A 1015000-nucleotide genomic window follows, 5' to 3' on the forward strand; every position below is an offset into this window, starting at 1 on the left:
ATATACACATACATATCACACACACACACATATATACACATACATATTCACACACACACACATATATACACATACATATTCACACACACACACATATATACACATACATATTCACACACACACATATATACACATACATATTCACACACACACACACATATATACACATACATATTCACACACACACACATATATACACATACATATTCACACACACACATATATACACATACATATTCACACACACACATATATACACATACATATTCACACACACACATATATACACATACATATTCACACACACACATATATACACATACATATTCACACACACACATATATACACATACATATTCACACACACACACACATACATATATACACATACATATTCACACACACACATATATACACATACATATTCACACACACACACACACATATATACACATACATATTCACACACACACACACACATATATACACATACATATTCACACACACACACACACATATATACACATACATATTCACACACACACAGCTATGCTTTTCTTACACTGTTAAGCCAGGTAAGAATGTTATCAATAATGTCTCTGGGTCCTCAGCCTTTGCCTTCAAGAGATGGCTGGGAAGAGCTTATGGAGTAATGAGGTCTCTGGAGAGAGGCGATTGGCAATGTCGATATTTTTGCAGGAAACCAAGGTCCTTGTCTTTAGTCTTAATGTTGGTCGTGAGAGTTGGACGCTAACCAGTGACTTAAGGCGGCAATTAGATGTCTTTGGTACTAGGTTTCTTTGGAGGATCCTCAGGTACCATTGGAATGACTGTGTTAAACAAGCGGTAACTTAAGGACAACTAGAAGCACTCAGAGTGCAAACCACCGTCAAGGCCATGGGGTCACTGACGCCATAACATCTACACGCCGTGGAATCATTGAACCTAAAAAAGTCTAACAATGATGTTTGCTCAGTAGTAAAAAAGTTTCATCTGCTGTGACTGGATAGCATGTATCCTTAGCGCTTGGCATCACAGTTTATTGCAACTTGCACCTTTCCCAGAAGCTACTGTCATCTGAGCACTGATATTGATATTGCATGTGCTTATAGACAAAAACAAATAAGAGACAAAATTCAATTTATTATTCAACTAAACTGCAAATATATGAATTTTTTTTTTAACATTTATGAAACACTTCTCTAAACAAGGCCATAGGGTCACTGACCTTGGCACAGTGATCTATTTCTTTTTGTCTCTTTCTCTAAAATTGTATATAATAATCACTAGATTATTAATATATAAACAAAAATAAATTTAAGAAATATTACAATTTGAAAACAAATGCACCCGAACGTGATGACAGCTGCAACTGCTTAATGCTAACTTAACATTGAAAATGCCATAGACATGCTAACGCGTTAGCATCGGGATCCGGATCACCACTAAAATTTAATGACTTGTTCCACTTGTCATTTCCAACCACTCCACAAAATTTCATCAAAATCCGTTCAAAACATTTTGAGTTATCCTGCTGACAGACAGACAAACAAACAAACGCGACCGAAAACATAACCTCCTTAGCGGAGGTAATAATGTGAGGAGTATCACTTGCACTATGAGGGAACTTTAACATTTTGGCCATGTGCATTTTTCTCTGTAGGACTAAGCACACAGGTGCCAGAGTGCTGAGGACCATAGTGGCTGGAGAAGACCAAAGGGACACACACATATCAGTTGCAAAGACTCCGGCCACTGTACTCACACTATGCACTGCCAAAAACGTTTTCTGCTGCCGCCCCCACCACCATCACCCAAGTAGAAGCATGTGAATATTTGTTTGGGAGATTTGTGATCCAAGGGTACAACTCCTTTGGCTCACCTGCTTTATCGTGATCACAATGTGCACTGCATGCAGATAAAAAAAAAAATTTAACATCCCACATCAGTGTGAAACATTGTGTCTCCCTGAAAGATGGGCCGACCACCTGCACTAATATGCACATAAGTAGGCCCACAGTGCATACAAATAAAATAGTATGTAAAACGTAAACAGACGAAAATTTAAAGCTGCATTTTAGAGCTGAGAACAAACAAAAGTGTGCACAAGCCTTAAGTGAGACATAGAATCATAATCAATAGTTTACCATTATTCTTTTGAAGCACAGATCTATGGCTGTCAAAGAATTACGTCATAACACCTTGACAACACAGTGACTCATTCCTGCCTGTGGCCATCAAACTGCATAACTCCTCCCTCTGAATGTCAGACAAGTTGGTTCTACAGACTGGAACTTATTTTCCCTTTCCACCGTCTGTGTATATTTAAACTGTTGTGCATTTTAAAATTCTATTTAACTTAAAGTTTTTTTTCTCTCCTACTTGCTATTTTCACCGATCACATGGAACAAATTACAATTTCCCCCTGGGGATTAATAAAGTATTCTGATTTTGACTGCTCCTTCAGGCCAGATCTGTTGTTTCTGTCTGAATACGAGGTCTGTGATGAAAAAAGCGGTCCTTTTTATTTTTTCAAAAAATAAATGGATTTGATTCATATGTTTTTACGTCAGACATGCTTGAACCCTCGTGTGCATGCCTGAGTTTTTTCACGCGTGTCGGTGACGTCATTCGCCTGTGGGCAGGCCTTGAGTGAGGAGTGCTCCACCCCGCCCGTCGGAATCTCTGTCTGAATAGCCGCTGCGGACGGCACGCGTTGCTTTATCAACATTTTTTCTGGACTTGTGAGGGATATCCGAGTGGACACTATTAGAGAAATTAAGCTGGTTTTCGGTGAAAAGTTTAACGGCTGATGAGAGATTATGGGGTGTTTCTGTCGCTGTAAGGACTTCCCACGGAGCGGGACGTCGCGCAGCGTTTCCAGGCGCCGTCGTCGGCCTGTTTCGACCTGAAAACATTCTAATTTAAGGCTTAATTCACCCAAGACGTCGTGAGAGAACAGAGAAGATTCATAAGAGGCCGGCATGAGGACTTTATGCGGACATTCCACTGTTTAAGGACATTTTGTAATGAAAGACGTGTGCGCAAATTCGTCGTTTCCGTGACGACTCGGCGAATCGGTGTGCGCTGCGACAGGAAAAACACCTCCGTGTTGAAAACCATTTGTAAAATTCAGGCGGCTTTTGATGGCTTTCAACAAGTGAGTAACTGAGAAATTGTTTAACAGCTTGGGCATGTTCCAACTTGCCCGTTAAGGTTTCCAACAGAGGTGCTTTTCCCTGTCGCGACCCCCCGCGGTCGGGTCCGGCCCGACATGCGACTCTGCCCACACGTTCTTTCATTACAAAATGTCCGTTAACAATGGAATGTCCGAATAAACTCCTCGTGTCGACTTCTTCTGCAAGTTCTCTGTTCTCTGACGACTTACTGGGTCAACAGAGCCTGAAATGTGGAAGTTTTCAACTTGAAACGGCAAGACGCTGCTGCCTCGAAGCACAGATCGCCGTCAGGCGCCGTGGGCCGTCCTTAAAGCAACACTACCAGACCAAAATCTCTCAGCCGTTAAAATTTTTACAGAAAACCAGCTGAATTTATCGAATGGTGTCCACTCAGTTGTGCCTTACAGTTTTGAAAAAATTTTGATCAAACAAAGCAGCAGTCTCTGAGCCATTCATAAACAATGAAAAAAACGACGAGAGGGTGGGCGACTCCTCACTCAAAGACTGCCCACAGGCGAATGACGTAACTGACAGGCGTGAAAAAACTCTTGCATGCCCACGAGGGTTCAAGCATGTCTGATGTAATTACACGTGATTCAAATCCATATGGTTTTTGAAAAAAATAAGGTCCGTTACTTTTATCACAGACCTCGTACATTGTCAGAATGTTCAAAACTTGATTGAATACTCATGTATCAGCTTCCACTGCTTCTGCTGAACAAATCCTCAGCACTGCAGGAAAGGTGCTCTGGATAAAAGGACCAGAATTACTGACTGGATTTCAGGATGTTAGTAAATTTTATAAGTAAATCCTACATAGGCCATGAGGCCCGCTGGTGCCGGTACTTATCTCAAGAATTCTATAGTGTGAAGGGAATGATAAGCCAAGGTATCCATTTACAGTTGGTCGGTATTCACACAATGTAGATGAAGTGTCTTGTTCAAGCACACAGTTTAATGATGATGTTTTTGCACATATTATGGAAAATGTGTTAACAATAATAATCATCATCATCAACTAAGATATCATTCCTCACTAAATTGGATGAACATATTTAAATATAATTTGCTAAATTGCAGACTGAATTATCCTGAATGCTGGCTGAGAACCATATGCTACAGTGACTCCACATGAGACGTACCCACATGTGGATTTGAAAAATGCCTGGCAGTGCCAGACTGTAGTGGTCTATGACCAAAACAACAATGCTAACATGCTCATTGGAGCCAATATAACACAGAGCACTCCTGTGTCAGAAGAAAAACATCAGTTACATATGCATTTTAAACATTGTGCTACATTATCTTTATAAACAAGTTTTCCTATGATAGTATTTTGACAGAAAATATCATTTACTGATATAAAAAAAAGTAAAAAAACTACAGTTGACACACCAGAAATAAGGTTTTTTCATTTCCATAACCCCCCCCAAAGACACCACGAGAAATTTGTGGATTAAGGCCTTACTCAAGAACACCTTAGGGAGTTAAAGTCTGTCAAGTCTAATGGGGAAATTAAAACCTCTGGTCACAAGCCCGCCACTCTAAATTTAAGGTCAACAAGTCCCCAAGGAATTAGAAAGTTTCTCTGGATCTACAGGGAATGTAAGGAAAAACTGTTTTTGTTTACTGGGTGTAGAGTAATGTGGCACAAAGTAGAGTGATGGCAAACACTTCTGAGCCTTGTGACCTAGCTTACATTAAATCAGTTTAAGGTAGTTATGCTAAACCATAATAAGTTTGGTTGTTTATCACCATGTGATTGTATAAATATACCCAGTGAGCTTTTTTACGTTGAAAAGACGTTTTAAAAAAAAACGTTCATGCCTATCGCTGAAAAGACGTTCAAAAGTGAAAAGTCAATGTCTATTTGTGGACGTTTAAGCAACATTTGGGTTTAGACAGTCTTCAACCGTGATTTTAAATTGTGGCATTTTTCAACCTGTACAAATAGTAAATTAGAATTTTTAGCCTAGCTATCAAAGAACATCCACATTTATCATTTAAAAGCTGGCAATGAAAACAGTGTTGAAAACTGGTCTAAATGAAAAGGTTTATCTACGTTGAATAAACTGACTTTTGAACCAGTTTTCAACATATCTATTCAATTTTAAAATTCTTTTTGGAAGTCTTAAATTAATGACCATAAAATATTTTGTTAAAATGAGCAGCACACAAATTACACTTTGAAACATCATGAGAGACAATTACACCATCAAATCACACATATAATCATAATAGTTTGCAGAAGGATACAAAAACAAACAAAAACAATACAGGATATAATAAAATTATTTAAGGAACAATTGAAGTACAACATGAATAATATCTTTGAACTGCCCCAATTCAGGAGAATTTTCTTGGTTCTTGAATATTTTCATAAAATTACTAAGAAATAAAATCAACAACAGTTTCAATATTTAAAAGAAAAAAAAATAAAGAAAAGGCAGTGCTACTTGTTTTTGTCAAAGCCACATACCAAATTCTGGTCAGTTTTCTTCAAAACCTCTAAATAATTAACATCAATGCAACATGCCCACATACACTGGAAGTTCAAATGTATGTGTGTATACACACACACACACACACACACACAAATTGTGACAATGTAATTTTGAAATAAAGATTTCCTTGATTATACCATAGTAAGCCCCTTCAGTTGCTCCCTTGTTTTTACTCAAGGTCGCCACAGCAGATTGAAGGTGCACCTGCATGGTGGACCTGCATATTGATTTGGCACTATTTTACACCGGATGCCCTTGCTGACGCAACTCCACATTACATGAAGAAATGTGGCAGGGGTGGGGTTTGAACCAGAAACCTTACACACTGAAACTAGCTGCTCTACCTGGTCACCACCCCTGCCGTTCTTGATTATACCATGATTGTTATGGCAATCAGGGAAACATTACACAAAATAATGTTGAGAAATAGGCTTTTTCAATACACAGTCAGTTCAATAAAAGCATCAACTTATTATATTATTTAATTATATATTTTGTAATAAAAAAAAATTAAGTGTATACTCACAACACCATGGTCTGTCAACAACTGTCAGCAGTTGATGGACAATATAAATTGACACTGAGGTTCATTTGTAACCATTTTTGGAAAAAATTATGCATCCTCAGATCAATGTACTTCATAGAGTTACATATATGAAAGCTAGAGTGCACACTCCCTATACCCCGAATGCAATGCTGCTGTGCCTACATGGGGGCATGGTAGCATTGCACAAAAGACACGAAGTACCCAGATGTGCAATATAGCCTGTGCGTTGAGTGAATGTGCAGGCCAGAAACAATACAAAAGAACAAAAAAATAAATAAAATACCAAGACAGACACAGCATGATCCTTGCCGGCACATGGCCAGGCACAGTGTTGTATAAAGTACCGGAAAATCACACTTAAGTAAAAGTACAGATACCCATTAAAAAAAATGACTGGTAGAAGTTCAAGTAACCGATTGACATGCTACTCAATAAAAGTCTTAAAGTATCTAGTATTTATTGTACTCAAGTATGACAAGTAATGTACAACTAAATGTACTCAAGTATTGAAAGTAAAAGTACATGTTAATCAAAAACGGGCTGATTTTTTTTTTTTTTTACGAGGTCTGTTAGAAAAGTATCTGACCTTTATTTTTTCAAAAACCATATGGATTTGAATCACGTGTGATTGCATCAGCCAAGCTTGAACCTTCGTCCGCATGCGTGAGTTTTTTCACGCCTGTCGGTTGCGTCATTCGCCCGTGAGCAGGCTTTGTGTGAGCAGTGGTCCACCCCTCTTGTCGGATTTTTATTGCGAATAAAATGTCTGAACGATTTGGAGCTTTGCTGCATCAATTTTTTTCCAGAAACTGTGAGAGACCTCCAGGTAGACACCATTCGGAAAATTCAGATGGCTTTCAGGGACGATTTTATGGGGATTACACAGATTAAGGAGTGCTCCAGCCGGTTTAAAGACCGCCCACAGCTGCTGAGAGCGCGTCGCGTTCCAAGCGCCGATCGACAGGCTGAATCAACTACATCATTTCCAACGTGAAGGCTTTGTTGATCCGGGACGTCATCTGACTTACACAAAAATGGCAGAAGACGTGGACATCAGTACTTTTTCGGCACATTCCACTGTTACAGGAGTTTTTTTCATGGAAAGAGAAGCAAAACAACCTCTGTGTTGGTCTCACAGGACGGCTTTCAGACGGCTTTTCAGTCATGTGACTATCCGAGAAATTGTGGATGAGCCTGGACATGCCAGAACATGTCCTGTGAGGCTTCATCATGGTGCTTTGCGCCATGCGAATTCCTCCACTCCTCTTTCCATGACAAAAACTCCTGTAACAGTGGAATGTGCCGTTCATTTCAAAACTGGACACTGTGTTGATCCGGGATGTCGTCTGACTAGCACAGGAATTCCGGAAGACGTGGACATCAGCACTTTTTCAGCACATTGAGACAGACGTGCGGAGGAATTCCACGCGTCGCGGTGGAGCCGCATGGCGCAAAGCACCATGATGAAGCCTCACAGGACATGTTCTGGCATGTCCAGGCTCATCCACAATTTCTCAGTTAGTCACACGACTGAAAAGCCACCAAAAGCCGTCTGAAAGCCGCCCTGTGAGACCAACACGGAGGTGGTTTTGTCCCGCGCCATGAACGGCTCCGTGGCGCATCCCTCCCATTCTCTTTCCATGAAAAAAACTCATGTAACAGTGGAATGTGCCGAAAAAGTACTGATGTCCACGTCTTCTGCCATTTTTGTGTAAGTCAGACGATGTCCCGGATCAACAAAGCCTTCACGTTGGAAATGATCTGGTTGATTCAGCCTGTCGATCGGCGCTCGGAGCGCTCTCAGCAGCTGTGGGTGGTCTTTAAACCGGCTGGAGCACTCCTTAATCTGTGTAATCCCCATAAAATCATCCCTGAAAGGCATCTGAATTTTCCGAATGGTGTCCACCTGGAGGTCTCTCACAGTTTCTGGAAAAAACTGATGCAGCAAAGCTCCAAATCGTTCATTTTATTCGCAATAAAAATCCGACGAGAGGGGTGGACCACTGCTCACACAAAGCCTGCTCACAGGCGAATGACGCAACCGACAGGCGTGAAAAAACTCACGCATGCGCACAAAGTTTCAAGCTTGGCTGATGCAATCACACGTGATTCAAATCCATATGGTTTTTGAAAAAAAATAAAAAAGGTCCGATACTTTTCTAACAGACCTCGTATATATTAAAGTTTATCTAGGCTTGTAAATGACTGGTAGTATTAGTCAAAATACTGAAAATTGTGCACATCACACAAAAACACTTCAGAAACGAGGTTTCAAAACCTAAATGAGAGTAGGCTACTCAGTAGGTGTTCACAGGAAACAGTTATTTCTATATGTATTTATTTATTTTCATTGTTACATGGTTTTATCTTTTCTGTTGCGTTTTGTTTCATTAGGTTCTTTTTGTCTCTTTCTCTAAAATTGTATTGTAACATTATTAGTCTATTATTACTGACTATTATTGTCTATTACGAGGTCTGTGAGAAAAGTAAGACCTTTTTATTTTTTTCAAAAACTATATGGATTTGATTCATATGTTTTTACATCAGCCAAGCTTGAACCTTCGTGCGCATGTGTGAGTTTTTCCACGCCTGTCGGTTGCGTCATTCGCTTGTGAGCACGCCTTGTGGGAGGAGTGGTCCAGCCCCCTCGTCGGATTTTCATTGTCAGGAAATGGCGGAATGATTTGGGCTTTTTTTCCCCATCAGAATTCTTTCAGAAACCGTTAGAGACAGGCAGCTGGAAACCATTCGAAAAATTTATCTGGCTTTCGGTGAAAATTTTACGGGCTTCACAGGGAATAAGGAATGTTACTACAGCTTTAAGGACGCCCCACAATGGCGCACGGCGCGCCGCGCTCCGAGCCACCATTGAGAGGCAGAAAACACCACATCATTTCTAAACGGATGGCTGTGTTGGAGCTGGGACCGTCGTGTGCAATTTCTCTGGTTATCACAAGAGCTGGACATCAGCCATTTTCCAGCAGATTTCACTTTTAACAAGAGATTTTGTCATGGAAAGCTGTGTGGAGGCTTTGCGCGTCACGACCGATTCGCTGATCGAGCGAGACAAAGGAACACCTCCGTTTCGGAGTGCCAGGGGACAAGTTGAGACATGCCTATCTCGGCTTTCAATGCTTACCAGCCCAGTGTGTATAACAGAAATTGTGGAGAGCTGGGCATGTCCCAACTTGTCCTTTAACACTCCGAAACGGAGGTGTTCCTTTGTCTCGCTCGATCAGCGAATCGGTCGTGACGCGCGACGCGCTTTCCATGACAAAATCTCAGCCATCCGTTTAGAAATGATGTGGTGGTTTCTGCCTCTCGATGGCGGCTCGGAGCGCCGTGCGCCATTGTGGGGCGTCCTTAAAGCTGTAGTAACACTCATTCTCTGTGAAGCCCGTAAAATTTTCACCGAAAGCCAGATAAATTTTTTGAATGGTTTCCAGCTGCTTGTCTCTAACAGTTTCTGAAAAAATTCTGATGGAAAAAAAGCCCAAACCATTCCGCCATTTCCTCGCAATGGGCCTCATGTATCAATGTTGCGCACTTGTGGTGTAAATTTACGGCGTAAACTTGAAATACACCAAAGTCGCCGTGACATGTATCAAGCAGTGCGCACCTGCCCATTTGTGCCGTACGCCTGACGTGATCTTGATAAATGTGGCGGGTGGAAATGATCGTAATAAACACGCCCATAAATATTCAGACTCCGCTTCAGACACACCGTCATTTTACGACATGGAAGATGGGAAGACGGCAAAGAAAAAGAACTCCACCAATCACGACGCATGCCAATAGAGCGTCAAAAGCGGCTGTCGTATCAATTGTGTTGTAGTATATAATCAATAAAGTGTTATAGTGGTCCCTCATTAATTGCTGGAGTTACGTTCTAAAAAAATAGCCCGTAATACGCGAAACCGCGACGTAGTCAGCGTTATTTTACAATTATTATAGATGTTTCAAAGCTGTAAAACCCCTCACTACACAGTTTATACACTTTCTCAATCAGGCATGAACATTTTCTCACTTTTCTCTTGTGTATAAACACTCAAAGTTCAAACCTTAGTACGAAAATAATACCAAACTGTTTTCAGGCCCAAACATTTGTTTGAGAAATAAAAATAGAACGTTTTCCTATAAATAATTATGATGGCATTTAGAACTAACAAATTAATTTTAACGATCAACGAACGAGGTCGGACACATAAGAAATTATTAATAGTGACTGACCAGTATGTCACAGATCGGGCCTCTGCGTCCTGACGCTGCGCCTTTTTCCACTCACACCTGGCTGCAGGTGTCTGTTTCTGAGTGACAAACACAGTTATGAGTAGTTGTTGGCGCTCTTTTCTCTTCTGGGCAACAAGATTCTTATAAACAGACACGCAGAACACTGTAAAAAAAAGGCATGCAAAATTGGACTAAATACTCCGCGAGACTCCGAGGCCACGACAGGTGAACGGCGTTATAGCGAGGGACCACTGTATTCTCTTTTCACATGTCAATTCTTGACGTGGATATTTGCTCGCTCAATTAATAAGACACGCCTAATCTGTCAGATTTCTTTGTTTTTTAAATGTATTTCTGTATTTATTTTATTGTGACAACCGAATGGAGACGACAAAACCTGGTTGCAGCACGGGCGAATTAAGGGAATGACGAAACTACAGTTATTATCAATTTCATAGTCTAAAACGATCACACCACATGAAGTTAAGCTCAGCGCTGCTCTGGCTCCAGGCTCGAAGTCTGGAGAAAAAGGCGAGCAGCGCTGTCTTTGCAGTCAGCGCTGTGACCACGGATCGTGCTCCATAATAATCCAGCAAAGGCGGGATTTGTATTGATTATTATGTAGTATAATCAGGAAAGTGCTATTTATGTAACATATGCACTGATTTGTATAATGGCACTGTTTATCATGTTGATCATCTTCATTTTTATGTGGATTCCTACGCTGGTTCATTTTGGTGTATAATTTACGCCACCTCTCGACCTGGTGTATATTTTCAGCGCAGCGTACATCAACGACCACATTGATAAATGCCAAGTAGCGCAGCCGTTTTGGCGTACACCCCATATACGCACAAATATTGCCGTACGCAACGTTGATACATGAGGCCCAATGAAACAACGACGAGAGGGGTGGACCAGTGCTCACTCAAAGCCTGCCCACAGGCGAATGATGCAACCGACAGGCGTGGAAAAACTCAAGCATGCGCACGAAGGTTCAAGCTTGGCTGACGTAAAAACATATGAATCAAATCCATATAGTTTTTTAAAAAAATGGTACGATACTTTTCTCACAGACCTCGTATGTAGACTATTATTGTTGTTGCTATAATATATGAATAAAAAAAAATACAATTTGACTCTTTTACAACAACGAACACAAATCAACAGAAACGTGCTGATGCGAACAGCTTAATGCTACCTTTAACATTGAAAATGCCATAGACATGCTAACGCGTTAGCATCGGTCCCGTTTTTAAGTTATAAAATACATCAACTGTTTCAGAAGACCATAACAAGTCGGTTTAACATAAAAATATTACTCACAGACATATGCTCTTCAGGGTTTTAGTGGGAAAAAAAAAATTAGGATAAAGCGAAATAAAATCCAGGAATCGTACATCGAAGCACTGCTTCGACCTGCGAATCACTGCTTCGATTGGTTCAAGGTTCAAAGCAAAGCCGCGCTGCAGAAAAGTTGATTACAGACCCACTGCAGGTCTGTAATCAATGCAGAGAAATGATCATTTTCCTGACAAACACGCCACAAGTGCAGAACTGCAAAAAAGCCCACCGGACATGCCTCATGACAAATTGGCCTGACTTTGTTGCAGTCACTAGTAATCAGTGGTGTCTCTGGGTGAAAACACGACTTTTTTCGTGTGTGTGGTTTTTTTTTTTTTTTTTTTGTAACGAGTAATGGCATGGCGCATAGAACATGTATCGGAGTAGAAGTATGCAATTAAGGTCGGAAATGTAGTGAAGCAAAAGTGAAAGTAAGCTGAATTAAAAAAACTCAAGTACAAAGTCTCCCAAAATGTACAGTAGTGAAGTATTTTTACTTTGTTACTATACAACACTGGCCAGACATGAGTCTGCCCTCCAGCCTTCATATATGTAACTCTATGATGTACATGCATACAGCAATATGCAACCAAAGAAAAGAGATCAACACCTCCACCTCTGCACACCTTACACCCCACACAGTCCAGACCAACTGATATAAAATATGATGCATATTTTGTGGTATATATGAAAGAGCTTAAGTTTTTTTTTTTTTTTTAAATATAAAAATGGATGTGTATCCTCTGTATATCCACTGGGATATGCTTCAGCACCTCACTACCCTGAACTGGAACATGTGAGTTTAGAAAATGGTTGGAAGACATCCTGTGTCCTGCAGTCTTAAGTTCATCAAGGGTTTTTAATTTTATCTTTGATGGAGCCCGGGGATGTTCCATTCTGTTGATGTCAAGCAATTTTCAGAGAATCACCTCCTGGGGAAGTAAGACATTCGGGCGGATATCACCCAGTTTTTAATCCAAAAATCAACACTGAAATGATGTCTTCTACTCACAAGGTAATGTTAGATGTCATCTAATGGTTTTTGGTGGATTTCGGTCTCTGATGGAACGAGTGGACAAACAGACTGCTGGTTTGCAGCGCTGCTGGATGCAGACAGATGTTCCATTGTTTGGCTGTGACCGCAGCAAGGACAAATGGGATGTTCCATTATTTTCAGTGAGGCTGATAGGAAAATTGCATGTCCTGTGGACATTGGATGTTGCTTTAAGGAGGAGGAAAAATGGACAGCAAGAAATGGATTATTAAGTGCAGAGAGTCGCCTGGTTTTAAACAGGTAGAAACTTTAAGCTGCCATCAGAGCCAGGGTTTCCTGTTTTACTATAACACCGTGCAAAACATTAAGTCAACTATTGACAGTGTCATTATCATTGAGAAATTATTGCCTCACATCACCTTTGACAGTCTGCTGCTGCAGACGGAATTCTGCTGCCAATAGGAGAAAGCAGTTTAACACTGACTGGCTGTAAACTGGCAACCCAGCAACAAGTACAGGACAAAACAAAAACGTGCAACCATTGGGAGAGTTTTCTGTGTTGTCTGCTCTGAGCATGGACACAACGTTCCAACAGACTTGCCAGACATGAGCTGACAATGAACATGTTTAATGAATGACAAAAGGATTTGAACATGATAAAAAACAGACGAACTGGTGAGTCATCTGATTTTTTTTTTTTTTTTTTTTTTTTTTTTTTTAAATTGTGATGAAATCAGACAATTTACTGAAATGGGTGGTCTAATGAATGTGGTATAGGCCGTGCACGTACATCAGCCCACCACCTCAGGCAGAATTTTGTGCGGAACACCCTGGGCACGCCACCGTGCAAGTACAGTATTCACGAAGAAAATTGGTTTATCTTACGTGCTGCATTAATTTGCAAGCAACGGCTTATACAGTCACTGGTTCAGATGGAATGACTTCCAAATAAACATTTGCATTTGAAATACAGGGAAAAAATACATATAAATGCAAGTGGTACAAAACGGGCATCCTGAAAGTACATAAATCTTAAAAATGTACTACTTTTCAATCTTAACCCAAACTGAATGTTTCACATAGAATTGTGATTACACTTTCTGTGTATTACCTACTGGGCCATGCCTCTACACACGTGACAGGACAAAACCACTTGGTGTTGTCTGTATTTTCATTACGGTTAACACTGGCTTCTCACTGACAGCATGGGAGCAAATGGAGATGACCACTGCTAACTGGGCCCCAGCTGCAGGCCACAGCCTGTTAACTGTGACAAAGTGAGCTTTGTGGAGAAGAGGCCCAGAGAGTACAGATGCCAAAGGATGACTGTTACCCAGTGCACTGGATGGAAATGAGGCATCTCACTCTCACATGAATGCCAGCAATCAGACACAGTATACTGCCGTAGACTGTGCACTCAAATACTCCAAAACAACATGCATGCATTCTACTACCATTTTATGCATTCTTCACAGGAACCCAGAAATTCTCACCACACTACACCTTGGACTGATGACAACAGCAACAATAAACCACTGAATACCCTCTATTGTAAATTGCAATGATTTGATTCATGTGAAGGCAGCACTGCAGCTTCACAGATAGCACTGCTGCCTCACAACAAGAAGGTTGTGGGCTCGCTTCCCACCTGAACCTGCTTGTGTGAAATTTACATTTTCTCCCTGTGTTTACGTAGGTTCCCTCAAGGTGCTCTGGCTTCCTCCCACTTCTAAAGACATGCAGGCTCGGTGAACTGGAAACTTTAAATTGGACTGTAGGTCTGCGCAAGAGTGTGAATGAGTTTGTTTGTCTATATGCGGACCAACAACAGACATGCTTCCTGTCCAGGGGGCACCCCACCTCTCACCCTATGAATGCTGGGATAAGCTCCACACTCCATCAACCTCAACTGGAGTAAGCGGGTATAGAGAATGAATGTTTAATGTGATGTCAACATTTAGAAAGGCAAATTTTGAGATTTGACGACCTGAATAAATTTGGAAATACTATCCATCAGGGCTCTCAAGTTTCATCAAACGTTTAAAGTGAGATTACATTTGTTTGGGGGAGAGCCAGTTAAAATTTGCCAGCAGCAACACCTCAGTCACACTCAATTCTCCAATTTATTTTTGCTACTTTAAAAAAAAAAGTTATATTTTACCTATTGTTTATAAATGACAAGCACAAAAAAGTAAAGTAAGTCCCTTTGGCTGCTCCCTTGTTTGCACTCGGGGTCGCCACAGCAAATCCAAGGTGGATCTGCATGTTGATTTGGCACAGGTTTACAAAATTACAAATTTTGCTGTAATTGATTTTGTATGTTTCACATTATGTTGCCAGTTACTTGATGTTTACATAGGACCTATTTCTATTATGATTTTTTTTTTTCTTCATTTCATTTGTTGTTGTTGGCAGTTTCCTCGCTTGCGAGGATAGTGGGAAGGCTTTTTTTTTTTTTTAAGTTTATTTTCTACAAGCCCTCTGGTGGCTGAAAAGTCCGATGCGGGATGCACAAGACCTGTTACACTTGGGGCAAATGAACACTTGAGTAGGCTGGGCTTGTGCTGCTGCCCGCTCTGTCTTTGACGCTTCTGGCGTGAGGCCTCACTTCTTTCTGCCTCAAACTTCAGGCTGGTGGATTTGATGCTGGAACGCCAGCTGAGTCTATCTGTAGCTAGATGCTGCCATGACTGATGCCGAATGCCTGCAAGGGAGAGCTGTTTCTTCAGCTGGTCCTTATAGCGCTTTTTGGGGGCCCCTTGGTTTCGTCTCCCTTTCTAGAGCTTGCCAAAGAGAATTAATTTCGGCATGCGTGTATCATCCATCCTGGCTACGTGACCTGCCCAACAAAGCTGTTGTTTGAGTATAATAGACTCCATGCTGGGCAATTTGGCTCTAGTAAGGATGTCCTCATTTGAGACGTAGTCCTGCCACTTGATCCCGAAGATGTTTCGGAGACAACGCTGATGAAAGCGTTCCAGTAATCTGATCTGCTGGCAATAAAGAACCCAGGTTTCAGCTCCATACAGGAGGGTAGGGACCACAATGGCTCTGTAGACCTGCACTTTTGTGGAAAGGCGCAGTGCATGATTCTGCCAGACTTTCTTTGAGAGTCGACCAAAAGAACTGCTGGCCTTGGCAAGGCGACTGTCTAGGTCCTTGGCAACAGATGCGTCATTTGAGATAACACTACCGAGATACGTGAAGTGCTCTACTGCATTCAGGCTGGTATCCTCGATGTTGATTTGGGGTGGGGTATATGCTGTATGGGGGACCGGTTGATATAGCACTTCTGTCTTTCTCAGGCTGATGGTGAGGCCGAAGGCTCTTGCTGCTTACCAAAACAGTTGACTGTGCTGCAAGGCTTGCTCCGTATGGGTGACGAGGGCGCAGTCATCTGCGAAGAGCAGCTCCATGATTAGCTGTTCTGTGATCTTAGTGTGGGACAGAAGGCGCCGCAAGTTAAACAGACTTCTGTCGGTTCTGAAGCGGATATAGATGCCGTCTGTCAAGTCTTCTTTGGCCTCACGCTGAAGAAGATGGAGAACAGAGTGGGCGCGAGGATGCAACCTTGTTTGACGCCATTTGAGATGGGAAGCTGCCAGACAGAGTCCCGTTGTACTTTACTTGTCCCATCTGGCCTTCATGCAGCTGGCGGATGATGGTGAGGAGCTTTGGAGGGCAGCCAAGGCGTGCAAGAATCTTCCACAAACCCTCACGACTGACCGTGTCAAAAGCCTTGGTAGGTCTATGAAGGCTGCATAAAGGGCCACGTTCTGTTCTCTGCACCTTCTCCTGGATCTGTCTCAGGATGAAGATCATGTCGGTGGTTCCCCTGTTGGCCCGAAATCCGCACTGACTCAGGAGTATTTTCATGCGCTATGGTAGGGGTAAGCCTGTTGAGCAGCACTCGAGCCAAAATCTTACCTGCTATTGAGAGGAGAGTGATGCCCCGGTAATTAGAACAGTCTGACTTGTCGCCCTTGTTCTTGTACAGGGAGACAATGACCGCATCCCGAAGGTCATGTGGAACCATTTCCTTTTCCCAGCAACTGGAGAAGAGAATCTGAAGCTTGTCGAGGACTGCCGCACCTCCATTTTGGTACACCTCTGCTGTCTGCCAACTATGCCAGGAGACTTCCCTGGATTCAGCTGCGTGGTGGCCTTTCGGATCTCTTCAAGTGTTGGGGGGTCATCAAGTTCCCATTTCACCTCCACCTGGGGAATCTTCTCGATTGATGATTCTTGCACAGTGCGCTTGTCACTGAAGAGGTTTTCAAAGTGTTTTTCAGTTAGCTTTATATACATTTAACTGTTTTATAGTCCCAAATCACAACAAAGTTGCCTCAAGGCACTTCACACAACTAAGGTCTAACCTTACCAACCTCCAGAGCAAGCACACATGCAACAGTGGTAAGGAAAAACTCCCTCTGATGATTTGAGGAAGAAACCTCAAGCAGACCAGACTCAGAGGGGTGACTCTCTATTGGACCACGCTACAGACAACTGACAAGAGAATTTCCATAAGGAATATACATGAAATTTTGCCGGTGCACAGGACGGGAGGGTTGCAGAGGTCGACACCACACCCATCTCTGGATGGAGCTGCACCTCAAACAGAGGGGAAAAAAAAAAAAAAAAAAACAGAATCAGCCATCGGAAAGACAACAAATACAGTATAATTTGTCAGCATTAAGCAACAAGAAAAACTAAGGTGATCACTGGCCACGAGGCCAAAGCCTCACTAAAAGACCCAGACTTTAGATAAAGTTGAGGCCGCTGTCGACTCAGTTTCCTAATAAAATGAATTTAAAAGGTTCAAAAGCATAGTAACATACTATGCCAGTATGCTAGCCATACGAAAGGGAAAATAAGTGCATCTCAAGTCTGGACTTGAAAGTCTCTACAGAATCTGACCATTTTATTGATGCAGGGAAATCATTCCATAGAACAGGGGCACGACAAGAGAAAGCTGTGACCCGCAGACTTTTTACTCACCTAGAAACACAAAGTAGTCCTGCATCCTGAACGTAGAGCCCAGGCCAGTACGTAGGGTTTAATTAGGTCAACTAAGTGGGGAGGTGCCAGTTCGTGAACAATTTTACAGGTTAGTAGCAGAACCTTAAAATCTGATCTCACAGTGAAGATATGCCAAAATGGGTGTAATGTGGAAAAACTTTCTGCTTCCTGTCAATAGTCTGGCAGCAGCATTTTGAACCAAGTGGAGACCTCCTATACTGGACTGCGGTAAACCAGGAAACAGAACATTGCAGTAGTCCAATATAGAAGAGACAAATGTATGAATCAGGGTCTCAGCATCAGCCACAGACAATGTATTTGATTTTGCTATACTGTAACTGTTTTCTATTATGTGCCTGTTTGGCTATGTCAACAGGCACCATAATTTCCTTGGTGCCTAGTTGCACAAGTTTTGATGATAGATACAGGTGTTCTGCATTTAGTCTAAGTGATGTACTCCCGGAGCTTTGTATTGCTGCACTCACTTGTTGCCCATTTATACCTGAACTTCTCTGACTGAAAGACTACTAGATTATTGTTCAGTGGCCATGCTGTACAATCTCTGAAAGCTGAGCCACAGGACAGCAAATATGTGATCAGTTCCCTGGAGACACTCTATGGGTCAACAGCAGACATCAGGAAGGCATTTGGTAAATTATAGGGATGCCACAACACCACTTTTATGTCCCATACAGAGCAGTGTTTCCCCTACAGGCTAAAGAGAACCTCTCTCAGGTCAGAAATATTTTGTTAATAAACCCATCAAAAAATACAGCCCAATAACCAATAATCTGGACGTCAATCATTGTGGCTCTGGCATTCTCTCTCACAAACAAACATCTACGGAGTAAATGTTCGTTAGTGATTAATCATCTAATTATTATTATTTTTAATCTGACTGGTGGTGACCTGACCACAATTTCAACATAAAGCTCCCACTGCGGTCAACATCAAATCAAATCAATTTTATTTATATAGCGCCAAATCACAACAAACAGTTGCCCCAAGGCGCTTTATATTGTAAGGCAAAGTCATACAACAATTACGGAAAAACCCCAACGGTCAAAACGACCCCCTGTGAGCAAACACTTGGCGACAGTGGGAAGGAAAAACTCCCTTTTAACAGGAAGAAACCTCCAGCAGAACCAGGCTCAGGGAGGGGCAGTCTTCTGCTGGGACTGGTTGGGGCTGAGGGAGAGAACCAGGAAAAAGACATGCTGTGGAGGGGAGCAGAGATCAATCACTAATGATTAAATGCAGAGTGGTGCATACAGAGCAAAAAGAGAAAGAAACACTCAGTGCATCATGGGAACCCCCCAGCAGTCTACGTCTATAGCAGCATAACTAAGGGATGGTTCAGGGTCACCTGATCCAGCCCTAACTATAAGCTTTAGCAAAAAGGAAAGTTTTAAGCCTAATCTTAAAAGTAGAGAGGGTGTCTGTCTCCCTGATCCAAATTGGGAGCTGGTTCCAGAGGAGAGGAGCCTGAAAGCTTAAGGCTCTGCCTCCCATTCTACTCTTACAAACCCTAGGAACTACAAGTAAGCCTGCAGTCTGAGAGCGAAGCGCTCTATTGGGGTGATATGGTACTATGAGGTCCCTAAGATGGGACCTGATTATTCAAAACCTTATAAGTAAGAAGAAGAATTTTAAATTCTATTCTAGAATTAACAGGAAGCCAATGAAAAGGGTGAGATATGCGCTCTCCTTCTAGTCCCTGTCAGTACTCTAGCTGCAGCATTTTGAATTAACTGAAGGCTTTTCAGGGAACTTTTAGGACAACCTGATAATAATGAATTACAATAGTCCAGCCTAGAGGAAATAAATGCATGAATTAGTTTTTCAGCATCACTCTGAGACAAGACCTTTCTAATTTTAGAGATATTGCGTAAATGCAAAAAAGCAGTCCTACATATTTGTTTAATATGCACTTTGAATGACATATCCTGATCAAAAATGACTCCAAGATTTCTCACAGTATTACTAGAGGTCAGGGTAATGCCATCCAGAGTAAGGATCTGGTTAGACACCATGTTTCTAAGATTTGTGGGGCCAAGTACAATAACTTCAGTTTTATCTGAGTTTAAAAGCAGGAAATTAGAGGTCATCCATGTCTTTATGTCTGTAAGACAATCCTGCAGTTTAGCTAATTGGTGTGTGTCCTCTGGCTTCATGGATAGATAAAGCTGGGTATCATCTGCGTAACAATGAAAATTTAAGCAATGCCGTCTAATAATACTGCCTAAGGGAAGCATGTATAAAGTGAATAAAATTGGTCCTAGCACAGAACCTTGTGGAACTCCATAATTAACCTTAGTCTGTGAAGAAGATTCCCCATTTACATGAACAAATTGTAATCTACTAGATAAATATGATTCAAACCACCGCAGCGCAGTGCCTTTAATACCTATGGCATGCTCTAATCCAGGGGTGGCAATTTTTACAAGGGGCCACATAGGGAACCTGAATTATGTCCAAGGGCCACACCATTGATAACTCAGCTGTCTCCCATTACAAATTTTACAAAAAATTACCTATTTAATAGCTTTTATAGGTCATTTTTATTATTGTAATAATATGTAAATATACCTAAATAAACCTCTCTAATGATTTGCGACACACAAGCTTGACATTTTTACTATATGTAATAATAATCACAGACCTCATGAGGGCCGGACAGAGACATGCAAAGGGCCGCATGTGGCCCCCGGGCCGCAGTTTGCCCAGGTCTGCTCTAATCTCTGTAATAACATTTTATGGTCAACAGTATCAAAAGCAGCACTGAGGTCTAACAGAACAAGCACAGAGATGAGTCCACTGTCTGAGGCCATAAGAAGATCATTTGTAACCTTCACTAATGCCGTTTCTGTACTATGAAGAATTCTAAAACCTGACTGAAACTCTTCAAATAGACCATTCCTCTGCAGATGATGAGTTAGCTGTTTTACAACTACCCTTTCAAGAATTTTTGAGAGAAAAGGAAGGTTGGAGATTGGCCTATAATTAGCTAAGATAGCTGGGTCAAGTGATGGCTTTTTAAGTAATGGTTTAATTACTGCCACCTTAAAAGCCTGTGGTACATAGCCAACTAATAAAGACAGATTGATCATATTTAAGATCGAAGCATTAATTAATGGTAGGGCTTCCTTGAGCAGCCTGGTAGGAATGGGGTCTAATAGACATGTTGATGGTTTGGAGGAAGTAACTAATGAAAATAACTCAGTGCAGTCAGAGCCTTCAACAGGTGTCAGGAATGCGATATCAACACCACAGATTTTTGATGAGTAAAATAATAATAATAAAAACTAGAACTGTAAGCAGTCATGGACGGGCCCTCGCATCCCTGTGCCAGCGCGATTTCTGTTCAGGGGCCGACCCTCATCACAAGTGGGATGTTAATAAATAGGGATGTTCAGGGCGGATCCCTCATGTCCAGCAGGTTTAAAGGATCTATGATTAGGTATGTGGGCATGACAATCGTTCGAAGTGAAGAGTGCAAGCCCTTCTCTACAAGAGTCAAGACAGAAGTCAGACTACCAGAGCAAGAATTTTAGCTGAGGAAGCTTCTGCAATTTGAAGAAAAATGTCCTCGCGTCAAGCAACCCAATCCAGTCGAAGATTCAAGCTTCTCTACTATGGAAACCACCTGGACAACTGAGAGCATACACAGAAACTCAAAATCAAAACTTCAAATAAAATTGGCCGACTTCCAGTCAACATGACAAGAGACTTTTTTGTGCATCCCAGCAAAGTAAGTGTGTACCAAATTTCGTAAGGCTACGACAAAAAAAAGGGAGGGTCTTCTGAAAATTTGTAGGCGGTGCCAATCTATATTTTAATATGTCATGTACTTCTGAGATGTGGCCATTAATGTGTTTTAGGTATTTGACCTCTAATTTCTCCCCCTCCCCCCTTCTTCTTCACCTGTCTCCACATATTCTGATTGTATATGCCAAAACACACACACACACACACATACATATCTCAGGGGTGACAGCCGAGTGGTTAGTGCACTAGTGCACTTTGTTTCAGTGCGGAAGGTTCCTGGTTCAAATCCCACCCCTGCTACATTTCTCCATGTAATGTGGAGTTGCGTCAGGAAGGGCATCCGGCATAAAACTTGTGCCAACTCAACATGCAGATCCACCTTGATGTGCTGTGGCGAGCCCGAGGGAAAACAAGGGAGCAGCCGAAGGGGCTTACTATACGAGGTCTGTTAGAAAAGTATCGGACCTTTTTATTTTTTGCAAAAACCATATGGATTTGAATCGCGTGTGATTGCGTCAGCCAAGCTTGAACCTTCGTGCGCATGCGTGAGTTTTTTCACACCTGTCGGTTGCGTCATTCACCTGTGAGCAGGCTTTGTGTGAGCAGTGGTCCAGCCCTCTCGTCAGATTTTTATTGCGAATAAAATGTCTGAACGATTTGGAGCTTTGCTGCATCAAATTTTTCCGGAAACTGTGAGACCTCTCCAGGTGCACACCATTCAGAAAATTCAGATGGCTTTCAGCGATGATTTTATGGGGATTACACAGATTAAGGAGTGCTCCAGCCGGTTTAAAGACCGCCCACAGCGTCTGAGAGCGCAGCGCACTCCGAGCGCCGATCGACAGGCTGAAACCCCACTCAAACAACCAGATCATTTCCAACGTGAAGCTTTGTTGATCTGGGACGTTGACTGACTTCCATAAAAAAGGCAGAAGGCGTGGACATCAGCACTTTTTCGGCACATTCCACTGTTACAGGAGTTTTTTTTTCATGGAAAGAGGAGCAGAGGAATGCGCCACCATGCCGCGGCACAAAACCACCTCCGTGCTGGTCTCTCAGGACGGCTTTCAGTAGCTTTTCAGTCGTGTGACTATCCGAGAAATTGTGGATGACCTGGACATGCCAGAACATGTCCTGTGAGGCTTCATCACAGCGTTGCTTTGCGCCATGTGGAAACGTCCCGACGCGCGGAATTCCTCCGCACGTCTGTCTCAAAGTGCTGATGTCCACAGCTTCCGCAATTTCTGTGTTAGTCAGACGACGTCCCGGATCAACACAGTGTCCAGTTTGGAAATGAACAGCACATTCCACTGTTACAGGAGTTTGTCATGGAAAGAAGAGCGGAGGAATTCCGCGCGTCGTGGCAGAGCCGCATGGCGCAAAGCAATGCCATGCCTCACAGGACATGTTCTGGCATGTCCAGGTCATCCACAATTTCTCGGATAGTCACACGACTGAAAAGCCACCGAAAGCCGTCCTGTGAGACCAACACGGAGGTAGTTTTGTGCCGCGCCATGAGCGGCACGGTGGCGCATTCCTCCGCTCCTCTTTCCATGAAAAAAAACTCCTGTAACAGTGGAATGTGCCAAAAAAAGTGCTGATGTCCACACCTTCTGCCTTTTTTGTGGAAGTCAGACGATGTCCCGGATCAACAAAGCTTCACGTTGGAAATGATGTGGTTGTTTGAGCGGGGTTTCACCCTGTCGATCGGCGCTCGGGTGCGCCGCGCGGTCTTTAAACCGGCTGGAGCACTCCTTAATCTGTGTAATCCCCATAAAATCGTCGCTGAAAGCCATCTGAATTTTCCGAATGGTGTCCACCTGGAGGTCTCTCACAGTTTCTGGAAAAATTTGATACAGCAAAGCTCCAAATCGTTCAGACATTTTATTCGCAAAAAAAAAAAAAAAAAAAAAAAAAATCCAACGAGAGGGGTGGACCACTGCTCACACAAAGCCTGCTCACAGGCGAATGACGCAACCGACAGGCGTGAAAAAACTCACGCATGCGCACGAAGGTTCAAGCTTGGCTGATGCAATCACACGTGATTCAAATCCATATGGTTTTCGCAAAAAATAAAAAAGGTCCGATACTTTTCTAACAGACCTCGTATTTTATATATATATTAGGGGTGCGGGGGAAATCGATTCACGTCTGAATCGCGATTCTTATTTATAACGATTCTGAATCGATCCAAAATGTCCAAGAATCGATTTTTAAAAAGCATTTTTTTTTTTAAACATTTTCTTGCTTACTCTCTGCTTGTACTATTTGTCAGGCAACGGCTTCCGTACTACAGCATTCCCTCGAGGGGAGGGTCCGGTGTGCTTCAAACATTCCTGAGCTGCAGCGTAGCATGGCAGACAAAGAGCTAATTCAGCCAGCACCGTCTTTGCTGAAGTCAAATGTTTGGGCGCATTTTGGATTTTATTATTTGTTCTGTAAGAAGGAGCTTGACATGACTTATGCAGTGTGCAAAAATCTGTAAAATGAAAGTCAAGCACTTCGGAAACACTTCAAATCCGCAAGCCCACCATCACCCGGAGCTAAAAGCAGCGGAGTAGCGGTATCTGCCAACTACTGACCAGCGCTTCGCTAAACTGCCAGCCAACTCTGAACGAGCAAAGCAGATAAGTAAATTTACATCTCGAATCACTTGATTAACCTTGTAAAGTTGCATTTTCTTAAACAAACATTTTTTAAGTAATATAACTATTTCTCAGAGCTCTTTGAATCGAAAATCGATTCTGAATCGAATCATCACCCCAAGAATTGGAATCGAATCGTGAGTTGTTGTAATATATATATATAATAATGGATGGTAATGAGTCCAACATAGAGAAATATTGGATGAAGATAAGTTATATTGGACGAGGCGTAGCCGACTTGCCATCCATCAATTATGTTCTCCACCCCCCTCCCAAATTAAGCAAAACAACAAAGAGTTAAGTAAATTAGATCAATTTATTTTGTTGTGAACAGCATATGAATGCTTCTAAAATGTCAGTAGCGTGCTTGTCTACCTTCTTAGTGTTTTTGGGATTCTTGGAGTTCAATATTTCCACCAGTTCCTCCTCTGTGAACTCAGCAAGCCTCCCTGGCAGACGATTTTCTGCTGTTGTTGACATGTTTGTTGCCATTTTTTCAACCAGCGTCTCTCAGCAAGTTCCTGACCTCCGCTACGTCATTAGTGATGTCATCTCATGAATAATTGTATGCCGCGCTCTGATTGGCTAGCTGTTGGCAGTAAGCTCTAACGCTATTGGTCAGTGGGAACCGATCCAATATAACTTTTGATCCTCACTTTTTTTAATCCCTCTGGATCCAACATAACTTTCTGACGCCAATCAGGCTTTTTAATTTGAACATTTTAACATCATCTTCCGTAAACTCAAACGGAAAGTAAATCTCTACAACTTGATATCAATTAATTAAAAGATATATAAAAGCAAAGATGATAGGTTGCATAAGTAATCAGCCCCTTTGGTATAATTCCTGTAGATAATCAGTTTAATTGCCAGTTTTCTTCAGACAAGTCAGGGGATGGATACATGAACATTTCCAAGTCACTGAATATGTCTTGAACTTTATTTACATTTAATTATAAAGAAATGCAAACAGTATGGTACTCTGTGGCAAATCAGTGTGGAGTAGACAGTTCTCAAAAACTGAGTGACTGTGCAAGAAGGAGAAGAGTGAGGAAAGCCATCAAGACACCCAAGGCAACCCAGAAGACATTACAGGCTTCTGTGGCTGCGATTGGAGAAATTAGTAAAGAAGCTTGAATCTTTGACTGGACTGGGTTGCTTGACGCGAGGACGTTTCGCTTCAAATCGCAGAAGCTTCCTCAGCTAAAATTCTTGCTCTGGTGGTCTGACTTTTGTCTTGACTCTTGTAGAGAAGAATAATCAAGAAGTCACAAAAGCTGGAGTCTTAAACCTAACCAGACCCCTCCTACCAAGTGGCAGACTGCTATAGCACCCTCCTAATGACAGGGCAGTTGTCCCTCCTAATGATGGGACGGACCCTCTCCTGATGGCTCCCTTGACGACTCTATGCATCTATGGACTGCCCAAAAGCCACAAACAGGACGTGCCACTCAGGCCTATTGTATGTAGCACAGATTCCATCACGTATAATTTGGCCAAGCACCTCAAGTGGATTTTGGCTCCTCTAGTGGGTAACTCAGACCACCATGTGGAGAATACACAAGATTTTGGGAACAAGATCAAGGACCTGCAGCAGGAGGCAGATGAAACAATCGTGTCATTTGATGTGACTTCGTTGTTCACCTGCATCCCCACCGCTGAGGCCGTCTCAGCTGTGAGGCAGAGACTGCTGGAGGATGTGTCTCAACTTGAAAAGGATCAAACTCACACCAGACCACATCTGCCAACTCTTGGAGATCTGTCTTAACACCATGTATTTCCCGTTTAGGGGGAATTACTACAGGCAGATTCATGGTTGTGCGATGAGGTCTCCGATATCCCCCATTGTGGCCAATCTGTACATGGAGCGAGTGGAGAAGACAGCCTTGATGTCTTTCACGGGCATCTCTCCCAGTCACTGGTTCAGATATGTTGATGACACATGGGTTAAAATCAAGCAACAGGAAGTTGAGGACTTTACAGAACACATCAACTCGGTGGACGCCAATATCAAGTGCACACGTGAGGATGCCAGAAACAACCATTTAGCCTTCTTGGACTGTGATGTTACGATTGGAGAGAACAGGCAGCTCCAGACAGGGGTTTACAGAAAACCAACTCACACTGACCAATATCTGCTCTTTGGCTCAAACCACCCCCTTGAACACATTCTCGGGGTGATCAGGACGCTTCAACACAGAGCCCTACAGGTGCCCACAACTGCAGAGGGAAGGGCAAAACAACAATAACTTGTCCGGAAAGCCCTTACAGTATGTGGGTACCCACGATGGTCCCTGGACAAAGTACAGAAGTCCCAGAGAACAAAGAGACCAGATAGACAGGAGACGGAGACAAGAAGAAGAGGAGTGTCTCTCCCTTATTTAGCAGGAGTAGGGGAAAAACTACAGAGGATCTTCAGACAGCACAAAATCCCAGTTTACTTTAAACTGGTTAACACCTTGAGACAGAAATTAGTTCACCCCAAGGACAGGATCCCTAGTTACAAACAGAGCAATGTAGTGTATTCTATCAGATGTCAGGAAAACTAACGAACACTACATAGGTGAGACTAAGCAACCTTTACACAAAAGGCTATACCAGCACCGCAGAGAGGGCGCCAGTGGACCTCAGTCTGCAGTTCATCTCCACCTTAAAGACACTAACCACACGTTTGAGGACAAGGAAGTTACAATATTAGCCAGAGAAGGAAATGGTTTGAGAGAGGGGTCAAGGAGGCATTCTTTGTGAAACGTTTGAAACCCAGCCTTAACCGGGGAGGGGGTCTGAGACACGCTTTAGCCCCCGTTTACAATGGGGTACTCAGGTCAAAGCAGTTTCAGTCTTTTGTTCATGGTAATGAGTCATTCACATCATCAGCAGAGTCATCAAGGGAGCCATCAGGAGAGGGTCTGTCCCATCATTAGAAGGGACAGCTGCCCTGTCATTAGGAGGGTGCTAACTCGAGCACAACAGGTGCTAATTAGAGCCATTGTTTAGTCACTAGCCTATAGCAGTCTGCCTCTCGGTAGGAGGGGTCTGGTTAGGTTTAAAACTCCAGCTTTTGTGACTTCTTTATTATTCTCTACAAGAGTCAAGACAGAAGTCAGACCACCAGAGCAAGAATTTTAGCTGAGGAAGCTTCTGCGATTTGAAGCGAAATGTCCTCGTGTCAAGCAACCCAGTCCAGTCGAAGATTCAAGCTTCTCTACTATGGAAACCACCTGGACAACTGAGAGCCTACACAGAGATTGGCGAAATTGTGCATAGTGCAAGTTTTGCATTTTGTATCCCCAGTTATACAGCTTCATGATGAAGTGGTACAGAGGAGGATCAAAACATTAAATCTAGGCTTGCATCTCAGATGTATCTTCTGGCAAATTGTAGGTGAAATTTCAAGTCTTCTTTTTAATAAAACCAGCCAATTTCCCCGATAATCTTTAAATCATTTCAGACCTCTAGATACTGCTGTCTGTAAAAGATACAAGGTTTGTTTTGTATTTTTCACTTGAAATGCATATTCCATTGATAACAGTATGAATGAAAGTAAAAATTTCATTATATTTGGAATATCTTCATTTTCTTTTGATGTGTGGTAATACGCTGACCCACTTATTTTAGCCATTTTTTCTTAATATCAAAATAGAAATTTTACACTTTTCTTTGATGCTCCCAAACATGTACTGGTCATTAAGAACATATTTAATACCTTGGAAAATCTATAGCTGCTGCTGTTTAGAAAATACATCTGTATTTGAAGTAACATTTGGGATGAAAAAGGGTGTGACCACTTTAGGGCTGTTTGTCCTGGATAGAGATTTTGGCACATATCTCAAGTTGTTCATTGGAACAGGTGAGTTAACCTCTCCTAAATGATGTGCACACATCTCAGCTAGGTCCTCCACCAAGTCCACCATTTCATCACCAATCACAGTGAGCCACCTGACCACCCACCCACCTGCCACATCTACACACTCAGAATAGTCAAAATAACAGTGGAAACTTTGACTACAGCCCACACAAGGTGTAGAAATTGAATATAAGAAACTGGCCCTGATGTTTAGTCTCTCCCATTTTTCCTGGAAGTATGTTACTGTGTTGACAAAAAGAGCTGGTAGTAATGCCAGTTAAAGAAGTAATGCCAAGCTTTGAATAAACGTTTTTAGCACTATGTTTTATTTTTAACCAGGTTGTTGTGGTCCTACCAGGTTTTTATTTTCTATATGTGCACAGAAGAAAGTTGCATATACTTTAATAAAAAAGGAGAAAATGTGTTTGTCAGATGTTTTTTATTATTATTTTGTTAATGGAGATGACCATTTCAGAGAGGAAAGTGATTGGATGTGTATTCCTTCAATACCATCCTTGTTCTGCTACCACCGGAATGGCTCTGCATCCAGACCTGTGGTCCAGGCTGAGGAAAGATGCCATCAAAGTGACCAGTGTTCTCCAACCATTTGCTGCTTGCATTGTTCCTCTCATTTTGACAGAAAGTATTATGTGCACAGCAGGTTGCTATTGCAGCTGGTGAAAAAGTGAAGTGAAAATCGCTTCTCCTCAGTAGCACCCTCCAGCTTGACTTCAAAATACCTAAAGTGTTTTCTACTGTTACAGAGTGGGCCGAGGTTCACATTAACAGATTTCTCCTCTGGGCTCAGACATACAATTTATGTAGCCTTTCAGCAACCAGTCAAGGAGTGGATATGCAGGGTCACCAATGATTTGTAGTCGTAGGTCTTCTCAGTGTTTTTCACACCCTAAAACAGAAAATGGTTGTTTTTTAAAATTCTGATGTTGAATGAAGTAAAAGGTGAGGACGAACAAATGTTTTGTATAAAACGTTTGTTCGTCCTCACCTTGAATATTGTGTGCAGGCATGGTCACCATATTTGCAGAAAGAGAAAAATATTTTAGAGAAAGTACAGAGAAGGACCACTAAGTTGGTTCCAGAATTAAAAAAATTTGCCTTATGAGGACAGGCTCTTGCAACTGGGTCACACAAGTCTTGAAGAGAGACGAACCCGAGGTGATTTGATTGAAATATATAAAATTTTGCATTGCTTTGAGAATGTTGACCCCACTGTATTTTTTGAAACGAGAAGGTATACTGGCCTTAGCGGCCATGAATTGTGCTTGGAAGTTAACAGATCTAGACTGAATGTGAGAAAAAAAAAATTCTTTAGTAACAGAGCAGTAAAGATTTGGCACAGTTTGCCACCTGAAGTGGTCTTATCCTCGAGTATAGATATTTTTTAAAGCAAATTATGATTTGTACTGTAGTATAATGAATGCCACCGGATTTTAAAATGTTAATAGCTGTTTTTATTGTTATGTTATGATGTGTCTTTATATACAATCTGCAAGCTGTCAGTTTACACTGTGAGGAACATAGTGAGGAAATGGAAGACCACAGGCACAGTACTAATTAAGGCCCAAAGTGGCAGGCCAAGAAAAATCTCATAAGCTGAAGCGAAGGATGGTGAGAACAGTCAAAGTCAACCCACAGAACTAGTCCAAAGAACTACAACCTGATCTTGCTGCAGATAGTGTCTCTGTGCATCGTTCAACTATACAGCGCACTTTGCAGAAGGAGATGCTGGAGGAGAGAGTAATGCAGAGAAAGCCTTTTCTGCATACATGCTACAAACAGAGTTGCTTGAGGTATGCTAAAGCACATTTGGACAAGCCAGCTTCATTTTGGAATAAGGTCACATGGATTCCAGTCAATATCAGCAGATTCTTGAGAACAATGTTGAAGAATCAGTGACAAAGATGAAGTTGCGCCGAGGCTGGACAACGACCCTAAACACTGCTCAAAAATCTGCTGCGGCATTCATGCAGAGGAACAAGTACAACGTTCTGGAATGGCCATCTCAGTCCCTAGACCTGAATATTACTAATAATCTGTGGTGTGATTTTAAGCGGGCTGTCCATGCACGGAAACCAACAAACCTGAAATGTTTTGTAAAGAATAACGTTCCAACATACCTTCAACCAGAATCTCAATGGAAGCATTTAGAGGCTTTTTGTGTTGGGGTGCCCAAATTTATGCATCTGCCTAGTTTTGTTTAGAGAATTATTGCACTTTTAAATCCTTGAAACTTCGTTTCACTTCTCAAATATCACCGCGTGTGTCTACTATACGACATATTTAACTGAAATTGCTTATCAAACAACCAATGATTTATTAAAGGAAAATCATGGAAATCATCAGGGGTGCCCAAACTTTTACATACCACTGTCTACAGTAATGGACTGGTAAAACAGTTGCATTTTTATTCCCTCTTATGAGTTAGATAATGTATCTTGCATTTTTATTGCCTCTTATGAGTTAGATAATGTATCTGTAAACTTATGTTTATTATAGATGTAACACGTCATCATAATCGTTCAGATGCCTTGCACTCACGTAGTTTATGAAATTAATGCTTGCCATAAGCCGCACACTGTTAACGAGGAGTTTACTCATTGGCATTCAAGATTGTGTGCTAGTGCGGAGATCAAATTTGTGCAAGTGTCAAGGTGCCTTTAGACCTAGGCTATGACTGACATTTGTGCTGCAAAAGAACAGCCCACCGAGTTTATCCGCTAAGTTTGACTGAAAGTGATCTTTACTTTCTGAAGGTATAACCATGGACAAACATGCCAACAGATGGACAATGGCCATCACAAGTCTTTTTCTATGGTTTACCCCACACAGATTTACCATACTGTTTGTATATCTTAATAATTGCTGTTAATAAAGACATATTCAGCAACTTGGAAACAGAGGTGTATAACTCCAGCTTCAGAAAGTAAAAGCCCTCCCATGTGTTGCTTCTACCTGTGCACCTAAAACAGGTGATCTCAATAATTAGCTCATCCACCTGCCTGAAGAGCTGAACTAATTACAACCAGCTGGTTTATTAGGACGATGGAACAAATATGTGGCTGGACTTTTTACTTTCTGAAGCTGGTGTTTTACACCTCTGCTTAGAAATGTTAATGCAACCATCCCCTGACTTGTCTGAAGAAAACTGATGAATTACATGTTTTATACCAAAAGGTGTTGTTACTTATGCAACCCATTGTCTCTTGGCTTTGGCATTTTTAAGTAATTTATATCAAGTTGTAGAGAATTGCTGTCAGTTGAATTGCTGAACTGCTTTTTGTGTTTGAAGTGGGATAAACAAATTAAAATGTGTACAGTCCCAAGGGGGTGAATACTTTGGCAAAGCACTCTATGGTCCTCTTTGAACATGAGCTCTCTCCTGAGCACAAGATCTATAACCCTTGAAATTGAATCCACTTTCCTTTGGCATATTAATGTGATGCCACACCCGATTACATGGCTTGTATCTCAAATAGCACAAAGGACGTTACACTTGACCGACTTATGATTAGCAATGGCAGTGTGTGAACGATAATTGTGGGCATGCACCACATGTAAATCTCTCTCACACATATACACACATATACATATACACACATATACACACACACACATACAGAGTGGTGGGGCACACTTCCGATAACAGATAATTATTTAAGATAATGTTTTCAGTATCGGATTATATTTTTAGATAACTTTAAAAACCATTATCGGACCAATTATCTTCCAATTAATTTTTGTCCGATAACTTTTAAACCGATAAACAAAGCTGAACAGCGACAACCATTTTTAAAATTTGTTCAGCAACCACCTTTTAAAAGTTTTGTAACAGATGCACAGTTTTACCCTCTCTAAATAGAAGAGAACTGCCTGTATGAAAAGCATCTCAATCCTCTGCAGAGAAAGGAGAACCAGCCCCAAAAAGAAAAAAAAAAAAAAACATTTCCTTTAACACCATACTGATATGCTGGCAATATGACCTAAGTCATCCAGAGGCATACATTTTTAACTTATGGTTCAAATTTTAACCAAACTAATTTTGGACAAGTTATTTAAAATTACTGTCATGTCTGAAGTTTTAAATTTTTAAGGTTTGTAAGCACATGCTCTGCCCCGCAGTGCATTTTGGGTAGGATGATGTAATCTCAGTACGTCACGACAGGACAAATGCATTTCAGACACTCTGTTCAGGCTCCACGGACAACAGCATTAAACTCTAGTGCCTAAAACGCTCTTGAATATGTTCTCTGCGTTTATAGATTTTTTTTATTTGCGTTTGTTAAATCCCACGCATTTTAAATGTGAGCAGACAGGGATTATCTAGAATTTTGTTTTGAAGGCCTCTACTGCCATCTAGCATCTACTGGCCAGTAGTGTTCATGGCAGCGTCTGAGAACCAGTAAATGGCAGTGTTCTATTTATTTTGACCCCGGTTATGTCAGATGATTGTCAAATCACCCTTCTGGCTTTGCAAATGACTTTTTTTACAAATGAAGTTTAAAAACAAAACAACTGCAAAATAATAATAATAACATTATTACAAGACAGCTCTGCAGTGTTTGCACAGGCACAGTGCAAACGGTTGGATGCTTGTAGCTTTTTCAGCAGCAGGAAACCCTCACGACAGCTGACCACAATAATATATCAAACAGGTTTGATTCTCATTCGACCATACGATCGGCGATCAGAAGGTGGTCGTCAGATGTTGACCGCAGCTTGATACTCCATGAACACTACATGATGCAGGACGCACGATTAACCTGAAACTTGGTCCAAAAAATTCCTGCATGAAAAATCATCTTGCACAGTGTAAAGCACGTTTTACATCATAAAACATGCGCACATTCTCTCCACATGCAAAACATTTTGCGATGACACTTCCAGGGCTCCGTAAAAAATGCCCGTTTTTACAAATAAAAAAATGGAATATTTTACAAAAGCAAATTTATCTTTAAACACCAACACACGTCACATTAACGTGTTGGTTTACATAATGAATGACTGAACCAATCAGTGTTTAGCAGAGGCACTTTTACCCAGAATCCTTTGCGATCTGTCTCTTTGTTACAAAACCTCAGAATTAGTGCATTATTCAACATTAAAAGATATGTTATATTTTAACTTTGTACAAATAACAGAATTGACATTAATGGAGTTATTCTATCAGTATTAATGCTACTTATAAATCAAAACCATAACTCAATATGACTATTTTTCAAGACCTCCGCCTGACCAGAGCATTGTAATTGATAGAGAGCTGGCTTTATGGCTGCTCTCAGGGTGCCTCTGTGCTAGGAGAACTGTAGTAAACAAGAGCTTCCAGCAGGGGCAGACTGTTGAAAAAAAAGTGTGGTCTTATTGTTTGGGTCTGTTGTTATTTTTAATATTATTAGAGCCTATTAAATTTGTTTTACTAGTAGTTGTAAATGTGCCAGGGATAATATTGGAATTGATCTGTTATCGGTTATCTGTAACTTCCGATACATTTTGGGTGGTTTATTGTTTTATCTTTATCGAAGATAACTTTTCAGTTATCTGATTAAGAATATGATTCTTTCTTTATGTATGACAGCCTCAACACTGCATTTAATCTATTATTAGACTCAATTGGCTTTGCTCAAAATGTAAATGAGTCCACCCACCACTTTAATCATATCTTAGATCCTGTTCTGACTTATGGTATGGAAATTGAAGACTTAACAGTATTCCCTGAAAACTCCCTTCTGTCTGATCATTTCTTAATAACATTTACATTTACTTTGATGGACTACCCAGCAGTGGGGAATAAGTTTCATTACACTAGAAGTCTTTCAGAAAGCGCTGTAACTAGATTTAAGGATATGATTCCTTCTTTATGTTCTCTAATGCCATATACCAACACAGTGCAGAGTAGCTACCTAAACTCTGTAAGTGAGATAGAGTATCTCGTCAATAGTTTTACATCCTCATTGAAGACAACTTTGGATGCTGTAGCTCCTCTGAAAAAGAGAGCTTTAAATCAAAAGTGCCTGACTCTGTGGTATAACTCACAAACTCGCAGCTTAAAGCAGATAACCTGTAAGTTGGAGAGAAAATGGCGTCTCACTAATTTAGAAGATCTTCACTTAGCCTGGAAAAAGAGTCTGTTGCTCTATAAAAAAAAGCCCTCCGTAAAGCTAGGACATCTTACTACTCATCACTAATTGAAAAAAATAAGAACAACCCCAGGTTTCTTTTCAGCACTGTAGCCAGGCTGACAAAGAGTCAGAGCTCTATTGAGCCGAGTATTCCTTTAACTTGAACTAGTAATGACTTCATGACTTTTTTGGCTAATAAAATTTTAACTATTAGAGAAAAAATTACTCATAACCATCCCAAAGACGTATCGTTATCTTTGGCTGCTTTCAGTGATGCCGGTATTTGGTTAGACTCTTTCAGATTGTTCTGTCTGAGTTATTTTCATTAGTTACTTCATCCAAACCATCAACATGTTTATTAGACCCCATTCCTACCAGGCTGCTCAAGGAAGCCCTACCATTATTTAATGCTTCAATCTTAAATATGATCAATCTATCTTTATTAGTTGGTTATGTACCACAGGCTTTTAAGGTGGCAGTAATTAAACCATTACTTAATAAGCCATCACTTGACCCAGCTATCTTAGCTAATTATAGGCCAATCTCCAACCTTCCTTTTCTCTCAAAAATTCTTGAAAGGGTAGTTGTAAAACAGCTAACTGATCATCTGCAGAGGACAGATGAGATGGACAACTGAGAGCCTACACAGAAACCTTTACTAAGAAGTGGCTTCTATCTGGCCACTCTACAATACGGGCTTGATTGGTGGATTGCTGCAGAGATAGTTATCTTTCTGGAACATTCTCCTTTCTCCACAGAACAATGCTGGAGCTCTGACAGAATGACCACTGGGTCTTGGTCACCTCCCAGACTAAGGCCCTTCTTCCCCGATCGCTCAGTTTAGACGTGCAGCCAACTCTGCACTGCAAACACTATTAAAATATAAGAGGAAAAAGTGCGCTGTCTGATTTAACAGGTGCATGTCAGGCTGCGGGTCCGAATCTGTGCATGGTTTGAAAAAAATAAACGGTTGGGCTTCTAATCAGGGAAATGGCTCCGACCCCACCTTCCTCAAATCTGTGAGTGTCAGAGCTTGAACTTTTTTGTACCTCTGTTACTGGGCACGTCTAGGCTGCTCTGTCCGGTACATGCAAGGGATTTTTAATGGAAATAGATTGCAATCGGACAGGACATTTTATCCAATGAGAGCGAATATCAGTTAGAAACACGGTGTTTATTACATGGAAAACCATACAGTTTATACTATAACTGTTTAGGTGAGTTTTACTGTGCATGGGACTAAACACTGAATTTACCTCTCAAAACTTTGAGGATGAAGTCTTTTTCCATCCCGCACAGCTGATTTTATTTTCCAGTGGGATAAATAAAAATAATTAAAAAAAAGCCTTATTTTCCTAAATTCTCAAGGGAATCTGTACATCTTGAATAGTGCTGGGTTGAAAAGATCGATTTACCGATTTTAAATCGATTCTCATTTTAACTCCCACAGATCGATTCATACATCCAAAAATTTTAAGAAATTGTGTGCTCCACCTGCAGCAGCTGCTAAGCACAGAGCAGATGGAGACATATATGGCAAGCCAAGAGTGCCACAAATACGCCACATTCAGTCACGTATCACCAAAAATACACCATAAAAATGCCATTTTGCTAGTTGTTATGCCACTTTTTCACCGTAATGAAAGACAACACCGTTAAATGCTCTGTAAATGTGTCATACATACGGCATTTTTCACACCACAATGGAGCCCTTAAAAAGTGGCATAAAAACGTTTACACAAAATATGCACATCTGTGCACATCACACAATACACGTAAAATACTGGAATACACGTATAATCTGGAATTTTGTTTTGGAAAGATTTTAAGGCCTCTACTGCCATCTACTGGCCAGTAGTGTTCATGGCAGTATTCGTCCTGAAGATGAGTTTTTTCAAACTTAATTTACAAAAACTCTCGATGGGAGACAAAGTTTAAAAACAAAATGACCAAAAAAAAAAAAAAAAAAAAAAAAAATTACAAGACAGGTCTGCGGTGTTTGCACATGCACAGTGCGTGCAGTAGGATGCTTGTTGCCCCTTAGCAACAGGAAACCCTCACGACGGCCGACCAGAATAATATCAAACAGGTGGTCGTGAGACTTGTTACTCCATGTACACTACATGATGCAGGACGCGCGATTAACCTGAAACTCGGTCCAAAAAATTCTCACATGAATAAAAAATATCATCTGAACATCCTCACATTCTCTCCACATGCAAAACATGTGAAGACACTTCCAGGGCTCCGTAAAAATGCCTGTTTTTACAAATAAAAAAATGGAATTTTACAAAAGCACATCTGTAAACGCCAACACATGACACACGTCACATTAATGTGTTGGTTTACATAGTGAATGACTGAACCAATCAGTGTTTAGCAGAGGTACATTTTACCCAGAATCCTTTGCGATCTGTCTGTGTTTGTTACAAAACCTCAGAATTAGTGCATTATTCAACATTAAAAGATATGTTATATTTTAACTTTGTACAAACGACAGAATTGACATTAATGGAGTTATTCTATCAGTATTCATTTTATTTATACACCAAACCATAAGTCAGTATGACTTTATTTTCCAAGACCTCCGCCTGACCGGAGCGTTGGGCTTGGTGACTGCTCTCAGTTTGCCTCTGCACTGTAAGCTGTGTAGTAAATAAGAGCTTCCAGCAGGAGGCAGGATGTTCAAACATAGATGTGTGGGCTCATTGTTTGGGTCTGCTGTCGCTTTGATGTTTCCAGAAGTGATCGTGGTGTTTAAACTCAAATTCAGTTTATTAATAGTTGCAAATATACTAAAAACAATACTGGAATTCATCGTGTATCGGTTATCTGTAACTTCCGATACATTTTTAGATAGAGAGATAGTCTTTATTGTCATTGTTACTTTTTACAAAGTCACAACGAAATTGAAAGTGCTTCGGCTCATGAGTTAAGAGTAATAGTTTAAAAACATATTGCACTGACTATTAAAAAAAAATTATATATATATATATATATATATATATATATATATATATATATATATATAAACAAATTGCACTGTTTATGGACAGGAATGATACGGTCACAGGTTGCACTGGGTGAAAAAGACTGCCACCAGATGTATTGCATACTGAACATACTATTTCACCTTGAAGAGTTAAGTGCCATGATTGCCTTTGGATAAAAAATATTTTTTAGACGGTTTGTAATATTCTGTAAGTCAAGTACTTCGGAAACACTTCAACTCCGCAAGCCCACATGCTGCGCTATGACCCGGAGCTAAAAGGAGCGGAGCAGCGGTATCTGCCGACGACTGACCAGCGCTTCGCTAAACTGCCAACCAACTCTGAACGAACAAAGCAGATAAGTAAATTTACATCTAGAATCACCTGATTAACCTTGTAAAGCTGCATTTTCTTAAGCATAAACATTTTTTAAGTAATATAACTTTCTCAGAGCTGTTTGAATCGAAAATCGATTCTGAATTGAATCGTCACCCCAAGAATCGGAATCGAATTGAATCGTGAGTTGTTGTACAATTCACATCCCTAAAGGATAGGTCCTTAGAAGTCAACACTCCTAGGTCTCTTTCTTCTGAAACCGCTTCTGTTTTTCATTCATAAAATAATCGTAACATGGATTTTTTTTCTACCAATGTGGAGATCTTTGCATTTTTCTTCATTAAGCCCAAGCAGCCATTCTTCAGACCAAGCCATGAGACTGTCTATGTCTGACTGGAGGTCTTCCCCATCAGCTAAAGAAAGGATGGGGTGATAAACCTTTGTGTCATCGGCGAAGATTTTACAATTTGACTTTACTGCATATGGCAAATCATTAATAAAGAGCAAGAACAGTATCAGCCCTATGACCGATCCCTGGGGGACGCCACTGGTGACCTTCATCCAAGAGGACTTCACACCATTTATACAAACTCTCTGTTCCCTGTCGCTTAAGAAATTTTCTATCCAATTACAAAGTCTTCCTTCTATACAATACTTTCGCAATTTATAAATTAATCTGGCACTCAGCACAGAGTCAAATGCTTTTCAAAAATTGAGATTAGGGATGGGTATTGATAAGATTTTATCGATATTGATGCCATTATCGATTCTGCTTATTGATCCAATTCCTTATCGATACCTCTTGTGAATTTTGTACTAAAAGTAGGCTTTACAGGTTTTCTATGTACCGTATTTTCCGGACTATAAGTCGCACCGGAGTATAAGTCGCACCAGCCACTTTATCCATTATAAAGAAAAATAAACCATAAATAAGTCGCACCGGAGTATAAGTCGCACCAGCCACTTTATCCATTATAAAGAAAAATAAACCATAAATAAGGTCCCCTGGACTATAAGTCCCATGGACATACAGGTATGTTAACATGAAAAGTTCAGATGATAATATTGTGACGGCTACCATTTTCGGATGCATATTTCACCAGTCGCAACTTGTAACCTGCAGAGTATGATTTTCTTTTTGGTGGCATTTTTTCGGGCCTTCTCCGTTGTCTTGTTATGTTATCAGTAACGTTAAAATTTTTATTTTTCTATGGTAGTCAGAAGTCGCAGGAACAGTCACACAAGCCTCGAGTGCCCTCTCGTGAGCTGCATTTTACCTACGGATGTTTGTATTTTGCGGACCACATTGCGAGCCGAACCATGCAGCGCCTACCTGCGCAGCTCATGAACTCCCAGCGGTGTCGCTCCAGCTCCTTCCAAGTGCAGACGCTAATCCTCCGCCGTCGCTCAGTGCTCCCATGCAGCTCTCAGCGTCAACTCTGCTCACACTGATATCCAAGGGTTGAAGCTGTCTTGTTAGCCGTCCCGGAATAAACACCATGTTCGTCTGCTTCAAACGCTTTTCACAATCATCGACGCCAGCTCCTTCCAAGTGCACACGCTAATCCTCCGCCGTCGCTCACCCAATGCTCCCACGCAGCTCTCAGCGTCAACTTAAACACTCTGCTCACATTGATATCCAAGGGTTGAAGCTGTTCTGTTCGCCATGCCGGAATAACAGCAAGCACCGTGTTCGTCAGCTTCACACGCTGTGGGTGAGGCGAGGAATACGCATCCAAAGTTCTGTTCTCTGATTGGTTATCGCGACCAGCGTGAACTATAGGATGGCCGTCATACTACAGTGCCCATGATGCATTGCATTTCCTTTTCCGGTGGCCATTTTAAAACATAGATCGACTCTGTCACGTAAAATTGTTTTGTTACAGTAAATTAATTGAGATCCTACCGGTATATTTTTCATTTATAAGTCGCACCGGAGTATAGGTCGCACCCCCGGCCAAAACATGTAAAAAAGTGCAACTTATAGTCCGGAAAATACGGTATTTCATTTGTTGTGTGGGCTGCTGAAGAGGTACTGCTGGCCCACCACCAGAGAGCGCCCTGCCTGTTGGCAGGTTTCAGGCACCAGAGGGCGCAGTGGCCTGGTTGGATCACCAGGTGCACCTTGTCGGCTGTCAGTCATCAACACCCATCACCTCAGCCATAAAAGCCTGGGAGAGACACCATAACTCTGCCGAGTTATCTGCTTACCTTTCAGGTAAACCTACTCAGCCGTTTTGTGCTGTACGCACATTCATTATAACTGAAGTCTTTGCAGTTGTGACTTATACTTGCAGCTTGTAGCCGAGTCCGTGGACGTCGGAGGAGTTGGCGTCTCCACTCCTCACTTATGACTTACTGAGTATAACATTTGACACTGCACGTCCTCCAGTTTTTCCTCTGCACTCTGGGAGTATCTGGATTTATTCCTCCAGGAGGATTTCTGTGAGTTGCTGTTTGCTGGGTGTACACACACCCACCTTAACCTGTGTTTGTTCCTGCCAGCAGTACCGGGTCTGACAGCTGGAGCAGTGGCCACCTGGGGATTCAGGACTTGGCGGCTCTGGTGTGTTGCAGGTCTCCATTGGCGGTGGAACTTCGTGGGTCCCGGCTATTCTCTGGATAGGCGTCTCCTACCCTCGGGCCTGCCCACGCGTCACAGTTTTTGGATTGACAGACTAAAGCATATTTGAGTGACTGTGCACATTTGCAAAATAAACTATTTATTTGGAAACTCTATTGACCGTTCATTTACGCCCCCTGGTGTGGGTCCGTGCATTCACTTTCCCCAACGTCATTAAGTCTTAAAGTAAATAAATATGAAATTGGTCACTGTATCCTTGATCTCTGGACATAAATAAAAATAAACAAAACTTTCGCTTTGAAGTTATTAATTCCGACTGGACTCTATCGTTCTAACCTGACTCGGCAGAGAGCCGCGCAGCGTTTGGAGCTGTGTGAACAGAACGGAGGACGATTCTCGTTTCTTTCTCGCAACAAGACAGGAGTCCCAGTTAGTAACTTTAATCCGCACAAAAGTGACTCACGATTGGCATATTCAGGGATGAAAGTGGTGAAAAACAAAAAAGCTGAAACCCAAAATTACCCCTCAACACGTGCATGAAAATATTTGAATTCTAGAAGCTCTGAAATGCAATCTGGGACTATTCCAGACAATAAACTGCAGTGAGTGCAGCATCCATTTTGGTGAGAAAAAAAAACAAACAACAACTTTCCATATTCAAATTAATTCCAGTAGTATTCTGCTCTTACTAGGATGCAGCAATTTTCTAGCTTGGCAGATAGTTCTGGAGGAAATCACTGAAGAAATTAACACATTGAAAATATGGTTTGACCGAAACAAACTGTCATTAAACTTAAATAAGACAGGGATGAAATGGAGGTGTAACAGTCACTAGGTGTTCACAGGAAACACATTTATTTCTGTATGTATGTATTTATTTATGTATGTTCATTGTTAGTTGGTTTTATATTTTCTGTTGTATTTCTATTCAGGCTCTTTTTGTCTCTTTCTCTAAAATTGTATATAGTAACTAATCATTAGATTATTAATATATAAACAAAAATAAATTTAAAAAATATTACAATTTATAATACATGTGACTCTTTTACGACAACAAATGATTATACAGAAAAATGCACCCGAACGTGATGACAGCTGCTTAATGCTAATTTTAACATTGAAAATGCCATAGACATGCTAATGCATTAGCATCGCTCTCGTTTTTAAGCTATAAAATACATTTATCAACTGTTTCAGAAGACCATAACAGGTCGGTTTAACATAAAAAAGGTAAATAATACTCACAGACATATGCTCTTTAGGGTTTTAGTGGGGGAAAATTAAGATACAGCGAAAGAAAAAAATGAATAAGCGAAGCAACAGATTGAAGCACTGTTTCAATCTACGAACCACTGCTTCGATTGGTTCAAGGTAAAGCTGCGCTGCAGAAAAGTTGATTAGGGACCCGCTGCAGGGTCTGTAATCAACGTAGAGAAATTGTTTTCCTGACAAACACCCCCAAAAACAACGGCCACTCTGAAGGACCGATAACGGAATCATTAAGCAAAAAGCTTATTGATGTCTGTGGATCGAATCATTTAACGATACCCGAAAGGAACCGGTTCTCGATAACCATCCCTAATCGAGATACAGGGCATCAAAGGGTAAGCCATCGTCATACATTTGTGTCCATTATTCAAGAGTAACAAGTAAATTGGTGAGACAGGATCTGCCCCATCAAAAACCATGCTGATCGTTCGAGACCACTTTTTCTATGAAGATTACAAGCTTATCTCAAATGATTTTTTCCACATAATTTGCAAACCTGTGATGGTCTTTTCACCTTTCTTGAAAATTGGGGTCACACTGGCCAGCTTCCAAGTGTCAGGGAGTCTACATTGAACAAGAGATTGTCTAAGAATGCAAAATAAGGGTAAATAGATGGCCTCGGCCGACTCTGTTCCAGCAGACAACCGCTGGAACAACCAGCAAATAAACAGTAATGATGATGATGATGATAATAATAATAATAAATCACTTACACCAAAGAAGCAACTGGTTGTTAAGCCAACAATAAATTACACGCTAGATGATTATTCAGTGAGCTATGCTCCAAGTCTGAACTCTGAGAAACAACACAATTTAAGTGTCATCATCTTGTGACTTGCATAAGACTTTGGCAAAAATAAGGAACACACTGTCAAATAGAAACCAGTTTTATAGCTTATTGTTCCTGCCGCATGAGCTCATAATTTTAAACATGACTAAGACCAAACTGGCTCAGAAAGCAGTAAAACTGGTTTAACTTCCTAGAAACATGTTTATGTGTTCACATGCATCACCTAAAGGCCCCTAACACTTGCACACATTTAACCCCCATACTGCCACGCAATTCCTCGCGCCAATTCCTCGCTTTGTCCTGCTGGATGCTGTGTTTTGTACCGCTGGACACTGTGTTACAGAAAATAATTATTTTGTGGCGGATTAATCATTTGCTCTCAGAACTTGGCTGATGAAACCACCTCTAATCACAGATGAATTTTCTACAGCTGCAGCTTTTCAGGTGCGCTTCATGACATGGAGAACACATTTGGAATCATCTCAAAGTTAATTATATACAATTATAGACTTTTGATTTCGGTGTACCCGTGATGGGGCTGGCCTCGGTGAACCCCATCCTGATCAGGTCTGCATAATCACGTGTACAGTGGTCCCTCGTTTATCGCGGGAGTTATGTTCCAAAAAATAGCTTGCAATAAGCGAAATCCGTGAAGTAGTCAGCGCTATTTTTTACAATTATTACAGACGTTTTAAAGCTGTGAAACCCCTCACTACACACTTTATACACTTTTCTCAAACAGGCATTAACATTTTCTCACTTTTCTCTCGTGTGTAAACACTCTCAAAGTTCAAACCTTAGTAGAAAAATAAGACCAACCTGTTTTCAGGCCCAAACATTTTTTTGAGAAATAAAAATAGAACGTTTTCCTACAAATAATTATGATGGCTTTTAGAACAAATTTATTTTTAACGATCAACCTACGAGGTTGGACACAAAAGAAATTATTAATAGTGACTGACCAGTATTTCACAGTTCCTCTGACCGCTCCTCTTCGTCCTGGCACCGCTCTTTTTCCACTGAGTCACACCTCAGTACAGGTGTCTTTTTCCGAGTGAAGAACACAATTATGGGTAGTTGTTGGCGCTCTTTTTTCTTCTGGGTGAGAAGATTCTTATAAACAGACACGCAGAACACAATGCGCGTGCTCTCTGTTCGCGGTGCTGCGACCGGCCTGCTTGATAAGGACGCAGAACACAATGCGCTGTAAAAAAAAAAAAAAAAAAAGCATACAAAATTGGACTAAAAAATCTGCGAAACTGCGAGGCCGCAAAAGGTGAACCGCGTTATAGCGAGGGACCACTGCACACAGAAACCAAAAGTCTATAACTGCTTTATTATATGGTAAACAAGAAAACTGGGAGTTTGTCAAACATACTAAAACTGAAAAATCAATCTCAAGTTTCAACTCTTTATTATTACTGTCATACTGCACCAACTGACATCCCATTGATCGACTGGAGATCCCTGTTAAGTCCATGACGAAGGGTCATCAGGCTTGTTTTCTTATAAAGTTCGCCATTCGCCTGTCTAGTTTCCACGTAAAATCGACCGAGTACTCCGTCAAGCATCCGTATGTCAGAAGTTTCAAAGTTGGGCGCATGTCCCTTTTCAGTGACGTACTTGCGAAACAGGCTGACTGCTGACTGTGTATTTCTGCGGGGGTTCTTCACATCTTTTTCGTGTAAAATTCTTTTTAAGTCAGTGTCACATGCATACCTGTCTTATGCCATCTTGTCAACAAACTGACAGCCAATGTAGGTATTGTGTTATCTGATTGGTCGTTATCAATAGAAGGCGTTGCTTGATTAGCTAGCGCTACACTGCATGCGAGGTGTACTACTACCTTCACTGAAAATTTAGAGGACATGGTGGTTGCTGGCAGACTGGGAATCATTTCTGCCAACTGATGGACAGTCTTAATTGTATTCCACGTCATGGGCACATGTTCTTTACTGCTTGACTCACTGGACACGTTAATATAAATTTGGGGTCCACTGAAGTGGATTTTTAAGGGCCGATACAGATCATCAGCAAGGCTTGGAGGCCGATACAAATATTTGCTTGCAGTAAAAAGTGTCAAAATTTAGTATAACACACTCTTAACACAAGGTTTTGCAGCATATATTTAACTGACAGAAGCTTTCAACATGACCTTCACACAAAAAGTGCAAGGAGCTATAAATAACATAATTATGACGTTGAACAAATGAGCAAAAAAATACTGCCAACACAGCTCCCGTCTGCACACTACGATCTTCTGCTATGCCAGTCTGTGGGACAGCAATGCATTGACAGCATTGACAGGCTGAACTTCTCTAACAAATCAAGTAGTGTTTGTTACAAACCAGAAAGTAGTAATTCATATTTTATTTTAACCAGGTTAGTCCCATTGAGATTGAGATCTCTTTTGCAAAGGAGACCCGGACAATTATGAAGTTTCCAATTAACCTAACTTGCATGTCTTTTAAAAGTGGGATGAAACCGGAGCACCCGAAGGAAACCGACGCAAACGCTACACAGGCGGGAATCGAATCCATGACTTTCTTGCTCTGTGGCAACGGTGCTAACTACCATGCCACCATTTTAAAACTAGAGCACCACACTTGTAGAGCGCAAATCTCCACCGACACTAGTTTCCAATTCCACAAATTTTTACCTTGGGAAAATTTTCGCAGTCAAGGTCCTGTTTGAAGTGGCTTTTCATAAGCTAAATAAATTAGATGAGATCAAATGTCAAGAGAATGTATTTAGTTCATGCACTAGAATCAAAGTTTTTTTGTGGTGTTGTCAGGGTTTTTTCCTCCTACTTTGACATCGTGTGTGAGTCTGTGTGAATGTGAGGCATAATTGTAAAAGCACTTATGAGCTTCTGATTCAGAGGGAAACGTGCTATATAAATGCAGTCCATTTACCATTGCAGAAACAGTCCAGAAGAGGAATATGGGGTTAACGAGGCTGAATTTTTTTTTTTTTTTTTTTTTTTTAATCCTTTATTTAACTAGGTTAGTCCCATTGAGATCAAGACTTCATTTGCAAGGGAGACCTGGACAATTATAAAGTTTCCAATTCTCCTAACCTGCATGTCTTTAAATGTGGGAGGAAACAGGAGCACCTGGAAGAAACCCACGCAAGCACGGGGAGAACATGCAGACTTCACACAGAAAGGCCACAGGTGGAAATCAAACCCATGACCTTCTTGCTGTGAGACAACAGTGCTAACCACTAAACCACCGTGCTGCTCTGGCCGAGCAAAGCACTCCACTGAGTGCCACTTTTAGCTTGTTCGCACACAATTTACCAGTTAATGCTCAGTTTTCTTCACATGCAGTGAAAAATACCCAAAATAAAATACAGTCACTTGCCCAGTTCCGGATCACTGCCGGTTCCGGATCACTGCTGTAGCATTTGCACCGCCGTTTCTCGTAACCAGCGCGAATAAGCTAATATTTGGTACCAATGGAAAGACTGGTGTTTTGTCTACGACCACAAGCTCAACCGGATCCAGCCATCCTTGTGATCAGCAGAGGAATCAAAACATCCCGGTCTCGGTGGTGTGCTCGCGTTTTCTGACTCACTCATTCCTGCAAGTTTGAAAGTAACGATCTCTAAGACGTAGCCAAGGTGAGTTAGCCATTCTGTGTTTTTGGTTCTAGAGTGGGAAAATACTTACTTACTTGGGTAGAAAATGTCAGTGAGTTATGTCTTGCTGTTTAATTAATTTAATTCATCTCTGACGTGTAAATTTGCGGGTTGTGGATCACTGAAGCAGCAGCTTCATGTCAGTACTTGTGAGCCATGTGTACTTTGGGGGTCATCTCAACATCACGAATGGGCATGAATTTGGGGGCTTTTACTTTTTAATTCGGGAGAAATCTCACCTTCACACTTCATTTTTTTGCTCGTAAAAACGTATAACAGTGCCTTTCGAAATTAAGTAAATTCTCATTTAATAAGTATAATTTATATAATTTTGTGTTCAAAACACATCCTTGGGCACAGTGTTCTGCATTAGAAGGGCTCCAGCCAGATGCCAGGAATGCCCCCAAAGTGACACAGAGTGTCGTGATCCAGAACCGGGCAAAGTGATCCATTTCCGGCAAATATTTGCACCAGACATAATGTGGCTTCACACATTAATTAGAAGGGCTACCACATCCTGACTTTTTCAGCTAAATAACATCCAAATACCCAATACAACCCAATAAAGGACATTCAGTTGCATTATGGCTCCGTATAGCGGGACTTTAAAAGATCCAGAACTGGGCAAATGTCTGTACTTTTTTACAACACATTCTCTCTTTCAGCTCCATATGGAAGCTGCTTACAATATGGAAAAAAATTCAAAACATCACCGGCTGGGAATAAAACCAGCTGAAGGCTTTCACAGAAAATATGAGTCAAACAAATTCTGGCCATGACTTGGATTTTGTTCTCCCTCTGGACGACTTTCGCTTCGCTGTTCTCCGGGATTTCACAGGACAGTTATTTAAATAAATAAATAAAAAAAAACTTTAGTGTTGTAACAGCAGCTCGAAACGACAGCATGCCACAGTGAAAACAGCCAAACTTGGTCTCAACCCAAAGACTGCAGCTGAAGAAGACACATTTTTGGCGTGTGTTTTACTTTTGGACTCACCGCGACCGTCCGACATGTGAAGAAAACGCGTCGACTGCGCTGCGTGGACCACAAAAGCCGCAGTTCGACAGCCCAGTTACGTTGTTTTGGGCAGGGCGGTTCGTCTCTACCCTCCTGTCTCCAAGCTGCTGCGTTTACTAACTAAATAACCCCCTCCCCCCACCCCCCGTCCCGCGAGCCAGTCGGAAGCGCTGCTCGCTGCTCACGTGGTCCGACAGCAACAGCAACACGGCACGCGCCCACTGAGACGAGTGGAATTTGGATTCTTGTTGTTTTCGTGGGCAAACGATGAACCAGCGTTTGTGGAAAATTGTTAAGGATTTTATATATATATATATATATATATGTTATCACTGTTAAACATTTGTACCTTTTGTCTTCTTTCTGATGAGAACGGTGTTGTGCTGTTTGCACTTAACCCCGAGAATGTACGTGTTATTCAACCTTGTTTTAGCATGCTGGGGTCAATCTGAACTGGGAATGAGAAGCTGGATGTACTTATTATTATTATTACACAACTTGTTTTCGTAGCCGCTAACAACTGGGAGTAAAAGAACTGAAGGTTGAATTTTGACTGATTGTGATGTGATGCTTAATGTTCCAGGCAGATGCAGAACAGCTGATAACTGCGAACGAGATGTGCTGACCTTCGACGATAAGAGTAAAAGAAAGAAACTGTTTTGCTTACAGCTTCACTTATTGACGTGTGTGTTTATGTTACGGGAAGAAACTTGTCTTGCGTCATTCCCCCCACCCTTAGGACAAGTTTTTGTTTATGTGATGAGGGATTCACTAATAAAAAGAGCGAAGCGCAGGCCAGACTTTAGTGTAGCTTTGGTGTACAGCCTGACTGCACTCCGCGCGTAAAATTTGACTTTCTGTCTCACTGGTGTTTCTTGACTCTGTTTGTCTTATCAAAGGTTTTAAAAATGTTTGGAGGAGAAAATACCCAACATTGACTGGGGGCTCGTCCGGGATCTCAACAATATCGGAGGTGTCCAGCGGAGGTCGCCAAGTCCAGACGAAAATCCTTGGCCAAGGTCCGATCGATTGATCGTGTCTGCAATTGTCGACCACCATTGGCATCGTCTGGTTGACGAGATTTTCCAGAAGAAGACAGACAGGAAGTCGAGTCAGTGAGTAGAATTTCTTTGTAAATAGTACTGAGTGAGTGGTGATCAGATCACATAAACAGTTAAATTCCGCAAGCGATGATACAGAATCGTCTGTTAATGCAAAGCAGTTAAACTCTGTAAGGAGGGTGCGGACTCCTCTGTTTATATACGCGTACCGGTAGGGGATAAAAGTGATCACATAAAACAGTTAAACTCCGTAAGCGATGATACAGAATCGTCTGTTAATGAAACACAGTTAAACTCTGTAAGGAGGGCGGACTCCTCTACGGTTGCGAGGGACGCACGTAGTTAAATTCCGGAAGGAGGATACGGACTCCTCTGTTTTAATACGTAAATGAAATCCCGGGTAGAAATACGTGCACTGTAAAAAAGCAGTTAAATTTGGCAGGGACGGCGGAGTCCCCTAATGCAGGACATTAGTTAAATTTCACGGGAGGGCGAGCTCCCCTGGCATAAGAATACGCGTACGATTATTAAAAGTGTTTCTATGTGTAAATAGTGTTTTGTGTAAGTGTAAATAACTGTGTGAAAGTGTAATACTTTGGACAACGTTAGTGACAACCATGCGTGTGGAAGCAGCAGGCAAGTGATTCCGCTTCCTACGGGGAGGTGAAAGGAATCAACCACACAACGGCAAATTAATTGTCACGTCCAAAGAAAGTGTGAAAACTTCAGATTTAGAACACCCTAGGTGTGCCCCCGTCTGAAGTCCAAATTATAACAAGGGATAATAAAAATGGGGGGTAAGACGTCTATAAATAAGGGAAATTTATCAACTGACGACTGGAAATTTATGGAAGCAAAAAATCCAAAAACAACAAAGAAATTGGAGACCTGGATAAATAAACATGACTTTGACGGACGACTGAACCTGATCAGTATACAGAAGCTGAAGAAGGAGTTAGAACAGCAACATAAAGGTGATGAGAAAAAGATGCAGAAAGTAGGGGCAGATTTAGTGGCATTTTGGGAGGAGGAAGCAGAGAACAGACAGAAGGGAGCAGAGAAGCGACGATTAGAGAAAGCAAGGAAAAAGAAAGCTGTAGGTAAGGCAGAAGAAGATGTGATAATTCAGCACAGAGAACCAGAACAACCTCAGCAACCACCGCCGGCTGGATCGTCGGTGACAACAACACCCTTATCTCCTCTACCGGAGGATGACGATGTACCGCCACCACAGTATGATTTGGCAGTAAAACCTAAGGTAAAAAGTGAAAAACCAGAAAAACCACAAACACGCAGTCAAGCAAAAGTGCCTACAGCCCCTCCCATGGTGGAACACAGTGACCAGGGAGGTGCCTATCCTATGATAGAAGTACCAAATCCTCGTGCAGGAACAGCAGGATATCGATCAACCATGCTCGTATATCGAACATGGAATGCTGATGATATCAAAGCAGCAGTCGACATGATACCATCGCCACATGTCGACATTGAGGGATTTATGCAGGATATAGAAAACATTAGAAGTTCTTACCACCTTAGTGGACCTGAAGTCCAACAGGTGTGGATGAAAGCATGTGGCCCTAAAATGGAGTCAGATACGCGGAGACTGGAATCCTGCAGACCAACAAGGCGTACCACTGACACATGATGATCTAGTCTTAGAAACAAGAGTGGAAGCTATGATTACACGGGCAAAAGGTGTGTTAGGACCAAAGATAAATTATACTGAAATTACCAGGACAACTCAGAAAGAAGGAGAGCCATGGATAGAGTTTAGATGCAGATTTGAGAGTGTATTTAGAGTCCATAGTGGCATATTGCCAGGAACACCAGTGTATGAAAACAAATTGAAAAATATTTCACCTGTGAAGCTGACAATGACCGATTTGATTCATGATGGCAACTCAACAGCTGTCATAACAGTAACAGGTGCCACTGAAGATGTTTTAAAATTGAGATTCACAGGTATGCCATTACATGTGTCACTTTGTAAACCATATTTGACAGAATGGCAAGAATTGGGACTGACAGTCATAACAGCCTTGTCAGCCACTGATTGGAGCAGAGTTGGACCACGAACGGAGTTCAGTCCATCAACTAAATTGTATAAAGTGCCAGTTAATGTCTCATTGGTGCTGACAGCTGGAACACACATTGATGTGTCCACTTCACAATCCTGAGTGTTTCAGTTGAGTCCTGAAGAGGATGATCTTCTCTCTTCTGTACCATCAGGATTGTGGACAACAGGTCCTTCAGACGTAGGACTGATAAAAAATGCACAACCTGTAGTTATAAGACCAAAAACAGAATACAGACCATGTGTAAGACAGTATCCATTGAAACCTGATGCAATTGAAGGAATCAGGCCAGTAATAGAGAATTTATTAACAGCAGGAGTAATAGTGCCATGTCCAGATTCACCATGTAGGACACCCATATTTCCTGTAAAAAAAGGCTCCGCCCTCAGTGGGGTGGAGAATGATTCAAGATCTGCAGGCAGTAAATGCTGCTGTGATTAAAAGAGCACCATGTGTCCCAGATCCACACACCTTGTTAAATTCGCTGAGACCAAATTCTAATAGTTTCTCAGTAATTGACATAAGTAATGCATTTTTTTTTTCTGTACCAGTACACCCAGATAGTCAATTCTGGTTTGCTTTTACCTTTAAAGGACAACGATATACATTTACCAGATTACCGCAGGGTTACGCAGAGAGCCCAACTATTTATTCTCAAGTCATGTCAGCATGTTTAGCTAATTTCGTTCCACCGGCAGATAGCCAACTATTAGTGTATGTCGATGACATTTGATTGCCTCTGACACACAAGAAAACTGCATAACTGACACAGTAGCATTATTATGTTTCTTATTTGATAATGGCCACAAAGTGAGTAAAAACAAAGTTCAGTTGTGTAGGGATAAAGTAAAATATTTAGGACATGAATTATCAGCCACAGGGCGTACTATCCTGTCTGACAGGAAGGAAGCAATTTTGCACGCTCCAAAACCACAAACCAAAAAGCAGATGATGTCATTTTTTGGACTGACTAATTACTGCAGGGCATGGATTCCCTGCTATGCAGAATTGACTAGTCCACTTTCTGATTTGATGTACAAGGATGATATTTCAATGTCAACCGTGTTGGAATGGAACAAAGATGCTGAGGAAGCTTTTGTAAAAGTAAAACAAACATTAGTGTCATCCACAGTTTTGGCACTACCAGATTATAGTAAACCATTCATTCAAACAGTTGATTGTAAGAATAAGTTCATGACTAGTGTTTTGGTTCAAGTGTATGGCTCAAAATTGAGGCCAGTTGCCTACTACTCATCTAAATTGGATGCAGTAGCAAGTGCTTTACCACCATGTGTACAGGCTGTTGTTGCAGCCTCTATGGCTGTTCAAAGTAGCAGTAATGTTGTTCTATTCCATCAGTTGACACTGAAAGTTCCACATGCAGTTTCTGCACTTCTGTTGCAGACAAACATGAGCCTTTTGTCCCCAGCAAGACATCTTTCGTGCATGTCCTTGCTATTATCACAACCACACCTTACGGTAGAGCGCTGTACAACATTGGATCCATCCACATTGATACCTTTACCTGAGGATGGTGAGCCGCACAATTGTCTAGATGTAGCTACGGTCTGTACGAAAGCACGCCCAGACCTCCAGGACACACCCATCCCAAACAGTACAATTGTGTATGTGGATGGTTCTTCCACTAAAAACGCTTATGGACAAACACAATCTGGATATGCTGTTGTCACAAATTCAGAAGTATTGGATTCTGCTTCATTGCCATCCTCATTTTCAGCACAAGCAGCTGAATTAGTTGCTTTAACTGCAGCTTGCTATCTGTTTAAAGGTACGGCTGTATCAATTTATACAGACAGCCAGTACGCTTTCAGCACAGTGCATGTGTTTGCAAAACTGTGGGAAGAGCGTGGAATGGTGACATCATCTGGAAAGCCAGTGACTCATGCCACTCTCTTAACTGCACTACTGAAAGCTGTGAAATTGCCTAACCAAATTGCTATATGCAAATGTGCGGCTCACACCAAAGGCTCTGACAGTGTTTCAAAAGGAAATGACGTTGCTGACAAAACCGCAAAGGCGGCAACAGCTCTTTCTATTTTTCTCCTATATGACACCCCTCCGGATATGACCACAAAAGAAACCCATATTGCCAAAAAATATGTTTAAATGGGCAGCTATTATGAGCCATGGCGTGACGCATGTCTCATCAGGGGGTATGATATCGCAATTGCAATCTATTTTTTGTCTTTATGGGTTCGATGCATATGCAAAACAGCATTGTAGAGCATGCATGACATGTGCAAAACACAACTCACAAGGCAATTTGAGACCCCAAAGAGGCAAATTTCCAACACCACAATATCCCTTTCAAGTGATTCATATGGATTATATACAGCTGAGTAAACATGAAGGGAAGGAATTTTGTTTAGTCATAATTGATGCCTTCTCAAAATGGGTAGAATTGTTCCCTACAAAACATGCAGATGCACTTACAGTGGCTAAGGCACTGTGCAAAGACATCATTCCACGATTTGGAATACCAGAAACAGTCTATTCAGATAATGGAGCGCATTTTGTTAATACAATAGTGCAATACGTAGGAGAAGCGCTACAGGTCAATCTCAAAAAATCATTGTGCTTATCAACCACACAGTGCCGGATTAGTGGAAAGGACAAAGGGCACAATAAAAATAAGATTAAGGAAATGTATAGAAGAGACAAAACGAACCTGGATTGAATGTTGGACCTAGTAAAATTGTATATGAGAATAACACCAACACCATCAGGGTTAACACCATTTGAGATACTTTATGGACGACCATATCGTCTACCAATTTTGACATGGATACTAAAACAGCAGATGAGGAACAAACATTAGCAAATTTTATGAAAAAGACATTAACACAGAAAGAGATAACTTAAACACATTTACTGCCGAATAATTTTGATCTTCCACAGGACGGCCTTCCAGTAGTCTAGCCAGGAGACTGGGTGTTCATCAGAGTCCAGTCCTCGTTGGGAAGGTCTATACCAAGTGCTGTTAACAACACCAACTGCAGTAAAGATAGCGGAGAGATCAACGTGGATACATCACTGTAAGATACAGCGTGTGTTGGTGGCCTCCACAGTGTAAGGGGAAGTCTGGCTACAAAGGGAGTCTATTTAATTAGCAATAGATTGTCTCAATGCCAGTGAAGCAGGGAGATCCTTGCACTATTAGGTGAGGTGGTTAACAACACTGTATCCTAGCAATCATGACTGAACTACAGCAGACCCCGGAGCGGCGTGCTCAGCGCCGCCGCTGCCGGACTGTTGGTAGGGCAGCCGGTTGCGTTGTGATCTTAGTGTGTTTCGTGCTCCTCGGATTCCTGGCCTGGTGGTTGACCCAAGAATTGCAGCTCACTGTGGACCAAGCCAGAGAACAACGCAAGCAACGTCAGAAGAGGTTTATTCATAATGTGAATGAGACAGATGGACACCCTCATATATACCATACTAATATGTGGTACAGATATGTTCATTTATTGGCTATGGAATTACGTTACTAATTGTTATGTTTGTTCGCAAATACCTATATCCTCAACACACCCAGCTCTGACGGCTAAACCGTACCCTGCTAGGGTGACAGAATGTCTTATCATACGGATGCATAATCAAACTGTATTTCGGGGGCAGCAGTTCTCAGCAAATCTGATAAGATGTAACACCACTTGCCTCAGTGCAACCACTTATATGATAGGGATTTCAACAGAGGACGTACAAGCGTGCCCAAGTGCTGCTCCATTGACTAGACTGAAGGGAAACGCAAAATATCATCACGTTAAATTGTCATCACAACGGCCATTCCCAATTTGCTTTTACGGGACAGGGAATAAAAATGTAGGTAAAATTAAGAAACGTCTGTGTACCCAAACGTATGTTTTATCAAATAATTTAAGCCTAGCCAAAACATAATATGTGGATGGTACTTATCTTCATCACATTGGACGGGGATGTAATTATACAGGCTCCTGTCCATGGGGAACGGATGAATCATGTGCTTATGTTAGTAAGTTTTTGCTACCACCTGTAAATGGTACTCCGGTGTATGATGACATCTATTGGCTTTGTGGTTCCAGACTGTACATGAGTCTCCCACCAAATTGGGGTGGTGTGTGTGCACCTACCCAGGTGACTGACCATACATATGTGGTAGGACCTCCACAGAGAAGAATGGCAGCACCAGACGGAGGAGATTGATATACTCAGATGTGTTACCACATAATCACATGTGGGGCTCGGATGTACCAAAGGACCAAAAAATTGTGGTCTGTAGGAGATAAAATAGCACATTCATTGTTCCCCTGGATAGGAGTGGGGAAAAAATTCATTAATGATTGAAACTCTGAATTATCGATTGGGTCTGTTCATGAATGTAACTAAAAAAAAAAAAAATAGTAGCAGCTCAAAACACTGAAATAGATGCTTTACGTACCATGGTGATGCAAAATCGCATGGTTTTAGACTTGCTTACTGGTTCACAGGGAGGAGTTTGTGTTCTGCTGAACACAACATGCTGTACTTTCATCCCAGACTCCATTCATTCAGTGGATATGCAGGACGCATTGGAAGAGCTGAATAAACTTCGTGATGCAATGCATAAAGACACCCTAGCCGTGAACCGGTGGAATCCCTGGTCCTGGTTGACTTCAGGACCATGTTGGCAGTTACTATTGAAAATGGTGTCAAATACATTTGTACAGTGTAATCTGGCCTTCCAACAAACTATGCCAAAATATCAAGCATTGAAACAGTCAGACCTTAGTGGAGAAAACTGTAATGACTGTACTGAGAATTATGATGATATTGAAAAGCTCACAACTCCAGTTCAAGCTTGAACTGTTGACGTGATGAGTTAACACACTCTCAGCCTATGAAGCTTTAGCTGAAAAAGTAATAAGACAAGTGGTGTAGTCGAATAATACAGAAAAACGGTTCATTTATACCAGTCGGTAGGAGTGATGTATGGTGGTGGTGTGGTGATAACAGAATCTTTGACAGACTGCCACGAAATGTGTCAGGTTATTGTGCATTAATATCATTATTGTTACCCATGACCCCTGAAGACGTTACGACATATGCAGCCTCTCTTATTCCTGAGGATTGGCAGAAAGGCATAGCCAGACATAGAGTAAAAAGAGATTGGAAAGGAGTAGGAAATCCAACATATATTGACGCAATAGGAGTCCCCAGAGGAGTGCCTGACAAGTATAAACTGGTTGATCAAATAGCAGCTGGATTCAAATCTTCCATCTGTTGGTGGTGTTCAATTAATAAAAACGTGGACAGAATAGATCAAGTTAATAAACTAACTAACTAAGCTGGGTGATGCCTACTGTATGTTTAACAGGTGATAAACAGGTGGGAAATGTTAAGGATTTTATATATATATATATGTTATCACTGTTAAACATTTGTACCTTTTGTCTTCTTTCTGATGAGAACGGTGTTGTGCTGTTTGCACTTAACCCCGAGAATGTACGTGTTATTCAACCTTGTTTTAGCATGCTGGGGTCAATCTGAACTGGGAATGAGAAGCTGGATGTACTTATTATTATTATTACACAACTTGTTTTCGTAGCCGCTAACGACTGGGAGTAAAAGAACTGAAGGTTGAATTTTGACTGATTGTGATGTGATGCTTAGTGTTCCAGGCAGATGCAGAACAGCTGATAACTGCGAACGAGATGTGCTGACCTTCGACGATAAGAGTAAAAGAAAGAAACTGTTTTGCTTACAGCTTCACTTATTGACGTGTGTGTTTATGTTACGGGAAGAAACTTGTCTTGCGTCATTCCCCCCACCCTTAGGACAAGTTTTTGTTTATGTGATGAGGGATTCACTAATAAAAAGAGCGAAGCGCAGGCCAGACTTTAGTGTAGCTTTGGTGTACAGCCTGACTGCACTCTGCGCGTAAAATTTGACTTTCTGTCTCACTGGTGTTTCTTGACTCTGTTTGTCTTATCAAAGGTTTTAAAAATGTTTGGAGGAGAAAATACCCAACAAAAATCTACAACGTATCTTTAACACAAGCCTTTCGTATGTCCGCACAAAGACGACTTTGTAATAAGAATGAACAAGCAAAAGAAGAAAAAAAAAAGCTTGCTTGTGGAGGTCATTCAACTATATGGACGAAGCCATGTTCAAAATACTGTATAAGACAATGATGAGATCTCACTTGGAGTATGCAGCACCTGTTTGGTCACCGCATACATGGAAGCTAGCTGACGAACTAAAGGGTGCAACTAAACTGAGCAACTAAAAGGGTGCCAGGACTCGGATCTCTCTTAGGAGCAGAGGTTAAGAAAGCTCAAACTTCCTACTCTTGTATACAGGAGACTGAGGGGAGACCTGATTAATACATACAAGTACCTCACAGGCAAATATGATGTGGACTCATGTTTACCACCATTGGAGGACGACAGAAGAACTAGAGGCCATGATAAGAAGCTGAGGAAGATGTACAGCCGAACAGATAAGAGACAGTACTTCTTCACTCAACGAGTAGGTGCCTGGTGGAATAGTCTTCCTCAAGAAGTGATAGATGCACCCACGACAAACTCATTTAAAAGCCGACTGGATGATTATTTCAAGGATCACCCTATGGTCTACAACTACAGGGCGCTCGACTGTCCAGTCAACCCACATATGACGGTGGACCAGGTCTAAGAAGAGCGGCTTTCCGATAGGAATCCTTGTTGATTCCTTCCAAGCCAAAGAGGATATGGATGTATGTATATGTATATTTCGAGTGTCTTTTTTTTGTAATTTTGCATTTGAACACCACCACAACAATTTCAACGAAACAGTGGAGAGGTTTCAATTTTTTAAACATTATCTCTCTTTTTTCATCAAAGGACAATACAAAAAACAGCATATGGAAATAAAGGTGCAATCAAAGTAGGTAACCCGAATCTTCACAAATATTCAACCTAGGCCCTCCAAAATGATAACAATTAAAATAAATAAATAAGAATTTTTTAAAACACGCCCATAACAATTTGCTCAAATATTTTTCAAGGCTCTAAGATAGGAAATACATGTTTGCCACACTTTTAGAAACCCATCAGCCCTCTAACTTGATTTTTTTTTTCAAGTTTTAAGAAAAACATGAACCGTCAACCGTAAACAAATAAATGGGGGAAGGGGCATGGAACTTTCCAGGATATTGTGCAACTAGCAATAAGACAAATTAAGGCAATTACATCCTCCTGCGAGTTAGTAAGGGACTAACTCCAGACTCCAGGAATTCCAACAAGAGCGATCGTTGGACAAGGCCCCAGCATGACACCAAGAACATGAGAGATAACACCAAAATAATACTCTGAACTTTGGGGCAAAGAAAAACATATGACTTCAATCTCAGGGAGCTGAGTTATATCTGTCATACAGATCAGAATCATTGCGGAAAATTTGGGATAATTTGGACTTTGACAAATGCAGCCTGCATTACTATACTCTAAATTGAATTAGGGAAAGTGCACAAGATGATAATGTATGAATTCTGTCAACTGCCTTATCCCAGAAAGCCGAATTCCAGACCCAGCTCTTGTTCCCAATTACAGATAGTTTTATTGACTGGAACTGTCCGTTGAAAGAACAAAATTACAGTTGTGATCAAAAGTTTACATACCCTGGTGACTTTATTATTTATTGCCATTTTTCAGAGAATGTGAATGATAACACAAAAAGTTTTTTTCAATCATGGTTAGTGGTTGTGTGAAACCATTTACTGTCAAACACCCGTGTTTAGTCTTTGTAAATCAAAGTGACAACAGAAACTACCCAAATGATTTTGTATTTTGCATCACCACTCTCTTCGTGGTGGAGTAGAGCAGAGAAGGATTTTCTTTCACCAAAACAAATCAAATCTAGACTTGCATCTCAGGTGAACCTGGTAATTTCTAGCTAAACTTTCAGGTCTTCCTTTTAAGAAAGTCCTATACCACTTCCTCAAGAAGCTGTATAATTGGCGATACAAAATGCAAAACATGCACTGTGCACAGTTTCTACAATCACAGCCACATAAGCCTATAACCTTCTGGGTTGTCTGAGTGTCTTGGTGGCTTTCTTCACTCTTCTACTTCTTGCACAGTCACTCAGTTTATTTAGAACTGTCTACTCCATGCAGATTTACCATAGTGTTCCATATTGTTTGTATTTCTTTGTAACTGATGTAAACAAATTCCAAGACATATTCAGTGGCAGCTTTACCATAAGAGAGAGTGTGTGATGCTGTCATGTCAATATGGTCCAACATCTCTGAGGAATGTTTCCAACACCTTGATGAATCTGTCAAGAAGAATTAAGGCAGTTCTGAAGGCAAAAGAGGGCCCAACCCAGTACTATCAAGGTGTACCTAATAAAGTGGCTGGTGAGTGTATATCCAGCATTGCCTTGCTAGGCCTTCACCAGAGCACATTAAGCTATTAACCACGAGGAAGGGAGTTGGCATTTTACATCCAACCCAACCTACCCACCAAATCCAGTGACTCCAGATTTGCTCTGGAGTCTCGTTCAAAATCAAAATGGGGAGACTGCATGACAATTACAGGGATTAAAGAAGAAAAAAAAATTCTGACTGAAAATTCTTTTCATGATTGATGAAAGTGGTGAAAGCCCCCCAGAAATTTTAGGTTTTTGATGACCAGGGAGGCATTCTGGAGGATTTTTTGATGACTATTGTATAACCCCTATCCCTCTTAATTTAGTTGTACTGCTTAATATGTGTTGTATTTGTATTTTGTACATTTTCACCTTTTCTTTGCCTTTAGCCAAAATTAATATCACAACTTACATGTTTGATAAGATTACTAACCACAAGAGCTGTAATCATTTTCTTATTTTTGGCTTCCCTCATCCTAACTGACCTGATTTTAAAGCGAGAACTCCAAACAGACCCAGTAATGCCTGAGCTTAGACATTACATTAAAAGATATTGCTTCACATCCCACTTTAGTTATGCAGCAAAGTTAAAGCAAATGAACTTATTTTTATATGGCTCATCAATTAAACTTAGTCCAGAACTACGTATAGTAAAACTTATTGATATAAACATATATTGATTTAAACATTTTAGTTGTTGAATTTTTTTTCATCATTAATTATTATTATTATTAGTAGTAGTAGTTGTCGTAGTAGTAAAATATTTTCAAAAGTGGACTTTTAATCAAGGGGTGTTGTGGAGGGCACGTCCCGCCCTACAACACCCTCTTTCCATCTGGATTCACCCCTGCTTTGCAGTGTCTGAACAGGAACAATTAAAAATTTGTGGTTTTATGTGGAAAGCACGACCTGAATGAGAGGTAAGAAGATTTTATGAGTGCATTTACATTATGCTGTCCTCAGAAAGAGATTGTAGGTGTATTTTGGGGGGAAAAACAAACAAAAATGTTTGTGTTTGTTGTTATGCACAGGTCTTCAACTGTGTTTTTAGTTCGGCTATACTAAAACACAAAATGGATGAAATGGGAACTGATAATTACAAAATGTAAGTAAATAATAATCATGAAACGGTGACAGTAAATGCTAATTTCATGAAATACATACCTTAATAGCCCACACAAACCCACGTCAGGCCATAAAACTGTCACCCTACAATACTCCTTAGGACACAAGTAAGTACTTGTTGTGTTTAACAGAATAGATTGTGAATCCTCCAGAAAAAAAGCTGCGTTTTAGAAAAGAATGCCATCTTACATTTACGTACAGCGAAACCGCCTGCTCTCTCATATCCCGTCACCAACAGCATCTGCTCCGCCAGAGGCGGATCCAGCCTTTTATAGGCCCGAGGCGCCATTTTGGTCCCTCCAGACACCACAGTACTGTCACCTGACATAAATAAGAGGGCACCCTGCATATCGTGGGCACCTTGCCACAATATGAGCATTCTATGATATAAAGTTTGTTTTGTCATAATTGAGTGGATGTAACAAAAGGTACTGTAACTTTAGGCCCCATTTCATTACATTTCTTATTTTAGTATGGTCCTTTTTAGTTTAACCACAAGGACACTCACAGAAACACTCAGAGCAGACGTTGAAGGAAAAGATTAAAATGTTTGTAAAACTCTGCTCTTTGCTCACTGTGCGCTGAATGACATCTACACTCGAGAGGAACAACAGCTTGACCCACTGCAGTTTGCATACAGAGCTGGCAGAGGTATAGAGGATGCAGTTGTAACATCGTTGCACTTTTTGTTCAGGCATCTTGAGGGACAGAAGACACATGCCAGACTCTTATTCATAGACTTTTCCTCCACATTCAATAACATCCAACCTTTTCTGCTTGCTGATAAGCTCCTCCATCATTTTAAACTTGATCCTCACCTGATTAGTTGGATAACTGACTTTTTAACTTACAGGTCAGAGTGTGTGAGAGTTAACGGTGTTCTTTCTCGTGTGCTCTGCTCTTCCGCTGGCTCTCCTCAGGATTGTTGCTCGTCAACCCTGCTCTTTATTTTGTACACTGATGAGTACCATAGCAGCTTCAGTAACAGACACATCTTAAAGTTTGCTGATGATACGGTTATTGTTAGTCTTCTTCAGGGAGATGAGCAGGAGCATGGGCCTGCTGTTGATGACTTTGCTTCCTGGTGTGATGAGTCTTTTCTGGAGTTGAATGTGTCAAAAACTAAAGATATGAATATTGATTTTAGGAAGTCTACCTCTTTCCCATCACCATCTGTTATCAAAGGTGCTGATGTTGAGATGGTGTAGAGCTACAAATATCTGGGTGTGGTCCTTGATAATAGACTTTGCTTTGAACCACATGTTGATGTTACCTCCAAAAAGGTTCAGCAAAGATTGTTCTTTTTGAGGAAGATGAGAACCTTCCATGTTTCTTCTGAGATGATGACTCTCTTTTATAGAAGTTTTATTGAATCTGTTTTTGAACTTTTTGTATTGTTGCATGGTTTGTAAACTTGAACTGTTCCAGTAAGAGTCGTCTTGGTAGTCTTGTTAAAACTGCTGGAAAAATTTCAGGAAGTCAGCAGGCCAGGGTAATGTCTTTCTATAACAGATAGGTCCTGAGAAAGGCTAATGCTATTCTGGATTGTCCTAATCACCCACTGAAAAAAAGAGTTTGAGCTTTTGCCCTCAGGCCGTCGTTTTAAGGCTCCTATGAGGAGGACTAAAAGATTTCAGGTCTCATTAATCCCCAGTGCAATTTTATTACTTAATGGCAATTAGCCTTTAGGTGCTCTTGTTTTTCTTGCACTGCTATTGCTTATTTGCACATCCACCCATTGCACTTTTGCAATACTTTGTAGCTTTTTGGCATGAATTCTGGATTGAACATTTGATAGTGATTTTGTGAATGTGTATGGTGCTTTTTAATATTGTATTGTTTTTATGTCTGATTTTAGACTTTTAATTGGGTCTTATTTGTCAATTAACCCATTTTAGACATCTTCAACAATATTACTTTTAATTATAACCAGAAATGTCATAAAATGCATTAATCTACATAATAAGTAATGTCTCTGGGTTTTGATTGATAGAAATGCATCGTAGCGACGGAGAACTTTAATCCCTGCAATTACTCTGCATTTTTTTTTTTTTGTCTTGTTTGGAGAGGTGATGGTCTAGTGGTTAAGTGTTGGGACCAGAGGATCCTCTGTTCAAAACCCAGGTTCTTAATCCCCTAGTTGCTCCCAGTGTGTAGTGAGCGCCTTGCATGGCAGCACACTAACATCGGTGTGTGAGTGTATCTGTGTGAATGTGAGGCATCATTGTAAAGCGCTTTGAGCGTCTGATGCAGATGGAAAAGCGTTATATAAATGCAGTCCATTTGTTTCAGTTCAACAAAACCTCAGGGTAGACAAAAGTACTTCCAAAAGTGCTTCTAGTTGAACGTAACTCTCAATACTTATGCTACACAACTATGGAAAAATGCGGGAGGAGTATGACCCTCTATAAGTCAAAATTCTGATTAAAATGTCAAAATTTGTACTTCTGAATGAGATTGACTTATTTCATAATTATAATTCAGAAAGTCATTTTTTCAATTTTAGATTAAAAAAAACATTCTTCCACTCCCACGTCCCGACAGCCAGAGGCTGTGAGCGCGGAAAGGGCCGCCGGGCCACTCGCCCTTGACCGCCACCCAATCCTCTCTGCATCCGACCCCCATGGCCCCCTCTGCAGGTGGTGAACCCACAGGAGGGTGGGCCCACATCACTCTTTCGGGCTGGGCCCGGCTGGGCCCCGTGGTCTAAGGCCCGACCACCAGGCGCTTGCGCATGAGCCCCAACCCCAGGCCTGGTTCCAGGGTGGAGCCCCGGCTCCGCCGTACCAGGCGACATCTTGGTCCTTGATATTATACTGGTCATGGAAGCTTCTGAACTGCCTTTAGTCTGACCTGTCCCCTAGGACCTGTTTGCCATGGGAGACCCTACCAGGGGCACAAAGCCCCTGACAACATAGCTCCTAGGATCATCCGGGTACGCAAACTCCACCACCACGATAAGGTGGCAGTTCGAGGGGAAGTGGCAGTTCAAGGGGGAGGGGAGGAAGCCAGTCAGACCTGGCAGGCCCAAACATATCGTGAGGGTCTACTGGGAATGACTGGCGGAACCCCCTGTCAGCGAGGGCTTCAATTCCCACCACCGGGAGAGCTTCTCCCAGATCCCGGGGGAGGTTGGAGACATGGAGTCCGAGTGGACCATGTTCTCCACCTCCACTGTCGATGCAGCCGCTCGCAGCTGTGGTCACAGGGTCTCTGGTGCCTGTCGTGGTGGCAGTCCCTGAACCCGGTGGTGGACACCGGAAGTAAGGGATACTGTCAAGCTGAAGAAGGAGTCCCACTTGTCTTTGTTGGCAGGTGGGACTCTGGAGGCAGCTGACAGGTACCGGCAGGCCAAGCGTGCTGCAGCCTGTGCGGTCGCAGAGGCAAAAACTCGTGTCTGGGAGGAGTTCGGGGAGGCCATGGAGGAGGACTATCGGTCGGCCTCAAAGAAATTCTGGCAAACCGCCCGACGCCTCTGGAGGCGGAAGCAGCTCTCCAACACCGTCTACAGTGTGGGTGGGGAGCTGTTGACCCTTACTGAGGATGCTGTCAGGCGGTGGAAGGAATACTTCAAGGATCTCCTCTATCCCATCGTCATGTCTTCCGAAGAGGAAGCAGAGACTGGGGACTCAGAGGCGGACTCATTTATCACCCAGGCCAAAGTCACTGTGGCAAGTGGCAAGGCTCCTGGGGTGGATGAAATCCGTCCGGAGTACCTTAAGTCTCTACATATTGTGTAACTGTCTTGGTTGACACGTCTCTGCAACATTGCGTGGCAGTCGGGGACAGTGTCTCTGGATTGGCAGACCGGGGTGGCAGACCCTCTGTTTAAGAAGGGGGACCGGAGCAGGTGTTCCAACTACAAGGGGATCACACTCCTCAGCCTCCCCGCTAAGGTCTATTCCAGAGTACTGGAGAGAATTCGGCCGATAGTCGAACCTCAGATTCAAGAGGAGCAGTGTGTTTTTCGTCCTGGTCGCAGCTCACTGGACCAGCTCTACACCCTCCATTGGGTGCTTGAGGGTTCATGGGAGTTCACCCAACCAGTCCACATGTATTTTGTGGAACTGGAGAAGGTGTTCGACCGTATCCCTCGAGGCACCCTGTGGGGGTGCTCTGGGAGTACGGGGTCTGGGGTCCTTTGTTAAGGGCTATCCGATCCCTGTACGACCGCAGCAGGAGCTTGGTTCGCATTGACGGTAGTAAGTCAAGCCTGTTTCCAGTGCATGTCGGCCTCTGCCAGGGCTCCCCTTTGTCACTGGTTCTGTTCATTACCTTTATGGACAGAATTTCTAGGTGCAGTCAGGGTGTAGAGGGGCTCCAGTTTGGGAACCACAGAATCTCATCTCTGCTGTTTGCAGACGATGTGGTTCTGTTGGCTTCATCAAATCAGGACCTTCAGCGTGCACTGGAGCGGTTTGCAGCCAGGTGTGAAGCATCCGGGATGAAGATCAGCACCTCCAAATCCGAGGCCATGGTTCTCAACTGGAAAAAAGGTGCTTTGCCCTCTTCAGGTCGGTGGAGTGTCCTTGCCTCAAGTGGAGGAGTTCAAGTATCTCGGGGTCTTGTTCACGAGAGAGGGACGGATGGAGCGTGAGCTCGACAGACGAATCGGTGCAGCATCTGCAGTGATGCAGTCGCTGTATCGGACCACCGTGGTGAAGAGAGAGCTGAACGGGGGGGGGGGGGGTCGTGATTTACCAATCGATCTACGTTCCAACCCTCACCTATGGTCATGAGATTTGGCTCATGACCGAAAGAACAAGATCGCGAGTACAAGCGACTAAGATGAGTTTCCTCCACAGGGTGGCTGGGTGCTCCCTTAGAGATAGGGTGAGGAGCTCGGTCACTCGGGAGGAGCTTGAAGTCGAGCCGCTGCTCCTCCACATCGAAAGGAGCCAGCTGAGGTGGCTCGGCATTTTTCCGGATGCCCCCTGGACGCCTGGCTGGAGAGGTGTTCTGGGCATGCCCCATCGGGAGGAGGCCCCAGGGAAGACCCAGGACACGCTGGAGGGACTACATCTCGCAGCTGGCTTGAGAACGCCTCGGGGTTCCCTCGGAGGAGCTGGGGGAGGTGTGTGTGGATCGGAAGGTCTGGGCGGCTTTGCTTGAAATGCTGCCCTGCGACCCGACCTCAGATGAAGCGGATGAAAATGGAAAGGGAAAAAAAAAAATTCTTCAATATTTGCCATCTTTCTTTTGCGATACAGAATTTGGTACCTAATCAGAAGGAAATATTCTAGTTTACGTCTGTATTTGTGGTCAGACATTTACATACACTCATCATGGCCATGAATGTCATGGTAATTTTGGGCTTTGAATGATGTCTTAGAACTGTTCCTTTGACTGGGTGGAATGAGATTATACAGCATTAAAAAGTAAGTCCCTTCAGCTTCTCCCTTGTTTCACTACAGCAGATCAGAGGTGGGTCTGCATATAGATCTTGCACAAGTTTTATGCCAGGTGCCCTTCTTGATGCAAAGTGGAGAAGGGGTAAAGTAGCCTTGAGCAGGGAACCTTCCACACGGGAAACAAACACACCACCCCTACACATCAACAACTTTAAAAAACAAGAATTGGGTGTATAAATTTGAATTTATTTGGAATCTTCTCTAATTTACAGAGGGTCAAAATTATTACATGGGTCAAACCATGCCAACTCATCTAGGAGTCCCCAGGTCAACCCAAAAATGATTTTGTTCTGAAAATTCCTAAATGTATGCCTATATGATATTACTCATCATGCAAAAGATTAGCTTTCATTTCCTCTTAGTTTATGGTTCTTTGATATTCTACCCTAAAAATGCCATATGTGGACAAAATAGCCTGTTCCCCAAATTCAGGGGCTTGTAATTTTATAATACAATAGAACCACCTAGGAAGCTCATATTGCATATATTTACTAAATGGTATCCATATTTTTCATTTCATGCATCAGATAACTTCTGGGATTAATACGTTTTGCACTGTATAAGGCTAAAAACGGCTTTTTGGCCAAAAAGGGGAAAATGCGGTGGATCTGTGGGAGCGCTCCTGAAACTATTAAACTTGGAACTTTCTCATATCTAGGCTGTTAGAGATATTACGTATTCACAGGTATACAGGTTGCTAGGGTAACAGTTTGGTAATGAAGTAAAGTTTTAAAGTAGCAGTAATATAAAGTAGTAATACCAACCGGTGATAATATTTAGCACCTGGTTATACCTTAATGTAGAATCCATATGAACATTCAGCGGCTTTATACTTTACATCTTTAAGGAAAATGAAGTGTTGCCAGTTTCATGAAACAAGGAAGGTGCAATATTCTCCTGGCTTCCAGAAAACTTCAGTGCTGGGTGCCATTACTTGAATATTCAAGATTATTATCATTACTACATTAATGCTCATAAGTATATGTCAACCTCTGACCGTAACTGTACATTTGACAGCTTAAAGTACTCTTTCAGATTTAACATAACATGGGATTACATGAGGCATGTTTAAAGATTAAATCTGGCATTATAAATGTGGCAATAGCTGCATCACAAACTCTAACAAAATCAATGAGTAATTTTAGTAAATAAAATGCCCATTTAATTTTAAACATACTTAATACGTACACTACCAGTCAAACTTTTGACTGGTAGTGTACATGGACTATTTGCATGTTTCATTGAGGACTTAGAATGGCCCACTTTTGGATCATTCAATGTTGAATTATGTGCTCACCTTTTGCAAAAAAATACAAGTAGCACACAACCCAGCAGTGCATCAGGTCAGTGACTTGTTCCTAAATATGGGAGTGACTTCTGAGAAAGCGTCCTCAAGGGTCTGTTACAGGAAGAAGGGTTGTTCTGAACAGCATAAGAAGAGCCTCTATTTTTTTTTTTTTAAGTGGCCACAGCAAAGAAACCCTTGTTTTTCACAGAACATAAAGCACAATGGCCGAGGCAGCAACAACACAAGCAAACTCAGGCAAGAGAATCTGAACAAACTGCGGGATTTTAAGTTACTTACACATAAACTCCAGACAGGCGAGACACTTCCCCAGAGCCAGCACAGACCCCTTCACGGACATTTGTCAAATCAGATCACGGATGGCTTTCAAAGGACCAAATCTAATGGAGTTTCTGCATGTTCAAACCTCTCATCCTGTCAGCAGCGCAATCCGCCTGCTAAGTCCTAGCAGCACAAGCTCATGTGATCCCAGAAAAGACAGCTTGAGTCTGTGAGGGATCCCCCCCACCCCAACAAAGTGGGACAGCACCACCAGTGCCAGCAAGCTTCTGCTAGGGTGGTACTGCCTGTGCTGCAATGGGATTGGTTCTTTTCTATGTTCTGTAAGAGGCGCAAGATACAAAACTTAATGGCATTGAAAAATGAATACACAAAAGGCATTATCTTTAATCAGTTCCTTTTATTGTTTAATGCATGGCCACACACATATACTGGTTCTTTTTTTGTTGCATTGTGCAAGATCGGACAGTCACGATGGAGATGGTGATTTCGATGATCTACATTTTAGGACTTCACAGGGGTCCAAGCAAAATTTGCACTGGCCTTCTCTCTTCTGAGCCTCGACAGCTACAACATGAGCTCATTAGCCCTCCTCCCCTCGCCCATCTGATGTGTTTCAATAAGTTCTGGGTTATAATTCTTGTTCTTTTTGAAAACTGCAGGGAATGTCCAGTGGATCACCACATAACCTTGTCCTTAAACATTCTTGCATATTTTAACTCAGTTTTATCTTACAAAAGCAAATGAACATCATTTGGGTATAAAAATAAAATCCAGATTAAAACTTTCAACAGGGCAGCACCTGTAAATGTTTTTTTTCTTAGAGATAGCACAATACATAAGTCACTGTTCACCAAAGTACACTGCAAATAAGAGGGGCGGGGGGAGACAAAAAAGCCACATAGGAAGGTAACCGATCTAGAAGTGCACATCTTTCACTGCAGAGGCCTGTGAGCTACGAGACCGTGGCTGTTCAGAATGCTGCAAGTTGTGGGTATCAGGTGCCCAGAACCTATTCTCTCCATACACCCTCGTCTTTACAAAAAGCTGCCCCTCGACACTCCAACATTCTTGTCCCTGTTCTCAAATACAGACGGAATGGGATGAGGGGACAGAAATTCAAACCACAGTTCTAAATATCTATATGGATTCATCTGCGCATGAGTGTGTTATGCATGAGCCTTCTCTCTCGACACGTATGTACTCGTTTGCTAACATATACAGTGTATTCCTGGTTAGGGTGTGAACCAGGGGCACTTAAATGTTGTGTAGGGTTACCCCACCATTGCCTCATCCCGACCACTAGAGGTCAATCTTTTTGTTTTATGGAATGGGAGGTGGGAGAGCTGTCGTTTCACTCGCATTTCTCTTTTACTTTTTTCGCCTCCAAAGTGTGAACATTTCTTCCCGCTATACTTTAACTCTTTGATCTGTCTTTCTTTTGAGTTTTTGTTTTTTTGTTTTTTTTTGTTGCCTTTTTAAGATGCAGATACACACAGAGCAAAAGAGTGGGAGAGAGAGAGGGAGCGAGTGTTGTGATCGATCAGCTGTTTGGAGCGCCGACAGCTACCCGTGTTAACCTCTCAGCCAATCTCTTTCCACTGACGGTAGAAATCCACAATGTTCTTCAACTCCATGCCTGCTGTGCTTGCTGCTTGGATGGCCGACTAATGAGGGATGACAAAATGCAAATAAAGACCTGTTACATGCCAGGTTTTTAGACAATGGTTTAAATTCAACTGTCTACCATTTTTCAGACTTTGCTAGGCAAATATCTTTGGCACATAAATAGAAACACATAAATATTTAGCATTTTGAAGATATCACAGTGGACAAACAGACAAAAAGAGACACGCACACTACAATGGCAACTTTCTGCTTCAAGCTTTCTTTTCTATCATTCACTTTGTTGAGAAAATACAGTGCATCCACATGCACTTCACTTTTTCCACATTTTGTTATGTTACAGCCTCATTCCAAAATGGATGAATATAAATTTTCCCCTCAAAAATTCTACACACAATACCCATAATGACAATGCAAAAAAGGTTGGAGATTTTTTGCAAATTTATTAAAATAGAAAAACAAACAAACAAAACAAAAAAACCCCAAAGTAATCACATGTACACATGTGATCACCATGAAGCTCAAAATTGAGCTCAGGTGCATCCTGTTTCCACTGATCATCCTTTAGATGTTTCCACAGCTTAATTGGAGTCCACCTGGGGTAAATTCAGTTGAATGGACATGATTTGGAAAGGCACACACCTGTTTACATATAAGGTCCCACAGTTGACAGTGACAACTTTATTAATCCACAATAGGCAATTCAGTTCATAGTCCCCCCCCCCCCCCCCCCCCCCCTTACTGAACTGTCTAAACAATTAGGGAATGAACAAAAATAAGTACAAGACTTCCACAACAGCATACCTATAATTACCCTCACCCGTCAGTACCCACAGATTAGCATGATAGCAATAAATACAAACAATACGTTTGCCTGTAAAACACTCCTTAGACGCAAATTCAGCACAGGCCACAATCAGCCTCAGCTTACTTCCCAGCATTTAACAGCCTGATAGCTGAAAGAATAAATGAGTTGGAGTATCTGTTCATTTTCCTTGGGGGTGCATAATATCGCCACTCAGAGGGCATGAGAGAAAAGTCAGAGGACAGAATGTGTCCAGGCTGATCAATGATTCCTCTGGCTTTCTGGACCACGTTTCTCCCAGAGAGAGCTCAAGTCCCTCAGCTGTACTCCAATAATCTTGGAGTAGATTTTTACAATCGAGTTCAGGCAATTTGTCCTTTATTGGGAATCCATGAAACCAGCAGATGAAAGAAAATGTTAACATACTTTCCAAAAAAAATTGTCTGGGAACCATCCAAGCTGTCTACAGTAAGGATGGGACTCTGTTGACCTCAACTGAGGATATAATCCGGCACTGGAAGGAACACTTTGAGGAACTCCTGCATCAAACCGGAGTGCCATCTACGAGGTCTGTTAGAAAAGTATCGGACCTTTTTATTTTTTTCAAAAACCTGATGGATTTGAATCACGTGTGCTTGCATGAGCCAACCTTGAACCTTCGTGCGCATGCATGATTTTTTTCACGCCTGTCGGTTGCGTCATTTGTTGTAAGCAGCCTTTGTGTGAGGATGGGTGGAGTCTCTCGTTTTTTCTTTGCAAGGAAATGGCGGAACGACTGGAGCAGCGCAACTGCATCAAATTTAGCCAGAAACTGGGCGACAGCCAGGTGGAAACCATTCGGAAGATTCAGACGGCTTTCGGTGACCATCGACAAGCTGAAACGACCAGATCATTTCCAAAGTGAACGCTGTGTTGATCCGGGACGTCATCTGACTACCAGAGAAATTGCAGAAGAGGTGGACATCAGCACTTTTTTGGCACATTCCACTGTTACAGGAGATTCTGTAATGAAAGCCGTGCGGAGGAATTCGCGCGTCGGGACGGAGCCGCTAATGGCGCAGAACAAAAAGTACCTCCGTGTTGGAAGTCTCACAGGACATGTTGTGATATGCCCAGCTCTTACAGAATTTCTCGGATACTCACTTGACTGAAAAGCTACCGAAAGCCGTCTGAATCTTCCAAATGGTTTCCAACACGGAGGTGCTTTCCTCCGCACGTTTTTCATTACAAAATCTCCTGTAACAGTGGAATGTGCCGAAAAAGTGCTGATGTCCACCTCTTCTGCAATTTCTCTGGTACTCAGACGACATCCCGGATCAACACAGCGTTCACTTTGGAAGTGATCTGGTCGTTTCAGCCTGTCGATGGCTGCTCGGAGCGCGGCCTCCGCCATTGTGCGCCGTCTTTAAACCGGTTGTAACACTCCTTAATCTGTGTGATGCCCATAGGATTGTCACCGAAAGCCGTCTGAATCTTCTGAATGGTTTCCACCTGGCTGTCTCTCACAGTTTCTGGAAAAATTTGATTCAGTGCTGGTCCAATCGTTCAGACATTTTCCTCGCAATGAAAATCTGAAGAGGGGGGAGGACTAGTGCTCACACAAAGCCTGCTCACAGGCGAATGACGCAACCGACGGGCGTGAAAAAAATCACGCATGCGCACGAAGGTTCAAGGTTGGCTCATGCACGTGATTCAAATCCATCAGGTTTTTGAAAAAAATAAAAAGGTCCTATACTTTTCTAACAGACCTCATATAGTAGGGGCAGAGCTGGAAGCTGATGGAAGATTTTCATCAGTGTCCCTGGTGGAAGTTACTGAGGTAGTCAAACAACTCTGCGGTGGCAAAACCCCGGGGGTTGACGAGATCCGTCCAGAGATGCTGAAGGCTCTGGGTGTGGAGGGACTGTCTTGGATGAGAGGTCTCTTCAACATTACGTTGAGATCTGGGACAGTGCCTAAGGAGTGGTGGTCCCCATATTTAAAAAAGGCAGACCAGTGAGTGTGTGCCAACGACAGGGGCATCACACTACTCAGCCTCCCTGGTAAAGTCTACTCCAGGGTGCTGGAAAGGAGGGTTCAGCCGATCGTCGAGCCTCTGATTGAAGAGGAATAATGCGGGTTTTGTCTTAGTTGTGGAACAACCGACGAGCTCTTCACTCTCACAAGGATCCTGGAGGGTGCCTGGTAGTATGCCCATCCAGTCTACATGTGTTTTGTGGACTTGGAGAAGGCATATGATCAGGTACCCCGGGAAATACTGTGGGAGCTGCGGCGGGACTATGGAGTGAGGAGATTCTCAGGGCCATCAATCTCTGTACTCACAAAGCAAGAGCTGTGTTTGGTTCTTGGCAATAAGTCGGACTCATTTCTGAAGGGGGTTGGCCTCCGCCAGGGCTTCGCTTTGTCACCAATCCTGTTTGTGATATTCATGGACAGGATATTGAGGCATAATTGGGGGGAGGAGGGTTTCCAGTTTGGTAGGCTCAGGGTCTCATCACTGCTTTTTGCAGATGATGTGGTCCTGTTTGCTTCATTGGCTTGTGACCTCCAACACTCACTGGGTCGGTTTGCAGCCGAGTGTGAAGTGGCTGGGATGAGAATCAGGACCTCTAAATCTGAGGCCATGGTTCTCAGCAGGAAACCAATGGATTGCCTACTACAGATAGGGAATAAAGTTTTGCCCCAAGTGAAGGAGTTCAAGTACCTTGGGGTCTTGTTCACAAGTGAGGGGACAATGGAGCGTGAGACTTGCCGGGGGAATCGGCGCAGCAGGGGTGGTGTTGCCTTCGCGCTACTGTACTGTTGTGACGAAAAGGGAGCTGAGCCAAAAGGCATAGCTCTCAATCTACTGGTTCGTTCCTACTCTCACCTATGGTCATGAGGGTTGGGTCATGACCGAAAGAACTAGATCGCGGGTACAACTGGCTGGTGGCTGGTGCCTCCTTAGAGATAGGGTGAGAAGTTTAGTCATCCGTGGGGAGCTCAGAGTAGAGCCACTGCTTCGTCGCGTTGAAAGGAGCCAGTTGAGGTGGTTCAGGCATCTGGTAAGGATGGCTCCCGGGCGCCTTCCAAGGGAGGTGTTCCAGGCACGTCCATCTGGGAGGAGACCCCGGGAAAGACCCAGGACAAGGTGGAGAGATTATATCTCCACACTGGCCTGGGAATGCCTCCGTATCCCCCAATCAGGGGTGGTTAACGTGGCCCGGGAAAGGGAAGTCTGGCGTCCTCTGCTAGAGCTGTTGCCCCCGCGACCCGATCCTGGATAAGCGGTTGAAGATGAGTGAGTTTGTTTATATATATATATATATATATATATATATATATATATATATATATAATACGCCTAAATGTGGTTAGTGGCACAGAAATACAGCACTCCTTGCATGTTTAACTAAATAAAGCTTGCATCCAAGAGCAAAGACATTTGTGTATGATGATGAACTGCACCCTGACAAAATAATAACCATTTCAAAACCTCCAAGAAGCCAGCAAATCTTCAAGCTTCCAGCACTATGAGAATGGTGTACCATGACTGCTTCCTTAGTCTGTCCATATGTATCATGTAAACACAATGTTTGACTGACCTTCATTGCTGCTGAGCGAGTGCAAAGCTCCTCCACTAGACGTCCAGTGAGAATAGTCACCATGCCGGATGTATCATCATCGCCATTGCTCTGAGACACTGTTAACTGACGACAGCTGTCAACCATCTTATACAGATGCCTACAATGAAGAAAAACGCTCAATCAAAATTTTATGTCACATAGAGTAAATGTGATGAGAATATTAATTTCTTTATAAATTACCAAGCCTCAATGTCCTGCCGTTTCAGTTTATCTCTTTCAAAACTTCGTCCCGTTTCTTTTTGGCAGCGAATGTACCTACAGTAAGTTAGAACAGTAAAGCTAAGGTAGTAGAAACATTTTGCAAATTTAAAGAACAAAAGATCCTTCAAAACACACACACACACACACACACACACACACACACACACACACACACACACACACACACACACACACACACACACACACACACACACACACACACACACACACACACACACACACACACCTAAAAGTGAGAAGCTTCATACTCCTAACTGACCTACCTGTTTCCCTTGCGAAATTCAGACTCCAGGAAGCGAATGCTATCTCTTGCACCAACATTTTCTTTTTTCAACCTGTCCAGTCCATCAATCACTGCAAAATAGATACGTGTTCCACACTGAGCATTTGAGGAAAAAGCTTAAACAACAAACAAGTGATGTTTAATTTTTTTTTTCCCATTGGTACCCTTCTTTTATTATTTTTTTTTTGGCTTATCACTTGAGTTGGGAGTTGCCACAGCAGATTTTTCTCCATCTTCTCATGCCTCTTTCTTGGTCAATGCAACCATATTCAAATAACTGTACACTGGATCCAAGCATTATATTTGCCTAAATACAACCCCAATTCCAATGAAGTTGGGACGTTGTGTGAAATGTAAATAAAAACAGAATACAATGATTTGCAAATCCCCTCCAACCTATATTCAATTGAATACACCACAAAGACAAGATATTTAATGTTCAAACTGATAAACTTTTTTGTTTTTGTGCAAATATTTGCTTATTTTGAAATGGATGCCTGCAACACATTTCAAAAAAAAAAAAAAAACTGGGACAGGGGCAACAAAAGACTGGGAAAGTTGATGAATGCTCAAAGAACACCTGTTTGCAACATTCCACAGGTGAACAGGTTAATTGGAAACAGGTGAGTGGCATGAATGGGTATAAAACGAGCATCCCCAAAAGGCTCAGCCGTTCACAAGCAAAGATGGGACAAGGATCACCACTTTGCGAACAACTGCATGAAAAAAAATAGTCCAACAGTTTGAGAATAATGTTTCTCAACATTCAATTGCAAGGAATTTAGGGATTCCATCATGTACAGTCCATAATATAATCAGAAGAGTCAGAGAATTTGGAGTACTTTCTACATCCAAGTGGCCAACATTGAATGCCCGTGACAGCCTTCTTTAAAAACCGACATCATTGTGTAAAGAATCTTACCACGTGGGCTCAGGAACAGTTCAGAAAATGATTGTCAGTTAACACAGTGCGCCACTACATCTACAAGTACAAGTTAAAACTCTACCATACAAAGTGAAAGCCATACATCAACAACATCCAGAAATGCCACCGCCTTCTCTGGGCCCGAGCTCATTTGAAATGGACAGACAAGTGGAAAAGTGTGCTGTGGTCTGATGAGTCCACATTTCAAATTGTTTTTGGAAATCATGGACACCGTGTCCTCCAGACAAAAGAGGAAAAAGACCACCCAGATTGTTACCAGCGCAAAGTTCAAAAGCCAGCATCTGTGATGGTATGGGGGTGTGTTAGTGTCCATGGCACGGGCAACTTACACATCTGTGATGGCACCATCAATGCTGAAAGGTACATCCAGGTTTTGGAGCAACACATGCAGCCATCTAAACGGCGTCTTTTTCAGGGATGTGCCTGCTTATTTCAGCAAGACAATGCCAAGCCACATTCTGCACGTATTACAACAGTGTGGCTTCGTAGTAAAAGAGTGTGGGTACTCGACTGGCCTGCCTGCATTCCAGACCTGTCGCTTACTGAAAATGTGTGGCGCATTATGAAGCGCAAAATACGACAACGGAGACAACAGACTGTTGAACAACTGAAGTCATACATCAAGCAAGAATGAGAAAGAATTCCACCTACAAAGCTTCAACAATTAGTGTCCTCGGTTCCCAAACACTTATTGAATGTTGTTAGAAGGAAAGGTGATGCAACACAGTGGTAAACATACCACTGTCCCAGCTTTTTTTGAAACGTGTTGCATGCACCCATTTCAAAATGAGCAAATATTTGCACAAAAACAATAAAGTCTATCAGTATGAACATTAAACATCTTGTCTTTGTGGTGTATTCAATTGAATATAGGTTGAACAGGATTTGCAAATCATTGTATTCTGTTTTTAATTTACAAATTACAAAACGTCCCAACTTCATTGGAATTGGGGTTGTATAAGACAATGTGGTTTTTGAATAACACATCTGTAAAATACAGGAATGGTCTTCCAAATGTGGACTAGACTTAAACATGTCACCCGTCCATAATAGCAGATGGCACCACCTGCTTCACTCAACATGTTATGGCTGTCGATAAAGTTACACACAATTATTTATCTACACAACTTTTAACAGATCACCACAAAACAAGCATAACATTGAGAAAGAATGCATTAAATCACATTATAATTATTTGAACATTCATCTCACTTTCTATACACTCGGTACAATATTAATGGATTATTAGCCAAGCATCTGATATTTTCCTGTATAGACTGAGCAAGCAAAGTTAATAATTTGTTTATTACAACCCGTGGCAAAAATTATGGAATCACCGGCCTCGGAGGATGTTCATTCAGTTGTTTAATTTTGTAGAAAAAAAGCAGATCACAGACATGACACAAAACTAAAGTCATTTCAAATGGCAACTTTCTGGCTTTAAGAAACACTATAAGAAATCAGGAAAAAAAATTGTGGCAGTCAGTAACGGTTACTTTTTTAGACCAAGCAGAGGGAAAAAAATATGGAATCACTCAATTCTGAGGAAAAAATTATGGCATCATGAAAAACAAAAGAACGCTCCAACACATCACTAGTATTTTGTTGCACCACCTCTGGCTTTTATAACAGCTTGCAGTCTCTGAGGCATGGACGTAATGAGTGACAAACAGTACTCTTCATCAATCTGGCTCCAACTTTCTCTGATTGCTGTTGCCAGATCAGCTTTGCAGGTTGGAGCCTTGTCATGGACCATTTTCTTCAACTTCCACCAAAGATTTTCAATTGGATTAAGATCCGCACTATTTGCAGGCCATGACATTGACCCTATGTGTCTTTTTGCAAGGAATGTTTTCACAGTTTTTGCTCTATGGCAAGATGCATTATCATCTTGAAAAATGATTTCATCATCCCCAAACATCCTTTCAATTGATGGGATAAGAAAAATGTCCAAAATATCAACGTAAAACTTGTGCATTTATTGATGATGTAATGACAGCCATCTCCCCAGCGCCTTTACCTGAAATGCAGCCCCATATCATCAATGACTGTGGAAATTTACATGTACACAAATATACCTGGATAACATTAAAGTTGTGCAGGCCACTTAGTGCTATCTTACAAGTCATATCTTAAACTACTATAACCATTACTTCAGCTTTGCACTGAAATAACAGTGAATATATAATGTAGTAGGCACATTTGTCCATTTGTTCTCACACAGTCCTCCTGCTGAAGACAACATACTGACCTGTCCGTGGGATGATAATGATGAAACAACCACTGCCAGCCAGCTGCCGGATGAGACTCAGATGCTGACAGAGAGCAGCCGTGTCTGGCACCAGGTAGGGTGACATTGATGACTGGGCCTTAGGTTGTTGAAGGCTGCCCTCTAGCTGTGACACCTCCAACTGCAAGGGCCAGACACAAAAAGACCACCTATGATAGGACAACTTAACTTCTCTTAACAAGCCGAGTCAATTTTAAATCCTTAATATAATCCTTTTATATACACACACCCATGCCTTAACTCAAAATTATATATTTTAGAAATTGTTTAATTTTTCCAAGTCCTTTATACCCCTGGTTCCTTCTTGTTTCATCCCAAATAGCAAATCAGAGTGCATTTTGAAGCATCACAGTAACTTCTTGATCCATCTTTTGTCAATCTTGAACAAACCTGGTATATGCAGTAGTTACGGCCATCACCAACACCAGTTTTGAAATTGGGGTGAAATTTTTAGAGCTGTTCAAAAATTTCATCCAAATCTGCATCACTTCCGCGTGTTCATAGTCTTAACAGATTCAATCATGTTCAGACATCTTTAAATGGGGGTAGTCATAGTGAGAACAGCTTGAAACCTATTTGATTGTGTTCCATCGGGGTAAAAATTTGAAGCAAAAGCAGAGTTTGTTGCAGTTCTGGCTGAAAATGCACCCAGGCGCAGCTTTACTTTCATTTCAGTGCGTTGCCAGGTCTGCACTCTGTAAGCCAGCCTGATAGGAGGCACGCTGGAGTAAGCAGTCTCATCCCGTTTTTGCATTTTTTTCTGGATAGTGGGGGATTGTAATAAAACAGTGTCCTGTGGAATAGTGGTGTCCGGTGAGATTGGTATGTTTACAATGACTAAAACAGATGGTGGCTGAATCTGATTTCAATATAACCATATCACTGTACCAAAGATGCATCTGATTTTTTTTCCTTTTTTCGTGAGGGGGTTGGGGAAGGAACAGTGCATATGTAACCATACAGTGAAGTAAACAAGCCACCATGCCACCCTGGTTAATTTTTTTAAAAATTCATTTTTAAAAGTTCCACATGGAAACAAGACTTTGCAAAATTGTGTAAAAACCTTACTACAGTAAATGGCAACATACAATCATATCTATTTTAAAATTATACAGAACTATAACAGCAAAACCTGCAGTCGGAGCTGGGCCATGTCCCTCATGAGGCGATTTCGACGAGCCTCCTCTTCAGCCTGGAGAAACAAAAGTAGTCAATAGTAGAACAGAATGTTTGTTGAGCACGTGGGTAAAACTTTCATTTCAAAATTGCAAGTTGAAAGACAAACATGTCTTAGTTACAGTGCCTGGGATGTTTAGTATGTTTAATCCTGTTATTCAATATTCTCTCATTTTGAACCTTCTGGCTTTAAGGGCACATGGTGATTTCATGATTAGCTATGGTTGCATCAATCAGTATGGAGAAAAAGAAGATATTTTGTCTTACAGACTGTCAGATCCAGAATGATGAGCAAAGTAATTATTAATAATATCCTACAAAAAACTAGGAGCAGTTTTCAACAGAGTGGTCATCCCAAGTTTGGGAAAATGAGGAGGGCAGATGCAGAAAGGGCATACACTGCAAGTGCGGCCAAATTTCAGCCACACTGCGTGCGTAATCTAGTGCATTCAGACCGCTGGTGCCAAGTCCTGATAAACGGGTACAGTTGCACCAGGAAGGGCATCCAGCATAAATTTTGCCAAACCAAACATGCAGATCACAGTGTCCTTGGGCTACAATGTTTGTAAATAACAAGGTGATTTGTAATGACAGTAGAGATCAGGTTGACACAAACATGGAGAGTTGGAGATACACTCTGGAGAGAAGAGGAATTAAAGTTAGTTGGAGCAAGACAGCTTTCATCTTTGAATGAGGGGGAGCACTGGGAGAACAGTACAATTGCAAGGAGTAGAGGTGGCAAAGGTAAATGAGTAGATGACTTGAGGTCAACTGTCTGAAGTAATAGAGAGCAGAGATGTGAAGAAGGAAGTGCAGACAGGGCGGAGTGGGTTAAGAAAAGTATCAGGAGTGAGTGATTGGCAACAGGAGGTTATCTGCAAGAGTGAAAGGGATTTTCCTCAGAAGTGACAGGGAAGGACAGGACTAGGAATGAGCACATGAGAGGGACAGCAAACGCAGGACTGGAGACAAAGTCACAGAGGTGAGTGCATTATTGGCCGCGTGCTCATCTCAATAATGCACGTTGTTTTGGATGCTATTCTGTTTTTTTCTATTTCTTCAGCCTGGTAAAACTTTGTAAAAACCTTGTAACTGTTAGAATGGCTTAAGCTGTGGATACGATATGATACGATACACTTTATTATCCCCTTAGGGAAATTTGTCTTGGACTCATGCTAAGTGCCTTTACAAAAGGAAAACAAACAGATACAAATAAAAACACAGCCACATCTATAACAAATTAACATGACAGGAAATCAAGAGAAACACCATAAGTGTTGCACAATTCCAGTTTTAGACATTATTGTTTAGCAATTTGATAGACATGGGGACGAATGAGTTTTTGAGTCTATTCAGTCTGCTCCAAGGGACTCTACATCTTCTCCCAGAGGGAAGGAGAGTGTACTCTGTATGGAGGACATGAGCTGTATCCATCAGTATCCTCTGAGCTGCTTTCAGAACAGACTCTTTATAGAGTGAACTGAGGGACTGATATTGTTTCTTTCCAATTATCTTCATTGCACTGTCAATTTGTTAAGTTTTAAGTTGTACAGAGAGGTTGCCGTACCAGGCAGTCATGCCATATCTGACTAGGCTCTCTAGAACTGCCTGGTAAAATAACAACATTATTTTTTGATTGACTCCATACAAACAAAGTCTGCGGAGGAAGTAGAGTCTCTGATGGAGTCGAGAACACAGACTATCCACATGTACAGTCCAGCTGAGAGTGTTGTCTATGTGCAGCCCCAAGTACACTCCGCTGTGTCTGGTCTGCTTGGAGTTTCTTCCTCAATATTATCAAAGGGAGTTTTTCCTTATCACTCTCACCTGTGTGCTTGCTCAGGGGGGTTGGTAAGGTTAGACCTTACTCATGTGAAGGGCACTGAGGCAGTTTTGTTGTAATTTGGCATAGTATCAATAAAATATGCATAAAATGCATTTTTGTTTTTTGTTTTAAATAAACAGAGCGGGGGAAACTTCGTAACAGGGCTCAGTTATTATCAGCATGGGTTCAAAACAGTCAGGACAAGCTTAAAGCATTATTTAATTTAATCTATATTTAACAAGGTTAGTCCCATTGAGATCAAGATCTCTTTTGCAAGGGAGACCTGGAAAATTATAAAGTTTCCAATTCACCTAACCTGCATATCTTTAAATGTCGGAGGAAACTGGAGTTCCCGGAAGAAACCCATGCAAACACAGGGAGAACATGCAAACTCCACACAGAAAGGCCACAGGTGGGAATCGATCCCATGCTGTGAGGCACCAGTGCTAACCACTAAGGCACCGTGCTGCCACATGAGCGAACATCATCACTACTTTAAGTTTTTCCTCATAAGCTCATTTCATGAAAACATGAATAAACACTTTCAAAACATGCCGAGGAAACAACAACTGAGTAACAACTGAATAAATGGTCATCTGTGCAGTGCTGTAACACCCAGTAGCAAAACGTAATGTAAACAATAAGCATAATGCTACAGGGAACTGGGTTTCCAGAAAATTCCCAAACAGCAGACTCCACGCTGTGTATAGAGACTAAAATAAAATCCAGTCTTTCATCCAATCATGAAAAGGAGTTGTCCCAAACACTTAGGCTAATATATTAATAGATGCTACCTTCTTTTTCTCCTTTTAAAGACATAGTGTGGAGGAAGAAGAAGAAGGAAAAAGAACATTCTTTGTTCTTAAAGGACATGTTGCACCAAAATCATAACAATTTAGATTTAGGCTGTTAGTGACCATCCGATGACCCACCGGATTACTTTGTGCACTTCCTTGGCCGGTTTCAAAGTATACGGCATTCGCAGCAAACAGCTACGGAGGGGTCCAAAAACAAAGTACTCATGAATACTCGGGTGTTTCCGACAATCAATGTCGCAACTAGAAGCATCCCAGCATGTGCTTCAATGGAATGTAGCTGATAACGTTATGAACAGAGGGACAGATTAATTCTAAAGTTTACGTAAGTGTGATGCCATGTTATGATGACTCGTTTTAAGTGAAAACTTTTAATTTTGATGCAGTCATAGTAGAAGCTGCAGCTCTGTGAAGGTTGATGTGCACCTGTACGGCCATGAGTCAGATACGTAGCCTGTCACTAATGATCTCTGCTCCAGGATCAGTTTTGTGCATGATTAATACAAATGATCACCTGGAATGTATTCATTGCGTTCTTTATGAGTGCTGTTATCAATAAAATCAAAAAAAAAATACACCTGTTGCTGGGGAAAAACCATCTTGGAGACATTCCTTTTCACAGTGAGCTGAGAGGGCCAACAAGCAGCAGCAGGACACACACACACACACAAGCTCCTCAAAGCAAATAAATAAATAAAATTCACAAAACACAACAAAAGGGGTAAAATGCTGAATATGCCAGATGCACTGTTATACTGTTTTCCAAATGTAAACGCCACATGAACAAAGAAGTGCGCGCGCACGAGAAGCTGGCTCCAGTCTCTCTCGTGACACATTAAATAATGGCCATTAATTCCTGGAAATGATGTATTCTGACTTTTTCCAATATACAAATCCATCTCTATGTCCAGGCAGTCTGTTAAAAACTGTCAGATGTCCTGACCTCCATGTACACAGCTTCAGTAAACAGCACGTCTCCGCACTTTAGGCACCAAAATCCAACACTCTAAAAACGTCAAGAGTTTCAAGGTGAAGCGTGTCGTCTCCTCTCTGTAAATCTGAGCCATCACTTTTGAACGGCAGCTCAGAAACTTCATTTTTGGATGGAGCAGGTTCGTTTGCCTGTCTGTCAGTCATTGAGAGGTTTCTGTTTTGCTAATTAGGATGCCACACACCGAAAAATGCAGAGAATTGCCGAGTGAAACGTTTTCTGGAAATGCACCTGCTAACGCTCAGAAAAAAAGGAATAAAATACATCAGAGATCACTAATTATTAGCACATATGTGCGGAGACACTTACAATCATGAGCACTTTTATGTTGTCTTACTACCTGGGACATTACAAAACGTGAGACATGTCTTTTAAGAAATAATGTTTTTGTAACTGAAAGAATACTTATATATATATATATATATATATTCAAAAAGCAACACGACTCCGACCAGACATGATCATTGTGTCAGATTCCACCAAGCAGGTGATCATGCTGGAGCTCACAGTGCCCTGGGAAGAGCGCATGGACGAGGCCAACAAGAGGAAGCGTGCCAAGTACCAGGAGCTTGTGGAAGAGTGCAGGAGGCAGGGCTGGATAACTCGCTATGAGCCTGTGGAGGTGGGCTGCCGAGGATTTGCAAGGCGATCACTCAGCAAAGTGTTCACTCTGCTGGGCCTCACCGGGGAGGCAAAGAAGAAGGCCATTAGATCCGCAACTGAAGCCACAGAGAAAGCCACAAGGTGGCTATGGATCAAGAGGGCAGATCTGTGGGTTAATGCTGCTGGGACACAGGCTGGGGTCTGATCAACCCCGGTCGGGTCGCCTGGGCGAGGGTGTCTGATGTTGAAAGACCCGAAACACCCAATGACCCCAGGTTACATCACTGATATATATATATATATATATATATATATATATATATATATATATATATATATACACACACACACACACACACACACACACACGCAAAATAGAAAACGTATTTGGACTATATGTAACAATAAGGACGGCTCTTTTAAGAGTTCTATGCAAAAACAACCACAAGAAGCAAATTAAAGGTGAGTTTTATCTTTTACAACTGTACTTCAAAAGAGTTGTCAAACGTTTAATTGCGTTGTATGTTCATCTCACATGACTGTGTGTGTGTTCAACAGCTTAAACCAGTATACTTTGCATTTACCAGGGCTGTGTAATGAAAATTGTAAAATTCCAGGAAAACGTACAGGAGGTCTGGAGCCATTTTCTATTTAATGCTACATTTTCAGCATCTCCTCGAAGAAAGTAATCTTATAAGAAGCGCATAAATGACCCTAGATTAAACCTTTCATTTGAACTGTCAATGATAATGTTGAAATAACAGAATATGACATGAATGACTAGTAAACCAAATTATGCATTAACTCAGAACAATTAAATTCATTTAGACTGAAAAGACTGTTAACACCTTAACACATTTCAAAAACAACAGCTTAAGCTTGTAGAATATTTTGAAAATCATGTAAAAAATATCAATAACATACCTTATAGTAACAAAAAAAATAAAATCTCATTCTTGTGTAAATCCATTAAAAGCCACAATGTCTTTTTTCAATGAAAGGAATTCTACATTAATAAAACAGTCACATATTCCTGTGTGAAATCCTGTTTGAACAACACAGTCTTTTTTCCAGTGAGAAAAATTCTTACCATGCTTAACAGGTTGATGGCACAAGACGCAGTACGCTTTTCCCGGTTCTTTTATCTTTTGGATGTGTTCATGAAGATGTTCATTGCTGAAATTTAAGCCAGTACCAATTCCACGGATTCTTGATTTCGTAATCATTAGCCAACATTTGATATAGTCTTTCTCGCCATCCTCCCTCTGTATGACGTTCCTCCTTGACACAGACGTACCGCAAAATTCTTCTTTTAAAAACTTGACAGCTGTAAAATTATGTGATGGCCACACACTACTTTTATCTTAAGAACAGCATCTTTAATTAGACGTAAAACAGAACACGGCAAAAAGGAGTGGACCGGAACAGAAGTAGCACATACAGCAGACATGAACAACACAGACACGACAGCCTCGCCATAGCAACCAACCAGTCCCGCTTTATGACGTGTTGTAAATAAAACTTGCACAATGTTGCACAAAAAGAGCGCTTTGCAATAGCATTTTCCTAACTCGGTGATGATCACGATTACATGAGTAGAGTACAACACTACTCCCCACCTACCAATGATGAAATCTGTGGAATTCTGCAGATTTTTCATGGCCCTGTTTACTTAAGTAGTTGCCTAGTATAGCGACATTAATTAGCTTGTTAACTGTGCTCCTTGACAAAGTGTGTGTGTTATAAATCAATAATGCGGCAATTAAATTAAATTCATTCCATTTCTACTTGCATGAAGTAGTGAACACAACAAATACTTTTGGCCAAATATGTTTTTCCCCCCTCTAAGAGAGGCATTTTTCAATAGGTGTGACTTGCATTTTGTTGTGACCAATACTCTAGAAAATATGATACCTTAAATAGCAAAGTTGAAACATGTTTTTCTTTCTCGATTAGGGCAACAGTCAAATAGGAATACAGTAGTTTAGTTCAAAAAAGATGCAAGTGACTTCCAGCATATTACAGTTTCTTTGTTTGCTCATCTGGTCATCGGTTACTCACCATTCGGAATTGGGCTTTAGCTTGCTGCACCAGATTATCTTGATTGGACTGGTTGATACTGGTGAAGATGCCTGCCTCTGGGTTAAAGTGCAGCACATTGCCCTGGAGATTTGTAAGGAAGTGGCCAAAACTGCGGATGCAACACACTCTGACCACACACTGAAATAAAGAAAGACCAGGGAAAGGTCTAATGTTGAAAAACATTTACCTTCTGTTTGCTGAGAACATTATGAAGGCATTATCTTATTCAAAAGATCAACTAAAAACAGTATATGAAAGAAATAAGAATGATCTAAGAATACACAAGTTTTGTAACCACCATTATCAGAATAAATTTAAGGCATTCATTCATCAGGAGGACACACTTTGTGGATCGACGTTAATTGAATTGATAATTCATGTCTATCAAGCATAATAACACTTTATACTGTATGTGAGAGTTTTGAAAAAACAATGCAACTGGTTGTTCAGGTGCACTGTATTACGAACTTTAATAAATAACTAGTTTTAAAGAAACGGCGGGAAAAAAGATAGGGATATCCTGATCTATCTGAAATGATCCAAATCAGGTCTGATCAAGGTATTTTTTTTGATCGATAGTAATGGATAAAATATACTTCAGTCACAAAATTAGCGTGCATTCCATCGTGTTTTGTTTCACATGTATTGTCCAGTGGGGCCAAGAGGCAGTCAGCGCTATAGCCGTTTTACCACAAAGCCAAAGTCCACGTTTTAAAGGCAACCGAACACTCTGCTTTAAATATGCAACAAGTTTATTTTATTCACAGAGATAATCAGCAATCGTAAAAATGGTAAATGGACTGCATTTATATACCACTTTTCCATCTGCATCAGATGCTCAAATCGCTTTACAATTATGCCTCACATTTACCCACTCACACAACGATGTCAGGGTGCTGCCATGCAAGGCACTCACTACACACCAGGAGCAACTTGGGGATTAAGGGTCCTTAGTGATTTTCCGGCCAGGCTGGGATTTGAACCGAAGATCCTGTGGTCTTAAGCCCAATGCTTAACCACTAGACCATCACTCCCAACAATGTGCATCAATCTCGCTCTGTATCATAAACTCAGTCAGTGCTGCCCTATGGTGCTGCCATGGTGTATGTTTTAAACACATATTTCACACATCATCATTTCAATTAAGCAACACACCAATTTCTGAGGGATAGACCATGGGCTGTGTAATCAAAAGCCCTTTGGATTTTTGAGACCATGACCTACATCTGGGCTGGGTGTGAAAATGTTGTCACATGAAAGCCTATGGTACCCCAAACAACATACTTTTTTCATAAATGTGAATTCTGAGCGCTAGTGAGAACCACTGGCCAAAAATGTCAACATGCATCAAGTATGCTATTTAAAAAAACAAAACAACAAAAAAACATTAAATCAAAATCAAAATGCCAACAGAGAAAGCATGCAATTGACTTTTAGAAATACTTAATCCCTAAATACTATGATCAGCATTTACGGATTTTATTATTCGATAAGCAAAGAAATGGTGATCAGTTACTCCATTCTGTTCTTCACTGTCATCGTTACCTGAAGTATTGCATCCAGTGATGTTATGACAATCATTTCTGACACGTTTCCACAGATCTGTGCATTGTTTTACAGACGTACAAATGTCTGTATCTCTGCATTTAGCTGATTTGGGACCGAACAGAACAAAGTCCTACGAGGACCCTATTGTAATTGCGCTGTTTATTATCATTATTCTTCATACTTTTCAAGCCCCAATTTCACCCCTTTCCCATGCTCAAAAACTCAAACTTTGCAAAGTCGTACGGCTGCAACGCACAAAAAAGTCTCTTAACACTGTGGTGAAATGTCGACAGGAAGTCGGTCATTTTGATTTTAAGTTTTGATTTTGAGGTAATTTTTTGGCTATTTTCACTACATATATTTGAATGAAGTCATCCTAGGGATTTCATCCAGTAGTCTTCAAATTTGGTACACATCATCATGACCCTATGCTGATCAAAAGTTCATTCATTCATTCATCTTCTACTGCTTAGTCCAATTAAGGGTCACGGGGTGATCAAAAGTTATCAAAAGAATTTCTGTAGGTCAAAAGGCATGGCTGCTACGGTTCATCAAACTTTGGCGAGTGTTTCGGAGCACGCCGTTTCACTTTGAAGGGCAGCACGCCCACATACTTCATCATAGATCCTTCAAACTTGAACATCTGCATATATTAACTTCCCACCTAACTCATAGTGCCTCCCGGTGGGAACATGAAATGTCCTATTTATACTTTAAAAGGTACTGATGTCACATAAGTAACCCCATCAACTTCATTCCACTTCTAAAACATGCAGAACAAGTTAGTGAATGTACATGATGATCGCCGTGAAGCTACGAGTAATGGCATCTGTGTGGCGGCAAGCCGAATATCGATCCTTCGCCATGAAATTAAGTTTTTCCTTTTGATGGCTTTAATTTTGTTATATCATCATGAAAATTGATACAAAGGTCAAGAATGACAACCTCTTACATGTCATGGGGCGTTACCCATGGGCAAGGTAAAATGCCTCTATAGCACCCCCTTGCAACTTTCAAAAACCCCTCTCCATAGGGGTTTTTTTAAAGTAGGGAGATGAAAACTGTTACACATGTGGGTGATTCTTTAACTACGGGCACTATTGGCCTTGTAAATGTAATTTCCACCACACCACTGCCTTACAATATAAAGCGCCTTGGGGCAACTGTTTGTTGTGATTTGGCGCTATATACATGTGCTCTGATGTCACTGTTTATCTCCATAGAAACTACCCAAACAATCTTTCATACAAACTGTTTAAAGGGACATTACAGTGTTGTGGTGGAAATTACGGCAATAGTGTGGGACAACTACATTTTGTTTAAAAAAAATCACAACAGTTGTATGACATTGAATACCCCAATTATGTTTTGATTATTTTACTGATATTTTATTCAGAGATATTTTAAAACATTAGAAAAAACGTTTCTTTACCATTCATTTTTTATCATTGAAGATCAAAAGTCTGGGTGTGGGACAAGCACAAAACGGCAATATTTGCATATAATGATGCTGAAAAAAGGTGAAAAAGTCATCATAGACTACTAGAACAAATTTCTTAACACACTTTCATTGTAAAGATAACTATAAAAGTGTGAAATTTCCCCTTTTTTCTGTTTTTCATACAATATGATCAAAGGACATAAGTGCCCGTAGTCTAAGAATCACCCATGTATGACATGCATAGATGTACAAACAAGTGTCTTGCACCATTGGTCTACTACAAACAGGAAGTCGGCCATTTTGAATTTTGGTGTCATTTTGGTGTGATTTCCACACGTTGTATTTGAACAAACTCCTAGGGATTTTGCCCAATGCACTTCAAATTTCTTTCACATCATCCAGGGACTATACTGATCAAAAGTTATCAAAAGCTTTTTTCTATGTCGAAGAGTGTGGCTGCTTTAACCTTTCACCATGGAACATCAAGTCATGATAACTCCTTCATGCTTGGTGTGAATGACTTGAAACTTCACATGTGTGATGAGGGTCGGCCCCTGAACAGAAATCTCGCTGGCCGGGGGAGACGGTGGTGTGGACACAAGGGTCCGTATATGACTGCTTGTAGTCCTAGTTATTACAAGTTACAAGTTCCATTACACAATCATGCAATCACATAAAATCAAAATGACCATGAAATCAATTAGCCATTAGATACGGTATTCCAATTATGCAATTGCTGACCAGTAAAAACAAAACAACAAAAATCTGGCTAGAGGTTTCCCATGTGGCAAAGCATCTAAAGTCACAATTACCATGAATCTGAATGGCCATAACATGTGGTATTCCAATCATGTGATTGCTGGAGAACAAGTAAATAAGCAACAAAACAAATGATTGGTAGGGCTGGTAAGGTTAGACTTTACTTGTGTGAAGCACCTTGAGGCAACTTTGTTGTGATATGACGCTATATAAATTAAAATAGAAAATATTAGAAATGATAAGGTTGTGTGTGATCGTGAGCATGTATTTCATGATGTTGATCAATGCATCAAGTATTGGTCTATTCTAATTTCTTTGGATATTAATGGGTTATACATAACCAACAAAAGAATTTACACAAAGAAAAACAGCATAATAATCTTCATTGTTTTGTATCATCATGACCAACACGTCATATTAATACTTCACAAACTTCAAAAACAGCCATGCGAGTAGACAGAGGCACAGTCAGTGAGTCATATAGTCATATTAAATCTAACATTAAATTAAATATTAAGCACCTATGTATAGAAGCTGCAGCCTGTGCTTTACATTTGATGCTCTTTGTAGTTATTTTAATCCAATTGAGTCAGTAAACCATGAATAGCATGTCTTGTGTCATCTACAATAACTGGGTATTGGAGGTTTACCATTATTATTACTGAAATCTGCCCACATGGCTCAGTGTTGAGTGTCATAACTCCTTGCAATTTCTGTTTGTGCCCCTTCCAAAGTGTCCCATTTCAGAACGGATTCTAAAAAAATATGCATGTCTTCTCTGAAAATGTTTGCACTTTTGCACTTTTGGATGGGAAGATACACACAGAATACACTTTTTTGTCATCCAAAGATTACACATCCTGTTCACTGTAGGCAGCCATGTTGTCACTGGCCAATTGCTAGTAATCAATGGAACGAGTGGTTAGTTCCATTCAAGGCTTAGTGGGGATTTTTAACACAAACAATTAATTAAAAATCAAAATTACTCATTAATGTACCCAGATAGTGTGTGAAAAGTAACTGAACATTTCCTTGTAAATTCTCTACCAAATATACAAAAATCATGCCTAGCCCTTTTATAAGTCACAATATATTGGGACAGCTGGGTATGTAGGAGGGTACATGCCAGATAACCGTCTTACCGACTAATCAAGTAGTGGTTTCCGCATAGACAAAGCTTTTCGCGTTGTGTCTGTTTTCTTCCTGCTCAGAGAGACTGTATAAATGTGTAGTGCCCCCCCACCCCCCACATAAAGGCCCCACTTTGAAGACGTTGCTTTAAAAAAACTAAAGTAATAATAAGAGGAGGAAAAATTAATGCATTTTAATGATTAGAAAGTTGTTCAATTACCACTACTCTGAAATGTCTGTGTTTTACTACTACAGTGCTGCAGGAACTGGAATTGATGAGTCATTAAGAAAAAATAAATTAAATAAAAAGCACGAAGAGACAGCTTGGATTTGAGATGTTTTCTTCTTAATGTATGTCAGAGCTGTTAAACTGTCAAGCATATACACTAAACTGACTTTAAAATGCTTGCAGTGTCTGTGAAAGTGTAATAGCTGAAAGTAGCCCTGTTTAAAAGCATACTGTACACCGCTTTATTGTGCCCATTTATGGTGAAGTTACAAGAAATCTAGCATTCAGAGGCTGAAAGTTGCATACAATGATGCTATGCGCATTCTTTTAAAAATACCCAGAGGGGGCAGTGCCAGCCAGATGTTTGTCACTGCAAGATTGAGCACATTCCCTGCACTCTTAAGACATTTAATGTTTAAATTTATGAACAGACTAGAGAAATCTAGGAATAGTATTATTATGGCCCTTGTAAATCCCACCCTGAGCTGCTCTCGCTATACCTCTAGCCTGAGGAAGCACTGGCTGAAATGTTTGCACATAGTCTGATCTTTTATAATGTATATTTTTACATTGTACTTGTCTTGTGCTATTTATGGACCTGTGTCTGAAATAAAGTTTTCAGTTCAATTCAAAATCTATATTTTTAAAATAAATAAAGCAAACATAATACTGTCATGTTCTATAATCACTGTGTAAAATTCCATGGTGAAATATTTTTTTCTTTGATTAAAACATAGTGAGGCTGTACTGTACAAATCAGACTCTTATTTGTGTACCTCCTGCAGGGGACTCAGTGAGTGACTGCGGCAACTGAAGTCCAGCCGGCGGTGAGCTACACTGAGAGCAGGCAGATGACGGAGAGCCAAATCCTCAGGCAGCAGCAGACTCTGAGCCAAACCAGGCTGCTCACACTCATTTAGCAGCTCAGTTACCTCTGCATTCAGACCAAGCTCTGCAAGGCACAAACGGATCAACGTCTGTAGTGACAGAATGCACATCCAATGTGTAAAAATTACTCAGAGGCCAGTAGTCAGTGTGTCCAGTTGAAAATTGAGTTTGCAAAATGAATGCACAGTACAGGGATGCAATTAGAGCCAAGTGATAAAGAATGGGAAAGTAAAAAGGTAAAAGTAAATCCTCAATTTAGCAACAATACAAGTATGTCTTTTACTGTAGTTTTTGAATATTTGTCACAATCATCATGGTGTGCTTAATATAAATATTGAATAACTGTTTATGAAGTATAAATCGTCATGTATTGCTCTGTAACTCACCAGCTTCGAGCATCTTGTTGCCATCTGGTAACAAGTTGAGCAGCACAGACAATCGATTCCACAGACTTTGAGAACTCTGTAAAGAATTTTGGATTATAATTCAACATGCAAAATAAAGACTCGGAAATTCCAGTGGCATATCAAAGCAGACCAACACACCTAAAATAAAGATCACATTCTCAAGTCAAAAAATTAAAGGAAAAAAGCTGAATAAATAGAGAAACATTTTTAGTGACAGCTAAGAAAATTATGTGTGTCAATGATATGGGTTTCACAGTCATGAGATCTAGGTTTATTTGAGCATGTACACTCAGGCCAATAAGAGTGACTCAGAATATACCAGCCCCACAACAACACAATTTTTTTAATTTTACCTCGGTACACCACAACACAGCTGATATAAAGCAATCAAGATGCGCGTGTTTAGTAGATTATTAGCTTGAATTCAAGAAGTTGAACAAAAATATCACATTAATCAATTAGAAAATATGAATATTTGTGGTCTCGTATGCCCTAAGTAATTAAGGCATTTTTCTTAAGCCCTGCACAGGGGTGACAGGCCGCCAATTTTTGTATTGTGACAACCCATGTAAGGTTGTCACAATACAAGAATTTCAAACTTGAACCCAATATCCAAGAAAATACTCCACACCATTTACCACAGATGGGACAAAAAAACAAACAAATTTGTTAATTTTTTATAAATAAAGATAAGAACAATACAAATAATATCATTGACAACATTTTTAAGTCAACTGACTATAGTAACTGTAAGGTATGTTACTTATTGTGCGGTATTTTTACAAAGTCTTGGCCACAATTACAGGCACCCCTATTTTTAAGTACACATTTTAAAATATATTGAGAAATAAATTAAAACAAACCAAATTTGGTTTAATATACCATATTCACATGCAACTTGGGCTTTTCGCATGAAATTATGACTGAACAGGGGGTTGGCCAATGCACGAACACTGCCAAATATTACCTTTTTGGTCGGATCACTCATTTTAATAAATGTCTAATTTCATCACAGATAAAAAAATAAATCACAAATAACTCTCAGACAGAGACGTATTTGTCTAACATTTGTGGTAGCCAGTACTGTGGTAACAGTACTCAAATCGGTATTTGTCCATAACAAAACATAGTACCAGGCCATGCCTACTTTACGGGCACTAATTCCACAAATAATGCTTATATAAAAGCAATGGAAAAAGGCTAGTAAAGCAGCTATAAATGGCTGTTTAAATACCACTGCATTAGCAAACCTGAAACAGTTCAACTCTCTGCAGCTTGAAGCTCTTTTTATTTTGGATCATGGTCAGCTGGATGACTATTTTAAGCAACAGATCTATATATGTGCATGTGTGTACATAAACAACAAGTGGCACACAGCTGTGAACATCATTGAGACTCGGTGCTCTCCATATTTAGAGTGTCTGGCAGTGATATGCAGGCCATTTTACCTGCCAAGGGGGTTTTATGCCGTTCTCATCGCAGCTGTTTACACCCCCCAACACGCTAACGCAAAGCTAGGCATAGAGGAGCTGCACAGCTACATGATCAGCTAGTTAGATGCTCATCCAGAGGGAGCTGTGATCACTGCAGGGGACTTTATTCATGCCAAGCTCAAGACGGTGCTGCCCAAGCTCCATAAACACATAAACATTCCCACAAGAGACAACATTTTGGACCAGATGTACACAAACATCAGGGGAGCTTACAAAGTTGCACCAGCTCCACACCTGGGCCTATCAGGCCACATCTCTCCAGCCTACAGACCAGTAGTGTGCTGAAGCAGACCCTCTATAAAGACTGTGCAGGTATGGAGCGAAGGGGCCATTGCAGCGATGCAGCACTGCTTTGACATCACGGACTGGGAGGTTTTCTCTGAGGGATCTGACCTGGAGGGTTACACCTCTGCTGCCCAGGACTAGATAAAGTTTGCACAGAGGAAGTACTACCTACTAAAATCATTAGGGTTTTTTCCAAGTCAGAAGCCCTGGTTTAATAGAAATATGTAGTCCCTGTTCAAAGCCAGAAACACAGCCGAAAGGTCAGTTTACCAGCTGGAATACAAAGCTGCTCAGAAAAACCTAGCAAAGGATATCAGAGAAGTTAAGGGTAGGTACTGGCAGCAAGTAGAAGGCCACTTTGAGAATCAGAACCCCCGCAGCATGTGGAGAAGAATTCAAACCCTGACTGACTATAAAAACAACACCACGCAGATCAGTAGGACAGAGATCTCCCCCTGAACCTCTTCTTTGCTCGCTTTGGTAAACAGCAGGGAAGAGCCCAGCCTGCTGAAAGAATCCAGCCTGAGGAGGAGCCGACACTCGTCCTCCAGCAGCAGCAGGTGAGAGCTACCTTGAAATGGATCGACACCACCAAAGCAGCTGGACCAGATGGGGTGACAGGCCGCCTACTGAAGACCTGCGCTAACCAGCTAGCTGGGCTGTGCACGGACATCTTTACCCTCTCCCTACAACAAGCTGCTGTACCCACCTGCCTCAAATGGACCACTATTGTACCTGTGCCCAAAAAGCCTGCTGTCACAACCCTCAATGACTATCGCCCAGATGCCCTCACCCTGGTCATTATGAAGTGGTTTGACAGGATGGTGTTAGCACACATCAAAAATAGCATCCCTGCAGACCTGGACAGCCATTAGCTTGCATACCGGGCGAACAGATCAGAGGATGCTGTCTTCATTGCACTTCACACAGTCCTGGCCCACCAGCAGTGCATTTAATACTGTATTCCCTCAAACATAAACTCACCAACCTCGGACTCTCCACCTCACTCTGTTCATGAATTATGGATTTCCTAATCAATAAACCTCAGAATGTCAGGATGGGGAACCTGACATCTGGCACCATAACCACGAACATCTGGCACCATAATCATGAACACAGGCACACCGCAGCAATGTGTGCTCAGTCTGGCACTCTACACTCTCCTTACCCAGGACTGTGTGCCCACTCACTCCTCCAACACCCTGATAAAGTTTGCTGATGACATTACGGTGGTAGGCCTTATCAGGGACAACAATGAGACCTGGTGCGGGGAAGAGGTCAAACACCTGACAGAGTGGTGTGCAGACGACCTGGTCCTCAATACCACCAAAACCAAGGAGGTCATTGTCGACTTCAGGAGGACCAGCAGTGTCCCACGGCCCTCACTACACATCAGCAGAGCAGAGGTGGAGAGGATGGACTCGATCAGGTTCCTTGGCACCCACATCACCAAGGATCTGACATGGACATTACACACCCACAACCAACTGAAAAAAGCCCAGCAGAGGATGTTCTTCTTGAAGAAGCTGAAGCAGGTTGGTTTGGCTCCACAGCTGCTCAGGAACTTCTACAGAAGCACCGTTGAGAGCATTCTCTGCCAGGGCTGTACAGTGTGGTACACCAGCTGCACGGCAGAGGACAGAAAAGATCTGTCCCGGGTGGTGAAGACAGCACAGAGGACTGTAGGAGCTGAATTCCTGGACTTAGACTCTGTGTTTGTTGAGTGTTGCACAGGAAAGCACGGGCCATCTGCAAGGAAAACAGCCACCAGGGACATTCCTTCATTCCTTGTTTGCTCCTCTACCACCGGAGCAGAGGTACTGCACTATAAGGACACAGACTAATGAGGCTAAGGAACAGCTTTTTCCCCAGAGCTGTAGCCTCCATCACCCCACCCAATTCCCCTCCCACAAGCAGACATTCAGTAACAGATATCAAAATGTGCAATAAATAATATAGTCTGTTTACATATTTGAGCTATACTACCTCACTAAGTATTAAGCACCTTAAGAATTTATTAAGCACCCTTTTTGTGTTTGTTTTTTAAGAAGGTCTTGCTGTCGTCTGCAGGACGGCAAGACCTGCACAGGACTGCTTTTTAAAGCTGCTGTTGTGTTGCTTTTTGTGTATAGCTGTTTGGAAAGTGCCAACAGAATTTCATTGCAGAATTGCAATGACAATAAACATCTATTTTGTTCTATATACACACACACACACACACACTGCATCAATGACAAATGTCTATTTCAAAGATCTGCTGGTGCCCCAGGAGAGTCTAACATCTCTGCAATCCAATTTCCAGGAAACATCCTTGAGAATGTAAAGCAAATGCAAAATACCTCAAAATGTCATTGAGCTTGAAGGTATACATTTGTATGCAAAAGTTTGGGCACCCCTGATAATTTTTCAATCATTAGTTGCCTGGATCAGAAATTTCAGTTAAATATATCATATAGCAGATGAACACGCTGATATTTGAGAAGTGAAATGAAGTATCTAGTATTTATAGAAAGTGTGCAATAATTATTTAAACAAAATTAGGCAGGTGCATAAATTTGGGCACCCTTGTCATTTTATTGATTTGAATACATTTAGCACTAACCACTGAAACACAAAATTGGTTTGGTAAGCTCACTGACCCTTGACCTCCTTACACAGGTGAATCCAATCAAGAGAAAGGGTATTTAAAGATGGCCATTTACAAATGTTTCCCCTCTTTGCATCTCTACTAATGAGTGGCAACATGGGACCCTCTAAACAACTCTCAAATGACCTGAAAACACAGACTGTTCAACATCATGGTTTAGGAGAAGGACACAAAAAGCTACCTCATATATTTCAGCTGTCAGTTTCCACTGTGAGGAACGTAGTGAGGAAATGGAAGACCACAGGCACAGTACTAGTTAAGGCCCAAAGTGGCAGGCAAAGAAAAAATCTCAGATAAGCTGAAGCGAAGGATGTGAGAACAGTCAGTCAACCCACAGACCTGCTCCAAAGACCTACAACATGATCTTGCTGCAGGTAGTGTCTCTGTGCAGCGTTCAACTGTACAGCGTGCTACTACATACAGCACAAAGAGATGTTGTATGATGCTGTAATGCAGAGGAAGCCTTTTCTTCATACACGCCACAAACAGAGTCACTTGAGGTATGCTAAAGCACATTTGGACAAGCCAGCCTCATTTTAGAATAAGGTGCTGTGGACTGATGAAACTAAAACTGAGTTATTTGGACATAACAAGGGACGGTATGCATGGCTGAAAAAGAACACAGCATTCCAAGAAAAACGCTTGCTACCTACAGTAAAATTTGGATGTGGTTCCATCATGCTGTGTGGCCATTGCAGGTACTGGGAATTTTGTTAAAGTTGAGGGTCACATGGATTCCAGTCAATATCAGCAGATTCTTGAGAACAATGTTCATGAATTAGTGACAAATTGAATTTGCACCGGGGCTAAATCTTTCAACAAGACAAAACCCTAAACACTGCTCAAAATCTACTAAGGCATTCATGCAGAGGAACAAGTACAATGTTCTGGAATGGCCATCTCAGTCCCCAGACCTGAATATTATTGAAAATCTGTGGTGTGATTTGAAGCAAACTGTCCATGCTCAGAAACCAACAAACCTGAGATGTCTTGTAAAGAAGAATGGTCCAAAATACCTTCAACCAGAATCCAGACTCTCACTGGTAGCTATAAGAAGCGTTTAGAGGCTATTTGTGCAAAAGGAGGCTCTACTAAATATTGATGTACAACCCCAATTCCAATGAAGTTGGGACATTGTGTAAAATGTAAATTAAAACACAATACAATGATTTGATAACCCTCTTCAACCTATATTCAATTGAATACACCACAAAGACAAGATATTTAATGTTCAAACTAATAAACTTTATTGTTTTTGTGCAAGTATTTGCTCATTTTGAAATGGATGCCTGCAACACATTTCAAAAACGCTGGGACAGTGGTATGTTTACCACTGTGTTACATCACCTTTCCTTCTAACAACAAGCGTTTGGGAACTGAGGACACTCATGATTGGGTAGAAAAGGAGCATACCCAAAAGGCTCAGCCATTCACAAGCAAAGATGGGGCGAGGATCACCACTTTGTGAACAACTGCATGAAACAAACAGTCCAACAGTTTAAGAACAATGTTTCTCAACGTTCAATTGCAAGAAATTTAGGGATCTGCAGTCCATAATATAATCAGAAGATTCAGAGAATCTGGAGAACTTTCTACATGTAAGCAGCAAGGCCGAAAACCAACAATGAATGTCTGTGACCTTTGATCCCTCAAGCGGCACTGCATTAAAAACCGACATCATTGTGTAAAGGATCTTACGGCGTGGGCTCAGGAACACTTCAGAAAACCATTGTCAGATAACACAGTTTCTCGCTACATCTATAAGTGCAAGTTAAAACTCTACCATGCAAAGCGAAAGCCATACATCAACAACATCCAGAAACACCGCCACCTTCTCTGGGCCCGAGCTCATTTGAAATGGACAGACACAAAGTGGAAAAGTGTGCTGTGGTCTGATGAGTCCACATTTCAAATTGTTTTTGGAAATCATGGACGTCGTGCCACATTCTGCAGATGTTACAACAGCGTGGCTTCTTAGTAAAAGAGTGCGGGTACTAGACTGGCCTGCCTGAAGTCCAGACCTGTCGCCCATTGAAAATGGCGCATTATGAAGCAGAAAATATGACAACAGAGACCCTAGACTGTTGAACAACTGAAGTCGTACATCAAGCAAGAATGGGAAAGAATTCCACCTACAAAGCTTCAACAATTAGTGTCCTCAGTTCCCAAATGCTTATTGAGTGCTGTTAGAAGCAAAGGTGATGTAACACAGTGGTAAACATGCCACTGTCCCAACTTTTTTGAAACTTGTTGCAGGCATCCATTTCAAAATGAGCAAATATTTGCACAAAAACAATAAAGTTTATCAGTTTGAACATTAAATATCTCGTCTTTGTGGTGTATTCAATTGAATATAGGTTGAAGAGGATTTGCAAATCATTGTATTCTGTTTTTATTTACATTTTACACAATGTCCCAACTTCATTGAAATTGGGGTTGTATTTTTTCGATTGGGGTGCCCAAATTTATGAACCTGCCTAATTTTGTTTAAAGAATTATTGCACACTTTCTGTAAATCCTATAAACTTCATTTCACTTCTCAAATATCACTGTGTTTGTCTGCTATATGATATATTTAACTGAAATTGCTGATCCAAACTACCAATGATTTATAAAGGAAAATCATGGAAATCATCAGGGGTGCCCAAACTTTTATATACCACTGTATTTAAATGAAAAGTAGGCCAAAAAGTCATAAGAACTACACCACTTAAGCAGGTGGTCCCATGCCATTTTTTATACGACCAAAAATAAACAGACACACAAAAACTAAATAAATAATATATTGCATTGTAATTATTTAATACTTGGCTGCCGTACCTGTGCACACATAAGGATAATATCAGTGTTTGTCCTCAGCCAATCAACAAAGACCTTCACCACCTGGATTAGTCCCTGATTTGTCAGGATGTCCAGTTTCTCTAAGAGAGTTTTTTCACTGGGCACTGACTGGCTGCTGTGCTGGCTGCCTTCTGAGTCAGAGTCCAAATCTGCAGAAGACGGAGAAGAATTAATGTTCAAACACATATGACATCCCACCACAGTATAACACACATTAAAAAAAATCACAGAGCTTAAAACACAAAAGCAGAGGACTTATTTCCATTATGGTCCTCTTAAAACAAAATACAGAATGCTTGCTGAACAAACAATTTGTAAAAAGGGAGAAAAGTAATAATTACCATTTTCATTGGTTCCATTGGCAGTGCCAGGATTCATTTCACAGAGTGATTCTACAGGTAGAGGAGGTGTCTCTTGGGAAGGTGGAGCAGAGGACTGCGTGGGGTTGGGGGTGGGACTCCCAGAGGAAGATGCACCCTGGGGCCTCAGTAGAACATTACTGAAGGTTGGTGCCAGGCGAAAGCAACGTTTGGACTGGAAGAGTTGTGAGGACATGGCTTGTAGGTTGCTGCTGATGCTGGGATCGTTGGGCATGAGCGGCCCATTGATGGCTGGTGGTGTGTCATCTTGCCCATCTTCCTTAGGCTGGTCTTCCTCTTCATTGTCCTGATGCTCTTGAGCCTGGGACTCCAAGTTGTCCGAGTTTTCTGTGTCCTCCATGTCTTCCAGGTCTGAACGAGACTCCTGGCTGTTCATGTCAGAGTCTGTCTCTACATCAAAGGCTGTTCCTCCTTCCTCTTCTTCTGAACCGCTTCCCCAATTTCCTTCCTCACCTAAATGGTCTCTTTTGCTCTCTTTCCTTAGAGAGGAAGGATTAACAGGGGTTCCGGATGGCGTGCCACCTGTTGAATCAACACGTGCATCCTGCTCTTCATAATCGTCTTCATCTTCTTCACTCTCAAAGCCTTCACTGAGGTCACTTTCATCCTCTGCCTGACCATCCTTACGGGCATAACGGCGTCTGCGGAGTCGAGAGAGACGGGTGTACTTCTTTTTCTGCCTCTGTTTCTCTTCTTCCAACGTGTGCTGCTCCTCCACACTGCCATTATTTTGGCCATCAACCAATTTGCAACCATTTTTTTCCTTTTCCTCTTCATCATCTTCTTGCTCCATTGAACCATTCTGCACAGGCCTCTCAGTGTGATCAGTCAGTGGAGCGGAGAAATCCTTCACTTCTAGGTCATCTACATGAGGCAGAGGAAAAACAGTTTCTTCCCTTTTTATGTGATCATTCTTGTGTGTAAAAACATTCTGAAGAAAATTTGTATTTATAACTTCATTTTGGCTTGAAAGAGTACATCATATAAGAATTAGAAAAATGTATTTTAAATTACTCTTGACTGCAAAATTATTAGTACAACCTCCACACACTGCTTTATGATAATGTTGATTTTTTTCAACACCAAAGACTGCTGCTTCAGTTCAAAACCACATTACTGATGAGGAAAAGCTGGTTTTGGCACATTGAGCTTTGCTAATGACAAGAGCAGGGCTATTTACTATATTGTGCTGACTCATGAGAATGACTTCAGTTGAAGCTGATGTTTTTGTGTGTTGAACACAGATAGTTCGTCTTACCTGTGGCATCAGTTTGCAGAGCAGGCACTTGACTCTCTGTTTCCTCTAGTTCAGCTTGCAGCCGGATGTTCACGTGGTTGACCAGATGGGAGAAAAGGGCCAAAGTAAAAGCTACTGACGCAGTGTACTGCTTTGATCCTACAGAAGAAACACACACACAGTGTTAGCATATATACATAAAAAAGCCACATGCAACATCTGAAATCTGTGATATTTAAAGGTTATGATACTGTATTCCATATAGGCCATAAAGCTCTGTCGGTACGTATCTCCAGATTCCATAGTATGAAACGGATAAGAGTCTATAACTCCACCTGATGAGACACCTGTCTGAGGCTGTATTTGCACTTATTTGCATTCTGCTCGTTTACATTTTTAAACTATGCTGCTTTAGTAACTTTGTTTTTTAAAGATTTGTTCAAGATCCACAGCATGGCATCAATAAAACCTTCTGTCTTAGTTTGAATGTAAATCATAAATCCCCCCCCATGCACATCTTGTTTTTTTGTAAACTGCCTGTTTATCTTTAACCACAGACTTGGCCACATGGAAGGCGGTTAGAATTTTTTATTTTATTTATTTTTTTTTTTTGGGGGGGGGGGGGGGGGTGTCTAATTAGCACATGGCTTTATCTTGGATGAATGTTACAACCCCTGGCAAAAATTATGGAATCACCGGCCTCGGAGGATGTTCATTCAGTTGTTTAATTTTGTACAAAAAAAGCAGATCACAGACATGACACAAAACTAAAGTCATTTCAAATGGCAACTTCCTGGCTTTAAGAAACACTATAAGAAATCAGGAAAAATAATTGTGGCAGTCACTAACGGTTACTTTTTTAGACCAAGAGAGGGAAAAAAAATATGGACTCACTCAATTCTGAGGAATAAATTAGGGAATCACCCTGTAAATTTTCATCCCCAAAACTAACACCTGCATCAAATCAGATCTGCTCGTTAGTCTGCATCTAAAAAGGAGTGATCACACCTTGGAGAGCTGTTGCACCAAGTGGACTGACATGAATCATGGCTCCAACATGAGAGATGTCAATTGTAACAAAGGAGAGGATTATCATACTCTTAAAAGAGGGTAAATCATCACGCAATGTTGCAAAAGATGTTGGTTGTGCACAGTCAGCTGTGTCTAAACTCTGGACCAAATACAAACAACATGGGAAGGTTGTTAAAGGCAAACATACTGGTAGACCAAGGAAGACATCAAAGCGTCAAGACAGAAAACTTAAAGCAATATGTCTCAAAAATCGAAAATGCACAACAAAACAAATGAGGAATGAATGGGAGGAAACTGGAAACTGTAAGAAACAGCCTCAAGGAAATGGGATTTACATACAGAAAAGCTAAACAAAAGCCATCATTAACACCTAAACAGAAAAAAACAAGGTTACAATGGGCTAAGGAAAAGCAATCGTGGACTGTGGATGACTGGATGAAAGTCATATTCAGTGATGAATCTCGAATCTGCATTGGGCAAGGTGATGATGCTGGAACTTTTGTTTGGTGCTGTTCCAATGAGATTTATAAAGATGACTGCCTGAAGAGAACATGTAAATTTCCACAGTCATTGATGATATGGGGCTGCATGTCAGGCAAAGGCACTGGGGAGATGGCTGTCATTACATCATCAATAAATGCACAAATTTACGTTGATATTTTGGACACTTTTCTTATTCCATCAATTGAAAGGATGTTTGGGGATGATTTTGTTTTAGCACTGTTGTCGTGCGTTACCTGTGCTGCTCCACAGCCTGTCTAGTGGATTTTTATTTTGTTTTAGCACTGTTGTCGTGCGTTGCCTGTGCTGCTCCACAGCCTGTCCAGTGGATTTTTATTTTATTTTATTTTTTAGCACTGTTGTTGTGCGTTACCTGTGCTGCTCCACAGCCTGTCTAGTGGATTTTTATTTTATTTTAGCATTGTTGTCGTGCGTTACCTGTGCTGCTCCACAGCCTGTCTAGTGGATTTTTATTTTGTTTTAGCACTGTTGTCGTGCGTTGCCTGTGCTGCTCCACAGCCTGTCCAGTGGATTTTTATTTTTATTTTATTTTATTTTTTAGCACTGTTGTTGTGCGTTACCTGTGCTGCTCCACAGCCTGTCTAGTGGATTTTTATTTTATTTTAGCACTGTTGTCGTGCGTTACCTGTGCTGCTCCACAGCCTGTCTAGTGTCGGATTCCCTGTTTGGGAATCCGCTAGCTTAGCGTAGCTACTAGCTCTTAGCCGTTTTAGCATGGCGGCTTCTCCTGTCTCTCCCGTACTTTTCTGCTCTGGGTGTGAAATGTTTAGTTATTCCTCGGCCTCTTTTAGCAGTAACGGTACATGTAATAAGTGCAGCTTATTCGTAGCTTTGGAGGCCAGGCTGGGCGAATTGGAGGCTCGGCTCCGCACCGTGGAAAATTCTACAGCTAGCCAGGCCCCTGTAGTCGGTGCGGACCAAGGTAGCTTAGCCGCCGTTAGTTCCCCCCTGGCAGACCCCGTGCAGTCGGGAAGGCAGGCTGACTGGGTGACTGTGAGGAGGAAGCGTAGCCCTAAACAGAAGCCCCGTGTACACTGTCAACCCGTTCACATCTCTAACCGTTTTTCCCCACTCGACGATACACTCGCCGAGGATCAAACTCTGGTTATTGGCGACTCTGTTTTGAGAAATGTGAAGTTAGCGACACCAGCAACCATTGTCAATTGTCTTCCGGGGGCCAGAGCAGGCGACATCGAAGGACATTTGAAATTGCTGGCTAAGGCTAAGCGTAAATTTGGTAAGATTGTAATTCACGTCGGCAGTAATGACACTCGGTTACGCCAATCGGAGGTCACTAAAATTAACATTGAATCGGTGTGTAACTTTGCAAAAACAATGTCGGACTCTGTTGTTTTCTCTGGGCCCCTCCCCAATCAGACCGGGAGTGACATGTTTAGCCGCATGTTCTCCTTGAATTGCTGGCTGTCTGAGTGGTGTCCAAAAAATGAGGTGGGCTTCATTGATAATTGGCAAAGCTTCTGGGGAAAACCTGGTCTTGTTAGGAGAGACGGCATCCATCCCACTTTAGAGGGAGCAGCTCTCATTTCTAGAAATCTGGCCAATTTTTTGGGATCCTCCAAACTGTGACTGTCTAGCGTTGGGACCAGGAGGCAGAGCTGTGGTCTTATACACCTCTCTGCAGCTTCTCTCCCCCTGCCATCCCCCTATTACCCCATCCCCGTAGAGACGGTGCCTGCTCCCAGACCACCAATAACTAGCAAAAATCTATTTAAGCATAAAAATTCAAAAAGAAAAAATAATATAGCACCTTCAATTGCACCACAGACTAAAACAGTTAAATGTGGTCTATTAAACATTAGGTCTCTTTCTTCTAAGTCCCTGTTGGTAAATGATATAATAATTGATCAACGTATTGATTTATTCTGCCTAACAGAAACTTGGTTACAGCAGGATGAATATGTTAGTTTAAATGAGTCAACACCCCCGAGTCACACTAACTGTCAGAATGCTCGTAGCACGGGCCGGGGCGGAGGATTAGCAGCAATCTTCCATTCCAGCTTATTAATTAATCAAAAACCTAGACAGAGCTTTAATTCATTTGAAAGCTTGTCTCTTAGTCTTGTCCATCCAAATTGGAAGTCCCAAAAACCAGTTTTATTTGTTATTATCTATCGTCCACCTGGTCGTTACTGTGAGTTTCTCTGTGAATTTTCAGACCTTTTGTCTGACTTAGTGCTTAGCTCAGATAAGATAATTATAGTGGCCGATTTTAACATCCACACAGATGCTGAAAATGACAGCCTCAACACTGCATTTAATCTATTATTAGACTCTATCGGCTTTGCTCAAAAAGTAAATGAGTCCACCCACCACTTTAATCATATTTTAGATCTTGTTCTGACTTATGGTATGGAAATAGAAGACTTAACAGTATTCCCTGAAAACTCCCTTTTGTCTGATCATTTTTTAATAACATTTACATTTACCCTGATGGACTACCCTGCAGTGGGGAATAAGTTTCATTACACTAGAAGTCTTTCAGAAAGCGCTGTAACTAGGTTTAAGGATATGATTCCTTCTTTATGTTCTCTAATGTCATATACCAACACAGAGCAGAGTAGCTACCTAAACTCTGTAAGGGAGTTAGAGTATCTTGTCAATAGTTTTACATCCTCATTGAAGACAACTTTGGATGCTGTAGCTCCTCTGAAAAAGAGAGCTTTAAATCAGAAGTGTCTGACTCCGTGGTATAACTCACAAACTCGTAGCTTAAAGCAGATAACCCGTAAGTTGGAGAGGAAATGGCGTCTCACTAATTTAGAAGATCTTCACTTAGCCTGGAAAAAGAGTTTGTTGCTCTATAAGAAAGCCCTTCGTGAAGCTAGGACATCTTTCTACTCATCACTAATTGAAGAAAATAAGAACAACCCCAGGTTTCTTTTCAGCACTGTAGCCAGGCTGACAAAGAGTCAGAGCTCTATTGAGCTGAGTATTCCATTAACTTTAACTAGTAATGACTTCATGACTTTCTTTGCTAACAAAATTTTGACTATTAGAGAAAAAATTACTCATAACCATCCCAAAGATGTATCGTTATCTTTGGCTGCTTTCAGTGATGCCGGTATTTGGTTAGACTCTTTCTCTCCGATTGTTCTGAGTTATTTTCATTAGTTACTTCATCCAAACCATCAACATGCTTATTAGACCCCATTCCTGCCAGGCTGCTCAAGGAAGTCCTACCATTATTTAATGCTTCAATCTTAAATATGATCAATCTATCTTTGTTAGTTGGTTATGTACCACAGGCCTTTAAGGTGGCAGTAATTAAACCATTACTTAAAAAGCCATCACTTGACCCAGCTATCTTAGCTAATTATAGGCCAATCTCCAACCTTCCTTTTCTCTCAAAGATTCTTGAGAGGGTAGTTGTAAAACAGCTAACTGATCACCTGCAGAGGAATGGTCTATTTGAAGAGTTTCAGTCAGGTTTTAGAATTCATCATAGTACAGAAACAGCATTAGTGAAGGTTACAAATGATCTTCTTATGGCTTTGGACAGTGGACTTATCTCTGTGCTTGTTCTGTTGGACCTCAGTGCTGCTTTTGATACTGTTGACCATAAAATTTTATTACAGAGATTAGAGCATGTCATAGGTATTAAAGGCATTGCGCTGCGGTGGTTTGAATCATATTTGTCTAATAGATTACAGTTTGTTCATGTAAATGGGGAATCTTCTTCACAGACTAAAGTTAATTATGGAGTTCCACAAGGTTCTGTGCTAGGACCAATTTTATTCACTTTATACATGCTTCCCTTGGGCAGTATTATTAGACGGTATTGCTTAAATTTTCATTGTTACGCAGATGATACCCAGCTTTATCTATCCATGAAGCCAGAGGATACGCACCAATTAGCTAAACTGCAGGATTGTCTTACAGACATAAAGACATGGATGACCTCTAATTTCCTGCTTTTAAACTCAGATAAAACTGAAGTTATTGTACTTGGCCCCACAAATCTTAGAAGCATGGTGTCTAACCAGATCGTTACTCTGGATGGCATTTCCCTGATCTCTAGTAATACTGTGAGAAATCTTGGAGTTATTTTTGATCAGGATATGTCATTCAAAGCGCATATTAAACAAATATGTAGGACTGCCTTTTTGCATTTACGCAATATCTCTAAAATCAGAAAGGTCTTGTCTCAGAGTGATGCTGAAAAACTAATTCATGCATTTGTTTCCTCTAGGCTGGACTATTGTAATTCATTATTATCAGGTTTTCCTAAAAGTTCCCTAAAAAGCCTTCAGTTGGTTCAGAATGCTGCAGCTAGAGTACTGACGGGGACTAGCAGGAGAGAGCATATCTCACCCGTGTTGGCCTCCCTTCATTGGCTTCCTGTTAATGCTAGAATAGAATTTAAAATTCTTCTTCTTACTTATAAGGTTTTGAATAATCAGGTCCCATCTTATCTTAGGGACCTCATAGTACCATATTACCTCATTAGAGCGCTTCGCTCTCAGACTGCGGGCTTACTTGTAGTTCCTAGGGTTTGTAAGAGTAGAATGGGAGGCAGAGCCTTCAGCTTTCAGGCTCCTCTCCTGTGGAACCAGCTCCCAATTCAGATCAGGGAGACAGATACCCTCTCTACTTTTAAGATTAGGCTTAAAACTTTCCTTTTCGCTAAGGCTTATAGTTAGGGCTGGATCGGGTGACCCTGGACCATCCCTTGGTTATGTTGCTTTAGACGTAGACTGTGTTTCATAATTATTGTATGGCCTTGCCTTGCAATGTGGAGCGCCTTGGGGCAACTGTTTGTTGTGATTTGGCGCTATACAAGAAAAAAGTTGATTGATTGATTGAGTTGATGATGAAATCATTTTTCAAGATGATAATGCATCTTGCCATAGAGCAAAAACTGTGAAAACGTTCCTTGCAAAAAGACACATAGGGTCAATGTCATGGCCTGCAAATAGTCCGGATCTTAATCCAATTGAAAATCTTTGGTGGAAGTTGAAGAAAATGGTCCATGACAAGGCTCCAACCTGCAAAGCTGATCTGGCAACAGCAATCAGAGAAAGATGGAGCCAGATTGATGAAGAGTACTGTTTGTCACTCAATAAGTCCATGCCTCAGACTGCAAGCTGTTATAAAAGCCAGAGGTGGTGCAACAAAATACTAGTGATGTGTTGGAGCGTTCTTTCGTTTTTCATGATTCCATAATTTTTTCCTCAGAATTGAGTGATTCCATGTTTTTTTCCCCTCTGCTTGGTCTAAAAAAGTAACCGTTACTGACTGCCACAATTTTTTTTCCTGATTTCTTATAGTGTTTCTTAAAGTCAGAAAGTTGCCATTTGAAATGACTTTAGTTTTGTGTCATGTCTGTGATCTGCTTTTTTCTACAAAATAAACAACTGAATAAACATCCTCCGAGGCCGGTGATTCCATAATTTTTGCCAGGGGTTGTATAGTCCCTGTTGAAAGCAGCGCCCCCCTCACAGCAGATTTGTCTTGAACAGTGCTGCACTGTGAGGCCCAGAGATGGCTTCACGGCTAATCTGACTCCCCACCTCGCACTTTTGGCTTGCAAGTGCTCTAGACAGCTCAATGATTTAAGGCACAAGTAAAAACTCTGTTTCAGCTTCAATTTCTGTGCTCTCTGGCTGGCACTGCTTTGAAATATTGATTTTTGGATGTTTTACATAAATTTCATATCATAAAATTAATCATCATGATATTGTGAGTATTGATCCCCCCCCCCCCCCAAACACACACACACACACACGCATTCCTACTACGCTGTAATCTGTAATGTACTGGAAATGCAGTGGAAATTTGGGAGTTATGTGGTCTGTGACATTTATTTATTTTTATTGGTGAAGTAGTCCTCGATCTGAAAAACCTTAAGAAACACCAGTATAGACTTTTAGCTTTAATTCAAGGAGTTTAACAAGCAAATCACATTAACCATTTAGCAGTTACATAAATGAAGACGTTCGGCACCACCTGGACTCTTCCTAGAACTGGCCGCCAGGCTAAACTGAGTGATAAGAGGAGAAGGGCCTTAGTCAGGGAGGTGACCAAGAACCTGATGGTCACTCTGTCAGAGCTGCAGCATTCCACTGTTGAGAGAGGAGAACCTTCCAGAATGACAACCATCTCTGCAGCAATCCACCAATCAGGCCTGTATGATAGAGTGGCCAGATGGAAGCCACTCCTTAGTAAAAGGCACATGGCAGCCCACCTAGAGTTTGCCAAAAGGCACCTGAAGGAGTCTCAGACAATGAGAAACAAAATTCTCTGGTCTGATGAGACAAAGATTGAACAGTTTGGTGTGAATTCCAGGCGTGCTGCCATGTGCCTTATACTAAGGAGTGTCTGCATTTTTCCCTTTCTGTGACCCTTATTACACCCTCATAACCCTATTCCACAAGCGCCATTCCTTCCTGAATAGCAAATTGGGGCGAGTTTTGAAGCATCACAGCAACTCCTTAATCCACCTTTTGTCAATCTTGAACAAACTTGGTATATGCAGTTAAGGCCATCATCGGCACCACTTTTGAAATCAGGGTGAAATTTTCAAGCTGTTCAAAAATTTCGTCCCGATTTGCCAAACTGCCATCATTACGCAGTGTTTCTGTGTAGGCTCTCAGTTGTCCAGGTGGTTTCCATAGTAGAGAAGCTTGAATCTTCGACTGGACTGGGTTGCTTGATGCGAGGACGTTTCGCTTCAAATCGCAGAACCTTTCTCAGCTAAAATTCTTGCTCTGGTAGTCTGACTTCTGTCTTGACTCTTGTAGAGAAGAAGAAAAAAAAAAAAAAGCTGAGGAAGCTTCTGCGATTTGAAGCGAAACGTCAAGCAACCCAGTCCAGTCAAAGATTCAAGCTTCTCTACTATCATTACGCAGCTACGAGGTCTATTAGAAAAGTATCTGACCTTATTATTTTTTGCAAAAACCATATGGATTTGAATCACGTGTGATTGCGTCAAACAAGCTTGAACCCTCGTGCGCATGCGTGAGTTTTTACACGCCTGTCGGTTGCGTCATTCGCCTGTGAGCAGGCTTTGAGTGAGGAGTGGTCCAGCCCCTCGTCGGATTTTCATTGTCAGGAAATGGCGGAATGATTTGGGCTTTTTTTCCATCTGAATTTTTTCAGAAACTGTTAGAGACTGGCAGCTGGAAACCATTAGAAAAATGTATCTGGCTTTTGGTGAAAATGTTACAGGCTTGGTAGAGAATAAGGAGTGTTACCATCGCTTTAAGGACGGCCCCCAGCGGCTGTCCGAAGCTGCCATCGACAGGCTGAACGACCATTTCATTTCTAAACGGATGGCTGTCTGGATCCGTGACCATCGTGTGCCATTTCTCTGGTTATCACAAGAGCTGGACATCAACCATTTTCCGGCAGATTTCACTTTTAACAAGAGATTTTGTCTTGGAAAGCCGAGCGGAGGCTTCGCGCATCACGATGGATTTGCTACTGGAGCGAGACAAAACCACCTCCGTTTTGGTCTCACAGGACGGCTTTGAGATGGCGTTCAGACAGCTGTCGGTGGTTTTTCCATCGAGTGATAATCCGAGAAATTGTGGATGTGCCTGGACATGCCAGAACATGTCCTGTGAGGCTTCATCACGGCGTTGCTGTGCGCCATGCGGCACCGCCGTGATGAAGCGGCACGTCTGTCTCAATGTCTCAAAACTCACGCATGCGCACGAGGGTTCAAGCTTGTCTGACGCAATCACACGTGATTCAAATCCATATGGTTTTTGAAAAAAATAATAAGGTCGGATACTTTTCTAATAGACCTCGTACTTCCAGGTGCTCGAAGTCTTAACAACTTCAGTCATGTTCAGACATCTTTAAGCGGGGTAGTCCCAGTGAGTACAGCTCGAAACTTGTTTGATTGTGCGCCACTGGCGTAAAAAATGTAATGCAAAAGCAGCCAGATGCAGTTTTACTTTCGTTTTTGATTGGGTTATTAGGCATGTGCTTTATAAGCCAGCCAGTTGCCAGTTCTGCACTTTTTAAGTCAACCTGATAGGAGGCATGCCTATGGAAAAGGCATGCCTAAGCAGCGACATCCTGTTGTTGCATTTTTTCTGGATAATTGGGGTTCGTAATAGAATGGTGCCTTATGCCCCTTATTTAAGGATGAAAGAAGCAAACGTTGCACATGCTGGTTGCAGTGCATTTCTCCCTGAAAAAGTGAGTAAAATGGGTTGTTTCAGATATTGTTCAGAAAAACAGCATACTTTGTTTGATTAAAAAGTTGATTGGAGAGGGAAAACATAAAGAAGTGGAGAAAATTATCTGAAATTATTTAAAATGGCAACCAAAACCAGAAAGACATGGAAGAAAAAAAAAATAACATTCAAATTAATAGAAGAATAGCTAGAATGGCGAGATTCAGCCAATGATCAGCTCCATGGTCATCAAAAGGTCTAAAGTTATGTGTAAGTACTGCAACAGGGTCATTCCATGTCAATTCAACGAATATTTGAGGGGCCTCACGAACTTTGTCTTAGATTTTCTTTAAATTTGAATCAAATATTTCCAGACTATTCAGAACAACAAATCTGAAGTTTGAGGCTTGTAGGCCAAGTAGTTTCTGAGATATGGCCAATTTAGTGTGCATGGGTCTGCCGTTTTTAGGCAAAAATTATGGCCGTCATTTCTGGAGCCATGTTCAAGGTAGAATATCTCAGCAAATAATGGACTTAGAGGCCTGAAATTTTCTGTGGCAGTTGTCATGGACACCAAGACTTGGAGTATAGTCAAACAACAGACATTGACACTAAACTGTGATGTTTATGTATGCTCAAACTATGGAAGATATGACATTGACTATTGTGAGCATCCATGTTTGAGACACTGAAGCATACCATTACACTCAAAGAAGCCTTTCCATTTCTTGGCTCCTTAATGCCAGCTATACTGGCTATGAAATATGTAAATTTGGCATATCTGTGGTAAACAGTTATTGTGGGAGAAACCTCTGTATTCTGAAAAAAACATTTTGTGGTCAAATTTTATTAGAAGAAAAGCTCATGTGAGTAGTAAATAAAACTCTTCAAACTGATTCCATTTTGAAGGTACTGATATCTACTTTATGTCATAAATATGGCCTTTTTTATGAAACTCCTTCCAGGTTAATTTAAGCATCCAATTATGGGTAATTTGTGCACTTGCGAATGCATTTCTAGTGCTGAAATGACAATTTCATTTAATTGTGTGCACACACTGCATTCATATGATTCATGGCACACCCCAGAATGCTTGCACATTGATCTGCCAGGGGGATTCCCCAAGGTTTCCACAGTTGCTATGCTTATATCCACCTGCATGATGAACAATGCAGTGAACGGGGTACTGCATGTCTGGACATGTTAAAGCTGCTGCTGTCAGTCTGGTTGGAGTAAGAATAGCTGCACATCTTCCTCCCTGTTCTTTTTGGTCTGATGAAAGTGAATGTCATCACACTTCTTTCTGCAGGTGAATATTTTGATGATCTACATTTCAAATTTCTTTAACCAGACCAATAAACACTGAATGCACTTTTTCTATTGGTATTGATGAGTCTTGTCAGAGTCATATAATGCTTTGGAATAACACTTTTCAATTTCATGGTTTCTTGTAGGAAACAAGGGGTCAAGCCCATCACAGACTTAGATGATGCAACAAGAGAACTTCTGTTTTGCAGAACAGGTACATCACACAGCACACTCATCATGACAGTGGACCAGACAGCTCATCCCACACTTCCCCATCTTCGGCCAAGTTCTCTAACTGTTTTTGGATCATGTGTGTCATACAAGGTCTGTGAGAAAAGTATCCGACCTTTTTATTTTTTTCAAAAAGTATATGGATTTGAATCATGTGCACTTGCATCAGACAAGCTTGAACCTTCGTGCGCATGCGTGAGTTTTTTCACGCCTGTCGGTTGCGTCATTCGCCTGTGGGCAGGCTTTGAGTGAGCACTGGTCCACACCCCTCGTCGGATTTTTATTGTCAGGGAAATGGCTGAGAGGCTGCCGCTTTGCTCCATGAAATTTTTTTCAGAAACTGTTAGAGACAGCCAGTTGAAAACCATTCAAAAGATTCAGATGGATTTCGGTGAAGATTCTATCGGTATCACACGGATTAAGGACCATTAAAACTGGATTAAAACGGCCCACGGCGGCGGAGTGCGCACCGCGCCCCGAGCGGCCATCAACAGGCTGGAACGAGATCACTTCCAAATTTAAGGCTCTGTTGATGCAGGATGTCATGTGACTAGCAGAGAAGTTTCAGAAGAGGTCAGGATCAGCACTTTATCGGCACATTCCACTGTTAAAGGAGATTTTGTAATGAAAGACATGCGGACGGATTCGCGCGTCGCGAAGCAGCCGCTCATGGCGCGGGACAAACAACACCTCCGTGTTGGAAGTCTCACAGGACAAGTTGGAACATGCCCAGCTGTTAAACAATTTCTCGGATACTCACTCGACTGAAAAGCCACTGAAAGCCGTCTGAATCTTACGAATGGTTTCCAACACGGAGGTGTTGTTTGTCCCACGCCATGAGCGGCTGCGTCGCGACGCGCAAATCCGTCCGCACGTCTTTCATTACAAAATCTCCTTTAACAGTGGAATGTGCTGATAAAGTGCTGATCCGACCTCTTCTGAAACTTCTCTGCTAGTCACACGACGTCCTGCATCAACAGAGCCTTAAATTTGGAAGTGAACTGCTCGTTCCAGCCTGTCGATGGCCGCTTGGGGCGCGGTGCGCCCTCCGCCGCCGTGGGCCGTTTTTAATCCAGTTTTAATGGTCCTTAATCCATGTGATACAGATAAAATCTTTACCAAAATCCATCTGAATCTTTCGAATGGTTTCCAACTGGCTGTCTCTAACAGTTTCTGAAAAAAATTTCATGGAGCAAAGCGGCGGCCTCTCAGCCATTTCCCTGACAATAAAAATCCGACGAGGGGGGTGGACCATTGCTCACTCAAAGCCTGCCCACAGGCGAATGACGCAACCGACAGGCGTGAAAAAACTCACGCATGCGCACGAAGGTTCAAGCTTGCCTGATGCAAGCGCACATGATTCAAATCCATATAGTTTTTGAAAAAATAAAAAGGTCGGATAGTTTTCTCACAGACCTCGTATTTGTGGAGCATCTGCTATTCTGGCTCTGCACAACAATGGTGTGCAGAGTGCAGGAAGGAAGCCGGAACATCAGCTGTCCAAATTGATTTTGTGCACCACCATTTGGGAGAAATTCTTTTTAAAACTTTCATATAAATCCATTAGAGATCTCAGAAGAGCCTAATTCACTATCCTGTTAAAAAAAAACAATAATGACACAAGCACTCACCTCCTCGCTTCAGGCTGTGCACCACCATTAGACAGGTGACCACCATCTTAAAAACTAAAGTGTCAGGTAGCACAGGACAGGAGCTATCAGAGTACTGCTGCTCCTCCTCCTCCTCCTCACTTGGGGACTGGTGAATACCGCTCTGGGTTGGTGGTGGTAGGTAGAACAACACCAGATTGAAGTCCTCCAGCACAGACTGACAAAGTGATGTAAGCTCAGTCTCCATCAGGCTGGACACAGAAAATCAAACACAACATGCTAAAAGGAAACCATGTTATATAATCCATTCAATCAAGTTGACTCCAATTTAACACCAAATGGCACATGGACTACGTTGTACTGGCTTACACAGCAACTGGTCTTCACAAGTTCAGTAATTTATCTTACAATTGCACAACATGGTTGTTGAACTTCGGGCTGTGTCTGGTGCTAAGCCCGTATCTGTGTCACTATCTCTAACCTCTGGAGCTAGTCTGAGTTTTGAACAGCAAAAGGAATTATTTTTTCTTGCAAATAAAACATGAAAAAATAAAATGAAATTTGGGAACTTGAAAGTACACTGGGTAAATTGAGCACATAAGGTATTTTAATCACATTTTGTAACAGAGACAGTTATGGTTGGTTCATAGTGTGAAACGCTATTTAAGCACTTGTTAAAGGCCAGATTTACTCTTGTGCTGCAGAATGTCTGCTGCTTCTGGCTGGTGTGAAGAAGAAGGGCCTATACTATCATATCAAGATGAATACATCAAATTAATTAATTGTATAATTGTAATAATAAATTAATTGTCCTCTTCATTTAAACCTTCCTAATTACAGTTAGACACAATCCAACCACTAAGAGCAGTAAGAAGCCATAGTCTGGTGCCTGGGAACCAACTCCAGATGTAGAGACACTGCCTTAGTCAGGGACAGAGAAAGGAGCAGACCCTAAATAAGCATGTTTTTGACAGTGGGAGGAATCCGGAGTACCCGGACGCAGACATGAACATGCAAACTCTACACAGAAAGGACCAGAGGGGAAGTGATCCCAGGCCCTTGCTGCTGTGAGGCAACAGTGCTAACCACTAAACCACCATGCCACTCAAGAGAATTACAGGTGCACAAAGTATGTATTCCCATAATAAAGTGAGCGCTTTGTTGAAGCTGGTGCGTGAGAACGTTCCACCTTGTGATAATAAAGCAAGACGTATCTGTGTGCAGGCATGTGAGGCAAATAAAGAAAAATGCTAAAAAGAGGGTCTTGGTTGGGTGGTCTGGGGGGCTGAAGCCCCCTAGAAGCTGAAGGGTTTTAGCCATGCAAATGTTCCCCAGAACCATTTTCTGCAGTGAATTTGCAAGGACAAATAGGGACGATAGAGGCAGCTGTTTATTCAACTCTTTACAAGCTGGACAAAATCCGTCTTCATATGCCAGCAACTTCTGTGCCATGTGAGAGGTTCTTTTCCAAAACTGAAGAGGAACAGACTCAAGCCCAACACCTCTGAAATGATCATGTTTTTAAATAAAACTTTTGAAGCCCGCAAATCCCCTTCATGTTGTACAACTATGGACATAACAGTCCCGAGTTGCAGAAGCATTTCACAATTTATACCTCTATTACAGACAGTATTTTCACATTATAGCACAAGTATGTGAATGTCTTTAAATGAAAATATAGTTGAAAATTTCAAGATGCACATAGAACCTTTATTATTAAACATACAGAACAGTTCCTGACTGTTTTATTCTTCCATGCAAGTGCTATGTTAAAGATTGGCCAGCAGATGTTGCAACATTTAATTGCATCAAATGCTTCAAAACACTGAACCATTTCAACACAGTTGCTTCACATTGATTCAGTGGTTCAAAATGCTTCAGTTTCTCTGTCACTAATAATTAGCAATAAAATGGGACCAGTAAATATTCTTGCATGTGCACGGATAGACTTACAAGCATGAATACTTGCTAATCAGGATGTTAAATAATTTGACATGTCCTTTAAACACTAACTTGCTGATGAAAGAAGCAGAGCAATTCACCTGGATCTCACACAATGTCCAATCCGACAGCTAGCTGATTCCTGCTTTTCTGTCAATGTTCCTGGCACCCCGATCACCAGTTTTGTCGCTTTCTATTGTCTTTCCACAGATTTTGACTCATTTTGTTTGGCTTGGTGTGATTACAAAGCAAGGTTTTTTTTTATTTTATTTTTTTTTTTAAGTTTGACCGCTTTACAGTAATTCACGCACATTTACAGTAGCACTGTATAAACATGCGATTGTCATAAAAATTTTATGACATCTAATGTGCACTTTCAAAACAGACATTTATATCTCACACAAAACACTTTAGCAGAAATAAAAAAATGCGTAACACAAAAATGTGCAGTTCTATCATGCCTGGTGTATGTGTCTGTGGCTCGCATATCTCTCAGTGACAGAAGAAATAAATTTATAAAAAATAATATGCAATTATTTATTTTATAAATTTATGTCTTCCGTCTCTCCCCCGTGAGTGCGTTACAGATAGGCATCTGTTTAAGGCAGAGAGTGACTCATCTTTGTCGAAGCCGGCGCGTGAGAACATTTCAACTTATGCCAATAATGATGATGACTTCAAAATAAAGATTTTGAAAATTAATCCCAAAAAGTTTCATAATAAAGGATGCACATCATCATGCCATGCGCAAGCCATATCCAAAAGCTGAGGCCAATCTGACAAACAGTCAGAGATATACGAGCCACATACACACACATCTTGCTTTATAGATTAATTTCAGCATAGTGAACCAGGATGCTATGCTAAAAAGCTGAAACTCCTATAAAACGTCTGAGCTTCTTCTACACTGCACTTCCTATACTGTATACCCTTACTCCCTGTAGCAAACAAAAGGTAAGACAAGATGCTGACAATGCAAAGCAGGATCGCTTCAAAAACCTGAAGAATGGACAATCTGAATGTTAAAATCAGTGTTATGTATATCATCAGATATGCAAAATGTACAGTGAAATAGATTTTTGGCTGTATCACCACTACTACATTTGTATTCATTTATATCTTAATGAGGGACATCTTGGATGCCCATTATTAACACAGAGTGCTTCTGGTTTATAATGTTTTTTTTACCAGTTTCTTGTTATAACCCTCATGGGCACTCACCTGTTTTTTGGCTGCAGCAGGCTTTGAAGGTACATGAAGCTGACCAGAAGACGCTTGATGTCTTTTAATCTGGAAATGGTCACAAAGCGAGTAAATATGCCCCATATTAAGAAATATCACCTGGTATCTACTGCCATACAACTTTCTTCAATTGTAGATTAAACTGGCTATGAAAATGTGTTTTCAGGGTTAAGAAATTATTTCCATTTATACCCCAGATTTTCACACATGGAGCAAAATCATGTGAATCCTTCTTACCTTTGCCGAGAAGGAGACAACTTCTTAATTTCTTGCTTCTTTACTTGATGGTACATCTTTGCAGCTTTGTCGAACAGACGCTTCAGATTGCCATAGGCACCATCAAATGGGGTCTCTGACTGGATACTAGCAAAGACGAAAGCAGTGTTAAAGTGTAGGTGACACGTAATGCCATGTTTTCATGAATATTTAAGACTAAATTTAAACAACAGTTTGAAATTTATCCTGTCCTGGTGCACAGTTCTTGAAGAGATAAATATTCAGATTTTGAACTGCGCACCACTAAAAAACCAGGAACTTCCCGGCGTGCCAACACTGGACAAGAAGAACGAGGAAGTGGCGTCAGCTCCAGAATCATTATCTTAAGTGCCCCATTAATTTATGGATTTTTACAGGCTACTGATATACCTGCTTCCATCAAGTGGATCGGGTTGGAGCTGCACTATGTTTTCTGTGTCAGAACGGTTATTCTCGCCGGCAGAAAAACTTTTTCGATTGGCAGGTGGAAACACTTATAATGACGAACGCGCACGCAGCCTGTAGTGCCGTTTCTCCACTCCACACAGAGGCAGAACTGACAATTTTCACTTTATTTTATACTTTTTGGATCATGGGAATTTCATCACGTGCAGACTAAAATGTTAGGAGCAGATGAGGCGCTATGAGTCTTTTAACTTGAAGCGCAAAGTGGCCCGCTGTGGAACAAGAGGATCCATTCACAGCAGAGACTCGAACCATTAGCTGCAGGCACAATGAACAGATTACACCTGCAGCAGACCACGTCGGTTGCAGATCAGTACAGCAGAGACGCGAACCATCACGGACTTTTCTTCTGCCAGGACAATGAATTAAATTATTTTCACATTTCCATCAAAATGAAGATGATCTCACTGAAACGGACAGGTGAGAAAAGTCTCACCTGTCCTTGTGCGAAAGGTTTTAATATTTAATAATAATATGTTACGCTATTCAAGAAGGAAACAATATTTATTTTAAAAATAGCTGATATTTTCAGTCCCTCGTGACATTTTTCAGATATGAATGTACCTTTTTCTCAGAAAAAAATCAGAAATGGAAAAAAAAAAAAAAATCCACACCATCACTAAAACTATTTTTAATGAGTTGATTAGACCAAAGTGCTGGCAAAAAAAGTATCATCTCCTGCCAAAATCACCTGCATTATTTATTTATTTTATAATGACCATTCTGTGTTCTGAACTCTGCCAATATCATCACTGCTGTCAGACTGAAGATTTTCCTCCATGTTTCATCTCTCTCATTGTCATCTAAATAAGGGTCAAACCCATAAGGCTGTGTCCCCCATAGCTTCTGCAGACACATGTTCAGACTGGATTAAAAAATAAAAAAGCTCCACAAAAAAAAAAAAAAAAAAAAATCTTCCAAAAGCAGCTTGAGCTCCGCTGTGTTTACAATTGATTTAGGCTTGAATCAGCAGGTGCTGCTTCGGTGATGACGTAGCAACAATATGGCCGCGGCTGAAGGCTTAAATAGGGCACAGGCTTCAGACAGCTGTAGTTTATCCTTCACATGAGCACTTATTGACTTTTATTGTTCAGGATTTTTTAAAATATCAACATTTCATCATTTTTAGTGATTATTTGTGCACATTTTTTGGTGTCACCTACACTTTAAGACTTAAAACTTACTGGATCTGGTTCAGTGACCATCATGACAATTAAAAGTAGATATTCACTACTCACCAACGCAAATAGTAGTAGGTTGCTTCAACATTGTAAAATTTGCTTCCTGCAAGTGTGCCGAGCTGATTAAAAGGCATGCCTGGAAATAAGTGAAGAAATAAGATCCAAAATAAATTCAAACTTTTGCATCCAATTCTTGTTTTTTAAGTGATGGGTGCATGTAAACATCTGCCTACAACTGTATGTAATTACCACGTTAAGCAATCAAAATTGAACTTAATTTTCCCTCATGATGAAATTTAACATTTCTATCATTGGTCTGTCCACCAAAACAATGAGAACAGCTATCATACTCAATCTCAAGAGAACTTTTATCCATGTTTTCCATGACCCTGAGAGCATTAGAGTACCATGTTAGGTCGATTTCTGCTATAGTCACTCACCTACGTGTGGCATGACAGAAAGGGCCTGATGGTAAAACCTTTCTGCAAGCTGCTCAGCCTCCACTCCAGCCAGCTCATTCTGATAACGTGCTGTTACAACATTTGAAAATCAAAGTAAAAATGTAAAAAAAAATTTATTGTAGCATTTCATATATTAAATACACTTTATTACTTAGCCAAAACATTTCCCACACTGTCTGAAATAAACAGGTTGTGTCACATAATTAAAATCTGAAAGAAGATGGCAATTAATTCCATATTCAACACTACTTTCCTGTTATTACCTAGATCTCCTAGATAGACGAGACAGCGATGGCAGGCCATTTGTGCCCACTCCATTTCCTTGGGGGAGGCTGATACTGGTTTCTTTTGGCCTGCCAAGAGCAAGACACAACTGAATTTCTTTTTAAAGTTTGAAGCATTTAGATGACATACTACAAAAATTATTAACATATATAATAATATATCATAATCAAAGTAAAGCAATGGTATTTGAGCATTTAGAGGGACGATATCTATAGTGCATCCGGAAAGTATTCAAGGCGCTTTACTTTTCCCACATTTTGTTATGTTACAGCCTTCATCGAAAATGGATTGCATTCATTTTTTCCCTTCAAAATTCTACACACAATACCCCATAATAACAGTGTAAAAAAAAAAAAGGGGGGGGCAGGATTTTGCAAATTAATTAAAAATAAAAAAACAAGAAATCACATGTACATAAGTGTTCACAACCTGTGCCATGAAACTCGGATTTGAGCTGAGGTGCACCCTGTTTCCACTGATCATCCTTGCGATGTTTCTACAACTTGATTTGGAAAGGCATACACCTGTCTGCATATAAAGTCCCACAGCTGACATTGCATGTTACAGCACAAGCCAAGCATGAAGTCAAGACAGTACTGTCTCAAGACACAAGGGGACAGGTACAGAAACATTCCTGCTACTTTGAAGGTCCCAATGAGCACAGTGGCCTCAATCACCCATAAATGGGAGAAGCTCGGATTCACCAGGACTCTTCTTACAGCTGGCTGCCCATCTAAACTGAACAATCGGAGGAGAAGGGCCTTAGTCAGGGAGGTGACCAAAAACCCAATGGTCACTCTGTCAGAGCTCCAGCATTCCTCTGTGGAGAGAGTTGAACCTTCCAGAAGGACAGTAATCTCTCCAGCAATCCACCAATCAGGAAGCCACTCCTTAGTATAAGGAACATGGCAGCATGCCTGGAGTTTGCCAAAAGGCACCAGACCATGAGAAACAAAATTCTCTGGTCTGATGAGACAATGATTGAATTCTTTGGCATGAATGCCAGGCGTCATGTTTGGAGAAAACCAGGCACCGTCCCTACAGTGAAGCATGGTGGCAGCAGCATCATGGTGTGGGGATGTTTTTCAGTGGTAGAAAGTGGGAGACGAGTCAGGATTGAGGGAAAGATGAATGCAGGAATGTACAGAGATATCCTGGATGAAAATCTGCTGCAGAGCGCTCTTGACCTCAGACTGGGGTGAAGATTCATCTTTCAGCAGGACAATGACCCTAAGCACACAGCCAAGATATCAAAGGAGTTGTTCCAGGACAACTCTGTGAATGTCCTTGAGTGGCCCAGCCAGAGCCCAGACGTGAATCCAATAGAACATCTCTGGAGAGATCTGAAAATGGCTGCGCACGGCTGTTCCCCATCCAACCTGATGGACCCTGAGAGGTGCTACAAAGAGGAATGGACAGAACTGCCCAAAGATAGGTGCATGAAGCTTGTGGCATCATATTCAAGAAGACTTGAGGCTGTAATTGCTGCGAAAGGTGCATCAGCAAAGTACTGAGCAAATGTACTTATCAAATGTACTAACGTACATATGATTTCTTAGTTTTTTAAATTTTTAATAAATTTGCAAAAAAATTTTAAAAACCTTTTTTCATGTTGTCATAATGGCGTGTTCTAAGTACAATTCTGAGGGGAAAATGAATTTACTCCATTTTGGAAATAGTCTGTACATATACAGCACCTTGCATGCACAATGAGTAGGAGATTGCGAACAATCCTATGTGTGTCTGAGTGAATAAATTAAGTAAAAACAACTGGATGGATTTTCACCAAACATGTTGGGAATATTACTTGGATTTGTGTCTCCAGGTAACTAACATTTGGAACCGATTAGTCAAAGGTCAAGGTGTGTCCCTGGACAAGACACTTAATCTGCATCATCTCAGTCAGCTGTAAAAATGTGTACTGGCCTTGGCTGGGGAAGTAACTGTGAGGCATCATTGTAAAGCCTTTGAGCATCTGCTAGATGGAAAAGCACTACAGAAATGCAGTCCTCCTCCATGCTAAACACAGCCCAAAAACACATTTAGCATAACAGCTCTGCTACCAATGTGTGTAGAGATTTGATCAAAAGCACACACTGATCAGTAGAATATTTGTAATTGACTGGTAAACCGGACTTCATGATAAAGGCCCAATATGATGTCATGTATACAACATAAAACCCATACAATCCAACGTGCAGGGAATGCATGAGCCCTCTGATGCTTTTCATTCCTGAATAATCTATAGAATTAATATTTAGGCTGCGAACTGCTTGGCGGGGGGGGGGGGGGGGGTATTACATCCATGGAGCTGTATATAAGAACTAGAGAGCGCAGTAGCAGTAGCACTGAGCCGTGTGCCGACAAGGAGGCGTGATTGCCATTTTAATTCCGGGCAAGTTAGTGATTTGCGTGCATAGACGTTCACTTAGTCTCGTCAAGAAACAGGTGGAATACGCCAGAAAGCTGCGCATGTTGGCAAAGCCACAAATGGAGGAACAAGAGAGGCAATATTTCCTTCCATAAGTAAGTGATTTTGGTTCTTCTTGTCACTTTGTCTGTGATATTTGGATGATAAACAGCTGTATGTCTCCTGCCGTACCTGTGTCGCCCGATATCCAGGTCAAAATGGCATTTTAACACATACTTTGCGAGCATTTTTCTGAGTGTGTTCAGTCGCAAATCTCCATTGAAAATGCATTAACATCTGGGTACTTCATCAATATTTTGCCCGTTTAGGAGACGCCATGTCGCTGTCCATGAAGGGACGTTTTCATTTAGTGTGCAGCACTGGGAGTGCGCTCTCTAGTAGAGCCTGACCGATATATCGGCCGGCCGATATTATCGGCTGATATAAGCCCTTTTCAAAGTACTCATTATCGGCCAAAACTTTGCCGATAGAACGTCGATAATTTCTCATAAACAGAACAGTTACTGAAATAATGTTTGTGTCGGCAATGTAAAATGTCCTTGCACTGTTTGTCCAGTAGATGGGGCTCTGACTCCATTCAACTGAGCTGCTTACACCCCTGCTTAAATGTGTTCATCACCACCCCATAGTTCGCGGTCACACAGCACTGATCGGCTGACAAAAGCATACAAGTAAGTTTATAAGGATGTTGTTTGTAATAACTTTGCGATTACATTCACCCCGCATTTCTCCCCTTTCAGTTCAACTCAGTTTGATTAACTCAGTTTATGTAGTAATGTGTCAAATGTGCTTCATTGCATTGGTCACAATTTTTTATTAAGCCCACGTTATGTAGAACTTATTTCTAGCATGAAAAACTTTCGTTTACTGCTAAGAGGTTGAAACATTCAGATTCACTGGTTGTCCGGAAGGGTTCTGGGAATTACTGCCATTTGCCATTAACCCTCTGGGGCCGATGCCGTCGTATATGACGACTGGGACCAAGCTTTACTAAATTGTAAATAACTTTTTAATGATATGAGATAAAAACTTGATTCTTTTTTTGCTGAAAAGTTAACTCCGTGGACTTCTGATCCACCGTTGGCCATCTTGGTCCTCCTCATAGCAGATGTTTGATGACGTGCGCAATGTGAGTGTCCAATCGGAATTGGTTCTCCGTCACATGGTTTTCCAAAATCCAATCGTAGGGCAGATTTACATCACGTGATATGGCAAAGATCGTTTTCAGGAGTGATATCTTACTAGTTGGCCCGTTTGAATAGCCCCCAAACTGCTCCAATTGCATTTTTGCATTTTTTGAACTTCATATTTTGAATTTCACAAAGGTTTAATTCTTGATTGCATTTTTTGAACTTGAAAATTCTTCTCTGTTATAAAGTTAATCAATATGAGGACAAAGCTTCAGCTTTTAGCTCATACCTTTTTTGTTAAGGGTCCAAAAATGAACATTTTATTCATTAAAAAAAAAAAAATATATATATAATAATAATATCGGCTGATTTATCGGGTATCGGCAAATCAGCCGATTTATCGATTATCAGCATTTTTTCATCCATATATCGTTATCGGCATCGGCCTCAAAAAAATCCATATCGGTCGGGCTCTACTCTCTAGTACTCATGTACAGCTCCATGATTACATCCCAGTGGCCAATGTGATGTCTTCAAAATGTTTATTTTGTCCAAATGACTAAAATGTCTAAAATCAAATGTTCAGTTTTACATTTAAAAATACAGAAAAGCAAACTGTCTCATGTATTCTTTCCATCATACCAGTTTGGATACTAATGTGATGCTTTCAGTGCATAAATTGAAGCTTGATCACTGAAATGCCCAACAAGATAATGTTCTCAAACACGCATCCACATTAAAGCTTGATTCAGTGTGATAAGTCTTAGAATCCCCATATGTGCTGACCTCAGTCCATAGATTTAAATCCTATTGTAATCTCTTGGGCAAGACTGAAGGAAAAGAGTATTATGACAAAAGATAAACATTATTAGTAATCTGTAAACTTCCCCAATATGAGGTATGTGGCAACATTTCAGGAAGGAGGCACCAGAGTGCTGCGAGCACTTATCACAAGTCCAACAATATCAAAAACAAATCAGCAGACTCAGCTGAAGTTTTATTAAGGTGTAAAACACATCTTTCCCCAAATTTTTCTTATTGATACTTTGTCTGAAATTTAATTTTAAAATTCTTCCTTTGATTTATATTGTCTTTATGTTAAAGTCACTGGTTTTGCATTGTGTTCCTCTCTGTTAAATTTGCTTTAAATTATATTTTCAATTATCTTTTCAACCGTAAAGCACTTTAATATTGTGATTTATAAGTCAATGTAATTTATTGGAAACAACAAAAGAATAAACTTGCTCCACAAAATACTGATAGTTTTACATCTGGACAAAATATGATTTTTCATTTGAAGTACTAGAAAGTTCAAATTTTGCTGTCAGAAATCGCTCCAATCTACATTAATAAAATAACTGTTTACTAGGGCCTTACTTGAAATGTTTTCATGAATTTGTGTTTTATGCATAGCATCTTATCTTGGTGTACTACAACAACAATTTATACAGTGTGTTTAGATAAATGAGGAAACATTAGACCTCAGAGTATTTCCGGAATATAAATCACGTTTTGTTTTGTTTTTTCCTTTACTAGTTTGTGTACTCTGGTATGACTTATATACAGAAAATTCACAAGTTTGTTATTAATAATAAATGATTATTTATATGGAACTTTCCCAAGAATCAAAGCACCAAACAAAATAAACTCCAATAAAAAAAGAATAAATGGCAGTAATACACTACAACAATGCACAAAAGTCCCAAATTAAAGCGCTCATAATACAGAAAAAGGTGCAATTTATATTCCAGTGCGACTTATACTACAGAAAATATAGTAGCACGATTGTCTTTGTTGAACCTAATTTGGTAGTTCCCTTGCTAGTTGAAAGGTTTGCACATTGCGGACAACACAAATATAGATTTGGACTCAATTCAGAAAATGTAACGGCATAATCACAATGTCACAGTGTTAGTATTTGTTGTTAATGCAGCTGTGTTTTTAATTTAAACAGTGAGGGCACTCACAGAGACACTCAGAGCAGACTTTGAAGAAAAGTTTCAAAATATGTTTGTAAAACTCTGCAGTCTGTGTCATCATCATGCTGTGTCACAAACACACAGCAGGCTATTAACCCCCAAAATGTGAATCAGCTGCAAATCATGAATTATCCACAAACCATGAATTGCAAAACGTGAATAGTGAAAAATATCTACTGAAACATGAACGCACATCTCGCAAAATGTGAATTTCTTTATGATTTGGTGTATGGGGCTGAGGAGCCAATGGTGTGACGCTACCATCTATGGCAGGGCTTTTCAAAGTGTGGGAGCCCCCCCTCAGAGAACAAATGAATAGCTGCATTCCCTGACATACACACAATTTCAATATCTTTGTGTGTTTCTTTTTATTCTTTTACACATCTTAAACACATTTTAAAAGTATTTGTGCGTTTTTAAGGAACTGTCTATGCATTTACACATATTACAGCATTTGTAAACATTTTAAACATGTTTTTAAAAAACTTTCTATTCTTCTATTTTATTTCTTTTATCATAGTTTTTTTTACATCTGTGTGTTTTTAAACGTCTTTGGCATAGCTAACACATTTTAACATAAATAATAAGGGATGGGTACTGATAAGATTTTATAGATAAATATGCCATTATCAATTCCACTTATCGATACGATTCCTTATCAATTCCCTTATCAATGTTGTTGTCCCTTCGGCTTCTCCCGTTTATGTTCGGGGTCGCCACAGCGGATACAGCCAGATCCGCACTGATAATTGGCACAAGTTTTATGCCAGATGCCCTTCCTGACGCAACTCCAGCGTTACCTGGAGAAACACACACAGCCGCTGATGTTCCAAAGAGGTCTCCCATCCAAGTACTAACCAGATCCTGCACTACTTAGCTTCTGAAATCTGACGGGATCAGGCTAACACAATACCTCCTGCGAATTTTCTGTGTACTAAAGGTAGGCTTTACACATTTTCAATGTCAACAACATTTTATTGAGTCTTAAAGTAAATAAATATGAAATTGGTCACTGGATCCTTGATCTCTGGACATAAATAAAAATAAACAAAATCTGTAGTTTGTCTCAAAAGTATTTTCTTTCAGACATTAATGGCACAAATAACTCCATACCCCTGAGCTGAGCTCTTTCAGCCAGCTGTGCTGCACGTCAACATCAATGTAGTTCATAAAGAACGCAGGACGTCTCATTTTAGGAGGAAAAAAACATTTTAGTCTGTTGTCTGTTACAACATTTGGAAAGAGGTGTCATTTGATTTAAATTGTGATTCACTTTGACGTTATTAAATTCAACCGGACTCTAACTTGATTCAGCAGAGAGCGGCGCAGTAGTTGGAGCTGTGCAAACTGAACAGAGGACAATCCTCGTTTCTTTCCGACAACAAAAGTCCCAGTTAGTGACTTTAATCCACACATAACTGACTCACGATTAACATTTTTAAATGGCTTTGAGAGGGGTTAAAAGGCGGGGCTCACAGTTTGATAACCACTGATCTATGGGATTATGACTGCATGCCTCTCACTTTCACTGCACCACAGGGCTTTGCGCCACCCTTGATTCGCACGTAGACTCTTTCACGTTCACTATTAGTGGGAGAACAATCCAATGCTTGGTGAATTCTGCTTCATGATCGTTGGAAGAATGAACATTCAGGGATCAAAAAGTAACGTCGCTATGAACGCTTGGCCACCAAAAGCCAGTAACTTTTCTGACACCTCCTACTTCAAACCCAAAAAGTCAACAGGATCGTGAGGCCCCCGCTTTCATAGTCTGTATTCAGACTGAAAATCAAGACCAAGCGAGCTTTTGCCCTTCTGCTCCATGGGAGGTTTCTGTCCTCCCTGAGTTTGCCTTGAGACACCTACGTTACCATTTGATAGACGTACCGTTCCGGGGTACCGAGATAGGGTTTGCGACTAAGATTTCCTGAAGTAACTGGTCCATACACGGAAATCCTACATAAACTACATAAACTGAAAGAAAATATATCATGAATGATATTCACGTTTTGCAACTTACATTTTGCGAGACCTGCATTCACGTTTTGTGGGATATTTTAAGGTTTGCAGCAAAATTATTAATGGTTCGCGGATATTCATGGTTTGCAACAGATTCACATTTTTGGGGTCAAAAAAGCTGACCCGCCGCCTCCTCTCCCCTCCATTGGAGTGCACACAGGACACAGAGAAACAGACATAGGGACTCAATGCAAGCAGCAGCAAAAAAAAGAAAGAAAAAAGACACTGTTCTAAAAATCACTTTCGGACATTTTGAACACAAGTGTCCCGGGGATCTTGCGTCCATCCTTGAGTTTGCGTCAAGATGGCTCAGTGTGAAGGCTGCCTTTTAGCAACTGAATTGACAGAAATCTATTGTAACAACGGGGAACTTCAAAGTGTAAGTGACACAATATGTATTTTTTTTTTTTTTGGAGTATTTAAGACTAAAATTAAACAACAGTTTGAAATTATAGCTTATATTTTCAGTCTCTTGTAGGTGCTGTCATTTTTCAGATTTGAAATGTATGTACCTGTTTCTAAGAAGACGAAGAAGAGAAAAAAAATCCACATTTCATCATTTTTTCTGATGTCAACGATAGTAAAACAAACTTTTTTTTTTTACGATTATGACCACAGAGCCTGGGGGGGGGGGGGGGTCAGTTTATCATCCCCACCCGCATGCTGAAATCGCCTGCATTATTTATTTTTTATAATCACCATTCTGTGTTATGAACTTTGCCAATATCATCACTGTTGTCAGACTGAAGATCTTCCTCCGAGGTTTTGTCTCTCTCATTGTGGTCTACCTAAGGGCCCGGTCACACGGCACGACAATGATAGCTAAAAGAAGGAAAAAAGTCACAAATTGTCGAGAAAAGGTGGACAAACGATCCTGCACTCCTCCCATCACTGAAAAACTTGTGAATCAAGAGAGCATAAAGGAATGAAACATAACTGAAACCAACAAAAGAAAAACAAAGCGAACGCCAACCTTGACACTTTAAACAAAATCAAAACGAAACATTCATGATGAACGTGCATGTGTGCGTGGCCGTTCCAGCTACAAACGGCTGGAACGTGTAAATGGTTAAAGTAGTTGATAAAATGTTCTTGTCACTATTGTTTCTGTATGACAACATTACTTTTTGTCCCACACATGAATGAGTCACGTTCAGCTCATCAGATCTTTAGTTACTGATCCATTCAGATATCATCAACGTTCGTGCAAGATGTCAGACTGGAGAGGTTGGACGACGTTGGATGACGGTCAAATGACAATATGGGAACTACACAAACGATGAGGAACCGTCAAGACAGAAAGCAAAACGAAATACACACAAACTGAAGTTGTCGTCGGCATTCGTTCACGTTTCTCAACAGTTTGAAAATTCTGATGAAGCTCCAGCTACAGAAACAAAGCTGGACGACGGTTAAACGATGTCTCCTTCTTCAGCTTCCTTCGTTAGCACCGTGTGACCGGGGCTTTAGGCTCAAAACCATAAGGCTTTGCCCCCCATAGCTTATTCAGAATCACCTTCAGACTGGACTTAAAAAAAAAAAAAAAAAAAAAAAAAAAAAAAAAAAAAAAAAAAAGAAATTTGTGTTTGCAATTGATGTGGGCTTGAATCAGCAGGTCCTGTTCTCATAGCAACAATATGGCCGTGGCTGAGGGCTGAAATAGAGCGCAGGCTTCAGACAGCTGTTGTTTATCCTTCACCCGCTGACTTATCATTGACTTTTATTGTTCAGGATTTTTTTTAATAAAGATTTCATAATTTTTAGTGATTATTTGTGCACTTTTTTGATGTCAATTATACTTTAATTCCTGACACAATGATTTTATCCCCAAAAGCCACCATTAAATCCACACTGTTCACCACTTTCAACATAAATATTTTAAAAATGTTTACTTGATATGCCCCTCTGCCTGTCTGACAACCACGGGGAGCAGAGCATTCAGCCGCTCTGCCCTCCGTCTCTGGAATTCATTACCATCCCAATTCAGAAACACTGATTTTCATCATTTTCCCCTTTTCAAACCACAACCCAAAACACATCTGTTTATCAATCAATCAATTCAATCAATTTTTTTTTTATATAGCGCCAAATCACAACAAACAGTTGCCCCAAGGCGCTTTATATTGTAAGGCAAGGCCATACAATAATTATGTAAAACCCCAACGGTCAAAACGACCCCCTGTGAGCAAGCACTTGGCTACAGTGGGAAGGAAAAACTCCCTTTTAACAGGAAGAAACCTCCAGCAGAACCAGGCTCAGGGAGGGGCAGTCTTCTGCTGGGACTGGTTGGGGCTGAGGGAGAGAACCAGGAAAAAGACATGCTGTGGAGGGGAGCAGAGATCGATCACTAATGATTAAATGCAGAGTAGTGCATACAGAGCAAAAAGAGAAAGAAACAGTGCATCATGGGAACCCCCCAGCAGTCTACGTCTATAGCAGCATAACTAAGGGATGGTTCAGGGTCACCTGATCCAGCCCTAACTATAAGCTTTAGCAAAAAGGAAAGTTTTAAGCCTAATCTTAAAAGTAGAGAGGGTGTCTGTCTCCCTGATCTGAATTGGGAGCTGGTTCCACAGGAGAGGAGCCTGAAAGCTGAAGGCTCTGCCTCCCATTCTACTCTTACAAACCCTAGGAACTACAAGTAAGCCTGCAGTCTGAGAGCGAAGCGCTCTATTGGGGTGATATGGTACTACGAGGTCCCTAAGATAAGATGGGACCTGATTATTCAAAACCTTATAAGTAAGAAGAAGAATTTTAAATTCTATTCTAGAATTAACAGGAAGCCAATGAAGAGAGGCCAATATGGGTGAGATATGCTCTCTCCTTCTAGTCCCCGTTAGTACTCTAGCTGCAGCATTTTGAATTAACTGAAGGCTTTTTAAGGAACTTTTAGGACAACCTGATAATAATGAATTACAATAGTCCAGCCTAGAGGAAATAAATGCATGAATTAGTTTTTCAGCATCACTCTGAGACAAGACCTTTCTAATTTTAGAGATATTGCGTAAATGCAAAAAAGCAGTCCTACATATTTGTTTAATATGCACTTTGAATGACATATCCTGATCAAAAATGACTCCAGGATTTCTCACAGTATTACTAGAGGTCAGGGTAATGCCATCCAGAGTAAGGATCTGGTTAGACACCATGTTCCTAAGATTTGTGGGGCCAAGTACAATAACTTCAGTTTTATCTGAGTTTAAAAGCAGGAAATTAGAGGTCATCCATGTCTTTATGTCTGTAAGACAATCCTGCAGTTTAGCTAATTGGTGTGTGTCCTCTGGCTTCATGGATAGATAAAGCTGGGTATCATCTGCGTAACAATGAAAATTTAAGCAATACCGTCTAATAATACTGCCTAAGGGAAGCATGTATAAAGTGAATAAAATTGGTCCTAGCACAGAACCTTGTGGAACTCCATAATTAACTTTAGTCTGTGAAGAAGATTCCCCATTTACATGAACAAATTGTAATCTATTAGACAAATATGATTCAAACCACCGCAGCGCAGTGCCTTTAATACCTATGGCATGCTCTAATCTCTGTAATAAAATGTTATGGTCAACAGTATCAAAAGCAGCACTGAGGTCTAACAGAACAAGCACAGAGATGAGTCCACTGTCCGAGGCCATAAGAAGATCATTTGCAACCTTCACTAATGCCGTTTCTGTACTATGATGAATTCTAAAACCTGACTGAAACTCTTCAAATAGACCATTCCTCTGCAGATGATCAGTTAGCTGTTTTACAACTACCCTTTCAAGACTTTTTGAGAGAAAAGGAAGGTTGGAGATTGGCCTATAATTAGCTAAGATAGCTGGGTCAAGTGATGGCTTTTTAAGTAATGGTTTAATTACTGCCACCTTAAAAGCCTGTGGTACATAGCCAACTAACAAAGATAGATTGATCATATTTAAGATCGAAGCATTAAATAATGGTAGGGCTTCCTTGAGCAGCCTGGTAGGAATGGGGTCTAATAAACATGTTGATGGTTTGGATGAAGTAACTAATGAATTTAGTTTATGACTGCTTATTCCACCTGATGTCTATTGCTCTGTCTAGTTTAGTGATTTTATTGATTTTTATTGCTTCTTTTTATTGGATTTTGAGTTTTACTGTACGGTGTCTTTGAGTGTCAAGAAAGGCACCTTCAAATAAAATGTATTATTATTATTATACTTGCTAACATAATATTCAATACAAATAAAAAATAAAATTACATTATAAACAGTGTTGCAAAGGTCTCTATAGACTGTACTTTCTTACAGTGTCAAGTGCATAGCATCCATGGATAAGCAGATGTGCTGTTTAATATTTGATTGAAAAATTTACAAAAAAGGTGCTTTGTGTATTTGTACCATACCAATCAATGGGTCTGTAACATGGGTCCAGTCAATGCAGTCTTGCAACTCCAGCTGGTAATGTGACTGGATGTAGAGCAATAGATGTTGGTAGAAACCAACACCAGCAATCAGGTGTGTTCGGTAAGCACACTCCAGAGCACTGCGACTGTGGATGTGCTATAGTGGAGGACAGAGAGCGCATATGTTTTACTTTTTACTTTTACTACTGCCTAAAACCTTTTATCTTTGCACTATGATGGAGGGAATTGCTATTAAAAAGTACAAACTTAGTGAAACTCCAGATAAACATTCAACTGGTGAACATATTGGGTCAAACATATATAAAGCCTCGGTCCCACCGAATAATGAAGGCTGAAGAAGGAGCCACGAATGGGTGTGGGGTGATTATTTGAAGAATGACCCACGTTTTGATCTATCACGTATCCACTATGAAGGTGCCACTATGTGCCTCTCTGTACCCCGCATGTGCCGCATAGAAGCCTCTAGTGAGCCACGACCGACCTGTCATTACAGCCTCGAATGGCTCGCATCAGCCACACTAATCCACGTAGTGCCACGATAGCGCCATGATAATGCCATGTTGGCGCGAGTTTGGTCCAAACCTCCAGCCCTCCCACACCTGGTCCCTTCAAAGCGTGGGTTTTCAATTCACAGATTCACAGCAGCATTTAAAGATGTCCCTTCTTTTTTTTTTTTTTTTTTTTTTTTTTTAAACACAGTCCAAAAATAGACACTCCAGCACAGTTCAGCAGTTGTGCGCTGTGCACCAGGCTGCTGTCCACCTGTAATGCACCAGACCAGCTAGACCCGAACCACGGGTTCCTGGAGAGCCGCCTCTGTGCTCCTCGCTGGCTCCGGGGCTCTCTGCGCTTTAAACACACAAAACTTTATGTTTGTCCGTTTATTTCTGCAAAACCGCTCCTCTGCGCGCGCGCTGCTGTTGTCCTTTCATGGACAGCCGCCTCTGTGCGCTTTCTAAGTGGCTTCCTTTCCATCCGTGGCTTGCTGGCTTTATTTTTTCCTTGGCTTTAAACACAATCATTTTTACAACATGAATCCACTTTTAACTTTGTGTTCGTCCGTTTATTTCTGCAAAAGCACTCTTTTGCGTGCAGTGCCGTTTTGCATACAGAATGAGGTGGCCGTTTTATTATATACACCTGTAGATCATTCTCAAAAAAAAAAATTATAATAATAATAATAATATATATATATATTTCTTTATTTCTTCCGCAGCTTACAAGTTATCATGATACAACTTTTAACTTTGTGTTATGTCTTCAAAATCGTTCTTTTACGCGCTCTCCACCTGTGTTGCCACACAGCTCCTCCTCTTAGCTGCTCCACTGGGGTTATCTTCCATGGCTTTAAAAACACATCCACTTTCACGCAGTCACCCAAATTTTAACTTTGTGTTCGTCCAATATTGACTGAAATATCATTCTTTTGTGAGCTGGCGTTCTGCCTAAATGCTCGTTTGAAGCATGATGATGAGTCACTGCGTCAGTGCGCACACACAGCGGAGCTCGTGATCCATTAACAAGATATTAAATCAACATACTTTTACATACAGACATATTTTTACAGCAAGGAACTGTTTTATCAAGCTATAAAAAACATTAAAAATAATTACCTTAAGCTGTTCAAAATACATCCTACATGGAGCAGGCAAGAGAGGAAAAAAAAAAAGCGTCCAGATGAAACAGTCCGCTGATTTTAGAAGAGGTGTTTTCAGCATCCACGGTTTGGCAGAAAATTATTAATCCGCTACAAAATAATTATTTTATATAGAGTCCAACGCAGAGCAGGTGGAATTGTGTGCGCAAGACAGCCGCTCCAAAAATAGCCTCTCAGGTCCTGCGTCATTGCGCACACACAGCGGAGCTCATGTGATCCATTAACAAGATATTAAATCAACATACATCAACATACAGACATACTTTTACAGCAAGGAACTGTTTTATCAAGCTATAAAAAACATTAAAAGTAATTACCTTAAGCTATTCAAAATACATCCCACATGGAGCAGGAAAGAGAGGGAAAAAAAAGCGTCCAGATGAAACAGTCCTCTGATTCTAGAAGAGGTGTTTTCAGCATCCAAGGTTTGACAGAAAATGATTAATCCACTACAAAATAATTATTTTATATAGAGTCCAGCGCACAGAGCAGGTGGAATTGTGTGCGCAAGAGGAGAGCTGTTCCAAAAATAGCCTCTCAGGTCCTGCGAAGGTGCCAGGCGCACGGATAACGGACTTTTTGCAGACTCGTAAGCACCACGCAAATGCCTCTAAGCCGTCGCAGTAACTTGAACACAAACTGCGCCACGCTGCTATTGCTAAATTTTGAACATCTTGAAATTAGCACCACGCTCAGAGAGGAGCCTCGTTAACTGAAGATAATGTCTCTAAGAGCCACTCTGAGCCACTATACTGCCGAAACACTCGAAACAAAAAAAAAAAACAGGGTGCGTGGCTGCTTCTTCATCCTTCATTATTCAGTGGGACCGCGGCTTAACAGATTTCCTCCATTGGTCCAACTGCAGACAAAGGCAGGAACACTGCCAGGTTTGCGGAATGAAGTGAAATGAAAAACCTAATACAATAACCCAAGTAATGCAGGTATTCTACAAAGTGTTTTACACAACAACGTCCACACAATGGTCAATGTTGTGATGACTTTCAAGTGGCAACCAGCTACCAACATATAACTTGGTAGGTGACAAGGTGAGATGAGATAGCCATTTATAAAACAATAAAACCTTACCTTCTTGTTGGTCTTGATAACCTGGATGACCTCATAGTAAACCTTCCTCCACAGTAGTTCCTCTGCCTTACGACCATAGTCAACGGGGTGGAGAAACATCAGTTTCACACAGAGCTCCCTCAACCTGAAATCATGTAAACAGTCATCGCTATGACACCAAGTGAGAAAATGAGTCAGCATAGTTTCAGTTTCATACAGAAAAGTACAGCTATGAAGGAACAATATCGCTTCTACCACTTTCAAATACAGATGATGTACTGGATTTGTACCATGATCAGACTACGTGACGAGAGGTCAAACGGTTTGTCATACAACTACTGCACAACTAACACTGTTGAAAGCATTGTTAAAGCTCGGAATAATCATGTTACAGGTTTAAGGCAGTGATTCTCAAACCGCTCCTTAAGGACCACCCAAACTACATATTTTCCATCTCTCCTTGCTCAACTGCAAGCTTATTACTTCAATCAGGTGTGCAGCCAATCAAGCCACCTCCCTGACTAAGGAGCTTCTTGGCCACAGCTGTGAATACTTATGTGATTACTTTTCATTTTAAATAAATTTGAAAAAAATCTCATAAAAACTTTTTTCACATTGTCATTATGGGGTATTGTGTGTAGAATTCTGAAAAAATGCATTTCATCTATTTTGAAATAAGGCTGTAACATTAAAAAAAAAATGTGGAAAAGTGCAGCGCTGTGAATACTTTCTGGATGCACTATATAAGTAAACAGGTGTGTGCCTTTCCAAATCATGTCTAATCAACTGAATTTACACCAAGTCAACTCCAATTAAGATGTACAAACCTCTCAAGGATTATCAGTGGAAACAGGATGCACCTGAGCTCAGTTTTAAGCTTCATGGCAAAGGCTGTGAATATTTATGTATACGCGTATGTGATTTCTTAGTTGTTTTGTTTTTTAATTTGCAAAAACCTAAAATAAATACAAAATAAAAACAACCATACTGTCATTATGGGTATGGTGTGTAGAGTTTTCAGGATGAATTTCATCCATTTTACAATAAGACTGGAATATAACAAAATGTGAAATGTAAAAAAACAATGGAGAAGCTGAAGGGACTTACTTTTTACCTTTACAACGTACACTGCAACTTTTAGAAAAAGCTGCCAAAACATCATAATGCACCAAACCATTGTGACAGCTTATTATAAAAATGTGAAAAACAAATCAATAATAAGTTGTGTATACCAAAGAGGAAAGCTGAATGGGCTGCATTCAATTTTACACAACATCAAAATTCACTGATTGAATGGGGATTCTATCAGATGACAAGTGAAGCCTGGGAGCATACACCAGATCACCGGATCCAGATCACCTCCAAAATTTAATGGAGTGTTCCATGACCTAACATGTATCTGTTTAAAAATTTCGTCAAAATCCAGGCAGTAGTTCTGACGTAATCCTGCAAACAGTAATCCTTCAAAGCCTATATAAAGTGAAAAGCATTTTTGCAGATATCGGTACTGACCATTTATAACAGCAAATATGACAACAAAGCTGCCTCAAGGTGTTTCAAACAAGTAATGTCTAACCTTAGCAAACCCTACAGCAAGCACACAGGTGACAGTGGTAAGGAAAAACTCCCTCTGATAATTTGAGGAAGAAACCACAAGCAGACCAGACTCAAAGGGGTGACCCTCTGTTTGGGCCATGCTACCGACACAGTTGACAATACAAATATACAGGAAATTTTGGAAGTCCATGCTTCTACACTGGACGGGAGGCTTGCTGAAGAAGATGCCCACTCCCACTTCTGGATGGAGCCGCACCTTAAACAGAGGGAAATAAAAACAGAATGAGGCGGCAGAAAGACAACAAATAAGGTATAATTTGTCAGCATTAAGCAACAAGAAAAACAGAAGCAATGCTAACATGATCACCGCCCACTAGTCCAAAGCTTCACTGTAAGACCCAGACTTTAGATAAAGCTGAGCCCATGACCCGCTCAGTTTACTAATAAAATCAATTTAAAAGGGTTGGAAGGACAGTACTACACTATGCCAGTATGCGAGCCATACAAAAGAGAAAATAAGTGCGTCTTAATTCTGGACTTGAAAGTCTCTACAGAATCTGACTGTTTTATTGGTGCAGGGAGATCATTCCACAGAACAGGGGCACGATAAGAGAAAGCTCTGTGACCCACAGACTTCTTATTCACCCTAGTGACACAAAGTAGTCCTGCGCCCTGAGAACACACAGCCCTGGCCAGTACGTATGGTTTAATTAGGTCAGCTACGTAGGGAGGTACTAGTCCGTGAATAATTTTATAGGTTAATAGCAGTTCCTTAAAATCTTATCTCACAGAGGCAGGAAGCCAGTGAAGAGACAACAAAATGGTTCCTGTCAAAAGTCTGGCAGCAGCTTTTTGAACCAATTGGAGACCCCTAATACTGGACTGTAGTAAACCAAAAAACAGAACACTGCAGTAGTCCAATCTGCAAGAAACAAATGCATGAATCAGGGTCTCAGCATCAGCCATAGACATGATGGGACAAATCTTCGCTATATTTTGCAGGTGGAAGAAAGCAGTCTTCGTAATATCTCTAATGTGGAGGTCAAAGGACAATGGAGGTCAAAGGACAAATTACACCACTTTGTCAGTGTGGTGTTATGTCACATGAGCCTAGGCTAATTGTTAGCTGGTCAAATTGATGCCGATAAAAACAGGAAATTGCTAGGCATCCACTTTGTCAGTGTGGTGTTATGTCACATGAGCCTAGGCTAATTGTTAGCTGGTCAAATTGATGCCGATAAAAACAGGAAATTGCTAGGCATCCAGCTTCTCACTGATGCAAGGCAATCTTCTAAGGTTTTTATGTGGATGAGATTACCAGCAGTTATCAGCATGTATAACCGAGTATCATCACCATAGCAATGAAAAGTCATCCCAAAATGCCACAATATGTGGCCAAGGGGAGCTATATAAAGGGAGAAAAGCAGGGGGCCTAAGATGAACCCCTGTGGAACCCCAAATTTCATGTCAATAAGGTTAGAGGTAGTGTTGTTGTACAAAATATAGTGAGAATGAGTGGTCAGGTATGATGTCAACCATGCAAGGGTAAATCCAGTAATCCCAAAATGATCCTCCAGTTAATCGAGTAGAATATGGTGATCCACAGTATCAAATACAGCACTGAGATCTAACAGCAGCAGAACCGTAGTGGTGCCCGTATCAACTGCAAGCAGAAGATCATTCACCACTTTAGTGAGAGCTGTCTCTGTGGAATGATATTTTCCAAAAGCTGACTGCAGTGGCTCAGAAAGATTATTCTCAGTAAGATAGTCCATGAGCTGCTGTGAAACCACCTTTAACAGAATTTTAGAGCAACATGATAGATTTGATATCAGCCTATAGTTTTTCCATATACTAGGGTCAAGATTAGATATATTAAGTAGTGGTTTAATCACTGCAGATTTGAAACATTCAGGAACAGATCCAGAAGTTAATGAGAGATTAATAATTTCTAGCACACTGGGCCCAAGAGTGGGCCAAAGGTCCTTAAACAGTTTTGCTGGAATAGGATCAAATAAACAGGTTGTGCTTTTAGTAGATGCTTCAAGTTTCATCAGCACACCTAGTGAGATACTATCAAATTCTGTAAATCTAGGTAATACCTCAGTGATGACACGCATCTTGATAGCAGGGTGTAGTGGCTTAGCTGAGGCATGGTGGGATATGTTTTACCTAATGTCCACTATCTTCTTCCCGAAATGATCTAAAGCTGGGCAGACACTGTACGATATTTTCAATCGTATTTGGCTCCAGCTCAAACTGTATGACAAAACTGCACGGTGTAAAAGTTCAGAGTGCATGATTTATGTTCTCACACTATACGGCCCGAGGCTCTGATGTGATCTGACTACTCACATTGTACGTTCAAAAACCACACATCGGACTCGTGTTTCCAGAAGCAAAACGTAAACAGAAGCTTTTTTTTTTTTTCTTCAAACTTTATTTACATTTCTTATTTTTACAAAAACTCTCGATGGGAGCCATCAAAGAAAAAAAAAAAATACAAGACTTTACATGAGTTGAAGAAAGGGGGGAAAAAAGAAACAGAAGCTGCTCTACCAAAGAGATGGTCACTGTTTATGCTCTCTCCAATTCTGCATTGGTGTTTGCACATGCACAGTGTGAGAGGTTGGACACTTGTAGCACTTCAGCAGCGGGATACCCTCACGACGGCCGACCAGAATATCAAACAGGTTTGATTTTCATCGGACCATATGACTGCCCATCGGGAGATGGTCATGAGATGTTAAACGCAGCTCGTTACTCCGTATATACTACACGATGCAGGACACGCGATTAAGCTGAAACTCTGCGCGATCCAAAAAATTCTCGCACTAGTGAAAAATCGGCTGAAAAAGGGCCAAAACTCGCACAGTGTAAGCCCATCTTAAAAAATCTTGTGCTGTAAAAGGAGAGCGAACTACAGGTGGTTGTCCATGAATAAGCATTGCCACCGTATCAAACAAAAACTTTTGAGTTATGCTTGTTTTTGCTTATCAAATCAGAGTAATAGGCCTGATTTGTAGCCAGTAGTGCATGCTTATAGACCAAGATAGCATCACACCACGCAAGGTGGAATACGTCAAATCTTGAACTACGCCATTTCCATTCTAGACCTCTTGCCTTATGCTTCGAGGTCACGCAAGTAATCATTGAACCAAGGTGACTGTGTTTGGGGGGTGGGGGGGGTGCGGTTTTAACAAAGATGGAACGATGTTGAGTGTAGTTTTGAGCGCTGAGTTTAACTGTCTACTGATTGGGCATTTTCCACATGTGAAACTAAGATATTAGCAGTCTTGCTTCGAGTTCAGCCATAGTTGAGGAGCTGATGTGTCGCCGCAATGATAAATAAGGTTGTTGTTCCACTAAACACATCAGTGAAACTGTAAACTTAATAAGTGAGTGATCAGAGACCACTGATGTAAGAGACAAGTTATTAGGCAGCGAGCTGTCCTGCCGTCATTTGGGTGGTCAATTTTCAAAAAAGATGGCTGAAAAAATAGTGAGTGGCTTGTTTAAAGCTGTCTAAAATTAGGACTGAGTCCGATCGCTGGAGCTGTCTGTGTGTTTGTGTGAGTCGGCTCGCTGCGAGGAGGGAGGGGTATGAACTGCTTCAGTCAGTGCATGGAGAGAGCGCACGTCGAGTAGAGTGGAGCAACACATTAATAAAAGCAACAAAACTGTGGCGCTGCCTTTATCACATCCTGGACGGTTCTGACAGTAGGTCATGTTCACACCATGTGCGCGTGTTGGTGACAGTTATACTGAAATTATGAGATGAAATAAATGGTCAAAATTCCTTAAACATGACAATATATGAATACACGTTATAAAAATCACAAATACGTGTATAAAAAAACCTGATGTGGAGAAACTCTGCAGTGATGTTCAGAAGCAGAAATCACAAAGCAGGTGAGAACTGTGAACTTTAATAAGCTATTTTCCAAAGATATTTATTTTAGATGGCTTAAAGCAGTTGTTTTACGTTCGAGCACAAAACGTGACTGAGGAGGAGGAAAGAAAGAGGAAATTAACTCTAGTCTGAACAAAAATACAAGCTGCTGATTTTTGTTGTTTTTCAAAGTTTTTAGGCTGCAGCTCTGCCTTTCATTTATTTCAGATTAAGTTACCTCTTATTATTTTCAAAAATCATGAGTCAAATCAGTCTGCATTGTTCAGTTTTTTCTTTCTTGATAAGAGCTTGGTGTTTGCTTTTGTTCTACACAGTTTTACAAAAACAATAAAATGTTAACACTTTTCTTTATAGCAGTTCTGTAATTACAGAAATGCAAAAGAAAATAACCACAAATCAGAAAAACTTGGGACTATATATAAAATGAAGATATAAATAAAAATGTTGCACTATTCCTAGTTTTTCCACTCACACCAACAGAAGCCAAAAAAAAAAAAAAAAAAAACTTCCAGAGTTGTGTCTTGATGGCTTCCCTCACTTGTCTTCTTCCAGCATGGACATTTAGTTTTTGAGAACTGCCTACCTGACACAGATTTACCATAAAGTACCGCACTGTTTTTATTTCTGAATGATTGATGTAAGTAAAATCTAAGAAACATTCAGTTAGTTGGAAATGCTCATGTATTCATCCCCTGACATTTCTCAAGAAACTGGCTGTAAAAATGATTAATTAATTCTTACATTTAGAGTAAAGTACCTTGTCCAAACCTTTTTCTTCTTGGAAAATGCTGCAGGCCTTAAATGTAGGAATGGATATACATTAAAACAAAATAAATAAAAATAAAGATGACCTCACAAAACATGAAATATGTTGGTTTCATACAGTCTGCAGTTACAGAAATAGAAGTCCAAGTAAATGTCAGGATCATTACGTGTCCTCCACTGCCACATTTTTCATATTCTCCAAACTTTTCTGATTTGGGTTTGTAAAAAAAAAAAAAACAAAACAAAAAGAACAATTAAAAATATACGTAGCTGAAGTGTATACAGAAAAAACATTATAAGATGTGTCATCTTTATTCGTTCATTTTAAAAGTCAAATATGTTTTGTGGCTCGAGAATAATTTTATTTGTGGAAGACGAGTGAAAAATGGCTCTTTTGACAGTAAAGGATGCAGACCCCTGAACCCGACTGACTCCAAATATTTATTTTTTTTTTTTTGTGGTTTTGTGATATTTTGGAAGTGCAGAAATCCGCTCCATCTTTAAAACTGTACATGTACGTGGGGGTACTCGAGGCACAATTTTTTTCAAAATTTTCATGGAGGAGGCCCCCCGGACCGCCCCCTCCCCCTGCGAGTTGGTTATGCGCAATGCTGGTGGGCACCTAAAATTTTGGACACCCTGATTTTTTTTTTTTTTTTTTGGGACTCCCAAAAGTTCAATTTCTGCCTACAACTATGGCAAGAGTCATAATGTCAATATCTGTGACAGCAATAAAGCTTGTGACAACCAAATCCAGGGTATTTCCACTAATGTGTGTCAAATTCTGAATGCATTGCTGGAATCCTAATACATCTATAATTTCCATAAATGATTTGCAGAGGGGACCAGAAGGCTTATTTATATGAATGTTTAAGTCACCAACAATCAGAATGTTATCTGCACTAGTTGACAAGTTAGAGATAAACTCACCAAATTCATCTAAGAATTCAGAGTATGGCCCAGGGGACCTATATACAGTGACAAAGTAATATGACTGATTTTTATTCTTGTGACCTTGGCTATATGTAGTATCGTGGGCAAAGCGGAGAATCAAATGTTGAAATGAACTACATTTATTTATGACCCCCAACAGCTGATAAACTAAACCGATATCAATAAATAAGAGCAACACCCCCACCTTGCTTCGCATCATGAGGGATGTGACTTGAATGTGTACATCAGTGGGCAGGCCTCATTTAAGTGGAGGACATCTGTAGGTTGAAGCCAGGTTTCACAAAGCTAACCCAATCATATCTAAGTGGTGATCCATAATTACATCATTAATCAACAATGATTTTGAGGACAGTGACCTTATGTTAATGAGACCCAGACTGAGGACCTCAGTGGGGTTGACAATGGACAATTTTCAATTTGCGCTTCCAAGACATCCGGTTAGTGAGCTTCTCGCTTGCGTGTTTGGCATCATTAGAAACAACAGCTTGTTATGATGCCTCACAGCTAACCGATCGGTTGTTATGGGCCAGTTACTGTGTTTGTGAAGCACTGTGTGTTCTCCAAAAAAAAAAGAAAATTAAAAAGCGAAACACTCAGTCTGCGAGTCTGCGGGAAAAAAACAGAAGAGTGACAGACGTCTGCTGAGGAGGTTCTTTCAGAGACTGTTCGTCAGTGTGGTCCTGGTGTGAGAGGAGTGCTGAACCCCTCACACCAGCCAGAGAGAGACAGCAGCTGGGTGAATGGTAAACTTTGACTGTGGGTGCCCAGCCACCAAGTCAATAGTCACTCCCGGTTGTCATGACGCCTCACGGAGCGGCTAACCGATCCGTTGTCATGACGCCTCACGGAGCGGCTAACCAATCCATTGTTATGATGCCTCACGGAGCGGCTAACTGATCCGTTGCTATGACACCTCACGGAGTGGCTAACCAATCTGTTGTTAGGATGCCTCATGGAGCGGCTGACTGATCGAAACTGGACACCGGTAAATGATGTCTTCGAAAGTCAACGCAAGCCCAGATTTCTTGTTTCGTTTTGGCTTTGGTGTCCTTCGTTAGTACCATGTGACCGGGGCTTTATATTCGTTGCTAGGAAAGTTCAATGGCCAAAATACCAACATTCTGGGCGCAATGAACATGTTTTCACTATTATTTGATGACTGACATCATTATTCAAGCATTCAAAAGGCTATTCCTACCCCCACACAACTCCAAATAGTGACCAGAAAGTTTCTCGACAGTTCTTGTTGTTGAATGAAACCGCGTGTCCCTAACCGGACAGAGTTGTGACATTATCACTCATGCGCGTAGGCACTGCTCTATCGCAACTTCAAAATCCCTCATTGGACTGTTTGGATTTAGGGGTGGTTCCAGAATAGCATATATAAGATGTCTAGAAGTAGGTTTAGCTTTGAGACTTTACATGCAGGCTGTAGGTAGCAGACACAAAATATTTGATATTACTGGAACAACTAGTAGGCCATCCTCAATTTTAATGCCATCCTATGTAGTAATGGGTGTTAAGCCCTCACATGTACATTTTTTAAAAAGACATCGCCAATCAGCAACTTTAGCATTCCGTGAGGCCAGAGCACTGTGCTTTGCAGCACAAAGAGAAAGAGTACAGCTGAAAGCAGCATCTCTTTCCGTCTGAGTGGAAAAAAACTCCATCAAAATCCTTCATTAAATAATCCAGAGTGCCTCCTGTGTCCGTAGCTGCCATTACATTCAGAAATTAACAACTGATTTTACAGTTTAAAGGCTTTGTGCTTCCAAAAAGCTCCTTGTTTGCTCAAAGGAGAAGAAAACTGCAAAGACAGTTTTTCCTGTGGGGAAGGGGGACAGAGGGAATTCACTCATTTTCACATGAAAACAAAAGTTAATAGTTTTCATGGAACTGTTTCCAAACTATGCAAACTATTTACTGATTACAAACAATCACATGATCATTTGTGTAAACAGCGGACTTTAGCACTAAATGCTCTTTAAAGCAGCAGAGCAACTTAACAACCTTAAACAATCAGTCTTCAGCACACAGCCTCACTTAGTTAAACAGTAAAGTGTGAAAAACTATGATTCAGAAAGTTTTTAATCCAGATTTCAACCTTTAAAGCGCAAATTTCACAATAAAATCCGTACGGGTTCAGCTCTTGTTCATATAAGGCCATTGTTAAAGGGGTTACATTGTAAAAAAAACTAAAATAAAATAATAATAATAATTCTATCCCACTCAAAAATGAAAGAAAAAAAAAACTGTGAAGATGACAGAAAAGCTGCCTGATACAACTCTCTGCTTCAATGGATTAAAGCTACTGTGTCATTTCTGAAGAAGAGAGGAAATGCTATGTCCATCAAATATCAATGTTTTTAACCTTTTAAACACTATTTACGATCTACACACAACATAAAATGATATGAACTACAAAAGAAACATAACCTATGTGACATATCTAAGTTAAATTACCTCATGTTCTGTCTTTGACAGTAGATTACAAAACATCACAAATCTTGAATTACTTTAGTTTATTTTGCCCACTGATGGGTGTGAAGGGCCCATCATATCAAGCCAATGGCCCCTAACTTCAGGCACTGCGGGGCTGTTAGCCCATACTACTCTTTAAATATGAATCACTGCTTTCTGGTTTGGAGAAAAGTCCCTCCGACATTACTAGTTGATTTGTTAGACATCAAAAATTCAACCTGTTAGTGCTGTTCCACAGACTGGCATAGAAAAAGACAGCAGTATGCAGACTGGAGCTGTGTCGGCTGTAATGATTTATTTGTTCATCTTCATAATAATGTTATTTGTAGGTCCTTGCACTTTTTGTATGAAGGTCATGTTGAAAGGTTCTGTCAAGTAAACATACGATGCAAAACATTTTAAAGGAAATTTTGTGTTAACAATATGTTATACTAATTTTTTATTGCAGGGAAATATCAGCCTCAAATATTGGTATCGCCTTCCAAACCTTGTCGATAAGCGGTATCAGCCCTTAAAAAGTGATATCAGTCAACCCCTACATTTTATGCAATGCAAGTTGTTCACAAATATAAGCAATTTCGTAGTTACCACTGTGCACGTACAAAGCTATCCCTTACACTTGTGGGTCACAGGTCATGCAATATAAACAAAACACCGAGCGCTTCCATTAAATTGAAAATTCAACAAATTTCTCTGCAAAATCACACCATTACATGGAACAAATTTCCTTGTTTCAACCCACTTACTGTTAAGCCGTCCTTTCAGATCAGAGGTGAGATGTTTATTTTGTCTTGTCAATCAGCTTTTTGAACATTTTCCTACACAGACAATAATTTACTTCCTTGAAAGATGCACTGTTTTGCACAACATTACATTAAAACAGTAATTGCTGGCTCTGATGTCAGCTTAAAAGTTAACTTTTTGTGAGGTACAGGATTAATTCCTCTGTTTATTTTACACAAATCTCTCATGTTACCTGATTAAAACTGGGTGACTCTTCACCATGTCCTGCTTATAGCTAATGTGAACGAAGCATGAATAGCATTTATATCAGTGTCTATCCTTTTAAAAATGTAGATTAAATAAGAAAAGAGCTTCCACCTGAATGGTATAGACTCTATGTTAAGTCTTTTTCACCTGTAGGTGGGGTCAGATTTTGCATAAGTCGTGCATATTTTTGCATGTCATTCTGTGCAAACTGGCTCTCATAAAGGTTCATGTTGGTACAGGTGACTAAAAACCCTAACCCGTGCAATTCCTCATTTTGCTGTTTTTAAGAGTCCATGCTCTTAAAAAGTCATTCAATGCATTATATAAACACTCCAACATTTCCCCTCATCGAGCATTGTGTCTACAAAGTTCTCTACCAGAATTCGAAAAGCCTGATAATAATAGATGCCAAATCAGAGAATAATGCGATCATCATACGTGTCAAATCTTTGTGTGCAGAATATTACAAAATTGCTTATTACAGACTGTGGTAAAGTTAATCCCTTACAAATAGAGCTTTAGCAATTTGTATCCACTGGTGAGGCTGTGTAGACAATTCGTAATTATGCGGACAGAGTCCATAATTGATCATGCCTTTCGTCTGACACAAGGACACAGCTGAACTTACTTGTTACGAAGGCTGATGTTCTCTGGCTTGAAGACCTCTCTGTAGGATGCTTTGCTACCGATGATGCCATCCAGCTTATGTACACACTCCACAACAGTTCTGGGCAGCAACAGAAAGCATCAGCACAGATACGACTGTGAGCTAAACATTACAAGATAAGAAATGTCATCTACATTGCACAAGTTAGCACTCTTTTTTGTTTCATTTAATAAGACAGCTGGCAAAGCACCTAGTTAATCTATGATGATTTGAAAAGCTCACGTTCCACTTGTTTAACCATTAATTCTCGGGAAAATCTGATTTTATAGAGGCAAGTTTATCGATAAACCCAAATTAGGTGAGAAGTGTCATCCACTGGTCGGTTAGCGTTAGCCAGCACAATAATGTTAGTTAGCTAGACAAAACAGCCTCATCATTTTACCTGTAAAGACGCTTTATGAGAAGGACTTTCGCCTCTGGTTCGCTGTCCTGTCCCGGACCGCTCATATTTTATTTGATCACACGCTCCAGCGTTTAGTCGTTTGCTCCAAACCTCCCGAGTTTCTCAGCTAATCGGGCTTCTGCTTCCCGGTGTCGTATTGACAGCTAGCGCTAGCTATCAAAATAGCCTTATCTTCCTTCTCCTTCACCCCGACTCTTTCGCTTCTCTTGTCCTTTGGCGTAACCCCCTCTACCCATTCGTTCTGAAAACCGGGTATGAGGGGGTGCCCGGTAATTAGCGGTCCTCACGGTCAGCTAAAACGCTCAGATATGCCTCTTGTGTTGTTTTCCGTTTGAGCCATTACTACGAAGGAGGCCATTATTCCTACCAGGCACTGACCGCCTGAATAACGCGAGAGTACAATGTACACTCACGAGACTACGTCAGTAGTTGCCAGATAAGATACAAATCCCTATTTTTTCTGTAAATTTTGCAATGGAAAATGGCTAGACTAAAAAAGTATTTATTTAATAATGAGAACAGGAAAGAAGACAAGGAAACTTGGTGGTGGAATGAGGAAGTATAGGAAATCATAAGGAGTAGAGAGCAATGACGCATGAAGATCGGGGATGCAGAGTGAATAAGAGAACACTAAGGTGGGAAGAAATGATAGACAGTAGAGATGGGGAATATTGGTATTGGTATTTTGGTATTGATCCGATACCAATTAAATACAAGTCCAGTATCACCAATATCGACACCAATACCGATACTTTTTCATATTTAAGCTTCATAGATCCAAAGGATCCAAAAGACCTAGGATAGAATTTCGCCAAAAATTGGACGTGACAACAAAATACTTTATTATCACAATCAACATTTTTGTTAAAAAAATCACTCAACACAACTTAAAACAAAATCTCCTGAGGTAGAGGGCTAACAAACCACAATACAACAAAATTAACACACCACAACAAAATTGGCTGGTGCCACTGAGCCACGTGACGGCGCAACAACAAAAGACCAGAGGGGGGAGGGTGCACTGCTCCATGTCATGTGACACAGCGCAGCGCTGCTCTTACAGAGAGTAGACTTTGATGAATCTGCGTGCGCAGCAGTCAGTGCGTGCGGGAGAGAAAAAAAAAAGCTTGAGTATCGATCTTTTTACACAAGGATCGTTCAATATCAATACCAGCATTGGTATCGATGTTATCAATATTAGGCTCGATCCGCCCACCTCTAATAGACAGAGGGACTGAGCTGGAAAGCATGTGCAGCAGGTCAAAATTAGAGGTGGGCAGATTGATCCTAATATCGATAATATCGATACCAACGCTGGTATTGATATTGAACGATCCTCGTGTAAAAAGATCGATACTCAAGCTTTTTTCTCTCCTGCACGCACTGATGGCTGCGCACGCAGAATCATCAAAGTTTACTCTCTGTCTGTAAGAGCAGCGCTCCGCTGTGTCACAGAACACGGAGCAGCGCACCCTCGTATTGTGGTGTGTCAGCCCTCTACCTCAGGAGATTTTAAATTGTGTTGAGTGATATTTTTTTAAACAAAAATGTTGATTGCGATAAAGTATTTTGTTGTCACGTACAATGTTTGGCGAAATTCTATCCTAGGTCTTTTGGATCCTTTGGATCTATGAAGCTTAAATATGAAAAAGTATCGGTATCAGTATTGATATCAGCGACACTGGGCCTGTATTTACTTGGTATCGGATCAATACCAAAATTCTCAGTATCGCCCACCTCTAGTCAAAATGATAAAAGATGACTCACGTGTTGACAAACTAGGAGTGTGTTGAGAAGGTGGAGGGAGTGTACTTTAAGCAGATGAATGAAGAAAATGAGAGAGACGGTTGGAAGGTGAATGATGAAGTGTGATGTGGTCGTAAGGATGATGTGAGGACAGCTATGAAGAGGATGAAGAATGGAAAGGCATTTGGTCAAGATGTTTGGTCAAGATGACCAACTTGTTTATAAGCTTTTGCTTAAGCCAGTACCATTTCGACCGCACAAAACTGGGAAATTGTTTATGAGTTTTTGTTTTCTTTTGTTTTGTACTATGAGAGATTCTTTTGTTAAGTGTGTGTGTGTGTGTGTGTGTGTGTGTGTGTGTGTGTGTGTGTGTGTGTGTGTGTGTGTGTGTGTGTGTGTGTGTGTGTGTGTGTGTGTGTGTGTGTGTGTGCGGGGCAAATAAAAATTAATGAATTCATTCAAACATGGAGATGTTTAGAAGAGATGAGACTGCATTTTGCTCACCTGGTTTTTGTTAGTATAGCCAAAGTAGCTGGTCACCCCTCTGAGTCTGGTCTGCTTTAGGTTTCTTCCTCAAAAACACTTAAGGGAGCTTTTCCTGACCACTGTTGCCTATATGCTTGCTTGAAGGGGTGGTAAGGTCAGGTTACCCTTCAATTCAATTCAATTTGGAGGACGATAGCAAACACCAATTCACTTTCAATTTATTTAATTTATATAATGCCAAATCACAACAAAGTTACCTCAAGGCGCTTCACACAAGTAAGGTCTAACCTTACCAACCCCCAGAACAAGCACACAGGCAACAGTGGTCAGGAAAAACTCCCTCTGATGATTTGAGGAAGAAACCTCAAGCAGACCAAACTCAAAGGGGTGACCCTCTGCTTAGGCCATGCTGTGACCCAAATTACAAAACAAATATACAGGAAATGTTGCCGGTGCACAGGACAGGACAGTTTCAGAAACTGACATGACTTGTGATTTACACCAATGTGTCAGCTAGCGTCTTGTCCAAAGTGTTTGCCCCAGGTGCACGATGTGAGTCCTGGTCAGGCAGCCCTGATCCCAGTTCATTGTCTGTTGATGAGCCCCTGGTCCTGACAGTGGATGAGAATACTGAACATGAGTGTGACAGCTTCAGGTCGAAAGGCTTCCATTTCACCCATTTTAATGCCTGTAGCCTTCTGCCCAAGGTGGATAAATTACGTGTCATTGCTTCTAAGTCCCGGGTTTGTGGTAATAGAGGCGACCGAAACATGGTTCAATCGTACAGTCACAAAATCTGAGGTGTCCATACCAGAATATCATCTTCTTTGTAAGCACTGGAATCATTTAGCAGGTGGTGTTCCATACGCTCACACGTGCCACTAGCTTAGCTTATGGTGAGCCAAAAGTGGACTCTCACGTTTTGGCCGAACAAATATCCAGTTTCTGGATATCCTGTATTTGTACGTACGGAAGTGTATTTACGGAAGAGTATTGCATTCACTAGATAAAAAAATTAAATTGACCGCTGATCTCCTAATTACAAGAAAAATCTCATAATTATGACATCAGAATCCCGTAATTACAAGAAAACATCTCATAATTATGAGAAAAGATCTCATAATTACGAGATCAGGCTATTTTTATTTATATTTATTTCTTGTGTGTGTGTGTGTGTGTGTGTAATCGCTTCCGTACAATGTGCTTCCGTACTTCCAGTCCCTCGGTAAAGACAAGCGTGAGAATTCCTGAGTCATAATCGAAAATCGGCCAATTTGTAACTTCCGACACTGCACTGTGATCCACACCACGGCACACTAAAAGTGTGGATTTCCCCCTAAGCTATTCTTGGATGAATGAAACTCCTAAAGCGAGGCGGGGCACGGGGCCCACAGACTGGCATGCGCCGGGGTGGGAGTCAGCCCCCCCAGTGGTCAGTGGGGCTGTATGAGTGAAAGCTGGAAGACGCCCCGTGGTCCTCCCTTGACATTCATCCGGGAGGACTTCAGGCGAAAATCCACACTTTGTGTTTGATTGCAGTGTGTTATCATTGGCTGAGCTCAGCCCGTTTCTTTACTGAGGGACTGGAAGTACGGAAGTATATGCATAAAATAATTTAGACACCTGATCTTTTCTCATAATTACGAGATCCTGATCTCGTAATTACAAGATCTTTTCCTGTAATTATGAGATCTTTTCTCGTAATTATGAGATCAGCTGTCAATTTTTTTTGTATCCAGTGAATGCAATACGCTTCCATAGATTACCATTTACAGTTGGCGATGAAAGACTTGGGTGTTAACTTTGTGTTAAAGTCAGAACAAGAAGCTGCACTGAAAGAGATCTATCTGGGAAGAGACACATTCTGTATGTTGTCGCTCCAACGAGAGCGGCACGCTGAGCAGGGTGGTGATGTGCTTATGTTCATGATGATATTGCATATAATCCACAAATAGTTCTCAATGGTGACCTTGAGGTATGATGGACTGAACTCTACCTGCCAAAGAGAAAGCTACTCCTGGTTGTTTTTTCTCTTTGTTTGAGGTGCGGCTCCATCCAGAGATGGGAGTGGTGTCTTCTTCTGCAGGCCTCCCATCCTGCACTGGCATGGACTCCCAAAATTTCCTGTATATTTGTTTTGTCAATTGTGTCTGTAGCGTGGCCCAAGCAGAGGGTCACCCCTTTGAGTCTGGTCTGCTTGAGGTTTCTTCCTTAAATCATCAGAGGGTGTTTATCCTTATCACTGTCGCCTGTGTGTTTGCTCTGGGGATTGGTAACGTTAGACCGTACTTGTGTGAAGCGCCTTGAGGCAACTTTGTTGTGATTTGGCGTTATATAAATGACATTAATTGAAATTGAATTGGTGTTTGCTATCGTCCTCCAAATGTCACTGATTTTTATAACAGGTTGGAACTTTGAAGCATTTAAGTGGGATAATCTGTCAGAGATCTAATTTTTCTCTTTCATGATTTTAACAATGAAAAAGGTAATAAAATGTACAGAAATCTGCTTAATTTTATGTCAGCATCCAACTTTCACCATCTAATAACTGACCCCACTAGCATTACAAATGGCTCTTCAACCATTGTTCATTTAATATTGGTATCTGATTTATCCTAGTTTAGCAACTGTGATCTTCTCAATATCGGAATAAATGATCATTTTGGGGTCGGGAAATTAAAACATTTTCCGCCAAAGCTCATAATACTGTCACCTTGTGTTCACTTCAGAATTATTCCAAAGAATCTTTTGAATCACTTCTTAAAATATTAACTGGCATGAAGTCATGAAGTCATCTCAAATACTACTGTAGAAGAGGCATGGATAAGATTTTAAAGATAGATTGTTATCACTTCTGGACAAAATCCCCCCAGAGACGATCCAAATTAAATGGGACACTGAACCCTTGATGACAGGGGAGATACTCTACCTTATTCAACCGAGAAATTATTCTCTCAAGCAATTTAAGATGACAAAAGATTCTAAGTGGTATCACAAGTATGCTTATTTTCGGAACTCTGTTCAGTCTAAGAAGGTTGAAGCTAAGTTATGCTTCTTTGTAAATAAGCTTGAGGAGAATAAAACTTGGCCTATAAAACTTTGGCAAACCTTAAAATCCATTGAACTGTCTTAAAAACTAAAGCTAATAAGAGTAATATCAGACTTAAAACTAACAACAAGATCTGTTTTGATTAATCCAAGAGCACTGAAACCATAAATCAGTATTTCCACTCCATTGCTTCTTTGCTACTCAAACACCTTCCCACTGGCTCTGGCAAGTTTGACTCTGAACATGTTAAAGATTTTTCTAATCACTTTAATCTTCCAAATTTGTCATTTGCATTTATAATTGAGGAAGCTGGTAATTATCAACCTGTGTGTTGTATACTTCAGTTTGCATGGGTTCCCTCCGGTTGCCAGACTAAAGTTTTTGGATAGACAGACCAGAGATTTTAACTTGGATCTGAAAAAATTGCTCATCTCATCTTTAATACAGTGTCATTCTAATTATGCCAGGGCTTCCCGGTGTTATGGGCTTACCAAGAAAAATCTAAATTGTTTGCAGACCCTACAAAACAAACAGTAGTTTCTTTTAAATTCCTTCCTAGATGGTGCTTTTGGCTATGTGTGTCTCCATCAGTGGTGGGCTCAGTTTTGCTAATCTGCTAATTATCAAAGCTAATGTTTTCATTACTGGATTAGTAGAGAAGCTTGAATCTTCAACTGGACTGGGTTGCTTGACGTGAGGACGTTTTGCTTCAAATCGCAGAAGCTTCCTCAGCTAAAATTCTTGCTCTAGTAGTCTGACTTCTGTCTTGACTCTTGTAGAGAAGAATAAACAGAAGCCACAAAAGCTGGAGTTTTAAACCTAACCAGACTCCTCCTACCGAGAGGCAGATTGCTTATTGGCTAGTGACTAAACAATTGCTTTAATCACCGCAATCCTGTGTTGTGCGCACTTATCTATCGCCCACCCAAGCACAACAAAGATTTTTTAAAGGATTTCTCTGACTTGCTTGCAGCTGTTATTCCACAGTATGATCAAATCTTACTTCTGGGTGATTTTAATGTTCATGTTTGCTGCCCGTCCAAGCCTTTGGCTACTGAGTTTTTAGAATTGATTGATACCTTTAATTTTATGCAACATGTTACTGAAGCAACGCACATATTTGGTCATAGGTTGGACTTGCTTTTAACTAATGGTTTTGATGTGAGTAATGTTCAGCTTTTGGATGCAGTGTTCTCTGATCACCGTCCGGTGTTATTTAATTTTATTTTGGACAGCAGTAATAAACCCAGTGTTTCTGCATGCTATCGGCAGCAGCTGAGGCCAGGAGCCGGAGATCATTTCTCCTCCCTTTTTGTGGCCTCAAAAAAACAATGTAGCTGTCACATGCCAAAATACAGAACAAATTGCATCTACTTTTCTTTTGGCATGCAATACCATTATGAACACTATTGCTCCACTCAAAGCTATGCGCCCTAAACCCAGGCAGGAGCCCTGGTTGAATGAAACTGTGCGACAGGCCAGACGTGAGTGTAGGAGGGCGGAGCGCAAATGAAAGAAAGATGGACTGACCGTCTCCTATCAAATTCTTTAAAAAAGTTGGAGAAAATTCCAAAATATGGTCAGGTCTGAAAAGGCAAAATACTTTTCCAATCTAATTTCTGATAACTGGGACAAACCTCGTGTGCTTTTTAAAACTATTGGATTTTTGTTAAACCCTGGCCAATCCACCACTTTGGAAGCAACTCAAGTTGTTTGTAATCGCTTTTTAAATTTCTTTTGTGATAAGGTCGCCAGTATTAGGGCTGGGATGACTGTCACTTCGGCCAGTTCAATCATGGCTCACACCTGTTCTGCTGTGTTAGACTGGTTTGAACCTGTGTTATTTTCAGATTTATTAAATATTGTTAAAAATCTCAAACCTTCATTTTGTCCCTCAGACTGTATCCCCCCATGACTCTTTAAAGAGGTCTGGGAAACTATCAGCCCTGATGTTGTTGTTTTGGTCAACAGCAGCCTTATGTCAGGAAAAGTTCCTGCATTTTGTAAGCAGGCTGTAGTTGAGCCTCTTTTAAAGAAAGCGAGTCTTGATAACTCTGTTATCTCTAATTATAGGCCCATATCTAAGCTTCCTTTTATTTCAAAGATTTTGGAAAAAGCTGTTCTTGTACAACTACAAGAGTTTTTAGAAACGAACAACATTTTAGACAGTTTTCAGTCAGGTTATAAATTATTTCACGGCACGGAGTCTGCACTTTTAAAGGTTTTTAATGACCTGTTTTTAATCACTGATTCTGGTGATTCCGCCATTCTGGTGCTTTTAGACATGACTGCTGCCTTCGACACAGTTGACCATGCAATGGCTTTTAGCTCTGCATGAGTTGTATGGTCCTCTGTTGTCTTTGGCCTAGTGTTTTATTTATTTAGTTTTATTGTTTTTATGTTTATTTATTTATTAATATCTGAGTGGGTTTATTGTTTTGTATAGTTGTATAATCATTTTTATGTGCAGCACTTTGGAAACTGTTCTGTTGTTTAAATGTGCTATATAAATAAAGTGGATTGGATTGGATTAATTAGCACTTATTGTGCTCTAGTTAGCACCCTCCTAATGACAGGGTAGCTGTCCCTCCTAACGATGGGACTGGTGCCTCCCCGCGTCTCCTGACAAATTGCTTTTTTTTTTTACATCAAATTAAAATGGCATATTTTACTAAAGCACATTAATGTGTTGGTTTTTACATAGAATGAATGAGTCAACCAATCAGTGTTAGTGGAGGCTCATTTAACCATAATCCCTTTGGCATCTGTCTGTGTTTGTTACAAAAAATCAGAATTAGTGCATTATTTAAAATTAAAAGATATGTGTTATATTTTAACTTTGTACAAATGACAGAATTGACATTAATGGATTTATTCTATCCATATTAATTGTATTTATAAATCAAACCATAAGTCAGCACTGCTTTATTTTCCAAGACCTCCGCCTCATGGTGACACTGCTATTGAGTAGAAAGTTGTGCTTTGCTGCTCCTCTCAACTGCTTTACTGCTACTAGCTATGTAGTAAATAGGAGCTTCCAGCAGGAGGCAGGGCGCACAGTGACAGATGTGCTGGCTCATTGTCTGGGTCTGTGGTTGCCTTTGATGCTATCAGAAGCGATCAAGGATTCAAGGAGTTTATTGTCATATGCACATAGGAACATGTTCCCTGCACAATGAAATGTGTTTACTGCATTTAACCCATCCTAATTGCCAGTTAGGAGCAGAGGTCGCCTTTACGACGCCCGGGGACCCAGCTCTAGATGTATGTCCCTGCCCTGAGTCACGAGCAGGGCTGAGCAAACCTTGACCGGCTTCATGACACACTTAACAAACAACAACACACATAAGCCGGTCCGGTACATAAACACACATAAAAGCACACACAAGGAAAGTATTGGGAAAGAAAAACCCTCCATTGCTGCTGTGTTGAACACACACAGCACCACTGAAGCAAAAAAAAAAAAAAAAACCCATAAGCACAGAAAACAGTCACAGAAAAGCAGTAAACAATCACAGTAGACAACAGATGACAGCTGAGACTTGAATGTGTCCAGTGTTCAGACAGACAGCCCGGAGGCCGCCCTTGGCACCATCAACAGGCCTTATCTGTCCATCCTGGGGGGATCCCAGTCCTGAATCAGTCCACCAGAGTCCAAGGTCCCACAGTCAACATCACAGGACTGGGAGGGGGGAAGACAAGAGAGGCGGGGTAAGACGAGGAGCGAGGCATCAGGAGTGTTCCTCAGGGGGAGGATTTTATCTCAGCGGCCTTGAAGGGCAGCTGGTGTTTGGAAACCAAATAGATATCCAGATTAACAGATACCTGAAAGATTCCACTGTCTGAAACTTCAGAGTGGCTCCCAAATACATCTGAATAGAGGAGAAGAGATGTGGTCATTACTGACGATCAAAGTGGTTTTCCAGTGCAGCCATTCTCCCCGAGATGGATTCCAACGTGCAAGTGGAATCGTGGTGTTAAAACTCAAAATCAGCTTGTTAGTAGTTACAAATGTACCGAAGACAATACTGAAAGTTATTGGTTAGCTTAGCTTTATAAAAGATAACTTTTCAGTTAGCTAATTATCTGTTATCGAAGCTAACCTTTTGGTTAGCTGTGCCCACCACTGGTCTGTTTCCATGTTGAACTGGAGATGCGACAGGAAGCGATCCAGCGGCAATTCCCAATGTAGCTCTGCGCTGGAACCCTGAACAACCAGGACGCAGAGAGAAGTCAAACAACATGAAGATTGTGCTTCATGTTTTTAGGGACATATGTAAGCACCCCCCCACCCCACTCCCTACCCACTGTCCATGGATTCTACTATAAGTACCTTTTAGGCATATCTGCAAAACAGGATGCCGACCAAGAAAGAAGCCCCAGAATTGACACCTTTTAAGCTAGACTGAAATTTGCAGCTGTTCACATGGACAAGCTAAATGCCTTATGGAAAAAAGTTATGGTCAGATGAGACAAAGACTGAGCTATTTGGCCACAGTGACAAGAGGTATGTTTGGAGGAGTAAAGATGAAGCCTTCAAACCTAAGATCATTGTACCAATTGTTAAGCATGTTGGTGGTGGCATCATGCTGTGGAGCTGTTTTGCTGCACCAGTACCACTATGGATGGAATAATATACCACAGTACCACAAAGTGGATGGAATAATGAAGGAGGACTGCCTCCAACATTACTTCTTCAACATCACTTCAAATCAACAGTTAGATGGTTGAAACTGTGCCACAATTGAGTGTCCTAACACGCCAGTGATCCCAAACACCCAACAAAACTGGCTGTGGGCCGAATAAAGCATGCTAACATTAAACTTCTGGAACGGCACTCCCAAAGCCTGGCCTCAACCCTATCGGAAATTTGTGGGCTACCCTTAAAAGCCAGGTCTGTCAGGAAACCAACCAGTTTAAATGAACTTTACCATTTCTGCCAAAAAGAGTGGTCAAATATACAGCCAGAATTCTGACAGAAGTTTGTTGATGGCTACCACAAACATCTGGTTGAGGTACAGCTTGCTAAGGGACATTTAACCAAATGTGTGGTGTGTGTGTGCGTATATGTATATATTTGAGCATGTATGTATCATTTTGACCCTGTGTGGATTAGAGAACATTCAAAATATATTCAAACTTGTGCACCCAATTCTTGTTTTTTGAAGTCATAAATGATGTACTATGCTGTAAAATCATTCCAAAAAGAACAGTTCAAAGACATCTTTAAAAGCCCAGAATCACCATGGCATTCATGCTCATAAGTGCATGGAAACATCTGACCACAACTGTATGTATAGACCCTTCTGCATACCAGCTTTCATTTTGTTTGAATAAGTCCAGATTGCCATTTTGCATGACATTATTGTGCAAAATGTAAACCCTAGCTTAGTATTGTCAGGATTTCCCCTGGGTCCTGGTTTTAACACAGTCTTTTAACCAGTGTCATGTTAGTTTCTCCACCAGATGGCACCCTCAGTTATTTTTCTCATCTGGATCAGATGAGTGATTGATTATTGACAGACTTTAAACCCTGACTTTCTGTTCAGTAGTTTCCAGATACTTGTGAGCATTGCCAGTCTGGCAATGCTCACAAGTATCTGCTCACAAGACCCTGCCTCCTGGTTCCTGGCTACCTGCACAGCTACATCACTTTGGAACTCCTTGGCTCTCTGCTCAGAGCGCGATCTGCTACATGCCAGTTAAATTCCTCCTCCTCTTAGTGGGATCCTGTTGTCACTCTTGCCTGTCTGTGACTGTGCTATGATAAAGAACTGTTCCAAGAACTCTTCCTAAGAACTGCATGAACTCTGATATCAAACAATTAAGAACCCAGCTGTATCAAGTCCTCATTAATTGGAACTGCCTCACAACGCGCAGCACTCGACCTCTTGATACAATTTATGAACTGTGAACAATTCATGAACAGTAACCATATTTTTTAAGAAGAGAACATTATTTCCTCACCTCCGAAGCAACCTGTTAAGTCTTTTGTGAACTGTGACTGTTTTGAGGCTCCAGCGTTACGAGTGCAGTCACTCACCGTGCGTCTTTATTCCCCACAGTTCCTGGTTTCGGAGGAGAGCATTCCATTGGTCCTTGGTCCTGGTCCTTGAACCTTAGTAATTGTTCTCCTTCAAGACTTGCTCGGGATACTGCAGCTCCCTATTTTCACAGCCAGGAGGCGGGCCATCTCTCCATACTGCAGGCACCCCAGTGCAGCACCTTTTATTTATTGTTTATAAATAATTATATTTTCCTTTGTACTTCTTCCCATGTCCAGCCCCCTGCATTTGGGTCCATTGCCTGAAGAGGTCCGGTTCCATCCGGGCCCCTAACCATGACAACTATGTTGCTATATCTATAATTCTGTTAATCTTAAGGTCTTTACCAATGTCGCCATAGGATATGACTTCTAAATGTACTTCTGCTGACCTGTCAAACCTATAGGTAGCTCATTGGGATAAGGTGCTGGCCAACTTGGGCTCAGACCAGAGGTTAGATTCCTTAATTACGCTAATCATCTGTGTCCTTGAACAAGACACTTCATCTGCATCATCATCCAGCTCTAAATAGGTATCTGCCTTAGCTAGGACAGTACCGTAAACTGCGATGGACTAACATCTTGTCCAGGTGTTGTTATAGACTCTCATCACTTCATGCTATGCAAACTAGCAATAATCACCTGCTTCATGAATGGTATAGCACTTCTATTATGTTGTGCAGTTTGACATTAAACACCATAATTTAAAAGCTGTCCAAAGAATCTTGATTTTTGCAATTATGGCTTGATGTCATAATAATGGGGTCGGCACTTCTTAATCTCACAGTGATGTTGTGGTGCTGCCTACACCTGTGTCTTGTTAAATTAGTTCCCAGATTTCAATAAACCATTGCGATCAGTGCTGCCACTTGTACTTACCTCTAGCATCCCATCTCCCAAAAACTGATTTAGATTACATTATGAGTAAAACAAATATAAATATACATAATTCATAGAACTTTTACTCCCCATCAAACAATGAGCAATTTGCAAATGGGAAAAAGGCTTCTATTTTTCTCATTTCATCATGCTTGATGATTTCAATAAAATCAAGTTAAACAATGAAGAAAAATATTGCTCATTAATGTAGAATTCACCATATCAACACAACAAGGCATCCATCAGACAGGTCTTTATTAATATCCTTCATTGCCTCTTAATTCACCTGCTCCACACAGAAAAATAAATATGGCAGCAGGGTTGTAACTAAAGATTATTTTCACAATTGATTAAACTGTTGGTTAGTTTTTAAATTAACTGATTGGTTGTTTGGTCCAGAAAATGCAAGAATATGATGCAAAATGTTTATTAGTGTGTCTTAAAGACTAAGAAGACATTCCCAATGTTTTTTCCTCAACCCAAAGATATTCAGTTTACCCTCAATGTAAAAACCCTGAAAAGATTCACTTTTTCAACAAGCTCATAAGGAGAGCTGGTTCTGTCCTGGGGGTTGAGCTAGAGTCTGTGGTGGAAGTGTCAGAGAGGAGGATGTTGAGGAAACTGCTTAGCATCTGGGACAACATCTCCCACCCCCTGCTTGCTACACTGGCATCCTATTAGAACACCTTCAGCCACAGAATGACACCACCGAGATGCACCACAGAACACCACAGGAGGCCTATGTTACTTGTGGCAATCAGACTGTATAATTCCTCCCCCCTCTGCAAGATGAATACATAATGAACAGAGTTATTCAGTTACTCAGAGTTATGAGCAATATTGTGGAACATCCTGTGCAAAAAACAAAACAAAACAAAAAAAAAACAAAAAAAAAACAAAACAAAACATTGTTCACCGTTTAAAGCCACTGTTTCAATACCCTGGAAAAATAATTTCCTTTGGGATAAATAAGGCTGATCTTTTTCTTATGTTGAGAAAACTATTCACCATCTGTGACAACACCTCTGCAACAGCTCTCCACCCTCTGCATGCCACACTGATGTCCTGACAGAGTACCTTCAGCAAAAGACTGAGGTCTACCTGTGGCAACCAGACTGTATAACTCCTCCCTTTTCTGCAGAATGAATACATAATGAGTTTTTCAGTTACTCGGCGCTATGTGCAATACTGTCAACATCTTGTGCAAGTGTCTACAGTCATTTTGCATAAACATGTTGTACTCACTGTTCTTACTGTAAAAAAAGAAAGAAAGAAAAAAGCAGTGTTACTGCTTCGGCACTCTGGCAAAACAATTTCCTTTGGGATTAATAAACTTCTTATTCTTATTTAAGAAAATGAAATCACATAATTTGCACATTAAAAATGGTCAAGATGATTATTATCAGGAAAAACTGACCATTAATTTAATCAATAAATTTTTAGACCTCTAATAAACAGTGACCCCCCATGAATCAGTTTACCAGTCAAACTTTCGTTCCACAACAGCACAGTGACGTCACTTCGAGAAAAACAGCCATTATTATTGCAAGTTCTACTTTTTACCAGTAGAGGTCAGTAGTTTCCTTTTATTAACTAGCGAAGAAAGTGACGTGAGACATGGTGGTAGAAGTGATTCTTCAAAATCTGACAAAGACACACACCAGTGAGAAAGACACAGCAAATTTAATTTGATAGGGCAAATTGATTTATTTATTTTCAGTTATTAGCATTACAATAAAAAAAAAAGATATGAAACTGTTCTAATAGTACTGAACTAATAGTAATGCAATTTTGGTGTAAATACACAGCAATATTTATTCTTTGTCAAACATTTCTTTCCATTTTGCATTCATGACAGAACTTCAGGTTTTGAGCAGCTCAGTTTGTTCTGCATACACAGCATGAGCATTCCATTGCTCTGGTACTGCACTCATTTTTCCTGCTAAGTCCAGCCAACCCACCAAGGAACTGCAGGTGATTAAGTGTAGGAGGATGAGGATAATTACAAGCATGCTATATTCAGGAGAGTCCCAATTCCCAGATCCTGACTGCCATCCCAGTTCTCAGCACCTCAGCCAGGGAGTGTGTGAGGAAATGATGTGCTGCATCCACCAAGAGAAGCATTACAGCATTAAGATGCAGGGGAAATGTAGTTGACCCAGATGAACAAGAATTATGCTGCAACCAAGTCACATAAACTTAACTAGGAGTTTTTCTTCCCGATGCAGAATTAGATTGAATGAGTTTAAAGCTGACACTTAAGTCACAAAAAGAATTTTCTTCAGCACCACTGTAATTTTATTTTTACCAATCAAATGAAGACTTCAGTTCTCTGTCACCAGTATTGTCAAAATTTGCAGTGTCTTCTTGATGTAATTTAAGATTTTCATTGACATGGGTCAAAATACAACACAAGAGACCGTGGAAATATCCCAGCGTGCTTTTTGAGGGTCAAACAGCACTGCTACACGACAAATACAAGTATTAGTATTACAGAGCTGAAGAACTGTGGTTGACCTTCGCCGGACTTTAGTGACAGGGGATTCTATCACGTTAAATGTATTCCTGGGGCCAGAGCTCCCGACACTGCTTCCCATCTTAGGGTGTTGACACTGCAGAAGGGAAGACAGACTAAGGAACATGACATGAGATATTATACAAATAATGAATGTTTATGCGTTCAATGGTACGAATATTTCATGAGGTGAAAGCTTCGCCTCGTTGAATGGTTTGTTCCAGCTTTCACTGAATTAAATATTCGTACCATTGAAAGAATGTAAAAACATTCATTATTTGTTTTATATAACAGCTAAAATAGATCATTGTCATTTGATATTTTATTAATTTATAAACAACAGAAAAGGGACTTACATTTTGGTGTTCCACTGTGACGTGTAGTCCAGTGATGCTGTGCACTGACTGTGGACTTCCATAAAAAAAAAGACTTTGTGTAGTTTCTCAGTCCAGCCAAAAATCACATCAGGGTTTTATGTGAGCAGCTCTTCATGCATCCAGACGGCTTACAGCAGAGTGGATTTTGTGTGTGTGTAGCAGCGTCATGTCGCTGCAACCGGCTCGGTCGAGCTGTGTACCTCCTCAGTGCAGCAAAAAAAAAAAAAAAAAAAAAAGTCATGTCAGAAATGAGTCCAGGTTTTCTTTCTCTTCCTGCTAACAGGCAGCACAGTGGATTTGTTTTGTGTGTGTATATCTCACAAGAATTAGCAGTGTCAGTTAGTTCAAATTATGTCTCAGGAGAGTCGTGTCCCCCGCACGCGCGCGCACACACACACACGAAACCTAATCGGCACTTGTGCGTGAGTGAACAACAAAAATAAAACTCTATACGTCCTCAGTGCAGCGAAAAAAAAACAAAAACATTACGTCAGAAATAAGTCCAGCTTTTGTTCTCTCTTCCTGCTAACAGCCTCCAGGCAGCACAGTGGATTGGTTTTGTGTGTGCATGCGCATGCATGCACATGTGTGGGTGCATGTACATGTGCGTGCCCGAGCATGCATGGGCACGCATATGCGTGCGCATGCACGAGTATGCGCATGCACGTTCATGCGTGATCACATGTGCGAGCATGCACGAGGACGTGTGCACGTGTATGTGTGTGCGTGCGCGCGTACACATGAGAGTGCAATGGTACCAAATGTATGGAACCAAATTTGCACTCAAAATGGAACCAAGCCGCACTCTGAATGCAATGCAACACAAATGGGATAAATTAATCCATGTCATGTGACATACAAAGCACCAATCAAATCACAAGGATCCACTCAGCCGTTATATAAAGTCACATAGTTATTGTAGCGCGATGGCCTCAATTAGACCTGATTAAATAAAATATATTAATCCTGTCTCAACCACAAAAATGCACTGGAGATAGACTGTGCTGTCCACTCTCAGTGGAGAAATTCCTAAGTCATCTGGAGATCTTCAGATAAGATTTGGAGACATCACCCCATGGTCTAACACTGCTTTCCAGAGAAAAACAAGGTTGTAATTCGTGAACTACATGACATGATAATGGCTTAACCCCTTAATGCCTGAATTTATATAGCTGTATATAAAAAAAATGTTTTGTGTGTGTTTTTGCCTTTAAGTAGATGGTAAATAATGTTGAGATTATTAATTTCACTTTTGCACAAATAGTAATTTTGGTATTAATTTATGTTATAATGTTATAATACTGGTATGTTGCAAATATGTGACAACAGGCATACTGGTCAATCTGATATGTTGCATATTTGAGTCAAATATTGTAGCATATATGCGACAATAGGCGTTAAGGGGTTAACATCAGAATCTGAGCTTTTCCAGGACAGAAGGACACCTAAAGTATGAGCCAACTAAGGCAAGCACCTCTCCAAAGTGCAAAACGTCCCCCACAACCAGATGGGCCATAAATCGTTGATTCTTCACCACTAACTTTTATCTTGAGTAAAGCAAATAAAAGGCCTTTGGTTTGAAATAAGAATTTATATCAGTATGTCTCTCATTTATATCTAAAGACTTATAATGTTGTTGCATTTATTATTCAAACGAAATGCTTTGCATGTAGTCATTCCATTTATTGATGTGCTCGTTAACTGATGTGTGTGACCTTTCTGCAGTATCTAAAATGCTGATGTTTAAGTACTCTGTTTATCCAAAGTATGTGTTTAAATGTCTAGAATGATGTGTCCATTTGAGTGTTTTTGAACAAATAGTATTTAAAATTAATTAATGTGTTTAGATAGTTGAATAATTTGAGTTTGAGTCTGAGGACATGAAGTTTCTGAGATTACACATACCCTCAATGGACGGAGTTGGCCTTTAAAAGTCAGAAGTCTCCTCTTCGGCTTCGCTCTTCCCCTTCCCTGCTAAGCTAAGCTACCACGTGGCATTCATTCATTCTTTACCTTTAGAGAACTTCCGAGCTGAGCTGTTCAAATTAAGAGCAAATTTACAGAAAAAGCGACTTTTCCTTTTTCATTCAATTTTCAACGCTCTTATTAAAATTTTACTTTTTCTCAAGTCACAAAGACTTTAATTTGGCTCCAACCATTTTTAAGCTACCAGACACCATTTTCAACAAACACTTTTCCACCCCTGGGTCACTGCAAGCTGACAACTGCGCTGATTCCACACCTGACTGCAGCAGCTGGTGAAACCAGCTGACACAAGCCCTGGGATCACCCTGGGACACCTGAGTGAACCCCTCCAACCCAGGTGAGCTCACGCTGCCTGATATCGACGACGGACGGACGGAACCAGCCCTCCATGAAGGAGGTTTGTTGTCAATGGATACAGATGGCTCCTCATCCTTTTTCTTTAAAGACATTCATGTAATATTTTTCCTTCATAATTGGCTTCAAAATTCATCACTAAATTTCAATCAGATTTATTTACTTAAAGTTTTAAGCTTCACCTCTTTCTCCCAATGTCTCATAAGCGAGTAAGAAAATTGTTTCCCTGAATGAACGTATTTTTCATCACTGTCTATAAAATGCCAGTCAAATGTTCATTTCTTGTATAAATTGTAAATAAATTATAAATATTTTCTGCTGTGGTTTATTTTGGGTTCAGAAGGAAACTCTTGGTCAACTGTATTGAAGAATTCATGATTTTCAGATCAGAGATTGATTAAACCAAATTGAAACTAATTAATTCATTTGAGACTGATGAATTAATGTTTAAATTATAGTACCTATGCTATATAAAATTAAAAATAGGTGGTGCCCCATTAATGCTTAAATAATAAGTATTAAACCCTAAATCAATTTTTTGGGGACCTGTTATTTTGGGGCCTAATCCAGTCTAATTCAATTTGGGAGTTTAATTACTTATTCACTACAACTAAATGCTACATATAATTGGTCCCCGTAGTGAGGCCTGAATATATGTAAAGTAAAGTGTCTCCACTCAAATCAATAAAATAATTCACTACATTTACACTATTGGTGCCCCGGTGTGAGCTGGTCGTGGTTTATACCACACCAATAATCACTACTTTCTACATTTATTGGTGCCCGCGTGGAGGCTTTATTATTAATATTGTTACATTTTATTGGTGCTCCGTGTGAGTGCGATTCAGTAAATTATTAATAAGTTTATTCCAATAAATTTATTAATATTCGTTACAGTTTTATTGGTGCATCCGTGTGAGGTTTAACCAATATTCATTACATTATTCACGTCGGCACCAGTGATGTCAGGATGAAGCACTCATCAAAAATGGACATAGAGAGGACTTGTGACCTTGCCAGAAAGATGTGTCGGCATCGATTAATAGTCTCTGGTCCCCTCCCATCCCGGGGTAATGATGAGGCGTTTAGCAGGCTGACATCGTTAAATAGGTGGCTTCTCCTCAAAATCACTGTTGATTAATGATCTAATGATTGATCACCACTTAAGCCCCTTTCACACCGGGGCTGCTCCCAGTTGCTCCCAGTTGCGTCGTCAGGGCGACGCCACGTGGAAGCAACTCGGTGCCGAGACTATGCAGCTCGACGCCACAACAGCGCAAGGGGTGCAAAGGAGGAAGCAAATCGGACACCAAAACTTAATTAAACATGTTTAATTTTGTTTGCATCCTGTGCTTGATGCAGAATTAAATGGTTTTAGTGCTAGTCAGAGCAACAGGATGGTACTCAGCGTGACTGGAAGCCACACCCTCACAAGACAACGTTACCCGATGCCAATTTATGATTCCTGCTGTGTTCCATTGTTCCCGCAGTATAAATCACGCAGGATTGTTTTTATACTGTGTACACAATGCAGTAAAAACTACACACGCAAAAAGCAGCACAGAAAAAAAAATGCGGATTGCAGCTGCAGCAGCTCCTCGCTTTTCTCTCACAAATATGCCTGTATAAAGTCCATAAAAGTCCTGCTCACAGACTGATTGCCAGAGACAGGACATGTCAACATCAAGTATAACTCCAGACATCTCCACATTTATTCATGGACAGTTTGTTCACACGCGCACATGTGAACAATAAAGAAAGGGAAAAAAAACTGTCTGGCTGCAGGCATTAGTTCCTTTCTCCCCTCAAACTCTCATCACTGTGTTTATAAAAGGACATACGTCCTGCTCACACACTGATTGCCAGAGACAGGACAACATCAAGTAAAACTCCAGACATCTCCACATTTGCTCACGGACGGTTCGTTTGAGAAGTCAGACTGCACAGTCTGTCTGCAGCCAAACTGTGCACTCTGACTTCTCTGTGCAGAGAACCTGTAGGCTGTGTCCTCACCTCCTCTGTGCCCCCCTGCTGCGCGCACCTGATGCAGAAATTCCTGCATCATCATGACGCAACAGGGAGCAACTGGGAGCAGCCCTGGTGTGAAAGGGTTTTAAGATATGATTGGGTTATGTGAAACCTGGCTTAAACCTACAGCTGTCCTCCCCTTAAATGAGGCCTGCCCACCAGCCTCCATCACGTCCCTCGTGATGCGAAGCAAGGCGGGGGTGTTGCTCTTATTTATAAATTTAGGTTTAGCTTATTAGCTGTTGGGGGTTATAAATATAACTCGTTTGAGCATCTGACTCTCCGCTCTACTCAAGATATTACACATTGCCAAGGTCAGAAGAATAAAAATCAGCTGCTAGTGGTTGGCGATCACCTTAGTATTTCCTGTTTTTCTTGTTGTTTAATGCTGACAAATTATACTGTATTTCTTGTCTTTCTGATGCCTGATTCTGTTTTTTTCTGTTTAAGGTGCAGCTCCATCCAGAGATAGGTGTGGTATTTGTGCACCAACAGCATTTCCTGTATATTCATTTTGTGAATTGTTCTGTAATTTATTTCTGTAGCATGGCCCAAGCAGAGGGTCACCCCTTTGAGTCTGGTCTGCTTGAGGTTTCTTCCTCAGAGGGAGTTTTTCCTTACCACTGCTGCTCTGGCGGTTGGTAAGGTTACTTGTGTGAAGCGCCCTGAGGCAACTCTGTTGTGATTTGGCGCTATATAAATGGAAAAAAAAAAATTGAAACTCGAATTGAAATTGTTGATCTTCAAGTGTGACTGAAAGTGCCAAAAAACAAAAACAAAAACAACAACAAAAAAATACATACTGACTAACAGATCTTACAAAACTTGGCAAGACAACATAACAGTAATACAGCATAGTCCACCAGAGATCCTGTTGGGAAGAACGAAGGATAAAATCTGGACAAATTTCACACATTTTGCAGGATATATGCTGGACACAGAGAAGACTATAGTCACACAGGTCTGCTGTGTTAATTGTCACAATGTTAGTTACATTTACATTGTTTTTAATTGCTTTAGTAAACTGAGTCACTGGCGCGAATAAGATTTTATCATAGTTTTATTAGATTATTTTTTCCTGCCAGCCAGTCCACTCTGTGTACACCTGATCCCATCTCAGACATTAAGGGCCCCTTCACACATAACATGATTCAAGTTGACTAGTGCACAAAACAAGGAATTGCACGTCAATTGTAAAAAAATCGGAGGTGCCTTCAACCCCTCGTACACCCGTTGCTACAACCATTTGCGCACACCAGTGGCTGAAAGACAAAGAGTGCTATGTGAGAGCCCATTCAATCCCCACTTAGAAACATCAGGGGCTGTGCATAATTTTCTTGTGCTAAATCTCAATATGGACCAAAAAGAGATCTCCTGGGGTGACCCTAAGCACAGCAAGGAAAGCAAGGGAATTTTTTTTCGAGATGGATGTCAAAATTTACAAGTTCCCATTCCGCATGGAATGCAACATGAACTTCAAACCTTCTGCATGCATTTTGTCCTTCACGAGCTGTCTGCAGTATATTTCACATAAAAAAATCCTCAAATTCCCACAATTATATCTGTGCATGTAGACCTTACACCCTGTGACAAGCAAAATTTTCACCTAATATTGCTCAATGAAGATTTGTGTGACATAGGTCGTGTGAGACCACAGCTGCATTATTGCTTGCTCTGTGAGACTGTAGCTGGTGTGGGAGGGTGTGGAGTGTTCAACCAGTTCATCGCTCCTGTTCCTCCATTCACAAGAAAGGTGTGGTCCACGGTAGCTCTTACTGTATGTGGTTAAAGTGTTGGGCATAGAAAGAGGCTGTTTCATCGAGAAGTGATTCATCCCCATCGCACAATGGATCACCTTAGTGCCTGTCTATTTAAAATCTGATTTGATAACACCCATGACATATTATTTTGATGAAAAGGAAGCACATACAACCCTTTTAAATAATCTATCAATTCAGGACACTATAATTAGTCTAAGATCACAAATGTACATCACAAAAAAAAAAAAAAATTCTTTACACATAAGGAAAAGTGTTGTGTTTTCATTAATGTGCTAAATCAGATGTTCCAAAAGTTGGGAAGCAGCACCACTTGGAGGGCCTGAAACCACTTCAGGATGAACATTACCCACTAGTAGGAGAAATGCAAAATTCAATGAAAATATAATTAGCATTATTCCTTTGGGGAAACTTAAAGAGTACAGTGCATCTGGAAAGCATTCACAGTGCTTCACCTTTTTCCACATTTTGTTATGTTACAGCCTTATTCCAACATGGAGTAAATTAATTTTTTCCCTCGAAATTCTTCTCACAACACCCCATAATGACAATATGAAAAAAAAATTTTTGAATTTTTTTTGCAAATTTATTAAAAATAAAAACAAAGAAATGACGTGTACGTAAGTATTCACACCCTTTGCTCAATACTTTGTTGATGTACTTTTGGCAGCAATTACAGCCTCATGGTCTGAGAGTCGAAATGGGTGGCTGGTGTCTCCCTTAGAGACAGGGTGAGAAGTTCAGTCATCCACAGGGAGCTTGGAGTAGAGTCACTGCTCCTTTGTGTTGAAAGGAGCCACCTGAGGTGGTTCGGGTATCTGGTAAGGATGTCTCCTGGGTGCCTCCCTAGGGAGGTGTTCCAGGCACGCCCATCTGGAAGTAGACCCCGCAGGAAGACCCAGGACAAGATGGTGAGATTATATCTCCACATTGGGCTGGGAACGCCTCGGGATCCCCCAGTCATAGGTGGTCAATAGGGCATGGGAAAGGGAAGTCTGAGGTCCCCTACTGGAGCTGTTGCCCCCGCAACCCGAACCCAGAAAAGCAGTTGAAGATGAGTGAGTGAGTGATGAGTGGTCTGAGAGTCCTTCAGGTGCCTTTTGGCAAACTCCAGGTGGACTGCCATGTGCCTTATACAAAGGAGTGGCTTCTGTCTGGCCATTCTACCATACAGGTCTGACTGGTGGATTATTCCTTCTGGAAGGTTCTCCTCTCTCCACAGAGGAATGCTCTGACAGAGTGACCATCTGATTCTTGGTCACCTCCCTGACCAAGGCCCTTCTACCCCGATCGCTCATTTTAGACAGGTGGCCAGCCCTAGGAAGAGTCCTGGTGGATCCGAAAGTCTTTCATTTCCGGATGATGGAAGCCACTGTGCTCATTGGGACCTTCAAAGCAGCAGAAATGTTCTCCAGATTTGTACCTCAAGACAATTCTGTCTCAGAGGTCGACAAACAATTCCTTTGACTTCATGTTTGGTTTTTGCTCTGACATGCACTGTTAAAAGTGGAATCTCATATGTAGACAGGTATGTGCCTTTTCAAATCATGTCCAATCAACTGAATTTACACCAGGACTCCAGTTAAGCTGTAAAAACATCTCAAGGATGATTAGTGGAAACAGGATGCACCTAAGCTCAATTTTGAACTTCATAGCAAAGGCTGTGAATACTTATGTAAATTTGATTTCTTAGTTGTATTTTTAATAAATTTGCATATATATATACTCAACAAAAATATAAACGCAACACTTTTGGTTTTGCTCCCATTTTGTATGAGATGAACTCAAAGATCTAAATCTTTTTCCACATACACAATATCACCATTTCTCTCAAATATTGTTCACAAACCAGTCTAAATCTGTGATAGTGAGCACTTCTCCTTTGCTGAGAAAATCCATCCCACCTCACAGGTGTGCCATACCAAGATGCTGATTAGACACCATGATTAGTGCACAGGTGTGCCTTAGACTGCCCACAATAAAAGGCCACTCTGAAAGGTGCAGTTTTATCACACAGCACAATGCCACAGATGTCGCAAGATTTGAGGGAGCGTGCAGTTGGCATGCTGACAGCAGGAATGTCAACCAGAGCTGTTGCTCGCGTATTGAATGTTCATTTCTCTACCATAAGCCGTCTCCAAAGGCGTTTCAGAGAATTTGGCAGTACATCCAACCAGCCTCACAACTGCAGACCATGTGTAACCACACCAGCCCAGGACCTCCACATCCAGCATGTTCACCTCCAAGATCGTCTGAGACCAGCCACTCGGGCAGCTGCTGGAACAATCGGTTTGCATAACCAAAGAATTTCTGCACAAACTGTCAGAAACCGTCTCAGGGAAGCTCATCTGCATGCTCGTCGTCCTCATCGGGGTCTGGACCTGACTCCAGTTCATCGTCGTAACCGACTTGAGTGGGCAAATGCTCACATTCGCTGGTGTTTGGCACGTTGGAGAGGTGTTCTCGTCACGGATGATGCGAAGGAGATGTGTTGCACTGCATGAGGCAAATGGTGGTCACACCAGATACTGACTGGTATCCCCCCCCAATAAAACAAAACTGCACTTTTCAGAGTGGCCTTTTATTGTGGGCAGTCTAAGGCACACCTGTGCACTAATCATGGTGTCTAATCAGCATCCTGATATGGCACACCTGTGAGGTGGGATGGATTATCTCAGCAAAGGAGAAGTGCTCACTATCACAGATTTAGACTTGTTTGTGAACAATATTTGAGGGAAATGGTGATATTGTGTATGTGGAAAAAGTTTTAGATCTTTGAGTTCATCTCATACAAAATGGGAGCAAAACCAAAAGTGTTGCGTTTATATTTTTGTTGAGTGTGTATATATATATATATATATATATATATATATATTACATTGTCATTATGGGCATTGTGTGTAGAATTTGAGGGGAAAAAAATAATTTCATCCATTTTGGATTTTATTTAGATTTTATTGTGTGTAGAATGTTGAGTAAAAAAAAGTTAATCTTTTGGAAAAAGCCCGTAACAAAAAAAAAAAAAAAAAAAAGTGGGAAAAAGTGAAACATTGTAAATGCTTTCTGGATGCACTGGCTCTGTTTAGCATTCTCAGTTTAGCAAATTTCTTCAGGCAGGAAAAACATGTATTTTAGAAGATTTGTACTCAAATTGTACTCATTTGTACCCATGTAACCTTTAAAACGCAATGAGTAAATTGATAAATGAATCCATGCCTACCAGGTGTTTACCATAATAACTCAGAAACAATAAATGCAACTCACCAGATTAAGAGGGCATAAAATGAAGAGAAACACCTTAAGATCTGGTGAACCTTGAAGCACCAAATGAATTAAAAAGGCATCTTTATTTTGTCCATTATATTTCCCATAGACGCGTCTGCCACCTGCTGGAGGGTTAGTGGATGGATGATGGAATTTAAGAGCAGGTGTGGTTGTCCTCTTCAGTTCTGTATCTCAAACAAGATCACAGCAGTTCATTTTAAAATATTGCATACCATTTACCCCTGTAACACCGTAATGTCTGAACATTTTGACATATGTAGATAATAAATAAACATTTTGCAACAATGAACCAGAAACAGTTACCCATTTTTTTTGTTATGGCTCCTCTTCATCTGTGTTTTGGAGTGGCATGAGAAAATTGTTCATGCCAAGACTGGAAATCTATAACAATCACACTTGCAGGCATTATAACTAAATTTGAATTTAATAATAATAATAATAAGCTTTTGACCTTCATTACAAATCTCATAATTATAACTGGTAAATCCACAAACATAAAACAAAGTTCTCCAAGTGTCTACCAAACCTTAAATTGTTTCTTTTTCATTTAATTTGCATATGAACACTTTACCTTTAATGACAAAAAAAAAAAAAAAAAGAGAATGAACCCTGTCATACTGCAGTTTTATTTAATGTAGCCCCTGATTACAGAATTATTTGCTCATTTATTTAAGTTGTATCTATTTGTTTTGATACATTTACAACTTGTATGTTTATATCTTTCTTCAATAAAGTTTAAAAAGTGAGAAAAACACAATTGTGGGCACAAATATACTGTTACATATGCAAACCACTGCTTTCTCGTTGTATCACGTTTTTGTTCAAAAAGTCAAATAATACAGACACACATCCTTACAACCCAGTGGAAAGAAATTTTTATGAATGTAGCTGAAGCAGATGCTTCTTGCTTTTTTCGCAACATATGAGTGTTTTTGAAGTTACGCATATCTTGAAATGAGTTTGCCAGTTTCTAGGTGGAGGTTTTTGGGGTTTAGCACTGTCCTAATTGGCCCCAGGGACAATATCAGACTTAGTTCTGTGGTGTGGTGGCCACCAAGGTCATCGCTGCTTGTTTGTCAAGTTAGATAGGAAAACAAAAGCAAATATTCATGAATTAAAAATCTGTCAAAACTAAAATATAATTAAGACAAGCTGACCTATAGTTTCCCTGGCAGTATGGTGAGAGCCATATGTAGTTGTTTTATGTCTACAATCCCAATTCCAATGAAGTTGGGATGTTGTGTAAAATGTAAATAAAAAACAGAATACAGTGATTTGTAAATCCTCTTCAACCTATATTCAATTGAATACATCACAAAGATAAGATATTTAATGTTTAAACTGATAAACGTTATTGTTTTTGTGCAAATGTTTGCTCATTTTGAAATGGATGCCTGCAACATGTTTCAAAAAAGCTGGGACAGTGTTATGTTTACCACTGTGTTACATCACCTTTCTTCTAACAACAGTCAATAAGCATTTGGGAACCGAGCAACCTAATTGTGAGTGTCATGATCGAGTATAAAATGAGCATCCCCAAAAGGCTCAGCCATTCACAAGCAAAGATGAGGCGTGGATCACCACTTTGTGAACAACTGAAAAAACAGTCCAGCAGTTTAAGAACAATGTTTCTCAGCATTCAATTGCAAGGAATTTGGGGATTCCATCATCTATAGTCCATAATATAATCAGAAGATTCAGAGACTCCGGAGAACTTTCTACATGTCAGCAGCAAGGCTAAAAACCAACACTGAATGCCCAGGACCTTCGATCCCTCAGGCAGCACTGCATTAAAAACCGACATCATTGTGTAAAGGATCTTACCACGTGGGCTCAGGAACACTTCAGAAAACCAATGTCATTTAACATAGTTAGTCGCTACATCTGCAAGTGCAAGTTAAAACTCCACCATGCAAAGTGAAAGCCATACATCAACAACATCCAGAAACGCCGCCACCTTCTCTGGGCCTGAGCTCATTTGAAATGGACAGACGCAAAGTGTGCTGTGGTCTGATGAGTGCACATTTCAAATTGTTTTTGGAATTCATGGGCATCGTGTCCTCCGGACAAAAGAGGAAAAAGACCATCCAGATTGTTACCAGCACAAAGTTCAAAAGCCAGCATCTGTGATGGTATGGGGGTGTGTTAGTGCCCATGGCATGGACAACTTACACATCTGTGATGGCACCATCAATGCTGAAAGGTACATCCAGGTTTTGGAGCAACACATGCTGCCATCCAAGCAACGTCTTTTTCAGGGATGTCCCTGCTTATTTCAGCAAGACAATGCCAAGCCACATTCTGCACGTGTTACAACAGCGTGGCTTCATAGTAAAAGAGTGCGGATACTAGACTGGCATGCCTGCAGTCCAGACCTGTCACCCATTGAAAATGTGTGGCACATTATGAAGCGCAAAATACGACAACGGAGATCCTGGACTGTTCAACAACTGAAGTCGTACATCAAGCAAGAAGGGGAAAGAATTCCACCTACAAAGCTTCAACAATTAGTGTCCTCAGTTACCAAACGCTTATTGAGTGTTGTTAGAAGGAAAGTTGATGTAACACAGTGGTAAACATATCACTGTCCCAGCTTTTTTGAAACATGTTGCCAGCATCCATTTCAAAATGAGCAAATATTTGCACAAAAACAACAAAGTGTATCAGTTTGAACATTAAATATCTTGTCTTTGTGTTGTATTCAATTGAATATAGGCTGAAGAGGATTTGCAAATCATTGTATTCCGTTTTTATTTACATTTTACACAATGTCCTAACTTCATTGGAATTGGGGTTGAATAAACTGTCACTGGGTGCAGATTATAACCTACATTGTTCATATGTTAAACAGTAATGTGTAAGAGTGAAAACAAGTGTACCTGTTAATGTTAGGGCCCCTTCACACATAGTATGAATAAGTACAAATCTGGGCGAATCATTGCGGAACAGCTTGTATAAGCGAACCACGAAAACATCGAGCCGACAGGCAGGCGTGAACGATGCTGCTGCGACGGTTTCGTGCATGTGACGGTGTCGTGCACGAGCATGCACAAAACTGTCACAGCGTGAACACACTGCGAGCAGCTGTAGCATGTGTAACCACATCACGCAGTTGCTGTGAAAAATAAAATAAAAAATACATGCGACCCACGGTATTCGAACCTGCAATTTACAAAAGCTCTGATTACCAGCCAGAAACTTTACCACTGCGCTACCATCTCCGGCCTGTAAATGGTGTGGAAAAATGCCTGAAATCAACAAGGACATGGACAAGGTGTGCTGTGTGCAGCTGCTGCAGCCTGGCACAAAGGCAAAAAGATTTGTTTTATATATTTCCACACGAGGACAGCAGACAGAGACACGCCTCACGGAGGAATGTTGTAAGTTCATGTTTGTCAAAACAAAACATGGTACGTGTTCTTCAGCTGGGACGTCCAGGAGCAGAGATCTTTACAGCAGTGGCTGTGGGCAGACACGCCCCCCGCCTGTTCAGTGCCCAGACCAATTTGTCACTCTGTGTTATGTGGTCATTAATTTTCTTTATTGGTTATGTAATTGTGTATGTAGGTATCATCATAATTATTTATATACCTGTCCTGGCATTGGTTTCTGTGTTTGTAATGTGTGCACTGAGCCGTCATCCAGCTGTCAGTGTGCTGCGGTCAGCTGACAGGCCCCTCACCGTGCTGTGTGCGCTCAGACCTTGCTGTCCGGCCCCCATGTGATCAGGTATATACATACATATAAGCATTTTATGCAAGTGTTCTCCCCCCCGGCATGACACATGTGCCCCCCCTGCTTCCCCCAGGACACATGTGCACACATGTGTGTTGCTTTTTGCAACTCCACAGTTGTGGGGGCACTTAGACAAATTTCACATCCAGCTCAAAAGTGATCGTCTGTTGATTTTATGCTAATAGCAGGAATGGCCACACATTTTCTAAGCGCCGAGTGGTTCTCGATGCGTATGTGTTTGACCTGGAATTTGGCTGACGCCTGCTGTGAGACAGATTGAATGGGCTCTCACATGGCACTCTGTCTTTCAGCCGCTGGTGTGCGCAAATAGTTGTAGCAACAGGTGTACGAGGTGTTAGAAGCAGGCTTGCTTTTACAATTCCTGCTTCATGTGCAATTCATGCGCAATTCGACCACATTCATACTATGTGTGAAGGGGCCTTTAATTCAACAAAACTCAACTTCGGTTATTATCTTTATTGTGTCTTTTCTGGTCAAATCAAATAAACCAGTTTACAGAGAGAATAAGGAGGGTTCTATGAACTAAAACACATGAATCCAATGTGTTGAGAAACATTTTCACACCAAGTTAAGAATGTAATTATTTATTAATTCATTAATTTATTTATGTATTTCTATCTCCAGATTCACCCACCTGAAAAATATAAATTCCGGTGTATTCAAAAAAGAAAGTGGGGTTGGGGGGGCTGAAGGGGGACAAGGAAATTTTCATCAACTGCATCAGAGTAATAGACAAAATCATGAGTGGCAATAATTAGCATAATTATTACAATAATAATGATCAAAATATCCACATTCATAACAAATCCATATACACTGCAATACACTCTTCAACATCACTCTTCCATTAATATACACAAAATCCCCAAATGTCTGTCCTGTTCAATAAAACACTAGAGCGGTATAGGTTTAGGAAGAGGTGGGTGTGACGGGGAGGGGGGGGGTATATGGCTTGTCCCAGGGTATGAAAATGAGTGAGTGCAGGAGTGAATGGGTCAAAGGTTAGTAAGAGGCTAAGTGAGAGGCACAGGTATTCAGTAAGGACCTATACAAAAAAAGAATAAGAAGAACAAGAAGAAAACAAAAAAGCAATGTTAAGTAATGACAGTCTACTTTCACGGAAGGATTTACCAATCTAACCAAATCTTTAAAAAAGGCTAGAAGGCTCCACGAGAGGCAGAATTTGGGGAACAAAATTTCAATTAATATATAAGGGTTGTCAGAATAAATATATAACTCTGAATGACAACCACTGCAAACATATACCATAGGAACCTAAAGTAAAAATTAGATATTCAAGAACTCAAAACAGGTCAACAATTTCAAATAAATGCAGATGGGGTTTTCTTGGGGGGGGGAGGGATTTTTTAATATCTTATTCTATATATGTACAAAGATAGCTTGGTCACCCAAATCTGCTTAGAAAAGTGTTTTAGTTGGTCAGAAAATGAGTGCAAGCTTAAGATTATGTCAGTTACTTCAAGAATGCAGCTATAAGTGACAGACCCGGCTGATATTGTTAGTCTGCACAGAAAGTGCCTCTATAAGCCGTCGGTACGTTTAAAAACCTTTCCATCCTGCAGTGTTGGCAACGTGAGAAGACCTAGTCATAGAAAGAGAGAGAAACATTAGAGGAAATAACTGTACACTCTGCATATACAAACAATCAGTATATACATATAGACATACCATATATACACATTTATCCAGTATATACACAAAGATTTACCCCGTACACACACTTATATACAAACACATTCACCCAATTCAGCAGAACCTCTAACATATCTCTCTCTGTCCTCTTTTCAGTGACAGGTGGAAATGGCAGGGATTTCAACTCAGACTGGTGTCAGTGGAGTCCATCCGAAGAAAGAAACAGGGGAGTTTTACAGCAATTTTGACTGATGAATTGTGCCAAACTCAGCCACCAACTCAGAAACCAAGAGTTCATCCTCTGCTCTGTTAAACCCGACAGACACATAGTTAAAGCAGAGTACAAAACATCATCGGTAAGAACGTCCTCCTCCGGCGACTTTCACATCGTCCACAAATGGAGAGCTCCATGGCGATTACGGGATGAGAACAATCCATCCACTTTTTTCCCCCTCCCGCTCTTAAAACGGTTATAGCCACGAAGGAAGGCGGGCACAGGTCGCAGCCATGTGCAAACTGTCATTGGGGAGTAGGTAAAACACAAGCTCGTCCTTTTTCATCGCAGTCTGAGGGCGGCGATTCTCTCCACAAGATTGTCTCAGTAAGAAAACTCTCTTCATATAAAATGAATTATTTATGAACTTTCATTAGATAGACATGTCTATCTATGTCAATAAATAAATATCTGATCCGGAAGATATCTGACAGTTTTTTTTTTTTTTTGCATTATTGTAAGAATAAGCAGTATTATAGAAATATAAATAGTAACATTCTGTCCATTATTTCAAAGTCTTCACTGAAGCAGGACTTGTGTTTTGAAGCAGTGTCACTTGTATAGGCTGTGCATATTTAGTTTCCCTTAAATCAAAGTCTGAAAGAGATTCATATGGACAAACTAAAATGAAGAAGTGAGAAATTGTTGAAATGTAAAAGAGATCAATAGGGTCTTAAAGTGGATTAAAATGATGCGGTTAAATAATCAGAGCGACGAGATGGTGATGAGTTAAAAAGGTAATTTGAAAAGACTATAAGAGAGAAAAAGTTAAATAAATGCTTTTAAGGTAAATCAGCTTTGACTGAAAATTCAAGAGAAGTCAAGCACCTTTGTAACTCATCTTACCCATAGTACACCTCTCTCTCATTTTCAGCCCTCCGTGGCCTTTGTGTTCTTCCATTCTGCTGTTTGATCAGACTGCATAGCTGTTCTTTGCATGCCTGGCAGGCCGACAAACACCAAAATATATGTTCAGCCCACCTTTAAAAAATAAAATAAATGATCCAACCTATGAGGCGCCAAACACATAAAAATCCTGTTATCAAATCAGAGAGAGAGACCCCAAGTAAAGTAAGAATCCCAGCATTTCCTTACATGGTCCGCTGGGGCTCTGCACCATCCTTTGAGAAAAGAGAATGGGACCAATGCCCCAAGTTCTCCCTTTGTCAGCCAATCGCATCACGAGAGAGTGCTCTGGACATTTGGCCGTACCACCCTGCGGACTGCCGACGGTGCATCAGCCAATTAGGTTCCACATTGTCCTCCATGAAGCTTTGAGAGTGGCTAGGGGGAGAAAAAAGGGAGACAGAGAGAGAACAAACGGGGGAGGTGCTTGATCAGGTGCTATTGAAGCATAGCTAGGCGGGAAGTTGAGTATGTGGCGGCAGTCTTTCCAAAGCTGGACTCTCTTTTTTTCATGTAGTTTTGTGTTCAGCTCTGAGGAAACTGCTCCTTTACCTGAGTCTCTCATTTAATGTCACTGAGGTATTTTCACAGCAGTATTAATTTATCAACCAGAAACTGATGTTCAAACTTGGCCCACTTTGAATCCAACATTCATCTTCGCATATGTGATTTCACACGAGAAAAAGTACTTACAAGCTGTGTGCAAAGGAGATTATCTCTCCCTGCCAACGTTATCAATATAAAATGCTCACAGCTAAGCCTATCCATCAATGACCATTTTGACTTCGGAAAGAGCAGTGAGCAATTTGTTTTAGGAAGAATTTAAAAATAGTAAGTAAACGGCCGACACAAAGCCGACGCAAAGCTCATCAATTCGTCTTGGTTTCACCTGCATGTTCAAATAAATAAATGCATAAATGAATAAAACCACTCTGAGTTACTGCAAAGCATCACTTAAGTGAGGCTACAGAGACAAAAAATAAATTTACATTCAGACAAACCTTACAACGGACAATTTGTTGACAAATATGAAGGAATATGGAACAACACATTACAGACATGACTGATATTCTGCATTTGACATGGAACAAACTGAAGACTGGTTTTAAGAATGTAATCCTTAAAGACTTACATCACCTTATTTTTTCTTAATGTGCTACTGAATATTTTTAGAAATCAAGGCCATTTTCCTGACATGATAAGTAATTCATTTTGAAATATTTGAAATTTCAAATATGAGATGAAGCATGCTTTTTTAAGCTCAGTGTTTTACACAAAGGTTTGTAAGATACATTTGGTTGGGAAATAGCCAGCCAACTGGCTTCAGGATGTTGATATTCTGTATATGCCAGGCACTTCGTGTCAAAACCCGAGTCAGAAATCAGACCAAAATTGACAACTGAAATAGATTACTTGTTGTTATATTTGTGACACTTTGCTTTTATAACAAAATGACTATTTAAAGAAAATGAAACTGCAATAAAATTGGCGCAAATAACTAAAATATTTACTAAAAATAGATAATGTGTATCTCTAGTTTTGGGTGGAATTATTTTACTTATGCATGAAAAATGACAGCCACATGGAAAATATTATTCCACAAATAAAACCCAAAACAAAACCATCATCAGCTGTATCTAAACAAAAATGGACCAACACTTTACAAAGAAAAGAAACCTTTAGAACGCAATTCATCTCTTTGAATTAAAGCTCCTTCATTCAAGTATGAAAACTGCAGTGTTTCTTGTAAAGTGTGTTTTGTATTTGGAGAAGTGGGCTGTGCAAATTCCGATATAACCCAGGTGATCCATTGATTTCAGCCACTCTATTGTTTTGGTGAAGTGCTTTTAATTACCTACAACTAAAACCAGAGATTGGAGGAAGGCGTTTCTGAAACACAGATATGGAAACCTCATTTAGACGTAAGAACATAAAAAAATACACAAAGAACACATACACATAAAACATATCAGGCAAAATGTCCCGTCAAACTGTCTAATAGAGTGAAAGACAGTGGGTGAATCTTGAAGGAGGCAGTGTTATGGTGGACAAAGACTTGAAAATGGCACCATTTGTTTGTGTTTAGCACCAGCTTATCACATGTCAGTTCTGAGATTGAGAAGAGAAAAAAATTGCACGAGCTCAGCCCAAAAAACAAAGAAGTCCTTTCGATTAAAAAAAGTTCCCCAAAAGTTTGCTCACCTTCCATCCATTTGTTTCATAAAACCCAGCAGGGAATGATTTCTTTCAGTCCGTTTTTCTGAGACTAGCGAAGCCCCGCTGTTACCTCTATAATCTATTAGAAAACCCTGTTAAACAACACTGAAAGGCACTAAAAAAAGCCAGACTACATTGCCGCATCTCTGTCTAAACACTTCACAGCCTGGCATATTCAGGTTAGGTATAATTAATGCACCTATATCCATGAGAGTCAAGCAATACTACAAGCTGTCTCATAGCACTTCTTTGCAATGGCTACTGTAAAGTCTTTGGAGTGAAAGTCATTCTATAGTTCTTCTCCTTTAGCCTGCATTTATGTTCCATGGAGCAACAGACAGGCAATGAGTTCACAAAGCAGGTGTTCATACATCGGCTTGGTGTGACAAGTATGCACTTGTGTGTCAAAAGCTCTGTTTGACAGATTCAAACAGCTTATGGTATGTGATAAAGTATCATTATCTTGTCCTGCAAGACTGATACTGACTGAAGCTCGACAAGAGCTTCAAGAGAACAAGTGTCCGTTGAAGAGCCCTTTGTGTTGTGTGTTTGTATGTAATGCACTGTGCAGTAGCTGTATGTTTACTCTTCCTCCTCTTTCTTCTCTCTCATGCCGGGGTAAAAGGAATACCTATGCCAAATTTTGTTCAAAGCATTATCTTCCTAAATAGGAAAAGACAAAGACAGTTTGATTTGGTTGTGTCATCTCTCTCTGATTTGGTCTATTGTTGTGTTTGACCTACTCCCCCTTCTTCTGCTATGCCTGCCGTTGCCACTGCTGTGGGTCTGGTTGTCTGTGATGTTGTCACGGGGGAGGATGTTTGGTTGCCACGGAGCTCTCCATTCTGACTAGGATGTTGATGTGGAGTGGGTAGAGAGGGAGGGCCTAGGCTTTGTGGGAGGACTCCATTGTGGGGTGAGCTGTCAGAGGAAATGCCAGTGGAAGAGAATCTGAGGTCCTGATCGTTGGTTACTGCTCCTCCTCTTCCTCCTCCACCACCTCCCACTCCACCTTCAGTTTTCACACCGGGGTCTGCAGAACCCAGGGAGGAAAGCTGGTCCTCCTAGCGAGATAGAGAGAGAGGGGAGGGGGAAGAGGAGTGGGTGCAGGGAGAGATGGTCGTAGAAGAGAGGCCATTCAGTGAGCGATGGGAAGAGTTGTAAAGGAGATGGCCAGAAGATAATGTGACATATAAAGGGAAAAGAAACAAATAGAAGAGGAGTGTGAGGAGTGTGAAGTAGGAGGAGCAGTGTCATGAAAAAGAAATTTCAGGGCGATAAGGGGAGGAGGTATCAGAAATGGGTGTGATTGAAATGTGGATGAAATGACCAAATGGGAAAATATTACGATGGAGTAACAGTCAGATATGACAAAATAAATACATGGAAAAGCCATGGCAGTAGAAAGATAAAGAGTATTAGCAAAGAAAAGAATAGTGACAAGGGAGTGGAAGAACAACAAAGAAAGGAGAAAGACAGAGGGAGAAAGCCAAATGAGTTACGAAGTTCATGCATGACGTACACCAATAGAAATGGCAGCACAGGAAAAGAAGGGATGGAGTGAATTAAAAACTCTTAACATCAAAGGGTCCTGATCCTCTCTGGAGGAGCAGCGAGGGCTGTTTGACGGGTGACATGAGCCAGGTGAGTCATTCTTTGCTAAGAAGTACTGCAAATTCATGTTCAAAAAATACTACATTTCTACAGTATGTCTGTGCTTAACTTAAAATACCTTAAGAGACTAAAGATATCTTAACAGCACATAGCAGCTTAGTACTAAAACATGCAGAAGACTTGAAGCCACACAGAGCTTACAGATATTACAGCGTGCCAGACTCTACAGCAAAGTGCACTGCGTGGCCTGGCACAAAATCCAAACCTCTGTCAAATTCACCAACCAAAATTTTGAACCCAAACCAATAGTTCACAAAGCAGAGAGCTGGTCTTACAAATGTGATGTTGGTTGTATGTATACCTTAGTTTGGAGCATTTGATTAGTGATTAAGTCAAAGTTTGGTTTTGCCATTTTTTCTTACAGACATTTACGCAGAATAACAGCAATGCAAATATTACTTCCATTATTTGTTTTAGTCAAGGGCTGTTTGCAATCCTTCACTCACAGTCATGTTCACTGTAGTCTGAGCAGTGGGAAGAGAAAAAAAAACTGGGTTATTGTGCCAGTAGACAACTACAGCCCCTTTTGCACTTACTATAAGTCATGAACCATCTTGGAATTTTACATTTAGGTGCCATGTAGGAATACAGAACTGTGTTATGCGTGTGCCTGTGCAGACAATAACTTGGACAAGGGTGAACAGATTTTGCCCAGTTTGGCTGGAAGGTTCCAAGGGAGAGTGTCTTCAGATGCTGTACTTTTGTATTGATTGCAATCTCTCTCAATCTATGTGGCAGTTTGACTTTTAAAATGAGAATTTCATGTTGGTGTCGCAAAAAGTCTCTTCAGTCCAAACAATGCCAAAGCCCTGTAAAAAATTACAGGTCAGGTCAGAGGGCATGCGATGATTCCTTGCATTGCTGCAAAATTACAGTAGCACACTATATTCTATCTCTGCCTCCTTGCGTGCTTCCATTAGTCCACAAGCTGGGGGTGGACCGTCGGTACAAATGAGGACAGCAATACTCATTGTAATTTTTGGCTATATATATATATATACAGTATATATATATATGCCTAGTTTATGAAAAAGTATGATAGCAATGTAGAGGTAGTACCCTTTTGTGAGTTATCATGTTTTTACACCCAAACCAAAATTTACATTTATCAATAGTGGTCATGTAAGCACTCGCTCCTTCAAATTAACCTATTTTGGAAACTAATCACGTTATGGAGTTAGTGCAATGTGTATTGTATACATACGGCTTCAGTTTCCTATGATTAACAATGTATAGTTGGTGAGTCAGTTTGCGAGGAACGCCCAAAGTGTAACCCCTATCTATAACTAATAATGTGCATTTTTGGTTGATAGTACTAAATTAGGTGCCACTAATATTTTGATCTGTGTTGTACTTATACAAATTTTAGCACATTTGAATATGATGTCTGTAAAATATAAAATATGTATATTCTATTTAGCTTTTCATTATGTTTAATCACTAATTTAGCTGAAAACGTCAATATAGCTGAAAAATTCAATATACAAGGTCTGTTAGAAAAGTATCTGACCTTTTTATTTTTTCAAAAACCTGATGGATTTGAATCACGTGTGCTTGCATGAGCCAACCTTGAACCTTCGTGTGCATGCGTGAGTTTTTTCACGCTTGTCGAATGCGTCATTTGCTTGTAAGCAGCCTTTGTGTGAGGATGGGTTGAGTCTCTCGTCGTCTCTCATCGTACCAAAAAGTGGTAACATTTTATTGGCCCACCCTGTACGTAATTGCCTCCCTGTATATCACTTTTCTTACTCGTTGCCATGACTGAGAAGTGTTACTGTGCACACTTTCATACTCCCAAGCATGTTATAACACAATTCATAACCTCATTTGTCACTGGAAATCTATATATCAAAGCTCTGCACACTTAAGGTTTGGTGGAACATAAATAATGTGAAGTAATTAGGCAATGTGACACAAAGAAATTGATTAGGAACCTTTTAGACCACTTTTTTCACCACTAGCAGTTTAAATTTTATCAAGTTATTTGGAAATACAAACAAAAATATTTAAGCCCTTTAACATTACCAGAGTCAGTACAAGATAAATCAAGCAAATGCAACTCAGTGATTAAAAACAGTCATTGTAGTTGTTGTGAAAGTGATATATACATGAACATAAAAAAAAAGAAAAAAAGAAGATAATTACTATTATTCATCTAAGAAAGTAATCACAAACAAACATGATAATTGATCATGGATGAACCAATAAAATATAAATCCCGTACCACACAATCACTAATACGAGGTCTGTTAGAAAAGTATCTGACCTTTGTATTTTTTTCAAAAACCTGATGGATTTGAATCACGTGTGCTTGCATGAGCCAACCTTGAACCTTCGTGCGCATGCATGAGTTTTTTCACGCCTGTCGATTGCGTCATTTGCTTGTAAGCAGCCTTTGTGTGAGGATGGGTGGAGTCTCTCATCGTTTTTTCTTTGCGAGGAAATGGCGGAACGACTGGAGCAGTGTGACTGCATCAAATTTTGCCAGAAACTGGGTGACAGCCAGGTGGAACCCATTTGGATTATTCAGACGGCTTTCGGTGACGATGCTATGAGCATCACACAGATTAAGGAGCGGTACAACCGGTTTAAAGACGGCCGCACAACGGTGGAGAGCGAGCCACGCTCCGGTTGGCCATCAACATGCTGAAATGACCAGATCATTTCCAAAGTGAACGCTGTGGTGATGTGGGACTGTCGTGTGACTATCCGAGAAATTGTGGAAGAGGTGGACATCAGCACTTTTCGGCACATTCCACTGTGACAGAAGATTTTGCCATGAAAAGAGTTGCAGCAAAATTCATCGGCACGAAGCTGATGGTGCGGCAAAAGCGCCTCCGTGTTGAAGCCTTACAGGACATGTTGTGACATGCTCACCTCGTCCACAATTTCTTGGATAGTAACACGACTGAAAAGCCACCGAAAGCCATCTGAATCTTCCGAATGACATGTCCTGTGAGGCTTCAACACGGTGGCGCTTTTGCTGCGCCATCAGCTTCGTGCCAAAGCCATCGGCAGGAGGCGCCCGTTGAGGGGGGGGGTCCTGTTGTGTGGGCCGCCCGAAGAGGAGGTACTGCTGGCCCAACGCCAGAGGGCTCCCTGCCTGTAGGCGGGCTTCAGGCACCAGAGGGCGCAGCCACCGCCAGGAACTTCAAGTTGACAGCTGTCACTTATCACCTCATCACACCTCACCCATAAAAGCCTGGAGAAGACACCACATCTTTGCCGAGAAATCGTCAAACCCTTCAGGTAGACACTCAGCCGTTGTGTGTAATTCAGCTAAGCTAAGTTGTGACGTATTTTGCATCTGAGCTGGTAGCTGTTGAACTGTGCTTTTGAGTTTGCAGCTCTATCCACTGTCTGCCGAGTTGGAGGGAGTTGGTAAGAGTTGGCGTTCCCGCTCTACAGTCTTACACTCGCTGAGTGGAGTCTGCACGTATAACTCAAGGAAGTAGTGAGATCAGGAGGTGGTGTTTTCTCCAAAAGGAATTACCTGCTGACTGTTTTACTGGGTGTGTACACATACAGCCACTATTAACTGTTTCTGTTTCCTGCCAGCAGTACCCGATCTGACAGCTGGAGACGGTGACCACCTGGGGACTCAGGACTTGGCGGCTCCGGGGTGTTCCAGATCCGTTGGCGGTGAAAGCTTTGTTGATCCGGAACCTCGTCTGACTTTCACAAAAAGGCAGAAGATGTGGACATCAGCACTTTTTCCGGCACATTCCACCGTTACAGGAGTTTTTTTTTCATGGAAAAAGAGCCACGGAGCCGTTCATTACGCGGGACAAAACCACCTCGGTGTTGGTCTCACAGGACGGCTTAAAGGTGGATTTCAGACGGATTCCTGTTGCTTTCCAGTCGTGTGAATATCAGATTGTGATTGTGGATGAGCTGGACATGCCAGAACATCACGGCGTTTCTTTTCGCCATGCAGCTCCGCCACGACGCGCGGAATTCCTCCGCCTTTGTTCCTCTTTCCATGGCACAAACTCCTGTAACAGTGAAATGTGCCGTTCATTTCTAAACTGGACGCTGTCTTGATCTGGTATGTCCTCTGACTAGCACAGGAATTGTGAAAAGACGTGGACATCAGCACTTTTTCGGCACATTAAGACAGACGTGCGGAGGAGTTCGGCGCGTCGTGGTGCAGCCGCTCGGTGCAAAGAAACGCCGTGATGAAGCCTCATAGGACATGTTGTTGCTTGTCCAGCTCAAGCTCAATTTCTCGGATATTCACACAACAGAAAAGCAACCGGAATCCGTCTGAAAGCTGTCCTGAGAGACCAACACCGAGGTGGTTTTGTGCCGCATCAAGAGCGGCACGGTGGCGCGTCCCTCGGCTTCTTTTTCCATGAAAAAAAACTCATGTAACGGTGGAATGTGCCAAAAAAGTGCTGATGTCCACGTCTTTTCACAATTCCTGTGCTAGTCAGAGGACATACCGGATCAAGACAGCGTCCAGTTTAGAAATGAACGGCACATTTCACTGTTACAGGAGTTTTTGTCATGGAAAGAGGAACAAAGGCGGAGGAATTCCGCGTGTCGCGGCGGAGCTGCATGGCGAAAAGAAACGCCATGATGAAGCCTCACAGGACATGTTCTGGCATGTTCAGCTCATGCACAATCACAATCGGATATTCACACTACTGGAAAGCAACCGGAATCCGTCTGAAATCCACCTTTAAGCCGTCCTGTGAGACCAACACCGAGGTGGTTTTGTCCCGCGTAATGAACGGCTCCGCGGCGCGTCCCTCGGCTTCTTTTTCCATGAAAAAAAACTCCTGTAACGGTGGAATGTGCCGGAAAAAGTGCTGATGTCCACATCTTCTGCCTTTTTGTGAAAGTCAGACGAGGTCCCGGATCAACGAAGCTTTCACGTTGGAAATGATCTAGTTGTTTGTGCAGGGTGTCAGCCTGTCCATCGGCGCTGGGAGCGCGCTGCGCTCTCAGCAGTTGTGGGCCATCCTTGAAGGGGCAGTAACACTCCTTAATCTGTTTAATCCCCATAAAATCGTCCCTGAAAGCCATATTAATTTTTCGAACGGTGTCCACCTGGAGGTCTCTTACAGTTTCTGGAAAAAAATTGATGCAGCAAAGATCCAAATCGTTCAGACATTTATTCGCAAGTGGTGAAAAAAGTGCTCTAAAAGGTTCCCAATATTCAATTTCTTTGTGTCGCATTGCCTAATTACTTCACATTATTTACGTTCCACCAAACCTTAAGTGTGCAGAGCTTTGATATACAGATTTCCAGTGACAAATGAGGTTATGGATTGTGTTATAGCATGCTTGGGAGTATTAAAGTGTGCACAGTAACACTTCTCAGTCATGGCAACGAGTAAGAAAAGTGATATACAGGGAGGCAATTACGTACAGGGTGGGCCAATAAAATGTTACCACTTTTTGATCGTACACAAGTTTTTGAAATGAGAACTTATTCTAAAATTTTATTTACAGACTTGTAACAGAAGCATAAAATTAACATTTGATACCAAAGGTTTCCCACTTTGTCTCTTGTTTTCCGCACAGTTCAATTGATGACATGTTCAATCCACGCGCCCCTTCTTTGGATTACAGCTGCAACACGCACATTGAAGTTTGTGATGACACTGCCACACATCTCAAGAGGGATTCTCCAAATTTCAGCTGTAATCCAAAGAAGAGGAGCGTGGATTTAACATATCATCAGTTATTGAACTGAGCAGAAAACAAGAGACAAAGTGAGAAACATTTGGTATCAAATGTTAATTTGATGCTCCTGTTACAAGTCTGTAAATATTTTTTTTGAATAAGTTCTCATTTCAAAAACATGTACAATCAAAAAGTGGTAACATTTTATTGGCCCACCCTGTATTTGATACCCTGTTGATTTTGAAAGTCTCCTACCTACAAAGAATGGAGGGGTATGTAATTGTTATTGTAGGTACACTTCAACTGTAAGAGACAGAATCTAAAAAAAAGAAAAATCCAGAAAACCACATTGTACCACAGTCGCAAATTACATTAGTAACACACTATGCCATCATGGTTTAAAATTCTGCAGGGCACACAAGGTCCCTGTGCTCAAGCCAGCACATGTCCAAGCCCGTGTGAAATTCACGAGTGACCATCTGGATGATCCAGAGGAGGCATGGGAGAAGGTCGTGTGGTCATATGAGACCAAAATAGAGCTTTTTGGTATCAACTCTACTCGCCGTGTTTGGAGGATGAAAACAACCCCAAGAACACCATCCCAACCATGAAGCATGGGGGTGGAAACATCATACTCTGGGGGTGCTTTGCTGCAAAGGGGACAAGACGACTGCACTGTATTGAAGGGAGGATGGATGGGGTCATGTAGCATGAGATTTTGGCAAACAACCTCCTTCCCTCAGTAAGAGCATTGAAGATGGGTCATGGCTGGGTCTTCCAGCATGACAATAATCCGAAGCACACAGCCAGGGCAACTAAGGAGTGGCTCCGTAAAAAGCATTTCAAGGTCCTGGAGTGGTCTAGCCAGTCTCCAGACCTGAACTCAACAGAAAGGTTTTGGAGGAAGCTGAAGCTTGAAATCTAAAAGATCTGGAGAAGATCTATATGGACAAGTGGACCAAAATCCCTGCTGCAGTGTGTGCAAACTTGGTCAGGAACTACAGTCTGACCACTGTAATTACAAACAAATGTTTCTGTACTAAATATTAAAGTCTGTTTTTCTATTGTATCAAAAACTTATTTCATGCAGTAACATGCAAATTAATTATTTAAAAATCATACAAAGTGATTTTTTGGATTTTTTTTTTAAGATTCTGTTTCTAGTCATTTTTATCATAGTGGACTTACGATAAAAATGACAGACGTCTCCATTTTTTGTAGGTGGGAAAATCATGATGCAAAATCAAGAGTGAGTGAAATACTTATTTGCCTCACTGTATGAGTTTCAAATAGGGTGAATTTATATATATACAGCTGTGCTCGAAAGTTTACATATTCCGGCAAACTTTTCGATTTTTTTTTGGCCATTTCTCTGAAAACATGAATGGCTTCACAAAAACTTTCTTTCACTAATGGTTAGTGGTTGTGTGAAGCCATTTATTGTCAAACAACTATGTTTACTCTTTTTAAAATCATAATGACAACTACCCAAAGACTCTGATCAAAAGTTTACATACCCCTGTTCTTAATACCGTGTATCGCCCCCTTTAACATCAATGACAGCTTGGAGTCTTTCGTGGTAGTTGTAGACGAGGCTCTCCGGTGGTAAAGCTGCAGCTGAATATGTCTTGAACTTTATTTACGTCAATTACAAAGAAATACAAACAGTATGGCACTCTATGGTAATTCTGCACGGAGTAGACAGTTCTCAAAAACTGAATGACTGTGGAAGAAGGAGAAGAGCGACGAAAGCCACCAAGACACCCAGACAACCCAGAAGAAGTTACTGCCTTCTGTGGCTGTGATTGTAGAAATTGTGCACAGTGCAAGGGGTATGTAAACTTTTGATCAGGGTCATTTGGGTAGTTTCTGTTGTCATTATAATTTAAAGAGTCAACACAGTTGTTTGACAATAAATGGCTTCACCCAACCACTAACCATGAGTGAAAAAAGTTCTTGTGTTATCATTCACATTGTGTTATATATAGTCAGATCGAAGGAGAATCTGCATGTTGAATTGGCACAAGCTTCATGCCTTCTGCCCTTCTGGATGCAACTCAACATTACATGGAGAAATGGACTGATTTGGGATGATGTTTGAACTGGGAACCTTCTACACTGAAACCAAACGTAAGAACCACTTGGCCACCACCCCTGCTGTCCCTCACAAAAAATCAAATATGGGAACGTCAAGTGTTTGTCATTGCTTGTTTTTATGAATGCAACCAATTCCTTGTGGGAAAGGGGAAAGCCTATGAAGACTTACAGATAGTATGTTTAATTCAATTCAGCACTTAGGACCTGATTTATTCAGACCCAGATAATGAGTGCTAAATGTGTGGGCAACCAATCTTCTGCACATTGGGGTGGAGACAGTTTTGCGGGTGATTTGATAGCGAGTCGTAACATGACATAGACAGCAGTATGCAAATGAGAATTGTGCACTTCTTAATGGCCGTAATTGCAAAATGAAATTCAAGTATCTGCCCTATGCTCTGTCTCTCCTTATACCCCCATCACACTAGAGGCTGAATGAGCCAGAATGCTGTCTGAATGAAAATTCAACCTCCATTCGGGCAAAGTCGGGGTGCATTCGAAAACCTCCGACAACATTCTGAGTGCACTCCAAACAGTCGGGCAAAGTTGTGTGGCCAGCCTGAATGTAGAGCACATGCTCTCTACTTTCAAGGTGCATTTGGGGCAGAGAAATATAGAATAGCAGTCGAGGTGGCCTCTAACTGCATTCTGGCTGCGTTGTAAATATTCTCACGTGTCAAAACAGCATTCGTAAGTCTGATTGTGCTCAAGAGACATTTCCACTGGTCAGGCACGTCAAATCCTGCTGGCATGTCCCGTACTGCACCCCCAGTGCACCCCATTCGGGATGTGCAAAGGAAATATTGTATTGTGCAAACTCTGTGGGTTGCATACATATTGTGAAGTAGATGTGAACATTGCGTAATCATACCAAAAACACCATGTGTCGCTGTGAGTCAAAACATCTGATAGCCGTGGGGCAGTGCGCACATCTGGATGGGGTGCTACATCCATAAGAATCATATTATCACAGATACACTGTCAGTCCCTCTCATGGGTAAGACAATGCATCTGTAATATTATGGTCATCGTAGCTGTAACAGCATAAGAAACATATGACAGATACACCATCTAACACATCAGCAGAAATGATGGTGCAAATGTTTCACCAAGCCATTACAGTATGAATAAAAAGAATAATCACCTTTGGAATGGCTCCAGATGTGCTTCCCACTGCTTGGCGTGCAGCCAGGCTGTAGCCTGTGTTATAATCCATGTGATCTTGGGGTGACGTAAGATAGTGACACTGGCCAAGTACTGAGGCCAAATGCGCCATCCACTACGACATAAATATTCCATATGATGCAACAACCAGCAGCATAATGCGTGGCATCCAGCCAGACAGCGGGACTCCACACTGTGCATCAGGGCATGTAACAGCCGTTTGCAAAGTTCAAGGAGTCCATTATGTGTAGCATTAAAGCGATTGCCAAGACACACACATGAACCATGGTGGGATCACTTCATGGAGCTAAGGTCCAGGAGAGAGAAAGGTCATGGAGGGAGGGGATGCGAGAATGGAAGAGAGAGAAAGCTCGAGCGAGGGAGGGGGCGGGCAGCCGCTGTGTAATGCTTTCATGTCAACACCTGCTTTGGCACTTTTCAGGTTTACGTATGATATGCAGTATATGGCCTGATACATGTAATCCAAGTTCTCATGCATATGGGTCTTCTGTGATGCATCTCGTGGTGTTGGCTACAACTGTCACACCGGTAATAAGTGTGCACGTCAGTCAAATGATGGCCCAAATGATCTGACCACATGTTTACATGCACTACAGTGATGCGATTGTCAGTGGACCCTGGGTTACTGTCATCAATTCATAGGTTGGATGTCATTTGAAATCCAGCAGGGAGACACAGCAGGTCTTCAAAAGATAGCAGAGCACAGCGCTCACTCTGCCACACTCCTCCCCTTTCCTGCCTTCCACCCAGACCTCGGGTGGTACTCGAACAGCACCCGTACAACAATCGATGTGTATTCTTCTTGTTCTTACTGCAATTTGATGGCAGTCTAAGTATTCATACTGTGTTCAAACTACATTTGGACTGCATTAGTGTGCATGACCCAATCGAGGCGGGTTCTGCCCACATTCTAAGTATTTGACCGCACACAGATAGCTGTGCATTCCACAGCTGTTGCATGCAGAGCTGTCTGGGTGCACAGTTGTCTGTGTGCAGTCCAGTGGCAGAATGGACAGGCAGCTGTGTATCATTCCAAACAAGTGTGCATGTGTCTGTTTGTTTGTATGGCACATTAGTGACAGATCATGAGTTGCACCAAAATGTACTACGATTCATGTGTTGCGTATGGAGACATTTATTCTTAAAGAAACAAGCACAAAGAAAACCATTAACTTTTTAAATATATCCAACATTTACAATGAATTATAGTGTTTTTATTTTCTGTATGGGGAGGTGGCAGCCTCTGTGCTGCTGGAACAGATGCCTGTTATGCACAATATGTTAATGCCAAAATAATGGCAAAATACAGACGATGTCACTAAATTTCCTTTTAACCTTGATAAATCACCGATTTGCATGTTCCCTCCCACAATTTTGTGCACTCAGGTGGACAAACCCCAAATTGCAAAAGATGCTATCTTCAGTCTGCTGGGTTCAGTCTGCTGGGTTAGTAAATCACATTTTTTGCAAGTGCTACACAGGCCCGGATCCAGACCGGTTTGGACTGATGCAGTTGCATCAGTCACAAAAAACAACACAAAAAACAATTGAATAATCCCGAATAATGCCGAATGTGTCCCCGTGGTGAACAAAGCTTTTGATTTGATCCCACAATGCACCATGCAGGTGGATCAAAACAAACATAGTGTCAGTCCAGTCCAGTCGATGATCATGGCATCCAGGAAAAAAGTTGCACAAGGAAAATTGGGCGCTTATTTCAGCAAGAAATGCTGAGTGGTTTATAAATAGTTTTCAGACAATAGTGTGTTTGAAAGGCATTCTATGATGACTGAAATTACATTTTCGGTGGTTTTCCGACCATACATGTCAACCTATACAGATTGTCCATAAATTATACGGATTTTTCTGAGTTTCAGAGTCATACGGACATACAAATAAAGTCAGATATTCAGGGTTTGGTCTGCAACAGGTCTGTAATCAACCGTTTCTGCAGCGTGACTCCACTTTGAAGCGTGAACCATTGAAGCAATGCTTCGACCCACTAGGTTCGTTTCGCTGCTCTTCAGAAACAGCAAGTCTGCTTCTTAACTCCTCTCAAAGCCATTAAAATACCGTGAGTCACTTTTGTGTGGATTAAAGTCACTAACTGGGACTCATGTCTTATTGCAGTCAAGAAACGAGAATCGTCCTCCTTGGGACATGCCTATCTCGGCTTTCAGTGCTTACCAGTCGAATGAGTATAAGAGAAATTGTGGAGAGCTGGGCATGTCCCAACTTGTCCTTTAACACTCCGAAACGGAGGTGTTCCTTTGTCTCGCTTCATCAGCGAATCGGTCGTGATGCGCGAAGCCTCTGCGCGGCTTTCCATGACAAAATCTCTTGTTAAAAGTGAAATCTGACGGAAAATGGCTGATGTCCAGCTCTTGTGATAACCAGACAAATTGCACACGACGGTCCCAGCTCCACACAGCCATCCGTTTAGAAATGATGTGGTGGCTTCTGCCTCTCGATGGCGGCTCGGAGCGCGGCGAGCTGTGCACCATTGTGGGCCATCCTTAAAGCTGTAGTAACACTCCTTATTCTCTGTGAAGCCCGTAAAATTTTCACCGAAAGCCAGATAAATTTTTCGAATGGTTTCCAGCTGCCTGTCTCTAACAGTTTCTGAAAAAATTCTGATGGAAAAAAAGCCCAAATCATTCCGCCATTTCCTCGCAATGAAACGACGATGAGAGGGGTGGACCAGTGCTCACTCAAAGCCTGCCCACAGGTGAATAAAGCAACCGACAGGCGTGGAAAAACTCACGCATGCGCACGAAGGTTCAAGCTTGGCTGACGTAAAAACATATGAATCAAATCCATATATTTTTTGCATAAAATAAAAAGGTTGGATACTTTTCTCACAGACCTCATATGAAAAGACATCCCAATAATGTCTGAAAGGAAAGGCTTTTGACAAAAACTACAGATTTTGTATATTCCTATTTATGTCCAGAGATCAAGGATCCACCATGTCAATTTTTGTTATAGTGTTGTTTTTTAGGACATCATATTTATACAAATAAGAAGTGTTCACTATGGTCCATGAAGTATAATAAATATATTAAAAGAAGTGTGACAGTACTTTGAACACAAATAAAAGAATGAAGATTACTGAATAACAAGACACGTACGATTTTTATCATTGGGCAAAAATGCATCTGTCAGATTTTCACTCTGGATCCAGCCCTGCTATGGTGTTTGCACACTTTTTAATACTAGATGATTTGAAGAGAGAAGTATTTTGAAAGCTGGAATTCACCGCTGTTCCAGCAGGCCTGGTTGAAAACCTCTTGACATAGTTGGATTTAATTTATCTTGCCTGGCACACTTTGTATCATGTCTAAACCTAATTGCATTGACTGTGTTTCACTAAACATGAAATATGAAAGCATAGCCATCTGACGTATCTTGAATCAAACTCTTCATCACACATTGGAAAATACTTGTGAAATTAATGTTTACACACAAAAAGTATGAAATACTGTACCATGAATGGAATGACGTGCTGGAGAGAAGAAAGATGGGAAGGAAGAGGGATCGTTTGGTGTGGATCCAGTCGAGAAAACCAACCAAAGGGACCAAAAGCAAAATAGCAGTGGATTTAGTGTGTTGGGTGTTTATGTCTACTGTGGGTGAAAGATGTTTCCATTTCATAAAAAAGTACAAATAAAAACAGTCCAAAATCTGATATGAATTAACAAGTCTTTTCTCTTCTCAATCAGAACCAAAGTGAATGAGAATCCAAACATATGCGGGTGCTAACTGGTGCTATGAACAGCCAGCTACCACAGTACAGACAGTTACAGGATGCCAGTAATCTGGTTTTATTGCAGTCCGCGTTTCCAGTCGCAACCAAAATTTTTATTTAATATCCATGTGTACACCAAATACACGTCTATTAAATATAGAAATGAAGCAGCTAACCAAAGACATGGCAAAATGTTTACTGACATCCTTTTAACTTACCGAACCTGCTTCACTCTCTGATGATTGGAGTGTTTGATTACTTGGTGCATTTCAATTACAAGCTTGGGGGAGAGTGTTTTCTATGCTAATGAATGCTGCAGTGCTGGAAACAGAAACACAACACACTCAGTGGAGTACTGTAATGTTACATGTAAAATAGATATACATGCAGATTCTTACCCATCCTCCAATCTCCAATCAATTTGAATCATTGAGTTCTACAGCAAACTGGATGATCTTACTCACACACATTTGGAATACAAAAATAAAATCCGTTGTAAGTGTTGGCTGCCTGGAAGAAGCGCGCTAACTGTGACGCAAAATAAAACAAATCTATGCACTATTCATGTCACACTTCATCAGACGCACAGTAACAATTTGCCTGCGCCAACATTCAAAGTATGAATGTGCTCAGGCATAAAAGACAAACACAGAATGGCAGAAAAACAGATCAAACACAGAAAACAGAGAAATATACACAAAAAAGGAAGAAAAAAGAGCACATTAACCAGTGTTCTTCGGGGGAGGATTGGGTCAGATACGGAGATTTCCCATAACTCCTGGTGTTTAGGATGGTGGGTTCAGAAGGGTGAAAAACTGAAATGTAATATAAGTTCATCTGTAGGACTCTGTGTAAAATGTGACATATTTCCTACACTATGTGACCTCAGGAAAAAGATGACAAAAGAGAATTCACACAATCACCTGCTAGGTTTCAAACAGTCCAATGAAACATCAGCTTTTAAAAATTTATCTGTGGTTGATATTTATATTATTAGTACTTTTATGTCGACCCGGGTTGCAACTAATCAATATTCTTGAAATTGATTAATCTGCCAATAATATTTTATTAATCCAGTGATTATTTTTAAAATATGCTACTGATTATTTTCTAATTAGTTCATTATCCTTTGGTTAATTTACCAGAAAATCACAACCATAAATTCCACCAACTTTCAACTGTGCATTGAAATATTTTGTCACAAAAATGGGTTATTTCACATATATAAATGAATCACAACTTAAGGATACTAATTTCCTAAACTTAAAAAGGCAATCATGGAAAAACAATACAGAAGAAAATCTTGCACATAGCTTTGTGTCTTCTAGAGACACAAAAAGACAGAAAATAAAATCCTAACATATTTCACAGGTCTGCAAATAAATATTTTCATTATCAATTAATCTGCTGATGATTACTGAATTAATCCATTAGTTGCTTGGTCTATCATATCAAAAAAAAATTGAGAAAAATATTCATTAGTGTTTTACAAATCCCAAGATGATATCCTCAAATGGGTTGATGACATTTTACAGTTAACAGTTTATTGTCAGAGGAGTAAAGAAACCAGATATTAATCGCTTTTAAAATGCTGAAAGGAGATAATATGGATATTAAAAACAGACTTGAAATGATTAATCAATTATCAAAATAACTGCCAATTAATTTAACCCCTTGTAGTCAATGGATGTGTGTAATGCTTCTATTAATAGATCAGCAACGTAATGTCAGAGACTTCATCTGACCACTTTCTGAAACTATAGAGTGTTACGTCTATTTTCAATCCCTGTTGTACATGATCTTTGCCTCATAACCAATCGTAGGACACAGAGAATGTCACATGGGTCTCTCTTTTGCTCACTCTCTCTCTGCCTGCCACTTCAACAGGCTCATTCAGAGTGCACCGTTGATCAGTTTAAGACTCAAACTGATTCACATTGCCACTAATCCCAGATACTTTAAAAGGTCCTGTCAACCCGAAGACACTTTTTACATTTTATTTAGTATGACAGACGTAGCCTCCTGTCACAACCCCCCCCCCCCCCCCAAAAAAAAAACACGTGGATGGACTATTTTCCTTTACCATGACCTACAACCCTGCCCCCTTTTCCCAGAACTCAACAGTGCAAATGGGTATTTCAATGCCACATACAGTTTCAGAAACTGTAATGTGGAGGTAAACCCCAGAAGAATATGTTTGTTAGCACAGCATCATTTCTGTATTCTAAAATTCCTCTGGTTTCCTGATGTCCAATATAAACTTTGAACTCCTCGTTTTTTTCCATTATTTTCTCATGGTTCATGATACAGATACAATGGGCCTCATTTATCAACACTGCGTAAAAACAGGCACAGATCTGAGCGCATAACTGGTCTGACGACAAGACACACGTGTAATTTATGAAACATTCGTATTTGACCAATCCCAGCATACGAATGATTGGCTCTTGATAAATGCAGCAGCTGAATTTAATCGTCATTAGCATGTTACACCTTTAAATATTCATGGTTCGGAAGCCTCGTCCACTGAGCTCAACATGGAGAGAAGAAGCACTGGGAAGAAGAAAAAAATCGGCATCCTAACACTGGAGGTGGAGAAAAACAAACTTGTACTTTTTGGCAGTCTGAAAAGTGGAGTCAAAGGCGCTCATAAAAATGTCATGTGGAAGAGTGTAACAGAGGCGGTCAACAGCGTTGCCGCAGAGGAACGGACTCTGGCTGAGGTCTGAAGAATTCTTTGACTTAACCTATGCCTAATCATTTTGAATCAATCTTTTATGCACCCACAGTTAAAAGCTTATGCCTGCAATTGATTAAGAATTCTTTGCATTTAGGTCAAGGAAAAGTGGTCTGATTTAAAGCTGGCCACCAAAAATGTGTTGCGGCACTTATGCGCAGCATTAGGCAGACTGGGGGAGGCCAACGAGACCCCAGCCTGACCCTTACAGAGACAGAGGAAAAAATAGCTGTATGGGCTTTTTTTAAATTAATGTTGTTTAATGCATTTTAAGAATCCGTTTTGAACTGTTCTGAACATGTGTCTGCTTATGCTTGGATGACAGCTGAGGTTTGTTTCATAATTATTTTCAGACTCAGACAGATTTTGTAGTGCTGCGCTGCAGATCCACAGACTTCAGATTTGCGTACACGAGCTCAGACCAGACGTGAGCTCTGTCGTGAGATTCGTCTTAGCCTCCGCTCACGTTCAAATTGATAAATACCAAAGTTTGCGTAAAAATGGTCGAATGCACGTTTTCTGACGTACGTTCGTTTGATAAATGAGGCCCAATGTGCTCTTACATGTTTACATCAGCACATCAAAAATCTCTCTCATTTGATCACCTGTCATTTCTACAGAAGAGATGCAGACATGCATTAGCACAAGAGAAAAAACTGTCAATTAAGCTGATCTCCCATTACAGAATTTTGACTGATTGGCGATGTTTGTGGTGCAAAAACCCCAATCAGGGTATTATTAGGGGTGTAACAGGTGGTAAAAGCTCATTTTGAGTTATCGGGAAAGTTTTAATTATGCTAAAAAATTTTTGATCAAGCATTGATAGAGTGCAACGTACATTGTACAACGACTGTCATCTTATCTGTTGGTCCGTCTGGCTCCACTGTTGTATACTAGACCATTACTGGACTGCACACCATGCATCTGCCTTTATTTTTACAGATACTCGTAATTTTGTTTTTTCATCAGTGCCTCTTGAAATGAATAATTTCTGCATGAATGTGTATTTTTCTGCTAGGTTATTTTGATGATAGGCTATATTGAAAACTAAAATTAAATTACAACACAGATTATATTATTTTCGGGGTAGTGAGTTGTGGCTGATCTCATATTGTAGTGAGGTAAACTTCAACAGACCAGGCAGTAAAGGTGTGTGTGAGCAGTGGTGCATTCAGGGACTCACCTTCCACTGACCTCTTTAAAACTCCTCTAGAAATATCATATACATCCATAATCTCTTCAAACGCATGTATGTATTTGATGGTACAGTTGTCAGATGTTTACAGATAAATTTATCTTTGTGTAAAAGTGCTGGCATAACCAAAGACATTGGCGCATAGACTGTACCGAGTATTGTTGTGTGCATGCCTGGAAGCTCATGTCTAGGGCTGCATTCAAAATTGTTTGTGGTATGCCCTAACCTGCTGTATAATAATATGACACACAACTTTAAGGCCCGGTCCCACTGGCATTTAGGAAGATTTGCGTATGAATTGCACACAAACTTGGTTTATATTCGCTAAACATCTGTAATATCCATGAAACATGCATGTATGAGTCGGCCGACATCCGCACACGTCCGCAATTATTCACAGAGGCATGTTTTTCCGTTGCCAGGATTTTTGAGCTGCACAAAATTTTGGTTGTGGATGACATCCACCCTACATACGTAATACATAATCTATGTGCCGTATATCCGCCGTTATCTGCTGACATCCACAACTGATGGGGTATTGCGGCTTGGCAGTGGACTGGGACAGTGTGTAAAATGGATATATAGCGTGCCTATCGCGTCCACATCACAAACTAAAATAAGTTGTAGCGAATGCACATAGAGTGGCCACAAATAAAGCGTTTGTATTACGTCTGCTTTGCATCTGATTTGCGGACAATTTGGGCGACAGCCAGGTGGAAACCATTCGGATGATTCAGACAGCTTTCGGTGACGATGCTTTGGGCATCACACAGATTAAGGAGTGGTACAACCGGTTTAAAGACATCCGCACAACGGTGGAGAGCGAGCCACACTCCGGTCGGCCATCTACATGCTGAAATGACCAGATCATTTCCAAAGTGAACGCTGTGGTGATGCTGGACTGTCGTGTGACTATCCGAGAAATTGCGGAAGAGGTGGGCATCAGCACTTTTTTGGCACATTCCACTGTGACAGAAGATTTGGCCATGAAAAGAGTGGTGGTGAAATTCATGCTGCTGCTGACGGCGGAGCAAAAGCACCTCCGTGTTGAAGTCTCACAGGACATGCTGTGACATGCCCACCTCTTCCACAATTTCTCAGATAGTCACACGACTGAAAAGTCACCGAAAGCCGTCTGAATCATCCGAATGGTTTCCACCTGGCTGTCGCCCAGTTTCTGGCAAAATTTGATGTGGCACTGCTCCAGTCGTTCCGTCTTTTTCCTTGCAATGAAAATTCGCTGAGTGCACTACACATGTCCTCACACAAAGGCTGCTTACCAGCAAATGACGCAATTGACAGGCGTGAAAAAGTTCACGCATGCGCACGAAGGTTCAAGGTTGGCTGATGCAAGCACGCGTGATTCAAATCCATCAGGTTTTTGCAAAAAATAAAAAGGTCCGATACTTTTCTAACAGACCTCATATACTCATAATTTCCATCCACCTAGAGTTGTGTTACTTGTGTCACATGACAGCCAAAAGTAGCCAAAGCTCCTGTTGATGTGGTGCAAACATGACTGCCAGTGTTGCACTGGCTGCTTAGCCATGGTAACAAACACAAGCTTCTCAGAACATAAATGGTCCTTTGGATTAACATTTTTCCAAATGTGAGTTTCCTTTCAAGATGAAGTTCAATATAATAATCACATTGAGTAGATGTTTATAAAAATGTCAAACATATAAATTTTGTTTTCAAAAATTCAGCTGTATATATATATATATATTTTTTTTTTTACAACACATCTAGGCAATGCCACAAAAACAGAAATGTTTTGTATTTGAAGTCATCATTCGGACCTGCTATGTTAAATATTGTTAACCTGTTGTTTATAACTTACATTAAGTGTTGGCCAACACAGCTAGACACAGTAGCTGCATACTCTCGCCTACACAACCACCTCAACATGTTTGAGCTCCGGGTCATAAGCAAACCGCAACACATGTCCACTTATTGCTGCATTTACACATAACGACGACAAGTCACGAATTCCATGAAGTATACATTCTTGGCCGCTGATCACGAATGTGATGATTTGAGGCACAGGCATCAGCTGTCCTCAGGAACTGCTTCAACCTGTTATCACGCGTTATGATTAATGGCACACGTTGCTGGCGAATTATCAGAAACCATTACGCACAGTCAAGAATAATGTTTCGCGCTATTGTGCGTAACAGCGCATCGTTACATTCTGTCACGTTGTGAATGAGGCAAATTGTCTCCACACACACACACACACCCATATTCATCCATCAGCTGCTGAACAATTGAGATTGCTCCAGTTTGCTCCTCAAAATCCACAGCAGAAGAACTTTGCGCCATGGAGTGCTTCAGAGAGGAGGAGGAGACAGAGAGAGCCAGATGTGTGGCTCCACGCTGCTCTTGTCTTGCTCATTTTCCCAAACATCAGGCACATGCAGCAGGTGAACACCTGCAGGAGCGCTGGTGAGCACTGCAACAAAACTTTTAGCTGACTTGGCGTCACTGTCCTTCAGCATACTGTAGCAATGAAACTGAATGCTGTGCAGCAGGTTTTAATTGTGCGCATGTCAGAGAAGAATGCTGTCACGCTCCATTCTGGATCACCACTAATCAAGATGGATCAACACGCTGAGTTGCGACCTCCACGACATGAGACGAAATGAGGGTGGTGCGTGACATTCGTGGAAGATTTTTTGACAGCCAAAAAAAACATGCTCCATGAAAATCACGAATATCACACATCAACACACACTATTAAGAAACCTACTCAGATGTGTTAAGTCACGTTAAGAATGTCAGGAATGTGCCAAGAATGACACAAATATATAAACGCAACACTTTTGGTTTTGCTCCCATTTTGTATGAGATGAACTCAAAGATCTAAAACTTTTTCCACATACACAATATCACCATTTCCCTCAAATATTGTTCACAAACCAGTCGAAATCTGTGATAGTGAGCACATCTCCTTTGCTGAGATAATCCATCCCACCTCACAGGTGTGCCATACCAAGATGCTGATTAGACACCATGATTAGTGCACAGGTGTGCCTTAGACTGCCCACAATAAAAGGCCACTCTGAAAGGTGCAGTTTTGTTTTATTGGGGGGGGGGATACCAGTCAGTATCTGGTGTGACCACCATTTGCCTCATGCAGTGCAACACATCTCCTTCGCATCATCCGTGAAGAGAACACCTCGCCAACGTGCCAAACGGCAGCGAATGTGAGCATTTGCCCACTCAAGTCGGTTATGACGACGAACTGGAGTCAGGTCGAGACCCTGATGAGGACGATGAGCATGCAGATGAGCTTCCCTGAGACCGTTTCTGACAGTTTGTGCAGAAATTCTTTGGTTATGCAAACCAATTGTTTCTGCAGCTGTCCGAGTGGCTGGTCTCAGACGATCTTGGAGGTGAACATGCTGGATGTGGAGGTCCTGGGCTGGTGTGGTTACACGTGGTCTGCAGTTGTGAGGCTGGTTGGATGTACTGCCAAATTCTCTGAAACGCCTTTGGAGACGGCTTATGGTAGAGAAATGAACATTCAATACACGAGCAACAGCTCTGGTTGACATTCCTGCTGTCAGCATGCCAATTGCACGCTCCCTCAAATCTTGCGACATCTGTGGCATTGTGCTGTGTGATAAAACTGCACCTTTCAGAGTGGCCTTTTATTGTGGGCAGTCTAAGGCACACCTGTGCACTAATCATGGTGTCTAATCAGCATCTTGATATGGCACACCTGTGAGGTGGGATGGATTATCTCAGCAAAGGAGAAGTGCTCACTATCACAGATTTAGACTGGTTTGTGAACAATATTTGAGAGAAATGGTGATATTGTATATGTGGAAAAAGTTTTAGATCTTTGAGTTCATCTCATACAAAATGGGAGCAAAACCAAAAGTGTTGCGTTTATATTTTTGTTGAGTGTATGACATTCGTAATGCGTTCTACCTATGTGTAAACGCAGCATTTCATTGCATCATCACTTTTTATTTGCATTTTCACTTTGTTTGCCGTGTAATTTGCCCAAAAACACAGAGAAAGTGCCATGTTTCTGATGGGGACAGAGGAGGGCTGTCCCCGGATGTTGAAAAATTGTGTCATATGTGTCACATTTTACCCCTTTAGCGCCCACCCTCAAAGGAGACTGCGGTGCCCAGTTCCTCAAAGAGTGTGGAAAACACTGTTAAAAATCTACATGTCCTCTGTATGTTGATGTTTACAGGTATTTTTTGTTTTGCAGGTGTCTGCAGTGTTACTGTTCTGGACATTTATAACTATTTGCTGTCTGGGAGGACATAGACTGTTTTCATGGTCTATGCAGATGTTTATTAGTCCGGAAAACAGTCATCCAGTTTGAGTGGTGAAATATTTTGAGAATTAAGAGCAAGTCCAGCTATTTTTGACTAACCCTCTAGAGGTCTTCCTATAATGCAGAGGTCTCAGAATCCTTTAATTTATTATGAAGAACAGCCTGAATCACAAATCTGCTCTGTGCTTATACAGCGTACACATTATTACGATGAACTGTGGTGCATTTTTGTAAATATTACTTTAAAGTTAGAATTAATGTGGGCAGAACATCATGACAGGTATTACCAGAGCCTTTGGAGTCAGCATAGTTTTCAAATACAGATCAAATTTTGAATGTAACGTATTGTTGGGTGCTACTCACACAGCAAAAAAAAAGAGCAAATGGAGAAACTGACACAAAAGGATGCAACATGAAACACAGGAGGGGATTTGTTAAGTTACATAACTGATTCAAGAGTGAGTTTCACAAGTAAAACAAACATCGAAAAGAAGAATAACATTTAAAAAGAAAGACAGGCATGCTGAAGATGGAATACACAAATGGATGTGAATGAACTTGACAAATCAGGTGATTTTATGATGTGGAGTTTTTCTTAATAAAGGATCAATTTACAAAAGGCTGTGACTCATTTGAGAACAATTAAGTGAGGTTTACTTTTATATTCTGATGTTTTTAATTTGTAGTTGTCACAGGGAAGCAAATAGTTGCACAGGAATTGCATGGTTTTTTTTCTGTTTTTCCCTGCAGTAATGATTTAGGGACAACGGTGCTGGTTTACAGATAGATGTCCTTTAACTCACAATGAAAAGTGACGACAACTTTTGTATGTTGACTAGCTACTCATAACTTCATAGTGGAGTGAATTTGAGAAGGATTTTCATCCAAACATATCGAAACGTAAGTTTCCCACGTGTATTCTGGCAAAGTGCTGTTGAAATTTCATTTCTCAGTTCACAGCCAGAGAAGCTGATAACTCCTTCAGAGTTGTTTATGTGCCTTGATGGTTGCAATCACAAGCTGCTGCTGGCCTTCAATCACTCCTCGGTGGAGAGCACACTAACATACTGTCTGGGTGTGTGGTACAAAGGCTCCTCAGCCGAGGACAGGAAGGCAGTGCAGAGGGTCATAAACACTGCCCAAGAGATCATCGGCTGCCCTCTGCCCAGCCTGGAAACCATCACCATATCCTGCTGCCTGAGGAGAACCAAGGCCTTCACAGGAGACCCCACACACCTGTTGCCCTCCGGGAGACGCTACAGGTCAATAAAGTCCCACACCAGCAGGCTGCGATTACATCAGCCAACCTTGAACCCTCGTGCGCATGCGTGAGTTTTTTCACGCCTGTCGGTTACGTCATTCGCCTGTGGGCAGGCTTTGATTTTTTCAGAACCTGTGAGGCACATTGAAGTGGAAACCATTCGAGAAATTCAGCTGGTTTTCGGTGAAAATTTTAACATCTGATGAGAGATTATGGAGTGTTACTGTCGCCTTAAGGACTTCCCATGGAGCGGGACGTCGCGCCGCGCTAGGAGGCGCCGTCGTCAGCCTGTTTCGAGCTGAAAACCTCCAAATTTAAGCCCCTGTTGACCCAGGACGTCGTGAGAGAACAGAGAACTTTCAAAAGAGGTCGGGATCAGCAGTTTATCCGGACATTCCACTGTTAAAGGAGATTTTGTAATGAAGGACGTGCGGACGGATTGGTGTGTCGGCAGGCAGCCAGCGTGGCACGCCGCCACAGGAAAAACATCTGAAAAAATTTTGATCAAGCAAAGCGCCAGTCTCTCAGGAAGAAGTCAGACAAAGGAATTCCGATGAGGGGCGTGGACCACTCCTCACTCAAAGCCTGCCCACAGGCGAATGACGTAACCGACAGGCGTGAAAAAACTCACGCATGCGCACGAGGGTTCAAGGTTGGCTGATGTAATCGCACGTGATTCAAATCCAAATATTTTTATAAAAAAATAAAAAGGTCGGTTTCATTTCTAATAGACCTCGTATATATATATATATATATATATATATATATATATATATATATATATATATATATATATATATATATATATATATATATAGCGAGTATTTGTATTTGAGTATTTGAGTAAGTATTTGAACACTCTGCGATTTTGCAAGTTAGAAACTTAGAAATCATGGAGGGGTCTGAAATTTTCATCTTAGGTGCATGTCCACTGTGAGAGACATAATAAAAAAAAATCACAATGTATGATTTTTTTTTTATAATTTATTTGAATGTTACTGCTGCAAATAAGTATTTCAACACCTGTGAATATCAATGTTAATATTTGATACAGTAGCCTTTGTTTGCAATTACAGAGGTCAAACGTTTCCTGTAGTTTTTCACCAGGTTTGCACACACTGCAGCAGGGATTTTGGTCCACTCCCCCATACAGATCTTCTCTAGATCTTTCAGGTTTGGAGTTTCAGCTCCCTCCAAAGATTTTCTATTGAGTTTAGGTCTGGAGACTGGCCAGGCCACTCCAGGACCTTGAAATGCTTGTTACGGAGCCCCTCCTTAGTTGCCCTGGCTGTGTGTTTGGGGTCATTGTCATGCTGGAAGACCCAGCCATGACCCATCTTCAATGCTCTTATTAAGGGAAGGAGGTTGTTTGCCAAAATCTCGCAATACATGACCCCATCCATCCTCCCTTCAATACGGTGCAGTCGTCCTGTCCCATTTGCAGAAGAGCACCCCCAGAGTATGATGTTTCCACCCCCACGCTTCACGGTTAGGATGGTTTTCTTGGGGTTGTTCTCATTTTCTAAACATGGTAACTGGAGTTGATTCCAAAAAGCTCTATTCTGGTCTCATGTGACCACATGACCTTCTCCCATGCCTCCTCTGGATCATCCAGATGGTCACTGGTGAACTTCAAACGAGCCTGGACATGTGCTGGCTTGAGCAGGTGGTCCTTGCTGCCCTGCAGGACTTTAAACCATGACAGCATCATGTGTTACTAATGTAATCTTTGTGACTGTGGTCCCAGCTCTCTTCAGATCATTGACCAGGTCCTCCTGTGTAGTTCTGAGCTTTCTCAGAATCATCCTTACCCCACAAAGTGAGATCTTGCATGGAATCCCAGACTGAAAAAGATTGACAGTCATCTTGTGTTTCTTCCACTTTGTAATAAATAATCAGAACAGTTGTTGTCTTCTACCAAGCTGCTTGCCTGTTGTCCTGTAGTCCATCTCAGCCTTGTGCAGGTCTGCAGTTTTGTTCCTGGTGTCCTTAGACAGCTCTCTAGTCTTGGCTATGGTGGACAGGCTGGAGTGTGATTGATTGAGTGTGTGAACAGGTGTCTTTTATACAGGTAACAAGTTCAAACAGGTGCAATTAATACAGGTAAAGAGCGCAGAATAAGAGGGCTTCTTAAAGAAAAATTAACAGGTCTGTGTGAGCCAGAATTCTTGCTGGTTGGTAGGTAATCAAATACCTATTTGCAGCAGTAACATACAAATAAATTATTAAAAAAATCATACATTGTGATTTCCGGATTTTTTTTTTATTTTTAGATTATGTCTGTGGCTCCATCCTCAGCATCGTTCTCCTTATATACCCTGGGTCCCTCCTCTGCACATGTCCAAACAATCTCAATCTCACCTCCCTAACTTTGTCTCCAAACCATCTCAGATGAGCTGTTCCTCTTATATGTTCATTCCCAATACTATCAATTCTTGTCACTACCAAAGAGAATCGTAACATCTTCAGCTCTGGCTCCTGTCTTTTGTAAATGCCACCGTCTCTAAGCCATACAACATGGCTGTCTCTCTACTTATTGACTTTCCCCTTCAGTCTTGCCAATATTCTTTTGTCACAAATCACTCCTGCCACCTTTCTCCACCCACTGCCTGCCTGCAGTCTCTTCTTCACCTCTCTACTATACTCTCCATTACTTTGAACAGTTGACCCCAAGTATTTAAACTCCTCTACCTTCACCACTTTAACTCCTTGTAACCACATTATTCCACTGTGTGCCCCCTCATTCACACATGTACTCAGTCTTGCTCCTTCAGACTTTCATTCCCCTTCTCTCCAGAGCATATTTCCACCTCTCCAGGCTAGACTCAACCTGCTCTCTACTCTCACTACAGATCACAATGTTATCTGCAAAAATCACTGTCCATGGAGATTCCTGTCTGATGTCATCTGTCAACCTGTCCATCACCACTGCAAACAAGAAAGGACTCAGAGCTGATCCTTGGTGTAATCCAACCTCCACCTTGAATGAGTTTGTTATTCCTACTACGCATCTCACCGCTGTCACACTATCCTTGTACATGTCCTGCACTACCCTTACATGCTTCTCTGCCACTCCAGACTTTCTCATACAATACCACAAGTTTTCTCTTGGCAGTCTGTCATAAGCTTTCTCTAAATCCACAAACACACAATGTAACTCTTTCTGGCCTTCTCTATACTTCTCCAACAGCATTCTCAGATCAAACATAGCATCTGTAGTGCTCTTTCTCTGCACGAAACCATATTGCTGCTCACAGATCTTCACCTGTTTTCTAAGCCTAGCTTCTACTACTCTTTCCCATAACTTCATGCTGTGGCTGATCAACTTTATGCAGATGTAGTTACTGCAGCTCTGCACATCACCCTTGTTCTTAAAATTAGGAACCAGCACACTTTGTCTCCACTCCTCTCACTTTCCAAGATTTTATTAAACAATATGGTTAAAAATTCCACTGCCATCTCTCCTAGACATTTCAATGCCTCCACTGGAATATCATCTGGACCAACTGCCTTTCTACTCTTCACTGTCTTCACAGCTGCCCTCACTTCATCCTTACTAATATTACTAATATTCCCTCCATCTAACCAAATCCACACTCCTCGCTTGTCAGCACATTACCATCTGCATCTTTTACCTCCCTAACCTGTTGCACATCCTTTCCAGCTCTGTCCCTTTGTCTGGCCATTTGGTACAAGTCCTTTTCTCCTTCCTTACTATTCAACTTCTTGCACAGCTTGCAACATGCCTGTTCCTTAGCTTTTGCCACATCTCTTTTTACTTTACGCCGTCATCCTACAAACCACCATCCTATGCTGTCTAGCTACACTCTCCTGCCACTACCTTACAGTCTCCAATTTCTTTTAGCTTGGATCTCCTACAAAGAATGTAGTCCACCTGTGTGCACCTTCCTTCACTCTTATATGTTATCCTGTGCTCCTCCCTTTTCCAAGAGAGGGTATTCAGCACAGCCATTTCCATCCTTTTTGCAAAATCAACTGCTATCTGCCCTTTCCACATTCCTGTCCTTGATTACACCTTCACCAACATGCCCATTAAATGCCACTTCTATCACCACTCTTTTATGCTTGAGCAAACTCTCCACCACCTCATCCATCACACTCCACAAATCTTTCTCCTTCATCTTGCAACCTACCTGTGGGGCATATGCACTGATGATATTCATCATCAACCTTTCAATTTCCAACTTCACACTCATTACCTTGTCGGGCGCTCGTTTAACCTCCAACACACTCTTAAGGGCCCCTTCACACATAAGACAACTGAAGCCGACTAGCACACAAAAGAGGAACTGCATGCTAGTCATGAAAAACTGGAGCCAGTGGCTGAAAGACAGACAGTGCCCTGTGAGAGCCCATTCGATCCCTCTCGCAGCAGGTGTTGGGCAAATTCCAGACGACACACACGAACATCCAACACCGCTCACTGGACACTTATAAAATGTAGTACCATTCACACTGTCAGCACAAAAATAGTGAGCGTGCGACCACTTTCAAGCTGGCTGTGGAATTTATCTAAGTGCCACCATGACTGTGGAGTTGCCAAGCAACACACATGGCATACCAGTGTGCTCTACCCCCTCAACACGTGCCGTGTCTGTGTATCACGTGTGTGCCTCCCCACTCCCCTCTACAACACATGTGGTGTGTGTGTGTGTGTTTGTGCGCCCCCGTTTTCCCTAAAACATGTGGTGTACGGGGGGGGGGGGTACACTTGCATGAAATGAAATTCTGATATGTACACTCAACAAAAATATAAATGCAACACTTTTGGTTTTGCTCCCATTTTGTATGACATGAACTCAAAGATCTAAAACTTTTTCCACATACACAATATCACCATTTCCCTCAAATATTGTTCACAAACCAGTCTAAATCTGCGATAGTGAGCACTTCTCCTTTGCTGAGATAATCCATCCCACCTCACAGGTATGCCATACCAAGATGCTGATTAGACACCATGATTAGTGCACAGGTGTGCCTTAGACTGCCCACAATAAAAGGCCACTCTGAAAGGTGCAGTTTTATCACACAGCACAATGCCACAGATGTCGCAAGATTTGAGGGAGCGTGCAATTGGCATGCTGACAGCAGGAATGTCAACCAGAGCTGTTGCTCGTGTATTGAATGTTCATTTCTCTACCATAAGCCATCTCCAAAGGCGTTTCAGAGAATTTGGCAGTACATCCAACCAGCCTCACAACTGCAGACCACGTGTAACCACACCAGCCCAGGACCTCCACATCCAGCATGTTCACCTCCAAGATCGTCTGAGACCAGCCACTCGGACAGCTGCTGAAACAATCGGTTTGCATAACCAAAGAATTTCTGCACAAACTGTCAGAAACCGTCTCAGGGAAGCTCATCTGCATGCTCGTCGTCCTAATCGGGGTCTCGACCTGACTCCAGTTCGTCATCGTAACTGACTTGAGTGGGCAAAGGCTCACATTCGCTGGCGTTTGGCACGTTGGAGAGGTGTTCTCTTCACGGATGATGCAAAGGAGATGTGTTGCACTCCATGAGGCAAATAGTGGTCACACCAGATACTGACTGGTATCCCCCCCCCCAATAAAACAAAACTGCACCTTTCAGAGTGGCCTTTTATTGTGGGCAGTCTAAGGCACACCTGTGCACTAATCATGGTGTCTAATCAGCATCTTGGTATGGCACACCTGTGAGGTGGGATGGATTATCTCAGCAAAGGAGAAGTGCTCACTACCACAGATTTAGACTGGTTTGTGAACAATATTTGAGGGAAATGGTGATATTGTGTATGTGGAAAAAGTTTTAGATCTTTGACTCATCTCGTACAAAATGGGAGCAAAACCTAAAGTGTTGCGTTTATATTTTTGTTGAGTATATGTACAGATGGGGAGTGGCCAGCTAGAGTGCACACAGCACAGTGAGGCGCCTGTCAGCCGATTGTTGGCCAAAGACTCACTGACAGCTGCAAATGACAGCTCAGTGCACATGATGTATCACATTAAAAACACAGAGACCACAGCCAGGACAGGTATAGAAATAATTACTACAATAACTACATACACAATGACATGCCAAAATAACTACGGACTGTCAGATCACATGGACATGCAGCAGGTGATCAGAATGTCATGTCTGTGTCATGTCCTGTGAGCGGTGCAACGCACGACTATGACAAGCCAACAGTGCAATAAATATGCCACTTTCAGTCATGTATCACCAAAAATACGCTGTAACAAATGCCATTTTGCCAGCTATTACGGCGCTTTTTTCGCCGTAATTAAAGACGACAAAAACCTCCTCTTCATCTACATCTTCAAATTTCTCTTTAAAAAATATGTTCATCTCCTTGTTGATTTTTAGGCATTTTATGCTGCTGTTATAAGACAGTGATTGTAGTGCAGTGGTAAAGTTTCTGTCTGTTAATCAGAACTTTTGTAAATTACAGGTTTGAATCCTGTGAGTGCATTTATTTTTTTATGTAACCAGGGTCATTTAACTGCAGGTTTCTGTATTGGGTCCCTTTTTATTTATTATTTATATCAACCCAGTGATTTTCACTAATTATACACCATTGTCTCATCTATAAGCATCTGATGATTGTAGTAATTATTTATATACCTGGCTGGACATAATAAGACATAATGAGAGTGCACTGCTTCATTCATGTCATTTCATGACTGTACATCTGTGACCATGGGTCATATACAGAGGCACAGAGGGATCATACTTGTATTGCCTGCTCAATAAGAGGGATTAAATATTGGAAATTGTTTTCTATATTGTTTTATATGGTGTGTGGTTTTCATTTTGTTTCTCCAGAAGCAGCAGCGCAATGCAGTGCAACACGCTCCAGCTGCTTGCACTGTGTTTGTGTACATGCATGAGTGTACACAAAACCGTCACAGCGGGATCATTCACGCCTGCCCAACCATGTGTCCCTCCTGACGTCGGATCGATGTTTTCGTGGTTCACTCATGCGGGCTGTTTCGCAGTGATTCGCCCTGATTTGTACTTATTCATACTATGTGTAAAGGGGCCCTAACATAGTCTTCCTTTAAAGTGACCTCAACACTATCTTATCCTATCCTCACCATGATACAACAACTTGAACCCACCACTTATGCTCCTGCTCATACACAGTAAATTTTGCCGAGTAAAATATACTCTGCCGGGATAACATTTGGTCCCAATCTAAATAAAAAGTAAAATACACTTTATTATTATCACCTTACCGGTGCATTGCTAGGCAGGTATCATAGATTTACGTCGACGGTATCTGGCTATACCCGCCCGCTGTGCGTAAACAAATGATGTCATAGCGCGCGTGCAGCCCAAGAACTGTCCGCAGAGGGGGGGAAAAAAAACTGTCCGCAGAGGAAAAGATTAAAAGGCGAGAAGTGTGTTTTGGTCCCAATATGGACATTCCGGATGATTTTCTCATGGATAGGTCGACAATGAACAGCAGCTAAAGCAGCCAGCTTGATGAGGACGCACTGCTGAATTTCAACAGCAGCGCGCGCGCCAGGCGGCAGAAGTTAAGTGAGCCAACTTTTTATGTACGCGTTACGTGTTATGTATCTCAGGAAAAAGTGATAATAATGCAAATAACATGCTGTTGTCGTGCGGCATGCATTTTCTGCATCCCTCCGTTCACTGCCAGTCACCCAAAATGACAGATATTCGCCCTCGTATAACTCGGGCAAATAGCCCGAGTTATACAATAGGTATTCGGGCGAATACCGCCAAAAAGCATGTTATTGTATTATTATAGAGTCAAGTCAGCTCTAAGGCCTTCTCAAATCAAATGTTTCTACTCCAATAAGAGTTGATTTTACACTGTGATAGAGTTGATTTAGCATGGTGACAGAGTATATTTAACTCTATTTGGACTAGGACCAAATGTTATCCCAGTAGAGTAAATTTTACTCTGCAAAATCTCTTAAACACAATATTTCTATCTTTCTGCTCTCCATTACATCAGCCAGCTCTCTTCCTTTACCAGTCATACTGATAACATTCAAAGTCCCGACTCTCACTTCCAACCTTCTAGTTGTCCTCATCTCCCACTGTGTGTGTGTGTGTATATATATATATATATATATATATATATATACATATATGTATATCAGTATACAGTACATATTTCATATTTTTGTGGTGTACAGTAGCGGGAGCACCCCCAATTTTGTTGTACCACTCCCTCCGCCCCGTACAATGATAATAAAGAATACTCTAATCTATTCTTCTGTTCTATTCTATTGTATTATATTTCTGTGTAGGCTCTCAGTTGTCCAGGTGGTTTCTATAGTAGAGAAGCTTGAATCTTCGATTGGACTGGGTTGCTTGACGCGAGGACGTTTCGCTTCTGTCTTGACAAGACAGAAGTCAGACTACCAGAGCAAGAATTTTAGCTAAGGAAGCTTCTGCGATTTGAAGCGAAACGTCCTTGCATCAAGCAACCCAGTCCAGTCGAAGATTCAAGCTTCTCTATTGTATTATACTTAAAGGTGGCCATACTTATGGACACCATTGTCTTGTCTTTTAATTTTTTATTCATTTTGTGTCATGTTGTGCAGATTAGTTTTGACTGCGACTTTAAAGGGCGTCATTTTAGAATTTTTTATGTAAAGAAGCCGGACTGTTTTTTCTTTCATGAAAAAATGTAATATAAAAATGTAAAGCGCATCAAAGTTCATCAAGTTTGTGGACGACACCACCCTCATCTGACTCATTTCAGATGGGGATGAGTCTGCCTACAGGAGGGAGGTGGACCGGCTGGTGACCTGGTGCAGCAGCAACAACTTGGAGCTCAACGCCCAGAAAACAGTGGAGATGATCGTGGACTTCAGGAAAGCCACAGCCCCCCCGCCCTCACCAACAGCCCCATCACCACTGTGGTCTGTCACCGCTTCCTCGGCACAGGAAAGCCACAGCCCCCCCGCCCTCACCAACAGCCCCATCACCACTGTGGTCTGTCACCACTTCCTCGGCACCACCATCACCCAGGACCTCAAGTGGGAGTCAACCATCAGCTCCCTCATCAAGAAGGCCCAGCAGAGGATGTACTTCCTGCGGCAGCTGAAGAAGGCCAAGCTGCCTGTCCAGCTGATGGTGCAGTTCTACACGGCCATCATCGAGTCCATCCTCTGCTCCTCCATCACGGTGTGGTACGCCGGGGCCCAGCCAGGGACAGACACAGACTGCAGCGCATTGTGGCCTCTGCTGAGAAGGTGATCGGCTGTAGCCTTCCATCTCTGCACGACCTGCACGTCTCCAGGACTCTGGGCCGAGCAGGTCGGATCACAGCTGACCCTTCTCACCCTGCACACGGTCTGTTCAAACCACTCCCCTCGGGCAGGAGGCTACGGTCCATCCGGACCAGAACCTCCCGCCATAAGAACAGTTTCTTCCCCTCTGCCGTTAGAGTCATGAACTCCTCATAACTCAGTCACCTTAAGCTTAACTCTGTCACTTTATCATTTTATCACGGGTCACTTTAGACAGTGTACTTTGGTTTTTAATTGCACTCCTCCCACTGCACTGTTTTTTCTGTTTCTCTGTTTTTCTGTTGCACACAGCCATTCATATTTCATATTTCTTTTTTTTATCTTATATTTTATCTTATTTTGACACATATGTTATATTTTATCTTAGCATTTTATCTCTTCTTAATGTTGCACCATTGTACCAAAGCAAATTCCTAGTCTGTGAATCCTGTTCACTGGCAATGGCAATAAACTACTTCTGATTCTGATTCTGAAATTCAAACATATAAAAGCTCAAAGGTGCACAAACCTTTTGGCAATACTGCTGTTTGAGGATTGTTTTCAACTTTTTTGTGTGTGCCTGAGATATTCTTTATTATGTAGTGCTGAAACCAAATCTGATTCTTATTACAAAAAAATCTATGCTTTCAGTTTTTTCCAATTGAAAATGTTGCATAACACTCTCATAAAGGTCAAATAAAATAAGAGAACATATATTAAAGTAGCTGCACAAGCATTTCTAAAATAATTGATATGTTTCAGTTACCTTACAAATGCTTGTAAAACCCCCTGGATTAGACCTAATACTAATATTCTGGAGTATCTTAAAATGTGGTGAGTTCTTCTTCATAAAAACAAAGTTCATTAGTACATTCATGTAATCATAACATTTCCTTGTAAATAGCGTATTATCAAATTTTCCCCAACTAACAGAATTTTTTTCATGTCAATACATTCACATCTATACTTTGAAAATATAATAATAATTGCACAAAACAAAGTTTTCATTATAAACAGAAATGTGCACTGAAAAAAGGTTGAAAATGGTAATATTCCAGTGGCTGGGGTGGCATAAAATTCTGTAAATAATGGAAAAATAGCTATCACATAAAACCTATTGTTATTGTTATTTTACCTTAGACACGTGAGCTTACAATCTATTTTTGTTATTTTATTGATACTCCATTTTAAAATACAGGAAAAAATCTGTAAACTAAAGGACATTTTTAAGTGTGCTGCATTAAAATTTGGTTAAAAAAAAAATAAGAAATGCAACAAAAGTGCACACTAATATCAGGAGGCTGAAAAAGGTCTGATTCTGGTTTGTAATAATCACAAGAAAAGTATGTCTTTATAACATGAAATTATCTTCATGTTAATGTTCAGTCACACTATCAGGTCAACTGGCTCAGTAATGGCAGTAATAACGGTCAGCCGTTCATGTGCTCTGGTGGAGCAATAGGAGGCTACAGCATCACCAGATTGTTCTTATTTCTGTGTCTATTCATACTGTCATAATGTAAAATGCCTTTCTACTTTTTTTTTTGCAGATGTAAGCTGACATATACTGTAGATTTTGAAAATAAATAAATAAATAAAGAAACTCCAGTGGAGTGTTACTGCTCCACATCTTTCAAATTTCAAAGTCCATCATCATCAGATTTTACTGTCTGACACTGTTTTGCTTCAAGATGGATTTCCTTAAAATTAAAATTAAATGAGGAAAAAGACAATTATCCGTTGGTGACATGTGAAAAAAGATAATTTATCATCATAATTTATCAGAGAAAACAAAATAAATGAATTTCAATTTCAATTTCAATTTATTTCCATTTATATAGCGCCAAATCACAACAGAGTTGCCTCAAAGTGCTTCACACAGGTAAGGTCTAACCTTACCAACCCCCAGAGCAACAGTGGTAAGGAAAAACTCCCTCTGAGGAAGAAACCTCAAGCAGACCAGACTCAAAGGGGTGACCCTCTGCTTGGGCCATGCTACAAACATAAATTACAGAACAATTCACGGACGAATATACAAGAAATGCTATTGGTGCACAAGACAGGAGGATCGCCAACACAAATACAACTCCCATCTCTGGATGGAGCTGCACCTTAAACAGAGAGAAAAAAACAGAATCAGGCATCAGAAAGACAAAAAATACTGTATAATTTGCCAGCATTAAACAACAAGAAAAACAGAGAAATACTAAGGTGATCAGCGGCCACTAGCCCTAAACTTGACTAAAAAACCCAGAATTTAGGTAAAGTTGAGGCTGCGGCCTGCTCCAATTACTAATAAATGAATTAAAAGAGTAAAAAGCGTAAAACAAAACTGTACCAGTGTGCTAGTCATATGAAAGGGAAAATAAGTGCGTCTTAAGTCTGGACTTGAAAGTCTCCACAGAATCTGACTGTTTTATTGACACAGGGAGATCATTCCACAGAACAGGGGCACGATAAGAGAAAGCTCTGTGACCCGCAGACTTCTTATTCATCTTTGGGACACAAAGTAGTCCTGCACCCTGAGAACGTAAAGCCCGGGCCAGTACGTAAGGATTAATTAGGTCAGCTAGGTAGGGAGGTCCCAGTCCATGAATAATTTTATAGGTTTATAGAACCTTAAAATCTGATCTCACTGGGACAGGAAGCCAATGAAGGGATGCCAAAATGGGTGTAATGTGGTCGAACTTTCTGCTTCGTGTCAAAAGTCTGGCTGCAGCATTTTGAACCAAGTGGAGACCCCTAATGCTAGACTGCGGTAAACCAGAAAATAGAACATTGCAGTAGTCCAATCTAGGTGAGATAAATGCATGGATCAGGGTCTCAGCATCAGCCATAGACAGGATGGGACGAATCTTCACTATATTTTGCAGGTGGAAGAAAGCAGTCCTAGTAATATTTCTAATGTGGAGGCCAAAGGATAACGAAGGATCAAAAATTACCCCAAGGTTCCTCACTTTGTCAGTGTGATGTATGACACACGAGCCGAGGCTGAGCGTTAACTGGTCAAATTGATGCCGATGTCTCACTGGACCAAGAACCATCATTTCAGTCTTATCGGAGTTTAAAAGTAGGAAGTTCCTAGACATCCAACTTCTCACTGCTGCAAGGCAATCTTCTAAGGATTTTATGTGAACGAGATTACCAGCAGTTATTGGCATGTATAATTGAGTATCATCTGCATAGCAGTGAAAGGTAATCCCAAAACACTGCAATATGTGCCCAAGGGGTGCTATATAAAGGGAGAAAAGCAGGTGGCCAAAGACAGACCCCCGTGGAACACCAAATTTCATGTCACTAAGGTTAGAGGTAGTGTTACTGTACAAAACACAGTGAGAACGACTGGTCAAGTATGACGTCAGCCATGCAAGGGCACTCCCAGTAATCCCAAAATGATTTTCCAGCCTATCAAGTAGAATATGATGATACACTGTATCAAATGCAGCACTGAGATCTAACAGCAACAGAATCATAGTGGTGTCCGAATCCATTGTAAGCAGAAGATCATTCACCACTTTAGTGAGAGTGGGCCACAGGTCCTTAAACAGTTTTGTTGGTATAGGATCAAATAAACAGGTTGTGCTTTTTGTTGACATTATGAGTTTTGTCAGCATGTCTAGTGAGATACTGTCAAATTGTGTAAATCTAGGTAATACCTCAGTAGTGGTGCCCACATCAATAGCTGGGTGTAGTGGCTGGATTAAGGCATGCCGGGATATGTTTAACCTGATGTCTTCTATTTTCTTCCCAAAGTAATCCAGGAAATCTTGTGCTGCAAAAGGAGAGCGAACTACAGGTGGTTGTCCATGCAAAAGTGCTGCCACCATGTCGAACAAGAACTTTCAGTTATGCTTGTTTTTGTTGATCAAATCAGAGTAGTAAGTCTGCTTTGTAGCCAATAATGCATGCTTATAGTCTAAGATAGCATCACGCCACACAAGGTGAAATACTTCTAATTTTGAACAACGTCATTTCCGTTCTAGACCTCTTGCTTTATGCTTGAGGTCACGCAGATAATCATTGAACCAAGGTGACTGTGATTTGGGGGAGCGCGGTTTTAACACAGGTGGTGCAATCACGTCGAGTGTAGTTTTGAGCACTGAGTTTAAACTATCCACAAGTCTGTTTACTGACTGGGTATTTGTCAAATGTGAAGCTAAGACATCAGACAGTCTAGCTTCGAGTTCAGTCTTAGTTGAGGAGTTGATGCATCGCCGTAATGATATATAAGGTTGTTGTTCCACTAAACATGGCAGCGAAACTGTAAACATAATAAGTGAGTGATCAGACACCACTGATGTAAGAGGCATGATGTCAATATTTGTGACAGCAATACCACGTGCGAGAACCAGATCCAGGGTATTTCCACTAATGTGCGTCGAATCCCGAATGCATTGCCGAAATCCTAATGCATCCACAATTTCTTCTTCTTCAATTGATTTGCAGAGGGGATCAGAAGGCTTATTTATATGAATGTTAAAGTCACCAATGATCAGAATGTTATCTACACTAGCTGAAAAGTTAGAGATGAACGCACCAAAATTCATCTAAGAATTCAGAATATGGGCCAGGAGGCCTATATACAGAGACAAAGTAATATGACTGATTTTTATTCTTCTGACCTTGGCAATGTGTAATATCCTGAGCAGAGCGGAGAATCAGATGCTCAAACGAGTGATATTTGTAACCCCCAACAGCTAATAAGCTAAACCTAGATTTATAAATAAGAGCAACACCCCTGCCTTGCTTCACATCATGAGGGACGTGGCTAAATGTATATGCTGGTAGGCAGGCCTCATTTAAGGGGAGGACAGCTGTAGGTTTAAGCCAGGTTTCATAGCCCAATCATATCTAAGTGATGATCAATAATTAGATCATTGATCAACAATGATTTTGAGGACAATGATCTTATGTTAATGAGACTCAGTCTAAGGACCTCAGTGGGGTTGACAGTTGAACTGTTTGGGTTTAGGGGTGGTTCCAGAGTAGCATATATAAGATGCCTAGAAGTAGGTTTAGGTTTAAGACATTCCACGCGCATTGTAGGTAGCAGACAAGAAATCTTTGCTATTGCTGGAACAACCACTGGGCCATCCTCAATTTCAACATCATACAATATAGTAATGGTATTAAGTTTGGAAAGCATATCCCTCTATGATTTTTATGGACATGACTACGGAAGCAGGCCACAGTCTGAACTTGTTGAAATTCCCTCCCTGGCAAATAAACTGCACTATCACCATAGTGGATTTTCTGCACTAAATTCCCCACTAAGCTAATGGATTCCAGACCCACATTTGTCATAAGCCTTGCAGGGTCTCTAATCACCTGCTCCGTGGCCTGCTGTAGATTCCTAATGTTACTCTCCCTGTAGAGCTCTATCTATGTTGGCAGGCAAGATGGCGGCACCTTCCACAGTAGGGTGGAGGCCGTCCAGCATCAGCAAGCCTCGACGGCCCCAGAACAAAGGCCAGTTATCAATAAAGCTAAAGCCTTGCTGTCTACAAAACTGCGCCAGCCACCTATTTAACGATGTCAGCCTGCTAAACGCCTCATCAGTATCCCGGGAGGGGAGGGGACCAGAGACTATTAATCGATGCTGACACATCTTTCTGGCAAGGTCACAAGTCCTCTCTATGTCCATTTTTGTGACCTCTGAGTGCTTCATTCTGATATCATTGGTGGCAACGTGAATAACTATGTGACTATATCTCATGTCATTTTCCTTCGTCTGTCTTCCCTTCTGCAGCGTCAGCACCCTAAGATGAGATGCAATGTCGGGAGCTCTGGCCACAGGAATACATTTAATGTCAGCCGGCGTCTGTAACCTGACTTTGCAGGTGATAGAATCCCCTATCACTAAAGTCCTGTGTTTCGGCCTGGAGACAGGAGTGGAAGTCACTTGTGGGCTCAGAGAATTCACATCTGGCAAATCCAAGGGGGAGAACCGATTCACAGTTTGCACTGGCGAGTGTGATCGGGGTGCCACAACCGGGCACCAAGCCCTACGGGGCTTCCTCCGCCTAGCCAACGCCATCCTCCACAGCCGGCATTTCTAAGCTGATGCTAATGGGCTCGCTAGCCGGCCCAACACTAACCTCATCTGGAGTGCCCGTAACATCTAACTCCACTGCGCTAAGAAGCTGCTCTAACTTACGGACACGGCTCTCTAAGAGAACCACCCTATCTTCCAACATTATGCAAGATTTATGGAGGGTGTAAAGTAGAATTAGTAGTGTACTTTGTGTACTAAGAAATTTAAGAATGTAGCCAAGCAAACACGAGCTAACCAATAATGGATAAGCTAACCACTCCTAAGGCTCACACAGACGCAAATAAATTTATTAAAATTCACAGCAGTTACACTGAAAAACTAACAGAAGTATTAAACAGATAAAAAAGCAGAAACTATAAAATACACTAAACAGTTAATTAACTAACAGGAGTGTAAAAAAATGAAATGAAAAAATGATGACGGGGGTCCGAAATAGCTAACGCAAGCTAACCGCTAGCGAAAATGCTAACTGCTCCTAAGATTTTACACAGGAGTAAAATAATTACTTAAAATCCACAGCAGTTCAACTGAAAAATGAACAGAAGTATTAAACGGGTAGAAAAGAAGCAGCTAGAAAAAGTAACAACGGAGAGGGGAGGGGTCGACCTAGCTAGCGAATGTTAACCGCTAGCGAATGCTAACTACTAGCGATTCACAACAGGACTGTTGTTAAATAACGTTCAGAGTAGATACAATTAATAACCAGAAGAGTGCTAAACAGAAATAAAAGAAGTGTATACAACCGTGTGAAGTTCAGAGTGGCGTCACAGCAACAAACAATCCGTCAGAATCCGTCAAAATAAATGACTGAAATCACACTTGGGGGAGGGGGGGGGAACCTCACATAGCATTTCATTTGTTGCTCATAAATATGGACTGAAAACCATTAGAGCCACAGATATTGTGTGCATTCTCTTTAAAAAAATGTGGCTATTTGTTTTTATTTGGGTGGTAGAATGTACTGGTATTTTTTTTAAAGAGTGCTGATTTTTCCTGATGTAGCACAAAGACATAAACAAAAATAACAAGTGTAAAAACGTGATATTGCTGATGATTGTTCCTGTAGATGATCCAGACAGAATCTACACATACAAATATAAACGCAACACTTTTGGTTTTGCTCCCATTTTGTACAAGATGAACTCAAAGATCTAAAACTTTTTCCAGATACACAATATCACCATTTCCCTCAAATATCGTTCACAAACCAGTCTAAATCTGTGATAGTAAGCACATCTCCTTTGCTGAGATAATCCATCCCACCTCACAGGTGTGCCATATCAAGATGCTGATTAGACACCATGATTAGTGCACAGGTGTGCCTTAGACTGCCCACAATAAAAGGCCATTCTGAAAGGTGCAGTTTTATCACAGAGCACAATGCCACATATGTCGCAAGATTTGAGGGAGCGTGCAGTTGGCATGCTGACAGCAGGAATGTCAACCAGAGCTGTTGCTCGTGTATTGAATGTCCATGTCTCTACCATTAGCCGTCTCCAAAGGCGTTTCAGAGAATTTGGCAGTACATCCAACCAGCCTCACAACCGCAGACCACATGTAACCACACCAGCCCAGGACCTCCACATCCAGCATGTTCACCTCCAAGATCGTCTGAGACCAGCCACTCGGACAGCTGCTGAAACAATCGGTTTGCATAACCAAAGAATTTCTGCACAAACTGTCAGAAACCGTCTCAGGGAAGCTCATCTGCATGCTCGTCGTCCTCATTGGGGTCTCGACCTGACTCCAGTTCATCGTCGTAACCGACTTCAGTGGGCAAATGCTCACATTCCCTGGCATTTGGCACGTTGGAGAGGTGTTCTCTTCATGGATGATGCGAAGGAGATGTGTTGCACTGCATGAGGCAAATGGTGGTCACACCAGATACTGACTGGTATCCCCCCCCCCCAATAAAACAAAACTGCACCTTTCAGAGTGGCCTTTTATTGTGGGCAGTCTAAGGCACACATGTGCACTAATCATGGTGTCTAATCAGCATCCTGATATGGCACACCTGTGAGGTGGGATGGATTATCTCAGCAAAGGAGAAGTGCTCACTATCACAGATTTAGACTGGTTTGTGAACAATATTTGAGGGAAATGGTGATATTGTGTATGTGGAAAAAGTTTTAGATCTTTGAGTTCATCTCATACAAAATGGGAGCAAAACCAAAAGTGTTGCGTTTATATTTTTGTTGAGTATATGTCATATTTATAATGTAAAACTAATATTGGGTTTATTTATTTATTTATTAAAAATACTCTAATTACTACTTTTATTAAGATTATAACGTGAAGAATTGTCAAACTTAGATAAGAGAGAGAATAAAGATGAAGGTCCCACAAAATATGATGAATAGTTCAATATTTACAAATGCCAAGATCTGCAAACAGCACAGCTTATGAGTCTTTGCATCCATCAATTAGTAGGATTTCTCAGCATTACAATAAATTACCCAATGCAAATAGCCACAGAAAGGTCTCTGTATACAACTTGGAACACAGTAAATAACAATGTTGGCATATATTTACCGTATGTGGTTTTTAATTTTAATGTGTCTGTAAAGGGCCCCAAAATGCATATGCAAAATATTTGATGTTTTGGACTACTGAAAAGCTCTGTAGCTATTGGAGCATTTGCTCAGTGATCAAAATAAAGATTAAAAACAGCATGATTTAAAAAATAAATAAATAAATTGAACTCCCATCTTGAGATTTGTCACAGAACATTTCAAGAGGAACCAGTGAAAGCATAACATCAATGGGGTTAGAAAAATGTACTTTTTTTTAAAGCTCTACACAAATTTCAGACTTAATTAAGCAAGATCTTTGTATGAAATCACTTTTTTTTTCCAAAAACAACAACAACAACCTACATCTTAAACAAGCACAGAAGCAATTTCTAGCATCTAGGCCAAGTCTGCATTACCTCATTTTCATACAGAGTTCCACCCACATTTCTAATGCTATAAATACTTCTAAAAGTTTGCCGTTTACTAGTTCTTGTATAGGAGAAACAACCTGAGCCAATCAAAGCCTTTGTAGGTGGCACAAAAATCTAACATAATGAGTCTTTTTTTAACAGAAAGAAGAATAATTTGTTTTGGAAGAATGTTGGAGACAATGGCACTTGATAAGCTAATACAGCTTTGGGCAATCAAGTGTGGTTAATGCATTTAAAACATTTGCAACACAAATATGCAGCATGCACTTTGAATGTTTCAGTTGTTGCACCCCTTATCAACTTAAAGGTGTTAATGACCTGTGCCGTAACACCATACAAGCAATTACAGAAATGCTTTGACGTTTATAGCTATCATAGTGACTACAAATGTACTGTGTCAAAATGTTAACTGTGTTTCTTTTCATAGCCAAATAAATATAAATATCATGTATAATATATATCTGTCAGCTTCTTGCTTGTTTTTAGTCAGGGTCACCACAGCACATTCGAGGTGGATCTGCATGTTGAATTGGCACAAGTTCTACACCGGATGCCCTTCTTGACGCAACTCCCCATTACATGGAGAATGGTCAAAGGGGGACCCTGAACAGCGAACTTTCTGCTCTGGAAACAAATACACTTAACCGCTTTTCCAGTGGTTAATGAATAAATGTTTAAAACAAAATAAACATTCAGAGGCAGAACTTGTTCATTAAGCATTGTTAGCAAGATACATAAGTTGACTTATCTAAAGTTCTAGGTTCCAGAGTTTTGATATATCATACAAGTGATTTAACATTTAACTCATAAATTATTTAACATTTATTTATGACCTAGTGGTACATTTCATCTAATAGCACTACCATTTAACGAGGAATACAAACAATAAACAAACATACAGTTCATCTTTTGGGTCATATGATATTAACACCAAGAACATGTCTTTTGTCCATATTCCATTTATATCTCTATCTATTTATTTATTTATCTCTTTATATCATAGTAAAACACAGTTTTGTGAAAAGTAACTTTGACAAGTTACTACAAGTTAGTAGGTGATTACTACCTCACTCAAGGACTGTTTTGAACCTTGCTTGTTTGTCTGTTCATTACTTCAAAAACACTAACAGGTTTTGTCAGTGTTCCATGATGCATACCACAAAATGGCTGACGCACGCCCAAAAGTCCCAAAATGGCAGACACACATCCAAAATGTCCAAAATTTGGTGCTACTATCTGATCTTAACCTAACTGCTTTTTATAGCTGTCTAATTGATCAAACCAAAGTATTCGCATCTATTTTGTACAGAATGGGAACGGCATGATGGAACACTGGATGGAACACTGGAACACTGGATTTGTTGCTTAAGCCCCTTTCACACCAGGGCTGCTTCCAGTTGCACCGTGCATCGTCATGCCGCCGCCGCGTGGAAGCAACTCAGTGCCGAGACGATGCAGCTCGACGCCACAACAGCGCGAGGGGCGCAAAGGACGAAGTAAATCGGACGCCAAAAATTAAACGTTTAATTTTTTCAAGACTCTTTTGGCAAAAGGCCGACCCTATTCAAACGGCGGCCGTGTCCATAACTCTCATTTAATGCAGTATGTTTGTTTATAAAAGTAGTTTCAAGTTTTGCCACGAGTCTTGTCGTGCAAATAGCCAAATGAGAGTTATGGACATGGCGGCCATGTGAATAGCCACTTCCAAAAAAAATGCTGATTGCAGCTGCTGCTCCTCTCTCTTCTCTCACAAAAGTGTTTAAATAAAACCCATAAAAGTCCTGCTCACAGCCTGATTGCCAGAGACAGGACATGTCCACATCCAGTAAAAAGTCCAGACATCTCCAGTCCACTCATGGACGATTCGTTCACGTGCGCACATGTGAACAATTAAAAGAAAGGAAAAAAAACTGACTGGCTGCAGGCAGTTAGTTCCTTGTTCTCCCCTCAAACTCTCTCATCACTGTGTTAAAAAAGGACATAAGTCCTGCTCACAGACTGATTGCCAGAGACAGGACATGTCCACATCAAGTATCCAGACATCTCCACATTTACACATGGATGGTTCGTTCGCGTGCACGCGCATCTCGTGGTCAAACGCAGGAAAGACAAACTATAACAGAACTCAGAGCACAGACCTGCAGCCCTGCACAAGAACAAATATAAATAAACTAGAAGAGAAATCAAAGTGCACAGTCTGGCTGCAGCCAAACTGTGCACTTTGATTTCTCTGCAGAGAACCTGCAGGCTGCGTTCTCACCTCCTCTCTGCCCCATGCTGCGTGCACCTGACGCAGATATTCCTGCGACGTCATGACGCCACAGGAAGCAACTCGAAGCAGGTCCAGTGTGAAAGGGGTTTTAGCACACCATAAAATTTATACATACTGCTTTGAACCCAACGTAAGCACGACACCCACTTATACCAGCCTACCTCACTTTTCAGCCAATCACAGATTCATAACAGGGGGCCATCTTTGACTCAGGAATAAAAGTTAGCACAGGGAGAAATCGGGGCTCTTTTGTTCAAATGGTGCATGTGACATTTCAAAGACCTCAGCGCTGCTTTAGATGACTCTGTTATCAGTGTAGGCACCTTTCAATATAACATCTAAACTTTGAAGTCTGTTTCCTGTCCAATTCTTTTTGAGATCACTCACCACATAAAAGAACCCTAACAGTTTAAAGACATTTGGTGGAGACATAGGCATTGGATCAAGGAAAGCCTGACAATATTTTGAGCCAGATCCAGTAGAATTTTTCCTGAAAGTTTTCATAATGTCTCCCACTGTCTTCCATGGTTTTTGTGTTTTAATAAAGACAACTTGCTTATGGCAGACGTCTGAGTATCCACTCAATTACACTGAGTCCATGGGCATTTAACCGCTTGGATATTTATTGCTTCTTGTACTGTTTGTTTTTTTTTTTTTTATTAAAAACAAACAAAACCTGCTCCCAGTTTGATCATCACCATCTAACAATTGACTGTTACTATATTATACAGCTTATACAGGTTAAAACATTTCAAATAATTTCCTTTCACTGACCAATTTGTTAATGCAAACACAAAATTAAGAAAAATAATTTGATTTCCATCTTCCATCACCCCAAAAACCACAGATTACCTCAGTAACATTCTGTGACAAGTCTTGTTTCTGAAAAGTAAATGAAGAGGACCTTGTCCCATCAGGGTGTTGGTTTTGAGTGAGTTGACAGGGTGCAGCGTATGGACATGGACGCACAGAGAAAACAGCAGAAGTGAAGATAGGCAGCAGGTGGTGGATGGAGAGTGAGAGTTTGCCGGCTTGTTTATTACCTGGGTATTCGGGGTGGGACAGGCGCAAGACGGGGCTGCACTAGGATGGACTGACGCCTCCCCTAAGAGAAATCACCGTATCTCATCAACACAGGAGGAGAGGAGAGGAGAGGAGGAGGAAGCTGACAGTAAAAGAAAGGTTTGAGTGCACTGGGGAAGAGTCAGAAGGGCAGTGAGGGTTGAGGAAATAACGGCCACACAAACAGTGCACAACACAAAGTGAACAGAAAACAAGGACAGAAATATAAAAAGGCTTACTAACACACATTTATATACACATACATCAGGGCAACTAACCACGCATGACATTATCATTTACCCGACAGCCTGAAAGCACCAGAGCAGCATGCCATGCAGTATACTGGCAGCAACAATCATGCTTTGTACAGGAAAGAAAGAATGTTAAATTGTGCACTTTGCATCTGAAACAGCTTTTTAAACCATTAGTCTTTGGAAACTGTCGCTGCATGACCCCTGTACCAGAAAGGTGAGAAGAAAACATGCTAATATTGAACATGAAGCCATCTATTCTATGAAGTGGGAACACATAGTCACACTTGAAAAACCCAGTCACATTTATATTAGCACCATATTCAAAAAAGGTAGAAAGAGCAGAGGAAAGGACTTGTGAATTAAAACAGAAATTCTCAGAAAATGGCCCAGGCAACATTTAAGTGGTTGGATGATCAAAGACTGTACACATTTTTTATGAATGAAACATGGGTACTACGTCACTAGAATCTAATGAGGCGTTGCCCATTAAATTCTCCTCCGTGAGAATCTGGGAGGAAAATGGAAAAAAAAAATAGATGAAAAGGAGTAACGTTACCCAAATAAACTGCAGTATAGGTCAGATTAGGTTTAGGAGCATGCACTGGTGTCACACACTGCCACATCCAACATACAGCAGAACCACCTTCAACCTGTACGGCAGCCAACCAGTCTGTCCCAACCGCTTAAAATTAGCTACGTATCTACCAGATGAAATGTGGCCACCCACTTGGCATTTTCCATTTAGTGGAGTCCTCAATCCTGACACACTTGCCATGCCTGGAGAAGTGTGCCACATAGCCAAAATTTGTAGCTAATGTTCCCTCACAATGCAAGTGTTACACCTCATCTGAGTCTCCCTAAATAAATGTTCATTTGACGCAGAGTACCCGAGGACAAGGATCCTTCAAAGAGAAGTAGTACCAAAGACATCCAGTCCTTGCCATAGACCACTGATTAGCATCCAAGCTTTACAACCACACAAGACAAACAGCACCAGGACCCAAAAGATTCTCCTGCAAAGTTATTGGCATCTCCAAACACTTCTGTCCATAAACCTCCTGTTTATATCAACTCATCCCAGACATCTCTCAATGTCAAAGGCAGAGGAACACGAAACATGAAAGTCACTTCCAATAGAAGGGATTCTCTCTACAAGTTTGGCATTTTCATCGCACATTTTTATGTACTTCTGATGGCCAAGTCCAGGAAGTTATTGAAAACCTGAATCTTAGGCTTTACAAAGGACAATTCCAATTACATTGACTCCACACTCAACTTAAATGCTTAAATCAGGGCATCTCATGACTTCACAAAAATCCCAACATATTCCGTGAAGTCAAGGTTGGTGAACCTTTCCTCATTCAGAGAGGCACCTAAGCCACTGTTCTTCACAAGTGTACTGCACAAAAAAATACCAGACTTTACCAGGAAAATGTCAGAGATGATGTCCCTGCTCTACATGGCAGTCACAGTACCTATTTATAGGTTGGTTATGATGTCCAGACATGGTTTGAGGGAACGTGAATGCTGCATAGGGAACTGAGAAAGCAGGCTAAAATAAGCCTGAGGGCAGACAAAGAGGTGTTTGTTAGAAGACTCTATGATGAACTGGCTCACCATCTGTAGGCTTGTTTCATGGGATTGACAACTTTGAGCACTTGGTAAAACCCTAGTCTTCCTGTCAGGATATTAAACATCTCCACTACCAGCATCCTGGTTGCTGACCCTCTTGTGAACTGTGAAATGTTAGTGAAATCACAAAGGCAGTGGTCCAGCTGATGGTGGGTAAAACTCTGGTGATCTGTGGTTCTGGAGGTGCAAGAACTCCTGCAGTTGGGTGTAGGTGCTGTTCTCCTGCCATTGAAAACGATCTTTATTTCACACTGGAGGACACATATCCTTCCTTTGACATCACAGCTAATGCAATGATCTTGTAGTTATTGCATCATCAGCTACCGAGTTGTACGCATATAGTCAACACAAAGGCATTCATGTCTTTGAAACCCTGACACCGAATGATGAACATTTTTACTGGAAGGTATTTTGCATCTACTGTCTTTTTTGTTGGTATTAGCTTATTGTTGAAGGGTTGTGGTGTTCTGCATCTGTGGTATATAGTGCAATCTAATTAATTATATTTAATTAATTTAATTTAATTTAATTAGCTTATAATGTGCCAAATCACAGCAAAAGCTGTCTCAAGGCGCCGTACATTATATGATGCTTTTAAAGTGCTATGAGCATCTGAAAAGGGCTTTGAGCATCTGATACAGATGGAAAAGTGTTATATAAATCCAGTCCATGTATGACTTTGTTTTGTTGAGTGCAATAGCCCAAGGGGGAAAAATTGTACAATATCTCTGTCAACTCTTTATTGATTCCAATTAAGCTATTGAGCTATATTGCACCTGAGCTCAATTTCGAGCTTCATGGCAAAGGCTGTGAATAGGTAGTACATGTGATTTCTTAGTTGTTGTTTTTTTAATTTTAATAAATTTGCAACACAAAAAAAAACTTTTTCACATTGTCATTATGGGGTATTGTGCATAGAATTGAAGAGAAAAAATATTTTAATCCATTTTGGAATAAGGCTGTAACAAAGCAAAATGTGGGAAAAGTGAAGTGCTGCGAATACTTTCCAGATGCAATATATGACATTATGAGTCACTGAATCACAAATAATAAAATAATAATAACAAATAATAATAAATAACATGCATGACTCTGTTGAACATAATGTGCGGGCATAGCAGTCTCTGACTGCTGCTAGTCATTATTAACCTGTAATTACGAATGTTATTTTTAAAATTCTAAATCTACAGCCTTGTGGCAGTTTCATGATATTATCCCTATGCTCTTTTAACAGGGACTGCACTGCTTTTACCAAAATTCATGCTGAAATGGCTTGCTTTAGATTTCGGTGACATATGTAACCGGCCTATTGCCAGCTCTGTGAGATGCTCAAATGTGAAAGAATAATCAAGAAATTTCTTAAAAAACAACGCATGAAAGAAGTTCATGTTGTTGTTTTGTGCAGCATTCTGATCAGTGTGAAAATGAAATTAGCAATAAGCTCAGAAGGATAGATTATGTCAAAACCTGTGGAAAAACCTGTGGCAGGTGTGCAAAATTACTGTGCACAAAGAATGCAATGTGTTTCAGGACTGTAACCATGAGTAAGAGCTAAACCTTTATCTTTTAAATTCAACCTGACTTACAACACACAGCTCACCAAATTGTATCAGTTGTGATTTTAATCATAGATCATACTAAAAAAAAAAAAATCAATGACAGCCTTCTGTGTGTATTCCAACACAACTCACTGTGCCTGGTATTTAGAGAGCTCATTTCCAAATGTAGATAAGTGTAACTCTTAAATAAGAAATTAAAATATGAACACAAATCAATCAATCAATCAATCAATCAATTAATCAATCAATCGTGAAGGTGTTTTAATTTTGCAGTTCACCATACTTTACAACATGCTGCTTATTTTTTATCCATATTTACAAATGAGCTCTTTCGTAGTGTCTCCAAGTTCCCATCAGCCTACATACAGCTATTTCATGATTTGTCCAAAGACTAAAAACCAACCATTAATCCTATGGTTGAATAATATTACCCAAATCTTTGTGTGTAATATAAATGGAATTAAAACATTATTTATCATATAGTTCTGAATATGAGGCAGTGCTTTTTTCTCCATGGACATACATCTGAAAAAAGGGGTTGTCCTGTGTTCAAGGTTTAGACCTTTTCATGTCATATCCATCAGAAGGTGCCACGGAATACCCACAAATCGACAGTGCCTTTCAGGATTGAAGTGACCCACCCCCTACCAAGCTTACAATGATGCATGACAAAGAGATAATGATTACCCTAAAAACAGAGTACCTCAAAGCTGGGTAAGTAATCCAGCAACAGAGTGGATGTTATGATACAAACAAAAGCTGTCATCAAACAACTGTCAAGCAGCCAAGATCCTGGAAAGTATTCACAGTGCATCACTTTTTCCAGATTTTGTTATGTTACAGCCTTATTCCAAAATGGATGAAATTAATTTTTCCCCTCAAAATTGTACACACAATGCCCATAATGACAATGTGAAAAAAGTATATATATATATATATATATATATATATATATATATATATATATATATATATATATATATATATATATATATATATATATTTTTTTTTTTAGATTTTTGCAAATTTATTAAAAAAAACAACAACTAAGAAATCACATGCACATACAGAGAGGAAAATAAGTATTTGAACACCCTGCGATTTTGCTAGTTCTCCCACTTAGAAATCATGGAGGGGTCTGAAATTTTCATCTTAGGTGCATGTCCACTGTGAGAGAAATAATCTAAAAAAAAGGCCAGAAATCACAATGTATGATTTTTTTTAATAATATATTTGTATGTTACTGCTGCAAATAAGTATTTGACCCCCCACCAACCAGCAAGAATTCTGTCTCACACAGACCTGTTAATTTTTCTTTAACAAGCCCTCTTATTCTGCACTCTTTACCTGTATTAACTGCACCTGTTTGAACTTGTTACCTGTATAAAAGATACCTGTTCACACACTCAATCAATCACACTCCAACCTGTCCACCATAGCCAAGACAAAAGAGCTGTCTAAGGACACCAGGGACAAAACTGTAGACCTGCACAAGGCTGGGATGGACTACAGGACAACAGGCAAGCTGCTTGGTAGAAGACAACAACTGTTATGATTATTTATTAGCAAGTCGAAGAAGCACAAGATGACTGTCAATCTCCCTCAGTCTGGGATTCCATGCAAGATCTCACTTTGTGGGGTAAGGATGATTCTGAGAAAGCTCAGAACTACACAGGAGGACCTGGTCAATGACCTAAAGAGAGCTGGGACCACAGTCACAAAGATTACATTAGTAACACATGATGCTGTCATGGTTTAAAATCCTGCAGGGCAGCACGGTCCCCCTGCTCAAGCCAGTACATGTCCAGGCCCGTTTGAAGTTCACCAGTGACCATCTGGATGATCCAGAGGAGGCATGGGAGAAGGTCATGTGGTCAGATGAGACCAGAATAGAGTTTTTTAGAATCAACTCCACTTACCATGTTTAGAGGATGAGAACAACCCAAAGAAAACCATCCCAACCGTGAAGCATGGGGGTGGAAACATCATACTCTGAGGGTGCTCTTCTGCAAAGGGGACAGGATGACTGCACTGTATTGAAGGGAGGATGGATGGGGCCATGTATTGCAAGATTTTGGCAAACAACCTCCTTCCCTCAGTAAGAGCATTGAAGATGGGTCATGGCTGGGTCTTCCAGCATGACAATGACCCCAAACACACAGCCAGGGCAACTAAGGAGGGGCTCTGTAAGAAGCATTTCAAGGTCCTGGAGTGGCCTGGCCAGTCTCCAGACCTGAACTCAATATAAAATATTTGGAGGGAGCTGAAACTCCAAACCTGAAAGATTTGGAGAAGATCTGTATGGAGGACTGGACCAAAATCCCTGCTGCAGTGTGTGCAAACCTGGCCAAGAACTACAGGAAACGTCTGACCTCTGTAGTTGCAAACAAAGGCTACTGTACCAAATATTAACATTGATTTTCACAGGTGTTGAAATACTTATTTGCAGCAGTAACATACAAATAAATTATTAAAAAATCATACATTGTGATTTCCGGATTTTTTTTAGGTTATGTCTCTTACAGCGGACATTCACCTAAGATGAAAATTTCTGACTCCTCCATGATTTCTAAGTGGGAGAACTTCAAAACAAAATAAAAAACAACAAAAAAAAACAACAAAAAAAACAAAAAACAAAATCGCAGGGTGTTCAAATACTTATTTTCCTCACTGTAAGTATTCACAGCCTTTGCCATGAAATCAAATCATCAAAATTGAACTCAGGTGCATCCAGTTTCCACTGATCATCCTTGAGATGTTTCTACAGCTTAACTGGAGTCCACCTGGGGTAAATTCATGTGAATGGACATGAAATGGAAAGGCACACACCTGTCTACATGTAAGGTCCCACAGCTGACAGGGCATGTCAAAGCACAAACCAAGCATGAAGTCAAAGGAATTGTCTGTAGACCTCCAAGACAAGACTGTCTTGAGGCACAAATCTGGAGAAGGGTACAAAAACATTTCTGCTGCTTCGAAGGTCCCAATGAGCACAGTGGCCGCCATCATCCATAAATGGAAGAAGTTCAGATCCAGCAGCACTTTTTCTAGAGCTGGCCGCCCGCCTGAAGTGAGTGATCAGGGTAGAAGCGCCTTAGTCAGGGAGGTGACTAAGAACCTGATGGTCACTCCAGCATTCCTTTGTGGAGAGAACCTTCCAGAAGGACAACCAGCTTTGCAGCAATCCACCAATCAGGCCTGTACGGTAGAGTGGCCAGACGGAAGCCACTCCTTAGTCCACTCCTTGGCTAAATACTAATCTCAATTTATTGACAAACAACATCTGAACCAATGTGTTGTGTGGGCCGCTGAAGAGGAGGTACTGCTGGCCCAACACCACCAGAGGGCGCCCTGTCTGGAGTGCGGGCTCCAGGCACCAGAGGGCGCTGCCGCCTCACAGGAGCAGCCAGGGTGACAGCTGTCACTTCTCGCCTACGACAGCTGTCACCAATCATCTGATCAGCAGTGGTATATCAGCAAGACGACATCTCCACCTCTTTGCCGAGATATCGCTCTACCTAGGAGGTACAGTACTCAGCCGACTGTGTTGTCTTTTTGACATTAACACTTTGTTACTTTTGTGCGTTAAATAGCAGACATTCTTCCGACGAGAGGTGGAGGTGGTTTTCCCGCCATACGGGTTGCTGGGTGCAAACGCACCCACATTTAACTGTTTTTGTTCCTCGCCAGCAGTACCAGATCCGACACGCGGAGGCAGTGGCCACCTGGGAGTTCGGGACTTGGCGGCTCCAGTATTCCCGGGGTTCGGTGGCGGAGGAATTCGTGTGGTTCCGGTTCTGCTTTGGACAGACGTCTCTTATCTTCGAGCCTGCCCACGTGACACATTTTGTGAATTGACTTCTTTGTCTATTGTTGTAATCTGTTGTGTTTGTTGTGCTTATTCACAACAGTAAAGTGTTGTTATTTGACTTCCTCCATTGTCCGTTCATTTGCGCCCCCTGTTGTGGGTCCGTGTTCCTACACTTTCCCAACACAATCTGCTTTATAGGAGTGAGCTAAAGGTTAAGATTGCTGCCTGCCTTCAATTTCCTTTATTACAATCATCTCTCCTTCAACACAAATGCATCATGTTCAGACCTTACATATGCAGTATACAAAGGTGAGTCTGACAGAGGAACAGAGGTAGGGCCGAAAAAATGGAATGAAAACAATGACAAAAGATGGCGAAGACACATTGCAAGCAGCCCACAGTAAGATTTGGGGCTCAGCTGTTCAATAACCTGAGTGGACTCCTGCTACATCATGTGTGAAACATGTTTTAACCCCGACATGCTCAACTGAAACAGTTCACAGAAACATCCACAGAACTGTCACCATCATCATCACAGGTGCAGATGTGCTCACAGCAGCGTGAGAGTCAAGATCAGCACAAACACAAAACTCTTTGGTTAAAGTTCGGTTGGCAGACAGAAGGCAGTCAAGGCCAAAGACGAGACGGGTCAGGGATGATGCATGACTATCAGAGAGACCACACACACAGCAGACACGGTAACAGCAGCAGAAATAAAGAAAGGTAAGGGGAAGAAAGAGAACGCGGCCCACTGACTCGACAAGAGAAGAAGCATTCTCACAGACCTGATCTGGGAAGATCCTGGTTTTTGGCTCAATCATGGGTCCTCCTCTTAGCTCATCCTCCACGGCCATGAGTCTTGGAAACAGAGAGAGGGATAAGGAGAAAGCATTATCAATTCAAGACGATACTTAACAGGGTGAAAGCTTTAAGAGATTAGACTTGCAACACCACCGTGATATGATGCTACTTCATTCTACAGGAACTGTGAGTGGTCTTAGTACGCTGCTCAATCTTTTAAGTCATGACAAATTTTTAGCAGTCCATGATTTCTGAGGCACTGTTTTTTGTTTTTTTTTTCTTGGGCCCTTTTGGGATTCATCAAAGTGTTGCCTTGTCCATGGTGTTTTCAAAGTAGAGCCAACTTCTGGACAATTCTGCTCCGGTATTTGAAGGGAATGGTTCAATCCAAGATCCTGAGCATCCTCTGGGAAGTGCTCATCTTATATAACATGATGGCTGGACCAAGGTACAGGGGGAAAACCAAGCAAGCTTTCTGCTGCAGTACAGGTGTCCCAACTCTCATGATAATCCAAATGCAAGGGATTTAGTTCAGGTAGGGTCATTCGGGACATTCCTTACACTGGGTTCTTGTTGTGCTTAGTGCACATTGACCATTGGATGTATGATGACAAACACCAGCCAGAAACTGCTTCTCAATAATGGGTAAATTAAAGTACAAACATGATACCCCATTATTTGACCAATGTTTATATCATTGCTGTCTTCTTCCATTTCTTTATTCTATTTACACTGATGATGTCTTTTGGACAGTAGATAGCTGTTGACAAGGAGACAGTCATCTCTGTATTATAGGAACACAAAGAGCTTGCTTGGATACTGTACATTTCTAAAACAGCACAAAGAATTTCAGAACACAAAGTCAATCAAACAACAACATTTCAACGCAACCACAAATCCAATGTAGGATAAATGTACCATCAATCAAACAATGAGATTTCTAATTTCCTGCACATTCATTTTTTAAAAATTACAGTACAGGGGCACATCTCTGACAATAAAGAATGAAGATCCACAGGTGTCATTTCAAACACTTTTGTATGTTTTATTCCATAAATAATATACAGGCTCAAGTTGTTCTAAAAAAGAAAAACAGGAAAAAAATTCCATCAAGAGCAAAGACAGGGACATTAGCATCATCAAAAAAAAAAAAAAAATAGAATGAAGTCATCCACATCATTAAGGGTTTGACATGATTTCAAAAAGCAGAATATGATTCATGTAGGTGATATTTTACAATAAATTTCAGATTTGATATTAAGTTGCACTTCAAGAATCATGCTGTTCAGGTCACATCCAGTGATGCTGGTAATCTAACCACTTTTTTAATGAGTAATCTAACGCGTTAATCTTTCCAAATCAGTAATCAGATTAAAGTTACTTCTCCAAGTCACTGTGCGTTACTATTATTTTTGCATTGTGGGTCAATAGCAGCATTAAACTTGGTCTGTGGGCAGGGGGTCGGGGTTCGACTGAACTGCCCACTTTAAGCAAGCTGTGAGCTTTTCATCCGCGGTTTTCTGCAGCAGCTCGTCCTCACCTCTTAAAGCACGGTGACAGCAGCACACCTGCACTGAGCTTTACAAAGACATTTTTATGTTTTTTCCTCCTTTATTTAGAATTCTGAGCTGAGCTGCTCCGTATCTGGTCGTTAAAAACAGCTGATCCTCTGTGATGCGTCAACAACTAACACTATTTTCCACTCAAATGCACCTAAACTCTCTTTCTGAGGACCACATGATGTGAAAACGCAATAGAACTTTCTTACCTGTAAATCTGGTCATGTTTTCTGCATAAATAAATGTTATCCATTCTTTGTGCTCAACCACCAAAGCAGGGGTGAATCCAGATGGAATGGGGGCGTGGGGCAAGGATGTGCCCCCCCACAACACCCCTAGATTAAAGATCCAGTTTTGAAGCCTTTTTTTACTACAACTACTAATACTACTATAATAATAATTTCGACAAGTAAAATGTTTAGAGAGAATTTAAATGTTAGAAAGAATTTAATAGTTACCTTTATAAACAATGTAGGCTAGAAATGGCAAGTTTTACTGTTACAGTGCTGTCAACAGTTAAATATGAGATCAAGAAAGAGGTCTTTATTTTACTTTTTATAAAACAAGTATTTATTTTCATTGAAGTCAAGAAAGGGTGACTATAAAGTGAGTTTTGGCTAAACAAGTATTGTCATGTTGAGGTGGCAGAGGGTTGTTGTCGACAGCTGGGGAAAGTAACTAAAAAAGTAACTAGTAATCTAACTTAGTTACTTTTACAACTGAGTAATCAGTAAAGTAACTAAGTTACTTTTTCAAGGAGTAATCAGTAATTGGATTACTTTTTCAAAGTAACTGTGGCAACACTGGTCACATCATACATGTAGTCAAACTGCTTGTGAGGTTAGAACATGTAATTATTCCCCTACAGAGAAAAACAGCAACAGGCAGGAGTTGAGAACAGATGAAACTGAATGGTATAACAGACGTGGATCAAACTGCAGCTGCAAATCATTTCTGTTTACACCAACGTGGATAAGAAATACATCTCTTAAATCTCAATATCCCATCCAATTTAAACTGTCTGAAGTATTATTTGCAGCTATTTAATAACGTCTGTAAAAATATATAACCTTTGCTGATGCTACCAGCCATACATCACAGAGAAAAATACTGTTCACACACACACACACACACACACACACACACACACACACACACACACACACACACACACACACACACACACACACACACACACACACACACACACACACACACATGCACACATCAAACGAAACTCATCACCACTATGAGTCATTTGAGCTCAATGTAATTAATGCCAACACACCCTATCAATATATTCTTGCTATAAAATTAAAGCAAATATACAGAGACTTGAATTTTATAAATACTGCTGGAGTAATAAAATAGCAATCTGTTTAATAATTACACTATAACTGCATAAGTTCATTTACGGCACTGTTTCCTTTTCTCAAACAACTACTTCATCACCATGTCCCAACACACCACCAGTGATAGACAGCAAAGTCAAAAGGCATACCAAGAATATAAAGTAAAAAACAAACAAACATACAGATCATTTACTAAAGTATTTTCACTGGAGTGAAAAATGTCAATACCTTGACAGTCTTCCATTTAAAATGTAAATAAATTCACAAACACAATACAGAGAATTCCAAAATAGGCTGAGAAATTAAGAACATACCATATTTTCCGGACTATAAGTCGCACTTTTGTTTTGGCCGGGGGTGCAACCTATACTCCGGTGCGACTTATAAATGAAAAATATACCGGTAGGATCTCAATTAATTTACAGTAACAAAACAATTTTACGTGACAGAGTCGATCTATGTTTTAAAATGGCCACCGGAAAAGGAAATGCAATGCATCATGGGCACTGTAGTATGGCGGCCGTCCTATAGGTCACGCTGGTCGCGATAACCAATCAGAGAACAGAACGTTGGACGCGTATTCCTCACCTCACCCACAGGGTGTGAAGCTGACGAACACTGTGCTTGCTGTTATTCTGGCATGGCGAACAGAACAGCTTCAATCTATCTATCTATCATGATTATGGGTCTGGTGTCACAGGCACAAAGTGGATTAGCCATTACTTGCGCTAACATTTTTTGTTTTAGCTGTACCCACCACTGGTCAAATGGCACATACTGGATTTACTCTTCACTCAAAGCCAACAGAAAACATTGAGGCATTTCAGAAAGAAAGAAAGAAAAAGAATCAGAGGGCTTGAGATTAAATCCTGCAGCCATGAACTCAAGAACAAATGCACCATTTTTTGCAGATTTCATTTGAAATATGTAACATTAAAATGGGAAATTCATTTAAGCAAACAACAAATAAAGAAAACATTGTTGGGGAGGTGTCGTAGCACGGACCCGCAACAGGGGGCGCAAATGAACGGACAATGGATAGGACAAAGAGTAACAATTTAATGTTGTGAAACGCACAACTGGATACAGACAATGATAATGCCAATTAAACACAAGGTGACGTGCGGGCAGGCTCGAAGATAGGAGACCTCTGGCGATCGGAGAGCCGGGACCCACACAGCTTCCACCACCAACGGCCTGAAGAACACCGGAGCCGCCAAGTCCTGAGTCCCCAGGTGGTCACCGTCTTCTGTTGCAGACCCTGGTACTGCTGGCAGAAGATGAAAAATCAGTTAATGGTGAGTGTGTATCCACACACCCAGTAATCCTTCTTCTACAGATCTTCGAGGAGGGAAAACCTCCACCTCCGATACAAAATCACCCGTGCAGCTCCTGACAGTGGCTCCTTGGATGGAGTGAGAGGCGAAGACGTCGCAGACTCTCGCTGCACGCCAATCCAAAAACACTGACTCCTCAGGAATACGGCTGCACACAGAACAATTAGTTAATACTCGAACACAGCAGAGAATTACCTTACACGGTAGTTGATTTCTCGGCGAGGAGGTGGAGTAATGATCCGGCTTTTGTAGGGATGCAGGTGATTGGTGACAGCTGGTGTTAATGAATGACAGCTGTCACTCTCTGTCTCGGCGCCCTCTCATGCTTGAAGCCCGCACTCCAAGCAGGGCGCCGACTGGTGGTGGTGGGCCAGCAGTACCTCCTCTTCAGCGGCCCACACAACAAACATAAGGCTGTGCTTGTACTTTTTATTTCAGTAAGATAAAAATAATTCCAGAAGGATCCACATGATCATATTTCTTGGCATCTGCACGCTTCACTCTGTATTATTTATATGTGAATTATAAATCAAATGTGTGCAGATGATGCACAGTTCTCTTCAGACTCACTGGGTAGTGAGCAAAATCCGATTCTGCAGCATCCAGACCTGCCACTTAATTCATCCTTGTGGGGCCAGATTATAAAAGTCACACAAATAAGAAGTGTAAGCCTTGAAAACCCTTTTAGCGTGCACTACATGCACTCTGTGCAGAAGGTTTGATTTATACTCCAGGGGGAACAATAATCAGAGGTTTTGCATTAAGTGAGTATCTGTGCTTCATTAGGCACATTTATGCCTGGATCTTCATCATTCACTGACCGCTTCACGTCTCTGAGTTTCTCCCCTCGTCATCGCACCAAAGCTCCTGATCTTGGAGTTCTCTGTGGAGCATTTTCAGTTTGATGACTTTGATCTGCAATAGTTAACAAGTTCTTCCACAGTCTCTGGAGTTCCCACATGATTCAAATATTCAATCCATTTGTGGTTTAAGGGCACTCAGCTGAAAATGGATTCAAATCATACAGTGCTCCAGTTCAAATAAAATGGCTCATGAGAAGTGCAACGAGACAGGAAGATGTTCTTATACGGTAATATATGCAAGGATAGGAAATTCAAGATGTTTTTCCATTAAAGATGAGCAGGACTGTCTCTGTCTTCATTCTAAGTCTTCTTTCCTGGAGTGGAGTAGAAGTGGCAATAATCTCCGTCACAGAAATCTACCACGTAGGCGTACACCACAGACCATTATCAGATGTGAACAAACAGATGATGGCACTCTCTTGTTTACAGGGGCCCTTAAATGAAGTGTCTTCACAATCACAATAAAGCTAAACTGTTCAGCATTACTAAAGTGCAGTCACATTTAAAAAGAACCAGGAATCCTTAGAAGACAACAAACATGAGATAAACACTGGGTTTTAGTCCCAGTGTACAAGTGAAGAGCAATCAATATTTCACTCTTTTCCACACAACTACTTAATGTTGCAGCTGATCAATAAAAACTAAAGGCTGCGCTGAAAAACTGCTCGGTTACATTTTCACACAAGCACTAAAATAAAGTGTGATTCAGCGACAGCTCGTCCCAGTTATCCAAATACGATGCTCATAAATATCACATAAAACAGCAGATCCACTGCAAGAACAGTTTAGAAGACAATCTTCAAACCAGGCAAACGCGTCCTGTAAGTTGGGCACCACTGGCTATATTAAAGGGGAAATCTGGCATTTTTCAACCTAGGCTGTATTTTTTTAGTTGTTTTTTTGGTTCATCTTTTTAATTGCTACAAAATTATTTGAATTGGTGCACGGATTAAAACTTCCCCATCACTATTTCCGTTAAATGGACTGCCAAGAAGCAGGGTTCAGACTGACACAAAATCAAGGATGGACGCAAGATATAAAATTTACGGCATCCTGGACTGAACACCCCCCCCCCCCCCAAAAAAAACGACTGGTCCGCCCTGCCTTCACACATCATTTGGGACCACAGAAGCTCGTCTGAGATTGACTCTTTACAAAGTGATCAAAGGGAATAATGTGATTATTAACCATCAGATGACAAAGTAAAACCTCTTAATTCATTCTAAAGGCAGTTTTAAGCAGAAACCAATAATCGGTGAGTCACTACTTTGAAACACACTTTGAAATTGTGCTTTGACGCAGTGAAAGCAACAGCAGCAGCTTGTCTTGCTGTGGCGCTCTGATTGCTTCCTCCGTCTATATTATGATGAAATAACGCTGAATTCATGTGGAAATGATTGTTGTACAAAAGCTTCAGAAATCTGTCACTGAGGTAGATGATGAATGGAGTGCAGTCTGAAGCAGAAACGAGGTGATAATCTGTGAATCGCTGCTGATGCACAGAAATGACGCATGCGCAGTGAAGGCAGGGCAGACTGATTTTAGGAGGGCCGTTCGGTTGCCGAGACTGGGACACATGCATGCTGCATTTAAAATGTTCTAAAACTGATTTTTGGAATAAGGTTTCTGTTTTGTTGTTTGTTTTGTTTGTTGCTCGCACTGACTCCTGAGTCCTTACGTCTGTTCCTCTGCATCCTGTGTGCACTCTTTCAAACTCTGCTCTAAGTGTCCCTGTGAGTGTCCTCGCTGTGGTTCAAACACAGCTGCAGAACCCATGAAGCGTTAAACACTAACTCTCCTCTCAAAATACACCTAAAATCTCTTCCTGCATAATGTAAAATACACTCATAAAACCTTCTTACCACTCAATCAGGTCGCGTTTTCCACATAAATAAACACATTCGTGATTGTTCCTGCTCAGAGACTGCAAGCCAGAGGCGAATCCAAATGGAAAGATTAAACCTTGATTAAAGGTTCATTACTACTTATAATAATAATAATAATAATAATAATAATTTAACAACTAAACTGTTTAAATCACTGTTACTCAGCCTAAGTTTTATTTTTTTTATGTAATGTCTAAGCTCACGTATTACTGGTCTGTTCAGGTTCCAGCTTTAAAATCAGGTCAGTTAGGATGTTATGAAAATAATTACAGCTCCTGTGGTTAGTGGTCTTATCAAGCAAACATATAGGTTGTGATATTAATTTTGGTTAAAGGCAAAGTAAAGGTGAAAATGTGCAAAAGAAAAGACAAATACAACACACATTAAGCAGTAAAACTAAAAAACACCTCTAACATAACCATCTATCTGCAGCAGACAGGTGAAACGTGGGCATCCCCTTGGCTTTCTCCAGCAACTGTGACCCTCAACACTCAGTGACCTGTGTGCTGGATCATGCAAAGCGAAATGTCCCACATGGCCAAAACACTGAAGCTGATGCTCCCTCACAGTGAGCCAAAAGCTCGAGCAATTTATTGATCTCAGCTATGTATGGACTGACTGGAGTGCTGCAATCATTAATCAAGTGCAGAAATTCCGCCACCCCACACACAGCCACAAACATGCTGCTGTTTATTCCTACTGCTCTGGAATATTTAAAAAAGAACAAAAACATAACAAACAAACAAGTAAATTGCATTGTGTTTTAATATTAGCTGAAATTGTAGCCACATCAAAAGATCTGAGCAGCCAAATACGGGTGAGGGTGTGGATTAGTCCATGTGCACATGTAACATGCAGCTAACAGTAAAATGGGCATTTTATCATCAAAGCCAATATTAAATAATTAACACATTTTACTGGACTTTCTATGACTGGGAAAGAGTTTACACATGAGCAAAAATATACATAAAAACAAAAAACACTTCAGCAATTGAAGAAAAGTCACTGCTCTCAGGATAGAAAATCACTTTTCACCCAGGATGTTTAGCTGAACTCACTCGGAGCTCTGTGTATCTGGATAATACCAAAGAAAAAACTGATGGAAGCATTCTTAAGTTTCTATATAATGAAATATTTGACAGCAGCTGTGCAGAGAGGTACACCTAGTGAGTCAAATCAGTACATAAATATAACGTGTTCAGTGCTCGTGTATGCCTAAAGATCAAGCAGTAAGTTTTGATGGTCTCAGATGAAGCCCACTTGGAAGACAAAAATGGTTGCAGTTCTTTGATTGGCTACTTGAGGCCGGCTCCAAAAGCGAGCAGATTCACATTCAAGTCCATGTTAAACTGTCCAACCTAATGGGCCTACCACACCTTGACGATTAAGCCAGCGTATGCCGATTTATGAAAAAGTTGGTGAATACAGTGGCTATGTCGAATAAGTTATGTGGCTGTCACACCATGACGATTTAGCCAGCGTATGCCGACAGACCCCTTTCCGTTGGATGGTCTGGGTTGGTACGGCACGGTATGGTACGGGTTTGAAGAGTTAAGTCTGGCTTGGTTTGTGTTTCCACCATCATTGTTAACATGCACGTCATCGAGGGCGCATATGCTGTCCCGTGGCCTCGCCCCTCCACACGGAGGCCAAACAGAGGAATTTTACTTTTTTTTTTTTTTATTCAATTTTATTTTTGTCTTGGTGGATCATGGGATTTATTTTCATTGCATGCAGAATGCTGAAGAGTCAACTGATGTCTGTGGTAATCGCTGACCTGAATGAATGAGGTGAATCAGTGACTCTTTCAACCTTTTTAAAATAAGTTAATTTTCTTATTGTGTGGTAAAGCGCTGGCGTCCTCTGGTTCTGGCTGAAAAACACATCAGGAGCAGACAAACACAGAGGGAGTTCTTTCAAAATGCTACATTTCTTCGGCCACGACAAGGAACTAAAGTATTTTCAGAAGTTGTTTTCCAAAATCAAGACCCATTATGTGGATATGTTTTCATCAGGCTGTGATGATGAATCCAACTGAAACGACGTAACAGATAAGATTAAGGCTGAATCTCAATTCTACCCCTTGGCCCTTCCCCTTCCCCCTTCCCCTCCGTTTTGCGCAGGCACGAGAGACAGATGGGTGTCTCAATTCTCTTTTTGGAGCGAGGCGGAGGGGAAGGCGGAGGGCTTCAAACCCCTCCAAACCAAGTGAATCTGGATGCACACTCCGTTTGGAGGGGTAGGAGGAGCTTACCGCTGTCTCCACAGAAACAAACATGGCGTCGAAAGAGCCGCACAAATAAAGCAGCTTTCATTATAAATTATGCTGTTTAGTTATAACTTGCCAAAAAACTTTACAGGCAGTTGTCTATGACAGCAGCGTGTATGCTGCTGGATGCATGTTGTGTATATTGTCGTTCTGAGGAATATCGTAACGTCGCTTGTGCTGAGGCGTTAATGCATATACACACGAATGCTACGATAAGTCACTTTTATTTCTCACAATGGAGAAAATCATGATAAAGGATAAGCACGTTAATTTGTATGTTCATAAATCTTTGGATAATATCGATCCCTGCTGTTGGATTTCAAGGTCTGTAACGCGTGTGTATTTTGTAAACAAACAGGGAGCCCTGAGCACACTCGTCTCCTAATAAGCTTTCAGCCAGGAAATGAGAAGTTTCATCAATGGGAATAAGTTGGAAAATATATACAGACGCACATGTATATGTGTAACACATTACCTGACGTCCTGCTATTATTTGTCAAGGAAATGTCTAAAGGAATTAGGGCTGGATGCAAAAAATGGGAGAATTTGAAAAAGAAATATAAGGTTAACAGAACTAGGTGCAGCCCATAACATACATACAGGTGCTGGTCATATAATTAGAATATCATGAAAAAGTTGATTTATTTCAGTAATTCCATTCAAAAAGTGAAACTTGTATACATTCATTGCACACAGACTGATATATTTCAAGTGTTTATGTATTTTAATTACTAATTAATTAATTAATTTATTTATTTATTTATTAATTACTAATCAATCAATTAATGATTAATCAAACAATTGTTACAATTATTGAGTAATTATTAGTACTATTATTAACATTGATTAATTACAAATTAATTAATTAATTATTAATACTATTAATTATTATTATTATTATTATAAATTACAAATTAATTACATTAATTAACATGACATGCTTGTGATGCGTCGAAGAAATCTGCGACTTCTATTTCTTTGCATTTACACAGAAAGGCGAGAAAATAAAAAGAGCAAACAGGCTACTGTAACAAGTTGCATTTCGGTTGCCATATGTTAACAAACAGTGAAGAAGGCAGTTTGACACGGGCAGTTTTTTTTTTCTTCTAAGGCGGAGGGGTGTCTCAATTCATAGGGCTAGAGGCATACCCCTTCACCTTACCCCTTGTTTTAAAGGGGTAGGCGTAGGGGTAGATGTAGGGCCAAGGGGAAGGGGTACAAAAGAGAACTGAGATTGGGGGTAAGACTTTATGTTGTGTGTGAATGCTTTTAATATTTGAAACAGTCTGAACTGTTCGCATGAGGACTGCAGCTTTCAGTTGTTGAGGTACCTGTTGTGGAAACACACAATATGGCATTATATGGTAGCTGGAACATGTCACTATGAGATGGAGATAAGTTACATGTAGGTTCAAAGCAAGTTACTCGTATATGTTGTGTATGCTAGACATTATCTAGATGTATTTCGACTTATGAGTAACTTACAAGTAACGTGTCAACAATCGCATAACTTACCTACAACTTATAGCCCGTGTATGCGTGATGTATGAGCCATATGCTGGCATACATCGAAAATATTGTGCATGCGCAACATTTTTTGACGACCTCACCATACCACAACGTATATCAGGATGATTCATCATGCTCTTAACTTACACAAAACTTAACATTAGACATACGCCATGTAGCATACCCCCCGTCGTGTTGAAGGACGAGACTTTACTGATGAATTATCAGGTTTAATGGCAGTAAACCCTTAATTTCACCGTAAGAGCTTGTTCCTCTAACAAGGGGCAGCTAAGAATTAAATACATTTTCATTTCGCTCTGTCACTTTTCTTTCACCGTCTCTTAATGCTGTTAAGCTAACTCGCGCCAACAGTTAAAAACAGGAAGTACTCTCTGCAAAATAAAAGCAGTGAATCTCAAACAGGAAGTTAACCGTAGCTGATAGTAAATAAAGGCAATAAGCGCCAAATTAAAATACAAGCAAAGACATAAATGCACTTAGGGTTATTTACACTCCCACCAAAATTATGAGTGTTGGGTTTTATGAAGACAACAACAAATGATTTTCTCTGGCAAAATAACCCTTATTAAGAACTTTCTAACAGCAACACCAGTTTCTGTACTGGACGCTCTACAACTGATAGCTTACTGGAGCGTTGACCTTTGTTATTTAGTCCCTTTTCTCCAAGTGAGATCTTTACTCTTCGCACAAGTCCATCCTTTCCACTGACAGTCTCTATAACTCTTGCAAGTCTCCATTCGCCTCTGGGCACTGATTCATCCATGTCCAACACAACATCACCTACTTTTAGATTCCTTTTTGGTGAGTGCCACTTTTGCCTTGAAATGATGCTGTGAACATATTCCTTTCTCCAGCAGCTCCAAAACTGCTCTGCCAGGTATTGCACATGGCGCCACCTCTTTTTGCCATATAGGTCCTCCTTTTGAAAAGTGCCAGGTGGGGGCAGCGGTGCACTGGATTTCATGTGGAGCAGATGATTGGGAGTAAGCGGTTCCAAGCTGTCAGGGCTGTTCAAGTTATCTACAGTCAAGGGTCTGCTGTTGACTATAGCCATGGCTTCATAGAATAAAGTCCTTAATAAAGCATCATTGAGTCTGCCATGAGCAAGCGACAGAGTGGTATTCAGCATGCTTCTGACAGTTTTTATCTGACGCTCCCACCCTCCCCCTGCGTGACTGGAGTGGGGTGCATTCATCACAAAGTCACATTGTCTTTCGGATAAATAAGTGCTTAGTTTCTGAGTGTCTAGTTCATTTAAGGCTGCTTTAAACTCATTTTGAGCACCAACAAAGTTTGTTCCATCGTCACACTGGATTTGTCGGACTGCACCTCTGATTGAAATGAAACACCTTAATGCATTAATAAATGCATCAGTGGACAAGTCCTCTAATAACTCGATGTGAATCGCACGAGAACAAAAGCAAGTAAACAAGAGTCCATACCGTTTGTGCTGTTTCCTTCCTTCTGTTGTCACAAATGGACCAAAACAGTCCATGCCACAGTGTGTGAAGGGAGGAGAGGGCTCTAAGCGTTGCGGAGGTAGGTCACTCATCCTCTGTCCTTCTGATGCTTGGCGGAGTCTCCGGCAGATCACACACTGATGGATGAATGAAGCAACTGTTTTACTCATTCCAGGAATAGCCATTGGATCTGATTTCATTTGTGGTGAATCCCTTTCCTTGGTGTTTGTCTCTGTTATGGCAGTGAGATATTATGAGCTTGGCTGCATAATGATCTTTTGGGATCAAGATTGGGTGTTTGAAAGCATCACTTGTTGGTGAATGTTGAAGTCTCCCTCCCACCTTGAGGAGACCATCTGTGTCCACGAAAATGTCCAGTTTAAACAGTTTGTTGTGATGTGGAAGCTGTTTTCCTTTGTTTACCAGTTTTATTTCCTGTCCGTATGTTTGACTCTGCACATCACGAATGATCGCGAGTTCAGCATTTTCCTGTTCCCTCACCGTAGCTGGTGCATTTGACTTGATATGTTTAGCTCTTCTTATGAGACGTGCTACAGCTCTCATTACTTTGGACCATGACGAGAACTTACTTAGACGTTCAGCAAGACTCGCAGTGTCTGTGACTTTGGTTAACATTGTCTGTACTTTTTTGACTTCTGGATCTCCCAGGATCAGGTCCAGCTCAACAGTTTGTGGTGTGAACACTTCATTTTCCCAGAAAAAGGCAGGGCCAGTGAGCCAGCTAGACTTAATCAACTCATCGACAGTTACACCCCTTGAAGCACTGTCAGCTGGGTTCACTTCTGATGGCACATGAAACCATTGCTGAGGGCTTGTACTTTGTCTGATCTTTTGGACCCTGTTGGCTACAAAAGTATGGAAATGACGTGCATCATTGTTTATGTAGCCTAGTACCACCTTTGAGTCAGTCCAGAAATATTCTTTTACATCATAACACAATTCTTCCTGCAACATGTTGCTGACTGAGACTGAAACTACAGCTGCTGTTAGTTCAAGTCTGGGGATTGTGGTCTGTTTGGCTGGAGAGACTCGAGCTTTTGCCATTACCAGAGAGCAGTGAATCTCATCGTTTGCGTTTTTAGCTCTCAGATAGCTGCATTGTCCATAACCACTCAAGCTCGCATCTGAAAAGTTGGTGCAACTCTATTTCTTTAGGCTCGCCAAAACTAGCAGGTAGATAACAGCGAGGTATGTTTATCTTTTCCAGATTTGCAAAGTCATTTTGCCAACTCTCCCACCTTGGCTTGAGTGTGCTTGGTAGGGCGTCATCCCATCCAATACCATGTCGGCACATTTCTTGCAAGATTCTCTTTCCATTTGAATCCAGTCGGGTCAAAGACTGATGCAACAGTGGATAGGATGCCTCTGCGTGTGGCTGGCTGGATTTTTAGCATGTTTTCAAATCTGAAACAGTCCTTTTCAATGTTCCATTGGATGCCTAATGATCTTTCTTGGGGCATCTCTTTAAAAGTTAAGTCCTTTGTGTTTGTGTTTACAGCACATTCTGATGGAGGGATGCTTTGCAAAACAGTGTGATCATTAAAAATGAACTTGTGGAGATGGAGGCTGCCTTTGCTACAAATTTCTCTGGCCTCCTGTGCCAACTGTGTTGCTTCTTCCACTGTGCTTGCGCTTGTAACTCCATCATCAACATAAAAGTCTTTCTCCATGAACTGTGAACCTACTGGGTGTAAGTGGCAATGCTCTTTGGCCAAGTATTTCAGTCCGGAATTTGCACAGCCTGGAGATGATGTCGCACCAAAAAGGTGTACCTTCATTCTGTAGGTCTGAGGTTGTGTGTTTGTGTCACCATTTTTCCACCAGAGGAAACGTAGATAGTCCCTGTCTCTTTTGTCGACGTGAAACTGATGGAACATCTTTTCTATGTCGCACATTAAAGCAACAGGATGTTGCCTGAACCTTAAGAGAATTCCAGTCAGATTGTTTATTAAGTCTGGCCCTTGGAGGAGATGATCGTTGAGACTTGTTCCGCTGTGTTTGGCTGAACAGTCGAATACGACATGCAGTTTTGTGGGCTTTTTGGGGTGGTAAATCCCATGGTGGGGGATGTACCACTGCTCACCTTGTATTCCTTCGTTGTGTACCTCTTTAATGTCTCCTCTTTCAATTATGTCATTCATGTATGCAACATAGTCTTTTTTGTATTTCTCATCCTTGTTGAACTTTCGCTTTCGAGTCTGATTTCTGCAAGCCTTTTATTGTCTGGTAAGTGTGGCCTTTGTTTGAATGGAAGAGGCATCTCACAGTGTCCTTGTTCGTTTTTCTTTACTCCTTCCTTGAGTTTGTCCAGAAAAATGAGATCCTCTTGCGAGACTTTTTTGTCACTTGTCTTTGTATCCTTAAAGTCTGACTCAAGAACACTGATCACGTCCATTGGCGTTACAGGAGGCAGTTCTTTTACTGTAACTCTGTGGCACACACTTGTTTCATTTTCATATGACTCTGATGTGGAGCCACCAACAATGCTCCACCCTAGATCTGTCTGGATTGCAAATGGCTCCTTGTCCTTTCCGAGTAGAACCTGTTTTGGAGCTAGAGTTCTGGGACAGTAAAATCCAATGAGTAGTCCAACATCACAGCTCAGGAGAGGTGGCATTTTATCAATAATCTCTGACAGATGGGGCCATTGCTTTGCTGTTTCGTTCGTGGGTATGTTATCATAGTTAAATGGGATATAATCCTTTGTGTAAGAGGGCAGAAGGTCAATGTGAACATCTGAGTTATAACCTCTCACACGCAACCCTGATACTCTCTGACTCTTGACAGTCATGTGAACTCCCAGCATTGTGGTTTTAGCTTAACTGGATGGGAGTCTGCTTGTAACTGGTTAGTTACCTCTTCCCTGACAAATGTGTTGTCACTTTGTGTGTCTAATAAAGCATACACTAATTGCTCTTTAGATGGACTCTGGGCGGTAGAGACCCACACAGGGACAATCATGGAGGTACTACCTGATTGTCCCACTTTTGTAACGTTCAGAGCCGTGACTGCCGTAGTATCATTTTCTCTGGGTGGAGTCACGTTTGTAGGAGTCTGCCTTTCATTTATCCTGTAATTCTCATTGTGCAAACAAGTGGGGTGTCGTCCTTTGCAAGTATCACATGTGTGGCAATGATGACACTCTTTGGCATTGTGACCCACCTTTAGTATTTTCTTTTACAAATGTTTGTTTGTCGTCAAGTGACTTTTCTGAAAAGCTTCGGCACTTTGACAACTGATGCTTCTCATCTTTGCAGAACATGCAGGGTACTTTTATGTTACATGACTTTTCCTTTTCTGCATGTACTGTGGCTAGTGTTGTGAAGACTTGGGTCATAGATCTGTTTGGTTTCATCTCTTTTGCGTGTCTTTTTTCCAGAGATGAGTTGCATGAATGGAGTGCATATGAGGAAGTCACGGGATTACATGCAATTTCCGCCTCAAGTGCTACAAACTCTGCAAAATCCTTGAAAGAGGGGAAATCGTTGCCTTCCATGAGAGTGACTGTGACCTGACGATTCCAACGTGATGCAAGCCATTATGGGGCCTTTTGTAATAACTTTTGGTTCTCCTCACAATCACTTAGTATCTCCAAGCCCTTTACGTGTGGTGTTGCTTGAAGACATGCTGTGAGAAAGTCAGATAATGTCCGTAAACCTTCTGCATCCTTTGAGTGGATTTTAGGCCACTTTGACAGTTTGTCTCTGAATGCCTTTTGAACAACAAAAGGCTGACCGTAGCGTTGGTCAAGCCTTTTCCATGCATCTTTTGATGCCTCTTCATCACTGCGATAAAATATGCCCTCAAGTCATTTAAGTGGTTGACCAGTGATGTACCTTTTTAACAAGTGCAGTTTATCAGCAGGAGATATATCTTTACAGTCCACCAGAGAGATGAATGAAGCCTTCCATTCTACGAGAGTAGGCTGAAAAGTTCTAAGGCTCACTATAATGCAGTTAATGCATTACTCCATCATGGGGAGCCTTAGAACTTTTCAGCCTACCCTCGTATGTAGGTGATGGGATCTCCACTGAACACAATGGGCACTGGCACTGGGATTCTGTTTACAGCTATACTATCTTGGATAGCTTTAGCCAGCTGGGAAATGTCTGTGGGAGATGATGGAGTGACAACTTGAGACTGTGGTTGTTGTACAGGATTGTTGACAAGAATGGGTGCATATTGTTGCATGAGCGGGTGATATGACCCTGTATAGAGTGCTGGGGCTGGTTGTGCAAAGCTTTGGTTGACAGAAGTCCCATTGTTCTGTAACATGAACTGACTGTCCATATCAATTTTCAATTGCTTGTCGTAAATGTCTCGTAAATGCACGTGCAGCTTGCCTTTCCTTTTCTGCTTGTAAACGCTTCAGACCTTTGTGCATCCAATTCCCTCCTGTGTTGCGCTTCCATTTCTCTTATTTTTTCCCTTTGATTTCCTCGTGATTTTATACTGAGCTTCCTTTGCAGCTAATTCTGCGGCTGCATCAATTCTTTTGCCGGCAATGCTTGCTTCAGAGTGGTAACTTGTCTGTGATGCAGTACCAAAGATGGACTTAGCATGTTCATGAGCTAAGAGCTGATGGAGGCGGTGCCTTTCTCGATCTGTATCATACTCATCTATGGCTGCTAAATGCTCAGAAATGTTTTTCATAATGTCCTTTGGCACTGATTCACAGGAGTCCATTTTGCGCCTTATGACATGGGACGGTGCATTACGCTCTCTCAGTTCACTGTATACTTTTGTCATGTCATTTACTGTTTTTTCAATATCATCGGCCATTTCTGCTAATTGCGAATCTGATAGATCACTTTTCAAGTCTTCTCTGCATAGTCTGACCTGGCCTTTCCAATGTTCATAAATGGTTAACAGTTTTTTCTCTCTTTTGGTCTGTTCATCCCTTTGATATGAGAGAATTTTCTCTGTGGGGACACTAGGCCGTTCTGATCGTCTTGGTAACGTCTCATTAACAGTTTCATTCATTTCGCATTGCAACTCCTCTTGTTCCTTCTCAATATTACATTCATCTTCTATATTTTCCATTTTGAGAGCAATTGCTTGTCACAAATATCCTTAAACCGTTGCTGCAGCTCGCTGCTCTGCTCCGTTGCCGTGCCGTTCCTTGAGATTGCAGGCAGCTTGTTGTAGCTCGATTAGGCCTCGTGCTTCTCCTGGGCGACAGGTTCTTTGCTCCTCCAGGAGAGGCAAGCTCTTACTGTAGCATATCCCCCGTCGTGTTGAAGGATGAGACTTTACTGATACAAGTAACGTGTCAACAATCGCATAACTTACCTACAACTTATAGCCCGTGTATGCGTGATGTATGAGCCATATGCTGGCATACATCGAAAATATTGTGCATGCGCAACATTTTTTGACGACCTCACCATACCACAACGTATATCAGGATGATTCATCATGCTCTTAACTTACACAAAACTTAACATTAGACATACGCCATGTAGCATACCCCCCGTCGTGTTGAAGGACGAGACTTTACTGATGAATTATCAGGTTTAATGGCAGTAAACCCTTAATTTCACCGTAAGAGCTTGTTCCTCTAACAAGGGGCAGCAAAGAATTAAATACATTTTCATTTCGCTCCATCACTTTTCTTTCACCGTCTCTTAATGCTGTTAAGCTAACTCACGCCAACAGTTAAAAACAGGAAGTACTCTCTGCAAAATAAAAGAATTGAATCTCAAACAGGAAGTTAACTGTAGCTGATAGTAAATAAAGGCAATAAGCGGCAAATTAAAATACAAGCAAAGACATAAATGCACTTAGGGTTATTTACACGCCATCTTATTCAGCATATTTTAATACGTCAGCATACACAGGCTAAATCGTCAAGGTGTGACAGAGCACAAAAAATAGTTTTCATCACAAAATATATTATTCTCCTTCGTGACAGTGACATGGGGGTGAATGTTTTTTATAACTTCTTAATTTGTTTTAAGCCATAAAGTTATGTAAATTTAGTGGCATGGTCACTTTGAATGATAGTGGCTGAGCCCAGTGTCTTCACCTCTTGGAACATCAGTAAGTTGTTGTCCAGTGGCAGTGGCTGCTGTCTGTTGTGGACAGCTGTATGTCAGTTTGAGCATTTTATGACAAACGTCCGAAATAATTTAGATTGTTGTGCGGTGAAACACCCTAAAGGAGTATCCCAGCAACCCTACTTCTCACAGCTTGTTTAGAATGCTAACACCATCATAGGATAAACAGCTACTTGTTGTTATGGTACAGGACAAGCCAAAAATACACACAGAAAATCGCTTATTGTCACCACTGAACAAATGAAAATGTGAAAATGTCATTAGAAATGTTTGGAAGCATGGAGAGATCTCTTTGGAGGTAAATGTGTGGATGTTTCCTGCACTAATTGTAAAGAAACCTATTTCAATGAATGGTTATGCAATAAGACACTTTCTTTGGCTTCCTGCTCTTACCGCAGTGCCACTCTCCACTGAATCATTACAAGTCAGTTGTGGATGAGGGACTTGATCTTATGCTTCTGTTTACAACAGGAATGAGCCCCTCATTGACAATCCACTTACAGTGACATAGTGGAGAGATGCACCAGCAAATGTGCAGGAACCTAAGGTAAGTGGCTAACTGTATACTAAGTCCCTTTGGCTTCTCCCTTGTTTTCACTCGGGTTCGACCACAGCAGATCCAAAGTGGGTCTGAATGTTGATTTGCACCATTTTTTATGCCCTTCCAGACCCAACTCCACATTACATGTCGAAATGTGGCAGGGGTGGGGTTTGAACTGGGAAGCTTCCACACTGAAACCAAGCGCACTAACCACTTGACCACCACCCCTGCAATTGGATAGCTGTATATTCAATCATTTAAAAAGGTTTCCTTACATTTACACATATTTACCTCCCTAGGGACCCCCTCCATGTTACCAAACAATTTTAATGACATGTTTTGCTTGTTGACAATGAACAAGCAGTTTACTGTGAGTGACCCCCCACATCTACACTATGTAGCTGTTCAGTACGCTATAACTCATTACTGCAAGAATTAATCTGTTTCTGCCCCAACTGAAAAGGTGACCCCCCCCCCCCCCACACACACACACACTGACCCCCAGGTTGAAAAATTCTGGCGTTTCACTTTCAATATGTAGCTCTTTGTCTTTTTTCCAGGGCTGCAGTACTTAATGAATCTGAAACACTCTGATGTCCTCCAGTATCTTTGCAACATAATAACAACATTAAGTAGTCCTTCTCGGTAGTGCAATATATCTAAATAGGGAGAAAAATATTATTTCTGCATTACTGCCACAAGACCATTTTTCCATATTTTGGAACAAAAATTCCTGCTTGTAGTCTGTTGTTTTAAATACAGAACCCATCTGTGCTGGACAAAGGCCTGTTACCACTTATTGAAGGTATTGATCTACTCATGCTGATTAACTGACAGAAATTCTCACTTTGATTTTTTCACATTATTTGGAAGAAAACACTCTAAAAACATACATTTATTCAATGTAACGTCCTCCCTATGAAAAAAACCATCTATGTTTTACCCTCCACCCCAGCAACAGCCTCCATTTACCTGCTAATTATTCCTTTAATTTGGGAGTCTTTCTCCACTTGTTGTTGCCGGAGCCTTCTCTCACTGTCCTCAAGCCGATTCTGGTACTGCAGAAGGATCTTATTGGTCTGCTGCTCCTGAGTGAGGAGCCTCCTCTCATACTCCTCCAGCTTTTTGTGGGACATCATCAGGCGCTCCTTCAGGGAGTTGATCTCCTCCTCATACTCCCGTACCTGAGGCGCCAATGCCCGTTACAGAGAGAATACAAAAATCAGAGATGCTTACACCGGGTTTGTGATTATATGTCGTCACATCTGAGAGGAATTAGCAACTACAGCAGCTCCTGGGTGTTAAAATTTTTTTACACTCATTCATGAATTCACCAGACATACTGCAAAGTTGAGAATTACTTCCAAATACTCCAAATGAAGGAGGCTGTCTTCTATATAACAGTAAAATATGTGAACACTGCAACGACCATTTATTATTTTCTAACAGTGTGTGAGACCTCTGGTTTGTTTAAGAGCAGAATCCGGGTTCTTCAAAGATTCAAGGTTCTGAACCCAGTCATACGTTATGGTTTTCTCTACATGCTGGTTCCGTTCATGGGCAACAACTGCTGTCATTTGCTTGATTGTTCTCTGTTTTTGATAGAATGAGCCTACTGAGTAATTCCTTTGTGACACTGTGAAACAGATGTATTTGTTGATTTGTTTGCAGAACTCTTGATAGACAGAGGGCAATTGTTGTTACTCTTGTCTGAGTTCATTTTGCCCCCCAAAAAACCAACACCTGGTCTCGAGTCATGAAAGTAGAAAGGTAGACACCACCACTTAAGCTGCATAATGGGTGATTCCAGAGGTATTGTCGGTAGCATTTGGAAAACAAAGATGTTTGCTGTTGAGATTGTATGTGGTTTGAATAGTCCAATATAAGCCCAGAGGGCCACTGGTGCCAATGCGTATGCCCAAATACTGTAGTGTGAAGGGTATGAGAGTCAAAGATTGCCCTGGATTTGGTGTCAGTGCATCACAGGTTACCCAGGGTGGTACCCATTTAGAAGTGAGTGCACTGGGACAATGCAGATGAACTTTCTTGTCCATTCGTGAACAGGGTCCAGTTTCAGAAAGCAGCCTAATCTTGTTGACATTAGTCGTTGCACAAAGCGCTTAGTCGGCTAAAGTTTTGCGCGACCTGACTAAAGTTTTTAGCCTGCTACGGAGGAGGCTAATCTTATTTTAGCTGGCAAAGCTTCAGTGTCCCATGTCAAAAAAGGCAGCTATCATGTACCACCACTTGATTGGGATGGAAAGGAAGAGACTTGTGGTGGAAGCAGGTGTTCCGGAGCTGGAATAATCCATTGGAGATGTTTATGGGACGCCGAGGTCGGGAGCGCTTCTCCTTTGCTGTGGTGGACTTGGCCATGTTTGTAGCAGAGGGACCAACCCGGACATAAACACAACCATGGCGTATTAGAGGCATTTCTTGGCGACGGCACTCACGAGGCTGTTACAACCATGAAAATTGTTGACTATAGTAAAATCTAATCTACAAGTTTAGCCGTCAATGTGAAATGGAGATTAGATGGATCGTGTTGGGCAACTAACTTTACTCGACTCAGTAAGCTTAGTAGACTAAAAAATTAGACTGCTTTGTGAAACCGATCGCAGGTATCAAACAAAGGTCTACATATTGGTTGCCAAACTCCTGAACTACCTGCTCTAATTTAAGTAAGATATTTACATTATGAAGTCTTAGAAACACTCATGAGGCACTCAGAGCATAAAAAGCAGTGTGCTAAACAAATAAAACACATTAAAATAAATGAAAGAAAGCATTCAATCTGATCCCCTCCTAAGGCTAAGATAAAGTGAGGCCTATTATCACTCTATGAGTTATACGACCATCTCAGCCTTAAGATGCTTTATGGAGACAGTGCCCAGATTTGCCATCTGTTCTGTAAGTACAGAAATGACTCAGTGTTCCTCAGGATTAAAAAAAAAGTATATTAATGAGAGTTTTGAAAATGACACCTACCCTCTCCATGCGTGACTCATCCATGCTCTTTGAGTACTCCTTAAGTTTGAAATCTTCACGGTCAATCCGTGAACTTTCAATGTCAGCAGACAGATGAGGCATGTTGGAGACCCAGGCCACTGTTCGCTCATTTGCTTGAGTCGGAGGATTGAGGGTAGATGGAGACTGAGAACCCTAAGCGGGGGGGGCGGGAGAAAAAAAGACCAAAACACTGAGTATCAGAATATTCTTCATGGGATAAAAGTCATTTTCATAACACAAGCCATTTGGGGGAGTCTTTAATCCTGAGTGCTTTAGAGTTACATGGGTTCATACATTTTGAGCATGGATGGCCCCTGGTGGGTCTCTAGCTCTTAATCCTAACAGTATTCCATGCTGCACTAACTGAACTGTATGAGCACACACTTAAAAACCATATAATTGACAACTTGCAGACACTGTACAGAAAGAGCCCTGAGGACAGTAGATACAGAAAAGACTCTGGGGGTGAAAAAGAATAAAGTAAATTGAGAGCATATAGGCATTACCTGTTTGCTCATGGTGGGTTTGAGCAGGTGTTGTTGCTGTGGCTGTTGCTGTGGTGACTGTTGTGTACTTGGACTGGTGGTTCCCTGTGGACTTTGGCTTTCCCTGACAGAAGACTGCTGGTGGGGAAGGCCCGGGGCAGTGTTATCTTTGACAGACAGCTGCCGGGACCCATGTTGCCTGCCGCCGTAGCCAGACTCAGGTGACTGGAGGAGATTCCCACTCTGCGGCCGTGTTTTAGCCTGACCAGCAGGTGCAGCAGCTGCACTAACGGATAGCTGATGGGAGGTCTGTGATTTGACGCGCTGGGTAGGAGGTGGGACAACAGAACTCTGGCGCACAGGTTGGACTGTGGAGGGGGGCGTGGTGGCCAGAGAAGAGTGTGAGGTTCCTGGTTGGGAGGTCATGCCCATCATTTGTTGTTGCTGTTGAAGATTATCCTTAGAGGGTGAAACAAGTAAAGATTTGTTTATTGTTTATTCCTGAAACTTAAAAAAAATGAACTTTGTCAGGTTCATTCCACTATCCCAAACATCATAGCAGCAAAACCAATGGTATATTATTATTCTGCTCTAAATCAGTATTCAAATATTAAGTACAGCAATAAATCCATTTTTTATCGACACACTGCACTGATAAAAATGTTAAGGTGAAATGAAAAGACAGAGGCCTGAAATTGACTCTCTTGTTGTAGGTAAGGTAGGAGGCAGGACTTGCGGTGCAGTCACAGTTCCACGAGGATCACTAATAGTGTATTTTCCCAGATGAGGGTATTTTCATGAGGCTTTCTGTAAATATGTTACTGGGGGTTTCAATCATATTCTATAATAATTTAATCCAGACAACAGTATTAATTCATGAAAACAAACAAACAAAAATATATTATCATTTTTTTGCCAACAAAAAATATGATTAATATGTTATTTATCAATAAGGGTGGTCTCCCATTGACAATTTTTGATCCCCAATTGCCTGCATTGTTACTGCCAAAAACAACCAGATACCCAGTCGGAGCCTGAAACAGTGAAGCAGTGTTCTACAGTGGTAAAAGTATCACTGTAGAACACTGAGCAATCAGGAAAGTTTTAAACATGTTTTTAAAAAAGTGATGTCAGGGTAAACTGTCATCCACAAAACATGAATCACTGGATTTAGGTAATAGTGGGCACTCAGGTAGAATATGCAGCAATCCAGACTTGCGTTCTCTGAGTAGAAGCCTCCTTATCCTTCCCCACAGGAAACCCATGAACAGTATGTTGCACTCTTCAGCAGAAGACAGTAGTTAGATATTAACAGACACATTTTAGCTTTCAAGAAAGACAAGTCTGGAAGCATGCACTGATGCTGTACTCCACTGCATCCACAACACCATGGAACCACCTTGGGTCCTGGATGGCAACCACCCAGGCAGACAACTGGTCCATTTCTACATCTTCAAAATAACCATCTATCTGCAACAGCCAGGTGAAATGTGGGCATCCCCTTGGCCTTCTCCAGCCACTTGGGTCTTCAGAACTCAGGCACCTGCATGCTGGATCATGCACAGAAAAACATGCCACATGACCAAAATGTAGAAGCTGACACTCCATCACAAGGCAAGTGATACTCCTCATCTCAGTCTCCCTCAGTAACTGCTCGTTTGATATACAAAGTCATTCCAGTGGTATCTATGGATCCTCCAAAGAGACCTAGTACAAAAGACCTCCAGTCCTCATCTAACAGGTTAGTGTCTAGCATTCACAACAGTACAGCAAGACAGGTAGGACCGCAAAGATTTCATTCTCCTGCAGAGGAGATGGCATGGCCAAACACCTCTGTCCAAAGGCCTCATTGTTGCATGAGCTCTTCCCAGGCAACTCTGGATCTCAAAGACTAAGGACTCATAGACATGTATGTCACTGTCTGTATGTGAATACAGATGGCTGAGTCCAGGAAGTCATTAAAAGTCTGAATCTTAGTTTTGGTTCAGAACAATCACAAACCCAGACACTCCAATTTCTCACTCAGCCTCTCAAGTGGAGAAGAGTATACACTGATTCTGCAAAGATCACAGCATCATCTGCAAAGACAATGTTAGTAAACCTTTCTTCGCCAACAAAAGCACCCAATTCACAGGTCTCCACAACCCTACTGAACACCCAGTCCATGCAAGCATTGAACAGTGTCGGAGGACAGAACACATCACCGATGAACACCAGTTTTCACTGGGAAAAGTGTCTGTGCATAGGCTGGCTATGATGTATAGTAACTTCTTGGGGATCCCACAAATTCTCACAATGTCCCAGACAGCAGTCCAATCATCTAAATCAAACAGCTGCGTATTCTATGAGTATTCACAGGGCTAGAATGCAGTTGATGGTTGACTTTTTGGGCATGAAACCAGACTGTTCCAATCGCTGAGCTGCAGTAGCTGAAACGGAATCCTATTATACACTCAACAAAAATATAAACGCAACACTTTTGGTTTTGCTCCCAGTTTGTATGAGATGAACTCAAAGATCTAAAACTTTTTTCACATACACAATATCACCATTTCCCTCAAATATTGTTCACAAACCAGTCTAAATCTGTGATAGTGAGCACTTCTCCTTTGCTGAGATAATCCATCCCACCTCACAGGTGTGCCATATCAAGATGCTGATTAGACACCATGATTAGTGCACAGGTGTGCCTTAGACTGCCCACAATAAAAGGCCACTCTGAAAGGTGCAGTTTTATCACACAGCACAATGCCACAGATGTCGCAAGATTTGAGGGAGCGTGCAATTGGCATGCTGACAGCAGGAATGTCAACCAGAGCTGTTGCTCGTGTATTGAATGTTCATTTCTCTACCATAAGCCGTCTCCAAAGGCGTTTCAGAGAATTTGGCAGTACATCCAACCAGTCTCACAACCGCAGACCACGTGTAACCACACCAGCCCAGGACCTCCACATCCAGCATGTTCACCTCCAAGATCGTCTGAGACCAGCCACTCGGACAGCTGCTGAAACAATCGGTTTGCATAACCAAAGAATTTCTGCACAAACTGTCAGAAACCCTCTCAGGGAAGCTCGTCTGCATGCTTGTCGTCCTCATCGGGGTCTCGACCTGACTCCAGTTCATCGTCGTAACCGACTTGAGTGGGCAAATGCTCACATTCGCTGGCTTTTGGCACATTGGAGAGGTGTTCTCTTCACGGATGAATCCCGGTTCACACTGTCCAGGGCAGATGGCAGACAGTGTGTGTGGTGTCGTGTGGGTGAGCGGTTTTCTGATGTCAATGTTGTGGATCGAGTGGCCCATGGTGGCGGTGGGGTTATGGTATGGGCAGGCGTCTGTTATGGATGAAGAACACAGGTGCATTTTATTGATGGCATTTTGAATGCACAGAGATACCGTGACGAGATCCTGAGGCCCATTGTTGTGCCATACATCCAAGAACATCACCTTATGTTGCAGCAGGATAATGCACGGCCCCATGATGCAAGGATCTGTACACAATTATTGGAAGCTGAAAATGTCCCAGTTCTTGCATGGCCGGCATACTCACCGGACATGTCACCCATTGAGCATGTTTGGGATGCTCTGGACCGGCGTATACGACAGCGTGTACCAGTTCCTCCCAATATCCAGCAACTTCGCACAGCCATTGAAGAGGAGTGGACCAACATTCCTCAGGCCACAATTGACAACCTGATCAACTCTATGCGAAGGAGATGTGTTGCACTGCATGAGGCAAATGGTGGTCACACACCAGATACTGACTGGTACCCCCCCCCAATAAAAGAAAACTGCACCTTTCAGAGTGGCCTTTTATTGTGGACAGTCTAAGGCACACCTGTGCACTAATCATGGTGTCTAATCAGCATCTTGGTATGGCACACCTGTGAGGTGGGATGAATTATCTCAGCAAAGGAGAAGTGCTCACTATCACAGATTTAGACTGGTTTGTGAACAATATTTGAGGGAAATGGTGATATTGTGTATGTGGAAAAAGTTTTAGATCTTTGAGTTCATCTCATACAAAATGGGAGCAAAACCAAAAGTGTTGCGTTTATGTAAGCAGAGACAATGAAGTAGGTAAATGTACTTTTCCAACTACGCATTAAAAAAAATAATAATCATGCCTGATTTCTTCCATTTTGAAATTGGGGTGGAAAATTTGGGGCCAAAAATCGGCAATGGGAGACCATTGCAACTGCAGCAACCATATTGTTTGGCAGTTCAGTCAATGCTTGTTTTCTAGCATTTTATTACATTCGTTTTTTCTTTTTATATGACATACATTTGGATTGTTTGGATGCGTGCTTTGGTAGAATGCATAGATGCTTTAACATATTTATTATTTTAATCAGAAACAACATTGAAAGCAAATGTATGATTAAGTACATTGAGTTATAGATGCTACTAGAAGATAAGGCAGCTAAAGGCACCTTGACACTTGCACAAATTTGATCCCTGCACTGCTGCGCAATTCGTCGTGTCAATGCATCTCACTTTCCCCCACTGGTCATCACAGTTTGTCCCACTTGACGCCACGCTATATAAAATAACAATTTCGTAACCGATGATGCATTTGCTCTCAGAACTTAGCTGGTTAAAGCATTTTCTCATCGCTCCCAGAATCGCAGAGAAATTATCTACATTTATAGGTTGTCTCGTGCTGGTCCTGTGGTGGAGAGCGCATGTGGAATCTTGTCTCAAAGGTACTTATTTATAATATATATATATATATATATATATATATATATATATATATATATATATATATATATATATATATATATATATATATATATATATATATATATATATATATATATATATTTATATATATATATATTTATATATATTTATATTTATATATATATTTTTTTTTTCATGGCTTGATAAAACAGTTGCATTTTCATTCCTTCTTATGAGTTAGATAATGTATCTGTAAAGTTATGTTTATTACAGATGTAACATCTCATCATAATCGTTCAGATGCCCTGTGTGCAATGACACGCATTTACGTGCAGTGCTTTCGAACAGGTTGCGCAATGTTCATGACTACTTCTCGCAAGTGACATGAAATTAATGCGTGTCAGAACCTTTGAACATATCAAAGTTTTCTTTGCACAGTGGCACTCAGCCGTGCACAGTTCATACACAGTTCACAAAAAGTTTATGATGTGTTTACTCACTAGCACACAAGATTGCATGCCAGTGTGGGGATCAAATTCATGCAAGTGTCAAGGTGCCTTAAGAGATGAAGCAGGACTTAAGTATTTACACAATAAGGACACATGTACCTGCACATGCATGGACATCTGCCTCCGTCCATAGTCAGCCCTGCTGTAGTCATCACTGTAGCTGTGTGAATGGATGATGCTGGGTTGGCCCAGGTGACCATCCCTGGTCCTGAGGGTGGACAGGTCTTCACTGCGGGAGAACCCCCCGTGGGCAAATTGTGGGATGTAGGTGTGGTGAGAGGGCTCAGGCTCTGGGGCTAGAAGCAGGGGTGCAGCTCGGCTGTGCTGATGATGGAGCTGTTGCTGTTGTGGCCCATCAGCAGTCGCCAGATGAAAGAGGGGATTCTGGAAGGAAAGCGGGTAGCGCATGGCGGCGGCCTGCTGTTGCTGCTGCTGGGATAGCGAGTCGGTGGTGGTGCCCATCTGGCTCAGCTGGCTCAGCCGAAGGCCGCCGGACATGCTGGAGCCGGCAGAGCCAGCTGACAACCTCCCACCGGCCCGCAGCTGGCTGCTCAGGCCTGACCCCAGGCCGCCACCGCCTCCGCTGCTCAGCCCTCCGAAGCTGCCCATGCCGGCGATGGAGGCCTGGGAGGAGTTGAGCATGTCCACCGACTGCAGGTTAGACACGCTGTTCATTCGGGAATCCTGGAGGTCCATCATAAATATGCTATTATTGACAATGAGCACCTAGATAATAAGGGATATAAGAGGCTAATGGGCCCTCTTATTCGGTCATGTTAGGTGGCCACGGATGACATGGGTGAGGGTGGTGCGGGTGTTTTTACCGAGAGGCCTGGATATCGGAATGCCTCAAAGTATTTCCCAGGAAATACCGCTATGATGAGTTTCGTGGTGAATCGGTGGAAAAAGAACAGATGTCATGATATACTGCAACCCCGGTCACATGATGGTCGTTTATATTACGTATGACTAGCATGCAGGTCATGCTAACCTCACTTTAAGAACTTTTAACTAATGGATGGGATGATGATTCCCTAAGTCATTATGACAAAACTCACCTTGGGATCTGGTTCCGTGATGTCAGAGCTGCTCGTGCAGTAGGCTGGGCTTGATCGTGCCAGAGGAGGGCGTGATACGTAAAACATGTCTTTGGAAGATGTTCGATGAGGGTGGTCACGATCCTGAAAACTCATCTGGGAGCGTGATGGCATGACCCCTCCAGTGGAGGTAGGGGAAGGCAAGTGAGTGATATCTATAGAACTGAAGAACAATGATGAGTGAGGACAGCAGTATGAACGATCATACAGGCGTTTTTACACTAAAGAGCCTTTCACACCGAATGCGCAAAGCATAGTGCTTGCTGCTGAGTTTGCCACAAGCAAACACAGACACCTCCATATCGGATGTGACACTTGCTGAGGTGGAGTTTTCTACGTCACTGTCACTTTCTATTCTGGCTGCCAGGAACAAGTCTGAAAAGTTGCCATGTTTGTTGAAGACACATCTATCCCTTAAAAAACGTTTTAGCACTCGCCCTGTGAGGAATAAAGAAAAGATGTGCCATTTTGGGCACTTTTGTTGTGACTGTGATGGAGCTCCATTTTCACAGTGACTGGGCTCATTCGGTAACAGTTTGTCTGCTGAGACGAGACGGACTGACAGATGGAATTTTTTTGCAATGTGTTGCAGGTCTTAAATGCAGGATCTATATTAACAAATGAAATACGAGGGCTGTCAATAAAGTATAGGTCCTTTTTATTTTTTTCAAAAACTATATGGATTTCATTCATGTGTTTTTACATCAGACATGCTTGAACCCTCGTGCGCATGCGTGAGTTTTTCCACGCCTGTCGGTGACGTCATTCGCCTGTGAGCACTCCTTGTGGGAGGAGTCGTCCAGCCCCTCATCGGAATTCCTTTGTCTGAGAAGTTTCTGAGAGACTGGCGCTTTGTTTGATGAAAATTTTTTCTAAACCTGTGAGACACATCGAAGTGGACACGGTTCAAAAAATTAAGCTGGTTTTCCGTGAAAATTTTAACGGCTGATGAGAGATTTTGAGGTGATACTGTCGCTTTAAGAACTTCCCACGGTGCGAGACGTCGCGCAGCGCTCTCAGGCGCATCGTCAGCCTGTTTCAAGCTGAAAACCTCCACATTTCAGGCTCTATTGATCCAGGACGTCGTGAGAGAACAGAGAAGTCTCAGAAGAAGTCGGTTTCAGCATTTTATCCGGATATTCCACTGTTAAAGGAGATTTTTTTAATGAAAGACGTGCGGACGGGTCCGCGCGTCTGGACGCAGCCAGCGCGGTGCGGCGGCACAGGAAAAACACCTCCGTGTTGATAACCATTTGTAAAATCCAGGCGGCTTTTGATGGCTTTCAGTGGAGTGAGTATATGAGAAATTGTTTAACAGCTGGACATGTTCCAACTTGTCCTTAAGGCTTCCAACGGAGGTGTTTTTCCTGTGGCGGAGCGTCGCAGCGGCTGCGAGCAGACGCTGCAATCCGTCCGCACGTGTTGCATTAAAAAAATCTCCTTTAACAGTGGAATATCCGGATAAAATGCTGAAACCGACTTCTTCTGAAACTTCTCTGTTCTCTCACGACGTCCTGGATCAATAGAGCCTGAAATGTGGAGGTTTTCAGCTTGAAACAGGTTGACGACGGCGCCTGAGAGTGCTGCAAGACGTCTCGCTCCGTGGGAAGTCCTTAAAGCGACAGTATCACCTCAAAATCTCTCATCAACCGTTAAAATTTTCACGGAAAACCAGCTTAATTTTTCGAACCGTGTCCACTTCGATGTGTCTCACAGGTTTAGAAAAAATTTTGATCAAACAAAGCGCCAGTCTCTCAGCAACTTGTCAGACAAAGGAATTCCGACGAGGGGCTGGACGACTCCTCCCACAAGGAGTGCTCACAGGCGAATGACATCACCGACAGGCGTGGAAAAACTCACACATGCGCACGAGGTTTCATGCATGTCTGACGTAAAAACATATGAATGAAATCCATATAGTTTTTGAAAAAAATAAGAAGGACCTATACTTTATTGACAGACCTCGTAAAGTTGACCACACAAAACATGAAAAATGTTGCCTTTGTACTGTCAACAGTGAAACAGCAATCAAGGTAAACATCAGGATCACTGAATTTTTTTTCTTATTTATTCATTCATTCATTCATTTTATATATCCACTTATTCCAATCAAGGGTCACGGGGGGGTGGAGCTGGAGCCTATCCCAGCAGTCACAGGGCATGAGGCTTGGTACACCTTGGAAAGGACGCCTGTCTATCACGGGGCCACATATAGACAAGCAAACATATTCTCACGCACATGCACACCTACGGCCAATTTTGGAGTCACCAAGTCATCTAACCTGCCTGTCTATGGAAGTAGGAGAAAGCCAGTGCACCCGAAGGGAACCCACATGTACACAACGACAACATGCAAACTTCACACGATCCCATGACCTTCTTGCTGTGAGGCAAGAGTCTTAACCACTAAGCTGTCGTTATCATTATTATTATTATTATTATTATTGTTGTTATTACTTTTGCGTTTCCCATGCTGGCCCACTTTTTCACATTTGGGGTGGTATTTCATCTGGGAGTTTATCACCATATAGTGACAAATAACCACAAAGAGCAAATTAAATGTGACCCTACTAAATGTACCTTAATCTTTAACATAGGAGCTGCAGTAATCGCCACATCAATTCCTGCTGCCTTTGTCTTCATAACAAACATTTATCTTTATTCACTGTGTATCTTCTGGATAAAATGAAGAAAGCCCTATATAGGCCCTAAGGCCCGTTGGGTATCTCCGGATTATGTACGGTGAAGCAGATGAGAATCTACCACCAGCCTGGCGCAAGTTACTTCCCCAGACAAAGCCAGTACCCATTTACAACTTGGTGGATTGAGACAATGAAGAGTAAGTGTCTTGTCCAAGGACACAGACAGGTATTGGCATATAGTTTTTGAAAAAAATAAAAAGGACTGTTACTTTATTGACAGCCCTCGTATGTATGTTTAGTGTATTTTTATTATTGGAATGTTTTCTTTTATTATTGGAGTTCATTTTGTTTAGTGCTTTGATTCCCGGGAAAGCCCTAGTAGGTATTATTATTATTGTTATTATTATTGTTAATGAGCATGTGATTTTTCCAGTATATACGGTAAGTCACACCTGAAAATAATGGGTTTCAGAGTGGCACACTGTTTTGCACTTTTGGTGTGATAGGCCGTTATAATACGCTAAAGGCACCAGGATACTTCAAAAGACAAAAATAAAACTGTCTGTTGAACACTCCATGCCATATAAAATGAGGCCATATGTTTATATACACCTTGGCCAAAAACACTCACATTGTGCCTCCAACCTTCACCAGAACAAAGGCCGTGACTTCTACAAGAATGTTCTTTGTCTAGATGAGACAAAAACTGAACTGTTCGACCACATTAATCAACAATGGATAGAGGAAAAAGAGTTACACGCTTATTCCAAGGAACACCATCCCAACAATCAAGCACAGGGGTGGAGGGTGTGTGTTGTACTGTGGGGCAATTTTATTGGGAAAAGCACTGGTGAACTCCCTAACATACATTGCATCTCCAACAAGGACCACTATCAGCCATACAACTAAAGCTTAGGGCCCATCACACTATAACACGAATGCCGTACAAATCGCATGAATTGGAAAAAAAAAAAAACGGAATTTGTATGGAACAGACATTCGTACAGCCCTGTACGGATGACATTCAAATACCCAGAATGTGGTTCGAAGCCAACTTGAATGATTCGTGCAAATTCGGAGAGCAACAGCTCCTAAATCCAGGTGGACTACCCACAGTGCAGGTCGAATGCCAACACAACACAGCGTGTAACATGAAAAAATGAAAACAGAATAAAATAAAAAAGAAAGAATGAAAAGAACACAGCACGAAACCCCACAATGCCAGCAGAATGCCCCTCCAATGCCATACATGCCACCAAAGGTCTAGGTGGAAAGCAGGCAGGGGGCATGGCAGGGCCAGTGCTGTGGTCTGACGCTGGCGCATCACACTGCTGGGTGTTGAGTGACATCCAACCCATGGGCCGATTAAATGTAAACCAGGGTCCCCTGACCAGTTAATCACTGGAGTGCATGTGTGATCGGATTATTACGGACATCTGATCACCAATGTGCACACCCACAGCCGTTATTACCAACAGGGGTGTGCACATGCCTTGCAGGAACTGTGCTACCCAAAATACTTTTTTGCTTGCGTGCTTTGTGCTTGCATCATATTAACGATATTAAAGACTGCTCTTAACCCACCTCTGACATTGAGCAGAAATGCTCAACAGGGTAAGACAATTATTATCAGCTTTAGGGTGCAGAAGATTACTTTGCCCAACAGCTTCCAGCTGAGCTGCAATCATGAGCCAGATGGATGTGTCAACATAATCCGTGCTTCAGAGGGTTTTCCAAGAAGAGATGAAGAAAGGCAACACCAAGGAGGTGCACTTGTTGCACTCGTGCAACTCCTTCGGCTCAAAAGGACAGACGGCGCTCCAAAAGTCCATCACTGATGGGAACCTGGAGCTGGTAAAACTGCTGGTGAAATTTGGCGCAGATATCCGACTGGCCAACAGGAAAGTGTGGAGAACAGTCATTTATAGCTATAAAGCTATAAAGGCCAATCAAAGGCTCTGTGCGGCATGACACTTACATAATGTGCATGATATTACAGATCCATTGTCAGTCCACTTCATATGTCAGAGGATGTGTCTGTTTTATGTTATCATGGCTGTTCGACCCCGTCCAGATGGCTGCAGTGCACATCGCTGTGACACACAGTGTATTCGGTGTGATTGCCCAATGCTCACGTATAGGCTGCATAATGACTGCGTGCCACAGACTTTGCACATTACAATATTTCCTAGGGGAGGTGATGGTCTGGTTAGGCATTGGGTTTCAGACCAGAGGATCCTCAGTTCAAACCCCAGCCTGTGAAAATCACTAAGGGCCCTTCACTAAGTTCACCAAGTTGCTCTTGGTGTGTAGTGAGCACCTCGCATGGCAGCACCCTGACAATGGTGTGTGAGTGTGTTTGTGTGAATGGCTGAATGTGAGGCATAAAGCACTTGTAAAGCACTTTGAGCATCTGATACAGATGGAAATGTGCTATATAAATGCAGTACATTCCCTTTGCGCGCCCCAAACAGGATGCACAGGGGTGTTTCTGGCTCATCTGGGGCACAATCGGGAAGTGCCAGCAGGATTTGGCATGCCTGATCCATTTCGAGGTTCCTTCAACCACGATTAGAATGCTCCAAATGCAGCATGAATGCGATACGACTGTCCTTCGAATACTCCCCAGTTCGAATGCAGTACAACAGTGTGTATGTTCTCTACATGCACAACACTGTCAAGGATGAATCAGGAGTAAAACCACAGATTGCATAGTTATGTTCGGGACTGCTTAAAAGAACAGCAAATGAACATAAACTACAACAGCTGGAGCTGTGAAAGCTGTCCTCTTGCAATGAACGTTCTACTTCTTTTGAAGTATGCAGGCACCTTCATGAGTATTCTTAAAAAATTCTTAAAATGTCAAATAACAGCAGGTCAAAAAGTACACAGAAAAACAAAGTCTCCAAAGTCTTTGTATTTCATATGAAAGTTAAGTTAAGCAGGAGACGTGATGATAAAATGTAACTGCTGTTGAGTGGAATGCTTTGTGATGCCAACGCAGGTGCTGCCTACCTATTGAGATCCCTCATTATGAGATTTTGGAACTCGGATGAGATCCCCCTGTTAAAGCTGGAGTGTGACAGCAGCCTGTCGGCCTGTCTGTCATGGACCCTGTCCGTCTGATGGCTCGGCTGTCTCTGGAGATGTGGGTTACGCAAGGCCATACTAATGTCGTTCAGGAGGCGAGGTAAAGGACCCAGTTTGATGATGGCATCCTGTGGTTAAAGGAAATAGAAACTGACTTCTTCTGCTGATACATAAGACTATTACATTATTTTGAAATGTAGTTAAAAAATTTTAATAAAATCCATTAACGGCATTTACACTTGACTACCATTAGTGACAGCGTGAGACAGATTAATAACCTACTGGTTAGATATGAAAACAGTGACACATATTCCTAGGCTTTGGAAAAGCCTCAGCATGTCCCCTGTAAAAATGCAATGAGTAGCTAGCTAGCTAGCTAGAAAGGATTTGATAACATGATAACCCCAAAACAATGAAATCTGGAGAAACTGATGCAACACATCACTCAAGAAACCAACTTTACTTTGCTTATGTAATATTCCACAGACCTGCTTGCCACCTGCTGCACGATTAGTGTATGCTTGATGGGTGATGGAAAATTAGGAGCAGGTGCAGTTGTCAGTATTAGAGATACTGTTTTTCCACAGAAATGTACTAAATCAGAAAAGTAAACCATAATTTTCAAATTGTTTCACACTGGTTACATTCTAAAACTCAAATAAGACAGCCAGAATGCCACACACCTCCATGGATTCTGTATGGATTTGCTGTGAATGAAAAAGAAAGCAAGATGGCTGAGAAAGTTAAGGAGTGATTGTGGTGATTGAGAGAAACTGTTTCTGCAAAGAAATAAAGTAAATAAGAGGGGAAAAATGTTGTTTTTTGGGTTAGATATGAAAACAGTGACACATATTCCTAGGCTTTGGAAAAGCCTCAGCATGTCCCCTGTAAAAATGCAATGAGTAGCTAGCTAGCTAGCTAGAAAGGATTTGATAACATGATAACCCCAAAACAATGAAATCTGGAGAAACTGATGCAACACATCGCTCAAAAACCCAACTTTACTTTGCTTATGTAATATTCCACAGACCTGCTTGCCACCTGCTGCATGATTAGTGTATGTTTGATGGGTGATGGAAAATTAGGAGCAGGTGCAGTTGTCAGTAACAGAGACACTGTTTTTCCACAGAAATGTACTAAATCAGAAAAGTAAACCATCATTTTTGAGTTGTTTTACGCCCGCTACATTCTAAAACTCAAATAACACAGTCAGAATGCCACACAACCCCATAGATTCTGTATGAATTTAGCTGTGAAAGAAAACGAAAGATGGCTGGGAAAGTTAAGGAGTGATTGTGGTGATTGAGAGAAACTGTTTCTGCAAAGAAATAAAATAAATAAAAGGGGGAAAAGGTTGTTTTTGGGTTGTTTCATTGCTGTTACATATTGCAACCCAAATAACTTTGGTCACAAGTCTTGACAACCCTGTGAAAGGATTTTGTATGAAGCAAATTTCATTTATACTGGCTCCATCATAGGCATCATCATGAGTCCCCCTGAGTCTGATAGCTTGAGAGCCAGTCCCATACCTGAGCTAGATCACTTTCAAATATCAGCCTAGTCACGACGAGGTTAGATCTCCTTGTTGCTGTGGGGTCTCAGACTGAATATGTTAAAATGACTCAAGGGATGAGAGTGCACTCTCTGTCAGCAATACCCACAGGAGAAAGTGCAATTAAGTGTAGGATTGTGGAAGAGAAATTAAAAAGAACAAAAGGGAAATGTGACAGCGAGCAGAAGAGCTGTGTCAGTAATCATGGATTTGGATGACAGGGCATGGAACAAGCTGTATCAATTACACACAAAGCTTGACTCTCTTTCTCTCACTCCTCTTTCCCTCCCTCCTTTCACAATGTCCACAGATTGTGATATGCGCATACAATTGTCACTGTGAAATAGGCTATTCAACCCATTAATCAGAGAATATCTGAATTATTTGCAAGGATTTGTATGTCTGTGTTACATCATAGGATTACTGTGAATGAACTCCACTGAGAAAAGGGAAAGATACATTTTTTGTACCAAAGGTGCTCATCCTTTGATAGATTACTGACTTCTTCATATGTGATCATTTGCATTTTCTACAATATTTCCTCAAGATGAGAACTTAAGAGTCAGAATCAGTATCACGTCACACTGTCTACTGCTGCTCTCTTTATGTCCACTATTCTTTAAGAAACAGTACATTATGGGACAGTGAGCAAATTTCAAACGGATGCTAATAATATTGGGTTACTTTCGGATAAAGTCAAAAATTTTAAAAAATTTGTCTTTCCACATTCAATTTCAGACTGGAGTCGCACATCCCCATTCAGATTTTTGGACCATGTAAAAGCACCACAACAATAATGAGCCACAATAACATTAACACCAAGATAATGGAAAACATTTCATTGCCCCAGCCCTGCAATTTGGATGATGTGGTTGGTGTGTTTTCACTTACTTTGCTGAGCTGAGCTATCACCTCCCAAAGGAGGCTGTGCAGGATAGACAGCTCCCTGCCCAAATCGATGTAGCCTTCAAATCCACCTGCATTGCTCACACTGTCCAGGTTGGAGATCTCATACAGGAATTGCTGCATGGAGCCCCACTCCATCTCTAAAAACTCATTCATGAAACACATGTACTCCTCTTTACTGCCAAACCTGCAGATTTAAATGAGAACAAGAAAAAGTCCACAAAGGAGATTAGTAGGTGGATGGTGGTGGTGCATGTGAGAAAAATTTAAAAAACAAAGAGATATGGAAATTTGAGTAAACTAAATGCTGAATGCACAACAGTGGTTAAATTACGGACTAAGTGACACATTATTTTTCTTTTATATAGGTGTCACTCATTCCCATCATGATGTAGCTACAGTATGGCTAAAATGTTTAGTGCAAATAGTAACACTGTAACGTTGTAAAGTCTCAAACAGATTAGAAGTTAGAAACAGGCGTTGCGCAAAAGAACCTCATTCACAATATCGTAAAATAGACCTGAAGGTGTTCAAAGAAGTTCATATCACTAAGCACAAACTAAATCAGCTTGTAATTAAATTTAAAACTTTAAAGTAATCTATCAACAAAAATTCTGAGTTTAAGCAAATTATTAACATCTCAAATGATAGAGCGGCACTTCATGCACAGTGCAGAGTACATACTTTAAATTTAGAAACAACCTAAATATTTGCCACTGCATAAAAATTGGGAGAAAAAAAAAGAACGCCATTTTACATCACTGTAAAAATATACTTTGTGTCATTGTAACTTCCACCCATACCAAATAACTGTGAGCATTCCTGTATTGCACATCACTTTATGAGTAAATGCTGTTTTGGCGGGTCAGAATAAATTCATGCATCATCTCTTAATGGTACAAGATCATTTTACACTATGCATAGTATCTCCTGCGATCAGATCATTTCTGGCAAAACATTCCGAATTATGGACTTCACATCTCTTATTCACCTGGTCAGAAGAAGTCATGCTTAAATTTCTGGACCCATGTCAGTATATATTAAACTGACTAGTTTTATGAAAATGAGTTCAGTTATGTTATTGTTAGTGAAGTTGACTGTTTAAAGCCCATGGAATATTTCTCTACATGTCTGATCCTTTGAAATGTGGGTGATCCCTGGGGACTTTTGATCTAGTTTTGTTTTTTAAACCTGAATCCAAACATTCATTCATTCATTCATCTTCTACCACTTAGTCCAACTAAGGGTCGCGGGGGGCTGGAGCCTATCCCAGCAGCCATAGAGCGCGAGGCGGGGTACACCCAGGACAGGACACCAGTCTGTCACAGGGCCACAAACAGACAAACAAACACAGACACACTCACACACACACACCTACGGACAATTCAAAGATTCCAATCCACCTAACCCGCATGTCTCTGGAAGTGGGAGGAAACCGGAGCACCCGGAGGAAACCCACACAAACACGGGGAGAACATGCAAACTCCACACAGAAAGACCACGGAAACTGAACCCACGACCTTCTCGCTGTGAGGCAACAGTGCTAACGAACCACTAAGCCACCGTGCTGCCCCTGAATCCAAACATTCCAAACATTATTTTGAAATGTGTTAGAGACCGAACGGTCCCCCTAAAAATCGGTCCCCCCGATGACGCGATTCACGGATTAACACCCCGTTTCTGCTTCAAACTGCACACCAGTTATCATCTATCTCAGCGCCAGATATCTGAAGCTTTTGTACAACAATCATTTCCACATAAATTCAGCATTATCTCATCATAAAAGGTGGCGGAAGCAATCAGAGCACTGCGGCTAAACAATCTGCTAGCTGATGCGTTCACTGCGCGTCTGACTTTTCAAAGCGTCACGGAATTTCGCCTCGTTTCTGCTTAAAATTGCCTTGTTTCTGCTTGAAACTGACTTTAGAATAATTTAAGAGGTTTTACCTTTATCACCTGATGGTTAATAATCCCATTAATCCATTTGATTGCTTTGGGTGAAGAGACTCTGTCTCAGACATGCTGCTGTGGTCCGAAATGACGCATGCGCAGATGCAAAAGACGGACCAATTTGTAGGGGCGGACCGTTCGGTCTGCAACATCGGTACTGATCACAATTACTTTCTATGGCTTTTGAGAGCAACAAACACCTGGGATAAGCTTATGGAGTCATGGGTCACTGGACAGAGGTGTTCGCTGATGCCAATACCTTTGCAGAAGAATGAAGGTCTTTAGGATCCTGGTGCTTCTTGTCTTACTGTGTAGTTGTGAGAGTTGGATGCAAAGCACTGACTTCAGCAGACAAATGGATGTCTTTGGTAGTATGTTTCTTCAGAGGATGCTTGGATATCGCTGGACATGACTTTGTGTTAACCTTCTGGGGTCCATGGACAGGCCACCATGTCCAAGTGTACTTTTTCTCATATTTCTATTAATAGATCAGTGACGGAATGCAGGGACGGAGATGTCATTCGACCACTTCCTAATTTCCTTCTCCCCTTGGCTGTGCCCAAATTCAACGATTGCACGCTTCAAAGATTGTAATTGTTGACTGTTTACTTCAGAAGTGGCATGACTAGGCTGTCCCATTTCAAAAGCTGCTTGGGAAATGGCCAGTGTTCACAGCCTAATTTACCCCACAAATAAAGGATACATCAGGTGGATCCTTCACAGCCCAAACAATCCCATAAGTCATTGCGCAATTTTTTTCCAAGACAAATTGGTTTGTAAATTTTTTTTAAAAGGGACACTCTTAGGCTCCGTATGTACAATGGTAAATAAGTAATATTTGTAAATAAAGCAAATAAGTAAGCAATATAGGCAATGAAGTAAATGAGTATTGAAAAATGATCACTAAAAGTACAGGTTATGCCCACTATGCTATATTGGCATGTGCAGCTCTCAAGGTTGCCAGGTGACAGCAGGGATCAGCAAAAGTAATTACACAACAGCAAAATGCTCCATAGGCTAGACAGACTCATTTCAGAATGGTTGGTTCCAGCCTTCCAGCCTGTTTCTGAAGGGCTGGAGCCTGAAGAATTTCACGCTATACAGCCCTTAGACAGGTGCAGATGCTGATGTGGGACATAGTCACTGAGACAATCTTTGACTCACAGCCAATCCTAGAGGCCAGAGAAGATCACATCGGTCTGTCTCCTTTCTCACACTGTGAGATATTGCACTCGGTGTGTGCAATGGACATTTTTTTTTTTACATCAGTTTTCATCACTGATGGACTTTATTCATCCAAAAAATTATTATTTGAAAAGAGAAGACATCCAGCAGTGACATGATTTCAAAAATATGCTGTTGTGGAATGTTCCAGGTCTCTGCCATGTAGTTCCCAAGCTGAAATTGTGCTGAACATTTTGATATGCAACACATGGGCATTACACTAACTGTATATGCAAGTTCATTAAATGGGAAATTTTCGAAAGTGTGGCAAAATTGAGAACATGTCCTTGAACCTCAGAGAATTAAACAAAATATACTCAGCTGTGATATACTGGAGGCCTGTCCAGTGAGTACCCCTGCCTCTTGTGCAATGAATGCTTAGATAGAGCACTGCCCAACCCTCTGTGACCCTTAAGTGGAATAAGCTGGTGCAGAAAAATGGATGGATGGATGGATGGATGGATGGAACATCCTGCACTGGAAACAAGTGCACTTAACTGCTTGGTCACCTCCCCGCAAAAAAAAAAAAAAATCTAAATGCAGTAAATTATGGATTAATTAAATAAGACTCACTTGGAAAAGTTAGCCAGGTTTTGCACTACTTTGGCGATGAGGGTAAGAGTCCTTGATGTCTGTTCGTCAGGATATTCTTGGGTTAGATTGAAGAGTGATGGGGACATGATGGCAGGACACAGGAAGCGCAAGAATAGGGACCCACTGATGAGACGGTCTGCAATGTCTTCACGCCCCCTCTCAGCACATCGTACTCTCCAAGAGGCAAAGACTTCCTTCAGCTCTCGGGGAAACACACTGTGATAAAACTGCATGTTAGAATGAGACACACTGCTTGCTGCAACAGGATCTCAAGTCTTGCATAAGTTACTTGCACAGAAAAGCAAATATGTACACTTAACAAAAGAAATCTGATTTTAGATGATCAAACTACTAACCAATGGGAGTTAACAATCTTGCAGAGGGCCAGTTCACAGCACATTCGCAGATTGGCTTGGTGGTCTGGGAGTACAGATGGTGGGATCCTCATGGGGTCCACTTCACAATTTTCCTCCGACTCGTACAAGGCCCTTATGAACTCGCCTAAGGATGCATGAAATTCAGTGACAGCAAAACTCTGGAAAGTAGCATATAGTAATAGAGAACATAAATAGTTAAAAGCAGTAGGTTGCTGTTTTATTGACAGATGTCTTTTTTTCCTCCAGTTGGTGCACATTTTATTACACCTGTGCACAGTGGTAGTGCCGGCGGAGGTATTGTTTTCAGTCTTGTGTGTCCATCCTTCTGTGGGTTTATTTCTGAGCAAAATAACCCATGTAGTTCTGAACTGAATTGGATCAAACTTGGAATGTTGGAATCAGCCAAGGACAAAGTTGAGTTTGAGGAAAAAGTGGTTAAAAATAAAAGCCAAGGTCACCATTTGGGTTCAATGTTTAGATATAGAATGCCTGCTTCAAGGAATTTGTTAAAGATGCACGCATAGTTAAAATTAAACACTAAATTAAAGTCATATATCCTCTTGCTATGAATCACATGACTTTTGACTTTGGGTGACCTTGAATAAGTCAGGGAAACTTTCAGTTGCTAGTAATCAAGAGACCCCTCAGCCATATTCAGGATTTTATTCATTTATCAGTTGATTTTTGAGGCCTCTGTCAAGGATGGCATGCGACTTCCAGTGTTTACCAGTAGATTATCTCATTAACACAAGAACAAACTTCACTGAAGTTTGGTGGAAAAGTCAGGCTTGGGTCAGTGAATATTTTTTATGAGTATTTGTGTGCTGTCTCTGATGGGCATGGTGATGCAGCAGTCCTGTGGATTCCTCTTTCGATCTTTAGATCTGGACCCCTGTTAAAATTGTGCCAAATCAACATTGGGATCCATGTGTTGTCTGCTATAGTGATCCCAACCAAAATCAGCAGCAAGCAAATAAATAAATAAATAAAAATCTGTGATTTTGCTGGTGGATCTGCGCCAACATTTAATGGGTTCTTCTTCCACCCTTCCACCAACATTCATGAAAATGTACATACATTTATGCCCAAGCTCAGTGTCAATCATACAATCCAACATCCACCATACGGGGCTGAAACCATAAAGGTTTCGGAGAAGGTCAGTAACTTGTGCACATGATGGCTTGTGTTGATAGAGAAACCTAAAATTCAAGTTGTGTTGTGTTTTTGCTTACCTATAGCATCCTTGAGGTACTTGTGTCCGATCAGTTTGAGGTACTCTTCTATGGCTTTGGTGGCCAGAGTGTTCTCTCTGAAGATAAGGTGTTCTCGGTCAATGAATCTGTCGACCTCACACATCGCCATGTCTGACAGGAAATCCTGCACAGAACGTGGACTGAATTTTTGACTTTTCAACAATCAGATCTGCTTTGTGATCTTAAAGACAGAGCAAAAGCTGATGTCACACATGTGATATACAGTGGTGGGCACAGCTAGCCTAAAAATTAGCTTCAATAAGTGCTATTTCACTAACTGAAACACTTAACTGTGATAATGCTAAACCGATAAACCACTAAACCATTTAGCTGAAGCTACCAATAACCACAAAGTGCTAATTTTGTTATATGAATTTAAGCTGTGTTTTGATATAAAACAAATTGGAATGAAAACCCTGAAAAACTGACCAAAAAGCTCAAATTTTAATATGTTGTAGCGTAAACATGGAAATTCTCAAAAAGGTTTAGCATGCAAGATCAGATGATGATCAAGATGTACACAAATTTGGGGGTGATGACAACCCTCACCCCAGTGGGCCTTCCTGGATGGGGCATTGGCCTGCCCTCCTGGGTTACTGTGCCCTCTCTGATGGGGATGGTGATCCTATCCCTATGCATGTCTCTCACTGGGGTAGGGCGCTGTGTGCCCTGTGGTTTTGCCATGGCTCCAGATATCCCTACATGTCCATGGGGTCACGGCTGTAGTTTTGGGGCTATGTGGCACAGAAGCAACTCCTCATAATCATTTGTGACTCATGATATCACACACCTCATTATGCCTCATAAATTCATGCAACTCACATTTATTCACTGTACTTCTAAACTTGTGGAATTCTGTACATGCCTCCTTTTTTCTATGATTCTTTTGGGATCAGGTGGCACATCATTTGTGGTCTAGTAACCATCAACTTCATTACAAAGGAATCAAGGCACTTTGTTCCTCCAAATACACACATAGTCCCAATGAAGTTATTGGTGGAAGATGTTTCAGTCCAGACAAATACCCCTGCTGAACTGTCAGACTGGTCCATCTTCGTTGAGCAGTTGTATAGGGCTGATCCTCCTGCTGGGATATTAGATATCTCCAGTGCCATGGTTCTTGTGGCTGAATCTCCAGTGAACTGTGGGCCACTAAATGTTGCTAAGATTGTAAATACTGTGAAACAGCTGAGGGCAGGGAAATCTCTAGGGATGTGCACCATCACAGCTGAGGTCCTCCAGGCAGGTGGAGATGATCCTTTCCTGGCATTCCAACAAATATTTGTTTCAATCTGGGAGACTGGTAAGATTGCTACTTAGTGGAAGAAAGAACTTGTTGTCCCAGTCTGGAAAGGAAAGTGTGATTGCACGGACTGCAACAACAACTGGGGGATTACACTGCTCTCTGTACAAGGGAAGGTAATTACAAGGATTATTCTTAATAGGACTCAGTTCCAGCTACTACCTGCTCAACAACTGGAACAGTTTGGCTTCAAGGCCAAGAAGTCAACCATCAACCGCATTTCAGCACTGCGAGTACTCAGAGCGTAAGCATGAATACTGCCGGTGCTTCATTACAGCCTATGCTGATTTTCACATCAATTCAGTTGAATGGACTGCTCTCTGGGACATCCTGAGAATTCATGGGAACCCCCAAAAAGCTGCTGGACATCATTACCAGCCTATACACATATACTGTGAGTGCCGTACAGAGCAGAGGCAGAGAATCTGTTTTTCCCAGTGAAAACCGGCATTGGTCAGGGATGTGTTCTGGCTCCTACACTGTTCAATGCTTGCATAGACTTGGGTGTTCGGTAAAGTTGTGGAAATCAGGTGGAATCAATGGATGCCCTGACTGCAGCACAAGCTGAATGAGGTATCAGAGTGTCTGGGTTTGTGTCTGTTCTGGATCAAGATTAAGATCCAGGCTTGTAATGACTTCCTACAGGTCACTCCAGGGTCAACATTGATGGACTGGTAACACTGTAACCCAGTACAACATGCCACATGGACAGGTGGTCTGCGTCTAAACCAGCTTTCCGACTAGCACTTGGGTGGCATGACACCCAGCAGGAAAAAAAAAAAAAACCTGTCAAAAGGCACATGAACTCCTTGTGAGTCAACAGCCAACATGATTTTCTTGCTAGGCCATGGCAGAGGAACCCCGAGTGTAAAGGGTGGGGCCAGTTCAGTGCACACTGTGTTTCACCTAAAAATTCACTGTGTAGACTTGAAGGATATGTCCATGTCTGTGACTCTTTCAATCCCTGTAGGCAAAAACGACAAGTGGAAGATGGCACTGGAAGCCGCAGTCCTACACCTGCATGTAAGTGGTTGAGGATATGGGTCATCTGATGTAGACCTCACTCAACAGTACTCTGAACAACCAAGCATCCTTCTCCAGGGTCAGCACTACTTGCTCCACATGGAGAGGGGCCTAGAAAATGTGACGTAAACAAAGGTCGTCTCCTGCACCAGTTGGCTAGCCACAGTCAATGGGCATCTTCTAAAGTGGTCAAACAACACCAAAGAAGAAATGGTATGCACTCACCTGGAAGAGTGCAGAAGTACTAAAACTCGAATGCTGGAACATTAGAACTATGCTTGACACAAGTGACAGCAGTCACCCAAAATTTTGCTCTGCTCTCATTGCACACAAGCTGTCCAGACTGAACATCAACATATCTGCCCACAGCGAAGTTCACTTCCTAGAGGAAAGCAGCCTCAAAGAACACAGTGCTGAATACGTCCTCCACTGGTCAGGCGACAGTGACCTTTCAGAGCCCTTTCCAATCATCATCAGTGTAAAACAGGGTTGTGTTCTGGCACTGACTCTCTTCACTTTCTTCTTCAGCATGATGCTCAAGCAGGTCACTGAAGATCTAGATGACAAGGATGGAGTTTACATCAGATACCGTCTAGATGGCCGTCCGTTTAACCTCAGGCAACAACATGCCCACATGAAGACTCTGGAGCAACTGATCTGGGACCTCCTCTTTGCCGTTGTCGCCCACACAGAAAGAACCTTACAGCTCATCACTTCCTGCTTCACAGAGGGTGCCCAGGTCTTTGGGTTGAAAGACAGCTTGAAGAAGACGGAGGTGCTCCATCAGCCTGCACCCCAGCAGGGATACCACCCTCCCCACATCACTATTAGTGAGACTGAACTAAAACCAGTCCAGCAGTTCCCCTAACTGGGGTGCATCATCTCATCAGATGCCAAGATTTATAGAGAAATTGATAATAGACTCACCAAAAGTGAATAGTGAATTTGGCAGACTGTATAAACAAGTGAAAAACAACAAACACCTTTAAAAAAGCACCAAGATCAGTGTGTACTAAGCCATTGTTCTTACCACCCTCCTTTATGGCTCGGAGTCATGAGTTACCCACTGTTAAGCCCCTTTCATACCGGGCCAACTGAGAGTTGCATAATGCTGTGTACTGACGATGCAGCCCTATGCCAGGTTTTTTGCAGCCCTAATACGCTGAGGGGACATTGAGGGATGCAAAGGAGTCCGTGAAATGGACGCAAAAAATTAAACGTTTAATTTTTTTCGCAGACTGTCTGCATAGAGCACAGACGCAGTGTTCCACTCTGCTACTGTGTGTAAATCTACACACCACTGCACTACTCTACACCAAGCCTCTGCAAATGTACACAATCCTACGCCAGGGCGAAAAATCCTTTTCATTTTTTATCAGTACATACCTGCATTGATAGACTTTATTTATCCCACTGGACTTTGCTGACAGTGAAGCTTCAAAATCACAGAACAACAAGAGGTGGGCTGCCAAGGTTCCATATCCACTAACTCCTCATGGACACATCGCCAGATAGAGGACATGTCCACGTCTACTCCTCACGGTCAGATCAGTGGCACTTTCAGCTTCTTAAGTTCTCAAAAGTGTGGCACGTTAAATAAAGTCCATTAACTCCTAGAAATAATGTATTCTACCTTTTTCCAATGTATCAAATCCATCTGTGTGTCCAGGCAGTTTGTTAAAATGGCGTCATGGAGCCAAGCTTATCCCACCCTGCCCACAAGGTTTTTTGGAATGGCTGAACAACTTACGCAGCCATTCCAGCGTACTTGATTCGCCGCACAATGTTACTCCACGTAAGCCTAGTGTGAAAGGGGCATTACCACCAACAACATGTCAAGCGCTTCCACCATTGCTGCCTCTGTACCATCCTCAACATCAAATGGAGTGTCTTCATCACCAACGCTGAAATCCTCAAACATGTGGAGGTCACCAGCATTGAGGCCATATTGCTGAAGACACAGCTGTGTTAGGCAGGGCATGTCTCAAGGATGGAGGATTATCACATATCCAACATTGCTCTATATAGCGAGGTGGCCACTGCCCATCAAGAAATGGGAGCACTGTAGAAACGATACAAAGACTGCTTGAAGAAATCCTTCAGTCCTTGTCACATCGACCATTGCCAGTGGTCTACTCTAGCTGCAAGCTCCGATGCTTAGTGTCACACCATCAACCATGCTGTCTCCTCCTTTGAAAACTCCTGCAGAGCCACCCTTAAGGAGAAAAGATGCATCAGAGATTCTGTGACATCGAATCCTGACCGGACCTTTGTCTGCAGCCGCTGCAACCAGACCTGTTGTTCCTGAATTGGCCTCGTCAGCCACGAATGCACCTGCAGTCGACGTGGGCCACCAACTCCAAAGTCTTTGAACTGTTGGTCCAGGTTATGGAAGCATTGAATAAACTAACTGACTTGGACCACTACCATCATAATTTTCATTCGCAAAGTATTGCCATATATAGTATATAGACTTGGCCATCAGAGGTGTACCTGTATGTGGTGAAAGTGTTTGACATTCACTTATCTCAGCAGTGATATTCATGTCACTGGGTCCTCTGCCTATGAGATCGAGGTACAGAGGTATTTGGGGATGATGATACCTTTACAGGTGAATAAAAGTCCAAGTCTTTAGGGTCCTGTTGCTACCTGTTTTACTACTGTTTGTGAGACCTGCAAACTAACCAGTGACCTAAGGTGATGTCAAGAAGTCTTTCATACTAGGTCTCTTTGGAGGACCCTTGGGTACTGCTGGACTGATTTTCTATCAAGTGAGCAGTTACTTATGGAGAATAAGATGAGGAATATCACTTGCATTGTGATGGGATGTCAACGTTGAGATTTTGGTCATGTGGCATGTTTCTCACACTCAATACTCAATCACCAAGGTGCCTGAGTGTTGAGGTTCCCAGTGGCTGAAGAAAGACACAAGGATGTCCAAGTTTCACCTGGCTGGGGCAGATAGAACATTACTTTAGAGATAGGGGGATTAGTTGCTGCCTGAGTGGTTGCCATCCACCAAAGGCAGTTCCATGGTGTTGTGGATGTGGAGCACGGTAGACCTGACTTACTGTGTTTCCTGTTATATATGTGCACACCTTCCCGGTCAAATATTATCTACTTAGTTCTGTTTTGTTTTGCTTTGTTAATAATTTCTGTTTGTGTTTGTGGATCGGGAGGTCTGGGCGGCTTTGCTTGAGCTGCTGCCCCCACGACCCGACTCCGGATAAAGCAGAAGAAAATGGATGGATGGATGGATGTTTCCGCATTATCTGTACTGTTGTCCATGTTCTCAGTTCAGACACTGTTTTTGTCATAATTTGTTACAAACACCATCACTGTCACTTATTTTCACTGTCATTGTTTCTCTTATGGATTTTGTGTTTTGTGTATGGAGAAAATCGCTGCAGCAAATTTATATATTCCAAATGGTATGAGCCCACTAACTCATAATGAAGTGATATATACAGAAAAAGGGGACAAAGGTGTACATAAATAATAAAGATACATATGGAAAATAATTTTAATGATCTCATTTATGCATACTGTGACTTGACAAACTGATGCGCTAGCAAACAGGTGGTTTTACAAAATACCTGATCACTGATTAGCTAAACTGTGCCCACCACTGGTGATACGTGAAGTACTTAGCGTGCCGTACCTTAGCTTTCCCTGTGCTCTGCAGTATGTGTACCAGAGCACAGGCCACTTCCTCTTTGCTCTTGACACTCAGCACAGGTTCCAGCACAGCACACAGAGTACGGTAGTTATTGGTCACATACTCAGCAAACTCCTTGTACAGCTCCATGGGCAGGATGTTCATGGTCTGGAAGCGTGATTTGAGGCGTAGGGATGCGTTGATGATCTTCCCCCCTCCTACACCGGCTCCCTTGGTGAGGACGCTGGGTTGGATGACTGGGTACCACTGCTCGACAAACTGCCGTCCAGTGATGCTTGAGATGGGGATGCTTACCAATCCTAAATAAGTGCTCTTTTCCTTGAAGAGAAAAAACAATGTTTTTAAATGTGTTAAGCACAAACTTTTACTTTCTTATTCTTAATGCGCTTTCTACTAAAAGAACAGAATGTTTTCTTCAAGGAAGGCATTACCACGGAATAAATGAAGGGCAGGCTTAACAAGCCCATCTCTAGGGCTTCACCTGAAGTTGAGAATATGTTGTTTCCTGTGCGGTGTTACTCTTGTACCACATTTAGAATATGACTAAGCATTGTTTGTGACTTATTAGTGGTACTGATTGCTTCAAAAATGTCACTTTACTCACTCCACAAAAATTTAAAGAAGACAGAATCAGACTCTGCAGGGGGCTGACTGTTTTCATTGCAATGCCTGTGATTGCTTCATCAGTTATAAATTTTAATTTTGTTTTATGTTTCTTGCTCTTTTTAGCTTAAGGCTTTTGTTTGGGCCCTGTCATACTTTGATGATTTAGCTAATGTATGCTAACATATGAAAAATGGACAGAATACGCTGGATACGTCAAATAAGTTATGCAACTGTCACACCATGATGATTTAGACAGCGTATGCTGACAGCCTTGTTTCCATGGAGCAGTTCGGGTCAAGATTCAAGATTCAAACAACTTTATTGATCCCTAAAAGGGCAATTAATCTTCACACCCAATTACCTCAAACAAAAACACAGCAATTAATCCACAATTATTACTAGTTGAACGTAATAATGGCACATGTCAGAATTAAAACAACTGCACATATACATTTGATTTGTTTATGTACGCTAAGCATTGAAACAGTCTGTCATCCGAATTGAGGCAATGCATTTGTGTGGGCTGCAGCAGCATTTCCACCGTGTGGTTGATCTTGTGGGGAGTAGCAGAGTGGAGTGTTGTGGCCGGGGTGTCTGGCGTGCCTGGCTGGCTTTTGTTTGTCTTCTGTTTCTGTCTTTTGTTTTTCCTTCCAGGTGGCACGCGTTTAGGACTGAGTGGCTGTGTGGCTGAGTTATCAGGACCTCATCCTGATCACCTGAGGCTGATCATGTGCAGCTCGTCAGGACTCACAGCTGTGGTGCATCTACACGGATTGGAGCATGGTGGCATTTAAGTCTGGAGTACACAGTGTGTATTTGCCAGAGGACTTGACCTTTGACCAGACGGGTGAGATCGTCGTCTTGAGAGCCATCTCATCATTATGGATGCAGAGAAGTCCAGGTTGATGCCATGGTCTGTGAAAGAGGAGGGGGGTGAGGTCCTCACGCTCGGTCAGCACACTTCCTGAGGTACGTTAGGTTTTGTGACTAACATTTGTACAGTCAGTAATGTGGTGTCCCTCACACCTTATTATATTGAGCTGTTATGTTAGTCGTTTATTTCAGCTTCCACTGCAGTGATAATGTGAACTGGGTGTTCCATGCCTGCAGGGTGGGAGGCTGATTAAGTGATTAAGCCAGGAAGGTGTTTGCTGTTTGTGTACACCTTTGAGTGGTCTCTCTGTGTGTGGAGTGTGGACTCACATGATGGTTTCTTTTTCACAGACTCGGTTTGTCGCGGCCCACCTGGGGGGTGTCGGCGGGGTCCTTGGGTCCGAACTGTTTCTGGCTCCGGACCGTTAGTGCTGCTGGGAGCACACCGTCACTCCACCTCGCAGACCGCGCACTAATTGTTGTATTTAGCACGTCACTGTTATGTCATTAAATTTTGTTATCCTTTGTACCGTGCTCTGCTTATTTCATACTGGGTCCTTCAAACGCTGGTCGGTTCTCCGTCCTGCGTCCGACACATAACAGTAGTCTCTGGCCAAACATCACGGACCCAGTGGTAGCAGAGACGGTACCCGCGCCGGGAAGGCGGCAACAGACGTTCAGAAGTTATCAGGATCAGTTGCGGGTGCTCTCCGCCCGGATGGTGCGTGTTTGAGAACCCATTACTGAATACTGATTTGTGCTCTCTTGCAGCCGTGTTCCTGTGTTGTGCCTTATCCGAGGGTCGTGGTGGAGTGTGACTAGCGACGGCTTCGCGTCACACTTCGACCGGATAAGAGGTTTAAACGGGAGTGGGTCTGTAATGGGTCAACGCGCATGGCGGAGCTCTGTGACACGGGTCGCTGTGCTTCCTGTGTTACAGTCGTAGCCCCGTTTCCCCGGGTAAAGATAGCTACTGCGTCTGTTGTCAGCTCCGGCGTAATTTAGTTGAAGCACCTTTTGGTTGTGTGTTTACACATAGCTGCGCACAAGAAAAGCAGCAGGAGTTTGTTTTCTCGGTTACCAAAGGGGTTTTTATTTTCAGCACTTTGGCTCCCTCTGAGTGACTGAGTGACTGAGTCACATTACCGTTAATGCTCTTAAGGTGGAACAGGTGTGTTCCATTTGTTTGAGCTTAACGGTATATGTCACTTATTAGTTTTGTGTTGGTTCATTTTTTGTGGGTGTTTTTTGAGTTGGTTTTTGTGTGGGATTTTTTAGACTATTTAGTGTTCTGGGGTCGTGACCCAGCAGTCTGTCTGGAGCATAAAAGGACCCAGTTAACTTTATGTTAGTCTGTTAGTCTTTTTTTTAATTTCTTTTGGTTTCACCTCCCAGGGTTTGATGGGACGGTCCCCTGGGGGGTGATGGGGGGGGTGGGTAATTGGGTTGTTTTTTCTTTTTTGTTTTTCTTTTGTTTGTTTTTGTTGTGCCCTCTCTTCTCCTCTGGCTCCAGCCGTGTGAGCCGTACGTGTCAGCGTTGCTGGAGTGGTGCAGTTTGGTTATGCTGGGCATTTCCCAGGTAACCTCTGCACCCGGGAGGGGGGGGGGGGGGTTTGGGGTATTTTTTTTTATTCCCTCTCTTCTCCTCTGGCTCCAGCCGTGTGAGCCGTAGGTTGTCGGCGTTGCTGGAGTGGTGCAGTTCGGTTATGCTGGGCGTTTCCCAGGTAACCTCTGCACCTGGGGGGGGGGGGGGGGGGGGGGTCGTGGTGTTGTTTTTTTTTTGTTGATTCCCTGTTCCACCTCCGGCTTCAGCGCGCCTTTGAGCCGTCTGCCATCGGCGTGGCTGAGGTTTTGGGGCAGTGGAATATACCCGCAGCTGGTGGCTGGTTTGGAAAGTCGGAGGGGTGGCGCCGTTTTGTGCCGTCTGCCATAACCGCTGTTCCACTCCTCCCGGTTGACTTCTGGGGTATAGTCATGGTTGGTGACGCTGGACGTGCTTCCAGTTTCCACTGCGCCGAGGGGGTGGGGTTGGGGTTGTTTATTTGTATGTTTTTTTTTCCTTTTGTTTTTCCCCCCAGTTTCCGCCCTCAGGGTGTGACTGTGGTGTCCTCTGGGGGGGAAAGGGCTGTGGGTCCATCTAGCCATAGACGGCCGGGGCTGGGTCCGTTGGTCATGAACGGGGGCGTCTCCTGGGGTTGATGGAACGGTCCTCTGGGAGGCGCTGGGAGTCCCTGTGGGTGACTTTGGATCCCAGAGGGACCTCGGCTGTGGTTATTACTCCTGGAGCTGGCAGGATGTCCTCTGGGGGGGTGTTGGTCCCTACATGTCGTCGGGGGGGGGGGGTGTTAGCATTTTTGTTTGCAAGCTTGGGTTTGGGTTTTTCTTTTCTCCCTTTCCCGGGGTTTGATGGGACGGTCCTCCGGGGAGGGGGGGGGGGTGTTAGCGTTTTTATTTGCAAGCTTAAGTTTCGGTTGTTTTTCTTTTCTCCCCTTCCCGAGGTTTGATGGGACGGTCCTCTGGGGAGGGGGGGGGGGGGTGGTTTGGTTGTTTGTGTTTGTCTTTTTTGTTTTATGACTACAGACTTTACACATGGTTGGACAAAGGCTGACCACACAGGTTTAAGAACTCCTGGCCATACCTATGCAAATCGATTGACAGAAACAAAGGCAAAGATGCAGCCAGAGGAGAAGACGTCAACCGTTCTGTTAGAAGATTCTGTTGGAAGATGAATGCAGATACGGTTTCCAGCCATGGTCCCTGGAGGGGGGTGTTTCTCCTGGGCCAGGTTTGTGTGGTCGCCGGGAGGCTTCCCGTGAGGGTGGGGTGCTGTTGTGGCTGGGGTGTCTGGTGTGCCTGGCTGGCTTTTGTTTGTCTTCTGTTTCTGTCTTTTGTTTTTCCTTCCAGGTGGCACGCGTTTAGGACTGAGTGGCTGTGTGGCTGAGTTATCAGGACCTCACCCTGATCACCTGAGGCTGATCATGTGCAGCTCGTCAGGACTCACAGCTGTGGTGCATCTACACGGATTGGAGCATGGTGGCATTTAAGTCTGGAGTACACAGTGTGTATTGCCAGAGACTCGACCTTGTGACCAGACGGGTGAGATCGTCGTCTTGAGAGCCATCTCATCATTATGGATGCAGAGAACGTCCAGGTTTGATGCCATGGTCTGTGAAAGAGGAGGGGGTGAGGTCTCACGCTCGTCAGCACACTTCCTGAGGTACGTTAGGTTTTGTGACTAACATTTGTACAGTCAGTAAATGTGGTGTCCCTCACACCTTATTATATTGAGCTGTTATGTTAGTCGTTTATTCAGCTTCCACTGCAGTGATAATGTGAACTGGGTGTTCCATGCCTGCAGGGTGGGAGGCTGATTAAGTGATTAAGCCAGGAAGTGTTTGCTGTTTGTGTACACCTTTGAGTGGTCTCTCTGTGTGTGGAGTGTGGACTCACATGATGGTTTCTTCTTTCACAGACTCGGTTTGTCGCGGCCACCTGGGGGGTGTCGGCGGGGTCCTTGGGTCCGAACTGTTTCTGGCTCCGGACCGTTAGTGCTGCTGGGAGCACACCGTCATCTCCACCTCGCAGACCGCGCACTCATTTGTTGTATTTAGCACGTCACTGTTATGTCATTAAATTTTGTTATCCTTTGTACCGTGTTCTGCTTATTTCATACTGGGTCCTTCAAACGCTGGTCGGTTCTCCGTCCTGCGTCCGACACATAACAGTGGAGGCTGGGTTGGGGGGGTGGGGGGTGGGGACAGAAACACAAGGGAGTGGGTAGGGGTGAGGGGGGCATGCGTCATGTGTGCAGATGAGTTCATATCAGTCTCTGTCTGTGTATGCATAGAGTCTGGAGTGGCCTGGATGACCGCAGACTGTAGAGGAGGGCAAATGAAAAGGAACCAGATGCTTCACCAAGGCCGTTGAAATCCTTCTGGAGGAAAACAAAAGGGGCATTTTAACCTTTGGTAGCTGATAAGGCTGCCATGTTTGGGTTAGGCAGAGAAGCACAGAGTTCCAATATGGCCTCTCTTTAACTGTCCAGATCCAGTTGTGAATATTCACTAGTCTCCAACATCAATTCCTTTGCAAGGCAGACATTTGCTCCGAGATTATTTCCAATTTGCGTTTAAGTTCAAGAGTTAACGCAGTCTGAGATTGTACCACCTTGCCCACCTCATTAATCGTGATGGACAGGTGTGGGGTTGTGGTTTTGGTAGCAGCCGTCTTGGCAATTTTCCTGTAGGTCAGGGCAGCGCCTAATCAAAGCAGCAAAAGCCCTCCTGCCATAAAAGCAAATAAGAATAAATCCTCAACGTCTTCCATGGAGAGTGGTGCCAAGCATGCGAAGCGCCACTACTCCCAGGCGTTGTGAACATAGCCTGCAGCATAGGTTCCATCTGGGTATGCAGGGTCCCCCAGCCCTGATTTCCTTGTTGAAAAGATGGTGTCAATAGCGTTGAGAGACCAGCTGATCAATTTCATGGTTATTCCAAATATAGTTCGAAGAATTTACAGTCTTGTGAAGTTGGGAATTTTGAAGGCTGGGGCAGAGATAGAGAAACACAGAAAGAGAGAAGAGAGGAGGAGATGCGACCGCCCTCGCCGGAGTCCCAACCGAGAACCGGGTCGGTACTGTATGGTATGATACGGGTCGGAATGGTTAAGTCTGGTTTGATTTGCATTTCCAACACTGGTGGAATCCTTTTTTTTGGCAGTCGGACCATGTACAGTAGTGTTCAGAATAATAGTAGTGCTATGTGACTAAAAACATTAATCCAAGTTTTGAGTATATTTCTTATTGTTACATAGGAAACAAGGTACCAGTAGATTCAGTAGATTCATCTGCGAGGCATTAATTTTGTGGGTTTGGAACCAAGATTTTGCTCATTTACTAGTGTGCTTGGGGTCATTGTCTTGTTGAAACACCCATTTCAAGGGCATGTCCTCTTCAGCATAAGGCAACATGGCCTCTTCAAGTATTTTGACATATCCAAACTGATCCATGATACCTGGTATGCGATATACGAGGTCTGTGAGAAAAGAAACGGACCTTTTTATTTCAAAAACTATATGGATTTGAATCACGTGCGATTACATCAGAACCCTCGTGCGCATGCGTGGGTTTTTTCATGCCTGTCGGTTGCGTCATTCACCTGTGGGCAGGCTTTGAGTGAGCACTGGTCCACCCCTCCAGTCGGAATTCCTTTGTCTGACAACTTGCTGAGAGAATGGCGCTTTGCTTTATCAAAATTTTTTCAGAAACTGTGAGGCAGATCCAAGCGGACACCATTCGAGAAATTCAGACGGTTTTCGGTGAAAATTTTAAGGGCTGATGAGAGATTATGGAGTGTTACTGTCGCTTTAAGGACTGCCCACAGAGCTGGACGGCGCATGAGGGTTCAAGCTTGGCTGATGTAATCGCACGTGATTCAAATCCATATAAAATATATGAAAATATTGTACACGCCCACAATTTTTCAACATACTTGCTGTATTACAATGTACTTCAATGTGCTTTTAACTTACACAAAACTTATCCGTAGCTTATTAGATGTACACCTGCGTATGCCAACAGTTTTAATATGGTCAGCATATGCTGGCTAAATCATCAAGGTGTAAAAGGGGTGTTTGAGAACACGTGCCCATACTACACACAGTGTGTAACAGTGTCACAAACTGTTGCAGCGTTATTAAAGACAGTGTTATGAAAGAAAAAGGTCATAAAAAGGTTTCTCATAAAAATGTTTTTGAGTTTCTGTATAACTTAAACTGCTTTAATGAAATTACTTTTGAAAGCTTTGGTTGGTCAAAGGTGACAGGTAGCAGCTAAACTGACATTTAGTGTGAACAACACAATTTTTCTGCAGTAGCAGTATGTATCTCAAGCAAATATGAATGTCATATGATGTTTATACTGGACTACAACTGTCGAACGATTTGTCAGGTATAAGACAAACGTTTGTAGAAAAGCAAGCATACCTGTGTTAGATCTTCTTGAGTTTGCTGTACCAACACATGGCATCATTTCATTCAACCAAGGATAAGGTATTTTGCAGTTTTTATTATACTCGTATATATATATATATATATATATATATATATATATATATATATATATATATACACACACACACAGCTCAAAAAAATTAAAGGAACACTTTGAAAACATATCAGATTTCAATGGGAAAAAATCATGCTGGATATCTTTCCTGATATGGACTGGGTCATGTGTTAGGAATGAAAGGATGATACATCGGTTGATAGAAATGACAACTGTCAAACTACAGAGTGCTGAATTCAAAGACACCCTGAAAATCAAAGTGAAAAAGTGATGTGGCAGGCTTGTCCATTTTGCCACAATTTCACTGCAGCATCTCAGAATTGTACTCAGTTGTTTGTATGGCCCTGTGTGTTTGTATGCATGCCTGACAACGTTGGTGGCATGCTCCCAATGAGACGATGGATGGTGTCCTGGGGGATCTCCTCCCAGATCTGGACCAAGACATCACTTAGTTCCTGGGCAGTCTGAGGTGAAACCCGGTGGCATTGAATTGACTGAAACATAATCTCCCAAAGTGTTCTATTGGATTAAGGTCAGGTGGGCATGAGAGCCAATCAATGGTAACAGTCCTTCATCCACTAGGAACTTCCTGCTTACTCTCACCACGAGGTCGGGCATTGTTGTGCACCAGGAGGAACCAGGCCCACTGCACCAGTGTAGGCCCAAAAGGTTTCATCCTAATACGTAACAACAGTCAGAGTGTGTTGTCTAGCCTGCAGAGGTTTGTTGCATCCTTCCAGGATATGCCTCCCACAGACCCACCACCAACCGGTTATGCTGAATGATGTTGCAGGCAGCATAACAATCTCCATGGAATTTTTTACTTGTCACATGTGTCATGTGTGAAAGCACAGGGTGCCAGTGGCAGACCTGCCAATTCTGGTGTTCTATGGCAAATGCCAACTGAGCTCAACAGTGCCGGACAGGGCCCACTACAGGATGTCAGACCCGCAGGTCACCCTCATGAAGTCTGTTTGAGATTGTTTGGTTAGAAACATTCAGACCACTGGCCTGCTAAAGGTCATTCTGTAAGGTTCTGGCAGTGCCCATCCTGTTTCTCCTCACACATAAGAGCAGGCTCCAGTCCTGCTTATGGGTTTAGGACCTTCTACGGCCCTGTCTAGCTCTCCTAAAGCAACTGCCTGTCTCCTGGAATCTCCTCCATGCTCTTAAAATGTGCTGGGAGACACTGGCAACGGCACATATTGATGCACCATCCTGGAGGAGTTGGACTACGTGTGGAATCTCTGTAGGGTCCAGGTACCACACCATGCTACCGGTGACAAATGCAAAACAAGTAAAAAAAATCAGTCAAAAAAGATGAGGAGGGAAAAAATGTTAGTGGCCTCCACCTGTACAACCATTCCTGTGTTGGGGTCGTCTCACTGAAACTGATTAACAGCGCCCTCTGCTACTTAAAATGACCAGATCAATATTCTAGAAGTTGAACTGGCTTGACTTGATGCAATACTGTGATTAAAAAATGTTCCTTAAATTTTTTTGAGTAGTATATATATATATATATATATATATATATATATATATATATATATATATATATATATATATATATATATATATATTTATATATATATATATTTCACACCACCCTGCTACCCACAGCTGTCTGCTTCACCTTGCGTCTCTTCTTGTCTGTCTCCTTGTATAGATGAAGGCGTAGGTTGCGGACAGCTGGCAGGTTGTTGAATTCAAAGTGCTCGCCCCAGAACACGGTGTCGGTGCGCGGCTTGCTGGTGGTGCGTGCATACAACATATCGTCCAGACAAAGTTCGCAGTAATAGCGTTTCTTGGCTGGAAGCTCACGAGCCTCAATGATCCACAGTTTGAGCACATTGTCCACCCTCCGGCTATTATCCTGCGTTGAGATCATGCAAAGGTCAAATAACTCACAATCTGAAGTGACTGGATAGAAATAATGTCATCACAAACCTTGTAATAGGACAAATTGTACAGATGAAAACATGAGAAAGAGGCAACAGTGGAAAAAAGTTCTAAGATATGGAAAGCTGCGATTGTGCATTAATAATAGACAACAGCAGGTCAGCCTACAAGAGAACAAAGCAGATGACAGCAAACAAATGACAGCGTTGTTGTTGTGGATTCTAAGGTTTTCTGGAGAAACTGCTTGTACTGTAAGTCTGAAGTGGATAACAGAGACAGAGGACAGCATGACAGACACACAAAAGAAAGGACTAGAGGTGGAGAGTGGGTAACAGTGAGAAAGTAAAAAGACAAATGACACAATAACGCACATGTGCTGCATAGACAAAAGACAAACAATGACGGTTATGTTGCTGTCGACAGCTACACTTCCTAATCATGATCACAAAGTCGCAGCTATATTTAACATCCCCCATGGGAGGAGAGAGAGCACTGTGCTGACTGCGGAGCGATGTTTCAGCAGTGGGAGTCATTTCAGTTGGGCTGAAATGCCAAAGTTATTAGCCCCCCGTTTGGTTCAGACTGTTTCAGTCCTAATTTAGACCACTTAATGTGTGAACATCACCAAGATGCAATCTTCTTAAGTTCTTCATTCCTCTGCTCTTTGATAACCAGTGCCCGACACAACACATAATGAATTTCAAACACTGTGAATGCGCCGGGCATCTGGTAGCTCTGTCTGTTCAAAAACCTTACAAAGCACCAGAGGAAGGTAGAGTGAGGGAATTTAGAGGCTTCAGAGAGAAAAGAAGTCTCTGCAGTGTCTTATCTCTGTTGATGCATCTGGTCTGTCACACACACACACACACACACACACACACACACACACACACACACACACACACACACACACACACACACACACACACACACACACACACACACACACACACACACACACACACACACAGTGTGTGTTGTTTAGGGGTAGGAGAGAGCGATTTCATCAAGAGCCCCCGTGCAGAATCCTTGGAGCTTCATGACTCAGCCAGGACCCCTGCGGCCCGAGCATCTGGATGAGGCATTCAGTTCGGGTGATGTTTCATTTCAGACTGGTTTAATAATAACTCAATGTCCCCGGTTGCCATCAAAGCTGCATATCTCACATGTCCGTTCACTTTTTAATAACAGAAAGTAGCAATACGGGGCCATTTTTACAGAACTGTTTGATGAACATTTGGATTATTGGTTTTACGTGGAGCTAGTGTGAAGTGCTCAGATTTCTTTTTTTTTTACAAGCTGTGAAGATGATAATAAAACCGCAGTACCTTAAAGCTGCATGAGGAAAGATGTTTAATTCCACACATGCCATCAGATTTCACACAGCAATGCAACACAAATCTTTTAAGTCCATTAATTTGCTGTAATTGGCCATTGGTTACTGTTAAAGCAATGAGAACAGTACAAAAACCTGGATGCACCAATATTCAGTCTTTGATTCTTGAGGTTTTTTGTTTTTTTAGTCTAAAGCTGCACATTGGCAAGCATAATCCCACTGTGTTAAATTTAATGACCTCGCATTACAAAATCTGCGGCTATTAAAATTTGTGAAGCAGCAATTTGGAGCCTTGACAAAGTTTCCTCGTGCAGCTTTAATATTTGCTCAGAGAAACTACGGAGTTGTTCAACACAGACACACACTCACACACAGAAACACGAAAATGGAGTTCATACAAAGAAATGAAGCGGTGCGCTCTTATTGAAAACAGATAACGGGGAGACGGGGAGGAGAGAGAGAGACACACAGACAGAGGGATCATCCTCTTCCTCTACCGCATCCCTTTCTCTCCCCTCACCTTGTTGGGCTTGACAGCTCTCTGCAGGTTCTCGATCCATTTGTCTCTCTCTGCGGCTGAGCGACACGCAAAGCACTTGGTTCCCGATGCTGTAGTCACCTGAGGTTAGCCAATGGTAAATTCAACAACCACAGCCATTAGTAACTATGGAAACTGTAACTAAGGGCCCAAAATAATGTCTTGTATTCACTGTCAACCTCATTTCCTAATGGAAAGGTGCTAGAAAGGCTGACAGGGACAAGGGCTTATTTTCACTGTCCTTGCTTTTTTATTCTAACGTGCATAACAAAACAGCACTTTCAATTCATAGTCCTGTTCACATCTCTGCCACTTGTCAGGATGGAACATTCGTATACGAGCATGCTGCTGTTGGTCTACAACTTGCAGCTCGGTTCTCACCTCGAAGCAGTACTCCTGTCCAAGGATGCTGGAGTGGACAGGTTTGATGATCGCATCCTCGTCCAGAGTGAGATCCAGCGCCTCTGCAGCACTGCTGGGAGACAGCAAGGACTCATGGGAGTGGGACTCTTTGAAGCTCTGCATCAAACGGGTCCTGGCAGTTGTGGTTAAAGGACAGATAAAGGACAGTTAAAGATCTGCTCTAAGTCCAGGAGGCATAATGATTTTGTGCTGCACACAAGAAACTATAAGGAGGTTGGCTGTGATTCGGAAATTTAAAAATTTTGTGCACTTCATGCACAGTGCTCCTGGAAAAGTGAGATATTGGATTAATTACCAGATTACTAAGAGTGAAAAACAGATGGCTTTGAGAATCTCAGATTACAAGGACATATCAGATAAACTCATTCAAATGTGGTACGCTTTGAGGCACCAGATCAATCAAAAAGGCAAATTCGCTTTACTTTGTAATATCACAGAGATATATCTGCCACCTGCTGATCATTTCACAAGGGTTACATCTTAAAACTCAAATAACAGTAATATCTCAACACAACTCCACAGAAAGGGCTTTTTATGGATTTAAACCGCAAAAGAAAAAGAATGTGAGGGACAAAGTTAAGCAAAGCACAGAGTGAATAGCGCCTGTGTGTGAGTGAGAGAGTTCATTTCAGCACAAAAATGTAGTAAATCAGAGAATGAAACTAATTTTATGACTCTTTAACAGCTGTTACATTCCAAATCTTCTTAGATCTCAGAAGCGAAGCAGAACAAGTCCTGGTTAGTACTTGGATGGAGGACCTCTTATGAAGAACAGGGGCTGTGCATGTTTCTCTGGGGATAAACTGGAGTTGGGTCAAGAAGGGCTTCAATGTAAAACTTGCACCAAATCCCAATGCAGGTCTGTACTAGATCAGCGTTATTATCTGCTGAACAAATGGGGATAACCAAAAGACAAACAACATTTTTCTCTCAAAAATTCTTGAAAAGGTAGTTGTAAAACAGCTAACTGATCATCTACAGAGGAATGGTCTATTTGAAGAGTTTCAGTCAGGTTTTAGAATTCATCATAGTACAGAAACAGCATTACTGAAGGTTACAAATGACCTTCTTAAGGCCTCAGACAGTGGACTCATCTCTGTGCTTGTCCTGTTAGACCTCAGTGCTACTTTTGATACTGTTGACCATAAAATTTTATTACAGAGATTAGAGCTTGCCATAGGTATTAAAGGCACTGCGCTGCGGTGGTTTGAATCATATTTATCTAATAGATTACAATTTGTTCATGTAAATGGGGAGTCTTCTTCACAGACTAAGGTTAATTATGGAGTTCCACAAGGTTCTGTGCTAGGACCAATTTTATTCACTTTATACATGCTTCCCTTGTGCAGTATTATTAGAAAGTATTGCTTAAATTTTCATTGTTACGCAGATGATACCCGGCTTTATCTATCCATGAAGCCAGAGGACACACACTAATTAGTTAAACTGTAGGAATGTCTTTCAGACATAAAGACATGGATCAATCAATCAATCAATCAATCAATCAATCAATCAATTTTTTATATAGCGCCAAATCACAACAAACAGTTGCCCCAAGGCGCTTTATATTGTAAGGCAGTAGTGGCCAACCCGCGGCTCACGAGCCGCATGCGGCTCTTTGCCTGGTGTCATGCGGCTCTTACGTTCATGTCCAAGTTTGTGTTTGTGTGTGTATTTATGTGCGTGTTCGCTTCGCTTAAGTTCAATACGGTAATTTTGTTGAATGTGCTTCACTTGGGTTCATTACGGTATTTCGAGATCATGGCAAATGCGCAGGTGCAAAAAGAAAAATTGCAAGAAGAAGAAGAAGAAGGTCAGGGGGTCGATCTTCTGTCAGATCTCAAAATGGCAGGGAAAAAATGTACTGCAAAAAGAAAATATGAAGATGAAAACAGGACGTTTCTAACAGAGTGGGAGAATTTATATTTTTTCGTCGAACGTAATGGCAAGCCATTCTGCCTTATATGTCAGTCGTCATTGGTGCATTTCAAGGCTTCAAATCTTCAGCGTCACTTCAGCTCACTCCACGCTAACATTGACCAGGAATTTCCAAAAGGGACTGAACTTCGCAAGCACAAGCTGACCACTTTGAAAAGTCAGGCAGAAAAGCAGGTACAGGTTTTCAAAAAATTTACGAAGCAGTCAGAGACAGTAACACTTGCATCGTATAAACTGGCTTGGAACATTGCACGGGCTAAAAAGCCATACAACGAAGGGGAGTTCGTTAAAAAATGCATAATTGACGCTGTTGAAATCTTGTCTCCTGAAAACGACAAACTAAAACGCATGGCATCAGACCTCCAACTGTCCCGCCACACTGTTGAACACAGAATATCAGACATTAACACAGTTATTGAATCACAGTTGCACTCTGACCTTCAAGCATGCGAGTATTTCAGTGTCGCATTGGATGAGAGTTGTGACATACAAGACAAGCCTCAGTTGGCAATATTTGCACGCTTTGTGTCAAAGGAATGTGTGATCAAAGAAGAACTCCTGGATATTGTGCCACTGAAAGAACGAACCCGTGGCATAGATGTGAAAGAAACAATGATGGCTACATTTGAGAAAGCAAAACTGCCCCTACAGAAGCTAACCGCAATAGCCACGGATGGTGCACCATCCATGATCGGATCTGTAAACGGGCTCGTGGGGCTGTGCAAAGCCGACAAAACATTTCCCGACTTTTGGAATTTCCACTGCATCATCCATAGGGAGCAACTCGTGTCTAAATCGTTGAATTTAGACAACATCATGAAACCTGTGATGGAAATCGTCAACTACATCCGTACACATGCTCTTAATCACAGGCAATTCAAGAATTTCATCGCTGAGCTGGACGAAGAGCTTCCAGGTGACCTGCCACTACACTGCACTGTGAGGTGGCTGTCAAGGGGAAAGGTACTCTCTCACTTCTTTGAACTTTTGGATGCTGTGAAACTCTTCATGGAAGAGAAGAACAAGGACTATCCCCAGCTCTCGGACGCCAAATGGATTTTGGATTTGGCCTTTTTGGTCGACATGTTGGGCCACTTGGATAGACTGAACCTTACCCTGCAGGGTAAAATGAAAGTGCTGCCTGATCTGGTGCAAAGTGTGTTTGCGTTTGTCATCAAACTGAAGCTGTTCAAGGCGCATATTCAAAAGGGAGATTTAACGCATTTCTCCACTCTGCTAAAAGTTAGCGGGCAAGTCACCAGTGCCACCCTGAATAAGCAAGGAGCCAGATATGCAACTCTGGTTGAAAACCTGCACGAAACCTTTGTGATCCGGTTCTGCGATCTACAACTGAAAAGGCCACAGATCACGTTCCTCGTCGACCCATTTAATGCGGATACGGACTGTTTGAAAGCCCCTTTAGTCGCAGATGAGGCAGCCGCTGAGTTGGAGATGATTGATCTCGCTGAGGAGGACCAACTGAAACCTGCTTTAAGGGAAGGGACCACTGAGTTCTGGAAAAGTGTGTCAATGGAAAAATACCCCAATGTCAAAAGGGCTGCACTTAAAATACTGTCAATGTTTGGCTCAACGTACGTCTGTGAGTCTGTGTTTTCTACCATGAAATATGTCAAATCAAAACACCGCTCTGTTATGACTGACACCCATGTGAAAGAATTGCTTCGAGTGGCAACAACGGAGTACGAGCCAGATTTGAGGAGGATTGTTCAAGGGAAGGAATGCCAGAAGTCCCACTAAGCAACATGTATAGTAAGTGCACACTATATTGATTATTGAAAAATGACTGGCCTGTGGTCTTGGTACTGTAGTAAATATGTCATTATCATGTTGGTTTGGGGCATTTGTTATTTGTTATCATGTTGGAGTGACATCAATCTGGCTGAGCCTGTGTGTGTGTGTGTGTGAGAGAGAGAGAGTGAGGGAGAGGAAGAGATGGTTGGGGGGGTGTGCCGATGTGTATGATGTTGCTGGCCTGTCGTCTTACTATTGTAGGGGTATTTACAATTAATCTGACTGAGCAGAGGTGTGTGTGTGTGTGTGTTTGTGTGCCCATGTTCATGTGCCCGTGTGCTGAAGTGGCTCTTTGCTGTAACCCAGTAAGAAATGTGGCTCTTGGTCTCCGACTGGTTGGCCACCCCTGTTGTAAGGCAAGGCCATACAATAATTATATAAAACCCCAACGGTCAAAACGACCCCCTGTGAGCAAGCACTTGGCTACAGTGGGAAGGAAAAGCTCCCTTTTAACAGGAAGAAACCTCCAGCAGAACCAGGCTCAGGGAGGGGCAGTCTTCTGCTGGGACTGGTTTGGGCTGAGGGAGAGAACCAGGAAAAAGACATGCTGTGGAGGGGAGCAGAGATCGATCACTAATGATTAAATGCAGAGTGGTGCATACAGAGCAAAAAGAGAAAGAAACAGTGCATCATGGGAACCCCCCAGCAGTATACGTCTATAGCAGCATAACTAAGGGATGGTTAAGGGTCACCTGATCCAGCCCTAACTATAAGTTTTAGCAAAAAGGAAAGTTTTAAGCCTAATCTTAAAAGTAGAGAGGGTGTCTGTCTCCCTGATCTGAATTGGGAGCTGGTTCCACAGGAGAGGAGCCTGAAAGCTGAAGGCTCTGCCTCCCATTCTACTCTTACAAACCCTAGGAACTACAAGTAAGCCTGCAGTCTGAGAGTGAAGCGCTCTATTGGGGTGATATGGTACTACGAGGTCCCTAAGATAGATGGGACCTGATTATTCAAAACCTTATAAGTAAGAAGAAGAATTTTAAATTCTATTCTAGAATTAACAGGAAGCCAATGAAGAGAGGCCAATATGGGTGAGATATGCTCTCTCCTTCTAGTCCCCGTTAGTACTCTAGCTGCAGCATTTTGAATTAACTGAAGGCTTTTTAGGGAACTTTTAGGACAACCTGATAATAATGAATTACAATAGTCCAGCCTAGAGGAAATAAATGCATGAATTAGTTTTTCAGCATCACTCTGAGACAAGACCTTTCTGATTTTAGAGATATTGCGTAAATGCAAAAAAGCAGTCCTACATATTTGTTTAATATGCGCTTTGAATGACATATCCTGATCAAAAATGACTCCAAGATTTCTCATAGTATTACTAGAGGTCAGGGTAATGCCACCCAGAGTAAGGATCTGGTTAGACACCATGTTTCTAAGATTTGTGGGGCCAAGTACAATAACTTCAGTTTTATCTGAGTTTTAAAAGCAGGAAATTAGAGGTCATCCATGTCTTTATGTCTGTAAGACAATCCTGCAGTTTAGCTAATTGGTGTGTGTCCTCTGGCTTCATGAATAGATAAAGCTGGGTATCATCTGCGTAACAATGAAAATTTAAGCAATACCGTCTAATAATACTGCCTAAGGGAAGCATGTATAAAGTGAATAAAATTGGTCCTAGCACAGAACCTTGTGGAACTCCATAATTAACTTTAGTCTGTGAAGAAGATTCCCCATTTACATGAACAAATTGTAATCTATTAGACAAATATGATTCAAACCACCGCAGCGCAGTGCCTTTAATACCTATGGCATGCTCTAATCTCTGTAATAAAATTGTATGGTCAACAGTATCAAAAGCAGCACTGAGGTCTAACAGAACAAGCACAGAGATGAGTCCACTGTCCGAGGCCATAAGAAGATCATTTGTAACCTTCACTAATGCTGTTTCTGTACTATGATCAATTCTAAAACCTGACTGAAACTCTTCAAATAGACCATTCCTCTGCAGATGATCAGTTAGCTGTTTTACAACTACCCTTTCAAGAATTTTTGAGAGAAAAGGAAGGTTGGAGATTGGCCTATAATTAGCTAAGATAGCTGGGTCAAGTGATGGCTTTTTAACTAATGGTTTAATTACTGCCACCTTAAAAGCCTGTGGTACATAGCCAACTAACAAAGATAGATTGATCATATTTAAGATCGAAGCATTAATAATGGTAGGGCTTCCTTGAGCAGCCTGGTAGGAATGGGGTCTAATAAACATGTTGATGGTTTGGATGAAGTAACTAATGAAAATAACTCAGACAGAACAATCGGAGAGAAAGAGTCTAACCAAATACCAGCATCACTGAAAGCAGCCAAAGATAACGATACGTCTTTGGGATGGTTATGAGTACTTTTTTCTCTAATAGTTAAAATTTTGTTAGCAAAGAAAGTCATGAAGTCATTTCTAGTTAAAGTTAAAGGAATACTCAGCTCAATAGAGCTCTGACTCTTTGTCAGCCTGGCTACAGTGCTGAAAAGAAACCTGGGTTGTTCTTATTTTCTTCAATTAGTGATGAGTAGAAAGATGTCCTAGCTTTACGGAGGGCTTTTTTATAGAGCAACAGACTTTTTTTCCAGGCTAAGTGAAGATCTTCTAAATTAGTGAGACGCCATTTCCTCTCCAACTTACGGGGTATCTGCTTTAAGCTACGAGTTTGTGAGTTATACCACGGAGTCAGGTCACTTCTGATTTAAAGCTCTCTTTTTCAGAGGAGCTACAGCATCCAAAGTTGTCTTCAATGAGGATGTAAAACTATTGACGAGATACTCTATCTCACTTACAGAGTTTAGGTAGCTACTCTGCACTGTGTTGGTATATGGCATTAGAGAACATAAAGAAGGAATCATATCCTTAAACGTAGTTACAGCGCTTTCTGAAAGACTTCGAGTGTAATGAAACTTATTCCCCACTGCTGGGTAGTCCATCAGAGTAAATGTAAATGTTATTAAGAAATGATCAGACAGAAGGGAGTTTTCAGGGAATACTGTTAAGTCTTCTATTTCCATACCATAAGTCAGAACAAGATCTAAGATATGATTAAAGTGGTGGGTGGACTCATTTACTTTTTGAGCAAAGCCAATAGAGTCTAATAATAGATTAAATGCAGTGTTGAGGCTGTCATTCTCAGCATCTGTGTGGATGTTAAAATCGCCCACTATAATTATCTATAATTATAATTATCCACTATAACATGGATGACCTCTAATTTCCTGCTTTTAAATTCAGATAAAACTGAAGTTATTGTACTTGGCCCCACAAATCTTAGAAACATGGTGTCTAACCAGATCCTTACTCTGGATGGCATTACCCTGACCTCTAGTAGTACTGTGAGAAATCTTGGAGTCATTTTTGATCAGGATATGTCCTTCAATGTGCATATTAAGCAAATATGTAGGACTGCTTTTTTGCATTTGCGCAATATCTCTAAAATTAGAAAGGTCTTGTCTCAGAGTGATGCTGAAAAACTAATTCATGCATTTATTTCCTCTAGGCTGGACTATTGTAATTCATTGTTATCAGGTTGTCCTAAAAGTTCCATGAAAAGCCTTCAGTTAATTCAAAATGCTGCAGCTAGAGTACTGACGGGGACTAGAAGGAGAGAGCATATTTCACCCATATTGGCCTCTCTTCATTGGCTTCTTGTTAATTCTAGAATAGAATTTAAAATTCTTCTTCTTACTTATAAGGTTTTGAATAATCAGGTCCCATCTTATCTTAGGGACCTCATAGCACCATATCACCCCAATAAAGCGCTTCGCTCTCAGACTGCAGGCTTACTTGTAGTTCCTAGGGTTTTTAAGAGTAGAATGGGAGGCAGAGCCTTCAGCTTTCAGGCTCCTCTCCTGTGGAACCAGCTCCCAATTCGGATCAGGGAGACAGACACCCTCTCTACTTTTAAGATTAGTCTTAAAACTTTCCTTTTTGCTAAAGCTTATAGTTGGGGCTGGATCAGGTGACCCTGAACCATCCCTTAGTTATGCTGCTATAGACTTAGACTGCTGGGGGGTTCCCATGATGCACTGAGTGTTTCTTTCTCTTTTTGCTCTGTATGCACCACTCCGCATTTAATTAGTGATTGATCTCTGCTCTCTTCCACAGCATGTCTTTTTCCTGATTCTCTCCACTCAGCCCCAACCAGTCCCAGCAGAAGATTGCCCCTCCCTGAGCCTGGTTCTGCTGGAGGTTTCTTCCTGTTAAAAGGGAGTTTTTCCTTCCTACTGTCGCCAAGTGCTTGCTCACAGGAGGTCGTTTTGACCGCTGGGGTTTTTCTGTAATTATTGTATGGCTTTTGCCTTACAATATAAAGCGCCTTGGTGCAACTGTTTGTTGTGATTTGGCACTATATAAATAATAATGATTTGATTTGAACATTTCAAAACTGAAATAACATGGTCAGAAGTCCCCACAACACTGTAGAAAGGATTTTGTATGAATGTAGATGAAGCAGATTTTCCCGATTTCAATTTATGCATGGTTCTGAAGCTACACATAGCTCCAAATGAGCTTTATTTCATTTCCAAAGCCTAAGTGTGGTGGCCACCAGGGCCCCCATGGCAGAAAATTTAAGTTGAAATGTTGCTATGCATCTCTCTCCCCCACCACCGACAAATAAACATATTTTTAAACAAATAAAACATGTATAGATGAATGCAGAAGTTTGCATCCTCTTACTTTGAAATGTGAAAAAGCATAAACTAAATGTTTCATCAACATATTTAATGCCCATTCAACATGTCCCTTCATCATCAAAAGGAACACAAATATACAAAGAGCATACAAAAAGAAAGCTTTAGTGAAATAATGAAAAGCCTATTAATCTAAACTACACTACACTGCGAGTCAATTGAATTGCTGTAAAACAAGCCAAAAGAGTGGAAATGACAGGACAGAAACAGCTGCTTCTGGAAGTGGCCAAACTGCTGTCTTTATGGCCGTTTATGCAGTTGCAGCAGACTTCAGGCCCTGATTTCATAAATTTAGTCAACTAAGGTTAGTCACTCAACATTAACCATCTAATCACCATTTCACATAGATGGCTAAAATTGCAGATTGGCTGTCTAATGTTAGTCAATGTTTTCACGGGTTTAAGTGGCCTCATGAGTGCCATTGCCAAGAAACGCCTCCATTGTGCGAGAGTTTTGTTTACTTCCAGTTTGGTCGTCTGCAAGAGGAGAAGCACTCCCAGCCTCAGTGTTTGTAAACATCTCCAATGGATTATTCCGGTCCCGGAACACCTGCTCCCGCCAGAAGGCTCTCCTTCCTACCTGCTCCATCAACTGGTGGTACATGATAGCTGCCATTTTTGAGATAAGACACTGAAGCTTTGTTGTGTTGCTAAAATAAGATTAGCCTCCTCTATAGCAGGCTAAACACTTTAGTCGGCTAATGTGAAACTTTAGCCGACTAAGCATTTGTTCAACAACTAATGTCAAAAGATTAGTTGACTAAGTGAGTTTAGTTGATTAAACAGGATTAGACCGCTTTATGAAACTGGGACCAGGTGTCCCCCCCCCCCCCCCCCCAGACCCTCTGCCTCTCTCTCTCTCACTCTCTCTCTGAGGATGTGTGGCAGAGTTATTTGATCTTTCCGCTGATAAAAGTGCACAAACAGTGATGAAATATGAAATCATGCTGTCATTCGATGGCAAAATCCATTCAAATCTGCCTTCCTCCAGCGCATATGTGTCTTTAAACTGGGAAAATCCTTCTGCTAAATGCAGTTATCTGTGCTGCCGTGGAAATGTGATGTCATCTGTCCACCAGAGCCAAAACGCAGGAGGACAGAGTAGGAGGATGTCACGTGCAAGCCAAACTAGATCAACATGCAGAGCCACCTCAGATCTGCTATGGAGATCCCAAGTGAAAAAAGGGAACAGCTGAATGGACTGACTGTTATTGCTGAGGAAATCAAATCAAAGGATACACACCCCCAAAGCACTGCTGGACATTGCAGCATCACAGAGAGGAGGCTGGTCCACCTGTGGATGAGTGATGTATGTGGATCGCTGAGTCGAGGACAAAAAGACTGTATAAGAGGGGGATTGGATACTGGACATTTACAGGTGGAGAGTAGATCCAGCAGGGACATAATTCTACAAGCCGGTGACTGTGCTGTCCACACTTGTTCCCATTTCCCCCCTTGTCCAATGAGCTATGCTTGGCTTTTTATTATTATAATTCTTATTTATTTATTCTCTATTATTTTATTTTATTATTATTTACAGGGTCTTCCTGGCTACATCTTTTAATGTACAGTAATAGCAGGATAACATCAGCTGAACACTTTGTGTGCAAACATGTCATCATTTCAGCCGCGAGTGGCTTTAGACATCTTTGAGAGTGCCAGGCAGCATTCGAGTGAACAAGAAAGGACTCAGAGCCCATCCGTGATGTAATCCCACCTCCACCTTTAATGAATCTGTCATTCCTATCATGTAATTTGTTCCTCTGGCATAATTCTGTATAATATTTTTGTGCTGACAGCAGAGACTCCAGCCAGTACCCACTACCAGAGACACCCCACAAACGGATTACAGCTGCAGCAACTGCAGCAGACCGTGCCAGTCCCATATCGGAAGGTAAGCCACATCAGACGCTACAACTCAACAACCTGATGGATGACCTCCGGCGGAGAAACCATGAACTTACAGGATCGACAGAGCCAACAAAGTTATATCTGAATATGTGTGTGACTATCATTAAACATACACCCAGTATTCTCAACTTCACTTCTAGCCTTTCGCTTCCACACAAGTTGTATAAAATCCATCCTTTTGGTGATGCTTACATCACACTTCCTACATCCTTAGTACTTTCAGGAACACACACAGCCAGGCACACATGTAAGCACACAAAGTCACACAGCAGATCAGCCAACAGGCAAACAGTTGTAAAGACAGATGGAATGCATCTAACCAGAGAGCGAGGAGGCACGGCTGGGTGGGATGAGACCCTCAGAGAGAAAAAGAAAGGGCAATGAAAATGATTTAAAGGAAAGACAGAAAAGATACCCTGCACTGGTGCTGCCTTTGTCTACATTCACTCGTAACGTACATCAACAGAGCAATGATTACATGGAAGGGACTGCAGGGAGAGTAACAGAGAGGAAAAGAGAGAGATAAAAATAGACCCAAAGGAATGAGTCAGATTGAGGGGAACACAGGGATGAAGAGAGAGAACTTGGAAAAGCCAAGCAAAAGCAGAGAAAGGGGTGAGGGCTGGGAGATCGGGTAAGAAGACCTTTCAGAGGAAATCATGTTGATTATGTAAAATGTGGATCCTTTGAGGAATAGAGCGAGAGAGCAGATGAGAGGAACACCAGGGGGCGGCAGGGTGAAGGATAAGTGACAGACAACATGAGAACAGTACAGAAAGATGACTGAATGAGATGTTAAAGGGTTATGAATGAAGACCCAAGAAGTCAACCATGCACATTTTAACCCCATCACAAGCAATGAACCGAACATTTAACAACCTCAGTACCGATGACACAATAAAACCGGTAAAACACTCCGCTGAAACGGAACAGCTCACACAATTAAGAATTCTTTACTCATGTTGATGAAAGACGAATTTTGGGTTAATTATTCAAATCTTTATAGAATGAACAACTGACAGATGATACAATATACTTGATTCCAGTGTGATGACAAGTTTCTTTCCTTCATAAAAAATGTTTTATTCAAGTTTAATGCAGTATCTATGCAGTCCTTCTTCTTATCTTGAAGTTTAACTGAAAGTGAATAGGCTTCTTGTTTCATCTTCATAAAGACTTCTTCATAATTGTCCAGTAACTTCAGAGTAAACGTCCAGACATCTCCTCAGTGGGTGAGAACATTGACAAATTTTCATGCAGTAGTGATGGCACAATGGGGATCTGCATGAGCACTTCATGTACGAGCATGTGCAGCACAACACGGCCTCACACCTGTTTGTGATGACATAACGAAAAGCGATTTATTCTATTAGTTCGTGATACCATCATGAAATGTCTAACACTTTTGCAACAGTATCACAAACTAGTAGATTAGACGGGGCGGGGGTTATGGTTAAAAATAGTGAACTAAGCTTGACCGTGTCACAAAAATGTGATGCATTTCATGAGGGTGTCAAGATAAAAGTGTAGGACTGGGCTGGTGCAGCAGAAGGTCAGACAAGGTGGGTGTAAAAAAAAATACTGAGTGGGATACTGCATTTAGAAAGCTGTTGACTTTTAACGATAACTTATGCAGTGTGCCATGGGGAACAGGTAACATTGCTGTTATAGAGTCTAATAGCCACATTTTCAAGTCTGGTCTCTGGCTGGGCCACCCAAGGACATTCACAGAGTTGTCCTGAAGTCACTCCTTTGATAGCTTGGCTGTGTGCTTAGGGTCATTGTCCTGCTGAAAGATGAACTGTCATCCCAGTCTGAGGTCAAGAGTGCTCTGGAGCAGGTTTTCACCCAGGATGTCTCAATACATTGCTGCATTCATCTTTCTCTCAATCCTGACTAGTCTCCCAGTTCCTGCTGCTGAAAAACATTCCTATAGCATGCGTGAGAATTCGATCTTTGTCTCATCAGACAAGAGAATTTTGTTTCTCATGGGCTGAAAACCCTTCTGGTGCATTTTGGGGGAGGTGATGGTCTAGTGGTTAAGGTGTTGGGCTTGAGTCCAGAAGATCATGGGTTCAAATCCCTGCCTGACTGGAAAATCACTCAGGGCCCTTGGGCAAGGCCTTTAATCCCCTATTGCTCCCGGTGTGTAGTGAGCGCCTTGTATGGCAGCACCCTGACATTGGGGTGAATGTGAGGCATAATTGTAAAGCGCTTTGAGCATCTGATGCAGATGGAAAAGCGCTATATAAATGCAGTCCATTTACCATTTACCATTTTGGCAAACTCTGGGCAGGCTACCGTGTGGAGGACTGGCTTCTGTCTGGCCACTCTACCATACAGGCTTGATTGGTGGATTTCTGCAGAGATGGTTGTCCTTCTGGAAGGCTCTCCTCTCTCCACAGAGGAATAGTGGAGCTTAGAGTGACCATCGGGTTCTTGGTCACCTCCCTGACTAAGGCCCTTCTCCACTGATCACTCAGTTTAGACGGTTGGCCAGCTCTAGAAAGAATCATGGTTGATCTGAACTTCTTCCATTTAAGGATGAAGGAGGCCACTGTGCTCATTTGGGACCTTCGAAGCAGCAGAAATGTTTCTATACCCTTCCCCAGATTTGTGCCCCAAGACAATCCTGTCTCAGAGGTCTACAGACAATTCCTTTGGCTACATGCTTGGTTTGTGCTCTGACATGCAGTGTCAACTGTGAGACCTCATATGTAGACAGGTGTGTGCCTTTCCAAATCATGTTCAGTCAACTGAATTTAGCCTAGGTGGACTACAATTATGCAGTAAAATCATCTCAAAGATGATCAGTGGGAACAGGATGCACCTGAGCTCAGTTTTTGAACTTCATGACAAAGTTGTGAATACTTGTAAACATGTGGTTTCTTAGTTTTTAAAATAAATCTACAAAAATCTAAAAAAAAACTTTTTTCACATTGTCATTATGGGGGTTTGTGTGTAGAATTTTGACGTAAAATTTTTTTTTATCCATTTTGGAATAAGGCTGTAACATATTTATATAACACAATGCTAAGATACCATCGGCCGTATGAGCATTGTCTTCTTTATACCAAACATCGCCCATTAAAAAAGAAATCCAATAGGCCATTAGCCCGCTATGAGGACCCCTAAGAACCCATGGTCATTGGTCACATATGCCATCCGCTTCATCTGCCACGAGGACCCGATTTGGGCAGCGTCACTTCTGGTTTGTTTCTCTGCCTCATCCACCTTAAAGACCCCTAGAAGCAAAGGTTACATGATGTGATCTAAAATAGCATGGGGGCAGAATTGATTTGGCAGCAGAAAAAAATAAGAAAAATTGGCCGTGGAACATCACTTCCGGTTTTATTCCGCACCAAGTTAGTGTCCTCATCATCCATCTAAAGCACCCCTAGAACCGAAGGTCATGTGATGTGATTTGAAATAGTGTGGGAGAAGAATTGATTTGGCAGCGACAAAAAAAAAAAAAAAAAAAAAATTGTTTGCGACATTGTTTGCTTCAGTATCCGCGATGAAGACCCTGTCATGGCTACATCATTTCCGGTTGCTTCTGCGTTAGATCAATCTCCGGCATTGCTAAAACCTCACAGACGGAGTGCTGGATGTGCGACTGAGTCAACAGACTGAAAACGTGTCTCGGATTTCAAAGTAATAGTGTGTAGTGCCCAAACAATTTATTTTATTTTATTTTATTTTTTTTCTCCCCTGTCTGTAATGGTAATGGTAAGTGCCACACTGGCAGAACCATTTATGAACATTAATACACATATATGCAATTTATTCTTGCAAGACAGAAAGTATGTAGTTTGTGAGTGAACGTGGTGTGTTTGTGTGTGTGTGTGTGAGACCCCCATCCACCCTTCCCAATCAGCCTTCAACATCCTACACAAAGCCAACCCACAACTTCTATCAGGAAGGGCCAACCACCAAAACAACACAAAGACAGACAAGAACGAACAAGTGGTGAAGGCCATACCCAAGAAGCACACAGGGCGCCGGCAGAGCCCACCAATAGGGGGGACCCCAGAACCACACCACCAGGGCCATGGCCCCGGAAGGCGTGAGTGAGTGGCGGCAAGGACGGGGGACAAAGGAGCCACCGCAACCAAATCCAAAACACAGACAGGGACCACTGAGCCATACAAGGGCGGGGCCTGGCCCCCAGACAAGAGGTGAGGCCCAACCCCCGGGGCCAGGAAGCACAAGGCCCCCACAACACCCAAGCCCCCCCCAGCGCAACCAGCAGGACCTCTCCAAACTCCCCCCAGCCCCCAACCAACTCCCCAACCCGGGCCCCACCCCAAACACCAAAGCCCAAGACCATGAGACCACCCAAGCGAGAGGGGCACCATCCCACGGAGACCACGGCCCCCAACCCCCCAGCAGCCGTCGTCCCCCAGCTCATTTTTTAATAATTTATTTGTATGTTACTGCTGCAAATAAGCATTTGACCCCCTCCCAACCAGCAAGAATTCTGGCTCATACAGACCTGTTAATTTTTCTTTAAGAAACCCTCTTATTCTGCACTCTTTACCTGTATTAATTGTACCTGTTTGAACTTGTTACCTGTATAAAAGACACATGTTCACACACTCAATCAATCACACTCCAACCTGTCCACCATAGCCAAGACCAAAGAGCTGTCTAAGGACACCAGGGACAAAACTGTAGACCTGCACAAGGCTGGGATGGACTAGAGGACAACAGGCAAGCAGCTTGGTAGAAGACAACAACTGCTATGATAGAAAGTGGAAGAAACACAAGATGACTGTCAATCTCCCTTGGTCTGGGATTCCATTCAAGATCTCACTCTGTGGGGTAAGGATGATTCTGAGAAAGCTCAGAACTACACAGGAGGACCTGGTCAATGACCTGAAGAGAGCTGGGACCACAGTCACAAAGATTACATTAGTAACACATGATGCTGTCATGGTTTAAAATCCTGCAGGGCAGCAAGGTCCCCCTGCTCAAGCCAGCACATGTCCAGGCCCATTTGAAGTTCGCCAGTGACCATCTGGATGATCCAGAGGAGGCATGGGAGACGGTCATGTGGTCAGATAAGACTAGAAAGAACTTTTTGGAATCAACTCCACTTACCATGTTTAGAGGATGAGAACAACCCAAAGAAAACCATCCCAACCGTGAAGCATGGGGGTGGAAACATCATACTCTGGTTGTGCTCTTCTGCAAATGGGACAGGACAACTGCACCGTATTGAAGGGAGGATGGATGGGGTCATGTATTGCGAGATTTTGGCAAACAACCTCCTTCCCTCAGTAAGAGCATTGAAGATGGGTCATGGCTGGGTCTTCCAGCATGACAATGACCCCAAACACACAGCCAGGGCAACTAAGGAGGGGCTCTGTAAGAAGCATTTCAAGGTCCTGGAGTGGCCTGGTCAGTCTCCAGACCTGAACTCAATAGAAAATTTTTGGAGGGAGCTGAAACTCCAAACCTGAAAGATCTAGAGAAGATCTGTATGGAGGAGTGGACCAAAATCCCTGCTGCAGTGTGTGAAAACTTGGTCAAGAACTACAGGAAACATCTGACCTCTGTAATTGCAAACAAAGGCTACTGTACCAAATATTAACATTGATTTTCACAGGTGTTCAAATACTTATTTGCAGCAGTAACATACAAATAAATTATTACAAAATCATACATTGTGATTTCTGGATTTTTTTTAGATTATGTCTCTCACAGTGGACATACAACTAAGATGAAAATTTCAGACCCCTCCATGATTTCTAAGTGGGAGAACTTGCAAAACCGCAGGGTGTTCAAATACTTATTTTCCTCACTGTATATATAAATATGACTGTCAACACACTGATTTAGATTCATCAATTAAAGTGCTTATAATGTGTCAATTTTTAAAATCTAAATGAATCACCCTTTGACCAGTTTTGTTTTGACATCACTGACTTTGTTGGCAAATAAAGAGTGTTCCTGAAGAAGCAACAAAATCTAGCATAATTCGACATTCTTGTTTGACACGGTTGCAACACTTATTCAAGGGCAACCACCTGTAAATTGCTTTCCATTTAATCCAGATAATCCTTAGATTACTTTGAAAAGAAAATAGATGACATTGGATCTAATATCCCAGCATGCCTCAGTTCCGCCACTGCACCCTGTTACTAATGTGGATGCCATTGCTGACACGTCACCTAGACTTACTGAATTTGATATCATCTCACTGGGTGTGCTGACAAAACTTGTAATTTCAGTTAAATGCACATGCCTTTTTGAGCCCATACCAACGAAACTAAGGACCGGTGACCTACACTTGGGCCTACAATATTGGAAATTATTAATGTGTCACTACCCTCAGGATCTCTTCCCAAATTCTTTAAATCCACAGTGATGAAACCAATACCAATACTCGCTGCAATAACACATTGTTCTGACCTTTTACGTGTCCAAAAGCCACATCGACACATTAACTTAGAATCGGTCCTCGATAGTTTTCCACAGTGAGAACTGCAGAATTAATTGCAAAAATTACAAAATTGCAATTTTGTGTCACGATGACTTGATTTTAAAATTGTCAAAAAAATCATGGTCTGTTCGAAAGAAATGCCTCAGCGCTGCAGGAGATTTGTTTGTTCACGAGATTGTTTACAATACAAGTATAAAACTTTGGTCCTGGTCCATAAATTTTCATTAAAAAGTCAATCCCATCAATTCCCCAAAACAACTGTTGTTATTTAAACTTTTGAATATAATCATTATTTTTTACAGGCAACCCTTCAAACCATGTTTTTTTCAACCGACCCATGCCCTCGAGTCCCAGAAAATTCATAAACCAATAAATTCAATAACTATGGCTTTATTTGTTAACATTTACAAATACAAAACCTTTGGAAGTGCTGTATGTTTGTCCTAAAATTAGCAATACTATGCTGTTTCCTAATAATATTAAGATGTTTTAATACATTTTGATTATTTTATTTTTCATTTTATTGTTTCATGTTCTGTATTATATTATTCATGTGTCTTGAAAATGATGTCATCTTTTAGAGGTCGCAAGTCTTGCATAACATGAGGCAAATGCTAATGTTAGCATAAGTGATTGCCTATTTTCTGAGCATTTTATTAAAAACATCTGTAATAATACAGCTTGTGCAGTTAATTATCCTAATGGATCATCTAAGAAGAATTTACTTTGAGTATAATTGTCATGTTAGCAATGTTAACATGTTAGCAGGTATCTTAGCTTAGCTGACGTTAGCTCCACTCCACACGAACCGTAACAGTCCACCATTCATGAGCCAATAATTGTTAATACCCCAACAAATACACTTATCAAGACGCCCTCCACTCACCCCACCAAAATACGAGGTCTGTTAGAAAACTATCCAACCTTTTATTTTTTGCAAAAACTATATGGATTTGAATCATGTGCGCTTGCATCAGCCAAGCTTGAACCTTCGTGCGCATGCGTGAGTTTTTTCATGACTGTTGGTTGCGTCATTCGCCTGTGAGCACGCTTTGAGTGAGCAGTGGTCCACCCCCTCGTCGGATTTTCATTGCGAGGAAAATGTCTGAACGATTTGGAGCTTTGCTGCATCAAATTTTTCCAGAAACTGTGAGAGACAGCCATGTGGAAACCATTCGGAAGATTCAGATGGTTTTCAGGGACGATTCTATGGGGATCACACAGATTAAGGAGTGTTACAGCCGGAGCGGCGATCAACAGGCTGAAACGACCAGATCATTTCCAATGTGAATCAAATCAAATCAAATCAATTTTATTTATATAGCGCCAAATCACAAGAAACAGTTGCCCCAAGGCGCTTTATATTGTAAGGCAAAGCCATACAATAATTACGGCAAAAACCCCAACGGTCAAAACAACCCCCTGTGAGCAAGCACTTGGCGACAGTGGGAAGGAAAATCTCCCTTTTAACAGGAAGAAACCTCCAGCAGAACCAGGCTCAGGGAGGGGCAGTCTTCTGCTGGGACTGGTTGGGGTTGAGGGAGAGAATCAGGAAAAAGACATGCTGTGGAAGGGAGCAGAGATCAATCACTAATGATTAAACACAGCCTTCACTAAAAAGTGAAGGCTGTGTTGATCCGGGACATCATCTGACTACCAGAGAAATGGCAGAAGATGTGGACATAGCACTTTTTCGGCACATTCCACTGTTACAGGAGTTTTTGTCATGGAAAGAGGAGCAGAGGAATTCGCCACGGAGCCGCTAATGGCGCGGGACAAAAAGCAACGCCGTAATGAAGCCTCACAGGACATGTTGTGGCATGTCCAGCTCATCCACAATTTCTCGGATAGTCACACGACTGAAAAGTACTGACGGGGACTAGAAGGAGAGAGCATATCTCACCCATATTGGCCTCTCTTCAGCATGTCTTTTTCCTGGTTCTCTCCCTCAGCCCCAACCAGTCCCAGCAGAAGACTGCCCCTCCCTGAGCCTGGTTCTGCTGGAGGTTTCTTCCTGTTAAAAGGGAGTTTTTCCTTCCCACTGTAGCCAAGTGCTTGCTCACAGGGGGTCGTTTTGACCGTTGGGGTTTTACATAATTATTGTATGGCCTTGCCTTACAATATAAAGCGCCTTGGGGCAACTGTTTGTTGTGATTTGGCGCTATATAAAAAAATTGATTGATTGATTGATTGAAAAGCCACCGAAAGCCGTCTGAATCTTTTGAATGGTGCAAGAGTTGGGCATGTTACAACATGTCCTGTGAGACCAACATGGAAGTGCTTTTGTCCCGCGCCATTAGCGGCTCCGTGGTGAATTCCTCCGCTCCTCTTTCCATGACAATCGCCGCTCGGAGCGCGGCGCGCCCTCTGCCATTGTGCATCATCTTTAAACAGGCTGTAACACTCCTTAATCTGTGTGATCCCCATAGAATCGTCCCTGAAAGCCGTCTGAATCTTTCGAATGGTTTCCACCTGGCTGTCTCTCACAGTTTCTGGAAAAAATTTGATGCAGCAAAGCTCCAAATCGTTCAGACATTTTCCTCGCAATGAAAATCCAACGAGGGGGATGGACCGCTGCTCACAGGCGAATGACGCAACCGACAGGCGTGAAAAAAACTCACGCATGCGCATGAAGGTTCAAGCTTGGCTGATGCAAGCGCACATGATTCAAATCCATATAGTTTTTGCAAAAAATAAAAGGTTGGATAGTTTTCTAACAGACCTTGTATGCTTTAATAAAGCAGTGCCCCGAACCAATGCTAGCCTTTTAACATTGTTCAGTAACTCCAAGATGGGCATGTTCATCCCACTCAAGTCACATGGGGTCTTATTCATGCTAATCTATGTACACATTTATGGGTTGGCTTGTTACCCATTTATAGCCATGGCAAGGGTGACTTAGATTAAAACAATTGTGAATATTTTGTTGAACGCACAATCTAATATATAAAGCTGACCGTGTGTGCCTGTGTGTTCGCAATGCACAGCCACAGTAATTAAGCAATCAACATCAAACTTGCTGTTGTGACTGGGGGCACCAAGGGGAGTTCATTGGGACCCTTAGGTTGAAAGCCTACGTGCACTAACACACACACACACACACACACACACACACACACACACACACACACACACACACACACACACACACACACACACACACACACACACACACACAAATAAGATCATGACCCGCTCACTGGAGCCCCTATTTTGCAGTTCACGTGGTACTCTGGTCAAATAGCATGCATCACACTTTACTTACTACGTAGTAGTGGCTGGCTAGGATGCACTTACAATTACAATCAGAAGAGGCCAGCACGCACCACATGCAAGTTAAAGCATGCATTTTTTCAATTAAAATGTACCTCCTGTGTATGGCACGCCAGAGCATTGCAGTAATATGACATGCTATCACCTTTTAACATCGTTCACTTAACCCTCTGGGGTCCGAGGGCATCTTTTGGACAGTTTACTCGCCTGGCATAAATGTATTATTATTGCTGTTAACAGCTCTCCTTGCATCCCAAAATCAAGTTTTATGTCTCTTTTTTTCAGGACAGCCTGTTCTTTCATAATATATATGCTTTTGTTGTGTTTTATAAGCATAATAAAGGTTTACAATCAAACACACAGCAAACTATAATAAAGAACTGTTTTGACACTTTATAAAGGTAATTTGAGGCCTTGTGTGAAAGACTGTACAACAAAAAAGTTCAAACAATAAACACAAATGCACATTTGGAACAATATATACAAAATGGTCTATGCGTTTATGCTCCAGTCTGAGGAGCGGCCCCTCTCTCTCACCTCATTGTTATGGTAAACACTGCTTTACGCCAGAGGGAGAGAGCCACAGAGTAATCCAGTAACATTCAAATGCAAACTAGTGGAGCAATCCTGATAGTTACACACTCTTTGTTTGAGCACGTGAGATTGTCATGTGAGGGCCCCGTCTGCTTTCACTGATCGTTGTGCGTAATGGCGCACGGCACATTGGAGGAGTTAGGGGGCTATTCAAATGGGCCAACTAGTAAAATATCACTCCTGAAAATGATCTTTGGATTATCACGTGAGGTAAATCTGCCCTACGATTGGATTTTGGAAAACCATGTGACGGTGAACCAATTCCGATTGGACACTCACATTGCGCACGTCATCACACAGCTTCTATGAGGAGTACAAAGATGGCCGACGGTGGATTGAAAGTCCATGGAGTTAACTTTTCAGCAAAAAAAAAAAAGAAATAAGTTTCTATCTCATGTCATTAAAAACTTATTTATAATTTAGTAAAGCTTGGTCCCAGCCATCGTACACGACGGCATCGGTCCCAGAGGGTTAAGTTTCATGAATGTCACAAATTGGTATATGATAAATTATTGATGACAACATACACACAATGTAATGCAACTTACTGCAACTTAACTAAAGTGACATGAAATATACAATGGCATAGCTAAAATTGTTCTCTATTTCCTGTGTGCAGACCGGGTAACACAGCTAGTAAAACATATTTAAAGTATGTCCATTCACAGTTTTAGAGTATCCCAGAATCCTTTGCGTGCTGGGAAGGGAGGCTTGATAATGCAATGCCTCAGCTTAATGCTAACTTTAACATTGAAAATGCCATAGACATGCTAACATGTTAGCATCTGTCCTGTTTTTAAGTTATAAAATACATCTAGACCATAACAGGTCAGTTTAACATAAAAAGGTAAATATTACTCACAGGCATATGCTCTTTAGGGTTTTAGCAGGGAAAAATTAAGATAAAGCGAAATAAAACAAAGAACCAACAAAGCAGCAGATCGAAGATCGAAGCACTGCATCATTGGTTCAAGGTTCAAAGCAAAGCCGCACAGCAGAAACGGTTGATTATACAGACCCGCCGCAGGGTCTGTAATCAATGTAGAGAAATGATCATTTTCCTGACACACCCCCAAAAACAACGGCCACTCTGAAGGACTGATATGGGAATCGTTAAGCAAAAATACTATTGATGTCGATGAATCGAATCATTTCTTAAGGATACTCGAAAAGAACTGGTTCCCAACCCTAACAGCAACACACTTTTTATTTTTTATAAAACATAAAAGACTCACGATTATCTTAAACACCTAAATACATATTTTGGTTGAACTCACCTCCATAGCAATGCAATGTTGCAAACAAGTTGCCGCAAACGCTTGTTTACACTGACAACGAAATCTCGGCCTCCCCAGCGAGAACATGATTACGCATGAGATTTGACACCATAAAGGCGTCTACATGGAGCCCAGTGACCCAAGCCATCAGCACAACAAATTTCGTGATTAGATCAAAACTGTAGATTTCTATGTCTCACACACACACACACACACACACACACACACACACACCACACACACACACACACACACACACACACACACACACACACACACACACACACACACACACACACACACACACACACACACACACACGCACATCTATCTATCTATCTATCTATCTATCTATCTATCTATCTATCTATCTATCTATCTATCTATCTATCTATCTATCTATCTATCTATCTATCTATCTATCTATCTATCTATCTATCTATCTATCTATCTATCTATCTAATTTGGGATCTAAGGTCTGACTTAAAGACATTTTAGGTTACTGTGTAAAAGCAAATACAAGAAGCAGGTCAAACGCATGTTCACATCTGTGAAAATTTCAAAGCCTTTTGTTGAAGAAAAGAGCATGTATTCTCTACAAAACCTCCCAGGTTAAAGAATGATAAAAAGAGGGAGAATCAAAATGAACAAAGCTGCAGATGTACTATACACCAGCATCTCTGACAGAACACAGCCTGAGTAAAAGAGGTGCTGTGAAAATGTATATCAGCCATGGGGGCCTTGGCAAACATCCTCAACTACAGAAAGGCTTTTAACTTTTTGTGTGTTGGGTCTCCACAGACCAACTGGAGATAACAGACATCCACGAGCTTCCCAAATGAATAAATCATGTGGCGGTGCACCTCAGCAGACAGCTGGCTTGGGGGGAAGCTTCAACGCTCTCCTGTGCGCACTTTTGCCCCGTCTTTAGATTAATGAAGTTGACCTTGTTCATGTTTGAAGTTTGTGTTAGTGTTAGTTCTTACGCCCCAGTCTGTGATGTAGACACACTAATTGGACACAGTCTGAGGCACAAATTCACATTGTTCATCATCAAAGAAATTCATTGCAATTTACAAAACACAGATCTGAACATATAATCTTAAATAAAGTAAAAAATAAGTGATTTTCAACAGTTTTATTTCAACAATAGTATAATTACTTGTATAAAAAAGAAAAAAGCTGCAATTTAATAAAAAATATCAAAGAAAATTATTTTGACAAAAACTGCTGTTGAACCTGTAATTTCATGTAGATTTTAGTCAAACAAAACTTTCTATTTACAATTCTTCAGTTCTATACAAATTACCCCTTCTTTAAAAAGAAATTAAAGTTTTTCTGCAATGTTCTGTCAAATACAAAATAGTACTCTGAAGACCTTGACTGTTGTGGATCCTGCTGCAAAGTACAGCTATGTACACATCAGAGAGAAAGGTGCAATTAAACAAATCTCCCACTGACTCATTATGGTCTGTTCAGCCTACATATGGCTGAACAGACTGCTGCTGTTACCATGGAGAGTGCAGCATGTTTTTTTTCCATTTCCCCGGTTGAGAACGAGTGCTGAGTGAGTTATTGTAAGAAGCACTGCACCGGGATATGCAAACATAAAATAAACAGCAATTTATAACTAACTGACAGATTCTGTAGGTAAGTGGGTGGCAAGATTGATATCGAGTCTCCTCTGTCAAAGATTTTCGCTTGGCTGGTTCACAGATCTGCCAACTTGCTTCCGACGGATTGTTGCTGTTGTGACGCTCTTCTGAACTTTACACGTTGTATACGTTTCTTTTATTTCTGTTTAGCACTCTTCTGGTTGTTAAGTGTATCTACTCTGAACCTTATTTAGCAACAGTCCTGTTGTGAATCGCTAGCGGATAGCATTCGCTAATGGGTAGCATTCGCTAGCGGTTAGCTTTTGCTAGCTAGGTCGACTCCCCCCGCGGTTACTTTTATAGCTGTTTCTTTTTTTTTACTTGTTTAATACTTCTGTTACTTTTTCAGTGTAACTGCTATGAATTTTAGGTCATTATTTTACTCCTGTGTAAATCTTAGGAGCGGTGAGCATTTTTTTGAGCGGTTAGCTTGCATTAGCTAGTTCGACCCCCACCCCGTTTTTTAAAAATACTTCTGTTAAGTTTTTTAGTGTAACTGTTGTGAATTTTAGCTTAGTACCTTTACTCTTGTGTTAATCTTAGGAGTAGTTTACTTGTAGGAGTTTTTTTTCTTCCCTGTTCCTACAAGTCTAATACTTCTACTACTCTTTCAGTGTAACTGCTATTAATTTTAATTAATTTATTTATGTCTGTGTGAATCCTGTATGAGCCTTAGGAGTGGTTAGCTTATCCATTATTGGTTAGCTCGTGCTTGCTTGGCGATACTCTTGAATTTCTTAGTCCACAAAGTACACTACTTTACCTACTTTACACCCTCCGTAAATCTTGCATAATGTTGGAAGATAGGGTGGCTCTCTTAGAGAGCCATGTCCGTAAGTTAGAGCAGCTTCTTAGCTCAGTGGAGTTAGATGTTACGGGCACTCCAGATGAGGTTAGTGTTGGGCCGACTAGGCAGCCCATTAGCATTAGCCTAGACATGTCGTCTGTGAAGGACGGCTTTCGTGCTGCTGGTTACGTGCTGCTAGGCGGAGGAAGCCCCATAGGGCTTGGTGCCCGGTTGTGGTACCCCGATCATACTCACCACTGCGAACTGTGAATCAGTTCTCCCCCTTGGAATTGCCTGATGTGAATTCTCTGAGCCCACAAGTGACTTCCACTCCTGTCTCCAGGCTGAAACACCGGACTTTAGTGATAGGGGATTCGATCACCCGCAAAGTCAGGTTACAGACGCCAGATGATGTTAAATGTATTCCTGGGGCCAGAACTCCCGACACTGCATCCCATCTTAGGGTGCTGACGCTGCAGAAGGGAAGACAGACTAAGGAACATGACATGAGATATAGTCTCACAGTTATTCACATCGGCACCAATGATGTCAGGATGAAGCACTCAGAGGTCACAAAAATGGACATAGAGAGGACTTGTGACCTTGCCAGAAAGATGTGTTGGCATTGAATAATAGTCTCTGGTCTGCTCCCCTCCCGGGGTAATGAGGTGTTTAGCAGGCTGACATCGTTAAATAGGTGGCTGGTGCAATTTTGTAGACAGCAAGGCTTTAGCTTTATTGATAACTGGCCTTCTTTCTGGGGCCACCATGGCTTGCTGATGCCGGACGGCCTCCACCCTACTGGGGAAGACACCACCATCTTGTCTGTGAAAACAGACAGAGCTCTACAGGGAGGGTAACATTAGGAATCTACAGCAGGCCACGGAGCAGGTGATTAGAGACCCTGCAAGGCTTATGACAAAAGTGGGTGTGGAATCCATTAGCTTAGCGGGGAAATTAGTGCAGAAAATCCACTATGGTGATAGTGCAGTTTATCTGCCAGGGAGGGAAATTCAACAAGTTGAGACTGTGGCCTGCTTCCATAGACGTGTCCATAAAAATCATAGTGGGATATGCTTTGCAAACTTAATACCCATTACTACACTGGATGATGTTGAAATTGAGGATGGCCCAGTGGTTGTTCCAGCAATAGCAAAGATTTCATGTCTGCTACCTACAACGCACGTGGAATGTCCCAAACCTAAACCTACTTCTAGGCATCTTATATATGCTACTCTGGAACCACCCCTAAATCCAAACAGTTCAAATGTCAACCCTACTGAGGTCCTTAGTCTGGGTCTCATTAACATAAGATCACTGTCCTCAAATCATTGTTGATTAATATCTAATTATTGATCATCACTTAGATATGACTGGGTTATGTGAAACCTGGCTTAAACCTACAGCTGTCCTCCCCTTAAATGAGGCCTGCCCACCAGCATATACATTTAGTCATGTCTCTCGTGATGTGAAGCAAGGCAGGGGTGTTGCTCTTATTTATAAATCTAGGTTTAGCTTATTAGCTGTTGGGGTCACAAATATAACTCGTTTGAGCATCTGTTTCTCTCCGCTCTGCTCAGAATATTACGCATTGCCAAGGTCAGAAGTACAAAAATCAGCCTATTACTTTGTCACTGTATATAGGCCTCCTGGCCCGTATTCTGAATTCTTAGAGGAATTTGGTGCGTTCATCTCTAACTTGTCAATAGTGCAGATAACATTCTGATCAATTGGTGACTTTAACCTTCATATAAATAGGCCTTCTGATTGCCCTCTGCAAATCATTTATGGAAATTGTGGATGCATTAGGATTTCGGCAATGCATTCGGGACTTGATATACATGAGTGGAAATACCCTGGATCTGGTTCTTGCACGTGGTATTGCTGTCATGAATACTGACATCATGCCTCTTACATCAGTGGTCTCTGATCACTCACTTATTAAGTTTACAGTTTCGCGGCTGTGTTTAGTGGAACAACAACCTTATACATCACTACGGCGATGCATCAACTCCTCAAGTAAGACTAAACTCGAAGCTAGACTGCCTGATGTCTTAGCTTCACATTTGGCAAATACCCAGTCAGTACGCAGTCTTGTGGATAGTTTAAATTCAGTGCTCAAAACTACACTCAACATGATTGCGCCACCTGTGTTACAATCGCGCTCCCCCAAATCACAGTCACCTTGGTTCAATGATTACCTGCGTGACCTCAAGCATAAGGCAAGAGGTTTAGAATGGAATAAGCATGCATTATTGGCTACAAAGCGGACCTATTACTCTGATTTGATCAACACAAACAAGCATAACTCAAAGTTGTTGTTCGGCACGGTGGCATCACTTATTCATGGACAACCACCTGTAATTCGCTCTCCTTTTACAGCACAAGAGTTCCTGGATTACTTTGAGAAAGAAATAGAGCAGCATGCCTTAACCCAGCCACTACACCCTGCTATGGAGGTGGGCTCCATTACTGAGGTATTACCTAGATTTACAGAATTTGATAGTATCTCATGAGGCATGCTGATGAAACTTGTAATGTCAACAAAAAGCACAACCTGTTTATTTGATCCTATACCAACAAAACTGTTTAAGGACCTGTGACCCACTCTTGGGCCGACTGTGTTGGAAATGATTAATCTTTCTTTAACTTCTGAATCTGTTCCGAAATGTTTCAAATCTGCAGTGATTAAACCTTTATTTAAGAAACCTAATCTTGACCCAAGGGTACTGAAAAACTATCGGCCACTATCAAATCTATCATTTTGCTCTAAAATTCTGGAAAAAGTGGTGTCACGGCAGCTTGTGGACTATTTTACTGAGAATAATCTCTTTGAGGAGTGGCACCTCCCTACCTAGCTAACCTAATTAAACCTTACGTACCGGCCCAGGCTTTGCATTCTCAGGGTGCAGGACTACTTTGTGTCCCTAGGGTGAATAAGAAGTCTGCAGGTCATAGAGCTTTCTCTTATCGTGCCCCTGCTCTGTGGAATGATCTCCCTGTGTCAATTAAACAGTCAGATTCTGTGGAGACTTTCAAGTCCAGACTTAAGATGCACTTATTTTCCCTTTCGTATGGCTAGCATACTGGTATAGTTTTGTTTTACGCTTTTTACTCTTTTAATTCATTTATTCATTCATTTAATTCGTTTATTAGGAAACGGAGCGTGCCGCGGCCTCAACTTTACCTAAATTGTTTTAGTGAAGCTTAGGGCTAGTGCCTGGCGATCACCTTAGTATTTCTTCTGTTTTCTTGTTGTTTTACAGTATTTCTTGTCTTTCTGATGCCTGATTTTGTTTGTTTTTTCTCTCTGTTTAAGGTGCAGCTCCATCCAGAGATGGGAGTTCTATTTGTGCTGAATTGTTCTGTAATTTATGTTTGTAGCATGGCCCAAGCAGAGGGTCACCCATTTGAGTCTGGTCTGCTTGAGGTTTCTTCCTCAGAGGGAGTTTTTCCTTACCACTGTTACTCTGGGGGTTGGTAAGGTTAGACCTTACTTGTGTGAAGCGCCTTGAGGCAACTCTGTTGTAATTTGGCGCTATATAAATCAAATTAAATTGAATTTGAATTGAAACTGACACCTCTGCCAATGGAAAAGAATAAGCGTAAAGTTTCCAGAAACACACTTTTCATCGAAGACAGCACACACTGGTAGTTAATCAAGTATAAAAAAAACGGTACTGACATCACAGCAGCTGAAGCGGTGACCGCAGGATACACATCGCAAGTGGGGCAACGACTGTTGGAGTTTATATTGTTTGATTCTCTTTTTTATTCGCTCTCTGGTGCTGCACACAGAGCACTTGCTCAATGCTTTTCCATCTATCATTGCGTCTAACTACTAATTTTATAAGCTTGTTGAACAGCAAAATAAAATGACACAAGGTTTACCTGTGTGATGCACAGGCCATAAACTGAATCAGATTTTGTTTACACCGGTGTCCAAAAAAATGAAGAAAAAAAATACAACATCCGTCTACATGCAAAGGAAAGAATGTGTGCATACATATACAGTAAGTCCTGTACAGACCCCGAGGCCCATTGGTGTTGGTCTCTAGATTTTGTAGCAACAAATAAATAAGAGTTTACTGCAGGGGAACAGTGCAAAAGGAGGTTACTTCCCCAGCCAAGGCCAGCACCCATTTACAGCTAGGTGGACTGAGACTGTAGATTAGTGTCCTGTCCAAAGACAGACAATTAGCGTGAGTAGGATTCAAACCAGGTCAGCATATTAGCAGGCCTTCTCCGCTTCCATCCATGGTCTTGAGTTTGTTACATGAAGACATTTTTTTCAGTTTATACATCTAAAAACATTGGCATACATCATAAATTTTGCATTTGCATCACCACTTTTAGCTTCATAGTGGAGTACAGTGGAGAAGGACATTCTTTCACCACAACACATCAAATGTAGGCTTGCATCTCAGACGTACATTCTGGTAATTTGTAGCTAAACTCTCGGGTCTTCTTTTTAACAAAATCCTTTCTATACCACTTCATCAACTTCAACTGGGGATACAAAATGCAAAGCTTGCACTGTGCACAATTTCTCCAAAAACAGCCACGTAAACCTATAACTTCTGGGTTGTCTGTGTATCTTGGTGACTTTCTTCACTCTTCTCCTTCTTGCACAGTCACTCAGTTTTTGAGAAATGTCTACACTCCATGCAGATTTACCACAGAGTGCCATACTGTTTGTATTTCTTCGTAATTGATGGAAATAAAGTCAAAGACATATTCAGTGGCAGCTTTACCATCAGAGAGCCTCATCCACAACTACCACAAAAGACAACAAGCTTTCATTGATGTTAAGGGGAGCAATACATAATGATCAGGATGTACCAGCCATTGACAAACTCCAGGTTGTCCAACTACGGCACTTCCTTACCGTCATTTCTCCAGTGGTAATACATGGTAATAAGAGCAGAGGTATGTAAACTTTTGATCAGTCATTTGGGTAGTTTATGTTGTCATTATGATTTAAAAAGAGTAACCACAGTTGCTGGACAATAAATGACTTCACCCAACCACTAACCATGAGTGAAAAAAAGTTTTGCGTTATTTATATTCTCTGAAAAATGGACAAAAAAACTAAAATTCTTCCAGGGTATGTGGTAAAGCTTTGGGTACCCCTGGTAATTTTCATGATTTTCCTATAAATCATTGGTTGTCTGGATCAGAAATTTCAACATATCAAATAGCAGATGAACACACTGATATTTGAGAAGTGAAATGAAGTTTCTAGTATTTACAGAAAGTGTGGAATAATTATTTAAACAAAATTGGGCAGGTGCATAAATTTGGGGACCCTTGTCATTTTATTGATTTGAATACATTTAGCACTAATTATTGGAACACAAAATAGGTTTGGTGAGCTCACTTAACCTTGACCTCCTTACACAGCTGAATCCAATCATGAGAAAGGGTATTTAAGGTGGCCATTTGCAAACGTTTCCCCTCTTTGCATCTCTTCTAATAAGTGGCAACATGGGAGCCTCTAAACAACTCTCAAATGACCTGAAAAAAAAGACTGTTCAATATCATGGTTTAGGGGAAGGATGCAAAAATCTCACAGATTTCAGCTGTCAGTTTCCACTGTGAGGAACATAGTGAGGAAATGGAAGACCGCAGGCACAGTACTAGTTAAGGCCCGAAGTGGCCACGGAAAATCTCAGATAAGCTGAAGCAAAACATGGTGAGAACAATCATAGTCAACCCACAGACCTGCTCCAAAGACCTTTGCACAAGGAGAAGCTGTATGATGCTATAATGCAGAGGAAGCCATTTCTACATACACACCACAAACAGAGTCACCTGAGGTATGCTAAAGCACATTTGGACAAGCCAGCTTCATTTTGGATTAAGGTGCTGTGGACTGATGAAACTAAAATTGAGTTATTTGGACATAACAAGGGACGATATGCATGGCTGCAAAAGCAGCGTTCCAAGAAAAACACTTGCTACCTACAGTAAAATTTGGAGGTAGTTCCATAATGCTGTGGGGCTGTGTGGCCAGTGCAGGTACTGGGAATCTTGTTAAAGCTGAGGGTCACATGGATTCCAGTCAATATCAGCAGATTCTTGAGAACAGTGTTCATGAATCAGTCACAACGACCCTAAACACTGCTCAAAATCTACTAAGGCATTCATGCAGAGGAACAAGTATAACATTCTGGAATGGCCATCTCAGTCCCCAGACCTGAATATTATTGAAAATCTGTGGCGTGATTTTAAGCGGGCTGTCCATGCTCGGAAACCAACAAATCTGACTGAACTGGAGGTGTTTTGTAAAGAAGAATGGTCCAAAATACCTTCAACCAGAATCCAGACTCTCATTGGAAGCTATAGGAAGCGTTCAGAGACTGTTATTTCTGCAAAAGTAGGATCTACTAAATATTGATTTTTTTTTCTGTTGGGGTGCCCAAATTTATGCACCTGCCTAATTTTGTTTAAAGAATTATTGCACACTTTCTGTAAATCCTATAAACTTAATTTTTCACTTCTCAAATATCACTGTGTTTGTCTGCTATATGATATATTTAACTGAAATTGCTGATCCAAACAACCAATGATTTATAAAGGAAAATCATGGAAATCATCAGGGGTGCCCAAACTTTTACATACAACTGTATACTGTCATTGTCAGCATTCACTGTTTACCTGTTTTCTGTGTTGTCTGCTCCTTTGGTTTTACGGCATCCGTTTGTCTGCTTGTTATGGGTCACATTTTCTGGTGTTTTATTGTGGTCTCTAGGTTTTGCTATGTCCTACATATTATTCCATATTTCTATATTGCTCTTTACTGATATTTTCCTCCTTCTTAGGTATTCCTCATGATCTCTGTGGACTGAACCTTTGCCTGCATTTTTGGATAACTCTTCTGCTGCTCCCTTTTAGGACATGGTTTTGGGACTGATTTCCTGTGTACTTGACCTCTGCTTGATTAAGATACCAATCTTCTCATCTACTAGAGGTGGGCGGATTGATCCTAATATCGATAATATCAATACCGACGCTGGTATTGATATTGAACGATCCTAAAAAGATCAATACTCAAGCTTTTTTTCTCTCCCATATGCACTGACTGCTGCGCACGCAGATTAATCAAAGTCCACTCTCTGTCTGTAAGCACAGCACTGCACTGTGTCACACAACAAGGAGCAGTGCACCCTTGTATTGTGGTTTGTCAGCCCTCTACCTCAGGAGATTTTGTTTTAAGTTTTGTTGAGTAATATTTTTTTAAACAAAAATGTTGATTGTGATAATAAAGTATCTTGTACAATGTTTGGTGAAATTCTATTCTAGGTCTTTTGGATCCTTTGGATCTACTGCTATTGTGTGCTCTTGCACAGCCTGCTGGAACTAGTTACAATAATCCATCTTTTTACCAATCATCATTGTCGTTCTTTGCGATGGGGTCTCCTTTGGTGACATCTTGTGCAATAAAATGGTCCAATACACTGCTTTATTTCCGAATCACTAATTTGTGTTTGTTTGAGTGGGTGTGAGTGGGCGTGTCACTTCACTCTTCTATTTCTGTTCACACACCAGTTGTCACTCAGTAATCACACACCTGTCTTGGATTTCCTCATCTCACACACACATACACACAGGATGTATATCAGTCCCAAGCTTCCTCTCTGTCTTTATTGGTTTGTTACTGGGTTTCACACCCCAGCACTTCCTGTATACAGTTAACCCAATTTGGTCTGTCTGTTTTCCAGCCTTGCTCCTGAACTTAACACCTGCACTGTAACCACAATATTTTCATTAGAGGCATAACGATACATTATGAATCATGATAATCATATTAAGCCTGTATTGAATCACACTGTTTTTTGAAGTGAGAATCTTGATACCATGAAAAGTGACCTCCTGCATGGACGAAATAATGACCTCTTGCAGAATAATCATCAATGATTTATAAAACATACACTCACCAGCCACTTTATTAGGTATACTTGTTCAATCGCTTGTTAACACAAGTCGCTAATCAGCCAATCACATGGTAGCAACTACATGCAATTAAGGACTCAAAATGTCGTGAATGCAACTTGTTGAAGTTCAAACCGAGCATCAGAATGGGGAAGAAAAGGTATTTAACTGACTTTGAACGTGGCATAGATGTTGGTGCTAGACGGGCTGGTCTGAGTTATTTCAGAATCTGATGATCTGCTGGGGATTTTCACACACAACCATCTCTAGGATTTATATAGAATGGCCTGAAAAAGAGAAGATATCCAGTGAGTGGCAGGTGAGTGGACAGAAATGCCTTGTTGATGTCAGGGGAGTTTCCAACACCTTGTTGAATCTATGCCACGAAGAATGAAGACCATGAAGAATTATGGCAGTTCTGAAGGCAAAGGGAGGTCCAACCTGGTACTAGCAAGATGTACCTAATAAAGTGGCCAGTGGATATACAAATAGGAAACAGATAACAATAAGGTTTACAATATATATTCCTCAGATTTTTTTTTTTTACATTCACAACAGGTTACTTTCTACATAATTTGTGTGAACTGTGATCTAATTATACACCATATACGCACTGAATCATGATGGTGTATCATGACGTGGAGCTATTTACACCCCTAATTGTCACTGGCAAGAAATCTGTGCCTCCTCCACCTGGCCTGAAATACATTTTAAAACTGACAGCCAAGAAATAGGCTTTTCGATTTTTACCATGGTAACCAAGAAAAACATTGCAAGAAATTAATTCTTATATTCATGTTCTATACTCGCTTATTCTGATTAAGCAACATGCAGGAGCTAGAGATTGTTCTCGTGCTCATTGGGCGTGAGGTGGGGTACAACCTAGATGCCAGTCTATCGCACACTCCCACTCACACATATGGTCAATTTATGCAAGAAACTGCCTTTTGAAAAAAAAAAAAGGCACAAAAAATTAGGACAAATAAAAGGTCATTCAACAGCTTGTGAAGATGATAATAATATTAATAATTGTTACTGACATTTCCCCAAAAAATAAAAGGAAGGATTATTGTGTCTGACTCTTCCATTTTAAAGGGACACATTTCTGTGGATGACATCATTTTCACAATGTGGCCTGGCAGAAACTCTCTGTAGTTAATGTACAACATAAAATGACCTCATAACTAACAATTTCAGGAAGAATTGGATGTCATCTGATAGATGGGCATACCTAGAACAGTATGAAACACAGGAGGCAGGTCAGTACATCCATTAATGGGAGGAACTCTTTGCAAACCTAACACAAGCATTACTGCACTATATACATTCTATGTACAGTGCATCCAGAATATAGACACAGTGCTTTGCTTTTTCCATATTTTGTTATGCTACAGTCTTATTCCAAAATGGAATAAATTAATTATTTCCCCCCAAAATTCTACTCATAACACCCCATAATGACAACATGAAAAAGGTTTTTTTTTTTAATTAAATATAAAAAAATAAGAAATCAGGTGTACATAAATATTCACACCCTTTGTGCAATACTTTGTTGATACACCTTTGGCAGCAATTACAACCTCAGATTTTCTTGAATATGATGCCAGAAGCTTAGTGCACCTACAGTAGTGTTCAGAATAATAGTAGTGCTATGTGACTAAAAAGATTAATCCAGCTTTTGAGTATATTTCTTATTGTTACATGGGAAACAAGGTACCGGTAGATTCAGTAGATTCTCACAAATCCAAGACCAAGCATTCATGATAAGCACACTCTTAAGGCTATGAAATTGGGCTATTAGTAAAAAAAAGTAGAAAAGGGGGTGTTCACAATAATAGTAGCATCTGCTGTTGATGCTACAAACTCAAAACTATTACGTTCAAACTGCTTTTTTAGCAATCCTGTGAATACTAAACTAGTATTTAGTTGTATAAACACAGTTTTTCATGATTTCTTCACATCTGCGAGGCATTAATTTTGTTGGTTGGAACCAAGATTTTGCTCGTTTACTAGTGTGCTTGGGGTAATTGTCTTGTTGAAACACCCATTTCAAGGGCATGTCCCTCTTCAGCATAAGGCAACATGACCTCTTCAAGTATTTTGACATATCCAACTGATCCATGATACCTGGTATGTGATATATAGGCCCAACACCATAGTAGGAGAAACATGCCCATATCATGATGCTTGCACCACCATGCTTCACTGTCTTCACTGTGAACTGTGGCTTGAATTCAGAGTTTGGGGGTCATCTCACAAACTGTCTGCGGCCCTTGGACCCAAAAAGAACAATTTTACTCTCATCAGTCCACAAAATATTCCTCCATTTCTCTTTAGGCCAGTTGATGTGTTCTTTGGCAAAATGTAACCTCTTCTGCACGTCTTTTATTTAACAGAGGGACTTTGCATGGATTCTTGCAAATAAATTAGCTTCACGCAGGCGTCTTCTAACTGTCACAGCACTTACAGGTAACTCCAGACTGTCTTTGATCATCCTGGAGCTGATCAACGGGTGAGCCTTTGCCATTCTGGTTATTCTTCTATCCATTTTGATGGTTGTTTTCCATTTTCTTCCATGCGTCTCTGTTTTTTTTTTTTTTTCCATTTAAAGCATTGGAGATCATTGTAGATGAACAGCCTATAATTTTTTGCATCTGTATATAAGTTTTCCCCTCTCCAATCAACTTTTTAATCAAACTACGCTGTTCTTCTGAACAATGTCTTGAACGTCCCATTTTCCTCAGGCTTTCAAAGAGAAAAGCATGTTCAACAGGTGCTGGCTTCATCCTTAAATAGGGGACACCTGATTCACACCTGTTTGTTCCACAAAACTGACAAACTCACTGACTGAATGCCACACTACTATTATTGTGAACACCCCCTTTTCTACCTTTTTTTTTTACTAATAGCCCAATTTCATAGCCTTAAGAGTGTGCATATCATGAATGCTTGGTCTTGTTGGATTTGTGAGAATCTACTGAATCTACTGGTACCTTGTTTCCCATGTAACAATAAGAAATATACTCAAAACCTGGATTCATCTTTTTAGTCACACAGCACTACTATTATTCTGAACACTACTGTATCTTTGGGCAGTTTTGTCCATTCCTCTTTGCAACACCTCTCAAGCTCCATCAGCTTGGATGAGGAGCGTCGGTGCACAGCCATTTTGAGATCTCTCCAGAGATGTTTAATTGGATTCAGGTTTGGGCTCTGGCTGGGCCACTCAAGGACATTCACAGAGTTGTCACTCCTTTGATATCTTGGCTGTGTGCTTAGGGTCATTGTCCTGGTGAAAGATGAACCATCCCCCAGTCTGAGGTCAAGAGCGCTCTGGAGCAGGTTTTCATCCAGGATGTTTCTGTACATTGCTGTATTCATCTTTCCCTCATTCCTGACTAGTTTCTCAGTTCCTGATGCATGATCCTGCCACCACCATGCTGGATGCTCCACTGTTTTCAGTCAGAGGCTGACGGGATAATTATGGCTGTTTTATCTTAACGAGCAGGAATCACAGAAAGTAACAAATGGATTATTTAAACAACAAATGGATTATTTAACTGCAGAGTCGCCTGGATTTAAATAGGAAGGAAGTTTTGTAACTTCCATGAGAGCCAGAGTTTTCTGCTTGAATATAAATGCTGTAGCAAATATGGCCACAGATATATCTTTACAGAATCAAACATTTCCTTAATTTTCCACTTTTAACAAAGCACTGACTCTCCAGACAATATTAAGGTTGGAATGTGTGACACTGGACTGACTTGAGCGCTATCACCCTGCACCAAAATCCTCCCTTCTCCCAAAGTCTTCCAGACATTTCCTGGTTAAATTTACGACGCCTCCAGAAAGCTTCAACAAACGGTCCCTATGGGTCAAAGACACCTGAATTCAACCTGAATTTATTAGACAGTTTAACGAAACCTGTCCAATTCAGAGAACACCCAGACACCAAGAGGACACTCCTCCAGAACTATAATCCCAACCGGTCAGATGGCAAAGATCAAAGGTCATAAAAATGACTAATATTGGATGGATCCACAGTGCCACCTTGATGAAGGACACAGACCCTTCAGTACGTGAATATATTTTCATTTAACAAACAAGAATAATTGCAATTTATTTTCCTGTTGTTCGAGTTAACCAAATACAAAATTCCTATTCCAATTTAACCTGTTACACATTTCTTTCATGTGACATTATGAGTATTCCGTTTATAACTCTTGGCGCATGTTTAAATGTTATTTGTTGAATTATTAATGAATTGTCATGGTGAAAAGAGGGTTTCTGTTAATCACTTTCCTAATCTAGGATGGCCTTAGGAGACTTGGTCACCTTATATTTTGTTAGCCAAAGAAAAAAAAAGTATATGTTCATTATTGTATCTGTTGTGTTTTTCAAATAACTTTCTTTGGGAGACACCTGAGGCCAAGTGGGCAGAGCTTATGACCATGTGCTTAGCCTCTTTAAAGTGACCCTGAAACAAAGGAACCTTCTATTCTTGGACTCTTTTTCGGCTCTTCCACTCCACCCCTCTCAGTCCTTAGTCTTTGCTTTTGTTTCATCGTTTCTTTTGTTTCATTATTTTGTTGTGTTTCATTGTGTTTCTTTCTGGTCTGTAATTTTCATTGTTTGATGCACCAGTTTTGTCATAAATTTTAAGGCATGAGTCAAGTCCTGTCATTCTGAAGATAACTTCCTAGCCAGGTTTTTCAAATTAAGAGCGAATGTGCAAGTTCTCCAAATACTTCATTTTCTGCTCAATGCCAAAAGTGTTTTTGTGAACTTTAATTTTTCTTCATAACTTCCTTTAACAAGCTTTGAACTTTTTCTAAATTTTTACAAAGACTTTAAATTGATTTCCCACACATTTTGGTAGCTGCCACAGCATTTTTGACAGCAAAACCGAAACCTTCCTCCTTGGTTGGCCAGTGAACCAAACTTCTACGGAGCCACTGAACTATCACGTTCGGTCCTGCTAGGACTATGGTCCCTGCCTGATGACTACAGGTGGTACACGCCTGTAGTCATCTGGGAAACCCAGCATTGTTTACCTTGACACAGTTCAATTAAAAAGGGCCCAAAAACAAGAACCAGACTGAACTTCATCATCCCGCCCGATCTGAAGGACCCAGTTAAGTGAATCTTCAACAGTTCAGATGGTCTTTGCTGTCAGTGATGCAGAGTGGCTTTCTTTGGCTAATTTTCTTAATATTATTATTATTATTATTATTATTATTATTATTATTATTAATAATAATAATAATAATAACAGCAATAACAATAACAATAACAATAATAATAATAATAATAATAATTTGTGAACCTGAAATTCACCATTAAATTCCAACCAGTTTTATTCTTATTAATTTCTACAACCCCAATTCCAATGAAGTTGGGATGTTGTGTAAAATGTAAATGAAAACAGAATACAATGATTTGCAAATCCTCTTCAAACTATATTCAATTTAATACACCACAAAGACAACATATTTAATGTTCAAACTGATAAACTTTATTGTTTTTGTGCAAATGTTTGCTCATTTTGAAATGGATGCCTGCCACATGTTTCAAAAAAGTTGGGATGGGGCAACAAAAGACTGGAAAAGTTGATGAATGCTCAAAGAACACCGAATTGGAAACAGGTGAGTGTCATGAATGGGTATAAAAGGAGCATCCACAAAAGGTTCAGCCATTCACAAGCAAAGATGGGGCAAGGATCACCACTTTGTGAAGAACTACGTGAAAAAACAATAGCCCAGCAGTTTAAGAACAATGTTTCTCAACATTCAATTACAAGGAATTTAGGGATTCCATCATCTACAGTCCATAATATAATCAGAAGATTCAGAGAATCTGGAGAACTTTCTACACGTAAGCGGCAAGACTGGAAACCAACATTGAATGCCTGTGACCTTCGATCCCTCAGGCGGTACTGCCTTAAAAACTGACAGCATTGTGTAAAGGATCTTACCGCGCGGGCTCAGGAACACTTCAGAAAACCATTGTCAGTTAACACAGTTCATCGCTACATCTACCAGTGCAAGTTAAAACTCTACCATGTAAAGCAAAAGCCATACATCAACAACATCCTGGAACGTCACCACCTTCTCTGGGCCCAAGCTCATTTGAAATGGACAGACACAAAGTGGAAAAGTGTGCTGTGTTCTGATGAGTCCACATTTCAAATTGTTTTGAGAAATCATGGACGTCATGTCCTCTGGACAAAAGAGGAAAAAGACCATCCAGATTGTTACCAGCGCAAAGTTCAAAAGCCAGCATCTGTGATGGTATGGGGGTGTGTTAGTGTCCCCTGAAAATGTCTTTTTCAGGGATGTCCCTGCTTATTTCAGCAAGACAATGCCAAGCCACATTCTGCACATGTTACAACAGCGTGGCTTCATAGTAAAAGAGTGCAGGTATTAGACTGGTCTGCCTGCAGTCCAGACCTGTCGCCCATTGAAAATGTGTGGTGCATTATGAAGTGCAAAATATGATAACGAAGACCCCGGACTGTTGAACAACTGCAGTCGTACATCAAGCAAGAATGGGAAAGAATTCCACCTACAAAGCTTCAACAATTAGTGTCCTCAGTTCCCAAACACTTATTGAGTGTTGTTAGAAGGAAAGGTGATGTAACACAGTTGTAAACACACCACTGTCCCAGCTTTTTTGAAATGTGTTGCAGGCATCCATTTCAAAATGAGCAAATATTTGCACATAAACAATAAAGTTTATCAGTTTGAACATTAAATAACTTGTCTTTGTGGTGTATTCAATGAAATAGGTTGAAGAAGAATTGCAAATCATTGTATTCTGTTTTTATTTATATGTTACACAACGTACCAACTTCACTGGAATTGGGGTTGTATTTACAGAAAGAGTGCAATAATTATTTAAACAAAATTGGGCAGGTGGATAAATTTTGTCACCCTTGTCATTTTATTGATTTTAATACATTTAGCACTAATTCTTGGAACACAAAATTGGTTTTGGTAAGGTCATTGACCCTTGAACTCCTTACACAGGTGAATCCAATCATGAGAAAAGGTATTTAAGGTGGCCATTTACAATTGTTTCTCCTCTTTGCATCTCTTCTAATGAGTGGCAACACGGGACCCTCTAAACAACTCTCAAATGACGTGAAAACAAAGATTGTTCAACATCATGGTTTAGGGGAAGGATACAAAACGCTATCTCAGAGATTTCAGCTGTCAGTTTCCACTGTGAGAAACCTAGTGAGGAAATGGAAGACCACAGGCACAGTAATATAATAAAAGCGAAGGATGGTGAGAACAGTCATATGGGCGCAATTTGGTGGGGGAAGGGGGGACATGTCCCCCCACCTTTTCAACCAGGGGGGACAGAATATGGTATGTCCCCCCCACCTATGCCAGTTTTATGTGCAAACCATGCAAAACCATGTCAGAATAGTATCTTTGTTTCTGCAAGTTTGTATTTTTAGCAGCATTGACTTGTTTACAACACCTGTTTCTTGTTTGTCACATTCGGAATTTTCTGGGACTGCATTTGACCAGATTTGAAACCAAAAATAGTTGCCTCTAGGGACTAGTGTCTACACATAAGTATCAATGGACCATATCCTAATTTACTAAATTCTGAAAGTTAGAAAAGGAAATCAGAAAAGCTATCTGGGACCTCAGAAAGCCCATCTGCAATTATTGCTTGATCTCCAAAATCAGTCTATGCAAGCGAAATTATGTTCAGTATGAGTGTTGTCATTAGTGCCACTTCGAAAATTAAATTCATGATAAGTAATTGATCCTAAACTTATGATCTGTTGTTTTTCAAACTTATGCAAAAACAAATCTTGAGAAAAAAAATGCAGCATGTGATAGTTAATAATTATTAAGAGCCTGGTCTTTCATATTTATGAATATATTATAATTAAATATTATAAATATATTATAATATATTATAATATTATAAATATTATAATATCTCCCCCTCTGGCTGCCACCTTATCGTGGTGGGGGAGTTTGCATACCCGGATGATCCTAGGAGCTATGTTGTCGGGGGCTTTGTGCTCCCTGTAGGGTCTCCCAAGGCAAACAGGTCCTAGGTGACGGGTCAGACTAAGGGCAGCTCAGAACCTCCATGACCAGTGAAAGATCAAGGACCAAGACGTCGCCCGGTATGGCGGAGCTGGGGTCCCACCCTGGAGCCAGGCCTGGGGTTGGGGCTCGCGCGCGAGTGCCAGGTGGTCGGGCCTTAGCTCATGGGGCCCGGCCGGGCTCAGCCCGAAGGAGCAACGTGGGCCACCTGCAGAGGGGGCCATGGGGGTCGGGTGCAGAGAGGACTGGGTGGCGGTCGAGGGCGGGTGGCCCGGCGGCCCAGTCCATGCTCACAGCCCCTGGCTGTTGGGACGTGGAATGTCACCTCGCTGGGGGGCAAGGTGCCTGAGATTGTGCGGGAGGTTGAGAGATACCGACTAGAGATAGTCGGGCTCACCTCCACGCACAGCATGGGCTCTGGTACCCAACTCCTGGAGAGGGGCTGGACGCTTCATTTTTCTGGCGTTGCCCACGGGGAGAGGCGGAGAGCTGGGGTTGCATTGCTTATTGCTCCCCAGCTCAGTCGCCATGTGTTGGAGTTCACTCCGGTGAACGAGAGGGTCGTGTCCCTACGCCTTCAGGTCGGGGACAGGTCTCTCACCGTTGTCTCGGCCTACAGGCCGAGCAGCAGTGCAGAGTACCCGACCTTCCTGGAGTCCCTGGGAGGGGTACTAGATAGCGCTCCGACTGGGGACTCCATTGTTCTCCTGGGGGATTTCAATGCCCACGTGGGCGGCGACAGTGAGACCTGGAGAGGGGTGATCAGGAAGCACGGCCTCCCTGATCTGAACCCGAGTGGTGTTCAGTTGTTGGACTTCTGTGCTAGTCACAGTTTGTCCATCACGAACACCATGTTCGAGCACAAGGGTGTCCATAAGTGCACGTGGCACCAGGACACCCTGAGCCGGAGGTCAATGATCGACTTTGTAGTCGTATCATCTGACCTTCGGCCACGTGTCTCAGACACTCGAGTAGAGAGAGAGAGGCAGAGCTGTCGACCGATCACCACCTGGTGGTGAGTTGGATCCGCTGGGAGGGGAGGAAGCCAGTCAGACCTGGCAGGCCCAAACGTATCGTGAGGGTCTGCTGGGAACGACTGGCGGAACCCTCTGTCAAGGAGGTCTTCAACTCCCACCTCCGGGAGAGCTTCTCCCAGATCCTGGGGGAGGTTGGAGACATGGAGTCCGAGTGGACCATGTTCTCCACCTCCATTGCTGATGCAGCCGCTCGTAGCTGTGGTCGCAAGGTCTCTGGTGCCTGTCGCGGTGGCAATCCCCGAACCCGGTGGTGGACACCGGAAGAAAGGGATGCCGTCAAGCTGAAGAAGGAGTCCTACTTATCTTGTTGGTAGGTGGGACCCCAGAGGCAGCTGACAGGTACCGGCAGGCCAAGTGTGCCGCAGCCCGTGCGGTCGCATAGACTAAAACTCGGGTCTGGGAGGAGTTCGGGGAGGCTATGGAAGAGGACTATCGGTCGGCCTCGAAGAGATTCTGGCAAACCGTCCAACACCTCAGGAGGCGGAAGCAGCTCTCCACTGGCACTGTTTACGGTGCGGGTGGGGAGCTGTTGACTCTGACTGGGGATGTTGTTGGGCGGTGGAAGGAGTACTTCGAGGAGCTCCTCAATCCCATCGTCACATCTTCCGAAGAAGAGGCAGAGACTGGGGACCCAGAGGCGGACTCATCCATTACCCAGGCAGAAGTCACTGAGGTGGTTGGAAAGCTCCTCGGTGGCAAGGTTCCTGGGGTGGATGAAATCCGTCCTGAGTACTGCCTTGGCTGACACGCCTCTGCAACATCGCGTAGCGATCGGGGACAGTGCCTCTGGATTGGCAGACCGGGGTGGTGGTCCCTCTGTTTAAGAAGGGGGACCAGAGGGTGTGTTCCAACTATAGGGGGATCACACTCCTCAGCCTCCCCGGTAAGGTCTATTCCAGAGTACTGGAGAGGAGAATTCGACCGATGGTCGAACCTCGGATTCAGGAGGAGCAGTGTGGTTTTCGTCCTGGTCGCAGCACACTGGACCAGCTCTACATGCTCCATCGGGTGCTCGAGGGTTCATGGGAGTTCACCCCAACCAGTCCACATGTGTTTGTGGATCTGGAGAAGGCATTCAACCGTGTCCCTCGGGGCACCCTGTGGAGAGTGCTCCGGGAGTACGGGGTCCGGGGTCCTTTGCTAAGGGCTATCCGGTCCCTGTACGACCGCAGCAGGAGCTTGGTTCGCATTGCCGGTAGTAAGTCAAACCTGTTTCCAGTGCACGTTGGCCTCCGCCAGGGCTGCCCTTTGTCACCGATTCTGTTCATTATTTTTATGGACAGAATTTCTAGGCGCAGCCAGGGTGTAGAGGGGGTCTGGTTTGGGAACCACAGAATCTCGTCTCTGCTGTTTGAGGACGATGTGGTTCTGTTGGCTTCGTGAAATCAGGACCTTCAGCGTGCACTGGGGCGGTTTGCAGCCGAGTGTGAGGCGTCCAGGATGAAAATCAGCACCTCCAAATCCGAGGCCATGGTTCTCGACCGGAAAAAGGTGCTTTGCCCTCTTCAGGTCGGTGGAGTGTCCTTGCCTCAAGTGGAGGAGTTTAAGTATCTCGGGGTCTTATTCACGAGTGAGGGATGGATGGAGCGTGAGATCGATAGACGGATCGGTGCAGCATCTGCAGTGATGCGGTTGCTGTATCGGACCGTCGTGGTGAAGAGAGGGCTGAGTAGGGGGGCAAAGCTCTCAATTTACCGATCGATCTACGTTCTGATCCTCACCTATGAACGAGAACGAGATTGCGGGTACAAGCGGACAAGCGGCCGAGATGAGTTTCCTCTGCAGCGTGGCTGGGCGCTCCCTTAGACATAGGATGAGGAGCTCGGTCACTCGGGAGGAGCTCGGAGTCGAGCCGCTGCTCCTCCATGTCGAAAGGAGTCAGTTGAGGTGGCTCGGGCATCTTTTCCGGATGCCCCCTGGACGCCTCGCTGGAGTGGTGTTCCGGGCACGTCCCATTTGGAGGATGCCCCGGGGAAGACCCAGGACATGTTGGAAGGATTACATTTCTCGGCTGGCTTGGGAACGCCTTGGGGTTCCCCTGGAGGAGCTGGGGGAGATGTGTGTGAATCGGGAGGTCTGGGCAGCTTTGCTTGAGCTGCTGCCCCCGCGACCCGACTCCGGATAAAGCGGAAGAAAATGGATGGATGGATGGATGGATATTTTACCACATTGCAGTTGTTTTTTTTAATGAAAACTCAACCTATCATTCTTTTTGAGTTCTACACATGTCGTGATACCTTATTTACACCAGGTTGTTAATAAAATCAATGCTGGCTATTCTCAGAATAAAGTACTTATATCCAGTTTCAAACTGCATAAGTCAAATGGTGTTCACTTTATGGTCTTCTCAAAACATTAAAATTACAGAATGCATCTGAGCTTATCTAGAAACTGTTGGCCGGCCTATGGGCTTCGGCCCTGCGGGCCTCGCACTTTGTCCCCCAACAATTTCTAGTTCTAAATTCCGCCCTTAGTCATAATCAACCCACAGACCTGCTCGAAAGACCTACAACATGATCTTGCTGCAGACACTGTCTCTGTGCATCATTCAACTACACAGCACACTTTGCACAAGGAGATGCTGGATGAGAGAGTAATGCAGAGGAAGCCTTTTCTGCATACACGCCACAAACAGAGTCGCTTGAGTTATGCTAAACCACATGTGGACAAGCCAGCTTCATTTTAGAATAAGGTGCTGTGGACTGATGAAACTAAAATTGAGTTATTTGGACATAACACGGAGTGGTATGCATGGCTGAAAACGAACACAGGATTCCAAGAAAAACACTTGCTACCTACAGTAAAATTTGAAGGTGGTTCCATCATGCTGTGGGGCTGTGTGGCCAGTGCAGGTACTGGGAATCTTGCTAAAGTTGAGGGTCACATGGATTCCAGTCAATATCAGCAGATTCTTGAGAACAATGTTCATGAATTAGTGACAAAGTTGAAGTTGCACTGGGGCTGGATCTTTCAACAAGACAATGACCCTAAACACTGCTCAAAATCTACTAAGACATTCATGCAGAGGAACAAGTACAACATTCTGGAATGGCCATCTCAGTGCCCAGACGTGAATATTATTGAAAATCTGTGGTTTGATTTTAAGCACGCTGTCCATGCTTGGAAACCAACAAACCTGACTGAACTAGAGATGTTTTGTAAAGAAGAATGGTCCAAAATACCTTCACCCAGAATCCAGACTCTCATTGGAAGCTATAGGAAGCATTTAGAGACTGTTATTTCTGCAAAGGAGGATCTACTAAATATTGATGTATATTTTCTGTTGTGGTGCCTAAATTTATGCACCTGCCTAATTTTGTTTAAAGAATTATTGCACACTTTCTGTAAATCCTATAAACTTCATTTCACTTCTCAAATATCAGTGTGTTTGTCTGCTATGTGATAAATTTAACTGAAATTTCTGATCCAAACAATCAATGATTTATTAAAGGAAAATCATGGAAATCATCAGGGGTGCCCTAACGTTTGCATACAACTGTATATATATATATATATATATATATATATATATATATATATATATATATATATATATATATATATATATATATATATGTTTATACCATGGTCAGTGAGAATTCCATGTCTAACTGGCGTGCTTCGCATTGTGGTGTTTTAGACGAAGTCTCACAGGACATGTTGTAACATGCCCTGACATGTCCAGCTTGTCCACAATTTCTCGGATAGTCACACAACTGAAAAGCCACTGAAAGCCGTCTGAATCTTCCAAATGGTTGACGAGCTGGGCGTGTTACAACATGTCCTGTGAGACTTCATCACGGAGGCGCTGTTGCTGCGCCATCAGCTTCGTGCTGATGAATTTCGCCGCCACTCTTTTCATGGCAAAATCTTTTGTCACAGTGGAATGTGCCGAAAAAGTGCTGATGTCCACCTCTTCTGCAATTTCTCGGATAATCACACGACGGTCCCACATCACCACAGCGTTCACTTTGGAAATGATCCGGTCGTTTCAGCGTGTTGATGCCGATCGGAGCGCGGCGCGCTCTCCACCGTTGTGCGGCCGTTTTTAAACCGGTTGTACCACTCCTTAATCTGTGTGATGCCCAGAGGATCGTCACCGAAAGCCATCTGAATAATCCGAAGGGTTTCCACCTGGCTATTGCCCAGTTTCTGGCAAAATTTGATGCAGTCGCGCTGCTCCAGTCGTTCCGCCATTTCCTTGCAAAGAAAAAACGAGAGACTACACCCATCCTCACACAAAGGCTGCTTACAAGCAAATGATGCAACCAACATGCGTGAAAAAAATTACGCATGCGCACGAAGGTTCAAGGCTGGCTCATGCAAGCACACGTGATTCAAATCCATCAGGTTTTTGAAAAAAATAAAAAGGTTGGATACTTTTCTAACAGACCTCGTATACTAGTATTCTATTATTGTCTATGAATAAAATACTTCCGTAACGGAGGCCAGCAGGTATCGCTGTGCAGATGTAGTTAGTAAATCTCACTCCCAACAGCTCTCTGGTCACAAGGCCAGAGCCCTGGGTTTTAGCCTTCTGGTTAGAGAGTCCGACTCCCATGCCGGAGCTCGTGAATTCGCGTCCCGAGGGGAGCGAATGGGCGGAGTCATAACAACACAACGCAGAGTGCAGCCGCTACACTTCATCACTTGTTTATCTTTTAACCATGTTGTTGATGCTTCAGGTACCTTGACACATGCACGAATTTGATCCCTGCACTGGCACACAATCTGCCAGAAAGTAAACTTGTAAACTCGTAAACTGTTGTAAACTGTGCGTGAGCTTGGTGCGGCTGCATGAAAGTGCACAAAGAAAATTTTTTAATGTTCAAAATCTATAGCATGCATTAATTTTGTGAACTACACATGAACATTGCACAACCCATTCAAAAACACTGGGGGTCACTGTGAATCAATGGATCAGCGCATCACAGCTCATCGGAACGATTATGACGAGATGCTAAATCTGTTTTACTAAGTCATTACTATAAAAATATTATAAATTACCTTTGACATGATTCCAAATGTGTTCTCCACATCATGAAGCACATGAGAAAAGCTGCAGCTGTAGAAAATTCCTGTGTGATTCCAGGAGGGATTGGAGATGGTTTCATCAGGCAAGTTCTAAGAGCAAATGATTAATCCGCTATGAAATAATTTATATTAAATTATATAATGCAGTGTCCAGCGGCTCAAAGCACAGCATCCAGCAGAACAAAGCGGGTCGCACTGGCATGGCAAATTTCGTGGCAGTACGGGGGTTAAATGCATGTCAAGGTACCTTTAGTTGTACTTATAGAAAATACGTTAAGTTCTTAATTAAACACTATTTAACCAACACATAAAGCCCCAAAGTCTCCCTTGGAAACATTTTGAATGTGTTCAAACACATTAGGATTATACTCATACTCATCTTCAACCACTTATCTGGGATCGGGTTGCGGGGCCACCAGCTCCAGTAGGGGACCCTAAACGTCCCTTTCACGAGAAAAGATTATATTAATTAAAAAAATCCAGGCTCCAGTTGGGCTGGAATGTCTAAGGCCAGAGTGCATGGTTAATGTCTGATTGATTAACACTTAAATTACCATTAACTGTGTGAAACACAGCTGCCCACTACACTGCACATATAACAGTTCTGACACAGACACACACTCTCATGCACTGACCTGTCTTGGTCTGCACTGCGGAAGCGGGGGAGGATCATGTGTCGGAAACTGCTGGTTCGGTCCAGTTTCGGCTGACTCTTAGCCCTCTTGATCGAGCCTTTCAACCTTCTACTGAGGAAACTCTGGAGCGGGTGAACGAGATCAGCAACAAGGGCAAACCAATGGAGGTGGGGGGGGGGGGGGGGGCATGGCACCAAGTCACAGAGGCGGAGAAGTGATCGGTGTGATTCGGATAGCGATGGGTTTTTAATGATTCAGGAGTCAGTTATGATTAAGATGCGACAGATTGATTGGAAAATAAAAGTGTTTTCCAAAAAAAAAAGAAAAAAGAAAGGTGTATAAGGGGTGATGTCATGAAATGAAATCCCAACAACACCCCACCACCCCACCCCACCCAGCCCCGCCCACCCCACAGGAACACAAAACCAGATGAACGAACAGAAACAAAACATATGATGCATGATGGGAGAAAGCACACAGGTAAGTTTTATTATCAACAGGACATCGTATACAACTATTCATTTGGAGCTGTAGTAACAGAGCATAGCCTGTAGTAGGCAGTGGTGTGATGTGTGGCATCCACACAGTGGCAGGTCGACCTGAACACTGACCTCAAGTTAAACAAGACAGCTAATGGTTTTAATTCCAAGAGAAAAAATGTCTTCAACTTACACTTCTGATGAAGATGAAATAAAATCTACACATACCTATTTTCTACCCAGAAAGGAATGTCTTCATTTTTATAACATGAACAGAAATTATTATTTCAATAACCTGCACTCCATTTTTGGTAAACAATAGGTTGGAAGAAAATTAAACTAGAATGACAAAAAGTGATGTCTCAATATCCATACATCAAATTTCACAGATGTCTTCATTTACTGGGAGCCAAAAACAGGCATCTCTGCTCATCTTTTTCAAAATCTGCATGTGATTTTTTTTTTTTTTGGTATATTTGTTTTTTCCCCCATCTTAGTCACCACCTGTAACTTCAGAAAGCCTGCAGCGACACCTTCTACGTATAAACGTACATCATATCGTCTGCATTACTTGGAGGGAGAAAGACTCGGGGAAAAGGACTCCTCATCATCTGGGATGTATCAAACAGCTCTGAAGCCTGTCTTGAGGATATGACTAAAGACGTGGCTCCATCTGGTGGTTCCACACTAATAGTCTGCATGACAAAATCTGATTTGATTTGCGCTTTGTCTGACACGTTAAGCCTCAGAACTCAGAGTGTGCAATGAAGAAAGAGAAAAGCTTGAATGAAAATGAACCTTCATAAAGTGAGGCAGTGTTGAAAGCAGGGACATCTTCACTGGCTATGTTTACATGCACATAATGCACCGGTACGCTTTTGGATCATTTCCAGTCAAAGATAAAGTCTCATGGCACTTACTGTTAGAACCCACTTGTTGGTCTTCACATTGAGCCAGCCATCTGTTGTTATCAGACATAATTTAGATATTGTGTGAAATACATTTCCTGACTATCCTAAAAAGAGTATTTTTTTAGAGATTATTTCTTCCATTTCTTCCACTGGGAATCATACTATTAATTTGAGAAACATTTATGTGTTTGTTTGCTCCTCAAAGGTGCTCACACCAGTTTTATACCAAACTAGTTACTGTGCGCAAGGCTGAACATGGAATTTCCATCAAGGGGTTTGTTTTGGCAAAGGTCAAGGTCATTGGGGTAAAAGGTCAAAATCAGGATTTTTTTCCCCCACGATGATGTACAGCAAACAAGGCACACATATGTAAGTTGGTTCAGGAATTGCCTAGCGAGGTCAAATTTGCCAAAGGTCAACCATTAGAATGAAGTTCATTTAGGGTCAAAGGCAAAAATTATGATCTTTGATGTCCAATAAACTTGGCACACATATTCTGGGTGGGTTCTGGAATTGCCCAGCAATTACAATTTTGCCAAAGGTCAATTATTAGGATCAGCGTCACTGAGATCAAAGGTATAAATGTAAGGGCCACTTCACACTTAACACAAATGAAGCCAACTATTGCACGAAGGAGCAATTGCACGCCATTTATGAAAAATGGGAGCCACCTCAAATGCTTCGTACACTTGTCGCTACAACCATTCGCGCATACAAGTGGCCGAAAGACAGTGAATGCTATGCGCATGCTCATTCAATCCCCCTCTCGGTGGGTGTTGGCCAAATTACAGGTGTTGCACACGAACATCTAACACTGTTCCCTGCACACTTAGAAAAGGCGGGTCTATTCGCGCATCTGGGACGATAGTAGAGAGCAGGCGATCACATTCGACCTGTCTGTGAAAATTGTCAAAGTGCAACACGTGTGGCGTCACCTAGAAACACACATGGTTGTAACTGTGCCCCCCCCCCCACACACACACACAAATGATGTGTGGAGTGTGTCGTCGTCGTCTGCCCCCCCAACACAAATGGCTTGTGGAGTGTGTGTCCCCCCTAACCCTAACCCCACCAACACACACACACACACACACACACACACACACACACACACACACACACACACACACACACACACACACACACACACACACACACACACACACACACACACACACACACACACACACACACACCATGAATCCAACAATGTCAGCTGTGGCTGAAGGTCCTGAAGTCCAGTCGCTTTGCTCATATGCTTTGCTGTGGACATACAGCGCTTGTCAGCTGACAGCAGACTGTCAGCTGGATGTGACTGTGCAAGCAAGTTGTCAAATTAAAAATATACATCAGACAGATGTTAGCTCCTTGTTGATTTTAGGAATTTTATGCTCCTGTTATACAACCCCAATTCCAATGAAGTTGGGACATTGTGTGAAATGTAAATAAAATCAGAATACAATGATTTGCAAATCCTCTTCAACCAATATTCAATTGAATACACCACAAAGACAAGATATTTAATGTTCAAACTGTTAAGCTTTATTGTTTTTGTGCAAATATTTGCTCATTTTGAAATGGATGCCTGAAACACATTTCAAAAAAGCTGGGACAGTGGTATGTTTACCGCTGTGTTACATTACCTTTCCTTCTAACAACACTCAATAAGCTTCCCAACTTCACTGGAATTGGGGTTGTAAGACAGTGATGGTAGCTCAGTGGTAAAGTTTCCATCTGTTGATCAGAGCTTTTGTAAATTGGAGGTTCTAATCCTGCAGGTGGAATGTATTTTTTATTTTTTGTTTCTCCATAGCAGTGCGTCATGTGGTTCCACACGTTGCAGCTGCTCGCAAAGTGTTTGTGCACCAGTGTGCACGAAACCGTCGCCGGTGTGTTGTGCACGCCTGTGCAACCATGTGTCCCTCACGACAGCAGATGGAATGTTTCGTGGTTCCCCATTTCGTGTTTGGTTCACTCAAAGGTTTGCTGACTGTGATGACTTGTCTGTGAAAGCTGCATTTCAAACTGAAAAAGTGACTGGTCTGCTGTTTACTGAACTGAGAGTGCACAAACCCAAACAAAAAAATAACAGAAAGGAGATAGGCATCACAGACGATTGGCAGAGTCAGCAACAAAGGTAATCATCTATCCTTTAAACCTTTTATGTGCACATTTGGTTCTTTGATATTGAATTTCTGTCTACATGAATAAAACAGATTATTTCTGTCCGTACATACAATGTGTCTCGTTGCCAGATTGAGGTTGTCTTCAATGCCGCACAGAGACGTGATAATCCATAGAGTAACACTGACAGCACTTTTTATGTGTTTCTTGTCTTTTGTTGCCAAAGGGCCACATTTTAGCTTATTTAATGCAAGTCACAAATGCTTTACGTCATCGACTGAGCAGTCTGCAAACCCATTCTGCTGTGAGTTAGAAATGAATTATTCAACCATTGCAGGGATGTTTTTTTCCCCGCCCATATCTATTTAGTCCTTTTGAAAACTCATGAAACTTTAGCATTCAATACATTCCAGGAAGCATCATTGTGTTTCCAGGTTTATAAGTCCAATTCTGGTGTAATTCACAGCAAACATTTTCACTCAATCTGCAATTAAACTGCATTAGTGCACAATAGTAAAGTTACTTCAACAAAAAGTTGTACAGCATTCCATTCAGCGTTTTGGATAAGCCACCAACAAATATCTAGCGTCTACTAACTGCGTGGAAACAAAAGAAAGTATTGACTAAGCCTCTTTATTCAGATCCTCATATCATACTTCATACAAAATACCCAACAAGGACGAGTAAAAGCATAAAGTCCTACTGGCTATAAAATTCTAACTGCACAGTGTGCATTTGTAAAAGACAATGAAAGTACCAAATATTGTCACTGTTTTGCCTTACTGTCTCATCCGTTTCACTTTCTTGTTAACCCCCAAAACATGAATCAGCTGCAAATTGTGAATTATCCGCAAACCATTAATTGCAAAACATTAATACTGAAAAAATATCTCAGAAAACGTGAACGCGGGTCTCACAAAACATGAACGCAGGTCTCGCAAAACTTGAATATCAGTCATGCAGGACACACCAGCGGGACCAGGCGCTTGACTCCAGAAGCGACAGGTGCTCAGATCACCTCCTCAGGCTGTAGTGACTCCCGCCAAAAAAAAAAAAAAAAAAAATTTGTGGAGATCGGGTTTGTGATCAAGATTTCCTGCAGTAATTGACCCGTAAACTGAAATCCATAAACTACTTAAGCTGAAAACACACACACACACACACATACATATACAACCCCTGGCAAAAATTATGGAATCACCGGCCTCGGAGGATGTTCATTCAGTTGTTTAATTTTGTAGAAAAAAAACAGCTCACAGACATGACACAAAACTAAAGTCATTTCAAATGGCAACTTTCTGGCTTTAAGAAACACTATAAGAAATCAGGAAAAAAATTGTGGCAGTCAGTAACGGTTACTTTTTTAGACCAAGCAGAGGGAAAGAAATATGGAATCACTCAATTCTGAGGAAAAAATTATGGAATCATGAAAAGCAAAAGAACGCTCCAACACATCACTAGTATTTTGTTGCACCACCTCTGGCTTTTATAACAGCTTGCAGTCTCTAAGGCATGGACTTAATGAGTGACAAACAGTACTCTTCATCAATCTGGCTCCAACTTTCTCTGATTGCTGTTGCCAGATCAGCTTTGCAGGTTGGAGCCTTGTCATGGACCATTTTCTTCAACTTCCACCAAAGAGTTTCAATTGGATTAAGATCCGGACTATTTGCAGGCCATGACATTGACCCTATGTGTCTTTTTGCAAGGAATGTTTTCACAGTTTTTGCTCTATGGCAAGATGCATTATCATCTTGAAAAATGATTTCATCATCCCCAAACATCCTTTCAATTGATGGGATAAGAAAAGTGTCCAAAATATCAATGTAAACTTGTGCATTTATTGATGATGTAATGACAGCCATCTCTCCAGTGCCTTTACCTGACATGCAGCCACATATCATCAATGACTGTGGAAATTTACATGTTCTCTTCAGGCAGTCATCTTTATAAATCTCATTGGAACGGCACCAGACAAGTTCCAGCATCATCACCTTGCCCAATGCAGATTCAAGATTCATCACTGAATATGACTTTCATCCAGTCATCCACAGTCCACGATTGCTTTTCCTTAGCCCATTGTAACCTTGTTTTTTTCTGTTTAGGTGTTAATGATGGCTTTCGTTTAGCTTTTCTGTATGTAAATCCCATTTCCTTTAGGCGGTTTCTTACAGTTCGGTCACAGACATTGACTCCAGTTTCCTCCCATTCGTTCCTCATTTGTTTTGTTGTGCATTTTCGATTTTTGAGACATACTGCTTTAAGTTTTCTGTCTTGATGCTTTGATGTCTTCCTTGGTCTACCAGTATGTTTGCCTTTAACAACCTTCCCATGTTGTTTGTATTTGGTCCAGAGTTTAGACACAGCTGACTGTGAACAACCAACATCTTTTGCAAGATTGCGTGATGATTTACCCTCTTTTAAGAGTTTGATAATCCTCTCCTTTGTTTCAATTGACATCTCTCGTGTTGGAGCCATGATTCATGTCAGTCCACTTGGTGCAACAGCTCTCCAAGGTGTGATCACTCCTTTTTAGATGCAGACTAACAAGCAGATCTGATTTGATGCAGGTGTTAGTTTTGGGGATGAAAATTTACAGGGTGATTCCATAATTTATTCCTCAGAATTGAGTGAGTCCATATTTTTTTTCCCTCTGCTTGGTCTAAAAAAGTAACCGTTACTGACTGCCACAATCATTTTTCCTGATTTCTTATAGTGTTTCTTAAAGCCAGGAAGTTGCCATTTGAAATGACTTTAGTTTTGTGTCATGTCTGTGATCTGCTTTTTTTCTACAAAATTAAACAACTGAATGAACATCCTCCGAGGCCGGTGATTCCATAATTATTGCCAGTATATATATATATATATATATATATGTATATATCATGAATGATATTCACATTTTGTGAGACCCACGCTCACGTTTTGGAAGATATTTTTTCAGTATTCACGTTTTGCAATTTACAGTTTGTGGATAATTCACAATTTGAGGCTGATTCACGTTTTGGGGGTTACAATATAATATAATATAATATAATATAAAGTAAGTCCCTTCGGCTTCTCCCTTGTTTGCACTCGGGGTCGCCACAGCAAATCCAAGGTGGATCTGCATGTTGATTTGGCACAGGTTTTACGTCGGATTTCCTTCCTGACGCAACTCCACATTACATGGAGAAATGTGGCAGGGGTGGGATTTGAACCCAGAACCTTCCGAACTGAAACCAAGCGCATTAACCACTTGGCCACCACCCCTGCTCATAATATAATATAATAATAAATTATTATTATTACATAATATCATAAGTTACTATTATATAAAAGCTTCATATTGGCAAATAACTGAAAAAGCTATGTAATCACTACCCTATCATTAAACAGCTTAAAGAAATACAGTTTAAATTCAGTGTCCACACATTAAGGACAGCAGTGACGATAACTACCCACATTTTAAAAAATCAAAATGATCCTATCGTTCTATATTATTTACTTTATGGTATTAAATAAATATCTTTGTATGTTATTATTTAAAAATTTGTCTTTTACCCTGTAAATTATCTTTATAAATAGCAAATTAGACATATCATCAACAGTAAAGAATATCCTACGGTAATGTTTCCAAGTTAATACATACTGGCTCAATTTAAAATGCACTATCCCATTGGCCTTATTTAAGAAGTCTAATAATAATGCAGACAGGTGGGTTGTGAATGAACATCTGCGGTATCTATAAACTTATTTTAAACTGTACCGTAACCTAACATCCTGTGCACTTCATTGAGAGAAATGTTTGAAACCCAACCTGAAGGGAGCCAGATGTCTCCGTGCTCCTCTTCTGTGCCATTAAAGACTGTTGAACCAAAATTCACATTTGTGGTGCACAAAGTCACATTTGTGGTGCACAAAGTCACATTTGTGGTGCATATAAACATAGCCAGTGTTTCTGCTTAAGCCATGTTTGTGTCACATACCTCAGCAGGGGGTATTGGAGCAATATACGGTCCTCCCACCACAGGACTTGAACCAGCAGCCCACCGGTCTCCGCCCCAGTGTGAGAAGGGGGAGGAGGAGGCGGCGGCAGGCGAGTGGGGCAAGGTGTATGGCAGGGAGGGTGAGAGAGGCAGCGAGCGAGGCACAGGGGGCGTGCTGTGCCCCTTCCTGGGACATTTTTGGTGCTGTTGCTGGTACAAGGTTTGGGAGGGGGAGACAGCCAGGGAGAGGGGGTAAGGGTGAGGCGGGATGCCGCCAGCCCAGGAACTGCAAATGTGCTGTAGGCCTGAGGTGGCAGGGGGGAAGAGGGACAGGGAGAGGGTTGGAGGCAGCGAGCAAGGCCGGGAACAGGAGGATTTACTCACGGATTGTCTGAAGGGTTGAATGGGGGCAGAGGGAGGGACCTCCATGCTGGGCTGCTTCCCGGTGGCTATGCTCTTCCGCCGGTTGCGATGATCTGAGAAGAGGAGAGACAAGTGCATAGGTAAGGAGGTAGTACACATCCGCGGTTGGGAAACATCAAGAAGTATAGGTATGATGAGGACAGGAGAAACAACAGTCTCTGTGACAGGGTAGAGAGAGAGAAAGACGAGGAATTATGGAAATAAACAGCTGGACGGACGTTACTGACAGTCTGGCTGGAGGAATATAAAGAGCAGCGTGAGAGATGAGAGTGAGATAGAGGTCAGGGGTTAGCGAGGAAGAAATAAAACCATGCAAAGCAGCAACAGTTACAGAAATACACCTTCACTGGAAAAGGAAGAAGAGATGGAGGAGAGAGAGAGGGGAATGATGGATTGTCTGTCTGCACATCACATGAGACAAATGTTAACAGTCTGTATGATGAGGGGAGGTGCTGGGAAGTGCATGACTAGAGAAGAGTAGACTAAACATTTCAACAAAAGAAGTGCTGACTGACATCTGTCAATCAGATACTGCCTATTAAACTAACTTGGTTTTTGATTGATGAGCAACAGATCGAAGGAAAAAGCACGAGAGGCTAAGTTGATGTGGTTGTTCTGGTACCCACAGCACAGTACCAAACACAATATTTCAACAGTAAAAACAAAAAAGTGATATAAAAAAATTGTACATATTTTTTAGCCAAATTGGTATATACCATGTATTCCTCCGCTGTGAGGTATTAACATTGTCAGATGATATCAACCAAGTGACAAAAACAAACACACACACACACACACACACAAAACAGGAGCAAGTGGTCTTATACTTAGTTATTCTAATCCTAAACCCAAACAATAACCGTAACCTTAACCAAAGTGCAAACGCACATTTTATTCTTCTATTCTTTCATTTTCTATACCAGTGTACTCCAATCAAGAGTCATGGGGGGAGGGGGTGGCTGGAACCTCACCCAGCTGTGATGGGGTGAGAGACAGGGTAAACCCTGGACAAGAGGCCCGCCAGTCATGAGGCAAACATGCATTTCTTTCATGTTAAATGCGAAACACATGCTGCACATAGGAATATGCATGATATATCGTGCACCTTTAACATGACATCATAACAAACAAGTCATGTGAATATGTTAATGTGTGAAATAATAGAAAGAAAATAAGCACAGACCCATTCAACATATTCTCATGGCATATTTCGTATATGACATAGATATTTGTTAATTGTTAAGCACTAATTTTTATGCTTATTTCTATGAATTTCCACATGCATGCACATAAATGTTAACAGGCTGTATGATGAGGGGAGGTGCTGTGAAGTGCATAAAACATTCAGAAACGTGCGCTTGCATTTTGGTTAAGGTTAGGGTTAAGGTTAGGTTTCGGGTTAGAATAACCATAATAATAAGGAAAAGACGACTTACCACTTTTTATTTTCACCCATATAATCTTATATCTTGGTTTTGGTGATGTCATCACTGCCTCCCAGCAGAAAATATGTGGGATATGAGTGAAGTTCAAACAAAAAATACATATCAGTATGTATGAATTGTTGTTCACCATTTTTTTGCAGGTGGTGCAACAATTTTTTTTTGTGAGATTTGATGTCTATGCCTCAGACTGCTCACTTTCTGGCCCTTCATCCAAAGTCAGCATCTACATAGTGGTCTCAAACTTGGTGCAGAGTGCAAACAGACTCCACCAACCAGTTTCTCCAGCTTATCAGCATAAACACTGAAATCCTGCACTAAAAGACATAATATATGACCACTTCCTCTCGCCATGCTGTCACATCCAGTTCCCCTGGAGCATGATTATGAAGTCAGCATTCTAGAGAGTGTAGTTTTCAAAACCAGTTGTCTTGCTGTTGGCATCTGAAGCTAAAATAGCAACAATGACAAGGGGCCCATGTCCAGTTCTTCAGGCCATGCATCATTAGCTTCCAGTGTGTTTGGGTTTTGGACCGGACCTATACTGTCAATGTACAGATATACAATGAAATCTGTCCAATGCATTTAACTCATCCTAATTACAGTTAGACACAATCCAACCACTAGGAGCAGTGGGCTACCACAGTCCAGAATAAGGTTAGGTTAAGCCTCGGTCCCACCAAATAATAAAGCCATGAATAATGAGCCACGTATGGATTTGTCAGTGATTTTTCGAATAATGATCCATGTAAATCTATCACGTATCTGCTATGAAGAAGCCTCTATGTGCCTCTAAGTACCTCACATGTGGCAGGTATCAGCCTCTAGTGAGCCATGTCATTTGAGCCCCATCCGGCCTCAAATGGCTCGTGTCGCCACGTATGATCCATGTAGCACCATATAATGGGTTTGGTCCAAACCTCCAGCCCTCCCACACTTGGTCCGTTTAAAGTGTGTGTTTTCAATTCACAGCATCCATTCAAGATGTTGTCACATTTTTTTAAATGCAGTCCAAAAAAAAAAAAAAAACACTTATGCACAGAAAAAAAGCTTCAAATGAAACAGTCCTTTGTGAATTCAGAAGGGATCTGAAGTGTTTTCAACATCCAAACTCAGACAAGACAAAATAATCATTTTATATACAGTGTCCGGTGCACAAAGCAGGTGGGATTGTAGTGCGCAAGAGGACTGAGCCAAAATAGCCTATCCTGTCATCGTAGCCGCCAGGTGCTTGGATAATGGGCTTTTAACAGCCTCGTCCTCACCACAAACATGCCTGTAAAAGCCTTGTTTGTCCTCATAGTAACTCGTACACAAACTGCCCCATGCTGTTGATGTTAAATTTTGAACTTCTTAAAATCAGTGCCACGTTCAGAGAAGAGCCTCGTTAGCCGAATATTCTGACTCACTATTCTCCCACGTTTGTTGAATAACTGGACTCGTACCAAAAAAAAAAAAAAAAAAAAAAAAAAACATGCTACGTGGCTCATTATTCATCCTTCATTATTCGGTGGGACCAGGGTTTTAGGGAAGAGGGGCTGGACTCTCAGCCCAGCAGAGCGTAAGCCACAAAAGGACCCATTGCTCCCCCCTGAATGAGCCTACGTAGTTAAACTTTTTGGTACCTTTGATAAAGGACACCAGGTTTCTTAACTTTAGTTTCCTAATCTGGTCAGGTTCCAAAATAAAGGAACCCAAAAACCTCTGCCTGGTGTATAAGAAACACTTTTGCTACGAGTATCTACAAAAACATACGGTTTGGCCAACCAATACATCAACACATAAGCACATTTATAAACCAAAATAAACCCTCATATCACACAATCTTGTAAATAATCCAGGCTCTGAGCCACTCGGTAGAGCTCTGTGACCCCCCAGCACAAGAAAAATCACATGAAAGTAAGAATTACCAGCAGAAAACATGAGTTGTTGGCTTCATACTCATGAAGGAGCGCATTTAAGTGTGAAATCCAGCAGTGTAAAGGTTGTGGGAAATTACATTTACGGCGAAAAACAAGATTTCTAGGTGAAGTTTCTTCATCTACAACTTTTGTCCCTCATGTTCTGAAAACCATACATAAAATTATGTGCTTTATATAAAGCAACCTAAGAAATCCTCTGCACAGCCGCCCTCCATATATAGTGTTTTTGCACTTATTTTACATATTTATCTTGCCTCTTACTAAAATACATGCAGTTTCAGAGCAATAACATAATCAAAAAATAAAAATAGGATGATCAAGAAAAGAAACCTGGATTTGCATGAACTGCACAGGATGCCACACACACTCTTGAATAAAGTAAGAGGATTTTTCTTCCTGGGAAAAGCAGTCAATCATTGATCACTTAAGAATGACAGCTTCATTGAGTGGATTTGGTTTTCAGTTTATTTTCAGTATATGGGTCAGAAAAGGATACTTTGTTAATCTGGCCAACATTTTGGTTATACTCCAAACATCTTTTGAATTTGCACACAAGGGTGAGGGTATCGACCACATCATGAATATTATATCTTACTGTTAATGTCAAACAAATGTGAAATGGCACAACAAGACCCTTTGCCCTGCTACCACAGAATGCAACAAGTTTTTAACATGCAGAAATGACACACAAAAGTGAATCTCTTGGGCAATGTGAGGTGTACTGTGTGAATGTGAAGCCAAATGAGTTCACTAAAGCTATTCACAATATCTTCAATGTTTTGTGTTCATGCACTGAAAGGCTATTGTCCCCCAGAATAGTTGCTGAGTGAAGAGTGCATTCTCAGTTGGGGCATATCATCGCATTCAGTTGGCAACAAACATGGACTTGATTTGATTTGTTTATTTAGCACAAAATAAAATACATATAAAATAATGTATATACATAAAACAACCAAAGAGAGAGGGAGAGAGGAAAAAAAAATACAATATAAATAAAGTGCAAGGGAGTGGTGGAAGCCAAAAGGCTTATAAAGAGTCCACTCCCAAACAAAGCAAACATAACAGAATACAAAGGAATCACACCATTTTTTCCTGATTAAAATAAATCATTGTATATACTCCTGCAGGATCTTTGCTTTTAGACCACTTTTATACGTATATAAGGTGATAGATGGATTCACAAGATGTACATTATCATTCCAAGATTTAACGCCATGATATCTGATGTGATGCTGATAACGAGTCACTCTATGCAAAGGTAAATGCAAATGTGCAGCCCGCCTGGTCGGATAATTATGAATTTAATGGCTATGCACAAAATAATATTTAATGAAGGAAGGCCAAATATTATAGAGAGCTCTGAAAACAAATGTACAAGTCAAGAAAATATTTATATGGAAAATATTTAAGAGCTGCAATTTAAAAAACAGAGGTGCACTTGGAGCACAAGGTTTCGAACGAGTAGCTATTCGAGCAAATTTTTTCTATAGAAAAAATATTTTGTTTATATAAGTTGCAAAGGTACTTCCCCATACAATATTACAATAACTTAAATATGGATAAATTAAACTATAATATAATGTTAAAAGACATTTGTGATGTATTAAATATCTTATTTTGCTTATGATTCCTACTGTCCTGGTATTTTTTTTACAAACATGATCAATATGTTCTCTCCAAGACAGTTTCTCAAAGTCTCTCAAGACTTTTTGGGGTTTGTTTGATCGGTTCATTTGCACGGGCAAAAACAACTTTAGCATGAGATGCAGTTATTTTAACGCCCTGGACAATGGTGCTAGATATGATTTTCAGCAACAATAGACAGTCAGTTTTGAGTTATGACCCTACAAACAGTCAGCAAATCTCCAAAAGTGAAATATACAACATACTGTACTGTGCAACTACACTGCAAGCCCTGGTAAGGAAGAAATTGTGTTGTGCTGTGAGCACATGAATGTGACTTTCATGGTATTTACAACAAAATTAAATATGATATATCATGAGAGCAATTACACTTACACTTGCTATGTGGTTACTCTATGCAAGGATTTTCCAATCCAAACAGATCCAGCGCTAACGACATCCACTGGTCATATAGTTTCACAACCATACAGCAAGACAGGAAGCCCATCCATCCATTTTCTATTCCTGCTTACTTCAAGTAAGGGTCACAGGGGGCGGGGGGATGGAGCCTATCCCAGCAGTCATAGGGCGAGTAAGAAGCAGGGTACACCCTGGACAAGACGGCAGTCTGTCACAGGCCCACATAAAGACAGACAAACTCATTCATGCACTCCTATGGTCAACTTAAAGTTTCCAATTTACTTAACCTGCATGTATTTGGATGTGGGAGGAAGCCAGAGCACCTGGAGAGAACTGACACCAACACAAGGAGAACATACAAACTCCACACAGAAAGGGCACAACCTTGCTGTGAGGCATCAGTGCTAATCACTAAGCCACGGTGCTGTTGCAGGAAGACCTAGCACCCTAAAGTCTGTGTTTGCCAAAGCATTTTTGAATAGCGACCTCATGACTTGATAAGCTCTTCCCAGGTGTCTCTCAGTCTCCAAGGCTGAGGACCCAGAGACATAAATGTCACTGGAGCGATACGTTTATCTCTCTACAAGTGCAGCACTGTCACTGCATACTGATACACGTCTGATGGCTGGTTCCAGGAAATCTGAATTTTTAGACTTGATTCATCACTACATATCACTGAAGAAGGTCTGTCAGGGGGCATTTTGTGATGCGTATCTTAAGTTTCATTACAAAGGTGGATAATACAGCTGTCTTCAACTCAATTTTCCAAAGCACCTTGCATGCACTTTCTGTCAGGATGTCTTTCTTTTGAAATATTCATTCATTCATTCATCTTCTACCGCCTAGTCCAATTAAGGGCCGCGGGGGGCTGGAGCCTATCCCAGCAGTCATAGAGCGTGAGGCGGGGTACACCCAGGACAGGACGCCAGTCTGTCACAGGGCCACAAACAGACAAACAAACACAGACACACCCACACACACACCCGTAGGACAATTTAGAGATTCCAATCCACCTAACCCGCATGTCTTTGGACGTGGGAGGAAACCGGAGCCAGTGTTGCCCCAGTTACTTTGATAAAGTAATCCAATTACTGATTACTCCTTGAAAGAGTAACTTAGTTACTTTACTGATTAGTCAATTGTAAAAGTAACTAAGTTAGATTACTAGTTACTTTTTTATAGTTACTTTCCCCAGCTGCTGACAACAACCCTCTGCCACCTCAACATGACAATGATACCTGTTTTGCCAAAACTCACTTTATAGTCACCCTTTCTTGACTTCAATGAAAATAAATACTTGTTTTATAAAAAGTAAAATAATCTTTCTTGACCTCATATTTAACTGCTGACAGCACTGTAACAGTAAAACTTGCAATTTCTAACCTACATTGTTTATAAATGTAACTATTAAATTCTAACATTTTTCTAACATTTAAATTCTCTATAAACATTTTACTTGTCAAAATTATTATTATTTTAAGTAGTATTCGTAGTTGTAGTAAAAAAAAACGGCTTCAAAACTGGACCTTTAATCTAGGGGTGTTGTGGGGGAGGGGGGCAAATCCCTGCCCCACGCCCCCATTCCATCTGGATTCGCCCCTGCTTTGGCATTTGAGCGCAAAGAATGGATAACATTTATTTATGCAGAAAACATGACCAGATTTACAGGTAAGAAATTTTTATTGTGTTTTCACATCATGTGGTCCTCAGAAAGAGTTTAGGTGCATTTGAGTGGAAAATAGTGTTAGTTGTTGCGTCGCGGAGGATCAGCTGTTTTTAACAAGACGATACGGAGCGGCTCAGCTCAGAATTCTAAATAAAGGAGAAAAATAAAGCATAAAAATGACTTTGTAAAGCTCAGTGCACGTGTGCTGTTTTCACCGCGCTTTAAGAGGTGAGGATGAGTCGTAGCTGATGAAAAGCTCACAGCTCGCTTAAAGTGGGCAGTTCAGTCGAACCCCGACCTCCTGCCCACAGACCAAGTTTAATGCTGCTGTCGACCCACAATGAAAAAATAATAGTAACGCACAGTGACTTGGAGAAGCAACTTACAAAAAAAGTGGTTAGAGTAACGCGTTACTAAGTAATGCGTTACCGGCATCACTGACCGGAGCACCAAGAGGAAAGCCACGCACACACGGGGAGGACATGCAAACTCCACACAGAAAGGCCACGGGAAATGAACCCACAACCTTCTCGCTGTGAGGCAACAGTGCTAACCACTAAGCCACCGTGCTGCCCTTCTTTTGATATATGTTATGGGAAAATAAACATATGGATGTTTTATCATCTCTGCAAGCTGCACATTAATGAAATACCACAAGGCGATTACTGTAAAATATTATTATATAGAAATTTAATTTTAGATTTCAAATGTTAATTTTGTACAAAATATAATGTACTGTACTTTGATGTAATACTAAATATATACATTTTTGTCCCGTGGCCCTCCACCCAGGTTCAAAATTTGGCACTTTATAGGAAAGAATGTGGCCACTCCTGATATAGATGCTCACCTTGGATTTATAATACAGGACAATCATCCTGCTCTTTACTTTTATAATCATTATTAATGTCTCTAAAGGACAGCGAGCTGATGTGAAAGACTCCTTGATCTTGTCTTGTTTTTTTTGTGCAGTGCAGCTTTGTCAAAAGGAACTCTTCGCTGACGCAAACATGTCATTAAGACGTTTGCATTTCTTACATTTGTCTATTTTTATACATTTCAGCCTAACTCACTCCCGCTCTTCATGTCTGCTTTTTCTTTGCTCTCTCCATCTCTCAGCTTTGCACTCAAACACACACACACACACACACACACACACACACACACACACACACACACACACACACACACACACACACACACACACACACACACACACACACACACACACACACACACACCCCTTTTTGCTCCCACGCAGATATTTTACATAATTCAAATAGTGCATTTATCCTTCTACCTTCCTCTAACGCCTCATAGCTTTCTCATTTTCTTTTTCATTCTTGCATCTTCTTGTTTTGATGTCATCCTCTCTTTTGCGCTCGTCACATACATATAGCATCCATCAACCTCAATTTTCCTCATTCTTACCTTTATCTTTATTCCTCTTTCATCTTCATCTGCCCTCTCCATTCACTCCTTCATTTACCTGTCCAAATGGCAATCTCTTCTCTGTGAGCCTGACTGTCTTTCTGTCTGCAATCCTAACATTTTCTCCAGCCCACACAAGAGAGGAAAGAGATGGTCACGGAGGTGATTGTCAGTGAGCCGGACATCAATCCACACAGCTCTAGTCTCAAATCCAAAGCTTCAGAACACTCTGCAGGATGAATGACTGCTGGAGGAGTCTTCCAAATTAAATCGGAGAAGAGAAGATCTCTGTGAAAAGGTAGTGCCAACTCAAAGCAGAGGGATGACAAAGACGTACATGTAGCTCTTTTTAAATGGTATGGTGAGGAAGTTAATTTCGACCTGATCAAAATGTGTTGTGTAACAGTGTTGCATAATGGCAATGTAATTTATGACAAGTGAAAACCACTTCGTCTGCAGGCTGACTGACACAAAAAGAAAGTAGATGACAGAGAGTACATTTTCATTTTCATTCTCAATCCTTGATCGAGTCAAAAAATATAACAATATATACACTAATTTGGCAGCACGGTTAGTGGTTAGCACTATTGCCTCATAGCGAGAAGGTCATGGGTTCAATTCCCGCCTGTGGCCTTTCTGTGCAGAGTTTGCATGTTCTCCCCGTGTTTGCATGGGTTTCCTCCTGGTGCTCCGGTTTCCTCCGGTTAGGTGGATTGGAATCTTTAAATTGTCTGTGGGTGTGTGAGTGGGTGTGAATGTGCTTGTTTGTCTGTTTATGGCCCTGTGACAGACTGGCCTCCTGTCTTGGGTGTACCCCAACTCGCGCTCTATGACTGCTGGGATAGGCTTCAGGACCCTGTGACCCTTAATTGGACTAAGCGGTTTAAGATGGGTGTGTGTGTATACACTAATTTATGAAGATCAGGGAAGCATTTGTAATTATTTCCACAGACCAAACAGTGGCTCTGGAGGTGACCATTTGTCTGACTGTACAACTGAAGGCAAGATATGTCAAAAACAGGTAAAAAGAAATATTTGAATGCTGTGGATAGATTTTTCTTGGGTTAAAGCATGGCTGACTACATTTAATTGGGATCCGGATCCAATTTTTTTTTCTCTTTCTTTAGTGTTCTTTCCTTAGTGCCCCTTCACACATAGTATGAATGTGGTTGATCTGCGCATGAAGTGCACATGAAGCAGGAATTGTATGCAATATGTGTAAAATCGTAGCTGCCTCCAATGCCTCGCACACCTGTTGCTACAACTATCCGCGCACACCAGCAGCTGAAAGACAAATTGTGCACTGTGAGAGCCCATCGAACCCTCTCGCTGCAGGTGTTGGCCAAATTCCAGCTGACACACACGAGCATCTAACACCGCTCCCTTGGCACTTACAAAATGTGTGGCCATTCGCACAGTTAGCACGACAACAGTCAGCACAACAACAGTCAGCAGACAATCACTTTCCAGTTGGATGTGAAATCTGTCCAAGTGCCCCCACGAGTGTGGCTTTGCAAACAGACACAGTAACACATTGGTGTGTGTGCTGAACTGACAGGGGGTGTGTCCGCCAAGAGGAGCAACTGTGGAGATCTGTGGTTCTGGACCTCCCAGCCAGGTAACACGTATCATGTTTGGATGGACATGAACTTACAACTGCCCACTGTGACATGTGTGTCTGATTCTGTCCACACGTGGACATACATACAGTGAGGAAAATAAGTATTTGAACACCCTGCGATTTTGCAAGTTCTCCCACTTAAAAATCATGGAGGGGTCTGAAATTTTCATCTTAGGTGCATGTCCACTGTGAGAGACATAATCTAAAAAAAAAATCTGGAACTCACAATGTATTATTTTTTTAATAATTTATTTGTATGTTACTGCTGCAAATAAGTATTTGATCCCCTATCAATCAGCAAGAATTCTGGCTCACACAGACATGTTAATTTTTCTTTAAGAAGCCCTCTTATTCTGCACTCTTTACCTGTATTAATTGCACCTGTTTGAACTTGTTATCTGTATAAAAAACACCTGTTCACACACTCAATCAATCACACTCCAACCTGTCCACCATAGCCAAGACCAAAAAGCTGTCTAAGGACACCAGAGACAAAACTGTAGACCTGCACAAGGCTGGGATGGACTACAGGACAACAGGCAAGCAGCTTGGTAGAAGATAACAACTGTTATGATTATTTATTAGAAAGTGCAAGAAACACAAGATGACTGTCAATCTCTCCCTTGGTCTGGGATTCCATGCAAGATCTCACTTTGTGGGGTAAGGATGATTCTGAGAAAGCTCAGAACTACACAGGAGGACCTGGTCAATGACCTGAATAGAGCTGGGACCACAGTCACAAAGATTACATTAGTAACACATGATGCTGTCATGGTTTAAAATCCTGCAGGGCAGCAAGGTCCCCCTGCTCAAGCCAGCACATGTCCAGGCCCGTTTGAAATTCACCAGTGACCATCTGGATGATCCAGAGGAGGCATGGGAGAAGGTCATGTGGTCAGATGAGACCAGAATAGAGCTTTTTGGAATCAACTCCACTTACCATGTTTAGAGGATGAGAACAACCCCAAGAAAACCATCCCAACCGTGAAGCATGGGGGTGGAAACATCATACTCTGGGGGTGCTCTTCTGCAAAGGGGACAGGACGACTGCACCATGTTGAAGGGAGGATGGATGGGGTGATGTATTGTGAGATTTTGGCAAACAACCTCCTTCCCTCAGTAAGAGCATTGAAGCTGGGTCATGGCTGGGTCTTCCAGCATGACAATGACCCCAAGCACACAGCCAGGGCAACTAAGGAGGGGCTCCGTAAGAAGCATTTTAAGGTTCTGGAGTGCCCTGGCCAGTCTCCAGACCTAAACTCAATAGAAAATCTTTGGAGGGAGCTGAAACTCCAAACCTGAAAGATTTGGAGAAGATCTGTATGGAGGAGTGGACCAAAATCCCTGCTGCAGTGTGTGCAAACCTGGTGAAAAACTACAGGAAATGTTTGACCTCTGTAATTGCAAACAAAGGCTACTGTACCAAATATTAACATTGATTTTCGCAGGTGTTCAAATACTTATTTGCAGCAGTAACATACAAATAAATTATTTAAAAAAAATCATACATTGTGATTTCCGGATTTTTTTTTTTTTTTTAGATAATGTGTTGTGAAAGTGTAGTGACACGGACCCACAACAGGGGGCGCAAATGAACGGACAATAGAAGAAGTCAAATATGAACACTTTACTGTTGTGAATGCCACAACTACACACAGCAGATTATAGAACGAATACAGAATCAATCAATCAAGGTGTCGTGTGGGCAGGCTCAACGATAGGAGACGTCCGTCTGGAGAAGAACCGGAACCACACGATTTCCTCCGCCACCGAACCAGGAGAATACTGGAGCCGCCAAGTTCCGAGTCCCCAGGTGGCCACCGTCTCCGCGTGTCGGATCTGGTACTGCTGGCGAAGAGCAAAAACAGTCAGGTGTGGGAGTGTGTACACCCCGTAACAAGTATGGTGGTTATTCCACCTCCACCTCTCATCCACACTCGTGTAGCTACTGTCAATCACTTAACTGGCGGGATGCAGAGCGAAGCAGTCGCGGCATACGCCGGTTCCTCAGGAAAACAGCTGCAACAACGTATTCACTGAAACAACGTTAGCAGTGATAACACTCAGGCTGAGAACGTTACCTCCTTGGTAGAACGATATCTCGGCGATGTGGTGGAGGTGTCGTCCTGCTTTTATTAGGGGTGAGGAGCAGATGATTGGTGACAACTGTCATAGCCGATGAGTGACAGCTGTCACCCCGGACGCTCTTCTGGGGCGGCAGCGCCCTCTCGTGCCTGAAGCCCGCACTTCAGGCAGGGCGCCCTCTGGTGGTGGGCCAGCAGTACCTTCTCTTCTGGCGGCCCACACAACATAATGTCTCTCACAGTGGACATGCACCTAAGATGAAAATTTCAGACCCCTCCATGATTTCTAAGTGGGAGAACTTGCAAAATCGCAGGGTGTTCAAATACTTATTTTTCTCACTGTAAAAACATGTCACTGTTGCAATGGGCTGCAGAAAGTGCGCACATGCTGCGCACATTGACAGGCTACCCCAGGTGAAATGGACCATCAGATCATAACATGCAGATCTGAATGTCATGTCACCCATGTGAGCTCTGTTCCACATGATGCGGTGTCTGTCCTGCGGTGCGCTGTCCACAAGACATGCGTGTCAGGCACAACACACCGCCAGCAGATGTGGACATGATAAGAGTGTCCTGCTTCTCATCAATGTCATTTCCTGACTGTACGTCTGTGACCATGGGTCATCTATGGAGGAACAGATAGATCATACTTGTATTACCCACTTGATAAGAGGGATTCAATAAAATGTGGTGTTTTTATATGATGTGTGGTGTTATTTTTTCTTTTTAAAATATGTCCATGTCCTTCTTCATATCAGACATTTTCCCGCACCTGTTACAGGACAGTAATGGTAGCTCAGTGCTAACGTTTCTGGCTGGCAATCAGAGCTTTTGGAAAGTGCAGGTTTGAATCATGTGGGTGGCATTTTTTTTTTTCCACATCAGTTGCGCAATGTGGATTGTGCATTGTGCAGCTGCTCACACTGTGTTCCTGCATGCACAAAACCGGTGTAGCGACATTGTTCACGTCTGCCCGTCAGCTCAATGTTTTCGTGGTTCCCCTGAGATTTGCCCCAATTTGTACTTATTGGTACTATGTGTGAAGGTGCCCTTATGACGGCACAAAGATCTGATCGGGAAAAATAATATTTTGTCAATTGGTTAAGAATAGTACTTTAGAGGAGGCACACAGTCTTTGGCATGATGGTGTAAATTTTCCTTGAATGGGTTGTGCCATCTAACCCCTCGCTCACACTGCCTCCGGTGTTACCGTTGCGGGGTACGGATGCGGGACCTGCAGAGAATCCAAGTCATTAAAAAGATACAAACCTCTCTCAGTGGCCACGGAGCTCTGTGGCTGCGGTTACCGAGACCCTGCGGCGCCGTGGATTTTTCTTCAAGAAGTCTATCCTTGCGGGCTGCTGGAGCGCTCCGCATCAAAACAGCGAGCGTAGTCTCTGGACCATACAGCTCCATACAGCAGACAGGGAGGTGGTGTGAGTGGCCCACTGCAGCGTTTACCAAGCCCGCATCGGAGGCAGTGAGAGCAAGGCCTAAGTCTTGCCAACGGGATCTCATTAGATTATAGCACCCGCTCCACACGCTCAGAAAAAGGCCTTTTGAGGATGCGCCTGGGTTTTGAGGATGCGCCTGGGACACAATACCTTCAAGTTGACTTCAAGTGACTATTTTTGGTTTTACACTCTTTGGGTCTGTGTTTTAACCTGTGCACACAACACACCAAAAAGCCCACTGTTACATAAACTCTGACAACACTAGCTTTAAGATTGCTTATATAGTGCCACATATTTCAGAGTTAAATCCACACTGTTTAAAGACATAAACACTTATCTCTGCCAGAGTTCAAAATATTAACTCCCAACAGTGAAACTGTCAACATTATAGAAATTACTTTCACCTTTACAGCTCTAAAGACATTTTCTTGATTTTACCATACCATAGAAAATTTAACTTTTAAGGTAATTGTACATGGTATAATGCTCATGTCTTGCATAAGGCTGAGAACAGTCTCAGTTTTCTTAATGTGATACACATACGAGGTCTACTAGAAAAATATCCGACCTTATTATTTTTTAAAAAACCATATGGATTTGAATCACGTGTGATTACATCAGCCAAGCTTGAACCCTCATGGGCATGCGAGAATTCTTTCATGCCTGTCGGTGACGTCATTCGCCTGTGAGCACGCCTTGTGGGAGGAGTGGTCCAGCCCCCTCGTCGGAATTCCTTTGTCTGAGAAGTTTCTGAGAGACTGGCGCTGTGCTTCATCAAAATTTTTTCAAAAACTGTGAGGCACATCCGAGTGGACACCATTCGACAAATTAAGCTGGTTTTCGGTGAAAATTTTAACGGCTGATGAGAGATTTTGGATTGTTTCTATTGCTGTAAGGACTTCCCACGGAGCGGGACGTTGCGCAGCACTCCGAGGCGACGTCATCATCCTGTTTCAAGCTGAAAACCTCCAAATTTAAGCCTCTGTTGACCCAGGACGTCGTGAGAGAACAGAGAACTTTCAGAAGAGGTCGGAATCAGCAGTTTATCCGGACATTCCACTGTTAAAGGAGATTTTTTTAATGAAAGACGTGCGGACGGATTGGCAGGTCGGCTCGCAGCTGGCACGGCGCGCCCGCCACAGGAAAAACACCTCCGTTGCAAGCCTTAAGGACAAGTTGGAACATGCCCTGCTGTTAAACAATTTCTCAGATACTCACTCAACTGAAAGCCACCAAAAGCCGCCTGGATTTTACAAATGGTTATCAACACAGAGGTGTTTTTCTTGTGGCGGGTGTGCCGCGCCGGCTGCGAGCCGACGCACCAATCCGTCCGCACGTCTTTCATTATTCATTATCTTTCATTATTCATTATGATGAAGCACAGCGCCAGTCTCTCAGCAACTTCTCAGACAATGAAAATCCGACGAGGGGGCTGGACCACTCCTCCCACAAGGCGTGCTCACAGGCGAATGACGTCACGACAGGCGTGGAAAAACTCACGCATGCGCACGAAGGTTCAAGCTTGGCTGACGTAAAAACATATGAATCAAACCCATATAGTTTTAAAAAAAAATAAAACGGTTGGTTTCTTTTCTAATAGACCTCATATTTGATTAAAACACTGTTTAAAGATATATTTTGTTTCTAAACCTGAAAACATGAAATGTGTTTTTTGAGGTTCTGCAAATCATTAGTGAAAATACACCTTTATTCATATGGCCACAAAAGTAGTGTAACATATGAAAAAAACTTAGATCTGTGTATATTAAATGTCCCAAATGAAAATATGTAATCTCGCATATTGAGTAAAAATGCTGTCCACCACTGTATATTACCAAACATTTGAGTGATTTAGATAAAATGACACTATATAAAGACTGCATACTACATATCAAGCTTCATTCATTCATCTTTCACTTATTCATTTATTCCATTTACTCTACCTTACATTTTTTGTTTGAGCTGGCCCTGGCCAAAAGAAACCTGTTCTTATCCATCACTGATGTTCACATTTCTACCACAAATAATGAATGGTGAGGGATTTATAGTCATTTTGAAATAGTAAGAGTAATGTACAGTTACTTTTGTCAAACACAGAAACAAACAAACAGAAGAGAACTGATGAAAACAGATCTGTTGTGCCATGCACTGCACATCTGGAGCAAATATTCTGAGAAACTGTACTTTCAGGAAGTGGTTGAACATAGTGTCTGTGACATTCCATTGCTGATCTGTTAACAGAAATATGACAAAAACTTGACCAGGACATGGGGACACTTCCTTCCTCATTTAAGGGTTAATACTATTTTGATTTATAATGTAATTATACTATAACGTAAATATACTATACTATAACGAACCCAGAAAAGGAGTTGAAGATGATGAGTGATGAGTGTAATTATTTGAGCAATGACTCCAGAAACATCAGGTACAATTCATCAACAAATAATTTTTGAAACATCGGGTTGAGTTACAACCCACAACCTCGTGGGTAAATCTCCATTAAACAAGGACAGAGTCCTTGTGCGGTCACGAAATCATGGAGAAGCCCGCAGGGCATGAAAGAGCAGCACAGCTGCTGCCAGAACCTTACAAGGCCTGCTCGGTATCTGCCCATAACCTGCCATGATCACCATGGATGCCATGAACTATGACAGTGATTTTCAACCTTTTTTGAGCCGCGGCACCCTTTTTATATTTACAAAATCCTGCAGCACACCACTGTCATGTGTCACGTGTCACGCACCACTAACTCGACTGTCTCTACACGGTGCGTTAGCACATTAGCAACATGTGCGGTACAGATATAACGTAACATTGTATACTATAGTCATGGAGCTGTATATAAGAACTAGAGAGCGCAGTCCCAATGCTGCACACTAAACGAAAACGTCCCTTCATGAACAGCGACATGACGTCTCCTAACCGGGCAAAATATTGACGAAGTACCCGGATGTTAATGCATTTTCAATGGAAATTCGTGACTGAACACACGCAGAAAAATGCTCGCAAAATACGTGTTAAAATGCCATTTTGTCCTGGATATCGAGCCAGTAAAATTAAATTACATTAAATTATGTCAGGAAAGTATTAAACTTACTCTGACACACACACATTCACAAATATTAGTGTTGAAAGTTACACGGATCTGCGCTGATAAGCTACGCTGCTCGGCTGAGCTGCTGCTGTTCAACGCAGCGCGGCTCCTAAAACCATCACAATACATTTATATATATTATATTTTTACACAATTATCCTTTATTGACCGAGTTTCATTCATGAAGTCAGTGGTGTGTGTGTGCACATCTCTGTGTGTGTGGCAGCACAGCGCATCATTAATCTCATTATTTTAAGGTGCAAAAAAAAAAAAAAACTCCCCAGTCTTGTCGAACAATTTTTAGTCACTAACGACAAGAATTTTAACTAGACATTGGTCTAGCAGTGGAAAATATCAACTAGACATAAGTGAAAATAATGATCCTTGTCATCGGGCGACACAGGTACGGCAGGAGACATACAGCTGTTTATCATCCAAATATCACAGACAAAGTGACAACAATAACTAAAACCACTTACTTATGGAAGGAAATATTGTCTCCCTTGTTCCTCCATTTGTGACTTTGCCAACATGCGCAGCTTTCCGGCATATTCCACCTGTTTCTTGACGAGACTAAGTGAACTTCTATGCACGCAAATCACTAACTTGCCCGGAATTAAAATGGCGATCACGCCTCCTTGTCGGCACACGGCTCAGCGCTACTGCGCGCTTTGCTGCCATCTACTGGAATAAAAGAGCATTACACCATCTGCCACACTATTACAGCACATACACCCGATAATGGTGATATTTGATAATTGCCCACGGCACCCCTGACGATCAATCACGGCACCCTAGGGTGCCGCGGCACCCCGGTTGAGAATCACTGAACTATGAAACTGTACCTGACGACAGCAGTCAGAGTCAAGAGTCACCAAGGACAGAGGACATTAAAATACTACAGTGGCCCACCCACAAACGCCATACAAAGCACCCCATGACCACCCAACGGCACGCAATAATAAGGACTGTCTGCCATGATTTTTATGAATAAAGTTAATTTTATAAGGTGCTGCTATAAAGTGCAAAATGAGTTCCTTGTCAGCTGATGTCCACCGAGTTCGTCAGAAAGTTTTCTGCATGTTCAAAACTGAGCGGGGATCAAGCTGAGAGCTTTGTCTTCTACTCTTCCTGCAGCTGATGGTTCATTCTGGGCTTCTGTTCTGGTGTCAATTCAGCACAAGCAGACATGCAGCTCAGCTGATACCAAAAGCACATCAGACACGTCAGACAAGTAATCTGCGTCCTGATTACCGTTATGATGACAACCCATCCATCCATTTTCTATACCTGCTTACTCCAATTAAGGGTCATGGGGGGGGGGGGGGGCTGGAGCCTATCCCAGCAGTCATAGGGCATGAGCCAGGGTACACCCTGGACAGGACGCCAGTCTGTCACCTGGCCACATACAGACAATCACTTTCACACCTGCACACACATGCCTACATTGAATTTAAAGTTTCCAATCGAACTAACCTGCATATTGTTGGAAGCGGGAGGAAGGTGGAGCACCCAGAGGAAACCCACGCAAACATGTAGAGAACATGAAAATGTAAAGCAGAAAGGCCCTATGTGGGAGGAGATCCCATGACCTTCTTACTGTGAGGCATCAGTGCTAACCACTAAGCCACCGTGCTGCCACCATGGCAGACAAAACAAGCTAAATATTAAATGAATCCTTATTCCACATTTCTGTACAGTGTGCATTCAGTTTAGATTTTGTGTCCATGTCCCCCCCCCACTGTCGTGTGCCTGAGAGCACCTGCATGAAAACACCTTGCCGCCCACTTGAATGACGGAGAGATGCACGCACACAAGATAAATCCAAACTGAAGACTGTGGAAAATGAACCATTATATACTTAGCTTGTTTTGACCACCATCTATCTCTCTCTCCCTCTCTCTCTTTCTCTCTCTCTCTGAGTGCACAGGAACAGTGAGGAAATATGACACCATGCTTTTAGACCACAGCAAATCGTTGAAATACAGCATATACATCAAAAAAGCAGCAGATCTCCATGGAAATGTGAAATGTGACCCCACAGGTAGAACACCAACTCCACAGGAGTCAACACCACCACACAAGGGCCGCTGAAGCGGTTACACAGAAAGGTGTTTTCGCATCCCTTCTGTGGATCGAGCACATTTGAACATGCTCAACATCCTCACAACTGTCATTGTCCTATGTAACAGGGCCCTTATGAGGCAACAGCACTGTCATAGCACAGAGACTGACAACTCACTACAATCAATCAATCAATCAATCAATCAATTTTTTTATATAGCGCCAAATCACAACAAACAGTTGCCCCAAGGCGCTTTATTATTGTTTTTATTATTATTTTTTATTATTTTATTATTTATTGTAAGGCAAGGCCATACAATAATTATGTAAAACCCCAACGGTCAAAACGACCCCCTGTGAGCAAGCACTTGGCTACAGTGGGAAGGAAAAACTCCCTTGTAACAGGAAGAAACCTCCAGCAGAACCAGGCTCAGGGAGGGGCAGTCTTCTGCTGGGACTGGTTGGGGCTGAGGGAGAGAACCAGGAAAAAGACATGCTGTGGAGGGGAGCAGAGATCGATCACTAATGATTAAATGCAGAGTGGTGCATACAGAGCAAAAAGAGAAAGAAACAGTGCATCATGGGAACCCCCCAGCAGTCTACGTCTATAGCAGCATAACTAAGGGATGGTTCAGGGTCACCTGATCCAGCCCTAACTATAAGCTTTAGCAAAAAGGAAAGTTTTAAGCCTAATCTTAAAAGTAGAGAGGGTGTCTGTCTCCCTGATCTGAATTGGGAGCTGGTTCCACAGGAGAGGAGCCTGAAAGCTGAAGGCTCTGCCTCCCATTCTACTCTTACAAACCCTAGGAACTACAAGTAAGCCTGCAGTCTGAGAGCGAAGCGCTCTATTGGGGTGATATGGTACTACGAGGTCCCTAAGATAAGATGGGACCTGATTATTCAAAACCTTATAAGTAAGAAGAAGAATTTTAAATTCTATTCTAGAATTAACAGGAAGCCAATGAAGAGAGGCCAATATGGGTGAGATATGCTCTCTCCTTCTAGTCCCTGTCAGTACTCTAGCTGCAGCATTTTGAATTAACAGAAGGCTTTTTAGGGAACTTTTAGGACAACCTGATAATAATGAATTACAATAGTCCAGCCTAGAGGAAATAAATGCATGAATTAGTTTTTCAGCATCACTCTGAGACAAGACCTTTCTGATTTTAGAGATATTGCGTAAATGCAAAAAAGCAGTCCTACATATTTGTTTAATATGCGCTTTGAATGACATATCCTGATCAAAAATGACTCCAAGATTTCTCACAGTATTACTAGAGGTCAGGGTAATGCCATCCAGAGTAAGGATCTGGTTAGACACCATGTTTCTAAGATTTGTGGGGCCAAGTACAATAACTTCAGTTTTATCTGAGTTTAAAAGCAGGAAATTAGAGGTCATCCATGTCTTTATGTCTGTTAAACAATCCTGCAGTTTAGCTAATTGGTGTGTGTCCTCTGGCTTCATGGATAGATAAAGCTGGGTATCATCTGCGTAACAATGAAAATTTAAGCAATACCGTCTAATAATACTGCCTAAGGGAAGCATGTATAAAGTGAATAAAATTGGTCCTAGCACAGAACCTTGTGGAACTCCATAATTAACTTTAGTCTGTGAAGAAGATTCCCCATTTACATGAACAAATTGTAATCTATTAGACAAAAATGATTCAAACCACCGCAGCGCAGTGCCTTTAATTCCTATGGCATGCTCTCATCTCTGTAATAAAATTTTATGGTCAACAGTATCAAAAGCAGCACTGAGGTCTAACAGAACAAGCACAGAGATGAGTCCACTGTCCGAGGCCATAAGAAGATCATTTGTAACCTTCACTAATGCTGTTTCTGTACTATGATGAATTCTAAAACCTGACTGAAACTCTTCAAATAGACCATTCCTCTGCAGATGATCAGTTAGCTGTTTTACAACTACCCTTTCAAGAATTTTTGAGAGAAAAGGAAGGTTGGAGATTGGCCTATAATAGCTAAGATAGCTGGGTCAAGTGATGGCTTTTTAAGTAATGGTTTAATTACTGCCACCTTAAAAGCCTGTGGTACATAGCCAACTAACAAAGATAGATTGATCATATTTAAGATCGAAGCATTAAATAATGGTAGGGCTTCCTTGAGCAGCCTGGTAGGAATGGGGTCTAATAAACATGTTGATGGTTTGGATGAAGTAACTAATGAAAATAACTCAGACAGAACAATCGGAGAGAAAGAGTCTAACCAAATACCGGCATCACTGAAAGCAGCCAAAGATAACGATACGTCTTTGGGATGGTTATGAGTAATTTTTTCTCTAATAGTTAAAATTTTGTTAGCAAAGAAAGTCATGAAGTCATTACTAGTTAAAGTTAATGGAATACTCAGCTCAATAGAGCTCTGACTCTTTGTCAGCCTGGCTACAGTGCTGAAAAGAAACCTGGGGTTGTTCTTATTTTCTTCAATTAGTGATGAGTAGAAAGATGTCCTAGCTTTACGGAGGGCTTTTTTATAGAGCAACAGACTCTTTTTTCAGGCTAAGTGAAGATCTTCTAAATTAGTGAGACGCCATTTCCTCTCCAACTTACGGGTTATCTGCTTTAAGCTACGAGTTTGTGAGTTATACCACGGAGTCAGACACTTCTGATTTAAAGCTCTCTTTTTCAGAGGAGCTACAGCATCCAAAGTTGTCTTCAATGAGGATGTAAAACTATTGACGAGATACTCTATCTCCCTTACAGAGTTTAGGTAGCTACTCTGCACTGTGTTGGTATATGGCATTAGAGAACATAAAGAAGGAATCATATCCTTAAACCTAGTTACAGCGCTTTCTGAAAGACTTCTAGTGTAATGAAACTTATTCCCCACTGCTGGGTAGTCCATCAGAGTAAATGTAAATGTTATTAAGAAATGATCAGACAGAAGGGAGTTTTCAGGGAATACTGTTAAGTCTTCTATTTCCATACCATAAGTCAGAACAAGATCTAAGATATGATTAAAGTGGTGGGTGGACTCATTTACTTTTTGAGCAAAGCCAATAGAGTCTAATAATAGATTAAATGCAGTGTTGAGGCTGTCATTCTCAGCATCTGTGTGGATGTTAAAATCGCCCACTATAATTATCTTATCTGAGCTAAGCACTAAGTCAGACAAAAGGTCTGAAAATTCACAGAGAAACTCACAGTAACGACCAGGTGGACGATAGATAATAACAAATAAAACTGGTTTTTGGGACTTCCAATTTGGATGGACAAGACTAAGAGACAAGCTTTCAAATGAATTAAAGCTCTGTCTGGGTTTTTGATTAATTAATAAGCTGGAATGGAAGATTGCTGCTAATCCTCCGCCCCGGCCCGTGCTACGAGCATTCTGACAGTTAGTGTGACTCGGGGGTGTTGACTCATTTAAACTAACATATTCATCCTGCTGTAACCAGGTTTCTGTTAGGCAGAATAAATCAATATGTTGATCAATTATTATATCATTTACCAACAGGGACTTAGAAGAGAGAGACCTAATGTTTAATAGACCACATTTAACTGTTTTAGTCTGTGGTGCAGTTGAAGGTGCTATATTATTTTTTCTTTTTGAATTTTTATGCTTAAATAGATTTTTGCTGGTTATTGGTGGTCTGGGAGCAGGCACCGTCTCTACGGGGATGGGGTAATGAGGGGATGGCAGGGGGAGAGAAGCTGCAGAGAGGTGTGTAAGACTACAACTCTGCTTCCTGGTCCCAACCCTGGATAGTCACGGTTTGGAGGATTTAAGAAAATTGGCCAGATTTCTAGAAATGAGAGCTGCTCCATCCAAAGTGGGATGGATGCCGTCTCTCCTAACAAGACCAGGTTTTCCCCAAAAGCTTTGCCAATTATCTATGAAGCCCACCACATGTACAACAACTCCCTTTCACATTTCTCACTCAACTCCTGGACAGAGTTAAACAACATCAGAAGAGAACTGAATCAACAGTGCCATGCACAACTCTAAGAACAACTCCAACACTTTGCAATGCTCAACACCTCGTGTTAAAATAACACTTTCAGAGTCAGAACCAATTCTGAACATGATGAAGCTAAAATTTTAACACTTGTTTTTGTAAATTGTTTTATTTTGTTTTTTGTTTATTTGAATCCCCATTAGCTGCAGCTATTCATCCTGGGGTCCACACAAGTCCACAAACACAATACACATAAATCAAAAATGCATTCAAAAAACAAAAAATATAAAAAAAATTCCAATCAAATTAATTATCACACATGGTCAGTCTTTATAAATAAATAAAAAACTTGTCTATATATGTTTAAAGGTTTAACCCAGATTGCTCATTATGTCAACAAATGCAGTTTTAGAAGTAAAAAAAAAAACATTCATTTGAAGTGAGCTTAATGTAATCAGGTAATAAATTCCATTCCTTCATACCCATAAATATGAGTGTTCTTCGTGGCATTAGTTCTAGCTACAGGTAGTGTAAAGTTTCCCACCACAGCATGTCTAGTTATGTATGTATGATTTTCTAAACTAAAAGAAAAAATCCTAAACAAAATACAAGGTAACTTAGTGACAATAATCTTTCTAGTAAAAAGATCAGTGAATATAAAAGTGTGTCTCTGACTAACAGCCACTGTAAATTTTTATGCATTGTGATGAGATTTGTCCTATAACTGCACTTAAGTGCTACATGAGCAGCCCCATTTTGAATAATCTGTAATTTCTTTATCATTTCTCCAGCAGCATTTGACCAAACTGCTGGGCTAGTCCAGGTATACTAATAGTAATGCTTTAGTAGCATAATTCACTGTAGTACAACTTAGAAACCTTGCATGTCTTCTCTAAATTGATATACCTCTGCCCATTTTTACAAAAATATTATTTATATGTCTTTTCCATGATAATTTTGAATCTACCATTACACCCAGCAGCTTGGTCTGATGTACTTGATTTATTATCACATTATACGGGGGTTTTCATAACACAGCTGGAGCCAATAATCATACAGTTAGTCTTTTCTGTACACTAGCTTGTTAAATGTGAACAATTGTGAATTGTATTGTGGGTAAAAGTTATTCAACACACATAAATAGAAACTCCTTATAATATACCTTTACGGCTTCTTGTCATGGTACATGCTCTGATGTTAGTTTGCAGATTTCTGTGTTTCTCTCCCTGCTAGTGTTATCTCCAACATGTTATATTTGGATTACACACACTGAACAATCACAATTCCTTCACTCCAGTGCTAGGTTGTAACGTCTGTGTGCCAGCTTTCTCATGTTCTGTTTCTAGTTTTCTGATCTCCAAGTACAGACCCTGCGCCTGCTTTTTTTTTTAAGTTTGGCAGGTCACTGATTGGACTTTCTGTGTCATATGTTTGGTTCCTCTGTATTGATCTGCCGCTCAGCCCAGTTTTTTTTTTCTCTGAATATATGAAGTGTTTTTTTTTAGGTTATGTTCCAGACCTTAGCCGCAGAAAGCTGGTATGACTCTGCCACCCTCTGCCACTTCTTTGTTGATAGGCTGGCCAAGCCAAGAAAAGATCATCCCTCACCACTGGTTCTACTCACAGACTTTGAGCAACTTGTTGGTTTTGGCACCAAGATTGATCAAAGGATATATGATTGAAAGGTGGAAAACCTGTAATCAACTCTGGACCATTGGTGGTAGTATCCCTCCAGCATCATCTACTCCACTGATCACCACATCACCCACAAGGATATCCACACTGGATCAAGAAGAACCAATGCAGATCAATTGGTCCCCCTGTGCAACCCCTGTGAGAGCCCATCAGGGCAAATGCTCAGGGTGGATGGCTACACATAATTGACTATCCACTAAACCTGTTAATACTGGGCTGTCTTTGGTTAAACACCAGTAAACCTCTAACTAAATCGTCTACAGGTCAAATCATAAACTGGTCTACCTGTTGCAAATCAACCTACTAGGGGTAGCCGGTATAAACGATATATTCGTTCACGGTATAAATTTGGCCAACAGTGGAGAATTAGACTCCATTGGCCAATCGCGGTAATGTTTGTTGATGACGTTACCTTCCTCGGTGACTGAATGACTGGAATAGGCTGCAGTCAGTGCTTTGGTCACAGGCTTGATCTCCACCTCAGCAGATTAAAACTTCTCCTTGTAAGAGCGGAAAAGTTATTTTAACCCACTGAAGTCGCCTGACTGAAAAGCAATTGTCTCATTAAATTCACCAGACTCTGTCTCTGTTACAATGCATTTTAAAAGTGCACACTTCAAGCTTTATACAAGTTTTTAAATTTTGTTAATAGGCCTACTATAACGTGAATTATGATTAATAATTTCCACAATGTTTTTTGTAAATGTTATGGTCATATTTGGTGCCACAGTAAACAGTCTCACATTTCCAAATTCAACTGAGCTGAGAGCTCCATCCCGGGACAGGAGGGCAGAGAGGAAAAAAAAATAGAGACATTCGTCACGAAATGCCCCACACGCAGTACTATTTTCCATGTAAAGTGCAGTAATTCAGTTGTTTAATTTTGTAGAAAAAAAGCAGATCACAGACATGACACAAAACTAAAGTCATTTCAAATGGCAACTTTCTGGCTTTAAGAAACACTATAAGAAATCAAGAAAAAAAGATTGTGGCAGTCAGTAACGGTTACTTTTTTAGACCAAGCAGAGGAAAAAAAATATGGAATCACTCAATTCTGAGGAAAAAATTATGGAATCACCCTGTAAATTTTCATCCCCCAAATTAACACCTGCATCAAATCAGATCTGCTCATTGACATTGACCCTATGCCATGACATTGACCCTATGTGTCTTTTTGCAAGGAATGTTTTTGCAGTTTTTGCTCTATGGCAAGATGCATTATCATCTTGAAAAATGATTTCATCATCCCCAAACATCCTTTCAATTGTCCAAAATATCAACATAAACTTGTGCATTTATTGATGATGTAATGACAGCCATCTCCCCAGTGCCTTTACCTGACATGCAGCCCCATATCATCAATGACTGTGGAAATTTACATGTTCTCTTCAGGCAGTCATCTTTATAAATCTCATTGGAAAGGCACCAAACAAACGTTCCAGCATCATCACCTTGCCCAATGCAGATTCGAGATTCATCACTGAATATGACTTTCATCCAGTCATCCACAGTCCACAATTGCTTTTCCTTAGCCCATTGTAACCTTGTTTTTTTCTGTTTAGGTGTTAATGATGCCTTTCGTTTAGCTTTTCTGTATGTAAATCCCATTTCCTTTAGGCAGTTTCTTACAGTTCGGTCACAGACATTGACTCCAGTTTCCTCCCATTCGTTCCTCATTTGTTTTGTTGTACATTTTTCGATTTTTGAGACATATTGCTTTAAGTTTTCTGTCTTGACGCTTTGTCTTCCTTGGTCTACCAGTATGTTTGCCTTTAACAACCTTCCCATGTTGTTTGTATTTGGTCCAGAGTTTAGACACAGCTGACTGTGAACAACCAACATCTTTTGCAACATTGCGTGATGATTTACTCTCTTTTAAGAGTTTGATAATCCTCTCCTTTGTTTCAATTGACATCTCTCGTGTTGGAGCCATGATTCATGTCAGTCCACTTGGTGCAACAGCTCTCCAAGGTGTGTTCACTCCTTTTTAGATGCAGACTAACGAGCAGATCTGATATGATGCAGGTGTTAGTTTTGGGGATGAAAATTTACAGGGTGATTCCATAATTTTTCCTCAGAATTGAGTGATTCCATATTTTTTTTTCCTCTGCTTGGTCTAAAAAAGTAACAGTTACTGACTGCCACAATCTTTTTTTCTTGATTTCGTATAGTGTTTCTTAAAGCCAGAAAGTTGCCACTTGAAATTACTTTAGTTTTGTGTCATGTCTGTGATCTTCTTTTTTTCTACAAAATTAAACAACTGAATGAACATCCTCAGAGGCCGGTGAGTCCATAATTTTTGCCAGGGGTTGTATGTACATGTGTGGGGTAGGTATTTGGTTGAATCCTCATGTGTTTGAAGTAAACTGGGATACACAGTGGAAAAATTGGAGCTTGACATTATATTTATTTAGAGGATGTAACCAACAGTGACCAGAAAAAGTCAGTAGCCTTCTAACAAATGCAACTACTGGTAAGTTTTTAAAAGTAGATCAAGGTCACCAGCCTTCGAACCCATGCGAAGTACTTCTCCAAGGCATGTACCCACCAAATATGAAGTTTTTGCAAGCAATAGGTGCTGAGGTACATTGCGGCGAACAAATTGCAGGCGAAGTGTTTGAAAGTTGTGACCACTGGTGACCTTGAAAAGTAGGTCAAGGCCACTGACCTTCGAACCCATGCAACGTACTCCTCCAAGGCATGTACCCACCAAATATGAAGTTTTTGCGAGCAATAGGTCCCGAGCTACGTTGCGGCAAACAAATTGCAGCCAGACAGACGGACGGATGGACAGACAGACAAACAAACAGACAGATTGAAGGACGGACACACAGACAACCCGGATGCTATATGCCCCGCCTCACGGTGCAAGTGCCGCGCAGGGCATAGAAAACACACCTTCCTCTTTATCATTGGTAGAACCCCACGACATGAGCTAATCAGGATCATCAACCCATGTGGTGGTGTCTCTGAGGTCTTTCTGGACAAAATGCCAACAAAAGCAGATAAACTATCACTGCCTCCTGCTGGACAGAAGCAGGAATGGTGAAATGAGATTATTCCAATGCACAAAAAATACATGTCTAACAAGTCAGAGAATCAGGCACTCAAAATGAATTATATCTGTTTATGTTTTTTGTTGTTTTTTTGTTTATTTTAATCAATATAGCTTTGCAAAGGGACTATATGACCCATTCAGAAACACTTCCATTTTAACTTTTACACTTACGTTTATATTGTGATATATATCGTTACTGTGAAGGGATTCAATTTATATTCTGATATGAATTTTAAGTCATATCGCCCAGCTCTACAACTTACATTTTAACATCACCTAGTTCAAGTTCCCAACAGGTAGCAGTTGCACCACCTGACCTTACTGAACCAGCAGTAGACAAGGATCATCCTAAGGTAAGAAGTAGCAGTAAGAAGTTAGTTGGTGTATCACAACCATACAGTCAAACAAGAAATACCAAGCCCCAATAGACTTGCCTTTATTCTCCTGAAAATGTATCAGCAGCATAAAACACCTCTGACCAGCGACCTCATGACTCCAAGGCATCTCCCAGTTGCAACAGCCAAGGATGCAGAGTAGAGCTGCCACAAACGACTATTTTGATAGTCAACTATTCAACGACTATTTTTGCGATTAGTCGACAAGTCGGATCAAACGTAAATTGCAGCTTATCGCATTTTATTGATATTGATACCATTATCAATTCTGCTTATCAAGCTGATTCCTTATAGATTCCCTTATCGATACCTCCTGTGAATTTTCTACGTGCCTTAAGTAGGTTTTATAGGATTTCTATGTCAACAATATTTTATTGCGTCTTCAAGTAAATAAATATGAAATTGGTCACTGGATCCTTGATCTCTGGACATAGAAAAAAATCTGTAGTTTTTGTCAAAAGCATTTCCTTTCAGACATTAACAGCATGATTGTTGTGTGGGCCGCCCGAAGAGGAGGTACTGCTGGCCAACGCCAGAGGGCGCCCTGCCTCTTGTCAGGTTTCAGGCACCAGAGGGCGCAGTCACCACCCAGGAGCCAGGACTAACAGCTGTCAGAAATCATCTCATCACCATCCCATCCCATAAAAGACTGGAGGAGACACCACATCTCTGCCGAGATATCAGTTTACCACTCAGGTAAAACTCTCAGCCGTGTCTGTGCTCTACGCACTTCTCATTGTCTTTCTTTGAAACCTTTGCAGATGGACCTGTTATCTTCAAATCAGCTGGGAGCTGGGTTTTGGACGTCTGAAGAGTGACGGACTTCACTCCTCTTTCCAAAACCAGAGAAGTAACAGTCGGTCTCTGCACGTTTCTGTGTTTTTGTGTGATTCTCCCACAAAAGGAATTGAACTGAGTTGCTGATTGTTCTGCTGGGTGTGCACACACCCACCATTAACCTGTTTTCTGTTCCTGCCAGCAGTACCGGATCTGACAGCTGAAGTAGAGGCCACCTGGGGACTCGGGACTTGGCGGCTTCAGTATACTGCAGGCCTTCGTTGGCGGCGGAACCTTGTGGGCCCAGGCTCTTCTCTGGTTAGGCGTCTCCTACCCTCGGACCTGCCCACACGTCACCTGTTGTATTTTGTAATTGACTGTCTAAAAGCAGTATTCGACCTGTTGTGCACATTTGCCACAATAAATTGTATTTATTTGACTATCTATTGACCGTTCATTTGCGCCCCCTGTTGTGGGTCCGTGTCATTACACTTTCCCAACAGGATATCTCGGCCAACGTCATGGATCCTGAGGGGCGTCAACCATCTGTTGAACAGCCAATGGAAGAGCAGGGTGCACAGGCGTCTGCAGGAGGCGTGATTGGTGAGTTGCAGCAAATCCTCACCGCCTTTACTGCTCGGTTGGATCTAATGACCGAGCAGAACGTCATCCTCAATCGTAGGATGGAGGCTCTCACCGCGCAGGTGGAAGCGCGCGTTCAGGGTGCTGCTGCAGCTCCTCCTCCTGCTGACCCGGTGCCGAATATAGACATTCCACTGGTCATTCAACGACCCCCCCCACCATCCCCTGAAGCATACATAAGTCCCCCAGAGCCGTATGGGGGTTGTGTGGAGACGTGCGCGGATTTTTTAATGCAGTGTTCGCTCGTCTTTTCACAGCGTCCCGTGATGTACGAGTCGGACGCCAGCAGGGTGGCTTATGTAATTAATTTGCTTCGAGGCGAGGCACGCGCCTGGGCTACGGCGCTCTGGGAGCAGAATTCACGGCTCCTTACCTCTTATACTGGGTTTGTGAGGGAGTTCAGAACAGTATTTGATCACCCAAACAGAGGCGAGACTGCTTCTACGGCGCTGCTGTCAATGAGACAGGGGCGTCGGAGTGCAGCTGAGTATGCGGTCGACTTCCGCATTGCGGCTGCGAGGTCCGGCTGGAATACCGCTGCACTCCGCGCCACCTTCGTAAACGGACTGTCGTCAGTCCTGAAGTAGCATCTGGTGGCTAAGGATGAGCCGCGGGATTTAGATGGGCTTATTGATCTGGTCATACGATTAGACAACCGATTGGAAGAACGTCGACGGGAGCGAGATGAAGGACGTGGCCGGGCACGCGCCGCCCCTCTCCCTTCCTGGTCCGAAGCAGCCTCGTCTTCCCCACGCTCCAGAGCCAGAATGCTCCGTGTGACAACAGCTCCCTCTGCTGACGATGCTATGGACACGAGCAGGGCCAAAAAATTCTGTGACTAAATGGTACACACTAATCCTTTCTCTTGAAATTAAAAAGTATGACCACAGAGGGTGATTACTGCTGATAAACAAAAAACAACAAATGATCTCAGCAGTTTAAATGCACAAAGGCCTGCAGCTCATGGACATACTGACAGGACAAGCTGTTTTGCTGTGTTACATGTGAAAGCGTCCGCCCCCTCATACATTTTAGCCAGCATCCATTCTGTGTGTAAATCATCATTTCCTGAAAGTACTGCAAACATTTTGAAGAGCTACTGTAGCAACTGAAGGCAACTCCACCAGCTGCAGTAAAATAGAATTTGTAAAGATTTGCAAAAGATATGTCACAGAAACTTCTCAGAAAAATCTGCAGCATCAATGTTGCATAATGCATACTTCATTAGGCACACCCGTTCAACTACTCTTTAAAGCCAATATCTAATCAGCCAATCACATGGTTAAAAACACATTGCAATTGCACATGTAGACATTGTCAATAGAATCTAATGAAATTCAAATCAAGCATCAAAATGGCAAAAAAACTGATTTAAGTGACTCTGAACATGACGTGGTGGTTGGCACCAGACAGGTTCTTAGAGCATTTCAAACTCATGATCTACTGCAATTTCTACACACAACCATCTTTAGTGTCGTGTCAAACAAACGGTTGCTTAGGGATACTCAGATGAGGAGTATCAGTTGCGCTGTGAGGGAATGTCAGCTACAACATTTTGTCCATGTTGCATGTCTCTCTGTTTAATGAATGAATGAATGAATTTATTTGGCATACACAAATTCAGCACAAAAACCTCCTTGTCAAAAAATATTTTTTCAATTAACACATGACAAATACCAAAGGAACAAAGCACAGACAATTGAGCTTAATTAATAAACTGAAATTTCTCATTACAACAAAACAAACAGTAGTGCACAACGCACAATCCAAGAGCAATAATACAAAATTGGTAAACTTAACTGCTCATACCGTAACAAGAAATTATAATAATTTTAGAAAATCCAAAAGCCAACCAGAGTACCATGAAATTTAATGTTGTCAGGACAGTTATTCCAAATGTTTTCACCATTTACAGAAACACAGTGATTTTTTTTTTACAGTACTTTGAGTCTTTAATTTATTAAATAATAATGTTCCTCTCAAATTATAACTGGAGTCGTTCATTTTAAACAGATTTTGGACATGTTGAGGTAAAAGTTTGGTTTTTGCTTTATTCATGGATTGTATTGTAATATAATCAACTAAGTCCTTGAATTTCAGAATATTTAAACAAATAAATAGTGAGTTGGTTGGCTCATGGTAAGGTTTAATACTGATAATTCTTATGGCTTTCTTTTGCAATAAAAATATTGAATTAGTGTTTGTTTTATAAGTCTTTCCCCAAACCTCAATGCAATATGTCATACTGTATATGGAGCTAAATATAAATATAAATGAAGCTGAATAATATAAAGCAGAGGTCTCAAACCGGTTCCAGAAAGGGCCGAGAGGGTGCAGGCTTTCTGTGCAACCACCCACTCCAGCAGGTGATTTCACTGATTAACTGATTTCACCTGCTCAAAGTGATGTTAATCAGTGAAATCACCTGCTGGAGTGGGTGGTTGCACAGAAAGCCTGCACCCTCTCGGCCCTTTCTGGAACCGGTTTGAGACCTCCGATATAAAGTGATGAGAGAATACTGAGGAAGGAAATATTGTGTTTTATACAGAATTGCAATGGCTGACATGACCATGACCTGCCTGATCTACATGGCACTCACAGCACCTATGTAACGGCAAGGTATGATGTCCAGCAAATTGTTGGCAGTCCCAGGTAGTTTCAAGATGTCACATTTCAACTGAATCGAACACTTTGTGAAAGTCAATAGCCTTCAAAGAAGCACTGCTGATATTTGCGCTTGTGTTCGCTGAACACTCAGAGCTACAATATGTTCAGTCCTTGACTGCTTTGCTGTGAACCCACACTGCTCTGTTTGCTGACCTGTAGCCCATCTGGATACCATTCCAAAGGAGGCCTTCCAGAAATGCTTCCAGCAGTGACAGAACTGCTGGGAGAAGTATGTGTCATTCCAAAAAGACTACTTTGAAGGATATTAGAATTTCAGACCTCCCCTAGTTAGTGTATGTTTGTGGCCAAAGGTTGGATATTTTTTAATGCACCTCATATAGGAGTAAACACCTGGCTGTGACAGAATGATTGATTGTCTGCCAGATTGAAAAATAAGATTGTTTGCAAAGCCAGGAGAACAGCATCTTCACCACCCTGGAGTAGTTCAGCTCCAATACTGCAGATCCCTGGAGATTTTCCATGCCCTCAGCTGTTTCACTGTCTTCACGATCTCATTAGCATTTGATGGTTTGCAACTGACTCAAGAATCAGCTGCAAGGATCCTGGCACTGAAGATGCCTAACATCCTTTGAGAAGAATCCGTCTTATACAACTGCCCAAAGTTGCTGGACCAAGCAGGACTGAAATTCCGGCACGTGTTTTTCTGTCAACTTTTCAACTGAGTTGAGACACCTCTTTTTGGGTCACTGCGTACCATCAAGGCACTGGCTGTACTAGTGTAATCACTTATTGCACCAGTGTGTTCCTTTAACGAATTGTGAGATACAGAAATACTCCAGTTCAGTGACTAATTATCTCAGCATTCAGCTTGAGGCCCATTCTACCTGGAGCTGGGAGGTTGTGGCCAAGAACGTTAGACATGGTAAACAGCACATTTCTACTGGGAATATGCATTTATTTCTTCAACATCTAAGACCTAATAGCCTTCCTAGCCTTCAGACTTTCACATATAAAATGTCTTGCAAGAAATTACTCCAGAAATGAAAGTAAAACATGCACACACCCGTATTTCACATGCTGCTATTTGGTAAAAGTGGATACCAGGAGATATTGCTTTTTACAAAACAGAAATCTTCAACCTGTCATGAACACAAACCAAAATTCACTTCTAAAACGTGGCACATAGTACCTGCCACTTTTACCCTTTAGATGTCGGTGGGAGAAATCCAGATGACTTGCGTGCATTTGGGTGATTGTATGGTAACGGAATTACAATGACGGAAAAATCTGGCCATATTTTAGCTCCCCATTAAAAATGTGCTCCGATTGTAATTCCGTTACCATAGAATCGCCCATTTAGAACCAGCGAATAAATCCTGTGATCCACAATGATTATCAGAGAGGGCTACAGGAAGGCTGGAGCTGGCTTGATGATAAGCAGACACCAAATAAAAAAAGAAAAGATGCGGCAATGTTGTCATTTTGTTACTTCATTAATGGTAGTCTAAATTAATCACAACAATTTGTTAACAAGCACATGACCCTGGAGAGAAATAATTCTGGATAGGTCCCTTAAATCCATTTAATTCTATTTCTTACACACTCTCTCTTTGATCCCAACAGAGGCTCTATGTTTTGTTGCCATGGAAACATTTTTTTTTTGCCTTACATTTGAGTTTCAAACATACTATGTAACAGTACAGAAGGTGTGCAAGCATTTCTGCTCACATCAGTCTATATTTTATGTGCGTTGTTTGCACATGATCAGAATGTGTCCAACTGACAATTTTCCTGTGTATGATATTGACATACATAAGAAAATGATGTTATTTGAACACATACTGATGATCATGTGCTACCGGTAATGCTTCCTTTTATTTCCCAGTGCATGGCAGATTACTGTAAATCATTTAAAAGCTTCATTTGTCTTGGGATCAGTAGTGATGACTGACACGATGTGCTAATGAGCTTCATTATGAGCACCATTGAAAAGGAAAAGTGTGAAGGCATCTGGAGACCCGTTTTGATTTCCTGGTTGCACCTACTTTAAACATTATTTAATTACTAACTCACATGAGATGATGTAAATGCTTGAAAAGCAGACCTATAATGGGGGTGCAGCTAAGGCGTGAACTCGTGGCAGGATGCGATTCATTCTGGCTGGAATCACACTGCAGGTCGACACGCTTGTCTCCATTATTTAGCTGCTTAATAAATCAATCTGTGGGCTGCAACAACCGCACTCATTCATGGTGCTCGTTTTTACGATCGCCATGTTGAAATATTAACCTGGCTTTTGTGAAGATGGCCGTGTGCATGACAATTCAGAATTAATCAAATTGAGTTTAATGTGAAAAGGAGAGTCTTGTGGCCGATCCTACAGAAGCACATCAACACTGTGTAATTACATACGCCAACATATGCTTTTGCATGGGCGCACATGATGGCAGGTGCACACGTGCGACCGTTTTCATGCTTGGGTGTGCACCCATGTGTTTTACAACATGTGAAATGTTGTGCTTGATCATTGTAAATGTAAATGTGATGTCAGGCTGAAATCTGAAGAGGGAATGTGTGGGTGGCAATCGCTTCCAGCTTAGACCCTCTGTGAGAACGCACACAGAGAGAGAGAGAGAGAGAGAGAGAGAGAGAGAGAGAGAGAGAGAGAGAGAGAGAGAGAGAGAGTTAAAAGAGTGGGAGGGAAAGGATGTAGACACACGAGTGAGAGGTTGGTGGAAAAACAGAAAAGGAACATTGTGCGTTGGGGTGGTGGGTATAAGTGTGTGTAGGAGTAAAAGGGACCGAACAAGAACAAGACTGTATGAAGTAAAGACAAAAGAGAGAAGGATGATGGGCGCAAAACCAAAAGGAGTGAAAAAGGAAGAGAATGAACTGCACTGTAGCGAGGAATGGGGGACAGTGAAAGGGAAAGAGAGAGAGAGCAGTTAGAGAGAGGACAGGGAGTTGGATGGTGAGAGGGAGGGAGAACAAGAGCTAGAGATGGAGGCTGGAGAGGGAGTAGGTGTCTTCATCGCGCTGAAACGCTCAGGGCTTGTTGTATGTTTGTCTTTGTGACCATAGAGCACCATTTGGTCCCCTGTTTGCTTTCTGATCCAAGAACTGTGACTGCAAATGTAGAATAGACTCTTCTGTGCTCAAAGTGCAATGCAACGGCAACATCTGGGACTCCTGATACACATTTTAATGCAGAAACATATAAAGCCCAGTGAGTCGCTAACACTGCCACAGGTTGGTTGTAGTTTCATTCCCCACATGAGACACGTGTACAGCAAAAATTTAAGAGCCAAATTTAGGTAGTTAATTGTTTTTCACTGACACAGCTGGTACGTTCTGCTAGGCTGCACAAATGGGTGATTCTTAGACTACAGGCACTTATTATGTCCTTTGATCATATTGTATGAAAAACAGAAAAAAGGGGAAATTTCACACTTTTATAGTTATCTTTACAATGAAAGTGTGTTAAGAAATTTGTTCTAGTAGTCTATGATGACTTTTTCACCTTTTTTTCAGCATCATTATATGCAAATATTGCCGTTTTGTGCTTGTCCCACACCCAGACTTTTGATCTTCAATGATAAAAATGAACGGTAAAGAAACGTTTTTTCTAATGTTTTAAAATATCTCTGAATAAAATATCAGTAAAATAATCAAAACATAATTGGGGTATTCAATGTCATACAACTGTTGTGATTTTTTTAAAACAAAATGTAGTTGTCCCACACTATTGCCGTAATTTCCACCACAACACTGTAATGTCCCTTTAAATAGTTTGTATGAAAGATTGTTTGGGTAGTTTCTATGGAGATAAACAGTGACATCAGAGCACATGTATATAGCGCCATATCACAACAAACAGTTGCCCCAAGGCGCTTTATATTGTAAGGCAATGGTGTGGTGGAAATTACATTTACAAGGCCAATAGTGCCCGTAGTTAAAGAATCACCCAAATATGTGTAGAAGCTGAGAACACTGCTATAGAGCTGATTTTTAAACAGACAATGTGCAATATTTAAATCCACCAAACAGCAACAACAGATCTGCATCTGAATACCTTACAAATTAATAGAGATAACAGTTACCTTCTTTAACTGTATTTGCCGTTTACAAATGACCAGTACCAGCTAACCATCACCTTTTACGATGACCATATTTCCTTGACTAAAAGACTTATTTTTTCAAACCATGTGAAGACTCGACGCCTAAATGAGGCAGGCTTTTATTCAAGGTTGCCGATGACTAACAAAATGCTGCTTGCTGCTTGCACTGTAAAATTATGTTAAGTTTTTGATCCTACATTGTCCTTTGACCTCCACATTAAAGACGTCATGAGGACTGCTTTTTTTCCATCGGCGAAATATAGTGAAGATCCATCCTATCCTGTCTATAGCTAATGCTGAGACCCTGATACATACATTTGTTTCTTCTAGATTGGATTATTGCAGTGTTTTATTTTCTGGGTTGCCGCAGTCCAGAATCAGGGGTCTTCAATTGGTTCAAAACGCTGCTGCCAGACTCTTGACACGAAGCAGAATGTTTGACCACATTACTCCCATTTTGGCATCTCTTCACTGGCTTCCTGTCTCTGCAAGATCAGTTTTTAAGGTTCGGCTACTGGCCTATAAAATTGTTCACGGACTGGCGCCGCTCTACTTTGCGGATCTAATTAAGCCCTACGTACCGGCCCGGGCTCTGCGCTCACAGGACGCAGGATTGCTCTGTGTCCCTGGGGTGAATAAAAAGTCTGTGGAACATAGAGCCTTTTCTTATCGTGCCCAGATCTTGTGGAATGATCTCCCTGTGCTAGTGAGGCAGTCAGATTCTGTGGATACTTTTAAGTCCTGTCTGAAGACGCATTTGTTTTCTATTTTATATGATTAATATATTATTTACCATTCTTTTATTTTTTTTACTTTTGTAACTTTTTGCTCTTTGTTTTTTTTAATTTAATTTGTTTTGAGTTTTATGTTGAGTTGTTTTATGTGAAGCGCCTTGAAACGACACTGCCGTGATTTGGGGCTCTATAAGTTTAATAAATTGAATTGAATTTCACATATATCATTGGGTGTCACAAACCAAAGACAGCCACTTTAGATCTGCCATGCAGCGTCTAGCTAGATGTTCTAAATTTCTTATAGGAAGATGGTAAGAAATCAATACAAATCAAAAATCAAAACCCTACTAGTGCGCCACCTGCTGTCATTCCTCTGCAACTGATACTGTGGCATGCCATTTCATCTCAGGATTTTAACGTAACACTCCACAGCAGACTTAGAAAAAATTAATTGTAAACTGTACCTACCTTGCTGTGTTTTTTTTCCCGGCAAATGCAATAGCTTACAGCTTTGTCTCCATGGTGTAGGAATTGTTCCTCCTTTCCTAACAGAAGGAGTCGCTTCCTCAGGAGTCAAATTACTGGTATAGTGTACGTCAGCATATACACTGGAGCAGGAGGCCACCATTTGGACACTTGTCACGTATCCACACGCACTTGGACAATCAGCCAGGCAGAGATGTCTGGTGGCTAACATGAGGGACCCGGCCTTTAAAAAAACACTACTTATTTAAAGCAGACGTTTACTTTCTTCAAGTGAAGTTTTGACCCAGCAATTAAATGAGCCAGGTCCCTGTTTAACGCCAGGCATTTAATCGAGGAAATGCAGTATCAGATAAATGCACTTTTGCAGAGACCTGCCATGTGATGTATCTAGTGTTTCCACCATAAAACTGACAATTTTTGAAACAAACCTGTGCCATAGTTCCCCTCAATATTCACATTCAGGTGTTAAAAGTGTTTTCTTGGAACATTTTAATGAAAACAACTACTTTGTTTCTTGTTTTTTTTTCTTCATGCACAGTTATTAGCAGCTGTCCGTGGTGCTGAAAGCACTGACTACATCGTAAAGGTAATCTGGTGAATATCAATGATGCCCATGTGGTATATTTTAAAACTTTCTGAGCACAACTGAATCCTTAAGTGGGAATACTTCTTTGTTTCAACAGTTCATCTGTCCTTGACCTTGGATTGTCATGTCAGTCAGTTCTACATAGACAGAACGTTCTGCACATGTTGAGCTTTTCAGAAAGGTAAAACTTCAAAAGATCCTCAGATATTACCATAAAGGAATGATGAAAGCAGCTCTGAAGAATTTAAAAGAATACTGTCACTGGTAAACGAAAATGTCTCATGGGCAAAGTCACATCAATCAAGCCTCTAAAGTAATGACACATTTCACAAGTTCCTTCATGTATACAGTGTGGACCAGGGTGTGCAAAATTCTCAACAAAATGTTGTAATTTAAAAGCTGAGTCAGTTACAAAGTTGTAGAATGAATAGAATAGATGCTCTGATTGCAGCACTTGAGAAGCTGAGTGAGGAATCAGAATGTCTAGGTTTGTGACTGTCCTAGGGAATGACCAACATCAGGCTAGATGGAGATAGCTTTGCAGGAGAACAAAGGTCCAAGACTTTATGGTCCAAGTGCTTCCTGTCTTACTATATGGTTGTGAGACTTTGATCTTAACCAATGGCCTAAGGCCATGAATAGACATCTTTGGTACTCAGGAGAATCCTTTTGTACAGCTGGAATAACTGAGTCAAACAAGCAGTTACTTTGGGAGACTGAAATGAGGAGTATTACTTGCTATGTGACATTTTGGATATGTGGCATGTTTCTCTGGGCATGATCCACCATGCAGGTACCTCATTGTTGAGGCTCCCAGAAGCTGGAGAAAGCCAAGGGGATGTCCACATTTCACCAAACCTAGGCACTTGCACCAGTGATGTACATCGCTGCTTTGACCACACCACTCGCTAGATACTTTTGAGACGTGGTGAAGGACTGGTTGTTTACCTGGGTGGCTGCAATTCAAGACCTAGGTTGGTTCCGTAGTGCGTTGGATGCAGCAATGCACAGCACCAGCATACGTTCCCAGACTGCTCAGTTATGTCACTTTTCAAAAAACACTATTTTCTGACCTGGCTAATGGCTACTTGGAATGTTTGTTTGATTTGTGTGTTTTCCAAAACTGTCATACATAGATGTTTGACATTTTGACTGAATAAAGTAAAAATAATACTCATGATGGGTTAAAAGAAACATGTAAGATAATGTCAAGTCCTGGTAATATTGACGGTGCCTTTCAGAGTTGTTTGCTTTTATCGTTAATGCTGCGTGTTGGCCATCTGAGGTAAAATGTGGTGCAGCAATGCTTCATTTTGAACTGTCAATCATCTGCTTGCTGAATGCTTTTTCTCAGCTAGAAGCGGAGCGATGGTACAGTGTATGTCTTTCTGCTTCGCTGAAAACCTATCCACTTCAGCTTCAAAGCAAATAAAGATCTAATTTTGTATCAAGCTACACTTGTGTGCCACATTCATATTTCTTGATTTTTTGAGCAAGTGACGCAAGTTTACAGCAAACACTATACATCTGATTTTGTAAATTCATGTCAGACCACTTTATATATTTTTGGGCTCAAATAGGTTTTTTCAACATAAGGGGCTGGGTCAATAATGATGAACATGGACAAAAGACACACAAATTCAAAGAAAATTATGTTTACAGGGGAAGAATGTGTTGAAGAACACGTCCTTAATCTACCTTTGGCATATGAATGCCTCTGGCAGCTCCAATAATTTCTCAATGAAATGCGCCATTTGCACAAGGTCCTTCATAATGCCACAATGGTGATCCTTACTCAGAACTGTAGCGTTTTCAGTTATCCAATAATGAATCAATCATAAAGGTAACTATGATTTGCAGGTTGAACAGCACCAGAGCAGTGATCCTCAATCCCATAACAGACAACTCTATCTATTTCTACTCTAGTCAATCAATCAATCAATCAATTTTTTTTATATAGCGCCAAATCACAACAAACAGTTGCCCCAAGGCGCTTTATATTGTAAGGCAAGGCCATACAATAATTATGTAAAACCCCAACGGTCAAAACGACCCCCTGTGAGCAAGCACTTGGCTACAGTGGGAAGGAAAAACTCCCTTTTAACAGGAAGAAACCTCCAGCAGAACCAGGCTCAGGGAGGGGCAGTCTTCTGCTGGGACTGGTTGGGGCTGAGGGAGAGAACCAGGAAAAAGACATGCTGTGGAGGGGAGCAGAGATCGATCACTAATGATTAAATGCAGAGTGGTGCATACAGAGCAAAAAGAGAAAGAAACAGTGCATCATGGGAACCCCCCAGCAGTCTACGTCTATAGCAGCATAACTAAGGGATGGTTCAGGGTCACCTGATCCAGCCCTAACTATAAGCTTTAGCAAAAAGGAAAGTTTTAAGCCTAATCTTAAAAGTAGAGAGGGTGTCTGTCTCCCTGATCTGAATTGGGAGCTGGTTCCACAGGAGAGGAGCCTGAAAGCTGAAGGCTCTGCCTCCCATTCTACTCTTACAAACCCTAGGAACTACAAGTAAGCCTGCAGTCTGAGAGCGAAGCGCTCTATTGGGGTGATATGGTACTACGAGGTCCCTAAGATAAGATGGGACCTGATTATTCAAAACCTTATAAGTAAGAAGAAGAATTTTAAATTCTATTCTAGAATTAACAGGAAGCCAATGAAGAGAGGCCAATATGGGTGAGATATGCTCTCTCCTTCCAGTCCCCGTCAGTACTCTAGCTGCAGCATTTTGAATTAACTGAAGGCTTTTTAGGGAACTTTTAGGACAACCTGATAATAATGAATTACAATAGTCCAGCCTAGAGGAAATAAATGCATGAATTAGTTTTTCAGCATCACTCTGAGACAAGACCTTTCTAATTTTAGAGATATTGCGTAAATGCAAAAAAGCAGTCCTACATATTTGTTTAATATGCGCTTTGAATGACATATCCTGATCAAAATGACTCCAAGATTTCTCACAGTATTACTAGAGGTCAGGGTAATGCCATCCAGAGTAATGATCTGGTTAGACACCATGTTTCTAAGATTTGTGGGGCCAAGTACAATAACTTCAGTTTTATCTGAGTTTAAAAGCAGGAAATTAGAGGTCATCCATGTCTTTATGTCTGTAAGACAATCCTGCAGTTTAGCTAATTGGTGTGTGTCCTCTGGCTTCATGGATAGATAAAGCTGGGTATCATCTGCGTAACAATGAAAATTTAAGCAATACCGTCTAATAATACTGCCTAAGGGAAGCATATATAAAGTGAATAAAATTGGTCCTAGCACAGAACCTTGTGGAACTCCATAATTAACTTTAGTCTGTGAAGAAGATTCCCCATTTACATGAACAAATTGTAATCTATTAGACAAATATGATTCAAACCACCGCAGCGCAGTGCCTTTAATACCTATGGCATGCTCTAATCTCTGTAATAAAATTTTATGGTCAACAGTATCAAAAGCAGCACTGAGGTCTAACAGAACAAGCACAGAGATGAGTCCACTGTCCGAGGCCATAAGAAGATCATTTGTAACCTTCACTAATGCTGTTTCTGTACTATGATGAATTCTAAAACCTGACTGAAACTCTTCAAATAGACCATTCCTCTGCAGATGATCAGTTAGCTGTTTTACAACTACCCTTTCAAGAATTTTTGAGAGAAAAGGAAGGTTGGAGATTGGCCTATAATTAGCTAAGATAGCTGGGTCAAGTGATGGCTTTTTAAGTAATGGTTTAATTACTGCCACCTTAAAAGCCTGTGGTACATAGCCAACTAACAAAGATAGATTGATCATATTTAAGATCGAAGCATTAATAATGGTAGGGCTTCCTTGAGCAGCCTGGTAGGAATGGGGTCTAATAAACATGTTGATGGTTTGGATGAAGTAACTAATGAAAATAACTCAGACAGAACAATCGGAGAGAAAGAGTCTAACCAAATACCGGCATCACTGAAAGCAGCCAAAGATAACGATACGTCTTTGGGATGGTTATGAGTAATTTTTTCTCTGATAGTTAAAATTGTGTTAGCAAAGAAAGTCATGAAGTCATTACTAGTTAAAGTTAATGGAATACTCAGCTCAATAGAGCTCTGACTCTTTGTCAGCCTGGCTACAGTGCTGAAAAGAAACCTGGGGTTGTTCTTATTTTCTTCAATTAGTGATGAGTAGAAAGATGTCCTAGCTTTACGGAGGGCTTTTTTTATAGAGCAACAGACTCTTTTTCCAGGCTAAGTGAAGATCTTCTAAATTAGTGAGACGCCATTTCCTCTCCAACTTACGGGTTATCTGCTTTAAGCTACGAGTTTGTGAGTTATACCACGGAGTCAGACACTTCTGATTTAAAGCTCTCTTTTTCAGAGGAGCTACAGCATCCAAAGTTGTCTTCAATGAGGATGTAAAACTATTGACGAGATACTCTATCTCCCTTACAGAGTTTAGGTAGCTACTCTGCACTGTGTTGTTATATGGCATTAGAGAACATAAAGAAGGAATCATATCCTTAAACCTAGTTACAGCGCTTTCTGAAAGACTTCTAGTGTAATGAAACTTATTCCCCACTGCTGGGTAGTCCATCAGAGTAAATGTAAATGTTATTAAGAAATGATCAGACAGAAGGGAGTTTTCAGGGAATACTGTTAAGTCTTCTATTTCCATACCATAAGTCAGAACAAGATCTAAGATATGATTAAAGTGGTGGGTGGACTCATTTACTTTTTGAGCAAAGCCAATAGAGTCTAATAATAGATTAAATGCAGTGTTGAGGCTGTCATTCTCAGCATCTGTGTGGATGTTAAAATCGCCCACTATAATTATCTTATCTGAGCTAAGCACTAAGTCAGACAAAAGATCTGAAAATTCACAGAGAAACTCACAGTAACGACCAGGTGGATGATAGATAATAACAAATAAAACTGGTTTTTGGGACTTCCAATTTGGATGGACAAGACTAAGAGACAAGCTTTCAAATGAATTAAAGCTCTGTCTGGGTTTTTGATTAATTAATAAGCTGGAATGGAAGATTGCTGCTAATCCTCCGCCCCGGCCCGTGCTACGAGCATTCTGACAGTTAGTGTGACTCGGGGTGTTGACTCATTTAACTAACATATTCATCCTGCTGTAACCAGGTTTCTGTTAGGCAGAATAAATCAATATGTTGATCAATTATTATATCATTTACCAACAGGGACTTAGAAGAGAGAGACCTAATGTTTAATAGACCACATTTAACTGTTTTAGTCTGTGGTGCAGTTGAAGGTGCTATATTATTTTTTCTTTTTGAATTGTTATGCTTAAATAGATTTTTGCTGGTTGTTGGTGGTCTGGGAGCAGGCACCGTCTCTACGGGGATGGGGTAATGAGGGGATGGCAGGTGGAGAGAAGCTGCAGAGAGGTGTGTAAGACTACAACTCTGCTTCCTGGTCCCAACCCTGGATAGTCACTGTTTGGAGGATTTAAGAAAATTGGCCAGATTTCTAGAAATGAGAGCTGCTCCATCCAAAGTGGGATGGATGCCGTCTCTCCTAACAAGACCAGGTTTTCCCCAGAAGCTTTGCCAATTATCTATGAAGCCCACCTCATTTTTTGGACACCACTCAGACAGCCAGCAATTCAAGGAGAACATGCGGCTAAACATGTCCCATAGTACCCATAGTTACCAATCAATTGGAGGGCTTTATGTTATTTTGCAAAACCCAATACGATAAGAATCATTAGACATCTGATACTTGATATGTATGATGATATCAATACATTTATGTATTTAATACCGCTTATATAAATTTTAAATAAATGCATGCATAAATTGTACAGTGTGGTGTTGGTGTGCAACCCAGCCTTTTAGTTACAGTATACTGTTGAATGTGTATTGTTTTAGTTTTTTTTGTTTGTTTGTTTTTTTTTGCATATTTTCAACTTTTCTTTGTCTTTACCCTATAACAAACCAACTTCAGAACCTACATATTTGTTTGATAAGGTTACTAACCCCAGTACCTTCAGTCATTTTCATATTTATGGATTCCCTAAGTCTAACTAACATGATTTTAAAGCTAGAACCCCAAACACATCTACAGTGATGTGAAAAAGTTTATGCACCCTTGACTTTTTTCTTTTGAATTTTTAATGACATAAAAAAACCTAGTTTTTTACATTAAAATTTCTAAAATGATGCCCTTTAAACTCACAGTGAAAAATAATCTCTGCATCATGAATTAAAAGAAATAAAAATATTAGGGATGTCCCGATCCGATCACGTGATCGGAAATCAGGCCCGATCACGTGTTTTCAGACTTGATCGAAATCGGATGTTGCATCCCGATCAGGTATCCGATTTTGTCCTCATTGTTTTGATCAGCGCTATTTCAAGCTCATTATTGCAGATTAATGGGCCTTTCATGCATCGGAAGCATCAGAGGCATCAAGAATCAGTCTAAAAAGCATTATTTTCACTGAGACACATTGCTTTTTAGAGGGGTCAGAAGCGTCGTGTCAAAAGCTGAGCTAAAGCAACGCTTCTGACGGGAGCGCGCATTGCCACTTGTCGGCAGGCTGACACGGTCAAAGTTCAACCCTGTCTTCTTTTTCTTTTTTTATTGAACAAAAGAAAAACATAAGTTCAACCCAATCCAACTTTCGACGCTCTGAGCTGTGACGTAGCTTCGCGCTGTCTAATAGGAACAATGCGTCGGGCCAAAACACGGAAGACTAGTGGCAGAAACCACTGATCTGTACAAAACAGATCTGTGCAGAAACCACTGATCTGTACAAAACACAAATGTGTCACAGGACTGCTCATTTATAGCGCAGTTTTCTGAAGAAAAATCCTTGGAAATGTTTTTTGTTGTTGTTGTTGTTTGTCACCTCAAAATTTCTGATTACTGTTTAAAAAGAGTTTAGAACACTTATAATTAAAATAGCTAAATCAATAAATGGTTCTTTAGAAACCAACCTGCCAAAGTCTGCACTTCACACTGTAGTTGTGTGACTTCATGTCCTACAAACCATTACAGGTGTTGCCCAACTGTGACTTGTGAGCACAGATATCTGAACAGCTGCACATCACAGGGGAACACACCCACCTCTGTCAGCGGACCTCGGCAGCTCACAGAAAAAGAGGTTCACTCTCTGTTCTTTCATTCTGTGATTTTTTTTTTATTTTATGTATGTATTATTATGTGTTTGTCCTGCATCTGTCTGATGTCTATGTTTGTAATGTAACACCTTGGTGCACGTTCACGCCCAGCTGACAGGTGCTGTATGTTCACAGCAAAGCGTAGGAGCAAAGCAATCACAAATGAATGAGTTCATGCCTTTACCCTAATTTGTTTTATTTGATCTCCACTCTTTCCTTCTGTCATGTAAGCTACAATTTATGTGGTGGAAGTGACATCAGCCTGCTCGGCCTGCTTCACACTGTGCTGCACGCTCAGACGCTGGCCGGTCCTCATGAGATCATGTTGGTAAGTAATTATCAGCATGTGATGAGGGCATGAGCGCCCACCCACACATTTGCATTGCATGTTCATCAGCTGAGATGCAGTACACAGCGGTCAGCTGTTCCAGCAACGCGCTGCGCTGGACAGCAACCGGACTCCAGGGCCCTCAGCTGACAATGTTGGATTCATGGTGTGTGTAAGTGTGTGTGTGTGTGTGGGGGGGCACTCCCCAAGCCATGTGTGTGTGTGGGGGTGAGGAGCTGTCAGCACAGTCACGCCCATGTGTGTTGCTTGGTTACGCCACACTCGTGAGGTACTTAGACCGTTTTCACAGACAGATCACCTGCTGTCTACTCTCGTGCTGGAAGCGTGAATAGCCCCGCCTTTTCTAAGTGTCCAGCGAGCAGTGTTAGATGTCGTGTGTGATATTTGGAATTTAGTCTACATCTGCCAAGAGTGGAGTCAAATAGGCACTGGCAGAGCACTCGCTGTCCTTAGGTCGAAGGTGTGTGTGTATGGTTGTCACAATAGCTGTACGAGGTGTTTGAGGCAGCTCTGATTTTTCATGAGTGGCATTTGAGTCCTCCTTCGTGTGCCATTCTGCCTCAATCATGTTATGTGTGAATGGGCCCTTAAGGAAAACTCATCTGTGACCTCTCTGTTACTTCTTTAACTATGGCTTACATATGCTATTACACATGATGCAGAATAAACACAATAGCTTTTATCTTGAAAACAAGCTTCTTGATAATACATGTGCACAACTAAATAAAGGAAATATGTGCATATCAGCCAGTACTTGTAAAGTGCGTTGCACAGTGACATGAGTAAAGAGTAACATAGAGACACATCAATACCTGCTTTGATTTGATTGGGGAACTGGTATTCACCCATGTCATTTTGAAAGCATGATCCAGCACAATTACAAAGCTCAGTGCAGGAGGAGTGATGCTAAACATATCTTTCTACAGAAATACAGATGTAGTGGATTTTTGTCTCAAAGTGAAAACAATTCATATAAGTTATCCATTGTATGTGGTGGTTAGTGCGCTTGGTGTAGTGCAGAAGGTTCCTGGTTCAAATCCTGCCACATTTCTCCATGTAATGTGGAGTTGCTTCAGGAAGGTCATCCAGTGTACAACTTGCCAAATGAACATGCAGATCCTCATTGGATCTGCTGTGACAACACCGAGTGAAAACAAGGGCACAGTCAAAGGGACTTACTTGTACTATTGTATAAATGCATTTTTGCTCTATGAAAACTGCTTTGTTGTACTTCCAAGTTAATTGCAATAAGATTCCATCAGTAACTCCATGGTGACTGTAACAGACAAATGGTTTACAAATGCTTCTTGTTGGTCTCCAATACCTGATACTGTTTTGATAACAATGTTGAACTTCAAACAGATTGCTAAATATCATATGTGCATAATTTGCCATTATAATACATACAAATAGTTTCTTATCATAGTCCTAGCTAGAGCTGCGCGGTATATCCAGTTTAACTGTTGGTGTAATTTTGGCCTACGTCAGAGATTTGGACTCCACCAACTAATCGCGATAACACCCGTGATCCAGGGAAACTCCTCTATGAAGCGTCTGTGTGTGAATCGCACTTAGCAGTTCTGTCTCTGATATTTGCAAAGCTGTTGTTTATTTCAGCGGATGCTCAGGGTGGAGGCGGGAGCTCCGTCGTGACCTGAATCAAACATTTGAGAAAGCGCCACAATAAATAATTCAAAGATTTTTTTTAACCGGATTACGAAAACAAAATCAGCCAGGTAATGACAAGTTACCCTGACTGACTTCAAATATGAGTAAATTAAGTATTTTTATGAATTTCTTTGGTTTCATGTTGAGTTTTGTAAATGAGGAAATGTTCTCTGACCATCCTGAAAACGGTTCATGTATTCAGAGCTGGTATGCCATCTAGTGTTCAAGAGAACCACTGACCCAACAATAAAGGCACAAATCTGGAGAAGGGTACAGAAACATTACTGCTGCTTTGAAGGTCCCAATGAGCACAGTGGCCTCCATCATCTGTAAATGGAAGATGTTTAGATCCAGTAAGACTCAAAGAATTAAATTAAACTACTCGTATAAGAAGGGCCTCAGTCAGGGAGGTGACAAACAACCTGAGTTTCACGCCAGCATTCCTCTGTGGAGAGAGGAGAACCTTCCAGAAGGACAACCATCTCACCCTTAGTAGAAGGCACATGGCAGCCCACCTGGAGTTTACCAAAAGGCACCTGAAGGATTCTCAGACCATGAGAAACAAAATTCGCTGGTCTGATGAGACAAAGATTGAACTCTCTGGCGTGAACCCCAGGTATCTTGTTTGGAGGAAACCAGTCACCATCCCTACAGTGAAGCATGTTGGTGGCAACATCATGCTGTGCGGATGTTTTTCAGCAGCAGGAACTGGGAGACTAGTCAGGATTGAGGGAAAGATGAATGCAGCAATGTACAGAGACATCCTGGATGAAAACCTGCTCCAGAGCGCTCTTGACCTCAGACTGGGGTGACGGATCATCTTTCAGCAGGACAATGACCCTAAGCACACAGCCAAGATATCAAAGGAGTGGCTTTAGGACAACTCTGTGAATGTCTGTGAGTGGTTCAGCCAGAGTCCAGACAAACACATTCTGGCGCATCTTTCAAAATGTGAACAAATTTTCCCTAATCTACTAGAGTAATTTATCTAATGACTTTTCTCCTGTTCAGTGCTGACAAGAAGCATTTTGCTCTGAGTGTTTTAGCTTGACTCACACAATTACTTTATGTAGCTGTTTAGCCTGTGAAGGTGTTTGTGTTGTAATTCAAAACTGCACCAACTCAATTTTTATCCCAATTGAAAAATGAATCCAAAAACATCTAAAATTAGAACTCAGGCTGAGAAAGGCCAAAGTTCCCCTTTAAATTTTGAAAGCAGAATTATTCTATTTACCCAAATCCCAAAGCGATGCATGTTTAGGTCAGCAACACAGGTGACTGATTTTATTTCCAATTGCAAATTGAAAGCGTAAATGAACACGCTTCTTTGAATATCATATAAATTATCTAACCAAAGCAGCCAGTTCAATGCCATGGTAAGATTTGTGGCGATGGATGCTAAGTGCACAAATGTGCATTCACACCTGGAAGTGATCCTGTACAACTGCTGTGATCTTTTGGCCAAAGAGCAGCTCCACTGGAGCTGTGGGAGTTTTTAGGATCCGGCCAGGGGGCGCCTCCTGTAGAGTCACTGGGGAAGAACAAATGGTGTTCTTTCAACAACTAAATATGGTTCATACACAAAATCATCTTTCCACTTCCTATAGGCTATCACTGCACCCAAAATGTCAGAAATGTTTACAGCACATAAAATTTACACAGTGTTTCCATAAAAGAAGATTCAAATGGAAAACCAAAAGCAGAACTCAAGCAGATGTTTCCAGAATAAAGGTTCAAAACAATGGATAGCAGTTTCAGCTCAGGTCTGCGGGTATGCATTGGTGCTGCATGTTGCCACATCCATCACTCCACGGAATCACCATGGGTCCTGGACGACAACGATTCAGGCAGACAGGGATTTGGGAAAACAGAGTATTAGCCGTTCTGCTTTTAAAATACCTCCAATAAAAAAAAAAACTTCTCCATGTTTTATAGTAACACATTATGATGTAAATAGGGCTGAAACAATTCATTGAGTAATTGAATAATTCCATTACAAAAAATATTTGAGGCAAATTCTGTGCCTTGAAGTTCGTTTAACGTTGAAGTACATATGCCAGGCCTGTGTGTGGCGCTGCAAAGTCCCCAGTAACAAACAAACAAACAAAAAAAACAGAAGAAGACTAGAGCATAACAGCTAATCAAATTAGCAACGATAGCTACTGCTTTTCACCATGACACACAGAGTAAAATAAAGCCTTTTAAGAGAAAGTCGGTCCACGCTGATCATCTGAAATAGACTTACTGCGCATTTAAAGCGAAGCAGTGTGTTTGTCTATTTTTAAAAACACACGGTCCGCTCTATGTGGGGGGGTGACCCGGCGGCTGGCTGCTGTCTCTCTGTCCACTCTTTCTTCTGTGTTTTCCTCAGACTCGCAGCGTTTCGCTTTTTAATTTTTGCATTTTGTTGGGCGACACACAACACTTCAAAAACACGGTAACTTAAATAATGTAACAAAAAAAAAAAAAAAACTGCGATGCTTGCATGTTCAACCTCCAGCTGAAATGCATCTGCTGAATCGCAGAAAAAGAGGGATAAAATAAAATAAAAAATGGACCCAGGGTTGGTAGACTGGGTCCACCAACCCTTAAAAAAAAAATAATAATAAAAATATTTCAATTTTACAAGTTGGAGAAAATAAAACAGAAAGCCAAATCCCATCACCATTTCAGCAAAATGTCAACACTTTGGTGCAGCGACATTGTGCCACTGGTTATGTTTAAAAAATGCAAAAGTACTTTTTTATCCGATTACTCGATTAATTGCCAGAATAATCAATAGAATACTCGATTACTAAAATAATCGATAGCTGCAGCCCTAGATGTAAAATGGCATGTGCATGTTTTTTCAAAGTATACATTTGTACACCTGCCCACTGCTCTGGACATTTGATAGCAGACGTCTGTAAGCACTCGGCACTTGTAATACATTATTAAATACAATCTGCAAGCTGCTTGTTTGTATGATGTCCTGTACTCTGCAGCAAAGTGTTTTCTGAAGAGGTTCTTGAGTAGAGACATCAGTGTGTTTGTGGAAAGCAGACTGATTTTTATGAACTGAATAAAGTGGGCAACATTTTGACTATTTTTGATCTGTATGAGACACACCGTCATGATGACACCTTCAGACTGTTTTATGAGGGTGACCCCAGACTGAATATATCAGAGGGCTGAATGATGTTTGAAGGTGGCAACCCACAGTTAAATGTTATGGCTTAATAAATGCTGCCAGGTATTGTTTTTAGATTTTAAAAACAGATGGCGTGCCACAGGACAGACACCACGTCATGTGGAACAAAGCTCACATGGGTGACGTGACATTCAGATCGCCCACTGTGTGTTATGATCTGATGGTCTGTTTCACCTGGGACAGGTTGTCCATGTGCGTGCCGTGCGCTCGCTCGCTGCAGCCGGTCGCAACAGCGATATATGTTTTTATGTATGTCCACATGAGGACAGCAAGCAGACACACGCGCGTCACAGTAGACAGTTGTTAGGTCATGTCCATCAACACACGGTATGTGTTCCCAAGCTGGGACGTCCAGAGCCAGAGATCTCAACAGCTGCTGCTGTTGACACGCCGCCTGTCAGTTCAGGCCACACACCAACGTGTCAGTCTCTGTTATGTGATCATTATTTCTTTTAGTTATTTGTTATGTAATTGTGTATGTAGGTCAAGATCACTCTGGAGCAGGTTTTCATCCAGGAGGTCTCTGTACATACTGTACACTCTGTGCTGCATTCATCTTTCCCTCAATCCTGACTAGTCTCCCAGTATAGTGTAGTACTTATTAATATACCTGTCCTGGCTGTGGTCTCTGTGTTTGTAATGTGACACGCTGTGTGCACTGAGCTGTCATTCATTTGTAGCTGTCTAAGTCTCTGGTCAGCAGCTGGGAGCCGATTCACATGCATGGCACATGCGTTGGGGAGGGGGGAGCCGACACACTGGCACGCCATGTGTTGCTTTTTTTGCAACACCACACTTGTGGGGGCACTTAGACAAATTTCACATCCAGCTCAAAAGTGATCATCTGCTGACTGTTTTCATGCTAACAGCGCGAATGGCCACACATTTTCTAAGTGTCAAGTGAGCGGCATTGGATGTTCATGTGTATCACCTGGAATTTGGCCGACACCTGCCACTAGAAGTATCGAATGGGCTCTCACAGGGCACTCTCTGTCTTTCAGCCGCTGGTATGCACAAATAATTGTAGCGACAGGTGTACGAGGTGTTAGAGGCAGCTCCGATTTTTCACGAATGGCATGCAATTCCTCCTTCGTGTGCTAGTCGGCTTCAATCGTGTTATGTGTGAAGGGGCCCTTAGGAACGTCATGATTTGATTACGATTCAGAGGGCTGCAATTCAATGATAAAATTATTATCAGTGCATATTGTGGCATCCTTTATGTCTATACAGGGTTTCTATTTTCTTAATGTGTGACTACTTGGTTCTTTTCAAATTAAAATATTTATAATGACCCATAATGAATTTTTTTTCCAATACATTCTTTCACAGCTCAGCCGTATGTGGATCTGATCTAACCTGTGTGGATCTGATTCACTGATTCTAAATTCTAAAATCCGGGGGGGGGGGGCTGTTGACCCTCCTCCCACCTGCTAAAACTGCTGACATAAGTGTGACTTCATTCTGCACTAACGCACTTTGTAGTTTTGTCAAAATAATAAAAACATGAACATGCGCACATTTACTTCACCGCTTGTTTTTTTTTAGATTTTGAAGTTAAAAACTGTGATCACAGGTAGCCAGAATTTGTTGGTACATGCTTCTTGTCCTGTGGTGTGTTGCATATAGTCCAAAAACAGGTGTTTTTTTTCTGTTTTTGTTGTTATGTACACAGCAAGCTGCAGCTGTTCTGTGAGTCATCTCAGTTTTAGCAGCTCAAAAGCAGGGAAACATACTACATGGCCATAGTCTGGTAGGTGATGTTCCCACATGATGCAAGTAACATGCCTCATATGAATTTCCCCAAGCCCCTACTCATCTGACAAGAAGTCATTCAAGTGGTACCCACAGTACCCATAATATGCAAGAACTCTAGACTAATAAGGTAAAAAAACAGGTAATTTTTTTATCCTTGCTGTCTTTTGAGCTGCAGATTAGATATATTAAAAAAGTTGCTTTCTTTCTTCTATTGCAAGGATTTGGCTGATAAGGTCAACAGAGGATGCAGAGATTCATGCTTCATGCTTTTGTTTCTTCTAAGGTTGATGATTGTATTGTTTTGTTTTCTGGTTTGTCTCGTTCAAACATCAAGTGCTGCAGCAAGAATCTGAACTAAAGAAACTTTGATCACATTACACCAGCCCTATTTTCTCTTCAGTGGCATCCTATTCATTCATGATCTGACTTAAAAGTTTTATTATCAGCATATAAAATTGTTAATAGACCAGCACCCTCATATTTGGTTGACTTACTTACGGTGCATCCAGAAAGTATTCACACCACTTCACTTTTTTTTATGTTACAGCCTTATTCATAAATGGATGAAATTCATTTTTCCCCTCAAAATTCTACACACAGTACCTCAAATGGCAATGTGAAATCACATGTATGTAAGTATTCATAGCCTTTGCCATGAAGCTCAAAACTGACCTCAGGTGCATCCTGTTTCCACTGATCATCTTTGAGATGTTTCAACACCTTAATTGGAGTTCACCTGGAGTAAATTCAGTTGATTGGACTTAATTTGGAAAGGCATACACCTGTCTACATATAAGGTCCCACAGTTGACAGTGCATGTCAGAGCACAAACCAAGCATGAAGTCAAAGGAATTGTCTGTAGACCTCTGAGACAAGATTGTCTCAAGGCACAAATGTGGAGATGGGTACAGAAACATTTCTGCTGCTTTGAAGGTCCCAACGAGCACAGTGGCCGCCATCATCCATAAATGGAAGCAGTGCGGATCCACCAGGACTCTTCCAAGAGCTGGCCGCCCGTCTAAACTGAGCGATTGGGGAAGACGTGCCTTAGTCAGGGAGGTGACCAAGAACACGATGGTCACTCTGTCAGAGCTCCAGCATCCCTCTGTGGAGAACCTTCCAGAAGGACAACCATCTTTGCAGCAATCCATCAATCAGGCCTGTAAACAAAATTCTCTGGTCTGATGAGACAAAGATTGAACTCTCTGGTGTGAATTCCAGGGGTCATGTTTGGAGGAAACCAGGCCTCATCCCTACAGTGAAACATGGTGGTGGCAGCAAAACTGCCCAAAGATAGGTGTGACAAGCTTGTGGCATCATATTCAATAAGACTTGAGGCTGTAACTGCTGCCAAAGGTGCATCAACAAAGTATTGAGCAACGGGTGTGAATACTTATGTGCATGTGATTTCTTATTTTTTTTTATTTTTAATAAATTTGCAAAAATTTCAAAAACCTTTTTCATGTTGTCATTATGGGATGTTGTGAGTACAATTTTGAGGGAAAAATAAATCGATTCCATTTTGGAATAAGGCTGTAACACAGTGGTGTCCAAACTACTACAGCAGGTGATTTCACTGATGAACTCATCCCACCTGCTCAAAGGGATGTTAATCAGTGAAATCACCTGCTGGAGTCAGTGGCTGCAAAGAAAACCTGTACCCTCTCGGCCCTTTCTGGAATAGTTTGGACACCACTGCATCACAAAATGTGGAAAAAGCGTATAGTGCTGTGAATATGTTCCAGATGCACTGTACATAGTACTATGTTCCAACCCGTTCTGCTTGTTCTCCAGTTCTAGTTTTGTTGTGTGTTGCAAGGGTTAAGAAGAAGTCAGTTGGTTATAGGGCCTTGTCTTATAGGGCAATTTTTTATGCAACGTTTACTAATTGTGATATGACAGTCCGATTCTGTGGACTTACTGAAGTCTAGGTCAAAAATGTGTTTTCTGTTTCTTATAACTGACACTGATTTAATGGTATTGAATTGCACTTTTACTCCTTGTTTTAATCGTTACTGAATTTTATTGGTTGTTTTATCAGTTACTTTCATTGCTGTTGCATTTTGTATTGTTTTTTGTTGATGTGTTACTTTGTTGTGGTTGCCGGAATGGATGGTCACCTAACTAATGTGGGTCTACTTTTATTTGTATCCTACTCTTGTGAAATGCCTTAAGATGACTTGTGTTGTGATTTGGCACTATACAAATGAATTAAAATGATCATCAGTTTAGGTGAGGTCTAGGCATATGCACCGATGCTGAATCATCCAGCACAACACAATACCACACCAGGTCCTGGATCGCAACCACCTAGACAGACAACCGATCCATCCTCACTTCTTGAAAGGAGCCATTTATCTGTCAAAGCCAAATAAATCATGGGTGCCCCCTTGGTCTTTTCCAGTTGTTGAGATCCTCCACACTAAGGCACATGTATGCTGGATCATGGCCAGAGAACAGCACCACATGGCTAAAATGTCATACCTAACATTTCCTCATGATGCATTTAATATTCCTCATCATGAAAGCACTGCCAACACAAGTGCAAATCTAGATGGTTTTACACTCAACCACATTCAGAGATATTCCTGATGGCTGACTCCAGGATATCAATCATAGCCTGGATATTAATCTTGATCCTGTTGTGGTCTGCCTTGGTCCTTTGCACTGTCTGTTCTTTTGTGTGTGTTCATCTGTTTCCCCTCCAGGTGGCATGCTGCAGAGCCGAGGAACACCTGTGATTCATCACCTCCTTGCACCTGACGCTCATGAGCTCCTGATCATGAATGGGCTACTTAAACCCCAGCTCTGAGCTCAGTCTTTGCCAGAGTCTTCCATGACCTTGACCTTGCCAGATTCTACATTGACTTTCCATGAGAAATCCATGACCTTGTCTACGCTGACACTTCCATGCACCCTGATGTCTGAGCTTCCCGCAGCTCATCTCAAGGTAACCTGGCCTCCTCTATTTTCCGCAATAGAGCTCGTTGACCTTTTGGTGTTTCCAGACGCCTTCCTGCACAGCTTCCACACTGCACTGCTCCTGGCTTCCACGGCAACTACTCTTCACTTTGGAACTTGCTGTTGCTCTCAGCCTCAGAGCGTGCCACTCTGCCTCGTTCAGCTAACTTCCCGCATGACTAGGGCTGGGTATCGAGAACCGGTTCTTTTCGGGTATCATTAAGAAATGATTCGATCCACCAATATCAATAGTCTTTTTTCTTAAGATTCCCTTAGCAGTCCTTCAGAGCGGCTGTTGTTTTTGTGGGTGTTTGTCGGGAAAGTGATCATTTCTCTACATTGATTACAGACCCTGCAGCGGGTCCCTAATCAACAGCTTCTGCAGCGCGATCCACTCTGGAGCTTCAACCAATGAAGCAATGTTTCTATCCGCTGGCTCTGTGGTTCTTTGATTTGCTGCTCTTCAGAAGCTGCAAGTCTGCTTCTTAACCCCTCTCAAAGCCATTAAAATATGTCAATCGTGAGCCACTTTTGTGTGGATTAAAGTCACTAACTGGGACTATTGTCTTGTTGCAGTCAAGAAACGAGAATCGTCCTCCGTTCCGTTGACACAGCTTCAAACGCTGCGCCACTCTCTGCCGAGACAGAGTCCGATCGGAATTAATAACTTCAAACCGAACTGCCGCTTTAAATCAAATGGCACCTCTTTACAAACGCTGTAATACAAACTACACTCCACTAAAACATTTTTTTCATCCCAAAATGAGAAGTCCTGCATTCTTTATGAATTACCTGACATGTAGCGCAGCACAGCTGCAAGAGCTCATCTCAGATGTATGGGAAGATATGCATGCCAATAATGTCTGAAAGGAAAAGCTTTTGACAATAACTACAGATTTTGTTTATTTCGATTTATGTCCAGAGATCAAGGATCCACCAAGTAGAGTTTATTATGTCCAGAATTTAAGGATCCAGTGACCACTAGGGATGGGTATTGATAAGATTTTATCGATATCGATGCCATTATCGATTCTGCTTATCGATCCAATTCCTTATTGAGTCCCTTATCAATACATCGTGAATTTTATACTAAAAGTAGGCTTTACAAGTTTTCTATGTATTTCATTGAGTCTTAAAGTAAATAAATATGAAATTGGTCACTGTATCCTTGATCTCTGGACATAAATAAAAATAAACAAAATGGTGTTTCGCTTTGAAGTTATTAATTCAGATTGGATTCTATCGTTCTAACTTGACTCGTCAGAGAGCCGCACAACGTTTGGAGCTGTGTGAACAGAACGGAGGACGATTCTCATTTCTTTCTCACAACAAGACAGAAGTCCCAATTAGTAACTTTAATCTGCAAAAAACGTGACTCACGATTGACATATTCAGGGATGAAAGTGGTGAAAAAGAAAAAAAGATGAAACCCAAAATTACCCCCCAACACCACCCGCATGAAAATGTTTGAATTCTAGAAGCTCTGAAATGCAATCTGGGACTATTCCAGATGATAAACTGTAGTGAGTGCAGCATCCATTTAGGTGAGAAAAGCAATGGCACAATGTCCCTGTGCCAAAATCTTGACATTTTGCTGAAATGGTGATGGGATGTGGATTTCTGTTCTGTGTTTGTTTCCCCAACGTGTAAAATGTAACCATTTTGAGTTGTTTTTTTAAGGACATGATTTTTTGATTTATTTTTTTATCCCTGTTTCTCTGCAATTCAGGAGATGCATTTCAGCAGGAGTTTGAACATGCAAGCCTCGCAGTTAGTTTTTTTTTAAGTTACCATGTTTGTGAAGCATTGTGTGTTGCCCAGAAAAACCGAAACACTTAGTCTGAGTCTGAACAGCAGCCGGCTTCGACTGTGGGTACCCGGCCGTCGGGTCAATAGTCACTCACCACGTCGAGCAGACTGTGTGTTTTTTAATAATAGACAAACACACTGCTTCACTTTAAATGCACAGTAAGTCTATTTCAGATGATCAGTGTGGACCCTCTTTCTCTTAAAAGGCTTTATTTTACTCTGTGTCGCATTGGAAAGCGGTAGCTTTAAGGGCTAAATTATTAGCTGTTACAAAGCCTGAGTGCATGCTCTAGTCTTCTTCTGTTGTTTTTCTGGGGACATTACAGTGCCACACACAGGCCTGACATATGTACTACAATGTTTAAATGAAACATTGAGGCACAGAATTTGCCTCAATCATTTTTAGTTATTCAAGTAATCATTTCAGCCCTAAACAATTCCTAAACAGTGAACTTTATTTAATTTAATTTAATTTAATTAGCTTATAATGTGCCAAATCACAGCAAAGCCGTCTCAAGGCACTATTATTTCCTGAACTGTGAACATTCCTGCTTGAAGCCTACAGTGAACTGTTTGTTGTTAAAGGCTTCCAGCGTTACGAGTGCATTTACTCACTTTCTGTTCTCCTCATCCTCCTATAATGTTCCTCGTCCTCGGCTCTGTGCGTTCCACCTGGCTCCGGTTCCAGTCCCATATATCCAGGGTTCCAGCTCATTCTCAAACTCCCAAGCCTGGCTCGGTGTGCACTGCAGCTCCTGAACTTCCACCACTACATGTGGGCCCTGTCTTGGCTCTGCAGGCATCCTCCAGCTCAGCACTTTCAGTTATTTATTCTTGTAAATAAATCTCTTTTCATTCACAACCGGTTCTCATCCTTGCTCCCAGCATGTGAGTCCATTGCCTGAACGGTCTGATTCCTATCCGGACCTCTAACCATAACAGATCCAGGACAATCACAAATTGTGATATCATGACTTCTCAATGAGCCAGCTTGTCAAGTGCTGCAATCAAATCAAATAAAATAAATTTTATTTATATAGTGCCAAATCACAACAACAGTTGCCCCAAGGCGCTTTATACTGCAAGGCAAAAGCCATACAATAATCACAGAAAAACCCCAACGGTCAAAACGACCCCCTATGAGCAAGCACTTGGCGACAGTGGGAAGGAAAAACTCCCTTTTAACAGGAAGAAACCTCCAGCAGAACCAGGCTCAGGGAGGGGCAGTCTTCTGCTGGGACTGGTTGGGGCTGAGGGGAGAGTATCAGGAAAAAGACATGCTGTGGAAGACAGCAGAGATCAATCACTAATGATTAAATGCAGAGTGGTGCATACAGAGCAAAAAGAGAAAGAAACAGTGCATCATGAGAACCCCCCAGCAATCTAAGTCTATAGCAGCATAACTAAGGGATGGTTCAGGGTCACCTGATCCAGCCCTAACTATAAGCTTTAGCAAAAAGGAGAGTTTTAAAGTAGACCTGCATTGAAATAAATGCAGTCAGATCTTTGGACCAAAAAATGACTTATATTTACACATAAGATCCTTCTGAATGTAGTAAAGTAAATCTGCAAGCCTAGGTCTGTCATTCAACGGAGAAATCTTCATTTAAAAATGACAAATTTACAGCTAAAATTTAGCCCTCCGCAAAACTGTCATCTCATCATGGACGCTGCCGAGACGTCAGGGAGAAGACCCTCTCCCAGCATGCATTGCGCGCGCCAACTGTAATTTGTGGATTTACGTCAGTTTGCATCTGCACCTTTTTCTAGTCTTACGGAAGGATCGAATTTTTTAAAACTTCATATTGTCTTGCGGTATGCTTGGTGAGTACACATTTCTTTTATTTGTGCTTGAAAATTATTTTGGGGGACTTTTTCATACGCCCGTTCGATTGAGTGGTGTCGCATTGAAAAACTACTGTCTTTCGCCTCCGGTGTACCGTCGCGGGCTACGGAGGCGAGACCCGCAAAGAATTCAAGTCATTAAAAATATATAAACCTCTCTCAGCGGCCATGGAGCTCTGCGGCTCCGATTACCGAGACGTGCGGCGCTGCGGATTTTGCCGCAAGAAGTCTGTCCTTGCGAGCAACAGGTGTCACCGCGCGCTCTGCATTAAAACGAGTGTAGTCTCTGGACTTGTGCCAAGTTGGCTGCACCTCCATTCAGTAGTAAGAGAGGTGGTGCTGGCTGCACAGCAGACATGGGGGTGTGAGTGGCCCGTGGCGGCATTTAACGAGCGCATGCACTCGGTAAGCACATCGGGGGCAGTGAGAGCGAGGCGTCGGGGAAGAACGGTGCCCACTGTCGATGCCGCCGCTGATCTGAGCATGCAGAGCTGTATCTCACATTCATTGCAGCTTACTTTTGGATGTTGAAACCATGATGTGTATAACAGTAACATTACTAGTTAAAATCAATTTCAATGCGGGATCGGACTGAAGGCGGGAACGCGTCGTCTCGTCCCTGACGTCATGGAAATGATCCGGATGTACAAACAGTTTTTGCGGCGGGCTAAATTTTAGTTGCAAATTTGGCATTTTTAAACGAAGATTTCTCCGCTGAATTACAAATTTGGGCTTACAGATTTACTTTACTGCATTCACAAGGGTCTTATAAATACATATCAACTATTTCTTTCTGAAATCTGACCACATTTATTTCAATGCAGGTCTACTTTAAGCCTAATCTTAAAAGTAGAGAGGGTGTCTGTCTCCCTGATCCGAATTGGGAACTGGTTCCACAGGAGAGGAGACTGAAAGCTGAAGGCTCTGCCTCCCATTCTACTCTTAAAAACCCTAGGAACTACAAGTAAGCCTGCAGTCTGAGAGCGAAGCACTCTATTGGGGTGATATGGTACTAAGAGGTCCCTAAGATAAGATGGGACCTGTTTATTCAAAACCTTATAAGTAAGAAGAAGAATTTTAAATTCTATTCTAGAATTAACAGGAAGCCAATGAAGAGAGGCCAATATTGGTGAAATATGCTCTCTCCTTCTCGTCCCCGTCAGTACTCTAGCTGCAGCATTTTGAATTAACTGAAGGCTTTTCAGGGAACTTTTAGGACAACCTGATAATAATGAATTACAATAGTCCAGCCTAGAAGAAATAAATGCATGAATTAGTTTTTCAGCATCACTCTGAGATAAGACCTTTCTAATTTTAGAGATATTGCGCAAATGTAAAAAAAGCAGTCCTACATATTTGCTTAATATGCGCATTGAAGGACATATCCTGATCAAAAATGACTCCAAGATTTCTCACAGTATTACTAGAGGTCAGGGTAATGCCATCCAGAGTAAGGATCTGGTTAGACACCATGTTTCTAAGATTTGTGGGGCCAAGTACAATAACTTCAGTAACTTCTGTAAGACATTCCTGCAGTTTAACTAATTGGTGTGTGTCCTCTGGCTTCATGGATAGATAAAGCTGGGTATCATTTGCGTAACAAAGAAAATTTAAGCTATGCTTTCTAATAATACTGCCTAAGGGAAGCATGTATAAAGTGAATAAAATTGGTCCTAGCACAGAACCTTGTGGAACTCCATAATTAACCTTAGTCTGTGAAGAAGACTCCTCATTTACATGAACAAATTGTAATCTATTAGATAAATATGATTCAAACCACCGCAGCGCAGTGCCTTTAATACCTATGGCATGCTCTAATCTCTGTAATAAAATTTTATGGTCAACAGTATCAAAAGCAGCACTGAGGTCTAACAGGACAAGCACAGAGATGAGTCCACTGTCTGAGGCCATAAGAAGATCATTTGTAACCTTCACTAATGCTGTTTCTGTACTATGAAGAATTCTAAAACCTGACTGAAACTCTTCAAATAGACCATTCCTCTGCAGATGATCAGTTAGCTGTTTTACAACTACCCTTTCAAGAATTTTTGAGAGAAAAGGAAGGTTGGAGATTGGCCTATAATTAGCTAAGATAGCTGGGTCAAGTGATGGCTTTTTAAGTAAAGGTTTAATTACTGCCACCTTAAAAGCCTGTGGTACATAGCCAACTAATAAAGATAGATTGATCATATTTAAGATCGAAGCATTAATTAATGGTAGGGCTTCCTTGAGCAGCCTGGTAGGAATGGGGTCTAATAGACATGTTGATGGTTTGGAGGAAGTGACTAATGAAAATAACTCAGACAGAACAATCGGAGAGAAAGAGTCTAACCGAATACCAGCATTACTGAAAGAAGCCAAAGATAACGATATGTCTTTGGGATGGTTATGAGTAATTTTTTCTCTAATAGTTAAAATTTTATTAACAAAGAAAGTCATGAAGTCATTACTAGTTAAAGTTAAAGGAATACTTGGCTCAATAGAGCTCTGACTCTTTGTCAGCCTGGCTACAGTGCTGAAAAGAAACCTGGGGTTGTTCTTATTTTCTTCAATTAATGATGAGTAGTAAGATGTCCTAGCTTTACAGAGGGCTTTTTTATAGAGCAACAGACTCTTTTTCCAGGCTAAGTGAAGATCTTCTAAATTAGTGAGACGCCATTTCCTCTCCAACTTATGGGTTATTTGCATTAAGCTGCGAGTTTGTGAGTTATACCATGGAGTCAGGCACTTCTGATTTAAGGCTCTCTTTTTCAGAGGAGCTACAGCATCCAAGGTTGTGCTCAATGAGGATGTAAAACTATTGACGAGATAATCTATCTCACTCACAGAGTTTAGGTAGCTACTCTGCACTGTGTTGGTATATGGCATTGGAGAACATAACAAAGAAGGAATCATATCCTTAAACCTAGTTACAGCGCTTTATGAAAGACTTCTACTGTAATGAAACTTATTCCCCACTGCTGGGTAGTCCATTAAAGTAAATGTAAATGTTATTAAGAAATGATCAGACATAAGGGGGTTTTCAGGGAATACTGTTAAGTCTTCAATTTCCATACCATAAGTCAAAACAAGATCTAAAGTATGATTAAAGTGGTGGGTGGACTCATTTACATTTTGAGCAAAGCCAGTTGAGTCTAATAATAGATTAAATGCAGTGTTGAGGCTGTCATTCTCAGCATCTATGTGGATGTTAAAATCGCCAACTATAATTATCTTATCTGAGCTAAGCACTAAGTCAGACAAAAGGTCTGAAAATTCACAGAGAAACTCACAGTAACAACCAGGTGGACGATAGATAACTTCAAATAAAACTGTTTTTTGGGACTTCCAATTTGGATGCACAAGAGTAAGAGTCAAGCTTTCAAATGAATTAAAGCTCTGTCTGGGTTTTTGATTAATTAATAAGCTGGAGTGGAAGATTGCTACTAATCCTCCGCCTCGGCCCGTGCTACGAGCATTCTGACAGTTAGTGTGACTCATGGGTGTTGACTCATTTAAACTAACATATTCATCCTGCTGTAACCAGGTTTCTGTAAGGCAGAATAAATCAATATGTTGATCAATTATTATATCATTTACTAACAGGGAATTAGAAGAGAGAGACCTAATGTTTAATAGACCACATTTAACTGTTTTAGTCTGTGGTGCAGTTGAAGGTGCTTTATTATTTTTTCTTTTTGAATTTTTATGCTTAAATAGATTTTTACTGGTTGTTGGTGGTCTGGGAGCAGGCACTGTCTCTACGGGGATGGGATATTGGGGGGATGGCAGGGGGAGACAAGCTGCAGAGAGGTGTGTAAGACTACAACTCTGTTTCCTGGTCCCAAACCTGGATAGTCACGGTTTGGAGGGTTTAATAAAATTGGCCAGATTTCTAGAAATGAGCTGCTCCATCCAAAGTGGGATGGATGCCGTCTCTCCTAACAAGACCAGGTTTTCCCCAGAAGCTTTGCCAATTATCTATGAAGCCCACCTCATTTTTTGGACACCACTCAGACAGCCAGCAATTCAAGGAGAACATGCGGCTAAACATGTCACTCCCGGTCCGTTTGGAAAGTCAAGATCAGTGAACCTTGCCTCACCAACAAGGTCAGGCAAATTGCTGGACCTTACAATCTTACTCAACATCCATTTCATGAAAGCGCTGGCCAGGGCAGCAGCCAAAACATATACCTGATGAATGCCACAATTCACTGGTAAAAAAACAGAGAGACTCTGCCTCCATTCTGCACAGCATGAACAGTACCTGTGTACACATCAGCAATCATGTCCCACCATTGGATTTGTCAATGGGGTGCACATGAGGTTTTCCTATATGTCATCCAAAAAGGCCAATCATTAGGCAGATACTTTTAACACACTGTGGTGAAGCAGCAGCAGCACTGATGAGCTGCTGTCTTCACTGGCACAGTGCATGTAAAACGAAGAGACAGGGAGCATGCACAGATTTGGTGATTGTGGCTTAATTTATTTGATACTGATAATTAAAGAATGCCTCGACTGAAGCCAATTCTGATGAAAGATCAGGACATCCCTAATCTACAAGATTAAGTCAATGCAAGTTTGTCCATAATCTACTGCTGGATATGAACCTTTTCTCTATTTTTAGACTTTCTGAAAGCCAGTTTTAGGTGACCTGTTAGTAATGCTATTAATGTGCCTACAAAGACAGATAGACTCAACAGACTGGGTTTGATACCCTCTCAGGATCAGACCCCTTCTTGATTGTTGCCTGATTCCAGCCACGTCATTGATTGATTCTCTGAGGAGGCTCAGTTGGATTCACAGATGACAATTACAATGACCATCAGCTGTAAAAGGATAAGACTTATTGTTTGAGTGATATGGCATCTGAAGTGTTTACTGAAGTCAGCTCAGCTCACCACTCCGTTCTGTATCAGGTACGCAAGTGCAAGAAGGAAAAACAATGAAGACTGTAGTTTCATAACAGATCAATATGACTTGCAGGCACCTGGAAGGTACAAATAGATTCTCCTTAAGTCATTGTAGATCATTATCTGGGACCAGCATATGGATAGCAGCCTAGATAGTACAGCACAGTGTGCACGTGGCTAAAAAATTAGATTGTTGTGGTTGTTTGTGAGAAAATAATGCAGTTAACCAATAAGTATTTGTCTTGTAATTTTAAGTGTCCCCTCAGCTAATGATTTCAATTTCAATGAATTAGTTTTAGTAACATTTCCCCTTTCCACAATCAGGTGTGCTAAGTTATATATGCATGATGTGTGCCAGATTGTTGCAAACAGTTTGATGTTGGACAGTATTTGGTATGTTAGCTTAAAGCTAAAACTAACTGCCCCCCCCCCCCCCCCCCCAAAAAAAAAAAAAAAAAAATATGTGCAGATATCCTTTGTCTAGCAATTTTTTTTTTTTAATTTTATTACTCTATTTTGAGGTGAAGTCAGCAAAAGCACGATCTTGCCACACCTTTCACTGCACCTGCTGCCACCTACTCATTTAAAAGTACTGCATGTTATTTCAGTTGTGGAACACCCTGACATTGCAAGCCATAGTATCACAGATGTTGCAGTTACATGCTTAGAAAAGACAAAGTTGAGATGCACGTCACATGACAGTTGAGCCCACAACTAGTGGCTCCCTGCTAGCAGACATTGTTAGCTCTGCCCACCTGGACCCAGCACACACTAGCCCTCACTCAAAGTGACTGTGCGCCTCACCTAGGACAGTTGTCAGTAACGGGAAAACTAGCTACACTAAATTGTTTAGGCTTCTCATTTTTCACTTGGGGTCACCACAGTAGATTTGCATGCTGATTTGGCACAAGGTTTATGCTGGATGTCTTTACTGAGGCAACTCCACATGACACGGAAAATGGGCAAGGGTAGTCTTGAACCAGGAACCTTCTTCTTCTGGTAACAGAGAAACTAGCTATATAGTCCTAAAAAAAATTGTACCAGGCTGTAAAGATGGATATTTGTGCTATAAAGTTGGGCATTTTAATATGGGCATATATGGGGATAAACTAAATTCTGGAGACTGCCCTCAAGGGGCCAATCAAGGCACTGCAGGTTCACTTTTCATCACCGTAGTCACTCCTTGATAACCGATCACCAGCGTCAACACAGCATATATGGAGATGCAGAGAAACAAGTAAGTCCGATATGAACTCTTAGGTAGGACGATATGACTTAAAATTCATTTCACAATATAAATTGAATCCCTTCATGGTAATGGTATACGAGGGCTGTCAATAAAGTATAGGTCCTTTTTATTTTTTTCAAAAACTATATGGATTTCATTCATATGTTTTTACGTCAGACATGCTTGAACCCTCGTGCGCATGCGTGACTTTTTCCACGCCTGTCGGTGACATCATTCGCCTGTGAGCACTCCTTGTGGGAGGAGTCGTCCAGCCCCTCGTCGGAATTCCTTTGTCTGAGAAGTTGCTGAGAGACTGGCGCTTTGTTTGATCAAAATTTTTTCTAAACCTGTGAGACACATCGAAGTGGACACGTTTCGAAAAATTAAGCTGGTTTTCGGTGATAATTTTAACGGTTGATGAGAGATTTTGAGGTGATACTGTCGCTTTAAGGACTTCCCACGGAGCGAGACGTCGTGCAGCACTCCCAGGCGCCGTCGTCAGCCTGTTTCAAGCTGAAAACCTCCACATTTCAGGCTCTATTGATCCAGGACGTCATGAGAGAACAGAGACGTTTCAGAAGAAGTCGGTTTCAGCATTTTATCCGGATATTCCACTGTTAAAGGAGATTTTTTTAATGAAAGATGTGTGGACGGGTCCGCGCGTCGGGACGCAGCCGGCACGGTGCGGCGGCACAGGAAAAACACCTCCGCGTTGATAACCATTTGTAAAATCCAGGCAGCTTTTGATGGCTTTCAGTGGAGTGAGTATATGAGAAATTGTTTAACTGCTGGACATGTTCCAACTTGTCCTTAAGGCTTCCAACAGAGGTGTTTTTCCTGTGGCAGAGCGTCGCAGCGGCTGCGAGCCGACGCTGCAATCCGCCCGCACGTCTTTCATTAAAAAAATCTCCTTTAACAGTGGAATGCTGAAACCGACTTCTTCTGAAACTTCTCTGTTCTCTCACGACGTCCTGGATCAATAGAGCCTGAAATGTGGAGGTTTTCAGCTTGAAACAGGCTGACGACGGCGCCTGGGAGTTCTGCTTGGGACTCCGACGAGGGCGGTCGCATCTCCCTCCCTGCGACAGGCCTCGTCCTCTCTCAAGCTTGCCTGGCGGTGCGACTTATAGTTGCAGCGGCCTTCACCCACTTTGCCTCCATTCGGATGACGGACTGCTTCAAGTTTAGTGCACATAAACAATGTCAAATGTATATGTGTTGTCTTTAATTTTGATGTGTGCCATTATTACGGTAAACAAGTAATAATTGTGGATTAATTGCTGTATCTTGTCTGAGGTAATTGGAGTGTAAACATAATTGCCCTTTTTTGGGATCAATAAAGTTGTCTGAAGTCTGCACGACGTCTCGCTCCGTGGGAAGTCCTTAAAGCGACAGTATCACCTCAAAATCTCTCATCAGCCGTTAAAATTTTCACCGAAAACCAGCTTAATTTTTCAAACCGTGTCCACTTCGATGTGTCTCACAGGTTTAGAAAAAATTTTGATCAAACAAAGCGCCAGTCTCTCAGCAACTTCTCAGACAAAGGAATTCCGACGAGGGGCTGGACGACTCCTCACACAAGGAGTGCTCACAGGCGAATGACGTCACCGACAGGCGTGGAAAAAGTCACGCATGCGCACGAGGGTTCAAGCATGTCTGACGTAAAAACATATGAATGAAATCCATATAGTTTTTGGAAAAAATAAAAAGGACCTATACTTTATTGACAGACCTCGTATATCGCAATGAAAGTGCAAAAGTTATAATGCAAGTGTTTCTGAATGGGTCATATAGTCCCTTTGCAAAGCTAAATTGGAAAACAACAAAAAACATAAACAGATATAATTAATTTTGAGCACCTGATTCTCTTACTTGTTAGACATATTTTTGTGCATTGGAATAATCTCATTTCACCATTCCTGCTTCTGTCCAGCAGGAGGCAGTGATAGTTTGCCTGCTTTTGGTGGTGTTTTTTTGTCCAGAAAGGTTGATGATCCTGATTGGCTCATGTTGTGCGGTTCCACCAATGATAAAGTGGAAGGCGTGTTTTTTTTTCTCCGCTCCCTTGCCCCAAGACAGACCTGTCAGCGCAGTTGAATGAGAACATGTGAGACTGTTTACTGCGGCTTTCTACAAGTACGCTCACCTAACCCTAACCCATGACCATAAAATTCACAAAAAAACATTTTGGAAATTATTAATCATAATTCAGGTTATAGTAGGCCTATTAACATAATTTAAAAACTCGTATAAAGCTTGAAGCGTGCACTTTTAAAATGCATTGAAACAGATACTGTGTCTGGTGAATTTAATGAGACAATGACTTAATTCTGTCATGTGACTTTTACGTAACCGAATTCAGTCAGGCGACTCCAGAGGGTTAAAATAACTTATACCGTATTTTCTGGACTATAGAGCACACCGCAGTATAAGCCGCACCCACAAAGTTAAAAAAAAAAGGAAATGTACATATATAAGCTGCACCGGGCTAAAAGCCGCTGATATCTACTGAACTGATTACGGCATTTAACTGAACATAACTGAACTGCTTACGTAGTTTAACTGAACATAACTGAACTGATTACGTACTTTAACTGAACATAACTGAACTGATTACATACTTTAACTGAACATAACTGAACTGATTAGTTTCCAAACGGTGCCTGTAGCATAAAAGTGCTGATCAAACAAAACAGAAAAATTATTGATTGGTTTATTCGTCGTCCTCCTGCGCACTGAAACCACTGAAGTCATCTTCTTCAGTGTCGGAGTTGAACAGCCTCAGAAGAGCTTCATCACATACCTTTTCTGTGTCGATGTCAGTGTTGCTCTCCGTGTCACTGTCATCCCAGGGTGAAGCTGGCTCTGAAGCTGTGTGCAGTCTTCACGCAGCAGTCCAGCCTTTCGGAACCCATTGGTGATGGTAGATTCCTTCATGCTGCTCCACGCTGTTACGATCCAATGACAGACATCAGAAAATGGTGCTCTTCGCATGTGGCCAGTTTTTGTGAAGGATTTATCGCCGCAAGTCATCCAAGCCTCCCATTCACCCCGGAGTGCTGCTTTAAATGCTCAATTCACACTGATGTCCAGGGGTTGCAAAAACTTTGTTGTACCTCCTGGAATCACAGCAGGAATTGAGTTGGTTCTCTTGATGACTGCTTTCACTGAATCAGTGACGTGAGCCCTCATACTGTCCAAAACAAGCAGCGCGTTTTTCCGGTGAAAAAATCCTCCTGGGCGCTTTCCGTAGCACTCCGTTAACCAGTCCTTCATTAGACTTTCTAGCATCCATCCTTTCTGGTTGACTTTAACCACAATGTCCTTCGGGAGTTGGTCTTTCGGCAGAGTTTTGCGCTTAAACATTACCATTGGGGAAAGCTTCTTTACAGATGCGGTGCAGCCCAGGACACAGGTGAAATGTGTCCTCTCGTGTCCGGTGGTTTTCACCATAATGGATGATGCACCTGTCTTGTTTACAGTCCTGGTCAGAGGCAGATCAAATGTCAATGGCACTTCATCCATATTTATAATGTTGTCTGGTTCTATGGCATTCTCCACGATCTTTGTTTCAACAAACTGTTGGAAATTTTGAACTTTTTCCTGGTAGTCCGGAGGGAGTTGCTGACAGAGAGTTGTCCGCGCCCTGATGGACAGGCTCTTTCTTCTCATGAATCTGAAACACCAGGACGGTCCTCTGTTAAAATCGTCAATACTCATTTCGCGGGCGATTGATTTGGCTTTCAGCCGGATTTGCACGGTGGATACACCTCGGCAACCTGCTCTCTGAGTGTTAACCCAGTCGTCAAGAACATTTTCAAGTTCAGGCCACCTGCTTTTATGTCCTCTGAAAGCCTTTCTTGTCTTCTGGCATTGAATGAGTTCTTCCCGCTGCTGTCTCCAGCGCCGAACCATGGATTCATTCATGCCAAGCTTACGTGCAGCAGCTCTATTTCCTTCCTGTACTGCCAGATCGATGGCCTTCAACTTAAATGCAGCATCATATGAACTTCTTCGTGTGGTTTCCATGATGAGGGAGTGTGGGTTTGAAAAAAATTCTCCGTCGTGCCTGCTGCTTGCATGTGCTAAATGAAAATTAGCGCTTTCTTCTTTGATTTCCAACTTTGACTTCCACCTCTCGTTTTTTTCACTTTCTGCTAAAGCGCCCCCTGGCGGGTGAAGAAAAAAACACAAAAGCCGCACCTCATTATAAGCCGCATGGTTCAAAGTGTGGGAAAAAAGTAGCGGCTTATAGTCCGGAAAATACGGTAATTTTACATTCTTACAAGGAGAAGTTTTAATCTGCCGAGGTGGAGATGGAGCCTGTGACCAAAACACTGACTGGAGCCTTTTCCAGTCGTTCAGAATCACTGAGGAAGATACAATGACGTCATCAACAAACATTACCGCAATTGTTCAGTGGAGTCTAAATCTCTACTGTCAGCCAATTTTATACCGTGAACCGATGATATCGTTTATACAGCCCACACCTAATCTTAGGCCCCTTGGTTGTTATCTCTGGAGTCGTGATGCAGAAGATAGTTTACAACACTCCCTGGATAGGATGCTAGTCAAACTCTGGTTACTTCCCCAACTAAGGCTGTTACCCATTTACAGCTGGGTGGACTAAGACAATGCAGATTTTTTGGTCCAGGTACATAGACCATGAGGGGATTTCAAACCCAGGTCTACATATTGGCAGCCCAGCTCTTTATCCACTGAGCTAGATAGCTTATTTACAGGGAAGTGGTGGTCTGAAGGTTAAAACAGTGGGCTTTAGACCAGCAGATCATAATTTCAAATAATTGTCAGATTGGAAAATCACTGAGGGTCCTTGGGCAAGGTCCTTTATCTCCAAGTTGCTCCTGGTGTGCCTTGCAAGGCAACATGTTGACATTGGTGTGTGTCTGTGAATGTGAGATACCATTGTAAAGCACACTCAGCATCACTCTTAGATGGAAAAGCACTACAGAAATGCAGTCCATTTGCTGTTATCATCATACAACCAAATGCTTTATAATAAAAGAGCATTTGATTGTATGATGATGATCAATGTCATTTCCTATCCCAGCTCTAAGGTGTTGAGAGAATTTTAAACTCCACAAGTATTTAATTAAGTTTTTAGGTGAGAGGCTTTTTTCCCTCCCAGTTCCAAACTGTACAGCATTACAAAGGCAGCAGAAATTCTGTCTTATCCAGTTTTTCTTTGAAGATCACATTGCATGGCACTGTGAGAAAATAGCAGATGGGAAGCAGTGGACCATTTGTGCATCAAGCTTGTCGACAAAATCCACGGCAACATGCAGGGAAAAGAAAGTGATGTAATCAGACATGATAAAAATGGATGGAAACAACCAAACATGCAATTGGACACCTTATCATTTAACATGCACTTTAGGAAAACACAGACAGTTAAAAAGACAAAACAGAAGATCCTACCTAGGTCAGGTGGGGTTCTTGCAGTTTTTGCCAACACAGCGTTTCTGGGTATCCAGTATGTGACCCCACAGTAACCTTGTGTCGGACACCAGCCAAAACTCAAGGCTTGTTGACCAACTTCAGTCTGTATTCCATTGAGTCTCTGAATGTGTTTGGAACTGCAGCTTCTCCATCGTTTGTGTTACATTCCTGTTCGCCGAGACAGTTGTCCCAAACTGATACTGTCACGAGTTAGTGTGAGGATGTACCTGCAAACGGCATCTGCCAAAAAGCATCAAAAATCCCGTATATGCGTTTGTCTGATAAGCAGATGACCATCATCTGATGGGTTTAAGGCCGTGTGCACGTTCCAGACAGAAAATTATTGCTCATATAGCAGAGTGCTCAACTCAGCTGAGAAATACCATCAAAGAATTAAGATGACAACCTAAAGCCTAAAGATGAAAGCTGTGAACAGCGGTGTCAACGAGGAGCTTACATCGATCTTCAGATTCTGACAAATAGGTTTATGAACAGATCATAAATTGCCAAGGCAGCTGGAAACACAGCTGCTGCAGTGTATCAGGATAAATCTCAGTAAATTCTTAACACATACAAAAACAGCTATTGTGATCTTATAATAAATTGAAGTCCAACATTATAACAATAACACAGAAAATACATCAACAACATTCTAAAAGTTGTACAACCTATCACAAAATTTTAAAAAGTGCAATAGACTTACTGAGCACCAAAAACACACCACAAGTTCCTACTCTAGAAATATTACTCGAGTTTAAGCTCTGAATCTTCAACTAGGACCATGTTAAGAGAAATCTACATAAAGTTAAAGTGTGTGGTGATGATGATCATGATGATGATATGCCCTTTGTGGGAGATGCTGTACAGGTACATTTGAAACGGCAGCTTTTTGTAGTTCTGCAAAGTGCTAAATTTACCTTTAAGGCGACCCAAAAGTGCCACATTGATAAGCGTACACATGCGACAGTTAGTAAGTAGGCCAGTGTTCGTTATGTCGCATCTTCGGACTAATTAGCGAGAGGAAAAAGCGGTGTTAGAATCCCACTACGAGGCAGCGGCAGCAGCAGCAGCAGCGTCCGTCCTCCCTCCGCCTCCTCGGCGGCTGGTGCGCGGCGGGCAGCCCGGCTGACAGCTCCTCCTCCCCGGCCTCTCCCTGTCCTCTCTCCCCGGCGGCCTCCGCTCCCTCCTCGCAATCGCAGTTGCAGTAACCGACCGAAGATCTGCCGTGTCCAGTTTCTCTCATCTTTTAGACGTGAATGTATCTAAGAGAGCGCGTCCTTAGAGGGTGCCCGCCTTCTGCATGTCAAACTTGTCAGCTGATGGACTGGTGGGTTAAAACAAATCAAACCAAATAAAGCAATCGAGCTTATTAAAACTTACATGTGTAACGAGGTGAGGATCAGTGGAAAAAAAAAAAAAAAAAATTCTACGCGAGTGCGTGTCCGTGATCGCGTGACAGCGCGGTGCGCAATTGGTGCGTAAATGTCGGGTGAAGAAGCGCGCGCTGGTCTTTGAGCTTCCAGCAGGACAAAACTGCAGGTTTGATCTCCAGTGCTGAGAAAATGTGATGGAAAAAAAAGTAGAAAAACCCAGAAGATGGTTGCAAAGCAACAAGCCAGAGAATAAAGTAGAAACTGCACGGTGATCGTGCACACGCAGGGAGCAACAGCAGCGCACTCATGCCCTGCGTTTCATCTCTCTCTCTCTCTCTCTCTCTCTCTCTCTCTCACTCTCTCTCTCTCTCAGGAGGGGTGGGGCTGGTTGGATCCCTTCTGGGACCTGGAGTGATTTTATTTTAAGATCTGCAAGAAATCCGTGTCACTTTTTTATTTTTATTTTTTATTCACCCTTTTCCGCCCAGTGCTGACGCACGCACAGTGTGAGGTCCACAGCGACAGGGGCAAATGTGTGGGAAGCATGCAAACTACAACCCAAGTTCCAATGAAGTTGAGATGTGTAAAATGTAAATAAAAACAGAATACAATGATTTGCAAATCCTCTTCAACCTATATTCAACTGAATACACCACAAAGACAAGATATTTAATGTTCAAACTGATAGACTTTTTTTGTTTTAGTGCAAATATTTGCTCATTTTGAAATGGATGCCTGCAACACGTTTCAAAAAAGTCGGGTCGGGACAACAAATGACTGGGAACGTTGATGAATGCTCAAAGAACACCTAATTGGAAAAAGGTGAGTGTCATGATTGGGTATAAAAGGAGCATCCCCAAAAGGCTCAGCCGTTCACAAGCAAAGATGGGGTGAGGATCACCACTTTGTGAACAACTGTGTGAAAAAATAGTCCAACAGTTTAAGAACAATGTTTCTCAATGTTCAATTACAAGGAATTTAGGGATTCTATCACCTACAGTCCATAATATAATCAGAAGATTCACAGAATCTGCTAAACTTTCTACACGTAAGCGATAAGGCCGAAAACCAACATTGAATGCTTCTGTGTAGGCTCTCAGTTGTCCAGGTGGTTTCCATAGTAGAGAAGCTTGAATCTTCGACTGGACTGGGTTGCATGACGTGAGGACATTTTGCTTCAAATCACAGAAGCTTCCTCAGCTAAAATTCTTGCTCTGGTAGTCTGACTTCTGTCTTGACTCTTGTAGAGAAGAATAATGAAGAGTAAAACATTGAATGCCCGTGACCTTAAAGGATCTTACTGCGTGGGCTCAGGAACACTTCAGAAAACCATTGTCAGTTAACACAGTTCGTCTCTACATCTACAAGTGCGAGTTAAAAATCTACCATGCAAAGCGAAAGCCATACATCAACAACATTTAGAAACGCTGTCGCCTTCTCTGGGCCCGAGCTCATTTGAAATGGACAGACGCAAAGTGGAAAAGTGTGCTGTGGTCTGATGAGTCCACATTTCACATTGTTTTTGTAAATCATGGACGTTGTGTCCTCCGGAAAAAAAGAGGAAAAGACCATCCAGATTGTTACCAGCGCAAAGTTCAAAAGCCAGCATCTGTGATGGTATGGGGGTGTGTTAGTGCCCATGGCATGGACAACTTACACATCTGTAATCATCATTACCATCAATGCTGAAAGGTACATCCAGGTTTTGGAGCAACACATGCTGCCATCCAAGCAACATCTTTTTCAGGGACGTCCCTGCTTATTTCAGCAAGACAATGCCAAACCACATTCTGCACGTTACAACAGCGTGGCTTCGTAGTAAAACAGTGCGGATACTAGACTGGCCTGCCTGCAGTCCAGACCTGTCGCCCATTGAAAATGTGTGGATGAAGAGCAATGAAGAGCAAAATACGACAACGGAGACCCCAGAATATTGAACAACTGAAGTCGTACATCAAGCAAGAATGGGGAAGAATTCCACCTACAAAGCTTCAACAATTAGTGTCCTCAGTTCCCAAATGCTTACTGAGTGTTGTTAGAAGGAAAGGTGATGTAACACAGTGGTAAACATACCACTGTCCCAACTTTTTTGAAACGTGTTGCAGGTATCCATTTCAAAATGAGCAAATATTGTATTTCGATCAACAAATGTGTAACCTACGGAGTCTGCCTAGGGACATGGTGGTTCATTTTTTTTTGGCCCAGATTATTCCGTTCCCTTGCAATATTATTGCATTCCCTCGCAATTGTTTTTGCGTTCCCTCGCAATAACTTAATATCATATTAAAAGTCATGCCTATCAGAGCACACAGTGAGTGGAATCAGGTGGGGGGAGACTGAACGCATATGTGCACACACACACACACACACACACACACACACACACACACACACACACACACACACACACACACACACACACACACACACACACACACACACACAGAGCAGACAGCAACAGGAGTCACGAGAGAATGGGATCCCGTGAGATGAGGGAGTAAGTTGCTACAACTTGCACATCTGTTAGACTCCGTATGAAATATAGTTTATTTATACAACAGTGGATCCATTGTGCACAGTATGATCCTGACATTCTCCTTCCTGATGGACATACCTTTTCTAGGCATCTGGCATGTATAACCCGGTAGCCATGCAGACTTCCAGAGCCTCAGCATTCCCCCCGAATTACCATTTTTATTCTTGTCTTTATTTAAAATGAAAAGACGCAAGAAGATCCATTCATGTTCCTGGACTCAGAAACACAGGAAAAACAAAAAAACGAAACACGCCCTCAAAGATGTTGTCCGAGGGCTCAACCAGGCTTAACGCAGTAGTGGTGGTTAGTCTCCACACAAGTACAAATCGCTGCATGCATTTGTGGATCTTGCACGGCATAAGTGTAGCAAAAGTCAAGTGTAAGAACACATCCAATCGAGTGGCCCAATTTTCACAGACACACGGTTATACAAGTACTGATTTTTTTTTTTACACATTTGTGGATCTGATTACATATTTGTGGATCTGGTTACACATTCGTAGAATGAAATACACAATTGTGGATGTGACTGCACATTTGTGGATCTGGTTACATATTTGTGGATTGAAATACACATTTGCAAATACTTTGCTACAATGATGGCCCCATAGCAAACAGGTTATTAGTCAAACCACATACAAAACTCTGGAAACCAGCTCCCTGTGGACACATCCACAGCAAAACTGGACTATGACTAAAAACAAACAAATGCACTAATTAAGACTGCAGCAAGTGCATATGATCTCATTCAAAATCATGTTAAATCAGTCTATTGCGGTGTTAAATTAACTCTATTAGAATGTTAAATAAAGTTGATTAAAAATAACAGAGTTGATTTAACACTGTTTTGTATAGGTGCATATATACTTGCTTCAGTGTAAATTTAACATAGAAAAATTTACTGTGAAGCTATCGTCCAAACTTTCCACATGGCTACACAATCTCAAATTTGGTGGTAGGTGTGATTTCAGTTTTCTAAATATCGTCAACTGGACTCTCAATGATAACAATCAGCGTTTTTGGAAGTCTTTGATCTGTTTCCATGACAACTGTTGAAGCAACTTTTTCTCACCGTCTCTGTACAACACTGTGCTGTTGCTCTACTCACTAAACCGCAGCTACATATCATTGTATTTCTAGTGAAATGTGGATAATTATAATTTACACTCCACGGGTAGCATAATTCACGCTTGTCTCCGAACATATCTGAGAAATTTCAAATAAAAATATTCACATAGGCTAAAAAAATGGACTGTATACTGCATTTCAGGAAAAAAAGATCCCCCGCAGCCCGTCATCTTCACAAACCCTCAGTCATCACAGAGGCAGGGTTTAAGGAACTCAGCCAACATTTCGGCTACTTTACCCCAACAGTATTCTCTCCTCATCTCCTGTTAGCTTTGACACTCTCTCTCTCTCTCTCTGCTCTATAATTATTTCCATGGTTACCAATAAAGATGTGATGCTAAGCTGGTGTACTGTGGTCATAATCTTTTCCTCTCCTCCGCCTTTTCCCTGTCCTCTCCTCTCCTCTCATCTGTCGCTTCTTCTTATGCTGTGTTACTATATGAATCTCTCCCACTTTTTTTTATCCTGTACTATTTTCCAGTAATTTTCAGTTGCTGAATGCATTGTGCTCGTACCCAGTATTTAATGTGGAATGTACAGTGCCAGTATTAATATAAAAAAAAGACTAGGACTTTGTTCTGGTCAACCATTTTTGGGGTAAGGGCTTCCTCATTGGTCGACAGCCTTTTAGGTCAAGGTGATGGAGCACTCTCACAACAGTAGATGATGTCACATTTGCATCTGATGCCTGTAACTCCATCAGCTCCTTAGTGGTGATCTTGGAGCTCTGTTAGACCTTTTACATCAAATTTCATTCATTCTTAGGTGTTACTTTGGGCCTCCTTCTTAAAAGTAATGTCAAGTCTGTAAGGTCCCAAACTTTTTATATATTTTCCTACTATAGAATGTGCAGTTGCTTATGGTACCTTTAACTTTTGGAGATGGCTCCTGCAGATTCAGTACAATGTGAAGCAAAAGTAAAGTAGATTCCCATACTCATTAGTGACTGTCGGGGATCTGATATTTAGAGTGACACACGTGCCGAGCCGAGGCATGGTGTGGTAGGGTGGCCAGTTCCTTTCCTCACCACCTTATACCCTCCCCAACTATTAATAAGTTACCCCTTTTGCTGTTGGAAGAGTAGGAAGGAGGGTGACATGTATATTTGTATTGTCAATTGTATCGGTAGCATGGCCCAAGCAGAGGATCACTGCTTTGAGTCTGGTCTGCTTGAGGTTTCTTCCTCAAATCATAAGAGGCCGTTTTTCCTTACCACTGTTGCCTGTGTGCTTGCTCTTGGGGTTGGTAAGGTTAGACCTCACTTGTGTGAAACACCTTGAGGCAACTTTGTTGTGATTTGGCGCTATATATAGGGTGTCCCAAAAAAATATACAACATTTAAAACACTCGGTTTGCCCCTTAAATGCTACAAACGTAATCACTTATGTTTCTTTTTACTTGCAGAGACCCTGAAGTTTATGTTGATGCCAAGCATCAATGCATTGAAGGAAAACATCTGCAGAGAAATCCGAAACATTCCTCAGGACACTTTCCCCCAAGCGTTTGCAGGCCATAATTGGCCAATGCGGGGCCTACATTGAACATGTTGTCTAAGAGACTGACAAAATGCAGGGCCAATATTGACACTGGTATGAAAAACTTCAACCTTTCAGCTTTCTATCCAGCCATAAATTTATTTCCTTGACATATGCTTTGATCATTTTCTTTACTGATAAAATGTTGCATTTTTGTGCCAGTGTGTGGGTCTGTTGTTACTTTTAATATCAGATGTTATTGTGGCATTAAAACTTAAATTCGTTTAAATGTACTAGAGACAATATTGGAATTTATCGGTTATCTGTAACTTCCAATACATTTTTGGGTGGTTTATTGTTTTATCTTAATCGAAGATAACTTTTCAGTTATCTGATTATCTGTTATCGAAGTTAATTTTTTGGTTATCTGTGCCCACCACTGCACTGGTCCAATTGCTACTCCTTAAACATTAGCAAAATGATGTGATCTGCACCTCCTATGTTCACTAGCATTGCCCATCACCCCTCAGTGTCTCTGTCCTTCCACAGTTAACTAAACACCATCACTAACAACACCAATAGGAAAACTGCAGACACCAAGGTGTGCCAGCCTTCACAGTTCAGACAAATAGATAAATGAGGGCTGGTGCTGAAAAGAGGAAGAAACCAGCAGAGTTCCTACAGGAAACACACTGTGATAGTGAGACGACCCCCTATGAGATGGAGGAGAAAATTGAAACATTGAAATGATGTGGTGCATAATAAATAATCCCACTTAAAAAGTCTTGTATTCTGTCACTAGATGATGGATGATTGAAGAAAGTCAACAGGACCAGACATGTGTGCAGTGCCCCGCGGGTTAGCTTTGTGACAAGGCAGGATGCCGATGACGTGTAGAGGCAGCTAATGTGAGATCGTCTGACATGTTAAATTTACTTCCTTTTAACTATTTTCCAAAATTGTTTTTGATTGAGGACTCAAAGAGACTCAGAATGGCACTGTAGGCTGTGGCAGGACTGAAGCTGTGCAGACAGCGCAGGATGGTATGGTGTTAGCTAAATATACTGAGGATTTTGACTGTTCCTAATTGAAAGGAGGTTTTTGAATGATTTACTTGAATACGATAACATGACAAAATCATATTTGGAGAAGCTATCACTTGTGTTAGCATGTTGTTATTTCAGGCTGTGTGTGCAGTGCAGCCTCTGGTGTCTGGGAACATGACTGATCCTCATTTAATAATTCTGATGATGGACAAAGACAAGTGGATCAGACAAAACACATATGCCTGCATTGTTATCTAAGGTGGGGTATGGAGCTGGTTGCAGGTTCGAACATCACCCAAAGAGAATTTCAGTGGGAGAAGAAAATGGTGAATACAGTGCAATACATGCTTTCCACGACATTTAAGCAACTGCCAACTAACAATTCAGACCAGACCAAATGCCATAGGTTAAAAAAAAACAAAATCAAAACAGCAGTTTAATACTGCATATTTTGTTCAAGTCAGTTATGGGAGCATGCGCTGGTGATGTGCAACCATCAGGCAACCGGTCCACTCCCACATCTCTAAAATAACCATATATCTGCCACAGCCAGGTGTACCACCGCTGTACTGAAAACATACTGAACTATGAGAACCATGAACTCAAACTCACAATATGTACCAAACTGTGTTTTTTTGTGTACTGTTACACTTCTAGTTAATAGTGTTATATGGCTGGGGGGGCCTGGCTGCCGGTTTGTTTGTCTTTTGGTTTCCTCCCAGGTGGCTTGCGTTTGGGACTGAGTGGCTGTGTTGCTGAGGCTGTCAGGACCTCACCCTGATCACCTGCGACTCGTCAGGACTCACAGCTGTGGTGCATCTGGATGGATTGGAGCATGTTGGCATTTAAGACTGGAGTGCACAGTGTGTATTTGCCAGAGACTCGACCTTGTGACCAGACGGGTGAGATCGTCGTCTCGGGAGCCATCTCATCAACAGCGGATGCTGAGAACGTCCAGGTTTGATGCACAGTCTGTGAAAGAGGAGGGGGTGAGGTCTCACGCTCGTCAGCACACTTCCTGAGGTACGTTAGATTTTGTGACTAACAGTTATACAGTCAGTAAATGTGGTGTCCCTCACACCTTATTGTATTGAGCTGTTTGTTAGTCATGTATCAGCTTCCACTGCAGTGGAGTTTTGTGAACGGGATGTTCCATGCCTGCAGGTTGGGAAGCTGATCAGTAATCAAGCCAGGAAGTGTTTGCTGTTTGTACACCTTTAAGTGTTCTGTGTGTAGAGTGTGGACTCACATAATGGTTCCTTCTTTCACAGACTCGGTTGTTGCGGCCACCTGGGGGGTGTCGGCGGGGTCCTTGGGTCCGAAACAGCTTCTGGCTCCGGACCGTTAGCGCTGCTGGGAGCGCACCACGCCAGGCCGCACCTTTTTGTTATATTATCACTGTTATGTATTAAATTCAGTTAGCCTTTGAACCGTGCTCTGCTTATTTCATACTGGGTCCTTCAAACGCTGGTCGGTTCTCCGAGCGGCGTCCGACACATAACAAATAGTGCTTTTTGTGGTGTGTATGATACATAATGGCATTCTTTAGTCAAGGGTAATGTGGGTGAATTTGTATTAACTGTTAATTTATTGTAATGTATGCATGTAATTACCTGGTTATACTGTAAATCCTGCGATATTTAAACTATATATACATATATATTAATAAAAAACATATATTACAGTACCATAGAAGTGCATGTGTATCATGTGCCTGAAGTTCTTGGAAGTATGCTCGTGTGTTGCCAAGGTGAAGGGTGAAATTGCATCATCACCATCATGGCAGAGGTAAAGGCTTCTGCACAGTTTCTTAAGTTGAAGTTTCTGTAAAATATGATTAGTTCTATAAACCAATCAATTTCAATTTATTTTGATTTATAGAGCGCCAAAACTGTGGTGGGCACAGTTCCAATAATCCGATAACCATTGAAGATAATGTTTTCATTATCGGATTATCTTTTTAGATAACTTTAAAAACAATTATTGAATTAATTATCTTGCGATAAATTTTTGTCCGATAATTTTTAGACCGATAACGTGGTAAATAAAGCTGAACAGCTACAAATATTTATAAAACTTAAAATAAGTTGAGCACCTACCTGTTAAATGTTTCATAGCTGATGTGTAGTTCTACCCTCTGTAAAACAGAGAAGAGCTGCTTCAAGAAGAAACCACTCTATCCTCTGTAGACAAAGGAGAACTGGTCCCCAAAAAAATAAAAACTCAGTTGTCTTAACCTCATAACGATACGCGGGCAATATCACCCAAGTCATCCAGAGGCATACATTTTTAACTTATGGTTCAACTTTTAACCAAACTAATGTCTAACAAGTTATTTAAATTAATGTCATGTCTGAAGTTTTATAAAGTGAAAATATCAGATATATGTTTTAGTTTTAAAGTAATGCGCTAATTTTTAAAGTTTTAGTGTGGATATATGATGTGTCCAGCAGTGCATTATGGGTAGGATAGGGTAATCTCAGTACGTTCACGACATGAGAAATGCATTTGAAACACTGATCAGGATCTACGGACAACAGCATTAAACTCTAGTGCCTAAAACTTTCGTGAATATATTCTCTGGGTTTATAGATGTTCTTACTGTGTCTGCATTTATTAAATTCCACGCATCTTAAATGTAGCAGACACGGATTATCTGGAATTTTGTTTTGGCAAGTTTTCAAGGTCTCTACTGCCATCTACTGGCCAGTAGTGTTCATTCGCTCTATTGACATTTCCCATAATCCCTTGCGTGCCAGAGAGTCGCTGCAGTCAACAACATATAGAGAATCAACACGATGACAGTTGTAAATTAATATTATACTACAAAAATGTATTTTTTTTATGCTTTTCGTCATGTTAATAAGAGACTGCATGCATGATACCCTGAAAACTTGCTAAAACAATTATAACAAATAATCCGTGTCTGTTACGTTTAATCTGTGTGGAATTTAATAATAAACTGCTTTTTTAGTAATCCTGTGAATCATTAAACTAGTATTTAGTTGTATAACCACAGTTTTTCATGATTTCTTCACATCTGCGAGGCATTAATTTTGTTGGTTTGGAACCAAGATTTTGCTTGTTTACTAGTGTGCTTGGGGTCACTGTCTTGTTGAAACACCCATTTCAAGGGCATGTCCTCTTGAGCATAAGGCAACATGACCTCTTCAAGTATTCTGACATATCCAAACTGATCCATGATACCTGGTATGCGATATATAGGCCCAACACCACAGTAGGAGAAACATGCCCATATCATGATGCTTGCACCACCATGCTTCACTGTCTTCATTGTGAACTGTGGCTTGAATTCAGAGTTTGGGGGTCATCTCACAAACTGTCTGTGGCCCTTGGACCCAACAAGAACAATTTTACTCACATCTGTCCACAAAATATTCCTCCATTTCTCTTTAGGCCAGTTGATGTGTTCTTTGGTAAATTGTAACCTCTTCTGCACGTCTTTTATTTAACAGAGGGACTTTGATGGGGATTCTTGCAAATAAATTAGCTTCACACAGGCGTCTTTTAACTCTCATAGCACTTACAGTTAACTCCAGACTGTCTTCGATCATCCTGGAGCTGATCAATGGGTGAGCCTTTGCCATTCTGGTTATTCTTCTATCCATTTTGATGGTTGTTTTCCGTTACCCCAAAGTTCCTCACTTTGTCAATGTGATGTATGACACACGAGCCTAGGTTAAGCGTTAGCTGGTCAAATTGATGCTGATGTCTCACTGGACCAAGAACCATCATTTCAGTCTTATCAGAGTTTAAAAGTAGGAAGTTTCTGGACATCCAACTTCTCACTGCCGCAAGACAATCTTCTAAGGATTTTATGTGAATGAGATTACCAGGAGTTATCGGCATGTATAACTGAGTATCATCAGCATAGCAGTGAAAGGTAATCCCAAAATGCTGCAGTATGTGCCCAAAGGGCGCTATATAAAGGGAGAAAAGCAGGGGGCCTAAGACAGACCCCTGTGGAACCCCAAATTTCATGTCACTAAGGTTAGAGGTAGTGTTACTGTACAAAACACAGTGAGAACAACTGGTCAAGTATGACGTCAGCCATGCAAGGGCACTCCCAGTAATCCTAAAATGATTTTCCAGCCTATCAAGTAGAATATGATGATCCATGGTATCAAATGCAGCACTGAGATCTAACAGCACCATAACTGTAGTGGTGTCTGAATCCATCGTAAGCAGAAGATCATTCACCACTTTAGTGAGAGCAGTCTCTGTTAAATGATATTTTGTAAAAGCAGACTGCAGTGGCTCAGAGAGGTTATTCTCAGTAAGATAGTCCAATCAGTGATTAATAACAAAACCTATCAATTCTAATGACCTTCAACTTGTGAATGGTTTTTAGCAGTGACAACCTGCACATTTCCACATTTCTACCTCCTACGAAAGAGAAAATGCTCCTCCTCCTGAGAGTTACACACATTTTCATAGCCATTTAGCAGATCAGAGCCAGAGATTCTTCTAAATAAAAAAAATATCACATTTTTAACCTTTAAAATACTGCCACCTGCCAACAGTGCATCAGCCACCCGCGCAAGCATACCTTTACAGATCATGTTTTCTGACCTTCAGTTAATGCAAAGACATTTCTGAATCATCAATAGTTTGCAAACTGCTGCTCTGTGGTGGTATATGCAATGGTGACAATCAAATCAAAGCATGTCAAGCTGATGCTTTCAGGAAGTACTTGCGAGAAGCATTTTGGCCAAGTGTCCTTGCAAAATCCTCTAACTTAGGAAAAAATCATCTCAGAGAGCAAAGGCTTTATTTCCTGCAGTTTGAGGCATACTGCTGAAGGGCAACATTCCAAATACACATAATTTCAATTCCTTTTCTGTATAATTTGACAATGGACCATATATGTGCTGCTTGGTGCATGTTGTATGGTCTAGTTTCACAATAAACCTGGAAGTGTCTTCTGGGCACATCATTGCATGCTTTCTTCTCCATTTGGTTTCCTCCACTTTACATAAATCGAGAGTTACTACAGCAATCGGCAATAAGTCACGTTACCTTACATTCGCCAATGTATATATTCAGAATAATCCACTTCCTGATGTAAAATTGCCAATGTCCTGAATCCTGGTTAAAATTAAAGTATACATTGTTTGAAACCAACACTTCAAACCACCCCCCCCCCCCCAAGTTGTCTTCTTTAAATTGATAGTGTGTATGATTCAGGGCCTGATTTACTAAAGATTTGTGTGTGTAAAAACGTGCACAAACACCAAAGGTCCTGCAAAAACATGCACGTTGATTTACTAATGACGGAATCTTCCAAATGTGCGAAATATAATATAAAACATGAACACATTGCTCATTTAACACTTTTGCCTTCATGTATATGCAATTTTGGGGTGTGACAACCCGAGTGTGCAAAATTGTGGGTGCTGAACATGCAAATAGGCGAGGTTTACACATGTATCATGATTTATCAAGGCTTATAAGTAATTGCAGGGCTGAGATTGTGTCTGTAATTTAGCACATTTGAAAAATCCCAGTGTTGCGTGGTCAATGCACATAAATCTAATCTAATTCAAAGTCATTCCCTGTGAGCTGTTTGGGTATGCATTTCTTTATTTAAACAGACTGCTTTTGCAAAGAAAACACCAATATTAAACAACTTATAGTGTTCACACGTGGGAACTGACAGCAATCATCATCACACAACAGCACCGTGCCAGTACCATGGACAGCGCTCGTGGGAATCAACAGCTACAGTTATACAAAAAGGACTCTAATTCTATATCATGTAATCTCCAGTTACGTGAAAGTGAAGTGTATCTATTTGAGAATATATTAACAGTGGAGTCACATTCATGTGCTATTATTAAAAACAAATGTGTGATTTTTGATATATAAGTCGCACCAGAGTGTAAGTCAGAAGACCTCCCAAACTAGTAAAAAACACACTACTTGTACTCCAGAAAATGTTGTATGGCAGGTACGAATGAGTGCTGCACGCTTAAAATAACTCAGTCACTGTGGTAGACTTTCAGCCTGCTTTTAGGTCACCTAAAACACACATGCTTTCTTTGTGCTCAACTACACTTATTTTTTTGAATAAACAGGCCCATGCATGCACAGATGGGCGCAACTCCACTTAGTATCAAAGGAAAGTGGAGTTTGGGCATAAAAATGACAACAACATCAGGTGGAAACAAGGACACATGTTGTGTCATGTGTCGCTTTGTGTGGGTAATGAACTCGGTCCCCAAATATCACAGTTATATCACAGTAATATCTTGTCATTTCAGAAACGGTAATTCCTCCTCCATTAAGTGTTCAAAGTTTGCTGATGTTCAGACTCACTTGCCTTACCTTTTCTGACCCTAACCCTACTGAAACACCCGTTTCCTCTTCACTATTATTCCCAATTTATTTAATAAAATCTAATTTGTCTCATTGCTGTTGTTTTGTGATAATTTTGCCAGGCAACATCACATTATTCCTCTTTGATATTTTCCAACCCCTGTCCCATTCATGGATTCTTCATTCCAAATCTCTAAATTGTATCAATATTATCCTCACCTGTGATTTGCATCTTAGCATCTCTGACTTAAAACTTGTGAAAAATATTCAAGGAGTCGACACAAGGAGATAGGAATTGAGCACAGGAATCATCATCTCAAGCAATATCCATTTTGGAATTTTCTCTGGATCAGATGATTGATTCTGGGACAGCTGATACAGGTGATCATATCGCGCAACAATGCCTTTGAGTTTGAAGACAGACTAAAGTGATATACAATCCAAATGTTTAGGGGACACGGGTATTACTGCAGCATTTTTAATCTTGCTGGTGTCATTCTGCATGATAAAACAGAAAATCCAATATATATATGTAAATGGTCAGCACACTGTCCCATTGACATGAACAATTTGGTCAGACATTCACACTTTTTTTTATACTTTATAACACCATTTCCTTACCTGTTGTATGGTATACAGTACATCTGGAAAGTATTAACAGCGCTTCACTTTTTCCACATCTTGTTATGTTACAGCCTTATTTCAATATGGAATAATTTATTTTTCTCTCAAAATTCTACTCACAACACCCTATAATGACAACATGAAAACGTTGGTAAATTTATTAAAAATAAAAAACTAAGAAATCACATGTATATATATATAGCCCTCAATTCTCCCCCCCCCCCCCCAAAAAAATCTATTTATTGTTTTTGTTCCTCACTGGAAAATGGCTAAGAAGGGGAAGAAAAGCAACTAATGTAAAACAAAGATCAAGGTGCTTGTGTGTGGTCACAACAGTTAAAAATATGAACGATAAATAAAATAAATGTGCTGCTAGGTGACGACACCCCTTGGGTTGTCCCCTTTGCTGGACAGTTCCGGGCAGTCCCATTGTCGCAGACCGAATGGTCCACCCCTAAAAATCAATCCGCCTTTCGCATCTGTGCATGTGTCATTTCGGACCACAGGAGCATGTCTGAGACTGAGTCTCTTCACCCAAAGCAATCAAATGGATTAATGGGATTATTAACCATCAGATGATAAAGGTAAAACCTATTAAATCATTCTAAAGTCAGTTTTAAGCAGAAACGAGGCAGTTTTAAGCAGAAACTCAATGAAATTCTGTGATGCTTTGAAATGACTGACGCGCAGTGAACGCATCAGCTAGCAGCTTGTTTAGCTGCGGTGCTCTGATCACTTCCACTGCCTTTTAGGATGAAACAATGCTGAATTTATGCAGAAATGATTGTTGTACAAAAGCTTCAGATATCTGTCGTTTAGACAGATAATGACTGGTGTGCAGTTTGAAGCAGAAACAAGGTGTTAATCCGTGAACCACGTCATCAGAGAGGACCAATTTTTAGGGGGACCATTCGGTCGGTGACACCAGGTGGGGCATTGGCTCCATGGATTGCTGAACCTTTGTCTTTTTGGTTTAGTTCAAAGCACACTGTGATTACGCTCAGTTTTGCCCCAGTGTGTGGAGTTTAGGTGCCTTCTTTCATTGAGTGGCTGCAGGACCTGTGCCAACTTCTCAATTTCAGGTGGGGTGGGGTAACGGCCATTTTTCCAGACATGCCATGTCTTCCATGTGTACTTTGGGTTCTCTGGTGCTTGCTGTGGCTGTGGGGCTCCGGGTGACCATAGGGCTATGTGTGGGTTTTGGGAATATGTGGCTTTGGCGCGGCACCCTGCAGTCAGTAGTATATCGTACATCATAGACAGTATATACGTTCTTGTCCATCACAAACTAGCAACAAAAAAAAAAGGAAAAAAATTAGACTTATTCTCCAAAAAATATGGCTTTGAGGAGACATGTTATATGTTGCTTATGATCTTAGTCCTTTGCAGTTGATGCATGGAGCTGACCAGGTTTACCAACACCCACCATCTGGGTCTATCCTGTGCCAGCTGCTGAGTGTAGTCTCATGTGACATTACATGTCCTGAGGTCCTGGGTTACGACATCCAGCCAGTGGGTGTGAGGGCCCCCTTTTGGTTGTTTCCAGCCATCATGAGGATCAAAGTGTAATGTTTGGATGTTCAGGAGGGAAGCACAGGATGTTGCTGCATCATCGGTCTCTTCACATTGCTGTGAGGTGGGATGTGGGAGGCTGTTGGGTCTGTGCTCATCATTAGTTGTGTGATGGAACCACTGAATGCGTGCAATCCTTCTGAAGTCTCTGTTGTCAAAGCTGTCAAACTCTGTCACCAAGGCACTGTTGAACAGCCAGATGTCAGATCTATAGAGGAAGGCTGACATCACTGAAGCACTGTAAATGGAAGGGTTTGTCCTTTGAGACATTGGCCAATGTCTCTGCAGGGGTCTCCACAGTGACTGCATGACTGCAGATGCCAGTTTTTGCTGCTCTTTGTTATGATGTGGTGCTGCATAAATAAACTGAATTGAATTCAACTGAGTGTTGCAGCATCATGACCTAATATGTTCACAGGAGGCATGGATGTAGGCTGCAGCTGCTGACATGTAAAACTGTGCACACTGGATGCACATCAATTAACACTGCTGGATACTGAGCCATGAGAAATTATTAGCAGGTAAAGCTGAGGTTCACTGTGGTTTCAGTAACATTTGTTGGACTGTAGCTACTCAGTTGAAACAGACACCAAAACAAAGGCTCGGGCATCTTAAACAATCACATTACATCACTCACACAATCAAATTTAAACTGTAAGAATGCTAAGATTGTAATGAAGGTTTTCTTTCTGAGAACTTGTGAAAAATGTTCTTTGCAAGGAGTTGAAGATTATTAACACGTTCTTGGATTTGAGAGAAAAACACATGCACATACACACCTTTTAAACACTGACATATGTCGAACATGAACAATTACATGAACGTACCGCTTGCTTTGTCATATCCGCACACACAAATACAATATACAGTATGTACATGGAGAGAAATTACTGTAGAAATACTGTACTGCATGTAAGACAGGAAGGTACTCTTTTGTGTATTTCATCATGAGAGTATAGTTGACTACACAGAAACTTTTGCTGAGTAAAATTTACTGTGCTGAGATAACATTTGGTCCCAGTCTCAATAGAGTTAAATATACTCTACCACAGAGCTAAATCAACTCAACATAGTGTAAAATCACCTCTTATTGCAGTACAACCACTTGCGTAGATGGTGTCGAAGACTGAGCGGTCCCCCTTAAAAATCGGTCCGCCCTGCCTTCACTGCGCAAGCGTCATTATCACCTCGATTATCACCTCATTTCCACATAAATTCAGGATTATTTCATCATAAAAGATGGAAGAAGTGATCAGAGTCGCCGCAGCTACTTGAGCTGCTAGCTGATGCGTTCACTGCGCTTTGGTCATTTTAAAGTGTCACAGATTATCGCCTTGTTTCTGCTTAAAACGGCCTTTAGAATGATTTAAGAGGTATTACTTTGTCATCTGATGGTTAAAAATCCCATTAATCCATTTGATTGCTTTGGGTGAAGAGAACTCCAAAATCACACATGCGCAGTGAAGGCAGGGCAGGCCAATTTTTAGGGGGGGACCATTCAGTTGGCGACAACGCAGAGCTGATTTTATTCTATAATAGAGTGTTTTTTACTCTATTTACACTGGGATCAAACGTTATCCCAGCAGAGTAAATTTTACTCAGCAAAATTTATTGTGTACATAACACTCCCCAATAAGAAAAAAAAATATAATGCAATGCAAAAATACTCTCAGCCGTATGAGCATGTACCTTTAAACGGTGTATGCAGGAGTTCGTGCGTGTGTGCATATATGAGCTTTTCAAAAGACCAATCAATCAATCAACATTTATTTATAAAGCGCTTTACAGCACCGACTGGTGTCCAAAGTGCTTAACATTAAAAACACAAATTTACAAAATAAAACACATATAAAATAAAATTTTAAAACAACACATAAAAAAAAAAAAAACATAAAAATAACAGAACATGTCACCTCCCCACTAAGTGTTAAAAGCCAGTTTAAATAAATAAGTCTTTAACTTAGATTTAAAAAGTGCTAGGTCAGGAATAGTACGTAACTCAAGAGGTAGCTCATTCCACAGTCTGGGGCCAGCTACCGCGAAAGCATGATCACCCCAGCGTTTATATCTTGACCTTGGAACATCTAAGTAAAGCTGGCCAGACGCCCTTAACGTCCTACTGTAGGTGCGCAAAGTTAAAATTTCAGACAAGTAGGGAGGTGCAAGGCCATAAATAGCTTTAAAAACAAACATTAAAATTTTAAAATCAATTCTAAAACGAACTGGAAGCCAGTGGAGTGAGTATAGGATGGGCGCAATATGCTCATGTCTAGAAGTGTTTGTCAAAAGACGAGCAGCAGCATTCTGCACCAACTGGAGACGCGCAAGAGACGACTGATTAATGCCCGCATAAAGTGCATTACAATAATCAAGTCTGGAGCTGATGAAAGCATGAATGGCCGTCTCAAGATCACGTCTACTGAGAAAGTGCTTTATTTTAGCCAAGAGGCGAAGTTGGAAAAAACTAGCTTTAACAACAGAATTTATCTGTTGATCAAACCTCAAACAGCTGTCAAATATCACTCCCAAATTCTTGACAGCTGGTTTTACATAGTTAGCCAAAGCACCAAAATTTGGTGTTACCACATTTGGTATGCCAGTGCGCTCAAACACCATGATCTCAGTTTTACCATCATTCAGGTAAAGGAAGTTTCGGGACAGCCACTGCTTCACATCACGAATACTATTAAATAATGATGACAAAGCATCACTCCCATTAGTCCTCACAGGCAGATAGATTTGCAGATCATCTGCATAACAATGAAAGGACAAATTGTGCTGGGTTATAATTGACCCCAATGGCAGAATGTACAAAGAAAATAGAATCGGCCCAAGGACAGATCCCTGCGGCACTCCACAGCACAGAGGAGCAGTTGATGAGGAAAGGTCCCCAATCATGACAGAAAAGCTCCTTTCAGCCAAATATGATCTAAACCACTCAAGTGCAATACCATGAATGCCAATAAAATGTTCCAACCGGGAAACAAGTACTGTGTGATCCACAGTATCAAAGGCTGCTGTGAGGTCCAACAGAACCAGCACAGCAGGATTCCCTGCATCCACCGACAAAGTAATATCATTATGAACTTTTAAAAGTGCTGACTCAGTGCTGTGTCGCGATCTAAACCCAGACTGGAATTTTTCAAGGATGAGATTGTCTTCTAAAAATGATTGTAACTGTAAAAAGACAACCTTTTCTAAAACCTTAGATAGAAATGGCAGATGAGAGACAGGTCTAAAATTGGATAAAACTGATGAGTCCAGGTGAGGTTTTTTAAGAAGAGGTCGAACCACAGCATGTTTAAAAGCAGCTGGAACAGACCCTGATCTAAGACAAGCATTGATAAAAGTTAGGAGACCCGCCCCAACGTATTAAAAGCCTCCTTCAGCACCTTAGCTGGAACAACATCAAAAGGACAACTTGTAGATTTTATGTTTTACAACATCAGCGAGACATGCAAAAGAAATGGGCTCAAACTGTTCGAGCACAGCAGAATGTGCACGAGGAGCAGACAACTCAACATTACAGTTCTGATCAGCGTTCTGTCTGACTGATGAAACCTTATCAATAAAAAACTGAAGAAACTCCTCACAGGTTGTGGTTGTAGCGTCCAACAAAACAGAGGTGTGTGGATTTACAACTGAGTTTATAGTCTGAAATAACACACTGGGACGATGACAACTGCTCGAAATAATATGAGACAGATATTGTGCTTTTGCCTCCTTCACAGCCTTCTGATAGTCAGTCAGACTGTCCCTCAGAAAACCCAGAGACACCTGCAGTTTGTCCTTTTCCATTTTCTCTCCGCCCGTCTGCAGCGTTGCCTGAGGGCACGGGTCGTGGCATTTAACCAGGGGTCGGATTTTGATTTCCTGGATTTCCAGCGCATCGGTGCAACAGAGTCCAAAATGACTGTGCATGTAGAGTGGAAAGAAGAGAGGATGTTATCTGGGAGTAATGGAGAAACCAGTCCATTCATGGCATAAAACTGAGAGTCCATGAAGGCAGCAGCAAAGTCCCCCGCTGTCGAGGAGGTGACCAAACGGTGGCGAGAGACAGGAACAAGTGGCTTACTAGCAGATGGAGGAGCAATAAATTCAAAAATAACAGGAAAGTGATCTGAAATAGCAATGTCTGATATGTCCTTAAGTGAAACTGAGAGCCCAAAAGAAATAACCAGGTCCAAGGTGTGTCCAAGATTATGTGTTGGTCCATCCACAACTTGTGTTAGACCAAAAGAGTTCAGGAGGCTTTTAAAATCATCAGCCAGCTGATTAGAAGGACAACAGATATGAATATTAAAATCACCACAGACCAAAAATTTGTCATATTTTGGGATAAAATCTGCCAGAAACTCAGAAAACTCCTGAATAAAATCCTTATTAAATTTTGGTGGACGATAAACAACAGCACAGAGCACAGGACAGTCGAACTCCATCACAAACAACTGAAGTTCAAAAGTGGAGTAGACATTAGAAGATAAAAATCGGCATTTAAAACTGTCTTTAAAAATCGTGGCCACACCCCCGCCTCGACCTGATGCTCGCGGGGAGCTGAAAAACGAGCAGCCGGGGGGGAGGAGCTGAGAAAAGGCGCTATTTTCACCTGGTTTCAACCAGGTCTCCGTTAACAGGAGAAAGTCCAGATCACGACTGGAGAAAAAGTCATTCAAAATGAAAGTCTTACTTGTGAGTGACCTTGTGTTGACGAGCGCCACACGGACTGAGCGCACGTCAGTCTGCTGGGAGACACGACTGAGGGGGCGCAGGTTCTCCTGCACGCAGCCACGACTGCAGCTCCTCACAGGACGGCGACGCGGAAGTGGAGACCCGGCACCCCGGACAACCGGCCGGAGCCACCGATAGCGAAAAGTCAGAGAACGCCGCACGTCGTAGCCGTCATATGGTGTGAAGAATCCGGCTATGAATTGTCGTGGAGCATGTTTGCAGGAAACAGCCAGGCACACTCTGAGCCGAACACGGACTCCTCCTCTCTTCCCACGTCCTCTGCGACGCAGACGCCGAGGCAACACGCCAAGCGGCCGGCGTAGAAAGTCTGGTACGGACGCTAAGACAGGCGGCGGGGGCAGCCGCGTCCCTGGCCGTCCGCCCGAGCCAGAAACAGCGAAATTCTCCAGCGAAGCCCGAACGCTGATAAGAGTCTGGCGATCATACACCAGGAGCGGTGACTCAGACACAGACGTTACTTTCAACTGTGTGTGATGTGCGTGCACGCTGACGTCCACGAGATGTCTTTTAAATCACTCCAGAGGTGTTATCAGGTTACAGAAACAGTGTTTTCAGTTTTAGCTAGCTTTTACATAATATAGGAAAAACATGTTAAAATTACACAGAAATAAAGCGTTTTGGGAGCGGATTATGCCATGCTGTTGAATTAGCAGCCAGAGGGAGACCACCCAGTGATGTCACAGTGCTTCTCTACGCTGATTGGCTGTCATCAGTACAGCTTGGGACTCTGGCGAGGGCGGTTGCATCTCCTCCTCTCTCCTCTATCTCTGCTCCAACTTTCAAGTCCCTACTTCACCAGACTGTGAATTCTTCAAACTATATTGGATTAACCATGGAATTGATCAGCTGGTCTCTGAACGCTATTGACACCATTTTTTCAACAAGGAGATCAGGGCTGGGGGACCCTGCGTGCCCAGATGGAACCTACCCTGCAGGCTATGTTCTTGATGCCTGGGAGACATGGCGGGTCACATGCTTTGCGCCATTCTCTGTGGAGGACGTCGATGATTTATTTATATTTGGTTTCATTGTAGGAGGGCTGGTACTTATTGGTTTATGTGCTGCCTTGACTTACCTGAAAATTGGCAAGACAGCTGCCACCAGAACCACAACCCCTCACCTATCCGTCATGATTAATGAGTTGAGCAAGGCGATACATTCTCAGACTGCATTAAACCCTTGAACTCAGGCGCAAAGTGGATAACATCTCGGAGCAATGCACACCTTGCAAAGGAAGATGTCGGAGACCAGGGAATATTCATAATTGGATTTGGTTGTTCATGTGAAGCTGTAAAAGTGTTTTTCACTGCTCAACCATAAACATGGCAGGCTTATCAGCCTCTGAAGGACAAAACACCCTGTTGTTTTCCTTCAGAAGAAATTCTACGGCCTTGGTGAACATTTGGCTGCCTCCTTATCTTCTCCAACTCCAGTACACACGGACAGAAACTGACTCACACATGGACAGAGACTGAAAGCATGCTCCACCTCCTCCCTACCCCCCTCCTGTCCCCATCCACCACCCCATCCAGGCCCCCGCTCACACCACTCCTTTCCCCCTCTGGGGGCTGTGCAGTTTTAACTGCGGTAGGTCCCCGTTCCCCCCAACCTGGTGGCGGCGCGACTACATGTTGCTGCGGCTACCACACACTTACATCACCTCAATTCGGAAAACAGACTGTTTTAAGTTTAGTGCACATAAACAATATCAAATGTATATGTGTTGTCTTAATTCTGATATGTGCCATTATCATGGTAAACAAGTAATAATTGTGGATTAATTGCTGTATCTTGTCTGTGGCAATTTGTGTGTGGATGTAATCTCATTATTGCTACACTTGTAATGACAATGACAGTAACTCTCATCCATCCATCCATCCATCTCCTCCACCCTTCAAAAAAGCAGAGTCACATGATTAATAGCACTCAAGGTCTGTGTCCCAAGAATGTTCCCTGTGAATTTGAAGACTTTGAAAGTAATAGGACTGGGCTTAGACACAAATCCTTTCCAATACTCGATGGCTATATTTTGCTAGCCTTGAGTAAAAATCGAAACAGGTAATATGCACAGAAATAGTTGACATCAAGCAGTTGAAACTTTAAAATGGAGAGACATATTTTTCAATTTCCACTTTTATTAAACAGTATAAGAGCTCCAAAATACAAAGTGATTAAGTTGGCTTTGCACCCTCTACTGACTCAACATGGAATGGCGCAAAGTCCACGGGCAGCATGGTGCCACAGAGAATCAATTAACAGGAGTATCAATAGTGTACACACACACACACACACACACACACACACACACACACACACACACACACACACACACACACACACACACACACACACACACACACACACACCTTCAACTGCTTATTCAATTAAGGGTTGCTGGGGGCTGGAGCCTATCCCAGCAGTCAGAGCGTGAGGCGGGGTACACCCTGGACAGGACGCTAGTCTGTCACAGGAGTATCAATAGTAATACAATGTAAATGCATGAATTAGATATATAGCATGCATGTGTCAACGTTTTAGACTAATGTAAGAGTTTTTGTCTTTGAAAATGAGAGATCAGAGTCAGTAATCCCCACAGCAAGGCTCAGTGATGTTCCAGTAATTTCCTGGGTTGAACAGTTATGCGCTACAATGGACACGCACAAACTATCACACACTGCAGTGTAAGGAAGACTGTGTGCATCAACAGCAGCCTTAAGGTGATTTCAGCGCACTGAGCTGCCGTTTTCCTCACAACACCATCCTCCTCTCTTACATTCTGTTTTATAATCTCCTGCTCTCTGTTATGGATATCCAGAAAAAAATAGCTACAAGGCAATTAAACATGCTAAATTAAATTTATAACCATTTGTAATAATGAATAGATTAACCATCAATTTATAAAAATCCAATTAAAAAAAGCACATCAATTAGAAGAATGTGGTCTGGGACTCAAACTGCCACCAATGCTGAACAATCTGTCGCTATTTCCATTTCACTATGTTCTACCCTGTACAAAGCAGCGCAGAGCACGGCCTAAGGGTCATTGCAGGTTTCCAACTGATGCAGTTATCAATTTCATGCCCAGTCGCCACATTTTTTAAACAGCAGGTGCATCTCTGCTAATCTGTGCACCCACAAGTGTGTTTATCTTAAAATGAGTTGTGATCAGGTGCAGTGTTGGTGTATTGGTATCAATAGGAAATAGAAAACAGTTGGATTATAGACTACCAAAATCTCAGTGTCATGTCAAATGTTTCTATTTACAGAATACAGCACAATATCCAGATACGCCCTACAGAGACGGGTTCATGACACATGCGCAATCTGCTTCTACAAATAAAGAAACTCAATTGGAAACCAACTATTAAACAAAATAAACTAAATTCTCACACAAAAATACTCACCCTGTGGAAAGGTTTCAAGGCTGCTCTTCACTGGAATGATTTCATGAGTAGCACACAGACCCATTTGCTTGCCAGAAAACCTCTCAGTTTTGCTCACCCTCTAAATAGCAATGTGCCAGGTTCCAGCACACCCACCAAATACATGACTATCTAATTAGTTTAACTGATTATTTCATTCATTACACCAAACTAACCAAGAGTTGTTGACAGAAACATAATCACTATGGTGAGATAAATGAGTAGAATTTCAAAATAAAGTGTTAGCTACTGTTTTAAACAATACACAACTTGCTAAAATGTAATGATGCACACCTTTCACTTGTTTTAAATAAGAAATGCACCCACAAGAATGCGTGCTTCCATCAAGTCCCAAAACATTCTGTCTCACAATGTTTCTAGATTAGGCACTTTATTCTGTTGGACTCTATATACAGATGCTGTTCTGCTGGCATTGCAAGCACTCTTTATTTCAATCTGGGAGACATGTATCATATCTCCAGGCTGGAAGAAAGTACTTATAAGCATCTGGACAGAACAGGGTGTTTGCATAGATTATAACAAATTCAGGCATTTAATGACTTCCTGGACTCTGCTGGTTGAGTTTCTGAGTGTGGTGAAAGTGTTGAACCTGTAAAGATATTCACTTATCTCCACAGTGACAATCCTGTGTCTGGGTCCTCTGCCTTTGAGATCGAGAGGCACCTGGGAAGAACTTATGGAGTATTGAGGTTGCTGGACAGAGGTGTTTGGAGGTGACAATATCTTTGCATGAGAACACAGGTCCAAGTGTTTAGGGTCCAAGTCCTTACTGCATGACTGAGACAGTTGTATGCTAACCGGTGACCTTAGACAACTATTGGATGTCTTTGGTGCTAGGTCTCTTTGGAGCATCCTTGGGTGCCATTGATGTGACTTTGTATCAAACAAGTTACTTCAGGAGACTCAAATGAAGTATCACTTGTATTGCGAGGGAGCATCAGCGTTGACATTTCAGCCATGTGTTGCAGTCTCTGTGCATGATGAGTGCTGAGGACTCCAGTGACTAGAGAAGTCTAAGGGAACACCCAAGCTTCACCTGGCTGCCAGAGCGTTTGGGATGAACTGGTCGTTTGCCTGGGTGATTGACATCCAAGACCCAAGGCAATTCCGTGGTGTCCTGGATGTGGTGATATGTGGCACCAGCGCATGATCCCACACTTAATTTGACTTTACCCTTTATTCTCAGCCCTAAAATTGAATGCTACTAAACCAGGCTCAGCACAAACATGAAGTTTTTGCTTCATTAGTTGATGAGCAATCATGCCCTTTGCAGAAGTCATTAGATTTCATGTTATTTTTTTTTAATTTAGCGGTCATTCTTTCCTTCTTTACTTCTTTTCTCTAAATGTTTGTCTTTATAATTTACCAAACCTTAAATTGAAAGACTACGTGCTGATCTATTCAACACCCAATGTATTAATTAATACTTTTGCGTTATAGATAAAACCAGTTTTAAAAAATCTCATATGGTTTAGTGTATTAATTTGAAGCAGCTCTCATTAATTCCACTTTTTATTGTGGAGCGAAATATGAAGAAATTAACTGCACATTAACCCCTTAATAACACCCTGGTCCTTAGAAATCTCTTGTCTTTAATTTATTGTCTGTTCGTTCACCTCTCTCACGTACTACCTCATGGATCTCTCCAGGTGCATTGTAGCGCTGCATGCAGATATTTAATTAAACATACAACTGGAGCAGCATTACACAGACTAACACATACAAGCCAAACACAGATGCAGATTAATATCACAGAACAGCAGGAGCAAAGGGTTGGGGAGATCTTCAGATACTTGTTATTGAGTTACGGTTGGATTTATGTGATAACTGTACAGGCTTGCAGATCTTATCGAGCTCAGAGTTTTCTTATTTTTAATCTGTCCTGCGAACACAAAGATTTCCGGTTGAAAAATGATGCTATTATTTTCTCTTGTTGTACTGTATCAGATTAGGGTTTTTTTTTTTTTGTGATAAAGCATGCATATTTGCAATAATTTCCATAGATATACTGCAGCTGAGAATGTTATGTTTACTATGGCTCCTGATTTATAACAGAATCAAGAATAAACTTGAGGAATATTTTTCTTATTGTGCAGGAACTATGGGAGCTGAGCCACATATGTTCTTCAGGGAGTCTGAGACCTACTTGTGCCACTGAGAGGTGTACATATTTTTGGGGCATGTCCAAGTTCTGCTTGCAATTGAAAGGACACATAAACTGAACACATATCTGGGCACTCTGGGAAAATGTGATTATTTACCATTTTCATGAAGTATGGATATGTTGTGTGCTAAAATAAATTGGGCAGCATGGTTCACCCATATCTCACCCCATATTGGCCTCTCTTCATTGGCTTCCTGTTAATTCTAGAATAGAATTTAAATTCTTCTTCTTACTAATAAGGTTTTGAATAATCAGGTCCCATCTTATCTTAGGGACCTCGTAGTACCATATCACCCCAATAGAGCGCTTCGCTCCCAGACTGCAGGCTTACTTGTAGTTCCTAGGGTTTGTAAGAGTAGAATGGGAGGCAGAGCCTTCAGCTTTCAGGCTCCTCTCCTGTGGAACCAGCTCCCAATTCAGATCAGGGAGACAGACACCCTCTCTACTTTTAAGATTAGGCTTAAAACTTTCCTTTTTGCTAAAGCTTATAGTTAGGGCTGGATCAGGTGACCCTGAACCATCCCTTAGTTATGCTGCTATAGACGTAGACTGCTGGGGGGTTTCCCATGATGCACTGTTTCTTTCTCTTTTTGCTCTGTATGCACCACTCTGCATTTAATCATTAGTGATCGATCTCTGCTCCCCTTCACAGCATGTCTTTTTCCTGGTTCTCTCCCTCAGCCCCAACCAGTCCCAGCAGAAGACTGCCCCTCCCTGAGCCTGGTTCTGCTGGAGGTTTCTTCCTGTTAAAAGGGAGTTTTTCCTTCCCACTGTAGCCAAGTGCTTGCTCACAGGGGGTCGTTTTGACCGTTGGGGTTTTACATAATTATTGTATGGCCTTGCCTTACAATATAAAGCGCCTTGGGGCAACTGTTTGTTGTGATTTGGCGCTATATAAAAAAATTGATTGATTGATTGATTGATGGTTGCCTAATGGTTAGTACTGTTGCCTCACAGCCAAGAAGGTCATGGGATTGCTTCTCACCTGGTCTTTCCTGTGTAGAGTTTGCATGTTCTCAACGTACTTGTGTGGGTTCCCTCCGGGTGTGTCAGCTTCCTCCCACATCCAAAGACATCCAAGGTTAGGTGAATTGATAACTTCAAGTTGCCCATAGGTGTGTGCATGTGTCTGAGACAGACTGGCGTCCTGTCCAGGGTGTGCCCTGCCTCACACCCTATTACTGCTGGGATAGGCTTCAGCCCCCTGTGACCCTTAACTGGAGTAAGTGAGTACGGAAAATAGATGGATGGATGGATAAAATAAATTCACAGAATCAGAGTGACACCTGTCAATTGAAATACGCTAGGTGCACAGCACCATGGAAGTGAGAAAGTAGACACAATTGAAAGACTTTTTGGTGAGTTAATGATTACTGCCAACAGGGAAAGAGGTTGGTGCATTTGTTTCCAGACAGGTAGGTTCCCCTTAAAGACCACCCCTGCCCATTCTCCATGCAATATGAAGTGCCAGGATGGGCACCTGGTGTTAAACTTGTGCCAAATCAAAATGCAGATCCATACTGGCTGTGGTGGCCCCAAGTGGAAAAAGGGGAAGTTGAAAGAACTTACTTTAATGGATTACTGCCAACCTGTGCTCCAGCAGATAGGGGTCACCAAAGCTCCCTGAGGTGAAGAAATAAGGTGAAGCTTTTTTCCATCACTGTTCCATCCTTTTATTTCTTTTAATGATTGCTTTCAATTCCCTTTCATTCTGTATGCTGTATGGTATGTTGTTGTGTGGGCCGCCAGAAGAGGAGGTACTGCTGGCCCACCACCAGAGGGCGCCCTGTCTGGAGTGCGGGCTCCAGGCACCAGAGGGCGCAGCCGCCTCACAGGAGCAGCCAGGGTGACAGCTGTCACGCATCACCTGCAACAGCTGTTACCAATCACCTGATCAGCAGGGGTACATCAGCAGGACGACGTCTCCACCTCTTTGCCGAGATATCGTTCTACCTGGAAGGTAACGTTCTCAGCTGACCGTGAGATCTTTTCGACAGTAACCTTTTGTGACTTTTGTGCATTATATAGCAGACTCTTTCCAACGAGAGGTGGAGGTAGTTTTCCTGCCGTGTGGATTGCTGGGTGCAAACGCACCCACATTTAATTGTTTTTTTGTTCCTCGCCAGCAGTACCAGGTCCGACACGCGGAGGCAGTGGCCACCTGGGAGTTCGGGACTTGGCGGCTCCAGTATTCCCGGGGTCTGGTGGCGGAGGAAATCGTGTGGTTCCGGTTCTGCTTTGGACAGACGTCTTCTATCTTCGAGCCTGCCCACACGACACCTTTTGTGATTTGGCTTGTTGTCTATTGTTGTAATCTGTTGTGTTTGTTGTGCCCATTCACAACAGTAAAGTGTTGTTATTTGACTTCCTCCATTGTCCGTTCATTTGCGCCCCCTGTTGTGGGTCCGTGTACCTACACTTTCCCAACAGGATATCTCGGCCAACGTCATGGACCCCGAGGGGCGTCGACCGGCCTTTGAACGGCCAATGGAAGAGCAGGGCGCACAGGCGTCTGCAGGAGGAATGATCGGTGAGTTGCAGCGAATCCTCACCGCTTTTACGGCTCGGCTGGATCTGATGACCGAGCAGAACGTCCTCCTTAACCGCAGGGTGGAGGCTCTCGCCGCGCAGGTGGAAGCGCGCCCTCAGGGCGCTGCTGCAGCTCCCCCTCCTGTCGATCCTGTGCGCAATAGTGACGTTCCACAGGTCGTTCAACGACCCCTCCCACCTTCCCCTGAAGCATACATAAGCCCTCCAGAACCGTACGGGGGTTGTGTGGAGACATGCGCGGACTTTCTTATGCAGTGTTCGCTCGTCTTCGCACAACATCCTGTCATGTACGCGACTGATGCTAGTAAGATAGCTTATGTGATTAATCTGCTTCGCGGCAAGGCACGCGCTTGGGCTACAGCGCTCTGGGAGCAAAATTCACGGCTCCTTCTGACATATGATGGGTTTGTGAGGGAGTTCAGAACAGTGTTCGATCACCCAAATAGAGGAGAGACCGCTTCAGCCGTGCTGCTGTCAATGAGACAGGGGCGCCGGAGCGCAGCTGCGGCTGCGAGGTCCGGCTGGAATAGCACTGCCCTCCGCGCCGCCTTCGTAAATGGACTATTGTTGGTCCTGAAGGAGCACCTGGTGGCCAAGGACGAACCGCGGGATTTAAACGGGCTTATTGATCTCGTTATACGATTAGACAATCGGTTAGAAGAACGCCGTCGGGAACGAGACGAAGGGCGTGGCCTTTCACGCGCCGTCCCTCTCCCTTCCGGTTCCGACCGAGTTCCGCCCTCCCCACGCTCCACGGCCTCTACGCTCCGTGTGGTGACAGCTCCCCCTGCTGACGAAGCTATGGACACGAGCAGGGCCACATTTAGGGCACCAGATAGACAGAGGAGGCTGGCCCGCGGAGCGTGCTTTGTTTGTGGCTCAATAGAGCATCAAGTGAGGGACTGCCCCGAGCGGTTAAACACCAAACGCCCGCCCCTAGACACTGGGTTAGGGGTGGGCCAAAACATTCACGTGGGACATACCCATATTGCCACACGACTCCCAGTGACAATCCTTTATGAGGATTTAACCCTGAAGGCCCCAGCACTGGTGGACATGGGCTCTGAAGGGAATCTGTTAGACAGCAGATGGGCCAGGGAGATAGGGCTCCCTCTGGTGGTGCATACCTCGCCTGTGCAGGTGCGGGCACTAGATGGCTCCCTACTCCCTCCAATCACACATAAGCCACCACCAGTAACTCTGGTGGTGTCAGGAAATCACCGGGAGGAGATCGAGTTTTTTGTGACTCCTGCCACCTCCCGTGTGATTCTAGGGTTCCCCTGGATGTTAAAACACAATCCCCGGATCGATTGGCCGTATGGGTATGTTTAGGTTCCTCGGTTCCTCCCGGTTCCCAGGCTAAGGAGGAGGTCAGAGTCCCGCCCAATCTAGGGACGGTGCCGGTGGAGTACCATGACCTTGTGGATGTCTTCAGTAAGGATCTGGCGCTCACCCTTCCCCCCCACCGTCCGTACGATTGTGCCATTGATTTGGTTCCAGGCGTTGAGTTCCCGTCCAGCAGGCTGTACAACCTCTCACGACCTGAGCGCGAATCAATGGAGACCTACATCCGGGACTCTTTAGCCGCCGGGTTGATCCGGAATTCCACCTCCCCGATGGGTGCAGGTTTCTTTTTTGTGGGTGAAAAAGACGGCGGACTTCGTCCATGCATTGATTATAGGGGGCTGAACGAAATCACGGTTCGTAATCGATACCCGTTGCCCCTGTTGGATTCAGTGTTCACGCCCCTGCATGGAGCCCAAATATTCACTAAGCTAGATCTTAGAAATGCGTATCACCTGGTTCGGATCCGGAAGGGAGACGAGTGGAAGACGGCATTTAACACCACCTTAGGTCACTTTGAGTACCTGGTCATGCCGTTCGGCCTCACAAACGCCCCTGCGACGTTCCAAGCATTAGTTAATGATGTCTTGCGGGATTTCCTGCACCGATTCGTCTTCGTATATCTAGACGATATACTCATCTTTTCTCCGGATCCTGAGACTCATGTCCGGCATGTACGTCAGGTCCTGCAGCGGTTGTTGGAGAACCGGCTGTTTGTGAAAGGCGAGAAGTGTGAGTTTCACCGCACATCTTTGTCCTTCCTGGGGTTTATCATCTCCCCCAACTCGGTCGCTCCTGATCCAGCCAAGGTTGCGGCGGTGAGAGACTGGCCCCAACCCACTAGCCGTAGGAAGCTGCAACAGTTCCTCGGCTTTGCAAATTTCTACAGGAGGTTCATTAAGGGCTACAGTCAGGTAGTTAGCCCCCTGATAGCCCTGACCTCACCAAAAGTCCCCTTCACCTGGTCGGATCGTTGCGATGCCGCGTTCAAGGAGTTGAAACGGCGCTTCTCGTCTGCACCCGTTCTGGTGCAGCCCGATCCTAGTTGCCAGTTAGTGGTTGAAGTGGACGCCTCGGACTCAGGGATAGGAGCTGTGCTTTCCAGAGCGGGAAGACCGATAAGGTCCTTCACCCGTGTGCCTATTTTTCCCACAGGTTGACCCCGGCCGAACGGAACTATGACGTCGGCAATCGAGAACTCCTTGCGGTGAAAGAGGCTCTTGAAGAGTGGAGACATCTGTTGGAGGGAACGTCCGTGCCATTCACGGTTTTCACTGACCACCGGAACCTGGAGTATATCAGGACCGCCAAGCGGCTGAACCCCAGGCAAGCCCGCTGGTCACTGTTCTTTGGCCGTTTTGACTTCCGGATCACCTACCGTCCCGGGACCAAAAACCAGAGATCGGATGCCTTGTCCCGGGTACATGAAGATGAAGTCAAAGCGGAGTTGTCGGATCCACCGGAACCCATCATCCCGGAGTCCACTATCGTGGCCACCCTCACCTGGGACGTAGAGAGAACCATCCGGGAGGCCCTGGCACGAAGCCCGGACCCTGGAACTGGGCCGAAGAACAAACTATACGTCCCCACCAGAAGCTAGGGCTGCAGTCCTGGACTTCTGTCACGGCTCCAAGCTCTCCTGTCATCCAGGGGTGCGAAGAACCGTGGCAGTTGTCCGGCAGCGCTTCTGTGGGCGTCCCTAGAGGCCGACGTCCGGGATTATATCCAGGCCTGCACCACCTGCGCCAGGGGCAAGGCTGACCATCGCAGGGCATCAGGACTACTCCAGCCGCTGCCTGTGCCTCATCGCCCCTGGTCCCACATCGGCCTGGATTTTGTCACGGGCCTCCCGCCATCCCAGGGTAACACCACCATCCTCACGATAGTGGACCGATTCTCCAAGGCGGCCACTTCGTGGCCCTCCCGAAGCTCCCAACAGCCCAGGAGACAGCGGACCTCCTGGTCCACCACGTCGTCCGGCTGCATGGGATTCCAACAGACATCGTCTCCGATCGCGGTCCCCAGTTCTCCTCGCAAGTCTGGAGGAGCTTCTGCCGGGAACTGGGGGCCACGGTGAGCCTCTCATCCAGGTACCACCCTCAGACCAACGGGCAAGCAGAACGGGTAAACCAGGAGGTGGAACAGGCCTTGCGCTGCGTGACTGCCGCGCACCCGGCGGCCTGGAGTACCCATTTGGCCTGGATCGAGTATGCCCATAACAGCCAGGTGTCTTCAGCCACCGGCCTCTCCCCTTTTGAGGTGTGTCTGGGGTATCAGCCCCCGTTGTTGTACCGGTGGTGAGGGAGAGGTCGGTGTGCCCTCGGTCCAGGCCCACCTACGGAAGTGCAGTCGGGTGTTGGGGGTGCGCCCGTTCTGCTTTGCTAACGACCCGGACGAGGGCAAAAGCCCATGCAGACCGTCGGCGGACCCCGGCCCCTGCGTATCGGCCAGGGCAGGAGGTGTGGTTATCCACAAAGGACATTCCCCTCAAGTGGACTCCCCCAAGTACAGGACCGTTATATCGGCCCATTTAAGATCATTAAGGTCATCAGTCCAGCCGCAGTGAGGCTTCAGCTTCCAGGCCTCGCTGCGGATCCATCCTGTGTTCATGTATACCGTGTTAAACCGCATCACACCTCACCCCTCTGTACTCCGGGTTCCGGCACCGCCTCCTGCCCGGATCATCGATGGCGAGCCGGCTTGGACTGTACGCCGGTCTCTTGGATTGTCCGTAGGATGGGCCGGGGCTTCCAGTAATTTGGTGGACTGGGAGGGGTACGGTCCCGAAGAACACTCCTGGGTGAAGAGGAGCTTCATCCTGGACCCGGCCCTCCTGGCCGATTTCTACCGCCGCCACCCGAACAAGCTGGTCGGGCGCCAGGAGGCGCCCGTTGAGGGGGGGGGTCCTGTTGTGTGGGCCGCCAGAAGAGGAGGTACTGCTGGCCCACCACCAGAGGGCGCCCTGTCTGGAGTGCGGGCTCCAGGCACCAGAGGGCGCAGCCGCCTCACAGGAGCAGCCAGGGTGACAGCTGTCACGCATCACCTGCAACAGCTGTTACCAATCACCTGATCAGCAGGGGTACATCAGCAGGGACGATGTCTCCACCTCTTACCGAGATATCGTTCTACCTGGAAGGTAACGTTTCTCAGCTGACCGTGAGATCTTTTCGACAGTAACCTTTTGTGACTTTTGTGCATTATATAGCAGACTCTTTCCAACGAGAGGTGGAGGTAGTTTTCCTGCCGTGTGGATTGCTGGGTGCAAACGCGCCCACATTTAATTGTTTTTTTGTTCCTCGCCAGCAGTACCAGGTCCCGACACGCGAAGGCAGAGGGCCACCTGGGAGTTCGGGACTTGGTGGCTCCAGTATTCCCGGGGTCTGGTGGCGGAGGAAAATCGTGTGGTTCCGGTTCTGCTTTGGGACAGACGTCTTCTATCTTCGAGCCTGCCCACACGACACCTTTTGTGATTTGGCTTGTTGTCTATTGTTGTAATCTGTTGTGTTTGCTGTGCCCATTCACAACAGTAAAGTGTTGTTATTTGACTTCCTCCATTGTCCGTTCATTTGCGCCCCCTGTTGTGGGTCCGTGTACCTACACTTTCCCAACAGCATGTAATGTCATGTACTTTTTGTCACCTGCACCAAACGTGTGGCAGAAGTGTCACTACATGCATTCAATTATGCCAGTAACAATATATATCATGTCAGTGAAGACAGCAAAAGCCGTGTGCCAAAGACGAGGCTGGGATGATAATGGGATGTTTCTCCAGTCACTGAACAATATTGCTTCAGTTTGCTACTTCACATAACAGATGCTGCATGCCAAAAGTGCATGTTAGTGAGGCGCAATAGCTTTGAACACTGCTGAATATTAAAATCATCATATTTATCATATTATGTCTTACCTGAATGAGTAATGTATATGAGCATATCTGGGTGCGGCGTTGTTATGTAGTGGACGCTGGCTGTAAATTTGAGAACTGCGAAACTTGCAATGACATTAGTACAGTGTTGTGTGCTGCTTTGAGCCGCGTGGAACATTCAGCTTTTTATTTTTTAATCTGGATTGTTTGTTCATTCAGTACAATTACTCCAAAAGTAATAAACCAGATTGTTTAAAAACTAAATTAAAAAATAAGAGCAAATATTATTGCAGGCCTGTAATAGACTGACATCCAGTCCAGGGTGTACCCTGCATCTCTCCCTATAATTGCTGGAATTGGCTCCAGTCCCCCCAGTGACCCTTGATTAGAGTAAGTGGGTGTAGAAAATGAATGAATGAAAAAATATTGCCTTAGTCTCCTTCCTGCACAAAGGAGCAAAAAGCACAAGAAGTATTATTACTCACTTCCACCTGAAGCCCGACAGTTTAACAAAGTGAATTGCTCCCACTTTGCAATCTTTTGTCGAAAAATGAGGTTGTGTTGCTGATTTCATCTCTAACCAGAATATGTTTCAAGTTTGCTTGAAGAAAACCTGGTCCAAAGTCAAGTGCTGTATATCTGTTGTATTTAAAGAGTGTAATAATCAGAATGCCGCACATGGTGTGTCCATGATACGTATAGAATCTGTGAAACACCACTTAATCAGACCATAAAACTAAACAGAATATTAATAATCAAGATGTAATAATAACAAATGAAAAAAAACACAACTTTAAGAACTGTTTTTGTTTGCTTGTTTGGCCATATTTTAGTTTTTTTTATTCCTTCTCTAAAGCAGGTGAGTGAAAGAGTGGAAGAGACCATTTTCACAGGTTTCGGGATTTAAATACTGGTTTGAAACAAAATGTAGGCTGCTGATAATGCATCTTATTATGGGTAATCCAAATCCAGCCATCTAAATGATGGCACCCCCGAAAGAAGAAACGTTCAGTTTCCTTGAATGGCCACTTGATGCTGGATCCAAAAGGCTCCATGGAAGGCCATGTTAAAATGTCCAATTTTCAGAGACAGAAATAAATACGTTACAGCCTGGTACCTATAGGGGTGTGTGTGAACTGCTTAGTTAATAATGTTTGTAAAACCATAAAGTTACGCATAATTAGGGCATGATCACTTTGAATTGCAGCTAGTATGTGCTGCTGAGCTGAGCTCAGACACAGAGCTGTGGTTGCACAGAGGCTGCATGCTAATACTGCTAGCCTTTTAGCAGCTATCGGTAGCGTGATGATATGAGGTCCAGTTAAATGACAATTCCTGAGGAAATAATCGGGTCATAATTTTTAATGCCCACACCAAAGCAAACCATACTGAAAAAATAAATAAATAAATAAATAAAACTACTCCCTTGTCCCTAAAAGCATCAATTAATAAACAACATGACCAAGGGTCAAGCAAGCAAGCTAGGCCTATTAGCCAGTTGAGAGAGAGAGACACAGAGAAAAAGTTATGGGTCAGATAGGTCTGGTGTACCATTATATCTCCCCCCGGATATCTCCCACGGGGGGGGGGGGGGGGGGGGACTGTTACAGTGGTTCCACTCGGACTCTGCCCGTACTAGTCCAGGGCCATCTGCCCCATGCTCTGCTGAGTCTCCCCGCTCCGGCTCACCAGCAACCCCTGCCGACGAGCCTATGGAGCTTGGCAGGGTGAAACTGACCCCTGATCAGCGAGCTCGGATACTGACAGCCAGAGAGTGTCTCTATTGCGGTACTAAGGGACATGTCTGCATCATTGCCCAGTTCAGCCAAAGGGAAGGCTCCACCCATAGATGCCGGGTGGTATGGGTCAGTCAAGCTAAATTCATGGGTGGGTTATCTGGTCGCACCCAACTCCCAGCGATCCTGTTCAGGACCTTGTCAGTCTCTTTTCCAACACTGGTGGACACCGGGGCTGAGGGTAACTTCCTTAGTGATAAGGTTGTTGCTAAGGCCCGCATTCCTACACTTCCTCTGCCCGAACCTTTATCTGTCTCGTCTGTAGACAGAACCCCGCTTCCACTGATCATGCATCAGACTAAACCGGTGACACTTATATTAGGCATTCATCGAGAAACAATCCAGTTCTTTGTAATTCCTTCCATCTCACCTGTCGTTCTGGGACACCCCTGGATAGTTGAGCACAATCCCTGAACTGATTGACTGTCCAGGTCACTTACTCAGTGGAGCGAAGCGTGCTACCACGGATGCCAGCTTTTCCACCTGTGGGGTGGTCCATTCTCCTCCAGACCTGCCTTTGCTACCGCCTGAGTACCACAATCTAGCTGAAGTGTTCAGCAAAAATCGTGCTCTCTCGCTTCCTCCTCACCGTCCGTATGACTGTGTCATAGATAGGGTTGGGTATCGAGAACCGGTTCTATTCAGGTATCGTTAAGAAATGATTTGATCCACCGATATCAATAGTCTTTTAGCTTAACGATTCCCTTATTGGACCTTCAGAGCAGCCATTGTTTTTGGGGGTGTTTGTCAGAAAATGATCATTCCTCTACTTGATTACACACTGGCTGCTGGGTTATCCCATTGCCGGTGCCCAAGGGGGACCTTGTCGTCCCCCTTGGGCACCGGCTACTTTTTCGCGGGGAAAAAAAGATGGCACTTTGCGCCCCTGCAATGATTTCCGTGGACTAAACGTAATCACGGTCCGTAATCATTATCCGCTTCCCCTCCTCGATTAGATGTTCAGTTCCTTGCATGGGGCCACTAAATTCATCAAATTGGATTTACGGAACGCCTACCATCTGGTCCGAGTGCAGGAGGGGGATGAGTGGAAAACGGCATTCAATACTCCTATCGGCCATTTTGAATATCTCATTATGCCATTCGGTCTGATAAATGCCTCCGCTACATTCCAGGTCTTCGTCAACAATGTCCTTTGGGATTTCTTAAACCGGTTTGTGTTCATCTACCTAGATGACATACTGATTTTCTCGCCTGATTCCAAGTCACATGTCCGCCCTGTACACCTAGTCCTCCACTGACTCAATTTTCAATTTCAATTTATTTCCATTTATATAGCGTGAAATCACAACAGAGCCTCAAGGCTCTCCACACAAGTAAGGTCTAACCTTGCTAACCCCCAGAGCAGCAGTGGTAAGGAAAAACTCCCTCTGAGGAAGAAACCTCAAGCAGACCAGACTCAAAGGGGTGACCTTTACAGAACAATTCACACAACAAATATACAGGAAAAGGACAGGAGGTTCTCCAGCACAATTACCACACACATCTCTGGATGGAGCTGCACCTTAAACAGAGAGAAAAAAAAAACAGAATCAAGCATCAGAAAGACAAGAAATACAGTATAATTTGTTAGCATTAAACAAATACAAGTAAAACAGGAACTCCTTGAGAACCGCCTTTTCGTGAAGGCAGAAAAATGTGAATTCAATTGGGAAACTGTTTCCTTCCTCTGGTTTATCATCTCGGCAAACTACATTGAACCCGACCCGGCCAAGGTAACTGCTGTCACTGAGTGGCCCGTGCCGTAAGCCCGCAAGCAGTTGTAGCAATTTTGGGGGTTTGCCAATTTTCATTGATGGTTTATCCACGGGTATAGCCAGGTCGCAGCTCCACTCACTGCCTTAACCTCCCCAAAAGTCTCCTTCCACTGGACACCTGCAGCAGACAACGCATTCCATACACTCAAACACCACTTCCCCACAGCACCTATACTCACTCAACCTGACCATGAGAAACTATTTTTTGTTGAAGTTCATGCCTCAGAGCTAGGGGTGGGTGCAGTGTTGCCCCAGAGGACTGTGGCGGACAATTGGATGCACCCATGTGCCTTTTTCTCCCGGCGCCTAACGTCGGCCGAGAAAAATTACGATGTAGGCAATCGGGAATCGTTAGCTGTTAAAGAAGCCCTGTCAGTATGGAGACACTGGCTGGAGGCAGATGCAGTCACATTCATTGTATCGACGGAGCATAAGAACCTGGAATACATCAGAACAACAAAATGCTTAAACCCCCAACAGGCCAGGTGGGCGCTGTTTTTCGCCCGGTTTCATTTCACAATTACCTTCCATCCAGGCAAAAGAAATGGCAAACCAGGCGCCCTGTCCCAGATTTACCTGCCCACTACCTCCACAACTTCAGAAACTCCAGGCTCCATTGTCCCGTAATCTACGGTTAAGGGGGCCCTGACATGGGAGGTGGACAAAGTGGTTCAACAGGCTCTGTCTTGCCATCCTGACCCTGGCGGGGGACCTCCTGGCCACTTAGCTGTAACCCAGTTCTTTCACACCTCCAAGTTGGCATGCCACCCAGGGATTATACAAGACTGTAAACTTTATCTGCCACCTGCTATTGGTGGGCACTTGACCTCTGACCTCTGGATACAATTTATGAACTGTGAACAATTCCTGAACAGTAAACCTTATTTCTTAAGAACAGAACATTATTTCCTCACCTCTGAAGCATCCTGTATTAAGGCTTTTGTGAACTGTGACTGTTTTAAAAGTGCATTCACTCACCCAGTGTGTCTTTATTCCCTATAGTTCCTGGTTTTGGAGGCGAGCGTTTCACCTGGTCCTGGTCCTTGAACCTTAGTAATCATTCTCCGTCAAGACTGGCTCAGGATACTGCAGCTTCCTGTTTTCACCACCAGGAGGCGGGCCATCTCTCTGTACTGCAGGCACCCCAGCACAGGTCCTTTTATATATATATATATATATATATATATATATATATATATATATATATATATATAGTATATATATATATATATACATATATATACATACATACGAGGGTAGGCTGAAATGTTCTAGAGGCTCACTATGATACAGTTAATGCATTAACCTGTATCAACTGCATCATAGTGAACCTTAGAACTTTTCAGCTACCCTCGTATATATATATTAGTACTTTGTACTCCTTCCCGTGTCCAGCTCCCTGCATTTGGGTCCATTGCCTGAAACGGTCTGGTTCCGTCCGGACCCTTAACCGTAACACCCAGAGCAGCTCTTTTGAACCTCACAATGGCTCTTCTAGGTTTCTAGAGAAAACCTTTGGGTGATGTCTTGCAGGGCTTGTCCAGTATGTATGTATATACAACCTCTGGCAAAAATTATGGAATCACTGACCTCAGAGGATGTTCATTCAGTTGTTTGTAGAACAATTTTGTAGAAAAAAAGCAGATCACAGACATGACACAAAACTAAAGTCATTTCAAATGGCAACTTTCTGGCTTCTTTCTTACAGTTTCTTACAGAAACACTGTAAGAAATCATAAAAAAAATTGTGGCAGTCAGTAACGGTTACTTTTTTAGACCAAGCAGAGGGAAAAAAAATATGGAATCACTCAATTCTGAGGAAAAAATTATGGAATCATGAAAAACAAAAGAACGCTCCAACACATCACTAGTATTTTGTTGCACCACCTCTGGCTTTTATAACAGCTTGCAGTCTCTGAGGCATGGACTTAATGAGTGACAAACAGTACTCTTCATCAATCTGGCTCCAACTTTCTCTGACTGCTGTTGCCAGATCAGCTTTGCAGGTTGGAGCCTTGTCATGGACCATTTTCTTCAACTTCCACCAAAGATTTTCAATTGGATTAAGATCTGGACTATTTGCAGGCCATGACATTGACCCTATGTGTCTTTTTGCAAGGAATGTTTTCACAGTTTTTGCTCTATGGCAAGATGCATTATCATCTTGAAAAATGATTTCATCATCCCCAAACATCCTTTCAATTGATGGGATAAGAAAAGTGTCCAAAATATCAATGTAAACTTGTGCATTTATTGATGATGTAATGACAGCCATCTCCCCAGTGCCTTTACCTGACATGCAGCACCATATCATCAATGACTGTGGAAATTTACATGTTCTCTTCAGGCAGTCATCTTTATAAATCTCATTGGAACAGCACCAAACAAAAGTTCCAGCATCATCACCTTGCCCAATGCAGATTCAAGATTCATCACTGAATATGACTTTCACCCAGTCATCCACAGTCCACGATTGCTTTTCCTTAGCCCATTGTAACCTTGTTTTTTTCTGTTTAGGTGTTAATGATGGCTTTTGTTTAGCTTTTCTGTATGTAAATCCCATTTCCTTTAGGCAGTTTCTAACAGTTCGGTCACAGACGTTGACTCCAGTTTCCTCCCATTCGTTCCTCATTTGTTTTGTTGTGCATTTTCGATTTTTGAGACATATTGCTTTAAGTTTTCTGTCTTGACACTTTGATGTCTTCCTTGGTCTACCAGTATGTTTGCCTTTAACAACCTTCCCATGTTGTTTGTATTTGGTCCAGAGTTTAGACACAGCTGACTGTGAACAACCAACATCTTTTGCAACATTGCGTGATGATTTACCCTCTTTTAAGAGTCTGATAATCCTCTCCTTTGTTTCAATTGACATCTCTCGTGTTGGAGCCATGATTCATGTCAGTTCACTTGGTGCAACAGCTCTCCAAGGTGTGATCACTCCTTTTTGATGCAGACTAACGAGCAGATCTGATTTGATGCAGGTGTTAGTTTTGGGGATGAAAATTTACAGGGTGATTCCATAATTTTTTCCTCAGAATTGAGTGATTCCATATTTTTTTCCCTCTGCTTGGTCTAAAAAAGTAACCGTTACTGACTGCCACAATTTTTTTTTCCTGATTTCTTATAGTGTTTCTTAAAGCCAGAAAGTTGCCATTTGAAATGACTTTAGTTTTGTGTCATGTCTGTGATCTGCTTTTTTTCTACAAAATTAAACAACTGAATGAACATCCTCCGAGGCCGGTGATTCCGTAATTATTGCCAGGGGTTGTATATAGTCTATGGTAACAACCTGTACTTTGACACAAAAACACAAAACACGAATTATACAAAAAGCAGATTTCAACAAGCCCACCGGACAGCATGCATGACAGTCCAGTTAAGGACAGACTGAACATAAAAAATAAAAAATTTGTGTGGAGCTCCAAACTCAGCTGCACTTTGGCCAGTGATCAGCTTGTGTGTTCTGCACTCAAATGTGCTACCTCACCAAAGATCCACTCACCTCTGCGTTCATTCTCTGAATAGTAATGCACCAGGATCCAGCACATCCCAACCATTAGTGCGAATGGCAGATAACATTGTAATTGATTGATAGTGTATGTTCAGGCCAAACACACATGAATAATGTGGAGCATTAGTCCATCCCCATTAGTCCATTCCCTAGTTTGTTCTGATATTTCCCATTGCTTAAATAGTGTACAAGTCCATTTTGGGCAGACAAACCCTAGATGGACTTGTAATTTGTATGCTAGAATGTAGGTTGTCAACAGAGGGCCCTAGTTGTTTTAGGAGGACCCCATTAAAATGTTTTTAAGCGAATAATGGTATTCATCGTGGATGTATTCTGGCTCCTACACTGTTCACTGTTTGCAGGAAATGGGTGTTACTAACGGGAATGAACCAGTGGCTTAGGCCCCTTTATTGCTGAGGAAAGCCTTACTGACCTTAACTTCACAGATGATGGTGAAATATTGGCATAATCAAAAGATGCCCTGACTTCAGCAATTGAGAAGCTGACGGAAAAACTATAACATCTGGGTTTGCAGTTGTCCTGGATTAAGACTAAAATCCAGGCTTTCAGTGACTTCCTGGATCCAGCCATCTAAAGTATATTTCTGTGATGAAAGTGTTGAACTTCGTGACAGTGACATTCATGTCTTTATATTGCTGACCTTTGAGATAGAGACCTTGGAAAGAGCTTATGGAGTTATGAGATTGCTGGACAGAGGTGTTTGATAACGCTGATATCTTGAAGGTCAGAGTTTTTAGTGTTTTGATGCTTCCTGTCTTACTGTATGATTGTGAGACTTGAGACCTAAGGCAATGACTAGATGACTTTGGTATGACATTGTGACAAACAAAGTAATGGATACTTTCATTTCATTTATTTATTTCATTTACATAGCGCCAAATCACAACAAAGCTGCCTCAAGGCACTTCACACAAGGAAGGTCTAACCTTACCAACCCCTAGAACAAGGACACAGGTGACAGTGGTAAGGAAAAACTTGCTCTGATGATTTGATGAAGAAACCTCAAGCAGACCAGACTCAAAGGGGTGACCCGCTGTTTGGGCCATTCTACTGACACAGTTGACTATGCAACTCAGATTGGACTTACTACACTGTTCATTGTTGAGAACACACAAAATGCTGCACAAAACACCTACTTTCAAGAGGTGGGAATGGACTGGTCTGCCTGGGAAGTTGCCAGCCAGGACCTGTGGTGATTCTGTGGTGTAGTAGATGTAGTGGTGCCAGTACGTGCTACCAGACCTGACCTGACATATACACTGAATTTTTGGCACAATGATATGGATCTAAAATTAAAGTATGTCTTTATTTTATATTGCTAGAAAGCATACACTTGATACATTTAATGAATAGCTCCAAAACTACTGTACACATCTTGATTATAATCAGACGCGCTGTGTGTTGCACCGCTAATTTCCTACAAATGCTATCTGGCATGATCTAGATAAAGATCCACATCTGGATCTACATCTGTGTATTTTGGAACACGTCACATATAATACATAATAAAGACAGAAACATGTATCTAGAACCAGCATGTTACTGAAATTATGCCAATAGAAAAAGGCTGGAGAAACATATGGCACTCTCTGCTATTTTTCATGAGTTGAATAGTCTGTTGCCATTTTATATCAACTGAGTGCTTTTCTCATTCTTCTGTTCTCATAAGCCTACAAACACTTTCTTCCTATATGATTTCCCCTATTTGTAAAGAAAAAAAACCCCACCACCCATCCTTTCTTTGAAATATATATATTTTTTTCTGCATAGGGGAGACATTCTCTGTACAAAACTCTAAAAAGCATTTTTCCACCACAGCCTACAGCTTTAACTATGTTAAGAGAGAAACATTTCTTGGCTTTAGAAGCAGCAGCTTGCTTATTTTTTCTGGCAGACTGCACTAATATTGACAGACACTCAGTCTGTTCATTAGGCACAGTTAGGTAACTGTCTAAGGCAGCAAATGCCAAGTATGTTGTATCAGCGGTGAACTCTAACCTCAGTGACATCAGTGAGATACTTCATAGGACCAGTTTAACTCACAACCCCGTGCAACTTGTAAATCTCTTTGGGGAAATGCATTTTAGCACAATCATCTGCGTCAATGTACAAAATTAAAAAAGGTGGCTTGTCCAGCATTTTGTGTTTCTCAACAATGAACAGTGTAGTACGTACTATTTTATAAAACTGGAATAATACTACTTCTACTAATAATAATAGTTTTCTAAAAATATTTTATGGTTGGCATATTCAATTATCTTTAAATTCAAATTCAAAGTGCACATGCACACATAATGAGGCAGACACTCGGATGCATTAAATATGAAAATGTGACTTTTAATGGCATATTGAAAACCACATTCAAAGCCTAAATTGCCTTATCGTCTTCACATGCGGGTGTTTATCCTTTAAAATGAAATGAGGAGACTTAAATGTTGGTAAAAATGTTATTGCAATATTCTCTGGGACAACTGGTGGCAGATGTGAGAAAATGTCTCTGTGAAAGCAGATTGCAGTGGATAAAAATAAGCAACTGTTATTTTAAATGGTACTGTCACAATAAATCTTAATGGTCAAAAAATAGCAAAAGCTGTCACATAGATGTTTTGTAAAGGGTGGAAATACAGCACAGTTTGTTGTGCTTTAGTATGATATTTTGCTCATGTGGCACATTTCTCTGGGGATGATCTCCTACGACAGGTGCCGCAGTGCTGAGGCCAAGGGTGCCCACATTTCACCTGGATGCAACAAATACATGGCTACTTTATGGATTTGGGGATTGGACTGGCTGTTCTATGTTGTGGTTCAAAATATTTGGACAAAGACACAGTCCACACCCCTGCATATTACCACAATGGATTTGAAATAACACAACAAGCTGTGGACAGGACGTCATTGCAGAACAAGGCCGGTACCCATTTATAGCTGAGTGAACAGAGACATGCAGATAAAGACCTTTGCCCAAGGACAAAGACGGGTAGCAATGAGCAGGAATTTTGGTCATACAACTTCAGGATTATACGTGCTGAAAAAATTTTATAAACATTTGGAAGCCGTAAGTAAGCCCTTATTCTAGTTTACGACAATAGACACCTTCCTGGGTTTCTATTTACCACTGTTACTAAAGGTAATTTCACACAGCCCAGTAAACCCCTTCATTTTTCATATCTCTGGGTTTATTCCACAATAAAGTAGCTGTATTTGACCCTGAATACACATCAACAACAGGTATAACTGCCTGATTGCATATTTAGCTAGGTTATCTGAGTCATGTTGTGCTGTTAATAATTTACTTGACCTTATGCCTAACTCACAACCCACCATACGTGCTACTACGGGCAGTCTACGAGGAAAAAGTTGGCTAAACCATGCTTGAGGCTTGTGTATCACTTGTGTGGGTTGAGAATTGCAGAAAGTCGCAGACTGGCCATGGAGACTTTTGGTCCTGCACATGCAAATTTTACAGGTCTTGCAAAGAAATCAAGAAAGCATACGGTACGTACGGAACCCGTACTGTTTTTGTACACCTGAACAAAGTCAGGAGCATGGCTAGTAGGGGCTTTGCAATGACAGCAAGATGCACAAGTGATGGACAGTCATTGTACAAGTGACGTGCTTCAGAAGTACTCCACACTTACTATTTGTGTGGCCTGCAAGACAGAAGTACATCTCACTTAGTACCACTATGTGTTGTAGGGATACACCAATACCACTTTTTTTCCAGACTAAGTACGAGTACATACATTTTGGTACTCGTCAACACGAATACTTAATGATACCATTACAGTTTTATGATAACATTGAAAACATGTTTTATTCATCAGTTGTTCCTTACTTTTTGACTGTAACTGATACCAATACCATTTGCTTAGTTTTTATTGACAAATATTTCACTTAAATCATGTAACATGACTTTTTGACTACAACAAATTGTCCTTTAACATTAACTGTGCGTTTCTTAAACATGACACTACCAGACATCTCACTGAAATGTAACCTGTGGACGTCAGCACTACAAAATTATATACAACACCAATAACTGAACTGAAACTGTTCATAACTAACTCTTTATGTCTATGTGAGCACTAAACCTTTTTTTTGAAAATGTGATGGCAGATTTTTTTTTTTAATGAAAAGAAGCTTCTCTGTGTTATCAGTTGTGAGCCTGTTTCTGTTTTATCTACAGTGTGTGACACTGAGTTAAACAGGCTTTCACTCTCCACACTAATTTTGAACTTTTAATTAAATATGTACCGGTAACATACACAAATACAAACTGTAAATGTTTTTTTCCCCAAAGGTGGAACATGTAAATATTGGAGGAGCACTGTGTGTATTCACACGCACACACGCACACACACACACACACACACACACACACACACACACACACACACACACACACACACACACGGCATTGTGCAGATTTTCTGCAACACACGGAGGCAAAACAGAGTAATTTTAACATTATTTTATTTTTCTTTTCTGTGGTAAATGAGTCGTTAATGACTGAGGAACGCAGTGACTTAACTTCTGGCACAAAGTGCAGCTCATGGAGGCGAACGGCCGGTCCGAACACAGTGCCACGGACATTCCGCAAATGGACTACACCTGTTGTGGACCAAGCCAGTCTCCCATTGGCCTGAATACCGACACCAGGGGTTGAAACTCACCAACACAATGGACAACTTCTGCCGCTGAAACCCTGATTGGAGGTCTGACGGAGGAACTTCGGCACAAAGTGGCGAACTCACAAAGGAACTTTTTTCAGCCACACAAGGAATTAAAGTATTTTCAGATGTTGTGTTCCAAATTCAGGAGGCTTTGTGTAGATTATTTTCTTCAGGATTGTATGATCATGAATTCCACTGAAATAGGTAAGACTTTTTATTTACTATGTGTGTGTGAATGTAGTCCACATGATGGACTGCAGCTTTCAGCCAGTTAATGGATAGCACTGACTTTGACAAAAACTTTGGTAAAACAAACAAACAAAAAACAAGTCTGGTTTGGTGATTCAAGAGACACATTCACACATGATAAAACTTATTCTGACTAAAGTTTTATATTTTGGACCAACACAATCCTTCCTAGCATATTGCTGTGGACAAGAACTGCTTGCACTGCTTGCTTGTATAGCCGCATTCACACCGGGCGTGACCAGACACCACCAGTAGAGGCAGACCAGAAAATGCCTCTACTGGTGATTGGCTCTCACTGCGGTATTGTATCACTTCCTGTTCCGGAGCACAGCGGTGTTTTGCTGTATCTGTTAGCTGTTTAATCTGCGTAGTTAGATTGATCTAGATAACTAGATAACGATTTGTTTCACAGTGTAATCTTCACGTGCCTTAACTAAAGCACTCCCTCTGCTGAATCACCTCTAAATTATTTACACATTATTCACTTTGTGTGTTTTTAGGAATCCGCTAGCTTAGCGCAGCTACTAGCTCTTAGCCGGTTTAGCATGGTGGCTTCTCCTGTCTCTCCCGCACTTTTCTGCTCTGGGTGTGAAATGTTTAGTTATTCCTCAGCCTCCTTTAGCAGTAATGGTACTTGTAATAAGTGTAGCTTATTCGTAGCTTTGGAGGCCAGGCTGGGCGAATTGGAGACTCGGCTTCGCACCTTGGAAAATCCTACAGCAAGCCAGGCCCCTATAGTTGGTGCGGACCAAGGTAGCTTAGCCGCTGTTAGCTGTCCCCCAGCAGATCCCGAGCAGCTGGGAAAGCAGGCCGGCTGGGTGACTGTGAGGAGGAAGCATAGTCCTAAACAGAAGCCCCCTGTACACCACCATCCCGTTCATATTTCTAACCGTTTTTCCCCACTCGGCGACACACCCGCCGAGGAACAAACTCTGGTTATTGGCAACTCTGTTTTGAGAAATGTGAGGTTAGCGACACCAGCAATCATAGTCAAATGTCTTCCGGGGGCCAGAGCAGGCGACACTGAAGGAAATTTGAAACTGCTGGCTAAGGCTAAGCGTAAATTTGGGAAGATTGTAATTCACGTCGGCAGTAATGACACCCAGTTACGCCAATCGGAGGTCACTAAAATTAACATTGAATTGCTGTGTAACTTTGCAAAAACAATGTCGGACTCTGTAGTTTTCTCTGGGCCCCTCTCCAATCGGACCGGGAGTGACATGTTTAGCCGCATGTTCTCCTTGAATTGCTGGCTGTCTGAGTGGTGTCCAAAAATGAGGTGGGCTTCACAGATAATTGGCAAAGCTTCTGGGGAAAACCTGGTCTTGTTAGGAGAGACGGCATCCATCCCACTTTGGATGGAGCAGCTCTCATTTCTAGAAATCTGGCCAATTTTATTAAACCCTCCAAACCGTCACTATCCAGGGTTGGGACTAGGAAGCAGAGTTGTAGTCTTACACACCTCTCTGCAGCTTCTCTCCCCCTGCCATCCCCCCAGTACCCCATCCCCGTAGAGATGGTGCCTGCTCCCAGACCACCAACAACCAAAAAAAATCTATTTAAACATAAAAATTCAAAAAGAAAAAATAATATAGCACCTTCAACTGCACCACAGACTAAAACAGTTAAATGTGGTCTATTAAACATTAGGTCTCTCTCTTCTAAGTCCCTGTTAGCAGTGCTGTGTTCAAAAGATCGATCCACGATCCGATATCGATTCACGCTCAAAAAATAAGATATCGATCCAAAAATATGTGGATCGATCTTTTCCAGGTGGCTATTAGGGACTATTTTCTTTGACGCGGAAGGAGCAAAATAAAAAGCGGGTGCCGGCTAAACGAAACCGAAACTTAAGAAAGCAAGATGGCAGAAGCTGCAGAGATAAAATCACCGCCTGGAATGAAAGCTGATGTTTGGCAATACTTCGGATTCAAACGTTACGAGGACAAAGACGAACTAGACAGAACAAAAGCAGTGTGCAAACTGTGCCAAATAGAGGTAAAATATAGTGGCAATACCACCAATCTCCGCAACCACTTATCCAGGCACCACGCCGCAACAGCTAAACCTGTCGCTAACCAAACAGCGCTGGAAAAGGCATTTGGTGTTAAATTTCCCTCGAATTCTAAGCGTGCCTTGAGCATAACTGAGGGTCTCGGAATATTTATTAGTAAAGACCTACGACCCTACAGTGTGGTAGAAAATGCTGGATTCAAACTACTGATCAAGAGACTAGAACCACGCTATGTCCTGCGCAGTCGCAAACATCTGAGCGAAACGGTAATTCCACAAATGTATGCGAAATCAAAAGATACCCTTGCACATTTGCTGAAATCTGCCGAGAGAGTGGCACTGACCTGCGACTGCTGGACCTCCAGAAATACCGTGTCTTATCTGACTATTACATGCCATCACATTGACGAGGAATGGAGGCTAGCTTCTAGTGTTCTACAGACCAGAGAAGTTGAAACGAGCCACACTGCAAGTAATCTCGCTGATCTGCTCACCAAAGCCATACAGGAGTGGGGAATCACTGACAAAAACCCCGCAATTGTTACGGATAATGCAGCCAACATCGTGAGAGCGGTGCAATTAATGGGCCATTTTCACATGGGCTGTTTTGCGCATCTCATCAACTTGGCATCCCAAGCAGGACTAAAAACTCCTGCTATCGCATGCTTACTGGGGCGGGTAAGGCGAATTGTGGCGTTTTTTCACCGAAGCCCCACTGCGAGCCACACATTAAAAGAGAAGCAGCAGCTCCTTCAATTGCCACAACACAAGCTCATTGTGGACGTCACGACCAGGTGGAACAGCTCCCTGGATATGCTGGGACGTTTCCTCGAGCAGCAGCCAGCCATCTCTGCAGCGCTGCTGTCACCTGACGTCCGCAGGAGGGAAAGCGATATATGCACTTTAATGGAGACAGACATCACCACCGCAGAGGACGTGGTTAAATGCCTAGGGCCAATGAAGACGGCCACGCTCGCCATCTCCGAGGAGGCATCTCCAACTATGTCCATGGTTGCACCACTGCAGTTTCAGCTTCTGAGTCAGATGACATGTACTACTGAAGACTCTTCTGTGATTAAGGAGCTCAAAACAGCAGTTCATAACAACTTGAACTCAAGGTATGTTCATTTAACATGGCTGTGTAGTAGTAGCATTGAAATGCATTAGTCTATAGTTTTTTAATATACTTGTCTGATTTTATTCACATTTTCTTACTTAGAATAGAGCAGTGATTTTAGACTGTACAATTCATACTAGTGTGTTTGCATGACTGTTCCATCTGTATGCATTTACTGTAGGCCTACCCTGCTATATACAATGGATGCATGTTTAATCTATCTATCTATCTATCTATCTATCTATCTATCTATCTATCTATCTATCTATCTATCTATCTATCTATCTATCTATCTATCTATCTATCTATCTATCTATCTATCTATCTATCTATCTATCTATCTATCTATCTATCTATCTATCTATCTATCTATCTATCTATCTATCTATCTATCTATCTATCTATCTATCTATCTATCTATCTATCTATCTATCTATTTGTTCCTCTATATAGATATGAAGCCCTGATGGAGACCTTGTGTGTAGCATCATCATTGGATCCACGTTTCAAGACCCTACCATTCCTGTCTGGTGAGGCACGTGATGCTGTCTTCTTGAAATTGACCTCTGAAGCTGCTCATCTGAACCCATCAACTGATGTAAGTTAAGTTTGTAGATTATATAGTGTGCACATTTGAATATATTTAGACTAGTTTTTTTAATTGGGCAGCAAAAGACTGAATTCAGGTTAATTTGTGTATTATTTTGTAATATTTTTCTGCATCAGGAAACTACACCAGAGCAAGAAGACACCTCCCATGGTTCAACTGATGTGGCTGTGCCTGCACCAACTCAACCAAAGAGGCAAAAAGACTCATCTGCTCTGATGGCTTTACTGGGGTCAGCCTACACACCACCAGAAACTCCACTACAAAGGAAAACTACTCCCACTGAAAGGGCTGAGGAAGAGGTCACCACCTACAGGAAAGTACCATGTATTCCTCTTTCTCAAAATCCACTGACATGGTGGCAGGTGCATGCAGGGGATTTTCCTCTTCTGGCAGGCCTAGCAAAGCAGTACCTTTGCATACCTGGGACCAGTGTCCCATCTGAGCGAGTCTTCTCAACCGCTGGAGACATTGTTAGTGCTCAAAGGAGCTGCCTCACTCCACAGCACGTAGACCAGCTCCTTTTTCTCCAGAAAAATTACACAATTCCTGAAGACTAGGACTCTTATCAGTCTCTTGGTGGCACCAACTGTCAAGGTTACACTCAGACTTATCAGTCAAGCATCATTTCTTACACAATTGCTGTGGCTGCTGAACTACTTTTTTTTTTCTTTGTGGTCAGAAACCCTGCCATGGGTATGTTATTCAACTAAAAGAGGGCCACCAAATGTCATGGTTTTGATTTAAATTTCAAATAAAACTTGGATTTTTTTTCATTCCAAAATAATTACTTTAAATTCTTGACTCTTCTCTCTGTGTGTCCCTCTTACACATACACAGATACAATCACAAAAACACATGGGGCTGTTTTGTCTATGAGACAGTTTTTATTTTAAAGTGACAATCCAGCAATATGTAAATAGATCGAATCGGATCGAATCGGATCGTGACCTTATGAATCGGAATCGAATCGATCCTGGAAATTCGGATCGATTCCCAGCCCTACCTGTTAGTAAATGATATAATAATTGATCAACATATTGATTTATTCTGCCTTACAGAAACCTGGTTACAGCAGGATGAATATGTTAGTTTAAATGAATCAACACCCCCGAGTCACACAAACTGTCAGAATGCTCGTAGCACGGGCCGAGGGGGAGGATTAGCAGTAATCTTCCACTCCAGCTTATTAATTAATCAAAAACCCAGACAGAGCTTTAATTCATTTGAAAGCGTGTCTCTCCAAATTGGAAGTCCCAAAAACCAGTTTTATTTGTTGTTATCTATCGTCCACCCGGTCGTTACTGTGAGTTTCTTTGTGAATTTTCAGACCTTTTGTCTGACTTAGCGCTTAGCTCAGATAAGATAATTATAGTGGGTAATTTTAACATCCACATAGATGCGGAGAATGACAGCCTCAACACTGCATTTAATCTATTATTAGACTCAATTGGCTTCGCTCAAAATGTAAATGAGTCCACTCACCACTTTAACCATACTTTAGATCTTGTTCTGACTTATGGTATGGAAATTAAAGACTTAACAGTATTCCCTGAAAACCCCCTTCTGTCAGATCATTTCTTAACATTTACATTTACTTTAATGGACTACCCAGCAGTGGGGAATAAGTTTCATTACAGTAGAAGTCTTTCGGAAAGTGCTGTAACTAGGTTTAAGGATATGATTCCTTCTTTGTTATGTTCTCCAATGCCATATACGAACACAGTGCAGAGCAGCTACCTAAACTCTGTGAGTGAGATAGATTATCTCGTCAATAGTTTTACATCCTCATTGAGCACAACTTTGGATGCTGTAGCTCCTCTGAAAAAGAGAGCCTTAAATCAGAAGTGCCTGACTCCGTGGTATAACTCACAAACTCGCAGCTTAAAGCAGATGACCTGTAAGTTGGAGAGGAAATGGCGTCTCACTAATTTAGAAGATCTTCACTTAGCCTGGAAAAAGAGTCCGTTGCTCTATAAAAAAAAAGCCTTCCGTAAAGCTAGGACATCTTACTACTCATCACTAATTGAAGAAAATAAGAACAACCCCAGGTTTCTTTTCAGCACTGTCGCCAGGCTGACAAAGAGTCAGAGCTCTATTGAGCCGAGTATTCCTTTAACTTTACTAGTAATGACTTCATGACTTTCTTTGCTAATACAATTTTAACTATTAGAGAAAAAATTACTCATAACCATCCCAAAGACATATCGTTATCTTTGGCTGCTTTCAGTAATGCTGGTATTTGGTTAGACTCTTTCTCTCCGATTGTTCTGTCTGAGTTATTTTCATTAGTTACTTCCTCCAAACCATCAACATGTCTATTAGACCCCATTCCTACCAGGCTGCTCAAGGAAGCCCTACCATTAATTAATGCTTCGATCTTAAATATGATCAGTCTATCTTTATTAGTTGGCTATGTACCACAGGCTTTTAAGGTGGCAGTAATTAAACCATTACTTAAAAAGCCATCACTTGACCCAGCTATCTTAGCTAATTATAGGCCAATCTCCAACCTTCCTTTTCTCTCAAAAATTCTTGAAAGGGTAGTTGTAAAACAGCTAACTGATCATCTGCAGAGGAATGGTCTATTTGAAGAGTTTCAGTCAGGTTTTAGAATTCATCATAGTACAGAAACAGCATTAGTGAAGGTTACAAATGATCTTCTTATGGCCTCAGACAGTGGACTCATCTCTGTGCTTGTCCTGTTAGACCTCAGTGCTGCTTTTGATACTGTTGACCATAAAATTTTATTACAGAGATTAGAGCATGCCATAGGTATTAAAGACACTGCGCTGTGGTGGTTTGAATCATATTTATCTAATAGATTACAATTTATTCACGTAAATGGGGAGTCTTCTTCACAGACTAAGCTTAATTATGGAGTTCCACAAGGTTCTGTGCTAGGACCAATTTTATTCACTTTATACATGCTTCCCTTAGGCAGTATTATTAGAAAGCATTGCTTAAATTTTCATTGTTACGCAGATGATACCCAGCTTTATCTATCCATGAAGCCAGAGGACACACACCAATTAGTTAAACTGCAGGAATGTCTTACAGTCATAAAGACATGGATTACCTCTAATTTCCTGCTTTTAAATTCAGATAAAACTGAAGTTATTGTACTTGGCCCCACAAATCTTAGAAACATGGTGTCTAACCAGATCCTTACTCTGGATGGCATTACCCTGACCTCCAGTAATATTGTGAGAAATCTTGGAGTCATTTTTGATCAGGATATGTCCTTCAATGCGCATATTAAGCAAATATGTAGGACTGCTTTTTTACATTTGCGCAATATCTCTAAAATTAGAAAGGTCTTGTCTCAGAGTGATGCTGAAAAACTAATTCATGCATTTATTTCCTCTAGGCTGGACTATTGTAATTCATTATTATCAGGTTGTCCTAAAAGTTCCCTGAAAAAGCCTTCAGTTAATTCAAAATGCTGCAGCTAGAGTACTGACGGGGACTAGAAGGAGAGAGCATATTTCACCCATATTGGCCTCTTTTCATTGGCTTCTTGTTAACTCTAGAATAGAATTTAAAATTCTTCTTCTTACTTATAAGGTTTTGAATAATCAGGTCCCATCTTATCTTAGGGACCTCATAGTACCATATCACCCCAATAGAGCGCTTCGCTCTGAGACTGCAGGCTTACTTGTAGTTCCTAGGGTTTTTAAGAGTAGAATGGGAGGCAGAGCCTTCAGCTTTCAGGCTCCTCTCTTGTGGAACCAGCTCCCAATACGGATCAGGGAGACAGGCACCCTCTCTACTTTTAAGATTAGGCTTAAAACTTTCCTTTTTGCTAAAGCTTATAGTTAGGGCTGGATCAGGTGACCCTGAACCATCCCTTAGTTATGCTGCTATAGATTTAGACTGCTGGGGGTTTCCCATGATGCACTGAGTGTTTCTTTCTCTTTTTGCTCTGTATGCACCACTCTGCATTTAATCATTAGTGATTGATCTCTGCTCTCTTCCACAGCATGTCTTTTTCCTGATTCTCTCCCCTCAGCCGCAACCAGTCCCAGCAGAAGACTGCCCCTCCCTGAGCCTGGTTCTGCTGGAGGTTTCTTCCTGTTAAAAGGGAGTTTTTCCTTCCCACTGTCGCCAAGTGCTTGCTCACAGGGGGTCGTTTTGACCATTGGGGTTTTTCTGTAATTATTGTATGACTTTTGCCTTACAATATAAAGCACCTTGGGGCAACTGTTTGTTGTGATTTGGCGCTATTTAAATAAAATTGATTTGATTTGATTTGAAATTTGAGTCGGCTAGGTGGTGACGGACACACCACCATTGCCCGGTGTGTCGCTCTGCTTTGGCTGCGAAAATTTGCCCCAGTGCGTCATCAAATAGGAGGAGCTTCCATTACGCTCACTGGCTCCTGTTGTCAGTCAAGTTAACATGACGGAGCTTGATCACACGGAGCGAGTTGTTGGGGAAAGCTGACAAACATCATGAGACGTTCCCAATTCGGGGAGTATCATTATTTGCTGCAGGAGCTGCGTCTGGATGACGGCCGCTTACGGCAGTTCTTCCACCTCTGCAGGACCCAGTTTGAGGACCTCCTGTCCCTTTCACGCGCGCACATGTAAACAATAAAAAAAAAAAACCTCCGCTGCTTGCTGTGGTGCTGCTCCTCATTCTTCCCCAAAAAACTCTGTCATAATTGTGTTTAGAAACCAGACACCATTTGCTTTATTATACATCTGTGTAGTTAATAAATAATCTTCACGGATGATTCGCTCGCGCGCGCACGTGCAGGAAAAAAAACCTCCGCTCCCCCTGCTGTGGGGCTGCTGCTTTCTGCAAAAACTCTGTCATAATTGTGTTTATAAACCAGACACCATTTGCTTTATTATACATCTGTGTAGTTAATAAATAATCTTCACGGATGATTCGCTCGCGCGCGCACGTGCAGGAAAAAAAAACCTCCGCTCCCCCTGCTGTGGGGCTGCTGCTTTCTGCAAAAACTCTGTCATAATTGTGTTTATAAACCAGTTACCATTTGCTTTATTATACATCTGTGTAGTTAATAAATAAAATAACCTTCGGACGATTCGCTCGCGTGCGCACGTCTCCTCCCAAACTCTGTCATATTTGTGAAATAAAGGACAAAAGGAACATAAGTCCTGCTCACAGGCTGCTACCAGAGACAGGACATGTTCACATCTTCAGTCAAAGTCCAGACATCCACGTCACTACATATCCAGTCCCTGATTGGTCATCGCGGCGCAACAAGACGAAAAAGTTCAGATTTTTTAACTTGAGGAGGAGGGCAATGTGATGTGACGCGACGCAATATCGCAATATTGCTTCATTCGCGTCCATCGTGTTGCGCTGCGTGGCTTGGCGCCACAACGCTTCCTTCCATAGGGATTACATGGCAAACTGTCGCTGTGGTCGCTCGTGTCGCGACCAGTGTGAATGCGGCATAAGAGTTTGTAGACGAAAATGAAGAGATTTTAGCCTGGACTTTTTTCATCAATATAAAGCATGACTAATATAGCCTTTGTCAGTGTTTTAGAAACACTGGCACAGTCTTTGCCATCGTCTTGTCTTAGCCATGAAAAAAATGGTCCTTGGTGAATATATTTCTTCTCGTCTCGCCTGATGCAATTAACACCAGACAAGTGAAGTGGGAAGACTCTAGGTATATATTGTGAAGATCGTGTAGCATGTAGCATTGTAGAAGGGAAGAAGATGGCTGCTGCCATACTGCTGCAATGACTGAGGGTGTTTCTGTGTAGGCTCTCAGTTGTCCAGGTGGTTTCCATAGTAGAGAAGCTCGAATCTTTGACTGGACTGGGTTGCTTGACGCGAGGACGTTTCGCTCCAAATCGCAGAAGCTTCCTCAGCTAAAATTCTTGCTCTGGAAGTCTGACTTCTGTAGAGATGAATGAACAAAAGCCAACAAAAGCTGGAGTTTTAAACCTAACCAGACCCCTCCTACTGAGAGGCAGACTGCTATAGGCTAGTGACTAAACAATAGCTCTAATTAGCAACTATCATGCTCTAGTTAGCACTCTCCTAATGACAGGGCAGCTGTCCCTCCTAATGATGGGATGGATGCCTTTCTTGATGGCTCCCTTGATGACTCTCCTGATGACGTGAATGACTCATTACCATGAACAAAAGACTGAAACTCCTTTGACCTGAGTACCCCATTGTAAACAGGGGATGAAGCGTGTCTCAGACCCCCTCCCCAGTTAAGGCTTGGTTTCAAACGTTTCACAAAGAATGCCTCATTGACCCCTCTCTCAAACCATTTCTTCTCTCTGGCTAATATTTTAACTTCCTTGTCCTCAAACGTATGGTTAGTGTCTTTAAGGTGGAGATGAACTGCAGACTGAGGTCCACTGGCGCCCTCTCTGCGGTGCTGGTATAGTCTTTTGTGTAAAGGTTGCTTAGTCTCACCTATGTAGTGTTCGTTACAGTTTTCCTGACATCTGATAGAATACACTACATTGCTCTGTTTGTAGCTAGGGCTCATGTCCTTAGGGTGAACTAATTTCTGTCTCAAGGTGTTAATCAGTTTAAAGTAAACTGGGATTTTGTGCTGTCTGAAGATCCTCTGTAGTTTTTCCCCTACTCCTGCTAAATAAGGGAGAGACACTCCTCTTCTTCTTGTCTCCATCTCCTGTCTATCTGGTGTCTTTGTTCTCTGAGACTTCTGCACTTTGTCCAGGGACCATCGTGGGTACCCACATACTGTGAGGGCTTTCCGGACACGTTGTTGCTCTTTAGCCCTTCCCTCTGCAGTTGTGGGCACCTGTAGGGCTCTGTGTTGAAGCGTCCTGATAACCCGAACTTGTGTTCAAGGGGGTGGTTTGAGCCAAAGAGCAGATATTGGTCAGTGTGAGTTGGTTTTCTGTAAACCCCTGTCTGGAGCTGCCTGTTCTCTCCAATCATAACATCACAGTCCAAGAAGGCTAAATGGTTGTTTCTGGCATCCTCACGTGTGAACTTGATGTTGGCGTCCACCGAGTTGATGTGTTCTGTAAAGTCTTCAACTTCCTGTTGCTTGAGTTTAACCCATGTGTCATCAACATATCTGAACCAGTGACTGGGAGAAATGCCCGTGAAAGATGTCAAGGCTGTCTTCTCCACTCGCTCCATGTACAGATTGGCCACAATGGGGGATACCGGAGACCCCATCGCACAACCATGAATCTGCCTGTAGTAATTGTAGTAGTAATTATTTGCCTGTAATCTGCCTGTAGTAATTACTACAGGCAGATTACTGGCAGATAATAAGTTGAAGACTTTACAGAACACATCAACTCGGTGGATGCCAACATCAAGTTCACACGTGAGGATGCCAGAAACAACCATTTAGCCTTCTTGGACTGTGATGTTACGACTGGAGAGAACAGGCAGCTCCAGACAGGGGTTTACAGAAAACCAACTCACACTGACCAATATCTGCTCTTTGGCTCAAACCACCCCCTTGAACACAAGCTCGGGGTGATCAGGACGCTTCAACACAGAGCCCTACAGGTGCCCACAACTGCAGAGGGAAGGGCTAAAGAACAACAATGTGTCCGGAAAGCCCTCACAGTATGTGGGTACCCACGATGGTCCCTGGACAAAGTGCAGAAGTCCCAGAGAACAAAGAGACCAGATAGACAGGAGAGGGAGACAAGAAGAAGAGGAGTGTCTCTCCCTTATTTAGCAGGAGTAGGGGAAAAACTACAGAGGATCTTCAGACAGCACAAAATCCCAGTTTACTTTAAACCGATTAACACCTTGAGACAGAAATTAGTTCACCCTAAGGACATGATCCCTAGCTACAAACAGAGCAATGTAGTGTATTCTATCAGATGTCAGGAAAACTGTAACGAACACTACATAGGTGAGACTAAGCAACCTTTACACAAAAGACTATACCAGCACCGCAGAGGGGGCGCCAGTGGACCTCAGTCTGCAGTTCATCTCCACCTTAAAGACACTAACCACACCTTTGAGGACAAGGAAGTTAAAATATTAGCCAGAGAGAAGAAATGGTTTGAGAGAGAGGTCAAGGAGGCATTCTTTGTGAAACGTTTGAACCCAGCCTTAACCGGGGAGGGGGTCTGAGACACACTTTATCCCCTGTTTACAATGGGGTACTCAGGTCAAAGCAGTTTCAGTCTTTTGTTCATGGTAATGAGTCATTCACATCATCAGGAGAGTCATCAAGGGAGCCATCAAGAAAGGCATCCATCCCATCATTAGGAGGGACAGCTGCCCTGTCATTAGGAGGGTGCTAACTAGAGCACAATAGTTGCTAATTAGAGCTATTGTTTAGTCACTAGCCAAGACAGCAGTCTGCCTCTCAGTAGGAGGGGTCTGGTTAGGTTTAAAACTCCAGCTTTTGTTGGCTTCTGTTCATTCATCTCTACAAGAGTCAGACAGAAGTCAGACTTCCAGAGCAAGAATTTTAGCTGAGGAAGCTTCTGCGATTTGAAGCGAAACGTCCTCGCGTCAAGCAACCCAGTCCAGTCGAAGATTCAAGCTTCTCTACTATCGACTGAGGGTGTTGGAACTCTACAGGCAGATGATAGAAGCTGAAGAGAGGATTTACTTCCCATTGATTGAAAGCCTCTTTGTTTGCAGTCATTCATTGTTTGATTGTCAGATGTTAATCTTTCTTCTGGTTTTACTGGCTGGGATGTTTGAATAAAATTTTATTTGAATGGAATTAGCAATAAGCAAATTATCTTAGAGGAAGTGTAGTCATAATGGATGCTTAGTGGTAAAAAAGTAAAAGTTTTGTCTTTTGCCATGACAACAGCTGTTCATGTCACTTTCTGCAGAGACTAAATATTTGTTTTGACAAAAAATGGTTCACAGTCATGTGTTCGCAAACAAACATAAAATTATAACATATACAGTAACACAACGTTATTCTTTGGCTTCTTTTTCCGTATCTTGTCTAGAATGACATTTTTGTTCATAATCACTTCGAAAGTGCCACAGATAGCATCTTGAACTGTGATGCTGTTAATTAATGTTACAAACTGCAATGTCAATATAATACTCGGATAAGCATTCTAAATTATTAAATAAACAAACAAACCAAAATAAGAATATGTAAAAAAATAAAAACAATGGTATGTAATTGGAGAAAAGTCCCATTCCAGCAGTCACATGGCTGTTTTGGCTTTGGTACTTTGCCTGAGGAGTCACTTTGGTAAGTACAGTGTCAAGATATAATTTGCAGAAAGCATTTATCTTTCAAGCTACTGTAGTCTCTGTGCTGTCTTATTCTTTGTAATAAAATACATCAGTACATCTCTTCAGGAAGCAGACGGCTTTTTCTTTGAATGTGAATGCATTTGTGTTTCTTTGACTTTCAATCACACCCCCAAATCACTGTCAGATTACAAAACAGTCTCACACCAAAACTGCTTTATAAGGCTTTCAGCCAAACAGCATTTTATCTACATCACTTTATAGCACTGGAATTAAAACAGCAAAACTGCCTTTGGTCACTGGCCAACATGTTTTCTCCTTGGCTTCGGACAAGCCCAGGCACCTACCCTGAAACATGCAGTGAGAAGGGAGGTAGGTAGGAAGGGTAGGTAGGAAGAGAGAGAGAGAGAGAGAGAGAGAGAGAGAGAGAGAGAGAGAGAGAGAGAGAGAGAGAGAGCTCATCAAGTGAAAAGGGCATACAATGAGGATAAAATCTTTCAAATTTCATAAACTTTCATGCACCAGATCAGTTGAAAGAACAAATTTGCTTTGACTACGTCAAATCTGACATGTATCTGCAGCCTTCAACCCTGCGGACCTGGAGTCAGCAGCCGCAGCTGGCTGGTCTGCGGCCATTATTAGGGAAGCGGAAGAGAGGAGAGAGGCCCGGGGGGGGGGGGAGGCTCCGCCGACAGCAGAGACACCAGCCAGCACCCAACCGACAGATTACACCTGCAGCATCTGTAGCAGACTGTGCCGGTCCGGTATTGGCCTGTACAGCCACACCAGGCACTGCAACTCAACAACTTAATGGACGACCTCAGGCCTTGAAACCATGATTTTACAGGATTGACAGAGCCAACTAATCTGCAACGTGGTCAAAGTTTAGTGAATGCTTTACTACATTAGAGAGTGAAACCATTATTGTCTGATTGTTTCACAGATTAGATTGTTTTCTGATTGTTTTATGTTTTAAAACTAACTGACGGTGCCTCACAAGTGACAAATGTCATAAAGACACTGAATATGAAATTTAAAATATGAAGAAAACAAAGGAGAGTGCTGTATTGGGTCATGCAGTGTATGATAAGTGCAACAGTCTCTTCAGAAATGTCAAAATATCTTTTTAGAGTACAAACTAATGTGCTTCACCTCAGTCTTCATCAGGGCACACATAGAATAAATATGGAACTGACAGAGAAAAACATTAAATCTATCTTGTGTCTGTCATTTTAAATTTTATATGGAAGTAAACCAGGCATTATATCAGACTTCACACACATTTTGATTGATAACGTAAAATATATGCAGATGGAGAAAACTGTGCTTTAATGTTTTAAGCCAAGGTGAATACAAATGCATTCAATCATATTAGTGGTGCACATGCGTTACCACTGCATATAGTCTTCGTCAAAGAACCATCAAAACCTTTGTTTTGCATGACCCCTGCCATTTAACAGTGTAATTGTTCATGGAATAAAAGATTGCTTATTATTTTCCTTTGCAGAATCCTCCCTTGCCCCAATAACTTAGTTAGATGCTATTGTGTAGAGTGTGGGTGGAGTCACTGACAATGTGGCCATCTTAAAGCTCTGCATCTATTGTGAGATTACAGCACTCTTGTTTTCACTCGGGGTTGCCACAGCAGATCCGCGGTGGATATGCATGTTGATTTGGCATGTTTTATGCCAAATGGCCTTCCTGAGAAAACTCCATATTGCAGAACGGGCAGGGGTAGGGTTTGAACTGGTAGCCTTCCATACTGGAAACAAGCACATTTAACCACTTGTACACCACTCCTGCACTATTTAATCAACTTAAGTAAGACTCCAAATTTGATGTGTGAAGACTGAATGTAACAGAATTAGTGCAACAGATAAGCAGAAAAATACTTCAGTTTGTTAAAGAATCATAAAATTTGGTACAATTGCTCATTAAGTCCCACTCTTTTGAAAAGTTTGGATAGCCACACAAAAGTTCAATATGGCCACCATTTTTCAAGATGGCTGCCGACTGTACCAATTTTGGTAAATTTTCGTGTTTACATGTGAAAAAAAATAATTAAGCATTCAAACCCTGTCCTACCTGTGTTAATAAAGAGCATACCAGCAAATCACAATAATTAAGTATAAAAACAAAGTATCAAATTGGTATTTGAATGCTTTCACACAGTGTTGCCTTATTTTTAGAACCTATTCTTAATGCAAGAGTTTTGAGATAACTATAGTAATCTTTGCATGTAGCCCCTTTTACCCTTGGCTCGGCTCTCCCGCGCTGGCACATCCTATCAATTCAGGTGAGGCTGTCTAACTAAATCTACCAACTACTTTCTACCAGCTAATTGATATGGGGCTATAGAAAAGCATTTGGGAAACTAAACTAAGCTAAACTACACTAAAACTAGTAATATTCTATCATATTGGAGTTAGTAAAGCTAGGTAAAGCATTAGCAAAGCAGGATTAGCTGACACTGAACCCCATGCTGAGTTTCACAGCAGTGAAGTCACCAGTGTGCCCTGGTTATGAGCTGAAATTCACTCCTTCAAAGTAAATATATCACTAACACCACCATCTAAATTGTACATAGACATGAATTTATAGCCACAAAGGTATGTGTTACAATGACTTACAGAGAGCATTCTCACATTTAACAAACTTTTATGAAAAGAGTATTTTTTGTTTCGACTGAAATATGAGAAACGACAAAGGATTTTGGCTGCCATATTGGCTGCCATCTTTGTTTATATATGCTAAATCAAATCTTTAGCAAAAATACATAATGCTCATGTCCATAGACATTGCATAGGCTATATACAACCAACAAAAATTCATGAACACATGACCAGAAGCACATAACCTGTGTGATTAAAAACTTGATTGGTGGCCATCTTGGAATTTTGAGTGGCAATCCAGTAAATATGTAGACTTAGCCTGAGGAGATGTGCAAAACATTCCATGCTTCTTTGTCTAACTGAAGTATTCTCCTGATAAAATGGATTTATCTGATGCACTATATGGGAAACACTTCAAAAGAAACGTTGTCTTGTTTCTGGTGAGGGCAATGTCTTTTTTCAGCTACTGAAAAACAAACTCTGTGCTTGCAATAAATTTTAATTTATAAATAAATAAATAAAGTTTCCACTCTGCATCAAGCCTGCCCTTTTTGTTGCCAGAAAAAAACAAACAAAAAACAAACAAACAAAAAAAACAAAACTATGGACACAGGCTATATTGCATCATTTCATGGTACATTTCTGGCCGTAGGTCATAGAATTTCAAATGTAGAATGATATTTTTGTCCCATCCTGTCTTTGGTTGTAAAAAATGTGACAACAGCTGTCCTTGAACCTGTCACACAGTGCAATGTGAGACCACGTTTCAGATCGACAACCAAAGATACCACCACATTTCCTCCATGGTGCTAATATTGAATGTGGGACTGCTGGGACTGCCCCCCCACCCGAAAAAAATCACAGTGTATACTGGGCTTTAGTCAGAGTGAGATCTTTCCACAACTGAGCAGCTGTGGAAATTCACACATAGTAACTCTGCCTGCCATATTAGTATTATTATTGGCCATACATACATACATTGAAATCATAAGCAATGAATACATGAAAATTCAGTAAGGTATATCTTATATATTATATTCCAATTCTAAGGTGGAACTATGCTAGTATATAAAGGTATATCTAAATATCTAAAAGGGATGCTCTGCAACTTAAGCAGGACATTAAGTACTGATGCTAAAAAAAAAACCTAGACTTCATAGATCATTATTAAGAAATGTACACAAGATATTGTACACAGTAGATAAGTTTTTATACTTCCTTTTTGTGATAATCAAACAGTGCGGTGCGGTGACTTAGTGGTTATCACTGTTGCCGCACAGCGAGAAGGTCCCAGGTATGCTTCCGACCTGGGACCTTCTGTGTGGAGTTTGCATGTCCTCTCTGTGTTCGTGCAGGTTCCTCCAGGTGCTCCAGTTTCCTCCTACTTCCAATGACACACAAGTTTGATGAAGTGGTGACTTTAAACTGATCATAGGTGAGAGTGAGAGTGTGAATGTGTTGGTCTATTTGCATTGATCCTGTGATAGTCTGGCAGCCTGTCCAGGGTGTACTCCGGTTCTCACTCAATGATTGCTGGGATAGGCTTCTGCACCCCATGACCTTCCACTGGAATAAGGTTTAGAAAATAGGTGTAAAGGCAACAAATTTACAGTTTTAGCAGATTCATGTTCTTTCCTGTGTTAGACCATTTTCTTGCCATTTTAAAAACTTAGAACACATTTGACACTTTTCTCCTCACATTTGTTTGTGTACAAGTTATCTCAAAATGTTATTGGCAGGTTTTTATGCAGGTCTTTGAAGGGGCAGGATTGGACTTTGTTCTGGGTCTATTCTAGATCTACTTTCTCTTTATCAGGGATCATGAGCCGTACTCCTGGAGATGACTAATCAGATGTGGCTTCAGCATGTACAAAATGGAAAACATGCAGAGTAGATGATGAAGCAAGATCAGGGATTACTATATATTTACGTCACAGGAGAAACTCCAGGGTTTGGGTTAAAGTGCAACTGAATTGATGATTGATGGTAAGGTTGAATACAGAGAATTGACCGTTTCCTTTGCTTTCTCTATTTTTAATCCTACCCTCTCATTGAAATGGTGCCATTTTTATTAATGTTTGTTCTTGCCACTCTGAAATCCTTTTCTTTGTCTGATACCAGATTGATAGAATCAAGATGAAATAAGGACAGTGTGCTATGGTGCTTAGATTGTTAAGATGTATGCTCATAGTGACGTTTGAAGAATCCTTCAGTAGTTGCAAGGATCAATTTTGTGCAAATGCTGTTATTTATAGTGGATTAGGCACAAATACGAGTACAATGAGACACACGCAAAACAATACGGTTAGAACTATCATATCTTATGGCATGTCGTGATTCAGCAGCACAAAATATACATGAATCTGTTGGTTTGTGATATTGTCACGAAAAGCACCACATTTTTGTAACAGGAGCAGAAATTCATTCTAATACATTCTGTGATGGCTGCACGAAATTAAAAGTGAAGCGGGGGGTGGGGTGGTTATGGTTAGGGCTGGGGTAGGAGTGGGGTTAGCAATAGTGAGTTCAAAAAAACCTGTGTCACAAACATTTGAATCATTTCGTGATGGGAGCACGAAAAAAATGTGAGACTGGGCTGGGTTAGAAACATGAGAGATGCTCACGCTTCACTGCACTGAGAACATTTAGCATCTGATTGCAAAAGTGCATCACTCAGACATCATGTCAACAAGTCTGTTGTAGCAGTCACTGATGTAATGTTCGAGTTACAATAGTTTAAATATCATAGATGGCTTACTAATACAATTGTTTTAGCATGAACAAAATGGAAATTTTGCAACACAAGCTTTTTCACAATGGGTCCAGCAAATCACCCTTGTGGGTTTTTCAAGATAGCGTACAAAACTGCTGCCATTTCACTTATTTTTACTTCTGGAAAGGTTAAAAAAAAATGTAATTAAAGTGTCTAAATGTATGTATGTATTAAGAAATAGGACACTTTTTACAAAGATTATCTAGAGGTTTTGAGTCCTGGCCAAGGACTCAAAACCTTTGCAACACTAGAAATTCTGATGGACAACATTAGTTTCTCACAAGAGTTCATGAGGACAGACATTAGGTGATGGACCTGTAGTCATTTAATGCTGAGTTTGAGGATTTATTTGCCATGGCTGTTATTATGGAGCATTTGATTAAGACATGCGGGTACTTCACACAGCTCCAAAGATTTATTGAAGATCTGTGTGACGTTGGGTGTCAGTTGGCCAGCACAGATTTTCAGACAGGTTGGTGACACACCATCTGGTCCTGTGGCCTGTCTAATCTTTCATTTCCCGAGGAGCCGACACACATCCTGTTCACAGGTCTTGAGTGTTGGTGGGGGGGACTGTGGAGAAGGGTGGGTGGTGCAGGGGGTGTGGATGGTTGATGTGTGGACCAGGGAGGGTGGTGAGTGTTGGTGGTGGCTGTTCAAACCTGTCCAATATTTGACAGCAATTGAGATTTTCTTGGATTTATTTTGTTCATTAATCATGGCCATTTTGGATGCCAAACATAAATCCAAACATTCTGAGCGATACCTGTTATTCCCTTGAAACCAAAATGTGCCATGGTGAAAGTACTAAGAAATGTTTTAATGGATTTGTGTCAACATGTGAGAGGACATCAGAGGTCAAGGACAAGTGAAGTAGTAATGTAAAGTTTGGTATTTTTCCATGAGGGGAGTTCTGGCACAGTTTCACCTGCAGGAGTTCCTCAAGGTTAAAGGAGGACTTTGAGCATTTAAAGAAGGAGCTGGAAACAGTGAGGAACACAATCAAAGAGCGGGCAGACTTTGAGAAGGACCTGCAGGCCAAAGAGGCAAACAATCAGAAAAAACTGGAAACTCGCAAGGCCGACTACAGAAAGAGCTCAAACAGTAAGATACCCAATTCTGGGAACAGCTGGGAGCCCAGAAGGCCTGCTTTAAAAAGGAAAGAGAATCCAAGATTTATATTTTTAGTGGTGTTTGTTTTGTCAGTGGTTTCTTGTCAGCAAAGTTTGACAAACTGACACACAGATTTGAGCAAAGAGAGGGAGCACCTACCCAAAACCTGGTCCTGCGACCATGTATAATGTATTAACCTTTACATGGCATGTTGTTGTCAAAGAGCTGGAACTGATGCTGGCATTCATAAAATAGAAAGTAGGCAGCTGATGTCATGCTGGTCCCCTAGCCCTTACAACTTCTTCACAGCTTCCTCGTGTCTATTTTTACCTCTGTTGTCAGTGTGGCTATATTAAAGATTCAGCGACAGCATTTTCAAGGTTGTGGCTCTTTCACATCTTTCTACCCCCTCAATACCAACATTTCAGTTTTTAGAAATCTAATGACGATTCAGAGCTGGTTTGCTGCTGTATCCCTGTGAGTTTCTGATACTGACTAGTTTGGATAGTTTAAATAAGTGTGTTTTTTTTGTTTGTTTGTTTTTTAATTTACCACAGTAATGTGCTACTGTGCTCATGTCAAGGGAAATTCACAAATGAGTTGATGTATTTTAAAGTTGCACATGTACATAAATAACCATCTGTGTATTTGTATTTGTGTGTTGGACAATTTTGATTTAGATGTACTTTGTGTGACTACAATTGCTATCAAGACTTTAATCCTTATGGGTCCAGAAACAAAGAGACATCGAGGTGGACCCTTAAGGACTAAGCCAATTTAATTCAAAGTGGAACAGATTATCACATTAAACTGTAAAAATGCAAGACAAATAACAATGCAAAAATAACAATGCAGCAGTGGCATATTAAGTTTAATATTTGGTTTGAATGCAGAAACATGAAAAATATACATGTATGCTGGTGGAGTTTAAGAACCTCTTCCATTTCCTCTTCCAGAAATGCTCAAGACCTATACCCTCTGTGGTCTATGGATTTTCTCAATTTTATGATAACTTTAATTTTACAATAATTTTACGTGATTCTCACGTGCATATCAAAATATTCAGAAAAGTCTAAGCTTTCTGATTGTGAGGCAAGAATTTGGCCTTGAACACTGTAAAAATATATTTGGCTCTTATTATAACAATATGAAATGAGTTTTTAGAAATTCTTCAGATGTAGTGAAAATACATCTTTAATGATGTGGGCAAACTGTTTTGGTGTTTGATATGTAACAAAGCTTCGGGTCACAAAAGCAGTGGAATACATCACTGTGTCTTGAGTAACAACATTACTTCATATCTTGTTCAGGTAAAATATGGGGTACCGCAGGGGTGTGCACTAGACCCTCTGTTCTCTCTCTTTCTATAGCACCTCTTGGTCAACTACTGTGACATTAAATAATTACTTTTCATTGCTATACTGATGACACTCAGCTGTACATGACAATACGACTACTACTACTACTACTAATAATAATATCTGCAACACATAACCTGGCTCACACTAGGAATTTAGAGAATTGCCTGGCTTCAGTGAAAAACTGGATGTCTAACAATTTCTTTCTCTTAATCCAAATCCATGACACTTTGCCTTTTTCAACTATGTCCAAGTCAATACTTGAGTCCAATAAAAACTCAGTATTATACAAAACATAGCTTCACAAAGCTAACATTCAAACTCGTGCATTCAGTGGACACAAACTGACTGAAATAATCAGTTTTAAACACATTAGTGACCAGTTAGTGCACTTGTTTCCATAGCTGTAGGTTTCTGGTTCAAGACCGCCCGTGCACATTCTCCGTGTAATGTGGAGTTGCTTCGGGAAGGATATCCAGCGTAAAACGTGTCAAATCAACATGCAGACCCATCCCGGATCTGTTGCGGTGACCCAGAGTGCTAATAAAGAGAGAAGCAGGACGGTCTTACTGTCAACATGGTAGTGAGAAGCATCTGCTGTCTGTATCTTTCACAGAGGCGTAAAATCCTCGTGAAGGTGAGAAGGTGCTTCAGTCTGAGAGATCTGAAGACACCAATGCAGACTGAGCTGGTGGCCAACTGCCACTAAGACATGAGACTGAGCGGCTGAAATTATTTAATATCATACATGTTGTTAAATTATGATAATGCAGCTGTCCATTATCACACCAACCCACAGGGAGTATCACTCAAAAAGACATTCCACGTTATATAATCAGTGAATTTGCATACTGTTTTGCATAAAAATCCACGTTCAGTACCACGTTCAGCTACTAAATACGCATTTCAAAACAACTTAAGAAGATCCACTTATCAAACAGATCACCTCTTTCCGACACGGGTTTCCCAAAACTATCAATAATGCACAGCCTTGATAGCACTCAATCTGACCAACTTTAATCACACACTCTGGATAACAGGCAAACAATTACTTGAAGATAAATATTTGTCTTATGTACACTCATCTGGAGGTGATGGTCTCGTGGTTAAGCTTTGGGCTCGAGACCAGAGGATCCTCGGTTCAAACCCCAGCGTGACTGGAAAATCAGTAAGGGTCCTTAGGCAAGGTCCTTAATCCCCAAGTTGCTCCCGGTGTGTAGTGAGCACCTTGCATGGCAGCACGCTGACCTTCAACCTATATTCAATTGAATACACCACGAAGACAAGATATTTAATGTTCAAACTGATAAACTTTATTGTTTTTGTGCAAATATTTGCTCATTTTGAAATGGATGCCTGCAACACGTTTCAAAAAAGCTGGGACAGTGGTATGTTTCCCACTGTGTTACATCACCTTTCCTTCTAACAACACTCAATAAGCATTTGGGAACTGAGGACACTAATTGTTGATGCTTTGTAGGTGGAATTATTTCCCACTCTTGCTTGATGTACGACTTTAGTTGTTCAACAGTCCGGAGTCTCTGTTGTCGTAATTTGCGCTTCATAATGCGTCACACATTTTCAATGGGCGACAGGTCTGGACTCCAGGCAGGCCAGTATAGTATCTGCACTCTTTTACTACGAAGCCATGCTGTTGTAACACATGCAGAATGTGGCTTGGCATTGTCTTGCTGAAATAAGCAGGGATGTCCCTGAAAAACACGTTGCTTGTATGGCAACATGTGTTGCTGCAAAACCTGGATGTACCTTTTAGCATTGATGGTGCCATCACGGATGTGTAAGTTGCCCATGCCATGGGAACTAACACACCCCCATACCATCACAGATGCTGGCTTTTGAACTTTGCGCTGGTAACAATCTGGATGGTCTTTTTCCTCTTTTGTCCGGAGAACACAACGTCCATGATTTCCAAAAACAATTTGAAATGTGGACTCATCAGACCACAGCACACTTTTCCACTTTGCATCTGTCCATTTCAAATGAGCTCGGACCCAGAGAAAGCAGTGGCTTTTCTGGATGTTGTTGATGTATGGGTTTTGCTTTGCATGATAGAGTTTTAACTTGCACTTGTAGATGAAGCGACGAACTGTGTTAACTGACAATGGTTTTCTGAAGTGTTCCTCCACCCACGCAGTACGATCCTTTACACAATAACGTTGGTTTTTAATTCAGTGCCGCAGGTCACGGGCATTCAATGTTGGTTTTCGGCCTTGCCGCTTACTTGTAGAAAGTTCTCCAGATTCTCTGAATTTTCTGATTATATTATGGACTGTAGATGATGGAATCCCTAAATTCCTTGCAATAGAACATTGAGAAACATTGGTCTTAAACTGTTGGACGATTTTTTCATGTAGTTGTTCACAAAGTGGTGATCCTCGCACCATCTTTGCTTGTGAACGGCTGAGACTCTTGGGGATGCTCCTTTTATACCCAATCATGAGTGTGCTCAGTTCCCAAATGCTTATTGAGTGTTGTTAGAAGGAAAGGTGATGTAACACAGTGGGAAACATACCACTGTCCCAGCTTTTTTGAAACATGTTGCAGGCATCCATTTCAAAATGAGCAAATATTTGTACAAAAACAATACATTTTATCAGTTTGAGCATTAAATATCTTGTCTTTGTGGTGTATTCAATTGAATATAGGTTGAAGAGGATTTGCAAATCATTGTATTCTGTTTGTATTTACATTTTACACAACGTCCCAACTTCATTGGAACTGTGGTTGTACCTTTTACCATTTGTCTGACAAAATGCTAAAAACTATTATACTTTCTTTTGAGTATAAATTCCACTCCAGCAATACAATAAAGCAATGGATTAAATATTCATCCATCCATCCATCCATCCATTTTCTTCCACTTTATCCGGAGTCGGGTCGCGGGGGCAGCAGCTCAAGCAAAGCCGCCCAGACCTCCCGATCCACACACACCTCCCCCAGCTCCTCCGGGGGAATCCCAAGGCATTCCCAAGCCAGCCAAGAGATGTAGTCCTTCCAGCGTGTCCTGGGTCTTCCCTGGGGCCTCCTCCCGATGGGACGTGCCCGGAACACCTCTCCAGCGAGGCGTCCAGAGGGCATCCGGAAAAGATGCCCGAGCCACCTCAACTGACTCCTTTCGACGTGGAGGAGCAGCGGCTCGACTCCGAGCTCCTCCCGAGTGGCCGAGCTCCTCACCCTATCTCTAAGGGAGCGCCCAGCCACCCTGCGGAGGAAACTCATCTCGGCCGCTTGTACTCGCGATCTCATTCTTTCGGTCATGAGCCAAATCTCATGACCATAGGTGAGGATCGGAACGTAGATCAATTGGTAAATCAAGAGCTTTGCCCCCCTACTCAGCTCTCTCTTCACCACGACGGTCCGATACACTGACCGCATCACTGCAGATGCTGCACCGATCCGTCTATCGATCTCACGCTCCATCCGTCCCTCACTCTTGAACAAGACCCCGAGATACTTAAACTCCTCCACTTGAGGCAAGGACACTCCACCGACCTGAAGACGGCAAAGCACCTTTTTCCGGTCAAGAACCATGGCCTCGGATTTAGAGGTGCTGATTTTCATCCCGGACGCTTCACACTCAGCTGCAAACCGCCACAGTGCATGCTGAAGGTCCTGATTTGACGAAGCCAACAGAACCACATCGTCCGCAAACAGCAGAGACAAGATTCTGTGGTTCCCAAACCAGACCCCCTCTACACCCTGTCTGCGCCTAGAAATTCTGTCCATAAAAATAATGAACAGAACCGGTGACAAAGGGCAGCCCTGGCGGAGGCCAACGTGCACTGGAAACAGGTTTGACTTACTACCCGCAATGCGAACCAAGCTCCTGCTGCGGTCGTACAGGGACCGGATAGCCTAACCCCGTAATCTCTGAGCACTCCCCACAGGGTGCCCCGAGGGACACGGTCGAACGCCTTCTCCAGATCCACAAAACACATGTGGACTGGTTGGGCAAACTCCTATGAACCCTCGAGCACCCGATGGAGTGTGTAGAGCTGGTCCAGTGTGCCGCGACCAGGATGAAAACCACACTGCTCCTCCTGAATCCGATGTTCGACCATTGGTCAAATTCTCCTCTCCAGTACTCTGGAATAGACCTTACCGGGGAGGCTGAGGAGTGTGATCCCCTATAGTTGGAACACACCCTCCGGTCCCCCTTCTTAAACAGAGGGACCACCACCCCGGTCTGCCAATCCAGAGGCACTGTCCACGATCGCCACGCGATGTTGCAGAGGCGCGTCAGCCAAAACAGTCCCACAACATCCAGAGACTTAAGGCACTCAGGACGGATTTCATCCACCCCAGGAGCCTTGCCACTGAGGAGCTTTCTAACCACCTCGGTGACTTCGGCCTGGGTAATGGATGAGTCCGCCTCTGAGTCCCCAGTCTCTGCTTCCTCTTCGGAAGACGTGACGATGGGATTGAGGAGATCCGCGTTGGGACGTGGATTAAATATGAAATAATATAACAGGCTAATGTGCAAGCCACCTTGTTGACAATGTTAGTGTTTGCTAACTCAAAGGTTGCCAGTATGAACTGAGATTTTTTTGAAAGTATGAAAGTATGGCAGATTTTTAAATAATTATGACATTACATTTTGGTACAAAATAAAATTTATGGATATGAGGAAGAAGGGCTTTATTATCATTGTATATACATACATACATACATACAGTGAAATATGTCTTCTGCATGTAACCAATCCTATTACAGTTAGACACAATCACACCACTAGCAGCAGTGGGCAGTCACAGTCCAGCGCCCGGGGACCAACTCCAGATATAGAGACGCTGCCTTGGTCAGGGCAGAGCAAGGAGCAAAACCCTAAATAAACATGTTTTTGATTGTGGGAGAAAGCCAGAGTGCCTGGAAATCCACACAGACACGGGGAGAACATGCAAACTTCATACAAAAAGGACCAGGTGGGATGCGATCCCAGGACCTTAGTACTTAGTACTTTAGTACTACCCACTAAGCCACTGTATGGCTCAGCCCTTACTGTGTTGTCAATATATATCATATAAATAATGGATTCCATGTTAGGTAACATTACACTGAAGCACACTCACACAGCCAACTGAGTATTTTATGTCTGTTTTGTGAATTATGTGCTCCAGAGCTCTTGGGGGAGCTCCGTAGAGAAGATTGTGACCAAAAATCAGACGAAAAAGCAAACAACTGACCAAATGTAAGGTAAGGTTAATGTATGATAATGTAAGGTTAGACTTTATCAACCTTGAGGCAGCAGTGTTGTGATTTGGCGCTATATAAATAAAATAAATTGAACTGAACTACAAGAAATGTTGTCATGTATATTGTCCTCTTCAAACCCCAACAGTCTTGACCAGTTTGCAATCTGGGGCACAGCAAAAGACAAACAACTGAAATCTACACATTTACAAGATGTTTCATAAATCAAAGAAACTTATTCTGTTTTAAAAACAAATTCCACATGGTGCAATAATACTGTGCTGCAACTATGTTAACCTCATGACACTGTAGCTGTTGTTTAACACTATGAGGGGACACCAAAAATAATTGGTCTATAGGGAGCAGACACAAATGGATCACGTTCAGTACATGTGTGAAGCCTCACAGGTTGTAAAACAGTGTGCCAATTTTCACATATTTAAAGTTTCCTCATTTTTATTCTGACTTTTTTTTGTGTGTATGTCTTCAGAAGTAAAAAAAAAAAAAAAAAAAAGCAGTGATAGATCAAACATTATTCTGCGCCTTTTTGTGTGTGTCTACCTGTTACATACTTCACCCTCAAACCACAACTGCACACTCACGGGATTATATGATAACGAAGAAACTCACAATTCTACCCCAAAATTTATCAAAGTTTAACACACTTACGAAAAAGATGAAGAAGAAAACTACCAGAAAATCATTTCTGTAACATAGAAAGAAAGAAAATTTAGATGTTCACAGAATGTGTGACTTGAGGTGAGGGCTGGGCGATACACTCACCTCCCAATTCAACAAGATCACCAATTTAAATTCTGGAAGTGTTACCATTCATATCGCCATTAAAAAAGATTTATTACAATTTTTGTTTACTTATTCAAATATTAGAGCATGAGAAAAAGTTGAATAATACACTTTTAGGGGAAGTCTTTTTTTTATTTGAGTTTTATTTCAGAAGAATCATACTATATATTTGGTAAGGTGCTGTAAAACTGTCTTTTCAAAATGCAGTACTTGACTGTATGCAAAGGCTGTGAATAGAATGAGTAAAAATTATATCTTTACTGTTTATTCACTTGGACAGCAGAAATGTATGCAAATGAGTCTGGTGGGTCAATCCATCCTAGCCAGACTGTGAAGACAGCACCTCAAAAACAATAATTGCTACTCTCTAATAAATCACAAACTTAGAAAGAGTACATTGTGAGGATGAACTGATTAGTTTGTGGTAAACCTTAATGGACCACATCAATCCCAAAAGTAACTGTTTTGCCGATGTAATATCACATAGACATGTCTGTCACCTGCTGGATGGTCCTGGATATGGGATAGATTATAGAAAATTACAAATAGCTATGGTACCTACATACTGGTTGTCTACCACCTGCTGAAACATCAGTAATGTCATGTGATCATCAGTGTGAGCCACCCTTCATGTCAGTGTCAGCGGACATATTATGCTAGCAACAGAATTAAGAAATATGATGCCAACTATACGTGCAAATACGTGAAGAAATATTCAACACAACAGGAGACTAAACCTACAAATAAAGAGCAGTTAGATGATGTGGCCTGGAATGGTAACAAAAGGTTATGTCAGTACTGCAAATTAATTATGCATAACTTGATAAACTGCTATGTAATGTTTTGAAACCACTGAAACGGCCGAGTTTTGAACATTGTTTTACAGTCTGCATGAAAGGCACCACAACATGATATGGATTGAAATATTCAACAGAAAGTTAAACCAGAATTATTTTTTTAAATGAATTTACAGTTACAAGGTTCAACAACCCACAAAAACCACACAACCTGAACTTAATGTTACATGAGTCATAAGACACTTTTCCGGCCTTCAGCTTGCTTGTCCAGCTCAGAAATTCTTTTGTCAGCCATTTGTTGATGAGCAGGTCGGACGTAGCGTGTTTGGAGCTCAAAGAATTGGACTGATGAAATAAAAAAGTACCTCTGTCCTTCATAAAACAGTCTAAAAGAAGCTAAAAGGGTTGCTGAGACTTGAGCTTGAGCAATAGTTCTATCTATCTATCTATCTATCTATCTATCTATCTATCTATCTATCTATCTATCTATCTATCTATCTATCTATCTATCTATCTATCTATCTATCTATCTATCTATCTATCTATCTATCTATCTATCTATCTATCTATCTATCTATCTATCTATCTATCTATCTATCTATCTATCTATCAGATGGAAAGACAAAAGAGTTTTGTGGGTGTGCATGTGTGAAACATGCACAGATACATGGGCTGTGATTTGTTTCAGGAATGATACTTTTTATTATGGAACAATTAATGTGCTCTGATTTGGTGCAGTATAATCAATCCAATACAATTATTTGTTTTATGTAAAATAAATTTCCCATATTGAATTAGAAAAAGCCAAAAGTGGCATTGCTTACTTTTAAATAAGTACTCCTTGAAATACCATGGACCTCCTTACCCCCATCACACTAGAGCATGAATGCTGTACGAACTGACATTTGAATGATATTAGTGCAACTCATGCTGCATTTGAACGCCTCGTGCAGCATTCCTACAGTAGTCGGCACATTCGTGTGTCATGCTGGAAAACATCCCAAACACACAACTGTATAGTTACAAATGACTGTTCTCCACCCTTCCCTGTTGGCCAGTCAGATATCTGCACCAAATATCACCAGCAGTTTTGCCAGCTCCAGGTTCTGGTCAATGACATACTGGTGGAGTGCCATCTGTCCTTCTGAGCCAAAGGAGTTAATGTTGAATTCACAGTTTGTCATGTTCTGCAGCAACGAGTGCAGCTTCTTGCTGTTGCCTTTCTTCACCGCTTCCTGGAAAACCCTCTGCGGCGTGGAACATGTCAACACATCTGCCTGACTCATGACTGCAGCTCAGCTGGAAGGTGTTGGACAAAGTAATCCTGCCTGCACCCTAAAGCTGATAATAATCGTCTTCCCCTGTTGAGTGTCTCTGCTTAATACCACATGTCGGCTAAGGGCAGTCTTTAATATCTTTAATATGATGCGAGCGCGACACGGCAGGTCTTCAAAACAGAGGACCACAGCGCTCACCCTGCCCCCCCCCCCAGACCTCGGGTGCTGACATTGTGGGGTTTCATGCTGTGTTGTTTTTATTCCTTGTCTTTTTTATTTTATTCTGTTTTTATTTTTTGGCGAGGAAGGTTTATGGCTGCATTCAACCTGCACTCTGTGTACTCGACCTGGTGCACTGCTGCACTCCGAATTGCGCAAACTATTTGAGCCAGCTTCATACCACATTGTGGGTATTCGTACAGCATTCGGACACGGCTGTATGAATGTCTGTCCCATCCGAATGCAGCTTGAATTCTGTTTGGTTTTCCAATTTGGGTGATTCGTACAGCATTCGTGCTCTAGTGTAACGGGGCCCTTAGGTTTTTGCAACTGCGCAGCAGCTCACTGGTGCTGCCTCTGCTTGCTTTTTGTTTACCACTGGGGGCAGCACCACATAGCGGAAAGGGCAACGCAGATGAAGCCCAAAGAAGCCAGCCATTGTTAGTGTAGATAGTGTAACTTTTCCATTCTGACAGTGTTCACAAACTGTGAACCAAAGAAAATGTTCAAATGGGTTTATTTATCATTATACTGCCTATCATCCAGCTTATCTTACTCACAACTAATTCACAAAATCAAAGTCAGTCATCCACTGGTTCATAGTACATTCATATTGATTCAGGAGGCCATGAATTGACGCACTGTAAAAAGCATCTGAACAGAGGAATAATTCCATTGTACAAGGACAAATGGGAAAAAGTCATGTTTAAACTTGTCGACAAAAAAAAAAACTATTCAGCCAAAGTTAACAACCATTCAGCTTTATAGTTACCATCCCCATTCCCCTAAAGCCATTCAGATAATAAGGTTTCTCTCAATAACAGAGAACAGAGCAGATTTAGATGAAGTCAATTTACAATTCAAACACAAAACATTACAGGGCAAATTCATTAATGTGGATTATTACACTGCATTTTGGAGAGGTTAATGAAAGAGAAAGGGGGGGATTAAAGTTTTGTTTTTCCCCACTAAGCCTCTAAAAAATTATCACTTAAAATGAGGTATGGAAAATTATTCATTTCATAATGCTAACTCCTGAATCTAAAGTGTTTGTGTTTATTATCTAATTAGTTAAAGATACACTGTCCTGAACTCAATCTAACAATCCTGATGAAATACAGATAAAAATGAATTCAACTATTTGTTCCATAATATTTAATGGTCGGGGCAGGCATGTGCTGGTGCTGATCATCACTGTATCTAGCATATGCGATGGAAGGGCACTGGGTCCTGATTGGGAACCACCCAGGCAGAACACCAGTCCAATTCCACCTCATCTCCTGCAGCCAGGTGATACATAGGTAGTGGTGGGCACAGCTAACCAAAAGGTTAGCTTCGGTAACCATTAATCAGATAACTGAAAAGTTATCTTTTATGACGGTAAACCGATCAACTGCTAAAAAAATCTATCTTTATTACAGAAACCGATAACTATTCGGATTGATTTGGATGCGGCCACATCAGATTACACTGTCGGCTTTTGATAAATCAGTTTCACTTTAAGCGCCGCAGGGACTACTGGGTAAATTCAAGGATCACAAGAACACAAAGAACACATGAAAAATTAGTAAATAAAAAATAAAACCCCAAACACTGTCATCATCTTTCAAAAGCAGTAAAACACATTATTAGAAGTCACAGTTTATCTCGGTATTAGATACACCGTCATTTACGAGCTAAAAGCTGCCACTTTTTTAGCATGCTTTGAACTCTGCCGCTTAAACAACCGAAATACATCCATTAATGCATTGATTGGCAGAATAAAATACACATAGTAAAATATAAATTCTTACCTGTAAGTTTCAGTGGGATTCATCTGAATACAGTAAATAATCCACATAAAGCGCCCTTTTTTAAATCCAAAACAGTGTCTAAACGTGAAGAAAAGTCCCTCCCTCTATACAAATAGCTGCACCATGAGAGCTCCTCTCCCCCACCGAGTCTTGGCGATTAAATTACAGCCACAAAGAAATAAAATAAAATAATGTTAAAATAAGTCTGTTTTGTTTTTGTGTCGAGTGGACAAACCACAGTTAACGTGCAAAGTGAACCTGAACTACACTACCCACAATGCTCCCTGCGTCGACCAGCCAAATACGTTTTGCACTTAATGATGACATCATCAGCAAGCAACAGGCAACCAGTCTGCTCAGTGGCTACAAACACACAACAAACGGACTAAAATGTTTGATTTTAGGCTTTACAAACATTTTTGAAACTTTACCAGCAAAGAAAATGTTATTGGACTGAAAGTTATCGGAAGATAATTGGTGCGATGATGGTTTTAAAACTTATCTGAAAAACTACTCTGATAGCAAAAACATTAGCTTCGATAATTATCTGCTATCAGATTATCTGAACTGTGCCCACCACTGTACACTGTAGGCAGGTATCCCCTTTTGACAAGATCAGGTCAGCTAGTTACATGACCATAGTGTCACAGCTAATGTGCTATCACAATGCAATCTCTTATCTAAATCTCACTCAGTGACTGCTAATTTGACACAAAACCATAGTGATAATCAAGGATTATCCAGAGAAACCTGGAGCCAAAGACATCCAGCCACTGCATTATGTCACTGGTTAGCATTGTTCTGATCCCATAAGCTCTTCTCAGGTGTCTCTCAAACTCATAGGGAAAGCTCCCAGAGGCATGAAGGTCATTGCCAAAATAAGTGAATCTAATTATACAAAACAGAAAAAAAAAAGGTGAGCTTTAAGTTTTGGTTTAAAATATTCAGTGGAATGGGATTGTTGGGAGGCAGTTTCTTCCACAACATATGAGTGTGAAAGCAAAAGCTTTACATCCTTATCACAATCAGAACACAGAGTAAACCTGCATCCAGATACTTCAAGGCACATGATGGCATATAAGGTTTAAAAAGCTCCGCAAGGCAAGTGTAATATCTCACTGGGCTGCGACTGTTGCAGAGTAGGTGGAGATGTGAATTTGTGACAAAACACGCAAATCAGCACAATATTCTCAGTTGGTATCTTACTGAAATGACTCCTTTGCGAACAAAGTGCTCAGGATGGCTGTATGCTGCTAATATACTACTATAACATGCTGCTATTATTATGTGAAAAGAGGCTGTGGAAATACCCCAGACTATAGGCATGGTAAAAAAGTACCGTAAATAATAATAAAATGATATAAAATAAATAATAATGTCAATAAGAAAAACTGGTTTGCATGGTGGCAACGCACTCAACACAACAGATATATCCAGCGGAGTTTGCCCAACACCTCCGGCCCTCCCCCTGGTCCCTCCCACCCACACTTAGTATTGTCAGTAAATCCTCTCTCCTGTCCTCTGGCATTGAAGAAGTAGATACAGCATGTGCTTTTCTCAGTGCGTGGGCTGAGGGACTTCTCTGGATGACCAGCTCTGAGGATAAAACAAAGTATTGAACTTATTCCCATAGAGCTCTTCAGTACAAAAGAAATTAAAAGCATAAGTCCAGATCCCACAGCAGAGGGGCTGCGGCCACTTCCAGAAGCCCTGTTCCTCTCCAATCATCTCCACTAGTTTGGTGCGCTCCCAGGGCAGCTCCTGCGTGTCTCCTATGTGGAATGTCGGATTGTCAATTTTTTTCTCCAGTCACTCACAATGTAGTTTCATCTGTTGTAAACCCCTCACAAAGTTCTGTAACGATTCTCACACGGTATACGTCACAGAGATTGCATTCCTCTGAATGTAGTGCCTGGGCTGGCTCTGTGAGTGTGTGGTCAGGACCCTTGTCGCCTCGCCAACTTGAATTATTCAAACTTTGGTTTGATGCATGTAACGCCCAAGCAACTCATGTGAGGGACTAGCGCCACCCAGTGAATGTCATGCAAATTCACCAGAATTCCCTTGTAAATGCCATTCCTAAGCTGTCGCATCCCGGTGAGATAGTACCCTAAGCAAGCAAACACGCATTCAGTATTTTATCTGTCATGAACAAAACCTTATCATCCTCTCCTGCATTTACAGGAAGTCGATGTTCAGTCATAAAATAGAAATACTAATGCAGTCCTTTGATAACTGATTTGACTGACATTACTTTTAGTTATTTGAAGAAATTATAACAAAGAGATGGCAACCTGTTTTAACTTTTGTTGTCAAGTTAAAATCATTTTCTGCAATCATAATCATGAAATGTTAATTCAGCTCATTACTTGCATAAAATGCTTATGCTGCACTGTAATTATCTGTCAGAATTAATGTCTTCATTACATGTTAATTACTTTCTCAACTATAAAATGTTTTCCAGAAGCTAAAAGGTACAAGAAAATGAGTGAAAGATGGAGAGACTGAAAAAGACAGAGAAATTAATGCATCTACACAGATAAAGGAGTGCTGGAAAAAACAAAGAAACCCCAAAAGAAAAATCTATTGAGATGTGTTTGACGAATTGCAGATAGCCCAATATCTTCCATCTGACTGTACATCAATCCACCTGGAATTGGGGGCAAATGTCTCCATTGTTGTGCAGAGCAGGTCTGACTATTAGCATAATATTAATAGTTTGCAATAGTAACTAATATTAAAGAACTTTATTTATTTATTAATGGGAGTTAATGGTTAAGCGTTGGGCTTGAGACCAGAGGATCCTCGGTTCAAACCGCAGGCTGACTGGAAAATCACTAAGGACCCTTGAGCAAGGCCCTTAATCCACAAATTACTCCTTGTGTGCAGTGAGCACCTTGCACGGCAGCACCCTGACATCGGTGTGTGAATGTGTCTGTATGAATGGGTGAATGTGAGGCATCATTGTAAAGTGCTTTGAGCTTCTGATTCAGATGGAAATGTGCTATATAAATACAGTCAATTTACCAATAATAAATAAACTGGATTCATTCATTAATTATGGGGCACCCCCATGGTAGAGAACAATAACTGAGCTTTGTAAAATCGGTCTCAAAATATTATTTACCTGGAAGCATTAATATGTTGATATATTGCCACTTAAAGCTCAACAGTGAAGGAGTTGAAGTTCAAATACTGAATGTCACCACCAGCTGCTGTTACGTTTAACAGATTTACTAACAGATTTATTAACAATATCAATTGACATGAACATTACATTCATTAATAAGATTTAAAGCTACTATTTAAATGTTAGACTACCAATGAATGGGGGGGGGAGTCATGTTGGCGCCAAGCTAAACACACAATTTTGTGTTTATCAAGTTTTAAATGTGTGTTCGTATGGACGATGTTGAAGACAGACACAGAGCAAACAAAGGGAAGCAAGTGTTCATGGAGCAGTGCTGCACTTGAGCTGATTTTAACTTTAGCTGATTTTAACGTCAAAGACTGGCAGCATTCGCATTAATGTAGAAATGCTAGCAGCCAGTGTTGTTTTCCTTAAATGTCCACAGTTCAAAAGGTACAGTTCACTTCCAAAAGTTTCCACTTCGTGCTCGAAGGTTAATATTTTGCCTCTTGCCCAGATATAATTCAATTCAATTCAATTCAATTCAGTTTTATTTATATAGTGCCAAATCACAACAAACAGTTGCCCCAAGGCGCTTTATATTGTAAGGCAAGGCCATACAATAATTACGTAAAACCCCAACGGTCAAAACGACCCCCTGTGAGCAAGCACTTGGCTACAGTGGGAAGGAAAAACTCCCTTTTAACAGGAAGAAACCTCCAGCAAAACCAGGCTCAGGGAGGGGCAGTCTTCTGCTGGGACTGGTTGGGGCTGAGGGAGAGAACCAGGAAAAAGACATGCTGTGGAGGGGAGCAGAGATCAATCACTAATGATTAAATGCAGAGTGGTGCATACAGAGCAAAAAGAGAAAGAAACACTCAGTGCATCATGGGAACCCCCCAGCAGTCTAAGACTATAGCAGCATAACTAAGGGATGGTTCAGGATCACCTGATCCAGCCCTAACTATAAGCTTTAGCAAAAAGGAAGGTTTTAAGCCTAATCTTAAAAGTAGAGAGGGTGTCTGTCTCCCTGATCTGAATTGGGAGCTGGTTCCAGAGGAGAGGAGCCTGAAAGCTGAAGGTTCTGCCTCCCATTCTACTCTTACAAACCCTAGGAACTACAAGTAAGCCTGCATTCTGAGAGCGAAGCGTTCTATTGGGGTGATATGGTACTACGAGGTCCCTAAGATAAGATGGGACCTGATTATTCAAAACCTTATAAGTAAGAAGAAGAATTTTAAATTCTATTCTAGAATTAACAGGAAGCCAATGAAGAGAGGCCAATATGGGTGAGATATGCTCTCTCCTTCTAGTCCCCGTTAGTACTCTGGCTGCAGCATTTTGAATTAACTGAAGGCTTTTCAGGGAACTTTTAGGACAACCTGATAATAATGAATTACAATACAATATTGTACTTGGCCCCACAAATCTTAGAAACATGGTGTCTAACCAGATCCTTACTCTGGATGGCATTACCCTGACCTCTAGTAATACTGTGAGAAATCTTGGAGTCATTTTTGATCAGGATATGTCATTCAAAGCGCATATTAAACAAATATGTAGGACTGCTTTTTTGCATTTACGCAATATCTCTAAAATCAGAAAGGTCTTGTCTCAGAGTGATGCTGAAAAACTAATTCATGCATTTATTTCCTCTAGGCTGGACTATTGTAATTCATTATTATCAGGTTGTCCTAAAAGTTCCCTAAAAAGCCTTCAGTTAATTCAAAATGCTGCAGCTAGAGTGCTGACGGGGACTAGAAGGAGAGCGCATATCTCACCCATATTGGCCTCTCTTCATTGGCTTCCTGTTAATTCTAGAATAGAATTTAAAATTCTTCTTCTTACTTATAAGGTTTTGAATAATCAGGTCCCATCTTATCTTAGGGACCTCGTAGTACCATATCACCCCAATAGAGCGCTTCGCTCTCAGACTGCAGGCTTACTTGTAGTTCCTAGGGTTTGTAAGAGTAGAATGGGAGGCAGAGCCTTCAGCTTTCAGGCTCCTCTCCTGTGGAACCAGCTCCCAATTCAGATCAGGGAGACAGACACCCTCTCTACTTTTAAGATTAGGCTTAAAACTTTCCTTTTTGCTAAAGCTTATAGTTAGGGCTGGATCAGGTGACCCTGAACCATCCCTTAGTTATGCTGCTATAGACGTAGACTGCTGGGGGGTTCCCATGATGCACTGTTTCTTTCTCTTTTTGCTCTGTATGCACCACTCTGCATTTAATCATTAGTGATCGATCTCTGCTCCCCTCCACAGCATATCTTTTTCCTGGTTCTCTCCCTCAGCCCCAACCAGTCCCAGCAGAAGACTGCCCCTCCCTGAGCCTGGTTCTGCTGGAGGTTTCTTCCTGTTAAAAGGGAGTTTTTCCTTCCCACTGTAGCCAAGTGCTTGCTCACAGGGGGTCGTTTTGACCGTTGGGGTTTTACATCATTATTGTATGGCCTTGCCTTACAATATAAAGCGCCTTGGGGCAACTGTTTGTTGTGATTTGGCGCTATATAAAAAAAAATTGATTGATTGATTGAATAGTCCAGCCTAGAGGAAATAAATGCATGAATTAGTTTTTCACCATCACTCTGAGACAAGACCTTTCTAATTTTAGAGATATTGCGTAAATGCAAAAAAGCAGTCCTACATATTTGTTTAATATGCGCTTTGAATGACATATCCTGATCAAAAATGACTCCAAGATTTCTCACAGTATTACTAGAGGTCAGGGTAATGCCATCCAGAGTAAGGATCTGGTTAGACACCATGTTTCTAAGATTTGTGGGGCCAAGTACAATAACTTCAGTTTTATCTGAGTTTAAAAGCAGGAAATTAGAGGTCATCCATGTCTTTATGTCTGTAAGACAATCCTGCAGTTTAGCTAATTGGTGTGTGTCCTCTGGCTTCATGGATAGATAAAGCTGGGTATCATCTGCGTAACAATGAAAATTTAAGCAATGCCGTCTAATAATACTGCCTAAGGGAAGCATGTATAAAGTGAATAAAATTGGTCCTAGCACAGAACCTTGTGGAACTCCATAATTAAGCTTAGTCTGTGAAGAAGATTCCCCATTTACATGAACAAATTGTAATCTATTAGATAAATATGATTCAAACCACCGCAGCGCAGTCCCTTTAATACCTATGGCATGCTCTAATCTCTGTAATAAAGTTTTATGATCAACAGTATCAAAAGCAGCACTGAGGTCTAACAGAACAAGCACAGAGATGAGTCCACTGTCTGAGGCCATAAGAAGATCATTTGTAAGCCCTCGCTGTGTTTTGTTGTTGTTGTTTGTTTGTTTGTTTGTTTCTATTCTTTCACACATTTTACACCCTTTTCAAACATTTTAAATGTGTTTTTAAAAACCTTTCTATTCTTCTATTTTTACCTTTTGTCATATTTTAAACAGTTTTTTTTTAACATTTAGACATTTCTGCGTGTTTTTGAATGTCTTTGACACTAACACATTTTCACATACGAGGTCTGTTAGAAAAGTATCCGACCTTTTTATTTTTTGCAAAAACCATATGGATTTGAATCACGTGTGATTGCGTCAGCCAAGTTTGAACCTTTGTGCGCATGCGTGAGTTTTTTCACGCCTGTCGGTTGCGTCATTCGCCTGTGAGCAGGCTTTGTGTGAGCAGTGGTCCACCCCTCTCGTCGTTTTTTATTGCGAATAAATGTCTGAACGATTTGGAGCTTTGCTGCATCAAATTTTTCCAGAAACTGTGAGAGACCTCCAGGTGGACATCATTCAGAAAATTCAGATGGCTTTCAGGGACGATTTTATGGGGATTACACAGATTAAGGAGTGCTCCAGCCGGTTTAAAGACCGCCCACAGCTCCTGAGAGCGCGGCGCACTGCAAGCGCCGATCGACAGGCTCAAACCCCGCTCAAACAACCAGATCATTTCCAACGTGAAGGCTTTGTTGATCCGGAACGTCGTCTGACTTCCACAAAAATGGCAGAAGATGTGGACATCAGCACTTTTTCGGCACATTCTACTGTTACAGGAGTTTTTTTCATGGAAAGAGAAGCGGAGGGATGCGCCACCGTGCCGCTCATGGCGCGGGACAAAACCACCTCCGTGTTGGTCTCACAGGACGGCTTTCAGATGGCTTTCAGACGGCTTTCGCTGTCTTTTCAGTCGTGTGACTATCCGAGAAATTGTGGATGAGCTGGACATGCCCCAACATGTCCTGTGAGGCTTCATCACAGCATTGCTTTGCGCCATGTGGCTCCACCACGACGCGCGGAATTCCTCCGCACGTCTGTCTCAATGTGCCGAAAAAGTGCAGATGTCCACGTCTTCCGCAATTCCTGTGGAAGTCAGACGACGTCCCAGATCAACACAGCGTCCAGTATGGAAATGAACGGCACATTTCACTGTTACAGGAGTTTTTGTCATGGAAAGCGGAGGAGAAGCGGAGGAAAAGGAGCGGAGGAATTCCACTTGTCGCGGTGGAGCCGCATAGCGCAAAGCAATGCCGTGATGAAGCCTCACAGGACATGTTCTGGCATGTCCAGCTCATCCACAATTTCTCGGTTAGTCACACGACTGAAAACCCACCGACAGCCGTCTGAAAGCCATCTGAAAGCCGTCCTGTGAGACCAACACGGAAGTGGTTTTGTCCCGTGCCATTAGCGGCACGGTGGCGCATCCCTCCGCTTCTCTTTCCATGAAAAAAACTCCTGTAACAGTGGAATGTGCCGAAAAAGTCTTGATGTCCACGTCTTCTGCCATTTTTGTGGAAGTCAGACGACGTCCCGGATCAACAAAGCCTTCACGCTGGATTTACGCTGTAGATTTACGCACTAAAAATGTATCCATTTTGCTCCTGGCATGTTAGCAAACAATGTTTTCTTTTTACTTTTTTCCAACTTCTTTTTTTGTTGGTTAACAGTGTTTACAATTATTTTTTTAACTCCCCCCACCCCTGAAGAACTCTGGCGCTCCCCCGGGGGGGCACTCCCCACAGTTTGAAAACCATTGCTTTAAAACACAGCCTTTTTCTCAGCATGAATAATGGGTCAAGACTGATGTATCAGTATTGTCACGTAATCAGATGGGTGGGTGGCAGTTGCAGCAGCAGAAGCATCTGCCATTTAATCTTCTCTCAGCATGTGGCAGCACCTGTTCTGAACCACTGATGAAGGAAAGGCCATGACAGCAACATTTCCAAAAGAAAGACTTTTTCAAGAGGAAGGAATTGTTCTAAATGTATTCTAAACATGGTAATACACTAACTGGCCACTTCATTAGGTATGTCTGTTCAGCTGCTCTTTAAATCAAATAAATGAAAGATGTGCAGCGGTGGAGCCAAACGTTTAGATGTGCTAGCTTTCAGTTAGTTTGATGCTTCCCAGATCAAAACCCCTGCCCATTCTCCATGTAATAAGGAGTTGGATCAGGAAGGACATCCGGTGTAAAACTTGTGCCAAATCAACAAGTTAAAGCCGAGCATCAAAATGAGAAAGATAAGTAAGTGTGAATATGGCATGGTGCCAGATGGCTGGTTTCAGTATGTAAAAAAATGGTGCTCTACTGGGGGGGCAGCACGGTGGCTTAGTGGTCAGCAATGTTGCCTCAGAGCAAGACGGTCATGGGATCGATTCCCACCTCTCGTCTTTCTATGTGTGGACTTTGCATGTTCTCCCCGGGTGCTCCGGTTTCCACACACATCCAAAGACATGCAGGTTAGGCGGATTGGAAACTAGATTGTCCGTAGGTGTGCGTGCGGGTGTGACCGTTTGTCTACATGTGGCCCTGCAACAGACTGGTGTCCAGTCCAGGGTGTACCCTGCCTCACGCCCTGTGACTGCTGGGATAGGCTCCCGTCCCCCATGACCCAAACTTGGATAAGCAGTTGAAGATGAGTGTGTGTGTTCTACTGGGATTTTCACATAGAACAATTTCTAGGATCTATAAGGACTATAAAAAAGAAATCATCAAGAGAATGGTGGGTTGGGTTTTTTTCTTTGTTTGGCACCAGTATAATTTTATTCCTTAGCCCATAAATAAAGGATTCAAAATATGACACTGCCAATATGATCAAGATTAACGCTGTCTGGAAAAAAAAAATTAATAAGTAAGTCCACTGAAGGGGAAAAAATTTAAATGAACAGATGGCCATGAACTGTATTCTGTATCGATCATAACGACATCATTGATCATGTGGGGGGGGGCTTCCCCCAACTTGAGCGAGGGATGCTGGGAAGCACATGACGACAGCCAATTACAGTACAGAAAGGCAACGTGATGTCAACTGGCTGCTCACTCGAACAAAATAAACCAAGATGGCGAAAAATGCTCCGAAACAGCTTATTTCAATAGAAATCTAATATGTTTATCATATACAACCCCTGGCAAAAATTATGGAATCACCGACCTCGGAGGATGTTCATTCAGTTGTTTAATTTTGTAGAAAAAAAGCAGATCACAGACATGACACAAAACTAAAGTCATTTCAAATGGCAACTTTCTGGCTTTAAGAAACACTATAAGAAATCAGGAAAAAAAAATTGTGGCAGTCAGTAACGGTTACTTTTTTAGACCAAGCAGAGGGAAAAAAATATGGAATCACTCAATTCTGAGGAAAAAATTATGGAATCATGAAAAACAAAAGAACGCTCCAACACATCACTAGTATTTTGTTGCACCACCTCTGGCTTTTATAACAGCTTGCAGTCTCTGAGGCATGGACTTAATGAGTGACAAACAGTACTCTTCATCAATCTGGCTCCAACTTCTCTGATTGCTGTTGCCAGATCAGCTTTGCAGGTTGGAGCCTTGTCATGGACCATTTTCTTCAACTTCCACCAAAGATTTTCAATTAGATTAAGATCCGGACTATTTGCAGGCCATGACATTGACCCCATGTGTCTTTTTGCAAAGAATGTTTTCACAGTTTTTGCTCTATGGCAAGATGCATTATCATCTTGAAAAATGATTTCATCATCCCCAAACATCCTTTCAATTGATGGGATAAGAAAAGTGTCCAAAATATCAACGTAAACTTGTGCATTTATTGATGATGTAATGACAGTCATCTCCCCAGTGCCTTTACCTGACATGCAGCCCCATATCATCAATGAAATGATGGAAATTTACATGTTCCCTTCAGGCAGTCATCTTTATAAATCTCATTGGAACGGCACCAAACAAAAGTTCCAGCATCATCATCTTGCCCAATGCAGATTCCAGATTCATCACTGAATATGACTTTCATCCAGTCATCCACAGTCCACGATTGCTTTTCCTTAGCCCATTGTAACCTTGTTTTTTTTCTGTTTAGGTGTTAATGATGGCTTTCGTTTAGCTTTTCTGTATGTAAATCCCATTTCCTTTAGGTGGTTTCTTACAGTTCGGTCACAGACGTTGACTCCAGTTTCCTCCCATTCGTTCCTCATTTGTTTTGTTGTGCATTTTCGAGTTTTGAGACATATTGCTTTAAGTTTTCTGTCTTGATGCTTTGATGTCTTCCTTGGTCTACCAGTATGTTTGCCTTTAACAACCTTCCCATGTTGTTTGTATTTGGTCCAGAGTTTAGACACAGCTGACTGTGAACAACCAACATCTTTTGCAACATTGCGTGATGATTTACCCTCTTTTAAGAGTTTGATAATCCTCTCCTTTGTTTCAATTGACATCTCTCGTGTTGGAGCCATGATTCATGGCAGTCCACTTGGTGCAACAGCTCTCCAAGGTGTGATCACTCCTTTTTAGATGCAGACTAATGAGCAGATCTGATTTGATGCAGGTGTTAGTTTTGAGGATGAAAATTTAGAGGGTGATTCCATAATTTTTTCCTCAGAATTGAGTGATTCCATATTTTTTTTCCCTCTGCTTGGTCTAAAAAAGTAACCGTTACTGACTGCCACAATTTTTTTTTTCCTGATTTCTTATAGTGTTTCTTAAAGCCAGAAAGTTGCCATTTGAAATGACTAGTTTTGTGTCATGTCTGTGATCTGCTTTTTTTCTACAAAATTAAACAACTGAATGAACATCCTCCGAGGCCGGTGATTCCATAATTTTTGCCAGGGGTTGTATTTGTAACAGTTAGTGAGAAATAAACACGTCTACGTCTAAAAACACTGTTTTTGCAACCAGATAACATCTCTGAAGTGAGTTACAAGACATCTTACTGATGTCACCGTGTACACCCAGGGAACAAGCATGACCTCATGCATGGACACAGGTGCTTCCTCCTGTAGATACCATTAAAAGGCAAATAAAATATTTGCAATGGTATGCCCACCAGGTAAATATGTTCTCCTCATTAAAATTAGCGGATATTTTAAATATAAATAAATAAAACTGGACACTACACCATCGACTCCTGCGGACAAACAAATGTCAAGAAGGAATATATATATATATATATATATATATATATATATATATATATTGCCAAACAACCTGGGTCTAAACCTCCTCCTTTCACCTCACCTTTTCCCTCACGAGTGTCTAGTTTCATGTTGTGGTTCAGTGTTTTAAGCTGCCAGAAAAGCAGTTTATGTGAACATAAATGCACAAAGAAGATGTGAGTCTGACTTTTTTTTTTTTTTGCTGGAGTGGTAAAAGTCCAAACACGAGTCAGTCTGAACCCACACGTACACAGGTGGTTGTGGAATTTAGAATCATTGAATGAGGCCGCACAGGTGCAAACATGACTGAACTGTTAAAGAATGTTTTGGTAATAAATTATCGATCATTACAACTGCCTCTATGGAAACACAATGATGCATCAAGATGCATAGATAATCATTTTATAATCAAATCACAGCCCTCTGAATATAACAAATTTAAAAAATATATAGTCACATTTCAGTGAGCTTATGACCTTGACTTCAGTGAATGTGTCTTGAAAGTGTTGTTAAGTGAAAGAATATTGGACACATCTTGGTTTGAATTATATCTGAGACAAAACAACCTTTTTGACTCAAGATTTTGAAGCTGCTGTGCCATTTGTAAAAGATGTAACACGTCCTAATAATTGTAGCTCAAAATCACTTTTTTCACCTAATTTGAAGAATTTGGGGCTTTCACTAGTTGTATTGGTCATTTTTTTTAAACTTGTTAAAAGTCAAAAGAAATTTGTTTTCATGTTAAATACATCTGTATTATCTCAAAACTAGTCCTTATATCCTACAGCCAGTGGTGGGCACAGCTAACCAAAAAGTTAACTTCAGTAACCTTTAATACACTAACTGAAAAGTTAACTTTTATGAAGCTAAACTGATAAACTCCTAAAAACTTTAGCAGAAGTTATAGCTAAAAGATAAACCGAGTCATGCACAGCAAGAAAGTTTTGACTTCTGGTTAGAATTTCAAACAAACTAATTCCGGACAAGTTATTGAAATTAACGTCACCTCTGTCATTTTACAAAGTGAAAATATCAACTATACGAGGTCTATTAGAAAAGTATCCGACCTTATTATTTTTTCAAAAACCATATGGATTTGAATCACGTGTGATTACATCAGACATGCTTGAACCCTCGTGGGCATGCGAGAGTTTTTCCACGCCTGTCGGTTACGTCATTCGCTTGTGGGCAGTCTTTGAGTGAGGAGTCGTCCACCCGCTCGTCGATTTTTTTCATTGTTTAGGAATGGCTCAGAGACTGTTGCTTTGTTTGATAAAAATTATTTCAAAACTGTAAGGCACAACTGAGTGGACACCATTCAATAAATTCAGCTGGTTTTCGGTAAAAAATTTTAACGGCTGATGAGAGATTTTGGTCTGGTAGTGTCGGTAGAGTGTCTGGTAGTGTCGGTAGAGGCGGCAGCGTCTCGCCGTTTCAAGTTGAAAACTTCCACATTTCAGGCTCTGTTGACGCAGTAAGTCGTCAGAGAACAGAGAACTTTCAGAAGAAGTCGGCATGAGGAGTTTATTCGGACATTCCATTGTTAACGGTCATTTTGTAATGAAAGAACGTGCGGGCAGAGTCGCATGTCGGGCTGGACCCGACCGCGGGGGGTCGCGGCAGGAAAAACACCTCCGTTGGAAATCTTAACGGGCAAGTTGGAACATGCCCAAGCTGTTAAACAATTTCTCAGTTACTCACTTGTTGAAAGCCATTAAAAGCCGCCTGAATTCTACAAATGGTTTTCAACACGGAGGTGTTTTTCCTGTCGCGGCGCACACAGATTTGCCGAGTCGTCACGGAAACGACTCGGCGAATTTGCGCGTACGTCTTTCATTAAAAAAATGTCCTTAAACAGTGGAATGTCCGCATAAATTCCTCATGCCGGCCTCTTCTGAATCTTCTCTGTTCTCTCACAATGTCCTGGGTGAATTAAGCCTTAAATTAGGATGTTTTAAGCTCGAAACAGGCCGACGACAGCGCCTGGAAGCGCTGCAGGACGTCCCGCTCCGTGGGAAGTCCTTACACCGACAGAAACACCCCATAATCTCTCATCAGCCGTTAAACTTTTCACAGAAAACCATCTTAATTTCTCGAATAGTGTCCACTCGGATATTCCTCACAGGTCCAGAAAAATTTTTGATAAAGCAACGCGCGCCGTCTCGAGCAGCGTGTGAAACAAAGGAATTCAGCCGAGAGGGCGGGACCACATCTCACTCAAGGCCTGCCCACAGGGAAATGACGTCACCGACACGCGTGAAAAAACTCACGCATGCGCACGAGGGTTCAAGCATGATTGGTGTAATCGCATGTCATTCAAATCCATATAGTTAAAAAAAAAAATAAAAGGGTCGGTTTATTATCTAAGAGACCTCGTATGTTTTAGTTTTAAAGTAATGCACTAATTTTGAAGGTTTCAGCATTTTATAGACACACAAGCCGAAAAGCATTATAGGAAAATTCATACTGCCACTGGTATTCACACTGCCATGAACACTGCCATCCAGTAGATGGCAGTGTTCATGGCAGTGTGAATATTAATTACCACACATTCGCTAAAAGTGCTGAATCACTTAACACAATTTTAAGTTTTCCAATTGGCTTTTCTTTTTTTAACAAATGAAAAGTGACATATTTACAAATATAGATTTATTTGTAAAAACCAACACACATGTTACAGTAAATTGTGTGTTGTTTTTCTTACATATACTGACCAACCACTGATGACAGGAAACAAATTTTCCCATAATGCTTTTCAGCATGTGTGTCTGTAAAACGCTAAATCCTTCAAAATTTGTGCATTACTTTAAAACTAATTTTGTAAAACTTTGTAAAATGACAGAGGTGATGTTAATTTCAATAACTTGTACAGAATTAGTTTGTTTAAAATTTCAACCATAAGTCAAAACTGTCTTGCTGTGAATGATTCCTGTGATACATCTACAAGTTTGTATGGTGTGAAAATAAATTATTTTTGTTTTCCTTCTCCTCTTCCTTTCTCTCTGGTAGCCAGCTCTCCTCTGCTGTCACAGGATTGCGCTCTACCTCTCATAACTGTCTGTCTGCTACAAAACATGTAATAAGCAGGCACTAAAATGCATGCTTTACAAATGTGTTTAACTGTTAAGCTTTGTTCACTATAGCCCCTTTCACACTGGCGTATTTGTAGAGCTGTGTATTGCGGCGTTGTGTTTCATTTAAATACGCCCAAAATGCGTGCATACTCAGCCTTTTTCCGTGTTCCTAGATCTGCTTGCAGCTGCGTGTGTTCGCTTTTTAATGTGTGCACACAGTCACATGTAGCCTTTGCCGCTATTTAAAACCAGTTCACTCCTGCCGGTTGTGCAGAACACATCGTTGCGCTTGGAAAACAGTGGACTGTATCATGAGGGTTTTACAGTTGCATTACTGCCACGTATGTAGCCAAGGCTGCTATTTACTGCCTCTGTAGAAATGCGCTCTGTTCTCTACTGCACCGTGTGGTGCAGCTCAGAAACAGTCATTTAACGTTATTACTATTATTATTATTTTTCATTTTTTGTTCTGATGGATCATTTTCATTGTTTACAGATGCTGCTGTGTCTTGCTGTGGCAAAGGCTGCCGTGCATGAAGCGCTGTGACTCGTTAAACTTTTAAAGCTCCGGTTGCTCCAATCAGGTCCACTGATTTGATCAAACCTGATCGATCAGGATGTCTGATGATCAAACTGATATGCTGCGACCAGGGTTTTATTTTAAAGAGTCACAGCGCTTATTGTTTGATCAGACACAAGAAAGAGAGAGTGAGGGAGAGAGTGACTGAGAGAGCGAGCGAGCGAGCGACCTGCTGTTTCTGCATTTCTGGGTTGAGGTTTGATTCCCTGTTCTGAGCACACACACACACATCCATCAGTTACATCAGCTGTTCTGAACACACACAGGCACTGTGGGCTGTGTGATCATGTTCTCATGTTTTCCAGCAGATTTCTCTGGATGCACGCACTCAGTTTTTCATTGTGTACAGGAGCACCGTGTTGCACAGACTTGCTTGCAGTAACGCTCTTCTGCACAGACCTGCTTAAAACTGTGTCCAGTGCTCTACGCTGAAGAAAATGAAACGTTTATTTTTCCGTCCTATGCGCGTAGCCCTCAACGTACTGCGGTGTATGGAGTAAAAACTCGACGTAGAGCTGCTAAAAGTGGGCATAGAGCTGCTCAACTCGGTGTAGATGATACGCCAGTGTGAAAGGGGCTTAAGCCTGCAAAAATATGTTAGCGGTCTAAAAGTTATCGGAACTAAATTTAGCGGATGTTAATTGGTCAGCTGATGGTTTTCAAAGTTAGCTGAAAAGCTTATCAGCTAACAAAAAAGTTAGCTTCACTAATTAGCGGTTAGGGGATTAACGGAACTGTGCCCACCACTGCTTACAGCTATTTTACTCATTAAGTGACTGTGTTTTATATTATCGTATTTTCCTGGGTATAAGTTTTTTAAGAAAAAACAAACAAACAAACAAAAAACAAGAAAAATGTAATGAGATAATTAATATCCACTAAACCAGATGCAAAATGTGAGAAACCTGCTTCTTTAAGCCACTGAACAGATGAGCATATGTGAGGTGAATGTGCAATGCAATTAAATGTTTGAAAACTCTTTTGCTATAGAGCAGTCCTTCAGATAGTCCAAATAAGCTTTCTTCCAAATGGAATAAAATATTATATTCCATCATTTTATTCAAGAGTGTGGCCTTCCATTTATATATTATATAAAGATTATTGCTTCAGAACAAGGAATGATGTTTTTCTTCTTCTGTTTCATACTTGTACTACTTCTTTAGAAGACGTTGTATGCCCAAAAACATTGGAACTCTCTCGTGTATATTTCAAGATCTGTGGACACATTTAAAAAGCAGCTCAAGACTGACTTATTTAAGCTGGCCTTTGTATCACTCATTTTATTTGATCTCTTTTCCAGTTTTTATTATGTATGTATTTCTTTCCTCATTGTGACATATTATTCATGTATCTATTCTTGGAATTTTCTATATGAATAAATAACTTCCGGACTTACAATGTGCAAAGGCATGTGCAAAATGAAAGAGCATTGCATCAGCATTTGTCAAACTGTGTCTGACTGATGTGTCAAGTGCTGTACGACTCCGATGTCAAACAGCCAGCCACACACAAGTGACAACTAAAGGCAAATATTTATCCCGTTGAATCAGCACAACCATTAGGGAGCAAAAGGCAGCATCCAAGGCAGAACATGGACAGGGGACACCGCAAGGGAGCTTCTTAAAATAGCTGAGTGAGACAAAAAGGTGGAAGGATAGAAAAAAAACTGAGCAGGACAATCATAAACAGCCTGAAGAGACTTAAGGGGAAACATCACACTCAGCAGGTCAGATATACACAGAGGAAGGAGAGACAAAAGCAGACAGGAAAAGAAAAGCAAGATGAATACGTTTTTAAATATTTTTTAATGATGAAGAAAAGTAAAGGTGACTCTAAGTGTGAACATTAAAAACTCTTGACTGAATGGACAGTAAAAAAAAAAATAAAGCAATGATCAATATCAAACTTAAAGCACTTGCAGATTAATCAACGCATGTGACTTTCAAAGAAAATTAACTGATAAATTACCCAATCTCACAAGATTAAAAACAGAAAAAACCAAAGGAAAGGGAAAAAAACACAGCATCTTTAATTGATGATCACATGGGCAGCATGAATCTCCACTCAAATGCAGCGTGTTCTGGAAGTACTGATGGTAACACGCAACGAAAGTTTTAACAATAGTTGATGGCACAACAATGGTAAGATATGGCAGTTATACACAGATACACACAGTTATCAGACTTGTCAGCCAAGTTGTGAACGTTTTGGAACAAACTGGTGGAGTGAAACTTTTGTCTGCTCACCCATCTCGGGATGGTGTCTTCCCTCTACAGGAACGCTGACTGTCCGCCTCAGCAGCTTGTTCCTGTGAGACTCTGAGCGCCTTTCGCGCATCAGCAAAGGGTGTACCTGCAAAGAGAGCACACACGGGTGTTACATATGCACAACACACTTAAATATGTGCAAAGGGGAGTGGAACAGAGATTTTCTTCAAAGACAAAAATGAAGATTCAGCTCACCAGAAGGCACTTTGTAGATTCGAGCCCAGATTTTATGTGTTTTCTTCAAGTCTTGATGTGTGCTACTATACCATGAAGATGTGATTGGTGATGCAATAGTACAGAAGGCTATAGCACCTTCAAAGGTGTCATGGGTGTCTTGATGCCATATTCCTTGCTAGTCACCTTGCACTGTCACTCAGTTTTTGAGAACGGCATATTCCAGACATATTTACTGTCAGGTGTAACAACAAGTATTGTATTTATAGAGTACATTCAGGTGAGAAACTTTCTAAGTGACCTGCATAATAAAACAAATCACAACAATTTTTTTAAAAAATATGAATGTAATTTCTATGATGTGTACATGTATTCACTGTCTTGATTGTTAATCTAACAAAATTGAATAAAAATAAATCAAAACCACATACTAATTGTAAGCAGTATAAGACAGGCAAGACTTAAAGCCACTTTTATTTAACAGAACCGAATTTTAAACAGCCACCAGCCGATTATTTCACAAAGTAGGAGCATGAAAACGAAAAGTTCTACATCCTGCCAACCAGTGGTGGGCAAAGTTCTGCTAACCGCTAATTAGCGAAGCAAACGTTTTGATTAGCTTATTATCTTTTCAGCTAATTTTGAAAACCGTCAGAGGATTAATTAGCTTCCACTAAATTTAGTTCTGCTAACTTTCGGTCTGCTAACATTTCTTTGCTGACATAGTGAGTAAGACCGAATGGTCAAAAATGTTTGCAAACCCTAAAACCAAATGGTAATTCTAGTCTGTTAGGTATTATGGAACAGCCAGGCTGCCGTAAGCATTTGCAAAACTGAAAATTTTGTTTGTGAAGTGTAACTCAGCATGCTGGCTGCTTTTTTCACACTCCCATCCAGTAGATAGCAGTGTTCTAGACATTTTGACAGGGGGTGATAGCACGAGTCTGATTTCCCATAATGCTTTTTGGCGCTCAAACCTTCTTTATTCTTTCTTCTTCATTACGTTAAAAGTGCAATATTTTCACTTTGTAAACATGAAAATTCAGTAGGTATATCTTATATATTATATTCCAATTCAAAGGTGGAACTATGCTAGTATACTAAGGAATATCTAAATATCTAAAAAGGAAGAGTAAAATTGAAGAGTAGAAAAGAGTAGAGTAGAGCCACTTAGGTGCCTGGTCTGACATGACAGAGTTGCTGTTAATGTGTTGATAAACTGTCCAGAATTAGTCTGTTTATAAATGAAACCATGAGTGAAAGTGCCTTGCGTTTTATCTACACTGCCACCGTGAAAGGTTGGCAAGATGTTTTGGCTACAGCTGACAATGTTGTTTGGGCCGCCTGAAGAGGAGGTACTGCTGGCCAACACCAGAGGGCGCTCTGCCTGTAGACGGGCTTCAGGCACCAGAGGGTGCAGTTCGCCGCCAGGAGCTACAGGGACCCTGACAGCTGTCACTCATCATTTCATCTAGCCATCCATAAAAACCTGGAGAAGACACCACACCCCTGCCGAGAAATCATCTGAGGTACTCAGGTAAAACTCTCAGCCGTCGTTGTGTCTTGTTCAGCTAAGCTTATCGTCGCAACGTACTTTGCTGCTAAGCTCGAAAAGCTGTAATCTATATTCTGAGTTTGCAGACGTATCTCAGTACACTTGCAGCTGGTCAGGAGGAGTTGGCGTTCCCGCTCCTCAGCTGTTAAGTGTGATTTGGGATCTGCACGACTGTGGATATTGTGAGAGTGGGAGGTGGTGTTTTTCTCCCTTTATCATCAGAACTCTGCTGACTGTTTGCTGGGTGTGTGCACACACCCACCCTTGATTGTTTCTGCTTCCTGCCAGCAGTACCCGATCTGACAGCTGGAGACGGTGGCCACCTGGTGACTCGGGACTTGGCGGCTCTGGTGTGTTCCAGATCCGTTGGCGGTGGAAATCGTGTGGGTCCCGACTCCTATCTGGACAGGTGTCTCCTATCCTCGAGCCTGCCCACACGACACCAACTGTATAAATTGACTGTAGTATTGAATTGTATCTGTATCTGTTGTGCACATTTCACAACATTAAAAGTGTTCTCTTTATTTCCATTGACCGTTCATTTACGCCCCCTGTTGTGGGTCTGTGTCATTACACTTTCACACAACAGGATTTCTCGGCCAACGTCATGGATCCTGAGGGGCGTCAACCATCGAGTGAACCACCAATGGAAACGCAGGAGGCACAGGGGCCAGCAGGAGGCGTACTAGGTGAGCTGCAGCAAATCCTAACTGCCTTCACTGCTCGGTTGGACTTGGTAACCCGAGCAGAACGTTATCCTCAATTGGAGGATGGAGGCTCTCACTGCTCAGGTGGAAGCGCACGTGCAGGGCGCTGCTGCGGCACCTCCTCCTGCTGCCCAAGTGCCAGATACAGATATTCCAGTAGCCGTTCAACGAACCCCCCCCGTCCCCTGAAGCATACATAAGTCCTCCTGAGCCGTATGGAGGCTGTGTCAAGACGTACGCTGACTTTTTAATGCCGTGTTCGCTCGTCTTTTCACAGCGTCCGGTCATGTACGCGTCTGACGCTAGCAAGGTGGCTTATGTGGTGAATCTGCTTCGTGGAGAGGCACGCGCCTGGGCTACGGCGCTTTGGGAGCAGAACTCACGGCTCCTTACTACATACACTGGGTTTGTGCGGGAGTTCAAACAAGTGTTTGATCACCCCAATAGAGGCGAGACCGCTTCGAATGTGCTGCTGTCAATGAGACAGGGGCGTTGGAGCGCAGCCGAATATGCAGTCGACTTCCGCATCTCGCTAGCGAGGTCCGGCTGGAATAACGTTGCGCTCCGCGCCGCCTTCGTAAGTGGACTGTCTCCGGTCCTGAAGGAGCATTTGCTGGTGAAGGATGAGCCGCGGGATTTAGATGTGCTTATCGATCTCGTTATATGGCTAGACAACCGACTAGAAGAACATCGCCGGGAGCGAGGCGAGGGGCGTGGCCGGGCACGAGCCGTCCCTCTTCCTTCTGGGTCCAAACGGATGTCGTCGTCCCCCCGCCCCATGCCAGAGCCCTCCATGAGGTGACAGCTCCTCCTGCTGATGAAGCTATGGACACGAGCAGGGCTAAAGTAAAATCAGAAGACAGACAACGGAGGCTGGCCCGTGGGGAGTGTTTTTTCTGCGGCTCGAGTGAGCACATACAGAGAAATTGCCCCAAACGGTCAAACTACAACGCCCGCCCTTAGAGACTGGGCTAAGGGTGGGCCATAACACACACGAGGGGAAATCCTGCAAATCCGCACGAATTCCAGTTACGATCCTAAGTGGGGATCTAACCCTTCATGCCCCAGCACTGGTGGACACGGGGTCGGAGGGGAATCTGCTGGATAGCAGATGGGCAAAGGAGGTTGGGCTCCCTCTAGTGGCCTTACCGTCACCATTGTCGGTACGGGCACTAGATGGCACCCTACTTCCACTAATTACACATCAGACACAGCCAGTGACAATGGTTGTGTCTGGAAATCACAGGGAGGAGATTGTGTTTTATGTAACACCTTCTACCACCCAAGTGATTCTGGGTTTTCCATGGGTGTTTAAACACAATCCCCGGATTGACTGGCCGTCTGGGGTTGTGGCTCAGTGGAGTGAAACCTGCCACCGGGAATGTCTCGGATCCTCGGTTCCGCCTGGTGTGACAGCTAGTGAGGAGGTTAAAGTCCACCCCAATCTGGCGGCGGTGCCAGCTGAGTACCATGATCTTGCTGACATCTTCAGCAAAGATCTGGCACTCACGTTGCCCCCGCACCGTCCGTACGATTGTGCCCTTGATTTGATACCGGGCGCTGAGTCCAGCAGGCTGTACAACCTCTCACGTCCGGAACGCGAATCAATGGAGACCTACATCCGGGACTCGTTAGCTGCCGGGTTGATCCGGAACTCCACCTCCCCGATGGGTGCTGGTTTCTTTTTTGTGGGCAAGAAGGACGGCGGACTCCGTCCATGCACTAATTAAAGAGGGCTGAACGAGATCACGGTTCGCAACCGATACCCGTTACCCCTACTGGATTCGGTGTTCACGCCCCTGCATGGAGCCCAAATTTTCACAAAGTTGGATCTTAGAAATGCGTATCACCTGGTTCGGATCCGGAAGGGAGACGAGTGGAAGACGGCGTTTAACACCCCGTTAGGTCATTTTGAGTACCTGGTCATGCTGTTCGGTCTCACCAATGTGCCCGCGACGTTCCAAGCCTTGGTTAATGACGTCTTGCGGGAGTTCCTGCATCGGTTCGTCTTCGTGTATCTGGACGATATTCTCATCTTCTCCCCGGATCCTGAGACCCATGCCAAGCATGTACGTCAGGTCCTGCAGCGGTTGTTGGAGAACCGGCTGTTTGTGAAGGGCGAGAAGTGTGAGTTCCACCGCACTTCTTTGTCCTTCCTGGGGTTTATAATCTCCTCCAACTCCGTCGCCCCTGATCCAGCCAAGGATGCGGCGGTGAGAGATTGGCCCCAACCAACAAGCCGTAGGAAGCTGCAACAGTTCCTCGGTTTTGCAAACTTCTATCGGAGGTTCATTATGGGCTACAGTCAGGTTGTTGGCCCCCTGACAGCCCTGACCTCCACTAAAGTCCCCTTCACCTGGTCGGATCGGTGCGAAGCTGCGTTCAAGGAGTTGAAACATCGGTTCTCGACTGCACCAGTTCTGGTGCAGCCTAACCCTGATCGCCAGTTTATTGTTGAAGTGGATGCCTCTGACTCAGGGACAGGAGCCGTGCTGTCCCAGAGTGGGAGTCCGATAAGGTACTCCATCCTTGTGCCTACTATTCCCGCAGGTTGACCCCGGCTGAAAGGAACTATGACGTTGGCAATCGGGAACTTCTGGCGGTGAAAGAGGCTCTTGAGGAGTGGAGACACCTTCTGGAGGGAGCTACGGTTCCCTTCACGGTTTTCACGGACCATCGGAACCTGGAATACATCCGGACTGCCAAGCGTCTGAACTCCAGGCAAGCCCGTTGGTCACTGTTTTTTGGTCGGTTTCACTTCCAGATCACGTATCGCCCCGGGACTAAAAACCAACGGTCCGATACACTGTCCCGGGTGCATGAAGAGGAAGTCAGGCCAGAGCTGTCGGATCCACCGGACACCATCATCCCCGAGTCCACTGTCGTCGCAACCCTCACCTGGGACGTGGAGAAGACTGTCCGGGAGGCCCTGACACGACACCCGGACCCCGGAGATGGACCTAAGAACCGGCTGTACATCCCACCAGAGGCCAGGGCTGCGGTCTTGGACTTCTGTCATGGTTCGAAGCTCTCCTGTCACCCAGGGGTGCGAAGAACCGTGGCAGTGGTCCGGCAGCGCTTCTGGTGGGCTTCGATGAAGACCGACGTCCGGGAGTACGTCCAGGCCTGCACCACCTGTGCCAGGGGCAAGGCTGATCATTAGAAGGCCCAAGGACTCCTCCAGCCGCTGCCGGTGCCTCGTCGCCCCTGGTCACACATAGGCCTGGACTTCGTCACGGGTCTCCCTGCGTCCCAGGGTATGACGACCATCCTGACGATAGTGGACCGGTTCTCCAAGGCGGCCCACTTTGTGGCCCTCCCGAAGCTCCCGACGGCCCAGGAGACTGCAGACCTCCTGGTCCACCATGTCGTGCGTCTGCATGGTATCCCCACGAACGTAGTCTCGGATCGTGGTCCGCAGTTCTCCTCACAAGTCTGGAGGAGTTTCTGTAGGGAACTGGGGGCCACCGTGAGCCTCTCGTCCGGGTACCACCCTCAAACCAATGGACAGGCAGAGCGGACGAACCAAGACCTGGCGCAGACTCTGCGGTGTGTCACCTCCGCACATCCAACGGACTGGAGTCAACACCTGGCCTGGATCAAGTACGCCCATAACAGTCAGGTCTCGTCTGCCACCGGCCTCTCCCCCTTTGAGGCGTGTTTGGGGTACCAGCCCCCATTGTTTCCAGCCGTGGGGGGAGAGGTTGAGGTCCCCTCGGTCCAGGCCCACCTCAGGAGATGCCGTCGGCTATGGTGCACTGTCCGCTCTGCCCTTCTGACAGCCCGGACGAGGGCTAAGGACCATGCAGACCGCCGGCGTTCTCCGGCCCCTGCATACCAGCCCGGGCAGAAGATTTGGCTGTCAACTAAGGACATCCCTCTGCAGGTGGACTCCCATAAACTGAAGGACAGATACATCAGACCTTTGCCTATCATCAAAGTCCTCAGTCCAGCCACAGTGAAGCTGCGGCTGCCAGCTTCACTGCGGATTCATCCAGTCTTTCACGTGTCCCGGATTAAACCGTATCACACCTCCACCCTCTGCACTCCCGGACCAGCGCCGCCTTCTGCCCGGATCATCGATGGTGAGCCTGCGTGGACCATCTGCAGGCTTCTGGACGTCCGTCGACGGGGCCGGGGGTTCCAGTATCTGGTGGACTGGGAGGGGTACAGACCCGAAGAACGCTCCTGGGTGAAGCGGAGCTTCATTGTTCCTGTTGTGTGGGCCGCCCGAAGAGCAGGTACTGCTGGCCAACACCAGAGGGCGCTCTGTCTGTAGACGGGCTTCAGGCACCAGAGGGCGCAGTTCGCCGCCAGGAGCTACAGGGACCCTGACAGCTGTCACTCATCATCTCATCTAGCCATCCATAAAAACCTGGAGAAGACACCACACCCCTGCCGAGAAATCATCTGAGGTACTCAGGTAAAACTCTCAGCCGTCTTTGTGTCTTGTTCAGCTAAGCTTATCGTCACAACGTACTTTGCTGCTAAGCTCGAAAAGCTGTAATCTATATTCTGAGTTTGCAGACGTATCTCAGTACACTTGCAGCTGGTCAGGAGGAGTTGGCGTTCCTGCTCCTCAGCTGTTAAGTGTGATTTGGGATCTGCATGACTGTGGATATTGTGAGAGTGGGAGGTGGTGTTTTTCTCCCTTTATCATCAGAACTCTGCTGACTGTTTGCTGGGTGTGTGCACACACCCACCCTGGACTGTTTCTGCTTCCTGCCAGCAGTACCCGATCTGACAGCTGGAGACGGTGGCCACCTGGTGACTCGGGACTTGGCGGCTCCGGTGTGTTCCAGATCCGTTGGCGGTGGAAATCGTGTGGGTCCCGACTCCTATCTGGACAGGTGTCTCCTATCCTCGAGCCTGCCCACACGACACCAACTGTATAAAGGGACTGTAGTATTGAATTGTATCTGTATCCGTTGTGCACATTTCACAACATTAAAAGTGTTACTCTTTATTTCCATTGACCGTTCATTTACGCCCCCTGTTGTGGGTCCATGTCATTACACTTTCACACAACAGACAGGGTGTTTAAAGACACAAGTGCTGCACTGAATTTACTCAGAACTCTCTGTGCCACTAAAAGTTGCTGACAGTGTGCCAAGTCAATACTGAAAGTTAGCTGTTTGTAGCATGGCCCAAGCAGAAGGTCACCCCTTTGAGTCTGGTCTGCTTGAGGTTTCTTCCTCAGAGGGAGTTTTTCCTTACCACTGTTGCTCTGGGGGATTGGTAAGGTTAGACCTTACCTGTGTGAAGTGCTTTGAGGTAACTCTGTTGTGATTTGGTGCTAAAAAAATGAAAATAAAATTGAAATTGAAATTGAGCAGTTAGCGGTCAGATGTAATTTCCACTAATTTTTTTTTTTGGAGTTTATTGGTTTAGCGTTATGAAAGTTAGCTTTTCAATTAGTGGATTAGTGGTTATCGAGGCTAACCTTCTGGTTAGCTGTGCCCACCACTGCTGCCAACTTCTTCTCAACCTTAGGAAGACGCAGTACTGCTGCATCCTGACAATGCAGGATACAAAGTGTTACATAAGCCTCGATAAGAGGGTGTACATTCATTCAGAATTTTATGTCAACAACAAAACCTTGTTATCAGTGCTGTTCTACAGAGGAAGCCAGACATGGGAGGCCAGTTTTTTTCTTTGGTTGCTGCCAGTTTCTCAGGGTCACCACAGCAGATCTGGAACTGATTTGGCAAATGTTATGCTGGATGCCCTTCCTGATGCAACTCTAGTTCTAAATGTTGAAACACGCTCACAGCTCCTGGTGCTCCCAAATGATCTCCCAGCTAAATATTAATCAGGATCTAAACCACTACACTTCTGAGGCCTGACAGCATCAGCTGTGCTCAGAGTAGCATGTAGGATGAGCCGCTAATACACTGGTTTGCTCAAATCTGTTATTTCTGCTTAACACAGGCAGCCACATTATGAATCATGGCTGCTACTGTGGGGCTTCTCTCATGGACATCCTCAGAATATACAGAATAACTAGCCTGTACACAGGTACTGTGAGTGTTGTGTGGAGCAGAATATGTGACATTTTCCCAGAGAATACTAACAGTCAGGGGTGTGTTCCAGATCCTACACTTTTCACTGCTTGTAAGGACTGGGTTCTTGGTAGGGTTCTGCAAATCAGTAGCTTCAGTGCCTTTAACAAAGAACGTTTTACTGATCTCAACTCTGCAGATGATGCTGTAATATTTGCAGAATCAATGGATACCTTAATTGTCACTTTTGAGAAATTGAATGAAGAATTGGAGTGTCTGAGTTTGTAACAGGCCTTGATAAAGACAAAGATTCAGGCATTCAATGACTTCCTGAACTCTGCCAGCAGAAGTGTATCTGCAAGCAGTGAAAGTGCCAAACTTGTAGAGAAATTCACTTCTCTCGCCACTTGACATTTATGTCTCTGGGTGCTCAACCTTTGAGATCAAGAGACACCTGGGAAGAGTTTACAGACTCATAAAGCCTGGTTCACATGGCAGGATTTTAAAAAATTATCTGCAGGTTTCCAAAACCTGAGAGATAAAAAAAAAAAAAAAAAATCATAGATCTAACAGTGTTGGTCATCCAGTGTGTGTGCTCAGCCACACAGTGAAGACAACAACACCACACACAAACAGATTTCACACACAAACATTCCCAGGTCAGACAGGAAATCTTGCAAAATCCCTAGAGATTAAACGTGACTTCAGAGTAAACAAACGGAGATAGTTTGTGGACTATTTATAACGGAGGAAAAAGAAAAAGAAAAGGAGTGGAGACAGCGCGACCATTGGACTTCTGATAAGCCATAACAGCTGTTTTGATTTTAGATTTCACTCTGTGCGTCCATCACCTTGCTTTCTGATTGGCTGCACGTTGCATTCAACAGGCTGCGTGCTCATTTGTGGTCGGAAGACACCACACACACTGCGATATTGGGCCAAGACAATCCAACATGTTGAATATCCCCGATTTGCGATCAGAGCGCTCCTGATGTCCTTCTGAGCAGATCAGAGCGCTGTTAACGCAACACACATGGCAGGAATATCTGATAAGATTATCTTTAGCGTCACCACGATTGACAGGGCATCCTTAAGATTCTCGTAAGTTGAAGATTGGGTCCAATATCGGCCTAATTATCTTGCCGTGTGAACCAAGTTTAAGGTTGCTTGACAGAGGTTTTAATGATGATACCATCATAGAAGGAGAAAGGTCCAAATCTTTAGGACCCTAGTGCTTCTTGTTTCACAGTATAGTTGTGATACTACCCACTGACCTCAGGTGGCAGCTGTTTGTCTTTGGTACTAGATCTGGAGGATTCCTTGGTATCACTGGGTCCCACCGAATAATGAAGGATGAATAATGAACCACACAGCATGTTTTCTTTTCTATGAGTGGGTTTCTTCAACTATCATGGGAGAATAGTGGCTCTGAGTGGCTCTTAGAGGCATTATCTTCAGTTAACAAGGCTCATCTCTGACCATGGCGCTAATTTCAAAAAGTTCAAAATTTAGCAACAACAGCATGGGGCAGTTTATGTACGAGTTACTATGACGACTTAGAGGCATTTGCGTGGTGCAGACGAGGCTGCTAAAAGCGTATTATCCGTGCACCTGGCAGCTACGCAGGACCTGAGAGGCTATTTTTGGAGCGGCTGCCCTCTTGCACACACAATTCCACCTGCTCTGTGCGCTGGATGCTGTATATAAAATAATTATTTTGTAGCAGATTAATCATTTTCTGCCAAACCTTGGATGCTGAAAACACCTCTAATCGCTTCTGGAATCACAGATGACTGTTTCATCTGGACGCTTTTTCCTCTCTTTCCTGCTCCATGTGGAATGTATTTTGAACAGCTTAAGGTAACTATTTTTAATGTTTTTATAGATTGATAAAACAGTTCCTGGCTGTAAAAGTATGTCTATGGTTGATTTAAAATCTTGTTAATTGATCACATGAGCTCTGCTGTGTGTGTGTGTGTGTGTGCGTGTGTGTGTGTGTGTGTGTGTGTGTGTGTGTGTGTGTGTGTGTGTGTGTGTGTGTGCACTGCGCAGTGACGCAGTGACTCATCATGCTCCAAACGAGCATTTAGGCAGAATGCCGAAATGAACGCCTAAAAAGAGTGATTTTTCAGTAAATAATGGACAAACACAAAGTTAAAATTTAGACGACTGTGTAAAAGTGACTGTGTTTAAAGCCGCTGAAGAAATAACTCCAGTGAAGCAGCGCAGAGCTGCAAAGCAACACAGAACGACAGCACGCAAAAGACAGATTTTGAAGACATAACACAAAGTTAAAAGTTGTATCACAGTGACTTGTAAGCTGTGGAAGAAATATAGATTTTTTTTTTAAAGTGATCCACATGAGTTGCAGCAGCAGGTGTATACGAGGTCTATTAGAAAAGTATCCGACCTTATTTTTTTTTTCAAAAACCATATGGATTTGAATCACGTGTGATTGCGTCAGACAAGCTTGAACCCTCGTGCGCATGTGTGAGTTTTTCCATGCCTGTTGGTTGCGTCATTCGCCTGTGAGCAGGCTTTGAGTGAGGAGTGGTCCAGCCCCCTCGGCGGATTTTCATTGTCAGGACATGGCGGAATGATTTGGGCTTTTTTTCCATCAGAATTTTTTCAGAAACTGTTAGAGACTGGCAGCTGGAAACCATTCGAAAAATTTATCTGGCTTTCGGTGAAAATTTTACGGGCTTCACAGAGAATAAGGACTGTTACTACAGCTTTAAGGACGCTCGGCGCCGCGCTCCATGCCGCCATCGAGAGCCACAAACCACCGGATCATTTCTAAATGGATGGCTCTGTGGATCCGAGACCATCGTGTGCACTTTCTCTGGTTATCACAAGAGCTGGACATCAGCCATTTTCCGGCAGATTTCACTTTTAACAAGAGATTTTGTCATGGAAATTTTGTCATGGAGCGAGACAAATGAACACCTCCGTTTTGGTCTCACAGGACGGCTTTGAGATGGCGTTCAGACAGCTGTCGGTGGTTTTTCCATCGAGTGATTATCCGAGAAATTGTGGATGTGCCTGGACATGCCAGAACATGTCCCGTGAGGCTTCATCACGGAGTTGCTTTGCGCCATGTGGCACCGCCATTTCCTGACAATGAAAATCCGCCGAGGGGGTGGACCACTCCTCACTCAAAGCCTGCTCACAGGCGAATGACGCAACCGACAGGCGTGGAAAAACTCACGCATGCGCACGAGGGTTCAAGCTTGTCTGACGCAATCACACGTGATTCAAATCCATATGGTTTTTGAAAAAAATAATAAGGTCGGATACTTTTCTAATAGACCTCGTATAATTAAAGTGGCCACCTCATTGCGCGCAAAAGAGTGATTCTGCAGAAATAAGCTGACAAACACAAAGCTAGTGGGATCACAGTGTGGAAATGACTGTGTTTAAAGCCAGGGAAAAAATAAAGCCGGCAAGCCATGGATGGAAAGGAAGCCAGTGAGAAGGAGCACAGAGGCAGCTGTCCATGGATGGAGAACAGCAGCGTGCACAAAAGAGCGATTTTACATAAATAAACGGATGAACACAAAGTTAAAAGTGGGATCATGATGTGTGTGTTTAAAGCCACAGAAGAAATAAAGCCAGCGAGCCACGGAGCCAGCGAGTAACACAGAGGTGGCTGTCCAGGACCCCTTGGTTCGGTTCTAGCTGGTCTGGTACATTACAGGTGGACAGCAACCTGGCACACAGCGCACAACTGCGGGTCTGTACTGGAATGTCTATTTTTGGACTGCATTTAAAAAATGTGACATCTTTAAATGCTGCTGTGAATTGAAAACCCACAATTTAAAGGGACCAGGTGTGGGAGGGCTGGAGGTTTGGACCACACTCATGTCTAAACGTGCACCAAGATTGCGTTATCATGGCACTATCACGGCACTACGTGGCTTAGTGTGGCTGATGCAAGCCATTTCTTGGATCTAATGACAGGTCGGTCGTGGCTCACTAGAGGCTGCTACGTGGCACATGTGGGGTACAGAGAGGCACATAGAGGCACCTTAGTAGCGAATATGTGATAGATGAAAACGTGGGTCATTCTTCGAATAATCGCTGACACACCCATGCGTGGCTCATTATTCATGTCTTATTATTCAGTTGGACCCAGGCTTTAGGGAGACAAAGATAAGAAGTATTTGCATCATGTGTAGTGCGGTGTATGGGATGACATGCAGCACCAGCGTGTGCACAGTTCACACTCCCACTCACATCTAAAATTCACCTAACCTGCATGTCTTTGGAAATGAGAGGAAGCCAGAGCACTCAAAGGAAAAGACACACAGAATAAACAGGGAGACGCAATAGCTGGCTTCATGATTAAGTTGTATAGAGGATTTTCTCAACAACAACAACAAAAAAACACTTGAATGTTCAGCTACAGTTTGCCAAAAGTCACATGACAGGTGTAGCCTAGAAATAACCAGATTTGTTCAATGAAAACTCGTCTCCGCTCCACTACAAAGCTGCGAGCGGTGGTGCGAGAAGCTTATAAATTCTTCAGGGTTGTGTGGGTGTCTTGGTGGCTTTTCTCACTAGTCTCCTTCTTGCATACAGTAAAATAATTTTTGAGAACTGCCTCCTTCAGACAGATTTACCATAGAGTACCATACTGGTTGTGTTTCTTCATAATTGATGTAAATGAAGACCGTAACATGTTGAGCGACTTGGAAATGTTCATGCAACCATCTTCGCTTGCCACTACTTATGTAACCAGTCATGTTGTCTTTTATACTTTTATTTATTTTTATTTAAGTCATGTTGTAGAGACCAGTTTTTGCTGTGACTTTAGCATAATTTGAGAAATTTTGTTTATTTATTTATTTTAATTTGATGCAGTTCCAGTATTCAGATGTGTAACAGCACAAGTGTTCAAAAAATTTCAGGCATCTGAATATAAACTTGGAGTGAAGCAACATTTGGAGCCAAATTTCAAGTCTCTAGGTGCAGCGGTTCTCAAGATATGACATTTTCGTCGATATTTTTGGCGATTTGTGAACCCGATTGTTGTGTGGGCTGCTGAAGAGGAGGTACTGCTGGCCCACCACCACCAGATGGCGCCCTGCTTGAAGTGCGGGCTTCAAGCACAAGAGGGCGTCATAGCAACCGGGAGTGACAGCTGTCACTCGTCATCAGCACCAGCTGTCACTCATCCACATCACCACCACCATAAAGGCCGGACTGCAACTCCACCTCCCCGCCGAGAAATCAGCTACCAGAAGAGGTAATTTCTCTGCTGAACTCAACACTGACTTATAGTCTGAACTTCTTTGCAGCCGTTTTCCTGTGGTGTTGCCTTATCTGTGGGATTGGCGTTTGGTGTGATCAGCGACGGCTTCGCTTCACACACCAACCAGATAAGTGGTTAGACAGGAGCTGCATGAGTGTGTGATTGGAGGTGGAGGTGCTCCCTCCCAAAAGAACACAGACTGTGGGATTACTGTGTGTGCGAACTCACACTCATATATACTGTTTCTGTTCTCTGCCAGCAGTACCAGGTCTGACAGCTGGAGACGGTGGCCACCTGGGGATCCAGGACTTGGCGGCTCCGGTATTCTTCAGATCCGTTGGCGGTGAGGGCTGTGTGGGATCCGGCTCGGTTCTGGACGGACATCTCCTATCCTCAAGCCTGCCCACACGTCACTCAAGATATAATTGTTTGTAGTACCAAAACTGTATTTGTCTGTATTCCGTTGTGCACTTCACAACATTAAATTGTTAGTGTTTGGCTTATCCATTGCCAGTTCATTTAACGCCCCCTGTTGTGGGTCCGTGTTCCTACATCTTCACAACAGGATTTCTTGGCCAGCGTCATGGATCCCGAGGGGCGTCAACCATCGCTTGAACAGCCAATGGAAGAATGAGGTGCACAGGCGTCAGCAGGAGGCGTGTTAGGTGAGCTGCAGCAAATCTTAACCGCTTTCACTGCTCGGTTGGACTTAGTCACCGAGCAGAGTGTTATTCTCAATCGGAGGATGGAGGCTCTCACTGCCCAGGTGGAAGCGCATGCTCAGGGCGCTGCTGCAGCACCTCCTCCTGCTGACCGAATGCCAGAAACAGACGTTTCACTGGTCGTTCAACGAACCCCCCCACCTTCCCCTGAAGCATACATAAGCCCTCCGAGCCGTACGGAGGCTGTGTTGAGACGTGCGCGGACTTCTTGATGCAGTACTCGCTCGTCTTTTCACAGCGTCCCGTCATGTACGCGTCAGACGCTAGCCGGGTGGCTTACGTTATAAATTTGCTTCGAGGAGAGGCACGCGCCTGGGCTACGGCGCTCTGGGAGCAGAATTCCCGGCTCCTAACGACATATACTGGGTTTGTGAGGGAGTTCCGACAGGTGTTCGACCACCCTCATAGAGGCGAGACCGCTTCAAGCGTGCTGCTGTCGATAAGACAGGGGTGTCGGAGCGCAGCTAAGTATGCAGTCGACTTCCGCATTGCGGCAGCGCGAGCCGGCTGGAATGCTGTTGCGCTCCGCGCCGCCTTTGTAAACGGACTGTCTCTGGTCCTTAAGGAGCACCTGGTGGTGAAGGACGAGCCGCGGGATTTAGACAGGCTTATTGACCTGGTTATACGGTTAGACAACCGATTAACAGAACACCGATGGGAGCGAGACGAAGGGCATGGTCAGGCACAAGCCGTCCCTCTTCCTCCCGGGTCCGAAAAGGAGCCGTCTTCCCCACGCTCCACAGCCAGGGTACTCCACATGACGACAGCTCCCCCTGCTGACATTGCTATGGAAACGAGCAGGGCCAAAAGGCGATCAGATCAGAGACAAAGGAGGCTGGTCTGTGGGGAGTGTTTTCGCTGCAGCTCAACCGAGCACACACAGAAAAAATGCACCAAACGGTCAATACAGCAGCACTCGTCCTTAGAGACTGGGCTAAGGTGGGTCACAATACCCATGCGGGGAGACCCCGATGTACGCATCCCAGTCACGATCCTGAGTGGGGATCTAACCCTTCCCGCCCCAGCACTGGTGGACATGGGGTCGGAGGGGAATCTGCTGGACAGCAGATGGGCAAGGGAAGTCGGGCTCCCTCTAGTGGCTCTACCATCACCTTTGAAGGTACGGGCACTAGATGACACCCTTCTTCCATTAATCACACACCAGACACAGCCAGTGACATTGGTGGTGTCTGGTAATCACAGGGAGGAGATTGTGTTTTATGTAACACCTTCTACCTCCCGTGTGATATTGGGTTATCCTTGGATGATAAAACACAATCCCCGGATTGATTGGCCGTCTGGGGTTGTGGCTCAGTGGAGTGAAATCTGCCACCGGGAATGTCTCGGATCCTCGGTTCCGCCTGGTGTGACAGCTAGTGAGGAGGTTAAAGTCCCCCCCAATCTGACGGCGGTGCCAAGTGAGTACCACGATCTTGCTAACGTTTTCAGCAAAGATCTGGCGCTCACCCTTCCCCCGCACCGTCTGTACGATTGTGCCATTGATTTGATCCTGGGTGTTGAGTACCCGTCCAGCAGGCTGTACAACCTCTCACGTCCTGAGCGAGAATCAATGGAGACCTACATCCGGGACTCGTTAGCTGCCGGGCTGATCCGGAACTCCACCTCCCCGATGGGTGCAGGTTTCTTTTTCGTGGGCAAAAAGGACGGTGGACTCCGTCCATGCATTGATTACAGGGGGCTGAATGAGATCATGGTTCGCAACCGATACCCTCTGCCCCTGTTAGATTCAGTGTTCACGCCCCTGCATGGAGCCAAAATTTTCACAAAACTGGATCTTAGGAATGCGTACCACCTGGTTCGGATCTGGAAGGGAGACGAATGGAAGACGGCATTTAACACCCCGTTAGGTCACTTTGAGTATCTGGTCATGCCGTTCGGCCTCACTAACGCCCCCACGACGTTCCAAGCTTTGGTTAATGATGTCTTGCGGGACTTCCTGCATCGGTTTGTCTTCGTATATCTAGACGATATACTCATCTTTTCCCCGGATCCTGAGACTCATGTTACGCATGTACGTCAGGTACTGCAGCGGTTGTTGGAGAACCGGCTGTTTGTGAAGGGCGAGAAGTGCGAGTTCCACCATACTTCTTTGTCCTTCCTGGGGTTCATCATCTCCTTGAACTCCGTCGCACCCGATCCGGCCAAGGTTGCGGCGGTGAGAGATTGGCCCCAACCAACAAACCGTAGGAAACTACAACAGTTCCTCGGTTTTGCTAATTTTTACCGGAGGTTTATCAAGGGCTGTAGTCAGGTGGTTAGCCCCCTGACAGCCCTGACCTCCACTAAAGTCCCCTTCACCTGGTTGGATCAGTGCGAAGCTGCGTTTAGGGAGTTGAAACGCCGGTTTTCGACTGCACCAGTTCTGGTGCAGCCCGATCCAAATCGCCAGTTTATAGTTGAAGTGGATGCCTCTGACTCAGGGATAGGAGCCGTGCTATCCCAGAGCAGGGAGTCCGACAAGGGTCTCCACCCATGTGCCTATTTTTCCCGCAGGTTGACCCCGGCTGAAAGGAATTATGACGTCGGCAATCGGGAACTTCTTGCGGTGAAGGAGGCTCTGGAGGAGTGGAGACACCTGTTGGAAGGAGCTTCGGTACCATTCACGGTTTTCACAGACCATTGGAACCTGGAGTACATCCGGACCGCCAAGCGTCTGAACCCCAGGCAAGCCAGCTGGTCACTGTTCTTCGGGCGTTTTGACTTTTGGATCACATACCGCCCCGGGACGAAGAACCAACGGTCTGACGCCATGTCCCGGGTGCACGAGGAGGAAGTCAGGACCGAGCTGTCAGACCCAACAGAAACCATCATCCCCGAGTCCACTGTTGTGGCCACCCTCACCTGGGACGTGGAGAAGACCGTCCGGGAGGCCCTGACATGGAACCCGGGCCCAGGGACTGGACCGAAGAGCAAAATGTACGTCCCACCAGAGGCCAGGGCTGCAGTCCTGGACTTCTGTCACGGTTCCAAGCTGCCACCCAGGGGTGCGAAGAACCGTGGCAGTTGTCCGGCAGCGCTTCTGGTGGGCGTCTCTGGAAGCCAATGTCCCTGAGTATGTCCAGGCCTGCACCACCTGCGCCAGGGGCAAAGCGGACCACCAAAAGACCCAAGGCCTCCTCCAGCCTCTGCCAGTGCCTCATCACCCCTGGTCTCACATCGTCCTGGACTTCGTCACGGGCCTCCCGCCGTCCCAGGGCAAGACTACCATCCTCACGATAGTGGACCGGTTCTCCAAGGCGGGCCACTTCGTGGCCCTCCCACAGCTCCCGACGGCCCAGGAGACTGCAGACCTCCTGGTCCACCATGTTTTGCGTCTGCATGGGATTCCATCAGACATTGTCTCAGATCGTGGTCCTCAGTTCTCCTCCCAGGTCTGGAGGAGTTTCTGCAGCGAACTGGGGACCACCATAAGTCTCTCGTCCGGGTACCACCCCCAGACGAACGGGCAGGCAGAGAGGACGAATCAGGAATTGGAGCAGGCCCTCCGCTGCGTGACCTCTGCGCACCCGACGGCCTGGAGTGACCATCTGGCCTGGATCGAGTATGCTCATAATAGACTAGTGTCCTCTGCCACCGGCCTCTCCCCATTCGAGATATGTTTGGGGTACCAGCCCCCATTATTTCCGCTAGTGGAGGGAGAGGTCGGGGTGCCCTCGGTCCAGGCCCATCTGAGGAGGTGCCGTCAGGTGTGGCGTACTGCCCGCTCTGCCCTGCTCAAAGCCTGGACGAGGGCTAAGGCCCATGCAGACCGCCGGCGTGCCCCGGCCCCTACATATCAGCCCGGTCAGGCAGTCTGGCTATGTACAAAGGACATCCCCCTGCAGGTGGAATCCCAAAAACTTAAGGACAGATTCATAGGACCCTTCACCATCCTAAAAGTCCTCAGTCCTGCCGCAGTGAAGCTGGTAGCTTTAGCTACACCCGGTTTTTCACGTGTCACGACTCAAACCCTGCCACACCTCTCCCCTCTGTGCCGCTGGACCGGCGCCACCGCCTGCCCGGATCATTGACGGGGAGCCGGCTTGGACTGTGCGCCGGCTCTTGGACGTCCATCGGAAGGGCCGGGGGTTCCAGTATTTGGTGGACTGGGAGGGGTATGGACCCGAAGAACGCTCCTGGGTGAAGAGGAGCTTCATCCTGGACCCGGCCCTCCTGGCTGACTTCTACCGGCGGCACCCGGACAAGCCTGGTCGGGTGCCAGGAGGCGCCCATTGGGGGGGGGGGGTCCTGTTGTGTGGGCCGCTGAAGCGGAGGTACTGCTGGCCCACCACCACCAGATAGCGCCCTGCTTGAAGTGCGGGCTTCAAGCATGAGAGGGCGTCATAGCAACCGGGAGTGACAGCTGTCACTCGTCATCAGCACCAGCTGTCACTCATCCACATCACCACCACCATAAAGGCCGGACTGCAACTCCACCTCCCCGCCGAGAAATCAGCTACCAGAAGAGGTAATTTCTCTGCTGAACTCAACACTGACTTATAGTCTGAACTTCTTTGCAGCCGTTTTCCTGTGGTGGTGCCTTATCTGTGGGATTGGCGTTTGGTGTGATCAGCAATGGCTTCGCTTCACACCCCAACCAGATAAGTGGTTAGACAGGAGCTGCACGAGTGTGTGATTGGAGGTGGAGGTGCTCCCTCCAAAAAGAACACAGACTGTGGGATTACTGTGTGTGCGAACTCACACTCATATATACTGTTTCTGTTCTCTGCCAGCAGTACCAGGTCTGACAGCTGGAGATGGTGGCCACCTGGGGATCCAGGACTTGGCGGCTCCGGTGTTCTTCAGATCCGTTGGCGGTGAGGGCCGTGTGGGATCCGGCTCAGTTCTGGACGGACATCTCCTATCCTCAAGCCTGCCCACACGTCACTCAGCATATAATTGTTTGTAGTACCAAAACTGTATTTGTCTGTATTCCGTTGTGCACTTCACAACATTAAATTGTTACTGTTTGGCTTATCCATTGCCCGTTCATTTAACGCCCCCTGTTGTGGGTCCGTGTTCCTACATCTTCACAACACCGATATCTTCACTGGCTCCGTCCATATGGGTTTTTGGAACCAAATGAGCCAAAATTTATCCTGCTATGGTTTATTCCGTGTATATTTCCATATTCCATGCAAACATTTATAGATTTCCAAATTTTTTTAAATAACACCCCTCCCTACCTTCAGGCCCACACATATCAGTAGATTAGTAAATCAGCCAATCAATTCAACCAGCACAGGTCACTAATCCTCTGACTAAGAAAGCCAAGCTCCATAAAGGTTCCAATTTGCTGTTGTGTCACTTCAAATCAGACACTTTGACTCATCTGGATGATCCTGTTGCTTACCACTCTGGCAGTTTACTGGATGTCATCCAACTGGCAGGATCTCAGAGCTGATATAATAAGTAATACGCTAAAATTCATGAGCATCATACATTACAGAAGAACACCTACTCACCAATGGAACATTATTTTGCTGTCACAGCCATGGCTTATTACCAGTATATTTAGTGCAACTGCTATGTCACTTTATCTATGTATAATACATTTTATAGGACAGTATATTTTTTACACTGAAAGCACAGTTATTACTATTATTTCAATCCCACATCTCCTCTTTACACATTCATTTACTGGAAAATATTGTTAACTGTATGTACATCTTAATTTTTATTTTTGCTCAATGTAACACTTGCTGTGACAATGTAAATGTATGTTTGCCATGTCAATAAAGCTCCACTGAAATGAGAGAGAGAGAGAGAGAGAGAGAGAGAGAGAGAGAGAGAGAGAGAGAGAGAGAGAGAGAGAGAGAGAGAGAGAGACAGAGAGAGAGAGAGAGAGAGAGAAAGCACTTCATAGACCCATATAGCCCCACCACTTTTGGCTTCACAATCCCTGAATTCAAAAAAGTGAGATTTAAGGGACAATAAATGGTAGAATGCACCACACTAATCACAAGCTCCTTTTCATCATTTCAAAAAAGAGAAGGCATAGTGTCATATACAGACCTACGAGGTCTGTCCAAAAAGTAACGGTCCTTTTTATTTTTTTTCAAAAACTATATGGATTTGAATCATGTGTGATTGCATCAGCCAAGCTTGAACCTTTGTGCGCATGCGTGAGTTTTTTCACGCCTGTTGGTTGCGTCATTCGCCTGTGGGCAGGCTTTGAGTCCACCCCCCTCGTCAGATTTCTTTTGTCTGGGAAATGGCTGAGAGACTGCCGCTTTGCTCCATGAAATTTTTTTCAGAAACTGTTAGAGACAGGCAGTTGGAAACGGAACTGCTCATGGCGCACAAAAAAAAACCCACTGTGTTGGAAACCATTCAGAAGATTCAGACGGCTTTCGATGGCTTTCAGTCGAGTGAGTATCTGAGAAATTGTGTAACAGCTGGACATGCCACAACATGTCCTGTGAGACTTCCAACACGGAGGTGTTTTTTTGTTGTGCGCCATGAGCGGCTCCGTGCCGACATGCAAAATCCTCCGCACGTCTTTCATTACAAAATGTCCTGTAACAGTGGAATGTGCCGCAGAAGTGCTATGTCCAGCTCTGTTGCCATTTCTGTGGTAGTCACACGATGTCCCGGATCAACACAGCGTTCAGTTTAGAAATGATCTGGTCCTTCCAGCCTGTCGATGGCCCCTCGGTGCGCCGCGTGCCCTCCGCCGCTGTGGGCCGTCTTTAAAAAGGTTTCAACACTCCTTAATCCGCGTGACGCCGACAGAATCTTCACCGATATCCATCTGAATCTTTCGAATGGTTTCCAACTGCCTGTCTCTAACAGTTTCTGAAAAAAATTTCATGGAGCAAAGCGGCAGTCTCTCAGCCATTTCCCTGACAATAAAAATCCGCCGAGGGGGTGACCAGTGCTCACTCAAAGCCTGCCCACAGGCGAATGACGCAACCGACAGGCGTGAAAAAACTCACGCATGCACACGAAGGTTCAAGCTTGGCTGATGCAATCACACGTGATTCAAATCCATATTTTTTTTTTTTAAATAAAAAGGTCTGTTACTTTTTGGACAGACCTCGTATACATCTTAAATCAAGACAATCATTACTACTCTGGTAAGCCCCAGAACATCAAGACTGACATGAAGAAATAAAGTGGTGTCTTTACCTCAACTTTCTTTTCAAAATAAAACATAGTCGCACATACCATATCGATTGATTTTCTCTGCTGCTAATTATTATTGAATTATGACTGATAAATTTTACTTTTTCTTCATCCTGTTTGGACAGGTGCAGTCTTCTAAAGGTAGATTGTTCCCATTGTCCTCTGTGGATCCTCATCCACAAGGAGTCTGGATATGATAGCAGCCTTGTTTGTCTTCTGATACAACACTGCTGTGCTTCAGAGTTTGTGCTACTGGGACTGAAAATTTACACAAACACAGTGCCTGAACATAAAAGAACTGGAGTGAACACAAGCATCAGTATCAGAAGGTGGCACTAACTCCAGAGACCGGTCTAAGATAGTGTGGCCTGGGGGCTGTGGGATGAAGCCCACAACAATGAAGGACACCAGCAGGTCACTGTGAGCCATATGTCCCACAAGACAGCAGAGCAGCAGTCACTCACACAGAGCTCTGCTAACATGGAAGTGTGTGTAGCCTGCATCTGTTAGTGCTTACACAAAAAGTACATGTTATGTTTGTCAAAGAAAAAGTACATAAAAACTGAATGCAGCCCTGGTTGCATTTAAAGGTTCCAACATTGTTTGTGCTGATGTTACCTCTGGGTCACATCACAAACATACAAGCACACATACCTACTTCAGTAATTAAGTTCATCTGATGATGTTTCATATCTCTTGTGCTTTTCCAAATGTCTTTATCCAAGTGAGTCTGGGACAACGTTCACATATCATCTGCCTCCTATGTGATTATGATGTGCTGTCCAGTTTGCAATAAAGTACTTTCTAGGGACAAACATATTGCTTCTTGTGATGAAATTACAGGACATTCTTGTGTGTGTGTGTCACACACACACATACATACATATATACATACACAGTAAAAGTCACCTAAACAGTCATTGTATAAACCGGAGATTCTCATTCACTGGACAAAAGCAAGAGTCCCAATGCTTTTGGATAGTTTTCCATGTAATAAACACCGTAATGAATGGATTTTGTCCAACAGATTTTCGCTCACATTGGACAAAATGTCCTGTCCAACCATAATGCATTCCCATTAAAAACCCCTCTCATGTACCGGACAGAGCAGTGTGGACGTGCCCAGTAACAGAGGTACGAAATTAGTGTTCAGCACTGACACTCACGGATTATTTTTTTTCCAAATTGACGAGACCCGCAGTCTGTGCACCTGCTACATCAGACACCACCAAAGGCTTTGATCACTTTTACATTTCACTATATTTTTGCAGTGCACAGCTGATTACACCCACAATTCATTTCCTAGAGGAAATTGTACACCTTACCTTTGATTTGAAGGTTGTAGAAAGAAGAGCTCATCGATGGACAAATTCTCCAGAAAATCCAGGAAAAAAAATCCAGAAAAAGCATAATCCAGAAAAATTGTATAATAGACCTGTTCAAAATGTCAAATGTTACAAAATCTTTTGGGCCACATGTTGTTCTTGTTCCACTAATAAAATAAAAGATCTGTGCCAAATTTTATTGTAATTGGACATTGTTTAGGGGTCCCCCACAAAGCAGCAATTTTCCCCAAACAAGCAATGTAGTAATCCAGTAATTCCAGTAATGTTCTCCTCTGGGTGACCAATCAACCACCACTTTTTGCGATTAGAAGCCATCACATGTACATGTAAAAGAAAAATAATGGCATCAGAGTCTTCTCCCATTAGGGTGACGTTGCCTTGCCAGCGGAGGGAGAGGAAAATGCGTCACACTGGGGGACCTCAAAATCTTATCTGATTGAGTTCAAATTTGGTCTGCACCTAAAAAAAACCCCAAGTGGAACAAAAACAACATGTGGCCCGAAGTCTCTCACAACTTTTATTTTTTCACGATATAACATGAACAGCCAGCCCTACTGCATAAGACCCAACGGAGAACTTTAAAACTGTCACGCACGTTGACATCATTGCATGGCACGAAGTTACAGAGCTGCAGAAGCATGAATCAGGGTTTAGGATTTTAAGGTACCACTGTGCAGTGGACCTAGAAGAAAAGAGTGACCCGACCAAATGTAATCTTTTTAATGCACATAATGTCCACCACTTATTTAAGGCAGGTGTTTATTTATTTATTTATTTATTTTCCAGAAGAATTTTTGACCTGGTCATTAAATGAGGCAGGTCCCGATTTAGGATTCCCCGTAGATCGATCAGCGCCTCCTGACTGTAACTAATCCGTGACATACATAGAACGTGTTTCGTCTGTTTTATACATAATTGACTTGTCGGAGTATGTTAGTGAAGCTTAGTGCTACTGGCTGGCGATCACCTTAGTAATTTCTCTGTTTTCCTGTTGATTTACAACTGAAAAGTTATACCTTTCCAGGAGACTAATTCTGCTCTTTTTCTCTCTGTCCGAAGTACGGATAGTGGGATGGCCACTGAACACAGGATGCCGGACTGACAGACTGCACACTGCACTTTGCCATGGGAACAGGCCCACTGAAGTTATGAAGACTGTTGGATGACCCCTGCCTGTGGCATAACTGCTTGCATCAAATACATATTCTTTTGTTATTATGACATGTTTTGATTTCCTGTTTTCTGTTTCTTTACCTTTGTAAAACTTTGCAAAAACCTTGTAACTGTTAGAATGGCCTAAGTAGTGGGTCACCCCTCTGTGTGTGGTCTTCTTGAAGTTTCTTCCTCAATATCATCAGAGGGAATTTTTCCTTACCACTGTCACCTATGTGCTTGCTCTTGGGGTTGATAAGGTTAGACCTTGCTTGTGTGAAGCACCTTGAGGCAGCGTTATTGTGATTTGGCACTATATAAATTAAATAAATTGAATTGAGCAGAGGTCCAAGTGTGCACACCGATATACGCCATAGGCCCGGAGGCAGAACAGGTGTTTAAACTGTTTGGCCTGAAGGACAAAGAGGAAGCTAATGACTGTGACAGTGTACTGAGCCTGCTTGGTGCTCATTTTGTAATGAAGCATAATGCTATTTTCAAGCAGGATTGTTTCCACTCATGAACACAAGACGTCAATGAGTCTGTGGTACAATACATATGGCAAAAGCATAAACTTCCGTCAAGTGTGACTTTTTTGCAAAAGAAGGACAGGGGATAGAGGTATTACAGCAGATGCAAGTACATTCATAAGAAAGATGAAGGCCCTGCAACGGATAAAGAGTGTAACAAATGCCACAAAATTGGCCATTTCATTCAAATGTGTAAAACTAGACACATTCATGAAGTGACAGAGGAGGTGGACAGTTTGTTCCTTGGTGAGATGTAACAATTTATTAAGCAGGTCAGTTGGAGGGTGTCTAGGTTTGATCAAACATATCAGTGAAGTGAATGTGTATGTGCACTTAGGGTTGCTAAAAGGGGATCCTGTAAAAATAGTTCTCAAAGAAAATGCAAAACCCCTTGATGCAGCCTAAGGCTGAAGAGGAATGAAGGCAAATGGAAGAGGATGGCAAAATGAAGTGTGTGACAGAACCCACAGAATGGGTGGCGCCTACGAAGCCAGTAATTAAGCCTTCAGCGAAAGTAAGGATCTGTGTTGGCCTCCCTAAACTGAATGAGAACACACAGAGACAGACGTTCATACTGCCCACAGCTGGCAGCATTCTATATACGTTAGGGCCCTTCACACATAGTGCAAAAATGTACAACTCAGGATGGCTCACGGCGAAACAGCTCGTATGAGCGAACCACAAAACATCACGCCGATGGGCGACGGTGCGTGCACGCAACAGTGTCTTTCAAGCAGGAACACAGCTGTATAATTAGTGAATATCACTGGGTTCATATAAATAATACATAAAAGGGGATGCAATACAGAAGCCTGTGGTTAAATAAGCTTGGTTAAATAAAAAGAAAAAAATGCCACAGGATTCAAACCTGCACGCTCCAATTACCAGACAGAAACTTTACCACTGTCTTGTAACAGAAGCATGAAATGGCTAAAACCACACGCACAAACGTGTTGGGGGGGGGGGGGGTTTACGAAACACACACACACGTGTTGTGGGGGGAGCCGACACTCTGGCACACCACATGTGCACTCGGCACCTCCACAGTCGTGGGTCACTTAGACAAATTTCACATCCACCTTGACAGTGACTGTCTGCAGACTGTTGTTATGTTAACAGTGAGAATGGCTACACATTTTCTAAGTGCCAAGTCAGGGGTGTTAGATGTCCGTGCGCGTCACCTGGAATTTGGCTGACACCTGCCGTTAGAGGGTTTGATGGGCTCGACCAGTGCACACTCTGTCTTTCAGCTGGTGTGCGCAAATAAATATAGCAACAGGTGTATGAGGCGTTGGAAGCAGCTATGATTTTACATATTTTGCATACGATTTGTTGTGTGCTGGGGTGTTTGGCTGGCTGGGTTTTGTTTTTCTGTTTCTCCCACCAGGTGGTATGCATTCAGGACTGAGTGGCAGAGTATTAGGACCTCACCCTGAACACCTGAGGATTGTTATCACGTGCAGGTCATCAGGACTCACAGCTGTGGTGTATCTGTCTTGATCAGAGATTGCTGCACTTAAACCTTGAATGCACAGTGTGTGATCGCCAGAGACTCGACCTTGTGAGCAGACGTGTGAGATCGGTGTCAGGAGAACAATCTCACCATTACGGACGCAGAGACCGCTCCAGGTTTGACGCCACAGTCTGTGAAGGAGGATTGGGTGAGGTCTCACGCTCTTCAGCACACTTCATGAGGTAATTTGGTTTTGGTGACTTTTATGAAGTAATGACAGTGGATTTGGTGTTCCTCACACCTTGTTGTATTGAGCTGTCATGTTATGCTAATTGTCTAATCAGCTTCTGCTGCAGTGGAGATTTGAACTGAGTTGTTCCGTGCCTGCAGGGTGAGAAGCTGATATATATTTAAGCCAGGAAGTGTTTGCTGATTGTGTGCACCTTTGAGCTGTGTCTCTCTGGGTGGAGAGTGTTGGACTCACCTCATGTTTTCTTTCTTCACAGACTCGGTTTGTCGCGGCCACCTGGGGGGTGTCGGCGGGGTCCCTGGGTCCGAACTGCTGTGGCTCCGGACCGTTTGCACTGCTGAGAGCGCGCCGTGTTTTCACCTCACCAGACCGCGGACATTTTTGGTTGTTTATCACTAAACTCACTATAATTATTAAATTCTGTTATCTTTTGAACCGTGCTCTGCTTATTTTATGCTGGGTCCTGTCAAACGCTGGGTCGGTGCTCCGACTGCGTCCAACACATAACACGATTCCTGCTTCATGCACACTTTATGCGCAAATCAATCAAATTTGCACTATGTGTGAAGGGGCCCTTAGTTGGGAGCTCAATGCGCACAACTTTGAATGCAGCTAGTGGGTTCCGGCAAACAGACTCAGATGAAGAAAGCTCAACGCTGACATCATTCATAACTCCAAAAGGCAGATATTGCTTCAAAAGACCCATTTTGAATTACATCCACACCAGAGATATTCTAGAGAAAGATGCAGGCACTCCTGCAGGGCCCTAAAGGCACAAATGTCTACATGAATGACATCTTTGTGTTTGGAGCTGCGATGGAAGACCATAACTGTCATTTGGAAGAGGTAATGGCAATCATTAATCCTGTTGCAAAGTACATTCTGGGTAATAATGTGATTGTGCCTGATGTGCTATCTGGACATCCAGAGCCCGGGGTGGACATCACTGGACTGAGTGAATAATTCCAGACATATGTAGATGCCACTGATGAGAGCATGAGTGGCATAAAACAGTACTCCACAGGATTAAAGCAGACTCCAAAGGATGATTCCCTGCAGCTGATCAGATACTACAATAGGACCGGCTGGGCCAGCAATGGAGTACTTCACTGAGAAAGATAGTCGAAGTGAACAAAATGGACTGTTAAAAAGAGCAAACCAAATAATGATTCCACAAACAATAAGATCAGAGTTGCTGGAGAGGGACTGCTATGAGCACCAGGGCTTAAACAAATGCAGACAAAGATACAAAGATGCCATCTGGTGGCCAAAGATCAATAAAGTGGTTAAAGACTAGCCAACACAGGGAGCCGCTTATCATTAGAACCTTTTCTACATCATTATGGCGGCACGGTGGAATAGTGGTTAGCAGTGGTGCCTCACAGCAAGAAGGCCCTGGGATTGATTCCTGGCCTTTCTGTGTGGAGTTTGCATGTTCATGTCTGCGTGGGTTTTGTTCAAGCACTCCGGTTTCCTCTCACAATCAAAAATGTGCTTATTTAAGGGTCTGATCATCAAAAAGGAATATCAACAGCTTCCATCACAGAGAATCTTCACGCCAGCTGACCTCAGTGTTGTCACTCAAGATCCTCAGGCCCTGTGATAGATTGGCATCCTGCCCAGGGTGTACCCTGCCTCATACCCTATGACTGCTGGGATAGGCTCCAGCACCCTCCCCCGTGACCAGTAATTGGACTAAGCAGGTATAGAAAATGAATGTTACAGTGATATTTCTGTTGAGTTGATGGGGAGAAAGAAAAGAAAAAGAAAGTGAAGTGCACTTTCATTTGTTGGACAATTTATGGAAAAAAGAACATCAAGTTCACGAACCAAAGATGTATTAGCTTTAGCTTTCACACAACACCTGAGTTAAATTATTCATGCAATTTGGATATATCGTAGACTGTATTTTGATACTGCAAGGTGCAACACCCAACTTAAAGGGGGAGATGTGACAAAAGCTGTTTTGCTCTTTACATCAGTGAGTGCACTTTACGACAAGCTGTAAGTTGTGACCGGAGTTTCTTCTTCATTTCATTTATTTGTGCAAGGACAGCATACAATTACATTATGCTCATTGAGCAGAGATGTTTGTACCAGATTATAGCTGCAACAGCTAATTTCCATCTGTAGACCTTGAGGGTCAGGGGGATACACATAGGGCTATTAAATACAACACAAACAACACCTACAAATTATGTAATACTAAATTCATAAAATATGTAATACTAAATTCATTCATATGTCATTCATCTCTAAAAAAAACTGTGCCATATCAGAGCATTTAAAACAATCATTCATAATTCATCCATGTCACTCATGTCATGTAATATCAAAACATCAAAATTATCAAAACATTTATAAATTCATCTAGGTCATGCTCTCAATTACTGTACAATATCAAAACATTTATAAAAGATATTCACCATTCATGCATTTCATTCATCTCTCAATTACTAAGCAAAGTCAGAACACTTATTACATATGTTCAGTGTTACCTTTAGCAGTGCTATATATTTAGTGCCTGCATCTTTGGTTTTGGAGGAGCCATGATTTTACCTCTACAGAAAATGTCTTAAAGTCTAGTTGTGTTTTTATTTCTTCTGGTAGTATGTTCCAATTCTTTGTGGCTCTGTAAGAAAACGCTGATTGTGCAAATGCAGTCTTACATTTGGGAATAGTGCACTGCCTCCGAGTGGTTGCTCTTGTTACCCATGTTATTTTCAAAGCTGAGTATGGCGTATTTGCTCAATATATGACAATGGTGATATTGGATGCTTTTTTGATCGAGGATTTTAAGACTCCAAGGGTCTTAACGTTGTTGGATATGCTTGGGCCCAGCTAGTTATACAATAAGTGAAATGAGGTGTTATCATTGCATTTAGAAAGCATTTTGCAGCCTCTGTTGTTAATGTATTTCTAATGCTTTTAAAAGTAGCTAAATTAAATTTCAAAGTGTTTGAGATCTTTTTTTTATATGCTTCTTAAAGCTGAGGGTTGAATCTAATGTAAGCCCTAAATATTTAAATTCAGTTACATTTTTTACAATTTGATCATTGATAATAATATTTGGATATACTGTTGTTTTATTCTTAATAGTGAAGTAGATAGCTGCTGTTTTTTCTAAGTTTAGTGTTAGACAGGATTCCTGAAGCCAGGTAGAGACTCTTCCCATGGCTATAGTTAGTTTATTCGCAACCTCTGTCATATTTGTTCCGTGTGTGTGTATATTATTGAGTCGTCTGCATACATTTGTATGCTCACATTGTCACATGCTAAAGGTAAATCATCTAGATACAAAGAAAATAGTGCCGGGCCCAAAATTGATCCTTGTGGTAGACCTATATTACACAGTTTTGTCTCAGATATTGCGTTATTAATTCTGACACATTGATTTCGCCATGATAAATAGGATTTTAACCAATTTATTGTATTTTCTGATAGTTTGAATCTTTGTAATTTTGAATAGAGAAGTTCGTGATTTACGGTATCGAACGCTCTACATAGGTCTAAGAAAATTGCTCCAACAACTCCTCCTTTGTCTATATTTGATTTTATGTTTTCCAAGAGATAGCTACAGCCTGTATCTGTAGAGTGGTGCTTTCTAAAACCAAACTGCATGGGATGTAAAAGTGCATTTGATTCTAGATGATCAATTATTTGTCTGGACACTACCTTTTCTATGATTTTAGAGAATATTGGAAGGATGCTGATCGGTCTATAATTTTCCATTTCTTGTTTATTACCAGATTTGTGTATAGGAATTATCGCTGCAATTTTCATTTTATCTGGGAAAGGATTTTGTTCAATTGAAAGATTCGTCAACCTTGTTAGTGGTTTGATTAGGTGTTCATAATTTTTTAATGAGCGCAGAGTCTATTCCATAGATGGCTTTGCTTTTTGAATTTGTCAGAGAAACCAAAGTTTGTTTGTTTTTTACCTGAAATTCATTTGTTAGGCATAAGTCCAGTTTTGGGCTATCTGTTATTAAACTTTTTTTGGGATACACTGGAGTGAGTTTTTGGCTGAGTTCATATATAGAATTGATAAAATATGTATTAAAATTGTTTGCAATACTTAAGTTATCGTTAAAAATTTCATTACAACATTTAATTTGTGTAATTTCACGTTTCTGATGATCTTTGCCCATCAATTTATTGAGTGTTTCCCATAAGACTTTATTATTGCCTTTTGCTTCTTTTATTGTATTTAGGAAAAAATTTGCTTTGGCTTTCCTGAGTTCTGATATTACTTTGTTCCTCATCCCTTTAAATACTATGTGATCTGTATTCCGGTCTGATTTTAAACATTTGTTTAACTCCATATCTCTAATTTTCATCATTTACCTCAAGGTCTCATTTAACCAAGGTATATTTTGCTTTTTATTTTTTATTGGTATTGTCTTCCTGTATTTAGACAGTATTTATTGGGTTGTGCTTATTATTTGATTTGCCACATCTTCGCAATCAAGTCCTGCAATTTTTCCATCCCAGTTAATCAGCCCAAGATCATTTTCCAGAGGTTCTAAATTTCTTTTAGGAATAATATCTACACATTTTACCTTTATTTCTCTATTTTGGTTTTTAGTCCTAAGTTGGGATAATTTACGTGCAACTAATGTAAGACTGTGATCAGACATTCCAGTTATTAAATTATACGTTTTAGAGATACGGTCTACCTTATTACTAAGAATTAAGTCCAGTAGCGTTTGTGATTTATTGGTGATTCAAGTAGGCTTATTGATTAATTGTGACAGTTGATATTTAATACACGTCACTCAATTTTTTTCTTGTTTTTTTGTCCATCCAATTTAAGTTGAAATCCCCCAAGAGGATTATTTCTTTTGCACTGTAGATTTTTAACAAATTGCCCAGGTCATCATAAAAATTTTCCTTAGCGGATGGTGGTCTGTAGAGGACAAATACAAGAAAGGACATTTCAGGTGATAATGTAAATTTTACACCGATACACTCTAAGTTGTTACTGGGTAAGTCCAGTTGTTCACATTGCAAATGTTCTTTGACATATATCATAACCCCTCCACCTTTGCGATTTAATCTATCATTTCTATATATTTTGTATCCAGGTACTGTTATATGGCTTAAGGGGGAATGTGGTTTTAACCAGGTCTCCGAGAAACACAGATAGTCTAAATTTGAGTCCAACAGAAGATGTTGAAGCTGTTCCGCTTTTGAAAATATGCATGATTAACAGTTTGAAATAACTTTGTTCCTTTCTGTTTCATACTCGCTATATGCATATTTTTTGCGTCCTGATTTATTTTCTTACTGGCCTGAATCAGTATATGCAGTCCACTGTTGACGATGGGGTGTTCATCGTCAGCCGCTGGTGGTGTTAGCTCCCCTGCTAGCACCGCCGATGAAGTTGAAGGCCTCACGACTACTAGGCTGTTATTAGCCATAGGCGGGGTTCTGCCACAGGTCGCTGGCGGCATTAGCTCCCCTGCTAGCACCACCGATGAAGTTGAAGGCCTCGCAACTGCTGGGCTGTTGTTAGCCGCGGGCAGGGTCCCGTCACGGGCCGCTGGTGGCGTCAGCTCCCCTGCTGGCGCCACTGGAGTGGTTGAAGGCCTTGCGACTGCTGGGCTGTTGTACAGCCCCACCTGGAGCCGCTGGTCCGCTACAAGTTGATGTTAGCGCTGGTAATAAAACCCACTCGAGCGCTTGGTATGTCCCGGGAGCTGCTAGTCCGCTGCTACAAGCTAAGTGTGTGTCGACACAATGACTGATCCCATGCTTAATCAGGTCCGCTGCTTCATCAGTGTGATGGGATGGACCAGGACACCGATGAACGTCCCCAGATAGCAGGAGGAACATGACTGCTAGAAATGCATAGCTCCACTGTGACTTGGATGTAATCCTGGAGCGCTTTGTTGTTCGACTACTGAGTTGCGACTGAACAAGAATGGTAGTTAGGACAAATCTCCCGAATCCAAAGTGTTTGCTTGGCTGAGTTTCCGGGTTCCTGCTTAAATCATGTCCATTTAAGATCAAGCTAGTGTCGGTATAATAAAAAACGTTTGTCAGTAGTGCAAAACTAAAAAGAGCTGCTGCTATACCTGCCACACCTGGTATCGCCATCATTCACCTTCAGTAGTTCAGTTGCTTGTAAATAAAGGCACGAAGATACCACTAACACACTGTCCCCGGAATGTATCTTCAAACTCCCCTTTATGAGAAAAAGCCATGTTACAAGTGGCGAGTTGGGTGGCAAGTGGAACACCTGCCTCTAAAGGCCACATGCACGCCTTCTGTGTCAGAGGGCCAACTCCAGATGTAGAGGTGCTGCCTTGGTCAGGGGCAGAAAAAGGTGCTGACCCTAATGTGCATGTTTTAACGGTGGGAGGAAGCCAGAGTGTCTGCAGGAAACCCCCACAAACACAGGGAGAACATGCAAACTCCACACAGAAAGGAACTCGGCATAACATGAAAGACCTTCTTGTTGTGAGGTAAGAGTGCCAACCCTGCTGGTTCATTGTAAAAGTATTTTTAGTATTTTTAGGTTTGAAATCATAATCAAAACTACCAATATATATATTGGAAAGAAGACGATCACTGCTACAAGCTTCTCCAAGGTGAAAGTTGTAAATAACATCAGAGGTGAGGGCAGCAAGCGGTGGCTTAACAGAGAACGACATGGCGACATGTCAAGTTGAAAAAAACTGGTCACATGACTCATGGTGCCATCTTGGGTTCAAAATAGCGTTCGCTGTTAATCTGTCTGCATGGAAATCCAGCTATTTTATTTATTTATTCATTGAAAATGTCAGGTTCTTGTGCATTTGGATGCACAAATAGATAAAACAAGGGCTTCAAGATGTACAGAGTCTCTTCAGATCTAAACAAAAGAAAAATATTGGAAAATAAAGTTAGCTGTGTGGGATGGAAGCCGACATCATCGTCAAAGTTTTGAGAGGTAAATTTATTGTTCAGTCCCATGTATATGTAAAACTCAACTGTCATCGTATAAACTAGATATTCACAGTCACCGGACAAAAAAAAAGTCCAAAGTTTCTGTATTGTTTTCCATGTAGTTGTACAATGGATTTTTTGCTCACATCGGATAAAATGTCCCGTCCAATCGCAATGCATTTCCATTAAAAACCCCTCGCATGTGGGACCGGAGTCATTTCCGTGATTAAAAGCCAGACTGTTTATTTTTTCACACCATGCTCAGACTTGGGCCCACAGCCTGATGTACACCTGTTAAATCAGACAGTGCAAAAGGCTGTGATTTGACACTTTTCTGCTTTAACTCTTTCATATTTTAATAGTGTTTGCAGTGCGCACGCCGATTACAAATGGATCAGAAAAGTCTGCACATTTACAACACACAGTCGGAAAAAGATGAAGTTCTACACCTTGCCTTTGAATTGGAGGTGACGATTGTAGAAAGAAAAACTTGTTGAAGCACAAATTATTTCAGAATAAAGCATAATCCAGAGACGGAGATCTTTAAAACTGTCACGCACGTCATTGTATGACACAGAGTTACAGAGCTGCAGATGCATAAAGCAGGCTTTAGATTAATTAAATAAATCATCAAAAAATTGTAAATTTATGTAAAAGTTGATAGCTTAACTATTTTTATATTTATTTTGCTAGCACCTGTACCTGGATGTATTGCTGTATGTGGTTAAATGATTTTTAAAAAATGTTGAAAACATAAAAAGTTCATTCAGTAGTTCAGCGCAGATAGAACCAAAACGGCGCCATGTTCTGAGTTGAAGCCACTCAATTAAGACACTCCAACCTTGACCTAATTTAAGAGGTATTTTTAGAACTTAAAACATCACATCCTGTTTCAGTCTGTTCAGTTTTGTTTTTGAGTGGCTGGGGCAGGGATGGGCATCGATAAGATTTTATTGATATTGGTACCATTATTGATTCCGCTTATCAATCCGATTCCTTATCGATTCCCTTACCGATACCTCTTGTGAATTTTTTTGTGTACTAAAAGTAGACTTAGGCCCTTAGTGATTTTCCAGTCAGGCGGGGATTTGAACCCATGATCTTCTGGACTCAAGCCCAACACCTTAACCACTAGACCATCACCTCCCCAAGGCCAAGGGTACTTTAGCATTGCGTTATATTATAATACTACTACCACTTCTACTTTGTTCACAGAAACATAGAACATATCGGCTCATCTAGGTGGACCCATAATCTTTGTTTTGTGTTTAGTTATGAACTGAACCTCATATGACATATTTAGTATAACTGTCACAATCTTGTACCAGTTCATGTGAAGCTGCTCTGCTCGTCAACAGAAACCTCCTCTGTTTTACTGCTCATCTCTAAACCCTACACATATATACATAGATTCAATTCAGTTTACATAGCTAGTGCCAAATTCAACAAAATCTGCCCCAATGCACTACATAAGCAAATTTTAAACTTTACACACACACACACACACACACACACACACACACACACACACACACACACACACACACACACACACACACACACACACACACACACACACACACACACACACACACACACACACACTCTGTTTTTGTGATTACAGAAAGAAACTTCATGCTGGCCAAACTCAGTTGGATGACAACTGCATCTGCTTTGGTCATACTAACAAAAGAGAACAAATGCACAACAAAGAATTGTCAGAACATGCAGCAACAAAAATGTTTCAGTCGAACAACCATATGCAGTCCAGTGTTCACAATAACAGCTGGTTGAAAAACACAACCAGGAGGTGAAGATTAGCATCCCAGTAAAACAGACTGCAATTTGTAAGACAGACTGCATTAATGCCAGATCAGTCATTGAAATAAGACACTGCCCAGTTGTCAGGGGAGACGCGATCCCATGAGCTTCTTGCTGTGAGGCAACAGCACTAACCACTTATCCACTGTACCGTCTGGACCAGTTACAGTCAAGTCAAACAACCTTGGGGCAAAAGACATCCCACCAAACTCCTGAGGTACACTGATGGCTGAAATAGAATGCAATTTGTAAGACAGACTGCATTAATGCCAGATCAGTCGCTGAAATAAGACACTGCCCAGTTGTCACCCCCAACTCTGCTGCAATTTACTCAGATTTTTCAGAGAGAAATGCACTACAACCAGCATGGACAACATTTTCTGCCTTTGTTCATAAATAAGTGCCAGCTGTTTGACACCTGTTTCTTCAGAGAAAGAAAAAATCCAGACATTGCTATTTTTTTGAACAGCTGAATATTCCTTTTTCATCACTTTCTGTAACGTAATAACAAATTTGAGAAATTTTCTTCATGTTTTCATTTGGAATAGAATGTGCAATGTTCTCAATGAAGTGTAGGACAATATCTGTGACAACTTCCCCCTTACAAAATTCCAAGTAAGACAAGGACTATGATCTTCACTTTATCACCAGTCATTCTGTTATAGTTCTTTTTATCTCTTCTTGTACAGCGCAGACACAAGCTGAGAAGGGTAATGATGCAGCACAGGGCCAGTTACATTCATTCATTCATTCATTTTCTATATGAGTGTTGCCAACCAAACAGTCCCCCCTGCCTTAACTGTGCATGCGTCTTTCAGAGCATTAGCAGCAATTCCATGATTATCGCCTCATTTCTGCTTAAAACTGCACTTCAGTCATCATCTATCTCAGAGACAGATATCTGATGCTTTTGTGCAAGAACCGTTTCCACATAAATTCTGCATTATTTCATAATAAAAGATGGAGCAGCACCACAGCAGCACGTCTGAGTCTGACTCTCTGAGTCTGACTCTCTACCCCCAAAGCGATCAAAGGGAATAATATGATTATTAGCCATCAGATGACAAAGTAAAACCTCTTCAATCATTCTAAAGTCATTTTAAGCAGAAACATGGCAGTAATCTGTGAAGTGCTGCTGACGCTCTGAAATGATGCATGCACAGAGAAGGCAGGGGAGACCGATTTTTAGGGGGGACCGTTCATTCGGTGACACCGGCTTAAAATTTCCAATTACAACCTGCAGGTCTTTACAAGTGGGAGGAAGCTGGAGCACCCGGAAGGGAACCCATGCAAGCACAAGGAGAACATTCACACACCCTACAGAAAAGATCAGGTGAGACGCGATCCCAGGAACTTCTTGCTGTGAGGCAACAGCACTAACCACTCATCCACTGTACCGTCTGGACCAGTTACAGTCAAGTCAAACAACCTTGGGGCAAAAGACATCCCACCAAACTCCTGAGGTACACTGATGGCTGAAATAGAATGTTATCTGAGAATGTATTATCTGAAAACACACTGAAATTATAGTTGTGAGATATGAGAGGTTGAGCCAAGGTATTAATGCAACTGGGCTGGATATCCTATAGGTGTACCGCTGATATCCCACAAATGCCCCGCTTACTTTAGAAAAATGACCTGAATCTGGAAAAAAAACAAACAAACAACTACAGGGTCAGTATGTGCAAGGACGCTCCTACATATGTTCTCTCATACACTGAAGTGCCAATAACACCAACCTTCTCATGACACCTGTTTCTTCAGTGTTTGCTACATCTTGGTGTGGAAAAATAATAAGATCTTCACATTGGGACCCACAACAGGGGGCGTAAATGAACGGACAATGAAAGAGTCGAATATGAACACTTTACTGTTGTGAATGAGCACAACCACAACACAGAGGAATGTGAAATTTTGCAAACAGTCAATCACAAGGGTGACGTGTGGGCAGGCTCGAGGATAGAAGACGTCTGTCCTGAGAAGAACCGGAACCACACGATCTCCTCCGCCACCGAACCTGGAGAATACTGGAGCCGCCAAATCCCGAGTCCCCAGGTGGCCACCGTCTCCGAATGTCGGATCTGGTACTGCTGGCAAGGAGCAGAGACAATAAGATATGGGTGTGTGCACACCCAGTAACAACAACGATGGAGAGTCCACCTCCACCTCTAACACACACTCGTGCAGCTCCTGTCTCAACACTTATCTGGTGGGGGTGTAAAGGGAAGCTGTCGCCGGTCGCGCCAATCTCCAGATAAACACTCCGCAGGAAAACAGCTGCAAAAACGAGTTCACTAAACAAAGTCAGTACGGCACAGATCAAGGCTGAGAATGTTACCTTAACAGGTCGACGATATCTCGGCAATGAGGTGGAGATGACGTCCGGGTTTTATGGAGTGAGATGATGAAGTGTAGATGGGTGACAGCTGTCAAGAGATAATGAGTGACAGCTGTCACCCCCGGCTGTGTCCGTGGCGGCAGCGCCCTCTTGTGCCTGAAGCCCGCACTTCAGGCAGGGTGCCCTCTGGTGGTGGGCCAGCAGTACCTCCTCGTCTGGCGGCCCACACAACAGGACCCCCCCCCTCAACGGGCACCTCCTGGCGCCCGACCAGGTTTATCGGAGTGTCGGCGGTAGAAATCGGCCAGGAGGGCCGGATCCAGGATGAAGCTCCTCTTCACCCAGGAGCGTTCTTCGGGTCCATACCCCTCCCAGTCCACCAGATATTGGAACCCCCGGCCCATTCGACGGACGTCCAGGAGCCAGCGCACTGTCCAGGCCGGCTCCCCGTCAATGATCCGGGCAGGAGGTGGTGCCGGACCGGGAGCACAGAGGGGTGAGGTGTGGTGTGGTTTGATCCTGGAGACGTGGAATACCGGGTGGATCCGCAGTGAAGCTGGGAGTTGGAGCTTCACTGGGGCAGGGCTGAGGACCTTGAGGATTCTGAATGGTCCGATGAACCTGTCCATCAGTTTCAGGGATTTCACTTGAAGCGGGATGTCCTTCGTCGACAACCACACCTCCTGCCCGGGCTGGTATGCAGGGGCCGGGGACCGCCGGCGGTCTGCATGGGCCTTGGCCCTCGTCCGGGCCTTCAACAAGGCAGAACAGGCAGTGCGCCACACCCGACGGCACCTCCAAAGGTGGGCCCGGACCAAGGGCACACCGACCTCTCCCTCCACCACGGGAAATAATGGGGGCTGGTACCCCAAACACACCTCAAATGGGGAGAGGCCGGTGGCAGAAGACACCGATCCAGGCCAGGTGGTTGCTCCAGGCCGTCGGGTGCGCGGATGTCACGCAGCGGAGGGTCTGTTCCAACTCCTGGTTGGCCCGTTCTGCCTGTCCATTCGTCTGTGGGTGGTACCCAGACGAGAGGCTCACGGTGGCCCCCAGTTCTCTGCAGAAACTCCTCCAGACTTGAGAGGAAAACTGGGGACCACGATCCGAGACAACGTCAGTAGGTATCCCATGCAGACGGACGACGTGGTGAACCAGGAGGTCCGCTGTCTCCTGGGCCGTAGGGAGCTTCGGGAGGGCCACGAAGTGGGCCGCCTTGGAGAAGCGGTCCACTATCGTGAGGATGGTGGTGTTGCCCTGGGACGGTGGGAGGCACGTGACAAAATCCAGGCCAATGTGGGACCAGGGGTGATGAGGCACAGGAAGCGGTTGGAGCAGTCCTTGGGACCTCCTGTGGTCAGCCTTGCCCCTGGCGCAGGTGGTGCAGGCCTGGATGTACTCCCGGACGTCGGCCTCCATAGACTCCCACCAGAAGCGCTGCCGGACAACTGCCACGGTCCTTCGCACCCCTGGATGACAGGAGAGCTTGGAACCGTGACAGAATCCCTGATTGGCTGCCAGCTTAGGAGAAGGACAACTAATATGCATTTGTCGTGGACATGAACGAGCGAAGCGCATCAGCATCTCACCATGTCATTTAGGCCCTTCAGTCTTTACTTTGAGTAAATGCTTCAGGGGAGCATTAGCATGGCAAAAACCTTTCAGCTTCTGGAGGAACTCCACCCCCCAGATCCCCCGCCTTTTTAAACATTTTTCTTTATTTGCCTCTCACATGCCTGGAAAAGCTCCTCACCATCTAACCATGTCCTTTAGGTCCTTCAGACTTTTTTCAGTAAAATGGTTCTTGGGAGCATGAGCATGACTAAAACCTTTGAGCTTCTGACCCCCCGCCTTTTTAAGCATTTTCCTTATTTTGCCTTTCATCTTCTGGACAGGCTCTGCCCACCATACCCCCCACATTTTTAAGCTTTTTTTTTTTTGCTTTTCAGCTGGCACCCCCCCCCCCCCCCAAAAAAAATTATAGCCCTCTTAACCCCCTGCCACTTTAAGCATTTTTTAATGTAGATGTAAAGTAACATTCAAAGTTTTCAGCTAGTTGACAGTAGGGCTGTATAATATGGCCAAATTATCATATCCCCATATTGTCATATAAGTTGTCATGTAAATATCACTTATATACATGCCATCCATATTCTTGAGCCGCTAAGGTGGGTAGGGATTTAGCTGTACCTTAGTAAACACTAGTAGAGTTCCACCTTAGATTTGGAATGTATAATAGAAAATATACCTTACTGAATTTTCATATCAATATGATATACGATATGACTATGATTTGACACAAAGTGCAGCAACAGTGACAAACATTGTTAAACAAAATGGTAATAATACCACACTCATTTTGCACTCATCATAAGGTTAGGATGCTGTGCCCTCCAAAAGTATGGAACACTTGGAATTTCACACATTTTAATTTGTTTATGCCATTTTAAATACAAAAAATACAAAAAAATAAAGAATATATTTTTTTTTAATTTTCTTCCTCAATCTCAAACTGAAAGCAAATCTCTAAAACTTGATAAAACTGTAAATAATAATCAGTTTTATTGCCAGTTTTCTTCAGACAAGTCAGGGGATGGAAACATCAACATTTCCAAGTCACTGAATATGTCTTGGACTTTATTTACATCAATTATGAAGAAATACAAAAGTTTCTTTCACCAAAACATCAAATGTAGGCTTTCATCTCAAATGCGCTCTCTGTCAAATTGTAGCTGAACCTTCAGGTCTTCTTTATAAGAAAATCCTCCTCTACACCACTTCATCAGGAAGCTGGATTTTATATTTTTAATTAATTTATACCAAGTTGTAGAGATTTGCTTTTAGTTTGAGTTAAGGAAGATAATTTTAGAAAAAAAAATGTATTTGAAATGGAATAAACAGATTAAAATGTGTGAAATACCAAGTGCTCCAATACTTTTGAGAGCAATTGAGAAACACTGAGGAGCAGCATCTTACATCTCATATATAGTGCAGCAGATAAGAGAATATTTAGAGTGAAATCCTGCAAATGGTGATACAAGCATCAAATTCAGCACAAATAATCCATAGACATGAACTCTTTTGAAAAAACTGATTGGCTGCTTGAATTTTCAATAGGCAGCCATGTAGGGGTCAACTGAAGAATTACACAGGGGTCAAAATTAAAAGATGCTCCAATCATATAGAAAACTACGCCACATTATTTGCTTATCATAAAGATTCCAAAAAGGTATAATTTGGACAATCTGTGACTGAATGTTACGGAGTGATGATGTAAAAGCAGCAAGAATAGTGATAAAGGTCAGTTTCAGTTTGAAGAGGGGTCAAAAGTTAAAGTTGCTCCATTAATTTTGTTCCAGCTGTATTTGTGCTGAATTTGATGCTTGTATCACCATTTGAAGGATTGTTTCAGTTATCTGCTGCATTAATAAGCCAACAGAGCATGAACCAGCTACTGTCTGTTAGCTTAAACGTGTATATAAGGCAACTTGAATTAAAAGGAGAAATGCTGCTTTTAACAACCTGGACCTCATTTCTGGCATAAAATATGGTCATATGGTCACCAATATAAGTTTGGTGTGATTAGAAGTCCATAGTTCAATCGACGTGTTCAGTTCAAATCTGAAGCAAACATTTTTCTTCTTCTACTAAGGTGGATTAGAACTACTTGTGGTACACAGCACCAACTACTACAGGAGGAACCTAGCAGTCAATGTGACTCACTAATTTCAAAATGCAGCACTTTCAACCAGACGTGTGGTGCCGTGACATGTCAATCATCTGTGTCCTATCACATTTCAGGAGAGTCCAGTGAAACCCCGGCCTCCGCTCTAGCTCCACCCATGCCAGGAAGTGTTCAACATTTGACATTTCCTGTTTCACTGTGACTGAAAATTTGGCACTTCCTGTTTGAGTGTGAGCTTGCCAATGAGTTCCCGTGAGATTCCATGGGATCTCGTTTGTCAATCCAGGAAGTGGCTGACATTTGAACATTTCCTGTTTTACTGTGGATTTGAAATTTGGCACTTCCTGTTTAGGTCGCCCTGTAGCAGGAGCAAGCTTCGCACTGCTGCACGATGCTTCGCTCGTATAATTTCAAATCTGGAGAGACAGAACTTTTTGGCATGGTACACTGGTCTAACACTTACAGCCACACCACAAATATCTAAGCCTTTTACCACCCCTGGCAAAAATTATGGAATCACCGGCCTCGGAGGATGTTCATTCAGTTGTTTAATTTTGTAGAAAAAAAGCAGATCACAGACATGATGTTGGGAAAGTGTAGTGACACGGACCCACAACAGGGGGCGTAAATGAACGGACAATGAAAGAGTCGAATATGAACACTTTACTGTTGTGAATGAGCACAACCACAATACAGAGGAATGTGAAATTTTGCAAACAGTCAATCACAAGGGTGACGTGTGGGCAGGCTCGAGGATAGAAGACGTCTGTCCTGAGAAGAACCGGAACCACACGATTTCCTCCGCCACCGAACCCGGAGAATACTGGAGCCGCCAAGTCCCGAGTCCCCAGGTGGCCACCGTCTCCGAATGTCGGATCTGGTACTGCTGGCAAGGAGCAGAAACAATAAGATGTGGGTGTGTGCACACCCAGTTACAACAATGGTGGAGATTCCACCTCCACCTCTCATCCACACTCGTGCAGCTCCTGTCACACAGCACTTATCTGGTGGGGTGTAAAGCGAAGCTGTCGCCGGTCACGCCAATCTCCAGATAATGCTCTCCACAGGAAAAACAGCTGCAAAAATGAGTTTACTAAACACAGTTAGTTATACGGCTGAGATTATTACCTTCACAGGTCGATGATATCTCGGCAATGAGGTGGAGATGACGTCCGGGTTTTATGGAGTGAGATGATGTAGTGTAGATGGGTGACAGCTGTCACTCATTATCTCTAGACAGCTGTCACCCCCGGCTGTGTCCGTGGCGGCAGCGCCCTCTCGTGCCTCAAGCCCGCACTTCAGGCAGGGCGCCCTCTGGTGGTGGGCCAGCAGTACCTCCTCTTCTGGCGGCCCACACAACACATGACACAAAACTAAAGTCATTTCAAATGGCAACTTTCTGGCTTTAAGAAACACTATAAGAAATCAGAAAAAAAAATTGTGGCAGTCAGTAACGGTTACTTTTTTAGACCAAGCAGAGGGAAAAAAATATGGACTCACTCAATTCTGAGGAAAAAATTATGGAATCACGAAAAACAAAAGAATGCTCCAACACATCACTAGTATTTTGTTGCACCACCTCTGGCTTTTATAACAGCTTGCAGTCTCTGAGGCATGGACTTAATGAGTGACAAACAGTACTCTTCATCAATCTGGCTCCAACTTGCTCTGATTGCTGTTTCCAGATCAGCTTTGCAGGTTGGAGCCTTGTCATGGACCATTTTCTTCAACTTCCACCAAAGATTTCAATTGGATTAAGATCCAGACTATTTGCAGGCCATGACATTGACCCTATGTGTCTTTTTGCAAGGAATGTTTTCACAGTTTTTGCTCTATGGCAAGATGCATTATCATCTTGAAAAATGATTTCATCATCCCCAAACATCCTTTCAATTGATGGGATAAGAAAAGTGTCCGAAATATCAACATAAACTTGTGCATTTATTGATGATGTAATGACAGCCATCTCCCCAGTGCCTTTACCTGACATGCAGCCCCATATCATCAATGACTGTGGAAATTTACATGTTCTCTTCAGGCAGTCATCTTTATAAATCTCATTGGAATGGCACCAAACAAAAGTTCCAGCATCATGACCTTGCCCAATGCAGATTCGAGATTCATCACTGCTGAATATGACTTTCATTCAGTCACCCACAGTCCATGATTGTTTTCCTTAGCCCATTGTAACCTTGTTTTTTTCTGTTTAGGTGTTGATGGCTTTCGTTTAGCTTTTCTGTATGTAAATCCCATTTCCTTTAGGCGGTTTCTTACAGTTCAGTCACAGACGTTGACTCCAGTTTCCTCCCATTCGTTCCTCATTTGTTTTGTTGTGCATTTTCGATTTTTGAGACATATTGCTTTAAGTTTTCTGTCTTGACGCTTTGATGTCTTCCTTGGTCTACCAGTATGTTTGCCTTTAACAACCTTCCCATGTTGTTTGTATTTGGTCCAGAGTTTAGACACAGCTGACTGTGAACAACCAACATCTTTTTCAAGATTGCATGATAATTTACCCTCTTTTAAGAGTTTGATAATCCTCTCCTTTGTTTCAATTCACATTTCTCGTGTTGGAGCCATGATTCATGTCAGTCCACTTGGCGCAACAGCTCTCCAAGGTGTGATCACTCTTTTTTAGATGCAGACTAAAGAGCAGATCTGATTTGATGCAGGTGTTAGTTTTGGGGATGAAAATTTACAGGGTGATTCCATAATTTATTCCTCAGAATTGAGTGAGTCCATATTTTTTTCCCCTCTGCTTGGTCTAAAAAAGTAACTGTTACTGACTGCCACAATTATTTTTCCTGATTTCTTATAGTGTTTCTTAAAGCCAGGAAGTTGCCATTTGAAATGACTTTAGTTTTGTGTCATGTCTGTGATCTGCTTTTTTTCTACAAAATTAAACAACTGAATGAACATCCTCCAAGGCCGGTGATTCCATCATTATTGCCAGGGGATGTATGGTTGTCCATTACCCTAAAGAGTCTATTGAACAAAATTAATCACTTAGCATAGGTGGGAAGAACCTCCCCTTCAGCCTTAGAAGCAAGTAATCTCTCATGTGCTACCATCACTAAGACAACCATCAACACCTCCAGGTTTCTAGGTACCAAATACAAATCACCAACTGTATGAACTTTTTACTGTTAAAGAAGTGAGATACAGTGTGAACAATTAATGCCATGGGAATATGTTGTAGCATCTACTGGATATGAGTTACAAGTGTTTTGGAATTGAACCTTCCACTGTGAAGCACTTGTAAGACCCCAACGTTGAGGATGAAAATTTATGCAAACATCACAGCAACACTCATTCTTGAACATTTTGTTGTGTGGGCCGCCAGAAGAGGAGGTACTGCTGGCCCACCACCAGAGGGCGCCCTGCCTGAAGTGCGGGCTTCAATCAATCAATCAATCAATCAATTTTTTTATATAGCGCCAAATCACAACAAACAGTTGCCCCAAGGCGCTTTATATTGTAAGGCAAGGCCATACAATAATTATGTAAAACCCCAACGGTCAAAACGACCCCCTGTGAGCAAGCACTTGGCTACAGTGGGAAGGAAAAACTCCCTTTTAAACAGGAAGAAACCTCCGCAGAACTAGGCTCAGGGAGGGGCAGTCTTCTGCTGGGACTGTTGGGGCTGAGGGAGAGAACCAGGAAAAGACATGCTGTGGAGGGGAGGCAGAGATCGATCACTAATGATTAAATGCAGAGTGGTGCATACAGAGCAAAAAGAGAAAGAAACAGTGCATCATGGGAACCCCCCAGCAGTCTACGTCGATAGCAGCATAACTAAGGGATGGTTCAGGGTCACCTGATCCAGCCCTAACTATAAGCTTTAGCAAAAAGGAAAGTTTTAAGCCTAATCTAAAAGTAGAGAGGGGTCTGTCTCCCTGATCTGAATTGGGAGCTGGTTCCACAGGAGAGGAGCCTGAAAGCTGAAGGCTCTGCCTCCCATTCTACTCTACAAACCCTAGGAACTACAAGTAAGCCTGCAGTCTGAGAGCGAAGCGCTCTATTGGGGTGATATGGTACTTACGAGGTCCCTAAGATAAGATGGGACCTGATTATTCAAAACCTTATAAGTAAGAAGAAGAATTTTAAATTCTATTCTAGAATTAACAGGAAGCCAATGAAGAGAGGCCAATATGGGTGAGATATGCTCTCTCCTTCCAGTCCCCGTCAGTACTCTAGCTGCAGCATTTTGAATTAACTGAAGGCTTTTTAGGGAACGTTTAGGACAACCTGATAATAATGAATTACAATAGTCCAGCCTAGAGGAAATAATGCATGAATTAGTTTTTCAGCATCACTCTGAGACAGACCTTTCTGATTTTAGAGATATTGCGTAAATACAAAAAGCAGTCCTACATATTTGTTTAATATGCGCTTTGAATGACATATCCTGATCAAAAATGACTCCAAGATTTCTCACAGTATTACTAGAGGTCAGGTAATGCCATCCAGAGTAAGGATCTGGTTAGACACCATGTTTCTAAGATTTGTGGGGCCAAGTACAATAATTTCAGTTTTATCTGAGTTTAAAAGCAGGAAATTAGAGGTCATCCATGTCTTATGTCTGTAAGACAATCCTGCAGTTTAGCTAATTGGTGTGGTGTCCTCTGGCTTCATGGATAGATAAAGCTGGGTATCATCTGCGTAACAATGAAAATTTAAGCAATACCGTCTAATAATACTGCCTAAGGGAAGCATGTATAAAGTGATAAAATTGGTCCTAGCACAGAACCTTGTGGAACTCCATAATTAACTTTAGTCCTGTGACGAAGATTCCCCATTTACATGAACAAATTGTAATCTATTAGACAAATATGATTCAAACCACCGCAGCGCAGTGCCTTTAATACCTATGGCATTGCTCTAATCTCTGTAATAAAATTTTATGGTCAACAGTATCAAAAGCAGCACTGAGGTCTAACAGAACAAGCACAGAGATGAGTCCACTGTCCGAGGCCATAAGAAGATCATTTGTAACCTTCACTAATGCTGTTTCTGTACAATGATGAATTCTAAAACCTGACTGAAACTCTTCAAATAGACCATTCCTCTGCAGATGATCAGTTAGCTGTTTTACAACTACCCTTCAAGAATTTTTGGGAGAAAAGGCACGAGAGGGCGCTGCCACCACGGACACAGCCGGGGGTGACAGCTGTCAGTCATTATCTCATGACAGCTGTCACCCATCTACACTTCATCATACTACTCCATAAAACCCGGACGTCATCTCCATCTCATTGCCGAGATATCATCTACCTGTGAAGGTAATTCTCTGCTAAACTGAAAACACTGACTAATAGTCTGAACTTCTTTGCAGCTGTTTTCCTGTAAGTGTTTCCTTATCTGTGGGATTGGCGTTTGGTGTGATCAGCGACGGCTTCGCTTCACACTCCAAGCAGATAAGTGGTTAACAGGAGCTGCACGAGTGTGTGATTAGAGGTGGAGGTGACTTTCCACCTTCTGACTGTTTTTGTTACTGGGTGTGCACACACCCACATCTCACTGTTTGTGCTCCTCACCAGCAGTACCAGATCCGACAGTTGGGGACGGTGATCACCTGGGAATTCGGGACTTGGCGGCTCCAGTATTCACCAGGTTCGGTGGCGGCAGAAATCGTGTGGTTCCGGCTCTTCTCAGGACAGACGTCTTCTATCCTCGAGCCTGCCCACATGACACCTTTGTGTATTGACTGCTATCATATTCTGAGATTGTCTGTATAGTCGTTGTGCACATTTACAACATTAATTGTTACCTTTTGGCTCATCTGACCGTTCATTTGCGCCCCCTGTTGTGGGTCCATGTCACTACACTTTCCCCAACACATTTACTCCATATAAGGTGCCCATTGTGAATAAAACTATCTACCACTAAGGACTAGTGAGATTAATACAGAACTCAAAAATTTATGTACTTTCATTAATACAGTGATGCAATTATCAGAGTAATACTCTTGCAATGCCTAATGCACATGATGTACCTATGATAGCATGAAGTTACCATTTTTCAAAAAGATCATGCTGTATTCTTCAACTTATGAGCTTATGTCTTTCATCTCCTAAGGACTACCTAGGATATAAATGTGTTTAGTATGTACTGATTTTGAATTATCATCACAAGAATATGTCTAAACACACATATAGACTGAACTGCTGATGAAGACTGGGCAGCAAGCTGTAGAACATATGATCTACAGTGGCAGGTCATAAAAACACTGATCAAGGTGGTGTTTATTCCCAGATACCTCAGCAAGAAGTGAATGAGTCTCCACAATGCCACTTGGATGGGATGCCACTCCATCACACGTTAGTTCCTAGCCAAAGCTGTTTTCCATTTAGTGTGTCTTGTCAAGGACAAGTGTCTTGTCAAGGACACAGACAAATAAGCTGAAGCACTCATGTTGAATCGAACCCCACTCTACAGTTTGGTTGACCAACTCCTACGCCACTGAGCCATCTGCTTGGCGCTGGGCTCCTCTGCAATCCAATAAGAATATAATAAATTTATAAAAGCATTATCAGTCATTTATTAAGGATATTACTCCACATGAGTGACAACTATTAAGCCAGAAAGAAAATTTAAAAGGGAACCCATCCACCAAGTAAATTCAAATCTTGTCATTCTACCATGTTTCAATTTAACCGCGAGTCTTGTGAGTTCACGCAGCTTTTCTTTTGCCCTTGACTTCTCTGCTACCCTCTCTTAATTCTCTATGACAGATTACTGCTGGAAAAAGCAGTGGTGAGTGCTCGAGCACTCTGTCTGCTCAACTAATTGAATATGTTTACTTCCAAAGCGTACCAGCAAACTCAAATTATCCCAACATTCTACCAACGCTTCATTCATCAAATGCACAAAATGCTTCAGACTGCACCATTATGCTGGGCCATGATGCTTTATAGCATTTCTCAATACATTTAATAAGAAAATTGGTTGCATAATGATGACGAATACTGTGAATCAAGCGGGCAGTATGAAGCCGGAACAAACTCAGGCTACAGGTTATCTCGCTGAATGGTTGTGCTGTCACTGAAGGGATAGTCGTGATCTTCAGCAGGATTAATGTGACGCTTCTCTCTGTCCAGTTCTTCAACTGTTGCCATGGGAATCCAGAGACACAAATGAGCTACATTCTCTTTTTATGAGCTGCACAAGATGCGAGAAGGTTACTAAAGTCCACAGTTTTGAAAGGCATAGGTTTATATCTCTTCCGTACAGGCGAATGCCTTAATTTCTTTCTTTGTGTGCTGGAATCTAAGAGGCAACAAGATAAAATACATCATGATCTGCACAATATATCTGAACTAAATTTAGAATCACAACTAAAATTAATTAAGTAATGTAAATTCTTTATTGGCCACCGCAATGTCATGTTAACCAATTACAGGAGCTAAATAAAGTAATTTCACATCCATCACATCTACTTGAACAAGAACAAGCCCACTCACTCCCTCGCCCACTGCTGGCAGGTACAGAGCAATTCATCACTGACAACACCACTTATAGAAAACACACAGAGTACCTTTCTTCCCATCCCTGACATGTCAGCACACCAATAAGCATTCCACTGCAGCTTCCTGATGGGGATAACACCTGGAAGCTATTTTTACACTGCAAAAGCCTGTATTTGATTGCTCAAAAGACCAAGTAGGTGTGCACATAGACCAACCACTGGTACTTGTATTGCCGTGAACGGTCACAGAAAATAATCAAATTATGAAAATAATTTTATCAGAAAAAAATCACAATATCAGTATTTTCTATACATTATTTCAGTGATGTGGATAATCTTATAATTTCAGGTAAAATACAAAAGGGACTCCTACGCTTTAATTATATCATGCTAGATCCCCAAAGGGAGCATCATGCTGAAACCAGAGCATTTCTTTGCATAGTTGTGTTGTAAGTGTGAAATAGAGCACTTAACTACTTAACTACTCCTGACACCTAGTGGAATCATCAACATTGTCAAGGAGAAGAATCAATTAAATACTAGTATCGAGCCAGCTCTTGAATTTGAGATGCAGTATTTTTTTTCTATTATTTCAATCAATGTTTGTTAATAGCAATAAACACATGAACGGTCTAATGTCACACCACTGATTTACACTTGGTGGCACAGTGGCTTAGTGGTTAACACTGTTGCCTCACAGCCAGAAGATCATTTAATCCCTTCCAGTCTGGTCCTTTCTGTGTAATTTGCATGTTTCCCTGTTCTTTCTTCTGGGTGCCTCTCTGCTTCTAAAGACATGAGGTTAGGTGAATTGGAAACTTTAAACTGAGTACAGATGTCATGTTTAGAGTTTGTCTGTCTATATGTGTGGGTATATACATATATGGCTATGTGATAGACTGGCAATCATCCAGGTTGTGCCTGGCCTCTCACCCTCTGACTGCTGGAATAAGCTCCATGACCCTATTGGAGTAAGTGGGTACAGAGAATGAATGATGATTTACACATTGTATTTTTCACATCTAGGACAGTATGTCAATCATACCAGTGCAGTTACATATACAGTATTTTGCAGAATTATAAGAGACATTAAGAAAAAGTAATTGTTAAAATACTCTATGTGTACCATGCACATCAGCAACACATTGATGAGCAATTAACACACACCCATGAGTTTGTAATTATATGGGTGAGATAAAAGCACGTGCAAAGTTATCCATAAAATGGCATTAACAATGGGCTGCGCTAGCATTGTTACAGGATCTTGCAAATGGTGAAATCCGATGGGAGTGTGTATTCAGGTAACGCGAGGATTTAGTTACAGTGATGACAGGTTGACTCATAAAACTGACGTTGATTAACAAGGCCATCGTTGCTGAAGTTGTGCGCAGAACTGCAGCAGGCCACAATATGGGAGGAGCCAGGAGTTGGTCTGTGCCCACACAAGGTGCTGACCACGCTGGTGCTTCCTGGCAACACGGGCATTCCAGCGGTCAGGAATGTCAACCATTGTGCCAAGCCATGCCATCTGTGTGGACACAATCATCTGAATGTCGTCCAGGTACATCAAATTTCCCAACTTAAAAAGTGCAATCTGCAGCGAAAGGCCGGTTTCCCTAATGTAATCAGAGCTATTGACTGCACACATAAAGGTGCCATCACATGATGAATTTGTTTTTGTTAATAGGAAGCAATTTTAGTCCATCAATGTTCAAATCATATGTGATGTGCAAATGCGCATCAGGCTGGAGGCTGACACGGTGGGCACGGTAACAGTGGTTACTTGCTGTGTAAATAGTGTATTCATGTAATTCAGAACAAAAACTAGCACTGGCACATTTGGGCATGTACACATTTAAATATGTTTTTGTTATTATTATTAATGTGTTTTCTTCTTGTTGATGGTAAGACTGGAGTAGCAGAGCTTCTTAACAGATTGTGTGTGTGCGCTGTTCTGAGCCGGCAGCGTTTATGGCCTTACACACACTCCCACAAACATTTTTCCAGTTTCATGAATATTCCATACAACATGGTACAAATAAACTATCCCTGCATGTCTCCATGTAATTTCCAGTCATCCGTAGCTCACAGTCAGTATAAATTATTTTCTTTGTTCATGTTGTCTGATGTGATGGCGTGGGGAATCCTAGCTCCATGGCCTATTTATATATATTTGCATATTTAAATAGGGACATGGGCAGGGCGGAGTTTGGTGCCTGTGCATGTGTGTTCAATTTCAGAGGTGAAAAACTCCAGCTTCATAAAGTAAAAGTCCAACCACATATTTGTTCCATCTTCCTAATAAACCAGCTGATTGTAATTAGTTCACCTCTTCAGGCAGGTGGATGAGCTAATTATTGAGATCACCTGTTTTAGGTGCACAGGTAGAAGCACCACATGGTAGGGCTTCTGACTTTCTGAAGCCGAAGTTTTCCACTTCTGCTCAATTCCACGTTCAGTGGAATGTACAAATGGAACGTGCTCGGATCCATGCTTACGGACACTTTGATGTTCATTTGGCTGCTCCCATTTTGTGTTCGAGGTCACCACAGCGGATACAACCAGATCCGCATTGGTAGCTGGCACAAGTTTTATGCCGGATGCCCTTCCTGACGCAACTCCAGTTTTACCTGAAGAAACACACGCAGCCGCTGGTGTTCCAAAGAGGTCTCCTATCCAAGTACTAACCAGGTTCCGCACTGCCTAGCTTCAGAGATCTGACGGGATCAGGCTGACACAGGCGTATGCCATGAAAATTCAGAAAGGTTCTTCTATTATACATACCATTTCTAAGGTAGAACTCTATTAGTGTATACTAAAGTATCTAAAAAAGAAAGAAGAGTAGAACCACTTAGGTGCCTAGTCTTGAGAACCAGGGATGATTCAGTACCATGATTCAGTAGGAAATCCACCCAAGTCTTTGTACGTGAGGCCCCTGGATTTGTTATACTGAAATAAACATACAGGTTGATGTTAAAAAAAGTTGGTATATTGGGGAGTTGAAATATTTAATTAGTAGAAATATTTAATTATGTTGTTAATTCTGGTGTTGCTGACCGAACGATCCCCCCTAAAAATCAGCCCTCCCTGCCTTCACTGCACATATTCCTAGCTATATACACTCAACAAAAATATAAATGCAACACTTTTGGTTTTGCTCCATTTTGTATGAGATCACTCAAAGATCTAAAACTTTTTCCACATACACAATATCACCATTTCCCTCAAATATTGTTCACAAACCAGTCTAAATCTGTGATAGTGAGCACTTCTCCTTTGCTGAGATAATCCATCCCACCTCACAGGTGTGCCATATCACATGCTGATTAGACACCATGATTAGTGCACAGGTGTGCCTTAGACTGCCCACAATAAAAGGCCACTCTGAAAGGTGCAGTTTTGTTTTATTGGGGGGGGATACCAGTCAGTATCTGGTGTGACCACCATTTGCCTCATGCAGTGCAACACATATCCTTCGCATAGAGTTGATCAGGTTGTCAATTGTGGCCTGTGGAATGTTGGTCCACTCCTCTTCAATGGCTGTGCGAAGTGCTGATATTGGCAGGAACTCGGTACACGCTGTCGTATACGCCGGTCCAGAGCATCCCAAACAGCTCAATGGGTGACATGTCCGGTGAGTATGCCGCCATGCAAGAACTGGGACATTTTCAGCTTCCAAGAATTGTGTACAGATCCTTGCAACATGGGGCCGTGCATTATCCTGCTGCAACATGAGGTGATGTTCTTGGATGTATGGCACAACAATGGGCCTCAGGATCTCGTCACGGTATCTCTGTGCATTCAAAATGCCATCAATAAAATGCACCTGTGTTCCTCATCCATAACAGACGCCTGCCCATACCATAACCCCACTGCCACCATGGGCCACTCGATCCACAACACTGACATCAGAAAACTGCTCACCCACATGACACCACACACGCTGTCTGCCATCTGCCCTGAACAGTGTGAACCGGGATTCATCCGGGAAGAGAACACCTCTCCAACGTGCCAAACGCCAGGGAATGTGAGCATTTGCCCACTCAAGTCGGTTACGACGATGAACTGGAGTCAGGTTGAGACCCCGATGAGGACGACGAGCATGCAGATGAGCTTCCCTGAGATGGTTTCTGACAGTTTGTGCAGAAATTCTTTGGTTATGCAAACCGATTGTTTCAGCAGCTGTCCGAGTGGCTGGTCTCAGACGATCTTGGAGGTGAACATGCTGGATGTGGAGGTCCTGGGCTGGTGTGGTTACACGTGGTCTGCGGTTGTGAGGCTGGTTGGATGTACTGCCAAATTCTCTGAAACGCCTTTGGAGACGGCTTATGGTAGAGAATGAACATCAATACACAAGCAACAGCTCTGGTTGACATTCCTGCTGTCAGCATGCCAATTGCACGCTCCCTCAAATCTTGCGACATCTGTGGCATTGTGCTGTGTGATAAAACTGCACCTTTCAGAGTGGCCTTTTATTGTGGGCAGTCTAAGGCACACCTGTGCACTAATCAGTGGTGTCTAATCAGCATCTTGATATGGCACACCTGTGAGGTGGGATGGATTATCTCAGCAAAGGAGAAGTGCTCACTATCACAGATTTAGACTGGTTTGTGAACAATATTTGAGGGAAATGGTGATATTGTGTATGTGGAAAAAGTTTTAGATCTTTGAGTTCATCTCTTACAAAATGGGAGCAAAACCAAAAGTGTTGCGTTTATATTTTTGTTGAGTGTATCTTTATATACTAGCATAATTCCACCTTAGAATTGGAATATAATATATAACATATACCTTACTGAATTTTCATGCGTCATTTTGGACCACACAGTGTTATTTCTGAGCATCACTAGCAATTCACTGATTGTCACCTCTTTTCTGCTGAAAACTGCACTCTAGACATCATCTATCTCAGCAACAGATATCTGAAGCTTTTGTACAACAATCATTACCTCCGCCAAGGAGGTTATGTTTTCGGTCGCGTTTGTTTGTTTGTCTGTCTGTCTGTTTGTCAGCAGGATAACTCAAAACGTTTTGAACGGATTTTGATGAAATTTTGTGGAGTGGTTGGAAATGACAAGAGGAACAAGTGATTAAATTTTAGTGGTGATCTGGATCACAATCCAGATCCAGGAATTTTTTAAAGGATTCTTCACCATTGCGGGATAGGGGGAATTTTGACATTCTAGTTTCTAACTCCACAAAAACAAGGCAGAAAGGCTTGAAAAGATTAGGGTGTAACATAGTCAAATGTTCTATCAAACAACAAAGTTTGGTGATGATCGGATCGGGATTCCGGATCTGGTGATCCAGAATTTGCAAAAATATAGGGAAAATAGAAAATGTGTCAGTGTGAGGTGACAAATGAAGCTAGAGATGCACAACTAACACCAAACTGTAGCTGAATCTGTACTGATTCAGTAAGGTGTCATCAGATTTGATGTAGCTTCAAATGTTATGGAGCTAGATCCAGAAGAAAACTGCCATTACCGAAAAATCGTTTTTATACAATAATTTTTGAACTAATAAAGACATCAAAGTGATTCTAAGTTCTAGTGGTATGTTTTCATGGTCAAGGATGTCAAATATAAAGGAAAGAAAAGTGTATGTAGCATAGTTTTGGTTGTAACACTGAATTGTTGAATAGATCACTGTGCCAAGGAGGGAATCTCTTTAGGGTCAGTGACCCTATGGCCTTGTTACCTCCACCAAGGAGGTTATGTTTTCGGTCATGTTTGTTTGTTTGTTTGTCTGTCTGTTTGTCAACAGGATAACTCAAAAGGTTTTGAACGGATTTTGATAAAATTTTGTGGAGTGGTTGGAAATGACAAGAGGAACAAGTGATTAAATGTTAGTTGTGATCCGGATCACAATCCGGATCCCAATGCTAATGCGTTAGCATGTCTATGGCATTTTCAATGTTAAAAGTTAGCATTAAGCAGTTGCAGCTGTCATCACGTTCGGGTGCATTTGTTTTCAAATTGTAATATTTCTTAAATGTATTTTTACCTCTGCCAACGAGGTTTGAAATGACAAGAGGAACAAGTGATTAAATTTTAGTGGTGATCTGGCTCACGATCCGTATCCCAATGCTAACGTGTTAGCATGTCTATGGCATTTTCAATGTTAAAAGTTAGCATTAAGCAGTTGCGGCTGTCATCACGTTCGGGTGCATTTGTTTTCAAATTGTAATATTTCTTAAATTTATTGTTGTTTATATATTAATAATCTAATGATTATTATACACAATTTTAGAGAAAGAGACAAAAAGAAATAGATCACTGTGCCAAGGAGAGAATCTCTTTAGGGTCAGTGACCCTATGGCCTTGTTTAGAGAAGTGTTTCATAAATGTTAAAAAATTCATATATTTGCAGTTTAGTTGAATAATAAATTGAATTTTGTCTCTTATTTGTTTTTGTCTATAAGCACATGCATTATCAGTATCAGTGCTCAGATGACAGTAGCTTCTGGGAAAGCTGCAAGTTGTAACAAACTGTGATGCCAAGCGCTAAGGATACATGCTATCCAGTCACAGCAGATGAAACTTTTTTTTACTACTGAGCAGACATCATTGTTACACTTTTTTAGGTTCAATGATTCCACGGCGTGTAGATGTTATGGCATCAGTGACCACATGGCCTTGGCGGAGGTTTGCACTCTTTGAGTGCTTCTAGTTTCCACATGAATTCAGCATTATTTCATAATAAAAGAACTCGCCAATTACTGCCTCGTTTTCTGCTTAAGACAGCCTTGTTTCTGTTTAAAACTGACTTTAGAATTATTTAAGAGGTTTTACCTTGTCATCTGATGGTTAAAAAAACCATTAATCCATTTGATCGCTTTGGGTGCAGAGAGTCTGTCTCAGACGTGCTGCTGTGGTCCGAAATGATGCATGCGCAGTGAAGGCAGGGCGGACCAATTTTTAGGGGGGACCGTTCGGTCTGCAACACCAGTGCTCAATTCTAGGATGCTTGGCCTTGATGGAAGAATTGCCTGTGTGTGTGCCTTGGTGTTTCAATTAAAAAAAAAAAAAAAAAAAAAAACAGCCCATTTATGCTGAACATTCTAAATTACTTGTTTTTCTGCCTTTGTAAAATAAAGTGAAAAGAAATGAAATAACTTTATTAGTCTTGCAACCTCAACAGCTGCAGTGATTAAAACTCAGTTAAATTAATCCCAGTCGTGAAAGATGATGAAATAATGTGGGTTCAAACAGTTCTTGCAGAAGCATGAAATCTGATGAACAAATGAACTTTAGGATCACAATCTTATACACAAGCTGAAATTTGAGTCAGTTTATAGTACTGCAAGACAGGGCCCAATGGCGTGCAGCGTGTTCTGTTCTTGTGTCAAACTGTATTATATAATAATAAAAATAATAATATAATGTATGTATATGTTATCCTGCAACAACTGGAGAAGCTCCCTGAGGTCCACTCAAAGTTTTGAGGATGCACAAAACTTTCTGATGGACTCATCAGACATCAGCTGACAAAGAACACATTTAATGAAAATCAAATGGATTTGTACAGGAAACAGGAGAAAACAGATATGAATGGATATCAAAATTTCATATTTGCTTCTAATACTTTTCCTCAAAACTTCACAGTGTGACAGCAGCATAAGTATGTAAATTTTGTGGTGATATCTAATGATACTGTCAAGACTGTAACTGTTCGATGCTGCCCCCAGTTCCTCGTTGGCCCTGGTTCCAATTATCAGTCAATTTTGTAATTGACTGATAATTGGAACCAATGAGCTGAAAGGTTTGCTTCAGACAACAGAAGAGCCACTCTTTTCAAACGGAGCGGGACACACTAAAGTCTGGCTGTGTGGGCATCCAGCAAGGAACTGCCTTTTTCTGCTTTTCCTGTCTTATCTTGTCAACTTGTGACAATGTATGAACTCAGATGGGATATTGTGACCTGAAGAATTTGCAAAGAAGTGTCATCACAGTTTAGCGGTCGACCACTCACATTCAAAGCCAGAAAAGGCTGAAAACATACATTGGGAACACGGCTGATGAAGGACGACTTTCTTCCCTGGCAGTGATCTCCACTGAGACAGAGAGACTTTTAAAACTGAAGGTAGATAAGGAAAACTTCCACAAACAAGTCATTGATGCTTCTATTCAGAAGGAGCAGTACATGGACTTCATTTATAAGTAAAGGTAAGACCATAATAAGTTTTTTTAATAAAATGTGCTTTTGTGTGGGCTACAGTTTGTATGTGTCAAGAATGGATGGACTGGGACTTATTCAAACATAAGGAACTGGAGACATTCACGGGAAACATACTGGACGATATGCAGTTCTGTGTCAGGAATGTGACTGTGAGCAAAGCATCCGGGTCTTCCCAAACCAGAAACCCTGGATGACCAGCCAAGTCAGCGCACTCCTCAGGGCTCGCGACGCAGCTTTCAGGTCTGGCGACAGAGCTCTGTACAGCACTCCTCGAGCTAACCTCAAAAGAGGAGTGAGAAGGGCCAAAGAAGACCACAGGTTGCGCATAGAGGCCCATCTGGCCAGCAACAACACACGAGAGGTGTGGCAGGGCATAAAAGACATCACAAACTTCACGGGCTGTGCTGTGCCATCAGGAGACCTGAGTGCGCCACTGGTAGAGGAGCTAAACTGCTCCTTTGCCCATTTTGATACATCCCAGCAGCACTCATCTGCTAAAGCTCTGCCCCCACCCCCACCGCTTTCCTGCTCCACTCCACTCACTGTACAGGAGCATGAGGTCAGATGGGTGCTCCTGGCAGTGAATCCTAAGAAAGCCGCCGTCCCAGACGGAGTACCTGGCAAGGTGCTCAGAGCGTGCACCTACCAGCTTGCCCCCACCTTCACCAGGATCTTCAACTTCTCTCTGGACCAGGCAGTTATCCCTTCCTGCCTCAAAGCAACCACAATAATACCTGTGCTGACGAAGTCTCCCATTACCAGCCTGAATGACTACCGTCCGGTGGCCTTTACTCCGGTAGTCATGAAGTGCTTTGAGAGACTAGTTCTCCAGCACATCAAGGTCTATCTTCCTCCAGACTTTGACCCTCACCAGTTCACATACCGTGCGAACAGATCCATGGAGGATGCCATCGCCGTAGTTCTCCACTCTGCGCTGAGCCACCTGGAGCAGCAGCAGAGCTACGTTCGGATGCTCCTTGTGGATTACAGTTCAGCATTCAATACAATAATCTCGGACATTCTCACTACAAAACTGGCCATTCTCGGCCTCCCCCTTCTCACATGTGCCTGGATCAAGGACTTTCTGACCAACCGGCCCCAGACTGTGAGACTTGGCCCCCACCTCTCCTCCACCTGCATGCTGAGCATCGGCTCCCCACAGGGCTGTGTGCTGAGCCCCCTCCTATACTGCCTCTACACCTATGACTGCAGTTTGGCCCACCAAAACAATGTGGTCGTCAAGTTTGCTGATGACACCACTGTGATCGGACTCATCTCTAAGGGTGATGAGACAGCTAATAGAGAGGATCGGTCCTGAAGCTGGCAGCCTGGTGTTCAGAGAATAACCTCGCACTGAACACCAAGAAAACCAAGGAAATCATCATTGACTACAGGAAGCACAGTATCGACCCAGCCCCCCTTTTCATCAATGGCGAGCGTGTGGAGAAGGTTCACACCTTCAAGTTTCTCGGTGTCCTCATGTCCGATGATATCTCCTGGTCTATGAACATCACAGCAGTCACCAAGAAGGCTCAGCAGTGGCTACACTTCCTGAGAGTCCTCAGAAAGCACAAGCTAGACTCCAACCTGCTGCTGACCTTCTATCGAGCATCCATTCAGAGCCTGCTGACATACTGCATCACAGTATGGTACGGCAGCTGTACTGCTGCAGACAGGGAGAAGCTCCAGAGAGTTGCAAAGACAGCCCAAAAGATCATTGGCTGCCCTCTCCCCTGCCTGATGGACATTTACAGCTCCCGCTGACTTAGCAGAGCCCCAAACATCACTAAAGACAGCTCCCACCTTGGCTTTGAACTGTTTGACCTGATGCCCTCATGGAAGTGCTACAGGTGTATTAAGACCAGATCCAAACCAATCTCGTTGTACACTGTATAATGACAATAAAAGGCATTCTATTTTATTCTGTTCTATTCTAAGAATGCTGATATGAGATTTTAAACATAACCCGTTAACTGTTGCCAATCAAACGGTGAATAAGCTACTCTGTGAGCTTTATATTTATTTAAATCTGCTTGTGATGAAGTCAGTGTCTCACCAGCCATCAACTTCACAGCATGTCACTGGCTGATGCACAAAATGTCCTTTATTTGGTAAATCTATCTGATATTTTTACAGGTGTCTAATTGATAAAACCATCTGATATTTTTATAGATGTCTATGTTATGTGTCGGACGCAGCTCGGAGAACCGACCAGCGTTTGAAGGACCCAGTATGAAATAAGCAGAGCACGGTACAAAGGCTAACAGAATTTAATACATAACAGTGATGTGATACAAAACAACAAAAGAGTGTGCGGTCTGGCGTGGTGGTGATACGGTGCGCTCCCAGCAGCGCTAACGGTCCGGAGCCAGAAGCCGTTCGGACCCAAGGACCCCGCCGACACCCCCCAGGTGGCCGCAACAAACCGAGTCTGTGAAAGAAGGAACCATTATGTGAGTCCACACTCTACACACAGAGAGACCACTCAAAGGTGTACATAAACAGCAAACACTTCCTGGCTTAATTACTAATCAGCTTCCCAACCTGCAGGCATGGAACATCCAGTTCACAAAACTCCACTGCAGTGGAAGCCGATACATGACTAACGTACAGCTCAATATAATAAGGTGTGAGGGACACCACATTTACTGACTGTATAAACGTTAGTCACAAAATCTAACGTACCTCAGGAAGTGTGCTGACGAGCGTGAGACCTCACCCCCTCCTCTTTCACAGACCGTGCATCAAACCCTGGACGTTCTCTGCATCCACTGATGATGAGATGGCTCCCGAGACGACGATCTCACCCGTCTGGTCACAAGGTCGAGTCTCTGGCAAATACACACTGTATACTCCAGTCTTAAATGCCACCATGTTCCAATCCATATAGATGCACCACAGCTGTGAGTCCTGACGAGCCGCAGGTGATCAGGGTGAGGTCCTGATAACCTCAGCTACACAGCCACTCAGTCCCAAATGCAAGCCACCTGGAAGGAAAACCAGGCCAGGCCCCCCCAGCCAGGCCCCCCCAGCCATACAACAGTCTAATTGATAAAACCAAAGTATTCACGTCTATTTGGAAAAGAGTCAGCATGATGTAACACTGATTTATTGCATGACATGCAGACACACACTATAAGACAACGTTGAATGCAACGTGAGCAGACACCTGCGTACGTCACTTTTGCAGCCAATCACATCGACGCTGATCCATGACAGGCTAAGAGCAGCCCACATGGGACTGGCTGGAGGAACAAAAGTTAGCATAGTGGGGAAAATCTGGGCTCTTTGTTCCAGATGTAGCATGTGATCTGGTCCAAGATCCAAGCGCTGCAGATGACTCTCTGTAGCAGTGTTTGAACTTTTTCAATACAACATCTAAACTTTGAAGTCTGTTTCCTGTTCATTTCTTTTTGAGATCACTCACCACATTAAAGAACCTAACAGGGGGGACATTCTAATCACAGTAGACCATTTGATCCAAAATGTTTCACTTTATGCCCTTGCCTTTATGTCTTCTACCTACATGGATTCCCTCAGGACAAGGTGTCTGATTCAAGTCTTCAGTTTGTTTCAAGGTTTAGAAGGACGTTCTGTTGGCGGACTGCAGCCACAGATGGTCAGACAGAGCATAATTATAATCAGGAACTGGAGATAGTCCAGTGGTGCCTCGTCACCAATCAGCCCTCCTTGTGGGCTGACAATTTGGTTTTGGTCAGATACCCCCACAATTCTGCTGTACATATGGCCATCAACCATCTCTCTTCCAAGAGCTGAAGGATAAGGTGGTAGTACCCTCAGCCCATGTATACAACTCTGTTGTGTACTTTGCCAGGACACCAGTATTCAACCAACAGGCATCACTCGATCGCTCCCCATTATGGGGCTGGAAAGGGCCGCCAGTTTCTTGTTGACTGAGAAGGTTATGGCATTGAAGAGCACTCCTGGGAGCTGGCAGTAATATTTTTGCCCTTTCTCTTATTTGTGAGTTTTATCGTACCCATCCTGACTTTCCTGGGAAGTGGGGTGCATGGTTATGTCATGGTTTGTGTTTTGGTTATGTCCCTGGTGTTAATTTTCTACTCTCTTGGGTACTGTTTTGTCTCATCTACTATTATTTTATGTTTTTTTTTCTGATGTTTACCTGGTTCCCCTAGTGAATTCTCCTCTGTGATGCTATTATTCTGATATGTCTGTCCCTTGTGTTTTTAGATCAGCCTGTTTCCACACAGATGTTATTGCTGAACGGACACAGCCTGTGCTGTTTGACTGTCACTGTTCCATTGCCTGCTCCAAGGTTCTCTGTTTGATCACAATTGTTACAGCAGGGAGAGAAAGAAAGCAAGCGGGGCAGGAAACCACTGTTTTAGACCCGGGCAGATCTATGAGGTAAACTAAAATGATCAGAAATCACAAGATCTGAAATATCAAATAAAGATATTTAAAGTGCAGCCTTTAGTTGTGCAGATACTTTGTCAGTACAATAATTTGGAGGGGAAGATGGATGGAATGGGTTCTGCTGATTGCAGAACCATAAGAGATTATTTTAGGTGTTAAAATCATTTATGTTTATCCTTACATTACACTTACACTCAACCCTGCCAGTCTCACTACATGCTGGAGTTGAACTGACACTGCTTTCTGGCTATGTGGCAGTTACATGGTTTGTCTTGACTATTATCACACAGTGTATTGGCAATCCCTAGCACTCAATGGAAATAAAACATCCTCTAATACTATATGATTAAATCCACTGTACAAAAATCAGGAAACCAAAAGAGGGCAGCAGCCTCAATATACCAGAATAGTGTGAACCTCCCAAGGCATAGTTTCACTCAAAAGCAAAGCTTACATCAAATGAAAAAAATAGACAGTATATTGCTTTCTTGGTCTAAAGTTTGACTTTGCTCTCTTTATTTCCTTTTCTGACATACAGCTGAATGGCAACTCTTTTTTTTTTTTTTATTGAGTTTTTTCACAGTGGAAGCCCTAAATTAAGAAAATCACAGTTCTACTCCAGGGTTAAAGTTAGGGTTGGAGTTAAACTATGATTGAAATGTTATTTGAATATGTCTGAATAAAGAGATTTAGCCATACACCTAGATTGGTGTTTCCACCTGTGACATATATGTACATAAAAAGTATAACACCATCGCACAAAAAAAAACCCTGAAATGGTATCATGCACAGTGAAATTTCACTTGTAAATTGTACTTATGATGGATTTAAGCATCAACAGTTGCTGCTGAAATAAGCAGGATGAAATCAAAGCATTTTCTGTTCAAATTTGAACAATCAGGCAATTAAACATGCTTGCCAAATGTCAGTGACGATCTAACCATTGCTCTAACATACAGGAGAGAGTTCTGGCACAGAGTGATAGAGAGATGGAGACTGGGAGGGACTGGGTGGGGGAAAGATGGCAAAGGCAGAGGCGGAAGGAGGTACAATTTATCTAAGAGGAAAGAGGGGTGTTTGCTCGGCCTGTCAGGGTGAGTTGAATGATGCTGCAGGCTGGTGAGCTCATATGTCAGTACTGCTTCCCCAGGCCAAGCTGTGAGGTGGATGCAGTGAATAAGAAGGCTGAGGTGTTTTGAGGAAATGTTTGTATTAGGGTGTACCAAAAAATGTGCAAGACAGAAAACATTTCAAATTCACCATTTCTTAACTTGGCAGCCCTGCTGCTCTGTGCACACTTAACCCCATCAGATCTCAGACATGAAACAGTGTCGGTCCTTATTAGTACTTGGCTGGGAGACTGCTCGAGAAGACCAGGGGCTGTTTATGTTTTTCCATGAACAACTGGCGTTGTGTCAGGCAGGGCATCGTGCCAAATCCCAAAGCAGATCTGTACTGGATCAGTTGTGGCGACCCTGGGAAACTGGGAACAGCTGAAATATGAACAACATGATTTCTTAACACAGATAAAAACAAACAATGATCTGTGTCGCCTCAGTCCCAAACGCAACACATTGTCGAGACATGAACCCACTGGGATCTAAGCAAGCAATAAAAACAAATCAAACAAATTTCACCTCAGCATAGTGAGAGAAACACACACACACACACACACACACACACACACACACACACACACACACACACACACACACACACACACACACACACACGTGTCCATGGCTGAGCTTGTCAAAAGAATCATTTGTCCTACAGACCATCAGTAATGTCTTTTCACGGACAGATGTTCCTGCTCCTCCTGACTCCAGGCACTCGCCATTTTGTTCACAGTTATCCAACTCACAGTTACACCAACACAGGCCAACGGGGTGACATCTGTAGTTTGTCCTTGAGATAGAAAACAAAATGGCGGGATTTTGCTATTTGGGAGCATTCGGTGTTTCACAGTTGTGAATCTCACACCTTCTGGTGGTCCGTGACTCACGCGAGAGGTCGGTTTCAGCAGAGTTCCGGTGTCAGGAGCTCAGCACTCACAGTGTAAACACACCTCATGAAGTATGGACAATAAGACAACATCAGGGCACAGCAGAAGTCCATCACAGGCGTTACACCTCCTCTAGATAACCCTCTCAACTTGGGGGAGCGTATAATCATCTTAATCACCCGTGAACTTGCTAAATTAACGCCATCCACATGTTTACATGTGCTGTGAGACAGCGGAACTCTGCTGGCACCACGGTGCATTCTGGGAAATGCAGGCAGCCACCAGGGGCATTATGGGAAACACAGAAACACCGAATTACAATGTGGAGTACAATAATATTGTAGTGTATACTGTGATATAAAAACCTGGTCAAAGAAAAAATGGCAGTTGGCTGTTTACAAGCTGGAACAGGGACATGATGAGATGCACAACAGCATTAGAACCCATATTATATAGTGGGGTAAAAAAGTATTTAGTCAGTTACTGATTGTGAAAGATGAGAGAGGTCTGTAATTTTCATCATAGGTACACTTCAACTACAAAAGACAAAATGAAAAAAATAATTCCAGGAAATCACATTGTAGGATTTTTAAAGAATTTATTCACAAATTTTGGTGGAAAATAAGTATTTGGTCAATAACAAAAGTTCAACTCAATACTTTGTAATATAATCTTTGTTGGCAATGACAGAGGTCAAACCTTTCCTGTAAGTCTTCACCAGGTTTGCACACACTGTAGCAGGTATTTTGGCCCATTCCTCCATGCAGATCTCCTCTAGAGCAGTGATTTTTTGGGGCTGTCGCTGGACAACACAGACTTTCAACTCCCTTCACAAATTTTCTATGGGGTTGAGGTCTGGAGACTGGCTTGGCCTCTCCAGGACCTTGAAATGCTTTTTACGGAGCCACTCCTTCGCTGCCGGAGCGGTGTGTTTGGGATCATTGTCATGCTGGAAGACCCAGCCACATTGTATCTTCAATGCTCTCACTGATGGAAGGAGGTTTTGGCTTAAAATCGGATGATACATGGCCCTGTTCATTCTTCCCTTAACACAGATCAGTCATCCTGTCCCCTTTGCAGAAAAACAGCCCCAAAGCACAATGTTTCCACCCCCAAGCTTCACAGTAGATATGGTGTTCTTGGGATGCAACTCAGCATTCTTCATCCTCCAAACATGACTAGTTGAGTTTTTACCAAAATGTTCTATTTTGGTTTCATCTGACCACATGATATTCTCCCAATCCTCTTCCTGATCATCCATATGCTCTCTGTCAAACTTCAGACGGGCCTGGACATGTACTGGCTTAAGCAGGGGGACACGCCTGGCACTGCAGGGTTTGAGTCCCTCTCTGTATAGTGCGTAGCCTTTGTTACTTTGGTCCCAGCTCTCTGCAGGTCCTTCAACAGGTCCCTCCGTGTAGTTCTGGCATTTTTGTTCACCGTTCATGATCATTTTGACAACACAGGATGAGATCTTGCGTGGAGCCCCATTTCGAGGTGGATTATCAATGGTCTTGTATGTCTTCCATTTTCTTACAACTGCTCCCACAGTTGATTTATTCACACCAACCTGTTTGACTATTGTAGATTCACTCTTCCCAGCCTAGTGCACATCTACAATTTTCTTCCTGGTGTCCGACAGCTCTTTGGTCTTGGCCATGGTTAAGTTTGGAGTCTGACTGTTTGAGGCTGTGGATAGGTGTCTTTTATACAGATAACGAGTTCCAAAAGATGCCATTAATACAGGTAACAGGTGGAGAACAGAAGAGTTTCTTAAAGAAGAAGTTACAGGTCTGTGAGAGCCAGAAATCTTGCTTGTTTGTGGGTGACCAAATACTTATTTTCCACCATAATTTACAAATAAATTCTTTAAAAATCCTACAATGTGATTTCCAGGATTTTTCCCCTCATTTTGTCTCTCATAGTTGAAGTGTACCTATGATGAAAATTACAGACATCTCTCATCTTTCTAAGTAGGAGAACTTGCACAATTAGGGACTGACTAAATACTTTTTTACCCCAATGTACTAGTCTGTATTTTCCGAAGTTGGCCGACCAAGGATTTTCTGGCTCTGATTCCTTTGTAAACTGCACTGTATTCAGAAAGCTAGCACTAACATCCATCCATTTTCTATACCTGCTTCCTCCAATTAAGGGTCATGGATGGCTGGAGCCTTCATTCATAGATAATTGGCAAAGTTTCTGGGGAAAACCTGGTCTTGTTAGGAGAGACGGCATCCATCCCACTTTGGATGGAGCAGCTCTCATTTCTAGAAATCTGGCCAATTTTCTTAAATCCTCCAAACCGTGACTATCCAGGGTTGGGACCAGGAAGCAGAGTTGTAGTCTTACACACCTCTCTGCAGCTTCTCTCCCCCTGCCATCCCCTCATTACCCCATCCCCGTAGAGACGGTGCCTGCTCCCAGACCACCAATAACCAGTAAAAATCTATTTAAGCATAAAAATTCAAAAAGAAAAAATAATATAGCACCTTCAACTGTACCACAGACTAAAACAGTTAAATGTGGTCTATTAAACATTAGGTCTCTCTCTTCTAAGTCCCTGTTAGTAAATGATATAATAATTGATCAACATATTGATTTATTCTGCCTTACAGAAACCTGGTTACAGCAGGATGAATATGTTAGTTTAAATGAGTCAACACCCATGAGTCACACTAACTGTCACAATGCTCGTAGCACGGGCTGAGGCGGAGGATTAGCAGCAATCTTCCATTCCAGCTTATTAATTAATCAAAAACCCAGACAGAGCTTTAATTCATTTGAAAGCTTGACTCTTAGTCTTGTCCATCCAAATTGGAAGTCCCAAAAACCAGTTTTATTTGTTATTATCTATCGTCCACCTGGTCGTTACTGTGAGTTTCTCTGTGAATTTTCAGACCTTTTGTCTGACTAAGTGCTTAGCTCAGATAAGATAATTATAGTGGGCAATTTTAACATCCACACAGATGCTGAGAATGACAGCCTCAACACTGCATTTAATCTATTATTAGACTCAACTGGCTTTGCTCAAAATGTAAATGAGTCCACCCACCACTTTAATCATATCTTAGATCTTGTTCTGACTTATGGTATGGTAATTGAAGACTTAACAGTATTCCCTGAAAACTCCCTTCTGTCTGATCATTTCTTAATAACATTTACATTTACTCTGATGGACTACCCAGTAGTGGGGAATAAGTTTCATTACACTAGAAGTCTTTCAGAAAGCGCTGTAACTAGGTTTAATATGATTCCTTCTTTGTTATGTTCTCCAATGCCATATACCAACACAGTGCAGAGTAGCTACCTAAACTCTGTAAGTGAGATAGAGTATCTCGTCAATAGTTTTACATCCTCATTGAAGACAACTTTGGATGCTGTAGCTCCTCTGAAAAAGAGAGCTTTAAATCAGAAGTGCCTGACTCCGTGGTATAACTCACAAACTCGCAGATTAAAGCAGATAACCCGTAAGTTGGAGAGGAAATGGCGTCTCACTAATTTAGAAGATTTTCATTTAGCCTGGAAAAAGAGTCTGTTGCTCTATAAAAAAAGCCCTCAGTAAAGCTAGGACATCTTACTACTCATCACTAATTGAAGAAAATAAGAACAACCCCAGGTTTCTTTTCAGCACTGTAGCCAGGCTGACAAAGAGTCAGAGCTCTATTGAGCCGAGTATTCCTTTAACTTTAACTAGTAATGACTTCATGACTTTCTTTGCTAATCAAATTTTAACTATTAGAGAAAAAATTACTCATAACCATCCCAAAGACGTATCGTTATCTTTGGCTGCTTTCAGTGATGCCGGTATTTGGTTAGACTCTTTCTCTCCGATTGTTCTGTCTGAGTTATTTTCATTAGTTACTTCCTCCAAACCATCAACATGTCTGTTATACCCCATTCCTACCAGGCTGCTCAAGGAAGCCCTACCATTAATTAATGCTTCGATCTTAAATATGATCAGTCTATCTTTATTAGTTGGCTATGTACCACAGGCTTTTAAGGTGGCAGTAATTAAACCATTACTTAAAAAGCCATCACTTGACCCAGCTATCTTAGCTAATTATAGGCCAATCTCCAACCTTCCTTTTCTCTCAAAAATTCTTGAAAGGGTAGTTGTAAAACAGCTAACTGATCATCTGCAGAGGAATGGTCTATTTGAAGAGTTTCAGTCAGGTTTTAGAATTCATCATAGTACAGAAACAGCATTAGTGAAGGTTACAAATGATCTTCTTATGGCCTCAGACAGTGGACTCATCTCTGTGCTTGTTCTGTTAGACCTCAGTGCTGCTTTTGATACTGTTGACCATAAAATTTTATTACAGAGATTAGAGCATGCCATAGGTATTAAAGGCACTGCGCTGCGGTGGTTTGAATCATATTTATCTAATAGTGTTGTGGGCTGGGGTGTTGGGCTGGCTTGGTTTTTGTTTTCTGTTTCTCCCACCAGGTGGTATGCATTCAGGACTGAGTGGCTGAGCATTAGGACCTCACCCTGAACACCTGAGGCTTGTTTTCACGTGCAGGTCATCAGGACTCACAGCTGTGGTGTATTTTGTCTTGATCAGAGATTGCTGCATTTAAACCTTGAATGCACAGTGTGTGATTGCCAGAGACTCGACCTTGTGAGCAGACGTGTGAGATCGACGTCAGGAGAACAATCTCACCATCACGGACGCAGAGACCGCTCCAGGTTTGACGCCACAGTCTGTGAAGGAGGATTGGGTGAGGTCTCACGCTCTTCAGCACACTTCCTGAGGTAATTTGTTTTTTGGTGACTTTTATGAAGTAATGACAGTGGATTTGGTGTCCCTCACACCTTGTGTTAGTGAGCTGTCACGTTATGCTAATTGTCTAATCAGCTTCTGCTGCAGTGGAGATTTGAACTGAATTGTTCCGTGCCTGCAGGGTGAGAAGCTGATGTATAGATTTAAGCCAGGAAGTGTTTGATGATTGCGTGCACCTTTGAGTTGTGTCTCTCTGTGTGGAGTTGGACTCACCTCATGTTTTCTTTCTTCACAGACTCGGTTTGTCGCGGCCACCTCGGGGGTGTCGGCGGGGTCCTTGGGTCCGAACTGCTGTGGCTCCGGACCGTTTGCGCTTATGAGAGCGCGCCGTGTTTCCACCTCACCAGACCACGGACTTTTTAGTTGTTTAGCACTGCACCCACTGTCCTTTCAAACGCTGGGTCGGTGCTCCGACCGCATCCGAAACATAACAAATAGATTACAATTTGTTCATGTAAATGGGGAATCTTCTTCACAGACTAAGGTTAATTATGGAGTTCCACAAGGTTCTGTGCTAGGACCAATTTTATTCACTTTATACGTTTCCCTTAGGCAGTATTATTAGACGGCATTGCTTAAATTTTCATTGTTACGCAGATGATACCCAGCTTTATCTATCCGTGAAGCCAGAGGACACACACCAATTAGCTAAACTGCAGGATTGTCTTACAGACATAAAGACATGGATGACCTCTAATTTCCTGCTTTTAAACTCAGATAAAACTGAAGTTATTGTACTTGGCCCCACAAATCTTAGAAACATGATGTCTAACCAGATCCTTACTCTGGATGGCATTACCCTGACCTCTAGTAATACTGTGAGAAATCTTGGAGTCATTTTTGATCAGGATATGTCATTCAATGTGCATATTAAACAAATATGTAGGACTGCTTTTTTGCATTTGCGCAATATCTCTAAAATTAGAAAGGTCTTGTCTCAGAGTGATGCTGAAAAACTGATTCATGCATTTATTTCCTCTAGGCTGGACTATTGTAATTCATTATTATCAGGTTGTCCTAAAAGTTCCCTGAAAAGCCTTCAGTTAATTCAAAATGCTGCAGCTAGAGTGCTAACAGGGACTAGAAGGAGAGAGCATATCTCACCCACATTGGCCTCTCTTCATTGGCTTCCTGTTAATTCTAGAATAGAATTTAAAATTCTTCTTCTTACTTATAAGGTTTTGAATAATCAGGTCCCATCTTATCTTAGGGACCTCATAGTACCATATCACCCCAATAGAGCGCTTCGCTCTCAGACTGCAGGCTTACTTGTAGTTCCTAGGGTTTTTAAGAGTAGAATGGGAGGCAGAGCCTTCAGCTTTCAGGCTCCTCTCCTGTGGAACCAGCTCCCAATTCAGATCAGGGAGACAGACACCCTCTCTACTTTTAAGATTAGGCTTAAAACTTTCCTTTTTGCTAAAGTTTATAGTTAGGGCTGGATCAGGTGATCCTGAACCATCCCTTAGTTATGCTGCTATAGACTTAGACTGCTGGGGGGTTCCCATGATGCACTCAGTGTTTCTTTCTCTTTTTGCTCTGTATGCACCACTCTGCATTTAATCATTAGTGACTGATCTCTGCTCCCCTCCACAGCATGTCTTTTCCTGGTTCTCTCCCTCAGCCCCAACCAGTCCCAGCAGAAGACTGCCCCTCCCTGAGCCTGGTTCTGCTGGAGGTTTCTTCCTGTTAAAAGGGAGTTTTTCCTTCCCACTGTTGCCAAGTGCTTGCTCACAGGGGGTCGTTTTGACCGTTGGGGTTTTTCCGTAATTATTGTATGGCCTTGCCTTACAATATAAGGCCCCTTGGGGCAACTGTTTGTTGTGATTTGGCGCTATATAAATAAAATTGATTTGATCTGATTTGATTTATTAGCACCACATATCTTCAAAAAAAAAACAAAAAAAAAAAACACAAATATCCAAATAAGACTGGATAAACAGAAGCAAAGCAGTAATAAATACAAGTCCTGAAACAAGCAATTTTACTTTTCTTGTGTTCACACACAGCAGTTATGTACAAAAATCATTCTACTGTCTAACGCTGCTCCGGTCTCACACAGCTTTGTATTTAAACATACATGTTGTCTCCTTTGATGCTCTCAAGATCTACAAGTTTCACATAATGGTCAGTAAACATCCGACAGCCATCATCATGTTTGTGTTGCTTAATTCCTTCCTTCATTTGTCCAACCACAGCTAATAAATAGGTAACATTGGTAACACGAACGGCTGGTAGCCATTTCAAGTCCTGTGACCATGTCACAGCTCTCCCACTAAGAACACGAACAGGACTATCTGCTCTCGTCACCCACCATCGCTTTCTCTCCAACTCTTTGAGGTTGCACTCCTCCAAAATCAGATACACTTGTGTGGATTTCTCTGCAAGACTCATATATGTATGTGCACAAGAAGGTCTCAGGCTCCCTGAAAAAACATAATATGTGGTTCAGCTCATTGACCTCAGCTGACACAGTTGTTACACAAAAAGAAAAACTAGATTGCAGAGTATTAGAAACCCACCTATTGAGTCCAAAATGGCAGGCAAAAGACAGAAAACCTGAATGGCAGCAGAGGTGTGTAACCTGGAGTCAAATAGCATAGTGACATGGAATGGTGAGGCAAGCAGCGTGGAACCCAATACAAACTAGTGACTAGGAGAGATAGAGCAAATACTCCTTTATTCTCTTTAGATAAACTCAGAGTTCTAAAGGTGTTCAAAAAGGTCTCAGAAGTATTAATCCTGGAAGTGTGGAAACACGCAAACGTGGAAGTCAAAAACTTGGTAGTTGAACTAATCAGTCTGAACACAGGGGAAAGCCACAATAAGAGCACAACTAGGAAACAACACAAGAAGAAACTACTAAATAACACAGATGGAAAAATGACCACATTTAACTCTAAATGACTTAAAATATTTGACCAAAACAGCAAAACAGAACTAAAGCCAAAATATGACCCATGACACTCAGTACATGCCAAGTACAAATGAAATGACTTCACCAATTCATCCAACAATTTCACATACGAGGTCTATTAGAAAAGTATCCGACCTTATTATTTTTTTCAAAAACCATATGGATTTGAATCACGTGTGATTGTGTCAGACAAGCTTGAACCCTCGTGCACATGTGTGAGTTTTTCCACGCCTGTCGGTTGCGTCATTCGCCTGTGAGCAGGCTTTCAGTGAGGAGTGGTCCAGCCCCCTCATCGGATTTTCATTGTCAGGAAATAGCGGAATGATTTGGGCTTTTTTTCCATCAGAATTTTTTCAGAAACTGTTAGAGACTGGCAGCTGGAAACCATTAGAAAAATTTATCTGGCTTTCGGTGAAAATGTTACGGGCTTGGTAGAGAATAAGGAGTGTTACTGTCGCTTTAAGGACAGCCCCCAGCGGCTGTGGGGTGCGCCGCGCTCCGAAGCCGCCATAAACAGGCTGAACGACCATTTCATTTCTAAACGGATGGCTGTCTCGATCCGTGACCATCGTGTGCCATTTCTCTGGTTATCACAAGAGCTGGACATCAACCATTTTCCGTCAGATTTCACTTTTAACAAGAGATTTTGTCATGGAAAGCAGAGCGGAGGCTTCGCGCATCACGATGGATTCGCTACTGGAGCGAGACAAAACCACCTCCGTTTTGGTCTCACAGGACGGCTTTGAGATGGCGTTCAGACAGCTGTCGGTGGTTTTTCCATCGAGTGATTATCCGAGAAATTGTGGATGTGCCTGGACATGCCAGAACATGTCCCGTGAGGCTTCATCACGGCGTTGCTGAGCACCATGCGGCACCGCCGCGACGAGCGGAATTCCTCCGCACATCTGTCTCAATGTGCTGAAAAAGTACTGATGTCCACGTCTTTTCACAATTCCTGTACTAGTCAGATGACGTCCCAGATAAAACACAGCGTCCAGTTTGGAAATGAACGGCACATTCCACTGTTACAGGAGTTTTTGTCATGGAAAGATGAGCGGAGGCTTCGCGCGTTGCGGCGGTGCCGCATGGCGCACAGCAACACCGTGATGAAGCCTCACGGGACATGTTCTGGCATGTCCAGGCACATCCACAATTTCTCGGATAATCACTCTGTGGAAAAACCATCAACAGCTGTCTGAACGCCATCTCAAAGCCGTCCTGTGAGACCAAAACGGAGGTGGTTTTGTCTCGCTCCAGTAGCGAATCCATCGTGACGCGCGAAGCCTCTGCTCGGCTTTCCATGACAAAATCTCTTGTTAAAAGTGAAATCTGCCAGAAAATGGTTGATGTCCAGCTGTTGTGATAACCAGAGAAATGGCACACGATGGTCACGGATCGAGACAGCCATCCGTTTAGAAATGAAATGGTCGTTCAGCCTGTCGATGGCGGCTTCAAAGCGCGGCGCGCCCCACAGCCGCTGGGGGCCATCCTTAAAGCGACAATAACACTCCTTATTCTCTACCAAGCCCGTAACATTTTCACCGAAAGCCAGATAAATTTTTCTAATGGTTTCCAGCTGCCAGTCTCTAACAGTTTCTGAAAAAATTCTGATGGAAAAAAAGCCCAAATCATTCCGCCATTACCTGACAATGAAAATCCGACGATGGGGCTGGACCACTCCTCACTCAAAGCCTGCTCACAGGTGAACGACGCAACCGACAGGCATGGAAAAACTCACACATGCACACGAGGGTTCAAGCTTGTCTGACGCAATCACATGTGATTCAAATCCATATGGTTTTTGAAAAAAATAATAAGGTCGGATACTTTTCTAATAGACCTCGTATAGCTCAGGAGGTCTGCATAACACTACAAGCCAAAATGATGCAAACTTCACCAGTTTGAACTTTGCCACTTTTATCCAGGTTTAAAAAATAAACCAATCTTAAACGAGTACCTCAACTGAGCTGAATTTATAACCCAGCTCAATTGGAGTGAGACAAAAACATGGCATGTAAATGACCATATTTATGCAATTACCCAATCAGAAGGTTCTGAACGTAATTACACCATCTTCTCAAATCTTCCACACGAAGGCATTCACTTGGTGTATGTATTTGCTGATACAGTGTCCTAAGTACTATTTTTGTAACTATTTAATAATTTGGTAAGTAGACATGCTCAGTTTTTTAACATACATATTGTTTGGTAACATGAAAGGTTTGGAGCGCTGAAAAACTGTGGCCCCAGCTGTAAGTGATGGTTAGATTAATTCACTGCATGCGCATGTCAATAGTAAGTGCATGCAGCTCAAACCACCTGTCAGCTGCCACTGAGTCCACACAGACAGACCTTAAAGTGGATATAACACCTACAAAATTAGGTAAAACTGATATAAATATCAAAATATACATACAGTATAGTAAGTTGAAAGTGGTTTTAATTATTATCACTGAGAAATAAAGTTTGTATTGTTTCTCAAAAGTGTGTTACTTGGAAAGCGCGCTGGTAACATTCCATCAGCAATCACGTGATGCCATGATGTCACAGCGTGTAGAGTCCCATCTTTGTCTGTTAGATTGACAACAGGAACAGATAGACCTCAGCATGGACAGTGACGAGATCAAGAACTTTTCTGACTCCTCTTCAAGTGTGGATTATTTCTGACTCGGATCCTGAGGATGTTGCAGCAGTGATTAGACCGTACAGATTGGAGCTGTATCTTTCGGACGAACATTCAAACCAGGAGCATTCTGGCAGCGAAAATAATGCCGACGATGTTTATGGCGGAGCCGAAGTAGAGGCAAGAGACGTGCCAATTCTGATGGATTTTGAAAGGCTAGAGAATATGGAATGGTAAGGTAGGCTTAGATTTTTGTTGCTGCTGTTTATATCACTCTAATTACAGTGGTCCCTCTTTTATCGCGGGAGTTACGTTCTAAAAATAACCCGCGATAAGCGAAATCCGCAAAGTAGTCAGCGCTATTTTTTGCAATTATTATAGATGTTTTAAGGCTGTAAAACCCCTCACTACACACTTTATACGCCAGATTTGGTGCAGCTCCACACAGCAGACAGGAGGGGGGTGTGAGTGGCCCGGAGGCATCGGAGGCAGTGAGAGCAATCGCGGTGATGCCGACCGGTGCCGCGACTGGTGCCGCAACCGGCCCACCTGATAAGGACGCAGAACACAATGCGCTGCAAAAAAAAAAAAAAAAAGCATGCAAAATTGCACTAAACAAAATCTGCGAAACTGCGAGGCCGCGAAAGGTGAACCGCGTTATAGCGAGGGACCACTGTATAGCATTTTCGATTCGAGTGTCTGTTTACTGCCTTTGTTATTGTTCCGGAGCCATGATAGTGTAGCTATTACTTGCGGACCACCATCATTACCTTCGGGTTTTTGCCGTTTTCGAGTGCCTGGCATTGCATTCATCCGTGTTTAGTTACGTTATTTTCACGAAAGAATAGGAAATAAACGGAGAAAGTTTCAAAAAAGATCGCCGAAAACAACAGTGAACATGCCGCCGCCGTGTTTACATGCCGCCACCGTGTTTACTACGTAAGTTCCATGACCATTTCAAGATTATTGTGAACATATTATTTGGAGTTGACATTTTAGGTGTTCCGGTGAGCGGTGCGAGAACATGGAGACGGTAGAGGAAACTGTCTGCTGTCGGAAGCAAATGTGGGTGTGCGGGCAGCCTGACATTTTGTGCATCACACAACACCGCAGCTTTCGATCAATCTGCCTGGACTTGAAAAGGCTTAAACCTTTCGCCCTTGTGTTTGTGCAATATGCTGCGTCACGCTGGTCAGGCATATCGACAAACAAGTCCCTGAGAGCTGTGTTTAATCAAAGTTTCTGCCGCTAAAAAAAGTGTAAACAACGGCCGCCAGGCGTGCAAGCCGATACGGTCTACACGTAGTGACGTATTTTAGGCTTGGTGCTCAGCGGGAAGCTGGTCATGGGGCGTGCACATTTTTCAGTGGCGGGACGTTCAAATGTTATATATAATGGGAGAATCGTGTCCATTTTCCCAAAACGCTTAGGTTGACTGAATTATATAACCTTTGTTACATGTAATAAGACTATGTTGTCTTTAAGTGTCATATCCACTTTAACCAAAGATGATTCTTCTTAAAGTAAAGAGGATCGCTTTTAAGGTCATCTAGATTTGGCTGTAGTTCTCTGTAAGATGGCAGGAGACAAATTAGGCCAGGTTTTCCTCTTTAACTCTGCACCTCCAAGGTATTGAAGAAAAGAAATTGGACACTATCCAAAGAGAGAGGCATATTAATCAAAACGGTGAGATAAGAACCTTTTAAACCCTTGTATGTACAGGATGACCTTTTGAAAAATGTGTTATTTCTGAGGGAGTTACGATGTGTATTTAAATGGCATGTAATAGTTATTCAAATAGCACCACGTTGTATTGACTCAGGGGGGATAAGTGGGCCAGCTTGCTAAAACAGTCAACCTTTCTCTTCTCCTCAGCATGTCACAGCCTAACTACATTTATGACATAATTTATCCCTCCACCTTCCACCTTTTTCAATGAATGTCTTCTTCAGGGTCAAAAGCAAACACGGACTACCCACCACGGAGTCACTATTCATGTGCTGTGACAACAGTAGTTATGAGGTAAAACCAACAAAGTGCGCTTGCTTGCTAACAAGCATTAATGCCTTTAGTATCAAAGCTGCAACTGCATCAAATATAGTGGAGCAGATAACTGTAAAAATTGTTCATTTCTGGAAAGAAGCACCAAAGTTGGCACAAATACTCCTTAGACATTACTCGTTCGAAAAAACTGAGTAGCCACTTGAATTTTCAGTAGGCGGCCAGGTAGGGGTCAATTGAAGAATTACACAGGGGTCAAATTTAAAAATGCTCCAATCATATTGAAAGCTATACCTCATTATTTGTCTGATCACAACAATACCAAAAAGGTATAGTTTGGAGTTATGGGGTAAAACCAACAAGAATGGTGACAAAGGTCAATTTCAGTTTGTACAGGGGTCAAAAGTTAAAGTTGCTCCAATTTTGGTAAAAAGTGGTGCAAATTATTGGTTGAACTAATAGGATTAGTAAATGAAATAGTTTTGACTGTGTTGAATGCTTGGTCTGCAAGGTAAAGGTAGAGCAATGTCGACGTCCATTGGATTCTACTATGACATGTGACGTATGTTACCCTGTAACATGATAACTAAGCATGCCACATAGTGCAAACTATTCCTTTTTAAAACCCTATTAACTCAACCAATAATTTGCATCACATTTTACAATATTTAGAGCAACTTTAACATCTGACCCCTGTACAAACTAATGCTGACCTTTGTTACCATTCTTGCTGTTTTTACCCTGTAACGCCATAACATTCAGTCATAGATAGTCCAAACTATACCTTTTTGGTATCGTTGTGATCAGACAAATAATGTGGTATAGCTTTCAATATGATTGAAACATTTTTAAATTTTGACCCCTGTGTAATTCTTCAATTGACCCCTACCTGGCCGCCTACTGAAAATTCAAGTGGCTACTCAGTTTTTTCAAAAGAGTAATGTCTAAGGAGTATTTGTGCCAACTTTGGTGCTTCTTTCCAGATTTGAAGTATTCCTCTGTAAATATTCTGTTATCTGCTGCACTAATAAATGCAATCAAGGGAGACAACCTCTTCAGGGACATTAATTCAACAAGACAAGTGCACATGCTGCATACTGAAGTGGCAAAGCAGGTATAAAAAAAAGTGCATGCATTTGTCTTTTTGTTATATCCCAAACTCCTGCTTGGCTAAATAAGGCTTCTTGTTGTCCTCAGTCTGTTCTTAACAATGAGAGTGCACAGCCCAGACACATGACTTGGATGACCGGTCACTGGTGCATGGCACTGGTATATGAAACTCTGTCACGTCAGATTAATGTGAGATGAAACGAAGAGGAAAGCATGGCAAGAAGCCATCACTGTCAGCCCTCTATGTTCCCCTATAGGCCCCAGAAAAGCAGGGCAGTGCATGGAGAGATGGAGAATTGAAAAATTCAGAAGAGCAGTTAGTGTACACTCAGATCTCAGAGATTATGAAAGTAAAATAAATGGAGACCACACAGACTAAATGTACAGTGGTCCTGAAAGGGTTAAGCACCCTAGTGTTTCTCTAAAAAATATTTTATTGATGGTTTTTAATCCATTAGTACATAGGAACAGTAGTAGATCTATTTACAAATGTTTATTTTTAAAAGAAATAAACATCAAATGCCAAACCCCTGTCACACCTTGACGATTTAGCCAGTGAATGCTGAGCATATTAAAAACACTGACATATGCTAGTGTACATCTAATAAGTTACGGGTAAGTTTTGTAAAAGCACGTTGAAGCACACAGATATACAATGTAATACAGCGAGTATGTCAAAAAATTTTGGGCATGCACAATATTTTTGATGTATGCCAGCGTATGGCTCATACGTCCAGCATACATGGACCATAAGCTGTAGGTACGTTATGAGATTGTTGACACACGTTTCTTGTAAGTAACTCAAGTCAAACAACGTCCACTGATACTGTCCAACTGAATAATGGAAAGCTGCAGTCCTCATGCGAACAGTTCAAACTGTTTCAAATATTAAAACCTTTCACACACGGCGTCAATATAAAGTCTTAATCTTGCCTGTTCACTTCAGTCGGATTCATCATCACAGCCTGACAAAAACATATCCACATAAAACGTCCTGATTTTGGAAAGCAACATCTGAAAATACTTTAATTCCTTGTTGTGCCTAGACAAATGTAGCATTTTTAAAGAAGTCCTTATGTGTTTTGCGTGTTTCTCAGCCTGAACCAGTGAAAGACAGCACTTTGTGCCACAACAAGAAAATCAATTCATTTTACAAGTTGAAAGAGTCACAGCGCCTCATTCATTCACGTCAGTGTTTAGCAATTCTTCAGCATTCTGCATGCGATGAAAATAAGTCCCATGATCCACAAACACAAAAATAAAGTAAAATTTAATTTAAAAATGTTAAATTGCTGTTTGGCCTCCGTGTGGAGATGAGAGGCCGCATGACAGCATATGCACACTCGATGATGTACATGTCAACATCTACATGCCCCGCCTGCAGTGGTGGGTACGGGTCTGCTAATCCGCTAACCGCTAATTATCGAAGCTAATGTTTTCATTGGCAGATTAGCTTTTCAGATAACTTTGAAAACCATCAGCGGACCATCAGCGGACGTTAATTTAAACAACTTATCGGTAATTAGTTTGTTTAACCGTAAGTCAAAACTGTCTGCCTGTGCATGACTTGGGTGATATGATGGCAAGTCTGTATGGTGTGAAGAGAAACTGTCTTTATTTTCCCCTCCCTCTTCCTTTTGCTTTTCTCTTAACTTTCTCTCTGGTCACCAGGTCTCTTTTGCTGAGAGAAGGCTGATCTGACACAGAAGCATTGGCATGTTGTGTCAGTAGCTGCTAGTGTACTGAAGTCAATACTGAAAGTTTTTTAGCTTTTATCTGGAACTTCCGCTAATTTTTTTTTAGGGGTTTATCAGTTTAGTTTTATAAAAGTTAACTTTTCAGTTAGTGGATTAACTGTTATCAAAGCTAACTTTTTGGTTAGCTGCGCCCACCACTGTCCACCTGCCAAACAAAAGAGTTCGGCCGGTAGTGGAAACGCAAACCAAACCAGACTCAAATTATTTTGCACTTTTAAATTTATTCAAAGTCACAATGGAAATCAGGCCTGGATTCTGAAGAACCTGTCTCATGCAGGAGATCCAGCCATTCAGAACCCACAACAATGAACACAAGCAGTTTTTATAAAGCACAACATGGGCGTAACAAAGGCGGACCTTATTTTGCTAAATACTTCCGTTACTGGTCCCTGTGAGCATTCAAAGAAGGTCCCACCACCCCTGCACATCACCCGCGCGACAACGGAACATATGATTTATATTGTAACCTGAATCTTTGTTTTGAGTGGTAAAACCAGTTCAACCCAATTCGACATGCACATTCCAACAAATAACAGACTAAAATTATATCAAACTCAGAATATAATCCTTAAGTAAAATAATTACTTAATACCTAAACAAATAAACAAAATAAAACAATAGTTAAACACACAAATATATCTAACAATACCATGAAGTACCGACCCGGACTGCTCGGTGGAAACAGGGTTGTCAGCATATGCTTGCTGAATCATCAAGGTGTGACAGCTGCATAACGTATTCGACGTATCCAGAGTATTCGCCGCATTTTTCATATGTCGGCATATGCTGGCTAAATCGTCAAGGTGTGATAGGGCCCTTAGTTTTGAAATGTTACACAGGAATTTTTCTATTACGTATAAAGTCAAGTAGAGCAGATGCTAGTGCAGCACACTCTAGCATCTACCACCTGGTCCCAGATGGCAACCACCCAGGCAGACAACCAATCCATCCACACCTTTTGAAACAAGCCTTCTATCTGGCAGGTGAAACGCGGACGTCCCCTTTGTCTTCTCCAGCTACTTAGGGGACACAAAACTGAGACATGTGTGTTGGATTATGCACAAAGAAATGTGCCACATGTCCAGCTGATGGTCCCTCACAATGCAAGTTGAAATTCTGAAAGTCTCCGTATGAAACCTCTGGACCTCTGGGTTGACAGTCATTCCAGCAGCATCCGAGGATCCTTTACTGTCAAGGGCATTTTGTCCTGGATACACATAGTAAAACTATGCTATTGGACAATATAATTTGTTATCATAGCAACTATCCCTGGCAATTAAATCATGTCAAGGATGTTGACGTGTCAGTGAGGTTGTATTTCTAATCTGACCCTGCAACGTGGCTGCAGTCCATCACGGAGAAACAGTGCAATCAGCAGTCAAAAGCTACATGATTCATTTCTTACAGACACACACACACACACACACACATACACACACTTTCATAGTGACACACTGTAGACACAACAAAGGAGTTTTGTTTCCTGAATCGACACCTCATTTCTCCGGGAGGGTGTCCCTTCTGTGTGTGTCTGTTGTCATTCACCAAAAAAAAGAGTTGCACATGAATGGAGCTATGAGAAGAACAGAGACAGGTGGTCTGTGGGAGAGCCAAAGAGTCCTGCCAGTCACCCCAGAGAGAAGGGGGGGGGGGGGGGGGGGGGGGGGGGAGATGGCAGAGAGACAACCAACAGTACAGAGAGAAATGGGGGAGAGAAAGAGCTGCAGCAATGGATCTGGAGAGAGAACAATGAAGGAAGAGATGGAAAGTCAGAGAGAGTACTGGGCAGTGTAAGAGAGAAGACAAGAACTGGAACAACAGAGTAGATAAAATAAGGAGTAACACAGGTAGGAGTGACGATTCAATGGAGGGCATTAAAACAGAGCTGGAACCTGGAGAATGGACAGATGTGAACGAGCAGGGGCTTGAACAGTGGATGGTCAGCTTAGACAGCAAACACAAAGGCAAACAGAAAATCAGAGGGGTGAAAGGTTTGTGCTTAAGACGACTGATATGAAAATTTGTTGCAAATCGGGCTGAGAAATGGAGTGGATCTTTGCTGATCCATCGCATTTCTGCAATGGAATCATACACAGCAATTGTTTTTTTGTTTAATCAGGACTGAAGTCATCAAAAACAAATGGGAAGAAATTGTTGGGAGTGTATGTGTGGGTATGTGTGTGTGTGTGTTGGAGAAAGAATGAGAGAGGGGGAGGAAAAGAGAGGAAAAAAGAGAAACCCACTCTGCATGAGGTGAGTGACAGGCATGAATATTTAATGAGCTTCACCATCGCAGAGGTGACGGCTATCAGCACGTCAGTCCTGCCTCCGATTCATTCACAGCTGCTGCCTTATTGGCACAATTAGACAGGGATAAGGCTTTGATTAATTGAACTGGTCTCCATGTTCAGTCCCATCCAACCAGTGCACTCAAGCTCATGGAGGGCTCGACTCCTCTGAGTGATGACTTCTTAAAATCCAGCTGACAGCCGTGCACTCCCAAGACTGTGAGCTCAGAAATGTTTGCTTTGACTTTACTGCCACCAGGCATTAGGAAGACTGGAATTTGTACCCGTCCTTAATTACAGACTAGGGATGGGGCCGATCTGATCCAGTATCGTATCGGGTTGCGATATCAAAGTAATTCACGGATCGGAAATTTCCAATAAAACCTAAGTGTTTCTACTGAAATGTCTTGCTGGCTGCTGGCTGTGGGGGGACGAGGAGGAGGTCCCCTTAGGCTGGGCTTACACTATGAGAGTTTTGGCCCTTTTTCAGCCTATTTTTCACTCATGCGAGAATTTTTTGGATCGCGCCGAGTTTCAGCTTAATTGTGCGTCCTGCATCGTGCAGTCTACATGGAGTAACAAGCTGCGTTTAACATCTCACGACCACCTCCCGATCGGGAATCATATGGTCGGATGAAAATCAAAAGTGTTTGATATTTTGGTCGGCTGTCGTGACTCATGAGGGTTACGCGCTGTTAAAACAGCACTACAAGCGTCTATGCACTGATTACCTCATGCACGGTCCATGAGCAAACACCGGAGAGAGCAAACAGTGATCTCATGTAAAGTCTTGTGTTTTGTTTTGTTTTTTTGCGTTCCCTCGCAATAACCTAATATCATATTAAAGTTCATGCCTATCAGCGTGCACAGTGAGTGGAATCAGGTGGGGGGAGACTGAAAGTATATGCACGCGTGCACATACACAGCAGACAACAACAGGATTTATGACAGATGAGGGAGTAAGTTGCTACACCTTGCACAGCTGTAAGACTCTGTATGAAATATAGTTTACGAGGTCTGTTAGAAAAGTATCCGACCTTTTTATTTTTTGCAAAAACCTTATGGATTTGAATCACGTGTGCTTGCATCAGCCAAGCTTGAACCTTCGTGCACATGACTGAGTTTTTTCCCGCCTGTCGGTTGCGTCATTTCCTTGTAAGCAGCCTTTGTGTCAGAACGTGTGCTGTGCGCTCCGCGGATTTTTATTGTGAGGAAAATGTCTGAATGACTGGAGCAGCGCTATTGCATCAAATTTTGCCAAAAACTGGGTGACAGCCAGGTGGAAACCATTCGGAAGATTCTGACGGCTTTCGGTGATGATGCTATGGGCGTCACACAGATTAAGGAGTGGTTCAACCGGTTTAAAGACGGATGCACAGTGGTGGAGAGCGCGCCGTGCTCTGGGTGGCCATCGACATGCCGAAATTACGAGAACATTTCCAAAGTGAACGCTGTAGTGATGCGGGACTGTCGAGTGACCATCAGAGAAATTGCAGAAGAGGTGGACATTAGCACTTTTTCAGGACATTCCATTATGACAAAAGATTTGGGCATGAAGAGAGTGGCTGCAAAGTTCGTGCCAAAGTTACTGACGGCGGAGCAAAAGCACCTCTGTGTTGAAGTCTCACAGGACATGCTGGACTCCATACAAAGTGATCCCAGCTTTATGGACACCATAATCACCGGTGATGAGTCCTGGGTGTACAGGTACGACCCAGAACCAAATTCCAGTTGTCACAATGGAAGCATTCCACGTCGCCACGACCAAAGAAGGCGCGCCAAGTGCGCAGCAACATTAAGGTCATGCTGACTGTTTTTTTTTTTTTACTCCTGTGGTGTGGTACACCACAAGTATACACCACAGGGTCAAACAATAACGAAGGAGTACTACAGGGATGTCCTCCGTCGCCTCTGTGATGCTGTACGGCACAAGAGACTGGAGTTGTGGGCCACAGGAAAATAGCGCATTCATCACGACAATGCTCCAGCACATTCCTCTAACTTATTTTGGACTTTTTTGACTAAAAACCAAACTCCTGTGGTTCAACAGGCTCCTTACTCTCCTGATATGGCCCTTTGCGACTTCTGGCTGTTCCCAAAACTCAAGAGGCCATTGAAAGGAACGCGTTTTGAGACGAGAGAGGACATTATGGCTGCAACTATGGCGGAGGTGCACTCCATTCAGAAAGAGGCTTTTTTGGAATGCTTCCAACAGTGGCGACACTGCTGGGAGAAGTGTGTGGAGTCCCAAGGAGACTACTTTGAGGGTGATTAGGTTTCCAATGCTCCAGGTAAGCCAGTTTTTTCCCCCGGCCAAAGGTCGGATACTTTTCTAACAGACCTCGTATTTATACAACAGTGTAAGTAGCAACACCTGTTAAGAATGTTTATGTTTTCTTTTTTACCATCCAGTCGTGAATCATGTTGCTGTCTGCTGTGTGTGAGCGCATATGCGTTCAGTCTCCCCCCACCTGATTTCACTCACTGTGCATGCTGATAGGCATGAAATAAATTTTTTTTAAAGAAAAAAGCTTCTGTTACGTTTTGCTTCTGGAAACATGAGCCCGACGTGTGGTTTTTGAACGTACAATGTGAGCAGTCAGATCGCATCAGAGCATCGGATAGATCGTACGCTTTGAACTTTTAAACCCTGCGGTTTTGTCGCACAGTCTGAGCTGGAGCCAAGTACAACGATGGAAAATATCGTACAGTGTATGCCCAGTCGTACGCAGCTTGCGGCCAGCAGAACAGGCAAGCATTAAGCCGACAAACTTTTCAATACAACATGTCCGCTGGTTGCAAATACTTTATACTAAAACCACCGCAAAGCAAGACAGCAATGTGCAATGTTTGCAAAGAGAGAGAGAGAGAGAGAGCACTTTTTCTTTATAAAGTTTGCATTTTTTTCCAACACCTGCCATTTCTCATCAATCAAGATTTCATTGATTTGATTTTTTTTTAACACAGGGGTGCCCCAAAAATTGAGTAGATGTACTGTTTTGATGAAGACGTGCATATCCGCATTTCCAACATACCACAAGAAACCACCAAAATAAATAAATAAATAAATGGTACTTAATTCTTTCCCCAAAACATCAAATCTAGGCTTGCATCTTACATGTACATTGTAGCTGAACTTCCAGGTCTTCTTTTTAAGAAAATCCTCCTCTATACCACTTCATAACGAAACTGTATAACTGGAGATACAAAATATCCTCATATAAAATTAACAATTATGATAATAATAAAATTAAAGCAAACAAAGCTCTAGTATCAATAGTATCGCATCAGCAGATATCCAAATTCAGGTATCAGGATCGGAAGTGAAAAAATGTGGATTGTGCATATGCATGCCACCTGGATTTTGAACAGTTTAAAGTCAGTGAGGTGACAAGTGTCTTTGCCACTCAGTCCCACACACTTCCAGAGCCATCGTGGGCATCAAGAAGCCTTCTGAATGTCATCACCTCAACTCATAATGTGCAAGAATCATGAGAGACTTTTGTGAGGGGTTGACAACAGATGGCACTACATTGTGAGTGATTGGAGACAAAAATGAGGATCTGAAATTCCCTGTGGGAGAAACACAGGAGTTGCCTTAGGTGCATGGCAAAATATGTCTGTGGCACCTGGGATTCTCTCTCTTTTTTTTTTTTTTTTTTTTAATAATTCTAATTTCAAACCATCTCATACTGGCGGCTGTGAGTCACCCTGTGTGCACAGAGGTGGGCTTTGGCACACCAGAACCAGAGGACGTCATGCACCATCCATGTGTGATGACACCAGCCAGGACATGTAAATGGCATGGACATTAAATATTTTATCCTCCAGCTGGTGATTGCATGTCATCAGTGTGTGATGGTGCCACCCAGGACCGCTTTGATGGCATGGACCGCTGGATATTATGTATTCAATTTTGCGGGAAATCATTCTAAAAGTGTGTGAGGGCCCTGTTCGCAGTTTTCTTTTATATTTTTTCTCCTCAGTGGAGCCACACTAGGCTTTATTATTACTATTATTATTTTATCATTTATTTTATGTTAATTATTATTATTATTATCATTTTATGTTGTTATTATTACGGTGTACTTACAGAGCTGTTTGTTAGTGGGTACAGTCGGGGGCATTTCTACAGCCTCTATTCAGACAGATAAGAAGCAGGAAATACCAGCTCAGCACTTTGCGCTGAAACGTGTCATCATTTCAGCATCAAGTGGTGTTAGACATCTGTGAGAGTGTCTCATGCCATTCTTGCACAAATCAGCAGATCCTTGCATCTACAAAGGCTGCGCTGGACATTTGCGTGAGTGGTGCGTGACAGAGCCACACTCACACTACATGTATGTGAACATCTTCACCGCAGGCCTGTGCGAAAAATGCCGGACATTCGGAAGACACATGCTGACATGTCGTTTATACCAACTTACTTAATTTACTGTCTCAGTGTATTTATAAATTGTCTAGGTTCTTGTTATTATATACACACTATTAATATTACCATTATTTTTCTATTATTATTGGTATTATAAGTATTGTTATTTTCTTTTATTGTTACTTCTATTTTGTCATTTGATTCTTAAATGGACCACAATGGAAATAAGTGTGCTTGCTTTATTGTGTCATGCATGTGTTTTTTTTATTACCTATTTACAATTATATTATGTACTTACAATGAACTTCCTAAATAAACTCTCTCACGCATGTTTTTAATATGAAGCCGGCCTGCTCTGTGCCAACCTGATCTCATCAGACCTCAGAAGCTAAGCAGCACGGCATCTGGTTAGTACTTGGATGGGAGACGTCTTTGGAACACTGGCGGCTGTATGTGTTTCTCCAAGTAAAACTGGAGTTGCGTCAGGAAGGGCATCTGGCATAAAACTTGTGCCAAATACCAATGCGGATCTGGCTGTATCCACTGTGGCGACCCCAACCCACAAACGGGAGCAGTCGAAATGACAACACACACACGCAAGTTTTTAATATATAGATATTTGCCAATTCATTTAATTTTGCTGAGTTTCAGGAAAATTCACAGATCGCCCGCAGCATGTTCACATGATCTGACGGTCAGTTACACCTGGGAAAGCCTGTCAATGTGTGTGCTGTGTGTTCGCTCGCTGCAGCCCATCTCAAAAGCAATATGTTTTATGTATTTCCAAGTGAGGACAGCAAGCAGACACATGCACTTCACAGTGGACAGTTGTAAGGTCATGTCCTTCAAAACACAGTATGTGTTCACCAGCTGTGACATCCGTGACCAGAGATCTCAACAGCTGCTGCTGTTGGCAGCCACACATACTGTCCATTCAGCATATAGACTAAAGTGTCACTCTCTGTTTCTGTGTTATATAATCATTTTTTTTTAGTTTTTTTCTGTAATTGTTATGTAGTTATTGTAGTACTTATTTATATACCTGTCCTGGCTGTGATTTCTGTGTTTTTAATGTGAGACGTTATGTGCACTGAGCCGTAATTTGCAGCTGTCAGCAAGTCTCTGGCCGGCGATCAGCAGAGAGGCACCTCGCCATGCTGTGTGCGCTCAGACGTCGCTGGCCTTTCCCCATCTGTACATACATATGCCATCTGTACATACATACAAAACACACACGCCCCATGTGTTGGCGGAACGGGGGGGGTGCGACACACTGACACGCCATGTGTGTTGCTTTGCAACACCACACTCATGGCAGCACTTAGACAAATTTCACAGCCAGCTACAAAGTGGTCATCTGCTCACGAATGGCACCACATTTTCTAAGTATCCAGGGACTGGTGTTGGATGTTCATGTGTGTCACCTGGAATTTGGTGGACACCTGCCGAGAGAGGGATCAAATGGGCTCTCACAGGGCACTCTCTGTCTTTCGGCCACTGGTGAGCGTGGATAGTTGTAGCAACAGGTGTATGAGCATTAGAGGCGGCTCTGCTTTTTCACGAACAGCATGCAATTCCTCCTTCTCCTCCCCCTTCCATGACAACCAATCACAGCTCTTAGAGGACTGCGTCATACCTAGCAATGGAGTCAACCCCGCCTCCTCTCAAAGATAGGAGTTTCTCTCCACTCCTTTCCCAGATCCACTCTCAGACACCTGCTGGCTCACTCTTAGGCTGAGATTCCTTGCCAGGAAATTTTAGGCTAAGTTAGGAGCTCTTTGAGAGGGCTTTGAGTTGCTTCGCGGATACCGGCCCAGGTGTTTGTATTCAGGGGAGAAACTCATCAGCAAACCACCTGCTGAGGTGATTGGCTGCAAGGTCATGCAGTGTCTCAGCCCTCGTTGCCCACCCCTGCACTAGACCATCACCTCCCCATTGGCTGGAGAAGGTTAAGAGGATGCCCATGTTTCATCTGGATGCAGTAGATAAATAGTTACTTTTGAGTGATGAAGATGGATTGGTTTACTGCCAGAGTGGTACCATCCAAGGTCTCCGGATGTTTCTGTGGTGTGGTGGATGCAGTGATGCGCCTGGAGCACCCCAGCTTGACACTGTCCTCCACAAACATGTCACAACTTGTCACAAACTGATCACACAAAGCCACAGTTTCACAGGTTTTGTTTCACAGTTTAACAGTTTTTGTGGTGTGCGTTTTCATCATGTCACTTGTCACTCAACATCAATTTTTGTGCAGGACAAAGGACAAAGTAAAAGAAGGAACAAACGGTATACAAATCAAAAACATGGAGGACCTTACGAAATACAGACCTGAATAGACAATCAAATATGACGTCTGTTGGTAATTGGACCAACAAAAAAAAAATCTGATCAAACATGGAAATAGATGATAAAATATATGACATAGACACTAATATTGATGAAAGTATATTTGACTTAAAAACGATTGGTTGTGAGTATTATACGGTAGAACAGCTAAATAGTGAAAAAATTGCAGAAGATACCCTGTCACTCTTACATATAAACAGTCGAAGCTTGTACTGTAAAATGTCGCAAATAAAAGATTATTTAAATCAGTTTAAAAATAGATTTAGTATTGTTGCAATCACTGAATCTTGGCTTAATGATGATCTCATGGCTGATGTTCAAATAGAGGGATATGAGCTGTATTTTGTGAACAGAAGAGATAAAAGGGGTCGTGGTGTTGCTCTGTACATAAAGGCAGATCTGATATGTACAATTGTAGAAGAAATGACAACTGTGGATGACATCATAGAACTTGTAACAGTGGAACTTGTACATGAAACATCTAAAAATATTTTAATCAGTTGTGTATACAGAGCACCAGACACTTGTGTTGTGAAATTTACAGATAGAATAATAGAGCTATTCCATCAAATTAAAAACAAAACACTTTTTATATGTGGAGACTTTAACATTAACATAGAGAGCTCCAGTTGCCAAAGAATAAGTGATTTTGTGAATTCAATGTATAGTTTGGGGTTATTCCACTTGATAACAAAACCAACCAGAATCACATCGCAAAGTGCAACGGTAATCGACAATATATTTACAAACAGAACAGATGAAATTATCAGGAATGGGATCTTGATGACAGATGTTAGTGATCATTTACCAGTCTTTTCAATATTTAAATATAAAAATAGGTACAAGAAAAAAACTGTTATAAACTTTAAAAGAGATAAGTCAGTAAAAGCCTTAGAGGCATTAAAATATGATCTTAAAAATCAAAATTGGGAAGAAGTTTATCAATCAATCAATCAATCAACTTTTTTCTTATATAAGTTTATGTCAGTGATGTTAATGTAGCATATAACTCATTTATGAAAATATTAATGAAATCATATAATAAAAACTGTAAATTAATAGAAATTAGTAAGAAAAGAGTAAATAAACCATGGCTGACAAAGGGAATAAAAAATGCTTGTGCAAAGGAAAACTATTTATACAGGTGCTTTTTAAAAATGCAAACAAAGGAAACAGAACACAGATACAAAAATATAAAAATAAACTATTGACAATAATTAGGAAACAAAAAAAAAGATTATTATAGTGAACAATTAAATAAGAGTAAAGATAATATGAGGGCAACATGGGGAATTATAAAAAGTGTGATTGAAAGTGATGGAATGAAAGCAACTTTTCCAAATTACTTTGTCAAAGAAAATAAAGAGATATATGACATAAAAGAAGTGGCAAATGGGTTTAATGATTATTTTTCAAATGTAGGATCAAGTCTGGTGGGAAATAAACCAATAGTAGAAGATACATTACATACACTTGTAAATACGGTCAATAGTATTTTCCTGGACAATGTGGAAAAAGATGAAATAAGAAATATTGTAAAAAACTGTGTAAGCAAAAGATCAACTGACCATGAAGATTTAGACATGATGACTGTAAAAAGTATAATAGAAACTGTTATTGAACCATTTACAATTTGCCATTTGCAATCTGTCTCTGTCAACAGGGATTTTTCCAGATAAAATGAAAATTGCCAAGGTAGTCCCATTATATAAAAATGGAGACAAACATAAATTCTCTAATTAAAGGCCAGTATCATTGCTTCCACAGTTTTCTAAAATTATGGAAAAAGTTTTTGTGACAAGGTTGGATAAATTTACTGAGAAACATCATATTTTAAATAGTGCTCAGTATGGATTCAGAACAAAACATTCGACAGCTATGGCAATTATGGAATTAATAGAGAAAATATCAACAACAATAGAAAATAAGGATTATTTTGTAAGTATTTTTATTGACTTGAAAAAAAGCTTTTGATGTTATTGACCACTCAAGATTGCTTCACAAGTTACAACAATATGGAATAAGAGGTATTGCACATCAGTGGGTAAAAAGCTACTTAGAAAACAGAAAACAGTTTGTTCAGATAAATAATATCAAATCAGAATTGTGTAATATTGTTTATGGAGTACCACAAGGATCAGTACTTGGACCCAAACTGTTTATTTTGTATATCAATGATTTTGTGAATGTATCTAATGTGCTTGGTAGCATTTTATTTGCTGGTGATACAACGCTGTTTTACTCTGGATCAGATATACAGGAAGTAGCACAAGTGATAAAAACAGAATTGGAAAAGGTTAAGCATTGGTTTGATATAAACAGACTGTCACTATATATTAATAAGACAAATTTCATATTGTTTAATGACAGAGCAAAAAAAAAAAAAAAAAAAACGTGTCATTACAAATAGATGGAATGGATATACAAAGGGTAAAAGAAATGAAATTTTTAGGAGTCATAATTGATGAAGATCTTACATGGAAGTCACACATAAATTACATAAAAGGAAAAATAGCGAAAGCCATTGCTGTTTTGCATAAAGTAAAATATTCATTAAATAGTTATGGTTTATTAACATTGTACAATTCATTGATTTTCCCATATTTAACTTATTGTGTAGAAATCTGGGGATCAACATATACAACTTATATACAACCTTTGTTTATTCTGCAGAAAAGGGCTTTAAGGGTGATTAGCAACAGTGGTTTTAGAGATCCATCTAATCCATTGTTCATTAAGTACAGGGTACTTAAATTTCGTGATTTGGTCGATTTGAAAATATTACAAACAATGTACAAAGCTAATAAAAATGCTTTACCAACAAACATTCAAAATATGTTTGAGAAAAGAGTAAGTAGTTATAAACTGAAAGGAATAGAAGTCTTTAGAAAACCAAGATACAGAACCAGAGTAAAAGAACGGAGTATTGCGGTAAATGGTGTAAAATTATGGAACAATCTCAGCAAAGAAATTAAAGAATTAAGGTCGCTTAAATTATTTAAAAAACGTATTAAACTAGATGTATTAAGTAAGTATGAAACTATAAAATAAGTTAGTGGGCTGTAAGGAAGTAAAAAAAAAAAAAAATGTAATTTGTTAATAATGTATAAAATGTTTTAAGTTTAAAAATGTAACCTGTCAGAGATGTAATCTATTTAATAATGGTCATAATTATGAAATAAGTCAGTGGTATGTGACAAGTTTAAAGAAATACAATCTGTTAAATAATGTTGAAAAATGACGCTGGATATTGAAAGATTGTATTGTAAAAAGGGGCAGAAAATATAAGACTTGTTCTTCTCTCTGCTCCTTTTCATTCTGGTAATGGAGATGCTTTATTTCTGCTTTTCTGTTTTTTTTTTTTCTTTTAAATGAATGAAATAAATAAATAAATGAAATGAAATGAAAGATGACGCAGACCACGCTCAGGTTTTGCACGCTATGTTAAACGCCACTGAACACTGTGCCCATGAACTTGTGCACACTCCTGCAGTCACCATTACTGGAGACAAGTGAGAATACCTTGCCAATGATTGCCACCAACACGCGATGCACACACCTTCTGTGTGAGAGGGGCTTCAATGCATAATACTGCATGTAAATCAGTGAAATGGGTACAAATGAAATGCAAATAAAAATCACACCATAAAAACTAAAATAACACTACAACACCAAATTAATATGTTGCCACATGCATGCAAAAGAAGACTATAAAAATGACAGTTGTATCACACTTCAAGCCTTTTATCTCTCTAAATAAATCTAATCTAAATAAATAAATCTGTTTCTTCTGTGTCATGACAGAAATTCTTTTGCTGTAAAGCAGATGTAGAAAGCTGAGGAACACTACCCTCTCCTGGCCTGGACAGTACACCACTCTGGAGCATCAAAAGTTCAGTCTTCTGCTGGTTTAAATCTCTCCTCTGTCAGTAAAAGAGCAGAAAAACCATGTAAATCTTTTTTTAGATAATAAAAGTTGAACAGAAAAGCACTTTTAATAGACCGGATAGGTACAGAAGCCACATATATTATAGCATATGTTGACCTTAAACTAGAACAATCATGTCCTATTAATTAGTTATCTAGTAAAAACAGCAGGAACTGATTAACCTGAAGGTTTTAAAATGGTAAATGGACTGCATTTATATAGCGCTTTTCCATCTGCATCAGACGCTCAAAGCACTTTACAATAATGCCTCACATTCACCCCGATGTCAGGGTGCTGCCATACAAGGCGCTCACTACACACTGGGAGCAATGGGGGATTAAAGGCCTTGCCCAAGGGCCCTTAGTGATTTTCCAGTCAGGCGGGGATTTGAACCCATGATCTTCTGGACTCAAGCCCAACACCTTAACCACTAGACCATCACCTCCCCCAGAAAATCAAGTTGGCACATGGATTTTTTAATTAATATTTACCTAAAGCATTAAAGCATCCTAATTAGTTGTGTGGTATGTGAGAGAAGCTTAAAATGGGGCAAGAAATAAAAATTTCATTCACTTCCAGTAACAGTGAAGTATGTTTTCATCTATTGTGCAGGTCTACATTGTGCTTCATTAGAAGCAGCATTGGGTGAAAGGAGTGGTACCCCCTGGGCAAGCCACTAACCTATCTATCGGGCTAAAACACAGACAAACTCATTCACACAGCATCAGAATGGGGACGAAACGGGATGTAAGTGATTTTGAACGTGGCATCGTTGTCAGTGTCAGACGGACTGGTCTGAGTATTTCAGAAACTACTGATCTCCTGGGATTTTCACACACAACCCTCCAAGGGTTTACAGGGAATGATGTGGACAAGAGAAGATATGCAGTGAGCAGCGGTTGTGTGGACGAAAATGCCTTGTTGATGTCAGAGGCCAGAGTGGAATGGGCAGACTGGTTGAATGGGCGACTGCGTGATGATATCATGTCAATATGGACCAACATCTCTGAGGAATGTTTCCAACATCTTGTTGAATCTATGCCACAAAGAATTAAGGCAGTTTTGAAGGTAAAAAGGGGTCCAACCTGGTAGTAGCAAGGTGTACCTAATAAAGTGTCTGGTAAGTGTATATATTGCATTGTTGAAAGATTTTTTTTTTTTTTTTTTGAAAACTGGATAATCAAGAACATACACACATAAACTGGGAGTATGGAGTAAAATATTATTCATAGGATGTACAAGCTCTATTATAAAGCAACATTTTTTGTCATTGTAGAATCAGCACCACAGCAGATTTGCAACAAGCACTGGAACCACAAAGTGAATCTGCTGTGAAACTGCATGATTTTAATTCCAAGATTATTGAGATACAAGACTGGACAAGATGTGAGCTGCACAATATGATATCACTATTTCTGTTTATACTTGCTCCTTTCTAAGTGTGTATCACTAGTAAATAAAATATCAAATGAGTTGACTATTCTAAAAAATTAAAATTGTGAAAATACTGATAGATATTGATTATTTTTGGAGTCACATGCGCTGAGAAATTAAGTCATAAACATAGAGAAATTAGCTTAATTTCACCTGTTTCTGATAAACACTCAGAAATGCCAAGCTTTGAGGAATGTGGACTTTGATGACATCATGTACGGTTAAGCCCCCTCAAGACCTTCTCCTGAAATGAATGGGAAAAAAACTGATTTTTTTTTACAGTGTGAAGTCAGTGTGATTTGTGTATTCTGACAGTGAACACGTCAAAATAGTTAAAATGTGTATTTTCCATGGATGTACAACCTCAAATCCAATGAAGTTGGGACGTTGTGTAAAATGTAAATAAAAACATAATACAATGATTTCCTAATCCTCTTCAACGTATATTCAGTTGAATAGGCCACAAAGACAAGATATTTCACGTTCAAACTGACAAACTTTGTTGTTTTGTGCAAATATTTGCTCATTTTGAAATGGATGCCTGCAACACATTTCAAAAAAGTTGGGACAGGGCAACAAAAGACTGGGAAAGTTGATGAATGTTCAAAGAACACCTAATTGGAAACACGTGAGTGTCATGATTGGGTATAAAAGGAGCATCCCCAAAAATCTCAGTCATTCACAAGCAAAGATGGCGCGAGGATCACCACTTTGTGAACAACTGCATGAAAAAAATAGTCCAACAGTTTAAGAACAATGTTTCTCAAGTTCAGTTGCAAGGAATTTAGGGATTCCATCATCTACAGTCCAAAATATAATCAGAAAATTCAGAGATTCTGGAGAACTTTCTACATGTAAGCGGTAAGGCCAAAAACCAACATTGAATGCCCGTGACCTTCGACCCCTCAGGCGGCACTGCATTAAAAACCAACATCAATGTGTAAAGATCTTACCGCATGGGCTCAGGAACACTTCAGAAAACCATTGTCAGTTAAGACAGTTCGTCACTACATGTCCAAGTGCAAGTTAAACTCCACCATAGTGAAAGCAAAGTGAAAGCCATACATCAACAACATCCAGAAACGCCACCGCCTTCTCTGGGCCTGAGCTCATTTGAAATGGACAGACGCAAAGTGGAAAAGTGTGCTGTGGTCTGATGAGTCCACATTTCAAATTCTTTTTGGAAATCATGGACGTCATGTCCTCCAGACAAAAGAGGAAAAAGACCATCCAGATTGTTACCAGTGCAAAGTTCAAAAGCCAACATCTGTGATGGTATGGGGGTGTATTAGTGCCCATGACATGGGCAACTTACACGTATGTGATGGTACCAACAATTCTGAAAGATACATCCAGGTTTTGAAGCAACACATGCTGCCATCCAAGCAACATCTTTTTCAGGGACATCTCTGCTTATTTCATCAAGACAATGCCAAACCACATTCTGCATGTGTTACAACACCGTGCCTTCATAGTAAAAGAGTGCGGTTACTAGACTGGCCTGCCTGCAGTCCAGATCTGTCACCCACTGAAAATGTGTGGCGCATTACGAGGTGCAAAATAGCGGAGACCCCGGACTGTTGTTAGAAGGAAAGGTGACGTAACACAGTGGTAAACATACCACTGTCCCAGCTTTTTTGAAACGTGTTGCAGGCATCCATTTCAAAATGAGCAAATATTTGCACAAAAACAATAAAGTTTATCAGTGTGAAGATTAAATATCTTGTCTTTGTGGTGTATTCATTTGAATATAGGTTGAAGAGGATTTGCAAATCATTGTATTCTGTTTTTATTTACATTTTACACAACGTCCCAACTTCATTGGAATAGGGGTTGTAGTCACATGACTAGTGTTGCTTATTAGGTGGACAGATTTTCCAAAGATAATAATTTGAGGAGGAAAGTCAGAGGTTTTTTTTTATATTGCATCTGTGAAAAACGGCACAAGTGAAGCCCAACACAGTGTGAGAATGGTCAACAAAACATGGATCTAACCATTGATTTTAACTTTTCCTTTCCTGTGGCCATGAGAATATTCTTAACAAAGCATATATCCCCTCCTGAAAGTGTAGAACCGGCCAGGTTTGTAGTCTGTGCCACGGCCTCGCGCCATGCTAAGCTAAGCCAAGATGCTACACGTGGGACACCAGGAAGTCTTGCTGAGGAAGCTGCTTCTGTGATCATGGAGTCGGACAGAACATGACAAGGAGTGACCACCTTTAACAGGACAGCTGGAACTTAGACCAGCTTCAGTATGTGTGTTATTGGCAAAGCTTAGCTAAATGGTAGTCCTAAGCTACCAGGAGCCTCAGCAAACTTGTCAAGTCTGAAGAAGGCTGGCAGAGGAGCACTGTTTTTCTGTGGACAAATGACAGCGCTACAGTGGAACAATAATTCTACATGACTGTGTGTGAACACAGCAGGAGTGAAATCAAAGACACCACTTTCATGCGTGTAATCATTATTATTCAGTCTTTTTGAGACATTTGAGATGTTGTTTTGTTTTTTCTGAGTTCATCGTGGTTTACAGAGAGGTGGAGACAGATAAAAAAATACAATGATTTCATTTGAAAGCCAAATTAAAGCCATATTACATTTGGAGACAAACACGGCCCAGATTGACTGTGTGTACTGGAGTAAGTCATGACATGGACACAGGTGGAGTGACCTTCAGGCAGCACCTGAGGTTACATCACTTTCATGGCTAAAAATAGCTCTGAATCTGTGTGCATTTTTCAGACGCAGTATAGCTAATTTTATTTTTATGCGTTACATCAGGACTTGCACAACTAAGAGTTGAAAGTAATGATTCATAATCTGGTATATAATTTTTTTAAAAGATAGTGTGGAGTGAGATACGTCCTTTAAAACATTTTCAACAGCACGAGTGATTTGTAAGGCAGGAAGAATGTACTGAGCAAAAGTTAAGGAATTCAAAGACATATAGGATCTGACTTGTCTGCTGTATTTCCCATCCATGTGAGTGCAGGGCGTGGCTGACCTTTGAACATCTCACACCAGCAATCAATTATCCACTCCTCAGCAGTTTAAAGACCATTCATTCTCCTAATCCTCGCCAGTTTGTTGACTGTCATCCTGTGGTACACTTGGCGTTTGTTCATAGATTGAGCTATTTTTGTGTGAACCTTTTCAGGACTGGTTTTTAAACTTTGTCTCCTGTGTTTCTCTCAGCCGGCCCAGCCTCATCTCCTGTTTACCCGCACTGAGCCTCCTAGGACCATTCAACTCACCATTCTGACCTTTTCTGTAAAATAAATCACTTATTTTTTCAAAGCTGTGCCTGTTGTCTGCATATTGGGGTCCAATTCTTATATCTGCATCACAGTTCTTGTTTATGCACATGTATCCTGTGCCAAGTAATCACAGCATCTGCACGGGCATGGCAGCTATAAACACCTCTTCAATTAAAAATGGAAAAAAAAAAGACAAGAAGGGCACTTAAAGAGTGCATACCTCCACCAAGGCCCAAGTGTCTCCCTTAATTTAAATTCAGGATAAAACTGCCATGGGTCACGTTTTGGTGTTTAAGTTTGGCCTCGATGCAATTCTGCTTCTGGTATTATTCTCTGTGTTTTCCTCTCTCTGTCATTATTCTCTCTGTGTGATTATTACGTCCACCAAGGATGTAATAAAATCATCTGTGTTTATTTATTTATTTATTTGTCTGTCTTTTATCAGGATTATGTCAAAACTGCTGCACAGATTTTGAGAAACTTTTCACCACAGATACATATTAAGCCATGGAAGACTCCATTAAATTTTGGAAGTGATCTGGATGCGGATTATGGATCAAGATTTCACTTTATCAGCTTTTAAGGATTACATCAAAACTACTTCACAGATTCTCACCAAATTTACACCACAGATAGATATTAGACCATGGAAGACTCCACTGAATTTTGGGGGTGATTCGGATCTGGATTCCGCCTCAGGAATTCACTATGTAGGCTTTAAAGGACCCTGCCAAAACTACTTCATGGATTCTCACCAAATTTACAAACAGGTCGATATTAGGGTATGGAAGACTCCACTCAATTTTGGAGGTGATCCAGATCCAGATTGGCAAATCTCTAATTGCTCTTGTTCTATGTGTTATTTGGTTAATTCTCTGCCGTGGTAAATATTCTCTGCAGCTTTTACTTTGATGCTTCTTCCATATTCATTTTATGTAGCTTAACTTCCTGTTTCACGTATCTCCACACTTCTGTGTTTGATTGTTTGCCTTTATAACCACAGTTAGAATGTTCCTTCATTGCCATAGGTTCATCCAGCTCTCTTACATTACTTCAGTGCTTTTGCCTTTCAGTTCCAGACTTTTGCTGCATTATAAGTTCCTAAGTTTTTGCCCATCATCTTGGATTTTCTTCACTTGGTATGAGAAGTTTGTGCACTGATCTACTGCCTGTATTCTAGACAATTCCCTGCTGCTGTCCTAGAAAGACTATAGCCAGTTGGTACTGATCACCCGTGCCCATAACCATGCCTGTTTTCCTGTTATTTTTAGATTCCGATTCTCACCTGTGGGACAATAAACCTACATTTATCTTCCATCGTTGTGGTTCAATGCATTGGAGTCCTCACCACAGCTGTTTGGCAAAGCATTACACAAACCAAGACCCATTCTTTAGTCCAATCATAGTTCACAGTCCCCCCCCCCCCCGACCCCCACCCCCACCACCACCACCACCACAAAAATCTTAATCATTATCTGAAACAAAATCATTAACTGGATCTGGTCCAGTATACTATGCACATATGAAGAGACATTCATGGGATCCTCAACATTCGCTGTTAATTCTTATTGTTGGTCCACACTTCTGATGGCTGACGTGATCTTGATCTTTGTTCCTAATTTTGAGCTCATCATTGAGCTTTATTCCTTCTTTCTGACCTTTGCTTTTGCTCAGACAACTCAGATTGTGATCATTGAGCTTTGATACTGATTGATGATTGCTTTGATTCCTTGATGGACATCATGTTTTTGCTGTCATTTATTGTCTATCTTGTTTGGATCCTGTAGTCAGGATTAAAAGGAATGAGGATTAAAGATCAGAATCAGGAACAAACACCAAAGCTCAAGATGAATGCCTCCTTCTTTCCAGATTTGCAAATATAAGACACACAAAACACAAAGAAAACATAACCTTCTTGATGGAGCTAATGAAGTCGCCTGAACATGCTTCAGGAGGACCACCCCAATAATGTGCCACAACCACACTGTGCCATTGACATTCTGCTGATAAGATCCAGACTGCACAATCCCTTCAAGTGCAACTGAACACTGAATGCACTGAAGATGGATCCAGGCTAGAGTATGGTCATTAACCTGGGTCACCTGGCCTTCGCAAATCCTATCAGGAACACATTTAATCCACATCGACACATCAGTCTGAAATAAGTTGTGAATAGAACTTGTTGAATTCATAATATATCATAAAAAAGTGAGGATGTCATAGTTTGCAGCAGATTAAAAGATATGAAATCCAAAGGACTTTTCTTTGATTAACAAAATCTCACAATACTGGAAATATCCCTCTCCATTAAATACAAAAAACAACAACAACAACAAAAAAGTAATGCCTTGTTTGTGACAGTTTGAGGGTTAATTCTCTAAGAGCTGTCATGTTTGCAAATTATAAATACATTAAAATTCAAATTCATCAGCAGTGAAGCAGACTTGGAGGACGGTTGTGAACATGTGTTGAAAATTTCAGTATACACCTATAAAAAAGGGCCTTTCATTTTTAGCATTTCATTAATTCAAACAAAAACAAATTCAGGATTCTTCATGTAAACACTTTTTTACATCATACTCTTTAATGTCAAAGTAAAACTAAATCATCACCTTTACAGTCAGTTGGCTTCACACAAGCCTGTAGATGGATATGAGAACATTTTGAAGTCACTAAATAGCCCTCTGAGTTAAATTAAAAGATTACAAAATATGTATGTATAACTCCGCCAAGGCACAGCATGAAGAGTCGAGTACGGGAAGTCACAAAGACACTACGGCAAGCTTCAGGGGACAGACAGTGCATATAACAATTTGTGTTGCTTCACCCATTATAGATTTATGGTAGAGCAACACAGAGGAAGTCAACTCTGTCTTTTGTCCATCTATATTGGTCCATAAATAAGTGGAAATTATTCCTTTTAAAAACTGTTTTGATAAAGAAAAAAATCTCAAGATTTATATGAGGAACAGTGTGGGAGAAGGTGCAATAAAGCATGTTTATTCTGCATAAACGCCTGGAGCAGTGTGCATTATTATATATATATATATATATATATATATATATATATATATATATATATATAAATTGAGATGCTAATGCTTACCATTAAATTCACACACTATGCGAAAATGTTAATTTCAGAGCAGTGGTTACTTTGGCTTTTTTTCATATTTGAGGACAGTCATTTCAATTCAGAAGACTCGTACTTATAAAGCCTTGATACTTGATACTTTTTTGGTTTATTTGACACTTTAAAGTGTTGCTTCTACATATCCAAGCACTGCTTGCATTGTATCTTATTGCTGTCGCCTTCTCTGTTCTGAATCCTAATCAGTGTCAGTGCAATCGAGATGTGTGGAGTACGATACCTCTTCCTGGTCCAACATGTAGAACTGATTTCTGGTGCTCACACGGAGACGGGGGTTCCAATGATCCTGAGGTGGATGATCGTGTGAGGGGCGGTCGTAGATGTGGCGCTCGTGCAAGGGGCGAGTGTAGGATGGACGGTCGTAAGAGGCGCGTTCGTGAACAGGTCGGTCGTAGGAGGGAGTGTGGAAGGAGTGGACGTGGGCACGATGATGATGATGATGATAGGATGGGGGGACGGCATACCTTGCATCTGCACATGAAAGAAACAGCAGAGAGGTCGGGGAGGGGAAGAGAGACAAGACAGACGGAGGAGGTTAGTTACGGTCATCGTGACTCATAAAATCACTGTCAGGTGTTATTAAGGTATGACATGTCTGCTGGAAGGAGGTTGTAAGACATGACATAATTAGATTTCATACAGCAGGTCACTGATCAGAAAATGTTAAAACAGGAGCTACTGAAGAAGAGTGTTTGTAGTCACCAAATTCCAGTATTTCAGTATTCCAAAATTAGCTTATCCAACAAATACAACAGATAAAACAGTGAAAAAATAAATAAATAAAAAATGATGAAGTTCTTCAACTCCAGTTGTTTGATGAAACTCTGACTTAAATGTTACCTGGATAATTCAAGCACAACAAATTGTTTTAATATAATCAAAATTTATTTATGTAACATTAACTCATTTTTTCACTTATTCAGAAAATATTAATATCTCACACAGTCAGGTTTATAAGTATTTGGACAGCAACGCAATTTTGTTTTTTGTTGTTTTTTTTTTGTACACCAACACAATAGAGCTGAAATGGAAAATACAGTATGTACTTGTAGTGTAGCCTGTTTAATACAAAGGGTCGAAGAAAAATGTTAAACATTCATAAATGATGTTCATTTGTATAGGTAAATACACTTAACCTAGGCTCGTGTGTCATACATCACACTGTCAAAGTAATGAACCTTGAGGTGCTTTTGATTCCTACATTGTCCTTTGACCTACACATTAGGGATATTACGAGGACTGCTTTATTCCACCTACGAAATATAGCAAAGATTTGTCCCTGATGCATGGTTGATGCTAAGTCACCGATTCATGCATTTGTTTCTTCTAGACTGGACTACTGCAATGTTCTATTTTCTGGTTTAGCCAAGTCCAGAATTAGGGGTCTACAATTGGTTCAAAACGATGCTGCCAGATTCTTGACAGGAAGAAGAATGTTACACCCATTTTGGCGTCTCTTCAATGGCTTCTCTGTGAGATCAGATTTTAAGATTCTGCTATTAACCTAAAATTATTTATGGACTAGCACCTCCCTACTTAGCTGACCTAATTAACCTTTATGTACCGGCCCGGAGTCTGTGTTCTCAGTGTGCAGGACTACTTTGTGTCCCTAGGGTGAATAAAATGTCTGCAGGTCACAGAGCTTTCTCTTATCGTGCACCTGCTTTGTAGAATGATCTCTCTGCATCAATAAAACAGTCAGATTCTGTAGAGACTTTCAGGTCCAGACTTTCATATGGCTAGCATACTGGCATAGTATGGTACTATGCTTTCTACCCTTTTAAATTAATTTTATTAGGAAACAGAGCGGGCCGTGGCTTCAACTTTATCTACCATCTGGGTCTGTTAGTGAAGCTTATGGCTAGTGACCGGCGACCAGCTTAGTATTTCTTCTGCTTTCCTGCTGCTTGATGCTGACGAATTATACCATAAGTGCAGTTTTTCTGGCCAACTGATTCCAATTTCAATTCAATATCAATTTATTTTCATTTATATAGCGCCAAATCACAACAGAGTTTCCTCAAGGCGCTTCACACAAGTAAGGTCTAAATTTACTAACCCCCAGAGCAACAGTGGTAAGGAGAAACTCCTTCTGAGGAAGAAACCTCAAGCAGACCAGACTCAAAGGGGTGACCCTCTGCTTGGGCCATGCTACAGACATAAATTACAGAACAACTGATGCCGATGGACTAAGAACCATCATTTCAGTCTTATCAGAGTTTAAAAATAGGACATTTCTTGACATCCAACTTCTCACTGATGCAAGGCAATCTTCTAAGGATTTTATGTGAATGAGATTACCAGCAGTTGTCGGCATGTATAACTGAGTATCATCAGCATAGCAGTGAAAGGTAATCCCAAAACACTGCAATATGTGCCCAAGGGGTACTATATAAAGGGAGAAAAGCAGGGGGCCTAAGACAGACCCCTGTAGAACCCCAAATTTCATGTCACTAAGGTTAGAGGTAGTGTTACTGTAAAAAACACAGTGAGAATGACTGGTCAAGTATAACATCAGCCATGCAAGGGCACTCAAAGCAATCCCAAAATGATTTTCCAGCCTATCAAGTAGAATATGATGATCCACGGTATCAAATGCAGCACTGAGATCTAACAGGACCAGAACCGTAGTGGTGTCTGAATCCATTGTAAGCAGAAGATCATTCACCACTTTAGTGAGAGTTGTCTCTGTGGAATGATATTTTCTAAAAGCAGACTGCAGTGGCTCAAAGACATTATTCTCAGTAAGATAGTCCACGAGCTGCCGTGACACCACTTTTTCCAGAATTTTAGCGCAAAATGATAGATTTGATATTGGCCTATTAAATTCTGTAAATCTAGGTAATACCTCAGTAATGGTGCCCACCTCAATAGCAGGGTGTAATGGCTGGGTTAAGGCATGCTGGGATATGTTTAACCTAATGTCTTCTATTTTCTTCTCAAAGTAATCCAGGAAATCTTGTGCTGTAAAAGGAGAGCGAACAACAGGTGGTTGTCCATGAATAAGTGTTGCCACCGTGTTGAACAAGAACTTCGAGTTATGCTTGTTTTTGTTGATCAAATTAGAGTAATAGTTCCTCTTTGTAGCCAGTAATGCATGCTTATCGTCTAAGTTAGCATCATGCCACGCAAGGTGGAATACTTCTAATTTTGAATGACGCCATTTCCATTCTAGACCTCTTTCCTTATGCTTGAGGTCACGCAGGTAATCATTGAACCAAGGTGACTGTGATTTGGGGGAGCGCAGTTTTAACACAGGTGGGGCAATCATGTCGAGTGTAATTTTGAGCACTGAGTTTAAACTATCCACAAGTCTGTCTACTGATTGGGTATTTGCCAAATGTGAAGCTAAGACATCAGGCAGTCTAGCTTTGAGTTCAGTCTTAGTTGAGGAGTTCATGCATCGCCGTAGTGATATAAAGGTTGTTGTTCCATTAAACACATCAGCGAAACTGTAAACTTAATAAGTGAGTGATCAGAGACCACTGATGTAAGAGGCATGATGTCAATGTTCATGACAGCAATACCACTTGTGAGAACCAGATCCAGGGTATTTACACTAATGTGCGTCGAGTCCCAAATGCATTGCCGAAATCCTAATGCATCCACGATTCCATAAATGATTTGCAGAGGGGATCAGAAGGCTTATTTATATGAATGTTAAAGTCACCAATGATCAGAATGTTATCTGCACTAGTTGACAAGTTAGAGATGAATGCACCAAATTCATCTAAGAATTCAGAATATGGGCGAGGAGGTCTATATACAGTGTCAAAGTAATACGGCTGATTTTATTCTTCTGACCTTGGCAATGCATAATATCCTGATCAGAGCCGGAGAATCAGATGCTCATACGAGTTATATTTGTGACCCCCAAGAGCTAATAAGCTAAACCTAGATTTATAAATAAGAGCAACACCACCACCTTGCTTCGCATCATGAGGGACGTGACTGGTGGTGTGCAGGCATCATTTAAGGGGAGGATAGCTGTAGGATTAAGCCAGGTTTCACATAACACAATCATATCTAAGTGATGATCAATAATTAGATCATTAATCAACAATGATTTTGAGGACAGTGATGTTATGTTAATGAGACCCAGTCTAAGGACCTCAGTGGGGTTGACAGTTGAACTGTTTGGATTTCGGGGTGGTTCTTGAGTAGTATATATAAGATGACTAGAATTAGGTTTAGGTTTGAGACATTCCACGCGCGTTGTAGGTAGCAGACACGAAATCTTTGCTATTGCTGGAATAACCACTGGGCCATCCTCAGTTTCAATGCCTCATCAGTACACTCATCAAATCCGAGTGGCTCGATGACCCCGCCCCCGGCATTGGACTGGACGCCTGCATGGACTCTCATCAATTGTTGTTGTGTTGTGTATTGTAAACCTATTTGGTAGAATGGCCTAAGCAGAGGGTCACCCCTTTGAGTCTGGTCTGCTTGAGGGTTCTTCCTCAATATCATCAGAGGGAGTTTTTCCTTACCACTGTCACCTGTGTGCTTGCTCTAGGGGTTGGTAAGGTTAGACCTTACTTGTGTGAAGCACCTTGAGGCAGCTTTGTGTGAATTGGCACTATATAAACTAAATAATTGAAATTGAAATAGATGGTAATTCCATTTCAGAGCATACAAGTAATTTGCACACAAAAAGATGATTTTTAACCACAATCATCACTTTTCATGCCAGTTTCTTTCAGCAAGTCAGTGGATGGATACATGAACAATTTCAAGGACACCCAAATATGTCTTAGATTTCTTTTACATTAATCACCAAGAAGTGCAAACAGTATGGTGACAGTAAATGTATGTTAAATCTGTCTGGAGCAGGCAGTTTTCAAGTTCTCAGGACTGGGAAACCCTGATCAAAAAAAGTTCATTTAATTATTTATTTAAAAGGGACAACACATTAATGAACACATAAAGTGTAAATATGTCAGATTATAGCCATGGGCTAATTTCTCATCTGTAGTCCCTGACAGACTATAAGAATAAACAATGTACAGTAACAACCTGCCTATTTGATCCTATACAACAAAATTGTTTAAGGTCCTGTGGCCCATTCTTGGGCCGACTGTGCTGGAAATTGTTAATCTTTCATTAAGCTCTGGTTCTGTGCCTGGGTGTTTTAAATCTGCAGTGATTAAACCATTGCTTAAGAAATCTGGTCTTGACCCTGGTCTATTGAGTAATTACAGGCCAATATCAAATCTGTCATTCTGTTCTAAAATTCTGGAAAAAGTGGTCTCACGGCAGCTTGTAGACCATCTTACTGAGAACGCTCTTTTTGAGCCACTTCAGTCTGCTTTCAGAAAACATCACTCCACAGAGACAGCGCTTACCAGAGTGGTGAATGATTTTCTGTGTGCAATGGATTCGGACACCACGATGGTCTTAGTGCTCTTGAATCTTAGTGCTGCGTTTGATACTGTGGATCATCGTGTTTTACTTGATAGGCTGGAAAATTACTTTGGGATTACTGAAAGTGTTCTTGCTTGGCTGATGTCATACTTGTCCAGTCATTCTTGTTGTGTTGTGTATTATAACACTACTTCTGGCCTTGGTAAAATGAAATTTGGGGTTCCACAGGGGTCTGTGTTAGGCCCCTTGCTTTTCTCACTTTATATAGCACCCCTTGGGCATATTCTACGGCATTACAGGATTGCCGTTCATTGTTATGCTGATGATACTCAATTGTACATGCCAGTAACTGCCGGTAATCTTGCCCATATAAAAGCCTTGGAGGATTTCCTTATATCTGTGAGAAGTTGGTTGTCTAGTAATTTCCTACTCTTGAATTCTGATAAGACTGAAATGATGGTTCTTGGTCCAGCCAGACATCGGCATCATTTTGACCAGTTGGTGCTTAATTTTGGTTCGTGTGTTGTGCATCATACGGACAAAGTGAGAAATCTTGGAGTACTTTTCGATCCTACATTGTCTTTTGGCTCCCACATTAGAGACATTACAAGGCTTGCCTTCTTTCATCTGCGAAATGTGGTGAGGATTCGTCCCATCCTGCCTATGGCTGATGCTGAGACTTTGATACATGTGTTTATTTCTTCCAGACTGGATTATTGTAATGCTTTATTTTCTGGCCTGCCGCAGTCTAGCATTCGAGGACTTCAGTTGGTACAGAATGCTGCTGGCAGACTTTTGACACAAAGTATAAGGTTTGACCACATTACTCCCATTCTGGCATCCTTTCATTGGCTACCGGTTTCTGTCAGATCGGATTTTAAAGTTTTATTGTTGGTTTATAAAATTGTTCATGGACTGGCACCTTTCTACCTGGCGGACTTGGTTAAGCCCTACGTACCTGCGAGGCCCTTGCGTTCGCAGGGCGCAGGACTTCTGTGTGTTCCGAGGATGAACAAGATGTTTGTGGGGTATAGAGCCTTCTCCTACCGTGGTCCGACTCTTTGGAATGATCTATCTGCTGTTATTAGGCAGTCTGACATGGTGGAGACTTTTAAATCAAGGCTGAAGACCCACTTTTTTAGACTGTCTTATCATTAATTTAATCTGTTTGTGTTTGCTTTGTAATTTGTTTTTATTCTACTGTGTTTTATCTTTTTATTGTGCTTTTCTTGCTTTTAATTTAGATTTTAGATTAATTTGTGTTGTGAATTGTGTGAAGCGCCTTGGGGTGACTTTGTCATGAGTTGGCGCTACATAAATTAATAAATTGAAATTGAAATTGTAAAAACACACAAACATCACAGGAGCTTACAATACAACAGACTACATTACAAAGGGGTCACCAACTACTACAACAAGACACAGACTAGACAAAAGACAGGAAACAAAAGGACACTGACATGATCTGAGCATGAAGGTTAGCTTACACAAATTCAGTCAAAGGAGGACACAGTTAAAAACAAAAAAACTACATGTACAATTCAATTAGAATAACTTAATTAAAACTGCAAGTCTAATTTCATACATTTCTATATTTTAAAACCATAACTTTAAGAACAATAATTTATAAAGTGCTGTAGTGCATTGCACATTCCCTACATTCCACATTCCCCTTAGTTTCTACAAATGAGTTCATAATACTCACATTTTTGATTTGATTTGAGCCACTCCTTTAAGTGACTTTTGAAGGCTTTAAAGCTTGGAGCCTCTCTCACTGTAGTTGGCAAAGCGTTCCATTGGACACTGCCTTTGTAGGACAGAACATTTTGTGCAAAAGCTGTTTTTCGCGCAGACACTTCACAGTCCCCTCTATTCATAGCCCTGGTGACCCTCGGACCAACTGTTCTATATTTAATATAATTTGCAAGAGGTGGAGGAGCCAACCCATGTAAAATTTTATATATTAGATAAGCATTTTTAAATTTTATAAAATTTTCAAAACTAAATAAGTTATACTTTGTTAAAATTTTGCAGTGATGATATGAAAATGGTCTTTTATCTAAAATTTTCAGTGCTCTTTTACAACCCCTGGCAAAAATTATGGAATCACCGGCCTCAGAGGATGTTCATTCAGTTGTTTAATTTTGTAGAAAAAAAGCAGATCACAGACATGACACAAAACTAAAGTCATTTCAAATGGCAACTTTCTGGCTTTAAGAAACACTATAAGAAATCAAGAAAAAAAGATTGTGGCAGTCAGTAACGGTTACTTTTTTAGACCAAGCAGAGGAAAAAAATATGGAATCACTCAATTCTGAGGAAAAAATTATGGAATCACCCTGTAAATTTTCATCCCCCAAATTAACACCTGCATCATATCAGATCTGCTCATTGACACTGACCCTATGCCATGACATTGACCCTATGTGTCTTTTTGCAAGGAATGTTTTTGCAGTTTTTCCTCTATGGCAAGATGCATTATCATCTTGAAAAATGCCCAAACATCCTTTCAATTGTCCAAAATATCAACATAAACTGCATTTATTGATGATGTAATGACAGCCATCTCCCCAGTGCCTTTACCTGACATGCAGCCCCATATCATCAGTGACTGTGGAAATTTACATGTTCTCTTCAGGCAGTCATCTTTATAAATCTCATTGGAAAGGCACCAAACAAAAGTTCCAGCATCATCACCTTGCCCAATACAGATTCGAGATTCATCACTGAATATGACTTTCATCCAGTCATCCACAGTCCACAATTGCTTTTCCTTAGCCCATTGTAACCTTGTTTTTTTCTGTTTAGGTGTTAATGATGCCTTTCGTTTAGCTTTTCTGTATGTAAATCCCATTTCCTTTAGGCGGTTTCTTACAGTTCGGTCACAGACGTTGACTCCAGTCTCCTCCCATTCGTTCCTCATTTGTTTTGTTGTACATTTTTCGATTTTTGAGACATATTGCTTTAGGTTTTCTGTCTTGACGCTTTGATGTCTTCCTTGGTCTACCAGTATGTTTGCCTTTAACAACCTTCCCATGTTGTTTGTATTTGGTCCAGAGTTTAGACACAGCTGACTGTGAACAACCAACATCTTTTGCAACATTGTGTGATGATTTACTCTCTTTTAAGAGTTTGATAATCCTCTCCTTTGTTTCAATTGACATCTCTCGTGTTGGAGCCATGATTCATGTCAGTCCACTTGGTGCAACAGCTCTCCAAGGTGTGTTCACTCCTTTTTAGATGCAGACTAACGAGCAGATCTGATATGATGCAGGTGTTAATTTGGGGGATGAAAATTTACAGGGTGATTCCATAATTTTTTCCTCAGAATTGAGTGATTCCATATTTTTTCCTCTGCTTGGTATAAAAAAGTAACCGTTACTGACTGCCACAATCTTTTTTTCTTGATTTCTTATAGTGTTTCTTAAAGCCAGAAAGTTGCCATTTGAAATGACTTTAGTTTTGTGTCATGTCTGTGATCTGCTTTTTTTTCTACAAAATTAAACAACTGAATGAACATCCTCTGAGGCCGGTGATTCCATAATTTTTGCCAGGGGTTGTATAAAGCCTTTCAATCGGTACAGTGCAAGAACATCATAGCCACTTGATCTGTCATTGACCTCCTTGTCATTGAAGTTAAACACATTGTATTTGATTATTTTAGTTATTTAATATGGTTTTTAAAGGAGAGTACCGAGTCCAGCAACACTCACAAATATTTGAATTCTTTAACTAACTGCAGTTTATCATCTCCAATGTACACATTGGAGCACTCAATAATGGAAGCCTTATTTGAAAAATACATACAGACAGGCTTCTGTATGTTTAATTTCAGACATGATCCATTAAGCCAATTTGAAATATACTTTAGGGCTGATGTAAGAGTTTGAGCTGCTGCCTCAGGTGATCTTGCATTTGTGTAGATTACCGCATCATCAGTGTAAAGTTGTATGTCCACATCCTCACAAACACTTGGTAGGTCATTAATGAATAATGAAAATAAAATGGGCCCCAAGATAGATCCTTGGGGGACTCCTAGTGCACAATCTAAGTAAGGGGATTTAATACCATTAACCACGGTGGCTTGTTTTCTATTTGATAAATAAGATGCCATCCATTTTATGGCATGTTCAGAAAAATTAAAAGATTTCAACTTTAATAATAAAATATTATGATTCTCTAGATCAAATGCTTTATGCAAATCTAAGAAAACTGCTCCTACACAATTGTTTTTATCCAAATGACTTTTCACTTTTTCCATGAACATTGTTATGGAAGTCTCAGTTGAATAATAGGTATGAAAACCAAATTGCATGGGATGCAGAGTAGTTTGGCCACTTTGTAGATGTTGAATCAATTGCTTGGCAACCCACTTTTCAAGGACTTTAAAAAAGACTGACAGTATGCTAATTGGTCTGTAGTTATTAATATTATTTTTGTCACCCGCCTTAAAAATTGGGGTAACTGTGGCCATCTTCCATATCTGTGGTACAATGGAATGCTCAACTGACAAATTTATTAAATGCGTAACTGGATGTGCTTAGAGCCATTTTATGTGTTTTTAGGAATCCAACATCAAAACATCAAAGCCATGATGGTCTTTAGCTTTGGACTCCTTCATGGCATTTATAATCTTTAAAGTTTCAACCTCTGATATTGGTTCTATATTAAACGTTTGAATGTGTACTGGAATGTTGTAGGTTATTTCAGACGATTTGAAACTTGCTGCCATCTCTTCAACAGAGCGTAGAAATGATAAATTCAGCTCTTTTACTAAGATCGTAGGATCATTCACAAGCTGGTTATTAATTTTCAATTCCAAATCATTTGCATCTTTCTTTTTCTGCCTCACTAAAAGTTTGTTAATATTTTGCCATATTTGATTTCCATTTCCGTTTGCGTTTTGCATTGCAAGTTAAAGAAGAGAAACAAGGAGGTGAAACAAGGATGGCCTTAAGTTTGACAGGAACACAATCACATCATCTGCTAACAGCCCACTGGCACATTTAGATGTGCCACACCTTGTTCCTGTTGTTTGAGAACTGGCTCAGACACAGGAAAGACAGCAACCTTGTCTGGTTTCACAATGAAGCAAACTGTTTTCTTTTTTGTTCCTTTCTGCAAAAAGACTCCTAAAACACCCCACTCACACCTAATGTACTGTGGTGGCAGCAGATCTCAACTGGCGTTAATTGAGAAAACATTTTATAATTTGAGGGAATAGACCCATTAATGCTCACACTGTTAATGGTTGATTATGGACAGGTCACACATTTCTTCACCCATCACAACACAATGCAACCCATTAAACAGCCAAAACAACACTTAGATCAATTACTGTCAGAAAGAAATGGTCAGGAGTGATGCCCATAAATGTACCGTAGGCAGCACTAAATACGGTTCAGAGCCATTTTGCTGCTTCATGACCCACACCTGCAAGATCTGAATAACAGAATAAAGTCACAGTTCATTATTAACTTCGCCAAGGAGGTTATGTTTTCAGTGCTGTTTACCTGTTACCAGGATTACACAAAGACTACTGGACAGTTTTCTGGAAACATGGTAGGAGAGTGGCGTATAGGCCAAGAACTTTTTCTTTAAACTCTGATTACAAAATTCATTTAAAAATATGCAAAGATAAAGAATGTTAAATCATATCTGAAAAGTCTGCTATGGATAATTAAAGAAATTGATCACACAGCATTGGAGGCATTAAAATAGATTTTTCACAATTGCAGTATGACTCCACCTTAAGAGAAAAATGTGTGGATCAGGACCTTTTATTAAATGAGGCAATTTGTCTTTCCTCTATTCACCACTTTCCAACTACACCTTTTGCTTTCTTTTTCTGGCTTATTGCATTTGTGTAATTTAGGAAAAAACATCACAAGTGCAGAATAATGCTGTCCATAAACACATCAGCAGAGCCACTGAATTCCATTTTTAAAGCTAACATTTCAGAACCATTTACGTTATTTTTAGTTAACAATTGTTTGTAAAAGGGCAAACTGCTATTGTTTTGAATGACCCATTTTGTCCTGCTGCATGCATCTCTCTCTGTCTCTTTTGCTCACCCTCTCTCCTCTGCATCTAAAAGGCCTCTCCTCATGCAACTGTTGTTCTCTTATTGACCTTGATTTTCCTCTTCTTCCTCCTTAAAGCCCCTGTCACACATAGCAAGAATGTGCAGGAACCATACCTGACACGGCAAATATTGACATAATATGACATAGTCGGGAGGAAAAGAGGCGTGGTTAGCTGTGTTGGAACGCATCTGGAGTGCCTCGTCCACACCTGCAAGATGGCATCTAAAGCACATGTGGGTAACAGGTAGATTATACAGACTGGAGCACTGTGTTCCTCACGTGCACATGCGCTCTGCGCACACGCATGGAGGTCACAATTATCACTTAGCCGCATGTCTGTGTATGTATGTGTGTGTGTGTGTGCATATATGAGCTACTAGTGCTAATGGACAGCTTCACTGAAAGTTTGCTGGTAGTGTGCTGTTCCACGCATCAGACGGAGCCTTTCCAGCGAACTTTAATTTCTTTTTTCTTTTTTGCTCACTTCAGGAGCACAACGCAACTCTGGACACCGAGATGGTTGGATTATCACATGAGAATAAATTTTTATTTTGGGTGAGAGGATTTTAACCACAGGCTGCCAATTTCAGCTAAACGTCTGCGATGTGAAACACTCCTGGACCAGTGTTGGAGGTGAGATTCATGTTTATTAATGGTGTAACGACCTGGCACAACAGTTCCATGCCATATTTCCTGCAGAGTTAGAAGCTGATCATATATTACAGCGTGAGATCTGTTCAGCTCTGAGCCTGACATGTGCAATGATGTGTTACTGCGCATGAGCCCATGGAAAGGTGCAGCTGCCTGTGTTATGATCGAGACAATAGTTCACATTATTTACGTCACCCGTGGGAAGGAATGGACAAATATCTGTACTGTAAGGTACAGCCTGTTCAGATTTGCAGCAGCGTGCGTGCAGTAGCGCACAGAGCTTTCGGCTTGATAGCCGCTGTTCACATTCACTGTACATGATAATAATTATGAATTATTATCATGATGAAGTGTGCCACATACATTTCAACAGTTCCTTTGTGCTCCAGGGAAGGTGGGGGGGCATTATTGTACATGGCACATGTAGGTCATACCGGCAGACATACCGTGCCAGATCCATCTCGAGGTTCCCTCGTATGCGCTCAAATCATTTTGGATCCCGGTTTGCTGCCATCAGAATATGTAAATTGCAGTCAGATGGTCCTCAGATTGCACATGGATCACTGTCGGACAGGTGTGCCATCTCGATGGCACCCGGAGGGTTTTGAACATGTGCATCACACTCAGGGCTGCCGGCCAATTTTGACCAACTGTGTGGACTTGGGCAGATACAGAATGTTCTGGAACTGAAATCCAACACTTTTCGGATGTGCGCCGATTCATAATTCTGACGCCATTCTGTGTGATTCTGGCTTCATGTGACGGGGGTATAAGACTTCGTTCATGATCATTTACTCTCTTACTGTCATTTCAATACTTTCTCAATACTTTCTCTAGCGTCTGATTACAACAAGCATCTCAATCATGGACATGTGCAATCTGATGATGAAACTCAAATATTCAAATATATTCTGAGATAACATAGGTTAAAGAAGGTAAACCAAATTAACACACACACACACATATTCTAGTGGTTTTTGCAGCAATGTTCAGTTGCAGCACAAGACTTGAGCACACAGTCGAAGATGAGGTATGACATGGGTAGGGTGTATTTGGCATGACATTCAATCGGGTATGTTGTGACTGACTTACCGTGTTTACAGAATCACCTCTGACCATTCATGACTGCTAATATGCTGACTGTAGCCTTTAAATGTATAATTCACAAACAATGCCATCCTCATTAATTTACTTGAGTTTCAAAATGCTTCAACACCAGAGGGCGCAAATCAATTGGACCATTTGGAGATACTTGTTTTGAGACAGTTGAGGTCATATTAACACCCCATTGAAATGGCTCCCAATGTCTTCCCTTCAATCCAGACACTGGAACAATGTTCTAAACACATGTTTCAAAGGTTTTGAAAACTTGTGAGCAGTGTTTTGAGTTTGCATTACTAATTTGCAGTACTGACAAAGTGTTTTGACACTATAAGTTCTATCTCTTCTTTAATTGCGGCTTTACATTCCCATTTTTTGTATAGTTTTTTCCATATTTGGGCATCATGCTTCTTCTAGTGGTTGCTAATCCATTAGCTGGTGTAAGCGTATCACGTTTGTGCCACTATGAGCACATGTCCAGTATTAAGGAAGCAGACCAGCAGCATCAGAGTTCACAGTTTAATTTTTCCTAATTAAAAAACATCTGCTAACCATCTAGCTGGTGGCAGACAGCGATGTGATATTACATTAGCAAAACAAAGTTATTAATTTGATTGATGTGGTGCATCAAAGTTCAAGAGATGCAATAGTTTGTTATGTTCTTTAAAGTTAAAAGATGACAGTATTTGTCATTATCGTCTAGGAGTGGTTGGTCACCAGAGGTCACTAGGGCATTGTCTCTTTCAAAACACTGAGAAAAGAAAATCTACTACAGTATAATTAATTAATAACAAATAAGTATGGTTTGCTCATAGTCAGACTCTGCCTGTGTCAGTCAGTATCCATTTAATAGTGTTCCAACACTTCATTTCAGTTTGTGATAATAAAACCGACGTCCTGGTTGTTGTTGGTCGCCGGCTAAATGAGAGTCTATGAAACGTCTCAAGTTTTCACAATGCTTTTTTTAACTTGAACAATGAATTTTCCCTCTGGGATGCATCTCTGTGCGTTCAGATCAATTTGTTCAATTTGTTTTTTAATCTAATTTGATTGGACAATAGATAAATCACTTGCACCCATGATTAATGTTGCATTAACAAACAACAGAGAGGTTTTATGACAATGGCAATCGCAAATGCTATTGCAACAGTGAAGGGAAACTCTTTTGTGTTTGTATGTGTTGTGTCTCTACAGCAACATCCATTTATGACATGATCAGCAGATGAAAACAGGAAGAAAAACCTTGGACCAGACCATACAAAATTATACATTCAGCAGCAGGCCAAGGATCACTGTAGTGCTTATACCTGAAGCTGAAGAGTGGAGTTATTTCAAAGCCCTGTCGCTAAAACGTTGTGGACAGCTATGGGCGTATGGGAGTTAAATCCATAAAACACCGCTTTCAGTCCAGCGGCCTATGAATGGATTGCTACAGAGGTGAGTTTATGCTGTAAAAAATTAGTCACTGTTCATGTTAGACTGCAGTGTCATATTTTTACAATCCATCTCCTGATAGGGATACTCCAAATGTTGTGAGAAAGTTTTAAAAAAGAATTCAAAGTTTCAATGACTTATTTGAATAGGCACTGACCCCTTTCCTCTGTCACTCTGAGGAAAATGTTATATCCATACATTAAGCACTAAGTTTGGGTTCCATGAACTTTGGTCCTCTAACCCCAGAGTGTGACCTCTATTATTATTATTATTATTATTATTATTATTATTATTATTATTATTATTATCATCATCAGAGGAGGAGGAGGAGGAGGAGGGTTGCTGGATTTTGTAATATATTTAGTTTATATGTTTATTGAAAATGTTCAATAAAAAAGATTTCAAAATAAACTGAAGAGACACTGCCATCTACTGGGCTAGGCTAGAAGTGAAGGGACCTTTTTGAGCTTGAATTTGCACAGCTGCTTTTTTGGTCGCTCAAATTGTCTAGTTTGTATTATTGTACTGTTTTTACGCTGTTTAATAGTTGCATTTCACTTACTTTATTTATTCTATTTTGCATGCCCTTAGACTCTCATAGATCTTTACATTTTCATTACCTTGTATTATTATTATCACTTACACCGTGGGCCTCAGAGAGTACTGCAGTTTCAGTCCTGTGTATGTCTGGTACATACAGCATTGACAGTAAAGCTGACTTTCAATTTATCTTTGACCCCGTCTTAAAAAAATACTTAAAACTAACTCACTCACTTACTCGCCCACTCATCTATGTTTTTGCTGACCAATCCGTATGTTGTTCCCAGTATTGCACATTATGTTTTCAAAAGACAGGATTAACTCATTCTTGTCCTTTCCACTAACATGCCAAGTTCTGGCTGAAAGTTTGAACTAACAACAATGCCACCAACATTACTGATGACTGGCTTTGGTGTGGATACAATCTGCCTTAAGAGTATGAGTATTTTTGGGTTGTGTGTGATGTGTGTAGATTTACATGGGGCAGATTAGTGCTGTCTCGTCTCTGGCATCATGTCTTTCAGGTGAGTTGACTCCAGTTGTTTGAACATACAATCTTGTGCCTGTATTCATATAGATTCTAAGTATCCCCTCATACAACTTCTAACTTAAAGCTGTGTGTGTAAAACAACTGAAAGGAATGCTTTTAATTATATTTCTTAACACAGTTGATATTGTTATTTCTATGATTAATATTAGTATTTTCTTTATCTGAACCAATATCTGCCTGTACATGAAGTTTCCTCATTCATGAAGAATTCCACAAACTGCAGGTGTCATATACTATGAACAGTGTAAAACCCACTGAGGAATTTTGTGCTTTTCAGCTTTAAAAATAAAACTGAATTGGAAATTTGTTTGGATGTACATGTTTTCATGTGTGCAGTTGTGATCACACAGTAAATAAAAAGTATGTTTGTGCCCTCACACCTCTGCCTGTGGGACAGGATGTACTGTAATCTGTCTTATTTCTGTTGAGATAAGAGAAAAATGTGTCAGAAGGGAAGCTGAACAGCAAGAGTTTATATGATCCATGCTCCTACCCAGCATGCTGCAGTGGCACTGATAGAACATGTGCCCTGTGGTCTGCTCAGAGTTCACGGTTACCTACTGATCTAAATACATCTGCACAGATGTATGGTGAGAGCAGTTATTTATAGCAATAAAAAGCTATTGATACAGTTTCAGGAGATTCTGTATTTGTTTGTATTTTTTGATGGCTTTTTAAATAAATATTACTGTAAATCCTACAGATGGCAGTGCTAAGCTACTATTTTACATTCTGGATTACGTCACACCATCTCAATATGTGGGATGTAGCAGAGGCCTCGAACCGCATGGAACACATTGGATCTAATCACTTGAAGATATCAGAACATTTCTGAATATTTCTGAAGTTGTGCTGAGTGATGTTCCTCATTCTGATCATAACTGTGTTTCTTTCTCAATGAATCTTAACAGACATTAATGCTTTAATGGAAGCAATCAATAAGCACAGATTCAGTGAAAATGCCGGTTCATTATTTAAATAGTCTTTTTACCCACAATTTCCCTTTTTTCATTCCTTATTAATGATCTTGAATGTAATTTAAATTCTAAAGTTCTAAACTATCATTGATGTTATGTCCCTCACAATGATTTAAATTGTCAAATAATTTCAATCAATGATTTAAACTGTCAATACAATACACACACACACACACACACACACACACACACACACACACACACACACACACACACACACACACACACACACACACACACACACACACACACACACACACACACACACACACACACCTCTTCTGGTTCTTTCCTGTTTGCACATGGTTCTGCACCAGTGGTCTCATAGTCTAATTAATTAAGTGTGATAAGTGAACCAAACTCAGTTTTCATCAACCTGTCATGAACGCTCATTTTAAATAAGTAAGTAGTAATTTGAGATTGGAAGACATGCTTTACTTGATGTATCCCATTTAACCCAAATTAGAAAAAAAAAAAAAACATTTTCGTACCCAGTGTCCTTTGGACATTCTTTCAGACATGTGCAGATCTGCCTCATTTACTTTGCGCATTCCCGCCCGCACACGTCCATGGTGAGCCCATGGACTTCCAGTGCTCTCTCCAATCTGTTTTTCATTCATTGTCAGTGCTGTGAGATTGCTTGTGCTTGCCACCCTTATTTAATAAGTAAATATTTTTCTATTTGGCAGACTGCATAGAACACTGCCATCTGCAGGATGGGAGTGTGAATAACGTCCAACACATGGTCACTATTTGTTGCATTCAATCACACTTAAACAGAATTTTCAGTTTTGGAAATGCCTTTTTTACAAGTACAAAAAATGACATATTTCCAAACATAAATTTATTTGTAAAAAACACACATGTTACAGTAACTTGTGTGTTGGTTTTTACAAATAAATAAACCAACCAACCAGTGATGAGTGGAGGCTCAATTTCCCATAATGCCTTTTGGCATCTGTGTGTGTTAAGGCTCAAACATTCAGCATTTGCACATTACTTTAAAACTAAAACATATATGTGATATTTTTCACTTTGCAAAAATGACAGAGTTGATGTTAATTTGATAAACTGTCCGGAATTAGTTGGATTGTAAATCAAAACCATAAGTCAAAACTGCTTTGCTTTTAATCTGTTCTATGACACGTCTATACTGTTCCATGTTGAAAATAAATTACTCTTCCTTACAGCAGTAGGCAGGGTGCTCAAAGAGATAAGTTATGACTCGTTTGTGTTGGGTTTGTGATCACCTTTGTTTTCACTCAGAAGCGCTGGTGGTGCTTAAAATTCGTTTATGTCAAGAAAATTAAATTGGCCTGAATATGATGGATGAGCAAAACTAAAGAGAATTACGCTGTCACTTGAATACTGGATGCTTACAATAAATAAGATACTGTAATCTCATTTATTTGAGTACTGCAACCTCAGAATAAACAAATTACTATAATCTAGTTATTTAAGTTTATTTGCGTACTGCTAAATCAAAATGAACAAGTTACTATAATCCAATTATTTAAATTAATTTGAGTACTGCACACTCACAATAATTAAGTTCATCAAATCTGATTCATTTAAGTCAACATAAATTACTTTTTTAAGGCAGCAAGTTGCATATGTTTTTTAGTAAAGTCAACTTATATTTTACAGTGTACACAGATTGTCATTGTAACAAGTACAATGAAAGGTAAGGTACAAGCCTTTCAGTGCAAATATAAAAAGGGCCTTAAAACTTTTCTTTTTTATGTTTTAATAGATTTTGCTTCCCCAATTGTTTTAATAATCTGCCTACTTTTGTTTCTGTTTTTAGCAGTCTTTTCTTTTAACTGCTGTAGCACTTTGAGATTTATTGTAAATGTAAAGTGCATTATAAATTCAATTTATTATTAATATAAACCTGAGTAAACCACACACAGATTGGGCAAGAAAGAAAATAAGCATAAAATTTAACAGAATGGTAAATGTTGGGAAAGTGTAGGAACACGGACCCACAACAGGGGGCGCAAATGAACGGACAATGGAGTAAGTCAAAATAACAACGCTTTACTGTTGTGAATGTGCACAACGAATACAACCAATTACAGAAATGGACAACAGTCAATACACAAAAGTGTCGTGTGGGCAGGCTCGAAGATAGGAGACGCCTCTCCAAGGTAAGACCGGAACCACACGGCTTCCTCCGCCACAGGACCCCGGGAATACTGGAGCCGCCAAGTCCCGAACTCCCAGGTGGCCACTGCCTCCGCGTGTCGGACCTGGTACTGCTGGCGAGGGAAAAAGAACAGTTAGATGGGGGCGCGTTTGCACCCAGAACTCCGAACGGCAGGAAAGGTACCTCCACCTCTCGTTGGAACAGTAATCCAATAAACTAGCTCAGTCAAGAATATGTACTCTGTATGCTTCGATAAGTTACCTCTCCGGTAGAAACGATATCTCGGCGATGAGGTGGAGATGCCGTCCTGCTGATATACCCCAGTGATAATTGCCGTCAGCTGTCTCAGGTGATGGGTGACAGCTGTTACCGAGGCTGCTCCTGTGGGGCGGCGGCGCCCTCTGGTGCCTGGAGCCCGCACTCCAGGCAGGGCGCCCTCTGGTGGTGGTGGGCCAGCAGTACCTCCTCTTCAGCGGCCCACACAACAGGTAAAGGTGTGTTCAAAGCGCAAATTTTAAAAAATCAAAAAATATAAGTACATTGGAGCAAAAATGAGATTAGAAAAAAGTATAATAGAAATAAATTGTATATATAAAAATAAAATGTGTTTGTGGGTATACACATACACACTAGCAGCCTGAATTTACGACGGTGTTCAGTGTTTTTATTTATTTATTTATTTATTTTTCTGATAAACACATCTGACAAAAAAATCTGGTGTTTTAAGCCAGGCTCACTACACGATGATAATTGTACATGAGCAGGACGTGTGCAGTGGGCGCAGCGCTGCACAGATTTCCAGTCTGTGGTTGACGCGGAACTGTCCTGGGAGCAAAATAAAAAAGATATTTCAGAGGTGTGTGCAAAAGGTACAATTATTTCCCATGTTTGATTAGTTCATACGCACAGTAACAAACTATGTCATATGAGCCACATTGTCCTTTCCAATGGCCATGCGCTACCACAAACACAATCTTCAACCGCTTAGTCCAATTAAGGATCTTGATGGCTAGAGCCTATCCCAGCAGTCATAGAGTGCAAGGAGGGGTACACCCTGGACAAAACGCCAGTCTGTCGCAGGGCCACATACAAACAAACACATTCACTCTCGCATGCACACCTTATGGACAATTTAAAGTTTCAAATCCATGTCTTTGGATGTGGGAGGAAGCCAGAGCGAACCCACACAAACATGAGGAGAACATGTAAATTCCACAGGCGGGGATCGAACCAATGACCTTCTTGCTGGGAGGCAACAGTGCTAACCACTAAGTCACTGTGCTGCCCCATGCACTACCAAAATTATTTAAGTATTTACTTCATGCACAAAAATTAATCAAACTGCAGGAAGAAATTATGTCACATGCATGAAATAAGATTTTTGACGGCCCCCAACACTCAGTGAACACCATGTGCACCTTGGAATTTGGGTCTTTTAAAGGAGCACAACTGAGGATTCTTGTTTGTTTCCTTTAAACATTCTGTAGGTTATGTGTGAGCATGAATCATTTTAAAGCACTATATGAATACAGTCCATTTATACTTTTTTAAACATATACATCCACAACTACAGTAGGTGGTGCCAAACACGTGAAATGTATACACCCCGCTTAACAAAAGGTGAAAGTCATGCTCGTGGGTAAAGTTTACAATTACACTGGACGTGGAAGTATTCACAGCGCTTCACTTTTTCCACATTGTGTAATGTTACAGCCTTAATTATTTTTTCCCTTCAAAATTCAACTCACAACATCCCAAAATGACAAAATAAAAAAGTTTTTTGTTTAATTTTGCAAATTAACTAAGAAATAAACTTAAACTTAAGAAATAAACCAAATTTTCATGTTGTCATTATGGGGTGTTGTGAGTGGAATTTTAAGGGGGGAAAAAAAATTACTCCATTTTGGAATAAGGCTGTAACAAAATGTGGAAAAAGTGTAGCACTGGGAATACTTTCCAGATGCACTGTATGATGCCAAATGGCATGTCTCACAACTTTAACAAGACTCCCACAAGAACAAGCATAGAATATTCACAACTAACACAATAATCAGAAATATTGTTTTACCAAGTATTCTTGGATCCTGCTTCTGTGTCAGAGTGATGTCCGCCCCTGACCACTAGAATATGGCTGTTTTGAAATGCACACAAAGCCACTTCTTTAGACCTCCTGTAATTTGATTTAAACAATGCAGCAATGTAAGGCAAGAAAAATGAAAAAACAAAAAAAGAGAGAGTTTAATTGCATTTTCTGATGTTCTTTGACCTGGACATTGTTCCGTCCATTGTACTTTTGCAAACATTAGTACAAGGCCAGAAATATATATTTTTTAATAGTACCAAAGGCATATACACCAAATTTACTTTAATTTGCGAATCAGCCATTTGTTGCAGCTGCAGTGCTTGAATCAGCTTTTGTGTTATCACACGCACACACACACACACACACACACACACACACACACACACACACACACACAAAATGGGCTACAAGTACTGCTGTATGCCAAAATCCTACACAGTAAAATCACCAGTGTTAAGTTAACACTGCCAGTGCACATATAATCCCACTCTGACCAGAGTAGGACCGTATGCACACTGGCAGTGTTATTTTTACACTGTTGATTTTACTGTGTAGAAAAACAATGATATGCAAAGTGAAAAATTAAGTTTTTCCCCCCTTCAAAATTTATATCTGCAATTAACTTAATTAACAAATTAATTTGCCAAGATTGTAATTAATTAGATTAAAATTTTTCATTGCCCTAATTTTTACACATTTCTACTTAACTATAAAACAGTAAATGTCATTTTTAAATCAAACTGAGTAGTTGTTTAGCAAAGTAATAATTTTCCTCATCCATAATCTTAAAATGAAGGCTGGTGTGTCTGATCAGACCACAGGACCCATACTTTAGACTGCACCTTTTAATTATATTATTATTAAGAATAGCCCACATGATTATTTTATACCCTTTTTTCTGGGGATGATCCAGCACATTTTAAGGGCCTCAGCAACTGGAAAAAGAAAAAAGGCTGCTCACTTGTCACCTGGCTGGAACAGATGATTACTTTGAGGAGATTTGGTTTGACCAGTTGTGCGCCTGCGCGGGGCTGCTGTCTGTGAGTTAGAGCTGTTCTACGGTGTGGTGGATGCACCAGTGCATGCTCCCAAAGGTGATCTTGATATTATGGGTCATCACTGCAATCCCTGTCAAAACCTCGGGCACATTTTTTCAAAGACTATGACACTTGCAACATCTTTTTGACTGTCTTTTTTTTCCAGCAATAAATGGTACACAGTACTTGTAATCACTTCAGTTTTCTGCCTTGTGCCGTGGCCCAAATCTCACAAGTGCCTAACTGGTAATGTTACTGAGGTCTGATGAGGACTTCCTTTATTGTGCCTCATGCAAGCGTTCTCACACAACACTATGCGTTCAAGAGCGGAAAGATTTCCTCTTTAAATCACATGGAAGAAGGTGCTTTACAGCTGCAGCATTGCTTATTTAACCCTGAAATACAGTGAAATATTGATGCTTAACAGTAGCTATACTGTCACGGCCTCCAGCACAAATCTATTTATTTTGGTGAGTGTGGAAGTTGCCAGATGGTACAAATAATATACCATAGAACATGTGTGTGTGTGTGTGTGTGTGTGTGTGTGTGTGTGTGTGTGTGTGTGTGTGTGTGTGTGTGTGTGTGTGTGTGTGTGTGTGTGTGTGTGTGTGTGTGTGTGTGTGTGTGTGTGTGTGTGTGTGTGTGTGTGCAGAGGCACTGCTTGCCAAAAAGCCAATCAGGCAACTGCTTGGGGCCCCAGGCCAGTAGGAAGCCCACTCAAGACCTGACAAACTTTAAACTACAGCCAGAGTTGCCTGTCACTTAAAGCAGTATAAACAAATGCTCATGATGACAATGATGTATAGAGGCACCCTACATAAAATAACTTTTTAAACTAATGCTATTTTGATAGTATTACTGGGGCATTTAACCCTCCGAGCTATAATGATACGCCTCCACATAGGACTGGGTACCGAACTTCGGTTCTTCTATGACACAGACTGAAATGCTTCGGTAGTACCAAGTATCAAAACATGCCTCGTCTTTCTGTGCCACATTTCAGTACCCAGAGGTTAATCACGTGCAAGAAGAGCGGTCTCCTCCTCTCAGCATTCAAGTCCACCTGTGGATGTTACAGAGCACAAGTAGCCTGATTCAAAAACTCCACCACCGCACTCCGCTTCATCTGAGAGTACCAATGATGGCGCTATGTTTGGGACAGCAACAGACACGTGCATCGCTTTGAAGGATGAAGCAATGAAGCACGAAGCAGTGCTTCATTGAATCTTTGCTTTGCTGCTTTTCAGAAGCGAAAAATCTGCTTCTTAACCCCTCTCAGAGCCATTAAAATATGTCAATCGTGAGTGACTTTTGTGCGGATTAAAGTCACTAACTTGGGACTCCTGTCTTGTTGCAAGAAAGAAACGAGAATCATCCTCCGTTCCATTCTCACAGCTTCAAACGCTGTGCAGCTCTCTGCCGAGTCAAAGATAGAGTCTGGTCGAAATTAATAACTTCAAAGCAAATCGTCGTTTCAATCAAATGACACCTCTTTCCAAACACTGTAAAACAAACAACAAACTGCAATCGATCAAAACGTTTTTTTTTTCCTATCAAAATGAGACACCCTGCGCTGACGTGCAGCAGCTGAGCTCAGCTCAGACGTATGGAGAGACATTCATGCCAAAATGTGCAATATGTGCAAAAAGTGCCAAAAATGCCAGACTACAATGGAAATAAGCATTTGTTGCTTTCTTGTGCTATCTGTGTATTTTAATGGGCAAATACATATGTATTTTGTGCATTATTGTACAAAATAAATTCAATCAATCAATCATGTCTGAAAAAAAATGCTTTTGACAAAACCTACAGAGTGTTTTCAAGTGTTCTTTTGCACTGGAAATTATTTTTTTGTTTATTTTTTCTGTAAGAAAACTGCTTGGAGTGGAAAATCACCAAAGCTGAAAATAAAACTCAAGATTTGTACTATTTGTAATGTAATTTTCTTTTTGTTAGAACTGATCTTATAAAATTGGTATTGAAAAAAGTATCATTCAGGAACCAGTATTGAAGTGAAGGTATTGGTATTGGTATTGGTACCGGTTTCGAAAACGTTTGATTGATACCCAGCCCTACCCCCACATCATGATCCATTTTTCTTCATGTTTCTATTAATAGATCTTGCGACAGAATTTCACAGAGACTTCACCGAGTGTGCATCTTGGTTAGAGATGATCCTTCACTCACAGCCAATCCCTGAGGCTGAAGAATCTCACATGGCCAAAGCTTCTGTGCTCCAGCAGAGTATCAGGGTCACGCCAGATCTCACCTCTGCCATATTTGGGTGGTACTTTGCGCGCGCAACAGTCCAAATCTCACACATGCACAATAATACAAGTATAATATGGGTGGGACAGATGTGTCAATTTACAGTATAAGTATTGCCAAATGTACGTGTAGTGTGTCAGATTTGGCACGGTGACTAATCAACTGGTTGCCTCCGTGGAGGCAGCGTAGTCAGTAAACAAAGTGTTTGACCAAACTGGATCTACAATCTTGCAGCTAGTGGCATTTCCTGCAAACTGCACATTTTAAACATTGTGAATTCTCAAGAAATATTAAAGTTAGGAAGTCATTTTTTTCATGTTATAGATATTTCAAACACAATTGGTATGATAATTTGTGTCTATAAGATTGTGCGAGGTATGTGTAGCAAAACAGATTTGGCACTGTGACTAATAGCGCAGCTGCCGTGCGATATTTGTCCCTGCTGTCGCACGATCGCAACATGTGACAAATATCGCAGATGATAGAGATTTTGCATGACACCGGCGGAGTTGAGATATGTGTGTCTGTGTGATGCAACAAGTGTTCGTCTGAGTTTCTCTGTGACTGAAGTCACAAATAAACCCTCAGAAACTGAAAAACTAAAGAGCAAATCGTCAACAACTGGAAAACATGTTAAATCACACAAACACTATGGGCCTGAATTACTAAAACTTGGCGTGTAAAAAAATGTGTGCAAATACGATTGCCCTCACAAATACACCTACATGTGCACCAGGCCCTTTGCAACAAGGCAACCAAACCAATCAATTGCCTCGGGCCTTGACCTGGCCTGGGGCCCCCAGACAACAACAGGTTATGAATTTTATGCAACAACAAACTGTGTGAACGCCCCTTTAAATTCTGAGACAGTCAATGCAGGAAAGTGCAGCGACTCTGTTATCGGAATCCCCCTCAACGGGGCCCCTCCCACAGTCACCACCCATGTGATGTAGCTCAACTCAACGGGTGAGGTGCAAAGTCCAGAGTAGAGAGATGTGCGTGCGCAGCGCAGTTGCACGGTGGAGTTCATCTCAACGGGTACGAGCTCATTTCGATGAGATTTAGGACACCTGCAAAATATAAAACTTCAGAAATCATGAAGCAGAGCGATCTGCGAGGAAGCCAGAAAAGAAAGAAGAGAAAGGAAAGAAAAAAAAACAGGACAGTGGTAAGTGATAATTTACACTGGATAAATTGGGCCACCGTGTCAACAAAATATAATGTTTATGTTAGCTACCTGCCTTACTGTGTTTTAGTAACAGTGTTGCATCTGAACTGAGTTTCCCAAAAAGTAACCTACTGAACCACACTCAGACAACTTCCTTGGTCTCACATCGCCCTCTACTGGACTCTTATGAGCATAACACCCAAGGACTCATATGTAGACATACAAACAAAATATCTACAATACCACATCTCCTTCCCCTTAAGTTAACAAGTTATAGCTGTCCACATTTAAATATTACTTTTGCTAATACAACCCCAATTCCAGTGGAGTTGGGATGTTGTGTAAAATGGAAATAAAAACAGAATACAATGATTTGCAAATCCTCTTCAACCTATATTGAATTGAATACACCACAAAGACAAGATTTAATGTTCAAACTGATAAACTTTATTGTTTTTGTGCAAATATTTGCTCATTTTGAAATTGATGCATGCAACACATTTGCACAAAAGTACAAAAGTTGGGACAGTGGTATGTTTACCACTGTGTTACATCACCTTTCTTTCTAACAACACTCAGTAAGCGTTTGGGAACTGAGGACACTCATGACTTGGTATAAATGAGCATCCCCAAAAGTCTCAGCCGTTCACAAGCAAAGGTGGGGCGAGGATCACCACTTTGTGAACAACTGGATGAAAAAATAGTCCAACAGTTTAAGAACAATGTTTCTCAACATTCAATTGCATGGAATTTATGGATTCCATCATCTACAGTTCATAATATAATCAGAAATTTCAGAGAATCTGGAGAACTTTCTACATGTAAGTGGCAAGGCCGAAAACCAACATTGAATGCCCGTGACCTTCGTTCCCTCAGGCGGCACTGCATTAAAAACATCATTGTGTAAAGGATCTTACTGCATGGGCTCAGGAACACTTCAGAAAACCATTGTCAGTTAACACAGTTTGCCACTACAGCTACAAGTGCAAGTTAAAACTCTACCATGCAAAGCGAAAGCCATACATCAACAACATCCAGAAATGCCGCCGCCCTCTCTGGGCCCGAGGTCACTTGAAATGGACAGACACAATGTAGAAAAGTGTGCTGTGGTCTGATGAGTCCACATTTCAAATTGTTTTTGGAAATCATGGACGCTGTGTCCTCTGGACAAAAGAGAAAAAAGACCATCCAAATTGTTACCAGCGCTAAGTTCAAAAGCCAGCATCTGTGATGGTATGGGGGTGTGTTAGTGCCCATCGCATGGGCAACTTACACATCTGTGATGGTACCATCAATGCTGAAAGGTACATCCAGGTTTTGGAGCAACACATGCTGCCATCCAAGCAACGTCTTTTTCAGGGACGTCCCTGCTTATTTCAGCAAGACAATGCCAAGCCACATTCTGCACGTGTTACAACAGCATGGTTTCGTAACAAAAGAGTGCAGATACTAGACTGGCCTGCCTGCAGTCCAGACCTGTCGCCCATTGAAAATGTGGTGGATTATGAAGTGCAAAATACGACAATGGAGACCCCGGACTGCTGAACAACTGAAGTCATATATCAAGCAAGAATGGGAAAAAATTCCACCTACAAAGTTTCAACAATTAGTGTCCCCAGTTCCCAAATGCATATTGAGTGTTGTTAGAAGGAAAGGTGATGTAACACAGTGGTAAACATACCACTGTCCCAACTTTTTTGAAACGTGTTGCAGGCATCCATTTTAAAATGAGCAAATATTTGCACAAAAACAATAAAGTTTATCAGTTTGAACATTAAAAATCTTGTCTTTGTGGTGTATTCCACTGAATATAGGTTGAAGAGGATTTGCAAATCATTGTATTCTGTTTTTATTTACATTTTACACAACGTCCAACTTCATTGTAATTGGGGTTGTAACTTATTTTTAATAACATTTTTAAAGTATGCTTGATTTAGTTACTGTGCACATTTTTTGAAGTATTTTGGATTTTGTAGTTTCTACATAATTTGTACTGTTTATATGCTGGTTATTATGGGTGGTGGGATTTTTGCAAATGTTCAAATGCACTGTCAAAGAAATATTTTACTGGGGACAACAGATGAAAATGAGCTTGTAGCTAAATCTGGTCTGTGCAACACATTTGTTGTGCAATGTCCCTGTCAAATAAATAAATAAATAGCTATAAAGTGCAACCTTAAACGGTGTGCCTATGCTGTGGTTCGTATAGGCTATGGGTAGACGGGGTGGGGTGGTGAGGCGTAGGGGGTCCATTTTGCTTGGGGCCCCTAAATGGCTTGAAATGGCCTTGACGTGCACACTGAGGATTGTGCCTTTCAAATGCACAAAAATAGTGCATATGCTCCTGTTTTTGCCTTTATGAATATGCAATTTAGGTTTTGTCCACAATCACTGAGCAGAATTCTAGGAGACGTTTCCACACACAACATGATTTATGAAGGTTAAAAGAAAACTTAGCAAGATTTGATTGAATGTGTATTTTGTGAGTTTGAAGCCTTGGCATTCATTTCTTGCACTTGACAGACTGCTGTTCCAGCAGCACAGACACCGTGGCCTCCTGGTACACAGAATAAAGAGTAATCATTCATTGTAAATGTCTGCATACCATGGCTGTCTATGTGGGATGATGCATGCATGTCTGTACGTGCTGCATGTGCGTTCTGCATGAGCATCAATAATAAAATGATAAAATCTACTGCTGTTCAAGTGCTGAGTTGTCATCCATGTATGTTAGACCTGGATGAAGAGCTGCCTTACACCTGCATTCAGTAATTTAACTTAAGTGGCTGATTTCATTACATCCTTGGAGGACATAATGAAATCACCACCGTTTATTTATTTATTTCTCTCTCTGTTACCAGGATTACGTCAAAACTACTACACAGATTTTGACGAAATTTTCACCACTGATAGATATTAGGCCGATGTAGACTCCATTAAATTTTTTTATATAGGCTTTTAAGGATTACGTCAAAACTCCTTCACGGATTCTCCCCAGAGTTAAACCACAGATAGATATTAGGCCATGGAAGACTCCACTGAATTTTGGAGGTGATCCAGATTGGGATTCTGGATCAAGATTTCTAGTTGTACGCTTCACTTGGTTGGGATTTTGAGGATTACATCAAAAGTACTTAATGGATTTTCACCAAATTTTCACCACACATTGATGTTAGGCCTTGGAAGACGCCATTAAATCTTGGAGGTGATCTGGATCCAGATTCTAGATCAGGATTTCACTTTGTAGACTTAAGGATTACAGCAAACGACTTCATGGATATGACATCATGATGTAAAACCAAGATTAGGAAGAAACTATTTTGTTTCAGCTTATTAAATATTACATTGCAAAATCTTGATCAGTTGGACCATTCTGGATCCGTATGCAATTATTGCATTGTGTTGTGGAATCTGGATCCAGGTAAAGTCCGGGTCACCATATGAATCACATATCTGTTATTTTGAGTACTTGTCAATCCTTGGTGGACGTCAGAAATCTCAGATTACTCTTGTTTCCTTTTGCGCTTACACCCATTAACACACAAAATCCTCATTTACTTACTGCTGTCTGCATAACATTACCACCCGCTTCACAGCAAGAAGGTCATGGGATTGATTCCCACCTGTGACCTTTCTGTGTGGAGTTTGCATGTTCTCCTCATGCTTGCGTGGGTTTCCTCTGGGTGCTCCGGTTTCCTCCCACATTTAAAGACATGCAGGTTAAGTGAATTGGAAACTTCACAATTGTCCAGATCTCCCTTGCAAAAAGATCTTGCTCTCAATGGGACTAATCTGGTAAAATAAAGGTTAAATTGAAATTAAATATGCCATGTCACAACTTAATATTTTGTTGCATTACATTATCATCCTGTCGTGATGCGAGACTGCTGAAGGCTATGGTTCCTCTCTGTTCCCAGCAAGAGCAGAAAAGCACAAAAGACAATTGACTCATTTTGGCAAAATAACAATTCAGTTCATCTTTCAATTTCCTGTTTAATTATGTATCACACTGCTGGAACACTGAAACATAAATGAGCTCCTGAACAAGCAAGGTAATTAATAAGGGTAAATCTAGGAATGAGAGAAATATAATAGTACATGGAGATTTTTTTTTTTTTTGACAATTCACATTGATTTAGTAAATTTTTGGTTTTCAAGTAATTTATGAGGATATATAGTCTTATTTGAGGGGACTTTAAATTGGATATTTCAAAATAAAATCTGCAAACTCTTCTGAGTCATGAACTTATGAAACATATCATATTTGTTACATAAAAACTACATTATAAAAATGTCTAAATAAATAATATGTCAAAGGGTCCTGTAGCAGCATATTTGCCAAACAGTTTGTGCACTTGTTACTAGATCAGATGTTTCCCCGTTCAAGATGACCCCTGCTCATTTTCCATGTCATGTGGCGTTACAACAGGAAGGGCATCTGGCGTAAAACTTGTGCCAAATCAACATGCAGATCCATCTCTGAGATGCTGTGAGCACGACTGATGAAAGGGATAGGGGAGGTGATGGTCTAGTGGTTAAGCGTTGGGCTTCAGACCAGAGGATCCTTGGTTCAAATCCCAGTCTGACCAGAAAATCACTAAAAGCCCTTGGGCAAAGTCCTTAATCCCCTAGTTGCTCCCAATGTGTAGTGGGCACCTTGCACAGTAGCAGCCTGACATCAGGGTGAATGTGAGGCATTTGATGAGTAAAGCGCATTGAGTGTCTGATGCAGATAGAAAAGCGCTATATAAATGCAGTCCATTTACTATTTACCATTTAAGCCAAAGGAACTTAATATTTAGATCATTACTAAATGTGTATTATTAAACCATTACTTAAGAAACCTAACCTTGATCAGTGGCGGATGCTGGTCTTTCAAGGAGGGGAAGCTCAATTTCGGCCTACATCATAAAATGTGTCGGTTTATTTATACGTAAATTCTACCCTCCGTTCCTTTTCAAGAAAATGATCTGTGACCCTGTCGTACCAACAAGGCGTCTTTTCCAGGGACTTGACTAGTGTCCTCTCAATGGCCAGCAGAAGTAGGCTGCTTAAATGGCCTTGGCCCATGGTGTTGCGGGTGTAAGACTTGAGCCGCTTTAAACAGGAGAAGAGAAGCTCCTCTCTACACCTGTAGATGTAGCTCCAATCCTTGCCACTAATAACAATAGTTTGTACACCTGAGGCATTGCACTGTCCAACTCCATGTCTTTCAGAAACAGCAAGAAATCACATAGCTTTCCCCTGTTGCCCTGCAAGTCCTGGTTTGAATATAGGACTTGAAGTTCAGACCTCAGTCTCCCTGAATCAAAGAACTGTCCAAAACTTTTCAGGACAGTCTGAAATGCCTCCTCTGGAAACACTTGTCTCATCTCATCAAATTTCCCTGGATTGACCAATTCCAAGAAGCGCAGACTTTCCAAATTTGCTAAACGCAGAGGTAGCTGCTCTGTGAGATTGTCTAGGATGGCCATGTACAGATTTCTGTAGTGCTCCTTAGGATCCTGTAGTTGTGACAGACAGCGTTTTCTCATGGGCTCAGTTTGTGGGTCTGATGTGAGATCTGCTGCTTTGGCATAAACAGCTTGGAAAGCCCCCTCTGACCTCTTCTCTTTGACAAAAGCAAGAAGAGACTCAATTCTTTTCATGCAGTACAGAACATCCATAGCTCTCTGCTGGACAATGTCAAACACGACATCAGTCTCAGAGAAGATTTGTTCATATGTGTACAACATGAACACAAACTCAAAATCCTCCAGTTTCATCAGAAGGCTTTTGGCACAGTCTAATGTGTCATCATCCATGGACTTATCTGCAATGATCATCTCAAAAGTTTGCAGGAGGGCATCATAATTGTTTGCCACAGTGCTCACTATCCGTGATGTGAAATTCCATCGAGTAGGAGCATTTCTGGGCAACCTTGAGCAGCCTGCAGACTCAAGAAAAGACATCCTCTTTGTGGATTTTGAGAAAAATGTGGCAAACCCAGAGAGTGATGCAAAAAATATTCTGCACTCAGATAAGCATTTAGCCCCCTGAGACAGAACCAGATTCAGTCTGTGTGCATAGCAATGCACAAACATTGCACTGGGGGCTATTGCTTTAACTTTGAGCTGCAAACCATTGAGAGCTGAAGCCATGACAGCAGCCCCATCATAGGTTTGCGCCACAAGTTTCTCCCTGAAATTGTAGCCCTGCATGTTCTCATTCAAGACTTCAAAAACAGACTGAGCATCTCTTCCCCCAGAAACATCAAAAAATCCAATAAAGTGCTCCTGAATTTTACCTGCCATATCCACATAGCGAACAATGACAGAGAGTTGAGCATGGCAAGCTATATCAGTTGTTTCATCCACCTGCCATGCAAAAAATGGAGCAGCCTGGATTTCATCCTTGATCTCATCAGAAACAGTGGCTGAAAGAGCAGAGATCAAGTCATTTTGGATTGCATGGGACATACCAGAAAACACAGCTGATGACTGGAATTGTGTGGCCAGGACAGAGTCATATTTAGCTCATGTTTCATTAAACTCCCTGTAATTCCCCTTGTTGGATGATTCAACACTCTCATCATGCCCCCTAAATGACAGCTCCTGATGGCCAAGCAAGGAAGTCACATCAGTAAGGCGGTTTAGGAAAGCTCTGTTTTGTTTAACTGCTTCATTATGTTTTGCCACTTGAATGCGAGCGCCTTCATTGATTGCATGCTCAACCCTGACTCTGCCCAGGCAACTTAACCTTGCACATGCACTCACATGTTCATTGCTTTTTCATGCCTTCTGTATGCCCTGTCAAAGTTGGACAGATCCCCAAAACCCACTTTTGACCAGACAACACAACCCTGAGATGGTTTCATCAAGAGGCATGGCCAACAGTACATTTTATTTGTTACAGCACTTCCATTCAGCTGCCATTATGTGCAGCTTGCTACCTAGCAAACTCACTAACTGGGACTGGCACGAGGCTAGTGTGAAGTTTGTCCACCTGTGAGTGCTTTGTGACGGTGGAGGAGCTCAGCAGCACCTGCTGCTCGGTAGGAACAGAAACTGCAATAGAAGTCAGAAAGAGTGATAGAAGTCAGTCTCCAAACACAAGCAGCTACAAAAAAAAAAAAACACTAGAAGTAGAAGCTCGATTTGTCACTCGTCGTTTTTAAACAAAGAAAATGCCACTAAGAAGATTAGGAAAGTCTCTGGTTCAACTCAGAACAGAATGAAAATTTAAAAATGCACCCACGGATGTTTACACCAAAAGATCGCTGATTCGCTCATGTCGCTGTCAATCAAAAAAGGATTCAGCCTCAGACAGATCATCCAATCATCATGCAGAAGCTGAGCGTCCGGGCCAGCCGAGGCCAGCCCACTGCGTCCGATGGGCGGGACAAAGCCCAGCATTTATCCAATGACTCGTCTCGTTTCACTGCACTCTTTGCTTCGCTATTGAACTCTGTTGACGCTCAGCATCCACACTGTTTAAAGCACTGTGAAGCTGCGGGAATGAGTGAGAGGAAAGCCACGTCATTACCAGTGATAAGAAGCTGATTCTGAACAAAAGTTGAGCGCGTTGTAGTGCATATTTAGTCAATGACGTACACACAACAGTATATATTTGATCACTTATTTTTTGACATTTTAGGGGAAGTTGAGTTTCCCTTGCAGTCTTAGAGCAATCGCCTCTGACCTTGACCCTAGTCTACTGAAAAATTAACATTGTTAACATTTAATATTTGTATGGTATGGTAAATGATCTTCTGCTTGCAATGGATTGAGACACCACTACGGTTCTGTTTATATTAGATCTTAGCACCACATTTGATATGGTGGATCACTGTATTCTACTTGATAGACTGGAGAATCATTTTGGGATTACTGGGGATTTTGTTGCATGGTTGACACTTTACCTAACCAGTCACTCTCACTGTGTTCTATACAACAACACTGCCTCGATATGAAATACAGGGTTCCACAGGGGTCTGTCTTAGATCCCCTGCTTTTTTTTTAATATAGCACCCCTTGGGCACATATTGCGGCGTTATGATATTACTTTTTATTGCTACGCTGATGACACTCAATTGTACATGCCAATAACTGCTGGTAATCTTTTTAGAGGATTGCCTTGCATCAGTGAAAAGCTGGATGACTAAAAATTTTACTCACTCACTCACTCACTCACTCACTCCAATTAAGGGTTGCTGGGGCTGGAGCCTATCCCAGCAGTCATAGAACATGAGGTGGGGTAGACCCTGGACAGGATGCCAGTCTGTCACAGGGCCACATATGGACAAACAAACACACACGTACGCTCACCTGCAGACAATTTGAAAGTATCCAATCGACCTAACCTGCATGTTTTTGGATGTGGGAGGAAGCCAGAGCACCCGGATATAACCCACGCAGACACAGAGGGAACATGCAAACTCCACACAGCAAGGCCACAGGCAGGAATCAAACCTATGACCTTCTTGCTGCGAGGCAACAGTGCTAGCCACTAATCCACTGTGCTGCCCTGTCTAACAATTTCTTACATTTAAACTCAGTCAAGACCGAAATGATGGTCCTTGGTCCAACGAGACATCAATATCAGTTTGACCAGCTAATACTTAACCTAGGTTTGTGTGTCATACATCACACTGACAAAGTGAGGAACCTAGGAGTGTTTTTTGATCCCACACTGTACTTTGGTCTACACATTAGAGATGTCATGAAGACTGCTTTCTTCCACCTGCAAAACATAGCAAAGATTTGTCCCATTCTGTCTATGGCTGATGCAGAGACTCAGATTCATCCATCTGTCTCTTCTAGACTGGACTACTGCAATGTTCTATTTTCTGGTTTACCACAGTCCAGGATTAAGGGTCTCCAATTGGTTCAAAATGCTGCTGCCACAGTTTTGCAGAAAGCAGAAAGTTCGACCACATTACACCAATTTTGGCTTCCTGTCTATGTGAGGTCAGATTTTACTAACTTATAAAGTTATTCGCAGACTAGCACCTCCCTACTTAGCTGACCTAATTACACCCTACCCTACCCTGTGCTTTGTGGACTACTTTGTCTCTCTAGGGTGAATAAAAAGTTTGCAGGCCATGTGTGAGATTTGTTTGTGTAATGATCTCCCTACGGAGATAAAACAGTCAGATTCTATAGAGACTTTCAAGTCCAGACTTGAGACATATCTATTCTCCTCTCGTATGGCTAGCATACTGGCATAGTATGGTACTATGCTTGTTATCCCTTTAACTCATCTTATTCGCAATGGAACAGGTCTCGGCCTCACTAAATTCTGGGTCTGTTAGTGAAGCTCAGGGCTAGCGGCTGGCAATCACCTAATTATTCTCTCTGCTTACCTGTCGATTTACTGCTGTGAACTCATACCTTAGGTGCAGTTATTTCTGGCTGACTGATTGTGCCTGTTTTCTCTCTGTCTGGGGCACTGATGACATTGCGCAAGGCTAACAACTGTGCACCACAAGGTGCTGGACTGACCACGAGATGTCCTGACTGAAGCTGACACAGCAGTCTGCTTTTGGAATGTACTCCTCCATGATGAGAACAGCTTGTGCTGTGCCCCACTGATGATGTAATGGATGGATGGTGGCCCTGCATCCCAGGGCATTGGATGACCCCGTCTGTGGTGCCAATGACTCAATAATGCATTTTGTTTTTAATGCTATTCTGGTTTTTCTGTTTCCCATTTCTTCAGCTTGGTAAAAACTTTGTAACTGCTGGAATGGCCTAAGCAGTGGGTCACCCCTCTGTGTCTGGTCTACTTGAGGTTTCTTCCTCAGTATCATCAGAGGGAGTTTTTTTCTTACCACTGTCGCCTGTGTGCTTACTCTATGGGTTGGTAAAGTTAGACTTTACTCGTGTGAAGTGCCTTGAGGCAGTGTTGTTGTGATGTGGTGCTGTATAAATGACAATAAATTCAACTGAAATTAAAGCTGAAGCTGAAGTGCCCACACAATAAAAAGTGATACTCCTCATCTGACTCTGCCAAAGTAACCGTTCGTTTGACAAAAAATAATTCCAATGGTACCCAAGGATCCTTCAAAGAGACCTGGTACAAAAAACATTCAGTTATTGCCGAAGTCAGTGATTAGCTTCCAAGTTTCACAAACAGTGAGACAGAAAGCACCATGACCGTAAGGCCTTGGTACTGTCATTTCACTGCAAATGTATTGGCATCGCCAAACACCTCCATCAGTTTACTTCATGATTAGGGATGGGAATTCTCCCTGGGCATATAGTTACATCCAAACCACCACAGAACACGCATTATCATTATTTGCCTCATTTTGAACAGATTTACAGTCAGTCGTTTCACTGGCTACACTGTAACTGGTGCAGCCAGCATTAAAAACACATCCAGACTGAACATGGAAACCAGACTGAACATACAAAGAAATAAGTGCATCCCACTAACTCCTTAAGTGGCACACAGCAGTCAAAGAATATCATCATGCTGTCTGACGCTGCCTCGGACAGCACACCGCTTCATAAGTTTCAATATTTCCAAGTTCGACATAACAGTCATTAAACATCCGAATTCCATTGTGACATTTGTTTTCCTTGATTCTTTCATTTCTCCACCACAGTCAATAAGCCAATAAGCATTGGCATTGCTAATAGCACTAACTGCTTCAAAGTCCCGTGAGATAACTTTACAGTGCATATAGATAGAAAATAAAAATGTCAAATGAGCTGATTATTTGAAATAAAAAAAGAATTATGAAAATATTGATAGTATTGCATTTTATTTTTGGCACCATATGCCCTGAGAAATTAAACTGGGGAATTTTAGCCTGATTTCAGGTGCTGCTAATAAACACTCAAACATGAACCTCTCAGAATACTTGACTTTGGCAACATCATCTCAGGCCATGCCTGCCCAGACACTGTATTGAAATTAATGGTGAAAACAGATTTTTCTTTTCTTTTTTCTTTCTTTTTTTTTTTACAGTGTGAAATCAGTGTTTTGTTTTGTTTTTTCTGGACTTTGACAGTGAATATGTCAAAATTTTTAAAATCTGTGTTTTATGAGGATGCACTAAAATAACTAGTTTTGCTTATCAGATGGACAAGTTTTCCAAAGATAATATTTTGAGGAAGAAAGTGAGAGGGTGTTTTTTTAAGGGTGCAGAAGTGAAGCCGACCACAGCGTGAGAATGGTCTTCAAAACATGGATCTAACCACAGATTTTATACTTTCCATTTGTGTGGCCAGGAGAACTTTAACGAACCATGTTTCCTCTCTCAAAAGCGTGGAGTCAGCCATGTTTTTGATATATGCCACCATGTCTCATCGCACTAAGCTAAACGAAACTGCTATGCGCGGGAGACCAGCGAGTCTCACTGAGGAAGACGGTTCTGTGATCACGGAGTCGGACAGAAAGGCGAGGATGAGTGGCTGTTGTTAACAGGACAGCCACGATGTGGGCCAGCTCCCGGTCATTCGAGTTATTAGCTAAGCTGAGCTAAACCAATGGCTAAGCTAAGCTAAGAGACCGGGAGCCCCAGCAAGTCTGGAAAAGGCTGACGGAGGAACGCTGTTTTTCTGTGGACAACAGACAGCACCACACAGTGGAACAATAATTCTACATGGCTCGGTGTGTGAACACAGAAGGAGTGAAATCAGAGACACCACTTTCACTGTGTGTAATCATCATCATTATTATTCAGTCTTATTGAGGCGTATGTGATGTTTTTTTTCCTGAATACACTTCAGGTTACAAAAAGGCAGAGACGGACATAGACGGACACATCAGAATAATAGTTGTGCTATGTGACTAAAAAGTTTAATCCAGGTTTTGAGTATATTTCTTATTGTTACATGGGAAACAAGGTACCAATAGATTCAGTAGATTCTCACAAATCCAAGACCAAGCATTCATGATATGCACACTCTTAAGGCTATGAAATTGGGCTATTAGTAAAAAAAAAGTAGAAAAGGGGGTGTTCACAATAATAGTAGCATCTGCTGTTGATGCTACAAACTCAAACCTATTATGTTCAAACTGCTTTTTTAGCAATCCTGTGAATCACTAAACTAGTATTTAGTTGTATAACCTCAGTTTTTAATGATTTCTTCACATCTGTGAGGCATTAATTTTGTTGGTTTGGAACCAAGATTTTGCTCGTTTACTAGTGTGCTTGGGGTCATTGTCTTGTTGAAACACCCATTTCAAGGGCATGTCTCCTTCAGCATAAACATGACCTCTTCAAGTATTTTGACATATCCAAACTGATCCATAATACCTGGTATGCGATATATAGGCTCAACACCATAGGAGGTGAAACATGCCCATATCATGATGCTTGCACCACCATGCTTCACTGTCTTCAGTGTGAACTATGGCTTGAATTCAGAGTTTGGGGGTCATCTCACAAACTGTGTGTGGCCCTTGGACCCAAAAAGAACAATTTTACTCTCATCTGTCCACAAAATATTCCTCCATTTCTCTTTATGCCAGTTGATGTGTTCTTTGGCAAATTGTAACCTCTTCTGCAAATGTCTTTTATTTAACAGAGGGACTTTGCGGGGGATTCTTGCAAATAAATTAGCTTCACACAGGCGTCTTCTAACTGTCACAGCACTTACAGGTAACTCCAGACTGTCTTTGATTATCCTGGAGCTGATCAATGGGTGAGCCTTTGCCATTCTGGTTATTCTTCTATCCATTTTGATGGTTGTTTTCCATTTTCTTCTATGCTTCTCTGTTTTTTTTTTTTGTCCATTTTAAAGCATTGGAGATCATTGTATAATTTTTTGCACCTGCGTATAAGTTTTCCCCTCTCCAATCAACTTTTTAATCAAACTCTGCTGTTCTTCTGAACAATGTCTTGAACGTCCCATTTTCCTCAGGCTTTCAAAGAGAAAAGCATGTTCAACAGGTGCTGACTTCATCCTTAAATAGGGGACACCTGATTCACACCTGTTTGTTACACAAAATTGACAAACTCACTGACTGAATGCCACACTACTATTATTGTGAACACCCCCTTTTCTACCTTTTTTTTACTAATAGCCCAATTTCATAGCCTTAAGAGTGTGCATATCATGAATGTTTGGTCTTGTTGGATTTGTGAGAAATTACTGAATCTACTGGTACCTTGTTTCCCATGTAACAATACGAAATATACTCAAAACCTGGATTAATCTTTTTAGTCACATAGCACTACTATTATTCTGAACACTACTGTATGTTGATTGCAAAATACCAGAATTTGACTCGAAAGGCAAACTGAAGCCATATTACATTGGTGTACTGGTGTGTCATGAAGTGGACACAGGTGGAGTGACCTTCAGACAGGTAACAGTCAGCACCTGAGGTCATGTCACTTTTATGGCTAAAAATAACTGAATCTGTGCAATTTTTTCAGATGCTGTATGGCTACTTTTATTTTTTTAAAATACATCAGGGCCTGCAGAAGTTAAAAAGTTGGAAGTAATGATTCATAACCTGGTATATAATTTGTTAAAAGACAGTGTTGATTGAAGTGAGATATGCCCTTTAACGGTCACACTCTTGCACAATTGGATAAACCTGCACAGCGTTCTTGTAGACACATGTAAATACAAAATGTTTACATCAAACACTGCAAACAATGGGACCGGTGTTGCCAACCGAACGGTACCCCCTTAAAATTGGCTTGCCCTGCCTTCATTGTGCATGTGTCATATCTGAGCGTCAGCAGTGATTCACCGATTATCGCCTCGTTTCTGCTTAAAACTGCACTCCAGTTGTGGCCCTGCGACAGACTAGCGTCCTGTCCTGGGTGTACCCCGCCTCACGCCCTATGACTGCTGGGATAGGCTCCAGCTCCCCGCGACCCTTAATTGGACTATGCGGTAGAAGATGAATGAATGAATATCTGAAAGATTTTGTACAACAATCACTTCCACATAAATTCAGCATTATTTCAGAATAAAAGATGGGGGAGCGATCAGAGCATGACAGCAACGCGTCTGAGTCTGATGTGCTGCTGCATCTGAGCGTCAGCCGCGATTCACCGATTATCATCTTGTTTCTGCTTAAAACTGACTTCAGAATGACTTAAGAGGTTTTACTTTGTCATCTGATGGTTAATAATAACATTCTGTTTGATCACTTTGGGTGTAGAGAGTCAGACTCACAGGGTCAGACTCAGACGTGCTGCTGTTGCGCTCTGATCACTCCCCTGTCTTTTACTATGAAATAATGCTGAATTTATGTGGAAATGATTGTTGTACAAAAACGTCAGATATCTGTCACTGAGATAGATGATGACTGGAGTGGAGTTTTAAGCAGAAACAAGGCAATAATCTGAATTGCTGATGATGGAAATAGAGTGCATTTCAAACTCAAGCATCAATGTTACGAGTATGTGAATAATAATTTTTGTTTGAAAGAAGTAATCACTGTCTGTGATGCCACAAAAGGATGTGTGCCTAATTTACTCAAATGTCTTTAATATTGGGGTGTAACTGTCCATCTGTAAAAAACTGTCCTCTTCGGAAATGCTTATAGTCCATCACTATTTGAGAATGCAGAAACATAATAGCAGTTGTGTACTCTGAGAACATACTTACCATCAACTGTTTTTAGTAGATATTACAATGAGGTAAATGGTGACTGACTGGGGACTGGGGACACCAAGGGGGAGGTCACTGGGGCCCTTAGGTTGAAAGCCTACGTGTGCGAGCACACACACATGCAGTGAGGAAAATAAGTATTTGAACACCTTGTGGTTTTGCAAGTTCTCCCACTTAGAAATCATGGAGGGGTCTGAAATTTTCATCTTAGGTGCATGTCCACTGTAAGAGACATAACCTAAAAAAAAAAAAAAAAAATCCAGAAATCACATTGTATGATTTTTTTAAACATAATTTATTTGTATGTTAATGCTGCAAATAAGTATATGAACACCTACCAACCAGCAAGAATTCTGTCTCTCACAGACCTGTTAATTTTTCTTTAAGAAGCCCTCTTATTCTGCATTCTTTACCTGTATTAATTGCACCTGTTTGAACTTGTTACCTGTATAAAAGACACCTGTTCACACACTCAATCAATCATACTCCAACCTGTCCACCATAGCCAAAACCAAAGAGCTGTCTAAGGACACCAGGGACAAAACTGTAGACCTGCACAAGGCTGGGATGGACTACAGGACAACAGGCCAGCAGCTTGGTAGAAGACAACTGTTATGATTATTAATTAGAAAGTGGAAGAAACACAAGATGACTGTCAATCTCCCTCGGTCTGGGATTCCATGCAAGATCTCACTTTGTGGGGTAAGGATGATTCTGAGAAAGCTCAGAACTACACAGGAGGACCTGGTCAATGACCTGAAAAGAGCTGGGATCACAGTCACAAAGATTACATCAGTAACACATGATGCTGTCATGGTTTAAAATCCTGCAGGGCAGCAAGGTCCCCACTGCTCAAGCCAGCACATGTCCAGGTCTGTTTGAAGTTCACCAGTGACCATCTGGATGATCCAGAGGAGGCATGGGAGAAGGTCATGTGGTCAGATGATATGTCTCTCACAGTGGACATGCACCTAAGATGAAAATTTCAGACCCCTCCAAGATTTCTAAGTGGGAGAATTTGCAAAATCGCAGGGTGTTCAAATACTTATTTTCCTCACTGTATACGAGGTCTGTTAGAAAAGTATCCGACCTTTTTATTTTTTGCAAAAACCTGATGGATTTGAATCACGTGTGCTTGCATGAGCCAACCTTGAACCTTCGTGCGCATGCGTAAATTTTTTTCACGCCTGTCGATTGCGTCATTTGCTGGCAAGCAGCCTTTGTATGAGGACGTGTGTAGTGCTCTCGTCGGATTTTCATTGCAAGGAAAATGGCAGAACGACTGCAGCAGCGCTACTGCCCACCTCTTCCACCATTCGGAAGATTCAGACGGCTTTCGGTGCCTTTTTAGTCGTGTGACTATCCGAGAAATTGTGGAAGAGGTGGGCATCATTTTTCGGAGTCCAGCATGTCCTGTGAGACTTCAACACGGAGGTGCTTTTGCTCCGCTGTCAGCAGCTTCGTGCCGAAGCCTTCGGCATGAATTTCACTGTGACTCTTTTCATGGCCAAATCTTCTGTCACAGTGGAATGTGCCGAAAAAGTGCTGATGCCCACCTCTTCCGCAATTTCTCGGACAGTCACACGATGGTCCCACATCACTACAGCGTTCACTTTGGAAATGATCTGGTCATTTCAGCGTGTTGATGGCCAACCGGAGCGTGGCTCACTCTCCACCATTGTGCAGATGTCTTTAAACCGGTTGTACCGCTCCTTAATCTGTGTGATGCCCATAGGATCATCACCGAAAGCCATCTGAATAATCCGAATGGTTTCCACCTGGCTGTCGCCCAGTTTCTGGCAAAATTTGATGCAGTAGCGCTGCTCCAGTTGTTCCGCCATTTTCCTACGCACTACACACGTCCTCACACAAAGGCTGCTTGCCAGCAAATGACGCAATCGACAGGCGTGAAAAAATTCACTCATGCGCACGAAGGTTCAAGGTTGGCTCATGCAAAGCACACGTGATTCAAATCCATCAGGTTTTTGCAAAAATAAAAAGGTTGGATACTTTTCTAACAGACCTTGTATATGGGTAGATTGCACTAATCTTAGTTTAATTTACACAACAATTATCTTAGTGAAAAAAAAGTCCTATCTGGAAAGTATAGCAGAAAATATCTATGATCTCATATATGCAAACATCTGACAGGTCTGAAACTTTGGGCATTTAAGTGCCCCAGTCAGCAGTTAGATATGGATTAACAACTTGACCAAAGTAATCACTTTGATTTTTTTGGTGCCAGTGACACATACTTGTGTACCCTGACTTTGAAACAACCCAGCTATTTGCAATGTCTCAGACATGATCAGTCCCTCTTATCAGTACTGCCATGTTTTTCTGACAGTTTGGTGTTGCAAGAACATGTGTGCCATGACACCAAACTATCAATTTAGCAACATGAGAGCACAAGCTGTGTTGATGTTTAAAACCTGCAATCAGAATTAATAAGGGAATAGAAGATAATTCTTATCATTCCCATCCCTAATCATGAGTCTCTCCACATCTCGAAGGCGTAAAGTCCAGAGACATGAAAGAGATGTCTAGATAACTGAATCTCTCAAGTTTGACAGGTATACTACATGCAGCTTCATTTCTAATAGTCAAGTCCAGGAAATCATTGAAAGCCTATATCATAATCTCGATGTAGTACAAATGCAAACCCAGCCACTCCAAGGCCTCAGTCAGCTTCTCAAGTCCTGCTGATTGTTTCCTCAAAGATCACAGCATTGTCAACGAAGTCAATGTCTGTAACCTTTTCTCACCAACAAAGGCACCTAAGTCTACAGTTTCAACAACCCAAACCAACACCCAGTTCATCCAAGGATGGACTTTAGTTGTCATAATACATCCTTAGGATTAAGCAGTGTCAACTTAACTGATATATCACAATGTTTGCCTGACGTATCAGGCAGGAGAACTCCGCTTGCTAGTTTTGATACATTTTTTTGTCCTCAGTAAGAAAACCAGGTGCCCTGCAGTTTGCTGCTGTGAGCTGAGCCCCCGAGTGTCCAGCTGGGCCTCTGCAATCTTGGCCCAGTACAAGTGTGGCTCAGGAACAATTGTCGTATCTCAACCAATAAACATCCTGGATTTGTGCACTCTCTGACTAAGTTCATCACTTCTCAACCTGATCTGTGTAAATGGAGGTTTCAACACATAATGCTCAGAGGAGGTCAACAACAAATAACATTTTGCTCTCTGCTGAATAAAACTACACTACTCAATATTCTCATCACACCTCTTTTATACAGTAGGGCAAAAAAGCATTTAGTCAGTCCCTGATTGTGCAAGTTCTCCTACTTAGAAAGTTGAGAGAGGTCTGTAATTTTCATCATAGGTACACTTCAACTATGAGAGACAAAATGAGGGGAAAAAAATCCAGGAAATGACATTGTAGGATTTTTAAAGAATTTATTTGTAAATTATGGTGGAAAATAAGTATTTGGCCAATAACAAAAGTTCAACTCAATACTTTGTAACATAATCTTTGTTGGTAATGACAGAGATCAAACATTTCCTGTAAGTCTTCACCAGGTTTCACCAGCTGGTATATTGGCCCATTCCTCCATGCAGATCTCCATTCAGTGATGTTTTGGGGCTGTCGCTGGGCAACATGGACTTTCAACTCCCTCCACAAATTTTCTATGGGTTGAGGTCTGGAGACTGGCTTGGCCACTCCAGGACCTTGAAATGCTTTTCAGGGAGCCACTGCTTTGTTGCCTGAGCAGTGTGTTTGTAATTATTGCCATGCGGAAGACCCTAGCCACATTGCATCTTTAATGCTCTCACTGAAGGAAGGAGTTTGGCTTAAAATCTTATGATACATGGCCCAGTTCATTCTCTCCTTAACACGGATCAGTCGTCCCTGTCCCTTTGCAGAAAAACAGCACCAAAGCATGATGGTTTCCACCCCCATGCTTCACAGTAGATATGGTGTTAGATGTAACTCAACTTTCTTCTTGCTCCAAATAGACTAGTTGAGTTTTTACCAAATTGTTCTATTTTGGTTTCATCAGACCACATGATATGTTCCCAGTCCCTCTCTGGATTGTCCATATGTTCTCTGCAAACTTCAGACGGGCCTGGACATGTACCTGCTTAAGCAGGGGGACACACCTGGCCTGCAGGATTTGAGTCCCTCTCTGGCTAGTGTGTAGCCTTTGTTACTTTGGTCCCAGCTCTCTGCAGGTCATTCATCAGGTCCCTCTTGTAGTTTCTGGGATTTCTGTTCACCGTTTTCATGATTATTTTGACTCCACAGATGACATCTGCGTGCAGCCCCAGATCAAGGGGAGATTATCATGGTCTGTATTTCTTCCATTTTCTTACAATGGCTTCCACATTTATTTATTCACACCAACGTGCTTGACTATTGTAGATTCATTCTTCCCAGCCTGGTGCAGGTCTACAATTTTTCTTCCTGGTGTCCAACAGCTCTTTGATCTTGGCCATGTTTTGAGTTTGGAGGTCTGACTGTTTTGAGGCTGTGGATAGGTGCTTTTATACAGATAACCACATTCCAGCAGGTGCCAGTAATACAGGTTACAGGTGAAGGACAGAAAAGCTTCTTAAAGAAGAAGTTACAGGTCTATGAGAGCCAGAAATCTTGCTTGTTTGTGGGTGACCAAATCCTTATTTTTCACCACAATTACAAATAAATTCTTTAAAAATCCTACAATGTGATTTCCTGGATTTTTTTTTCTCATTTTGTCTGTCTAGTTGATGTTACCTATGATGAAAATTACAGACCTCTCTCATCTTTCTAAGTAGGAGAACTTGCACAATCAGGGACTGACTAAATACTTTTTTAACCCCCCTGTAATCATGGAATTTTGAAGTATATCAACTTTAAAAATTGAAATAATATTGAGATATCTATCAATGTTGCCCCTTCCCAGTATTGCCCATACAGGGTATTAGTACGAGGGAAGGCATTGAGAAGTGAACTACCATTGTCGGACTTATACTGTTTTTCTGTACTGTTCTTCATCTTACCCCCTATCACCACCTCATTTTGGCTTGTCAGTATCTCATAAAGAAAAGTGAAATTCCCATCGTTGGGATAGTACTGGCTTAGAAGGGGTTTTAAATGGCATGTCAAATAAAAGCCAGAATGTAAATGCAAAAGTAGTATATTTGTTGGCCATGATAAAGGCAGCACAGTATGGATGCTCTCTTTTTCCTTCAAACTCATCGAAAACGCTTGAATCGAACTTTGCAACTGCACAGAGTAAGCCATGATGCTGAGATAGTCCTGGGGGAAGCATCATGAGTCATCCCGCAGCCCAATCTGCAATACTCCACTGTAGGCCTACCTCTCCATCCCGAGGCTGCCTATTAAGGGTCTGTGAAGCGCAGTGGACAGAATTTCAATGAGCAGACTCCTTCTTCTGTCTGTCCATTCCTTCGTACGTACAGGGTGCACAGGCGTGGCTCCACGTTGCATGAATATATTGTCACAATTTGGCACAAGCAGAAATGCTGAGGTGCCTCTTTTCTCTACTCATCTTCCGCTATCTCACTCCATCTTTCATTCCCTCAGTACAGTCTGCTCTCTGTATTTGCTTTCCTCTGCCTTTGTTCATCTCTCCTTCCCTCTCTGTGGCTCTTTTCCCTTTCTGCTATCCTTAGCAGTTTACAAAGAACAGTGCCAAGCACTAGTTGGATGACTGGTCAGGCTTTCAGTCAACGTTGTCATTACTGAAACTTGACAGGCCTAATGTTGATTTATTCACATCACTGAGCTCCAAAACAACACTAAAAATAAAGCTAGCAATATCCCCGGGCCGCTCGGGGCAGATAGTGCACTCCTGCAAGCATGGCAAACCAAGCATCTGAGCTTCCTTTCAAGAATGCACCACGCAGTACAGATGTTATTACTAGGACTGGGCAATAAACACATTAAAATATAACTTGATCACAATGGTAAGCTTTCAACGTTTATGATATATGGATAGATGCAACCGTTAATTGCACAGCAGAACAAAACTTAAGAACATTTCCATTTTTTTGCTTGTACATCAAAGTTCACTTCCTACAGCAAAGTGTTGTGTCAGCTATTGAAGAAAGTGGGGTGGTATAACAAAAGAGGGAGAATGGAGTCAGCGAGGGGCCGAAAATGCGACTGTGAAAGAGAACTCACTGTCATCTCTAAAGCTGAGGCAACTGTTCACAAACATGACGAACCAAGAGTTGTAGTTGTGCTATCACCTATAGCAGAATAATAAAATGAAGACGCAATCACCCACTGTGTCAACAGAGAACTTTTCCGCACTGAAGATACCATCAAGCAAAACAAGAAGAAACAGATACACCTCCAGCCCTGACCTCTGACAAAAAAGCAATGCACAGGAACTACTATTACACCAGCAACAATAAAGGATTATTAACCGAGCGAGAGGTCTGTATGGGGAAATATCAGACCGAGGTGTCAGTACGGACAGAGCACAGCAACGTTAATAATTCATTTATTATAGGGCTGTTATACATATAAACACGCAAACTTACAGTATCGCCCAAATACGTTGTTGATGGCGTTGAGCTCATTTGCTTTCTTCACCTCCATGAAGAAATTGCTAACAGGTGGTCCTGTCATTAGCTGGTAAGCCTTCAATCTGTGTGTTTTTTCAGATGTTGTTTAGATATTTATGGAGTACCTTCATGTCCGACTTGCTTTTCTAACTGTGTTTTTAGCTTCCTGGTTTGTAAAGAAAATACGCGTTGTGGACCAATTATCATGGGAACCAGTCTGATATGGGAAAATATCAGACCGGTAATCAGCCAGAGCATGGGTAGTGTCGCAGCCATATAATACTAATATTTATTTGCATTCCATTTTTTTAACATTATATGCAGTATGCTTTTCATTCTCCATGTAATGTGGAGTTGTATCAGGAACGACATCCAGCATAAAAATCAGATCTGCTGCGGCAACCCTGAGTGAAACAAGGGAGAAGCCAAAGTGACTTACTATATTCAAAATGCTTTCCAAAATAATAATAATAAAAAAAAGACAAATATGAAATCTGAACACAAAGTTTCATTCATTTGCAGGATAGTCTTCAAACTGGTAGCAATATTAAATAATATACGAGGTCTGTCCAAAAAGTAACGGACCTTTTTATTTTTTTCAAAAACTATATGGATTTGAATCATGTGTGATTGCATCAGCCAAGCTTGAACCTTCGTATGCATGCGTGAGTTTTTTCACACCTGTCGGTTGCGTCATTCGCCTGTGGGCAGGCTTTGAGTGAGCACTGGTCCACCCCCATGGTCGGATTTTCATTGTCAGAGAAATGTCTGAATGATTTGGAGCTTTGCTGCATCAAATTTTTCCAGAAACTGTGAGAGACAGCCAGGTGGACACCATTCGCTAAATTCAGATGGCTTTCAGGGACGATTTTATGGGGATCACACAGATTGAGGAGTGTTACAGCCGGTTTAAAGACCGCCCACAGCGGCTGAGAGCGCGTCGGACTCCGAGCGGCGATTGACAGGCTGAAACACCCAGATCATTTCCAAACTGAACACTGTGTTGATCCGGGACGTTGTCTGAAATGGCAGAAGATGTGGACATCAAGACTTTTTCGGCACATTCCACTGTTACAGGAGTTTTTGTCATGGAAAGAGGAGTGGAGGAATGTGCCACCGTGCCGCGAATGGCGCGGCACAAAACCACCTCCGTGTTGGTTTCACAGGTCGGCTTTCAGACGGCTTTCGGTGGCTTTTCAGTCGTGTGACTATCCGAGAAATTGTGGATTAGCTGGACATGCCAGAACATGTCCTGTGAGGCTTCATCACGGCGTTGCTTTGCGCCATGCGGCTCCGTCCCGACGCGTGAATTCCTGTGGTTTTGTCCCGCGCCATTCGCGGCTCTGTGGCGCATTCCTCCAAACCAAACCAAACCAAAATCACCAAAATAAAACAGGAAATCTTCACTACAACACAAAATAGAAATATAACCATAATAAAATAACCAAGAGTAAATTAGTACAGCCAGACTACAGGAAACAAAACTGCAAACAATAAAAATAAGCAAAGACAGGTGAGGGTAAAACAGTCAAACAGATATGAGGGTTCACAGACATGAATCAATGCAGACAAACCCACAGATGCAAAAACCAAGATGCCAGAGAACAACCCACAAGGAGGACAACCTGACAGAGGACACAGAAGGACCCACGGAGAATACAGAAAGAGATGTGTACAGCAGACATATGAACACAATGAACTCACAGGAACCAACAGAACTAATACAATCCCACAAACATAACATGCAAACAAGGACGGCACAGTGCACAACCACAACAAAAATAATATTTTTGGCACCACAATAATTTTATTCCTTAGCATTTAAATAAGGGATTTATAGTATGATATTGCCAACATAATAAATTTGTGCTGTCTGGAAGCAATTTAAAACTTCTCCCCCTGAAAGGGAGAATATCAGTGATCAGACGCCATGACCTACATGTGGTAGAGGCATCAGTTCATGTGGGGGTCCTCCCAAAACGTGCACAGAAATGGTAGGAAACAACAAGAGAAATAACAAGAGGCAGAAAAATGCTCCAAACAGCTTATTTATGTATAATCTAAATGTTTCTCATAATTTGGAAAAACTTACAGAGAAATAAACACTTCTAAATCTAAAACCCTGCTATTGAAACCAGGTAGCACCTCTGAAGTGATTTACAAGACATCTTATGGATGTTAGCATAGACGACCCAGAAACGTGCATACAGCAAGTGGCTGTTCTGTGTGTGGGGGTTTGGCTGGACAAGGTTGGGTTTGTTTTGTTTATTTCCTTCCCAGGTGATTTGGGGCTGTTCTCTGAGGAAAATGTGCTGGCAGAAGAGTCTCTCTCCTCTGTTACGATGATTGGCTGCACCTGTTGCATTCTCGTGAGGCTCTCTATTAGGACAATCCACGACACCTGTGATGTTCACTGTGCAGATCTGAGGACTTCCAGCTGGTACCAATGTAGTGATGAAGAACACATTTAAACCAGCAGTGAGTTGGATAAGATTGCCGAGAATACGACCTTGTGACGACTGTGTGGGGACGCTGAGGGCCGTTTCAGAGTCTGACATCGCGCCTGTGAAGGGAGGACGAGGGTGAGAGGCAAACGTTGTCAGCACACGACAGAGGTGAATATTCTGAAAGGTTTATCCGTGAATGTAAATTGGCGTTTATACGCAGCTATAAGTAATTATTGGTGGAAATTGTGTGTTGTGCTCCTCACAGCAGTGGCGTGCGGATTAATGATCCTCCACTGGCTGTGAGCAGCAGCCTCTTTGAACTAAGTTTTGAAACCAGACCTAAACGTGTAGCTGATAAGTTTGCCTCTAAACAATATTTCGTAGTAATAAGTGTTGAATAATCTCCTTCGCAGAGTACAGTCTGGGAAAGTCACCTGGGGGGGGGGGTGTTGGCGGAACTCCTGAGTCCTGAACGTTCGGACTCCGACTGTTGAGAGGCTGAGAGAGCGCGCTGCCTTTTCACCTCACCAGAACTATAATTATTTAGTATTTCATGTATAGCACAAAGGGAGAAAAATAAATGTGTTTTCTTTTTGGAACTGCTTCTGATTATTTCATGCTGGGTTCAGTCAGATACTGGACCGCTCCTCAATCCGCGTCTAATCCATAACAGAATTCTCCGGCCAAACCAATATGGACCCAGCGGCAGAAGCAGTTCCATTTCAGGAGAAAGTCCAGAGGCACCTGGAGATGAAAACAAATGCCGTGGTTCAGCGATTGCTGAACCTCCGACAGGGGCGACGAAGCGCAGCTGATTATCCTGTGGATTTTCGAATCTTTTCTGCTCAGTCTGGTTGGAACGCTGCTGCTTTGAGGGGGGTGTTTGTAGACGGGTTGAATGACTCCCTGAAAGATGAGCTAGCCGTCCGTGATGAACCGAAGGATTTAGATGAGTTAATATCCTTGGTTATTCGTCTAGACGATCGGATTAAGGAGCGTGGACGAGAGAGAGGGCGAGTGTCCGAGCGGGGTGTTTTGTCTCGGGGTTTTCCCCGACATACGTCCGGACCGCCTCTTCTTTGTTCCTCTGAGACTCCTCCGACGGAACCTCTAGCTCCTCTAGTGGACGAGCCAATGCAACTTGGAAGGGTCAGAACAGCCATATTGCCCCGGTCAAACGAGCGTCAGGAGACAGCATCATAACATGGCTCCAGGTGTTTTATGGACATTTTTGTGGGATATAAATGGGAGTTTTTGTAAACCAGGTTTTGTGTATAGCACTTGAGGTAGTTCTGGTGGGGTGAACAGGCTGGCTGGTCGGAGTTCGTTTGGACTCAGGTAAGCGTGTGGTTTTTTTTATTGTTTATAGGTTATTTAATTTTTGTTGGCGGAAAGGGTCGTTTATTTTGTTGGTTTTATTTCCCTGTCCCCTAACCCCAGCCTCACACACTTCTGGCCGTTCGTCTTGGTGTTGTGGGGTGGTGCAGGTTGGTTGCTGGGCATTCCCATGAGGACCTCTGCACCTGGGGGGGGGTCCAGGGCTCTTTTCTTAGATTTAGTTGTTTCCCGGTTCCCTCTCCAGCCTCAGCGTTGCCTCTGACCGTTCGCCATTAGGCATTGCTGAGGTGTCAGGCAGTGGGGATATACTCCAGTCGGAGCGGTGGGGCCGATCAGTGCCGTACGCCTTTTCCAATGCCACCCCTCACGAGGAGGCGAGAGAGCACGCCGCCTTTTCACCTCACCAGAACTATAATTATTAGTATTTCATGTATAGCACAAAGGGAGAAAAATAAATGTGTTTTCTTTTGGAACTGCTTCTGATTATTTCATGCTGGGTTCAGTCAGATACTGGACCGCTCCTCATCCGCGTCTAATCCATAACAAGTGCGTCAAGGTCAAAGGTAATCTCAAAGCCTCACCTAGATGCGTACAAACACTTCCTCCTGTAGATGTCATTAGAAGGAAAATATTCTATATGGAATTCCTCCAGGGAAATATGTTCTCTTCGTTAGAATGGGCTGTAATTTTGTAGAAATTACAAAAAAAAAAAAAAAAAAAACCTACATTATAATGTTTGGACTAAATTTTGTTAGTTTTATCAAATTTGAAAGGCTGCACAGCTTTTATGAAGATTATAATCAGATAAATAAGGAAATATGTATTTTCATATATCACAATAATTCCATGCAAAAATACATTGGTTCACTGGGGATCAGAAGAATAAGGTGTCTCACACATTGGTCGTGGCCTCGACCTGTGCTGTAGGGTGGCAAAGAAAAATTAGTCTTGGCTAAGGCAGTGGATTGGCGTGACTATACAGCACAAACTAAAACAAAAATCTATGCTGGAAGATCAGCTTCTGCTTCATTAAAATATATTATAATTTTACTGCTCAATAGCACAAAATGACCGAAATATATCTGTGAGAGGTTGATCTCTTCATGGATCAATACCAATTATTCAACTATTACCTCACCGGGTGATGAGACCCCTGGCTTGAAAAGCTCAATATTCAGCCACTTCAGCCCATCACTCCCACCACAACACCCTCAGTTTCTGTGCATAGCACTCAAAAATACAGTGTGGTGTGTGCAGCACTCTGACACCAACCAATTGTCAGTTATGAAAATGAAGCAAACAACACTCTTACAGCATTTTGCATCATGATGCCACCTCTGCACCAGACATTTCTGTTGGATCTCTCACTTCATTAAGTGGCTCTGTTGTGAGATTGTGACTGTATTTGCGCCAGCTACACAAACTATCACTCATTTGTACAGGCAAAGTTGGTTGTGGTGTCAAGCTTGAACAGGAGATAAGATTTATCTGTTTCCATATTTAGAACTAATTACTTATGCCGTTTTAATGATCTTATTATGAAGACTATCCTATTCTTACAAATGACTACAACACCGATTTATTTCAAACATGTGTTTAATAACACACCTACGACCTATGAAAATTGAAATAAAATAACACATTAAGATGCTTTCTGTTTTGCAGTTTCACAGTCACCAAAGACAACAAAGCATCATTTGTATTTAATTGATACAGTTGAACATTTTGCTCATTTTCACCATGTTTTCTAGACAACTCTTTTTACTAGTTTGACTGGTCCTGCAACTTATATTTCAAAGAGACATATTTGACAAAGAAATACTGCATCATCCTCTATGGCCACAAGTTGGGATCATCTACATGTGTGACAAGCTGCTCCTGTATACCGCCGTGAATGAGGAACTGTCTGATCCACACTCTGGAGCAGAAGGTGACAGTAATGCACCATTAAGCTGGATGCCAACTGCCATAAAACAGAAAGAATACGAGGTCTGTCAATAAAGTAACGGTCCTTTTTATTTTTTTCAAAAACTATATGGATTTCATTCATATGTTTTTACGTCAGACAAGCTTGAACCCTCGTGCGCATGCGTGAGTTTTTCCACGCCTGTCGGTGACGTCATTCGCCTGTGAGTATAAAACAGGAAAGGGATATAAAAAGATGTCCAAGGGACTGAGAATGCCAATCATCAGTGGTCAAACTCTAATTAAGAAGTAGAAAATGAGGGATTCTGTTGGAACCAAACCATGGTCAGGTAAACCAAAAAATATTTCAGCAACAACTGCAGGGAAAATTGTTCAGGATGCAAACCCACAAATAACTTCAGCTGAAATACAGGACTCTAAAAAAAAGTGGTGTGGCTATTTCAAAATGCACAATAAGGAGGCACTTGAAGAAAAATGGGCTGCATGGTTAACCCAGTCTCATGGCATGTCGTGATTCAGCAGCACAAATATACATTAATCTACTGGTTCGTGATATTGTCAAGAAAACACCCCATTTTCATCATGGCAGCACAAATTCATTCTAATACATTCTGTGATGGCTGCACGAAATTAAAAGTGAAGTGGGGGGTTGGGGTGGTTATGGTTAGGGTTGGGGGAAGGAGTAGGGTTAGGTTATGGTTAACGTTAGGGTTGGGGGTAGGAGTAGGGTTAGTAAACGAAAATTTGAATAATTTTGTGGCGGGAGCACAAAAAAAAAACCAACAAAAAAAATGTGAGACTGGGCTGGCATGGTCGAGTCGCCAGAAGAAAGCCATTACTATGCAAAATGTCACAAAGTGTCCCGTTTACAATACGCCAAACAGCACAGAGAACAAAGCCATTTGGAGTGATGAAACCAACATTAAAATTTTTGGCCACAACCATAAATGCTACATTTGGAGAGGAGTCAACGAGGCCTATGATGAAAGGTATACCCTTCTTTCTGTGAAGCATGGACGTGGATAGCTGATGTTTTGGGGATATGTGAGCGACTAAGGCACAGGAAACCTGGTTAAAATTGATGGCAGGATGAATACAGCATGTTATCATAAAATACTGGAGGAAAATTTTCAGTCATCAGCCTGGAAGCTGCACATGGGACATACTCGATCCAAAACACAAGACCAAGTTGACCTGTCATTACAGCAGAATAAAATGAAGGTTCTGGAGTGGTCGTCTTAGTCTCCTGACCTCAATATCATTGAGCCACTCTGGAGAGATCTCAAATGTGCAGTTTATGCAAGACAGCCCTGAAATTTACAGGAACTGGAGGATTTCTCATCAGAGAAAGTAAAGAGCCTTGTCCATAACTACCACAAAAGACTTCAAGCTGTCATTACGAAAGGGGGCAATGCACGATATTAAGAACTTGGTTTGTAAGCTATTGATCAGGGTCATTTGGGTAGTTTCTGTTGTCATTATGATTTGAAAAGAGTAAACACATTTGTTTGAAAATAAATGAGTTCACATAACCACTAACTATGAGCGAAAAAAAGTTTTTTGTGTTATCATTCATATTCTCTGAAAAATGGCCAAAAAAATCAAAAATTCTGCCGGGGTATGTAAACGTTTGAGTAAAACTCTACATCTAATGGCCAAGTCCAAGAAATCATTAAAAGACTACAGGACAATCGTAAACCCAGACTCTCCAATTCTTCACTGAGCTTCTCAAGTGCTGCAATCAGGGCATCCATTGATTCTGCAAAGATTACAGCATCCTCCATTAAGTCAAGGTCAGTAAACCTTTCCTCACCAACAAAAGCACCTAACCCTCTAGTTTCCCCAACCCTACCCAACACCCAGTCCATGCATTATTGAGCAGTGTAGAAGCCAGAACACATCCCTATGGAACAGTCTTCACTGGGAAAAACTCTCAGTCTCTGCCTCCACACAGCACTCAGAGAATCTGTGTATAGGCTGGCTATGATGCCCAGTAGCTTCTTGGGGATCCCACAAATTTTCAGGATATTCCAAAGGGCAGTCCAATCAATCAACTGTGAAAAGCAACACAGGCTTGGAAGAAGCACTATCAATGTTCACGTTTGTGTTCTATGAATACTCATGGAGGTAGATTGTAGTCGATGTTTGACTTCAGCATGCAGACTGAAAAGTGGATGCAGACCATTCCAAACACAGACTGCATTCCAAATGCAGGCTGTAGTGTGCTGGAATGGACTCTGCCGTGGGAACAGGCCCACTGATGTCATAAGACATGCTGAATGATCCCTGCCTGTGTGAATAAGTGCCTGTGTGGACTTATCAAATGCATCTTCTTTATTTATGTTATGTTGTTTTTAATTTTGTGTTTTCTGTTTCTTCAGCTATGTAAAACTTTCCAAAAAGCTTCTGTTATAATGGTCTAAGCAAAGGGTCACCCCTTTGAGTCTGGTCTGCTGGAGGTTTCTTCCTCAAATCATCAGAGGGAGTTTTTCCTTACCGCTGTCACCTGTGTGTTTTCTCTAGGGGTTGGTAAGGTTAGACCTTACTTGTGTAAAGCACCTTGAGGCAGCTTTGTTGTGATTTGGTGCTATATAAATGAAATAAATTTAAACTAAAGCTGACTTCTTGGCGTGAAGCTAGACTGTTCCAATTGTTGAGCAGAAATTACTTGCAAATGAGTCTTGTTAAGATCAGTGTAATATCCCGATAGTTGTTACAATCTATGCGATCACTCTTCTAGACTTCTAGACTGGGATAATATGTCCTTCCTGGTAGTCTGTAGGGATGATGCCAGCCTAGACTGAAACAAAGAATGTTTCCAATGACAGGAAAACAGCATCTCCACCCACCTGGAGGAGCTCAGCTCCAATGCAGATCCCTGGAGCATTCCCTGCCCTCAGCTGTTTCACGGCTTTTCACAGCTCACCAACATTTGACCCTGACCCTGGAACTCTGACCCTGAAGATGTCTAACATCCCAACAGGGCAATCAACCCTATGCAACTGTTCATAATAGTTGGCCCAAAGTGATAGTATAGCAGCAGGATGAAATCATCTCCCACCATAACTGCAGTGGGATGAGGTGTGCGTTTTGCAGGAACAAAGTGCTTAAATTCTTCTGTAAGCAGGTCCAGGGTCACTGGACCTCAGATGGTGTGTCACTTTATCACAAATTCCTCTAACAAATGTCTCCTTGTCCACTCACAGGCCCATAACAACCTGCTTTCTAAGGGCCCTGTCTCACTGGCGTTTAGGAGGATTTGCATATGGATTGAGCACAAAATTGGCCCATATTCGCCAAACATCCGCAATATCCGTGTAACATGCCTGTATGAGTCGGCCGTCATCTGAACACGCCCATGATCATCCGCAGAGGCACGCGTGTCCGCAGCCAGGATTTTTGAGCTGTTCAAAAATCTGAATGCGGATGACATCCGCCTTACATACTCCAAATATACTCAATTCATACACAATACATACTCACTCTATGTGCTGTATATCTGCCGTCAACCACAACTGACGGGGATTTGCGGCTTGGCAGCGGACAGGAACAGTGTGTAAAACAGATATATATCGTGCCCATCATGTCCACATCACAAACTAAAATATGATGTAGCAAATGCATACAGATTGGCCACGAACAAAGTGTTTTTATTACATCTGCTTTGCAGCTGATTTGCGGACAATCTGTGAATGCATAACAAACACATCACATAAACCCAAAGTACTATATGTGGCAGAAAGCGACATACCTGCCAGTCAGTGCCGGTCCGGCTGTGTAGATCCACAAAGACGTAATAGCTGCTGCAATCCAGGACTTTTATTTAACACCAACAAAAGGAAGAGTTGCTGTTTACCCACAACTCACTCAAAAAAAAAAAAAACACTGTCTCACACCCCTAGCGGCTTCCCCCTCCCGCTCCCCAAACTCATGAACAGTTAACCCTCGCATGACAAAATGAACACTGACTCTGTGATCAACTTGTCCAAGTCCAGCAAATGCTCCAGAGGCTGTATTTTTGTGTGAAAAGTGATGCCGAAAGGAGCAAGTGCGCTTCTTTTATGACCGCCATGCAGATGCCGTGCACACGCAACACGTGCGCGATGCATTCATAATACACCCGTAATACTGCCGTGATAATCTCAATGTGCTGGATCAGTTTCCTCACTACATGTGTTATATAACCGTGATTATTCATCATATATTCGCTATATATTATTAATATATCCGTAATTCATACTGGGACATTTGTCATTTTTGGCCATTTTTGTTGAGGACGACAACGAATGCCCACAATTTGTATACTCAATTCATGCGCAATTAATCCTCTCCCCAGAGTGACAGGGCCCTTAGTTCCCTGTAGAGCCTAAAATTTCCAACAAGCTGTGCACTATGACTCCTCTGGATGATATTTAGAGTGCAAAAGTGTAAAACGGATGGAAGAAAAATGCACGGACTGTACCTTAAATCCACTCTAGTGTTAATAGCCATGCAATGAGACAAATAATGAATGTCACATGACAAAGAACCCACCAATCAAATAGCAAGGATCTATTCAGGTCATCTAATACTGTGTAGGGAGATGCACAGTGTTAGCTAAACCATTTCCTACATGCTGTTGAGATTGTAACACTGAAACACCACTTCAAATGTACCAAATTAGTGAGTGTAAACCTATTCTTCTGCCCATATTTCAAAAACACATAAAGTGACATAGTGAACTGTGACCAGGATAGGCGTTGTGTTTTAATAAAGTGCAATGTTTTGAAATCATCAATTGGCAATATTGCTTCAGAAATACCCAAATAAAGTGAAAGATGCCTGTCTTGGTGTATGTTTATGACCTTATCTGTTTTATTTAGATCTGCTCTGTGTTTACACCATTTTTTTTATAGAGAAAGAATATCTCCTCTTCCCTTTCAGTGAACCTACTACGTGACTCCTATCAAAGGCCTTAATCCCTTAATTTCACAGACTAAAATGAATCCACTTCAGCCGTGAAGGAGATGTGTAAGATGAGAGGAGGGGAAGACAGAGAACAAAGTGTGTGTGTTTGTGTGTGAGGAATAGAGGGGAAGAGATGGAGGAGAGAGAGAGAGAAGAGCGAGAGTATTCTCACCTATCAGATCATTCACCCAGCCCTCGCACGGCACGTCCTAGGATCCCCATTGCTCACCCAAAGTGTCCACACGGCGTCACTGTTGCTGCACTGCTAGGGCCTTGAATCCGCCCCCAACTCCACCACACAGGAAACAAGGTTACTGCCCAAGAGATGTCACTTCCGAAACACCCACTCCCGCTCGCTTGCTCGCACTCTCACGCCCCCAGCCTATTGCCATGACAACCGAGAAAAGAATAGAATATAAGTGAGTGTTAAAGAGACAGAGGGATCAGAGAGGCAGGGAAAAACGAGAGACAGAGAGTTGGGTTGGGGGACAGAGAGGGGAAGTGGGGAAGCATGAAGAAGAGGAGAGGGAGGAGAGGATAGACAGAGAGAGGGCTGAATGAGTGGGTGGGGAAAGAATGGACGACAGAGGAGGAGATGAGAGAGTGAGAGAGGAGGCATGCAGTGGGTGTGATTGGAGGGAAAGGAAGCGAAGAGAAGTTGATGCTGTGAACGCTATGAAAAGGGAAAGAGAGGAATGAAGTGATGAGAGTGGGAAGGAGGAAAGGAAAGAAGGAAGGAAAGAGGACACTTTTTTGGGAATACGGAGCCCACATCTTGTTCCCATAGCAACACAGCCATCCATGAAATACTGACTTGAACTCCCTCCTCTCTTTCTCTTACTCTCTCTCTCTCTCTCTCTCTCTCTCTCTCTCTCTCTGTTTGTCTCTCCATCCCTCCCTCTCATCTTTTCTCTTTCCATCTCAAACTATATATACGCACACTGTGAGCACAAGTTGACACTGAGTGTGGATGCAGCAATCCGGGCTCTGCATCAATGTCAGACCTGTCACAAGGTACTAGATAGACCATATACCACCAGATATACCATATATCATGCTACTCCACAGGTATTAATCTGTGTTTGGGAAATTATCTTACTCAGAAAGAGGAAATCAGCGTGCCCAGCTATCGATGTCAGCGCTTAACATGAGCCGATTTCATAGATAAAATCAAAATGTGATGACCCTAAAGTGGGTGGGACAGGTTGATGTGGCTAACATCTCGCCATGAATTCAAATGAAGTCCAACTTTCTGCACTAACTCCTGGCAGCCTCTTCTTGTAACCCCCTTCAGGCTCCCCACCCATCTTTCCCCTCCTCCTTCTGCCCATCTGTTTCTCATCCCCTCTTCCACCTCTCTCTGGCTCCCTCTCTGGCTCCCTCTTTCGTCCTCTCTCTCTGGCTCCTCTTCCTAAACGTGGCCTCTAGTCTTGACCTCACTGTAAGCTTTCATCTCAGTCACCGCTGATTCTGTCCATCCTGTCACTCTAAAAAACATCCACATGATCATCTCCTTCTTTAAACACATTTTGACAAAAGCAAGAGCTGAAGTAAAACAATTGCTAAAATCCAATCAGGTCCATAAGTAGCTGAACAATGACATCATTTGTGTGATTTTTGCCTCTGTACACCACCACAATGGTGAAAATGAAAGAATCAATATATGATTATAGCGTAGTCTTTCAGCTTTAATTCAAGGGGTGTAGCAAAAACATTGTATTAACCTTTAAGGATTCTAACCAGTTTTATGTATTGAAAAAGTACTAAAATTTTCCATTAAGTAATTGGACAAACTAAATATAATAAGTAATAAGATCCACACAGGCAATGAGGCCCATTTGTACTTGTGCTTGTTCCTGGATTTCTTAGCATGAAGCAGATGGGGTTATTCATATAAATCATCACTTTTACATGCTGTTTTCTTTAAACAAGTCAGAGGATGGAGACAAGAGCATTTCCAAGTCACTGAATATCTCTTGGGCTTCATTTACATCAATCTTTAAGAAATACAAACAGTAGTGTTAATATGGCAGGTGCAGGTAGTTCTTAAAAACTGAGTGACTGCACAAGAACAAGACAAGTAAGGGAAGCCACCAAGACACCCATGATAACTCTGAAGGACTTGTGGCTATGACTGTAGAAACTGTACATTATACAAGTTTTGTCTACCAAGCATTATTATAACAAGCATTATGATAGACTATTTGTATATTTTAAAATAGCTTGTATGTATTAATACTTCCAAATCTGAAGTACATGTCAAATTGTAGTGTTGTTTGTTTGCCATCCTGGTGTTTTAAATGCACTGTATCATTTTTACTTGAGGCCATCAAATATGGTATTGCAAAGGCGTTGCGTCCGTCTGTCTGTCTGTCTGTGCTCAGCGTAAGTCCAGTCCTATTACTGCCAGAGTCTTCAAATTCACAGGGAACATTCTTGGGACAAAGACCTTGGACAAGTTTAAAGATGGGTAATCTTGAACTATTTTAAGAGGCTAAAAAGTCACATTCTGTTTCATATTTTTATGCAATGAATCATGCAAAACTGTTTTGTTGTTGTTGTTGTTGTTGTTTTTTGAGGTGCAGGGGTGACAGCCAATCAGAGTAGAGCGGCACCATGACATCACTCTCTGGGGCTCCAAAATTGCTTAATTTAATATAACATGTACATATATTATGTACAAGCTACCGACAAATAAACACTTCTAAAACTGAAAATGCTGCTTTTGAAACAGTTGACACCTCTGAAGTGATTTACAAGACATTTCGCGGACATTAGCATGGTGATGTCACTGGCTGGTCTAGCTAGCTGCTAACTACAGTTCGTCTGTCATATATTATGTAAAACCGAAAACACCGTTTTTATAACCTGATAACACTTCTGGAGTGACTTACAAAACATCTCTCGGACGTCAGCGTGCACGCTAACTTCCGCCCTAATGAAAAGCTCAAGTATGCGCACACGCACACCCTGCTGTAGACATTGTTAAAACATGAATAAAATATTGTTTATGATTGACTGATTGATTGATAGATTGCTTGAGTTTATTCTGCAACATCAATAGGGCACTGCAGTCTCATTTGAACCCTGAGGGATTTCACGGGATTTGACCATTTATGGGGACAGCCCCTGCCGTTGTGCAATGTGCTGTGCTGCATTCTCTCCCCTGCCAACTGCCTTGACATCTTTGTGTTTTCCTTTGTCACAGACCGAACAGTCCCCCCTAAAAATCGGCCCTCCCTGCCTTCACTGTGCATGCGTCATTTCGGTGCGTTGGCAGTATTTCACCGGTTATCACCTCGTTTCTGCTTAAAACTGTACTCCAGTCATCATCTATCTCAGCAACAGATATCTGAAGCTTTTGTACAACAATCATTTCCACATAAATTCAGCATTATTTCATGATAAAAGATGGAGGGAGCGAATAGAGCGCAGAAGCAATAACGAGCTGCTCCTCCTGCATTCACTGCACCTCCACCATTTCAAAGCATCACCGATTATTGTAGTAGAGAAGCTTGACTCTCTCGCGAGGACGTTTCGCTTCAAATCGCAGAAGCTTCATCAGTTAAAATTCTTGCTCTGGTAGTCTGACTTCTGTCTTGACTCTTGCAGAGAAGAATAAAACAGAAGCCACAAAAGCTGGAGTTTTAAACCTAACCCGTCCTCTCCTACCGAGAGGCTGACTGCTATAGGCTGGTGACTAAACAATAGCTCTAATTAGCACCTATTGTGTCAGTTTTCCTGACATCTGATAGAATACACTACATTGCTCTGTTTGTAACTAGGGATCCTGTCCTTAGGGTGAACTAATTTCTGTCTCAAGGTGTTAACCGGTTTAAAGTAAACTGGGATTTTGTGCTGTCTGAAGATCCTCTGTAGGTTTTCCCCTACTCCTGCTAAATAAGGGAGAGACACTCCTCTTCTTCTTGTCTCTGTCTCCTGTCTATCTGGTCTCTTTGTTTTCTGGGACTTCTGCACTTTGTCCAGGGACCATCATGGGTACCCACCCACGATGTCAGGAAAACTGTAATGAACACTACATAGGTGAGACTAAGCAACCCTTGCACAAAAGGCTATACCAGCACCGCAGAGAGGGCGCAAATGGACCTCAGTCTGCAGTTCATCTCCACCTTAAAGACACTAACCACATGTTTGAGGACAAGAAAGTTAAAATCTTAGCCAGAGAGAAGAAATGGTTTGAGAGAGGGGTCAAAGAGGCATTCTATGTGAAACGGTTGAAACCCAGCCTTAACCGGGGAGGGGGTCTGAGACACGATTTGTCCCCTGTTTACAATGGGGTACTCAGGTCAAAGCAGTTTCAGTCTTTTGTTCATGTTAATGAGTCATTCACGTCATCAGGAGAGTCGTCAAGGGAGCCATCAGGAGAGGCTTCCGTCCCATCATTAGGAGGGACAGCTGCCCTGTCATTAGGAGGGTGCTTACTAGAGCACAATAGGTGCTAATTAGAGCTATTGTTTAGTCACCAGCCTATAGCAGTCGGCCTCTCGGTAGGAGGGGACGGGTTAGGTTTAAAACTCCAGCTTTTGTGGCTTCTGTTTTATTCTTCTCTACAAGCGTCAAGACAGAAGTCAGACTACCAGAGCAAGAATTTTAGCTGAGGAAGCTTCTGCGATTTGAAGTGAAACGTCCTCGCGTCAAGTAACCCAGTCCAGTTGAAGATTCAAGCTTCTCTACTATGGAAACCACCTGGACAACTGAGAGCCTACACAGAAACATCACCGATTATTGCCTCATTTCTGCTTAAAACTGACTTTAGAATGATTTAAGAGGTTTTACTTTGTCATCTGATGGTTAATAATCACATTATTCCCGTTGATCGCTTTGGGTGAAGAAAATCCATCTCAGACGAGCTGCTATGGTCCCAAATGACGCATGTGCAGTGGAGATAGGGCGGACCAATTTTTAGGGGGAGGGGGGGACTGTTCAGTCTGCGACACCGGGTCATAAACAAACCACAACACATCCACTTTCCTATCGCATCATCCCTTTTTCTTTGCATTTTCACTTTGTTTCCATGTGATTTGCCCAAAAACTCAGAGAAAATGGTGTGTTTTGTCCCGGAAGTACAGAAATTACGTCATATTTTACCCCTTTGGCGCCCGCTGTCAAACAAGACTGTGCTGCCCAATATAAACATACAGAGGTGAGTGTATCAATGATACATGGATAACACAATAAAGCATAAACGCTTATTTCCATTGTGGTCCTTGTGAAAATATCATGTGACCAAAGATATATATATATAAAGCTGACCTCGTGTGCATGCATGTGTGCATGTCTGTTCGCTATGCACGGCCACAGAAATTAAGCAGTCGACACCAAACTTGGTGACTGGGGACACCAAGGGGGAGGTCACTGGGGCCCTTATGTTGAAAGCCTACGTGTGCGAGCACACACACATACAGTGAGGAAAATAAGTATTTGAATACCCTGCGGTTTTGCAAGTTCTCCCACTTAGAAATCATGGAGGGGTCTGAAATTTTCATCTTAGGTGCACGTCCACTGTGAGAGACATAATCTAAAAAAAAATTCCGGAAATCACAATGTATGATTTTTTAATGATTTAATAATAATGTATTTGTATGTTACTGCTGCAAATAAGTATTTGAACACTTGTGAAAATCAATGTTAATATTTGGTACAGTAGCCTTTGTTTGCAATTACAGAGGTCAAACGTTTCCTGTAGTTTCTCACCAGGTTTGCACACACTGCAGCAGGGATTTTGGTCCACTCCTCCATACAGATCTTCTCCAAATCTTTCAGGTTTGGAGTTTCAGCTCCCTTCAAAGATTTTCTATTGAGTTCAAGTCTGGAGACTGGCCAGGCCACTCCAGGACCTTGAAATGCTTCTTTCGGAGCCCCTACTTAGTTGCCCTGGCTGTGTGTTTGGGGTCATTGTTATGCTGGAAGACCCAGCCATGACCCATCTTCAGTGCTCTTACTGAGGGAAGGAGGTTCTTTGCCAAAATCTCGCAATACATGACCCCATCCATCCTCCCTTCAATACGGTGCAGTCATCCTGTCCCCTTTGCAGAAGAGCACCCCCAGAGCATGATGTTTCCACCCCCATGCTTCACGGTTGGGATGGTTTTCTTGGGGTTGTTCTCATCCTTTAAACATGGTAAGTGGAGTTGATTCCAAAAAGCTCTATTTTGGTCTCATCTGACCACATGACCTTCTCCCATGTCTCCTCTGGATCATCCAGATGGTCAGTGGTGAACTTCAAACGGGCCTGAACATGTGCTGGCTTGAGCAGGGGGACCTTGCTGCCCTGCAGGATTTTAAACCATGACAGCATCATGTGTTATTAATGTAATCTTTGTGACTGTGGTCCCAGGTCTCTTCAGGTCATTGACCAGGTCTTCCTGTGTAGTTCTGAGCTTTCTCAGAATCATCCTTACCCCACAAAGTGAGATCTTGCATGGAATCCCAGACCGAGGGAGACTGACAGTCATCTTGTGTTTCTTCCACTTTCTAATAAATAATCATAACAGTTGTTGTCTTCTACCAAGCTGCTTGCCTGTTGTCCTGTAGTCCATCCCAGCCTTGTGCAGGGTTACAGTTTTGTCCCTGGTGTCCTTAGACAGCTCTTTGGTCTTGGCTATGGTGGACAGATTGGAGTGTGATTGATTGAGTGTGTGAACAGGTGTCTTTTATACAGGTAACAAGTTCAAACAGGTGCAATTAATACATGTAAAGAATGCAGAATAAGAGGGCTTCTTAAAGAAAAATTAACAGGTCTGTGTGAGCCAGAATTCTTGCTGGATGGTAGGTGTTCAAAAACGTATTGCAGCAGTAACATACAAATTAATTATTTAAAAAAATCATACATTGTAATTTCTGGATTTTTTTTTTTTTTTAAGATTATGTCTCTCACAGTGGACGTGCACCTAAGATAAAAATTTCAGACCCCTCCATGATTTCTAAGTGGGAGAACGTGCAAAACCGCAGGGTGTTCAAATACTTATTTTCCTCATTGTACACGCACACACAGTCAGCCTTACTTATTAGATCACGACCCATTCACTGGCGCTCTTATTTCCGCCGTTCATGTCGTACTCAGATCAGATAGCAAGCCTCACACTTTACTTACTACATAGTAGCAGCTGGCTAGGGTGTACATTATTTACAATCCGCCTGGCGCATGCCACTTATGAGTTGAGGTGCGCATTTTTCAATTAAAATGTACCTGCTGTCTACGGCATGCAAGAGTATTGCAGTGATATGACATGCTATCACTTTTTATCATCATTCACTTGAGTCTCATGAATGTCACAAATTGCTCTATGAAAATGAATGATGACAACATACACACAATACAATGCAACCTATTATACCTTAACTAAAGTGACATGAAATATACAATGACATGGCTCAAAACTCTTCACTATTACCAGTACACAGAACGGACAACTCAGCAAGCATACTGTATATACAACCCCAATTCCAGTGAAGTTGGGATGTTGTGAAAAATGTAAATAAAAACAGAATACAATGATTTGCAAATCCTCTTCAAACTATATTCAGTTGAATACACCACAAAGACAAGATATTTAATGTTCAAACTGTTAAACTTCATTGTTTTTGTGCAAATATTTGCTCATTTTGAAATGGATGTCTGCAACACGTTTCAAAAAAGCTGGGACAGACCCAACCTGGTCTCACGGCAAGTCGTGATTCAGCAGCAAGAAGTATACATTAATCTATTGGTTCATGATATCGTGACGAAACGCACCTCATTTTCGTCACGGCAGCACGAATTCATTCTACTTCATTCCATGATGGCTGCATCAAATTAAAAGTGATGCGGGGGGGGGGGGTTTATGGTTAGGGTGGGGGGAAAGAGTAAGATTAGGTTATGGTTAAGGTTAGGTTCGGGGTAGGAGTAGGGTTAGGAATAGTGAGTTAAAAAAAAAAGTCACAAAAATTTGACTCGTTTCATCACGGGAGCACCAAAAAAAACATGACTAGGCTGGTTTACCACTGTGTTACATCACCTTTCCTTCTAACAACACTCAATAAGCATTTGGGAACTGAGGACACTAATTATTGAATCTTTGTAGGTGGAATTCTTTCCCATTCTTGCTTGATGTACGACTTCAGTTGTTCAACAGTCTGGGGTTTCCATTGTCATATTTTGCGCTTAATAATGCACCACACATTTTCAGTGGGTGACAGGTCTGGACTGCAGGCAGGCCAGTCTAGTACCCACACTCTTTTACTATGTAGCCACGCTGTTGTAACACGTGCAGAATGTGGCTTGGCATTGTCTTGCTGAAATAAGCAGGGATGTCTCTGAAAAAGACGTTGCTTGGATGGCAGCATGTGTTGCTCCAAAACCTGGATGTACCTTTCAGAATTGTTGGTGCCATCACAGATGTGTAAGGTGCCCATGCCATGGGCACTAACACACCCTCATACCATCACAGATGCTGGCTTTTGAACTTTGCGCTGGTAACAAGGAAAGATGACTTTAAGCTTGCTTTCAGCTTGTTTTCATCTTGGAATATAGTACGTGCCATGGGATTAATATACATGCTGTTGGATTAAACTGGACAGTGTTTGGTACTTTCCCGGAGTAAGTGAGGTCATACCGGACTTTTCCATTACAAATGGGGAGGCCCACGGAATGAACTCAGTGGTGAAGACGATGGAATATGTCTAAGAATGATTCTAACATGACAAGTATGATCAAATGAACTATTAATAAAATTGTAATAAAATTAAGAGTTGATTAGAAAAAGTATTAGAAAAAGTATGTTACAAATAAGTGAAATGAATGATTATATGAGTTGTTTTTCATAAAGAGTGCAGAGTCAGAGAAGAAAGGGGAAGTGATGTTGCAACAAGCTGATGATAAACAACTGATCAAATGATTAAGATGTGGTAAAATATGAAATGAACAATAAGGAATGAAAATGTTTGTATATGATCATATGAATTATTTTTATGTGAAAGAGAGTTGTAATGAAATGATTGAATATGATTGATGTGATTCTAAAGAAATGATTTAAAAAGAATGAATTCTCAGAAAAGCTGAAGTGTTAACAGAAAAGAGGAACTTGAGAAATAAGTTACTGGCAAAGGGCCGCAGATGGCTTCCAGTAAGGGAAGGAGAAGGGAGGAGGTTTTGAGTCACCAGCGTCCCCATAGTAACCAAGATCATCTGAGAACAACAAAGAGTCAAGCACATATATAAACTGTGAAACACCAGGAAATGGGGTTATTCTTCCAGGGAGAGGTGCTGTTGTCACTTCTCCCCTACTACGAGGAGATCACAAGACTTGACCATCTTGTGAGCAGCAATTGGAATCGTGGAGTGATAGGATTGGAGCCATAAGAGATCATTTGAGAGAGTTTTCAGCTCCCACTCAGGCCGTCCAGTCACGGAGTAGCAGAGCATTGGAGAATAATCACTGGCCTTAAGTCTGAGTGGGGAAGGTTCAACGTTTTCTCTCTCAAGGAACATCACAGCATACCAGAATGGATTAGATCAACTTTTGGTTGATTGAAGAAGGAATAAACTCTTATGTTGATTAATTTCCTAAAGGATTACAACATTACACAAGGATCGTGGTCAGCTAACAACTAATAGCTGATGAAGAGGAAATCAAGTTCATCGAGCTGGGGACTTTAACCTCAAAAACCTCCTTCCCTCACTCCTAGAAAAATTGTTAAGAAGTCAATCCAGTCCAGTCAAAGTAAGATCAGACAGTATTATTGAATCAAAAACAAAAATCTCTGCCAATCATTATTCTAATTATACTTGAATTACTGTTGTGAAATTATCATCATATAACCTATTTTGATTATGTTGTCGGCACTTGCAAAACCTGCAATACATTTCCAAGCATGCAGTTAAAGTGTTAAGGCTCGGACATTGGATTTATTGATGCTTCCTAAGGTGTAAAAGTTAAAGTTTATTGGGTGTACAACATCAAAAAGTGCTCTAAAAGGTTAGTCTGGTTTTTAATGAAATTAACACATCCTGGGGACTCGCTGTACGAGTCACTAAATTCAAAATCTAGCAACATTCCAAGAGCCCTGATCCATAAGAGGAGAGCTGCCGTTAACGGGCGTGGCCGGTTCGTATCCTGGTTCCAGAGAAGGCTATTTGACCGGGGTGCGAGATCAGCGTCAGCGGGGTGGACGTCCGGATGGAGGCAGTGAGCGGCTAGACGGATCTCCTCGTCACCAGCTTGAACAGCCTTGGTGCAGCCCTGCCGGGTAATACCCGTGGAGACACGAAGGTCGGACCCCAGAGACGGAGAGCTGGTTTAGTACACAAACACACTCATCGGAGGGTGAGCATGTGCCGTGAGTGTATCTAAAAAAATAACGGGATCTGACACGTGGCGCCCGAACAGGGACCTGACGGAGTGTAGTCGGGTCCGAGGAAGAATCCTGGCCAAAGGAGAGTCTTTGCCATTGGGTAGGTGGAAAGCCTCTGAGTAGATCACCAAAGGAGACAGGGTTGTGGAGAGTGTCGACTGATGGCCTGTATAGGTCCAGTAACGGCTTGAAACATATCTGTTTTCCAGAGGTGTGACAATTTGGAGACGACCACCAGAAGGACAAAGTAAAGACAACAGGAGTAAGTATCCCAGGGAGCTGGGATCAAGGACGAGAAGCAGACGTGTCACTGCTGGATCGTCTGGACTGGGACGAGAAGCAGACGTGGATAGCCTGCTGGATCGTCACGAAACAACAAGGAAGGGAAGCAGGCGAGGGAGCCTGCTGGATCGGATCGTCAAGAAAGCAGGTATGAGAGTATACCGTGCAAAATGGTGATCTACAAGAGAGAATAGGATCATCAACCCGTGAGGTTCCTGAGGGGAGAAGCGGGAAAAGGAGCAGCTGATTTGGAGTTAACCTCTGGAATTAGCGTTGAATAGCCAAGTAGTCTGTCACTCATCCCTGACTCAAGGCGCCAAGAGAGGCTTTGAGAGGCAGACGACTCGAGACGACAAGGACCATAGCTGAAGTCAAGGAGACGACAGTGGTGGAATCGACAATCTCAGCAACCGAGAGAATAAAGGGAGGATAATCATTACGGAACAGTAAGGTTAGTGTTAAAAACAAGCAGTGAGAATATGGCTGAAGAAGAGTCAGGACCCGTAGCAACCCCTGAATCCGAACATGACGAGGGAAAAGAAGTGGGTATTTGGCCACACAGAGTGGTATTGTATGGACGAGGATATGATTCTTGGGCAGAAACAGTTCAAAAATATGTCAGAGATCAAAGTGTAGAAACTAATGAAGAAAGTTTCAAAGAAGCTATGGCAGGAACTATACACACATTAGGGATATATTATCCAGGTAAGCATAAGGAGGGGCAGATCCTGGCCGTTTTGGAAAGCCCACCAGTCCCAAAGGACAAGACGGGGACCAGAGAGTGGCTTGAGTGGTGGTGTAAACTTCTTGGAGAAGAGTGGAAAAGAGGACAAATCACCACTTTAATAAGCCCTGAGAAAAGTTATGACTCCATAGTAAAAATGACAGCTGGGTTGTTGGGAATAGAGACGGACCTGGTAGATGTCAAAGCAAAATCAGCGTCCGTATATGCTGAGTTTAAGTCCATGGCAGAACGGCTAAAGGGGTTAGGAAGAATACTTAAGGAACAATATCCTATAATGGAAGATATGAGTGGAAGTCAGATCCTCGACAATGAAGACGAGGGCAAGATAGATTTCCAGGCCAAACCCGAACAAAGTGATGAGGAAAACAAGCCAGAGGGAAGTGGAGATGAATTGACATCCCCGGGAGGTCCTAATTCTGGAGGAAATGGTCAAGAATATAAAAGCCCGGACCAGCTCCACACAAGCTTTGACCCAGTGTGGCCAAATCTGCCCCTAGGAAGTGTGAGAGGAACAACCTCAACAGTTAAGAAACAGACAGAATTCCTGGTTGAGCAGGAGAAAAGACGAAGAAGCCTTCAGGGAGTATATGGACAGATATTCCATCAATCGCCGGAATGTGGGCCCAGAAGCTTGGGACAGCTTAAAGCTGAAGAATGTGTTGCCGGACCGAGTTACCATATTAAAGAGGAAGGGCGTTCGCAGGAAATCTTTAGAAAATCTAAAGCAAAAACCCACCATGTATACACTGAATCTGACTACATGGAGGACTTGAACCCTATGCCCGAAGGAACCAAAAAAATGGTGACCCAAGATGGAAGACGGGCATATCATTATTTTGGCAGTCCTTGGGATAAAAATCACAGACTGAAAATTGCCAACCGAAAATTCCGAGCAAAGCTCAAGGAGCGGGCAGGCAAAGAATACCAAGAAGAGCTTAAGAACATAAAGGGGAGAAGTCTGGACGGAAAATCGATGGTGATAACAAGCGCACCACGAATGGATTATCATGCACTCATACATGTGCCCTTTGAAAGCTACCCAGGGAGAGAAAATTCAATCGAATACACGGTGAAAATGTTGAAAACTCTGGGAACAGCTATTGATTTGGCCAAAGAACGCCAGCATCGGTGAGTGGTAATATGTGTGGACGGATTATGATCTGGACATATGACATGGGAAGAGGCAGAAAAGGTTGCCATGGCAGCCATGAACCTACACATGCGTACCCCAGGAGTATGGGGATCAATGAGAGAAATAGTGGTGGTCACTAGCGATGAGCAGGAGCAAGATCGAGTGAGAAGGGCACTTGAAGCGGTGAACCTAGGACCAAATAGAGTAGGTCCAAAGAAGGGTGCAGTTGGAGCAAGTGGAGTGGCAACTAGTCCCCCGTTAGTGATGCAGCCCATTCCCATGGCGACAAGTGAGAAAAGATCAGTGCATGCTGTGGGAGTGCAGCGATTAAGGATTAAAACCCCACGACCAACATTAAAACAAGTTGCAAGTGGGCTCCAGACTATCATACACCCGACAGGCTCCCAATCACGGATGAGAGAGTCTTTCCAGGCTCTTCCACCGGATAATGGAGAAGAGGATCCTATATTCATTCCTCTACCTGTCGGAAATACCGAAGCAACCGGGTCACCCCGAAAGTCAGAACAAAACGGGGACCCACAACCTCAAGACCCATGTCCTCCACATGAATCTGATATGGATGAGGACCAGGAAAGAGAGTCTGAAGAGGAGATCAATCCACAAGACTCAGAAGAGGATGAACCGCTATCTGTGGTAGGGGAAAGAGAAGTCTCACGCCCAGAACTATGAACTGGACGTTACAGAGGACGAAAGAAAGAAGTTGGGGTGTATAATGTGCGTGTAGCCTCAGAGAGAATTGCAAGAGATGTCAGGGTCAACCCAGTGGAGACCCGAGATAAGCGACAAACCTATGCTCCAGAAGTTGGACAAACTGGGTATGACATCCCAGAAGAGTGGATTGAGCGACAAAATGAAAAGAAAACTCTCGAGGTAACAGCTACTGTTGGAGAGTGGGCTAATATACTAATGTGGCCCTTCTATCCTACACTAACGGCCTGTAAAGAGTTAACAAATAACTTCAGAGTCGCCTATTTAGGCGTTGCCCATGATGTAGATGGAGAACCGTACCTGGTGGACACGGGAGCAGAGGTGTCCATGACCCGCAGAAACCTCGAGACCAAAGGATACCTATTGATCCAGTATGCAAATGCGGCAACGGAGACAAGACCATTTGGAATATGGAAAGGGGTAGTTTGGATAAAAGGCCCCTTTAATTTGATAACAGTCAAGGATTTGAGAGAATTGCATCGGCCCAAAAGGCTTCGGACTCTAATAAGACGACGAGTGAAAACATTACAAGCAAGAGTTGTACGTATGGATATGACTCCAACTGGAAAGAGTCCGGTAAGCTGGTACAAAGAAGTGGATGTACCGGCTGTCACAGAAGAAAAGATTGAAGAAAGTGATTTCTCGGAAGCAGGGAAAGAAAAATTGAGGGAAATTATCTCCAAAGCTAAAGTAGCATGATTTAAAAATGATTGTGGAGATTTGGGGGCTAAACACATTCATGTCATCGAAGGAGGAGTACATCCACCAGTGCGACAATATCCCTTGAACCCTGGAGCGGTTGAGGAAATGGATAAAATAGTAAAAGAATTGGAAGCTTTGGGGATCATTCGAGTGGAATTGAATCCGATCACTAACAGCCCCATTCAAGCAGTTAAGAAGCCAGAGTCGGCAGGAGGAGGCTGGAGACCAGTAATCAACTTCAAGGCTCTCAATCGATGAACAATAGCCAATAGAGCGAGTTTGATAAATCCCCAAGGAGCACTGAAAACGCTCCAAATTAAGAAACACAAATCATGCATTGATCTGGCAAATGGATTCTTTTCCCTGCGATTAGCAAAACAGTCACAAGGGAAAACAGCATTCACACATAAGGGGAAAAGTTATGTGTGGCAGCAACTCCCGCAGGGATACAGAAATTCACCAAATGTGTTCCAAGCAGCAGTAATGGAAATATTGAAAGATCTGGGAGTAACAGTCTACATCGATGATGTGTTTATCGCAGATGATGATGAAAATGAACACCTAATGCGGCTGCAAAAGGTGATACAGAAGCTCACAGAAGCTGGATTAAAACTCAACCTGAAGAAATGTCAGTTTGGACAATTCAAGGTTAACTATTTGGGATTCCAGGTATCATCAGACCTGGGACTCTCAGAAGTATACCGAGAAAAATTGAGTCAGATTAAACCACCCCAATCTGAGAATGACCTACAGAAAATATTGGGATTGTGTAACTATGTGAGAGATCACGTTCCACACTATCAGAGATACGCAAAGCCCCTTTATGCTCGTCTTAAGAAGAAACCTAATGGACAAGAGCAAAAGCAATGGATTTGGACAGCTACAGATCAGGATTGCTTGGAAAAGCTAAAGAAAGCCATTCAAGACACAGTTAGCCTGGAGCCGCGTAGTCTGACTGCACGTCTGCTAGCCGAAATAAGCTGTGAAGAAGAGGATTCGGTGGTAAAAGTGAGCAATGAAGGAGGGGGTATGGTAACATTGTGGAGCTAAACTCTGTCTTCGATTGAGAGAAAATATCCACCGGAAGAAAAAGAACTGGCAGTCCTGGCTAGATATTGGAGCGCATTAAAAGAACTTGCACAAGGTCAGGGAATAAAAGTTATCACTCAAAGCCAAGTCCACCGGTTCCTAAGAAAAGGAACAATTGAGAGTACTAAAGCCACAAATGCCAGATGGGGAAGGTGGGAGGACATCCTGCTAGACCCTGAGCAGGAAATTGGGCCAAAACAGTCGGCGACAAAAAAGTTACCAAAGGAGAGGCAACTCCCTATGGAGCCATATGACTGGACTATGTACACTGATGGGTCGAAGAAAGGTACAGACAATATAGCTTATTGGGGCTATATTTTGAAGTATCAAGATAAGGAGAAATATCGTCGGAAAGGTCAAACGCCAGGGAGTGCCCAAGCTGGAGAAGTTACAGCAATACTGGAAGGACTCTTGGAGTTAAACAAGAGGAAAGTAAAAAGGGCTAAGGTGGTTACAGACAGTCATTACTGCGCACAAGCCCTGAAAGAGGACTTATCCATTTGGGAAGAAAATGGATTCGAGGGCGCTAAGGGGAAGCCTGTAGCTCATATGGATTTGTGGAGGAAAATAGCCGAGTTGAGGCTAACAATGGACTTAGATGTGGTACATCAGAAGGCCCATGTAAAAGAAGGAGCGCACTGGAGCAGGAACGAAGAAGTGGACCGCTATGTGCAGCTGAGAAAAGTCGTCGTTGTCGGGATCGAGAAGTGGGAACAGACACCCAAGGGAAGGGTAGTTCCAAAAGAGTCCGTGAAAGAAATGGTGCTGGCCGTACATGAAGCGCTTGGCCATGCAGGCACCATTCCCACACGGAAGGAGCTGGAGAAGCTGCAACTTTGGATTCCGAGAAACCAAGTCTGCCGAGTCCTCAAAGACTGTGAGGTATGTGGTCGATACAATGCAGGACGACGAGGACAAAGGGTGGATGGTTTCACCATAAAGAGTACTGTTCCATGGGGATCAGTATGCATGGATGTTGCCGGGCCCATGGGGGTGACCGGTAAGAAAGGAGAGAAGTATCTGTTGGTGCTTGTGGACTCTATGTCAGGCTATGTGACTGTTAAGCCTGTGAGAAAAGCCAACGGCAGCAGTGTGATCAGCATGTTGGATCAAGTATGTTCAAATCTGGGGATACCTAAGGAGCTGAGAACGGACAATGGGACACATTTCCGTAATGCTCAGGTCGACCAGTGGTGCCAGAAAAATGGAGTAATGAGAATTTACTCGCCCCCATACACTCCACAAGCAAATGGAGTTGTGGAAAGGGCTATTGGACTGGTGAAAAACTGGATTGGGAAAAATGCTAACACGAAGGAATGGAGTACTAAGGCCCTGGAAATTGGACAGGCCCTGAATGACCGCCAACGTGCCGGCAGGCCCACCCCTTCGCAAGAACTGAACCAACGCCCATTTTCGACACCGGAAGTGGGGCGGAGTCAGACTAAAAGGGACAGAGAACCAGAACCAAAGATCCCATTTAAGGTTGGGCAGAAGGTGTGGGTGAGAGCTCGAGATCACCCAACCAACACTGCTGTTAAACCTAAGTATGAGACCACAGATACAGTAGTGAAGATACTGGACAGTAACACAGTAGAGTTGAAGAGGAAGGGAAGCCAAGGAGTGGAGCAGCTGAAGCCAACTCCTAACTAGATGAAACCAGGAGCTAAACATGGCCAAAAACACCCAAGATCTTCCACCCTTCATCAGAATGGCCACTGTTAATGGGGTGGTTGCCTTAAGAAGAACAAGAGATGGCCTCTGGGCAGGCAGAGCCCTGAGGATACTATATCATGCAAAGAAAGGATTTTTATCTAATGAAAAGGAGTTATTACAATGGAAAAAAGTTGAGAATCACTGTGTGATTTGCCGCAAAGAAGTACCGCTGACGGTCCAATGGTCGGGACCTGGGGTTAGAAAAACCCCAATTCCAAATGGGGCAAAAAATGAATTCAAGCAATTACTTCACAAGCCGGTGAAGGTTTTGGATGCACTTGTATGTGGGTTATGCTGACTAACCCACTTGCCAAGAATGGTCTTTTACATCCAGTGGGACATACGTGGAGACAATGTGGATATGCAGGTGTGTTCATGCTATTGGAATGGATGTGCGATCGAGTATTGCCTGGTGTGTAAAGCAAGAACTCATATGGGAAGACTACTGCATGTGGTAAAAGCAGACGGATGGCAAGTGAGAAGGTTCTTGGACCCCCTGAGGACCTTTCACACCGATGAAACCTGTTGGGCTAATCCTGCAGCAACAACTGCGCTTGATCAAGCTGAAGGGAATCAAGGCAGCAGTGACGTGAGTCCAACGGCACCAAGTGTCTATCTGATGTTGGACACAACTAGAGCAGGAAGAAGTGATCAAGCTGCAGGAGGTAGTGAGCGAAAGCCGTCTCTGCTGCATGAAGCTATACATCAAAATTGGTCCCATGGGCCAGAGTATGGGCAAACTTATGACCCTCCAATAGACGCAGTGCAAATTCCACTGGTGTTCAGAGTGTATAGAGATCCTGAGCGACCCGGATATACAGACATGATGGGAGGACTGACAGATGATCAACAGCAAAAAGCCCAAGAAGAAGGATGGAATGGCCCTTGGGAATTGACAACTTGGGCAAAATTGATAGAAGAAGTTCTAAAAAACCCAGAAGTTTTACTGGAAGATGCAGAAGAGGTGCCACAAGAAAAAGGGGGCAGATAAACCCTCATGCATTATTTTACCACTGGATTAGACGCCTGGGGAAATAAAGCAGCAAAACCGAAGAAGAAGTCAGCCGAGTACCACGTGACACCCGAAGAATGGGTGAGAAAAAGGAGGATACAATCTAGGGGGGGAGTGGCTAGTAGAGCAGACACTCCTAGTAGGCCGGACCAAACAATTAAGGTGCGGCTCACAGTGCTGATGGTGTTGGTTCCCTATGTGGGGGTTTATTCTGTCAGAGCACACGTTGACCTCCTGGAGGAACAGCAGCAGTCATTAAACCAACCGACTCAAGGTGAGGAAAAATCAAGAAAGTCTCGGAGTCGCTGGATATTTCCCTCCATTTTCCGCGGGACAAGGAAGAAGTAAAAAGAAGCGGCTGTTTGCAAAATGTCGCAAGGACCAAATGTATATAGAGTACCCATTATTAATAATCGAGGAAGACTTGGACCCTACATACAAAGTGTCCTCGGTGCTGAGAAACTATACTTAAATTGGCCAGAAAAAGATTTTGAAGAAGAAGACTGGGAACTAGCATCTAAAGGATATTATGTCTCAAATTATGAATATAAAAGAGATGCCGAATTAACAGAGACAACATGACAAAAATTACTCGCTGAACGAGTGCTGAGCGATGCAAGTCTGCGGCATTGGTACATGAAAGGACACCGAAGAATGCCCCAATCGGTTCCAAGATGTCCAGACACCTACCCATGGATATTAAATGTGACTTACCTACAACTCAAAGACCTAAGATTCACATTGAGATGGGGGATTAATTACGTTGAGCCACTCCAAGGAATCTATGTTGAAATATACCTTAACCAGTGCTTGATCTGGACGACAAGCCCCAACATGCAACGTCAATTGCACAAACGACTGCAAGACCCAAGATATCCCGTATTAGATAACCAGACATTAAATTTGAGAGTTATCGATCAACCCCTGGCCTGTATGACCTGCCTACCCCCAACCATACCACCAATTTTTGAAAATCAAAACTTCGGCTACCTGTACAAAAGAGGAGTCTGGAACTGTAGTCAGGCAAGGAAGATTCAGCTTCAAATTGAGCCTAAGGATCAAGAAGACAAGCCTATAGTTCCCCTTTATCTAGCCCTATCACAAACCAGGTATTCCGGATACCGGTTTTGGCAGCATTGGCAAGATCTATGGGACTATGTACCCCTACATCAAGTACAGAGGATCCCTGAGGGACCCCTCCCTAAACCTGACAGAATGATTGTTACGATGTGGAAGTGGGTGTGGAAAGGAATGGATTCAGAACTTAAGCACCCATCTCCCATCTACACTCATCTCTCTAAGAGACAACATCTGTTCCCTATGGTGGTGCATCTTGGCAGAAAGAGAAGGAGACCGATGGCGGAGTAACAACTCACTCTGAATCATGCTGCGGACCTTCAAACTGGATGAAAATAATGTAAATAGTCTACGCTCCGGGCCGGGAGGACTTACACCATATTTGGAAAAGCGGCTAGACGAATCTCCTCGCCACCAGCTTGAACAGCCTTTGTGCAGCCCTGCTGGGTAATACCCGTGGAGACACGAAGGTCGGACCCCAGAGACGGAGAGCTGGTTTAGTACACAAACACACTCATCGGAGGGTGAGCGTGTGCCGTGTATCTAAAAAAATAACGGGATCTGACAATGGTCTTTTTCCTCTTTTGTCCAGAGGACACAACGTCCATGATTTCTGCATTTCTGGATGTTGTTGATGTATGGCTTTCACTTTGTATGGTAGTGTTTTAACTTGCACTTGTAGATGTAGCGACAAACTGTGTTAACTGACAATGGTTTTCTGAAGTTTTCCTGAGCCCACGTAGTACGATCCTTTACACAATGATGTTGGTTTTTAATGTAGTGCTGCCTGAGGGATCAAAAGTCATAGGCATTCAGTGTTGGCTTTTGGCCTTGTCGCTTATGTGTAGAAAGTTCTCCAGATTCTCTGAATCTTCTGATTACATTATGGACTGTAGACAATGGAATCCCTAAATTCCTTGCAGTTGAATGTTGAGAACATTGTTCTTTAAACTGTTGGACTATTTTTTCATGCAGTTGTTCACAAAGTGGTGATCCTTGCCCCATCTTTGCTTAAGAACGGCTGAGCCTTTTGGGGATGCTCTTGTTATAACCAATCATGACACTCACCTGTTTCCAATTAGGTGTTCTTTGAGCATTCATCAACTTTCCCAGTCTTTTGTTGCCCCATCCCAACTTTTTTGAAATGTGTTGCAGGCATCCATTTCAAAATTAGCAAATATTTGCACAAATACAACAAAGTTTATCAGTTTGAACATTAAATATCTTGTCTTTGTGGTGTATTCAATTGAATATAGGTTGAAGAGGATTTGCAAATCATTGTCTTCTGTTTTTATTTACATTTTACACAACATCCCAACTTCATTGGAATTGAGGTTGTACTTTGCAATGGGATACCAATTAAGCAACTGCAAATTATAAAGAAGACAATTATGAAGAAGAAGACAATTAAGAAGTCAATTATGGAGAGTAAAATCTTGAAATCTTGTCTGTTGCATGACCATTTATAACTGTTACCCATTTCATGATGGAATGGAACAGAGAAGAATTTTGTGAAGAAGAAGAGTTTACCAGAGGCAAATGAGTGACTCAAGCCTAGATTCTGTCTGTTTTGTGGTTACAAAGTTCTCTGCTACAGGTGGAACAAAACAGCCAAAAAAGCGCTATCCCCAACATTCTTATATTTATTTTGTCCAATTACGTATGACCTTTGTGTCAAGATTGTATCTAAAAATGGCTGTAATTCATAAATGATTCATGTTATTTTTATTAAACATCGTGAATCAGTGATCAAAATGGGTTAAAAAACAAAAAAACGTGAGCTTTTTTGTGGTGAATAGGTGGGACCAAACAGAATTTTGAAATTCTACATCCTGGTGCACTCCAACAGTCAAATCTAAACAGAAAGATAGAAATCATAGCAAAAATAATTCATATGAAAAATTTGATTGGAATATTTGCATTGATTGCATATTTGCACTCCGGGTCACCACAGCAAATCTGGGGTGGATCTGCATGTTGAATTGGCACGTTTTAAGCCAGATGCCCTTCCTGACACAACTCTACATTAAATCGAGAAATGTGGCAAGAGTGGGGGGTTTGAACAGGGAGCCTTCTGCACTGGAATTAAGTGCATTAATCATTTGACCACCACCTCCAGCCCATCCACACCCATCATGACACTCTTTTGGTTATTCCACTTGTCGGCTACTTATTATCTAGCAATTATTGTTACTTTGAATTGTAAATATTTGTATGTGTATTTTGTTTTAATTGTTTTTCTGTCATGATTAATTTACTTTGGTATATTGTGTGGACTTAGTCTGTTTTTATGTTCCTGGGACTACAGATGGAAATTAGCATCTTGCTATAATCTGGCATATTTACATGTAACTATGTTCATTAATAGACACTGTCCCATTTCAAATAAACAAACATACATACAACCACTAAGCCACGTAGGTCCTAGAATAGACTTGTGTCCTGTCCAGGATGTACCCCTCCTCACACCCTATGACTGCTAGGATAATGAACTGGGCCTGGGGCTGAACCTAACTGGGGCCGAGTTCTCTTGTTATTGGCTCCGCCTCCTGCTCCCCAATGACCCATGCTTGAAGTAAGGTAGCATAGAAAATCACTGGATGACTCCATTTTCTGTCTGAAGTGACTGGACTACAAACTTCCTGTAGCTACACAGCCATCTGGTACTGCTTCCTGCACATCTGCACATGCACGCCAGGAAGATAAAACATGAGCATGTGTTTCGTTTGAAGAAGTAAACATGTTCACTGGACTGCCTTCTATTTTTCAGAAAGTTATATTGGTTCAACCAAAAGAAGAAGAAGAAAAAAAACCCAACTTGAAATCCAGGAATACCTGGAAAGTCTAGAATACATAGCTCATATTGACTGTTTCATTCCAACCCCATTCTGTCACTGTCCAAATACTCATGGACTTGACTGTACGCACACAATAACACACACACACGAGTTTGATAAGTTGTTGTTTAAAACCGGTAAGATTGACAACTGTGACCAGCAGTTGCATAAATGTCCTTATAATCGTCTGTCACTCTTCTGAATTGATTGTCATAAAATTCACTGAAGCAGAAACCACACAATTGAGTGCTACATTTTTCCAAGACAAACATAAATAATCAAAAATGAAAGACATTTGAATGTCTTTTTCTCCCAATGAAACAGATTTCAAGCATTCTGAATAAACTGGACACAGACTTCACTTGCAAGTAAATACAGATGAATCAATCAATCAATCAATTTTTTTTATATAGCGCCAAATCACAACAAACAGTTGCCCCAAGGCGCTTTATATGAATGAATGAATGAATGAATGAATGAATGAATGAATGAATGAATGAATGAAAACTGTTTATTTCGAACATTTGATACAACAACAATTACAAGATAGATCAGTAAAGACAACAACAAAAAAGTTCCTACTGTGTACCCAACATGTCCGAAAAGGGGTAGGGTGAAGCATCAGCTTATTTATCCCTACCCCTTCTTCCCCACAACCAGTAATACCCTTTGCCACATATACACATAGATTCCTACACACCTAAACCGATATCAATATATATATATATATACACATATATATACATACACACATCAACATACATACACATATACATACACATATATACACATATACACACATATACATATATACATATATATACACACATATATACACAAACATAAATATACACCTACACATACCTACTTACATACAAAATACTATATATTTACAAGCCGAAGCAAAAAACAAAAACACCCTAACCCTCATTACCCTTCCTCCTCCCTATACCTAGAAAAAAACATATTTTTGTACCGCTGTTTGAACTGGTTCATGCTTGGACATTGCTTGAGCCCCACTCCCAATCTGTTCCACATCCTCACCCCACAGACAGAAATACAGAAACCTTTTAATGTTGTTCGTGCCCACTGATGCTTTAAATTAAATTTCCCCCTCAGACTGTAATCCCCTGATCTGTTAAAAAACATATTTTTAATATTTGCTGGAAGTAAATTGTTTATTGCTTTATACACAATTTGTACTGTTTGAAAATGAACCAAGTCTGTGAATTTTAAGAATTTGGATTGTAAAAATAGTGGATTTGTATGATCTCTATAGCCAGTATTATGAATAATTCTTATAGCTCTTTTCTGCATTACTGATAGTGATTGTGTTGTACCTTTATAAGTATTACCCCATACCTCTGCACAGTACTATAAATATGGTAAAACCAGTGAGCAGTAAAGAATGCGGAGTGAGTTGTGGTCCAGAATATGTTTCGCTTTGTTTAGAACTGAAATGCTTCTTGACAGTTTACTTTGTATATGTTTTATATGAGTCTTCCAGTTTATCTTATCATCTATTATCACCCCCAGAAACTTATTTTCATGTACCCTTTCAATATCTACCCCCTCGACTTGTAACTGAACCTGTATGTCTGTATTACAATAGCCAAATAACATGTATTTTGTTTTACTTAAGCTTAATGATAATTTGTTTCTGTCAAACCATATTTTCAATTTTCCCATTTCTATACTGATCCTCCTCAGTAACTCCTGCAAATCCCCCCCTGAACAAAAAATGCTTGTGTCATCTGCAAATAATACTAATTTTAATATTTTGTAAACATTGACAATATCATTTATATAAATTAGAAACAGTTTTGGACCCAATACTGACCCCTGTGGGACGCCACAAGCATTGTCCAAGCATGATGATGTATATTCCCCCAACTTCACAAACTGTTTTCTGTTACTTAAGTAGCTTCTCACCCAGTGCAACACCAACCCCCTAATCCCATACTGTTCAAGTTTATTGATTAATATGTCATGATTGATTGTATCAAAAGCCTTTTTAAGGTCTATAAATATTCCAACTGAATGTAATTTGTGGTCTATGGCGTTTGTAATCTCCTCAACTGATTCTATTAATGCAAGTGATGAACTATGTGCTCTGAATCCATATTGACTATCAGTAAGTAATTTATGTTTATTTATGAATTTGTCTAATCTATTATTGAATAACTTTTCTAATAATTTGGAAAATTGTGGAAGCAAAGAAACAGGTCTATAATTTGTGAAGTGGTGTCTATCCCCAGTCTTATACAGCGGCACAACCTTAGCTATTTTCATTTGATTGGGAAATTTACCGGTTTGAAATGATAAGTTACAGATGTATGTTAATGGTTCTACAATCCATTCAATGACCTGTTTTACCACCACCATGTCAATTTCATTTAAATCGGTAGATGTTTTATATTTACAATTATTCACAATGTCTATAATTTCTTTTCCATCCACTGCTGTGAGGAACATTGAACAGGGATTTCTTTCTATGAGATTATTATCCCAATCCTCAGGTTGGGAATCGGGAATTTTTTCTGCCAAGCTTGGTCCAATATTTACAAAAAAATTATTAAAACCGTTGACTACCTCATCCTTATTTTCCTTCTTGACATTATTATCAATGAAATACTGAGGGTAACTCTGTTTTTTATTACCATTTTTGATAATGCTATTTAATATATCCCATATTCCTTTAATATTGTTTTTGTTATTATATAATATGTTACTATAATATTCCTTCCTATATACCCGTATAATATTAGTTAATCTATTTTTGTATTTCTTATATCTATTTTCTGCCTCCTTAGTCTTTAGTTTTATGAATTCTCTATACAGTGTATTTTTCTTATTACATGCATTTTGTAACCCTTTCGTCATCCATGGTCGAGCTTGGATTTTTTGTTTTCTGTAGTCTTGTTTAATTGGACAATTTTTATCATATAATGATGTAAATATTTGTAAAAAGTTTCATATGCACTATCAACATCACTTTCACTGTATACCTTTTCCCAGTTTTGCTCCTGTAAATCCTTCTTTAGTGTGTTCATGTTTTCCTCTGTCCGCACTCGCCTGTATTTTATTTTCTCCTCTGGCTGATTCCGCCGATGGTTTCTATTATAAACGATGAAAACTGGTAGATGATCACTAATGTCATTGATTAATAATCCACTCACAGTATTATTCTCAATATCATTGCTGAATATATTATCAATTAAGGTAGCACTATGGGATGTAATTCTGCTTGGCCTGGTGATTTTTGGATATAAACTCATACTGTACATTATACTGATAAATTCATCTGTTATTTTATGCTTATTTGGATTGAGCAGATCAATATTTAAGTCACCACAAATGAACACAGTTTTTTGATTAGTTTTTGAGAACATTTTTCCCATACAGTCAGTGAATGTTTCAATACAAGATCCTGGTGCTCTATATATACAGCTGACTAATACATTTTTGCTTTTTTCTTCACATATTTCAATAGTTATACATTCTAATAAGTTATCAATCACAGTTGTCATATTGTCTACTATTTTATAATCCATGTTCTTATCCACATACACAGCCACTCCTCCTCCACTCTTATTCTTTCTGTTTACACAATTAAATTCATATCCATCCAGTTCAAAATCCATTCCTTTATCTTCATTGATCCATGTTTCTGATATAGCAATTATGTTAAATATTTTTTTTAAACTGACTTAAATATTCTTTAATGTTGTTAAAGTTTGCATATAGACTTCTGCTGTTGAAATGGATTATTGATAATTTGTTATCCGTTCTAATGATCCGATTAAACTGTTCATCTGTATAATAGCAACAACTGTCATTGATATTTGAGAAGAAATTATTGTCCGGGTCTATATCGTGCTCCAAGTCCAGTACATTGTGGTCTGTGTATTTAAATGTTCTCAGTTCTACTTTTCCATGATCAGCAATCCTTTGAGTTATATCCTTCTTGTCTCCAGATGTAGATGATGTAGTAGATGAATAGGTTCCTCTGGTCTGTGTCATGGTGTTGTGATGTGTTTGTGTCCTCATACCTTATTGGTCATATTTGTCCAGATCCTCAATGTTCCTGATTACCATAACCTTCACTTGTTCTGGTGTTCCATTCAATTTGATAAATGTTTTGCAGTTGGATGTCCATGTCTGTTGAATTTTTCCCTGCTTTTTTAAGAAACAAGCTTTCCTGGCGATGTCTGCGTTTCTTTTGGTCAGATGTTCATTGATGAATACGTTTGTTCCTTTGAGTTTCCATCCCTGTTTTAACAATGCCATTTTATGTTTTCTGTTGACAAACCTCATTATAACTGCTCGCTTGTCTCCATCCTCTCTCCTGGGCAGGGGGTGGCACGCTTCAGTGTTATTACAGTCCATTTGAATACCTTTAGATTGCAGGAAGTCAGCCACCTGTTGTTCCACTGAGCTGGCCTCCCCTCCGCTGTCTTCTGACACCGCCTGTGCGTAGGATCGAGGTTTAATATGAATTCCTGTAATAATAACGTTGTTCATCCTTGTGTACTGTTCCAACTCCGCAACACGGTTCTCCAGGTACACCAGACGCCGGTCTTTCTCAGCATTCTGGATCCGGAGAGCCTTCACTTCTTCCACCAGCTCCATAATGGATTTCTGCTGCATTTTAACCACAGAGATTTCCTCAGACAAAAAGTCCAGGGACTTCTTGATATCGTCTCCCTCCTCCGCCGTCAGTGCCTTCTTCGGACCCATGGTCAGATAACTCCGCGCTGGCACCTCGGGCTTCAGGTGGAGCCGCGCCGGTGGATGTGCGCTGGCGCCTCGGGCTTCAGGTGGAGCCGCGCCGGTGGATGTGCGCTGACGCCTCGGGCCTCGGTAAAGCCGCGCCGGTGGAACTGCGCTGACGCCTCGGGCGTCAGGTGGAGCCGCGCCGGTGGATGTGCGCTGACACCTCGGGAGACAGTCCAGGGTCCGGTACACAGAAAGGCAGGCCGCGTAGTAAAGGTACGTGTGTAGGTGCGTGTGTATGGCTTTGATCCATATTGTAAGGCAAGGCCATACAATAATTATGTAAAACCCCAACGGTCAAAACGACCCCCTGTGAGCAAGCACTTGGCTACAGTGGGAAGGAAAAACTCCCTTTTAACAGGAAGAAACCTCCAGCAGAACCAGGCTCAGGGAGGGGCAGTCTTCTGCTGGGACTGGTTGGGGCTGAGGGAGAGAACCAGGAAAAAGACATGCTGTGGAGGGGAGCAGAGATCGATCACTAATGATTAAATGCAGAGTGGTGCATACAGAGCAAAAAGAGAAAGAAACAGTGAGTGCATCATGGGAACCCCCCAGCAGTCTACGTCTATAGCAACATAACTAAGGGATGGTTCAGGGTCACCTGATCCAGCCCTAACTATAAGCTTTAGCAAAAAGGAAAGTTTTAAGCCTAATCTTAAAAGTAGAGAGGGTGTCTGTCTCCCTGATCTGAATTGGGAGCTGGTTCCACAGGAGAGGAGCCTGAAAGCTGAAGGCTCTGCCTCCCATTCTACTCTTACAAACCCTAGGAACTACAAGTAAGCCTGCAGTCTGAGAGCGAAGCGCTCTATTTGGGTGATATGGTACTACGAGGTCCCTAAGATAAGATGGGACCTGATTATTCAAAACCTTATAAGTAAGAAGAAGAATTTTAAATTCTATTCTAGAATTAACAGGAAGCCAATGAAGAGAGGCCAATATGGGTGAGATATGCTCTCTCCTTCTAGTCCCTGTCAGTACTCTAGCTGCAGCATTTTGAATTAACTGAAGGCTTTTTAGGGAACTTTTAGGACAACCTGATAATAATGAATTACAATAGTCCAGCCTAGAGGAAATAAATGCATGAATTAGTTTTTCAGCATCACTCTGAGACAAGACCTTTCTGATTTTAGAGATATTGCGTAAATGCAAAAAAGCAGTCCTACATATTTGTTTAATATGTGCTTTGAATGACATATCCTGATCAAAAATGACTCCAAGATTTCTCACAGTATTACTAGAGGTCAGGGTAATGCCATCCAGAGTAAGGATCTGGTTAGACACCATGTTTCTAAGATTTGTGGGGCCAAGTACAATAACTTCAGTTTTATCTGAGTTTAAAAGCAGGAAATTAGAGGTCATCCATGTCTTTATGTCTGTAAGACAATCCTGCAGTTTAGCTAATTGGTGTGTGTCCTCTGGCTTCATGGATAGATAAAGCTGGGTATCATCTGCGTAACAATGAAAATTTAAGCAATACCGTCTAATAATACTGCCTAAGGGAAGCATATATAAAGTGAATAAAATTGGTCCTAGCACAGAACCTTGTGGAACTCCATAATTAACTTTAGTCTGTGAAGAAGATTCCCCATTTACATGAACAAATTGTAATCTATTAGACAAATATGATTCAAACCACCGCAGCGCAGTGCCTTTAATACCTATGGCATGCTCTAATCTCTGTAATAAAATTTTATGGTCAACAGTATCAAAAGCAGCACTGAGGTCTAACAGAACAAGCACAGAGATGAGTCCACTGTCCGAGGCCATAAGAAGATCATTTGTAACCTTCACTAATGCTGTTTCTGTACTATGATTAATTCTAAAACCTGACTGAAACTCTTCAAATAGACCATTCCTCTGCAGATGATCATTTAGCTGTTTTACAACTACCCTTTCAAGAATTTTTGAGAGAAAAGGAAGGTTGGAGATTGGCCTATAATTAGCTAAGATAGCTGGGTCAAGTGATGGCTTTTTAAGTAATGGTTTAATTACTGCCATGAATGACACCAAGCGCTTGAGGCCATTCAGGCTTTATAGCAAAGTTGAATTTGGCTGTTGTAGCTGTACAGTATGCTTCGATCACTGTTTCCCACTCTGCTGCTCTCTCACTTTCTCCCACTCACATGTGCTCACTCCCACAACTCTCTGCTCCTGCATTCTCTGCTCCTGTCCCTCTTTCATGCACCTCATATCTTTTACTGATACAGTCCCTCATTCTACTGGTGTTTCAGTCAAAAACTGCATGTATTTAACATAGTTTCAAACAAGCATTTGCAATGTGCATATGGCCAGATTTTTGCTTTCACAATGATCTTTCTTTTCTGATCATGTGTGCAACTGCTGGCATTGGCAGTCGTTACAAAGACAGTGGTAGTCCCCATGGATCTGGTGACCATGGTGAAAGTGGTTCAGTGTTCCATGACTGCATAACTGTCACAGTTATGACTTCTATCTTACACCTGGCGCAAAGTGGTGTGGAGCAGAGTGCAAATATCCTTCCAACCAATGCCCAATGCTGATGTCCTCTAAATCATGATGCCATTAGTGACATGTTTGTCTACAAAAGAGGTGTGTTCATGTGAAAGTGTTTATGCCTTGGACCACTAAAATCCTGGTCCAAAGGCCAGGGTTATTTATATCTTCATTTAAAGACAGCAACACTCAGATGCACCTTACATAATTGGGTTCACAATACATGTCACTGACCAGCTGCTTGCTGATCAAACATTGACTGCATTTTAGCTCTGTGAGTATTCACTGCATGCAAGGATGAATATTTGCATGGCCCCTGCTTTGTCATAAGGAGCCTAAACAGGCACTATGAATGCAATATGGAATGGAGGCCTGAATGGCTTCTCTGACAGCTTCCTAATGAATTCTGGCATTCATTGATTCCTAGTTTGTTCAGTGCTTGCATAGACTGGCTGTTGAATAACTTGGGTGGCTTGAGAAGAAAGGTCACTGACCATAGTTTTGCAGATGATAGTACAATTTTTGTGGAATCATTGAATGTTCTGGTTCCCATATATTATAAAATAAGTAAGGAATCAGCGCGTCTGAGTTTGTGATTGTCTTGGATCATGACTAAGATACAAGGTTTCAATGACTTCATGAACTCAGCCAACAGGAGTGTGTTTGCATGTAGGACAGGTGTCAAACTTGTTGACTCACTTATCTTAATAGTGACATTCATGTCTCTGGGAACTCAGCTTCTGAGGTTGACTGACATCTGGGAAGATCTTATAGAGTCATGGTGTTACTGGACAGAGGTGTAGTTTTTATCATTGCAGGAGAATGAAGGTCCAAGTCTTTTGAATCCTGTTGCTTCCACTCTTACTGCATGGTGGCGACACTGAATAATCTTTGGTCCAAAGTCTTTCTGGATAATCTTTGGTTACCAGTGGAGTGACTTTGTGTCAAATGAGAATCACAGCGGTGAGAAGGAGGCATACTATTCGCATTGTAAGGGATCTCAGATACAACACCACAGCTATGTGGGCTATTGACATTGACTTTGCAAATGATGCTGTCATCCTCATGGAATCAATGAAACCCTGATTACTGCACTTCAGAAGCTGAATGAAGAGTAAGAGTTTCTGAGTTTGTGAACATCTTGGATCATAACTAAGACCCAGGCTTTGAATGACTTCTGTGGAAAAGGTTAAGAGATGCACAAAGATCACGTGGACGCGTTAGACAGATGCCTACTTTTGGAAAATGGGGATGAGGGTTGGGGCGTTGCCAATTTGTGCACATTTAGGAAAATTAAATACGACACCCATCTGTTGCATTTTTTCAGCTTACATTATCCACGAGCATGCACACAAAAATTCAAGCCTTTCTTGTTGCTTTTCTGTGACACGCTGCTGTAAAATATACTGTTTCATATTTAATGTACAGAAAGTACTATCTTGCCTGATTTTGCAAGATTTTTTTTATTAGCCTTTGCACAGTTTATGTTCTATACAGCCAGGTGTTGGCGCATTCACTGATGTGTGTTACTGTATTCACCACCGTATAAAGCTTCTCAAGGTCCTAAATGGCATCATCTCAGTTTGACCTACGACCAAAGACATCTAGTTGTTACCCTTAATAACAGGTTGTCCACCATTTTAACATGATTTTTAAATTAAAATGCAGAATGGCGATATTACTACATCACTGAGATGCATAATAACCCGTTGTTTGATACAAAAAGAATGCACAGCATTTTCAGCTGGCATCTGACTCATTTGCATCCTATCATTAAAAGTGTTGTAGGTGATGTATTTCAGTGTAGGATCTCAGGAGGACCATATACTACCTTTATTAAGACATATGCATGTGAGGTCTGTTTCAAAGGCCGGCAGAACCAGATGCACCTTAAGTGTCCGCATAGGACTGGATGCACAAATGTTAATTACACCAAATTAATTCAGGTTTTATGGCAATTACTACACTTGCCGTTGCTTCCACCATTTTGTGATACTTTGACAGGAGTTTTTATTTTCCATCTTTGCTGGCTGTGGCTGTGTTGTGGCCTTTTTTTAAAATTTCCTTATCAGATATCCTTTCACTTTTGTGTTGACCCTCTGAATACCAATGCAGAGGGTGACTTTTATCATAAAGGAAATGACAAATGTATAGTCTGATGAATTTATTTTATGCTATCCCCAAAACACATTTGTGACTAATTAGGTGACTGGACACAACCCCTTTGTGCCTCCTTCCTCCTCTTTTGCCTGCCATGTGCAAAGCAACGTCACAGTGGACATGCCCCAATGCACCTGCACCATGCACTCTAGACCGTGCACCAGAGATTGTCCAGATAAGACCTACAACCATACAGTAAGACTGAACACAGCAAGGCCCTCATGTATCAAACTGTATACGAGTCTAAATTCTGTCATAGGAACAAAATTTAGTATGTGTGTAAGTGCAAAAAAAAAAAATAAGCGGCTGCCAGTCGTACACAAAACAGCAATGAGATGACAATTTAAATTTTCAATTTCAATTTTTTAATTTATTTTCATTTATATAGCACCAAATCACAACAAAGGTGCCTCAAAGTGCTTCACACAAGTAAGGTTTAACCTTACCAACCCCCAGAGCAAGCACACATGTGACAGTGGCAAGGAAAAACTCAAGCAGAGCAGATTCAAAGGGGTGACCCTCTGCTTGGGCCATGTTACCAACACAAATTACAAAACAATTCACAAAACAAATATACAGGAAATGTTGCTGGTGCACAGGACAGAAGGGTTTCAGGAACAGATACCATGCCCATCTCTGGATGGAGTCGCACCTCAAACAGAGAGAAAAGAAAAAAGCCAAATCAGACATCAGAAAGACACAAATAAAGTATAATTTGTCAACATTAAGCAACAAGAAAAACAAAAGAAATACTAAGGTGATCGCTGGCCACTAGCCCTAAGTTTCACTAAAAGACCCAGTTTAGATCAAGTTGACTCCACGGCACACTCCGTTTCCTAAGAGAATGAATTTAAAAGAGTAAAAAGCATAGTAACATACTATGCCAGTATGCTAGCCATATGAAAGGGAAAATAAGTGTGTCTTAAGTCTGGACTTAAGTCTTAAGTCTCTACAGAATCTGACTGTTTTATTGATGCAGGGAGATCATTCCACAGAACAGGGGCATGATAACAGGGGCATGACCCGCAGACTTTTTATTCACCTTGGGGACACAAAGTCGTCCTGCACCCTGAGAACGCAAAGCCTGGGCCAGTACATAGGGTTTAATTTGGTCAGCTAAGTAGGGAGGTGCTAGTCCGTGAACAAATTTATAGGCTACTAGCAGAACCTTAAAATCTGATCTCACAGAGACAGGAAGCCAGTGAAGAGATACCAAAATGGGTGTAATGTGGTAGAACTTTCTGCTTTGTGTCAAAAGTCTGGTTGCAGCATTTTGAACCAACTGGAGACCCCAGTGCTGTACTGCAGTAAACCAGAAAATAGAACACTGCAGTAGTCCAATCTAGAAGAGATAAATGCATGGATCAGGGTCTCAGCATCAGCCATAGACAGGATGGGACAAATCTTTGCTATATTTCTCAGGTGGAAGAAAGCAGTCCTCGTAATACCTTTAATGTGGAGGTCAAAGGGCAATGTAGGATCAAAAATTTCCCCAAGGTTCCTCACTTTGTCAGTGTGATGTATGACAAAAATAAATGCAGTGAATGGCAACATTAGGTAGTGATGGTGAGTCCACAGGTAGTTTAGAACCCAATCACTCATAATCATTCATGTGGTGTCACATGTCTCTTAATTAAGACATCACAAGGCCATAACTTTAGAATAGAATAGAATAGAATAGAATAGAATAGAATGCTTTTTATTGTCATTATACACAAGGTGCAACAAAATTAAAATTGAATTTAATAAGTTAATAGAAATTTAATACGCTCATTACAAGAACCAGCATAAAACGTTCCAGTTAACAGAATAAGTTGATAATTATTTATCATTACAGTTGTTTCAGAACCCTTTGTGCTCATGAGACATCACCACATTAAGATAAATTCTCTCTTCATAAAATTTGAGCGGTGAAAATAATGTAGGCCTGTTTTTTTTAAAGATGAAATTGCAGGAGGAAAACTATTTTCTTCATGGTTGAAGCCAAAAGTTGCTGTTTAGTTCACATAGGTGTCTTTGGTAGGTTTTGACACCAGTGAGGCTGCACATGTGTTCCTCACAAGACATACATAATTATTAACTGTGTACTTATTAATTCAAAGAAATAATGAACATATGGATGAGGTTGCATCCAGTAACAGCAGTGATGGTTTCTGTTTGCGGGTTCCTTGTTCTACCACTAAATGCACTGTATCCGCACAGTCAGAGCTGTGTAGATTTCCACCCATTCCTCTGTATAATTACAATACATGTTCCACACTATAAGTACAAGTTCCACACTTAATGGAGAAATATTCCTACGCAAGCTTAACCACAAATTTGTGCATACAAATGGTTGATAAATGACAGCCAGGACTCTAAAGACTTGGACCTTTGTCTTCTTAAAAAGACGTCCACATCACTATATACATCTGCAGTGACCTCAAGACTCCATAAGCTGTTCTCGAACTTGTTTTGACCTCACCGGCTGAGCTCACATAGGCATCAACTTTAAAAGTTTTGTGTTGTGCTTGAAATGTGCACTGTGTATTGTGTAAATGGTAAAAACACCTTTTTGACTCATATTTTATTATCTCTCTCTCTCTTCTCTTTATGAATCCTGTCATCATTATCACTGATTTAAAAACATTTTGTGTAATGTGGCAATCAGCAGACCTCCCTCCTCATATAAAATTAAATGTGTATGCCCTTAGTTGTATCAACACACAGAGCAAATGCATCATATTTCTCACTATAAGTCACTTTTTTAACAAACTTGTTTGGCTGGTCCTGCATTTTATGTTTCCAAGTGACACACACACACACATATATATATATATATATATATATATATATATATATATATATATATATATATATATATATATATATATATATATATATATATAACACTGTAATATCTACACAAGACAAGCTGCTCCTGTGATTTGAATGAGGTACAGTCTATTCTACACTCCAGAGCAAAAAAAAATTTCAATTTTAATTTTATAATTTATTCTTTATTCAAATAAAATTTTGAATAAAGAATAAAGAGAATAAAGAGTATAAATACACTTCTCACTACACAACCCTCCACTTGTTTGCACTTTGTGGAACAGTCAGAACAGCAACAAGGAGGACAGCTAGGCTATGGTAAGGCTAACTATAATGAGTGATTGAAAATGAGTGATTCATTAAAAAGTTTATTTACACTTTGTGAAGTAAAAATGCACATATTTAACTTCTTTATGTCTTCATCTGTTCAGTGATGAGAAGAAACATTTACGCTTGAGATCTTTGTGCCTCATACAATAACAATTATTTCATTACCTTCTGCTCCCTAAAACGGCGTTTGTATTATAAATACAAACGCCGCTGTAAATAACTGATGCACCAATTAAACTGATTTTGCTTCTTGATGCAGGACACGACACCACACATATAAAATAAATGCAACTTATCGATCATTGTGATCTATGTATATTTTTTCGTCTTGATGCATTCTACAGTTATGACTCATGGAAGGACTGCATTTCTATTGTGCTTTCCCATGTAGCAGATGCTCAAAGCACTTTATAGCGAGTACAAAAGTGATTGTCTGCAGTCTGTTATCATCTCAAGAGTGCGACTGGCCACACATTTTCTAAGTGCCATGCGAGCGGTGTTAGAGGTTCCTGCGTGTCACCTGGAATTTGGCCGACACCTGCTGCAAGAGGGTGCAATGGGTTCGCACAGCACACACTTTGTCTTTCAGGCACTTGTGTGCGCAAATAGTTGTAGCAACAGGTGTACAAGGCGTTGGAGGCAGGGACAACATTACAAGGTTTGCACGATTCCTGCATCATGCGCACTAAGTGTGCACTTCGTCCAAACTTTGCACTATGTGTGAAGGGGCCTTAAGTATTTGGAATGTGAGACAGTTTTTGTAATTTTACAACTGCAAACCACCACAATGGTGTTTAAATAAAACAATCAAGATGTGCTGAGAATGTAGACTGTTTATGAAACATCACCAAGATATGCAGACAACGCTGAAGGAATTATAGGGTTCTGGGCCTGTGCCTGAAGAAACTGCATGGTATATCTTTTGTCTGTGTATCACCACTGATCAAACTTCTTGGTGAAGTGGCGTAAGGAAGGATTTTCTGGAAAACAGGACTTGAAATTTCACCTGTAGTTTGACAGAAGGCACAGGGAAGACTCAAGTCTAGATCTGGTCTTTTTCTTGTATGAAAACTGTTCTTGGTTCCATTCCACCATGAAGGTGTGACTTATGGTGCAACAGACAAAATTTGCATGATGTACAGTTTCTTCACTCCCGGCCATAAAAGCCTGAAACTCCTTCAGCAGTGCAGTCTTACACCCATCACATTTTGATGCAAAAGGTTGATTTTGACTGAATGCTAATAGGTGATGAGTTGGCATGATGGGAAATGCTAACCATCACCATAACCTTAACTGTGACCAAAACCAAAATATAGATGAATGTTCCCCTGCTTCACTGATGTAAATGAAGTCTAAGACATATTCAGCAACATGGAAATGTTGCTGTAAGCACTTGTCTTAACAAAACTGGCTGTAAAAGTGGTGATTTGTATTGGTGATATTTTTTAACCAACTGTTTATAAACTGTGAAATTTTAGGCATTTTATATACAAATACCTATAATTCATTTGTGGCTAAAGTGCATGCTATTTTTGTTAAAACCCTCTTGTTAAAGATGAAAGGCCACACTTCATGCACATCATGCTTCATTTCAACACCACTGCGGTAGTGTACAGAGGCAAGAGTACAAAAAGTGTGCCACTGTTCAAATACGTATGGGGCTGAGTGTATATTGCACATAAAAGGTAAAACAATGCTTAAAAACAATTAGGTGACAATCACCACGCACAATGGAAATAACATACAGATCAATGGGAGCTTTTTGTATTTGCACACAATATACATTTTCTGTGTTTTAAACTCAATGTTCTGGGTTCATGGGAAATCATAAAAGTGTTACACTGTCTAGCTCATTTCAATTATTTATAGCAGTAATGTTACCACTGAAACACAAAACATGGATTTATATTGCTGTGAATTTCAGTTTTGCACCTCAAATTTAAGCTATAGCACCCAAGTCTGAAAATGCATAAATGTGTAGTTTTAGTTATATCAGCTTTTCTTAGATAAAGTGCTGCACATGATAAAGCATAGAGCAAGAAAACAGAAAATAGTACTCACAAAATATAATGCAAATGTATTATAGGCGGGGGTAAAGTTATTTCATGTCACTGCTGAAATGTGTTTCCCAAGAATATCACATTTATGTCCACACTGCACAATAAATACAACTTCAGACACCACAGTGCAGTGCAATGTTAAAAACAAAATGCAAAGCCACAACAACAATAATAACACTAATAATATTCAAATTATGTGTGAGAGATTACTTGGCAATAAATTTGATTCTGATTCTGAATAACAACAATTATTATGATTTTGCTTGTTTTATGGTTTTAATTGCTTTTACTCTGTGATATGGGAATTTTTGTAAATGTTCTGGGGGTTTGTTCAGCACATTGTTGATTTTTTTTTTCATTTAAAGTGTTTTAACCATTATAAATTTATTTATATTATTATTATTATTATTGTCATTATTTATTCTTAAACAGACAGTCAGACAGACAGTCTAAAAAAATCAACAATTTTATACCCCATATGTTGGTTCAGTTCAATGATTAAAGTAATTTTCAAGATATTGTACCAAAGTTAGAAATTTTAGTTTTGTGACAGTACCAAAGTATTTTATGCAACATTTGATTATTCAGTTTTTTTTCTTTCCAGTCATAACTGTCTAATGCCATAATCTCTTCATACTAGAACAGTGACAAATGGAACCAGACATATAGCTATTGTTATATTTATTCTATGTTGTTTAAAGGGTGTTTTAATCATTAAGTCATAAAACAAACTTTGCTCTTGGATTTTTTTTTTCCTTTTACAAACACAAAAAGACTCTGTGGGACTCAGAGCACATACGCAGCCTGACAGTGTCGACGTTAGCTGAGCTGTGTTGGTTTTACTCCCTGAGAATGACGGCAGTGATCCATAACTTCGTTGTTTGCTGCCTGTCACAGAGCAGTGAAGAAGAAATGTCTCCAGTCCACGGGACATTTTGAATATGTTAGTGGAGACACATGCCACTTTCACCTGTGTTCCAGCTTCACAGTGATGTAGCCACAGTTTTACAGCTGTCCAAGGTAAGTGAGTAGTCTGCTTAAAATACAAAACTGTGAATGTTACAAGAAAGTACTGAAAAATTCCTTCTTTCAATTTTGCCTGCTAGGCTCGATTTGGCCTGCAACACCTCGACAGGGGAGCTGCAATGTCATCGGTTCCTCTGCCAACTGATGGAGGAGGGCAGAGGTGTAACCTTCACAAATGATGGAGGAGGAGGAGGAGGAGGTGAGATTTTCACCACTACCTGTCTGCCTATTTCTGTCCAGCGCCTCTCTATGTAACGCACAGATTTCAACAACATATTTATGGAGAGATGGTCCAGAAAGATGGGAAAAGCTGATAACATTTTGTGGTAATTTGCTGCTGCTGCAATTTTACTTTTCACAGTTATTACAAATCAGATGTAAAGACTAAAAGATGAATGTAATGGAAAGTGTATTCAACTACAATCTAGCGAGTCAGTAGCAAGTAATACGAGGGAGAACTAAAATGATTTAGCCATTGTCTACTAAGTGTTTACTCACTTTAGCTCACCGGGTTCTTTAGCAAACCCACGCATCAGGTGTGAGAAAATTCTTTCTTTTATTTGCATCTTATTCTATCCCACAATTATCACTACAAATACCAATTCATGTTATCCAGAAATTGTTCACAGTTTATTATCAGTCGATCTTAAATGTGGGCTTTCATGCCACAGATGTCAAGTCTGAGAGCATGCACTGGTGCTGCTTCACTGCACCCGTGACACCATGGAACCACCTTAGGTCCTGGATGATAATCACCCAGTCAGACAACCGGTCCATTCTGACATCTCTAAAATAACCATGTATCTGTTGCAGCCAGATGAAATGCCAAGGGAACACCCACGTGCCACAAATGTGACAAGACTAAATAGCTCTTTTTCATTATGAGCATTGGGATGAGGAGTTGGACTGTAAATATGTAGACCTGGTTTGATTCCCAGTTACTCTACCTGTCTGCATTCTTGGACAAGACACTTCAACTACACTGTCCCAGCCCTCTTAGGTGTAACTGGGTACTGGCCTTAACCTGCATCAGTGCAGCATCCCATCCAACGGCAGTCATAGTCTCTCATTTACTTCATGCTACCGAATCCAGAGACAAGCACCCACCTGCACCAGTGGGTCTCAGGACCTGTACAGGACTTGTCTTGCTATGTCTTTGATGATAATACTGGGGATTCGTAGACCTTGATATAAGCCCTGAGGCTCTGTATGGTGTTGGGCATTAAACATCAAATTAAACTGATATGTAATGTTTTCCAAATATTCCTAAATGTAGATACTTGTCCACATACAATGTTGATAATCTTTCACTTTTACTTGATGGTTTTAGGATAGCTCTGTGTTACTGGATTTGATTCTACGCCTGGTTTGGTGTGCAATTTCAAAATTAAGTACAACATCATGAATTGTGTCTCTTTTTACCTGTTACATAAAGAGAATTTCTTTTGCACACTGCCATGTTTTTGTGACATTCTTTCATCTCGTTTAAGGTTGAGGTTTTTGTTCTACAGCCCCTAAATCCTAATTTAATCCTAGGAATAAACTAGCATATGTTGAATACCTGCCCCAGTCAGGGCTTCCTGTGATTGCACAGAGATAGGTACTTTATCTGTGATGGTTGATAATCAAAGGTTATAACTTTAATCTAACAATTCCTGAAAATTAATCCAATGAAGACTGTACATATGCTTTAGTTGCATCAACCATTTTTCATGCATCTGGCACACAGCCAAAATGCCTGTATTCCCAAATTTTATAACACTTGAGTATGAGTGACCAACTGTCTATGGGTAAAATCAATGATAAAATATTAGAGCAACTACCTAATTTATAATTTGCTTGACAAACCCACAGATGTGTTCTGAGCAGAATATTATCACATATTTAATGTTTCTTTCAAGTCCACAGCAAATAGCAAAATATCAGTTTGGGGCCAAAAATGAATGATTCCAGATCTAACCAGACTGAATCATGAATATCATTAAATCTTTCAGTCATGACAGTCTCTGAGGCGGCAGAAGGACGGCATGGTTCTGACAGTTGGTTCTCAACAACAACGGGGCTGAAGGTCAGTGAGACTGTTCTGTCACTGCTCCAGAGTCTGAGGTGATGACAATACCAAATGGCAATCTTCTACTTGTGTGGTCTTCAGACTACTCTCCAAATGACAACTTGGCAATGCTTTGGTCTCCCAGCCACCCTCCTGACACCTCTGCCCTCTTTTAGAGGAATTCTATACTTAGCAAAAATAAGGAGGATGATGATTGCTGTTTGACTTTTTCTCAAACGGGCTGCTGGAGACTCGGATGAGAATGACTTGCATTGTGAGGGAACTTCAGCTATGACATTTTGAGCGTATGTCTCATTTTTCTAGGCATGATCCAGCGCAGATGTGCCTCAGTGTTGAGGACCCCAACAGCTGGAGAAGGCCAAGAGGACATTTCACCTGACTGTGACAGACAGATGGTTCCTTTTGAGAGGTGAGGTTTGTGCCTGGGTGGTTACCATGCAGGACCCGGGCTGTTAGTACAATAAGAGCTTCCTATCCTACAGAAATCCTATGGCTCTTAATGTGGAAAACAGGACAATAACCATGGCTCCAACACATTTTAAAACTTTGCCTTAATCTTCCTTTGATCAAACAATGTGCATTGTGCCAGCTCACAAACAACATAACAGGAACAGCATAACACATGGCGCTGGCTCATTACAGAGGCTCATTTCACTCCTTAAAAAACAAAAACCAGGGAGGATAAACCATCGAAGATTACTGTAAATAGGGCAGTGCAGTCTCATTTGAACCCCTGCATGATATCGCAGGATTTGTCCACTTCCAGGGACAGCCTGCCATTGCGCAACATATCCACAGCATCACTTCTAACAGAAAAATGGTGTACTGCAGTTTTTTCCAGTTACCAGTGAAGAAGTGAAGACAAGGCAAATGGGAGAGGTCGTGTCGGTAAGTTCTAGCCTACACACCTTGACAGAGTAGCTGCGGTCTTTCGCCTGCGCAACCGCCTCAACATATTTGAGCTCCGGGTCATAAACACACCACAACACATGTCCACTTTCCACCGCATCGTCAGTACTTCTTTGTATTTTCACTTTGTTTGCTGTGTAATTTTCCCAAAAACTCAAAGAAAGTGCCATGTTTCTGGCGGGGACATATGAGGGCTGTTCCCGGATGCAGTATTACTGCATCATATGTGTCATATTTTAACCCTTTAGCGCCTGCCCTCAAACAAGACTCTGCTGTCCATTTGTAAGTGTTTCAGGTAGGTAGACTTTGACGTAAAGCACTCAGGAACCACCTAATTTTCAGGTGAGAGGATCAAGATAGAGACTTGCTTGAGAGAGTTGAATACTTTGGTGCCATATTTCACCATGATCCAAAATGAGGCCAGGCAGATAACTGCATAATGTGCTCACCTTCTTATACTCACATCACCTCCTCAGCATGCCTAGAAAAGGTGAATCCTCAATCGGTCATTTCTGCTCATGGAATCCTTTGGGCTCATTCCAGTCTGCTTTGGTTTCCAGGTAAAGAACCCAAGGAACTCCATGAACAAAGGAGGCACAACACTTACTATCTTCTCCATTCCACCTATGATCCACAGATTTTTGGTTCTAGTTCTTCATGTTCAATGTGTTCACAGGCTGTATTCTAATTTTTCCAGGATAAGCTGCTGCCGATCAACATTTATCAAGGCCTCCTCTGCTTCTGCAATTCTCTGCTGTACCGCATCTACTGAGTCATTAACTTTTTTAAGCCCAGAGAAATGGTTTTGTTGACAATGGCTGGCATTTTTACAAGCTTTTCATCCATCACTGAGGACATATTTTCCATTACAAGCTCAAGTGCTTTGCACACGCCAGGAGAAAGGTCCGGATTATCTTCAGATGGGGAATTGCCATGTTGAGGCGACATAACTGGCACATTGTTGTTGTTTTGTTTTCATTTGCTTGGAATAAGTCCATTTTGATCATGGAATTGTATTCCATGCAGTAAATACTCCACTAACCATAAGTCTGTATCACCTAAACTTACAGGATAACAAAATTAATTTAATAAAGTGTCACAGCTCTAAACAAAATTGGCTACTCAAGCACCTCCCTAATTGGAATTTAATAAAAGTATCAGGATGATACACCTTTTGTACATCTTTAAAGTGTGTATCACTATTAAAAAAAAAGTGAAAGGAGATGACTATTCTAAATAAAGAAAGAACTATGAAAATATACGAGGTCTGTCCATAAAGTATAGGTCCTTTTTATTTTTTTCAAAAACTATATGGATTTCATTCATGTTTTTACGTCAGACATGCTTGAACCCTCGTGCGCATGCGTGAGTTTTTCCACGCCTGTCGGTGACATCATTCGCCTGTGAGCACTCCTTGTGGGAGGAGTCGTCCAGCCCCTCGTCGGAATTCCTTTGTCTGAGAAGTTGCTGAGAGACTGGCGCTTTGTTTGATCAAAATTTTTTCTAAACCTGTGAGACACATTGAAGTGGACATGGTTCGAAAAATTAAGATGGTTTTCAGTGAAAATTTTAACGGCTGATGAGACATTTTGAGGTGACACTGTCGCTTTAAGGACTTCCCACAGTGCGAGACGTCGCACAGCGCTCTCAGGCGTCGTCATCAGCCTGTTTCAAGCTGAAAACCTCCACATTTCAGGCTCTATTGATCCAGGACGTCGTGAGAGAACAGAGAAGTTTCAGAAGAAGTCGGTTTCAGCATTTTATCCGGATATTCCACTGTTAAAGGAGATTTTTTTAATGAAAGACGTGCGGACGGGTCCGCGCGTTGGCTCGCAGTCGCCGCGACGCTCCGCCACAAGAAAAACACCTCTGTTGGAAGCCTTAAGGACAAGTTGGAACATGTCCAGCTGTTAAACAATTTCTCATATACTCACTCCACTGAAAGCCATCAAAAGCCGCCTGGATTTTACAAATGGTTATCAACACGGAGGTGTTTTTCCTGTGCCGCCGCTCCGCGCCGGCTGCGTCCCGACGCGCGGACCCGTCCGCACGTCTTTCATTAAAAAAATCTCCTTTAACAGTGGAATATCCGGATAAAATGCTGAAACCGACTTCTTCTGAAACTTCTCTGTTCTCTCACGACGTCCTGGATCAATAGAGCCTGAAATGTGGAGGTTTTCAGCTTGAAACAGGCTGATGACGCCGCCTGAGAGCGCAGCGCGACGTCTCGCACCGTGGGAAGTCCTTAAAGCGACAGTGTCACCTCAAAATCTCTCATCAGCCGTTAAAATTTTCACTGAAAACCATCTTAATTTTTCGAACCATGTCCACTTCGATGTGTCTCACAGGTTTAGAAAAAATTTTGATCAAACAAAGCGCCAGTCTCTCAGCAACTTCTCAGACAAAGGAATTCCGACGAGGGGCTGGACGACTCCTCCCACAAGGAGTGCTCACAGGCGAATGACGTCACCGACAGGCATGCAAAAACTCACGCATGCGCACGAGGGTTCATGCATGTCTGACGTAAAAACATATGAATGAAATCCATATAGTTTTTGAAAAAAATAAAAAGGACCTATACTTTATGGACAGCCCTCGTAAATGTATTTAATTTTATTTTTGGTGCCATATGTGCTGAGAAATTGTCATAAATATTAAGAAATTAGCCTGATTTCACCTGCCTCTGATAAACGCTTAGAAACCTCAAGCTGTGAGGAATATGAATTTTGGTGACATCATCTCAGGTCATGCCCCGAAAAAGAATGGGGGGAAACATGTTTTGCCGTGTAAAATCAGTTTCACTGTGAATACATCAAAATGGTTAAAATGTGTATTTTACAAGAATGTAATCACACAACTGTCATTGCTGACCCTTAATTGGACTAAGTGGTTGAAGATGAGTGATATATACGAGGTCTGTTAGAAAAGTATCGGACCTTTTTACTTTTTTCAAAAACCACATGGATTTGAATCACGTATGATTGCATCAGCCAAGCTTGAACCTTCGTGCGCATGCGTGAGTTTTTACACTCCTGTCGGTAGCGTCATTCGCCTGTGAGCAGGCTTTGTGTGAGCAGTGGTCCACCCCTCTCATCAGATTTTTATTGCGAATAAATGTCTGAACGATTTGGAGCTTTGCTGCATCAATTTTTTTCCAGAAACTGTGCGAGACCTCCAGGTGGACACCGTTCGGAAAATTAATATGGCTTTCAGGGATGATTTTATGGGGATTATTCAGATTAAGGAGTGTTACTGCCGCTTTAAGGATGGACCACAACTGCTGAGAGCGCGGTGCGCTCCCAGCGCCGATCGACATGCTCAGACCCCGCTGAAACAACCAGATCATTTCCAACGTGAAGGCTTTGTTGATCCGGGACGTCGTCTGACTTTCACAAAAAGTCAGGAGACGTGGACATCAGCACTTTTTCGGCACATTCCACTGTTACAGGAGTTTTTTTCATGGAAAGAAAAGCGGAGGGACGCGCCACGGAGCCGTTGACTACACGGGACAAAACCACCTCGGTGTTGGTCTCACAGGACAGATTTCAGGTGGGTTTCAGATGGATTCCGGTTGCTTTTCAGTCGTGTGATTATCCGATTGTGATTGTGCATGAGCTGGACATGCCCCAACATGTCCTGGAATGCTTCATCACGGCATTGCTTTGCGCCATGCGGCTCCACTGCGACGCGCAACTCCTCCGCACGTCTGTCTTAATGTGCTGAAAAAGTGCTGATGTCCACGTCTTTTCACAATTCCTGTGCTAGTCAGACGACATACCGGATCAAGACAGTGTCCAGTTTAGAAATGAACGGCACATTCCACTGTTACAGGAGTTTTTGTCATGCAGAGAGGAGCGGCTCCACCGCGCGTCGTGGTGGAGCCGCATGGCGCAAAGCAACGCCGTGATGAAGCCTTCCAGGACATGTTGGGGCATGTCCAGCTCATGCACAATCACAATCGGATAATCACACGACTGAAAAGCAACCGGAATCCATCTGAAATCCACCCGAAAGCCGTCCTGTGAGACCAACACCGAGGTGGTTTTGTCCCGCGTAATCAACGGCTCCGTGGCGCGTCCCTCCGCTTTTCTTTCCATGAAAAAAACTCCTGTAACAGTGGAATGTGCCGAAAAAGTGCTGATGTCCATGTCTCCTGCCATTTTTGTGAAAGTCAGACGACGTCCCGGATCAACAAAGCCTTCACGTTGGAAATGATCTGGTTGTTTCAGCGGGGTCTGAGCATGTCGATCGGCGCTGGTAGCGCACCGCGCTCTCAGCAGTTGTGGGCCGTCCTTAAAGCGGCAGTAACACTCCTTAATCTGTATAATCCCCATAAAATCGTCCCTGAAAGCCATATTAATTTTCCGAACGCTGTCCACCTGGAGGTCTCGCACAGTTTCTGGAAAAAAATTGATGCAGCAAAGCTCCAAATCGTTCAGACATTTGCTCGCAATAAAAATCCGACGAGAGGGGTGGACCACTGCTCACACAAAGCCTGCTCACAGGCGACTGACGCAACCGACAGGCGTGAAAAAAGCTCACGCATGCGCAAGAAGGTTCAAGCTTGGCTGATGCAATCACACGTGATTCAAATCCATATGGTTTTTGCAAAAACTAAAAAGGTCCGATACTTTTCTAACAGACCTTGTATATATATGAATATTTTGAGGAGGAAAGTGAGAGCTTTTTTAAGGGGTCCCTCTGGGACAGAGCAGAATTGAAGCTGACCACAGCATGAGAACAGTCTTAAATAAAAGATCTAACCATTTCATCCTTTCCCTTTGTGAACACTAACAAAGCCTTTTTTCTCTCCCAAAAGAGTGGATGGCCGTGTCTGTGGTTTGTGCCGTCACTTTAAGCTAAGGTAAGCTACGCTAAAGTGCTACATGCGTGACACCGGCGAGTCTCGCTGATGAACCCGTTTCTATGATCACAAGTCAGACAGTCGTACTGTGACATGGATCAGTTTTCAGATGCTTTGTGTTATTGGCTAAGCTGAACTAAACTGATGGCTAAGCAAAGCTACCGATAGGCACCCAAAGAAGGCCATAGGAAAAAAAACAAAAAACAAAAAAACCCCGACTAGGGTTGCCACCTTTCAGAAATGAAAAAAAGGATGCCCACCACAGCTTCTCAGGGACACTACCACTACCACCCAAGGACTGATATATTTAATTTTGAAAAAAACATTTAGTCATACTTAAAGGTTTATTAACACGAAACTGTTAATGATAAACTGTGCAGACACTGAAGTGTGCAATAATAAACATAAATATTAAGGAAAACAGACCAACAATTTGAATCTTTAAAGTGAGGACATTTTTACTTTAAGAGGAAATAAAAAATAGAGGCAAGGGGTGTTAGATGTTTGTGTGTGCGGACTTCTGGTCTGGTGGGCCAAGTGAAGGCAGCATAGAGTGCACGCTCCCGACTGAGTAATTTATTTACCCTATTTTTCTAACTCGAAAATTGGAAAATATTGGTTCTACAGAAGCGGGTACTATTCTAAAGAAGAAAAATGCCGACAAAACATCCCTTACCAAAAAGTAGTACATGCAAGTATGTTTCAAGTATACTTCCAGTTTACTTTTTATATACTTATCAGTACTACTTTTTGGTAAGGGATAACAAAAATGCAGCACGTGAACACAGTGAGGCGAGTGAAGATACTCTGTCGCAAGCCAGCAACAACATGGAGGATGAGCCACAAGGTAGCGCTGACGAGAAAGACCGCCCTGCTAATATGGACATGATACTAAGAGAGTTATTTCAGATTTCAGAAAAGACACGAATGAGCAGTTTAATGCAATGAGAGAAGAAGTAAATGGCTTCGGCAAAAGGCTGGACGAAGCAGAGGACCGCTTAAATGAAGTGGAGTCTCGGGTGCAACATTCGGAAGAGCTGCTAAGGGAGCTAGCTAAACAACAAATGCGGTATGAAACAAAGATGCTGGACCTCGAGAGCCGCTCACGGTGGGAGAACATCAGGATATACGGAGTGAAGGAGGGAGAAGAGGACTCATTTCCATCTGTGATTAACTTTGTGGAGATGTTGTTTGAAAAAGCTTTGGGTCTCTCATCTCCTTCCACATTGGGGATTGAAAGAGCGCACCGTGCTATTGCCGAAAAACCACCTGAAGGAGCCGCGCCTCGCTCATTTATTGTCAAATTTGCAAGTTATCGCACCAAAGAGGATATACTCAAACGAGCTTGGCAAGCGAAAGGATTTGACTTCAAGGGGAAAAAAGTGCACGTGGACAATGACTATGCCCCAGAAATACAACGAAGAAGGAAAGCGTATATGGCGGCCAAGGCTGTACTTAAGGAGAACAATATTAGATTCCAGTCGCCCTTCCCAACCAGGCTGAGAGTGTATTATAGTGACGGCACAGTGACGTACAACAAGGCGCATGAAGCTGCGGCGGATATGGTGACAAGGGGACTGTCGGTGAAAGTGGTGAAGGATCGATCTACACTTCTGGACCAAATCAATCAGCAGTCATGGCAAACAAAGAGTAAGAAGATGAAGCAAGGTAGCACGGCACAAAAGCAGGGCTTCAGAGAGCGGCTCCAGGAGTTCAGGCATAGAGATGACGCAAACTAACAAAAGTGCGGCTTACACAGAGACATTATACATGAGGTAATATGTTCTGTCTTATTTATCCATTTTATTTTTTATTTCATTTGTTAAATTGTTTCACTGTTTTGTTATACTAATTTGCTGGGGATTGAGGGCATTTATAAGTTGATTATGTCGGGTTAGTGAAAGATATAGGGACACCACGGACCTACGCATTGTCAGTCAGCGGGCTGCAGGGGGCACTCTTCCACAGGTTGGCAGAAGAGTCTTTCCCTCACCACTCTCAGCTTATACGGTAGCTATTTTTTTTGGAAGTCAAGGTAGTATGTTTTTTATTTTTCACTGTTCTTTCTATCAAATACTACCTTCTTTTTTTTGGGTTGTTGTTTACCAGGGGTGTACGTTTTATTTTATCAAAGATATTGAGGTTCAAATTTAAATGTCTATATGATGCAGAGTAATAAAACTACTAAGATTGTATCTTATAATGTAAACGGGTTGGGTAATCCTATTAAGAGGGGTAAGATTATGTCTAAGTTGAAAAAAGAAGAAATAGAAGTGGCTCTCTTGCAGGAAACTCATTTGTCACAGCCAGAACATGAAAAACTCATAAAATGGAAATTTAACCAATTCTCATCTGCTTGTTCTCAGGGCTCTAAAAGAGGAATGGTAATCCTAATTTCAAAGAGGCTTAATTTTGAGTGTATTCAAGAGACAAGACATAAGGAGGGGAGATTTGTAATGGTGAAGGGATACTTGGAAGGTATTTTGACTACTTTTTTGAACATATATGCTCCCCCGGGGTCAGAGTTGAAATTTTATAAAAATATTTTTGAATTAATTACAGTAGAGGTACAGGGCACTCTGATTTTGGGAGGGGACTTAAACATTCGACTCAATCCAGTGCTGGATTCGTCTAACCCTCACTGCTCGGAGCCAAATAAAATAACTAAGTCTATTAAATTATTTCTTAAAGAATTGGGCCTTCTGGACGTGTGGAGGGAGTTGAACCCAACTAGAAAAGATTACACTTTTTACTCCCACCCGCACTCTTTCTACTGTAGGCTGGAGTATTTCTTAATGTTCCAAAAAGATTTTAATAGAGTGGTTAGTTGTGAGATAGGAGTATTGGACTTATCGGACCACACCCCAGAGTATTTGGAAGTAACATTTGGGAATAAAAAGAGAGACACACTTTGGAGATTAAACACAGGTATTCTACCCCCATTTAGAGAACAGATCAGGGAAGATATTACGAATTATCTGATCGAGAATGATAATGAGGAAGTTTCACCAATTATCTTATGGGATGCTTTAAAAGCTGTCCTGAGGGGGAAACTTATAGGCTATAGCTCCAATCTAAAAAAGACAAGAAATGAGACATTGAAAAAACTCCAATCACAATTAAAAATAATGGAAAATGACCATAAAAATACTATGAATAAAAATTTGTCCTTAGAAATACAAAAAAAGAAAAACAAAATTAATGACATTCTCTCAAGTGAAATAAAGAAAAATATGGTATTTTTACAACAAAGATATTACGAGGTAGGGGATAAATCAGCAAAACTGTTAGCCTATAAATTGAAAAAAACAACAATTACAAAATACAATTCATAAAATTAAAGATCCTCAAACAGAGTTAATTTATAAATGGAAAGATATTCAACATACTTTTTTAACTTTCTATAAAGAACTATACACACAATCAAAAACTGATGAAAAAAAACATGTCTTTCCTGAATACACTAATTCTACCGAAAGTGAGCGAAAATCAAAATAAAAACTTGATGACTGAAATAACTGAACTTGAAATTAAGAAGGTCATTTCCAATTTGAAACCAAATAAAGCTCCGGGACCAGACGGTTTCCCCTCAGAGTGGTACAAAGAGATGAAAGACCTCTTGGTGCCTTTAATGAAAACCACATTTAATTTTATTTTACAGACAGGTGTAACTCCCTCATCATGGAACGAGGCTACTATCTCCTTAATAGCCAAAGAGGGAAAGGACAAGCTTGATTGTGGAAATTATCGTCCAATTAGTGTACTTAATCAAGATTACAAGATATTCACACACATTCTTGCCAAAAGAATGGAGAATATTCTCACTGAGATAATTAGCCTGGACCAGACGGGCTTTATTAAGCAGAGACAGACACAGGACAATATCCGACGAACACTACATATAATTGATCACGTAACAGAAGAAAATATTGAAATGATCCTCATTGGTCTTGATGCTGAAAAAGCCTTTGATCGGGTAAACTGGGAATTTTTATATAAAATTTTGGGACAATTTGGTTTTCATCGGTCGTTTATTGTAGTCATCCAAGCATTATACAGGTGTCCGAAAGCAAGAACTAAAATTAACAGAGCACTCTCAAAATCCTTTGACCTGAGAAGAGGGACACGTCAGGGGTGCCCTCTGAGTCCAGTACTCTTCATTCTCTTCAATGAGGCCCTGAGTCGAGGCATCAAGCAGGACAGTGGTATTTCTGGAGTCAAAATGGTGGGCCAAGAACACAAAATTTCCCTGTTCGCAGACAACGTTTAGATTTACTTAACAAATCCAAACTTGTCTTTCCCAAAACTGCTATCTTTCCTGGAGGACTTCAGTTCAATATCTGGCTATAAACTTAACATTCCAAAAACACAGATATTAACCTTTAATTACGAGCCCAGTCAAGAAATAGGAACAAGTGTTAAATTGAAATGGGATTTGGAGCAGATGAAGTACCTGGGTGTGAACATACCTAAAAAACTTATAAATTTACATGATGTGAACTATAAGCCATTGAGTCATAAAATTAATGAAGATATTAAAAGATGGAACATGCTACCAATTTTAAGTTTTGAGTCACGTATTGATGTAGTTAAGATGAATATTCTGCCCAGACTGCTTTATCTGTTCCAAACTCTCCCAATTGAAATATCTGATAAACAGTTTAATGAATGGGACAAACTAATCTATAGATTTATCTGGCAGGGGAAAAGACCAAGATTAAAATACAAATATTTACAGCTGGCAAAGGACAAAGGGGGATTAGCTCTACCGTGCATGAGGTACTATTATTTATCAGCACAACTCCGGACGTTAGTGTGTTGGTGTAATTCAGACTATAAAGCAAGATGGAAAGAACTAGAGATGGCTGAGTCCGAAAATTATCCAATTCAGGCAAAGTTAGGCGACAAAAGACTGATAAAAGAGCAGATAGAACAAGGTAATCAATGGATTAAACTTCCGCTGAAACTTTGGTTAAATTGTCTTAATAAGAATGGTTGGCATGAGAAAGCTAGGATTTTAAGATGGTGTGCTTATGACTTGGACTTCACTTCTAATAAACTAGATACAACATATAAAAGTTGGGCCGGTCTAGGCTTAGGAGCTTATTGTATGTTGTATGATAAGGAAATTTTGAGGGAATGTCAATCAGTAAGGGAGCAATATCAACTAAGTAATTCAGATTTTTACAGGTTCCTCCAAATGTGTCATCATCTACAAAAAACTTTGCTTAGAAATAAGGATATTTTTGAAACTCCAATACTTAGAATTTTTATTAAGGCATATCGCACAGACTCAAATTTTAAACTAATCTCGAAATTATACAAGGACATACAGGCAGCCAAGGATTTAAATACACCATATATTAAACAAAAATGGGAAAGGGAATCAAAGGTGGTGATTTCTGATGTTACTTGGTCTAAATATTGTGCATTTCAATGGAAAATATCCAGCTCTAATGTTTGGAGATGTTTTGGTTGGAAAAGCTTGTGTAGATATTTTATCACTCCAGCACAAACCAAGTATTATTCAAGCTCCTCCAGTTGTTGGAGAAACTGCGGAGCCCAAAGTGCAAAACACTTCCATTTGTTTTGGTCATGTCCACTGGTCAATAGCTTTTGGATTTGCATTCAATCTGAAATGGAAAAAAGTCTGGGTCTGAAGTTCCCTTTTAATTGGGACGAACTTCTTTTTGGACTTTTACATTCAGTGGACACAGACAAAGAAACCAGATGTCTATACGGGATGTTAAGTACGGCAGCCCGTAAAGCAATCACCAAAAAGTGGATGAGCTCCCACGCTCCATCTTTAGAGGACTGGCACAGGATTGTTTACGGACTATTCATTCATATTGTCATTCGTTCCATTGTGAAATGGAACGAATGACATTTTCCAGATTACAATCGGACAAATTCGAAGAGGTTTGGAGCAAATGGAGGAGTTACATTTCTGCCAGGCATCCTGAATTTGTATGACACTCTGTATTCTCATTTTTAATTGAATGTTTTGAATGTTTTTTTTTTTAAGTACACCCCTGAATGTTCTTTGCTCTATGTTCTAAATTTTTTGTGTGTGTGTATCTCTGTAAAAATATTTTGTTAAACTTAAAAAAAAAATAAATAAAAAAATAATAATAAGAGGAAATAAAAAATAAAAAAATAGTTGTTTGCCTACAGTTTGCCTTGTACCCATTGCCACAAACGCTGTCAAGCCAGGGGTTCGACTCTTCCCAATTAATTGTCAATTACACCATGGTCAGTGAGAATTCCATGTCTAACTGGCGTGCATTATTTTCGTATATACGCACACGTAGTTCGGTGAGTTAACTCACTGTTATAATCACTCCGCTCTGGTCGTCACCATAGCAACGCGCAATTCAGTTGGCGCAGATCAGCTGTGTTTTGACAGGTGAATGACAAACGCGATAAAACATGGATTTCCAAGTGAATTTTAATATTTTTGACCAAAATAAAACGTTTGAGGAATGGAAAGAGGAGGAGAGCAAACGAGAAGAACAGCAAAAGCAATGGCATAAAGATTTAACAGCGGACGAACTGGACAAGATTGAAGACGGGAAAGAAGAAGAGAATGGTGTTATCCTTGCGGGCTGCAGAGCGCTCCGCATCAAAACAGCGAGCGTACTTTCTGGACCTGTTGCCAGAGTTGGTCGCAGCTCCACAAAGCAGAGAAGGGGGCAGTGTGCATGGCCCACTGTGGCGCTTACCAAGCCTGCAGACTCGGTAAGCGCATCGGAGGCAAAATGTCTTGAGACTGGCATAAAATAGTCCCAAATACTTACGCATTTTTATCAAGTTCTGTTAACTTAAATATTTGTGTGTTAGCTCATGTGTGGGACCATGGTATAAGCGGATTAAACAACGAGAAGCCATGCATTATACGGTTTGAATGCACTCCGTGGAGTAACACCACTCCACTTCGCGTCGTGGTGTTTTAGACTCTGCGTCATGCATTCAAACCGTAAAATGCATGACTTCTCATTATTTAATCCTTGCATAAAGGACAATTCTGTATTTCAAGGGACAGGTGGCAACCCTAACCGAGACTGAATGTGTCAACGGGAGTAAGTCGTGAAGTGGACACAATTGCCATGACCTTCAGATGGCACCTGAGGTAACATCAATTTTATGTCTAAAATTACCTGAATCTGTGCTTTTTTCAAATCCTGTATGACTAATTTTATTTTTATACGATCCGCCGATATCTATAGCCTTTTTGCTTAACGATTCCGTTATCGGTCCGTCAGAGCGATCATTTCTCTACGTTGATTACAGACCCAGCAGTGAATCTGTAATCAACCGCTTCTGCAGCGCGGCTTTGCTTTGAACCTTGAAGCAATGACGCAGTGCGCCGACCCGCTGCTTCGTTGGTTCTTTGCTTCGTTGCTATGTTGCTTTTCAGAAGCGGCAAATCCGCTTCTTAACCCCTCTCAAAGCCATTGAAAAATGTCAATCATGAGTCACTTTTATGTCGATTAAAGTCACTATCTGGGACGCCTGTCTTGTTGCGAGAAAGAAATGAGAATCTTCCTCCATTTCGTTGCTCCAAACGCTGTGCGGCCCAGTCAAGTTAGAATGATAGAGTCCGGTCGGAATGAATAACTTCAAAGTGAGTCGCCGTTAAAATCAAATGACACCTCTTTCCAAATGTTGTAATACAAACAATAAACTGCAATCAATCAAAAGTTTTTTTTCCTCCCAAAATAAGATGTTCAGCTCAGAGGTATGGAGTGACATTCATGCCAAAATGTCTGAAAGGAAATGCTTTTGACAAGAACTACCAATTTTGTTTATTTTTATTTATGTCCGGAGTTTAAGGATCCAGTGACCAATTTCATATTTATTTACTTTAAGACTCAATAAAATGTAGTTGACATAGAAAACCTGTAAAGCCTACCTGTAGTACACAGAAAATTCACAAGAGGTATCAATAAGGGAATCGATAAGGAATCGGATCAATAAGCAGAATCGATAATGGTATCGATATCGATAGAATCTTAGCAATACCCATCCCTTATTAAAGAGTTGGAAGGACTATAAGTTTTTTTAAAATAGAATTTTTTAAAAGATAGTGTTGATTGGAGTGAGATATGCCCTTTAAATACATCTTGTCCAGACATGAATGGTTGAAGTAACAATTTCTATAATAGTCAATTAAACACAGTTGTACTTAACTATCCAGACTTATCAGGAGTATCAACTGCAATGTGAGGGAGCGTGCAGCTATGACATTTTGTTCAGGACCCCAGAAGCTGGAGAAGGCCAACAGGATGCCTTTGATTTACCTGACTGAGGTAAATAGGAGGTTCCTATCGAGAGGTGGGGATAGATCAAGTTGTGTAACTGGGTGGCTACAATCCTGGACCTGGGGTGGTTCCATGATCTGATGGATGCAGAGATGTGCAGTAACAGCTTATGCTCCCATACCTCGCATGACTTGTAATTCCTGCAGTAATTACAATTTCTAAAGCAGACTATTAAACAGAGTTCAGCATAACTACAATTCTTGTACTTGCAAGTCTTGCTCCTTGGTATCTGACCCATGTGTTTTCATTATTTAGCTCATATAAGCAAACTGACTGAAAGCAGGTTGAGCCAACTTCTCCCTAAGAGATAAAGAACAATTATAGTCTGCCCTCAATCCAGAGATAGACAAAGAACTGTGTCATTGTCTTATTACCCAAAGGATTTGCACTGAAACCTCTCAGTCATGACACACCTTAACTCAGCATCACCTGACAGACATCTGACAGAGCAGTCTAAGTCTATAGCAGCATAACTAAGGGATGGTTCAGGGTCACCTGATCCAGCCCTAACTATAACCTTTAGCAAAAAGGAAAGTTTTAAGCCTAATCTTCAAAGTAGAGAGGGTGTCTGTCTCCCTGATCTGAATTGGGAGCTGGTACCAGAGGAGAGGAGCCTGAAAGCTGAAGGCTCTGCCTCCCATTCTACTCTTACAAACCCTAGGAACTACAAGTAAGCCTGCAGTCTGAGAGCGAAGTGCTCTATTGGGGTGATATGGTACTATGAGGTCCCTAAGATAAGATGGGACCTGATTATTCAAAACCTTATAAGTAAGAAGAAGAATTTTAAATTCTATTCTAGAATTAACAGGAAGCCAATGAAGAGAGGCCAATATGGGTGAGATATGCTCTCTCCTTCTAGTCCCTGTCAGTACTCTAGCTGCAGCATTTTGAATTAACTGAAGGCTTTTCAGGGAACTTTTAGGACAACCTGATAATAATGAATTACAATAGTCCAGCCTAGAGGAAATAAATGCATGAATTAGTTTTTCAGCATCACTCTGAGACAAGACCTTTCTAATTTTAGAGATATTGCGCAAATGCAAAAAAGCAGTCCTACATATTTGTTTAATATGCGCATTGAATGACATATCCTGATCAAAAATGACTCCAAGATTTCTCACAGTATTACTAGAGGTCAGGGTAATGCCATCCAGACTAAGGATCTGGTTAGACACCATGTTTCTAAGATTTGTGGGGCCAAGTACAATAACTTCAGTTTTATCTGAGTTTAAAAGCAGGAAATTAGAGGTCATCCATGTCTTTATGTCTGTAAGACAATCCTGCAGTTTAGCTAATTGGTGTGTGTCCTGTTGGGGAAAGTGTAGTGACACGGACCCACAACAGGGGGCGCAAATGAACGGTCAATAGATGAGCCAAAAGGTAACAATTTAATGTTGTGAATGTGCACAACGATTATACAGACAATCACAGAATCTGATAGCAGTCAATACACGAAGGTGACGTGTGGGCAGGCTAGAGGATAGAAGACGTCTGTTCCGAGAAGAGCCGTAACCACACGATTTCCACCGCCACCGAACCTGGTGAATACTGGAGCCGCCAAGTCCCGAATTCCCAGGTGATCACCGTCCCCGACTGTCGGATCTGGTACTGCTGGCGAGGAGCACAAACAGTGAGATGTGGGTGTGTGCACACCCAGTAACAAAAACAGTCAGAAGGTGGAAAGTCACCTCCACCTCTAATCACACACTCGTGCAGCTCCTGTTAAAGCCCAAAATCACACGGGAGGTAGAAGGAGTCACAAAAAACTCAATCTCCTCCCGGTGATTCCCAGACACTACCAGGGTTACAGGTAGTGTCTTGTGTGTGTGATAAAAGGGAGAATAGTGCCATCTAGTGCTCGGACCTTCACTGGCGAAGAAAGCACCACCAGAGGGAGCCCTACCTCCCTTGCCCATCTGCTGTCCAGCAGATTCCCTTCTGACCCCGTGTCCACCAGTGCTGGGGCTTGAAGGGTTAAATCCCCGCTCAGAAGGTGGAAAGTCACCTCCACCTCTAATCACACACTCGTGCAGCTCCTGTTAAATCACTTATCTGGTTGGAGTGTGAAGCGAAGCCGTCGCTGATCAAACTTTACGCCAATCCACAGATAATGAAACGCCACAGGAATACGGCTGCAAAGAAGTTCAGGTTATTACTCAATAATTTAAGTCAGCAGAGAAAAGTACCTTCACAGGTAGATGATATCTCGGCAGCGAGGTGGAGATGACGTCCGGCTTTTATGGAGTGGATTGATGAAGTGGAGATGGGTGACAGCTGTCATGTGTTGATGAGTGACAGCTGTCACCCCCGGCTGTGTCCATGGCGGCAGCGCCCTCTCGTGCCTGAAGCCCGCACTTCAGGCAGGGTGCCCTCTGGTGGTGGGCCAGCAGTACCTCCTCTTCTGGCGGCCCACACAACAGGACCCCCCCCCCCCCTCAACGGGCGCCCCCTGGCGCCAGACCAGGCTTGTTCGGGTGACGGTGGTAGAAGTCGGCCAGGAGGGCCGGGTCCAGGATGAAGCTCCTCTTCACCCAGGAGCGTTCCTCTGGTCCATACCCCTCCCAGTCCACCAAATACTGAAACCCCCGGCCCTTACAACGGACGTCCAGCAGCCTGCGCACTGTCCATGCAGGCTCCCCGTCGATGATCCGGGCAGGAGGCGGCGCCGGTCCAGGAGTGCAGAGGGTGGAGGTGTGGTATGGCTTGACACATGAGATGTGAAAGACCGGGTGGATCCGCATTGAAGCTGAAGCTACCAGCTTCACTGCGGCCGGACTGAGGACTTTGAGGATCTGGAATGGTCCAATGTAACGTTCCTTTAGCTTAGGGGAATCCACTTGTAAGGGGATGTCCTTCGTTGATAGCCATACCTCCTGCCCGGGCTGGTAAGCAGGGGCCGGGGAACGCCGGCGGTCTGCATGGGCCTTAGCCTTCAACAAGGCAGAGCAGGCGGTGCGCCACACCCATCGGCATCTTCGCAGGTGGGCCTGGACCGAGGGCACACCGACCTCTCCCTCCACCACGGGGAACAGTGGGGGCTGATACCCCAGACACACTTCGAACGGGGAGAGGCCGGTGGCAGAGGATACCTGGCTGTTATGGGCGTACTCGATCCAGGCCAGATGGTCACTCCAGGCCGACGGGTGCGCAGACGTGACGCAGCGGAGGGCAAAGAGGTGCGGTGGAACTCACACTTCTCGCCCTTCACAAACAGCCGGTTCTCCAACAACCGCTGCTTCAGGACCTGACGTACATGCTGGACATGAGTCTCAGGGTCCGGGAAAAAGATGAGTATGTCATCCAGATACACGAAGACGAATCGGTGCAGGAAGTCCCGCAAGACATCGTTTACCAAAGCTTGGAACGTCGCGGGGGCGTTAGTGAGGCCGAACGGCATGACCAGGTACTCAAAATGACCTAATGGGGTGTTAAATGCCGTCTTCCATTCGTCTCCCTTCCGGATCCGAACCAGGTGATACGCATTCCTAAGGTCCAATTTGGTGAAAATTTGGGCTCCATGCAGGGGCGTGAACACTGAATCCAACAGGGGTAAAGGGTATCGATTACGAACCGTTATGTCGTTCAGCCCCCTGTAATCAATGCATGGACGGAGTCCGCCATCTTTCTTGCCCACAAAAAAGAAACCTGCACCCATCGGGGAGATGGAATTCCGGATCAGCCCGGCAGCTAATGAGTCCCGGATGTAGGTCTCCATTGATTCGCACTCAGGACGTGAGAGATTGTACAGCCTGCTGGACGGGAACTCAACGCCCGGGACCAAATCAATGGCACAATCGTACGGACGGTGCGGGGGAAGGGTGAGCGCCAGATCTTTGCTGAAGACGTCAGCAAGATCGTGGTACTCAACCGGCACCCCCGTCAGATTGGGAGGGACTTTAACCTCCTCATTAGCGTTTACACCGGGAGGAACCGAGGATCCTAAACAATTCCGGTGGCAGGTTTCGCTCCACTGAGCCACAACCCCAGACGGCCAATCAATCCGGGGATTGTGTTTAATCATCCATGGGAAGCCCAAAATCACACGGGAGGTAGAAGGAGTCACAAAAAACTCAATCTCCTCCCGGTGATTCCCAGACACTACCAGGGTTACAGGTAGTGTCTTGTGTGTGTGATAAAAGGGAGAATAGTGCCATCTAGTGCTCGGACCTTCACTGGCGAAGAAAGCACCACCAGAGGGAGCCCTACCTCCCTTGCCCATCTGCTGTCCAGCAGATTCCCTTCTGACCCCGTGTCCACCAGTGCTGGGGCTTGAAGGGTTAAATCCCCGCTCAGGATTGTAACTGGGAGTCGTGTTGAAAGATGTGTATGACCCACGTGAATGTTTTGACCCCCCCTCAGCCCAGTCTCTAAGGGCGGGCGTTTGTGTTTTGACCGTTTGAGGCAGTCTCTCTGCTGATGCTCACTCGAGCCGCAGACAAAGCACTCCCTGCGGACCAGCCTCCTCTGTCTGAATGTGGCCCTGCTCGTGTCCCTAGCATCGTCAGCAGGGGGAGCTGTAGCCACACGGAGCGCTGTGGCTGTGGAGCGTGGGGAAGATGGCTCCCTTTCGGACCCGGGAGGAAGAGGGACGGCTTGTGCCTGACCACGCCCTTCGCCTCGCTCCCGTCGGCGTTCTTCTAACCGATTGTCTAATCGTATAACCAAATCGATAAGCTCAGCCAAATCCCGCGGTTCCTCCTTAGCCACCAGGTGCTCCTTCAGGACCGACGACAGTCCGTTTATGAAGGCGGCGCGGAGCGCAGTCATATTCCAGCCAGATCTCGCAGCCGTGATGCGGAAGTCGACTGCATATTCGGCTGCGCTCCGGCGCCCCTGTCTCATTGACAGCAGCACGGTAGACGCGGTTTCGCCTCTGTTAGGGTGATCAAAAACAGTTCTGAGCTCCCTCACAAACCCAGTATAAGAGGCAAGGAGCCGTGAACTTTGCTCCCAAAGCGCTGTAGCCCAAGCGCATGCCTTACCTCCAAGCAAATTAATCACGTAAGCCACCTTACTGGCGTCAGACGTGTACATCATGGGACGCTGTGCAAAGACGAGCGAACACTGCATAAGAAAGTCCGCGCACGTCTCCACACAACCTCTGTACGGCTCTGGGGGGCTTATGTATGCTTCAGGGGATGGTGGGGGGGTTGTTGAATGACCAGTGGAATGTCTGTATTCGGCACCGGGTCGGCAGGAGGAGGAGCTGCAGCAGCGCCCTGAGCGCGCGCTTCCACCTGCGCGGTGATAGCCTCCATCCTGCGAATTAAGGATGATGTTTTGCTCGGTCATTAGGTTCATCCGAGCGGTAAAGGCGGTGAGGATGTGCTGCAACTCACCAATCACGCCTCCAGCCGACACCTGTGCACCCTGCTCTTCCACTGGCTGTCCAACAGATGGTTGACGCCCCTCGGGATCCATGACAATGGCCGAGATATCCTGTTGGGGAAAGTGTAGTGACACGGACCCACAACAGGGGGCGCAAATGAACGGTCAATAGATGAGCCAAAAGGTAACAATTTAATGTTGTGAATGTGCACAACGATTATACAGTCAATCACAGAATCTGATAGCAGTCAATACACAAAGGTGACGTGTGGGCAGGCTCGAGGATAGAAGACGTCTGTTCCGAGAAGAGCCGTAACCACACGATTTCCACCGCCACCGAACCTGGTGAATACTGGAGCCGCCAAGTCCCGAATTCCCACAGATAATGAAACGCCACAGGAATACTGCTGCAAAGAAGTTCAGGTTATTACTCAATAATTTAAGTTAGCAGAGAAAAGTACCTTCACAGGTAGATGATATCTCGGCAGCGAGGTGGAGATGACGTCCGGCTTTTATGGAGTGGATTGATGAAGTGGAGATGGGTGACAGCTGTCATGAGTTGATGAGTGACAGCTGTCACCCCCGGCTGTGTCCGTGGCGGCAGCGCCCTCTCGTGCCTGAAGCCCGCACTTCAGGCAGGACGCCCTCTGGTGGTGGGCCAGCAGTACCGCCTCTTCTGGCGGCCCACACAACATGTCCTCTGGCTTCATGGATAGATAAAGCTGGGTATCATCTGCGTAACAATGAAAATTTAAGCAATGCTGTCTAATAATACTGCCTAAGAGAAGCATGTGTAAAGTGAATAAAATTGGTCCTAGCACAGAACCTTGTGGAACTCCATAATTAACCTTAGTCTGTGAAGAAGATTCCCCATTTACATGAACAAATTGTAATCTATTAGATAAATATGATTCAAACCACCCGCAATGCCTTTAATACCTATGGCATGCTGTAATCTCTGTAATAAAATTTTATGGTCAACAGTATCAAAAGCAGCACTGAGGTCTAACAGAACAAGCACAGAGATGAGTCCACTATCTGAGGCCATAAGAAGATCATTTGTAACCTTCACTAATGCTGTTTCTGTACTATGATGAATTCTAAACCTTGACTGAAACTCTTCAAATAAACCATTCCTCTGCAGATGATCAGTTAGCTGTTTTACAACTACCCTTTCAAGAATTTTTGAGAGAAAAGGAAGGTTGGAGATTGGCCTATAATTAGCTAAGATAGCTGGATCAAGTGATGGCTTTTTAAGTAATGGTTTAATTACTGCCACCTTAAAAGCCTGTGGTACATAGCCAACTAATAAAGACAGATTGATCATATTTAAGATCAAAGCATTAATTAATGGTAGGGCTTCCTTGAGCAGCCTGGTAGGAATGGGGTCTAATAGACATGTTGATGGTTTGGAGGAAGTAACTAATGAAAATAACTCAGACAAAACAATCGGAGAGAAAGAGTCTAACCAAATACCGGCATCACTGAAAGCAGCCAAAGAGAATGATATGTCTTTGGGATGGTTATGAGTAATTTTTTCTCTAATAGTTAAAATTTTATTAGCAAAGAAAGTCATGAAGTCATTACTAGTTAAAGTTAAAGGAATACTCAGCTCAATAGAGCTCTGACTCTTTGTCAGCCTGGCTACAGTGCTGAAAAGAAACCTGGGGTTGTTCTTATTTTCTTCAATTAGTGATGAGTAGTAAGATGTCCTAGCTTTACGGAGGGCTTTTTTATAGAGCAACAGACTCTTTTTCCAGGCTACGTGAAGATCTTCTAAATTAGTGAGACGCCATTTCCTCTCCAACTTACGGGTTATCTGCTTTAAGCTGTGAGTTTGTGAGTTATACCATGGAGTCAGGCACTTCTGATTTAAGGCTCTCTTTTTCAGAGGAGCTACAGCATCCAAAGTTGTCCTCAATGAGGATATACAACTATTGACGAGATAATCTATCTCACTCACAGAGTTTAGGTAGCTACTCTGCCCTGTGTTGGTATATGGCATTGGAGAACATAAAGAAGGAATCATATCCTTAAACCTAGTTACAGTGCTTTCTGAAAGACTTCAACTGTAATGAAACTTATTCCCCACTGCTGGGTAGTCCATCAGAGTAAATGTAAATGTTATTAAGAAATGATCAGACAGAAGGGGGTTTTCAGGGAATACTGTTAAGTCTTCAATTTCCATACCATAAGTCAGAACAAGATCTAAGGTATGATTAAAGTGGTGGGTGGACTCATTCACATTTTGAGCAAAGCCAATCGAGTCTAACAATAGATTAAATGCAGTGTTGAGGCTGTCATTCTCAGCATCTGTGTGGATGTTAAAATCGCCCACTATAATTATCTTATCTGAGCTAAGCACTAAGTCAGACAAAAGGTTCAAAAATTCACAGAGAAACTCACAGTAACGACCAGGTGGACGATAGATAACAACAAATAATACTGGTTTTTTGGACTTCCAATTTGGATGGACAAGACTAAGAGACAAGCTTTCAAATGAATTAAAGCTCTGTCTGGGTTTTTGATTAATTAATAAGCTGGAGTGGAAGATTGCTGCTAATCGTCCGCCTCGGCCCGTGCTACGAGCATTCTAGCAGTTAGTGTGACTCGGGGGTGTTGACTCATTTAAACTAACATTCATCCTGCTGTAACCAGGTTTCTGTAAGGCAGAATAAATCAATATGTTGATCAATTATTAGATCATTTACTAACAGGGACTTAGAAAAGAGAGACCTAATGTTTAATAGACCACATTTAACTGTTTTAGTCTGTGGTGCAGTTGAAGGTGCTATATTATTTTTTTCTTTTTTGAATTTTTATGCTTAAATAGATTTTTGCTGGTTTTTGGTGGTCTGGGAGCAGGCACCGCCTCTACGGGGATGGGGTAATGAGGGGATGGCAGGGGGACAGAAGCTGCAGAGAGGTGTGTAAGACTACAACTCTGCTTCCTGGTCCCAACCCTACAGAGTCCGACATTGTTTTTGCAAAGTTACACACCGATTCAATGTTAATTTTAGTGACCTCAGATTGGTGTAACCGGGTGTCATTACTGCCGACGTGAATTACAATCTTACCAAATTTACGCTTAGCCTTAGCCAGCAGTTTCAAATTTCCTTCAATGTCGCCTGCTCTGGCCCCCGGAAGACAATTGACTATGGTTGCTGGTGTTGCTAACTTCACATTTCTCAAAACAGAGTCGCCAATAACCAGAGTTTGTTCCTCGGCGGGTGTGTCGCAGAGTGGGGAAAAACGGTTAGAGATGTGAACGGGTTGGCGGTGTACACGGGGCTTCTGTTTAGGACTACGCTTCCTCCTCACAGTCACCCAGTCGGCCTGCTTTCCCAGCTGCTTGGGATCTGCCGGCGGCTAAACTACCTTGGTCCGCAGCGACTACAGGGGCCTGGCTAGCTGTAGGATTTTCCAGGGTGCGGAGCCGAGTCTCCAATTCGCCCAGCCTGGCCTCCAAAGCTACGAATAAGCTACACTTATTACAAGTACCATTACTGCTAAAGGAGGCCGAGGAATAACTAAACATTTCACACCCAGAGCAGAAAAGTGCGGGAGAGACAGGAGATGCCGCCATGCTAAACCGGCTAAGAGCTAGTAGCTGCGCTAAGCTAGCGGATTCCTAAAAACACACAAAGTGAATAATGTGTAAATAATTTAGAGGTGATTCAGCAGAGGGAGTGCTTTAGTTAAGGCACGTGAAGATTACACTATAAAACAAATCGTTATCTAGTTAACTAGATCAATCTAACTGCGCAGATTAAACAGCTAACAGATACAGCAAAACACCGCTGTGCTCCGGAACAGGAAGTGATACAATACCGCAGTGAGAGCCAACCACCAGTAGAGGCAGCAAAAGGTAAGTCCGTGGCGCTCGTGAGAGTGTGATCAGTGAGGAGCGCCTATTTCCTGGGAGTAATTTCTGGGCAAATAAGTGTGCACACGTTGTCTGCTTCACTATAAACCTGGTCTCAGCTCCTTACACAGTGTGCACCTTGCTCTGTTTAATAAGCCCACACGCACGCACCCACACACACACACACACACACACACACACACAGACTTCGCAAGTACTGTAAATATGGGGCAGTAACTTGTCCGTGAGCTATAGACAAAAAAAATCAGTATCAAATTTGGGGCAAAGGGAGACCTTACTTTTTTGGTAGGAAATAACCTATGTTTAATGAAAATGTTTGCTGGCCAATTATCCATGGTAGTTTTTAGGTGTTATCCACTAGGCTGCACTCTTTGAGGGTCAAACTAACCGATTATTTTCTTCACAGCTTTCTGAAGTAAAATGTATATACTGTCTCACTGTCAAGGTCAATGCGTGTTTTGATGACAATATAATGGTGTAATTACATTATATATGTAAGTTATGTAATGGTAATGAATAACTTTTTCAATCTTCAATCTAGACTGGTTGCCTGTCCTAACGGAACTGGATGTTAGGACTGGTATTTCCTAGTGAATTAGCACTTCTGATTGGCTGTTCTGTTTCACAGTGATGACAAAGACCATCTAATCCTAGTCTACGCCATCTCAAAAACATGGCTACCCAGTACCGGTTCTAACATCCAATCCAGTTAGGACCGAGAACCAGTTTCTCTTCAATCGCGTTTTTCTCGCATATCTCTGCAGAGGTCTGACTGGAGCCCTTACTGGGCAGCATTTTCTCGATTTGCCAACAGAAATGTAGGCTTCGCCTCATTGAATGGTACATTCCATCTTTCACCTCATGAAATATTCGTACGATTGAACTCATAAACATTCATTATTTGTATAAAATACAAGTGTCCGACATTGTTCACAAATTGACTTCATCGCCTGAAACGGAAGATGTGGGCCAACTGCAAGTGCACATGCACATAACAATTTCATTATTATATGTATGAGAGTCTTACAAGAATAGGACTGAAGGATACGGAAGTTGATACACAACCAAAGGACAAAGTAGACAGACATTATATTGACTTTATATTGTATGGCCTTGCCTTACAATATAAAGCGCCTTGGGGCAACTGTTTGTTGTGATTTGGCACTATATAAATAAAATTGATTGATTGATTGATTGACAGACACAGAGTATTTGAGCCCAGTCTCATATTTTTTTTCATGCTCCCATCATGAAATGAGTCAAATTTTCGTGACTTTTTTTAAACTTACTATTACTAACCCTACTCCTTTCCCCAACCCTAACCTTAACCATAACCTAACCCTACTCCTTCCCCCAACCCTAAACATAACCACCCGACCCCCCCCCCCCCCCCCCCCCGCTTCACTTTTAATTTTGTGCAGCCATCATGGAATGAATTAGAATGAATTTGTGCTACCGTGACGAAAATGAGGCGTCACAATATCACAAAGAAATAGATTAATGTATATTTCGTGTTGCTGAATCTCAACTTGCCGTGAGACCAGGTTGAGTATTTACACCACGGGAATGATTCCATCTTCGATATCAACTCACCCTCCCCAGATTCCAATTCCGACAATATTTCTGCTTACAGACTAGCAAGAATATTAGAAAGATGTACATATTTTGGTGTGAAACTAACTTACCAAAGTGAAGATTAGCTGTGTGCAGTGAAAGAAGACAAAATCACATTTAAACATTTGAAATTCAATTAATTTACAATTAATTTCAAATTAATTGTAAATGTAGGCATGTAGGATATGAATAGATGTAAAATACTGCCAAAAAATAAATTATTTTTACACCCTACTAGTGCCCCCTAGTAGATATCGCTAAAAACCTGACTTTTACGTCTCACAGAAGTATTTTTTTTTTCCTTTTCTTTTTTATTATTTTTGTTTATGCACCAATAACACCAGATCAAATTCCTTGTATGTGAGAACTTACTTGGCAATAACTTTGGTTTGGGTTCTGCATGAAGGGCCAGCAAGCGATTAGCGAAACTAGACATTATGACCTACCAAAAAAAATGCCATGCCTCTTTGCCCCTCATTTGATATCAATCTCTGAATTTTAGGGGCCCAGTTCACAGACTAGACAGGCTCAGACCTGCCACAGAGAAAGTTAAAAAAAATACATAAAACTAAACAAAACATCACTTCAAAGACAAATCAAGTCTGTTTCAGTGATTTCCACAACATCAGTGGTGGGCACACTTCCGCTAATCTGCTCATCAATAATTATCGAAGCTAATGTTTTTGTTTGTGGATTAGCTTTTCAGATAACTTTTAAAGACATCAGCGGACCAATTATCTTCCGATAAATTTAGTTCTGATAACTTTCAGTTAACGATCAAAAACATTTGTAAACCCTAAAATCAAACATTTTAGCCCCTGTTGTGTGCTTGTGGCAGACTGGGTGTCACTTGCTGATGATGTCATCATGAAGCGCAAGACGTGATTGGCCGGTCGACGGAGCAAGCATTGTGGGTAGTGTACTTCAGGTTCACTTTGGACATTACAGTGTCAGGAAAATCACTGAACCTTAAAGCTACAACACAGTAAATTCACCAGTGTAAAACTAACACTGATAGTGTTAAATTAACACTGCCAGTGAACATATGGTCCCACTCTGACCATACGTTAATTTAACACTGATGACTTTACTGTGAATGTGTTAGATTTAGTTTCATCTAATGGTAAGGTTGCATTATGCTGTCACTGGTCACGATATTGTTTCCCTTTATGTTTTTGCTTCTTTGGTGAAAGGGATTGATGCTCCCTTGCCTTGCCTTCTATTGTGATATTATGTATGATCTCTTTCACAAAAATGAGGATTCTCAAACTTGTTAGCCTGCACTCACAAACAGTAAGTGTACTGTATAGCAGCAATCACTGATTCTTCTTTTTTGCTTTATCTTCTAGTTGTCCAGCCACACTGCAACATGTAAAAGGTGGCATAAGTATGTCCCTTATGGGTTGCAGTGTGAGCATGGCACCGAAACATGGCTACCGTATAGATCTGAAGGTCTCATTCAAAGCTTAGGGCCCCTTCACACATAGTGTGAGTTTGGTCAATTTACACATAAAGTGCGCATGAAGCAGGAAGCATGTGCAAAACATGTAAAATCTTAGCTGCCTCGTACACCTGTTGCCACATCTATTTGCGCACACCATCGGCTGAAAGACAGAGTGTGCGAAGTGTGAACCCATTGATCCCTTTTGCGGCAGGTGTCGAACAAATTCCAGCTGACACACACGAGCATCTAACACCACTCGTTTGGGACTTGAAAATGTGTGGCCATTCATACTGCTAACATGACACAAGTCAGCAGACAATCATTGTCGTGCTGGCAGTAAAATCTGTCTAAGTGCCCCACGAGTGTAGTTTTGGTGTGTGCACTAAACTGACAGGGGACGTGACCACCGACAGAAGTGGCTGTGGAGATCTGTGGATATGGACATCCCAGCTGGACAACACATACTGTGTTTGGATGGACATGGACTAACAACTGCCCACTGACGCGTGTGTGTCTGCTTGCTGTCATCACGTGGACATAAATAAAAACATGTATCACTTGGCGACGGGCTGCATTAAGCAAGTGTGCACACACTGCAGCCCATTGACAGGCTTCCCCAGGTTGAAACGGACCGTCAGATCATAACACGCAGCGGACGATCTGACTGTCACATCACCCACTTGAGCTCTATTCCACATGACGTGGTGTAAGTCCTGCGGTGTGCTGACAGAACATGCGCACAAGCTGGCTGGACGCGCGACAGCAGATGTGGACATGATCAGAGCACACTGTTTCTCATTCATGTTATTTCATGACTGTATGTCTGTAACCATGGGTCATCTACAGAGGAACAGATGGATCATATTTGTTTTGCCCGCTTGATAAATGCTGTGTTTTATATGGTGTGTGGTTTTATTTTTTATTAAATACGTCCATGCCCTTTCTGATATCAGGCAGTTTCCCGCAGCTTTCACAGGACAATGATGGTAGCTCAGTGGTAAAGTTTCTGACTGGATATCGGAGCTTTTGGAAGGTGCAGGTTTGATTCCCATGGGTGGCATGCAGTGGTGGGCACAGATAACTAAAAAATTAACTTCGATAACAGATAACTGAAAAGTTGTATTGGAAGTTATAGATAACCGATAAATTCCAGTACTGTCTCTGGTACATTTGCAACCACTAATAAACTGAATTTGAGTTTTAACACCACAATCACTTCTGGTAGCATCAAAAGTGACAACAGACCCAAACAATGAGCCCACACTCCAACAAGGGAAGCTCTCTACCCAATCACAATGCTCCGGTCAGATGGAGGTCTTAGAAAATAAAGGAGTGCTGACTTATGGTTTTGATTTATAAATAACATTAATACCAATAGAATAACTCCATTAATGTAAATTCTGTCATTTGTACAAAGTTAAAATATAACATATATCTTTTAATGTTGAATAATGCACTAATTCTGAGGTTTTGTAACAAACAGACAGATTGCAAAGGATTCTGGGTAAAATGTGCCTCTGCTAAACACTGATTGGTTCAGTCATTCATTATGCAAACCAACACGTTAATGTGACGTGTGTCGTGTGTTGGTGTTAACAGATAAATGTGCTTTTGTAAAATATTCCATTTTTTTATTTGTAAAAACAGGCATTTTTACAGAGCCCTGGAAGTGTCATCGCAAAATGTTTTGCATGTGGAGACAATGTGCGCTCATGTTATTATATTGTGCCGTGCGCACATTTTATGATGTTGTGCGCATGTTTTATGATTTTGTGTGCACGTTTTATTATATAATTGTGCACACGTTTTATTATATTGTAAAACGTGCACTCAATATTGTCTTGACACATAAATGTTGGCTTTACACTGCAAGTTTTGGCCCTTTTTCAGATGATTTTTCATTTGTGCGAGAAATTTTTGGACCAAGTTTCAGCTTAATCGCACGTCCTGCATCGTGTAGTGTACATGGAGTAACAAGCTGCATTTAACACCTCACGTCCACCTCCTGACTGCTGATCGTATGGTCAGAATAAAATCAAATCAAAATCAAACTTGTTTGATATTATTCTGGTCGGCCGTCATGAGGGTATCCTGCTGCTGAAGAGCTACAAGCATCCAACCGCTCGCACTGTGCATGTGCAAACACAGCAGACCTCTCTTGTAATGTTTTTTTTTTTGTTTTGTTTTGAAACTTTGATGTCTCCCATCGAGAGTTTTTGTAAATTAAGTTTGAAAAAAAAAAAAGCTTACGTTTTGCTTCTGGAAACACGAGTCCGACCTCTGGTTTTTGAACGTACAATGTGTGTGAGAACATAAATCGGGCGCTCTGAACTTTTACACCGTGCGGTTCAGTGGTACAGTTTGAACTGAAACCGAGTACAGTGATTAAAAATATCATACAGTGTCTGCCCAGCTTCAGGACGAATACTGCCATGAACTGCCATGAACACTACTGGCCAGTAGATGGCAGTAGAGACCGTGAAAACTTGCCAAAACAAAATTCAGATAATCCGTGTCTGCTACATTTAAGATGCATGGAATTTAACAAGCGTAAACACAATAACAATGACTATAAACCCAGAGAATATATTCACGAGAGTTTTAGGCACTAGAGTTTAATGCTGTTGTCCGTGGAGCCTGATCAGAGTGTCTGAAATGCATTTGTCCTGTCGTGAACGTACTGAGATTACCCTATCCTACCCATAATGCACTGCTGGGCACAGCATGTGCTCACTAAACCCTTAAAAATTAGTGCATTACTTTAAAACTAAAACATATATCTGATATTTTCACTTTATAAAACTTCAGATGTGACAGTAATTTTAAATAACTTGTCCGAAATTAGTTTGGTTAAAATTTGAACCATAAGTTAAAAATGTATGCCTCTGGATGACTTGGGTAATACTGCCTGCATATCAGTATGGTGTTAAAAAAAATTTTTTTTGTTTTCTTTCTTTCTTCTGACCAGTTCTCCTTTGCCTGCAGAGGATAGAGCTGTTTCTCATAGAAGCAGCTCTCTTCTGTTTGCAGAGGGTAGAACTATACATCTGTTATGAAACTTTTAACAGGTAGCTCAATTGATTTTAAATTTTAAAAATGTTTGTCGCTGTTCAGCTGTGTTTACTACGTTATTGGTGTAAAAGTTATCGGATAAAAATTCATTTGAAGATAATTATCCGATAATGGTTTTTAAAGTTATCTAAAAAGATAATCCGATAATGAAAACATTATCTTCGATAATTATCTATTATCGGAACTGTGCCCACCACTGGTGGCATGTAATTTCTATTTTTTTTATTTTCAACCACATTGCACAGCTGCTGTGTAAAGCCGCTATGTTCCCGAGTGTATGGAACCTTCGCATGTATTTTTTTATTTTTAGTATTTTTTCTTCACAGCAGCTGTGCGATGTGGTTACACACTGTGCAGCTGCAAGCACTGTGTTCCCATGTGCACAAACCATTGCACCGGCATCATGCATGCCTGTCCATCAGTGCGATGTTTCATGGTGCGCTCATATGAGCTCTACCACCATGAGTCGCCCTGGAGTTGTACGTATCCGCACTATGTGTGAAGGAGCACCTTACAAAAACTCATCTGAATGTTTCATTCCATTTCTGCTAATAAACACCCCTAACTCCTGCACAATGTAACTTTAAGGAAATGTTGTCACATGACAAAAAAAGTGTAAATACTTCTCTACAGTCTATTTCTATATACATTTGTAAGCCACAATATCCTGCACATTTCCTCGTTCGCTTTTGTTAACTTTCAGCTGTATTCTGCATCTAATTTTTAAAATTAGTGTATGCACATGTACATCTTGAATTTTATAGATGGCAAAAAAGAGGGTGCGAGAGCACATCTACAAATCCAAATCTCTCACTTTTTAACATTAAAATTGTTAATGGAGCTTTGGAGCCTTCAAGAGGACTTGATAACTGGAGACGCATCTGAGCTATGGTGATTGCACTCTTGACAGAATATTTACATTGCAAGAACTTAAATATAATTTTTATCCTTTCCATTTCATCCTTCATGTTTAACAACTACAGCTCCATCACATTTGCAAAGTTTTCAAAGATAAAGATGATCAAGCTTCATAATTAATGATGTTGGCTTTCTTATCTTTATCACACATTTCTTGGAGCTGATTATGACCTTTGTCAATGTTTTGGAAAGTTGTTAATTTATGATTATCTTTCATTTTCAGCATTACTATAATTTGATGCTATTCTAAGCATGCAGATGTTTGAACAGCATCCTTTACACTCGGAGAACGTGCCGAACAGTCTGCCTCACTCACTGACTCCATAATTAGCTGCTGTCTTAAAAAAGCAGACCTTCACTCACAACTCCATCTACGTTATGAAAGAGAAACTGAATTAAAAGGCGAATGTGGCCCTGATAGCACATGGTGTCGTATCATACAACATCATCCAAATTAAAACTAAAAACTATGGGGACAAACTATTACCACCTGCCAGCATCTTCATTCAAAAATTATAATTCAGAAAGCTGTATATCTTAAGCCATCGTCTGTGTGGAAGCAGTAACAGGAAGATGATGACTGATATGATTCAGTCCACCTGCTCCATCTATCACATGTGAATGAGCAGCCAGAATTCTTTCACTGGCAGGATGCTTTTGATACATGCTGTGTTCATTATGCTCATCAAAGATGAAGATTGCATTCATTCCTCTCACATTTTGATTCCATGGGTTTAATCACTGATGTTTTTGAATGAATTTACTTATTGGGGCATTCCAAATAAAGTGTTTCTGTACTCTTTGAAATTATTATTATTATTATTATTATTATTATTATTATATTATTACATGTAAAGTACCTTGCTGAATGGAGTGTGTGTAACATTATGATTAGCAATTAACTGCATGTGATGCAGCATTAACTGATTATGAAAAAAAAAATTATTTTTGTTTTGTTCCTGGGTACACAGTGTGTTTTCCTAACCTGTTATGCCTTAAATAAATAGAAAATAGCTGTTATTCCACAGAAACTTTGCTTCTGTGATCAGGACATTGATATTTTGAAATTTGTCTGTTTTCAAGAATATTCTCGATTCGCCTTCACTACTACTGAGTAGTCTTCTAGAATATTCTTTAACTGCTAGAACTGGACAGAATTTTCTAGAAGTTTCCAGAATTATCTAGAAATTTCAAGAAACTTTTAGAACTTTCTAGAACGTAAAAAAATTTTAGTCATTTTTCCATAGACTTTAGACATAAGCAGTTGAAATACGAGGTCTGTCCAAAAAGTAACGGACCTTTTTATTTTTTTCAAAACCTATATGGATTTGAATCACGTGTGATTGCATCAGACAAGCTTGAACCTTCATGCGCATGCATGAGTTTTTTCACGCCTGTCAGTTGCGTCATTCGCCTGTGGGCAGGCTGTGAGTGAGCACTGGTCCACCCCCCTCGTCGGATTTCTTTTGTCTGGGAAATGGCTGAGAGACTGCCGCTTTGCTCCATTAAATTTTTTTCAGAAACTGTTAGAGACAGCCAGTTGGAAACACTTCAAAAGATTCAGATGGATTTCGGTGACGATTCTGTCGGCGTCACATGGATTAAGGAGTGTTAAAACCTTTTTAAAGACGGTCAGCAACGGCGGACGGCACGCAGGGCACCGAGCGGCCATCGACAGGCTGGAACGACCAGATCATTTCTAAACTGAACGCTGTGTTGATCCGGGACATCGTGTGACTACCACAGAAATGGCAAGAGAGCTGGACATAGCACTTTTGTGGCATATTCCACTGTTACAGGAGATTTTGTAATGAAAGACGTGCAGAGGATTTCGCGCGTCGGCACGGAGCCGCTCATGGCGCGCAACAAAAAAAACACCACTAACTTTAATCTGATTACTGATTTGGAAAGATTAACGCGTTAGATTACTCGTTACTAAAAAAAGTGGTCAGATTAGAGTAACGCGTGTTACCGGCATCATTGCTAGGCATGCTGACAAAACTTCTAATGTCAACAAAAAGCACAACCTGTTTATTTGATCTTATACAACCCCTGGCAAAAATTATGGAATCACCGGCCTTGGAGGATGTTCATTCAGCTGTTTAATTTTGTAGAAAAAAAGCAGATTACAGACATGACATAAAACTAAAGTCATTTCAAATGGCAACTTTCTGGCTTTAAGAAACACTGTAAGAAATCAAGAAAAAAAGATTGTGGCAGTCAGTAACGGTTACTTTTTTAGACCAAGCAGAGGAAAAAAATATGGAATCACTCAATTCTGAGGAAAAAATTATGGAATCACCCTGTAAATTTTCATCCCCAAAACTAACACCTGCATCATATCAGATCTGCTTGTTAGTCTGCATCTAAAAAGGAGTGATCACACCTTGGAGAGCTGTTGCACCAAGTGGACTGACATGAATCATGGCTCCAACTCGAGAGATGTCAATTGAAACAAAGGAGAGGATTATCAAACTCTTAAAAGAGGGTAAATCATCACGCAATGCAAAAGATGTTGGTTGTTAACAGTCAGCTGTGTCTAAACTCTGGACCAAATACAAACAACATGGGAAGGTTGTTAAAGGCAAACATACTGGTAGACCAAGGAAGACATCAAAGCGTCAAGACAGAAAACGTAAAGCAATATGTCTCAAAAATCGAAAAATGCACAACAAAACAAATGAGGAACAAATGGGAGGAAACTGGAGTCAACGTCTGTGACCGAACTGTAAGAAACCGCCTAAAGGAAATGGGATTTACATACAGAAAAGCTAAACAAAAGCCATCATTAACACCTAAACAGAAAAAAACAAGGTTACAATGGGCTAAGGAAAAGCAATCGTGGACTGTGGATGACTGGATGAAAGTCATATTCAGTGATGAATCTCGAATCTGCATTGGGCAAGGTGATGATGCTGGAACTTTTGTTTGGTGCCATTCCAATGAGATTTATAAAGATGACTGCCTGAAGAGAACATGTAAATTTCCACAGTCATTGATGATATGGGGCTGCATGTCAGGTAAAGGCACTGGGGAGATGGCTGTCATTACATCATCAATAAATGCACAAGTTTATGTTGATATTTTGGACAATTGAAAGGATGTTTGGGGATGATTAAATCATTTTTCAAGATGATAATGCATCTTGCCATAGAGCAAAAACTGTGAAAACATTCCTTGCAAAAAGACATACGAGGGCTGTCCATAAAGTACGAGGGCTGTCCATAAAGTATAGGTCCTTTTTATTTTTTTCAAAAACTATATGGATTTCATTCATATGTTTTTACGTCAGACATGCATGAACCCTCGTGCGCATGCGTGAGTTTTTCCACGCCTGTCGGTGACGTCATTCGCCTGTGAGCACTCCTTGTGGGAGGAGTCGTCCAGCCCCTCGTCAAAATTCCTTTGTCTGAGAAGTTGCTGAGAGACTGGTGCTTTGTTTGATCAAAATTTTTTCTAAACCTGTGAAACACATCGAAGTGGACATGGTTCGAAAAATTAAGCTGGTTTTCAGTGAAAATTTTAACGGCTGATGAGAGATTTTGAGGTGACACTGTTGCTTTAAGGACTTCCCATGGTGCAAGACGTCGCGCTGCGCTCTCAGGCGGCGTCATCAGCCTGTTTCAAGCTGAAAACCTCCACATTTCAGGCTCTATTGATCCAGGACATCGTGAGAGAACAGAGAAGTTTCAGAAGAAGTCGGTTTCAGCATTTTATCCGGATATTCCACTGTTAAAGGAGATTTTTTTAATGAAAGACGTGCGGCCGGGTCCGCGCGTCGGGATGCAGCTGGCGCGGAGCGGCGGCACAGGAAAAACACCTCCGTGTTGATAACCATTTGTAAAATCCAGGCGGCTTTTGATGGCTTTCAGTGGAGTGAGTATATGAGAAATTGTTTAACAGCTGGACATGTTCCAACTTGTCCTTAAGGCTTCCAACGGAGGTGTTTTTCCTGTGTCGGAGCGTCGCGGCGGCTGCGAGCCGACGCGCGGACCCGGCCGCACGTCTTTCATTAAAAAATCTCCTTTAACAGTGGAATATCCGGATAAAATGCTGAAACCAACTTCTTCTGAAACTTCTCTGTTCTCTCACGACGTCCTGGATCAATAGAGCCTGAAATGTGGAGGTTTTCAGCTTAAAACAGGCTGATGACGCCGCCTGAGAGCGCTGCGCGACGTCTCACACTGTGGGAAGTCCTTAAAGCGACAGTGTCACCTCAAATCTCTCATCAGCCGTTAAAAGTTTCACTGAAAACCAGCTTAATTTTTCGAACCATGTCCACTTCGATGTGTCTCACAGGTTTAGAAAAAATTTTGATCAAACAAAGCGCCAGTCTCTCAGCAACTTCTCAGACAAAGGAATTCCGACGAGGGGCTGGACGACTCCTCCCACAAGGAGTGCTCACAGGCGAATGACGTCACCGACAGGCGTGGAAAAACTCACGCATGCGCACGAGGGTTCAAGCATGTCTGACGTAAAAACATATGAATGAAATCCATATAGTTTTTGAAAAAAATAAAAAGGACCTATACTTTATGGACAGACCTCGTATAGGGTCAATGTCATGGCATAGGGTCAACGTCAACGAGCAGATCTGATTTGATGCAGGTGTTAGTTATGGGGATGAAAATTTACAGGGTGATTCCATAATTTATTCCTCAGAATTGAGTGATTCCATATTTTTTTCCTCTGCTTGGTCTAAAAAAGTAACCGTTACTGACTGTCACAATCTTTTTTTCTTGATTTCTTATAGTGTCTAATGACTTTAGTTTTGTGTCATGTCTGTGATCTGCTTTTTTTCTACAAAATTAAACAACTGAATGAACATCATCCGAGGCCAGTGATTCCATAATTTTTGCCAGGGGTTGTACCAACAAAACTGTTTAAGGACCTGTGGCCCACTCTTGGGCCGACTGTGCTGGAAATTATTAATCTTTCTCAGTGGTGGGCACACTTCCGATAATCCGATAACAGATAATTATCGAAGATAATGTTTTCATTATCAGATTATCTTTTTAGATAAATTTAAAAACCATCATTGGACTAATTATCTTCCGATGAATTACTGTCCGATAACCTTTAGACCGATAACGTACTAAACTAAGCTGAACAGTAAAAAACATCTTTAAAACTGTTAAAGCTGCTGAGATCTACCTGTTAAAAGTTTCAATCAATCAATCAATCAATTTTTTATATAGCGCCAAATCACAACAAACAGTTGCCCCAAGGCGCTTTATATTGTAAGGCAAGGCCATACAATAATTATGTAAAACCCCAACGGCCAAAACAACCCCCTGTGAGCAAGCACTTGGCTACAGTGGGAAGGAAAAACTCCCTTTTAACAGGAAGAAACCTCCAGCAGAACCAGGCTCAGGGAGGGGCAGTCTTCTGCTAGGACTGGTTGGGGCTGAGGGAGAGAACCAGGAAAAAGACATGCTGTGGAGGGGAGCAGAGATCGATCACTAATGATTAAATGCAGAGTGGTGCATACAGAGCAAAAAGAGAAAGAAACAGTGCATCATGGGAACCCCCCAGCAGTCTACGTCTATAGCAGCATAACTAAGGGATGGTTCAGGGTCACCTGATCCAGCCCTAACTATAAGCTTTAGCAAAAAGGAAAGTTTTAAGCCTAATCTTAAAAGTAGAGAGGGTGTCTGTCTCCCTGATCTGAATTGGGAGCTGGTTCCACAGGAGAGGAGCCTGAAAGCTGAAGGCTCTGCCTCCCATTCTACTCTTACAAACCCTAGGAACTACAAGTAAGCCTGCAGTCTGAGAGCAAAGCGCTCTATTGGGGTGATATGGTACTACGAGGTCCCTAAGATAAGATGGGACCTGATTATTCAAAATCTTATAAGTAAGAAGAAGAATTTTAAATTCTATTCTAGAATTAACAGGAAGCCAATGAAGAGAGGCCAATATGGGTGAGATATGCTCTCTCCTTCTAGTCCCCGTTAGTACTCTAGCTGCAGCATTTTGAATTAACTGAAGGCTTTTTAGGGAACTTTTAGGACAACCTGATAATAATGAATTACAATAGTCCAGCCTAGAGGAAATAAATGCATGAATTAGTTTTTCAGCATCACTCTGAGACAAGACCTTTCTGATTTTAGAGATATTGCGTAAATGCAAAAAAGCAGTCCTACATATTTGTTTAATATGCGCTTTGAATGACATATCCTGATTGAAAATGACTCCAAGATTTCTCACAGTATTACTAGAGGTCAGGGTAATGCCATCCAGAGTAAGGATCTGATTAGACACCATGTTTCTAAGATTTGTGGGGCCAAGTACAATAACTTCAGTTTTATCTGAGTTTAAAAGCAGGAAATTAGAGGTCATCCATGTCTTTATGTCTGTAAGACAATCCTGCAGTTTAGCTAATTGGTGTGTGTCCTCTGGCTTCATGGATAGATAAAGCTGGGTATCATCTGCATAACAATGAAAATTTAAGCAATACCATCTAATAATACTGCCTAAGGGAAGCATGTATAAAGTGAATAAAATGGTCCTAGCACAGAACCTTGTGGAACTCCATAATTAACTTTAGTCTGTGAAGAAGATTCCCCATTTACATAAACAAATTGTAATCTATTAGACAAATATGATTCAAACCACCGCAGCGCAGTGCCTTTAATACCTATGGCATGCTCTAATCTCTGTAATAAAATTTTATGGTCAACAGTATCAAAAGCAGCACTGAGGTCTAACAGAACAAGCACAGAGATGAGTCCACTGTCCGAGGCCATAAGAAGATCATTTGTAACCTTCACTAATGCTGTTTCTGTACTATGAAGAATTCTAAAACCTGACTGAAACTCTTCAAATAGACCATTCCTCTGCAAATGATCAGTTAGCTGTTTTACAACTGCACTTTCAAGAATTTTTGAGAGAAAAGGAAGGTTGGAGATTGGCCTATAATTAGCTAAGATAGCTGGGTCAAGTGATGGCTTTTAAGTAATGGTTTAATTACTGCCACCTTAAAAGCCTGTGGTACATAGCCAACTAACAAAGATAGATTGATCATATTTAAGATCGAAGCATTAAATAATGGTAGGGCTTCCTTGAGCAGCCTGGTAGGAATGGGGTCTAATCAACATGTTGATGGTTTGGATGAAGTAACTAATGAAAACAACTCAGACAGAACAATCGGAGAGAAAGAGTCTAACCAAATACCGGCATCACTGAAAGCAGCCAAAGATAACGATACGTCTTTGGGATGGTTATGAGTAATTTTTTCTCTAATAGTTAAAATTTTGTTAGCAAAGAAAGTCATGAAGTCATTACTAGTTAAAGTTAATGGAATACTCAGCTCAATAGAGCTCTGACTCTTTGTCAGCCTGGCTACAGTGCTGAAAGAAACCTGGGGTTGTTCTTATTTTTCTTCAATTAGTGATGAGTAGAAAGATGTCCTAGCTTTACGGAGGGCTTTTTTATAGAGCAACAGACTCTTTTTCCAGGCTAAGTGAAGATCTTCTAAATTAGTGAGACGCCATTTCCTCTCAACTTACGGGTTATCTGCTTTAAGCTACGAGTTTGTGAGTTATACCACGGAGTCAGGCACTTCTGATTTAAAGCTCTCTTTTTCAGAGGAGCTACAGCATCCAAAGTTGTCTTCAATGAGGATGTAAAACTATTGACGAGATACTCTATCTCACTTACAGAGTTTAGGTAGCTACTCTGCACTGTGTTGGTATATGGCATTAGAGAACATAAAGAAGGAATCATATCCTTAAACCTAGTTACAGCGCTTTCTGAAAGACTTCTAGTGTAATGAAACTTATTCCCCACTGCTGGGTAGTCCATCAGAGTAAATGTAAATGTTATTAAGAAATGATCAGACAGAAGGGAGTTTTCAGGGAATACTGTTAAGTCTTCTATTTCCAAGATATGATTAAAGTGGTGGGTGGACTCATTTACTTTTTGAGCAAAGCCAATAGAGTCTAATAATAGATTAAATGCAGTGTTGAGGCTGTCATTCTCAGCATCTGTGTGGATGTTAAAATCGCCCACTATAATTATCTTATCTGAGCTAAGCACTAAGTCAGACAAAAGGTCTGAAAATTCACAGAGAAACTCACAGTAACGACCAGGTGGACGATAGACAATAACAAATAAAACTGGTTTTTGGGACTTCCAATTTGGATGGACAAGACTAACAGTCAAGCTTTCAAATGAATTAAAGCTCTGTCTGGGTTTTTGATTAATTAATAAGCTGGAATGGAAGATTGCTGCTAATCGTCCGCCCCGACCCGTGCTACGAGCATTCTGACAGTTAGTGTGACTCGGGGGGGTGTTGACTCATTTAAACTAACATATTCATCCTGCTGTAACCAGGTTTCTGTAAGGCAGAATAAATCAATATGTTGATCAATTATTATATCATTTACCAACAGGGACTTAGAAGAGAGAGACCTAATGTTTAATAGACCACATTTAACTGTTTTAGTCTGTGGTGCAGTTGAAGGTGCTATATTATTTTTTCTTTTTGAATTTTTATGTTTAAATAGATTTTTGCTGGTTATTGGTGGTCTGGGAGCAGGCACCGTCTCTACGGGGATGGGGTAATGAGGGGATGGCAGGGGGAGAGAAGCTGCAGAGAGGTGTGTAAGACTACAACTCTGCTTCCTGGTCCCAACCCTGGATAGTCACGGTTTGGAGGATTTAAGAAAATTGGCCAGATTTCTAGAAATGAGAGCTGCTCCATCCAAAGTGGGATGGATGCCGTCTCTCCTAACAAGACCAGGTTTTCCCCAGGAGCTTTGCCAATTATCTATGAAGCCCACCTCATTTTTTGGACACCACTCAGACAGCCAGCAATTCAGGGAGAACATGCGGCTAAACATGTCACTCCCGGTCCGATTGGGGAGGGGCCCAGAGAAAACTACAGAGTCCGACATTGTTTTTGCAAAGTTACACACCGATTTAATGTTAATTTTAGTGACCTCCAATTGGCGTAACCGGGTGTCATTACTGCCGACGTGAATTACAATCTTACCAAATTTACGCTTAGCCTTAGCCAGCAGTTTCAAATTTCCTTCAATGTCGCCTGCCTTGGCCCCCGGAAGACAATTGACTATGGTTGCTGGTGTTGCTAACTTCACATTTCTCAAAACAGAGTCGCCAATAACCAGAGTTTGATCCTCGGCGGGTGTATCGTCGAGTGGGGAAAAACGGTTAGAAATGTGAACGGGTTGGCGGTGTACACGGGGCTTCTGTTTAGAACTACGCTTGCTCCTCACAGTCACCCAGTCGGCCTGCTTTCCCAGCTGCTCGGGATCTGCCAGGGGGTAACTAACGGCGGCTAAGCTACCTTGGTCTGCACCGACTACAGGGGCCTGGCTTGCTGTAGAGTTTTCCACGGTGCGGAGCCGAGTCTCCAATTCGCCCAGCCTGGCCTCCAAAGCTATGAATAAGCTACACTTATTACAAGTACCGTTACTGCTAAAGGAGGCCGAGGAATAACTAAACATTTCACACCCAGAGCAGAAAAGTGCGGGAGAGACAGGAGAAGCCGCCATGCTAAATCGGCTAAGAGCTAGTAGCTACGCTAAGCTAGCGGATTCCTAAAAACACGCAAAGTGAATAATGTGTAAATAATTTAGAGGTGATTCAGCAGAAGGAGTGCTTTAGTTAAGGCACGTAAAGATTACACTGGGAAACAAATCGTAATCTAGATAACTAGATCAATCTAACTGCGCAGATTAAACAGCTAACAGATACAGCAAAACACCGCTGTGCTCCGGAACAGGAAGTGATACAATACCGCAGTGAGAGCCAACCACCAATCGAGTTTCCTAATAAGCATGTTGTTCTACCCTCTGCAATCAGAAACCACTCTATCGTCTATAAGCAAATGAGAACTGGTGACCAAAAAAAAGTCATTTCCTTTAACACCATACTAATATAATCGCAATGTCACCAAGTCATCCAGAGGCATACATGTTTAACTTATGGTTCAAATTTTAGCCACTCATTTTAGACAAGTTATTTAAAATTATTGTCATGTCTGAAGTTTAGAAAGTGAAAATATCAGATATATGTTTTCGTTTTAAAGTAATGTGCTAATTTTTAAGGTTTTGTGAGCACATGCTGTGCCATGCAGCAATGCATTATGGGTAGCATAAGGTAATCTCAGACATTCATGACAGGACAAATGCATTTCAGACACTCTGTTCAGGGTCCACAGATAACAGCATTAAACTCTAGTGCCTAAAACTCTCGTGAATATATTCTCTGGGTTTATAGACGTTAGTGTATTTGCATTTGTTAAATTCCATCTACTGGCCAGGAGTGTTCATGGCAGTATTAAACGTCTGGGTACATGGCTGCTCTCAAAGTGTTGGTATTGTCCATTGTCCAGGCGCTTTTTGTGTGCATATATGTTAACTTTGTATTCTAAAACTATGATTAGAAGTAATTCCGACTCCTTATCGGTCCACACGAACGAGGTTGGCGCCATGTTTTTAGTTTCTGTGGAAGTGACGACAAGAGAATAAGGCTCCTGATTGGATAGAATTTTAATCAGTACCGTCACCCAAAGGTTTGGCAGACTAATTACAACACATTTATACGGTTCGATGTGGATGGATTTTTTTTTAAACGACGTGTGGATGAAGTTTTTTTCCCAAACTGAAAGGGTAAGATATTCGGTTTTACAAATACTCGACAACGTGTGTACATGGCCTTATGTCTGTGAAAGGCACTATATAAATAAATGTACTTACTTACTTACTAATATTGAGTGCATGTTTTACAACATCATAAAAGTTTTAAAACATGCAATTGTGATGACACTTCCAGGGCTCCGTAAAAATGCCTGTTTTTACAAATAAAAATGGAATATTTTACAAAAGCACATTTATCTTTAAACCAACACACGACACACGTCACATTAACGTGTTGGTTTACATAATGGTTTACTGAACCAATCACTGTTTAGCACTTTTACCCAGAATGCTTTGCGGTCTGTGTTTGTTACAAAACCTCAGAATTACACTCAACAAAAATATAAACGCAACACTTTTGGTTTTGCTCCCATTTTGTATGAGATGAACTCAAAGATCTAAAACTTTTTCCACATACACAATATCACCATTTCCCTCAAATATTGTTCACAAACCAGTCTAAATCTGTGATAGTGAGCACTTCTCCTTTGTTGAGATAATCCATCCACCTCATAGGTGTGCCATACCAAGATGCTGATTAGACACCATGATTAGTGCACAGGTGTGCCTTAGACTGCCCACAATAAAAGGCCACTCTGAAAGGTGCAGTTTTATCACACTGAAAACAGAGAATGTTTGAACTTAAGATTGAAAGTTAAATCAACTCTAACTTACAAACTTAAGTTCAAACAACTTAATTCATTCAGGTTTTTACAAATTGTCACACTGTTTTAAGTTAGTTCAAACATTCTCTAATTTCAGTGCAGGAGTCCCACTTAGTGACTTTAATACGCACAAAACTGTCTCACTTGACATGAAAGTGGTGAAAAACAAAAAAGCTGTAACCCAAAATTACCATTAAATAAAATGATGAATAATAAAAACATCAGGTTTAAATTTGAAGAAGTAAGTATAAATAAGGTAAAAGATTATTTGAAATCCTGTAAAGACAAACCCCCGGGTGTTGCCGGTCTTGACAGTAGGCTTCTCAGACTAGCAGCCGATTGTATCGCTCCTGTTCTAGCCCATATAATAAACCTTAGTTTTGCTTGGAACACATGTCCGCAAGCTACTGAAAAATAAGAAAATTCCTTTCTTGACTTCAGTCGACCAATAAGCATTCTGCCTGTGTTCGGAAAAATAATGGAGTCTACTGTATATGAGCAAATCAGTAATTATTTTTCATCAAATAATTGAATTACTGATTTTCAGCAGAGTCTACTGTATATGAGCAAATCAGTAATTATTTTTCATCAAATAATTGAATTACTGATTTTCAGCATTCATATAGAAAGAGTCACTCCACTGCCACGGCGTTGACTCAGATGTCTGATGATTGGTTCAGAGAGGTCGAAAAGAAGAATATAGTGGCACCTTGCGTTTACTGATTTCTCTGCTGTGTTTGATATCATTAATCATGATTTGTTATTGGAAAAACTGGCTGATTATGGTTTTGAGCTATCTGCGCTTACTTGGTTTTACAGTTATTTATCTAACAGGACACAGACAGTGTTTTTTAATGGCAGTTTTTCTGGCACCAGGAGTGTTGTATGTGGAGTGCCACAAGGGAGTTGCCTCGGTCCCCTATTATTTGCAATTTTCACAAATGATTTACCATATATTTTTAATAAAGTCAGTATAGTGATGTATGCAAATGATTCAACTATTTATACATCTGCAAGTTCACATAATGAGTTAGAAGTTGTTTTAGATAAGAAACTGCATAAGGTTGTTGACTGGGTTATGTCGAATAAGCTAGTGTTAAATATAGTAAAGACTAAATGTATGATTATTGGCTCTAGTTGTGTTATGAAAAATCCTGTACTAAACATTAAAATAACATGAGAATAAATCAAGTACATGAGACTAAGCTGCTGGGTGTTATTGTAGATTCAAATTTATCATGTGAAAAGCATATAAATAATATTATCGTAAAAATGGGCAGGGGTATATCGATTATGAGAAGACATGCAAGGTTTTTAAGTTGTTCAACACTGAATTATGCTATTAAAGCATTATTATTAGTATATCTGGACTATTGCCCGGCAGTTTGGTCAAATGCTTCTGGTGAAATGATACATAAATTACAGATTATTCAATACAGGGCTGCTCGTATAGCACTTAAGTGCAGTTATAGGACCAACATCATTACAATGCATAAAAATTTAAGCTGGTTTAGTTAAAGACAGACTTTTATATTCACTGATTATTTTTACCAGAAAGATTATTGTCACTAAGTTAACTTGTATTTTGTTTAGGAATTTTTCTTTCAGTTCAAAAAATCATGGACACATAACTAGACATGCCGTGGTGGGAAACTTTACGCTACCCATGGCCAGGACTAATGCCATAAAAAACACTGTCATATTCAGGGGTATGAAGGAATGGAATTTACTACCTGATAGCATCAAACCCATTTCAAATGAATGTTTTTGTAAGCAGCATCTAAGGCAGCATCTGTTGGTATGATAATCTTTCGGGGTTTGACCTTTGATCATGTGTAGAAATATTTTGTGAATATAGACTGACCAAGTGAAATGATTAATTTAATTTGATTGGAATTTGTTTTCTTTTTATTTATTTATTTATTTTATATATTTTTTTTTTTTATGTATTTTGATTTGTGTTTGTAAACTTGTTTGTAAGCTTTGCTGCAGCTAATGGGGATCCAAATAAATAAACAATAAACAACCCCCCAACACCACCCGCACGAAAATGTTTGAATTCTGGAAGCTCTGAAATGCAATCTGGGACTATTCCAGACAATAATCTGCAGTGCGTGCAGCATCCATTTTGGTGAGAGAAAAAAAAACAAGAACTTTCCTCATTCAAATTCATTCCAGTAGTATTCTGCTCTTACTGGGATGCAGCAGTTTTCTAGCTTGGCAGATAGTTCTGGAGGAAATTACTGAAGAAATGAACAAATTGAAAATATGGTTTGACCAAAACAAATTGTCAATAAACTTAAATTAAAAAGGGATGAAGTGGAGGTGTAAGAGTCACTCGGTGTCCACAGGAAACAGTTATTTATTTCAATATCTATTTATTTATGTTCATTGTTAGTTGGTTTCTCTAGTATTCTCTAAAACAATGGTGATTATTAGTTATTACTATTATTGTTGTTGTTGCTATTATTATTATTATTATTATTATTATTATTATTCATATATAAACAAAAATACATTTAAAAATAGTACAATTTGTAATACATTTGACTCTTATGACAACAAACGCTGAGCCATTAATTATACAGAAAACAAATGCACACAAACGTGCTGAGATGCAAACGGGGTAATGCTAACTTTAACATTGAAAATGCCATAGACATGCTAACGCGTTAGCATCGGTCCCGTTTTTAAATTATACATCTATCAACTGTTTCAGAAGACCATAACAGGTCAGTTTAACATAAAAAGGTAAATATTACTCACAGACATATGCACTTTGGTGTTTTAACGGGGAAAAATAAAGATAAAGCGAAATAAAACAAAGAACCAACGAAGCAGTGGGTCGGATCAATGCTTTGTTGCTTCAAGCTTCAAAGAAGAGCCGCACTGCAGAAACGGTTAATTACAGACCCTGCAGGGGTTCTGTAATCAACGAGACATGATCATTTTCCCAACAAACACCCCCAAAAACAACGGCCGCTCTGAAGGACCAATAACGGAATCGTTAAGCAAAAAGGCTATTGATGTTGGTGGATCAAATCATTTCTTAACGATATCTGAAAAGAACTGGTTCTCGATACCAACCCTAGTTCAGAGGGGTGCTTCGGGCAGGCTCCCCACTTGGGGTCGGACTGGGGGTGGGCACCATCCCTCAGCTTGGATGGCAGGAGACTGCATTGGGCTCGGCTAGCAGGCATGCCACAGCTTCCTTCCACAGACCGTTAATGAGTCTTCCACAAATTCACCTACGGAAACCTTGTTACGGGGCTGTGTTCTGACACCCTGGCGGACCGGACTAAATCCAATCCAAATGGTAGTAGCAACAGGCGGTGTGTACAAAGGGCAGGATTTATCAATGCAAGCTTATGACCTGTGCTTACTGGTAATTTCTTGTTATAGGAAATAAATGCAATCCCCAAATAAATGCAATCCCCAATCCTCATCATGAGCGGGGTTCATCGCATTACCTGCGTCTCTTGGCAAAGGGTAGGAAGACAGTGGCGGAAAACATCAAACACACTACACTTCCCACTCATAAGAAGTAAGTAAGAATTTCATTGCACAGGGAATATGTTTCTTTACTGTGCATATGACAATAAAAGCTTTGAATCTTGAATCATAACCACAACATGACACTTAACTAAACTGAACTAAAATAATTGAACTACAAAAACACAATCAATCAATCAATCATCATCATTTTTTATATAGCGCCAAATCACAACAAACAGTTGCCCCAAGGCGCTTTATATTGTAAGGCGAGGCCATACAATAATTATGTGAAACCCCAACGGTCAAAACGGCCCCCTGTGAGCAAGCACTTGGCTACAGTGGGAAGGAAAACTCCCTTTTAACAGGAGAAACCTCCAGCAGAACCAGGCTCAGGGAGGGGCAGTCTTCTGCTGGGACTGGTTGGGGCTGAGGGAGAGAACCAGGAAAAAGACATGCTGTGGAGGGGAGCAGAGATCGATCACTAATGATTAAATGCAGAGTGGTGCATACAGAGCAAAAGAGAAAGAAACAGTGCATCATGGGAACCCCCCAGCAGTCTACTCTATAGCAGCATAACTAAGGGATGGTTCATGGTCCCTGATCCAGCCCTAACTATAAGCTTTAGCAAAAAGGAAAGTTTTAAGCCTAATCTTAAAAGTAGAGAGGGTGGTCTGTCTCCCTGATCTGAATTGGGAGCTGGTTCCACAGGAGAGGAAGCCTGAAAGCTGAAGGCTCTGCCTCCCATTCTACTCTTACAAACCCTAGGAACTACAAGTAAGCCTGCAGTCTGAGAGCGAAGCGCTCATATTGGGGTGATATGGTACTACGAGGTCCCTAAGATAGATGGGACCTGATTATTCAAAACCTTATAAGTAAGAAGAAGAATTTAAATTCTATTCTAGAATTAACAGGAAGCCAATGAAGAGAGGCCAATATGGGTGAGATATGCTCTCTCCTTCTAGTCCCCGTCAGTACTCTAGCTGCAGCATTTTGAATTAACTGAAGGCTTTTTAGGGACTTTAGGACAACCTGATAATAATGAATTACAATAGTCCAGCCTAGAGGAAATAAATGCATGAATTAGTTTTTCAGCATCACTCTGAGACAAGACCTTTCTGATTTTAGAGATATTGCATAAATGCAAAAAAGCGTCCTACATATTTGTTAATATGCGCTTTGAATGACATATCCTGATCAAAAATGACTCCAAGATTCTCACAGTATTACTAGAGGTCAGGGTAATGCCATCCAGAGTAAGGATCTGGTTAGACACCATGTTTCTAAGATTTGTGGGGCCCAAGTACAATACTTCAGTTTTTCTGAGTTTAAAAGCAGGAAATTAGAGGTCATCCATGTCTTTATGTCTGTAAGACAATCCTGCAGTTAGCTAATTGGTGTTGTCCTCTGGCTTCATGGATAGATAAAGCTGGGTATCATCTGCGTAACAATGAAAATTTAAGCAATACCGTCTAATATACTGCCTAAGGGAAGCATGTATAAAGTGAAAAAAGTGGTCCTAGCACAGAACCTTGTGGAACTCCATAATTACTTTAGTTTGTGAAGAAGATTCCCCATTTACATGAACAAATTGTAATCTATTAGACAAATATATTCAAACCACCGCAGCGCAGTGCCTTTAATACCTATGGCATGCTCTAATCTCTGTAATAAAATTTTATGGTCAACAGTAGCAAAAGCAGCACTGAGGTCTAACAGAACAAGCACAGAGATGAGTCCACTGTCCGAGGCCATAAGAAGATCATTTGTAACCTTCACTAATGCTGTTTCTGTACTATGATGAATTCTAAAACCTGACTGAAACTCTTCAAATAGACCATTCCTCTGCAGATGATCAGTTAGCTGTTTTACAACTACCCTTTCAAGAATTTTGAGAGAAAAGGAAGGTTGGAGATTGGCCTATAATTAGCTAAGATAGCTGGGTCAAGTGATGGCTTTTTAAGTAATGGTTTAATTACTGCCACCTTAAAAGCCTGTGGTACATAGCCAACTAACAAAGATAGATTGATCATATTAAGATCGAAGCATTAAATAATGGTAGGGCTTTCCTTGAGCAGCCTGGTAGGAATGGGGTCTAATAAACATGTTGATGGTTTGGATGAAGTAACTAATGAAAATAACTCAGACAGAACAATCGAGAGAAAGAGTCTAACCAAATACCGGCATCACTGAAAGCAGCCAAAGATAACGATACGTCTTTGGGATGGTTATGAGTAATTTTTTCTCTAATAGTTAAAATTTTGTTAGCAAAGAAAGTCATGAAGTCATTACTAGTTAAAGTTAATGGAATACTCAGCTCAATAGAGCTCTGACTCTTTGTCAGCCTGGCTACAGTGCTGAAAAGAAACCTGGGGTTGTTATTTTCTTCAATTAGTGATGAGTAGAAAGATGTCCTAGCTTACGGAGGGCTTTTTTATAGAGCAACAGACTCTTTTTCCAGGCTAAGTGAAGATCTTCTAAATTAGTGAGACGCCATTTCCTCTCCAACTTACGGGTTATCTGCTTTAAGCTACAAGTTTGTGAGTTATACCACGGAGTCAGACACTTCTGATTTAAAGCTCTATTTTTCAGAGGAGCTACAGCATCCAAAGTTGTCTTCAATGAGGATGTAAAACTATTGACGAGATACTCTATCTCCCTTACAGAGTTTAGGTAGCTACTCTGCACTGTGTTGGTATATGGCATTAGAGAACATAAAGAAGGAATCATATCCTTAAACCTAGTTACAGCGCTTTCTGAAAGACTTCTAGTGTAATGAAACTTATTCCCCACTGCTGGGTAGTCCATCAGAGTAAATGTAAATGTTATTAAGAAATGATCAGACAGAAGGGAGTTTTCAGGGAATACTGTTAAGTCTTCTATTTCCATACCATAAGTCAGAACAAGATCTAAGATATGATTAAAGTGGTGGGTGGACTCATTTACTTTTTGAGCAAAGCCAATAGAGTCTAATAATAGATTAAATGCAGTGTTGAGGCTGTCATTCTCAGCATCTGTGTGGATGTTAAAATCGCCCACTATAATTATCTTATCTGAGCTAAGCACTAAGTCAGACAAAAGGTCTGAAAATTCACCGAGAAACTCACAGTAACGACCAGGTGGACGATAGATAATAACAAATAAAACTGGTTTTTGGGACTTCCAATTTGGATGGACAAGACTAAGAGACAATAAATCAATAACACTAACAACACTGTTAAACTAACATGACCCACAATAACAACATTTAAAATCCCAAACCCCCATGGTGCATTGCAGTGCAACATACACTTGGTCACTGTTTTTCACTAATATCCCTAATTTCTACAAAAAATATTAGTCCTATCAATTTTCTGTTTTTGCAGGGTTCATCCTTGACCAAAACTACATAAACCTACCAAACGGCAAATAGCTCTCTCCAGTTTCTCTGTTATCAAAGCCATACACACACACACACACACACACACGCACAGACGCACACGCACACAGAGGCCACTTGGTTATTATAGTATAGATGTCAAATGAGATGACTATTCTAAATAAATAAAAAATTATGAAAATATTTATGTATTTCATTTTATTTTTGTGCCATATGCACCAAGAAATGAAGTCATAAACATGGGGAAATTAACTTGATTTCACCTGCTGCTAATAAATGCTCAGAAACGTCAAGCTGTAAGAAATGTGGACTTTGGTGACATCAGGTACGGTAACGGCCCCTCAAGGATCTCCATTGAAATGAAAGGGTAAAAACGTAATTTTTTTACCGTGTGAAATCAGTTTTTTTCTGAATTTTGACTGTGAATACGTCACGGAAGGGACAATAAAGTGTATCATATCATATTGTATCATATCAATCTAACCACAGATTTTATCCTTTACTTTTGTGTGGCCAGGAGAAAATTCTTAACAATGTTTCCTCTCCCAAAAGTGTGGAACCGGCTGTGTTTGCGGTCTGTGCCACAGTGTCGCACTATGCTAAACTCTTCTACGTGCGGGACACAGTCTCGCTGAGGAAGTCACTTCTGTGATCACGGAATCGGACAGAACGTGTCAATGAGCGACTGGTTTTAACAAGAGAGCCGGACGTGGACCAGGTTCAGTGTTTGTGTTATTGGCCAAACTGAGCTAAACTGATAGCTAAGCTAAGCTACCTGGAGTCAGCTATTAGTGGAGCAAGACTGTTTTCCTATGAACAAAAAAGACAGCAGCACCACACAGTGGAACAATGATTCTACATGGCTCTGTGTGTGAACACAGCAGGACTGAAATCAGAGACACCACTTTCAAAGTATGTAACTATTATTAATCAGTCTTATTGAAATGTTTGCAATTTTTTTTTGTTTTTGTTTTTTTTTTCCTGAATACACCGCAGGTTACAAAGAGGCAGATACAGACATATGTTGATCACAAAATACAATAATTTGATGTGAAAGTGAAAGGCCTGCATGCAGCGCGCTAGCGTTTTTATATTGACCGCCGCCTATCGGCCGTTTGGAACGCCGTTAACCGGGAGGTGGCGTTTAGAACGGCATACTGTCCACTAGCACCGCCGTTTTGTCTGCCTCTGTCGCTGGTTAAAACGCCCTTAAGGACGCCGATGTGGGCTCTATCACCATTTTACACGTCATTGATTAGGGATACAACGCCGGCCGCCAATTACGGTAGTGTAAACTGCAGCACTACAGGAAGGGGCAGGATGGAACAGCGATTAAAAAGTATCAAACGCCGTTGTTCGCGTTGTCTCCATCGTCACGCGAATTCTCCGGGAGCGCCCGGAATTATTCGACATGTTGAATAATTTTTTCGATGATTCCCGGTAAAGCCAGAACTAAGCCACGCCCCCTAGTGCCGGCATTAACAACGGCATGTGATCCTTAAGACAGCCAAAAACTCTTCCGGGACGCTTCCGGGAGCTCTTACAGTCTATGTGTAAACAGGGCTTAAGTCCAGATGGTGGCTATGCAAAACAGCCAGGTCTTACAGCACTTCGTGATCCATTATGACATCATACCAGCACAAAATTAGACTGTGATACCTTCACGAAAATCTACTACATTTCATAAAGGTATCACAATGTAATAGATAAGATCACATTGCATGATGCTGGACAGCAAAGCGAATGTCGACAAACTGGAACTAACAGGTCCTCTACTATCATTAAGGTCTGCTGTTTTGGGAACACTATAGTTACTCTGATTTTTTTTTTTTTTCTTGAACCACTGCTTGAACTACTAAAATATTTGAGCGAACACCAGGGGTACAAAAACGTGAGTGCAGTACAAACCCAGCTTCTCATCGTCTGCTAAACAATTCAGAGCAGGTCAAGCCGTGAACAACACCATAGGTGTTTTAATAGCAGGAGATATGTGACCATACTTTTGTTGAGAACATGGGTTTTAAACACATGCTGAAAGGAATTGTGCCATATTCCAAAGTTCTCCCACTCTCATTTCATGAAAAAAAAATTTCATGTTTCCACGGTGCCAAAAACCTAATGAACCATGACCTCAAAATCACCTTATGTACCAAACTGATTGTTGTGTACCGTGACACCCCCAGCATTTACACTGCAACATTTCTCAGTGGACCAAAACCTCATCTTCTGTCATACAGTTGTGGTTGGATGTTTTCATACACTCATCATGGGTATGAGTCATGGTCATTTTGGGCTTTTAATGCTGTCTTTGAACTGCTCCTTTGTCGGGGTGGAATGATTATATAGCACTCGTAATTAATGACTTTCAAAAACAAGAATTGCGTGCGCAAATTTAAATTTATTGCCAATCTTCTCTAATCCCTTTGAACCTGTGTAGATGAGAGAGGATCAAAATAAATTCAAACATGTGCATCCAATTCTTGTATTTTAAAGTCATTAATGATGTATGCTGTATAATCACTCCATCCTGGCAAAAGAACAGTTCAAGGACATAATTAAAAGCCCAAAATTTCCATGACATTCATGCCCATGATGAGTGTATGTCCTACCACAACTGTACAGGGCACCGCAGTCTCGTTTGAAGCCTGCGTGATATCGCGGGATTTGACCACTTACGGGGACCTCGGCTCAATCGAGAGTGCGGTGCCCTATTATGGTAACTCGAACCACGGGATAACGGTTGTATCAGACCAACAATCACCAAAGCTCCCTGAGGTGACACAGTAAAACAAAGTTTTGTATTTTTCTTGAGTATTCACTTTTATTTTGTTTAATGGTCATTTTCAATTTAGTTTTGTTGTCTATACAAGTAATGTGTATGTATGCTGTGAACCTCCTTTGTTAAGTTTAAGTGTCCACTCTCTAAATACCAGAAATACAGAGCTGGACTTTAGACTGTGTTTTTAATGGTAAATGGTGTTCTGTATTCCCAGTGGTGGGCACAGCTAACCAAAAAGTTAGCTTCGATAACCATTAATCCGAGAACTGAGAAGTTATCTTTTATGACGTTAAATCGATAAACTGCTAAAAATTTATCTTTATTACAGATAACCGATAACTTTTATTCGGACGCGGCCACATCAGATTACACTGTCGGCTTCTGATAAACCAGTTTCACTTTCACTTTTCGCTGCTGGGTAAATTCAAGGATCACAAACACATAAGAATGCAAGAAAAATGAATGATTAAAAAAATAAAACCCCAAACATTGTCATCATCTTTCAAAAGCAGTAAAACACAGTATTAGAAGTCACAGTTTATCTCAGTATTACAACCCCATTGCCAATGAAGTTGGGACGTTGTGTAAAATGTAAATAAAAACAATACACACACGCACACACATCTTCAACCACTTAGTCCAACTGAGGGTCGTGGGGGGCTGGAGCCTATCCCAGCAGTCATAGAGCGCGAGGCAGGGTACACCCAGGACAGGAGGCCAGTCTGTCGCAGGGCCACAAACAGACAAAAACACACCCACTTGCACACCTACGGACAATTTAAAGATTCCAATCTACCTAACCCACATGTCTTTGGATGTGGGAGGAAACCGGAGCACCCGGAGGAAACCCACGCAAGCACGGGGAGAACATGCAAACTCCACACAGAAAGGCCACAGGCAGGAATTGAACCCATTGCCTTCTCGCTGTGAGGCAACAGTGCTAACCACTAAGCCACAGTGCTGGCCAAACAGAATACAATCATTTGCAAATCCTCTTCAACCTACAGTATATTGAATTGAATACACCACAAAGACAAGATATTTAATGTTCAAACTGATAAACTTTATTGTTTTTGTGCAAATATTTACTCATTTTGAAATGGATGCCTGCAACACATTTCAAAAAAGCTGGGACAGTGGTATTTACCACTGTGTTACATCACCTTTCCTTTTAACAACACTCAATAAGTGTTTGGGAACTGAGGACACTAATTGTTGAAGCTTTGTAAGTGGAATTCTTTCCCATTCTTGCTTAATGTACGACTTCAGTTGTTCAACAGTCTGCGGTCTCTGTTGTCATAATTTGCGCTTCATAATGCGCCACACATTTTCAATGGGCGACAGGTCTGGACTGCAGGCAGGCCAGTCTAGTACCCGCACTCTTTTACTACAAAGCCACGCTGTTGTAACACGTGCAGAATGTGGTTGTAGATACACCGTCATTTATGAACTAAAAAGCTCCTGCTTTTTTCACACGCTCTGAACCCTGCGGCTTAAACAACCGAAATACGTCCATTAATGCACTGATTGGCAGAGTAAAATACATGTAGTAAATATGAATTCTTACCTGTTAGTTTCAGTGGGATTCATTTGAATAAATAATCCACATAAAGCGTCCTTTTTTTTATCCAAAATAGTGTCTAAACATGAAGAAAGGTCCCTCCCTCTGTACACACAGCTGTGCCGTGAGAGCTCCTCTCCCCCACCGAGTCTTGGCAATTAAATTACAGCCACAAAGAAATAAAATAAAATAATTCAAAAATTAGTCAGTTTTGTTTTTGTGTCAAGCGGAAAACTCACTGTAACATCCAAAGTGAACATGAACTACACTACCCACAATGCTCCCTGCATCAACCGGCCAATCACGTTTTGCGCTTGATGATGTCATCAACAAGCGACAGGCAGCCGGTCTGCTACGAATACACAACAGACGGACTTAAATGTTTGATTTTAGGGTTTACTAACATTTTTGACCATTAAACTTTGCTCACTTTATGAGCAAAAAAAAAATATCGCACTGAAAGTTATCAGAGCTAAATTTATCTTAAGATATTTGGTCTGATAATGGTTTTAAAACTTATCTGAAAAGCAAAAACATACCCAACAGGTGGTGAGACCACAGGGTGGAGATGGAAGGACCACATTGTCTTTTTGGGCTGTGCCCGACTGGGATCCCTGGCAAGCCCAGGTACCAGGTGGTCACTGATGAGACCTACATCCAGGCCTGGATCCAGACCGGGACCCCGGGCTTGCTCCGGGCCGGGTCACATTTCCTCTGCCTCATTCTGTCATGGTGTCTTGTGAACCATTCTTAGTCTGGCCTCTCGCCTTTGCTATGACTGCTAGAATAGGATCCATCCAACCTGTGATCCTTATTTGGACTAAGTTGGTATAGAAAGTGAATGAATGAATAATATTTTGAACAACTCAAATCTATGTGTTCATGTTTGTGCACATATTGGTGTTGATTGCTTAATTACTGTGGCTGTGCATAGCAATGACAAACCGTGCCACATACATACATACAAACATAGAGTGCCTTATATATATATATATATATATATATATATATATATATATATATATATATAAACATTTAAGATTCAAACATCACAAATAACAATACATCACTATTATCATTATTATTATTATTATCATTAGTAGTAGTAGTAGTAGTAGTAGATTAAAAAATGACCTCAAAAGTAGACTTTTAATCTAAGGGTGTTTTTACTATCTGGATGAGGAGTTGGCCTGCACAAGTCTGAGCAGGAAAAATGTAGAACTTGTATATTTATGTGGAAAGTGGTACTTGATTTACAGGTAAGAAAGTTTTATCAGTGCTTTTATCTTCTGCCATCCTCAGAAAGAGACTTTGCGTGTTTGGGATACAAAAAAGCAAAGCATTTTTTTTTTACTCGCCACAGGTGTGCTGCTCTATTTTCAGCTTCTGATTTAGCCAGGCTAACACATTCAGAGGATGTGCACAGACTTTAAAAGAAAACAAAGACAAATATGTTTGTAAGACTCACCACAGATGTGCTGCTCTTGTTTGTTGCATCGCCACCACACTGAGACAAAGTGAAACAACGCAAGCTGTTTTTTTCAACTCTGAGCTGCTGCACCAAACAGTAGACTAATGGCTCACTACGTCCAGCACTGATATATCAGCAATATGGGAATGACACACCTACTGAACATCTTATAGTGGTACTTCGATAATGCTGTGCTCCAGCCTCTTTTGTCCATGAAAGCACAATATAAATTCGGTCCTTTTACCATTTTTACCACCTGATTGAAACAAGCCAGCTTGCTGCTTATCAGCCTTAAAAAGTTGGATTAAAGTCTCCCCAGCTGTTTTTTAATTATCTTGTTTTCAGACAGACAGACAGACACAAACACACGCAAACAGGACTTATTGCCATACACTGCTGCGTCAGTGCCCAAGGTAAAAATGTGCAAAACAAAAACAAAACAGACTTTGTCCAGGGCTGTACACTGCATGCTTTCATCCAAGTGTACATTTATATTTTAAGTCTTTACTACATTAAAATAGAGAAAAGAAATCCTCACTGGGTTCAGCATTATAAAACCCCCAAATGGTTCTAAGAAGGTCGCAAAAAATATTACGGCATTCATGGAGGAACCATCAGATTTGATGAATCCATATAGAGGAATCTGGAGCTTCTGCATTTGTTTGAACCCGAAGAACCCCGAGAGGTGTATCAAGTATCAGCAGATTAGCATGTGAGCTAAAAACAATGTGTACCACAAGCTATACATGTTAACATCAAAAAATTTCATGTACAAAACATTGTACATCAGTTTTCCCTGGAAGACTCATCTCAGACACTGTCCAGGCTCTTTCAATCATTTGTGTTTAGTCCACAGTGTATGGATTAATGTATGGTCACCTCCTATAAAAGCGCATGCTTCCAAATGCCTTCAACTTTGGAGTCTTTATACATACACCGGTATATGAAAGAATAATATGTTTTCTCACATACAGTGCAAGTGCAAGAGCGAATAACACATCCACTTTTTCTTCCCAACACTTTTATTCCCCGGGCATAAATGTAATGCATGATCCATGCATGCACAAGGCTACAAACTGAAAAGAAATTACATGAATTTGTCTGCTGTGTGGAGTGTGTGAAAAACAAGGTGTTCCAGTTTTCTACATACACTATAATAATATGCGTGAAGCATCACAAAGCTCGCTCATGGTACAGGGCGTCCTAAACAGGAAGTGCCAATTTTCAAATCCACAGTAAAACAGGAAATGTTCAAATGTCAAACACTTCCTGGATTGACAGACGAGATCCCATTGAATCTCGCGGGAACTCAGTGGCAAGCTCACACTCAAACAGGAAGTGCTGAATTCTGAGTCACAGTCAAACAGGAAATGTTCAAATGTCAAACACTTCCTGGCATGGGTGGAGCGAGAGCGGAGGCCGGGGTTTCACTGGACTCCCCTGAAATCTGATTGGACACAGATGACTGACATGTCACAGCACCACACATCTGGTTGAAAGACCTGTATTTTCAAATCAATGAGTCACATTGACTGTGAGGTTCCTCCTGTCCAGTAGTTTGTGCTGTGTATCACAAAAAGTTCTAATCCACCTTAGTAGAAGAAGAAAACTGTGCTTCAGATTCGAACTGAACACGTCGTTTGAACTAAGGACTTCTAATCACATCAAACTTATATTGCTGAGTAAACAACCGTATTTTATGCCAGAAATGAGGTCCAGGTTGTTAAAAGCAGCATTTCTCCTTTAATTCTGGTGGTTTATTGTTGTTGGCTTATTAGTGCAGCAGATAACTGAAACAATCCTTCAAATGGTGATACAAGCATCAAATTCAGCACAAATACAGCTGGAGCAAAATTATTGGAGAAACTTTAACTTTTGACCCCTGTACAAACTGAAACTGACCTTTGTCACCATTCTTGCTGCTTTTACCTCATAACTCCATAACATTCAGTCACAGATTGTCCAAACTATACCTTTTTTTTTGGAATGTTTATCATCGAGCAAATAATGTGGTGTAGTTTTCTATATGATTGGAGCATCTTTTAATTTAGACCAGGGGTTGGCAACGTGTTCCAGAAAAGACCAAGAGGGTGCAGGTTTTTGCAGCCACTGATTCCACCAGGTGATTTCACTGATTAACTGATTCCATCTGCTCAAAGTGATGCTAATCAGTGAAATTACCTGGTGGAGTCAGTGGTTGCAAAGAAAACCTGCACCCTCTTGGCCCTTTCTGGAACACGTTGCCCACCCCTGATTTTGACCCCTGTGTAATTCTTCAGTTGACCCCTACCTGGCTGCCTAATGAAAATTCAAGTGACCAATCAGTTTTTTCAAAAGAGTTCATGTCTATGGATTATTTGTGCTGAATTTGATGCTTGTATCACCATTTGCAGGATTCTCTTATGTTGCACTATATATGAGATGTAAGATGCTGCTCCTCAGTGTTTCTCAACTTCCCTCAAAAGTATCGGAGCACTTGGTATTTCACACATTTTAATTTGTTTATTCCATTTCAAATACTTTTTTTTCTAAAGTTATCTTCCTTAACTCAAACTGAAAGCAAATCTCTACAAGTTGATATAAATTAATTAGAAATATAAAATCCAGCTTCCTGATGAAGTGGTGTAGAGGAGGATTTTCTTATAAAGAAGACCTGAAGGTTCAGCTACAATTTGACAGAAAGTACATTTGAGATGAAAGCCTAGATTTGATGTTTTGGTGAAAGAAACTTTTGTATTTCTTCATAATTGATGTAAATAAAGTCCAAGACATATTCAGTAGCTTGGAAATGTTAATGTTTCCATCCCCTGACTTGTCTAAAGAAAACTGGCAATAAAACTGATTATTATTTACAGGTTTTATCAAGTGTTAGAGATTTACTTTCAGTTTGAGTTTGAGGAAGATAATTTTAGACATTTTAATTCTTTATTTTTTGTATTTCTTGTATTTAAAATGACATAAACAAATTAAAATATGTGAAATTCCAAGTGTTCCATACTTTTGGAGGGCACAGTATCCTAACCTTATGATGAGTGCAAAATGAGTGTGGTATTATTACTGTTTTAAGAATGTTTAATTTTCACTGTTGCTGCACTTAGTGTCAAATCATAGTCATATTGTATATCATATTGATATGAAAATTCAGTAAGGTATATTTTCTATTATACATTCTAAATCTAAGGTGGAACTTTACTAGTGTTTACTAAGGTACACCGAAATATCTTTAAAAAAAGAGAGAGAGAGTAGAGCCACTTCGATGCCTGGTCTTGAGAACCAGGGATGGTAGGTTGAAGAGCTTTTTTATCCCATGGGAATTCTCCCTACCCACCTAAGAGGCTCGAGAATATGGACAGCATGTATATACTTGTGACTTTTACATGACAATTTATATGACAATATTGAGATACGATAATTTGGCCATATTGTACAGCCCTACTGTCAACTTTCTGAAAACTCTGAATATTAATTTACATCTACATTTAAAAAATGCTTAAACTGGCAGGGGGTTACGAGGGCTTTAATTAGGGGGGTCAGCTGAAAAGCAAAAAAGAAAAATGCTTAAAAAGGTGGAGAGTATGGGGGGCAGAACCCCTCCAGAAGCTGAAAGGCAAAATAAGGAAAATGCTTAAAAGGTGGGAGGTCTGGGGGGATCTGCCCCCCACCCCCCACCCCAGAAGCTAAAAGGTTTTAGTCATGCTAATGCTCCCAAGAACAATTTTACTGAAAAAAGTCTGAAGGACCTAAAGGACATGGTTAGATGGCGAGGAGCTTTTCCAAGTATGTGAGAGGCAAATAAAGAAAAATGCTTATAAAGGCGGGGAGTCTGGGGGAGCTGAAAGGTTTTTGCCATGCTAATGCTCCCCTCAAGCATTTACTTAAAATAAAGTCTGAAGAACCTAAAAGACATGGTGAGATGCTGACGAGCTTCACTCGTTCATGTTTGCGACATATGCATATTAAAAAAAAACAATTGCAGAAATTTACCTATGAAAAGCACATTTCAAGAATCCACTGTGACATTTGCACACATACAAAAAAACAGGCAAACACACCTACACACATTTAACAATTAAGTGACTGGTCAAAGTGCACAGTGTTGATCTTCTAAGAAGGTCCTGTGCTGCCACCTTTACATAAGTAGTCTAATTCCTGACCTTTCATTTTAAGTACAGAAATCATGTGAGATGATTTGTATCATCTCAGAAAATCTTCACTGCAGAGAGAGCAGACGGTGTCTTCGACAGCACTCAGAAACTGTCAAATGCATATTTACTTTCTCAGGCAGCCCAGCAAGCAAATCTTAATGCAAACTGCAATTAAACATTTATTTTTAATATTGGCATTGCATCACAAACTACATAACAGGAGCTGCATGGACTGCAACAGGAATGCCTTCCAGCGCATAGTGAACATAGCGGAAAAGATAATTGGTGCCCCACTCTCCTCCCTGTAAGACACATACACCACCCACCTCACCCGCCAAGTGACCGTGATTGTGAGCGATACCAGTCACCCCGCAAACAGTCTGTTCAGCCTCCTGCCCTCTGGGAGAAGATATCGCAGCCTCCATTCCCGCGACACCAGAATCACCAACAGCGTCATCACCAGGCTGTCAGGAAGCTGAACTTTCTCCCACTCCATCCTCTTTGCCCCCCCCCCCAAACACACACACACACACGCACACACACACACGCACACACACACACACTAGACTCCAAACCCTCTGACCTACAGACTGTAATTTTGCACGGATACAATATATCAACAGAAACTGTCTGCTGCTATTACTGACTTTCTTTTGCTCTAAACTATAAAAATACTTTTTGTTTTAACTATAAAAAGTTGATGGTTCATCTGGAAAGTATTCACAGCGCTTCACTTTCTCTGCATTTTGTTCCAAAATGACTTTCATCCATTTTGGAACAATAATACCCCATAATGACAATGTGAAAAAAGTATTTTTGCATATATATATATATATATATATATATATATATATATATATATGTTGTGGGCTGGGGTGTTTGGCTGGCTTGGTTTTTGTTTTCTGTTTCTCCCACCAGGTGGTATGCATTCAGGACTGAGTGGCTGGGCATCAGGACCTCACCCTGAACACCTGAGGCTTGTTATCACGTGCAGGTCATCAGGACTCACAGCTGTGGTGTATTTTGTCTTAATCAGAGATTGCTGCATTTAAACCTTGAATGCACAGTGTGTGATTGCCAGAGACTCGACCTTGTGAGCAGACGTGTGAGATCGACATCAGGAGAACAATCTCACCATCACGGACGCAGAGACCGCTCCAGGTTTGACGCCACAGTCTGTGAAGGAGGATTGGGTGAGGTCTCACGCTCTTCAGCACACTTCCTGAGGTAATTTGGTTTTGGTGACTTTTATGAAGTAATGACAGTGGATTAGGTGTCCCTCACACCTTGTGTTATTGAGCTGTCACGTTATGCTAATTGTCTAATCAGCTTCTGCTGCAGTGGAGATTTGAACTGAGTTGTTCCGTGCCTGCAGGGTAAGAAGCTGATGTATAGATTTAAGCCAGGAAGTGTTTGCTGATTGCGTGCACCTTTGAGTTGTGTCTCTCTGTGTGGAGTTGGACTCACCTCATGTTTTCTTTCTTCACAGACTCGGTTTGTCGCGGCCACCTGGGGGGTGTCGGCGGGGTCCCTGGGTCCGAACTGCTGTGGCTCCGGACCGTTTGCGCTGCTGAGAGCGCGCCGTGTTTTCACCTCACCAGACCGCGGACTGTTTAGTTGTTTAGCACTGTATCACCCCACTGTTATGTTTATTAAATTCTGTTACCTTTTGAACCGTGCTCTGCTTATTTTATGCTGGGTCCTTCAAACACTGGGTCGGTTCTCCGACCGCGTCCGAAATATAACAGTAGTCTCTGGCCATTTAATAATGGACCAGCGGAAGCAGAGATGGTATTTTTGCCGGGAAGGCTGCAGCAGATGTTGGAGCTGATCCGGGATCAGTTGCGGGTGCGCTCCACCCGGGTTGTGCGCGTTGGTGCGCGCATGGCGGAGTTTACAGCTTGGGTCGCATCGCACCCCGCTGTTACGGCTGTAGCCCCGTCTCCTCCCGTGCAGCGGGCTCCGACGCCTGTTGTAGCAGCCCCGGTGGTATTTAGTTTGCACGTTAAGCTGTTTGGTATAACCTGCTGTCGTTTGCAGCAGTGTGTATTGGTTTTTACTCTGTTACCACAGGGATTTTCTTATTTGGCACTTTGGCTCCCTCTGTTGGTGACAGAGTCACATTACCGTCTAGGTTCAAAGGATGGAAAATACGTTTTTCCATTCTTTGCACTTGACGATGTAGGCCAATGGTAGTTTTTTTTATTGGTCTATTATCTGTTTCTTGTTTTAGTATGAGGTGTTTTATCAGGGGTTAATTTGTTGTTTTTGTGGGTTTTAAAGCACTGTCTGTGGTCTGGTGGAGTTGAAAATGCAGGCTGTCTGGAGCATAGTTTGACCCAGGTGACTTTATGTTAGTCTGTTAGTCTTTCTTTTTTATTTCTTTTGGTTTCACCTCCCAGGGTTTGATGGGACGGTCCTCTGGGGGGTGATGGGGGGGTAATTGGGTTGTTTTTTCTTTTTTCTTTTTTTTTTGTTTTTGTTGTGCCCTCTCTTCTCCTCTGGCTCCAGCCGTGTGAGCCGTACGTTGTCAGCGTTGCTGGAGTGGTGCAGTTTGGTTACGCTGGGTGTTTCCCAGGTAACCTCTGCACCCGGGAGGGGGGGGTTTGGGTTTTTTTTTTTTAATTCCCTTTGCAACCTCCAGCCTTGGCGCGCCTCTGTGCCATTTGCCATTGGCGTTGCTGGGGTGGTGCAGTTCGGTTATGCTGGGCGTTTCCCGGGTAACCTCTGCACCCGGGTGGGGGGGTTTAGGGTTTTTTTTTGTTACTTCCCTGTTCCACCTCCGGCTTCAGCGCGCCTTTGAGCCGTACGCCATCGGCGTAGCTGAGGTTTGGGGCAGTGGAATATACCCGCAGCTGGTGGCTGGTTTAAAAGTCGGAGGGGTGGCGCCGTCTTGTGCCGTATGCCATTACCGCTGTTCCACTCCTCCCGGTTGACTTTTGGGGTATAGTCGTGGTTGGTGATACTGGACGTACTTCCAGTTTCCACTGCGCTGAGGGGGTGGGGTTGGGGTTGTTGTTTTGTTTGTATGTTTTTTTTTGTTTTTCCCCCAGTTTCCGCCCTCAGGGTGTGACTGTGGTGTCCTCTGGGGGGGAAAGGACTGTGGGTCCATCTAGCCGTAGACGGCCGGGGCTGGGTCTGTTAGTCATGAGGGGGGGCGTCTCCTGGGGTTTGATGGAACGGTCCTCTGGGAGGCGCTGGGAGTCCCTGTGGGTGACTTTGGATCCCAGAGGGACCTCGGCTGTGGTTATTACTCCTGGAGCTGGCGGGATGTCCTCTGGGGGGTGTTGGTCCCTACATGTCGTTCGGGGGGGGGTGTTAGCGTTTTTTTTTTTGTTTGAAAGCTTAAGTTTGGGTTGTGTTTTTTCTTTTCTCCTCTTCCCGGGGTTTGATGGAACGGTCCTCTGGGGAGGGGGGGTTGGTATGGTTGTTTGTGTTTGTCTTTATTTTTTGTTTATGACTAAGCAGACTTTAACACATAGTCGGAAGAAGGCTGAGTGCACAGGTTTAAGAACTCCTGGCCAAACTTATGCAAAGTGAACTAAAGCAAGAGTCGACAGGAATGAACGCAAAGGTGGAGACTCTAACAGGTTTGCTAAACGAAACAGAGGGCAAGACCATTCAAGTCAACAAAGGATGTCTCTGCACTGGAGTGTCAGCTGCGGAGCAGTCTGCTGCAGACAGGCTCAGGATGGGAAAGGATAGGCTCCAGGATGAGAGTGATGGTCTCGGCACGGAGTTCCCTGTTGACAGAGAAGAGGCGGCTGGGAGCGTGCGTTATCCAGCTGAGGGAAGAGCTGGAGAGGCTCAACATTGAGATGATCAATGACTGCATGAAGAAAATTAACATTGCAGGTGGAGCAGCTGATGATGGAGCTGTCGTCAGAGCACAGTAACGCACAGCTCCTGGAGACAGGCCTTTCCCAGCTGGATCGTCAGCACAAGGAGCCGAAACTGAAGCTGCAGGAGGTGTTTTTTGTTCCCAGCCAACATTCCAGCCATGGTCCCTGGAGGGGGGCTTTGTTTTTTCTGGCCCAGGTCCGTGTGGTCGCCGGGAGGCTTCCCGTGAGGGTGGGGTACTGTTGTGGGCTGGGGTGTTTGGCTGGCTTGGTTTTTGTTTTCTGTTTCTCCCACCAGCTGGTATGCATTCAGGACTGAGTGGCTGAGCATCAGGACCTCACCCTGAACACCTGAGGCTTGTTATCACGTGCAGGTCATCAGGACTCACAGCTGTGGTGTATTTTGTCTTAATCAGAGATTGCTGCATTTAAACCTTGAATGCACAGTGTGTGATTGCCAGAGACTCGACCTTGTGAGCAGACGTGTGAGATCGACGTCAGGAGAACAATCTCAACGCCACAGTCTGTGAAGGAGGATTGGGTGAGGTCTCATGCTCTTCAGCACACTTCCTGAGGTAATTTGGTTTTGGTGACTTTTATGAAGTAATGACAGTGGATTAGGTGTCCCTCACAACTTGTGTTATTGAGCTGTCACGTTATGCTAATTGTCTAATCAGCTTCTGCTGCAGTGGAGATTTGAACTGAGTTGTTCCGTGCCTGCAGGGTAAGAAGCTGATGTATAGATTTAAGCCAGGAAGTGTTTGCTGATTGCGTGCACCTTTGAGTTGTGTCTCTCTGTGTGGAGTTGGACTCACCTCATGTTTTCTTTCTTCACAGACTCGGTTTGTCGCGGCCACCTGGGGGGTGTCGGCGGGGTCCCTGGGTCCGAACTGCTGTGGCTCCGGACCGTTTGCGCTGCTGAGAGCGCGCCGTGTTTTCACCTCACCAGACCGCGGACTGTTTAGTTGTTTAGCACTGTATCACCCCACTGTTATGTTTATTAAATTCTGTTACCTTTTGAACCGTGCTCTGCTTATTTTATGCTGGGTCCTTCAAACGCTGGGTCGGTTCTCCGACCACGTCCGAAATATAACATATATATATCACATGTACATAAGTATTCGCACACTCTAAAACATTGCAGCTGCGTTTAGTTATGTCCACTTGCTACCTCTCTTTAACATAAACAGCTCTTACAAGTTTTGGATGTTGAACTCAACTTTACAATCAGCTCAACACGTAAAGTTAAAAAGATACATATTACTACCTCTACACAATACTGTTTAGGGACCGTATGCATATTTGTGAATTTTTGTTTGTTTCTGATAACAGAACTGGGGTGTATTGGTTGTGTACCTGCCCTGCAACTAGAAAGTTCCCACTTCAAAACTGTGGGTAGTTAATAAACATGAGAGACATGAGATTACAACCCCAATTTCATTGAAGTTGGGACATTGTGTAAAATGTAAATAAAAACAGAATACAATGATTTGCAAATCCTCTTCAACCTATATTCAACTGAATACACCACAAAGACAAGATATTTAATGTTCAAAGTGATAATCTTTATTGTTTTTGTGCAAATATTTGCTCATTTTGAAATAGATGCCTACAACACATTTAAAAAAAAGCTGGGACAGTGGTATGTTTACCACTGTGTTACATCACCTTTCCTTCTAACAACACTCAATAAACGTTTGGGAACTGACGACACTAATTGTGTCATGATTGGGTATAAAAGGAGCATCATCAAAAGTCTCAGCTGTTCACAAGCAAAGATGGGGTGAGGATCACCACTTTGTGAACAACTGCGTGAAAAAATAGTCCAACAGTTTAAGAACTATGTTTCTCAGCATTCAATTGCAAGGAATTTAGGGATTCCATCATCTACAGTCCATAATATAATCAAAAGATTCAGAGAATCTGGAGAACTTTCTACAGGTAAGCGGCAAGGCTGAAAACCAACATCGAATGCCTGTGACCTTCGATCCCTCAGGCAACACTGCATTAAAAACCAACATCATTGTTTTAAAGGATATTTAAAGGGCTCAGGAACACTTCAGAAAACCATTGTCAGTTAACACAGTTTCTCGCTACATCTATAAGTGCAAGTTAAAACTTTACCATGTAAAGCGAAAGAAATACAACAACATCCAGAAACGCCACCACCTTCTCTGGGCCTGAGCTCATTTGAAATGGACAGATGCAAAGTTGAAAAGTGTACTGTGGTCTGATGAGTCCACATTTCAAATTGTTTTTGGAAATTATGGACATCATGTCCAGACCATCCAGACTGTTACCAGAGCAAAGTTCAAAAGCCAGCATCTGTGATGTTATGGGGGTGTGATGGCACCATCAGTGCTGAAAGGTACATCCAGGTTTAACACATGCTGGCATCCAAGCAGCGTCTTTTTCAGGGACGTTCCTGTTTATTTCAGCAATGCCAAACCACATTCTGCACGTGTTACAACAGCATGGCTTCATAGTAAAAGAGTGCAGGTACAAGACTGGCCTGCCTGCAGTCCAGACCTGTCGCCCATTGGAAATGTGTGGCGCATTATGAAGTGCAAAATACGACAACGGAGACCCTGGACTGTTGAACAACTGAAGTTGTACATCAAACAAGAATGGGAAAGAATTCCACCTACAAAGCTTCAACAATTAGTGTCCTCAGTTCCCAAATGCTTATTGAGTGTTGTTAGAAGGAAAGGTGATGTAACACAGTGGTAAACATACCACTGTCCCAGCTTTTTTGAAACGTGTTACAGGCATCCATTTCAAAATTATCAAATATTTGCACAAAAACAATAAAATTTATCCGTTTGAACATTAAATATCTTGTCTTTGTGGTGTATTCAATTGAATATAGGTTGAAGAGTAATTGGAAATCATTGTATTCTGTTTTTAATTACATTTTACACAACGTCCCAACTTCATTGGAATTGGGGTTGTAAATGGTCACAACAGAACTTAGGAAAGATGTAAAATCACCTGGTATATTTTTCTCTGTAACAACAAGGTAATTTCACTCAAGAGAAACACCACTTACCAGATGCTTATTCTTCTTTGGTCCATTCTCTGTTGACCCTAGAAATGGCTTTGTGTGAAACTCCCAGTACATCAGCAGTTTGTGGAACAAGTAAACCTGCCTGTCTGGGACCAATAACCATGCAACATTAGAAGTCACTAAGACCAGTTCTGATTGGGGTTGGCAATCCCGCTAAAGACGGATTTGGGACAAATCTGATTTAAACCAGATAGGTTTTTTTTTTTTGAACACCGTTATTCTGATTTAAGATGGTTTCTTTTCTATCCAGCTCAACCTAACAGAGGTGAGTTAAACTGGATTCGCTGAGGTCTGAACACAAATGTGGCTTGAATCCAGCTTGGTCAGGAATCATGATGTCAGTCTTCTGGGTTTGCGGGGTTAGCATTAGGGTCGTTTGCAAAAGCCATGCGCAAACTCTGGCCAAATTCTGAAGTTAACTTTGTCCAAAATCTGTACAGAGCCTTGTTTGTCTTGTTTGTCTGGTAGTTGTTGGTGATAGTCCTGAAAGAATATGGAGACTAGGAAATGAAAAACAAGTTGGGCAGAATGTATCAGAATCAGAATTTATTCAAGGACATCGCTGGTGCACTAGCAGTGCATGTGCATGAGACGACAACAAGCCACTGCTGTGGCAAGATAAACAAGTACAAAAAGGTGAAGGTTCATAATGCAAGAAGCAAAAGAACTTGGCTTGAGCCAGATTACAACTAGAAAGCAATTGAATTGATGGAATCCAACTCTAGACAAACTGCCAATCCCAATCTCAAAGTTCAAACCTTAGTAGAAAAATAAGACCAACCTGTTTTCAGGCCCAAAAATTTGTTTGAGAAATAAAAATAGAACATTTTCCTATAAATAATTATGATGGCTTTTAGAACTAACGAATTTAATTTTAATGATCAACCGCCGAGGGTTAGGGACACATAAGAAATTATTAATAGTGACTGACCAGTATTTCACAGTTCCTCTGACCGCGCCTCTTCGTCCTGGCGCTGCTCCGCTGTCACGTCTTTTTCCACTGAGTGACACCTTGGTGCAGGTGTCTTTTTCCGAGTGAAGAACACAGTTATGGGTAGTTGTTGACGCTCTTTTTTCTTCTGGGCGAGAAGATTCTTGTAAACAGACACGCAGAACACAATGCGCGTACTCTCCCTTCGCGGTGCCGCAACAGGTGTCCTGTCATCTCGACAGAACACCGGCCTGCTTGATGAGGACGCAGAGCACAATGCACTGTAAAAAAAAAAAAAAGCATGCAGAATTGGACTAAAAAAATCTGCGAAACTGCGAGGCGCTATATTTTCCAGTATTTCTTTTTCTTTCTTTTTTATTTTTATTTTTGATAACTCTCACATCCGAGGGGGCGAGGTTGATGACGTGAGAGGGCATCGCCCCCAAACGCCCCCTCGTGGCGCCGGGTCCAACTAAATGGGTTTAGTTTTGAAACCAATAAGCCAAACGTTCTGAGCTTTGAGCCAGTGAAAGTCTTGGAATCAGAATAAAAGCCTGTGTTTGTCAGTAATAACTAGGGATGGGTACCGATAAGATTTTATCGATATTGATGCCATTATCTATTCCGCTTATCGGTCTAATTCTTTATCGACTGCCTAATCAATACCTCCTGTGAATTTTCTGTCGACTAAAAGTAGGCGATACGGTTTTATTTGTCAACAACATTTTACTGAGCTTTAAAGTGTAGGTGACACGATATGTAAAGCTTTTTTGAGTATTTAAGACTAAAATTAAACAACAGTTTGAAATGTATCCTTTCCTGGTGCGCAGATACAGAAGGGATAATTATTCAGATTCTTCCTGGCTGGTCCCGACACTGGAGACGAAGCAGGAAGTGGCATCACCGCCGGAACAATTATCTTAATAGCCCCATTAATTTATGGATTTTTACAGGGCACTGACAGCCCTGTTTCCACCTAGTGGTTCGGATCGGAGCTGCACTGTGTTTTCAGTCTCAAAACCGTTAGTTTGCACTAGCAGAATCCTTTTGATTGGCAGGTGGAACACTTTTATATTGATGAGCACGCGCATGGTGTCGTGCGGATTCTGCACTCCACACAGAGGCAAAACTGAGTATTTTCAAATTATTTTATTGTTTTATGGGATAATTTCATTGTGTGCAGATGTTATAAACAGATGAGGAACTGGGAGTCTTAACTTGCAGCACAAAGCGACTTGTTAACAACTGAGATTCGATCCATCTGCTGCAATAACAGATTACAGCCGGCGCTATAACCTGGCACCAAAGTCCCGTGTGACAAATGGACTTTTGTTCAACCAGGACAGAAGGAAATAAATTATTTTCAGATGTAGTTTGTAAAGGTGGATACGTTTTCAGATGATCTCACTGAAACGGACAGAAAAGACATTATTTACTCTTTCCTTGTATGAATGTGTGCTGTACATGTTAGGTTTATTGTCCACATGATTGAATGAAATGATTGTTTGTGTGTAGGTTTATGTGTAAAACAGGAACCTGCTGTAAAACAGTTTTTACTGAGTCAGGCCTGGGGTAATGTGCAATAGTGCTTTTAACATTTTCCTGTATAATAAATGAAATGAATGAATGAATGTTTTTTATATTTAATAATAACGTGTTATGCTGCTAATGTACAGTAGACGGAAACAATATTTATTTTCAAAATAGCTGATATTTTCAGTCCCTCATGTCATTTTTCAGATTTGAAATGTGTGTAAATGTTTCTAAGAAAACAAACATAAATACATTTGTATATGCAAACCTTTGGGCACCCCTGATAATTTTCATGGTTATCCTTTATAAATCATTGGTTGTCTGGATCAGAAATTTCAGTTAAATATATCATATAGCAGACAAACACAGTGATATTTGAAAAGTGAAATGAAGTTTATAGGATTTACAGAAAGTGTGCAATAACTCTTTAAACAAAATTAGGCAGGTGCATAAATTTGGGCAGCCCAACAGAAAAAATACATCAATATTTAGTAGATCTTCCTTTTGCAGAAATAACAGCCTCTAAATGCTTCCTATAGCTTCCAATGTCTGGATTCTGGTTGAAGGCATTTTGCACCATTCTTCTTTACAAAACATCTCAGGTTTGTTGGTTTCCGAGCATGGACAGCCCGCTTAAAATCACACCAGAGATTTTCAATAATATTCAGGTCTGGGGACTGAGATGGCCATTGCAGAATGTTGTACCTGTTCTTCTGCATGAATGTCTTAGTAGATTTTGAGCAGTGTTTAGGATTGTTGTCTTGTTGAAATATCCAGCCACGGCGCAACTTCAACTTTGTCACTGATTCATGAACATTGTTCTCAAGAATCTGCTGATATTGACTGCAACCCATGTGACCCTACACTTTAACAAGATTCCCAGTACCTGCACTGGCCACACAGCCACACAGCATGATGGAACCACCTCCAAATTTTACTGTAGGTAGCAAGCATTTTTCTTGGAATGCAATGTTCTTTATCAGCCATGCATACCACCCCTTGTTATGTCCAAATAACTCAATTTTAGTTTCATCAGTCCACAGCACCTTATTCCAAAATTAAGCTGGCTTATCCACATGTGCTTTAGCATATCTCAAGTGACACTGTTTGTGGCATGTATGCAGAAAAGACGTCCTCTGCATTACAGCATCTCCTTGTGCAAATTGCGCTCTCCAGTTGGACGATGCACAGAGACACTATCTGCAGCAAGATCATGTTGTAGGTCTTTGAAGCAGGTCTGTGGGTTGACTATGACTGTTCTCACCATCCTTCGCTTCAGCTTATCTGAGATTTTTCTTGGCCTGCCACTTTGGGCCTTAACTAGTACTGTGCCTGTAGTCTTCCACTTCCTCACTATGTTCCTCACAGTGGAAACTGACAGCTGAAATCTCTGAGATAGCTTTTTGTATCCTTCCCCTAAACCATGATGTTGAACAATCTTTGTTTTCAGGTCATTTGAGAGTTGTTGAGAAGCTCCCATGTTGCCACTCATTAGAAGAGATGCAAAGAGGAGAAACATTTGTAAATGGCCACCTTAATTACCCTTTCTCATAATTGGATTCACTTGTGTAAGGAGGTCAAGGGTCAATGAGCTTACCAAACCAATTTTGTGTTCCAATAATTAGTGCTAAATGTATTCAAATCAACAAAATGACAAGGGTGCCCAAATTTATGCACCTGCCCAATTTTGTTTCAATAGTTATTGCACACTTTCTGTAAATACTAGAGCCTTCATTTCACTTCTCAAATATCAGTGTGTTCATCTGCTATATGATAAATTTAACTGAAATTTATGATCCAGACAACCAATGATTTATAAAGGATAACCATGAAAATTATCAGGGGTGCCCAAACGTTTGCATACAACTGTAAAAAATCCACACTTCATCACTTTTTTCTGATGTCGGTTGATTACAACCAAACAGCTGGCAGGAAAAAAAACTACCCCCCACCCCCCCAAAAAAAAAACAGTTTATCATGCCGAAATCACCTGCATTATTTATTTATTTTATAATCATCATTCTGTGTTCTGAACTCTGCCAATCTCGTCACTGTTATCCGACTGAAGGTTTTCCTCGAAGGTTTCTTCTCCCTCATTGTCATCTAAATAAGGCTCAAAACCATAAGGCTGTGTCCTCCACAGCTTATTCAGACACACGTTCAGACTGGAATTTTTTTTTAAAAAAGCTCCACACTAGAAAAAAAAAAATGTCCGAAAACAGCTCGATCTCCACTGTGTTCACAATTGATTTGGGCTTGAATCAGCAGGTCCCATTCTCATGATGACGTAGCAACAATATGGCCAAGGCTGAGAGCTGAAATAGAGAGCAGGCTTCAGACAGCTGCTGTTTATCCTTCACCTGCACACTTATCATTGACTTTTATTGTTCAGGATTTTTTTTAATATCAACATTTCATCATTTTTAGTGATTATTTGTGCACATTTTTGTGTCACCTCCACTTTAAAGTAAATAAATATGAAATTAGTCACAGGATCCTTGATCGCGGGACATAAATAAAAGTAAATAAAATCTGTACATGGTCACTGGATCCTAGCTTTCTGGAAATAAATAGAAATAAACAAAATCTGTAGTTTTTGTCAAAAGAATTTCCTTTCAAGTATTAATGGCCCAGTCACACGGTACACGACGATTCCTTAATGAAGGGAAAAAGAAAAAAGCCACGATTCGTTGAGAAAAGGTGGACGAAAGAGCTTTTATCACCGAACAGTCTGCGAAGCAAGAGCGCAAAAGGGACGAAAGAGGAAATTAACAAAACCGATGCTCACGATCTCGACGAAGCGCGCCTGGAGCCACAGCTGGAGCAGTGTGTGTCTGCATCTCTGCGTTCCAGGACTCGGCGCTCATAGCACCTGAGTCCTGGAGAAACTGCAAACAGAAGCTGTGGAGATCTGTGTGCACGTCAGTGGACCACCTGCTCTGGTTCCTCGTCCAGAACAAAAGAGGCACCATCTCCATCATCATCAGAATCCTCACTGTCTGCTGACACGCTGCGCGCTCGGTCTTCCTCCAATTAAAAAAAAAGTGTGCTGTGGTCACTGCTGTATCACAGTATTATGTTCTAAGCCATATATATTTATTTATAACAGAAAACTGTCAAAAGGGAGAATAAATATAAGTGTAAAGATGATTGAATGTATCAGAGCAGTAAATTAATCAGTGCGTGTGAACGCGCGCATTGACTCACGTGCGGTTATTTCCACCAGCTGATCACTGATCCACAACGTGAATTCTTCCTTCCAGAACAGCAGGGGCGTAGGCAGAAATCATAAAACGGGTGGGCCCAGAAAAAATCAGGCGGGCCCAACCTTGGGGGTTGTAGGTAAGGTGTAGGTATTATAATACACCGTTTGAAAAAGTGTGCCTCGTTTGGACATCCCAAGCAACGTTATCACTTAGCCTACAGCACTGGCAAAGTGAGCACACAGACGCAACACGTCAGACACAAGTACTCTTCATGGATAATGCAAGCTGCAGTGCAGCGCCACACACACACACACACACATTCAGTGCAAGTCTGGTAGCCTACTTGGCTTGGCCTAAACCCAAAATGTCAATAGGTATTTAAATAAGGCATTGTTTCAAAAATTAATTCCAAGTTTAATGATGAACACATCTCAGCCAACTGCACAGACGCTGTGTGCACAGTTATACAGACATAAAGTGTCAGACACAAGCACCCCATGGACAATGCAAGCAGCAACGCAACGCTTAGTCATGTAAAGTCCTTTAAAATAAAAATTCAAAATATATCCGCAACATGAAAACAGGTTGGCTCAGCGGCCAAATTAAAAACCATCAGAACGGACACCAACATGATTCGTGGCAGTTGCAATATAATATTAACAATTAGTCCTATTTAGAAGAAAAAGTAATTAATGGTCTCACACTTACATTTGATAAATCCTTTTAATACTACAGCAGGAGACGATGGGGTTTTTTGTTGAACTCTCTTATCACGTCATCACAGTCCAACGACTGAGCAGTTCTCTTTCAAGGGAGAGTGCAGTCTGAGAGTCAACATGGATGTTCTGGTGGATGATTTTATCCATTTAACAGTAGAAAACAGCTGTTTGACGGTGCATGTTGTTATTGGCATTGTGATGAGGGCCCGCAGAAGACTATTTATTTGAGGAAAAATGTGCTCCCTCGTTTATCGCAGGAGTTACGTTCAAAAATAACCCGCGATAAACGAAATCCGGCGAAGTAGTCAGCGTTAGTTTTTACAATTATTATAGATGTTTTAAGGCTGTAAAACCCCTCACTACACACTTTAAACACTTTTCTCAAACAGGCATTAACATTTTCTCACTTTTCTCTCCTGTGTAAACACTCTCTTTTTTCTTCTGGGCGAGAAGATTATAAACAGACACACGCAGAACTCTCCCTTCGCTCACTGCCTCCAGAGGTACGGATGCGGGACCCGCAAAGAATCCAAGTCCTCTCTCGGTGGCCACAGAGCTCTGTGGCTGCGGTCAACATCCACATCAAAACAGCGAGTGTATCTCTGGACCTGTTGCCAGATTTGGCGCAATTCCGCACAGCAGACAAGAGGAGGTGGCCCGCTGCTGCATTTACCGAGCCCGCAGAAAGCGCAGTGAGAGCAATCGCGGTGATGCCGACCAGTGCCGCGAACGGCCCACCTGATAAGGACACAGAACACAATGCGCCGTTAAAAAAAAAGGCATGCAAAATTGCACTAAAAAATCCGTGAAACTTCGAGACCGCGAAAGGTGAACTGCGTTATAGCGAGGGACCACTGTACTCTGAAAATGAATTAATAAAAATCACAGAAGATGATTCAGATTTTTTTGACAAAATTTATTAATTGTCGCTCAGTGCTAATGCAATACCATATCATAGGAATACAATGAGGCAACAACAGGTGACTGTCGAGTGTCGACTCAGCCTTCTCATTGGATGGGACGGGCCTGGCTGACAAGTGGGCGGGCCCGGGCCCAGGCCCATCCAGGCCCACCCTTGGCTACGCGTAAGCAGAACAGCTCTTTATATAATCATTTTGATTCATCTACCTGTTGCCACATGTACAGAAGGGCTGGATTGTCATTCTTACACTCATATTGTTATATTTAATACAAAATAATAAGCGCATGCAGCTGCTGCTGCCGCTGATGCTGCATTCAAGTACCGTCGGAAATTACACAACTTTTTGTTGTTTCAAATTCAACAGTTGCTTGTGGCAAAATAATTAATTCTATCCACACAAAAGATTAATTCTGGCCTATGTAAGGTCCGTGAACCCATTGAAGCTGCCCCCCCCACACAGATAAAAAAAAAATCTAAGCAAGCAGGCTGAGTTTGCCCTGTAATTTCCGACAGTAAATTGTAAACATGAAGCAGCAGCAGCCTCAGCGCTCACAAACCGGTGTCCCGTCGAGATGAGGTGAACGTCGAGCTGAGGTGCATCGCGCTACTGCACAAGCGCAGTACGCTCTACCCCGGACTTGGAAGACGTCACCCGTCGAGATGAGGTGCCTCGTGCAACTACACATGGGGAGATGATGTAATTCGTTCGACATGCAACTGCGCATGCGCATTTTGTTTTGTTTTTTTTGTTTTTGTTTTTTCCGTAAAAGTTTTTTTTTTTTTTTTTTTGTATTCAGTGTATTTATAGCCTAGTAAGTAAAACATTTTCTGTATTTTACGTTAGGAGCACAAATGTATGTATATGTATATTTTGCCTGTCAAAATAAGCTAACTCCAGGTTAAAAATACTTATCGTTTTATAGTGAGTAGATTTTATACATTACTACGTTCGGATGAACAATTTATACATTTACTTGCCCATCAAAATAAGCGAACTTTGTCATGTAATTTTTTCAGTGCACACGTGCAGTTACGCGACGCATCTCATTTCGACGACGCACCTCCGCTCAACAGACTTATATGTCGAGACGACGGTGCACCTCATCTCGACAGAACACAGGCTTCTGCACTGTGTGAAAACATTCAGCCGGTCGAACGAAGTCAAATTAATAACGTTACAAAAACTACACAAATGATTAAAAAACGTCAAGAACGACAGCAAAACGAGACACAGACGAATTGAGGTTTTCGTTGCCCTTTGTTCAAATTTTTCAACAGTTTAAAAATCCTGATGTAGTGCCAGCTGCAGGAACGAGGCTGCGCAAAGGTTAAACGATGTCAACGACAGTCAACGAAAGTCCAGATTTCTTGTTTCGTCAGGGCTTCGTCACCCTTCGTTAAGTGCCGTGTGACTGGGCCTTAATGAAAGCGGCCATTCAAAGCACTGTGGGTTTTGACCCCTTGGCTTCATTTTTTTTTTTTTTTTTTTTTGTAGCACCAGGGACCGCCCTTTGGTTCAAACATGTTCAGGGAAGCATTTAGGTATCATCCACCCTGAATGGAATGGATGTGTGTGGCCACAAACACATGCCACTGCAAGCATAATCACTCCTCACCTTTCTCATTACTAACAACACAACAGAGTGATGTCACGAGCAGCACCCAAAGTACTCGTCTCAGGCTTCTGATACTGTAATCCAAACAGACATCCACATCCAATGGCAGCACCACCTCTTTTCTGACAAACAAGACATAAGCAGCAGGCTTCCAGTGCACAGCAGCCACTCCTGCCAGATGTCGTTAGTTCACATCTTTACCTCCAGTTCATGGCAAGTTAAGTGAATGTGCAACACTCTTCCCTCCCTGGAGGGTCTGAAAAGTGTGTTTGTGAGTTAAAGTTTTTACCAGTCCAAATCTGTGAATCTGTTAGAAAAATCTGGGAAGCTCCCATAAATGGCAGACGCTATCTAAACAGGTATCAACAATGTCCCAGTGGACGAGGCAACTAAAGTCCAATGCATTGAGCAGAGCTGCTCAGTAATCACCTGAGGACTGCTGCAGCTGTGTCTGGCAGTGCCAAAGTGCCAGAATGTTCAATTTTACAAACGAAGAAGGGAACTGTTGCTTAGAATGAGCAGCCAAGTCGTGTTTAGACAACCTCCCAGAAACAACAAATCCTTGAAAAATAAGCCATGAACTGTGACGTGTACAGTAAATGAAAGGCGTGTAGCATTTAACCAATACAAATCGAAAAAAGTAATATATACAGTGGTCCCTCGTTTATAGCGGGAGTTACGTTCTAAAAATAACCCGCGATAAGCGAAATCCGCGAAGTAGTCAGTGCTATTTTTTGCAATTATTATAGATGTTTTAACCCCTTAATGCCTGAATTTATATAGCTGTATATAAAAAAATGTTTTGTGTGTGTTTTTGCCTTTAAGTAGATGGTAAATAATGTTGAGATTATTAATTTCACTTTTGCACAAAAAATAAGTCGTAATTTTGGTATTTTGGTAATAATTTATGTTATAATGTTATAATAATAATACTGGTATGTTGCAAGTATGCGACAACAGGCTTACTGGTCAATTTGGTATGTTGCATATTTGAGTCAAATATTGTAGCATATATGCAACAATAGGCGTTAAGGGGTTAAGGCTGTAAAACCCCTCACTACACACTTTATACGCCAGATCTGGCGCAGCTCCGCACAGCAGACAGGAGGGTGGTGTGAGTGGCCCGCTGCTGCGTTTACCGAGCCCGCAGACTCAGTAAGCGCATCGGAGGCAGTGAGAGCAATCGCGGTGATGCTGACCGGTCCACCTGATAAGGACGCAGAACACAATGTGCTGTAAAAAAAAAAAAGCATGCAAAATTGCACTAAAAAAAATCTGTGAAACTGCGAGGCCACGAAAGGTGAACCACATTATAGCGAGGGACCACTGTACAACTACATCAATACATGGAGCCTTGAATCAGTCTCAATGTCTTATGAATTGGTAGAAGACACGCACAAACATCTAACACCGCTCACTTGGTACTTAGAAAATGTGTGGCCATTTGCGCTTTTAGCAGTGGTGGGCACACTTCTGATAATCTGATAACAGATAATTATCAAAGATAATGTTTTCATTATCGGATTATCTTTTTAGATAACTTTAAAAACCATTATCGGACAAATTATCTTCCGATGAATTGTCATCCGATAACTTTTAGACCGATAACGTAGCAAACCAAGCTGAACAGCAGCAAACATTTTTAAAATTTAAAATCAGTCGAGACCTACCTGTTGAAAGTTTTCTAAGAGATGTATAGTTCCACCCTCTGCAAACTGAAGTGAGCTAGTTTCAGGAGAAACCACTCTACCCTATGCAGGAAAAGAAGAACTGGTCACAAAAAAAAAAAAAAAAATTTCTTTAACACCATACTGATATGCTGGCAATATCACCGAAGTCATCCACAGGCATACATTTTTAACTTATGGTTCAAATTTTAACCAAACTAATTTCAGATACGTTATTTAAAATTACTATCATGCCTGAAGTTTTATAAAGTGAAAACATCAGATATATGTTTTAGTTTTAAAGTAATGTGCTAATTTTTAAGGTTTTGTGAGCACATGCTGTGCCCAGCAATTCATTATGGGTAATCTCAGTACGTTCACGACAGGACAAATGCATTTCAGACACTCTGTTCAGGCTCCACAGACAGCAGCATTAAACTCTAGTGCCTAAAATTCTCGTGAATATATTCTCTGGTTTTATAGAGGTTATTGTATTTGCGTTTTTAAATTCCACGCATCTTAAATGTAGCAGACACGGATTATCTGGGATTTTGTTTTGGCAAGTTTTTCAGGCCTCTACTGCCATCTACTGGCCAGTAGTGTTCATGGCAGTATTCGCCCTAAGTACTAAGCGTCTGGTCACCAGTAGATGGCAGTGTTCTATTTATTTTGACCCCGGTTATATCAGATGGTTGTCAAATCAACTTTTTGGCTTTGCAAATGGCTTTTTTTTTTTTTTTTTTTTTTTACAAATTAAGTTTAAAAACAAAACAATAACAACAGCAAAAAACATTACAAGACAGCTCTGCGGTGTTTGCACATGCACAGTGCGAGCGGTTGAATGCTTGTAGCTCTTCAGGAGCAGGATATACTCATGACGGCCGACCAGAATAATATCAAACAGGCTTGATTTTCATTCGACCATACAATCGGCGATCAGGAGATGGTCGTGAGATGTTAAACGCAGCTTGTTACTCCATGTACACTACATGATGCAGGACGCGCGATTAACCTGAAACTCGGTCCAAAAAATTCTCGCACAAATAAAAAATCATCTGAGAAAGGGCCAAAACTCACACAGTGTAAAGCCAACATTTATATGTCAATACAATATTGAGTGCACGTTTTACAACATCATAAAACGTGCGCACATCATAAAACGTGTGCACGGCACAATATAATAAAACGTGCGCACATTCTCTCCACATGCAAAACATTTTGCGATGACACTTCAGGGCTCCATAAAAATGCCTGTTTTTACAAATAAAAAATGGAATATTTTACAAAAGCACATTTATCTTTAAACACCAACACACAACACACGTCACATTAACGTGTTGGTTTACATAATGAATGACTGAACCAATCAGTGTTTAGCAGAGGCACTTTTACCCAGAATCCTTTGCGATCTGTCTGTGTTTGTTACAAAACCTCAGAATTAGTGCATTATTCAACATTAAAAGATATATGTTATATTTTATCTTTGTACAAATGACAGAATTGACATCAATAGAGTTATTCTATCAGTATTCACACAAAACCATAAGTCAGGATACCTTTATTTTTCAAGACCTCCACCTGACCGGAGCATTGTGATTGGTAGAGAGTTGGTTTTGTGACTGCTCTCAGAGTGATTCAGTGCTGTAGCTGTGTAGCTTCCAGAAGGGGCAGCATGTTCAAACACAGAAGTACTGACTCATTGTTTGGGTCTTTTGTGTGGTGTTTAAAAACAAATTCAGCTTGTTAGCAGTTGTAAATGTACCAGAGACAATACTGGAATTTATCGGTTATCTGTAACGTCCGATACATTTTTGGGTGGTTCATCGGTTTATCTTTATCAAAGATAACTTGTCAGTTATCTGATTATCTGTTATCGAAGTTAATTTTTTGGTTATCTGTGCCCACCACTGGCTGTTAGCACGAAAACAGTCAGCTCACTTTCGAGCTGGATGTGAAATTTCGATAACTGCACCCACGAGTGTGGCGTTGCAAAAAAGCAACACATGTGGCCTGCCAGAGTGTCAGCTCCCCCCACAGCAAATGTGCCGTGCAGGTGTTGCCCCCCCCCCCCCATCTGCAACACATGTGGCGTGCCGGGGATGGGGAGTGGGAGCACACTTGCATGAACTGCTGATATGGATGTACAGATGGAGCAGCCAACCACGTCAGAGCGCACACAGCACAGCGAGCCACCTCCCAGCTGCTGACCAGAGACCTGACAGCTACAAATGGATGACGGCTCAGTGTACATGACGTGTCACATTTAAAACACAGAGACCACAACAAGGACTGGTACAACCCCATTTCCAATTAAGTTGGCACATTGTGTGAAATGTAAATAAAAACAGAATACAATGATTTGCAAATCCTCTTCAACTTATATTCAATTGAATACACCACAAAGACAAGATATTTAATGTTCAAACTGATAGACTTTTTTGTTTATGTGCAAATATTTGCTTATTTTGAAATGGATGCCTGCAACACATTTCAAAAAAGCTGAGATGGAGCAACAAAGACGGGGAAAGTTGATGAATGCTCAAAGAACACCTGTTTGGAACATTCCACAGGTGAACAGGTTAATTGGAAACAGGTGAGTGTCATGATTGGGTATAAAAGGAGCAACCCCAAAAGGCTCAGCCGTTCACAAGCAAAGATGGGGTGATGATCACCACTTTGAGAACAAGTACATGAAAAAATAGTCCAACAGTTTAAGAACAATGTTTCTCAATGTTCATTTGCAAGGAATTTAGAGATTCCATCATCTACAGTCCATAATATAATCAGAAGATTCAGAGAATCTGGAGAACTTTCTACATGTAAGCAGCAAGGCCGAAAATCAACATTGAATGCCCATGAACTTCGATCACTGTCACTGCATTAAAAAACGACTCCATTGTGTAAAGGATCTTACAGCGTGGCCTCAGGAACACTTCAGAAAACCATTGTCAGTTAACACAGTTTCTCACTACATCAACAAGTGCAAGTTAAAACTCTACCATGCAAAACAAAAGTCATACATCAACAACATCCAGCCTTCTCTGGGCCTGAGTTCATTTGAAATGGACAGACGCAAACTGGAAAAGTGTGCTGTGGTCTGTTGAGTCCACATTTCAAATTGTTTTTGGAAATCATGGACATAGAGGAAAAAGACAAAGAGGAAAAAGACCATCCAGATTGTTACCAGTGCAAAGACCATCCAGACTGTTACCAGTGCAAAGTTAAAATGTGATGGTATGGGGGTGTGTTCATGCCCATAGCATGGGAAACTTACACTGTGATGGCACCATCAATGCTGAAGGTTTTGGAGCAACACATGCTGCCATCCAAGCAATGTTTTTTGAACGTCCCTGCTTATTTCAGCAAGACAATGCCAAGCCACATTCTGCACATGTTACAACAGCATAGCTTCGTAGTAAGAGTGCGGGTACTAGACTGGCCTGCCTGCAGTCCAGACCTGTCGCCCATTGAAAATGTGTGGAAAATGTTATAAAGCGCAAAATACGACAACGCAGACCCTGGACTGTTGAACAACTGAAGTCATACATCAAGCAAGAATGGGAAAGAATTCCACCAACAAAGCTTCAACAATTAGTGTCCTCAGTTCCCAAACGCTTATTGAGTGTTGTTGTTTTTTTGTTTGTTCCCCCCCCCGTCTGCATATATAGAAATGGTAAATGCCACACTGGCAGAACCATTTATGAACATTAATACAAATATATGCCATTTATTCTTGCAGGACAGAAGGTATGTAGTGCGTGAGTGAATGTGGTGTGCGTGTGTGACCCCCCATCCGCTCTTCCCGATCACCCTACAACATCCTACTCCAAGCCAACTGACAACTTCCATCAGGAGGGACCGACCACCAAAACAACATGAAGACAGACAAAAACGAAAGAAAAGAGGCGAGACCCACCTCCGGGGCCAGGAAGCACACGAGGCCCCCCTGACACCGAGACCCCCCAAGCAGCCTGCAGAACCCCCAACCCACCCCCATCCCGGATCCCATCACGGGCACCAAGCCCGAGACAGGGAAACCACCTAAGCAAAAACGGGGCAACACCCCACCCCACGGAAACTGCAGCCCCCAAACCCACAGCAGCCGTCCGCCCCTCGTGCCAAACTTCTGCACCCCACCACCACCACGCACCCCCCAACAAACCGCAGTACCCCGGGCCCCACGAGTCCTAGAGCAGGGCCCCGACACCACGGCAGAAACAGCGAGGCAGACCCCCCACCCCAAGCCCCAGACATCCACAACCATCCAGGACCAACCACACATGCCACACTCACCCTACCTACCACCCCCACCGTAATTATTACGGTTAACTCCCTTGTTGTGTGCGACCCCCTAAGTGAGCAAAGATAGTGTTGCATTAAAAGCAGGGCAGATGGCAGGTGGCAGACTGCCGTGGAAGGCTGCGGTACACTGCTGCACCACAGCCTGCCCTGCAAACCCACCACCTCCTGTGACCCCAACTGTAAATAGTAAGTGTGTTTACTAATTGTGTTGAAATATAGTGTTTGCATTAAAATGGCAGGGCAGGAGTGGCGGATGGCGATCAACCCATACCCAACACCTGGCCGCAGAACTATTTGATCCCTATAATGTGCTACTTAAACCCCAGTATGATGTGCGTGCATGTACTGTGCTGATGAAGTGCATTAAATGGTGTGACATGTGAGGCCCAACCCCAAGCAGCCGGCGGAAGGACAGGCGCGGCGCAGGGAGCAGGCCACACACACCGGCCCCACCGGGCACCGCAGTCCAACTCCAGACCCGCGGAGGCACCAGGGAGACCACGAGATGGAGGGGAGGCAGGCAGCCCCAGAGGAAAACCAGAAACACAGGGAGAGAACAAACCAACAGGGGAGACAGGGGGCCAGGCGGCCGGAGATGGGTGAGCCACCCCGCCTGGCAGCCCCAAGCCAGGGAGGCACGAGATGAGACCCAGGAGACACAGGGGCAGCCGAGGAGCCAGAGGGAGAAAGGCAGGCCCCACAAACCCGGGGGGAGAGGCAGGGGCACGGGGGGCCACGTGCGATCCGGCCAAGGGGAGAAGCACCCCCCCAGGCACCAGACCCCGGCCCACCAATGGACAAGCCCAACGTGGATAGGAACAATGGCCATGCAGTTATCCCCCACCCACCACCACCCCACTCCCCAATAAGATCAGAAGCCCAGCGGCACGGCATCGGGGCCCCCACAGGAGACTTTTGATGATGCTCCTTTTATACCCAATCATGACACAATTAGTGTCCTCAGTTCCCAAACGCTTATTGAGTATTGTTAGAAGGAAAGGTGATGTAACACAGTGATAAACATACCACTGTCCCAGCTTTTCTGAAACGTGTTACAGGCATCCATTTCAAAATGAGCAATATTTGCACAAAAACAATGTTTATCAGTTTGAACATTAAATGTTTTTCGTTGTGGTGTATTCAACTGAATGTAGGTTGAAGAGGATTTGCAAATCATTGTATTCTGTTTTTATTTACATTTTACACAACATCCCAACTTCATTGTAATTGGGGTTATATATTAATACAACAGAGAGTGACATGTTGGTGTGTGTGCTGAATGGACAGGGGGCATGTCCGCCAACAGCAGTAGCTGTTGAGATCTCTAATTCTGGGCGAAGCTGGGGAACACGTACCGTATTTTGACAGACATGACCTAACAACTGTCCACTGTGCCGCACGTGTGTTGCTTGCTGTCCTCACATGGACATACATAAAAACATATATCGCTGTTGAGATGGGCTGCAGTGAGCAAGTGCACAGCGAACACATTGACAGGCTGTTCCAGGTGAAACGGACCATCAGATCATAACATGCAGTGGGCGATCTGAATGTCATGTCATCCACATGAACTGTGTTCCACATGATGCGGTGTCTGTCTTGTGGCACGCCATCCACAGGACACGTGTTGGGCAGGACACGCTGGGCCAGCAGATGTGGACATAAGAGTGCACAAGAATGCACATAAGAGTGCATTCATGTTATGTAATGACTGTACGTCTATGACCATGGGTCATCTACAGAGGAACAGACGGTTCATACTTGTATTGTCCACTCCATACGCTGGATTCAATAAAATGCAGTGTTTTTTATGGTGTGTGGTTTTATTTTTTTCCCTCCACAACGGGCATTTAAGGTAATTTTTTCACCGTAATTAAAGACTTCCTCTTCATCTACATCATCTAATTTCTCTTATTTTTTAAATACGTTTATCTCCTTGTTGCTTTTAGGCATTTTACGCACAGCTATTGTAGCACAGTGGTAAAGTTTCTGTCTGTTAATCAGAGCTTTTGTAAATTGCAGGTTCGAATCCCACGGGTGGCATGTATTTTTTATTTGTATTTTATTCCACAGCAACTGCACAATGTTGTTCCACACACCTACCCGACAATGTGTCCCTCCCAACGTCAGCTTGAGGTTTTTGTGGTTCGTTCATTCGGGCTGTTTTTCCTATTTTTTGTGTGAAGGGGCCAAAAACAAAGAATTGTATCAAACTCCATTGTATCACACCAAACTGAACTGCATCAAACTGAATCATTCCATAATAAGTAAATCAGTTGTAAGTCTTACTGTAGCCCAAGTACCTAGATACATATCATACTGTTTTATAAGGAAGACATGTAGACCACAAGTAGCAGGGGTGGTGGCCAAGTGGTTAATGCGCTTGGTTTCAGTTCGGAAGGTTCTGGGTTCAAATCCCACCCCTGCCACATTTCTCCATGTAATGTGGAGTTGCGTCAGGAAGGGCATCCGGCGTAAAACCTGTGCCAAATCAACATGCAGATCCACCTTGGATTTGCTGTGGCGACCCCGAGTGCAAACAAGGGAGAAGCCGAAGGGACTTACTTACATGTAGACCACAAGTAAAAGATAAAACCCACCCCCCACTGAATCTCAAAGTTATAATAGATTTATTGGTCAAAGTTATTTTATGGCTTCCCACTATCTTTTGCATCACAATAGAATTATAACCCAAGGCTGAGCATGAAGTGAAAGACTTCTGTGTTGATATGAAGTGCACGCTCTGTATTCGGGGGACAACTTGGCATTCATTTTATGCAAGTCAGCGCCTCGTGTTTCCCCACAGTGTATTATTAACTTCTCCTCTCCTCTCTGTGAGTTTACTCAGTGGGTGAGGTGATGCCATCACTTGAAGTATGAGACCCGCCCCTCTTTAACCGGACAGATAACACCACTAGCCACATTTTCGAGATACTGAATAACATTATTTGTATTATGTTTTCTGATATATATAAGAACAGACAGATAGCAGCAGGGTGAGGGCACACACCCTGGGAACAAAATCTCTTTTGATTCTGTCTTTGAAGCTTGAGTCATAATCTAAAACATCAATTGTTATCAGTCTTTCTTTACATTATTTTGATTTGTTTATTACTGCTCCTCAATCATTACGTCCATTATTTCACACTGTGAATTTAGTCATGTGGTGCACATCCTGGGGATCTTGAAATAAAAGTGTAATTAATAAAACCTCACATGATGTTGGAGCAGTGTTAACCCAGGTGCAAAATGCTGACTGCACAATATGTTAGAACTGCAGTACATCATTTGGAAGCAGCCACAGAAATCTCACTCCAGCAATTTCTGCTGGAAGCACTGATTCTTTAAAGTACAACTGTAATATACAGAGCAGGGAAGAAAACCATACATACAGTAAATCTCTGATGTTCATTTTACATCTTGTTGCATATATTACACTTATACAACCATATAAAAAACTGAGTACATGCCATAAAAAAAAACTGTGGACTTATTCAGCATATGTGGACACACAGATATTTGAGTTTTATTTGTACAGAGTGACATAAAACTAAGATTATGTGTGGGTGCACTGCATGATAAATGACCTGCATTTCTTTAGCTCTTTTCCTTAGGAATTTTTCACTCTGGATGGGATTCAACTGAGGATCATCCATCACAATTCCACCTCTGGCCCATCAGCTATACTCCCTAAAAAGTAACTACGCACCTCTACATATCTTATCTCCAAATCTAAAATAATTAGAACATGATGTCCACCAACAGCCAATAATTAAAACATTTTTGGCAAGTATCCTGAAGAACCCTTCTCATATAACCCCTAGACTTCTACGGTCCTATCTTACATCCGGATGCATACATTTCTATCCTAGAGTCCCTTGATACAGAGAGTAGCGACATGACAAGTCAGGAAAAAAATGACTCGTGGGGCCATCTTGGTTCCAAAATAGCATTTGCTTGCACAAATAGACATGGGCACAATTTGGTGAGGGATGTCCCCCCCCCCCCCCACCTTTTCAACCAGGGGGGACAGAATTTGGTATGTCCCCCCACTTTCTGACATATATGTGTGTACTTGAAACATGCCTTGCCAGTCTTATGTGCAAACCATGTCAGTCTAATGTGCAAAACCATGTCAGAATAGTATCTTTGTTTCTGCAAGTTTGTATTTTTAGCAGCATTGACTTGTTTACAACACCTGTTTCTTGTTTGTCACATTCAGAATTTTCTGGGACTGCATTTGCCCAGATTTGAAACCAAAAATAGTTGCCTCTAGGGACTAGTGTCTACACATAAGTATCAATGGACCATATGCTAATTTACTAAATTCTGAAAGTTAGAAAAGGAAATCAGAAAAGCTATCTGGGACCTCAGAAAGCCCATCTGCAATTATTACTTGAGCTCCAAAATCAGTCTATGCAAGCGAAATTATGTTCAGTATGAGTGTTGTCATTAGTGCCACTTCGAAAATTAAATTCATGATAAGTAATTTATCCTAAACTTATGATCTGTTGTTTTTTCAAACTTATGCAAAAACAAATCTTGAGGAAAAAAATACAGTATGCGATAGTTAATAATTATTAACAGCCTGTTCTTTCATATTTATGAATACATTTTACCACACTGCAGTTGTTTTTTTAATGAAAACTCAGCCTATCATTCTTTTTGAGTTCTACACATGTGGTGATACCTTATTTACACCAGGATGTTAATAAAATCAATGCTGGCTATTCTCAGAATAAAGTATTTATATCCACAGTTTCAAATTGCATAAGTCAAATGGTGTCCACTTTATGGTTGTCTCAAAACATTAAAATTACTGTTCTGGATGCTCAGAATGCATCTGAGCTTATCAAGAAACCGTTGGCTTCTGGGGGCCTAAAGCGGCTCCCAGACCCCCGGCCTATGGGCTTCGGCCCTGCAGGCCTTGCACTTTGTCCCCCCCAATTTCTAGTTATAAATTGCGCCCTTGCAAATAGACACAAGAAGTGCTTCAAGATGTACAGGTTCCCTTCAGATTCAAAAAGAAGATACATTTGGAAAAATAAAGTCAGCTGTGTGGGATGAAAGCGACTTCACTGTCAAAGCTTTGTGAAGTAAATTTAGTGTTCAGTCCCACGTACAGTAAAACCCAGCTAAACCAGCATCATATAAACTGGATATTCGTAGTCACCAGACAAAAAAGTCCCAATGTTTTTGCATTGTTTTCCATATAATAAACACAGTGTATAAAGGATTTTGTATAACAAATTCTTCACTCACATCGGATAAAATGTCCCGTCCGATCGCAATGTATTTCCATTAAAACCCAGAGCATGTAGGACCGGAGTCATTTCGTGATTAAAAAACGATCATTTATTTTTTCACACCATGCTCAGACTTGGACCTGCAGCCTGATGAGCACCTGTTAAATCGGACACTGCAAAAGGCTGTGATTTGACACTTTTCTGGTTTTACTCTTTCCTCTCATATTTTAATAGTTTTTGCAGTGCACATGCTGATTACATTTCGGGTTCACGTACGCTTGACAGAGAAGTCTACAAATTTACAGCACGTAGTCGAAAAAGAGGAAATTATACAGCTTACCTTTGAATTGATGATTGCAGAAAGAAAATCTTGCTGAGAGTCAAATTAGTCCACAACAAAGCATAATCCAGCGACAGAGAACTTTAAAACTGTCATGCACCTCATTGCTTGACATGAAGTTACAGAGCTGCAGAAGCGAAACCAGGCTTTAAATTAATTAAATAAATAAGTATTAATTGTAAATTTGATAGCTTAACTATTTTTTGATTTATTTTGATAGCACTTGTACCTGGATGTGTTTCTGTATGTGGTTTAATGTAAAATAAAAAATAAAAAAAACGTTGAAAACATAAAAGGTTCATTCAGTAGTTCAGCACAGTTGGAACCAAAATGGCGCCATGTTCTGAGTTGATGCTACTCTCTTAATAAAGGTACCCTAGTCTATCCTATGCAGCTGTCATTTTCAAAACCAGTGTCCACTTTGTTTAAGCAGCAACTCATTTGTGCCCACGTGGCTATTCATTCATTTATTTTTTGCCATTTACGCGGGTTCAGATCATGGTGGCAGTAGACCAAGCAGCTCATCCCACACTTCTCATCCTTTGTCAAGTCTTCTAACTGTTCTTGGGGATTCAGAAGAATTCATTTCTTTCTTTCTTTCTTTCTTTCTTTCTTTCTTTCTTTCTTTCTTTCTTTTAGCATACATCATCACAGTGTCTATGTACTATTTTTGTTCCACACTAACATCTGCTTATAACACACCTAGTTTACTGATAATTTTCAACTCCTTTTCAAGCTTGTGTGATGTATCTAATGATCTTGAAATGGAGGTGGAGTTGGGGTGTTACATTTCTATTTGAGAATACTATTTCTGGCTTATAATACAGTGATCAACACTTCACAGTGTCTTAATAAAGGAATGGGGCAACCATTCTCTGCTCGAGCACAAGAAAAGCCTCTTTCATGCAGCACTCTAGATGAGAGCATTATTTTTTTCTCTCTCTCTCTTCTTAAATGGCACTGGTATATATTAGATGCTTGAGTGGGGCTTCCAATTTTCAAATTTAAATGTGAGAAGAGAAGAGAGAAGAAGACAAAATTAAAAGTGTGATTTTGTCTTTTGCAATCCCTACTCCACCTGCTTCATGGTGTACCTTAATTAAAATCACCAGGATTTTCGATTTTATCTTCAATGCAAGGCACTAAACCACATCCCTGCTCTCTAATCCAATATCACAGTGAACATTTACTCCATCTACCCAGAACTGAAGATCTAGCACCAAAACACTATTATCACATCTCTCATGTAATTAATACCTTCTAATAATGTCACAACAATACTATAACATGCCTGGGTGTGATCTGATACAGTGAAATTATACTGAAATCATGTGTGGGACTGTGTGAAAGGCAAATACCACAACATCACACACATGAATACAGAATGAATCAAGGACCACAATGGAAATAATTGTTTCTACTTTCCTGTATCATCCTGGGCTGATGCGAGTTTGGTTTTTACACATGGGGAGGTGATGGTCCAGTGGTTAAGCGTTAGGCTTGAGACCAGAGCATCCTTCGTTCAAATCCCAGCCTGGCCAGAAAATCACTAAGGGCCCTTGGGCAAGGTCCTTAAGCCCATAGTTGCTCCCGGTGTGTAGTGAGGGCCGTGTATGGCAGCACCCTGACATTGGGGTGAATGTGAGGCATTATTGTAAAGCGCATTGAGTGTCTGACGCAGATGGAAATGCAGTCCATTTAGGCTATTATTGTGTGTCTTATTTATTTTATATTTAATTATTTCAAACAATTAAATAAATACAATTGTCATGTACTATACTGGATATTGGTGAAGGTAATGACAAATTAAAATATTTATTATTGTGATTATGACACATTTGGTCAATTTAAAAAATACTCACAAAATATCAGATACTAATAAAAATGCCATCACAATTTTGCTAACACTGGGTATTTTAAACTCTTCTTCCTGCAGTGATACACTGAGTGCATATATATATATATATATATATATATATATATATATATATATATATATATATATATATATATATATATATATATATATATATATATATATATATATATATACGAGGTCTATTAGAAAAGTATCCGACCTTATTATTTTTTTCAAAAACCATATGGATTTGAATCACGTGTGATTGCGTCAGCCAAGCTTGAACCTTCGTGCACATGCATGAGTTTTTTCACGCCTGTCGGTTGCGGCACCGCCGCGACGCACAGAATTCCTCCGCACGTCTGTCTCAATGTGCCGAAAAGGTGCTGATGTCCACGTCTTTTCACAATTCCTGTGCTAGCCAGATGACATCCCGGATAAAACACAGCGTCCAGTTTGGAAATGAATGGCACATTCCACTGTTACAGGAGTTTTTGTCATAGAAAGAGGAGCGGAGGCTTCACGCATCGTGGCGGTGCCGCATGGCGCAAAGCAACGCTGTGATGAAGCCTCACAGGACATGTTCTGGCATGTCCAGGCACATCCACAATTTCTCGGGATAATCACTCGATGGAAAAACCACCGACAGCTGTCTGAACGCCATCTCAAAGCCGTCCTGTGAGACCAAAACGGAGGTGGTTTTGTCTCGCTCCAGTAACGAATCCATCGTGACGCGCGAAGCCTCCGCTCGGCTTTCCATGACAAAATCTCTTGTTAAAAGTGAAATCTGCCGGAAAATGATTGATGTCCAGCTCTAGTGATAAGCAGAGAAATTGTACACGATGGTCACGGATCCATACAGCCATCCGTTTAGAAATTAAATGGTCGCTCAGCCTGTCGATGGCGGCTTCGGAGCGCGGCGCACCACCAGTCGCTCTGGGCCGTCCTTAAAGCGACAGTAACACTCGGTAATCTCTTTGAAGCCCAAAAAATTTTCACCAAAAACCATCTGAATTTCTCGAATGGTGTCCACTTTGATGTCCCTCACAGTTTCTGAAAAAATTTTGATCAAGCAAAGCGGCAGTCTCTGAGCCATTCCTAAACAATGAAAAAAATGACGAGAGGGGTGGACCACTCCTCTCTCAAAGCCTGCTCACAGGCGAATGACGCAACCGACAGGCATGAAAAAACTCACGCATGCGCACGAAGGTTCAAGCTTGGCTGACGCAATCACACGTGATTCAAATCCATATGGTTTTTGAAAAAAATAATAAGGTGTATTTGCTCACTCACTACATTTTACAGCATAGCTGGCTGTATATGTGACTGTTGTTTTGGTGTTTGTCGTCACAGCATGTCCAACGGTTAGGAATAAACATTAAATGCAGATCACCATATACTGTGCAAAATTACATGGAATTTTAATAAAGCAGGTCATGAAACCTATAAATAAAACATATTGATGACTGACTAGATGTTCAATAGATGCACTGACATTTCATTCAAATGAGCTCCGTTTCTCACTTCTTGTATAAAGCTGTTAAAACCTTAAACGCCTCACACCTACACTGGCAAAAAAGTGTGTGTTGCTTGATAAAGGACACAGGATAACATCACTCTTTAGCTGCCACAATATTTACTCCAAATTCTGTCCACATTGAGTAATGATCTTTGGATGAGGATCTGTTCCCAAAAATTGGTGTTATATAAATGTGTAATGTTGTTTCTGATAGCCCAAGACACACACACACAAAATCAATACTTGCTTCATTATTTAATATTTTGTTTCCCAACACTAATTTTGACATCATTAAACAAAAACGTCCATTCATTCACATAATTAAATTATAAAATTTATGGACTACATCGTTTTTGTTGTGTTTTAAAAATTATATGAGGCAGCAAAGGAAACCATTTTGGCCAATATGTTCACTTGTGGATGGCAGGACATTTGGCACATTTCAAGTCCATCACAGGTTGAACACAGATAAACAGAAATCCACTTTCTCTTAGATTCATACCTACAGGCAATTTAGAGTCTCCATTCTGCCTGACTTGGACATCTTTGTAATGTGGGAGGCAATCAAACTCCACACAGGAAGAGCCAAGGATCAAACCTGGGTCTTCTAGCTGTGAAACGGTTGTGTAAACCACTAAACTGTTAAACCTGTGCTGTTTATTTCCATGACAACATCAAGTGTGGCAGAATATAATTTTAGAGACATATATGAATGCACTGGCTCAGGACGGAGCCTGCCACTGTCCAAACTGAGCACAGAAAACACATCCAGGAATTTTGTGCTACAAATTCATTCTTCTTTTTCCATGTTGCGTGTAAACATGAATATTGTTTGAATATTCAACCTGGTCTCACGGCAAGTGGTGCTTCAGCAGCACGAAATATACATTAATCTGTTGGTTCATGACATTGTGACAAAAAGCGCCTCATTTTCGTCACGGCAGCACAAATTCATTCTCATTCATTCCATGATGGCTGCACGAAATTAAAAGTGAAGCGGGGGGGGTCGGGGGTGGTTATGGTTAGGGGGGGGGGGAAGGAGTCACGTCTGAAACAGCGTCTCTTCACCCAAAGCAATCAAATGGATTAATTTGATTATTAACAATCAGATGATGAAGGTAAACCTTCTTAAATCACTCTAAAGTCCGTTTTAAGCAGAAACGAGGCCATTTTAAACAGAAATGAGGTGAAATTCTGTGACGCTTTGGAATGTCCGATGTGCAGTGATTGCATCAGCTAGCAGCTTGTGTAGCCGTGGCGCTCTGATCGCTTCCTCCGGCTTTTAGGATGAAATAATGCTGAATTTATGTGGAAATGATTGTTGTACAAAAGCTTCAGATATCTGTCGCTGAGACAGATGATGACTGGAGTGCAGTTTGAAGCAGAAACGAGGTGTTAATCCGTGAACCACGTCATCAGGGGGGACCGATTTTTAGTAGGGCCATTCGGTTTGCGACACCGGAGATCCACTTTCCACTGTGGTAAATGGACCCAGGTAATAAATATGGTTTTAAATTAACAATAATGCATGTTGGCTATTATATTTTGGGTATAAATGTATTATTTCTCCAATACCATTAAATTAAAATATGTAACCATGGCCTAACCCGAAGGTACTGCAGTCAGTAAGTCAGATCCTGTCAAATCTCAGAAGTTGGGTTCTAGTTAGTACTTCAAAGGGAGACATCTTTGGAAGATCAGAGGGTGTGTGTGTTTCTCCAGATAAAGCTGGAGCTGTGCCAGGAAGGGCATCCAACGTGAATCTTGTGCCAAATCCCGATCCACTGTGGTGACCTTCCTCAAGAACGAGAATAGCCGAGAGGTGAGCAACCCAAACACAGAAACCATTTAGCACCATGAAAGGAATATTATTAAACTGAACACACAAGCACTTATTAACTTTAAAATGAACATTATTATTATCATTTTTATTATTATTATTATTATGTCAAGTGTTGCGGTCTGCTAACTTGGTGTCATGATCATCAGTAGCAGTATTCAGTTAGGCAGCATTACTACAGAACAGATGTGAGGAAAGGAGAACTGTGCTAATATCTTACATATTATTTCCACTCAGAGCGTGAATTATACAACAACAACGTTGTGGTGGGGAGTGGTCCTTACCTAATATTAGGTAATGTTAGGTAAGGCAAATGTTACCTTTAACTAGCTAGTATTATTTAACATGTACAGTGCATACTGAAAGTATTCACAGTGCTTTACTTTTTCTACATTTTGTTATGTTACAGCCTTATTCCAAAATGGATTAAATTCATTTTTTCCTCAAAATTCTACAATTCCTCATAATGATAATGTTAAAAACTTTTTTTTAGATTTTTGCAAATTTATTACAAATAATAAAACTAAGAAATTACATGCACATAAGTATTCAAAACTGAGCTCAGGTGCATCCTGTTTCCACTGATCATCCTTGAGATGTTTCTACAACTTAATTGGAGTCCACCTGCGGTAAATTCAGTTGAATGGACATGATTTGGAAAGGCACACACCAGTTTACATATAAGGTCCCACAGTTGACAGTGCATGTCAGAGCGCAAACCAAGCAGGAAGTCAAAGGAATTGTCTGTAGACCTCCAAGACAGGATTGTCTCAAGGCAAAAATCTGGGGAAGGGTACAGAAACATTTATGTTGCTTTGAAGGTCCCAATGAGCACAGTGACCTCCATTATCTGTAAATGGAAGAAGTTCGGATCCACCAGGACTCTTCCTTTAGCTGGCTGCCTGTCTAAACTGAGTGGTCAGGGGAGAAGGGTCTTACTCAGAGAAGTGATCAAAATACCTGATGGTTACTCTGTCAGAGCTCCAGCATTCCTCTGTGGAGAGAGAACCTTCCAGAAGGACAACCATCTCTGTAGCAATCTACCAATCAGGCCTGTATGGTAGAGTGGCCAGACGGAAGCCACTCCTTAGTAAAAGGCACATGGCAGCCCACCTGGAGTTTGCCAAAAGGCACCTGAAGGACTATCAGACCTGTCCTTGAGTGGCTCAGCCAGAGCCCAGACCTGAATCCGATTGAACATCTCTGGAGAGACCTGAAAATGGCTGTGCATCGATGCTCCCCATCCAACCTGATGGACTTTGAGAGGTGCTGCAAACAGGAATGGGCAAAACTGCCCAAAGATAGGTGTGCCAAGCTTATGGCATAATATTCTAGAAGACTTGAGGCTGTAATTGCTGCCAAAGGTGCTGAGTACTGAGCAAAGGGTGTGAATACTTTTGTATGCGTGATTTCTTAGTTTTTTTATTTTTAATAAATTTGCAAAAAAAACCAAAAACTTTTTCATGTTGTCATGAGTGAAAAGAGTGTTGCTTTTGATATCTTCCGCCACGGTCTCTGTTGGTGCGTATGTAAAAATTAAAAGCACCTGCTTGCAGCAGAATGCAGAAAAAACAAAAAGCTCTGCGTGAGTGTGACTGGGGACAGCTGACATTTCCCATTTGGTATGCTTATGTATTTTGGGTCAAGGATGAATGGCGCCAAAACAGAATGTTGATAGGACTAATATTTATGGAGAAACTACGGACATTAGCTAATGCTGATAATGACATTCTGGACTAACATGCCATCCCAGCAGGGGACTGGTGCATGCGTAATTTTAGTAAGTTCAATGTAAGTACATAATATAATTATTGTATTAAAAATACATGGATGACACAAGAAAGTGAAAAGGCTGATTTCCATTGTGGTCCATTTAAAAATCAAATGACAAAAAAATAGATGTAAGCCCGTGGATTCTCACAGGCAACACGCTAGTTTTGGAATAAGGCTGCACCATAACAAAACGTGGAGGGCTGTGAATAATTTCCGGATGCCCTGTAACTTAAGGCAAAAGTTAGAAACAAGCAAATGCCAGCATTCATTCTGCGACATGTGCTACATCCAAATATTAAGTATGTACTTACTGTACTGCCCTGCTGTTGAGGTAGCATATACTAGAAGTATGTGAGTAAGTATTAAGGACACAATTTAGATGTACTATGCCACTGCCCTCCTACCTGTCCTTTGACCCTGATGTTAAAAGATGTTAACAGATACATATGTGAGTAGTATGCTGAGATAATTTCTGTTTTGAAGTGGCACAGTTTTGTAGCAGATTCTGATGTATATTTTTACAATGCTACAACCCCTTGGACACCACTATCATTTTCATGTGTATCTGCCATGTTCTTTGAAATTTGCTGGGAAGTTCTTTTTCTTTTTAGGTTAGCAGACTCCATCTGCATCATGGGATAGGATACACTATTTATTTATTAGCCAGACCAATGTTTTTCTGCCATCTCTGAAAATTTTGTTTGTATTTCAGTCTAAATGTCACTACATGTATAGTAGGGGCGCCAGAAAAAAATCGATTCACGTCCGAATCGCGATTCTTATTTATTACGATTCTGAATCGATCCAAAATATCCAAGAATCGATTTTTAAAAAGCATTTTTTTAAACATTTTCTTACTTACTCGCTGCGTGTACTGTTTGTCAGGCAACGGCCTCCGTACTACAGCGTCCCCGTGAGGGGAGGGTCCGGTGTGCTTCAAACATTCGTGAGCTGTAGCTTAGCATGGCGGACGAAGAGCTAATTCAGCCAGCACCGTCTTTACTGAAGGCAAATGTTTGAGCGCATTTTGGATTTTATTATTTGTTGCGTAAGAAGGAGCTTGACATTACTTATGCAGTGCGCAAAATCTGCTAAATCTGCAAAATGAAAGTCAAGTACTTCGGAAACACTTCAACTCCGCAAGTCCACATGCTACGCTATGACCCGGAGCTAAAAGGAGCAGAGCAGCGGTATCTGCCGACTACTGACCAGCTCTTTGCTAAACTGCCAGCCAACTCGGAACGAGCAAAGCAGATAAGTAAATTTACATCTAGAATCACTTGATTAACCTTGTAAAGCTGCATTTTCTTAAACATAAACATTTTTTAAGTAATATAACTATTTCTCAGAGCTCTTTGAATCGAAAATCGATTCTGAATCGAATCGTCACCCCAAGAATCGGAATCAAATTGAATCGTGAGTTGTTGTATGATTCACATTCCTAATGTATAGTCCTGCAGACAGTGCTGTGTATCTCTCACACTGGTGGGTTTGATGGTGGTGTGTGTGTGTGTGTGTGTGTGTGTGTGTGTGTGTGTGTGTGTGTGTGTGTGTGTGTGTGTGTGTGTGTTCAGAGCAGGAGGGTTAGGGTCTCCTTCACAGTGTTTCAGATACACCAAAGTTGGAGAGAAGCAGCCTTCGTCAACCAACCAGCAGACGAGTCAGCATTTTTCAGCAGTTTCAACACAAGCATTTCAGAAAAAAAGCACAGAGCCAGCTGACTGACACAGACACACAGTGGACAATGAGCACATGAGACTGGAACAGCTGCTGAAGTGCCGGTGCTTCTGCATTAAATATTTCACCGGATGCACCTCCTGCTTTTTCAAAGTCAGCAGCAGGGGGTTATTAGAGATTCTGGCTCTCTTTGACAAACACTCTGTCCAACATACAGCAGTACACAAGAGATTTAATGATGGCTTGCTTCACAAGCAACTCTTCAGACTGAATTTGCCATGACAGCAACACATTCTATTCCAATCCAACTTTTGATATCTGCTCACGTGTGAATTAAATTATGAAAAAATAATGCACACATTGGCGTAAAACCTCTGAACAACCAATTCTTCCTATCGCATATTGAAAAAAAAATCATCCTAGAATCCACGGTGTTGGCAAGGGCTTTTTTTTTCTTTCTTTCTTTTTTAGCATATCAGCTCACTTCTGGTAGCAGTGACATTTTTTGCTTCACAGCACCTGTGCAGCTGTGGCTTTTTACCTCTGCCAACAAAGTCGGACGGAGGTTATGTGACCACCTGCATTTGTTTGTTTGTTCATTTGTTGGATAGTCTCACGGGCACAGTTCTGCATCTATCGTCATAAAATTTGGACATATGGTTCAGTTATTTCTCGAATAGAGTGAGTTCATTTTTTCAAGGCCAAACTCCAGTTTCAAGGTCAAAGTCATGCAAAAAGTTAAAATTCCATAATCAGCCATAACTTCGGAACTACTCACCACAGAAACGTCCAATTTGCCTCATACTGTTCTTTTTAGGGAGATGCTTTATGATTGAGCTTAGAGTCTGACCTTGACCTTCAAAAGTTTGGTCATGGTCAAAAGTTGAGCGGAAAAAATGTATATTCTGTATTTAAATCTGATGCATGGAAGTGGTGTATTGGGTCCTAGAATACAGTGAGTTCACTTTGCAAAGTCACGGTTCAAATTTCAAGGTCAAAGTCAAACAAAACATGAAAAATGTATAATCAATTTAGGGAATGTACGGAAGTAAAAATAGAGTCCAGGTTGAAAAATGTGTTGCTTTCCCTTTAATATCCCTGAGGACCAAGGTTTTCAACTGCTAACATATTTGCTTTTAACTATATGATTTGGTAGATTAAAAAAAGTTAATGACCAAATACTTAGAAACATGGCTTTACTAGACAGCAAACTCCAATACATACTTTTCACTGAAGGACTATAAAATCCTTTCATGCAACATATTCTTCTTTAAATTACAAGGGCACTCTTTAGAGGGCTTCAAATAGGACTTAAAATTAACTATTTTGAAAAGTTTACAAAATGTTATAAACATATCCAAGTACACCCCCCAACACACACACACACCAATCAGGATCAATACCAAAATTTCACAATAATCTTTAACAGGCTACATGTTCGCTATTAATTTTCAGTTATCCGGCTGACAAAGCAACAATCAGACAAGTGGAAAATTACAACTTTCTTGGATGAGATTTTAAAAAAAATTAAAATCACTCAATCTATTGGTCACTCTGCAATTTATATACTACTAACATAGTAAGTCCCTTCGACTGCTCCCTTGTTTTCACTCGGGGTTACCACAGCAGAGCCAATGTTTGCCAATGCACAAGTTTTATGCCAGATGCCTTTCTTCACACAACTCCACATTGCACGGAGAAATGCGGCAGGGGTGGGGTTTGAATAGGGAACCTTCTGAACTGAAACCAAGTGCACTAACCACTTTTCCACCACCCCTTCATGTACTACTAGCATATGTAAGGTCAATTCTCACACTGCTAGGGGGTTTCTGGCTAAACGTCACTGATCTAAATCACGTGTTCACAGGTTTGGATGATGTCATGCCTGCACCCTCATAAACCAACTGTATCCAGAGGGAGATCGTTATTCCAGATTGGCAGTTCTCTTATTGGCTCAGGAAAGAGAACGCGGCTTATCCTGACCTTTTCGCTGTGAGTGAAATCTGACAAGATCAATCAAGAGCCACAACATTCTCTCTGCATAAACCTATTGAGTCATTGCACTCAGGCTTTGCAGCAGAACTGAATTACCCACCCACCCAAAGTGTAACCAAATCTAAAAAGCTTCTCCTCCATATTATTCAATTCTAGCAGCCTCAGTGCATCATAGATTTCCCCAGTTTCCACAAAGGATAACATTCTGGTTTTAAAAAGGGATCATTTGTTTGCCAACAAATATTTCATGCAATTTCATTAAAGAATCTGTGTTCTTTATACAAAGTTGCACAAGAATTAAATTCTTCTCTGTGCAAACCTGGCCAGACACTACATGCAGATGACATAACTGTTTGACTCAGACCATAAAAGGACCCATAAGTTTGTTCAAGGGCTGACTGCTAAAACCAAAGACTACAGAGACCTAAATACGAGGACCAGCTTGCAGGTTTTGTCTCCATGCAATTATTTCAATAACAAGCAAGATATCGAAGTGAAAATGGTATGAGAATAATCCTTTACTTACTGACTATCACTGCACTGAATGGTTTTCACCTGCAATTTCAGGCATGCTGAGAATCATCTTTGATGTAATGCATGCATACACCAGTCTATAAAAAATGGCAATGTATCTTGCAGTGGCTCAAATTTTACAATCTTGTGTCCTTTGATGTTATCCCTTTTCTCAAGCTGAAAGGACACATAAAGGGCAAAATTACACCAATGATGCAGAGGTGCAAGCAGTTGTCCATCACCAGTGCCAAGAGAAGACACAAATTTTTTTTCACTGACGGTATGCAAAAACTTGCAGATATGTGATTATCTTGCTTATTGTTGAAATAATTGCATAACATACTTTTCAGCCAAAGCTCATACTTTCAGACTTTATTATTTGGGAAGTGTCAAGGTGTGTCTGATGAGGTTGAGGGTCAATTTTTTTGAACGATGCATTCAAATTGAATAAAAACCTTCATGCAAACAGAGCTACCGAAGTATCAACAAGATAATAAGTCCTATAACTTGAGTGTTGTTAGAAGGAAAGGTGATGTAACACAGTGGTAAACATACCACTGTCCCAGTTTTTTTGAAACGTGTTGCAGGCATCCATTTCAAAATGAGCAAATATTTGCACAAAAACAATAAAGTTTATCAGTTTGAACATTAACTATCTTGTCTTTGTGGTGTAATCAATTGAATATAGATTGAAGAGGATTTGCAAATCATTGTATTCTGTTTTTGTTTATATTTTACACAACGTCCCAACCATACATGTCAACCCTTTTGAGGGTCCACCTGTTTAACCAAGTGATAAAATCCATAAAATCAACACAAAGTCCTTATAACCTCCTAAATCGCACCAAAATCAGTTTTATTACAGTACACACAACCGCATAGCGGTATCACATAATTGGGGTTTTGTGCATATATTAATTACTAACACCAGGGATCTCCATGGGCTCTTTTATGGTGGAAGCCCTCCACAGTTAAATCCTCTTGCTCCACAGTAAAATTGCTTGCTGTCAATAAAATCAATGTCTACAAGTACATTGTACGTATTTTGTACAAACTCAACATATTTCCCGTGAATATAGCGTCACACAGCTGTTCTATTTTTACAGAAACAAGAACTCACAGAGTAACAGATCACTGCTCCTAAAAATCTTTGGCCCTACCATCTGAGACTGCTGTGCCCTACGACTGGATATTGGAAAACCATGTGACGTGAACCAGTTCCGATTGGACGCTCACAATGCGCACGTCATCACACAGCTTCTATGAGGAGTACAAAGATGGTGGATGGCTGGCCGAAAGTCCGCGGAGTTAAGAAAAACAACAGTAAAAAATAAATTTACAACAGAAAACCCTGAATATCCGTAAGACTTTATTTGTACGTCCGTATGACTCTGAAACTCGGAAAAATCCGTATAATTTACGGACAGTCCATATAGGTTGACATGTATGGTCCCAACTTCATTGGAATTGGGGTTGTATATATAGGCCCTGAGTCCTATTAGTGCTGGTGCTTATCCCCAAATCCAATGGCATGAACACGACACCAGTCCATAGCAGGTTATTTCCCTGGGCAAATCAAGTACCCATTTACACCTGGGTCCACGGGGACAATGCAAATCAAGGGTCTTATCCAAGGGCACAGAGAGATAGGAAACCTATAGTGAGATTATTCACTATCTGTCTTTGATTCACCCATCGTGATTATTCATGGTATAATGGCTGAGTGGATGCTTGTCATTTGACTGGTGGCTTGTATGTCACGTGACATGGATTATTCATACCATTTGCCATTGTGTTTCATTGACCGTACAATAGTTCTTTTAATGTGAAATTTTGGTGTATATGTGCTATGGGGGGGTGGGGGAGCAAGTGGTTAATGCACTTGGTTTCAGTGCGGAAGGTTTCCAATTCACATCCCACCCCTTCCATGTTTCTCCATGTACTGTGGAGTTGCGTCAGGAAGGGCACCTGACGTAAATCTTGTGCCAAATCAACATGCAGAGCCACCATGGATTTGCTGTGGCAACCCAGACTGAAAACAAAGGAGCAGCAGGTTCTTACTTACTTACTATGAAATGTGCTATTGCGCGCTCCGGCCACCATGCATGCTCACGCTACTGGGGGCGTGCATTTAGCAAAATATGGCGGACTTTGTTTTGCTGGTGGACAACAATTTGAAGGAGCTAACTGACGCTGCTAATTCTTCTAACACAAAAAAAAACAAATCCACCACACCATAAGCCGTCTGGAGACATGAAGAGCTGTTAGGATGAGGAGAATGAAGTTAGCATAAACAGCTGGACAAATTTCTGACGCGATTTTTCGCTGGAGTGAGGAAAGCAGATGGCAGTCTGTACACAGTGAGTTGACGGCACCACGGACTACTGACAACAATTTTGGACTCCTATTTAAAGTTGGTGTTGTGTGTGGGCCGCCAGAAGAGGAGGTACTGCTGGCCCACCATCAGAGGGCGCCCTGCCTGAAGTGCGGGCTTCAGGCACGAGAGGGCACTGCCGCCATGGACGCAGCCGGGGGTGACAGCTGTCACTCATTACCTCTTGACAGCTGTCACCCATCTACTCAACGTCCTCTAACTCCATAAAGACCAGACGTCATCTCCACCTCGTTGCCGAGATATCATACTTCATTGGAGGTAATATCCTCAGCCTTTTTGGTATTTTCTAAATCTTTCTATTGTGAGTGTTTGCAGGAGTACCGGTCCTTAGTTTGTGGAGGCTGTGCAGGACAGCACTCTTTTTCCTCTGAGGGATCGCTGCAGCACGTATTGAGTGAGAGGTGGAGGTGGCATTCCCACAGCTGTTGTTACTGGGTGTACACACACCCACACTTGACTGTCTTTGTTCTTCGCCAGCAGTACCAGATCCGACAGTCGGGGACGGTGATCACCTGGGAATTCAGGACTTGGCGGCTCCAGTATTCACCAGGTTCTGTGGCGGCGGAAATCGTGTGGTTCCGGCTCTTCTCAGGACAGACGTCTTCTATCCTCGAGCCTGCCCACACGTCACCTTGTGGATTGACTGTAATTATATTCTGAGATTGTCTGTATGTTCGTTGTGCACATTTCACAACATTAAATTGTTACCTTTTGGCTCATCTATTGGCCGTTCATTTGCGCCCCCTGTTGTGGGTCCGTGTCACTACACTTTCACAACAGTTGGACTGTTAAGCACCAGTGATGAACACCAAAATGTAAGTCCCTCTGCTGTTGTTTCTAAATTAATAAAATATCAAATGACAAGGATCTATTTTTGCCGAAATATAAAACAAATAATGAATGTTTTTCCATTCTTTCAAAGGAATGGATATTTAATTAGGTGAAAGATGGAATGTTCCATTTTTCACCTCATGAAATATTTGTACCATTGAACTCATAAGCTTTCATTATTTGTATATTAGCTCTTTGCACTTGCATGTGAATATACAAAATATTGGTCAACGCCTTGAAAAATGATTCCGCATTAACCCCTGTCACACTTTCCCTTATTCTCAAGAACTTCATACCATTGCATTCATTTCATTTGTTCAGAAAGCTGAAGGGATAGTTGACAAAACTGAGGCTCAGTCTGGTTTGATATTTAGAAATGCTTACTTTACACATCTATAGGGGATTCAGTCAGCAAATTCAAAACATCTATTGGACAGGGGTTTATACTTTGATTTGAGAAACATCAGATCTGTCAACATCAGCCGAGATGCTCTCCAGCTGGAGAATTCAGGCCTACATGTGTGATTAAAAGCAAATCACTTCTCTCGGATGCTCGTCACTGGAAGACTCCTAATTCAACCCAACAGTAGAAAAAGACGCAGCAAACGCATCTCCAATACACTCAGCTCCCCAGTGAAGAAATGAATGAGCTCTTTCTTTCTGACAGATCATCTAGCGCAGAGGGCTAGATTAATCTCATGCCGTACAGTAATAGCCTAACAGATGATGGTTCTTGGCACAGGCTGAGCAGTGAAGGGGTGTAAGACAGTCCCTTATGTCACAGGGAAGAGAGAGGGAGTGAGAAAGTGAAGGAGTGCTGCAGTACACTGGTTGCATGCTGTCTCTTTAACTACGGCCATGCTTGACAAGAGCTGCTGTATCAGACTACTGTAAATTTGACACGGCCAGCTTAGTGGCAGGCTGCTTGATTCTAGACTGTCCATCTGCACTTGTGGATACAGCCGCTGCACTGTGGAAGGCTCCATGAGAAGGGAGAGAGAGAGAAGGAGAGAGAGAGAGAGAGAGAGGAGGCAGAAGGAGCATGTGTGTAGTATATGCGTGTGGGTGGTCGAGCACGAGGAGGCTCGACCATGGTGGAGGAGAGAGAAGGGAAGAGGGAAAAAGATATAGACTGAGTGAGGGAGGAAAAAGATTTGGCCATGATAAGAAAGTCTATCTCTGCTGCTGCCTGCCTCCCACTAACTGCCTGTTCATGTGAGCGAGTACTTGGCATGACTGCAAATGGCTTGCCTGGTACGTTATCTTAACCCGTGTCAATGTGGGCGCTGATACATCTGCAAGAACAGCCTTTCTTTCCAATGGCATCGATAGCCCGATAGATCGATAGCTCATTCCAAATCAATGTCACACTAATATCAGCTGTCTTAGCACATGTTTAATCTGCAGATGTTGAGTCACTGTGCAGCAATAAATATCACAGTGTTACATAATCACTTTGAGTAACCATGGAGCTCGTAATGTATAGGAGATAGGGGTAATGGATACTTTTGTGATTTTTAGATAGGTAGCATTCAACTTTTCATATATAAAGATGGTAAAAATAAATAGAATAGCTAGCTCTGTATTGGTGCTGCACATCTGAAGACAACTGCCCCCTTTTTAACATGTATAGTTCAGTATTTTTAACAGCCTTAGTAAAATTAAGACAGGATCAGAAATCAGCCTCTGAGTGCTCTGTACACCTTTGAAAATCGTGTGTTATGAGAGAAAACCTTTTTCCACAAATTACTGAATAGGATATACCACATTGTTCAGAATATAAGATGGTGCTGGCCCCCGGAAATACTGAGATAGATCTACTCTGGGTTCCACTGCACTGCAAGGTGCATTTCAAGACTATCCAGGGTCTAGATTTTTACATGTCAATAAATCCACAGCAAAAACTGACATTAAATACATGCGAAATAAATGAGCTCCCCATGATGAGAACAGCCCACCTCTTAGGTTACACTGACAGGGGGCTACAGATCGAGAAACATATTGTTTATCCTGAAGTGAGTGCCTCAAAATTTGGGTAAGTTAACCAGAAACTGAGGAGATGTTATGATGCAATCTTTAAGCTAATGGAAAGAAATGCAGCACAGTCATCAAACAACTATCAAGCAGCCATGAAACAGAGTGTAATGTTAGAATATGGTGACCTCAAAAACACATGTGTTTCCCCTGTGGTATTATTGACTGGTAGATCTCTAGGCCAAGGAGAACTCCTGCCAGGCTAGTAATACAGTTTAACGACACCAAAAAAAAAAAAAAAAAAATTTGCTGATGAATTAACTAAAAATACTGACAAATTTTCATTCATTATGGTGCATCCATAGCACTTTGATTATGGTTTTACCTCACACACACTCTCTTCTGCAAAGTAACTGATCTTTGGAAGAGATTTGATAATCAACTTGTTACTGTTATTATTTTTTATATTACCAGTGGTCAGTTGACAGCAGCACAATGTTAAAAACTCTCACTAAATATCCTACTGCCCAGAATTAACTAACTTGAGCAGTCAGAGCTTCCAATAGAAGGCATCAGACATCAGAATCTACCATACAACTAGGGACACGCTGATCCATTATTCTGGATCCATATTGCTCCAGTATTACCTAAAATTACTGAATTGGATATCAGAAATTAAAAGCAAAACTGATCTGTTCCAAGGCAGTATCTGAGTCATGTTGTGGAATATATACAAACCCAACTCAGACAAAGTTGGGAAGGTATAGAAAATGAAAAACAAAAGGAATAATTACATAAATAAATACATTAATTAAATTAAAATAATAACAAAATAAAATTATCAAAATAAAAATAATTCAATTAAAAAAGGCTGTGATTCTTACATTTACTTTGACTTTAATTTCAGTGAAGATAGTATAACCACATTTCATATTATTTTCTGGTCTACTTCCTGCAATTAAGGCCTGCAACAAATTGCAAAAAAGTTGGGATGCTGAAGCATTTATGACTTTGTAATATTTCCATTCCTTTTTACAACATGTAAAAGACATTTTGATACCAACACAACACTTAAAAATACACTTCAAAGAGATTTTGATATCAATCAAAGAAGCATTTCAGGTGTTAATTTGTCCCATTTTTCCTGCACACGTCTTCAGGTGTGCAACCGCATGGGGTCATTGTTGCATTTTTCATTTCAAAACTTTCCATACATTCATTTTAATTCTTTTTATTTTTATAGCCAAATCACAATATAATCACATTCTCTACCGATGAGTGCAAGAAGGCCAGTCCAGTACTCAAACCCTCTTCTACCGCAGCCATGCCTTTGTAATGCATGCAAAATGTGGTTTTGCTTTGTCTTGTTGAAAATGCAATGTCTGCAAGGGTGCATTTCAGCATTAATGCTGCCATCACAGAAGTGTAAATTATCTTTGCCAAGAGCACTGACACAATCCCAGACCATGGCAGGCCATGGCTTTTGGACATGTTGCTGATAAGAGTCTGAATGGTCCTTTTTGTCTTTGGTTCAGAGCACACTCTGTTCATTTCTTCAAAAGAAAAAATAAATAAAAGATCTAGAACACTGATTCATCTCACCACAATTCACATTTTCACTCTTTGATTGTCCAACCCAGAAGCCTCTAAGCCCAGAGATGTTGATTCCACTTCTGGATAAGGTTAATGTAAAGCTTCTTTTGAGCACAGTAAAATTTTAAGTGAAATATGTTAATGTAACTCCATATTGTAATGCTTGTCAAAGGTTTCCCAAAGTTATCCCTTGCCCATGTGGTCATGTACTACACTTTCTCACATGCAACTCATCACATATTGATACAGAACCCTTGTTGAGATCAAGCATCAGTATGTGACAAGTTGGGGAAATGACTTTCGCATCAATATGTGATGCACAGGATAATCATAATCCTAACCCCAACCCTAATCCATCCCTAACAAGTGATGACGCAAGAGTCAAACAGATAGTTTTGTATGCTTTCACAAAGAAATTAGGCTACCACCTGTTTACCTCCTACCCTCCTTGTCACTAAATGATATGAAAGGGGTACACACTGCATTGCTAGGGAAACACTGATAAAGGGTACTGACCAAGCATCAACATGTGATGAGTCAGGTGTGAGAGTGTGTTGTTATATCAGCTATTGATGAATGGTGGTTCTTGATGTAGTACTGTCTGAGGGAATGTTGATCAGAGGTGTTCAACTTAGGCTTGTGCCCTTGCCCCTCACACACTAAAATTCCTTCAGGGTCCTTGAATCATTTAATGATATTATACACTGAAGAGGGAGAAATATTCTAGATTGTATTCTTTCTTTGAGGAACACTGTTCTTTGAAGAACATTGTTGAACATTTCACTAATTTTTCTCATTTGTTAACAAACTGGTGATCCTCTGTTCATCTTTTCTCCTCAAAGACTCAGCCATTCATGGATAGACTTTTATACCAAATCATGATTACGATCACATTTGAAATAGCATCATTTTTTAAACCTTGTCATAGTACTAAATTATCCCGTCCCAGCTTTTTTGGGAATGTGTTGCAGGCAATCAATGCAGGAATGGATGAATCGTAACAAATGAAGTTGAATACAAAAAACATGAAATATCATGGGTTCCTGCTCTCTGGAATGAAACAGAACTTAGAGTAAATGTACGAATCACTGCAGAGGCTTTTATTTGTATTGTCCATACCATCCCAAGGTGTTCTCAGGTTGAGTTGTATGTACCCACAATATTAACTATTCATGGTATTATTAAATGAATATAGGTCCAATTTACCATGAGCAGTGCCACCCGAGCTAACATCTATGAACAATGCAGGGTTAATACAAAATTCTATATAATGTGATGATTTGAGGCAGAGGCATCAGGTGTCCTCAGGAACAGTTGCAACCTGTTACCACGCATTACGATTAATGGCACGTGTGGCTGGAGAATTATCAGGAACCATTATGCACAGTCAAGAATAATGTTCCGCATTGTTGCGCGCTATCACGGGTAACAGTGCATCGTTAAGTTCTGTCACATTGTGAATGAGGCAAATTGTCTCCACACACACACACACACAAACCCATATTCATCCAACCGTCAGCTGCTCAACAACTCAGATCACTCCAGTTTGCTCCTCAAAATCCACAGCAGAAGAACTTTGTGATTGCATGCTTAGTTAGTTAGTTAGGCTCTGTGCCATGGAGTGGCGCAGAAAGGAGGAGGAGATGGAGAGAGCCAGATGTGTGGCTCCACGCGGCTCTGGTCTCGCTCGTTTTCCCAAACATCAGGCATAGCAGCAGCAGGTGGAACACCTGCAGGAGCGCGCTGAGGAGCATTGGAACAAATCTTATAGCCGACTTGGCGTCACTGTCCTTCTTCAACATACTGCAGCAATGAAACTGAATCTGGTGCAGCAGGGTTTCATTGTGCGCACGACAGAAAGGAATGCTGTCACGCTCTATTAAGGATCACCACTAATCAAGACGGATCAACATGCTCAGTTGCGACCTCCACGACACGAGGCGAAATGAGGGTGGTGCGTGACATTCGTGGAAGATTTTTTTGACAGCCAAAAACATGCTCCATGAAAATCACGAATATCACGCACCAACATGCACTATTAAGAAACCTATTCAGATGTTTTAAGTCACGTTAAGAATGTCAGGAATGTGCCAAGAATTATGCAAATATGACATTCGTAATGCGTCTTGCCCATGTGTAAACGCAGCATTAGAAAAAAACTACCACTAATGTACCAATGCTTAGCACTCTTGCCTCATGCTAAGAAGGTCCTGGGTTCAATCCCACTCATGCCCACTCTACTTGTAGATCAGGAGTTGCATCAGGAAGGGCATTTGAGATAAATGTTGCACCAAATCAAGATACAGATCCACTAAAGTGACCCCAAGTAGACAGGAGCAGCCAAAACACTACAACTACAGCTGCCCCATTCACTAAAAAAGGATTTCTCATAAATGAAGCAGTCATCACAGGCGAGTACAACACTCAGAAGCTTGACTGCAAACAATGTAATATGACTGCTGATGTAGACAGCTGAACGTATCCTTTCAGCTTACAGTAAAATATCACTGAGGGAAGAACAGCACTGTGGTGTCCATTTGTTCAACCTTACGGCTAAACCCTTGGCAGTTCTACCAAATTTGATTGGGCTGAACAGCACTTATCTCAGAATACAATGCCTAAAATCAAACAGCACTGTGTGATCACAGAAAGGGAGAATGCTGTGCCATTGCTGGCAGGCTTTGAAGGTGCAGCACTGTGCACACAATTTCCTGGCAATGAGTCTCAGAGTGGGCTCTCACACACACACACACACACACACACACACACACACATGCACACACTGTGGCTGAGCATCACACCAACATTATGCAACCAACTTGGATAGCTGTGCTTGATCAAGAGGGCATGTGGACGTTATCTGCTTCGCTCTAAAGGGAACAAAGTGGAAAAAAAAGGGAGCCGAGTGGGCTGCCTCAGTTAAATTCGGTCTCTGTGTTTCAAGTGCGGCTCAGGCTGCAATTCCGGGGCCACGCTGAAGTCCAAGAGTCGACGGTTCACTCCATTTTTCGATAAGGACACCAGTATTATTCCACAAGGGGTTGTGTGCTTTTCTATTCCCACATACATCACCTTTCGCTCTCTCTCTCTCTCTGTCTCCTCCATCACTCTGCATCACACTCAACACACCTCCACTCACTCATGTACCCACACAGTGACTCGCAAACACACACACACACACACACACATACATTCCTGCAGTTCATAAGAGGTACTCACACAAACCACGACACCCTCAAACCTTCACACTTCTTCCAAACTTCACAGCGGGCGGCATTCCATCGCGGTCCGGTCCATCATGTTTATTTCGGAAGGCCTTTGCTGGCTAAGAACACTCTGCAAACTGAGCGTTTGGACTGAATAGATGTGAGGCAGCTCACTGCAGCACGCCTGCTCACATATAGCATTAGTCACAGTTGCAGTGCAATGATACCGAGGGGAATCTGCCTTTACTGTGCACCAAAGCGCCTTGCACCCACTCACACTGGGGGAATGAGAAAACAGCAAAAAATTCAGTAACCTCTCACTGCGGCTGTTTCCATATACATCGGATCAAAGTTTTGCATACAAGATGCAAGTTTTGCATTCGAAATGCTACTATAAAGTCGTAAAAATGACCCTTGAATGAATATTAAAGGAATAGTGAAGGTCTTCATGGTAATGCAACACTGAAGTCCGCTGAGGAAGGTAAGGAGCACGAGGCCACTTGAACTTTCTATAAGAACACAGTGTCCCCATAAAGTCCTCACTGAGCACCACATGTGCACGTAATCACGGAGATTTTAGCATTTTGTCATCACAGACGTGAGGGTATGCACGTCAGCAGGGCACATGCTTATTTGGATACTATAACGTGCGTGCGTGTGCTGGCATCTATCTGGAAGGCACTATATGCACCTGTCGGCTTATGGTGCCCGTAGACATATATATATATATATATATATATATATATATATATATATATATATATATATATATATATATATATATATATATATATATATATATATATATATATATATTGGATACGAAGAGAGGCAGAGGGGATGATGGAGGAGGAGGAGGAGGAGGATAGAAAATAAGGATGCAGTGAATGACAAAACAACCAAACAAAAATATGTGCATGTGTAATTTATATGCGTTTGTGTCTTACCTTGAAAGGGAACATAGGACATGTTCCAACGGCATTGAACGTGTCGGCTTTGCGTCTGGCAGTCTGTCGGCACTCAGCGTGGTACACAAATGTCAAATCAATCTCAAATAAATAAATAAATGAAATACAAAAAAGAAAGAAAACCGCTGCTCGTCACAGTTGCAGCCGACGCAGAGGCGAATATTCCGCTGTTAAAAAAAACTGGCATCATAATCCCACGACCGTTTAGAACGCGCCCGCGGTTCCCGTGCGTTTTTTTTTTTAATCAGTTCATTTAAAAAAATAAATAATAAATAAAAAATGACAGGATGCAGACATGCGTGTGCGTGCTTGCGTGCGTGCATTCATTTGCACGCCGTTGTTAAGATGTGCGGGTGAAACGAGTGCGAGTGAGTGTCCATGTGAGCGAGAGAGAGAGATAGAAAGAGAGAGGGAGGAGGGAGGTGGAGGAGTGAGGGTGCAAGTGCGTGCGTGGGCGCGCACGCCGCCTAATAATCTATCACCTATCTTTAGCCTTTTGCGCTCCTCGTGGAGGGGGGGGGGGGGGGTGCAGTCTGCATCAGCTGTGTGGATGCAAATTTAATAATTTTACTTAGGACTTAAAGGAGAAAAAGAAATATGTGCATTTGTTTTTTGTCTGAAATTCCTTTTTAAATTTAACTCTGGTGGAAAGTAAGCTTCAAGGAGAATTCCACAATATTACAACCAAAGTTGTAGTTTTAGATGTTTAGGGGGTTATATTTTCACTCAGGTAAAAAAAAAAAAAAAAACTAATGTAATTGCTGTATTTTTTATGTAAAATGCAAATACTGAGGAAGCAAAAGCATAGTTAATGTTGGACGTGGCAATAGCAACTCTTATTATATGGTAGCACTGCTACCACAGTCTTTTGTGCAAAGAGACTGGTAGCGTGTTTTTGAAAACATGGCTGTGATTGGTCCATCTGATACGTCGGCCGCTATTGGCTATCACGCCACCCTCTGTGATTGGCTGTGGTGTAACCGACGAAAATGTGAAAAACAAACCGAATAGCACTGGCACCATAGTTTCTTTGGAGGAGTGGAACCAACTTCAATCAATCAATCAACATTTATTTATAAAGCGCTTTACAGCACCGACTGGTGTCCAAAGTGCTTAACATTAAAAACACAAATTTACAAAAATAAAACACATATAAAATAAAATTTTAAAACAACACATAAAAAAAGAACATAAAAATAACAGAACATGTCACTGTTGTGTGGGCCGCTGAAGAGGAGGTACTGCTGGCCCACCACCACAAGATGGCGCCCTGCTTGAAGTGCGGGCTTCAAGCACGAGAGGGCCTTGGCTTTGCTGGAGGTGACAGCTGTCATCAATCAACACAAGCTGTCACCCATCACCACCACTACAAAGACCGGACTGCAACTCCACCTCCTTGCCGAGAAATCAACTACCATTCAGGTAATTTCTCTGCTGACTGACACGTTGTGTAACAATCTAATCTCATTTGCAGCCGTTGTCCTGTGGTTGTTCCCTTATCTGGGATTTTGGCGTTTGGTGTGACTGCGACGACTGCGCCTCACACTCCAAACAGATAAGTGGTTAATCAGGAGCTGCACGAGTGTGTAATTTGGAGGTGGAGGTTCTCCCTCCTAACTGTGTACAGATCGTGGATCACTGAGTGTGTGAACTCACACTCATCTGGACTGTCTCTGTTCTCTGCCAGCAGTACCGGGTCTGACTGCTGAAGACAGCGGCCACCTGGGGCGCAGGGCTTGGCGGCTCCGGTGTTCTTCAGCTCTGTTGGTGTTGGAAGCTGTGTGGGAATCCGGCTCTTCTCTCTCCAGGCGTCTTCTATCGTCGAGCCTGCCCACACGTCACCTGGTGTATGATTGACAGTCCACCATATTGTTATTGTCTGTACGTTGTTGTGCGATTCACAACATTAAATTGTTACTTTTTGGCTTATCCATTGTCCGTTCATTAACGCCCCCTGTTGTGGGTCCGTGTCACGCCACTTTCACAACATGTCACCTCCCCACTAAGTGTTAAAAGCCAGTTTAAATAAATAAGTCTTTAACTTAGATTTAAAAAGTGCTAGGTCAGGAATAGTACGTAACTCAAGAGGTAGCTCTTGTTTACAACTTGCATTGTAAACAAAGGCTCCAGCCAATCAGAGAGCGGCGTGTCTCAGCCAATCAGCAAAATGTCAGAATCCTGACTAAAAGTCACGTGACCAAATAACCTGATGCCGATTCCTTTGCCTTGGCTGGAGGAGTGGAACCAACTTAATTATATGGCTACAACGCTACATGCGCTCTGATTCGCTGATTATCAGTCGGATACTTTCCCATATTGAACCGGTTTCCATGATAAGCGTATTTTCGTTACAAATCATGAAGCTAAAAACACGATTAGAAAAACCAAGTCAGACATGAACGTACTCCATAAATATCTAAACAGCATCGGAAAAAACACACGATTGAAGCTCACCAGCTAACAACCGGACCGCCTGTTAGCAAGTTCTTCATGGAGGTGAAAAAAGCGAACAAGTTCAACACCGTCAGCAGCTTTCATATTCGGGCGATACTGCAAGTTTGCGTATTTATGGACTGAGCCCCTCAGTCCGTACTAACACCTCGGTCTGATATTTCCCCGTACAGACCTCACACTCGGTTAATAATCCTTTGGCAGAGGCTATATGCCCAACCGTTGAGCAGATAAATATAATGTCTTACTTTATTCACCCAACCGCTGGGCAGATAAGTCATACATTGAACGTTACATGCACAACCGTTGGGCAGATAAATGTAAGAGAGTGGCTATACGCTCAACCGTTGGGTCAATAAAGTAAATTCACGAGCATATACGCCCAACCGTAACCGACCAATGAGCGCGCTTGTAAGATCACTTCCGGTTTCAACGCAGGAGGGAAAAAAGGCAGATATTTTTTCACCAGCTGCGGGAGGGTTCACACCCTGCAGAGGGGCTGTGATCTAAAGCGGTTCTGTTTGGCTCATCACACCCAGGGAACTGTGTCAAACTAACACCATCTTACAGCCAACAAGCAGCATTTTGTTCAAAAACTGTTTCGTCGTTGTTAACAGGCTTCCGTTCAAAATGCTTATGAAGTTGGTCTGTTTTCATCCATTGCAGTGTTTTTGCAGTAATTAAAGACAGCGCCATTAAATGTGTCAAACATACGCCACAATAGAACCTTTAAAAAATGGTTTAAAAACGTAGTTTAGATGCACAAATACACAATACACGATCACAGTTGGGCGAATAAGATAAGACATTATATGTATCTGCCCAACGGTTGTGCATGTAACGCTCAATATACGACTTATCTGTCTAACGGTTGGGCAAATAAGGTAGGACATTATATTATTTGCCCAATGGTTGGGCATATAGCCTTTGCCTAAATTTAATGTCTTATCTTATTTGCCCAAACATGATCGTGTATTTGACGTTTTGTGCATCTAAACTACGTTTTTTACACCACTTTTTAAGGCTCTATTGCAGTGTATGTTTGACACATTTAACGGCACCGTCTTTAATTACTGCGAAAACACCACAATGGATGAACAGTCAAACTTCATAAGCATTTTGAATGGAAGCCTGTTAACAACGATGAAACAGTGTTTGAACAAAATGCTGCTTGTTGGCTGTAAGATGGTGTTAGTTTGATACAGTTCCCTGGGTGTGATGAGCCATACAGAACCACTTTAGATCACAGCTTCTCCACGGTCTGCGAACCCTTCCGCAGCTGTCGAGAAAATATCCACCTTTTTTCCCTCCGTGTTGAAAACAGAAGTGAGCTTACAAGCGCGCTCATTGGTCGGTTGTGGTTGGCGTATATGCTCATGAATTTACTTTATTGACCCAACGGTTGGGCGTATAGCCACTCCGTAATCCTTTAATATTAAACCACTTCTTGTTGCCAGGAGAAAACATCATTAGAAATGTCTGGTTGCATGTGCAACATGTTGCATGTGTGACTGAGGCCAGCAGAAGTCACTATGGTAGTCAGTAAAACCTCCCTCCCCGACGTGAAAAAAAACCCAATCTCACGGCAGTTCATGGGAGTGGGTAACGAAAAGTACATTAATCTATGGGTTTGTGACGGGTGTACGAAAATGGGGCGTTTTTGTAACGGGGGCACTAATTCATATCGTGACAGGGCACAAAATGTGGGGTGAAAGGGGAGGTCTGGGGGGGTCATGTTTAACGTTTGGGGAAGGTACACATTTACACTATGGTTATGGTTATGGTTATAGCGAGGGAAAGTGGAAGATTATAAATAGCAAAATAAAATAAAAAAAAAGTCACGAAAAGTGGGCACAAAAAAAGTGAGACCGAGCTGAAAAAATGCTCTGACCAGAAGGCTAAAACCCATGGGCCCTGGCGTCTGTGGCCAGAGCATCTTTTGGCGTTGGGGAGTAAGTTTTACTGACTACCATATGCACAGCCACTCCTGCTGGCCTCTGTCACACATGAACCATTTCAATACGGAGCTAAATGACTATATATAATGTTAGCCGCTTACCTTGGGTTAGCTTCATCCTCCGTTGTGACTATTCATTGAGCCACTATAATTCGACTGGTGAAAAGGGGTTTGTTGCATAAAACCTAGCAATGAAGGAGGACCACAAAACTAAAATTAGTGGCTAATTCCATGATCATCATCTTAAAATATATTTGTCAAGTGAGGTAAACGTGCACATGTATTGAAATGAACTATTAATGATATAATTAACCACAAGCAACTTTTTGTTTCATCAATCACTGTCCACACTGTTAAAAAAAAGAGCGAGACGTCATTTTAACTTAAAGTGTAGGTGACACAATATTTTCAATTTCAGTTTTCAATTTATTTTCATTCATATAGTGCCAAATCACAACAGAGTTGCTTCAAGGCACTTCATACAAGTAAGGTCTAACCTTACTAACCCCCAGAGCAACAGTGGTAAGGAAAAACTCCCTCTGAGGAACAAACCTCAAGCAGACCAGACTCAGAGGGGTGACCCTCTGCTTGGGCCATGCTACAGACACAAATTACAGAACAATTCACAAAACAAATATAAAGGAAATGCTGTTGGTGCACAGGACAGGAGGGTCACCAGCACAAATACAACTCCCATCTCTGGATGGAGCTGCATCTTAAACAGAGAAAAAAAACATAATCATGCATCAGAAAGACAAGAAATATTGTATAATTTGCCAGCATAAATGAACAAGAAAAACCGAAGAAATACTAAGGTGATCGCCGGCCACTAGCCCTAAGCTTCACTAAAAGACCCAGAATTTAGGTAAAGTAGAGGCTGCGACACGCTCCGTTTCCTAATAAAATCAATTAAAAGAGTAAAAAGCGTAAAACAAAACTATACCAGTATGCTAGCCATACGAAAGGGAAAATAAGTGCGTCTTAAGTCTGGACTTGAAAGTCTCCACAGAATCTGACTATTGATGCAGGGAGATCATTCCACAGAACAGGGGCACGATAAGAGAAACCTCTATGACCTGCAGACTTCTTACTCATCTTAGGGACACAAAGTAGCCCTGCACCCTGAGAATGCAAAGCCCGGGCCAGTACGTAATGCTTAATTAGGTTAACTAGGTAGGGAGGTGCCAGTCCATGAATAATTTTATAGGCTAGTAGCAGAACCTTAAAATCTGATCTCACTGGGACAGGAAGCCAGTGAAGGGATGCCAAAATGGGTGTAATGTGGTCAAACTTTCTGCTTCATGTCAAAAGTCTGGCTGCAGCATTTTGAACCAATTGGAGAGCCCTAATGCTGGACTGCAGTAAACCAGAAAATAGAACATTGCAGTAGTCCAATCTAGAAGAGATAAGCGCATGGATCAGGGTCTCAGCATCAGCCATAGACAGGATGGGACGAATCTTCGCTATATTTCACAGGTGGAAGAAAGCAGTCCTCATAATATTTCTAATGTGGAGGTCAAAGGACAATGTAGGATCTAAAATTGCCCCAAGGTTCCTCACTTTGTCAGTGTGATGTATGTGTTGGGAAAGTGTAAGACACGGACCCACACAGGGGGCGTAAATGAACAGACAACAGAGATGCCAATAAATACAATTTAATATTGCAAATGTGTACTACAGGTCAAATACTGCTTTAGTCTGTCAATTAAAGTTCCACACAAAGGTGACATGTGGGCAGGCCCGAGGATAGGAGACACCCATCCAGAGAAGTGCCGGGACCCACAAGGTTCCACCGCCAACGGAGACCTGCAGTCCACCGGAGCCGCCAAATCCTGAGTCCCCAGGTGACCACTGCTCCAGGCTGTCAGATCCAGTACTGCTGGCAGGGAAAACAAACAGGTTATGGTGGGTGTGTGTACACCCAGCAACAGTCAGCAAAAGTTCAGTTCCTCTCCTGAGGGAAAAATCCACCACTCCCAGAAAACAGGAACACTGAAGATGTGCAGTACCAACAGTATACTTAAAGATAAGAGAAGTGAGGAGTGGAAACGCCAACTCCGTCCAACTTCCACAAACCCAGCTCCAAGCTGCGAGTATACCAAAGGTTACGACTGCAAAAATCAGAAACAGTAAATGTGCGAACGGCACAAAGCGGCTGAGTAGGTTACCTGTTGGGTAAGCTGATAACTCAGCAGGGTTCTGATGATTCTCCCAGGCTTTTATGGTGGTCATGATGATGATGATGATGACTGACAGCTGTCAGTGTCGGCGCATCTGGAGCTCCTGTGAGGCGGCTGCACCCTCTGGTGCCTGAAACCTGACAACAGGCAGGGCGCCCTCTGGTGTTGAGCCAGCAGTACCTCCTCTTCGGGCGGCCCACACAACAGGACCCCCCCCTCAACGGGCGCCTCCTGGCGCCTGACCAGGCTTGTCCGGGTGTCATTGGTAGAAGTCGGCCAGGAGGGCCGGATCCAGGATGAAGCTCCTCTTCACCCAGGAGCGCTCTTCGGGTCCGTACCCCTCCCAATCCACCAAATACTGGAACCCCAAACCCCTCTGGCGAACATCAAGGATCCTTCTCACCGTCCATGCAGGCTCACCGTCCATGCAGGCTCCCCGTCGATGATGCGGGCAGGAGGCGGCGCTGGTCCCGGGGTGCAGAGGTTGGATGTGTGGCAGGGCTTGATCTTGGAGACATGAAATACCGGATGGATCCACAGTGAAGCTGGGAGTTTAAGCTTCACTGCGGCTGGACTGATGACTTTAAGGATGGGAAATGGTCCAATAAATCTGTTTGTCAATTTTGGTGAGTCCGTGTGCACAGGTATGTTCTTTGTTGATAGCCAAACGTCCTGCCCAGGCTGGTAAGCGGGGGCCGGGGTGTGTCGGCGATCTGCATGGTCCTTCGCCCTCGTCCGGGCTTTCAGAAGGGCAGAGCGGGCTGTTCGCCACACCCGACGGCACCTTCTGAGGTGGGCCTGGACCGAGGGGACCTCGACCTGTCCCTCCACAGCCGGAAACAATGGGGGCTGGTACCCCAAACACGCTTCGAAGGGGGAGAGGCCGGTCGCCGATGAGACTTGGCTGTTGTGGGCGTACTCGATCCAGGCCAGATGTTGACTCCAGGCCGTCGGGTGCGCGGAGGTCACACATCTTAGGGCCTGTTCCAGATCTTGATTAGCCCGCTCTGCTTGTCCATTGGTCTGAGGGTGGTACCCGGACGAGAGGCTCACAGTGGCCCCCAGTTCCCTACAGAAACTCCTCCAGACTTGCAAGGAGAACTGGAGACCACGGTCGGAGACGATGTTCGTGGGGATACCATGCAGACGCACGACGTGGTGGACCAGGAGGTCTGCAGTCTCCTGGGCCGTCGGGAGCTTCGGGAGGGCCACGAAGTGGGCCGCCTTGGAGAATCGGTCCACTATCGTCATAATGGTCGTCATACCCTGGGACGCAGGGAGACCTGTGACGAAGTCCAGGCCTATATGGGACCAGGAGCGTCGAGGCACTGGCAACGGCTGGAGGAGTCCTCTCTCTGCTTGATGAACAGCCTTGCCCCTGGCACAGGTGGTGCAGGCCCGGACATACTCCCGGACATCGGCTTCCATGAAGGCCCACCAGAATCGCTGCCGGACCACTGCCACGGTTCTTCGCACCCCTGGATGGCAGGTGAGCTTAGAACCGTGAGAGAAGTCCAGGACCGCAGCTCTTGCATCTGGTGGGACGTACAGTCTGTTAGATGGTCCACCGCCAGGGTCCGGGTGACACGTCAGGGCTTCCCTTACGATGTTTCCACGTCCCACGTGAAGGTGGCGACGATAGTAGACTCCGGGATGTATGGTGTCAGATGGATCCGACAGCTCTGTTCTGACCTCCTCTTCATTCACCCGGGACAGTGCATCAGACCATTGGTTTTTGGTCCCGTGCGGTATGTTATCCGGAAGTCAAAGCGTCCAAAGAACAGTGACCAACGGGCTTGCCTGGGGTTCAGACGCTTAGCGGTCCGAATGTACTCCAGGTTCTGATGGTTAGTGAAAACCATGAATGGAATCACAGCTCCCTCCAACAAGTGTCTCCACTCCTCCAGGGCCTCTTTCACCGCCAGGAGCTCCCGATTGCCGACGTCATAGTTCCGTTCTGCTGGGGTCAACCTGCGGGAAAAATAGGCACAAGGGTGGAGGACCTTATCGGACTCCCTGCTCTGGGACAGCACAGCTCCTATCCCTGAGTCAGAGGCATCCACTTCAACAACAAACTGGCGGCTAGGATCGGGCTGCACCAGAACTGGTGCAGTCAAGAACCGGCGTTTCAACTCCCTAAACGCGGCTTCGCACCGATCCGACCAGGTGAAGGGGACTTTTGGGGACCAACCACCTGACTGTAGCCCTTGATGAACCTCCTATAGAAATTCGTGAAGCCGAGGAACTGTTGCAGCTTCCTACGGCTTGCCGGTTGGGGCCAATCTCTCACCACCGCAACCTTGGCCGGATCGGGTGCGACGGAGTTGGAGGAGATGATGAACCCCAGGAAGGACAAAGAAGTACAGTGGAACTCGCACTTGTCGCCCTTCACAAACAGCCGGTTCTCCAACAACTGCTGCAGGACCTGACGTACATGTTTCACATGGGTCTCAGGATCCGGGGAGAAAATGAGGATATCGTCCAGGTATACGAAGACGAACCGATGTAGGAAGTCCCACAAGACGTCATTTAGCAAAGCTTGGAACGTCGCGGGGGCGTTAGTGAGGCCGAATGGCATGACCAGGTACTCAAAGTGACCTAACAGGGTGTTAAATGCCGTCTTCCATTCGTCTCCCTTCCGGATCCGAACCAGGTGATACGCATTCCTAAGATCCAGTTTAGTGAACATTTTGGCTCCATGCAGGGGCGTGAAGACTGAATCAAACAGAGGCAATGGGTATCGGTTGCGAACCGTAAACTCATTCAGCCCTCTGTAATCAATGCATGGATGGAGTCCGCCGTCCTTCTTGCCCACAAAAAAGAAACCAGCACCTAACGGGGAGGAAGAGTTCCGGATTAACCCGGCAGCTAAAGAGTCCCGGATGTAGGTCTCCATTGATTTGCGCTCGGGGCGTGAGAGGTTGTACAGTCTACTGGACGGATACTCAGCGCCCACAATCAAATCAATGGTACAATCATACGGCGGGGCAGGGGAAGGGTGAGCGCCAGATCTTTGCTGAAAACGTCAGCAAGATCATGGTACTCCGTCGGCACTGCCGTAAGATTGGGGGAACATGGATCTCCTCTTTAGCAATCGCACCGGGTGGGACCGAGGATCTTAGACACTCCCGGTGGCAGGTTTCGCTCCATTGAGCCACAACCCCAGTCGGCCAATCGATCCGGGGATTGTGCTTACTCATCCATGGATAACCCAAAATAATTCTGGAGGTAGAAGGTGTTACAAAAAACACAATCTCCTCCCTGTGATTTCCAGACACAACCAGTGTTAAGGGCTGTGTCTGGTGTGTTATTAATGGAAGAAGGGTGCCATCTAGTGCCCGTACCTTCAATGGAGAAGGAAGGGCCACTAGAGGGAGCCCTACTTCCTTAGCCCATCTGCTATCAAGCAGATTCCCTTCTAACCCCGTGTTGATGAGTGCTGGGGCATGAAGGCTTAAATCCCCACAGAGGATCATAACTGGGACTCGTGCAGATTTTCGTGCATTCCCTGCATGTGTGTTATGACCCACCCTTAGCCCAGTCTCTAAAGGCGAGTGTTGGTGCTTTGACCGCTTGGGGCAATTCTTCTGCAAATGCTCACTCGAGCCGCAGATAACACACTCTCCGCGGGCCAGCCTCCTTTGTCTGTTTACTGATCTAATTTTGGCCCTGCTCGTTTCCATAGCAACGTCAGTAGGAGGAGATGTTGTCACGCGGAGCGCTCTGGCTTTGGAGCGTGAGGAAGGCGGCGCTGATTCAGACCCGGAAGGGGGCGGGACGGCTTGTGCCCAGCCACGTCCCTCGTCTCGCTCCCGTCGACGTTCTTCTATTCGGTTGTCTAACCGTATAACGAGGTCGATAAGCCCGTCTAATTCCCGCGGCTCGTCCTTAGCCACCAGGTGCTCCTTAAGTCCATTTACAAAGGCGGTGCGGAGCGCTACCGTATTCCAGCCGGCTGTCGCTGCCGCGACGCGGAAGTCGACGGCATACTCAGTGGTGCTCCGACGCCCCTGTCGTATCGACAGCAGCACGTTTGAAGCAGTTTCACCTCGATTGGGGTGATCAAACACCTGTCTGAATTCCCTCACAAACCCAGTGTATGTCGTTAGAAGCCGTGAACTCTGTTCCCAAAGTGCCAGGCGTGTACCTCACCTCGAAGCAAATTAACGACATAAGCCACCCAGCTGGAGTCTGACACGTACATTATGGGACGTTGTGCGAAGACGAGCGAGCACTGCATTAAGACGTCCGCGCACGTCTAAACACAACCTCCGTACGGCTCCGGGGAGCTAATGTATGCTTCAGGGGACGGGGGGGGGGGGTTCGTTGAATGACCACCGGAGGGTCTCTGTTCAGCAACAGGTCCGCAGGAGGAGGAGCAGCAGCTGCGCCCTGTGCGCGCGCTTCCACCTGAGCGGTGAGAGCCTCCATCCTACGTTCGAGCAGTATGTTCTGCTCGGTCACCAAATCCAGCCGAGCAGTGAGGGTGGTTAATATTTGCTGCAACTCACCCAACCTGCCTCCTGCTGGAGCCTGTGCACCTTGCGTCTCCATTGATTGTTCAACGGATGGTATGTGCCCCTCGGAATCCATGACATGTGGCCAAGTTATCCTGTTGGGAAAGTGTAAGACACGGACCCACACAGGGTGGCGTAAATGAACGGACAATAGAGATGCCAATAAATACAATTTAATATTGCAAATGTGCACTACAGGTCAAATACTGCTTTAGTCTGTCAATTAAAGTTCCACACAAAGGTGATGTGTGGGCAGGCCCGAGGATAGGAGATGCCCATCCAGAGAAGTGCCGGGACCCACAAGGTTCCACCGCCAACGGAGACCTGCAGTCCACCGAAGCCGCCAAATCCCGAGTCCCCAGGTGGCCACTGCTCCCGGCTGTCCCCAGGTGGCCACTGCTCCACTCCAGTACTGCTGGCAGGGAAAACAAACAGGTTACGGTGGGTGTGTGTACACCCAGCAACAGTCAGCAAAAGTTCAGTTCCTCTCCTGAGGGAAAAATCCACCACTCCCAGAAAGCAGGAACACTGAAGAAGCAGTACCAACAGTATACTTAAAGATAAGAGAAGTGAGCAGTGGAAACGCCAACTCCCTCCAACTTCCACAAACCCAGCTCCAAGCTGCAAGAATACCAAAGGTTACGATTGCAAAAATCAGAAACAGTAATTGTGCGAACGGCACAACGTGGCTGAGTAGGTTACCTGTCGGGTAAGCTGATAACTCGGCAGGGTTCTGATGATTCTCTCAGGCTTTTATGGTGGTCATGATGATGATGATGATGACTGACGGCTGTCAGTGTCGGCACACCTGGAGCTCCTGTGAGGCGGCTGCGCCCTCTGGTGCCTGAAACCTGACAACAGGCAGGGCGCCCTCTGGTGGTGAGCCAGCAGTACCTCCTCTTCGGGCGGCCCACACAACAGGATGACACACGAGCCTAGGCTGAGCGTTAACTGGTCAAATTGATGCTGATGTCTCACTGGACTAAGAACCATCATTTCAGTCTTATCAGAGTTTAAAAGTAGGAAGTTTCTGGACATCCAACTTCTCACTGCTGCAAAACAATCTTCTAAGGATTTTATGTGAACGAGATTACCGGCAGTTATCGGCATGTATAACTATCATCTGCGTAGCAGTGAAAGGTAATCCCAAAATGCCGCAATATATGCCGAAGGGGAGCTATATAAAGGGAGAAAAGCAGGGGGCCTAAGACGGACCTCTGTGGCACCCCGAATTTCATGTCACTAAGGTTAGAGGTAGTGTTACTGTACAAAACACAGTGAGAACGACTGATCAAGTATGATGTTAGCCATGCAAGGGCACTCCCAGTAATCCCAAAATGATTTTCCAGCCTATCAAGTAGAATATGATGATCCACGGTATCAAATGCAGCACTGAGATCAAACAGCACCAGAACCGTAGTGGTGTATAAATCCAATGGAGGCAGAAGATCATTCACCACTTTAGTGAGAGCCGTCTCTGTGGAATGATATTTTCTAAAAGCAGACTGGAGTGGTTCAAAGAGATTATTCTCAGTAAGATAGTCCACGAGCTGCCGTGACACCACTTTTTCCAGAATTTTAGAGTAAAATTATAGATTTGATATAGGCCGATAGTTTTTCAAGACACTAGGGTCAAGATTAGGTTTCTTAAGTAATGGTTTAATCAATGCAGATTTGAAACAATCTTCTTCTTTGTCTTTTGGCTGTTCCCGTTAGGGGTCGCCACAGCAGATCAATAGTTTCCATCTCACCCTGTCCTCTGTATCTTCCTCTGTCACACCAACCACCTGCATGTCCTCCCTCAGTACATCTATAAACCTCCTCTTTGGCCTCCCTCTTCTCCTCCTGCGTGGTGGCTCCATCCTCAGCATCCTTCTCCTTATATATTCTAGGTCCCTCTGCTACACTTGTCCAGACCATCTCAATCTCGCCTCTCTGACTTTGTCTCCAAACCGTCCCACCTGAGCTGTCCCTCTGATATGTTCATTCCTAATCTTGTCCATTCTTGTCACTCCCAAAGAGAATCTCAACATCTTCATCTCTGCCACCTCCAGCTCCGCCTCCTGCCTTTTTGTTCGTGCCACCGTCTCTAAACCATACAACATAGCTGGTCTCACTACTGTCTTGTAAACTTTTCCCTTCACTCTTGCTGATATTCTTCAGTCACAAATCACTCCTGCCACCTTTCTCCACCCACTCCACCCTGCTGGCACTCTCTTCTTCAACCTCTTTACCACACTCTCCATTACTTTGAACAGTTGACCCCAAATATTTAAACTCATCTGCTTTCACGACTTCCACTCCTTGTAACTGCACTATTCCACTGGGCTCCCTCCCATTTACACACATGTACTCAGTCTTGCTTCTACTGACTTTCATTCCCCTTCTCTCCAAAGCATATCTCCACCTCTCCAGACTAGATTCAACTTGCTCTGTACTCTCACTATAGATCACAATGTCATCTGCAAACATCATAGTCCATGGGGACTCCTGTCTGATCTCATCCGTCAACCTGTTCATCACCACTGCAACCAAGAAAGGACTCTGAGCTGATCCTTAGTGTAATCCCACCTCCACCTTGAATGAGTCTGTCATTCCGACTGCGCATCTCACCGCTGTCACACTATTCTTGTACATGTCCTGCACTACCCTAACATACTTCTCTGCCACTCCAGACTTCCTCATACAATACCACAGCTCTTCTCTTGGCACCCTATCATAAGCTTTTTCTAAGTCCACAAACACACAATGTAACTCTTTCTGGCCTTCTCTGTACTTCTCCGACAGTATTCTCAGAGCAAACATTGCATCTGTAGTGCTCTTTCTCGGCATGAAACCATATTGCTGCTCACAGATCTTCACCTGTTTTCTAAGCCTAGCTTCTAGTACTCTTTCCCATACCTTCATGCTGTGGCTGATCAACTTTATGCCTCTGTAGTTACTGCAGTTCTGCACATCACCCTTGTTCTTGAAAATAGGAACCAGCACACTTCGTCTCCACTCCTCAGGCATCCTCTCACTTTCCAAGATTGTATTAAACAATCTGGTTAGAAACTCTACTGCCATCTCTCCTAGACATTTCCATGCCTCCACTGGAATGTCATCTGGACCAACTGCCTTTCCACTCTTCATCCTCTTCATAGCAGCCCTCACTTCTTCCTTACTAATCTCTTGTACTTCCTGATTTACTCTCACCACATCATCCAGCCTTTTCTCTCACTCATTTTCTTTATTCATCAGCTCATCAAAATATTCCTTCCATCTTCTCAGCACACACTCCTCACTTGTGAGCACATTACCATGTGCATCTTTTACCACCCTAACCTGCTGCACATCCTTTCCAGCTCTGTCCCTTTGTCTGGCCAACCAGTTCTTTTCTCCTTCCTTACTATTCAACTTCTTGTACAGCTCACAATATGCCTTTTCCTTCGCTTTTGCCACTTTTCTTTTCGCCTTACACTGCATCTCCTTGTACTCCTGTCTACTTTCGCCTTACACCGCATCTCCTTGTACTCCTGTCTACTTTCTTCATCTCTCCGACTATCCCAAAACTTTTTCACCAACCTCTTTCTCCTTATGCTTTCCTGGACCTCTTCATTCCACCACCAAGTCTCCTTGTCTTCCTTCCACTGTCCAGATGTCATACCCAGTACTTTCCTAGCTGTCTCCCTCACCACATCTGCAGTACTTTTCCAGTTGTCCAAAATTGCTTCCCCTCCAACCAATGCTTCTCTCACCTGCTCGCTAAATTTCACACAACAGTCTTCCTCCTTCAGCTTCCACCATCTGATCCTTTGTTGAGCTCTCACTCTCTTCTTCTTCTTTACCTCTAAAGTCATCCTATAAACAACCATCCTATGCTGTCTAACGACACTCTCTCCTGCCACACCTTACAGTCTCTGATTTCTTTTAGCTTGCATCTCCTATAAAGAATGTAGTCCACCTGTGTGCACCTTCCTCCACTCTTATATGTTACCCTGTGCTCCTCCCTTTTCTTAAAGTAGGTATTCACCACAGCCATTTTCATCTTTTTTGCAAAATCAACTACCATATGTCCTGCCCCATTCCTATCCTTGATACCATATCTACCCATTACTTCATCACCTCTGTTTCCTTCACCAACATGCCCACTGCAGTCCGCTCTTATCACCACTCTTTCATGCTTGGGCACACTCTCCACCACCTCATCTAACACACTCCAGAAATCTTTCTCCTTCATCTCACAACCTACCTGTGGGGCATATGCACTGATGATATTCATCATCACCACTTCAATTTCCAACTTCACACTTATCACCCTGTCAGACACTCGCTTAACCTCCAACACACTTTTAACATACTATTCCTTTAAAATGACCCCAACACCATTTCTCTTCCTGTCCTCACCATGGTACAACAACTTGTACCCACCGCCGATGCTCCTGCTCTTACTTCCCTTCCACTTGGTCTCTTGCACACACAATATGTCTACCTTTCTCCTCTTCATCATATCAGCCAGCTCTCTCCCTTTACCAATCATACTACCCACATTCAAAGTCCCCACTCTTATTTCCACCCTTCTAGTTTTCGTCTTCTCCAGCTGTTTGTGGAAATGTTCTCCTCCTCTTCTTCGTCGTCTTCACCCAGTAGTAGCCCAATTTCCACCGGCACACTGTTGGGCAACAGCACCGGTGGCTGACGTTGTTAACCCGGGCCGTGACCGATCCAGTATGGAAATTCGATTCTTAGTCTGCATAGTTGGGTTGGCTTGTTTTACGCTGGATGCCCTTCCTAACGCAACCCTCCTCATTTATCCGGGCTTGGGACCGGCACTCAGAATGTACTGGCTGCACACCCCATGTGGCTGAGTTGCAGATTTGAAACAATATGTAATTTATTATTTATTTATTTTTATTTATTTATTTATTTATTTATTTTGAGTATTTAAGACTAAAATTAAACAACAGTTTGAAATTAATGCTTTCCCGGTGTGTGGTTACTGAAGAGATTTTTATTTGGAACTGCACACCACTAAAAACCAGGAACTTCCGAGCGAGTCATGACATTGGAAAAGAAGGAGGAAGTGACATCAGCCCGAGAGTGTGTCGATAGCATGGCCCAAGCAGAGGGTCACCCCTTTGAGTCTGGTCTGCTTGAGGTTTCTTCCTCACATCATAGAAGGAGCTTTTCTTTACCACTGTTGCCTGTGTGCTTGCTCTCGGGGTTGGTAAGGTTAGACCTTACTTATGTGATGTGCCTGAGGCAGCTTTGTTGTGATTTGGTGCTATGTAAATAAAATAAATTAAATTAAATCAAATCAGATTATTTCCTACTGCTTTTTACGCTTTCTTACTATATGTTCTACACTCAACAAAAATATAAATGCAACACTTTTGGTTTTGCTCCCATTTTGTATGAGATGAACTCAAAGATCTAAAACTTTTTCCACATACACAATATCACCATTTCCCTCAAATATTGTTTACAAACCAGTCTAAATCTGTGATAGTGAGCACTTCTCCTTTACTGAGATAATCCATCCCACCTCACAGGTGTGCCATATCAAGATGCTGATTAGACACCATGATTAGTGCACAGGTGTGCCTTAGACTGCCCACAATAAAAGGCCACTCTGAAAGGTGCAGTTTATCACACAACACAATGCCACAGATGTCGCAAGATTTGAGGGAGCGTGCAATTGGCATGCTGACAGCAGGAATGTCAACCAGAGCTGTTGCTCATGTATTGAATGTTCATTTCTCTACCATAAGCCGTCTCCAAAGGCGTTTCAGAGAATTTGGCAGTACATCCAACCAGCCTCACAACCGCAGACCACGTGTAACCACACCAGCCCAGGACCTCCACATCCAGCATGTTCACCTCCAAGATCGTCTGAGACCAGCCACTCGGACAGCTGCTGAAACAATCGGTTTGCATAACCAAAGAATTTCTGCACCAACTGTCAGAAACCGTCTCAGGGAAGATCATCTGCATGCCCGTCGTCCTCATCGGGGTCTCGACCTGACTCCAGTTCGTCCTCGTAACCGACTTGAGTGGGCAAATGCTCACATTCACTGGCATTTGGCACGTTGGAGAGGTGTTCTCTTCACGGATGAATCCCGGTTCACACTGTCCAGGGCAGATGGCAGACAGTGTGTGTGGCGTCATGTGGGTGAGCGATTTTCTGATGTCAATGTTGTGGATCGAGTGGCCCATGGTGGCGGTGGGGTTATGGTATAGGCAGGCGTCTGTTATGGACGAAGAACACAGGTGCATTTTATTGATGGCATTTTGAATGCACAGAGATACCGTGACAAGATCCTGAGGCCCATTGTTGTGCCATCCAAGAACATCACCTCATGTTGCAGCAGGATAATGCACGGCCCCATGGTGCAAGGATCTGTACACAATTCTTGGAAGCTGAAAATGTCCCAGTTCTTGCATGGCCGGCATACTCACCAGACATGTCACCCATTGAGCATGTTTGGGATGCTCTGGACCGGTGTATACGACAGCGTGTACCAGTTCCTGCCAATATCCAGCAACTTTGCACAGCCATTGAAGAGGAGTGGACCAACATTCCACAGGCCACAATTGACAACCTGATCAACTCTATGCAAAGGAGATGTGTTCCACTGCATGAGGCAAATGGTGGTCACACCAGATACTGACTGGTATCCCCCCCCAATAAAACAAAACTGCACCTTTCAGAGTGGCCTTTTATTGTGGACAGTCTAAGGCACACCTGTGCACTAATCATGGTGTCTTATCAGTATCTTGGTATGGCACACCTGTGAGGTGGGATGGATTATCTCAGCAAAGGAGAAGTGCTCACTGAGTATATTTGTTTTATTGCCTGTTCCAATTTTATTGTTATTTTTAATTCATTTGTTTATGATTGGGGGTGGTGCCTATATTTTTTAAAATTATGTACAGCACTTTGGTCGACTACTGTTGTTTTATATATGCTTTAGAAATAAAGGTTGAGTTGAGTTGAGAACCATTATCTCAACAGCCCCATTTGTTAGTTCAACAATCGGACCTATTTCTGGAGTTAAGCCGGCTGAGTTGGCTGCAAGTTTTTATTAAAACGCTATTGCAAGTGGAGTCTGCTGGTTTCAGTTTCCTATGGATCACGTGCATCGGAATGAGTGGATTGTGGGGACTCTATTGAGGACCAGCGGCACGTTTCATTCACACTCTTTGAACAGTGCGGCTTAAACAATGATGCGGCAAATTTTTGGAATTTTACAGGCTACTGACAGCCCCGTTTCCACTGAATGGTTCGGGTCGGTGCTGCACATTTTTTATATTCATCAAAACAGTTCATTCTGGCTGCAGGACCCTTTTGATTGGCAGGTGGAACACTTATATTGACCATCGCACGTGCATGGTGTCGCGCAGCATCTCCACTCCACACAGAGGCAAAACTGAGTGTTTTCACATTTTTTGTGGATCATGGGATAATTTCTTTGCATGCAGCAGATGAAGTGCTGCGAGTCTTTGAACTTGCAGCACAGAGTGGCCCGGTGGAGAAAGAGGACGCTTTGTTCACAGAAAAGACTTGAACCATCAGTTGCAGACCAATCAACGGATTATGCCTGTGCCATCGCTGTAACCTGGCTGGCACCAAACTGCTGGTGTTGGGGGGGGGGGGACTTTTCTTCAGCCAAGACAAGGAATTAAATTATTTTCACATGTCGTTTTCCAAAATCAGCCTTTATGTGGATATGTTAATCAGTCATCAGTTTATGAAGATGATCTCACTGAAATGAGATCATCTACTGGTGGTTGGCTCTCACTGCGGTATTGTATCACTTCCTGTTCCGGAGCACAGCGGTGTTTTTCTGTATCTGTTAGCTGTTTAATCTGCGCAGTTAGATTGATCTAGTTATCTAGATTACGATTTGTTTCCCAGTGTAATCTTTACGTGCCTTAACTAAAGCACTCCTTCTGCTGAATGACCTCTAAATTATCTACACATTATTCACTTTGCGTGTTTTTAGGAATCTGCTAGCTTAGCGCAGCTACTAGCTCTTAGCCGATTTAGCATGGCGGCTTCTCCTGTCTCTCCCGCACTTTTCTGCTCTGGGTGTGAAATGTTTAGTTATTCCTCGGCCTCCTTTAGCAGTAATGGTACTTGTAATAAGTGTAGCTTATTCGTAGCTTTGGAGGCCAGGCAGGGCGAATTGGAGACTCGGCTCCGCACCGTGGAAAATTCTACAGCTAGCCAGGCCCCTGTAGTCGGTGCGGACCAAGGTAGCTTAGCCGCCGTTAGTTCCCCCCTGGCAGATCCCGAGCAGCCGGGAAAGCAGGCCGACTGGGTGACTGTGAGGAGGAAGCGTAGCCCTAAACAGAAGCCCCGTGTACACCGCCAACCCATTCACATTTCTAACCGTTTTTCCCCACTCGGCGACACACCCGCCGAGGATCAAACTCTGGTTATTGCCGACTCTGTTTTGAGAAATGTGAAGTTAGCGACACCAGCAACCATAGTCAATTGTCTTCCGGGGGCCAGAGCAGGCGACATTGAAGGAAATTTGAAACTGCTGGCTAAGGCTAAGCGTAAATTTGGTAAGATTGTAATTCACGTCGGCAGTAATGACACCCGGTTACGCCAATCGGAGGTCACTAAAATTAACATTAAATCGGTGTGTAACTTTGCAAAAACAATGTCGGACTCTGTAGTTTTCTCTGGGCCCCTCCCCAATCGGACCGGGAGTGACATGTTTAGCCGCATGTTCTCCCTGAATTGCTGGCTGTCTGAGTGGTGTCCAAAAAATGAGGTGGGCTTCATAGATAATTGGCAAAGCTTCTGGGGAAAACCTGGTCTTGTTAGGAGAGATGGCACCCATCCCACTTTGGATGGAGCAGCTCTCATTTCTAGAAATCTGGCCAATTTTCTTAAATCCTCCAAACCGTGACTATCCAGGGTTGGGACCAGGAAGCAGAGTTGTAGTCTTACACTCCTCTCTGCAGCTTCTCTCCCCCTGCCATCCCCTCACTACCCCATCCCCGTAGAGACGGTGCCTGCTCCCAGACTACCAATAACCAGTAAAAATCTATTTAAGCATAAAAATTCAAAAAGAAAAAATAATATAGCACCTTCAACTGCACCACAGACTAAAACAGTTAAATGTGGTCTATTAAACATTAGGTCTCTCTCTTCTAAGTCCCTGTTGGTAAATGATATAATAATTGATCAACATATTGATTTATTCTGCCTTACAGAAACCTGGTTACAGCAGGATGAATATGTTAGTTTAAATGAGTCAACACCCCCGAGTCACACTAACTGTCAGAACGCTCGTAGCACGGGCCGGGGCGGAGGATTAGCAGCAATCTTCCCTTCCAGCTTATTAATTAATCAAAAACCCAGACAGAGCTTTAATTCATTTGAAAGCTTGACTCTTAGTCTTGTCCATCCAAATTGGAAGTCCCAAAAACCAGTTTTATTTGTTATTATCTATTGTCCACCTGGTCGTTACTGTGAGTTTCTCTGTGAATTTTCAGACCTTTTGTCTGACTTAGTGCTTAGCTCAGATAAGATAATTATAGTGGGCGATTTTAACATCCACACAGATGCTGAGAATGACAGCCTCAACACTGCATTTAATCTATTATTAGACTCTATTGGCTTTGCTCAAAAAGTAAATGAGTCCACCCACCACTTTAATCATATCTTAGATCTTGTTCTGACTTATGGTATGGAAATAGAAGACTTAACAGTATTCCCTGAAAACTCCCTGCTGTCTGATCATTTCTTAATAACATTTACATTTACTCTGATGGACTACCCAGCAGTGGGGAATAAGTTTCATTACACTAGAAGTCTTTCAGAAAGCGCTGTAACTAGGTTTAAGGATATGATTCCTTCTTTATGTTCTCTAATGCCATATACCAACACAGTGCAGAGTAGCTACCTAAACTCTGTAAGTGAGATAGAGTATCTCGTCAATAGTTTTACATCCTCATTGAAGACAACTTTGGATGCTGTAGCTCCTCTGAAAAAGAGAGCTTTAAATCAGAAGTGCCTGACTCCGTGGTATAACTCACAAACTCGTAGCTTAAAGCAGATAACCCGTAAGTTGGAGAGGAAATGGTGTCTCACTAATTTAGAAGATCTTCACTTAGCCTGGAAAAAGAGTCTGTTGCTCTATAAAAAAGCCCTCCGTAAAGCTAGGACATCTTTCTACTCATCACTAATTGAAGAAAATAAGAACAACCCCAGGTTTCTTTTCAGCACTGTAGCCAGGCTGACAAAGAGTCAGAGCTCTATTGAGCTGAGTATTCCATTAACTTTAACTAGTAATGACTTCATGACTTTCTTTGCTAACAAAATTTTAACTATTAGAGAAAAAATTACTCATAACCATCCCAAAGACGTATCGTTATCTTTGGCTGCTTTCAGTGATGCCGGTATTTGGTTAGACTCATTCTCTCCGATTGTTCTGTCTGAGTTATTTTCATTAGTTACTTCATCCAAACCATCAACATGTTTATTAGACCCCATTCCTACCAGGCTGCTCAAGGAAGCCCTACCATTATTTAATGCTTCGATCTTAAATATGATCAATCTATCTTTGTTAGTTGGCTATGTACCACAGGCTTTTAAGGTGGCAGTAATTAAACCATTACTTAAAAAGCCATCACTTGACCCAGCTATCTTAGCTAATTATAGGCCAATCTCCAACCTTCCTTTTCTCTCAAAAATTCTTGAAAGGGTAGTTGTAAAACAGCTAACTGATCATCTGCAGAGGAATGGTCTATTTGAAGAGTTTCAGTCAGGTTTTAGAATTCATCATAGTACAGAAACAGCATTAGTGAAGGTTACAAATGATCTTCTTATGGCCTTGGACAGTGGACTCATCTCTGTGCTTGTTCTGTTAGACCTCAGTGCTGCTTTTGATACTGTTGACCATAAAATTTTATTACAGAGATTAGAGCATGCCATAGGTATTAAAGGCACTGCGCTGCGGTGGTTTGAATCATATTTGTCTAATAGATTACAATTTGTTCATGTACATGGGGAATCTTCTTCACAGACTACGGTTAATTATGGAGTTCCACAAGGTTCTGTGCTAGGACCAATTTTATTCACTTTATATATGCTTCCCTTAGGTAGTATTATTAGACGGTATTGCTTAAATTTTCATTGTTACGCAGATGATACCCAGCTTTATCTATCCATGAAGCCAGAGGACACACACCAATTAGCTAAACTGCAGGATTGTCTTACAGACATAAAGACATGGATGACCTCTAATTTCCTGCTTTTAAACTCAGATAAAACTGAAGTTATTGTACTTGGCCCCACAAATCTTAGAAACATGGTGTCTAACCAGATCCTTACTCTGGATGGCATTGCCCTGGCCTCTAGTAATACTGTGAGAAATCTTGGAGTCATTTTTGATCAGGATATGTCATTCAAAGCGCATATTAAACAAATATGTAGGACTGCTTTTTTGCATTTACGCAATATCTCTAAAATCAGAAAGGTCTTGTCTCAGAGTGATGCTGAAAAACTAATTCATGCATTTATTTCCTCTAGGCTGTGTTGTGTGGGCCGCTGAAGAGGAGGTACTGCTGGCCCACCACCACTAGAGGGCGCCCTGCCTGGAGTGTGGGCTCCAGGCACCGGAGGGCGCTGCCGCCTTACGGGAGCAGCCAGGACGACAGCTGTCATCCATCACTGGAGACAGCTGATCCCAATCAATACGGAGGTATATCAGCAGGACGGCATCTCCACCTCATTTGCCGAGATATCGCCTGACCAAAGAGGTAACAATCTCTGCCCATACATATAACTAACCATTGTTGTATTTTTTGTGGAGCATTTGTAGGACAGCTGACTACTGAACAACTTTTGGATAAGTACTCACCTTCCTACACTCCTGTATCATTGTTAACGAGAGGTGGAGGTGGACTCTCCACCCTCCGTGTTACTGGGTGCAGCCGCATCCACACCTGACTGTTTTTGTTCCTTGCCAGCAGTACCGGATCCGACGAGCGGAGGCAGTGGCCACCTGGGGATTCGGGACTTGGCGGCTCCAGTATTCCCGGGGTTTGGTGGCAGAGGAAATCGGGTTGGTTCCGGTTCGACTTGGACAGACGTCTCCTATCGTCGAGCCTGCCCACACGACACCGTTGTTATTGGACTCAGTCTCAATATTGTAATCGGCTGTGTTGTTGTGCCTGTTTTCACAACAGTAAAAACAGTGTTATTTGATTCCTCCATTGTCCGTTCATTTGCGCCCCCTGTTGTGGGTCCATGTTCCTACACTTTCACAACAGGCTGGACTATTGTAATTCATTATTATCAGGTTGTCCTAAAAGTTCCCTAAAAAGCCTTCAGTTAATTCAAAATGCTGCAGCTAGAGTACTGACGGGGACTAGAAGGAGAGAGCATATCTCACCCATATTGGCCTCTCTTCATTGGCTTCCTGTTAATTCTAGAATAGAATTTAAAATTCTTCTTCTTACTTATAAGGTTTTGAATAATCAGGTCCCATCTTATCTTAGGGACCTCGTAGTACCATATCACCCCAATAGAGCGCTTTGCTCTCAGACTTTTTTTTTGCTAAAGCTTATAGTTAGGGCTGGATCGGGTGACCCTGAACCATCCCTTAGTTATGCTGCTATAGACGTAGACTGCTGGGGGGGGTTCCCATGATGCTCTCTTTTTGCTCTGTATGCACCACTCTGCATTTAATCATTAGTGATCGATCTCTGCTCCCCTCCACAGCATGTCTTTTTCCTGGTTCTCTCCCTCAGCCCCAACCAGTCCCAGCAGAAGACTGCCCCTCCCTGAGCCTGGTTCTGCTGGAGGTTTCTTCCTGTTAAAAGGGAGTTTTTCCTTCCCACTGTAGCCAAGTGCTTGCTCACAGGGGGTCGTTTTGACCGTTGGGGTTTTACATAATTATTGTATGGCCTTGCCTTACAATATAAAGCGCCTTGGGGCAACTATATAAAAAACAAATTGAATTGAATTGAATTGAAATGGAGAGGTGAGACTTATTTACTCCTTGTGTGAATAGTTTTAATATTTAATAACATGTTACGCTACTAACGTACAGTACACTAACTGTATTCAAGAAGGAAACAAGATTTAGTTTAAAAATAGCTGATACTTTCAGTCTCTCGCAGGTGCAATGTGTCATTTTTTATATTTGAAATGTATGTAACCATTTCTAAGAAATCACCTGCATTATTTATTTATTTTTATAATCATCGTTTTGTGTTTTGAACTCTGCCAATATAATCACTGTTGTCAGACTGAAGGTCTTCCTCCAAGATTTCTTCACCCTCACTGGGGTCTAAATAAGGCTCAAAACCATAAGGCTGTGCCCCCAACAGCTTATTCAGAAACACCTTCAGACTGGACTCAAAAAAAGCTCCACACTCGAAAAAAAAATTGTCCGAAAAAATCTCGACCTCTGCTGTGTTTACAATTGATTTGGGCTTGAATCAGCAGGTCCCATTGTCATGATGACGTAGCAACAATATGGCCATGGCTGAGCGCTGAAATAGACTACAGGCGTCAGACAGCTGTTGTTTATCCTTCACTTGCACACTTATCATTGACTTTTACTGTTCAGGATTTTTTAAAATATCAACATTTTGTCATTGGACAGGGTGATTCCACAAATTTTTGTTTGGGGCTTTGGGGCATAATGTGCCTTGAAAATGGTGGGATTGTCCCTATAGAGCCCTAAATTTAACACAGTCGAGTCAGCCAATAACAGGAAGTTATGAAACCAACTGTGGTTTATTCCTGTAGATGTTTGGACTATAGGGTTCAGGCCCACACCAGGGGGTTGCAACCACCCTGCCGCAGGTTCAACACAAAATGTTGCAGGTGTGCATGCCACATTCACATGATGTGTTGTGGGCTGAAAATCAGTAGTCCAGAGTATCCATAGACTGTATATGTACTGGACAAACCTTGATGACACCCATAGGTTTTCTATAGAGACCTGGGGAATGTGTTTTGTGACCCAAAAATTGCAGCTCTGGGTGTCACCATGCTGGCAGTGCCATACTCTACCTATGCCACAGCCAACCTATACACGGACAATGAATGATAACATTGCTGTCATTTGCACCACAGTATGCTCTATCATGAATGTCTTTGGTGCACTTTTTGAAGCTTTCAAGCCAATTATGAGACATGTCTACGGGACAACTATGTCGGGGTGCATTCTGAAAAAACTGTCGGATGTGTCTTTCTGTGTTTTATAGCATGTTGTCTAAGACACAAGGCAATAGCATGCACGTGTTGCCGCAGACACGCACATTTTGCTGCAGAGACGTCTTCAATCATCTTTGACAAAAACACCACAGTTCAGCACCACAGCCAGCTAACAGAAAACAGCTTTATAAATTTGGGCCACATAAACACAACCATCCCACAACAATGTTGAAACCATAGTGTATATGGTGTGCATCAGCGCCTTTGCAACCATTGCACAAGTCTTCTTATTTATGTGACTGCAACTTTTTTTCTCCTCAAAGCAGCTGTACTGTTGATGGTGCTACCACAAAGACTGTGGGTGACTCTCCCAAATCGCCGGCAGTCTTATCTTTGTGTAACTGGAGCTTTAGCAAATGTGTTGACATATACAAACCTGTCTCTCTAAACCACAAAGAGACACAGATGCTTCTGAATTTGTGTATCCAGAGGGGTTTTTGTTGTTGTTTGTTTTTTACAGCTTCAAGCAGTGAAGCTTTCATCTCTTTCAAAGTTGTAAGGTGTCCTAACAGCTTCCTTCCTTCACTGGTCTTCTTTGTCAATGGTCACTCCATTTTTGACGATGGCCTACTACACAGATTTACTATATAGTACTATGCTCTTTGCATTTTTTATGGACTGATTATCTGAACTCCAAGAGACATTTAAAATCTCCAGAACTGTCAAGGAAATAAGGAGGCAATAACACATGTGGATGTGAAAGTACTTACCAGCTGTAATTGTCCAAGTACTTTTGGTGCCATAAATTGGGTAACCTCTCTCAAATTGTCAGAATTACTTAATCTTGTGTATGTGTGTGTGTATATATGTCTGTGTGCGCGCATTTATAAAAAAAATTAGAAACACACTTATAAACATAATACAAAACAATCCAACACTTCCAGTAGGAACGGCCATAAAACTAGTCAACAGAATTCATTGCAGGATTATCGTAATTACGTTGTACAGGGCTTTATATTTTCTGGTCAGTCGGCTTATAGGGTCATGAATTGTGCTGTTTTGGGCTGCCAAATCTTTTAATGTCTAAATTTCACACCTTTCAAGCAACAGCCTGTCTTACAGACAACAAATCCTGATGGTGAAGTCTACATCTTACCTACACCTTAATCCCCAACCCATTGAGGCAACTGAAATGGCTGCTTTTGCATGCTGTGAGAAACCTCGACAATAAACGTTTAGCTAATATAAATTAGAAACGTCCCCACACCTTTGTGTTGTTGTGTTATAATATCTAAGGTGTAATAAAGAAACCTTATCGGAAAAGTGTTAAACATGAATTTTTTTCACTGATTTAATATTGGTCATGAGGGACACCAGCTTAGTAAAACTGGCATTAATCAAATATTACTCAGCACAATTTCCCATGATGACCAGGGAACACTCGCACACACTAACCTAATTTATGAATAAGCGTTGGCTAATTTGGGCAAACTTTTGAGCAGCCTACATTTAAACTCCATGTCATGTCACATGCTGTGCTGTTCATGCTGCTGCTGTAAAATACAAGAAAATTTATGTTCAGATTAATTGTAGGGGATGACAGATAGGGCATAGTCATCGTTTGTTGCTCACTTTATCTGTTTTCATAGAAAACCTGAAGGCAGCACAAAGCAGAAGCTGCCTCTGAAATGTTGAGGTGTGGCCGCCATCTTGTGGTCATAGCTAGCAGTTACCCTTTAGCATGTATATATGTCAAATTTTATACAGCATTTCTCTTCAAAACGTATTCTCTGTTTTGGCACTGTGTTAAATTACAGCCATTCCAACAAAGAAAAACATCCTAAATACCCAGTATTTACCTTTGATTTTGCTATTTTTAATCTTGCAGAGTGTAGACAATCATCCATCCATTTTCTTCCGCTTTATCTGGAGTCGGGTCGCTGGGGCAGCAGCTCAAGCAAAGCCGCCCGGACCTCCCGATCCACACGTCAAAAAAGGGAGGATTTATTGATAATATATCAAATATCTCACAGGACTAGACAGAAATGTGGTATTTTATTTACTTTGGAAATTGTGATTTGGCACTGACAGGTATATATTAGAAAACTTGTATTTGGCATTCACCCAAAAACAACATCTGTCTTTCATATTGGCAAATTCAGTGTTGTGAATGTTTTGCTTCAAAAATGGCTAAAGGCTTCTTACACAGGGGAAAAATGGTCGTAATGCAATGTTACACCCCATCTGACTAATATCAAGGGATTCTCACCTACGTTGTTGGCAGAATAGCAGTGACTGGCAAAATTTAATGGAAAATGATCTACACTCAAATTGTTTGACTTGTTTATAAAAAAAAAAGTCCTTTTAAGAAGTAGACTTAGTAGACTTTAATCTTGTACTACACCTGTTTATTATGCTGTAATGTGTTAAAGCACAAAAGATTTTATATATATATATATATATATATATATATATATATATATATATATATATATATAGTGAGGAAAATACGTATTTCAATTTTCAATACCCTGCGGTTTTGCAAGTTCTCTTAGAAATCATGGAGGGGTCTGAAATTTTCATCTTAGGTGCATGTCTACTGTGAGAGACATAATCTAAAAAAAAAAAAAAAATCCGGAAATTATAATGTATGATTTTTTAATAATTTATTTGTATGTTACTGCTGAAAATATGTATTTGAACACCTGTGAAAATCAATGTTAATATTTGGTACAGTAGCCTTTGTGTTATGTGGGCCGCTGAAGAGGAGGTACTGCTGGCCCACCACCACCAGAGGGCGTCCTGCTTGGAGTGCGGGCTCCAAGCACGAGAGGGCGCCAGACCCAGAAGAAGTGACAGCTGTCATTCATCCCCTGCACCAGCTGTCACTCGTTCATCATCATCATCACCATCATAAAAGCCGGACTGCAACTCCACCTCCTCGCCGAGAAATCGACTACTACTGAAGAGGTAATTTCTCTGCTGACTGACACTTTGTGTGTATAACCTGAACTTCTGTTGCAGCCGTTTTCCTGGAGTGTTGCCTTGTCTGGGGAATTGGCGTTTGGTGTGACAGCGACGGCTTCGCCTCACATCCCAACCCAGATAAGTGGTTAACCAGGAGCTGCACGAGTGTGTGATTGGAGGTGGAGGAGCTCCCTCCTAACTGTGTATGGACTGTGGATTACTGAGTGTGCGGACTCACACTCATTCATCTTATCTCTGCTTTCTGCCAGCAGTACCAGGGTCGACAGCCGAAGACAGAGGCCACCTGGGGACTCGGGACTTGGTGGCTCCGGTGTTCTTCAGGCCGTTGGTGGTGGAAGCCGTGTGGGACGCGGCTTCTCTCTCGTCAGGGGTCTTCTATCTTCGAGCCTGCCCACACGTCACCTGGTGTTAATTGACTGTGCAAATTTCTGTGAATTTAGTTGTGTATTATCACAACATTAAATTGTTACTTTTTGGCTTACTCATTGTCCGTTCATTTGTGCCCCCTGTTGTGGGTCCGTGCTACGACACCTTCCCAACAGGATTTCTCGGCCATCGTCATGGATTCCGAGGGGCGTCAACCCGAGCTTGAACGGCCAATGGAAGAGCCAGGAGCGCAGGCGTCAGCGGGAGGCGTGTTGAGTGAGCTGCAGCAGATCTTAACCGCCTTCACGGCTCGGTTAGATTTAGTGACCGAGCAGAATGTTCTCCTTAACCGGAGGGTGGAGGCTCTCACCGCCAGGGTGGAAGCGCGCGATCAGGTGCTGCTGCAGCCACTCCTCTGGCTGGTCCTGGGCCTGTAACAGACGTTCCACTGGTCGTTCAACGACCCCCCCCCACTGTCCCCTGAAGCATACATAAGCCCTCCGGAACCGTACGGGGGCTGTGTTGAGACGTGCGCAGACTTCCTCATGCAGTGTTCGCTCGTCTTTTCACAGCGCCCTGTCATGTACGCGTCAGACGCCAGCCGGGTGGCTTATGTTATTAATCTGCTTCGAGGAGAGGCATGCGCCTGGGCTACGGCGCTTTGGGAGCAGAATTCACGGCTCCTAACGTCTTATACTGGGTTTGTACGGGAGTTCAAACAAGTGTTTGACCATCCTAACAGAGGCGAGACCGCTTCGAACGTGCTGCTGTCTATGAGACAGGGGCACCGTAGCGCAGCCGAGTATGCAGTCGACTTCCGCATCGCGGCAGCGAGGTCCGGCTGGAATAACGTTGCGCTCCGCGCCTCCTTCGTAAATGGACTGTCCCCGGTCCTGAAGGAGCACCTGCTGGCTAAGGAGGAACCGCGGGATTTTGATGGGCTTGTTGATTTAGTTATACGCTTAGACAACCGTTTAAACGAGCATCGTCGGGAGCAGGCCGGGGGGCGTGACCGGGCACGAGCCGTCCCTCCCCCTTCCGGTTCCGAAAAGGTGACGTCGTCCCCACGCTTCACTGCCAGAGAGTTCCGTGTGGCTACAGCTCCCCCTGCTGAGGAGGCTATGGACACAAGCAAGGCCAAAGTGAAAACAAACATCAGACAAAGGAGGCTGGCCCACGGGGAGTGTTTTATCTGCGGCTCTTGTGAGCACTGGCAGAAGGACTGCCCCAAACGGTCAAACTACAACGCCCGTCCTTAGAAACTGGGCTAAGGGTGGGCCATAACACGCACGCGGGGAAACCCCGCAAATCTGCACGAATCCCAGTAACGATCCTTTGTGGGGATTTAACCCTTCACGCCCCAGCACTGGTAGACACGGGGTCGGAAGGGAATCTGCTAGATAGCAGATGGGCAAAGGAAGTAGGGCTCCCCCTGGTGGCTCTGCCGGCACCATTGCAGGTGCGAGCACTAGATGGCACCCTGCTTCCATTAATCACACATTCAGACACAACCAGTGACCTTGGTTGTGTCTGGGAATCACAGGGAGGAGATCGTGTTCCATGTAACACCATCTATCTCCCGAGTGATTTTGGGATTTCCATGGATGGTGAAGCACAATCCCCGGATAGATTGGCCGTCCGGGGTTGTGACGCAGTGGAGCGAAACCTGCCTCCGGGAGTGTTTAGGATCCACGGTTCCTCCCGGCACGACGGCTAATGAGGAGGTTAAAGTCCCCCCCAATCTATCGGCGGTGCCAAAGGAGTACCATGATCTTGCTGACGTTTTCAGCAAAGATCTGGCGCTCACTCTTCCCCCGCACCGACCGTACGATTGTGCCATCGATTTGGTCCCGGGTGCTGAGTATCCGTCCAGTAGGTTGTACAACCTCTCACGTCCAGAACGCGAATCAATGGAGACCTACATCCGGGACTCTTTAGCTGCTGGGCTGATCCGGAACTCCACCTCCCCGATGGGTGCTGGTTTCTTTTTTGTGGGTAAAAAGGACGGCGGACTCTGTCCATGCATTGATTACAGAGGGCTGAACGAGATCACGGTTCGCAACCGATACCCGTTACCTCTGTTGGATTCAGTGTTCACGCCCCTGCATGGAGCCCAAATTTTCACTAAATTGGATCTTAGAAACGGCGTACCACCTGGTTCGGATCCGGAAGGGAGCGAATGGAAGACTGCATTCAACACCCCGTTAGGTCACTTTGAGTACCTGGTCATGCCGTTCGGCCTCACTAACGCCCCCGCGACGTTCCAAGCTTTGGTAAATGACGTCTTGCAGGACTTCCTGCATCGGTTCGTCTTCGTATATCTGGACGATATACTCATCTTTTCCCCGGACCCTGAGACCCATGTCCAGCATGTACGTCAGGTCCTACAGCGGTTGTTGGAGAACCGGCTGTTTGTGAAGGGCGAGAAGTGCGAGTTCCACCGCACTTCTTTGTCCTTCCTGGGGTTCATCATCTCCTCCAACTCCGTCGCCCCTGATCCGGCCAAGGTTGTGGCGGTGAGAGATTGGCCCCAACCAACAAGCCGCAGGAAACTACAGCAGTTCCTCGGCTTTGCAAATTTCTACAGGAGGTTCATTAAAGGTTACAGTCAGGTAGTTAGCCCCCTGACTGCCCTGACCTCCACCAAGGTCCCCTTCGCCTGGTCGGATCGGTGCGAAGCCGCGTTCCAGGAGTTGAAACGCCGGTTCTCGACTGCACCAGTTCTGGTGCAGCCTGATCCTGATCGCCAGTACATAGTGGAAGTGGACGCCTCTGACTCAGGGATAGGAGCCGTGCTGTCCCAGAGCGTGGAGGCTGATAAGGTTCTCCATCCTTGTGCCTATTTTTTCGCGCAGGTTGACCCCAGCTGAACGGAACTATGACGTCGGCAATCAGGAGCTCCTCACGGTGAAGGAGGCTCTTGAAGAGTGGAGACACCTGCTGGAGGGGGCATCGTTGCCCTTCACGGTTTTCACGGACCATCGGAACCTGGAGTACATCCGGACCGCCAAGCGGCTGAACCCCAGGCAAGCCCGCTGGTCTCTGTTCTTCGGGCGCTTTGACTTCTGGATCACGTACTCCCCGGGACCAAGAACCAAAAATCAGATGCATTGTCCCGGGTGCACGAAGAAGAAGCCAAAGCGGGGCTGTCGAACTCCACCGAGACCATCATCCCCGAGTCCACTGTCGTGGCCTCCCTCACCTGGGACGTGGAGAAGACCGTCCGGGAGGCCCTGGCAAGGAGCCCGGACCCGGGGACCGGCCCCAAGAACAGACTGTACGTCCCACCAGAGGCAAGAGCTGCCGTATTGGACTTCTGTCACGGGTCCAAGCTGTCCTGTCATCCCGGAGTGCGTAGGACCGTGGCAGTGGTCCAGCAGCGCTTCTGTTGGGCATCCCTGGAAACCGACGTCCGGGACTACGTCCAGGCCTGTACCATCTGCGCCAGGGGGGCAAGGCAGACCATCGGAGGACTTCGGGACTCCTCCAACCCCTGCCGGTGCCTCATCGCCCCTGGTCTCACATCGGCCTGGACTTCATCACGGGCCTCCCGCTTGTCCCGGGCAATACCGTAATTCTCACGATAGTGGACCGGTTCTCCAAGGCGGCCCACTTCGTGGCCCTCCCAAAGCTCCCGACGGCCCAGGAGACGGCAGACCTTCTGGTCCACCACGTCATGCGGCTGCATGGGATACCATCGGACATCGTTTCAGATCATGGTCCCCAGTTCTCTTCGCAGGTGTGGAAGAGTTTCTGTAAGGAGCTGGGGGCCACCGTGAGTCTCTCGTCCGGGTACCACCCCCAGACAAACAGCCAGGCAGAGCGGGCTAACCAGGAGCTGGAGCAGGCCCTTCGATGCATCACCTCCGCGCACCCGGCGGCCTGGAGTCACCATCTGGCCTGGATCAAGTATGCCCATAACAGCCAAGTTTCGTCTGCTACCAGCCTCTCCCCTTTTGAGGCAATGTTTGGGGTACCAGCCCCCATTGTTCCCGCTGGTGGGAGGGAGAGGTCGGTGTGCCCTCGGCCCAGGCCCACCTCAGGAGGTGCCGCCGGGTGTGGCGGACAGCCCGCTCTGCCCTGTTAAAGGCCCGGACGAGGGCCAAGGCCCATGCGGACCGCCGGCGTTCCCCGGCCCCCACATACCAGCCCGGGCAGGAGGTGTGGCTCTCGACCAAGGACATCCCTCTGTGTGTCGACTCCCCGAAACTGAAAGACAGGTTCATTGGTCCATTTCGTGTGCTCAAGATCATCAACCCGGCCGCAGTGAAGCTCCAACTCCCGGCTTCACTGCGGATTCACCCTGTTTTTCATGTTTCCCGTCTAAAGCCACACCACACCTCGCCCCTCTGTACTCCGGGACCTACGCCGCCTCCTGCCCGGCTCATTGACGGGGAGCCTGCTTGGACAGTCCGCAGGCTCCTGGCCGTCCGTCGTAAGGGCCGGGGGTTCCAATATCTGGTGGACTGGGAGGGGTATGGACCTGAAGAACGCTCCTGGGTGAAGAGGCCCTCCTGGCCGATTTCTACACAAGACATCAGGACAAGCCTGGTCGGACGCCAGGAGGTGCCCGTTGAGGGGGGGGGGGGGTCCTGTTATGTGGGCCGCTGAAGAGGAGGTACTGCTGGCCCACCACCACCAGAGGGCGCCCTGCTTGGAGTGCGGGCTCCAAGCACGAGAGGGCGCCAGACCCAGAAGAAGTGACAGCTGTCATTCATCCCCTGCACCAGCTGTCACTCGTTCATCATCATCATCACCATCATATAAGCCGGACTGCAACTCCACCTCCACGCCGAGAAATCGACTACTACTGAAGAGGTAATTTCTCTGCTGACTGACACTTTGTGTGTATAACCTGAACTTCTGTTGCAGCCGTTTTCCTGGAGTGTTGCCTTGTCTGGGGAATTGGCGTTTGGTGTGACAGCGACGGCTTCGCCTCACATCCCAACCCAGATAAGTGGTTAACCAGGAGCTGCACGAGTGTGTGATTGGAGGTGGAGGAGCTCCCTCCTAACTGTGTATGGACTGTGGATTACTGAGTGTGCGGACTCACACTCATTCATCTTATCTCTGCTTTCTGCCAGCAGTACCAGGGTCGACAGCCGAAGACAGAGGCCACCTGGGGACTCGGGACTTGGCGGCTCTGGTGTTCTTCAGGCCGTTGGTGGTGGAAGCCGTGTGGGACGCGGCTTCTCTCTCGTCGGGGGTCTTCTATCTTCGAGCCTGCCCACACGTCACCTGGTGTTAATTGACTGTGCAAATTTCTGTGAATTTAGTTGTGTATTATCACAACATTAAATTGTTACTTTTTGGTTTACTCATTGTCCGTTCATTTGCGCCCCCTGTTGTGGGTCCGTGCTACAACACCTTCCCAACACTTTGTTTGAAATTACAGAGGTCAAACGTTTCCTGTAGTTTTTCACCAGGTTTTGCACACACTGTAGCAGGGATTTTGGTCCACTCCTCCATACAGATCTTCTCTAGATCTTTCAGGTTTGGAGTTTCAGCTCCCTCCAAAGATTTTCTATTGAGTTCAGGTCTGGAGACTGTCCAGGCCACTCCAGGACCTTGAAATGCTTCTTATGGAGTCCCTCCTTAGTTGCCCTGGCTATGTGTTTTTGGGTCATTGTCATGCTGGAAGACCCAGCCATGACCCATCTTCAGTGCTCTTACTGAGGGAAGGAGGTTGTTTGTCAAAATCTCTCAATACATGACCCCATCCATCTTCCCTTCAATACAGTGAAGTCGTCCTGTCCCCTTTGCAGAAGAGCACCCCCAGAGTATGATGTTTCCACCCCCATGCTTCACGGTTGGGATGGTTTTCTTGGGGTTGTTCTCATCCTCAAAACATGGTAAGTGGAGTTGATTCCAAAAAGCTCTATTCTGGTCTCATCTGACCACATGACCTTCTCCCATACCTCCTCTGGATCATCCAGATGGTTACTGGTGAACTTCAAAGGGGCCTGGACATGTGCTGGCTTGAGCAGGGGGGACCTTGCTGCCTTGCAGGATTTTAAACCATGACAGCATCATGTGTACTAATGTAATCTTTGTGACTGTGGTCCCAGCTCTCTTCAGGTCATTGACCAGGTCCTCCTGTGTAGTTCTGAGCTTTCTCAGAATCATCCTTACCCCACAAAGTGAGATCTTGCATGGATCCCAGACCGAGGGAGACTGACAGTCATCTTGTGTTTCTTCCACTTTCTAATAAATAATCATAACAGTTGTTGTCTTCTACCAAGCTGCTTGTCTGTTGTCCTGTAGTCCATCCCAGCCTTGTGCAGGTCTACAGTTTTGTCCCTGGTGTCCTTAGACAGCTCTTTGGTCTTGGCTATGGTGGACTATGGTGGAGTGTGATTGATTGAGTGTGTGAACAGGTGTCTTTTATACAGGTAACAAGTTCAAACAGGTGCAATTAATACAGGTAGAGTGCAGAATAAGAGGGCTTCTTAATGAAAAATTAACAGGTCTGTGTGAGCCAGAATTCTTGCTGGTTGGTAGGGGATCAAATACTTATTTTCAGCAGTAACATACAAAGAAATTATTAAAAAAAAAAATACATTGTGATTTCTGGATTTTTTTTTTTTAAGTTTAGGTCTCTCACAGTGGACATGCATCTAAGACGAAAATTTCAGACCCCTCCATGATTTCTAAGTGGGAGAACTTCCAAAATCGCAGTGTGTTCAAATACTTATTTTCCTCACTGTATATATTTAACTGAAATTTGTGATCCAGACAACCAATGATTTGTAAAGGAAAATCATGAAAATTATCAGGGGAGCCCAAACCTTTGCATACAATTGTACATATCCTTCAAAGAGCTAAGGTCATTTTCCTCAAAAGACTTAAATCGAGGGTCAGTTTTAGCTGGCAAATATAAATGGTCATTACATGTAAGCATACTCGGACTGATAATCTGTGATTTGGGGCATTTGCCCGGTGGCTGCACGTTTTCACGTGCGTGGCCCAGCCCTCCCATATTTATAGAGATTATGGAAATACAGTGTTCTCGAACCGTGCGCTGCTGTCAACACGAGGAAAGTCCGTGATCGGTGAAGCTACAGCATTTAATCGGCGCAGCTGCAGAACCACTTCCTGAATTTGTGTCAAAATAAAAGTTCTGTAGTGTTTCACACACGGCGCAGTCTTATTCTAGGTTTCAGTTTTGTTTCCGTTTGATCACACAACGGTGACTTACATCGAGCACAATGATTGACATGACCAACAGCCAATGACAATTGGAGAAGCATATAGGGTGGCCAACCAGATTGCAGGAAGAGCAGGCGGCCGCTCCCGCCCCTGCAGTGTTGCCAGATGTACGATAATTATCGTATTTGTACGATAGTTTTACCCTCTGTACGATGTACGATCAATAATGGGAAAAATCCAAAATGTACGATAATTTCAGTTGGTTGCCCAAACACGCATCTCTCTCTGACACCCAAGAATCATTTTGCAGACGTTGCACTCAGGCGGCATCAAAGACACACCACACACAGGGCTGCTGCTGGCTTTGGCCACCCGGGACAACGTCATTTGAAAGCCCGCCCCCCTCTCATACAAAGTAATGAGTTCCCATCCAATCTCTGCCGTGACAGAAAGATTCCCCAACAACACCTTTTTTTTCGAAACTTTATTTCAACAAATGCAATAACAAACGAACAAAACACAAGAGCAAAGAGATATACAAGAAAAATAAAAAAAAGTTCAAGTTCCTTATGGAGGTGTCAACATTTTTTCTGTGTTGAACAAAATCTGCACAAGTGGCATCGGATGACGACAGCGACCTCGAGGTTGAATTCGACTCTTTCTAGTCTGGTAATTAACACGTTTGTGTACATTCACAGAAAAAAAAAAAAATCTTTCTAGTAGTGCGTTCTAGTTTCCCCATTACTATAATTACTGTTTAAAAATGTGACATAAAATTCTTTGGAAATTAAAAAAAACAACAACGCTAAAATAGCTAAGTTGTATGCGTTTTGTTTGTGTACGATCATTTCTCCCATAATACGATAATTTTGAGGTTTGGTACGATAGTTTCCAGAGGTGTCAAGTAACGAAGTACAAATACTTCATTACTGTACTTAAGTACACTTTTTAGGTATCTATACTTTACTCCATTACTTATTTTTCTGCCTACTTCTGACTTCTACTCATTACATTTTCACACAGTATCTGTACTTTCTATTCCTTACATTTTTAAAACAAACAGCCTCGTTACTCTTGGCTTCAGTTTAATGTTTATATATATATATATATATATATATATATATATATATATATATATATATATATACGAGGGCTGTCCATAAGTATAGGTCCTTTTTATTTTTGTTCAAAAACTATATGGATTTCATTCATATGTTTTTACGTCAGACATGCTTGAACCCTCGTGCGCATGCGTGAGTTTTTCCACGCCTGTCGGTGACGTCATTCTCCTGTGAGCACTCCTTGTGGGAGGAGTCGTCCAGCCCCTCGTCAGAATTCCTTTGTCTGAGAAGTTGCTGAGAGACTGGCGCTTTATTTGATCAAACTTTTTTCTAAACCTGTGAGACACATCGAAGTGGACACGGTTCGAAAAATTAAGCTGGTTTTCAGTGAAATTTTTAACGGCTGATGAGAGATTTTGAGGTGATACTGTCGCTTTAAGGACTTCCCACGGTGCGAGACGTCGCGCAACGCTCTCAGGCGCCGTCATCAGCCTGTTTCAAGCTGATAACCTCCACATTTCAGGCTCTATTGATCCAGGACGTCGTGAGAGAACAGAGAAGTTTCAGAAGAAGTCGGTTTCAGCATTTTATTCCGGATATTCCACTGTTAAAGGAGATTTTTTTAATGAAAGACGTGCGGACGGGTCCGCGTGTCGGGACGCAGCCGGCGCGGTGCGGCGGCACAGGAAAAACACCTCCGTGTTGATAACCATTTGTTAAAATCCCGGCGGCTTTTGATGGCTTTCAGTGGAGTGAGTATATGAGAAATGTTTAACAGCTGAACATGTTCCAACTTGTCCTTAAGGCTTCCAACAGAGGTGTTTTGGAGAAGTTGAAGAAAATGGTCCATGACAAGGCTCCAACCTGCAAAGCTGATCTGGCAACAGCAATCAGAGTAAGTTGGAGCCAGATTGATGAAGAGTACTGTTTGTCAATCATTAAGTCCATGCCTCAGAGACTGCAAGCTGTTATAAAAGCCAGAGGTGATGCAACACAATACTAGTGATGTGTTGGAGCGTTTCTTATAGTGTTTCTTAAGCCAGAAAGTTGCCATTTGAAATGACTTTAGTTTTGTGTCATGTCTGTGATCTGCTTTTTTTCTACAAAATTAAACACTGAATGAACATCCTCCGAGGGCCGGTGATTCCATATTTTTTTCCAGGGGTTGTAGGTAAACAATGAAAAATATATGGATATCTAGGAAGTTAATTCATTTTAACAGCCAGCACATGTCCAGCTATTGAAAGAAGTAAAAGGCTCCATCTCTGTTACTTAGCGTAAAATATTTTTAAGTATTGTTTTTAAAAGTGGGGAAATTACATTCCTGCAATGAGCGGACAGATCAAGTGATCTGTTTGGAGTTCTGTTTGGAATACCAAAGTAACTCCTAACCCTATCCAGTAATATACCATGACTGACCGCATTAAACGCAGCATTAAGATCAAACAACAGCAATACTGTGGTGGTATCTGAATTCATTGCAAGCAGATCATTCACCACTTTAGTAAGTGCTGTCTCTGTGGAGTATTGAGGTTAGTGACAGGTTAATAATTTTCAGCATAGTGAGTCCAAGTGTAGCCCACAGGTCCTTAAACAGTTTAGTTGGTATAAGATTACTATTCAACTAGCAATCTTTATATTCTGTTACTTTATCTCTGAAATTGAACTTTTTTCTGGCATGCAAAGGATAATTTCATTGCTGTTAAAGATTAAAATAAGATTGCAAGACACTGTCAGGGAAATGTTCACATCAATCAGATACGTTGGATTTAATTTAAGCAAATATCTACTCTCATATCAGTAGTTAGGCTACTGAGCTCAAATGAGGTGTGATTTTATGAGGCTTAAATATTAAACAGGCATTTTCAGTCATTCCAAGGAAAAATTATATAGAGAAGTAGAGCAGAGAAAGATTTTCATTCAACAAAACATCAAATCTAAGCTCGCATCTCTCGTGCCTTCTGACAATCTATAGCTGACCTTTCAATTGTTTCAATTGAAAGATACAGATCTTGGAGATCTTTATTAAATTTAAATTAAAAATTCAATTTTATTAAATTGAATGGTGTTATAGTGAGGTCTATCACATGATAAAACATGTTATGGAGGTGAAACTTTTTATTACTGGTGTTACATATGATGTGTGTATACATTGTACAAAAGTAGTTTTAAAAAAACAAAACAAACAAAAAAACATCAAACCGAACAGGAACCTGACAACTAATCAATCAAAGAAGACCTCAGGAAGAAAAAAGTGCTATAATGTTAATGTCTTGTTTCCTCCTATTTTGTTTTAAACTGGTGGCATTCCACCTGGAGTACAACCTAGCAAGCACTTGACGGGTATCAACAAACAATCGAAAACACACAAGTACATTCATCACCATTGCCTCGAAAGGTTCAACACATCCCTTCCTAACAAACTACAAAGTCAGTAAGGAGAATGAAAATGGCAACAAAACAGCCTGAAACATACAGATTCAGCAGATAAATCAACATATTTAAATAAAAGTGTTTGTAACAGTAGAAATACAATTTGTGTTGAGCTTTTCAACTATCAGCTTTTTTTTCTCCTCCAAAGATAAAACTAACAAATGTACGCTGTGTAAGTTTATTGAACAGACTGCTGGAATAAACCTCTGTATAAATATAAACTCTGTAACTTGCACCACAGTTTTGTAGATTTACTGTATGTATCCTGCACAAATATGTCTACAGATGAATTAAAAGTGTAAACATAACATTTTCTGCAGACATATCTGAGCGGAATGAATACAACTGATCAGGCGTTGATTTTTTTAAATCACTTGTTCTACTTAGAAATTTAAAAACTAAATCTGGAACACACTCAGAATTAGGAGCTTTGACTCCAGTGTTGTATTGTGAAGTAACTTGGATAGATTTGTTGGAAGAAAGAAAACCTCGCCCTGGAGACATCAGATGTTTCAGCAACATATTTCTTTTGTTGTTTGTTTGGAATGTACGGTTGAGTTACAGTCTCAGCCAATGTCTGTATTCATCAACTGAGACTCACTTGAATATAAGCAGTAAAACCTTGCTCAGCTGTCATCTGATTAGTTGACTCGTGTCAGCCAGCAGATCAGTCAGTAGGTACATACCCCATATAGGCACTATGCAACCATTTAAAAAAATGTAAATTATTCTGTCATAGCAATATATTGTTAATATATAATTCCATCTAGAAAACAAAAGACATATTGTGGCTCTTACATACAGTAGTCTAAATGTAAATTATGTATGACAAACATCTAACAGAAATAACAAACCCCATAATAACATGTTTACAATCTGCTTTGAACATATGGTGCTTAGAAAAAATATGCAAACCTCTGGGGAATTTATTTATGAAGTCAAACAAAATCTTTTTGCAAAAATCCAAGTTGTATGAATGGTGTCGGAATGAATGTAGAGCAGCTACAACTGTGTCACAGTGTTATTCAGCAAGGTAGTAAGCTATCTTCTCCTGTGTTGTCACCAATGAACAATCCCATGTATCGAAAGCAGCCCATTCATCACTAATCATTTTCTCCCTGAACTCCATGCAAATTTTAAGCACAGGATGATCAATGCAGTTTTACTTCATTTTTAAAGAAACAACAAAGAAGTCAACATGTTAAAGTTGTTCTTCTTCTGCTCTTCTACTAAATGCACTCAATTAAAATTTTAGATGTAATGCATATTTAGACCCTGATTCTGAAGTCAAGTCACGTCTGGGAGCATCCGCTGGTGCCGTACAGTGGTGCATCCACCACACGACAAAAGAGTTCCAGGTGGCAACCACGCAGGCAGACCACAGATCCATCCCCACCTAGTGAAGGTAACCACAAATCTGATGCAGCCGGGTGAAACATGCCCATCCTTTGGCCTTCTCCAGCCACTGCGGTCCTCAACACTGAGGCACCTACGTGCTGGATCATGCACAGAGAAACCCACCACGTCCAAAATGTCAGAGGTACTAACATTCCCTCACAATGCAAGGGATTCTCCTAATCTGAGCATCCCTAAGTAACAGATTGTTTGACACAAATCCAGTCTTGGGGTACTCAAGGATCTGCTGAAAGGACATAGTACTAAAGACAACCAGTCACTGCCTTAGGTTACTGATTAGCATCCACATCTCACAAGTACTCAGACAGGAAGCTGCAACACCCTAAAGACTTGGACCTTTGTCTTCCATTGCAAAACAACTCTGTCCATCAACCTCAAGACGTCATAAAATCTTCCCAGGCATCTCAGACTCTCAAAGACAGAGGACCCAGAAGTATGAATGTCATTGATGAGGTAAGTGAATCTCTCTTCAAGTTTAACATTTTCACAGCACACAGGTAGATTTCTGACAGCTGAATCTAGGAAGTCACAGAAAGCCCAGATCTTAGTCTTGCTCCAGGACAATCTCAAACCCAGACACTCCAATTCCTTGCTCAGCTCCTGAAGTGCTGCACTCAGCATTGTCCGTGAAGTCGAGATCAGTCAACGTTTCCTCACAAACAAAGGCTTCTTTGCCACTGGTTTCCACAACCCTACCCAACACCCAGTCCTTGTAAACACTGAACAGTGTAGCAGCCAGAACACAACCCTGACAAATGCCAGTTTTTCACTGGGGAGAACTTCAAAGTTTCTTCCCCCCACTTTGTACAGCACTCACAGTATCTGTGTACAGACTGGCTGGGATGTCCACCACATCATTTGTTGTTTATGCCATCATTGTTGTGATCTAGTGCTTGTGCACCTGCTTTACTAGTTACATCAACAAATAGCAGGAGGTTTGAATATTTTCTCTTCGTGCTATAAAATATGAGGATGCAAAGGCATTTTCCAAAGATAACAGTACAAATATCAGAGAAAACACTAAGTATAGTACAAGTAGTGAGGTTATAATTATGTAGAATAGAGGTGATACTATGAGAGCAACCTGGATTCGTAACGTGTAGGTATTTTTTCCTTTTGTTTCCTTGTAGTTTAAACATTGCCACATATTACACACAGTTATGTGGCAAATGCACAACAGTCTTTGTGTCTCTGACTTCACTCTTTCACTGTCTCAGTACAAACTCACGTTGTCCCACTCCACAAGGTACTGAACCTTCCCATCCGGTGTGACTCGTCTCGCCAAGATTCTTACCGCTTCTCCACCTCCCCAGCTCCTTGCTACTGTCCCGTCACCTCCGACTCCCATCCCTGCTCCTCCTCCTCCTGCTCCTCCTACCCCTCCCCCTCCTCCCACCCCGGCCTGATAAGGCGGCAGATCTCGTAGCAGGAAAGGTGCGCAGGGCTCCAGCTGCTTCTGCACCGGCTGGTGTTGTTGGTTGTGATGGTGCTGGTGGAGGTGGTGATGGCTGCCACTGGAGTTGACAGGATAAGGGAAGCAAGGTGGTGGCAGTCTGCAGGTGTCCTCCATGCTAAACAAGAAGCATTTGTTTCACTCTATAGGCGCAACCAAATATACATCATATCTAAAAATGTAGTGTTATTATTTGCTATAGAGTGACGCCACATGACCCAAACTATCTGAAAATACACTGTAGTTGTCCAAAGCGGGATCGTCACAGGATATGAAAAAAGTATTTTTACCTCAGCCAAGGAGGTTATGTTTTTGGTCGTGTTTGTTTGTCTGTCTGTCTGTCAGCAGGATAACTCAAAAGGTTTTGAACGGATTTTGCTGAAATTTTGTGGAGTGGTTTGAAATGACAAGAGGAACAAGTGATTAAATTTTAGTGGTGATCCGGATCACAATCCGGATCCAGGAATTTTTAAAGGATTCTTCACCATTGCGGGGTAGGGGGAATTTTGACATTCTATAACCTGGCAAAAATTATGGAATCACGGCCTCGGAGGATGTTCATTCAGTTGTTTAATTTTGTAGAAAAAAGCAGATCACAGACATGACACAAAGCTAAAATCATTTCAAATGGCAACTTTCTGGCTTTAAGAAACACTATAAGAAATCAGGAAAAAAAATTGTACTGAGTACTGTTTGTCACTCATTAAGTCCATGCCTCAGAGACTGCAAGCTGTTATAAAAAGCCAGAGGTGGTGTAACAAAATATAGTGATGTGTTGGAGCGTTCTTTTTTTTTCATGATTCCATATTTTTTTCCTCAGAATGATTGATTCCATATTTTTTCCCTCTGCTTGTTCTAAAAAAGTAACCGTACTCACTGCCCACAATTTTTTTTTTCTTGATTTCTTATAGTGTTTCTTAAAGCCAGGAAAGTTGCCATTTGAAAGGACTTTAGTTTTGTGCATGTCTGTGATCTGCTTTTTTTCTACAAAATTAAACAACTGAATGAACATCCTCCGAGGCCAGTGATTCCATAATTTTTTGCCAGGGGTTGTAGTTTCTAACTCCACAAAAACAAGGCAGAAGGCTTGAAAAAAAATTAGGGTGTAACATAGTCAAATGTTCTATCAAACACAAAGTCTGGTGATCGGATCCGGATTCCGGATCCGGTGATCCAGAATATGCAAAAATATAGGGAAAATAGAAAATGTGTCAGTGTGAGGTGACAAATAAAGCTAGAGATGCACAACTAACACCAAATTGTAGCTGAATCTGTACTGATTCAGTAAGGTGTCATCAGATTTGATGATGACCACATTTGCTTCAAATGTTATGGAGCTAGATCCAGAAAAAAACCGCCATTACCAAAAATTCGTTTTTATACAATAACGTTTGAACTAATAAAGACATAAAAGTGATTCCAAGTAGTGGTAGTGGTAAGGATGTCAAATAAAGGAAAGAAAAGTGTACCGGTATGTATCATAGTTTTGGTTGTAACACTGAATTGTTGAATAGATCACTGTCCCAAGGAGGGAATCTCTTTAGGGTCAGTGACCCTATGGCCTTGTTTAGAGAAGTGTTCATAAATGTTAAAAAAATTCATATATTTGCAGTTTAGTTGAATAATAAATTGAATTTTGTCTCTATTTGTTTTGTCTATAAGCACATGCAATATCAATATCAGTGCTCAGATGACAGTAGCTTCTGGAAAGGTGCAAGTTGCAATAAACTGTGATGCCAAGCGCTAAGGATACATGCTATCCAGTCACAGCAGATGAAACTTTTTTTACTACTGAGCAACATCACTGTTAGACTTTTTTAGGTCAATGATTCCACAGCGTGTAGATGTTATGGCGTCAGTGACCCTATGGCCTTGGCGGAGGTTTGCACTCTCTGAGTGCTTCTAGTTGGACATGCATTATTTTTGAGATATTTATAGAAAATTCACCAAAAAATAACTCTGTTTGCTTGTTTACTTAAAAAGTTGATGCAGTTGATGTCCCTCAAGGTTCGGAGGATTCATAAGTCAGAGTTGTATCACAATACATGGTCTGAAGTGCATAGTGTAAGTGGATTTGTCCCTGATAGGCTTTATTTTATTTTGTTTTGTTTTTTGGATATTGGATCTTGATGTGTGCAGAGCAGCACGTTTTTTCACAGTTATATTGATGACAACACTTCCTCTTCAGAACACCAGCAGCTATGCGTGTTTCTCCAGAGAAAGCTGGAGTTGTGTCAGCACCGGCATCCGGCGTAAAACTTGTGCCAAATGCCAATGCGCTTTGGCTGTACTGTGTGTGCATTTATGACTAATGGCCGTGCACGTGCACTACGTTTTCTCACAGTGGAGAGCGGCTGCTCCTTCTACCATGACTGCATCAAAATAAACAATTTACCACTTAAAATAAACCATCATAACACGACATCACACTTATGTAAACTTTGCAATTAATCTGAGACTCCATTCTTAATGTTAGCAGCTATATTCAATTTTAGTGTGCACTGGGACGTTTTTTCTCAAAGCACATAAATGCTGTTGAAAATCCTTGGAAAAATGATTACTCACAAGTACTCTGCTTACGGCAGTCTCCATAGCTGTTTATTGCGAATGCCGTATACTTTGAGCCCGGCCCAGGGTGCACAGGGTAATCCCAGTGTATCATTGGATGGTCATTAAGCCTAAATCTATATTGTCATGATTTCAGTGCGACATGTCCTCTGAACTTGTTAGCCTGCTCTAGCCACCAAAAGACAGTGTGTAGGGGCAACCACTAATTCCTCTTCTTTTTTCTTCAGTCTTCTGGTCATGTTGCAAAGTATGTCCCTTTTGGACATCCATGAGAGGACCTTTTCTGACGTAAACATGGTGGACTCATTCAAGCTTATGAAAATACACTGATTTATTGTTGCAAGTAATTATACACTGATGAACAAATGATTATGGATGATATTCCATTTCTTCAAATAAACATCCCTAAATCCTACACGCTATAGCTTTACATGGTGGCAGCACGGTGGATTACTGGTTAGCACTAATGCCTCATAGCAAGAAGGTCGTGGAATCACTTCCCCCTCTTTCTGTGTGGAGTTTGCATGCTCTCCCCATGTCTGCGTGGGTTTCCTCCGGGCATTCCAGTTTCCTCCCACAATCAAAAACATGCTTATTTAGGGTCTGCTCCTTTCTCTGCCCCAGCGTCTCCACATCTGGAGTTTGTTACTGGGTGCCAGACTCTGAATGCCCACTGTTCCTAATGGTTGGATTGTGTCAAATTGTAATTAGGATGGGTTAAATGCATAGGACAAATTTTTTGCATACTATGTATGTGCAATGAATGGGGCAGCTCAGTGGCTTAGTGATTAGCACTGTTGCCTCACAGCAAGAAGGTCATGGGATTGATTCCCACCTGTAGCCTTTCTTTGTGGCATTTGCATGCTCTCCTCGTGTTTGTGTGGGTTTCCTCTGGGTGCTCCGACTTCCTCCCACACAAGACATGCAGGTTAGGTGGACTGGAAACTTTAAATTGTCCGTAGGTGTGCGTGTGAATGTTTGTTTGTCTATATGTGCCCAAGCGACAGACTGGCGCCCTGTCCAGGGTGTACCCTGCCTGACGCCTTATGACTGCTGGGATAGCCCCCCCATGACCCTTAATTGGGGTAAACGGTTGAAGATGAGTGAGTAACGTATCAATGACACCAAAGGTCCTTAATATTATTATTTAAGGAAACCAACCTTATGTGAATAGTTTTTTGGGGAAAAAATTAAAATGGCTCATTCATTAATTTTCATGGGTCGTGGTGGCTGCAGACCAAGCAGCTCATCCCACACTTCCCTATCCTCGGCCAAGTCCTGTAACTATTCAACCACATCATCTGCAAAAGCAGATACACCTCTGAGGTCATCAAACTGAACACCCTCTAGCTCCTGACTGTGCCTTGAAATCCCTTCCATGAATACCACAAACAGAACTGGTGAAAAGGGTCAGCCCTGACAGAGTCAAACACCCACCGGAAACAGGTCCAATGTAATGCAGAGAACGCAGACAAACCTCCTACTTTGGTCATATAGAGGCCAAATGGTTGTTTTTTTTTTTTTTTTTTTGACATGCCACAATATAAACTTTTACTGTGATGGTTCAATACAGCAGCTCTTGTATGTGACCATATAATAACATAGTAAAAATTGTAAGAAATCAGCATAGTGAAGGTATCAAACCTGTTGCAGTGATGCAGAGTCCTTGAGAGAGCAGTATTTCCGTTGTAAGTGGTGTGGTACAGGGCAAGCATCCGCTTTGGGGGAGAGCTGTGGACAAAAGTTAAACACGTTTTCAACTTTAGAGCTAATCACATTTTCCTCTCGTCATGCTTTGGGCTCTCATGTGCCTTCTGGCACTCTTGCTGAAATTTCACATCATCTTTTGAAGAAATTCTTTCTCTGTGCCACTATGACACTGCCTAACTCATGATGCAACAGATAAAAGTTGCACTATGCACAGTTTCTCCAATCATAGCTGCAAAAGACTACAAACTCTTTCAGAGTTGTCTGGGGGTCTTGGTGGCTTTCCTCACTTGTCTCCTTCACAGTCACTCAGTTTTTTTTGAACTGCCTACTCCTGACAGATTTACTGTACATGGCCATACTGTTTGTATTTCTTAATGACAGAAGTAAATGAAGCCTAAGACATATGCAGTGACATACTTCCATCACACCGAATGCGGCTGCTTCATCTTGGAACCTTTTGTAGTTTTTGGCCTTTTTTCTTGCTTTTAGAATGACTGAGAAAAGGGAGTTTTTCCTTGGCATGGCTGCCATTGTGCTTGCTCATGGGGAGGGTAAGCGCTACCTTAGCTTTTGTGTCTAACAATATGACTACATAATTATATCAAATTAACGTTTTTGGGTGGAGCAGAACAGACCATTTACCCCCCACCAAATCACTGCACCTTTGCTACACTAACAATTCACAAGATGGCAAAACACTCCTCACCTCAAATTGCCAAACTCGTCTTCTGACTTCCTGGAGCTGCAAAGGCTGGCCCCACCCATGTACCCATGGCAACATGGCAGCAGGTCAATGGAGTTGACATCACCTGGGGGTGGACAAGCCTGGGCACAGGGGAAACATGCAGATCTCAGTTTATGCTTGAATATCAACATAGAGTGTGCTGATGTGCATTGTTCAGTTACACTAAATTCTACAGATGAAAGTTTCACAGCACTGACAACATATCCAGATATTGGTGTTGCAGACCGACCTTCAGTCATTACATCCACCAAGGACATAATAAAATCAATGGGTTTATTTATATGGGGGAGGTGATGGTCAAGTGGTTAAGGTGTTGGGCTTGAGACCAGAAGATCCTGGGTTCAAATCCCCGCCTGACTGGAAAATCACTAAGGGCTCTGGGCAAGGTCTTTAATCCCCTATTGCTCCGGTGTGTAGTGAGCGCCTTGTATGGCAGCACCCTGACATCGGGGTGAATGTAGGCATAATTGTAAAGCGCTTTGAGCGTCTGATGCAGATGGAAAAGGCTATATAAATGCAGTCCTTTATTTGTCTGTTAGCAGGATTACAACAAAACTGCACAGATTGATGAAATTTTCACCACAGATAGATATTAGGCCAAGGAATTCGGGACTTGGCGGCTCCAGTATTCCCGGGGTTGGTGGCAGAGGAAATCGGGTTGGTTCCGGTTCGACTTGGACAGACGTCTCCTATCGAGCCTGCCCACACGACACCGTTGTTATTGGACTCAGTCTCAATTGTAATCGGCTGTGTTGTTGTGCCTGTTTCACAACAGTAAAAACAGTGTTATTTGATTCCTCCATTGTCCGTTCATTGCCCCCTGTTGTGGGTCCATGTTCCTACACTTTCACAACAGGCTGGGACTATTGTAATTCATTATTATCAGGTTGTCCTAAAAGTTCCCTAAAAAGCCTTCAGTTAATTCAAAATGCTGCAGCTAGATACTGAGGGGACTAGAAGGAGAGAGCATATCTCACCCATATGGCCTCTCTTCATTGGCTTCCTGTTAATTCTAGAATAGAATTTAAAATTCTTCTTACTTATTATAAGGTTTGAATAATCAGGTCCCATCTTATCTTAGGGACCTCGTAGTACCATATCACCCCAATAGAGCGCTTGCTCTCAGACTTTTTTTTGCTAAAGCTTATAGTTAGGGCTGGATCGGGTGACCCTGAACCATCCCTTAGTTATGCTGCTATAGACGTAGACTGCTGGGGGGGTTCCCATGATGCTCTCTTTTTGCTCTGTATGCACCTCTGCATTTAATCATTATGATCGATCTCTGCTCCCCTCCACGCATGTCTTTTTCCTGGTTCCTCCCTCAGCCCCAACCAGTCCCAGCAGAAGACTGCCCCTCCCTGAGCCTGGTTCTGCTGGAGGTTTCTTCCTGTTAAAAGGGAGTTTTCCTTCCCACTGTAGCCAAGTGCTTGCTCACAGGGGGTCGTTTTGACCGTTGGGGTTTTACATAATTATTGTATGGCCTGCCTTACAATATAAACGCCTTGGGGCAACTATATAAAAAACAAATTGAATTGAATTGAATTGAATGGAGTGAGACTTATTTACTCCTTGTGTGAATAGTTTTAATATTTAATAACATGTTACGCTACTAACGTACAGTACACTAACTGTATTCAAGAAGGAAACAAGATTTAGTTAAAAATAGCTGATACTTTCAGTCTCTCGCAGGTGCAATGTGTCATTTTTTAATTTGAAATGTATGTAACCATTTCTAAGAAATCACCTGCATTATTATTTATTTTATAATCATCGTTTTGTGTTTTGAACTCTGCCAATATAATCACTGTTGTCAGACTGAAGGTCTTCCTCCAAGATTTCTTCACCCTCACTGGGGTCTAAATAAGGCTCAAACCATAAGGCTGTGCCCCAACAGCTTATTCAGAAACACCTTCAGACTGGACTCAAAAAAAGCTCCACACTCGAAAAAAAAATTGTCCGAAAAAATCTCGACCTCTGCTGTGTTACAATTGATTTGGGCTTGAATCAGCAGGTCCCATTGTCATGATGACGTAGCAACATATGGCCATGGCTGAGCGCTGAAATAGACTACAGGCGTCAGACAGCTGTTGTTGTATCCTTCACTTGCACACTTATCATTGACTTTACTGTTCAGGATTTTTAAAATATCAACATTTTGTCATTGGACAGGGTGATTCCACAAATTTTTGTTTGGGCTTTGGGCATAATGTGCCTTGAAAATGGTGGGATTGTCCCTATAGAGCCCTAAATTTAACACAGTCGAGTCAGCCAATAACAGGAAGGTTGAAACCAACTGTGGTATTCCTGTAGATGTTGGACTTAGGGTTCAGGCCCACACCAGGGGTTGCAACCACCCTGCCGCAGGTTCAACACAAAATTGCAGGTGTGCATGCCACATTCACATGATGTGTTGTGGGCTGAAAATCGTAGTCCAGAGTATCCATAGACTGTATATACTGGACAAACCTTGATGACACCCATAGGTTTTCTATAGAGACTGGGGAATGTGTTTTGTGACCCAAAAATTGGCAGCTCTGGGTGTCACCATGCTGGCAGTGCCATACTACCTATGCCACAGCCACCTATACACGGACAATGAATGATAACATTGCTGTCATTTGCCCACAGTATGCTCTATCATGAATGTCTTTGGTGCACTTTTTGAAGCTTTCAAGCCAATTATGAGACATGTCTAGGGACAACTATGTCGGGGTGCATTCTGAAAAAACTGTCGGATGTGTCTTCTGTGTTTTATAGCATGTTGTCTAAGACACAAGGCAATAGCATGCACGTGTTGCGCAGACACGCACATTTTGCTGCAGAGACGTCTTCAATCATCTTTGACAAAAAACCACAGTTCAGCACCACAGCCAGCTAACAGAAAACAGCTTTATAAATTTGGGCCACATAAACACAACCATCCCACAACAATGTTGAAACCATAGTGTATATGGTGTGCATCAGCGCCTTTGCAACCATTGCACAAGTCTTCTTATTTATGTGACTGCAACTTTTTTCTCCTCAAAGCAGCTGTACTGTGATGGTGCTACCACAAAGACTGTGGGTGACTCTCCCAAATCGCCGGCAGTCTTATCTTTGTGTAACTGGAGCTTAGCAAATGTGTGACATATACAAACCTGTCTCTCTAAACCACAAAGAGACACAGATGCTTCTGAATTTGTGTATCCAGAGGGGTTTTGTTGTTGTTTGTTTTTTACAGCTTCAAGCAGTGAAGCTTTCATCTCTTTCAAAGTTGTAAGGTGTCCTAACAGCTTCCTTCCTTCACTGGTCTTCTTTGTCAATGGTCACTCCATTTTGACGATGGCCTACTACACAGATTTATATAGTACTATGCTCTTTGCATTTTTTTATGGACTGATTATCTGAACTCCAAGAGACATTTAAAATCTCCAGAACTGTCAAGGAAATAAGGAGGCAATATACACATGTGGATGTGAAAGTACTTACCAGCTGTAATGTCCAAGTACTTTTGGTGCCATAAATTGGGTAACTCTCTCAAATTGTCAGAATTACTTAATCTTGTGTATGTGTGTGTGTATATGTGTGTGCGCGCATTTATAAAAAAATTAGAAACACACTTATAAACATAATACAAAACAATCCACACTTCCAGTAGGAACGGCCATAAAACTAGTCACAGAATTCATTGCAGGATTCGTAATTACGTTGTACAGGGCTTTTATTTCTGGTCAGTCGGCTTATAGGGTCATGAATTGTGCTGCTGTTTTGGGCTGCCAAATCTTTTAATGTCTAAATTTCACACCTTTCAAGCAACAGCCTGTCTTACAGACAACAAATCCTGATGGTGAAGTCTACATTACCTACACCTTAATCCCCAACCCATTGAGGCAACTGAAATGGCTGCTTTGCATGCTGTGAGAAACCTCGACAATAAACGTTTAGCTAATATAAATTAGAAACGTCCCCAACCTTTGTGTGTGTGTTATAATATCTAAGGTGTAATAAAGAAACCTTATCGGAAAAGTGTTAAACATGAATTTTTTTCACTGATTTAATATTGGTCATGAGGGACACAGCTTAGTAAAACTGGCATTAATCAAATATTATCAGCACAATTTCCCATGATGACCAGGGAACACTCGCACACACTAACCTAATTATGAATAAGCGTTGGCTAATTTGGGCAAACTTTTGAGCAGCCTACATTTAAAACTCCATGTCATGTCACATGCTGTGCTGTTCATGCTGCTGCTGTAAAATACAAGAAAATTTATGTTCAGATTAATTGTAGGGATGACAGATAGGGCATAGTCATCGTTTGTTGCTCACTTATCTGTTTTCATAGAAACCTGAAGGCAGCACAAAGCAGAAGCTGCCTCTGAAATGTTGAGGTGTGGCCGCCATCTTGTGGTCATAGCTAGCAGTTCCCTTTAGCATGTAATATGTCAAATTTTATACAGCATTTCTCTTCAAAACGTATTCTCTGTTTTGGCACTGTGTTAAATTACAGCCATTCCAACAAAGAAAAACATCCTAAATACCCAGTATTTACCTTTGATTTGCTATTTTTAATCTTGCAGAGTGTAGACAATCATCCATCCATTTTCTTCCGCTTTATCTGGAGTCGGGTCGCTGGGGCAGCAGCTCAAGCAAAGCCGCCCGGACCTCCCGATCCACACGTCAAAAAAGGGAGATTTATTGATAATATATCAATATCTCACAGGACTAGACAGAAATGTGTATTTTTTACTTTGGAAATTGTGATTTGGCACTGACAGGTATATATTAGAAAACTTGTATTTGGCATTCACCCAAAAAAAATCTGTCTTATTGGCAAATTCAGTGTTGTGAATGTTTGCTTCAAAAATGGCTAAAGGCTTCTTACACAGGGGAAAAATGGTCGTAATGCAATGTTACACCCATCGACTAATATCAAGGGATTCTCACCTACGTTGTTGGCAGAATAGCAGTGACTGGCAAAATTTAATGGAAAATGATCTACTCAATTGTTTGACTTGTTTATAAAAAAAAAGTCCTTTAAGAAGTAGACTTAGTAGACTTTAATCTGTACTACACCTGTTTATTATGCTGTAATGTGTTAAAGCACAAAAGATTTTATATATATATATATATATATATATATATATTATATATAATATATATATATAGTGAGGAAAATACGTATTTCAATTTTCAATACCCTGCGGTTTTGCAAGTTCTCTTAGAAATCATGGAGGGGTCTGAAATTTTCATCTTAGGTGCATGTCTACTGTGAGAGACTAATCTAAAAAAAAAAAAAAAATCCGGAAATTATAATGTATGATTTTTTAATAATTATTTGTATGTTACTGCTGAAAATATGTATTTGAACACCTGTGAAAATCAATGTTAATATTTGGTACAGTAGCCTTTGTGTTATGTGGCGCTGAAGAGGAGGTACTGCTGGCCCACCACCACCAGAGGGCGTCCTGCTGGAGTGCGGGCTCCAAGCACGAGAGGGCGCCAGACCCAGAAGAAGTGACAGCTGTCATTCATCCCCTGCACCAGCTGTCACTCGTTCATCATCATCATCACCATCATAAAAGCCGGACTGCACTCCACCTCCTCGCCGAGAAATCGACTACTACTGAAGAGGTAATTTCTCTGCTGACTGACACTTGTGTGTATAACCTGAACTTCTGTTGCAGCCGTTTCCTGGAGTGTTGCCTTGTCTGGGGAATTGGCGTTTGGTGTGACAGCGACGGCTTCGCCTCACATCCCAACCCAGATAAGTGGTTAACCAGGAGCTGCACGAGGTGTGATTGGAGGTGGAGGAGCTCCCTCCTAACTGTGTATGGACTGTGGATTACTGAGTGTGCGGACTCACACTCATTCATCTTATCTCTGCTTTCTGCCAGCAGTACCAGGGTCGACAGCCGAAGACAGAGGCCACCTGGGGACTCGGGACTTGGTGGCTCCGGTGTTCTTCAGGCCGTTGGTGGTGGAAGCCGTGTGGGACGCGGCTTCTCTCTCGTCGGGGGTCTTCTATTTCGAGCCTGCCCACACGTCACCTGGTGTTAATTGACTGTGCAAATTTCTGTGAATTTAGTTGTGTATTATCACAACATTAAATTGTTACTTTTTGGCTTACATTGTCCGTCATTTGTGCCCCCTGTTGTGGGTCCGTGCTACGACACCTTCCCAACAGGATTTCTCGGCCATCGTCATGGATTCCGAGGGGCGTCAACCCGAGCTTGAACGGCCAATGGAAGAGCCAGGAGCGCAGGCGTCAGCGGGAGGCGTGTTGAGTGAGCTGCAGCAGATCTTAACCGCCTTCACGGCTCGGTTAGATTTAGTGACCGAGCAGAATGTTCTCCTTAACCGGAGGGGGAGGCTCTCACCGCCAGGGTGGAAGCGCGCGATCAGGTGCTGCTGCAGCCACTCCTCTGGCTGGTCCTGGGCCTGAACAGACGTTCCACTGGTCGTTCAACGACCCCCCCCACTGTCCCCTGAAGCATACATAAGCCCTCCGGAACCGTACGGGGGCTGTGTTGAGACGTGCGCAGACTTCCTCATGCAGTGTTCGCTCGTCTTTTCACAGCGCCCTGTCATGTACGCGTCAGACGCCAGCCGGGTGGCTTATGTTATTAATCTGCTTCGAGGAGAGGCATGCGCCTGGGCTACGGCGCTTTGGGAGCAGAATTCACGGCTCCTAACGTCTATACTGGGTTTGTAGGGAGTTCAAACAAGTGTTTGACCATCCTAACAGAGGCGAGACCGCTTCGAACGTGCTGCTGTCTATGAGACAGGGGCACCGTAGCGCAGCCGGTATGCAGTCGACTTCCGCATCGCGGCAGCGAGGTCCGGCTGGAATAACGTTGCGCTCCGCGCCTCCTTCGTAAATGGACTGTCCCCGGTCCTGAAGGAGCACCTGCTGGCTAAGGAGGAACCGCGGGATTTTGATGGCTTGTCGATTTAGTTATACGCTTAGACAACCGTTTAAACGAGCATCGTCGGGAGCAGGCCGGGGGGCGTGACCGGGCACGAGCCGTCCCTCCCCCTTCCGGTTCCGAAAAGGTGACGTCGTCCCCACGCTTCACTGCCAGAGAGTTCCGTGTGGCTACAGCTCCCCCTGCTGAGGAGGCTATGGACACAAGCAAGGCCAAAGTGAAAACAAACATCAGACAAAGGAGGCTGGCCCACGGGGAGTGTTTATCTGCGGCTCTTGTGAGCACTGGCAGAAGGACTGCCCCAAACGGTCAAACTACAACGCCCGTCCTTAGAAACTGGGCTAAGGGTGGGCCATAACACGCACGCGGGGAAACCCGCAAATCTGCACGAATCCCAGTAACGATCCTTTGTGGGGATTTAACCCTTCACGCCCCAGCACTGGTAGACACGGGGTCGGAAGGGAATCTGCTAGATAGCAGATGGGCAAAGGAAGTAGGGCTCCCCCTGGTGGCTCTGCCGGCACCATTGCAGGTGCGAGCACTAGATGGCACCCTGCTTCCATTAATCACACATCAGACACAACCAGTGACCTTGGTTGTGTCTGGGAATCACAGGGAGGAGATCGTGTTCCATGTAACACCATCTATCTCCCGAGTGATTTTGGGATTTCCATGGATGGTGAAGCACAATCCCCGGATAGATTGGCCGTCCGGGGTTGTGACGCAGTGGAGCGAAACCTGCCTCCGGGAGTGTTTAGGATCCACGGTTCCTCCCGGCACGACGGCTAATGAGGAGGTTAAAGTCCCCCCCAATCTATCGGCGGTGCCAAAGGAGTACCATGATCTTGCTGACGTTTTCAGCAAAGATCTGGCGCTCACTCTTCCCCCGCACCGACCGTACGATTGTGCCATCGATTTGGTCCCGGGTGCTGAGTATCCGTCCAGTAGGTTGTACAACTCTCACGTCCAGAACGCGAATCAATGGAGTACATCCGGGACTCTTTAGCTGCTGGGCTGATCCGGAACTCCACCTCCCCGATGGGTGCTGGTTTCTTTTTTGTGGGTAAAAAGGACGGCGGACTCTGTCCATGCATTGATTACAGAGGGCTGAACGAGATCACGGTTCGCAACCGATACCCGTTACCTCTGTTGGATTCAGTGTTCACGCCCCTGCATGGAGCCCAAATTTTCACTAAATTGGATCTTAGAAACGCGTACCACCTGGTTCGGATCCGGAAGGGAGACGAATGGAAGACTGCATTCAACACCCCGTTAGGTCACTTTGAGTACCTGGTCATGCCGTTCGGCCTCACTAACGCCCCCGCGACGTTCCAAGCTTTGGTAAATGACGTCTTGCAGGACTTCCTGCATCGGTTCGTCTTCGTATATCTGGACGATATAATCTTTTCCCCGGACCCTGAGACCCATGTCCAGCATGTACGTCAGGTCCTACAGCGGTTGTTGGAGAACCGGCTGTTTGTGAAGGGCGAGAAGTGCGAGTTCCACCGCACTTCTTTGTCCTTCCTGGGGTCTCATCTCCTCCAACTCCGTCGCCCCTGATCCGGCCAAGGTTGTGGCGGTGAGAGATTGGCCCCAACCAACAAGCCGCAGGAAACTACAGCAGTTCCTCGGCTTTGCAAATTTCTACAGGAGGTTCATTAAAGGTTACAGTCAGGTAGTTAGCCCCCTGACTGCCCTGACCTCCACCAAGGTCCCTTCGCCTGGTCGGATCGGTGCGAAGCCGCGTTCCAGGAGTTGAAACGCCGGTTCTCGACTGCACCAGTTCTGGTGCAGCCTGATCCTGATCGCCAGTACATAGTGGAAGTGGACGCCTCTGACTCAGGGATAGGAGCCGTGCTGTCCCAGAGCGTGGAGGCTGATAAGGTTCTCCATCCTTGTGCCTATTTTTCCGCAGGTTGACCCCAGCTGAACGGAACTATGACGTCGGCAATCAGGAGCTCCTCACGGTGAAGGAGGCTCTTGAAGAGTGGAGACACCTGCTGGAGGGGGCATCGTTGCCCTTCACGGTTTTCACGGACCATCGGAACCTGGAGTACATCCGGACCGCCAAGCGGCTGAACCCAGGCAAGCCCGCTGGTCTCTGTTCGGGCGCTTTGACTTCTGGATCACGTACTCCCCGGGACCAAGAACCAAAAATCAGATGCATTGTCCCGGGTGCACGAAGAAGAAGCCAAAGCGGGGCTGTCAAACTCCACCGAGACCATCATCCCGAGTCCACTGTCGTGGCCTCCCTCACCTGGGACGTGGAGAAGACCGTCCGGGAGGCCCTGGCAAGGAGCCCGGACCCGGGGACCGGCCCCAAGAACAGACTGTACGTCCCACCAGAGGCAAGAGCTGCCGTATTGGACTTCTGTCAGGGTCCAAGCTGTCCTGTCATCCCGGAGTGCGTCGGACCGTGGCAGTGGTCCAGCAGCGCTTCTGTTGGGCATCCCTGGAAACCGACGTCCGGGACTACGTCCAGGCCTGTACCATCTGCGCCAGGGGGGCAAGGCAGACCATCGGAGGACTTCGGGACTCCTCCAACCCCTGCCGGTGCCTCATCGCCCCTGGTCTCACATCGGCCTGGACTTCATCACGGGCCTCCCGCTGTCCCAGGGCAATACCGTAATTCTCACGATAGTGGACCGGTTCTCCAAGGCGGCCCACTTCGTGGCCCTCCCAAAGCTCCCGACGGCCCAGGAGACGGCAGACCTTCTGGTCCACCACGTCATGCGGCTGCATGGGATACCATCGGACATCGTTTCAGATCGTGGTCCCCAGTTCTCTTCGCAGGTGTGGAAGAGTTTCTGTAAGGAGCTGGGGGCCACCGTGAGTCTCTCGTCCGGGTACCACCCCCAGACAAACAGCCAGGCAGAGCGGGCTAACCAGGAGCTGGAGCAGGCCCTTCGATGCATCACCTCCGCGCACCCGGCGGCCTGGAGTCACCATCTGGCCTGGATCAAGTATGCCCATAACAGCCAAGTTTCGTCTGCTACCAGCCTCTCCCCTTTTGAGGCATGTTTGGGGTACCAGCCCCCATTGTTCCCGCTGGTGGAGGGAGAGGTCGGTGTGCCCTCGGCCCAGGCCCACCTCAGGAGGTGCCGCCGGGTGTGGCGGACAGCCCGCTCTGCCCTGTTAAAGGCCCGGACGAGGGCCAAGGCCCATGCGGACCGCCGGCGTTCCCCGGCCCCCACATACCAGCCCGGGCAGGAGGTGTGGCTCTCGACCAAGGACATCCCTCTGTGTGTCGACTCCCCGAAACTGAAAGACAGGTTCATTGGTCCATTTCGTGTGCTCAAGATCATCAACCCGGCCGCAGTGAAGCTCCAACTCCCGGCTTCACTGCGGATTCACCCTGTTTTTCATGTTTCCCGTCTAAAGCCACACCACACCTCGCCCCTCTGTACTCCGGGACCTACGCGCTCCTGCCCGGCTCATTGACGGGGAGCCTGCTTGGACAGTCCGCAGGCTCCTGGCCGTCCGTCGTAAGGGCCGGGGGTTCCAATATCTGGTGGACTGGGAGGGGTATGGACCTGAAGAACGCTCCTGGGTGAAGAGGCCCTCCTGGCCGATTTCTACACAAGACATCAGGACAAGCCTGGTCGGACGCCAGGAGGTGCCCGTTGAGGGGGGGGGGGGTCCTGTTATGTGGGCCGCTGAAGAGGAGGTACTGCTGGCCCACCACCACCAGAGGGCGCCCTGCTTGGAGTGCGGGCTCCAAGCACGAGAGGGCGCCAGACCCAGAAGAAGTGACAGCTGTCATTCATCCCCTGCACCAGCTGTCACTCGTTCATCATCATCATCACCATCATATAAGCCGGACTGCAACTCCACCTCCACGCCGAGAAATCGACTACTACTGAAGAGGTAATTTCTCTGCTGACTGACACTTTGTGTGATAACCTGAACTTCTGTTGCAGCCGTTTCCTGGAGTGTTGCCTTGTCTGGGGAATTGGCGTTTGGTGTGACAGCGACGGCTTCGCCTCACATCCCAACCCAGATAAGTGGTTAACCAGGAGCTGCACAGTGTGTGATTGGAGGTGGAGGAGCTCCCTCCTAACTGTGTATGGACTGTGGATTACTGAGTGTGCGGACTCACACTCATTCATCTTATCTCTGCTTTCTGCCAGCAGTACCAGGGTCGACAGCCGAAGACAGAGGCCACCTGGGGACTCGGGACTTGGCGCTCTGGTGTTCTTCAGGCCGTTGGTGGTGGAAGCCGTGTGGGACGCGGCTTCTCTCTCGTCGGGGGTCTTCTATCTTCGAGCCTGCCCACACGTCACCTGGTGTTAATTGACTGTGCAAATTTCTGTGAATTTAGTTGTGTATTATCACAACATTAAATTGTTACTTTTGGTTTACTCATTGTCCGTTCATTTGCGCCCCCTGTTGTGGGTCCGTGCTACAACACCTTCCCAACACTTTGTTTGAAATTACAGAGGTCAAACGTTTCCTGTAGTTTTTCACCAGGTTTGCACACACTGTAGCAGGGATTTTGGTCCACTCCTCCATACAGATCTTCTCTAGATCTTTCAGGTTTGGAGTTTCAGCTCCCTCCAAAGATTTTCTATTGAGTTCAGGTCTGGAGACTGTCCAGGCCACTCCAGGACCTTGAAATGCTTCTTATGGAGTCCCTCCTTAGTTGCCCTGGCTATGTGTTTTTGGGTCATTGTCATGCTGGAAGACCCAGCCATGACCCATCTTCAGTGCTCTTACTGAGGGAAGGAGGTTGTTTGTCAAAATCTCTCAATACATGACCCCATCCATCTTCCCTTCAATACAGTGAAGTCGTCCTGTCCCCTTTGCAGAAGAGCACCCCCAGAGTATGATGTTTCCACCCCCATGCTTCACGGTTGGGATGGTTTTCTTGGGGTTGTTCTCATCCTCAAAACATGGTAAGTGGAGTTGATTCCAAAAAGCTCTATTCTGGTCTCATCTGACCACATGACCTTCTCCCATACCTCCTCTGGATCATCCAGATGGTTACTGGTGAACTTCAAAGGGGCCTGGACATGTGCTGGCTTGAGCAGGGGGACCTTGCTGCCTTGCAGGATTTTAAACCATGACAGCATCATGTGTTACTAATGTAATCTTTGTGACTGTGGTCCCAGCTCTCTTCAGGTCATTGACCAGGTCCTCCTGTGTAGTTCTGAGCTTTCTCAGAATCATCCTTACCCCACAAAGTGAGATCTTGCATGGATCCCAGACCGAGGGAGACTGACAGTCATCTTGTGTTTCTTCCACTTTCTAATAAATAATCATAACAGTTGTTGTCTTCTACCAAGCTGCTTGTCTGTTGTCCTGTAGTCCATCCCAGCCTTGTGCAGGTCTACAGTTTTGTCCCTGGTGTCCTTAGACAGCTCTTTGGTCTTGGCTATGGTGGACTATGGTGGAGTGTGATTGATTGAGTGTGTGAACAGGTGTCTTTTATACAGGTAACAAGTTCAAACAGGTGCAATTAATACAGGTAGAGTGCAGAATAAGAGGGCTTCTTAATGAAAAATTAACAGGTCTGTGTGAGCCAGAATTCTTGCTGGTTGGTAGGGGATCAAATACTTATTTTCAGCAGTAACATACAAAGAAATTATTAAAAAAAAAAATACATTGTGATTTCTGGATTTTTTTTTTTTTTTAAGTTTAGGTCTCTCACAGTGGACATGCATCTAAGACGAAAATTTCAGACCCCTCCATGATTTCTAAGTGGGAGAACTTCCAAAATCGCAGTGTGTTCAAATACTTATTTTCCTCACTGTATATATTTAACTGAAATTTGTGATCCAGACAACCAATGATTTGTAAAGGAAAATCATGAAAATTATCAGGGGAGCCCAAACCTTTGCATACAATTGTACATATCCTTCAAAGAGCTAAGGTCATTTTCCTCAAAAGACTTAAATCGAGGGTCAGTTTTAGCTGGCAAATATAAATGGTCATTACATGTAAGCATACTCGGACTGATAATCTGTGATTTTTGGGCATTTGCCCGGTGGCTGCACGTTTTCACGTGCGTGGCCCAGCCCTCCCATATTTATAGAGATTATGGAAATACAGTGTTCTCGAACCGTGCGCTGCTGTCAACACGAGGAAAGTCCGTGATCGGTGAAGCTACAGCATTTAATCGGCGCAGCTGCAGAACCACTTCCTGAATTTGTGTCAAAATAAAAGTTCTGTAGTGTTTCACACACGGCGCAGTCTTATTCTAGGTTTCAGTTTTGTTTGATCACACAACGGTGACTTACATCGAGCACAATGATTGACATGACCAACAGCCAATGACAATTGGAGAAGCATAGGGTGGCCAACCAGATTGCAGGAAGAGCAGGCGGCCGCTCCCGCCCCTGCAGTGTTGCCAGATGTACGATAATTATCGTATTTGTACGATAGTTTTACCCTCTGTACGATGTACGATCAATAATGGGAAAAAATCCAAAATGTACGATAATTTCAGTTGGTTGCCCAAACACGCATCTCTCTCTGACACCCAAGAATCATTTTGCAGACGTTGCACTCAGGCGGCATCAAAGACACACCACACACAGGGCTGCTGCTGGCTTTGGCCACCCGGGACAACGTCATTTGAAAGCCCGCCCCCTCTCATACAAAGTAATGAGTTCCCATCCAATCTCTGCCGTGACAGAAAGATTCCCCAACCAACACCTTTTTTTTCGAAACTTTATTTCAACAAATGCAATAACAAACGAACAAAACACAAGAGCAAAGAGATATACAAGAAAAATAAAAAAAAGTTCAAGTTCCTTATGGAGGTGTCAACATTTTTTCTGTGTTGAACAAAATCTGCACAAGTGGCATCGGATGACGACAGCGACCTCGAGGTTGAATTCGACTCTTTCTAGTCTGGTAATTAACACGTTTGTGTACATTCACAGAAAAAAAAAAAAATCTTTCTAGTAGTGCGTTCTAGTTTCCCCATTACTATAATTACTGTTTAAAAATGTGACATAAAATTCTTTGGAAATTAAAAAAACAACAACGCTAAAATAGCTAAGTTGTATGCGTTTTGTTTGTGTACGATCATTTCTCCCATAATACGATAATTTTGAGGTTTTGGTACGATAGTTTCCAGAGGTGTCAAGTAACGAAGTACAAATACTTCATTACTGTACTTAAGTACACTTTTTAGGTATCTATACTTTACTCCATTACTTATTTTTCTGCCTACTTCTGACTTTACTCATTACATTTTCACACAAGTATCTGTACTTTCTATTCCTTACATTTTTAAAACAAACAGCCTCATTACTCTTGGCTTCAGTTTAATGTATATATATATATATATATATATATATATATATATATATACGAGGGCTGTCCATAAAGTATAGGTCCTTTTTATTTTTGTTCAAAAACTATATGGATTCATTCATATGTTTTTACGTCAGACATGCTTGAACCCTCGTGCGCATGCGTGAGTTTTTCCACGCCTGTCGGTGACGTCATTCTCCTGTGAGCACTCCTTGGGAGGAGTCGTCCAGCCCCTCGTCAGAATTCCTTTGTCTGAGAAGTTGCTGAGAGACTGGCGCTTTATTTGATCAAACTTTTTTCTAAACCTGTGAGACACATCGAAGTGGACACGGTTCGAAAAATTAAGCTGGTTTTCAGTGAAATTTTTAACGGCTGATGAGAGATTTTGAGGTGATACTGTCGCTTTAAGGACTTCCCACGGTGCGAGACGTCGCGCAACGCTCTCAGGCGCCGTCATCAGCCTGTTTCAAGCTGATAACCTCCACATTTCAGGCTCTATTGATCCAGGACGTCGTGAGAGAACAGAGAAGTTTCAGAAGAAGTCGGTTTCAGCATTTTATCCGGATATTCCACTGTTAAAGGAGATTTTTTTAATGAAAGACGTGCGGACGGGTCCGCGTGTCGGGACGCAGCCGGCGCGGTGCGGCGGCACAGGAAAAACACCTCCGTGTTGATAACCATTTGTTAAAATCCAGGCGGCTTTTGATGGCTTTCAGTGGAGTGAGTATATGAGAAATTGTTTAACAGCTGAACATGTTCCAACTTGTCCTTAAGGCTTCCAACAGAGGTGTTTTGGAGGAAGTTGAAGAAAATGGTCCATGACAAGGCTCCAACCTGCAAAGCTGATCTGGCAACAGCAATCAGAGTAAGTTGGAGCCAGATTGATGAAGAGTACTGTTTGTCAATCATTAAGTCCATGCCTCAGAGACTGCAAGCTGTTATAAAAGCCAGAGGTGATGCAACAAAATACTAGTGATGTGTTGGAGCGTTTCTTATAGTGTTTCTTAAAGCCAGAAAGTTGCCATTTGAAATGACTTTAGTTTTGTGTCATGTCTGTGATCTGCTTTTTTTCTACAAAATTAAACAACTGAATGAACATCCTCCGAGGCCGGTGATTCCATATTTTTTTCCAGGGGTTGTAGGTAAACAATGAAAAATATATGGATATCTAGGAAGTTAATTCATTTTAACAGCCAGCACATGTCCAGCTATTGAAAGAAGTAAAAGGCTCCATCTCTGTTACTTAGCGTAAAATATTTTTAAGTATTGTTTTTAAAAGTGGGGAAATTACATTCCTGCAATGAGCGGACAGATCAAGTGATCTGTTTGGAGTTCTGTTTGGAATACCAAAGTAACTCCTAACCCTATCCAGTAATATACCATGACTGACCGCATTAAACGCAGCATTAAGATCAAACAACAGCAATACTGTGGTGGTATCTGAATTCATTGCAAGCAGATCATTCACCACTTTAGTAAGTGCTGTCTCTGTGGAGTATTGAGGTTAGTGACAGGTTAATAATTTTCAGCATAGTGAGTCCAAGTGTAGCCCACAGGTCCTTAAACAGTTTAGTTGGTATAAGATTACTATTCAACTAGCAATCTTTATATTCTGTTACTTTATCTCTGAAATTGAACTTTTTTCTGGCATGCAAAGGATAATTTCATTGCTGTTAAAGATTAAAATAAGATTGCAAGACACTGTCAGGGAAATGTTCACATCAATCAGATACGTTGGATTTAATTTAAGCAAATATCTACTCTCAATATCAGTAGTTAGGCTACTGAGCTCAAATGAGGTGTGATTTTATGAGGCTTAAATATTAAAACAGGCATTTTCAGTCATTCCAAGGAAAAATTATATAGAGAAGTAGAGCAGAGAAAGATTTTCATTCAACAAAACATCAAATCTAAGCTCGCATCTCTCGTGCCTTCTGACAATCTATAGCTGACCTTTCAATTGTTTCAATTGAAAGATACAGATCTTGGAGATCTTTATTAAATTTAAATAAAAATTCAATTGTATTAAATTGAATGGTGTTATAGTGAGGTCTATCACATGATAAAACCTGTTATGGAGGTACACTTTTTATTACTGGTGGTTACATATGATGTGTGTATACATTGTACAAAAGTAGTTTTTAAAAACAAACAAACAAAAACATCAACCGAACAGGAACCTGACAACTAATCACTCAAAGAAGACCTCAGGAAGAAAAAAGTGCTATAATGTTAATGTCTTGTTTCCTCCTATTTTGTTTTAACTGGTGGCATTCCACCTGGAGTACAACCTAGCAAGCACTTGACGGGTATCAACAAACAATCGCAAACACACAAGTACATTCCTCACCATTGCCTCGAAAGGTTCAACACATCCCTTCTAACAAACTACACAGTCAGTAAGGAGAATGAAAATGGCAACAAAACAGCCTGAAACATACAGATTCAGCAGATAAATCAACATATTTAAATAAAAGTGTTTGTAACAGTAGAAATACAATTTGTGTTGAGCTTTTCAACTATCAGCTTTTTTTTCTCCTCCAAAAGATAAAACTAACAAATGTACGCTGTGTAAGTTTTATTGAACAGACTGCTGGAATAAACCTCTGTATAAAATATAAACTCTGTAACTTGCACCACAGTTTTGTAGATTTACTGTATGTATCCTGCACAAATATGTCTACAGATGAATTAAAAGTGTAAAACATAACATTTTCTGCAGAACATATCTGAGCGGAATGAATACAACTGATCAGGCGTTGATTTTTTTAAATCACTTGTTCTACTTAGAAATTTAAAACTAAATCTGGAACACACTCAGAATTAGGAGCTTTGACTCCAGTGTTGTATTGTGAAGTAACTTGGATAGATTTGTTGGAAGAAAGAAAACCTCGCCCTGGAGACATCAGATGTTTCAGCAACATATTTCTTTTGTTGTTTGTTTGGAATGTACGGTTGAGTACAGTCTCAGCCAATGTCTGTATTCATCAACTGAGACTCACTGAATATACGCAGTAAACCCTTGCTGCAGCTGTCATCTGATTGCAGTTGACTCGTGTCAGCCCAGCAGATCAGTCAGTAGGTACATACCCCATATAGGCACTATGCAACCATTTAAAAAATGTAAATTATTCTGTATAGCAATATATTGTTAATATATAATTCCATCTAGAAAACAAAAGGACATATTGTGGCTCTTACATACAGTAGTCTAAATGTAAATTATGTATGACAAACATCTACCAGAAATAACAAACCCCATAATAACATGTTACAATCTGCTTTGACACATATGGTGCTTAGAAAAAATATGCAAACCTCTGGGGAATTTATTATGAAGTCAAACAAAATCTTTTTGCAAAAATCCAAGTGTATGAATGGTGTCGGAATGAATGTAGAGCAGCTAAACTGTGTCACAGTGTTATCAGCAAGGTAGTAAGCTATCTTCTCCTGTGTTGTCACCAATGACACAATCCCATGTATCGAAAGCAGCCCATTCATCACTAATCATTTTCTCCATGAACTCCATGCAAATTTTAAGCACAGGATGATCAATGCAGTTTTACTTCATTTTTAAAGAAACAACAAAGAAGTCAACATGTTAAAGTTGTTCTTATTCTGCTCTTCTACTAAATGCACTCAATTAAAATTTTAGATGTAATGCATATTTAGACCCTGATTCTGAAGTCAAGTCACGTCTGGGAGCATCCGCTGGTGCCGTACAGTGGTGCATCCACCACACGACAAAAGAGTTCCAGGTGGCAACCACGCAGGCAGACCACAGATCCATCCCCACCTAGTGAAGGTAACCACAAATCTGATGCAGCCGGGTGAAACATGCCCATCCTTTGGCCTTCTCCAGCCACTGCGGTCCTCAACACTGAGGCACCTACGTGCTGGATCATGCACAGAGAAACCCACCACGTCCAAAATGTCAGAGGTACTAACATTCCCTCACAATGCAAGGGATTCTCCTAATCTGAGCATCCCTAAGTAACAGATTGTTTGACACAAATCCAGTCTTGGGGTACTCAAGGATCTGCTGAAAGGACATAGTACTAAAGACAACCAGTCACTGCCTTAGGTTACTGATTAGCATCCACATCTCACAAGTACTCAGACAGGAAGCTGCAACACCCTAAAGACTTGGACCTTTGTCTTCCATTGCAAAACAACTCTGTCCATCAACCTCAAGACGTCATAAAATCTTCCCAGGCATCTCAGACTCTCAAAGACAGAGGACCCAGAAGTATGAATGTCATTGATGAGGTAAGTGAATCTCTCTTCAAGTTTTAACATTTTCACAGCACACAGGTAGATTTCTGACAGCTGAATCTAGGAAAGTCACAGAAAGCCCAGATCTTAGTCTTGCTCCAGGACAATCTCAAACCCAGACACTCCAATTCCTTGCTCAGCTCCTGAAGTGCTGCACTCAGCATTGTCCGTGAAGTCGAGATCAGTCAACGTTTCCTCACAAACAAAGGCTTCTTTGCCACTGGTTTCCACAACCCTACCCAACACCCAGTCCTTGTAAACACTGAACAGTGTAGCAGCCAGAACACAACCCTGACAAATGCCAGTTTTCACTGGGAGAACTTCAAAGTTTCTTCCCCCACTTTGTACAGCACTCACAGTATCTGTGTACAGACTGGCTGGGATGTCCACCACATCATTTGTTGTTTATGCCATCATTTGTGTGATCTAGTGCTGTGCACCTGCTTTACTAGTTTACATCAACAAATTAGCAGGAGGTTTGAATATTTTCTCTTCGTGCTATAAAATATGAGGATGCAAAGGCATTTTCCAAAGATAACAGTACAAATATCAGAGAAACACTAAGTATAGTAACAAGTAGTGAGGTTATAATTATGTAGAATAGAGGTGATACTATGAGAGCAACCTGGATTCGTAACGTGTAGGTATTTTTTTCCTTTTTGTTTTCCTTGTAGTTTAAACATTGCCACATATTACACACAGTTATGTGGCAAATGCACAACAGTCTTTGTGTCTCTGACTTCACTCTTTCACTGTCTCAGTACAAACTCACGTTGTCCCACTCCACAAGGTACTGAACCTTCCCATCCGGTGTGACTCGTCTCGCCAAGATTCTTACCGCTTCTCCACCTCCCCAGCTCCTTGCTACTGTCCGTCACCTCCGACTCCCATCCCTGCTCCTCCTCCTCCTGCTCCTCCTACCCTCCCCCTCCTCCCACCCCGGCCTGATAAGGCGGCAGATCTCGTAGCAGGAAAGGTGCGCAGGGCTCCAGCTGCTTCTGCACCGGCTGGTGTTGTTGGTTGTGATGGTGCTGGTGGAGGTGGTGATGGCTGCCACTGGAGTTGACAGGATAAGGGAAGCAAGGTGGTGGCAGTCTGCAGGTGTCCTCCATGCTAAACAAGAAGCATTTGTTTCACTCTATAGGCGCAACCAAATATACATCATATCTAAAATGTAGTGTTATTATTTGCTATAGAGTGACGCCACATGACCCAAACTATCTGAAAATACACTGTAGTTGTCCAAAGCGGGATCGTCACAGGATATGAAAAAAGTATTTTTACCTCAGCCAAGGAGGTTATGTTTTTGGTCGTGTTTGTTTGTCTGTCTGTCTGTCAGCAGGATAACTCAAAAGGTTTTGAACGGATTTTGCTGAAATTTTGTGGAGTGGTTTGAAATGACAAGAGGAACAAGTGATTAAATTTTAGTGGTGATCCGGATCACAATCCGGATCCAGGAATTTTTTAAAGGATTCTTCACCATTGCGGGGTAGGGGGAATTTTGACATTCTATAACCTGGCAAAAATTATGGAATCACCGGCCTCGGAGGATGTTCATTCAGTTGTTTAATTTTGTAGAAAAAAGCAGATCACAGACATGACACAAAGCTAAAATCATTTCAAATGGCAACTTTCTGGCTTTAAGAAACACTATAAGAAATCAGGAAAAAAAATTGTACTGAGTACTGTTTGTCACTCATTAAGTCCATGCCTCAGAGACTGCAAGCTGTTATAAAAGCCAGAGGTGGTGTAACAAAATACTAGTGATGTGTTGGAGCGTTCTTTTTTTTTCATGATTCCATATTTTTTTCCTCAGAATTGATTGATTCCATATTTTTTTCCCTCTGCTTGTTCTAAAAAAGTAACCGTTACTCACTGCCACAATTTTTTTTTCTTGATTTCTTATAGTGTTTCTTAAAGCCAGAAAGTTGCCATTTGAAATGACTTTAGTTTTGTGTCATGTCTGTGATCTGCTTTTTTTCTACAAAATTAAACAACTGAATGAACATCCTCCGAGGCCAGTGATTCCATAATTTTTGCCAGGGGTTGTAGTTTCTAACTCCACAAAAACAAGGCAGAAAGGCTTGAAAAAAAATTAGGGTGTAACATAGTCAAATGTTCTATCAAACAACAAAGTCTGGTGATGATCGGATCCGGATTCCGGATCCGGTGATCCAGAATATGCAAAAATATAGGGAAAATAGAAAATGTGTCAGTGTGAGGTGACAAATAAAGCTAGAGATGCACAACTAACACCAAATTGTAGCTGAATCTGTACTGATTCAGTAAGGTGTCATCAGATTTGATGATGACCACATTTGCTTCAAATGTTATGGAGCTAGATCCAGAAAAAAACCGCCATTACCAAAAATTCGTTTTTATACAATAACGTTTGAACTAATAAAGACATAAAAGTGATTCCAAGTTCTAGTGGTAAGTTTTCATGGTCAAGGATGTCAAATATAAAGGAAAGAAAAGTGTACCGGTATGTATCATAGTTTTGGTTGTAACACTGAATTGTTGAATAGATCACTGTCCCAAGGAGGGAATCTCTTTAGGGTCAGTGACCCTATGGCCTTGTTTAGAGAAGTGTTTCATAAATGTTAAAAAAATTCATATATTTGCAGTTTAGTTGAATAATAAATTGAATTTTGTCTCTTATTTGTTTTTGTCTATAAGCACATGCAATATCAATATCAGTGCTCAGATGACAGTAGCTTCTGGGAAAGGTGCAAGTTGCAATAAACTGTGATGCCAAGCGCTAAGGATACATGCTATCCAGTCACAGCAGATGAAACTTTTTTTTACTACTGAGCAAACATCACTGTTAGACTTTTTTAGGTTCAATGATTCCACAGCGTGTAGATGTTATGGCGTCAGTGACCCTATGGCCTTGGCGGAGGTTTGCACTCTCTGAGTGCTTCTAGTTGGACATGCATTATTTTTGAGATATTTATAGAAAATTCACCAAAAAATAACTCTGTTTGCTTGTTTACTTAAAAAGTTGATGCAGTTGATGTCCCTCAAGGTTCGGAGGATTCATAAGTCAGAGTTGTATCACAATACATGGTCTGAAGTGCATAGTGTAAGTGGATTTGTCCCTGATAGGCTTTATTTTTATTTTGTTTTGTTTTTTTGGATATTGGATCTTGATGTGTGCAGAGCAGCACGTTTTTTCACAGTTATATTGATGACAACACTTCCTCTTCAGAACACCAGCAGCTATGCGTGTTTCTCCAGAGAAAGCTGGAGTTGTGTCAGCACCGGCATCCGGCGTAAAACTTGTGCCAAATGCCAATGCGGCTTTGGCTGTACTGTGTGTGCATTTATGACTAATGGCCGTGCACGTGCACTACGTTTTCTCACAGTGGAGAGCGGCTGCTCCTTCTACCATGACTGCATCAAAATAAACAATTTACCACTTAAAAATAAACCATCATAACACGACATCACACTTATGTAAACTTTGCAATTAATCTGAGACTCCATTCTTAATGTTAGCAGCTATATTCAATTTTAGTGTGCACTGGGACGTTTTTTCTCAAAGCACATAAATGCTGTTGAAAATCCTTGGAAAAAATGATTACTCACAAGTACTCTGCTTACGGCAGTCTCCATAGCTGTTTATTGCGAATGCCGTATACTTTGAGCCCGGCCCAGGGTGCACAGGGTAATCCCAGTGTATCATTGGATGGTCATTAAGCCTAAATCTATATTGTCATGATTTCAGTGCGACATGTCCTCTGAACTTGTTAGCCTGCTCTAGCCACCAAAAGACAGTGTGTAGGGGCAACCACTAATTCCTATTCTTTTTTCTTCAGTCTTCTGGTCATGTTGCAAAGTATGTCCCTTTTGGACATCCATGAGAGGACCTTTTCTGACGTAAACATGGTGGACTCATTCAAGCTTATGAAAATACACTGATTTATTGTTGCAAGTAATTATACACTGATGAACAAATGATTATGGATGCTATATTCCATTTCTTCAAATAAACATCCCTAAATCCTACACGCTATAGCTTTACATGGTGGCAGCACGGTGGATTACTGGTTAGCACTAATGCCTCATAGCAAGAAGGTCGTGGAATCACTTCCCCCTCTTTCTGTGTGGAGTTTGCATGCTCTCCCCATGTCTGCGTGGGTTTCCTCCGGGCATTCCAGTTTCCTCCCACAATCAAAAACATGCTTATTTAGGGTCTGCTCCTTTCTCTGCCCCAGCGTCTCCACATCTGGAGTTTGTTACTGGGTGCCAGACTCTGAATGCCCACTGTTCCTAATGGTTGGATTGTGTCAAATTGTAATTAGGATGGGTTAAATGCATAGGACAAATTTTTTGCATACTATGTATGTGCAATGAATGGGGCAGCTCAGTGGCTTAGTGATTAGCACTGTTGCCTCACAGCAAGAAGGTCATGGGATTGATTCCCACCTGTAGCCTTTCTTTGTGGCATTTGCATGCTCTCCTCGTGTTTGTGTGGGTTTCCTCTGGGTGCTCGACTTCCTCCACACAAAGACATGCAGGTTAGGTGGACTGGAAACTTTAAATTGTCCGTAGGTGTGCGTGTGAATGTGTTTGTTTGTCTATATGTGCCCAAGCGACAGACTGGCGCCCTGTCCAGGGTGTACCCTGCCTGACGCCTTATGACTGCTGGGATAGCCCCCCCATGACCCTTAATTGGGGTAAACGGTTGAAGATGAGTGAGTAACGTATCAATGACACCAAAGGTCCTTAATATTATTATTTAAGGAAACCAACCTTATGTGAATAGTTTTTTGGGGAAAAAATTAAAATGGCTCATTCATTAATTTTCATGGGTCGTGGTGGCTGCAGACCAAGCAGCTCATCCCACACTTCCCTATCCTCGGCCAAGTCCTGTAACTATTCAACCACATCATCTGCAAAAAGCAGATACACCTCTGAGGTCATCAAACTGAACACCCTCTAGCTCCTGACTGTGCCTTGAAATCCCTTCCATGAATACCACAAACAGAACTGGTGAAAAGGGTCAGCCCTGACAGAGTCAAACACCCACCGGAAACAGGTCCAATGTAATGCAGAGAACGCAGACAAACCACCTACTTTGGTCATATAGAGGCCAAATGGTTGTTTTTTTTTTTTTTTTTTTGACATGCCACAATATAAACTTTTACTGTGATGGTTCAATACAGCAGCTCTTGTATGTGACCATATAATAACATAGTAAAAATTGTAAGAAATCAGCATAGTGAAGGTATCAAACCTGTTGCAGTGATGCAGAGTCCTTGAGAGAGCAGTATTTCCGTTGTAAGTGGTGTGGTACAGGGCAAGCATCCGCTTTGGGGGAGAGCTGTGGACAAAAGTTAAACACGTTTTCAACTTTAGAGCTAATCACATTTTCCTCTCGTCATGCTTTGGGCTCTCATGTGCCTTCTGGCACTCTCGCTGAAATTTCACATCATCTTTTGAAGAAATTCTTTCTCTGTGCCACTATGACACTGCCTAACTCATGATGCAACAGATAAAAGTTGCACTATGCACAGTTTCTCCAATCATAGCTGCAAAAGACTACAAACTCTTTCAGAGTTGTCTGGGGGTCTTGGTGGCTTTCCTCACTTGTCTCCTTCACAGTCACTCAGTTTTTTTTGAACTGCCTACTCCTGACAGATTTACTGTACATGGCCATACTGTTTGTATTTCTTAATGACAGAAGTAAATGAAGCCTAAGACATATGCAGTGACATACTTCCATCACACCGAATGCGGCTGCTTCATCTTGGAACCTTTTGTAGTTTTTGGCCTTTTTTTCTTGCTTGTTAGAATGACTGAGAAAAGGGAGTTTTTCCTTGGCATGGCTGCCATTGTGCTTGCTCATGGGGAGGGTAAGCGCTACCTTAGCTTTTGTGTCTAACAATATGACTACATAATTATATCAAATTAACGTTTTTGGGTGGATGCAGATGAACAGACCATTTACCCCCCACCAAATCACTGCACCTTTGCTACACTAACAATTTCACAAGATGGCAAAACACTCCTCACCTCAAATTGCCAAACTCGTCTTCTGACTTCCTGGAGCTGCAAAGGCTGGCCCCACCCATGTACCCATGGCAACATGGCAGCAGGTCAATGGAGTTGACATCACCTGGGGGTGGACAAGCCTGGGCACAGGGGAAACATGCAGATCTCAGTTTATGCTTGAATATCAACATAGAGTGTGCTGATTGTGCATTGTTCAGTTACACATAAATTCTACAGATGAAAGTTTCACAGCACTGACAACATATCCAGATATTGGTGTTGCAGACCGACCTTCAGTCATTACATCCACCAAGGACATAATAAAATCAATGGTGTTTATTTATATGGGGGAGGTGATGGTCAAGTGGTTAAGGTGTTGGGCTTGAGACCAGAAGATCCTGGGTTCAAATCCCCGCCTGACTGGAAAATCACTAAGGGCTCTTGGGCAAGGTCTTTAATCCCCTATTGCTCCCGGTGTGTAGTGAGCGCCTTGTATGGCAGCACCCTGACATCGGGGTGAATGTGAGGCATAATTGTAAAGCGCTTTGAGCGTCTGATGCAGATGGAAAAGCGCTATATAAATGCAGTCCATTTATTTGTCTGTTAGCAGGATTACAACAAAACTGCACAGATTGATGAAATTTTCACCACAGATAGATATTAGGCCAAGGAAGACTCCATTAATTTTTGGAGGCGATCCAGGAACTGGATCTGCATCACCTCCAAAATTTAATGGAGAATTCATAAAGATTTTACTTTAAGCTTTGAAGGATTACGCAAAAAAAAAAAAAAAAACTTCATGGATTCTCACCAAATTTGCACAACAAATAGATTTTAGGGCATGGAAAACTCCACTGAATTTTTTCCGTGTGGCGCTCCGTGCCCACCGCTGATCATCACCAATCACTAACGACATTATTAAACACATATATCACCTCCATGCACACTGTAAAACTTAAAGTTCAGAACCATAAACATTCGAGAGAGCCAGCTGCACAGACTTTTTGAGTTTATTCATCTTAAAAATGTTAGTTCGGTCACCATCTAGTTAACATTTTAAAGTTAATAAGTAAAGTTTATTTGTATAGCACCTTTCAAGATAAAATCACAAAGTGCTTTACAGTAATTTGAGAAACGCAGAAATAAAAACACAAACTAAAAATAGCAATAACTTAAATGTAGTTAAAAGCAAGCCTATACAATAGTGAAGCAGATAAGTATGATTTCTGGCCAGAATTGTTCACTTGGTGATGCAAGCATCAAATGTGGCATGAATGTTCTTCATAAATCAGTGTTTCAGAAAAAAGTGCTGGCCACTTGAAAATCCAATATGGCGGCCAGGTCAATGAAGAATTACACAGGGGTCAAAATCTAAATACGCTCAAATCATATTGAAAAGTATAACACATTATTTGTCTGATCATAAATATTCCAAAAAGGTATAGTTTGGACTATTTATGTCTGACTGTTATGGAGTTATGAGGTAAAAACAGCAAGAATGGTGACAAAGGTCAGTTTCAGTTTGTATAGGGGTCAAAAAATAAAGTTGCATCAATTTTTATAAAATGTGATGCAAATTATTGGTTGAGTTAACAGGGTTTTAAAAAGGAATAGTTTGCACCATGTGTCATGCTCAGTTGTCACATTACAGGGTAACATCTGTCACATGCCATAGAATCCAGTGGACGTCGACATTGTTTGACATTTACTTTGCAAACCAAGCATTCAACACAGTCAAAACTATTCCATTTATTAATCCTATTAGTTCAACCAATAATTTGCACTAAGTTTTACCAAAATTGGGGCAACTTTAACTTTTGACTCCTGTACAAACTGAAAATGACCTTTGTCAACATTCTTACTGTTTTTATCCCATAACTCCAGAACATTCAGTCATAGATCATCCAAACTATACCTTTTTGCAATCGTTGTGACCAGACACATAATGTGGTATAGCTTTCAATATGATTGGAGCATTTTTAGATTTTGACCCCTGTGCAAGTCTTCATTGACTCCTACCTGGCTGGCATATTGGATTTTCAAGTGGCCAGCACTTTTTCCTCAAACACTGATTTATGAAGAACATCCATGTCAAATCTGATGCTTGCATCACCAAGTTATCTGCTGCACTACAAATGGGTCTTGAGCTTCTCCTTAAAAGTTCCAACAGAGTCCACAGAATGTAGGTGTAGTGGTAGTGCATTCCACAGTTTGGGAGCCTCCTTTGGGCTTCAGCCTTGACCTTGGTACAACCAACAGATTCTGGACCTCCAAGGACCTTAGAGACCTGCTTGTCACATAAGGGTGCAACAGTTCACTGATGTAGAGTGGCATTTGACCGTACAAAGCTCCAAAAGTCATCAATATTTTAAATTACAGTTTGAACCAAATTGGGAGCCAGTGCTAAAGGGACATAATGGATGATACATGAGACCACTTAGATGACCTTGTAAGGTGCCTTGCAACCAGTGGTGGGCACAGTTCAGCTAATCCGATAGCAGATAATTATCAAAGCTAATGTTTTTGCTATTGAATTAGCTTTTCAGATAAGTTTTAAAACCATCATCGGACGAATTATCTTCCAATAAATTTAGTTCCGATAACTTTCGGTCCGATAACATTTGCTGGTAAAGTTTATCGGTCAAAAACATTTGTAAACCCTAAAATCAAACATTTTAATCCGTTTGTTGTGTGTTTATAGCCACCGAGCAGACTGGCTGCTTGTCGCTTACAGATGGCGTCATCATTAAGTGCAAAACGTGATTGGCCAGTCAGGTAGTGTAGTTCAGGTTCACCTTGGACGTTACAGTGACTTGTCCACTCGACACAAAAACAAAACAGACTAATTTTTATTTTTATTTTATTTTATTTCTTTGTGGCTGTAATTTAATCACCAAGACTCGCTGGGAGAGAGGAGCTTTCATGGTGCAGCTGTGTGTACAGAGGGAGGGACTTTTCTTCATGTTTAGACACTGTTTTGGATTTTTAAAAAGGGTGCTTTATGTGGATTATCTATTCAGATGTATCCCACTGAAACTAACAGATAAGAATTTATATTTACTATGTGTATATTATTCTGCCAATCAATGCATTAACGGATGTATTTCAGTTGTTGTTTAAGCGTCAGGGTTCAAAACGTGAAAAAGCGGCAGCTTTTAGCTCGTAAATGACGGTCTAATACTATCTAATACCAAGATAAACTGTGACTTCTAATACTGTGTGTTACTGCTTTTGAAAGATGATGACAGTGTTTGGGGGTTTATTTTTTATTTATTCATTTTTCATGTGTTCTTTGTGTTTGTGATCCTTGAATTTACCCAGCAGCCCCTGCGGCATTTAAAGTGAAACTGGTTTATCAGAAGCCAACAGTGTAATGTGATGTGGCCGCATCCAAATCAATACTAACAGTGATCAGTTATCGGTTACCTGTAATAAAGATAATTTTTTAGCAGTTTATCAGTTTATCATCATAAAAGATAACTTTTCAGTTATCTGATTAATGGTTATCAAAGCTAACTTTTTGGTTCGCTGTGCCCACCACTGCTTGCAACCGCATTCTGAACCGTTTGTAGGCGGTCCAGCGAAGACTTACTGAGGCTAGGAAACAGTGAATTACAGTAATCAAGACGTGAAGAAATAAAGGTATGAATGATCTGTTCCAGCTCAACTTGAGACTCAGGCAATGTTTCGTAAATGAAAGAAGCATGATTGCTCAAGACGGGTAACATCTGTGTCAAATTTGAAAGCCTGGTCAATTGTAACACCCAGATTTCTGACTGCTAAGCAGAGGTGCAGAAGTTACTGTCAAGTCATTCTCAAGTCATCAATCTGCAATTCCCAAGTTAAGTCTCAAGTCAGCTTGCAAACAATTGGTAGTCATTATGACTTGAGATTTGACTTGGGACTTGCTGATTCATGATGAGAGTGACTTGATGGTTACTTCGTCCCAGCTCTGCTGCTAAGTGAACAAAAGAGGACAGAGAGCCAAGGTTCTTAATCACAGAGGGAACAAACTCATCAGGGGCACAAACAACTACTTCAGTTTTTGCTGTATTAAGTGACAAATAGTTAGCGGCCATCTCATTTTTAATTACATTAATACAGTTTTGAAGAACTGATACATCAGAAACCGTTTGTGGAGTAAAGGAGATGTAAAGCTGTATATGCCATCTGCATAACAATGATATGAAACATCATAAGTAAACTCCATAATTTGTGCAGCTGATAGCCTGAGATTTTTCTGTTTTGCCCGCTTCTTTTTTGTTTTTTTACAGTGTAGCGCCACATGGAGTTGGCTGGTAAGTGAGGTGGAATTCTTGACACATCAACTGACAAGCAAAAATATGAAAACGTCATCAGACCCATCATTCTCCAAATTGTCATCTGAGGGGACACCAAGGCAGCATTTCTCATCGCTGCATTGTGACAAATGGTACCACACCTTACCCATTATCATTCCTTTCCAAAGCATTACTGTTAGGACAGAAGATGATTATTCTGTGGCCTTAGTAGACTCCTGTACCTTTAAATGGATGTGCTCTGTCAGTGCTGCACTGTCAAGGTGCCAGCACCACCTGGCCAAACTGTAATCGACTGCAAAGTGCACTTGGAAGCGATCCCAGGCTATGCATATCAGCATTCTTTCCCATCTCACTTCTACAGTATAACAAACCTGCTCCCTCCAAGATGGGTGGAGATTAGCATCAATCAGAGGGACACAATGGGCCTGGATGTGCCAGAGTGAAAACGAGAGCTCTGTGGAGCATATTGTTCCAGGATTACTGTATGCATGCATACACAAATCAGAGTGTTATGTAGGAGGACACAGTACAATGGGCGCTTATGGTTAAGAATGCAGTAAAAATAGTAACGTCCACGTGTGATGCCAAGTGTTTCAAGGAGATCCGCTGGGAATTGGGTTTGATGATCATGATAAGCGAACTGCTGAACTGCAGATGTTGATGAAACACGAGCAGGTTTGTGTGCAGCTGAATTTGTACAAAGCAGAGCGTCTGAATTATACATTTAGCTGAGCTAAAGATGTGACGCCCCATCGCTTACGGTACCTTACGTAAGCATGCACTCCAAAACACATTCCCGGCAGCAAACAGGAGCAGAGATGCCCTGAATGTTAAAGGATATGAATACAGATCTCAACTGTGAAGTGAGCCGTCATCACTGTGTCAGAGTGACAGGTTATTTGGATAGCAGTGAACTGTTTTGCTAGAGTGCATATCAAGGAAAAAAAAAAAAACAGAGGTGCTTGTAGCTCAGTCCAGAATTGGAGACAGAGGCACTGACCTGTGTCTCCATGATGTGCCGCTTTGATTTACGTGACTCTGGCCCCCCGACTCTCCTCTGGCAGGGTATTGACAGTGGGCTGAAGTGAACAAAAACACACATAAATTCATATTAACACAAGCATTAACATATTATCACACTCACACTCATCGTGCCAGGGGACAACTTGCTTTTTACCACAAACCTCCACCAACACTATAGTTTCCAATTCCACAAATTTTAACCTTGGAAAAAATTTTCAAGGTCAAATTGCTATTAGAAGTGGCTTTTCATAAGCCAAAATACAAAAATATAGATCAAAAGGGTTTTTCAATGTTAAAAACAATCACATATCTGTTCAATATGGATCAGATGTGGATCAAACTTAGTCTTCATTGAGATTGTCAGTTTGCACCTCATTGTCACAAATGAGACTGATTGAGGCACTTTTGACTGAGATATAATGCAAAATGTACATCAAATAGGCTTTTCAATATTAAATTCAACTGTCCACAAAAATCCACCTCACTTTAAAATAAGAGTGTGATTAGGGCACGATTGATTAAGATATAATGTAAAATATACTTTAAAATGGAGTTTTCAATGTTAAAGTTAAATGCCACAAAATCTGTAATCTGGATCAGATCCAGATCAAACGTTGTCAGATGACAAAAGATGCCATCCTACATAACGCTTTCAAATATGAAAGAAATTTGATATTTTTTGTCACAGTTATGAATTTTTGAAAATTTGTGTTAAAGATATGGATTTTTCCAATTTTCCAAGAATTTTCCTGTCTTTGCCCTTTGCTCTATGACCATGAAAACTGAATCACTTCTTGCCTATTAGGATATGAATCTTCAGTTAAAAAAAAAAAAAATCATAACAATATATGAAAACTGTGGGCTCCGGGGTGTTCACAAACAGACAGACAGGCGTAATAACATAACTTTGTTGGTGGTGATAATAAATACAACAGCAGTGTGCTGATGTATTCAACGCCTGCGTTGACACTCAAACCATGAAATCACATTGGGACATATCTGCATATGTATTGTATAGGAAAAATACAAATCCAATTAAAGTGGTGTCACAGCACAAAATAAAGCCAATCATATAGGATGTCTGTTTGGGAATGCAGATGTTCAAAGTGTTGGTGTGAGTAGAATGCCCAACCTGATGTCAGAGCACTGGGTTCAGTCCTGGAGTTGCGGATATATTCCAAAACCCCAGAGTTAGTATGCCATGTTGGCTCTGCACAACAGAAGATGGCTGGACACATTTAATTACGAAGTTCTTGAAGCCTGAGAACGTGCTGCTCTCAGCCATAGGCTGTTTGTAATGTCCGTAGTCCAGATGTCTAGTAATCCATGGTGAAACTTTGAGCCTGAGCCAGGAGCCTAGGGGGGAAAGGAGCCTGAGCTTGTGCGGGAGGTTGAGAGATACCGACTAGAGATAGTCGGGCTCACCTCCACGCACAACTCCAACTCCTGGAGAGGGGCTGGACGCTTCATTTTTCTGGCGTCGCCCACGGGGAGAGGCGGAGAGCTGGGGTCGCATTGCTTATTGCTCCCCAGCTCAGTCGCCAAGTGTTGGAATTCACTCCGGTGAACGAGAGGGTCATGTCCCTACGCCTTCGGGTCGGGGACAGGTCTCTCACCGTTGTCTCGGCCTACGGGCCGAGCAGCAGTGCAGAGTACCCGACCTTCCTGGAGTCCCTGGGAGGGGTACTAGATAGCGCTCCGACTGGGGACTCCATTGTTCTCCTGGGGGATTTCAACGCCCACGTGGGCGGCGACAGTGAGACCCGGAGGGGGGTGAGCGGGAAGCACGGCCTCCCCGATCTGAACCCGAGTGGTGTTCAGTTGTTGGACTTCTGTGCTAGTCACAGTTTGTCCATCACGAACACCATGTTCGAGCACAAGGGTGTCCATAAGTGCACGTGGCACCAGGACACCCTGAACCGGAGGTCGATGATCGACTTTGTAGTCGTATCATCTGATCTTTGGTCACGTGTCTTGGACACTCGAGTGAAGAGAGGGGCAGAGCTGTCGACTCATCACCACCTGGTGGTGAGTTGGATCCGCTGGGAGGGTAGGAAGCCGGTCAGACCTGGCAGGCCCAAACATATCGTGAGGGTCTGCTGGGAATGACTGGCGGAACCCTCTGTCAGCAAGGTCTTCATCTCCCACCTCCGGGAGAGCTTCTCCCAGATCCCGGGGGAGGTTGGAGACATGGAGTCCGAGTGGACCATGTTCTCCACCTCCATTGTCGATGCGGCTGCTTGTAGCTGTGGTCGCAAGGTCTCTGGTGCCTGTCGCGGCGGCAATCCCCCAACCCGGTGGTGGACACCGGAAGTAAGGGATGCCGTCAAGCTGAAGAAGGAGTCCTACTTATCTTTGTTGGTAGGTGGGACCCCAGAGGCAGCTGACAGGTACCGGCAGGCCAAGCGTGCCGCAGCCCGTGTGGTCGCAGAGGCAAAAACTCGGGTCTGGGAGGAGTTCGGGGAGGCTATGAAGGACGACTATCAGTTGGCCTCGAAGAGATTCTGGCAAACTGTCCGACGCCTCAGGAGGCAGAGGCAGCTCTCCACCAGCACTGTTTACGGTGCGGGTGGGGAGCTGTTGATCCTGACTGGGGATGTTGTCGGGCGGTGGAAGGAGTACTTCGAGGATCTCCTCAATCCCATCGTCACGTCTTCCGAAGAGGAAGCAGAGACTGGGGACTCAGAGGCGGACTCATCCATTACCCAGGCCGAAGTCACCGAGGTGGTTAGAAAGCTCCTCGGTGGCAAGGCTCCTGGGGTGGATGAAATCCGTCCTGAGTACCTTAAGTCTCTGGATGTTGTGGGGCTGTCTTGGCTGACACGCCTCTGCAACATCGCGTGGCGATCGGGGACAGTGCCTCTGGATTGGCAGACCGGGGTGGTGGTCCCTCTGTTTAAGAAGGGGGACCGGAGGGTGTGTTCCAACTATAGGGGGATCACACTCCTCAGCCTCCCCGGTAAGGTCTATTCCAGAGTACTGGAGAGGAAATTCGACCGATGGTCAAACCTCGGATTCAGGAGGAGCAGTGTGGTTTTCGTCCTGGTCGCGGCACACTGGACCGGCTCTACACGCTCCATCGGGTGCTCGAGGGTTCATGGGAGTTTGCCCAACCAGTCCACATGTGTTTTGTGGATCTGGAGAAGGCGTTCGACCGTGTCCCTCGGGGCACCCTGTGGGGAGTGCTCCGGGAGTACGGGGTCCAGGGTCCTTTGCTAAGGGCTATCCGGTCCCTGTACGACCGCAGCAGGAGCTTGGTTCGCATTGCCAGTAGTAAGTCAAACATGTTTCCAGTGCACGTTGTCCTCCGCCAGGGCTGCCCTTTGTCACCGGTTCTGTTCATTATTTTTATGGACAGAATTTCTAGGCGCAGCCAGGGTGCAGAGGGGATCTGGTCTGGAAACCACAAAATCTCGTCTCTGCTGTTTGCGGACGATGTGGTTCTGTTGGCTTCGTCAAATCAGGACCTTCAGCGTGCACTGGGGCGGTTTGCAGCCGAGTGTGAAGCGTCCAGGATGAAAATCAGCACCTCCAAATCCGAGGCCATGGTTGTCGACCGGAAAAAGGTGCTTTGCCCTCTTCAGGTCGGTGGAGTGTCCTTGCCTCAAGTGGAGGAGTTTAAGTATCTCAGGGTCTTGTTCACGAGTGAGGGACGGATGGAGCGTGAGATCGATAGACGGATCGGTGCAGCATCTGCAGTGATGCGGTCGCTGTATCGAACCGTCGTGATGAAGAGAGAGCTGAGTAGGGGGGCAAAGCTCTCGATTTACTGATCGATCTACGTTCCGATCCTCACCTATGGTCATGAGATTTGTCTCATGACCGAAAGAATGAGATCGCGAGTACAAACGGCCGAGATGAGTTTCCTCCGCAGGGTGGCTTGGCGCTCCCTTAGAGATAGGGTGAGGAGCTCGGTCACTCGGGAGGAGCTCGGAGTCGAGCCGCTGCTCCTCCACGTCGAAAGGAGTCAGTTGAGGTGGCTCGGGCATCTTTTCCGGATGCCCCCTGGACGCCTTGCTGGAGAGGTGTTCCGGGCACGTCCCACTGGGAGGAGGCCCCAGGGAAGACCCAGGACACGCTGGAGGGACTACATCTCTCGGCTGGCTTGGGAACGCCTTGGGGTTCCCCCGGAGGAGCTGGGGGAGGTGTGTGTGGATCGGGAGGTCTGGGCGGCTTTGCTTGAGCTGCTGCCCCCGCGACCCGACTCCGAATAAAGCGGAAGAAAATGGATGGATGGATGGAACTTTTATTTGGCTGCAGTTTACTTTGACAGTTAATGTCAACAGCTGATACCATTAGCATGTAAATTAAAAGGCAACTGCACAGAAGTCAATATCAAATGTGGTGATTTCCACATTGAGCGCTGTGCACACACGCCAAACTTACACGACCTGTACAGACACATCCTGCCAGCTTTAAACATGCACACACAGCGATCACTCAAAACTGAACAACCCCAAACTAGCTCTAATTCATAACCTAACAATATAAGTGTTTTGAAATGATTAAGTCTGGGAGCATGCTCTGGTGTTGCACTTTGCCTCATCCACAACACCATCAAACTGCCTTGGGCCCCGGATGGCAACCACCCAGGCAAACAACTGTTCCATCCCCACCTCTCAAATGTCATCACCTATCTGCCACAGCCAAGTGAAACTTTGGCATACCCTTGGTCTTCTCCAGCCACTGGGGTCCTCAACACTCAGGCACCTATCATACACAAAGAAACATGCCACATGGTCAGAATATCAAAGCTGACACTCAGTCACAATGCAAGTAATACTCCTCATCTGAGTCCCCCCCAATAACCACTCATATGACACAAAGTCATTTCAGCGGCACCCAAGGATCCTCCGAAGTGACCTGATAGTAAAGACTTCCAGCCCTCGCCTTAGGTTACTGGCTAGCGTTCAATTCTCACAACCATATAGTAAAACAGGAAGTACCAGGACTCTAAAGAACTGGACCTTTGCTTTGCTGCAAAGATATCGGAATCACAAAACACCTCTCTCTAGCAACCTCATGACTCCATAATCTCTTCAAAGGCATCTCTTGATCTCCCAGTGTGAGGACCCAGACATGAATGCCACAGCCAAGATAGGTGAATGTCTCTACAAATTCAACATTTTCTATTTCCCAGTCCAGGAAGTCATTACAAACCTGGGTCTTATGCTTTGTTCAGACTGCCAGTTTACATCAGATTTAAATACACTGAAAAAAAAAAATATAAACACAACACTTTTGTTTTTGCTCCCATTGCTCATGAGCTGAACTCAAAATCTAAAACATTTTCTATATACACAAAAGAAATATTGTTCACAAATCTGTCTAAATCTGTGTTAGTGAGCACTTCTCCTTTGCTGCGATAATCCATCCCACCTCACAGGTATGGCACATCAAGATGCTGATTAGACGGCATGATTATTGTACATGTGTGCCTTAGGCTGGCCACAATAAGGCTTCACACACATGTACTCAGTCTTGCTCCTACTGACTTTCATTCCCCTGCTCTCCAGAGTGTATCTCCACATTTCCAGGCCACATGACCTCAAACATTATAGTCCATGGAGACTCCTGTCTGATCTCATCTGTCAACCTGCCCATCACCACTGTGAACAAGAAAGGACTCAAACCTGATCCTTGGTGTAATCCCACCTTCACCTTGAATGAATCTATCATTCCTACTGCGCATCTCACCACAGTCACACTATCCTTGTACATGTCCTCTACTACCATCACATACTTCTCTGCCACTTCAGACTTCCTCATACAATACCACAACTCTTCTCTTTCCTTCAGCTTCCACCATTTGATCCTTTATTGAGCTCTGACTCTCTTCCTCTTCTTCACTTCTAAAGTCATGCTACAAACCACCATTTGATGCTGTCTGTCACCAGTGACAGGGCTTTATTTTTTGAGTGACATTTAACCAGACCAATGACATGTGAATCTTACACACTGAATCATCAGGAGATGTCTGCTTTATAAGCTTACACAGGAATTCAATGGAGGCAAGAGAACTCATGCCGTGTGGCTGCAAACCAACAAATTTCAATAAATTTAAGCAACATTATCTGAGAAAACAGAGAGAAAACACCCTAAACTTGAAAATCGGCATGATGGTGCTGAGAATGTAACAACCTGGTGCTGCGCCATGTTTTTACTGCTTTGGGAGAGCCCTGAAAGGTGGCATGTTTATATGTATACACGACACTTAATGAAGGGCAACAAAGCCCAAACGAAACAAGAAATCTGGACTTTTGTTGACTTCCTCTGGCATCGTTTAATCTTTGCGCAACTTCATTCCTGCAGCTGGTGCGTCGACAGGATTTTTAAACTGTTGAAAAATTTGAACAAATGCTGCCGAAAAAAAACCTCATTTCATCCACACCGTATTTCATTTTCCTGTCGTTCTTTACGGTTTCTTATTGTTTGCTTAGTTTTTGTAACGTTAGCATTTAGTTTGTTTAGTTTAGTTAATTATGTTGTCGGACGGAGCAGCAGCTGAAATGCAATACAAGTGCTCAAGACTCCAGAGCATATGATGCATGTGTTATGTGTTTCAGGCGTGAGGTATCATCACAGCATTTTCTGTTTTTTTTGGGGGGGGGTTTTTAGGTGATTTTACATGTACCTTTGGGTGTGCATGCCTACATTTTTTACTTTCTTTCCTTCTGTAAGTGTGGTGAAAGGTACCAGATGTAACAAACCAAAATGGATTTGCAAAAATACAATTTAAATTGCATTTCAAACTACCTACGAATGAGGCTTGAAACATATGGGGGAAAAAAAAAAACTGTTGTCGTATGACTTCTGACTTTGGTGATGATGGTGGATTATTGTTTTCCCCTAATTTTACATTGACCACACTGAAAGTAATTGTATGTCTGAGAACATAAGCTGGTGCCATGGCTCTCATCCATGACACTATGAAACTGCTCTGGATCCTGCCTAGTAACCATCCATGTGGACCACTAACCCATCCCCACCGCCCACAAGTAGCCATCTATCTACCAAGTAATACATGGGTTGCCATAGTGACATAATTTAAATTCTGTCATAGTGCAGGCAGTCATTCTCATCTAACTGTATTTAAGTAACCATTCTTCTGACACAGTCATTCCAGCTTTACCCAAACATTCTTCAGATAGACTTGGTACCAAAGACATCCAGTCAATGCCTTAGATCACTAGTTAAAAGTCCAGATCTCAGAAATATAGAGTAAGACAGGAAGCACTATAACTTTGAAGACGTGAACTCTTGTCACCTGCAAAAATATCAGCATTACCAAACATCTGTCAAACAACCTCAGGATTTCATAAACTGTCCCCAAACATAACTTCAGGTAAACAACCTCATGATTTCATAAACTGTCCCCAGATGGAACTTCAGATAAACAACCTCATGATTTCATAAACTGTTCCAAGACATAACTTCAGGTAAACAATCTCATGATTTCATAAACTGTCCTGAGACATAACTTTAGGTAAACAACCTTGTGATTTAATAAACTGTTCCCTGATGTAACTTCATGTAAATAACCTCATGATTTTATAAACTGTTCCCAGATGGAACTTCAGATAAACAACCTCATGATTTCATAAACTGTCCCAAGACATAACTTTAGGTAAACAACCTTGTGATTTCATAAATTGTTCCCAGATGTAACTTCATGTAAAACAACCTCATGATTTCATAAACTGTTCCCAGATATAACTTCAGGTAAACAACTTCATGATTTCATAAACTGTTCCCAGATATACAGTGGCATGTTAACGTTTGGGCACCCCTGATGATTTCCATGATTTTCCTTTATAAATCATTCCTTGTTTGGATCAGCAATTTCAGTTAAATATATCATATAGCAGACAAACACAATATTTGAGAAGTGAAATGAAGTTTATAGGATTTACAGAAAGTGTGCAATAATTATTTAAACAAAATTGGGCAGGTGCATAAATTTGGGCACCCAACAGAAAAAATACATCAATATTTAGGAGATCCTTCTTTTGCAGAAATAACAGCCTCTAAATGCTTCCTATAGCTTCCAATCAGAGTCTGGATTCTGCTTGAAGGTATTTTGGACCATTCTTCTTTACAAAACCTCTCTAGTTCAGTCAGGTTTGTTGGTTTCTGAGCATGGACAGCCTGCTTAAAATCACACCACAGATTTTCAATAATATTCAGGTCTGGGGGCTGAGATGGCCATTCCAGAATGTTGTACTTGTTCCTCTGCATGAATGCCTTAGTAGATTTTGAGCAGTGTTTAGGGTCGTTGTCTTGTTGAAAGATCCAGCCCCGGTGCAACTTCAACTTTGTCACTGATTCTTGAACATTGTTCTCAAGAATCTGCTGATATTGACTGGAATCCATGTGACCCCCAACTTTAACAAGGCTCCCAGTACCTGCACACAGCCACACAGCATGATGGAACCACCTCCAAATTTTACTGTAGCTAGCAAGTGTTTTTCTTGGAATGCTGTGTTCTTTTTCAGCCATGCATACTGCCCCTCGTTATGTCCAAATAACTCAATTTTAGTTTCATCAGTCCACAGCACCTTATTCCAAAATTAAGCTGGCTTGTCCAAATGTGCTTTAGCATACCTCAAGCAATTCTGTTTGTGGGGTGTACGCAGAAAAGGCTTCCTCTGCATTACTCTCTCATTGTGCAAAGTGTGCTGTACTGTGTAACGATGCACAGAGACACTATCTGCAGCAAGATCATGTTGTAGGTCTTTGGAGCAAATCTGTGGGTTGACTATGACTGTTCGCACCATCCTTTGCTTCAGTTTTTTTCTTGCCACTTCAGGCCTTAACTAGTACTGTGCCTGTGGTCTTCCATTTCCTCACTATGTTCCTCACAGTGGAAACTGACAGCTCAAACCTCTGATAGCTTTTTGTATCCTTCCCCGAAACCATGATGTTGAAAAATCTTTGTTTTCAGGTCATTTGAGAGTTGTTTAGAGGGTCCCATGTTGCCACTCATTAGAAGAGATGCAAAGAGGAGAAACATTTGTAAATGGCCACCTTAAATACCCTTTCTCAGGATTGGATTCATCTGTGTAGGGAGGTCAAGGGTCAATGAGCTTACCAAACCAGTTTTGTGTTCCAATAATTAGTGCTAAATGTATTCAAATCAATAAAATGACAAGGGTGCCCAAATATATGCACCTGCCTAATTTTGTTTGAATAATTATTGCACACTTTCTGTAAATACTATAAACTTCATTTCACTTCTCAAATATCAGTGTGTTACTCTGGTATATGGTATATTTAGCTGAAATTTCTGATCCAGACAACCAATGATTTAAAAAGGAAAATCATGAAAATCAGTGGTGCCCAAACTTTTGCATACAACTGTAACTTTAGGTAAACAACCTCATGATTTCATAAACTATTGTGAGACGTAACTTCATGTACAACCTCATTATTTCATAAACTGTCTCCAGACATAACTTCAGGTAAACAACCTTGTGTTTTCATAAACTGTTCCCAGATGGCACTTCAGATAAACAACCTCATGATTTCATAACCTGTTCACAGATATAACCCCAGGTAAACAACCTCATCATCTCCTAAACTACAACCCCTGGCAAAAATTATGGAATCACCGGCCTCGGAGGATGTTCATTCAGTTGTTTAATTTTGTAGAAAAAAAGCAGATCACAGACATGACACAAAACTAAAGTCATTTTAAATGGCAACTTTCTGGCTTTAAGAAACACTATAAGAAATCAGGAAAAAAAACTGTGGCAGTCAGTAACGGTTACTTTTTTAGACCAAGCAGAGGGAAAAAAATATGGAATCACTCAATTCTGAGGAAAAAATTCTGGAATCATGAAAAACAAAAGAACGCTCCAACACATCACTAGTATTTTGTTGCACCACCTCTGGCTTTTATAACAGCTTGCAGTCTCTGAGGCATGGACTTATGAGTGACAAACAGTACTCTTCATCAATCTGGCTCCAACTTTCTCTGATTGCTGTTGCCAGATCAGCTTTGCAGGTTGGAGCCTTGTCATGGACCATTTTCTTCAACTTCCACCAAAGATTTTCAATTGGATTAAGATCCGGACTATTTGAAGGCCAAGTCCATGCCTCAGAGACTGCAAGCTGTTATAAAAGCCAGAGGTGGTGCAACAAAATACTAGTGATGTGTTGGAGCGTTCTTTTGTTTTTCATGATTCCATAATTTTTTCCTCAGAATTGAGTGATTCCATATTTTTTTCCCTCTGCTTGGTCTAAAAAAGTAACTGTTACTGATTGCCACAATTTTTTTTCTTGATTTCTTATAGTGTTTCTTAAAGCCAGAAAGTTGCCATTTGAAATGACTTTAGTTTTGTGTCATGTCTGTGATCTGCTTTTTTTTCTACAAAATTAAACAACTGAATGAACATCCTCCGAGGCCGGTGATTCCATAATTTTTGCCAGGGGTTGTATCCCCAGACATAACTTCAAGTAAACAACGTCATGCAGTTGTTTATTTAATTATGGCACATGTGGGCTTTGAAACCTGGATGGCTGTAAGACAAGAGAGCTTACACATGTTCCACTGTGCTGCCCACTAATGTCAAAGTCACAAAAATTAATAAAAAAAAACTATGGGAAATATTTCAATTTCAATTTATTTTAATTTATACAGCATCAAATCACAACAAAGTTGCCTCAAGGTGCTTCACACAAGTAAGGTCTAACCTTACCAAAATCCTAGAGCAAACACAAGCGACAGTGGCAACAGTGGTAAGTAAAAACTCACTCTGATGATTTGAGGAAGAAACCTCAAGCAGCCCAGACTCAAAGGGTTGACCCTCTGCTTGGGCCATGCTACTGACACAATAGACAATACAGGAAATTATACAGGAAGATTTTGGGAGATTTTGAAAGTCCATGCTGGTGCACAAGACTGAACGCCTGCAGAAGAAAACACCTACTCTCATCTTTGGATGGAACTGCACCTTAAACAGAGAGAAAAAACAGAATCAGGCGGCAGAAAGCCAACAAACAGTATAATTTATCAGCATTTAGCAACAAGAAAAACAAAAGAAATAATAAGGTGATCGTCGGCCACTAGCTCTAAGCTTCACTAAAAGACCCAGAGTTTAATAAAATGAACCTTCTAGCTCAATTACAAGCAGAGTAAAAGTAGAAGGTTAAAGATCAAATATGTATTTTTGTTTCTGGAACCCAAAACCCCACCATATGCTTTGGATTTTAGTTGCGGCACACATTCCCATTCAATTGGGTGGGAAAATGTGTCCAAACCTTTGACTGGTAAGTAAGAACTTACTTAGATTCCAAATATTTAACCCTTTCTCTACAGCGATGGCACCCACGCCATATTTTCCATATGCGTATTTGTTTTACTGTAACTCCGCCATAGTTTGTCCAATCCGAATGATTCAAAGTGCATTGTTAAGCTAACACCAAGGGCTTTCCAATGATATATGGATACCTAAGCCTGTGACGTCATAACGCAGAGGAAATACACGGAAGTTTCACACTAGTGCGTCGCTGATTCTCATTACCGTAAGTTCTCATGTAAGGCCTCAATCTGAAAAATTTCAACACTGACAGCAAGCCAAGAACAACAGTATGCTATATGTTGCATATATTACGGTAAAGTGCGTTCGGTGACTTTTGAAACGAGGGAAAAGTATGAAAAAGAGCGCAAAAGTGACAGAAAAGTACAGAGACAGACAGCAAACATAAATGTAGTAATTTTTGAGGAAAAGGTAGGGTGTTAGTGTCATTTGTGAAGGTGTGTGTGCGTGTTTGTGTGGGTGTGATGGCTCCATCAGCCACAAGCCACTGCCTGGTGCCAACAAGCAGTGGAAACCCACCTTGCGAGCGATCCACAAAGGGGTGGCGTTCTTGCAAGGTTTGCAAGAGGTCAACCTGCTGGATGTGCAAACTTTGTAAAATTGGCCTCTGTCTTCAGCCAGACAGAAACTGTTACAAACAGTACCACACTGACAATGGACTGATGTAGTTTAGATCTAATTTTGATTCTTGGTTATATATTTGTATATAGTTTGACACTTTATTGTTTTATTCATATTGTATAATTTTGCACAAAATGAGTAATCAAATGAGTGATTTATTACACATTTTAATAATACAGATAATAACTGATATATTTATATATAGTTTTGCACTTTGTTTGTTGTTATTCATGAGGTGATGGTCGGGGAGGTGATGGTCTAGTGGATAAGGTGTTGGGCTTGAGACCAGAAGATCCTGGGTTCAAATCCCCGCCTGACTGGAAAATCTAAGGACCCTTGGGCAAGGTCTTTAATCCCCTATTGCTCCCGGTGTGTAGTGAGCGCCTTGTATGGCAGCACCCTGACATCGGGGTGAATGTGAGGCATAATAAAGCGCTTTGAGCATCTGATGCAGATGGAAAAGCGCTATATAAATGCAGTCCATTTACCATTTATTCATATTGTTTGGTTCTGCACTTTAAAACTGGTTACTTTTTGCATATTTTCGCCTTGTAAAATGTTTACTTTTGCACTGTCTCTGCGCTGTTTCTGAGTTCTAGACACACAAAATTATTTTGATTGTAAACACGTACAGCTTCCTGTTTAAAATGTGAAATCAAACTTCCTTTACATAACAATCATTTTTCACTAAAAAACTGAAAAAAAATCAAGTTCGTTTTTGTGTTTTTTCTCATTTTAAATGCTAAAACTTACAAATAATGTGTATAAATAGTTAATCAGGTGTAATATAATTGAAATTCAGGTACTCTTGGAAAAGGGTACCAAATCACACAAACATAGAACATTATTTCTTAATTTTATTGCTATAATAAAAAATTATAACCAATCGTCCATTTATAGCCTCAGTAGGTAAAGGGTTAAGCTTTCTGGACCCATGAATATTTTCTAGATTTTCCCATTTTAATGTAATTTTTAAACTATAATGTGCTGCATATCAAAATGTTAACATTCTCAGCTTTCAAAATATGTGTCACATATCAATCAATCAATCAATCAATCAATTTTTTTATATAGCGCCAAATCACAACAAACAGTTGCCCCAAGGCGCTTTATATTGTAAGGCAAGGCCATACAATAATTATGTAAAACCCCAACGGTCAAAACGACCCCCTGTGAGCAAGCACTTGGCTACAGTGGGAAGCCAAGTGTTCTTAACACATATGTGTTAAGAACACTGTATGTCAAATATTTTGGCTATAAATCTGAAAAATTAAATGCATTTTTCGAAAGTTCTTCAAATCTTGATTTTTTTTCATGTGGACAAATTGTTTTGGTGCTAGGAATGGGAATACCAAAAGTCCTTGGCTCACAAAAGTGGTGTAATATATGAAGGAAATTGTGTATATATATATGTATGTATGTATATATATATATGTATGTATGTATATATATGTATATATATATATGTATGTATGTATATATATATATATATGTATGTATGTATATATATATATATATATGTATGTATGTATGTGTATATATATATATATATATATGTATGTATGTATATATATATATATATATGTATGTATGTATGTGTATATATATATATATATGTATGTATGTATGTGTATATATATATATATATATATATATATATATGTATATATGTATATATGTATATGTATGTATGTATGTATATTAAAAAAATGAATTTCCTGCTCAAGACTTTCTGTCTTCCCTCTATACAGAAATGTCCACAAATATGCATCGTTTGATGAAAAGTAGAAAGTCCCTCACAAAAATTACATAATGCAATGCTAAAAGTATGTATGAGTCTTGTGTTCTTTATAATTTGCAGTTTCTAATTAATTATTAACATCCTGTTGTCTTACATACAATTTGTACTTGTTCAATAAAGCCCCTCTATTAATCAGTCAATCAAAAACAATATTTACATATTAGCAGTGGCTGCAGGAGGCTTTGCGTGTGCGTGTACATGAGCTTTGGACAAAAGCGGAAGGTATGCAAATCAAGGAATATTTGTAGATCACCCTCTGTGCATTTGCTGGTATTAATGAGACAAATTTAACTCCATAGGAAGTTAGCTACCAGCCTGTGACGTCACCATGCTAACGTCCACGAAGTTCAGGGGTGTTAGTAGGTTCCAAAAACTGCATTTTGAGTTTTAGAAGGATTTATTTCTCACTAGCTTTTCCAAAACATATAAGAAACATGTATATAAACACACAAAATTAAGCGGTTTTGGAGAGATCAGCCACTGACATCACTGTACAGCTCTACTCTGATTGACTGTCGCGCCCGCCACTCAAAAACAAAATGGAATAGGTTCAAACAGAATGTGAGTTTTTAACCTCTCAATATACCTCTTGAAATATGTCAAGGTTAGCCATCTTCGAACTTGTCCAAGGTCTGTGACCCAAGAATGTTCCCTGTGAATCTGAAGACTGTGAAGTAATAGCACTGGACTTATGTTGTACACAGACGGACAGACAGACGCCAGGTCTTCGCAATACCCGCTGGCTATATGTTGGCCTCAGGTAAAAATGCTTATTTACTCTGTTGGGGAAGGGGGCAGCTTGTTAATCCTGGAAAAAGAGAATAGCCCATTCACATGATTTTGTTACAGTATATCTGTAGGATTTATGAGGGTTAAATGGCAGCGTGAATGAATCTGACTCCTTAACAAAGCCACAGTCTGCTCTAAATGAGTCTGTTGAAGTAGCAAAACAGAGAGAGAGCGAAAGAGACACACACAGATCTATGTGACCTTCTCCAGGCTCTTGAATTAAATGTGAGGCAAAGATCATTTAGAACAGGGATTGAAACTAGAGGTGACACTCTATGGTTCCAGGAAGTGGTCTATTGAAGTCTCTGTGATGTTCCATCCCTGATATATTAATAGAAACATGATTTGGACATGGTGGCATGTCCATCAACTTCAGATGGTCAAAGACGAACTGTAAAGTTGTCAGGAGGAAAGTGCTAAAAAAGAGACCAAGCGGTCATGTCACGAGCACAGAACAGGTCCTGTCATACACACAGCTTCTCTACTAATTATTAACTGCTAATTACAACTTGTGGGTCACAGTCACACTAATCAAGAGAACATTAACTAAGTTATGGCTGTGGTTTTAGGCCATGAAATGATGAATCCAACTATAAAATGAAGCTCAATAAATCTAATTTTTGGAAAAATTATATCTCATGATTGATTTAAAAGGACAAAATCAAAAATTATATTTATTTTCTGCCTTCTTTCCAGAAAATTTGGTGAATTACTCGAAGATTACTTTGAAGATTCTGTTCATAGCCAAGAACATATTTCAAATAAGAAAACTTTGATGAATGTCAGAATCTTTGTGAAAACTGTGTAAGTGGGTTTTAAGAATCAAATTTAAATAAAATTTAAAGAATGGTTGGTGAATGAGGCCCAATTTCTGTCTCTTTTTGTTTAAAAATCATTGCACATTTTGAGTTTTGTAAAAGAAAATCTCTATATGGGCCTCTTTCTTTAAGTATGCACCACTACAAACTATTTTCATAATTCCATGTGGCTAATATTACCCATTAATAACTAAAAATAACTGAAATAAAAAAATGCATCAATTGCTTCACACACATCGTGCACACTCGTGCACCCATAAATACAGATTCAGACATGCACGAATGGGATTTTATTCTCCTGTAATAGAATATTAAGGCACTAACACATTTGCTGGCATATGAATACTGCGAGCTTCTGATCCCACAGTTAATTGTTCTTACATAATGACTGATTGCCCTGAGGGAAACCCAGAGCTCATTCAAATAAGAACTGAAAGCAGACACATTGTCCTTAATCTGACCTTCTCCGGTGTGTGATGTTGATAGGTGGGTCGGTGATGAGAGGGGCTGAATCAGATGAAAGCGGCGGTGGGGCTCGAACTTGAAGTCCAAAAAGACACTTCTTCTTCTTGATCTCCTTTCCAGAGACAAATCTGGGCAACAAGCAAGAAATCAAATGTACTGAAGAATCTGTGAGCCTGTCGTGATGTTGCGTCTAAACATCACTGTCACCTTCTGTTGCTGTTTTGAATTATTCATGTTTGATTGTCTTGTATGGCAACATGTATTTATAATCCATCTTTTAATCTAAATTAAGGAACATTTCACAAGCCGTGTCTGTAATTTATATACATAATTACAGCAGGCTTTGCCTCCAGAAATTTGCAGCTTTTGAAAATGCAAGGAATCTTTTTTTTTTTTTTTTTTTTTTTTTTGCTAAAATTCATCTGAGAAACAATTACAAGTTGTGACTCATTTTTGCGATTCAAGTACTTGACCTTTGTCCTTTGCTGAAAGGACACTATCACAAACAAGACAAGACACGCAAAGACTTAAATTCAGTCTTGTCTAATTGGCAGTTACTACATCTTTTAAAGTCACATATTCACCTCACTCATTTCAGTGTGCATGAAGTATGAAGACGCTTCCCTCTGTCCAGAGAGGCCTACTCATCAATCCACAATCCAGTCATGTGTGGTCGGTGTTTATTCTGCTCATCATATGCACTGACTTACCTGTCCTTGTGGGAGTTCAAAGCATTGAGGAGATTGTGACAGCGGTCTTGCCTTGGTGTGTCAGAGAGCTGAAGGACAGGCAGGAATGAAAAATCAAAGCTGTGTTTGCACACTGGATGGTCATCACACTCATAATGCACACAATTTAATATTACAATCACTAACAGCAGTAATCTTGACATCAAAAACTAACTGTGGCAGCTGGAATGGAAAATCTGCTGTCACATTACGGTAAATCAAATGATACATTTAAAAAATGTTTTTAAAACTAAATTAAAGTGGAAACCCAAAATAGTGGTGCAGCTTAGCTAAGATTTCCATAACAATTGTTCATTTTGTGACTGAAGCACCAAATTTGGCACACATATTCATTTTCCAGGATTTTCCAGCTCCAGGATACCTCCACATCTGAAAATGAACATTACTTAATTTATGAGTGCCAAATTTCATGTGTTAGTCACAAAATGCATAATCATTTTGCCTATCTGTTGCACAAAAATCAAAGACAATGGTTTGCAGGATAGGTCTGGCCTGTGAACAACTAGATGATGAATAATGCTCCGGAAAATGCACGACATGTCTATACAGTAGTGTTCAGAATAATAGTAGTGCTATGTGCCTAAAAAGATTAATCCATGTTTTGCGTATATGTCTTATTGTTACATGGGAAACAAGGTACCAGTAGATTCAGCAGATTCTCACAAATCCAACAAGACCAAGCATTCATGATATGCACACTCTTAAGGCTATGAAATTGGGGTATTAGTAAAAAAAAAAAAAAAGTAGAAAAGGGGGTGTTCACAATAATAGTAGCATCTGCTGACGCTACAAACTCAAAACTATTATGTGCAAACTGCTTTTTTTTAGCAATCCTGTGAATCACTAAACTAGTATTTAGTTGTATAACAGTTTTTCATGATTTCTTCACATCTGTGAGGCATTAATTTTGTTGGTTTGGAACCAAGATGTTGCTTGTTTACTAGTGTGCTTGGGGTCACTGTCTTGTTGAAACACCCATTTCAAGGGCATGTCCTCTTCAGCATAAGGCAACATGACCTCTTCAAGTACTTTGACATATCCAAACTGATCCATGATACCTGGTATGCGATATATAGGCCCAACACCATAGTAGGAGAAACATGCCCATATCATGATGCTTGCGCCACCATGCTTCACTGTCTTCACTGTGAACTGTGGCTTGAATTCAGAGTTTGGGGGTCGTCTCACAAACTGTCTGCGGCCCTTGGACCCAAAAAGGACAATTTTACTCTCATCAAGTCCACAAAATATTCCTCCATTTCTCTTTAGGCCAGTTGATGTGTTCTTTGGCAAATTGTAACCTCTTCTGCACATGTCTTTTATTTAACAGAGGGACTTTGCGGGGGATTCTTGCAAATAAATTAGCTTCACACAGGCGTCTTCTAACTGTCACAGCACTTACAGGTAACTCCAGACTGTCTTTGATCATCCTGAAGCTGATCAATGGGTGAGCCTTTGCCATTCTGGTTATTCTTCTATCCATTTTGATGGTTGTTTTCCGTGTTCTTCCACACGTCTGTTTTTTTTTTGTCCATTTTACAGCACTGGAGATCATTGTAGATGAACAGCCTATAATTTTCTGCAACTGCGTATAAGTTTCCCCTCTCCAATCAACTTTTTAATCAAACTACGCTGTTCTTCTGAACAATGTCTTGTATGTCCCATTTTCCTCAGGCTTTCAAAGAGAAAAGCATGTTCAACAGGTGCTGGCTTCATCCTTTAATAGGGGACACCTGATTCACACCTGTTTGTTCCACAAAATTGACAAACTCACTGACTGAATGCCACACTACTATTATTGTGAACACCCTTTTCTACTTTTTTTTGTTTTTTTTAACTAATAGCCCAATTTCATAGCCTTAAGAGTGTGCATATCAAGAATGCTTGGTCTTGTTGGATTTGTGAGAATCTACTGAATCTACTGGTACCTTGTTTCCCATGTAACAATAAGAAATATACTCAAAACCTGGATTAATCTTTTTAGTCACATAGCACTACTATTATTCTGAACACTACTGTACTGTCATAGCTGGCACTCCCTCAGGGCATGTATGTGCAACAAAAATATAATGCCAAAACTTTCAGTTTTGCTTCCATTTTTCATGAGTTAAAGCAAAAGACGTAAAACATATTCTATGCACAAAGGTTTATTTTCCTCAAATTGTATTTGCATGATTGTTAAATTCTGTGTGAGTGAGCACTGCACCTTTGCCAAGATAATCTATGCAGCTGGCTGTTATGACATATCAAGATGGTGATTAAACAGCATTTTTATTTTATAGATGTGCTTTGGACAGGCAATGAAAACCTCTTCTAAAACATGCAGCTGATCTAGATTGTTAGCTGAAAAAGCCAGGTGTGTAAGCCCTGTGCCTTGCACATGGTCTGCAGTTGTGAAACTGGACGGAAATGATGACACAGCTCTGGTGGACATTCCTGCAGTCAACATGCTGACTGTACACTCCTTAGAGGGGGCTTTTAATGTCACCACTCCAAGGTACACCAGTGCAGTAATCATGTTTAATCATCTTGATATGTTGCTCCTGCCAGGCAGATGGATTATCTTGATAAAGGCGAAGTGCTCAGTAACACGGATTATATTTTTGTGGAGTGTAACAGGCACTCAGTCTCCCTGAGTGAAGTCAAATGAGCAGTTATCCCAAGACACCGAGGAGCAAAGACATCCAGTGGACCTCTTAGGTCACTAGTTCAGGTCCATCATTCATAACCGTACAAGTAAAAGTGGAGTCATGAGGATTCTGATGGACTTACACATTTTTCCTATTACAAATAATTCAGTATCAGCATACACCTCTATTCAGCAGACTCATGACTGTACAAACTCTTTCCAGATGTCTTCTGTCAAACACAGCTAATGGCTGAATTAAAAATCAAAAAAATCATTGAAAACCCAAACCAACTAACATAAGCTGAAATGAAGACAAGCCTATATTCAAGCTTGCATTCAATGACTACCTGCAGAGCTTGGATGTAGCCCATGGTTGACTTTTTGGGTGTGAAGATGAAAAACCAGACTGCTCTGGTCAGTTGAGCAGCAAGCAGCTGGCACTGGGTCCTCTTGAGAATGACCCTGACAAGTATGTTACCTGAGAGCAGTGAAATACCCCACAGCAGTGTAATTATTCCACCCAAAGGCAATCACCCTTTCCTTTCCCTAGAAGAACAAGAAGTCTGTTGTGATGATGCCTGCCTCCCAAATGGAAGCAAAGACTGGTTTCAACACCAGAGGTTATCAATCACTGTTTGGGCCACACCCTCTAGTACATTCCTGTCACCTCACCACTACACCTGCTGTAATTAGATATACGTAAATTAATCACTTCCACGTTGTCATACCTGATTTCCTATTCAGTCGTGCTCTTAATAAATTCCCTACCCTTTTCTAGCCTTTATGGTTTTGTGTACTATTATAACACCAGTCAGATAATCAGCTCACTACTTCAGTGAATGTATCTTTGCTATGAAGAGTTAAGGGAAGAAATAAACTTTTACATCTGTGTCCCGGTCCTGATTAAATTGATGGTGTTTGTATAATCCCTGTCATTTTGGTCTGAGGGGGTTATAATCCTAAAATGTTCAATAAGCCTATCAAAGTTCACTTTGGAAAACACATTAACATTATTATACTGAAATTATTTTTATTTTATCAACAATTGCTAATGATGCCATTTGCATATCATGTAATTCCAGTTAGGCAACTGACATGGGCACCTTTAAAAACCAAATTTGACACATCATTAATGCTAATAAACCTTAAATAGCTTCTACAAATAACGAATAATTTAGTGTCAGTGCTAACAGGTTCCGTAAGTCTGTTTTGTTCTACAGGAGTGGAGTGAAAGCTGTATTACCTCAGCCTTCCAACAGAAGCAGGGTGGAAGTTATGTGACTGTCCACCCATCTGTTTAATTTTTTTGTTTGAAGATATCTATCTCATCAAAAGGTGGTCAGATAAGTAAGTAAGTAAGCTTTATTTATATAGCACTTTTCACACACCAAGGTCACAAAGTGCTTCACACGATATAGACAATAAAATAAATTGACACTAAAATGCCAGTTTAAAAAGTTACATTGATTACATTTTGGCGAGACGTGGGAATTGAGAAACAGTTCGAGATGAGAACCTGTTCCAAAGTTTTCAATCCATCAAAACTGTATGCGTCAGATGTTACCAATTCCTCTTATCAATGTCTCCAATTTTATCTGACAATCTGGTGTTTCAAAAACTCATGTGCCTTGATATCAGACGTGACATCATGATGGCAAACTCTGCATGTAGCAACAAGAAAAATGATTCCATTGCTGCTGAAAACCTGTGTAGATCTACAGCATATTTTTTTATGGACAGAAAACTGATCAGGAACCAAAAAGGGAATCAAAAAATTGTCAGTCTGATAATCAAAATTGATAACTATCAGTGCGGATAAAACTTCATTTATTCCCAACCATAATTTTGACTATTCTTTTTGTCAATTCTGTCTTTAGCATCCTGACAAGCTGACTGAGATTAATGTCAGAATTATGACTGCCCCCTACCGATTTGGCAGAGGCAATAATGCCAGCGGTGGTGCAAGCTCTCTGAGTATTGGGGTTTGGGCCGTGGCTGGGAATTTTGTGTTGCCCCCTTGTTTTTATGTTCATTGTCATGTGTTCCGTCCTGTCTCCTTATGGTCTGCACCCTTCATATGAGTCCTTGCTTGGTGTGTGTGTTTGTGTGTGTATGAATGTGCAAATGAGTGTATTGTTATTTGTGTCAGGGCTTATTATCTTGCTTTTCCCTCCAGTTCGGGGTTCGCGGCCTCATTCGGTTGTCAGGGTGATGCCAGGCAGCCGAGCGTGGCGTTTTAACAGCTGTCATGCGAGGGCCCCGCCCTTGTGCATTTCTTTCTGGTCTTCATGTCTTTTTTTTTTTCTCCCTGTTGGGAAAGTGTAGTGACACGGACCCACAACAGGGGGCGTAAATGAACGGACAATAGAAGGAGTTAAATTTGAACACTTTACTGTTGTGAATGCCACAACCAAACACAGCAGATTACAGAATGAATACAAGTCAATCAATAAAGGTGTCGTGTGGGCAGGCTCGACGATAGGAGACGCCCGTCTGGAGACGAACCGGAACCACATGATTTCCACCGCCACCGAACCCGAGGGATACTGGAGCCGCCAAGTCCCGAAGTCCCCAGGTGGCCACCGTCTCAGCGTGTCGGATCTGGTACTGCTGGCGGAAAACAAAGACAGTCAAGTGTGGGTGTGTGTACACCCTGTAACAATAAGGGTGGGAATTCCACCTCCACCTCTCATCCACACGTGCAGCTCCTGTCACAAAGTACTTATCTGGCGGGGTGTGAAGCGAAGCTGTCGCCGGTCACGCCAATCTCCAGACAATGCACTTCACAGGAAAAAACAGCTGCAAAAATGAGTTCAGACTAAACACAGTTAGTTCTCGGCTGAGAATATTACCTCTCACTGAAGTCGATATTCTCGGCGATGTGGTGGAGGTGTCTTCCTGCTTTTATTCCAGGTGAGATGCAGATGATCGGTGACAGGCCGGGAGTTGGAGCCTCACTGCGGTGGGACTGAGGACCTTGAGAATGCGGAATGGCCCTATGTAACGGTCTTTCAACTTTGGAGAAGCCACTTGGAGGGGTATGTCCTTGGTTGATAGCCATACCTCCTGCCCGGGCTGGTATGCGGGGGCCGGGGACCGTCGACGGTCTGCATGGGCTTTTGCCCTCATCCGGGCCCTCAACAAGGCCGAACGGGCGGTGCGCTACACCCGACGGCATCTCCGCAGGTGGGCCTGGACCGAGGGCACACCGACCTCTCCCTCCACCACAAGAAACAAAGGGGGTTGGTACCCAAGACACACCTCAAACGGGGAGAGGCCGGTGGCAGAGGACACTTGGCTGTTATGCGCATACTCGATCCAGGCCAGGTGTTCACTCCAAGCCGTCGGGTGTGCGGATGTAGTACAACGTAGGGCCTGCTCCAACTCTTGATTGGCCCGTTCGGCCTGTCCGTTAGTCTGAGGGTGATACCCAGACGAGAGGCTCATGGTGGCCCCCAGTTCCCGGCAGAAACTCCTCCATACCTGCGAGGAGAACTGGGGACCGCGATCCGAAACGATGTCTGTAGGTATCCCATGCAGCCGGACGACATGGTGGACCAGGAGATCCGCCGTCTCCTGGGCTGATGGGAGCTTCGGCAGGGCCACGAAGTGGGCCGCCTTGGAGAACCGGTCCACTATCGTGAGGATGGTGGTGTGCCCCCGGGACGGCGGGAGGCCCGTGACGAAATCCAGACCGATGTGGGACCAGGGGCGATGAGGCACAGGAAGTGGCTGCAGGAGTCCCTGTGCCTTCTGGTGGTCCGCCTTGCCCCTGGCGCAGGTGGTGCAGGCCTGGATGTAAGCCCGGACGTCAGCCTCCAGAGACGCCCACCAGAAGCGCTGCCGGACCACTGCCACGGTCCTACGCACCCCTGGGAGGCAGGAGAGCTTGGACCCGTGACAGAAGTCCAGGACGGCAGCTCTGGCCTCTGGTGGGACTTAGTCTGTTTCTCGGTCCTGTTCCGGGATCCGGGCTCCGTGCCAGGGACTCCCGGACGGTCTTCTCCATGTCCCAGGTTAGGGTAGCCACGATAGTGGACTCCGGTAAGATGGGTTCCGGTGGATCCGAGAGCTCGGTCTTGACTTCTTGTTCGTGCACCCGGGACAGGGCATCCGACCTCTGGTTTTTGGTCCCGGGGCGGTAAGTGATCCGGAAGTCAAAACGGCCGAAAAACAGTGACCAGCGGGCTTGCCTGGGGTTCAGTCACTTGGCGGTCCTGATATACTCCAGGTTCCGGTGGTCAGTAAAAACCGTGAATGGCACTGACGCTCCCTCCAGCAGGTGTCTCCACTCCTCAAGAGCCTCTTTCACCACAAGGAGCTCTCGATTGCCCACGTCATAGTTCCGCTCTGCTGGGGTCAACCTGCGGGAAAAATAGGCACACGGGTGAAGAACCTTATCGGTCTCTCCGCTCTGGGATAGCACGGCTCCTATCCCTGAGTCAGAGGCGTCCACTTCAACCACAAACTGGCGACTAGGATCGGGCTGCACCAAGACAGGTGCAGTCGAGAAGCGCGGTTTCAGCTCCCTGAACGCGGCATCGCACCGATCCGACCAGGTGAAGGGAACTTTTGGTGAGGTCAGGGCTGTCAGGGGGCTAACTACCTGACTATACCCCTTAATGAACCTCCTATAAAAATTTGCGAAGCTGAGGAACTGTTGCAGCTTCCTACGGCTCGTAGGTTGGGGCCAGTCTCTCACCGCTGCGACCTTGGCCGGATCCGGAGCAACGGAGTTGGAGGAGATGATAAACCCCAGGAAGGACAAAGAGGTGCGGTGAAACTCACACTTCTCGCCCTTCACAAACAGCCGGTTCAACAACCGCTGCAGGACCTGACGTACATGCTGTACATGGGTCTCAGGATCCGGAGAAAAGATGAGTATATCGTCCAAATATACGAAGACGAATCGGTGCAGGAAGTCCCGCAAGACGTCATTAACCAAAGCTTGGAACGTCGCGGGGGCGTTTGTGAGGCCGAACGGCATGACCAGGTACTCAAAATGACCTAACGGGGTGTTGAATGCCGTCTTCCATTCGTCTCCCTTCCGGACCCGAACTAGGTGGTATGCGTTCCTAAGATCCAGCTTTGTGAAGATTTTGGCTCCATGCAGGGGGGTGAACACCGAATCCAAAAAAGGCAACGGGTATCGGTTGCGAACCGTGATCTCGTTCAGCCCCCGGTAATCAATGCATGGACGAAGACCGCCATCTTTTTTGCCCACAAAAAAGAAACCTGCTCCCATCGGAGAGGTGGAGTTACGGATCAGCCCGGCAGCTAAGGAGTCCCGGATGTAGGTCTACATCGATTCGCGCTCAGGTCGGGAGAGGTTGCACAGCCTGCTGGACGGGAACTCCACGCCTGGCAACAAATCGATGGCACAATCGTACGGACGGTGCGGGGGAAGGGTGAGTGCCCGATCCTTGCTAAAAACGTCAGCAAGATCGTGGTACTCAACCGGCACCGCCGACAGATTGGGGGGAACTTTGACCTGCTCCTTAGCCTGGGAACCGGGAGGAACCGAGGATCCCAAACACACCCGATGGCAGGTCTCGCTCCACTGTACCATCACCCCGGACAGCCAATCAATCCGGGGATTGTGTTTTAGCATCCAGGGGAACCCCAGAATCACACGGGAGTTAGAGGGAGTCACAAAAAACTCAATCTCCTCCCTATGAGTTACTGGTAGTGTACTGTGTGTGATTAAAGGGAGTAGGGTGCCATCTAGTGCTCGCACCTGCAATGGTGAAGGAAGCGCCACCAGAGGGAGCCCTACCTCCCTGGCCCATCTGCTGTCTAGCAGATTCCCTTCTGACCCTGTGTCTACCAATGCTGGGGCCTGAAGGGTTAAATCCCCGCTAAGGATTGTAACTGGGAGCCGTGTGAAAATGTGTGTGTGTCCCACGTGAATTTCTTGGCCCACCCTAAGCCCAGTTTCTAGGGGCGGGCGTTGGTGTTTAACCGTTCGGGGCAATTACTCAATTGGTGCTCAATTGAGCTGCAAACAAAACACGCCCCGCGGGGAAGCCTCCTCTGTCTATTCGGTGGTCTGAATGTGGCCCTGCTCGTGTCCATAGCTTCGTCAGCAGGGGGAGCTGTCGCCCCACGGGACGTAGAGGCCAGGGAGCGTGGGAAGGGCGGACCTTTTTCGGACCCGGAAGGAAGAGGGACGGCGCGCGCCCGGCCACGCCCTTCGTCTCGTTCCCGATGGCGTTCTTCCAACCGATTGTCTAACCGTATAACAAGATCGATAAGCCCATCTAATTCCCGCGGTTCATCCTTGGCCACCAGGTGCTCCTTCAGGACCGATGACAGTCCGTTTACGAAGGCGGCGCGGAGAGAGCCTCCACCCTGCGGTTCAGGAGGATGTTTTGCTCGGTCATTTGATCCAACCGAGCCGTAAAGGCAGTGAGAATGTGCTGCAGCTCACCAATCACGCCTCCTGCAGACGCCTGCGCTCCCTGCTCTCCCATTGGTCGTTCAACAGCCGGGTGACGCCCCTCGGAGTCCATGACGCTGGCCGAGATATCCTGTTGGGAAAGTGTAGTGACACGGACCCACAACAGGGGGCGTAAATGAACGGACAATAGAAGGAGTTAAATTTGAACACTTTACTGTTGTGAATGCCACAACCAAACACAGCAGATTACAGAATGAATACAAGTCAATCAATAAAGGTGTCGTGTGGGCAGGCTCGACGATAGGAGATGCCCGTCTGGAAACGAACCGGAACCACACGATTTCCACCGCCACCGAACCCGAGGGATACTGGAGCCGCCAAGTCCCGAAGTCCCCAGGTGGCCACCGTCTCAGCGTGTCGGATCTGGTACTGCTGGCGGAAAACAAAGACAGTCAAGTGTGTGTGTGTGTGTGTGTACACCCTGTAACAATAAGGGTGGGAATTCCACCTCCACCTCTCATCCACACGTGCAGCTCCTGTCACAAAGTACTTATCTGGCGGGGTGTGAAGCGAAGCTGTCGCCGGTCACGCCAATCTCCAGACAATGCACTCCACAGGAAAAAACAGCTGCAAAAATGAGTTCGGACTAAACACAGTTAGTTCTCGGCTGAGAATATTACCTCTCACTGAAGTCGATATCTCGGCGATGTGGTGGAGGTGTCTTCCTGCTTTTATTCCAGGTGAGATGCAGATGATCGGTGACAGCTGTCATGGTTGATGAGTGACAGCTGTCACCTCGGCTGTTCCTGTAGGCGGCAGCGCCCTCTCGTGCCTGAAGCCCGCACTTCAGGCAGGGCGCCCTCTGGTGGTGGGCCAGCAGTACCTCCTCTTCTGGCGGCCCACACAACACTCCCAGTGTTTATTGTATTTCTGTGGTCCAATCTGTGTCGTATTGGTTTGTTCAAGGTTTTCATGACGGGTTTATTTTTTTAACTCGGGTTGTCGGTTTACTTTTTCATCTTTGTACACTTATTTTCTCCCACATGCCCCCTCTGTTGTGTTCATCACTCCACACCTGTTAGTAATCAGTTCTATTGGTATTTAAGTCACACCTTTATTTTTTGCCAGTCGATTACTTTGACTTCTTGTGTCTTGATGTGCATTCTGTCAGCTCTTCTTGTGCCCTCCATTCCGTTCTCATTCACCAGTGTTCATCAGTTTGTAAGTTCCCCCTCACTGTCACTTTTTGACAGTTGTCTTTCAGGTTTTGTTTTTGTTTGTTTTTTTTCAATTTGTCTGCCTGAGCTAAAGTAAGATTCACCTCACTGTGACCTTTTGAACAGCTGTCTTTTTTTGGGGGGGGGGGGGGTTCCCCACATGTTTTGCCAGTGCCACATTTTGGATTCTGCCACTTGAAGTATTTCTGACATCTCTATTTTTCACCATAACTTGGATTCATTAAAAACCTGGTTTTGCACCTTAACCCTTTGCTGTCGGCTACCTGCATCGTGGGGTCCAACCTCGTCTTCTTGTGGTTTCCTACCCTGACACTGAGTGCCATTCTACCCTACATTTCTATCATGTTAACCCCTTTAAAGGCATCATTTTTCACATTTTCAGAAACCAGCAAAGGCTTTTTACATTAGTAATCTTTGCAAACTACTTTAAAGATGTTCAATATGTGATCTTAGGTCAAAGTGCTAAGATTAAGAGAGAAATGAATGTACCTCTGCCGTAACCTTGTCATTTAAAATTTAAATTTACATTAATGTGTACTTAATTATCTTCAGGCCTATGATGCAAAAATGGCTGGCACTATTGCAGTTCATTTCATCATGGTGCTTAAACAGGGAAATATCAATACCGCGCCTAGAAGCAATGACTCCCAATTCTCATTGGTGAAGGACAGGATTTCATGGTCAAAATCAAAGTATTTCCTCTTGCAGCACAGGGAGAGGTGGTAGAGCACGAGGTGGGCCAAATCCACCCTGCATTTAAAAATTCAGAAAGAAAAATACAATCAAATCTGCTATAATACAGTAACAAGTAGGGGAAAAATTAAACTGAAGACCACATAGTTTGAATGTTTCTCATTTTAAGCAGTAATATCTGTCAGTGCTGTGTGAAGCAGCAATAAAACAATTAAGTAGTCCACCAAACGACAATGTAATAAAGAAAAGGCAAATCTTTCGAAAATGTATGTGAGGAATTAAAACTGGGTAATAACTGTATTATTAAATAATTCATGCAAGCAATTTAGGTCTTCCTTGACAAGTAAATTATTGGTGTGTCTTGTACTTTTTATTCTTTTTTTTGGGGGGGGGGGGGGGGGTGTAATTGCATGAGTTCACATCACCAGGTCATGGGCAGTCTTTGGATGGTCTCTGGTCCCTTCGTACACACTGAACACTGGAACTGATAAAACCTGAAATGCAAAGAGAAATATTATCATTATCAAACAATTACATCTTTACTAGAAAAAAAAACAAAACAACAGTATTTCTTAAAATGTACATATTCTCCTTCTTGGTGACTTGTTGTTATTTGTTAAATGTCAGCTTGTAGTTTGTCCTTTTTATATCTCACAAGTCTTTCATTCTTTTGGTTTCACATTGTACATTCTGCCATTACTTTTTCATATATAGTTATGAGCATCTGCAGTTCTTTATTGCCTCTTGTTTTATAGTTTAATACATGATAATAACCTGAATGTAAATAAGTGGAGAGATGCATCTGGTCCACTGCAATAACATTCTGTTCTGAGTGACCCTGAAACTGAGCTCATACTATAAAATCAGTGTGCGTGTCTGTCTTACTATAGGCATGTGTTGGTTGAAGGTCACTGGCAAAGATAAATCGCAGACATCGCATGTTTACTATTCCAACTGTGAACTCTTACTCCATCACTTGCTCAGCAGATGTTGTACCAATCCTGCCTCGCTCTGCCTGACTGTCAATCTCAATCGAATCCCTCCTATTTCTCCCCATTTCAGACGGCTTCAGCATTAACACGATGTCAGGATGAGTGTAATACCCTGTCGGCTAACACAGATGGTTAATGACAATAATAAGCTAATGGATGGATTCATTTTATTACATGCATGAGATGCAGCCTATCACTGTCCTGCAATCAGCAGCTGGCCTATCCACCACCGGAGTTTACAGAGGTGATACATCTGCCCCTCCACTCTCTCTCTCTTGCTCTCTCTCTGCTGCTGTCCTTGTACCATGAGTCAGTCCATTAAGAGCATGTCTCTGACAAGTGGAATCGCAATGTAGTTTCATCTGATTAATTTAATCATGACAGCTGCAATCAGAGCAAACATAAGACAGTTAACACAAGCTGCTCTGTTTAAATGCACTTAAAGCAACAGTGTTTGGAAGTAATAACATGGTAGGACAGCCCTATATAACCACAACACAGAAGGCAAGGTTACTGCAATAAGCATTAGTTAATTTTTAATAAGACACTTATCGGTCCTTATAACATGCTTATTAATGTTATGTAGTAATAAGACTACATAAATGTTAATAACAAGTCCCTTCGGCTTGTCCCTTGTTTTCACTCGGAGTCACCACAGCAAATCTGAGGTGGATCTGCATGTTGATTTGGCACATGCTTTACACCTGAAACCCTTCCTGATGCAATTTCACATTACATGGAGAATGGGCATGTGTGGCCTCAAAATGGGAACCTTCTGCATTGGAAACAATGCGCACTTAACCGCTTGGCCACCACCGCTGCCTAAGACTATGTAAATGTTAAGACCATAATAAATAAGTTTGCGGTTTCATAACCTGAGATCCATAACAACCTATCAGAAACATGTAAACAGTTGCTTAAGAACATTAGTAAAACTTCTAAGGGTCTTATAAATGTTTATAATCGTCTAACAATATTAAAGGATTTCTAACCAACCACAGGGTCTGTACAGCGAAATATCAGACCGATGTGTTGTCAGTACTGACCGAGCGTTAGTGAAAAACGTGTGTGTGTGTGTGTATATATATATATATATATATATATATATATATATATATATATATATATATATATATACACACACACACACACACACACACACACACACTGGTCCCTCGCTATAACGCGGTTCACCTTTCGCAGCCTCGCTGTTTTGCGGATTTTTTTTAGTCCAATTTTGCATGCTTTTTTTTTTTTACAGTGCATTGTGTTCCGTGGCCTCATCAAGCAGCCGGTCGCGACACCGCGAAGGGAGAGCACGTGCATTGTGTTCTGCGTGTCTGTTTATAAGAATCTTCTCGCCCAGAAGAAAAAAAAGAGCGCCAACAACTACCCATAACTGTGTTCTACACTCAGAAAAAGACACCTGCAGCAAGGTGTGAGTCAGTGGAAAAAGACGTGACAGCGCAGCGGCGCCAGGACGCAGAAGCGCGATCAGAGGAACTATGAAATACTGGTCAGTCACTATTAATAATTTCTTATGTGTCCAACCTCGTACGTTGATCGTTAAAATTAAATTCATTAGTTCTAAAAGCCATCAGAATTATTTATAGCAAAACGTTCTATTTTTATTTCTCAAACAAATGTTTGGGCCTGAAAACAGGTTGGTCTTAGTTTTCTACTCAGGTTTGAACTTTGAGAGTGTTTACACACGAGAGAAAAGTGAGAAAATGTTCATGCCTGATTGAGAAAAGTGTATAAAGTGTGTAGTGAGGGCTTTTACAGCTTTAAAACATCTATAATAATTGTAAAAAAATAACGCTGGCCACTTCGCGGATTTCGCCTATCGCGGGCTATTTTTAGAACATAACTCCCGCGATAAACGAGGGACCACTGTACACGGGGGTAGGCTGAAAAGTTCTAAGACTCCCTATGATGCAGTTAATGCATTAACTGTATCATAGGTATATATATATATATATATATATATATATACACACACACACACACACACACACATACATTAATTATTTAATATATAAAGCTAACCACGTGTGCTTGCTATGCACAGCCACAGTTGACACCAAACTTGCTATGGTGACTGGGGGCACCAAGGAGGAGGTCAATGGGGCCCTTAGGTTGTAAGCGCATGCGTACGAACACACACACAGACACACAGACACACACACACACGTGGTCAGTCTTATATATTAGATCACAACCCACTCACTAGATTTCTCTTATTTTCTTATGTTCACGTGGTACTCAGGTCACGTAGCATGCATCACATTTTACTTACTACGCATTAGCGGCTGGCTAGGGTGCACTTTAATTAGAATCCGAACGGGCCACCACACGCTACGTGCAATTTAAGCCACACGTTTTTTTCAATTAAAATGTACCTGCTGTGTGCGGCATGCCAGAGCATTGCCATGATATAATACGCTGTCACCTTTTATCATCATTCACTTGAGTCTCATGGATCTCACAAATTGCGCTATGAAAATTAATGACAACAAACACAATGCAATGCAACTTACTACACCTTAACTAAAGTGACATGAAATATGCAATGACATGGCTAAAATTCTTCTCTATTACCCGTGGGTAGAATGTGTAACTCAGCTAGTTAATAATATTAGTATCTATTTATATAGGGCTTTCCCAGGAGTCAAACCACTAAACAAAATACACTCTAATAATAAAAACAATAAATACCAAAAAAAAGTACACTACAACAGTGCACAAAAATTAAAGAGCTCTGGAAAATATGGCAGCCATTTAACTTTCAATAAGTGCAGCTTGCAAAAAAATAAATAAATAAAAATAAAGCATAAACCCCTTATCTGAAGCTTAACTAAAGTCCACCGGAAATTTATGAGATTGAGATGTGAAATAAATGTTCTGGTATTGCTATGTTCTCTGTCAAAAATAGAATTTTTTGAAAGCATATTTGTTGTGCAATCAGCTAGATTTGACATGCAAAATTACAGATCAAATGGAATTATTGGTAATCCAATTTATACAGCTCTCTACCACCTCACTAAAAAAAATATGAAAAATAACCCAGTGCAACTTTTCTTTCCTATGGTTATCCTACAATGTCATTACTCTTTATGTGTATTTCCATTGATATGCTCAAGAATCATGAATCTGCAATTACTTAACTTGTTGCTTCAGAGTGACATTTAAATTGTGATCACATGACACTATACAATGTGTCAAAACTATTCATGTGTCTCAGTTTTATCAGTCAGACTAAGTCACATGACCAAATGATTATCCTGAGTACATTTAGTATTTGACAGTAATAGTCTGTAACGTACCTGTCTCCATACAGTAAAGGTTTAGTAAGACACTGTGTGCAGGCCTCATGAAACCACTGACCACAGCTTCCACACTGTAACATCTTCAAGTTCCACCTGCAGTCCAAACACAAAACAGACAGAGTAAAGGCCCTAGTAGTGTTCACATTTCAAAAGGTGAGATGGATATGTCCAGGAAGAAAGTCCCACTGCGTTCTGTGTCCTCAAAATACAGCAATGGGAGGGTTTGTTTTCATTTAAATTTGGTGCCAGATGGATGGCTACCACATAAATTAATAACTACAAATTTAGAAATGTAACACACACACTTATCAGTTAGACTTGTAAGTTACACATCATGGACCCAAACTTCAATCTTGGGCTTTCAGTGATTCCATGAACTGGTCTTTTTTTAACTGGTCTTTTTCTTGGGCAGAAACATTGCACAACAGATTATACCTTTATGTATTTGGGGGATTTCTGAAATAGACCTCAATTCAAAATTTTACATGCAGTGTCAAAAACATACATATACACAACTGGTGGAATCTATAGTGTACAAATCAAGCATTTATAAGCATGTACACAGACACATACTGTATGTACGGAAAGAACATTATATCCCACATAGAATGAACATAGTGGTAGGACAAAAAATACTTTGGTATGCATTTTTTTATTGGCACTCTGCTTGACATTATCAGAACTTAACGGTACATCCAGAAAGTATTCACAGCGCTTCACTTTTTCCACATTTGGTTATGTTACAGCCTTATTCCAAAATGGAGAAAATTAAAAAATTTTTTCCCTCAAAATTCTACTCACAACATCCCACAATGACAACATGAAAGAAACTTTTTTGAAATTTTTGGAAATTTATTAAAAATTTAAAAAACTAAGAAATAACAAGTACATACGTATTCATGCCCTTTGCTCAATACTTTGTTGATGCACCTTTGGCAGCCTTCTTGAATATGATGCCACAAGCTTCGTGCACCTATCTTTGGGCAGTTTTGCCCATTCCTCTTTGCAGCACCTCTCAAGATCCATCGGGTTGGATGGGGAGCGTCGCTGCACACTCATTTTCAGATTTCTCTATAGATGTTCAATCAGATTCAGGTCTGGGGTCTGGCTGAGCCACTCAAGGACATTCACAGAGTTGTCCTGAAGCCACTCCTTTGATATCTTGGCTTTGTGCTTAGGGTCATTGTCCTGCTGAAAGATGAACCTTCACCCCAGTCTGAGGTTAAGAGCACTCTGGAGCAGGTTTTTAGCCAGGAGGTCTCTGAAGATTGCTGCATTCATCTTTCCCTGAATCCTGACTAGATCCCAGGTGGACTCCAATTAAGTTGTAGAAACATCTCAAGGATGATCAGTGGAAACAGGATGGACCTGAGCTCAAATTTTAGCTTCATGGCAAAGGCTGTGAATACTTACGTACATGTGATGTCTTCCTTCTTTTCAATTTTTAATAAATTTGCAAAAATCTAAAAAAAAACCAACTTTTTTCACATTGTCATTATTGGGTAGTGTGTACAATTTTGAAGATAAAAACTGAATTTCATTCATTTTGGAATAAGGCTGTAAAATAAACAAAAAGGTACAGCGCTGTGAAAACTTTCTGGAGGCCCTACATGCTGCAAGCATCAGTCAATATTAATATGAGCAAGTCAAGGCCACCTTGAAAACTTCTAGATAAAACAGCTTTGCCACCTGTTTGGTACATGGTGTGCAATTTTCAAATAATCCATGACAGTGACAGCCGTGACTTCAAGCTGTGAGAAAATATACAGGATGTGGCAGTTGTAAGAGCAAACTGGGTGTATGAACCACACTTAAATTGTCCTCTACACTGTCACTTACTCTCCAGGTCCAGCACAGTAGCAATAACACTGCTGCTGATTGGTCAGATGCTGCGGGTCCCAGTCTAAAGAGGACAGCTGGTACGGTAACCGAAGCTTCATTAACTGCATGAGCCGGGCGAAGCGTCCTCTTTTGAGGGCCCCACCTCTCTGAAAAAACAGTTTTGTACAGAGATGACTGGTTAGTGACACCTGCAATCACCCTTACACCAGAACAGAGAAGGAGACGAATCAGGTTCAGCTGGGGAGTGGGTGACAGACAGCAATTCATCTCATTTTAGGTTAGCTGAGAGATAGTGTCAAAGACAGCGGACGTCTGGACAATGAGATACGGACAGAGACCGATTGACAATTAATCATGTGCTTTCACCTCTAATATCCACAGAAGTAAAGAACATGTGATTGATTGACTTTAAATGTTCTTCTCAACTCCAGTGTAGTTTTTCACTACACAACTATTGATTGGACACGATTTCCTTGACACACTGCAGAACATCAAATATTGACATCAATACTGAGAGAATGAGAGTGTTTGTCGAATAAACACATTCCACAATAAATGCATGAGCAGAAAAACCGGATCCATTTGCCTGGATTTCTCCCAACATGACACATGGAATATTTTTACCCCAAACAATGAGACAAAGAGATTAGCAGCCTGACCTTGGTTGCTACTGCAAAGACACACTGCCGACATATCCACGAATTGCTGTCAGCTTCCGGTTCGATGGTTGGCGTGTGGCATTCTAGATGATAACCTGTAATGGGAGGAGGAGACAGACCGTTTAACTCGTGTTTACGAACCAGACAGCCAGAGTGACAATAATAATGGCAGAGCTGCTCTGTGTTCAGTTCTCTGCGGTTTCCTTTCAGCAGCATGCAGAACATTTCACTGTACTATTTGCATTTAAGAGCAGAGAGTATGTTTGTCTGCTTTTCCCTCAAAACCAACTGTCAGCAACCTCGTTTGTCTGACAGAGCAGTGAAGACATGCTGCTATAAACTACTGCCATTTCTCGCTCACATATCCTGGTGCAAAGTGTTTTTAAAATTTTGACTCAAATATTGTGTCAACATTGTACAACAAGGCAAGACAAGTCTGGGAGCATGCACTGGTGCCGTGTGTTGACTCATCCACCACATCATGTAGTTGCTCTAAACCCAGGGAGACAACTGATCCATCCCAACCTCTTAAAAGTAACCATCTATCTGCTGCAGACAGGTGCAATGTGGCCATACCCTGGACCTTCACCTGCCACTGGGGTCCTCAATACTTAGGCAGCTATGTGACGGCTCTTGTCCAGAGAAAAGCGCCACATGGCCACAGCTGACGTTCTTTCACAATTAAGGGCGCACTCATATTAGTTTCCCTAAGTCAGACACAAAGCCATGTTTAACAATACCAAAGACATCCAGTCATTGCAAAAGTTTAGTGGTTAGTGTCCAAGTCTCACAACTATACAGTAAGGCAGCAAGCACCAGGACACTTAAGATTTGGTATCAGCATCACCAAACACCTCTGTCCAGTGATGTCACGACTCTTTCATTCACGACTCTCATTCATCACTTTGTCTCAAAGTCCAAAGTTCCAGAGACATGAATGTCACTGCTGAATGTCTCTCCAACTTCAGCACTTTCATTGTGTGCAGATACACTTCTGATGGCTGAGTCAGGAAGCCATTTAGGCCTGAATCTTACTTTCTCTGTATCTATTTGGGATGCAGAAGAAATGTATGTCATTTGGACACATTCTGATGATGTGCAGTCATGTACACATTTAAATCAAATAAATTAAAATATCTTTTTTCAGTGTGTCTCCATAAGTTGGCCCACAATTCTACGTGACTGTGGAAATTCTCCTTTAAGCAAAATGTAAACCTAAAACATCTTGTTTTAGTTCTCTCTGACACATATGACAGAAATCCACACATAGGAAGAATGCTTCGGGAAGGGTGAGAGGTGTGACAAGTAGCAGCTCTTTTCCATTTAAAGGAATAGGCACAGAAATATTTTTTCAAGGCCAGAAAACCATCTCATTGTCTATGGAACAGGATTACCAGTGCTGCTCCTGGAGATCACCTTTCCCGTTTGTTTTCCAACTCTCTCTGCTAAAGCCACTGCAGATTAACTATGTCAGGTCTGCTCAGCCAATCAAGAAACACCAGACTTGATTAATCAGCTGTGGCTGCAGCAAGTACACATGGAAAAAATGCAGGACATGTGATGTCGAGGAGCAGTGACCCCCTACTGTGGAAAAGTCCCAAACTGAGTCTAAGTTGCTGAATTTAGTCATTGTGAGCAATTCCAACACTTGGGTGGGAAAACTGCAGACTGCAGAGTAAAACATTTTAATACTTCACATTTGGGCTGCATGATAGAGGAAAAATTTGATATTGATAAATTTTTTGTAGAAGTGACAACTGAAAAAACAAATCTAACCAAAATTAGAGATAAGGTGCACAAAATCAAAGTGTTCAAAACTGAAAATACTATGATCTTCAGTTATTTCTTGTCTGCAGACTTTGTATGCTCTTCATGCTATATCTCTCGGGTATAACACATGGTGCATGTACAAATCTACTTGCTATCAGAGAGAAAATTAGCAGTCACTGAATTAAACGTGGGCATGTTGCTGGCATACCATAAAAATCAACCAAACAGAGTGTCATCTCTGATTCCCTTTAAGAAACAAGTGCACAAAGTGCTATTGAGAGAGTGAACATGGACTGAGGTTTTCTTGCAACAACATAAATTAGTACACAAAGCAAGTGTGCCTGCAGCAGGCATCCATTCATCCACTTTCTATACCCACTTACTCCAATTAAGGGTCACAGGGAGGCTGGAGCATATCCCAGCAGTCATAGAGAGTGAGTGTGGTACATCGTGTACAGGACACCAGTCTGTCACAGGGCCACATATAGACTGACAAGCACATTCATACTCGCACGCACACCTACAGTCAATTTAAAGTTTATGCAGCACGCATAAGAAACTGAATTTAGCTGAATTTCACATCTTTGTTTCAAGAAAGTCCTTCTCTGTTCCACTCTACCATAAAGCTGTATAACTGGCAATGGAATATACAAAAGTGTCACTTTTATAGGAAGCTTATAACTCATTCAGCATTGTTTGGGTCTCTTGGTGGCTTCCTCCACTGGCCTCCTTCTTGTAAGGTCACTCAGTTTTTGAGAACTGCGACTCTTGACAGATTTAACATGTAACACCATACTTTTTCTATTTCTTAATGATGGATGTTACTGAAGTTCAAGACATATTCAGTGGATTGGAAATGTTCATGTTTTCATCCCCTGACTAGTCTAAAGCAATCTGTCTGTAAAATTAATGATTTATATTCAAAATAATAATTATATTTAGTTTGTCCAGTTATTTATGGCCACGGAAAAAGGACAGACTATATGACAAAAGTGGTCTCAGATCAAATACTGCTTTGGTACAAGTGCTTGCTACATTCTGATAACATTTCAAGGGGTTGTACCAAGTTCCACGAAATTCATCCTAAATATGTGAGAGTTGATGTAAGAATGCAGGCACCAACTCATGAAGCTGACGGAGTCTAGATTTGCTAATCAAGGGCCATAACTCTGGTAAAATGGGCCCAACTTGACCAATATGATAATATGAGAATTACCAACCTACAACAAGGACTTCTACCAAGTTTCACGAAATTCCTCCTAAAGATGCGAGAGGAGATGATTTCAGAATGCTTGTACTCTTTTGGGGAAAGACGAATGGATGGACAGACAGACAGACAAAAATTGGCATGACATAATCCTCCTTAGGACCTTCAGCCAGCTGCGGATAAAAATGGCTGGAATTCCTAAATGGTTAATGTAATATTTTTGTTAAACCCCTTGAATTAAAGCAACAACTCTCCACTCAAAGCGCATCTTGACTGTTTCATGTCAACTCCTTTGTGGTGATGTACATGGGACAAAAAAGTGTAATTATCCAAATACTCACAGACCTGATGATAAATCTTTGAGAAAAACACACACACACACACATTATATATGTGTGTGTGACTAAAAAGATTAATCCAGGTTTTGAGTATATTTCTTATTGTTACATGGGAAACAAGGTACCAGCAGATTCTCACAAATCCAACAAGACCAAGCATTCATGATATGCACACTCTTAAGGCTATGAAATTGGGCTATTAGTTTAAAAAAAAAAAAGTAGAAAAGGGGGTATTCACAATAATAGTAGCATCTGCTGTTGATGCTACAAACCCAAAACTAATATGTTCAAACTGCTTTTTTAGCAATCCTTTGAATCACTAAACTAGTATTTAGTTGTATAACCACAGTTTTTCATGATTTCTTCACATCTGCGAGGCATTAATTTTGTTGGTTTGGAACCAAGATTTTGCTTGTTTACTAGTGTGCTTGGGGTCATTGTCTTGTTGAAACACCCATTTCAAGGGCATGTCCTCTTCAGCATAAGTCAACATGACCTCTTCAAGTATTTTGACATATCCAAACTGATCCATGATACCTGGTATATGCGATATATAGGCCCAACACCATAGTAGGAGAAACATGCCTATATTATGATGCTTGCACCACCATGCTTCACTGTCTTCACTGTGAACTGTGGCTTGAATTCAGAGTTTGGGGGTCGTCTCACAAACTGTCTGCGGCCCTTGGACCCAAAAAAGAACAATTTTACTCTCATCAGTCCACAGAATATTCCTCCATTTCTCTTTAGGCCAGTTGATGTGTTCTTTGGCAAATTGTAACCTCTTCTGCATGTCTTTTATTTAACAGAGGGACTTTGCGGGGGATTCTTGCAAATAAATTAGCTTCGCACAGGCGTCTTCTAACTGTCACAGCAGTTACAGGTAACTCCAGACTGTCTTTGATCATCCTGGGGCTGATCAATGGGTAAGCCTTTGCCATTCTGGTTATTCTTCTATCCATTTTGATGGTGGTTTTCCGTTTTCTTCCACGCGTCTCTGGTTTTTTGTTCATTTTACAGCATTGGAGATCATTGTAGATGAACAGCCTATAATTTTTTGCACCTGTGTATAAGTTTTCCCCTTTCCAATCAACTTTTTAATCAAACTACGCTGTTCTTCTGAACAATGTCTTGAACGTCCCATTTTCCTCAGGCTTTCAAAGAGAAAAGCATGCTCAACAGGTGCTGGCTTCATCCTTACATAGGGGACACCTGATTCACACCTGTTTGTTCCACAAAATTGACAAACTCACTGACTGAATGCCACACTATTATTGTGAACACCCCCTTTTCTACTTTTTTTTACTAATAGCCCAATTTCATAGCCTTAAGATACACCCAACAAAAATATAAATGCAACACTTTTGGTTTTGCTCCCATTTTGTATGAGATGAACTCAAAGATCTAAAACTTTTTCCACATACACAATATCACCATTTCCCTCAAATATTGTTCACAAACCAGTTGAAATCTGTGATAGTGAGCACTTCTCCTTTGCTGAGATAATCCATCCCACCTCACAGGTGTGCCATATCAAGATGCTGATTAGACACCCTGATTAGTGCACAGGTGTGCCTTAGACTGTCCACAATAAAAGGCCACTCTGAAAGGTGCAGTTTTGTTTTATTGGGGGGGATACCAGTCAGTATATGGTGTGACCACCATTTGCCTCATGCAGTGCAACAGATCTCCTTCGCATCATCCGTGAAGAGAACACCTCTCCAACGTGCCAAACGTCAGCGAATGTGAGCATTTGCCCACTCAAGTCGGTTACGGCGACGAACTGGAGTCAGGTCGAGACCCCGATGAGGATGAGGAGCATGCAGATGAGCTTCCCTGAGACGATTTCTGACAGTTTGTGCAGAAATTCTTTGGTTATGCAAACCGATTGTTTCAGCAGCTGTCCAAGTGGATGGTCTCAGACGATCTTGGAGGTGAACATGCTGGATGTGGAGGTCCTGGGCTGGTGTGGTTACACGTGGTCTGCGGTTATGAGGCTGGTTGGATGTACTGCCAAATTCTCTGAAACGCCTTTGGAGATGGCTTATGGTAGAGAAATGAACATTCAATACACGAGCAAGAGCTCTGGTTGACATTCCTGCTGTCAGCATGCCAATTGCACGCTCCCTCAAATCTTGCGACATCTGTGGCATTGTGCTGTGTGATAAAACTGCACCTTTCAGAGTGGCCTTTTATTGTGGACAATCTAAGGCACACCTGTGCACTAATCATGGTGTCTAATCAGCATCTTGGTATGGCACACCTGTGAGGTGGGATGGATTATCTCAGCAAAGGAGAAGTGCTCACTATCACAGATTTAGACTGGTTTGTGAACAATATTTGAGGGAAATGGTGATATTGTGTATGTGGAAAAAGATTTAGATCTTTGAGTTCATCTCATACAAAATGGGAGCAAAACCAAAAGTGTTGCGTTTATATTTTTGTTAAGTATAGAATAAGAAATATACTCAAAACCTGGATTAATGTTTAGTCACATAGCACTACTATTATTCTGAACACTACTGTATACACTCCTTTGTGATGCCATAAAACCAGGTCTTCTAATAACAGAAAAAAAGACAGCAGGACAATAACAAGGTAAGAAAAACTTTCCTTAATCAATTTCAGATGTGCCTCAAAATTTGATAACTTCTCTCAAACCAGGGCCACTTTTGCATAAATGTTCAGCATGATTTGTTCCCTACCTATTGAGTAACTGTTCACAGGGACAGAGAGACAACTGGGCCACAAAACCCAGTCCTCTATCAGATGGTACAGATAATAAAGTTCCACGTCTCATTCATTTTCACTCCAGTCAGGATGCCAGTGTAACGGTTCATAAACTATCAATTTTGTCATGTGGTTTCTTGGTTGTTCCTTTTTTGGTGGAAAGAGCAATGTGGTTATTTACTGTTTTGTGTCAAAAATCAAGGTCAGTGCAAGCGAAGGGCTTGACAGCACAAGATGAGGTGCGTTTCCTTACCATGGCGACACTTAAGACAATTTATGAGGGGTTCTTTAAGAGGCGGAGATTCACAAATACAGCAAACTTCTTCCACTCCAGCAGCGACTGAGACAAACAGAGAAAGATGAAAAGAGACGGGGAGGAGAGCAGAATGAAAGCAAATGAGAGAAAGGGAGGGGGAGAGAGAGAAAGGGGTCAACACCATTAATTTATGTATATTGATTCACATTCTTGCCACCTCATTGATTTCAGTATCTCCCACACCCTTTCAGATGTCACTTCATTTGATGGGCAGACGCTCAGCCCTGTCCTAACAGGCGTCCAAACTTCCACTTCACCTGATATTTGGCAGAGTTGGGGAGGGCTGTTTCCCACAGGAGTCTGAAACAGCCTAATACATTCTGAAACACTACAGGTGAAACGATTAACCAATTAGTAGAGCAACAGATTAATCAACTGCTTGGTGAGCAATTCTGGATTTTCATTCATTTATCAAGGCAAAAAATTTCAAATTATGTCAGATCAAACTCTGTCATACAGAACTATAATATATTTCATTTATACTTGATCGGTTTAGTTGATCAGACTCCTCTGTAGGACATCCTGTAAATTTGAGGGACCCCAGTAAGATGCTGGACAGATCCTCTGTCATCTTACCACTGAATTCTAGCATTTGTCAGGGATGCATTCTGGCTCAATTTCAGTATAAAGCTTGAATGGATTGGGTGCTGGGTAGGATCGTTTAGTCTAACAACATGCGTGCCTTTGTTGGTGAGGAAAGGTTCACCAACTTTGACATTGCAGATGATGCTATGATCTTTATGGAATCAGTAGATGCCCTTATTGTTGCAGTCAAAAAGCTGAGGAGTTGAAGTGTTTGCATAGGTGGATGGATTCAGACATCAGAAGTCTACCTATATGTGGTCAACATGTCAAAGTTGTTGAGAAATTCAGTTATCCCAGCACAGACATTTGTGCCTCTGTGTAGTCAGTCTATGAGGCCTAGGAAGAGCTTATAGAATCATGAACTAACTACACAGAAGGGTTTGGCAATGTCAATGTCTTTGCAGTTGAAGGAGGGTCCAAGTTGGTCTTGGTGCTTCTAATCTTCATATACTAGTTGAGAGACTTGGGGCCATTTATTTATCTATAGTATACAGTCTATGCTGCAAAACACAAGTCCATGCGGGGTATGTCCAACTAATTTTAGCTATTTAGAGCTATTTATAACAAACAGGTTGTATTTATCCTCTTAATTTGTAATGGAAATAATCACAAAATAATCAGATTGTCCTCTATTATCCTTATTTAAGAGGTGGAGTGCATCAGAAATATGGTGCACTGCTATTTAGGAAGCAGACTCGAGTGAGACGTTTTCTGGGGACTAAATTAATCTGTGCCAACCTGTCACAGAGCACCATTGGAGAACAGCCACCAAATCTCCCTGAGGTGAAGCAGTGCAGCATGAAGGTTAAGTTTTGTGTGTGTGTTTACCTGACAATTTCCTTTTATTTTATTGAATCATTGTTTTCACTTCAGTTTCATTGTGTATACAAGCAGAGTGTACGTATGAACCTATGTAAGATACATCAACTTCAGACCAGATTTTTGAAAGCCCCCCATCACTTGACCTGACCACACCTGAGGTTTTGACCAATGCATCCATAAGTGCACTGGGAGTAAGTAGACTTATGGGCCTTTCAGATTGAAGGCATCAGACGCTGCAGTTAACGCTTCACATTTTTTGTTACTATTGAGACCACAAAAAGCTCAACTTTAAATAACTTTTTTTTCCGACTGCTTTTTCTGTTTTGTTTTTTTCATGCTTTTCTAAAGACTGTTTAGAGTTTCTTTATATATATATATATTTTTTTTTATTTGTCCCAATCAGGAACATTTTCTGTGCAGGCAACCTAAATTCAGACGCACTTCAAAAACTTCCAGTGATGAACTGAACACCATGAAGTCCAGTCCAAAGAAAACATCTCTGCTCTTCAAAATGGGAGAAAGTGTCTTCAACAACACCAACAGAGGTCAAAGCTGCAGAAGAGACCTTCATCTGGTTAAATGTCCTGAGAATGGAGCAAACCAACACCTGCTTCTAAATAAAAGACTCTTTAAACAGCAACTATTTTATTATTTTTTAAAAAGCTGTTTCATTTTATATTTTAACAATAAATGAATGGATCATTAAAAATCTCCACGAAATCAAAGATCAGTGAAAAAGACATTTGCACAGGTAGAAGCCCTGCCCCCATTGTGCACAATTTTAAAACATTCACAATCACAAGTCAAATTCATATTTTAGAAATTACTCTGTCCTGATAACAACATTAAAAGCAGTCACATATTCTGATGTAATTACAAGTTGAAATGACTCAATTAAAAAATGAATTCATCATGAGGTTTATGTCACTTTAAGAAATCCTGCTTTACAAACACACTGCAGTCATTGTTAAATCATCTCCTGTTGCATTTATAATAAACATTTGTATTTATTTACAGTGTCTGTTTTTTTCTGGTTGAAATGAGATATGAATAATCTACCAGACTTTAAAATGTACACATTTCAATGCTATTTTATGTTATGTTTATGCTATTTTAAACAAGAAATCATCTAATCTGAAACAGGTAAATTATGGTTTTAATTTACAGATGAAGAAAGGTTTCTAAAGAATCTTTTATTTTCTTTTTACAGTAATCAGAAATTAAGTTTTGAGGTAAAAAAAATTGCAAGCATTTTCTTCAGAAAACTGCTGTGTATAAATGAGCAGTTCTGTGACACGTTTTGCCACTGATCTGTATATAACAGTGTTTTATACAGATCAGTGGTTTCTGCCACTGTAGTCTTCCGTGTTTTGGCCTGATGCCTCATTTCTATGGGACAATGCAAAGCTATGTCACAGCGCACAGCAGAGAAAGTTGGATTGGTAGAACTTTGACCGCGGCAGCTTGACGGCAAGCAGCAATGTGCGCTCCCGGTGAAGTGCTGCTTTAGTTCAGTTTATGATGCGACACGAAGCATCTCATAAAAAATAATGCTTTTTAGACCGATTCGCGATGCTTCTAATGCCGTTGATGCTTCCGGTGTGAAAGCCCTTTTAATGTGGATTTTAACGACACAGGCGCTAGGCACAAAAATTAGAACTGCATTGGATGGAAACTCTGAAGATTTAGAATATTGCCTTGCAGAGGATGAATGATAGCAGTAAAAACACTTCAGACTTTTTAATACATATTGAAGGAATCAATAAATATATTTTCATCCTAATTCAATATCTTGTCCTTTTTTACTGCTCCTCTGGAAGTTTTGCTCAGCATGCATTTAGACAGAGCTGATGTGTTACTGACATTACTGTGAAACAAACAGAGCAGCAAACGTGCTAATTCTTTTAATCCCAATGCAAAATTCAAGAACTTTTTGGTTTTGGCAGATGGTACGTCACAGTGCACAGCAGCGAAAATTGGATTGGGTTGAACTTTGACCATGGCAGCTTGACGCAAGCGCTGCTTTAGCTCGGTTAGATGGAGTTACATACGAGGGGATGTCAAAATGTTTTGAGCCTCACACATTTTCCCAATCGGATATTACAATGCATCACACCTGATCTACATCAAGCTACTTATTTCATGTAGGATCATATTGCTCACTTCAATTGCTGTCATAATGCTGTGTGGAAGAGACATACCCTCCAGTGTCAGTCGTGGCATTCTGCTTCACCGGGACAACGCACCAGTCCACACCAGCTGGGTTGCCATGGACACTGTGCGTGAGTGTGGCTATGAACTTCTTCCTCACCCACCCTATTCTCCAGACTTAGCCCCTAGTGACTTCCACCTCTTTCCCAGGATGAAAAAAACACCTTCGGGGCCAGAGATTTGAGGATGATGATGATGAGCTGACTGCTACAGTGGAGGGCTGGTTAGGGGACCAAGATGTTGAGTTCTACCGATCGGGCATCAATGACTGGCAAACTAGATGGAACAAGTGTATGGAGTTGGAAGGGGACTATGTTGAAAAATAAAACATTATAAATCCAAATATCTTGCCCTTTCTGTTTGAGGCTAAAAACTTTTTGATATCTCCTCGTATATGCATTCCGAATGCCCTTCTATGTCTCTTTGTACAGTTGAGGTCAGACATTTACATACACTCATGGGCATGACCATCATGGTAATTTTGGGCTTCTCATTATGTCTTTGAACTGTTCTTTTGCCAGGGTGGAGTGATTGTGCAGCATACACAGTAAAATCACCAGTGTAAAACTAACACTGGTGATTTTACTGTGTACTGTCCATCATTAGTAAGTCCCTTCAGCTGCTCCCTTGTTTTCACTTGGGGTTGTGACTTAGCACAAGTTTTATGCTGGATGCCCTTCCTGATGGAATTCCACATTACATGAAGAAATGTGGCAGGGGTGGGAACCGGGATCCTTCCGCACTGAAACCAAGCACACTAACCACTTAGCCACCACTCCTGGCCAGCATACTGTTCATCATTAATGACTTTATAAACAAGACTTTGTTGCACAAGGTTGAATTTATTTTGTATCTTCTCTAATCCACACAGAGTCAAAATTATACATACAGGCTCAAATATATATCCATACATTCATTTAATATTTTATTAGGTGGTGCTGAAAGTTCTACAATGTATTTTAATGTGACAAGGCCAAGACCCATTAACTCCTTCTACAACTGGTAGTTTCTCTTTTCCTATATAAAAAGGATGTGTTGGACAGCACTCAATGGACTGACCAATACTCAGAACAACGGGAAAGTCCAAGGAACTCAGTTAAGATCTAAGAAGGAGAATTGTAGATTTACTCAAGTTGGGAAGGTCTTTTAGAGCCATTTCTAAATAATTGCAGATTCCAAGAACCGTACGCAAGTTCAAGTTAGTCGGATGTGTCACCACTTTTCCAAGTTCTGTAGAAGACCCAAGCTGTCACTCTCAAATGAGAGGAAATTGGTTAGGATGTTCGGAAGCAACCCAGGAACCACCAAGGTTCAGGTCTGCCATGAACTAGAAACTGCAGGAACACCTATGTCACTGTCCAAAATGAAGAGAGTTTTACATTGCCGTGGACTGAGAGGGTGCCAACCAAGACTGACACATTCAAATTTGCAGCTGCCCACATGGACAAGCCAAATGTCTTCTGGAGAAAAGTTTTATGGTCAGACGAGACAAAGATTGAGCTATTCAACAATGACAAAAGGCATGTTTGGGGGAGTAAAGGTCAGGCTTTCAAACATAAGAACACTAACTGTCAAGCATGGTGATGGTAGCATCATGCTCTGGGACTGCTTTGCTGCCAGCAGTGCTGGTTCATTGCAAAACTTGAATGGAATAATAAAGGAGGAAGACTACTTCCAAATTCTTCAATGTCACCTCAAATCAACAGCTAGAAGGTTGAAACATGGCCACAGTTGGGTGTTCCAACAGGACAATGATCCCAAAGACACATCAAACCTGGTTGTGGGTTGGACAAAGCAGGCCAACATTAAGCTTCTGAAATGGCCTTCCCAAAGCCCCAACCTCAACCCTACTGAAAATTTGTGGAGTATGCTTAAAAGCCGGGCCCATGCCAGGAAACCAACCAATTTAAATGAACTCTGTCAATTCTCCCAAGAAGAGTGATCAACATCAAGCCATAATTATGCCAGAAGCTTGTTGATGACTATCAAAAGCATCTGGTTGAGGTGCAGCTTGCTAAGGGACATTTAACTAAATATTAGTGGTGGTGTATGTATATATTTGAGCCTGTTATGTACTGTATAATTTTGACCCTGTGTGGACTGATGATCAAAATACTCAAACTGGTGTATCCAGTTCTTGCTTTTTCAAGTCATGAATGAAGTATGCTGTACAATCATTCCACCCTGACAAAAAAAAAAAAACACCTCAAAGACATCATTAAAAGCCCAAAATCACTGTGACATTCATTCCCGTGATGAGTGTATGTTAAAATCCGACTACAACTGTAATTTCGGAAACTTCTAGTCTTGGATCGATGGATAGACAAAATAAACTACATGAAGGTGTCATCTCAGCTTGATGCAACATAAGAGTTTTATTTATTTATTTGTGTAAATTTTAGCTAACATTTTAGATGTCATTAAAAAGTAAACAATGAACAATGACTTTAGCTTCAGCTCTATACAGACCATCTAATACAGTGTTTCACAACCTTTTAAGTTCTATGCCTGAAAACCATGCCAAGCCCCTGTGTTGGAGATAAAAGAAGATTTGTATATCTGTACATCAGCAAAAGTATCATAATATTTAAAGAGCAAAATGGACTTTTTTAATTCATTCATAACTTAGAAAATAATTTATAGCTTGATCTATTTGAAAGGTTTTTTTTTTCCAACTGCCCTCCATTGCACTGAAGAAAAAAAAAAAAAAATCCAGTTTCACAACAGGCATTCTTCATGACACGATTCCAGTTCTCCATGGAGAAATATGCTCACAACAACTGGTGTTCCCAAACAACCTCCCAACCAAGTACTAATCACAACCTAATCTGCTTCACTTCTGAGAGCAGGTGTGCACAGAAGAGAAAGTCTGCATTTGGCTCACAACTTATTAGTGCCAAAAATTTGAACCCTTTGTTCTTGAAATTATTTGAGTGGCATGGTGGTGCAAGCAGCAAGCATGTTTTCCTCCCAAAGGAAAAGTCCCTGGGTTAATACCACCTGTGTCTCATGCTGCATACATCTGGAGTTGCATCAGGAAGAGCATCCAGTGCAAAATTTGAGTAAAATCAACACATGGATCCAAAAAGATGAACCCTGGTAATCCCAAGCAAAATGGGAGCAGCTACATGTAAAAGAAGAGTGAGATATTTATGCATATTTTGTGAAAACTCTCATATGCCCTAGGGACAGCCCACATACTGCAACCAGGTACGTGCACCACATGTTGGGAAACCCAGCTTAAACATACCAGCTGCAGTCAAAAGTGTCCCCTTTAGAAGAGCAAGCTTCATCACTTTCTTTTTTCTGTATATTCTTTGATGATGAAACAAATGAGAGTGGCAGCACAAAATAAAACTTTTAAGGCCACATGGCAAGAACCTCCAGAAAGGGTTCTTTCTAAAGTTTCTTCAATGAAAGTTTTAGAAAGATATCTTTAGTGAGACTTCAGCTGACTATCTGTGCCTCCAAAGGAGAAAAACTAGATTAAACAGAAAGTTCCCAACAAGAAACTGCTGCTTGCTGAGTGGAGGAAGGAAAAAGTTTCCTTACATGAGTGAATGTCCTTCTTTAGGACCCAGAACTCTGAGTTGTCCTCAAATCTCACCAGACAACACTGCTTGACTCCATCTACCTGAGAGGAAGAAAGTGAGCAAGAGAGCCATCAGGTGAGCAGAGGAATCAAAAAAAGACAAACTAAACGGAGGTATTTTCAAATCTGGAGGAACACACTCTAAATCTCTCCAGCACCCACATGCACTTACTCTTTTCACATTGCCGAGGTACAGCAGTCCATCACTCCATCGAGCCAGCACATCATCTCCTTCACTTACTCCCCCCATCCTGAGGAGAGAGAGAGAGAGAGAGCATGTAAAAGAGAAATCCGATTTATTCGCTGAATACTTTGCTGCCATTTCTGACAGGGATTCAGAAAAGACAGGCTCAGTGCAAAGGGTTCAACATCCCCCCAACCCCCTTCAGACTGTGCTCCCCCAAAGAAGGATGAGAGTACACAATCACAGAGCAAGACAAATGATTTGTGCATGCATGAAAGACGCACAGGCATAAAACCACCGCATGATGTCTGCTGCTGCAATCCAGTTTGATTGAATGAGCAATGTTGAGCTACTTATAGCGTCAGCCTGCAGGCACTTTGGCTGCTGTCTTTCGTCTCTCAACATCTTCAAACTTGAAGACATGAAATGACTGTGCGGGCATTTTTCTTCTTTTTTTTTTTTTTTTAACACCCTCCTCTCTCCTGCACACATTTGTTCCAGTGCATGCGTTCAAGTCAAGACAGACGCAGGATGCACAGGCACACACACACACTACACACAGCCTTTGTGAATAATAAAAAATACATTTAAAAAAAACACACCTCTCAAGTGGAACTCCTTTCTGTCGGGGTCACAGTGATTCCTGGCCAGGATGGACATGAAATGCTCTCATCCGCCGCTGTGGATCTCCACTGTCCAATTACCGCCCGCTCCGATGCGCTGCAAAAAAAAAAGTGGATGATGAGTATGTATGTCTGTGCCAAAAAAAAAGCGCCCGTGTCAGTCAAACCGTCATGAGGTGGAGGAAAGAGGAGCAGGAGGAGTGGAGGGGAGCAGCCGCCTGTCCGTCCGTCCTCGCTGTTCCGTGCTTTGGTCCCTTCCCTCCTCTCCGCTGGCGCTATGAAAGGCGGGTTTGCGCGTGTGGAGAGCGGAGGAGCAGCGGCGGAATCAAGCCGCCAGAGACGCCATCATCCCTGCCTCTCTCGCTCTCCGCCGACTTGCTGTGACGCAGACATAAAACACCGAGATAGAATGGGAGGGAGATGGAGATAGAGAGGGGGAACTGCGGGGGGGAGAGCGACGACACCTACCCCTTTGACCCTAAATCGTTCTGACAAGGTGGGACTGTGGCGTCTGGGCGCGCGGGGAGGAGGAGGCGACGGCTGCATGCAGGAATTATAAAATTAATTCATTAAAAAAAATTAAATGGAGCACCCGGCGCGGCGACAGGGGCCAATTAAGCGGCCAATTAGTGCCGTTTAAGCGCCAGAGTAATTGGCCGAGCAGAAGTTTTAGGAAGCTCGCGGAGAAAAGTTTAAAAACTGAGGAGGAGCTGCAGCCTTCAGCTCTGTGCCGTGTTTTTCAATTATTTTACCCTTTTATAAATATCAAATCATATTTAGGCTTTAAATTATTTGAGATACCGCGTTATTTTTTTTCTACATTCTTGTTGTTTTATCGGCTAATTTGCAAGTGGAAAAAAAACAGGTGTGACGGAAAATATTGTTCACCGAAACAAATTGGTTCTCTCGACCACAAGGTGTTACAGCAAACAGCTAACAGAAAAAAAGCTAACAGTTGTAATAAATTAAAATAGATACAAATAAACAGCTTCAACAACAAGACAGACACGTTAAAACGGGTTTTTAGTCCCAGTAAACAATAATAATTTAAGCGTAATGAGCATTTCCACACAAATACTCACTTAAAATTGCTCCGGAGGATTGTATCTTTTGTTGTTGTGAGTATACAGGCAGGCTGACACGTTTTTGTTTGAGTTTCTCTATTTGTGTCTTTTTGTTGCTCATTTGTCTCACACATTAGTCACAGCAGCCGGGCGCGTGCCAACATCTCGCGCGCTTCAAAATGGCCCCTGGCACGTTCACAAGTGGCGAGTTCTACCTGTTACCGGCAGGGGGCAACAAAACCTAAGCGCTACGCGCTGGGAGTGCTGGTTGCAAGAACACAATCTGACGTGTGGGTGTTGTCACATTAGATGACGTGAAATTAGATTTGTTTTGTTGTTGTTGTTTGTTTTTACATAATATGAATTAACTTTAATTCACCTGAGCCGTGAGACTATGTCCCACAGTGACGGGACAAGAAATCTCAATGGTCCATGTCAGCCCCTCCGCTTGAAGATGCCACTTGTATCAATAACCTTCTAGAACTGTACTGTATCAACATATATTGCAGATAACGTTTGGCTGTGTATGTGTGTCAGACTTATGAGGGCAGCTGAAAGCGTTTGAATTACTTGAAGCAGGGTTACTCACTTGGAGCCACTGGGCCATGTTTTGGGTCCACCATGTCATCACAAGAAGAGAAAAAGTCGGTCCTCTATAGGCCCTGAGGTTAATTGGTATCTGGGCTTATTCCCAGATACTGTAGAGTGAAGCTGATGAATTTCTACAACTCCCCTGGGCAGGACATGAATCCATCGCAGTTTACTTCACCAACCATGGATGGACAGTGGTGGTCCAGCTGGATAGGCTGGGACAATACAAATGAAGCATCTTTTGCAAGGACACAGACAGGCAGTGCGATCACGAATCACACCTACTGTAGGTCCTGATAACTTACCCACTGATCTGCCCAATCTACTTTGCAATAACAATCTCTCTACAAACTAATAAATTACAGTTGCCAAGATTAAAGTGTACTGCTATGACAACTGTGAAAATTTATTTTAGATTTACAGTGTTCACCACAGTGGATTTGCCATGAAGCCGGACATTGATTTGGCAAGTTTTATGTCAGTTGCAGTTCCTGGCGCAACGGCAGATGTACAAGAAGATTAGTGCAGAGGTGATTTGTGGGCCTTCTACTGTAAGGCAAGACTGTTCCCATTGCTCCACTATGTCACCATAAAACATGCGATAATTTAGTGGTTTGTAATTCATAGAACATCAACGTTTATTTTTGGCCCTTTTCCCAACATCCAGATTAATATGTGGCCCTTCAAAGAAAAGAATTTGGGCAGCTGTGATGTAAAGACTAAAGGGCTTTGGTCAACACTGTTGTACATGTTTGTACATTGACTTTGACACTAATATATAAAACTTTGATACTACAAAGCCATACTAATTTTAATAATATAATTCATCTAATAATCATACTCTGGCTTGAGTGCTTGCTCATCCATCCCCTTGAAGTAATGTGTGGTGCCTTTGTGTGATGTGTCAATTTGAATTTTTTGGATTCGTGTATAAGCTCCAACAGGAACAAACACGTATGATTTTAGGGTTTACAAATGTTGATCACAATAAAAATCTAAAATGGAAGCTAATGATCTGCTAATGATTTACAAAGTTAGCTAAAATGCCAATACCAAAGTTAGCTTTGGGTAGGATTACTTTGAATTGTAATCCAAAAGTAATCCGATTACAAGTAATCCAAATGTATGTACATACATACATGTAATCCACATGTATTCTTTCAAAGTAATCCTACCCAACCTTGCTTATTAGCTGTTAGCTCATAAGCTGAACTGTGCAGGCAGACAGTCAGGCGGGTAGGCCGCCAGTGGTGACCACTTAACCTCTGCCACTTTCAGTTAGCTTCAGCAATAAGAAAGAAAAAACTGATACATTTATCTAAACCCAATTAAATATTTCATTTCTCTTTTTTCCTTCAAAAGAAGAGATATAAAATAAACATACACATATGAACGTTACATATATACAAATCACATTTAAAATCCAAACATCGCAAATAACAATATATTGACTAAAATTGCATCAGTAAAAAGTTTTAAACATCCATACAGTAAGGATCATGACTAGTCAAACACTGCCTCATACTATCAAGATAATCCATCACCCGTGATAGAAGTTCTTTTAATATCTCTATACAGACTGAGGTTGCATATGCGTCATCCGGTGTGAATCGAAGTGGGGCAGTGTTTCTTTCCCTACAAACTGTGTGCAAACATGCCACCAGGTTGTTATGACCAGTAAGCTGATTGCACATTTCTACATTATTTACCAATATTTATTGATAACTGTAAATTTGACATTAAAATTAGCCTTTTGTTTTGGGCTAGTCCCCTCTCCTAGGTGTCGGGGTACTACACAAAAGGCATGGGGTGGAGCCTCCTCCCAGCGCTGGACAGGGACCAACTGGTGGTGGTGGGGTGGAGGAGGGCACACAGGCCAGGACAGTGATCAGGCCACCAAAGGATGCGATTAGATGCGGAGACAGAGGCGACACCAGCAACAGATGGGGACCAATAGGAGGTGACAGAGCGCAGAGGTGCACCAGGGGCCAACAGGAGGCGATGGGGAGGAGGTGGCTAAGTCTCCAACACATCTGCAGACAAAGAGAGGTGAGTCAGCATTGTCATATTTAAATAACATGACCGATTCCTTTTGGTTTAAATTACTACCAGCTGCTTCTGATTAGTGATACAGATGGACTTAATTAGCAAATGTGAGGGAAGCTGAAGCCTGAGTCTTACTGGCAGAACCTACACTACATTACATATCCCAAAATACTTACTAATTAGTAAAAAATGTTATTCTTCATATTTGTTTTGGTTCTTTTGACTTGTTTTCTCCCCATAAATATATAAGCATAGATGAAACATTTTTTACATTTTAAATGTTAATTTGAGCTGTTGTTTACTAATATTACATTATCAACTACAATGGTATTCTTCCATCAAGTCTGTAATAATAGCACCTTATTACACCCTATTACTTCTGCCTAGGAGGTTGTGTTTTCAAATGAACTGAATATAAAGAAACTTGGTGCAGGGGTTGAGGTTGAAACCAGGGACAATCCATTACATTTTGGTGCTGATTTGGCTCAAGGACCACATCCAAATAAATATATAAATAAAATTACTTTAATTCGCCACCACAATAATATAATTATCAGTGATCAGGATCAGAATTTAGAAACTGGGATCAATGATTGGGATTACAACTCAGATTGTAGTGTTATTCTTCTTTCGGCTGCTCCCATTAGGGGTCGCTACCGCAGGTCAAGTGTTTCCATCTCACCCTGTCCTCTGCATCTTCCTCTGTCACGTCAACTACCTGCATGTCCTCCCTCAGCACATCCATGAACCTCTCCTCTCTCCATCATATCAGCTAACTCTCTACCTTTACAATTCACACCAACATTCAAAGTCCGGACTCTCACTCCCACTCTTCCTTCCTCTTCCTTGCGGTGTCTCGCAGCAGCCCAATTTCCACCTGCACCATGTTGGGGAAGGGCACCAGTGGCAGTCGTCATTAAATGGGCTTCGAGTGATCCAGTATGTCCAGTATGGAATTTAGATTTGTGACCTGTGTGTGTGTGTGTGTGTGTGTGTGTGTGTGTGTGTGTGTGTGTGTGTGTGTGTGTGTGTGTGTGTGTGTGTGTGTGTGTGTGTGTGTGTGTGTGTGTGTGTGTGTGTGTGTGTGTTGTATATACCGTTAGTGCACCCTTGAGCTTTTACATGTTTGAAATTTTTTAGTACATCAAGAAAACAAAACAAAAATCCGGGCTTTTTATGTTAAAATTTCTAAAATTATGCCCGTTAAACTCACAGTGAAAAGTAATCTTTGCATTATGAATTAAAAGAAATAACCAAAAAATTCAAAATGATGGTTTGAATAAGTAAGCGTACCCTCTAGTACAGGGGTGGGCAATCATGTGCCATAAAGGGCCGAGACACTGCAGGTTTTCCATGCAACCAATCCCCTCAGCAGGTGATTTCATTAAAGATCAGGTGTTTCAGCAGGTGATTTCATTGACAACCAGGTGTTTATGTTCAGAGCAGAGGCTCATCAGCAACCCACCTGCTGAGGTGATTGGTTACACGGAAAACCTGCAGTGTCTCGGCCCTCGACGCCCACCCCTGCTCTAGTATAACACATATAAACCATTATTTTTTACATCCAGTTTTCTTCAGACAAGTCAGGGGATGGATACATCAACATTTCCAAGACACTGAATATGTCTTGGACTTTATTTACACCAATTATGAAGAAATACAAACACTATGGTACTCTGTGGCAAATATGTGTGGAGCAGACAGTTCAAAAACTAAGGGACTGTGCAAAAAGGAGGTAAGTGAAGAAAGCCACCAAGACACCCAGACAACCCTGAAGAAGTGTGGCTGTGACTGGAGAAATTGTGTGTCGTGCAAGTTTTGTATTTTGCATCACCACTCACAGCATCATAGTGGAGTGGAGCAGAGAAGAATTTTCTTTAAAAAAAAACCCCAGATCAAATCTAGGCTTGCATCTCAGATGTGCCTTCTGGTAAATTGTAGCTGAACTTTCAAGTTTTCTTTTTTGTTCATCCTTCTCTGTACCACTTAATCATGAAACTGTATAACTAGTGATGTAAAATTCAAAACTTGCACTACATACAATTTATCCACAAAAGCCTAACTTCTTCAGGGTTGTCTGGGTGTCTTGGTGGCTTTCCTCACTTGTCTCCTTCATGCATGGGCCCTTAGTTTTTGAACTGTCTGCTCCATACAGATTTACCATCGAGTGGCATACTGTTAGTATTTCTACATAATTGGTGTAAATAAAGTCCAAGACATATTCAGTGTCTTGGAAATGTTCATGTGTCCATTTCCTGACTCGTCCGAAGAAGATTGGATGTAAAAGTGCTGGTTTATATGTGTTAGAGGGTGCACTTACTTATTCACACCATCATTTTGGCTTTTAGATTTTTATTACGTCCTCCAAGGACATAATAAAATTGTCAGTGTTTATTTATTTATTTATTTGTCTGTCTGTCTGTTAGCAGGATGACATCAAAACTACTGCATGGATTTTGATGAAATTTTCATCACATATACATACATATTAGACCATGGAAGACTCCATTAAATTTTGTAGGTGATCCGGATCCGGATTCTGGATCAAGGTTTCACTTTATATAGTCTTTGAAGGATTACGTCAAAACTACTTCACGGATTCTCACCACATTTGCACCATAGATAAATATTAGGGCGTGGAACACTCCATTCCATTTTAAAGGCGATCCAGATCCCGATGGGCAGGCGCTAGAAATCTCTGATGTTGTTTCTTTTAATTCATAGAGATTACTTTTCACTGTGAGTTTAAAGGGCATATTTTTAGAAACTTTAATATAAAAAGCCTGGATTTTTGTTTTGTTTTTTCAAACATGTAAAAGCTCAAGGGAGCACTAACTTTTTCACAGCACTGTATGTGTATACGATACGATACAATACGATATGATACGATATGATACGATACGATACACTTTATTGTCCCTTCCGGGAAATTTGTCTTAGACTCCAAGAGCTGCACAAGTAAAAAGTAAAACTGCCATGACATAATTACATGACTCATACATATTACATAACTTAATACACACATCAATCATACATATTGCACATCCCTAATACACATATCCAAATTGCACGTACCCGTATTACACAGCAGTCTCCCATAAATAATTCATGCATATTGCACATATCCCTAAAAACACATACCCCTATTGCACAGCCATCTCCCACATATGGTTAAGAAAAATACTAACAGTGAATAAATAACACTAAAATAACAATGCCATCATGTCATTAACACACAATCCTACTACCTATCCCAGGAACCATATTTAAGACTCTAATTGATGTGGGCACAAATGAGTTTTTAAAGCGATGCAATTTGCACTGAAGGACTCTATCACCTACCAGACGGTAGGAGTTCATACTCAGGATAGAGGATGTGGGAAGGATCTGACAAAGCACGCTGCACTTGTTTGAGAACAGACTGTTCATACATGGACTGCAGGGAAGAGTTTCCCATCCTCCCTACAACTTTCATAGTAGTCTTCACCAGACGAGCAAGCCTAGATTTTAACTGGACAGAGAGATTACCATACCAAGATGACATCCCATACCGGATAATGCTTTCCAAAACAGCCTGATAAAACAAAAACAAGATTTTCTGATCAACCCCAACGCCCTGAGTCTGCGCAGAAAATATAACCAATCAATTATTCCTGCCTTTCCATTCCTGCCAGGCTGCTCAAGGAAGTCCTACCATTATTTAATGCTTCAATCTTAAATATGATCAATCTATCTTTGTTAGTTGGTTATGTACCACAGGCCTTTAAGGTGGCAGTAATTAAACCATTACTTAAAAAGCCATCACTTGACCCAGCTATCTTAGCTAATTATAGGCCAATCTCCAACCTTCCTTTTCTCTCAAAGATTCTTGAGAGGGTAGTTGTAAAACAGCTAACTGATCACCTGCAGAGGAATGGTCTATTTGAAGAGTTTCAGTCAGGTTTTAGAATTCATCATAGTACAGAAACAGCATTAGTGAAGGTTACAAATGATCTTCTTATGGCTTCGGACAGTGGACTTATCTCTGTGCTTGTTCTGTTGGACCTCAGTGCTGCTTTTGATACTGTTGACCATAAAATTTTATTACAGAGATTAGAGCATGTCATAGGTATTAAAGGCATTGCGCTGCGGTGGTTTGAATCATATTTGTCTAATAGATTACAGTTTGTTCATGTAAATGGGGAATCTTCTTCACAGACTAAAGTTAATTATGGAGTTCCACAAGGTTCTGTGCTAGGACCAATTTTATTCACTTTATACATGCTTCCCTTGGGCAGTATTATTAGACGGTATTGCTTAAATTTTCATTGTTACGCAGATGATACCCAGCTTTATCTATCCATGAAGCCAGAGGATACGCACCAATTAGCTAAACTGCAGGATTGTCTTACAGACATAAAGACATGGATGACCTCTAATTTCCTGCTTTTAAACTCAGATAAAACTGAAGTTATTGTACTTGGCCCCACAAATCTTAGAAGCATGGTGTCTAACCAGATCGTTACTCTGGATGGCATTTCCCTGATCTCTAGTAATACTGTGAGAAATCTTGGAGTTATTTTTGATCAGGATATGTCATTCAAAGCGCATATTAAACAAATATGTAGGACTGCCTTTTTGCATTTACGCAATATCTCTAAAATCAGAAAGGTCTTGTCTCAGAGTGATGCTGAAAAACTAATTCATGCATTTGTTTCCTCTAGGCTGGACTATTGTAATTCATTATTATCAGGTTGTCCTAAAAGTTCCCTAAAAAGCCTTCAGTTGGTTCAGAATGCTGCAGCTAGAGTACTGACGGGGACTAGCAGGAGAGAGCATATCTCACCCGTGTTGGCCTCCCTTCATTGGCTTCCTGTTAATGCTAGAATAGAATTTAAAATTCTTCTTCTTACTTATAAGGTTTTGAATAATCAGGTCCCATCTTATCTTAGGGACCTCATAGTACCATATTACCCCATTAGAGCGCTTCGCTCTCAGACTGCGGGCTTACTTGTAGTTCCTAGGGTTTGTAAGAGTAGAATGGGAGGCAGAGCCTTCAGCTTTCAGGCTCCTCTCCTGTGGAACCAGCTCCCAATTCAGATCAGGGAGACAGATACCCTCTCTACTTTTAAGATTAGGCTTAAAACTTTCCTTTTCGCTAAGGCTTATAGTTAGGGCTGGATCGGGTGACCCTGGACCATCCCTTGGTTATGTTGCTTTAGACGTAGACTGTGTTTCATAATTATTGTATGGCCTTGCCTTGCAATGTGGAGCGCCTTGGGGCAACTGTTTGTTGTGATTTGGCGCTATACAAGAAAAAAGTTGATTGATTGATTGAATTATCATCTCCTTAGTTTTCTTTACATTTATAGTAAGAAAGTTAGCATCACACTAGTGGACAAAAGACTGCACCTCCTCAAAGTACAGTGATGGATCTGAGTCTTTATGAAGCAGACTGAGGATGGCAGTATCATCAGAAAAGTTAAAAACATGATTTCCATGAAAGTGGCTAATGCAATCATTAGTATAGAGAGTAAAAAGGACAGGCGAACTGACACACCCCTGAGGTATGCCAGTACTGATGTTTTTAGAATTAGAGATAGTGTTATTAACTCTGACATTTTGAATTCTATCTGTTAAAAAAGAATAAAACCATTTTTTAATTACAGGGTTTACTGACAGGTGAATTAATTTTTGAATCAGTAAATGAGGTTGTAACGTGTTAAAAGCGGAACTAAAATCAATAAATAAAAGACGTGCGTAAGCCTTTGGGTCTTCAAGGTGTTTTAGTGACAGCTGGGTGATGCCATTAATGGCATCATCTGTTCCCCGCCCTCTCCTATACGCAAACTGCAAGGGATCTAGATCTGAATTTATCTCTGACTTTAAAATAGACACCATATATTTTTCCAAACATTTCATAACAACAGAAGTTAAAGCTAAAATCATTGTTAATCGTTGGGCAGGGTTTTTTGGGTACTGGAATAATAATTGACTTTTTCCAGAGTAAAGGAACTGTGTGCTGATCTACAGACTGCTGGAAAACCGGGCACCAGGCTGGTGTGAGCTCCTCTGCAAAAGTCTTTAAAAGAAAAGCTGAGATGCCATCTGGGCCAGCAGACTTATTTTTCTGAACCCTCCTAAAAAGTAACTTAATTTTGCCTGGATCAGCTACTGACCTGGGGCGCAAATCAATAGGTGAAATGGAATTTAAAATGTTAGCACGATCCAAAGAAAAATCCTGAGTTTCAAATCTCAAATAAAAGTCATTGAGCTCATTCGCTTTTTCCTGATCATCATCTGTTACAAAGCTTTTCCTTTTTATTACCATATTAGCTGCCACTTTCATTGAATCCCAAAGTTTTTTAGAGTCCATTGAGGCAAAATTCTGCTCAATATTGTCCTTGTGCCTCTTCCTTGCATGCCTTAGCATCTGGTTCCGTTCCTTTTGCACAGTTTTTAACCCCATCCGGTCTTGATTCTTAAAAGCCATTTTTTTTTCACAGTTAATACAGTCTTTAACTTCCTTGGTTATGTAAGGCTTGTTGTTTGGATACATAATAATATCCTTTCTGGTAACCACACAATCAGTACAAAACTGTATGTAGTCTGTTATAGTATCCGTGGCCTCATCAATGTCCAGAGTATGAAAAATGTCCCAATCTGTGCAGAGGAAAGATCCCTTTAAAGCCTCTATGTTATCACTTGACCAAACAGGCACTGTCCTGATCTGTGGCTTGCTGCTCTTCAACACAGTCTTATAAGTTGGGATCAGATGTATTATGTTATGATCTGAATTAGACAGAGGAGGCTTTGCTCTGGCCCTGTAGGCGTTCTTAATATTGCCATAACATTTATCTAAAATCTTATCATCCCGAGTGGCACAATCAACATATTGATCAAATCCAGGGAGGGACGGTTCTAATTTACAACTATTAAAATCACCAAGTATAAAAACAGGAGCACCAGGCGTACGTTGCAAATGAAGGTGAACAAAGTCTGCAATCTGAGCTGCAGCTTGGGCCGCATTTCCATTTGGGGGAACATAAACAGCAAAAATTAAAATATTACCAAACTCCCTCGGAAGATAAAAGGGTCTCACGGAAAGGTACAGAAGTTCCACATCTCTGTATGTGTGTGGATAGATAGATAGATAGATAGATAGATAGATAGATAGATAGATAGATAGATAGATAGATAGATAGATAGATAGATAGATAGATAGATAGATAGATAGATAGATAGATAGATGATAGATAGATAGATAGATGATAGATAGATAGATAGATAGATAGATAGATAGATAGATAGATAGATAGATAGATAGATAGATAGATAGATAGATAGATAGATAGATAGATAGATAGATAGATAGATAGATAGATAGATAGATAGATAGATAGATTGATTGATTGATTGATTGATTGATTGATTGATTTTGGGGGGAGGATTTTTTATGCCATATGCCCTTCCTGAACATTACGTCCAACGTTACATTTATCCTTAGAATGTATTGGCTGCACACACCCTATGTAGAGTTATAACAGCTCAGATTGCTGTGATTAGGGTCAAAAAGCAGTGATCAAGATTAAGTCAGCACAGTGGCTTAGTGGTTAGCACTGTTGCCTCATAGCAAGAAGGTCATGGGATTGATTCTCACCTGTGGCCCTTCTGTGTGGAGTTTGCATGTTCTCCCTATGGTTGCTTGGGTTCCCTCTGGGTGCTCCACCTTCCTCCCACATCCACAGATATGCAGGTTAGGTGAACTGGAAACTTTGTAATTGTCCAGGTCTCTCTTGTAAAAGAGGTCTCAATCTCAAAGGGACTAACCTGGTTAAATAAAGGTTAAATTAAATTAAAGTCAGTAAAGTGTAGCAAAGGTCAGGATCAAAGACCAGAGATGAGGATCAAGGTCAGGAACATGATGAAAGATTTGGGTCAACGTTCAGTGATCAGAAGTTCAGCAGTCTGCATCATAGTTCAGGTAATCAGGACAAAAGGCAGCAGTATGCACTCTATGAGGTGCTCTTGTATGTACCAGTGCAACAGTGGCGGAACACTGGTAACTGTAGAACTTTTGTGGCATAATAAATTGGGTTCTTGAAAAAAAGAGAAAACTTAAACATTGAAAAGATAAGACATAAATTACTGAAGAACCTAAAAAATCCACTCAACAAATGGAATTATCTGTCATTTCATTTGAGAGCACTCAGAGAGTGTATACTTTTGCCAAGGCCCAACAGTATGTTTGTCAGGAGGATTTCCACAGGTGTGTTCTTAGAAAACAAACACAAAGGGATAGTCAGTTGAAATTGCTTACCAAAAAAAGAAGCTTCCTACAGTTTTCACATTGCCTTTAATTAGCAGGGAAAGCATATAATTAATGGAGTCAGCGAGTGATGGTCTAGTGGTTAAGCAATGGGCTTGAGGTCAGAGGATCCACGGTTCCAACCACTGTCTGACTGGAAAAACACTAAGGGCCCTTGGGCAAGGTCCCTAATCCCTGAGTTGCTCCTGGTGTCTAGTGAGTACCCTGTATGGCAACACCCTGACATCAGTATGGGTGAATACAAGGCATTACTGTAAAGCTTCTGGTATTGGTGGAAAAGCGCTTTAAAGTACTTCCAGAAAGTATTCACAGCGCTTCACTTTTTCCACTGTTATGTTACTGCCTTATTCCAAAATGAAGTAAATTAAAATTCTACTCACAACACCCCATAATGACAACATGAAAAAAGTTTTTTTTGCCAATTTATTTAACATAATCATATCAATCATCATATCAATTGTATCAATCACATTCATTTCTGTGGTTTTGATTTCTGATAAATACAGGTAAAGATCAGTAAACTAGAGTTACAACTGATGATTATTTTCCTAATCAGTTATTTGAGGACATAATCGACCGATTAATTGATTAGTTGTTCTTTCAATAAAATGTCAGAAATTGGGGAAAAATGTTGACCAGTATTTTTTTTCACAACCCAAGATGATGCCTTCAGATGTCTTCTTTTGTCCACAGCCCAAAGATCACTTTACTGCCAAAGAATAGTAAAGAAAGTTGTAAAATAAAACAAACAAAAAATTCACATTTAAGAAGCTGAACGCAGAGAATTCTGATTTTAAAAAGACTAAAAAAAATTAATCATTGCTAAAATCTTTATTGAGCAAATTAATAGTCGCTAATAATTGATTAACTGATGCAGCTGCACATCCTGTTTTGAGTGATGTTACCATATTTTAACATTCACGTTGGAAAATCCTGACCAAAACGATACTGAGTTCATCCAATGAGTTGTTTTTTCAATGCAAATAACATTTCTTAAAAATATTACTAAATTATGTATTTCCTTCCAGCTTTAGGTTGATGCCTCAGATGTAGCCAGATTTGCACTGATTTTAGGTGTTACAACTTGCAACTTGGTGGCAGCATGGGATCAAATCCTTGCGTAATAGTTCAAAAATCAATAATGTATTAAAATCTCATGATAGAGTGGGACCAAATCCACCCAATTCTAATGAGATCATATACACAAATATTCACTTTCATGCAAAAGTTTAAGGTTCTATGTACATTAGTGTGTGAGTTATAGTGTTTAAAATGTTGCTGGATGAACTCCCCCGCTCACATTCAGGTTGGCCGAGGTATGACATCGCAGGCATTACTGCTGTTCAGTTCAAATTCAAATAAACTCGAGCTAACTAAAATATTTTTTAAGAAAACTGCATTAACTAAAATATTTTTTAAGAAAACTGCATGCGTTTGTACGACGTCAAGGCTTGTTTGCTTTAGTAAGTCGTGCGTAAAAGCATTTCGTGCGTAAACACTTTGGTGCATGCGCCCTGTGCCGGACGGTGGCTCTGAAGACACATTTGCACAGAGAAAAGCTGCATTATGGACCGTGTTGCCGCACACAGACACGTACGGAACTGTTGCCAAAGCGCTGAGTGCACAACAGGAACTGCGTCGTCACCGAGAGAGAGGGGGGGGGGGGGTGGAGAGGGAAAGAGAGAGAGAGAGAGAGAGAGAGAGAGAGAGAGAGAGAGAGAGAGAGAGAGAAAGTGCGTTATCAACTGCTAAAAGCTGGACAGACGCGCACTGCGCGGACACGGATAGAGGGACAGGGCGGAGGGTGTGAGGCGGGGGACGGAGACTCCCTCGTCGTCGGGTCGAATGGCTGCGACGCGCCTCAGCTGATCTGCTGCCAAACCATCATCCTGCGAATGACGCTCAGCTAGTAGTAAGTGCGCCGAATTCCAGCTTCCTTCATCTCATTTCGTCTGCTTATTAATAGCTAATAACAAGAATAACATCAACATTCTACTGCGCTGTTGTCACTGAGTGACGCGCAGCAGAAATTCATCATCCGTCAACCGCACGTGCTTTTAAAGGAGCGCAACAAACTTTCAAACCCAAACAGTTTCTCCTCGTCATCCGCAGACACCAACCGTCTGTAGGACTCGGCATATAGCGCCGCCTTATGGCTGCTGCGTGCGAGCAGAGGAGCAGCATTGTGGTGTGTGACTTCACGGTAACCTAGTTACACTTGTGTGTGTGTGTGTGTGTGTGTATGTGCGTGCGTGTGTACTTGTGTGTGCAGACATCAGTCGTGCACGCTGTTTGCTTCGCTCAGAGCCACTGAATAGCAGGCATTCAGACTTCTGTTGAACATAAAAGCAGCCCTGTTTGTGTTTCCTCTCCTACAGAGCACCACCAGGGGCGCATCTTATTTCACTGAGTTAAGTAGGGCTGGGCAATATGCTAAAATAATAATGACTAGCCTTATGCCCGTGGGGATCCACGGGCTCTAGATTGGGTACTGTTTATAAAATAGGTAGCTGACATTTTTCAAGGGTGGTAATAAATTGTGCAAAGTTTATATAATGGTTTGGAATGGCTTGTGAGTCCATAATGTAATTATCAATGTCCATTGTTCACTGTTGTTACATAACATCTGTAATTTCTCCAAAAGTATTAGTGCTATCAATGTTCCATTTTGGCAACATTCATTCGTGACCAAAAATACATAAGCATACCAAATGCCAAATGTCAGCTCTCCCCAGTTTGTCCGTGATCAAAGTTACACACATGAATGCGCATATACACAGAGGCCACTTGACTTTTAATCGATGATTTACTGCTCCCTGCTGGATTGGCATGTGAGTCTAGAATTTAAGATCAATGTCCATTGTTCACTGTTGTTAGCTAATATCCCTAATTTCTACAAAAATATTAGTCCTATCAACTTACCATTTTCGCAGTGTTCATCCTGGACCCAAAATACATAAGCATACCAAATGCCAAATGTCAGCTCTCCCCAATTTCTCTGTGATCGAAGCCATATATATATATATATAATTTTTTTTCCCAAAAAATTTTCATTATGCATACAAAAAACAACAAACGGAAGAATTAAAGAACAAGAGGTGTACATAATACAATTACCATTCATTGTTACCTTTACCAGTAATACAGAGGATTATACAAACTCTGGCCATTGAGGCAAAATATATGTTCTTCATTTCATTTCTCCCAGATTCTGTCAAACTTGTCTTTTTGAAGTCTCTTATGAAATGTAATGCATTCCATGACAAATACTGAATACCCAAGCTCGTGCCAGTCATCCAGATTTGGAGATGAAGACTTCAACCATTTCCTAGTAATACATTTCCACGCTGCTAAACTCAACATTCCAAACAAACATTTTGTGTTTTTATCTGTGTCTACAGAATACAGAAAACCAAGTAATAATTCGTCCTAGCCTAAGGTTGTCTGAAAATTTAACATTGCTTTCAATTCAAATTGAACCAAATTCCAAAATAATTGCAGTGATGGGTATGACCAAAACAAATGGTACAGTTTTACTCCTTGTGCACCACAATTTCTCCAACAATTAGAAGAACCAGAGTAGTGTGAACTTTGTGCTGGAGTAATAAAATATTCCAGCCACAACGTCTCCATGTGTTTGAACTAGTGATTTTCCTCTGAAAAGCACAGTGTTTTAACCAGATATTATTCATTATGACTATTTGATTCTCTTTCCCATTTTTGCTTGATGTAATTTGTGTTTACTTTTTTAATCTCTTGAAAGTCTCGATATAATCTTGAAATAAATTTTAGACCCGAATCTGCTGCATATGATTTTATAAATGTCTTCAAAATAGGCGTTTCAAAAACATTGATGCTCTTTGGCATAAAACTATTTATATAATGATGGATTTGTAAAAACCTGAAAAAAAAATCGCTATTTTGTAATTGGTGTCATCTCATTATAGATTGAAACTTTCTTATTGTTCCATTATGATTAAAAAAAAGTAGTATATGCTGATAAGCCTTGTTTTTGACAAATTTTAAACCTTGATTCCGTTTTACCAGGCATAAATTCAGCATCATGAGAAGCCCAGCGCAATACTTTAATGTCTTTCTGTAAATTATTTTTATTTATGAAATTTTGCCACAGTTTCAGTGAAACATTAATACATTGATTATCTTTCTAAATCTGCTCTTTGATAAGTTTTTTTTTTATCTCCAAGTCTTGCTTGCATTGGATATTCTATGGACAATTTCATGCAATGCAAGACCGCCTTTCTCTTAGTTAACTGGAGAGTTTTAAGATGCAATCTCGGCCTCTTACCATGCCAAATAAACTTGGCAATTATTTTGTCCCACTCTTCAAATTATTTCTCTTTAATAACAATGGGAAGTATCTGAAAAAGATACAACAATCTAGGCAGTATGTTCATTTTTACAGTTTCTATACGAGATTCCAAAATTAATATAGGTATCAAATCCCATCTTCTAATATTGTTATTACTATGTTGACACAATGGTTTAAAATTGACTTCAAACAATTTAGATAAATCCTTTGGCTTATTTACTCCAAAATATTTTATATGATCCAATTTCCAGTTAAATTCATCTTTGAGGCCAGTATCTGGCTAGATTCGTAATTGAAACTTGAAATAATTGTGTTTTAGTAATATTAAGTTTATAGTCAGATACTGAGCCAAAAACATCCCGATAGACTAGGAGATGGAGAAAAGATGACTAATAGATTAGGACATCATCCACAAACAGTGAAATCTTGTGTTCTTCTCAAATAGTTGAACTCCTGTAATATTTGCAGTCTGTATAAGTCCCTGACTCAATGCCTCGATAAAAATAGCAAAAAATAATGGAGAACTTGGGCACCCTTGCCACTTGGCTTTTAATATATTGATAACGTAAACAAAAGTTACTGTTTTCCATGTTGATGGATGTTTATATTTAGAGCTATATACAATTGAAAACTATAGCGTGTGGGATTTAGTGTCATCTAGTGGTGAGGTTGTGGATTTGCATTTGCCTTCATGTTTTTGCTTCTTTAGTGATGAGCATTAGTGCTCTCTTTCCTTTTGTTGTGATAAACCATACAGTATATTTATCAGTGTTGTATAGTAACGAAGTAAAAATACTTCACTACTGTACTTAAGTACGTTTTGGGAGACTTTGTACTTTACTTGAGTTTTTTTAATTTTTTTAGCTTACTTTCACTTTTACTTCACTACATTTCCGACCTTAATTGCATACTTCTACTCCGATACATTTTCTATGCTCCATGACGTTATTCATTACAAAAACACACACACACACGCACACACACGAAAAAAGTCGTGTTTTCAGCCAGAGACACCACTGATTACTAGTGACTGCAATGAAGTCAGGCCGATTTGTCATGAGGCATGTCCGGTGGGCTTTTTTGCAGTTGCGCACTTGTTTGTCAGGAAAATGATAATTTCTCTACATTGATTACAGACCTGCAGCGGGTCTGTAATCAACTTTTCTGCAGCGCGGCTTTGCTTTGAACCTTGAAACAATCGAAGCAGTGACACGGATCAAAGCAGTGCTTCGATCTACGATTCGTGGATTCATTGTTTATTTCGCTTTATCCTAAAATTTCCCCGCTAAAACCCTGAAGAGCATATGTCTGTGAGTAATATTTAATATTTTTATGTTAACCCGACCTGTTATGGTCTTCTGAAATAGTTGATATATGTATTTTTTTCAATGTTAAAGTTAGCATTAAGCTGTTTGCATCAGCACGTTTGTGTTGATTTGTTTTCTCTATAATTAATGGCTGAGCGTTCGTTGTCGTAAAAGAGTCAAATTGTAATTTTTTTATTTATTTTTATTCATATATTAATAATAGCAACAACAATAATAGTCTACATAATAGACAATAATAGTCAGTAATAATAGACTAATAATGTTATAATACAATTTTAGAGAAAGAGACAAAAAGCACCTAAAAACACAACAGAAAATATAAAACCATGTAACAATGAAAATAAATAAATACATATAGAAATAAATAACTGTTTCCTGTGAACACCTAGTGAGTAGCCTACTCTTGTTTAGGTTTTGAAACCTTGTTTCTGAAGTGTTTTTGTGTGATGTGCACAATTTTCAGTATTTTCACTAATAGTACCAGTCATTTACAAGCCTAGATAAACTTTGTAATATAAAAAAAATCAGTCCATTTTTGATTATTAACATTTACTTGTACTTTTACTTTCAGTACATTTAGTTGTACAATAAATACTAGATACTTTAAGACTTTTACTTGAGTAGCATTTCAATAGGTGACTTGAACTTCTACCAAAGTCATTTTTTAAATGGGTATCTGTACTTTTACTTAAGTGTGATTTTCCGGTACTTTATACAACACTGATATTTATGATCTCCATTTGAAGCGGGTTCTCAGACTTGCTAGCCTGCACTAGCAACTGGTAGGTCAAATAAGTGCATTATGAATTGGTTAAAAATCTACATAAATATGTGATGATTCAATTCTGTTGCGATGAAAAATTTATTTCAATGTTCTTTCACACACACACACACACACACACACACACACACACACACACACACACACACACACACACACACACACACACACACACACACACACACACACCAGTGGCCGAGGTGAACTTCACCACGTTACACCTGATTTTTTTCAGTTGTGTGATGTGCAGTTTTAAGATATAACTTTCACAAAAAGACATATCAAATTACAGTGCTGTGTGGGCAGGTGATGCAGATGATATTTTAGAGCATTATTAAAGCCTCGTTTCCACCGTGGGGTCCGGGTCGGTATGGCACGGTATGGTATGGTTCAGAATGGTTAAGCATGGTTTAATGGGTGATAAAAAAGTAAATATAGCATTTATATTTCTATGTTTTATTTCTATGTTTTCTAGAAATAATTGGGTAATTGCTATTTTATAAAGATTTAAAGGTTATGATTATTATTATTTTTTATCAGTATCAGTATCAGTTTGCAAATATAAATATCAATACCAGATATACTGATCGCTACTGGTTTACTGGCCACTACTGTTCCTCTCCTTCCCGTCCTCTGTCCTCCTGTTACTCCTCCTCCCCCCGAGTGAGGAGAAAGGACAAAGGAGTTTTTCAGTCTGTTGGTCCTGCACTTGGGAAGAAGTGCAGGACTTTGACTTACTATTTGTAAAAATATAAGTTGAACCATCATAAATAAAAATGAAGCAATTGCCCAGTCGCCCAAAACTCGGGCGAGTATCTGTCATTTTGGGCGACTGGGCGGAGGGGACTCAGAAAGTGCATACCGCCCGACAACAGCATGTTATTTGCATTATTATCACTTGTTACTGAGATACACAACACGTAATGCGTACATAAAAAGTTGGCTCACTTAACTTTTGTCGTGTCGGCTGGCGCGCGCTGCTCTCCAAATTCGGCAGTGCGTCCTCATCAAGCTGGCTGCTTTAGCTGCTGTTCATTGTCGTACTATCCATGAGAAAATCATCCGGAATATCCATATTGGGACCAACACACACTTCTCACCTTTTCATCTATTCCTCTGCAGACAGTTTGTTTTTTTTCCCCTCTGCGGACAGTTCTTGGGCTGCGCTATGATGTCATTTGTTTACGCACAGCGGGCGGGTATAGCCAGGTAGCATCGATGTAAATCTACGATACCAGCCTAGCAACGCCCCGGTAAAGAATAATAATGCATAATATCAGTTTCATGTTTAAGAAGAGAACGTGCTGTTCTGCACAGTTTATAGAAATAAAGGACCATAGTCATAATTTGTCTGTAGCTCATTCTGTTAAAAAATTGTGGTAAAATCATATTGTCAACTCAGAATCGTGAATCATATTGAATTGTGAGTTGAGTGTATCGTCACATCCTGAGCAACCACTGATTCCTGTTCTTATTTCTTCAGCCATCAGATTATGCTGAAAAATCTTATAAGAGGATTACTGCACCAATATGATGGCGTCCAGTGTAAATATAAAGATCTCATTGTAACCTTATGAATGGACATCAACTCAATGTTGCAGGTAATTATACACTAATAAACAGATGGTTATGAAAGTTCCAGTTCTGCAAATAAACACCCATAAATCATACACAGTGTAGCTTCAATATTGTTGCCAGTTTCAAAATCATTCTGATAATGACTGAATCTTAGTTAATTGGTAAATGGACTGCATTTTTATAGCACCATAACACTTTACAATGATGCCTCACATTCACCCATTCACACGCCAGTGTCAGGGTGCTGCCTTGCAAGGCGCTCACTACACACTGGGAGCAACTTGGGGATTAAGGATCTTGCCCATATAGGCCCTTAGTGATTTTCTTGGCTGGCAGGGGTTTAAATAAATTAAATGGACTTCTTTTATATAGCGCTTTTCCATCTGCATGTCAACCCCACTGCTTTAACCACTAGACCATCATCTTCCCAAAATGATGTTAAACATTTGTCTTTTATTGTATTTCATGTTGGAAAGCACTTTGTGAGGTTAGAAAGTGCTGCACAAATAAATGTTACTTTTAGGAGTAATATTAATATTGTGGTAATAGCAGTGCATGTCTGGGGGTTTTACTGTGAAAGGTCAGGACAGGATATGTGACTGTTTCTTCTTGTGTTTTACTTGGCGATAACTTCAGTACGAAATACTTCTTTCTTCACCCAGTGTACTTTTCTTGTTTTTATTTTGCAATTGTGCTACTCTGACTATGAATGCAACTACAGTACTGTAAAAATCCTCAGTTACATCATTTTTTGTCAAGGGTTTCCTCAGGTTGGATGACGCCAGTTCACTTTCCCAATCCGATTGCGCTCTTGTCTCACTCCCTTTCTTTTTCCCCACCACTTTTGCAGTTCTTTCTCCAGTTGGTCACTCATGCTTATTTCCCCTTTCATAATAGACAGTTAGCTCTGTCCACATTGATTGTAATATGCAAAGGCTATCATTGTTATCAAGTTAAATTTTATTGTGACACATTATCATGATTATTTTATTGCCCAGGCCTAGGTTTAAGGCTAGTGAGCAAGAAGATGTTGGAGTGATCACAAAAATCAAACTTTTTATAAGTATGTTAATTAGTATGATACGCAACCGAGATGACCATAATGACAAAAACTACTGCACCTCTACAAAATTCCATTTCAGTCTAAACCCCAGCATTCACTGACCAGATAGCAAATTATTGTTTACAATAACTGGGTGGAATCAGTTGTGGCTGATGAGATTCCAGAGGTGGCCGGTGCCCACAAGGGACACTCTTGGAACTGCCCATGCACAGACAAGCTTTCTTGACACAATGATGAGGGGAAATTACTTAGAGGGATGGTAAATGGTTGTGTCAGAGAACATAAGAGCTGTAAGAGGTGAGCCTTTTTAGGGCCTGCTGTCATCCACAGCTGTTAGTGAGAAGTGCCTTGCTCAAGGGTTACTTTCATAGAGCTTACAGTTGGTCTGAAGCAGCTGACTGGCAACTATCTGCAGCTTTCTTTTTCCCTGCACAGTGCAGATTTACATGAATGTACCATCAGCATAGTTCAGTTTGTACACCTCAGGTTAACACAGAGGATGTTACCCTCAGTTCTCCAGCCTCATCTGAATCTCTTCCTGAAAGTGTTTACTTTATGTCTATCTTCATGGCGGTACCATGGGCTGGAAGGGGAAATGGAAGGAGGGGTTTGAATGCAAATTGTGATCCACTGTGGAGCACACAGTGTGTGTTAAACAAATGAACTTTCAAATGTATGACATATCTTGCTATTCCTTTAGTTTAAAATGGCGTGAATTTGCAGTGAAATGTTTCTCTTTTACAGGTTGTGTAATTTTTATTTTTTTAACAATCATTGTCACACTTGTGTTAATGCCATTAACACTGTGCTTTAAAACAAGCATGCAAGATGCAGTAGAACCACCAAAACATTCTGCCAGAAATACATCAAATCTTTTGCAGTGAGATTGTGGTATTCGATATACAATGTAAAAACAAAACAAACAAACCATCAAAAAAACAAAAAAAAAACAACTTTAAGCATTGCAAATTTGATATAAACATTGGATTTTTCACTATTGTAAAATCAGTTTCTGAAACTCAGTGTTATGTGTCGGACGCAGCTCGAAGAACCGACCAGCGTTTGAAGGACCCAGTATGAAATAAGCAGAGCACGGTACAAAGGCTAACAGAATTTAATACATAACAGTGATGTGATACAAAACAACAAAAGAGTGTGCGGTCTGGCGTGGTGGTGATACGGTGCGCTCCCAGCAGCGCTAACGGTCCGGAGTCAGAAGCCGTTCGGACCCAAGGACCCCGCCGACACCCCCCAGGTGGCCGCAACAAACCGAGTCTGTGAAAGAAGGAACCATTATGTGAGTCCACACTCTACACACAGAGAGACCACTCAAAGGTGTACATAAACAGCAAACACTTCCTGGCTTAATTACTAATCAGCTTCCCAACCTGCAGGCATGGCACATCCAGTTCACAAAACTCCACTGCAGTGGAAGCCGATACATGACTAATGTACAGCTCAATATAATAAGGTGTGAGGGACACCACATTTACTGACTGTATAAACGTTAGTCACAAAATCTAACGTACCTCAGGAAGTGTGCTGACGAGCGTGAGACCTCACCCCCTCCTCTTTCACAGACCGTGCATCAAACCCTGGACGTTCTCTGCATCCACTGATGATGAGATGGCTCCCGAGACGACGATCTCACCCGTCTGGTCACAAGGTCGAGTCTCTGGCAAATACACACTGTATACTCCAGTCTTAAATGCCACCATGTTCCAATCCATATAGATGCACCACAGCTGTGAGTCCTGACGAGCCGCAGGTGATCAGGGTGAGGTCCTGATAACCTCAGCAACACAGCCACTCAGTCCCAAATGCAAGCCACCTGGAAGGAAAAACAAAAGACAGAAACAAAAAGGCAGCCAGGCCCCCCAGCCATACAACAGTACCCCACCCTCACGGGAAGCCTCCCGGCGACCACACAAACCTGGCCCAGGAGAAACACCCCCCTCCAGGGACCATGGCTGGAAACCGCATCTGCATTCGTCTTCCAACAGAATGGTTGATGTCCTCTCCTCTGGCTGCATCCTTGCCTTTGTTTCAGTCAGTCACTTAGCACAGGTGTGGCCAGGAGTTCTTAAACCTGTGCGGTCAGCCTTTATCCAACCATGTTCGGTCTTTAGTCATAAAACAAAAAAGACAAGCACAAACAACCAAAACACCCCCCCCCCTCCCCAGGGGACCGTCCCATCAAACCCCGGGAAGAGGAGAAAAGAAAAACCCCAAACTTAAGCTTACAAATAAAAGTGCTAAAACACCCCCCCCCCCCCCCCCCCAAACGACATGTAGGGACCAACACCCCCCAGAGGACTTCCCGCCAGCTCCAGGAGTAATAACCACAGCCGAGGTCCCTCTGGGATCCAACGTCACTCACGGGGACTCCCAGCGCCTCCCAGAGGACCACTCGTCAACCCCAGGAGACGCCTCCCCTCATGACCAACGGACCCAGCCCCGGCCGTCTATGGCTAGATGGACCCACAGCCCTTTCCCCCCCAGAGGACACCACAGTCAAACCCTGAGGGCGGAAACTGGGGGGAAAAACAAGAAGAGAGAGAAAAAAAAAACATACAAACAAAACAACCCCAACCCCACCCCCTTGGCACAGTGGAAACTGGAAGCACAAAACAACCCCAACCCCACCCCCTTGGCACAGTGGAAACTGGAAGCACGTCCAGTGTCACCAACCGTGACTATACCCCAGAAGCCAACCGGGAGGAGTGGAACAGCGGTTATGGCAAACGGCACAAAACGGCGCCACTCCTCTGACTTCTACACCAGCCACTAGCTGCGGGTATATCCCACTGCCCCAAACCTCAGCCACGCCGATGGCAGACGGCCAAAGGCGTGCTGAAGCCGGAGGTGAAACAGGGAATCAAAAAACACCTCCCCCCCCCCCCAGGTGCAGAGGTTACCCGGGAAACGCCCAGTATAACCAAACTGCACCACTCCAGCAACGCCGACACTACGGCTCACCCGGCTGGAGCCAGAGGAGAAGAGAGGGAAGAAAAAGAAAATACCCCAAACCCCCCCCCCCTCCCGGGTGCAGAGGCTACCTGGGAAATGACCAGCACAACCAAACTGCACCCCTCCAGCAACGCCGACACTACGGCTCACCCGGCTGGAGTCAGAGGAGAAGAGAGGGCATAACAAAAACAAAAAAAAAAACCCAAGTACCACCCCATCACCCCCCAGGGGACCGTCCCATCAAACCCTGGGGAGGTGAAACAAAAAGAAATAAAAAGAAAGACTAACAGACCAACATACAGTTGTTTGGGTCCTTTTTTTTTTTTTTTTTCTTCTTAGACAGGCTGCAGGGTCACAACCCCAGACACAAACAGTGGAAAAAAAAAATTAATCCCACACAAAAACCAACTCAAAAAACACCCACACGAAATGAACTAACACAAAACAAATCAGTGACGTATACCGTTAAGCTCAAACAAATCGAACACACCTGTTCTAACTTAAGAGCTTAACGGTAATGTGACTAAGTCACCAAAAGAGGGAGCCAAAGTGCTAAAAATGAAAAAAACCCCTTTGGTGACAGAAAACAAACGAGCTGCATCTCCGTGCGCAGCTGTGTGCAACACACAACCAAAATGTGCTCAACTAAATAACGCCGGAGCTGATACAACAGACGCAGTAGTTATCTTTATCCGGGGAAACGGGGCTACAACTGTAACACAGGAAGCTCAGCGACCCGTGCCACAGAGCTCCGCCATGCGCATGCACCCATTACAGACACACTCTTGCAGCTCCCGTTTAAACCTCTTATCCGGTCGGAGCGTGACGCGAAGCCGTCGCCAGTCACACTCCACCACGACCCATGGATAAGGCACAAACACAGGAACACGGCTGCAAGAGAGCACAAATCAGTATTCAGTAATGGGTCTCAAACACGCACCATCCGGGCGGAGAGCACCCGCAACTGATCCGGATAACTACTGAACGTCTGCTGCCGCCTTCCCGGCGCGTTACCGTCTCTGCTACCGCTGGGTCTGTGATGTTTGGCCAGAGACTACTGTTATGTGTCGGACGCAGCTCGGAGAACCGACCAGCGTTTGAAGGACCCAGTATGAAATAAGCAGAGCACGGTACAAAGGCTAACAGAATTTAATACATAACAGTGATGTGATACAAAACAACAAAAGAGTGTGCGGTCTGGCGTGGTGGTGATACGGTGCGCTCCCAGCAGCGCTAACGGTCCGGAGCCAGAAGCCGTTCGGACCCAAGGACCCCGCCGACACCCCCCAGGTGGCCGCAACAAACCGAGTCTGTGAAAGAAGGAACCATTATGTGAGTCCACACTCTACACACAGAGAGACCACTCAAAGGTGTACATAAACAGCAAACACTTCCTGGCTTAATAACTAATCAGCTTCCCAACCTGCAGGCATGGAACATCCAGTTCACAAAACTCCACTGCAGTGGAAGCCGATACATGACTAACGTACAGCTCAATATAATAAGGTGTGAGGGGCACCACATTTACTGACTGTATAAACGGTAGTCACAAAATCTAACGTACCTCAGGAAGTGTGCTGACGAGCGTGAGACCTCACCCCCTCCTCTTTCACAGACCGTGCATCAAACCCTGGACGTTCTCTGCATCCACTGATGATGAGATGGCTCCCGAGACGACGATCTCACCCGTCTGGTCACAAGGTCGAGTCTCTGGCAAATACACACTGTATACTCCAGTCTTAAATGCCACCATGTTCCAATCCATATAGATGCACCACAGCTGTGAGTCCTGACGAGCCGCAGGTGATCAGGGTGAGGTCCTGATAACCTCAGCAACACAGCCACTCAGTCCCAAATGCAAGCCACCTGGAAGGAAAAACAAAAGACAGAAACAAAAAGGCAGCCAGGCCCCCCAGCCATACAACACTCAGTCTCTGTTTGTCAAACCAAAATCATATACGCAAGATGCAACAATCTTGCATCTCTTGCAAAAGCAAGCACTACATCAAAAACTTAATAAACTATTAAAAATTATGCTTTAGTTTCTAAACTGAACTGAACTAATCCAATAAGATTTTAGCATAGTTTGGTAATAGGTCAAGATCATGGAAAACATTTCCCACAAAAAAACCCCCAAAAAAACAACTGCCAAGCATATAATGATCTGCAAAATATTTGTGATTGATTGGCATGAATGACTTTATAATGAAGTCACACAGAAGTTATATCATGAAATTATACGCATTGTTACAGGCATATGTATATTTAATTATACATGTACGAGGTCTCTTAGATAATAAACTGACCCTTTTATTTTTTTTTTAACTATATAGATTTGAATGACGTGCGATTACACCAATCATGCTTGAACCCTCGTGCGCATGCGTGAGTTTTTTCACACGCGTCTGTGACGTAATTTCCCTGTGGTCCCGCCCTCTCGTCCTTTGTTTCACACGCTGCTCGAGACGGCGCGCGTTGCTTTATCAAAATTTTTTCTGGACCTGTGAGGAATATCCGAGTGGACGCTATTCGAGAAATTAAGCTGGTTTTCGGTGAAAAGTTTAACGGCTGATGAGAGATTATGGGGTGTTTCTGTCGGTGTAAGGACTTCCCACGGAGCGGGATGTCGCGCAGCGCTTCCAGGCGCCGTCGTTGGCCTGTTTCAAGCTGAAAACATCCTAATTTAAGGCTTAATTCACCCAGGACGTATGAGAGAACAGAGAAGATTCAGAAGAGGCCGGCATGAGGACTTTATGCGGACAATCCACTGTTTAAGGACATTTTTTTAATGAAAGACGTGCGCGCAAATTCGCCGAGTCGTTTCCGTGACGACTCGGCAAATCTGTGTGCGCCGCGACAGGAAAAACACCTCCGTGTTGAAAACCATTTGTAAAATTCAGGCGGCTTTTGATGGCTTTCAACAAGTGAGTAACTGAGAAATTGTTTAACAGCTTGGGCATGTTCCAACTTGCCCGTTAAGGTTTCCAACGGAGGTGTTTTTCCTGTCGCGACCCCCCGCGGTCGGGTCCGGCCCGACATGCGACTCTGCCCGCACGTTCTTTCATTACAAAATGTCCGTTAACAATGGAATGTCCGAATAAACTCCTCATGCCGACTTCTTCTGAAAGTTCTCTGTTCTCTGACGACTTACTGGGTCAACAGAGCCTGAAATGTGGAAGTTTTTAACTTGAAACGGCGAGACGCTGCCGCCTCGAAGCGCAGATCGCCGTCAGGCGCCGTGGGCCGTCCTTACGGCGACACTACCAGACCAAAATCTCTCGTCAGCCGTTAAAATTTTTACCGAAAACCAGCTGAATTTATCGAATGGTGTCCACTCAGTTGTGCCTTACAGTTTTGAAAAAATTTTGATCAAACAAAGCAGCAGTCTCTGAGCCATTCCTAAATAATGAAAAAAATCGACGAGAGGGTGGGCGACTCCTCACTCAAAGACTGCCCACAGGCGAATGATGTAACCGACAGGCGTGAAAAAACTCTCGCATGCCCACGAGGGTTCAAGCATGTCTGATGTAATCACACGTGATTCAAATCCATATAGTTTTTGATAAAAATAATAAGGTCGGATACTTTTCTAATAGACCTCGTATATTGTGGTGTGTGGAACATGCATTGCATCCATCAGCCCTCTGATATCTTTCATTCACATTTCTACTTTTCTAATGATATATGCTGAGTAGGATGTCCCACAAAATGCCAACTTTAAAAAATTTCAAGTCTCACCCACCAAAAAGTTTCCTTTTGGTGAGTCATTCTCACATGTAAAATTGTTTGACAATCAGAAATTATTTAGAGGTAGCTCAAGGTCACCAAACATTGAATATCTACCTGCGACAATCGGCATTGGTGCAATATTTGAAATGTCATATCTCTGCCACTGTTAGAACTATTAGCAGCACCGCCGTTCAGCATAAGCAGACTAGGCAGCCTGCGTGGGGCACCAACCATGTTGCACTAGTTTGCAGGGCCTCCAATTGACTGAAAAATGTGTTGAAATTATTACATTATTACTCGGGCTGGGCAACGTTAACGCGTTAACGTTGTGTTAATTATTGAGGTCATTATCGCCGACAATTTAATTAACGCTGCGTTTTGTTTTTTGAGCCTTTTAAGCCTGTTGTTCGTTGGCTTTTATTTTAAAAGCGTCAGTCGGGAGCGAGCTTATGTTGCTGAAGTTGAACACAGCTTTTCATGTCAACCTATAGTCCGTAAATTATACGGACTTTTCCGAGTTTCAGAGTCATACGACGTACAAATAAAGTCAGATATTCAGGGTTTGGTCTGTACTCAACCGTTTCTGCAGCGCGGCTCCACTTTGAAGCCGTGAACCATTGAAGCAATGCTTCGATCCAGCGCTCGTTGGTTCTTTGATTCACTGCACCAACGGTAATTCCGCTTCTTAACCCCTCTCAAAGCCATTAAAATATCATCAGTCACTTTTGTGTGGATTAAAGTCACTAACTGGGACTCTTGTCTTATGCTGTCAAGAAAAGAGAATCATTCTCCGTGTTCACGCAGCTCGAAACGCTGCGCAGCTGAGACAGGTTCCGGTCGGAATTAATAACTTCAAAATGAATCGCGCTTTAAATAAAATGACACCTCTCTTTCCAAACGTTGTAATACAGACAAGAAACTACAATCGACTAAAACGTTTTTTTCCTCCCAAAATGAAACGTGCTGTAAGACATTCATGCCAATAATGCCTGAAAAGAAATGCTTTTGACAAAAACTACAGATTTTGTTTATTCCTATTTATGTCCAGAGATCAAGGAAGTGAAAGAAAACTATAGGACTGTATGGACACTCACCAGTTTTGGTCTCTCTAAACACTAGAAACATTGATATATTCCATATGAAAGCATCACAATAACATATTACATTCCTTTAACCAGCAGCTGATTTCCAGTATTCATATAAGTATTTTCATTGCACTAATTATACAGAAATGATAAAAACGGCCCTAACAGTGTTTTTTTTTCAACATTTATCATTAATCTGTAAGCACTTGCAGAATGCAGACAGTTATCAACAAAGTACCAAAAAATATTAAACAAAGCCATAAAGGCAAAATAAAAAGTAAGTAAACACAGTATTGTAAATATAACATGTAAATAAATTGTCTAACTGACCAATATCATAGGCTGACTATGAAGCCCAGCTTCTGCACAAATTGGGTTTGGAGCCAAGTTTGGACCTGTATAGTCACTGCAGTAAACATCTAGCACCCAATCTGCTGCTATAATTTCTAAATTACCAAAATAAACTGTACACATCTGAAAAGTAGTGATCTAATAGTTCTAAAAGTGGCAAAGATATGACATTCCAATTATTGCACTGATGTCGATTGTCGCGGTTAGATTTTCAGTGTTTGGTGACCTTGAGCCACCTCTAAATAATTTCTGATTAGCAAACAATTTTACATGTGAAAGTGACTCACCAAAAGGAAACTTTTTGTGAGTGAGACTCGAAATTTTTTAAAGTTGGCATTTTTTGGGACACCCGCTGAGTATAAAACACTGTTACTGTATGATTGACATTTTTCATCTGTAGCATGTTATAAATATGAGCACAAATGCAATGGGGAATCATAATCTCTATTCTCGATACTGAACTGAAGATGGCATGAACATACTGTATAATCTAGTAATCTGTCCTGTTTCTGATGTGGATCAGGCCATAGTGCCTCATCAATATCTTAAGGCCCGGTCCCACTGGGGAGAGGATTCATTGCGCATGAATTGAGTACACAAATTACAGGCATTCGTTGTCATCCGCAACAAAATTGGCCAAAAATGACAAATGTCCCAGTATGAATTACGAATATATTAATAATGGTGGCATCTGCATTGCGGTCATAAAAGAAGTGCACTCGGGGCTTTTGGCATCACTATTCACACCAACACCACAGCCTCTGGAGCAATTGCTGGACTTGGACACGTTGACTGGTATGTTGTTGGATGGCAGCAACTATCACACTACGTCTTTGGGGATCCATAACTACATCTGTACATCTCCACAGCTGGACTGGCAAAGACTGGCAAGTATGTTGATATCTGTTTGTTATGCATTCGCAAATTATCCGCAAATCAGATGCAAAGCAGATGTAATACAAATGCTTTATTCGTAGCCAGTGTGTATGCATTCGCCACAACTTATTTTAGTTCGTGATGTGGACATGATAGGCACGCTATATATCCATTTTACACACTGTCCCATTCTGCTGCCAAGCCGCAATACCCCATCAGTTGTGGATATCAGCGGATAACGGCGTATATACACCTCATAGATTATGTATTGCGTACGTAAGGCGGATGTCAGCCGCAACCAAAATTTTGTGCAGCTCAAAAATCCTGGCAATGGAAAAATGTGCCTCTGCGGATAATTGCGGCCGTGTGCGGGTGTCGGCCGACTCATAGAAGCATGTTTCACGGATATTGCGGATGTTAACGAATATAAACCACTTTTGTATGCAATCCATACACGAATCTTCCCAACGCCAGTGGGACTGGGCCCATAAGGGATGTGCTCTCTGTCCAAACATTGGGATAAGTATCGTTTTGAGAGCTGTATCCAGCCTTGGCATACCTCCACATCAGTTTCACCACAGGCCTCTTCCATTGTGTACCTGGTGTACCCTGCCTCTCTTCTGTGGAGCTCCCCCGTGACCATTATTTGGAATAAGCAGGTCTAGAAAATGAATGATTATTATTGGTCCTGAATGACTGCATGCAGTTTAACTGCTTTAATTTATCTTGTCTGTTTCAGCTTGCACCATGATCCACCGTAATATGCGAGCAGGTGGTTACGATTTGCCTGGGGTTGAGTCAAGCGACATTCCTCTCATTGGCTACCGACCTTTAACGCCTGACAGCGTAACCCTGAGCAACCAATCAGAGAGAAGCAGCGGCAGTGATGAACTGAACAGTTCCCAGGTGAGTGTTTTCCACTTGGACATACATCAGTTTGTCACAGTAGCAACTGTGGTGCAGAAAAAGATGGAGTTGTTCTGTGAAGTTTCTGTTAGCACAGTTTGTGTGTTTCTGTCTTCTTTCTACCTTTTTAATTAGTTTTCCACAGTTCACACGGTAAAGTGATCCAGCAGGGTTTAGAGGGGATTAGGACAACCTTTCATTTGCTGTGGCACTTCCTGCAAACATAACTAACAGCATTTACAGCAGACCTTCGTGAGTCCATGCAAGCAGCATTCAACTGCCAGTTTGTTGAATAAACAGGCAGGTGTGGTCTGCTGGTTTTCACAGAACCCTGAGGGAATACATTCAGTGTGAATCAGAAACAAACATACAGTAGGTGGTACGCATGAAAGTTTAACCAGACTTTATTTCATAAAGCTGTCTGAGATGTTATACTGGAAGGTTCACTTTGAGTGTACATTCATCCACCGGGGTAAAATTGGTTATTATTACATCCATCAACCAAAAGAAAAGGGGGTAAACTTGGGTCTACAGGTCTTTGTGCTGCATATAAACAGACCATTGTAGACCCCAACCAAGCATTTTGGGGGCTGATGCTGTTGTGTTACCACTTGATTGTCTGGAATGATGGTTAATGGTCCCACTGGACTTCATAAGTACCTGGATGCTTACTACCATCATGTATGTCTTTACATGTTTTACACTTGTTTGATGTGTTTTATTTGATTTTTTTTTTTACTGGTAGTTTTGTCAAAGCAGATGGTCACCCCTCTGAGTCTGGTCTGCTTGAGGTTTCTTCCTACAATCCCCCAAAAAAAATGCCTGAGAGAATTTTTCTTTCCCACTTGAAATTAGAACAAGATCTGTTTCAAAATCTAAACAACTCTTCCATCTCTCTATGAAATGTGAAAATATGTTTTCTATTGGTTTAGTTACCATGAACACGCACAAACAAAAACAAACTGTGATTCTATAGCTTCTGCCTTCTTTGATAAACAGCGGTAACTAGAAAAGACCCACAAAAAATCTCTCAGTGACCTGCTGCAACTAACACAGGGGAGTGGGCAGAAATATGACTTTTCCCCCATCTAGCTTTATGACATCACAAGGCAATTTGCTTGGAGAAAATTTATATATATATATATATATATATATATATGCACACACACACACACACACAAACTAGTCAGAATTGGGTCACAATTAAAGTTTAATGATATCACTCCTGAGCCAAGGACCATTTTCCCCCAAAATTTAGTTATATCCACTGCTTTTGAGATGCCTGTGTGTCTGTGAAGATTATTTAACCTTTTCTCTCCTCTGTTGGTTGCTGGATGTAAGACATGAACATTTCAAAGCAATGCACATGTAGAAAGTCCAGTATCATTATAGTTACCCTGCAGGACAAGTATATTAAAGGGAGATAACATGAAGAGCAATTTCTGCATGTTCTGTGCATCTGATTTTTTCTAATTGTGTGGAAAAGGAAAACCTTCGTCTCATCCACTAGAAATTGTCACGCCTGCTGAACGAGCATGCAGTTTGTGACTGATGTAGATTAGTTCCACTATAAGTCTGTAATACTGAATAAATTTAAATCAGAAGTGAGGATGTTGAATGGTTCATGGCAAAGGAGGTATTTCCGATGATCATTCACATCTGTTAATGTTTAAAGATTGATAGGAAGGTGGGCGGAGCTTTGTCAGAATCTCTTCAGATAGCTTTTGTGTGAAATGTCTGTCGTTTTATTTCTGTAGTCTAGTAGTTCTGGCAGAGCATAATGTAAACAGTGGACTAAGCATTCTCTTTTATTTCAGAATACATCTTCAGTTCCAGTATTTGTTGATGATGCACAGATAAGTAAAAGCTAATCTTGCGACATTAGTCAGTAATTGTACTCAATCTAGATCTAACAACAGTGACAAAAACAAAAAGTGGCCATTAGATCCTGTGAATACCCTGACTAGGCCTTTGTCTGTTTAGGAAGTACATCCTGTGCTAAATACAGGGTTTCTTTGTCTCAGAAACCTTAGAATATCGATGGGAAATTCCACAATTTTCTGTCCCCCAAACATCACTCAGTTTTATACTGTCCAATGCAATGTGGTGAACCGCTCATGGCACAGCTTAGTGGAACTGTACTGTAAATCTTCTGGACATGACAATAGATGGGTCAAAATGCATAGAACACTGCCTTGTACTGGATGGCAGTGTGAATAGTACCCGCCAAAATATCACACAGTCGACATTTGTTGCGCTAAATCACACTTAACAAACAGGATTTTCAGTTTTGCAAATGCCTTGGTTTTTTTTTTACAAAGGAAAAAAATGACATATTTATAAATACACATTTATTTGTAAAAACCAACACACTCATTATAGTACGATACGATACGATACGATACACTTTATTGTCCCTTCCGGGAAATTTGTCTTGGACTCCAAGAGCTGCACAAGTAAAAAGTAAAACTGCCATGACATAATTACATTACTCATACATATTACATAACTTAATACACACATCAGTCATACATATTGCACATCCCTAATACACATATCCAAACTGCACATATCCGTATTACACAGCAGTCTCCCATAAATAATTCATGCATATTGCACATATCCCTAAAAACACATACCCCTATTGCACAGCCATCTCCCACATATGGTTAAGAAAAATACTAACAGTGAATAAATAACACTAAAATAACAATGCCACAATGTCATTAACGCACAATCCTACTACCTATCCCAGGAACCATATTTAAGACTCTAATTGATGTGGGCACAAATGAGTTTTTAAAGCGATTCAATTTGCACTGAGGGACTCTGTATCGCCTACCAGACGGTAGGAGTTCATACTCAGGATAGAGGATGTGGGAAGGATCTGACAAAGCTCGCTGCGCTTGTTTGAGAACAGACTGTTCATACATGGACTGCAGGGAAGAGTTTCCCGTCCTCCCTACAACTTTCATAGTAGTCTTCACCAGACAAGCAAGCCTAGATTTTAACTGGACAGAGAGATTACCATACCAAGATGACATCCCATACCGGATAATGCTTTCCAAAACAGCCTGATAAAACAAAAACAAGATGTTCTGATCAACCCCAATGCCCCGAGTCTGCGCAGAAAATATAACCTCTGCTGTAAACAAGAGCATAAGTTATTGACATGTGTTTCCCAGCTGAACTGGTTATCTAAGTAAATGCCTAGATACCTGTAAAAGCTGACCTGATTGATTTCTTCATCGTGCATTACCAGAGGAGTATGATCACCAATAAAACGAGGGTCAATTATCATCTCCTTAGTTTTCTTTACATTTATAGTAAGAAAATTAGCATCACACCAGTGGACAAAAGACTGCACAACCTTAAAGTACAGTAACTTGTGTGTTGGTTTTTATAAATAAATAAACCAACAAAGCAGTAATCAATCAATCAATTTTGTCAATCAATTTTTTTTATATAGCGCCAAATCACAACAAACAGTTGCCCCAAGGCGCTTTATATTGTAAGGCAAGGCCATACAATAATTATGTAAAACCCCAACGGTCAAAACGACCCCCTGTGAGCAAGCACTTAGCTACAGTGGGAAGGAAAAACTCCCTTTTAACAGGAAGAAACCTCCAGCAGAAACAGGCTCAGGGAGGGGCAGTCTTCTGCTGGGACTGGTTGGGGCTGAGGGAGAGAACCAGGAAAAAGACATGCTGTGGAGGGGAGCAGAGATCGATCACTAATAATTAAATGCAGAGTGGTGCATACAGAGCAAAAAGAGAAAGAAACAGTGCATCATGGGAACCCCCCAGCAGTCTACGTCTATAGCAGCATAACTAAGGGATGGTTCAGGGTCACCTGATCCAGCCCTAACTATAAGCTTTAGCAAAAAGGAAAGTTTTAAGTGATGAGCAGAGGCTCATTTTCCTATAATGCCTTTTGGCATCTGTGTGAGTTAAAACTTCAGAATTAGTGCATTAGTTTAAAATTAAAAGATATGTGTATATTTTCACTTTGTAAAAATGACAGAGTTGACATTAATGTAGATAAACAATCTGGATTAATTTGGTTTATAAATCAAAACCATAAGTCAAACCTGCTCTGCTGTTCATGTCTGGGGAACTGTATGTTGAATGTAAATGGCTCTTCCTTACAACAGTGGGCAGCATGCACAAAGACAGAAGCTCTGACTTGTTGGGTTTGTGATAGTGCTTAAACTCAAAACTGGCTTGTCAGAAGCTGATAGTGTACTGGAGTCTATACTGAAAGTTAGCGGTAGCTTCCACTAAATTTTTTAGTGGTTTATTGGTTTAGCGTTATAAAAGTTAACTTTCAGTTAGCAAATTAGCAGTTATCGAAACTAACGTTTTGGTTAGTTGTGCTCCCTTGGTAATGCGTTTGGTGAAAATGGACTTTTGTCATTTGAGGATCTTTGTGTTCAGTTCAATCTGCAGCGCTCTACTTTCTTTTTCTATCTTCAGTTGAGAATGGCTATGAAATCCAATGGGGTACCACGGCATACCCCACTTAAAGACCACTCGCTCCTTAAACTGATGAATAGCACTCATGGATTTAAGGGCCCTGTCCACTGGCGTTTAGGAGGATTTGCGTATGGATTGCGCACAAAATTGGCTTATATTCACTTAACATCCGCAATATGCATGAAACATGCTTGTATGAGTCGGCTGACACCCGCACACGTCCACAATTATCTGCAGAGGCACGTTTTTCTGTTACCAGGATTTTTGAGCTGCACAAAATTTTGGCTGCGGATGACATCTGCCTTACATACTCCATACATACTCAATACATACACAATACATACTCAATACATACATATACATAGTCTATGCACTGTATATTCGCCGTCATCTGCTGATATCCGCAACTGACAGGGATTTGCGGCTTGGCAGCGGACTGGGACAGTGTGTAAAACGGATATTTTGCGTGCCCATCATGTCCACATCACGGACTAAAATAAGTTGTAGCGACTGCATACAGACTGGCCACGAATAAAGCATTTTTATTACATCTGCTTCGCATCTGATTTGCGGCGGATGCAAATTAGATGCGCTGTGTTCACAGCTGGACGCTGTTCTTTGTTCTACCGGCTGCCACGCGCTCTGCTCTGGATGCTGCCTATATAAAATTATTATTTCATGGTGGATTAATCATTTTATTGTGCAAATTGGCTGTTGAAAACGGCTCTAATCACCTCCTGAAACATAGATAGCTGCAGCTGGGCGCACGCGCGAACAGCTAACAAGCTGCAGAAAGCATTTTGTGCAGTCTAAAAAGGTAATTATTTGACTTGTTTACATTGTCAAGGCTTGATAAAACAGTTGCGTGTTTTTTCCTTCTTGTCTGCAGCTGTTACAGTATTTATTCCTGTGTTTATAACAGATTTAACTTCTTGTTATAATGGTTCAGACGAGCTGCGCTCTGGTGCGATCCGCTGACGTCACTACTCACCCTGTTCACTGCTTCTTTACTCCAATCAACTTGTCCAAGTCCAGCAAATGCTCCAGAGGCTGTATTGTTGATGTGAATAGTGATGCTGAAAAGAGCGAGTGCACTTCTTTTATGACCGCAATGCAAATGCCGTGCACGCGCAGACACGTGTGCGATGCATTCATAATACACCCATAATACTGCTGTGATAATTGCAATGTGTCAGATCCGTTTCCTCACTACATGCATTATACAACTGTGATTGTTCATCATATTTTCTCTATACATTATTAATATATCCATAATTCATACTGGGACATTTGTCATTTTTAGCCATTTTTGTTGCGGATGACAACGAATGCCGTTATTTGTGTACTCAATTCATGCGCAATTAATCCTCTCCCCTCTCAAAATTATATGTGCACATTCTGGAGGAGATGTATGTCCTGTTGCAGTTGGACACTTGCTGGAGAGCCGACATTGCTAATTTGCCTCCTGATTTTGACTGGGAAGCAGTTTGGGACTCTGTGCTTTGTTCATCCATGAACCCGGATCATCAGCAAATTCACCTCAGATTTCCTCGGATAATCTCGGATTTCCAACATGCATATAGAAAGAATCACTCCACTGCCACGGTGCTGACTCATATGTATGAGTATATGTATATGTATATGTATATAGTTACCTATATAACAGAACATAGTGTTTTTAATGACAGCTTCTCTAGCACCATAAGTATAGTATGTGGTGTGCCACACGGGAGTTGTCTCGGCCCATTATTATTTACTATTTTCACAAATGATTTACCATATTTTTTTGATAAAGCTAGTATCATGGCCCAGTCACACGGCACACGACGATTCCTGAACGAAGGGAAAAAGTAAAAAACGTCACAGTTCGTTGAAAAAAGGTGGATGAAAGAGCTTTTATCATCGAATAGTCTGCGAAGCAAGAGCGTAAAAGGGACGAAAGAGGAAATTAACAAAACCGAAGCTCACGATCTCGAAGAAACGCACCTGGAGCCACAGCTGGAGCAGTGTGTGTCTGCATCTCTGTGTTCCAGGACTCAGTGCTGGGACGGAGCTCATAGCACCTGAGTCCTGGAGAAACTGCAAACAGAATCTGTGGAGATCTGTGTGCACGTCGGTGGACCACCTGCTCTGGTTCCTCGTCCAGAACAAAAGAGGGATCATGTCCATCATTATCAGAATCCACACTGTCTGTTGACACGCTGCGTGCTCCGTCTTCCTCCAGTTAAAAAAAACAAAAAAAGTGTGCTGTGGTCACTGCTGTACAGTGATGCCGGTAACGCGTTACTCTAATCTGACCACTTTTTTTAGTAACAAGTAATCTAACACGTTAATCTTTCCAAATCAGTAATCAGATTAAAGTTACTTCTCCATGTCACTGTGCGTTACTATTATTTTTCATTGTGGGTCGATAGCAGCATTAAACTTGGTCTGTGGGCAGGAGGTCGGGGTTCGACTGAACTGACCACTTTAAGCGAGCTGTGAGCTTTTCATCCGCGTTTTTTTGCAGCTGCTCGACTCGTCCTCACCTCTTAAAGCGCGGTGATCAGCACACCTGCACTGAGCTTTACAAAGACATTTTTATACTTTTTCCCCTCCTTTATTTAGAATTCTGAGCTGAGCCGCTCCGTATCGTCTTGTTAAAAACAGCTGATCCTCGGCGATGCGTCAACAACTACCACTGTTTTCCACTCAAATGCACCTAAACTCTTTTTCTGAGGACCACATGATGTGAAAACGCAATAAAACTTTCTTACCTGTAAATCTGGTCCTGTTTTCTGCATAAATAAATGTTATCCATTCTTTGTGCTCAAACGCCAAAGCAGGGGTGAATCCAGATGGAATGGGGGCGTGGGGCAAGGCCCCCCACCCCCACAACACCCCTAGATTAAAGGTCCAGTTTTGAAGCCATTTTTTACTACAACTACTAATACTGCTTAAAATAATAATAATTTCGACAAGTAAAATGTTTAGAGAATTTAAATGTTAGAAAAATGTTAGAATTTAATAGTTACATTTATAAACAATGTAGGTTTGAAATTGCAAGTTTTACTGTTACAGTGCTGTCAACAGTTAAATATGAGGTCAAGAAAGAGGTCTTTATTTTACTTTTTATAAAACAAGTATTTGTTTTCATTGAAGTCAAGAAAGGGTGACTATAAAGTGAGTTTTGGCAAAACAGGTATCATTGTCATGTTGACGTGGGTTGTTGTCGGCAGCTGGGGAAAGTAACTAAAAAAGTAACTAGTAATCTAACTTAGTTACTTTTACAATTGAGTAATCAGTAAAGTAACTAAGTTACTTTTTCAAGGAGTAATCAGTAATCAGTAATTGGATTACTTTTTCAAAGTAACTGTGGCAACACTGCTGCTGTATCACAGTATCATGTTCTAAGCCATATATATTTATTTATAACAGAAAACTGTCAAAAGGGAGAATAAATATAAATATAAGTGTAAAGATGTTTGAATATATCAGAACAGTAAATTAATCAGTGCGTGTTAACGCTCGCATTGACTCACATGTGCGGTTATTTCCACCAGCTGATCACTGATCCACAACGTGAATTCTTCCTTCCAGAACAGCTCTTTATATCATCATTTTGATTCATCTGCCTGTTGCCACATGTACAGAAGGGCTGGATTGTCATTCCTACACTCAGATTGTTATGTTTAATAAAAATAATAAGCGCACGCAGGAGCTCCTGCTGCCGCTGATGCTGCATTCAAGTACCGTCGGAAATTACACAACTTTTTTGTTGTTTCAAATTCAACAGTTGCTTGTGGCAAAATAATTAATTATATCCATACAAAAGATTAATTTTGGCCTATGTAAGGTGCCTGAGCCCATTGAAGCTGCCCCCCCACACAGATCAAAAAAATCCAAGCAAGCAGACTGAGTTTGCCCTGTAATTTCCGATGTACATGAACGCAACAGCAGCCTCAGCGCTCACAAACCGGCTTCTGTGCTGTGTGAAAACGTTCAGCTGCTCCAACGAAGTCAAATTAAACAATAACGTTACAAAAACTACACAAACGCTTAAAAAACGTCAAAACCGACAGCAAACCGAGACACAGACAAATTGAGGTTTTCGTTGCCCTGCGTTCAAAATTTTCAACAGTTTAAAAATCCTGACGAAGCACCCGCTGCAGGAACGAGGCTGCGAAGGTTAAACGATGCCAGCGACAGTCAACGAAGGTCCAGATTTCTTGTTTTGTCAGGTCTTCCTCACCCTTTGTTAAGTGCCTTGTGACTGGGCCATTAGGGATGTATGCAGATGATTCTACCATTTATGCATCAAAGCACTCACATAATGATTTAGAAACTATTTTAAATATGGAACTGCACAAAGTAGTTGACTGGGTAACATCTAATAAGCTAGTGTTAAATACAGTAAAGACTAATTTTAGGGCTGAAACGATTAGTCGAGTAACTTGAATAATTCGATTACAAAAAATGTTGGAGGCAATTTCTGTGCCTCGACGTGTTGTTTAACGTTGTAGTACATATGCCAGGCCTGTGTGTGGTGCTGCAACGTCCCCAGGAAAAAAAAACCAGAAGACTAGAGAATAACAGCTAATCAAATTAGCAACGATAGCTATAGTTTTCCAACACGACACACAGACTAAAATAAAGCCTTTTAAGAGAAAGAGGGTCCACGCTGACCATCTGAAATTGACTGTGCATTTAACGTGAAGCAGTATGTTTGTCAATTTTTAAAAACACATGGTCCGCTCTACGTGGGGAGTAACTATTGACCAGGTGGCTGGCCAGCTCGGTGTGAGTCACAACTCCATCCCTGGCTACACTGACAGCAGAAGTCCAGTCTTTCTTCTGTGTTTCACTTTTTAATTTTCACTTTTTTTGGGCAACACACAACACTTCACAAACACGGTAACTTAAATAATAAAAAACTGACTGCGAGGCTTGCATGTTCAACCTTCAGCTGAAATGCATCTGCTGAATTGCAGAGAAAGAGGGATAAAAAAAATAATCACACAGGGACCCAGTTCACCAACCTTTATTTAACAAAAAAACTTAAATATGGTTAAATTTTACAAGTTGGAGAAAACAAAAAACAGGAAGCCACATCCATCGTCATTTCAGCAAAATGTCAACACTTTGGCGCAGCGATATTGTGTCATTACTTAGGGAGAGCCCTGGACTATTGATGCTGTTTAAAATCACAAAAGTACTTTTTGTCCAATTACTCGATTAATCTCCAGAATAATCGATAGAATACTCGATTACTAAAATAATCAATAGCTGCAGCCCTAACTAATTGTATGATTATTGGCTCCAGTTGTGTTATTATAAAAACTCTGTATTTAACATCAAAATGAATAATATGGTAATCAATTAAGTTCATGAGACTAAGCTTCTGGGTGTAATGGTAGACTCAAAATTATCATGGAAAAAACATATAAATAATATTTATATTGATTTAAAATATAATATACTTTACTGATTTAAAAATCAAAGATACAGAACCAGACATGCGGTGGTGGGAAACTTTATGCTACCTGTTGCTAGAACTAATACCATTAAGAACATTATCATATTCAGGGCTATGAAGGAATGGAATTTCTTAGTGGATTATATTCTAATGAATGTCTTCTCAAACATTTTCTGAAACTGCCTCTGTTGGTATAACAATCTGGGTCAAACCTTTAAACATATATAGACAGTTTTTTATGTCCATGTGTGATGATGAATTTGATTTGATTTGATTTTTTTTTGTTTTCTTGATTTTTATTTTCATTTTTTTCTTATATATTTTTGAATGTGCTTTTGATTTATTGTCTATGTAAATTTGGGTTGGACCCCAGGAGGAGTAGCTGCTGCTCTGCTTCAGCTAATGGGGATCCAAATAAATAAATAAATAAACAATTAAATACCTGAACTTCATTCACAGGACTTACATGACCCCTCGTAAACTCTACAGTATGAAGCTCAAAGCTGACCCGCACTGCACCTTCTGCCACACAGTCTCTGTGGCTACATTTTTTCATATGGTTTGGTAGTGTCCAGGTGTGTTTGGTTTTTGGGAAGTAGTAAGAAAAAGTCTGTCCATGTTGTTACATGTTGATATTTCCTTGTCACCTGTGGTTCTGTTGCTGAAATAACATGTCTCAACTTACACTATGTAAAACGCAAGAAAAAGTCCTCCTTGCCTAACCGCTGCCAAGAAGATGGTTGCAGTGAGGTGGAAGCCCCCACACTCTCTGTCTCATCATCAGTGGGTGTTGTCTTTCATTGATGTAGCATATCTAGAGTTGTCCACTGCACGTGTACACAATGCTAAGGAAGAAACCATCGCTCTGGAATCGAGCAGTGGCTGATCTGAAAGTTTTTTGGAATGATAATTTTGTAGTATTTTCATTGTGGTTGTCCTGGGCCTGAGTATATTTATGTTTGGTTGATGTTGGTGTGTTGTTGGTTTGTTTTTATTTGTTATGAAGTTCTAAAAATAAAAAAAAATTCGATAAATTTATACTGTTTTGTGTTTACGGCAAGAAATGAGATTTTTGTCCTCACCTTTAAAACTGAAGTAACAAACATATCATTTAAAACATCTGGACTGAGTCACAGTTGCACATGATCTACTGACCAGCTCTCTTGTTACCTTTCTTGACTTCGCACTCGTGGCTTGCTTGAAAGGGCCTTGGTTTTACTTCTCACTCAGCGTCAAGAAACTCCGCTGGGCTATAAAAAGAATTTGCACAAGCTCTTAGATTGAGCAGACATCCTCTGTTGTTACATCACATTGAGACTGGAAGCCAGTGCAGTAAATTATGTATGTGGTGGTTTGGTTTGTTTCCTTACAAACGATATCCAGTGTCACAAGCCGTCCGCAGGGACAGTCTGCCAAATGGAAGTATATTGAAATTTTGAAGTGGTTGTTTTTTTTAGTTCTTTTTTGGCGGTGCCAACTTTGTAAGTGGTGTGTTTGTATATCAGAATATTTCAGGTGCATTTACAAACTAGTTGTTCTTTCTTACTATCTTTACCTTGTATTTGTGTGGGGTCAAAGTTGGTAATGTGCCTCAAGTTTGAGCAGAGTAGGGATTTATCTGTAAACACTGACACATGTCACATTAACGTGGTGGTTACATAATGAATGACTCAACCAATCAGTGTTTAGCGGAGGCACATTTTACCCAGAATCCTTTGCGATCTGTCTGTATTTGTTACAAAACTTCAGAATTAGTGCATTATTCAACATTAAAAGATATATGTTATATTTTAACTTTGTACAAATGACAGCATTTACGTTAATGAAGTTATTCTATCAGTATTTATTTACACCAGACCATAACTCAGCATTGCTTTATTTTCCAAGACCTCCGCCTGACAGGAGCGTTGTGATTGGGTAGAGAGCTGAACTTTGTGGCTCCTCTCAGCTTGCTTCTGTGCTGGAAGCCATGTAGTAAACAGGAGCTTCCAGCAGGGGGCAAGATGTTCAAAGACAGAAGTGTAGGCTCATTGGGTCTGTTGTTGCTTTTGATGCTACCAGAAGCGATTGTGGTGTTAAAACTCAAATTCAGCTTATTAGTAGTTGCAAATGTACCAGAGACAACACTGGAATTTATTGGTTATCTGTGACTTCCGATACATTTTTGTGTGGCTTATCGTTTTATCTTTATCAGAGATAACTTTTCAGTTGTCTGATTAATTGTTATCAAAGTTAATTTTTTGGTTATATGTCCCCACCAGTGCACAGTTGTACATGCAACCACATACGGATTGATCCCGTGACCGTTTGGTTAGTGGTAAACCCTCTACCAACTGAATTTATTCAGTCGTAAAATATCTCTCTTTGTGCCTTGTTCCAGTGTTTTTATTATATACTGAAAGAACCAGAAATGTTTGTAGAAGAGAAGTGATATCAATCTTCAAGATACCAACTTTTCAAGGAAATCTACTGAACCAGCACAAAAAATAAAATAAATCCCGTTGTTTGTTTACAGGCTGGCTGTGTTGTTGAACACCACATGGAAATGTTTTACAAATGTTCTTCATAGAGGAAAGTCATTATTCAGAGATCAATATTTGATGTTTGCTGTTCGAGACGTCGTGTCAACAATTTTACAGATGACGTTCAGAATGGAGGTCTCTAGGTGCTCTTTTGGCCAAATGGGACATTTTTTGTTACAGTACCACATTAGGCTATACGAATAATATGCGTGGCTGCAAAAAAAAAAAGATTCACTTATCTCGGGAGTGATATTCATGTGTGTCAATCCTCTGCCTTTGAGGTCAGGGGTCGCTTGGGAAGAGCTTACAGAGTCTTGAGGACACTGGACAGAGGTGTTTGGCGATGTCATTAACTTTGCGATGAGCAAAGATCGCAAAGTTAATGGCATTTAACAGATGGTTTGATAATTAGCTGGTAAGCTTTCAATCTGTGTGCTTTTTCTGATGCTGTTTAGATATTTATGGAGTATGTTCATGTCAGACTTGGTTTTTCTAATTGTAGCTTTCTGGTTTGTAATTAAGTTTTCAATCTGTTCTTGACTGTTTGGAGCTGTGTTGTCATCTTGTTGGTCTTTGCATGTCCACTTCGAGCTCGTTTGCTGTTAATTCCTCCATTTTCTTTGTTCGCTTTTTGTTTTATTTTATTTCACCCTGTGAAAATTGTAAACAAAGTTGCAAATCTGATACGCGATCCGGACCGACTGTCATGGTAATGGTCCAATATGGGAAAATATCAGACTGGAAATCAGCTAATCAGAGTGTGCATAATGTCATAGCTATATAATAATTGTCATATCAGATTTTAGAAAAATTAAAATATTGACATCGGTATCGGTTTTAAAAATTCATTTGGGCTCCACTTAAAATACAAGACCTGATACTCCTATTCCAGAGATCACTGTTCCTTCCCATTTCATCCTGAATATAAAATTAGATTGTGTTTGGAAGCATCACAGTAACTTCTTGATCCATCTTTTGTCAGTCTTGAAGAAACTTGGTATACGCAACAGTTACGTTGGGAATGAAAATTTACAGGGTGATTCCATAATTTATTCCTCAGAATTGAGTGAGTCCATATTTTTTCCCCTCTGCTTGGTCTAAAAAAGTAACCGTTACTGACTGCCACAATTTATTTTTCTTGATTTCTTATAGTGTTTCTTAAAGCCAGAAACTTGCCATTTGAAATGACTTTAGTTTTGTGTCATGTCTGTGATCTGCTTTTTTTCTACAAAATTAAACAGCTGAATGAACATCCTCCGAGGCCGGTGATTCCATAATTATTGCCAGGGGTTGTAGATAATAGATTCACTATGCAGGAGAAAAGTCTTTATGCCAACATGTTTTTTGCTCTTGTCTTCCAGTCAGAGCTACTGCCGAAGTAATTCAAGTCATTATGCTGTCAAACTGATTAATGTTATTGCACTGTAGAGAGCACAAGATTAATACCCTTTATCAAAGTGAACTACACAAAGAATTACTGTCTCTTTAACCATGCACAAAGCAGCACACAAGGCAGTGCAAGAGTCTTTGCTGTTTTCCATCCAATGCAGTTGTCATTTTCACACCCAGTACCAAATGTACTTGCAGCAGTATGTGTGGCAATGGTTGTGTTACTTGGTCTGAAAATGAGGTGTGGTCAAACACAAAGGCATTAAATTAGTGGTTTCTATCTTCAGGCAAAAGAAAGTTTTTGTGTTTTAGCCTGCCGCACCACAGGCAGATATGTAACAAAAATTGCTAGAGATGTTAACATCCGGCAAAAAGTATGTAAATTTGCATGTAGAATCTCTGAAGTATGCTGATTTCAGATTTTGCTGGATCCAAGCACTTTTCCCAATGCATCCAGAAGTGAAATGAGAATTAAAGATAGCAGCCGACGTTATTGGTTCATTAGATTGCATACTCCAGTCTTTGACACATCATCACCTTTGAATGTCAGTAGGACAGTTTGACAGTGGGAGTCAGGCTAGCTGAGTGGTTAGAGTGTTAGTCCACTAATCCAGGTAAAATGCAGGTTCTCGTGGGAGATTACTTCAAATGAACTGAAACAGAAGTCTTGGGTCAACATGCTAACAATGTGAAACAGGTTTTAATCTGTTGGTTTTGATGAAATCCAAATAATATGCACAGAATATCATTGAGTACATTTACTGGGTAAATTAGGCAGATATTTTACACTTAGACTGGCTGACAATAGGCCTGACACTCTTCTTTCCAATAATTTCTTAACTCATGTTCTTTATTTTTCAGGACTTGTGTTATCTGGTGGCAGGTGAAATGTAGAGTAGAATTAAATTAACTGTATTATGAATTAATAATTAATGTATTAATAATTATTATATATTAATAACTGTATTATTAATTCAGCATATCAAAATACCCTTGTGTACCAAAATTCAGTAACCTGTGTCCCAAGATAGTGACTATGAATGTTTCAACATAGCAGCCATATTGGAATTCAAGATGGCAGCCAACCCAATAGTTAGATGTCTTGGATCCAGCAGTTTTTGAATTCAACATTTGAAAATACCCCTGTATGCAAAATTTCACACTTTCTGCCAGAAGTGAACATCCTTTTCACATATCTGCCCAACTATAAAGTCTAATGCAGTGATTTTGTGAACACGCAGATGCACCTTATATGAGCAGGTTAAGTGTGCTGATACACTCATTGCATCGAGGATATCACATAATGGGAACACAAAACTGAACTAAACACAAAAGTAACAATAAGAAAATAAATAACTAAGGACAAAAGACACAACTTCAATAACTCTGCTTTGTACCATATTATGCCTCTTTTCTTCCTCCCTGCAGTTGGAGCTTTGTGGAGACACACACAGGAGGATTCAGTCTTCACATGGGGCTGGACATTAAACACAAACAAAACATAGCTGATATTATATAACGGCTGAGTGGATCCTTGTCATTTGATTGGTGGGTTGTAGGTCACGTAACATGGATTATTCATACCATTCGCCATAGTGTTTCACTGACCGTGCAATAGTTCTTTTTTAGCATGCAATTTTGGTGCTATATGAAATGTGCTATTGCATGCCCCGACCACCGTGCATGCTCACAGTACCAGGGGTTACATTTAGCTAAACATTGCAGTGTTTGTTTTGCTGAAGGATGACGATTTGAAGGTGCTAATTGACGCTTCGCATTCTTCTAACACAAAAACAAATTCACTACACTGTAAGTCATCTGGAGGCACGAAGAGCTGTTAGGATGAAAAGCTAGACAAATTTCTGATGTGATTTTTCACTGGACTGAGGAACTACGCAAAGTTTTTTTTTTCCACTGACTGCATCATTGCAACTTTGGGCTCCAATTTGAAGTTCACTGTTAAGCAACAGTGGAACACCAAAATGTAAGTCCCTTTTCTGTTGTTTATAAATTAATAAAATATCAAATGACAAGGATCTATTTTCGCCATTATATAAAACAAATAATGAATGTTTTTTCATTCTTTCAGTGGAACAAATATTTAATTCGGTGGAAGCTGGAACGTTGTCTCATTGAATGGAACATTCTGTCTTTCACCTCATGAAATATTTGTACCATTGAATTCATAAACATTCATTATCCATCCATCCATCCATTTTCTTCCGCTTTATCCGGAGTCGGGTCGCGGGGGCAGCAGCTCAAGCAAAGCCGCATTACATTACATACATTCATTATTTGTATAATATTAAATTTAACCAGGTTAGTCCCACTGAGATCAAGACCTCTTTTGCAAGGGAGACCTGGACAGTTAGTTTCCAATCCACCTAACCCGTATGTCTTTACATGTGGGAGGAAACTGGAGCACCCGGAGGAAACCCACACAAACACAGGGAGAACATGCAAACTCCACACAGAAAGGCCAGAGGTGGGTATCGAACCCATGACCTTCTTGCTGTGAGGCAACAGTGCTAACCACTAAGTCACCATGCTGCATAATACATAATACACCGTCAAGATGAGTCACAACTTTCGCTGTGATGCAAAAGCACATCGCTAACACTCCAACCTTATTACAGACAAAGACAGAATAACAAAGACAGAACACACACTCACTCTGTCCTCACAGAGCTGTTTCCTCTCAATAAATCCTTATCCTTTCCCTTGCAACATTCGATACCTTAAAGTTGTGCACTTCTTTTTAAAACAGAGATCTCAAACTGATTCTAGAAAGAGCCAAGAGGGTGCAGGTATTGCAACTACTCACTCCACCAGGTGATTTCACTGATTAACATCACTTTGAGCAGACGGGATCTGTTCATCAGTGAAATCACCTGGTGGAGTGAGTGGTTGCAACGAACACCTGCACCCTCTTGGCTCTTTCTAGAATCAGTTTGAGACCTCTGTTTTAAAGGGAATGACAGTTGATACTCTGGTTGATGTTATGGCATGCCTGCAGAATGCCCTTGCATAATGTGGAGCCTTAAGGCACCTTGACACTTCTTGCATGAATTTCATCCTCGCACTGGCACAAAATCTTGCGTGCCAGTGAGTAAACTTGTCATAAACTGTTGTAAACTGTGTGTGAACTGTGCACAGCTGTGTGCCAGTGAACATAGTTACAAAATGACCTTTTATTGTTATGCTGATGACACACAGCATTATACGAGGGTAGGCTGAAAAGTTCTAAGGCTCCCCATGAAGGAGTAATGCATTAACTGCATTATAGTGAGCCTTAGAACTTTTCAGCCTACCCTCGTATGTCTGTAGGTGTAGGCAAGGTTTCTCATATTACAAACATGGGTTTTCCCAACTGTTGTTCAAAACTGTGTCATCAGTTTTTCATTTTGAAGTCTGAGAAAACTTTTAGTAACAACTGTTAACAAGTAACAAGTAGTAGTAACAAGTAGTAACAACTGTTAGTATGATCAATTAACATTATCATTGGAAACTTGTCTGATCCATCATCATAGAAAACCTAAATATCTTGGTGTGATTTGTAATTCTAGATTGTCCTTTGACCTCTATATCACAGAAGTTACTAAGAACACAGCTGTTTACTTGTGGAATATTTATAAGGATTCAGCCTGTTTTATACATGTTTGATACAGAGGCCTTGGTTCATGCTTTTTTCACTTCCAAGATTGATTGATTATTAGTATATTTTACTTTCAAGTGTGCTGTATACTCATATAAAAAGCCTGCAAATAATCAGAAATGTAGTTTTAAGAGTTTTAACTAAAACCTCCCAAATTGGAGCCCGTCTTCAGTTTTATCCTCTTTAAATTGAATTCCTAGTTAAAGCAAGTGCACCATGCTGCAGTCTGCTCTGTATCCCAAAGACTAATGTGACGTCATATTGTGCTCCCTTGTTATGGAACAGTTTGTCTGATCAGATTAGACTGTCCTGTTGAGTCTTTTAAATCTTGCCTAAAGATTCTAATGTTCTCCATCAGTTATGATGAGTAATATTTAAAAGCACGATGTGACAGTATTTAAAAGACTCTGACTGGTCTGATATTATTTCCTTCAAGTTTGTAACCTAGATTTCTTATGGGTTCTTTCTAACAAAGTCCTCCTCTGTTCCACTCTATCACGAACCAATAGAGTTGCAGTAATAGACCAAGGTTGGTAAGCACAGTTTCTTCCATCACAGCCGCTGAAGCATGTAACTCATTCAGTCTTGTCATGTGTGTCAGGTGTTGTTGATTTATTTTCTGCATAAGCTGGCACACACACACACACACACACACACACACACACACACACACACACACACACACACACACACACACACACACTCAACAAAAATATAAACGCAACACTTTTGGTTTTGCTCTCATTTTGTATGAGATGAACTCAAAGATCTAAAACTTTTTTCCACATACACAATATCATCATTTCCCTCAAATATTGTTCACAAACCAGTCTAAATCTGTGATAGTGAGCACTTCTCCTTTGCTGAGATAATCCATCCCACCTCACAGGTGTGCCATATCAAGATGCTGATTAGACACCATGATTAGTGCACAGGTGTGCCTTAGACTGCCCACAATAAAAGGCCACTCTGAAAGGTGCAGTTTTGTTTTATTGGGGGGGATACCAGTCAGTATCTGGTGTGACCACCATTTGCCTCATGCAGTGCAACACATCTCCTTCGCATAGAGTTGATCAGGTTGTCAATTGTGGCCTGTGGAATGTTGGTCCACTCCTCTTCAGTGGCTGTGCAAAGTTGCTGGATATTGGCAGGAAGGTACACGCCAGTCCAGAGCATCCCAAACATGCTCAATGGGTGACATGTTCGGTGAGTATGCCGGCCATGCAAGAACTGGGACATTTTCAGCTTCCAAGAATTGTGTACAGATCCTTGCAACACTGGGCTGTGCATTATCCTGCTGCAACATGAGGTGATGTTCTTGGATGTATGGCACAACAATGGGCCTCAGGATCTCGTCACGGTATCTCTGTGCATTCAAAATGCCATCAATAAAATGCACCTGTGTTCTTCATCCATAACAGACGCCTGCCCATACCATAACCCCACCGCCACCATGGGCCACTCGATCCACAACATTGACATCAGAAAACCGCTCACCCCCACGACGCCAGACACGCTGTCTGCCATCTGCCCTGGACAGTGTGAACCAGGATTCATCCGTAAAGAGAACACCTCTCCAACGTGCCAAACGCCAGCGAATGTGAGCATTTGCCCACTCAAGTCGGTTACGACGACGAACTGGAGTCAGGTCGAGACCCCGATGAGGACGACGAGCATGCAGATGAGCTTCCCTGAGACGGTTTCTGACAGTTTGTGCAGAAATTCTTTGGTTATGCAAACCGATTGTTTCAGCAGCTGTCCGAGTGGCTGGTCTCAGACGATCTTGGAGGTGAACATGCTGGATGTGGAGGTCCTGGGCTGGTGTGGTTACACGTGGTCTGCGGTTGTGAGGCTGGTTGGATGTACTGCCAAATTCTCTGAAACACCTTTGGAGACGGCTTATGGTAGAGAAATGAACATTCAATACACGAGCAACAGCTCTGGTTGACATTCCTGCTGTCAGCATGCCAATTGCACGCTCCCTCAAATCTTGCAACATCTGTGGCATTGTGCTGTGTGATAAAACTGCACCTTTCAGAGTGGCCTTTTATTGTGGGCAGTCTAAGGCACACCTGTGCACTAATCATGGTGTCTAATCAGCATCTTGATATGGCACACCTGTGAGGTGGGATGGATTATCTCAGCAAAGGAGAAGTGCTCACTATCACAGATTTAGACTGGTTTGTGAACAATATTTGAGGGAAATGGTGATATTGTGTATGTGGAAAAAGTTTTAGATCTTTGAGTTCATCTCATACAAATTGGGAGCAAAACCAAAAGTGTTGCATTTATATTTTTGTTGAGTGTATATATATATATATATATATATATATATATATATATATACACATACATACACACACAATCCCAAAAGGACTTTGAAAAGCCACCATTGTCAAGTATGCTGTAACGCCTTTTGGAAAGTGCAATGCAAATAAAAGTATTATTTTATTTTATTAATTTATTTATCTTGAACAGACACAATGTGAAATAGACTGTAGACTGAAGTAGACTGAATGTAAACTAAAGCACCAAAAGCAACACAGTATCAATAAACAAAAGAAATATACACGAAAAGGAGGAGCAAGAAGCAGAAATGCTTATACTCCCATCCCACATGCGGCAATTGAGGCCAGATGGCGTCAGAATGACACATCCGGCCACAGTCGGGAAGTATTGAGGTGCAGTTTGAAGACGGACAGACGGCAGTCTCTGAGCAGTCTACATAGTTGGTGCCAAGTGTGTCCCGAGTGTGTTGCACATGTTCAAAACACTCTTGGCGCTGTCGATATGGGGTACACATCTGACGGTGGTCTGTGTGCAGTTTGTGCTCCATCTGAATGTACAGATTCTGACAGCATCACAACAGCATTTGAAACAATCTGATCGCGGTTGATTGATTCCTGAGATGGATCGTCACAGCAGTGCTTGCTGGCATGTTGTGCCACGGATGTCCACCTCCACTGGACCCCTGCCAGGGAGGGCAAAGAAAACGTTGCTATGTAATAACAAGTATGTGGCGTGTATTCATCATGTACAGTGAATATGAACAGTGCACAATCAAACCGAAAGCACCATGTGCCGCTGCAGGTCAATGCGAAGAGACCTTGTACCAAAGACATACAGTCATCGCCTTAGGTCACTGGTTAGTGTACAAGTCACATAACCTTCAAAAAGACAGGAAGTACCAGGACCCAAAGTACATGGACATTCATTCTCCTACAAAGTTACCGGTATCTCAACAGGCAGCATGGTGGCTTAGTAGTTAGCACTGTTGCCTCATAGCAAAAAGGTCATGGTATCAACTATCAAGTACCAAGGTATCAAGTTGTCTTTATTAGCCCCTTGGGGGCAATTTGTTGTGCAGCCAGCAGAACACATTCATACATACATAAACATAACATGAACTTAAATATGGCATGAAAACTCACCAAACAGTAGACATAATAACACGACATAAAATAATAATAAAACCTAGTTAAAAACCACTCATGTGATAGTGTTTAAAAATCTAGTGACAGTGGGAATAAAAGAGTTCTTGTACCTATTGGTCTTACGTCTCTTGGACATAAATCTACGACCATACGGAAGCATTTTGAACTCAGGGTACAAGGGGTGATTGGGGTCATCCAAGATCGACCTCGCCTTCTTAATGGATCTGTTTTTATATATAGATGGCAGGTCGTTTAAAGAAATGCCAGCAATCTTGTTGCACTCATTTACAATACGATGCAGACTGTTTTTGTTTTTCAAAGTTAAAAACCCATACCAGCAGATAAAAGAAAAGGTAAGAACAGAGTCACTAAAACAGCAATAAAACATCTTCATAAAAGTGCTATCCACATTAAAAATGCCTGAGTTTACAATAAAAATGCATGCGTTGGTGAGCTTTCTTACATACCTGGGCAATCTGGTGCTCAAAGGTTAATCCACTGTCAATAAAGGTTCCAAGGTATTTATAGTTCTGTACAACTTCCACAGCCAGTCCATTAATAACTACAGGAGAAATGTCATCCTGCTTTTTTTCTAAAATTAATTATCATCTCTTTAGTTTTGTTCACATTGATATTTAAAAAGGACAGGTTACACCAGCTGATAAAATCTGACACCACAGGGCCATGGTCTTGATCATCTGAATTTAAAAGAGACACAATGACAGAATCATCAGCAAATTTAACAGTAAGTCTTCCTTGATGTTGACTTTGACACATGTTAGTATATAGAACAAATAAAAGAGGTGAAAGGACACAACCCTGTGGTGAACCAGTGGAAGAAATAAGAGCATCAGATAAAACGTCACTGACTCTAACCCGTTGAGATCTGTTAGTTAAAAAATCCATAAACCAGCATAAAATTCCTGGGTCAATGTTGTGCTCATTTTTTAACCTGTCTGCTAGAATGTGTGGCTGAACGCAATTAAAAGCAGAAGAAAAATCAATGAACAAAAGATGTACAAAAGTTTTAGCCCCCTCTAAATGTGCAATTACTGTATTCAGTAAAGTGCATAGTGCATCATCAGTTCCCCTACCTGACCTGTATGCAAATTGAAGAGAATCCAAATCATCTTTGACAAAGTCTAAAGCCACAATTTTTTCAAATGTCTTCATCACTAAAGATGTACGTGCAACAGGCCTATAATCATTAAGCTGCTTGGGTGTACTGATTTTTGGCACAGAAACAATTAAGGAGTCTTTCCATAAACTGGGGACCTTGTGGAGATAAAGAGAACATTCAAAGATGAAAGAGAGGATCTCTGCCATCTGATCAGCACAGTTCCTAAGAATGCAGCCACTAATGCCATCAGGGTATGGACTTTTCCTCTCCTATATGCTCCTGAAAAGCCTTTGAACCACATCCTTACTGACATGGATGGGTTTGATTCCCATGACCTTTCTGTGTGGAGTTTGCATGTTCTCTCCATGTTTGTGTCAGTTTCCTCCCACATTTAAAGACATGCAGATTAGGTGAATTAGAAACTTGATATTTGTCCAGGTCTCCCTTGCAAAAGAGATCTTGATGTCAATGGGACTAACCTGGTTAAATAAAAAAAAAACCCTCCAAACAGCTGCCTCAATGGATGAAGACCAAAAGACATGAAGATAGTGTGATCTTCTTTGCTGCCATTAATTCATGTACTTATGTTTCCCTGTTAAAAATCCCACACATATACCCTCATATACAGTGTACCTAGTATAGTGTGAGTGGAATTTAGAAATTTCGAGCTGAAAAGTTGTGGTAGATGTCACGCCGGGCGGCTGCCAGGCACCCGAAGCAGCTGGACCCACAATGCAGACTCCCAGACTAGGCTTTGGTGTAAGAGAAATTATCGTCTTTATTCCAGGCTTAGGTTCGGTGCACAGGTAATCAAGCAGCAGAGCAGAGGTACAATCAGGGTCAGGCAGATACGCAATCATAATCAAGCAGGGTTCGGTGGCATGAGCAAACACAGTTATCTGGGATGAGGCAAAAGGCGCAGACAAAAAACACAGAGCAGAATACGGTACACGGCAAGGCGAAACAGGACTGACTACAAAGGCTGGAATGTGTAATAAGATGACAAACTGGCAGTGAGCTGTGAGACTGTGAGGGTTTAAATAACGAGCAAACAAATCAGGGTGATGTGAAGCAGGTGTGTGGAAGTCTCTGGAAGGGGGCGTGACCAGGGGAGACAAAGATTGTGCACAATGCAAGCTAGTGAAGGAAGGAAAGCACAGAGTGGAGTAATGAAAGAGACAAAGACACGTGAGCAGGTGCAAGAGCGGGAGTGAATCAAAATACAAAGCAGACAGAATTAAAGCGTGAGAGACAAAGACATGAGGCAGGTGCAGTGATGTGAAGTGAGAACATAATCACATGGGCTAAAGGAAAAAACCTAGAATCGAGATCAAACAGACAACTAGGACCGAATATGATATAATTATGAAGAGAATCAGGGCAGAGCATAAACATGAGAATAAATCTGAGAATAATAATTATAAGAAAAATAAACACAACGACAAAACTAGACAGGAACTGACCCATGACTGATAACCAGATGACAAAACGAGCAAGGACTAATTAATTAACAGAAAGCAAAATCTGACATAACAGCATAACTTATAATACAAATGAGACAAGCAAAATAAACAAGTGATAAACTAACGATCAATAATGCAAACACAAACCCACTGAAGAAAACTAGAACGGAACTGAATTTATGGCCAAAGTATAAAAGAAACAAAGTTGCAAAGCAAAAATGGAACATAGAATAAACACATGATGAAAATAACCAACTAATAAAACAAAGCAGGAGCAGATGGTGATGAAAAGAAAGGGGGAAAATAGAATCAAAGCCCCGCTCAGGGTCAAAACGTGACAGTAGACACAAACTGAACTAGTTATTTCATAAACCAGACTCAGGCCAAGTTTGTCGAAAATACGTGCTTCACTTTGAAAATACCTCTTAATCCAGATTTAACCTGACAGACTGATAATATCTGACACTGTTACCATATCTGAGGGAGGGTGTTTTCAAGGGGAATAAAAACCTTTGACCTGAATGCTGCTGAGTTTTAGCTGAAAGAAAGCAGATAATGATGGGCACCAAGGGACACTCAGATGAAAGCGTGAGAAGAGGAGGAAGAAAAGAAAAGAAGGAAAGGGTTGGAGTAGTAGAGCATGAAACACAATGGCATTTTTAAATAAAGCCTCAGAAGATGTATTTACATTACTTGTTTTGTGAACAGATGTGGGTAAGGCGCTAAGTAAATGGTATTATGTCTTCAAAGTCTAAGTTTTGTTCACAGACAGATGTAGGCTTACTTAAGGAAAATGACTGGAAGTTTTTGTTTGTATTTTAACATAATGAGCATGTGTTAGAAGCTTGAAACTTTAAAACAGGAGGTGGAAATAAAGAAACACTTCCTGCTTGGTGCTTTTCTAATGCAGTCAGTAACTGATGCAGTTATTTAGGAAAAGCCAACTGTCTCGAGTCTTGATGAAAGGACAGTGGAAGAAAAAAATAGCTTGGAAACATGACGGCACTTCCTGCTTCCTGTGTTTGTCTCCGCTTATTGTTTACTTCTTGCTTCACAGCTGGGGATGAGAGAAATTGAAGAACGGGAATCCTACGAGAAGATCCCATCTTGAAAATGACTTAAGGAACATGTTAAATCCAGCAACAACAGAGAAGGATATAGAGATTGGGTGGTGGAGAAGTGGTTAGTTTGCTTGGTTTCACTGGGGAAGCTTCCCCGTTCAAACCCCCACCCCTGTCACATTTCTCCATGTAATGTGGAGTTGCATCAGGAAGGGCATCCAGCGTAAAACTTGTACCAATTCAACATGCAGATACCAATTCAACATGCAGATCCACACTGGATTTGCTTTGAGGACCTCAAAGAAACTTACTTTACTATTGGTGAACAGTGAATAATAGATTTGAGGTTCTTCATTGTACCATTAGGGAGGGTCCACTGGTTCTATAACCTCTTTAACTGATTTTAAAGTTCACAAATTTATCCTTTATTTAACCAGGTTCATCCCATTGAAATCGAGATCTCTTTTGCAAGGGAGACCTGGACAATTTTAAAGTTTCCAATTCATTTAACCTGCATGTCCTTAAATGTGGGAGGAAACCCATGCAAACACCACATAAAGCCACAGGTGGGAATCGAGTGTCCACTGGGCTGTAATGCTTTCAAATAGCTAGCAAACCAGATCCAGTTTTGTTCAATTCACAAAAATTTAAACATATGATTCTGTTGACATACACTATTTATCACCTTTAATTGTGCTGTCTATAAATCTGTTGAATTGAAAATCAACAAATAATTTTTTTTTTAAATTGTCACACTTTTTTAACATTACTTAACCTACAAGTGCAACACATAGCCTACCATTAATGTACAAACAACTTCAACATGCTCTCCTTAATACTATTACTTGTTCCAGTGGACTCTGGGACTAGTGGACCCAAGGACTAGTAGGAAGTTCCCATCCCATCCACTAAAGTGGACAAAGGTTGGCAAAATTACAGACGTCCATTACGCTGAAAGGTTTCTCCACTGAAAAGTTGTTTCTCTGATCCACGATCAGCCTTTTCAGAGAGCACTTTCAACTGATGCTCCACTGAATACATTTATCTCAGTCATCTCAACCTACCAAGTTTGTGTGCAAAAAGAAAACAAGCCAAAGTGCCACTTCTTATTTATTTCTCTGATAAATGCAGAGAGTCTGTATGTAGAAGTGATGGAGACCAGACAAGAGATTAGTGAGAGCTTGAATTTCTCTATTGCAAGATTTAAAAGAGTAAGCAGCAACACCGTGGCTGTCAGAACATTTCTGTTGCCTTTAATGCAAACAGGCTACATCTGTTGTGAAAGTGTAGGAACACGGACCCACAACAGGGGGGCGCAATGAACGGACAATGGAGGAAGGGAATAACAAGGTTTACTATTGTGGAATGAGCACAATGAATACAACAATCACAATTTGGGGTCGAATCCGCTGGTGTCGTGTGGGCAGGCTCGAAGGTAGGAGACGTCTGTCTCAGTCGAACCGGAACCACCCAGATCTCCTCTGCCACCGAACCCTGGAAATACTGGAACCGCCAAGTCCCGAATTCCCAGGTGGCCACTGCCTCCGCTCGTCGGATCCGGTACTGCTGGCGGGAGAGAGCAACAACACACAGGTGTGGATGCGACAGCACCCAGTAACGGAGAGGGGAGAAGCCGCCTCCACCTCTTGTCAATGTATAGCAGGAAGGTGAGTACTTATCCAAGCAATGTAGCTACCAGTAGTCAACAGTCCTGAAAAGGTTTAACAAGCTTTAGCTGGTTGTTCAGAATATGAATGCAGAGAATATTACCTCAGTCTTAGGCGATATCTCGGCACTGAGGTGCTGACGCCGTCCTCCTGATATACCTCTGTGCTGAGTGGAACAGCTGTGTCCGGTGATGGGTGACAGCTGTCACCCCGGCTGCTCCCATAAGGCGGCAGCGCCCTCTGGTGCCTGGAGCCCGCACTCCAGGCAGGGCGCCCTCTGGTGGTGGTGGGCCAGCAGTACCTCCTCTTCAGCGGCCCACACAACAGGACCCCCCCCTCAACGGGCGCCTCCTGGCGCACGGCCGGGCTTGTCCGGATGGCGACGGTAGAAGTCGGCCAGGAGGGCCGGGTCCAGGATGAAGCCCTTCTTCACCCAGGAGCGTTCCTCGGGACCGTACCCCTCCCAGTCCACCAGATACTGAAAACCCCGGCCCATCCGACGGACATCAAGGAGCCGGCATACAGTCCAAGCCGGTTCCCCGTCGATGATCCGGGCAGGAGGCGGCGCCGGGCCCGGGGTGCAGAGGGGTGAGGTGTGAAGGGGCTTGATCCGGGAAACATGAAAAACTGGATGGATCCGCAGTGAGGCCGGAAGCTGAAGCCTCACTGCGGCGGGGTTGATGACCTTGAGGATCTTATAAGGTCCGATGTACCGTTCCTGAAGTTTCGGCGAGTCTGCCTGCAGAGGAATGTCCTTGGTGGACAACCAGACCTCCTGCCCAGGACGATACTTGGGGGCTGGGGCCCGCCACCGGTCTGCATGTGTCTTCGCCCTCGTCCGGGCCTTCAACAAAGCAGAGCGGGCGGCACGCCACACCCGACGGCACTTCCGTAGGTGGGCCTGGACCGAGGGCACACCGACCTCTCCCTCAACCACTGGAAACAAGGGGGGCTGATACCCCAAGCACACCTCAAACGGGGAGAGGCCGGTGGCAGATGACACTTGGCTGTTGTGGGCGTACTCGATCCAGGCCAGATGGGTACTCCAGGCCGTCGGGTGCGCGGCTGTCACACAGCGTAGCGTCTGCTCCAGTTCCTGATTCGCCCGCTCTGCCTGCCCGTTGGTCTGGGGGTGGTACCCAGACGAGAGGCTGACCGTGGCCCCCAGTTCCCGGCAGAAGCTCCTCCAGACGTGCGAGGTGAACTGGGGACCGCGATCGGAGACGATGTCTGATGGTATGCCATGCAGACGGACGACGTGGTGGACCAGGAGGTCCGCTGTCTCCTGGGCCGTTGGGAGCTTCGGGAGGGCCACGAAGTGGGCCGCCTTGGAGAAACGGTCCACTATCGTGAAGACAACGGTGTGTCCCTGGGACGGCGGGAGACCCGTGACAAAGTCCAGGCCGATGTGGGACCAGGGGCGATGAGGCACGGGCAGTGGCTGTAGCTGCCCTGAGGTCTTTCTATGGTCGGCCTTGCCCCTGGCGCAGGTGGTACAGGCCTGGACGTAGTCCCGGACGTCGGCCTCCAGGGATGCCCACCAGAAGCGTTGCCGGACGACTGTCACGGTCCTTCGCACCCCAGGGTGACAGGAGAGTTTAGAACCGTGACAGAAGTCCAGGACTGCAGCCCTAGCCTCTGGTGGGACGTATAGTCTGTCCTTTGGTCCGTTTCCGGGGTCCGGGTCACGGGTCAGGGCCTCCCGGACGGTCTTCTCTACGTCCCAGGTGAGGGTGGCCACGATAGCGGACTCCGGGATGATGGGATCCGGGGGATCCGACGGTTCCGTTTTGACTTCGTCTTCGTGCACCCGGGACAATGCATCCGATCTTTGATTCTTGGTCCCGGGACGGTAGGTGATCCGGAAGTCAAAACGGCCAAAGAACAGTGACCAGCGGGCTTGCCTGGGGTTCAGCCGCTTGGCGGTCCTGATGTACTCCAGGTTCCGATGGTCAGTGAAAACCGTGAATGGCACGGCTGTTCCCTCCAACAGATGTCTCCACTCTTCGAGGGCCTCTTTCACAGCAAGGAGTTCCCGATTGCCGACGTCATATGATTCCTTCTTTATGTTCTCTAATGTCATATACCAACACAGAGCAGAGTAGCTACCTAAACTCTGTAAGGGAGTTAGAGTATCTTGTCAATAGTTTTACATCCTCATTGAAGACAACTTTGGATGCTGTAGCTCCTCTGAAAAAGAGAGCTTTAAATCAGAAGTGTCTGACTCCGTGGTATAACTCACAAACTCGTAGCTTAAAGCAGATAACCCGTAAGTTGGAGAGGAAATGGCGTCTCACTAATTTAGAAGATCTTCACTTAGCCTGGAAAAAGAGTTTGTTGCTCTATAAGAAAGCCCTTCGTGAAGCTAGGACATCTTTCTACTCATCACTAATTGAAGAAAATAAGAACAACCCCAGGTTTCTTTTCAGCACTGTAGCCAGGCTGACAAAGAGTCAGAGCTCTATTGAGCTGAGTATTCCATTAACTTTAACTAGTAATGACTTCATGACTTTCTTTGCTAACAAAATTTTGACTATTAGAGAAAAAATTACTCATAACCATCCCAAAGATGTATCGTTATCTTTGGCTGCTTTCAGTGATGCCGGTATTTGGTTAGACTCTTTCTCTCCGATTGTTCTGTCTGAGTTATTTTCATTAGTTACTTCATCCAAACCATCAACATGCTTATTAGACCCCATTCCTGCCAGGCTGCTCAAGGAAGTCCTACCATTATTTAATGCTTCAATCTTAAATATGATCAATCTATCTTTGTTAGTTGGCTATGTACCACAGGCTTTTAAGGTGGCAGTAATTAAACCATTACTTAAAAAGCCATCACTTGACCCAGCTATCTTAGCTAATTATAGGCCAATCTCCAACCTTCCTTTTCTCTCAAAGATTCTTGAGAGGGTAGTTGTAAAACAGCTAACTGATCACCTGCAGAGGAATGGTCTATTTGAAGAGTTTCAGTCAGGTTTTAGAATTCATCATAGTACAGAAACAGCATTAGTGAAGGTTACAAATGATCTTCTTATGGCTTCGGACAGTGGACTTATCTCTGTGCTTGTTCTGTTGGACCTCAGTGCTGCTTTTGATACTGTTGACCATAAAATTTTATTACAGAGATTAGAGCATGTCATAGGTATTAAAGGCATTGCGCTGCGGTGGTTTGAATCATATTTGTCTAATAGATTACAGTTTGTTCATGTAAATGGGGAATCTTCTTCACAGACTAAAGTTAATTATGGAGTTCCACAAGGTTCTGTGCTAGGACCAATTTTATTCACTTTATACATGCTTCCCTTGGGCAGTATTATTAGACGGTATTGCTTAAATTTTCATTGTTACGCAGATGATACCCAGCTTTATCTATCCATGAAGCCAGAGGATACACACCAATTAGCTAAACTGCAGGATTGTCTTACAGACATAAAGACATGGATGACCTCTAATTTCCTGCTTTTAAACTCAGATAAAACTGAAGTTATTGTACTTGGCCCCACAAATCTTAGAAGCATGGTGTCTAACCAGATCGTTACTCTGGATGGCATTTCCCTGATCTCTAGTAATACTGTGAGAAATCTTGGAGTTATTTTTGATCAGGATATGTCATTCAAAGCGCATATTAAACAAATATGTAGGACTGCCTTTTTGCATTTACGCAATATCTCTAAAATCAGAAAGGTCTTGTCTCAGAGTGATGCTGAAAAACTAATTCATGCATTTATTTCCTCTAGGCTGGACTATTGTAATTCATTATTATCAGGTTGTCCTAAAAGTTCCCTAAAAAGCCTTCAGTTGGTTCAGAATGCTGCAGCTAGAGTACTGACGGGGACTAGCAGGAGAGAGCATATCTCACCCGTGTTGGCCTCCCTTCATTGGCTTCCTGTTAATTCTAGAATAGAATTTAAAATTCTTCTTCTTACTTATAAGGTTTTGAATAATCAGGTCCCATCTTATCTTAGGGACCTCGTAGTACCATATTACCCCATTAGAGCGCTTCGCTCTTAGACTGCGGGCTTACTTGTAGTTCCTAGGGTTTGTAAGAGTAGAATGGGAGGCAGAGCCTTCAGCTTTCAGGCTCCTCTCCTGTGGAACCAGCTCCCAATTCAGATCAGGGAGACAGATACCCTCTCTACTTTTAAGATTAGGCTTAAAACTTTCCTTTTCGCTAAGGCTTATAGTTAGGGCTGGATCGGGTGACCCAGGACCATCCCTTGGTTATGTTGCTTTAGACGTAGACTGTGGGGGGGTTCCCATGATGCACTGTTTCTTTCTCTTTTTGCTCCGTATGCATCACTCTGCATTTAATCATTAGTGATCGATCTCTTTCCTGGTTCTTTCCCTCAGCCCCAACCAGTCTCAGCAGAAGACTGCCCCTCCCTGAGCCTGGTTCTGCTGGAGGTTTCTTCCTGTTAAAAGGGAGTTTTTCCTTCCCACTGTGGCCAAGTGCTTGCTCATAGGGGGTCGTTTTGACCGTTGGGGTTTTTCATAATTATTGTATGGCCTTGCCTTGCAATGTGGAGCGCCTTGGGGCAACTGTTTGTTGTGATTTGGCGCTATATAAGAAAAAAGTTGATTGATTGATTGATTGATTGATAGTTCCGTTCAGCGGGGGTCAGCCTGCGGGAAAAATAGGCACACGGGTGAAGGACCTTATCGGTCTTCCCGCTCTGGGAGAGCACCGCTCCTATCCCTGAGTCCGAGGCATCCACTTCAACCACTAACTGGCGGCTAGGATCGGGCTGCACCAGAACTGAAGCGCCGTTTCAACTCCTTGAACGCGGCTTCGCACCGATCCGACCAGGTGAAGGGGACTTTTGGGGAGGTCAGGGCTGTCAGGGGGCTAACTACCTGACTGTAGCCCTTAATGAACCTCCTGTAGAAATTAGCAAAGCCGAGGAACTGTTGCAGCTTCCTACGGCTTGTTGGTTGGGGCCAGTCTCTCACCGCCGCAACCTTGGCCGGATCAGGGGCGACGGAGTTGGAGGAGATGATGAACCCCAGGAAGGACAAAGAGGTGCGGTGGAACTCACACTTCTCGCCCTTCACAAACAGGCGGTTCTCCAACAACCGCTGCAGGACCTGACGGACATGCCGGACATGTGTCTCAGGATCCGGGGAAAAGATGAGTATATCGTCTAGATACACGAAGACGAACCGGTGCAGGAAGTCCCGCAAGACATCGTTTACCAATGCTTGGAAAGTCGTGGGAGCATTAGTGAGACCGAACGGCATGACCAGGTACTCAAAATGACCTAAGGGGGTGTTAAATGCCGTCTTCCATTCGTCTCCCTTCCGGATCCGAACCAAATGATACGCATTCCTAAGATCCAGCTTGGTGAAGATTTTGGCTCCATGCAAGGGGGTGAACACTGAATCCAACAAGGGCAACGGGTATCGGTTGCGAACCGTGATTTCGTTCAACCCCCTGTAATCAATGCATGGACGAAGCCCGCCATCTTTTTTACCCACAAAAAAGAAACCTGCACCCATCGGAGAGGTGGAATTCCGGATCAATCTGGCAGCTAATGAGTCCCGGATGTAGGTCTCCATTGATTCACGCTCCGGCCGTGAGAGGTTGTACAGCCTACTGGACGGGAACTCACTGCCTGGAACCAAATCAATGGCACAATCATACGGGCGGTGGGGAGGAAGCGTGAGAGCCAGATCCTTGCTGAACACGTCAGCGAGGTCATGGTACTCCGCCGGCACCGCCTTCAGATTGGGCGGGACTCGGACCTCCTCCTTAGCTTGGGAGCCGGGAGGAACCGAGGAACCTAGACACTCCCGATGGCAGGTTTCGCTCCACTGAACCACTACCCCGGACGGCCAATCGATCCGGGGATTGTGCTTTAGCATCCAGTGAAAACCCAAAACCACACGGGAGGTGGCCTGAGTCACAAAGAACTCGATCACCTCCCGGTGGTTACCTGACACCACCAGAGTTACTGGAGGTGTCTTATGCGTGATTGGTGGGAGTAGGGAGCCATCTAGCGCCCGAACCTGCACAGGCGAGGTAAGAGCCACCAGAGGGAGCCCTATCTCCCTGGCCCATCTACTGTCAAGCAGATTCCCCTCAGAGCCCGTGTCCACCAGTGCTGGGGCCTTCAGGGTTGAATCCTCAAACAGGATCGTGACTGGGAGTCGTGTAGCAATGTGGGTGTGTCCCACGTGAATGTTTTGGCCCACCCCTGGCCCAGTCTCTAGGGGCGGGCGTTGGAGTTTTAACCGCTCGGGGCAGTCGTTTGCGAGATGCTCACTCGAGCCACAAACATAACAAGCTCCGTGGGCCCGCCTCCTTTGTGCTCCAGGTGCCCTAAATGTTGCCCTGCTCGTGTCCATAGCTTCGTCAGCAGGGGGAGCCATAGGCGCACGGAGCGCAGGAACAGAGGAGCGTGGGGAGGGCGGAGCTCGATCGGACCCGGAAGGGAGAGGGACGACGCGTGCCTGGCCACGCCCTTCGCCTCGTTCCCGACGGCATTCTTCTAACCGGTTGTCGAGTCGTATGACTAGATCGATGAGCCCATCTAAATCCCGCGGTTCGTCCTTAGCCACCAGGTGCTCTTTTAGGACCAGTGACAGTCCATTTACAAAGGCAGCGCGGAGGGCAGTGCTATTCCAGCCGGATCTCGCCGCCGCGATGCGGAAGGCGACTGCATAGGCAGCTGCGCTCCGACGCCCCTGTCTTATTGACAGTAGTGCGGTTGAAGCGGACTCTCCTCTGTTGGGATGATCGAACACCGTTCTGAGCTCCCGTACAAACCCATCGTACGTATGAAGGAGCCGTGAGTTCTGCTCCCAGAGCGCTGTAGCCCAAGCGCGTGCCTCCCCGCGAAGCAGATTTATCACATAAGCTACTTTGTTAGCATCAGTCGCGTACATCACGGGACGCTGTGCGAAGACGAGCGAACACTGCATCAGGAAATCCGCGCACGTCTCCACACAGCCTCCGTACGGCTCTGGAGGGCTTATGTATGCTTCTGGGGACGGAGGAAGGGACTGTTGAACGACCAGTGGAACGTCACTTTCACGCGCAGGGTCCTCAGGAGGGAGAGCCGCAGCGGCGCCCGGAGGGCGCGCCTCCACTTGTGCGGCGAGAGCCTCCACCCTGCGGTTTAGGAGAACGTGCTGCTCGGTCATTAAATCGATCCGAGAGGTGAAAGCGGTGAGGATCCGCTGCAACTCACCGATTACCCCTCCCGAAGCCGCCGACGCGCCTTGGTCTTCCATTGGCCGTTCAACAGCCGGTTGACGCCCCTCGGGGTCCATGACGCTGGCCGAGATATCCTGTTGTGAAAGTGTAGGAACACGGACCCACAACAGGGGGGCGCAATGAACGGACAATGGAGGAAGGGAATAACAAGGTTTACTATTGTGGAATGAGCACAATGAATACAACAATCACAATTTGGGGTCGAATCCGCTGGTGTCGTGTGGGCAGGCTCGAAGGTAGGAGACGTCTGTCTCAGTCGAACCGGAACCACCCAGATCTCCTCTGCCACCGAACCCTGGAAATACTGGAACCGCCAAGTCCCGAATTCCCAGGTGGCCACTGCCTCCGCTCGTCGGATCCGGTACTGCTGGCGGGAGAGAGCAACAACACACAGGTGTGGATGCGACAGCACCCAGTAACGGAGAGGGGAGAAGCCGCCTCCACCTCTTGTCAATGTATAGCAGGAAGGTGAGTACTTATCCAAGCAATGTAGCTACCAGTAGTCAACAGTCCTGAAAAGGTTTAACAAGCTTTAGCTGGTTGTTCAGAATATGAATGCAGAGAATATTACCTCAGTCTTAGGCGATATCTCGGCACTGAGGTGGAGACGCCGTCCTCCTGATATACCTCTGTGCTGAGTGGAACAGCTGTGTCCGGTGATGGGTGACAGCTGTCACCCCGGCTGCTCCCATAAGGCGGCAGCGCCCTCTGGTGCCTGGAGCCCGCACTCCAGGCAGGGCGCCCTCTGGTGGTGGTAGGCCAGCAGTACCTCCTCTTCAGCGGCCCACACAACATCTAGCCCTTTGGCACTTGTTCGCCTTCTGCTGCTGCTTCTCAAACTGATAAATGCTCAAACATCTCTTACATGTATTTATACTATATTGGTACGTATATTGTGTATTTCACTGTGGATGAAACTGACAGGAGCATGTTGTTATCTTTTCTGCAGTGCCTGCCTGAGATTTACATAATTGCTTCAATGCCCTGTCACAACTCTTAGTTTATAAAGTAGTCAGTTTTGCAGTTTTGTTGGTTAGATGGGCAGGTTCTTTGACATGGTTCTCACAAGTTGCTCAGGTCTGACAACCCAAACCACAATCTGAGGCCCAGGTCCACATCTGGGTCAATACATCAGGACTGGGATGTCCTTCTGTTGGGGCTGTTGTCATGTTGTCAGTGGTGAGCGTGTGTGTATGTTTGTGAATATCTCAGGATCCACTTGGTTGATTTCAACAGCTGTCCATTTTAGCTTGGCTAATTTGCATGTTGGTTGCAGCAGTTGAACTTCTTTGCATCCACATATCATATTCTGACATTATATACTCATCAGGTTACATCAGGCGGCAAAATACTCAGTGAATTTACAGAATGTTTTAACCTTTCAGGTTATTCAGTAATCTTATTGAGTAGCTCCACAGTGATAGCAGAATATCTGTGGGATGCTCTGCATACAAAGTCACTTTGTCACCCAGATTCCAGCTAAATTTTTGCTTGTCTGCTTTGATAAATTTTTGTTGAGAATCAGGCTTGCCACATCGGGCAGGTTTCCACCGAAGTTGGTTACTTTTGATTATAATGAAAATGCCATGAGTTGAAGCTGCTTTTGCCATCATTTTGTTGCTATTTACAACAATATTCAAAAGGGTAATGTCCAGAGAACTGTTAAAAACTTGATTCTGTATGACCACAAAGAAGAATTAGATGTTAGATTGGAATTAGATTGGTGGGCTGGCGGTGTTTGTATATAAGGATACCTTATCTGGCTATTTAATATGGCTCAAAGTTGTTAGTATGGTGTACTTTGTTTTGGTATTGCCATAAATAGCTTTTACCCTCCTTGGGTGGTTTGGAAAGACAAGCAATGTACAACTCTAGCTACAAAGTTTTGCACACATGCTGTTTTATGATAGCTGACATCAAAAGTGGTCCATTATGTTTAAATGTCACACATTATGTTGATTCCAAACATAGCCAGAAATGTACATACTTACCCTCCTGTAATTCTTAGTGACATCACTGAATGGAACGGGTCATAGAACCTCTTGTAATAGTTCACATCTCATTCATAGTTTTAATAGGACAGGTTTAAAGACATCATTGAGCACAAAATCCAGCCCTTCTGGTCCCAATCCCATAACCTCCACCGCAGCATCACAGAAACCTTGTAAAATCTGTGCACTTACGTCAAATGTACTGTCATACAGTTATAGCTTGTCATAAAACAACCCATCTCAAAAAAGAAACTAAATGTCAATGTTTGAAAAAGAAGAGGTCACATATTGTAGATTTCAAAACAGAACCAAAAACCATAAAGTTTATGAAGCTCTACTTTATGGGCTGACATGATAATTTGTGTTCTGTCATTACCCATAATGCAACATATTTCTATGTTCATGTGTGGGGAGGTGATGTTCTAGTAGTGGTTAAGCATTGGGCTTGAGACCAGAGGATCCTCGGTTCAAATCCAAGCCTGACCATAAAATCACTAGGGGCCCTTGGGCAAGGTCCTTAATCCCCTAGTTGCTCCCGGTGTGTAATGAGCGCCTTGCGTGGCAGCACCCTGACATCAGTGTGTTTGTGTGAGTGTGAGCCATTGTTGTAATGCGCTTTGAGCGTCTGATGCAGATGGAAAAGTGCTACAGTATATAAATGCTGTTGTGAAAGTGTCGTGACACGGACCCACAACAGGGGGCGTTATTGAACGGACAATGGATAAGCCAAAAGTAACAATTTAATGTTGTGAATCGCACAACGACGTACAGACAATAACAATATGGTGACTGTCAATCATACACCAGGTGACGTGTGGGCAGGCTTGACGATAGAAGACGCCTGGCGAGAGAAGAGCCGGATCCCACACAGCTTCCACCGCCAATGGAGCTGAAGAACACCGGAGCCGCCAAGCCCTGCGCCCCAGGTGGCCGCTGTCTTCAGCAGTCAGACCCGGTACTGCTGGCAGAGAACAGAGACAGTCCTGATGAGTGTGAGGTCGCACACTCAGTAATCCCACAGTCTGTACACAATTAGGAGGGAAAACCTCCACCTCCAATCACACACTCGTGCAGCTCCTGTCTAACCACTTATCTGGTTGGGGTGTGAAGCGAAGCCGTCGCTGATCACACCAAACGCCAATCCCACAGATAAGGAAAACACCACAAGAAAACGGCTGCAAAGAAGTTCAGATTATTACTCAATGTTTTAAGTCAGCAGAGAAAATTACCTGATTGGTAGTTGATTTCTCGGCGGGGAGGTGGAGTTGCAGTCCGGCCTTTAAGGTGGTGGTGATGATGTGGATGAGTGACAGCTGATGCTGATGACGAGTAACAGCTGTCACTCCCGGTTGCTATGACGCCCTCTCATGCTTGAAGCCCGCACTTCAAGCAGGACGCCATCTGGTGGTGGTGGGCCAGCAGTACCTCCTCTTCAGCGGCCCACACAACAAATGCAGTCCATTTACTATTTATGTGTATTAAATTGTAGTTAGTTTTTTCCAGTTTGTGATTCACATTTTCAACTCTAATATTTTTTGAATGAAAACTGTTTATTTCGAACATTTGATACAACAACAATTACAAGATAGATCAGTAAAGACAACAACAATAAAGTTCCTACTGTGTACCCAACATGTCCGAAAAGGGGTAGGGTGAAGCATCAGCTTATTTATCCCTACCCCTTCTTCCCCACAACCAGTAATACCCTTTGCCACATATACACATAAATTCCTACACACCTAAACCGATATCAATATATATATATATATACATATATATACACACACATACATATACACATCAACATACACATATATACACATATACATATATACACGTATATATACACAAACATAAATATACACCTACACATACCTACTTACATACAAAATACTATATATTTACAAGCCGAAGCAAACAACAAAAACACCCTAACCCTCATTACCCTTCCTCCTCCCTATACCCAGAAAAAAACATATTTTTGTACCGCTGTTTGAACTGGTTCATGCTTGGACATTGCTTGAGCCCCACTCCCAATCTGTTCCACATCCTCACCCCACAGACAGAAATACAGAAACCTTTTAATGTTGTTCGTGCCCACTGATGCTTTAAATTAAATTTCCCCCTCAGACTGTAATCCCCTGATCTGTTAAAAAACATATTTTTAATATTTGCTGGAAGTAAATTGTTTATTGCTTTATACACAATTTGTACTGTTTGAAAATGAACCAAGTCTGTGAATTTTAATAATTTGGATTGTAAAAATAGTGGATTTGTATGATCTCTATAGCCAGTATTATGAATAATTCTTATAGCTCTTTTCTGCATTACTGATAGTGATTGTGTTGTACCTTTATAAGTATTACCCCATACCTCTGCACAGTACTGTAAATATGGTAAAACCAGTGAGCAGTAAAGAATGCGGAGTGAGTTGTGGTCCAGAATATGTTTCGCTTTGTTTAGAACTGAAATGCTTCTTGACAGTTTACTTTGTATATGTTTTATATGAGTCTTCCAGTTTATCTTATCATCTATTATCACCCCCAGAAACTTATTTTCATGTACCCTTTCAATATCTACCCCCTCGACTTGTAACTGAACCTGTATGTCTGTATTACAATAGCCAAATAACATGTATTTTGTTTTACTTAAGTTTAATGATAATTTATTTCTGTCAAACCATATTTTCAATTTTCCCATTTCTATACTGATCCTCCTCAATAACTCCTGCAAATCCCCCCCTGAACAAAAAATGCTTGTGTCATCTGCAAATAATACTAATTTTAATATTTTGGAAACATTGACAATATCATTTATATAAATTAGAAACAGTTTTGGACCCAATACTGACCCCTGTGGGACGCCACAAGCATTGTCCAAGCATGATGATGTATATTCCCCCAACTTCACAAACTGTTTTCTGTTACTTAAGTAGCTTCTCACCCAGTGCAACACCAACCCCCTAATCCCATACTGTTCAAGTTTACTGATTAATATGTCATGATTGATTGTATCAAAAGCCTTTTTAAGGTCTATAAATATTCCAACTGAATGTAATTTGTGGTCTATGGCGTTGTAATCTCCTCAACTGATTCTATTAATGCAAGTGATGTTGAACTATGTGCTCTGAATCCATATTGACTATCAGTAAGTAATTTATGTTTATTTATGAATTTGTCTAATCTATTATTGAATAACTTTTCTAATAATTTGGAAAATTGTGGAAGCAAAGAAACAGGTCTATAATTTGTGAAGTGGTGTCTATCCCCAGTCTTATACAGCGGCACAACCTTAGCTATTTTCATTTGATTGGGAAATTTACCGGTTTGAAATGATAAGTTACAGATGTATGTTAATGGTTCTACAATCCATTCAATGACCTGTTTTACCACCACCATATCAATTTCATTTAAATCGGTAGATGTTTTATATTACAATTATTCACAATGTCTATAATTTCATTTCCATCCACTGCTGTGAGGAACATTGAACAGGGATTTCTTTCTATGAGATTATTATCCCAATCCTCAGGTTGGGAATCGGGAATTTTTTCTGCCAAGCTTGGTCCAATATTTACAAAAAAATTATTAAAACCGTTGACTACCTCATCCTTATTTTCCTTCTTGACATTATTATCAATGAAATACTGAGGGTAACTCTGTTTTTTATTACCATTTTTGATAATGCTATTTAATATATCCCATATTCCTTTAATATTGTTTTTGTTATTATATAATATGTTACTATAATATTCCTTCCTACATACCCGTATAATATTAGTTAATCTATTTTTGTATTTCTTATATCTATTTTCTGCCTCTTTAGTCTTTAGTTTTATGAATTCTCTATACAGTGTATTTTTCTTATTACATGCATTTCGTAACCCTTTCGTCATCCATGGTCGAGCTTGGATTTTTTGTTTTCTGTAGTCTTGTTTAATTGGACAATTTTTATCATATAATGATGTAAATATTTGTAAAAAAGTTTCATATGCACTATCAACATCACTTTCACTGTATACCTTTTCCCAGTTTTGCTCCTGTAAATCCTTCTTTAGTGTGTTCAAATCAAATCAATTCAAATCTTTTTAGAATATGGCTATCCTAAAATCGTCCAGGTTTACAGGATTGACAGCAAGGCAAACTGCAACTACAAATAACTTCCTGCCAGTGTATTTTTACTGAAATACTGGAGGAAAAAACACAAGTAACAGAGTAAAGAGCACAGCGCTAAACTGGAACGCTTCCAATGTCTTTGCTCTCACACCCCATTAAGTAGCATTATGGCAAATGACAAAAGATCGAATAAGCTAGCAACACACAGACACCGCTGTGAAAGTCCCCACCTTGCTAATACGGCTTCACTCTGCGTGCCATTAGCCCCTTGAACAAACACAGCTTGCTTCCTGGTTTAGTTGTCTCAAAATTTATTATGTCTCATTACAAAACCGTGTAGTTCTCACACTGCTCACTCGGTTATACAGAAACATGGAGCCTGGCACTGTTAACGGTTGTTTTGCTTAAGGTTGTACTTAGCGGATTCTCAGTCAGACAGGTTTATCGGCACGGGAAGGTCATCTGCAGTGGGAAAGAGGGGGTGGTGTTGTTCTGGAAATATCTTCAGGGCTTTGTCCCTGTGTGTGTGTGTGTGTGCACAGACCCATGCACATGTATCTGTCTGCTGCTGAGAGGGTTGTGTATACAGGAACAGGGTGTCTCCATGTGTGTGTGTGTGTGTGTGTGTAATGGGTGTGACCAGGTGATGTAGGCTCACAGGGGCCGGTCTTATCTCCTGCTTCAGGTGTGCTTCTGTTATACAGGACTGCAAATGGAAAGAAAAACACCAAAGTCATAACCATGCTGTTCTAAGACAACTGACACCAAAAACTGAGGGTAACAGAGTGAGCGATAAAAGAGATAAAAAATAGGACAGCTGAGTGAATATGAAGAAAATGAAACTGGTATTTGCACATTTATCCTGAAGGTTTCCGGAAAGCTTTGGGAGTGCTGCCTGTCTGGACCTGCAGAGGGAAAGGTAACTTGTGTGTGTGTGTGTGTGTGTGTGTGTGTGTGTGTGTGTGTGTGTGTGTGTGTGTGTGTGTGTGTGTGTGTGTGTGTGTGTGTGTGCGTGTGTGTGTGTGCGTTGTGTGCCTGGGTTGAACTCGAGGGAAGCATTAGATTTGCTTTGACTGCACGAGCAAGCACAGACAGCAGGTAGAATAACTGGTTTGTTATATTGACTGTCACGCCACGACCCAATGCAGCGGGAGCCTTTATGAATGCAACAGGCGCAGACCTGAAACGCTGACCTTCTATCCAGTCAAGTCAAGGTAATTTAAATCGGGCTAATGGTGGCTAACGTGCTTATTACAGCTAATTACACTATAGGTTGCACAGGGACATCAGCGGACCGCAGGCATTAGCAGCTGCTGCACACTTTCCCTCTGCCGCTTCTGTTCTGCTGTCAGGATGAATACGCAGGGAGAATATGTACAAAGAGAAGTGCACGGAAAGTAAAGTGTAAGACAAATTAATATCTTTTCTTTTTAACAGTGTGATAATGGCAGAGTGAGCAATGTCTTAGGACCGCTGTCGTCTTTGAATGAGTCTTGACTACTTCTTGTGCATTTTCTGTTGGCTGAACTGATCAGTACAGGACATGCAGCTTCTGTATACCCGCAGGTGCAGCAATCGCATTGGTAAATTGGGTGGGATTTCATTTTTGTGTTATTCTGCTTGGATGCAATTTCCCCTTAAAGAGATTAAGTCCACCTCATGGTTTTATGAGCTGTGTCCTCCTGTGTGTTTGAGTTTAGGCTGCAGAATTTGAGATTTGCTTTTAGTACATCTTGATATCCTCTGTTGACCTGTATATCTGTGGCCTTCCGTCAGTTTACAATCAAGTAGAAGCTTTGGAATTTTTGTGTCTATATGGATGACCTTAACTGAGGCTGGATCATCTTGTGTTCTGTGCTCTAAATGTTACAATCCCGAAGCACTTCTGTGTCAGGAACATTGCCCTTCCGGTCAAAGTTCCTGACGGCTATCTCATCCATCTTCTGTAGGCTTCTTACGAGAAACTGATTGAGTTTCTTGATAAGCTACACATTGTCACTCCCATCATAGTTACACTTGTTCAGTACTCCTTATTATCAACATGCAACACACTGGGACAGCAGATTATCACACAGTAGTCCAGCTTCTCTGTGATAACATACAAAACTATCTGCTTGACTCCCCCATCATCCTGCAACACAGCAGGAAACATTTATCTATGTTTCCGTTATGGCTGTGGTTAAGGTTAGGGTTATACACTCTAGAAAATTAACTGCTGTCTCAAAGAGAAAAAGTGATGTAACAATTTGCATAGATTTTTTAAAGTTATTTCAACTTAACTGAAGTTATTCCAACTTAACTAGAGAGGTCTTGTTGCATTAACTCAGTTGAAATTTGAAATAACTAAGTTGACAGAACTGCCACTAGTCTCACATTGGCCGGTACTTACCCCCATGTCCCGCATCCTGCATAAGTGTGTGTGGGACGCCCATTAGTCCCACAGTTGTGTGGGTCCGGGCACACCCCCAGACCTCCCTAGTTACGCTTTGTGCCATTGGTACTCGCGGCCATGCGTTGGGGTCCCATGGCATTGGTACATTTAAATGATGGCAGGTATGAGTTGACATAATTTTAAAAAAATTGATGCAAGTTGTTACATCAGTTTTTACCATTGAGACAGTTCCTTTGTTAGAGTGTGGTTTGCGTTACCCTACACATCACCAAATAACACGAAGGGGCACCGAAGTCCTCATATATTGGAGCTTGGTCACCATGAGGGTTTTGCGTCAATATGTGACACGCTGGGTGTGAAAATGTGTTGTAATATGATGTATGTGTGGAGTCCAAGACTCATTGCTACAAATTAGAGTGATGAGCTAAGCAGTATAATAAATCTGGAGGTTGTTTGAGAATCTGATACCGTGATCTCACCACAGCCGTTTTGTCAGCTTGTTGAAGACAGCACTTGCGCTTCCCAATGTAACAGAGACAGCATCAATAAACAGTTTTCTGTGACAACATGCCACCTAAGTTGCACAACTTGTCAACTGCTTTTAGGACTGTCTCTTTGAAATTCACAGTGGGTGCTGTATGAGATGAGATCATCCTCAGCTGCAGCGTGATGGGTAATTGTACAGCCAAAGCATCTAGCAGGAGCTACAAACCTTCTGTAATGCTGTAAATTTCTGCTTTAGTATAGGTGACAAGCACACAATCATCAGCATACAGCAGTCCTCATGACAGTGGGTGCTGGCCCATAGGGGGCACTCGGGCGCTGCCCTCCTAGATGTGGAGGGGAAAAGCCATAATATATATATTTAAAAAGTATTATCAATGTCAGTTTTACTTAATAGTATGTGCCTACATGTAACATGAATGATTAAAACAACAATTCCTCCAACTGACTCTCATTCAACAGTGCATTTCCACCGACAAGCAGAAAACGTATCATTCCTCATCTTGGGCGGTCATTCAAAGCGCCCTTGAAGTGCAGCGAAATAACCAATTGTATGTAGTTGCTAGGGAAAATTAATAAATATTTGGCAAATCAACATTGCCAAAATTAATGGCTTTGGGGCGCCGGAATTTTAGCCCTTGCTACAAAAATGCGGGAACGTTAGATTACAGTCAGTGATATACGTGACGCTGCAGCTGCTGCTGTCAGTCAGAGATGATGGTGACGACGACGTTTGGGTTATATTTATTTATTTTTATTTTGTCTCGTGTGTTTTGCTGGAGTAAGTTGAAGAACTCTTTGGAGGTTTAAAACGGGACAAAACTAATCAAATCAATGACACCAAAGTTTGGCGGGGATCCTTCTGGAGGCGCATGGAGGTGCGCACATCAGATCTTTCTCGTGGTTTAATGACAGTTGCACATCCCGGTTGGAGGAGAGACGTTTGTCTGACTCGTTATAAACCGTGTCAGGCTTCATTCACACTATCGGCGCGCACACGTCACGGAGGCTGCTGATCTGCGCTCTTTACTGCGGGGTGGAAAGGAGCGCATCCACCTCTGCCAGCTGCGGACTGACTCCTCTGGATCCACTTCAGCTCAGGTGAGCTGACGAGCTTCTCGGATTTATTCCCGAATGTTGCTCCTGGTGTGGAAACGAGGATGAAAATTTAAGATAAAACAAATGAGTGATGTTTTTTTGGTTTGTTTTAGGGGTCAAAGCTGTGATCTTTATTGGGACAGCAGACCAGTTATAATGGTAATAGGGGAGGCTGGGGCTGTTTGTAACAGTGTTCAAAGCTGCAGCCACGCTGGTATTTTGATTTCACTTTACACGTTATGAGGATCAGTTCACAGAAGTGAAATATTCTTTGGCGTATTCCACACTCTAAAACAAATTATTTGCTCAGTTTAAAAACAAAACAAAACAAGACCCTAAAATAGCAATTTACATGTTTTTTAAAGAAATTCAAACTCAGCCACTGAGTACACACAGGACACTTATAGTCAGACAAACCCAAGTTTAGCAACGCATTTAATTAAGTGGTTTTGTATACTTAATGTTAGGAAAGTGTAGTGACACGGACCCACAACAGGGGGCGTAA

General features: G+C 42.0%; 5 protein-coding genes and 1 long non-coding RNA gene across 21 annotated transcripts in view; 2 read left to right on the plus strand and 4 right to left on the minus strand.

Annotated features, from left to right (window-relative positions):
- paqr6 (progestin and adipoQ receptor family member VI) overlaps window positions 1–66705 on the minus strand; it is an 86447-nt gene extending 19742 nt beyond the window's left edge. The window contains exons 1-3 of one of the 3 annotated variants that reach the window (XM_034174255.1): window positions 63280–63289; window positions 60053–60062; window positions 46823–46921 (exon numbers count right to left, since the gene is read on the minus strand). In XM_034174255.1, the coding sequence (XP_034030146.1) occupies window positions 46823–46838 (16 nt within the window). In that variant the 5' untranslated portion in view covers window positions 46839–46921; window positions 60053–60062; window positions 63280–63289. Of the gene's footprint in view, window positions 1–46822; window positions 46972–60052; window positions 60063–63279; window positions 63290–66488 lie in introns of those variants that run through there. The other 2 variants (XM_034174253.1, XM_034174254.1) reach the window with 2 other exon arrangements.
- A 165-nt stretch (window positions 66706–66870) lies between these two features.
- On the minus strand, window positions 66871–144539 carry smg5 (SMG5 nonsense mediated mRNA decay factor). The gene is made up of 22 exons (XM_034174251.1): window positions 144119–144539; window positions 143698–143796; window positions 132431–132554; window positions 129667–129823; window positions 117723–117812; window positions 117439–117528; window positions 117056–117134; window positions 115335–115460; window positions 115077–115145; window positions 111936–112165; window positions 99086–99223; window positions 97789–98691; window positions 97427–97596; window positions 90161–90236; window positions 89663–89838; window positions 83758–83916; window positions 77419–77478; window positions 76248–76407; window positions 73031–73121; window positions 72726–72800; window positions 72504–72642; window positions 66871–68155 (listed from the first exon to the last, which is right to left on the minus strand). The coding sequence occupies exons 1-22, from the start codon at window positions 144181–144183 to the stop codon at window positions 68072–68074; spliced, it is 3360 nt and encodes a 1119-aa protein (XP_034030142.1). The 5' UTR covers window positions 144184–144539; the 3' UTR covers window positions 66871–68071.
- Window positions 144540–174061: 29522 nt separating this feature from the next.
- On the minus strand, window positions 174062–814616 carry syngap1b (synaptic Ras GTPase activating protein 1b). Of its 14 annotated transcripts, none has more exons than XM_034174258.1 (22): window positions 814251–814615; window positions 609903–610153; window positions 510596–510701; window positions 345910–346001; window positions 338044–338165; window positions 290915–291068; window positions 290516–290614; window positions 288394–288633; window positions 279197–279532; window positions 273189–273333; window positions 271936–272080; window positions 271559–271795; window positions 267797–267998; window positions 265279–265481; window positions 259583–259784; window positions 258624–259208; window positions 253351–253788; window positions 252824–252997; window positions 250808–251019; window positions 230943–231015; window positions 222883–222944; window positions 174062–175632 (listed from the first exon to the last, which is right to left on the minus strand). In XM_034174258.1, exons 1-22 carry the CDS (start codon window positions 814270–814272, stop codon window positions 175515–175517), a joined length of 4218 nt encoding a protein of 1405 aa, XP_034030149.1. In that variant the 5' UTR covers window positions 814273–814615; the 3' UTR covers window positions 174062–175514. The 14 variants fall into 14 exon arrangements, with proteins under 14 accessions (XP_034030149.1, XP_034030159.1, XP_034030155.1 ...); XM_034174264.1 differs by lacking the exons at window positions 174062–175632; window positions 222883–222944 and adding exons at window positions 176947–178535; window positions 667022–667231 and having other exon boundaries at window positions 814251–814614; XM_034174261.1 differs by lacking the exon at window positions 174062–175632 and adding an exon at window positions 178367–178535.
- LOC117513991 lies at window positions 268587–293080 on the plus strand. Its single transcript, XR_004561763.1, has 3 exons — window positions 268587–268597; window positions 282393–282396; window positions 292794–293080. It is a non-coding gene; the product is annotated as an uncharacterized LOC117513991 (long non-coding RNA).
- Window positions 814617–856073: 41457 nt separating the features above from the next.
- On the minus strand, window positions 856074–940182 carry phf1 (PHD finger protein 1). Its single transcript, XM_034174273.1, is given in 17 exon segments — window positions 856074–856361; window positions 880770–880802; window positions 880805–880997; window positions 885127–885213; window positions 885906–886024; window positions 891186–891264; window positions 907020–907151; window positions 907734–907801; window positions 918666–918789; window positions 919158–919226; window positions 923051–923146; window positions 924893–925041; window positions 925555–925649; window positions 931853–931939; window positions 939086–939167; window positions 939298–939376; window positions 939912–940182. Coding segments are annotated over 16 exon segments (1680 nt in total). The 5' UTR covers window position 939376; window positions 939912–940182; the 3' UTR covers window positions 856074–856172.
- A 13481-nt stretch (window positions 940183–953663) lies between these two features.
- The window catches only part of rgl2 (ral guanine nucleotide dissociation stimulator-like 2), a 170086-nt gene continuing 108749 nt past the window's right edge, over window positions 953664–1015000 (plus strand). The window contains exons 1-3 of the mRNA XM_034174274.1: window positions 953664–953853; window positions 959864–959981; window positions 970772–970938. Of these exons, the coding sequence (XP_034030165.1) occupies window positions 959954–959981; window positions 970772–970938 (195 nt within the window). The 5' untranslated portion in view covers window positions 953664–953853; window positions 959864–959953. The remainder of the gene's footprint in view (window positions 953854–959863; window positions 959982–970771; window positions 970939–1015000) is intronic.

Source organism: Thalassophryne amazonica, chromosome 7 (assembly GCF_902500255.1).
Source record: "Thalassophryne amazonica chromosome 7, fThaAma1.1, whole genome shotgun sequence".
NCBI lineage: Eukaryota > Metazoa > Chordata > Actinopteri > Batrachoidiformes > Batrachoididae > Thalassophryne > Thalassophryne amazonica.

Excerpts from the sequence above, each read along its gene's own strand:
- smg5 (XM_034174251.1), bottom strand. The coding sequence starts at position 144,183 with ATGAGCGGTCCGGGACAGGACAGCGAACCAGAGGCGAAAGTCCTTCTC. Across the intron at positions 115,461-117,055 it reads ACCTACTACTATTTGCGTTG|TATCCAGTCAGAGACCCCAT; the intron begins GTGAGTAGTGAA and ends CGTCTTTGCTAG. Across the intron at positions 98,692-99,085 it reads TCTGCAAACTGATGCCACAG|ATGACCTAGAAGTGAAGGAT; the intron begins GTAAGACGAACT and ends TGCCTCATGTAG.
- syngap1b (XM_034174256.1), bottom strand. The coding sequence starts at position 814,272 with ATGTCCTATGTTCCCTTTCAAG. Across the intron at positions 338,166-345,909 it reads TTCAACCCTTCAGACAATCC|AGTTTCCTCAGTAGAAGGTT; the intron begins GTGAGTAAATCC and ends CACCCGCTCCAG. Across the intron at positions 259,209-259,582 it reads TCACGGAACCAGATCCCAAG|GATTCCCGAATGAACAGCGT; the intron begins GTGAGTTTTGTC and ends ATGGACCTCCAG.